Source organism: Hyperoodon ampullatus, assembly GCF_949752795.1.
Source record: "Hyperoodon ampullatus genome assembly, chromosome: 8".
Taxonomy (NCBI): Eukaryota; Metazoa; Chordata; class Mammalia; order Artiodactyla; family Ziphiidae; genus Hyperoodon; species Hyperoodon ampullatus.
In genome coordinates this window covers 77,700,419-78,853,851 of record NC_136921.1, presented here as the reverse complement: position 1 = coordinate 78,853,851, position 1,153,433 = coordinate 77,700,419, and the positions used below count along the sequence as shown (strand labels likewise).

The following is a 1,153,433-nucleotide window of genomic DNA, read 5'->3' as shown; positions in this document are numbered from 1 at the left end:
TGGATGCACGGACTTCCTGGGACACCACTGGCATTCCTGGTCTCCATACACTTAAGTGTTTTCATGTGGATGGAAGAGCAGTGGCTAAAGACTCCACCAGGCATTTTTACAAATGTCTCTGCCTGTAATGGGAAATATCCCCTCTCCTTTGTTCTCTATCCCATTGAAATCTACGACAGACTCCTCTTAAACTAGGAAAATGTTATTATGGGGTGGGGAGGAGGAATGGAACACAGCATAAAGGTGATTTCTACCAAATATCAAACTCCAAGTATTTAATTCAAAATGTGTGATGTCCAGGGCACTAATGCAATTCCAGACTTCCATTCTCTAACACAGAGTCACAGGGACATGTTATTACCCTGATGTGATTTTTTGAAATTTCTTAATATAAGTTTTTTTTTTTTTTTTTTTTGGCTGCTTTGGGTCTTCGTTGCTGCACGTGGGCTTTTCTCTGGTTGTGGCGAGCGGGAGCTACTCTTCGTTGCAGTGTGCAGGCTTCCTATTATGGTGGCTTCTCTTGTTGGGAGCACGGGCTCTAGGCGTGCGGGCTTCAGTAGCTGTGGCTTGTGGGCTAAGAGCGCAGGCTCAGTAGTTGTGGCGCATGGACTTAGTTGCTCTGCGGCATGTGGGATCTTTCCGGACCAGGGCTCGAACCCGTGTCTCCTACATTGGCAGGCGGATTCTTAACCACTGCACCACCAGGGAAGCCTTTAATATAAGTTTAACATAAACTTTAAAAATTATCATAGACATACAAAGAAATAGAGACAACTAAAGCCATTGAATATTAAATGTAAATATGACCATTACTAGAAATCATTTCAGAGTTGAGAAAACAATCCTCAAGGGATTGGGTGATTTCCTTCAGCTGATTTGCTTAATAAGAATGGTGAGGATTGGAACTCAGGTCTTCCTGCTTACTGTGCTAGGTGTCTTCTACTGGACTATATTTAAGCACATACCTGTGAAACATAAGGCTCATCATCCCCCAAGATTATTGTGACTTGAGACAGCTAGCAAGTAACTCAAGGGAAGTCCAGCTCAGATGTGGCCATCTCTGAAGTCTCTCTTGGCCTCTATATTACTGGGCCTGCTACTTCTATCCTGCCTCTAAGGAGATTCACATGCAACATTACTGATGCAACATTGTGTGTCAGGACTTTGAGTGTGCCTCTTTGGTATTAGAAAGTTTCTAAGATGGAACATTTTAATCCTAGTTTATACAAAAAAAATGTGTTATTCTTGGCCAGTGCAATGTTTAGTCAGATACAAAGACTTACAGAAACAATTTAGGAAAGAGAGATTGTAAAAAAGAAAAAGGCATTTTATTTCCACAATGAGTCATGCTTTGTAAAGTAAGAGTGAGTCTGGAGATTCAAATGGTCATTTTTTTTTTTTTTTTATAATACAAGTGTAGCTGGAAGATAATTTATTTGGTCATAACACTATATTCATAAAAAATCCCATCATTTGCTTACAAATCAAATATGACAAGAAGATATGTTTCCCCTAATTAAAATTGCTTGTGGTATGCTAGCAATTCCCAATAATCAAAATTGCACAGGAAGTGAGGTTGTTTTAGCTGGCCCTTGGTGAATGTGTACATTTACTTCACACTTACAGTAAATATTGAGATTTTTCACTTGCACTGCCCAGGTTCCCTTCAGTTTCTGCTCTCCTGAGGTAACTTCCAAGCCCGGCGTTTTCTGTAACTTTATTCCTCAGCACTTTCCAGAAAAGAAGGCTATCAATGGGCCTCTAGTTTTATTGTTAACTCCTTCATAATAAGATAGAGGCTTTTCATCATTTTCAGTCATAGAAATTAAAAGAAAATATCTAACCACATTTTCTTTTTACATAAAGTTAGACTGTCACCCCACAATATAATAAAATCTATACTTAGATTTCTCAGAGTGAGCATCAGATATAAGTGTATGTGCATGTGTGTGCATATGTGTTTGTGTATGTGCCATCTATTTCCTGTCATATCCTCACCTTGATGGTAACGATAGTGTATGGCTCTGCATGAGTGTTTTTCTCACTGCAGATTTTGATTTTTCTGGTTTTTGAACTCTTGACAAATTTGGTGACACTGTGGCTGATCCACTTTATCCCTGCTTTGTTTGGGGATGGACTTGCTCTCTGAGGCTCCACTTCCCCATTTTCACTGACTTCAGGAAAAGGTTCATTAAGCCTGATCTCTCTTTTTTCTTCCTCCCCTTTCTTCTCTCTTCTCCACACTGGACTCTGGAACTCTTTATTCCTCAGGTCCCCTGTAGGTTAAGCCTAAGCTCTTATCCTCTCTTCTCTTTAACTCACAGTCAGCATTGGCATCTCTATTACATAACCCTCCATATGAATAAATAAAAGCAGGTACCAGCCTCCCAAATCTCCAGGTCTGGCCAGACAAACAGCTTGAGTCACAGCTCCTGTCACAATTTTATATCACCTTGGAGCAAAAACTACCCAATGCCATTGAGATGCATCTGACTGTAACTTCAATTCCCTGATGTTTACGTTTGCCAGACTCCTACAAAGCTTCTACATAGCCTGCAAATAACATCTAAAGAGAGACAAATTATGGACATAAATGAAGCACTAAGGCAGGAGGAATGGATGTATTTGTACATGGGATAAATAAGGGTTTCTGTGGAGATTTTTATGCTGTTCAGAGGCTCTGATCGGTCAGTTGACAACTAGGGTCCGAGCCAGCTTGAAAAGTCGGAGAGGTAGTTTGTATTTGCCAAGGTTTTCTACTCTTCATTCTGTATATCCGTGCTTCTGGTTCTTCAGAGAAATTTTGCATTTTAAAAATAGTGTGCTTATTTGAAATTATTCCAAAATTATTGTTGTCTGAAAAAGAAACTTGTGAGGGGGAAGGGCTAGTACTCTAGCTCTTATAAAGCTTTGGTTTTGCTTCTGTTTTTAAACTTGAGGTAAACAAGGTTGAGCCATTCATATTACCAGTTCACAGAGCATTATCATCCCGGGTATGTGTAAATCCCCTACCTTGGTGAATTGGTTGGTTGTTGATTTGTTAATTTTTAAAAATTTCTATTCATCCCTTAACCAAACCTGTCGCTCCCTGAATGGGCAACCATTTGGATGTGCAGCTTTTTGTTACATTGTGTTCTTGCAAAATACGTATTGTATTATGTGTATGTATTTTAACATACATGATACTGTTACATAACACTGTTTTCTACTTGTATCTTCGATGTTTCTAGTACCCATCCTTGTTTTTAGATATAACACTGGTTCATTGTTTTTAACTTCTCCATAGTGTTCACAATGTGTACCTACCACATTTTTCCTGTCCATTAGAGGTCTGAGCTTCACTTCTGAGTAAAGAAAAACACACAAATACCCTAAAGTTTGTTTCCTCTTTTTTTTTGCTTGCTCTTGGAGTTTTTTTTTTTTTCTGTGTCTGTGCTGAGTAAAGGGGATATAATGCCCAAATTTAAGAATGAAAACAAAAGAAGAAAGGGTGGGATCAGAATATGAGTCATTTAGAATAAAGATTAAGGCTAAAGTCTGTTAGATTCAATACTGTGTAGTAGTAGGATCTGCAGTCTTAACATCTGTCTGGACTCGCTGAGTGCTAATCTTGGCTCATCTACTCACCATCTCTAACCTTAGGAAAGTTACTTCATCCTTTGAGCGTGGGTTACCTCATCTGTAACATGGATATAAACATAATACCTTTCTTGTACTAATCCAGATAGGCTATACTAAGCTGCTGTGACAAACCAACCCCAGATCTCAAGGGATTAAAACCACGGAAGATATCTCTTGCTCACGTTCATGTCTCTTAGGATCAGCTGGGGGTTCTGCTCCATGTTACTTTCATTCTCGCTGCATGGCCTAGGTTGATGGACTGACCACCATATAAATTTCTGGCTGCTGAGATGGAAGGAAAAGAGAGCTCTGGAGTCTTACACAGGGAATTAAATACTCAGCCCACTGGTAACAACTATACTTCTGCTCAAAAGTTCTTGGCCATAACTGGTCATATGACCCTACCTGACCCCTGGAGGTCATAAAGGAAAATCTTACTCTGTGCCCAGAAGTTGGAGAACCTGGAATATTCAGTGAAGCATCCTAAAGATTACCATATGCCTCATGTGGTTGTTGTATGGATTAATGAAGTTACTTCTTATCAAGTGATTGTATAACACCTAGAGCACAGTAGACACTGGATAAATATTAGCTGTTATTTTATAGTCCTAGTAAGATACATAAGCCTTTCATGCTTTCCCCAAAGTTAAACACTGCACTTTATTACTTACAAATCTTTCTTTTTTTCCCCACATATAATTAGAAAAATATGCCAACACTTTCTTCATGTTTCAGGTGAGTAGTTATTTTCCGTACCTTGATCCTTATTCCATTTCTTTTGGCTTTCCTAGCCACTGGCTCCTTTTCAATTCTGTCATTATAACTGTATCTTGCCCCTTGGATCTACTTGCCCTACCACCCTTGATGACAATTGGTGACAATCACAGCTGCCTTTACTACAGCTTTATTTATATGTTTTGTCATATAAGTAAAATTATTATACAAAGTAGCCCTTTTTTAAATGTAAAAGGGGGGGCAGGAAGTCAAAACTAGGACTGTCTCAGGGAAACAAATGGATAGTCACTTTATCTATCTCAGCAATAAATTGATGAGCTGCTTTAATAACTTTCTATGGTCCCCTTATTCCATATGGTGCCAGCTCACTAGGCTTATTATAATTTTGAGGATCTTTCTCATTTTTCAAGACACCTCAAGCATCGCTTTTCCTAGGCACCTTTTCCTAAGTGCCTGCTTCCTCCAGAGTTAGTACATTCTTCCTTTGTGTTCCCAAGAAACAGACGTCTACTTCACGTTTTATGAAAACTATTTACATGTCTGTCTCATAAAGCTATGAGGTCCTTGAACACAGGGATCTCATTTCATGTGTCTTTGTATCACCTGCAGAGTCCTGACACACGGTCAGCAATCAATGTTTGTTGCACGGATGAATGCAGTCCTAGAAATGTAATACCTTAATTAAGGAGATCAAATCTTTAATGGGGTGGGAAGTGGGTATTTCAGGCGTTGTGAGGGGACAGCTGGAGATGGGTTTTGAGGAAGAAAGGTATTTCAGTTTTGTCCTAAGAATTCGTGTCAATCAAGTTTGTTGTTTACATTTGAATGCTGATTCAAGTTGATTTGTAGCCTTTGGAGTCAGTTTATGAGAATTACAGTGCTCTAATACTATCTCTATAGGATAGTTTTAGATGTTCTAAAACTGCAGATATTTTATTAATAATAACAGTAGCAATAATAATCACACACATCTTTAGAGCATTTAAGCCCTTTAAATACGTAGACTTTCTTTAATTAAAAAAAAAAGTCCCCAGTTCCATCTCTGACAGAATTTAGCAAACTTTCTAAAACAGCCCTCCTAAAGAGCCTGGTGGAAAAACTTTTAAAAAGGCCAGAATTTGCACAACGGTTCCATTTTCTCTATAACTCTCAATGGGATCCACTTACTCTCTATTATGTCCCCCTTTTTCTCTAACCCAGGGCCTTCATCATTTCATGAGCCTCAATGACTTCCCTAACCCTGATTTCTCGCTCCTCCAAATCCGTGGATCTACAGTCATATGGCCACAGACTGCAAGATAATAATTAGATCATATGACTTCCTCTAGCAAAGATTATTAATAAGGTGGATCCCTATGATTTGAAAATTAAAGAACAGTATGCCCATTTAAAATCGCTCATCAGTTAGACCTAACTCACTTTCCCAGGCTACTACTCACCATACTTCCTACTCTTCAGTCACGCAATTGCCTGCCTGAATGTACTATGAAGTTGTGCAACTGTCTTTTTTATGTTTTTTCTTCCTTCCCTCATTTTTCTTAAAAAACTCTAATTTTTCAAGGCTTCCCTGGTGGTGCAGTGGTTAAAAATCTGCCTGCCAATGCAGGGGACACAGGTTCAAGCCCTGGTCCAGGAAGATCCCACATGACGCGGAGCAAATAAGTCCATGCGCCATGACTACTGAGCCTGCGCTCTTAGCCCGCAAGCCACAGCTACTGAAGCCCATGTGCCTAGAGCCCGTGCTCCGCAGCAAGAGAAGCCACCACAATGAGAAGCCTGCACACTGCAACGAAGAGTAGCCCCACTCGCTGCAACTAGAGAAAACCCCCTGCACAACAACGAAGACCCAACACAGCCAAAAATAAATACATTTATTTTTTTTAAAAAAACCTCTAATTTTTCAGTATCTAACTTAAATGATGCACCCTCCTTCCATTTCATTTCCATATATTTAAAATTTTACATCTCTAATGGATTTTAAGTTCAATAGAAGCTTTCATGTCCTGTTCATATTTATTCCTTTTAGCAATTACTTAAACTCCTGCAAATTGTAATAACTGGTTTTAAATTTTAATTGAAGTAATTATTGTAAAATAACTTACTGCATTAGAGTTCTAATTCTGAACAAAGACATAATTTTTTAAACTCTCAGTTTTGGGGGATGAACTGGACTTTCACAAGTGTTTTATCTTTCTCCAATGATTTTACACAGGTTCATATATGTAGGCTGAGCACAATCTTTCTTATTTCTTGATTTCAGTTTCTTTCTATATATCGAGTTATAAAGCAATAATGGAATATGCTTTATAAAAATATGAAAATGTTTTGCAAAATAAACACAATGGTCTTGAACTCAAAATTTTTAATATTATTTGAAAATAAATCTCTAATAATCTTAATATAAGGTGATGCATAATGCCTATAATAGTGACATCTTGTGGCTCATAGGGAATGTTACTTTAATCTACCAATTTTAACCTCTAAATATATTTCTATTTTAGTAACACAGTTGCCTTTGTACTAGTAACTTAGTCCTAATTATTTAAAATATTTGCTTCATCCCTTATGGAGAAAACTAATATGTTATGTATTTTATTCTTTAATATGTACAAGTTTTAAGTTCATATTTTCAGTTAGTAAAAGTTGGCTAAATTGCAGACCTGGGCTCTTCTTGTGCCTGAAAGGGGTGGAAGCTGGAAGAAGGTGTTAAGAGCACCTGTAATGCACATCACTGTAACTCTGAACTCAACCCTCCTCCCTAAACAACCCTGGTCTCCTAGAACATACAAGTCATCATTTTATCCTTTGTACCCCGTGTGAATCACTAAGGTAGAACAAAGATCGAAAGACCAGAAGATTGGAGTTCCAGACCAACCCTACCACTACTGAACTGTGTGACCCTGAATCAGTCCTTGACTTCCTTGGGCCTCAATTTCCTCATTTAAAAGATTGAGACTAGATCTCCGTCATGAAAATTCTTAATGACAGGGACTTAATAGAAAGTGGTGCTTAATTACAATGATATAGCTCTCCTCTGATATTTGTCTTTTGGTGCATAGAGGATAGGTATTTTTAAATGATAATATAAGGGTTTTTAAAATTTATATTTAGTATTCATATAACATCCATTATCAGAGTACCCAATGGGATAACTCAAGAGTCCCGGGACCACTGGCAAGGAGCCAAAGCTATTACAGTCACATTTGTGAATAAATTAGAAACAGCTTAGGCTCAGTTTCTCATACTCAAGAACTGACTAAATGTACCTCCTGCTCTATCCCCATTCAGTAATTTCCAAAGTCTGTCAGGGAATAGATTCATTAGAATCATCTGGACACTTGTTAAATATACGTCTGTCATGCTCCCCACTAAACCTACTGAAGGGAGATGACTGGAATCCACAATTTTAACAAGCTCTCCTGATGATAATGATGTTTATCCTGGTTTGGATACTGCTTACTGTCCTGCCTCAGAAACCACATAGATTTAGAGAGAAAGGGATACTGTTACCATCTAGCTGGTGGAAGATAAAGTCCTTTACATCAGGACTCAAGTGTCTGTAGGGCCCACACAAGTAACTTAAATTAAAAAAAAAAAACTGCCCAAATAGGAATTAAGGGGAACTCTAGCAAACACACCCCATGTAAAATGGATAGTTTTTTTATTAGCTGTAGTGGTTGTCAGGAGGGCAGGCTTCCCAGCGCTGCCCTGTGCTTTGTAAAAAGGAGATGAAAATAGGATTCTTATGTGAAATCTCCAGTTTGTAGGACTTGGAACTAATTCAGGGTGAGCTTAATGAAACACTTGTGGCTTCAGGTTTGTATTGTCTATTTTAGATCTGATTCTCAGTTGTGCCTTCTAAATCACACTTCTCTGTCAGCTCCACTGTGGTTTTCAGTTTGATTCATTTAACCATCCAGGTAAAGCTACAGAAAACCCTATATAAAATGGCCATTCCATCTTTTCTGTTGTCATATTTTTATAAGGTTTGCCAAATTCTTATAAAATTTGTAGAAATCTGTCTTTCCCATAAAGCATTTGAGAACTTTATTCTCCAAATGTCTGAAAATGTACTCTTTTCAGGTACTTCTCCCAAACATCTTTTCCACCTCCGTATATTTAACACATATTACTAAAGGGATTATTCATCTTCACATAGAAATATCTATTAAGGCTTTAGCTTAAATATGTGAAGATAATACTTTCAATAATAATTTTTGTTAATCACTAAGTGTATTATATGCAATTAGCCTTCATCTATAAATTAAAATATTGGAACCTTATTATTTATTCATTATTGAGTGCCTATTACTTGCTTAACATTATCCTAATTAAAAGCAAATACTGTGGGTATCTCTCTTAATTCTAAAGCCGAAGTCAGAATTTTTAAAATAAGTAAATAAAAAGGACCTTTCCCAAAGATAAAATCAAAAAAAGGCCTTACAATGAGGTGTTCTCATGAGTCTGGATCCTAAGACAGCATGAGAGAAAGCTCCTGGGGCAGGTAGCAAAGCAAAGGACTTTAAAGAGAAACTTTTCATAAAATAAACACTACATCTTATGTTAGAAAGGAGTTTTAATAATTGGCCGAAGGTAGTTAGTCAATTTCTTTTGTTTTTTGCTTGTGTGTTTTTGATGAGTGGCAGAGTGATGCTTCTAGTGAAGTCTCATGAAGAGAAAGGAAGGAAAATGAAAGCATATTACTCTGAGAGAAGATCCATAATAGTTGTATGAGGACTGAGGCACACCAAAGTACTATCAATTATCTTCACATATTCGAATTGGTCATCTAAAGGAACTTAGGGATTTATTGTAACCTGGAACACATCCAAAAGCCACTATTTCTGAATATATGACATATCACCAGGACTCATATCATTGTAAAATGATATGACTCGATTAATTTGAATGAAGATAAAAGATATCTAAATTTTATGTCTTATCATAAGCATCACTTATACGACACATTAGTAGAATTTATAGAGGGTGATGATTTATTGAACGTTAATTATTATCATGGCCTCAGATGAGATGATGGAGAAAGAATAAAAATAAACACAAAAGATTGTTTCCACTCTACAGTAGCTTAAATTCTATTTAAAGAATACAAATAAAGTACAGGCATTAAAGGTGCTTCAGAATAAGGTAGAACTTGGAATGAATTGTGTATTTTAATGAGAGCTTGGTCCACTGAGTTTTAAGGAAGTGATGATTCAGAGTACAGTGGCAATAGCTAGGGAAATTAAATAAGCTATTTTTAATTTGTCAGCCTAGCTAACTAACTTTGAAATCTTTTCATTTAATTCATTCAATCATTTGTTCACTCAACAAACATTTGTTTAGTGCTTCTCTGCATTTTTATTAAGAGTTAATACATTCACGTGCTCAAAAATAAGATGTAGAAGTCTCACTACTGCCCCATCCCTACCTACTCCCATAAGTGATCAATTTTATTAATTTATTTCTTATCCTTATCATTTATGCAAATGCAAGAAAATGTTAATGTGATTTAGGAGTTTAATCCTTTTAGTATACAAAACGTCACATATTTATATACACTTGTCTTTACCTTACTTTCAGTATTATGAAAGTTCCCTATAAAACTGAATAATATTCTACTCTGTGCCGTTGTTTAACCCATCTCATATAGATGGATACAGTTTATATCCGATGTATTGCTAATATCAACAGTACTAGCATAGCTGCCGTAATAATCTTATAGATGATACTGTGTTCATATTCCTTGTCTTTTCTCACCAAACTTTCTCAATAGACTCTAAAACTAATAATATGTAAATTCTTTTTGGTTCAAGAGAAAAGAGGGTTGGGATCTATCTATTCACCTATAATTTTATATAATCATATATATAAGATTATGATTATATAAAACATCTGTATATAATTGTATATATCTGTTATATATAATATAAAATTTTAAGCTTTATGTATACTATTACTATCGGTAACACCTCCTAACATAAATCACACAATGGATTATCGTCCATTTCCTTTGAAGCAGTTTTAAAAAACCCTAATGCAACTAATCTTAAGAGAGAGATGCCATTCTTTTGCTATCCGTACCTCACACTACAATATTTTTGCTAGTGATAATCATCTTTTCTATCTTAATTTCTTATTAGTATTAAGTTGTGGACCATTACCCAGTCAAGATGTTAACTGAATCATGTCATGTCCCATGGAGTTTTATCAAGTTTAAATTTTAAAAACTTGACTACATGTAGGAAAATGAAATGTATTAAAAAAAAAAAAAACAAAGTTCAGGTTCTTCCCAAGCTCCGACAGCTTGAAAGGAACTCCAACAGAGAAACAGAAGTAAAATGAAAACTCCTGGAGCCTTCGCCCACCCATACGAGACTCTAATTGGCAGCTTCGTAGGGAATTTGTCAGTCATTCAAGTTCTATATACTAGAGTCCTGATTAAATTTGAGAACAGAGACATCAGTCTGATACTGTAAGTTGTCTCAAAATTAAAATAACATTAGTTTAATATTTTACATTTTCATTTAATGTGTGTATTTATTTTAAAACATACATGTAATATATTTGTTACCTTTTATTAGAACTGTTGCTTAAATATCTTCTTCAAATCCTAGCCCTTGTGCAAATTAGATCATGTTCATGATATTTTAATTCATGCCTCATTTAGCAACTTTATCTTTTAAAAACGCCTCTATCTAAATGTAAAATATTTCAAAGCCCTTCTCTGCAATGTGGGTACATAATAGAACACACTTGACATACACTTTTGAAAACTTTTAAAACCCTTTGCTAATTGAAAAAAAAATGACTGCTGTTGCTTCAGAAGCTCTCAAAGAACTTTAAAATTATCTGGTTTTAAAATCCTGTACACTTGTGAGGGATCAATATTATTTTGAAGAATATGTGACTTCTGAAAACTCAGAGTCAGTGGTAGAGCTCTAAATAGAACCAATGAATCTTGACTCTCAATTTGTGTCTTCAGCTAACCACATTAACTGGACAATTTTCTTTCATCTGTGTATTATTAATAGCATAATATTCTGTGACACAATAGACTAATAGCCTCTTTGGAGAATTACCTTAGAGTTATGTGGTACATTTTTTTAAAGAAGATTTTATGTGCAGATATATATAACTTATGGACTGTCATGTAATAAAATAATTGCTGGCTATTTAGATCAGTGTTTCCACTTCCAACAGTCTTAGTCTTATAAATAGATATGGGCCACGTAGAACAATGATATATCTTAAATTAACAGAGTAGCTTTTTTTCAGAAAGCTTCAGTTTTCTCTTACCCAGATACCTCATGAAAAGGAAGCTAGTCAGAACTTTCACATCCTATCTTTATTTTAGATTTGGGGTAAGTTAGGTCTGGTCTAAATAAACTACTGCTTCTGGACCCAAAGGAAATTCATATTAGTCAGTACTTTGGACCCAAGCTATTCAACTTCAAATCAAGACCAATGGGTTTTCCAACTTGTATGGGTTTTGGTTAATGTTATTACTGTTAGTTATTCAAGTATCATGATAACTTTGTTATATTTTCCTACATTTCAAACTCTTCCTTCCCTTAGTGGCAATGATAGTGTGCTGTCAGGGTTTTCATTTTATTTCTCTATTTCTAATTTCTTCTATACTTTAAATGAAGGTTTTCCTCAATGGTCTCCTCTTGAACTTCTTCCTTTCTTTCCATCATAAACATCTATGGCTTCAGTTATTGAGTATGTGAAGCTCATTCTAACATGTATACCAAGAGCTTAACCTTAGTCCTGAGATTTGTTTGCCTTCTAGTCATTTTCTCCTGGGTTTTCATTAGTAGCTCAAACTCAACATGTTCTAAGCTTTCCTTAACTTTTTTCTCTTGAAGGTATCAGCCTCATAATTCTGTTATCCCATATGCCCCCAAAGCCTATTTCTTTTCCATGCTGTTTTATAATTATATCTTTAAAGGTCTTTTATCCCAGCTAAGTTGCAAGCTTCTCATGAGTAGGGTCTTATTCATCTTTGTTGTCCTGGTACATAGCACTGTATAGCACCTGGCAGATGCTCAATAAATTTTTGGTGAAAGAATGCATGAACACATGATCATTGTGTAAAGGTCTGGTAAACTTTCAGGTTATTTGAGATGGAAAGAGATCTATTTCATGCAAAAAACAATTTACACTTTGTTTTTTAAAATATTGCCAGAGAATAAATCATTAAAATCTACTATATTAATATACTGGAACATCATTGCAATACATGTCATTATTATTTGGTTTTGGGATATAATTTTAATAAAATTACATTTTTTTGATGGAGCAGCTTCAAAAATAGGTATTAGTCTCTTCAAGTGAGTCTGATAAAGTTTATGTTCTAGTAATGTTTATATTACTAAAGTGTTAGGTATTTATAATTATGAAGAAAATACAATTACGACAGAAGCATTTCCAATCAAATAAGATTTGATTAGCCATTAATACTAAATGGGAGGTTCATGACCTGAGCCTAATGGGCTCTCTACAAGTTGTAGTGGACAGTTAAATGACTCAGCAGTGAAACTGACATTGAAGAGCAGATTTTGCCTGCTAGCCACTCTCAGGGTTTGGATTTCACTGGATCATGTTCCAAAAGGTCAGCACTGGCCAGATGACCAGTCCAGAACTACAGATGGCAATGTGGTCACCTGACCACTCTGGGGCTCCCCAACCTGCTGCACAGGCTCAAGTTCACTGAAAGGTCATGGCAGGCCCTATGCCACTACTCTGGAATATCATAATTCCCAGGTCCTCTCTCTTTTACATTATGTGGAATAAAATAGATACTTTTGGTCTCCCAGCCAGAGGATAAAATCGTGACACTGTTGTAACATTTGAAAGATAGCAGCTTAGCATTAGAGAGCAGCTCAGTGTGGGACAGCTTTCTTCAGAAGAATGCTTGTATTCTGAAAATGAAACAGCATTTACATACTCACCAGAAATTTGGGAGACATTCAAGACACCAGCATTCAAGTCTGACTACACCAGTTACAAGCTGTATGTTCTTGTGCCTCTCATGTCATCTCCTTGAACCCCAGTTTTATGTCTAGCTATAAACTGGAGAAAACAGTACTGTATCTACCCTGCCTTGCCAACTTCAGAGAGTTGAGAAACACAGCATGTAAGTCATTGGCAAACTGTCTGGGGATATACAAACATACTATCCATTTTCTTTCTGCTTGAATGAGAGTCTTTCTGAGAAATTTCCAGTGGAAAAAAATTGTTCTTATTTTTAAACCATATGAGTTAGACTTAGTGAAGACTTTTTTATTTTTTAAGCATTTATTGCTCCTAAACCTTTTTAAAACAGGCCCAAAAGGAGGACACAATATAAAGACATTTCTGGTCAATGACTGTTGCTCAATTTTTGCCCAGTCTAGCAGGAAAATGAAACTAACTTTAATTTTGAATATTTTTATACCCTTTCAGAGTCAGAATTAAGGAATATATGTTTGAACATGGCTTGGAACTATTGTATTATTTATGCTTAAGTAACATGTTGAAAAATCTTATGGGATAAGATCACATAATCTTGCTCCAGTGCTTTTATTCTTTGACAATACAGGTTGGTTGGACTGTAAGTCTCACTGTTTCAACGGGGTTTTTCATTTGCCCAGAGGCCGGACCTCTTGGACATTACTCACGCAAGGTAAATGGGGCAAGATTATGTCCATAATATGAAGTACTTATCTACACTCAAGAGAGAGAAAAAGCTGAGCTCACAGGTGGCACTGAAATAATAAACGATGAGCTTATTTTTTTCTGGAAAGCCTCTTAGGAATAATCAGAAATGGATAGTAGATCTGGAAACAACCTCTGCAACTCCTGGATAAGCCCTTAGAAGTAATTCTGCAGAGTTTGTGCACAAATGTCATTAGAACTAAATAGTTGCTCTTGGAGTTAAGATTTTTAACTTTGTTTTCAATTTTAACATCCTAAAGAAGGGCTTAAAATACTTGAACTTAGAACAAATGTGAAAAATAAAAATTTTACTATGTCGGTTTGAGAAAAATTTCAGCAGATGAAAATCAAATTTGCCTTGGTGCTTTCTAATTTTGCCCAATTTTATTTCTCTGTGCTGTGTCACCTAAGAGAACAGAGACATCTGACTGCAGCTAACACAGCCTCCTCTGAAAGTTCTCAGGAAAAACAACCAAGAACACAATGGAAAAGAGGACAGATGTACAGTCCTCCAGACTCCCGTTGACTTGGCTTGGCTTCAGGTCCTGGGAAATTGAGAGAATGCTGATTTGCATGGTTGATGCAGATCAAAGGGAAGGCCGAGTGCCCCATTGCCCTGTTGCTTGTGCCCGAGTAAACACTTCTGGTTCCTTGGAGCAGAAGCAAGGAGACAATAAATAGATAAGTTGTCTCCTAGAAACTATAAAGCTAGAATTTCTACCTTGTTTTTGTGAAAACTTGAGAACAGGGCAAGTTTTGTAGCTTGCAGGGAAGGAATACAGTCGTATTAGAATGCAGTAGAGATAGAAATAGACAGTTGTTGCTCTTTCTTTAAGTGTCCCCTTGCAGCTTGGGCAGTCTGCATTCGGAGCAGCTTATGTTCTTTATGTTGCACCTGTTCTGCTGTTGATTTCTAAAAACTATGTCTACACATACGTGGCTAAAACTTCCCTCTCTTGAGTGTCTCCTGTCTGTACTGGAAGATTTAGCTCCAGGAGCTTGGATTCCTGTTTGTTCACCCAGTCCCCTGCCCAATATGTTACCCACATCCAGGCCTCATCACTCACCTACTGTCTTCATATCTGGCCCCAATATCTCAGTCACCACCAATTTTTGCTGCCGTGGATTTATTTGCCCTGAGGGAACTGTTGGAGTAGTGGGTGGGGACAAACTGTACTCTCTAAAACTTTACTTTGCACCTTAAGGGCACTTTGGTTAGAAAAAGTATGCTCCACGTGCCTAAGAGTGCTCCTCTGGAGGTTGCCCTAGAAACATTTGAACTGTATGCAAATTTGTCACCCCTCTCCATTTCTGAAGCTGATCTCCCCCCGCTTTTTTTTCAGCCTAAGTATCTGTACAGCCCCACAGAACCCAAGCCTGGCTTGCAGGGTCAAGCTGTCCTTTCACAGTGGGAAAAAGCTGATGAAAATCCTTCACACAGAGGTGTTAAGAGCTTAATGATGAACACTCCCCTGAGTGTCTTCATTTTGAAAGAGATTGTCTGAAGAGGTTATTGATTTACACAGAGAAATGGATTTCTAATCCTGGAATTTCGTTAGGAGAAGGGAAAAAGATGTACTCAGGTGGGGACAAAGATCTTTTTTGAGGTGAATAACTCCAGAAATTAAATAGAAGCAGCCACCTGATTTTGTCCTCTGATGAGGTGGCCCAGATTATGCCAGTGCCTTTGACTCAAGTATAGTGATAAGCTTTGATAGAGAATACAGAGAAGAGAAAGAGGAGAGGAGGAAAAATAGGAGAGAGGGGAGAAGAAAAACTAGAGGTGCACGATCACTTTACAATGATAGAAAGAAGACAGAGAATTCCATAATGCCCACTCTTGTGAGGAAATGTGTTTCTGAAAAATATTTAGATTAGTTTGGCATAGTACTGTAATCATGGACTTTGGCAAGTGAACTAAGTTAAAATGAATATATATTAGCAGCATAAAATACAAATAAAGTACTGTCTAAAAATACAGAATAAATCTAATCGACTATAGCATCCTTCCTTGAATGTGCTTCCATAAGATTTTTAAAAGTTTCAACTGCTAGAGATTATGACTCAAAAAGAAAAAAAAAAAAAAGAAAAAGAAAAAAAAAAAGAAAAACCAAACAGACTAGGGCAAAATGAGATCACTGTAATTGGATATCAAAGGTGAGGTTTAAAAATAGCCACCTCATATCCAGATAAGCAAAAACAGTGGTAAGCCAGCAGTAATATTGATAATAATATTTAAAATAATGGTAATGGTAAGGATGATCACGTGGCATTGTTCTAAGTCCTGACAAAACTAGATTGTCACAACAATTCTATGAAATAGATACTATTAACATTTTAATCAGGAGGAAAAGGAGGCACAGAAAGTTGATGCAGTTAAAATCAACAAGTGGCAGAGCCCAGAAGTAAGCAAAGTACATAGTTCTAAGGTTTTCCTTTAGTGTATTCTGAGGCTACATATTAGCATTTCAATACAAGTTTGTCCTAAACTTTTGCTGTGCTTTTGAATCGTCCTAATCCGCTCCTTTGTTTCTGTGCAGTGGTAGTTCCTGATGAGAGAGCCCAAACAATGACACATCTTCACAATATTTACAAATCCTGAAAATCAATACTTCAAAGGGAGTAGAAACCAGTTGCTTTGGGATTTAAACGATTGGAGGACAATTGCTTAAGTCAATCTCTCAATGGCCATAATTTTCTTACATTAAATAACAACTGCAACAATACTATTTAAAATTCTTGGTTTTGAAGTTTGGAAGAGACACTAGAGAAAATCTTGTCCCTCACCCCGACTTTATGGATTAGGAAACTGCGTCCCAAAAAGGCATTAACTAATTTGCTCAAGGTACACAACACTGAAAAGCACTGATTTTCCAAAAAGCAGCTTTAAGTGGCATTAACCATTGTGCTGTGTAGTGACTTGTGATATAGTTGACTTAATCTATGTTACTGAGATGGCTGATATAAAATAAGCATTTTGCCACTTTTTGTTAACCTTCATCCTTTTAATCAACTTTGGCTTTTGCCCAGAGGCTCCAGAATCATCCCTTTTGTTACAGGAGAGTAAATGCTGGACTTTTAGAGAGCTGTTCCTCCTTTCCTATTTCCCCTCCCACATTCATTGTTATCTTTCACTGAAGAATGAAAGCCTTTGACAAGTTTATTTTTTAAAGAGGAATCATTCTTTTCTTTCTTTCCTTCAGAGTGGTTCATTTCTAGGACCAAAAAAGAAATTATGTGTTACGATGCTTAGTTAATAATTTTTTTTTTACTTCTCTTTCTACAATCAACTACCTGGTTCTAGAATTATTTACTTAAGTTGCATATTAAATTTTGTATTAAATTATGTGTGTGTATGTGTATATACAAGTAAATATGTATGTATATATATGCATTTTATATGCATGTATATGTGTATGTGTATATATATGCCTACCACACCACATTTTTTTTTACATCTTGATTGGGGTATAATTGCGTTACAATGGTGTGTGTTAGTTTCCGCTTTACAACAAAGTAAATCAGTTATACATATACATATGTTCCCATATCTCTTCCCTCTTGTGTCTCGCTCCCTCCCACCCGCCCTATCCCACCCCTCTAGGTGGTCACAAAACACCGAGCTGATCTCCCTGTGCTATGCGGCTGCTTCCCACTAGCTATCTATTTTATGTTTGGTAGTGTATATATGTCCATGCCACTCTCTCACTTTGTCACAGCTTCCCCTTCCCCCTCCCCATATCCTCAAGTCCATTCTCTAGTAGGTCTGTATCTTTATTCCCATCTTACCCCCAGGTACTTCATGACATTTTTTTTTCTTAGATTCCATATATATGTGTTAGCATTCGGTATTTGTCTTTCTCTTTCTGACTTACTTCACTCTGTATGACAGACTCTAGGTCCATCCACCTCACTACAAATAACTCAATTTTGTTTCCTTTTATGGCTGAGTAATATTCCATTGTGTATATGTGCCACATCTTCTTTATCCATTTATCCGATGATGGACACTTAGGTTGCTTCCATCTCCTGCCTATTGTAAATAGAGCTGCAATGAACATTTTGGTACATGACTCTTCTTGAATTATGGTTTTCTCAGGGTATATGCCCAGAAGGGGGATTGCTGGGTCATATGGTAGTTATATTTGTAGTTTTCTAAAGGACCTCCATACTGTTCTCCATAGTGGCTGTACCAATTCATATTCCCACCAACAGTGCAAGAGTGTTCCCTTTTCTCCACATCCTCTCCAGCATTTATTGTTTCTAGATTTTTTGATGATGGCCATTCTGACCGGTATGAGATGATATCTTATTGTAGTTTTGATTTGCACTTCTCTAATGATTAATGATGTTGAGCATTCTTTCATATGTTTGTTGGCAATCTGTATATCTTCTTTGGAGGAATGTCTATTTAGGTTTTCTGCCCATTTTTAGATTGGGTTGTTTGTTTTTTTGTTACTGATCTGCATGAGCTGCTTGTAAATTTTGGAGATTAATCGTTTGTCAGTTGCTTCACTTGCAAATATTTTCTCCCATTCTGAGGGTTGTCTTTTGGTCTTGTTTATGGTTTCCTTTGCTGTGCAAAAGCTTTTCAGTTTCATTAGGTCCCATTTGTTTATTTTTGTTTTTATTTCCGTTTCTCTAGGAGATGGGTCAAAAAGGATCTTGCTGTGATTTATGTCATAGGGTGTTCTGCCTATGTTTTCCTCTAAGAGTTTGATAGTTTCTGGCCTTATATTTAGGTCTTTAATCCATTTTCAGCTTATTTTTGTGTATAGTGTTAGGGAGTGTTCTAATCTCATACTTTTACATGTCGCTGTCCAGTTTTCCCAGCAGCACTTATTGAAGAGGCTGTCTTTTCTCCATTGTGCATTCCTGCCTCCTTTATCAAAGACAAGGTGACCATATGTGTGTGGATTTATCTCTGGGCTTTCTATCCTGTTCCATTGATCTATATTTCTGTTTTTGTGCCAGTACCATACTGTCTTGATTACTGTAGCTTTGTAGTAGAGTCTGAAGTCAGGGAGCCTGATTCCTCCAGCTCCGTTTTTCATTCTCAAGATTGCTTTGGCTATTCAGGGTCTTTTGTGTTTCCTACAAATTGTGAAAGTTTTTGTTCTAGTTCTGTGAAAAATGCCAGTGGTAGTTTGATAGGGATTGCATTGAATCTGTAGATTGCTTTGGGTAAGAGAGTCATTTTCTCAATGTTGATTCTTCCAATCCAAGAACATGGTATATCTCTCCATCTATTTGTATCATATTTAATTTATTTCATCAGTGTCTTATAATTTTCTGCATACAGGTCTTTTGTCTCCTTAGGTAGGTTTATTCCTAGATATTTTATTCTTTTTGTTGCAGTGGTAAATGGGAGTGTTTTCTTAATTTCACTTTCAGATTTTTCATCATTAGTGAATAGGAATGCCAGAGATTTCTGTGCATTAATTTTGTATCCTGCTACTTTACCAAATTCATTGATTAGCTCTAGTAGTTTTCTGGTAGCATCTTCAGGATTCTCTATGTATAGTATCATGTCATCTGCAAACAGTGACAGCTTTACTTCTTCTTTTCTGATTTGGATTCCTTTTATTTCCTTTTCTTCTCTGATTGTTGTGGATAAAATTTCCAAAACTATGTTGAAAAAGAGTGGTGAGAGTGGGCAACCTTGTCTTGTTCCTGATCTTAGTGGAAATGCTTTCAGTTTTTCACCATTGAGGATGATGTTGGCTGTGGGTTTGTCATATATGGCCTTTATTATGTTGAGGAAAGTTCCCTCTATGCCTACTTTCTGCAGGGTTTTTATCATAAATGGGTGTTGAATTTTGTCAAAAGCTTTCTCTGCATCTATTGGGATGATCATATGGTTTTTCTCCTTCAGTTTGTTAATATGGTGTATCACTTTGATTGATTTGTGTATATTGAAGAATCCTTGCATTCCTGGAATAAACTTCACTTGATCATGGTGTATGATCCTTTTAATATGCTGTTGGATTCTGTTTGCTAGTAGTTTGTTGAGGATTTTTGCATCTATGTTCATCAGTGATATTGGCCTGTAGTTTTCTTTCTTTGTGACATCCTTGTCTGGTTTTGGTATCAGGGTGATTATGGCCTTGTAGAATGAGTTTGGGAGTGTTCCTCCCTCTGCTATATTTTGGAAGAGTTTGAGAAGGATAGATGTTAGCTCTTCTTTAAATGTTTGATAGAATTCTCCTGTGAAGCCATCTGGTCCTGGGCTTTTGTTTGTTGGAAGACTTTTAATCACAGTTTCAATTTTGGGGCTTGTGATTGGTCTGTTCATATTTTCTATTTCTTTCTGATTCAGTCTTGGCAGGCTGTACATTTCTAAGAATTTGTCCATTTCTTCGAGGTTGTCCATTTTATTGGCATAGAGTTGCTTGTAGTAATCTCTCATTATCCTTTGTATTTCTGCAGTGTCAGTTGTTACTTCTCCATTTTCATTTCTAATTCTATTGATTTGTATCTTCTCCCTTTTTTTTCTTGATGAGTCTGGCTAATGGCTTATCAATTTTGTTTATCTTCTCAAAGAACCAGCTTTTAGTTTTATTATCTTTGCTATCGTTTCCTTCATTTCTTTTTCATTTATTTCTGATCTTATCTGTATGATTTCTTTCCTTCTGTTAACTTTGGGGTTTTTTTGTTCCTCTTTCTCTAATTGCTTTAGGTGCAAGTTTAGGTTGTTTATTCGAGACATTTCCTGTTTCTTAAGGTAGGATTGTATTGCTATAAACTTCCCTCTTAGAACTGCTTTTGCTGCATCCCATAGGTTTTGGGTGGTCATGTCTCCATTGTCATTTGTTTCTAAGTATTTTTTGATTTCCCCTTTGATTACGTCAGTGATCACTTCGTTATTAAGTAGTGTATTGTTTAGCCTCCATGTGTTTGTATTGTTTACAGATCTTTTCCTGTAATTGATATCTAGTCTCATAGCGTTGTTGTTGGAAAAGATACTTGATACAATTTCAATTTTCTTAAATTTACCAAGGCTTGATTTGTGACCCAAGTTATGATCTATCCTGGAGAATGTTCCATGAGCACTTGAGAAAAATGTATTCTGTTGTTTTTGAGTGGAATATCCTATAAATATCAGTTAAGTCCATCTTGTTTAATGTATCATTTAAAGCTTGTGTTTCCTTATTTATTTTCATTTTGGATGATCTGTCCATTGGTGAAAGTGGGGTGTTAAAGTCCCCTACTATGTATGTGTTACTGTCGATTTCCCCTTTTATGGCTCTTAGTATTTGCCTTATGTATTGAAGTGCTCCTAAGTTGGGTTCATAAATATTTACAATTGTTATATCTTCTTCTTGGATCGATCCCTTGATCAGTATGTAGTGTCCTTCCTCATGTCTTGTAATAGTCTTTAAAGTCTATTTCGTCTGATATGATTATTGCTACTTAGCTTTTTTTTTCTGGTTTCCCTTTGCATGGAATATCTTTTTCCATCCCCTCACTTTCAGTCTGTATGTGTCTCTAGGTCTGACGTGGGTCTCTTTTAGACAGCATGTATATGGGTCTTTTTTTTGGTATCCATTCAGCCAGTCTGTGTCTTTTTGTTGGAACATTTAATCCATTTACATTTAAGGTAATTATCAATATGTATGTTCCTATTCCCATTTTCTTAATTGTTTTGGGTTCGTTATTGTAGGTCTTTTCCTTCTCTTGTGTTTCTTGCCTAGAGAAGTTCCTTTAGCACTTGTTGTAAAGCTGATTTGGTGGTGCTGACCTGTCTCAGCTTTTGCTTTTCTGTAAAGGTTTTAATTTCTCCATCAAATCTGGATAAGATCCTTGCTGGATAGAGTAATCTTGGTTGTAGGTTTTTCTCCTTCATCACTTTAAATATGTCTTGCAGTCCCTTCTGGCTTGCAGAGTTTCTGCTGAAAGATCAGCTGTTAACCTTATGGGATTCCCTTGTGTGTTATTTGTTCTTTTTCCCTTTCTGCTTTTAATATGTTTTCTTTGTATTTAATTTTTGACAGTTTGATTAATATGTGTCTTGCCGTGTTTCTCCTTGGATTTATCCTGTATGGGACTCTCTGAGCTTCCTGGACTTGATTGACTATTTACTTTCCCATATTAAGGAAGTTTTCAACTATAATCTCTTCAAATATTTTCTCAGTCCCTTTCTTTTTCTCTTCTTCTTCTGGGACCCCTATAATTCAAATGTTGGTGCATTTAATGTTGTCCCAGAGGTCTCTGACACTGTCCTCAGTTCTTTTCATTCTTTTTTCTTTATTGTGCTCTGCAGTAGTTATTTCCACTATTTTATCTTCCAGGTCACTTATCCGTTCTTCTGCCTCAGTTATTCTGCTACTGATCCCTTCTAGAGTGTTTTTAATTTTATTTATTGTGTTGTTCATTGTTGCTTGTTTCATCTTTAATTCTTCTAGGTCCTTGTTAAATGTTTCTTGCATTTTCTCTATTCTATTTCCAAGATTTTGGATCATCTTTACTATCATTATTCTGAATTCTTTTTCAGGGAGACTGCCTATTTCCTCTTCATTTGTTAGATCTGGTGTGTTTTTATCTTGCTCCTTTGTCTGCTGTGTGTTTTTCTGTCTTCTCATTTTGCTAATCTTACTCTGTTTGGGGTCTCCTTTTTGCAGGCTGCAGGTTCGTAGTTCCCATTGTTTTTTTTTGTCTGTCCCCAGTGGCTAAAGTTGGTTCAGTGGGTTGTGTAGGCTTCCTGATGGAGGGGACTAGTGCCTGTGTTCTGGTGGATGAGGCTGTATCTTGTCTTTCTGGTGGGCAGTCCACGTCTGGTGGTGTGTTTTGGGGTGTCTGTGGACTTTTTATGATTTTAGGCAGCCTCTCTGCTAATGGGTGGGGTTGTGTTCCTGTCTTGCTAGTTGTTTGGCATAGGGTGTACAGCACTGTAGCTTGCTGGTCGTTGAGTGAAGCTGGGTGCTGGTGTTGAGATGGAGATCTCTGGGAGATTTTCGCCATTTGATATTTTGTGGAGCTGGGAGGTCTCTTGTCGACCAGTGTCCTGAAGTTGGCTCTCCCACCTCAGAGGAACAGCACTGACTCCTGGCTGCAGAACCAAGAGCCTTTCATCCACAGGGCTCAGAATAAAAGGGAGAAAAATTAGAAAGAAAGAAAGAGGATAAAATAAAGTAAGATAAAATAAAATAATTAAAATAAAAAATAAAAAATAATTATTAAGAAAAACATTTTTTTTAAAGTAAAAAAAACAAAAAAGAAAACCCCCCCAAAAAACGGACGGACAGAACCCTAGGACAGATGGTGAAAGCAAAGCTATAAAGACAAAATCTCACACAGAAGCATACACATACACACAAAAAGAAGAAAAGGGGAGAAAATAATATATCTTTCTCTCAAAGTCCACCTCCTCAATTTGGATGATTCGTTGTCTATTCAGGTATTCCACAGATGCAGGGTACATCAAGTTTATTTTGGAGATTTAATCCGCTGCTCCTGAAGCTGCTGGGACAGATTTCCGTTTTCTCTTGTTTGTTCGCACAGCTCCTGGGGCTCAGCTTTGGATCTGGCCCCGCCTCTGCGTGTAGGTCGCCTGAGGGCGTCTGTTCTTCGCTCAGACAGGACGGGGTTAAAGGAGGGGATGATTCGGGGGCTCTGGCTCACTCAGGCCGGGGGGAGGGAGGGGCACGGAGAGCGGGGGGAGCCTGCGGAGGCAGAGGGCAGCGGGACGTTGCACCAGCCTGAGGCGCGCCGTGCAGTCTCCCGGGGAAGTTGTCCCTGGATCCCGGGACCCCGGCAGTGGCGGGCTGCACAGGTTCCCCGGAAGGGAGGTGTGGATAGTGACCTGTGCTCGCACACAGGCTTCTTGGTGGCGGCAGCAGCAACCTTAGCGTCTCATGCCCGTCTCTGGGGTCCGCGCTTTTAGCCGCGGCTCACGCCCGTCTCTGGAGCTCCTTTAAGCAGCGCTCTTAATCCCCTCTCCTCCTGCACCAGGAAACAAAGAGGGAAGAAAAAGTCTCTTGCCTCTTCCGCAGGTCCAGACTTTTCCCCGGACTCCCTCCCGGCTATAGCCGTGGTGCACTATCCCTTTCAGGCGGTGTTCACGCCGCCAACCCCAGTCCTCTCCCTGGGATCTGATGGAAGCCCGAGCCTCAGCTCCCAGCCCCGCCCGCCCCGGCGGGTGAGCAGACAAGCCTCTTGGGCTGGTGAGTGCCGGTCGGCACCGATCCTCTGTGTGGGAATCTCTCCTCTTTGCCCTCCGCACCTCTGTTGCTGTGCTCTCCTCCGTGGCTCCGAAGCTTACCCCCTCCGCCACCCGCAGTCTCCGCCCGAGAAGGGGCTTCCTAGTGTGTGGAAACCTTTCCTCCTTCACGGCTCCCTCCCACTGGTGCAGGTCCCGTCCCTATCCTTTTGTCTCTGTTTATTCTTTTTTCTTTTGCCCCACCCAGGTACGTGGGGAGTTTCTTGCCTTTTGGGAGGTCTGAGGTCTTCTGCCAGCGTTCAGTGGGTGTTCCGTAGGAGTTGTTCCACGTGTAGATGTATTTCTGGTATATCTGTGGGGAGGAAGGTGATCTCCGCGTCTTACTCTTCCACTATCTTCACCCTCTCTCCACTCCACATTTCTTGCAGGCCTAGTGCCATCCTAGATTTTGGATTTAAATGCTAGCTCCAACTCTTAGTGGGTACCTAACTTTACATAATTTACTTGCCTTCTTGACTCTTGTCCCTGTTTAATACTTCCTGTATAATAATACTAATAGTAGTATTTTTTTCAAAGTTGTTTTAAAGATAACAAATATATGTGATTGTGTAAAAAGTCTAGTGCAATGTCTGGCATATAGTTTGTGATCAATAATATTACTCATTATTATTTTTGCCTGGCCTATAGTAGGTGTTCAACAAATATTGCTAGTGTTATTATTATTATCGTTATTATTATTCTATGTCTCTGAACATTCAGTTTCTCTCACTACCATAGCAACAATGCTTTATAACTACCACCACATAACTTCATTCTTCAAGTAGAAAAACAGGAGCATGTAATATACTTGTGAGGATTATCCATGTACAACAGTCATATAAAGTGCTCCCTAAGTGGTAGATATTTTTATGGGTTTGTTTGCCAACATCATTGTTGTACAAGGCTTGCTATGCACATCTTCCCTCCTATCTGCTCTAGCTTCTTAGTTAGGCTGGTCAGCTTAGCTCTTCAATGCTAAGAAAAACAGAAAAATACTAATGACATGGAAATCTTAGCTCTGCCTATACCGTGCTTTGTGGCTTTGGCCAAGTACTTTATCATTTTAACATCACTTTCTCAATCCTAGAATGAAGTGTCTAAATGAGATCTTGAATGTACCTTCCACAATTTCACACGGAAATAATTTTCTTGAATCTGTTATGTGAGTGAAAGCTCTAAGACACTCACCATTCACCACTGCTTTGCTTTCAGAGTCTTATTTGAAATAATCCAATGAGATTTCTTATAAAAGAGGCACATGCCATTGAAAGTCAAATACTGAGTATCTCTGTTTTAAATGCAGTTTTTAACTTCCTGTATTTATTTCTTTACTCTCTAATGTGGCTGCCTAGTACAGTATCAGGATAAAAGGCAGTGTATACATTAATTAGACAGTGAGAATCTCAGTGTTAGTCATTTGTTTTGTTAATGTCATTGTAAATTTTCTACAACATCAGTCTAGGCCTCGTTATATGTGGAACCGTAGAGTGTCATAATGTGATGAGCCATAAAGCAACATACTTTTATCAAAAAATCTATTTGTTGAATAAAAGGCATTTAAGGTTTCTTGTTTTAATACAAGGTGTATAGTGACATCTATCGGAGATTGTGTGTAATGAATGACATACAGCTAAAATCAAGATTCTATGGGTGTGGTAAGCTTTTAGTGTGAGGAAAATGTATCAAATATAACAAGAAACAGCAAAATATAAATTCACTCTTAACACTTAAGGTGGGTGTCTCCCTGAAGTATTGAAGATGCTCTGTATATGCCCCATAAAATAAACAGTTTCAAATGACTGGGAAAATTGAAGGGGAAGAGAGCAATTTCCATGGTAACCATATAAAGGGGAATTTCTCAAAGGAAGAGTAAGGTGAAGAACAGAAATAAAAAGAGGTTGGACAAAAATGAGAATAAGCTTGCCCAACAAATAGGGCAGAAGTAGTTCTTTAGTTAAAATATCTTTATAAAATATTATTTATTCCTCTAAAACAATAATACTAATAAAATAGCTATGGATATAATTAGTTATGTCATATACTACACCATATACATTATATTTCCCAGCTAAAAGTATTGTGTCACGAACGTGTCTGAGAAAGTAGTGGCAACACAGCATGGACGGACGAGGGAACTGGTGGTCAGCAGTGTGATTCCAGATCCCAGGTCTGCTGAAACCTTCCTAGACCTTAATTATTTTACCCATAAAATGAGAAGAATAACAAAGTAATTTCCAAGGCCAAATCCAGCTCTAAATTTTCTAAGTATGACTTTTAAAATAGTGGCAACTTTTCTTTTTTAATAATTCTATGATTAGTTGTTAACTTGATGTGCAACCTTGCACAAAGCTCTTAACCTTTCTGTGCTACGGTTTCCTCACTTATAATTGCAGGTGTTGGGACTAGATGATCTCTAAATTGACATCTCTAAAATGTTATTATTCTCAAACTCTTTACCATATTCCCAAGCCCATTTGAGCCTGAGTGAATTAAAATTTATCTTGAGGTAGAGTTAAGCGAATCAGTGAAAACTGAAGCATATAGAAAAAAGGACTACTTATGTTAAACATGAATATATCTCCAAATATATTTAAATGAACTTGATGAGTATATTTTGATTTTTTGAAAAACCTGCACACCCACACCACTTCTGTGTTTTGGTCAGTAACTGGGGACAGTAACAGAAAAGGTAGTGTTCCTCTGAAGGTCTTGTCTCCTCCCCAACTCTACTCCCAACTAGGCTTCAAGTTTGGATCAGTGGCACTAAAGAGAAAAAGAGGGCTAAATTTCTGAGTTCAATTCCTTGGATCCTCCCAAAGCCTTGATAGCTTAAGCTGAGATTCATTGAGGGATTGCCTGAGATTTTGAAACACAACTAAGTGGGCATTTCCTATACCTGAAAAGAGACACTTTACTATAGCTAATCATACTATCTATATTCAAACATTATTCATTCTAGAGAAAGCTACGGGTTACTAGGATTCTTCATATTCAACAAAAGAAAATTTTTTCTGATGTTTTGATTTAAAGCCAAGCTTAGTGATGAATTTTGTGTTAAAAAAAATAAAACCAAGCTTAGAATACTCTCAATAGTAAATTAAAGACCAATTTTATTGGTCACATATCATGTGCCAAAAATGATTTAAAACTTCAGGCACAGTGTCTCATTTAATTTTTATAATTCAATGAAGGTTTTATAACCTATTTATAAATGAAGACAATAAGGCTTTAAAAGTTTAACACATTAAGCTTAAAACTGAATTAAAGTATTATAAACTCAACTCATTCTGCCTCTCTCCCACACATATATGTTTGTGTGTGTGGCACACACAAACGTGCACACATACATGTTTGCTTTAATTGGTCCCTACCATCATTATTACAGTTTTAGTCTTTTTAAATTTATATTATGAGCTAGTAGTCAGTGGTATGTTCAGTTTCTATATAAGAAGCGTTAATTTAAATTTAGGGCTAACAACTGGTTGTATTTTCTATTTCTGGTGTTGTTCATTTGCCATGAGAAATAAAACTATTGGCAGAGTATATTAGATAAGGTGAAGAAATATCAGCTACCACTGATAGAAGTAAATGGAGAAATTCAGGCACATTGAATTAAAGTTAATACATTTCTTTTAAGTAATACGTGTTGAAAATTTAGTTTCAAAATTTTTTCAGTTTGGCCTTTTTATTATAGAAGATTTTCAACATATTAAAGTAGAACAGTAAAATGAAACCCAACTAACATGATCCTATGGGCAATCCTGCCTCAACCACAATCTGTCCACTTCCCTCTCCCATGTTATTTCAAAGCAAATCCTTAGCATCACATCATTTCATCTGTATATGTTCCAGAATGTGTCACTAAAGTATAAGGAATTTTATAAAATGTAATAATACATTTATCACATACACCCCCATGACAATAATTTCTTGTTATCAAATATTTAGTCTTTTTTTTGAAATGCAGTTGAATTTGGAAAATATTTTCTTAGCAAACAAGATATAGAAAGAAACTTTCTTAATCTGATAAAGAGTGTATTTTTAAAAGATATCCTATATCATAATTAATGTTGAATTATTGAAAGGTTTTTTTCTAGAGATCAAGAACAGGACATGGATGCATGCTATCACTGCTTGTAGAAAACATAGGATCAGAATCCTAGCAATACAAGAAACCAAGGACAAAAGACATTAGTTTGCAAAGCAAGAAATTAAGCTATCAGTTTTGCAAATGGCATGATGGTATACATTGAAAATAAAGATTCTTAGCAAGGTAGCTAGATGTAGCACGGTACATAGTACCACAATACAAAGTAAGTTGTATCAACAATCAACTGCATTTCTAAATAACAGCAAAAAGCAGATGGAAAATGAAATTTTAAAAAATAACATCAAAAACATGAAATACTGAGGAAAAATTCAATTAAAGTATGCAATACCTCTACATCCAAAACTACAAATATCAATTGAGAGAAATTAAAGAAGTCCTATATAAATGGAGAGATGAAAAATGTCCATGGATTAGAACTCTCAATATTACAAAGATATCAATTCTGGATGACAGGCATTTCCAATCAAAAACACAAACTAATGTCTATAGAATTTACATCTGGTATTCATTTGGAATAACACAAATATTGACAAAAATGGATTTATACAAAATATTAAATTTGAGATAACATCATGGAGGTTCACAAACACAAGACAAGGCAAAGCCTGGCAATTTCAACTGGTAAAGATACAATGAGCCACTTTTAGATTTAGAGAGTTTATTAATTACATGGACAGCAAGAAAGAAGAAGTCAGAGGTGCCAGCTCCCTGAGTCCCTGCCCAGCGCAATGAAAAGTTCAACACTGAACCAAAAGGAGACGAATGACCGCAATGCAAGTTGTAGAATATCATGTTGCCGCAGAACCAAATCTGAATTGCAGCTATGTAGTTTTATATTCTGTAGCTGTGTACTTAGGGGGGTGGGGGAGAAAGCCCCATAACTCATCTGACTCAAGAGGTGATGGGAAACTGATTCATAACAGCCTTCCAGAGGAGATAAAGAGATGAATGGGCAGTGACCCCATAGAAGCTCCTTAAAGGCCTCCCACACTCCCTTGTCCCCAGAAGATCATAAGATTCCCAAGAATCCCAAGATTCAAATAAGCTGCACCTCAAGCCTTTGCTTATATGTATACATGCAAGGTCACCAAGGTGGCATAGTTGAGCCATTCTCCTTTGTTAAGAAATATAGTAAGCAAAGAAAATATACAGAGAGCAAATAAGCATATGAAAAGATGTCTTACATCATATGTTGTCAGGGAAATGCAAATTAAAACACAATGAGATACCACTACATATCTATTAAATTGCTAAAATTCAGAACACTGTTAAAACACTGAATGCTAGCAAGGATGTGAAGCAACAGGGCTCTCTTATTGCAACTGGGAATACAAAATGGTACAGTCACTTTAGAAGACAGTTTGGTAGTTTTTTTTTTTTTTTTACAAAACTAAACATACTCTTATCCAGCAGTCATGTTCCTTGGTATTTATCCAAAGGAATTGAAAACTTATATCCACACAAAAATCTGCATACAGATATTTATAGCAGCCTTATTCATAATTGCCAAATTCTAGACGCAGCCTAGATATCCTTTAGCAGGTGAATAGATTGTGGTATATCCAGACAATGGAATATTAATCAGTGCTAAAAAGAAATGAACTTCGAAGCCATGAAAAGACATGTAGGAATGTTAAGTGTATATTACTAGGTGAAAGAAACCAATCTGAAAATGCTATATACTGTATAATTCCAACTATATGACATTTGGGAAAAGGCAAAATTATAAAGACAATAAAAAGATCAGTCTTGTCAAGAGTAGTGAGGGAGAGGAGAGAAGAATAGAGCATGGAGAATTTTTAAGGCAGTGAAAATACTCTGTATAATATTATAATGATGAATATATGTCATCATACATTTGTCCAAAATCATAGACTGTACAACACCAAGAGTGAACCCTAAAGTAGACTATGAACTTTGTGTGATTATGATGTGTCAGTGTAGGCTCATCCAAAATGTACGATTCTGGTTAATGATGCTGATAAAGGAGGATGCTGTGCATATGCAGGGCAGGAGTGTATGGAAAATCTTTGAACTGTCCTCTCAATTTTGTTGTAACTCTACAACTGCTCTAAAATAAAGTCAAAAAAAAATAATAAAAATGCAAAAAACAGTAAAAATCAAAAGCAATACAAAATACCATGTATTCAGAAATTTTAAAAAAATAAAGAATATTCTTGGGATGGGAAAGACGCCATAAAGGAAATAATTACTTACAGCTCAATGCCAAATTCCTAGGTCATAGTTAAAGTAATATTTTAAAAAAATTAAAGTTATAGCTCTAAATATATATCAGAAAACAAGAAAAAATAAAGACATGAGCTAAGTATTTAAATCAGAAAAATTGAAAAGGAGAAAGAAAATAAATTCAAAGTAATAAAAAAGGGAGGAAATATTTTTAGATATAACCATCAATATCCACATTAAGTTAAACATTAATTCTTACTGATGTCTCCAACACTATTCTATTACCACATGGATCAGTCCCTTGCTGATCTATAATAAACCTAGTTGCTGCCATTCATGAGCTATTTACTGACTTGTTCAATCCTAGTGTCCTTGTATACCAGTAGAAGAATTATTAACCTGTACCCCTGTGGGAGCCAATGTTGTCAACTAGGGTACGGTACTGATGTGTAGTTTATTTTGCCTTTACTCTTATAGGTTCCATTCATATCTATAAATTACATCTACATGTTTATAGATATGTGTATATTTACAAGTTAGCATACAAACATAATTATTTGCTCTATTAGCTGGGCAGTCCTAAAAGAAATGATCACACCAGTGGCAACAAGCACACCAAATACCCAGATCTTCATTTCTAATACCATTCTCCAATAAATGGAACCATGCTCCTCGAGGGAAGTAACTGAAAATAGGACAGGGGTAGGAAATATACAAGATGAACTTGGGGCATCTCATTGTGCCAGAAAGTAAAAAGTGCTTAAACAAACAAACCCCCTCACATTGATGGGAAGTGTGTCAAAGAGACACAGGAGCCAACAGAAGGAGCACCCAATAGGAGAGCTGAAGCAATCTGAGTAACAAAATAAATAGATTATAGCCCAAAGCATAAAATAAGTATTCATGAGTCCACATAGATATAAATAAATGTGTGAATAAATGAGGCACACAAGACAGATCTGTGAAGATTGATTCCAAATAAATTTTGTAGTTATTCCACACTAAAGTGGAGAGCTTAACTCCCTACTCCTTAAATGTGGACTGTACATTGTGACTTCCTTCCAAAAAGTGCAGTATGGAAACATGTGAAAAGAGTAACTCTACTGTGGAGAAACCTGATACATAGTACTTCAGCCAGGTGATCAAGGTCAATATCAACAGTCATAAATCTTATTGATATTATATGCCCTGGATATGATGTGGTAAAAGTGGAACTTAACCTTTGTGATCTTTTCCCCCCAAAACCATAACCCAAGCTAATCACGAGAAAAACAGATTCCTACAGATTCCTACATATACCTGCCCAATACTCCTCAAAACTGTCAGGGTCATAAAAACAAGGAAATTCAGAGAAACTGTCACAGTCAAGAGGAACCTAAGAAGACATGACAAATAAATATAATGTGGTACCTAGAGTAGAAATAGGATATTAGATAAAAACAATCTATAAACTATGAACTTCAGTTAATACTTTTAAAAAGGAAGGACATGACAAGGAAAAAAAAAAGTGAAAAAGAGAACTAATGTGATTAGTTCGTGCCCACCCAGATAATTCAGATAATCTCTCCGTCTCAACTGAGGTCTGTAACTTTAACCTCATCTGCAAATTCCCTTTTGCCATATATTGCAACATATTTATAAATTCCAGAGGTTAGGATATGGATATGGTTGAGAGGGGGAACATTTTTCTGCCTACCAAAGGAATATAAAAGTAACCTTGAATAAACAGAGAAATACACTATGTTTTTTTAATAGAACTATTTAATATTTTTAGTAAATTAATGTGTGTAAATACAAGGCAATCTCAATACAAATTCTAGTGGATATTGAAAGAACTCAATAAACTGATTCTAAAATAAATATAGAAATATAAATGACTAAGAATAGCTAAAACACTTTTGAAAAGCAAAAGCAAACTGAAAGGAATTGTACTTCATACTGAATGAATCTAAAACTTACATACGTAAATGCAGTGTTGTACTTGGGAAAGACCTGATAAACAGACAAGTGGAAAGAAATTCCATGAGAAGACCTTAATAGATATTGAAAATTGGCATACAAGAGACATGGCAAAAAAGAAAGTGAAGAAAGTCTAGACTTTCTCACAGGTAATGATGGAAAACTTTCTAACTACATGGAGAAAATTAGTTTGGGATGTCTAATTTACATCATTTAAAATTTTCAAACTGGATTAAGACCTAAATTTAAAGGTAAACTATAAAACGGTTAAAATCATAATTGGAATAACCTTCTAATGCTGTGGTGGATTAAGATGTCTTATATAATACCTGAAAACAGAAAATTTAATGGGAAAAGTTATGGGTTTGACTACATTAAATACAATGATTTCTTTTCACTATAAACACATGTAGATTTGAGAGAAGATACTTGCAATGTTCCAAATCAGAAGAGTATTAATAGTTGGCATAAACTAATTCTCAAGTCAACTAGAAAATTATAGGAAACTCATTAGAAAAAAAAGGGGCAAGAAATAGAAATAGTAACTGCAGAAATTAAACCTGGTGGTTAGCAGGTGTTTGAAGTGATGCTCAGGCTCATTAATAATCAGAGAAAACAATCAGAGATAATACTTTCAGATTGGCAAAAAAATTAGAAGTTATTTTCCAAGTGTTGAGAAGAGAAACTGCTGATAGGTGTGTAAACTAATGTGGCCATTATACATAAGATTTTGACAGTCCCTCTCTTTCTCCAACAAGCAAACAAACTAACATATAGTAGATATATACTATGTGTCAGGATACAACTGCTATCCTCATGGTGCTTGTATTCTGGTAGGGATACAAAATCTGTAAGTTCATATATTAAACATGTTGGAGTTTGGGCTTGGAGGGGGATAAAAAGAACAATTAATCAAATTAGAGAAAACATAGCAAGGGCCTTGCACAGACCTGAATGATAGTGTTCCATGAATTACCCCTTAAAAACATGATGTATGTTACCATTGTGAGGCTGGTTTTGGAATTTATAATGTATCCTCAGACAAATAAAATTTTAAGACATATTAGGGAATAAGAGCATCCTAGAAACATTTTTCAGTCAGTACACTGAGGCAAATTCTATTAAAAGAGGAAAATCAAACCAGGTCTGGTTGCTGCAGAGCAACAGAAATTTAGAAGGGGTCTGTTAGCTCTAACAGTTCTTAATGGTGAAGACATCCCGGGACAAGTTATTCAAGACAACATCTCTGACCCAGATTTATAGCCAAGAGAATCCCCTAAATGGAATCAAGCACCTGCTCAATTTTACAGAGAAAAATTTCAAGCTTTATCATCATAGATGTGGGGTTTTCTCCCTTCAAATCAAGGATTTACAGTGCTTGGTGTACAGAAAATATAAGAATGCAAGTAGTTCAAAGTGTCCTGCTCCTCACAGAATATACTCCCAAAGAAAAGTAAAGATGAGCCCTCCCGCCAGGCAGAACCTGGAACAGCCAGATTTGCAGACCAAGGAATTCACTCTCATTCGAGGCAGTGATTGAATAAATGCATTCACCTGAAAATCTGTTGATCCTATCGTGTGCCTTAAATTTTCTGTGTTCTAATATGTGCTATCTGTTCTAGTCCCATTATCAATGTTCATTTCTTTGTAAGAAGTCTCTTTCTTTGTTCACTTTCTGTAAATGCTAATTCTTATTGTAATTTCCCTGTATTGGGGTAATTAAATTCTAATTAAGAGTTTGATAGTGAAACCTTTTCATGAATCCAGTCAAAAAAAACCCCCAAACCAAAAAACAACCAAAAAAATTGAAGAAGAATGGATGTAACCTGGACTTTGTAGACTCTGAGAAATGTTGCTCCTTCATTTCTCAAATCCTTGGGTTGTGTCTTTAAGATGAATGCTTCTGAAACTGTGTCTATAGTTGGAGTTGGATTATATTTTAGGTAGACACATGTTTGGAATCTTGTAATCGTGGGTAGGTGATTATATATTCCAGGCAAAGAAACATGGATAAAATATACTAGTAATTCCAAATATACCTTCCACCAGTCAGCTATGGTGTGGTAATTGGGTGTTGGTATTTAAAGTGGACTCTGTAGGATTGAATATAAGGGAGGATTTTTGCAAAGGTGATGTGGGTATAGGAAGAGTGTGTCCATGAGTGCTATAGTCAGAATCTCCTTATTTGTTTCCTGTCAAGTTTTTACTGCTCTGAAAAACTATTTTCTGTTCAAATTAATTAAGTAACTTCCTTTTTCCCCTCCAATCCCCTTCTCAATGCTATTCGTTATGCTGTGTTATGTCTAACATTTTTTCAAATACAGAAAGTATAAAGATCATATGTTCTGGCAAATGTGTAAGAGAAGCCCAAGTTAAGCAATTTTATTCTTTTTTTAAAGGCAATTAATGAAATGAGTAATCAATAGTCATTTAACATTTATTTGCTGGAGAAAATGTTCTCATACTTCAATTCACATATTAGAAAGTGTGTTTTCAAACCACATGAGATATTTTTGAATAAATGAAACATGAAGGTGACTCTGCCTTTGAAATACTTTGGTGAAACATTTCAAAATAGTTGCAGAATTTATCAATTAAAAATATGCTGTTGATTGGAGCAGTGGAGAATAAAGACTAGGATTTGAGTCCCCGAGTGAGGAGTTGGGAGAGAAACATAGTTGCTTCAAAAATTTCTTCTATTCCTTGATCTCTTCCTTCTCCTTCGGGTATTCCCATTTCATGTATGTTACATCTTCTGTAGTTGTACCACAGTTTTTGGATATTCTGTTCCAACTTTTTTTTGTTTTTCTCTTTGCTTTTCATTTTGGGGATTCTATTGACATATCCTCAAGCTCAGAGCTTCTTTCCTCAGCCGTGTCCAGTCTACTAATGAGTCCATCAAAGGCATACTTCATTTCTGTTACAGTGTTTTTGATCCTTAGCATTTCTTTTCCTTTCTTAAAATTTCCATCTCTCTGCTTCCATTACTCATCTGTTTTTGCTTGTTGACTGCTTATTCCGTTAGGGATCTTAGCATATTAATCATACTTCTTTTAAATTCTGAAAATTCCAACAGCCCTGCCGTGTGTGGTTCTGATGCTTGTTCTTCCTTTTCAGACTGTTTTGCCTTTCAGTATGTCTTCATACGTTTTGTTGAAAAGCAGACATATTGAATTAGGTAAATAGAACTACGGTAAGTAGGCTTTTTTTTTTTTTTGCGGTACACGGGCCTCTCACTGTTGCGGCCTCTCCTGTTGCGGAGCACAGGCTCCGGACGCACAGGCTCAGCGGCCATGGCTCACGGGCCCAGCCATTCTGCGGCATGTGGGGTCTTCCCGGACCAGGGCACGAACCCGTGTCTCGTGCATCGGCAGGCGGACTCTCAACCACTGTGCCACCAGGGAAGCCCCAGTAAGTAGGTTTTTAATGGTGTAGTGATAAGCTGTAGAGGGAGGGGAAGCATTCTATAGTCCTGTGATTAAGTCTCAGTCTTTTGGTGAGCCTGTGCTCCTGAGCTGTGAACTTCTCAAGTGCTTCTCAGTATATTTGTTTCATCCCCTTAATACAGAATGGCCAGAGGGTGCTGGAGTTCTGTTTTCCTTCCTTCAGGTGGTTTAGGCTCTGAAAAAACCCAAATAAGTAAAGGTTTCTCCTAAGGGTAGGCCTTGTTAAGGATAGAGTCCTCTCCTGTATTTCTCAAGTGGTTACTTCTCCCCTCCTGCTGGAAACCCAAAGCGATTTTTCCCTGAGTGCACAGGTTCTCACAGTGAACCAGTTAGAGCTCCGGGAGTTAAAACTCATAAAAACGTGGCTGAGTCCCTCTGACTGGGCCTCCCTGGAATTTTTATCTCCTAGGTTTGTCCACACTGAACCTCCAGCAATTTGTCAATTGCAGTTCAGCCTTCCCAGGGAGGTTTCTGCTGGTGGGTTTCTCTCCGGGAAATTTTGGTTCTCTGTATCTGCCTGTCTGTCTCTAATTTGGAGGGCAGTGGTTTGTCCTGTGGCCTCACTTCTCTGCTGAATCTAAGAACTGTTGATTTTTAAATTTGTTCAGTTTTTACTTGTTAGGATGAAGTGGCGACTTATAGACTCTTTACATGCTTGACTGGAAACCAGGAGTCCTAAATCTATAAACTTTTTTCTTTTTGTATATTTAATTTAGTAGTAGGATTTTACTAGTCTCATAAAATTAGTTAGCTATTCCAGCATCTTTTCTCCCCTTCCATTTGAAGGAAGAATTATTCACTCCTTAAATGTTTGGTAAAACTCACCTGCAAAACAGTGTGGGCCTGGGAGGGGGATGTCATGATTCTTTTAAATATGTCTCCAGATTATATTTCTATATAATTCAATTAAATTATTTGGTTTTTTAGTTCTTTGAACTCAGCCTTAGTACTAAAAAAAAAACCCACAAATTTTTTGGTACTTCAAAAAAACTTTGGATTTTGCACACGCTATTTCTTTTTGGGGAGTACTTTTCATGTATTTTGCCAGCTAACTTTGATCATTCTTTAGTTTTGTTTTTTTTTTAAATCTTATCAGATGGTGGTGATTATATGTTATAGAGAGCCATGTCTTCTAGAAAGCCTTCCTTGATCTAAGTCGGGTTACATGTTCATATTATGTGAGCACACAGAATCCTGTACTTCTGTTTTTGGTTTTTTGGTTTTTTTTTTTTTTTTTTTTTTGCGGTACGTGGGCCTCTCACTGTTGTGGCCTCTCCCGTTGCGGAGCACAGGCTCTGGACACGCAGGCTCAGCGGCCATGGCTCACGGGCCCAGCCGCTCCGCGGCATGTGGGATCTTCCTGGACCGGGGCACGAATCCGCATCCCCTGCATCGGCAGGCGGACTCTCAACCACTGCGCCACCAGAGACGCCCTGTGCTTCTGTTTTATATTGTGCATCACACTGTACTGTCATTCCCTGTGGACTCACCAGTATGTCCCACCAGTCCATAATCTCCTTGAAGGCAAGAATTATATCACTTCTTGATTCCTCAAAATCAACATTTATTGTGATAAAATATTCTACACCGCTATACCTAGGTTATGGTTTCAAAGAGGAAGTAACTGATATTCTCCATACCTTTGTTTTGCCATTTGTGGAGAGATTTTAATTGTTCAGTGTGCACTTTAAAACAGATAACCACTACCATCTCGTGGCGGTTTTATGAATTACAGCCCATAGCCTCAAAGTGACTCAAAGTGGATGTGTTCTTTTAAACCAGTAGTTCTCACTTAAGGGGTTGGAAAATCAGATTAGGAGGAAGGTGAGTAGCAGATAATGTGTTTCTCAAAATACTTAAAAGGTCAAAGTTAACACATTATTTTTAAAAACATCATGGATATAATCTGTGCTAAATCTATATTTGCATATTTTACTTATAATCCCAAAGCTCAAATATTCTTTGAAGATATTTTGTTAGATGAATACACATTTATTATTGCTATATTTCCTCACTGAATTAACTTTTTTATCATTATGAAATAACTTGCCTTGCCTTATGTTCTTCATTGATGTTAATTATAGCTACACCACTTACTTTTGATTATTATTTGCAGGCAAGTCTTTCTATCCTGTCACTTTCAACTGATCTGTGTCCTTATATTTAAAGTTTGTGACAATCACTCCATCTGTTCCACTGGCTCTGGTTTATATGTTGGGTAGTCCTCTGGAGGTCACCACACCTATCCTCTCTGAGGGCTTTCAAAACAATTACTTTATCTCTTGCCTTCAACAATGGGTGACATCATGCTATCCTGGTTTGGCCATAAGCTGTTCAAGAAAAGCATGGATATCCCTTGTGCAAATAGAATGCTCTTTTTTTCTGCCTATGGGCCCTGGCATATCCTCTGTTTATGACCTTGTGGAGAAAGCACTAAATGAAATCACATTTTAGGAATGCAGTGATTATAGCCTATGCAGAGAAGACATAGATGGAAGATGTGTAGTTTATGCCACGAAATCCCCAACAGGAAATTTAACATGAACAAAAAATAAATTATTTTTCACATTTTCTTGCATACACTGGAAAATTATCAATGATGCTGAGTTACACCTTTTAGAGAGCTATTAAAACCTAGTATTCATGGGTAGCATAATGGATGCTGCACCATCATAAGTAACAATGTAACCAGCATTAAATAAATGGTATTAAGACACTGCAGAGGCAAGGTTATATTGTTTATATATAAACAAGTTCCAAAGAGCCATAGCATTGTAATTAATAACAATGGTACTTCCTTTTGCTAAATATTGGAAAGATGAGCTAGCCAGGAACAGCCTTTTTTTTTTTTTTATAAAGAAGATGTTGGGGGTAGGAGTTTATTAATTAATTTATTTATTTTTGCTGTGTTGCATCTTCGTTTCTGTGCGAGGGCTTTCTCTAGTTGTGGCAAGCGGGGGCCACTCTTCATCGCAGTGCGCGGGCCTCTCACTATGGCAGCCTCTCTTGTTGCAGAGCACAGGCTCCAGACGCACAGGCTCAGTAGTTGTGGCTCACAGGCCTAGTTGCTCCACGGCATGTGGGATCCTCCCAGACCAGGGCTCAAACCCGTGTCCCCTGCATTAGCAGGCAGATTCTCAACCACTGCGCCACCAGGGAAGCCCAGGGACAGCCTTTTGACAATATAGAACACCAAAAAAATAACTTATCAACCTAAACAGAAAGAGAGTGTGCTTAGACACTGAAGAATCATCATGTGTGCCAATAAATGTATAAAGACATAAGTGCATTGTCTCTGCAGACTATTAAAAAAAAAGCTTCATTAAAAATTACTATACCTCGGGCTTCCCTGATGGCACAGTGGTTGAGAGTCCGCCTGCCAATGCAGGGGACACAGGTTCGTGCCCCGGTCGGGGAAGATCCCACATGCCACGGAGAGGCTGGGCCTGTGAGCCATGGCTGCTGAACCCGCGCATCCGGAGCCTGTGCTCTGCAACAAGAGAGGCCACAACAGTGAGAAGCCCGCTTACCGCAAAAAAAAAAAAAAAAAAATTACAGACCAATATCACTGATGAATATAGATACAAAAATCCTCAATAAAATACTAGCAAAAAGAATCCAACAACACATTAAAAGGATCATACACCATGATCAAGTGGGATTTATCCCAGGGATGCAAGGATTCTTCAATATACATAAATCAACCAATGTGATACACCATATTAACAAATTGAAGAATAAAAACTCTGTGATCATCTCAATAGATGCAGGAAAAGCTTTTGACAAAATTCAACACCCATTTATGATAAAAACTCTGCAGAAAGTGAGCATAGAGGGAACTTACCTCAACATAATAAAGGCCATATATGACAAGCCCACAGCAAACATCATTCTCAATGGTGAAAAACTGAAAGCATTTCCTCTAAGATCAGGAACAAGACAAGGATGTCCACTCTCACCACTGTTATTCAACATAGTTTTGGAAGTCCTAGCCATGGCAATCAGAGAAGAAAAAGAAATAAAAGGAATGCAAATTGGAAAAGAAGAAGTAAAGCTGTCACTGTTTGCAGATGACATGATACTATACATAGGGAATCCAAAAGATGCCACCAGAAAACTACTAGAGCTAATCAATGAATCCGGTAAAGTTGCAGGATACAAAATTAATGCACAGAAATCTCTTGCATTCCTATACACTAATGATGAAAAATCTGAAAGAGAAATTAAGGAAACACTCCCATTAACACTGCAACAAAAAGAATAAAATATCTAGGAATAAACCAACCTAAGGAGGTAAAAGACCTGTATGCAGAAAACTATAAGACACTGATGAAAGAAATAAAAAATGACACAAACAGGTGGAGAGATATACCATGTTCTTGGATTGCAAGAATCAATATTGTGAAAGTGGGTATACTACCCACAACAATCTACGGATTCAATGCAATCCCTATCAAATTACCAGTAGCATTTTTTACAGAACTAGAACAAAAAATCTTAAAATTTGTATGGACACACAAAAGACCCCGAATAGCCAAAGCAGTCTTGAGGGAATAAAATGGAGCTAGAGGAATCTGACTCTCTGACTTCAGACTATACTACAGAGCTACAGTAATCAAGACAATATGGTACTGGCTCAAAAACAGAAATATAGTTCAATGGAACAGGATAGAAAGACCAGAGATAAACCCATGCACCTATGGTCAAATATTCTATGACAAAGGAGGCAAGGATATACAATGGAGAAAAGACAGTCTCTTCAATAAGTGGTGCTGGGAAAACTGGACAGCTACATGTAAAAAAATGAAATTAAAACACTTCCTAACACCATACACAAAAATAAACTCAAAATGGATTAGAGACCTAAATGTAAGACTGGACACTATAAAACTCTTAGAGGAAAGCATACGAAGAACACTCTTTGACATAAATCACAGCAAGATCTTTTTTGATCCACTTCCCAGAGTAATGGAAATAAAAACAAAATAAACAAATGGATCCATAATGAAACTTAAAAGCTTTTGCAAAACAAAGGCAACTACAAACAAGATGAAAAGACAGCCCTCAGAATGGGAGAAACTATTTGCAAACAAATCAATGGGCAAAGGATTAATCTCCAAAATATATAAACAACTCATGCTGCTCAATACTAAAAAAACCAACAGCCCAATCCAAAAATGGGCTGAAGACCTAAATAGACATTTCTCCAAAGAAGACATACAGATGGCCAAGACGGACATGAAAAGCTGCTCAACATCACTAAGTATTAGAGAAATGCTAATCAAAACTACAATGAGGTATCACCTCACACCAGTTAGAATGGGCATCGTCAGAAAATCTACAAACAACAAATGCTGGAGAGGGTGTGGAGAGAAGACAACCTTCTTGCACTGTTGGTGGGAATGTAAATTGATATAGCCACTATGGAGAACAGTATGGAGGTTCCTTAAAAAACTAAAAATAGAATTACCATATGACCCAGCAACCCCACTACTGGGCATATACTCTGAGAAAGCCATAATTCAAAAAGACACATGCATCCCAATGTTCATTGCAGCACTATTTACAATAGCCAGGTCATGGAAGCAATCTAAATGCCCATCGACAGACGAATGGATAAAGAAGAAATGGTACATATATACAATGGAATATTACTCAGACATAAAAAGGAATGAAATTGGGTCATTTTTAGAGACGTGGATGGATCTAGTGACTGTCATACAGAGCAAAGTCAAGAAGAGAAAACAAATATCGTATATTAACATATATATGTGGAACCTAGAAAAATGGTACAGATGAACTGATTTGCAGGGCAGAAGTTGAGACACAGATGTAGAGAACAAACTTATGGACACCAATGGCGGAAACTTGTGGGGTGCTGGTGGTGGTGTTGGGATTAATTGAGAGATTGGGATTGACATGTATACACTAATATGTATAAAATAGATAACTAATAAGAACCTGCTGTATAAAAAATTAAATAAAATAAAATTTTAAAATTCCAAAAAATAGATATTATAAATGTGATTCCACAAGATTTGATTAGATTTGAAAGTTGAGGTAGATCATAGATTTCAAAATGATTCTGAGATTTTTTAGCCAATTGGTTAATAACCAGCCCAACTCATATATATGAAAAAGACAATATCCTAGGAAGTCCCCAAGTTGGAATCTCCTAGTTGTCTAAAAAATTTGTATTTTTCAACCATCTTGGAACTTGTTACATGTGTTCAAAATTTTGTGTTCTTACATATGAAAGAGATGGCTGAAACAGTGGAGTTAAATGTGATTCTGAGGAAGGAAATGTAGAGATAGTGAGAGATGAGAGAGTGAGAGAGAAATATTGAAATCAACATATTGAGAAATATAGACATAAAATTCTAAAGATCACATCATATGCCGTCAGTGAAATACAAATTAAAATGTGATACCACGGTGGCCAAAATCTGGTACACTGACAACACTAAATGATTGTGAGGATGTGAAACATCAGGAACTCTCATTCATTGCTGCTGGGAATGCAAGAGAACACAAGAACTTTGGAAGACAGTTTGGTGGTTTCTTACAAAACTAAACATATTTTTACCACATGATACAGCAATCACCTTCCTTGGTATTTACCGAAAGGAGTTGAAGATTTATGTCTGTACAAAAGCATACACAGAAATGTTTATAGCAGCTTTATTCATAATTGCCAAATTCTGGAAGTAATCAAGATATCCTTCAGTAGGTGAATGGATAAATAAACTGTGGTACATCCAGACAATGGAATATTATTCAGTGCTAAAAAGAAGTGAGCTATCAGGCCATGAAAAGAGATGGAGGAACTTTAAATACATATTACTAAGTGAAAGAGGCCAATCTGAAGAGGTTACATAGACTTGATTCCAACTATATGACATTCTGGAAAAGGCTGAATTGTGGAGACAGTAAAAAAAAATCAGTGGTTGACAGGGGTTGGAGGAGTGGAGGAGGGATGGATAGGTGCAGTATAGAGGATTTTAGGGCAGTGAAAATACACTGTATGATATGATGATGATGGATACATGTCATTATACATGGATAAATGTCTAAACCCATAGAATATACAACACCAAGAGTGAATAGTAATATAAACTGTGGACTTTTGATGATTATGATGTTTTAACATAGGTTCATCAATTGTAACAAATGTACCTCTCTGGTGGCGGATGTGGATAATGGCGGAGGCGATGCATGTGTGGGGGCAGAGGGTACCTGGGAAACCTCTGTACTTTCCTCTCAATCTTGCTATGAATCTGAAACTGCTATAAATATAATCTTAAAAATATCTAAAGAAAGAGGCTATATATCAGGCATCTGCATTTTAGACATCTTGGTATTCTGTTAATGCCTTACTACGGTGCTCTACACAAAAATTCTGCTTAACAAATATTTATTACATCTATGCAAAAATCAGATTTATTATGATTTTTCAGTCTATAGCAGGATAACATAATTAATTAGAGAACTAAGGGGGGGAGACATTGCTAGTGGCAGACTGAGAAAAGTGATAATCAATAGCAAAACAAGATAGAATAACTATGAAAGACAGCAATAAATACTTTAAAAACCAAGCAATTATATAATCAAGTATAAGGAACAAATGGTCATCCCAACAACATAATAGCTCATCAAGGGATCACTGTATTCCAGTATGGACATTGTTGATAGTGAAAGCTGTGACCAAGAATCATTAAGAAATCAACAAAACCTAAAGGCCTTGCCTTTGATTTGTATTTTTGTGAAATGACATCATAAGAGAATACATTACAAATATGTTCAATAAATTCTTCAGTGTTTCTTCAGATTGCAGTGGGAGTAGAGTGGGATGAGGATTGAAAAATATAAGACTGATCAAATTTATATATACATATATAATACATTAATACATATTATGTATAATATATGTTCATTAGTTATAATATAATATTTCTAAAAACTTCTTTTATGAAAACTTTTTCATTCTTATAAAAAGAACCAGCTGAAAGTCAACTATACTTCAGTAAAAAGATAAATCAGCAAACAACCAGGATTTGGCTATGGGAATAATTATTCTTCAGGAGCCTTTTTTTTTTTTTAACATCTTTATTGGAGTATAATTGTTTAACAATGTTGTGTTACTTTTTGCTGTATAACAAAGTGAATTAGCTATATGTATACATATATCCCCATATCGCCCCGCTCTTGTGTCTCTCTCCCCACCTCCCTATCCCACCCCTCTAGGTGGTCACAAAGCACCAAGCTGATCTCTCTGTGCTATGTGACAGCTTCCCACTAGCTATCTATTTAACATTTGTTAGTGTATGTATGTCAATGCTATTCGTCCCAACTTACCCTCTCCCTCCCCGTGTCCTCAAGTCCATTCTCTACGTCTGTGTCTTTATTCCTGTCCTGCCCCTAGGTTCATCACAACCATTTTTTTTTAGATTCCATATATATGTGTTAGTATACGGAATTTGTTTTTCTCTTTCTGACTTATTTCATTCTGTATGACAGACTCTGGGTCCATACACCTCACTACAAATAACTCAATTTCCTTTCTTTTTATGGTTGAATAATATTCCACTGTATATATGTGTCACATCTTCTTTATCCATTCATCTGTCGATGGACATTTAGCTTGGTTCCATGTTCTGGCTATTGTAAATAGTGCTGCAGTGAACACTGTGGTACATGTCTCTTTTTGAATTATTGTTTTCTCAGGGTATACTCCCAGTAGTGGGATTGCTGGGTCATAGGGTAGCTCTATTTTTAGTTTTTTAAGGAACCTCCATACTGTTCTCCATAGTGGCTGTATCAATTCATATTCCCCCAACAGTGCAAGAGGGTTCCCTTTTCTCTCCAGCATTTATCATTTGTAGATTTTTTGATGATGGCCATTCTGACCAGTGTGAAGTGATATCTCATTGTGGTTTTGATTTGCATTTCTCTAATGATTAGTGATGTTGAGTATCCTTTCATGAGTTTGTTGGCAATCTGTAAATCTTCTTTGGAGAAATGTCTATTTAGGTCTTCTGCCCATTTTTTGATTGGGTTGTTTGTTTTTTTTGATATTGAGCTGCATGAGCTGCTTGTATAATTTGGAGATTAATCCTTTGTCCACTGCTTCATTTGCAAATACTTTCTGCCATTCTGAGGGTTGTCTTTTCGTCTTGTTATGGTTTCTTTTGCTGTGCAAAAGCTTTTAAGTTTCATTAGGTCCCATTTGTTTATTTTTGTTTTTATTTCCTTTACTCTAGGAGTTGGGTCAAAAAGGATCTTTTTGTGTTGTATGTCATAGAGTGTTCTTCCAATGTTTTCCTCTAAGAATTTTACAGTGTCTGGCCTTACATTTAGGTCTTTAATCCATTTTGAGTTTATTTTTGTGTATGGTGTTAGGGAATGTTCTAATTTCATTCTTTTACATGTAGCTGTCCAGTTTTTCCAGCACTACTTATTGAAGAGGCTGTCTTTTCTCCATTATATATATTCTTGCCTCCTTTATCAAAAATAAGGTGATCATGTGTGCATGGGCTTATCTCTGAGCTTTCTATCCTGTTCCATATTTCTGTTTTTGTGCTGGTACCATACTGTCTTGATTACTGTAGCTTTGTAGTATACTCTGAAGTCAGGGAGCCTGATTCCTCCAGCTCCGTTTTTCTTTCTCAAGGTTGTTTTGGCTATTTGGGGTCTTTTCTATTTCCATACAAATTGTAAAATTTTTTACTCTACTTTTGTTGAAAATGCCATTGGTAGTTTGATAAGGATTGTATTGAACCTGTAGATTGGTTTGGGCAGTATAGTCATTTTCACAATGTTGCTTCTTCCAATCCAAGAACATGGTATGTCTCTCCATTTGTTTGTATCATCTTTGATTTCTTTCATCGGTGTCTTACAGTTTTCTGCATACAGTTCTTTTGTCTCCTTAGGTAGATTTATTCCTAGGTATTTTATTCCTTTTGTTGCAGTGGTAAATGGGAGTGTTTCCTTAATTTCTCTTTCAGATTTTTCATTGTTAGTGTATAGAAATGCAAGAGATTTCTGTGTATTAATTGCGTATCCTGCTACTTTACCAAATTCATTGATTAGCTCTAGTAGTTTTCTGGTGACATCTTTAGAGATAGCATACCTTTATACTTTATGTATAGTATGATGTCATCTGCATACAGTGACAGTTTTACTTCTTTTCCAATTTGCATTCCTTTTATTTATTTTTCTTCTCTGATTACTGTGGCTAAAACTTCCAATACTATGTTGAATAATAGTGGTGAGAGTGTGCACCCTGGTCTTGTTCCTGATCTTAGAGGAAATGCTTTCAGTTTTTCACCAGTGAGAATGATGTTGGTTATGGGTTTGTCACATATAGCCTTTATTATGTTGAGGTAGGTTCCCCTATGCCCACTTTCTGGAGAGTTTTTATCATAAATGGGTGTTGAATTTTGTCAAAAGCTTTTTCTGCATCTATTGAGATGATCATGTGGTTTTTATTCTTTAATTTGTTAGTATAGCATATCACATTGATTTGCATATATTGAAGAATGCTTGCATCCCTGGGATAAATCCCACTTGATCATGGTGTATAATCCTTTTAATGTGCCATTGGATTCTCTTTGCTATTATTTTGTTGAGGATTTCTGCATCTATGTTCATCACTGATATTGGCCTGTAATTTTGTTTTTTCTGTGACATATTTGTCTGGTTTTGGTATCAGGGTGATGGTGGCCTCATAGAATGAGTTTGGGAGTGGTCCTCCCTCTGCTATATTTTGCAAGAGTTTGAAAAGTATAGGTGTTAGCTCTTCTCTAAATGTTTGATCGAATTCGCCTGTGAAGCCATATGGCCCTGGGCTTTTATTTGTTGGAAGATTTTTAATCACAGTTTTAATTTCGGTGCTTGTGATTGGTCTGTTCACATTTTCTATTTCTTCCTGGTTCAGTCTTGGAAGGTTGTACTTTTCTAAGAGTTTGTCTATTTCTTCCAGGTTGTCCATTTTATTGGAATATAGTTGTTTGTTGTAGTCTCTCATGATCCTTTGTATTTTCTGCAGTGTCAGTTGTTACTTCTTTTTCATTTCTAATTCTGTTGATTTGAGTCTTCTCCCTTTTTCTCCTGACTAGTCAGGCTAATGGTTTATCAATTTTGTTTATCTTCTCAAAGAACCAGCTTTTAGTTTTATTGAACTTTGCCACTGTTTCCTTCATTTCTTTTTCATTTATTTCTGATCTGATCTTTATGATATCTTTCCTTCTGCTAATTTTGGGGGGTTTTTGTTCTTCTTTCTCTAATTGCTTTACGTGTAAGGTTAGGTTGTTTATTTGAGATGTTTCTTGTTTCATGAGGTAAGATTGCATTGCTATAAACTTCCCTCTTAGAAATGCTTTTGCTGCATCACATAGGTTTTGGGTCATCGTGTTTTCATTGTCATTTGTTTCTAGGTTTTCTTTGATTTCCTCTTTGATTTCTTCAGCAGTCTCTTGGTTATTTAGTAGAGTATTGTTTAGCCTCCATGTGTTTGTATTTTTTACAGTATTTTTCCTGTAATTGATATCTAGGATCAAAGCATTGTGGTTGGAACACATACTTGATATGATTTCAATTTTCTTAAATTTACTGAGGCTTGATTTGTGACCCAAATCATCTATCCTGGACAATGTTCCACGTGCACTTGAGAAGAAAGTGTATTCTGTTGTTTTTGGCTGGACCGTCCTATAAATATCAATTAAGTCCATCTGGTCTAATGTATCATTTAAAGCTTGTGTTTCCTTATTTATTTTCATTTTGGATGATCTGTCCATTGGTGTAAGTGGGGTGTTAAAATCCCCTAGTATTATTGTGTTATAGTTGATTTCCCGTTTTATGGCTGTTAGCATTTGCTTTATGTATTGAGGTGCTCCTATGTTGAGTGCATAAACATTTACAACTGTTTTATCTTCTTCTTGGATTGATCCCTGGATCATTATGTAGTGTCCTTCTTTGTCTCTTATAATAGTCTTTATTTTAAAGTCTATTTTTTCTGATATGAAGATTGCTACCCCAGCTTTCTTTTGATTTCCATTTGCATAGAATATCTTTTTCCATCCCCTCACTTTCAGTCTGTGTGTGTCCCTAGATCCAAAGTTGGTCTCTTGTAGACAGCATATGTATGGGTCTTTTTTTGGTATCCATTCAGCCAGTCTGTGTCTTTTGTTTGGAGAATTTAGTCCATTTAAAATTAAGGTAATTATTGATATGTATGTTTATATTACCATTTTCTTAATTGATTTGGGTATGTTTTTGTGGGTCTTTTCCTTCTCTTGTGTTTCCCGCTTAGAGAAGTTCCTTTAACATTTGTTGTAAAACTGGTTTGGTGGTGCTGAATTTTCTTAACTTTTGCTTGTCTGCAAAGGTGTTAATTTCTCCATCGAATCTGAATGAGATCCTCACTTGGTATTCCTAGTTGTAGGTTCTTCCCTTTCATCACTTTAAATATGTCCTGCCTCTCCCTTCTGGCTTGCAGGGTTTCTGCTGAAAGATCAGCTGTTAAGCTTATGGGGATTCCCTTATAAGTTATTTGTTGTTTTTCCCTTGCTGATTTTAATATTTTTTCTTTGAATTTAATTTTTGATAGTTTGATTAATACGTGTCTTGGCATGTTTCTCCTTTGATTTATCTGTATGGAACTCTCTGTGCTTCCCGGGCTTGATTGACTATTTCCTTTCCCATGTTAGGGAAGTTTTCAACTGTAATCTCTTCAAATGGTTTCTCAGTCTCTTTCTTTTTCTGGTCTTCTTGGAAGCCTGTAATTCGAATGTTGGTGCATCTAATGTTGTCCCAGAGGTCTCTGAGACTGTCGTCAATTCCTTTCATTCTTTTTTTCTTTATTTTGCTCTGTGGTAGTTATTTTCACTATTCTATCTTCCAGGTCACTTATCCGTTCTTCTGCCTCAGTTATTCTGCTATTGATTCCTTCTAGAGAATTTTTAATTTCATTTATTGTGTTGTTCATCATTGTTTGCTCTTTAATTCTTCTAGCTTCTTGTTAACCATTTCTTGTATTTTCTCCATCTATTTCCAAGATTTTGGATCATGTTTATTATTATTCCTCTGAATTCTTTTTCAGGTAGACTGCCTATTTTCTCTGCTTTTGTTTGGTCTGGTGGCTTTTTACCTTGCTGCATCATCTGCTGCATATTTCTCTGTCTTCCCACTTTGTTTAATTTCCTGTGTTTGGGGTCTCTTTTTCACAGGCTGCATGTTCATACTTCCTCTTACCTCTGGTGTCAGCCCCCAGTTGGGGAGGTTGGTTTGGTGCCTTGTGTAGGCTTCCTGCTGGGTGGTACTGGTGCCTGTGTTCTGCTGGGTGGGGCTGGATCTTGTGCCACTCGTGGGCAGGGCTGCATCCGGTGCTGTGTTTTGGGGTGTCTGTGAACTTAGTCTGCTAATGAGTGGGGTTGTGTTCCTGTCTTGCTAGTTGTTTGGCATGAGGCGTCCATCACTGGAGCTTGCTGGTTGTTGGGTGGAGCTGGGTCTTAGTGTTGAGACGGAGATTTCTGGGAGAGCTCTTGCCAATTAATATTACATGGGACTGGGAGGTCTCTGGTTGTCCAGCATCCTGGACTTGGCTCTCCCACCTCAGAGGCTCAGGCTCGACACCCGGCTGGAGCACCAAGACCCTGCCAGCCACACTACACAGAAGAAAAGGAAGAAAAAGAAAAAACTGAACAGATAGAAACCCAAAACAAATAGTAAAAGCAAAACTAAACAGACAAAATCGCACAGAGAAATGTATACACACACACTCACAAAAAAAAAAAAAAAAGGAAGAGAGCAACCAAGCCAATAAACAAACCCACAAATGAAAACAAACAGTAAAAACTAAACTAAGATAAACATAAAACCAAAACCAAATCAAACACAGAAAGCAAACCTCAAATCCACAGTTGCCCCCAAAGTTCACCACCTCACTTTTGGGAACACTCATTGTCTATTCAGGTAGGTATTCCACAGATGCAGGATTTACCAAGCAGGTTGCAGGGATTTAATCCGTTGCTCCTGAGGCTGCATGGAGGTATTTCCCTTCTTCTTCTTTGTTCACACAGCTCCTGGGGTTCAGCTTCAGTTTTGGCCCCACCTCTGTGTGTAAGCTACCCTCAGGTGTCTGTTCCCCACCCAGACAGGAGGGTATTAAAGCAGTGGCTGATTAGGGCTCTCTTGCTCACTCAGGTCATGGAAAGGGAGGGATACGGAGGAGCCTATTTTTATCTGACTAAGTTCTAACAGGGACAGCAAGCACTAATGACTTTAGACCAAAGCAAGAATATGTGTAATATATTTGTGAAGTTCCCATTACACACACACACACACACACACACACACACACACATCATTTTGGCACTTAGCAAACCAAACTTTAATTATAAAACTTATTTATAGAGAATACTACATTTTCTAGCAATAATAGATAAAAAAGGTCTTGCTGTATATATTATCAGCTGTTCAAATAACAACCTTTCGAAATACAGTCACCAGATTTGTACTTTAAAATTGCATGATTTTTTAAAAACTTGAGAATATTTATTTATTTAAACATTCTTTTTCTACTCCAAAAGAGTCACATAACACATAATCATGAATCTTAGACATCATTTTAGAAATTTTCCTCTAATTTATTACTCTACTTTTTACATTTTAACAAAAGCTATAATTTTTATCCCTACCATCAACTCATTCGTTTCCTGCATCCCAACTTCTTTATTTATAAAAGAGGTAAGATTTATGTGGAATTATTTTTAAGTGAATAATGATTATGAAAAAACTGTGAAGTCATAAAGGACCATTTCTCTGAGAATCATATCTATGACCTAGATTGAAAGTTTGCTTTATAAAGAAATGTGCCCACATTCTTGTGCTCTGTTAACATTACATTGCTATAAAAAGTCAGACTAACAAAATCCCAGTGGAATATGTACGTTGCAGCAGTTGCTAAGGTAACACCTTTAGTCTCTAAATAGAAAAAAATTAAAAATACATTCTTTGAGGGCAGATAAGTTAAGGCTGTCCCAAGTCTTTCTAAGACTATTATTTTTGTGGCAGCAATAAATGACAGCAAGGAGAATAACTAGGACCTAAACTGAGACCTAGTCATAGGTGAATAATAAATTGGCCTGTATAAATGAAATTAAAACAGCATAGGATAAAGCCCTTCTGAAGTTCCCTTTAGGTACCCACAAGGAAGAATAGCCTCAAGAACTAAAAATGAGGAAATTAAACTACATTGTCATATTCATCCCTCCGGGTGAATTCACTATTAAGACAGAAGGAAGCTGGGAATAATTTGCTCACTATACAATCTTCCTATTCAAACTTTATCTTTCCTCTGGGGTGACCCTTGAAAGTATAGATTTCTTATATATGAGCCTGGAAATGCACAGAGAACAAGTTTCAGAACAAGATTAAATTACCCTCTACTCAAAAAGTCTAATATCTAAATATATATTATTTAAAGAGGCAGCCACTGGATGTCATTGTAATGCCATGAAAATAAAAGTTTCATAAGTAAACTTTTACTCTAGAAATTTGATAGCATTAAGCATAGTTCAGTCTACATCACCTAAATATCATCAAAGATATGCTTTCCAGATTTGTTTTATTTGGTGGTGACAGTGATGAGATATTTATTAAAGGATTTAAATGCATTGTTTATTTTTTCATTATTTTTTCTGTTTTATTTGTCAATTGATAAGTAGACTGAAAATATTTTATGATCTTCCTGTTACAATACTTCGGATATTTCAGTCAAATTGGTTTGTATTGTTAACTAACGAACAAACATTTTATTAACTAAGTCATTATTATGGTTCAGTAGAACGAGAGAAATGATAAAGATTTGAGGCCCAACCCCATGGCATGCTTTAGACTGTCTCGGGGCTACTGGAAATAAATGATTCACAAGGACTGTAGACATGCCAGGAGACCAGGCATTGGAATACTGTATCTGTCCCTAGACTACTTAGGACCCCCTAGACTACTTGGGACATCCTGTTCAGGGTACCAGTTGCCCAGAGAAGCTCCTGTTAGCTTTTCACAGTTTTAGCACAAATTTAACAAGTCAAATTGAATTAGTCTCTTTTCCACCCAGTTCAAAATTCTATCCCTGACAGAAAAAACAATGGAAAAAAAGTTTAGTTGAGGTTATCCTTGTTTTATTTGAAGTCAAACTAAAAAGCTTAGGTTATTAAGAAGGTGCCTTACCCCTATCTCTGATCTCCCTATCTCTCTTAATAATAACCCATAATAAATCTGTTATTTATTTATCTAAGCAAATTTACCAAATAAATTCAATGAAACGGGGGTTCCACCAAATTTTATGTAAATAATTCTCAGTGGTCAAGAGTTAAAAATCAAACTAGTCTATGAACCTCTTGGAACTTTACAATGAGTTTTATAGTGTCGAAGTTTCTGAAAATTCTTGCAGTAAAGCACTCTTATCTATATATGTTTAATATAGATTTGATGCCTCTTAATTCCTATCACAATCAGTTCTAATATGATGTCTATTATGTTATACTTATAGTTTATAAATAGATTTTCTAGAAAAATCATATTAAATGTTCACATACAATTATTAACCAGTTATAATATTTAATTATTCCTAGACTTAAATGCTACTTTCTTTTTCAATAGAAACATCTAAGTTTCAGTCTAGAGCTTCTTCATATTCTGAATTAAAGTTTTTCTGAATTACTCTGGGGTCAGAGTTGTAAAGTTTTTCCTACAAAGTAATGTCCTTTTATCATGTTCAGTTCTGATGCACCATTTCAAAGATTGATGTTTTTCAGTTATTTGGGGTATTTTATTTCTACCATGCTCTCATTCTGCAAGCTTTGGTGCAGAAGTCCTTTTAATCTTACCATAAAGCAGCAGAAGAAAAAACCTAGTATAGATTTCATACTCTTTCCTTAGAAAGCTGGTTCTAAATTTTAGCATTCATCAGATACACTTGGAAGGCTGTTAAAACAGAGATTGCTAGGGCACACTCCCAGAGTTTCTCATTCAGAATGTCTGGGCTCAAGAATGTATATCTAACAAGTCCCCAGGTAATGCTGATGCTGTGGCCCAGGAGCCACACCTGTAGAACCACTGCCTTAGGCCTTCTCTAAAATGCTTTACCTGAAGGGCTTGAAGGTGGTTAGTTGTACTCTCAGGAATAAAAACTATGTCAGAGCACATTCTGCTAAACTTATTTTCAGCTGATTGGATGAACTGATTGTTTGTAGAACTCATTAAAAATTTATGGACTGGTTGTGTTAACTAAACATCTCTTGTATAAATATTCAAGTAGGATTTATCAGTCTTGTATCAGCACAAAAATCTTATATTCACTGTTCATGCAAGTATAATCATATATTTGAGAAATAAATATACACATTCTTGTGTAACTTGTCTTTTGTAATCATACAAGATGGTAGGAGCAGCAATAAATAGCATCAGAGTGAAACACTTCATTTCAAAACTGGCACTTTTTGAAATTAATATTTTTAACAGCTTTAAGATTGGCAGTAAGATTTTGAGGTATATTTGACACAATATTTATCTATTTCTTTTTTAGTTAAATTTGGGGTTAATTTTTTTCTTCATGAATTTCTTCATTGAATCACTGAACATCATGTAGCATCTTCTGAAAGTCAAGCCTTGAAGGAATGGATATATGTCACCTGACTGATATTTCTTCATGATGCAAAATGGATGATAAGTTCTTTTTTGCTTTGTGAAGTCTATGGTCTTGTGATAGAGATCTGGCAGTGTGTATGGTCTTTAATTGCATTGCCTAGAATGTGGCAAACAATTATTTTGATAATAGGCATCAATGACAAAACAATAAGTTTTGGCCTAAACAATAGGTCTTAATGACAAATAAAACACAACTTTATTTATTTGTGAATATCTTGCATCTTGAAATTCTGAAAGTTTCTTCACAAGAAAACATAGAAATGTAGTTTTTCTCTAGTAATAGGTGTTTAAATTTCATAACTATATTTTTATGTCCTTTTTGTTTTAAAGCTTCATTATAGTGAAAACTTTTAAAGGACATTTTAAATGACTTTTAAGTGTACAAATATAAACTGTATGTGATTTTATCAGTACTAATAACCTCGGTGACAATCTGTTCAGATTCTTTTTATGCACATTTGATATAGATGTATGCAAAGACAGCAGTATATCTTTCTCTTCTGCCTAAAGGTTGGTGTAAACATAATAGAAAATATATATTCATGTATATGGAATCAAGAAAATATTGTAATAAAAAAACAGGAAAATAGTGATGTAAGCTGATGTAATTCATTCTTAAAATATCAGGAACTGGTAAATTTTTATACTCTCTCTATTTTTTTCTTTATGTCTTTATAAAACAGAGATAGTGGTGTGTAGGTTCTACTGTTGCCAGGACTGTTCAATGGAGAGGTTCTTTATAAATATTTATAAATATTAAGCAATTTCATCTCTTTACCTTAGTTTTAAATTATCCAAAGAAATTTGTCTTAGGAAATAAAAATGATATCAAAACAATTTACAGTCTAAGTAACATGTAATCTTACATGTACATGTAATGCAACTGTTTTACACTCATTTATTTATATGTAGATAAGTAAACAGTATAAGTTTGTTTCTGTATTAAAAAAGCAAGGGAAACTGAAGAATCATTGCATAGAATATACAATAAAATGAACAAAGAGACATAAACTTAAAGCTTAGTAACAGAAAGAACTGTAGAGATCATCTAGAACTCTATTTTACAGTGGAGAAATTTCGAATTCAAAGTAAATGAATTTTCCAAAAGACAGTGATCATGGATTATAAACATCATAAAGGTAGTTAGTGACAAAGTCAGGACTAGAACTTTTCTACCAAAGGACTTTTCTACGAAATATCCCAAGGCATGTTTAGTTAAGATGACAGAGTAAGTGTCAGTAACATTTTCCTCTCAGGTGAGAGGAAAATATATATTCCAAATATATTCTTCCTCCAGAGCCTTTCCTCTATAGTTCCTTTTCCTTCTGTTTCCCTCTGCGTAACACCTGCTCTGTGAGTTATCTCCTTTTTCTTCTTCACAGTCTGAGTCCCTCAAGGTAGAAGAGATAATTTTCTGAGCAAGGAGTGGTCAGGTGGGAAGCAGTAATGCTTATGGAATGGGTGAGGGAGGAGACGGTGCATTTGGGGAGTGGGGGTAGGAGGACAGTCAAGGGAATGGAATTTGATGCTGCTGAACTCAGGCTTTTTCATAAAAAGTCAGCAGTCATTTCCTCCCCTCAAGGAGGCATCTCAAAAGACTTTGTACTTTAGCATCTTATACATTGTGCGTGGTGGTGGGGGAGAAAAAGGGGAGGGGGAGAGAGGGAACTTTGTCTTGCTTCAGCTTGCAAAATCATGAGTTCCCTAGAGTTGTAAAAGGACTTGGGATCACATAGCACAGTACTGAACACATAGCAGGGACTTTATCAATTACCTGTTGACTGATAATTTTATGTATATATATTATATGCTCAGGTTTGGAGTTACAGGTTTATCCAGTTATTTATTGTTTGAAGGCAAAAAATCCATTAATTGTTTCATTTATTAAAAAAAAATTAATTGAATGCTTACTATGTGCCAGACAGGTACTGCGCTGTTACTTCCTCTACCACATCCTCCATTACCACTGCTAATGTAGATGACATAGCAATTGGTGATGCTGCTGATAAGAAAGATGAAGATAATGATTGCTAACTTTTGTTGAGTGCTTACTATTTCCCAGGCATTGCTCTAAATGTTTTACTCATTTACTGTTTAGAACAAATGTAGGAAGTGGCTGCAATTATCTTCATTTTATAGTTAAGAAAACTAGAGCAACTTGTCCAGTGTCACAGCACTAATAGTTGAAGCATCTGGAGTTAGGTGACGCATCTGGGGTATGGACCCCAAGCAGTGCAGCCCCAGAGCCATTATGCTTGAGAGAGGGGCTCTACCTCCATAAACTAATGGTCTGGGGGATGAGCAGGATACATGAATGGACATGAGAAGTGCCAGTTATGATTTGCAAATTAAGTGCAAATCAGTGATGCACAAACAGACATGCTGAACCCTCCCTGGGGAGTTGTGGAGGTTTCATAGAGCAGAAAAGTATGATGTAGGTCTAACAGGAGTCAGCATATTTTTCATTCAGACCACTTTGGCAGTCTGATGAATTTGTCACAGAATAATATTTTTAAATGCCTAAAAGAAAATACATAGAAATGTAACTGAAACTAACTGTATGGAAATAAAGGTATTTAAAATACATTTTTTCATGTAGTAATATGTGCACTTCTTTATTAATGCATAAAATAACAAGATCTATTGCTCGTTCTAATAGTTACCCTAATTCAAAGAGTTGGAGTCTAAATGTTATTTGAGGCACCTGCAAAAACTGTAACCTGCTATGAAAATATCTGTGATTTTTGTTGATGATAAAGTCACAGGTTCTGCTAATAATACTAAAGTTTGTATACTACATTTACTTTTGAAGGATATGCTAAATTTCAGTTATGAATTAGCAAAAGAAAAGGAATAATTTTTTTCCATCCACATTCATAAATACATTGAATTCCATCCATGGTCTATCTGGAGTCCATGGACCCCAAGTTAAGAAGCCCTGAAAAAATAAAGAAGCATTTATGCTGTGGACAAGGCGGCATAACCTGCTATGCTATGATTTGGGGAATATCTTATTGAGAGTTATGTTGAGTTTAATCACAATAAAAACTCCTTCCCAAAAGTATAAGCAGCAGATTATTATTTTCACACCATGGACTGCAAGATGGCCTGCTGAGAAGCACCATTAATTAAGACCGAACAGTAAGCAGTTTGCTGTCTACAAAGTTTTTTCCTCTTTCACTACAGCCAACTTAGAATTTCCAGGCTCTTGCCAGCACTGTCCTGCAGATTTCAGTGTCTCAGTAGCTTTATTACAAAGTGAACATTTGATCCCAATAAAGGCATAGTTTCTACCTGTGCAGCATCTATAGTCTGGAGAAAAAAAAAAAGACCCAAAATGTGATAATAGAAAGAGTCCTCAGTCATGCTGGGACCAGCGTTTTGGCAACCGACTGAATGAAAGAATTTAGCGAATGTCCAATTTGTGACCCAGGATGCATATTGGAAGGACGGATGGAAAATAAGAAAAAAGAGGGAAAGGGATTCTTGCTTACTCTTTGAAGGCAAGGTCACCATTGAAATGTAATGGACATCACTGAAACTCAATGTTCAAATATTTGTTTACCACCTAGCCCCTGCTGCCAGGTTTTGGTGTGTGCTGGGAAGTTTCCCACAGCACATGCAAAGGCTCCAAGTAGTTCATTAAGGCTTCTCACCGCTTTCTTGCTCACCCTCATCTTTGGAGGTGTAAATTAGAGAGGCAGATGTACAATCTGGGAAGTTTTCCAGCTATATATTTAGAACGTGGAGTGTTCAGCACCGTGGGCGTTGAGCAGTTTTTTCAGTCTGTCACACATCCAGCCTGTGTGCCAAGGAAACCCCCCAAGTGGCCCCTGAATGCTTTGTTCTGGAAGAAAATAGTAACCTTTATCGGGACAAGCCACAGTTTGCTTTTTAATGTTTATTGTATAATGAATTACTATTGAGCATAGTGGAAGAAAAAGTGGATTGTGATTGAAGTCTGGGAAGCCCTGAGGTTCCTGGCTAAATGATATCTGTTAGAAGAACGTTTTAAAGGGTCCCTTTCTTGAAATTTGCAGAAAGTACTTGTGCATGAAGGACATGAGATACCAAAAGGCTGAAATGGTCTAAGAGCATACTTACTTATATTTGAAAAGTACTTATCAGTTGAAGAGTGCTTTCATATATTTTTATCTGATTTTATCCTTGCTATACCTTGTATCTACAGGATAGATTTTATTTTTCCACAATTTGATAGGGAACCAGACTCAGGTTAAGTAGCCAATGTTGTGAAGATATGTTATGGTGGAATTAGGTCTTAATCTCTTCATTCATGAAACTATTCAGTAGCTACCATTTGTCAGGGGAACAGAGAGGGAAACAAAATAATACAGCACCCTATACTCATCTAATTTCCTCTACTCTCTCCTAAATAAACTAATGTGGAGAGGAGTCATCTGAGAAATAGAAATAGTCAAATATGAATGGAGATTAAGGGTAGCCTCAGAAAGAACATGGAAGGTTGGGAAAGTTGTTCCAGTGGGTGCTTTTAGTTCATAGAGATGTATCCATCTCACACTCTTTTCAGCACAGTTCAGTTCTCTGGTCTTCCCTACTCTAAATTTCTCTTCTCTTCCTTTACTCTAAACTGTAAAGAGTCAGAGTCCACTGATGGTGAAAATGCTCTCTTCTGTCCCTCAGGTGGAAAATTCTGAGGCTGATTAAGACTGATTCTGATTCTGAAAAATTCTGATTCTGTTAAGACTATTCAGAGGCCCCCAGTAGGATTGAGGGCCAGTTGCCTACAGTGGTGACCATTTCAAGAACACACGCCTGTAATGACTGTCCTTTTTGTTTTTCCTTCTTTCCAACCTCTTACTTTTGTTCTCTGGGATCACTTCCAAAATAAGCCATTTGTATACAAGCCCTCATTTAAAGCTCTGCCTTCTGGGGACGGCCTAGGTGAACACAGGGGAACTATAAGCCTTTGATTTTGTGTAACCTAATTTCCTCAGTTGGCTCTATGTTAAAAAAGAATTCTGTTACTATGTACTGTCAATTCCAAATATTAATAGTTGAACCAAAACACCTTAGGGAAGGAAGTGAATGCCATATACCTCCAGCTTTGAAGGAAACCAGAATGAGTAGAGCCCAAGTTTCAATTGCTTACAGCCTACACCACCAAGCTGTAAGAACTGCCTAGTGTTATGTTCTTCCCATCTCTCCTAATTAGAGCTCTGTGCAGGAAAAAAAAAAAAAAAAAAGAACACCTCTGCCTTCACGTTTTACCAGCACAGACTTAGCCTTAAGGCAGATTCCCCTTTCAATTATGTAGGCCCCCAACTGAGGACTTTGCTCATGTGTGCCATTCTATTTTCATCATGTAATTCAGCTCCCCTTTCTTTCCCTTTCTTAGCAGGATCTATTCCATGTGAACGTGCTAGGAATTTCCTGTCCCCTTTGACTTTTGTGGGCAGCAGAACACACGTGGCCTTGTCCCTGACAGCCACACTGCCACAGACGCCTTCCCCTCACCACACACTCTGCACACACACTTCAGGAAGCAATGCCTCCTGCCTTCTTTGCCGGATTATTATACACTGGCTTTGGGAATGAGCAGCAGTCTAATGTCTGACACTTCTGATTTAAGTTACCCTAAGAAAAAAATGAATTCCCAAACCCCTCATTCTGTAATTAAATGATTAGCAGTTACCTATTTTTCAAAAATATAGGGATAAGCCACGTGACTGACCTGCATTATGACACCACTTGCAAGAAGTTGGAGATCATTTAGCCTCTGTCTCCATTCATGTGCTTCAGAGGACGTCTTTATGTGAAGGTTTTTACTTTCAACATGATCCCTATTTGCAGAAAGAGCATAAAAGCTTTGGCTATTGTATTTTGTTGTCTGCTGTTATTTAAAAAATGAGGTTTTGTTTAAACTTTTAACTCAGTGTAAGGACATTCCCTTTTCATGGTATGGTGGAGCTCAAGAACAAACATAAGTATCAGACAAAAGGGATGCAGCAATTGCAAAGTCACAATGTTTGATAACTTTAATAATATTAGACAAGTATGAAATAATTATTTTTAGATGACCTCAGTGTATTTGTGGGTGTGTCAGGAATGAACAAAAGCACTCTTCACCTTATTTTTTGAACATGTGAAATGACAGGTTTTGTGATTTATATTCAAGGCAAGTAAAATTATATATTACTATTCCTATTTTTTAAAAAAATTGTGGGAAAAATTTTTGCTGTTTTTTAAAGCTGCCACTAGATGGTATGCAAATACTCTTTCTTCAATGCCAGTTCTACTGGTTTTAGATTGTTAGAATATGAGATGGACCTGTATGTGATGATCTGATTTAATTATATTCTTGTCTTTGAGATGGGGAGGGGGTAGGCAGAAGGGATGCTGCTTGAATCAGGAATTTTTCATTAACTCATCAGCTCCACAGGACCAGTTTTATTCCCCTGCATGATAATGGGGATATTATGACTAATGTTAACTTTAAATTTTCTCATACCATTTCTCCAGTATAACCAAGAAGCAACTATTAAATAATAATATTTAAGGATGTTCTGCAAGTATACGTCCTATCTAGAAGTTCTTTGTACTTGAAGAACTGAAGATATTTTACATTTGTGATTTTAAAAAATTACTTAGAGTTTTAAAAAACTGCTAAGTTACCAAATATAGATATCACCTCATGGTAGGGATAAAAGAAAAAATAAGTGTTTTTCATATAAATTATCTAATACTTTTAATAGCTAAAATTAATTTCTAATTTAGCCTTTCTAAATACCTATGTCTTTCAATATATGTGAATATGCTGAATGTCCCTCTGTCCAACTGAGATTCTGATCTGTTTTCTTCTAACTCATAAATAAAATTAGTGGGCTGCTATTCTAAATGAGGTAATGACATTCATCATTGTGTGACAAATCTATGGTGAGTCCGGGTCTTTCCAAAACAATTATTATTTGAAGTACCAATCAACTCTAGCTTCTAGTATTTGATAGTATGTTCATCATTCCAACTTCATTATTCCTGCTGTAATACAAGAGACCTTCTGTGCAAAAGTCACCTACAAGATTTCCCAATTAATGGCTCCCAATCTGGCAGCAGTGGTCTTCCTGCCATTCTTCTGGACGGGGGGTTAATGAAAGACGAGCAAAGAATAGGGAGGAAAGTGAAGATGAGGTGAGATGGCTCTAAGAATCACTGACTCAGGCGTCAATGCTTAAAATTAACATTTTCTCAGAATATGTAGCACAGTACTTTGCATTAGTGCAATTTCAGAGATGAAGAGCATCTGAACTCATTACATTATTTAGCTGTTTATATAGCCACGTATACCTACACAACCATACACACTATAAATGTAAAAAGCCACCCACACACATAACCACATAAATCGTAAGGGACTGCCTTATATCTCAAATTATCTGAATTTTGCTGATTACTCATTTTCAGATAATTGAGACTTCATCATCAGCCTGAACTTCATCTTCCTCTCTTTCATTCCTCTTATTGCTACATTTTTTCTAAATCTTTGTCCTTTGGATCTCATACTTGCTTTCTCTGTTTTTGTTCTGAATCACAAAGTAATCCCAGAGGAAGATAGATAACCATGCAGATTTCATGCAGGACAGAGACCAGCTCAGCAGCAGTCCCTGTGCTTGCTAATTTACTGCCGAAGACCCCAAAGTAATTATACCCTTTGCTTAAGTTCTAGACTCACTGATTTCACACTTGCACTATTTGTGGATGAACTCACCTCTGGTTTCACTGAAGGAATGGAGACTCTTAGATCCATTCTCCTTGACCTAATTTCACATTTTCTGAAAAATATTTGCAGGAGAAGGTGTAGCAGTCTTTGTAATCCATAATCATTTGCCTTTGATCTCATCATTTGCCGACATCGGAAAACCGTGCTCCTTTACCTGATTCTGCACTGTTGTTTATCTTGAGCAACTCCTCCTCCTTTAATACACAGTATTTCTTTCTTCTCTTAAGAGAACAAATAAACAAAAACGAATGAATCCTTCCTTTGCCCCTCCACACTTATACCCAGTTACCAAATTTTATCTTTTATTTCACTGAAAATGTGTCAATATTCCAGCATTTTTATTCTTCTCTTTATCAACTGTAACCTCTGCAATTTTACATCTGACCCCACTCTTCTGAAAAATGCTCACTTTCCAATATTCCATTTACTGCTACTTCTAATGACATTTCTTATCTGTCTAGACCTGTGGACTATATTTTATTGACCAAACTCCTTTGTGAACCTCCCTTGTGTTGTGAAATCTGTGATCACTACCTTGATTCTCCTCCCATTTTTAGATAGCATATCCATTTATTTGAGGTCTCCAGCACTTCATTTTTCTTCTTAATTATAAACATTTCTCAGGGCTAACTGCACCCTAATCGTTTGCTCTTCTATTTATTTTCCACCTGTTTACTTTTTTATTCACCATTCCTTTTTTTACAGCCATCATACCAGTCTACCCATACCACTACTAAATCTGTTACAGTTTCTTGTGGTATGGCTCTACAAGGAAAAGATCATTACAGAAGAGCTAACTGGCAAACACAGAAAAAATGCTGGGATTAGGAAATCATCATTTTGTAACCACAAAAACTTAAGTATGTAAACCATGTAATCATAGTAAAGATTAGTTCAGGCAAGAATCATCAGTGGGGGACTTCCCTGGTGGAGCAGTTGTTGAGAATCCGCCTGCCAATGCAGGGGACATGGGTTCCAGCCCTGGTCCTGGAAGATCCCACATGCCGTGGAGCAACTAGGCCCATGTGCTGCAACTACTGAGCCTGCACTCTAGAGCCCATCAGCCACAACTACTGAAGCCCACACACCTAGAGCCCATGCTCCGCAACAAGAGAGGCCACTGCAATAAGAAGCCCGTGCACTGCAGTGAGGAGTGGCCCCCATTCACCGAAACTAGAGAAGGCCCATGCACAGCAACAAAAACCCAACGCAGCCAAAAAAAAAAAGAAAGAAAGAAAGAAATCAATGGATGCTAAATTTAGAAGGAAATTTTGATGAGTTGTAAGATATTTGTATTATCTTAAGTTGTCTTTCCAAATATTGGTTAATTGTTGCAAAAGGAATTACAGGAGAAAGTAAGCATCATCTTAGCTGAGTGATAACATTAATATCACAAAAGGAGAGAATGATGAACATCATCTGCCTCCAGATGTTACACCCTGGTACAACATCACTTAAGCCATCAGTTCAGCTTCCTTAGCAATCAATTGAAGATGTGCCTTGTGAATTCAAGGGCTCAGCACAGTACCTGAATCATTGTAAGCACTCTGTAAGTGTTAATTTCTTCTTTCAAATTCATATGCAATAGGTCTTTATACAACATTTCTTACCTTTTGTCTCATTGCTCTTCATTATGCCCTCTTCATTCAAGCCACATGTGTGTCTTCTTTCCCCAGCTAGATTGTCAGGTAGTGTTTAGTACTGTTTCTCACATACAGTAGATACTGGTACATGTTTGTTGTTGCCATTGATGTTTGATTATTGTATGCACAATTTTGTTTGATGAATTGGAGGAGAAAGGACTCTTCTAATTTATACAATGTCTGTTGCTATAGATACCACATTTTCCTCTAGGTTTTCATTTTTTTTACTTCTCTCTGTGGTACCAGCAAATTATTTTCATCACATCTCTTTTTAACTTGATTTAGCTACACAAATAACAAACAAGAAATGTAATAATTTAATTTAAAAGGCAATCTACATTCAATGCTTATAAACAATTGCTCTCATTATAAAGTTTATTTTCTAATAACCAAATGTATTGGAAGACATATTTATTGATTATGCTGTGGTGTTTTAACATAAGGCAACACTAAATTTTAAAGTAGTTCTTATCTAATGGTGGCTAAAGAAGCAAGTTAAGACTGCATACATGATTCAATTTAATTAAATAGTTTAAAATCTCATCAGTTACATTAAAATTGTATTGAAAAATCATGTTTATTGATTATACAGAGAAATATAAGGTAACTATTGATGTTAAACTAAAGTTATTTTCCAATTGGGTCTAAGAAATAAGGTTTTAAAGCTTAATGCATGACTTATTTTCATTAAATCACTTTGGAACTTCATCCTTTACATTAAAATGTGTTTGTCAAATTAGGATTTTTGATTTGGAGACTAACAAGAAATATTGTTTTAGTTTTTCTTATTTATTATATTTAGCATAGAGTTTGTACTCATTAAAGCATATTATGATTTGTCTATATTATGGCATGAAATAAGAAAAAGGAATATTCATTCAATACAAATAAAGTGGATGAATCAGAGTCAATTTAATATTTTGTGTAATTTCTTCAATTGATTGCTTAGTAGTTTCGTGATCTTTGTATAGTGATTTAATTTTTTTAGCTGAGACAAAGATTTTTTAAGCTTTTTCTTAGGTAACCTTAGTGAACATATTGAGACAATAAATGCGTCAGAGGGCTTCCCTGGTGGCGCTGTGGTTGAGAGTCCGCCTGCCGATGCAGGGGACACGGGTTCGTGCCCCGGTCCGGGAAGATCCCACATGTCACGGAGCGGCTGGGCCCGTGAGCCATGGCCGCTAAGCCTGCGCGTCCGGAGCCTGTGCTCCGCAACGGGAGAGGCCACGACAGTGAGAGGCCCGCGTACCGCAAAAAAACAAACAAACAAACAAACAAAAAACAAAAAAATGCGTCAGAAATTAAGTACATATTCTTCAATTAGAAAATCAAATGCTTGCACTAGAACCTGAATTCTCTGAATATACAAATAAAAGCAACCACCTCATTTGGTTAAAAAATTAGAAAAAGAAATTAGCTTTATGACATCCTAATCCATAATATTTTGCAGCTCATTTTTAAATTCAGGGGAGTATTGAATTCTTGAGATGAAAAGCATTGAATAAAAAATAGAACAATTCTGTTTTTTTCTTTGTTTTGTGGTATTTAAAGACACAATGCTATAAAGAACAACTAGGGAAATGATATAACACTATTCTTTGTCTTAACTTACCTGTAATTTCAATACTTATCAAATAATGAATAAAAAGAAATAAAAAGTATATAAATAGTATATTCACCCAGCCTGGGGGATAAAAGAAGTATTATTTATCAGATTCTATATCAATAATATTAATAACCTCTATTTATCAATCTTAGTATATAAATGGCAACTAACATACATTAATTTTCACCTTAACTCTATTAGCTGTATTTGACAAGTAAGAAAATAGACTTGTATTAGCTTTACTTGACAAATGAGAAATTAGAGACTTCCAGAGGTTAAGTAATCTGGCCAAGGTCATGAAGCAAGTATAAGCAGAACCAGAATTCAAAAATAGATCAGTCTGGGTTTAAAGTCTGCAGTTTTAACTGGTATGCATATTGCCTTCATGGGTGTGTTTATATTTCAAGTGTGAAGGTCATGCAAGCTTTTAGTTTCTATTGTTCTCCTTTGAACATGGCTATATTTAACTTTCTTCTCACCAGAAAATTGGTCAATAAAAATATCAGAACTTTCACATAATGTACCATCTTTCAACATTCCATTCCATGGAAAGAAATTATGGACACCAAGCTTAAAATGGTGATCTTTTTATTCTGATACTAATTATTTCCATTTTAAAATGAGGAAAATAATATCTACCCTCAAAGTTTGTCATAAGGAGTAAATGAGATAAGGCATCATGAAAGTTATGTATAAGAAATTACTCAAGTGTGTTCTATGAATGTGAGCATTATTTTTACATTTCTCTATGCTTTTAGTGAATGCTTAGCATCATGATTTAGTTATAACTTGAAAGAGGAGCTTCAACTTTTGGGTAAATAGTGCCACAAATAAGTTCTTAAGTGTGGTACTCTAAAAAGTTCTGCATTGCCCCTGGAATATAAGGCAGATATGAGTAATTTAAGAAATTCCAATTGGTAATCTAATACTCTGATACATTGGCTGGTTTAGACCCTCTGGGAAACTAAACATTTCGTGAAATATTTGATTAGAATCAAAGTTTGTGTGTGTTTGCCCTTGTTTTGAAAGTAGATATATATCTATATATCTATGTATATGTATATATATGATTTTATGGATATTATATGAGTTGGCTGTATGCTCACGTGCCATATTAAATAAGAACTTGCAAGGTGACTGGTTCATACATCCTTTTCCTGATAATGCATACTGCCATGTGTCCATACAAAAAGTCCCTTCTGGGCAAGAATACAAGAAATACTTTAACATTTTTTCAACAGAGTGCCAAATCTGCACCTGCACATCTGTTATCTAAAGCATATGGATCTCTCTGATGAATTACATGAATATTATCATTTTAGACACTTGTCACAGAATTGAGTAATGAATTGACTGTGATTTAATACTTGCCAAATGTTCACCTGATCTAGCTAATGTTTTGGAGGTGGTACAGGGATTCATTAAGTATCCATTCCTCTGAGCTCTCTAACTTCTTTAGTTTTCTCTGTATTTTATCAGACCATCAAAAAGTAATATTGAGTTTTCTTAAAAGTTTAAGCTTCTCATAAAAGAATTTCAAAGTTGGGAAACAGGGGCCCCACCCCTATGGCTATAGCTGGCCACATGCAGATTATTATTCTTCCTCCATCATGAAAAATAACAATTTTATACCCTGACATGTAAAGAGTTTGGAATCTTTACTCCCGTGCTCACAGCAAGAAGAAAACAGAAAAACTGAAAATCAGCACCTAGGGACCCAGTCATAGGCCCACCCACTTTCATTATTTTTACCTTCTGGAACCCTACCACGTTCTCACAGTGGACTGGAGAAAATCCTCCTGTGCTCAGGCAGGAGGAGACGAAAAGTAACCATTTCGAGATCCACCTAGAGCGTTCTGATCTCTCTAACAAAGATCCATCCTCAAGGGAAACTACTTTACCGGAGCCTCACCTGACCTGGGGGAAGGGCACTTAGGCAACTCTAGTGCCCACAAGACTTCCTGTCCCATATAAATTGAGAAAGAAAAAGGCTAAGAAACTTCTCTGAAGGTCACAGTTCAGGGATTCTGCCCTCCCTCTTCTCCCAAATGAAGATTTAATCATAGGATTAAGAATGCTTCCCCTCTCAAATACTTCATACCATATCATCAGGGCTCTTGTATAATTGTAGCAGATTACATCTAAGAGAGATGTAAGACATAGACTTCCTTTAAGAAGTTACTAGGGAAATCCAAACACAACAGAGTAAACAAATATGAGGACACCAGAGAAACTGAAAACCCTGACACCTACAACTAGCTATAGCAAACATTAAACACAGCCTAACTCCTAGAGAAATAAATATAAAACCACTAACTAAAGGCATGTTTACTTCAGTTCCTATTACACAATATGTCATGTCCAACAGTCAACAGAAAATTACAAGGCATTCTAACAGGCAAGGAAAAATGCAGTTTAAAGAAACAAAGCAAACATCAGACCAGACTCAGATATGACAGATTTTAGAATTATCAGAACAGGAATTTAAAGCAATTATGATGAATATGCTAAGGGCTGTAATAGAAAAAAAAATGGACAACATGCAAGAACAGATGGGTAACCTAAGCAGAGAAATGGAAACTCTAAGAAAGAATCAAAAGGAAATGCTAGAAATAAAGCACACTGTAACAGAAATGAAGAATGCCTTTGATGGGCTAATCAATACAGTAGACTGGAAATAGACAAGGAAAGAATCAGTAATATTGTAAATATGTCAATAAACACTTCTAAAGCTGAAATTCAAACAGAAAAAAGAATGAAAATAAAAAATAATAAAATATCCAAGAAAACTGGGGCAATTACAAAAAGAGAATAGGAATGGGAGTACCAGGAGGAGAAGAACGAGAGAAAGGAGCACAAGAAATACTTTTGAAGTAATATTGGCTGAGAATTATCCAAAATTAATGATAGACATCAAAACAAAGATCCAGGTACTCAGAGAACCCCAGCAGGATAAATACCAAAAAGTACACCTAGGTATATAATACTCAAAGTACAGAAAGTCAAATACAATGAGAAAATCTTGAAAGAAGATGAGGTAGGGGGGAACCTTACCTACAGAGGAACAAGGAGAAGAATTACGTTAAACTTTTATTCAGAAATCATGCAAGCAAGAAGAGAGTGAAGTGTTTAAAGTCTTAAAAGAAAAAAAAAAACCTCACCTATCTTAACTTCTGTATCCAGTGAAATTATCCTTCAAAACTGAAGGAGAAATAAAGAATTCCTTAGACAAACAAAGGCTGTAGGAATTTGTTGTCAGTAGACTTGCCCTGCAAGAAATGTTAAAAGAAGTTCTTTTGGTGATATAGATCAGAGACTCGGGTTTACATAAAGAAAAGAAAAGGATTAGAGAAGGAATAAATGAAGGTAAAATAAAACCTTTTTAGAATTTTTAACTAATTTAAAATATAACTTCAAAATAATTATAGTAACAATGTATGGGGTGAGTATATCTTATGAATCAGCAAAATGAATAAAAGCAATGTTGTAAAGGATGGGAAGGAGAAATTGAGAATACTCTGTTATACTCTTCATTACTCATGAAGTGGTATAGAGTTATTTGAAAGTGGACTTAGATTAGTTACAAAAGTATACTACAAAACCTAAGGCAGTCACAAAAAAAAATGAACGTGAAAGGATAACATCAAAGTTTGTGATATGCAGCAAAAGCATTGCTTAGAGGAAAGTTTAAAATGTTGAATGCACATACTAGAATTGAAACAAGATATAAAATCAATCATCTAAATTACTACCTTAAGAAACTAGAGAAAGAAGACCAGTGTAAACCTAAAACACGAAAAGAAATGATAAAAATTAGAGCAGAAATTAATGGAATCGAAACAGGAATATTGTAAATAAAACCAAAAGCTCGTTCTTTAAAAAGAACAATAGAACTGATAAACCTCTACCCAGGCTAATTAAGAAAAAGAGAAGACAAATTGCTGATATCAGAAATGTAGGAAAGTACATCACTACTGATTCCATGATATTAAAGTATAATAAAGAAATATAATGAACAACTCTGTGCCTACAATTTGATAACTCAGATGAAGTGAACCAATTATTTGAAAGACATCTACCAAAACTCAAACAAAGAGATAGACGATCTGAACAGACCCGTATCTGTGAAAGGAATTGAATCAACAACAACAATCTTACAAAAAAGAAAGTATAAGGCCTAGGTGATGTCACTGGTGAATTCTACAAAATGGTTATTTTTTTAAGAAAGGCAGACTGCTGCATGAAACACCTCATTTGGGTGTGTGTGGAGTCTTGTAAGCTTGACTACCCTATGTTCTCATACAAAGGGACCTTGAGAACTTGTTTGGTCTACTAAACATTTAAGGAAGAAATGATATGTATTATCTACAACATTATCCAGAGAATTGAAGCAGAGGGTACACTACCGAACTCATTCTATGAGTCTAGCATTATCTAAATGTCAAAACTAGACAAAGATATTACAAGAAACTACAAATCAACATCTTTCATGAATATAGATGCAAAGATCCTCAACAAAATATTAGCAAATCTAATCCAACAATGTATAAAATAATTATACAGGAGCACTAAGCTGGGGCTTCTATTTTCCCCCATTTTGCTCCCACATGTTCTTTTCAGAGAAGTTAGAAAATATTCATAAGTGAAAAATACTTTAATTACCCATATCACCATTTAAAAATAACCACTGTTAATATTTTTATGGATGTACTTCCTGACATTTTCTTATGTTCAAATCTCAGCTCCATTATTTAGTATATGACCTTGGACAGGTAACTTAACCTTTATGAATGAGTTTTATCTTCAACGTGATGATAATGATAATAATTTTCTTCATTGAATTGTTGTGAAGATTAAATGAAATAGTGCATATTAAGTAGTTAGAATAGTGCCTGGTACTAGCTTATAAACTTAAATGTACACCTAGCCTTTGACCTGCTAATTATCCTCCTAGATATTTACTTATATCAATTCTACCCCCTCCCATAATGCACAAATATTGAAAGCAATCTGAATGTCCAGCAACAACAGAATGAAAAAAACGTGATAATATGATAAATACCACCAAGCATGAAAAAGCACAAGCTAGTGATAAACTCAACAATATGGGTAATCTCAAAAGCATTTTGCTAAGTGAAAGGAGCCAGAGGCAAATGACTACATAATATAATATGTATTTCCATTTCTATGAAGTTCAAGAGCAAGCAAAACTAAACTGGTGAAATCAGAAGAGTAGTTACATTTGCGGATGGGGTTACACTAGAAATGGCATGACGAAAATTACTGGGCTATATCTCAATTGGAGTGGTAGTTGTATGGGTGTGTACATTTGACATAATTCTTTAAACTCTACTCCTAAAATTGGTTCTTTAACTTTGTGTGAGAATTGTACCTCAGTTTTTAAAAAAGCCTTCATCCTCACATAATACTTGACTGTCATGCTGTCTTCAGTCTTAATGCCGGTCATTGCCACATCCAATCAACAACTTGTGGAAATCATCCTGTTCTCTTCATCTGCACTGCTGCCTCATGTATTCAGGATGTTATTTTCTCTCATACGGTTTATTGAAATATCTCCTAATTAAGGTCATTGTCCTCAACTTAGCTGAACGGATTTTTTAAAATGCAAAACAGATCAGATCACATTACATTATTACTTAAAATCCTCCACTGGCTGTCAATAAATCTTGACAATTCTCAAATTCCTTTCTGTATCTTCATGGGACCATTTGACCTGGGCCCCTGCAAACCACTTCAGTCTCATCTTTCACTATTTACCCACTAGAATGTTTGGTCCCAGACATTAGAAATGTTGTTATTTAATTTCCACTCCTTTTCTTGATTCTAGTTCTTCCCCCATGCTTTTATTTGACATGGAGCAATTTTATTTTCCTCTTACTTGACTAATCCTACTAGATCATCTGGTTTCAACTGAATTAACCTTTTATTCTAGGAAGCTGTCCCCAACTGTGTGTTCTGTTCAGGGCATAAGTGCTACCATAATATCCTATTCTTCTCATACTGTACTTAATTACTTATTTATTTGTCCATATTTCTTTCTAAACTCTAAACATGTGATCTGAAGGATCACATCTGTGTCATTTACACTACCATCCACATCTACAACAATCCCTGGTCCATAGTAGGGTCTCAGTAAATATATAATTATTATTAAGCCCTTGAATAATTGAATGAATGATGAGTAAAATAAAGAATGAGTGAACATTATATTCTTGGCCTTTTTAAAAGAGAAACTATAAAATAGCCATTTAAAGAATAGTTGGGTACCGTCTACAAAACTGTAGTAAAAAGTTTCACACATAAAAGTCTCATGGATGCTTAAGTTTGCCAACATTTGTGTCAGTTGTTGACGAAAACCTCTGCCTGATGTAGGGCAAAATGGTCATGACAATTTCTACTAATAATTTCTATATATTAAATATATTATGAGAAGTTTAAAACTGGTCTGTTTCTGTATAAATAGGATGTAGGTTATCCTGTGACAATAGCTGCTAAGTAGTTTAAAATGAAAATAAACAGTTTATAAGTCAGTCTCCCAAAGGAAACTCAAAGGAAGCAACATAGTTAAGTTAATATCCTTTTATAAACCATGTCACTTTCTAATTAAAATAAAATTTTCAGTAGGAAATTTGGGATGTAGTTCATGGCACCTCTCAGGTAACACAAGAAAGCACAAATATCTAATGATAACTAAATTATTTCTTGTAAATTTATAGCTGTATAGTGATTTCTCATTATTTGTTAAACCTTCAGTATTTCCCCAGTTGAAGCCTGGAAAAACCATCATATATAAAAACATTTGAGTGATAAATAAAACTTTAAAATACTTAAATAATTTTTTTCCTATCTCAACTGTTTTCAGCTTATTTTCTGTAGCAATAGGTTATAATGCTATTAGCCACCATTTACCACATGGTTATTAAATGTCAGGCAATATTCAGTTACTGAGCACTGAGAGTTCTTGTTTCATCTTCTCGAAAACTCAGGAAAATGAATGGTAGAAATATGTCTATAATTGATTAGTGGGAAATTAACATATTATTAAAAAGCAGACTGACTACAATTGTGATTATTTAAAATTATAGATATACTGTGTATGTGTACATGTAAGAGACCCTAGGCAGATTCCTCACCAAAACGTTGACAAAGATTATGTCTTACTTTGAAAAAAATATTTGCAGTGTTATAAAATTCATTTTATGATGATCACACATTATTTCATTTATCAGTAACTACCTCTTTTCTCTATACACATCTTCACTTTGAAGAGATATATTAGACTTTTTATTATATTTATAATCTTTCCTCTATTTCCATATTCCATACAGAAGCCTCCTATTTTAAGCCTTATGGATTCAGATTTTTTTTCCTGTAGCTCTTATGTCTGAATATTTTACCAGAATCAGAGGAGGTGGGAATGGCTCATTGAAAGATAAATGAATCATTTTAAATGGAATAAGTTGTAATTGTATCTTGACTCCTATCTCTTCTTCTCAGTATATACCTAAACAAATTAGTTTAGTTTTAAAATATATTGGATCAAGATGTCCCAACAGAGCCTAAGAATGTAATCACTAATCACATTTCTTTATTCTTAAAAGTTGGAATGTACTTAAGAAATTATTTAAAAACAATAACTTCACATAAACTATACCAAAAACTGAGTGTTTTCAAGACAAGAATTTCCCAGTTTTCAGACAGACAACACAAAATCACTTCATCCAAAGTCTACTCAACAATTTATGAAGCTGAAACTTGAGACTACAGCTAGCAGCTAACAAGTAGGCTCAACAAAATCTGTGAACTTTTAGATCAGATATTCTATTAGAGCCATCTAGAGATTTTCTTATTGCTTACTTATACTTAAAATTTTATAGGTTTCAATTCCTACTTCTCCAGGTTTTAGGGCAACTTTAGAGATCATTTTGAGAAAATATTTGGAACTTATTCCTACAGTCTATCTCCTCTCAAGAGTACAATGGCACCATACCTTCAATAATGTATGTTGACACAATTACTTAATGAAATGTTATCTAAAGCAAGCGGAGTCTCTGTTCAACCATTTAAATAATTTCTGCCCTTTAGATATTGACCAGAGAGCTTCATCCTTCTTTATTGACTCTTCCAATTCTTGTCAAACAAATATTTGAAACAAGTGTTCCTTGAGAAAGAAAATCCAGAAAACATGCTATTTAGACTATCAGTAACTAATTGTGCTCACTTTCTCATGAAAAGGCCACTTCTACAAATAAATCGCTTGGAGGTAATTTCCTACTTCAGTTGGGGAACCTTAGGGAATATGATCTAGTGAAGGACATGTCCCAGCTTCAGATGACAAGAGCAAGTGAAAAATTTTAAATCCATCATGGTTATTTTCTTGATGCTTTGAGACCTGATTATACTCTTTAATCCTGTGTTTTGAATTAGCAGCAATGCTGAGGACCAAGAGGTGTGGTGGTGTCTCATCTTCTATCCATACTCAGTACACCTTGTCTTAGGATTAAAGATGGTGTAAGAGAATACCTTGTCTTACAAATAAGGGTTGTAAATGAAGGGAGGTGGTGGGGTGACACTATACTCGTATTCTTTATTTATAGTACTCCAACGAATAGGCTTCCTTCTTTTTGAAGATTTGAAATTTACTCTTTTAATATTGGTAATTGATTGTTTTGTAAAATTTGTACAAAATATTGTGTTCTAGAAGACAATGATAGATTTTTTTTTTTTTTTACTTCAACTTTTATTCTTTGGACCAACATTCAGGGCCTTCTTTAGAAATGTCTATTGACAGGAAGGAAAGTTTGTTTGACTTCTATCAAGGATCAACTGAGTAAAAAGCCCTTTTCCATCATATATAAATATTTATTGCCCCTTAAGTAAATTGTTGTTCTTCCTAATAAGAATAAGATAGGGAAGAATGATAAATTACTCAAACAGTTTGGGCAAGAAAATGTCTCTCTCGACAGTCTTTCTCCAAATGGCTCTAAGGATACAATATGCATTCTTTGCTAATCATAGTATACCATGAATTAATATTAAATCACTACATATATAATTTTAAGAGCCTTATTACAATGTAATTCCATTTATGTCTCTCCTATTTTTCTGAGCTATTTTGTCATAAGTTTTACTTCTGTATATGTTACAAGCACCACACACATTATTACTATTTGTGAAAAATAATCAATTTACTTTAAAAAGTTTTTAAGAAAAGAGATAATATTCATCATTCCTTCCTATATATAAGGATTTCCATCTGGAGTCATTTACCCTAAGTCTGAGAACTTTATTTTTATTTTTATTCCACTGTATGTAATTTTCCTCTCATTATCAACAGTTTGACTATGATGTGCCTAGGTGCATTTTTCTTTTTATTTATGCTGTTTTGAGTTCACTGAGTGTCCTGCATTTTTGGTTGCTCTTTTTGATCAAATTTGAAAAAAATTCAGCCAGTATTTCTTTAAATATTTTTTTCCTACACCTGTCTTTCTTCTTCTCCTGGGACTCTAATTTCATGAATGTTATACTAGTTGATGCTGTCATATTGGCCATTGAGGCTCTGTTTATATTTTTCAGTCAGCTTTCTCGCTGTAGTTTAGTTTGGATAATTTCTGTTGACTTCTTTTCACGTTTACTGATCATTTCTCCTCTTTTGTGCAGTCTGTTGTTAATCACATGCAATGAATTTTTGATTTCAAAATTTTTTTCAGTTTTACATTTTTTCTTTGTTTCTTATTTACAGTCCTATAGCTTTTCTGAAATTTTCTATTACCTTACCAATTTTACCAACATTTTTCTATAATTCCTTTAACATATTTATCATAATTATATTAAAGTCCTGACTGCTAATTCCAAATCTGGGTCATATGTGGTTTTATTTTTAGTGAATTATATTTCCTGTTTCTTCACATATCTGGGATTTTTTTCCGGTAGTTGACATTATGCATTGTAGAGCATCTGGAATCTGTTATTGTCTTCTGAAAAGTGCTGTATTTTGTAAAAGCATGCAGTTAAACTACAATGTAGTTTATTTGATCTTTGAGACAATTATTTGTAGGCTTTCTTAGAGTGGTCAATTTTCATTTTTTCTTTGAGTCTTCTGGCAAACTCCTTAGTCTTTGGGTGCAGTCTTTATTCAGAAGGTGTGACCCTTATGTTGTTTCAGTGGAGATCCTGAGATGTTTACCAATTCCCTCAAAATGTTGAGATTCACATGCTAATCCTGTCTCCCCAGCAGAGGCAGCTACTAATATGTAAGTACATCTCTTTCAGCCTTTCGGATGTTCTTTTCCCTAAATGGGTCTATTGATATCTTATTCTGTGGATGTATAGTTTAGGGGTCAGTGATTTGAGAGGGGTTTATATGCAGAGTTTCTGTGGTTCTTTCCTTTCTGGGATTTTCCCCTCACATTCTATCCACTCCAAGGTCCATGAATGTTATTGTCTGACTCCTTAAACCAATAAGACAGTAGCTTTTTTTCTTGAGTTTTTTCAAAGACATGTCATGTGGACTTGAGAGTTTCTTCAGGGGAAAACCACATAAATGGGGATCTTACCCAGAATGTTTCTACTCTTTCAGGGTTAAACCTCCTCCAGTTTGTACTTGTTTCTGTTACTCTCCAGTTATTTTAAGTATTTATATTTTATATTTTGTCCATAGCTTATAATTACTAGCAGCAGATGAGTTAGTCCATTATAAATTTTTCTATCATTTCCAGAAGCTAGATGCTTTCATCACTTTTATTTTCTTAATTTGCAAATTATTAGTGAACTAGGAGATCTTTAAAATATTTTACTAAAATTAAATTCATATGCATGCAAATTACCTCTTAATTATGTGACTGTTTGTACAACAAATGAGTAAGAGCCTCAGAATTAGATATGTCATTATTTTAAAGAATATTAGTCATTATGCAATGAGCACACTAAAATTTACACAGAGAGATCCTTGGAAGATAGTAATCAAGAATCTCAAGTCATCTTTATTCAAGTATTTAATGAAGTTGCCAACATGTTTTCTAATATCTATTGAAACCACTCTTGCATTTTGGCTCTGTGATTGTTCAGATTACTTTGCCTATTTAAGGCAGCAGTAAATGTCTTGGGGAAGGATCTATATATTTATTGCACAAAAAAGATTATCCCTAAGGATATCTCACATTCATACAATATAGTTTGCAAACAAAATTCACATATGTTTACCTGGTTTAATTTTCTTAACTGCTCTCTGAGGTAGCATGTCAGTATCTCCATTTTATATTGAATAGATTATAAAATTAGAATATTAAAGGGATTATGGTGACTTTCAAAAAAAAAAGAAAGAAAAGAAAAGAAATCCACAGATAGCAGGTGATGGAGCCAAGTCCTGGACTTAGATATTCTGCTTCCCAATAGAAATTTGTTTCCACTAATCCATAGCAATCTCCCTAATTGGATCCCCTTTAATTCTGCTTTAGATCTCAATGCCCTTCTTTGTATAAGTCAAATACTTTGTGTAATTCTTTTATAATACAGAGTAACACAGGATATTTGATGGTAACTTCAAATTTGAGACTAGTTACCTTCATGAGAAAATAAAATTCAGAAAGGATTAAATAGCATGTAAAGATACATTGATTGACATAGCTCAGATTAGAATTTAGGAATCCTAACTACTAAATGTTCCATTGCTTCATACTTGGCAGAGTTAAAGAGATACATTCTGGCTCATTGTTTTCTATTACCCATGTTTATATTTTAAAATATTGATCAACTTCAAGCTGAATACAAACTATTTGCATTTGAGCAGGAAAATTTTTGTAGGAAAGAAATCAATAACTGCAATTTTGGAAGTAAATGTTAGACAAAAATCTGTCCTCTTAGCATCCAGTGTCTTATATCAAGCCTGAAAACAAGTTTTTAAAATTACTTGCTAATAGCCTTTTATCTCTGAAATCTAGAACTAGTCGCATTTGTCCTCTGGGGAAAAGAAAAGGAAGATGAACAAAATTCAGTTTCTTATTTACAAGTCTTGTTAATTTAACCACGCTTTGAAATTAAACTATTTTTTAACTTCTAGCTCTGAAAATAAAACTTCAGCCTCTCAAGCCCTATACGATGTGCAGCATTTTGATTATATTATTGACCATTGTGGGCATCTCCTTCTAGGTGACTTTTTTGAATTTTTCTGCCTGAGTATCTATTTGGCTTAAGAAATTTGCTGCCTGAGTATCTATTTGGCTTTTCCCTCATTTATGCTATAATTGCACCCTTACTTTGATTGTTAGATGTCCTGTGTAGAAAATGGAGCTGCTTTTGAAAACCTCTTACCTTGCTAAATACACTGAAAGCTTGTGATTGTAGAGAGGGAGCGCCTTTAACAACTAACATGTGATTCTTGTTACCAGGAAACCATATTCCTAGATTAAATCTCTCTCTCATACAGCCATTGCTCAATATAGACATCTATAGATATGTTATACATACATATGCATATCCAAAACTTTGGACATACATAAAAATCAAGTTAAAATAAGATCTAGCTTTACAGAGATATGATTTCTACAAATCTAGTTGGACTGAAAAGCAGGTCACTTTTGAGATGTCAAACAATCACATGATTAATTTTACATCTTATATTCTTGACCTTAGAAATATACAGAATGGAAATTAGAAGAATAAAACAACCTAAATTTGAAATCTTTCCAGTTTCTGTTTCTTCTGTATTGAAAATATGTGTGGAGGGTAGTAAGAGAGGCATTCACTTAAATTGTCAGAGCTGAATTTAGATATATTACAGGGTTTACAAATTTACTTTCTCTTAAGAGAGTAAGAAAGACATATGTATATCAATGTAATCAGTTCCCAGAAACTTAAAAAGTGTTATAGACAATTCAGACAAATTTTCCTTCTATTAATACATTTTTTGTAAAATTACAGAAAGCTTCCTTTTGCAAATTGATTTAATGGTTAGGTGCATCACCCAAGTACTATTGTTCAGAAAACTTCCTGTTGTCGAGGACTTTTCCTAAAATTAAGCCTGACATAGAGTAATATTAAAAAGAGAATCATTTTGACCCAGTGGCCAGAATGACCGCTGAGTTTCTTGGGACAGGAGGATAGCTCCACTAATAGGAGCTATCTCAGAGAGCACAATGGTAACTAGCTCAAATATATTTGAAGGAAGCGTGTTAGACTGGTGGAATACAAAAACCTAAAACCATTGTGAAGAAGAATTTACCAATAGCTGAAAAATAATTACCAATGAAATTACTCTTTCACTCAGTAATCTCACTTCTAGGGATTCACCTTTAAAATACATCTTCAAGAAAACAAAGCAAATATTCACAGATATTTATTGCAGCAATATTTCTAATAGCAAAATGTTTGAAACAAATAAAATTCTCATTTATAAAAAATTGCTTGAATAAAATATGTTAAATCCACACAAATAGACAATTTTGCAGATGTAATAAAACTGAGGATGATCTCTATGAATCAATATTGTGTTATATTCATGGTATATTGTGAAGTGGAAAAAACAAGTTTGGAAAAATATATTTGCTGTAAGATCTTTGTTTAAGTATGAAGGTGGGGGGCTTCCCTGGTGGTGCAGTAGTTGAGAGTCTGCCTGCCGATGGAGCGGACAGGGATTCGTGCCCCGGTCTGGGAAGATCCCACATGCCGTGGAGCGGCTGGGCCCATGAGCCATGGCTGCTGAGCCTGCGCGTCCAGAGTATTTATACATATTTTTTAAATTCCTATTTTAAAAATAAAGAAATACAGAAAGGAACAATAAGACAGAGGGAGTGGTAGGAATTGGGTTGAAGGAAATGGGTTGGGAATGAGACCCTTCTAATGATATGTTTTCATATTGGAACTATATAAATAATTTATTTTAAACTGTGTAAATTATTTGCATATTTAAAAATAAATTAAGTCAAAAAAGGTACAAAAGAAGCAAACACCTACATAAAAAACAGATAGCAACAAAGGAATGAAACATGATGATATTAATAACTAAATGAAATGTGTGGTCCTTGATTGGATCATAGATTGAAAAGAAAAAAAAAAGAAAAGGAAAATAGGCATTATTGGGACAATAGGGAAAATTTGAATATGGACTTGTTTTCAACTTCAGGAGAATGAAGCTTGCATATATTGAAATTAATTTAAATGAGTTATCTAAGAATTAAAATCACTCAGGAAACGTGGCCTAATTTGGCATTACTGACAACAGAACACCTTTTTTTAAACTTTTCATTTTATAATGGAATATAGGTGATTAACAATGTTGTGTTAGTTTCAGGTGTACAGCAAAGTGATTCAGTTATACATATACATGTATCTATTCTTTTTCAAATTCTTTTCCCATTTAGGTTGTTAAGCAATATTGAGCAGAGCTCCCTGTGCTATACAGTAGGTCTTTGTTGGTCATCCATTTTAAATATAGCAATGTGTACATGTCAACCCCAAACTCCCTAACTATCCCTTCCCCCCCCAGTAACCATAAGTTCATTCTCTAAGTCTGTGAGTCTGTCTCTGTTTTGTAAATAAGTTCATTTGCATCATTTTTTTGATTCCACATATAAGCAATATCATATGATATTTGTCTTTCTCTGTCTGACTTACTTTACTCAGTATGACAATCTCTAGGTCCATTCATGTTGCTGCAAATGGCATTATTTGATTATTTTTAATGGCTGAGTAATATTCCATTGTATATATGTACCACACCTTCTTTATCTATTCATCTGTTGATGGATATTTAGGTTGCTTCCATGTCTTGGCTATTGCGAACAGTGCTGCAATGAACATTAGGGTGCATGTATCCTTTCAGACCATGTTTTTCTCTGGATATATGCCCAGGAGTGGGATTGCAGGATCATATGGTAGCTCTATTTTTAGTTTTTTAAGGAACCTCCATACTGTTCTCCATAGTGGCTGTACCAATTTACATTCCCACCAACAGTGTGGGAGGGTTCCCTTCTCTCTACACCCTCTCCAGCATTTATTGTTTGTGGATTTTTTGTTGATAGACATTCTGACTGATGTGAGGTAATAGCTCATTGTAGTTCTGATTTGCATTTCTCTAATAATTGGTGATGTTGAACATCTTTTCATATGCCTCTTGGCCATCTGTATGTCTTCTTTGGAGAAATGTTTATTTAGGTCTTCTGCCCATTTTTTGATTGGGTTCTTTGTTTTGATGATATTAAGCGACATAAGCTCTTTGTAAATTTTGGAGACTAATCCCTTGTCAGTCACACAGTTTGCAAATATTTTCTCCCATTCTATGGGTTGTCTTTTCATTTTGTTTATGGTTTCCTTTGCTGTGCAAAAGCTTTTGAGTTTAAATAGGTCTCATTTGTTTATTTTTGTTTTTATTTCCATTACTCTGGGAGAGAGATCGAAAAAGATCTTGCTGCGATTTATGTCAGAGAGTGTTCTGCCTATGTTTTCCTCTAAGAGTTTTATAGTGTCTGGACTTACATTTAGGTCTTTAATCCACTTTGAGTTTATTTTTTGTGTATGGTGTTAAAGAGTGTTCTAATTTCATTTTTTACTGAAATTATAGCTGTCCAGTTTTCCCAGCACCATTTACTGAAGAGACTGTCTTTCTTCCATTGTGTAGTCTTGCCTCCTTTGTTGTAGATTAGTTGACCATAGGTGTGTGGGTTTATTTCTGGGCTTTCTATCCTGGTGCATTGATCTATATTTCTATTTTTGTGCCAGTATCATACTGTTTTGATGATTATAGTTTTGTGGTATAGTCTGGAGTATCCTCTGATACTATCATAGTATCCTATGATGTGGATCTACATCTTTCTGGTTTTATTTTCTAGATTGGTTTAGCAAGACTATTCTGTGCTTAAGTTCACTTTTTCAGGAGATACAATTTTTCCTAGGTTCTGGTGTGTGTGTTTGTAAATAAAAGGGAGCTCTAGTTGGACAAAATAATTTAAAACCCAGAAATGGTCTTCTTATGAAGTAAACAATATCCCCACCCATATCGCACTAACAACCTCACGTTTTATTTGCTTTTCTTTGTAAAATATTGAGTCTAGTGCTTGTTAGCTGAAGACATACAGCATCAAATGGAAATGCTGCTTGAAATGACAAGAATGTTAGTGTTGGAATTTTCTTTGATAGTATTTGTGCTTACAACAAATAAGGAAAGTTCTTAATCTAAATGGTTGGAGGCATAGCTTAGGGACTGCACTAGATCAGGGTAACTGGCGGAGACAGTCTCTCTCGCTGTGTTGCACTGGGTTTAGGCACAAAAGATCTCCCCGCTCCCCACCCCAGGCAGGTGCTCTGACAGTCCGTCTCTCACACCTCTGGTGTCTTTCCATCACAGCTTGTCTCCTAGCTTCTGAAATGAGGTTCCATCTCCTCATACCTCATCCACGTGGTGCTCATGCACTCCCACACTTCATGCTGAGCTGAGCCGCCTCTTTTTTTGGAGTGTTTGTTTCCCCAGTGACTAGGTAAGCACAATTTTTTTGAAATCATATATGCAAACTTATACACTGATCAATCTAACTCCAGATCTGTAATTCACAAAAAACCCTCACTCTCTTTAAAATATTCCATAGACACATTAAAGTAAGAACTCACCTTTACACAACGTATTTACTTTGAAAATATTTGGACATTAAAACCCATTTCTTTCTGTATGTATGTGAAAACAATACACACTTTGCATATTATAGGAAAATCAGAGCAGGGCTTTTTGTGTTCAGACAGCCAGCAAGACAGAATTCAAGCATTAATATGGTTTAAATTTTTATTTTCATTTTAATTTAATTAACTGTGAGAGAAGCAAAAAGTAACTCTGTTTTCCTTTTATTTTCCCCACGTATTCCCCACACCCCTCCAGTGTAAGGAAAACCAGTTCTGCCCAATAACGTTGGTGGCATTAATTATTGCTGCATCACTTTCAGCTGCTACAAGAGGCTCACTGCACTGATGGCTGGCTGCTGGCCAAAGGGCAATCTTCCTTCTCCTCAGCCTTTCTCTTCCTCTCTCATTAGCTGCCTGTGAAATTGTCACATATATTTTTATAAGAAGCCTTTTTCATGAGAACCTAATTCATTCAATATTATATCTAGCCTGAAATTCTGGCCATCACATGCTCCTATGTATTTCAAGAAACTTTATTCTTAGCTTGTCCATTTTTGTGCCCTGTCAGCACTTACGGCTTTCCTCCCTCTGTAGCTAGGTGATGAGGAAAGGCTAAAAAGAAAGATCTATTCAGAAAGAAGAGCCTTGTGAATCCTTGGGATCACTATTTCTCTTGCTGTGCCAAATATTTATATAGCAGCCTATAAATGAGCATCGTTCAATTGGGGTTCTTTCCATTGGCACCAAAGGTCAACACTGACTTTTATAGATTCTGTTTGTATATATGTTTACACTCATGAAGCTCAGATTTTGGTTTCCGTCCCTTCATCATCCAAGATGATCCAGCAACAATGTAGTTCTGATATTCTGAATAAAAGGTCTGCTAGACTTAATCATAAAGCAATCCATGAAATTGGCAGGCTCTCTTGAGTCACACTCTGTCACTCTTACTTTTTGAAAATAGTTTGTCAAACTGATCTACACACCCAGGAAATATAAATTACTTGTAGGGTTTCTTGGGGGACGGGGGTGATGAGGAAAATAATTTACCAGAGTCAGTGCAAAAAATAGTGTTGTTCCTACTTTTGGAAATGGATTTTATTTGAGCCTAGTTTTTTAGTTTAAGGAATAAACCAGGTTCTCACACTCCACTCTGTGTGCCTTCCTTGGGCTGAGGACAAACCCCAAAGTCTCTGATTAGTAACTCTGAGATGAGAAGAGTTGAGATATTCACTGGCAGTGCTCTTTGGTGAAAATAATTAAGAGGAAATGAATGGATATGCTCATTGGTTTCACAACTTCAGCCTACCACAAATCACAACAGGGAACCAAATGTTTAAGTCTAAAAATAATCTTTTTTTCATGGATTTAACTGGTTTTTACACCAAGAAAATCAAAAGTAGCTAAACACTTTCTACCCTTGTTGTCTAAAAGTAACAACATATTCCTCTAAAATTTTATGCTGTGAAATCTGAAAGCCTGTAAGTACTAAGGCTTTGTTCTTCAGTGGCTGTTGAAGTGGCCAACAGGAAAAGGTCTAGGGCTTATTGGCTGCAGCCAATGAACGCAGGAACAGATGATTTCTATCAGCACACAGAGTCAAAATGCTATTGTCACCAACCCAGCAAAAAAGGTATGAGAAGGAAACTTCATTAGAACTTTTAGCAATAGTAAATCTCCTACTGGTGTGTGTTTGGTGAGCTCCTTTTACTTGTGCTCTTTTTCTCCAAAAAAGTTTAAAGTTAATCATTATTTCTACCCTACTCATCCGACAACACAAGGGAGCTAGAATTATTTAACACAAACATTTCCTCTGTCTTATATGGTATTTTTGTCTGGTATTTAAGTTTATTTTTCTCTATTTTTAACACCACAAATAAATAATTATTATCTTTATAGAGTCAATGTTAATATAGATTTATCCACATATTTACCAATATTTTTGCACATTCTTCTGTTTTGCATCCTAAACTTTTCTTAAATACTTTTTTTTCTTGACGTACATCTACTAGAAGTGTATTTAATGAGGCTCTATTGAAGGTAAATTTTCATCTAAATATGTATTTTATCCTGCTCTTAAATATAATTTAAGGTAGGTTTAAAGTTTTAAGTTACAGTTATTTTCTTTTAGCAAATTGAGGATATTGTTCTGTTAACATCAGTTTCTATTGTTGTCAAGAAGTTGCCTGTCAGTCTAAATGCTGATTGTTTGCAGATAATCTGTCTTTTCTTTTTCATGACTTTTAAGATACTATCTTTGTCTCTGGAGTGCTACAGCTTCACCATGATGTGTCCAATGATTGTTTGTTTGTCTGCTTTTTTTCCCTGTTTGGATTTTGTTGAGATTACGGAATCTGAGAATTCATGTCCTCAAGTGTTGAAAATGTTTAACCATTATCTCTTCGAATGTTTCTCTCACATCTAATTTCTCCTTCTAGAATTCTGAAAAGAAAAGCATTCGATATTCTTTTTTAAATTTCAATATCTCATGTTTTCTGTTCCTTTGCTTCCCTAGACTTCAGATTAATATCTCAGTTTATTAATTATCTTCAGTTGGGTTTATGTTATCCACTAATTTCAATGAGTGTCTGTTTATTGCACACATTCTATTGTGTGTTTGGTTTTGGTTTTAAAATCTGACTGCTTTTAGAAGTCTCTTGTTCCTGGCTCATGCCTTCAGTTCCCATTCAATTTTAAACATACTTTCCTCATATGCTCCTTCTGATCTTTCTAAAATCAGAAATATTTGTGGGTTAATTCTGCTGATGGTTGTTTCTGTTGACTTACCCATGGTGATTTATTTCTTAGTGTGTTTGATAATTTTGGATTGTGAGCTCATATTCAGTTAGTCTTTATTGAACTTCTGTAAGACTGGGTTGAGGTGTACCCTTCTAAAAATGAATTGTGCTGATAGTCCCAGATACTTGGGACCACACTGAGTTCTCAGCCTGGGGTTTCCTAGGACTTACAGGTAGTGTGAATTCAGGCCTACAACTGTGTGAAAACACCTCTGGCCATGAATTCCCAGGAGGGACATTTTTCTTCCAGATATAATTGAGGAGAAGACAGACAAATTATCTTATTTTTAATTGTTGGAGGGAATATTTTTTTCTAGTGTGTCTTCCAACAAGGGAGTGTCTCCTAGAGATTCTTGGTTTCATGCACGTGTCTCAGTTTTAACTCACCATATTTCTTGGCCCAAGGTCTTATTTCATTTCTATCATGAGACAACTTGCTGTATCAGCTTTAGCTTTCTATTACTCTTTCAGCTTATTTTCCTTTTTATTTTTTATCACTTAGGATTTTGTTTTATTCCTCAAAAGTTCACCTAGGCATTTAAACAAATGTTTGTACTAGTTTATCAAGAATTTCTATTTTTTTAAAAGAAAGTTTTTCAGGCTTTCTAACTTACCCATATAGCCAGAAATTGAAGATCACATTATTTTTTTTTCAAATGTGATCCAAAGAATTAATGGAAATAAACATTAGAAATATGGATTATTATCCTAAATCCATCACAGATACTCTGTGAATGTTCATGTTTATGAACAATGAGCAATATGTCTCTTTCCCTGAAAAAAGGTTTTTTTTTTTTTTCTATAGTATAATCTTACTGGCTTCTCAGATCCAGATTCTGAGGGACTTTAATATGCCTCAAAAATTCAAGTTTGACCACCACTATGAATTATATGAGGGGCACTTTAGGTGGCTCATTTTATATTAGATAGTTTATTTTGTATTGGTATACATTTAACACTTTTCATTACTTGCAATTCTTTGTTTTTAACAAAGAGAAAGAGAGGCCAAGCTTAAAGCCAAATGGATCAAACAGCAGTACGGTACCTAGTTAGGTTTTAAAAGCATAATTTTTGTATTATTGCATTTATTTAAAAATTATCTTCTAGTTTTGGCAATGTTACTATTTTCTTTTTATAGTAGTGATATAAGTTTTCTTTATGTATTATTTGAGTTTAGAAAGTGAGTCATTTTAAAGAATATAGTGGGTAGATAATGTATGTGAGTTGTGGACATGGTGAGACTTTAAAGATAATATTTGGGAAACAGAATTATAAACCTAGGTTAAACATGTGCTCCGAGCTACTAGTCCATCAGTAACCATGAATTTACCCCAATATTAACCATACTTTTTAGTGTGCTTTCTTTGGTTATAAACAGCTTATTTACAAGGCTCTTGGTGAAAAATTGGTGGACAAAATATGGTTACAGAATAGGGCTCTAATTATAACCTATGCCTTAGTAGTGTGATGATCTAGCTGGACAAGGTAAATAATCTGATTATGATTAGCTTGTAACCCACATAATTTAAAGAAACCAAGCCACCTCCAAAACTGTAAAAATCAAGTGAAAAGTCAGCCAAGGAACAAATTAGGAAAATTAAATTATCTAGAGAAGCGATTGCTAAACCATCACATTAGAATCACCTGGGAAACTTGTTTGACTTTTCGTGCCTATTGCCCAGTCTGAGTGATGAATAGAATTTTTAGTGGTAGATCCTCTAAAAATGAGCTTGAAGCAAATTACTACAGACAAATGATCTTGACAATATACTTCTGAAATATATTGGGATTAATGCAGTCCATAATTTATTTCAGAGGAAAAAGGAATGTTTTAGATTAAAGGAAAGGAAAAGAACATAGGAATTAGATAATCAAGAATTGAATTTTAGATATAACATATATATATATCTAAGTCATAAGATATTTATGTTTCTTTTCTTGGTTAGTATTATTAAACATTATATGGATAGGAAGTAGAACTATTTGGTTTTGCCATCATTGTTATGTTAATCTATATATTGACTAAAGAACAACATTTATAAATTCTGAACAAGACAGTAATTTCTTCCATTTCCTTTGCAAAAGTTTAGTCATATTGAATATTTCTAGTCATTATCACTATTTAAATGATTTACTGAAAATACTTTCCTGAATGATTGAATGACTGGAATGAAAACAGGTTGCCATTAGTAAGAGTAGGCCATCTTTTTGCTAATGATGTGTATAAAAAGTTTAATTCATTGTCAAATATATAAGAATGTAAGTCATGGAATCCCTGTCCACCTGGCCAAAATTTGGTCCAAGATGCCATGCAAAACTCTTGCTCTCTAATCTTAAAATACGTACATATGTATGTATATATATAAAATATTTTAAATACAGCTTAAACACACACAAAAAAAGAGAAGGTTGTTCAGAATCACAATAATTTTAAAAGAGAATGGAATAGAGGATTTGCTCAGATATTAGATTGGTTGAGTATAGAAGGGTAATTGTGACTTCATTACTAGTGCTGTCTACATCTATACTAGAAGAAGGAGAACTTGGTATTACATAATGTTTAATCTCATGAGTAGAAGCCTTGCACTTGATTTAATGACTTCCTCTAACTCATTTCTCTTAAGAGAAAAAGATATATAGAAAGGAGAAATTAAACTTTATAATTAACCTTTTATACATTTAGACCTCATGAAGTCACGACTATGCATATGTTCCAGAATTGCATATACTTTCAGGAATCTTATGATTATAAAATAGAGTGTAATAGAGTCATCCCACCACAAGTCAGCCATACAACATTGCTAGATGTTTTTTTACCTCCTCCTTTATAAGAAGAAGCAATGAAGAAATAGATCTTAGATAAATAACATGAAAGTGAACCTTGCTACTACAGATTTTTTGTTTATTGTTTGTTCATTTATTTTTTGTTCTTAGATGCTGGAATGCAAATCAAAAAGGTAGTGGTCACTTGTTCTGCCGTGAGACTGTGGAAGTGATAGAAACTAGAAATTCGTAATATTGTTTGAGTGCAGCAATATCTGTATCTTTAAAGCCCTACCTGCAAGCACACACTCTGAAAATAGATCCCTTAGTAGTGTTTTCAGAAAATATCTTTATTTCTTTTCAGTTAGTTGCAGGAGGATCCAAGCTCTTGTATTCATACTTTATATTTGTTAAAAAGAAATAAAATAAATTCAACCATTGGCTTTTAGTTCAACTCTACTAAGTTTTTTCAACTTTAACACTTTTTGAAGTTAATTGAGTATCAGTGAGTGAAACAAGGCAGAAAGTCCTTATATTCTACCTTTAATTTCCCTTGATATTAAACTAGGGTTTAAGAAACCTCTCCAGTTATTTTCACTCCTTACTGTACCGACTGCACTTTTTCAGAAAGAGAAAGTACTCAAGCTAACTTTAAGGCATTTTCAGACTGTTTAAAGAAGGGAGATTTACAACAATGAGCTAAGTCAAGAACATTAAAAAAATATATGTATCAGTGCTAGCTCATGCTGTACACACACACACACTAGGTGTAAGAAAAAGAAAATGATTTTTGTGGTTTGGAAAAGGTGAAATGTGAGCTCTATTGTGATGGCGTAGATAAAATGTTAATTCAAGGGTAGGTAGGAAAAGGACTTACAGTCAGGGGAATGGAGATGACTAAACAAAATTTACAAACAAAATAAGATCAGTCTTACTGATAAATATTGGTATTCCTCTCTAAAGGTTGAGAAAATGAAAGCATAAAAATTTAGTAAATTTGTCAAGATCACACTTCTAATAAATGGCACTACATGAATTTCAAACTGTCAACAGGGCTTTGCCAATGAGGATCCTAAGGTTTGGCCAGAGGAGCAGTGAGAGACATTAATATGAATAGAAAGTGTTGGGCCTCTTCTAAAAACCCATTCCTCCAACTCACTCCTATTTCTCAGACTTCATTCTGGTTTCCTTTATATCCACTTTTCAATATTATCTCCTTTCCAATTTATTTTTCATTCTCGAATTTTCTCCAAATAAGATTCTTATCTTTAACTTGATTTCAGAATTCTCTGACCACTGCCTGAGAAACACCAAAAACTCCATCCTGTTAGGAGAGAGATACACTGAGTCATATTAAAAATTTTGAGTTTATTTGAACAAAAATCAATTCGAATCAGGCAGCATCCAATGTAGCAGATAGAAAGGAGCTCCTAGGGGCTGTACCAAATGAAAGACTTATAGGCAGAAGGGAGCAGGAACAAGGAATTTATATTAGACAAAAAAGCAGGTTGGTTATTGAAGGTTACTTTCCTTTAGGAGATGACAGAGGTCTGTCAGGCAGATTACCTAACTAGTGCTGCCAGGAATTCCTGATTGACTGGTTTCAGATGCCATTTCTGGGACAGCCAAAAGTATAGTTAAGTTTCAGCTTGGTGACATGGGGCTTAGCATAAATGACTCCATTTTGGGTTTGTTGTCTTGTTTTTTAATAATCTTCAACACCCTTTTTTCAGTATTTTAATTCGCTACAAAGAAAAAAATATCTTACTTTTCTCTTTCCCTTCTTTACGAGAAGTATTTGGAACTTTTTAGATTAATTGCCTGGGTGCAAAGGAGTAGTCCCTCTTTCCCCTGTAAAATCCCTTAAAAATGTATTCTTAAGTTCTACTCCTGTTCAAAAGTTTAGAAAACACTATTTTATCTATATTTGTTCTATCATCTAAATAATTATCTGGCCTTCAGTTGTTTTTCCCTAACACAAGTCATTCATTCCATGTTATACTACACGCATACTCACAAAGCAATCCTACAGTTGTGAAATAATCAGTGATGAAAGCAACAGATTGATTCGCTGTAAGACTTCTCAGAGCCTTTAATGTAGTAATGTGCATTGTGAATTCTCTTTAATTCTTTTTTAAAAATTAAGTTAAAATTTTTCTTCCAGCTTTATTGAGACATAATTGACATACAGCACTGTGTAAGTTTAAGCTGTACAGCGTAATGAATTGAGTGACATACTTCATGAAATGATTACCACAGTAAGTTTAGGGAACATCCATCATCTCGTATAGATACAAAATTTAAAAAATAGAAAAAAAAGTTTTTTCTTGTGATGAGTACTCTTAGGATTTACTTTCTTAACAACTTTCATATGTAACATAGAGCAGTGCTACTTATGTTTACCCTGTTGTACCTTATATCCCTAGTATTTATTTATCTTATAACTTGGAAGTTTGTACATTTTGACTGCCTTCATCCAATTCACTCTCTCCCTAGCCCACATTTCTGGTAACATCAAATCTGATTTCTTTTCCTTTGAGTTTATTTGTTTGTTCTTTTTTGAATTATAATTGACCTACAATACTATGTTAGTTTCTGTTACACAGTATAATAATTTGGTATTTCTATACATTTCAAAATGATTACCAGAATAAGTCTGGTTACGGTATGCCACCATACAATGATATTATGTAATTATTGACTATATTTTTCACACTGTACATTTCATACCTCTGACACTTATTTTGCACCTGGAAGTTCGTATTCCTTAATCTCCTTCACCTATTTCTTTCCTCTCCTTACTCTCATCTCCTCTGGCAAACACCTGTTTGTTCTCTGTATCTATAACTCTACTACTGTTTTATTATGTTTATTCATTTGTTTTGTTTTCTAGATTCCATATATGAGTGAAATCATACAGTATTTGTCTTTCTCTGACTTTTTTCACTTAGCATAGTATCCTCTAGCTCCATCCATATTGTTGAAAAGAGCAAGATTTCATTCTTTTTATAGCTGATTAGTATTCCATTGTACACACCACATCTTCTTTATCCATTTTTCTATTAACGGGCACTTAGGTTGCTTCCATATCTTCGCTATTGTAAATAATGCTGCAATGAACATAGGGATGCATATAGCTTTTCTAATTAGCATTTTTTTTCTTTGGATAAATACCCAGGAGTAGAATTGCTGGATCATATGGTAGTTCCATTTTTAATTATTTGAAGACTCCATACTCTTTTCCATAGTGGCTGCACCAATTTACATTCCCACCAACAGTGCAGAGGATTCCCTTTTCTCCACATTCTACTAATACTTGGTATTTGTTGTCTTTTTCATAATAGCCATTCTGACAGGTGGGAGGTGATATCTTATTTTGGTTTTGATTTGCATTTCCCTGGTGATTAGTGATGTTGGGCATCATTTCATATGCCTGTTGGCGATCTTTATGTCTTCTTTGGAAAAATATCTATTCAAATAGACATTTTAAAAATCGGGTTTGTTTTTCTGATGTTGATTTTTGTGAGTTCTTGGTATATTTTGGATATTAATTCCTTATCAGATATACCATTTGCAAATATTTTCTCCCATTCAGTAGGGTTTTTCATTTTGTTGATAGTTTCCTTCACTGTGCAAAACTCTTTACTTCTTTATTTTCTTTTTCATGATAGCACTAGTGCACCACAAACATACTGTGGCAAATATCATTGTATTTCCATATTTGTGTATATTTATATAATCAAAACAAATATCTCTATAAACAGTATTTGTTTTCTTTGACTGCATAATAAAGAAAAAATATTCCATTAAAGCTCTATCAGAAAAAAATATTGAATCTAAAATAAGAAGAGCAGTATTGATATTCTAGTGTGACCTAGAAGTACCTTAGAGAATATATTCTAGCTTTCATGCTCCCTTGGTTCTTATGTTAAGAGTTAAAACATAGATTTGGGTTATAAACAGGGCTGACACACTAACAAAAATAGATCCATACTTAGTTTTCCAAGATACCTTGAAAGGAAATATCACTTGGTAAAGATTTTGAGATTTAATTTAGAGGTAAAAAGAGTAACATTGATCTATTAATAATTGGTACATCTGACTCCAACATTCGGTAGTTATCTTTATGGCACCTGATGTCTTTTTCCCAAAATGGAATTAAAATCTGACGACCATGTGTTCTCAGTATAAACATAGATATACACAGGAATACACAAGAATTATAAAGAGATTGCTTTACTGCCTTCTGCTATGTCTGCATAAAGTGAAAATTAAATATTTTTGAAAATTGAATTTTTTGAAGGTGGTAATTTAAACTGGAAAGCCACAAAAATTATGTTGAAAATAATATTTTTTTCTAATCCATGAGTCACTAATGATAAGATATTTCTTTTAGGCACTCTGTTGTGAGTGGTTATTTAGATTTTCTCATTCTTGTAAGGAAATTATGTTTATCCAATTATAGACTTGGGTTGTATATTTGCTGAGGGTTAAACAGATTTTTAATAAATGTGCTGTATTCAAAATTCGTCATCTTTCAGATCAATTTGAGCTTCCCCTTGAAAGTGGAGGTCTGCTTATTGTTTTCCACCTTGGATTGTCAATCTACACTAAAACTGACCTTTGCCAAAACTAATTAAGGTATTTTAACATTCAGAAAGAAACATTAAGCTTAGTATATGTTGGAATGCTGACCTAATTTTTGAAACTTCAACACCACCAGTGACATCTTTGCAATTAATATAGCATCAAGTTTCCTTCAAAGGGCTTCAAAGGGGCATGATGGTAAAATCTGCAAAGACCTTCCAAGGTGGGAATTGGAAAATTAATAGCAGTGACCATGGGTTCAAGAAACTATATTTCTGTTTTCTTTATTTGCTCCTCTCCTAGCTCCTACTGGGAAATCCCACACAGAGATGTTAATCAAAATTCCAATGGAAATTGCATCAGTCTTTTCATGATGACCCATCAGTGAAAAGTCTAGTGTGTGGAATCGAGTTTGAAAAGTAAGTTAAATTTAGAATGGCTATCTCAGAGCTGGGAAAGGGGGTAGAAAATTTCCTTAACATTATTCTATCATTTGATACTAATACTCTGGATTCACATCACAGTTTTATATCTTATGGAACCCAATATATTTCAAAAGCTTTATCTCCCTTTCCCCCTTCTTCACAGAATCATTTCAACAAGGACATAAAGTATCATTTCTATTGTAAGAGAGGTCACATTGCACCAGGCAGCTTATAGAGAAGCCGGTCCTGTGTCATTCTAAATTTAGTAAGAAGATCCCACTCTGCACAAGCATTTGGTCTACGTAATTGCCAGAGAGTCTCAGGCTTTGTTACAGAAGCTTATGAAAACAAGTGTAACTCTCTACCACAGCAAAGGCCAAGTATCCTTGAGCATCTCTAGACCCTGTTTAACTGAAGCTTTTCCCAGCAAAGCACCTACTCCTTAAACATGCAAAATTCCAACCATATCTACACATAATAATCAGGTTGCAGAGGAGGGAAAGAGTGGAGAGAGTCCCTAAGGCAGCATGAGTTCTGTACAGAACCTAAAAGCTGGTACTTCTGCCAGAACCAGAAATAAAGTATTCCTTTGACAGTAATAATTGGGAATAGCTGCTGAACTGTGTCCTCTTGAAAATGTTTCAAGGTTGCCTTCAATGGGAAGAAATACATGATGTTAATAAGCTTCAAATGATAATGAGAAAATATTTTATGGAGAATAACATAAGAACTGTACCATAAAAAATGGATATAGACATTATGAATCAGGAGACTGCAAAATGAATCCCACAAACAAAATTGTTTTGTCCTTCCTGCTTGCCTTGTTTTAATTTAAGTTAGTTTCTAACATTTAAGAATTGAGAGGGTTTCACTCAATTTCTGCCATCTCCAAAAAGTGGGAAGATCTGAACAACCTAAGTGTTCATCAGTGGATGAATGGATAAAGAATTTGTGATACACACACACACACACACACGCACACAGGAATATTATTCATCATAAAAAAGAAGAAATTCTTGTCATTTGTGACAAAATGGATGGATCATAAGGGCACTGTGCTAAGTGAAATAAGCCAAACAGAGAAAGACAAATACTGTGTGATCTCACTTATATGTGAAATCTAAAAACAAAGAACTTGTAGAAACAGAGAGTAGAATGGTGGTTGCCAGGGGCTGAGGGGTGGAGAAAATGGGAAAATGTTGGTCAAAGGATACAAACTTCTAGTTATAAGATGAATAAGTACAGCATGGTGATGATAGTTAACTAGTTAACCATACTATACTGTTTTGTATACTTGAAAGTTCTTTTGATACAAGTAGAGCTTTCATGTTCTCATCATAACAGTATAACAATAAAATGGTAATTAAGTGAGATAAAGAATGTAACTATATTGTGGTAAACATTTTGCAATATATACATGTATCAAATCGTCATGTTGTACACCTTAAATTTATACAAAGCTATATGTCAATTATATCTCAATAAAGCTGGAAAAATATATGTATTTTTTAAAATTGGAGGACCTGGCAATAGTGAACCCCTATTCCTTAATGTCAACAATGAACTGAAGCTTACATCACCCTATTCCCTATACTTGGTTCGTTTTGTGTGTCACTTGGCATTTGAGTTTGCAAATACTGCTCTGAAAGTTTGGGATATAAAAACTGCCCCTGGGGGGCTTCCCTGGTGGCACAGTGGTTAAGAGTCCGCCTGCAGATGCAGGGGACACGGGTTCATGCCCCGGTTCGGGAAGATCCCACATGCCGCGGAGCAGCTAGGCCCATGAGCCATGGCCGCTGAGCCTGAACTCCGCAATGGGAGAGGCCACAACAGTGAGAGGCCCACGTACCGCAAAAACAAACAAACAAACAAACAAAAAAACTGCCCCTGGATGTCACCTGGAGGCTCCAAAGTGTATATAGAGAGATTTCTAGGAGATGGGTCAGTTTGTAGATCATTGTAGTTTATCGCTGCTTCTGCATATAATGAGCTCAGAAATAGGTACCATAAAACAACTAATCTAATGTGAGCATATAAGCGTTACAAAGCCCATACTCAGGAACGACTGAGGCCCTGTGAATCCACACTCCTCACCGTGAACACTTAAGATTGCCACATACATTCATCTGCTCTGACTTTAGGAAAAGCCCCAGGACTTTGGGAAGACTCTTGGGTTTAGTGTACAATATAATGACCTGTCTGTATTATGGTTTGTCTCCTGAAACAAACAGGAAATTCTCTTTGCTGAGGTCTTAAGTCATAAGAAATTTAAGCCAATAACTACTTTCAATGACGTAGAAACACTTAATATGTGACAATTACATACAATAAATTTTCATAACATTTTACAACATTTAATGTGCTCTTACACGCACTAACTCCTTCTTTTCTTAAAACAACTCTGGAAACTAGGCAAGGCAGATATTTGCTGCTTCTCATAGTGTCTGACAGTAAAAATGACTTTTGTCCAAGCACACAAAAAAATTTGAAAAGCCATGAGCAGAGCTCTGGTCTATTATCTACCAATAATAAAATTTTGCAGTGTATTCTTTAAATACTTAAATTATCAGCAATTGAGTAAATGTTATAGAGAGGTACAGTTGTTAAGAAGGAAAGTTCTGGAATTAATAGATCTGGGTTACTACGCTGGGTATGATGTTTAATACCTCTAAGACGTTGGACAAGTTAATAATTTGTTTCATTTTTCTCATCTGTAAAATGTACATAATCGTAGTTACCTTACAGAATTATTGTGAAAATGAATGAGATAGTGCCTGTTAAGTATTTGTAACAGTGGCTGGCACACAATAGGAATTCAATAAGTAATGCTTAAAAGAATTATATTAAGATTCATAAGAAAACAGAGATTTTGAATTTACCTATCTGGCTGAAAAAGTGATTTAGGTTATTTTAATGTAACTTTCTTTAACGAATTCAATAACATGTAAGGAAAGAAAAGGTCAATGTGGAATTTAACTTAGGTAATTGAACATATATGTACAAAGTCTCCTATAAACATGTCAGAATGGTACTTGGGAAAAAAATTACTGCTGGATTCTGTTATTCTTTTTTGTGCTACAAAATTTTTTGAAAATCATTTTGTTTATGTATTGACAGGATATTTTTAATACTTGAAATGCTCTCAAGCACAATGCTTTCAACCATTCATTTCACATTTGCATTGGCAAATGGAAATACTCTAAACCGATGCTTTCTCTATTACAAATGTGAAACTTTTGTAAAGCTCTTGGAGATTTGCAACCTACTTCTTAGCTTGCAGCAAAGTTGACTGTTTTTTGTTTTTCTTTCTGTCTGTCAGAGCTGCTATAATTCTCTTACTGGGTAATGAGAAACAGGTGTACATGAGTCAAAATTCATTAAGATGAAAACCAACTGAGGCTCATATTTCTCTGTGTACCGTGTGACAGATGCAGGGCTCTCACAATCAAATAAGTATCAATGCTTAATTTGTTGCATGATTATTGTTGATTAGAAATGGATCCTGATAACAAAATTGCAGTACTATTGACTTAATCTGTGAACTACATCCTTACCAAACACAACTAAACTGTATATTCTTTATATTGCACTGCTCATATACTTCCTAAGTTCCAAGGGAACAATGCAGGCACTTCTAAATCGCTTTCATAGTACTCATTGAATATCATGTCTTGTTTACTACCTTTAATATTCTAGGTTTTCACACAGAATTCACTGTTTTATATTCAATTATTCAAAACATCTATATCAAATTGATAATTCTTTTGGGTCTCAGCTTAACTAAAGCACTGAAAGTTTAAATAAACCCATTGGTTTTTGAGGTTTCTATTTGTTAATTTGCTTATAGTTTATTTGTGTACATTTTTGCAAAAACAAAATGTAATGCCTCTCAAAACTTGGTAGATTTAAGAATTATTTATAAACGTGAAACCAATGTGTTCTTTCCCTTTAAAAATGGTCTTTTAAAAAGTTTAAGAATGGGCTTCCCTGGTGGCGCAGTGGTTGAGAGTCCACCTGCCGATGCAGGGGACATGGGTTCGTGCCCTGGTCCGGGAAGATCCCACATGCCGCAGAGCGGCTGGGCCTGTGAGCCATGGCTGCTGAGCCTGCACATCCGGAGCCTGTGCTCCGCAACAGGAGAGGCCACAACAGTGAGAGGCCTGCGTACCGAAAAAAAAAAAAAAAAAAAAAAAAGTTTAAGAATGAAATGGATTTTTATTTTAATCTGTAGCTCTTTCAAATTCAGAGATTGTAATCACACAGCAAAAGGAAAGGGAACCTATGAAATCCTTTCAATGGTAGTGCTAATAATTTTTAATTGCCCTTTAATTAGCTTAATAGCTTATACTTCCTTGCATATCTCTTTTCATATGGCAAATTTTATATAGGATCCCAATTGTTATTTTTACACCTTTTATTGACACTAGCAAATTGTTTTTCAGTTACTAACATATGCAAATTATTTGCATATATACATACTTTGGTCTTCAGGGATGTTTGTATGTGTTGTGATCTCACCAATAGTTTTTATTAAATAAATCTATGTCCATAATTAACATATTTCCATAAAAAGAATAGCAAATAAATAATTTCTTAAAATATTTAATATTGCTCAAGAAGATTTATGAAATTTTTCATAAGGTACAGTGTATTTATGCATATTACAAAAGAAGAAATTGTATCATATAAAAGGATTTACCCAATGAAGCAGCATTAAATTATTACTTATTCTGATACATTGCACTGTTTTTTATAAACATGTTTCATTGCATGGCAAGTATAATGGGGACTAGAACAACTAAAAGTAATATAGAGAAAAACTAGTAGCTAGAAATGAAAATTAGCTAGAAGAAATAAGGAACAGATTCTTTTTTTTTTTTTTTTTTTTCGGTATGCGGGCCTCTCACTGCTGTGGCCTCTCCCATTGCGGAGCACAGGCTCCGGACGCGCAGGCCCAGCGGCCACGGCTCACGGGCCCAGTCACTCCACATCATGTGGGATCTTCCCAGACCGGGGCACGAACCCGTGTCCCCTGCATCGGCAGGCAGACTCTCAACCACTGTGCCACCAGGGAAGCCCCAGGAACAGATTCTTATTAATTGACTTCTTGTATAATGCAAGTTGTTGGAGGAAAACAGGACCTTTATATTGTTTGCACATATTCTTTCAGACATATGTTTAACTATATTACTGAAATGCAGAAAACAGAAATATTATGATTCAGCATTATTGGTTATTATACACATGGCGATTTGCTTTTCTAGAAGTTGCTATATACAACTAACATTTCTAATCTTCATTTAAAAGCTATTTAAGGCTGGGCTCCACACTCCTAGAGGACTGAATTTTCTTTGTTCTAGACCTCACCCTATGAATCTCTTCATCTGGCTGTTGGTTCCTGTGCTTTAATATCCTCAGTAATAAACCACTCATCTGAGCTTCCTGTCTAATGGAAAAGGACAGATAAAAATACAGTGCGGGGGGACCATCAAGATGGCAGAGGAGTAAGATGTGGAGATCACCTTCCTCCCCACAAATACATCAAAAATACATCTACATGTGGAACAACTCCTACAGAACACTTACTGAATGCTAGCAGAAGACCTCAGACTTCCCAAAAGGCAAGAAAATCCTCACGTATCTGGGTAGGGCAACAGAAAAAAGAAAAAGCAAAGACAAAAGAATACGGACAGGACTGCACCTCTGGGAGGGAGCTGTGAAGGAGGAAAAGTTTTCCACACAAAACTTTTTTTTTTTAGGAAGCCCCTGCACTGGTGGAGACGGGGGCTGGCGGAGGGGGAAGCTTCGGAGCCACGGAGGAGAGCGCAGCAACAGGACTGCAGATGGCAAAGCAGAGAGCTTCCTGTACAGAGGATTGCTGTGACCAGCACTCACTAGCCTGAGAGGCTTGCCTGCTCACCTGCTGTGGCAGGCGGGGACTAGGAGCTGAGGCTCGGGCTTCAGAGGTCAGATCCCAGGGAGAGGACTGGGGTTGGCTGTGGGAACACAGCCAGAAGGGGGATAGTGCACCACAGCTAGCCGGGAGGGAGTCCAGGAAAAAGTCTGGACTTGCCTAGGAGGCAAGAGACCATTACTTCAGTGTGTGAAAGGAGAGGGGATTCCTTCCCCATCTGCCCACAGAAAGCAGAGCACCACCTAAATGAGCTCCAGAGATGGCGGCTGTCAGCTCAGACCACAGAAACAGGCATGAAACGCTAACACCGCTGCAGCAGCCACCAGGAATCCTGTGTGCAAGCACAGGTCACTATCTATACCCCCTCCCTGGAAGCCTGTGCAGCCCACCAATGCCAGGGTTCCGTGATCCAGGAACAACTTCCCAAGGAGAACACACTGTGCAACTCAGGCTGTTGCAACGTCACGCTGGCCTCTGCCGCTGCAGGCTCACCCCCCATTCCAATCATAACTACTGTACCCCTCCCTCCCCCCGGCCCGAGTGAGCCAGAGCCCCGTAATCAGCCGCTGCTTTAACCCCGTCCTGTCTGGGTGGGAACAGATGCCCTCAGGCGACCTACATGCAGAGGTGAGGCCAAATCCAAAGCTGAACCCCAGGAGTTGTGCAAACAAAGGAGAGAAAGGGGAAGCTCTCTATGCAGCCTCAGGAGCAGCAGATTAAATCTACACAGTCAACTTGATGAACACTGAATCTCTGGAATACCTTAGCAGATAATGAATTGTCCCAAAATTGAGAGAGTGAATGTTGGGAGCAAATGTAGACTTGGGGTTTGCTGTCTGTGACTGATTTGTTTCTGATTTTCATATTTATCTTAATTTTGTTTTTAGCACTTGTTATCATTAGTGGATTTGTTTATTGGTTTGGTGGCTCTCTTCTTTTTTTATTATTTTTTACTTTAATAATTTATAATTTATTTATTTACTTATTTTCTTTGTTTTTTTTCTCCCTTTTCTTCTGAGCCGTGTGGCTGACAGGGTCTTGGTGCTCTGGCCCAGTGTCAGGCCTGAGCCTCTGATGTGGCAGAGCTGAGTTCAGGTTTTGCACCACCAGAGAACTCCAGGCCCCACATAATATCAATCAGCGAGGGCTCTCCCAAAGAGCTCCATCTCAATGCTCAGACCCAGCTCCACACAATGGCCAGCAAGCTCCAGTGCTGGATGCCCATGACAAACAACTAGCAAGACAGGAACACAACCCCACCCATTAGCACAGAGGTGGCCTAAAATCATACTAAGTTCACAGACACCCCAAACACAGCACTGGACGCTTTCCTGCCCATCAGAAAGACAAGATCCAGCCTCATCCACCAGAACACAGGCACCAGTCACCTCCACCAGGAAGCCTACACAACCCACTGAAGCAACCTTACCCATTGGGGGCAAACACCAAAAACAATGGAAACTACGAACCTGCAGCCTGAGAAAAGGAGACCCCAAACACAGTAAGTTAAACAAAATGAGAAGACAGAGAAATATGGAAGCAGATGAAGGAGCAAGGTAAAAACCCACTGGACCAATCAAAGAGGAAGTAGGCAGTCTACCTGAAAAAGAATTCAGGGTAATGATAGTAAAGATGATCCAAAATCTTGGAACTAGAATAGAGAAAATATAAGAGTGCTTAACTAGGACCTAGAAGAACTAAAGAGCAAACAAACAATGATGAACAACACAATAAATGAAATGAAAAATTCTCTAGAAGGAATGAATAGCAGAATAACTGAGGCAGAAGAACGGATAAGTGACAGAGAAGATAAAATAGTGGAAATAATGACCACAGAGCAGAATAAAGAAAAAAGAATGAATTGAGGGCAGTCTCAGAGACCACTGATACAATATTAAATGCACCAACATTTGAATTATAGGGTTCCCGGAAGAAGAACAGGAAAAGAAAGGGTCTGAGAAAATATTTGAAGAGATTATAGTTGAAAACTTCCTTAACATGGGAAAGGAAATAGTCAGTCAAGCCCAGGAAGCGCAGAGAGTCCCATGCAGGATAAATGCAAGGAGAAACACGCCAAGACACATATTAATCAAACTATCAAAAATTAAATACAAAGAAAAAATATTAAAAGCAACAAGGGAAAAGCAACACATAATATCCAAGGGGATCCCCATAAGATTAACAGCTGATCGTTCAGCAAAACTCTGCAAGTCAGAAGGGAGTGACAGGACATATTTAAAGTGATGAAAGGGAAAAACCTACAACCAAGATTACTCTACCCAGGAGGGATCTCATTCAGATTCGACAGAGAAATTAAAACCCTTACAGACAAGCAAAAGTTAAGAGAATTCAGCACCACCAAACCAGCTTTACAACAAATGCTAAAGAAACTTCTCTAAGCAGGAAACACAAGAGAAGGAAAAGACCTACAAAAACACACCCAAGGGCTTCCCTGGTGGCGCAGTGGTTGAGAGTCCGCCTGCCGATGCAGGGGACACGGGTTCGTGCCCCGGTCTGGGAAGATCCCACATGCCGTGGAGCGGCTGGGCCCGTGAGCCATGGCCGCTGAGCCTGCGTGTCTGGAGCCTGTGCTCCGCTGCGGGAGAGGCCACAACAGTGAGAGGCCCGCGCACCGCAAAAAAAAAAAAAAACAAAAAACAAAAAAAAAAAACACCCAAAACAATAAAGAAAATGGTAATAAGAACACACATACCGATAATTACCTTAAATGTAAATGGATTAAATGCTCCAACAAAAAGACATAGACTGGCTGAATGGATACAAAAACAAATCCATATATATGCTGTCTACAAGAGAGTCGTTTCAGACCTATGGACACATACAGACTGAAAGTGAGGGGATAGAAAAAGATATTCCATGCAAATGGAAATCAAAAGAAATATGGAGTAGCAATTCTCATACAGACAAAATAGAGTTTAAAATAAAGACTATTACATGAGACAAAGAAGGACACTACATAATGATCAAGGGATTGATCCAAGAAGATAAAACAATTGTAAATATTTGTGCACTCAATGTAAGAGCACCTCAATACATAAGGCAAATGCTAACAACCATAAAAAGGGAAATTGACAGTAACACAATAATAATAGAGGACTTTAACACCCCAATTTCACCAATGGATGCATCAACCAAAATAAAAAAATAAGGAAACACAAGCTTTAAATGACACATTAAACAAGAGGGACTTAATTGATATTTAAAGGACATTCCATCCAAACACAACAGAATACACTTTCTTCTCAAGTGCTCATGGAAAATTCTCCAGGATAGATCATATCTTGGGTCACAAATCAAGCTTTGGTAAATTTAAGAAAATTGAAATCGTATCAAGTATCCTTTCCGACCACAGTGCTATGAGACTAGATATCAATTATAGGAAAAAAGAAACCTAAAAAGTACAAACACATGGAGGCTAAACAATATGCCACTAAATAACCAAGCAATTACTGAAGAAATCAAAGAGGAAATCAAAAAAATACCTAGAAACAAATGACAATGAAAACATGACAACCCAAAACCTATGGGATGCAGCAAAAGCAGTTCTAAGATCAAAGTTTATAGCAACACAATCCTACTTCAAGAAATAAGAAAAATCTCAGATAAACAACCTAACCTTACACCTAAAGCAATTATAGAAAGAAGAACAAAAAAAACCCCGAAGTTAGTAGAAGGAAAGAAATCTTAAAGGTCAGATCATAAATAAATGAAAAAGAAATGAAACAATAGCAAAGATCAATAAAATTAAAAGCTAGTTTTTTGAGAAGATAAACAGAATTGATAAATCATTAGCCAGACTCATCAAGAAAAAAAGGGAGAAGACTCAAATCAATAGAATTAGAAATGAAAAAGAGAAGTAACAACTGACACTGCAGAAATACACAGGGTCATGAAAGATTATTACAAGTAACTATATACCAATAAATTGGACAAACTGGAAGAAATGGGCAAATTCTTAGAAAAACACCACCTTCCAAGACTGAACCAGGAAGAAATAGAAGATAAAAACAGACCAATCACAAGCACAGAAATTGAAACTGTGATTAAAAATCTTCCAACAACAAAAAAAAATACCTAGGACTAGATTGCTTCACAGGCAAATTCTATCAGACATTTAGAGAAGAGCTAACACCTATTCTTCTCAAACTCTTCCAAAATATAGCAGAGGGAGGAACACTCCCAAACTCATTCTACGAGGCCACCATCACCCTGATACCAAAACCAGACAAAGATGTCACAAAGAAAGAAAACTACAGGCTAATATTACTGATTAACATAGATGCAAAAAACTTCAGCAAAATACCAGCAAACAGAATCCAACAGCACATTAAAAGGATCATACACCATGATCAAGTGAGGTTTACCCCAGGAATGCAAGGATTCTTCAATATATGTAAATCAATCAATGTGATGCACCATATTAACAAGTTGAAGGATAAAAACCATGTGATCATCTCAATAGATGCAGAATAAGCTTTTGACAAAATTCAACACCCATTTATGATAAAAACCCTCCAGAAAGTAGGCATAGAGGGAACTTACCTCAACATAATAAAGGCCATATATGACAAACCCACAGCCAACATCATCCTTAGTGGTGAAAAACTGAAACCATTTCCACTAGGATCAGGAACAAGACAAGGTTGTCCACTCTCACCACTATTATTCAGCATAGTTTTGGAAGTTTTAGCCACAGCAATCAGAGAAGAAAAATAAATAAAAGGAATCCAAATCAGAAAAGAAGAAGTAAAGCTGTCAGTGTTTGCAGATGACATGATACTATACATAGAGAATCCTAAATATGCTACCAGAAAACTGCTAGAGCTAATCAATGAATTTGGTAAAGTTGCAGGATACAAAATTAATGTACAGAAATCTCTTGCATTCCTATACACTAATGATGAAAAATCTGAAAGAGAAATTAAGGAAACACTCCCATTTACCATTGCAACAAAAAAGAATAAAATATCTAGGAGTAAACCTACCTAAGGGGACAAAAGACCTCTATGCAGAAAACTATAAGACATTGATGAAAGAAATTAAAGATGATACAAACAGATGGAGAGATATACCATGTTCTTGGATTGGAATAATATACATTATGAAAATGACTATACTACCTAAAGCAATCTACAGATTCAATGCAATCCCTATCAAAGTACCAAAGGCATTTTCCACAGAACTAGAACAAAAAATTTCACAGTTTGTATGGAAACACAAGATCCCGTATATCCAAAGCAATCTTGAGAAAGAAAAATGGAGGAATCAGGCTCCCTGACTTCAGACTATATTAGAAAGCTACAGTAATCAAGACAGTGTGATACTGGCACAAAAACAGAAAGATAGATCAATGGAACAGGATAGAAAGCCCAGAGATAAACCCAGGCACATATGGTCACCTTATTTTTGATAAAGGAGGCAAGAATATACAATGCAGAAAAGACAGCCTCTTCAATAAATGGTGTTGGGAAAACTAGAGAGCTACATGTAAAGGAATGAAATTAGAATACTCCCTAATACCATGCACAAAAATAAACTCAAAATGGATTAAAGACCTAAATGTAAGGCTAGACACTATAAAAATATACCTATTCTTAAACTCGGATAACAATGTATTGGACAATTATAAATTTGAGATAGTAGCTATTTTTAATTTCCTTTCAAACAAGTCAAACAAGTCAAACAAGTCAAATATTCTTTCTTATAAAATATCACAATGATAAAAATAAATACAGCAAAATGCTATAGGTCCTTTGCATACTGCCTACCTTAAAAATTCCTTATCTCTTCTTAGAGTTAATAATTAGTTACATGCCCCTACAGATATTTTTCTATTCATATGTGCTTTTTAATTAGTTATAGATGTAGATAGATGAATGTTTTATACACAAATTTAGATATAGAGATAGTAACTAATATATGAATTTTTTAAATGTCTCCAAAACTTTGTTGTGGAGAAAAAATACTTGCTTTACTTTTTTATACCTGAACTCTATATGTATCTGTATATTTTCCCATAAAGGAAAACATTTTTCCCATTCATGGTAAACTCAGTGAATTTAGACATTTCTCAATTGATTCAGAAATATCTTTAAGTTTCAAGGGCTTACATAAATCATGATGTCAGTAAGAAGACTCTGGTCCTTGGTTGTCACCTCTCCATACAATATCTTCTCAGGTATTAGGTCATACTCAGAACTGATGGCTTCTTTGCTGTTTGCAATCAATCTACTCTCACTCTCATGGAAACCTGCTTGTTTTCATCTACTTCTTCCACTGAGGTCCATGGGGACTCTGAGATTGGAATAAGTCCATTTGCCTAAACATCCCCAGGTAGCCATTTCTACTTTACTCTCCTGTGCCATGGTAGCATGGAGAACTTTAAGGACACTTGCCATCTCTCAGGTCCCTGGGCAGGAGATAGAATAAAGGTCTTTCCTGTTATCTGGTCTCTGAACTTATCTAGCAGTTCTATTGATTACCTCTGATCAGCACAAGGGCAGGCATAGGGTCATTTATCAGCATATCTTGCCAGTGTCTAACATTCTTGCAAATTTCTCTATTGGAATAAATTTTATCATTTGGAGAGTGGGAAAGGCTACCTACAGTTGTCTCTTCTCAGTTCTAATAATTATCTCTTTCTGTCTTTCTTAAAAAAATGGGATTAGCTAGCACCTCTCATAATTGTTAAATACAGTGGGGCTAGTGTGCAGTATTGCTTTTACTGTTTAGTACATGGACCCCTCTTTCAAGAAGATGCCACTTTATCAAGTTAAGAAAGTTTCCTTCTCTTTCTGATTTACCATTTTAAAAAAATCTGCCAAATTCCTCATGCTGATTTTTCTCCTTGGAACTATTAATTTCCTTATAAGTTCCCTAATGTTGAGTTATTCTTGCATTCTTAGGATAAATCCTACTTGGTCAATACCAAATCTGTTAGTACACTGTTGGACTCAATTTATAATATTTTATCTAGGATCTTTACATCTGTTCCCATAAATAAGATTGTTCTACGTTTCTCTCTCTTTTATTAATTTTATATGTTTATTTTAGTGTTGACCAGCACTGTTATCAATATCCTTTGTATAAGAATATTATATGTGTCACTGAATGACTAATGAACAGCATCTTACAAGGTACTTTGATTAACCAAATTATATATATATATTATACATATATAATATATATATAATATATATATATAATATATATATTATATATATAATATATATATAAACCATATATATATTTATAGAGTACTAATCTTTTTTTTCGGTGGGGGAGGTTCAGCCACCAAATTCCCATGGCTCTCCTTTGTTTTGCATTCTATTAAAACTAACTGAGCCTAGTACATTGTCACCTTGCACTTGAACTCTGTATTATTTACTATACTAATTTTATTATATATCATTTTACTAATAGGTATGCCACCAGTATCACTGCTTTCCAAAACATTTTTCATACCAACATTAATCTTCCCAAATCTTTTCATTGCCACATTTTCTTCCCTTTTCAAAATGCATCTCCAATCCTCATTCACTTGTAAATACGGTACCTTAATCAGGTAGAAGCTGGATAAATTTATTTCCTTATGTTGATGATTACAATAAAAAATAAGCACATATTAAATAAATAATATAAATAAATTATTAATTTTTACTTCTGAAAATACTTTAGAATTATTAGAACAATATTAAGAACCTTCATTAAATTGTTTATCTTTGTATGGTGCTATAATATTGGGGGAGGTATCTTATGTTTTGAGGTCCTAGATAAAATAAGTTTTTCTCTCCAAGTTCAAGGGAAAAAATTGACAAATATGTATAAAGCAACAATAATATATTTTTCACTCTATATGAACATATGCAGTATTTGCATTTAAGAGTTTAAAGAAGCAAATATTGTCAGTTGTAATTTATAAAGAAAATGTGTATATTTGTCATTCATCAAAAAATTTGGAGTATTTTAGTGTATATGTCATCTTGAGAAAATTAAATGAATCTTGGCTAAATATAGAGTTAAAATTTCTTTGAGTTTACTGAGTCTCATCTGTCTTTGCAGAATGTACAGCTTTCATTCATCTTGGGAAAAGATGCCTATATATATATATATATATATATATATATATATATATGTATATATATATACACACACATTAACTAATGTGACAAACAATTAAATGCATTCAGCTAAAGTGAGGGAACAGAACCCACGAAAATACAAGGAGTAGTGGAAACAGGGGCAACTGGAATTTCTGAAATATATATTGGAAAATGTAACTTGATATGAAACAGTACTTAGTTCCAGCATCAGAAAAATATACACAAGCCTCCCTGGTTGGATCTATTTTGGTCTATAGACTGCATTTTTATTTATATACCAATGTAGCTAAGTTCAGTACTTCTCTCTTCTCTGTTATCAGCTGTAAAACAGCACTCTTGGAATAAAAATGTGCTTTTCACTGTAACCTATTTAATATTCATTTTTTAAAGTTTAGTTTTACCATATGATTCAAGTATAAATTGATTTCTTTTAGGCAATAACTAGATTACCAAACTCACCCCCTTTCTTACACCTTTGCACTGTGTATTAACGCTACAAATTGACACCAAATCTCATGTTATGAACATGGGACACAAAAAAACTACTGAAGTTAAATTTCCACACAGTTTGTTGGAATACTACGTTGAAATAAAAATTATAGAAATAAAATATAGTTTTTACAGATATGAAGGTGTAGACTGAAATTTGTACCCCATGTAATCATACAATTTGTTGTTGTTTTGAGAAGGGAAATGCCAAAGAAAGGACATTCCAGGCAAGAATAATAGTCTATGGAAAGGCGAAAATGTAAAACTGAATACTTCATATTGTGCCCAGAGACTGCATGGCCCCAATACAAAATAGCTGCAAAATAAATATTTATTGAATGTGCCAAATTTACCACTGACACAAATAGCTGATGAAACATTTTGCTTTCTCTATAAAGAGCCTATATCACTAAGTCCAGCATATTCAAAAACACTTAAGAGACCTACTTCTTGACTTTCCAAATGCTTTTCATACATTCTCACTTTTGTTTCCTACCCCTAACTTAAAATCTAAAGTCCAAATGAAATGGTTTTCATTTACATCACCTAAACCAAATTGATTTTAATTTTTCACTCCTTCTCTCTGCATCTCTTCAATTATAGGATACCATACGACTACCCAGGTTGAGATATGTCTGCAACCTCTTGAGTCTCTTAATCCAAGTGTGTCTCTATTTCCATAGCCATCTACCAAGGGCAGACCCTTCATTAGCTCATATTCAGATACGTATGATTCCACTCAGCTGATTTTCATGTTCTTGGGCTCTTTCCTTTCTGGTGCATCTACAGTATTTCTGCTCAAAAGGGAGAGTGGCCAGGTTTCCCCTGCCCACGTGGGCCCCTGGGAACTTTCTAAGATCCTGGGCCTATATTTCTCAAGAGTCTTGTCAGTAACTTAAATCTCTTCAAGATTTAATAAATTTAATATTATAGAGTCTTCAATATCTTGTACTCTCTACTGTATAATTTTAGTTTTTCAAAATTTTCTATCACGTAGCCCTTAAATTGGTTCTTTCCTGTTTTTTCTAAATACTTATATAGAATTGAGCACTACTTCTTTGCCTTTTTTGAAAACATCTTGGGATTTCTGCTTCTTTATTTGAGCTTCACTGACCTTTCTGTAAATTATTATTTTTGTATTTGTTACTCAAACCTAGTTAGTTCTATGACCTCATAACACTCCTAATAAAAGCAAATGGCTTTTCTCAATAGCCATGATTATGATTATGTGTCCTAATAAATTAACTCAGTAATTATCTTTGTGGTAGTTGGGATAACATTGACCTTTACATTTCAGTTTTTATTACTAGGACTTTATTTTTTTGTATCCTATATCTTGAGATTTTTATTTAAAAATATAAACAACAAAAATTTGCTATTAAAAGTGATTGCATTCTGTCACTGTAGTTTGGAAGGCTGTGTTCAAAAGATATAGTTATTCAAATGTAATAGGCAGCAGGAAAGATGTGTGCTGGGAAATCCACAAACTCAAGGATAAATGTGTAAAAGAGAACTTTTAAAAAAATTTTATTGGAGTATAGTTGATTTACAATGTTGTGTTAGTTTCAGGTATACAGCAAAGTGATTCAGCTATACATATACATATATTCATTCTTTTTCAGATTCTTTTGCCATATAGGTTATTACAGAATATTGAGTAGAATTCCCTGTGCTATATAGTAGGTCCTTTTTGATTACCTATTTCATATGTTATACTGTGTATATGTTAATCCCAAACTCCTAATTTATTTCCCCCCCCTTCTCCTTTGGTAAACATAAGTTTGTTTTCAAAATCTGTTTCTGTGTTGTAAATAAGTTCATTTAGATCATTTTTAAAAAATTAGAGGGCTTCCCTGGTGGCGCAGTGGTTGAGAGTCCGCCTGCCAATGCAGGGGACGCGGGTTCGTGCCCTGGTCCGGGAAGATCCCACATGCCGCGGAGCGGCTGGGCCCGGAAGCCATGGCTGCTGGACCTGCATGTCCGGAGCCTGTGCTCTGCAACGGGAGAGGCCACAGCAGTGAGAGGGCTGCATACTGCAAAAAAAATAAATAAATAAAATTTAAAAAAAATTAGATTCCACATATGAGGGATATCATATTACATTACTAGGCCTTTGAACAAAATGTTTCAATGAAAGTTCAAATGTATAGTAGATATATTTTGAATTCTATGACAATATGTTAAGGAAGTAAGGCAAGAATTATCTCCATCTCAAATGAAGGAAAATAAAGCTTAGCAAAGTTGGGCAATTTATCAAAAGCTGTTTAGCTAATGGCATATTCAAAAAGAATATACAGTTTATTCTGAACATTTGTTGGCCAAACTTCTGTTTCTCAAGTACAACAATATCACAGCATACGAATAGAAAATTAATCAAAAATTCAGATCAAAGAGGATTTACATCTTAAAATAGATCATGTAGAATTCTACTTACATAGCATCTGTTCCCACCCACCACCTCTTCTGATTTTCTTTCCCCAAAGTGCAAGGAAGTGGTGATTGATGACATTCTGCAATGTTCTTATGTGCTTTACCTCCAAATTCAAGGTTTAAATTGAACTTGTAATGTGAGCTACATTGTCCTATAAGGAACCAACTATATATTCGACAGTTAAAAATTCCTTAAATCCAAATAGATTTCATGCTAAGTTTTTAAAAATAGAATTTGAGGGCTTCCCTGGTGGTGCAGTGGTTGAGAATCTGCCTGCCAATGCAGGGGACATGGGTTCGAGCCCTGGTCTGGGGAGATCCCACATGCCGCGGAGCAGCTAGCCCCGTGAGCCACAATTACTGAGCCTGCGCGTCTGGAGCTTGTGCTCCTCAACAAGAGAGGCCGCGATAATGAGAGGCCCTCGCACCGTGATGAGGAGTGGCCCCCACTTGCTGCAACTAGAGGAAGCCCTCGCACAGAAACGAAGACCCAACACAGCCATAAATAAATAAATAAAATTAAAAAAAAAACAAACAAATTGTTTAATAAAAAGACTGGAAGTACTTTAAAAAAAATAGAATTTGAGGGCAGAGTCAAGGTGGCGTATTAGGAGGATGTGGAATTCACATCTCTTCACAACTAAGGCACCTATCAGACACTGGAGGGGGACCACGGACACCTAAGGGGACGGCAGGAAGCCTCAGTGACCGGGAAGGATGTGGGGTGTGGGGGGAGTAAAGGGGGAGGAGAAGTGGAGGTGGGACTGGACTTTGCCCCTGAGAGGTAGCTGGGAGAGGGGAAATTGGGGAACTATTGAGAAGGCAGAGGATCAAAAGGGAGCGTGACCAGGTTTCCCCTGCCCACTTGGGCCCCTGGGAACCTTCTAAGGTCCCAGGCCTGATCCTCTGCCCACCTAGGCCCCCTCCAGCTGCACGGGTCCTGAGAGAATGGGAGGGAGGGAAGGGGGAGCAAAAGTAAAGGCCAGACCTATGGGACTGGCACCCCTGAGGGGTGGTTGGGAGAGGGGAGGAGTTTCTACACTTAGGGGGACCCACCTACAGTTAGGGGTCCAGTAGTGATTAGGGAGACCCTGGGGGAGATGGTTGGGGAGGGGTGCTGAGGAACAGAAAGGAATGGGGCCAGTGCTTTCCCTGTCCACTTAGGCACTGGGAAGCCTGTTGGGCTCTGGGCCTAATCCTCTGCCCTGAGAGCCTCCCTCCTGTCATGCAGAGCCCAAACCCCACCCCTACACCCCCACCCAGGGCCCCACCTCTACACTCGGAGACCCCCTCCAAAACACTGGGCCTAAACCCCACCCACACACCCTCAGTGCCCTACTTCCAAACTCTGGGACTCCACACTACAGAGGCCCACCTTTTGACCTGCTGCCTCTCCCCTTCTGGGCAGATCCTAATGCTCAAACGTCAACCCCCACCACCTAGGTCTTGCCCCATACTAAACCCCGCCACTGCCTATGTTCCAACCCTGCCTAAACTCCACTCCCATAGCCAAGGCTTTTTTTGTTTTTCTTTCCTCTTTTAGATTGGGTTCTGTTTTGCCATATTGATTCATTGTTGTTGATTCTTTTATATTTTTATTTTTTCTAATAAATCTTTTATTTTTCAAATTTTATTTTATTCTTTATACTTTGTTATTTATCTCTCCATTTGTCTTGTTCCCCACCCCCCTTATTTTTTTTTTCTTTTTTCTGTTGTGATTTTATTTTACCTGTTGCACTTGTTTCAATTATACTTTTACTTTTCCTAATATAATTTTTATCTTTCTAATTCTATTTTGTTTTTTATTCTTTGATATTGTTCTGCTCCATTCTTCTTTCTTCCCTTTTTTTTAACCACGCCATGAGTCTTGTGGAATCTTAGTCCCCAGGCCAGAGGTCAGGCCCAAGCTCCTTCGGTGGGAACTCCGAGTCCAAACCACTGGACTAACAGAGAACCTTAGACCCGGGGGAAAATCAGTTGGACTGAGGCCTCCCAGAGGTCCTCATCTCAGCACCAAGACCCAACTCTATCCAACTGCCTGCAAACTCCAGTGCTGGACGTTATCCAAGGCCAAATAACAAGAAAGACAGAAGTACAGCACCACCCATCAAAAAAAAAAAAAAAAAAAAAGAAACGACAGAAATATATGTTACAGGTGAAGGAGCAAGGTAAAAACTTACAAAATCAAATAAATAAAGATGAAATAGTCAACCTACCAGAAAAAACATTCAGAGTATTCATGGTAAAGATGACCCAAGATCTTGGAAACAGAATGGAGAAAATACAAGAAACATTTAGCAAAGACCTAGAAGAACTAAAGAGCAAACAAACAATGATGAACAACACAATATATGAAATTAAAAATACCCTAGAAGGAATCAATAACAGAATAACTGAGGCAGGAGAACAGATAAGTGAGCTGGAAGAAAACATTATGGAAATAACTGCCAGGGAGCAGAATAAAGAAAAAAGAATGAAAAGAATTGAGGACAGTCTAAGAGACATCTGGGGCAACAATTAATGCACCAACATTCAAATTATATGGGTCCCAGAAGAAGAAGAGAGAAAGACAGTGTCTGAGAAAATATTTGAAGAGATAGTCGAAAACTACCCTAACATGGGAAAGGAAATAGTCAATCAAGCCCACGAAGCACAGAGAGTCCCATACAGGATAAATCCAAGGAGAAACACAACAAGACACATATTAATCAAACTATCAAAAGTTAAATACAAAGGAAAAATATTATAAGCAGCAAGGAAAAAGCAACAAATAACATACAAGGAATCCCCATAAGGTTAACAGCTGATTAATTTCTGATTAAATTTTAAAAACTAATGACAAAAAAGGACAGAACACAAGGAAAAAAAATTGCAATGAAAGTCACTCAAGCTCTGAAGAGGAATTGAAGAAAAAGACAAAGTCAACCAGGAAATGAAGAACAAATTAGAGGGTGCCCAAGAAAGTATAGGGTGGAATAAAATTTTAATAAGGGACTTTAAAGAAAGGCAGGAAAACAACCAAGAGAGTACATTTGAGATTTTTAAAAAAGAATAAAAATGTTTAAGGAGAAAGTGGATGAAATGCCAGGCAGGCAAGAAAAAAATCTGCTCTTTATATAATTAAAGTTATTAGAAAAGAAAAATAAACACAACAGAAATAAATATTTAAATCTGTAAGACAAGAGAACTATGGAAATAAAAAGTAAATTTACATGTTGAGAGGGCCTACCTTGTACCTGGGAAAATAAGTAAAAAACAAATGACTTTGAGAAATATGCTAGTAAAATGATTCTATTTAAAGGAAAAAATTCATCAGGACCTCTAAACAGAATAATCAAATTATCTATAATGAGAAGATTATTAGTCTAGCACCAGCCTCCCTACAGTAACATACAATGCAAAGCAACAGTGGAGCTGCTGGGACTTCCCTGGTGGCACAGTGGTTAAGAATCTGCCTGCCAATGCAGAGGACACTGGTTTGAGCCTTGGTTCGGAAGATCCCACATGCTGCGGAGCAACTAAGCCCATGCACCACAACTACTGAGCCTGTGCTCTGGAGCCCACGATCCACAACTACTGAGCCCATGTGCCACAACTAGAAGCCCATGTGCCTAGAGCCTGTGCTCCGCAACAAGAGAAGCCACCACAGTGAGAAGCCTGCACACTGCAACAAAGTGTAACCCCAACTCGTTGCAACTAGAGAAAGCCTGCACGCAGCAACAAAGACCCAACACAGCCATAAAATAAATAAATAAAAATTTTAAAAATTTATTTAAAAAACCAAAACAAAGCCAGTGGAGCTGCATTTTCAAAATATTCCGTAGGATAAAAGTTAACCAAGGTTTTCATATTCAGCCAAACTCTCTTTAATGTATCAAGTCTATAGGTAAACAGTTTCAGCTGTACAATAACCCAGAGACTATTTTATTGTGAGTCATTCATGAGGAATCTGCTATAGAATGAGTACATGTAAACAGCATGTACTGAGTAAACCTTGGTAAATGGATTGCTGGTGGTTATTTAATACATTTAATTATAAATCAAACACTAACACAGGAGTAGGGTAATGGGTGAGAGAATAGTGTGTAAATGTTATATGTTCTGACTGTGGAAATAATTCCATTAAAAATATGAGGAGAGGAAAGGGAGAAGGGTGAAATTTGAAAAAGGTAACTGACTGTTGTATATATGAGTATCAATGAGTACCATTTAAAACTGACAGACAAGATAGTGAAAAGGTTTTTTAAGAAAAAAGAATATTAAGGGCACTGTAACAAGTACACATATAAAGATTACTAGAACAAAACAGAATCTTTCCAAAAAACCAAATTAAATACTAAAAGGAAATTTTGTTATATTTTTTGTAAATAAAACATATCAATTGTAGCATAAAATAATATGTCAGAATTGAAACAAAATGTACTTATAACATTAAGAGTACAAGGGCAGGGACTTCTCTGGTGGTCCAGAGGTTAAGACTTCGATTTCCAATGTAGGGAGTGTGAGTTCGATCCCTGGTTGGGGAGCTAAGATCCTACATGCCCCATGGCCAAAAAACCAAAACATAAAACAGAAGCAATATTGTAACAAATTCAATAAAGACTTTAAAAAAATGGTCCACATCAAAAAAAAAAAATACAAGGGCAAGAATGTCTTCACTCAACACTTTTATTTGACACACTGGAAATCCTAACTAGTGCAACAAGACAAGAAAAAGAAACAAAAGATATACAGAATGGATAGGAGAAAATAAAACTGTTTTTATTTGGAGATGCAATAGTTGTCTATGTAGAAAATGCAAAGAATCTTTAAAATAACCTACTAGAGCTAATAAGCAGTTTTGGTGAGTAGCAGGATATGAGGTCAATATATAAATGTCAATTGCTTTCCTATGTACCAGTAATGAAAAACCAGAATTAAAAAAAATACCATTTATAATACTATCAAAAAGTCAAACACTTAGGCATAAATTTAACAACATATATACAGAATCTTTGTGTAGAAAACTGCAAAATACTGCTGAAAGAAATTAAAGCTGAAGTAAATGAATGGATAGATATTTGTGTTCATGGATTGGAAGACTCAATATAGTCAAGCTGTCAGTTCTTTCCATCTTGATCTATAGGTTTAATGCAATCCCAATCTAAATTCCAGGGAGCTATTTTGTCAATATTGATAAACTGATTCTAAAGTTTACATGGAAAGGCAAAAGACTTGCAATCTTATTTAATGAAATATTTTTTCTTCATCAGTTACCATATTTCCTTTTAAAAATAGATTATTTTTATTCTTAATTCTAGACTGTCATTTTAGTAAAAACATATCATTAAAATCTCTGCAAAGGTAAACTGGTTATTGGAAAATTACCTTGGAAACCAAACTCAAGTGTATCATCATGGGATGCACTTTTGCCATTCTTAAGGAAATTGGCAGTTAGTTGTTGATTTTGTTGCTCTGGAATTCCATTTTAAACTTTTCATCATTGTATACTCTAAAGCATTATACATGCCTGGTGGCAAGTACGCTGAGTGTGTACAATTTGATTCACTTCATTGCTTAGATGTTCAATACACATCATGGGAATATACAAACTGAAAATCACAATTTGCTTTTTACTGAACCTAAGGGACTTATCAATACTGATGATTCTTTTCACTCAGGCTTCTGTTCCTGGTGCAATCTTTGAGACAGCTGATCAATGACTGGGTGCCGTGTGAAAACCCACTATGATCCCCAAGGAAGGCATAGCGCTGTGTTCTTTTTATAGCACAAGAAACTTCTGAAAAGCCTGCAACTACTCCCTTTGGCTTCTTGACTGAGGGTGGCCTATTTAGAAAATATGAACTACAAACCCAGAGAGAAAGAAAGAAAAGAAAGAAGTAGGTTTCCTCTATTTAAAAATTTTCCAAACTCATTATAGATCTCTATGGAGCAGAGTTAAAGTTAAATAGCATTATGGAACTAAACAATTAGGTGAAAATTTATTAAACAAAAACAAAACTCAAACAACTCAGTAGTTCAGTCTGGTAATAGAGTCTGTAAAATCAGATCGAAATTCTGTCCTTACTTAATCCTGCACATGAGTTGAATAGCTAAAATTTATGAAATCTGCTATTACTGATCATTATACTTAGCAGAGCAGCTAAGTTTTGATTTGTATCATAACCACCTGGAGAACTTGTTAAACTAATAGATAGCTAAGCCCCTCCTCCCACAAACTTACTATATGAAACCTCCTGGAAATTGATCTTTTCTATTTTTAACTAGCTCCTTAGGTAATTTTGATGCACACCAATATCATGAATCACTGTCTTAGCACATGGTCAGCCCTCTAATATGGTGCAGGAAAGTAATTTCTTATTGATTACTCATTATCTGTATCCAGTATGTAGAGGATCTATTTCTTTTGGTTCAGCTACACTTCTTTGCCATCATTTTTTTTGGGAATTTCACTTCACATTAATATATCTATCCTGTAGTAGTAAGAGAAGGGAAAGAGATGAAATAAAAATTTGTCAAATTTTCTTCTCAAAGGTTTTGGTAAAAGATTGAGTAAGAAATAGATTAAAATCAATTTTAAAAATTGTCTGGGGATTTTGTTATCTATACTCTCCATGTTTTTGGTTACCACAGATTAATAGAGGTGAGTTTATTGCCTTTGACCCTAAATAGGCCCTTAAACAAGTTCAAGAGTCATAGCACTGGAGAATTAGCAACAGTCTCAGAAATTGTCTAAATTACCTCAGCTTTTTGATATGGAACCTGAATGATTTAAAAAAAAATTTATACAGGGTTTCACTTTACACGATGCCTGCTTCAAATGAATACAAGACAGCAATAGCATGTAGGCTTGTTAACTTTTAACAAATGAGCATAATGTGATCATGAAGTCATCTGTACATCAAGTCAAGCTTATAAAACAGATTATAAGATGTATCTGGTATTGAGCCAACCAGTTTGAAAGAAAGGAAAAATGTGAAAAACAATTTACAAAGAGGGATGTGTAAAGAAAGAAAAAGAAGAATCTAGAGAACTTATAAGGGGGGCCTTCAAGATGGCAGAGGAGTAAGACATGGAGATCACCTGCCTCCCCCAAAATATATCAAAAATACATCTACATGTGAAACAACTCCTACAGAACACCTACTGAATGCTGGCAAAAGACCTCAGACTTCCCAAAAGGCAAGAAAATACCCACGAACCTGGGTAGGGCAAAAGAAAAAACAGAGACAAAAGAATAGGGATGGGACCTGCACCTCTGGGAGGGAGCTGTGAAGGAGGAAAAGTTTCCACATACTAGGAAGTCCCTTCACTGGCGGAGATGGGGGTGGGTGGGGAGGAACCTTTGGAGCCATGGAGGAGAGCACAGCAGTAGGATTGCAGAGGGCAAAGCAGAGACATTCCTGCACAGAGGATCGGTGCTGACCAGCACTCACCAGCCTGAGAGGCTTCTCTGCTCACCTGCTGGGGTGCATGGTGGCTGGGAGCTGACGCTCTGGCTTAGGAGGCCAGACCCCAGGGAGAGGACTGAGGTTGGCTGTGTGAACACAGCCTGAAGGGGGCTAGTGCACCACAGCTAGCTGGGAGGGAGTCCAGAAAAAGATCTGGACCTGCTTAAGAGGCAGAGACCATTGTTTTGGGGTACGCAAAGGGAGGGGATTCCTTCCCCATCTTCCCATAGAAGGCAGAGCACCACCTAAACAAGCTCCAAAGATGGGCACAAGCTGTGGCTATCAGCTCGGACCCCAGAGACAAGCATGAAATGCGAACGCTACTGCTGCAGCCACCATGAATCCTATGTGCAAGCACAAGTCACTATCCACACAGCCACCCTGGGAGCCTGTGCAGCCCACCACTACCAGGATCCCGTCATCCAGAGACAAATTCCCCATGAGAACAAACGGCGCCCCTCAGGCTGTTGCAAATACATGGTGGCCTCTGCCACTGCAGGCTTGCCTCACATTCCAATTATAACTACCGTATCCCACCCTCCCCCTGGTCTGAATGAGCAAGAGGCCCCTTCAGCCGCTGCTCTCACCTCCTCCTGTCTGGGTGGAGAACAGATGCCTGAGGGCAACCTACACACAGAGGTGGGGACACACCAAAGCTGAACCCCAGGAGCTGTGTGAACAAAGAAGAGAAAGGGACATTTTTCCATGCAACCTCAGGAACAGTGGATTAAATCCCCACAATCAACTTGACGAACCATGCATCTGTAGAATACCTTAACACACAACGAATCATCCCAAAAATGAGGCAGTGGACTTTGGGAGCACCTGTAGACTTGGAGTTTGCTGTCTGTGACTGATTTGTTTCTGATTTTTATGTTTATCTTAGTTTAGTTTTTAGCACTTGTAATCATTGGTGGATTTGTTATTGGTTAGGTTGCTCTCTTCTTTTTTTTATGATTAAAATATTTTTTTATTTTAATAATTTATTTTTTATTTACTTATTTTTTCTCCCTTTTCTTCTGAGCTGTGTGGTTGATGGGGTCTTGGTGCTCTGGCCTGGTGTCAGGCCTGAGCTTCTGAGGTGGCAGAGCCGAGCAGGATGCTGGGCCACCAGAGACCTCCCAGTCCTATGTAATATCAATTGGCAAGAGTTCTCCCAGAGAACTCCATCTTATCGCTAAGACCCAGCTCAACCCAACGGCCAGCAAGCTCCAGTGCTGGATGCCCCAGGACAAACAACTAGCAGAACAGGAACACAACCCCACCCATTAGCAGAGAAGCTGCCTAAAATCATACTAAGTTCACAGATACCCCCAAAACATACCTGGTGGCCCTGCCCACCAGAAAGACAAGATCCAGCCTTATCCACCAGAACACAGGCACCAGCCATCTCCACCAGGAAACCTGCACAAGCCACTGAACCAACCTTACCCATTGGGGGCAAACACCAAAAACAATGGGAACTACGGACCTGCAGCCTGAGAAAAGGAGACCTCAAACACAGTAAGTTAAACAAAATGAGAAGACAGAGAAATATGGAAGCAGATGAAGGAGCAAGGTAAAAACCCACTGGACCAAACAAATAAAGAGGAAGTAGGCAGTCTATCTGAAAAAGAATTCAGGGTAATGATAGTAAAGATGATCCAAAATCTTGGAAATAGAGAAAATACAAGAGCACTTAACTAGGACCTAGAAGAACTAAAGAGCAAACAAACAATGATGAACAACAAAATAAATGAAATGAAAAATTCTCTAGAAGGAATCAATAGCAGAATAACTGAGGCAGAAGAACGGATAAGTGACAGGGAAGATAAAATAGTGGAAATAATGACCACAGAGCAGAATAAAGAAAAAAGAATGAAAAGAATTGAGGACAGTCTCAGAGACCACTGATACAATATTAAATGCACCAACATTTGAATTATAGGGTTCCCAGAAGAAGAACAGGAAAAGAAAGAGTCTGAGAAAATATTTGAAGAGATTATAGTTGAAAACTTCCCTAACATGGGAAAGGAAATAGTCAATCAAGCCCAGGAAGCGCAGAGAGTCCCATAGAGGATAAATGCAAGGAGAAACACGCCAAGACACATATTAATCAAACTATCAAAAATTAAACACAAAGAAAAAATATTAAAAGCAGCAAGGGAAAAGCAACACATAATATCCAAGGGGATCCCCATAAGATTAACAGCTGATCGTTCAGCAAAACTCTGCAAGTCAGAAGGGAGTGACAGGACATATTTAAAGTGATGAAAGGGAAAAACCTACAACCAAGATTACTCTACCCAGGAGGGATCTCATTCAGATTCGACAGAGAAATTAAAACCCTTACAGACAAGCAAAAGTTAAGAGAATTCAGCACCACCAAACCAGCTTTGCAACAAATGCTAAAGGAACTTCTCAAGGCCGGAAATACAAGAGAAGGAAAAGACTTACAAAAAGACACCCAAAACAATAAAGAAAATGGTAATAGGAACACACATATCGATAATTACCTTAAATGTAAATGGACTAAATGCTCCAATGAAAAGACATAGACTGGCTGAATGGATACAAAAACAAATCCATATATATGCTGTCTACAAGAGACCCACTTCATACCTACGGACACATACAGACTGAAAGTGAGGAGATAGAAAAAGATATTCCATGCAAATGGAAATCAAAAGAAATCTGGAGTAGCAATTCTCATACAGACAAAATAGAGTTTAAAATAAAGACTATTACATGAGACAAAGAAGGACACTACATAATGATCAAGGGATTGATCCAAGAAGATAAAACAATTGTAAATATTTGTGCACCCAGTATAAGAGATCCTCAATACATAAGGCAAATGCTAACAGCCGTAAAGGGGGAAATTGACAGTAACTCAATAATGGTAGGGGACTTTAACACCCCAATTTCACCAATGGATGCATCAACCAAAATGAAATAAGGAAACACAAGCTTTAAATGACACATTAAACAAGATGGACTTAAATGATATTTATAGGACATTCCCTCTGAAAAAAACAGAATACACTTTCTGCTTAATTGCTCATGGAACATTCTCCAGGATAGATCGTATCTTGGGTCACAAATCAAGCTTTGGTAAATTTAAGAAAATTGAAATTGTATTAAGTATCCTTTCCGACCACAATGCTATGAGACTAGATACCAATTACAGGAAAAAAAAAACTGTAAAAACATGCAAACACGTGGAGGCTAAACAATATGCTACTAAATAACCAAGAGATTGCTGAAGAAATCAAAGAGGAAAACAAAAATTACCTAGAAACAAATAACAATGAAAACATGATGACCCAAAACCTATGGAATGCAGCAAGAGCAGTTGTAAGAGGGAAGTTTACAGCAATACAATCATACTTCAAGAAGTAAGAAACATCTCAAATAAACAAACTAACCTTACACCTAAAGCAATTAGAGAAAAAAGAACAAAAAACCCAAAGTTAGCAGAAGGCAAGTAATCATAAAGATCAGACCAGAAATAAATGAAAAAGAAATGAAGGAAACAACAGCAAAGACCAATAATACTAAAAGCTGATTCTTTAAGAAGATAAACAAAATTGATAAATCATTAGCCAGAGTAATCAAGGAGAAAAGTGGGAATTCTGAAATCAACAGAATTAGAAATGAAAAAGGGGAAGTAGGGGCTTCCCTGGTGGCGCAGTGTTTGAGACTATGCCTGCCAATGCAGGGGACACAGGTTCGTGCCCTGGTCCGGGAAGATCCCACATGCTGCGGAGCGGCTGGGCCTGTGAACCATGGCTGCTGAGCCTGCGCGTCCGGAGCCTGTGCTCCACAACGGGAGAGGCCACAACAGTGAGAGGCCTGCGTACTGCTAAAAAAAAAAAAAAAAAAAAAAAGGTGGAAGTAATACCTGACACTGCAGAAATACAAAGGATCATGAGAGATTACTACAGCAACTATATGCCAATAAAATTGACAACCTAGAGGAAATGAACAAATTCTTAGAAAAGCACAACCTTCCAAGACAACTAGGAAGAAATAGAAAATATAAACAGACCAATCACAAGCACAGAAAGTGAAACTGTGTTTAAAAATCTTCCAACAAACAAAAGCCAGGGCCAGGTGGCTTCACAGATGAATTCTATCAAACATTTAGAGAAGAGCTAACACCCATCCTTCTCAAACTCTTCTGAAATATAGCAGAGGGAGGAACACTCCCAAACTAATTCTATGAGGCCACCATCACCCGGATACCAAAACCAGAGAAAGATGTCACAAAGAAAGAAAACTACAGGCCGTTATCACTGATGAACATAGATGCAAATATCCTCAACATGATACTAGCAAACGGAATCCAACAGCACACTGAAAGGGTCATACACCATGATCAAGTGGGGTTTATCCCAGGAATGCAAGGATTCTTCAATATACACAAATCAATCAGTGTGATACACCATATTAACAAATTGAAGGATAAAAACCATATGATAATCTCAATAGATGCAGAAAAAGCTTCTGACAAAATTCAACATTGATTTACGAAAAGAACTCTCCAGAGAGTAGGCACAGGTGGAAACTACCTCAACATAATAAAGGCCATATATGACAAACCCACAGCTGACATCATTCTCAATGGTGAAAAACTGAAAGCATTTCCTCTAAGATCAGGAACAGGAGAAGGTTGTCCATTCTCGCTGCTATTTTTCAACATAGTTTTGGAAGTTTTAGCCACTTCTCTTTAGGAATCAGAGAAGAAAAATAAATAAAAGGAATCCAGATCGGAAAAGAAGAAGTAAAACTGTCACTGTTTACAGATGACATGATACTGTATATATAGAGAATACTAAAAATGCTACCAGAACACTGCTAGAGCTAATCAATGAATTTGGTAAAGTAGCAGGATACAAAATTAATGCACAGAAATCTCTGGCATTCCTATACACTAATGATGAAAATCTGAAAGAGAAATTAAGGAAACACTCCCATTTACCATTGCAACAAAAAGAATAAAATACCTAGGAATAAACCTACCTAAGGAGACAAAAGACCTATATGCAGAAAACTATAGGACACTGATGAAATGTATTAAAGACAATACAAACAGATGGAGAGATATACCATGTTCTTGGATTGGAAGAATCAACATTGTGAAAATGACTATACTACTCAAAGCATACTACAGATTCAGTGCAATCCCTTTCAAGCTACCAATGGCAATTTTCACAGAACTAGAACAAAAAATTTCACAATTTGTATGGAAACACAGAAGACCCCAAATAGCCAAAACAATCTTGAGAAAGAAAAATGGAGCTGGAGGAATCAGGCTCCTGGACTTAAGACTATACTACAAAACTACAGTAATCAAGACAGTGTGGGACTGGCACAAAAACAGAAATATAGATGAATGGAACAGGATAGAAAGCCCAGAGATAATCCCATGCACATATGGTCACCTTATCTTTGATAAAGGAGATAAGAATATATGGTGGAGAAAACACAGCCTCTTCCATAAGTGGTGCTGGGAAAACTGGACAACTACATATAAAAGAATGAAATTAGGACATTCTCTAACACCATACACAGAAGTAAACTCAAAATGGATTAAAGACATAAGGGTATAAAGACATAAAGTTAAGGCCAGACACTATAAAACTCTCAGAGGAAAACGTAGGCAGAACACTCTATGACATAAATCACAGCAAGATCCTTTTTGACCCACCTCCTAGAGAAATGGAAAAAAACAAACAAACAAACAAATGGGACCTAATGAAACTTAAAAGCTTTTGCACGGCAAAGGAAACCGTGAACAAGACGAAGAGACAACCCTCAGAATGGGAGAAAATATTTGCAGACAAAGCAACTGACAAAGGATTAATCTCCAAAATATACAAGCAGCTCATGTAGCTCAATAACAAAAAAACAAACAACCTAATCCAAAAATGGGCAGAAGACCTATATAGACATTTCTCCAAGAAGATATACAGATTGCCAAGAAACACGTGAAAGAATGCTCAATATCACTAATCATTAGAGAAATGCAAATAAAAACTACAATGAGGTATCACCTCACCCTGGCCAGAATGGCCATCATCAAGAAATCTACAAACAATAAATGCTGGAGAGCTTGTGGAGAAAAGGGAACGTTCTTGCACTGTTGGTCGGAATGTAAATTGATAGAGCCACTATGGAGAACAGTATGGTAGTTCATTAAAAAACTAAAAGTAGACATACCATATGACCCAGCAATCCCTCTACTGGGCATGTACACTGAGAAAACCATAATTCAAAAAGAGACGTGAATCACAATGTTCATTGAAGCACTATTTACAATAGCCAGGACATGGAAACAACCTAAGTGTCCATCGACAGATTAATGGATAAAGAAGAGGTTGCACATATATACAATGGAATATTACTCAACCATAAAAAGAAACAAAATTGAACTATTTGTAGTGAGTTGGATGGACCTATAGTCTGTCATACAGAATGAAGTAAGTCAGAAAGAGAAAAACAAATACCATATACTATCACATATATATGGAATCAAAAAAAAAAATGTTTCTGATGAACCTAGGGGCAGGAAAGGAATAAAGACACAGATGTGGAGAGTGGACTTGAAGACACAGGGATGGGGAAGGGGAAGCTGCGACGAAGTGAGAGAGTAGCACTGACCTATATACACTACCAATGTGGGAAGTGGCTGAATAGCACAGGGAGGTCAGCTCAGTGCTTTGTGACCACCTAGCGGGGTGGGATAAGGGGGGCAGGAGAGAGACGCAAGAGGGAGGGGATATGGAGATATACGTATGCATATAGCTGATTCGCTTTGTTTTACAGCAGAAAGTAACACAACACTATAAAGCAATTATACTCCAATAAAGATGTTAAAAGCAAAAATAGAATTTGATATTCAGCTAATAATTTCTTATGGGAACATTATAACAAGGTTTTACTGAACATGATTTGTTATACAGCAGAAACTAACACAACAATGTAAAACAATTATACTCCAATAAAGATGTTTAAAAAAAAACAGAAAACAACTTGTCATGCAGGAGATGAGAAATGTGTTTTGTATTTCAATTGGGGAAAAAATGAAGAATGTGTTTTAAAGTGCTTTAGAAAGGGTTGACCCTAACTTCTACTTGCAGGTTCACTAAACTAAGCACACTGTCCTGCCTCAGTCTCTGTGCACATGCTATTTTTTCTACATGGAATGCTCTTCTCTCTCTCTTGACTTTCTTTACTTCACCTACCATGCAGTTTTCCTTCTCCTGGGTTCTCACAAGGTGTAATTTAATTGTTCATGTGATTGGCTGCTACATCTCCTCCCTGGCAGAGATCATATTCAATTCATCTTTAATTCATCATTCTTATTACAATGCCTTGCATATACTGGTACTTGATGTTTGCTGAATGAATGAAAAGTTAAATGGAAAAAATAAAATTCCCAAAATTAGTCATCTCTCTTGACTAAAGAGAAGTAAGTTAACAAAAACAAGTCAATGGGGAAAAAAAAATAAAACTGCCTTCTCTCACCAGAATTGGTTAGAAGGTAAATATGTGAAGCCTGTGATAATTTCTTCAAACCTATTCTCACTCCTGAGTATAAAGGGGAGGCAACGAGCACGGCAGCTGTGGGGGCCTCTGAGAAGCTTCAGCTTCAGTTAGATCTATCACTTTCCCAGTCTGAGCAGAGAATCTGGAGGCAGACTGTTTGCAGTGATACTTTAATTTGCAGTCCCTGCGTAACTGAATGGCATGAGCTATAAGTTGCAACCTCATGTATCAGAGCAGCAACTTCATAGCCTGCAACCAGAAAGCCTGAAAACATAAGGGATGGCCTTTAACCAGGTGAAGGTCAACTCCCATCACAATAGACAGGGAAGAAAACACACAGCATTTTGCTTTAACTAGAGCTTCCCCAAGTTTAAAGTGTGTAAGATTCATGCAGGGAGCTTGTAAACCCACATTCCCATAAGTTATTGATTCTGTAGGTGTAGGAAGCTGCCCAGGAATCTGCAGCTTAACACCAGTGCCTGGTGATTCTAATGCAGTTGGCTCTTTGAAAAATCACCACTTTATATTAACTCCAGGGGAAATTTTTCTGCTAATTATATGGCAAAATTCTAAAAATTTACCCAAATAAATTAAAATGATTTAAAAATTTAGCTTCTATGGAATTAATCAAATAATGTAGGAACTTTAATTCTTACTCTTTGCAAGACAGAGGTATATGGTATATAGTAGTTCAGAGACTATGCTCTGGATTCTTCTTGTGCCCTTGGATTACTGGGCATTTTGGGGAAAGGTGCTTAAGTATTTTGCATCTTTATTTCTTCCTTCTTAAAGAATGGGAATAATAAAATCACCTTCAGAGCTGCTGTAAGGATAAAATCAGTTATATGAAGTGCTTAGTACTATGTGCTTCTCCCAGGAAAAGTTGAATAAAGGTTATCAGTTATGATGATGTTATACAGTTTTGAAGAGTAGATAATATTTGGACAATAATAACTATAATACAAAGGGGACTGGGAAAAAGTAAAAAATTTCTAAGTGTCTATATTAGGACAAGAGCAATAGGTTGCACAAGGTATAAAACAGTCAATTCCACAACACAAGTAAATATACAGCTCTGTGGATGTCCAGAAGACAGAAATAGTGTGTCCTGCCATGGAACGGGGAACAGAGGAGGCATTGAGGATGGAGTGAACTTTGATTTGGGCCATGAAGGATCAGTAACCTATGAACATATGGACAAGAGCATCCCTGGCAGAGGAAACCTTGAACAAGGTTTGGAAATATTTAAGCACACAAGGTGTGTGTGGGTGAGAGAGTGCATCTATTTTGATTTATCAGGGTAGTAGTGAGAAATAAGTTAGAAATGTTACATGAGACTGAAAAAACTAGAAATGAAAGCCTTTGCTTATTTGATGGCTTTTTCCACACAGGTGCGTCTAACATGAACAGAGCATCAGATACTTTTATTTCCAGCTTGAGAAGCAGTCCCAGAGGTGGTAACTGGAATGTCAATATCACGGACTTTTTGTGTGTGTGTGTGTGTGTGTGTGTGTTACGCGGGCCTCTTACTGTTGTGGCCTCTCCCGTTGCGGAGCACAGGCTCCGGACGCGCAGGCTCAGTGGCCATGGCTTACGGGCCCAGCCGCTCCGCGGCATTTGGGACCCTCCCAGACCGGGACACGAACCCGCGTCCCCTGCATCGGCAGGCGGACTCTCAACCACTGCGCCACCAGGAAGGCCCATCACGGACTTTTCAGAATGAATCAATTGGAGTCTAGAAAAGAGGTCCTTATTAGTCACGGATAAATATTCAACCGAGCCTGTCACATGAACCTAACAAGAGGGGAGGTGCAGACAGTATTGAACAGATGCAGCCTTTTCACACTATGGTCTCCAGCTTTTTTCTAAAGGGAACATTAAAAAAAATGACAGTATTTATAACCAAAGAGAATCAACATCACAGCCTTTGGTAATGAGTGTCATAATGTAAGTAAGGGTGCCTGAGTCCAATCTTGGCTCTAGCATTGACACCCCCTGTGGTTTGGGTAAATTCTAAAGCACTAAGGCCACTCTCCTTCCAGGGCTGTGAATCCTAACTAAATTGAAAAGGAAATCATTATAGTAAAAATATCTCAAGACCTTGCATCAGGCCAGCAAAGTTGATGCTATTAGCAAAGGAATATTAAATGAGTACTATGTTTTTTGGACTTAAGGTAAAAAATATGTTACATGCTCTCTTAATTCCATCAATACTGTAGCAATTGAAAATGAGTTTGTTGAACTTTGCAAAGAAGCAATAATATATGAAATCCATATGTTAGCCATTCAATCATCTTTTGAATATCAAGTTACTGGAAGATAGTCATACCCACAATAAAGGTTTTCTGATAATATAATGTATTTGTTATATTTTTTCCTTTAGGAAAATTATATAACAAAAAAATGATGGAGCTGAGTTCAGATGTTATAAATTTGTCACAGAAACTATTGGCTATGTTTATCTCTACATTAAAAATTCATATGCTTGAAATATATGTATGTATATATATACATATACATATATGTTCAAACATATATACACATATATGCATATGTGTTTAAAACAATAAGACAAAAGTTTGTAGGATTCCCCTGAGAGGATTTTCATTCATATATGTTAATGTGATATGGTTAGAAAACTTGACTCCATTAAGAATCCAGAATTGTGCATGCTGTTCATATACTGAAAAAGAAGTTATCCATGAATGCCTCATTGAATAGACAACCCTAGATGATTTCTACTTTATGATAGGAATGAGCTAACCTCATGTAAAGTATAGGCCATGTTATTGTCCCTGAAGGTAATATTAACATGTCAAATGTAAGGGACATGGTTTGTTTAATGACCTCCAGAATTCAATATGACAACCTCCAGCTCTGACACTTTTGCTGACTAATATACTTGGTAGCATTATTAGCTTTTGTGATGACACATCTTTTATACTTCCAAAATGTATACATCAATTATTGACAACAACATCAGAATGATGATACACCAATACAACCTCACTGTTAGAGGTGCTACATAAAAAAGATACCCAACCTGCTTATTCAAAAATTATCACTAGAAGAAGCATGCATTAGTTTGAGTATGAAGAATAATAGTAACATGAATCTAGGGACAAATAGAGGAGTAACTTCTGTAAACATCTGACTTAATCTTTAATATAAAAGAATGAGGGGGGCAGCTAAGTAGTTCAGAAAGCTTTAATTTAAATTATTTAATGAATTCTGTGATTTTGTTATTGCTAATGTTTTTTATAGCGAGAACAGGCCTTGTGGTATTAAGTAGCTGGCAGCCCACATCTTAGTAATATTTTTTAGAATCACCATTTATATTCTAAAATATTAATGACTGAATATTTTATCTGAGAACACTATGTACAGAAGTGATTCCAAATTTTCTTATCTTAATTGATAAAATACACTTCCTGTAGAAACATGTTTTCTTTTAAAATAAGCTTAGGAAAATCTCACCTTTATTTTTTTTATTATTATTTTTTTTTTGCGGTACGCGGGCCTCTCACTGTTGTGGCCTCTCTCGTTGCAGAGCACAGGCTCCGGACGCACAGTCTCAGCGGCCATGGTTCACGGGCCTAGGCGCTCCATGACATGTGGGATCTTCCCGGACCGGGGCACGAACCCGTGTCCCCTGCATCGGCAGGCGAACTCTCAACCACTGTGCCACCAGGGAAGCCCCAGATTGTAATTTCTTGATAACAAAGATAGTATCTCACTCTATGGTCTTACTACAGGTTCTGACACGAAGCAGGTACTCAGATTGGGTGCTCTTGCTGAATCAACTACACCTAAACTAACTCTACTCCAAGATGAAACCTGTTTTAGTTTGTATTTATTAGTCCAGTCCATCCCCTCAATTCCCCCCCTCCCCTCTGTCAGCTTGGCAGCTGAAACAGAGATCTCAGGAGCTGGGCCCACACTTGAAGGAAAAATGATTGGAAATGGTCAGAAAGGGTGTTAGCACTATCTGTAGAAGGGGCTTAATTATGCTCCAGGGAACTCTGAGGAAATTGGATGAAACCATTGTTCTCCATTATGAAATGAATTCTCACTCATCGAGAGATAAGATGTGTTATACAGCACTTGAAATTTTTATAAGATTCAAAGGGTTTGAATCAGATACTAAAACTATTTGATATTGGCAAAATACATGGTTTATAGCTATTTGTTGGCTCAAAAGTTTGTTCTAGTGGATACAATTAAATTACTTTCATGTGTTCACGGGTATATTAAAAAATAGTATTATTTTAAACCTGGAATTTGTTTTTGTTCCCTTTCCTTCCTTCTTTCCTCCCTTCCTTCCTTCCTTCCTTCCTTCCTTCCTTCCTTCCATCTTTCTCCTAGAAGGCATATATGTATAAGCTGGATGTTTTCATTTAGGTGATTATATTCCTATTTTGCTTCATGTTTCTCTCTTGCCTTTACACAGCTAGTTTACAGTGTTTGGATACATTCTTTGGTATCTGTAGTGATTTGCCAAAATACTAATTATAGGTAGACTGTTATATAAGTTACTGCTGCTTCTCTGAAGACTGAGCATTTGGAGCTTTGTCATTGACAGTTGCAGATATTGGGAGCTGTTTTATCTAGATTTACAGGATGTCTCAGCAGACCTTTAATCTGATGTGATTGTGCCAAAATAACCTGGTGCCATGCATATACAATATGTCTATGCTAAAAATTCCCACAAAAATTTGGATGAGTAACCTCGCAGGCAAAGTAACTGGGATCTGCTATTTTAAAAACAGAACTAACGCCATTGTGTTTGTTGTTTTCAAATAGCAAAAAGTATATTATCACTAAATAAGTTCAACTGCTTAACATCCTCTCTGTAAATATGTGTTATGCTAGGTCTCCTTGGAAAATGTCAATTTAACATATAGGTGCTTGTTTATTTTTCTCTGGTCATGACAGTAGAGCCCCCATTGTTCCTTTGTGATGGGAAACTACTTAGACTATCTCCTAAGACTATTTTTGACCACCTCAAAAGTCTATAATATAATCAGTTTTAGAATCAACTATAAGGACCAAATAATTAGCTATAAAAGGAAGGAAAAGCATTGAGACTTGACTTGTGTTAATGTTTCTCAAACTTTCGTGTGCCTAAGAGTCACTTGGGAGGCTTATTAAATTTGTAGTTTCATGGGCTCTGTGTCATGCCTACTAGACAGGAATCTATGGGTATGGAGGCTGGACCCGGTAATCTAATAACCACCCTTGGTGAATTTTATGTCAGTGGTCTAGACACACACTGTGTCCAGGCAAAATTTTAAAACTTTCTTGGATTCAATACCAGATTTTTTATCTTAGTTTTAATATTTTCTTTCAGTCTCTATTCATATAAGAAGGTATTGTGGGATTATCAATAGACCATCATGAGTCTGGCAACCGAGAGAGAGTGAAGGTTAAGAGAAGAGAAAGAGGTGCCTCCCCCTCCTCTTTGGACAGGACATGGTGATAAGCTATTCCTACTTATAAAGCAAAGTGCCCATTAGAGGCAAGTGACCAGGGAAGTGAAGGGAATTAGGTCATTCCATGAGCAGGTAAATTTGCTATTTGAATTATCTGGGGAACCGGCCTGATTTTATTTTCTCTTGTTGATGGAGACTTGGCCTAAATTTGCCCTCACTGCACACACATACCAAGTATGATAAGTAGTCGGACAAATCCAGTGGTCCAGGGTGCTCCTGAAACATTTGTGTTAGTCTTTCATTAGCATCAACACCATATTAAGTTGAATTTTGATAACCCCTTAGATATTATGAAGACTTTTCATGTAGGTTGTGTCATTTGAGCCTTAAAAAAGTTCAGTACAGGATTTTGGTTCCATGTTAATGCTTAAAAGACTAAAAATCCAGGAAAATCTAACAGCTTGGCTATTTGGAAATCAGGGACTAAAACCCAGGTTCCCTGACATATCATTCAGTGTTATATCTTTTTTTTAAAAAAACATAAATAAATTTATTTATTTTTGGCTGCATTGTTTCTTCGTTGCTGCGAGAGGGCTTTCTCTAGTTATTGTGAGCGGGGGCTACTCTTCGTTGTCTTGCGTGGGCTTCTCATTGCAGTGGCTTTTCTTGTTTTGGAGACGGGCTCTAGGCGCATGGGATTCAGTAGCTGTGGGTTGTGGGCTGCGTCGTTGTGGCTCATGGGCTTTAGAGTACAGGCTCAGTAGCTGTGGCGCCTGGGCTTAGCTGCTCCAAGGTATGTGGGATCTTCCTGGACCAGGGCTCCTACCCATGTGCCCTGCATTGGCAGGCAGATTCTTAACCACTGTGCCACCAAGGAAGTCCCCAGTGTTATATCTTTGATTGTGCTTTGATTTCTTTTTTCTTTTAAAAAGATTAAGAAATAATTGTTGATACTTACTAATATGAATCAGAATCTATTAGAATATTTTAAGTTGCAAGTCACAGAAAGTCTCAATCTGGCCTAAACAATAAAGGTGATTTATCGACTCTTCAAAGCAAATGCTAACATAACTAATATTGCTTCTAGAGCTTCTAGGGGAGAATCCTTTTCTTACCTTTTTCAGATTCTAGAGGTTGCCAAGGCTCCTGGCCACTTCCTCCATCTTCAAAACCAGCAGTATAACACTGTCAAATCTAGTTTACTGAGTCTGCTTCTGTCATCACATTGCCTTCTTTCACTCTGAATCTTCTTCCTCTCATAAGTACCCTGGTAATTATATTATGCCCACCTGAATAATTACATTGTGCTCACTCAGAAAAAAGGATCCTTAACAACATCAGCAATGTTCTTTTTGCCATACAAGGTAATATTTCATAGGTTTAGAGGATTAAGACATGGACATCTTTGGGAGGAGGCATTATTCAGTCTACCACACCTATCATTCCATCAATTGAGTTACTTTTGTTGAAAATCAATTGACCATGTAGGTATGGGTCTGTTACTAGACTCTCTATTCTGATCCACTGATCTGTATTTCTACCCTTACACCAATGCCACACAGTCTAAATTACTGTAGCCTTAGAATGATTACTGAATTCATGTAGTAAGAGTCCTGCAACTCTATTCTGCTTTTTCACATATTTGACTATTCCAGATCCTCTACATTTATGTATAAATTTTAAAAGCCGGTTTTTAAAGTCTACATCAAAACCTATATATCAAGTTGAGGAGCATTAACAGCTTAGTAATATTAGATTTCTGATCAATGAACATGATATATATGTATATGTATATATATACATATATCCTTTACTTAAGTCTTCTATAATTCCCTAAGCGGTTTTTTATAGACTTCAGTATATAGATCCTGCACATATTTTGTTAAGTTTATTTCTATGTAATTCATATCTTTTATGATATTAAAATTGTATTTGTTTTTACATTTTAATTTTCAATTGTTTGTGGCAAGTATATAGAAATACAGTTGAATTTTTACATTTACGTTATATCTTATAATTTTGATAAATCCATTTATTAAGTCTGGTAGTCTTTGTATATTCTTTAGATTTTTCTATATAGATGTTCAGATTATCTTGAAAAAAGATGATTTAACTTCTTTCTTTTCAATCTGAATGCTTTTTACTATTTTCCTTGACTTATTGCTCTGGCTAGAATTTCCAGCATTATGCTGAATAAAAATTGTGACAGTGGACATCCTTACCTTGTTCCCAATCTTAGGGAATTTCATTATAAAGTATGATACAAATGAAGTCTTATGCAAATTCCTTTACTGGTTCAAGTTCCCTTGTATTATTTGTTTACTGAGTTTTTAATCATGAATTCATGTTAAATTTTTTATATGCCTTTTTTACATCTACTGATATATTACTTTTTTTTTGTTTGTTGAGGTGAAATACATTGATTGGTTTTCATGTTAAAACCCCCAAATTTTAAAATTCATCTTGCATTCCTAGGTTGAACTCACTGAGTCATGATGTATTATCCTTTTTATATATTAACTAATTTTTTTTACTGTATGATCTTATATGAGGAATCTAAAAAACAAAATCTCATGGGTACAGAGAACAGATTGGTTGTTGCCAGAGGTGAAGGTTGGAGGGGTGCAAAATGGGTGAAGGGGGTTTGAAAAGTACAAACTTGCAGCTATAAAATAAGTCCTGGAGGTGTAATGTACAGCATGGTGACTGTAATTAATACTGTATTTATACTTAAAAATTGCTAAGAGTAAATCTGAAAAGTTCTCATCACAAGAAAAAACATTGTAACTCTGCATGGTGATGTTAACTAGACTTATTTTTATATTGAGAAATGATCACATTATCAAATTATGATGCACCCCTGAAACTGTTATATGTCAATTATGTCTCAATTTAAAAAACCTACTTTGAGCTATGACTGATACAAAAAGCTTGCACATATTTAGTGTAAACCATGTGATGAGTTTGCCTCATTTAAAATTTTTTTAATTATGAAATTTATAAGCCTATGTCTTAGAAGAGATCTGATATCTTCCTGCTTGTCTTGTGTTGCACTTGCAGTTTCCCACACTGTTTTGTCATCATAAGTACGTGGTTTCCCCCCTCCAATGAAGATATAAGAAGTAACACACTAGGAGGAATAGAGGAGTTGGGAAGTTTGTAATCATCATGGTATGGACCAAGTTGAGCAAGAAGCCCCAATAAATGTTAAAGCGAGAGAGGAAGTGGTTGTGGAGAAGGGTGTTTCCCTGGTCTCAGTTTCTCCCCATCAACTGCTCATTAGTGGTCAGAATTTCAGTGAAATAAATACATTCCTAGTATTCAGAAGGCAGAGAGGAGGGACAGAGACCTACCTCATGCATACTCAGGATTTTGCCCCACGATGGCCTAAATATGCAGCCTTCAGACAACAGCCCCCCCCAGTGATAAACCCCACCTGTAGGGCTGTAGGGATCTGAAGCCCTGGACTGGGACCTATGTTGTGCCGTCACACTGTGCATAGGGATGAATGGAGGGGGCTGCGCCTTGTGGGTTCCAGCTGGAAAGTGTGAGCCTTGAATGAGATGATTCCCAACTGACACAAGCCAACATGCTCCCTTTCTACGTGCAGGGTGCCCAGCAGACAAGTGGTTGGCCAAGGAGCTTTGTAAGCAGCTGAAAGGCTTTGAAAATCTCAGGAGACTGATTCCCAGCAAGGCAGTGTTAATGCCCTGGGGCGGAATCGACTCAGCTAATTGTGAGTGATTGAACCTGCTCAGGCAGCTGCCTGAACTGACTAGTTAACAGTCAGTGAGGTGTTGGGAGAGGCGCTCAGGAGCCTGCTGCAGGTCAGGGAGAGCCGTTTCCTCCCTCAGGAAGGCTGACCTTGGTGGTCCACGTCCCATCTTCATGTATTTGGACCATCTTTCAGGTACCTAAGAAGGGGTCCGGAAGAGCCTGGGTCGTAAGTGTGGGGTGTCATGGGTGGTGAGGGGCTGCCATGCTCAGCTTCGCAGCAGGTCCAGAGACATTGGGGCTTGCTTGGCTGCATGACACAAAGGTCCATCCCGAGAGCTTTCCCTTCCCAGCGGCTCTTTGACTGTAAAATATGATAACAGATGAGGAGGCAGGGCAACTGGTGACAGATGGTATCCTCTGAGAGGTCCTTGAAGCCTTGCACAACCCTCACTCCTCAGGTGCCCGGAACGGGGCTTGAGGAGCTGATTCTTCCCTCAGCCTCCTCTCTATCTTCCTCTCCTGCTTCTCCCTGAGGCAATTTTCTAACATTTTGTAAGGGTTTTTTTGTGAGAGATGTTGAATTGTAGTTTTCTTGTAGTATCTTTGTCTAATTTTGAAACCAGGGTAATGGTGGCCTTATAAAATGAACTGAAAAACAGCTAGTGTAAAACTAGCGTTGTTATTATTATTTTTGCGTTACTCGGTCCTCTCACTGTTGTGGCCTCTCTCGTTGCAGAGCACAGGCTCCGGACGCGCAGGCTCAGCGGCCATGGCTCACGGGCCCAGCCGCTCCACGGCATGTGGGATCCTCCCGGACTGGGTCACGAACCCGTGTCCCCCGCATCTGCAGGCGGACTCTCAACCACTGCACCAGCAGGGAAGCCCAAAACTAACATTATTTATGCCTTACGTGATTGATAAAATTCACCAGTGAATCCATTAGGCCTAGAGTTTTCTTTCTTGGAAAGTTTTTAATTATGAATTCAGTTTCTTTTGTAGGCAACAGGCTAGTTAGGTTTTCTGTTCTTGATTTAGTTTTGGTAATTTGTATCTTTCAAAGTATTTGTTCATTTCATGTAAGTACTCTAATTTATTGGCATGAATTTTTTCATAAAATTCCCTTATTATCAGTTGTCTGTGGTAATGCCCCTAATTTCGTTCCTTACACTGGTAAATTGTATTTTCTTCTTTTTAAAATTCAGTTTATTTTAAACATTTATTGTGCTTTTCAAAGAACCAGCTTTTGAATTCATTGATTTTCTCTACTTTTTTTGATTTTCTGTTTCACTTTATATTTCACTGATTTCTGTTATTATTATTTCCTTATTTCTACTTCCTTTAGATTTAGTTTGATTTTTTTCCCCTAGTTTCTTAAGTTGAAACTTAAATCACTGCTTTGAAACTTTTCTTCTTTCCTAAAATTATCATTTAATTTAATGCTATAAAATTCCCTGCAAGGCTTTAGCTATGTTCCTCATATTTTCGTATGTGGTATTTTCATTTTCATTCAATTGAAAATATTTTGTAATTTGCCTGTGATTTCTCTTTGACTATGAGTTTTTTCCAAGTGTGTTGTTTAGTTTTCAAATATTTGGGAAGTGTCGAGATACCTTTCTATAAGTTTAATTTTGTTTTGTTCAGAGGACATGCTTTGTATGCATTCAATCCTCTTAAATTTCTTTTGATTATGGACCAGAATATGGTCTGATTTGAAGAATGTTCTGTGTACACTTTAGAAGAATGCTTAGTCACCTAACATGGAATAGAATGTTCTATACATGCCAATTTGGCAAAGTTGATGGTGTTGTTCAATTCATCTATATCTTTATGTTTGTTCTATCAGTTTTTGAGAAAATGATATTGGACTATACAATTGAGTTAATTTCACATTAATCAACTTAATTGTGAGGTTGTTACAAGGACTCACAGGTCTCAAACAGTTTCTACTCACAAAACAACTTTATTATTGAAGGTCTCTAACCATTACCAACCTGCCTGTAAGCAAAGCACGTTAGTACCAGGAAACCCAAGGTCTCTCATGATGAAGATTTTTTAGAGTATGCTGATTTTGTAGGCATATTCTAGTTATGTGACCAGCCCTATTGGAGCCCCTATCACTACCATTTACTGAAACCAGGTGCAAATCATAAATCCAATTAGTATTTCTAAACAATATTGTCAAGCTATTAAATCCTGTTCTGAAACAACTTACAGACACATGGTTGCAGAATATTATTTATCTTTACAATAGATTCCATAGCATTGTCCAAGGGTCAGTAGCTCTGGAGATAAGCATGAGCTCAATCCAGACCAGCTGAAATAAATCCACCCTGTAGCAGTGAGGTATAGGTATCAATTTAAGGAGACGATTAAACTAACACAATTTCTGTGCAAATTTTACCATATTTTTGCACTTTTCTTACAGTCTTTGCCTACTGTAGTTTGAAATTTATTATAAGCTTATGCTTATAGCTTATAATAAATAATTAATCCATTATTAATGAGATAGAAGTCCTCTTCAGGCCAATATCTTCCATTGAGATTGCATCCTAAGCAGATTTTCACTCAGTTTCCTAGTACATTTGATCAATTATGTCTGTATTATCATGTCTTATTTTCACCTATCAAATTGACTTTGCCAATAATCTCAGAATTGTACCAAATTGCACCATTTCTATGAATATTAAAAATATAATTACAAAACAAAGCAGAAATTATGACTGTATTATTGTTACTTCCCAATAGAAATAACTATTTCCTGTGTGCCAAATATTATTATGTACACAGTTATTAACCAAAAATGACGTGTTAGTGAAATATGGAGTTCTAGGTGTTCTGAGTGAAGATACCTTCCTTCATCACACAGGATCAAATCAAAATGGGATTCAAATGGAAGAGCCTTTTAAGAAAGCCCCTTAACTGTCTTTCAGTAGTATTCATGTAAAAGTTAAAGATTTTTCTATACTCACAAGTTGTACAATTGAGCTATCTTATTCTGGTCCATTGATGTTGCCAGAGCTGTTAAGACTATGTAAAATGTACTCCCCATTTGGAAACTTGTGTTAATGAGGGGATCCATATAATTCCATGAATGGACTACCTGTGTTTTGGCAGTTGTATACCAGGCCAATGGGATTGGCTTTTTTTGGCCTCCATTTGAAGTAGTATATCTAAAACTCCTGCTTGTGCTATGGTACAAAGCTTTTTCTTCACTGTTCTGTTTGGGCTTGTTGTCTTAACTTTGTTCCATTTGTAAAAACTATTTAGTTAAAACTGCATCATCAAACGAAACAGTTTGATGTCTACCTCATAAAATTTGAATACTCCCCAAGCCACCTTTTTTTGCAGGGTCTTTTTTTTTTTTTTGAGAACTCTCTTAATTAAAGCAAATTCTATTCATCTGAACATTCCTAGGCATTCTCTTATTCCCCATAAAGCACTCTTTGGTCTGGTAGTAAATGTTCTTTTATCCATCATGTATGTTGTTCCAACTATGCGCTAATTACCCATGTGTAATTGGGAAACATATCTTGTAACCAAACATGCCCTGTTTCCCAGGACAAAGTCATATGGGAAATGAGTACTCCTATATATACCTTTGTGGATACCAGAATGTCCTCTATAGGTAGTCTCTCTAAATTGCAGATATTATATCTCTAGTGTATGAAACCACTAGGTTAGCTGTATGGATTGATCAACCTCAATAACACCAATATTCTTTTAGTTTTTCCTTAAAGGTATTGGTGTATAATACTATAACCCTAGGCAATTAATGCCTACCAGTATAATCTTTTCTTAACATTTCATTAAAATTTATAGGTACACAATTATCTTCAGTTCTAACACAAAACAGAGTGCATGATGTTTGACCTAGGGAAAGAAATTCTCATAGATATCACCTCATTTGGGGTCCTAATAGTAAATATAACCTGTAAAATGAGAGCCAAAGACATACCATGTTAGTGTTGTTCCATTTAGACATCAAGAGGATTTCTGTGATTTCACTGAAGCATACAACATAAGCCATTCCAATAACGATGTTGCTTTATGCTGTCTCCCAGGTCATGGCATTTTATTCTAGTAAGGATGGAGCATTGGTGGAAAAAAATGTATCATCCTTACCAGCATCTGAGTCAAAGCTAAGAAAGAAAATTATTTTTTGGCTTTAAGTCTTTCTCAAGATGCCAAAATAATGTTTTATATTCCCTTATGAATAATTCCTTTGTTAATTCCTTTACCCTCAGTGATTATTTTACATTCTTTCTATTTATTTTAACCCAAAATTTTTCTCCCAATGTAAGCACTCACGTTTGGCCTCTGTGTTGACCCACATGATGGGAGGAAATATGTGCCTTGCTAGTGTCTCCCTCTCCACCCACTGCCGTTTATTTGAAGGAGGATTAGAAAAATGTAAGCTTATGGACTATCTACCAGGTAGTAAGCCGCTTGTTCTTGTTGAAGCCAATTTGGGCTTTATATATTTTGAAGATTAATTGCATATATATTTAGGATTTTATGTCTTTTGATAAATTGACCCATTTTTTCCCCAATTTTATTGAGATAATTGGCATACAGCATTGTATAAGTTTAAGGTCGGCATAATGACTTGACTTGCATATGTTGTGAAATGATTACCAGGATACGTTTAGTTAACATGTATCATTTCATATAGATACAAAAAAAGTTTTATTATTTTCTTTGTGATGGGAACTTTTAGGATCTACTCTCTTAGCAACTTTCAAATATACGGTACAGCAGTCAACTTTAGTCATCATGTTGTACATTACATCCCTAGTACGAGTACTTATTTATCTTATAACTGGAAGTTTGTGTCTTTTGAACACCTTCATCCAATTTACTTATGAATTGACCCTATAACATTATGAAACATCACTATTTATCCTTCATAATATTCCTTGCTCTAAAACTTTTATCTAATTATTTTTATAGCCAACTTTGTTTTAACTTGTGTTTATGTGGTATATCACTTCGTGTCCATTTACTTTTTTTTTTTTTTAACATATCTTTGTCTTTAACTTAAAGTAGATTTCTTGTAGACAGCCTATAGTCGAGTCTTATTCTTCTCCATTTTACAGTTGGAGCACTTGGACCATACTCATTTGATGTAACTGTCAGTATAGTTGCATTTACATCTATAATCTTCCTCTTTGTTTTATGTTTTGTCATGTGTTTTTTCTCTATAGTTGGCAAAACATTTTGCTTATTTAAATTCTCCTAAAATATAAAAAACAGAATGGTTTCCTGAAATACAGTTTTTGGCAGTAAGTAAAGGTTACAATAAAGAACATTAAACCCCAAGTTTCCATAGCAGCTTTTATTTTTCTCTAAAAAGAAAGTTCATTTTCCTACAGAGACGTTCATTTAGATATGTATTCTACTGCACATAAAAGTTTTTTCTAAAGTGCCAAAACTCAAATAATTTTCATTATTTCAGAGGAGAATTATAATAAGCAGAAGAATACATCAACTTAAATACTCAAGGTCATCTCAAATCCTGAAGAGTCCCTGGGTTCTGTGATAGGGAATTATTTTGATAGCAAATACTTGGACTGAAATCCAAGGCAATATGCTCTAAATCTTCATCTTCTGATTCTGAATTCTTTAAAATATAGTAACAGATTGCTTAGTCATATCTAATTATGTGGTCAAAAGACCTGAGAGTGTTTTGTAATGACTTGTTTTAAAAATTCCTACATAAACTTCATTTGTCAATTCTTTATTCCACCATTTATATTTTTTTGCTTTGTATGTCTTTTTTTTATTTCTACCAATTCCCAAGGACAACCCTTCAAAAAACTATTCATCCTGTTGTTTGGATGGAGGTAAATTACTACCATAATCATAAGGTCTGTGGCTGTCTAGAGTGTCAGTCTGGCAAGCCAGATGGTCTCCAGTGGTCAGAGCAGTGCAGCAGGGAGTGGTCTGGTCACTCTTCACTCCCACCAGGCTCAGGGCCCCCAGAATCATGACACTGAAGCCACTGAGCCACAGTGCCATGGACTTAAGATAATCAGAACATCATCTCTTTTGTTCCGATGGGCATAGATAGTATCAAATATATGTGTCCACATAATTCCAGACAAAGGCGCTGGTAAACAGATGGATCACAGGAGCCCTTGGTAACAGACCATCTAAGTAATGTTCCCCAATTAAATGTCAACCCTGAGGCTAATTGAGGCCTTCCACTGATGCAGAACATATTTACAATTGCAAGAATCCCTCATGTTGCCATTCTGTAGCCATATCCACTTTTCTCCCATCTCTAGCCTCTCCTTAACCACTGTCAACCACAGATCTGTTCTCCATTTCTATAACTTTGTCTTTTCAAGAATGTTGCATAAATGAGATCATACATTTTGTACTTTTTGAGATTTTTTTCAGTCAGCATAAGCCTCTGGGGTTTCATTCAGGTTTCCTTATGTCAGGTAATTCTAACATTTCTGTCAGTTTGGTCTTGGCATCTAATGATTGTATTTTCTTTTAAAATTCTGTCTGGAATCTTCCTTGTTCTTGGTATGAGGAGTGATTTTTCAATTGAAATCTGGACGTTTTCATATTATGGTCTCAGACTTTGGATCTTATTTAAACTTCTGGTTTACTTTGCTTTTTCTGTTTCATCAGAGAAAGGAGGGGAATGTTGCCTCATTACTTCCAGTAGGAGACAGAAGTACAGGTTCCCCACTCGGTCTTTATTGACAACCAAGGGAGCGGAGGCTCCTTGTTACTCTTTGGTGGGCATGCGAGTTTGCGCTCCCCCTATGGAGTCCACTGACATTGTGGTGGGATGGCCTCATTACAACTGTGTGACAGTCCTGAGTCTCCACTGGGCCTGCTATGACACCTGTGGGAGGGGCCCCTTGTTACTGCTGGGTGGGTGTGAAAGTCTAAGCTGTGGTATCCATTAACTCTGGGGGGCTCATTACCAGATGATGTTGATGAAAATCTTAACTCCTTACTTGACCTTCTCTGACACTACCTCAGAGGGGTTGTTAGAGCACTTCATTACAGCCTCACAAGAGTGGAAGTCTAGGTTTCCCACTCAGACTTTGCTTCTGTGGATGGGGTAGGCCATAGTTTTTATCGGTTTTGTTTGGAGTAGATTACTTTTTATCTAGGCATTTTCTTCTTCTAGATTGCCCTTTCCTGGTACCTTGGCTAGAGAGAATAGTCTCTTATGGGTACTTTTTTTGTCTGCACTCTTTGGCTTTTGTAGGCTACCAGCTTCTTCAACTCCAAGTCTGAGATATGAGCAAAAAGAAATCCCAGAGAACTCACCATCCTGCTGTCCCTCAGGTCCTGAAGTCCCTGCTGCTCTACCTTCTTCTTGCTGCCTTTCAGAGTCTTGTTAGAGTTTCTCTCTCTCTCACACACACACAATCTATCATCTATTTATTTATCTACCTGTCTATCTATCTTAGTTTTCTAGAACAGTGTTAACTAAGTACCATATACTGGCTGGCTTAAACAACAGAAATTTATTTTCTCACAGTTCTGGAGGCTAGAAGTCCACGATTAGGGTGTCAGCAAGTTTGGTTTCTTCTGAGGCTTCTCTCCTTGGCTGGTAGATGGCTGCCTTCTTGCTGTGTTCTCACATTGTCTTGCATATATCTGGTGTTTGTGTGTCTAGATTTCCTTTTCATGAGGGCACTAGTCACATTGGATTAAAGTCAACCATAATGCCCTCATTTTAACTTAATCATCTCTTTAAAGGCTGTATCTCCAAATACAATCATATCCTGAGGTACTGGGGTTTAGGACTTCGAAATATGACTTTGGGGGAACACAATTCATACCATAACACTCTCTCTTATTCTGTCTCTCTCTCTCTAGGTTTGAATATATGTGATACACACACGCACCCATACACACACACACACACACACACAATCTAGGAATTTTGCTGTAGTTAGAGGAGGGAATAAGGAAAAGTATATGTGCTCTATCTTCCCAGAAGTGGAAGTCTTTATTGTTAATTTGTCTTAATGTCATCACTTTAAAGATGTCATTACATTCTGGTCTCCACTGTATTTAGTAAAATGTCAGCCAACATTTGTAGAGTTGTATCTGTCTTTGTAATATATATATTTTTTCTTCTGGTTTTCAACAGTTTGATTGTATGTCTAGATATGGTCTAATTTGTCTTATACTACTTTGTATTTGCTGAGCTCTTTATTGGTTATGTTCTTCACCAAATTTTGAAAAAAAATTAGCTCTTAAATCCTCATGCATTTTTTTCCATCCTGTTTTCTCTCTCGAGTCCTTTTGGAACTCCAATTACCATAACAGATTACTTGATTTTGTGTCACAGATCATTGATGCACTTTTGTTTTCTTGTTATTTTCCTATCTCTATTTTCAGATTAGATAATTTCTGTTGAACGTTCTCTACATACATTGATCCTTTCTTTGGTCATTTCCAACCATCTGTTGATCAGTTTCAGTGAACCTTTTATTTCAGGTAATGTGCTTCTAAACTCTAAAATTTCTATTGGGTTATTTTTTTATATTTCCCATTTCTCTACTGAGATCCTCCAGATCTTCACTCATTTTGATAATAGTTCCCATTTGATTTTTGAATATGTTTTAAATACCTGCTCTAAAGTTCTTTTCTAGAAATCCCAACTTCTGGGTTATCTGGAAATCTGTTTTTATTGACTTTTAAAAAAACAAAATATGGGCCACATTTCCCTACTTTTAAAAATATATCTAGATATTTTAGATAATAATAGAATTCTGGATTCCATTAACTTCCTCTGAAGAATGTTGATTTTTGTTTTTCAGACAGTAAATTATTGGCTGTTAATCTTGAATTATGGAGGCTTGGTTTTATTCTTTATTAGAAGAGATCTCTTTTTGTTTTATCTTTGTTCAAGATAGATATTTTAGTCCTGCTACATCATCTATAGCCTTAAGGCATGATCTTATGATGTTTCACTGAGAAGAACCCAAACTCAAAATTTTATCTTTCTTCTGTGGGAAGAAACTGAGGCATCTGTCCAGTTAATTCAACCTTACACTTGATGACTTCCACTTTTATCATTGGAGCCTTCTTCATACGTGCACAGTTTAGGGCACAGTCAATGATATGAGGATGGTTATATGCAGGTTTGGGACCTATTCTTTCAGTGTCCTCTTTTTTCCCAGGATTTTTACTCTCAGTTTCCATCAACTCTAGCTTCTGAAACCTTAAACCACTGAGGCAGCAGTTTTCTGCTTGAGTTTAGTCACTTCATGCCATGTGGACTGGAATATGGTCTAGTGAAATGTGGAATTCACTTTTAAAATATAATTTCTCTTAATTTTATGTTTTTATTTGATTGCCCATGCCTTCAAATAGTTACTTAAAAAGTATTTTGCTTAGAGTTTATAATTGTTATCTGGGAGATCATGAAGTTATATCAGTAAAAGCTATTCTAACATACCAAAACCAAAACTTTTCTTAATTTATATTTGTAAGTAAAAGAAAATAACCCAATTAACAAATGAAAAGACAGAAGGAAATATAAATGATAGCAATTTATTGGCTTATTATTAGAATGGTATACATAAAATGCCTTTTAATGGGTTTTTGAGTTTTAGCAATTTGGTTTTGTTTTTATTTGGATAGATAGTAAGAATTTCAAGTAGTTCAATCGAACTATGAAAAATGTCGACCAAAACAGAGAAAATTCAAAGAAATATGGAATTTTACTTTATAGCTCCATGCTAAAATTGGATTTTTAGGCTGAGTCTCACACCAAGTTTGCTAATTCTAAGGCTACATGGAGCAATTTCAGTTACTATGTCTAAGACTTCAAAGGAGAAATAAATAATGAAGAATTTTAACTGTTTTTATCAGATTCTGTAAAAAGCAAGATTTCTCTTCTTATGACTAGTAAAATTATACTATCAATAATAAAATTTCAGGCAGTGATGATGGTGTGCAACTGCATTTGCTAAACATATAACAAGTACGTGTTTAAGGGATATTCATGTGGAATGATTGGTGTCGATGGATGTAATTTTATGTTCTTTTTCAAAATCCTTCTTAAATTCTTCAAAATACTTGCAAACAGCTTTAACTGCCAGAGAGTAGAGTAATCAGCTAGTTCACCTTGACTGGGAAGGGAGACTCAGTTTCATAAAGCCAAATTTGTACTCTTGTGATTTCTGGGCAATTTTCTTTTTCTTCCATATAAAATTTCAGGGATCAAAATTAATTCTTCCTTATAGCTATCCCTATAAAATTTGTCCTAGTAAATATAATTAAATAGAAATACAGTTATGTTCAAAGAATGAAATAATAATTATCTCAGCCTAAACATTGAATTTTCTAACTATGCCAGCATTGTACCCTATCTTTTCTATTATTTAAGCTTGGTCCTTTTCTCTTAAGCCCTTTTTTTCTTATTGAGCTTGCAAATACATGGAAAGGCTGCCTCTAGGAGGATTAAAAATAATTTTCTGGGAAAATACTTTTACACAATTAGGCTCTTCTTTTAAAGATAAGTATTAAGAATTATGTGCGCAATTATAGTCCTTTTAACTAAGCTACTATACCCCATTGGATAAATCTGTATTCACACTTTATTTTTTAAACCCAATATTGTTTACAAAATAGACCAGAAATATTATGAAATTCAAGTTTGAAATACATGTTATCTATAAGAAAAAAATCAATGTTATTAAATCAATTATTCATAAAATTTTGTTTATGTTTTTTCTTTTTTATTTGCATACATATTTTTATTCCTAACAGTTGTCTTTTTTGGGGGGATTTCTATGCAAAATAGAGTTCAAATAGTAACACTAACTCAAAATGGTGCTGGCTGAGAACTTTTCAGTATCAGTCAATTAGATCACATATTTGGATACTGTCTCTCTATGTGGCTCCATTATAGCATTTCTCTCTGTGAAGATGGGAATGAGTGTTTATTAGTATTTATCTTACATATAGTGTGTATACATGTGTGTGTCTTTCTCTTATCTTAATCATATGCCTCTTGCTCTCCCTCTCTCCTCGACTCCCCCTCCCACCTTAGTCTATCATTTCTATTTCATAAGTGTTTATTTTGCTACTGGCCTTCTTTCTAATTCATCACACTTTCTGGGTAGATGTTCATCATTTGCCTCCCTCCTCTAAGTACAAGTCTTATTTTCAAATCCTGTTTACTGTCAAATATTTTGCCCCTGCTTGTCAAGCAGGTAGAGTAATATTGAACTTCCTGGTATTTATTTTACACCTACTCATTCAAGAAACAAAGAGAGAAGGAATGCATTGGGTGAAGAAAAGTGTACATATCTAACTGTGGGTTCTTTTGGAGAATTGTTATATCAGGTCTTCATCTTTCTTAATATTTATTGTGCTTGTCGCTGCTTCTGCTAAAATGTATCTACAGTTTTCAGTAACTTGTACCTTGAACTCTTATTGCAGTATATGGGACACAAAGAATTATCGTTATGTTTTGGCTTTTAACTCCTACTGTCTCCTACTGTCTCCTACTATGCATTTAGTGACAGTTCTGTTTTATATTTTGGAATAGTTTAACACATATTTTATCTAAGATACCTAAAATAATTGTGCTATTTATATAATAACAGTTACCCTAATAAAATTAAGTAACAGCAGAATTTGATTTAATATGTTTTGGTTATATTACCTATTCCTGTCACCTGTCTGTCCAATAATATTTGCTCAATTTTGAGTTGCATTTATACAGTGTGATTGAGTATTTTCATGCAAATGCTGCATACAATATGGCATTTTGTTAGTTGTAGCTTCCTCAGGTTTAAGGGGGTAAAGTGTATTCAATTCACCCACAGGTGCATGCCATTTATTGTAATTTATTTGCTAACGGGCTGCCTGCCAGAGCTAAAGTTGCATTCATCTTCTTGTTCAAATCCTCTAAATTTGTTGAAACATTTAAGAGGCAATGTCAACAATGATTCAGTTTTAAAAATCAAACCAAGATATATTTGGCATGGTGTACAATCTAGGTTGCAATTAGGTTTTATTGTTTGTTTATGGGCCAAGTCAACTCCATCTCTACTGTCTTATGTTGAGTAGGATGTCAAAGCCCTGTTCTTTCTCAAGAAGAAAGAGTAATGGATTAATAGTCAAGAGACTAGGAGTGGCAGCCCTTATGCTATTCACTTTCCAACATTAGTGTATACCAAACCACTACTCATTTACACAATTTGTTCACTTTCTCAGCAGTATGAGACTATGAACCCATGACTGTAGTTACACCTTAAAATTAATTATTCACAGATGGTGTAAACATTTTACTAAGGAGAGTCTAAAACAACAAGGTTGAAGATATTAAATAGTCTTAAATAAAGTAAAAATTCATAGTGTGTAAGGCTGAAGAGAGACTAGCATATATAGTAAGAAAGGGTTTTCTGTAGTTGGAAGTTATCAAAAGAAAAAAGTTCTAAAAAAACTTTCCTTGACAGATGTGAAAAGTGATTGTTATTTAGTATTCCTAAACAATGATTAAGGAAGAAATGATGAAATATCTATAAATTCAAATTTTAAAAATAGGAAAATATAAAGAGATTAGTGTTGAATATTGAGTTGGAAATCATCAGCATCCCTACCAAATTATCAATCACTGAGCTTCTGTTTGGACTCTGGGAATGATGAGAAACTCATGATCTCATGAGCAAGCCTATACCCTCATTAGACAAATTTAACTGTCATTTAAAAAGCTGTTAGCCAACATTTACTTCTATAGAATTTCCATGTACTGATAAACTTATGAGAATTAAAAGCAAATGTCAAGCTAAAACTATCATTCCTTACCATAAAGTATACTTTATTATTTGATTTTTTTTTTGAAAAGTAAAATTCTGCTTTATTTTTAACTGCATGAGGACACTGACATGAAAATAAACAGGAAAGGAAATAAGTAATCTAAGACTGTGACTTTCCAATTTCATCCAGGTTGGGCTTGGTTTAAGTCTGAGTTGAAGATGTACATGTTTCTTTATTGTGACGTATCTTACTGATACAGAATTCCATAATTTTTCATCCCTTTACTAAATAAGTATAAAGATACTAAATGTCAATCTTCTTGATAGTTTTAAGATATAGCTCATAAGACTGTTGCAGGAAGGGGGACCCCTTCCAGGGCCCAAGAGTGAGCTCTTGTCTAACACCCAGAAATGAATTGTCGAAGGAGACACAGGTACTGACAAAGCAAAAGACTTTATTAGGAAGAGGCGCCAGGGTGGAGAGCAGCAGGGTAAGGGAACCCAGGAGAACTGTTCAGCTATGTGGCTTGAGGTCTCAGGTTTTATGCTAATGGGGTTAGTTTCCAGGTTGTCTCTGGCCAGTCATCTTGCTTGGCCCATATTTGGTCTGACTCAGGGTCCTTCCAGGTGGCACATGCATCTCTCAGCGAAGATGGATTCCAGCGTGAGGGTTTCTGGGAAGTTGGCAGGACATATCATCTCCTCCCTCCTCCTTTCGGCCCCTCCGAATTCTCCCAGTTAGTTTTTGGTAGCAGCACCGTGTTCTTTATCAGGACCTCCTGTTGTGAGACAACTCAGGAAAGCAGTTATCATCCTGCCTGGCCAAGGCAGGCAGTTTTGGTCAACGGTTCCCTAACAATCTGTTATCAGTCTTGAAATGTACCTTGAGGCCTTATTTGTTGGGATGTGTGTACAGCTAATTTAACTTAGCTCAGTTATTAAACATGCTTTGCTGACTCTTCTAAGCCTTTTTTTACCTTTCTCGACTGATAATAAAGTGAATTTTTATTTTATTTTATTTTATTTTTGCGGTATGTGGGCGCCTCACTGTTGTGGCCTCTCCCGTTGCGGAGCACAGGCTCCGGACGCACAGGCTCAGCGGCCATGGCTCATGGGCCCAGCCGCTCCGCGGTATGTGGGATCCTCCCAGACCGGGGCACGAACCCGTGTCCCCTGCATCGGCAGGGGGACTCTCAACCACTGCACCACCAGGGAAGCCCTAAAGTGACTTTTTTTTTTTTTTTTTTTTTTTTTTTTGCGGTACGCGGGCCTCTCACTGTTGTGGCCTCTCCCGTTGCGGAGCACAGGCTCCGGATGCGCAGGCTCAGCGGCCATGGCTCACGGGCCCAGCTCTGCAGCATATGGGATCCTCCCGGACCGGGTCACGAACCCGTATCCCCTGCATCGGCAGGCGGACTCTCAACCACTGCGCCACCAGGGAGGCCCTAAAGTGACTTTTTGATGTGGCTCAAGTGGTGTGCAGGGGTGGATTACACTGTCCTTCCCCTCTTTCCTCATCACCTGCTTCCATCCATTAGTCTCTAAATAAGTATCTGTTATTCCTTAGAACATTCCAGGGGTATTCTTGTTGGGATTTCCAAAAAGTCCTCTTAAATAGCATCATTCTTTCCTACCCAGTTCTGAATAATTTGAGAAATAAAAAAAGAATGATAGCATGGGAGCCAAAATATTGCCTTTGTTACTGATAATGAACAGATTTTGGTAGTAAATCTGTTCATTTGGAAAACTAATGTTCCTATCACCCCTGCCCTGCAGGTTGCTGGCAACCCTGGATAATTGGAAGAGGCCACCAACCCAAAGAGTGTTTCTGCAGCTGACAGCTTCCTCCCAAGAGAAAGGAAGGCAGAGGTGAGTCAAGTGCCTGGTTAATTGCCTCAAATTTACACATCAAACAGATCATCTCACCTTCCTAATGACAAAGAGAGGTGACCAGTTTGTTGAGAAAAAAATTCTTCCTCAAGTCAGATAAGAGTGGTGGTGGGGGGAAATGTTCCCAATTAACTACTCAGTGAGAAGATATGGTGGGGCGGGGTCTTTCTCTGCTGGTCACAGAAACTTCAGAGCACCATTTTCTTCCAGAAGTCCCCTGTTCCAAAGGGATATCAGGTGAGGTTATACATACTAGTTGACACTATTTTTTACACTGTTTTGACTAGTTTTTCTTCTAGCTTATACATGTTTTTCTTCTAGGGACAGTCACAATCACCCAAAACTCCTCAGCAAGTACCTGGCATTGCCACTGTGTTCCAACACTTATGCTTTTGTAGCCATTTATTAATGTTTACTTACTTCCTTTATTGTTTTGTATTAAGACCACATTTTTAAAATCTCTAGTTATTTATAATGAAGTATTTATATCATGACTTCCTTAGAGCAAGAGAGGTTCTTAGTAAACATCACCCTATACTCACATTTTAAACATAAAGAAACTGAAGTCAAGAGGCACAGACTTACATGAGGTCTCAAAATTAAGGTAAATAACCACTTTTTAAAAGAAAACAACCATGTCCTGATTGTAAAATATGTTAAGTGATTAGAACATATATACTTTTGAATATATTTATTTTATAAATGTATATCTCAATTGATACTTACAACTCTGGAGGTATGTAATATTATTGTCCTAACTTTCTAGATAAGGAACTGAGGTTCAAAGGAATTATGCTGGTGTTAGAAAAGAATAGTTGCTTGGATTTGTAATATAAGAAAGAGCTGCAGTATATAAATTTTATCAAACTGGTGTTCAACTAATTCTTCATTTCATTAATGTAGCCTATTTGGAGACTTTCTAGGATTCATTAGCGCAAACCACATTGCTCTCAGCTTCCTATACATTAGGTTTTGGTGAGCTTAGCTTAGGGTAGCCAATCAATCACTACTATTTCAACTGCTTTCCAGCTTCCAAAATTTGGTTCCTGTTTTCTACTCTACTGTTCTTTGGCTTTTTAATTTAATGTTCCTTACTTGTAATTTAGTGAGATTTTAGTAGGGAGCACAAGGAAGGAGGTGGGTTCAATCTGTCTACTTTAACCAGAAACTATACTTGGTGAAGATTTTGGTTTTGATTAATTTAAGCCAATAAACTAAACTCAAATATTCTTCAACATAAATTATTTTTTCATATGTTCCCCATATTTTGCCTCTAGGTATTTAAAGAATTTGTTGTTTTATACCTATTGTATATTCTGAGAAAGCATTATTAGTAAAACAAAAGTTAATAATTTTCTGATATTTATATGCCCAGACAATTAGAGAATTCTCTTAGTAATTTCAAACTGCTTAGTTTTCCAGATAGGTAATAAATCCTTTGTTAATGATGCTTTACTTTTGAAATGCACTTTTATCTGATATTCAATGTGATATAGACAATCAACTGAGTTATGAAATAAACACTTTCCACACCTTTATTTGTACTTAAACAAATTACACAACATTGGAATTAGTTGTGCCTTTAAACTTTGAATATATTGTTTATAAAATTGTTTACCTCTGGAGAGCATTCTTGAATTGATATCTGACTTTAAAATTTTGCTGTTTTATTATTTATTATCTCTTTTTCTCTCTATATATATAAATAATACAAATATATTTATATGATATATAAATGTATTTGATATATTTCATATATAATTATAGAAAATTTTTCATTTTACTCAAACTTTTAATATTCTGCATATAATTATGTAAAACATAAATTATACTTTTTATAGTATCTTGCCTACACTTTTTTACTTTCTTGAATTTTATTTTAATTTTTTTTAATACAGCAGGTTCTTATTAGTCATCTATTTTATACATATTCGTGTATATATGTCAATCCCAATCTCCCAATTCATCCTACCACCCCTGTCCCTGCTTTCCCCCCTTGATGTCCATATGTTTGTTCTCTATATCCGTGTCTCTATTTCTGCCATGAAAACTGGTTCATCTGTACCATTTTTCTAGATTCCACATATATGTGTTAGTATACAATATTTGTTTTTCTCTTTCTGACTTACTTCACTCTGTATGACAAACTCTAGGTCCATCAACGTCTCTACAAATGACCCAATTTTGTTTCTTTTTATGGTTGAGTAATATTCCTTTGTACATATGTACCACATCTTCTTTATCATTCATCTGTCAATGGACATTTAGGTTGATTCCATGTCCTGGCTATTGTAAATAGTGCTGCAGTGAATATTGGGGTGCATGTGTCTTTTGAATTATGGTTTTCTCTGGGTATATGCCCAGTAGTGGGATTGCTGGATCATATGGTAATTCTATTTTTAGTTTTTTAAGTAACCTGCATACTGTTCTCCATAGTGGCTGTACCAATTTACATTCCCACCATCAGTGCAAGAGGGTCCCCTTTCCTCCACACGTTCTCCAGCACTTGTTGTTTGTAGATTTTCTGATGATGGCTATTTTGACTGATGTGAGGTAATACCTCATTGTAGTTTTGATTTGCATTTCTCTAATAATTAGTGATGTTGAGCAGCTTTTCATGTGCCTCTTGACCATCTGTATGTCTTCTTTGGAGAAATGTCTATTTGGGTCTTCTGCCCATTTTTTGATTGGGTTGTTTTTTTCTAATATTGAGCTTTACAAGCTGTTTATATATTTTGGGGATTAATCCTTTGTCCGTTGATTTGTTTACAAATATTTTCTCCCATTCTGAGGGATGTCTTTTTGTCTTATTTATAGTTTCCTTTGCTGTGCAAAAGCTTTTAAGCTTCATTAGGTTTCATTGGTTTATTTTTGTTTTTATTTACTTTAGGAGGTGGATCAAAAAATATATTGCTGTGATTTATGTCAAAGTGTGTTCTTCCTATATTTTCCTCTAAGAGTTCTATAGTGTCCGATCTTACATTTAGGTCTTGAATCCATTTTGAGTTTATTTTTGTGTATGGTGTTAAGGCGGGTAGAGTAATATTGGTTGTAGGTTCTTCCCTTTCATCAGTTTAAATATATTGTGCCACTCCCTTCTGGCTTGTAGAGCTTCTACCGAGAAATCAGATGTTAACCTTATGGGAGTTCCCTTGTCTGTTATTTGTGATTTTTCCTGTGTTGCTTTTAATACTTTTTCTTTGTCTTTAATTTTTGTCAGTTTGATTAGTACATGTCTCGGTGTGTTTCTCCTTGAATTTATCCTGCAGGGGGCTCTCTGTGCTTCCTGGACTTGGGTGACTCTTTCCTTTTCCTTGTTAGGGGAGTTTTCGACTATAATCTCTTCAAATATTTTCTTGGGTCTTTTCTCTCTCTCTTCTCCTTCTGGGGTCCCTATAATGTGAATGTTGTTGCGTTTAATGTTGTCCCAGATGTCTCTTATGCTGTCTTCATTTCTTTTCATTCTTTTTTCTTTATTCTGTTCTGCAGCAGTGAATTCCACCATTCTGTCTTCCAGGTCACTTATCATTTCTTCTGACTCAATTAGTCTGCTATTGATTCCTTCTAGTGTATTTTTCATTTCAGTTATTGTATTGTTCATCTCTGTTTGTTTGTTCTTTAATTCTTCTAGGTGTTTGTTCTTTAATTCTTCTTGGTCATTGTTAAACATTTCTTGTACCTTATTGATCTTTGCCTCCATTCTTTTTTCCGAAGTCCTGGATTATCTTCACTATCATTATTCTGTATTCTTTTTCTGGAAGGTTGTCTATCTCCACTTCATTTAATTATTTTTCTGGGGGTTTATCTTGTTCCTTCATCTGGTATGTAGCCCTCTGCCTTTTTATTTTGTCTGTGTTTCTGTGAATGTGGTTTTCATTCCACAGGCTTCAGGATTGTAGTTCCTCTTGCTTCTGCTGTCTGCCCTATGGTGGATGAGGCTATCTAAGAGGCTTGTGCAAGCTTCCTGATGGGAGGGACTGGTGGTGGTAGAGATGGCTGTTCCTCTGATGGGCAGAGCTCAGTAAAAGTTTAATCCACTTGTCTGCTGATGGGTGGGGCTGAGTTCCCTCCTTGTTGGTTGTTTGGCCTGAGGCGACCCAGCACTGGAGGCTACAGGCTCTTTGGTGGAGCTAATGGCAGACTCTGGGAGGGCTCATGCCAAGGAGTACTTCCCAGAACTTCTGCTGCCAGTGTCCTTGTCCCCACGGTGAGCCACAGCCACCCCCCACTTCTGCAGGAGACCCTCCAAGTAGGTCTGGTTCAGTCTCCCCTGGAGTCACTGCTCCTTCCCCCTTCCTGATGCACACACTACTTTGTGTGTGCCCTCCAAGAGTGAAGTCTCTGTTTCCCCAGTCCTGTCAAAGTCCTGCAGTCAAATCCTGCTAGCCTTCGACATCTGGTTCTCTGAGAATTCCCCCTCCCATTGCCACACCCCCAGGTTGGGAAGCCTGACATGGGGCTCAGAACCTTCACTGCAATGGGTGGACTTCTGTGGTGTTATTGTTCTACAGTTTGTGAGTCACCCACCCAGCGGTTATGGGATTTGATTTTATTGTGATTGTGCCCCTCATACTGTCCCATTGCAGCTTCTCCTTTGTCTTTGGATGGGGGGTATCTTTTTTCATGAGTTCTAGTGTCTTCCTGTTGACGATTGTTCAGCAGTTATTTGTGATTCCGGTGCTCCCTCAAGGGGGAGTGAGCGCACGTCCTTCTACTCCACTGTCTCTTGCCTACGCTTCTAATTACATCTCCTGTTGACTGTATTATCTGTTTCTCTCTTTGATTAGATTTGCCAGATGACTATATAATTTTTGGTGAAAAAATTCTCATTTGTGTATCAATTTTACTCTTTTTTACACATTTTATGTTTAATATTTTCCCTTGTAATTTTCTTCATCATTTGTTAATTTAGTGAGTTGCATTTTTATCTCATTGATTTTAATTATTAATTTTCACAATAAAATAGTTTAAAGTTGAGAATTGACACGTCTAGCTTTGGGTACCTTTCATGTTTTTGTCAGGAAGTATGTTTTTTTTCTGAATTATCTGGAAACATAATCATGGTTTTGTTTTGGGTTGAGTTGTGTTCTCAAATTTTTATGTTGAAATTCTAACCCTCAGTGCCTCGGAATGGTCATCATTTGGAAATAAGAATGTTGTGGATGTAGTTAAGATGAGGTCATGTTGGAGTAAGGTGGGTCACTAATCCAATATGACTGGGGTCTTTTATAAAAAGAACCTCATGTGGAGGGATAGACATGCATACAGGGAGAACACCACGGGAACATGAAGACAGAGATCAGGGCAATGCAAGAGCAGTCAAGGAACACCAGAGATTGCAAGCAAACCACCAGAAACTAGGAGGGAGGTATGGAATTGATTCTCCCTCACAGCCCTCAGAGAGAACCAATCCTGCTAACACCTTGATCTCAGATTTCTAGCCTCCAGAGCTGTAAGACAATACATTTCTGTTATTTAAACCACTCTGTAGTACTTTGTTAGGGCAGCCCTAGGAAACTAACATAATTACAATTTTCCTTATACTGTATAAGACCTTGTACTGTAAAAGGATTTTTCCATTGAAAAAAAGCAGTTGTGAAATAGTTTGAACTTTCCTGTTTAGATGAACACTAAATATCATTATTGTTAGAAATATCCCAAAGTCACTTGAAGTTTTGTTCTTTCAGAATATAAAATGTGATATATATCAATTTTATTCAATTAATATTTATCCAGCTTATAAGGTACCAAGCATTGCTATAAGTGCTGGGGAAACTGTAGTGAACAAGTCACATGAGGCCTGTATTTATGAAACTTGATATAAGTAACAGAGGAAAACACATAATAAACACATAAATAGATTTTCAGATTGTGTTACATCCTATGGAGGAAATATAGTTGTATATTACAAAGTAAGAAGGGTAAGGCATGGAGAATGGTTAAAGAAGGTCCTGTCCAAAACTCAAAGACTGTGAAGGAGCCAACTAGCTGGAATAGTGAGTGCACATTCTGAGCAGAAGCATTAGTAAGTGCATCTGCGAGATAAGAATAAATATGACCTGTTCAGAAAGGAGACCAGGTTGTCTGGAACAATGCAGAGAGTGGTTAGAGAAGTAGACCAGGAACAAATCATATACAGCCAGAGAGTGGACCCTGCTGTGGTTTGGCATCTAGTGTCCATTTCTATTTTTCCTATTAAGGAAACACAATTTTCTCAGTCCTGTGCAGAATCTCAGCTTGGATCTCTCCACCCAACTTTCCCAGAGGTAGATACTTGACTTGGGCCTGGCTAAGAAGCTTTCATATTACTCTGTCATATACTTGTGACCAAATCAGAGGAGGAGTGATTCCTAAAGGTGAGACGTAACTCTCTTCTGCAGCATGAGAACCAGGCATTTCATCATCGTGTAGATACCTAGTTATGATGCAGAGAGCCAGCCAAGAGTCAGAGAATGGATTCTGTAGACATCATCTAAGTCCTTCACTCAGGGAACTCTGAAGCCAGATCTATTCTGATGGGACACATCTATTTTGAGTTGGGTTTTCGGTCTATTAAGGTCATAATAGAAAGAGGTTATATGTACTAATTCTTCTTTATTAATTATATTGTTTTAATAATTTTCATTTTTTCTACTTATTCAGCCTTTGAATGATACCAGTATTTTTAAATCTCTCACTGCAATTGTATTTCTGTCAACATTTCAATGTATATCTCTTCATTACAGCTTATACCATTTTTGATATAAAATGACCTGCTTTGACTTGTTTGATTATTTTGGTCTGAGTTCCTGTTGCTAGTAGGAGAGGCCCAGGTTTGCTTTTGCTTTTTTTTTTTTTTTTTTTTCTTTTAGGCCATTACCCATTCTCTAGTTTTTATAATTTCTTTCTTTTTTTCTTTTATTCTTTTGTTCTTTTTGAAGTATTTCATATGAATTGATTATCATTAGTTTTTTCTTTTTCTTTCTTTTTCTTTTTCTTTTTAAGCAATCTGAATTCCTACCCTAATGTGCCAGGCCTTACATGCCCTGGTTCTTCAGCAACTTCTGACTTCATGCGCAGATATGATCAATCTCATTGCTGTAGCTACCCTGGTCTTCTTGCTAATCTTTAAATACTCCTGACACATTTTCTCTTTAATATGTACCAGTATCAAGCATACTTCATGTTTTACTTAATTTATCTTGTGGATCACCTGGCTCTCTTAGTAAAATGCAATGCTACGAGGGAAGAGATTTTTGTCTGTTAATCACTCTATACATAGGACCTAGAATATTGCTTACTGTATAATAGGTACGTACAAATACTTGTTGACGGAATGAATTGAAGATATATATATGCTTTTTAAAGCTATAATATTTAATTTTGGCACCTGGTTCTCTTAGTAAAATGCAGTGCTATGAGGGAAGAGATTTCTGTCTGTTAATCACTCTATACATAGGACCTAGAATATTGCTTAGTGTATGATAGGTATGTACAAATACTTGTTGACTGAATTAACTGAAGCTATATATATGCCTTGTAAAGCTATAATATTTAATTTTGGCATCTATTTCTATTATTTTGTGCTTCTGAGCTGTTCTTTTTTTCTCTATATATAAGTAGTCTTTTTTTTTTTTGGCCTGCCACACAGCTTTGTGAGATCTCAATTTCCCAACTAGGGATTGAACCCAGGCCCTTGGCAGCGAGAGCTCGGAGTCCTAACCACTGGATGACCAGGAAATTCCCAGTAGTCTTATTCTTATTTGCTTATTAACTTCTGGAATTATTTCAAAGTTTGTCGTATGCCTTTTAGTTAAATGAATGGTTTCCTTAAAACTTTTCTGTGAGATTTATAAGCCAACATTGTTGGAATGAGGAGATATATAAGCCAACATTGTTGGAATGAGGAGATTAAGGTTAAGTTTTTGTTTCAATACCTTCCAAATTTGTGACTTAGGCAAGTTCTTTAACCTCTCTGTGATAACTTCCTTATCCAGCTCCACAACACATGATATAAAATAGTGGAAGAGAAACACAATACCTATAAGAAAGGCACCTGGTTGGAAAACAGCAGAATAGGAAATGCAGCAGTGTCTTCTCCACAGCATGTATTTCCTGCTGAATAGAAATAGTTGAGTCCCTGCCTGCCAGGGGAATAGGCTTCTGCATTGTCTCTGCTCTCAAGGGAGAGTTTCCTTCTCCATTGTCCTCCATGACCACAACAGAGAGGGTTCTTTCTCCATCTACACTGCTTTGGTAGTCCACTTCCTGTTGTGGTGAGTCGGTGGCCCTAGGAATGAACATTTACATTTTGTTGTCAGGTTTTTAAGTGTATTTCATCAATAGAGTCCTCTGAAAAACTTAATCTTCTGTAATACTTATTTGTTGGGCTAATAACTACAACCAAGATCTTGACTACACTCCTTTTTCTCCCCACATCTAACCTTTAGTTTAATGGCCTCTGCCTTGAGTCCAGGAAATATTGACCATGAATCAGATTTTCTTCTTAACCAAGTTTGTTCATTCTGCCTGGTGAAGAATGCCCAATGAAGGAGCCCTAGAACAGGCATGAGTCTCACTCTCAATAATCATATTTGCTGCAAAATTGCTTACTTCCTGATTCTCTGAAGGTATGAGCTTCAGCTCAAGGATAGAGAAATTGGTTTTATAAGCCTGTAAAAGCACCAAATGAAGGGATTCAGTCTGCTTAGTAGGCCTGTTATAGACAGAAAGCATGTTCCTTCTCAAGGTTGCATTTTCTTTTGTTTCTCCTTTCAGCTCAATCTTCCTTAGGCTGAATTTCTCTCTGTTGTATAGTCCTTTGCTGAAAGTCACAGTGTGAAACCAACTCATCAAACATTTTGAATTTTTCATGTTATTTTTTCCTACTTCTATATCTCTCTAGTAGGAGGCCTGTTATGCTAGAAATAAAGCAAAAATGGTTGGGGGGGTGTGAAGGTAGATAATGACTATTGATTAAAACAGTCAACAAAGTCTGCCTGACTCCGGGCTTAATAAATGTTTATTGAATTATTTTACTTGGGTTCATAGTTGCTTCTGACAGCTCTTAACATTAAGAATGTTTTGTTATTTTAAAAATCTTTTCTTAAACTCTTTCTCCCCTGATGCTTGCATTAATTAGTATGATCAGGCTGCCATTTGAAATACCACAGGTTGAGTGGCTTAAAAACACATAAATTTATCTTCTCACAGCTCTGAAGGCTAGAAGTCCAAGATCAAGGTGCCAGCAGGGTTGGTTTCTGGTGAGACCTCTCTGCCTGCCTTACAGATGGCTGCCTTTTCTATGTGCATCAGTGGGGAGAGAGACCCAGTCATTGGATTAGGGCCCACCCTTATAACTTCATTTAATCTTAATTATCTCCTTAAGGGACCTATCTCCAAATACAGTCACATTGAGGACTGAGGCTTCAACATATGAATTTTGGAGAGGTACAATTCCATCTATAACAACCTCCTTTTAAAGCAAAATTTTAGTAATAAGTAAGTTACTCTTGGAGCATCTGTTGCTCTCATGACAAATGACACAGTACCACTTATAGGACAGAGGAATTGCTTAGTAGTATTGATGAAATGGGAAATCTTTCACATTGAAGCAGATTAAGAATAATTAATATAGAATGTATTTAGTCAGAGGGTTAGAAAGGTACAATAACATGATTATTGTGCTTGAAAATGTATGTTGAGTTGTTAATATGTGTGTTGAGTTTGCAATATGCCAAATTAATAGAAAGGGTAAAGGAGGTCTTAGTAAGATAGAGGAAGATACAAGAGAAAGTAGGAAGAAACTGTGAGGATTCTGCATTCTTGTAACTGTGAAAATGATGCATTCTGGGAAATATTAAGTCTGACCAAGTAGGGTAAAGGCTTAAATTAAGAATGGACTGTGCCACATATAGACAATGGAATATCACTCAGCCATCAAAAGAAACGAAATTGAGTTATTTGTAGTGAGGTGGATGGACCTAGAGTCTGTCATACGAGTGAAGTAAGTCAGAAAGAGTAAAACAAATACTGTATACTAACACATATATATGGAATCTAAAAAAAAAAAAAAAAACTGGTTCTGAAGAACCTAGGGATAGGACAGGAATAAAGACTCAGACCGTAGAGAATGGACTTGAGGACACTGGGAAGGGGAAGCTGGGAAGAAGTGAGAGACTGGCATTGACATATATATACTACCAAATGTAAAATAGACAGCTAGTGGGAAGCAGCCGCATAACACAGGGAGATCAGCTCGGTGCTTTGTGACCACCTAGAGGGGTGGTTTCCTTGGTTATCAGACCAAGGTAAGCCATTTGTTATGAGTGCCTAATGCATTCTAGGCACTGAGCATGCAGCAGTGAATTAAATGCAGGTGATGCCATGACCCATATCTCCTCAGCCTCTGGCCATAGAAGGACAGTTCCTATGCAGGTTGACAACTTTTCCCAACTTTGCTTCTCAATCTAAACATTAGGCTTTTTCCAGAACTCCAGAAATTGTTCACCCCACACAACTGACACCCCAGAAGAACTGGGAATGGAACATTATCAGGGAATGGAGCAAATCCCCTCAATGAGAGAATTCTGACGTAGAGCCAATTGTGCTGTAATGCTTGTTTTGAAAATGTGAATTTGTTCCAACACAATATATTAAGGAATGATTTGAGCAGATTCCCAAATCTTTTCTTTTTTTATTAGCATGACTTCTTCCATAAGAAACATTAAATTAGGGATTGGCAAACTCCGACCCATTGCCTATTTTTGTAAATAAGTTTTCATTGGAGCAGCAGAGGCATGTTTGTTTCTTAAAAATGCTTTTTATGACTGTGGCAGTGTCTATATGGCCCTCAATACTGAAAATATTTACTCTCTGATCCTTTAAGAAAAAAGATGATACATACAGGTGGCCAACAAACACATGAAAAGATGCTCAATATCACTAATCATTAGAAAAGTGAAAATCAAAACTATAATGGGGTATCACCTCACACCAGTCAGAATGGCCATCATTAAAATGTCTACCAATAACAAATGCTAGAGAGGGTGTGGAAAAATGGGAACCCTCTTGCACTGTTGGTGGGAATGTAAATTGATAGAGCCACTATGGAGAACAGTATGGAGGTTCCTTAAAAAACTAAAAATAGAATTACCATATGACCCAGCAATCCCACTACTAGGCATGTACCCAGAGAAAACCATAATTCAAAAAGATACATGCACCCCAATGTTCATTGCAACACTATTTATAATAACCAGTACATGGAAGCAACCTAAATGTCCATCCACAGAGGAATGGATAAAGAAGATGTGGTACATATACACAATGGAATATTACTCAGCCATAAAAAGGAACGAAATTGGGTCATTTGTAGAGACGTGGATGGACCTAGAGACTGTCATACAGAGTAAAGTTAGTCAGAAAGAGAAAAACAGATATTGTTTATTAACACATATATGTGGAATCTATAAAAATGGTATAGATGATCTTATTTGCAAAGCAGAAATAGAGACACAGACGTAGAGAACAAACATATGGATGCTAAGGGGGGGGTGGGATGAATTGGGAGATTGGGGTTGACATATACACACTATTGATACTATGTATAAAATAGATAACTAATGAGAACCTACTATATAGCTCAGGGAATTCTACTCAGTGCTCTGTGGTGACCTAAATGGGGAGGAAATCCAGAAAAGAGGGGGTATATGTATGTATATGTATGGATGATTCACTTTGCTGTACAGTAGAAACTAATTCAACATTGTAAAGCAACTATACTCCAATAAAAATTAATGAAAAACAAAGATGATAATCCCCGATTAGGTGAATGCAGGAAACAACATGCAGCTGACCAAAGCCAAAAAAAAAAAAAAAAAAAAAAAAAAAATTACACACACACACCTCGAACATCTACCAGTGACCTGCATATGTTATGAACCATACCCAGTCACTCCTAGCCTTACAACTTTCTATCAGATTTCACATAATTCTTCTTCTACCACTTTGCAGTAACTCACAAACTGCAACCCTTCCAGCATGCCCTTCCACAAGCCAACATCAGGCCGTCGAAGTAAAATGCCATATTTATTGTAGATTTTACGTATTTCTTAAACTTTTAGCATGTGTGACACACTGTGCTACCATTTTTTTTTTAATGAATTTATTTATTTATTTATTTATATTTGGCTGTGTTGGGTCTGTTTCTGTGAGCAGGCTTTCTCTAGTGGCGGTGAGCGGGGGCTACTCTTCGTTGTGGTGAGCGGGCTTCTTATTGCAGTGGCTTCTCTTGTTGCAAAGCATGGGCTCTAGGTACACGGGCTTCAGTAATTGTGGCACATGAGCTCAGTAGTTGTGGCGCACGGGCTTATTTGCTCCATGGCATGTGGGATCTTCCCGGACCAAGGATCGAACCTGTGTCCCCTGCATTGGCAGGTGGATTCTTAACCACTGCGCCACCAGGGAAGTCCCTGTGCTACCATTTTTAAGGATTCTATCTTTTTTATGTGTGACTGATGAAGCTTTTGAGTATTGTGCTCCTAACTTAATTTTTCTCCACAAGCCCTGTGATTTTTATTGCATGATTTTCTTTAGCACACTGATTTTTTTTAGGAACACATATGCCACATTCTATCAGAACTGGCTGTACTTTCTACACTCTATTTCTAGGAAGTTCTCCAGAAGAGTGAGTCCCAATTGGCCAATCAATGACTTGCTTATTAACAGACAGATTAAATAGCTTTTCTCTCTTCCCTGGCTCACTTCTCCCACTCCTTCTTTGTACTTCCTTGGATCACTTTTCATGTAAGCCACTTTCTCCCAAATCCTTGTCTCAGACTCTAATTCTGGGGGAACAAATTAAGACAACAGGTTCCTGCCCTCAGGGAGCATACATCCTAATTTGGTAAAGAAACTATGATCAAGCAAATAAATGAGCAAACAACAAGCAAACAAGATAAATACAGCTTGGGGTGTTTTATGTAGAAAATAGCTGGGGTGATGAGAGAAAAAAATGGGGGGTCACTTTAAAAAGGATTCAAGGAAGGGCTCTCTGAGGAGGAGACATTTGACTTGAGCCATGAAGGATGAAAACGAGCCAACTAAGGTAAAATGGTGATGGTGTTATAATGAGAAATACTAGAGGTAAATCACTCAATGGAAAAGGACCAGTGTGGTACATAATGAAGTTATATCAATACTTGAGGATGTGTTGGGCACTGCAGTGCTTGTCATTTCTCTTACTGGTATGACAACAACCAGTACAAGTACACTATGTCTTGATAAAGCCACATTGTACTCACTGTATGGAAGGGCCCACAGGCTGCAAGGCTGAAGTTCACACTTAGCATTTGTGAGTCAGCATAGGTGGGTAGAAACGCTAGCAACTCACTGTCTCATTTGTTCTCCCTGCCCTTTACTGCTATGAAAATAGAATTTTCAGAGAAAGATAAGAACCAACAAGTGTGGTATAAAACTACAATATGTGGTACAGATAAAGCATCTAAAATGACCCTGGGGATCCTCAAGTCCCCAGTAGAGGGTCTCAAGGAACAGTGATGGCTTTGACATTGCATTGACAGTTATCAAGGAGAGTGGTCACAATCATGATGCTGATTGATTATCAACCCTCAGTGCAGAAAAAAAAAAAAGACAAATATTCTCAACTATTAGACTTCTTGCCAATTTGGAAGAAACACACAATCTGAACATTTGTTATAGGACTGGCTCCTAAAACTTAAGGTATCTTATCAAAAAGAAAAGAACAGAGGGAAGAAAAGATGGGTCAGGAGAAATGACATTGTGAGTGTCCACACGTCATCACTCTTCGGCACATTTTACATGTTATCCTACTCATCTTCACAATAACCATATGTGATAGTCTACCCAACTTTTATATACAAGGAAACTGAACCTTGGAGAGGTTCTATAATTTGTCCAAGTTCACAGAGCTCCTTCAAACCGAAGTGTATCTGGCTTCATGCTAACAGAGAAAAACATCAGTTACTAATATAGACTGAGTGGATATGAGTAATTTTAAAGAAAAGAACAAACATGGGAAAAAAATGGGTGCCAGCTTTAAGACTTCGTTTAGAAAGAGTTGGAAAGGAGAGAAGGCAAGAAATGCTGCAGTGGTACCCGAGGTTGTCTCAAATGTATTGTATGGTCTTTAGCAGTGGATCATCACCTCTGCTAAGATACACGGTGTTGGGCTTACTGTCAGTAATTAAACATTTGTGCTGATTTTGAAGAATTTTATGGACATAGTAGGGAAGCCAAACTGATTTAATTGTTTTGCTAATTGCTATTCAGCCTCAGTATAATGGCAGGTGTTTGCATTTGTGTAGTTAGGAAGAGGGCCAGAATACCATTTGTAAGAAATCCTACACTAAAATTTAAGTGAGAACTGTATCAGTTGACTAAATTCTGTCCCATAAAGCAGGTGGTTTGAAATTTTTTTACGTTATAAGATTATATTAAGATGCTGTTTCTCTAGCTCTTTTTCTACCATCTTCATGACAGTGTACTGATATATATCTAGATTTGTCTGTCTATCTAGTCTTTTTTTTGCACATTTAGGAATGAGGCTGTTAATGAGCTAATAGGATTACTTAATATGGAAAAGTGTGGAACTAAAGTACAACCCATCAATAGCACCATTTTGTTTTCCCTGCCCTTTACTGCTATGAAAGTAAAGGGCAGGGAGAACAAATGAGGCAGTGAGTTGCTAGCGTTTCTACCCACCTATGCTGACTCACAAATGCTAAGTGTGAACTTCAGCCTTGCAGGCTGTGGTCCCTTCCATACAGTGAGTATAACATGGCTTTATCAAGACATAGTGTACTTGTACTGGTTGTTGTCATACCAGTAAGAGAAATGACAAGCACTGCAGTGCCCAACACATCCTCAAGTATTGATATAACTTCATTATGTACCACACTGGTCCCTTTCCATCAAGTGATTTGCCTCTAGTATTTCTCATTTCCAACCTTTCCTCCCCTGTTCTTCATCTCTTTTTCTTCCTTTAAACTCTTCTTAAATTTATCTCCATATATTTCATACTTAACTTCATAAATTTATTCATAAATTTAATTTTTAAAAAAATTTATCTTCATTCTTTTTAAAAATTCTGTTCTTATTTGCATTATACTACACGACTGTACTTTGTGTTTAGTCTTCAAGTTGGCATATTTTCTGTGACAATAGGAATTCTCTGTGCATAAATTGCTGTTTGAAATTTTTTATGTTCTACTTGAAAGACAAACCCTATTACTGACAGAATGTCCTGTTGGTCAAATAGGTTAATCAAGATATAGGAAGTTTGGGGAAATTGCTACAAACATACACTGCACTGTATTATTTTTTTCATAACTGTTTTACGAATATGAAGAAAGTGAAGAAGGAAGTAACTGTGCTAATCTTTATCTGAGTCATGTCTTTCCAGGAAACATCAGACAGTTAAGATATCCTCTCACCATTTTGTTTTCTGAAATCTCCTCATCATTTTATGTTTCAACAAACTGGCTAGCCTAACAACAAAGGACCTGCCCTCTCTCATACTCCAAAAAATGACTCACCTCCACCTCTCCTCAGTGATTCAGATTAGACCCATCTCTATTCTTCTTCATGACTCCCATAAGACTCACTGGTAATTTTTCTGTTTACCTGCCTCTATAAAACTGTTTTTCATTAATGAACATTCTCACTATTGCAAAAGCCTTAATAGAATCATATCCTTAATTGTCCAGTGCCTTTTGTCTTTCAAAGAGAGTTGAATAACTTGGAAGAGACACTTGAATTTACACTTGGCAAATGCTTTTACCCCACCCATTCTTCTTTGAGTGAAGAACATGGCATGTAGCAACTAGCTGGTTCTATTCACAAATTCTTGGCACCAATATGGCTCCTAAAGCAGAGGACACTGTGTTGAAGTTCATCACCATCAAGTGATATGAGTTGAGTATCATAGGATGACCTTCTACTCCAGAGTACCTTTTTTTTTTTTTTTTTTTTTTTTTTTTGCGTTATGTGAGCCTCTCACTGTTGTGGCCTCTCCCGTTGTGGAAAGCAGGCTCCGGATGCGCAGGCTCAGCGGCCATGGCTCACGGGCCTAGCCGCTCCGTGGCATGTGGGATCTTCCCAGACCGAGGCACGAACCCGTGTCCCCTGCATCGGCAGGCGGACTCTCAACCACTGCGCCACCAGGGAAGCCCCAGAGTACCTTATTCCTACATCACTGGTACACATTCACAGACCTAGCAAAAAGACATGCAAAGGTTTCAGTTCAGTGACTAACATGTAGTGAATGTTCTATTAATAGTACTTTTTACTATTATTGTTGACCAAGTACTCACAATTCTTCTAGTAAATTACACTTTCATTTCTTTGGCTTGGAAGGCCTTCCACATCTGAGATACTCACTAGTAAATGCAAATCCTCTTGGAATTGGTGACATCTGAACCCATTATTGGAAAAGTTCTAGATTAGTATGAATTACAACAATAGAGGAGCCAAAGCATTCTCTGTAGTAATGGGTGGCCAAGAAAGGAGAAGGTGCCACAAACAATCTATTTATAATATGGCCTTCTATTGGTTGCTCAAGGTCATGGCTACATGTTAGAGTTTCATGTTATTATTAACAGAATAACAAATTTATACTTTATACTCAGATGTGCACAGAGGACATACTTTGCTTACTTTCTATAATGTATTGATATCTAACTTTCCTTAAAAACATCCCACCACCACATTACATATATATCCATTCTACTCATTTAAAAAATTTATATATATTTAATATATACAGATATATCTTTTTCCTTTTGTATCTATTCCAGAAAACAAACTAACTAGATGTAGTTCAGTCTGGTAAACTCATTCCAGTCTGATCTTTCTCTGTCTCTTTCATGTCAAAACAAATCTTTAAGATCCCTTCCTCTTCCTCCCTATTCCTTTCCTAGATAGATTGCCCCAGAGGGCAAAATTGCCCCTAGTTGAGAATAACTGGTCTACCATTGATCTGTTTATATTTGAGCTTTGTCATTTTTCAGCTCTATGTAACCTTGGTTAGGTCATGTCACTACTCTAACCCTTAGATACCTCATCTATAAAATGTGTATAATAATAACTACTGCACAGGAGTGTTATGAAGACTAAATGACAAATAAGGCTTATATGACATTGTATCTGAGGGGAGTGGGGAATGAAGACTGGACCTTTGATCTACATGGTAACTTTTATTGCTCCCTGGCAAATGCTGTGGTGTGGCTAATTTGGGCTGCCCTCTGAATCAGTAATTGCTGGTCCTGTTCAGCTATTGATGCCATCTTGCCTCAGGTACTTGTCCTTGGTCAGAAAGTCTTCACACATGGTGGCTGCTTTGTCCAGATCCCAGGCCTTTGCCGATTTACCAACTTATCAGTTTCTCTGGGCTCTTCAACCAGAGCACAGAGAACACCCAAACTCCCTATGCTTTATACAGGGCTTGGGAACCAGAAGCATTTCAAAGATTTTGTAGACACTTCCTTTGTTTGTGCTATACAGTGTTCCCACATCATGATGGATGTGACTGTGTTGAGCTATACATAGAGGTTTGTGTCTTTCCAGGAAAAATATCCATTGCCAGTGCTCTCCAGTCCCCCATCCATTTCAGCATTTCTCCCATTATACTTTCACATCCTTCATTTCCCACCTTGGAAGATGGAAAGCAAGGACACAGGTGTCTGATCTTTCTACCCTCTCCACATGTCTGTCTGCTCTTGGTTACAATACACTGGGGCCATAATGGGTGAAATTTCTTTATTTTTACCAACCTATTTAAGGCAGAAACCACCCAACACCCACTTCCATGTCCCATTTTCCACTGGGACAGTGGATCCTAAGGACTTGAAGAGATTCTGCTGGCTAGGACAGACAGGCATCTCCATGGTAAGCAGCATGAGAGAAAACCGGATGGACTACTCTCAAATGCACTGTATGAGACTCTTTGTATTTAACATGATTATCTGGAGTAAACACCAAAAGCAATTGAGCTCTAATTCCACAGCCGGCCAGCTGGATGAGGGCTCTTTTTTGACCTGCACTGAATTTAATTAGATTAAAAAAATAAAAGACATAAGACATCTCTTGCAAAGCTTAATTTGTGGACAACTCACACCTGCTATGTAATGTTGTTCCTCTGCACTATAAGTTCAAAATTTCTGATGTTTTGCTTAATATTCACAAGGACTAATGATGTAAATTGATATTTTTAATTTAAAATAGATTTCTTCTTCCTCAAAGTGCAATTTTAACTGATTTACATTTGCATGCTTTGCACAGGCTTTAATAGTTATTTATTTCTCTGAAGGAAATCGAACATTTGCAACTTATTATGCTAGAATATCCTTGAGTTTCCCCATCATCATATGGTATGATAAGTATGTCATAGTTGCTGTATCTATATTTTTAATAGTTGTGGCTTTTAAGAATTTGAGGATTTTAGAGACAAGACATACTTAACTCACACATTAATTCTTTACACTGTGCAAAATATCTAAATCAATAAACACTTTAGAAGAAAAAAATCAATACTGCCCAAACTCCAGGGAGTAGAACATGTCCTTGTGCTTCAGGTAAGTGCTGAAGTTCTGTGGGGAGATGCATAATTGGGTTGATTCTGTTTTTGGCTTTGTGATACATCTTGATTATGATACATGTTATATTACCAGTGTCACCCGTTGCAAGAAACCTATGCATTCAGGATCAGAGCCACATTTTCATTGTATATGTTTAGTGTGTGAGGGACATCTTGGGTCATCTGCTTAAAGATATGAGGAAGTGACTATAAGAACAAAACGTTAAAGATGTTTTGTAAACTGATTATTTATTTATTTATTTTCATTTACCAGACCATGATAATAGAGAAGTATAGTGTTTTACCTAACCCTGGAAAAACGAAGGAACATCAGAAATAACTGAGTTCTAATTCCCCAGCAACAGACCAGATAAGGGCCCTCCATTGACCTCTACTGAATTCAGTTTAATTAAAAGAAAATAAATAAATGAGACATTTCCTGCAAACAACTCAAAATGTTAATGTAAATTTGTTATAACTAGATAAAGGAGTACAGCTATCATCTCATTAGACGTTATCCCCCAAATCATATTTCTTTAAACATTAGTGTATTTTCTATAGTTTAGAGTCAACTGTTTGTTTGATAAGTTAGGCATCCCTAACTTCCCAAGCCAGAGTTGCTGCATGTGTTCTTTTCAGTTATAATTAGGTGCCAAGGTGCATCCAGGTGGATCATTTGGGGTTCACAGGTATTCCTCTTCATCACCTCCTATGGACTTGTGTCTCCTCCCAAAATTCATTTGTTGAAGCCCTAACCCCTCAATGTGACTGTGTTTGGAGATGGGGCTTTTAGGAGGTAATTAAGCTTAAATGAGGCCATAAGGGTTGAGCCCTAATCCGATAGGATTAGTGACCTTACAAGAAGAGGGAGAGAGAGATCTCTGTCCATGTGCATGCCTCAGGGAAAAGCCATGTGAACACACACTGAGAAGGCAGCCATCTGCGAGCCGGGAAAAGATCCCTCATCAAAGCTCAACCATGCAGGCACTCTGCTCTCAGGCTATCAGCATCTAGAAGTGTGAGAAATTGATTCCTCTTGTTTAAGCCTCCCAATCTACAGTATCTTGTTATGGTAGCCTGAGCTAAGACACCACCGTTTTGTAAAAGCATCCCTACCTCTTTCTAATCAGTGTCTATTGCCTCTGCTGATATGATGATGACTCTTCTTGCCTGCTGGCCCTTGGTCACAAGGAATCCAAAGAGCCACGGTTGCAGCTGTAGCTTGTAGTTCAGTGAGTCCCTTGCGGTGTCCCAAGAGTGCACCCTATTTTGGAGACTATATCCTCTAACCCTATAGAAACCAGAGTTGCCAGGATAGAGAGCATAATTTTTTAAGTAGGTATTTGGGAGTGATTGTAAGAAGGGCCAATCCTTCTAGCACCCTCAGTTCTCAGATCAATGCATTCTTATTGGGATCACAGTGCCATGTATAGCTTTCTGATTTAGTACATATATATAATGAGTCCTGAATGATGACACCAACTTCTTGCAGAGTATTGCTTCCAAGCTGGCACTTTAACACTGTCTTCAACAGGCCATCCCTATATTAGAGGAGACTAGCTGCTTCTGGATGTTGCAGTATGAGATGTAACCAGTGGATCACAACCTTATAGGCCCATTCTTGCATATTCTTTGCTGTAAAATGGGTCCTTGGGTTGGATGTTGCATTATGTGGAATTTAATGCCTGAGGATCATGCATTCCCTAAACCCATGGATAGTGGTTCTGGCTGAAGTTTTGCAGGCAGGAAAGGCAAATCCATACCTGGGAGAGGTATCCATCTCTGTGAGGATAAACAACTGGCACTTCCAGGAAAGAATGTCTAGTGTAGTTAACTTTGCATCAAGTGACCACTTGAGCTCCTTGAGGAATTGTGCCATATTAGTGGCTCAGTGTTGGTCTTTGTTGCTGACATGTTGGACATTCAGGGGCAGCAGTAACTAGACTGACCTTGGCAAGTGCACTGCTAGAGTAAATGATATTTTAGGTACCTGCATGTAGGGATTTGATCAGTTTCTTTTTTTCAGTTATTAGCATAACTTTCAACCATCATGTATCATATTTCCAATGCTTTTTTTTTTTTTTTTTTAAATCTACCCTTTTACCATGCAGGCTGACAAAATAACTATCAAACTGGAGAGGTGCCATGCTAAAAAGATTCATAGATTTGGCAGAAATATAAAGGTTTTGTGCTTCAAAGCAAGAAATGTCACCAACTGACTGGGTGTGCTTTGGCACCTTAATATATATGTTTTCCCACATCAAAAGTATGTGTAAGCATATCCAATCTTATTCTCGGAAGTTTTTATGAAAAATATTACCTAGTGGAAAACGACATATTTTTTTCTGTTAGTTTCTCAGTGTGAATACACTTTATTCTTATGGCTTAATAGGTATAGGATACAAATACTTTTTGACTTAAATTTGCCATTGTTTGTCTTGATAAAACAGAGTCAGTACAGTGTTTTTGTTGTTGTTGATTAAGGATTCTTTTTCACTCTGTGTTCAAACTACCTCTCACATCTAATGGCTTTAAACTAATCTCAGCATCTGTCTGCAGGGTTCTTCACTGTTTACTGTTTCCTCCATATATAGTTTCATCCATCTGTGAAAATCCCAGTTTTTCTTCTGCTGCTTTTTTCCCTGAGATAAATTTTCTCCTTCCTTTAGAGTAAAATTCATCAAAATAGGTATTTCATTTAAAATATGAGTGGTAATGAATATCAAACTTTCTTCATTGTTATACAAATTGAACTAGTAATACTAACATATATATTTGATTTATTATTTACAAATATATGTACATATATAATATAATATATTTACTATACCTTGATCTGAAAATCTGTTTAATAATTTTAAATGTTTTGTTTGGCAGTGAAAGCTACATTCTCTTAAGAAACCACATTGACCCCTTAGGAAATCTAGAAGTACTGCTGAATTTAAATTCAAGTAACATGGCTACAAGCTAATTACTATGTTATGTGTTAAAAGGAAATATTTTTCTTATTTAAAACTGAGAAAAATGTATCTCTTGAGGAAAGAGTTGTTTATAAATAAAATCTCTGCTTCCTATCCCATTTATTCTTTATCTCAATCCATTCTGAATTTTCCTCTATCATTCAATTTAATTAACTTTGCCAAGGTCACAAATGTTTCCCAAATCCAGTGAACACTTATTGGTTCTTATCTCACTCAGTGGACTTAGGTTTTCATAGTTGAGCAATCCTCCTTTGTGAATCACATTTCTATCTTGGCTTTCATCATGCCATATTCAAATGTTTGTTTTTCTCCTTTCTTACCTCCCTGGCCACTATAATTTGATCTCCATTTCTGGCTCATCAAAATGTGGTGCAGTGTTCTATGAAGCCGAACTTGGTCTTACACACCTTGCCAATTATATTGGCCAGCTATTGCTGTAAAACAAACAAGTACAAAATTTCAGTGGCATATGATATTAAAAATTTGCTTCTTCCTACGTGTGTGTGGGTTGGCTGGAGAGGCTCTGCTGACCTTGGCTGGGCTTGTTCATGCATCCATAGATTGGGGATTGGATAGATAGGTGGAATTAACTGGGCAGCTTTGATTCAAACTGAAGGTCTGCCAATAAGGCAGGTGGCTGTGCTTTATGTGTCTTCCATTCTTCTAGATTGTTGGGCTAGAGAGAGCATGTTCTTCTTGTGAAGATGGCAGCGGTGTAAGGGGGAAAGCCAAAGCATACATTGTTTGTAAGGATTAGATTCAGAACTGGCACACTACCAATTCCATCCTTATTCCACTGATCAAAGAACATCAAGAGTACAAAGTCAAGAAACATCAAGATACACTCTGCCTTTAGTGCAAGAAAGTGAATTATTATGTGACAAAGGATGTGGTTGTAAGGATAAAGAATTGGAACCATAACTCAACCTACCATACTAAACTTACTTACATTTGCCCCATAGCAGGATCTTTGCACATAATATTCCCAATTTCTGGAATATTCTTCCTTTTAATATTTGCCTAACTGTGTTTTATGCAAGATTCATCTTTTCAGAAGTATCTTTTCTGATCCTTATGGAATAATCAGCAATCTCCTCTCACTTATTCACAGTACCCTATTGTTTCCTTATAGCAATGTGTAGTATTCTATGTATTATTGTATTTGTGTTTTTGGTTGTTTCTTCCTCCAGAATTCAAGCTTCATGAAAGCAAAGAGGAGGTTTGTCATGTTCTTCACTGTCCCTCAACACCTAATGCAAGTTCTTGCATATGGTATTTAGTCAATAAATATTTGTTGAGTAAATAAAATTAAAAATATGACTGGGCTATTTGGGGTTTTTTTATTGCAAAGTTATAGGAAAATAGGTAGAATCAAAAACATTAAACCTAGCTTTTTATGCCCTAAATATTTCTTTGTTGTGGTTGAAAGGGCAAGGCCAGTAAGACAGTTTTTAAGGATAATGAAGTCTTATTTTCATTTTCTTTTCTTCTCCTTTTTGTTTCAGATATTTTGTTACTGTTAGAAAAATTTCATTTTCTAACCTACAGTGAAATAACATCACAAAAGCAAAGAAACCAGTTAGAACATTATTGGAATTGTCAAGATGAGATAATGACTTGGAGTAGATTGGCAAAACAAATAGGAGATTTGGGAGGAAGATAATGAGTTCTACCATGAACATGTAGAGTTTAAGGTGTTTATGAAACATCTAGTAGGCCATTGGGAATGTAGGCCCAAGAAAGATATCTAGTAGGTCTCAAGAAATGTAGACTGGAGAAATAAATTTGTTAAATGCTAATAGATAGTAATTGTAGCCATGGCAGTGGGTAATATTGTCTCTAGAGAATAAGTAAAGAGAGAGAATGAAAGCTGAACTTTTTCCTAAAAACTCCAACATTTAAAGTTTAGTTGGAGAAGATGAAACAAAAAATGAAAATGAGAATACACAATTAAAAAGGTAGGAGCAACACTATGCCATCACAGCTCACAATGGAAGACAATGTTTTCTGAAAGAGAAAATAGTAAACTAGGTTGACTGCTGTTGAAAGGTTAAATACAATATGAGAAGAAGAGTATCCATTGGATATGGACATATAGAAGGCCTATTTTATGCTATCAAGAGCAGATCAGAGGTGTCCTGTGGGTGGAAGCTAGAATGGAGTAGACTGCACATCAAATAAGGGCCAGAAATAAAGTAAGCAGGTGTAGATTTCTCTCTGAGAAGTTTCTCCAGGAAGGGGAAGAGGTATGAATGTAAAATTATCATTCCTCCATATAAGTCTTATATCACTCCTGGAATCTTTTTATTCTCCCTTGTCAAGTGAAGTAGTCAAATATCTAGATATGGACTAGTTAGCCTTGGGTTTGACTCTTAGCCCCACCAATTACCAGTTATTTTATTTAAGCTCTAAGCCTCAGTTTCTCATATGTAAAAATGGGGATAATAATACCAAATCTACTGTCGTCCATAAATATCAAAGACATGATTCATGAGAATATGACTGTCATAGAGGACATGCTTCATAAAAATTTGATTTTAAAAGGGTAAATTACAAATACTTTAGAAACAAAGTACACTTTGTCAAACTGAGGGCCTTTTAAGATATTTTAAAAATTAATTTCTTGTCTTTCACTTTGGTTCTATACTTTGTTTTACTCTTCTGTGATAGTATTTTCATTTCTCTTCACCTTTTCTCTCTTCATTGGTATCCATTCCATCAAGGTTTGGAAATGCTTTATGTTCTTTGTTCTCCCTTTGACTTTCTGATTACCTGAACTTTTCTCCCTGGTTCCCTCCAGTATCCTTACATAATAGTTGCAATGTAGATGATTCTCCAGACTGCATTTCCTTCCCTTACACCCCAGTCTCTCTGGGCAGGTACTTATTTATGTCATTTGTTACTTATCTCTTGGGGGGCCTATTAATATTAAACACTAAACAAAATTTTTCAGTAGCTTACTCTCACACAGCATGTATTTTATGTAATGAAAGTTATTCTCTGTCAAGCACTGTCATATATACACCCCTTTTTTTCTTATAATAACACTATGAGGTATGTAATTAGTATTATCCTCATTTTGTCGATGAGGAAACTAAGGCACAGAGAGGTTGAGAAACTTGTCCAAGAAACACAGTTACTAAATGGTGAAATTATTATGCTCTACAGGTCCATAGACTCTTGTTGCAACTCCAAAATCCAAAAATTCTAAAAATCATACATTTTAAAATTCATTTTCTGGCAAGAGAAACTTAACCTTAACATGACAGTCCAGGTGCCTAAGACGGCAGTAATATCAAGACAAAACTTTTTTCAGCATAAGGACACCCAAACATGTTTGCAGATGGAAGGGAAGGTACTCATGGAAGAAAAAGAAAATACATTATTTCAACACATATATACTTAACTATATTTTTTTTACTTGACACTATGCTGAGTTCTGAGTATTCAGCGATGAACTCAGCATAGTCTCTGGCCTCATGGAGTCCATATTCCATAGAGGATAGAACAAGATTTCAGAGGAGGCAGGAGGAGATGGGATTTAAGCAGGGTGATGCAAAGTGTGGTCCAGTGATGGCAGCATCAGCACCACCTGGGAGCCTCGCAGAAATGCAAATTCCCAGGCTCTCTCTCTCAGACCCACTGCATCAGAGTCTCTGCCAGTGAGGCCTTGGAATCTGTGTACTAACACACACTTTACTTGATTCCTATGCACACTCAAGTGTGAGAATCACTGATCTAGAGCACATGTAGATGGATCAGCCTTGTTAGGAAGAAAGAAAGGAATGGGAAAAGATAGTGAAGTCCTGAGGTATGGTGAAATGAGACAAGGTAGATTACACCAGATGTTGACTTTTTATTGAAGTAGGAGTGAGGTCACCTGCTGAGCATATACTACCTGCTTTTGGTCCCTCTGCAGTTATATCTCCCACTATGTCCCTACATAATCTGCACTCTAGCCAGTGTTTCCTAAACACAACCTGCACCCTTTCTATGTCTTAATCTTTCCCATTTATCTGAAGTGCCTTCCTGTTCCTCTAAATTTATTAAGGTGTCCCCTCCCCACGTTGAGTCAGTGTAGCCTTCTCATAGAAATGCCTTTCTTAGGAATTCCTGTTGCAGCCTGTAGAATATAGGTTTACTACAGTACAGACTCTGAAGCCAGGTGAATGGGTTTATATCACCTCTACAACTTAACATGTGATTTGGGGGAAAGTTATCTAAGTTTTCTGAACTTCAGTTTCTTCATTGTAAATTGGAGATGATAATAGTATCTACCTCACAGGTACACTTGGCACATAGTAAGCAATCTTTAAATGTTAGCATTTATTGTTTATTACCTATTCCATGCTTGCCGTCAGCATATGCTACCTACATAGTTATTTTCTCTATATATATCTATATACAAACATGTATACATCATACATATATATGTATACACACATATATGTCACATACATGCACATACAGGTTCTCTTTTTACTAGAAAGTCAGGGCTGAATCGTAGTTGCACAACTCCATCTATCTCCAAACAGCTGTCTGAGGAGTTAATAAATGCATTGAATAAATGATGATATAATAGTTCTCCATTTTATGCTTTCTGTTTTGAGTTCGGGTCCAGATCATCCCTCTTAACGTATCCTACACAGTATCTCAAAACTATATTTCCTATTATTGCTTTGATGGGTTCATTATTAGCCTCAGAGGAGGAAACAGTGATGTGATAAGAACACTGAGCCTTGAATTTGAACACATCTATTTCAGGGTTTTTCAACCTCAGCACTATTGGTGCTTCAAGGCACCAATTGTATTGGCACTGTGTAGTTATACAGAGGATAATTATTTGTCCTCTGTATTGCAGAATGTTTGGCAGTAGCCCTAGTTTCTACATACTGGATGCCACTAGTGCCCCTATTTTTTTTGCAATTTTTGAATTTTATTTTATTTTTTCATACAACAGGTTCTTATTAGTCATCAACTGTATACATATCAGTGTATACATGTCCATCCCAATTGCCCAATTCATCCCCATGCCCCTGCGGCTTTCCCCCCCTTAGTGTCCATACGTTTGTCCTCTATATCTGTGTCTCAACTTCTGCCCTGCAAACCAGTTCATCTGTACCATTTTTCTAGGTTCCACATATGTGCATTAATATACGATATTTGTTTTTCTCTTTCTGACTTACTTCACTCTGTATGACAGTCTCAAGATCCATCCATGTCTCAACAAATGACCCAATTTCATTCCTTTTTATGGCTGAGTAATATTGCATACTATATATGTACCACATCTTCCTTATCCATTCGTCTGTCATTGGGCATTTAGGTTGCATCCATGACCTGGCCTTTGTAAATAGTGCTGCAATGAACATTGGGGTGCATGTGTCTTTTTGAATTATGATTTTCACTGGGTATATGCCTAGTAGTGGGATTGCTGGATCATATGGTAATTGTATTTTTAGTTTTTTAAGGAACCTCCATACTATTCTCCATAGTGGCTATATCGATTTACATTCCCACCAACAGTGCAAGAGGATTCCCGTTTCTCCACACCCTCTCCAGCATTTGTTGTTTGTAGATTTTCTGATGATGCCCATTCTAACTGGTATGAGGTAATACATCATTGTAGTTTTGATTTGCATTTCTCTAATAATTAGTGATGTTGAGCAGCTTTTCATGTGCTTCCTGGCCATCTGTATGTCATCTTTGGAGAAATGTCTATTTAGGTCTTCTGCCCATTTTTGGATTGGGTTGTTTCTTTAATATTGAGCTGCATGAGCTGTTTATATATATTGGAGATTAATTCTTTGTCTGTTGACTCGTTTGCAAATATTTTTTCCCATTCTGAGGGTTGTCTTTTCGTCTTGTTTGCAGTTTCCTTTGCTTTGCAAAAGCTTTTAAGTTTCATTAGGTCCCATTTGTTTATTTTTCTTTTATTTCCATTACTCTAGGAGACAGATCAAAAAAGATCTTGCTGTGATTTATGTCAAAGTGTGTTCTTCCTATGTTTTCCCCTAAGAGTTTTATAGTGTCCAGTCTTACATTTAGGTCTCTAATCCATTTTGAGTTTATTTTTGTGTATGGTGTTAGGAAGTGTGCTAATTTCATTCTTTTACATGTAGCTTTCCAGTTTTCCCAGCACCATTTATTGAAGAGACTCTCTTTTCTCCATTGTATATCCTTGCATCCTGTGTCATAGATTAGTTGACAATAGGTGTGTGGGTTTATCTCTGGGATTTCTATCTTGTTCCATTGAACTATGTTTCTGTTTTTGTGCCAGTACCATATTGTCTTGATTACTGGAGCTTTGTAGTATAGTCTGAAGTCAGGGAGTCTGATTCCTCCAGCTCCGTTTTTTTTCCTCAAGACTGCTTTGGCTATTCGGGGTCTTTTGTGTCTCCATACAAATTTTAAGTTTTTTTGTTCTAGTTCTGTAAAAACTACCATTGGTAATTTGATAAGGATTGCACTGAATATGTAGATTGCTTTGGGTAGTAAAGTCATTTTCACAATATTGATTCTTCCAATTCAAGTACATGGTATATCTTGCCATCTGTTGGTATCATCTTTAATTTCTTTCATCAGTGCCTTATAGTTTTCTGAATACAGGTCTTTTGTCTCCCTAGGTAGGTTTATTCCTAGGTATTTTATTCTTTTCATTACAATGGTAAATGGGAGTGTTTCCTTAATTTCTCTTTCAGATTTTTCATCATTACTGTATAAGAAAGCAAGAGATTTCTGTACATTAATTTTGTATCCTGCAACTTTACCAAATTCATTGATTAGCTCTAGTAGTTTTCTGGTGGCATCTACAGGATTCTCTATGTATAGTATCATGTCATCAGCAAACAGTTACAGTTTTACTTTTTCTTTTCCAATTTGTATTCCTTTTATTTCTTTTTCTTCTCTGATTGCCATGGCTAGGACTTCCAAAACTATGTTGAATAATAGTGGTGAGAGTGGACATCCTTGTCTTGTTCCTGATCTTAGAGGAAATGCTTTCAGTTTTCCACCATTGAGAATGATGTTGGCTGTGGGTTTGTCGTATATGGCCTTTATTATGTTGAGGTAGGTTCCCTCTTTGCCCACCTTCTGGAGAGTTTTTTATCATAAATGGGTGTTGAACTTTGTCAAAACCTTTTTCTGCATCTATTCAGAGGATCATATGGATTTTCTTCATCAATTTTTTAATATGGTGTATCACATTGATTGATTTGTATATATTGAAGAATGCTTGCATCCCTGGGATAAATCCCACTAGATAATGGTGTATGATCCTTTTAATGCGTTGTTGGATTCTGTTTGCTAGTATTTTGTTGAGGATTTTTGCATGTATATTCATCAGTGATATTGGTCTGTTATTTTCTTTTCTGGTAGTATCCTTGTCTTGTTTTGCTATTAGGGTGATGGTGGTCTCCTAGCATGAGTTTGGGGGTGTTCCTTCTTCTGCAATTTTTTGTAAGAGTTTGAGAAGGATGGGTGTTAGCTCTTCTCTAAATGTTTGATAGAATTCACCTGTGAAGGCATCTGGTCCTGGACTTTTGTTTTGGGGAAGATTTTTAACAATAGTTTCAATTTTATTACTTGTGATTTGTCTGTTCATATTTTCTATTTCTTCCTGGCTAAGTCTTGAAAGGTTATACCTTTCTAAGAATTTGTCCATTTCTTCCAGGTTGTCCTTTTTTTTTTTTTTTTTAACCTGATTCCAAACTTAAAAGATGTCAGCCAGTATAGGAACTGAGCTCAGTTGCAAACTCTGGGACTTAATCTATATTGGAGCTAAATATTCTCTTTTTTTTTTTTTTTTTTGCTTTATAACAAATTTAATCAGTTATACATATACATATGTTCCCATAGCCCCTCCCTTTTGCGTCTCCCTCCCACCCTCCCTATCCCACCCCTCCAGGCGGTCACAAAGCACCGAGCTGATCTCCCTGTGCTATGCGGCTGCTTCCCGCTAGCTATCTACCTTAGGTTTGGTAGTGTATATATGTCCATGCCGCTCTTTCACTTTGTCACAGCTTACCCTTCCCCCTCCCCATATCCTCAAGTCCATTCTCTAGTAGGCCTGTGTCTTTATTCCTGTCTTACCCCTATGTTCTTCATGACATTTTTTTTTCTTAAATTCCATATATATGTGTCAGCATACAGTATTTGTCTTTCTCTTTCTGACTTACTTCACTCTGTATGACAGGCTCTAGGTCCATCCACCTCATTACAAATAGCTCAATTTCGTTTCTTTTTATGGCTGAGTAATATTCCATTGTATATTTGTGCCACATCTTCTTTACCCATTCACCCAATGATGGACACTTAGGTTGTTTCCATCTCCGGGCTATTGTAAATAGGGCTGCTATGAACATTTTGGTACATGTCTCTTTTTGAATTATGGCTTTCTCAGGGTATATGCCCAGTAGTGGGATTGCTGGGTCATATGGTAGTTCTATTTGTAATTTTTTAAGAAACCTCCATACCGTTCTCAATAGTGGCTGTACCAAGTCACATACCCACCAGCAGTGCAAGAGTGTTCCCTTTTTTCCACACCCTCTCCGGCATTTATTGTTTCTAGATTTTTTTGATGATGGCCATTCTGACTGGTGTGAGATGATATCTCATTGTAGTTTTGATTTGCATTTCTCTAATGAGTAAAGATGTTGAGCATCCTTTCATGTGTTTGTTGGCAGTCTGTATATCTTCTGTGGAGAAATGTCTATTTAGGTCTTCTGCCCATTTTTGGATTGGGTTGTTTGTTTTTTTTTTATTGAGCTGCATGAGCTGCTTATAAATTTTGGAGATTAATCCTTTGTCAGTTGCTTCATTTGCAAATATTTCATCCCATTCTGAGGTTGTCTTTTGGTCTTGTTTATGGTTTCCTTTGCTGTGCAAAAGCTTTTAAGTTTCATTAGGTCCCATGTGTTTATTTTTGTCTTTATTTCCATTTCTCTAGGAGGTGGGTCAAAAAGGATCTTACTGTGATTTATGTCATAGAGTGTTCTGCCTGTGTTTTCCTCTAAGAGTTTGATAGTGTCTGGCCTTACATTTAGTTCTTTAATCCATTTTGAGCTTATTTTTGTGTATGGTGTTATGGAGTGATCTAATCTCATACTTTTACATGTCCCTATCCAGTTTTCCCAACACCACTTATTGAAGAGACTGTCCTTTCTCCACTGTACATTCCTGCCTCCTTTATCAAAGATAAGGTGACCATATGTCCGTGGGTTTATCTCTGGGCTTTCTATCCTGTTCCATTGATCTATCTTTCTGTTTTTGTGCCAGTATCATACTGTCTTGATTACTGTAGCTTTGTAGCATAGTCTGCAGTCAGGGAGCCTGATTCCTCCAGCTCCATTTTTCGTTCTCAAGATTGCTTTGGCTATTCGGGGTCTTTTGTGTTTCCATACAAATTGTGAAATTTTTTGTTCTAGTTCTCTGAAAAATGCCAGTGGTAGTTTGATAGGGATTGCATTGAATCTGTAGATTGCTTTGGGTAGTAGAGTCATTTTCACAATGTTGATTCTTCCAATCCAAGAACATGGTACATCTCTCCATCTATTTGTATCATCTTTAATTTCTTTCATCAGTGTCTTATAATTTTCTGCATACAGGTCTTTTGTCTCCTTAGGTAGGTTTATTCCTAGATATTTTATTCTTTTTGTTGCAATGGTAAATGGGAGTGTTTCCTTGATTTCACTTTCAGATTTTTCATCATTAGTATATAGGAATGCCAGAGATTTCTGTGCATTAATTTTGTATCCTGCTACTTTACCAAATTCATTGATTAGTTCTAGTAGTTTTCTGATAGCATCTTTAGGATTCTCTATGTATAGTATCATGTCATCTGCAAACAGTGACAGCTTTACTTCTCCTTTTCTGATTTGGATTCCTTTTATTTCCTTTTCTTCTCTGATTGCTGTGGCTAAAACTTCCAAAACTATGTTGAATAAGAGTGGTGAGAGTGGGCAACCTTGTCTTGTTCCTGATCTTAGTGGAAATGGTTTCAGTTTTTCACCGTTGAGGACGATGCTGGCTGTGGGTTTGTCATATATGGCCTTTATTATGTTGAGGAAAGTTCCCTCTATGCCTACTTTCTGCAGGGTTTTTATCATAAATGGGTGTTGAATTTTGTCGAAAGCTTTCTCTGCATCTATTGAGATGATCATATGGTTTTTCTCCTTCAATTTGTTAATATGGTGTATCATGTTGATTGATTTGCGTATATTGAAGAATCCTTGCATTCCTGGAATAAACCCCACTTGATCATGGTGTATGATCCTTTTAATGTGCTGTTGGATTCTGTTTGCTAGTATTTTGTTGAGGATTTTTGCATCTATGTTCATCAGTGATATTGGCCTGTAGTTTTCTTTCTTTGTGACATCCTTGTCTGGTTTTGGTATCAAGGTGATGGTGGCCTCGTAGAATGAGTTTGGGAGTGTTCCTCCCTCTGCTATATTTTGGAAGAGTTTGAGAAGGATAGGTGTTAGCTCTTCTCTAAATGCTTGATAGAATTCGCCTGTGAAGCCATCTGGTCCTGGGCTTTTGTTTGTTGGAAGATTTTTTATCACAGTTTCAATTTCAGTGCTTGTGATTGGTCTGTTCATATTTTCTATTTCTTCCTGATTCAGTCTTGGCAAGTTGTGCATTTCTAAGAATTTGTCCATTTCTTCCAGGTTGTCCATTTTATTGACATAGAGTTGCTTGTAGTAATCTCTCATGATCTTTTGTATTTCTGCAGTGTCAGTTGTTACTTCTCCTTTTTCATTTCTAATTCTATTGATTTGAGTCTTCTCCCTTTTTTTCTTGATGAGTTTGGCTAATGGTTTGTCAATTTTGTTTATCTTCTCAAAGAACCAGCTTTTAGTTTTATTGATCTTTGCTATCGTTTCCTTCATTTCTTTTTCATTTATTTCTGATCTGATTTTTATGATTTCTTCCTTCTGCTAACTTTGGGATGTTTTTGTTCTTCTTTCTCTAACTGTTTTAGGTGCAAGGTGAGGTTGTTTATTCGAGATGTTTCCTGTTTCTTAACGTGGGATTGTATTGCTATAAACTTCCCTCTTAGAACTGCTTTTGCTGCATCCCATAGGTTTTGGGTCGTCGTGTCTCCATTGTCATTTGTTTCTAGGTATTTTTTAATTTCCTCTTTGATTTCTTCAGTGATCACTTCGTTATTGAGTAGTGTATTGTTTAGCTTCCATGTGTTTGTATTTTTTACAGCTCTTTTCCTGTAATTGATATCTAGTCTCATAGCATTGTGGTCAGAAAAGATACTTGATACAATTTCAATTTTCTTAAATTTACCAAGGCTTGATTTGTGACCCAAGATATGATCTATCCTGAGAATGTTCCATGAACACTTGAGAAAAATGTGTATTCTGTTGTTTTTGGATGGAATGTCCTATAAATATCAATTAAGTCTATCTTGTTTAATGTATCATTTAAAGCTTGTGTTTCCTTATTTGTTTTCATTTTGGATGATCTGTCCATTGGTGAAAGTGGGGTGTTAAAGTCCCCTACTATGATTGTGTTACTGTCGATTTCTCCTATTATGGCTGTTAGTATTTGCCTTATGTATTGAGGTGCTCCTATGTTGGGTGCATAAATATTTACAATTGTTATATCTTCTTCTTGGATCGATCCCTTGATCATTATGTAGTGTCCTTCTTTGTCTCTTCTAGTAGTCTTTATTTTAAAGTCTATTTTGTCTGATATGAGAATTGCTACTCCAGCTTTCTTTTGGTTTCCATTTGCATGGAATATCTTTTTCCATCCCCTTACTTTCAGTCTGTATGTGTCTCTAGGTCTGAAGTGGGTCTCTTGTAGACAGCATATATATGGGTCTTGTTTTTGTATCCATTCAGCCAATCTGTGTCTTTTGGTGGGAGCATTTAGTCCATTTACATTTAAGGTAATTATTGATATGTATGTTCCTATTCCCATTTTCTTAATTGTTTTGGGTTCATTATTGTAGGTCCTTTCCTTCTGTTGTGTTTCTTGCCTAGAGAAGTTCCTTTAGCATTTGTTGTAAAGCTGGTTTGGTGGTGCTGAACTCTCTCAGCTTTTGCTTGTCTGTAAACGTTTTAATTTCTCCATCAAATCTGAATGAGATCCTTGCTGGGTAGAGTAATCTTGGTTGCAGGTTTTTCTCCTTCATCACTTTAATTATGTCCTGCCACTCCCTTCTGGCTTGTAGAGGTTCTGCTGAGAGATCAGCTGTTATCCTGATGGGGATTCCCTTGTGTGTTATTTGTTGTTTTTGCTTTGCTGCTTTTAATATGATTTCTTTGTGTTTAATTTTTGACAGTTTGATTAATATGTGTCTTGGTGTATTTCTCCTTGGATTTATTCTGTATGGGACTCTCTGTGCCTCCTGGACTTGATTAACTATTTCCTTTCCCATATTAGGGAAGTTTTCAACTATAATCTCTTCAAATATTTTCTCAGTCCCTTTCTTTTTCTCTTCTTCTTCTGGAACCCCTATAATTCGAATGTTGGTGCGTTTAATGTTGCCCCAGAGGTCTCTGAGACTGTCCTCTGTTCTTTTCATTCTTTTTTCTTTATTTTGCTCTGCAGCAGTTATTTCCACTATTTTATCTTCCACCTCACTTATCCGTTCTTCTGCCTCAGTTATTCTGCTATTGATCCCATCTAGAGTATTTTTCATTTCATTTATTGTGTTTTTAATCGATGCTTGATTCATCTTTAGTTCTTCTAGGTCCTTGTTAACTGTTTCTTGCATTTTGTCTATTCTATTTCCAAGATTTTGGATCTTGGAAATAGAATCTTGGATCATCTTTACCATCATTATTCTGAATTCTTTTTCAGGTAGACTGCCTATTACCTCTTCATTTGTTAGGTCTGGTGGGTTTTTATCTTGCTCCTTCTCCTGCTGTGTGTTTTTCTGTCTTCTCATTTTGCTTATGTTACTGTGTTTGGGGTCTCCTTTTTGCAGGCTGCAGGTTCGTAGTTCCCGTTGTTTTTGGTGTCTGTCCCCAGTGGCTAAGGTTGGTTTCGTGGGTTGTGTAGGCTTCCTGGTGGAGGGGACTAGTGCCTGTGTTCTGGTGGATGAGGCTGGATCTTGTCTTTCTGGTGGGCAGGTCCACGTCTGGTGGTGTGTTTTGGGGTGTCTGCGGACTTTTTATGATTTTAGGCCACCTCTCTGCTAATGGGTGGCGTTGTGTTCCTGTCTTGCTAGTTGTTTGGCATAGGGTGTCCAGCACTGTAGCTTGCTGGTTGTTGAGTGAAGCTGGGTGCTGGTGTCGAGATGGAGATCTCTGGAAGATTTTCGCCGTTTGATATTATGTGGAGCTGGGAGGTCTCTTGTGGACCAGTGTCCTGATGTTGGCTCTCCCACCTCAGAGGCACAGCACTGACTCCTGGCTCCTCAATTTGGGATGATTTGTTGTCTATTCATGTATTCCACAGATGCAGGGTACATCAAGTTGATTGTGGAGCTTTAATCCGCTGCTTCTGAGGCTGCTGGGAGAGGTTTCCCTTTCTCTTCTTTGTTCTCACAGTTCCTGGGTCTCAGCTTTGGATTTGGCCCTGTCTCTGCGTGTAGGTCGCCGGAGGGCGTCTGTTCTTCGCTCAGACAGAACAGGGTTAAAGGAGCAGCCTCTTCGGGGACTCTGGCCCACTCAGGCCGTGCGGGAGGGAGGGCACGGAGTGCGGGGCGAGCCTGCAGCGGCAGAGGCCGGTGTGACGTTGCACCAGCCCGAGGCGCGCCGTGTGTTCTCCCAGGGAAGCCGCCCCTGGATCCCGGGACCCCGGCAGTGGCGGGCTGCACAGGCTCCCAGAAGGGCGGTGTGGACAGTGACCTGCGCTTGCACACAGGCTTCTTGGCGGCAGCAGCAGCAGCCCCAGCGTCCCACGCCCGTCACTGGGCTCCGCGATTTCAGCCGCGACTCGCGCCCGTCTCTGGAGCTCCTTTAAGCAGCGCTCTTAATCCCCTCTCCTCGCGCACCAGGAAACCAAGAGGGAAGAAAAAGTCTCTTGCCTCTTCGGCAGCTCCAGAGTTTTCCTGGACTCCCTCCTGGCTAGTTGTGGCACATTAGCCCCCTTCAGGCTGAGTTCTCGCCGCCAGCCCCAGTCCTCTCCCTGTGCTCTGACCGAAGCCCGAGCCTCAGCTTCCAGCGCCGCCCGCCCCGGCGGGCAAGCAGACAAGCCTCTCGGGCTGGTGAGTGCCGCTTGGCACCGATCCTCTGTGCGGGAATCTCTCCGCTTTGCCCTACCTAGTTATGTGGGGAGTTTCTTGCCTTTTGGGAGGTCTGGGGTCTTCTGCCAGCGTTCAGTAGGTGTTCTGTAGGAGTTGTTCCACGTGTAGCTGTATTTCTGGTGTATCCGTGGGGAGGAAGGTGATCTCCGCGTCTTACTCTTCCGCCATCTTACCCAGAAGTTTCCAGGTTGTCCATTATATAGGCATAGGGTTTCTTGTAGTAGTCTGTTAGGATGCTTTGCGTTTCTGCATTGTCTGTTGTAACTTCTCCTTCTTCATTTCTAATTTTATTGATTTGAGTCCTCTTCCTCTTTTCCTTGGTGAGTCTGGCTAATGGTTTATCAATTTTGTTTATCTTCTCAAAGAACCAGCTGTTAGTTTTATTGATCTTTGCTACTGTTTTCTTTGTTTCTATTTCATTTATTTCTGCTCTGATCTTTATGATTTCTTTCCTTTTGCTAACTTTGGGTTTTGTTTGTTCTTCTTTCTCTAGTTCCTTTAGGTGTAAGGTTAGATTGTTTATTTGAGATTTTTCTTGTTTCTTGAGGTAGGCTTATATAGCTATGAATTTCCCTCTTAGAACTGCTTTTGCTGCATTCCATATGTTTTGGATTGTCCTGTTTTCATTGTCATTTGTCTCTAGGTATTTTTTGATTTCCTCTTTGATATCATCAGTGATCTCTTGGTTATTTAGTAACATATTGTTTAGCCTCCATGTGTTTTTTCTTTTTACGTTTTTTTTTTTTCCTATAATTCATTTCTAATCTCATAATGTTGTGGTTGGTAAAGATTCTTGTTATGATTTCAGTTTTCTTAAATTTACTGAGGCTTGATTTGTGGCCCAAGATGTGATCTATCCTGGACAATATTCTGGCGTACTTGAGAAGAAAGTGTAATCTGATGTTTTTGGATGCAATGTCCTATAAATATCAATTAAATCTATCTGGTCTATTGTATCATTTAAAGCTTCTGTTTCCTTATTTATTTTAATTTTGGATGATCTGTGCATTGGTATAAGTGAGGTGTTAAAGTCCCCCACTATTATTTTGTTACTGTCGATTTCCTCTTTCATAGCTGTTAGCAGTTGCCTTATGTATTGAGGTGCTCCCATGTTGGGTGCATATATATTTATAATTGTTATATCTTCTTCTTTGATTTATCCCTTGATCATTATGTAGTGTCGTTCCTTGTCTCTTGTAACATTCTTTATTTTAAAGTCCATTTTATCTGATATGAGTATTGCTACTCCAGCTTTCTTTGATTTTTTTGTTTTTGGTTTTTTTTTTTGCAGTATGGGGGCTCTCACTGCTGTGGCCTCTCCCATTGCAGAGCACAGGTTCCAGACACGCAGGCTCAGTGGCCATGGCTCACGGGCCCAGCTGCTCCATGGCATGTGGGACCTTCCCGGACCAGGGCACGAACCCGTGTCCCCTGCATCTGCAGGCAGACTCTCAACCACTGTGCCACCAGGGAAGCCCATCCAGCTTTCTTTGATTTCCATTTGCATAGAATATCTTTTTCCATCCTCTCACTTTCCGTCTGAATGTGTCCCTAGGTCTGAAGTGGGTCTCTTGTAGACAGCATATATATGGATCTTGTTTTTATATCCATTCAGCAAGCCTGTGTCTTTTGGTTGGAGCATTTAATCCATTCACCTTTAAGGTGACTATTGATATGTATGTTCCTATGACCATTTTCTTTATTGTTTTGGGTTTGTTTTTGTAGGTCCTTTTCTTCTCTTGTGTTTCCCACTTAGAGAAGTTCCTTTAACATTTGTTGTAGAGCTGGTTTGGTGGTGCTGAGTCCTCTTAGCTTTTGCTTGTCCGTAAAGCTTTTGGTTTTTCCATTGCATCTGAATGAGATCCTTGCTGGGTAGAGTAATCTTGGTTGTAGGCTCTTCCCTTTCATCACTTTAAGTATATCATGCCACTCCCTTCTGGCTTGTAGAGTTTCTGCTGAGAAATCAGCTGTTAACCTTATGTGAGTTCCCTTTTATGTTATTTGTCATTTTTCCCTTGCTGCTTTCAATAATTTTTCTTTGTCTTTAATTTTTACCAATTTGATTACTATATGTCTTGGCGTGTTTCTCCTTAGATTTATCCTGTATGGGACTCACTGTGCTTCCTGGACTTGGGTGGCTATTTCCTTTCCCATGTTAGGGAAGTTTTTGACTATAATCCCTTCAAATATTTTCTCTGGTCCTTTCTCTCTCTCTTCTCCTTCTGGGGCCCCTATAATGTGAATATTGTTTCATTTAATTTTGTCCCAGAGGTCTCTTAGGCTGTCTTCATTTCTTTTCATTCTTTTTTCTTTATTCTCTTCTGCAGCAGTGAATTCCACCATTCTGTCTTCCAGGTCACTTTTCCGTTCTTCTGCCTCAGTTATTCTGCTATTGATTCCTTCTAGTGTAGTTTTCATTTCAGTTATTGTATTGTTCATCTCTGTTTGTTTGCTCATTAATTTTCTATTTGTTTGTTAATCATTTCTTGCATCTTCTTGATCTGTGCCTCCATTCTTTTTCCAAGGTCCTGGATCATCTTCACTATTATTATTCTGAATTCTTTTTCTGGAAGTTCGCCTATCTCCACTTCATTTAGTTGTGTTTCTGGGGTTTTATCTTGTTCCTTCATCTGGTACATAGACCTCTGCCTTTTCATCTTGTCTATCTTTCTGTGAATGTGGTTTTTGTGCCACAGGCTGCAGGATTGTAGTTCTTCTTGCTTCTGCTCTCTGCCCTCTGGTGGATGAGGTTATCTAAGTGGTGTGTGAGTTTCCTGATGGGAGGGACTGGTGGTGGGTAGGGCTGACTGTTGCTCTGAATGGCAGAGCCCAGTAAAACTTCAATCCACTTGACTGCTGATGGGTGGGGCTGTGTTCCCTCCCTGTTGGTTGTTTGGCCTGAGGCAACCCAGCACTGGAGCCTACCTGTGCTCTTTGTTGGGAAGTCCCCTATTTTAGTTGTGAAAATAATAAATGTGTCTAGACATTACCAAATGCCCCTAAAGGGCAAAATTGCCCCTAGTTGAGAACAACTGTTCTGCCATTGATCTATTTATATTTGAGCTTTGTCATTTTTTAGCTCTATGCAACCTTGGTTAGCTCACTCCACTACTCTAAGCCGCAGATACCTCATTTATAAAGTGTGCATAAAAGGGAGTTCAGCCAGTGCAGCCAAAAATAAAAAGAAATAAATAAATTAATTAAATAAAATGTGCATGATAATAGCTACCACACAAGAGTGTTATAAAGGCTAAATGATAGGCTGTATTGCAGTGGCTTATACAGAAATGTATCAGTAATACAATCTGTTAATCTCAATTTAAGAAGTCTCTATTGTTTATTTAGGCAGGACAAGAGGAAATGCAAAAGGCACCTGAAGGGTGGAAGAAGTTCATGCCCATTTCTAATTCTCCTACTTCTTTCCCACCTTGGCATCACTCTCCACTAAATTTTACCCCTCTTTTCTGCAGAGCTAAAATTGGCACTGTTGTTAAGTAGCCTTCATGCACCACCTGTTTCTTCTAGCAACCTAAACTTAAGGAGAGACAGGTTAGAAGTGGAAGGGGAAAAACAAAACACAACAACCAAAACACACCAGCAACCAGGAGTAGTGGAATTCTGTAGTTAGGGTAAAGTATTCATCTTTAGGGAATACAACACAGTTCCTAGGTGGCTTCATAAGTTTCAAGTATCTAGACCAAACTTGAGGGGTACTATTCTTGATATTTGAAAAAAAAAATTCCTTAAATGGGAAATTTAATCATTATAGAAAGTAGAATATTAAATATTCCCTTCAGAGCTTAGTCGATTAATGAAACTGCTAACCATGTAGAGTGAAATTATTCTTAAGAAATTGTTTGATTCAGCAAACCAATACTATCTTCCTATGATATTGAAACTATAAATAAAGTATTAGGATTTTTGAAATAATCATGAATGCCTTAGAAATATAAAACCAAAATTAAATATGTCAAAGCATGCAGATATGGGGTTCTTTCCCAAAGGATGTTGTAGCTCTGAGATGTAATGAAAAACTTGATAGACCAAAAAAGTTGCTGCAGAACTGAACTATACTGTTTAACTTGAATAATTTTCTTTGCATAGAGTTTTCAAAAATTTCCAAATTGTTGTAAAAATCTCTTTGTACATTTTCCTGACTTAAGAAAGAAAACAAATTGAGACTTTCCTTGCCAATACATAGTCTTGAAATGCTTCAGAGGTTTTCAATCTCATGAAGACTGAGTAATGAAGCGGTAGAAGGCATTTCATTGAAATATCCAGAAAACTATTTTTAAGGTTAAGTTCCAGAGACCCACTTATTTTCTTATATTCATTTCTGTCTGATAGAAGCTAAGTACAAAAATACCTAGATAATTTAGAGTTTATTGTAGTAAGGTTGATTTTTTTTATCAGAGGGAATAATTTACGATCACTAGAGTTCTTTCTGAGATCATAATTTGCTGAGCTGATATTAAAATATTTGTCTACTTAATACAATTAGTCTAAAATTTCTGATGGATTCTTGTTACAATGCACAATATACTGTTCTTTAACTTTTCCTTTCCTTTCTCCTTCCCTCTCTGCCTTTCTTACCTTTCTTTCTTCTTTCCTTTCTCCCATTCTTCAGTCCTTTCTAGATTCAACAAATACTTATTGATTATGCTAACCTGTTGCAGATGGTCAGTTTAATCACTACTGATAAATAATAAGTTATCTCAACACTAAAATATAGTATCTTTGACACTAAGTGTGCTATAGACACATTGTTAGAGACACTAAATATGTATTTTACAGTTACTTGATATCTAGCTATTATTATCATTATTTTAGAATAGAACTCAATCATAAACTGCTGCACAAAATAATTTGACTGTATTTTATTTTGTTTCAAACTATAATTTGAAAGGCCTACATCTGCCTTTCTTGATTTCAAAAGTATTAAAAGGAGAAAGGAAATAATTTCATGATTGCTCATAAATGGCATGTAAATCGTCACTGTCACCCTGCCCTTGCACATATACACATATATACACTGAAAAACGCAAATAAATACACATAATCCTCCACTTCATCCCTATACTGGTTTTATATAAGGATTTTTTAGAATAGCTTATTGCTTCAATGGAAAACTTTACCTAATGGAGAAAGCACAGGTTTGTCTGTGATGCAAAGAGTTTTTATCCTGTGGTTTAATTAATTATTTGCAATTAATATTCTCTCTCATTCCAACTACTCATTTTTATTTAATAGTCAACTTATAATTACTTCTCTGATGTTGCTCTGGGACTAGAATTTCTTTGACCTTTTGTTTGAGAAACAAAAGATTAATTATTTTACTTGACTTTCCTATTTTAGCTGTATTTTTCTGAAATTAATAAGAAAACTTGGCTCAGATTGTGTATCATAGACTTAATAAGAAAGTAAATAGGAATGACCTTGGCCTTTCCCATGACTGCTTTATTCTGAAAATATATTTAATTTACTGTCATTTAATTAGAATTATAAATATTTCTATTTCAAATATCTCTCTCTCTCACACACACACACACACACAAACACACACCCAAAGGCATGATGAAAATTCTGACTTAAGAATTTATAGTTGAATACATCCTGACTAAATGTGTATATATATATAAACATTCTGTATATATGTAAAATTTTATATTATATATTTACCATTATCTATTATATGTTGACAATTTTATACTTGTAATTATATATATTTGCAATTATATATAATTATGCATACGTATATGATCACATATTTGTTATTATATATGTTTGCACATAAATTTGCAAATTGTACTTTTTACAACATTTTACATATTTTAAAGTATTTTTCATATGATTTAAATCACAAAATTTTTTCTCTCTGCTTGATAAAGAAGGAAACAAAATACAATTTTGTTAAATAGTTTATTTAAGATCACTATAAGCAGTCATGCTTAAACTGAGGCTATAGTTTGAGGCTTCTGCTTCCTGCCTCATAACTTTTCCATTACATGTTTTTTCTGGGTAGGGATGTTATAACTCTCATGAAGGCAGAACTCATGGAATTGACTTGTTTGAGCCCAGTTAGGTACACTGGAAATAATAAATGTATAATTGTTAGTGTAACCTTGATACAGAACACTATTAACTTAAATCACATTTTGTGCATATCTTTCCAAGCAACACGGGCAGGCAAATTTCCTTTTATTCTCTGAATACCCATTTTTGGATTGTAAATGTTTTGCCTCTCTATTCCGTTCACCTCCCCATGCTTGCATGCCCTTCTCGCCAGCATTGCTTGCCTTTTTCTGGGCAGTGTTCCCAGTTTAGGATGTGTGTGATATGTAAGTGTGTGCACTCACGATTGACTGTGTGTGCATGTGTTTCTTTTTTGTTTATTGTGATGTACTGCATTCCAGATTCTGTTTTTGAATGAAGTGCTTTATAAATTGTTGTTGTTAATGTTCTCATTAAAGCTCTTTACAAATAGAATGCAGTATTCAAGCATCCTACCTGCCACAAAACAGGTAGACAAGGAGGCTAATTATTCATCTTTGCATTTCCAATCTTCCTCAAGGAAAAATAAAAGAGATGTGAGTTTAGAAAACACAGACAAGGTGAATACAAAATGTTCGCTATTCTGAGACAGATGTCAGTGAATCAAGTTAATTCAAGAATAGCTGTGAAATATTCAAAAAGCTATTGTGCTGGGAAAGCAGAACTAGCATGGTCCTGCATAAAAACTTTAAAAAAGCTGTTTCATGTACAAGTCTGCTATTGTTCCTTTATATGAGATGTAAACTTGGGTAATTTGAAACGAGAGCCAGAATGTTTCACTTGGTCTTGAAAATGGAAAAAGGGGGAAAAAACCTAAAACTGAACAAAATTTCTTTTTCTTTTTATTTCACCTGGTGAGAACAAATTGTACAATTTTTTATCACTTATTGAACAACTCTAAACTCAATGGAAAATATCACCTAGCCTCTCTAACTTGTTGAGTAACATTTGAAAACAAAGCTGCACCATTTGTGTGACTGGGCTTGTCTTGAACTATGGTGGTGGCTGTCCCCAGTTGGACTTTGGTCATAGAAGCCATGCATTGGGGTTCAGAGAAGTGTGGCTGGCATCCAAATTTCTTTGTCATATTATTTCATAGAACTGTGTGTTCACTATGATATTAACATACCAGGGGTTTTAGTTTAAATCAGTAATCATAAGTAAGATTTAGTTTTAGTAATATGGCTGACATTTTAATATAAATAGTGTCCTGTAAAATGTGTCAAGAACTTTTGGCTATATAACACAAAATATATTAAATTTTTTGTTATTAATATCATCAGTATGATAGATTTATACTGGTGATCTGCTAAATCTTGCCTAATCTCTCAGCAAAACACACATAAACACCCTGTGAATAATGCTACTTGACACCCCAACTGGGGATATCTGGTACTTATAAAAGCTTTCCAAGATAGTTTTCTAACATTTTTTCTTTGCTCTTATCTGATTCACATTTTAATAACTTGAATCAAGGAGGAAAATGAAAAACTGGTCTCCAGAAGTGTCACAACTTACTCTCTGGAAATAAAACCAGTATATCATCTAATTTCAAGGAATATAAAGAAGTACTTCTATTTCTGAACCTGAGTACTTTTAAGCCTGACAAGTATGAACAAGGTAATGATCTCTTAGCTACAGTTGTGAGATAGACTGTGTGAAGCAAAAGAGAAGTAAGGAAATTAGAATGCAGTGCAATAAAGCAGCTCATTTGTTATTTTCAAGTTTTTTCCTATCCGAGTAGTCGTAGTAGCCTCAAGGATTGCTCTAACCATGGGAGTCTAGTAGATTAGCGTGATCCCACAGAGGTGCTCCTTGTAAATAGCCTATATTGTGATGAGTCAATTCAACAAAAATTTGGAGGACATCTAATTTATGCCAGGCCCTGTATGGGAGCTCATGCCCAGAGCCGCTGTTAGCTTTATGCCACTAAAATAAGCATAAGAATTGCCTTATGTGTAGCAGTTAGACTTTTGAGTATTGACACGGCCCTCACCCAAGCCTAATATCACAAAAGGCAGTGAGCCATCACCAATTCTAAGCTCCTAGGATCCTCATTCTGCATAAGCTATGCTGACCACAAAACTTGGGAGGCATTTTGTGAAAAACTAGGAAACTCTAGTTCCCACTGGGGGGCTACAGCTGCTTGGTCATTTGCACCTTTATCTCATTTTCACTATTTGTTTATAGTCTGCTAGTAAACCAAAGTGAAAGCAATTTGCAGCCAGTGTGAATCCTCATTTTAACAGGTTTTATGAATGAAATAGATCTTTGTGGTTCACTTTGGCTCACATTTTGCTAGCTGCTCCTGCATATGCAAGAACATGGATTCTAAATGTGAAAATTTTAAGCTTTGACATTTGCTGTTCAATTTACATCCAAAGATTTTATTTTGGTCAATTAAATGAAAGAATCAGTCAAATAGTTTTTTGTTTTCATTGAAACTGACTCCAATTGACCGTGTGATTAATTACACGTGAATGCTAAATGTAGGAGTTATGTGGATAAAGATATATGGACTCCTCAGCTTTCCCTTTGATTCTATATGATTCCTTCTTTAAGACCATGGTGGAATCAATCAAGATATCATATATAATTAAGCTCTTCTTGTTCATATTTTTTATATTTTAGATGGTATATTGTGTTTAACAAATAGAAGCTTTTAATCTGGACCCGATTTTTAAATCTAATTGTTGTATATTTGATCTTTACATACAAACATACACATTATTTAAAGAAAAAAAGAGAGTAAGTATACTACATGCATAGCTGGTGAGTGCACTCCACCCTCTGGAGAGAATGTCCCAGCGCCACCCTCTGGAGAGAATGTCCCAGCGCCACCCTCTGGAGGAAATGTCCCAGCACCTCCCTCATCTGTTGTTACCTAATCTGGAACAGAAGAGTTAATTTGCCCAAGATAGCAAAGAGGCCATCAACCTAGTTTAGTTTATAACTGAAAATTCTCACAATGTATTCTTTTCTATATATACCCTGTGTTAAGTAGTATGAATATGCTCACTAGCATCTTTGATAAACTTTAATTTATCCAAATACTGAAAGTCAAACTTGACAAAGGTAGGGAATGCCAAACCTGAAACATAATCATGACCAAAGCTAATTACATCTCTTTTATAAAGATAAATTATAGTTTACTAGATAAGTTTATTAATTAGAATAAATATTTGTATCTGGTTACATGGGGTGCTTCCCATGCATTCAAAGTAGTGGAATAATAAAAAGGATCAAACCTAGTCTTGGACACTATATAGATTTACCAAGAAAACTTAAAATTCTAAAAATAAATCAAATTTATAAAGTCTAATTATATTATTTAAATACTTAAAGCAATATTTACAGTTGACTTTCAGTCAAATTCTGAATGCTCTCTCTTCCAAAATCCTGGAATCTTTAAGAGTAATTCTTTTAGGTAAGCAGATGTTTCATTTGTTAAATGCCTGCCTTTAATTTATCCAAGGCCCCTGCTAGCCTATCTAGTATTTGTGCAGGTAGAAAAAGTACTCATTCTGGGTAATTGATTAGAAAAAGGCTTTCTCTTTTGGTAGAAGCGCCCGCATGGGCACGGTGCTTGGTGAGCTGAGCACTGGCTAGATTTGAGTCCCCAGTCACAACCCCAGCTGGCTCCTTTGTGCAGTGTCCAATATACATGGGGGTTCTGAGTTCACCCTCTGCTATATGATCATTATCTACATTCTCACTTAAAAAAAGTCTTTCCTTGAGTTTAATAGTCTTGTCCTTTCATAAGAAACACTGGATAACCAATCGATTCCTTACCCTTAGTTTTAAATCTCTGCAGCCAAGATTCTAGCTTTAAACATCCTCGTATTTATCAAGAAAATGACAGCAGCAAAAAGACAAAGCTAAACTCCTTAAGAGATAACTTTTCAAAATGTGGAAATTTAAAGAGAATGAAAAATCAGAAATCACCAGTGAGACCAAACAACTAAGACTTTTGAATATTTTAGCTTAAATTCAATCCCATGAAGGCAGACATGAAATATTGACACTTTAATGTCCCCAGAGTAGCTTAATCTGGTCTGCTAAGTCACAGCTACAGCAGAATGCTATGTCTCAGGGTCAGGCAATGGGCTGAACTCAGCAGGTTGGGCTCAGTTTCCACAGACAAGAGTATATGTCCTACAGGCTTTGGTGAAAAGGCTGTAGCTAAGCAACCCCCTCAACTCTCAGCCACAGAGCTCCTTTAGAAGTATTAAAGAATTTTCTGTTTAGATCTCTGGATTTATTATTCCTTAACTGATATTATGAGTGGGAGAGTCAATATTTGCAGATTTGTTACACAATAGCTACATACACACAAACAAGGTATTAACCAATTGTCAACAGTTTTGAAGGACCATCTACAATTAAAGTTCTAAAGTTGCTTCAAAATTTAAGTGTTATTAATAGCTAGCAAAGAGAAGAGTTTTTAAAATGGAGGGATAGTGGAGTAAATCAATCTTAATTCATTTATCAGTTACTCAGAATAACAACATGATAAATAATTATCACCTAAACACGACTGGTTGTACCATTTCTTTTCAAGTGATATTTATGACATATTATCAACGTACACAATTTAAGAGCTTACATATGTTTTTCTCATTTGTGTAATCTAATCAAAGGTGCAAAGCCTGGATCTACGCCAGTGCAAACCTTCCCTGTTACAGGGTTGCAGCCTGTATGGTCCATCTGGAGTTGCTGGTCTGCTTGATGTCAAATGACAGATCCTACCAGCATGGAAGATGAAAGGATGTTCAGGCCACGTGTCTGGGGATGACAGTTCTCTTTGTGATGAACCACAGAGTCACAGCTTGTTAAATAAGCCTGTGACAGTGATAAAAGACAAAGCCATCAGTTCATAGCAGAATATGGCCTATCTTCCCATGACAAACCATGCTATCTCTACTCACACAGGCTGACATCTCATAAAGCATTCCCACAAGTGGTGGCTAGAAATAGTCTCTGAAGACAGACCCAAAAGAGAGTAATAGCTTGCGGCTTATCTTCGAGCAAATGAATGGAAAAAACCTGGAGTGCACAATGTAGTTCTCTTAGCCTCACAGATAAAGGTGGCTTTCTACTTAGAACATTTTGTATGGTGGTCCTATTTCACATAATATTAAAATTTTGAGCAGTGTCATAAAGATGCCTATGAGGCCTTTGTTTTTAAATACATGCTTATTTTGAACTCCCTTTCTATTGATTCATAAGTCCATAAGCCCACTTTACATGACTGCTTCTGTTTATTCAGAAACAATATATCTATTAACCAAATAATAAGAAAAGAACATTAGTAAGAGCTATCACCTAGTCAGTGCTTACAACATGCTAGGCAGTTTTGCTAATCACACAATATACAGCTCAACGAATCCTATAACCCACATATCACCTAAACACAACTGGATGTACCATTTCCTTTCAAGTTATTACTATGCCTGTTTTGCAAATGAGGAAACTGAGACCCAGAGAAGTAGTTTATCCAGCTCACTCAATGGATGCATCAAAGATTGGAATGTGAGACTCCTGATTTACCATTTCTATCCCACCAGAATAGTAACAACTATAGTGGGCCACATTATAAAAGTGGGTGGATGAAAACAATATGAGGTCTACAGTTTTATACCTCTATTTTTGATGAACTGAGAGTTGATATTGTTAAGTCCAGTTATCTTAGGTAGGTTCAGATATGTCAAATATAACTGACATATTGAGTTATGTCAGAGAATGATATTCTTCCAGATGTTTTGCATATATGTGGTTATTCAGAAAAAGGGAACATTTAAAATAACATTCAACCACCCCTTTTCCTTTGCTTCTTTTTCCCTTCTTCCCATTTCCCTAGTTTCTTTCTAGCCATCTTACTTTCCATGACCCCATTTTTTTTCAACTGATCCACTTATACCTTAGACTGTCCATGGTGCATTTGAACTTTGGTCTCTTCCTGATCAGCCATTTTACACACACAAACAAACACACACAGAGGGAGGTGTTAGCTTCTATTTAATCAAAGGATGGTTTCACATAGTTCCATAATTATTTTATATATGTGAATTTTGCCTCTCTACTCTTCCCATTAAATTTCTTGAGAATGTAAATGGGTCATACACTTCCTTTGTGTTTATATCAGACTTTGCAGAGCCTTGGACAAGTAGAAGACAGTCAGTGAATGGTTACCCAATTGAAGTGCTTTTCTTAGCGAACAGTTTCAAAGACCAAAGAGGAGACTGAACCCCCAATGTTAGGCAACAATAATACCTGACAAATCTAAATTCTCAATAAGCTTCTCAGAAGCAATAGAAGTTTGCTTTGAAAAAAAGTGACTTTTTCTAGTCCACTAAAATTGAAAAAGAATCCTTTCAATCCAGTGGTTCCTACTGCTCTGAGGAGACTTACTAAACTTGCTGCTACTTTGAATTTGATGGCCACCTTAAATCAAAGTGCTTATGATAGGCTTGTAATAGAATTTACAGACATATTAGGAGGCAAAGATTAGTTCCGAAAAATACTGTTTTAATTATAACAAAGTAAGACATTTTCCGGCTGGAATTGAACATTTAGGTTTAAGTGCTTAATTGATCTTAACTGGTTCTCAACTTTGCATATTTCAGTCAATTCTAATGAGTGAATTGAGAAGATGTTGCAACTGCTTCTTATTAACTTTAGTACTTCTATCATTTAACTGTGATCAGAAGTCTCAAATGAGTTGATTTGGTGAAACATTAGCTCAGTTGAAATGTGTGACAATTTACCACTTAAAAGGTCACACAAGTCAAACCTGAGAGATGGGACTTGAGGGGCCAAGGCATTTGAAAAAACATTTTCGGGTGATTCTGCTATGTATTTAGAGTCAGCCAGTGATTTAGTTTAACCACAGATTGGTCCTAGAGTCTCTTCCATAACATGCCCTCCCAAGATCAAGCAACCTATTTTTTTAACACCTTCAAATGCCAGAGCAGTATCAGTGTACATAATCACTCTCATGAACTAAAAGACTTGAAGTCACTTGCAAAATGTATTATTTACAACCAGAGAAGAGCAACTCACTTCCAACTAGAACACACAAGGCTCTTAGATCTCAAAATTAGTGTATTTAAAAATTTTACTTCAAAATTAAAAAAAACACGTACCAGACAATATGACTTTAAACCCATGTCTTGTTCTTGGTGAGAAAAATGGGGAAATCAAGTGGAAAATGGCTAAGGAGAGGACAGGGAAAGATTTGCAAAAAGAAAGCAACAAGAGACTAAGGAGAACAAGAGATTAAGCTGGAAAAAGAACCATTACCTAGTACATTATTCTGGATGTTTGGCCATAACCTTGCTTAATTTTCAGCTGCCAGCTTCAAGTCACAGAAGAACAATACTAGAAATTTGATCCATTCAAGAACACTGACAGGCTTGCTAGGAGAATATCAAAACGCACTCTCAAGTGAAATCAACTAATATTTATTGAATATCTATTATATGAAAGGCACTGTTAGAAAAAGGACTTAAAGAAAGACAGCAGGACCAGCCAGTATATGGAGGGCCTGACAAAATTAAACAGGCTTGTTGAGGTGGACCAGTCTGGTTTGAGAGACTAGAGGTAGCCTATAGCTGGAGACAGAAGCACAAAAACTATCAGTGTCTCAGGGGAATGGTGAGAGCAATGAACAGTGATTCCAAGTGAGATGTGAGCTTGGCCTCCTGTCATTGGAGAAGAATAAAGGTCATTAGAAAATAATTACCCACTTAGGAATACGACCTTCTGACTCACTTGAAAATATTGAACTAAGAATTTGGGCTTCTGTCTTTTCCTCGACTAGGAATCCTATTATGACCCCCAAATTGGAGTTTAAAGAAAGGATAGGAAGGATTATATTGCAAGTGGAAGAGATATGAATTTCAGCTGTAGTTATTTGAAGTTCACCTGGACAGAGGCCAAGAAGATCATCACAGACACCATGCTATATATAATCAAAGATATCAAGGGGATTAAGGTATTCTCTTCCAACAGACAAGTTCATAAGATGATAATAAGAAACAGTAAGATAAAGTTCAACTATAATAATAGAAGAGTTATGAGATTATAGAATAGTAATTGCACAAGGATGAGTTGTTCAGATACTAATGGCTCTGAGTTCCAAAGAGGTACAGATCCCTTCAATTAGAAGAAGGAAGAGAACTTTCTATAAGGTAACATTCCAAGGGAGAAGTATTCTGTCATTAAACGCTTAGAGGCAGGATCCTAAGACAGTCATATTAAATAATTTATTTGTTTGGAATGGAATATTTGGAATGGATGGCTAGGTTTAGGTAGTTGAACACATGCTGAATAGTTTGGGCTTTATTTTATAAACAGTGGGGACTCACAGACCCTCCTTTTACAGAGGGAAGTTATTTGTTCTCAAAATAGTATTAGAGAAAATTGACTTGCTGGTTTATATAGAATGGATGGTAGGGGAGAGAAATCAGAGGGCTGAAAATCAGTTGGGAACTTATCACAAGAGAGTAAACCTAAGAGTCTGAATTTGGCTCATGGCAGTGGACTAGAAAGAAAAGTCCGATATAGCAGCTATTCTAACGAGTGAATTGAGAAGATGTTGCAACCACTTCTTATTAACTTTAGTACTTTTATCATTTAACTGTGATCAGAAATCTCAAATGAGTTGATTTGGTGAAACATTAGCTCAGTTGAAATGTGTGACAATTTACCACTTAAAAGTTCACACAAGTCAAATCTGAAAAGCTTTCTTATCCGGATATAATTATTCAAACACCATTTGGAAGCAGCATTTCACTTAGATGCTGCCTACCAAAATGTAGCCAGTCCTCTCAGTTTGGTCTTTTCACCCATGGAACTCATCCAAGTCAACAATGTTCCTTGGCCTCTGATGTCCTTTCCAAATCCTAGCTGACAGGGAGAGAACCCTCTGTCTGTACTGAAGATAGAAAATACCATTAAATACTAAGGCAATGCGGATTCATTATCATTTAAAAGGATTTTGAAAACACAGAGGTTATGAATTTAAAAGCTCCACTTAGCTTGTCCAGTGCTTTAGGCAATGGTGTCCAGAGAGGTCAGTTTTGTAGGTGGCAAAAGCAATAACAATAATGAGAAAAAAAAAAACTTTAAAAGTGCTTAAAATATGATAAAAATGATTTAACATCTGGATTTTTCAAATAATTGAATATTTTCCAGGTAAATTCTGTTCATAAGGAATAGTTGAATAATTGAAATATTTTATTACCTAAAATACATGAACTTTAGAAGAGTATATCCCCTAAATATACTAAATATCTCCCAAAGATCTATTGTTAGATGATGTAGGTAAAATCTTTACTTTTGTTCTATTTGCCTTACCTTCCTTGAAAAACCCCAGGTACATAAAGTGTAACTCTCTTATTTGTCAGTGATACACTCTGTAATTTGTTCTATGTAGAATATTCTGGGATTATACAGGCATCTCCAGCACATCCTGAGAGGTGATACTCCTTCACAGAAATGTGACATCTTAAATTTGTAAAATCCTTTGGAAATTATATAGCCAGCCTCCCACTCAAAATGGAAATACATTCTCTGACAAGGATATCCCTGACAGAAATTATCACCCAGACTGAATGCTTTGTAAATATTCCATTCTGTAGCATTCTACTCAAAAAAAAAAAAAAAAGAAGAGTCTTTCTTTTATATATTTATCTAAGGCATTTGTAAAATTGTTGAAAAATTGGAGCCAAATTCTAACTCCACAGTACGGGAGACCTGTCGGAAGTATCACCATTCCTTGTTTTTTGTTTTTGATCTCATCTCACAACCTTGCCCACAATGAGGTAGAGATTGTAAGAGCTAAGTTATTAGATACTTTTGAAGGAAAAGCATTTCTAAAGCAAAAAATCCAGACACTCCATCTAGGGCATTCTCATCTGCCAGAGGAAATCCAAGTAATAGGGCCTGACTTTTCTTTGTGAAGCCATGATGTTTTTCTAGTCATACCACTTTATTTTCAAGTGCATACAACTGATCTATTTAATGATTTATTCTAGAATTCTTCTAGGGCTTAATATTAAATTCTCCAGAATACATATTTATGGGATAATTTATTGATTCATTCAGTTTGACAAATATCATTAAGCACCTACTTTATACCAGCTAGTGATCTAGGTTCTAGTAATGTGATGGCAAATATATTCTCTACATTCTAGGAGCTTATAGTCTTACGAGGAAAATAGAAATTTAAATAGACAATTTAATCACATTGATATAAGAGATAAGAAAGGAAACAGAAGGACTTTTAACAGCACATTGAAGGGTCACTTATTGAGGCTAAGTTAGGTTTTCCAGAGGACTTTTGATCTCAGTCGAGGTATAATCAATAGGTAGAAGTTAAGTGAAGGCAAGGATAATCAGTGCGGAGGAATCAGCGTGTTTGGAGGTCCCAATGAGAGACTCTCAGTTCAGTGAAAAAGGCCAGAGTATGCAGAGAAGAGAGTAATCAGCTAGGTTGGAGAAAAGGTGGTAGGGAGACTGTAGCAAGAAATGAGACAAAAGAGAGTAGGACCCAGAGGAGCCCTAACAGCCAAGGAATACACTGTGTGTTTTTAAAGGAGATACTGAGGTGTAGAAACCAGAAAGGTTAGAGGAAAACCAGGAGAATATGGTGACATGAATGCCAAAGGAAGATCATTTTCAAGCAGGAGTCAGTTAATGCCAGATGTATATTGAGAAATCAAGCAAGGGAAAACTGGGAAGGGTTTATTGGATCTAGCGACACATAGGTTCTTGGTAACTCTGATGTGAACAATATCAGTGGAGGTGAATTTGCTAAATCCTAATTGTTGTGGATTGAGGAGAGACTGCAAGGGAAAAAGTGAATATAAGTATGAGAAGCCTATGGATAAGTTTACTGTGAACAGAGCATTAAGATAATGCAGTAGCTAGGAAAAAATTTCAAGGGAGAGTTTTTTTTTTAAGCATGGAAATATTCAAGTTAGAAAGTGTTTAAATCTAGGTATAGAATTATACCTAGGAATAGAATTAGGTATAGAAAAAAGGAAGAAAAATAATTTATATATCTTAAAGATTTAAGAGAGAATAAGATCAAGATCAAATGAGGAAATCACCATAGACAAGAAAAGAGACATCATTTCATTTTAAAAGGAAAAAAGGGAGAAGAAGATGAATGTACATGCAGGGAAGTTTATAAGTCTGCTCATAGCTATAGGAAATCAGGAAAATGCTAATCCTATGTCTTCTACTTTCTCACGTAGAAGGTGGAGAGCTGTTGAGAACTGTTCTTGAAATCTTGAGTGCTGTTAAAGTATTGAGACATCATGAAAGTATTATCTGGTAGCATTGAGGCCTCATTTGAGGATTATAACCATAAAGTTACAATTTGTGCAGTTTTGTGAAACTTATCCATCAGGGTCATCAGAGAGATTGTAGACAGGGGAAAAAGCAAACACCAGATGAAAAATGTTCAAGAAACATTGGCTAAAGTGGAGTGAAGGTGAGGGTTATTGGAATTAAGATCAAAATACTAAGACACTAGGTAACTGAATGAGTTGTCTTTTGGAGGCAGACATCTCCCAGGATGATGGAAGAATTGGAGTGGAAAAGAAGACAGCCAGGCACTAAAATCTCCAGTGAATGAGGAATATACATATACAGTAGGGTTGTGTATGACAGCAATGAGGAGGACTTAGGGGAAATAGTTTGCTATTATTCACCCCCAAAGAGGGGTTGTTACAAGGAAATAGAGAAACACTGTCCTGGAATCAGTACTGGAAATCCTGACAGGGGCAAACCTTGAGATGTGGGAGAAAATAGAAGTCTCCTTTTGAGGAGTCTGCAGAAGGGTGGATATGGGTGATTACATTTTACCTTATTTTAAAAAGTAGAAATTGGAGTTGCAACTCCAATCTATGGTACCTCTGGGGTTGAGCAAAGATTTATGATAAGGCATTTGAAAGGTGGTTGAAGTGTCCAGGACCCTCACAGTTGTGAGTACTAAACCATTATAAGAGATTGCTTAGCTGCCACTAGTAGGTTTTGCTCCATGCCATAATAAAGCATCTTCTTATTCATATAAAGGACAAGCTAGACTAGAACAGTGTGATTCTGACTGAGAAATAATTCTCACTACTGGTTCTAACATAACAGCATATTCCCTGCCCACTTACCAAGACCCCGTCATGCACCCTCACCAAGACATGTGTCTTTACATGTAGCTTCTGGCTTTCCTCATTTCCTTTTGTTGCTCTAGTTTTAATATCTGTGGAGTTCCCTAGACCTTGTTCTCAGCCACTACACCAGTACTAAGTGCAATACTATGGAACAGAAATATAAGGTAACTTCACTGCCTTCCAAGGAAATTAGGAACCTAGCAGAGTGCCAAATAGATCTTCTCAAGGCTCTCTGATCTGCAATCTTATAAGAAGACAATTGGACTTAAAAAGAAAATATAAATGGTAAAATAAGCTAATTGCCATTTGTGTCTTTAAAACCCTGAAGTTCCATGATTCTGTGATCCAAACTTAGGGTAAACACAATCTTGTTCTCCAACATGCTCCAGGTTATTGTGAATTTATTGAATTCTAATCCCTAATATGAAAGTGAGAATTAAGCCTCTTGGGGTTATGGGGCCAGAAAACCAACAGCTCTTTGAAGCTGATCGTATTTTGTAAGACTGCAGAGTTTGAACGCAAGTTACCACAGATGGAATATACAATTAAATTTCTCTGGACATAAAGTAAACATTTATATGCTCACAGAAGAATAAATATTTCTAGCAGATTGGTTTAAGATGGTGGAGTAGAAGGATGTGCTCTCACTCCCTCTTGCAAGAACACCAGAATTACAACTAACTGCTGAACAATCATCAACAGGAAGACACTGGAACTCACCAAAAAAGATACCCCACATCCAAAGACAAAGGAGAAGCCACAATGAGACAGTAGGAGGGGCTCAATCACAATAAAATCAAATCCCATAACTGCTGGGTGGGTGACTCACAAACAGGAGAGCACTTATACCACAGAAGTCCACCCACTAGAGTGAAGGTTCTGAGCCCCATGTCAGGCTTCCCAATCTGGAGATCCAACAAAGGGAGGAGGAATTCCTAGAGAATCAGACTTTGAAGCCTAGTGGGATTTGATTGCAGGACTTCGACAGGACTGGGGGAAACAGAGACTCCACTCTTGGAGGGCACACACAAAGTAGTGTGTGTATCGGGACCCAGGGGAAGGAGCAGTGACAGCATAGGAGACTGAACGAGACCTACCTGCTAGTTTTGGAGGATCTCCTGCAGAGGTGCGGGGTGTCTGTCTCACTGTGAGGACAAGGACACTGGCAGCAGAAGTTCTGGGGAGTACTCCTAGGCGTGAGCACTCCCAGAGTCTGCCATTGGCCCCACCAAAAAGCCCGGGTAGGCTCCAGTGCTGGGTTGCCTCAGGCCAAACAACCAACAGGGAGGGAACCCAGCCCCACTCATCAGCAGACAAGTGGATTAAAGTTTCACTGAGCTCTGCCCACCAAAACAACAGCCAGCTCTACCCACCACCAGTCCCTCCCATCAGGAAACTTGCACAAGCCACTTAGATAGACTCATCCACGAGAAGGCAGACAGCAGAAGCAAGAAGAACTACAATCCTGGAACCTGTGGGACAAAAACCACATTCACAGAAAGATAGACAAGATGAAAAGGCAGAGGGCTATGTACCAGATGAAGGAACAAGATAAAAACCCCAGAAAAACACCTAAAAGAAGTGGAGATAGGCAACCTTCCAGAAAAAGTATTCAGAATAATGATAGTGAAGATGATCCAGGACCTCGGAAAAAGAATGGAGGCAAAGATCGAGAAGATGGAAGAAATGTTTAACAAAGATCTAGAAGAATTAAAGAACAAGCAAACATATGAGCAAGACAATAACTGAAAGGAAAAATACACTAGAAGGAATCAATAGCAGAATAACTGAGGCAAGAACGGATAAGTGACCTGGAAGCTGGAAAGGTGGAATTCACTGCTGCAGAATAGAATAAAGAAAAAAGAATGAAAAGAAATGAAGACAGCCTAAGAGACCTCTGGGACAACATTAAACACAATGAGGTCCCAGAAGGAGAAGAGAGAGAGGAAGGACCAGAGAAAATATTTGAAGAGATTATAGTGGAAAACTTCCCTAACATGGGAAAGTAAATAGGCACCCAAATCCAGGAAGTGCAGAGAGTCCCATACAGGATAAACCCAAGGAGAAACATGGCGAGACACATAGTAATCAAACTGGCAAAAATTTAAGGCAGAGAAAAATTATTGAAAGCAGCAAGGGAAAAACGATAAATAACATATAAGGGAACTCACATAAGGTTAAAAGCTGATTTCTCAGCAGAAACTTTACAAGCCAGATGAGAGTGGCATGATATACTTAAAGAGATGAAAGGGAAGAAGCTACAACCAAGATTACTCTACCCGGCAAGGATCTCATTCAGATTCGATGGAGAAATCAAAACTTTACAGACAAGCAAAGGCTAAGAGTATGCAGCACCACCAAACCAGCTCTACAACAAATGCTAAAAGAACTTCTCTAAGTGGGAAACACAAGAGAAGAAAAGGACCTACAAAAACAAACCCTAAACAATTAAGAAAATGGTCATAGGAACATACATATCAGTAATTACCTTAAACGTGAATGGATTAAATGCTCCAACCAAAAGACACAGGCTTGCTGAATGGATACCAAAACAAGACCCATATATATGCTGTCTACAAGAGACCCACTTCAGACCTAGGGACACATTCACTGAAAGTGAGGGGATGGGAAAGGTTATTCCATGCAAATGGAAATCAAAAGAAAGCTGGAGTAGCAATACTCATATCAGATACAATAGACTTTAAAATAAGGAATGTTACAAGAGACAAGGAACGACACTACATAATGATCATGGGATCAATCCAAGAAGAAGATATAACAATTATAAATATATATGCACCCAACATAGGAGCACCTCAATACATAAAGCAACTGCTAACAGCTATAAAAGAGGAAATCGACAGTAACACAGTAATAGTGGGGGACTTTAACACCTCACTTACACCAATGCACAGATCATCAAAACAGAAAATTAATGAGGAAACACAAGCTATAAATGACAGTAGACCAAATAGATTTAACTGATATTTATAGGACATTCCATCCAAAAACAGCAGATTACACTTTCTTCTCAAGTGTGCATGGCACATTCTCCAGGATAGATCACTTCTTGGGTCACAAATCAAGCCTCAGTAAATTTAAGAGAATTGAAGTCGTATCAAGCATCTTTTCTGACAACAACGCTATGAGATTAGAAATCAATTACAGGGAAGAAAACCGTAAAAAACAGAAACACATGGAGGCTAAACAATATGTTACTAAATAACCAAGAGATCACTGATGAAATCAAAGAGGAAATCAAAAAATACCTAGAGACAAAAGATAATGAAAACACGATGATCCAATACCTATGGGATGCAAAAAAAAAAGCAGTTCTAAAAGGGAAGTTTATAGCTATACAAGCCTACCTCAAGAAACAAGAAAAATCTCAAACAATCTAACTTTACACCTAAAGGAACTAGAGAAAGAGGAACAAACAAAACCCAAAGTTAGCAGAAGGAAAGAAGTCATAAAGATCAGAGCAGAAATAAATGAAATAGAAACAAAGAAAACAGTAGCAAAGATCAATAAAACTAAAAGCTGGTTCTTTGAGAACATAAGCAAAATTGATAAACCACTAGCCGGACTCATCAAGAAAAAGAGGAAGAGGACTGAAATCAATAAAGTTAGAAATGAAAAAGGAGAAGTTACAATGGACATCACAGAAATAGAAAGCATCCTAAGAGATAAGGAATTCTATGCTAATAAAATGGGCAACCTGGAAGAAATGGACAAGTTCTTAGAAAGGTATAACCTTCCAAGACTGAACCAGGAAGAAATAGAAAATATGAACAGACCAATCACAAGTAATGGAATTGAAACTGTGATTAAAAACATTCCAACAAACAAAGGCCAGGACCAGATGGCTTCACAGGTGCATTCTATCAAACATTTAGAGAAGTGCTAATACCCATCCTTTGCAAACTCTTCCAAAAAATTGCAGAGGAAGGAACACTCCCAAACTCATTCTATGAGACCACCATCACCCTAATACCAAAACCAGAAAAAGACCCTACAAAAATAGAAAATTACAGACCAATATCACTGGTGAATATAGATGCAAAAATCCTCAACAAAATACTAGCAAACAGAATCCAACAACGCATTAAAAGGATCATACACCATGATCAAGTGGGATTTATCCCAGGGATGCAAGCATTCTTCAATATACTCAAATCAATCAATGTGATACACCATATTAACAAACTGAAGAAGAAAAACCATATGATCATCTCAATAGATGCAGAAAAAGCTTTTGACAAAATTCAACAATGATTTATGATAAAAACTCTCCAGAAAGTAGGCACAGAGGGAACCTACCTCAACATAATAAAGGCCATATATGACAAACCCATGGCCAACATCATTCTCAATAGTGAAAAGCTGAAAGCATTTCCTCTAAGATTAGGAACAAGACAAGAATGTCCCCTCTTGCCAGTATCATTCAACATAGTTTTGGAAGTCCTAGCCATGGCAATCAGAGAAGAAAAAGAAATAAAAGGAATACCAATTGGAAAAGAAGAAGTAAAACTGTCACTGTTTGCAAATGACATGATACTATACATAGAGAATCCTAAAGATAGTAGTAGAGAAAACTACTACAGCTAATCAATGAATTTGGTAAATTTGCAGGATACAAAATTAATGCACAGAAATCTCTTACACTAATGATGAAAAATCTGAAAGAGAAATTAAGGAAACACTCCCATTTACCATTGTAATGAAAAGAATAAAATACCTAGGAATAAACCTACCTAGGGAGACAAAAGACCTGTATTCAGAAAACTATAAGGCACTGATGAAAGAAATTAAAGATGATAGCAACAGATGGCGAGATATACCATGTACTTGGATTGGAAGAATCAATATTGTGAAAATGACTTTACTACCCAAAGCAACCTACAGATGCAATACCTATCAAATTACCAATGGCAGTTTTTACAGAAGTAGAACAAAAAAATCTTAAAATTTTGTATGGAGACACTAAAGACCCCGAATAGCCAGAGCAGTCTTGAGGGAAAAAAACGGAGCTGGAGGTATCAGACTCCCTGACTGCAGACTATCCTACAAAGCTACAGTGGTCAAGACAATTTGATACTGGCACAAAAACAGAAATATAGATCAGCGGAACAAGATACAAAGCCCAGAGATAAACCCACACACCTATTGTCAAGTAATCTATGACAAAGGACGCAAGGATATACAATGGAGAAAAGACAGTCTCTTCAGTAAGTTGTGCTGGGAAAACTGGACAGCTGCATGTAAAAGAATTAAATTAGAGCACTCCCTAAAACCATACACAAAAATAAACTCAAACTGGATTAGAGACCTAAATGTAAGAGCGGACACTATAAAACTCTTAGAGGAAAACATAGGAAGAACACACTTTGACATAAATCACAGCAAGATCTTTTTGATCCACCTCCTAGAGTAATGGAAATAAAAGAAAAGTAAACAAATGGGACCTAATGAAACTTAAAAGCTTTTGCAAAGCAAAGGAAACTGCAAACAAGACGAAAAGACAACCCTCAGAATGGGAAAAAATATTTGCAAATGAGTCAACAGACAAAGAATTAATCTCCAATATATATAAACAGCTCATGCAGCTCAATAATAAAGGAACAGACAACCCAATCAAATAATGGGCAGAAGACCTAAATAGACATTTCTCCAAATAGGACATACAGATCGACAATAAGCACATGAAAACCTGCTCAACATTACTAATTATTAGAGAAATGCAAATCAAAAGTACAATGAAGTATCACCTCACACCAGTTAGCATGGGCATCATCAGAAAATCTACAAACAACAAATGCTGGAGAGGGTGTGGAGAAAAGGGAGCCCTATTGCACTGTTGGTGGGAATGTAAATTGATAAAGCCACTATGGAGAACAGTGTGGAGGTTCCTTAAAAAACTAGAAATAGAGTTACCATATGACCCAGCAGTCCCACTCCTGGGCATATACCCAGAGAAAATCATAATTCAAAAAGACACATGCACCCCAATGTTCATTGCAGCACTATTTACAATAGCCAGGTCATTGCACCAACATAAATACCCATCGACAGACGAATGGATAAAGAAGATGTGGTACATATATACAATGGAATATTAGTCATCCATAAAAGGAACGAAATTAGGTCACTTGTAGAGACGTGGATGAATCTAGAGACTGTCATACAGAGTGAAGTAAGTCAGAAAGAGAAAAACAAATATCGCATATTACTGCATATATGTGGAATCTAGAAAAATGGTACAGATCAACTGATTTGCAGGGCAGAAATTGAGACACAGATGTAGAGAACAAATGTATGGACACCAAGGCAGGAAAGCAGCGGCAGGTGGGAGTGGTGGTGTGATGAATTGGGAGATTGGGATTTACATGTATATACTGATGTGTAAAAAATGGATGACTAATAAGAACCTGCTGTATAAAAAATAAATAAAATAAAATTCAAAAAAATAAATATTTCTACACTGCAATGTGACAAGTTACTTAAACATTTTGCGTCTTTCATTCATTCATGTTATACATATTTTTAAATGATTACTATTGGCAAGGAAGTGGGAGGGTGCAAAAATGAACTCACAAAAATGCAATTATAAGGATGATTTCCTCCCATAGGGAGGAACAGATGTGAATGTGAATAATTATCATTTGTGAAAAATATCATAAAGGCCTTCAGAATCTCAACATAATTTTAGCTGCAGTATTTTATGCTGACTATGGGGATTGTAATTACTTTTCTCAATTTTTCATATACTGATGGATACAAGAAACTGGCAGCAGTTCTTCTCCACAATAGGCTAGTAGGGAAGAGTTGGAAGGAGAATAGAAGGGTGTGTACCAATGTCTCTGGGGGTGAGAGTCATGTACAATTTTTAAAAGCTTCCAAGGGATTAGTATATAGTACCCCCCCAACTCACCCCCCCACACACATACAAACAAGCACAAATGTGCATCTTTTGAGGACTTCTGCGTGAAACAAACAAAAATTATACTGAGAGATAGTTCTTTGTTCTTGAGTTGGGAAGAGTATGTGGTGGCTGAGAGATTATTGTTGTGTTTAATAGCGTAATAGGATTTAGAGTTCACTGCTTATTATTAGTGTGTTTCCAAACTAGAAAATATATTTAGTTAAATGTTTTGTTTTTGTTTTTGTTCTTTTTTGCGGTATGTGGGCCTCTCACTGTTGTGGCCTCTCCCCTTGCGAAGCACAGGCTCCAGATGTGCAGGCTCAGTAGCCATGGCTCACAGGCCCAGCCGCACCGTGGCATGTGGGATCTTCCTGGACCAGGGAATGAACCCGTGTCCCCCGCATTGGCAGGCAGACTCTCAACCACTGTGCCGCCAGGGAAACCCTTAGTTAAATTTTTTAATGATTATTTTAATAACAAAACACTTTTGTTTTAATATTCTAATTATTGTAAGTACTTTAAAAATACAGGTTGGATGGGCTTCCCTGGTGGTGCAGTGGTTGAGAGTTCGCCTGCCGATGTAGGGGACACGGGTTCGTGCCCCAGTCCGGGAAGATCCCACATGTCGCGGAGCGGCTGGGCCCGTGAGCCATGGCCGCTGAGCCTGCGTGTCTGGAGCCCGTGCTCCACAATGGGAGAGGCCACAACAATGAGAGGCCCGCGTACTGCAAAAAAAAAAAAAAAAAAAAAAAAAATACAGGTTGGACTCTGGGTAGAATAGGGAAAGTGACTTGAATTTCAGGTTTAAAATGAGCAATGAGTTTATATAAATATAAACTGAAGAGAAGGTTAAAAAAGAAAACAACTAGATCTAATTGGGTGAACATCTTGAATGTTACGGATCAAGAACAAAAATCTTACGAATTCCAAGGTGCTTATTGTCGTGGAATTAATGAGAAGAAAGGCTTATCTACCACATGTAGGAGAGTAGTAGAACCAGCCTTATTAGTACACTTTAACCCACGTACAGAGTAGGATGCCTGTGAAATGCTTGATGCAAGGGAAAGCTGTCTAATGAAGATGCTGGTGCAGCAGACACTGGAGGAGGGTGAGATATGTGAGAGGTTTAGACTTGGAGCTCCAATGATCAAATATTTAACAAAAGAGTCCTGTGTTCTAGAAGGATGTTTAGCTGTCCTTGATATTCGTATTGCAAACACAAGTATGTAGGGTTAGATGGCCAAGGATTTCTGTACTTGCTGTGATTGCATGTAAGAGTTAAAAAATGTCCAAAGAGATTCTCATTGTCCATCCACCTCTACTTGACAAGACAAAGCAAATCCACAATTTCCAATACAATTATCAACTAACAAAAATGGCCCTGCCTGCTTATGGCCTTTTCTATCCTCTCTTTTTCTTCCTACCACTCTCTTTTGCTTTCTTTATTCCTTCCTTAGTCCAACAGTCATGTCTACCAGTTCTACAAAGTTCATTTAGTTTATGGCATATAGTTTTTGACAAAAGGCAAAGACAAAAGAAAAATTGAGTCCATGAAAATACATACATACATGTGTAAAACAGATAATGACAGAAATGAAATTCAGATGATGAGTTATGAAGTTAAAAATACCAGTACTTAGAAAATAAAATAAAATATATTCCATTTACAACAGCAACAAGAAAATAATTTATCTAAGAATAAACATATGAATATTTTAGATTTATAGTAAAAAAACTAATAAGTAAAAGAAAATAAATTTTACTGTGGCATATAAAATAAAACTTGAATACATGGAGGTTATTGAATAAACATTATTGGAAATTTCAAACCTGTAAAGATGTTAATACCCAATATATTGATCTAGAAACTGAATTAATTAGTAAATCCCAAAATATTAGTTTTGGTATTCTTTTAATATCTAAAGGAGAAATTTTCCCATTCTATTTTTTTCAAAGTTTTTTGGATATTCTTATCTGCACATTATATTAAATTATTTTCAGGATTATTGCATCAGATCACTAAGCAAATGACTAATTTACTTGATAGAAAATTATGCAAAGGGCTTAAACGTAGAATGCAAAGAAAAAGAAAATAAATAAAAATGGTCAATGAATATTTGTAAGGTAAATTTGTAATTTCTGCCATATAAAATGCAAATAAAATCATGTGACATCTTTTTCCACTTCAGACTGACATTTTAAAACATCACAATACTCTGTGTTAGTGAGGGTATGAGGAAATAGTTTCTGATACTACTGTACAAACGTAAGGTTATCAGTAACAAAACCCTTAATCTTTAATGTAGTGACCCCTTGACCTTTCCCCTGTGCACTAGCAATTCAACTTTCAGGAAATTATCTGAGGGAAATAATTGAATAACAAGCAAAAGATATTTATGAACCTATTTGAAGTCCACTACTTCACAGAGAATAGGTCAGCAATCAACATTTTAATTGATTAGAGCCAGTTACTTAACTCCCCAAGTCTCTATTTCCCCACCTTTGAAATGGAATCAAAATAGCTATTGCTCAAGATTGTTGTGAGAACACCTAAAACGATGTATATAAAACACATAGCTTATTCTGCATGTGGAAAGCAGTGCTTGATAAGGGCAGTTAAAGATATATAAATACATAATCTATTTATGCATATATAAAGATTAAACATTTCCGTGCATATGTGCCTATAGACTCTTTCAACAGAATATAGTTTTTCTTTCCTTTTCAATTCAAATATAGCTTTAATTTTTTTTAATTAAAAATTTTTTAAATTGTTTATTTTTTTCTACATAAATAGGACTGCTGGAAAAGTAGCTGTGTTCCAATACGTGTATCTTTTGCCGTGTGGGTGAAAACAGTAAATGATGGACTCTGGGGAAAGATGAAATTCTTAAATATTTAATTTTCCCTACAGCCTCCCCAAGCACCTCCTCTCAACACACACACATTGTGCTGAGGTATACAGTAATATGTAGTCTTATGCTCCACAATCTAATGTCTCTTATTTCATAAGCTTCCCTCAAATCATCAAATGTATACTCACAATTGCATTTATGCCCAATACATCCAATGCATGAACTGTCACTGCTTTGGAGCGAAAAAATATAGACTGTGACTCGAGACTGGCTGCTTCAAGGAAGGACAGGTGTGTGTTGCTGGCTCTTCTATTCCATTTCTTTGTGTTCTTGGCGGAGCTGCTTGCCTAATATAGTAGCCTGGGACTGTTTGATTGTTTACACACAAACCTCATTTGAGTGTCTTACAAACTACACTGATACCAAAGTCACACATAGCAGTGACACAAGTTAATTACACCTTCTCAAGAGTGTCAGGACACAGGGCAATGTGGGAGGTATGCTGCTTGAAGGAGAACTCTGTTTAAACTCTTAAAGACGGTCAAAAGTAGGTTGCATACTCCTGTTATCACCACCCAGAGAAGGAGTCAACATCTCTGTAAACTCCACTCTTTAAAAATCTTTCTGCAGCTTGGTTTATTTTAACCTGGAAATGCTGCAATCCAGGTGCAAGCACTGTTGTCTCCTTTAACATTGTCTTCAAATTCAGAATTTATGTATAATCTCTTGGGACACAAATTGAAAAAAAAAACAAGTGATTTTGACTTGACACATAATGTTCTCAAATTTCTTACTAGCCAGCCTAGACTCTTTCTTAACAAATGTATTAGATTTAAAATTTCTAAAGCTGAACCTCCAGGCCACCTTTTCTTGGATGAATAAATTCTTCCTAATTATTCTAGTCTTCTCCAGAGTGAAATGTAAGCAATGTGCTGCTCTATTTCCAGTGTGAAGGCGGAATTCCTTTGGGTTTTGGTTCTCTTAGCAAGAAAGTAAGCCACAGTAGCCAGCAGTTCTTGCCCTGGCTCTTTTTGCCCAACTACACTGAAAACCCTCTTGGCTATTGGAAGTCCAACATATAAGATTAATGATCTGAGGAATTGAACAGGATTGGTAAGAAAAATCACAACAGGATATGCCAGAACGTATAGTACATTTTTGTAACCCTTGTGTCATACGGAGTTGTGAGAAACAAAAGTCATTTGCATTTTAATAGAACATCTTCTGAAGAGAGTGCATGCTGCCCCAGCATTAAGGAGAAAATCAGAAGTCTCCAGAGATCTCTGGGAGATCAACTGTCTCACTTAGAAAGATAAAATAAAATATTAGGATACTATTATTTTAGCATTTCAGGTTTGGGAAATGACCTACTATGCTTTCTATGAGACATTTCTTACTGTAACTCTGGGGTCAATTCACTTGGAATAGATTGAGTTGACAGGCAAAATGCCATTGTGAAAAGGGCTATAGCAAAGCTATAATCCTCTGGGGTCTAAACTGAGGTCGTATAACAACTGAAGTATAATAGGAAGAAGCAACTTGCTTATAGTACAGACATTCACATTTAAGAATGGGGTAGACTGTTCCCTGAATTGCAGTAGATGTGCATCTACCTTGAAGATATTCATGACCTGGAATGATCACTCCTCCTCCCCAAATCATTCATATTGGGAGCTGAAATATCTTGCACATGTTTTAGGCAACATATATATATTTGGAATCATTAAAGCCAATCTTCATGTCTTGATTTGAGAGAGGGAGACCAAGAAATGTGATGGGTAGCAGAGAATGACTGAATGGGATAAGAAATATTTGACTAGTTTATTCTCACAGTGAATAATTCATGGATAATTAAAAAGTTGAATTTTTAAATTATTCAAATGAAAGGTAAAATCTAAGACCCTTATATTGCAATCACTAATATGATTATATCAGTTCTAGATATGGGTAGTTAATTTAGAGATCTAATAGTCTAACTTCCTAATATGACATTTGAGGAAACTAATGAAATAATTTGCACAATCATATGCCCAGAATCAAGAATGGAATCCACAGATTATTCTTTTACTATAAAAAGTGGCCAAGAGGCTAGATCAGGACTTAAGAGCCCTAAGTAAAATTTTACTAAAAATATAAATACACAGACACAAATGCTAGGCAAAATAATAATCCCTAAAGATGTCCATATCCTAATCTCTAGAACTTGGAGCCTGTGAATATATTACCTTACTTGGCAAAAGGGATTTGCAGCTGTGATTAAGGCTAAGGACCTTGAGATGGGGAGGTCATGGATAATAATCATGGATTATTCAGGTGGATGCAATCTAGTCATGTGAATCCTTAAAAGTGGAGAATGTTTCCTGGCTACAGTCAGTCAGAGAGAAAAAGGATCAGAGAGTTGCTGGCTTTTAAGATGAAGGGAGAGAGCCATGAACCAATGAAAAGACAAGCTGGGAAAAACAAGGAATTGGAGTGTTCCCTAGAGGTTCCAGAAGGAAGTACAGCTCTGTTGAAACCTTGATTTTAGCTCAGTGAGACCCAAGTCAAACTTCTGACCTATAGAACTGCAAGACAATAAATTTGTGTTGCTTTAAGCCATTAAGTTTGTAGTAATCTGTCACATCAGCAATAGATAACTAATACTATAGATATATAAACTTTTAATGATGTATAATATATAAGAAAAAGTACACAAATTAATAAGTATACTGGTCAGTGATTTATCACAAACTGATCACATGTGTAACCACCAACCAGATCAAGAAACAAGTGTTACAAGTACTGCAGAAGCCCCCTTCATGCCCCATTCCAGGCACTACCCTGTTCCCCATGGTAACCACTATTCTTACTTCTGACAGTATAGATTAGTTTTGAACTTGAAATGTTTGAACTTGAAGTGTATGGAGTCATATACTATGTATTATTTTTGTATCTGTCTCTTTTAATCAACATTATGTTCTTAGATTCATGTAAATTAGTTTGTTCCTTCTCTTTGCTTCATAAAATTCCATTGTATAAATGTACTGCAATTTACTTAACCATTCGTATTTTGGGCATTTGGGTAATTTTTAGTTTGAGACTATTACAAAGTGCTGTCTTAAGCATTCTTGTACATGTCTTTGATGAACACATAACCATATTTCTATGTCTATACCTAGGGATGTAATTGCTGAGTCATGGGGTGTGCGTACATTAGTGTTGCTATAAGTTTTTTAAAGTTTTGTACTTAGTTGCATTTCTACCAGCAATATAAGAAGTCCCAGTGCAATACATCCTCTCTAACATTTAGTATTTTTAGTCTTTTTAATTTTATCCATTCCTGTGTGTGCTGATATTACATTGCTATTTTAATTCGTATTTCCTCATTTTCAAGATTTAGTTTACTGTGTTTTTAAGGTGAATAGGTGTTAAATTTTACCATATTACTTTTCTGCTTCTATTGAGATGACCATTTAATTTTTCTCTTCTGTTTTCATTAATGTAGTGGATTACACTGATGGATTTCCAAATGTAAAAATACCCTTAATCTGCTGGACTAAACTCTGCTTAGTCATGAAGTATTCCTTTTTTTTTTTAATTTTAAATACAACTGAGTTCCACTTTCTGGTAGTTTTTTAGGATATTTGAGTTAGATTGATGAGAGATATTAGCCAGTAAGTTTTTCTCTTTTCATTTATTTGTAGGGTTTGATTTCAAGGTTATGCAAACTCCACACGAAGAAGTAGAAGTATTCCCTTGTTTATCTGTTCTCTGGTAGATTTTGTGTAATATTGGTATTTGGAAGGATTCATAGGTTAATTTACTATGAACTAGAAGTTCCTTTGTGAGAAGATTTTAAAAATTGGATTAATTTCTGTAAGAGATTTAGACTATTCAGATTTTAAATTTCTTCTTAAGTCTGATTGATAAGTTGGGTTTTCCATATCATTCAAATTGTCAAATTTATTTGCTTAAAGATTTTTCATAAATTTTTTCATACTTAATCATTATAGTTTTAATATTTGGATTATTTATACTGATGCCTCCCCTTATATTCCTGATATAGGTAATTTGTGTTTTCTCTCTTTGTTTTAATCAGACTTGCTGGGGGTTTTTCAGTTTTACTGAAAGTTAAAAAAACAACTTTTTGCTGATTCTCTCCATTGTATGCTTATTTTATATTTCATTGATTTTTTCCATATTATTCTTATTATTTGCTTCCTTCATTCTTGAGGATTGATTTGCTATAAATTTTTATAGTTTCTTGAGATGGATTCTTAGTTGATTTTTTAGTATTTCTTTTTTTCTAATATATGCACATATGACTAGATTTTTTTTAAGCACTGCTTTAGCTCTACCTAGCAAGGTTTGGTATTTCATGTCTTCATTATTATTTAGTTCATAACATTTTAATTTCCATTGTAATTTCTGCTTTGACCTATGGATTAATTGGAATTTCCAAGCATATGGAATTAACATAGTTTTTTTCTTATTATTCACTTTTAGCTAAATTTGACTGCAGTGAGATAATATACTCTAAATGATTTCAGTCCTTTGATATTTGTAAGAATTTTTTAGTAGCTTAACACATGATAAATTTGGTGAATGTTTTTTACAGTTCAAAAGATGTAAATGATATAATTGTTGGGTGCAGTGTTCTGTATATGTGAATTTGGTCACGTTTTGTTATTTGTGTTGTTTAGATCTTCTGTGCTCTGACTGATTTTTCTATCAGTTATAGAAATAAGTCTGTTAATTCCTCCTCTATAATTGTGGAATTGTCTGTTGTTTGTTTAGATTTATTTTCTGCTTGATATATATTAAATCTGTGTTATTTATAATGTATATATTTGGGATTGTGATAGTTTCCTGGTTGATTGATTTCTTCATGATTTTAAAATATCTCTCTGTTATGAGTAGTGTTTCTTGACTTAAAGCTTACATTCTCTTTTAGTATAAATATACCAGTGTTCTTTTTATTTGTATTTTTATAATTCATCAATTCCTATCTTTTTATTTTTACCATGTCTGTGTGCTTCCATTCAAAACATTTTTCTTCTTAGCAGAATAGAGTTATTCTTTATTTCAATCTAATAAGCATAGTACTTTAATTTAAATATCAAATTCTTTTACCTTTAATGTAATTACTGATATAGTTCAATTTAAATCTACAATTTTACTGTGTTCTCTCTGTTACATCTCCTTTATTCTTTTGTTTCTCCTTTTAAGTTTTTTGGATTTGCACAATATTTTTATGATTATGTTTTTCTCTCAATTACCTTGTGAATTATACATTTTTAAATTACTCTTTTAGTGCTTACTATTAAAGATTTATCCTTGACATTACCATTTAATACAAGTTATTAATAATTTCACTTCCCTGTAATGATAGCATCTTAGAACATTTTACTTTCAAGAATTCACCTCCCATGTTTGGATCATTGTTGTAATGCACTTTAAGTTTGTGTTTATGTTACAAATTTTATGACATTATAATTATTCTTTTATACAACCAATGTATATTTATATAAATATTTACCATTTCCAGTGCTCTTAATTCCTTTATGTGCTCTATATATTTGTCTGGAATTATTTCACTTCCACTTAAGAACTCCTTTTATATGTCCTCTAATGCCTTTTGATGATGTACTCTTAGTTTTTGTTTGCTGAGAACACCTTAATTTCATGTTTGTTTTTGAAGAATATTTGTACTAGGTATAGAATTCTAAACTAACAATTATTTTAACACTTTAAAAATATTAACTAATTACTTTCCAACTTCCTTTGTTTCTAATGAGAAGTCATCTGTTAGTCTTATTTTTGTTCTTTTGGAAATGTCTTTTTTATTGATTGCCACTTGTGAGACTTTCTCCTGGTCTTTAGTGATCTGCAACTTGACTGTAAAGTTCATAGTAATATATTTTTAAATCTTGCTTGTTTGCTGAGCTTCTATCTGTGTTGATGATGTTCAGCTGTTTTTTTTAAAATTCTTAGCTAACATTTCTTGGAAAGTATCTCTCTCTTTTTCCATTTACATGTATGTTAGGCTTTTTACAGAGTCCCTTATGTCTGTTATGCTCTTTTTTTGTTATTCTGTACTTCAGATTGGATATTTCCTATTGACCTGTCTTCTACTTTGTCTAAATTTCTGTGAAAATTATTCATTGTTTTCTGTTTTCAGATACTGTGTTTTTGTTTCCACAATATTCATTTTATTCTTATAGTGTATAGAACTCCATATGTTACCAATTTTCCATATTGCCTGTAATTTCTTGAGTATATTAGTCACAGTCATTGACTTCTGATCTCAATATCAGGATCACCTGAAAGTCTTATTCTATCTGTTTTTCCTCTTGGTTACTGATCATATGGTCTTATCTTTTTCATGCTTAAAGATTTTTTATATAATTATGAACACTGTACATAAAAAAAAACCTAAAAGTTCATATTATAGATGCCATTTTATCACCAGCAGTGTTCTAAGAAATGAAATAGATGATCACTTTAATCCAATCAAAAATGGGGCCAGGTCAAAACTGCACTTGATTGTCAAAATTCAATCTATTTCTACTTTGTCTTTATTCTTAGGGTACACCCACCAAGACCTTTTAATTGAGAACCTAGAGAGCATTTTTCTTCTCACCTCTGGAAGATTGTTGGAATTTTTGCTCTGCTTTTCAGAGATTTTCAGCTTAGTCTTGTCCTGTGCAGCTTTTGAATAGCAATTATGAGGAAATCTGGCTCTGTGTTTGATTGACAAAACTCTTGCTTGTTTCTTGGTTTCCCAAGAACTTTCTGCCAGGGACCAACCCTGGATTCTGTACCTCTAGCTGTATTCTCTCTCTCTTTTTTTTATTTTTTGGTCATACCATGCAGGATCTTAGATCACTGACCAGGGATGGAATCTGTACTCTTTGCAGCAGAAGCATAGAATCTTAACCACTGGACCAGTAGGGAAGTCATCTCTAGCTGTATTCAGAATAAGCAAATATTCTCAGAAAGAAAAGCTAATGGAAGAATGTAATGTCAGTTCACCACTCTCTCCAGTACCTCTAAAAATTGTTTCATAGACCTTTCCTCCAGCAGGGAGACTGCAGTATTCAGTAAAATTTCAGTATTCAGTAAAAAAAATTCAATAAAATTTCCAACTTGGTTCTTTAAATACTTACTCTGTCCATCTATAAATTAAGTTATGCTCTAAGAAACTGGCCATGTGTTTGAGGCAATTTAAGTCTCCAGCCCTGGATGACTGCTAAAAACTCTGTTAGTTTATTTGTCCCTTCTCATTGGTTTTCTCTCTGAAGGAAGTCCAGGTTCTCAAGCTCTAGATCACACTCAAAATTATCACATGCTTCCAGGAAAAGACAGCTAAAAATTCTGAGCTCATCTCTGAACATTTTCCAAAATATTTTCTCTGAATGTTTAGTCCCTATAATCTTCCTTGCATTCACAGCTCTCTAATGACTTTAAAATATGATTTTTATAATTTACCTGGTTTTCTTGGGTGTTAACATTAAGAATGTTAGCCTTCTGAAAATTACTTAATCTTTTTTTAACATCTTTATTGGAGTATAATTGCTTTACAATGGTGTGTTAGTTTCTGCTTTATATCAAAGTGAATCAGCTATACATATACATATATCCCCATATCTCCTCCCTCTTGCATCTCCCTCCCACCCTTCCTATCCCACTCCTCTAGGTGGTCACAAAGCACTGAGCTGATCTCCCTGTGTGATAATTACTTAATCTTAATTGGAAGTGAAAGACTCCATAGATAGTTCTTCATTTTGATTTGAATACTAATAAGGAGAGCAATTATTCTTTTGCTTTTCAAAGATTTGATGAGCCTCTATTGTGTAAAATACACAGCCTGATACATTGTAGAGTAAGTTTGTGACCACAGTGCTAAAAGAAACTATAATTTTTTATCTCCTGTGCTGCCCAGTTCTTATCATTTTGGGGGGGGGGTCAACTCAAGCCAAACTCCTCTGGGACACCTTGTCTTTCTGGCAAGAGATGTCTAACTTTTGATAAATTCCTTGACACTACTGCTCTATGCCATTCTACTCAAAAATAAATATTTTCAAAGAGCTCATGTGTTCCAAAATAAAAGAACACATCTATTGCCTGAAATAGTTTAGATATGAGTAGAGGATCAGGGAAGAATGGAGTTTGAGTCTTGCCAGTTTCATCTCACCCTTATAATTGAAAAGTTGTTTTAAAAGACTCTAATAGCTATAGAGTACATGGAAGATAACCTAATAATTTTTGAAAAAAGCAGTTCTTAGAATACCTTGGAAAATGTGTCTTATAGGTCTCCCCAGTGCTATCCTGTTTCTGCAAACTGAAGACACAATAAAAAAAAAGTACACGGAAGTCAGTTGTCCCTAATAGCAACATCATATTCATCCCACTGAATCTGTTAAGTTGTTCACTTGAATATTCTGCTTCTGGCTATACTTAAAATCCGGCAAGCTTCAGAGTTGGATGAAAAAGCCCACTATCCTATTAATTAATTTTATCTTCCCAGTTTAGGTAACAGTATCTCTCTGGGCCCCAAAGGCAATCACCTAGTTCCCTGAAGCACACAATACAGTTACTAATATTAATAAAATGATGGCTCTTATTTTGAAAAATAGCTTATAGCAGTATTGATAATATTCTAGCAGCAGAATTTGAAAATTCAGCCACAATACCTTAATATTAAATTCTGTATATTCAGTAGTGTACATTATCAATATACCACCACATGATTTATTCATACCAGTCACCCAGTGTCCTCTAGCATTGATCTCAAGGCTGTTTTTTAGCTCTGTAATGAAAACTCTAGAGCTTAAAATCCTGATCAAATGTCATCACTACACCAAGTCAGAAATATGGCCCATAGGGCTTAAGGTAGTATAAATTCTTATTGGCTTGCATTATAAAATCTTGCCCAGAGCTAATACTGAGAAAAGGGGGAAAACAACTCAGTGAGTCAGAAGACTTACTGTCATCCTTCCCTCATCAGTGTAGACTGGGTTTATCCTTCTGCCATGTGCTCTAAAAAAAAAAAATGCTGTTGAGAGGGTGTTCAACCAGGATGTAACTTTGGAAATGTGCTTATGATGGAAAGTAAAAACAAAAAACAAACAAACAAACTTAACTAAAGAACTAAAAAAAATCCACTGTTTAAAATGAGGTTAAAGTGTCCATCGACAGATGAATGGATAAAGAAGATGTGACACATATATACAATGGAATATTACTCAGCCATAAAAGGAATGAAATTGAGTTATTTGTAGTGAGGTGGATGGAACTAGAATCTGTCATACAGAGTGAAGTAAGTCAGAAGGAGAAAAATAAATGCCATATGCTAACACACATATATGTAATCTAAAAAAAAAACCCAAAAAACTGGTTCTGAAGAACTTAGGGGCAGGACAGGAATAAAGACGCAGACCATAGAGAATGGACTTGAGGACACGGGGAGGGGTAAGGGTAAGCTGGGACAAAGTGAGAGAGTGGCGTGGACATATATACACTACCAAATGTAAAACTGATAGCTAGTGGGAAGCAGCCGCATAGCACAGGGAGATCAGCTTGGTGCTTTGCGTCCACCTAGAGGGGTGGGATAGGGAGGGTGGGAGGGAGATGCAAGAGGGAAGAGATATGGGGATATATGTATATGTATAGCTGATTCACTTTGTTATACAGCAGAAACTAACACACCATTGTAAAGCAATTATACTCCAATAAAAATGTTAATAATAATAATAATAAATAAATAAAATAATAAAATAAAATGAGGTTAATTTAAAAATGGAAACAATCTGGAAACAATAGAAGTGAAAACCTCACTAAATTGCTCCATTATCCATTGTTAAAGCTTAGAAAAGAGTTAACTATGTTTCAGGTGGGTAATATTACCATTTCTAACACCATAGGCTCCGAGGCATGAAAGTGATTGTTTCATAAACAAAAATGAAAAAAATTCCAAGGAGACCACTGAAGTATTTCTGGTCAAACTCTTCTTGGAGGACATCTTGTAAGCAAAAGACCTCTGCCTATATGATGGAGTTAGAGATGGTGGTGGGTTACCACGTTTTGCTTTTGAAAGTTAGCAAAATACCTAGTTTCTATACTGCTTTATTCGAACAAAAATTTCCATCATATGTATTTAAGAACTATTGTTGCCAATAAAGTCAGTCCTCTTGTTTATATTTTTACACTCCCGTATTAACAGTATACACACATTTATATAAACATCAAAAGTACTATACATGAAAACAAGTAAGGTTCCATACTCTAACAAACAAAATGATTGAAGTTGACCCAGGAAAAAGCAGACTGTAGCTATAATAAATATTCACAAAACTGACAGGATATCTTCTAGCAGTGAAACATGAACTCTGAGTTTAATTAAGTTGTAAGATATAACAATATTTTTGTGAAGGTTAGGAAACACAGTTTGGTAATATTAACTATATTTCCTTGGTTAATGTTGTTTGAAATTATAATCCAGGTAACTGTATAAATCAGGATTAAGCCAGAGAAGCAGAATCAGTAGGAAATATAAATTAAGAGATTTATTTCAGGGAACTGGCTTATACCATTTGGGGAGCTGATTAAGCATGTCTAAAACTTGTAGGGCAGGCTGTCAGGAGGGTCAGGCTGGAACTCTCAGGCACAGGATAAAGCTGTTGTCCACACAATTTCTTCTTATGAAAGCCTCAGCTCTGCTTTTAACCTCTTTCAGCTGATTGAATCAGGCCTGCCCAAATAATAATAATTATTAAAATAAATCTCCATTTCTAAAGTCAACTGATTATGGATTTTAATCCCAGCTACAAAAAACTTCACAGCAACACCTAGAATAGTGTTTGAAAGAATGACTGGAGACTAGCCAAACTGACTCATCAAAAAGACTACCACAGTAATATATAGAAGTTTAAGTATTGGTTGATTTCTCCAAATCTCAAAGAGCATTGAAGATTGCTCATTTGAAATTCAAACCCTGCTCTCTTTAAGAAACAATTAAACATATGTATATATTATATCTCTGATATTTCCTTCTTATCTGGTTTTCATGGGAATTGAAAAGTTAAAGAAAGCTCAAATCTTTCTTACTGTAAATTTTTGTCTCAATTTTTATAAATATAATGTGCAAAGGAGGTATTTCTGGATAAAGAGTTTCCTATAACACAAAGCCATAGAATATGCCTTTCCATTATTTCTCTTTTTTAAAAAAAATTAGAAGGGATAATTTTGTTGACATCCTAAATACGATTGTCAATAATGGATAGCATTAACATTTATATATTGATATGTTAACAAAGAATTAGAGAATTTGTTTTCATAATCCATAATCAGTATTGTAGAAATCTGAGTCCATAGAAAGATATATGAGATTTCAGTTATTGAGAAGATACACCATGAGGTGTCTACAACATTTTAGAATGAGTGATGCAGCTTCCATTCTTTTCTTTTGGCTTGTGATTTTGATGGTTTAAAATAATGCAATGCTGTGCTCACTTTGGCAGCACATGTCTAATACTAAAATTGGAATGATACAGAGAAGATTAGCATGGACCCTGTGTAAGGATGACATAAATTCATGGAACATTCCATATTTTTTAAAATAAATAGTTTGTTATATATGAACCTCATGGTAACCACAAACCAAAAAATTATAATGAAACAGAAAAAAAGAGAAAGAAATCCAAACATAACACTAAAGATAATCATCAAATCACAAGAGAATATAGCAAAAGAAGAAGAAAGCAACAAAAAGAACTACAAAAACAACCAGAAAACAAATAATTAAAGGACAATCAGTATATTTCTATCAATGATTAAGTGTAAATAGACTAAATGCTTCAGTTAAAAGACATAGAGTAGCTGAATAGATAAAAAGCAAAACCCATATATATGCTGTCTATAAGAGACTCACTTCAGATCTAAAGACACACACAGACTGAAAGGGGATGGAAAAACATATTCCATGCAAATAGAAACAAAAATAAATCTGAGGTAGCAATACTTATATTTGACAAAATAGACTTTAAAACAAAGACTCTAATAGGAAAAAAAGAAGAACATTACATGATAAAGGATTAATCCAATGAGAGGATATAATTGTAAATATATATGCACCCAACATAGGAGCACCTAAATACATGAAACAAATATTAACAAACACAAAGGGGAAAATTGACAGTAATACAATAATAGTAGGGGACTTTTAACATCCCATTTACATCAATGGACAGATTATCCAGACAGAAAATCAACAAGGAAATACTGGCCTTAAATGACACATTAGACGAGATGAACTTAGTAGGTGTATATAGGACATTTCATCTAAAAGCAGCAGAATACACATTCTTTTCAAGTGTGCATGGGACATTCTCCAGTATGGTTCACATACTAGGCCAGTCTCAATAAATCTAAGATGATTGAAACCCTATCAAGCATCTTCTTCAACCACAAAGGTATGAAACTAGAAGTCAACCACAAGGGAAAAAAACTGCAAAAAACATAAACACATGGAGGCTAAACAATATGCTACTAAACAATCAAGGGTCACTTGCAGATATCACAATATACCTGGAGACAAATCAAAATGGAAACACAGTGATCCAAAACCTATGGGACACAGCAAAAGCAATTGTAAGAGGAATGTTTATGGTGACACAAGCCAACCTCAGGAAACAAGAAAAATCTCAGAAAATCTAACCATACACTTAAATAAGGAACTAGAAAAAGAAGAAGAAACAAAATCCAAAGTTAGTAGAAGAAAATAACTAATAAATTCAGAGTGGAAATAAATGAAGTAGACTTAAAAAGCTACAGAAAAGCTCAGTGAAACTAAGAGCTGGTTTTTGAAAAGATAAAACAAAATTATAAACGTTTTGCCAGACTCAACAAGAAAAAAGAGAGAGGGCCCCAATAAAATCAGAAATGAAAGAAGAGTTAAAACTGACACCACAGAAATACAAAGGATCGTAAGACATCACTACAAACAGTTGTATACCAATAAAATGGACAATCTAGAAGAAATGGATAAATTCCTAGAAATGTACGATCTCCCAAAACTGAACCAGGAAAAGATAGAAAATATGAAGAGACTGATTTTCAGTAATAAAACTGAACCAGTAAAAAACAAACAAACAAACAAACAAAACCCCAAAAAACTCCCAACAAACATAAATTCAAGACCAGATAGCTTCACAGGTAAATTCTACAATACATTTAAAGAAGAGTTAACACCTATCCTCTCAAACTATTCCAAAAAATTTCAGAGGAAGGAACACTTCCAAACTCATTCTTGAGATCAATATCACCCTGATATTAAAACCAAAGAGATCCCAAAATAGAAAATTGCAGGCCAATATCACTGATGAGCATAGATGCAAAAATTCTCAACAAAATATTAGCAAAATGAATTCAATAATACAGTAAAAGGATCATTCACCATGATCAAGTGGGATTTATTCCAGGGATGCAAGAATGTTTCAATATCTGCAAATCAATGAAGGTGATACATCACATTAACAAATTGAAGATTAAAAATCATATTAACATCTCAATAGATGCAGAAAAAGCTTTTGACAAAATTCCACATCCATTTATGATAAAAACTCTCAACAAAGTGGACATAGAGGGCACATACCTAAATATAATAAAGGCCAGATATGATAAACCTACGGCGAACATCATACTCAATGTTGAAAAGTGGAAAGCTTTTTTTTTTAAATCTGCTTTTTATTCTCTAATCTTTAATTAATGTTTAAACATTACATTCCTAGAATAACTCCACTTGACGTGGGGTATTAGCCTTCCTCTCTACTACCTCAGTGAGTTTTCACCTCACAGGATCCCCACTTCCCTACTCTCTAGCTAGAAAACGAGGGTTTTATTTCTCACACCCTGTTGCACACTTTTAATAATTGTGACTGCGTTTGAGAACAAGTGTTGAGAGGATGGAGAGAGAAAAAAAAAGTGGTAAAGATTCTCTTCACACTTTGGGGACCACAGTTCCTCTGGACAGAGAGAAGGGTTCACATTCTTTAGAGATTTTGGAGCCTGCTCAAATATTGATTTCATTGCTGTTCCCACTTCCATGGGAATGCCTGGGGCTAGAACAGGGGAGGATGGATGAAACAAAAATATAGGGGCTTTCCTTCACTCTTTCTGACCCCTCAGAGCTTCCTTTGTCACTCCTCAGATTAGAGACAGAGGCCTTCCCTTGGCACACTTTCTGTCTACACATAGTGAGTAGTTACAGGGTTCAAATTTCCTTTGAGTCCAGCCTGGGAACCACCAGAAGAAAATGAAATGGGAGACTCCCCTCCAGTTCAGTAGTACTTCAAATTATGGTTTCCTTCTCCAATCCACCTGCTCTTATTATTTTTCAGAGTCCTCAGAGGGCTTCTGCATGCATTGTATTGAGATTCTAGCTGCATTTCAGTAGGAGAGACAGAGTGAAAATTTCTTACTCCATTTTACCCAGAACAAGGACTGACACAGGTTTTTTTAGGTAAACATAGTAAATGAAATCTTTCATACCTCTGAGTAGAATATATTTACTGTTAATATTTTACCTTAAAATGCATTTAGATCTTCAGAAGTTAAGAGGGTCATTCCTCTGTATAGTTAAACTATACAGATTTTTTATTTGCAAACTTCTGTCGTCAGAAATTACAGCAGAAAAAAATGCATATCATAGATTTTAAAATAATGAATCAGAGTCATAGATCAGACTACATATATAACAAAAATCTGACATCTTTGTAGTTTAGGAGTTTGAAAATAATTGCATTTCCCTGAATTCTCATTAATAAAAACCATTTATTATTGGGAACAGCTTATGAGCCTATCATCAGATGCAGTTCATTATGTGGCCTTGCATTACTATTATCCATTTTGGCATAGCCTAACTTATTCTTAGCAGGGTTGGAACTTTTGCATTGTCATCATTTAAGTGCTTTTTGTGAGGTAGCAGAGTGATGGTGGAAAGAAGCAATATGTTTGGAGTGTGAGCAAACACTCAGACTTGAATTTTCCTCTTGAAAGGAGTTATTTCCCATCTGGCACTTTTTAGCTAAAAATATTTAATGCGTGTTTTATTTTTTTGTGTTTTTTTTTTGCGGTACGCGGGCCTCTCACTGTTGTGGCCTCTCCTGTTGCGGAGCACAGGCTCCAGACGTGCAGGCTCAGTGGCCATGGCTCACGGGCCCAGCCGCTCCTTGGCATGTGGGATCTTCACGGACCGGGGCACGAACCCGTGTCCCCTGCATCGGCAGGTGGACTCTCAACCACTGCACCACCAGGGAAGCCCTAAATGCGTGTTTTGACTCTTACCTCTGTTGCTGAGCCCTGAGTAAAGAAAAAAATTAGGTATCTGTCAATTGGAGGATTTTTAGGTTCATGGGAAATGCAGACTACCTGAAGTATTTGGCATGCCTGGGCCTAAGTTGTCCAGGATCTACAAAATGCCTATGAGCAGAACTTCCTTGATCAGGCAGCACAGTGCTGAACAAAGAGAATGAGCTAGAACCCCTGGATTCTATACTTCGTTTTACCATAAAACAATGCTGGGTTAGAATTTTCTAACACTTAAACCCCCATTGTCTCATTTGATCTTCCCAACCCTTCTGCAAGCCAAGAAGACCTCATACTATAATATTTTCCCATTTCTAGGGATGAGAAACAAGGTCTCAAAGCAGTTAAGATCTTCTACTCTCTGTTAATCTAATATTCTTTCCACTTGAATGTCACTAGTCAGATGTATTACTAGAAGACTCAGTTTCTTGATTTGTAAATGTAAAGATTTTCACTCCCAGGTTTTTTCCAGATCTTTTCAAGTTTGATCTAGTCACATTTTCACATTTTCGATACCTGTAAAACATAATCTTTTACTTCATAAATGATTTCTTAGGAAAATTTTCCTGATTTCTCAACCTATAAAATAGTCGCATATTCTGTCACTAAAATATCAAGCATTTCTTCTGATCATACTCTAGTGCATATGTACTGGCTATGGATAAGGGCAGAGTATATCTTAGTATAGTTGATAGCATCTGATTTCTCATTGTGTTTACAGAATTATTTAATTTGAGAATTTTGATCTTTTTTTTTTTTTTTTTTTTTTTTTGCGGTACGCGGGTCTCTCACTGTTGTGGCCTCTCCCTTTGTGGAGCACGGGCTCTGGACATGCAGGCTCAGCAGCCGTGGCTCACAGGCCCAGCTGCTCTGCGGCATGTGGGATCTTCCCGGACCGGGGCACGAACCCGCGTCCCCTGCATCGGCAGGCAAACTCTCAACCACTGCGCCACCAGGGAAGCCCTGATCTATTTTAAAGGCTATTAAATTTTGTTGATCTCAACCACTCACCCAAATTCTCTCAATTTAATTTGTCTCATTAATATATACATCCAATAGAAAGGCAAAGAATATAACTGGACAATTCATTAAAGAGGAAATATAATTAGACTGGATAGGTAGATAGATAGGTAGGTAGATAGATAGCCTCAGTAATAGCCAAGTAAATGCAAATTTAATAATGAGACACCATTTTGCACACATTAGACTGGAAAAATTGCAAAAGATTAATAACATACTATGATGGTAAGCATATACAAAAATGGGAAACCTCATATACTAGATTATATGAGTTAATATTTGTTAAGCCCTTTATACAGTGTCTGGCTTATAGCAAGCATTTAAAATGCTTGTTAAAAATCAATAAATTAAATAATTAAACTGCTAGTGCAAGTGTGAATTGCTTCAAATCTTTTAGAAAGTTATCTGGAAATATCTATAAACATTAAAAATTCACTTAACTTTTGAGTGAGCATTGTTGCTTTTGGCAAATATCTTACAGAAATAAGAGCATCACTATTTAAGAAGGATTTCTATTTCAGCAAAAATACTGAAAATAAATGTTCATCAGCCAGGGAACAAATAATTTTTATCAGAGTCCCAAGGAAACAATTAAGTCATGAGAATTTGAGTTTATTCACAAAATGGATATTTTAAAAGTATAATCAGTATGTAGGGAATACATAGGAGCTATTTCAGTAACCCAGTTTGAATAGGAATAGAGCTGTTACCTTCCCTGGGCCCAAGGAGAGGAATCTGTGACCAAACTCAGAAGGAAAGTAGAGTAGAGGAAAACTCCTTGGGAGGAGAAGTGGTCTTCAGTTGAGGGACAGAGCCAGGCTGAGACAAACTTGCATGGAGGGGGCCAGGAAATAAGTACCCTGGCCTCAGCCTTTCTCTTTAACTTCTTGCCAGGGCTTCCTATTGGTTAACCCCATCAGAACCAACCAGGAGCAAGGGAAGCCATGAGAGTCTGCTTCCCAGAGTGCAGAGTAGGGATGGGTGGAGAGAGGATCTGGGTGGTCAAGCAGAAGATATCTAATACAATACTCATGTCACATGGAGACTATGGAACAATACACAGCAATGGAAAAGACTATGAGCTCATATGGATTGTCCATATCATGGATATATGTATCCATGTATGTTACATATTTGGGAAAAAAATGGAGTGTAAAATTTGAATATGATTTAATTTTAAAAACAGTAATTGTGTGTATGTATGTATATGTGTTTATATATGTATAAATGTATAAAACTATGTGTATATATATATATATATAAACATGCATGTGAATATATTAGCTTTTTATTTTAGTATTTCTACAAAGTCCTTTGAAATCCATTAGAATGATAAGACGTCAGAAAGATTGTGATAGTGCTAAATGCAATTTGCGTGTTCATGGCAGGTGATTAGTAATATACATTGGCTGATGGAGATGGCTGAAATATAGTTTGTAATTTGCATAAACTAAACTTTGCTTTGTAATATGAGTAGACAACACAGTGTGCAGATAAATGAACCTTCAGAAAAAGAAGATGCCAATTCTATGTTTTTCTCATATCCACATGGCTAGAATTTAAATGGAGCGGAGCATACTGGGATCTGACCTGCTTTTGAGTCAGGGAAACATAACAGTCATTTGTAGTCAACTCCAAAGCCAGGGAATTCAATGAGGCCCTTAGCTCTGCAGCAACTTATCTCAAAGTCAAATTTTTACCTTCAAGTCTGGAACATTTGTTAGATGTTATCAGGTAACAAATCTGTTTTCTTCTGTTCAATTGGGAGTCTCTAAGTATTTCGGAACATTTTTGTTTACAGAAATTCTTTTTATAAACATCCTCTCCCCCACTTTTAATGGATGCTTATGTTTATAACACATTTCCCATTTTTAAAGTGTTTTCAAGTGTCACTGACTTTCAAATATTACCTTTTCACAAAGCAACTTGCAGACCTTGTTGTTTTAAAAACACATGACAGATTTGGACTTGCTACAGATAACACACCATGCTTGCACAGATGTTTCATCAGCCTTACCTGGGATCATTTTCAAAATTCCAGGGCAAGACAGGAGTCCCACAGCCCAATGCCTGGAACGCAGCCAGTCTCACAGCACTGAGTCAACATGGCACACAGTGAGTCAAAGCTACAAGATACCAAACATCTGGTGTTCTCTCTTTCTTTCTCTCTGTCTCTCTTTCAATGTCTCTCCATCTCTCTCTCTCTCTGAGAGAAATATGGATGCTCTGGCATTATGGGCACAGAGTCTATTAGAAAGAGTCCTAAGAGAGCCAAGGTTTACGTGTGAGCATGTGGGAAGGAACGTGAGTCACACTTGGATCTTTTCAGGCCTGGCTGCACATGTGCAGAGCATTGGCCATCATTAGTGTTGGCTTCTGGTGTGAAAGGCAGCAATTCCATAGCTGCATTTTAAAAAGAAAAATTCAGGTGTGACAAAGACTTTGCTAAAAGGATATTAAAATAGGACTCTTTTTTTAAACATCTTTATTGGAATATAATTGATTTACAATGGTGTGTTAGTTTCTGCTGTATAACAAAGTGAATCAGCTATACAAATACATATATCCCCATATCTCCTCCCTCTTGCGTCTCCCTCCCATCCTCCCTATCCCACCCCTCTAGGTGGTCACAAAGCACCGAGCTGATCTCCCTGTGCTATGTGGCTGCTTCCCACTAGCTAACTAGTTTACATTTGTTAGTATATATAAGTCCATGCCACTCTCTCACTTCATCCCAGCTTACACTAGGACTCTTACTTTTTAACCTGCCGGAGTGGAGCCTTGCATTAAGGACATTTTGTTGGTACTTAACAATGGACTTGTGTACATTTGCCTGAGGAGCAATTCCTTTGGGTCTAAATTCTGATTACTTAACCTAAATAATCTACCAGATGGAAATTACATCCTTGACATTGTAGAATCATAACTCGAATGAAATATCTCATAATTAGTGAAATCTGAATGATGTTTTTTATCATAAATTCCATGTAGCAAGCTAGAATGCAGTAATAGTGAATGAGCTAGTCTAATAATTGCTTACTCTATTTTCATGATTCATCTTTGTAACTCTGGGTGCCTGATGGTGGTGGTATAGGTAGAGATTCATAAAGTGTCTGAAAGCTTTCATGATAAAGAACAGACAGGTAATTATTACTGAAAAACTTGCATAAATCAGGTCAAAATTTGAGAATCTTAACATTTTCCCATACCTCCAATATCCACTACTTTAACACGTAGGAAGCTTCTATGCTAGTAGGAAATGGAACAGAAAGCAAAACAGTAGCAAAATAGAGCAATAAGAAGTTAAGTGAATAAGTAACTAGTGGGGGTAAATTACAGACTATGACTCTTTTATGATGTCAGGGCAGTTAGAACAAATGGCCACCAAATGATATGACAAACTTCTTGTGAAATATGGCTGAAAAGCAGAATGGCATGTCAATACTACAGGTAAGATGCTGACAAAGGGGTCTTTATCTGAATAAGAATCTTTCAGCTGGTTTCCAAGTGCATAGTTGTGCTCAGTCCGTTTTCTTCTTTATTCCTACAATGTTACTAGTAAAGAGACTATACCAGGCAGCAATTTTGACCGTGTCATGTCACAGTACGTTTGCAGATTGGAGCCTACTGATAATCCTTATGGAGCTAATACTAAATTTTTACTAGCAGTTCACGACTTAATATTGACCCATAGATAAAACTGTCCATAATTTTCCCTGCTACCTCTCAACACCACTGATTTTCTCTCACTGTCACCTGCCCTTTCCCCACTCCCCCCATACTGTGGTAGCTCTTAAGGAAAAGCTAAAAATTTGCTACACAATTAGGAAGCCTGTGGATGCAGAAGCAGAGGGATATATGAAAAGTTGAGAAAGCAAAAAAAAAAAAAAAAAAAAAAAGAAAAGGAAAAAAAGATGTTTTAGGGGAAGTAGAGTTTCATACTCCTAGACTGTGCTCATATGCCTACTTGGTGACCCACTGCCAAAAAATCTTCCTGAACTAGCAGAATTTTCCACTTAGCATAATATTCAGTCAAAGGTCAAAAGCCTCTTGTTGGGTTTCAAAAATTAGCAGACGTGTCTAATACCTGTTGAGTGACTGCTAAGTAACAAGCATTTTGATAGATATTCTTTCAAACCCCTGTGAGCTATGATACTATTAATCAAATTTAAGATATGGGCAAGCAAAATCTCAGTAAAAGGTTAAGTAATTTACCAAAACCAGGGTGATGGAGCCAAAATTCAAAGAAAGATGTCAAGCCCCAGAGAGTATCTCTGCTGCTGCTTTTGCCATTCCACCTTGCCTTCTGCATTGTTAGCCGTGTTTCATGTTTTAATGAGATTTAACTCAACATAGATCCATTCGTTTATCCAGCACTCAGCAGGCATTCGTGGAGCGCTGTGTGGTATACTGTGTTACTTCCTGAAGCCTGCTGAGATTAGGTGCACTGGCAAATTGAGTTTGACGTGGGACTGGGTCAGATGGTTGCAGGCTGATCGTTTAGCTCAAGCATTGATAGGTGCTGCCTGGTGAGGACTCCTAGGGATCTTGTGGGCTGAGAGTTGGAAAAGAACTAGGTAGGTAACAGAAAGTGAGAAGGTACTAATGACTAGTTTTACATCTTTTAAAATATCACTAGAATTCATAGATTCTAAATGAACCAATTGAACTACATTTTCCAAAATTCTCTGCGTGTTTCTGGTTAGGGTGGAAAAGAAATCTTTTCATGAGAGATTTGGAAAGCAAGAGTGAAGCAGCAACCATTTTTGTCTTTATGCTCAGGTCAAGGGAGGTGCTTTTGTTGCTCACGCGTGTTGTCACTTAGCTGTTGGCTCACCTTGGGAAGAGTGAGTAGCCAGGCCTACAACTGCCTCATCTTCCCCGATCCTCTTTCAGTGTTTCTGACAATGTTTCTGTCAGCGGTGTGTTTAGCTCCATGACAAAGACCAGCTTCTGTCCTCATAGAGTTACAGCTAGCAGGTGCTGAGAGGTGCCAGATGGTCCTTGGGCTTTCCGCTTACAACTGTCTCCTCTTCCAGACCATCTGTGACCTGTGTGTTTCAAGATACAGCATCAGAAACAAAGGCAGTAATCTTACTGAGACTGCTTAGCCAGCTTTCACATTGTGTGAGATCAGATTCCTCTATCAAACTCTGCTTCTCTGATTCAACTCTGACCAATACACTAGGAAAGGAGGGATCTAAATATTTTCCCTCCTCACTTCTACATTGCATGACCTACCTGCATCTAATACTCTTGGAACCTCAAATATTTGGGTGCCTCAGGAATTGCATGTCTATGAGTCAGGAAGCAGGCTCTCACCTGACGCCAAATCTGCCAACATCCTGATCTTAAACTTCCCAGCCTGCAGAAGTGTGAGAAGTAAATTTCTCTTGTTTATTAGTCACTCCACATTTTCAAGTACCCCTTCTAAGCCCCTATGGGCTAACAAGTATCCCTCTGTATTAGGAGACCAAATTTCTCTTCTACACTTCAAACTTGTATATCGAGTTGCCTACTGAGAAAGCCCAATTAGATGTACTATATACAAACTAGAATTTAATTTGTTCAATATCAAATTGATTATTGCTCATCCCATACTCTGAAAAAACAAATGAACTAATAGATAAGCAAACACCCCTAATATTCTCTCAATGTTTTTCTCTTTAACTATTGGAAAAACTATCAATCCAGTGCTCAAGCCAGAATGCTAGCAGTTTGCTTTTATTCCTTGCTGTTCTCTTATTCTTCACATCCAATCACCCAGCCATAAAATTTCAAAACATCTATCAAATCCATTCATTTCTCTCCACAACCACTATTTCAGCTCAAGCCACCCATTCTCCAAGAAATGGCCATTGTTATTGTGTGTATATGGTAAGATATAATGCAATATATGCATTTGCTACATGTACATTATATATTATATTTGTTGGCAATATGTACTTTATATATATTTACATATATGAGATCATGTTACACATATTTTTCTGAAAGCTGTTTTTTTTTTTTTTTTTTTTTTTTTTTGCGGTATGCGGGCCTCTCACTGTTGTGGCCTCTCCCGTTGCGGAGCACAGGCTCCGGACGCGCAGGCTCAGTGGCCATGGCTCACGGGCCCAGCCGCTCCACGGCATGTGGGATCCTCCCGGACCGGGGCACGAACCCGTGTCCCCTGCATCGGCAGCCGGACTCTCAACCACTGCGCCACCAGGGAAGCCCTGAAACTTGCTTTTTTACTTAATATTTTATAAACCACTTTTCATCTAGTGAAAAATGTGTTATGAGTGTACCATTATTTATTTAAATTATACGAGTAATAGACACACATAGTCAGAATGCATACGGAAAGCTATGAAATACAGAATAAAATTTTCCTTTTCCCATGACCTCATTTCCATTCTGCTATTGCAATCACTGCTAAAAATTTTATTGTGTTAGTCATACTGAGTTTAATATTACAACTTTAAATCCTGTGCTATACCTCTGCTTTTTGGTTTGTCAACATTAAAGAGTATCTATTTACTCCCTTAAATAAAGGATGAGAATTCACTGCATTTATACCATCTTCCATTCCCCTGCCACAAATTAGACATTGTTTTACTGATTTATTTTTAGTTTTTCATGTAGTAATTTTAACTTTTAACTGTATTCTTAAGCTTTTATTTCTTTTATCAACTTTTAACAATATCTATGGATTCTACTTTATGAAAGGTAAGGAAATTAATTAACCCACTGATCTTTTCCTAGATCTTATTTTTCTCCATTCCATATCTCAATTTCTGTTGGCTAAATCATGATTTTTCCAACATCAAGATTAATAATATTTCCTAGTATGCTGAGTTACATCACTATAGTTAAATACACTCTCCTTTATTTCTAGGTTTCTTCTCAAGGGTAAAAGCCAATAAATAACATTTGTTATACCCACATCTAAATACATGTATTTACTGTACAACTAAATAAAATATTTAGACCATAAAAGGAACAATAAAATGGTGTGTAACTGGAGATTCCAAAAGGCAAGCCTCACGGCTTCTCTTTTATTTCCTTTTCATTGTCCTTCATTTCTTCTGGGTAATTTCAAATGTCTTTTTTTCTATCCTATGTAATACTTCTTGGATCACCAAGAACACACCTGCTGCTTAACAAGTTGGTTTTGTTACTTGTTGTCATAGGGAAGACACATACCAATGGGAATTATAGGCCACCTCAGTAAGAGGTGTTAAAATGAACTGACTATTAGAAGTTTTCTGAGTTCCTGAATGTCCCCCAAGTTTTATTTTCTTCTCACACTTGATTAATAATTTGGCTAGGTATAGAATTGTAGGCTTAGAATTTGAAAGTATTACTCAATTATCCTTATTCAGTATTGCTGATGAAAAGTCTGAGGTAAATGTGATTTTTATTTCTTGATATATGTTTTTTTTTTACTCTCCCACTTTCTCTCTCTTGAATCTTTCAGGATTTATCTAGGTGTGGGTTTCTTTGTAAGTTTTCCACTAATTCCATGGGTCCTTTCAACTTAAATATTTATACTATTCTTCAGTTTAGAAAATTTTCTGTTCTTAAATGTTTTCTCTCCTTTTTAACCCTATTTTCTACACTCTATTTTCTATATCTTTTGAGTCTATCCTCCACATATTGTAACTTTTCTTGTATATTTCTGCACTTTATCTTTTTATTGTATATTCTGAGAAACTTCTTTAATTCAGATCACTTATTTGGTCTTCAGTTATTTTATTAATCAGAAAATTCGCTCTCTTTGTTTTTGAAAGCAAAAACTTTCAAGAACTTTACGCTTTCCTTTGATTTTCTTTTCTTTATCATGTCATCTTGGTTTATTTGAAAAAATGCAGTACCATTTGAAAATCTATGAAATTATTAATTATATATTTTAATTACCTTTTTTCTTTTAATAATTTGTTTCCTAGGCAGTTTTATTTTTGCTGTCACTCAGGATGTTGATTGTCTTAAACTGTCTGCTTAGTCTTGATTGCTCATTTATAATTAATAGAATGACTAAATTGATTAATATAGGCAGGGAACCTGAAGACCTATGCACTTGCCAAAATGAGGGCTTGACTCTGGAGGTGGAGCAGGATAAGTTATTTCCATGAAGGGCAGATTGGACAAGTTATTTCCATCAAGGGCAGATTGGATTTTTTAGTTTCCCACACCTTATCTGCTGTGACACTCAGGACTTGCCCAAAGCTTCTATGTGCCTCTCTCCTAGGACCTTAAATCCTCCCCAGACAGATTACAGACTTTCTTTAGTTTGCATCAGGATTTTACCCAGAGGGCAAAATACTTAGTGTCAGTCACTCCCTTTTTCCTGTGCGAGAAAGGAAGGAGTTACTCACTCAGCTATTTTGTTATCAATTATTTAATGAATTTTTCTGATGACCCCAAGGCCCACTTCTGTTCTTAGGTTTTGTTGGCTTTAATTTAACACTCCTTTAGGAATCACTGGGGAAAACTAGTACTCACAGGTATCTTGGGTTTTTGTCTCCAGGACCTCTCTGGATATTGTGCAGGATGAACAGGGCACAAGTCTTTGTGAATGGAGACCCCTAGAATTGCGTAGTGCACAACTTGAAAACTGTGCTTTGGTATTTCATCTGCACCAATTTCTCTGCCAGTCTCTACCTAGCTCCTGAAATGTCTCTGAATTATCTTCATGGATTCCCAATGATATTCTTTTTCCTCTTGAAAATATATTTTAGGTATTTTAATGTGACTTTGGAAGGATGGAAAAAAACACTATTCTTAAACCAATGACTTGAATCAAAAACCATGCATTATATTTAGTTTTATTATTTTTCCTAGATATTATCTATAATTAGATGAATACCCTAAATATTATCACTCTAAAACTCACAGAAGAGGGAAAATAATCACATTTCTCACAACATTTATGTATAAAAATTTCAATTTTATTTATGAAAAACTATGACTTCCTCAGGTTAACTCAGAATTAACTGAGAAATTTGGGGGGGACTGTCTTTATCAGCCTCTGATACTTTAAACATAGAAATACATTAAATAAAGGTGTATGTATATAAGTGAGAGACAGAGTCATGAGGATGAAAATTATTTTAAAAAATAAATGATAATATTTATGTCTGAGAAGTTCCTCTACTTACAAATTTCAGGCAAGATAAGTAAATTTGATTCAAGGGCAAAAGGATTAGAAACTTATAGTTTAAGAAAGAAGAAAAAAGAGATAGAAAGGAAGGAATAACAGCCTGAGTATTGACTATCTCTTTCTTTCCTATTGAAACCAATGGAAAACAGTCACTCGTGTGCTTGGCTTAATATTTGTCAGCCAAAGAAGACTGTGTCTCACAGTCTCACAGGTTGGGTTCCCTGAGAAGCTGACTCTGCAATAGAAATCGGCAGGATATTTATCAGAGAGTGCTCTTAGGATCAAAACATATGGAAAGGAAGCCGGAGAATGTAGCTGAACTAGTTTGTAAGCCCCAGACCTCAGCCCACCCCAGATATAGCTCTGGAACTCATCTGGTTTTCCAGAGATGTCTCAAGTTTGGATGAAGGAGCTGAGGCTTTATATCCTGAGACTGTTCAGCCATTGGATATAGACACACCTGGAAAGAGGTGCAACTTGGCTAAGATAGCTTTCTTCTACTGAGAATAGCCCCCCAAAAGGCTGATAGTTGACTACTATCCTCTGACATCACACCCAATAGCCAGGGAAATAATAAGTCATTTTTTTCTGAAAGGAGATCTAGGCAGTACATCATACATTCACCATAATCCACCCTTTCTACCACTTGGATTCACTTCTTACAGGTTCTAGGAGCATCTTCCTTCTCTTGGTGAAAGGGAAGCTTAAAAGAGAAAGATTAATGGGACAAACTAGCCCCAGCTACTAGCCCCAGGTCCCAAGAGCACACCAGGAGATGTTTCTCAGATACAATGGCCTAGCCCCAGAACCCTAGAGGTCTGCATGATATTCTCCCACTAGGGCTTGTCATAAAGTCAATATGACCTTTCCCACCACTAATATCTCTAACACCACAGAGTTTTCTACATCATAGGACCACAGCTCAGGCAGCAGAGTTACTTGTACTGCAGCCTGGAATTGCTGCAGAGCCCTTTCCTGCTCAGGGATCCATTCATAACTGCCAGCCTTTCAGGCACTATCTATACCCCCAGGTGTTTAATACGCTACCTCTGGGCCTACCTGCCACTGTTTCATTCTTCATGGTGGGAGGCACAAGATGCAATAGTTTGTCCTTTACTTTGGAGAGAATGTCCTAGCACACAGAAACCACAAAAATTTCTATTAACCTGGTGGGCCTCAGAATCTCCCTAGGATTTATTTTCTACTTTCTGGAGTACATATGGCTTACCAAGACTTCAATCATGCTGGCCACTTCTTGCTCATCCAGTCCAATTAGAATAATGTCATTTGTATAATACTGGAGCCGTATGATATTCAGATACCCTGGATTTCTTCAAACTATGTTATGACAGAGGAAAGAATAGCTTTCATAACCCTAGAGCAAAACTGTAAGTATATTCTGTTATCTGTTCCTTTCTTCTGACAAAGATACAACAGAAAACATTCACCAGATCAAATCAATGGCCATTTACCAAGTTCCTAAGTTCATGCAAATTTGTTCTAGCAAATATACTGCATCTGGCCCCACAGCAATAATTGGGACAACTATTTTCTTGAGTTTACAGTAATTCACTTTATTCTTCAATATTTGTTGCCTTTGGTTTTGCTTTTGTGTGTGTGTGTGTGGGGACAATACATGTATTAAACAGAAAAAAGATGACAGCTGTCCCTCTTGCATCTTTTAGTATTTAAGAGTGATGCTAATTTCTGCTATTCTCCTGCCATGGGATATTGTGATTTATTTACTATCCTAGCAAGGAGTATAGGTGGAGCAGTTTCAGAGATATTCACTTGGCCTTTATAGCTCCTACATCACAGGCCAAGAACCTAGTATATGGGATGGTGCCAAGCAGCAAATATAACCATTATACATTTGGGGACTCCAGAAACTACCACTGTGTGAGTCTGCAAATACAGTGGACCCACTGTGAACTATGGCTGGGCCAGAACCCCGTTTATTATCTACCCTCATATACCCCACTATAACAGATGGGCCATAATATACTTCAGGTCTCAGGGTATCATATCATCTCAGACCTGTGTCCAACAGTTCTTGAAATGTTAGGTATCCCTCTTTGCTTGGTGTACAGTTACCTTAGTAAATACCTGAAGGTCCCTTTGAGATAAGACTTGGGAATTACAGTCATGTACAATTGCTGGGGCTTGGCAGGGGTCTTTCTCCTGGTGATCTAGTCTCTTTTTCAGTCGTTAGGTTTGAGGTTCCAAACCTGGCTCTGGGCTTCCCTGGTGGCACAGTGGTTTAGAGTCCGCCTGCCGATGCAGGGGACACGGGTTCGTGCCCTGGTCCAGGAAGATCCCCCATGCTTCAGAGCAGCTGGGCCCGTGAGCCATGGCCGCTGAACCTGCGCATCCGGAGCCTGTGCTCCGCAATGGGAGAGGCCACAACAGTGAGAGGCCTGCATATCGCAAAAACAAAAACAAAAACAAAAACCTGGCTCTGAGGTGGAAACTGGCTAAGACGTTGTGAATTTTTATCAGTATATTTACCCTTACTCTCAGCTTCCTGATTTTTTATCATTGATTTTATAGATTGAGTAATATAGTACTTTTTGGCTACCTGTCTATTATTCCCCTTAGGATGCTATATTCTATTAATCATCTCCATAATTCTCTGTGCCTTGTCTTCCTTGGACCTTTGACTTGACTCCAATCTTTTTTTTTTTTTTTTAATTGAGGGGCAGTTGATTTACAATGTTGTGTTAGTTTCTGGTGCACAGCAAAGTGATTCAGTTATATATATATATATATATATATATATATATATATATATATATATATAATCTTTTAAATATTCTTTTCCATTATGGTTTATTATAGGATATTAAATATATTTCCCTGTTCATTTATTTTATATATAGTGGTTTGTATCTGCTCATCCCAAACTCCTAATTTATCCCCCACCCCTTTCCCTTTGGTAACCATAAGTTTGTTTTCTATGTCTTTGAGGACTTGACTGCAGTCTTAATGCTCTTTATGGCAAATGTACTCATCTGCCTTCTGATGCTTATGTGCTGCCACCTGATCTCTACTGGGTTTGGTCCTATCATCCCCAGTGCTGTTGGTGATCTCAGTTCTGGAATGGTATTTTCCACTCACCTGGCCTAGGAGGAAAGCAATAGATGAACTTCTCAATGATGTTGGGACCAGTCTGACCAGCATATTCATTAAATGTTTTGGTAAATGGTGAGCCCACTGGCCCTCCCATGGAACAAAATAGTCTAATGGGATTTCTAACCTTCTATAATATGTCCCCTCTAACATATCCATATCTCTAAGACTTTCATCTCTTAGTCCAATATCTGCCATGACATTTCTAATATTGCAACCTCACTTAGAGTGGCCATCTAAGGGGCATGTTAGTAAGTGTCATCTTAGCCATGTGTTCACATCATTTCCCAGGGTCATCACCAGGGTGATACATTCTATATTATTGATGAGTACCAACCAAATTTATTTTCTACCCTCCCTCTTGGTTCAGTACCCTCAGAATCCAGTCTCAAGCATACTCTTCCACCTCATACTGGTACATGTTGGTCAGGTCCAAGTGTTTCTTTGAAGTTTAATCTCTTTTCTCCCTTAGTAGACCTAGCATTTCCCTGCCTGGGTTGTTGTAACTTTTTGCCTAAATTATTTTCTTGGTAGCCAGAAGGTGGGGAGAAGGTAGATCCTGAAGACATGTTGCTTTTTAGGAAAGATACACATGCATTTTGTATAGGAAAAGGGTATTTTTAATCCTAATAAGGTTAATGGGCCATTTCTCCAAGTTCAGAGGGTTCAGGGGAATCTGGAGATTCAAGATTTTTAGATCTACCTATCACCCCAGGTATCCCCATTCCAGGTGTCATTGCCTTATTCTTTCCTGACAAAGACCCTAACCTTGGCATAGCACATCTACCTTGACTGGGAATTTAATCTTATTTTGGAGCTTGGTACTTTTATAGTTCAGTTCTGGGCCTGGTCCTCAGCTTTTTGTTCCCTCTTACTATAGGAGATGAGAACTTTATACCAAGGAGTCTCTCTGCTTTTTTTTTTTTTTTTTTTTTGTGGCGGTACGCGGGCCTCTCACTGTTGTGGCCTCTCCCGTTGCAGAGCACAGGCTCCAGACGCGCAGGCTCAATGGCCATGGCTCACGGGCCCAGCCGCTCCGTGGCATGTGGGATCCTCCCGGACCGGGGCGTGAACCCGTGTCCCCTGCATTGGCAGGCAGACTCTCAACCACTGCGCCATCAGGGAAGCCCGCAGGTTTTGAATTTGGAAGGCATGTGTCAGAACCAAGTAGTCCCATTAACCCTATAACTATTAAAAGCAGTTCCTAAAAGAACAGTGCAAGATATCAGAGGATTTGTAGAATGATTTAACATGTTCAGACCTTGCTTGCTTATTTTTCCAGCAATGTTCATTCCCAAATGAATATATATATATATATATATATATATATATATATATATATATATATATATATATATATTTTTTTTTTTTGCGGTACGCGGGCCTCTCACTGTTGTGGCCTCTCCCGTTGCAGAGCACAGGCTCTGGATGCGCAGGCTCAGCGGCCATGGCTCACGGGCTCAGCCGCTCCGCGGCATGTGGGATCTTCCCGGACCAGGGCACGAACCCATGTCCCCTGCATCGGCAGATGGACTCCCAACCACTGCGCCACCAGGGAGGCCCCCAAATGAATATTTGACAAGGTAGGGGAAGGGGAGCTGAAAGCTGTCTTCATTCGGTATTTTTCTTTATCAATTCAAGCCAAGAAACCATGGAAAAGTGACAGTAAAGAGCAGTAGATCTGGGTCAGACATAAATGCATGATGATAAATAGCTGGACATGTTTGAATTATGGCATTCTGAACAGACGATGGAGAAAGCTTGTTGAATTTTCAACCTGCTTTTGCTGAAGCCTTAATTTGTCTCAATGTGAGAGCCTACTTTTATACTGTGCTATAAATTGAGAGTTTTATTTTATTATGTTGACTTAATTAGAGAAATAATCCCATTGACAGGTGAGATGAATAGAAAAACAAATATTCAGAGCCACTTATTAACAAAACTTTCGTCACTTTTGTTTTCTTTCCTTACTTTCCAGGGTGGTCACTGTACACTGAATTGCACATTTCTTGAATTTATTTTGTTGAATTTTACCCATACTTAATTCAAAAGTTCTTCCAGTTTAGGGAACATATACTGTGTAAATATGCACAACCTCTATAGACCCTTGAGGCATGACCAGCAGATAATTTTCAAACCTAGAGAGTGGAACTAGGGATCCATATGCTGATGGCTGAGGCATGCATGACAAAATATATTTTGTGTGTAGATACAAAATCCATTTGTTTCAGCTCCTTTTTTCTAATAAACCCCCCCCCCCAAGAAAAAAACAAGCTATGTTGCACATAAGATCTGTAGTCAACAAATTGCCACTCCTTAACCAAGTTGAGGATTAACTAAGCTGGCTATTCACTGGCCAGCCCCTAACTCCCCTGTCCCCAGCGAATCTCCAAAAATCTATAAAGCAGGGAAAGGGTGCATCTGTGTAATACATGATCACTGCTGGGAAAATAAGTCAAAACAATACCGGCTGATGGTAGTCTGGCAGTGATGTATTTTCATAGGTAGTGTCACATACTTATCTATTACTGCTCTGATTTCTTGGTCTTTTTGAATTCTGTATTCAAATATTAAACTCACTTGAATGAAACTGAGGATACAACAAAGAAAGAAAAGACAATGTATCAAAATGTATAACTCTCCAAATCTGACTTTTAAGAAAAATTCACATTCAGTTTTGAGGGTTTTGTTTTTTAGTAAAGCCCTTTTGATTAGGGATCATGTCTTACATTTAATTCATTGCTTACATTAGTCTCATAAGTATCTTACTAGAAGAAGGAAGCTATAAAGCAGACCTTGGGTAGAATTTTGTAGAAGTCAAATTTACCTGCAGGATTTTCCCCTCCGTATCAGCATATTTCCTAGATCATCTGTTACACACTCCCCGAATTCTAGTTGCTGAATCCCTAAAGATTCCATCAATCTAAGTTTAACCCCTCATAACATCCTCTTTTATCTCTCCCACCCAACCCCTTTTTAATGGACCAATGCCTTTTAACTTAGATCCGCATCAGAAGGTATTTTCCAGGAAAGCAGGGAATTTATTTGTCTTGCTTATGATTTTATCTTCAGTCTGGTATCTATTAGTAGATCAATGCATTTTTATAATATATCAATAATGATTCATCCATTGCAACTGATTTGAGCTAGTCATTAGAATAAACACTGCTGATTTATCTCATTTTCAGCAACATCTGCAAATTGACCATAAAGGCAACTTCATTTCCTTAAGATGTTAAAGAAATTGATTCATGACACTTGTTAAAGAGAGTAAGGAAGACTTTATTCAAGAAGGGACTATGACAATAGTTATAAAGACCACTGTAATGGGGTTTTGCAGTAGGGGAGACAGATTGGGCTCAACTCTGAATACAACAAAGAAAAGTGGAAATTTATAGCCAAAGAGCAGGGTAGAGGTCAGTGGATGAAAAATTACTAAGAGGAAGCATGAAGGATAAGGAGGGACTCTGACTAAACTGACTTAACAGGATTCTTGCTGGAGGCAGGTCAGGTGATCAGACATCGCATGGAGGATGGAAGAAGATGAGGAACCTGATTAGATATTGAAGGTGGTCAGATATGGAGGATGGGAGATGCTGGATAAAGTGACTTAGCAGGATTCTTGCTAAAATTGGACAAGGCAGAGATGAACACAGAAGTCCAAAAGTTAAGGCCTTATTGAAAAAGATCTCAAAGGAGCCTGAGTAGAGTTTGGCCAAGGACAGAATCTATGTCAAAATCATCTCTGGATGAGAGTCAGCTAAGGCATTGCCTGAATTCTACAGAGGAATTATTGTAGCCTTTCCAGGTTTGCTTACCTTTTTGCCAAACAGTTTCACATTTTCATGGCATTTACTATCAACAGACTAGAACCAGGGTGTGTTTTCATCTTTCTTACTTTTCCAGAACTATCAATTTTTTGTATTTCTATGGGTAGCCTGACAGTCTTACTATATTATTAAGCTTTTCAAATAGCAGTGTTAAGACATATAAACTATTTACACTTCCTTGAACACTTAAGATATTTCACTCACAAGTAAAAGCCCAGAATTTGAGTCTGGAAAGTCTTCAAGAATTTAGCAATTCTTGCCTCCTGCCTGTGGACTATTAAATGTCTAACCCAAACAGCATGATTAATTTGGGATGTGATTTTAAAACATTACCATGGTTCAACTTCCTCCCCTGAATATTGTTAAACTTTGGTAAAAATGGAGGAGGGATGTTTATAAACCATAGTTTTACTATTAATCCTACATGTAAAATCTCTCCAGTTCTTCCCCTTCCCCTTTGATTATGTATGAAACACTTACTTGATCTAATGGATTAAAAAAATAGTTTGAAATTAATAGAAGCATCAGAAAAGTGTTTCCTGATTTTTTTCACAGTGAGATAAATGTAAGCTTTGTGAGATTTGGGGAGCAATTAAACATAAGAAAGAGAAACTGCTGGATAGGAGAGAAGAAGAATGTATTAGTTTCCTGGGCTGCTGTAACCAAGAACCACAAACCTGGTGGCTTAGGAACAACAGAACTTTATCCTCTCACAGTTCTGGAGTCTACAAATCTGAAATTAGGGTGTCAGTAGGGCCATGCTCCCTCTAAGACTCTGGCTAGAATCCTTTCTTACTTCTTCCTAGCTTCTGGTGGTTGCCATTGATCTTTGGCCCTCCTCGGCTGGCTGCATCACTCCTGTCTCTGCCTCTGTCATCACATGGCATCCCTCCACCCCCGCCACCATGTGTCTCTATCCATATTCCCTGCCTTCTTATAAGGACACCAAGCATATTGGATTAGAGCACACCATAATGACCTTATCTTAACTTGATACATCTGCAAAGACTCTTTCCAAATTAGGCCATATTCTGAGGTACCAGGAATTGGGATTTCAACATATCTTTTGGGGGGGATGCACTTCAACCCATAACAGAGAGATCAAGGTAGCTTTAAAATATCTATCTTGGACTATCAGCATGCTAGTAAGGCCACCAATGAAACTGACCCTATAAAAAGAAGGTGGGCTTGGGATGAGAGAAAGCTGGGAACTAAAGAGTTTATGGGTGGTATTTTCGGTGCTATCATTTGTGCTTGCTTGAGGAAGCCACGTAGGCTCTCAGTACCCTGTGGGTCAACAGCATTTCAATGAGTAAGAAGAGATAGGGAAAAAAAAGGTGAGCAAGAGTGGACAGAATCTTTGGAGAAAATTAGGGACAGGTGTAATAAATTAAAGGAAAATGGAATTTCAAAAAGGAGAGTTATCAATTGAGCTGAGTTGATAGTTCGACCTGGAAAGGAAATCTTAAAACTCAAAACAGTTTTGTTCCAAGCATATAATAGGTCATAAATAGATATGTATTTAATTAAAGAAAAGTAACAATGAAATGACATTTCACATAACTTGAAGCCGTATGCAGACATTAATTCAACATTGTATTGAGTAAATTTCTAATCTTACCATCACCAGACTTGTTCCCTTGATTGTTCAAGATAAGGTGATCAGAATGCAAATAATGAGGCCACCTGTGTTTGTGTGTATTTGTGAATGTGTGGGCTGCTGTGTGATATCTCAGCAACGACCTGGCCAAGCCTGGACATGGGCAAACTGGCTGTTGCCTCCACCTGTTCTGTGGCCTCACCTGCAGCAATGGATGCTTGCAGGTCATGTCAGAAAAACAGAGCTGAGAATGATTATACATGAAATGAGTTGGTCCTGCAATTATAATTGAAGTTGCTAACTAGTCTTAAGATTGCAATTACAACCTAGAAATATCTGGGCTTTGTTGTTTTACTGAGTGACATTTAGAAGGCCAACGTTATTACATGTTAAGAACAAAGGCCATTCATTAATCTTCCCACCAACTTGCCATTTTACAAATTAAATTTGGACTTTTTTATTGCTTTTCATCTTAAATTATTTATAAACAAGTCTTTGCAATTCATTGCGTGGCTTCCCATTTGCATTGAGGCAGTGGAGCGTAGTGGGATGAACACTGGACTGGAAGCTGGCATTCCTGGATTTTGATACTTGTTCTGCCAGTAACTTGCTACATAAACACAAGCTGGTAACTTAACCTCCATGAGGCCTAGTTTTACTCATTTGCAAAAAGAACATGCTTTCAAATAAAAAAGTTAAGGATACAGAATTATTCTTATGCTGAGACAGAATAGATATTCAAGGTATTAAGGGAAATAACGTCAACCTTTATGCTAAACATGGACTGATGATTCCCAGAGTGATTTCATATACCTTTACAGTTACATGAGCTGTTACAGCAGTTTTGAGGTTACTTATAGTCAAAGAAGTTAAAAAATAATATTTTGCATGGACTCAGTGACTTTTACATCCAAGAACTTGAAATCATTTTAGAAACTTAATGGGAAGTTATGACCAGGAAAGCAGATTTTAAATGGATTGATAAGAAAGGCATTATATCTTACTGTCTCAGTAAGCAAATTGAAAATGTAAAATTTTCCAGTTCTGTTTCGGGTAGTAGGAGTCAAATAGGAGAAATGCAGAAATTCAGTTAGAAGGAAGTATAAATGGCTTTGAATAGATCAGGAAATAACTGGGTAGTGAGTTTAATAATATACACCATCAAGAGTTAACAGAACTGTTTCCACCAAAGTAACCATGGAGTTTTGAACAATAACAATTAAAACCATTCATTCATTCATTCACTCATTCAACTCAAAATGAGTTTTGAGATCTTCTGTATGTCTAGTACTCTTTTGGTTGATGGGGATAAGAAAGTGAACATGTAGAAAATATATCTGTCCTCATAAAAATTGCATCCCAGTGGGGTGAGATAACAATAAGTGAGCAGATAAATGATGCAAGATCTTTCAGAGGAAGACATGATTTGAAAGAAATATACTACAGGGATGTAATAGAGAATGACTGTTGATGTGGGTGAGATGATTTCATTATGGAGGTGACATTTTGCTGAGATCCAACTAATGGGAATAAACCAGTTTGGTAGGCGGTGTCCATGGCTCAATCCTCAAAACCTGTGAATATGTTACTGTACATGGTAAAAGAGAATTTGCAGGTGTGATTAAATTGAAGGACTCTGAGATAGGGAGATTATCTTGGAAGGACCCAATCTAATCATGTGAGTCCTAAAAACAGAAGAGGAAGGCAGGAGTGTGGGTCAGAGAGATGAGACCAGACAAGGATTCGATCTGCTATTGCTGATGATGAAGATGGGGAAAGAGGGTCAGGAGTCAAGCACTGCAGCAGCCCCTAGAAGCTGAGAACAGCCCTCAGCTCACAGGCTGAAAGAAAATGGGGACCTCAGTTATACAGCTGTAGGGAACTGAATTTTGTCAACAACCCAAATGACCAGGAAACAGATTCTCCCCTGGAACCTCCAGAAATAAATGCAGCCTGCTGATATCTTTGATTTTATTCCAGTGAAACCTATACCAGACTTCTGACCTATGGAGCTGTAAGATAATAAGTTTGTGTTGTTTTAAAGTACTTAGTCTGTGTTAATTTGTTATGGCAATGATAGAAAACACACATCTAGTGCCTTTGTCAATTCAGATTGCTATAACAAAATACTATAGACTAGGTAGTTATAGACAACAGAAATTTATTTTTCACCATCTAGAGACTGGAAGTCTGAGATCAGGCTGTCAGTGTGTTTGAGCGAGGGTCCTATTTCTGAGTCACAAACTGCTGACTTCTTCCTGTATCTTCACAGGTGGACAGGGTTAGGGAGTTTGGTCAGGTCTGTTTGGTTAAAGCACTAATCTCATTCAAGAGGGCTCCACCATCATTGCCTAAGCACCCCTAAAGCTCCACCTCCTAATACCATCACACTGAGGATCTGGTTTCAATGTATGAATTTGGGGGGTATGCAAACGTTTAGACCATAGCAACTTGCTTTGTAAAAAATAAAGTTAAATTTGAGAGAAGAGCATTCTAGTTAGAGGGAACAGCAAATGTCAAGGTCCCAGAGTAGGAACTATAATCAGAGAAAAAACCCAAACAATCAAAATTTCAGTATAACTGAAGAGTAATGAATGAGGGGGAGAGTAACAGGAGACAAAATCAAGGAGGTAGACGGGACAGGACTCAAGGGCTTTATTGATCTTGGTAGAGAGCTTGGGTTTGTTCTAAATGAAATTCAAAGACACCAGAAGCCTTTAAATCAGAGTATGGCATGATATGATTTATTTTTAAAAAGCATTAGTCTGACTGTTGTGTGGTAAGTGGATTGTAGAAAGCAAGAGCGGAAGTGCCAAGGGCCACTAGGAAATCATGTAGTCATCTATGTAAGATGATGGTGTATTGGGAATTAACAATAGACACAGAAAGAATAGATGGATTTAGGATACAGTTGGAGGTGGAGTCAGCAGCATGAACTGGTGGTTTGGAGCAGGAAGTCAGTAAAGGAAAAAAATCAAGAATGACTCATGGTTTTGCTTTAAGCCATTGGCTGAATAGCAGAGACTTTTTTATTTTATATATATATATATATATATATATATATATATATATATATATATATATATATATATATATGGAAAATTGGGGAGGAAGATATAGTCCCTATTGACTCTTGATGATAATCAATTAGGAAGATGGACTCTCAAACAAAGAGTGACCAAAACTAGTCTGGGACTATTTGGATTTCATATTTATTACTCAGGGAATGTGGGAGTCTCTCATCACTTTCTTCAGCATCTTGGTGAAACTTTAGAACATTTTATCAAGTGTGGGTTCCACACAACTCAGCTTAATCTCTTTAGGCATCCCTGACAATATGGCAGCCAGAACCCATATGCAGCCCCTATGCCGTGGTTACTCTTTACCTCCAGTAGCTATGACATTTATCCTACTGAAAGATATGATATACTAACAGGTTTCCTTTTCCCTGGGACTTGACTTTAGAAATGTTATTATTTGGATAGAAAGTGAACTGACAAGACAGATTTTAAAAGTAGTAGTCAAATATGCTCTCTGAGAGGAATTAACTATTAGAATAATAGTTACATTTTATCGAGATCTTATTCTATGCCAACCACTGAACTAAGTGGTTTATACCTGCTTTTTATCTGAGGTATATAGTACCTTTAGCTCATTTGCTATATGCAACACCACTATTCAGGGAGGTTAAGTAACTCAAGGTCACAGAATGAGCAAGAGTGGATCTGCGATCAAACACAGGCTTGTCATTCTTCATATTTTACATTCTTAACCCCCACACGAAATATTTTTTCCTTGTTGATACTTTCCTAATAAATACCTGTCTACCATTTTATATAACATATATTTGTGTATTTACACAGAAGCACACACACACACACAACCTTAATTAAGAATCATAGCCACCCTTGAAGGCAGGTATTGTAATTCCTTTTTTTTTTTTTTTTTTCTGATAAAGAAAGTGAAGCTTAGAGCGCCCAATACGTTTTTCTAAGCTCCCAGAGCTACCGTTTGGAGCTTCTGGGTTTTGTTATAATTCTAAATCTCAATTCCACTTTGTTTCCTAGGCTTATTTCTCCAATATAAAAAGTAGTAAAAAGAGAGGACATTTATTTAAAAATTATGACTTAGTATTAACTATATGCAGGTATCTTCTAAGAATTCAAACATAATCTTTTAAAATATCTAATTGCTGAGATTTCTGCTTCTCATCGTGATGGAGTAATAGGTACCAGACTTACCTTCTTGCCATAAATAATACAAAATTGGACAAAATGTAAGAACCTACAATACTGTTTGAGGCATTGAATATCAAGCAGTGTGGTTCTGTGACCCTTCAGAGAGGAGAAATACAAAATGAGTCCCAAGTATTTCCAATGTTCTGCCTGGGAGAATTTTCTGGACAGGGAAGATGTGTCCAAGGAGAGAACAGAAGTACTAGTAAGTTGAGTAGTCAGAGATCTGAGTTTGGACTCACTGAAGTGTCTAGACTTTGTGCAACAGGGCAATGGAGAGAAGGAAGCAGTGCAGGGATGAGTGTAGAAACATACTTATGTTTTTTGCATGGTCCTAGATGAGTGTTGGGTTGTGCAAGAGCAGGACAAAACTCAATGAGGCTTAACAGAGAGTAGATGCTGTACAACTGAAACTTGAATGTAAATATCAGAGATCACACATTGCTGAAGCTGCTGAAATGCTGGCTCATCCAAAGTGGAGAAACCTCACTAAGTGCATTGGGCATTCAAATGAGACCCTAGAAAGATTAGACTTTAGGATTAAAGACCCCACCCTAGAGTAAAAGTGATACCTTAGGACTGAGGACAAAACTGAAATGGCCCCAAAACAAAAAACAAAAGGAAAACTGGCAGTTTCAAGAACATCTCCCATAATTTATCTACGTGTTAGAACAAAACACAATGCCTTTTCTAGGAAGAATACAGTACTCGGACTGCCTATTAATGCATCACCTACAATCTCCAGCAATAAATTAAAAAATTACTAAATGTATGAAGAAGTAAGATAATGTAAAATGCACCCCAGTGTTCATAGCAGCACTGTTTACGATAGCCAAAACATAGAAACAAGCTAAATGTCCATTGACAGATGAATGGATAAAGATGTCGTACATAGATACAGTGTAATATTACTCAGCCATAAAAAAGAATGAAATAATGCCATTTTCAGCAACATGGATGGATCTAGAAATTATCATACTAAATGAAGTAAGTCAGGCAGAGAAATACAAATATCATATGATATCACTTATATGTGGAATCTAAAAAATGATACAAAGAAACTTATTTATAAAACAGAAATAGACTCACAGACATAGAAAAAAAAACTTATGGTTACCAAAGGGGAAGGGGGGGATAAATTAGTAGGGATTTGAGATTAAAAGATACACACTACTATATATAAAATAGAAGAACAACAAGGACCTCCTGTATAGGACAGGGAACTATATTCAATATCTTGTGTGTGCATATATACATATATATGCATATATACATATATATACATATATATATATAATGATCACTTTGCTGTATACCTGAAACATTGTAAATTAACTACACTTCAATTTTTTTTTAAAAAAAGGCAATGGAGACTGAGAGATGACCCATATGTTAGAATCCAGACAAGAACTTCATAATAGTTATTTATACATTTTCAAGGATGTAAAGGAAAAAAGCTAGATCCAGTGAAAAGATAAGTACTCTTAGCAGAGAAGTGGTAATTATTTTTTAAAAGAAAATTTTATAGTTAAAAACTACAATTTTGGAAAAGAAAAATCCAGTGGATGGACTCATGAAAAAATTAGGTACTACAAACAAAAAACAATGATCAGTGAACTTGAAAACAAATCATGGAAATTGTTTAAAATGAAAAACACAGAGAAAGATAATTTTACCTCTGGAATGGCTTCTGTGGAACTCCATGGACTCACTCCCTAGCTAAACAACAAGTGAAAAATATATTTTTAAGAAAACCAACCATTTAAAATCTCTGGAAATTCTCCCAAGGGTACACAGAAAATAAAGATACATTTTTTTTTTCAAGAAAATCTACTAAATCTTGGGAATAACAGTCAGAGTCTTTGGAACTTGAACCACAACTTGCTCCCTACCTGATCCCATGTCAGTGTGACTGAAGCCCTCCTATGTTAGAATGTGGCCAAGAAGATGAGAGCAGGGGATCCCTCTCTTCTCCCAGCTCCTAGTCAAGGGATATTGTATCTCAACAGGAAGAGAAATATGTCTCCAGCATTTCTCATACCCCACCGCCAGCCTTGAGTTGCAAAAGCTAACTTCCTGGTAAATGTAGCCAAAAGGCTGGTGATTCCTTTTTTTCCAACCTGTCTCCACTTATAGGATGGATACCAGGCTGGGGATACTGGTACCCTAATTACCCTTACCCCAGCTGTCTCATAGGGTAGAGGTTCCCTGTTGGGAAAGGCAAGCCAATAAAATCAGAGACTATTACCCTAACACAATATACTGCTTATAACCTAAGGGTGTCACTCCTAGAGAAGCAGACCACTGTGTCCACACCCACTGCAGAGATTTTCCCAGGGGGAGAGGCAGGCCATAAGAACAGAGTGATCCAAAGTACTCCCCAAAGAAACCTACTGCATTTGAAACAGAGTGTGGGAAAGTTCAAACCTAAGGGCACTCCTAAAAATAATGAAGATTTTGGTGGTAAGCAATTAAGAAGAGGCTAGTAGCTCCATAAGAGCTAAACTGTAGGCTAGCTAGTTTACCAGAGAGAATCTGGAAAAAAGACAGTTAAGAAGAGCCCTACCAGGGTAAGGAAAAAGCCTCATTGGCTAGCCTAGAAACTACTCCTACAAAGCATCCTGGGTTTAATTCGATCAAACTATGGAGCAATTTGTGTTCCAGGGCATTACTGAAAACAATAGGACAATCAGCTGGAAATTAGTGGAGCCCAATGACTAGTGTGATACCAACAGAAGCAGACAGATTAACAGAGAAATCAGAAAAAAAGATACTCAGAGATAGCCAACTAAAACCACTGTCATCCCATGGTGACTGAACAATAAAAATATAGATTTCTTTTCCTGTATTCTCTTAACTAATTTTAAAAGGAATTGTATAAAACTATATACATATAATTGAATTGTTGGACCTATAAAATATAGAAATGAAATACATTTGATAATACATGCATGAAGGAGGAGGTAGAGGGAAAAGCTGTATTAGAGTGAAGAAAGGACATCAGATGGTAACTTGAATCAATAGAAACAAAGTAGGAAAATCAGAAATGTTAAATAAGAATGTAAACTGTAACAAACTTTAAAATATATACAGATTTCTTTTTCTATCTCAACTTCTTTAAGAGATATATAATTATATAACGTAATGATCATAACAATGCATTGTAAGGGTTATATCATATATAGATGTAATATTTATGATGTAATATGGATGAAGGAACTAGAGTAATATAGGAGTAACATTTCTATATCTTGCTGGACATAAATTATTATAAATCTGAGGTAGATTCTAATCAGTTAAGATGTATATGGTAAGCTCTAAGAAGATAATTTTTAAATATAGCAAAAAATAATAAAAGGAATTAAAATGTTACACCAGAAAATATTCACTTAATATAAAGAAAGCAGTAAAGGAAGAATGGGAACAAACAGACATGAGACACATATAAAACACAAATGAAATTACAATCATAGATCCAAATATATGAAAAATAATATTAAATATAAAAGGATTAAATAATACAACCAAAATGTAGACACTGACAGCCTATATTAAAAAATAACGTCATATTTTAAATGATAAAAAATAAAATGATATCTTCCAGAAACACATCTTAGATTCAAAGATACAAAAGGTGGAAAGTAAAAGGATGCAAAAAGTTACATCAAACAATAACCATAAGATAGCTGGAGTGGCTATACGGACATCAAGACAAAATAGATTTTAAAACACATGAAAAAATGTTACTGGAAATAAAGAAAATAAATATAAATGGTCAATCCATTAGGAATATATAACAATTACAATTTGCACCTTACAACTGACCTTACATAAAACAAAAATATATAAAACAAAAACCAACAGAGTTAAAGGAAAAAAATAGACAATTCAACAATGATAGTTGGAAACTTCATTACTCCACTTTCAAAAATGGATAGAACAACTAAACATATGATGAACAAGGAAACAGAAGATTTTAAAGGGATTATAAACCAATAAGACCTAACAGGTATCTATAGAACACTCCACCTAACAATAGCGGCATATACAGTCTTATTAAGTACACATGGATAATTGTTCAGGATAGATCATATACTAGACAATAAAAGAAGCCTCAAAATTTTTGAAAGATTGAAATCATACAAAGTATGTATTTGTGGACAATGGAATAAAATTAGAAATCAATAACAGAAATTTGGAAATTTCAGAAATATGTGGACATTAAACAACACACACCTAAATAAAGAGAGGGTCTAAGAAGAAATCACAATGGAGATTACAAAACACTTCGAAATCAATGAAAATTAAAATACAAAATGACAAATGTATAGGATGTAGCTAATGCATTTTGTAGAGGGAAATTTATAGCTGTAAAAGCCTATATTTAAAAAGAAGAAAATCTCAAATAGCCACTTAATATCTCACCTTAAGACTTAAAAAAAAGCAAACTAACTGGAAGCAAGCAGAAAAAAAGAAAAAAAATAAAGATTAGAGTGGAAATTAATGAAAAGTAGAATAGATAAATAGTAGAGAAAATCAATAAAATCAAAATTTGGTTCTTTGGAAAGATCATCAAATTGACCAAACTTTAGCTAGACTGACTAAGATAAAAGAAAGAAGACTCAAAATACTAAAATTGGGAATGATAGAGGGAGAATTACTACTGATATTACAGAAATAAAAAGGATTATAAAGGAATACTATAAATATCTGCATGCCGATGAATTAGATAACTTGGATTAAATGGACAAGTTCCTAGAAAGACACAAACTGTCATAACTGACTTAGAAGAAGTAGAAAATTTGAATAGCTCCATATCAAACACAGAGGATGAACGAGTAATTAAAAACAAACAAACTATGCACAAAGAAAAGCCTAAATCTAGAGGGCTCCACTGGTGAATTCAAGCAGACTTTTAAAGAGGAATAAAAGCAAATTCTTCACACACTCATCCAAAATATAGAAGAGGAGAAAACATTTACTTTCTATGAAGAGAGAATTTCCCTGATATAAAAACACATTCTAGGTGGGCCAGTATCATTTTGAGGCCAGTATTATCCTGATTTAAAAACTGGATGAAGACATCACAAGAAAACAAAAACAAACAAAAAACCCTACAGGCCAATATCTTTTACGCATAGGAATGTAAAAATCCTCAAAAAAATATACTAGTAAATTGAATCTAGCAATATACAAAAAAAAGAATTTTACACTGTGGCTAAGTGGCATCCCAATAGTGCAAGCTGGTTAAATATGTGAAAATCAATTACTGCCATACACTATATCAATAGAATAAAGGACAAAAACCATATGATTTTATCAACAGATGCAGGAAAAGCATTTGACAAAGTTCAAAAGCTACTCATGATATTAAAAACATACACACACACACACATACACACACACACACACAAGGAAACCCACAGTCAACTAGGAATAGAAGGGGCATCTTCAACCTCAGCAATATGGTAGACAAACATAATAATATCAATAATTACATTAAATGTAAATGAACCATGCACTCTAAGTAAAAGGTAGATATTATCAGACTAGGGAGAAAAAAAGGAAGATTAAAACTATGTATAATCTATAAGAGATGTGTTTTAAATATAATACCATAGATAAATCAAAATAAATTATGAAAGAACTACATTTGGAAAAAAAAGTCCACTGAATATCATCTGAGTCTTTTAAAAACTTAGCAAAGTTTCAAAGTTATTAAGGTCTCTATAAATGTGTTTTTGCATTTGGTTCTAAAACTAAGGTAAATTTTCTTCCTTTCATAGTTGAAGTTTGCCAGAGTGTAAGAGCTTTATTATGGCCATAAAATATTTCAAATTACCTTGATACTTGAAAAATGTATTACTTTTCCTGTGTTATCTCCAGTCTTTCACCAGATAGGTACTTTAAAAAATAACATTCACAACAGAATGAGCTGTACAGCCATATACTGCTCACAGAAACATCAGTTTTACTTTAGGGTGGTTTAATTAAATAGGGACATATGGTAACACTTTCTCCTTTAATTATGATCCTAATGTATGCTTCTATAGCCAAGTTATTTAATAATTAGTGAAAGTTACACACTTTTTAGTAAAAAAAATGCACACGTCTACACATGTACACATAAACATACGTGGAACTCTCTTATAATTTCAGAGTGAGCAGCAAAGCACTGAAATCCACCCTTGGACTCTGGGTTAAGAATCTACCTTGAAGTTAAGACCACATAGAAATGAAACTGCTGCTGTGCAGGATGTGAATTTCTCTGCATACAAGGTCATAACTGAAGCCAAATGCTTTCCTGTAGAAATTATACAGAATAGTTTACCTTTAAAGACAGATTTGGTTTTCTGTTAAAATGATATTTTTACCTTTACAAAGAAATTCTGTAAAATTCCAGCAAGTAGTAATGAAGAGGAAATTGCAATTTTTCACTGCAATCCTGTAACTGGGAAAACCAGTTACCTTAGTCAGATACATTTATTGCAAACAAACAAACAAAAAAACACTTATTTGTATTTGCAGGTTGGAATGTTCATTCATTTATTAAATAGATACATATGAGTGTGTGTGCCTGTGTTTGTGTGTGTCTGTGTGTGTATACATGCTGATGCTGATGCCAAACTAGATATGCTGGGGAATAAATGCTGATCAAAACTAGAAATATTTTCGGTCACATGGAGTTTGAAATGTAATGATAGAGATAGATATTAATCAAAAGCTCATTAAAATAATAACTGGATTGAAGGAGTTATTCAATGGTGCTTTGAAGAGAACTTATAACGAGATTTGACCTAATCTAAGAAGGTAGGGAAGTCTTTCTTTTAAAAAGAAAGTAGTAATCAGGCTGAGATATGGGAAAAAAAAAAAAAAAAAAGCAGGGCAGGGAGCGGGGGGAGTTACACAGGTAAAGGAGAGAGGGAACATATTTCACCAGAAGCAAATTCTTATATGAATGTTCCATGGTTGGAAGGATTTTGAAATTGACATCTTTCATGTAGTATTCTTATTCCTTTCTACATATATATAAGTGTCAAGAGGCAATTAGTAAACCTTGTGTTAATACTGTGTCTGTAGGTTGGCATTGTTCTCGTTTGCTCACAGTAGTCTTGGTTACAGTTGTAATATGTAATTAATAGTGTCCCTTTCATTCTCAGAAGTGTCCATGTTTAGACAATGAATGGAATGGGCATCTGCCTCTCTTCTTCTGAGTATCTGGAGACCTTTACGAGTCTGGATATTTGATCTTTGAGGCTCTTTTTAGCTATGAGTACTGTTGCAATAGTTTTGATAGCCATGGGTTTCTGGCTATTTCTGTTTCCTTGTAATTTCAAGATTAGTTTATTCTCTTGTATACTGTATCTGTAATCATTGCATTTATATTCATTGACAATGATTCTACTGTCAAAATAGAAGTAAATTATTCTGTGTGTTTCTGCATGTGTCATTGTATGTATAACCTCTTAATTGGCATTACCTGTATCTTCTGAGTATCCTTATATGAACAACCTGGTCCTTGGTGATTAAGTAATTCAGTGTTATCCTCAATCTTATTTTTCCCCCCACCATTTCATACTAAAATGTGAGAAATTGCATGGTATCCTTATGTGTTTTCTCACTGCCACCTGGTGGCAAGAGTATAGAAAAGACAGCAAAAGAAAGATGGATGACTGACCAGATGGAAAGTCATTTCCCGTAGCATAAAAATCACATGTTCTCCAACTTCTTTCAAAGACTCCTAGTAGAAGCATTTTCCATATCCAATACTTGATTCTTTTAATGAACTGTACACATAGCCCTAAGAAGTCACAAGGAATGAAATTGTCTATGATTATCTTTATTGAAAAATAATTAAAAGTGCTAAAATGTTAAAAAAATCTATTTTAATTATTAACATACAACTTCAGAATGCTTTCTTTAAGTAATTTTTAAATTTCAAGGGTAAACTTTGTTGAAAGTTTTTAATTTTGCGTGGCTTCACTCTTTGTAAATAAAGGAAATCAAGTATCCTAATATTTGAAAATATACAGTAATAAATAAATTTTTGAAATCAAGTAGGTATAGTTCCTGACTTCCCTTTGTGGCTTAAGTCATTTTCAAACTGAAATCCTCATGACTTATACCACTGCTTTTAGCTTTAGTGTCTAGTCTTCATTGCTAGCTACTCTAATTTTATTCTTTACGTCATGATGGAGCCATGTGTTGATGGTATTTCTCAGTGTCTAGGAATTTCATTATATCCTTTGAAATAATATGTATTTAAGAAAATAATCATGCTGAATATCATTTTGACTCTTGCTGTTTTAGATTTAAATTAGATTAAATTTTTCTAATTCATTATGCTTTTAGTGAATGAATCTTACAGATTATCAGGATTGACTTCTATGGCCTACTCTTTCTGTTTGAGGAATTTTTCGGTTCAGGCTTCAACATTTGTCTTAATTATTTTGTATGTGTCTATGTAACATAGATGTCCTATCTAAGTTATTCATATGTAGAATAATGTATTTCTATATTGGAGTTAATTGAGTCCACGTGTGTGTACATTCAACATCAAATTAGTGCTTTATATTTTTATAGCTTTATTGAGTTATAATTGACATATAACATTGTGTAAGTGTAAGGTGTACAAAGTAATGATTTGCTACAAATCATTGCAAAATGTTTCCTACAATAAGACTAGTTAACACATTCTTCACGTCACATAATTACCATTTTGTTATGGTTGTTACAGTAAGAACATTAAAACTGTACTCTCACAGCAACTTTCCTACTTTTACCAATTTTCTTTATATGTTCTACTGCATCTGGTTCTCAAAAAACTCATGGGAGGGAAAGAAGGGGGGAAACAGGACTAATTAACCCTATTTCATAAATAAGAAAATAGAAACATAATTGGCCGATTGGGAAATTATTGAACCTAGGAATTCTAGTTCCAACTCCAGAACTTGTTTCAATACATCACAACAAATGATGGGACAATACTTCCTTGCTTTTTGAATGTCCACTGAAATCTAACATGGCTCAGGGAATTTGGCATGCTCCTGTAGACACCCAGAGGAAGTGTGAAAGAGGGAAAGAACATTGCATTGAGTTTTGCTAGGTGTATGGCATGGCCTCAGCTGAAAAATTAGAATTAAAACACATTCCTCTTGTTTCATAAGAGGATTAGTGTTAATTTATGCAAAGCTCCTAGCACAACGCTGGCAGATAGTAGTTATTACAAACAGCTATTATTAAGAAAAAAACATGAAGCTCACAAGATTCTTGCAGATCATCAGACTTGTACAGAAGGTAGGTCCTCTAAGATAAACTGAATTGACAGTGGATTACCTAACATGTACTGCCAGATATTACTTCTGAATTTCAAAGCTACTCCATTTCCTATTTGGTGCCTAGCAAGGACTTTACTGCTGCAATATTAACACTGATTAGGAAGAATATGTGTTACTAATGTTTGTAAATCTAATTCCCTAATTTAAAGCTACATATAGTTACAGTTAGTTTCATTCCATCCAACCAGTACATGAGGGCCTATCTTATTCCTAGCACTGTGCATGAGAGTTTTAATAAAATAAAAGCAAACAAAACTCAGAACAATACCAAACTGAATATATCCAGCTATTATAGGAGAGAAGGAATTGCAGAAAACAACAAATAAAAACTCAGTCTTATAAATATATGATCATTCCTGTATATGCTGCGTGTGTGTGTGTGTGTGTATGCATGCATGTGTATGTGTTTTAATGAAACAGTATTCATGCCTGATCACATAAGCAAAATCAAGCTATGTAACACATATTGCTTGTAGGCAAGAAAAGTGAGTGGGTTTTGGCCAGGACTCAGAACTGAGAAGACATTGCCAGGTGCCAAGAGTCTAACCAACTCAGTATCTAAGAAAAGAAAGTTAGAGAGGGCAATAAATGGCCTGGGGAGAAAAACAGAAAGTGTCACCTAGTAACCACTTTACAGTAGCCTGCATAGGCTAAAACATTCTCAAAATAGCAGGGACATGCAAAAAATATAGAAAAGGGACCTGTGGGAAAAAAAGTCTATGCTAGGAGCTAATGTTTTAGAAGAAGAAATTCAGAGTAAAAAGGGAGCATTTATGTAATAGATGTGAGAGAATCTGATTAAATGGATAAAATCAAATTTGAAAGTCCAGGAAATGGTTAATGTAATGAAAACAAACTTCATACTTCTATGCAAATACTGAAGTGGTGCATATTTTATTCTACTCATAAACAGGTGTAACTGTCTTTAATTGACTATATTATATAATATAGAAATTACAAAAAATAAATTTGAAGATAATTGATTTATCTCATGTTTAAAACAAACACTGAGCATTTTCTTTACAAAGTAAGTTCCACTTGTGAATTCAAGTTTAATCTTCAAAAGACAGTGATTTATAAACAACTGTGGTTGAAAAGTCTACCATAGTCTCAGGCATGAGAAGTATAATAAAATAAAACTGCATACTCAGATCATGGTATCATAGAAATTCAACCATTTTAATAGATGGTCTACAAGTTAGACCAGGAAACTGCCTTACTAAAAAGAGACTATCATATATCTCTAGGCTGATAGAAGAATGAAAAAAGTTAAAAGATTCAGTCTTTAGGAACCTGAGTCATCAAATGTTGAATTGTTGAACCATGATTCTTCTCTAATTCCGTAATACAGAGACAGGAGTACTCAGTTCTTACTCAAAATTGATCTTTAGAGAAAAATAAACCACCAGAAGATTGAATGGAGATCTCTATTGTCTAGTTATAGTGAACAAAAAACTCGAACAAGAGGTGAACAAATCTGTGAGAGAAAAGGGCACCAAATTGTAACTCAACCCAGAAATACGTGGAGAATGATGGATGTACAAGTGAAAATTAACTCATAAAATGGATGTCTGGCTTTAATGAATGGCTTATTTTTTAAGAAGAAAATATGTGTGTGTGCTGAGGGGTTGTGGGTAGGTGTATATTTCTCCTCCAACTGCAATTTTCTATGCTGGCTTCACATATAGTCTGGATAAACTGGAAAGCTTTTAAAAAAAGAGACGTGCTTGTGCCTCACTCTAAAATAATTAAATTGAACCTCTGGAGGTGGAACCTGGGCATTTTTAAAAAGTTCTCCAGTTGACAATATGGTGTAGTCCTGGCTAACAATTACCAACATACACAATAATTAACACTAATTCAGTCTATATGTGTCAGGTACTGTGTCATATAACTGATTAATATTCTCTTATTAATCCTCACAAAAATGCTTTGGGGATGGTATGGTTTTTATTCCCACTTACATGAGCAAACTGATGCTTGAAAGAGGTTAAATAACTTGCTCAAGTATAGGGATTGGAAAGGAGAAAAAAAGTGATTATTGATTTCAGCAGGTTACAATCTACTATTACCAAATCTACACGTTCATGCAATTATTTTTTCACTCATTCATTTATTCAGCAATCATGTTTGAAATGCATATTACGTACTAGAATTTGGAAATATGGATAAACAGGACATGACCCATACCCTCGGGGCATTCATTCCTAGAATCTTCCTAGCTTTTATGCCTAGAGAGTATCTGAGACTACTGGTGTCCCTATGCCACTCAGGTGTATTTTTCCTATCTGTCTTTAGCAGCTCTTCAGATAGGAGTTTTATAGCAGCCATAGAAAGGCATTTTAACCTGGTACATGTGCAGCATTCTCTACTTGGACTTTGTAAATCTAAAGCTTTGGTAGGTTGTTGGCTGACTCGTAAGTAATATATAGTTGGGTTTTGTTTGTTTGTTTGTTTGTTTTTGTGGTACGCGGGCCTCTCACTGTTGTGGCCTCTCCCGTTGTGTAGCACAGGCTCCGGACGCACAGGCCCAGCGGCCATGGCTCACGGGCCCAGCCGCTCCGCGGCATGTGGGATCCTCCCGGACTGGGGCACGAACCCGTGTCCCCTGCATCGGCAGGCGGACTCTCAACCACTGCGCCACCGGGGAAGCCCTATAGTTGGGTTTTAATGAATTAAACTGCCCCTCCAGAGAGGTGTATTTGGTACCCATCTCAGTTGGATATACTTGGTAGCATTTATATCTGCAGCACGGTAGCACAGTTCCTACCTAATATATGATAGATATTGAATAACTTTATTTAATCTAAGTAAACCAAATTAAATTGGAATAACACCTCAAGATGCCTATCTGAGTTATTGAAGGATTCATAGTTTTAGGTTTCTTTTTCTTTTCACAGGCTTAAAACTTTCACTCCAGATTTCTACTAATGGTGCTAGACGGGTAGGTGAGGGCATGGGAGGAGGCCTTATTTAGATAAATAACGAATCTGTTTTGTGTCTTGTGCTGAGATCTATTTATTCTCATGATTTGATCCATATTTGTATAGTCACTGGGGTGGGAGGTTTATAAAAGTGCCATGTACCCTACTGAGTCCTTCATTAAATATTAAGCAGATATTAAAGGAATTAAACATTAAACTGATTCCAGAAAATTAAAATGATCAAAGTCATCATTTGGTGGCTGAGGTTTTATACTTTAAAGTTTATACATACAACTACAGGAAAGACTTTGGGCAATTAAAGCTTTTAACTTTGGAAGAGAAAAAGCTGTAGTAAATTCTCTGATGTAAGAACACAAATGTTTCCCCACAGAAATGTGCACTAACTCTTGGGATTTAAGTGCTGAATTTTGAGTTCTGTCAAGAACTATCAGTGAGGGATTCTCTCCAACCAGACAAAAACTGAAAAAGAATAATATCTCCTTCACGAACCAGTACTTTTCATGTATTCTTCCGTAGAATCCAGGTGGGGGGAGGAACCTGAAAATGAAACTTAACCTTTTATATTTGCATAAAAATGACTGATTCAGGGTTTTATTTAGCAATGTGTGAGTGAAGGGAAAAAGATTAATCTGAGACATTCTTACTCGTGCACATCTTATTTGAGCATCTAGCATCATCAGTGGAAAGCTGTCAGAAGGAACTTTCAGATCTGATAGCAAGGACTGGCCACAAGCCTTAATAGGCAATGAACCGGCCGCACATTCAATTTTAATTAAGTCCACATGCCAGGAAAGAAGGCTTTGGGGGCAAGCAGCCTTTGGGGGTGCCATGTGTTCAGGGAGTTGCTCTATATTCATGGAACCATTTGAAATAATTGCAGCTAGTGTGGATATTTCACTGACCAATTAAAAGAATTTTATCATTTGACTCCTGCCAAATGTTTGACATAACTACAAAATGATCTCTGAATTATGCACACCTTTCTGGCTGTTTGTTCTCCTGCGAGGTAAGGCTTTCATCCAGAATTACTGTCTCTCCTGAATTCAGGCCAGCTCTTCCTCTTTTAATTTCCTGTCACAAGTAATAAATGAAAAATAGACCATTCCATTCTTCCTGCTAAAATGCCAGAGACTCAGAGGTAATGTTTTTACCCCAACTCCAAAGAAGTGGAGGAGGCCAGTTACAGCTGTCGAAGGCAAGCTGGACTCCGTCGTTGCAGGTAATAAGATCTGCCTGACATTCACCATCTGCACCTTTATAGCACCAGTTGCTATCAAATTACATTTCCCATAAAGAAATTAAAGAAAAATTGAATCACACAAAATATGTAGATCCATCTCCCGGTGTTACGTACATTTGCCTTTGCCATGGTGACTGTTAGAGGAGAAAGGATATTTGTGACCGGTTCTGCTACTTAAGTTATACCTGGATGACTCCACTACCAAAATATAACCTTATGCCCATAACGCCACCTCCACATATTATGTTAATGTCTTATCAGTTACCTTAGGAACAGGGGTCCGTAGTTTCAGTGAGCCATTTCTCCTCATTCTGGAGTACAGAAGAGTTTTTCTTAAAAAGGGAAGAAAGAAAAGAAAGGAAACTAATTGCAAGTTGGGAGTCCTGTGACAAGTGTTTCTCTTCTGAGGCAAAAAGTTCATGCAGTGGATGAAGAATAAAACTGGGAAGCAATTGCTTTTCTTAATAGCACGTCCCTGCAAATATCCAGAGAATTTCTTTTTTAGCTACAAGGCTGTGGTTTGAAGTGCAATAAGGAGAGGAGGGCGGGGTGGGGAGGGGGCACGGAGCATGTAAACCGTGAAAGAGCTTAAAATCAAGACTCCTTTCTTCCTTGTTCCTATTCATCGGGCTTCTTGTTTTTTACCTCTCCGTATATCGCCTCTTTTCCCTAGGTACATTTACATGCTATAATTCCTTCTCTCTTAAAAAAAAAAAAAAAAAAGTCCTTAGGTCCCCTCAAGCCCCCGTTCTGCTATTGTGTTATGTCTCTTCTTACCTTTATTACTGTGGCTTTGAAAATCACTCGCTCACTTCCCATCCGTGCCTCTCAGTTCACTGCAGCTTTTCTCGTTTATCCCCAGCATTCTGTTAAATGGAAACATCTCTCCTTCGATGCACATATTTGTCATTACTCTAACTCTCTGAACCACTAACATTTTATACTCCTTTCTTATTTAAATTCTAGCCATATTTGCTGCCTCATTAATATTTTTCAGCCTCTGTGATCTCCTCTTACTGCATCAAATCCATTCTCTGTTTTCATCCCTACAGTTGTGACCTCAGTGTAGCACCTTATCTTTTTTTTTTTTTTATCAATATGACTTCAAAACTCTCCCAGTTAGTATCCTTCCACTGGTTTGCTGAACTTTCAGTCCTTCTTTCTTCTTGCTGCCTCTCCTATAGTCTTGTAACAACACTCATTTCTTATCTCTTGCCTTATTAAAATCCTGCACTGGTTATTAGGTTAAAACCCAAACTTCTTATCATGTCCTGCATATGTTCTGGTAACTGCTTCCCAGCTTCACTGGACACTCATCTATAAACAGGAAACCATATCAAGTTGTTTGCAAGTGACCTGACTGCTTCATTCTCCTCATCACAGCTTAAACATTCTATTCATTCTTTTAGTAAAGTCCTTATTCCACTTTTTCACCTGGCTAATTCCTACCCATATTTCATGACATATTGCAAATCATATCTCCCTGGGAGATCAACCCAGACACCATATGCAAACAGCCCAATATCCTTCTTCATTGTTTCCTTTGCAACTCGTACATGACTCTGTAGTTACTTATTATCCTGTTTTGTAATGGGCTGTCTCCTGCTAGTAGACTCATCTCCTTCTAGTAATGGACTGTTTGTTTTGTTTGTTTTACTGTTTTTTAAATTGTTGTATTCCTAGTATTTAGAATAGAGCCAGATACTAGTCACTTGATAGTTATGAAAATGCAAGGACATAAGAGAGGAGGAAAAGAAGGGAAGAAGGAGAAAGGAAGGAAGGCAGAAAGACAGGCAGGCAGGAAGGAAGAGAAAAAGAGAGGGAGGAAGGGAGGGAGAGATGTGTTATTATTGCCAGCCGAGCATTTATTCATCCATTCAGCCATCTTTCTGATAGTAGTTTCCTTAGAAATCACCCTCTCCTATTCCTCATCCAGGTGATTCAGGGGGAGTTAATTCCATACTTGGCTTCAAGGGTGGACATATGGATTTTGAAAATTTAAGTATTAACTTTGTCTGCCAATTCTGAATGTGGAAGCTTTGAAATCTCAAATACTTCAGAAATAGAAAAGATTTGGTGTATGTTTTCCAAAAATATGTCAGACTGGAAGTGAAATTGTATATTCCTTTAGCATACATATCAACAAAGCTAAGATGTCTGCTAAATATCCAGCAGGTGTTATTCCCAAAAGTCTAATCTATGAATGAGCTCATTACTTTCAATGATGTATAAAGTCATTTATCCATGTAAAGGAGTCCTTGGATGCAAGTTTATATACTGTTTGTAAAACTTATTGAAATTTTGCCTAGAACATCTTTATGTTTAACTTATATGTTGATATTCTTTTGTTGTTCATGACAGCTATTTCTGACTCTTTTTTTCTTTTAATCAGTCATAAAATTCTTCCTCTGAGATATCCTGGGAATTTCATATTTCCTCTCCATCTCGACAGTGGTTATTCCCACCATTACCTTTCTTAGTTTTCTGTGGTACCAGCTCCTGGAGAAAAGCAAGTTATACTCCATACTCTCTTTACCCACCAACACAGAGGTGGCAACTTAACAAAGCCAAAAACTGTATCCAGCCCACAGATGTATTTTTCAAAAGCCAAATTATGACAATTTGAGGATTTAACATAAAAGCTAAATTTTGAACTTCTCTTGAAAAATAATTTCCGACAAACCTAGAGCCCAAGTTCTTGTATAGTAACTGTTGCAGTTTGAATTGCATCTCCCCAAAAGATGGATTGAAGTCCTAATTCCTGGTACTTATGAATGTATCTTACTTGGAAACAGACTTCGCAGGTGTAAGCAAATTAAGATGAGGTAATACTGGATCAAGGTGGGCCTTAATCCAATGACTGGTGTCCTTTTTAAAAAAGACAAATTTGGACACAGACACAGAAACAGAAACAGAAAGAGAAGAATACCATATGAACATACACAGACACAGGGAGAACATCACTGTGGCAGAGATTGGACTGATGCATCTACAACCAAGGAATGCCAAAGATTGCTGGCTAGGAGGGGACAATAAAGATCTTTTTCCCATAGAGCCTTCAGAGAAAGCATAGCCTTTCCAATACCTTTATTCAGACTTGTAACCTCCAGAATGGTGAGACAACAAATTTCTATTGTTTTAAGCCACCCAGCTTGTGGTACTTCATTATGCAGCCCTAGGATACTATTACAGCAGCAATGGGCTAGGAATGAACAAAGGTTGTCCCCTTTAGATGGGGCTTGTGATCTTCAGTTGAAGGAGTTAAGGATAGTCCCTGTCACCCCCTATAGTTTATGGGTCACCAAAGCTAAGTGTCAATTGCCATTTATCATCTTACACTCAGCCTATTTCTCTTATTCATATTACATCTTTGGTCCCTATAAGGCTTTGAGTTTGTGACATCTTACTTTATTTCAAATTGTATATTTTCTTTAATACAACTCTCAACAATATTGTTCTGTTGCTGCTGCTACTGCTGTTCTTGGTGTAATTGATGACATTTTGGACATTGCCTTCTTCTTGACAAAAAAAAGAAAAAGAAAAAGAAATATCTAGGTCTTCACCTAGATATTGATATTTTGTGCTGGATAATTCTTTATTTGGCTGGTAGTCCTGTGCTTTGAAAGATACATATTGGCATCTCAGGCCTCTACTCACTAGATACCAGAAGCAACCCCTGTAGTTGTGACAACCAAAAATGACTCTAGACATTATCACATATTATAGGGATCTGGGTAGGGGGCGGAAGGAGGAGGAATGAGGAAACCTCCCTCACTGGGAACCACTTTCCTAGGCTATTTTTCTTCTCCAGTCTCATAAAAATAAGCATAGTAGCACACTATAACAAATGTTTCAACTTAAAATGTCTCTGAAAATAATGCACATGGCTCGATGATGCCAGCACACTTCTGTCTTGTCACCTTCTGTATGTCTTGCTGTAAGAATTCTCTTTTCTTAGTCTATGACAAAGAGTGTTAATTGCTTCCCAGTATCCCTTTGGCTATGCTACCTTAAAAAGTACACTGATGTTATTTATATATTAATATTAACTACTGATATTTATTTGGGCACATTGCTATACAGATAGAAACATTCTGAGTGTGGCCAGTGAGAATATATGAATAGACGTTGGCCAATAAGATATGACTGGGAGTGCTATGTAAAATTTTCAAGAAGTGCCATTAAAGAAAGGCCTTACTCTTTTTTTTTTTTTTTTTTGCGGTACGCGGGCCTCTCACTGTTGTGACCTCTCCCGTTGCGGAGCACAGGCTCCGGATGCGCAGGCTCAGCGGCCATGGCTCACAGGCCCAGCCGCTCCGCGGCATGTGGGATCTTCCCAGACCGGGGCACAAACCCGTGTCCCCTGGATCGGCAGGCGGACTCGCAACCACTGCGCCACCAGGGAAGCCCAGGCCTTACTCTTATTCAGTACTTTTTTTGCTTCCTGCTGCCTGAAGTTTGACTGTAATGGTTGGAGCTCTGGCAGCCAACCTGAGGCAATTCACTAAAAATAGAGGAAGAGACAAATCACAGATCTTCCCCAACTTACTATGGAATCACATCCCAGTAAACCCATCCTAAGTTGAAAATATAAGTGAAAAATGCATTTAATACCCCTAACTTACCGAGCATCATAGCTTAGCCTGGCCTACCTTAAATGTACTCAGGATACTTACATTAGTCTACAGTTGGACAAAATCATCTAACACAAAGCCTATTTTATACTAAAGTGTTGAGCATCTCATGTAATTTATTGAATACTGTACTGAAAGTAAAACACAGAATAGCTGTAAGTGAATTGGTAGTTATCCTCCTGACTGGGAGCTTCGGCTCACTGCCGCTGCCCAGCATCAGGAGAGAGTGGTGTGCAACATATCGCCAGCTCAAGAAAAGATCAAAATTCACAATTTAAAGTATAGTTTCTACTGAATGCATATTGCTTGCACACCAACATAAAGTTGAAAACTCCTAAGTGGAACCATCGTGAGTTGGGGACCTTCCTGTGGAAGTCTTGGTCCCTGAAACAGAGGAGTTGTCACATAATTTCAGACTGCCTTCAGTAGAACTTCAATTCAGGAGAGAAAAATAAAATTTTATCTTGTCGACTCCACTCTTCTCTCAGGTTTTCTGCCACATTTCTAGTTAATACATGGCCCATTTTAATTCTGAGAAGCTCTCCCAAAGTTTATTTGATAATAATTTGCGCTGTTTCAGTATTCACTCATACTTAGCTCTTTTTAAAGTTCAAAAATTGTCAAGGCATTTTTTTGTAATATGGTAACAATTATATACACCTTGTGAGATTGTGTTTTGAATCAGAGCTAATGCACGTAAATCTCCATACACACTGCCTGTATGATGGATACGTTGCTGTAATCATGAGGACAATTATAACCTTTGTGATTATTATTATCATTAGATCTGAGGGTGTCTTCAATTAGCACTCCTATTATACAAGGAAATTATTCTAATGATCTTTAAACTCTCTTCTTTGAGAGGCTAGGATACCTGGCTAAGTGAAATATATATTTGATTATTTTGTGTGTGTGTTGTATTAAATACAATATTAAACACACAAGTTAATATTTTAAAAATGATTTCCTCTGGCACCCAAATGTTATAAAATTTAGTCTTTTAAATCCAAATATAGTTACTTTCTTTCAACCACTAGATCTGAAATCTGGCATCACCAATGGTATTTTAAAACCTATAGATGCTTGGGTATCATTTCTAGAGATTCTGATTTAATTATTGTGAGGTGCAGCCTAAACATTGTAGTTGATTACATTTCACAGCAAGGTTTGAGAACCACTGCTTTAACCAGTAGTCAGGACAGGCACTTTCCCTATGATTTGCTAGTTGTCAGAAACTGGGAGCCTGGCACGTGGAGGGAGTGAGCAAATGTAGCTCTCTGGGTTGTCTGGATGTTAATCAAAGTCATCACACGATTTCTTTATTTTTTCATCATATTCTTCTCTTCTGATATTCTTCTCTCTCTGTCAATCATTGGTCATTCTAAAATAAAAGAGGGATTTGTTACTTAATTAAAAAATACTGGATATGGGGCTTCCCTGGTGGCGCAGTGGTTGGGAGTCTGCCTGCCGATGCAGGGGACACGGGTTCGTGCCCCAGTCCTGGAGGATCCCACATGCCGTGGAGCGGCTGGGCCCGTGAGCCATGGCCGCTGAGCCTGCGCGTCCAGAGCCTGTGCTCCGCAATGGGAGAGGCCACAACAGTGAGAGGCCCGTGTACTGCAAAAAAAAAAAAAAAAAAAAAATACTGGATATGAACCATCAGTAACAGTTGAAAAGAGGAGATCATCGAATGGCTTGGCATCAGAATGGATTCCTATGGCATTTTTTAGCCCAGATTACCTTGACTCTCAGACTACTGCTTTTCTTACCTTTAGAATTGAGCTTTCTATGTTTTTTTCACCCTAAACTGAAGGGCAGATAAGGAAACAAAGAAAAAAAAGAAATTACTTTTTTTTTTGCACACTGGAAACTGCCTTTTAACAAGTTACAAGATGAAATAAAACCATACAAAATGAAGGGATGATATTCTGCTTTTTAAAACCACTTGATATTTCTTAATATCCATTTTCTATGAGAAAATCATGTATCAAACCACTGCTCCATCTCCTTCAAAATTGAACCTGCTAAAAAATTACAGCTTGTAACAAGTAAAAATCCAATTCTTATGCCTGGAGGTTGGTTTTAAAATACACAGAAAGCATATTATCTCTTGCCCTAAGTGGATATTATGATCTAGGGTTTAAAAGAAAGCATTGTGCATACTCAATTGCTAATGTCAAACAGGTTTTGGAGTGGTTCAGCTTTGATAATAGAAAATGGAATTTGAAAATTGAACACAAACATTTTCATTTGAAGAGGTCTAAGGTGGTATTCCTTTGACTCAGTTGTAAATACATTTTTACCTTTTTGGGGGGAATAGTCATAGAAAGTGCATTAAAAGAGGTTATTTATAACAGAGAAACATCCATGTTAATACCCTCACAGGTCGAGAAAATAGAACATTGTCAGCATTCAGAGCCCCCTCCTGTCACTTCTCAATCCTTACCCTTCCCACCTGCAAAAGGTAACCACTATTCTGAATTTCATGGCAAATCTTTCTTTACTTTTCTTTATAGATTTACTATTTAAGTATGTATCCATAAACACTAGAATTAGGCCTGTCTGACTTATAAAATTCATGCATACATTTATAATTTATATAAATGTATGTAAATTTTATGGAAGTAAAACTATAAAATGTGTGTTTCTTTTGGGTACACCCTCTTTCCATCTGCATTATGTTTGTGAGATTCATTCATATGATTTCCTATGTTGTAGTTCAGTTAATATTAATGCTATGTGTTACCCCATTGTGTTAGTATGCCACAATTTATTTTTCCATTTTACCTTTAATATACATTAGACTGTATTCACTTTGAGGATATGATAAGTAAGACTCCTATGAACATTCTTGTATGTGTCTTTTAGAGCATCCAACAGAGATTAGTGTCACAGTTGAGAAGCTTGACATGCAGGGAGCTCTGTAGATGATTAACCGATGGGCAGCTAACAAGAATATTGTTTAATATATAGAGGGATGAATGTCCACAAGACTGAGAAAAACTCTATCACCTACCAATAAGATGTTACAATTTCTTGCCCAGTTTCTGCACCTCAGACCCCAAATCATTGACTGGTGAACCATCTGTGTCCTCATGAGATAGGACACAATAATACCATGGCAAGTGTATCCAGTAATAAATCTCTGAGTCCTTTTTCAAAGTGACATATAAATTTACTCAGGCAAAAAAGAGGCATGCCCAAACATTTTGAGGACTTAGGGACACACGTAGAAGTTGACATTTTTACCCAGGGACCTGAAGCATCACCATGGCCTGCTGATTATGTAGAGGTTTATGTGGGAGCAGGTAATAAATTGTGTCCTGACCCAGACGCCATTCACAGTGGTTCATCTGGGTCCATAGACTGAACTGGTGATTATTTCTGTGTTTCTTGGTGTATACTTGTAAAGCACATCACATGTTAGTTGGCAAAACCATAACATTGGTTCCTTGGCCTACAAGGTAAGATCTATCATCAGTGGGGAATTCAAAATGGAAGCTGCTAAAACTGCCAACTCCCTCCTCTGCCAAAATAATGAATAAAAACATTTTCCATCCCAGAGAGAATGACAGAGATTAGTGTCATCTTTAAATATCTAAAGCATGCAAGCTTAGTATCCCCATCACATACCCATTTAATGTACCTGTCTGACTCCTACAGGAGCCCGACTGATCCAGGGTGATACAGTAGATTACCTCAAACTTGGCCAATTAAAAGCTTATTTACACCTGAGGTGCCATATGTAATAGCTTAGCTGGAGTAGATTAAAATTATCTCAGGAATACAGCCAATGATCTGGCAAATGCATGCTTTTTCAAGTCCATGGGGAAGGGGAACCAAAAATAGTTCACATTTCTATGGATGGATAAAGTATATATTTATTATCTTGCACAAGTGCTATGTTAATTCCCTCAATCTCTGTCATAATATAGTCCAAAGGGCCCTGAAACAATTGGACATTCCACATATTTGATCCACCATATTAATGACATCAATTAATCAGATCAAATGAATAAGAAGTGACAAATACATTGGAGACTATGGTACAACATATGAACTTCTGCCACTGTGGACATATGACCCAGCAGACTGTCCGATATAGGAGTTACCTGTGATGAGAAAAGATGCTGTGTAGAGTTTATGGCAAGCCCCAGTAGAAGAATTACAACACATACTCCTGGGGTTCTGGACAAAGCAGAAAAGTAAATACCAATTGAAAAATAGCCTCTGGAGTGATTCTGGGCCTTGGTAGAGATGGAGTGCCTGATTAGGGGCCATCAAACAACCATGCGGCTCATCTTGAGCTGAGTTCCATCAGACCCATCCAGTCATAAAATCAGGTAGACCCAATAGCAATCCATCATAATATGGAAGTGGTTCATTTTGAATCAGAAAGAAGCAGGGCAGAGCACACATGTTTCATGGCCAGGTAATCTAGACTGTCATGCCATACATCACTGTTGCACCAGAATCTGCCTCTTAGCTCACATCCATGGTCTCCAACAGGAGAGATGATGAGTGTGGTAGATGGAGTAATGGATCCCCAAAGATATTCTCATTTTAATCCTCAGAAATATATTAGGTTGAATATATTATGTTATGTGATAGAGTGGGTTGCATAGTATCCCCTAAAAAAATTCATGTCTACCAGGAACCTCAAAATGTGACCTTATATGGAAATAAAATCCTTGCTTAGGTACTTAAGGATTGAGATGAGATAATATTGGCTTAGGGTGGGCCCTAAATCCAATGAAAGTGTCCTTATAAGAGACAGAAGTCACACAGAGAAGAAGGTGATATCAAGATGGAGACAGAGATGGGGGTGATACATCTCAAGCCAAAGAACACCAAGGATTGCCAACAACCACCAGAAGCTAGAGACTTCAGAAGGACTCAACCCTGCAAACACCCTGATTTCAGACCTTTGGCTTCCTAAACTATAAGAAGACATATTTCTGTGGTTTAAGCTACCCAGTTTATGGTAATTTGTTATGGCAGTCATAGAAAATTAATATACATAGCCAAGAAGAATTAAAATTGCAGATGGAATCAAGGTTGCTACTTAGCTGATCTTGAGATAGGGAGATCATTCTGGATTATCCAATAGAGCCCAATATCATCACAGGAATCCTTAAATTTGGAAGAGGGTGGCAAAAGAAAGAGAACCAGAAATGATAGCATGAGAAGGAATCTGCCTTACTGTGATGGCTTTGGAGATGAAGGAATGGGACTATGAGTCAGAAAATGCAGGTGGCCTCTAGAAGCTGGAAAAGGCAGAGAAAAGGACTGTCCTTCAGAGCTGTGAGGAGGAAACCAGCCCTGCCAACACCTAGTGATTTTAGCCCAGTGATTTTTTTTCATTGCCCCATGTAAAATAATTGTATACTTAAATCCCTCCTATACCTTTGCTCCTGTCGGTCTTTTTGCCTGGAGCTTGGATAGTTTCCCTATCCAAATTTTACCCTTTCTTCAAACGTAATTCAAATCCATCCTCTTTCAAAAAAGCCTTTCCTGGTCACTTTAATCCTTATCAAATGTCCCCTTCTCAAATGAAATGTAATATTACTAGTCTATATCAATATTCTGATACATTCATATAGTTTTTACATTATATACTGTTGATTAATATATGCTAATAAGCTTGTTTTCTCAAGTAGATTTTAAGCTATACACTCAGTCTCAACCAGAAACAGATGGCACACACAAAGTAGGATAATTTGAGTAGAGTTTGTTTACAAAAGTATAATTTACAAAGATGTGTGTGTGAGGATGAAGCATAAGGAATTGTGGAACAACCTGGGGATACAAGTTAATACCATCCCTAGGCAAGAAGACATAAAAGGGAAAGAGTAGATACCAGAGCTCAGAAGGAAAGACAATATTTTGTAGTCAGCTGTCTTGAGAGGAGTGGTGATTGTTGTTTGAGAGAGATAGTCAACCTTGCAAGAGACCTTGCGAGGGAATAAATACCTTGGTCTCACTCTGGTTGGTGCTCTTATTGACAGGAGTCCTGTTAACGTAGTCCATGTAGTTCTGCCCCAAAGGACAAAGAACAGGGTGGAAAATATTGGAGAATACATTAGTGGAGGTAAGTAGAATAAGGGCTTCAGTATCATCCAAAGCATTCATAGGTCCTGGCAGGACTATAGGAATATTACATACATATATACTTTATAAGTACTTGTTAAATGTAATTAGTTTAAAACAATTATGTGTTTAATATAGTATTATGTGATTGTTAGTTAATGAAATAAATATTTTTTTAAATACTTGCCATGTGATAGGCACACTTCCTCAAGTCTTGAGGATATAGTGGTAACCATAACAGAAAGCCAAATAAAACCCTTGCTTACTGGAGAGTACACATGTCATATACAGAGTGTGTATGATAGAGCTATAAAATACTTTGGTATATGCCAAAGATGCACTCAAATAGATTTCAAATCTCATAACCAAAAACTTCATCTAAATAGTTTATTGATTTACAAAAGGTCACCTATGCGACAAAGTACTACATAATAGATAGATTTATTAAAAATGTATATGTGGAAAAAATTTTAATTTAATGCTAAATATTATAGAATATTATTTGTTTTAAAAATGTCACTAATTTTGTATAAATCCCCATAGTGTTTGCTTAATACTAGATAAGCATGTACAGATTTGTATCTAGATTAGAGCCTCAACCTTAAAACTCAAGTGCACATGAGTGTGCTTTGATACAAATAAATTCTACTGATGCAGAGTGCTTCAGCTTTCATCTAAACTCCAGCCAAACTCCAGCTTAGTTTAGCTCCATACATTACCTCTTTGATGAAGATAATTTTGCTGGGAAAATTAGGTATTAAGTCCCTTAATTTTAATGCTCAACATAGTCTCCTTATGCTGTTCCATGAAAAACCAATGAATCCAAGAGGAGTTGTAAAATTTATTCAAATGTTAATATGAGAATTGCACTAATTTAGTTACCATTTCAAAGCATTGATTTTTGGTGCGCTTATGAATGTCTGTTGGTCCCTTTTATCAAGCCCAATTAGCTCACCATTCCCCTGTAAGTTTCCCAAAAGCCTCTTTATTAAGATATTCAAGGTCAGTAGATATTTATTAATCAAAATGTCCAACATTCAAAACAAAAAGACTGAAGAACTTATAATGAATCTTCATAGACAGGGTCTTAGACACATTCATCATTAATTATTTTCAGACAGTCAACTTAATTATTATTATATTATTGTATACCAAGTACGGAAAAACACTATGTTAAATACTCTGGGAGAAAAAGGTATGTAGGGACTAGACAACATCCTTAAGAAGTTTCTGACCTAGTTCTAGAGGAAATATGGGGGAAAAGAGAACTATAACTCAAAGTCCCTACACATTGGAATTTAAGAAGATACCAATTGTACATAAGCAAGTAAAGCTTCAGGGGAAAAACAAACATTTGATCTAATCCCTGCAGAATGAAGTTTTATTTGGTTTTTTACTTTGTTTGTGTTGTCTAAGATGGGAGAAGATAACATTTCAGGAAGAGAAAATGACACAACAGAAAAGCAGATATTAGAAAGTATGGGACCTTTTGCTCACCCAAGTGTTTTGGTTGGACAAATAAATCTGTTCGGTTTTGTCCAACTATGAAGAAGACCATTTCCAAGACCACTTTATTCTCACTGCAACTGGAGGTGTTTATATTATTTGCAGTCAGAATAATTATATTCTGTTGCTTCTTCTTAAAAGGAGATCATACATTACAAGATCAGTGATTTGAAACAAGTAAATATAATTGATAAAGAATCTGCTGATATATGAAATGTCAGTTAGCTATTTAATCAATTATAAAAACCTCCCCCCCTTCTATTCATCAAAAATTCTGTAATTCCTTTAAGGACTTATTTCCCTATCCTCAGACCAGAATTTCTCTCTCATTTTGTGTTTCTATATCCATTTGTATGAGTTTCTGAGACAAATAACCACATGATATATTGTTGGTTAGCAACCTCGAGAGCTCCTGAGGTTAAACTTGAAATTGACCCCCCTACCAGGAGGGCAAGGAAAGACCAAAGAAAGAGGCAGGTCACTCCAGATCGGTAGGTTAGAGGTTTTAACAAGCAAAGGAACTTACACATGAGGCTCCTCTTGGGTGGCCACAAGATGAGTAGATCTCTACATCTGCCCTCCAGAATTTTAAGAGTTTATATAGAGGCCTTAATGGGGTCTAGACACATACACAGTGCAGATGATCTCAACAACGTTACTCTCTAGAAACTGCATCCTTGAAGCAGCTCCTAGAATGGCAACAATAGGTAGAACCGACATTCCAGGGACAGGGAAGGGAGTAAGGAGTCTCTGATTGCCCGATCCAGCTCAAGGGTCAACGGCAATCATGTTGTCTCAATGACTTTCTGCAACATATATTAATTTTAGAATTTATACCCAATTAATATTGGTTTACCTTGAAATATTGAATTATTTATCAATCAATACAAATTGCATAACAGGTCCCATTTGCCTTTTCCCCTTTAATGACTAAAAGCAAAAAGCTAACTTTGTTATTCAATCATAGGAACTACATTAAGCTAAATAATTGGGTGTATTTGTTTTTCTTTTTATTTAAATGTATATTTGTAAGCTGTAAAGATGTTAAGATATGTACTTGCATGTACCACATACTTTAACACCATTACTCTATTTTTAATGTAGCCTTTCTCAAACACTTGAGAAAATATAAATGATAAATTAGTTAAAATTTTATTTATATTTTGAAATCTACTGGTTCATGTCAAATGTCCTAAGTGCAAGAATGTCTCCCATGAATAAGTTTTGCACATTTATGAACTACTCTTTCAAGTATCAGAGTTAAGAGGAAGTTGACAGTTAATGACTCTACTAAATTAATTATAAAAACAAAGAGACAGAAGTAGTGAAAACTATTTGTTAGAACATACAGTTTTGCAAAAATTATAACTTAAATTAACCCATTTATTCTCTCCCAGAAACTTTCTGTAGGGACTTAAAAACAAGTTTTATGACCTTAATTGAATTTTCATTCACTGCAAAAGTAATGGCTCTTAAAGTGATACAGCTTAACAACCAAAGAGGTTTATGAACAATTACAAATAATCAAAACATTTGCATCAGCAGATATATTGTATTCTGCATTTCCCAAGTTATAGTTATTGTTTACTGGTTAGCAAATAATGGGCTATATACAACCATGTTCAGTTCGTAGCAAGGTTGACAAAGCAACAAAAATACTGGTCATATCAGTTGAGTTACCATGTGGTTGATCCTTGTGACTGATTAATTTTTGATATTGAGTTTTGGTAAGAATAGTAAGAAATCATTATGCTACCCTCGTATAACAGACAGAATGAAAGAAAGTGAAACTGTTTGGAAATCATAATCTAGACAAGAGTAGTTTTGTGTGTGTGTTTATGTGTCTTATTAATGTGATTTGATGAACCTTAAGGTAACAAGATTTGTGGGACATTTGAAAAATAGAATTTTCTCCAAATAATTTCCCAGTATATTTTTTAAACTTTGCTACTAGCAATTGAGTTTTTGATTTAAATATTGAAATTCTAAGGGCTTCTAAAATGTATTGGGTCACTAAGCATCTTAGAAAAATGTGTTTGCCAGAACATCTTCTTTTGGGAATTAGGTAAAGAAGAGTATAGGTGTTACATATCCTGAGCATGTGTATTTTTTCCTGGGGCCTTTGCATTTGATGGAGAGAAATGAAACTGCAGTAAAAATTTCAGACATCAAGCACAACTTGTTTAACAATCTTTCTAGTCACCTTCCAGTTGAGGGTGGCAATGATGCATAGTTCTGATAAAGGATAGTTTGCTAGGTGGAATCTCTAAGACTTTCGTTTTTTTAAAGAGAGGGCAAATTCAGATGGGTGTGCCCTTTTATGTCCTTTTTACCTCTTTTCTTCTTTTTTCCCTAACTCATCGTGCCTGGAATACTAATTAGAGGCTATTTTGCAACCATAAAGAAACAAACATGAGAAAAATAGAAAAGTATAAGATGTGATAATGCTGTACCTTTAATGGCATAGACTTGAGCTGTCCTGCCCAGGACTTCCTAACAAGGGCTTTTATGGCCTAACACTGACAGACTTCTTTTTTTGTTGTTGTTGTTGTTATTTCTACAACTATTCTTTTTTCTTTTTTTTTTTAACACCTTTATTGGAGTATAATTGCTTTACAATGGTGTGTTAGTTTCTGCTTTATAACAAAGTGAATCAGTTATACATATACATATGTTCCCATATCTCTTCCCTTTTGTGTCTCCCTCCCTCCCACCCTCCCTATCCCACCCCTCTAGGTGGTCACAAAGCATCGAGTTGATCTCCCTGTGCTATGCAGCTTCTTCCCACTAGCTATCTATTTTATGTTTGGTTAGTGTATATATGTCCATGCCTCTCTCTCGCTTTGTCACAGCTTACCCTTCCCCCTCCCCATGTCCTTAAGTCCATTCTCTAGTAGGTCTGCATCTTTATTCCCGTCCTGCCCCTAGGTTCTCCATGATCATTTTTTTTCTTTTTTTTTAGATTCCATATGTATGTGTTAGCATACGGTATTTGTCTTTCTCTTTCTGACTTACTTCACTCTGTATGACAGACTCTAGGTCTATCCACCTCATTACAAATAGCTCAATTTCATTTCTTTTTATGGCTGAGTAATATTCCATTGTATATGTGTGTCACATCTTCTTTATCCATTCATCTGATGATGGACACTTAGGTTGTTTCCATCTCTGGGCTATTGTAAATAGAGCTGCAATGAATATTTTGGTACATGGCTCTTTTTGAATTATGGTTTTCTCAGGGTATATGCCCAGTAGCGGGATTGCTGGGTCAAATGGTAGTTCTATTTGTAGTTTTTTTAGGAACCTCCATACTGTTCTCCATAGTGGTTGTATCAATTTACATTCCCACCAGCAGTGCAAAACTGTTCCCTTTTCTCCACACCCTCTCCAGAATTTATTGTTTCTAGATTTTCTGATGATGGCCATTCTGACTGGTGTGAGATGATACCTCATTGTAGTTTTGATTTGAATTTCTCTGACAGGCTTCTGAGCCAAGCACGTTAGTTTAGAGTTTTCCGTTGCTTGCAGCCAGCTGCAGTTCTAACAGATACACTTTCAATCACACAATGCAGAGAACTGTCCCCTCCATCACTTGCTATGCTAGTCTTGTTACAATGCCAAAGTTGAATGAGATATCCTGAAATCCTCCAGGAGAATGCCAATGTCACAGTGCTTAATATTGACACTAATGTTAGAAAGTCTTTGTAAAGGTGAACGATTCTAGGACTATCCTGAAGTGTTATTATGAAAACATATTCAACACAGAAAATACTACACATGAACAAAATAATACCCAACGTGGTTTCTTTCATGGACTATTTAAACAATCATTTAGAGCGAAAAATTCCCATTTTTATGTCTTTTTTCCCCTAGTTTTATTTTTAATGTGTTTTGTAATGTAGTGTCTGCCAGAATAAGGTATAAGAAATCTATTTTGATCCACAGTGGTATATGACAAAATATCATGAAACAAAAGTAAGAAGAATTGAAAGAGGGATTTCTTGACCTGAATGTATTCTTTAGATTATGGTTGATAGCATAATGAGAAATGACAGTGAAAAATGATCTGTCAGAGAAAATGATCCAGTATTATTTGCTGCTATGTTGTATTATGCTATGAAATAATAATTCAGATAAAAAATGGTAAGAAAGTAAATCTTTAAAAATAAACCAGGCTTCCCTGGTGGCGCAGTGGTTGAGAGCCCACCTGCCAATGCAGGGGACACGGGTTCGTGCCCCGGTCCGGGAAGACCCCACATGCTGCGGAGCGGCTGGGCCTGTGAGCCATGGCCGCTGAGCCTGCGCGTCTGGAGCCTGTGCTCCACAACGGGAGAGGACACAACAGTGAGAGGCCCTGTACCGCAAAAAAAAAAAAAAGAAAAAAAAAAAAAAAACACTAGGAAGAATGTAAGTAGTAGATGAGAATTATTTCCAATGCTTAATTTTATCCAGGGCTAACAATGTTCATGACTAATTCAGTGGAACGCCAGTTTTGCTATTTATATTAACTCCCTGTATATAATGCATTAACAGTATTCAGCAAAAAAACTTAATGTAGAAGGCTTGAAATAAAATATTAGTGTCATAAGTTTCATAATTATATTTTGCACAAAAAGAGACAGAATATTCATTTAGGACAAATTAGAGAAAGAGAAATGAAAATTTGTCTTTGAAAAGATTAAATATGTTCACATTGGGTAAAAGGGTCTCAAAGAATTTCCAGATCCAAAGTTCTGTAAAACCTTACTAAAATGTGCATGAATGTGCAGTATGGCTTAGATATGCAGTGTTGGTTGAAAAGAAACATTCAAATTAGTTATCAAATTTAGAAATTTAACAGATTTGGAAGAGGGAGGCTGTTTTAGCAGTTAGTAAGGGCATGAGATTCACATATTAGTTACAAAGCTGGGAAATGAACTGAGCTGAACTCATTTTGTGACCTAAAGCAGATCTCTCCATCTCAATTTTCTTAGGTGTAAAAGTGAGCTGAGAGAGATGACAGTCCTTGTTCCCTCACCTGCCTCACTCCATCGGCAGGAAGTTCCCTTCAAAGTCAGTGTAGAGAAGGTTGAAGAGGAAAGGGAACTCAGACCAAACATGAATGTACATGAAGTTGTTTGTATAAACCCTAGATTTTACTGCTATAGTAACAACCACTTGCAACTATGATTATCTTTGATTTATAGTCAAGCACAGCTATTAATTGCAAATATATATTTCCATTTATCAGTTTCAAGGTGGGATGGATTTTATATTGCCAATAATTAGTTTACTTTATTGTATGCACATGCTTATTCTTCTTTATAATGTCATTAAAATGGATGTCAAGTTTGCAGTAAATTATTTCTAGGTACCTTTATAATACCAAGCATATGGTACAATTGTATGTCAACCTGAATGAAACAGGTCTATATTTGTTTAGAAATAGAATCTTATTGATACTTAGGAAATAAGACTTCTTTCATGTTATTGGGGTGAAACAGTTGGTGTGGGGTTTTGGAGGTTCTGTTTTAAATGGTTGTTGGATTGTGTAGTAATAGGGATGGCCATCTTCCAGAAGGGTATGGTGATTACCTTAATTCCTTCATTCTTCTTTTCTTTTCCTTTCCTTCCACCCCTGCTTCCTTCCTTTTACCCTTCCTTCAATTTTTCTTTCCCTTTCTTTTTCCTTGTATATAACCTATTTCTCTTCCTTCATCTGTTTCTCTATCCTTTCCTTGCTTCCCCCATCCCTTCCTTCTCTTTCTTTCTTCCTGTTACTTTTTTTTTCTTTTGCAGTATGCGGGTATCTCACTGTTGTGGCCTCTCCCATTGCAGAGCACAGGCTCTGGATGCACAGGCTCAGTGCCCATGGCTCACGGGCCCAGCCGCTCCGCAGCATTTGGGATCCTCCCGGACCAGGGCACAAACCTGTGTCCCCTGCATTGGCAGGCGGACCCTCAACCACTGCGTCACCAGGGAAGCCCCCTGTTACCTTTCAATATTCTCTCCTTCCTATCCTCGTTTCCTCCTGTCTTTCCTATTTGTCCTGACTCAGTTCCAACCACTGATCTTGCTTACTTCTTTTCCTTCCTTTCATGCATCCTGCCTCCCTTCCATCCATCCATCCATTCATCCATTTATACTATATGCTTTTCTTTTTTCTTTCTTATGACAAACATTCATTGGGTACTTACTATGTACCAGATGGCATGCCAAATATTAGGAATCCTGAAATAAATAGCACATGGTCTTCAAGGTGATGAATGTGTGTCCACAAGAAGGAACAAAAAATTTAAAACTTATTAGTAAAATAATATAAAAGACTATGGAGAAAGTGGTATGGGTTGGAAAAATGAGGCTTGTGCACAATGCTCCATTTCTATCACCCATCTCTACTTTCAGAGACCACTTGAAGATATCTGGTGTAGCCAATAAGCATCCCATCCCTGCTATGATACAGTGTTGGTCGTTTTCACAATTAGGAATTGCCCTCTCTTCAGATCTCAGTTCTTTCTTTCAGTAGCCCGTTATATTATCATAAGTTCATTCTGAAGAGAGCTTGGGTTAGTCAAGCACCAAAGACAGCCCACCTGGGCTTCTCCAATCCTGCACATTCCTAAGAATGGCCTGTCTTCAGGACTTGCCCTTGGTTAGACTCCTGGGAATTTGACCTCTGAGTCCTTGAAATATCCTGCCTGATAAGAATTGTGCTTGTATGCTTGAGGGCTTGGGCCATGCTGTGGTTTGACATCTGGGGTGGTGGTGGACTGGAGACTGAGTAGCTGAGTTCAGTTGCATGAGCACTGCATGCCTATGTGACAAATCTTCAATAAAAACCTTGGATACCAAGTCTTGGTATCCATGTAACCATGTCCTCACATGGGTTTTCCACTTTGAGGGGACACCTGGAATCTTGCACCTGGTTCTCCTGGATTTCACCCCATGTACTTTTTTCCTTTGCTAATTTTAATCTGTATCCTTTCACTGTAATAAACTATAACAATTAGTATAACAACTTCTTTGAGTCCTGAGTCCTTCTAGTCAAACATTAAGCCTGAGGGTGGTCTTGGGGATCCTTAACATGCCAAGAGGTACCTGCTCCATTCTGCACTCTCTACAGACCACACATTGTGCTATAGTTAGGTAATATGATACCATTGGGAGCAACTGGGTGAAGGTATATGGGATCGCTATGTTTTGTTTCTTATAACCATATGTGAATCTGCATGTACAATGATCTCAAAATGAAACTTAAAAAAAAACCCTCTGAATTCCATGCAGAGTTCAGAATGGTGCATTTTATTTTCCATGAATTATATCTCAAAAAAGTAGATTTTAAAAATTCTGGATACTGACACAAATATTCTAAGAACTAGAAACACAGGCTACTTCTATCAGTAAGGGGTTCAGATAGAAAAAAATAAAAGGTCTAAACTGCTTTATTACAAAGTCCTATTTCTTGTCCTTCATATATTATAGTAGCCAGAAATGCTGATGCATTCTCTTGACGTTGGTTGCTATTACTAGATCAACTATTCATGCTTTTTCACTTAGGTTGAATGTTTTCCCAAGAGGCTCCTCAATCCGTCTCACAAATAAGCTTTTGTAGGACAGCCCCATCTTTCTTCCAGAAGTACTCGAACATGCTATAAAACCAGTTAGACACAAACCGAAATCCCTCCTTCAAAATAAAGACAAATTTAATAACCCTACTCAATCAATTCAAATATATTTATTGAATTCTTATTTGAGGCTAATGTCATATCAGGAGTTGCTGAAGCTAACAAATTAAAAGGATCCAAATCTTCATGGTCATTATCGTAGCTCTGCTACTTGCTACCTATGTGATCTTGGTATGTTTCTTAATGTCTTTGAAATTTAGTTTTCTCAACTGTAAAATGGTGAAAGTAAGAGTATTTACTGCATAAGGTCTAAGAAATGAGTTGCAAAATATTATATAACAATGCAAAGAAAGTGGCCCAATGGATGGCAAGGGGTAAATACATCTTGGGCATCAGAAAAGAAGAGTACAACAATGATTCAAGTGGTCAGGGAATTATAAATATGGTGGGAGTTGAGTAACTTGATGAGAAATTAGGTGGAGATAGTGAAGGAAACATTAAACACTAGTTGCAAGGGAGGATGTTTTTCATTGGGCTAGAAATGATAGTGAATCTATAGGGCTATGGTGGAAGATGAGGATAGATGGATAAAGTGTACAGTTGTAGAGAACTTTACATAGTAAATAGAACTTAGATTTTTTTATCCAAGAAGTAATATAAGGCTATTAAAACCTGTAATATGGGCATAATAAAAATTCGATGTTCCAAAGAATATGAATGTGATATTAATTAGTAGAATGGTTTGAAATTATAATAGTCTGAGAGCAAGGAAACAATTTAGGAGATTACTTTATGATCTAGAAATAAAGTGATAAAAGTCTGAAATCATTTTTTTTTTTTTTTTTTTTTTTGCGGTACGCGGGCCTCTCACTGCTGTGGCCTCTCCTGTTGCAGAGCCCAGGCTCCGGATGCGCAGGCTCAGTGGCCATGGCTCACGGGCCCAGCCGCTCCGCGGCATGTGGGATCTTCCCAGACCAGGGCATGAACCCGCGTCCCCTGCACCGGCAGGCGGACTCTCAACCACTGCGCCACCAGGGAAGTCCAAAAGTCTGAAATCTTAAAGTTTGGAGCCAAGAAATAGAATGAAGGAAAATAAACTAAATATACCATTTTATTATATTATGATAATTTAATCTAATGCATTAATGAATGGTAACAATGTGATCTGTGTGAGAATATATGTTGGCTTTAATAAAGAGAATATATGTTGGCTTAATGGTTAATTAATAGTCTATAACTGGGACTTCCCTGGTGGCACAGTGGCTAAGAATCCACCTGCCAATGCAGGGGATACAGGTTCGATCCCTGGTCCGGGAAGATCCCACGTGCGGCAGAGCAACTAAGCCTGTGCACCACAACTACTGAGCCTGTGCTCTAGAGCCCGTGAGCCACAACTACTGAAGCCCATGCTCCTAGAGCCCATGCTCCGCAACAAGAGAAGCCACCACAATGAGAAGCCCATGCACCACAACGAAGAGTAGCCCCCGCTCACTGCAACTAGAGAAAGCCCGTGCACAGCGATGAAGACCCAATGCAGCCAAAAATATAAATAAATAAATAAATAATTTGAAAAATAGTCTATAACTATTACACATATCATAATATCCTTTCAATGGGAATTTAGGGTTTTCTTCTCAGTAGATGAATGAATGACTCATCAGTAACCATGTTTCAAATATACACTTAATTTTTTACCAAATTTATTGCACAATGATCTTCAGACTACTCGTTCATTCAACAAATAATTGGGTCTATCCACTACATTCTGTATTAGGTATGGTTAAGATATACTCTTTTATTTATAAGATAATATTTTGAGAGTTGTAAAGTTTGAGTCTCCTATTTTCATTTTAATTTCTGCAACTGAATAATTATAACCACCATGTTCCTGACATAAAACACTTCCATCATCCCCAAAATTTTCCTCTGGTCCCTCTGCATTCAGTCCTCCTCTTCACTTCTAGCTTTTGACAACCACTCATCTATTCCTATTAGTATAGTCTTGCCTTTTTAGAGGAATTTTATTTAAATGGAATCACACAGTTTGTATGCTTTCGTGACTGGCTTCTTTCATTTAGCATAATGCTTTAGAGATGCATACATATTGTTTAGTGTATCAGTATAGAGTATTACATTTTTTCCTGAGTTATGTTCAATTGTGTGAAGAAACCACAACCACAATTCTTTTATCCATTCACTAGTTATTGGACATTTGGGTAATTTCTAATTTGGGTCTATTATGAATAAAGCTGCTTGTAAATATTTACATGCAAGACCTTGTTTGGACTTATGTTCGGTCACATGATAAAATGTATATATGCTTAATTTTATAGGAAAGTCTTTATAAGAAACTTTACAAGTTTTGTAAGAAACATTTCAGTAGTGGTTATACCATGTTTTATTGCTACCATCAAAGAGAAATTCAGCTGTTCAACATTCTCATCAATACTTGGTATTGTCAAACATTTCTTTTTAAATTTTAGCCATTCTATTGGGGGTGAAGTAGTAGTAGTTTTGGGTTTTGATCTATGTTTTGTTAATGATTAAAAATGTTGACCATGGGCTTCCCTGGTGGCGCAGTGGTTGAGAGTCCACCTGCCGATGCAGGGGACACAGGTTCGTGCCCCGGTCCTGGAAGATCCCACATGCCGTGGAGCTGCTGGGCCCATGAACCATGGCCGCTGAGCCTGCGCATCAAAAAAAAAAAAAAATGTTGACTGTATTTTCAAGCATTTATTACTATCTTTATATCTTCTTCTTATTTTATTTTTATTTTTATTTTTTTTTTGCGGTACACGGGCCTCTCACTGTTGTGGACTCTCCCGTTGTGGAGCACAGGCTCCGGACACGCAGGCTCAGTGGCCATGGCTCACGGGCCCAGCCGCTCCGTGGCATGTGGGTTCTTCCTGGACCAGAGCACAAACCCGTGTCCCCCGCATCGGCAGGCGGACTCTCAACCACTGCATCACCAGGGAAGCCCTATATCTTCTTTATTACAGTGTCTGCTCATTACTCACTAAAAATTGCCCATTTTTTAATTAATTTTTGTCCTTTCATTACTGACTTTTAAGAAGACTTTATATATTCTGAATACTGGTACTTTATTGGATATGTGCCTTACAGTTTTCCCCAATCTTTGAATTGCCTTTTCCTTTTTTAGAAGAGCAAAAGTTTATAATTTTGTTGAATTCCAAATTATCATTTTTTGTTTTATAATGTAGCCTTTTTTGTGTGTGTCCTGTTTAAGAAATCTTTGCCTAAGCCAAAATCACTAGGATTTTTTTTTTACTGTTTTCTTCTATAAATTTTATGGATTTAGATTTTTTAGTTAGACCTATGATCTATTTTGAGCTAATTTATGTGTAAGGTATGATGGAAGTGTTGAAGTATTTTTTGTTTTTGTTTTTTCCATATGGCTTCCAATTATTGAAAAGACTATCCTTTCTCCCTTGAATTATCTAGACCCATTTGGTGAAAACCAATTAGTCATATATGTTTGAGTCAATTTCTGAATTCTCCCTTTGGTTCCATTTATCTGTGTCTATTTTTACACAATGCCACGCTGTCTTCATTAATGTATGATTGAAATCAGATAATGTGAATACTGAAATCAGATAATGTAAATCCTCCCACTGAGTTCTTCACTTTTAAAATTGTTTTGACTATTTTAGTCATTGGGAATTTCATATAAGTTTTAGAATTGACTTGTTAATTTCCATAAAATTCTTTTGGGAGTTTTATTTTGATTTTATTGAATCTAGAGATTAAGGAGAATTAATGTTTTAACAATTCTAAGTCTTTTGGGCTATAAACATTGTATATCTTAGCATTTATTTATGTCTTCTTTAATTTCTCTCAGTGTTGTTCAGTAGTTTTTGGTGGATAAGCTTTACTTATAATTCTTAAATATATTCCAATGTATTCTATAATCTTTAAGCTATTTTAAGTTGTGTTGTATTATAATTTGAATTTCTAAATATTCATTGCTATCATATAAAAATGCAACTGATTTTTAAAACTCTGCCTTTATATTGCAAGCTTGATATACTCAATGATTAGTTACAAAGATTTTTTGGTAAATTACTTAGGATTTCCTGACAAAACAATCATTTAGTCTGTGAATGAAGATAGTTTTACTTTCTCCTTTGCAAGCTGTATGATTTTTATTTATTTGTTCTGCCTTTTTTCAGTGGCCACAACCTTCAGTGGAATGTTAAGTAAAAGTTGTGAGTGAACACTTTTCCCTGGTTCCCGATCTTAGTCGGGAAATAATTTAGTTTGTCACCATTAAGTATAATATTTGAAAGAGGCTTTTCACAGATGCCTTTTGTCATGTTGAGGAAATTCCCTGGTATTTCTAACTTAATGAGAAGTTTTTTTTTAATGACAAGTTGATATTTGATATTGTCAATTTTCTACATCTGTTAAGAACACCAGGCTTCCCTGGTGGCGCAGTGGTTGAGAGTCCACCTGCCGATGCAGGGGACACGGGTTCGTGCCCCGGTCTGGGAAGATCCCACATGCCGCGGAGTGGCTGGGCCTGTGAGCCATGGCCACTGAGCCTGCACGTCTGGAGCCTGTGCTCCACAACGGGAGACGCCACAACAGTGAGAGGCCCGCATACCGCAAAAAAAAAAAAAAAAAAAAAAAAAAAAAAAGAACACCATTTTTTCTTTTTAATGTCAATATAGTAAATTATACTGATTGGTTTTTAAATATCAAACCAACTTTACATTCTTTTTTTTTTTTTTTACTTTAAATTCTTAAGAGAAACTCTAATCAGTTCTCTAAAATTTGGGTGAGGGAAGGTTTGCATCTATGTTCATGAGAGATATTTCTCTAAGATTTCTTGTAATTTCTTTATCTGGTTGCAGTACCTGATTGCTGTTTTCATGATTTGGGGACTTTCCCTCTTCTTTCTGTAAAAGTTTCTTTAGTATTGCTGTTATCCCTTCCTTAAATGTTTGGTAGAATTCACCAATGAAGCCAACTGAAATAAATTTTTTTTAAGGAAAGTTTTAAGGAGCTATTCAGGTTTCTATTTCTTTTTGAGCGAGTTTTCTTAATTTATATCATTCAAGGTTGTGTGTATTTCATCTTATTTGGTAAATTTGTTGGCATAAAGTTTTTTTTTAATAATTTTCAAAATTAAATGTCTATAGGATCTGAAGTATTGATTCCTCTTTAATTCATGACATTGGTAGTTTGTGTTTCTTTTTCTTTATTCCTAACCTATCTGGCTAAAAGTTTACCAATTTTATTGCTCCTTTCAATGATTCAGTTATTATTTTCATTGATTTTCTCTATGGTTTTCCATTTTCTGTTTTATTATTTCTGCTTTTATTTTTTATTTTCCTCCTTTATGCACATTTTGTAGGGGCTTTGTTGGGTACAGTTTTTGGCTGTTGTTTTGATTTTTCCATTTCTTAGGTAAGAAGCTTAGATTTTTGATTTGATAATTGTTAGTGAGCATTTAATTCTATAAATTTCCCTTTCAGCTCTGCGTTAGTTGAATCTCACAAAGATTGATATGTCATTTTTCTTTTTTCAATCAGTTTGAATTATATTCTAATTTTACTTGTGATTTCTTCTTGACTGTATCAGTCTGGGTTCCACGAGATAAACATATGGATAGATAGACAGATAGATAGATAGATAGATAGATAGATAGATAGATATAAAACAGATCTAGTGCAAGGGAAAATAATTGGCTTAAGTGATTGTGTGACTGGCTAGGCAGTTCCTACATTTGTAGGGCAGGCCGTCAAGGAAGGGCAAGCTGGAACTCTTGGGCATGCCCTAAAGCAGCAGTCCACAGGCAGAATTCAGTCTTCTTTAGGGAAACTAAGTCTGCTTTTAGAGCCTTTTAACTGATTGAATCAGGCTCACTCTTGTTGTATAGTGTAATCTTCCTTACTTAAAGTAAGTAAACTGATTATAAACTTTAATTACGTCTATAAAATGCCTCCATAGCAACCCTCAATTAGTGTTTTATTGAATAATTGGGAACTGTAGTGTAGCCAAGTTGACACATAAGCTGACCATCACATTGACCCAATAATTGTATGGAAGTAAACTTTTAAATTTCTAAATATATGGGGAGTGTTTATATATATTTCTTTTTGCACTGTAGTTTAACTCCATTTAGTCAGAGAACATACTTTTTATGGTTTAAATATTTTTACATATATAGAGCTTATCTTGGTGATTGTTTATCTTGGTGATTTTTCCTTGAGTGCTTGAAACAAGTGTGATTTCTCTTACTCTCCAGTGGAGTGTTCAACAAATGTCAAATAGCTTAAATTTGTTGATAAGTTTGTTCAAGTCTTCTATATCCTTACTGAATTTTTGTATACTTTTTCTATCTTTTATTGCAAGAAGAGTGTTGACATTTCTAACTATAATGACAGACTAGTCTATTTCTTCTTTTCCTTCTATCAATATTTTTGATTAAAAATTTTGTAATAATAGTTTTAATGAGATATAATTCATACACCATAAAATTTATCCTTTTAAGGTGTACAATTCAGTGTTTTTTATTATTATATTCACAGAGTTGTGCAACAACCATCAAAATCTAATTTTTGAACATTTTTATCACTCCAAAAATAAACCTTATACTCATTGGAGATTACTCTCCATTCTTCCCTCCACTAGTCCCTGCCAACCACAAGTCTAATTCATAACTCTAGCGACTTGTCTATTCTGGACATATCATCTAAATGGAATCATACACTAAGTAGCTTTATGTGCCTGGCTTCTTGAACTCACCATAATAGTTTCAATGTTCATTCACATTGTAGTATATATCAGTATTTCATTCTTTTTATGACCTAATAGTATCCATTGTATGAATATATCACTTCTATTCGTTATTGATTCATATATGTTAAAACTTGTTATAAGTGAATAAGATTGTTATATTCTCTCGATGAATTCATGTCTATCATTATGAAGTGTCCTTCATTATCTCTGGTAATAGTTCTTGTTCTGAGATTCACTTTGTCTGATAATACAAGTCCCCTACATACAAACGAGTTCCATTCTGAGAGCGTGTTCGTACATCCAATTTGTTCGTTTAAGTCCAACAAAGCTAGCCTAGGTACCCAACTAACACAATCGGCTATATAGTACTGTACTGTAATAGGTGTATAATACTTTTCACACAAATAATACATAAAAGCAAACAAACACACAAAAAAGAAAACATTTTTAATCTTACACTACAGTACCTTGAAAGGTACAGTGGTACAGTACAACAGCTGGCATACAGGGGCTGGCAATCGAGTGAACAGGCAAGAAGAGTTACTGACTGGAAGAGGGAGAGGAGGTGGGAAATAATAGAGCTGAACGATTGTCAGCAATAGGGGATGGAGTGCAAGCTGAAATTTCACTCACGCCTGACGTTGATGGAACGCACGTTTGCATCTTTGAAAGTTGGCAACTTGAAGGTTCCTATGTAGGGGACTTACTGTATAGTAATTCCACCTTTTGAAAGTAGTTTGTATGTAAAATATTTTGCTATTCTTTGATTTTTATCCTATTTGCATCTTTATATTTAAAGTGGATTTGTTGTATCCAACCGTAGTTAGTTTGTCAAAGACAGTTTGACAAACTCTGCTTTTTAAATGGAATGTTTAGATGAGTTACATTTAAATAATTATTGGCATGACTGGGTTAAGTCTATTACATAGCTCTTTTTTTGGTCCTATCTGTTCTTGATTTCTTTTCTCTTCTTTTGTATTTGTTTGGAATTTTTTTTATGATTCTACTTTATCTTTGTTCTTGAATGATTAGCTATACATCTTTATTGTTTTTATACTGGTTGCTCTAGGGTTTGCAATATATACTTTTAGCTTATTACAATCTAAGTTAAAATAATATACTGTCTCACAAGTATTATAAGAAACTTTAAAAATATGTTTTCATTTCCCCCCTTGTCCTTTGTTTTATTTGTAATATTATTTAATTCTATATTGTTATAAACCTCAAAATTGATTGCTATTGGACTAACTTTAAACATTCAGTTATCTTTTTCTTTCATGTTAATCTTATGATTTTCTTTATTTTAAAAGATTACCTGGTTGATGGGGGGTTATTATATTTATTTCTTTTTTTATTGAAGTATAGTTGATTTGCAGTGTTGTGTTAGTTTCAGGTGTACAGCGCAGTGATTCAGTCATGCATACATATATCTATTCTTTTTCAGATTCTTTTCCCTTATAGGTTTTTACAAAATATTGAGTATAGTTCCCTGTGCTATACAGTAGGTCCTTGTTGGTTATCTATTTTATATATAGTAGTGTGTATATGTTAATCCCAAACTCCTAATAGATCCTTCCCCCTTTGGTAACCATAAGTTTGTTTTCTATGTCTGTGAGTCTATTTCTGTTTTGTAAATAAGTTCATTTGTATCTTTTTTTTCTTTTTTAGATTCCACATGTAAGCAATATCATATTATATTTGCCTTTCTCTGTCTGGTTTACTTGAGTTAGTATGATAATCTCTATGTCTGTCCAAGTTGCTGCAAATGGCATTGTTCCATTCTTTTTTATGGCTGAGTGATACTACATTGTGTGTGTGTGTGTGTGTGTGTGTGTGTATACACACACACACACACACATATATATGGTGTTTCTTCTTTATCCATTCATCTGTCAATGCACATTTAGGTTGCTTCCATGTGTTGGCTATTGTAAATAGTGCTGCAATGAACATTGGGGTGCATGTATCTTTTCAAATTATAGTTTTCTCTGGATACATGCCCAGGAGTGGGATTGCAAGATCATATGGTAACTCTATTTTTAGTTTTTTAAAGAACCTCCATACTGCTCTTCATGGTGGCTAGACCAATTTACATTCCTACTAACAGTGTAGGAGGGTTCCTTTTTCTCCACTCCTTCTCCAGCATTTCTTATTTGCAATTTACAGGTTCAGTTCAATTCCTGTCAAATTACCAATAGCGTTTTTCAAAGAACTAGAACAAAAAAGTTTAAAATTTGTATGGAAACACAAAACACCCCAAAATAAACATTCAGTTATCTTTTTAAAAAACGTTTTTAAGAATTGTGGGGAAAGTTTTTTATTTTGCCCACAGTTTTACCATTTCTTGTGATGTGCATTATTTTGTACAAATGCAGTTTTTCTTCTGATAGGATTTCTCCTTCTGGAAGGTATTCTTTTAACACTAATCTTACTACAAGTCTGTTGGTAATGAATTCTCTTGGCTCTGCCTGAAAAAGTCTCTATTTTGCCTTAACTTATTAAACTTTTACTGTATAGTGAATCTTAAATTGACAGCTTTTTTGGGGGGTTTTATTTTGTTGTTGTTATGTTTTTAAGTAGTTGATGGATATTACTACATTATATATCTACTAGCATAGATTCTGATGAAAATTCTCCCTTGTATGGAATATATCATTTTTTCTTACCACTGTTTCTAAGATTAAAAAAAATCTGTATCAAACGTTATTATTAATTTGATTACAGTATGTGTCTTGGTGTGGTTTTCTTTATTTTTCTTCTGTTGGACTTTATTGAAGTTTGTGTATCTCTGGATTCAAAAATTTTAAGTAATATTTAGCCATTACTTTTGAAATAATTTTCTTATCCTTACTCCTCTCCCCTGCTGACTCTAGTTATATGTAGTTATATGTACATTAGATCCCTTGATTTTTGGAGGGTTTCCATTGCTATGTCCTCAATTTCACTGATTTTTTTTTTTTGGTAACGTTGAATTGCTTTTAATCTCATCTAGTGTATTTTAAAAAAAAATCTTAGATGTTATATTTACATATCTACAGTTTGATTTGGATCTTTTTTATATCTTCCATTTCTTTCTTCATCAAGTTCATGTTTTCCTCTACCTTTTTGGACATAGGTAGTATATTTACAATAACTGTGTAATGTCTCTGTATGCCAATTCAATCATCCATTTCCTTTCTGGTTGCTTCTAGTGATTGATTTCTTTCCTGCTTTTTTGCATGCCTGATAATATTTGGTTGGGTGCTGGACATTTTTAGTCTTGTGTCTTGTGGTATTGGATTTTGTTGTAGTCATTTTAATATATCTGGGTTTTATTCTGGGAGATAATTAGTATACCAATATAATCCCTTTGAGACTGGCTTCTGAGCTTAGTAGATCAGTCTCTTGTTAAGGTTTAATTTCACCTCTTTATAAACACAATAAATTTATGAAGACTCTGACCAGTGTTCCATGCAATGGTAGGTTTTTCACTTTAGATGGTAGCATAGCAACTATTCTCAATCCCGTATAAGCTTTGGTAATTGTTCTGTGCAATACTTTTCTTAGTTTCTCCCTTTGGTCTTAGGTAGTTTCCTTACACACTTGTGAAAATCAGTAGGCAGACAAAAACTTGAGTTGACACCTATGCAGATATGTGGACTTCTCTTTCTGTGCAACTTCCTCCTCTCCATGATTCTGCTCTGTAAATTCAAGCTGCCTTGATTTCTCTGAACTGCAAACTTTGTTTCTTCAGTTTAATCCATTGGGCTGTGATGGGGTTCCCACTTCATGCATTGTGATCTGAAAATTCTTAGCTGGTAAGCCAGGGCGATAACAGAGCTCACCTTGTTTTGGCTCTTCTTTTGGAGAACAGTCTCCTGCACTCCTTGTTGTCCAATGTCTGAACACTGTTGTTTTCTATATTTTGTGCAATTATATAGTTGTTAAAAGTGAGAAGTTAATCCTGACCCCATTACTCTATCATGAATAGATGTGAAAGCCCAAGTGATAGCTTTCACATTATTTAAGTTTAGGAAAAACCTGGTTCATAGTATACAGATTTGCTAAAATATTATAGAATTTCTGTAGTAGAATAAATATGTCCACAGATATAGAGACACTTTTTAAAAATAACTAAAGCAAACTTCTTCCAGAAAAGAAGCAATCCAACCTAGTGTAATTCTAGGAAAAAAAATATTTCCACAAAGTTCAAGGATCAATTAAAATTAGGCTTAATGAATATAAGAAATAATCTGGGTAATGATACAAGTGCATTTGTCAACTAAGAAAAAATTTAAAGACCTACTGATATAAAAGAAATTTCGTACACTATCTTAGTCTTCAAAAAACTGTAATGTGTAACAACTGGCTCATTTTTACACCAATATGCTAAATTATTTATTAAATTGAGTCAAGAAATTATTCTCTAAAACAACCTTACCCAGGTACCCAGTCAAATCTCTATATGTACATATATATGTATATATATATATATTTTTTTTTTCAACAAACTTAAATTTCTAGGTTTATTTTTTCATAAATTGTAAGAGCTCAGTTTGGTCACTAGCTATTTTAAATGTCAGTTATTGATGAATGTATTAACACTACACATATGAAAAGATTCTTTTTTGCAGAAATAGGTGTCATGTTTTAGGGAAGTGTCTATGAACACCTTATTCCTCACAGAGAAGACGTCTAAACATACAGTAAGACTTACATGTAATCAATGAGATAAGCCAAATATTAACCATTTGGATAAAAACTATAATGTGGAGTATGTTATCACAAAAGTATCTCAGGTGAAATGAACAATAACCATTTGGATTAAAACTAATATATAAAACACGTTATCAGAAAAGCATCTAAATTTTCTGAAGGAATATTCAAGTTTCTAATGAAATATGTTATGTTAATGTGTTAGGAACAGTCACTGGTATCAGTCTCAATCACTTAGACTAATGAGTGTGAGTACAATTCACCTACCCATTCTTACTTTTCATGCCCCTCACCCTACCATGCACAACTAGCATGGCCTTAATATAAATTAGTTAAGTCCTATATGTTAATGTTAATATTGTTAATTTACTAATTTTAGATTGTAGAACAGCTGTTATTTAAATGTTCACTACCTGTCAGAGTTTATACTAAGCATTTTATATCTGTTTCCTGGTTATTCTTTATACAAAACTGAAAATTGAGATTATACTGATTTTAGAAATGAAGCTCTGAACAAGAGGGCTTAACTATTTTTATTGGTTTCTGCTGTAAATGGCAATTTCAGGTTAGAGCCCAGTTTTTTTCCTGCCTTTTTCACTAATCCATGTTGCAGAGATATATTGTTATTTTAATTGATGCCCTTAACATTTCTGCCTCTTAAGATATTGTAGAGCTACATATGATAATACAGGCCAAAATTTGCCTAACTTGTAATTGTAAAGTCAGATGTTTCTTAGGTTTAATGTGACCCAGTTACTATGATAATACCCAGGATTACCATAGAAGGCCACATTAAAACAGCATTTGTGATGCTGCATTCTGGTCATTAGATCATTAAACTATTTTTGCCAAATTGAGAAAACTTCACATTAATTTCATTGATTTATATTCTATGCTATTGAAAAATATGAAACAAATTATATTGTTTATTTGATCTCAAAAAGTTGTCATTCTCTGTCAGTATAAGAATGCCACTTAAATATCCCATAATGGTTGCTACTATTTCCTTAAAGATTCAAGCATTAATGTATGATACTTAAGTAATTTCTAAAGTAGGATTCTTAAGCAGGGCTCCATTAATTCTGTGGGCTTGCATACTTGCAAACATAATTTTGTGTGTATGAAATTTATGGAGTACCTACTATGTGGTAGGCATTGTTAAAAAGTTTTAACATACTGTAAATCCTAAACTACTTAATTTTAAAGTAACAGAGACAAGTAATTTTAAGAATACATCTGAATCTATTCTCTATCCTCACCCATAAGTATACTGTGTTCAGTGTTAAACTGTACACTTGATAGGATTTCAGCAGTGGAACTTATGTGCTTTGTTCAGTATTGGGACTTCCAAAAAAAAGTCCCAAAGTGCTAAAAACTTATGAAACCTGGCTTCAACACAAAATCTAAAGTTCATTTTTATAGAAGGTGGGACTGAAGGGAGGGGTGATTTTCCAGCCAGCAAGCAGCCATGATTGCCATCTTCTCGTTTGATTCTATTATTGGCTGAATATGGAGTGATGTACTTGTCTCCACTGTACCACTGTATAATGCATGAACACGATTACTGGGGTAATTTAGAAACAGGATGCCTTTAATCTTCTGCTCAGATCAATCAATTACAATACATAGGTTATAGAATGTCCTATGATCTTACACTGAATCCTTAATAGAACTAATCTTAGAGCTAAATGGACTTGGAAAAAATGTGAAGCCCACAGTGATTGCTCATATGAACACAGACAATGGAACTTTAACCATCATATTGTGTAATTACCCAGAACCAATGAACAGAGACCACACTGAAGGTGGTAGGGAAAGAAAGAATACTTTGGGGAACAACAAGTCGCTTTTCCTCTTGAAGAAGCTACTTTTCCTCCCTTAAGGTGGAATTTCAAGGGTTTCCAGACTCAATAATCTGTGAAAGTTTGTATCAGACTCATAACTAGAGACATTAGCACTGTTACCTTCTGCATGCCAATACATCTTGTCATATGACAGATAAATGTGTTTCCAATGTGTGCATTTGGAAATGCCTGTTTCTCTTTCAAGCAATATTCATTCACTGAACTTACATGTGATTTGAAAAAAATATTTTGCCATACAACCTTTCCATAGCTTAGTGTTGTGTTATTATGCCTTTATAGTGTACATGAAACCTTAATTACAATGCACACAATGTGTGGTTTGTTCATTTTTTCTGGAGTCCTTGATGCATTTTGGGAGGAATACATTTGAGCTTGGGTTCAGCTGAGAAGCTAAGTAGAAAAAGAAGATATTTTAGAAATGGGATGCAAGTAGCGTTCTGTGTTTCTGCGGACATCCAGTGAAGACAAGTAGTCTATGTGAACATATCAGGGACACTTGCCTGAGTTTGCAGTTCTATTGTCTGTGGCTGGATGTAGACAGAGAGCAGTTGCTAACGGCATAGTCAGAGTCAGCACCATGGATAGCTCCACATGTTTAGTACCTGGGAGACGAACTCTTGGCGTTTCACAAGCCCAGCTGCAGTCAGCAAACAGAAAGATCTACTTTTACTGAAAACGGGGAGAAAATAAAGCCATACATTGGAGGAGCGTGCCTTTTTATATTCCGAGAGAGGGAACTTCACGGATTCAGGAAAGCTCAAGCTACCGTAAGAGCCTAAGGGTTGTCATAGATTTCTTCTTTTTAAGTAAATCTAACCGGAAAATTCAACATTCCCAGGCAATCTTCCTTATTTATTTTCGTTTTTCTGATAGGAAACATTGAGAATTGCTTAGGTTCTTTTTCTTTTCTTTTCTTTTTTTCCCCTTGGCTTGTGTTTTCTGGAGCATAAATAAAACTTATGTTTATTTCCTCGTTATTTATTACAATCCGCATGACTCACCGTCTTAATTTAACCCTCCTTCTTTGCAGTTCCATTCTCATTTTTTTCACTTCAGACTTCGAGGTTGTAACTGAAAAATTATGAACCCGAGTTACTCAAGGCACAGGCAAAGCAGGCTAATGGGCTGCGAGAACACCCAAAACTCCATCACGCAACTAGGTGTTTTGATAGGACCCTTATCTCCAGCAGAAACAAGAGATTTGGCCGTGTTCTAGTTCTGTAGGTTGTAGTGGTGGCAAATTCCATTTAGAGAAAGGGGCGTGGAAAGGGCTGACTACTTGGTTAAGGGAGGAGATGACATAAATGAAGGGAAAGGAGCATGAAAAACTAGAGAAACAACTTAGAAAACACCCTCCCCTGGCTTGGCTTGTCACATATGGTTTCCTAAGTCTCCAGGGGGACTATTTGGGCTGAAGTGTATGTATACCATGAGATTCCCGTGTTGGCAGGCTCTGAGAAGCAAGAGCAGAGAGGACTATTCTCTCCCTTGAACACTTTGCTATCATATACGAGGTGATTTCTTAGAAATGGTAGAAGAAAGCAGAATGGTGTCCCTAGTGTGTTCAGGAGATGAGTGGCATGGGAGGTCACACCAAGGCTGGTAACTCTTAGCCCCACCCACCTTTTGTTCCTGCCCCCTCTTGCCCAGCCTCGCCCATTTCAAACTCCTTCCCTGTTTTGTACCAGTTGCTTACACAGTCTTTGGCCTTCTTATCTTTCTCGCAACCTGCAGCGCGGAGAGACCTCATCACCCCCAACCTTGCAACTCCTCAGGGGTTCAAGCAGTGAAACCGGGCATGCTCAGCGCGGCCCCAGCAGCCTCCAGTCTTTGGGAGGCGCGGCTCAGCGCCGGGCTGGGACAGAGTGCCAATTGAGCCCAGGCTTCATCACCCACCTCCGCCGAGCCCAGGCTTCCGAGCTGCGCCCTGAGGCGAAACCTGCACCCTTCAGTGGTTCATCCTCAATCTTCAACCTCCTGAGCCACCAGGGCTTAGAAATAGTCTTCACTGAGGGACCGTTTTCCCACCTGTCTTTTCTTTGCAGCTAAGGGTGTTTTAGCTACCGCGGCGCGAGGAGCTCAGGAATGGGGCCCTGGGGCTGGTGGCCGTGGAGATCACCTTCCCAGAGTAGCTGTTTGTCACTGAGTTTTGGAGATTTCTTGGCTGGCTTCCGCTAAAGCACGCTTGAGTAATCCGAGCAGTGGCGGCGCCCAAGCTCCCGGGATAAAGGCAGCGTGTGTGTGTGTGTGTGTGTGTGTGTGTGTGTGTGTGTGTGTAGGGGGAGAGGGCGGGGATAGAAACGTCAACCACCCCCCACCCCCCAGCCTCCTTTTCTTTCTCCCTTTCCTGCAAAAGCCGCCCAAGTCTTCCGTCCCGCCGCCGCCCCCCCACCCCGCCCCTCCTTAGCCATCCTCACAGCCCTGGGCCACCGCCAGGTTAAGCCCATTTGCGCTGGGAAATCGACGCTGTTTGGGAGAAGAGAAACAGATCGATTGCCCTTGTGACTCCCCGCCCCCTCCCCACCGCACCCCGCCCCCCACCGCTCCCTCCCTCCTTCCCTCCCCTGCCAGCTCCCCTCACCCCGCCTCCTTCCCGCTCCCCACCCCCAAAGCCTCTCCCCCGCGGCAGTCCGGTGCGAGGTCCCCTCCGGAAGGTGAGGGGAATGGATTGGACTCCGGTGGGGAAAGCGGGTGTCTAGAAGTGGTGCTAATGGGAAGAGATTTCTGGTTTCAAAAGAGGATGCTCTGCCACAAAGAGCGGCTCGCGCGCTGGCCTGGGCTCTAGCCGAGGAGAGATCCCGGGAGAACTCCGGAGCTCGCGGGGAGCGCTCCTCGGAAGACCGGGGTCAACATGCCTGTTCGCAGGGGGCATGTGGCACCACAAAACACATTTTTGGGGACAATCATACGGAAATTTGAAGGGCAAAGTAAGTTCATTTGTTCTCTTCTCTCTCCCTCGCTTTCTGCTTTGATAGTGCACTTGGCGTCCGCCGCTTCCAAGCTGAGGAGACGGCAACTCCGGGGCTCTGTCAAGTTCAGAGGCTGTGAAACCGAGTCAGGAGGTTCGAATGGCAGCTCGAGTGTTCTGCCTGTGATATTAATTTTGATTTACATTTTAGATTATGGTCTCCATTATAGGAGGCAATTTGATCCTCCTCTCCCACTGCTCCATTATCTGCCTTGCTACTTAATGCCCTACTCTTCTACTATCTTACAGGGAACGTACTAGTGTAACATGGGTTTATATTTTGTGGCCGTTTTATTGTAGACTTTCAGAAAGTCAGGAGCAGGGCAGAGCATACTATTGGAACAAGAGAATGTTAATGGTAGCAGCGATGTAAATGGCTATGCAAACTGTATTTTATTACCTTGGTTAAATTGCAAGGCTGTGGTATGACAGGGATGCTTGCTTTTGCTAGTTTATAGAAGCTAAACTTTGCATTGAATCAATGCAAATCCAAAGCTGGATAATTTGGGAAAAGTAATATCTGATCCGTGTTGATTCCCAAGGCAAACAGTTCATTATTTAAAGAATATTTTTGTCCCTTCATGATCCCCTTAAATTTCCACTAGAAATTTAAAAATTGAAGTGTCATAAGTAAATCGCACAAAGACTGAATGCAGAGAAATGTAATATTATCATATGCACTAATTATGAGGAATAAATAATTGTTATATAAATACATTAATTTTAGATCCTATACTTGTTCATTTATTTTTGACATTTCCTTAAAACTACATTAACACACATTTATTTTTGTACATTATGCAGTTATTTTGGCACTGCATTTAGTGATGGGAGGATATAGTACTTTGTGTTCAAAATAAACTTGTGTATCCTGTTTCATATTTTATTTGGGAATAGTAAATATAATTTGTGATCAGAATTAATAAGCCCTTTGTACTAAAATCCCTACTACTATACAAAAATGCAGGGTCTCCCAAAGTAAATGTGAAAAGGTGATAACATGATATTTACTGTGTGTGTGTGTGTAAATATTTTTGTCTTCTGGATAATATATATTATGCAAAGCTGAACTTTTGCATTATTAAACTACTAATTAATGTGAAATAATTTCATTGCTAATAGTTTCAGTTTTTTTTTTTTTTAAACATGACATGTGTAGTATGCCTTAGAGAGATAGAGAAAAGCCAAATCCAGGAATAATAACTACTTTAAGAAAGTTGTACTCTAAGGGCCAAGGTTGAAATGAGGAGCCTGACAGCTACAGGATGCTTCACTGTTTTGGCATCGAAAATACCTTACAATTAAATGGCATTCTGGAACTATCAATGGGCCAGCTGCTTATCTGAGTGTGCATTAGGCCCCTTGAGAGTTACAGGGCTTGAGAACTAGACTATTTGGGAAATTATATTCTCAAAATTTGAAGAAAAGCTTATTAATACTTTTTGTTAAAACTACTTAGGACCATTAATTTCTTACTTAGAGTTTTTTTCCTTTTAAAATCTGGGCAGTTAGCAATTTGGGAAGCACTTGCATTTCAGATCTCCTATTATGCAACAAATTGTTCCAGTGTTTATGAGAATCTTGAGGAAGCTTTTTAAAAGATGCCTTACTATCTTTTTATTACAGATAAAAAATTTATCATTGCAAATGCCAGAGTGCAGAACTGTGCCATCATCTACTGCAATGATGGCTTCTGCGAGATGACTGGTTTCTCCAGGCCAGATGTCATGCAAAAGCCATGCACCTGCGACTTCCTCCATGGGCCCGAGACCAAGAGGCATGATATTGCCCAAATTGCCCAGGCGTTGCTGGGGTCAGAGGAGAGGAAAGTGGAGGTCACCTACTATCACAAAAATGGTAAAGTTTATCTATTTAAGATTCCTTGTGTTTTATTCCATTACAATGAAATTTTGACAATTGATTACTGAAAGTTCATAGTCAGAGAAGCCCCTAATATTCAATTGGAGATATATGATTTGCTTGTAGTGTTGCAGGATTAAAGAAATGTGGAGACTCTCATTAGTGGACTAGTAGGGACAATTTCTTTTTTGAATAAGGGTACTCTGTACTCTTCAAAAGTCCAGTAACTTAATGTCACTGAGGACAAAATGCCACAAATCAATCTTACTGTCTTCCCTAAGGAATAACTTAAAAGCCAATAATTTCCTGGTTGCGTTGATACGCATTGAGTAGGAGAGAAATAAGGTTTTATTTGCTTGAACTTGAAAATATTTCACAAAGTCTTATAGAAAAATGTATAACTGTTACTGTTATAGATGTTTCTTGGCTCTTCAGCTTTATTTGGTAGACAACACCTCTTGTTTCTTTTGATCCTTTTTATATAAGATTAAGGATGATATATAGGAACTTATAAAATTGGTCTAGTAAACCTATGTATATTCAAATAATAAAGCCTGTTCATGTATTCAAGATTTGTCCTAAGGTAAGAAATGGAGAAAAGGAACTATGATATGTAGAATTATTAGTATTCATTTTTATAGCTGCAGCAAAACTGGCATCTGAAACTTAAGGTCATGTCTCAACTTCAAGGGCACTCCTCCTTCTTTTAGGCTTGCTATGGGAGCATAAACATGTTAGACCTGTAATAGTCCTCAAAGAAATGGGCATGCATTCATTATATACATAATATATGTATGTTAACTCACATGTATGAATATTCAGATATACCCATTTTAAAGTATATACATTCTCAAATGTGAACACTTAATGATATCTGACAATTTAGAGCTTAAAGATAAATCAATTAAAAATGCATGTTATAGTTTGTTTTGTTGATATTGCCTTATCATTTTTTAAATTCCATTGATAGAAATCAGTGAGGCAGAGGGGTATCTAGTCAGATTTTTAGGTAACTCTTAAGATTTATAAACGAGTAAATGAGTGATGTGTTATAGCTTATATCATATAATGACTCATCATTTGGTAAAATACATTCTAACAGGGAAAAGGTTTAGCTCTTCCTCTTATTTTCTTATAATTAAGTATTTCATGATAGAAAATGTGCAACTCTTAATTACTGGATTTTCCTTAACATCATCTTAAGTGGGTATGAATAACAAAGTGTGACTGGAACAGGTTTGTATAACTTTGGATTAATCTGGAATGAAATCAGTTATATCATTACCAATCAAAATAGAGATAGGTTTTAAAGTTCTCATTTTCCCCCTACGTTTCAATCAGTAGGGTTGGTGTACTAGAAATAGCTTAATTGCTCTGTTGTCTTGAAAGCATTTCTTGGACAGAGGCTCTCACTACTCAAATGCAGTTCATCTTTTTTGTGTGTGTATCTGATGCCAACAGTTGAATGTCTGACATTTTTTCCCATATGAGTATCTATCACGATGTCCCATAGTCTGTATTGTGGTTACTGTAGGGTGTGTTGGTCCTAATGTTTTCTGGTACATTTAAGAATTTTTTCAACTTGTAGAATTTAAGTATAAAATGAATCTGGACTGTATGGATCACTTAGATATTAACTATATTTTTCAGACCATATTTTCAGATAGAAAAGAGTGTTATTTATTAAACTGCAAGTAAAATGATGATGTTTGGAAGCCTAGTTTAACTCGTACAATGTGACTGTGTAAAATGATCTCAAAACACCTTTAAAAACCAATTTAATGTGGAGTCACAAACATGGATGTAAAAATTTCTACAGTAAAAGCGCTGGTACATTGACTAATGCAAATCATACCATCAGTGATTTGCTTGGTTACATGAATTAAAACCTCCTTGTTTTAGACAAGGAATCTTTATTTGGAAGCTTGTTTAGGTACACAAATATCAACCTTTGGTGATAATTTTGATTCTGTTGCCTTCATTTTCAGTCGTGACTCAATCTACAAGGGCTTGAGTATCCTCAGAGTCAATGACAAATGCTGCCTATTTTGCTTTTATTGATATGGGGAACATGAGGTGATGGGCCAGCTTTTTCTTTTTTTCCAAAGAAAAATATTAATTTGAATGACCTTTGTAGATTGAGAAGACACAGTTAGACTTATTTGCGCTGAATGTAATAAACTTGTGTTTTTGCTACTAGTTCAGATACCTTGAATAGAATCTTCTGAGTGTATTAGTTTTATTCACATGGCAACTGCAAAATCAGTCAGGGCTTATGAAGTTCAAATGTTTTGAAAGTCTTCCCTGCCAGCCACTCAACATTTACAAAAGCAGGAAAGGACAAGATCACCAACATTTTCATTGGTTTGTTTTCCAAAGTTTCCTTAATTCTTTATTATTGAGGTCATTTACTTTTGAGAGGTTCTTGGTTTTTTAAGTATATGCAGTAAATGCTTCCTTTATTTATGCTTTATTTAGCATTTCATTGTAATATGAACCGTGATGCAATAAGCACAATGAACAAATTAACAAAAAGTTGAGATATACTGTTTCCACTTTTTCCATTCCCTCACATTGGAGTAACAAAAATATGCCCATGGCATTATTTCTGAAAGCTTGTTTTCCAAAGTGACCCAGAGGCTTTATAGCAGTTTAAACTTTTGATCTATGCAAGGAGTTCACATTGACGTGGTGTATGGTGAGCTGCATGATCACCACTGTGAAACAATGCTTCCTACAATATTCCTTTATGTGATTTTACCAGGTACAGTTGGGCTTGCTGTTTACCAGAATATCAATTTTTTAAAACCTAGTTATTTGCAGTAGGAATATTTGACAACCCTTCCTTTGAGGATTCTATTTTACAGCTTAAGTCACTATTGCATAAATCATTCTTGACAGCTGTGAAATATTGCTTGAGGTGATAAAGCTGTAAATCTTTTGACATAAAACTCTAATTATACAAAACTATAATTACACTGAAGCTTATATAAGGATGGGCATGTATTTTAAAGCATAATACATGTACTTTAAAAACACCTTTTAAGCAATAGTGATTGAGAAATAGCAAACACTTCAGCTATTAACTAGCTCATAGTTTGGACATGATGTTAATAGTAAGGTAACAGAAGAACAATTTAGTTGGTCATCCTTTAATTTATTGCTCATCTGGTTTGGGGTGTGTCATGGAACAGAGCTAGCTAGTTGAAGTGCTAAACTGCTTCCATCGCATCTAGATATGTGATTTTTACCTTAAATTATCAAGCCACTCTAAACATTTGGAAAAATCAAAGTAAGTTTCTCCAACAGAAATAAACGTCTTAACTCAGTAGGAAAACAGGACTTAAAATGCATTATTTTTAGAGGTCAGAGTGTTTCTGTATTTTTGCCACTATGCTTTCAGACATAGTGCAATGGCAACTTTTTCTTTTTTTTTTTTTTAGCAAATCAGAAATGTCCCTATCTTTGTGTTGCTTTTAAAGAACTAAAGGATGAGAAGGGGCTGAGGGAAGTCCTTTTCTGATCCAGTCAGACCAGATCCAGACAGGGCACCAGTCATGCTGGGACCAGTACAAAGTTCCAGAGGTATTGTTTGATTCAACTCAATTCAAAAGAGGTTTTGGTTTGGTAAGATTGAATCTACCATCTCTAAGAATTATGAGAAAAGGCCTTATAGAAAATGCTGTGTTGTTAGGAGTAAAGGTGAAGATGCATACCGAGTGCCACCTCTCTCTCAGGTAAGGTCTTAGGCACTAGAGAAACAGTAGGAGGAGATGCAAAGGAGTATCCAACTTTATCTCTGCTTTCAGGATGTTTGAATCATAGAGTGACTAATGTGCATTTCCATCTTCTAAACCCCAAGATGTTTTCTTGAAATTATTTTTAAAGAAAAACACTATATAGACTATGAATTGAAGAAGCCTTTATATAAATGGAGACCAGAATTTAGGGTTAATTACCACTCTTCCGCTGTTCCCCAAATCTAAAATAAACTTGTCTATGTGTATTTCCTCTCACCTTTTGTCACTATACATAATACAAACTTATTAAAGAAGCAGTGTAGTTTAGTTAAAATTTTAATAGCTCCAAAATAAATTTTATAATAGCTTTATATGTTATGTGGCATGCAAATATTCAGCCCTCTTAATTCCTGAATTGTATAATAGAGATAAAGATGGTAGTCTTTAGAGAAAACTAGAAATATAGTTTGTGTGTGTGTAATTCAAGCAACAAGAAAGTTTTCCAGGGAGAATCTTGCCTAGAATGTGTTTCGGTGTTTATTTAAACTTTCAGTTTATACATTTTCATGCTCCATCATAACTAAACTTCATAACGTTTCATGGACTCTAGTTATTGTATAGAATTTAGGTTTGATCAATTGTATTTGTTGATAAAATAAGAATTCTCAAGAAACACTCCTCCTCACAGTTTGAAAATTTTATTTCAGTATTGTCCCAAGTGAAAACAAAATGTCCTAAAACTGTGGGTCGGCTCTGTTCATCAGCCCTTTTCCCCACCACCAGCACCATACCTCTAAACAGGTTTGGTGCTGAAAAGAAGCTGTCTTGTCTGCCAGCTTGAGGAATAACTACTCAGTTACCTTCTCACCCAAGGGGCTTGAGAACAGGGTCAGTTTAGGGCTATAGGCATAGGCTAGACGTAGTGGGAGGAACGGACTTCTCTGGTTTCTACTGGCTTCCAATGTTGTTTTTATTTTTATTTTTTGGCTATAAATAGTCACTAAATCAATTACTGGAGGTCAGCGATAGAGAGAGTCCTAGGATAATTGATTCACAGGGAAGTAGCAGTTGGAGTATAAAATGTTAAGACATCAGCATTCATCTGGCCATCTGATCTAGAAACCTCAGAGTCATTTTCTGTTGTCTGCTCTCTGTTCTCCCTAAACCCAGTTGGTCACCAGCTCCTTTCAATATTTGCATCTGAAATATCTCCTAATGCCAACCCCACGTCTCCATCACTGCCAAGTGCTCTGTTGAAGCCCTCTTCATCCTTCTTCTGGAGGATTGAGGACTGAAGCTTCCCTCCCTTTACAATTCATTCTCTACAATACCATCAGAGAGCTATTTCTGAAATAAAAATCACATACCACTGATGACTTATCAGAGCCAAAAGTCATTGTAAATGAATTTCATGTACTAAATAATGAGTACAACAATCCCATAAGATATATGCTCTTATTATCCTTATTTTATGAGGAGAATCCTGCACCTGCGAGAGATAAATTCGCCAAATCACACTTAAGTGGTGATGCCCAAGCCCTTAAAAACTTTTCCATATTTTCTGCTCAAAGTACTTGGGTCATGCCTTGGCTTAAAAAGCTATCTTAACTCCTTAAAACTCTCACTGATAAAGTTCTGGACTCTTTAGTATGATATTTGGTGCCCTCAGAGTTGAATTCACTTGGGTTTTTAAGTAGGATGTGTTTATAGGAACTAGCTGGACCCCCAGCTCTGACAGTAACTTGATCAAGTTTACCTTCTTGGTGCCTCAGTTTCCTTTTCTGATATATATTTGGAGAATAACATCTACTTTGTTAGGCTGATTGAACGTTTTATATAGAACAAAGTAGATAGCATTATTTATAGTATGGTTTCTTGCCCATAATATGTGTTTGATAAATATCAATTAGTTGAATATCTTGCAACTCCATTTCTCCTACAAATCTTATGTTCCCATAATACTGGACTGCTCAGAGTTTCTCAAAGAAGGCATGTGCTTTTATTTCACCAAGGCTTTGTTCACCCTTCAGAAGTCTTCCTTTACCTATAATAAATACCGCAAAGTCTCTGTGATGGGATTGCATTTCCCTCAGCTTCTCACCCTAAAGAAAACATTATCATCCTTCCAAAGACAGATCCAAACAAATCTCTGTGATGTTCTTCCTGATGCCCCCACTGCCTGTTCCTGAACATTAACATTCCTCTGTATCTCTACAACCATTAGTTCTCAACTCCAGGGTAGCACCCCTGGGATGTGCTACATGTCATTATATATTATTGTAGTTAATTCTGAGCTCATTCAAAGAATATACCAAGTCTTATTAATTTCAATGTCCAGAATGTATGGAAGACTGCCTAGTATGAACCACGTGCTCAATTAGAATTCACACAAAGAACACAGAGAAGATAAGAAATGGAACCATAGAGCTGGGGAAACAAGAAACAGATTAACATCAGGAGATGTTGCGCAAAGTGTGTTACAGGGAAAGTGTGATGTTTTGATTTTTCTTATTTTTTTTAACATCTTTATTGGAGTATAATTGCTTTACAATGGTGTGTTAGTTTCTGCTGTATAACAAAGTGAATCAGCTATACGTATACATATATCCCCATATCCCCTCCTTCTTGTGTCTGCCTCCCACACTCCCTATCCCACCCCTCTAGGTGGTCACAAAGCACCGAGCTGATCTCCCTGTGCTATGCAGCTGCTTCCCACTAGCTATCTATTTTACATTTGGTAGTGTATATATGTCCATGCCACACTCGCACTTCGTCCCAGCTTACCCTTCCTCCTCACCGTGTCCTCAAGTCCATTCCATTGGACTACATCTGCGTCTTCATTCCTGTCCTAACCCTAGGTTCTTCAGAACCATTTTATTTTTTTTTTAGACTCCATATATATGTGTTAGTATACTGTATTTGTTTTTCTCTTTCTGACTTACTTCACTCAGTATGACAGACTCTAGGTCCATCCACCTCACTACAAAAAACTCAATTTCGTTTCTTTTTATGGCTGAGTAATATTCCATTGTATATATGTGCCACATCTTCTTTACCCATTCATCTGTTGATGGACACTTAGGTTGCTTCCATGTCCTGGTTATTATAAATAATGCTGCAGTGAATATTGTGGTACATGACTGTTTTTGAATTATGGTTTTCTCAGGGTATATGCCCAGGAGTGGAATTGCTGGGTCATATGTTTGTTCTATTTTTAGGTTTTAAGGAACCTCCATACTGTTCTCCATGGTGGCTGTATCAATTTACATTCCCACCAACAGTGCAAGAGGGTTCCCTTTTCTCCACACCCTCTCCAGCATTTATTATTTGTAGATATTTTGATGATGGCCATTCTGACTGCTGTGATGTGATACCTCATTGTAGTTTTGATTTGCATTTCTCTAATGATTAGTGACTTTGAGCATCCTTTCATGTGATTGCTGGCAATCTGTATATCTTTTTTGGAGAAATGTCTGTTTAGGTCTTCTGCCCATTTTTGGGTTAGGTTGTTTGTTTGAGCTGCATGAGCTGCTTATATATTTTGGAGATTAATCCCTTGTCAGTTGCTTCATTTGCAATATTTTCTCCCATTTTGGGGGTTGTCCTTTTGTCTTGTTTATGGTTTCATTTGCTGTCCAAAAGCTTTTAAGTTTCATTAGGTCCCATTTGTTTATTTTTGTTTTTATTTCCCTTTCTCTAGGAGGTGGGTCAAAAAGGATCTTTCTGTGACTTATGTCATAGGGTGTTCTGCCTATGTTTTCCTCTAAGAGTTTGATAGTTTCTGGCCTTATTTAGGTCTTTAATCCATTTGGAGTTTATTTTTCTGTATGGTGTTAGGGAGTGTTCTAATTTCATTCTTTTACATGTAGCTGTCCAGTTTTCCCAGCACCACTTATTGAAGAGGCTATCTTTTCTCCATTGTATATTCTTGCCTCCTTTATCAAAGATAGGGTGACCATAGTTGCGTGGGTTTATCTCTGGGCTTTCTATCCTGTTCCATTGATCTATATTTCTGTTTTTGTGCCAGTACCATACTGTTTTGATTACTGTAGCTTTGTAGTATAGTCTGAGGTCAGGGAGCCTGATTCCTCCAGCTCCGTTTTTCTTTCTCAAGATTGCTTTGGGTATTCGGGATCTTTTGTGTTTCCATACAAATTGTACAATCTTTTGTTCTAGTACTGTGAAAACTGCCATTGGTAGTTTGATAGGGATTGCATTGAACCTGTATATTGCTTTGGTAGTATAGCATTTTCACAATGTTAATTCTTCCAATCCAAGAACATGGTATATCTCTCCATCTATTTGTATCGTCTTTAATTTCTTTCATCGGTGTCTTATAGTTTTCTGCATACAGGTCTTTTGTCTCCTTAGGTAGGGTTATTCCTAGGTATTTTATTCTTTTTGTTGCAGTGGTAAGTGGGAGTGTTTCCTTAAATTCTCTTTCAGATTTTTCATCATTAGTGTATAGGAATGCAAGAGATTTCTGTGCATTAATTTTGTATCCTGCTACTCTACCACATTCATTGATTTGCTTTAGTAGTTTTCTGGTAGCATCTTTAGGATTCTCTATGTATAGTATCATGTCATCTGCAAACAGTGACAGTTTAACTTCTTTTCCAATTTGGATTCCTTTTATTTCTTTTTCTTCTCTGATTGCTTTGGCTATAATTTCCAAAGCTATGTTGAATAATAATGGTGAGAGTGGGACACCTTGCCTTGTTCCTGATCTTAGAGGAAGTGGTTTCAGTTTTTCACCATTGAGAATGATCTTGGCTGTGGGTTTGTCATATATGGCCTTTATTATGTTGAGGTATGTTCCCTCTATGCCTACTTTCTGGAGAGTTTTTTTCATAAATGGGTGTTGAATTTTATTGAAAGCTTTTTCTGCATCTATTGAGATTATCATATGGTTTTTATCCCTCTTTTTTAATGTGGTGTATCACATTGATTGATTTTTGTATATTGAAGAATCCTTGCATTTCTGGGATAAAGCCCACTGATCATGGTGTATGATCCTTTTAGTGTGCTGTTGGATTCTCTTTTCTAGTATTTTGTTGAGGATTTTTGCATCTATATTCATCAGTGATATTGGCCTGTTGTCCTTAGAAACAATTTTCACCTTAATTGTATTAATGGACCTATGTCTTTGCTTAATAAACTAAGGTATTAAATAATCTTCATAGCCTATAACTATGTAGATAACTAGAAAAATATTTAATAAAGAGAAGAGCTGGTAACTAGGAATTATTAAGCTGTTACCCGTGTTCACTTGCCACCAAATCAAATGTCACTCACTAGTGTCTCCAATAATATCTGTGTAATAGCCAGACAAAAAGTTATCTTGTTACTTGAATTCATTGCTATGTTTGACACAGTTACCCCTCCGACTATACAAGTTACGCAGTATTGGCATTTTGTATCTAGTAGAACATCTCATCCCTCAATTTTTCCCTTGAGAATTCTTAATTGGTAGTGAAGCTTGATCTCAGGGTCACTCAATAATGAGTGTTAAATCTACAATAATAAAGTTAGCTTATTGAAAACAATAGAAATAATAATTATTATTATTGTCAAATGAACATTTTCTCTCTCTTTACTCTGCTGTCTACATTATTTAGCAAAATTATAGAACTACCAAGAAGCAATGAAATCAGGCAGTAGTAAGACATTAATCACCATAGTGAGGAAATTTGTCCTATTACTGAACAATTAGGAAGGTCAAATTATCACTTGTCACAGATGCGTTACAAGAAAACCGAGCACCAGGCTTCTATCACTATGACTGAACATTTCATATCTTCCTCTTGCTTCTTTAATTTGTATGAAATATCTAATTAAGAAAATCAAAGTACTCTTTCTGTAGACAGTTAAATTGCTGTTGAGGCAGTCCCACACCCTTTGCTCAGTTAAGCGGATCTGTGTGTGTACAAGCTCTCCTTTTTGTGGTTTCCACTGTTTTGTGGAGTGTCTCACACTACTTTTTACTTCTAAAAATGGTAAAATAGCCTTAGCTGGCGCTTGGTGGATAAGAATTGGGGAGAAGGAGTGAGAGAGGACTGGGGTGTATTTTGGACCTTAGTCCCCCTCAGTTTCTAAAATAACCTCAAACTGGACTGCACTGCTGGGAAGGGCTCTCCGAGCCATGCTGCTTTGGTTCACCTGCTTTTTCCTCCAGGACAACCAGTCAGAAGACATTGTTACAGCAGGTGGAATCTCACCATTGCTGGTTTTGTTGTCTCCTTTTTTCCTTCTTTCCTGAGAATCATTAGGACTGTTTCTATTGTCGTTCACTGTTTTGATAGGACATTAATTCTTGCATGTTGTTTGAAATATTGGTTTTGAGAAACATGTAATAACTGCATGGGTTCAAGACAACTTAAAATGACTATCTCTTTGTATACTGACCTCTGTGTTCCAAACACCCTTCTTAATTCTATTCAGTGAAATCTGTATTAATGACTCAAGATGACGGGCGTGATGACAAAAATTAAAGTACAAAATTGGTGGTGCTTTCATAATCAATTTCTCAAAGATCAAGTAAAGAACAAAATCTAGGAAAAACTAAATAAGGTATTTATATGTAAAAAAAACCTATTTGTGTTAGAAAAGATCACCTATTGAAATCACAGCCCTAAGGGCTTTGAATATACTAATTAAGACTGCATTAATTCAGTAAATGCAACATGCAACATTATATGTTGTGTGACTAATTTTTAAACACGTTCCAATTTACTTCTCTTAGCTAAATTAGTTAAATTTTCTTCCGGTTTTGCTAAAAATTTCCATGTACACCATCCATTTTCTTTAATCTTGTTAATCAGTTAATGTTTAGCTACACATTTATTTAGGTCTTTTATATACATGGTTGTACACTCTGGGTTTTAATTCTTCTGGTTATAGTTCATGGACCATAGTCCTCCACCCAATATAGATCTTTTCCCAAAGGATTAATGTTAATTGAGTTCCAATTCTGTACAGGCTCTTTATGTAAATTACTTTATCTGATTTTCATGACAGCTGTGGGAGTAGACATTATCCCACTTTACAAATTAACATGAACTTCAGAGTAAAGTGCTGATGACCACAGGGCAAAGTGGAGATGAGGTTTAAAATCTAGATTTGTCTATGCTTGCAAACTTTGTTGCCTCCAAATGATACACTTTTTAAACCTTACTCTACCCCATCCTATATGTTCTAATTTTAGTTATTAATCATAGATTCTTATTGATTGTTTGAGGTGTGAATCTGATTAATTTAATTTGCACAAAAGGGTGAATGAATGAATGAAGCAAGCTTTACCCTAGGTATTTTGTATTTTAAACAGGACGATCATTCAAACAGTCTCTGTTTGGCAGGATGTTCGATTTCAGTAGGTTGATGATAGCTGGTGTGTGCCTGTAATGTTTGCATTATTATTAATGGCACTCTTTTCTACTCTTAAATGTGTCTCTGTTTTGGACTGTCAACTTAGGTTTGGGGCACATTTTTACTTAAGGCCCCCTCAGCTACTATGTGTCTATTTCCTTATCCAGGAAATCCAGAAGAAAATGCATGGGGTAGTGTGATTCAGGAGCAGAAGCCCTAATGTATTCTTATCCTCTCTCCTTCCTACAACAAGGTTTTATTTCCTGGCAAAATTATGTGATTTAACAAAATTCACCAAAGTATTTAAAAGGGAAATCTAATTTACTGGTATGAAGAGGGTTTGGTTTATTTAAAACATCTCCAACTTTTTTCATCTTGGGCCAAATGTCAGACTCCGTTCGTACTACACACCCTACGATCTTGTGCCTTCCAACTCCTCCCAGAGCCTGCCATTCTCTCCTTTACATGATCTCTAAATTTCTCAGGCAACCTTGTCCACAGTTCCTAACATTTTTTTTCCCCTTGTCTCTACAAGAACAGCTATGAAATTTTCTTGTAATAATTTGTTTGTATGTCTGTCTCTTCCACTCAAAGTTAAACTGTCTGAAGGGACTTATCAACGCACTTATTTTGAAAAGGGAGGAAATGGAAGGAGAGCAAAAAATTAATTTAAAAGAACCCAGGAATACACCTGTTGACTGATGAAAATGTCAGGTAACACATTCTAGAGAAGTCTCACTCATACAACATCCTGTGCCTAGATATGGGAGTTGTAAAAATTAACAACTTATGTTGTTTATTAGTTGAGTAATTTAACTTGCTGCCATGTGGCTTGTATCTTATGAAGCAATTTGTTCTAGTACTCAATAACCTGTAGCTTTTTCTAAAAAGACATAACAACTAATCAACCTTCTTCAGTTCACCTAGAAGGAGAGAGGTAAATGGTTAGGGTAGTCCAGATAGATCCTTAATGTCTACACAGTCAGCTGATTCTGGTGGGGCAACCACAGGTCAATAAAAGGGAGAATATGTCTACATGTTCTTATAATAATGTATGCAAATTTGCAAGCCATTCTAGCTGTCCCTGGATCATCTTAGTTGAATACACGTGATCAAATACTCATAAAACCTTGCAATTATTCTGATGTCTTTTCCTGCTGTGTTTCTCCACACACTGAATACAGTCTCAAACTTCCATGTGTCTCCAAACACGTTTAATTCTTTTGCCCCAACTCTGAGTCATGGATTGAGATTGTAAGGTCTGTATGGTATCAGCAGACACTTCATCAGTCACATCCTGATACAGGATTTCACCACCTCAGCAAGGACTTCATGTCTACTGTCTCTCAATGTGGTGTAACTGGAATGTCAAAAAATTAGAAAATAAGAGAATAGATAGAAAAAAAAACACCTATAATGTTGAACCTGAGAGATAGCCACTGTTAAAATGATGGCATGTATTGTCTATAATTTTTCTACCAAAGACACATACACTCACATATGCACACACACCCACTTTTGTTTTATATGATCAGGATAGCATTATATATACCAAACGCTAGCCTGTTTTCCTCACTGAAAACTCTATCCTGAATGTGTATATATTTTAATGATTGTATAATCTTTATAACATGTCCAGTCCATAAATTATTTTAATATTCACAAAGTATTGCATTGAAGGAAATAACATATTACCAACAATACCCTATTATTGAACACTACCATTTCCAACTCTTCACAACTGTAAAAACATACTAATTTTTCCTTAGTATATACTACTAGAAGTATAATTGCTGGGTAAAACAGTTATGTGTACCTAAAAACCTTTGGCACCTCCTGTCAAATTATATTCCACTTAATTGCACATTTTCTGTGTATAATAAAATTGGTATTCTTCTTAATTTTTGTTGACCAATAAAAATAGTATCTTATTGTCTGATCACTGAATTTAACCCCAAATTGTTATTGAAAAATATATAGAAAATATTTAGAGCTAACAGTGCTCAATATTGCCAAACCTATGGAGCTATGGGACTGTCCTGTCTAGATGCCCCTCCCCACACCAGGGTCCATCTTCCAAAAACTGCTTTTCACATTCATATTTTCATTCCAGTAATTTGCTGGCAGTTTTCCAAGTCTTGGATTCAGAAACTAGTACCCATTTTTGACTATCTAACAGTGTTCCTTGAATTTTTTCTCCTTTCTATTTAGAATGAGTTGGATTTTAAGTTATTTTCAGTATTGCTTATTATCTATGAAAATTATGATGAAAAGCTTGATTAGTGAAAAGTTTTTATTCAATAACTCACATTTGAATATATCTACATATACATAAATATATTCAAATTTTTGTAGTTTTGTTTAGATTCAAGTGATAGGCATGAAAGGTAATAAATCCATAATAAATAAACTTTCAGCTAGGATAACATGTAACAGAAATGAAATATACTTATAAGTGGTATCAATTACTCAAAATTACACAATAATGTGTGAGGAAATATACAAGCAACAGAAACTCAACATAGTATTAGATGAGCTGCTAACTCTATCCCAGTATAATACTACCAAAGTGACTGCAGAGAAAGATCGCTCTCTTCCTAGGTTGCAGAGGAACTTAATCAAGACATGCAGAGCTCAGGTAATCTCATCTTTCTAGCTGTGATGCAGTTCTTGGGTCTTCCCTCCAGGTGTTCTTTGTAATGAATATCACTTAACCAAGACACAGTAGGATATATAGATTCCTAACCTGCTATTCTCCGAATTTGCTCCCCGAATGAAGCACTACACAAAAATGGCACTAATCATGCACAGCCCCAACTGTCCTGTGCATTGGCTTCTATTCAGTTCTCATTCTATAATTGCAGGACTTGTTTCTTTGTGCAGTTCATGTTTCTAGAGTTGAGCAGGTGTCCTACTGAAATTTCACACCCCCCAACATTCATTATTTTAAATATATTCAGAACAATGTGAGTATAGTGCAAGTTACACAACATTTGTTTTAATTATTGGCTCCTTCAAGGATGCCAATAACTTCAATGATGAATTTCCCTCTGGAGCATAATTAATTTAAAAGAGTTCTGTTAGTACTTTTTATTATTAATCTAAATTTTTGGAAAATGTGAGGGATAGTGATTATGCTCTCTAAATCTTTACCAAGTAAGAATTTTATAATATTCTGGCTTTTTCTTCAATAATAGAAAATAGAACTAAATGTCTGGTTGAACTACAGTTCAGCTATAGAAATGAAAATTAATCTCAAGTGTAAACAAATAGGCGAGCAATTTCATAAGTACTTCCTATGTGGCATTTGAAAAATCACTAGTAACAATAAAAATTTTTTTTTTCAGAAGAGAGGGCTTACAAATTTTAGCTAGAATATCTGAGGTTATAGAACTAAGATATTAAAATATAAAAAATGAAGGTGAAGCCAACCTTCTAATTATTTTAGCTGAATATTGAAATACCCAGAAAAAACAAACAAGAAATTCCAGGCATTTTCTTTTCATTCCGGCAGAAGTAATACGTGCTAACTTCTGTTAAAGATTCCAAGAAATATGCACTAAAAAAAGCAGAAAACTTTTTCTGAAGTAATGAGATTATAATATAACCAGGCAGGGCCTTCTTGCTCCCAATTCCATTGTTCCAAAATTGGAATAATCACCCCCTCCCTATCCCTACACCCAGTTTATCTATAACTCAAGTGAAAAATCAGATACTGGAATTTTTTCTTTTTGTTGATTTTAGTTTATTTATATCTGTGTACACTGGTATCTTGCTAATGAGTTCAAAGACTGGGCTTGCAAAATTATCTATGGTAACATATGTTATTCTATAACTGGGATGAATGAAGTAGTAGAGTGTGGTATGAGCACTTCAACTGATATTAATAGTAACTATCATTCACTGAGCACTTACAGTGTGTCAGTACTCTTCTGAAATCTCATTTTTTCTTAATCCTCACAACATCTTACGAAGTAGGTATTTGATTATTCCCATTTTCCAGATTGAAAAGCTTTAGTCAATAAGCTTTCTCAAGGCTACACAAGTAGAATATAACACAGCTGTGATTTAAGTGAAGGTTGTCTTCTTTCAGAGCCTGAGCCCTCAGAACTCTACTGTACCACCTTAAACCCCTCCTGTCCATGTAGGGTCTCTAAAACACAGTGCACCCATATTTGACATAGAGTCACCTTCCATCTTGATAGAAAAATGTAAATTGTTTCCGGATTTTAAACATTTAAATGTTTTAAATTTGGAGGCTCCTAATCTTCTCTCAAATGCATTTAGACAAACACTTCTGGTGTTTCAGAAATACTTTAAATTCACCTCTCTTTCCCCATTGCCTAAAGTAGCTACTCAACAAATAATTTCTTTAAATAAATAAATGAATGAATTAAACTTGGGGCAAACTCTCTGAACATTTGATCTGTCGGTTACTTCTTCAATTATGTGGAAGTTGTCTCTTGCCTATTTGAAACAAATGATAAAGAAGGAGCATAGCATAGTGGCTAAGGTCATGGACTCTGTAGTCAGGTGCTTGGGTCTAGATCCTGAAATATTTATCGTGTGATCTGCAAGTTGTCTAATTGCCCTGTCCTCAACTTCATCATCAGTGAAATGGGGACTATGATAATAATAGGACCTATCTTACAGGGATTTATGAGGACTAAAAGTGTCTATATTTGTAAAAGCACTTACAAAAGCTCTTGGTACCTCGTAAGTGCAATGTAAGTGTTAACAAATAAAATGATATGAACATTTTAAAAATGTGAAAAGGAATTGGGTTAAAAATACATATTAAGTTGGTATTCTTACTGAGTGTTGTGCTCAAAAGGAAATTTGGAGCTACTTGTGTGACTGAGTAAAAAACGTGAACCAAATTTTGACGTCAGTAGGTAAAAGAATGTATCAGCAGTATTTCTTGAAAATTTAAAATGTGAAACTCCGGGGACTTTAGTCTGGTGATTATGGCCTCAGTCAAATTCTGTATAAGTTAATTTATTTTTAGACCTATTTTGAAATGCTGAAACTCATTTTGTTTTAGGTGTGGTTGCCCTGAAAATGTCAGCAGTCTGAGCAACTTGGGCTTTTACAGTTTTTCTCTGCACAGCTATCTTTCAGCTACACTGCACCAGTTCCAGAATGGTATTCCAGAAACCAGTGTATTTTGAAAGCAATAGTTCCTCAAGTCACAGTGAGGTGCAAGCTCAGTTTACCCCTCTTCCTCCCAGGATTTACTGGGAATCAAGATAAATCTTATTTAAAACAAATATGTGGAATTAATTGAAACCTATTGACTTGGAGAAAATATGTAGATATAAATACTCAAATATAGGCACCATAGCTAAAGTGACCATATAATTTGTAATCCAAAGAAGGATTCTTTTTAACATAAAAGGGAAAGTTATTAATAATTATAACAGGAGAACAGAAAAATCCAGGACTGTCCAGACAAATTGAATGTATGAATACTCTAAATACAACCTATATTTGGCCCTGTGTATCAGAGTCTTCAAAACGTAATCCATTCTATAGTACAGATTTATCTTTAACAATTTTTAGGTTCCTGAAACTAGTGAGTTTAAAAATGTAGCCACTCATTCCTGTGATGCCTAAAATGCTTACTGTGTAGACAAAGGCAGTATCTTGCAATCTGGAGAAATGAGTCAGAATTCTTCTAAAGAATATATTGCACCTGCTGACCTCTTTGAAATAAGACTACAAATGACTCTCTCTATAAATACCATGTTGAAGTTTCTTAGCAAAGGAATTAACCTTAACCACTTTGTGAGCCACAGTGAGTCATGAGAGCAGAATGGACTAAAGGTAAAGAGACTGAGTTCCTTGTTGAATGCCAACAGTTCTTTATAGGATATCTTTGACTCTCAAAGTTCTTGTAAAGGATCTTTATCTTTGAATCTGTTAAAACATGTGTGTGCACAGGGCGTGTGCACAGCCATCTTGTTTTCCAGCTTCTCTGTTAGGCTTTAGTCATATGTGTTTGTCTATTTGTAATCCCGTGATAAAATTAGCCTTGCTTTGGGGGTAAAATTTATTGTCTAAATGATTAAGTAGGAAGGACAACTCCAGAAAAGTTGGGACAGACAGCATTAAGCATAGAGTTATCAACATTCTAATAAAAACAATTTAAAAGGTAATTAGTTAATTCAGATTTTCAATACGAAGTAAACTTATTCATTCTCATGAATTTAAATGAAAATTGATCTCTCTGAATTTGAGGAGAAAGTGCAAGTATCAGAAAATCAAAATTAAGGAGTGAGAAATTTTTTTTCAGAGGAAAGTTAGATAAAAGTGGTACCGCTGGTATTCTCATATTGTTTGTATTTTTCCAGATCCAGTACAAACATAAAGGAAATCATCCTTGTCTGTTAAAATTGAGTTTGTAAACAAATTTGACTTTTGCAGTGCTACAATTAGAAAAGAATAAAAAGCCTATGAATAACAGTAATCATAAAAATCCTTCTTCCCTTCCAGATCCAACTAATTATTCCTTTTAAATTATCACTGGTTGTTGAGATCATTGCCCATGATAAAACATCACCAGAAGGGTGTGGGAAAAATATGGAGGCATGAGAAATTATACCCTCTGCACTCATCTGTCTCTTTTCCTTTTGACTTATGGTGTCCCATTCACTTTATAACTCCTAAATAAAAGTTCATAGAGTAAAGAAGTACCTGAATAAACATACTGAAGAACTTATATGATATGTGGAAATGGAAGTTGTATTATTGTGGGTGGTTATATTTTTTCACTGAAAATGTGTCCCTCCCCTTTTAATGAACTAGTATGGAAAAAAAAAAAAACCACAGGCTGTCAATCAGTATTATTGTCAATTTGAACTTAATGGAAAGTTAGTTATAAAAAAGAGCAGCGTATGATACTCTTAGTTAAGGAACGATTTCTTCTAGTCCCTAACCCTGCATTATTCCTCAACTCCTTATTCTAGAGAAACATTGTCCTGCCTCCAAACATAGAATAATGAACTAGACAGGGTAGAAATCTTTGGCAGTTCAAAAGCTCAAAATTTACTACTGTCTTTGAAGTGCAACAAAATTAGCATTATTCTTGCAAATTTACAGGAAAGATTGATCCATATGTCTAAGTCTACTATTATCACTTTAATTAAAAGTTTTATTTTGAAAAATATTCAGAACTACAGAAGAATTGCAAAAATATTCATTCTTTTTAAATAAATTTATTTATTTTTGGCTGCATTTGGCCTTCGTTGCTGTGTGCGGGCTTTCTCTAGTCGTGGCGAGAGAGGGCTACTCTTCATTGCAGTGCACAGGCTTCTTATTGTGGTGGCTTCTCTTGTTGTGGAGCACGGGCTCTAGGCACGCGGGCTCAGTAGTTGTGACTCACGGGCTCTAGAACGCAGGCTCAGTAGTTGTGGCTCACGGGCTTAGTTGCTCTGCAGCATGTGGGATCTTCCCAGACCAGGGCTCGAACCCATGTTCCCTGCATTGGCAGGCAGATTCTTAACCACTGTGCCACCCGGGAAGCCTGCAGAAATATTATAATGAACTCTCACACTACCTTGATATAGATTAACCTATTTTACAAGTTTCCACATTTGCTTTATCTCTGTATATATTTTCTGTATAATATATATACACATTATTATTTTATGTCTATTTACTTATTTTGCTAAGGCATTTGAAAATTATTTGCACAGTTCATGACCCTTCATCCTTAAGTACTTCAATGTTTTATTTATTAATAATAAAGAAACTCATTTATGTATTATAGCTACAGCTTAATTATCAAATTCAGGAAATTTTACATTGACCCAGTACTATTATCTAAACACCCTATCTTCAAATTTTGCCAGTTGTCCCAATATTGTCCTTTAGCTAATTAGTTTTTAACATTTCAGGATTTAAACCAGTATCATACATTGCAGTTTGTTGTAAGGTCTCTTTAGTCTCCTTGTTTTAAAATTATTTTTTTGAAGTGTAGTTGATTTACAATGTTGTGTTAATTTCTGCTGTACAGCAAAGTGATTCAATCACACATATACGTATATATATAAACATTTTTAATATCCTTTTCCATTATGGTTCATCATAGGATATTGAATATAGTTCTCTGTGCTGTACAGTAGGACGTTGTTGTTTATCCATTCTATATATAATAGCTTACATCTGCTAACCCTAATCTCCCACTCCATCTTTAGTCTCCTTTAATTTGAATCACTTCCTCAGCCTTTCTTGTCTTTATGATATTGATATTCTTTAAAGGTACAAGCTCACTGTTTTGCAGAATGTTTAGTTTGGGTTTGTTTGATGAATTCTCATAACTTGATTCAAGTTGTAGATTTTTGTCATATATAATACATAAGTTATGCTGTATCCTTTTCAAAATTGCCAGAAACACCTAATGTCAGTTTGTCCTATTATTGGTGATGTTAACTCTGATCAGTTGTCATGCCACTTTTTCACATGGTTTGATCAAAAATTGGAAAATGAAATTTAAAAATACCCTTAAGATCAGCATTGATAGAATAAATTTAACAAAAATGTTAAAGACATCTACAGGAAAATAATCACACATGTTATTAAGAGAAGTTATGGAGCAAATAAGTAAATGGAGAGATGTTCCATGTTCATGAATCGAAAGTCTCAATATTGTAAAGATGTCCAGTCTTCCCAAGTTGACCTGCAATCCTAACCAAAATTATAGCAGATTTTAAAATATAAAGTAACAGGCTGATTCAGAAATTTACATGAAAATGCAAAGGATATAGACAGCCAAAAAAAAAAAAAAATCACAGTAAAGAACAAAGTTGGAGAACTCTAACCACCTGATTTTAGGAATTACTTTAAAGCTACAGTAATCATGACAAGGGGAATTGGCATACATATAGATAAATAGATCGATGGAACAGAATAGTTCATAAATAGGTCCTCACATATATAGTTAACTGATTTTTGATAAAGGCACAGGCACTTCAATTGGGGAAAGATGAGTCGTTTCAACAAATGGGCCAAATTAACTGCAAAAATATATGGGAATAAGTGGACCCTGACTTTTACATTATACTTTGCACAAAATTAATTTGATATGGTTTGTAGACCTAAACATAAAAGTTAAAATTATAAATTTTCTAGAAATACCCTCCCCCCAAATATTTGTAACTTTCACTGGGCAAAGATTTCTAAGAAATTATACAAAAGGCACTACCCATAAGAATGAAAATGATGAATTGGACAATCATCAAAATTAAAAACTTATGTAGTACTTCAAAAATTCCATAAAGGATACGAACATTGACAGACTCGGAGAAAATATTATCAATGCATTTATTTGACTAATGAATTATTTTCTATATATGTGTGTAGATATAACATATAACAAATATATGTATGTGTCTATAAATCAGTAATAAAAAGATAAATGATCCAAATAAAAATGATGGGCAAAAGACTTGTATAGATATTTCACAAAAAAAGATACAGAGTGACCATTAAGCACATGAAAAGGGAAATGTAATTTAAAACCAAAGGAAGGTACCATTTAATACCCACCAGAATAGAAAAAATTAAAGACTGACGACATCAAATGTTGGTGAGGATGTGGAGTGACTGAGCCTCTCCTCCACTGCCAGTAGGATTACAAAATAGTGTAAACACTGAAGAACTGTTTAGTGTTTCAATATAAAATTAAACACACATTTACTTTATGGTCTAGCAATTCCTCTTCTAGGTCTTTCTCCAAGAGAAATTAAAATACGTGTCTATGAAATGATTTGTTTAAATTGTTTACAACAGCTTTAATTATAATAGCCCAAATTGGGAAACAACCCAAATGTTCATCAGCAGGCAGATAGCTAAATAAATTGTGGTATAGCCATCGACAGTACACCAGTTAGTAATAAACAATAAGAAACTATTGATACAAAAAAATGCCATGAGTGGCTCTCCAAAACATGTTGTGGGGGGAAAGCCACAGATAAAAGAATAAACACCGCACAATTCCATTTATATAAACTTCAAGTTTAGGAAAAAACCTAATCTATGGTGATAGAAGTCAAAACAGATTGCCTGTGGAGTGGAGGGAGTAGGAATTGACTGGAAGGGGGCACATGGGAACTTTTGGGAGTGGTGGACATATCCTCTATCTTGACTGGGGTATTGAGTCTCTATATTGGTCCAAATTCAACAAATTGTATACCTCAATTTGCATTTCACTGTACATAAATTTTCCCTTAATTTAATAATGTCACTATTTACTTTCAGAGTCAGACTAGTTTTTCTATAACCAAACAATCTTTACACAGACTTCAGTAAGACTTAAATAAATGCATCAAGACATTTATTCTTTAAATTCTGGGCATTTACTTCAACATATAGGGGAATTAGCATTATATTGAATATTCCACTGATTGGATTTTCATCAAAATGATAAAAATCACAGTCCATAACTCATTTTCTTTTTTTTTCAAAGTTGAAAGACATTCGTAATGTCCTGATTAGCAACCAGGATTTATTTTCATGATTTAGGAAAAAAGGTTTACATATTTGATTAGCAACTAGTTTTGTTTATTTTCCCCAGTGGCTTCTCAGATTTTAGCAATGCCTCAAAGGAAATAAATCTATTAGTTTTTATATGTTGACCTATTTCTATTCACTTTCCCCCCTTGTAAAAGTGGTAATTTATAATTTTAAATTCAATATTTCATCTTCTTAAAGCTATGTCTAAACCAATGGCGTTGAATTCTTTCCTCCATTAGTCAATGGTATCTTATTTTTATTTAAGGGCGGTGTTTTTATTTTTAAGTGGAAAGTGGATCTTCAGTAATCTGTGAACCCTTCAGGGTAGGGTGCTCTCCATTGATTTCTGCTTGTAGTTTTCAAGATTATATTATGGGGAAGGGCAGAAATGACCATTTTAATGAGAGACATTTTTTCTTAGATGCCAATCCAAAGAGTGTTACTAAAACAAAACATGGGTCAGTAAAGAAAGGAAGCAAGACTGGTAGGAAGGATAAAAGTTATGAGAAAATTAATTGTATAATTCAAAAGATACATGCATGCTACTCACGTGGCCAGATGCATAACTTCTTCACCAGAATACTGAAATCTAGAATGACGGAGCTTTCTTTGAAGACTGAAAGGAATCATGTTTAAATGTATAGTTATATTGGGTTATATTGGGATTACTATGACTACCCCCAAGAGATGATATTGGTTGAATTTATAAATATGTCTTAAATGGAAAGTTTATTTGTGTTGCCAGAGTGAGATAGAACAGTTAGAGATGCAAACTTAACATTTTATTGACTTTGACATTAACATGAAGGACAACCAGTTTTCCTCAGTGGCCATCCGTCAGTGCTCACTTTGCTTTTCAATATACATAATGCATCAGGGCATTCTGACCCAAGTTTTGTATTTCTCATTTTCTTTTATTCTTCTTTATGTTTAATGGCTTAAAATCAACTCAAAACCACACCTTAAACCCAGTGCATATTGCAATTGCATTACTTCATAAGATTTTTCTAATGGCAGAATATTTTCTCACATTTATCATAATGAGAGTTGCACTATATTCTATTTTTTTGTCATGTGATTGGCCACTAAAGATAATTGAATACATATTTATATGTATTCATATTTATATGTAGTAGGGAAAAATCATGTCTCTCATTTTTTACTTTATTCTGATTACTTCTTTCGGTTTGGAATATTTAAAACTTCACTTGTTTAAACAGAGGCTTTATTTTGATACCACTCCTCTAATTATAAACTGAACTAGCATGTTTAGAATAAGTAGGAGGATGAGATATAACTTCTTCTTTAATTGTAGTAAACATTAAATTGAGATGTATGTTCTTTAAACTTGAAATATTTGAGGAGATTATTTTCTGTGATAAAATATTACTTTCAGAGAATATAAAAGTTTGTATTTCCTACTCAGAAATTAGAAGGGGCTAAAACAGAAGCAGAAAAGCAAAAAAAAAAAAAAAAAAAAAAAAAGAAAAAAAGAAAAAAAGAAAGAAAATGAGGGAAGATTCAAATGCAGGAAAACAAATCTGTTAAGTGGAAAGAAAACAAATATATAAGCCTGTAGTAGAGAGTGAATAAGATAGGAAAACTGCTTCAAGGCAATGAGGGAATAATAGAAAGAATTAAAAAAAAAATAAAACATAGACTGCTGCTTCCTTCCCTCAAAAGGAAACATGGCAGTGAAGTCTCAGACAAGCACAAGTTCAAGAGGGTTATCTGAGACTAGACACCATGATCCTAGAAGGATGAATTCTTCAGTGTGAAGAATATTTATTCCTTAGATCTGTTTACTGTTCTATTTGGAGCTGAGGCAAGAGTGATGAATAATGGATAATAGGATACCCTAATTGTCTCTGTTACAAAGGCAGCAGCACTGGACTTCATTATATCTTACTGTGTGAGAACCATATATTGACAGTTACACAGATGAAAGAACTTCCCCTCTATAGATAACAGGTCTTTGTTCCAAACAAGAGATTTACTTTTCTAGAAGTAGAAGCTGATACTTGGGGGCATATTTTGCTTGCCACACCTCATTGGTGAAGTAACTAAATTGAGCTTCATGGAAAACAAGATAGTAATGATAGTGGCATTTTCACCTTTGAGTCAATTTAGAGCAATACTATCTAGAGACAAAATGCTGCAGAATCACAGAATTTTAAGATGGTGAAAAACTGGATCATCTGTAATGCTTTCTTAGGAAGTGACGTAGAGTAGCTGCTCGCCAAATGCTAACTAACCAGCTCCCTGCTTTCCTGCCTCCCTGCCTCTTTTCCTCCCTTTCTTTTTTCCTCCCTCCTGACCTCCTTCCCTTTCTTCTTTCCTTCAAAGACCTTTATTTTACAAATGAAGAAACCAAGGCCAAGCAACTAGTCCAAGCTCACTTGGCATCAGGACCAGGGCCCACATCTTACAGTTTTTAAAACAGGACTGGATTTCCCATTATATGGTGAAAGCTTTGTCTTCTTGCTCATGCTCGCAAACAAGCAGTATTCTTATAAGTATAAATAAAGATTTAGTTTCCTTTTCTTGATGATGAGGAACAGTCTGCCTGAATTTCAAAGCAGCATTTCTTGCTGAGTTTGAGTAATCATATAGCTTTTTATTTCCTCAATGAGCATTTCATTTGCTCTTTTGGTGTTTTTAAACAACCTTTCATGACACTTTTTTTTCTCCCAATATAGTACATGAAGTGTATGAATCTATAAATTGATTTAAGCCACTTGAGAAGGGATGGTGCTATTTGTACTGTATATTAAAATAGTAAGGCATCACTATTTGCCATAAAAATGATACTGCAATGTCCTAAGAGGGGAGCTTATATCTCACAGAGTATCTACAGGGACATTAGAAATGAAACAGAATGCTGATCTGCTTGAGTTGGTGAATCTGATTTATTCTGTTTTATGAGCTCCTTCAGGTAGTTTTGGGTAATGAGCTGTTGCAGATAGTTTTAGAGAATGTTAGTATTTGTGTCCATAAGCAGTGTTAATATCATCCAGGCTTATCTTTGTCATGAAGACAATTCATGTTCACTGTGGAGGAAAATAATCAAAGGAGGACAGTACATTCTACTTATAGCTAGATTTTTGGAGTTTTTGTGTTTTTCTGAGTACAGTTTCAGAAATTGAATACAATTCTTAAAGATTACTCCCTATCTGAAGTACCTCCATCCTGCACACTATTTTTATCCAGTTCCCTTTTGGCTCCCAGTTGTGTCTAAGAAGACACTGGTGGTAGGACAATTACAGAAATCTCAGTTAATGATATTTTCCCTCTGTATGATCTGCCCTGCTGATTGTACTTTTAATTTGCCCAATTGTGGAAAATAATGAATCATTCAATTTTTTAAAAGTCCATCTCTTGAGAAGGTGTTTGGTTAGAGTTTTGAAAATATACAATTCCATTTGCTGCTACCTTCATTTTGTAGATAATGTCTTTGTTGCCCTGACATTTTATTGTGTATGTGTGTTGTTAAGGTATTTATGCCTCAAATCTTTAAAAAAAATAATAGTGTTGAGTGAGAGTCATATTATCTATTTTATTCAAAGATGTATGTGTCTGTGGCTTGGTGTTTTTTACAAATCATTTTAAAATTTAATTCCTAAATGGTAATTAGGGAAAGAAACTTTTATAATATAATATTGCAATAATATATCTTTTTCTCATTTACTATTATGTTGTAGTACAAGGTATCTGAGAAATCTAAACATAGGAGGGGATCATTATTGAAGCAGATTTTGATACAAATCTTATTACTAACTTTCATTAGAAACTAATTATAACAGTATAACTGCCACTAAAATGCAGTATAGTATTTAAGAAGATAAAGAATTCTAAAGCTGGGAATCATAATAATGATCTGGCTGGCTTTTTACTTACATGAGAAGACAGATGAAATATTAATCAATCTGTAAGACATGGGCTTAGACCGCCAGTCAGAAGACTACTTCCCAGAAAGGTAGAGAGCCAGCCAGAGTAGGCTGGAGCAGGTCCCTGGAGGCCTCTGATGTGCCAGGAATAAACCTGTAGTTACTGGATCATGTGGTAATTTATGGGGTCTGGTGCAGCCAAAGTACTGTGGGCAACATTCAAATCGCCGTGATTAGTGGCTGTTTGCCAAAATATGCAGAAGTACTTCAGAATTTTATTAACAGGAATGGCTATACTGAGTTTCATTACCAAATTATCATATATGTATTGATCATATACATATATTATTTATGCCTTAATATTTTTATTGAGATATAGGTGATGTCTAATATTATATAAGTTACAGGTATGCAACATAGTGATTCACAATTTTTAAAGGTTATACTCCATTTATAGTTATTATAAAATATTGGCTGTAGTCCCTGTGTTGTACAATATATTCTCATAGCTTATTTATTTCACACATAATAGTACAAACTATTATCTGAATAGTTACTCCCCTACCCCTATCTTGCCCTTCCCCCTTCCTTATTATGCCTTATCATTATGTTCTATTTATTACACATATGGATTTTTTCCTCAGTATAAACAGTGTAACTAGGTTGCTTGCTTGGTTTAAGTCTAGAATGAGAGGAAACTATTATTTATCAGCTAAGTCTAACATTACCTCTTAATATTCATTAGAATTCTAATTATACCAGGGTTTCAAAGTTCCTTGAAATGTGGACTACTAGTGGCTACTTAGTGTTAAGTGATTTTCATTCTTGAATGCAAGTATCCATTAGGAAAGCTTGGTGTGGTAAATTTCTTTCTCTACTATAGAAAATTCACTAGAGTCATATTGAGGAGTGGAGTTACTTATTGCGGGGGAATGTGGAAGATTGTACCATTCATGTATGTAATAATAGGTTTTTATATTTAAATTTTTTTTATCAAGAATGTATTGATGAAATGATTCACAATTTCTTTTACTGTAGCTGAATTGTTATAACACACCTGAATTTGTCTCAATAACAGCTATTCAAAGAAAAAAGCTGAGGAATTTTTGTGAATTACTTTATCATGTCTGCTTAGAGGTTTCTTAGTAAATGAAGTTTGGAAGTTATAAGAACCGTCTTGAAAGAGATAGATGATATCACTGATAAGACAATTCACGTAAGCCTGATTTCTTCCAGAGATCTAGATAATGCTAAGTCGTGGTTTATTAAATGTTTCTGTCATGTTTGGTGTGTAAAAATGTGAAAAAGAATGCAAATATTAAAATCAAATTTTCCTAATGACAGACTTAAGAGAAATTCAGGTGAATTGTTATATTTGTAAATATTTACAAATATTTGTTATATTTGTAAATAATTCAGTCTCTCAGTGCCTGAATAGCTTATCCCACTAAAAATTGAGAAAGAGTGAATGATAGACATAAAGTGCTGATTTCAAGGTGTTAGAAGTTTCACCAGGTTTTAGCAAGCCTCACCAATCAGCCTAATATTTTGCTACTGTTAGTGACACTATTGTGTATACAAAAAATGCCCCTGCTGTGGAGACTGTTCTGGCAGAGAAGAGTGCAAATTTGGCTTTAATTTTCATCCATGATTATTTTACCTTTCTTTGAATGGAAGTTGAGCATATGTCCATTATGCCTGGGCCTGCTTGGGTTCTGGGGAGAAAAGGTATCTAATGTTAGCTACACAGGCCACCACGTTTTCTGATTTACCTTCTCAACTTTAACATTTCCAATCCCCTGTTTCTGTAGTTTTGTCTTGTCTGACTCTGAACATTCAAAGACATTGCCTAAATTTTAGAAGGCGTGTAGAGGAGATCTATTATCTTCCTGTTGGTTACTCTCTGATTTTTGTCCCTTTCTTTCCACCTAAGAATTCTTAGATTTCTTCTTCCTACCTTCTCTCTGCATTTCATCACTACCCTCTCCATCCTTAAGTCTCAGAAATCTTTGAATCCCAGCCATCCTAGTGAAATTGTACTCTCAGAGGTCACCAAGGATATCTTCACTGCAGGATCAGCCTGCCTTTCTTCAGAATATACTCCAGACAACTGTCCTTTCTCATCTTTCTTGATATTGCAGTGTCCTTCCCCTCTGATTGTTTCTTTGATTCTCATCTCCTGCTGTCTTTGGATCTTAATTCTTTATTATTATTTTGATTTTTGTCACCTGTACTTTAACTTCATTCCTACCTGTAGAGCTGTTTCTTCACTCATAGGCAAGTAATGTTTCTTAGTACCTAATGGTTATTTCAACTTCATTCCAATTCAGTCCTATATTTCACTGCCAGTCTGATCTCACTTTGGCCCTGTTTTCACTGTGTCCCTTTTTCCCAAAATATTCAAGGGCCTCCCATCTCTTTCATCTTTCTGTATAAAGTCTCTGTTGATATGTTAAGTTTCAAGGTTTCCCATAAGCTAACTCCACTCTGCAGCCTGATGTTTGCCAAATTGTTTTTAACCATAACCAGAAAAAAAAAAAGTTTTTATATTGCAATCTAGTGTTTTACACACACACACACACACACACTGTGCTGTACACTCACATAATTAAAACGTCTTTCTTAAACCAATATTTACACATACTACATATAATTTACTCTCATGTTTCTATTTTGTTTCCTTTAAAATATGAAGTTTCTGAGCCCCTGAATTGATTTCCTGTCATGATGTCATAGTTTGAAGTGGTCCAGCTTCTCTGATCTTTCACCTCCTCAACTCCCTCCAGAAGAGTCCATCTCTGCCCTACAAGCACAGGAACTCTCTTTTTTTGAGTTTTCATTCATGTTTTTCCAATTCAAGTATCTTCTAATCATGAAGACATCTCTGCCAGCTTCGGCTCTTGAAAATTTCCAGTTCCTCTGAAGAACCACATTTCAAACCCAAGAAGTTCTACACAAGATGATCTGTAATCCTCTCCTGATCTTGTAGTGGTTTTATAACAGTAAATTTTACCTTTTCTGATTGTCTAGTTTGTAAACTCATTAAGAATAACACCATGTTCCCCATAGCACTCTAAGTGGTCAAAACAAAGATATTAAGTACTTTTTAAGTTGATAGGACAATAAGATAGTAATTAATTCATTTTTCAAACTGCTGGATCTATATGATGATGTGAAAAGAACTTACTTTCAGGAGTCTAAATACAAATCTTAGCTCTACTATTTGCAAGACGTGATCTTGGGCAAAATTCTTAACATCTCAGAAAATTGCCAAAAAGATAAAATGAGAAGGTTTGTGAAAACCCCTGGTGTATACTAGATGCACGGTGAATATTTGTTAAATATCCTGTCTTGGCACATAACCATTTTATCACATTTCTTTCTTGGTTTTCTTTCTATTTGTTTATAATATTTTCAAATATAATCCTTTCTCTAGTTTTCCTGTTACTCTTTTCTGATTATGCCAGTTACCTACTAGACATATTTTTCTAAATTTTATGCTTGAGACAAAGTCTAACAAACAATAAATGGGAAAATTATGGATGTTTTCAGGTCCTTGTCTCCCTGTGTAGTATGCAATACCTGACTCTCTAAAGAGGTACAACCAACTTCTATATCATGTGTCCTTTGGAGAAGAGTCTTTCATCATAAGATTTGCTACCTCCAAATCTGAAGATTCATTATTCCAAATTAAATTGATTTTTAAATGTTTTACTTAAAAATTTAAAAAGTTTCTGAACTAAAAAAGCAAATGTTTTGAGCTAATTCCCCATTATTTTTGGAAAGGTGGTGATTTGGCCTTTAGAATAACTAGTTATTTGACCAATTATGAGATGCTATTTTAATTTAAATTTGTGAAAGGAAGGTTTTTGTATTTTAAGATAAACTAGGACACTAAGTTTTAGAGGCACATATTGCATCAGATTTTAGAACTAAATTTAAATTCGTTTTCAACTTTCTGTGCAATGATATATGCAGATTAAAAGGAAAGTGACACACATAAAATCATGTCTGTTAAGCATTTTAAATTTAAAAAATAGTTTTTTTACTCACCAAGTCTCCCAAGAATGGAACTTGCTTGCATAAATTATCTAGAGTCAGTTAGATGGCATAAGCAGTAGAGACTGAAAGCAGATATAAAGACTAAAGATGGGTGAGATAAGCAAACATGAATATAAACATGACTTTCCTATTATTAGTTGACCTCTACCCTCAAATTAAATTCAGTATAAAATATTTTTTCTTTTCTGTTTCATTTGGTTTTTACTATATGTGTTAAACATGTAACTTTTGGTGTGATGACATATTTCTGATGGACTTTCTGCTGACACCCACTTCCTATCTTGATTTCCTTACTCACTTTTCTCCCCATTTCAGAGGTGTGTTCTTAGCATTTTAAACTTATTTTGTATCAACCTGTTAAAAGCATAACCTCTGTTGGTCTCAGTTTATTCAAGTATAATATGAATATTATAGGTTTATTATAAATGTTATTATTAGATTGTTGATGTATATTATAAGAATGGATGATCTACAAAATAATTCTGAAATATTTGAATATATATCAATCAAAAAATTATAAAAACTTTTATAGACTCAAATATACCAGTTAATGTTATTCTAGTTCCAGATTATCTCTGCTCCTGTCAATTAGTATGGACAATTTGAAAATTATCTTTTGCTTATATATTTACTAACCTAAGGATGTCTAGAAATGTTTTTGTGACATGGACTAGTTAGACCTGGGTTATTTTGAGTATCCTAAAAGAAAGATACTTTTATAAGGCTTTAATTCTTATAAGATCCAATGGTCTTATTATGCTCCCTAAAATATTTTCAGCAAAATTTGCTTCTGATATACAAGTCTGATATTTGTTTTTTAGTAAAATGAGCAATGATAGTTATTATAGGGTCATAATTACTGAATAAAGCTTTACCTTCAATGAGGTAGAGTTACATATCAATAAAGCATTGACCTTATTCTAGGAAGAGGCAGAAAAAGAATTTCTAAAATGTCATTCCAATATTTTTTAGTATTGTAAGTTAAAGGAATAGCATTTTCTGAAAAAATCTGGTTCTTAATAAATTCATATCTTAAGAAACAAGAAGGTAAAGAATGTCAAAAGACATATGACATAAATGTTATAAGTACAAAATACAAATTTTTTAATTTCTTATTCAGATTGCCTCAAGAAAAGGGTGGAAACAGTAGCCAGATAAATTTTTTCTTTGAATTTTCTTTTATAACAATGGATTCATAAAATAATTTAGCTTCATATCACTATATAGTCAATAATAATCATCATACTTAAGTTAAACTAGGTCTTGGCTGATGGATCTCAAAAGTGACTCCATCTAAATCATGACTCAGATTTGTCTGCAGAATTCAATTATTAGTGGATTAGAAAAATCTATTCTGAGATTCTGGCTGATCACTAATGTGTACAGACAGCCCTCACTCTCCAAGCACTGAGCCTTGCAGAGAAAACGCTAGACTGTCTACATTAGGACTAGCATGATGGCTTATCTTGAGCAAAATTCAACTACCAGCTACTGTTATCTCACTACCGAGAACCCTTCTTCTGTTGTTTTCTGTTGTGCCACTGCTTGTATTTAAGGACTGGAAACTAATTCCAAAATTACTATATGAAAAATATAATTAGGATTATTTTATTTATATATGTATATACATAAACACATATAAATATGGACATTATGCATGTACGTGTGTGTGTGCATGCATATATATGGTGCACTTCAAAATGGAAGTAAATTGGAGAAAGAGGTTATAAGATAGTGGCTCACATTTTCAAAATCTGTTAACATTTGTACTCCATTGTTATATTTCTTCTTGACCTGATCTTCACATGGGGATTGACAGTTTCTAAGTTAAAAAATATATTTTTAATAATAAAAATTTAGTTAAAAAAGAAATTCAAGCTGACTATATAGTAAAAAGTGAGAGTCTTACTTATCTTCCTTTGAAATCTAGCTCTACACCTTAAAGAGTAACTCCTTTCATCTAGCTTCTTGTAAATTGCTTCCATACTAAAAGCTCTGTGGGATAAATACTATCACCATGGATCCAGAGCCTCACACAGCATCTGGCATATACTAGGCATTCACTGAATATTTATTGAAAAAAAATAGAATGGATGTCAAAGAAGAACTAAGATAAATGGAGAGATATTTCATGTTCATGGATAAGAAAACTCAGTATTGTCAAGATGTCAATTCTTCCATACCTGATCTATAGATTTAATGAAATCCCAATAAAAATTCCAGCAAGTTATACTGTAGATACCAAAAAAACTTTTCTAAAGTTTATATGGAGAGTTAAAAGACCCAGAATAGCTAACACAATTTTGAAGGAGAAGAACAAAGCTGGAAGACTGACACTATGTGACCTCATGACTTATTATAAAGCTACCATAATCAAGGCAATGTGGTATTGGCAAAAGAATAAACAAATAGATAAATGTGACAGAATAGAAAGCCCAGAAATAGACTCACATAAATATAGTTATTGGATCTTTGACAAAAGAGCAAAGACGATTCAATGGAACAAAGTCTTTTCAACAAGTGGTGCTGAAACAACTGGACACCCACATGTGGGAAAAAAAAAAGCGTCTAAGCACAGACCTTACACCCCTCACAAAAACTATTGCAAATTGAATCACAGACCTAAATGTAAAACAAAAAACTATAAAACTTCTAGAAGATACTATAAGAGAAAAGCTAGATCACCTTAGATTAGGCATTGACTTTTTATGTAACACCAAAGATATGATCCAAGGAAAAAAAGAATTGATAAGCTGGACTTCATTAAAATAAAAAAATTTCTGTTCTTCGAAAGACACAGTAAAGAGAATGAAGAAACAAACCACAGACTGGGAGAAAACATTTTCAAAAAGCATATCTGATAAGAGACTCTTTTCCAAAATATGTAAAGAACTCTTAAAACTCAACAATAAGATCATGAACAAAACAATATAAAAAAATGGCCAAAGACCTTAAAAAACACCTTACCAAAGAAGATATGCAGATGGCAAATATGGGAAATGCAAATTAAAACAACATTGCAATACCACTACACACCTATTAGAATGGCCAAAGTCTGGAACACAGACAATACTAAATGCTGGTGAGGATGTGGAGCAACAAGAATTCTCATTTGTTGCTGATGGGAAATCAAAATCGTAAGCCACTTTGGAAGACAGTTTGGTAATTCTTACAAATCTAAATGTACTCTTATACGTAATCCAGAAATCATGCTCTTTGTTATTTGCCCAAAGGAGTTGAAAACATATGTCCACAGAAAAACCTGCACATGGATGTTTATAGCAGCTTTACTCATAATTACCAAAAATTAGAAGCAATCAAGATGTCTTTCACTGGATGAATGATAAATATACTGTGGTACATCCATACAATGGAATATTATTCAGTGTTAAAAAGAAATGTGTTATCAAACCACGAAAAGACATGGAAGGACCATAAATGCTTATTACTAAGTGAAAGATGCCAATCTATGAAGGCTACTATACTCTGTGATTCCAACTATATGACATTCTGGAAAAGACAAAATTATGGAGACAGTAAAAAGATTAGCAGTTGCCAGAGGTTAAGGGGGAAGGAAGGATAAATTGGCAGGGGATAGAGGAATTTTAAGACAGTGAAAATACTCTTTATGATACTATAATGGTGGATACATATCATACATTTTCCCAAAGCCATAGAATGTACAATACCAAGTGCAAACCTTAATTATGGACTCTGAGTGATAATGATACATCAGTGTAGGTCTGTCAGTTGGTGATATTGATGATGGGGTAGGGGATGCATGTACGGGAGCAGGGGAAATATGAGAAATCTCTGTGCCTTCCACTCAGTTTTGCTGTGAACCTAAAGTTGCTCTAAAAAATAAAGTTTACTTAAATAAATAAATAAATAAATGCGGATAAAGAATGAATGAATGCAAAGAATATAAATAGTAAATGGTTTCAAGGTCTATAGTATGTAAATTATTGAAAATAACTTTTCTACATCATGTCCTCTTTATTTTCAACTTGCAGAGGGATGCAGAGGGATGTTAGACTTTAGGTTTTACACATGCAAATAAACCCCAAGATTGTTTCCCAAAATCTCCACTTACTATTAAAATTAACACTTAGAGATGAATATTTTACAGGTTTTTTGTTTTGTTGTTGTTGCTGTTTACTTTTTTCCATGAGAGCATTTATTATTCACCTACTACATTTATATTACTACAGTTTCCTATGTTCTATTTCTATACAATTCTAATTCTATTATTATACTCTCTATTTCTATGCTATAGTTTCTGTTTCTAATGCTAAAATAGTTTCTTATTTTAGTGATTTTTCTATATAATATCTTTAAACATGTAGGTGATATAGTGATCTATATTATGGTCAATATCAGGTAGTTTAAGGAGTACTTCCAGTTTGTTTTAAGAGTTAATCTTGTTACTAATAATTATTTATCCATTCCCTGTTTTGACCTTATTAAAAAATAATACTCCTTGCTCACACAAACAACTTCAATTTTACTGAAACCACAAATTCCATTCAAACATCTAGTATTGCCAGTGGTGTGAATGCCTAATGGAATACAAGGTATTTATCAGGACAACTTATATTATCTCAAATTACTTATATTTTTTCCATTGATAACTTTAAGAGAATGCCCTAAGTACAATGTAAATTGTAATACTGAAGAGCTACATTTGAGGACTAGAAAGCCAAATAATGAACTTTTTATTGACAGTTATGACAGCTATTGGTAATTACCTGCTCTCTACCCATGAATTACTGAGATAAGGAAATCTGTAAATTACATTAAAAATTTGTGTCAGTTACTATTGAAAGGCACTTGCTATTTTCTGGTATCACAGACCAGAGCACATAGTAAGAACTCAATAAGTTGCGAGTTATAAATAGCATTTTATTATCTTCATCCAAAGGCCCTTCTATTCAAGATGGAGTATGAAGAGACAAGCTGTTATTCCTAGGATTGAGTTACCTAAACTTAGTTTAGAGTGGTTTTATAAATTTGCATAATTTTTTCAGGCAGTGATATTAGAAGATTTCATATCTGTGAATTTAGGTATTCCCAGAAATACTATAATTGATGCCAAGGGAGATGAAAATGAAATGAAGTTACTTTGATTTTCAAGTATTTTTGGAGGAACAGTCCTTGTTTTTTCGGAGATAATTGGAGATACCTTAATATGTCTACCAAATGTGTCAGGTCCCATAACTAAGGAATGAAGGCAAGGGAGCACAAGGAAATAACACCCGTGATTTGAAGTGCAGCTTCAACTTAGGTCCAAATTCCAGTAAATTCTTTTGTTCTTTTATTGCTCTAAATATTGCTCTGTGAATTATATACCAAAGTAAAAACTGTTCTCTTCAGGCACTAGGATTCCAGAGGTGGTTCTCTGATTAGAATGAAATATATGTCAATAATTTTAGTTCTCAGATTATTGGCCTGTGAATAATGTCTTCACAAAGTGAAATTGTATATTATCTCGTGGTACCAGAGTCTTACAGTAGAAAGAATTTAAGCTTCTCCACAGGCAGAAAAGTTTTATTTACTAGCTATGTGTCCTTTTGAAAATCACATACTCTAAGTATCATTTAAAAGGGGATGGTAACTCTCTATGAGTGGAAAGTTAAGTCCAATGTTATAATTAAAGTATCTCATGGAATTGTGTCAATAAAAACGCCTTATGTTTATTAGAAACATATTGTCAATGGCAGCTATTTCAGAAGTATTTTTAAATTCCTACTCTTTCCTTTTATCTACTTCTAAAATTATATTAATTGAAGTAAATTTCTAAGGGAAATTGGTCTAAAATTGAAATATTTTAAATAATTGAACTATTCCTTCTGAAGAAGTCTGTAGAGAAGTTTAGAATTTTTGTTGTAAATAAATTGGCTATCTCACTAGTGATGTTTGAATTGTAAAATTATTCATATTCAAGTTAGAATAGTATTTAGTTTTCAAAATAAAAATTTGGGAGAAATTAAGAGTAATAAATACTATAGAGTAGTAAATTGTATGGGATCATTGAATTTTATACTCTCAGCTGTGCTTTGTTATTTAAACAAAAGGCATTTTCAATGAGGATAGAGTCCTTCTTCTGCCTTGGTGACATCACATCACAGAGATTTGCTTCTCTTCAAGTTGCCCAGTTCTTCCTCTGTTACATTCAGTAGAATTTATGGGGTATGTGGTTGTTAAACATATAAAATTGTGTTGTCCTTTATGGTAGCCACTTAGCCATATGTAGTGAGCAGGAACTTGAAATGAATATCAGATTAGTATGACTGAGAAACTGAATTTTTTATTTTCTGTTTTTTTTATTAAATTAGATTTAAGTAAACTTGAAGCTAAATACTTTTCTGTTAAGCAAAACTGTTATCTTTGTCAAACTACATTTTAATTTAAACCACTGAAAGTTTAGCATCTGAATTGAAATGTACTCTAAGTATAAAATGGATACCAAATTTTCAAAGATTTAATACCAAACAGTAAAATATCACATTAACAATTTTTGTATATTATTACATGTTGCAATGATAATATTTTTAATATATTGGGTTAAGTAAAATATACTGTTAAAATTTATTTCACCTGTTTTCTTTCTTTTTTTTCTGTAGCCACTAGAAAATTTAAAATGAAACTTATGGCATTCATTCCATTTCTGTTAGACAATACTGGTATAGAGAGATGGCTGAATAAAAAATCCAACACTGAGAAGTAAATGCAAGCCTCAGATAAGTCAAATCAGGCTTAAAATGTGACCTGGGAGAGCAAGGATAGCTTGTGGCAGAAGGGAACAAAAGTTGTCTGCTCCTACAGATTCTACTTCACTGTAGAGTTGTCTTAGCAACTATTGTATAAAACTGTCTTTTAGCTAGAGTGCTACTGACAGCTTTACCTAACCTGTAATAGCTTAGGTTTTCCCAATTCACTTGAGTATTGGGAAACTTTTGATGATACTGTATCTCTCATTCTTTGGAAAAGAAACTGGAAATTTATTAAACCAGAAGAGTAATTCTCATAGTGCTAGAACCAACATCATCAGCGTCAGTTGGCAATCTTATTACAAATACAAATTCTCCAGTCCCACTCCAGATCTACTGAATCAGAAACTCTGGGAATGGGGATCAGAACTCTCTGACATAAGCCTCTCAGATGATTCTGATGCACTGTTTGTGAACCACTGGAATATAATATTCTTGTATTGGAATATAATATTCTTGCTAACTGATGAATAAAATTCACTGAAGTAGGCTGAGATATCAGTAAGTCAACAGGTATTTAGTGAATAACTAACTAAAAGGCCATAATTAAGCACTGAGGCTGTAAAGAACTCATGAAAGTACAATCATGTCTCCCTCTTCCAACAGCTTCTTGTATTAAATCATTAGTCTTCAGGAAGACCTCTGGATAGGGATTTTCCTGGTTTACTATTTAATTATCAGTTGCCTTAATGGATTTTACTGCTTAGCATTTCTCAAACAACTCCTGGTTTATGGTGATGTAAGTGAGTCTGATCAACCACAATGCTTTTGCTTTTATAGTGTACACAGAAGAATTGCTGAATGGGATAATAGGCTAGTTTTAAGGCACTAAGGCACTCCAGTATGCTTCCATTTTGATGAAAAGCAATTGTGTTGCTTTTTGAAAATGTCAGAATGGTTATGTAACTTTTATGGTGCTAAATTATTTTGGATGTGACATTCTTGGTAAGGAAAAAAGGGTGCTTCATGAAATTACTTCAGATTCTGACTAATTTTTAATTCCAGTTTTGCTTGTGTAAATTAAAATTAAAACGAATTACATTTTTTGCTATCCCTGCTGTTAATTTTAGCACTTTCGATATTTACATTTAAATACTTAAGAAGGGAAAGCTTATCTATTTTGTATTCTAAATTCCCAATAATGCGCTTTCTCCTTTATTGTTCATTTACTTTTTTGGATGGTTTTATTCAAGTCTATAGAATATTGTGTACCTGTTTTCTAAACCCCTTTCCAGTTAGTTCCAAATATATCAAAATGAATTTTTCCTTCTTTTAAAAATGCACAACCTTTTTCTCAATCCCCAATAAACCTAAATATGGACTTAAAATAAATAAAACACGAATTTTACATTAAATTGTAAAATAAAAAGTCAATATATGCATGTACTACTTGAGTACATTTTCCCTTTGTTACAAAGAGAGAAAAATCCAGCAAGAAAGCTCTGTTAACTATTGTCAACCCTAAAGCCTCCTTTTCCAAACACTACCCTAAACACATAAGACAAATTTTTTAAATTAACAGGACAAGCATACAAGGACACAGGATTACTTTCACCACTCTAAAGCTAGGCATTCTTCAAAGAGCTTTAACCATCATGAAGGTATCAAAGGCCTAGCACTTTGGCAAGCAACATCCATGTCAACAATGCTGACTGTTGTATTTTATAATCTAAGGCATAGCAATAATAAAAGCCATTGGAGCTTTTGTCTTCATTAGTGTTAACAAGGGCTATCTTGTTCATGTGAATGACTAATGCCTTCTCAAAAATGTAGTCCATTTTTGAGAAGTCCAATACTCTAGTCCATGCTGTAGTCCATTTTGAGTGGGTAAAAGAGAAATACTGTTCTTTACCATGGCAGGTGGGCTTAAATGCTTCAAAGATTCAAATGCTTCATTCCAATGGAGTGTTTGGAATGAGGGCTTGAGGTATCCTGGAGTTAAACTGTTTTAATCAGAGTTTTGAAGATGATAGGTGAAAAGAAACAAACTAATTAACATAGGTGATAATAGCATATCCAGTAAAAATTTAAAAAACATTAATGCTCTACGTGACTTTCAGTAAAATGATCTGGCAAAGCCCTAGACAAGCTGTTTGCTTTCATTTTCTACAATGCTGCACCTGGTCATTTTTCTAAACTTGTTTAAGTTCTTCCACCAACAGTCCTTCTTTCATCTTTTCAGAGGGTTCAGTGTATGGCCCCAGGCTCTTGCCATTGTATGTTATGGTGATGGGTTGGTAAAAGATCTGTTTCTCTCATAAAAGATAAAGTATGTAGATTTATATTTTCTTGCCTTTGAAGGCTTTGAGTTGGTTCCCTCCATTCTGAATAGTTATTTATAGTGTATTTGTACACATGCATATAGATATGTGTGTGTGTATATATACACACATGTGTGAAACAAAGTATTTTATATTTATAATACAAAGCCCCTTCTCTTACACGTAGATAAGCACTGGTAGTTCAGAAATACAGAAAAGGCAAATGTGTAATTGATGATGCCCTAGACTTTCTAAGGCTTTGAAATGAAAACCAGACACGAAAATTGTTTTACCAAAAATGAAGATATCCTCTTGTATGGCAGCAGTTTGTTCCAGCTGCACCTGTGCTTTGCTGTGATTCACAAATTGGTTGAAATTTGGCTCTTGGCATACTTTTAGCCTCAAAATGTATAAGTATTCTAGGGAAAAAAAGGGACTTGCCCATTTATGTACTCTTACATCTGATTTGAGATGAATTTTAATTTTATGAATATAAGATAATTTTTTTGAATAGGACTATTTGATAAAATAAGAAAGATTACTTATAACTATTTACAGTGACACACAAAACAGTCTTCTAAATATTTAAGATCTGGGTTATAATGATTGATGATATTGGTGTTTACCTAATTTTTAAAAAAATACTAATTCATTGATTATGACATGCTGCATGTCATTTCACAAGGAATATATAACCACTTTAGCAAAAATGTATATGTAATTCAATAATAAAATATTTTTTCCAAAAATGAAAACAGGAACTCACTTTTTTCCAAAAATTAAATGGAAAATTTATGGAGAAAAAAATAATATATAGACCATTCAGACCCCTCAACTACTATATTTGAACACAGATTTTGGTACTGAATTTCTTGATGGCTTAAGGAAAATGTAGAAAGGGCCAGTTAAAAAGGAGAAAACATCTGTTTCTCAGGGAAGCAAAGCTCTCCCTAGTACTTAAAAAATAAAAGATATTTCCTCAGTGGGTTTTCACCCAGAGGGTCTTTGGTAATAGATATATAACTAACTTTGCTCAAATACCACCCAACAGCAAACCTGGTGAAAGAGCTCATTTATTTTAGGGTCCATGGATGAAAATCATCAACAGTGCATTAACAGTCAACTTGTTTTATTTCAAGGACAAAACTGAGAATTTCTAGCAAGAATATCTTTCAGAATCTTCTGTTATTCCCATTTCTTTCAGTTTTATTTTTGCTGAATTAGCGTCAATTTAAAATTCTTTTATCTGCCGTAATTTGAGATACCAAATCCTCTGTCGTGTAGGAATCAGATTTTTTTTTAAATAAGAAAAGCAAACCAAGAATATCGGCTATTATTGAAAAACTAAAAGATTACAAGTGTTTTCAATGATGTGGAGAAATTGGAACTCTTGTGCACTGTTGGTGGGAATATAAGATGGTGCAGCCCCTATGGAAAATAGTATGGTGTATTTGAGTATAGTTCCTCAAAAAACTAAAAATATAACTACATGTGATCCAGTAATCCCACTTCTAGGTAATCATCTAAAATCATTGAAATCAAGAACTCGAAAAGACATTCACATTCTCATGTTCATTGCAGCATCATTCACGATAGCCAAGATATGGAAAACCCTAAATGTCCATCAACAGACGAATGGATAAAGAAAAATGTAGTATATACATACAGTGGGCTATTATTCAGCCTTTAAAAAGAAGGAAATCCTGCATTATGTAACAACATGAACTGAGCTTGAGGAAATTATGCTAAGTGAAATAAGCCAGTCAGAGAAAGACAAATACTGTGTGATTCCACCTAGATGTTTTAAATAGTCAAACTCATAGAAACAGAGAGTAGAATGGTGGTTACCAAGGGCTGAGCAGGGAGAGGGAAATGGGGAGTTGCTCTTTGAGGGGTGTAAAGTTTCAGTTGTGCAAGATGAGTAAGTTCTAGAGATCCACTGTAAAGCATCGCGTCTATAGCTAGCAGTACTGTGTTGTGCACTTAACATTTTTTTTTTTTTTTATCTCACGGACTTTTCTTCTTTTTTTAATTGGAGTATAGTTGCTTTACAGTGTTGTGTTAGTTTCTGCTGTACGGCACTTAACATTTTTAAGAGGATAGATTTCATATTAAATGTTTTTACTACAATTAAAAAAGTAAAGAATGTATCCGTATTAATCCTAAATAACCATTCAGAGTTTGTCTACAAGTGTTGCACCATTGAGTAGCAGATCCAAGACACATGGCCTGTTAGATGAAACATGATGTCTGGTCTCCCACAGCAACTCTGTAATTACTGTTTACATTTCTATCTCCGTTGTTGAATCTCGAGCTCCTTATGGGTGGGAACCACTTTTCATTCACAGTGCAGTGCCTAGCACATATTATTAAGCACTTGATAAGAAAAAAAAAGAATACAAAGATTGTTATAGCTCTTCCATCAGCACATTCTATGGGACATTTTTCTATTTTTGAATCTTAAAAATTATATTGTTTTAAGACACCATTTTAAAAAACATTTTGAAAGAAGGATTTATTCATATTGCCTCTTTTTTAAGGAAGTGACAGAATTAAATATGGACATAAGGAGTTCAGTGTATATGTTGATTATTTTGATTTGAGCCCAGATTTCAACTATTATGCATTTGGAGTAGATCTGTCATTATATTCCTATACCAGAGAAACAAAAAATTCTTAGAAAATAAATCCTAGAAGTTTATTCAAGATTTTATCACACAACATGTAGAATGTACAATGAAGCCTTGGAAATATCCATGTATAATTTTCTAAAATTCATGTGTCTCTTTGAGAATCTTACTGTATTAACACCAATTACAATGCAAATGAAAGCTTTGGCAAAAATTAGCTTGTTCGAATATTTGTTTTTCAAAGGTGTTAGCTCTACAATACTCCAGCAATTCTCTGGGATAGCAAATCCGCAGGGGAATAAAAAGTAAAATTTAAAAAGCCATAGGGCTAACTACTTTCATTTTCTGGTTAAAATACTGTCTCTAGAAAGGAAGTTTCTAGTAAGGAAAATGGAAAAGTGCTATAAACTATACCTATATCTGTATATAGTGTATGTAGGGGCACAAGGAAACAAAGCTTTTTACCTTTTTCATTTACTGAAGGAAGATAAATTTATATATTTTTAAAGTTTGCTTGAAGGCACATTATAAACAGTATTATTATTCTTGTCACTATTCACACTATTCTTTATTCTATCAAGTAGGAAAAAAGATCAAAATTAGTCTCCCATTTAATTCAGAAATGGGTTGCTATAGACAGCTACTGAGACAATTGAAACTTCCAGTTCCATAATGTTATACACTTGATTAATTTGCATATGTTCATATTATCCCCCTCTAACCTTTGCTGGATTTCCAGAGCTATAACTTGGCTTGTACATCTAGTTACTAGCCTTAGTGTAGTTAGTCCCTGCCTCAGGCAAAATGATAAACTTACTTCTTGTGCTCAGGACTCTGCTAAGGACTTCCTGTGGGTCAGAGCTGCCAACTGTGCTATCACATTTAAAGATCTGCATTGACAATTTTGTTCCATACCTTTAAGATTTAGGTCACAGATCAGGGTTTTGCAAACAATGGCCCATGTGTAAGAATCCCTCAGTTTGCTTTCATTCTGTTCTTGATGCTGTTTTGTTTGAATGCCTTTGTGTCTATTTTGCTATAACCTCAGTCCAACCAGTTTTTGTTTTCAGTTCCAATCCATTACACACATTGATAATAATCATTTGGACCCTGAAGGTATGTTAGCTCTTCATCCCTATGAAAGCTCTTGTTTTCTCCTGAGTAAAGTTAGACTTATCTGTCCAAATAAGAAATGTTAATATTCCAATAACTACTAATGAATGGATCAGTTCTCTTAGGTAGTTTGTGTGTTTCCAGGAGGAATAACCAATGTCATAATCTAGGGATACTAAATAGATTATTGACCCTGATCAAGGTTGTTGGCTTGACAGAGCATCGTGGTGGCAAGATTTCTGAGACCAAATCCAAGTGTAGTGAGAGACTATAGTTATTGGTGGCCACAGACTGTTGGAGATTAGGGTTTATCAACTTTTATAGTTCCAGTAGATGAGAATTTACCGTATTGTGCTTTATAATTATGTACTTGCCATGTTGCCCCACCATTCTTCAATGAGATTGTAACCCACTAGGTGGGTATGCATCCAGATAATCTAAGTATCCTTGTGGTACCCATCTTAGAGCTTTATGCATGGAAAGCTACCTATATAATTGGAATGAAATTAAGCTAGGTCAGAGGAGGAGATGTTTCTTGACCCTCTATCTCCTGCTGCAACTTTAGCTACAAAGGGATTCCAAATTTAAAAATAAAACAGTATTAAGCAAAAAACATTCTTAAAAAAATTCTGGGGCTTCCCTGGTGGCACAGTGGTTGAGAGTCCGCCTGCCGATGCAGGGGACACGGGTTCGTGCCCCGGTCCAGGAAGATCCCACATGCTGCAGAGCGGCTGGGCCCGTGAGCCATGGCCGCTGAGCCTGCGCGTCCGGAGCCTGTGCTCCGCAATGGGAGAGGCCACAACAGTGAGAAGCCCACGTACCGCAAAAAAAAAAAAAAAAAAATTCTGAGTGTTGACTATCAAACATGAACACAGCTTATTTTATTGAAACTACAGCTGTCTTCCAGATGCCCTGCAGTTACTAGTGCATAGGAACTGTGGCTTGTTAAATGTTCACATATGCATTATACTAAGCGCAATACAGAATATGGTATACGTAGCTGCTACTGCCTAGGAACCACAGGTAGTACCTGTCCTTGGAAGCATTTTTCTGATAATAAGAGATGTGAAATACTATCATGTATTTTATATTATCTAAGACAAGCTGAGTAATGTATGACCATAGATCAGTTGTATTACCTGGATTACATGAGGAGAAAACCTTCTAAATTTGCTATCATTAGGAAGTCTTGAGCCCACTAAGCTCACTGGGGTAGATGTTTGAGCGTCTCATTGGACAAACGGTTGGCATCCCAATGGGCTCTGGTTCACTCCGTGTCAGTGGGCAATTCTTGTCAGTGTTGGCTTGCAGCCTATTATGTGCTGTGCTCCTTCCTGACACCCTATGTACATTATCACATTCAGTCCTCTCAAGAACCCTTTCAGTTTCATATTGTTATACCCATATTACAGATGAGAAAACTACGGTTTTGAAAGATTAAATAATTTTCGCAGTGTCATGAATCTGATCAGTGTAGTTATGAGATTCAGACTCAGGCTTCTCTGATTCCAGTGCCCATGCTCTTTCTTTGTTTTCATTTGTGGTGTACCTAAACAACTTTTCATTTAAGCAAAACATAGATGCTATTGGTATGAACAAATTTATTGTAGAATTTCAAATTTCCTGTTTGTTTGTTCCTTGGGCCTGACCGTGCTTGTCTTCAGATTTATTTTCTGAGGCAGCATTCTTACTCTGTGCTCTTCATTGTTTCTTCTTTTTACTCAGTCTTCCTTTCACTTCACAGAAGTAAAATAGCCAATATCTGCCTGTGATTCTGTGCACAGAGCACGTGCATGACCCTGTGCTCTTAGACTTGCTCATAGGAGGGACCCAGGATGCTTTCCTCTCTCACTGTAAAAATGGAACCAGTCAGAGAAAGGTGTCCATAATTGTTGTCATAAATTGTTTATGAATCCCACAGATGTACACTCCTATTCTGGACATGTCTCAAGATAAGATAAAGATAAATGGTCCCTGTTCTACAGAGGAGGTTTCGTGATGTTTCTCAGTATGACTAGAAGAGCCCTCAGTGTCAGAATCTTAATGTAGACAAGGACCTCCTTCACTGCTTCCTTGCTATTCTTCTCATGTACTAGATTTGCACTCGTAAATTTTCAGAGCTAATAGTCAGTGGATATCAAAGTGTGGGTCCTGAAGACAGAACTCAAGGGCTGTAAGGAGCTAGTAATGAGGGGTGTCCTCAGGACAGACTTCATCCTGCTTTAACCAGAGGAGCTCCATCTGAGGGCGATGTCCTTTGAAAACAAGAGTGTCCCTGGAACAAAAAAAAGAAATCTGGACCACACTGGTGTAGTCTAGATTCCTCATAATTGTTGCTGCCTCCTCTTTCTCTATCTTCTCTCTCCCCCTTCACCACCAGACTCTCCCACAAGTATAAAGTTTTAACCATTTGTCTTCCAATTTACCCACTAAATTCTGTAATGATGAAATAGATTTTTTAAAATGTGATTATGTTATCAAATTACTGAATCATATAACATTAAATCATTGACAATATTCAAGGCAAACCTTAATCTACAACTAATTAATGAGTCCCTTTATATCGATGAAATGAGTTAACTGAGAATATAGATTTTGTGGTTACCTATTCACTTTAATGATATTAAAAACTAAAACACGGGGCTTCCCCAGTGTCTCAGTGGTTAGGAATCCACCTGCCAACGCAGGAGACATGGGTTCAAGCCCTGGTCCGGGAAGATCCCACATGCCGCAGAGCAACTAAGCCCATGCACCACAACTACTGAGACTGTGCTCTAGAGCCCGCGAGCCACAACTACTGAGCCCACATGCCACAACTACTGAAGCCCGCCCGCCTAGAGCCCTGTGCTCTGCAACAAGAGAAGCCACTGCAATGAGAAGCCCACACACCACAACTAAGAGTAGCCCCCGCTCACCGTAACTAGAGAAAGCCCGCACACATCAATGAAGACGCAAGGCAGCCAAAAATAAATAAATAAATTAATTAAAAACAAAAACTAGGGCTTCCCTGGTGGCACAGTGGTTGAGAATCTGCCTGCCAATGCAGGGGACACGGGTTTGAGCCCTGGTCTGGGAGGGTCCCACATGCCATGGAGCAACTGGGCCCGTGAGCCACAACTACTGAGCCTGCATGTGTGGAGCCTATGCTCCACAACAAGAGAGGCCGCGACAGTGAGACGCCCGCACACTGTGATGAAGAGTGTCCCCCGCTCGCCGCAACTGGAGAAAGTCCTTGCACAGAAACGAAGACCCAACACAGCCAAAAATAAATAAATAGATTTAAAAAACAAAACAAACAAATAAAAAAAACCCCTGAAACTCACAGCTCTCACGGTGTGCGTTTGAAAAAAAACAAAAAACAAAAAACTAGGGGCCTCCCTGGTGGTGCAATGGTTGAGAATCTGCCTGCTAAGGCAGGGGACGCGGGTTCGAGCCCTGGTCTGGGAAGATCCCACAAGCCACGGAGCAACTGGGCCCGTGAGCCACAACTACTGAGCCTGCGTGTCTGGAGCCTGTGCTCCACAACAAGAGAGGCCGCAATAGTGAGAGGTCCATGCATCGCGATGAAGAGTGGCCCCCGCTCACCACAACTAGAGAAAGCCCTCGCACAGAAATGAAGACCCAACACAGCCAAAATAAATAAGTAAATAAAAATAAATAAATAAAAATAAAGGTAAAAAAAACAAAAAAAAACTAAAGCACGTTCTTAACTGGGCAAAATAGTTGAGTGTGATGAATAGCTTAAAAAGAAAAAAAAAAGAGTATAATTTCACTAACTCTGATATGTATTTTACTCAAGGTCATGAATCAGAACTTTTAAAACTATTAGAACTGCAGGATATCAAGAAATAAAATTAATGTTTTATACATATTAATAAGGTCATTTTTCAATGTCAAATTCTTCTAGGATCTAAACCATATTACAGTTTGAAGTTAGGCTTCCTTTTTGGAAGGCATTATTATGTATTAATAATAGGAACACATAAATGGTACAATAAAAATTTGTTTGCTAAGCCTAATTAGTTGGGTGACTTTGGGCAATTCACTCCAGTGAAATCTCTCTGAGACTCTGTTTTCCCATATGGGCAATAGAAGTAGGCTTAAGAGTACAAGTGTACTAAAGAACATACGTATGAGAGAAAAAGACAGTAAACATAACAGGACGGTGGTTGTTAAATACTTGTGGAGATTATTCTGGCAGTTAAGATATGAGTACCACAGTGAGTGTATAGAACCACAGCTCTAATCTTTTCTCCAGTGTCTCTCAGATCTTCTTCCAGCCCGGCACTGAGTGGAGTTGTGTTTGAGGAGGGGAAAGGTGATACTATCTGCAGTGTACCTGTTCTTTATGGGCAAGAACAGGGAGTGATTTTACATGCACAGACACCAGGTACATGATTCATCTGAGTTAGTCACTGGTACATAAGTGGTCAAATTCTTCCTTCTTTCCCTCCTTTCTCTCTTTCTTCCTTTCCTTCTTTCTACTAGCTAGCTAGATAGTTATCCATCCATCTATCTTTACTTCTTTATTTTACCATAGAATTTCCATCCAATATGAAAACTAAAAATTTTTAAATTTGCAAAAGTATGCCTGAAAAATTCTGAGATGAGAAACAAGTAAATTTTGTTTTAATAATTCAGCCTAAAAAGTTGAACATCTAGATAATACTCAAAGTTACAGTTCATGCTTGGTAAATTCCAGTGCACTTATGTTGGACATTAGCTTATATTCAGAATGTTTGCTTAAAATGAAAACGTTGTTCAAAAATACTTTATTTTAAATATACTTAAATTTTTGAACGTATTTTCAAAGACGTCATACAATATTTATTTATTCAAATAATCTATAAAACCATGTAGGTTTTTGAACTTGTTTTTAATAGACACATGATAGCTCTGAAGACACACTCCTAGGGTTCAAATCCTGGCTCTGTGACTTCTTCCTCATGTGCCCCTGGGCAGGTGACTTAGCTCTGTGTCTATTTCCTTGTGTATAGAATGGGGTAATAGTACCTACCTGCTGGTGTCGTATAGTAAGGAAGAGTTGATATATGTCAAGATCAAAAAACAGTGCCTGGCAAATAATATACTCTGTGAGTGTTGTCTCATATTACTTGTCTCAGTAGAGGTTTTCAGAACCATTAAAAAAGGAAGTTCATTAAATGATTGGAAAATTAATAGCCCAGTAAGTGTGGTGCAGTCACAATTCAGTGCCCACTCTCAGGAGGTTCTAAGCAGCACTGGTTTCAGATTCTTTCCTGAAAAAATTGTACCAAAAAACCGGAACAACCCAAACAATGAACAAGCAAAAGCAACAATGAAAACAAAAGTCCTACCTACTCCCCAACTCCCACAAAACAAAAACAAAAACAAAAACAGAAAACTCCCCATGAACCCTCAGTAGAGAGTAGTAATAGAAATCAGAAGGAATGAAAATCCAAAATGTAGAAAAGTTTTCCTTTTTACCCCACTCGCTTGAATGTCTAAAGCAAGTTAGATCAGTTTTATTTTTTTTAATTAAAGTGTAGTCAGTTGATTTACAATATTGTGTTAGTTTCAGGTGTACAGCAAAGTGATTCAGTTATATATATGTTTTTTTTCAGATTATTTTCCATTATAGGTTATTATAAGATATTGAATATTATTCCCTGTGCTATACAGCAAATCCTTGTTGCTTATCTATTTTATGTAGTTTGTATCTGTGACTCCTATACTCCTAAATTATTGCTCCCCTCTTCCCTTTCCCCTTTGGTAACCATAAGTTCGTTTTCTATGTCTGTGAGTCTGTTTCTGTTTTGTATATAGATTCATTTATACTATTTTTTACATTCCATATATAAATGATATCGTATAATATTTGTCTTTGTCTGACTCACTTCACTTAGTATGATATTCCCTAGGTCCATCCATGTTGCGGCAAATGGCAATATTTCACTATTTTTTTATGGCTGAGTAATATTCCATTGTATCTATACCACATATTTTTAAACCAATCATCTGTTGATGGGCACTTGAATTGTTTCCATGTCCTGGCTATTGTAAATAGTGCTGCAATGAACACTGGGGTACATGTATCTTTTTGAATTAGAGTTTTCATCTTTTCCAGTTATATGCCCTTTTCTGGATAAACCCTGGAATGGGATTTCTGGATCGTATGGTAGCTCTGCTTTTAGTTTTTTAAGGAACCTCCATACTGTTTTCCATAGTGGTTTCACCAATTTACATTCCCACCAACAGTGTAGGAGGGTTCCCTTTTCTCTGCACCCTCTCCAGCATTTATTATTTGTAGGCTTTTGATGATAGCCATTCTGACCGGTGTGAGGTGATACTTCATTGTGGTTTTGATTTGTGTTTCTATAATAATTAGTGATGTTTTGCATCTTTTCATGTGCCTGTTGTCCATCTGTATGTCTTCTTTGAAGAAATGTCTATTTAGGTCTTCTGCCCATTTTTTGATTGAGTTGTGTTTTTTTTTTTATATTGAGTTGTAAGAGCTGTTTGTACATTTTGGAAATTAACTTCTTGTCGGTTACATTGTTCTCAAACATTTTCTCCCATTCCCTAGACTTTTTGTTTTGTTGATGGTTTCCTTTTAAAGCAAGTTAAATTTAAGTAACTGCAAAAAACTCCAAAGAAGAATGTCAGGATATCTAACTAACAGCATGTTATGATCATAAATCAATAAATCACTGAAATGTTGAAAAACTTTTGATATAAATTACTAAGTGGTGGTGATATACTAAAAATAACTATATTAAGCAAGAGCAATAATGGTAGAATAAGAAGTTAATAGAAAAGAAAGGGTTTTACTAAAGTATTACATTTAAGACCATTAATCTTAAGAACGGACATTGCCAACTGGTATATTTATCTCCAGCTAAATGTGATTCATGGCTGTTAAAAAGACTGAGTTTCTTGGTGTATGCTGTTTCATGACAAGCTAATATTTTCTTTCAAAAGTGAAATATATATATAAATGACAATATTTGAGGCTCATTTAACAAATCAGGAAATAGTACAGACTCTTTGCATAGCAGGGCTGTCCTTATTGGGCCCATGTCAGCTCTTACTGACAAATCGTGAGCACCAGTTGGAAGAGATCTAGGAGGCAATGACTCTCTTTTAAACAAACTCACCGCCTCTCCCCCTGCCCCATTCCTCCCCTTGAGAGCTGGTTAACACTGTGGAGATTAACCACAAGTTAAAAAGCATTATACCCCACTGGTCCAGACTTTATTCTAAATGAAAGGCTTCTGAAATATTACTGTGGGTTACATGGAGCAACTTTATCAAAGAATTTTTTTTCCTTTAAGTATTTGCTGAAATTTTCCAAAACAATAATGTATCCCAAATAGTACTACTTTCTGAAATCTTTAGGAAAGGAAGTGAACTAATGCTTATTGACTGTCTGACTGTGTTCGATCCTCACTGCAATCCTGGGGGTAAGGTGATCCGGCTGCTATTTTTGTGGATGAGGACAGTGAAGCTCAGAGAGTCGTTTGCCCAGTGTTGCCAAGTTTCCAAGGGGTGGATGTGGAGTCCTCTGGCTTAAGTTCTTTCCACCCCTTAATGGAATTAGAAAGGAAACTTAAATACAATTTAGCACAAAAGCACTCAACTAGAAGTCAATTCTTTAGTGCTCAAGTCAGTGTCTATATAATTGATGAGAGGAGAATTAGCACATCTCTATATAATTGATGAGAGGAGAATTAGCACATCTCTGGTAAGGGTTAAGTGGGAAATAAATAAATATTGGGGTCAGTAGTGTTATTTCCACACCTAATATTACAGAGTTTGAAGGAAGGAACGCTAATTTGTAGTCAATATGCCAGGGCCCACATGGTAGTTCTGCCACTCACTGGCACTAAGAATATGTGCAAATTATTTACTCTCGGAATGTCCATATTCTGTAAAGCTAGCCCACAGGATGATTAGGAGGATTAAGAAAACAACGTAACAGAGAATCTGTGACATATATTAACTCAGTAAATCGTTGTTGGCTTTGGATCAATAGTATCAAGTAACATGTCTTTTTTTTTTAATCTTTAATTTGTTGAAGACTTCCATTCTTCTACAGACATTCTGCCTTTCACAAAATCCAAACACTGGATTGTAGAAACAATGTAAATTCAGATTAAATGGGAATTTTGCTTGAAAAAAAATCAAGGGAATTCCTCACAACTTCTATTTTTTTTCAAAGTGTACCTACACGTCTTTTACTGGGACTTACCAGTTATTAGCTCTTTGAGCTGCAACTTGAGTGCACTCAATGCATTTAGAAAGGAGAAACTCTGAAGTCTGGATTCACTGATGAATACATCAGACATTCGGTTACACTGCAAACTGAAACATGCAGAAAGATTCTCGTTAATGTGGGTATCTGATGTTCGGAGCTGTGGTATTAAAGTATAAAAACTTCACTGAGTTTTAATGACAACATCCTTTTGTATTCATCATAGAGATGTCACCTTTAGGGGATATAGTTAAGAGGGTTTGTAAAACAAATTTAAAAGAGGATATTTATCCAATCTAGTCTCACATTGTCTTTCCTTCAGAGTGTTTGCTGAGGCATCAGATTGGCAAATACATCTCTGTCAACATCTGCTTTCATTTTTCAAATTGACAGCATTCGGAAGCAGAATTTGGGATTAGATGATATTCTTAAACCTTGGATCAGGCTATAAAACCGCATTCCGTCTGCTGCAGAAAAGTCTTTCTGAAAACATCTCAAAACATTGTTGGCCTGAGCCAAACATGTCCTGCAAAGTACTTAAGTTTACTTTACAGATTTTCCCAAACTTGCTGATATTAGCTAAATTTATGAGATGTCGAAAAAATGGACAGTTTTCTGTAGATGGACCGGATTGGGCAAGTCCAGGCAAGGGAGCAGAGTCACTAATGACTGTTATGGGATAAAGAATTTATCGTAAAAATTAGGCCTTCCACAATTGTAGAAGGAACTGTGGAAGTGAAGTTCAGAAAGGATAGCTGGATCATCAGAGAAACAATCAATCTGAGAAAACATGTACTTCCAGGTACCAAGTTGGACTGCCAAGGGCAAGCTGGGGAGGGAGTTTGTAGGCACTTCTTACCTCTGATAAGTTACCACCTCTGTGGCTTCACAGTGAAGTGCTCGGTGGTGACCCTGACCACTGCTGGATAACAGGATCAGTGACCAAGAAGATGCTAGATGGAGAGTGGAGGAGAGTTAGGACAGGCTGAAACCTGCCTGGTATCTCTGCACCTGTCTATCATGGCATCTGACAATGATGACCCTCACAGAGTAATGACTGCTGGACTGCTCCACTTCCACCTTCCAGGTCTCACATACAGAGAGGGGCTTTGGGAAACACGGTTTCCAGCTTAATGAGATACACAGTACAAACCATGACATGCTCCGGAATCCACGCTATGGATGCCCATTCCATTGCTGGCTTTGGTGAGGGACGTTTAGTCTCCTTTTGAAGCTATTTGACTTCATTCTGTTCTCAGAATAATGCAGCAGAAACCCTTGGAGCCATTGATTTTCTGCTTGGATATTTTCTTCATTTAACTTCTCCAGTGGCTTTCTGTTTCTTCTTCAGTGGTTAATCAAAAGACCTTAAAATGACCTAAAAGCTTTTGAAGCTTGGACTCCCCATGTCCTCTCTGACCTTATCCCCCAGGCTTCTCTGTCCCCTCCCTCATTCCAGCCACCCTGGCCCCCTCATGTTTCCTTGAAAATGTCAGACATTCTCCGGCTTTAGTGCCTGTGCACTTGCTGTTCCTGAAATGCTTTTCTACAAAATAGCCACATGACTCATTCCATCACCTCTTTCTGGTCTTTCTTCAAATATCAACTTCTCAGAAAAGCTTTTCATGACTATTTTATTTAAAACTGTACCCCTAACTCCCTATATATGTTTCCTGGTCTATTTTTTCCCTCTGTCCTTTTCATTATTTAACAGACTATTTATATTCCATATGTATTTCGTGTGCTATCTTTTCACCCACACAAGAATGTAAGCTCCATGAGGGCAGAAATTTGTGTCTGTTTTCTTTACTGCTGTGCCTGGCACTTGATGAACAGATAAGTCAGTAGGAACCCCACAAATATTAGTTGAATATATTCAGTGAAATAATCAGAGTCACAAAATTGTTTGGTCTGTTCATAAGGATTGTGAGGGGCTTTGTGTTTTGAATGCAAGGGGTAATTTTAAATGCTATATTTCAAAATTAATTACACTGGAAATATCTAAGTTCCAGTTAGTTTTTCATTCTGACTTTTTATTCCACTGATGATGAGACTTGCAACATGAAGGAATATTTGTTGAATTTACCTAGCTATCTAAATTTCTACCTTTGTGACAGCAAGTCACAAAAGGATTTTCTCAGCCCTGGTAAGAAGTTTGCTCTCCTCTCAAAGCCCTGAATTAGACACTTTTCTCAGTGATCCCCCTGAAACCTAAAAGACTTGAGCTTAGAGACTTAAGGGAAGGACAGTTCAAAACCAACTGTCTAGATTTCCCTATTGATTTCTTACATTTGACTAATTGTTAGGGAAACCATAATCAAAAAGAGCTTTTGAAAAAATTATATAACTAAATCCAGAAACACCTTTACTTACTTATTATGCTACTGCTCTCATCACTTCCACTACTTCTTTCATTTTTTCCACTTTCAATCCAATTTTTATCTTCCTCATTCTCTTCTGCCACATTTAGTTGCTCCATTTTCCTAGTCATGAGCATATGCATAAATAATGTTGAGAGTTAATCAATTAACGTATGGGTTTTGTTAATAAACATAAGGACTTAATAATATGTGAATTAGAATTAACAACCCAAATTCACTTTCTTGCTTTACCATTTACTGCAGCCTAACATTCTGAAAACTTTTTATTTCTCTGAGTCTCATCTGTTTAAATAACCATAGATAATAATAGATTCTATCTTTATGAGGATTAGATTAGTGAATACACATAAGACATTTAGCACAATGCTGAAGACATAGCACACATTAAATCCATGTTACTATCAATGTTCAAATTATCAATATTGAATTATCAATATTTGAAAATTATAGATTATGTGTATAAATGGGCATGTTTGGATATATAAACATATGACATAATCTCTATTGAATTTCTCTTAAATTAATTGGACAGCGACGGTAATGGAACATATAAATCATCACATCAGTTTATTACAGTCATTATATATGACAATTAGCTGTTCTAACAGCTAATTCTTTTGAGAAGGAATCAAATCATATTAATTCAAGGCAGTGCACTTTTCAAATTGTGTATTTATGTTTAATAATTAGTTGAAATAATGTCTTCTGCAGGAAATACCATTCTTAGAAACACATTCTGTCCTCAAATTTGTAAGTTTGGAACTCCAGAACCTTTTACAAGGGCATAATGTTGGAAAAGAAGCCATGTTTTCCATGCTTGGGAAAAAGTTAGTTCAATTAGGATAAGGGTGTAGATAAAAATTAGGATAAGGGTTTTACAAAGTCTGAAAGTTGTGTTTGGATATTGTCACAAAACTTAGGGTACTAGTGCTTTATTTTTATTTCATCTCAACATGTTACTATTTTCCATCCTTACCCTTAAGACTCAGTGACTGTTTCTAGGTGTTCAATGTACAACTACCCTAGCACTAGCACAATGCATCATTTTTTTATAGTAGCAAAAGATTAGGAAAAAAAAACCCTGAAAATCCTTCAGTGGAGAATTTGTTACATAAACAAGGCACAACTGTACAGTGAAATACTATGCAGCCCTTAAAAAGGATAAGGCAGCTCTTTGTGTACTTAAATGAAAACATCACTAAAATATGTTATTGTGGAAATAAAACAGGGTGCAGAAAGGTCTGATTTATAAGCTATGACTTTTGTTGAAGAAAATATTGCTATGGTTATGTCTGTGGAGTATTACTAACTGTTATTATCTCTAAGGAAGGGAATTGGTTTTCTAGAAACAAGGAAGGTAGAGAGGGAGACTTAGTTTTACTGCTCCTTATCAAAATGAATTCATAAGACACAGTTTAAATTTTTTTTTCCATCTCCTTGGATACATTTATATGGGTAGCACTCTTGATATACTAATCAACCACACACCAGAAAGAAAGTTTTTATTTAAATTCACAATTGCAAGAGAAGGAGGAAGAAAACAGGTGTACACCTAGAGGAAATGAAGGCTGTTGAGAAGAAGAGGGTTTAACAGGACGTATGAGTACAAGGAGAAATTATTTACGATGCCATTAATTCAGATGTAGAAAGGAAGAAAAGTGACACTAGATTGTGCAGAATTTCTTTGAGAAGGGAGAAGAAACCCTGGGGGAACTTAATTGGTTCAGACTATTTTCTGCCACCAGGTGGCATCATCAACCCAAGACAGTTTGGATGCTATGGGTTACTTACTACAGGTTAGAGGGAGGGTAAAAATGAAATGGCTTTCAGATTAGGAAGTGGAAAGCAGTGTATGAGAAGAAACACATATGTTTCAGAAGAAATACACATGTAACAATTATTCAGAAGAAACACATATGTAACAACTCAGTTCTTACACTGATAGTGCTTCTTATGAAAAAAATCATATTATGTGTGTGTGTATAAAACTGTTGTTTAAGGTTTGCTTAAAAGCTATCATTTTCCTTAATGTTAGAATTCATATTATGGCTTTGAAAAATATTTGTCTCCGTAAATTTTGTCAGAAGAATCAAAGTGAACTGCTTTATATATTAAAGCAGTTGATATAAGTAAAGAAGATGGCAACAGAGGTTTTGAGTTGCACTAATATTTGAGTTGAATAACCTAGGAAGTTGAACCCTTCAGAAAAAGAAAAAAATATTGGGTTTCTCTCCAAAAAGGTGTCAGACTCATTCGATCAATAATTGACTGAGTAGTAAATGCACATAATCCAGTGGATAAATTTTGTATAGTAGACACATGGGTCATGCCTATTTCAGAATACCATCTTAGGCAGTGATGTCTGATAGCAAATATATTAGTTTGAAATATGAATATCTAAAATATCAGTTTTACATGAAGTAAATAAATATGAATTGTATCCATTTATTTTCTATCCACTCCATGTGCGTGATTTAACAATTTTAAAAGACCATGTCCTAAAATATATTTTTGATATCTGTTTTATGTAGAAAGGAATCTTGTGAAATTATTTATTCAAGAATATTCATGGTTACTTACTCTGTGCCAAGCTCTGTGCATACACTGAAAAAAAGATGACGAAAAAATGTACACAGTCCCAATGCTCATGGTATATGATTATGAAAAAGTAAAGGATTGGGAATTAGACCTCACTGATATCCCAAAATGTTGTTTGTTAATCTTGTAATGCTGACAAAGTAATTAGCTTCTCTAATTCCCTATTTATTCAAAAAATATTTATGAAGGATCTCCCATGTGTCCACTACATTTTAAGGTGATGGGCAAACGGGAGTGAGTGAATAAAACAAATAAAAAATCCTTGTCCTTCAGGAACTTACATATCAGCTTCTCCATCAGATAAAAAATGTAATAATAACAATCTCATTGCAATAAAAATTGAATGAAAAATTATAGAGTACTAAGATCAGTTCTAGGGACAAATTGGCTCCCAATAAAGAGCAGTTTTCTTCTCCTTTGGTTTATGGGCCTTTAGATATTTTTTTCTACAAAGCCTCCTTTTGTGGGAAGGGAGGGTCTCTGTCTTTCCTGTCTTTGTGTTCACCATAGGAACTCAATGAAAGTTTATCAAACTGTTATTATTTTTATCTGAAGATGTGGTAAGAAATAACACTGGAAAGTTAGACAAGGGACAGAACTTGTCTGATAAACTAAGGAGTCTAAACTCTGTTCTATAAGCGGTGAGGAACCACTGAAGGGGTTTAATCTAAGATGTTAGGAGTTCAGATTTAAGGCTTAGAAAAATAATTATGTCCCCAGTTAAAGTCTAGGGAGAAAAGAAGGGAGGCAGGAAAGAAGTTAGGCTTCTGGAGGGGGAAGAGACTGGCAGCTCACACTTAGAATAGTTTTTGTTGTAATAAAGTAGATAATTTTGCTCAGGGAGATCTTGTATAATAAGAGAAGATGTGGGCTAAGGGAAGAACCCAAGGGACTATCAAGATGCCGATACAATTTAATTATATAAATGCTTATTGAGCACCTGCTGTGTGCCAGGTACTGTTCCAAGTGCTGGAGAAATAGTGGTGAATGGATGCTTGAAGTTTGTATCCTGGTGGAAGGAGATTATAAACAAAGAAGCACATAAGAACCAGAAGAAAATATCAGTTACTGACAGGGGTTATGCAGAGGGTTGAAACAGGTTGATGTGAGAGAGAGTAACTTAGGGATCACTTGGATTAGGTGATCTCTGGGAGATGATGGCTAATGTCTATGCGGCAACAAGAAGCCGGACCTGAGAAAATCAAGAGAAAACCTGCTTTGGGCAGAAGGATATATAGGGGTGAGCAGAAAAGAGAGCTGGTCAGAAGGACTGAGAAGGAGTAGTCAGAGCTATAGAAGGGAAAGGAGTTCGGTTTTGCTGTCTAAGAGGAGGAAGGAAAGGGTCCAAAGAAAGAGTGGTCAAAATTCTCAAATCAGATAAATCAAGTCTGAAAAAGCCCATAGGCTATCAGTTAGATTTATTGATTGGTGGCTTTAGGAAGAAGAGAGAAGAGGGTGAGCTAACATTTATTATCACCCGCAATGTATTTGTAGCTTTGTTATTTTACAGTTTATGTAACTGTTTAATCTTCACAATAGCAATAATATTACTATACTCATTTTACAGATGAAAAGACCTAGAAGCAGAGATGTTAAATATATTATCCAAGGTCAAATAGCAAATAAGCTGATATAAGAACCCAGATCTGCCTCACTATGAAACTCTCAGTGTCTCCAACACGAGTGGCAGCGAAGGAAGCAAGATTGCAAAATGTGGCGTGGAGGAGTGGGGATTCGGGTAGAGAGAAGATGCATGCTTTGTGTACACAATTCTTTCTTAAAACTTGACCCTGAAAGAAAAGCTGGGGAGTAGGGGCAATGAGTTACCTGACTTGCTGAATTAAATGTTTCATTAATAATATTTGTATTTTATTTATTCATTTATAAAGGGTGTTGAAGGACAAGTAGAAGTTCTTAGTTTTATTTTATCCTATACCAGACGTTGATAAACTATAGTCTGTGGGCCAAATCCAGCCTGCCCTCTGTTTTCTTTTAGTAAAGTTTTATTGGAATATGACGCATTCCCTCATGTGAGTCTGTGGCTCACATTTACATATTATCTACGGCGACTTTTGCACCATATTGATGGAGAGGCCGTGTAGCCCCACACAGCCTAAAATAGTTTCTATCTGGTCCTTTCCAGAAAAAACTTTGCCTACTCCTATCTTACAGGGAAAAAATAGAGCTGTTGAAAGTTGTTAGCAAATGAAAAGGATTATGTGGAACATATAAAATTGCAAATTATATATATATGTGTATATATATATGTGTGTGTATATATATATACACACATATATATAGGCAAGTTAACATGGTTATTCATGCAGGATGAATTTGTAGGGAATTATGCCACTATTGCAAGAAAGAAGTGATGGGAACCTCGAGAAGGTGGGACTAAGCAGGAAAGGTTAGGTGTGACCTTGGGAACTGATGGAATGCAGGAGTTGAGGGGGAACGTCAAAGGCTGATCCAAAGGACCTGGGTGAATGAGTGCAGAAATGAGAAAGTCAAGAAAGGAAACAGTATACAGGAAGGCGGAGAAATTTATTTTAGAAACGTGTAATGCATTAAATGTGGCAGAGTGGGAAGAGCATAGACTTCAGGTCTGAGACCTGCATTCGAGTCCCAGCTTTTCCACTTGTACACGTGTGACATGGGGAAAATAACTTTTTCAGGCTGTTTCCTTATCTGTAACATGAGGATAACGGTGCCTGCTCTGGAGGGTTTTGGGGAGGTCAAAATGAGATGCCATGTACTTACTAGCATTGTGCTTGGGACATATTAGGTAATTGTAGTGATAATAAGCAAATTGTTATATTTCAAAATGCTATTCAAATTAGGCCATCCTTACAAGTATTACATTACAGTAAAGGAGATTTCATTTTCATTTGTGTCAAAAGTGAACCTCTAGCTTGACTGTGGCCTATTTCTTCTTCTTATTCAATCATCTCTTTTTATACTTTCTTTCTTGATAGACAGCTAGATAATTTGTCATGTACATGCCCAGGTAGGAAACTTTCTAGCGTAATATCAATTTCTTTGGCATTGAAGAATAAATTAAAATGATTCATTAGCATTACAGAATTATTTGTTGTAATTGGTAAAATTTTAATGGAATTATAGGATGTGATCAGATTATTCTCTTCCGAAAATTTAGTATTCCCACTTCACATTTATTTTTATTTTTAATAAATGCTTCAATAAATAAATAAATAAAAATAAATAAGTGCTTCAACCTCCCCATTTTTCTTTCTACAGCTATCCCGGGGCATAATTATTCTGGCATAGCTACCTGCCTAGGCACCCAAGAATTCCTCCAGATGAATTTTTTTCTTCTCTTTGCCATTCTAATCCTTACTGATCATTCTATGTTTGTTACATATTACCCATGAATCAAGTAGTGAAATCAAAATTAAGTATAACAAAACAACTCCTTTTTAATGTAAATGTCAATAAAGAGGTCTTATACATACATAAATGGTCATATGTACAGTTTAAAGGCTTGTAAGGTATTATACACACACACCCCTCCCCCATATAATCAGTCTTAGCTATTAAACTTCTAAGAAGTAAAAAAGGAATACCTTTTCTTTCCTACCTGATTTAGAAACAAATTGAGAATTAGTTGCAGTGGTCAAACAGCTGGGTCAGTTTTATTACTGATGAAAACTAGCTTTGGCTTAGATGCAAGTAAATAGACCTTATAACACTTCTTGTTAAATTGAACCTTAAGCATTTCCACTTAAGAGAGAGGTGAAAGGCCAAGAGTGTTAGTCTAACAAAAGTTTCTCTGCATGGAAATATTAAGAGTAAGGGAGTAAGTGTTTACCCAGGATATCAGTTTATTCTTAGAACGCTTTCTTACCTTTAGACATATATGAGCACAGGAGTAGAAAGGTAAATGCCCCCGGGTTATTCTGAAGCAACAGAACTGCAGTGTTTATCTCAAACCATTTTGATATAAAGTTTCCCTCATAAATCTTATTTTTTTAACCTTCCTTTATGTGTCTCTTCTGACATGTATCCTCTTAAGTGTCAAGTATTTTCAGTTGTCCTGATTCTGATGTTTTATCACACCACTGACATTGGTATTTATTTTGTTGCTAATCTTTTATCCCTCATGCAATCATGATTTCACTTTTTGTGTGATTTCACCTTGATGGGTGGTACTCTGATGGCTCACTGAGCATTCATTGTCTTGCTTTATATGTACATTTCTGTCTTTAGTACATTTTGGTTCATCTTTTTAAGCAATTGGCAGTGAGTTTAAGCTTACTGCTGAACTCTTTGTTAATTTCAAATCTTTCTTAGTGCACACATTGGGTTTGTATTTAGTGATTCTTTATCATTACATAGGCCAAAGTTACAGTCATTTATTTTTAATTTTAACAAATAACAATAACTAATCTTAGAAAAATGATACCTGTGTTTTAAAATCTGTTTCAACTTAGTATTATATTCAGTGTGATAATGCATCAGTGTTAATTCAATTTATGTCATGAGTTTACCTTGTTTCACACAAGGGGCCAAATAAAGTACCTGGTAGGTCTTCTCTATGGCATGCTGTTGTGAATTTACTCAGAGCCATGTATTTTAATTCTGGTTAAAATCTTGGCTCTGCAACTGTCCTTAAGGCCATTGGTAAGTTGCTTCATTTTACTGAGACTGTCAGTTTCCTTCTTTATGAGGATGGTACAAAGCTCACAGGTTGCTGTAAAGTAAAATGAGGTAATATAATTAGTATATATAAAGTACTTAGTATAGTGCTTTAGTTATATAAGACATGCTCAACATGTACTAGTCTCCTCAACTTCAATATTTACTCTCCTATTTTTAATGCCAATAAAAGAGAATACTGTATTGGTGATACTTGTTTAGTGAACAGCAGAATGATAATAAAGATTGCAGGACCCCACTGTAAGATAAATCACTCAGCCTGTATGTATGGATCCTGAAATGGTGAGTGGACCATGGGCTCCAAGTACCAACTCCAACAACACAGGACTGAGAACAGGGATAGAGAGAGAGAAAATAGTTACTGGAGGATTTATATAAGAAACTTCTTGTCAAAGAGCTGGCCCCATGCCTATACTCTACCCAAGCCAGGAAGTTACTTCATATTCATCTGCTGTGTATGGCCTTAGTTAAAACTCTCTGAAGAATGAGAAACAAAACCACACCTTGACAACTCAAGTAAAAATGAGAGTGGAATAGTAGCAGATACTATAAGGATATGAGAGTAAATGCCACTGACATCCAAGATTACGAAGTACAGTCATACCCCATGGAAAAGGAAATCCGGAATTGCTAAGTCCTACACTGAGCTACTCTCTCTCTTTCAGAGGCTACGTGGTTTCCATCTTCTGTCCTTTCTTATCCTTTATCTTCTCTCTCCCAAACCACCCTCTGAAACCCTCTCTCCCCTTCTCTTTCTTTTCTCTCATCCCCTTTCTCTCCTTTTTCTCACCTCTGCCTTTCCTCTCTCTCTCTCCCTCTCCCTCTCCCTCTCTCTCTCTTTCCTCTTCCTCTCTCTCTCCCCCCCACCCTAGTATTTTCCACTTGTAGTTGGTTCAACACGCAGTCTTTAAATCAATATATCCTTTTATCTCATCACCTAAGAATAATTGGCTCAGTATTTCACTACTGTAACTACACTTCCCAAAGAGGAGCAGGTTTGGCACAGATCATTTGTACTAACCAATGGATTGGCCTTCCTAGGTATGAGGTTGGGCATACTTGAGAGTGTGCTCATGTGATATCTATGTTAAGCCCCACCTCCAGAGGCTAATTAAGAAGGTATCAGCTGTTTCCCTAGCACTTACCACAGGAAGTGTTCACCCAACTGGAAGCTCTTTGAACCCCTTACAATTGGGATTTTATGCAGCCTTTCTCATGTAAGTGTGATCAATTATTAACTCCGTTTCTAGCCCCTCCCCTATCTCTGGAGAATGAGAGGTTGGGCTGAAAATTTCATATATTTAATCATGGCTTGGTCTTTCTGGGGACCAGCTCCATCTAGGAGTTATCCAGGAGCCTACCCAGTAGTTCCTCATTAGAGCAAAAGATGCTCCTAGTACTCTTATTTAGGAATTTATAAGGGTTTAGGAGCCCTGTGTCAGGGACCAGGGACAGAGACCAATATATATTTCTATTATCTCACAGCAGCATAGAGATAAGTGTTTTCATCCAACTCTTTCCCTCTGCCCATTCCCTGTTGAGGACAAAAGATCTATTCACTTCTGATCCTTGTTTTGCTGATGATTATAAAAGCAAGTGATAAAATTAGTGCAATATAAGAGAATAAAGAGAGAACAAAAATTTATACAAGTTTAAGCTTAAAGTGAAAAATGAATATGAAATAAGAAAATATTTTAAATAATGATTTAAAATGAGGAAATTAAAAGAAGGGTTAGGAGTTTCTCTTCTTTATCTGAAAGGCTATACATATTATTTTTTTCTTAGATTTGTGTTTCATGATAAATTCCCTGAATTTACTCTCAAAAAATGAAATCACTAAAACCATGACATAGGAACTATGAAGTTCAATCAAAATAGTACCTCAAATTATTTATTTAATGAAAATTATTTATAAACAGAAAAAAAATGCTTAGAAATATTTCAGTTTGTTTTGAAAATAAATTATTAGCGTTTGTGAAAGCAATGATAAACATTTTTTGCATTTGTATTTGTTTAAAAAAAGACAGTCCACTGCTTATCACATCATTTAATTATTATTAAAAACATAATGGATGATAATCGGATTTTAAACATTTATAAAATACGGATACTGTTCAGAACTGGTTTAAGTATTGTTTTGTGATGACACTGGTTTTGGTAAACTAAAGTTTGATTCTAGCTCCAAAATGAAGTGTTATTTCATAGGTATAAAAAGATTGACTTCTACTCTTTTTTTTGTTTTTGCTTTAGGAGGTTTTTATTTATTTTTGTTCCTCAATGTGCTTTCTGTTTCATTTTACTTGTGAGTCATAAATTAACACAATTCTTACTCCTTTTTCTTTCCATTGTCATTGCCAACACCTTCAGTTCAAGTTGACAAGATACAAGTTCTTAAAAATATTGTTGCTCCTTATAAAGACATAATGGAATTATTTAGAGTGATACTTTTTTTTGTGACTGCAATATTCAAAGGGCTTTTAGTTTGATATCAACTGAAGTATAGTCTGTAATCTTCTTTATTATATGTACTTTTTTGATCATTGAAAACTGTATGTCAAATTAAACTTGCCCTTGTCAGTTACTAATAATGAGATCCAGAGAAAATAGTAACTAAAGTGTCCACCAAAGAGTTTATTTAGAAATCTTCACTTGATATGCAAGGAGTTATTTGTTCTGCAAGTTCATAAATTCCTAGAAGCCTAATACTCATTTCTTATTTGTCTTTATATCCACAATGCCTATTTAATAAATGTATATTGAATAAATTAATGAAATTCCAGGGAGACATGTTGATGGGTTTTTGTCAAATTTGTGAGTATTATAATCTCAGAAATTCCCAGTTTAAGACATGGAAAATATTGATTTGAGATACATTTTTATTTTTAACAAGACCTGTTGTTTATCTTCTTTCAATGACTCTCTTCCTTTGACTTTTATACCAGAGGACAGACAGTTTCTACCATTTGACTGTTACAAATTATCATTTAATTTAAGAAAACATAGTCATGTTTTGCTCTAGGAAAAATTCTGACATGGGAGGAAAATTAACCAGGTACAGTTGTATATAAATGTATATAAAAGGTCACTATAATGATTGAGGTGAACTGATCCAATCTGAGGTGAAACTTGATAACAGTCACTTGGAAAAAGATAGTTCAAAGCTTCAAGGAGAGTGATTAGGCTAGCTAGCCATGTGTAGGGATCAATTTTTCCTGTTTGTGGAAATAGTGGAAAGTGGTGCTCTTTGCTTTTCTTCTGTGAGTTGTCTATGTGTCTCTTTCCTCCACCGTATAAGCTTCTCAAAGACAAGGATGGTATCTTTCACTTTGGCACACACTAAATAAATGGTTAATGCATTGAATTTATTGAAGTAGGAGAAAGTAAGGAGAGGCAAAATGTGTGGAGATGTCAAAGTTAAGATCATATTTAGTTTGAGCTTCCCTGGTGGTGCAGTGGTTAAGAATCCATCTGCCAATGCAGGGGACATGAGTTTGAGCCCTGGTCTGGGAAGAACCCATATGCCACGGAGCAACTAAGCCTGTGAGCCACAAATACTGCAGCCCACGTGCCTAGAGCCCGTGCTCCGCAACAAGAGAAGCCACTGCAATAAGAAGCCCGTACACCACAACAAAGACCCAATGCAGCTAAAAATAAATAAATTAATTAAATAAATAAAATTTTTTTAAAAGATCATATTTAGTTTAATCATACTCCTAATTGGCCTCCACTACTGATTCTATGGGCTTTGAGGATCTTAAGCTTGAAACGGAGTGATGTGTTTCCAGCTGTATCTGAGCTGGCTGCTCTGTGCTTGCTTGACTTTAACAATACCTGTGGCTGATGAACAGTGGGGAAAAGGAAGGCAGCCTTAATAAATACTCCAAGATGAAAAACTATACTATACTGAATGAATTGGGACACAAAATATATAATGGGCTAGAAAAGAATTTCATTGCTGTGAAGCCAAAGAAGTGATATAATTGATGTTACTGGAGAAGTTGGAAATAAAAGGCTATGATGAGGCAATGAAATGAATGCATTGGGAAGGGTATAGTATGGTGAAAATGAACAGCTTTTTAGTCAGAAAATCTGGGTTCAAGTTCAAAGTTTCCTTGGGTTACTGACTATGACCTTTGCAACCCCCAGTTTTCTCATCTCTAAAATGGAGGGAATACTAATATTTTACTTACATAGTTATTGTCATGATTAATTATATGTGATAGTATATGTTTTCCTTTTTAGGACACATTTGGATTCAAGAACCTGAAATCCATTTCCTAACTCAAATAAAGTAGAAAAGTATTTTTAAAAGAGATAAGGAAATTAATGGCTAATCAAAAGAAGTATAGCCTAGCTCATAAAATTTGAAAGTCACTATGACTCTATTCTCTTTATCTGCCCCTTTCTCTCCCAGAGATCTTGTGTCTATCATCAAGTCATTTCTCTGAATTCCTGTGCCATTCTTTTTGTTTTGGGCCCAGAGTAACAAAATCTTCTTACCAGGGGGCTATACGACAAAGGATTTGTTAATTTATATAACAAAAAGTTTGGAGGTAGAACATATCTGGAGTTGGTAACTCAACAGCTCAGCTATGTAGTCATAGACCCAGGTTGTTCTTATTTTTATGTATCTCTACCTCAGTCTCTAGGCATATCCTCTTAAGCTGGCCACTTTGAGGGTCCCCAGGTAGATACCTCAGTCTTAGGCATCAGCTGTCTACAGGAGGAAAAAGGGTTGTCTTTCTTGCACATTTCTTTGTAAAAGCAATGGCCACTCATTAGGTATATCTCAGCAATAATTTTATTTGTAAACTATATAGCATTATACTAATAGTTTTGAAGCTATTCATGAAGTATTCCAAAAGAAATATTCTGAAGATTAAACAGTATGAAATCAGATAAAAGGTTGGAAAGAAATCGGAGTTTCACTCTGAGACTTACTTTATTGAGAGATAATAATTTCTATAGAGTCATGTGTAAACTGTTTAGGTATGTAGAAATTTATTCATTTAAAATACCTTTCATATTAAAGTTTATTATAATAGTTGCTATAGTGAACTCTAAATTGAATAAATAAGATATCTAAAAATCTCACAAGGCAATCAGAAATATACAAAAATAAGAGTGACACAAAGTCAAAGGTAAGTGCCAGAGGAAGGACCGACAAGGTCTACCTTAATACGAGAGTGGGAATTAAGAAAAACTTCATAAAGTGGCATTTGATTTCAAAAAGTTGGGCTAGAGGAAGGCTACACATGCAAGGGAAACAGAGAAAGCAAAGACTTTCAAAGTGCAGAGTTGTAAATACATGAATAATGTTAGGAGATCATGAGAAATTTTATTGCACAATGAAAATAGCAATAACGTTCACACTGTATTTTGATCCTGGAATTCCCTGGGTCAGGCTGAGAAGTTCCAGCTGTATAGTTGGAAGCCAGAAACCTTCGAATACTTGAGGAAGACAGAAACATGTTTGGCAAAAAGAGTTGGTCTGCAGTTATGTTGGGGGACATGGAGCTCTGGAGACTGTCTGCAATAGTTTCAGCAAATTCATGTTATTTCATCCGGAGTTGAATAGGAATGAAAGTGAGAGCTCAAATCAATGAGACAGCTCCAAGTTGTGAAAGTATAACATTTAATAGTCTGGACGTAAGGAAAAGATAACTGAGATTTTTAAGCCTTGGGAACTGGAGGAAAGGTAATGCCTTTAACAGAAATATGGTAGAAGGAGGAGAGATTTGGAAGATGAAATGAATTGTTCAGATTTGGGGCCAAGGCATTTGAGCTATCAAAAGGGACTTCAGTGGCAAACATTTGGAAAATCCAGGTCTGGAATTTGGGAGAAAATTGGACTAAGTTTAGAGATTTTGATGTCATCACCATATTGATAATAATAAGAATATAAGCAGAGGATAAAAGTGAAATCAAAACAATTCATGAGTTGAAAAAACAATAAAAACTGGTTACTTTCTCTTAATAATATATATTATTGTAATAGCATCGTATGATATTTACAGTTTCTGCATGAATTTATATGTCTTTTCTTAACTGATTCTCTCAGAAACATATCCCAAAGGTGTTAGCATCATTGTTTTACAGTTTGTGAGACTGAGGCCCAAAGAGCTTAGACAGTTTGCCCCAAATCAAGCAGTCAGAAGGCACAGAAACTGGAATACTTGTGCTTATTTTAGGACTCAGCATTTCACCTTTACTAATTTATAATTAACTGAAGTTAATACAAAATCTTTGGGTTCAAAAATATTATTATTAAATAAGTGAAATAAACATATATACATATGAGATCCAATAATAATGCAGAACTTCTATATTTAATGAAATAACCTAAACATCTTTACTGTTTGCTTCAAATTTGAATCAATCAAAGTTTGTTCATTCAGATTCAATGTGATATCAGGATAAAATGAGTGGGTTTTTGTGAGAATTTTCAGGCAAATATGTAATCAAATTGCCATGAACTGAGGCTTAGGATGTTGCACCTGGGAATACCTGCAGTTGGCAAATTAAACCAACCAAATATTTCATGGATTTTACTAAAATTCAAAGTTTAAAACCTTTCATTGGGCAGTTTATGAATAAATTTTAATGAAAAAACAAGAGTATCACTTTGCTTTCATATTGCACTTTTCCAAAATCCCAACGGGTTAGAAATACGATAGTGCACCCTGTTCAATATCAATTTGTTTATAAGGACATCTGTGCCTTCTGCTTTGCTTATTTACATCTTAAGTTTATATATTTACAAAATTTGACTACTCAACCAGCAGGGGCCATTTTTAATGTTTTGCTTCATTATTTTTAACCCCTTGGGTTTCTACATTATGCCATGTACTTATAGATATATGTATATATGTATGGGTGTATATATATGTATATATGGGTATGTATGTATATATGTGTATATCTATCTATATATATAGAGAGAGAGATATGTTGGTGAGGCACTTGTTTCTTAAAAAATAAAACCATACTTTTACATAGATAGATAGATAGATAGACGGATAGGGCCTTTGTTCCTTAGAATGAAACCACATTTGTCTCTACCTTTCCCTTGGGGATGCCCCGTCTTTACTAAGGTCTATAGAAGGTGTTAATAGGCTTGTTGTAAGGACAGTAGGTGGGCAACAGGACTGTTAATTCAGCGAATGTTATTAGTTTATGAATATTCATTAATTTGTTTTGAGCAGCAATTCAACTTTGTAAATGGTTGCAGCCAGAAAAAGCTCTAATTAAAGGAATTAATTAGGACTTGGAAAGGTGAACAGGGATTTGTGAGCATTTGGAAAGACCGCTATTTCCTGTTGAGAAAAATACCCCCCCGGGGAGATTGAACTACAGTTTGCCTATACAACAGGTAGAAAGAGAATGGAGGATTTCAAGTCCTAAGGGCACAAGGGAGTGGAGGTCTGTAGTTCAAGTGAGTTGAAGACATCTTGCAGATCACAGCACACCTAGGTCTTTCCTTGGTGGAATTCATCTTTTAAAAGTTCTTGTTCCCAACATTCAAAACCCACATTTAACCCTAGTATGAAATTAAACCCATTTAAACAAGAATTATCTGACTATGGAAAACTGCTTTCCATGGTCAGAGTGGTGCTTCCTTCCCTCTCAGTTACCTCCATAATATCCCTGCCACCAGAAGCCCAAAAGAAGCAGCTGTTCTGAATATGTAAAAACAAAAGAAGCTGTTACTATAGCAACCAGAGAACTCTGTGGAAAAATCTCTCCTTTAACACTAGCCAATCCCTCCGTTTCACCCCTCCCTCTTTTCCTTTTGTGCACCAGTGTAGACTGCCCTTGGACAGAAACGATGATTGGTGATTTGACTGCACATGAGGGGGTGGGGCAGCGTGAACACTTCAGTTTGCATTTATACTTTGCAGGAGCTGGAAGACTTGCTCCTGGCCAAAGCTTATGAAAAGTCTGCAGAAATTCGTACTGGGCTACCCGCTTGCTTGATTCCCTAACTTTTCTTTATCCTCCTTAAAAATACTTCTGTCGTCTCTCATTCCCACTTGATGAAGCAATGTTGTCTCTTGCACCTCTGCTTTTTGTTTCAGGTTTCTTCCCTAGCCCATGTCCATGCCTACGAGCCGAACACAACATGGCTGCAAGCAATCTGTGACTGCTGATTCCACAGTTGCTACTGAATTGTGCTAAAGTTAGGACAATTTTGACTTCAGAGGTAAATGGGTGGTGCCACACACTCAACGTTATGGTTGTGTTTCTCCAAATGGTAAAAAATGCAGGCATAGTTTATCAAGATGAACTCAGCTTCAGAAAACCTGTCTCAAATAATTAAAATTCATTTCATTTCTTTCTTTTTTTTTTTTTTTTTGCGGTACGCGGGCCTCTCACTGTCGTGGCCTCTCCCGTTGTGGAGCACAGGCTCCGGACGCGCAGGCTCCGCGGCCATGGCTCATGGGCCCAGCTGCTCCGCGGCACGTGGGATCTTCCCGGACCGGGGCACGAACCCGTGTCCCGTGCATCAGCAGGTGGACTCTCAACCACTGCGCCACCAGGGAAGCCCCATGAACATTATTATTATTATTTTTTTTTTTGTGGTACGCGGGCCTCTCACTGTTGTGGCCTCTCCCGTTGCGGAGCACAGGCTCCAGATGCACAGGCTCAGCAGCCATGGCTCACGGGCCCAGCCACTCCGTGGCATATGGGATCCTCCCAGACCGGGGCACGAACCCGTATCCCCTGCATCAGCAGGCGGACTCTCAACCACTGCGCCACCAGGGAGGCCCTTGAACATTATTTTTAAGTAGAGTAGAATTGAAATCGCGTAGTAGGATTCTCTGGTCATTTGTTTTATAAATTCAAACATTAACCTTCTTGATGGGAACCTGTACAAAATGCTCTGTTCTAAAATCTCTTTGACAAGAGTTGCTAGAACATGTTTGGACTAAATAATTTCTACTTTCCATAAATGTATCTCAATCATGTGATTTTTTAGAAGATTGGAGTGATAGCTTCCTACGTGATTTATACACACTTCAAACCCATTAAATTTAAAAAGTAATTGAATATTTTGTAGAGTTAAGCATAAGTTGTCTTGATTTAACGAAATGGCACTTTCAGAATTATTTAGCGTTTTCAGAAATGGTGTACCTCAATCTGTTTTGCCAATATTTATTCTAATTGCATTATCAGTTACTTAGTAGTATTTCTTATTTGTTTTTTTAAAATGTTTGGATTCCAGCTTATATGGACCGAAAAAGAATTGTAGTTATTTGAAAGCATAGTATATGAGTTTTGATTCATTATTTCACATTCTTACATACTTAATTTTCTGACTGATAAACAAGTTTCTATGGAGACAGAAGGGTTTCTTTTTTATAACACTGCATAATGAATTCAATGTATTCCTGAATTAATGTTTAAAGTAAATTAAATAAATGAGGAAATATTGCTTTAAAAAAATAGAGTTACGAAATACAGGATCAACCATAGTATATCATTATGTGTCATGAAATTTTTTTGGTGCTTTCTAGAAATAACCCTACTTTTGGAAACTATTTCCCTTAGATGAGATTAATATGCACAGTTAACCAGGTAATATTTTTTAAAAACAAAAATAACTCTATAATATCATAGATGTGAAGAATAACAAAACTGACTAAAATATATAAATAAGAGCCAAGCTGAAAATCAGGTCTCTACTGACCAAGCTTTTTTGTTTCATTGTTGAAGAACTCATTGATTTTTTAATCAATTGTGGAACGTGGACTTATGAGAAAATATTTTGACAACAAAGAGGTGCTAGACAGATTTGGCAACTTAGCAAAAGAGATTTCGTTTCCCTGTTCAAGACCTTCCTTTTTACTAATAATCAGGACTCACAAATTTACAGTCCCTTTTTTCTATTTGGTTTGTTGTTTTGTTTAATTTTACATAAACTGTTGTTTCATGTTAAGGTACATGTGCAAAATGTGAGCAACTTTGGTGCTGGAAGTGGAATTTCCCAGTCAATAAGGGGCATCAGTAATGGCTTTTTGTGTCACACACACACACACACACACACACACATTCTTTAAAAAGAAAGAAAAAGAAGGATAAAGGAAAGTAAATGAAATATTAAGATTTTTTAAGTAGTTAAAGTGGAGGAAGGGAGGAAAATCATGTGAAAAGCAGAACATCTGTTGTAAAAGAAAAAATGGAGAATTTTGTCATCAGGTGAATTTCACTTATGTGAAATTTATTCATTTATTACATTTTTATTATATATTCACTTTCATTATCAATTGGACCAGCTCTATGAAAGACAGTAATGTGACCACTCCCCAATTGTACTAAGCATACCTTCCATTATAGTCAAAAAACATTTTCCTTATCCTTACAAACACCAACTGTTAGGAAAACAGTGTGGTGTCAACAAAGTAGGACCTATCACCTCCAGGCTCTGTGAAGAGGACACTTGAGTACATAGCAAAGGATCTACCATGTATTAGAAGCCCTGCAGAATTGAAAAAATTGAAACCCATTAAGAAAAATTGTAACAGAGTGAGGTATAAGGTGTGCACGCTCAGCCTTTACAATCTTAGGACTCATTCTTCAACATAATGTCAGGAGTAAGCTGATGGGTATTTAAATATTTAGATAGATAAGAAGTTACATGTGTATGTAGTTTTTGGACTGGTACACATACCAGGATTCAAGTGTCACATATTAAAGGCATTTTGACATACCTTCTATTAATTTTTCTCTTCCTGCACCTTGAATTCAGGTCTGTTTAGGCTTTTTTTCTCTTCTTCCCTCTTGCCCTCTGAAGAGTAAGTTTATCATTGAATGTAATTGTTAGTAGCAGACTGGTCTTCTATTTTTTGCTTGCCTGTATTCTTTTCCTCCTTCTATATCCTTTTCCTAGTAACATCAAACAAAATAAAGTCAGTGTAAATATTCATGTCAGCATCATGACATTTTAATATTTTTTGAATTTCTTTTTACGGTTCTATTTGATGCTTATATGGTTATATATGTCTAACATTAAAAAATATAACAGCTTTAAAAAATTATGTTAACTAGCCAAAATATGTTGCCTAAATTTACTTTGACTGGAGTAAACATATATGATGCTTCATAACATGGTAAAATATCATGAATTTGGGAAAATAAATTTAAAGTTGAAACTGCATCTACTTAGAGATATTTATGTTTACATTGGATAAATGCATTTAGTTTTTGAAAAGTAATTCATAAATTGATTTTTAAAATATCTATATCCAAGCCTACATTGTTTATCCCCTGTCAGTTTTGTTCTAGCTGTTGTACTCATAGTAATTTGTAGAGGGAGTGATTATTTATGCCTGAACATCATTCAAGTGGAACAATCAGTCTCTTTGACCATTTTTTTAAAAAGTGTTTATGTATCAGTTTGCATTTTTAGCAGTTCCTAATGATAACTTAGAATAATCTTGCTGGCTTGTACTAGATTTTATCAACTTTATCAACATTTAGATATTTGGGGAAGAACATACAATGTGCTGTCTAATTGTAAGAGATTATAAAGGAAGCTATGTGGAGAAAAATATTCCCTTGGAAAGGATTTTCTTCTTAATACTGATATCAAACATTAGTCTTGTGACTTAAATTTTTATAGTCACACCAGCCATAAAATCAAAGGATCACTGGTTCTTGTAGATGTTGATATTTTTCTTTTATAAAATGAAACTTTCTGAGACACCGTACTGACTGTAGATCTTCCAGTTCCTGACTTACAGTTCTCTGACTTGAGATTTACATGAAACCTTCGGGAATTTTATAGTCACGTAATATATTATTGAATAATATTTACCCACTTCTGATATGGAAACTATAGCATAGGAAAAGACAAGTATCTGGAAGGAAAACACTAGAAAGAAAGAAGTTTACAAAGGCTGTCTACTGGTATAAAATCTTTCCTTAAGGTAGAGACACTCCCTTACCCCATAACACATACACACCTAAACCCTAAGGCATCTTTATTATCCTCTCCTTGATCCACTATAGTATTTGTCACATTTTCTGCACATCAGTCTGATTAAAGACAAAAAAGCTAAATTTTATCTCCAGAGACTACTATAGTAGTTGACACACAGTAGGTACTGAATAAATATGCAATGAATGAAGGAACCAGCAAGCACAAGTAGTGTACAGCACTCCTGCTGCAAATGCTTTCTTTCAGGTTCATTTTCCACCAGATGATCAACCTAACATGGGCAAAATTACCAGCCCTCTGATATCCCTGGTCATTCATCTCTTTTAACCAGTTCCTAATACCTCCTTTCTTTCTCCTGTCTAATTAAGTTGAACATTTACTATCTGCTGAGTCATCAAGCTCTGACCACCCTATTTCCTACCAATTTTGGATTTTTTCTGATTATTTCAAATATCAGCATGGTGATAGAAACTAGAAAGAAGCATACTGTGTAAATTGCAGTGAGTAACTTTTAGTTTTAAATAATAAAAATCAGTAGTGTATAGATGCTATTTGCAGTGAACAAATTATATCTACTTGGCTTATACATGGGAAGGAAAATGACAAAGTGATAATTGATATAAGAATAAATTTAGATGTAAGACTTTTTTTTAAAAATAGTGACCAATTGATTGTTTAAAAATGACTCAGAAATAAAAATATTCGTGTTTATTGCGTACTCAGAATGGTGCTCAGTGAACTCTGGTTGCTGTCTTAAAGGAGTATGCATTATCTTATAAAAGTCAATTTGTATAATTCAGACAAAGTTATACAAGTTTAAAGAAATGTGTCAATTAAAGGGGATCTTGGGACATGGTTCCTGAACTACACTTAGAAGGGTGGATAAAAAATTGGACAGAAGAAAGAATTATGGTAGCAGTGATGGATCTTATCTCTATTCTATCCAACATATAAAAAAATGCTTTCAAGGTGTCATTATAAATCTGTTATTTTAGTAGCTGAATGTCCTCCTTTCCTCTCAGTCAAGTCGAAAAAACTGCTGAAATAATAGTTTCTTAAATGCATAGCATATATTGACTACTTATTCTGGATAAAACACAGGTTAAGAATCATACCTCCCATGCTTAACTCTTTTACAGTTTCCTTAGTATATTCATATTAATTATGTAATTTTACATCTCACAATTGTATGAAGTGGACAGGCCAGGAGTTAGTATACTTATTGTGGAAACAATGAGTGTGAGGCACAGAGATAATACGACTAAAATCCAATTCTCATGGCCCTGGCAAGCTTTCTTCTGATTCCCTGAAAGGAGCCCAAACTTTCAAAAGGATGTAAAAACACAAACACCTGAGACATCAAAATAAGTTCTAAATGAACTATATGTACAACGCATCTAGTATTGAGAGGATATCTTTCAATTTGTACCATGGGATAGGCTTTGTTGATTCCTCTGCTGATTAGACCAGAGTGAATCTTAAAAACCACTCCCTTTCACCTCACTCCTCCAAAAGGTATAATTCGTCCCCCCATACACCTCCCTACCCTACCCCCTATCCTAGGCTTCCTTCTCCTCCAACAAGATCTTTATTAGCTCAAGTAATTTACTGCCCAGGTATTATAACAAGGACTCATTCATGTATATATTGATTCATGATCTGTTTAAAAGAAATTGTATACTATATAGGGGAAAACAAAAACAAAGACCCTAGGAAGTGACGAAAGTCTTAGCCCTGGAAAGTAGACTGTCTAGATGGGGGAAACGAGTGGGGGGGGGGGGAGAGAGAGAGAGAGAGAAAGATCTAAAGAAGACGGAAGGATGCAGAAAGAAGGAGGCCTTGCTGCCCTTGGAGGGAGCAGAGGACCACTGGATCTGGCCTCCCAAATCCTCTGTCCATCTCTAAGGGACTCACCTTTACTATGCTTCCTTTCCTTGGAGTATGAGCAACCCAACTCAAACTAGCTTAAGGGAAAAAAAAGTGAGATTTATTGGAAGAATTTGAGATTCTGTCAGAATTAAAGGAGTTTTTAAGCAAACAGTAGGAAGGGCAGAGGCTGGACAGCTGATATAGCCATAACTCAGAAGCAACTGGAATCACAGACTCAAATACAACCAGGCAGTCTTGTCTGATTCCTGTGTGATGTGCATCATATTCTCACTGGGTTTCATCATGCTGGTAGGAGAAGGGTGTACTGTGAAAAGTGGCTAGATTAAGATCAGACTGCCTGACTTCAAACATGAGACCACCACTCATTTGCGCTGAGACTTGAGTAACAACTCTAACCTATAGTTTCCATACCTGTATAATGTGGTGACTAATGATAGGGTTGTCGTAAAACATTTTAAGTGTTTAGCAGAGTGTTTGATATCAACTGTTGTTGTTATTGAAACAGATATTTTGGATTTGGGAACTCACTTCTCACAGTGCTGTTGCCTGAGAGAGACAGTCTCTCTTTCCTAGGTTCTAAGTTGAAAACAACTTGAGAAAGTCACCAACTATCCTAGGTATGGTCACATGTTCAGGCTGTAAGGATACAGGGACTTTGGAACTACAAGTTTGAAGTCGGAAGAGGAGGGATATTTCCAGAAAAAGAGATAGGAGGGACATGGAGCTGATCAAGAAATGGATGCTCACCACAGATAAATATCCACAATATCTATCCTAAGTCTACACAATATCTCCCTTCAATTAAACTTGCTTGAGTAGGTCTCTAAATGAATCCCTGATACAGATATTGATGTAAATATAGGTATAAAAATAAATGAAGAGAAACAGAGACATAGATTAGATAAATATTGCATGGTCAAAAGATAGGCATTTTGTCTGTTTTTATAGAATAAAAAATAAGTGTATTTTTAATGTAATGTATCAATCTGATTCTTATACAGAGAACTTTTAGAATGCATTCATAAACTTAGAAGTCACTGCCAGGCAACTAGAATGATATCTAAATAATAATTAGCTGCTGTTCTACATGTAAATAATGTATTGTTCATAACTGAAAGAATAATACTCTGTTGATCTTTCTCAGGATGTTTTATTGCTCAAACATCCAAAGACATTTTAAGTATGCTGTTCAAAAAAACCATGTTTACACATTCAATAAAGTATATACTTAAAAAGGAAATCATGGTTAAACAAATGCTGCAATGAAATAAAATATTGAAGCTGAGCTTATTTGTATGCATGCCAGACACAACATTTCTGGTGTAATTAGGTTTTAAAGACAAGTGATTCACTACTTTTGATCACATTAAGAATACTAGTATATGACCAGAAGATACCATTTAGGGAACCAAAAGAGGGATCTTAAATTAATATCACTTAAAAAAAATTAATATCACTTAGTCCCAAAACCAAATTTACAATCTTTTGCACTTTTAAAGGTAACAAAGTGATTATACTTTGCCAACCTGTGTATCCCAGACCTTAATGGGATGTAGAATTATCATAAATTCACATGAGAAATGAGCATTATTTGAAGATTGAAAAAAAACCGTCTTGCATACATGTGAATTTTTTCTAATATAAGAAGTTGTTGAGACTGATAAAATGTAAATTAATTACTGAATAATGATTTGGGGTCATTAATTACCTGTTTCTAAACTGTGTTGAAGATATTCTGTCTAGCATCATAAGCTATATTAATTTATAGCATTAAGAAATTATCTGCTGCGTGCCACACAGTTAATACTATGAAAATACTAAAACACTTTCCACTTAAGCTACTTGATTATCTCCTGTTTTCAGTAAACACACTGTACACAAAGTTACCACATATTGATTTTTGAGGGCTTTGCCTCTTTTGAATGGTTTCAGAGCGGGCACTCCTCCTCTGAAGCCTAATTTGGCAATGTTAGTAGCAAAGTTGAGAACAATTAATGGAAACAAATACCCATTATCACCTGGAAAGTAATTACTGATATATCTGTAACAGGTTTAAATTATTTTGAGTCTCTGGTTTTAAGAATTCTAAAAGTTTTCTTTTCTCCACTTTTTTTCTTTTTTCTTTTCACATCTCCCCTTGTTCCCTCTTCCCTCCTTCCTTTGACCCTTCTCCCTCCCTCCCTTTCTTCCTTTCTTCCTTCTTCCTTATGTTTGGTCCTTAATCCAATCAAAACTGCCTTGCAACTTCTTCCTAGCCCATGCCCGAGATATGTGAAAGAGCAATCATTTTAATTCACCCTCACTCTTCTTGGGTTGTAGAGACCCTAGGGTTTACATAGTCCAAGAAAGTGGATTGAGAAGACTTGATTGGTTGATCTATTATGGTCACCACTGAAGATGCACCTTGACTTATCTGGGGGATCTACTTAAAAGATGGCATTTCTGCTGTCATGTTCACTCTCTCAGTGCCATGCTGGGCAGTTCTCCCCAGATTCTAACAACATTCATCAACTACCCCTCCTCAGGGGATGTCCCACTTCCTAGGACCTGTGTTTGAGGCTGGGTTGCAGGTCTTCACCATTAACAGAAAAGATACTCTATTTCACTTCTGTCTTGGGCAACTTCCCTTTCTATGCAGGAGCCCCAAGGCTCTAGTCAGTCACTTCCTTACACAGGCAAAAACGGTTAAATAATCCCTTCAAAGAGCTACCTTCTCAAACATAAAGGACTACTGCTTCTGGAGGTAGAAGAAGCCCAGACCCAATCCTTACCTACAGATCTGGGAAAGGGTGGGAAAATACCTGTCCTTCTTTCTTGAAGAGACCAAAATTTCTTAGGTCATTCAACAGGGACTTTTTATTGGATCAGTATTTGAATATGCTTTGTGTCATCCTTTGCTTCCTTAAATAATTACATTTTTCCTTTATATTTCTTTGGCCTCAAAATGAATTCATATGGTACCCTTGAGTTTCCTCCTGTGCATAGCAAATCATGAGAGTTCAAAGTTTGGCTAGAAGGCAATAGAGTTATTGCTTGTTTGCGTTCAGCTTTTGTTGAAAATTCTGTAAATCGATTCACACATAAGTATACAGGATGAGTCTAAAATGGGATTCAATGTTAAAGCCTTTAGTATAGGAAAAATTCCTTCTGAATTTAATGCTTTATCAAAGTCATTTGCATATATTTTGGTGTCTAAACGATTGACACAATTATAGAAACATTATTTTAAAAGCAACTAAAATTAAGTTACTACCTAAAGCTAAGAAGTTTTTCAACATTTTTTGGCTTGCTAGTTACATCAAAAATAAATTGTTTTTTTGTCTGTTTCAGTTTGACTAAACAATATATCCTCCAATGCCAATATAACCTTGCTGCTTACACTAGATCCTGCTCAATCTTTAATGTCTGTCCATGAGCTCAGGCTGTCACACCCTCCAGGGATAAAAATGTAGTCTTGATCAGATTACTGATGAAGTGATATGGCTTTATTGTTAGAATTCAAATCTGGCAAGAATTTGCCTGATTTTCCTGACTTTCCCTTATCTCAAGGTGTATGTCCCATGTTTCCTAGAACAAAACATTAAAGCTCCATTTGTTTATTCAACAAATATTTACTCAGGACTTACTATGTTTCAGGCACAATGGGTCTCAGGGAAATAACACACAAAAGATAGATTATTGTCCCTTTTCTCCTGGTGTTAACAGGCAAGATTTGCATATATCCTTTCTCATTGTAGTCTTTCTCATTGTAGTGACTCAGGCTTTGGTTCTGCCCAAGTACAGTGAGCTCATTGAGAATAAGAACATCTCAATAGTACGTGGTACAAACCCACATAGTTGAGTCCATGAAAATATAGCACTCAATGGCAGTGTGTCTGATAAGTGCAAAATTATTGGAGAAATTGTATAACTTGACACTTGTCCCAAGAAACAGGGTCTTCAGCTGCTATTTACTTGTACTAGAAATAGATTCCTTGGTTACCATCTTGTGAGAAATCTAGGGTCTGATTCCAGAACACAGGGGCAGGGTGGGGGGAGGATAAGTCTTTCACCTCAGTCTTTGTAGCATGTTTGTAAGCTCAGAAGAAATAATAATCTCTGCACTGCAGTTCCTTTATTTAGAAACCTGGTAACTTAGATAACTTTGTGGTCAAAAGCTTCTAGAAATATACATTTTGGGAGGAGAAGGGTGGCTAACTCTCTACTCATTTTGGAGAGGTTTTATTCTTTACTCCTTACCAGATTTAAATTCTAGAAATAAAGCTATACAATTTCATCAGTAGTCTGATCAAGACTACACTTTTAGAAAAGCAAAAATGCATTAAGTAGACTAATTGAGGAACCTGAAGGGTAGTCATTAAAATCAGCTGCCTTTTCAATACATGTTGAGAGATTTGTCTGGGAGCCTTTCTTTCAAATGATACTATTTCAATCCTGCCTAACATTTAAATCTCTAAACACTGATATTCCCGTTTTAATTTTAGCTGGCACCAGAAGGAAATGGTAAAACAGCAGATGATTACCTCAGTAATTTATTCCACATTTTCTAACAGCTTTACAGATTCAAATAAAAAATAATAATCTAAAAATGAAAAATACAGAACTAAAATTAAACATAGAAAATATTCTTAAACTAAGAGATTTTTTCCCCTCATACTCTCCCAAATGGTGGAAAATAAATTCCACAGTGAAATGTAAACAGGACCTAATTTTACCACTGGTATGTTTTGGCTGACTAACTTGGACTTTCTTTTAAAAAATGATATAGATTCAGGACCTATTAATTTAAATTTTAGCATTATTTAGCTAAAGGATTGGGTTTTTTTTGAATTTGCATTATCTAAGATCAAATCCCACTTTAGAAACGCCCTATATACAAATTAAATTAAATTGTTCTTTAAAACAAGTCCTCTAAAGGTTTTTATTTAGTTTAGTTAACAGTTTCAACTGAAAGCAACAGAGATGAGATTTTTTCCTTAGATGTAGTAGAAAGGAGTCTGAAGTGGGAGAAGTGCTTCAACAAGTATTTATTGAGAGTCTAATATATGCCAGGATTTGTCCTAGATTCTGGGTACAGCAGCAAACAAATGGGCTAGGTCTTTGCTCTCACATAGTTTACATTCAAACCTATGACTTTTACTAAAATTGGAAACTTGGTACGTCATTTTACCTCTTGTGGCTCTTTTTTTAAATAAGACTGGTGTCCCATTAAGTTTATACTCTTGAAATTTTTATTTATTTTGAAAGGAAGATATATAAAATTCTGTCAGTCTTTTGAAGTCTATTGAATAATCAAACTAATATTTTTGTATGTATTCTAGAACTCATTTATGATGATTAATTTATGAAAACTCAAAATAGAATTCTTTTAGTTAACGTAATTAGAATAGAACATAGGCCTTAAAATAAAATATGAAACATTGAATTTAAAAATGTCACTTGCCTCTCTTGACTACTTCTCTTAACAGAGTATTTTGTTGAGATTAAGATCTCAATCTACTTAACAACAATAAAGCAGTTATAAATAGGACTGTTCTGGTTGTAGTACACACTACTTTCAGATTTCTTTAAAACTGCCGTTTAGATTTACCAAGTATATGCCTCATAATTAGTATTTCATGTCATAACATAAATAGTGTGGTAAAGATTTTCATAAGTCAATAATGAAATGATAATATCTGTTTGGATAGGTCTGCAAGTGGATTGAAATTTTTGTCATTACATCTTAAGGTAGACATACTGTACCTCTTCAACATGTGTTTTGCTGGGAACTGTTCACTTTGATCATCTTAACATTCAAATCTCCAGTCATACAGTATCATGTGAGGATTCTAACTAAACACTCCTGAGGAAAACTATATTAAATTACATTAAATGAAGCAGATTGATAAAATTGGGGGTCTTTATTATGTAATAAATATGTAGTATTTAAACATCAACTGTATAGGAAATATCCTTTGTTCAAAAGAAAATTGATTCTTTTGGAAAGAGTTTAATTTTTGTTGCTAATTTTCTAGAGAAAATAATGACTGAGAATGCTAAACATAGATAAACAGGAAGAATGCTGTAAAATATGAAACTTCTTTCTGTGCAGACAGCTATGTGGCAGTCATTGGATGGAGAGTGGAGTAGATTTCCCACCCAATGTGGACCTTAGTGGCCAGGTAATTCATACATATAATTTGGGCCAAAACGAGGTCCTTGCAGAGTGACTCCTGTTCTTTGTACTCTACCAAAGCTGCTTTCTTAAGTGTCCAAAAGTTTGCTGTGTATTGAATCCAATGGTTTCTTCATAGCTTCATTTTTTTCTTTGCATTTTATTTATTTGTGTAGGAAAGAATTACATTCTCTGGGTTTGACTCTTCTGAGTATCTTCTTCTTTTCCAGCTGCTCTTCCTCTACCTATCTCTTAAATCTCCTAATCTCTTAAAAGTAATTATAAATTCCCCAAGATTCTGTCCCTGGACTAACTCTTCTGGTTTTATTATTTCAATAATTACATCTGTTATGTAATTTATAAATTTACAGACCCAGGCCTGATCTCTTGGATGTCTCCACATGGAAAGCTTACCCACACCTCAACCTCTCTTGATGTTTAAAATGCACTAATTGTTTTCATCATGTTCTCCCCAACATTTTTCTTGTCCATGCATTAATTTCACTTTTGCTAGCAATCTTAATTTCTTTTTACTTTTCATACCCCCATCCCTTCTTATAAAACCATTTAAATAGCTTTAAAACTATGAAATTTACAATATATAAATATGTTTCTTCAATAACCCATTAAGTAAGAAGACCAAAGGTGATGAGTATAAATAGTAGCTTGGGATATTTACAACACTGTAATTGATATGAAACTCTCTTTACCTTCTATTGCTAACAAAGTTGAAAAAAATTTTAATGGCATTGTGGTGAAATTTTCCCCTCCAATTTCATGGACTTCCTGAATCACAGGTAAAATTCCCTGGCCTCGAATAACTTCAAAGTATGATCCTGCTTGAGCACTGAGAAGTTACTTAGGTGATTTCTGCTTAGTTATTCTAACCTGATGTTTTCAGCTGAAAAGTAACTTGTTAAAAAGTTGACAAGAGGAAATAATTAGACAAACATAAGGAGGACTTTAGATGATTTTGTTTTTTAAAAGGTGGAAATTATATCCTGGAAAGCAAACATACTTGAAAAAATAAACGAGTCTTATTTTCTTCTTGGAAATTTTTCTCTGTGTTCTCCGTGATCTTGGGTAGTTAGACATTGGTTGGTGTCCTTAGATTTTTTTGTTTTGTTTCAGCATTAAAATATGTTATTAGTTTCTGCTGAAAATGCAGTTGGTTATAAAAGTACTTTCTTTTTAATACTTTCAAGGAAATATTTTATATAATGGATTACTTCATGACTGGTCTCCATCTTAGGTAAATATAATCATCAGTTACCTAGAACAATAAGTTTTATTGACTTATACTGTAGAAAATATAAATTATGGCAAGAAAGAAACAGCAGAAGAAAAGCTCATGTGGAGTTTAATATAAACAGGAAAACTTAAATTGCTTCTCTAATTTATTTTGTTTATCTCTTTCACACATCATTCTTCTTGTAGAACATTAAATAAAAATATAATACTTTGGGGAAAAGTAGCTTAGCTGTATAAAGAGTATCATGAATTTCCATTTCCATTTTAATTCATTCTTTGGAAAGCATGAATGCTTTCCTCTTAAGAGAAGGGTTAAATATAATGTTACATAGGATAAGAAATTCAAGACATTCAGAAATCAGAAGGGCCAGAGTATCACACCAATGGACTCCTGTTCTGAGACTGTATTATGCTGGTAGTAAAAGAATCTTGGGGGTAAAATCATGTGCTCAGGAAATAACTGGTTGTTGATGATGTTGTGGTCTTGATTTTAATTTGTTTTAATTTGTCCTAGAAGTTGAATATAAGTGAACTAAGTCTTGGCAAATTCAAAGAAAAAAAAAAAAAGAAAAAAAACTAAGCCAGTTACATTTTTTAAAGGATATTTAAAAATATGTATTTATTAAGTATAATAGAGAGAGGTACAGATTTTCATGATATTCTTTCAGATTTGGCACCTTTTCCATAAAAATATTGGGAGGCATAACTTTTTTTCCTTCTTGATCCCATGTGTGAGAACTTGAACAAAAATAATTTCAAGGTGACACATTCTTCCATACACCCACAAAACCTAAGTCAAACAAAATGTAAATGCTGATGAAAATTATATAAAGCAAACTATTCTACAATGTTAAATATATCAATTAACTTGCCTTTTAACTTTTATAAATGGCTTAATGTACTTCTTGTACCTTTAAATTATCTCTGTTACAGATATTCATACAAATTCATTCATTAAATATAACCTTAACTTGGAAAATATTTTATAAACTATATTAATTATCTTGCATACACTTTGAGTTATATTACTTCTCTGAATTCTATAACCATTTTATCCATTTTAGCATAAAGTTTATCCAATACTAGTAGCATTTTATTCAATTTTCAGCTTATCTAGAATTGCTGTCTTATAATTTCTTTTACTACATAAACTAAAGTTTATCCAGTATTTATTTGTTTGCTCACATGATTTTCTTTTAATAAATTTACTTTTATTTTTATTTATTTATTTTTAGCTGCGTTGGGTCTTTGTTGTTGTGCAGACTTTCTCTAGTTGTGGTTAGCGGGGGCCATTCCTCGTTGCAGTGCGCGGGCTTCTCATTGCAGTGGCTTCTCTTGTTGCGGAGCACGGACTCCAGGCGCGCAGGCTTCAGTAGTTGTGGCACGTGGGCTCAGTAGTTCTAGCTCGTGGGCTCTAGAGCGCAGGCTCAGTAGCTGTGGCACACGGGCTTAGTTGCTCCACAGCATGTGGGATCTTCCCGGAGCAGGGCTCAAACCCGTGTCCCCTGCTTTGGCAGGTGGATTCTTAACCACTGCTCCACCAGGGAAGTCCACATGATTTTTTTTTTTCCTTTGTGAGATTAAAAGTTCAGTTCCAAGACATTCTCTGTGCCATCTTTGTATTTCCATTCAGAACACAGCAAGGCTTGTGGTTCTCTCTGTATCCCATCCCACTGTCACCTTCTTCCTGTGGCACCATTGCCTCAAAGTTCATGCCGCAGGGTATTCTGTTGACTCCCTGGCTTTGCAAAGCCTGATTTACCAAAATTAATAATTTTAAAGTTTTCATCCTTATCTCCTCTATGTTAATAGGTTGAATCCAGATTTGTCATTCCTTTTAATTAATCTGATTAACCTTCCTAGGCTCACATAAATCCCCAGTGTAAGTTTCATGATTGAAAGTAGAGAAGCCCCAGTTTGAAGGTCTTTCCAGGTCATCAGTAGGATAAAATTAAGTTGACTCATTAAAAGGATTTACTCATTCCTATCACAGCATTTCTTTCTTTCCACCTTTAAACCCTACTCAGCTCTCAGCAGGAATGTTCTCTTTCCCTCATTCAATACTTATTAACATTGTAAATTCTAATCATTTCTGTGCTATGCATTTCTTCAACACCCACAGAGACCCACTATATTCTACCAATTTTTTCTTTGGTAGATATGTTGCTTTTTGGTATTTTCTGTCATGTTTAGTCTATCTATGTACTTCTTGCCCATAACTTTGAGTGTCTTGGAGGTTGTCTAACTTGAGGGTTGGCTAACTCCTTCAAATCTTTTCTCTAATGTCAGCTGTTTCAGAAGGCTTACTATTTCAAATGTTATTTGCTACCCAACCATCTTCTCATGCTTGTCACCTCCACATTCCTGAACCCCTTGACCTGCTGAATGTTTTACACTTGATTTGTCACATCCCACAACACATATTGTAAAGTTTGCTTATATATTTATTATGTTGTTGTATATGGTCTGCCTTTATCACTAGAAGATAAATCCCACAAGGACAGAGATTTTTGCTATTTTGTTCACCAATATATTCTATGAACCTAGAATAGTACTGAATATATAGTATGTGCTCCAGAAATAGTTGTTGAATGAATGAATAATATCAATCTTCTGCATTGTGTCCTGTTGTCATGCTCCTTAGTACTTAGTGCAGTGTGTTTCCAAAAAGGTGGTCAAAATTTAAATTGGATAGATATACACTCACAGAAGAAGGAGGAGGAGAAGAGGAGGGGGCAGGTGATAGGAACGGGGAGAAAGAAAGGAAAAGAAAAGTGATGTCTTTTGAATTTAAGTCTTGCTTTGTTAGTGTCTTATCTCCTTGTTTCACAGTCACATCTTCATAATTTTTAACAGTTTTTTTGAAAGTTACTGCAAAAAGCGAATAGCCACTTGTATACTACTATCAGAGAGTGATTCTATTTTGTCCATCAAGATCAACTTTGGGAAGGAAAATAGAATTATGAGGGGGAGAGAAAGATGATGCCTGTCTAACTAGCCATATCAGCCAAGTCACTGGGACTATGTATTACATTTAGACAACCCTCATGCATTAAGAATCTACAATTTTCCTTTTATCATCAATGCATTGGCATAAGTATTCAGTATTTCACATACACATAATATATAATGGTTCATTAAACAGCTTGACTGGGCTGAAAGATGAGGAGTTAAATGAATCTGGGGAAAGACATAAAAATGTAGTATATCTCATCTCAGCAAAAGGACTATTGTTCTAGCTGAAAAATCCAATATGGATATCACTAGGTAGCACATGGAATTTAAAAACTACACTGATGGCACTTAAGACACATTTCACAGGAGCCATATCAAAACTCTATAGTATGAGAAACCTTATAATGTGTTCTGAGCATTGTTGTCCCAGAGGATTTCCCTGAGGGCCATGAAGTACTAAGGCCACACGGGCATTTGCATTTCCTTTGTGCAAGTCTATACATACAGTCTTTGGTGTCTTTTGAAGACTTTTCACAATAAAATGATGTTATAGATGTCCAGAGATTATCAATTCAAGGTTTACTATATGCTTTGACTCCCAGGCAGCCACACCAACCACACTCTCTAAACTACAGAAAAGCTATCAAGAAAGGTAAGAATGAAAAATCAGAATGAGTGTTTGTTCATAGGGGAGATAGACTCATAATATAATCACTCCATCTTTTTATTGAGCCAATGTAGGAAATACTATAAGTAGTTCTTAAGGGTCACTAGGTTATGATATAATGCATTACCCCTTTCAAAAAATGATTATATGAATAGTGAGTGCATTTGAATATCAAGAATCCAGTTCTACACTGGCAGTTATAAACATTAAACCTGGTTAGTTTTGGTAGCTTTCCATCATCTCTGTGGGCTCCATTTTCTGAGAAGTCTTTAAATTCAGTTCAACTGGTAAGGTGACTTCAGTTAGCAAGCCACACTACCATCTTGAAGTAGCCAATTGGTTGGGATATTGAGTTCAGTTCTGCCCACGTATTTGCTGTCACTCCACAAAATCCCAGCTGCTCAACCCACACCCAACTAGAATATACAAACAATACTTTTAAAATACATCAACAAAAAGCAATGAAAACACAAGTATTTTGTTCTCAGCCATGAAAAGTAGAGAATATATACTTGCTTTTGAAAACTCTTGGGAATAATTCCCAGGAGCTAAGATACTGGTTTCTTGTGTTTGTCAATGCTAACAGATCAAAGTTCTTAATGTTTTTATTTTAATTAAAAATTTTTTAACTTTCATCACTGTTAAACCCTCAGAATCTAACTCACATTTAGATAAAACTTCTTTCGAAGATTCACAGTTTTCTTACTCATTCAATTGCTGTTCCCACCAGATGGCTTTTTTGCTACCTTATGTTTAAAACTTTTTTCTTATCACTTCGTCTCGTTCCTCCTCCATGCAATGGAATACTCAAGTCAGTGACACTGTGAAGTTAAAGTTTAAAAGTCTGAAAATAAAGGCATTAAGAATATTTGATAGGCAGTTTTATATCTTTATCCAATAAAATGATTCAGAATTTTCATATTTCTTTTCCTTTTTTGCTACTTTGCCTTCATTATCACTTCCATATGGGCAGAATTATTATTAATGGTTGATGACAGGATGATTTGGAACTTCATGGTAATCCAGAAAAGATGAAGAAGAGAGTCTTCCCTTGTTTTCATTTCTTTTTCTGTGCTATTTTGAGAAGTTTCTTTGATAACTTCAAATGTTTAATGTTTAAAATGTTGCCTTTTAAATTTCCTATGTTAATTATCTATAGAGTCCCCATATATAATCTTCAGAAATCATGATGAGCAAAGATTATTTACTAATAAATTGATCCATATTGAGTGTGTGGAGTTATTAGTATTTTACCTGATTTCTGATTTACATACTTGCTTTAGGTTTACAGCAAGTTTTATTAAAGTTGAAGGACCTTGGTGATTTCATGAAATTGGAGTTTTGAACAAATCTGGGCTGAATTTCAAGTTTGATTTATTATTTCAGGCAGAAACCATGTAAAGTTTGGCAGTGTGAGATGAGTTTTGAGTTTAAGTTTTCTGGTTCATTTAAACCTGGATCTCAAAGAAATCCTCAAGGGATAGGAACCCACAGGAACTGAAGCCACATTCACTATAAATATTTTCAAGATAAAAATACTTTCTGACCTCTAACTCAAATTCCTTTTTAGATATTAACACTCATAACATTACTGTCCAAATCAGTCATCTTTTTACAGGCTAAGATGACAAATTACTACTTGAAGACCGTAAATTTTGCTGTAGCATTATTGAGAAAGATTTGGCTGAAATGCAAAGTCAGCGAGAGTTTTGCGATTATTAAACCCATTTTTCTAGCAATATTAATTCCTATATTTATATTGCATTTCTAGCTCAAAAATCTGAAAACCGAAATATCATAGGAAAGGGAGGTTGAAAGGAAATAATAGTTATGTATTTGTTTTAAAAGATGCGCAGTTGTAGGAATTAGAACAGCAGCCCCTTTAACTTAGAATACAGCAAGCTCATGAGTTTTGTTTTGCAAATTATACATACATAAAAACAATAGTCTTTATAAAGTTACATCAGCTTCAAGTATCAATGTGTTAACTCAACTGGGAGGCAGCAGTCTGATTTATGAGGAAACAACTATAATACACTTAAGTGTTCTTTAATACCTTTTTATAAATAACGAAACGGACATAAAAGCAGAAAGCTTTTTTTAAGAGGAAATAAACTAAGAAAAAGGCAATTGGAAAGAAGTTTTATCTAGTGCATGCTTAGAATAAAAATATTTATTACCATTTTCTATTTGTTTTGGTCTTTTTGAACTGTGATTAAACAAACACAGTTTAGAAGTAGGAAATGACATACTGTTATGTATGATTTTATTCTACTATGTTTAATATTCAGTTAGTTCCTCTAGGAAATATCTTCTGTGGGAAATGTTACTTTTTCAGGGAATATTTTTTTAAGAAATAATATACTTACTATTTCTTGTTTAAGGAGAATTTTTATTGAAATAACCTGGTAAGACTCTTATTTTCAAACTAAAGGCAAAGCTCAATTAGGGAGTTTAACCTATAGCACTTCCTAGATATCTTGTCTAATATTCTTGGTCATTCATAATGGGCTCTTTAGTTAAAAAAAAAGGTTTTAGATAGTAATACTTTCATTTTGTCAAGCTCCAGTTATAACAGGTAGGTCAAATACAGTGGTTGAATAGAGATGGGTGAACCTCATTAAGGTAAAAGAAGCTTAAAAACAGAGTTGAGATTGAACTGACAAATGACTAAGTCAAATTGCTTCATATTTCCTGATCGTTGACAAGACCCCTATATGTCACCTCTGTCTATAAAATGGCTAAAAGCTCTACTAGTCAAGGTCTCACAAAGTCAAGGAGTTGTACAAGGGATAATCTCAAATTTCAATGTTTTAATGTCTTCCAGAGATAAAATATCTTCGAACACTTTGCTCCTTGAATGTCAAAAAGGAGATCGGTAAAAATAAATGCGAAGTAACTACGGCTACTCTTGCAAGGTGTTTGGTTACCTGTAGGAACCATCAGAGAGGTTCAGCGGGGTCTGCATTATCAGCAGGACTGCCCCACCAGTCTTTTTTCTGGAATCACAGGTTATTGTAGTAATTTAAAGTTCTGTAAATTAGAATAAAGCTGTATGGGTAGAACTAAAACTGTCAGAACAGATGTGGTGAGAATGTGGTGATTAGAGCTAGGACGTATTGGGAATACCTGCCTAGTAGGGAAGCTTGTTTGCCTGGAAAGAACTTAATTACAGTGAATAAAAAAGGGAAAATTCCAGAACCATGGAGGCATAAAATGCTGTAGCTTAATATTAAAAGTTTGTATGGACAGCAGTCATATATCTTAGAGAAACTATTGAAAATTAGCATTTGTTTAATACAGTAAGAATGATATCGTTTTCCCTGGCAATCTGTATTTTGGGACTATTATAATACATTCACTAAGGTAAACCATTATGGTGTTTTAAATCCTCTGTGATTTGGGACATGAGTAGTCAGGTGTGTTTGTCAGTTTTTTCATGAGCTGACAAATGGATATGTTTGTAAGGATGACTTCTTTCCTGTTTCTTTATTGATTACTCTACCTCCCTAATGACTTCTGGGTTATCAACATTTTGGGGCCATAGTGGACCCAACAATTATTTGGAATTTGAAGTAGAAAAGTAGAAAAAAGGTTCTTCTTGTAATCCATTTCACCAGAATGTAGATGAATGTGAAGTTTATTGTATAATTTTGTGGCAGTGGGTTGTCCTTCTAACACACTAGTACTATATGTGAAGAAATGTTATAAAATATGTTATTTCTCTTTAGATGCACTTCTTGATAATATGTCTTACTTTTTGTTCTGTGATTATGGTTTTTATGAATGACCCAGACACTGGCATTCTAGAGGGAAATAATGTAAATTCTAAGAACCTTTTTATGGTCAGTCATTCTTATTTTTATTTTTGTTGTCATTGTTGTCAGTTTGCTCCAGACTACTAAAAATTTAGCCCCTTATGTTATCCATTGGTTTACAGGGTCACTGCATTAAAACATTTTGTGTATTTTTAATTTTTAGTACCAGAAATATGATGATGAATCTGGTATTCTAGTCATTGAGGCTGCGCTCGGATTTCAGTTCTTAACCAAGTTTTATTTATGTTAGTAAGTTAGCATTCTGTCATTTTCCCATTTTTCATTTGCTAACATTCTATATTATCTGATATCATTTTGATTTTAAAAATAGCCTCTGGTTTGTCTTCCTTAGTTAATCTTTAATGCATTCAGTTTTTTTCTTCTTTCTCTTTCTTTCCTCCCCTTTTCCTTCTCATTATGTTATTACCTAGGAATTATTCTTTCTAGAGCTTCATTTAAATTATTAATTTATTAATTTTGAGGAATAAATACACAAGGCATAAAATTCAAAATGCTAAAAACAGTATAAAAAATGCTCTCTGGTCTCTAACCGTTGACTTCCACTTGCCGGAAGTTGCCACCTGTGACCAGCTAGAGAGAGACATGCAGATGATAGACTCTATCATATAGAGTGATGCCCTAAGGAACAAAGGGGGCAGGCAGGAGGGAGAAATGTAAATCACAGAAGTTGACAGGAGAAATCAACAAAACAGAAGGAAGCAGCAACTAGTGAGAGAATCACAGAAGGAAATGTTAGACCCCAACATGCAGACAACTAGAGTTTCTGCTGGGCCATCAGAACCTGTGGCAGATTACAAGTGAAGAATAACATACCAATTCACCAAAAACCTGAATGTTACTTCTGAGATATTTCTCACTCCTGTGTTTTGTGTCCTGACAATAAACTTCAGCTACCTGAGGTAACTGGACATAGCTCTAATTTTTGTTGAATAAGCTGTTAAGATATGTCACAAACAAGACATGTGTCTTTGCAAAGTTTCAAGTGTACCATCAGCCACAGGGAGTTCTCTCAATCTCTTTTCTTCTCTTCTGTAGTAGTAAGTTAATGCCAGAGGAAAGTGTGATGCAAAGAAGGAGGCCTAAAATGAAAACATCTGTACTGTGTTAATCATACACTTAGTTGAATTGCAGATAATTTGTTTTAAATGTTATTTTGTTCTCTCTGAAGAAATACTTTTTAAAAATTTAGTTCTCAAGAGGTAAAAGGAAAGAAGAAAAAAGTAAAAGCATTTCATTCTTACCAAGGAATGAAATATGAAAGGTACAGTGTGCAAAGTAGTATAGATAACAAAAGGATAAAATATGCAAAATATATTGATGTAATCAATAGACAGATTCAAGTTAACATTTAACTTCTAGAAACAAGAAAAAGATTTTAAAGAAATTTTATAGTCAATAAAGAAACAAGAGGAAAAACATACCATCTGTAAAAATATAGAAATGAAGTGAGAGGAAGCCTATTTTACTACTCTTCTATTAACAAATACAGGATTAAAGTTCAAAGAAAAACTAATTCCCTCTGTCACTCTTATCACACACATTGCTCTGGACCATTTTCAGGTCACCTTGATCGTAATTATTCATACCACTCCTTATTCTGGGTTCTTTCATTCTTTGACATTGTGTCTCGGCAACACAAACATCTGGAGATGTGGCTTTTAGGCCCAGAGCTTCTGTCATAATTTGGACCTTTGAAGTTACCTCCTGGTCTTAAAGACAACATTTGGAATTCTCCATAGAATCACTTTGAACCTTGAATATCCCATCACAAGTGATAAAATAAATATATTTTCAAAACAAAGCCTAAAGTTAAATCCAACGATTCTCTGCATCCATAAATCTATTCACAGGCAATATGATTGCTTCAAAGAAAATAAATTATCTTAACTGCAAGAAAACAAGACTTTTTAACCTGTAGACTGAGTTTTAGAATTTTAAATATATCCCACATTGCTTCAAAAAAATGGGAGGATATTTTATAAGTGGAGCTAAGGTATGAAAGAGTCTTGAGAAATGTAAACTGTTTTGTAAAGCTTATATAAATGTAAACACCATTATTTTTATGGTATGTACTGATGGCTATCTATATTTCTCCAGAAGGTCACAGTAGAGATTATGAAAGTTGAGATTTTCATACTTAAAACTTAAAAGCTGAAATCCATTAAGACTGTTGACTACCATGCAATTACAGTTAGTCACGGGCATGTTGGTAAAACAGTAGTGATATATGGATAAAATATATAATATATAACATCTAATAAATAATATATAACATAGAACATATGGTGTATAACAATATAAAATATATATAACAACCCTATTTAATATATAATATAAAATACATAACAATTACAAAATGATTTTGCTTTTAATTTTTATTTTTTAACTTAACATGAACATAGATTAGTATGTATAGTGCAAGCATACCAGTATGCCATTGGGCAATACCAACACCCTTCCTTTGAAACATTGCTTGACTTTTACCTTGAGAATACTCAGTTAACTTGTGTCTGGATGTGCATGCCTAATTCATCAATCATCAAATATTTCTGAAGTCTCTATCATATGCAAGGTTTTGAATTAAGATTCAGAAAGAATTCCAAAGAATTCATGTCCTTGAGATGATTTCATACCCTCACATACAGCAAACTAACAATTCAAAGCCCAGAAAAGTGCTTTATGGATACACAGTGACCACAAGAGCTAGAGCATTTCTGATGACTTGTCAGGCCTTGGGAAGGTAACAGAAAGAGAAAAGCAAATTGCAGATGAGGCACTAGAGCAAAGTCACAGAGGCAGAAACAGCAGAAAGTTTGAGGAGCTGTACTCGATGCCATGATGTAGAACTGGAAGCTCACTACTCAAGATCTGGCCAGGAAGTGAAAGGACTGGAACCTGCCATATGATTGACAGGCTGTAGGTAACAGTTTGAGGATTCAAATTCGATCCTTTTTGAGGCATCATCAAAGTCACTGAGCAATGGTGTAACTATAATAATTTTTCCTGTATCCGTGCTTTTCTCTTTAATTGGATGTAGTCATGAATTTCACTTGCAGACCCAAACTTATTTCCCTCCAGTCAGAAAGGAAGGTCAGTGTCCCTACTCTCTCCATCTAATGCTGGCTGTGCTACTAACCTTGTCAGTGCCTGATATGCTGGGAGGAGTCCTGGGATCACTTTGGCCTTTCACTCCCAATGCTTTCTAACTCCTGTACATCTACTTTGTTAGGTGCCTAATGTCACACGTAAAACTGCTATGTTGCTCCAAATCGATTTTTGTAGTAAGTCTTTGCCTCCTCTGAGTATTTAGCTCCTACTTTCTCTTTGAGTCACAAACATCTGCTGTCCAGCTTTTTTTTTTTTCCCCCCCGCGGTACGCGGGCCTCTCACTGCCGTGGCCTCTCCCGTTGTGGAGCACAGGCTCCGGATGCGCAGGCTCAGCGGCCATGGCTCACAGGCCCAACCGCTCCGCGGCATGTGGGATCTTCCCAGACCAGGGCATGAACCCGTGTCCCCTGCATCGGCAGGCAGACTCTCAACCACTGCGCCACCAGGGAAGAAGCCCTGCTGTCCAGCTTTTGACTGGGGGCCTGACACAAAGGGTAGATCTCCATGAGCAATGATGACTTGATATTATTGTCTGTCACTGAGCTGTCACTGCTTTTATGCACCATCTACTGAACTGGAATCACCCACTTATCACCCCAGGTAATGTCTAGATTAGTTTTTGATATCCAGTTAGTTCTCTGCATGTGTAGTGCTTTAATGAATAGGCTTCTAGGACTTCTAGGACTCAACTCAACCCCCAGCCTTCCTCACCCATGCACTGCCACCCTAATATTCCATGCCTCACAGCGGTGTCTATTCCTATTGTGTTTGAGTGATCATATGTGATATATGATATATAGATGATCATACTAATTTCAGATTACTTGTAGTAACACGGGACAGGAAGAAGTAGTCTGGAATCTGGAATTCTGGCCACTCCTTGGAGCCAGACCAAGTTACACAGAAAAATATTGAGGAGGTGCTCCCAATGACCAAGCCTTACATAGGACCACAGCTAGGCCTGTAGTGCCCTCAGTGCCTCCAAAGAAAAGACTTAGAGAAATTTTATGCAGGATCTAGCATACAATATCTCAGTCACCCATAACAGCCCAGGATGGTCCTCAATGATGCAGTGGCATAAATGGTTAAAAAAAATTTAAACTAGCAACTAGAAAAAAATAAACATGGTTCCCCAGGTAGTAAGGCAAAAATAGAGAGCATCTAGGTGTATGTGGCTGGCAATCCAGATGTTTGAGACAAAGTAAAAGTGTGATGTTGTTGAGGCATATGAGGATCTATGGTGAGAGCACTCAGAAAAGAGTAGACAGCTGGTTTTGGGGATGAGTCAGCTGGAAGGTGGGTCTTAGCCATTTAGCAGGAATTTGAAGCATGGTTCACAGCCTTTGAGTCAGGAAGTGGGGTGAGAGTAGTGAGAAGGAAGATTAGAACCAAGATAGGGCAGGCGTATGGAGGAGGTTTGGAAAGAGGAATTGAAAAAAGGCATCAGGGCAGAAGTGCATTTCTAAGAACTGGAGCACACAGGGCAGAGAAAGCCTCAGGCTCCCAAAGAAGATGGGCATCTGTATTTCAGAAGGGCCTGATGCCGGCAGGTATGGGGAGCTCAGGGGAAGTTGAGTTCATGTGCAGGTGTGAGTTAATATCCAGAAGCAGAGGTAGAACTAGGTCTCTCAGGGTGAGAATCTGGTGAGAAGTGATTTGGGACCAGGAATTAGGGTGGGGCTGTCTTAGACCTGATGAAAGCTGTGTTCTGCTTTTACCATTTTTTTTTTTTTTTTTGCCGTACGCGGGCCTCTCACTGTTGTGGCCTCTCCCGTTGCGGAGCACAGGCTCTGGACGCGCAGGCTCAGCGGCCATGGATCACGGGCCCAGCCACTCCGCGGCATGTGGGATCTTCCCGGACCGGGGCACGAACCCGTGTCCCCTGCATCGGCAGGCGGACTCTCAACCACTACGCCACCAGGGAAGCCCTGCTTTTACCAAATTTATGTTGTGATGGAGTTCAGCATAGATGGGGTGAAGGCAGGTAGACAACTTGATTATCCGGATCTCAACAAGAGAGGGATGCCAATTAAGATGTGTTAGATGTTGCTTTATATTTATTATTTCTCTCATCCTCCTTGGAGCCTGCATGAGGTAAATGTTTCCCTCATTTTCTGGATTAGTCTCAGTAAGACTAAATTCCTTAACAGCCAGACAAATATCAGAAAACAGGGCAAACGGGGCTCTGAGCTTTATTTTTGAACATCTGTCCAGTGTGCTGTGTTGGCACTGACTCCGTTCAAGGGTTTCCTTTAAAAGGATTCTTGTTCACCAGGGAGAACTGGGTCAAATTAGGTAGCATTCTGCATGAAGCTATGGAGTTCAGAGGCCTCCTGACTGAGTCAGAAAGCCTTTGTCAGCAAGTTCTGCGGAACCCTGATTAAATGAAAACTCCCAAGGTGAGGTCATCCTTTGAAAAATGTCCAATTAGGGCACTGATCATCTTAACATATAAAAGGGGTGCTTCTCTGTGCTGAAGAACACTGTGGGGACAGACCACTTGGTTGTCAATAAGGGAGGGTCACTAAGACCTCACTCAGCAAGGGGTCACACACAGAGGGAGGAGGGCCTTTGCAAATGAGGACCAACAGCACATTTTTATGTGTATATGTATATAGATAAATACACACACACACACACATGCACACATACAAACACATATGAACAGATCTGACCAATGGCTTGGCTACTAGCTTTTAAGGTGGACCTAGAGTCTGTCATACAGCATGAAGTAAGTCAGAAAGAGATAAACAAATACTATATGCTAACAGATATATATGGAATCTAAAAAAAGAAAAAAATGGTTCTGAAGAACCTAGGGGCAGGACAAGAATAAAGATGCAGATGCAGAGAATGGACTTGAGGACATGGGGAGGGGGAAGGGTAAGCTGGGACAAAGTGAGAGAGTGGCATGGACATATATACACTACCAAATGTAAAATAGATAGCTAGTGGGAAGCAGCCGCATAGCACAGGGAGATCAGCTCTGTGCTTTGTGACCACCTAGAGGGGTGGGATAGGGAGGGTGGGAGGGAGATGCAAGAGGGAGGGGATATGGGGATATATGTATATATATAGCTGATTCACTTTGTTATACAGCAGAAACTAACACACCATTGTAAAGCAATTATACTCCAATAAAGATGTAAAAAAAATAATATATCAAAAAAAGAAAGAGAATATTAAACTTCTGATGAATAAAAAATAATAATTTTTAAAAGGAACTTATTATAGAAATATTCTACCACGTAGTAGCAGGGACCAAGTAGAGCTATTCACTTTTTACAACTCTTTTCAAAAGCTGAGCAATATAATCCTGTGCTCAATCCCCTTGACCTTACAGCAGGAAAGTGCAGTAATGGTGAAGCCAGCAAAATGTTTTAGACTCAGGAAGTAAAGTTGCAGAGTGTGTTTGTGATTGACTTTGAGTATTATTATTCTTGTCTCTGATGTTGTAGTTTCTATCCGTCATTAGTATCACTTTCTTAAAATATTGTATGTGATTTTCAAAGCATTATTTTCAAGTGTTACTCTATTTAGTCTTTGTACATATTTTCCCCATGAGGGATCTTAACTAATTTAATATACATAGCCCAAAGGTCTATATTTTCTCTCTCACCTGCATGACAGCAGAACCTTGACACCTCTGTCAGATATTTCTGAGAATCCCTGGGTACTCAGACTTCCACAGTGCCCTTGTGGCCATGTCTCATTGCCTCCTTCCTGTTCCGATGATGGCACTTTGCCTTGTGCTTTTACTGTTCTGATCCTGGACCGTGAATAGGGTCCTCTTCAAATCTGTTAGCAGCTGCTTCTCTTGGGGCTCACAAGCCCTCACCTACTGCTCTGGGTTCCCATGTTGCTCAGACAGAGAAAGCCACCTCCTGCAGAATAGAAAGACAATCTCTAGCCCAACCACACTTAGGATTGATTACCTTTTCCTTCCCAGATGCCTTTGATGGGTTCAAAAAAGACATAAGAGTCCAGATTGAAGTACGTGTCTTTAACTCACTTCACCAAATACCAGTCATGCCAGAAATAATGTGAGGATATTTGCTGTTCAAATTTTGGTGGCCCCAAACAAAAACCATTTTCTCCAAAACACTGTATTTTTCTCACTAGAAACTGTAAAGACAGTTTTCCTCTGAAAGGATTTCAAAGTTTCATCTCCTTGTGCACACTGTGTCAAGGTATAAATCCATAGGAAGGTGGAAATGGGCTTTATGCTTCACTAGGAATTTGTACACATTGTCACCTTACTGTTAACTAGAGATCAAATTCTAGGTCCACAGCTGGTTTTTGGTGAGATTCTTTCTTTCTCTCCAAGCTACAGATTTTGGGGCATCTTCTTTCCAGAACTATAACACTGTTTTTTGTTTGTTTGTTTGTTTGTTTTAGATGTCTGAACCTATGAATACAATTGGGTCATAAAAAGGCTATACTTTCCCAGCAAAGGGGCTTTAGTTGCTGAATCCTCAGAATGAGAATATGAATCTTTTAAAGAAAGTGTCTAATTGCCATTCAGTGTGAGGAAACACAATAAAAATAGTGATATGTGAGAAAATAACAGAACTCCTACAATGTCTTTTAGCAATAGCCCTTATCCTGTGCCCCTTTTCTTTAGGAAGCCCCAATGCCTCTTGCTGTCATTCTTTAAATTCTGAAGGTACTTCTTGTTGCTTCCTACCTTCCTCTTATTATCCACCACTGTCCAACACACCCATTGCTCCTTCTGCGATTTCCTGTTATTGGAGAACAGCACATCATCTATGATGGATGAGCTGTTTAAATATCCCTTAACCATAAATGGGTCACTTACCTTCTGAGTAACTTCCAGTTGGCAACTCCCTTTTCATTCTATCACCTCTCACATTTGCTTTATAAGGGCAGTCACCTTGTGTCATTTATTATACAGGACACTATCCCATAAAAGCCTCTATTTTGGTGTAAATCATATCTGATAGGAACCACAATGAAACAGGCATCAAAAGCTGTAAGACTGCAGATGTTGGGGGTTTACGTGTAACGGGCAAAAAGTTTGGATTTCTTATAATGATACATGCAAAAAGTAACTTTGTTTTTTTTTTTAATAACTGAAATTAATTTTGATTATGGACCTGCATTTTACTCAATTAGCAGGGTTTCCTTGGTCCAGTTAGGATTTTTAGTCAGTGTGAGATTACCTCCTTTCTCCTGAGGCCATGTCAGGAAACCCGGTCAAGAGTCTTCATCCTCAGCCCAGGCTGGTATCGGTTAACAGAGTTTGCACTTTCTTTTTGTTTGTTTGTTTTGTCATCAGCATCAATCCCAACAGTCATCCATCCAAAATGTCCATTCTTTCCATGCTTAAGTCATTGGCCCATACAAGTCGCTTAGCATCCTTATCCTGATCACAGGCCCTTCAGATCTACTGACTTTTTCTCAGTAACTCCAATCTTTGGTCAAGGAAAGTTCTGTAGGCTGTGAAATGATTGGTGGGCACTCTGTCAAGCCTTGCTTGTCTAGACGTGTCACAGCCGTTTCCTGCTATTTCATACCACGTGAGACTGACTATAAGGCTTGGCATCTCCCAGAGATGGAGGCACTGATTCTGTTGGCTTTAAGATCCCCAAATACCAGGCTTGGAGGCAAAGGAGTACAAAGAACAGGATCCAAAGCTACTTTTCAAAGGCTCACATCAACATCTAAATCTCCTCCTTTTGTTTGTGACTCCTTTTCTTTACATTTATTTGTTTGTTTATTTATTTATTTTTAAAATTTATCTATAGTTAATATACAATGTTGTGTTAATTTCTGCTGTACAGCAAAGTGATTCACTTATACATATATATATATTCTTTTAAAAATTCTATTCCTTTATGGTTTCTCATGGGATATTGAATATATTTCCCTGTGCTATACAGGAGGACCTTGTTGTTTATCCATTCTATATATAATGGTTTGCATCTGCTAACCCCAAACTCCCAATCCATCCCTCTCCCACCCTCCTGCCCCCTTGGCAACCACAGTGACTCCTTTTCTTTAATACCTGTCTCCTGTCCCTATTAATATTTGTTAATTTAAGAAAGATTATAAGAAAAATTGATCCAAACCAATCATAGAATTTTCTATGACCATGGCTTATGATATAAGCTTTACATCTTGCATTCTACTGAGCAGGAGCATTTAATATTTAAAGCCAAGATTTTGAAGTTAAAAAAGATTTCTTTTAAATTATCCATGCTGTGAGTTTTAAAAGTCCATTTCGAAACTCAAAACACTTCATTTCTGTTTAAATAATCTTCCCCTGAGGCAAAAAGTGCCTAATGTCTAGTTTTCATGGTGAGGAGGGTTTTCACATTAAAAAGGATCACAGGGGGAGAAAAACAAGTTTTTTCATGTTTCAAAACACATCCCACCACACAAAGGCAGGACAATTGCAGTAATAACAGAAAGTGAGGACTACATCATGGTGACTTAATGTTTCCAGATAAAGACATTCCATAAAATCAACATCCATGGCCATTATCATTTCTCACAGAAAAACACATTTTGTTATAAAAACACAGAAAGGTCATAACTAAAAATAAATGACAGTTCTTTCTTTATGGGTGATATGGAATATTTTGGGAGAAAAAATGTGCCATATTTTCCTATTTATATCATTTATCCACATCCAGAGGGATGGAATACAACTTTATCATAGGATGTCACAGACCCATGAAGGAATCATTGTCTCTATTCAAAAGTCAGGTAAAACTTAAATGCTGCCATATTACTGAATAGAGTTTTTTGAAGAAGACTTCCTAGAATCCGCACTTTTAAGAATTGAGTGGGCTTAGAAAAAAAGAACATAAGCTTTGGAGTAAAAAATATACACATATTTGAATACAGGCATTTGTCCAAGTTTCTGAGCCTCAGTTTACTTGTTTGAAAACTCGGAAGAATACTAACTCTACATTTAAGTAATATTGATCTTTTAAAATGAGGTAAAGCATGAAAAACACCCAGCACATGGTAAAACTTCAGTTAATATTACTTTACATCCATTTCACTCTAAATTATAAACCAATGGAGGAAACATATATGTCATTTTATATAACAACTGGATATTTTTGCCATGCTCTATATACTGCCCTTTCTCAAAACATTCAGGTTTAGATCACTGGATCAAATACGTCTTCTTTTTAGGCAAGCAAGAGATAGTTGAGGATGTTGGAGAGAATAGCATGGCTAGAGGAACTAGAGGGATGTATGGTTTAGCTTAGGCTAAGCTCTGCTGTGATAGAATATGACACCCCAGTCTCTTATTTTTGCTCATGCTACATGCACATCATGAGTTTGCTTCAGTTCTGTTCCTTATCATCTTCTTTCTGGGACCAAAGAAGAAGCCACCATCTGGGGAATCCTGATCTCTTGGCTGAGGGAAAAATGCAGAAGGCAGAGCCACACGATGGCTCTTAAACCTTCTGCTGGAAGTGGCATATGCCCCAATTCATTGGCCACAGTAAGTTACATAGCCAAGCCTGATGTCATTGGGTTGGGAAGAAAAAAATCCTGCAGTAGGGGGAGGTAACAAATATGGTGAACAGTAACACAGTCTAACAAAGTGGGCACAAGTAAATGCATGTAAAGAAGACAAGATATAAACAATAGAGAACGGTGGGCGGTACTGATAGCTATCTACTCAGCTCCGGTTTATTTGCTGCCGTGCAGGATTGTGGACCCAGTGTTGTCAGATATAGTTTTCCAAAAGAAGCTGAGGACTGGGGACTTTTGTTTATTCATAGTTCTCTGAGCCAAATCCAGCTCCTGGATGAGTCCAGGCCACCTAGAGCTCTAATACCAGGTGTAGTAAGTATATGCCAGGGCTGGAAGGAATGGATACTCACTGTTGCTAAACACACCAAATTTTCAAGACAGGCTGGGATCTGGAATTTTATGTAAAAGCTTTATATTTCCTATCTATCATCAGTAGATTCAAGTATTTTAGAAACACAATGCCAGACTCACAAAACATGGTTTTTGCAAAATCTGGCTCACTGACAACAGTTTCTGAATAATGATGGTGCTGTAGCTTGGGATCCCTCCACTGTCCTGAATCGGCAGCTTCTGAGAGGGGGTAATCAAACAAGGTGTCAGATTGCTACATGATAAATGAGTAGGCCGTTTTCTTTTTCCATTGTCTGGGAATGCCAGCTTCTAGGGACCTCATTTTCGTGTGACTGACATGTCTAGAGTGTTTAGGTAGAAAGTGAAGGATTTGTTCCACCACACAAACATTTAAAGTGATAGAATTAATAAAAATGAGCAATGATCAACTGGTATTTTAAGTTATTTCTAAATTTGAATTTGTAAATGTTCATAAAGCCATAATACAACGGAAATCTTTAAAATTTTGAAATTAAGAAGATGGCTGGCATCATTATTACTGCAATTTTATATTTAATGTACCATAAAAATCATGGCAGAAAGATATATTAACTGGATGTAAAACGCATGCTATCAAGCAGTTGACATTAAACAGAGACTCATAGCCATAATAAGAAATCACTCACAGTAAATTAAAATCAGCTAATTGAACTTCATTTTTCCTTTTATATCTAAAAAGAATTTGCATTTTGTGTCCTGAGCACATGGAGGTAAAGACCTCCCCTCCTCCATATCTTTTCATTAGATATCGTAGTCCTTGCTGTCATCTAGAATTAGGACCCCAAAGGCCACATTTAAGGCGTATGAACATTTAGGTAGAGGGAAGATACTGTATTCTATCTTTCTTTGTATCTTCATCACCTAGCAGACTATGTGACACAAAAACAGGTGCTCAATATCCTATTAAATGAATTAATATTCAGGATAATGTAGATATTTCTATCAAAACAATTGCCCCCCCATTTAATATGTTAATTATTTAGCAACATAGATCCTGGAGAACAGGAATGCAAGTTTATTTTACTTTATTATTATTATATTTGAATCACTTGGCCTGAATGAATGATTGGATTACTTAGAGAGAAGGATTTTAGCCACATCATTTAGAGAAGGATTTTAGGTCTACCTATCTATCTATCTATTATTTTATTTATCTGCCTGTCTACCTGTCTGTATCCTTATGTGTAATAGGCATAATAAAAGTAACAGATGCCTGTACAGTTTTTTCCCATATCCCATCATCTTTTCCATATCTCATAGTAATTCTTTGAGGTGGATATTAACAATTTTAATTTTACAGTTATAAATGAGGATATTAAAGTTCAAAGAAACAAAGTCACTGGCTGACATAAACATATCTTTTAATTGAAAATGCAGGTCAACAGATCCCTAATTCTATTTTCTTTCCATTATAGCTTGCATTCAGTTTGGTTCTACCTACTGGATCCCTGATATATGATTTTATAAGCATACACTCTTTAACCAGGAACCAAAAATTGTGAAGCATTGCTTATCCACATGAACATATAAACTCCAAGGGAGTATATCCTTTCAAGAAAGATATAAGTGAATAGAGTATCTGTATATATCAGGTTTCCTTTTTTCTATATAGATTCTATTGGTTTCAAAGAACTTGGATCATTTTTGGCATTCCCAGCTATAGCTTGCTTCAGAGACTGTCACATAGTCAGTCAAATGTCCCTTTAACTTCCAACATGAACTCAGGAGAACAGCTTCCTACTGAAACAGAAAAAGAAAATCTACGTCTTCCTCACACACAGTCCCTCTCAAAGGCTGTAGAATCTGCCCACTCCTCCACCACCATGGTGGCAGTGATGTTCCCATGGCTGCAGAGGAGAGCAGGGGCCACCCCGCTCAGTATCTGTGTAGTGTCTGTAGCTATTAGCTTTAGCTTACTCTGTCATTTAGCAGGAAACGCAGGTGCCTTACTTCTACCAACTTTATTTGCCACCTGTCAGCCATTCAGGTTTCTAAACCAACAGACTTCTTTTCATATTTATATTTTTATAATTATGAAATATTTCAGATATAGACAAAATAAAAATAATATATTTGACATCCCTATACCCACAACCAAGCTTTACCAAATTTAACTTTTGCCACAATTATTTCAGTTAAAAAAGAACCCCTAAACAAAAACTCTCCCAAATTGTATTTCACTCCCCTCCATAACCTTCCCAGAGGTAATCTTCTATCCTGAATTTTGTATAGATCATTTCCATAGATATTTATGTACTTTTATTCATAGCTTATATTCATAAAAATAGTAAGGCATTGCTCTGCATGTTTTATAAAATATTATAAAATGTTTATTTTCTACATGCATACTTTTTGTTCAATACTGTTTATCCATATTGATACACATAGCACATGTTTATTTTAAATCATTGCATAGGATTCAGTAGAATGAATATACGAGAGACTATTTGTCAGTATTCTGTTTATGGACATTTAGGGGGTTTTTTTCTTTTCTTTTTTTCCCCTTTCCTTTTTTTTCTTTCTTTTTTTTTTTTTTTCCTTTTCTTCTTTTAGCTCTTATTTCAAACAAAGTTACAGGAGCAGCTTCTTGTGCACATATGCAAGAATTTTCTAATGTACATGAATTAGAAGTAGAATTGCTGTATTAAAAATATACATACCTTCAACTTTACTAAATATTGCCAAATTACTCTACAAATGGATGCTATAGATGTAACTTTCTCCCAACAGTGTGTGAAATAGCACACTGTTTCACAATCTCAGTAATTATCAGACTTCTTAGTTTGTTCACTATGTTGGATGCACAATTATATCCCATTAGTGATTTTGAACATCTTCTTATGTTTATTTCCCATTTAGGCTTCCTCTTTAGTGAATTGTTTATTCATATCTTTGTGCAATTTGAGGAAGATAATCTATTTTATTGATTTCAAGGGCCTCTTTATATATGCAGGACATAAATTCTTTAAGAGTTTATATGAGTTACCAATAGTCTTCTCAGGCTTTAATTTTTTTTCTTTTTCTGAGAGAAGTTTCTAATTCTAATGCTATGAATTTCTAGCATTTGTTTGTTTTATATTTTGCTTCTTATTTAAGAAATCCTTTCATTCTGAGTTAATAAAGATTTTTCTCTTATTCTTTATTATGCACTTTAATTTTCACATTAGGTCAATAACTTACTGCAATTTAATTTTGTGTATAGTATAAGAATAAACACATTTTTAAAATTTAGCTTCCCTTCCTTTCTTATTTTGATAACCAGTTGTTCCAACACCTTTAATTTTGTTTAGAATTTTTGTATCTGTGTTCATAAACAATATTGGAATGTATTTTCCTTTCTCCTACTGTCTTTGTCAGGTTTTGATATCAGGTTTTTACTAGCTGGTTAAATGAATTACAGAGTTTCTCTCTTTATTTCTAGTTTTTGCCATAATTTATGTAAGATTGGTAGAGACTGCCTGTAAAACCATGAAGCATTGTTGGCAACTTTTGAGGAAAGGCTATTTGGGGAGAAATGAACAGTTTTCAACTATTGATTCAGTTGTTTGAATTGTCATTAGTAAGAGGTTTTTAGTTTATTCTCATGTCAGTCATATTCAGAGGTAAATGTAGAAATTTATTGAGTGTTCTCTTAAGATTTATTAAACCACTATGTCTTTAGTTTTGAGCCTTTCCTTTCTAATATTGTTTACTTGTGCCTTCTTTGGTTTCCTTGACATATGGTCAGAGTTCTATTTTATTACTTTTTAAAAAAAAAGAATCAGCCATTGGTTTTATTATTTGTTGACATTCTAGTTCTTTATTCTCTTCACTGTAATTGCCTAGTTCATTTTTAGAAATTTCATCAGGTTTTCTCTGTTTTTCCCAGTTTTTGAGTTGCAAGCATAGTTAATTTACAGTTTATGATTTTCTAATGCAAGAATTTATAGTTACACATTTTCTTCTCGACATCAGTTATATTCTACAAGATTTAATTCCACAAATTTATTTTATAATATTTAATCTTTTAAAGATTTGTATATATTTTAATTTTCTAACTTCAGATATGACTTCTGTTTTCATCTATGAACTATTTAGAAGTAGTTTTATTTTATAAAATTTCCAATTGTATTTTTTCTAGTTAATTTTCTATTATTTTCAGTTTAATTACATGTAGTTAATGAATGCAACTTGTTTGATATCAATTCTTTAGCTATGAGATTTTTCTGTAGTAATTTTTTTGCAAATAAGCTGTTTTAGTCAATTTTTTGCAAATAAATAATTTTTAACACATTAATAACTTTTTAGAAACAATGGTTGCCGATTTCTATTTTTTCTGCAATGTTTGCTTTATACATTTTGAGGCTCTAATATATATTAGTTGTATCTAAATTTAGACTTATAATTTTGGCAATTATTTTCTTGACATTATTATTGACCCTCTTTCACCCTATTCTCTTTTGCTTTAAAACAAATTTTGTCTGATGTTACTGTTGCTAAAACCACTAGTTACTTTTTATTAGTATATGCCCGATCTATATTTTTCCATTCATTTACTTTTGATTTTTACATATTCTTGAGAATTTTAGTGTCTTTTGTAAATAGCACATAGCAATTATACAGTTGTATGGATGTAAGATAAGCTTTGTTGTGGTGTTGTTTATAAAGGTAAGCTTATTTTATATACATGTATTATGATTTCTCACATATTTGGATTAATTTCAACTATCTTGAGTTTTTTATTGTTGTTTCTTTTTATTCACTTTCTCACTTTCTAATGTGCATGGATCATTCTTTAATCCTTATTTAGTGAATAAAATTTTGTAGAATAATATCTGGAAAAGTCAACTGTAATAATTATCAATATTGACTCATTCTCCATTCGCTACTCTTTGTAGAAATATTAGAATCATTTGGATCCATGATTCTTAATTTCTTTTTTATATTTTCTATCTCCTTTCATTTAAAATCTTCCAGTTTCCTAATTCAGCTGTGTCTAGTAAGATGTTTATATCACACTTTAAGTTTCTTATTTTAGGAAGTGTAATACAATTTCCACAAATTGTATTTCATTTTTTTTTTAAATCAGCCTTTTCATGTTCAAATTGTCTTGCTTTTTTCTATATTTTCAATTCCTTTTTCTATATGTAATACATTTAAATCTACTTATTTTATAGACTTGATTTTATTCCTAAAAATAAAACCATATGGTCATCTCACTAGATGCAGAAAAACATTTCACAAAATAATTCAACACCCACCCAGGATACAAATCTACCAATAAAATAGTATTTTCTCAAACTTTAGGGCATCTTTAAAAAATTATTTTTTTGAAGTATAGTTAATTTAAAATGTTGTATTCATTTCTGGTGTACAGCAAAATGATTCAGAAATATATATATATTCTTTTTCATATTCTTTTTTATTATGGTTTGTTACAGGATATTGAATATAGTTCCCTGTGCTATACAGTAAGACCTTGTTGTTTATCTATTTTATATATAGTAGTGTGTACCTGCTAATCCCAAACTCCTGATTTATCCCTCCCCCACCCCCTTTCCCCTTTGGTAACCTTAAGTTTGTTTTCTGTATCTGTGAATCTGTTTCTGTTTTGTAAATAAGTTCATTTGTGTCATATTTTAGGTTCCCCATATAGATGATATCATATGGTATTTGTCTTTCTCTTTCTGACTTACTTCACTTAGTATATATGGTCAATTGATTTTTGACAAATATGCCAAAGTAATTCAATGGGGAAGAATAGTTTTTTAAACAAATGGTGTTGTAATGATTAGATAGTCATATGAGAACAACAACAAAAAAAAGCAAAACCTTGAAACTTACTTCACACCATATTAAAAAATTAACTCAAAACAGATCATTGACCTACATATAAGAGATAAACCAAAAAAACTCTTAAAAGAAACCAGGATAAAATCTTCATAACTTTGGATTAAGCAAAAAATTTTAAGATGGGAACAAAAAAAATGAACCATAAAATAGAAATGTGATAAATTGAGCTCCATCAAAATGTTAAACTTTTGTTCTTTGAAAGACACTGTGAGGAAAATAAAGAGGCAAGCCACCTGCTGTAGAAAATGTATTTCTGATAAAATATTTTGACCCAGAAAATATAAAGAATACTTGCAACTCAAACAAATTTATTTCAAAAGAGGCAAAATCTTTGTACAGGCATTTCACCACAAATAATATACAAATGGTAAAACAGCACATAAAAAATTTATCAAGATCATTAGTCATTAAGCAAATACAACTTAAAACCACAATGAGATACCACTGCATATTTATTTATTTATTTATTTATTTATTTATTTATGTCTGCATTGGGTCTTCGTTGCGGTGTGCGGACTTCTCATTGTGGTGGTTTCTCTAGTTGCAGAGCATGGGCTCTAGGCACGCGGACTTAAGTAGTTGTGGCACGTGGGCTCAGTAGTTGTGGCTTGCAGGCTCTAGAGCACAGGCTCAGTAGTTGTGGCGCATGGGCTTAGTTGCTCCGCGGCATGTGGGATCTTCGCGGACCAGGGCTCGAACCCATGTCCCCTGCATTGGCAGGTGGATTCTTAACCACTGTGCCACCAGGGAAGCCCACCACTGCATTTTTTTAAATGTCTAAATTTAAAAAAAATGATAAGTCTTAGTATTAGAAAGTGTATCAACTGGACCTCTCATTTATTGCTGATGTGAACAGAAAACAGCTTGAGCAGTTTTTTTTTTTTAATAATAGTAAGTATTCACTTACTGTATAACCCAGAAATACCTCTCCTGGGTATTTTCACAAGAGAAATGAAAGCATATGTACTCACAGAAATTTGTACATGAATATTATGGATTTATTAATAATAACCTCAAACTTGGAAACTGCCCAGATGTCTATCAATAAGAGGATGGATAAACAAACAGTAATATATCCATAAAATGGAATAATATTCAGCTACTACAAGGAGATACTAACAAATGGATGAATCTCAAAAACATTATGCTGAGAGTAAGAATCCAGACAAAAAGAATACATGCAATATTATTTCACATATGTCACATTCTTAAAAAGGTAAAATTATAGTAATAGAAACTACATCAATGTCTGGGGCCATGGGTGGACAAGGGGGAGATTGACTATAGAGGAACACAGGAAAATTTTGTGATGATGGAAGTGGTCCTTTATTGATTATGGTGGAGTCCATACCTTTGTCAAAACTATACATTTAAAATTGTTAATATTATTGCATGCCAATTATACTTTAAAAAAAAGATCTTAAAAACCCAAATAATTTTGTTATATATCTCTGTTAGGCTATGCCCTCAGAAAAAAAATATTCAAACCAAAACAAAACCTTAACAAAAAAGATCTTAAACTCTTTCAACATATTTTTGTTTGTAGCGTTAGTATTATTATTCTAAGAGCTATATAGGTGAACTCTAGCATACAATATAGAAGTAATTATGTTATCTTTGGAAACCAGGATTCTTGGGAGAAACAAACAAGATAGATAAATTTAAGTAAAACTCGGTAGTACTAAATTTGAATTGAAGTATCTGCATAAACTCATTGTGTTTTTATCTTAAAAAATATATCAGGCTTTGTCCACTAAAAAGCAAACTCTAAAAATAAGGACTGGCCCAGCAGTGATAAGCCTCTTCCCTGATATTTATAACCCCTAAGTATAATTTCCTACTAAAACGAACCAGCATTCCTTGGGGAATGGTTGACTTCTCTCAGGTCTAGAGTGGGAAATGTATATATGAGCTCAGAAAGTCATGTCAGAGGCTACGGAAACTATTAGCCACTAAGGACATATCAAAAAGACAATGGAACCAGTTGAAGAGGCTTCCACTAGCCAAAGATGGTATAACCTGAACAAGAAAAAGAATAATAACCTCCATAGATTGAAACATGTTGAAATATGAGTTTAAAATAATACTTAAAAAAAAAAAACCTCACTCATCACCATTTAAGAAAACCAACTCATTGTTTTGAAAACTGGAAGACAAAGGAAATACTTGAACACTTATCCTGCTTTTCTGTACAAATTATACCTTTGGTTACCTTCAGTGACCCAGTTATTGATGAGGGTAGTTTTTAAAAGAAACATCTCAGATAATAAATAAAAAAATGAATGATAGAAATAGAATCACACCTTTTTGCAACCTCTATTGAAATAATGGATGCCATCAATGATTATCAACTGTTGCTTACATCATAAGAAAAGGAGATGAGAAAATATTCCATATCTCCTGATTAAAGTACCCAACAGTACCTAAGAAGTAGAAGTACAAAAAACTAGAAACTGAAACCAATCAATCTCTGAATCTCATGGTCTAATCATCAATTAACAGAAAATATATATGACAAAGAAGCACGAAAAACATGACCATGACCAATCTGTGGAAAATTCTAAGAACAAATGATACAGATTTAAAACATATAAAAAGGGATAAAAATAGATGGTTCTAAGTCTATTAATTAAAATTTATAGTTTAAAGCCTATAGATCAAAAGAGATAAGATATATATTGTACCTACTAAATGTAATGAGTAGACTTTATTGTACCTCAATTCAAACTTTTAAAAATCAGGAAAATTTGTATATTGATGGGATATCTAATAAAATTAAGAGGATATTGCTAGTTTTTAAAAGCATCATAATAGCATTGTAGTTATATATTTTTTAAAGAAAATATTCTTTTAGAAATAGGTATGGAAATATGTGAAGATGAAATGATATGATGTCTGAAATTTGCTACAAAATAATCTGATGCTTGGGGGATATGGATACGGGTATAAATGAAACATTACCCATGAATTGATAATTATGTAAGCTGAATATTGATTGCATCAAATAGTTTTACTCCACTATCTCTAATTGTGAATGTTATTAGAAATTTAAAAATTTTTTTAAAGTTTTAAAATGTCCACCTGGGAACGAAATCACTTGTGCCCTATATACTCAGTGTGGGGAAAAAAAAAAAAAAAACACACAGACAAGATCTAAATGTGATTAAAGAAAAAGAAAAGAAGGAAAATCTTGCCTTCTTCCTTTTGATGATCTTGTTCCCGAATAACCTCTGAGTGCTCCAATTATTTTAGAATAGTGACATGAGATGAAGTAGGACAAGGCAATTAAGCCTCAGATAATATTGAGTACCTTTTGTAAAAAGACTGCATGAATGTATGAACACATTCTGAATGTATCTTCCAGAGTGCTTGTGGTTACCCTAAGACTAAGGACCTTTGTTTATAATAATTTTTAAAAAGAAATCCTGCCCTAAAGAATATTCATTATAAAAATGTAAGCCAGGATGGTAATAAATGTGTTTTTTCCTAAATTTAAAGATAATTTGGAAAAATGTTAAGGTAGACTTTTATATCAATGTGATTTCACTTTTACTATATATTAAACTATTGCAGTAGGAAGAAATAATCAGTGTGATGTAACATATAGAAATGAATATTACAAATAACAAATCTGCATTTGCATTATTAAAGTCATATCTAAATCTTATCATGTTATCAAAAACATTTGAAATATTCTTTTAAACAAAATGTAATTAAATTGAGAAAACCACAAGTATGGCTAAAATTAGGGTTATAAGCTTTCTTTTCCACATTACAGAAATGTTCATCAGCAAGCTGTTGGCTAATGTGACCTTAGCTTTTCAGAAGACATTCTAAAAATAAAACACACTTTCACTGAGTCATGAAAAAAAAAAGTATTTTCCAGGGATGTCGCATGAGATTTAAAAGAAGTAACCCTTTCCTTTGATGCAATAAATTGCCATTATATGTATTTCGATATATTGATTTTTAATACTATATGGTACACACACACAAACACACACACGGCATAGATTTAAGTATGTTAATAATAGATCTAGCAAATTAACTATTTTTCTCAGTGAGAAAGATATTAGACAGGCAGAATTTATTATGCTTCAACATTACCTATTACTCTAAAGTTGTTGATTTGTTTTATCTCATTTTCCAAATTCAAACTTAAACTAGAGTTATTAGAAAACTTTTAATTCTAACTTTTTTTTAACCGAATCTTTATCAAATACATCTTTCCAGTAAAACTTGATAAGGACTTGTATTTGAACTGTGTGAATTGGTCCTTACTTATGACTGTAGACTTCATGATTCTAGCATCAGAACTAAGATATTAATGTTCTCTTATGTGCTCTATACTTCTTTTAAGAAGTCCTGGGTCACAGGACATTATCTCTTCATAATTATACCTTTACCTCTTATGTTTGGGTTTTTAAATCTATACAGAGTCTCTTCCTGCATATGTAGTAAAGAGAATTTTGTTTGTTTCCTCCTTACAATTACATAAAAAGACAAATTCCATATGATTTCACTCATACGTGAAATCTAAAAAGCAAATAAACAAACAAAAACCAACTAACAAAACAAAACAAAAGAAAAACAAACTCATAGATACAGAGAACAGATTAGTGGTTACCAGAAGGGAAGGTGGTTGGGAGTGAAGGGGTGAAGGGGATCGATTGTATGGTGATGGATGGCAACTAGACTTGTGGTAGTGGTCACTTTATAGTGTATGCAGATGTATAACGCTGTACACCTGAACCATTTAAACAAAGATTGTTAATACAAGAGAAGGGGTATGGTAAGTTGAATGACAAATTCAGGTAGACTTTTTCTGTCTTGGGAGTTTCTTGTTTGTTTGTTTGTTTACTCTTGGACTTGAGGATGTTGATTGAAAATAGCAAGCAATTTGGGACAGTGAGTAGGTTGAAGGCATGGACTTGTATTTAGTATCTAGCCCACATATTCCTATTTAAAAACAAGGTTGCAAAAATTAGGGTTTTCTCTCCATCTGTTTAAAACTGGTATTTGCATAGTCAGGGTGTTCTTTTTTAATATCATAAAATGCTTCTTGCTAAAACATGATGAAACCTTTATTCCTAAGAAATTAGAGATATTTTCTGTATATTAGAAAAGAATAGTCTACAACTCAGTTCACTTAAAAAAAAAATCCTCTCATAAGTATCCTTGGTTATTTAGCATTTTGACATGTCAACCTTTTAGAATGCATGTTTGGATTTTTAATATCTCATTCATCAAGAAGAGACAAAGATCTCCATAGCTTACACATTTAATTGTATGTACTGAAAATAAACTATGTTATTTTACCATGTTTCATGAAGACTTACTACATTTTCTTAAAGAGGATAAAGTAAGAATAGATATTAATATTACAAGATATTTTACAATAAGGTTTTTTGAAATAGCAAGCTCCCACTAATGCACTGGATAAAAGATTATCAGGACTGGAAGAGACTGTGATGATTAGTCCTGCATTCACATCGACACAGTAGAAACTGAGGCCCAGAACAGTTAGGTATCTTCTATGAAATCTACAGCTAGTCTGTTTCCAATTTGGCACAAGAACTTGTATTTCCTGATGTCCCTTCTTTTCAGAGAAAGTGATATTATCACTGAATTGGAAGACAGGTGGGAAGTGATAGACCAAATTCTCTTCATTCTTTAAAAATTTTGAATATTTATATTTATTCTAAATATTTGGAGAAGAGAGTGTTCAGGTTAATTGAGAGTTACCAGCTATTATATATAGTATATATTTATTATATATAATACATTTACAAAGAATTAGCACATAAAATATTCTTGGCATAAAATTATACTGAACTTAATTTAATCTTTTTAAATGATTTAGAAAGCACTTAATTAATTTCAGTCCTTCTAAACATCATTATAAATATAATTTTTAAATATTAAAATTTGTCCTGTATAAAACTGGTAGAAAATTAGATTAAACATTAGCAAGTGTGTGACATTCCTTACAAGTCTTATATAAGAGAAAATCATGAACATACAATTTGAACAGTATGGAAAGGAATACACTAAAATATGAAATTCGACCTTTAAACAATCTCAGCTCCCAGCCCCACTCTTTAGAGTAACTATATTTTCTTAGGTGTCCTTTAGGTTAATTTTTAAAATTAATACTATATTTTTAGAGAAGTTTTAGGTTCATAGAACAATTGTGGGGACAGTACAGAGTTTTTTCCTGTACCCGCTGCCCCCATACATGTATAGCCACCCCCGTTATCAACATCCCCTAGTAGAGTAGTACATTTGTTACAACTGTAGAATCTACATTGACATGTCATAATCACCCTAGGTCCATAGTTTACATTAGGGTTCACTCTTGGTGTTGCATATTCTATGAGTTTGTACAAATGTGTAATGCCTTGTATCCAATGTTATAGTATCATAAAGAGTAGTTCACTGCCCTAAAAAATCCTCCATGCTCCGCCTGTTCATCCTTTCCCCAATCCCACCCCAACTTCTGGCAACTACTAATCTTTTTTTTTGTCACCATAGTTTTTCCTTTTCCGGAACCAATTTCTTTTCTGTATTTAGAGTTTTATGCCATTCTGACTGTTAAAATTGAGTTGCTATGCAGCATGCCAGAAACATATCCACTGGGCAAAATGAAGTTATCCACCTACCTAGTTAATATGACTTTATAGAGAGTAACTAAAAATGTATCCATATGCAGAATCAGAGACATTTGAAATTAAAGGAGCCATGTAGACTGGAGAAAAAAAATATTTTATTCTAAACTCTGTATCTATTAACTATAAAATAGACTGCCATTTTTTAACATAAATCAAACATATTATAATTCAAACATCAAAATGAGCATTGTTCCAACGAAAGTAGTGATTCGGGGAGCCAGTACCATGGTTCCTGTTATACTACAACATTCAAAAGGAGTCTCACAATCCAATTTTGCAAGTTCTTCCAGAGCCACCTTATGAGCAATCAGTGAAAAATGGAGTCTCGTTATGTTCTAGTCACATCACTTTTTTGATGAAAAATTCATAAGACCTGCTTTGTCCATATCATGTTTCCCACAGTGGGCTTTAAATGACTTCTGGCTATTTCTGAGACCATACCTACTCTCAGTAGATAAAAATATCCATTATTGAGTATATTAAAGCTAAATTTTCACAAGTTCTGGAGGTACTGACTAAGAGTTGTTGTTAAGAAACATGTCTGAACAATGCTAGAATAACTGGGGTCAGGGCACTGCCTACCAAGGGGATGATTTTGAGGTGAAAGCATTACTTAGAAGTGTACGACCTGGTATGTTTCATTTAACAAGTCACATTGCTTCTCAGGAACACGGTAGATTTTGTTAAATTAAATGTGACATAGGGTTTTAAAATCAAATAGCGGCGTCCAGAGTTTCTAGAGCTTCTTTTAGATGTAAGTTAAGGAATTTCATTCTTTAGGGATCATCTTTAAAATCGTCCTTTTCAGGTACTAATGAATTCATTTTCCACAAACAGCTACTATCTCATTCATCTATTCATTTAGATGCTAGGAATATAGCTGAAAGAAAACAGGTGCTTATTTTCTAGTGGAAGAAGCTGACGATAAACACCCAAATGTATAATACAAGGTCAGGTGGTGAGAATAGCTATGAGGAAAAATTAAGCAAGATAAGGGTGTTCTGGGGACACGATTTCAGGCAGTGTGATCAGAAAAGTCCTCTTTGAGTGGTTGACAAATGATCACCTCTCTGAATACTCACAGTTGGAATGTTTTCCTACCAGAGGGAACAAGTGCAAAGATCCTGAGGACCTTGAAGAACAATCAGGTGCCAGTGAGGCTGAAGAGGAGTGAGGAGGGGCTGGTAGTAAGAGCCCCAATCTCAGAGCTGTATATAGGAAAGCAGTTAATGCCCTGGACCTACATATTAGCTCCATCAATTATTATCTGTGTGCAATTTACCTTTCCAGGTCTTGAATCCCCAGCTGCTCCAAATACAAATAACAGCAGCACCGTCTCATAGGTGTGGCAATTAAAGAAGAGAACACAGCACTGGACACATAGCACCATCAGTGATGAAGTATCCAATTAAGGAAGAGAGAATAGAGACATGAGTTTGTGTCTTTCCAAAAAAGAAAGAGTTAAATATCTGTTCACCTATCGAAAGGGAAAACCTTAAAAAAATTAACTTTCTAGATCAAGCTAATGATTCGCAGTTTCCATGCAGTTATTTCTTTCAACACCTCCTGCATCAGCTTCCATTATTTGCTTTTCGGTTTAGCTCCTTTAATGCAAGATCTTTATAAAAACACAACTTTAATAACTCTTTTATGCCTTTTTTCATAAACAGAAGTATTACATGTTTGTTAAAGGAAAAGTTTTTCAAAGCACAGAAATATAAGAAAATAATATCCATCATTGTTATAATCAGAGAATATCTTTCCACATAACAATAAATCATGTAAATATTAGTAAATTTAACCATTTCCAGTGATTCAATATTGTAGTAAATATTTGATCATATTTCATGACTTTATTTTTACATATAAATTTTATTTTACTGTATGGTACACAGGGGCCCTAACTAATTTTTTTTTAAAGGCAAAATATAGTTCATTCCTAAATTGAAGAATAGTCTCTCTCAAACACTAAATGTATAAAAATCGGTTGTGTATGTTTTGGACTTCCGTTGTTTCCTTCAACTGTCTTTTCCTAAGCCAGTATGACATTAGTTTAATGATTTGACATTAGAAATAAATGTATGCAATATATAGTAATATTATAAACTTTAAATATATTATAGGAAATTTTATTATGCATATCAATTATCAACGTAACTTTGTCTACTCATCATCTATTACATTTCCAGATAAAATTTACATTATTTTATCACGCTGAAAAAAGTATTTTTTTATTGGAATTGTGTTAAATTTATATGTGAATTTGGAAGATCTGACATTTTTACATGATAAATCTTTTCATCTGGGAATATTCATGTCTTTGTGTGTGTGTGTGTGCGTGTGTGTGTGTGTTTTACTGAACCTCAAATTTAAAAGAAATTCTTTATTCCTCACCTTTCTTCCTCCACTTCAGTATCGTTAGCTATTATAGGAAAATGCAAATTAAAACCCCAGGGATTTGTTACTATACTGATATCAGAAAGGCTAATTAAAAAAACAAAAAGTAACACTCTGAAATGTTGGCAAGGATGCTGAGAAACTGGATCACTCATAAACTGCTGGTGTGAATGCAAAATGGTACAGCCACTCTGGAAAACAGTTTGCTAGTTTCTTTTAAAAACTAACATGAAACTACCATATGACCTGGTAATTGCATTCCTGGGCTTTTTTCCCAGAGAAATGAAAACTTATGTTCACACAAAAACCTGTACAGGGATTTCATAGCAGCTTTATTCATTATAGCTAAAAACTGGAAACACCTCAGTTGTTCATCAACAGATGAGTGATTAAACAGATTGAGGTTTACCTATAACATGGAACATTACTCTGTAATGAAAAGAATGAACTATTTTTTGATACACGCAACAACTTGGATGAAGCTCCAGAGAATTATGTTGAGTGAAAAAAGTCTATCGCAAATGGTTACATACCATATGATTCCACTTATATAATATTCTTGAAATGACAAAATTATAGAAATATAGATCAGATTAGTGTTTGCTAGGGATTAAGGATGGGATGTGGGTAGAGGTAAGTAAATGTGGCTATAAAGGACAGGATGAGTGGTCCTGTGATGATGGAAGCGTTCTGTGTCTTGACTGTGTCACTGTCAATATTCTGGCTGTGATAATGTACTATAGTTTTACAAGTTGTTACCTTTAGGAGAAAGTAGGTAAAGCCTATATAGGATCTCTCTGTATTATTTTTTACAACTGCTTTGAAACTACAGTTATCTCAAAATAAAAAAAAAAAATTTATGAATAAAAGTAAGGCTTCCCTGGTAGCGCAGTGGTTGAGAGTCCGCCTGCCGATGCAGGGGACATGGGTTCGTGCCCTGGTGCGGGAAGATCCCACATGCTGCGGAGCGGCTAGGTCCGTGAGCAATGGTCACTGAGCCTGCGCGTCCGGAGCCTGTGCTCCGCAATGGGAGAGACTACAACAGTGAGAAAGAATAAAAATAAATACATGAGAAGAAATTTTAAAATGTATTCTTGGAATTAATTTTGATTGAAATTCTGTTAAATTAATAAATAAATTTGTAGTGATCTGACATTTTTACAGTATAAATCTTTTCATCTAGGGGCGTGTCTTTCTCAGTGTGTGTGTGTATGTTCCTTTAACAAATCTTAGCAATTTTAAAAACAGATTTAAAGAGATTTTATTATTCCTTAATATTTTTCCTCCACTTCTGTGCTTCTTGCTCTAGAAGTTTCCAAGTAGAATATTGACCTAGATAAAATAGGTCTAAAAAAGCTGGATTTCCACATGTTAAGTCTTTTTTCTATATTATCTTACCTAGTGTCAAAAAGAAATCTTCTCTTTAAAGTTCTGATTTTGTGTACATGTTTTGAGACTTTATATTTTTAGAGCAGTACTAGGTTCACAGCAAAAATAAGAGGAAGGTACAGAGATTTCCCATATACTGGCTACTGCCCCCCACATGCTGAGCCTCCCCTATTATCAACCTCACTCACAGATTTTACCAAAGATGAACACACATTGACACATCATAATCACCTAAAGACAATGGTTTACCTAAAGTTTCACTCTTGGTGTTTTACATTCTCTGAATTTGGAAAAATGTGTAATGACATATATCTATCTTTATATTATACAGAGTGTTTGCACTGCCCTAAAAATTCTCTGTACTCTGCTTATTCATCTTTCTCCTCACCCCCACCCTGGGAACCTCTGATATTTTTACTGTCTCCATAGTTTTGCCTTTCCTAGAATGTCATACAGTTGGAATCATATAGTATGTAGCCTCTGAGATTGGCGTTTTTTACTTAGTAATATGCATTTAAGATTCCTCCACGTTTTTTCATGGCTTGGTAGCTCATTTATTTTTAGCACTGAATAATATTTCATTGTCTAGGTATACCACTATTTATCCATTCACATATGGAAGGACACTTTGGTTGATAATAAGTTTTGGCAATTAATTCATGCTTTGACTATAAGCATATATCTGCAGCTTTTTGAGGGAGATAAGTTTGCAGCTCCTCAGGGTAAATATCAAGGAGCACAATCACTGGATCATATATAAGAGTATGTTTAGTTTTATAAGAAACTACTAAATTGTCTTCCAAAGTGACTAAACCATTTTGCATTCCTACCAGTAATGAATGAGAGTTCCTGTTGCTCCATATCATCACCTGCATTTGGTGTTGTCAGTATTCCAGATTTTGGCCATTCTAATAGATGTGTAGTAGTATCTCATTGTTGTTTTAATTTGCACTTCCCTGATGACACATGATGTGGAGCATCTTTTCATAAACCCATTTGCCATCGTATATCTTCTTTGGTGAGGTGTCTGTTAAGGTCTTCAGCCCATTTTTAATCAGCTTATTTGTTTTCTTATTGTTGACTTTTAAGAGCTCTATATATATTTTGGATAAGAGTTCTTTATTTGATATGTCTTTTGCAAATATTTTCTCCCAGTTTGTGTCTTGTCTTTTTATTCTCTTAACATTGCCTTTCACAAAGCAGAAATTTTTCATATTAGTGTAGTCTAGCTTATCAATACTTCATGGGTAGTACTCATATCTAAAAAGTCATCACCATATCCAAAGTCATCTAGATTTTCTCCTATGTCATCTTCTAGGAGTATTATAGTTTTGCATTTTGCTTTCAGGTCTGCTATCAATTTTGTGTTAACTTTTGTGAAGGGTGTAAGATCTGTGTCTAGATTCATTTTTTTGCATGTGGATGTCCAGTTGTTTTAGCCCCATTTATTGAAAAGACTGTTTTTGTTCCATGTATTGTCTTTGCTCTTTTGTCAAATATTAGTTGACTATATGTATGTGGGTCTATTTCTGGGCTCTCTATTCTGTTCTACTGATCTATTTGTGTATTCTTTCACCAATACCACACTGTCTTGAATTATTGTAGCTTTATAGTAAGCCTTAACGTCAAGTAGTGTTAGGCCTCCAGCTTTGTTCTTCTCCTTCAATATTGTGTTGGCCATTCTGGGTCTTTTGTTTCTTCATATAAACTTTAGAATCAGTGTATCAATGTCTACAAAATAACTTACTGGGATTTTGATTGGAATTGCATTTAACCTATAGATTAATTTTGAAAGAACTGACATCTTGACAACACTGAGTCTTTCTATCCATGAACATAAAATATCTCTCCATTTACATAGTTATTCTTTGATTTTGTTCAGCAACTCTATGTGTTTTTTTTTACCCTTCAGCAGGCTACCTCCAGCATGTTCTCTAACACTGAGGGGTAAGCACTAAGTGGAAACATTCAAGCACTTTTCAAGTTTCTGCTTGTGTCACGATTGATAATATACTACTGGCCAAAGCAAATAGCATGGCTGTACTCAGAATAAGGGGCAGTGGAATATACTACAAATTTTTGCTGTAAAAAAGCAACAAAGTCCTGGCAATGGTCATGTATACAAGGAAAGCTGAAGAACGGGGGCCATTATGTGATCAATCGGCCACACTAACTTATTACATAGGGTTATTGTGAAGATGAAATAATATACTTTGAAGCCCTTCATAAATTATATTTTGCCCATTGTGTTTTTATAGACAACTCACTATTAACATGACATTTAAAATAAAGCTGCCTTGACTGACATAAATTTAGAACAGGGGTCATCAAACTTTGGTTCCTGGGCCCCATTTGTCCTATTGCTTCTATTTATACAGCCCTCAAGCTAATAATGGGTTTACATTTTTCAATGGTTGAAAAAATTAAATTTTAATGATAATATTTTGTATCATGTTAAAATTATATGAGATTCAAATATCAGTGTCTATAAAGGTTTTATTGGAACACAGCCATGCTCAATAGTTTACATATTGAGTATAGCTACTTCTATGCTACAGTGAGTGGCAGAGTTGAATAATAGCAACAGAAATCATGTGGACCACAGCTGCTAAACTATTTACTATCTGGCTCTTTACAGAAAGTGTTTGCTGACCCTCTGTTGTAGAATACTTATATGGATCTTAGAGTTTTAAGCAGACATTTCTTTTTTATTTTATTTTATTTTTTTTTATTAGTTTCTGCTTTATAACAAAGTGAATCAGTCATACATATATATCTGTTCCCACATTTCTAAATAAGTCTAGCATAGTTATATGGGTCATTCCTCTAAAATCCTTCAGTGAATATATTTGGAAGGGTCAGGAGTTATATGACTTTTGACTAGCAGTACTGATAATGTACCTGCTTTGTCAGCTAAACTCCTACCTTATTCTTTCCCCTCAGTGCTCTTTTGCTTCATTTAGTCTTTCAACTTCACACTAGCTGGTTATCCCTCTGCAGTGTCCTTGCAGCTCAGGTTTGGACAATTGACTGATGTGAGTCTCAGTGACCAGTTGTTCCCTGTGAAGTTCATCTCAAGGAGAAGTCCAGTTCTGGAAGCACCCCACCAATACTCCCATCTATCAGAGGCAGCAAGTACTATAACCCCCCAGCTGTAGCCTGCTGGCTCTGCCCTAACACTTAGGCTCCAAGTAGAGAACTACTCAGAAATAAGTGGATGGTTAGTAAAAGAAATAGCCTGGTGCAGAACTCAGATATTCTGACTGTATTTATGAGAATAGTGCTATATCATCGTATAGGCATAGTTCATTAGATGTTTAGCTCACATTTACACTTTCCACTTCCTCCTTATTCAATAAATCGAATACATAATGTTTTGTTAGATAATTACACATCAGAATTAAAACCCTACATTCAAGCATAACATTATGCTTATATTTACTGACTTTCAATTTAGAGTGCTTTCATTTATCTATATACTTGATATGAATAGTCACTAAACTAGCATGAGTAATTTTATATAATTCTGTTTTTATCCTCAACCTTGTATAAAGTTCCTTTCTAACTCATCTCCATTTCCTACTTTGGAATTAGCTTGCCCTCAATGCTAACATCAGGTTCGAGGTGTTCAGTGCATTTGGGGATCAAAATACCATCAATTTTGCCCATAGCTACTAGCTACAAGGCAGGTCCTCTGCCTATCAGATTTTCTGGCTCAGACGGCAGTTTTCTTATCATTTCTTTGTCTTCCCAGTCACTCTGTCTCAACTGATAAAGCAAGAATTTTCCATCTGATTGCTTCTCTTGACAGTGAATGACTTATCTATGACTAGTTTCTCCAATTATAAGGAATTGTTGTTCCAACATCCTGAATCAGTTATTTGAACTCCATACACCTCTTTCCTTCCACATACTGAAGAAAAGGGAGATTAGAGCCAGGTAGCTACATCTTGCAACAACGGCATTCAACTGGCATTTCACAATCAAATGTGAATGAATAGGTGCCCCTTTACTTGTTAAATAATGTAGCAAATATCTTCTTCCTAGTAAAGTTCAGGGAATTGCTCTAATAACTGATGTTTAAAATGTAAAAGTTGAAATTAGCTTTGAATACTTTTTAAAAAGTTATTAAAAAGGTATCTAAAGTTACCAGACGTGTTGAAGGAATTCCCTGGCGGTCCGGTGGTTAGGACTCGGTGCTTTCACTGCCGGGGCCCAGGTTCGCTCCCTGGTCAGGGAACTAAAGGTCCCACATGACGCCTGGCAAAAAACTCATAGCAAACAAGTAGGTAAAAGAGTCGTATTGAGGCTTTCATGTACTATAAAATACCAACATAGATGTTTTAAAAAGGATGAATTAACCTATTTCCAGAACGTTTGGAGAGCGGTTTGTTCACTTAATCTTTCATTCTCCTTGGTTTGAAAATCACTCTGATAGTTGTCTATTTCAAATTCTTGTTATTTTAGACCACTCGGAGTGTAGATGAGTAACTTTAACTCAACCACTTTTCCCTTATGCAGCAAAGAGACAGTTGCTTGTTCATGGAAAGCGAGAGGAGAGAATAGCGGAGGGGCTGTGGAGGACTCTTGCAGAGCCCTCTGCCAGTGCCAGAGAGCTGCTTTACTGAGTGGGGTGGAGGTGGGACTTGGAGATGATAATCAAGTAAAACGGGAAACATTCTCACAAAGAACACCGACGTGTGCTGAGAACTGCGGAGGGTGTGCAGCAGTGAAGCATTTTTCTGTGATTTTCAAAATCTACTTTTGTTCACCTGACGTTAAAATTGTTCACTTTGTTTTTTAAATTCTAAAGATGCCAAAAATTCACTGGCTAAAAATATGAGGGGAAAAGCCTTGAGTAAAAACTGTAACCAATTAAAGTGCCGAGGGAAAAGTCTTGTACAAGGGGGCAAAGCGCCCTTGGATCAAAGTATTCAGATCCTGTTGTGAAGCTTTGAAGAGAAAATGCAACATCCTAAACGCATAACAATGAAAAAGGGACAAAGACAGATGGGAAGAGAGGGTGAGGGAACTGTTCTCCTTTTGTCTTCTCCTCACTCTTTACCCTTTCAGACTTATTGCCTATAGCAAGCGTTTGTTTGGGTGTTTGTTTTGGTCCTTTTTCCCCCTCTCCTTTTGAAGGTACTATTGTAAAGCTGCTTCACTGAAGGAACTGAGGCTTCTGCTGAGTGCTCCTTCTTTTATGGGAACAAAAGTACACTTACTGTGTGAAGCATTCAGAACTTACTCTGGAGGTCCGACTTCCAAGTTGAGAGCATATTTTACCCTTCCCAATTTTTGAGTTATGTTAACTGCTGAAGAGAAACATGACTTTTGGTCACTAGGAAAAGGTTCTGCCGGGTTGTATGGGCAGGCAATAGCTCCAGAGTTGTTCTTTTTTTTTTTTTTTTTGCAGTACGCGGGCCTCTCACTGTTGTGGCCTCTCCCGTTGCGGAGCACAGGCTCCGGACGCGCAGGCTCAGCGGCCATGGCTCACGGGCCCAGCCGCCCCGCGGCATGTGGGATCTTCCCAGACCGGGGCACGAACCCGTGTCCCCTGCATCGTCAGGCGGACTCTCAACCACTGCGCCACCAGGGAAGCCCCAGAGTTGTTCTTTTAATGAAAAGAATATAAACTAAATTCCTGCTGAAATCTCTCACTGAAAATGCAGGATGTAGGTGGAGGAGTGGCAATGTTTTGTGACTTTCACTGTTTAACACAGGTTGCAAAAGCCTTTTACACATATAACCTGTTTCCCTGTTTTACCCATTTAAACTTTATCAATGTATTGCTCTTCAGAGACTATTTTCTTGGTACCTTCCTGGCAAAGGCAGAGACTAATAGATAAATGGTAGCAATAGCAGCCTCAGTGAAAGAGTTCTAAAAATACGGTACCTTTCAAACTCTCTGCTGATACAGAAGGCTCAGAAATGATATCTGGATATTGCTTTAGGAAAATATTTAGCCCAGAGGGCATACACTGAATGAAACAGGGGCAAGAATATCATGCAATCTACATTTCCCCTTAAAAACGTCTGCCCCTTGCCACTTGGTTTCCACATATCATTTCAAAGCCTTTCCTGTTATTTTTAGATAAGGATTTTTTTTCAGCTGTGTGGATATGTATTATAAAAAGCGTAATGGTTATTTTAAACATCTGATAGGTAAGTTTTTTATGCGGTTATTGAAGTGACACTGAAGAGGGTCTCTGTAGGAATCCAAAGGAAAATTGCAAAATGGGGGTTTGCAGGCCATATCTGGACCACAGATGAGTTCAGTTTGATTTATAATATTTTAGAAAAATGTGAGCCAACTTTTAAATTCTTTAAATTTCACTTTAAAAAGTAGAGGTTTCCAGCTTCTCCTGAAAACTTGGAAGACTTCTTAGAAGACACTAGGCCTGTATTCTCAAATGACAAAATTGACCTTGAGATAAGTAACAGCAGCTCCTAAATGGCAGCTCTGGCCAGTGTTTGCCGGAATCCCTGACACCAGTCCATGTCCTTAGACAGTGCATGTATTATGTACCTGCACTCCTCTCACTGCCTTCATGCATGTCACCTGCTCTTCAGACTTTGAGTATGTGATCCTTGTTCCACTAAAATATTAAAACTGGAGTGTGTCTTCTTCCAAATATTAATGGATAATAGAGCTAACATGTTGGCACTTTCTGAGTGTGTGTACGTGAACACTGGTTTATGATGAGAGTTTGTGCAGTTCTATCACCTGGTGCACTCAGCTTTCCATAGTATCAGTACCAAAAAACTGACAGTAGGCCTGGGTCATCAGCAAATCAGAAAGAAACAAAAACAGAAAGTTTTAAACTAACCCAGAATCTTGATCAAAAATGTCTAGAAATAAACTAATCTAACTTTATCGTACATGCACGTTTTGTATTTTCTGGGTTAACATTGTTGTTTCAAATTACTATGGTGGTTCCCATAGTCATTTTAGTGCTTTAGAGTCTCTAAAGGATTTACAGGGCTAATTCTGAGCAACTGGATTTCAAAGCTCCTTTTGAATCTTGGAGGTAATTTTGGATGTCAGATTCATTTCATGTGACTATGAAGCTAAGCTATTTAACATTTGACCATCTCTCCTCTATGATTGGTGACTCCTTGGCTGTCACTCTTTGAAACTAGTGTATTCCTACTCATTCTTTTCTCATTATCTTTCTTGTTGGATAATCATGCATGTACAGAAGGATGAGTTCCCTTCAAAATTCACTCTTAAATGAACAAGTTTCATTCCTTCAACGTCCACTGTTTAATGACCAAGATGTAAGCCTTCATAATTTTAGTGGTAATGCACATTTTTTGAGTATATATTGGGCAGCCTGCAAGGGTACAGATTTTAAGTTCAACAAACTTTCAGCAGGGAAAGTTATCTCTAACGGTTGGGGCAAACACAGAAGTGCTTAGGAACAGCTTGAGTAGAGCATCAGCAGAGGGAATGATGAATAATAAGCCAGGCAAAGTATTCTAAACACATACAGTGAGAAAAACAAAGGCTTAGAGGTAGGGAGCTTGAGATGTTGGAAGAAGTATGAACAGATCTGTCGGTGGAGTAAAGGTTTGCAAGACAAACTGGGGGCCTTCAGTTCCAAGCTTGGGAGCTCAAAGTGTATTCTATATAGATAAGAAATAGTCACAGAAAATTCAGACCAGGGGGTGATGACATAGGTTTCATGCAGCTAATGGGGAAAAAGAGTTTCTTTATTCAATAAATATGTACTAAGTACGTGTTATATACCATGCACACTGTTCTAAGTGCTAAAAATACAAGCATGAATGAAGAGATCAAAATGTAGAATTAATCATAGAAGAAACAAGCAAAACACAGGAAGACTATTTAGGGTATTATTAAAAATACAAAGCTGCTACTTATAGCTCTACGTCAAACACATACATATATGCAGACACACACACACACACACCATCCATGCTGTTTTGTCTTCAGACATACTGAAGTGTTCTGACATCCCCACTGTACCTTCTACATGAGCAGTTAAGAACCTCTGCTCTAAGGAACCAATGTTACAGATGGTTGCCCATCTTATTACTCAGTTGTTTTAAGGAATGGAGAAAATGCCAATAGCACTGGATTGAGAGGTTTGGTTTTCAGGACTTTGCTCAGACAGTCACCGCCAACAAGGAACAAACACCTGGGTCCAGGGATTCTCAACACTTCACCATCATGTGTTATTTCTTTTTTTTAAAAGCCAAAACTTATATAGTGCTTACTTAAAGCCAGACACTGTTTTAGATACTTTATCTTAAACTTACATTAGTTTTTAATCATTCTTCATTTTTTTTTCTCAAGGATTAGAATGAATTCCATTTAATCACCACAATAAACCTAAAACCATCTCATAGGTTTAATAGGATTTATATTATCAATTTTATAGATGATAAAGTTGAGGCATATTTGGAAATTTGTGGATGATGAGGACTACACTGACAAGCTTTACTGTCGCACTAATATCACTGAATCTAACCTTGATTCTTTCATCTGTGTGTTCCTTTAAATGTAACGACAACAACATAAGATCATTTATTAGGTGCCCACCTTGTGTTTCCACACTATATGTTGAAACTAATATTAGGTGATTCTAAAAATATACTCACTTTTTCTATTTCATAGCTGTCCCATCTGGCATTCTGTCACTCTGATCTTCCCTGTCTCTAGGCCTGGATGACACCCACAATATTATTTCTTTGGTCTTTATCCAGGATGATAGGGAGTATATAGAAGGTGGCTGATTGACTCCTTTTAGGTGCATATCATATACTTTCACTCAAATACTTACTACCCTTAAAATCCATTCTACTTATTCCTAGTAGTTCTATTTTGCACTTTGTTGGACAGCTATTCCAGTCTTTTACCCTCCCAGAAATTCCCAGTTTCTGCCCTACACTCATCATTCTTAGTAAATGGCCATGGAGAAAATGAGCTTCCTTAGCTTCGCTGTTCTAACGTTTACAAGTTCCTCTTTATCCTCACCTATCTCTTTCCCCTACTTTTATCCTGTCTTAAACGATGAGGTCTTCCCCTAGAGAGGAAGCTAATTGCTCTACTTATGCTTCTAAGCCTGTGTCCTTTGATGTTTTTTTTCAGGATTTTGATTCTCAATGGTTTCATTTTTCTCATTTTTTTTTTCTTTCTCTAGTCCCTACCTCCTATTCCTTGGCATACAAATATGTTTAAACCTACCTTAGTTTTAGTAAACCCAGACTTTTTCTGGACCCTGATAATACTCTAGCTACTATCCTAGTTGTATTTGTTTAATTGTTTTGTCATAAGGATCCCCCTAATGCTAGTCAGTATGTTACTTATTTAATCAACAAATAACTGTTGAGTGCCTACTATATGCTAAAAACTATTCCAAACTCTAGTGAATGAGCTTGGAATAAAAGTCTCTATCCCTGGGCTTCCCTGGTGGCGCAGTGGTTGAGAGTCCGCCTGCCGATGCAGGGGACACGGGTTCGTGCCCCGGTCTAGGAGGATCCCACATGCCTTGGAGCGGCTGGGCCCATGAGCCATGGCCGCTGAGCCTGCACGTCCGGTCCCTGTGCTCCGCAACGGGAGAGGCCACAACAGTGAGAGGCCCGCGTACCGCAAAAAAAAAGTCTCTGTCCCTGTAGCTATTAGATGGTAGGAAGGAAACAACAATATACTTTATAAGACAATATTATACTATGTTTTAACACTAATAAGATCCAAGAAGTTAAATAAGTAGGCCAGGGTGATGGGGGGGCTGTCATTTAAAATGGGGCAGTAAGGGAAGGGGTCACTGAGAAACAACATTGGAGGAGCATTTAAATGAAAGTGATATCTGGGCAGAGAAGAAAGCAAGTGCTAAGGCCTCAAGATTGAAGAGTTCCTGGTTATTCAACAAGACTAGAAGGAGGTTAGTCTGCCCAGAGCCGACTGAGAGGGAGAGTGGCAGGAAGAGATGATGTCAGATGTGTCAGATGATGTCACTTTGCTTCTGCTCTATCCCACCCCATCTTTTACCTGTTTTGGGTACTCGTTATATCTTTATGTCAAAGCTATTTACACACATGCCCCATCTCCACTGAACATCATTTTCTTTACAGTAGGGTGTGATCTTGTTTGTTGTTGCATCCCTCACAGCCCCTACTCTTGTTTTTACAATACAATAGATGTGCTTGGAATTAAATGAAATAAATTAAATTATCACTTTAAAAATGAAGCATTTCTTTTTAAACATATTTAAAATTATGTCTTTAAATTTTTTTGGATGACATTGGGTGCTAACTACATAGTATATAATAAAAACTGTATAATTCACGTACTCCAGTCTTAAGCAGAATGATATCTAAATTTGGCCATTACCTACTGATGTCAAAACCTTCTCCTTAAAGGTTAATGATCCTAGTGCTTTTTACCTTTTTTGAATTTATGAATTCTGCACTTGTTTTTTTAAATCTAAAGGAGTATTGAATGAGTTTCCAAATGTAACCTCAAATTTCTAGCCAAGATTAAAAAAAACTAAACAGAAATGGAATCCATTAGATGTTTTATAGTCCCATGATTTGGATTCTCTTCCTTTGATTTCCAAATGTAAGGAGAAGAAATAACATTCTCTAAATGTGAAACCTCTTAGGGGAAAAATTATGGACTGTCAAAAGGTGTGTTAATAAGTTGTGTCCTTGGGCTTAAGTGGATGCATGTTCTAATGTGCTGTGAGGGAACACCAAGAAGCTAGAGATGTTCCGTGGCTTTCAGAAATGTAAAACTTCTGCACTCCAACTGTGCTCGTTAAAGTTCTCGGTAACAAACATCATAAAGAATAAAGTGTTGGTTTAAATGACCCGACCAACCTCTAACTGTGGTTATTACCTTTTTAAGTGTGAGAGACAGTTTAAAGCAGTTTTTATTTCCTGTGTGGACAAGCATGATTCCAAACCTCTTCCCTCCTCCAGTCAGCTGCATTTCAGAGTCACTTCCCTGTGTATGGAGGCAATTAGAGGTAAATAGTTTATCAAGAGCTCTGCAAGCTTCTGAAATAAAAATATGTTGCAGAGATACCAGATAGTATATTTTTTAGAAGGAGTCTGAACACCCTTGATTATGTGAAATGGTAGGATGATCAAAGGTAAAAACTTTGTAGGAAGGCCTGTCTGAGCTCCTGACTGGGATCAGCCATATGCTTTCTGGGACCTTGTCAGGTTACCTGTCATCTCTGTACTTCAGTATTTGCCTCTGTAAAATGGAGATACCAGGGGTCCCTACCCTAGAGCTTTTTTTTTTTTTTTTTTTTTTTTTTTTTTTTTGCGGTACGTGGGCCTCTCACTGCTGTGGCCTCTCCAGACGCGCAGGCTAAGCGGCCATGGTCACGGGCCCAGCCGCTCCACGGCATGTGAGATCTTCCCGGACCGGGGCATGAACCCACGTCCCCTGCATCAGCAGGCGGACTCTCAACCACTGTGCCACCAGGGAAGCCCCTACCCTAGAGCTTTTATAAGGATCGAATTGTGGACATGAAGTGTGTAGAAAACATTCAGTATATGAGAAATGTTCCTATTATCACCATCATTCATATTATTTTCAAGGTCATCTACAAAATTACTAAAGCCATTTTTTAGGAGATTATAGTTACCCCTCCACCAGTTTTTTATTTTTGGAAAAGTTCTTGGTTTCTTAATGTTTTTGTAGATTAAAAGGCGAACTTTAAATATTTCCAGGGTTTACCAGGTTGTCTAAGTCATCTTAACTGCAACAAAGCACCATGGTCTCCAGCAAAGCTCCCTAAGCCCTTCTGTCTTTGGGTAATGGAGCACAAAAGATTTTACATTTAGCAGGGCACTCTTCCGTGACTCAAAGTGTACCTCTGTGGGCATGCACAGCAGAAGCTCAGCAGAAATACCAGGAACTTTGAAATGTGATATCTGACTTTTAAATCAAGTATGTTTGTGTAGACTGTGTTTTCTTCCCAACGTTCTAATTTTATTGCATTATGAATGCTCCAGCTGGAAGCACTGGCTGGCAGTTGGTTTAGAGTGTTTTAACTTAATTTTAAATGCATTTTAAGGATTTTTCCAATTCATTCCCCAAAATACATTGATAAAGAAAAGATTCAGCCACTATGGAGAACGGTATGGAGGTTCCTTAAAAAACTACAAATAGAACTACCATATGACCCTGCAATCCCACTACTGGGCATATACCCTGAGAAAACCATAATTCAAAAAGAGACATGTACCAAAATGTTCATAGCAGCCCTATTTACAATAGCCCGGAGATGGAAACAACCTGAGTGTCCATCATTGGATGAATGGGTAAAGAAGATGTGGCACATACATACAATGGAATATTACTCAGCCATAAAAAGAAATGAAATTGAACTATTTGTAATGAGGTGGATGGACCTAGAGTCTGTCATACAGAGTGAAGTAAGTCAGAAAGAGAAAGACAAATACTGTATGCTGACACATATATATGGAATTTAAGAAAAAAAAAATGTCATGAAGAACATAGGGGTAAGACAGGAATAAAGACACAGACCTACTAGAGAATGGACTTGAGGATATGGGGAGGGGGAAGGGTAAGCTGTGACAAAGTGAAAGAGCGGCATGGACATATATACACTACCAAACGTAAGGTAGATAGCTAGTGGGAAGCAGCCGCATAGCACAGGGAGATCAGCTCGGTGCTTTGTGACCGCCTGGAGGGGTGGGATAGGGAGGGTGGGAGGGAGACGCAAAAGGGAGGGGATATGGGAACATATGTATACATATAACTGATTAAATTTGTGATAAAGCAAAAAAAAAAAAAAAAAAAAAAAAAAAAAAAAAAAAAAAAAAAAAAAGAAAAGATTCACTGGCTTTATTATTAAATACCAACTTTTTGCTGGATGCTCACATCAAGGTGTAAATGGGCAAAGGCTAATTTAAAATCTGAAATTACTTGAGTTGGGTCTTGCTGGTCACTTATAATACAACATAGTCCATTTTAGCAGCCCAAGGATAACAGTGGGTATTGTTAATTGGACAAATCTCTAAACACCAACGTAGAACATTTTAACAATTTACACTATTTTCACTAATTACACCAGACAAGACACAAAAGAGTTATGTCCAGACATAGTTTTTCCCTTTGAGGCATGAGGCAAACAACTTGAATCCACCTTATTGTTTCAGTGCTCTGAAAAGACAAATGTTATGTAATGTTACAGTCTTCCCATAAGTGAGAGGGTAGTTCAAAATTTATAAATCTTATCTGTTTAAGCAGGACCCTAGTGATAATAAAATTGCCACTACACCCTTCAGCTACTCAAAATTTCTGTTCTTTAAATACTTAAAATGCCACCCCATACCTTGTTTCACTTTAAATAGATATTATCTCTAGTTCTATGTCAAGAAACAGGCATAGAGCATGTGCCTATGGTTCCAATAAAACCCTGTTACTGAATATGCTATGTGATCTGCATGTAAATTCTATAGGATATACATCCGTTGTTAGTTATTAGATTATTTTGGGATAAATTTCCTAACTATTATGAAATGTTTTTATCAGCTTTTCTCTTGATTCTAGTATGATTTAATGAGTTCCATATAGCTTTGAGTTTGTGAATAGAATGCATAGTAATAGAAATGAATTGTGATTTACAAATATGATTTACAAAAGAAAAAATCCATAATGACAAACTATTTAGAAGTGTTAAGAAATTAACTCATTTATTCTAAGTTTTACCCATTTTAATTTTGCCAAAACACAGATTTTCAAAAATATGAGAATCTTTCTTGCTGTAAGGTTTTTTTCTTTGAATTTCTTCGACTCTACTTCAAATCAGACTTTAATTAAGATAGCAGATAAAGAAAAATACTCATTTAGGTTTCTGGTATCTTTGTATACTCTGCCTGGCCATAAAGTCATTTTGACTTTAATCACCTAGAGATGCCAAATGGGGTTTGGGATTTCAGAGACAGCTGGCTAATACTCAGGCTCAAAACAGCAGGGAAACTGGGAGGGGGATGGAAAGAAATTGCCTATCGCATTGCCCAGTAGGGTTCTTTTCCTGTCTTATGGAGCTGGAAAGAGGAAACTCTAGCTGGATGAGGCTGTGGATTTTTTTTTTTTTTTGAATCATGTAATTAAAAATAATAACTCTTCCAAAGACAAAAGCTGCTGAAAATTTGACCCTTACTTTCACCCTAAATCAAGACAAACCAATTCATAAAATATAGGCTATAATTTCTGTACAACCAAATGTTGCATTTCAAATCAGTTTAAACTCATGGGAGAAAAGATGATGTCCATAATGTCTTTCTCTGAGATTTCAATAATTTGATTGCTTCCCTAATTGACTTTATTTTTTTCATTGGACACAGTAAAGTAAGAATAATGCTTTGCCATTATTTTGCACCTTCTAATTTTCAAATGTATCAACACCTACCTACCCTCCAAACAGGCACATTTCTCTGGGGAAACTAAAGTACAGGAAATATTATGTGATTTAGTCAAGGTCAAACATAATTTCAGTGGCTAGGGAGATAGGTCATCTAAAATGATATTCCTACTCTGGAAAATATTATCAAAAAGCTCACATACATAGTTATTTGCTAATATAGTTTTGATGGTAACCGTTTAATATATTTGAGTAGCAGAAGTCATAGTATTACTATAAACTGATGTTTTGCATGGTTATATATTTTCCATGTGAATGAAAAGCATTCTATTATTCTTTTCTCTGCCCTTTTCTGAGAAATTCACATATGATTTTTGAGCAGTTGGCAGATTGGTTACTTGATTGGCTACTGTTTCTGTCACTTTCTTAAGATCATATATGACACCTCAGAAGTGCTAGAAGTTCTAGCTATGAGATAATTGAATCACCATTTCAAGTGACTTCTATTACCCTTCTAGTGCCATTGTGACTGTGGTGACAAGTAATGCCTGTCTAGAAAAAGTCAATGTTAGTCTTTGGCCAAATTGTGAAGTAGTTAAATTTAAGTTTTATGTTTCTTTATTTGTTTCATCATTTAAAAAAATACCTGCTCCTTAAAAAGAGATTGCTATCATGTAGATGTTATATATAAGTTTAACATTATCTGTGTTTAAATACAAATGTGTCTTTTTGAAATTTTGCCATATATGATGAAACATTATATATTCACCCAAACTGTTTCACTCTCTGATGTTTCATATTTCTGCCAGTCGTATTCTGTCAAGTATAGATGCTTAAGCTCTCTGTAATTGAGGTATCTCATATATAAAGTAAAGATAATGCTAGGCACTTCATGGGTTGTTGTGAGGATCAAATGAGACATTGCATAATGCATGGTGTATAGTCGTATCCACTACCAACTATTATTATCTATTATTGTTATTTACCTCCAACTACTATACATAATTAGATATCAAAACTGATCTTTTGTAATATTTATCACATCCAGCATTTCTTAAATCATTCATACCACCCTGATGATAGTCTAGGTCCTTGATGCCCTCCTGAACTACTGCAATATATACATATATATAGATATATAATCTATCTATCTATCTATCTATCTATCTCTTTACACAAACATTTATTGAGGTCCTACAAAGATCTAGTATTTTAGGAACCCCGGATTTCCAAAAATGAATCAAACATGCTTACTCAAGAAGTATGCAGGCTGATTAGGAAGAAAAAGTTTTGATAGAGATTTATAATTAATATGACTAAAGAGGATTAAAAAAAAAACACAACTAACCTGGTAAAAGTAACAGTTAAGAGAGGGTACTCCAGACAAAGACATCAGCTTGTTCTAAGGGACAGAGTGCTAAGAGAAAGAATTAGAAATGCAGTGCTTTCGATGTATGAATAATAATTTAACTTAGAATTTGACTTCTTTTTGTTCAAATATTAGAACACGTCTTGCATTCTTTCCTGTCACATCTACAGAGTATTAACTATTTTACAGATTATCATGCGGTAATTGTTGCAATTAATTTTAGATTATTTTTAAGCAATTCCAGTAAATGATGAGTAATATCATTTGAGGCACAGCATTTCATTGATTTCACTAAAGTAGTAACACATTATATTCAAGGTAGGAACCAGATGTCTCTCCCTGCTGGTGAGTCATTTATTTGACAGGACAAATTGATATCATACAACTTATTTAACTACTGTGGCTAATCTATGCATAATATAATGTAATGGCCTCAGAATACAATACTCTGGAAGGAAGGAGGGAGATACTGGATAGAGGTCTTGCTCTGTCAGATTTCCAAAGTGAATATTGTGCTTATCACAATCAGTAATAACAATGATGATGATAATATATTGAATGTTGTTTATGATTCATACTGGCTGATATTTCTCACTCTTCTTGTTTGTCTTTACAAGGACTAAATTTTTTTTTTTTAGATTTCAACTTTTTTTTTTTGAGATTAAGCCAGACATTGAAGTGATTTTCAAAATGTGTAACAATGCCAACCTTCTCATGAGTAATTTTTGTTTTAAAAAATTATATTTATAAATACGATATTTATGTTAACATATAGTGAGTTTATTACTGTTATTTTAAAATAAGATAAATAAACATTTTTAAAATATCTCAGCTCTAATTTCTAATACAGGAAATATGGGTAGGAATAGCTCACATAAACATGGGCCTTTGGGGATTCTGAATACTTCTTAATATCATAAAACAAAACCTGAGACAAAGAAGTTTGAGAATTAAACTAAGTGTGTTATATAGCTTGACAATTTAAAAGTCTATCTTGGGAATAATCCTTTAAAATGTAGGATTAAGTGGACTCACCTCAATATAATTGAATGTTTCTTAAGTATATTTAAAACCCTGCATTATACATTTGCTGGATATAGAATTCTGGGAAGATCTTGTGCTACCTCCTGTGACTTTCATGTTTTCTAATAAGAAGCTCATCCTTACTGAAATTATTATTCCCCTATAGGCAAAGTGTTATTTTGCTATTTTCAAGATTTTTTTCTTTGCCTTTAGTTTTCAAAAGTTTCATCATGTGTCTTGGTGTGGACTTCTTTGAGCTTAGTCTATCTGGATTTCAAACAGCTTCCTGATTCTGTACGTTTATGTCTTTTGCTAAATTTGGGAAGTTTTCAGCTATTACATCTTTTTTTTTAACATCTTTATTGGAGTATATTTGCTTTACAATGATGTGTTAGTTTCAGCTTTATAACAAAGTGAATCAGCTATACATATACATATATCCCCATATCTCCTCCCTGTGTCTCCCTCCCACCCTCCCTATCCCACCCCTCTAGGTGGTCACAAAGCACCGAGCCAGTCACCTGTGCTATGCGGCTGCTTTCCTCTAGATATCTAGCTATCTGTTTTACGTTTGGTAGCATATATAAATCCATGCCACTCTCCCACTTCGTCCCAGTTTACCCTTCCCCCTCCCCATGTCCTCAAGTCCATTTTCTATGTCTGCATCTTTATTCCTGTCCTGCTACTAGGTTCTTCAGAACTTTTTTTTTTTTAGATTCCATATATATGCGTTAGCATATAGTATTTGTTTTTCTCCTTCTGACTTACTTCACTCTGTATAACAGACTCTAGGTCCATCCACCTCACTACAAATAACTCAATTTCATTTCTTTTTATGGCTAAGTAATATTCCATTGTATATATGTGCCACATCTTCTTTATCCAGTCCTTTGTTGATGGACACTTAGGTTGCTTCCCTCTCCTGTTAAACGTAAATAGAGCTGCAATGAACATTGTGGTACATGACTCTTTTTGAATTATGGTTTTCTCAGGGTATATGCCCAGTAGTGGGATTGCTGTATTGTATGATAGTTCTATTTTTAGTTATTTGAGGAACCTTCATACTGTTCTCCATAGTGGCTGTATCAATTTACATTCCCACCAACAGTGCAAGAAGGTTCCCTTTTCTCCACACCCTCTCCAGCATTCATTGTTTGTAGATTTTTTGATGATGGCCATTCTGACTGGTGTGAGGTGATACCTCATTGTAGTTTTGATTTGCATTTCTCTAATGATTAATGATGTTGAACATTCTTTCATGTGTTTGTTGGCAATCTGTATATCTTCTTTGGAGAAATGAAGGTCTTCTGCCCATTTTTGGATTGGGTTGTTTGTTCTTTTGATATTGAGCTGCATAAGCTGCTTGTAAAGTTTGGAGATTAATCCTTTGTCTGTTGCTTCATTTGCAAATATTTTCTCCCATTCTGAGGGTTGTTTTTTCATCTTGTTTATTGTTTCCTTTGCTGTGCAAAAGCGTTTAAGTTTCATTAGGTCCCATTTGTTTATTTTTGTTTTTATTTCCATTTCTCTAGAAGGTGGGTCAAAAAGGATCTTGCTGTGATTTATGTCATAGAGTGTTCTGCCTATGTTTTCCTCTAAGAGTTTTATAGTATCTGACCTTACACTTAGGTCTTTAATTCATTTTGAGTTTATTTTTGTGTATGGTGTTAGGAAGTGTTCTAATTTCATTCTTTTACATGTAGCTGTCCAATTTTCCCAGCACCACTTATTGAAGAGGCTGTCTTTTCTCCATTGTATATTCTTGCCTCCTTTATCAAAGATAAGGTGACCATAGGTGTGTGGGTTTATCTCTGGGCTTCATATCCTGTTCCATTGATCAATATTTCTGTTTTTGTGCCAGTACCATACTGTCTTCATTACTGTAGCTTTGTAGTATAGTCTGAAGTCAGGGAACCTGATTCCTCCAGCTCCATTTATCTTTCTCAAGATTGTTTTGGCTATTTGGGGTCCTTTGTGTTTCCATACAAATTGTGAAAATTTTTGTTCTAGTTCTGTGAAAAATGCCATTGGTAGTTTGATAGGGATTGCATTGAATCTGTAGATTGCTTTGGGTAGTAGAGTCATTTTCACATTGTTGATTTTTCCAGTCCAAGAACATGGTATATCTCTCCACCTGTTTGTATCAGCTTTATTTTCTTTCATCAGTATCTTATAGTTTTCTGCATACAGGTCTTTTTTCTCCTTAGGTAGGTTTATTCCTAGGTATTTTATTCTCTTTGTTGCAATGGTAAATGGGAGTGTTTCCTTAATTTCTCTTTCAGATTTTTTATCATTAGTGTATAGGAATGCAAGATATTTCTGTGCATTAATTTTCTATCCTGCTACTTTACCAAATTCATAGATTAGCTCTAGTAGTTTTCTGGTAACATCCTTAGGATTCTCTATGTATAGTATCATGTCATCTGCAAGCAGTGACAGTTTTACTTCTTCTTCTCTGATTTGGATTCCTTTTATTTCTAAAAGAACTTAACATTTTGAAAATCATATTTTATCTCCTTGTAATGCCCTTTAGAAATTGAAATTGGTTGAATTATACAATACTGATGAGCACCTAGATAGAACCTTTAATTTGATCTTACATGTTTATGAGATTAAACTCTAACCCTTAAACTTCATTTTAAATTGTCTAGGTACTGGCTTTTAGAGGTATTTTGAGGGTTTATGAGATGATAATTTTGAAGACAATGTTATGTGTGCCCAAATAATAGTGATTTCTAACTGAAACTAGCATATCTGGGTTCTTCTGTCAATGTCATCTTTTTCTGGACACTTTGGTGCTGAAAATAGTAAGTAAAATTACTTTGAAGAGATTAAAATACTATGTAAATGGATTTTAATCAGGGTAAGTTTTTAGAAATGGTCTGTAAGCATTTATTAAACATTTCTAGAATATAAAATAAATTATTATGAAAAATAGATATATTTATATATTTGCTAAATATAATAATTCTCCAGGTAACTCATTAATGATAACCTTACTAGCAAAATTTTTATTATTCATCTTCCATAGAAAAAAGTTTTTCAGACGTTTACACGAGAATAATTATAAATAAAATCTAAACAGCAAGAATGAATGTGTCCTAATTATTTATACCTGATAATATTCAAAATGTCTTTCTTTTTTTTGTTGTTCCCTGATGAGTCCTTAAAACCATTATATTTTGACAGTGTCCTTAGTAACAATACATTGACTGTATTGTGATAGTTCTGAAAGAGCCAGGAGTGCAATATTCTTGTCATTTCTTACTAATTGAGCATCAGATTCCGGAAAAAACTGTTGGTCCAATTAGTTATAAAACCAATGCCCTGGCACAGAGGGCAAACACAAGATAATTGAGTTTCAAAAGAACAACCCCCAAACCTTAAAGAGAGCAACCAATATTTAACTATTTTAATAAGACAAAACTCTGATTTTAAAGACACCAAAACAGATTTGTTGTATCATGTTCATCCAGGAAAAAAAAAATGTCTAACTGAATGAGCAACAATCTTCCAATTTCTTAAAAAGTCTTTGACAGACTCAAAAAAGAAACAGATTCTTAAATGTTAAGGAAAAAACTGAGAGCAACAGTTTTGAAACCTCTGACACAATCACTAAGAAACAGATTATGTTAGCTTCAAAGAAGTTGGAAAGGATCTTTATTTTTCAAATATGCTGACAGTCAGAAAGTAATGGATTTTTTAAAAGAAGAGAACATTCTTGCAATGTCTTCTTGCAAACATTTACATTTTTACATGGAGATTTCTGAAGTGGCTGTCTAGTAGAGTATGAGCTGACAGTTCCGACACATTTAATTCAGCCCTTTTTCCTTTTCCATGCACACCAAAAGTGTGTATTTCACATTATGATCCTTACAGAGTAGAAACTTTCCCCCTGAAAGGAAAGCAGAGAAGCTGACCCATGGAGCTCTCTCTTGACTTTCTACTAACAAGGGTGGTCAGTTTGCAGCACGAGCAGGGATTTGGAATAACATCTCATGGCTCCACAGCAAAACTGTAAATGGACGAAACTGTTTGTTTTTGGTCTTTTCCTAGAGTGATATTTAAAATGCCTTTTCTCTTCTCTTCCTCTAGGCTGAGGCCCTGGGAGATGGTGTACCCCACCATGCCTCTGTTCCCAAAACTCAGCACTTCCCACTCCACCATTATAGCACACCCTCCCCCAGGGGATAGTCAGTCTCAACCTTTGATATATTTACATATTCATTGGGAACTCTTAAAAAATTTTTTTGAAATAGAAAGGAAATACATGAAGATTTATCAAGTTTGGATTTTTTTCCACCACCCCTAGTATCATGCTACAGAGGCAGATGCCAACTTGAAAGACTGGTCATAGCTATAAGGTATCACTGCTGCTTTTAATGGAAGTATATGTATATATTTATCTTTTCTTGGTTTCCTAGGTCATGTTGTTTGTTTCTTTCCTTACCCTTTCACTTACATACTCCTTCAGAAAATGGGCAGCGGAGGGCAGTGGGAAGAGGGACACAGGCTTAGAGCTGTAGAATTGAATGTTTCTTTCTCTGCTGTTCAAAGGAAAATCTTTTATTTTGAGCATTTATGAGAGAGAAAACTGTGTTCACCAGAAACAGGAAGGACCATTTTTTAAGTTGTTAGAAGTGATTATTGGCTGTTTGTCAGCCCTTACTAAGGTAAAAGCAAGTAAAAAAGAGGCTATCAAATTTCAAGCAGATCACAAATGTCGTAAATTTTAAAATATGAATGTTTGAAGAAAGATATAATCTGAACTAAGAAAAAATTCCATCACTTAAAGAAGTCAGTTGTAGACTACTGAATGCACACTTGATACAGTTCTACTATATCTTTTTAATCAAAAATTTGAGAATGAGAGTAGGAAGAGGTTTAAAACTACAAATATGCCTGGCCAAAGAAAATATCTTCCTGCTCAGTAACTATTTCAGAATTAAATCTACTCTAGCATAAAACAAACTTGAGAATATAATACTTAACAGGTAACAGAACATAATTATCATTTAGAGGATATCTGAAATGTACCAAATATTTTATTTATTTATTTTAATTGAAATAATGTTGATGTACAATATTATATGTTACAGGTGTACAATGTAGTGATTAACAATTATTAAAGGTTATACTCTATTTATAGTTATTATAAAATATTGGCTACATTCCCCATGTTGTACAACATATCCTTGCAGCTTATTTTGTATATAATAGTCTGTACCTCTTACTCCCCTACCCCCATTTTAGCCTTCTCACCACTGATAACCACTAGTTTGTTTTCTATATCTGTGAGTCTGCTTCTTTTTTGTTATATTCACTAGTTTGTTGTATTTTTTAGATTCCACTTATATGTGGAATCTAAAAAATATGTATCATACAGTATTTGTCTTTCTCTGTCTGACTTATTTCACTTAACATAATGCCCTCCAAGTCCATTCATGTTGCTGCAAATGGAAAAGTTTCATTTGTTTTATGGCTGAATAGTATTCCATTGTACATATATACCACATCTTCTTATTTATTCATCTATTGATGAACACTCAGGTTGCTTCCATATCTTGGCAATTGTGAATAATGCTGCTATGAACATCGGGGTGTGTGTATCTTTCCAAATTAGTGTTTTTGTTTTTTTTCAGATATATACGCAGTAGTGGAATTGCTGAGTCATATGGTAGTTCTATTTTCAGTTTTTTGAGAAACCTCCATACTGTTTTCCACAGTGGCTATACCAACCTACATTCCCACCAACAGTGTAGAGGGTTCTCTTTTCTCCACAACCTTACCAACACTTGTTAATGTTCTTTTTGATGATAGCCATTCTGACAGGTATGAGGTGATATCTCATAGTGTTTGATTTGCATTTCACTGATGGTTAGCTATGTTGAGCATCTTTTCATGTGCTGTTGGCCATATGCATTTCTTCTTTGAAAAGATATTTATATAGTTCTGCCCATTTTTAAATTGTTTTTTATTTCTGATGTTGAGTTGTATGAGCTATTTATATATGTTAGATATTAGCCACTTATTGGTCATATCATTTACAAATAATTTCTCCCATTCAGTAGGTTGTCTTTTTGTTTTGTCAATGGTTTCCTTTGCTGTGCAAAAGCTTTTAAGTTTAATTAGGTCCCATTTGTTTATTTTCACTTTTATTTCCTTTGCTTTAGGAGACAGATTGAAAAAAATGCTATGATTTATGTCAAACAGTGTTCTGACTATGCTTTTCTCTAAGAGTTTTATGATTTCTTGTCTTGCATTTAGGTCTTTAATCTATTTTGAGTTTATTTTTATATGTTAGAGAATGTTCTAGTTCATTCTTTTATCTGTTAACTATCCAGTTTTCTCAGCTGTCCAGTTTTCCCAGTTGTTATCGAAGAGACTGTTTTTCTTTCTCCATTGTATAGTCTTGCCTCCTTCATTGTAGATTAATTGACCATAAGTATATAGGCTTATTTCTGGGCTGTCTATTCTGTTCCATTGATCTATGTGTCTTTTTCTGTGCCGGTACCATACTGTTTTGATTACTATAGCTTTGTAGTATAGTATGAAGTCAGGGAGCATGACTCATCCAGCTCTATTCTTCTTTCTTAAGATTATTTTGGCTATTCAGGGTCTTTTGTGTTTCCATACAAATTTTTAAATGACTTTTTCAAGTTCTGTGAAAAAATGTCATTGGTATTTTGATAAGGATTGCATTTAATGTGTAAATTGATTTGGGTGGTGTGGTCACTTTAACAGTATTAGTTCTATCAATCCAAATATTTTAGATGCATTTTCTCACTTAACAGCAACCCTGTGATGTTGGTCTTATGATCTCCATTTTGTAGATGAAGAAACTGAAGTTCATGGAATAATTTCCCTTCTAAGTAGTGCAGAGCCTGAAAATAAAATACAGGTCTGTTTAACTCAAAGCTGGTGCTCTTTCTAACATCCGGTTATTTGAGTTTTGCTCACATACAATTAATTCTTAGGAGCCTCTAATTTTGAACAGTTATAAAAAGGAATGAGAGTCATATGAAGTAGAAAAGCTTTTTTGAGAAAATATAGCATATTAATAAGACTTGGAAAGATTAATTTATGCAATGAAAATAAAAAAAGAGGTAGATTGCAGTTATCCTATGAAATGACAACTTATCTTCACTGACCCAGAGAAAAGAAACACAGTCAAGAGGAGTAATTAAAAGTAAGATTTATTACTTACAAGTTGTCATAGCTTTCTATCCATAATCTTAAGTGCTAGAATACATATCATTTCCAGACAGAAGCATTAATTTAACAGGATAAAGCACTCTTTCTCTCATTGATATCTGTAGTATTCCATTCATATATGTGAAATATCATCTTCTTGTAGGAATTAAATGTTTTATGGATCTGAAATAAAAACAGAAGAGTAACAGGCTTAACAGTGAGGAGAGGGAATTAGAGAAAAAATGAGCTAAAGGCTGTGATTTTCAGTTTACCTATCCCAATTATCTGAGCTTTGAATCTAATTTGTAAGTGATATTGAATACTAGGAGAGTAATAGGGTGGCGTTAATTGTAGGAAACCTAAAATCTTACACTCAAACTGTTAACAATCTACTGTAGGAAAATTAATATTCTTAGTTTTCATGGCCAGAAAATTTTTTTTATTAATTTCTGCTTTATAACAAAGTGAATCAATCATACATATACATCTGTTCCCACATACCTTCCCTCCTGCGTCTCCCTCCCTCCCACCCTCCCCATCCCACCCCTCCAGGTGGTCACAAAGCACCGAGCTGATCTCCCTGTGCTATGCGGCTGCTTCCCACTATCTATCTACCTTACGTTTGGTAGTGTATATATGTCCATGCCTCTCTTTCGCTTTGTCACAGCTTACCCTTCCCCCTCCCCATATCCTCAAGTCCATTCTCAAGTAGGTCTGTGTCTTTATTCCTGTTTTACCCCTAGGTTCTTCATGACTTTTTTTAAAAATTCCATATATATGTGTTAGCATACGGTATTTGTCTTTCTCTTTCTGACTTACTTCACTCTGTATGACAGACTCTAGGTCTATCCACCTCATTACAAATAGCTCAGTTTCGTTTCTTTTTATCATGGCCAGAAATTGAGACTCAAATAATATGAAGTTATTTTTCTTAGATAGAAAATCAGAGGTAAGAGATTAAAAGTAGAAATAACAGGAATATAAGGTGAGGCAGCTGAGGTAAACCGAAGCTAGTTGTCCACTCATTACATCTTCTCAGCAATAGATTGACAACTGGTTATTATTATTTTTATTTTTAACACTTTATTATAAAATAAAGTGAAGATACAGAAAACCACACAAAACAAATGCATAGTGTTATGAGTTATTATAAGACAGATATTCTTCTACCCCCACCTAGGTCAAGAAATATAACTATAATCACCTACCCCAGAAGATCTTTCCTACCCTTTACCAGTATCAACCTCTCCTTTTCCTCCCCCCAAATAACCATTACTCTGCCCTTAATATTCATTAATTCCTAGAATTTCTTTTTAGATTTATCACCCATGTGTAGCCATAGAAAACATAGTTTATTTAGTGTTGCCCACTCTTTTTCAACTTAGTGTGTTTCAAGCTACAGGTTCTCCCTCCAGCCCTTGATTTTTCTTTTAGTTTATTTTTACTAGCGCCCATGTCATTCGACCTGTAGCATTCCCATAATCTGCATTTTGCTGATTGCATACTCATGGTATAGTGCAACATGATTCTCTGTCCTCTGTATTTCCTACAATTTAGCAGATGGATTCAGAGACTGGATCTGACTCATTTCCATCACTTTGGCAAGACTGTGGGTAGCAGTATATTCTTTTCTCAGGTGGCACATAATATCTGGTTGCCTCTCTTTTGGGGATGCTAACAGTCATCGGGGCTCAATGACTAGATCCATTTATTTATTGGCTATTACAAACTTTTGGCACTTCTTTTTCATTTATTACTTGAAATAGTTTTATAAAGAGATACTTCTCCCATCTTTTATTTAGTTAGCAGGGGTTCATAAAGAAAAGACTAGCTAAGTGGAAAGAACCAAGACGAGATGCTTGATCCTTTCCATTTATTTACCAGTTTTCAAGATAAAATGAATTGGCTTCCTATCACTTTCCAAAAGCCAATTTGATTTTTCAAATATTGTGATCAGCTATGAATTTAAACATATTTGAAGGATTACAGTCAATTGCAATTATTATTTCTTGGAAGCTCAAATAGTCCCACTTTTGGTAAAGGAAGCACCTTTACTTTGACTCCTGAGTCCTTTTGAAATGAGCCTAGTCTTTTTGAAAGGTTGCTAGCTTCTTTGATATCTGTTATGACAAGATTTCTCAGGATCATTTATACAGTTCCTGCCTCAGACCTGGAATCAGCCATTTCTTCAAGAAGTCCTGGTTCCATTTTGTTGGAAAGGGTATTTCAAGGCCACAAGTTGGGTGCAAGGGATGCTTATTGCTGGTGCATTGATCATTGTTTCCAGACCTCTTCAATAGACAGTACTAGAAAATATATCTGTAAAACTATAATGTCTCATGAATTTCTATGGACACTTCTCATTCACATCAGGACTCTAAGATTTATTATTATGATATATTATTTAACTTCTTCTGTATCTTCCACATTAAAAATTCTAGTAGTGAAGGACTCAGGGGATGATAGATAGATGACGATAGATAATAGTACTACATATATATATATATATATATATATATATATATATATATATACACACACTTTCTAAATATATTGTTACTATAATTATAATTCCTAAAAACATTTATAAAATGTTTTAACATATTATTTTTCCTCTCCTTTTTAAAGCAATATTATACCTCCATTGCCTAAATATGTAGCCTTTTCTCTCCTTTGTAACTGTCACTTAGTCTTAGTTCTACAAGTAACCATATACTTAATGATCACCTTCATCCTCATTTCTTTGCCTCCTTTAGTCATTGGACTTGTTTGAAGATCATTATTTGGTAGATTCATCAAGAAGAGCTTATGTGAACAATATTCCTTTATATGAAATTTGTGTTTCTGAATTTTTAGGAAGAGGTAGGGGCCAAGTACCTTTCCTAATTACACAGATTCTCTTTTTGTTGTTTTCTTGTAGTGATCCAAAAACTATGGTGGCTTGCTTTCCAAGATTTCCCAGAGCTGTTTCCCTTACCTGCTTTTACATGGACCTTCTCTCTCCTTAATTCCTTTTGTTAACAAGCAGTCCAGTTTTGCTTCTCATTCAGTAGTTTTCTTCTGAAGTGGGGCCCTGTGATGTGAGTTTTAAGAGATACAGTGACTAAACTGCTGTAGCCTTCTGTGCTCTGAAGACCCACCTAGCTGAGGTCTCTTGCACTCTCTGGCTATTGTACTAGGTGAATCCACTCCCAGTTTCAACTGCTGTTCTCCAGTTGGCCCATTGTGCTATCCAGTGAAAACCTCTTGACTGTTTCTGGATTCTCAGGACCACCAGATGCCCCATTACTTCCCTCTGCTTATTCCACAAAGGCTCAAGTAGCCTGTGTCTGGCAGTGGTTTGTTCTCAGAAACTTGTACTTTGGGGTTCATGGGAATATCTTGTCACCAGTTTTCTTATAATTGTTGTCCATAAGTTTTTGGTTTTGCTATCTGATTAATCTATCTATTTTTGTACTGAAAACTATTCTGTACTGATGACATTGCCATCCTTCCAAAATCCAATAACTGGTTATTATTGAATAGAGACATAAAAATACTCCACATAAATAACACAAACAATGAGGTCACAAGTTTCTTCCTTAGGAAAAACATGGAATTTTATTCCCTTAATATCATTAATATTCAAAAACACTGCAAAGTAAGGATATCTAGATTTAGTAAAAATCTCCAATTGAGAAAATAACTTGAAGAACTTCAGTTTTGTTTTGTTTTTCAATTCTAAGCTAGGTGAGAGTTGTGTTCCACACAATCTCTTGACTCTGAGGAGTGCTCCTACTTCCCTACCTCTTCTTAGTTATTTTGTCATAACCTGTCCTCCATTCCTGGGAAGCAAATGTCTTGAAAGAGCAAGAACCCACAATATAGCCTCTGATGATACGTACTCATTCCCAGAGACTGTAACACCAGATTCCTGAGTGAGAGGCTTCAAGAATCATAAGAGCTCAGACTCCTCATGTGAGTATCATGTACACACACACACACACACACACACACACACACACATACCCCCCATACGGTTGTCTGAGTGCTTAATATGCCAAAGTTCTGTGAATGCTCACTACCTCCCTACCAGAGTGAGATGATCCTATTAAAAGTTGAATTGCTAGGGTGGAGAAAGAAATCTGAGTTCTGAGTTAATATAACAATGACCTATTGTAGATATCTTCCTTAATGATATCAGATGCCTTTTTTATACTTGTTGTAAAAGCCCAGCCTCCAAACTATAGTAGAAGTCTGTTCACTATTTCTCAAGTTCAGATGTGTTGATGAGAGTTCTTAATAATACACTATGTATACTGAAAAATCTGTGCGTTAAAGTGGAGGTGATTAACTATAGTTGCTCAAATGTTTTCAAAATGAGAGTATGTATTATTAAAATATGTAGATACTTTTAATAGCTAGACTTTATGCTTGTATAGCACCTTTCTCTAAGGGACTTTGAAAACAGTAGCTCATTAATCCTCACAAGCGTTATTTATTAAATTATGAAATCACTGCACCATTCAAAATTGGCAACAATAGAATACAGTTTCTATAGGGTACAGTTTCTACCCGTAATATCTTAATTGACTCCTTATTATCTGTAATCCCCTCTAAGATAACAGCTAGTCTTTCTTCTTTCTATATTTGTTAACATGAGAAAGGTTTAATATTTGTGTTCAGCTTTTATTGCCACATCTGTTTCATAGATTTGGAAATTGTCCTTATTCTTTTCACTCATTAAATCAGAAATGTCATCTTTTTTTATAAGGTCTTTGTGTTATGTTTTCTCACCCACCTGATCAGCAGTCTCTTGTCCCTCAGCCAGCTTTATTCCTAAGAGACATCATATTGCCAATACGTCCCCAGCATCGTGCAGCCTTCTCTCTCTTGCCATCAGTGTTTTTTTCTCTTCCTTAACTATTCTAATTTGCAGTTGGTTGTATGTTCTCATGTCATAACACATTGAACATTGAAAATGACCTTCCACTGACCTGTTGCTGTTTAAACATGGAATAATTTTTCAGTGTTATTACTTACTCATTTTTAATACTTCCTGAATATATAGCATTCTGCTGACGTCTGGTTAGAACTGATCTGGAGAAAACACAAATCTCATGCTAGAGTTGAAAATTACCGATTTAACCTTACTCACCATATCCCCCTTGAAAATGTAGCCACTTCTTTCCTTTATAACTTTTTATCTTTAAGCTATTTCTAGGTGTTACAGATGCATATGTGCTGAATGTGGTCATTTTTTGGTGGTCAGTGTACTCAAGAGCTCCTTTGAAATGAAGAATCAGAGTTAAGCTAAGGGGCTCTGGGATGTGGTTTTCAACAGACAATTTTAAATGAGTAAAAAGTCCTTATCAAATAGTCCATGTTGATAAACTATTAGAGTCCCTTCCTCCAAAAACATCTTTTCCTCACTTACTCAGCATACTTGTATGCGAACTATTTGACATTCTTACCCATGTAGCTGTAATTTAAATCTGACCATTTACCTCTTTACAAATTAAACAAAATAAAAGACCATGCAATTTTTCTTCATTTACTTTTTTTATTCTTTTCTCTGGATTATTTTAAAGTTTTCTGTGGAACTTTAGCACTCTCTTCCTTATCAATATCTCTCTTACTCTTTCACACTTTCTTTTGCTGGATTACTTGCAGCGTGCTGAGGGCTTTACAATATTCACTTTTATTGGATTACATTTATTTATTTATTTATTTATTTATTTATTTATTTATTTTTATTTTTTTTTTTGCGGTACGCGGACCTCTCACTGTTGTGGCCTCTCCCGTTGTGGAGCACAGGCTCCGGACGCGCAGGCTCAGCGGCCACGGCTCTCGGGCCCAGCCGCTCCGCGGCATGTGGGATCTTCCCGGACTGGAGCACGAATCTGCGTCCCATGCATCGGCAGGCGGACTCTCAACCACTGCGCCATCAGGGAAACCCTGGATTACATTTATTTTTGAAGTGGCTTCCAGATTCTCCCATGTGGCCCCTAATTCTTGAACACCAATATTTGTTTTCTTTTCCAATGATTGAAAATAAAGCACAAATATGAACTTTTCTCAACATTTACCAGCTCACTTCAAGTACTTCTTTTATCCTTATGTTGTGCCAGCATGTACTCTAAAATATCAATAGAGGAAAACATCAAATTATCTGGAGATTCCCTTGTACCTATTGGATTTTTCAGTAAAACAATGAAGAAGTAAACAGTCTGTTCCCTACTGTCACATAGTCTTTTTCAAAATTTGGTATACTATATTTTTATTAAAGTGCTCAAACACTTTAACTGACATTTCAGATACAAAAATGTGTGTGTGTACACATGAGTGTGTATGTGTTCACTAGGGGATTTTGTTTAGAGAAGTCTTACATGGATTCGGAGATCCACGATTCATTGTGGTCATGATGTAACTTTGATTATGAAATCTAATGTTATTCACATCAAGATTAACTTCCCTTAGATAATACCAATGTCATGGTGTTAATAATAAGTAGATGCAAGCTATCATATTTTCAAAACTAAACACAATTGCCATGATTCTAATAGATCAGCAGAAGTAGAAATCACAGGGGGGAAAGGTAAGGTTTTTCTTTGAAGCTGTCAAGAGATTATTATCCAGTCCTAACAATCTCAGGAACATTGGTGTTTGATGTCTTCCTCAAAGGATAGAATTGTTCCACATGCTTTCAAATAAGTGGTATCAATTTTTAATTAATTGGTTTTTGAAAAGTCATGGAATAGTAATATTTGACTTGAAAAAATAATGTGAGGTTATCTGTTAAAATAAAAGGTATTTTTTGGAGGCAATTGTCAAATTTTACCAGTAGTCCTGGTTTGCTATTTGACTGAAGGTGGGTGAAGAAAATGTAGGACCAAGGTATGGTTTTTAGCCTTATTACAGTGGAATTTTAGAATGCACCTCATACATATGTGGAAAATATAACCTCCTAGTCTGTTGTTTCCACATGTAACTATGATCTAACCAATCAGATTATTCCCAAACTTGCTATAGTGGACTTACTTGAGTTATAAAGAGTTACATATAAAATATTTATTATTTTCTTCATAACATAATTTTTAATAGTTTGCTACTGAACAATTTTCATGGGAGAATAACTGAGTTATTGAGAGCCATGCATATAAAATCTCAACAGAGATGGGGACAGAACTCTGACCCTACCTGCTGAACAATGCCTCTCGACCTGTTTCCAAAATAGGCTTAGAGGTAAAAATTCATTCAAACTAAGGTCTTCACAGGTTAGAAAAAAATTAACTACTGGCCTAGAGTGACAACAGACAGCATATAAAACTTAAAAAATAAACAACAATGGTGTAGAAAAGCAATTGATAACAATGGTCCTAGGAAAAGAAAATAATTCAAAATAATCCAGAGGAAACCTCCACTTCACTTTCTCTATGGATTTTGGCATATCAGCATGATTCCTATCATAGTTAAGATGTATTTTCATTTAATCTCAAGTTTGATATTTAGAGAGATTTAGAATCTGTTGTTGTTTTGATTTAGTAGTCCATCTCTATCATTCATGGATGGAAATAACACTACTGAGTGAAATTTGTGACCAGGAAGCCAGCAAATTCCTCTATATCTCCATTAACAATGAGAATCAGGAGAAGCAATAATTGCAATTGACTTGATACCTGCCTAAGTAAGGAGCGAAGACAACCAACCACGAAATTCCAGCAAATGAGTAGTGCTGAAAATGGGATAGGCAATCGACTTCCTCTGCAGAAATAGAAAGTGAACTTTTCCTGTGAAACTTTCCTCTCTCTAAATAAAAGTGTGATTAAAATGTCAGTTATTCGAATCAGTAATATATTGGGTTGGCCAAAAAGTTCATTTGGGTTTTTCCGTAACATCTTACGGAAAAGCCTAAACGAACTTTTTGGGCAACCTAATAGACCAAATTCTACTGTTTAAAGACAGACATTTCTCTTTCCTGCACTTACCCCTGCTGGATTGTATAAAAAAAGTCCTAGCATGCCCATAGATGGCAGATTGTTCTTAAAGCCACTGCTTATAAATAAGGTAGCCATTCTTATCCTCCTCATCCTCCTCAGATATTTTTATCTGAAAGGCATATTGAAATGTTCACACATTTCCTCTATAATATAGAAGCTCTAGAAACTACTTAGTTTTAGATTAAATAGTTCATGCCATAATCCTAGAGAAGCACATGATAGATAAGCACCACTGTTTCCTTTACTTGAGTCAATAAGGTTCTAAAAGGCACTAAATACATTTTAATTGGAAACAGTACAAGCAGATTTAACTGAACCTTGAATATTCTAGTTCATTTTTTTTTTTTTTTTTTTGCGGTACGCGGGCCTCTCACTATTGCGGTCTCTCCCGTTGTGGAGCACAGGATCCGGATGCGTAGGCTCAGCGGCCATGGCCCACGAGCCCAGCCGCTCTGTGGCATGTGGGATCTTCCCGGACCGGGGCACGAACCCGTGTCCCCTGCATCGCCAGGCGGACTCTCAAACACTGCGCCACCAGGGAAGCCCTGAATATTGTAGCTCTTGAATTGAATTTACTTATACTAGGCATCAGGTTTGTCTTTTCAGAGCAATTTTTTTTAAGATTTCTATGCTACTGAATAAGAGAGAAGTCTAAATACCCATAATTATTAAAGCTAATACAATAATTAAGTATTGTCTTCAGTATTTAGTATCACAGGGCTATAGTAATAAATACCCTTTATGTAAAATGAACTATGTGCCAGCTACTGACTTGGGAAATTGGTGACCATTATTGCATTATTACTCAGGTTTACAACACTTCTGGCAAGATAGCAGGTGATATGCCCATTTTAGAGATGCGAAAATTGAGGCTCAAAAGTTACACGGCTATTAAGTGGCAGAGAAGGAATTCATTCCAGATCTTTCTTACTCTATCTCTGGGCTCTTTGCACTATAGCAGTTTATAAAACTCTGGGAAATAAAGCACCTACACATACCTGTTGAATAACAATGAAACACAACATGTTATTAAATTGCAATGTAGAAAGCAGAGACCAAAAAGGAAAAGAGTTGGGGCAGGAGAGGTTAGTACTTAGAGGGATAAAGATATAGACGCAGAGAATTACCTGAAGAATTCTTGTACCATGTTCAAAATTCATAACAGCAAAAGGATGTGTCTCACTGAATTGCTTGATAAGTCATAGCTCCATTGAAAAAATGTGCATTCACTTTAAATTGAGTGTCCTAAAGAGAGTTAGCCCTATACTTCTACCTAATGCAATGAGATAGCTTTGTAGGAACTATGAAACTCCTAATTGCTTAATGAGTTTTTATTTAATTTTCAAGATTTAAATATTAATCCTATGTATTATAAACCATCACTAGTAAATTTGCTATTTAATTATTCCCCGTGCAATGAAATATGCTTTAATTAAAAATTTATTGATGAAGGATGTGTTTTAACAATAAATTGTAACTGATTTCTAATCCCATAAATTAATTATACATTAATATATGCCAAAATATTTGGAAACAATCTTGTCTTTTACTGTTTATTAATGATTTCCCTAAACTTTTATTTATATTATTAAGTTGCTTGTTTATTCCAATTTTCACAGATGATCAAAAAAGCAAAAAAAAATAGCTTGATGAAATGCTTGATAAAAGTAACTCAGATTGCACACAGGTAGTTTTTATTTTCTTGAAAGGCTCTTGGGTCATTTTACTCAGAAACCCATCTTTTAAATGTACACTTCTAAGAGAAAATCAGTCTGGTGATTATCATTCAGGAGAAAGCTGAATTTTAAATAACCTTGTCTTTATTCTGCCCCATTGCTCAGCCCTCAAAATAGTGGATTCTTACTAGTAGTATGGTAGTAAATGTTTAACAACTGGTTTTCTGGCGAGGAAGGGAGCTCTGATTTGTAGTGTTTGCCAGTTTTTGTGGTAAATACTTTCAACGTGGCTGATCTCAATCTACCAATGTGACATCACTGAACTGAGAGTTGGGAAGAAATGCACAGTAATACACCTTATGGAGTATTTCTACTATCCAGATACAGTAACATAACTAACCTCAAGAGTATAGATTATAATAAAATGTTATAAAATAATTAGGGAGTGAATGTTCTGCATATTTGTTACCTTTGCTTTTAATATAGTTTATTCAATTGTAAATGTATGTAATTTAATTTTAGTAATAGCTATGTTTAACTGCTGTCTCGCAATCATCCTGAAAATGTACCAATCCCTTCTTGGGAGTCATTGTGAACTAGAATGGGCAGTATGAGAAGCCCCAGCTGGTACTAAGCACATCTTTTTCCTCCATTAACTACTATAGCAGTGCAAAGCATCGAGGTTTTGAAAACGAGGGAGTAGGGCATGAAGACAGTACTGACTGGAAAATGGTCCAAAGTTAAGCAATCAGGGTGAATTTCAAGGCTGAGGTTGTTATTATCCATATTCTTCCTAATGGGCGTTTTGATTTTGGGGGAAAGATAGCTGGACACTACATTTTTTGGTTTCTCCCTGCTCATGATGACCTTGATAAATCTAGTCAAGGAATTCTGGAGACAGCTAATAGCCAAACTACTCTGATAAAAATACTTTCTTCTGAAAAAACAAACAAACTTTCCCATACTGAAAATGGGCTTTACTGGAGATCTGGAGATTCTGATGAATAGAAAATTGTTCATCTCTAATGAAGCAAGGTTTGAAACTTCATCTGAGATAGTTTGTATGCCAGGCAGGCTGATGACCTTCGAGAATTTGTACTGGCCTAGGCAGTCTGTGAAACTGATTTGGACCTATAAGGGACCGGCACATTTAAGAAAGGATGGAATACGGAAGAAGATATAGAATTGCGGAAGGGACTTCAGGAGATATTTCAAGGGAGAAAAGTAGAGATCATTCTTTTAAGACATGAAACTGTTCAGATTTTTAGATGAACCCCTTCCAGACCTCTCCTAAGGCCTAAACTGATTTGCATCTCTTGTAGACTGAGATTTGAAAAATGTGGTCCACAATGTCTCTCTGAGTACATGATTTGGTCTTTTATGACCAAACCATGACACACATTTATAACATGACTAGCCAAGGTTGATAATATTATCTCTGGCACTGAAATAGAGGATAGTTTGCACTCGCTAATCCTGGCTAATAAAATGTATTATTTTGGTGATATTAGCAAAAACTCAGGATTAAAAATTGACTGGTATATTCGCTCCTCTGATTGGCAGAGAAGTTAACCTCCTTGGATTGTTTGGCTTTTTAACCCCAAGCTAAAGAAGAAAGCCAACATGTGTTTAAGTTTAGGTTTTGAAATCTGGAGATTGCTTTTATCATTTTAGTGCTTAACTCCTCTGCTATAAAAGAGGAGTATATAGAATGACAGCAAATCCTTTAAGATCATTTTTACGCCCATCAGAAGGCAAAGTCATTGCCCCATCATACACTAAACTTTTCCTGCTATACAGATGAATGCACTTTCCTGTTTTCTGTCTCAGTCTCCTTGACCTGGTTGGCAGCCGCATAGCACAGGCAGATCAGCTGGGTGCTTCGTGACCACCTAGAGGGGTGGGATAGGGAGGGTGGGAGTGAGGGAGATGCAAGAGGGAAGAGATATGGGAACATAGGTATATGTATAACTGATTCACTTTGTTATAAAGCAGAAACTAACACACCATTGTAAAACAATTATACTCCAATAAAGATGTAAAAAAAAAAAAAAAAACTAGTTTCTAATGTGGGCAGGAACGTCAGAGAACAACGGCTAGACTGTTTTTGTTCCTCTCTACTTAGATTATCAATCACCATTAGGAAAAGAAAGGGCTAAGATTCAGTGAGCTGATTCTTGTTTTAGCATGGGACATCTGTTTTATTGCTTTGTTCCGCTTTGTTTTATTTTCCCTGACTGGATGAGTGACAATAAATCATTATTAAGGTTTGAGTAAATCCATCTGTTTTTATTTCCTCTCTTAATTTCCCTTTCTCCTGATTTTTAGTGTTGTCCCTTTCTTTTCAGTTCTGTGGGCCAGGCCTTGGCACAATCCTCCCCAAATGACTTCTATTAGCCACTCATACACATCTCTAACTTCCCACTCTGGCCTCATTTTACTGGTCCTAATACATCTGAAATAGCCCCTGTCACCAGACATTTCTGTCGCTGCCCGCCAGACTTTCCTTCTGTTTTCTTGCTAATATATTTCCACCTTGAATATCTTCCAGTCTCTCTGCACCACCTCAGTTCCAGCTTAATCATAGAGTCATTCTCAATAATTCCAGCATTTCCTTCTGACCATCCATAACAAGGCGTCTTCTTACTATACATTCTGTCACTAGAGCACATTCATGTGGCCTTTTGTTTTATAGTATCTTGTACTATACTTATTTTCTAATTGCACATTTTATCTCTTAATAACATGCTAGCTTCCCTGAAGGTATGGTCCAATAATATTTTTATATTGCTCTTACTGACTAATCATTTTTGAGGTACCCAGCTGGTACTAAAAAATTGCTTGTTGATACCAGAAAGTATTCTGATTTAGTTAGAGAAATATTATATCTAAATAAATTTAGATGTGCAGGAAAGATCCTTTTATACTAGGGAATTAGGCAGTTTCCTAATGTGACCTCATGTCTCAGATTAGAAATGTCTTCACTGTGTCTCGCACTTGTGAATTCTGACATACTTACTGGGGTAATTTACTTGAAATCTTCTCTTGAGTTGCTTTTAGTGAATCAAATGAGGTTGTGTTAAGGATGACTTTAGATGTATAAATAAATAAACAGAAAATCAAAGGGGAAAAATACTTGCAAAGAGTAAGCTGTCGAAATGGTGTATTAGAAGAGGTTGGTTGAATAAGTAAGAATCATTTTAGACAAGATTAACAGAAAGATACCAGGTGAGAAATAGAAGAACAAGGTTCAAAAGTGGATTCTGCTTTTTACCATCTAGATGACTTTGAATGAACCATCTAATTTCTCTATCATCAATGCCTTCATCTCAAAAATGAGGAAATTATAGTTGATGAATCCAAAGACTATTTTCAGCTCTAATATACCCTAATTTCTAAGTGAGAAATTTTTATAAATGAGGAATTTTTGACTTGGAGATCTAAAGATATTAAATTAATTCTTTCAATATCTGCATGATCTGAATAAGGAATTGTAGCTTTGTTTGAATATTGAGTGATAGATGTACGTTTAAGAAACCTGACATTCTGATTTACTTCCTAGAGGGATGTAAATGTCTAAATACTAAAATAATGTGTCTCTCTGTAAATAAAGACACCATCACCTTGTCATGCCCTTCAATAGAGAGTTCTGGTTCATTCAGCAGGAAAACCATTTCTGTATCACACGTTCTCCTACCCACAAATGCTTAAAGTTTTAACTGTGTGCTTCAACACTTCCTATTTCAATATCATCTTTCTTCTGTGCCTATTTTTTGATCCATGTCCTTGAGAAGAGGAATGTGAAAAAAATCTATACTTTCATATATTAAGCAAGGCAAATTTGTGCAAGACACTATGTAAGAAAGTTTTTCTTAAACTGAAATGCTTTGATTGACAAATTACTTATTGTCTGGGTTTTTCCAGAAGGAACCATCAGGAAATGATGGTTCTCTGTTGTTCTATCTAAATGTTGTGATATTGATCGCTATAGACACAAGCAGGTCTATTAGTACATTTTTAAACTTAGTTTCAAGGTCTACAATTTAAAATTTACTACTTCTCTCTGATTACAAAAACAATGTTTCTTTATTTAAAATTGTAAATTACAGAAAGAATAAAGAAGAAAGTAAAATCATATATAACCCCACCACTCAGAATTAACTATGGATAACATTTTGTTGAATATTCTTCCAGTATTTTGTTATAATATGTGTCTTTTGAAAAATAAATAGATGTCACTTTATCAACCCATAGCTGTTTCTACAAACCCTGAAATACAGATTGACTGAACTGTGACCATGGTATATTAGATCTAAGTATTTTGTTATAAAATTTCCCAAATTCTTATAGCCCTTCTCTCCCTCTCAGAACAACTTGACTTGTTAATAAATCAGTTCTTACAATTGGCAGGAAGTGGGTAATAGCAACAGCAGGCTTTATGTTTCTAAAAATGGTTCCTGAGTAACAGATTTCTTTCTATTGCTATGTATACTACATATATGTATTACCATTCCTGAGTCTCCATTGCTTAGACTAGTACCTGGCACCTATTTGGCATCAGATAAATATTTCTTCAGTTAATGGATACATATTGAATTGAAAGAAAGAGAGGTCTGGCTATCCCATTCTAGCTTCATGGAATCCCTATGCACTGGTATTGATACTGAACTCTAAGATCTGACCCATCACTTAGAAGGGTCAAAAATACAGGTTTATGACTTTATCTTTCTGAATAAATCATGGGGATAAATTCATCCCAACCAGTTCCTATAAGAATAAAGTTAGTTTTGAAAAAAAAGAAAAAAAGGAGAAGGAAAACAATTTTCTGTAACAGGAAGCAACTGACAAGTGCTAAAGAGTTAAGACTTCCAGAACTTTCTTTACCTCTTGTGCATTTTGTTTTTAAACATTTTTTCTCCCAAATGCACCAAAGCAAATTAAATAAATCAGGACTCCTTTTAAAGGAAAAAATAATCACAGTCTTGAACTGAACTATATTTATGTTACATTTAAAGGTGTATACACTTAAAAACTAGTTGCAAACTCCTGTTATGCTTTTAGCACACCTATAATTACAAAATCTAAATTTATATTAACTCCAAACAAAATTACAAAACTAGTAACATTTCGATCAGCAACACTAATGGGGTAATTTTTTTTTTTTTTGTACAAACTACACCATTTTCACAGCATGAAGAGCATTAATATGGGGCTGACCACCAAGGCATCAGTTTTGGGGGAGGACAAGAGGGAGAAGTCTGCACCTTCTTCTTTATTTTCACTTAAATTATTTATTAAAATAGACATAAATAAAAGTGCACAAGTCATAAACATAGAGTTTCTGAATTATCACAAGATGAACATACCCACATAATAGCCCAAATCAAGAAGTAGAATATTACCATCAACTCAGACACCTCCCTTGTGTCCCATCCAGTCTCTATGTCCACCCTCCTTCCTAAAGACCACCCAGCACTAGTTTGTGTGTGTGACATGTTTCCACTACTACATTCTTCAAACTACTCAACTTCTCTTCTTAAACTATTATGAAACCTTTGTTTTTATAGCACTCACTGATACCATTTGCCTTTTTATTTTGACACAAATTCATTATTTATGTGTTAGGTCCACATTTTTCCCACCAGGAATGATAGCTAGCATTTATCATGTGCTTACTATGTGCTGGACACTAAATGCTTAACATGGAATGAACTTGTTTAATATTCAAATAAGACTACAAAGCAGATATTATTATTATTTTCATTTTACAGATGAGGAAACTGAGGCACAGAGAGGGTAAATAACCTTCCCAAGGTCATACAGCATATAAATTAGTGTTCCAAGATTCAAGCCCAAATGGTTCAGCTCCAGTGTCTATGCCTTTAATTACCTACCCTGCTATGCCCTCTTAAAGATTTTAAATTTAAACATTTTCAAAAGTACCATGTGGCACCAACTTCATGAAAAACTCAAAAATACACAGAGGCATGGGCATCACCCGGCAGTACCAGTTATAAGGTAGTAATCCACATAATCAGATATAGAACTGTTTTAATTTTTTAGATTATCACCGAAATTCAAAGTCAGTTTTAGGATTTCTCATACAGAAATTTTGGAAGCTCTTCCTCCCCTATATCTAAACAAATATGTGTGACTCCTGTCCAAGAAAAACTGAGTATAAGGAATGAGAAACAAATCTTTTCTTATAAATGGCAATTGACCAGAGCATAATCACATAGAATAATCATCTCTAAACCTTGCCCACTACAGAGCGACTCACCAACTATCAGTAAAAGAAATGAGCAACTAAAAGCAGATACTGCCTGTTATCACTCAATATTATTTTATAATTGTTAGATGATATTAGACATGCTGTACCTACTGGACATAAAAGTGAATTTCAAGTATTATTGGCTATTTCTTTTGTCAAACATGATCTATGCTTTACAAAGATTGCTTCTATAATGTATTACGAATGAGCAAAGTTTCAATGAGTGACCTTAGAAAGTCACTGAGAAATGCAAAGTAGACCCGAATAGGGTATTTTGAGAAGCACAATCTGCTCTTCTTTTTAATGAAAATTACTAACTCATCCAGTCTCTGCCTCTGTCCCTATTGGTATCTTCAGCTGGGTTCTCACAGCCCCCTCTCCCTGGATCAATTTGAGTTCTGTCCTTTGGCTAACAGCTGTGGTTCTCAAGTATGCTTTTAGAGGTGAAATGATGGATGTGTGGGGAGAACCCTAAGATGCTCCCCAGAGCATCACATGATGTGATGCATCACATCATGAATGATGTGATGGTGTTAGGGTCACCCCATAAAGTAGCACTCAGATTTCCTCTTTGTTGTTACCTTTATATTGATTTAAAGTTTTTTTTTTTTTCCTCCCCTTGGCAAAATTATTCCTAGAGTTTGTTCATTTTAAATACATGAAGACGTCATAGTTTACTCAAAAAGCATAGTGTTTAAAAGTTTAAAAAATTTATGTCCAGTGGGTTTTTTCATCAAAAAAACTTAAAGAACCATTGAGTTTATACAAATTTTATAGACCTGAACCTCTTCTCTGGACAGTACTTATCAGCCAGTTAATTCTAATCAATTTAGCACTTATTCACATCTATCTGTTCTCTTCTTGAGACACTATCTCATCTGAACTTGCCTTGGCCAAAGCCATCATGACCTTCCTTCTCCACTTTGCAGTCCCAGGGTTGGCCACTTTTCTTGTGTTCCTAATCTTCAGCTACACCCTAACCTTTCGAGTTTCCTACATGGTCCAAGCCCCCTTGCTTAGGCTCTTCATTTGACTACCTGGAGATGAGAATTTTACACTTAGTATCCTCTTATATATCTTTCTTTCATCTCTGTGTCATTTTTTAAATGGGTATTTTACTTTTATTTTTAGAAATTAAAACTATCCAGAAATGATTAATAAGGTAAAAGTCCCCAGAATCCTACACTACAGCGATAACATGTAAAAGACTTCAGATATCTTACTTTCTTTAGCTCTTCTAGAAATTGTTTTTAAAGATTATATGTAAAGAATTTGATAAACACAAAAGAACATATGTGATATATTAGCATGATAGCCATGAGGTGTGATCTACTAGCAACCTAGGAAACATAGCATTACCAACCCAAATTTCCATGGGCCAATCGCATCTCCCATCTCCCCTTCTTCAGAGTGTTGCCTCTTTACTTTTTACAGAAATTTTGTAAAGTAGCTAATAGTACTATAGTCATTTAAAAGTGAGTACATGAAGGGTTAGAACATTTAAAAACCATGATCCACATAGCCAGTAAGTGAACCAAACCCAGGACTCTTGATTCCAGAGCTCAAGTTCTTAGCCACTATTCCACACTGTTTTTCCTGGACTCCCGTACCAGATTTGAGATCTGATAAATGCTGTCATGGCACCTAGAACTTCACCTTTATGGAAGGATCATGACTATAATTACAGAATTATTTGTAGGCTATTCACATATTGGCATTCTCCCGCTATCTTGTAAGCTCCGTGAAGGTAGAACACATATGTATCTTATACATCGTTGTAATCCCCAGTAATTCAGTAATTACTGAAGCTTAATACAGGCACACCTTAGCTTTTTGCACTTTGCAGATATTGCGTGTTTTTACAAATTGAAAGTCTGTAGCAACCCTGTATGGAACAAGTCTATAGGTACCATTTTTCCAAAAACATTTGCTCACTTCATGTCTCTGTGTCACATTTTGGTAATTCTTCCAATATTTCAAACTTTTTCATTATTATTATATTTATTATTGTTATCTGCAATCAGTGAACTTTGAAGTCACTCCTGTAATTGTTTTGGGGTGCCATTAACCATGCCCTTATAAGTCAGAGAACTTAATGGATATTGTGTGTTCTGACTGCTCCACCAACCACATTCCCCATCTCTCTCCCTCTCTTTGGGCCTCCTTCTTCCTTGTGACACCACAATATTGAAATTAGCTCAGTTAATAACCCTATAATGGCCCCTAAGTGCTCGAGTGATAGGAAGAGTTGCACATTTCTCACTTTAAATCAAAAGATAAAAATGATCAAGCTTAGTGAGGAAGGCATGTTGAAAACTGAGATAGGCTGAAAGCTAGGCCTCTTGCACCAAATGGTTAGCCAAGTTGTGAATGCAAAGGAAAAGTTCTTGAAGGAAATTAAAAGTGCTACTTCAGTGAACACACGAATGATAAGAAAGCAAAAAACCCTTATTGCTGATATGGAGAAAGTTTTAGTGGTCTGGATAGATGATCAAACTAGCCACATTTCCTTAAGCCAAAGCCTTATCCAGAACAAGGCTAGCTCTCTTCAATTCTGTGAAGGCTGAAAGAGATGAGGATGCTACAGAAGTAAAGTCTGAAGCTAGCAAAAGTTGATTCATGGGTTGAAGGAAAGAAGCCGTCTCCATAACAAAAAGTGCAAGGTGAACCAGCAAGTGCTGATGTAGAAGTTGCAGCAAGTTATCCAGAAGATCTAGATAAAATAATGAATGAAGGTGGCTATGCTAAGCAACAGATTTTCAAGGTAGACGAAACAGCCTTCTACTGGAAGAAGATGCCATCTAGGACTTTTATAGCTAGAGAGGAGAAGTCATACCTGGCTTCAAAGCTTCAAAAGACAGGCTGACTCTCTTGTTAGGGGCTAATGCAGCTGATAACTTGAAATTGAAGCCAATGCACATTTACCATCCTGAAAATCCTAGGGCCGTTAAGAATTATGCTAAACCTACGCTGCTTGTGATCTATGAATGGAACAACAAAGCCTGAATGATAACACATCTGTTTATAAATGTGGTTTACTGATTATTTTAAGCCTATAGTTGAGACCTACTGCTCTGAAAAAAAAGATTCTTTCAAAATCTTACTGTTCATTGACAAAGCACCTGGTCACCCAAGACCACTGATGGAGGTGTATGAGATTCATGTTGTTTCCATGCCTGCTAATACAACATCAATTTTGCAGCCCGTGGATCAAGGAATGGTTTTGACTTTCATGTCTTATTATTTAGGAAATACATTTCATAAGACTCTAGCTATCGTAGTTGGTGATTCCTCTGATGGATCTGGGCAAAGTAAATTGAAAGCCTTCTGGAAAGGATTTATCATTCTAGATGCCATTAAGAACATTGTTGGGAAGAAGTTGACTCCAAATGTCATGGATGACTTGGAGGGGTTCAAGGCTGCAGTGGAGGGAGTGACTGCAGTTGTGGTGGAAATAGCAAGAGAAGTAGAACTGGAAGTGGAGCCTGAAGATGTGAATGCATTGCTACAGTCTCATAATGAAACTTAAATGAATGAGGAGTTGTTTCTTATGGATGAGCAAAGAAAGCGGTTTCTTGAAATGGAAACTACTCCGGGTGATGATGCTGTGAAAATTGTTGAAATGACAACAAAACGTTTAGAATATTACACAAACTTAGTTGATAAGGCAGTGGCAGGTTTTGAGAGGACTGACTACAATTTTGAAAGTTCTACTGTGGGTAAAATGCTATCAAACAGCATTCCATGTTACAGAAAAATCCTCTGTGAAAGGAAGAGTCCATTTAGCAATAAAATAAGCTAAATTCACTGTCTTATTTATGAAATTGCCCCAGTCACCCTAACCTTCAGCAACCATCCCCCTGATCAGTTAGCAGCCATCAACATGGAGGCAAGACGCTCCACCAGCAAAAAACATTATGATTTGTTGAAGGCTGAGATGATGGGTAGCATTTTTTAGCAATAATGTATTTTTTAATTAAGGGGGTACATTTTTTAGACATAATGTTATTGCACACTTAATAAACTACAGTATAGTGTAAACATAACTTATTCAATATTTGCACTGGGAAATCAAGAAAATTATATGACTCACTTTATTGTGATATCCACTTTATTGTAGTGGTATGGAACCGAACCCTCCATGTCTCCAAGGTATGCCTCTATATCTACTGAATGGATGGGTGGATGGAGTGGAGGATGAATATTTACTTATATGTTTACCAATTTCATAGACATCCAGCTGGTGTATGGAAAAAAATAGAAAAGAGTTGTTTCTCCCATATTATATACCTAGACCCTGTGTAAATCTAGCTCCTTGCATTCCTCTCCAAGTTCTACTAATTCCACCAATGAGCAGCCTGTACAGCAACTGTGTCTTCTTTTTCCGTTTTCTCACATTTCTTTGACTGTAAGTTGCTTCTTTTATCGTGTCCTCTCTGCCTTCTCTTCTTCCTCAAGACTGCTAGACTGCTTTTACTTGAATGAAAATATTGTTAGAGGGAGGTGGCCCACTATGTGATCACCACCCTGCCTTCCCCTCTTCTCTGGGAATAAATTTGGTACAGTTCTAGGAAAAATTGCTTCCTTTTCAGTTTTGATACTTAAAAGTGAATCAGCACAAAATACTGAGACTGTAATGTCGCATACCAATAAGCCATTGAAATTGCATAATGTCAGTTTGCTACGTATTGTCATTATTTATCTAGGAAGATGCTATATTCTTTTTATTTATTTATTTATTTATTTATTTATATTTTTAAAAATTTATTTATTTTTGGCGGTGTTGGGCCTTTATTGCTGCACGTGGGCATCACGGCAAGCAGGGCTACTCTTCACTGCAGTGCACGGGCTTCTCATTGTGATGGATTCTCTTGTTGCGGAGCACAGGCTCTAGGCACACAGGCTTCAGTAGTTGTGGCTCATGGGCTTAGTTGCTCCATGGCATGTGGGATCTTCCTGGACCAGGGATCAAACCCGTGTCCTCAGAATGGCAGGCAAATTCTTTTTTTTTTTCTTTAACATCTTTATTGGAGTATAATTGTTTTACAATGTTGTGTTAGTTTCTGCTGTATAACAAAGTGAATCAGCTATATGTACACATATATCCCCATATCTCATCCCTCTTGCGTATCCCTCTCACAGTCCCTATTCCACACCTTCTTGGTCAAAATCACTGAGCTGATCTCCCTGTGGGATGCAGCTGCTTCCCGCTAGCTATTTTACATTTGGTAGTGCATATATGTCAATGCCATTCTCTCACTTCATCCCAGCTTACCCTTGCTCCACCCCGTGTCCTCAAGTCCATTCTCTACGTCTGTGTCTTTATTCCTGTCCTGCCCCTATATTCTTCAGAATCACTTTGATTTTTATTTGGATTCAATATATATGTGTTAGCATACGGTATTTGTTTTCTCTTTCTGATTTACTTCACTCTGTATGACAGACTCTATGTCCACCCACCTCACTCCAAACAAATCCATTTCGTTTCTTTTTATGGCTGAGTAATATTCCATTGTATATATGTGCCACATCTTCTTTATCCATTTATCTGTCCATGGACATTTAGGTTACTTCCATGACCTAGCTATTGTAAATAGAGCTGCAGTGAACATTGTGGTACAGGATTCTTTTTGAATTATTGTTTTCTCAGGGTATATGCCCAATAGTGGGATTGCTGGGTTGTATGTTAGTTCTATTTTTAGTTTTTTAAGGAACCTCCATACTGTTCTCCATAGTGGCTGTATCAATTTACATTCCCACCAACAGTGCAAGAGGGTTCCCTTTTCTCCACACCCTCACCAGCATTTATTGTTTGTAGATTTTTTGATGATGGCCATTCTGACCAGAGGGGTGATACCTCATTGTAGTTTGGATTTGCATTTCTCTAATGATTAGTGATGTTCAGCATCCTTTCATGTGTTTGTTGGCAATCTGTATATCTTCTTTGGAGAAATGTCTATTTAGGTCTTCTGCCCATTTTTGGATTGGGTTATTTGTTTTTTTGATATTGAACTGCATGAGCTGCTTGTATATTTTAGAGATTAATCCTTTGTCAGTTGCTTCATATGAAATATTTTCTCCCATTCTGAGTGTTGTCTTTTTGTCTTGTTTATGGTTTTCTTTGCTGTGCAAAAGATTTGAAGTTTCATTAGATCCCTTATGTTTATTTTTGTTTTTATTTCTGTTTCTCTAGGAGGTGGGTCAAAAACGATCTTGCTGTGATTTATGTCATAGGGTGTTCTGCCTGTGTTTCCTCTAAGAGTTTTATAGTGTTTGGCCTTACATTTAGGTCTTTAATCCATTTTGAGTTTATTTTTGTGTATGGTGTTAGGGAGTGTTTGATTTTATTCTTTTATGTGTAGCTGTCCAGTTTTCCCAGCACCACTTATTGACGAGGATGTCTTTTCTCCATTGTATATTCTTGTCTCCTTTATCAAAGATAAGGTGACCATAGGTGCGTGGGTTTATCTCTGGGCTTTCTATCCTGTTCCATTGATCTATCTTTCTGTTTTTGTGCCAGTACCATACTGTCTTGATTACTGTAGCTTTGTAGTATAGTCTGAAGTCAGGGAGCCTGATTCCTCCAGCTCTGTTTTTCTTTCTCAGGATTGCTTTGGCTATTCAGGGTCTTTTGTGTTTCCATACAAACTGTGAAATTTTCTGTTCTAGTTCTGTGAAAAATGCCATTGGTAGTTTGATAAGGATTGAATTGAATCTGTAGATTACTTTGGGTAGTATAGTCATTTTCACAACATTGATTCTTCCAATCCAAGAACATAGTATATCTCTCCATCTGTTTGTATCATCTTTAATTTCTTTCATCAATGTCTTATAGTTTTCTTCATACAGTTCTTTTTTCTCCTTACGTAGGTTTATTCCTAGGTATTTTATTCTTTTTGTTGCAATGGTAAATGAGAGTGTTTCCTTAATTTCTCTTTCATCATTATTGTATAGGAATGCAAGAGATTTCTGTGCATTACTTTTGTATCTTGTTACTTCACCAAATTCATAGATTAGCTCTAGTAGTTTTCTGGTAGTGTCCTTAGGATTCTCTATGTATAGTATCATGTCATCTGCAAACAATGACAGTTTTACTTCTTCTTTTTCTGATATGAATTCCTTTTATTTCTTTTTCTTCTCTGATTGCTGTGGTTAAATTTCCAAAGCTATGCTGAATAATAGTGGTAAGAGTGGACAACCTTGTCTTGTTCCTAATCTTAGTGGAAATGGTTTCAGTTTTTCACCATTGAGAATGATATTGGCTAGGGGGTTGTCATATATGGTGTTTATTATGTTGAGATAAGTTCCCTGTATGACTACTTTCTGGAGGGTTTTTGTCATAAATGTGTGCTGAGTTTTGTCAAAAGATTTTTCTACATCTATTGAGGTGATCCTATAGTTTTTATCCTTCAATTTGTTAATATGGTGTATCACATGGATTGATTTGCATATATTGAAGAATCCTTGAATTCCTGGGATAAACCCCACTTGATCATGGTGTATGATCCTTTTAATGTGCTGTTGGATTCAGTTTGCTAGTATTTTGTTGAGGATTTTTGCTTCTATATTCATCAGTGATATTGGCCTGTAGTTTTCTTTTTTTGTGGCATCTTTGTCTGCTTTTGGTATCAGAGTGATGGTGGCCTTGTAAAATGAGTTTGGGATTGTTCCTCCCTTTTCTATATTTTGGAAGAGTTTGAGAAGGATAGGTGTTAGCTCTTCTCTAACTGTTTGATAGAATTCGTCTGAAGCCATCTGGTCCTGGGCTTTTGTTAGTTGGAAGATTTTTAATCACAGTTTTAATTTCAGTGCTTGTGATTGGTCTGTTTATATTTTCTATTTCTTCCTGGTTCAGTCTTGGAAGGTTGTGCTATTCTAAGAATTTGTCCATTTCTTCCAGATTGTCCATTTTATTAGCATTTAGTTGCTTGCAGTAATCTCTTATGATCCTTTGTGTTTCTGCAGTGTCAGTTGTTACTTCTCCTTTTTCATTTCTAATTCTGTTGATTTGAGTCTTTTCCCTTTTTTTCTTGATGAGTCTGGCTAATGGTTTATCAATTTTGTTTATCTTCTCAAAGAACCGGCTTTTAGTTTTACTGATCTTTGTTATCATTTTGCTAATTTCTTTTTCATTTATTTCTGATCTGATTTTTATGATTTCTTTCCTTCTGCTAACTTTGGGTTTTTTTTTTGTTGTTGTTCTTCTTCTTTCTCTAAGTGCTTTGGGTATAAGGTTATATTGTTTATTTGAAATTTTTCTTGTTTCTTGAGGTAGGATTGTGTTGCTATAAACTTCCTCTTAGAACTACTTTTGCTGTATCCCATAGATTTTGGGTCGTGTTTTCATTGTCATTTGTTTCTAGGTATTTTTTTAATTTCCTCTTTGATTTCTTCAGTGATCTCTTGGTTATTTAGTAGTGTATTGTTTAGCCTCCATGTGTTTGTATTTTTTTCCAGTTTTTTTCCTTTAATTGATATCTAGTCTAACAGCATTGTGGTCAGAAAATATAGTTGATATGATTTCAGTTTTCTTAAATTTACCAAGGCTTGATTTTTGATCCAAGATATGATCTATCCTGGAGAATATTCCATGAGCACTTGAGAAGAAAGTGTATTCTGTTATTTTTGGATGCAATGTCCTATAAATATCAGTTAAGTCCATCTTGTTTCTGGTGTCATTTAAAGCTTGTGTTTGCTTATTTAATTTCATTTTGGATGATCTGTCCATTGGTGAAAGTGAGGTGTTATAGTCCCCTACGATGATTGTATTACTGTCGATTTCCCCTTTTATGGCTGTTAGCATTTGCCGTATGTATTGTGGTGCTTCTGTTTTGGATGCATAAATATTTACAATTGCTATATCTTCTTCTTGGGTTGATCCCTTGATCATTATATAGTGTACTTCTTTGTCTCTTGTAATAGTCTTTATTTCCCTTGATCATTATGTAGTGTACTTCTTTGTCTCTTGTAACAGTCTTTATTTTAAAGTTTATTTTGTCTGATATGGGAATTGCTACTCCAGCTTTCTTTCAATTTCCATTTGCATGGAATATCATTTTCCATCCCCTCACTTTCAGTCTGTAGGTGGCCCTAGGTCTGAAGTGGGTCTCTTGCAGACAGCATATGTATGGGTCTTTTTTTTTTAATCCATTAAGCCAGTCTATGTCTTTTGTTTGGAGCATTTAATCCTTTTACATTTAAGGTAATTATCAATATGTATGTTCCTATTACCATTTTCTAAATTGTTTTGGGTGTGTTATTGTAGGTCTTTTCCTTCTCTTGTGTTTCCTGCCTAGAGAAATTCCTTTAGCATTTATTGTAAAGCTGGTTTGGTGGTGCTGAATTCTCTTAGCTTTTGCTTGTCTGTAACGGCTTTAATTTCTCTGCCGAATCTGAATGAGGTCCTTGCTGGGTAGAGTAATCTTGGTTGTAGGTTTTTCCCTTTCATCACTTTAAATATGTCCTGCCACTCCCTTCTGGCTTGCAGTGTTTCTGCCGAAATAGCAGCTGTTAACCTTATGGGGATTCCCTTGTATGTTATCTGTTGTTTTTCACTTGCTGCTTTTAATATTTTTTCTTTGTATTTAATTTTTGAAAGTTTGATTAATATGTGTCTTGACATATTTCTCCTTGGATTTATCCTGTGTGGGACTCTCTGCGCTTCCTGGACTTGCTTGACTATTTCCTTTTCCATATTAAGGAATTTTTCAACTATAATCTCTTCAAATATTTTCTCAGTCCCTTTCTTTTTCTCTTCTTCTTCTGGGACCCCTATAATTCAAATGTTGGTGTGTTTATTGTTGTCCCAGAGGTCTCTGAGGCTGTCTTCAATTCTTTTCCTTCTTTTTTCTTTATTCTCCTCTGCAGGAGTTATTTCCACTATTTTATCTTCCAGGTCACTTATCTGTTCTTCTGCCTCAGTTATTCTGTTATTGATTCCTTCTAGAGAATTTTAAATTTCATTTATAGTGTTGTTCATCATTGTATGTTTGCTCTTTAGTTCTTCTGGGTCCTCGTTAAATGTTTCTTGCATTTTCTCCATTCTATTTCCAAGATTTTGGATCATCTTTACTATCATTATTTTGAATTCTTTTTCAGGTAGACTGCCTATTTCCTCTTTGTTTGGTCTGGTGGGTTTTTACCTTGCTCTTTCATCTGCTGCCTATTTCCCTGTCTTCTCATTTTGCTTAACTTATTGTGTTTGGGGTCTGCTTTTCACAGGCTGTTGGTTCATAGTTACCGTTGTTTTTGTTGTCTTCCCCCAGTGGGTAAGGTTGGCTCAGTGGGTTGTGTAGGCTTCCTGGTGGAGGGGACTGGTGCCTGTGTTATGGTGGATGAGGCTGGATGTTTTCTTTCTGGTGGGTAGGACCATATCCGGTAGTGTGTTCTGAGGTGTCTGTGACCTTATTATAATTTTAGGCAGCCTCTCTGCTAATTGGTGGGGTTGTGTTCATGTTTTGCTAGTTATTTGGCAAGGGGCGTCCAGCACTGTAGCTTTCTGGTCATTGTGTGGAGCTGGGCCTTAGCGTTGAGATGGGGAGCTCTGGGAGAGCTTTTGCCCATTGATATTCCAATGGGCTGGTAGGTCACTCTTGGTCCAGTGTCCTGAATCGGCTCTCCCATCTCGGAGGCTCAGGCCTGACACCTGGCCGGAGCACCAGGACCCTGTCAGCCACACAGGTGGGGGATGGGCAAGTCAGAAAGTAATCAGGTTTCTGGCCCTTCGATGGTGGCCAACTTGGGATTGGTGCTTCACAGCTCAGCCCCAGCAGGTGGCATAGCTATCCCGGGTGGCAGGCAGATTCTTAACTACTGCACCACCAGGGAAGTCCTGATGCTATAGTCTTTATTTATTTTGTTTCTGCAGTAGGTTTAAATATGGCATATTTCCTACTTTTGTAAAGAAATTTTTAATTTTCAGTCTTCTTAAATTATGTAAATTCTAAGGATACCACAGATTTTAAATGTTCTCAAAGAAGTGTTTAAAATGAATTTTCAAAAGCAAGTTGAATCAAATTCAGAAAGATATTTCAGAACGTCATTAAAATTGAGAAATATGCGGTGCAGACATAAATAAGGCACAATACATTAATTAACACAAAGCTGAACCCTGCCTTGGTTTTCACCCTGAAAGAAGGATAATTAAAAACAACACTGTGAAGTATTTTTCATATGACTCCTTGGTTAGTGAATGGATGAGTAGTGAAGATAATGACATAAAGGCAAAGTTGAATGTGAGACTCATAACATAATAGCAAGAAAATGCATAGTTTGTTGTTGTTGTTCTGTATTTAACTGTCTAAATTGCTCTTACATTTTAAACAACTGCTCAGAGTGTTTCAGTAATTAGCACATCAGGGATGCATTAATATAGAATGATGTTCTTAAGTTTTTTTGTGTGTGTAGTATGCGGGCCTCTCACTGCCGTGGCCTCTCCCGCTGTGGAGCACAGGCTCCGGACGCGCAGGCTCAGTGGCCATGGCTCATGGGCCCATCCGCTCCATGGCATGTGGGATCCTCCCAGACCAGGGAAGGAACCTGCATCCCCTGCGTCAGCAGGCGGACTCTCAACCACTGCGCCACCAGGGAAGCCCAGTCTGGGAGTTTTTTAAGCTTTAGTAATCTGCCTTCCCCAAAGCATAACATGCAAATAATTTAAATTAAAACAATATATCTCAATCATCTACCAATCCACTTTAATATATTAAATACTCACACATTAGTTTACACATGTAATCCTGAAAATGTTGCAATATTACTTGTTGAACTTTACTCTGAGATGACTTAAAAGTAGGGTTACATGATAGCAATTCTTTGTTTTGAGAACTGCACTAGCAAGACTGATGTCCTGGGAAACGGCTGTTTGCCAACCCTATTGTATGGAGCTCTTCCCTTTCCTTTGTATCTCAAGGGCTTATTATCAATTTGTCTAAAAAGAGCCACTCTGTTTCTGAAAACTTGCGCTCCAGAATAATCTATATGCTGCTGTTGTTTCCAATTTCACACCTGTGACCTGTTATTTCAAATATAACTCCAGCATATATTTATACTTCCTAAAGTCCACTTTGGAATATAAAACTCTTAGACTTCTGCAAAAGCATCTACTATCATATTTGCTTCAGACTGTTAGGTTAATTTTTGAGTGTATCTGTAATCATCATCTTTTCAATCAATCTCAGTGTTCCAGATTTTTCTCACTCTGTATTTGGATAAATATTCTACATAAGTCTGATATTACCCCCCTCCCTTAAATATGTCCAGTATGCTAGGAAAATATGCCCTACCCCAAGAACTTTGAAAGAGTTCCTTGACTGTGCTCAATAGGTTGTTAGGTTACCCAACCCAACCATTGGTCTCCAAAGTCTGTTAACATTAAGAGTTAAAGAAGTTTCTTACTCTCCAAAGCTCTAAAGTAAAATCGACACAGACAAAGCCTCCAGAATATACTTATTTGAGTTTGACATGTTGTGTAATAAGGCTGAAGAAGCTATAATCCTCAGGATGCCATCCTTCCCAGAGCATTCTAAAGTTATTGGCAAACGTCACACACTGTTCTTTCTCCCCAGTGTGTGCAGTTACATGAAGAGATTCTTATTAGAAACAGGTCTTCATTGTTGATGAAAACCTTTAATCAACTACAAGTTTTTCCTTGGTTTGTTTGGATATTGAGGTCAGTCTCATTCAGGGCTACCATCATTCCTTAACAATGTTCTCAGTGCTTAATGGGAGCATTCATTAAATTTATTTTTTATTGACATATAAATTACAATTTTATTGACATTACAAATTACAGTGTTGTGTTAATTTCTGCTACACAGCAAAGTGATTCAGTTATACGTATGTAAACATTCTTTTTTTATATGTATCCTTTTCCATTATGGTTTATCACAGCATATTGAATATAGTTCACTATGTAGTGCTATACTGTACGACCTTGTTGTTATTCATTCTATATATAAGAGTTTGCATCCGTTAACCCCAGACTCCCACTTCATCCATCTCCCACCTCCATGCTTGGCAACCACAAGCCTGTTCTCTATGTCTGTGAATCCATTTCTGTTTCGTAGATAAGTTCATTTGTCCAACTCTATTTTTAGCTTTTTGAGGAACATCCATACTTTTTCCATAGTGGCTGCACCAACTTACATTCCCCCCAGCAGTGTAGGAGGATTCCCTTTTCTCCACACCCTCTCTAGCATTTGTTATTGGTAGACATTTTAATGATGTCCATTCTGACTGGTGTGAGGCAGTACCTCATTATAGTTTTGATTTGCATTTCTCTAATATTTAGCGATGTTGAGCATCTTTGCATGTGCCTGATAGCCATCTGTATGTCTTCTTTGGAGAAATGTCTATTTAGGTCTTCTGCCCATTTTTCAATTGGGTTGTTTGTTTTGTGTTGTTGAGTTGTATGAGCTGTTTGTATATTTTGGAGATTAATCCCTTTTCTCCTAGTCCAGAGGTTGCCTTTTCGTTTTGTTTATGATTTCCTTTGCTGTGCAAAAGCTTTTAAGTTTAACTAGGTCCCGTTTATTTATTTTTGTTTTTATTTCCATTACTCTAGGAGACTGATCCAAAAAAAAATCACTGCAATTTATGTCAAAGATTGTTCTGCCTGTGTTTTCCTCTAGGAGTTTTATAGTATCTGTTCTTACATTTAGGTCTTAATCCATTTTGAGTTTATTTTTGTATATGGTGTTTGAGAATGTCCTAATTTCAGTCTTTTACATGTAGCTGTCCAGTTTTCCCAGCACCACTTATTGTAGAGACTGTCTTTTCTCTATTGTATATTCTTGCCTCCTTTGTCATAGATTAATTGACCATAAATGCATGGATTTATTTCTGGGTTTTTTCTCCTATTCCATTGATCTATATGTCTGTTTTTGTGCCTGTACTATACTGTTTTGATTACCATAGCTTTGTAATCTGAGGTCAGGGAGTCAGTTTCTTAATCTGAGTGTTGATAAAATGGGTATGTTCAGTTTGTAAAAATTCATTAGGTTGTGTACTTATACTTTTCTCACTCTTCTGTGTTATACATTTCAATATAATGTTAAAAAATAACATGATGACATTGCCAAAATAAATATTAATTAGTTAATGACCAAATAATTAAACATTTTCAGAGTACATATTTCCAGACCTCTATACTTTATGCTACACAATCTGCCAAAATTCACAAGAACCAATTCATTACATATAAATATGTAAATATTTTTACATTCAGTTAACCAACTTGTTTGGCACAATTAAACAAATTACTGGATTAAAATAATGAGTTTGTGCTATAGAGTAATATTTTAGAAAATTTTCTACATTTTGATTAAAAAATGTTTCCTATCTTTAAGCAATGTGCCAAAGGATTTCTTGTTTGTTTGTTTTTGTTTCTTCATAAATGATAACCTTGCAAATTCTCTAAGCATGGGTGATTTTTCTCAGGGAAACATCAGACAGATGAAATGAGAGAGTGAGTATTCTATCACAAAAGAAGCCTTATGTGGTTGTACAGAACAGGAAGAGTTTTCTGTGAAGTTACTTTGGAAGACTTCATTATTATTTCAAATTTAAATCCCATGATAGTAGTAACTATTGGAGCTCTCCAAGGTTACTTCTGTTTGCACCATTTAGTTCTGGATTTCTTTTAAAATTACTTCAAAAGCTCCAGGGAATGTCCTCCGTGGCAGTTGAACATCTCCTAGACATAGAAATAGAAATTGGAGCTGACTTGCTTGCTAGTGAAAGTTTAATTTTGTTCTTCTGTTTCATCTCTTTTTTGTTAGATATTGTCTTATGCAACTTTGTCAACAGGAACAGAGGAAATGGAACATTTGGCTCTTCTCTTGGATGGTTTCCTAAGTCCTATATCCTAGTGGCTCAGAAATTTATAATTATTTCATAACTGAATGAGAATGTGGAATAAATCCATTTTATTTGTAAGATTGCTTTCTATTTAAGTCTAACAGATTTGGAGTTGCCTTCAATGAGATTTCTTACTGATTACTTGATAGGTTTCACTGTTGTTTTCAAAACCTTAAAAGACAGAATCCATGCCTTCTTTCTGTAAATGAATAATTATTAGAAGATAATAAATTATTACATTCTAGTGGGGGGAAAAGATAATTAATACAGAACAAATACATAAAAAGAATCACTTTGGACACCAGTGAGTGCTAAAGAAAATAAGATAGGATGATGTGATAGAGTTATCTAGGATAAGGAGCCTGATTTATCTAGGAGTTGGAACCAGTAACTCTGAGGAAGTGAAATATTAGTTGAGGTCTGAATGTTGAGAACTAGATACTCATTCAAAGGTGAAGGGTGTTCAAACAGAAGGAATTGCAGAGGTCCTGAGATGCATAGCTTGAGAGTTTGAGGAAAGATGGCTGTTCTAACTAAGTACAGAAGATGAGGAGATGAGTAGAGAGAGAGATAAAGGCACATGGCAAATAACAAAATATGTAGGCCATGGTGAGGGATTTTGATATTTTAGTAAGTGGAATGTGGAACCATTGTAAAGCTTTTTGCGTGGGAGTGACATTCTAATTTACACTTCTGAAAGGTAGCCCAGGCTGCTGTATAAAGAATATACTGGAGGATGCAAGGACAAAAGTAGACTGGTAAGAATGTTTTTGTCATCCACACAGGTCATAGAAAAGCTTGCATTAGGGTTGGAGAAGAGGTGGTAGTAAGAAAGGTTGTCTTGGGATACATGTGTAAGTATAACTAATAAATTAAAGGTATGAGGAAGAGAGGAATAAAGGCTGACTCCAAGAATGGTATTTACTGAAATAGGGAAAGTTGATAGGAAAACAGTTTTTGAAACACAACAGTTATTTTGTTAACATTTTAAGTTTGAGATGTCTATTAGATATCAAATTAGATATATTAAGAAGGCAGTTGCATAGTCTGGAACTAGTGAAAAGTCTAAGATAGAGAAAAAATTTGAGCATCATCAAAGTTTTGTATTATTTTAAGCCCTTGAATTAGCTGAGGTTTCTTACATGGAGAAAGAATGATTACTGATTACTTGGTAGGATCCCCTGTTGTTTCCAAAACCTTAAAAGACAGAATCTTTCCTAGGGAAGGAAAGAACTAAGGACAAAGAATAGGAGTAATTCAGCAATTATTGGTGTGGTAGAGAGGAACATAGCAGCAAATGAAAATGAAGAAGAAAACCAGGTGGGGGGTGTACTTTTCAGATAAGTGTCCATGAAATTAAAATAAGTCCAGTCAATCCAGTTGCATAATTTCACTAGTAACTTTCAGCTGCAGGTACTTGGATTAATCAGGGTTGGCATTTTATTAGGCAATTTTGATAGTAGTAGAAAGGAATTAAGTAGTTATGATGTTTGCAAAAAAAGTGATTATAGTACTGGATCATGAAATCTAGTCTAGATAAGGAAGCACTGGTAGGAAGCAGGATCACAGATTTATTGCACTCAGAGAATTGGATTGAATGTGCTAGAGAAGAAGGGCTGGAAGGAGAGGAGATGATTGCCAGTGAGGCGGACATCAAAGCCAATATATTGCAAGAGGTGCATGTATTGGAGTGATGATCTTGGGTATGGTTCTACCAAAAGAGTGGGGTGGCTGAGGTGCTGAGGTGTTGGAGGTGAATGGGGAATTGAGACATGCTGGGATTCAACCTGAAAGTCAGAGGATATGGCAATGACTAACGACCAAAGAAAAGATGATTGTTTTCCAGAACTAGAGGAACTGAGAGGCCTCATTTGGGATGAATGTTTATGGTAGTAGAAATCTCCAAGAACATTGGAGAAGTCAAAAGCTAGCTGCTGACATTATCAGTGAATGATATAAAATGACCAGACGATTAGGAGAGGACAATAAAGAAGAGAGATAAAGGATGGTAAAGTTTGATGATGTGGCTTAAAGGAGTTGAGGTTTTTGAAGTAGGAGGGAGTGGAGACAGAATGCAGCTGTAGACAGCAAGGAGGACCCTCACTCTAGCTTTGGAACCTAAGGCACATAAGGTATGGGAGGAAAGGGGGGGAAAAAACCTGGCTGAGGATAGAGTGAGGTTTCACTGAAAGTAGAGATGAAGGACATCATAGAAAATTTTGAAGCAGGAGGAAAGACACAATGAGAATTCTGAAAGACATGGTGGAATTATTTATGAAAGTTGTGGTGAGGAGAGGTGAAGGACAGGATTTATTAGGATTGTACGGATCGTTCAGAAGATTTGGAAGATGATCATCAGTAAGATGTGTGAGAATATGGGAAGATTGGGTTCCTGATGCTGTTAGAGATAAACGGAAGTGTGAGGCATGATGGCATTAGTGCTGGAAGTTGGAGCACACTTCAGTGATTGAAAACCCAGGGTAGCTCACCCCCTACTTGGCTTAAGTCTAGCTGTCCCCTGGAGCACAATGCATTGGAAGATCTTAGGGAGGGTGGTCATCATAAGCTTATTCTAAACAATAGTTTCCATGAAAGGGAAACGCCTGATGTGATAGTTCTTCAGGGGTTTTTTGTTTGTTTTGTTTTATCTAATCTACACTAAAATAAAGATAAAACTATCAAAATGAAAAATATTCTTTCCATGTATGTATATAACATTTATATACATACCATGTTATATACATATCATATTTTGAGACATACTGATTTCCACTTACCTTTTCATGTTCATGAAAGTTTTCAGGCAGCAAATTCCATAAGATTAAGGAAGAATAAGGAGACCAGTTAAAATCAGAGAGAAATGTATGTAAACAAGTAAACAAATCTGCCTGAAAAATACATTTTAATTGAATCAGAATAAAGGAAATTAATCAGGATATGGAATCCAAATAGCAAAACACTTGATTCTTGAATCTTTGGAAGATAGGAAGTAGAGGGTTAAACAGATCAAACATTTTTTTTAATAAAAGCTCATAAATGAATTGATTCTAGATAAAACAGCAGGTTAGAAACAGCTCCATCTTTTTAGCTTGCAACAGTTTCCGTGAGCATTTTGAATATTTTTCTTTCATTATTTTTTAAAGACAGATATTAGAAAAAGGGCTCTTTTTTAAAAGATCAAGTTTAGTTTTTCCATAATTTCACTTTATTTAGAGCCAGTTAGACATAACTTTTATCAAAATACATGAATAATAAAAAAATCAGTGAGCTATATTTAAAATTTTGTTCTTATTTAAAGTCTAAGTGAGTTTTAAAATTCTTGGTTGTAGATAAACTCTTTTTCTAATTGTACATAAACCAAACACTTAAATGTAACTTTGGATTTTTTCAATATACATATAGTGAAAATGAGGATTTTGTTTGATTTTTACATTCAATAGAGATAAGAAAATCAAAGAACACAATTATAATTTGACATGACTTTGGCAAGATTTTTTCAAGACTATTTCAAATCAATTATGTTCTTACAGAATTGAAGGAAAGAAATGAGAAATTTAGGAAATTGGAATAAATATCAAAATTGTGAGCAAAATCCAAAGGCTTTTTTCCATTTTTTTAATAATGCTTTTCTAGAAATAAAAGTACACCTTCAAATATTATCATAGGTGATAAAAAATATGAGTTGAGTGTGACCAGAAAAAAAGAAGTGGAGAAACTTCAGGAGGAAGAATTGGGCAACTTTTTATGTTCTTCTGTAACCAAGAGGAATATTCAAAATATTTGACATCTACAAATCTGAACTGGTCATAGCTGGGGCCCTGCTGTGACAAGTCTTAATTCCTTAATTGCTGGGTATCCTTTGAGAGGGGCTGGGAAACTGGATCATCCAGAAGAGTGTTTAGGGAACTTAAAGCTGACTATTTTCTTACTGGTAAATAGTGTTTTCATAATTTAACAACCAGTATGTATATTCTACTGCATACTAGCTACAAAACAATATTGTCCATCACCGCCTAACACCTTTATTCAGGTAGGTGCTATCCTCTGTATATGGAATAATTATCCATATTCCATAGTTATATGGATATCATATATGGATAATTATACAGATGCTATATACTGTATATAGGATAACTACACAAGCTCCAATTTATTACCTGTAAGTCTGTGGTATTTCAATTGTTTTTCTTCCCTGTCTCATTTTCCTTCTCACCACTTGGTGAGGTACAGTGGGAAAAGTATGTATTTAGAATTAGACTTGGATTCACAACCCAATTCCACTATAAACTGATTGTAATTTTGGATAAATTGTTAAACTTCTTTACCATTCAACTTCATCTTCTGTGAAGTTGGGCTCATGAGGTTTAGAGACAAAGAATAGAAGACAGCATTGGGTGCATGACAATTACTCAGTAAATGGTAACTACTGCTACTGTTCTGAGAATTGGAAGAAGATTGCTAAAGCACATGTTCTTCACCTGGAGAACACATTATCCATGTTGCTCCTTAGAATGTCCAATCCAATAATTCCCTAAAATTGCAAGTAAAACAGGTTGTATCTGCATACACACTCCTCTGGGGAAAGGGTCCACAGCATCTGTAAGATTCTTAAAGGATGTTTTGAATTGAAAATACTTAAGAAGAAGAAGTGATTGAAGAAAAGTTGGCAAAAAGAGGAGAAGGAATGGCATGGAAAGATAAACAGATGCAGAACCAGGGAATAAGGACAGCAACTAAACAGGGGCTCATGACTTTAAACAGGGGAACTAATGTGGAGAATTCACAGAGAAAGGAGACTATAGCATTGCTATGGTCTTGAAGAGAAGGTAGAGTTGGCAGAAATGAGTAGATGAAGTCACACAGAATTAACACAGCCAGGTAGAAAACATTGCAGCTTTGTAATGGAGGCTGCAGTAAGGGCAGCGACTCTTCACAGATTGCTGGGAAGCTATTATATTTCACATTGCTTCTGTTTTATCTTTCCTTGTTACTCAGAACCATTTACATAGTTCAGTGTACTGTATTATGTGTTGTATATTGGTAATTCTACCCCATTTTGAGACATCTAAGCTATCTAATCACTGTTATATTATCATTTGTCTGATGTTACTTATTCTCAAAAACATATTAGAGTTTGATTTAGCTTATTCAGAGAGCTCTTTCATACACAGATTAAATGTTTAGATTTGCATTTCAGTTTCTATTCTCTCTGACAGTTGATCATTTGATTCTCTTGAACATTTTAAGAGTGGACAAAAAAAAAGTTAACGATGATTTTCTGGAAGAGCAAACTAATCAGCTCTATTAAAAAGGAAAATTTAATGATAATCAAAAGCATGTCTTACTCTGAGAGGAAAGTAAATAAGAGAAATTCTACTTGAGTTCATTATTATTAATAAATTATCAAAATTGTCATCAAAACATATCTTAGGATAAGACTGAAAATGGAAAAAAACAGAAATGTTGATGAAATCATACTAAGCAAAATCTCTTCAAATGTTATATTTTTTTCTTAAAAATATAAAATGAAGCTATATGAGAAATCCTAGGATCAGTATTAGAGAATGTACTTTCTGAAAATGCATATTCAGCAAACATCTACTTCATGTCTACTCTGTACTAAGCACAAAGCTTATAGGAATCATATTTTAATTTCACAATAACTCATTTCCTGATTTTATAGATGAATAAATGGCAGCTTTGAAAGTTATGACTTACCCAAGGCTACACAATCATGATTTCTATTTACCAAGTGCCTAACAAGTGTTAGTAATTTTTATCTACTGTCTTAAATCCTCACCACAATGTAAGAGGAGCCTTACTGCTATTATTTATGTTTATAAATGACAACTAAGGCCAAGACAAGTTAAATAACTTGCCTATGTATATAGATAGAAAGGTGTCATAGAAGTAAGAAGAACCCACATCTCTTGACCTCAGATTCAATGCTCTTTCTACTGTGTCATACTTATTCATTTATTTATTCTCAGAACAAGTATTTATTGTGTACCTTATATTTGCCAGACATTTTGTTAAATGCTGTATCTAAAATCATGGTGAACATAACAGTCATGGCCCTTATTCTAATAGGGTTTATAAACTATTATGGGAAACAGATTTTACACAAGCAAACAAACAAGAACTATAGAGAATAAGTAACTTATTGAGAGTAAAGAAAGGAGGTGAGGGCTTCCTTGGTGGCGCAGTGGTTGAGAATCTGCCTGCCGCTGCAGGGGATGCGGGTTCATGCCCCGGTCCGGGAAGATCCCACATGCCACGGAGAGGCTAGGCCCGTGAGCCATGGCCACTGAGCCTGCGTGTCTGGAGCCTGTGTTCCACAACGGGAGAGGCCACAACAGTGAGAGGCCCACGTACCACAAAAAAAATAAATAAAAATATAAATAAAAAAAAAGAAAGGAGGTGATGAGAGTGAACCTCTATAGGAATCAGCTATGAAAAGAGAAAGTATGTTCTAGCAGGATGGAAGAGCATGTGCAAAGGCTCTGAGATAAGAAAGAGACTAGATTTATTAACTCGGAATGAACACAATGGTCAAGCAAAGACTTTTTTTTTTGCACAGAGGATGAAATGTGCCTATCAAATAAAGAGCTGACATAAATTGACTAGTATATCCAGTATCAACCATCCATTTACCTGAAAATAAGTCTACTGAAGAATATATATATATATACAAATATGTATAAAACACACTATATATATATATATATATATATATATAGTCCATAGTGTATAGGTGTGAGGGTATATGATGAATACATTTTACTCAGCAATAAATTTTTACATGAAAAATGAGAATTTTAATGCACGTTAAGTTTTCTATAAAGTTGTAAAAGAAAAAAAGCATGCAACTATAATATAAAATTTTTTAAGTTGTTACTTACCTAGAACCAACCAATTAGCATTCAGACCTTTTATAACAATGTATGCAGACACCAAAGGAGATATGATGAAAAAGCTCATTGGAAACATCTTTCGGTGTCATTAGATAACTTTTGCCTCTCATATCCTTTCTAAATCCGGACTGTCTCCTCAGTAGTACATAACCTTTATCCTATAAAAGTTATGAAATTTTCATTATCTGAAATATCTTCTTACAGAGTCATTTTGATCTGTCTATTACAGTTCACAGTTCCTTTTCCTTACCGCAGAGAATGGACCTCTGTAATATCAACAATTGACACACATAGCTTATTTGGAAGTTCATGATTTGGATGAGTGGAGATGTTTAGATTCTCAAAGAAACAATATTCTGTTATATACAATGACCTTTTATATTCCTGAATAAAAATAATATTATCTGAAAAAATTAAATATTCCCAACTACACTCACTTCTGCATTGAATTTTGTTAAAGATGCCGTATTCCAGTTTCTGTTTAACATTTGGTTGATCTTTTATAAACTTTCATTTTTTTTTACTGTCTTTCCTCCAACTCTAAATTCTCTACCTCTCCAACTTCCTATCTCAAAGAGCAAATTTTAGCATTTTGGTAAGCTTCTGCAACTGTGGGGGTAACAATTGATTTTGCTTTTGCACAAGTGTAGATCCATAGTGTTTATATTGACAGAGCATTTCTCCATTTGAACTGGTGCAGGCAGGAGGTAGTGACTGGACTGGAACACTGTATTCTTGGGACATTGGGATCATAGTATTGTCACATTCAATCTTGCCTGTGGAAAATGCCTTTCTTCAGAGCATGTTGAGAATTATTTTAATTTGTCATAGTTCTTCAAAATATTAATAAATAAAAATTTCTTAAAAATTCTCTAAGATGAATCCCTTTGCCAAAGAAAAGTACTGTATTATTAAACATAACTTTTTGTTGAGAATTATCAGGCAGTCAGTCACAGTGAACATAAAATTTGAGTCTCCTGGTATCTAATGAACTAAGTCCTTGTCTCAGTCTCACCATTAAATAGCTACAGGACATACATATTTTTACCTTTACTTGGTCTTAATATCTACATACCCAATTTGAAAAGTTGTACTGGATTGAAATTCAAACTGCAGTGTTTCAAAACATGTGTGTTTTTGGCTTGCCGTCACATACAAAATAATCAAGTTAATTTATGAAGTTAAAAATTGGGTGTTTTTGGATGGATCTAGAAGACAGAAACTCAGGAAGGACATAGTTCAACTCAACAGCACTATCAATCAGTCAGATATAATTGATATTTACAGAATATTTCATCCAACAATAGCAGAACACACATTCTTCTCAAGCTTGCATGGAACATTCACCAAGCCACATTCTAGGCCATAGAACACACATTTAAAAATTTTAAAGAATAGGAATTATACAGTGCCTGCTCTTTTTTTTTTTTTTTTTTTTTTTGTGGTATGCGGGCCTCTCACTGTTGTGGCCTCTCCTGTTGCGGAGCACAGGCTCCAGATGCGCAGGCTCAGCAGCCATGGCTCACGGGCCCAGCCATTCCACGGCATGTGGGATCTTCCCGGACTGGGGCACGAACCCATGTCCCCTGCATAGGCAGGTGGACTCTCAACCACTGCACCACCAGGGAAGCCCCAGTGTCTGTCTTAAACCACCATGGAATTAAACTAGAAATCAGTAGCAGAAAGAGAGCTAGAAAATCCCCAAATACTTCAAGACTAAATAACTCATAGGTCAAAGAAGATATCTCAAAAGAAATAAAAAATAGTTTGAACTAAATGAAAATATAACTTCTCAAAATGTGGAGGATTTAGGAAAACTGTGTGGTAGGAAATTTATAGCATTGAATGCATTTATTAAATAAGAAGAACAATCCAAAATCAATAATCTAAGCTTCAATTTTAGGAAACTAGAAAAGGAAAAGAAATCAAATTCAAAGTAAACAGAAGAAAAAATAATAAAAATTAAAGCAGATATCAATGAAAATTAAAAAAAAGGAAATCAATAGAGAATATTAACAAAACCAAAAGCTGATTCTTTGAAAAGAGCAACAAAATTGATAAGACTTTAGTCAAGTTAACTGAGGAAAAAAAGAGAGAGAAGATACAAATTATTAACAGCAGAAATGAAAGAGGAGACATCACTGCAAATACTATGCATGTTAAAAGGATAGTAAAGGGATATTATGAATAACTCTATGCTTACAAATGTGATAACCTAGATGAAATGTAGCTAATCCTTAAAAGATGCAATCTACCAAAATTCACACAAGAAGAAATGGAAAATAGGCCTGTAGCTATTAAAGAAATTGAATCAATAATTAATAACTTTCCAAAACAGGAAGCCCTAGACCCAGATGGGTTTACTATTGAATTCTACCAAATATTTAATGAAGAAATTATACCAATTCTGTATAATCTCTTCCAGAAGATAGAAGCAGAGGGAATACTTCCAGACATTTTTTGAGGTTAACATTACCCTAATATCAAACAAGACAAAGACATTGCAGGAAAAACAAAGTAGAGACCAATATCTCTCATGAACACAGATTCAAAAATCTTCAACAAAATACTGTAAAATTGAATCTGACAATATGTAGAGAGAATTATACACCAACCAGCTGGAATTTTTTCAGGTATGCAAGTCTAGTTCAGAAATCAAAAATAAATTAATAGAATCCATAACATTAACAGGCTGAAGAGGAAAAAAAATCACATGGCCATATCAATAGATATAGGGAAAGTATTTGACAAAATCCATCACCATTTGTGATAAAAACTCTCATCTTGCTAGGAATTAGATAATAACCTCCTCAACTTGATAAAATATATACACAAAAATCTACAGCTAACATCATACTTAGTGGCGAGAAACTTGAGGCTTTCCTGCTAAGATCAGAATGGGCAAAGGTGTTCCCTGTCAATGCTTCTTTTTAACATCATATGGGAAGTCCTAGCTAATGCAACAAGACAAAAATAATAAACAAAAGATGCAGATTGGAAAGGAAAAATAAAACTATCTTTGTTTGCAGATAACATGACTGTCCATGTAAAAAATTCAAGAGTTGGCCAAAAACCTCCTGTAACTAATTAGTGATAATAATAAGGTTATGAGATACAATATTAGCATAAAAAAGTCAATTATTTTCCTGTATACCAGCAATGAACAATAGGAATTTGAAATTAAAAACACAATGTCATTTATATTGGCACCCCTCAAAATGAAATACTTAGGTATAAATATAACAAAATATGTACAAGATCTATATGAGGAATACTTTATAGTGTTAGAAATCTGATGAAAGAAATCAAAGAACAACTAACTAAATGGAGAGTTATTCCAATGTTATAGATAGGAAGGCTTTCCAACTCAATCTATAGATTCAACAAAATCCCAACAAAATTCAACAGGTTATTTCGTGGATGTCAACAAGCTGATTCTAAAGTTTATATGGACAGGCGAAAGACCAAGGATAGCCAAAACAATAGAAAAGAACAAAGTTCCAGGACTGGAACTGGGTCTTTAAACCTGGGTCTGAGGAATGCATAAGCCTTGACCAAGTGAAGAGAGAAGGAAAAATTTCCCCTTATAGTAGCAGCATATGCCAAGGCTTCTTGTTAGCTTCTTTCATACTTGAGTTCTTCTTTCATTGATATCAAATATTAAAACATAGGCCTCAAGAGTATAACTGAACATGTGGGTTCTGAATTATGAAAAAGACCCACTAAAGAATTATAAATTAATTGTTTAAATCATACAAAAGTCTTTGTTTCATACATATCTTTACATACACAAAAGGATTTTTTACCATCCTATCATAGAAATTCTTATGGAGCATTTCCATTGACATGTGAGGTAACTATACTCTATACCCTATAATTGTGGAGAAATGTGCACAAGCTTTGGCTGTGTGAATTCATTAAAGTCCTCACAAATTATCACAATTTGCCAGGAATTGTGCTAGATGTTAGAGATTCAAAGAAATGTAAGATAAGCCCCCTGTGCTCTGAGAGACCAAAATCCAACCAAAGATGAGCAATGAGTGAAATATCATCTAATTATGCCAAGGGTCAAACTCTTTAACTTAAAGTGCTATAAAAACATAAAGGTGGGAGCAATTACTTTTTTCCTTTACTCTTCACTGCATTGTTTGGCTTTACCTAAAGGCTCAATATATTAGGAATGAATTAATTATATGGTTAAACATGCTATCAACTAACTCTGTAATTAACATAAGGATATATTATCATTTCTGTATAATTGTATAGATGAATGTAAATGCAGTGATGTTTAATAATACTCTGTTACTGACCCAACAGTGAGAGATAGCAGAATCCCTTTTAACTTGAATTAAATATTCTGGGTTGCGAATAACCTCTGAAAATTCCACCTTTTATATTTTTTGATATGAGTGTTCAGTGGCAATATATCAACAAAGAAGTCTTTCATGCAGAAATGGGAAATTAAGACCCAGGATTTGTTCTCAGGTTCTGCTATTGTCTCACTGAGTTCTCATGAGGCATCTCCTCTGTGCCAGTGCCCAGAACAAGAAAACACACGCTGTACTACTAGGCACAGGCAATGTGACTTCTCAAGAGAGAGTGAATATTCAAACGACTTCAAAATAATAATAAGAGAATATTTTAAAATTCATTGAATACAAAATAGCACCAGATGGTTGTGGTTGTTATTATAAAACTAAAGGTAAAAATCATTTTCATATTTTTCTGGCATAATTTTATTCTCTAACAACTTACCATTTGTATAGATTTGACCTTTTCTAGAAACAAAAAGCCTTGTGGCATAATTACTCAGATATAACCTCTAAGAAACCTTTAACATTCAAAAAATTCTTTGGTGACTTTTATTTAAAAATACACTCATGCGGGGCTTCCCTGGTGGCGCAGTGGTTGAGAGTCCGCCTGCTGATGCAGGGGACATGGGTTCGTGCCCCGGTCCAGGAGGATCCCACATGCCGTGGAGCGGCTGGGCCCGTGAGCCATGGCCACTGATCCTGCGCATCCGGAGCCTGTGCTCCGCAACGGGAGAGGCCACAACAGTGAGAGGCCTGTGTACCGCAAAAAAAAAAAAAAATAAAAAATAAAAATAAAAAAATAAAAATACACTCATGCATAACAATGGACATGCTCTTCCTCTGAGAAGGTTTTGTCTTGAATTGGTTAGGAGAAGAAAACACTCAGGTGAATTTATTTAATAATTGATAGTGGAAATAGAGTCTTAATGAAATTTCCATCTTCCTGAAACATGAACTCTGTATTTATTACTTTTTATTGTCACCTAATACTGATGTGTGTAGATACCTGACATAGGTTAGCTGCAACCCTTATTAGCAATATAAAGTACATGCAGTGGAAACTTTTTTCAAGCACTAATCTCTCTCCATTAATCTCAAATAATACCAATCAAGCAGTGGTGAAGAGACAATTCCCATGATAGAAGCATGTGTTCTTGCTCAACACATTTTAATTTAAATGAGTATTTGTTTTTCAGAGACTGGATGTTATTAATGGTAATATTTCATTAAAACAGATTATTTTTGCAGGTGTTCTGGGGAGTCATCTAAATTCAAAACTGCTACTTTGAAAGTGGATTAATTTTCACTTTCATTAAATAAAGTTCACAAAATAATCATTCGTTGAATCATAACATTTGGAAAGAATCATCAAGTATCAATATTAGGGCCACTCCCACTCTGACACTTTTTATTTTATAAATCTGAAGCTCCTCAAGTCCAGAAAGAAATGAACTTCAATTGCCTAATGTTCTAAAATCACCAAATCAGAGACTATAAATGAAGAGTGTCCTTAGCATCTCAGCGTCCTGAGGAAGTAACAACTTAATATCTGCTCTCTGCTGGAATTCCCGAGGACTGGGAGCCCCAAACTGCTCCTAAATTGTCCATTTCATTTTTGAACAATGCTATTTGTAACTTTTATTTATTGGTCCCTGTTCTTCCATCTGTAATCACAGTAATTCTTTTTTCTCTTCCATAATTGTCTTTCATCTCTGATTGCAGCTCTCATGGCCCTTTGGGGAACTTCTCTCCTCCCCCTTCTTAATACTTTCACCCATTCCTCATATGGACTTTCCTTCTAAAGCCTCTTTCCCTTAGGATTTTATTCTATCAATTCCCCTTTCAAAACGTGATATGAAGAATAGAAGACTATAATAATCTGATTTTTATCTCACTGGACACTATAGAGTTCAGAGAGGCTATTCTTAGTGTGGCTACTAAAATTTATATTATCATAAGTATGTAATTAATATAAAAGTATATTATTTTAGTATTATCGTGTTTGTAACATTTCTTTAAAGCTCATCTTAACTACTCTAGAGTATGATTTTTAATGATAATATCCACATTACCAGCACATTTTATAAAATCTTCATTTATTATATTTTTTTCTGGGGATTTGAGACATTTATAATGAGCTAAAAAGGATAAATTTAGGAACTGTAACCAATTCATTACTTTGAGGATTGTAGTACTTTAATAGAATTGAAATCATTCTATAGCAATGTATATATAAAGTAGCAATTATGCAATCTCCTCCATCCAGGAAAACAGAGCCTTTGTAAGGACCAGATTTTTGGAGCTTCCTTCCTAATAAGTAGGTCAGACATTAGCTGGAATCATCTTGAAGACTGTTAAGCATTCATTAATATTATTGGTGCTGTAAGGAAACTATACATTTCTAAAGAAGATGACAGTATTTATTAGGAGATTATTTAGGAATGACTACTCTTTCCTCCTCAGGGAATTTTTTTTAATGCTAATCAATAAAATTAATTGAGTGATTAATTTATGCCAGGCACCATGCTAAATCTTCTACATGTATTATTTCTTCTATGTATTATAATATTTTGAACAATATATTATTACTAAGCTCATTTTACAGATGAGTAAAAATAAGGTTTCTAGAAACTAATTTGCCAAAGATCATAATTGGTAACAAAAACAGGACTTGACCAGGTGTGTCTGACACCCAAGGTGTTAACTACTTTGCGTCATCCACCCACTACTTAATTAATTAAAACAAACTTGCCCCTAGTGTTGACAAGGCTCAGAGATGTTAATAGAACTAGTAAGTGCTGGATCTTAACTAACATGCAAGGACTCTGAACTGCTGATCTCAAGACCAACATATCTTTTGACACTGCTATGGCAAAGATGAGACACCAGAGTTCTAATCTGTGTATCACTCTTAGCTCTATTTGGACTTCATATTTTGGAATTCAGAGAGAGTTTGGTCTCTATTTCTCTTCTCCCCCATCACTTAGGTTAAAGCACCTTAAACTTTCTCATCAAAATATTCCTAATGGCAGAGATTAGTGAAAATGTGTCTTTGCAATGTAATTGAAAAACAGTCCCTTGCATAGGCTATACATTTCTTTTTATTTCAAAATATACTCATGGATAACAATGAACATGCTCTTCTTGGAAGTTTTGTTTCTCAACTTAAAAATTAATGCAAATTTTATACTTTACTGTGTAATACATAATTATTCTATTTATATGTGTTTTTTATCCAAAATTTTTTAACAAAATTGAAGCTTTGGGAAGAAGTGCCATTGAATCTTTTATGCCCTAGCTACCTTCATGTACCCATACAACATGCATACCTTAGTTTGAGAGTAAGGGTGGTAAGAGGTTCATTTAAAATTCATTAATTCAATTTTCACACTTTCATTCATTTAAAAAGTACTTATTTAATACTTATTTTATGCAAAGATGATACAGATAGGATATGGACATAGATAATACATACTGTCTGTCCAAGAAAAGCTCAAAATCATATCAGGGAGACAGTCTAGCAAATAATTCTAATACTTACCAACCCTCTAGTAATAAATGCTGTTGTAATAAGCCTTAATAGTTATTAATAAAGTATTAACAATCTCTTTATCTAGCCTTGTATTTGAAACTCACATGTGCCATTTCCAGGCAGTGAATGCGTATTGATGCCATGAATGTAAATGCCACTTCTCAATTGCTCTCTAATTTAGGTTCTCTTTGAGGTTTTGCTGTGAGTGTATCTCCTATAAGCATCTTTATATAGGAGAGTAGATGTCTGAGACAGCAGGCCAATCCAAACCTTTATATCATTATAGCATTTCATATATTTATTTGATGTGTTCAATACTAGGACCCACCATCTCTTAGCTGTAGCATTATTTTCCATATTACTGCCTTCCATGCTGACCACAACTTGTTGATTACTGATATCCAGTACTTTGACTTGATCAATATTAAGGAGTTTGACTGTTATTACTCAAATTCAACTTGCTTACATTTTTTTTTCAGTGTTCTTATCCATCTTCACCATCCTATCATGGGATCTCAAGGTCATTGCAATTTGGATTTGGATTCCTTCTGACATACTATTAGCATTTCTTATGTGCTTCCTCAAAGTTGTTTTACATGGTACAGCTATTTTTCTCTTTTAAAAAGCTTTTAAATTAAAACTGTATATATCCTCAAAAATATATAAAATCATTCAATAAACACTCACAAATACAAATATTTCATGCAAAATATGCAAAACCTATTAACAGCATGTATGAAATTTCAGGCCGAGTTTTAGCAATACTGAATAAATATTGGGCTGGCCAAAAAGTTCATTCGGTTAATGAATATGTTGTCTTGGTGAAAATGAAAAATGTGTCTTTTATTTTTACATAAAACCAAACGAACTTTTTGGCCAACCCAATAAATGTCAACTATGAAGAGAGATTTTATAAACACTCACTCATTACCTGTCACCTACCAATAACATTTGTAAATTAGAAGTTATGCTATTCAAGTGGTTTCTGTGTGTTTAATGGTTCATTCATTGACAAGAATGGCATGTAACAGATAAAACCTGGAGAAACATGCCTGAGTATTTTATATGTAGTAAAAAGTAAAGCAATGTGAAATAACTGCGTAATAAAGTTGAAAACAGTCTACTGAAGAGATTTAAAAGAAGACTTTTTTCCCACTTGGGAGAATTTAGGTGGGCTTCATGAAGAAGGTGGCATTTGAATTGGACTTAAAGCAGAGGTGAGCAAACTTTTCCTGTGAAGAGCCAGATAGTAAATAGTTAAGGTTCTGTGGGCCAAGAGGCAAGACTGAGGATATTAGGTAGGTACTTATGTGACCAACAAAAATGCAACTATTTAAAAATGTAAAAAACATTCTTAACTTGTGGTCTGGACAAAAAACAGGTGAAGGGCTGCATTTGGCTGCAGGGCATAGTTTGTTGACCTCTGACTTAAAGAATGACTAAGATTTTCTGGGCTGAGAGAAAGCATAAGCAAAAGCACAGAGTTGTGTGTTCTTTGAATGTGAAAAGGCATAGGAGGAAGTAGAGAGAGATAAATCTGGAAATATATCAGAAGCCAGATCATGGAGGGTATAATGTGATGTGTTAAAGTTTAGTTAATGGGAACCACTGCAGGTTTATAATAGGTCATTTATTAGTGGCATTTATTAAACACTTAGTATGGGCCAATAATATGCTCTCTGGAGTTTGACTCCAAATCTTATATTCTAACCTCTATGATTTATTGCTTCTTGTGACCAACATTGATTCAGCAATCTTTGTTTTATGCTTACTATAGGCTAATTAAGACTATGACAATACATATAGCATAGTTCTTATTCCTTAGGTATTTACAGTCTTATGTATCATAAACCATGATAAAGGATATCAATATGAGGAATTTGTAAATTGTGGCCACACAAATTTAGGAATGACCCCTTATAGGCTTTCAAAAATCATCAAATATTCTGCAAAAGCCTATGTAATAAGAGTAGCTACTATATGCATTACTTATAACTATACCTCCAAAACACACTCAAATACACACATGTGCAAACACACACACACATACACACACTTGTCAGAGTTGGTTGAGAAGGGAGTTTAGGAGACTGGAGCAAAGTCAGGGAACTGAAATTCTTTCAGCAGCTTGGGCCAGGAACAACTTAACTTATCCACATATGGCCCCCGGTGCTATCATATAGACACATAGTTGAGGCTCTCCATCTCTTTTTCGCTTAGAACAACCAGCCTCTTGACTCTGAGAAGCCACTATTGAAGCCCTTCTGTATTTATTAATGCTACTGACAGACTTTAGATGAAGGCCATATTTCTGTTGCTAAGTAACAAATTACCACTAACTTAGCAGGTTACAACAATTCATTTATTATCCCACAGTTCTGTCGGTTAGAAATCTGGATGGACTCTGTTGGGTTCTCTGCTTACGGTCTCAAAAACTGAAATCAGGTGGGCTTTTATCTGGAGGTTTTGAGGGAAAATCCTCTTACAATCTCATCAGGTTGTTGGCAAAATCCAGTCCCTAGTGGTTGAAAGTCTGAGGTTCCTCTTTCCCTGGAGGCTGTCAGCTGGGGGCTGCTCTCTGCTCCTAGAGTTCACTCTTATTCCTTGTTTCACAGCCTCCTGCATCTCCAAACCATCAAGTCCATCTTACGCTTTGCATCTCTCTTCTTTCCCCTTCTGCCACTAGTTAGAGGAAACACTTTGCTTTTAAGGACTCCTGTGATTAGACCAACCAGCCACTTGGATAAACTCTTTAAGGTTAACTGTGCTGTTTAACATAACATGATCACCGGAGTGATATGTCATCGTACTCCAGGTTTTGCGGATGAGAACATGGCTTCTTTGTGGTGAGGGACCATTCTAAAAATTCTATTTACCATGCTATAGAGTGGGGTGGGGACAAATGGAGACTAGCAAAAACAAAGTGGTAAGAGAATAATCAAAAAGGAAGAAGAGTGAGTACTATGGGTTACATGTTGGGGCTCCATGAAGTGCATACTACATCAGCTAAATTCATCCTTTGTGATAGTGTCACGGATCATACAGATATACAAGAAGCAGATGTGATCATGTTGAATTTTAGTAAAACCTTTTACTCTCTCCTACACAGAAATTCTCATTCACCTACTATGAGGATAAAACATAAATATGTAGATTTGCAAATATGGAGAGCTTACTCTTCTTTTAATGGCTTGAACATCAAACTGTGGCATGTTTTGCTATATACATTGAGTTGACAAAACCTTGTGTACTTTGACCACACAGATTGCATATCTTTTTATTAAACCTCTTGAGTTTTCCTGGTGTTTAGAAGCCAGTCATCTATGTCTTTCTAGAATTAGATGGGCAAATAACTGTCATTGGCTTATCAACCTGGGAAAAAGAGATAATTCATGTGCATTGAAAGATGTGTCATAGAAGAAATTCAAATTCTCACAGTGTATCAATGTAAAAAACTTTCTCAGGAAAATATACATTCTCTAGGTGTCACCAGAAATTCTCAATGTGACCTCATTTGGGAGAGAGAACAGAAAGCTTGAAGCAATGAAATACTGCTGCACATTCCACCCATACTCAATGCATAATGAAAATTTACAAATTGACTTAGCCTCTTTTGCAAGGGAAGTCACTCCCCAGGAAAGCAGATGCTAAATGTGTGTAGCTATAGTCTCAGAAAATCGAGATACAGTTTTTCTAAAATTTCACATACCTGAAAAGAGCAATAGCCTCTTTAAGTTGCATGGTCATAGAGGTGGTAGAGTGCAGCATATGCTCATGAAAATTGCAAATAACCTTGGCTGCAGAGACTTGTTTCCCTCTTACATGGTGAAATGAAAAAAATACAGATTATAAAAATGCTTCAGTAAATATAAGCTCAATCAAGCCAAGGCAATACATAGTAATGTCATAGGGATTCTTTTTTTTTTTTTTTAATCTTCTGAAAGAGATTGGTCTTGCTAAAACAGAGCAGAAACGTTTTACTAATTGTACAGGTCAAAAGTTATATATGAATAAGCAAAGTGGTAATTTTTAGAAATTAAATATATATATATCAACTAAATTGAAATTATAAGATTATTAATTTCTATAGTCAAGAAATCCCCATCAAACAGACATTATATTTAGCAGTATCTGAACTTTAATAAAGCAATGCATTGAGTGTAGTCTGTATTTACTGTAAGGGTCTTTAAGGGTTTTCAGAGAAGAAAAATAAAATAATTAAAGAAGAAATAGGACTGTTAAAGAAAGCAGTTGGTGTCAGTTTATTTAGAATAGCAAAAGCAAGGTGGTTCCTTCTTCCTAGATATATGACACATTAGTACCAAAAAAACCCCACAACTTATTCTGAATTGTGACTTCTATTAACTATAACTAATAATAAAAATGAATGCCTATTATCTTTCTTTATAGAGATATTGATAGATAAAATCCTATATTTCTGCTTTGGAAAAACTCTACATGTTTTAGAGTTTATGTTGTTGTTCACAAGTTGTTGTTCATTAACAGTGTTAATGTGGTTCAGATTTCAAACCATTGAGCTGCATTTTTGCACATAGTAGGACAGCCTGGCTTAGCTCACTGTTTTGGCAAGAAAGAATTCTGATATATTGTCATAGAAATCAAGGAAATTATCACTTTGTGGCTGACAAAAACAAGTAGATCCAATATATAAAGCTATTGGATATTGTTCTGGAATCATCAGTCACTGTTAATCTTTTACAACTTTACTTAAAAAAATAATGCTTTAACACACTAAAGGGATATACCACCACCGATTTCCTCTCATATAAATGACTTCTGACTTGCTAAGGTTTCCTTTTGGGGCAAAAGACTGTTGATACTGAATGAGTCATTGTAAATAGCACAGATGCTGTACGTTTTCTCAAGCCTATTTTTCATGAAGTTACACACAAGGACTTTCTTAAATACTGGACAGATGACGTGGGGCAGGGAGATGCAGACAAGAAAAAAACATAATGTAAAAAAAGTAGTACGTACAAAGAAAGCAGTACGGTGATGACTTCAAGGTCATACACTGAGGAACCATACTACCTGCCCACTAGTTACAACCATCCATTATTATGTCTCCCTAATCCTCTGAGAGTCAGAGCCACTATGTTTAAAGGTCCAGACAAATATTATGAAATAGCGTATCAGTCTACTTTGTTAAGCATTCTTCTTTAAATAATTAAATGCATTTCATTGTTTTCCATAATGTAAATGCAAATTTATTTTGACTATAAAATTTCGCATACACTTTCCCTAAAATTTACACCTACATTTACTGTGTAATTAGGGGGAAGGAATATATTCTGGGACATTTTTTGCAAATAGGTTCTGACAAATTGTTCAGTGTGGCGTCTAAAACAAAATCAATAGTCTGAATGATCATCAATTAGGGATGCTCCGAGCCAGCCGGCTGCTGATTGAAACAATAAATTTGGAAGGTAAGCTGGCTTAGTATTACTTGATAAAAATCACCATAAAATCACTGGGAGGGCAGTTCTTAGAGTCATTAAAATAATATTTCAAAGGAAGAAATTCCATTAACTCAGAGGTTTTCTCTCAGTAACAGCTTGAGCTGTGAACAGTTTCAGATTTTAATTGCATAAATATTTCTATTTTCTCATCATTGCACTCCACAAGTATTTTTTAAATTCTCAAACCATAAGCATTCTTTCATCTTACACTTCCACAAATGCCCATAATTTGACCACTGTGCTTTGCCTTGTTAAATTGTTTTAGCATAACAGTAAACATATTAAAATCTCTGGCACTTTACATGCTGATTTTCTGGTTACTTGGTGCTGCTCCAGTTTCCTGTTTATCTACTCTCCCTTCTGTAAGAATAACAAGAAAACAGCTGCATGCTGATGTGGATTTTAAGTTAAGCAAATGTCACTGCAACCCTAAAGCACATCTGTGACTTCCAGCAGAAATGTGCAGGTATTTCTGTTGCCACGTGCTCTCTTGCTCCTAGGAATCACCAAAGTGATGCAAATGAAAAAAGCGATCTAGCAGCAGAAATGACCCTGCCTGAATCATTCAAATATTGACAACAATACACCCTTTTAAGAGCCTGAAATGTATGCCATGCCTTTTCTTGGGAAAGTACTGTACAGAGCTAAATTGGAAATCTTTCGGTTAATCACATAATTCAAAAATACACGCTGTATGCCCACTGCACATAAGACATTGCAACAGAATCATGACAGATACACAGACAAGATTAAGAAACAATATTTAACCTTAAGGATCTTACAGTCTATTTGTTTAAAAAAAAATGATGTGCAAATGAAAATTAAATAGCTTAAAAATCAAATAGACAAGATAACAATGTAAAAGGTACTGTGTTCTAGCTCAGTGTCTTACATATAGGGGATAGTCAATGCATATTAGTTGTCACGATTAATATACCCCTGAGTGCTTTATGAGTCCAGACAGGAGCCATCTCTGTGGAAACGTCAGGAAACGTCAGGAAATTTGAACTGGATTGTTGTGTTAAGGATGGGTAGGGCTTGAGACAGTGAATTTATTTATTTATTTGTTTATTTTGATATGGACCATTTTTAAAGTCTTTATTGAATTTGTTACAATATTGCTTCTATTTTTTTTATGTTTTGGTTTTTTGGCCAGAAGACATGTGAGATCTTAGCTCCCCAACCAGGGATCAAACGTACACCCCCTGCATTGGAAGGTGAAGTCCTAACCACTGGACTGCCAGGGAAGTCCTGAGACAGTGAATTTAATCAAGGCAAAACTCCCCATACTTTATACCTACCTACTGGAACTTATTGGGTTCAGGAGTCTTTAGTTCCACTTGAAAGAGGTACTCTGTGTGGCTACATCATTGTCCTTCTTCTTTATAAGCAAATAAAAGAAAATGACCAGTTGGGCTTCACTGAAACTGGAATGATTAAAAAATATGTTTAAGGTGTTCCAATTGTGAAACTTATCTAGATGTCCCAGACTCTCTGATATTTTTTCTATGGCATATTTTTTAATTATACTTTTTATTCTGAGATAATTGTAAGAAATGCATTTATAAGAAATAATACAGAGAGATTCCAGGTACACTTTACCTAGTTTCCCCCAATAATAGCATCTTGCAAAACTATACTACAAGATAACAACCAGGATATTATCATTGATGCAGTCAAGGTCAAAAACATTTTCATCACAACTAGAATCCCTTAGGTCACCCTTATGTTTGCTGCTCCCTGTCTCCCACTCCTTTGTTAATTCCTGATAACCCCCAATCCATTCTCCATTTTTATACGACATACCTCATTTTATTGTACTTTGCAGAAACTGTGTTTTTTACAAATTGAAGGTTTGTGACAGCCTTGCTTCGAGCAATTTGATGGTGCCATTTTTCCAAAAGTATGTGCTCACTTTATGTCTCTGTGTCACATTTTGGTAATTCTCGCAATATTTCAAACTTTTCCTATTATTATATTTGTTAGGGTGACTTGTGATCAGAGATCTTTGATGTTATTATTGCAAAAAGATTATGACTTGCAGAAGGCTCAGAGGACGGTTAGCATTTTTTAGTAATACGTTATTTTTTAATTAAGGTTTTAAAATTGTTTTTTAGACATAATGCTATTGTACTAGTAATAGACAACAGTATAGTGTAAACATAAGTTTTATATGCACTTGGAAACCAAAAATTCATATGACTCACTTTATTGCAGTATTTGTTTTATTGTGGTAGTCTGGAACTGAACCTGCAATATCTCTTGAGTCATGCCTGTAATTTTGTCATTTCAAGAATGTTATGTAAGTAGAATCATACAGTATGAAACCTTTTGGTATTAGCTTTTTCACAGCATAATTCCTTGAATATTCATTCAGGTTTTTGCATGTATCAGTAGTTCATTTTATTGCTGAATAGTATTCCGAGGTATGGATGTACCATATTTTGTTTAGTCATTCATTTGTTAAAGTGTATCTGTGTTATTTCTCAGTTTTGGCTATTATGAATTAAACTGCTATAAACATTCATGTACAGATTTTGTGTGAACATACTCTACACTTCTCAGGGTGGAGTCTCCAGGAAAGCAATTGCTTGATCACATGGTAGTTACATGTTTAGTTTTTAAGAAATTGCCAAGCTATTTTGCAGAGTGGCTGTACCATTTTACATTCTCACCAGCAGTGTATAAGTGATCCAGTATCTCTAAATCTTCACTAGCATTTGGTGTTGTTAGTACTTTTTCTTTTTTTTTTTTAGTCATTTTGACAGATGTGTAGTGATATCTCATTGTGGTTTTAATTTTCATTTTCCTAATGAGAAGTAGGACTGAATATCTTTTCATGTGATTATTGGCCACCTGTATATCTTAGTGAATCATCTCTTCATGCGTTTTGTTCACTTTCTAATTAGGTTGTTTGTTTCTTTTACTGTTCAGCCTTGAGAGATCTTTATGTGTAGTAGATACTAGTCTTTTGTTGAATATGTGGTTTGCAAATATTTCCTCTTGCTCTGTACCTTGTCTGTTTTATCTTTTTTTTTTTTTTTTTTTTTTTTTAGTTTTGATGAAGTCCAAATTATCTTTGCCTAATCTGGATGCTGAGGATATTCTTCTACATTTTTTCTAAATTTTTTGTAGATTTAAATTTGAGTATAAGTTAATTTTTGTACAAGGTGTGAGACTTAGGTTGAGGTTCATTTTCCTTTTTGCCTATGGATGGAAGGTCCAATTATTCCATCTCCATTTGTCAAAAATGTTATCTTTCTTCCTTGAATTGCTTTTGCATCTTTGTAAAAAATTAGTAGGGCATATTCGTGTGGATCTATTTCTGGGTTCCCTGTTCTGTTCCAACAATCTTTGCATTTATGCCTCCACTAATATCATAGTCTTCATAATTGTAGCTATGTAATAAGTTTTGAAATCCTTTCTACTTCATTTCCCTTTTTCAAAATTGTTTTTACTATTCCACTTCCTTTGTCCTTTCCATATAAATTTTTGAATAATCATGCCTATATCCACTTTAAAAAATCTTGCTGGTATTTTGATAGGAATATTGTTAAACCTTTATACTAATATGGGGAAAATTGAAATATTTACTATTGAGTCTTCAAATCCATGAACAAATAGGTTACTCCTTTTATTTATAAATATTTATATTTTTATACTTTTTATAAATATTTATAAATATGTATTACATATTTATAAATCTTCTTTCATCAGCATTGTATAGTTTCCAGCACACATGTTCTGTACACGTTTGTTAGATTTACCCTTAAGTATTTCATTTTGTGGACAATTGGAAATTTTTAAAATTTGGTTCATTGCTAATATAGAGAGATAAAATTGATTTTTGTATGCTTATCTCATATCCTGTGACCTTTTGAACTCACTTATTAGCTCAGGAGTTTTTTGACAGATTCCTTGAAGTTTCCTATATAACTAATCATGTTATCTACAAATGGGGCAGTTTTATTTCTTCCTTTCTAAAATCTTAGCATTATGATTAGATTGTATGTCAGTTTTTAACATTTTGTTGTTTGCTTTGATAACAGGTCAAGGAAAGACTGTACTGAAAGACCTTGTAATGTACTGCTTACATGCGTCTGCTTTGGGTTTAGTCAGATGTGATTCCATGTTCTATCTCCTCCTAGCAATGTTACCTAGGGCAAGTTTCATAACCCCTCTAAGCCTCAGCTTCTTCAACTGCTAAATGATACAATGCACTTATTCATTCAATAAATTTAAATTCAGTGTTTAAAAAACTTGAAATAAAAATGCCTACTTATCTCACAGAGTTGTGAGAATTTAATAACATAATGCTGGCAAAATACATAGCCTAAGTGAAGAATTTAATCTTTATTATCACTATTATTATTTGACCATGACTATCAAATGAAAGATTTACCTATAACAATGCAGTTAATCATTGGTTCTCGGGGCAAGAGGAATGATCTTATCCCCAACACAAGGGACATTAGGAAATGTCTGGAGACATTTTTGGCTGTCACAACCAGGGGAAGGAGGTGCTATTGGTATCTAGTAGGTACCAAGGATGTTGCTAAGCATCCTACAGTGCATAAGACAGCCCTTCCTAATGAAGGATTATCCAGCCCAAAATATCAATGGTACCAAGGTGAAGAAAACCTGATTTAGATGGATGATAGATTTCTATGTATGAATATGTTAAAAATCACTTATAGTTTACCAGTGAATCCCCATGCTCCCCTTTAACCCTTGGCCTAAACCCTTTCTCCAGGATCCCTTCTTTGATTGGCCACCTCAGATTCAGAACTGCCCTTGGTCTGTCACCCTTTCAATAATATATTAATTTATACTCCTGGATCTGAATTGGTGTTCCAATTGTTAAACTTATCTAGATGTCCCAGACTCTTTGATATTTTTTCTATGGCATATTTGTTGGACCAGCCAGAGAGCGAATGTTTGCATGAAGGGACTATATATTCTTTGGGAGCAATTCCACTTTGCTAGTACACATGGCTGATAGTCATCAAATATGTTTAATAACTCTTCCTTTGACTTTGCTTCTTTGGTCTTTAACTCTGGTTACTTTTAAAATTTATGCTTTTCTTTATGCCTATTTTAGCAACTCCTCAAAATTAATGATGTGACACCTTGTCTACCAATAAAATTCAGTAGCCGTGCTAGGAAATTGCTCTTTTGCTTTCAAAATGCTTTCAGTGTATGCTCGTCATTAATATTTTCTGTTAGAAACACCCTAAACAGCAATGTATATTATATGAATTCATATTGATATTAAAATCAACATTTGAAAAATTGACTCAAAATCAGTAGACAAATTCAACTGATGATTGAGTACAAATCCTTTTCCAAGGAAACCAGTCTGAAGCAGAATCTGAATTCAAATACCTTTGGTGACTATTTTTGTCTGCTGTGAGATTTTCTACTGACCACAAGCACTTTTACAGCATAACCCCTGGTCTCTGAAGGTGGAAATAGAAATGCTCAGGATTACCTCTAGGTCATGTTGAAACTATCACCTCAGTATCAAAAATAAACTAGTCAAGAACTTTATTCTCAATCATCATACCTATAGCTAGAGTGTGCTTTTCTTTAAAGGATAAGCTTTGAGAGGTGCATCGTATTCCAAAAATGCTCTCCTACAGGGCCATGAGCCTAAATTCCTGCCATCACAGTAACCCTCCTGAGTTAAAACATTGTGTTTCTCACAAGGGACTGTCAAAAGATAATACAGGTATAAGCACCAAGAGAGGAAATGTACTAAAGTTTTTCATCAGCTTGCATACAAGCTAACATATTAATGTTTGAATCTAAAGGGACAAAGAAATTACAATTATTTCCAATTCAAAATCAGATGGGGATTAACCCATCAGCATTCTAACTAGTCAAATGGATTAGAGGTTAAGTTTTAGATATTTGGACACTTAGGTCTATCTGATATATTTCTTCCACTAATGCAAAATGATCTAAGGGATAGTCTACAAAAGCAGATACTTACCTGGCAAGCTGCAAGGGGAAATCCATGTCTCAACATATAGGTCCTGCCCAAGGAGACAAGAAGACCAGGTAACATAAATGAGGGCTTAAATGATGTAGATAGAAGCCATAAATGTGGGAAACATAAGGATGAGGGCTCCCCTGGCCCGTAACATGGAAAATAGCATGATCAACTGTCAGAGACCAGAACAGAAGGCACAAAGGAGATTCATTTTCGTGGAGGTAAAATGATGGGGGATTGTAAAGAATAAAGAAGACAGTCCCAATGTTGAGTCCTCTTGATTGAGGCCCTAATGAATTCCCTAAAAGTGGGCCCCTCATGTAAGATTCTATAATTGAGAAGAATGGAGGTAAGAGGAGGAAGAGAAAGACAGCCTGGTGGCCCTGGTTTAAGTGAGGAATAGATTGGGGGAAGGTTAAATGAGAGTTAAACTGCAAATGACAAAGACAAGCTCTGTTACTCAGTGGTATGTATCCGGCTGGCCTTGCAAATCACAGTGCAAGACTTGGGCATTGGAGAAAAATAGAATGAGTAGCTTTGTTTCTTTTTGTTGTTGTTCATTCTTTTTTAAAAATGTTTATTGGAGTGTAGTTGCTTTACAATGTGTTAGTTTCTGTTGTACAGCAAAGTGAATCAGTTTACATATACATATATCCCCTCTTTTTTAGATTTCCTTCCCATTTAGGTCAGCACAGAGCACTGAGTAGAGTTTCCTGTGCTATACAGTAGGTTCTCATTAGTTATCTATTTCATACATAGTAGTGTATATATGTCAATCCCAATCTCCCAATTCGTCCCGCTCCCCCTTCCCCCCTGGGTATCCATAAGTCTTTGTTTCTTGCCCTCGAGGAATTTATAGGTTAACCCAGTGGGATTATTTGCTTCCATTAATGTCAATGAGATATATTGCTTCCATTTATACGAAAGAAAATAAATACCTTAAAAGCAACTGATCATGGTCAGTTTATTTAAAAAATGCATTATGTGATGTGACATATGTAATATGTGATGATTTTGTCATGTCATTGAGCTTTCATTTATTCAGTCATTTGTTTGGAATTAAAACACTGGAGACCTGAATCTTGCAGGGCTGGAAACAAAAGGGAAAATTTTATCTAGACAGTGAGAAAAATAAAATGTGAGAAAGCTTCCAAGACTGATTTTGCATGGATTAAGAAACACAGTGAGGGTCCAACAAGTAGCAGAAAGCAGCAGTCAACATGACATTGGCCCTCTGGTTTACAGCACCTGGCAACAGCTGTAATGGATGTCCTACAAATAGACAGAATGATTCAGGTAAAAGCTGAACAACATTCAGTGGCAAATCTTTCCTCAGAGAAAGATGAATGTTTAGACACATTTAATCATTTCTTCTCCATTTCTGACACTGGCTGAGATTCTGATTTACCCCTTATTTGATAGTGTTAATTTTAGGCTATTTTCATGAAAAAATGCCTCATAAAATGTTCTTGTGCCAAATTTTTTAAAATGTGCTAAATAAATACTACTAAACATCAATTTGGAAAGGAGACATTTTGTACATAGAATCTAAAATACCCAAAATCAAAGTAGGTACAAAAATGAGGCCCTGATGAAATGGATATGGCTTTTCCAGCAAAGGTGAAGTGAGTTTTTATTGTCTTTTTTAAAGTGAGAAACAGAATTACTCTTACTAACTGTGGGTGAAGAGAAAGCCCCCATTGGGGTCATATTTGATAGCTTTTAACTGGCAGCAAGATGTTTCCAGAAGACACTCTGGCTTGTAGATGAAAACTCATAGGGAAGACAAGCTTTCTCTCACACAGTGAGAGAACAGGGTTTTCCAGCAGACAAGTGAGAAATTTCAAATGCTTCATAGTAAAGAATCAAACTGTTTTGCTGATAATTTCATCATTAGTTATTTTGTGCAAGATGAAATGAGGGAATTCTAGGTCAAGATTTTCTATTTTTCATTAGGTAACAAAAACAAAGAACCTGTGAATAGATCACTCCCAACACAGTTATTATCTAAAAAGAATTAGCAGAAATTGTGATTCAGATGTATGCTGCAAAGGCAGCAGTTCTGGGACTGTGTGGGTGGGTGTAAAAATCAACACTAAGATTTGCAAAACTCTAAGGCCAAAAATCAGAACTAAACTCATAAAATCTTAGGGCAATAGATAATTCAGAGCACTGCAGATCAATCTGAAATAGTCAAAAATTATACACTGGTGCAGGGAAAGAGACCAGAAAAAGTACAGTAATCTTTTAGGAAACTATTATTATTATTATTATTATTCCCAAGAATAGCAATTTCATTGCATTTGTTTCCCACTGGATACTGAGAAACCTCCAGAAGGAGACTGTGTCTTATGTGTTTTTGTATCCCAGTGCCTAGCTCATGTCCTGGCACATAGTGCATGTAAAATATTCATGGAGGAAATGAAATTATAAAGCAACTCCAGAATATGAAGTCTGGGTCAGATGGGTTAAATCAACACTGTTCAATAGAGATTTCTGTGATGATAGAAATTTTTGGCACTGCCCAATTTGATAGCTGCAGCCAAGTGTAGCTATTAGGAACTTGAAATGTTGCTAATGCAACTGAGGAACTGCATTATTAATTTTATTTAATTTTAAATAATTTAAACATAAAATTTAGTAGCCACATGTTGGACAGTGTAGTGCTAATTTTGAAAAAGAGCAAAGGGAACAGAAGTTATTGGTTTCATATCCTGCTATTTTAATACTATTCGACTATCATCCATCTCCCCTCCTCCCAATTTATCATCTTTCATCAAGTAAGAAATCCCAAGAGAAAATATAGTCCCATATTTCAGGTTAGTTAAAAGTGACTATGGACATCCGTGCCTTGTTCCTGATCTTAGAGGGAATGCTTTCAGGTTTTCACTGTTGAGAATGATGTTAGCTGTGGGTTTGTCATATATGGCCTTTATTATGTTGAGGTAAGTTCCCTCTATTTCCACTTTCTGGAGAGCTTTTCTCATAAATCGATGTTGAATTTGTCAGATTTTTCTGCATCTATTGAGATGATCATATAGTTTTTATTCTTTAGTTTCTTAATGTGGTATATCACATTAATTGATTTACAGATATTGAAGAATCCTTGCATTCCTGGGATAAATCCCACTTGATCATGGTGTACGATCCTTTTAATGTGTTGTTGGATCCAGTTTGCTAGTATTTTGTTGAGTATTTTTGTGTCTATGTTCATCAGCGATATTAGCCTGTAATTTTCTTTTTTTGTGATATCTTTGTCTGGTTTTGGTACCAGGGTGATGGTGGCCTCATATAATGAGCTTTGGAGCATTCCTTCCTCTGCAGTTTTTTGGAAGAGTTTGAGAAGGATAGAAGTTAGCTCTTCTCTAAATGCTTGATAGAATTCACCTGTGAAGCCATCTGGTCCTGGATTTTTGTGTGTTGGAAGTTTTTTTAATCACTATGTCAATTTCAGTACTTGTGATTGGTCTGTTCATATTTTCTATTTCTTCCTGGCTGTGTCTTGGAAGTTTGTATCTTTCTCAGAATTTGTCCATTTCTTCTAGGTTGTCCTTTTTATTGGCATATAGCTGTTTGTAGTAGTCTCTTATGATCCTTTGTATTTCTGTGGTGTTCGTTGTAACTTCTCCTTTTTCATTAAACTTAGAAGCTTCTGCACAGCAAAGGAAACCATCAACAAAATGAAAAGACCCACAGAATTGGAGAAAATATTTGCAAATGAAGTGACGGACAAGGGATTAACTTCCAAAATATACAAACAGCTCATGCAACTGTATGTCAAAAAAACAAACAACCCAATCAAAAAATGGGCAGAAGATCTAAGTAGACATTTCCCCAAAGAAGACATACAAATGGCCAAAAAGTACATGAAAAGATGCTCCACATCACTAATTATCAGAGAAATGCAAATCAAAACTGCAATGAGGTATCACCTCACACTTGTCAGAATGGCCACCATCAGAAAGTCTACATATGATATCACTTATATGTGGAATCTAAAAAAAGGGTGCAAATGAGTTTATCAACAAAACAGAAATGTAGTTACAGATGTAGAAAACAAACCTATGGTTACTAAGGTGTAAGGGGGGGAGGGATAAATTGGGAGATTGGGATTGACATATACACACTACTATATATAAAATATATAACTAATAAGGACCTACTGTATAGCACAGGAAACTCTACTCAATACTCTGTAATGGCTTATATGGGAAAAGAATCTAAAAGAGTGGATATATGTATAACTGATTCACTTTGCTGTACACCTGAAACTGACATAACATAGTAAATCAACTATACTCCAATAAACGAAAAAATTTTTAAAGTCTACAAACAATAAATGCTGGAGAGAGTGTGGGAAAGAGGGAACCCTCCTACACTGTTGGTGGGGATGTAAATTGGTACAACCACTATGGAGAACAGTATGGAAGTTCTTTAAGAAACTTAAAATAGAACCACCTTATGATCCAGCAGTCCCACTCTTGAGCATATATCTGGAGAAAACTATAATCCAAAAGGATACATGAACCCCAATGTTCATTGCAGCACTATTTACAATAGCCAAGACATGGAAGCAACCTAAATGTCCATCGACAGAGGAATGGATAAAGAAGATGTGGTACATATATACAATGGAATATTATTCAGCCATAAAAAAGAATGAACTAATGCCATTTGCAGCAACATGGATGGACCTAAAGATTATCATACTAAGTGAAGTAAGTCAGACAGAGAAAGACAAATATCCCATGATATCACTCATGTGTGGAATCTAATTTTTAAAAAGATACAAACGAACTTATTTTCAAAACAGAAGCAGACTTACAGATATCGAAAACAAACTTATGGTTATCTAGGGGGAAACGTGGCAGGGGAGGGATAAATCAGGAGCTTGGGATGAACACACACACACACTACTATATGTAAGCAACAAGGACCTACTGTATAGCACAGGGAACTCTGCTCAATACTCTGTGATAACCTAAATGGGAAGAGAATCTGAAAAAGAATAGATATATACATATGTAAACTGAATCACCTTGCTGTACACCTGAAACTAACACAACATTGTAAGTCAACTATACTCCAATAAAATTAAAATATTTTTAAAAAGTGACTAGTCTTAGGGGTGGAGGAGTGGAAGGCATAAACTATTAGGTGTAAAACAGACTCAAGCATGTATTGTCAACATGGGGAATATAGACAATATTTTGTAATAATTGTAAATGGAAAGTAACCTTTAAAAACTGTATTAAAAAAAGGACAAATTTCAACAGCCTTAAAAAAATCCAGTAAAAAAAGTGACTAGTGTTTTCATTGTTTATTTGCAATGAGTAAACATCACTTGTCCATCTCATAATCATGAACTCTGTGTCTACAGCAGAGCATCATGGAGGAATACTAGGCGTACAGACCTGTTTGAATCCTAAGTCTGCCAAGTACTTGCAGAGAGTCTGTGGGTATGTTCCTTAAGTTCTCTGAGTCTCAGTTCTCTCATCAGTGTAATGGGGATTAGAACACCCACATGGTAAACTGTTGGGAGGATTAATGAAATTATTCTTAGTTTCTACAGTGTTTGAAACCTAAGAGATAGTAAATGGTAGCTGTTACTACTGCAGTTGGCCTCAAGGGTAAAATGATGTGTTAAGTGCCATGAGAATGTTGAAGGATACAGTATAGCCCTTGACTTTTTAGAATGATTTCCTAAAACATTCATTTATTCTATGTAAATACCAATAGTTTTTTTCTGTCCCTTATCGATATGTCATTAATCCTAGCCCCTGATACAAAGATTACAGGCATTTCTATCAGGCCCTGCATGCTTTTGTGGAAGAGATTCCTGTCTTATCTATATCTTCATACTCCTAGAATAGAACTTGGTACTTAGTCAGTGCTTAAAAATGATTATTGAATTTGAACAATATAAAAATACAGTCTTCACTGCTGCTACTAAAGGAAAACAAACAAACAATGTCTTTATAATCACAGCAACCAGCGATAGCTACAAATAGAAAATGCAATAGAACAGAAAACATCCCATTAACTATAGTAATATTCATGTTACACACAACTCCATCACATGCACATGGTAAATAAATAATGTAGCAAATAGTTAACAATTAATGTGAAAGATCCATGGGAATAAACTTAGTAAATTTATATATATATATAAATTATCAAATATATATAAAGACTCTAGTTAATGCAAAGATGTACCTTGTTCTTGGGTAGGAAGATTAAATGTTGTAGAGAAGCATAATACCTTTCAAAATCAATGGTTTGTGGAGAATTTCCAGAAAGTTTTGAAAAATAAGCTTACCTTATCAAGTATTAAAACAAATTACAGGGCTTCAGTAAGTAAGCCAGGATAATATAGGTACAAGAGTAGACATATAATAAGTGGAATAAAACAGATGAATTCAAAATGACCTCTAGAGAAAATAAGAGTTTAACATAGGAAAAGGGTCACCTACATGGGAAAAAAAGATCCATTCAGCATATCACCTCATGCTATGTAGTGGTATGGTGAATAGTAGTCTATTCTAATAAATTCTAGATGGATTAAGGGGTTATATGAAATTACAAGAAACAAGAAAACCTGTCTGTTGTGGGGAAGGCATACTAAATATCAAAGAAAGTAAATCATGCAGTTAACAATTAATGGTTATATGTCTATAGAATCTTTTAACTTTTTATCATCATAAACATATGAACAAAATTAATTATAAACCAGAAACTGAAAAAAAAGTTTTATACTCACAATGAAAGGGAAGTTCATAGAGTACTGCAGTTAGGAATTCTTCAACTAAAGCCCTCGGTTCAAATGCTGGCAGGGTCCCATAATGATGCAACCTTAGGCAAATTATTTCACCCAAATGTTTGTTTTCTTCTTCTTTCATTTCCTTAAAATGAAAATTTGAAATAAAATACTTCATTGGGCTAACATGACAAATTTTAAAATGTTTAAAGCATCAGTGAATTATAGATAATCAACAAGGACCTAGTGTATAGCACAGGGAACTCTATTCAATACTCTGTAATAACCTAAATGGGAAAAGAATTTGAAAAATAATAGATATGTGCATATGTATTACTGAATCACTTTGCTGTACACCTGAAACTAACACAACATTGTAAATCAATTATACTCCAATATAAAAGTTTAAAAATAAATAAAACTGAAAAAAACCCCATCAGTGAATTACCTAAAACATAGTTAAAATACTCAATAAATGGTGACCTAAAAATAACAAAGGGGGGCTTCCCTGGTGGTGCAGTGGTTGAGAGTCTGCCTGCCGATGCAGGGGACACGGGTTCGTGCCCCAGTCTGGGAAGTTCCCACATGCCGCGGAGCGGTTGGACCCGTGAGCCATGGCCGCTGAGCCTGCATGTCCGGAGCCCGTGCTCTGCAATGGGAGAGGCCACAACAGTGAGAAGCCCGCGTACCAAAAAATAAATAAATAAATAAATAAATAAATAAATAAATAAATAAATAAATAAATAACAAAGGGTTACTATCCTTGCTATGTGGTTTTATAGATTATGAATATTAATATATATTACTCTTTTTCTCATATCGGTCTTTCATTTTTCCAAGATAGTTATTGGGTTTCACTTTTATTTGTCCTGCCTTTTGTAACAGAGAATTTTTAAATTTTTATTTAGTCAAATCTATCAGATTTTTCCTTCATGTCTCTGGGTTTTCCATTTTATTTAGAAAGTCTTCACCTTTTCAACTTCCTTGACATGATTGAAAAAATATTCTCCTCTATTCTTCTCTAGTGGTTTGATTTTAAATCCATATAAAATTTATTTGTTAGGATAATGCACTGTAGATGGTCTACTTTAATTTTAAACGATTAGCAGCTTCTCACAACACTATTTCTTGAATAGTCTATCCTTTCCAAAAGTTTTAAATGCCATTTATTCAAGCTATGTTACTATTTATTTATAGGTATTTTTTCTGGACTCTATTTTTTTCCACTGATTTATTCATCTACTCCTCAAACAAACTCCTTATTTTAATTACTATGCCTTTATGTTTTGATCTCTTTTAGGACAGTGTTCTTTATTAAAAGTTTCTATTGTTGGATTTTTATATGAATTTTGGAATAGTTTAGGTTCTATAAATATATTGTTGAGGTCTTGGTTGGAATTGCTGTAAATTTATAGATTAATTTGTTAAAAATTGACATTCTAAAAAACTAAGTTTTTAAATCCTGGGCTTTGATATATTTCTCTTATTATTGAGTGATTTTTAACATCACGTTTTCAATAAATTTGCAATTTTCTTCATATAGTCACATAGATTCCATTTTTAAATTTATTCTCAAGTATTTTATGTTTTTTGTTTATTGTTGTCGCTATTACAAATGATATTCTTTTCCCCACTAAATTTTCTGATTGGGTATTCCTGCTTTAGAGGAATTTTCCGTTGATTTACATGGATTTTCTGTTAGATAATCTTATCATCCTCACATATTAAAAGCTTTGTATCTTTCTTTACAACATTTATACCTTCCTTTACTTATCTTTCTTTTTCTTTAAATGAAGAGGACCTATGTATGATGTTAAATAGTAGTATTGTCCCTAATATTTATTAATAGGAATGTTTCTAATATTTAACCACAAGTATGATATTTTTTATTTCCAGTAGATAATCCTCATTGGGGTTAGGAAGGTTTTTTCCTCCCCTTTTCAAACTACTCCCCACCCTGGGGGCCATTCAATAGGAGAAAGAGATATTAGAATTATTTCCTGGGAGATAGATGCCTGAAAAATGGGTGGAGCAAGATAGTGTAAAATAGAGAGAAAAACTCTATTCAATGTTTTTACAAGAAAAAGGAAAAAATTTAAAGGAACATTTTATTGTTTTAATTATTTTAATTAATTAATGACATTTGGAAGCAAAATTCCTTGCAATGCTTTAATTTTATATTTCTCTTTTCAAACTACATTTACATTATTCTTAATACTCTGATAGTTTTTCCATTCTTTCTGACTTCAAGTTCTTCCCTCTAAATGGGCTGTTAATTTTATTCTTTCTTTAATTTTTGCCATCTAGTGTTTTTTTTTTACAGTTCCCTTTTTTTCGAATGTTTCACATACTTTGGGAATACCATAGCTACGTTTACCAATTTATATGAAGCTGAAGTGAAGTCATGTTATTCCATGACTTAAAATTAAACTTTTTTTTCCTTTGCACATTTTCCTGTAGAGAATTTAATATTTTAAACAAAATATTATAAATTAAAATTTAAAAGTAATATATTTTAAATTTATTTCAATTTCACTCTTACTTAGGGGTTAGATAGTGAACATATCCATTCATAAGAAACATTCTGATGAGATTTTTCTCCAGAATATTTTTAAAGGCTATATTTATTTCCTTATTTTTTTACACTTTTGTTACACCAGCTTCTGGAATGAACACACCATATCTTAACTACTCTGTAATACACAGTTATCATGGAGAGATGTGGTTTGATAGATACCCAGAGACACATGAAAAAAAGTACAAGTTCTCCCATGTACAGAAACAAAAATTTAATATAAATGCACAGAGCTAGTAACATAGTGGCACCTGCAGTGCATACTGGGCCCCATGTTCAGAAATACCTACAAACTGCTGTGAAGAGTCTCTCCAGGAATAAAGATTCCTTATAAGGAAAGAGAATGAGTGTTCCCCACTCTACACAGAGGAAGGAGACTGGGTGGAAATAATGGGTAAAGCACCAGAAACTAAAGAATCATAAAAATTCTTTGGCCTAAGACCCATTCCCTGTTTCTGGTTAATATTACATCTCTTCCTGGAGCAAGGGAAGTATGAAAAACCTGCTCTTCTGTGACATCAGTAATCTAGTTTTTTTGTTCCATATTATCCTGGTAGGGTATGCTTCAAAAAGGGAGGGAAGTTTGTTTTCTCTAGTACAATAAGAAAGAAAGAAATGCTTTTTCCTCGTAATGCCAATACACTCATAAAAAGATTATCCATCTATCATCTAAAATTTGGAATCATAGAGGAATATGTGTATACACAAATGTGGGTCTTGATTTTTTAATAACTCTAAGTCATCATTTTTTATTTTTATGCAATTTGATGTTTTCAATAGAAACTGCAAAGATAGTATACAGATGTGACTTCCTTAAAACATATAGTCAATAAATCATTCTTTTGATTAACAATTTCTAAGTATCCATAAGCACAAGTCACTACTGTACTCTGAAACTAAAGAGGAATAAAAAGATACAATTTCTCCTTTCAAGGATTTTATTCATTAGGAAAATTTAAACATTGCCCATGTTAATCATTCAATTATCCAGATCTATCCTTGCAGTCAGTGAAGAGACAGATTTTATGGCCAGATTACTCCACGGTCCAGGCCAGCCACTAAGCCACCACAAATTTCTTAGTAGTTCTATGTCAGACATTAAAGTTTCATTATACAAACAATCAGATATGAAAATCACTGGTAGGCACTGGAGTTGGTCAGGGACAGCAGCAGATTTGGGGCTTAAACAACTTCTTCCAGGGAAGAAGGCCAGTGCAGCTGCTGTTGTAACCCAAGATCTTGATCCACACCCACAGATTGGCATAGTGGCAGGCCAGCTACCGCAGACACCTCACTGAGGACAGCTGGGTGGCTGACAGGGTCTTGGTGCTCAGGCCGGGTGTCAGGCCTGAGCCCCTGAGGTGGGAGAGCTGAGTTCAGGACATTGGTTTACCAGAGACCTCCTAGCCCCTTGTAATATCGGCAAGAGCTCTCCCAGAGATCTCCATCTCAACGCTAAGACCCAGCTCCACTCAACGACCAGAAAGCTCCAGTGCTGGACACCCCATGACAAACAATTAGCAACACAGGAACACAACCCCACACATTAGCAGAGAGGCTGCCAAAAATCATAATAAGGTCACAGACACCTCAGAACACACCACTGGTTGCGGGCCTGCCCACCAGAAAGACAACATCCAGCCTCATCCACCAGAACAGAGGCACCAGTCCCCTCCACCAGGAAGCCTACACAACCCACTGAACCAACCTTACCCACTGGGGGCAGACACCAAATACAACAGGAACTATGAACGTGCAGCCTGTGAAAAGGAGACCCCAAACACAGTAACTTAAGCAAAATTAGAAGACAGAGGAAAACGCAGCAGATGAAGGAACAAGGTAAAAAATCACCAGACCAAACAAATGAAGAGGAAATAGGCAGCCTACCTGAAAAAGAATTCAGAGTAATGATAGTAAAGATGATGCAAAATCTTGGAAATAAAATGGAGAAAACACAAACGTTTAACAAGTACCTAGAAGAACTAAAGAGCAAACAAACAATGATAAACAACACAATAAATGAAATTAAATTCTCTAGAAGGAATCAATAACAGAATAACTGAGGCAGAAGAACAGATAAGTGACCTGGAAGATAAAATAGTGGAAATAACTACCAAAGAACAGGATAAAGAAAAAAGAATGAAAAGAATTGAGGACGGCCTCAGAGACTTCTGGGACAACGTTAAATGGACCAATATTCGAATTATAGGGGTCCCAGAAGAAGAAGAGAAAAAGAAAGGGACTGAGAAAATATTAATGTTAATTAATATTTTAATTATATTCATCATGTTGTACAATACATCGATATTTACCTTATAACTGGAATTTTGTACCTTTTGACTACCTTCCTCCAATTCCCCCTCCTCCCACACCCTGCCTCTGAGAACCACAGATCTGACCTCTTTTTCTATGTTTGTTTATTTTTGAAGTATAACTGACCTACAACACTGTGTTAGTTCCTGGTGCACAACATAGTGATTTGATATTTCTATACATTTCAACACGATCACCACAAGTCTAGTTACCATCTTTCCACTATACAAAGGTATTATATAATTATTGACTGTGTTCCTCACACTGTACACTTCATATCTGTGGCTCTTTTATTTTGTAACTGGAAGTTTATGCCTCAATCTCCCTCACCTATTTCTCTCTTCCACCAAACCCTTCTTATCTGGCAACCACCTGTTTGTTCTCTGTATATATGACTTCTTCTGTTTTGTTGTGTTTGTTCAATTTTTTTGTTTCATAGATGCCACATATAAGTGAAATCATAAAGTATTTGTCTTTCTCTGTCTGACTTATTTCAATCAGCATAATACCCTCTAGGGCCATCCATGTTGTCACAAGTGGCAAGATTTCATCACTTATTTTTGTAAGTAAAAGAAACTTTGGATTTTTAATCACAGAAAATATATCGGTCTACTTATGACATTCAAAATTCCAGTTTTCTCTCATTAACTACTCCTCTGTTCTTCCAAATAGCAGTGTCTTCCATTTTTTCAATTTGTTTTATGAACAATATTAGTATAATAATTATTTTATGACACATTGGGAATGTATTACAAAGGGTATTAAACTAAATGTTTATATAAGGCCTTAATGCAAATATGTCAAAGCATTCTGTGGGTACTCTGTGTCTCTAAATATTTATTATCTTAACAGATGGCTGTGTTTGCTTACGTTTTTGCTCATTTTTCCCACAATTAAAATTTTGTATTTGGAAATGTAACTGAAATTGCATACCATATGGATAGTATGTTTTTATTGAAAATTGAGCTAAACAATCACATGTTAATAGAAATAAAATCTCTCCATATCCATAGCATGTCACTATACAAAAAGTTTAACCAGACTATAACTAGACTGCCCTAGAGTCCCAGCTCTGTGGCAGGATAACATTCAAATGAACTTCACTTGATCAACAAGAATTTTTTTTTTTTTTTTTGATTTCAGATGTGTACTAAGATTCCCACAGTAAGACTTTTTAGAAGCCTTTTCCCCCCAGGTGACCAAGACTCTCCTCCTTGTTCTCCTCACCCACAACTTAGTCAATGCCTTTTCATTCCAGATCCTATCCCTGCCTTTGTTGTTAAACTCTGTTTTTTTGTTGTTGTTATAGCTTTTCCTCTTTCCAGTGTAAACTATCCAGTGTAATCCCTAATTCTGCAGCTCTTCCACAGAATACTAGAAAGCTGAATAACAAAACCCTGTGGGGAAGGGTTGTGTTGTGAAGATTCATTAATTTTTTTTCTGGTTATGCAATTATATTTTTAAATTATGTAACAAATATAGAGCTTTTTTTTTTTTTTCGGTACGCGGGCCTCTCACTGCTGTGGCCTCTCCTGTTGCAGAGCACAGGCTCCGGACGCGCAGGCTCAGTGGCCATGACTCACGGGCCCAGCCGCTCCGCAGCATGTGGGATATTCCTGGACCGGGGCACGAACCCGTGTCCCCTGCATCAGCAGGCGGACTCTAAACCACTGCGCCGCCAGGGAAGCCCGAGCATTTTTTTTTTTAAAGAGGATCTTCCTGCCTGGGCACTGATTCTGCCTAAGGCAGCTTTGTCTCTAAAACTCTTCATTCCTCACCATTCCCCTCACCCGCCTCTAGCTCCTACTTACATAAAGTGAGAAGACTTAGGCAACATTTGTTGAATACTTACCACGGGCCAGGTAAAGTTCTAAGTGCTCTACCTGCATTTACTCATTTAATCTTCACAACACTGGTAGGAGGCAGGTGCTCTTTTTTCCCTTCTTTTATAGGTGAAAAAATGAAGGCCCCAAGGGGTTAAGTAAATTGTCCATGGCATTGGACTAGTAAGTGATAGAGCCAGGAATGGAACCCAGGGAGTTAAACATTTAACCGGGATGCTACTTAATACTATCTGAAACTTGCTTTGGTACAATGAAATTAATCATTATGTAACTAACATTGGAATTAGAGAAGGTTGGGAGAAAACTTTTAGAAATAGGTAAAGGAGATGGCAAAGTTAACACATAGGGAGTTACTAAAAATGATTAAAATTCCTTATTCTGGGAAGATGTGTGTGATGGCAGTCCATAAAATCACAAATGATATTATTAAAATAAATAAGGACTTATCTGCATCTTAGAGGGGACATTTGCAGGTAAAAAGGGGAGGAGGGCGGAATCTGTCAAGGGGAATCATGACACTGGTTTGTGTTTCTTCTAAAAAATGAGCAGGTTGATTTCCCCCACTCACCTAAAAGGTAGAGAATTCACTTTTTGTGCGTTAAGCTCTGGACTTTAACAACCCAAAATAGGTATGTAGCTTATAAACATTATTTGCCTCTAATCATCTGGAACACAGCAAATGATATCAGATCCAGTTTTACACTGCATTTATAAGCATTATTGCTTCCCATTTTTCAAATGGGGAAACAGATTGAAGGGATTAAGGATTCAAATGTTCATTTCTCTGATCTTTCAGCCCTTCCTCCTAATCTATGTATTCTTCTGCCTCTCAAAGACTCCTCAAATTATCGGGTCAAAAGATAATGATATTAGCTAACACGTACATAGTATGAACTAGGTACATTAACTATTCAAAACATTGTATAAATATTAGCTCATTTAATATTTACCACAGCCCCATTAGGTATTATTATGTCCATTTTACAGGAAACTGAGGTACAGGGAGGCTATATAATTTGCCCAAGGTGATATGACTGATTCACAGAGCTGGGTTTTGAACCCAAGTAGTCTACCTCTTCCATCCACAGGCTTAACTGCCATACTAAACCATGGTAAGAGATATTTTAATTAGATCAGTGTTTTTCAATGTGTATCTACAGTATTAATAGGCCACACATAAAAAAAAGAAGTTCTATAGTCAAACCAGTTTATTTTTGTCAACATATCAGATCCTTTAATAAGAATATGTATCTAGGTTAAATTATATAAAATCGCTAATAGTCAATGGTTTTATACTTACAAAACTGGCAACAAGAGAGAGGTTATGATATACAGTATCTCTGAGCAAATGGCTCAGTGACATACAAGCATTTTAGAAAACTCTAACGTAGTGAACTGTAAGTGATTGACAAATACTTGCTTCTAATAGAAACGAGAGATATGGGAAGACATCTTCAACTTGTATAGGTTAATGTTGTGGAAAATCACCGTTCCCTAGTACAAATCACCCCTTATGAAATACAGAATACAAAGCTAGATAATCCATGAGGTTTTTACAAATAGCCTTACAATTTACAATGTGAAGGAAGTTTTCAAACCCCAAAACTCTAACTCTATTATGTGGCCCACCCATCTCAGCCATAAATAATGCAGGAATTTCTCTGAAGTAGAAATTGCTTGCCCTTTTCCATCTTTGGGGTAATAATGCTTCTCACTAATGATAAAGATCATAGGATAAAAATGTACAATACTCTCCCAGTGCCCCTTTGTTTTACAGAATGGAAATCTATGGATCATTAACAACAAAAAAAAATCTGTGAGACAAAACGTATGAGAGGCAAAGCCAAGACTCAAAGGACAAATCCCATACCAGTCTTCTCTATTTGTTTCCTAATCACATCCCCTGATAGCTTTTGCTTCTCTGAGCATCTATAATCAGGACATTTTATTCTTAGGAAATCTATGATCATGTTTTATGACCAGTTACAACTGGGTTCTTAGTGGCACATACATAAATACAAATTGGAGAATTTACTATTGCATTCCAGAAGTCTAGGCATTAAAAAAAAAAAATTTTAGACCTAGAAGAAAACTGAAAGATCAATCCCATCTTTCACTCCATCTCCAATAAAGTATGAGATTGAAACCAAGGGAGGCACTAAAGCTTCCTTTGGCACATAGGTATTTAACTATAACCATCTGTGTTAAAACTAATTTAACTTCACTTTACCTCTGCCAGCCTTGAAAGACCAGTTTGATAACACTTGTTTTCGATTTGCAGTGAAATAAGGAGAAATGTAGTTATGTTAAAGCCAAAGAAACCATTTTGTCTTTCCCGTTGTGAGCGGGTGGTCAATACCCTTTCCCTTTTCCCACACTGTCTCCCACAAGTGTAGCCTGAATATCAGCACATGATGAGATGGTACTGACCCACTTTTGATACTCCTTCACGTGATGTTTTATATGAATGCAGAGCTGATCACTCTCACAGCATGGCACAACTCCTATGAACAGCCGACACAGGAGTGTTGTATATTTGATAGCTGTGCATAAGAATGGCAGTTAATTTCTTTAGGAGTTTAATTTAAGCCTTTCTGCAGTTTCTAAAAGTAGTGGGAGAATGAAAAGAACAGAATGTTCTCATTTTGCAGAAATAGAATAGCAAACTATATATCAAGAAATAAATTAGAGTGAATATTCTTTAAAAAGACTCACAAGAAAAGTGGCAAGAGGAAAATACCCTTTAATAGCAATTTTATCTTGTGGTGTTTTGGTAGCATTTCTCATAAAAGAAATATTTGTGCTATGCATATAACGAATGATGATCAGAGAATAATGCAAACTAATTCTTTAACGTATATAACTAAATAAGCTACTTCTATTTTGTGAAAACAGCATACTTTGTATATTGAACCTCTTCTGTAAAACAAGATTTTATGTAAAATTTCAGCCTCTGATGAAATTTAATAAGCAAATAATATTTAATCTTTTTGCTTTTTCTACACATATACCCCCAGCACACAGTAGGTATTGAATGTGTCCTTTTGGAATTTATTTGAAATCTGTGGTATATTTCACATACTTTATACATATATATCATGTATTATATACATATATATAATATTCTGTGTGATTTTATCCAGCCGCATGGTTAATAGTGTATAATCAGTTGTCCAGACAAATGTATTAAGCACAAATTATTTTCAGAATCCCAGAGAAACATGTATAGGGCTACAGCACCTGGAAAAAAGGTTCCAGCCTTCTTTCCTACTTTAGAACACAAAGTGAGATAAATTCATTAAGTTCCTAAATGTGGCAGAGCAGAGGCACATCCTCAGTTGAGAGGGGTGTCTATATGCTCTGGCTCTTTATTAGCTAGAAGGTTATTGCCAGCAGGGACACACGTTTAATGTCCCCCATGCCATGGATCACCCTTATGTGTATTCTCTGACTTTAGCAATGATTTTACCCAGAATTTGAAGCAGAGGAAAAACCAGAAATCACAAAATAAAATTATAGAATTGCCTCTATAGAAGCTATAAAATTAAAAGTTAGCAATGTTCTAATGGGGGTAACTAAAAAAATGTGTTTAACCAGAGCAACTCTCACACACACACACACACACACACACACACACACAGACACATATAATATGTGTGAAATGGAAGATAGTATGGGATAAGTTAACTGGTGAAGACATTTGGAAGTCAGAAAAAGATGTTTTGGGCCACTTCCATTTAAAGTGACCATATGTCCCCAGCTGACTGGAGCATTCCCAGTTCATGCCTTTTGTTCCAGCATAATATCCATTTTGAATAATACATGATGCTAATGCTAGGTATTAGAGGTGTTCTGTATATTACTAAGCAAAGGAATTATGAGACAGAGGGTCTGTGACAGTAAGATTATTCTGTGATTTCTTGGCACCTGGAACAAAGGGAGGCAGGAAAAACTGAGAGGTTTTTCCATTTGTCTATACATGAGTTGACTCTTACTTAGTGATTAAGACACAAATAACGAGGAGGATCCATAGGACCTCATAAAGGGGTAACATACATAATTTTTTAATGATTTAAAATAATTATGATGGGTAAAGGATCTCAAAAGTAGATATAAGTTGTGAATCTAGGGTACTTGGTAAATGACATTGTCAATAACAGGGATGAAATGTTGGAAAAAAATATTCTAAAGAGAAAATAAGGAGCTCACTATTTAAAATATCATTTTCTAGGGTCAAAAAAGGCAAGCCAAGGAAGTTGTATCATCCTATAATAATCAACAAGTAGGAGTCTAAAGAGACAGGAAATACACCTTTGAAACCATTAGCACATAAGTGATTTTACAAAGATCTTAAAATTTCTGGACCAAGTTGACATTTATTTTATTTTTTTTTAATTTTTTTTATTAGTTTCTGCTTTATAACAAAGTGAATCAGTCATACATATACATCTGTTCCCACATCCCTTCCCTCATGCATCTCCCTCCCTCCCACCCTCCCCATCCCACCCCTCCAGGTGGTCACAAAGCACCGAGCTGATCTCCCTGTGCTCTGCGGCTGCTTCCCACTATCTATCTACCTTACGTTTGGTAGTGTATATATGTCCATGCCTCTCTTTCGCTTTGTCACAGCTTACCCTTCCCCCTCCCCATATCCACAAGTCCATTCTCAAGTAGGTCTGTGTCTTTATTCCCGTTTTACCCCTAGGTTCTTCATGACATTTTTTTTTAATTCCATATATATGTGTTAGCATACGGTATTTGTCTTTCTCTTTCTGACTTACTTCACTCTGTATGACAGACTCTAGGTCTATCCACCTCATTACAAATAGCTCAGTTTCATTTCTTTTTATGGCTGAGTAATATTCCATTGTATATATGTGCCACATCTTCTTTATCCATTCATCCGATGATGGACACCAAGTTGACATTTAAATCTCTAAAAGGGAATGTAGAGATCTTGGAATCCAATATCTTCATGGACAGTGTCCAACTTGGAGTCCAATATCTATGTCTATATATCTCTACCTAGACATCCCTGTCTATCTATGGATCAATCGATCGATCGAAGGAATATGTAATAATTCCATGTAGGATCAACTGAGTACAAAGCAGTGGATCTGAGGACTGACAACAGATCTCCCAGTATTTTGAACCCAGTGATCCATTATAATTTATCTGCTTCCACAGAACAAGTCGTGGTGAAATTCCAAAAGCTTAAAGTCTGAGGAGCATTATATTTAATTTACATATTTATGCAAATTCTTCATGTCCTTTTAAAAGTAAGGTATAAAGATAAGTTGAATAACAAATAATAACAAATGAGACTGCCAAGCTATATGGTTTGGGACTAGATCTCTGGGACATGAGTTTAATTTCTGTGAAGCATCTTCCAGGATCTGGAGATTAATTTGCAATTGTCAACAAAGTCTTTAGTTGTCAGCAAATACTTGAGCTAAAAGAATTATTTCATCAATGATAGGGATATACATTGGCTTATCTATTAAAAGAATCCCTTTGGGGGAAGGACATAAATGCCTTCTAGTTTGTTTTCAGTTTGTGTTGTCACAGAGGAAAACATTAATAGATTGGCTGTCGTCTGACATTGATTTTTGGAAGGTTTTCTAGAGGAAGATTAGGGAAAGGGATTGGTTTTGCAGAAAGAAATGAATATCCTGGACAAAAGGTTAATTCTGCTTGTTGTTCCATTTTAGGGAGAATTATAAAAGATTTAATTAATTTTCCTCAAGGAGCTTTTCAATATCACCCTTGGTCTTTTGTCCTGACTACCCATAGGATATACCTAGTTAATGAAATTTGGTATTTTCTTATTTTGTTCTCATTCTCTTAGCAATATCTTTTTAGGCTTTGTTGTTTTAGATATAGCTTAATAGAGTATATCATATTTATTAAGGTGGATAATTTTTTAAATTAGTAAATTTGTACTTTCCATGCTTAGTGAGTGAATAGCCTAGCATAGTTCTTGACACACAATAACTGATGAAGCGTAATTGAATGAATGAATAAATGGGCGAATGGATAGAGAGATAAGCTGAATATTCAACAAAAGCTGGCTAAGATTATAGTATCCTAAAGGACGGGAATATTTTCGTTTTCGTCTCCCTAGCCCTAACAGTGCCTAGAAGATCTGAATATGCTAATAAGCTATAGCAGCACTGCCTGAACTAATGTTTCCTAAGCTAGCTACTCTACTCTTTTGCATTCCCACTTAATTAGTCTATATAATAATGTAACTTAAAATCGGTTTGCTGATCGGACAGCAGTTTTCTACACCTCCTCTAGTGCACGTAGAAGAGAATCAGAGACATTTATTAAGCTAAATCAGTTCATTTGAGAGAAAATTCTATTGACCCATGAACCATTTACACCTAAGACCATATATTCATAGATTTTTACAGATCACAAGTAATAAAATACAGAATACAAAAGAATGTTTAAACCAAATGTGGCAGTTTATAAAAGATTGGAGTTTGAAAAATAAAATTGGATATAGTTTTATTTCCAAATTAGCATTTGAATTTTTTTAACTAATGATTTCTTTGTATACATTTAAGCTAAAATTCTGTGTAAGCTTGTGTGTGTACATGTGTGGGTCCTCTAAAATGATCTTTAAGATGCAGATTTTATAATAATCTCATTAAATGATGTTGCAGGATCTATGTTGTAACAGTCAGTACTAGGAATGTAGGGGAGGAAAAAGGTTTCCTTGACCCTCTTATCCCCTGGCTGAGAAAAGCGTACATACAAATGTATAAAATAGATGTTTTACATGACACAGGAGGCTTCATAAGGAAATGAAGACCAGAAGAAATGGTGAAATCAGTGTGTTTTTATGCTAGATTTGATGAACAGTCAAAAGATGTGATAGGACAAAGGGTTAAGTGTAGTAAACTGGAGGGAACTTACTAAGGCCTGTCATTCAGACTCCCCTGTGCATCACTGTGTCTTCAGAGGCAAGGATGCTCCTTTCCTCTGGGTGTAGGGAAGGCACCTCTCACATGAGACTCTTATGACCTGCTTCAGATGAAAGTCAGAAAGTCCTCCCTGCACATGCCACTTTCCACATTCCTTCAACTTGAAATAGTATGCCAAAATACCATATTTGGGGGTAGCCTGTCCTGAACCGCATCAGGGGTCAGGAATATGCTCTGGTTTTATCCTTCCTGGCCATGCTACCTCCAAGAGCTACTAGCAGGGCATTTCTCATGTACAAAATAAAGTAGCCTGAGACTAAATGATGGGGGAAAGAGGTAGATAAAGCTCTTGCGGCTGCAGTAATCTATGATTAGATGACCTTACAATTATTTGACTGTTATTATGCAGCATTTAGTTAGAAAAATATAATCAATCTTTTTTCCTTCATTATCCTGCTTGATAGGATAAATTAATAATAGATATTTCTTTACTAAAGCTAGGTTTACCTGGAATTATTAACATTACTTTCTTATTTCATTTTTTAGTATAAAAATAAACATAAGTATTAAAATTTTCCCTAAATTTTAGGCTGGTGATTATCAGAATTAAGAAAGCTCAAATTATAAATGCTTACTTCTGTGATTTATATAAGACCATTAAAGAGAAAAAAGAAATTAGAAAAAAATACTTTAAATGATGTATCATTTCAATGAACGCAAAAGGTTTTTCACCTTATTTATAAATTGAATTGCCTAGTTATTTTTCCAGTTATTTTATTTAGAACTAACCCACATTGAGTTTCAAACAGTTTTTATTGTGTTGTACATGAATAGCCCACTTAATCCATTAGAAAGGTTACACTCATATTGGTTGTGGGACAAGTGTTCTCCAAACACAGTCTGTACATATGATTTGAGATCAGAGTTAATGCTCTGAAAATCCTCACTCAGCTCAGCTTTATATTTATGACTTTGTTTTTGTGTTTTTCTGTCTTGCCCTTCATTCCTCTATCATCTGCCCCAGTGAAACCTCTGTTGGAGGCTTGTGGCTTTGGTTTGTCTAACTTCTTAAAGCTGAAACATGGGTCTCTGCTTTGCTTCTGTCTCACCCAGTTTCTCCAATGCCACTGGTAACAGACCCCCTGGTTCTCAATCCCAGTGTTCCCCAACCTTAAACTTTACCTTTTCAGGACTCTGATAATATATGTGGAGCCTGAGAAACATGTTTACAAAAATAAGAAGAACACAACCATACAGAAACTGAAAGCCACACTGCAGGCATAGATAGGATTACCGAATTTTCCTCTTTAGAATGAAAATCCTAGAATGAGTGCATACTTTTAAGCTGAAAAGTAAGTGGCATTTTGGCATTTTGGAAAAAGAAAAATAGAATACTTTTCTAAGTAGAAATACATTTTCTTCATAATATAAATTGTACAAGTGCTTTCTATCATTGTTTTTTTAATGGTTATTTTGAGGTACTCATCTCATTGATATCTCAGCAGCAGTTGACACATTTGATCACTACTTTCTTTTTTTTTAATTTATTTTATTTCTTTATTTTTTGGCTGCGTTGGGTCTTCGTTGCTGCACTCGGGCTTTCTCTAGTTGTGGCGAGAAGGGGCTACTCTTCATTGCAGTGCGCGGGCTTCTCATTGCGGTGGCTTCTCTTATTGCGGAGCACTGGCTCTAGGTGCACAGGCTTCAGTAGTTGTGGCTTGCGGGCTCTAGAGCACAGGCTCAGTAGTTGTGGCGCAAAGGCTTGGTTGCTTCGTGGCATGTGGGATCCTCCCAGACCAGGGCTCGAACCCTTGTACCCTGCATTGGCAGGCGGATTCTTAACCACTGTGCCACCAGGGAAGCCCTGTGTTAAAGAGAAACCCTAAGGACAAGAGTCATTTTTAATGACTTTGACAGAATTTGCATTTCTTTGTTTCTGTTTTTTTCATTCTTCCACCCACACCAACCTGGTGAAGAAGGTGAAGCCGAGGCCAACGGCAAACCCTAGGTAAGGACAAAGAGGCCAGGACAATTGATGGCGTAGGAAGACTGGGAGGGAATTGAAATAGCATGTAATCTGATCTACTTATTTTACAGATGAGGAAAGGAAGACCCAGGGAGGCTAAAAGTGGTATTTGACCAAAATTATACAACTAGTTAGTGACCCAGGAGGACAATAATACATTTCCTTAAAGTCATGTTCCTTCTCTTCTCCACCAGATATGACCCATCATTGTGTGATTATTTTTTCACTCAAAAGATTTAACATTGCCAAGTCTTGTCTCCTGCAAAGCCTTCAAGACAATGTCATCCACTCCATTTTCAGCCTCCACATAGGTTAGCATGTGAAGAACACAGGGTGTTCTGTATGTAATCTATATGAGTTAGGTGGAGTTGAATTTCACTCTTTTGTTCTGTGCGTCAGAAACCGAACTTTAGAAATGTAGATCAAATGTAGATTAGACTAACGTGGAAAAATTCAAAGTGACGGCCATGCGTGCCACAGCCAGCACACTAACAGAATCTCTGGCTTTTTTTTTTTTTTTTTTTTTTGAAATATGCCTGACTTCCACTCTAGGAATACTTTGGATTTGAAGCCAGTTTAGAAAACCATAGTATTAGAAACTCATCTCAGCAATTTTCCTACCTCTAATTTGGTAACTTCTAATTTAGTGTGAAATAGGAAATCATTTTGTTAATTACTTGAAAACTAACTTATAAGCAATCCAGGAAAAAAGTTGTACGTTTTTTGCTGGTGTATTTAAAGTATGGCTCGTTTGTACATTTTTGCATGTGCATTCATAATTATAATTACATTCATAAACAATCTCCCAGAGCTAGGACATTTGCTGATCACAGTCTTTTAAAAAGAACAAAAATACAGTAAAGCAAAGAGTTTATTAACCTCATTGTTTTACTACCTTAACAATAAATAAAATGGCTCAATTACTCTGTATTGAGACTGCTGCATAAATAATAAGTAATAATTGTAATTAAGAGGAACAATTGATAGATAATACTTTCTGTGTGTGCAGAGTGGTAATATGATTCTTAAAGGTAGGATTATGACTTTGCCTTGTCACCTGACATTTGAGAACCTTAATACATTTTTTAAGCCTCAGGAGAATCTAACAAAGAATGCACAAGTCACCCTGACCACTGAGGCAAATCCTAGCTAGTGTTCAGTTGTTAATTGAGTCCCCTGAGTGATACATTTTTAATGTCTTTTATGTAAACAATCAGCAGAGTAAAGCAATTTCCTGTTTATTTACAATTAAATGTTTGTAGACAATGTTTAAAGTGCTGAATAAGAAAATGAAAAGAGTATAGTAGTTAAGCTTAAATCCCAATGTGGAAGGCATAGCACTTTTCTTTGCTTATTAGAATCTTACTGGAAAAATCTCCTCTGATGGGCTTCAGGCTGCCTGTACCCTGGTGCCTACAAACGCTTGCTCTGTGTAGAGGTAGGACTCAACCATGGAGTGTTAGTGACCAGAAGCCACAGCTGTTATGCTAGCTTGAGATATTAACTGAACACAGTTTGGAGTTCTGTAAGCTGTGAAAAACAAAACTCTTCAAGTATTTTAAAGAATGGCAGATCTGAATGATTGCTGACATTTAAACCCTATGGCTATGATTTTTACTCTCAATTTAAGAAATATTTTTATCAATGTATCTTCTTCCTTTTTTTAACTATGAAATGCTTCAAACATACAAAAAGATATAATGAGTAGTATAATGAACGCACTTGAAACTGCTACTCAACTAAACTATAACAATACAAGAGTTCATGAACCCTCTCCAATAGGTTTTTCTTTCTTTCCCACCATCCAGAAGTAGTAACTATCCTGAATTTGCTGCTTATCACTCCTACGCATGTCTTTATACTTCCCTACAAATATGTATATTCCTCAAGAAAGCATAACATCATTTTATACTACAAAACACTATCATATGAGATGCATTCTTCTACAAACTTCTTTTTTCTACTCAACATTATGTTTTTTAAATATTTATACACTCTGACACATTTACTTCTAGTTCATTCATTCACATCACTAAATATTATTAGATGTATGACTATTCCACAATTTATTTAGTCATTCTTTGTTTGGGGAGCATTTAGCTATATTATTTTGTTTTGCTATTACAAGCAGTGCTACTGTGATTACTCTGATATGTTTCTCCCTATGGATGTGTTTAAGACTTTGTATAGAGCAGTGCTACTCAAAATATAGTATGGACCAGTATCAATGAATTACTAGTTATCTATGATGAGGTAGGTACAACCTCTGAGAGTAAGCAAGTGAAAACTGTTATAGAAATTTGACATTGCTACAACATCTGTGCATGTGATTTTGTATTTTGCAAAATTATTGTTCTGCAGTGGATCATGCATTTAAAAAGTTTTTTAAACCATAGATAGCTTAAGAAGTATTGCTGTAGTCTATATACCTTGGGATAGAATTGTGTTGTCATGGAGTGTGCATTACTTAATCTTTAAGATATTGCCAGTTTTTCTTCAGAAAGGTTGTGCTGATTTAGATTCACACTAGAAGTGTGGAAGAATCTTTCTTCCTCTGTGCTCTAGATACTCTGCTTTTTCTATGCTTATTTTTAAAACTTTCTTTTGGCATAGAGATTATTCAGTTTCTATTTCATTTCCCCTCTACTGTAGAATTTAAACACTCTCTTTCTGTTCTTTTAGTGGTGAACCTTCAAATATTTCATGTGTGTACTTATCTACAATCATTCTCTCCCCTCTTCCTTGTTATTTTTATCTAGTATATTTTTCCATCTCTTTTTTTTACCATTCAAAGTAATAGTTATTATTGTTTTATACCATCAGTGATTGTTTGGATCACCTAAATTCTAACCATTTTTTGCCTCAATACATTTTGAGCATCTTATCTTTTTTTCTAGAATAATTTTATTCTTAGTAACTGAGAAGTTTTAGTGCTTTAGAATTTTTTCATTCACTGAAAGTCTCTTGATGGCAAATTCTTAGTGCTGTTTTGACTAAAACATATTCTTCCCTTGAATAAAAATTCTGCATGACAGCATTTTCTCTTAGCATATAGAATTGGACTAATGTCTCCTGATTTTTAACAATGCTACTGAGATGTTTGCAGTCACTCTAATTATAGTTCTTTGGAGGAAATTCAGGCTGTTTTTGAAATACTTATTGTATTTAGTGTTCTGTAGTTTCACTGTGACATTATATGACTAGCTATGGAATCTTTTTTATTTACTTTATTGAGATTTATTAGCTTCCCTCTATCTGAAGATCCATGTTTTTAAATTCTACAAAACATCTGTGGTTTTTCCTCTCTTACCTTTTCTCATTATATAGAATCCTTTTACCAGAAGCCCAGTTAGACTCTCATTCAGTCCTCCAAGTCCCTTAAACACTGTCATATTTTTCATTTTGTGTCTCTGTGATAAATTCTGGGTACTTCTTTTATTTTTTTATTTTTATCTTTTTTTAATTAGGTGTGTTACTTTCTGCTGTACAACAAAGTGAATCAGCTATACGTATACATATATGGATACTTCTTTTAATATATATTATTTATTTATTAGTTATCCCTTCAGCTGTTGTCTGGAGTAACCTGTTATTTAAGCCTTCCATTGAGTTTTAAATTTTAATTTATTAATATTCTTTACTTCTTTAAGTTCTTATTTCTTCCATTTTTATTGAGCTATAATTGAAAGACAGCACTGTATAAGTTTAAGGTGTACAGCATAATAATTTGACTTACATATATCATGAAATAATTTCCATGAGTTTAGTGAACATTCATCATATCATACAGATACAAAAGAAAAGAAAAAGGAAAAAAATTTTTCATTGTAATAAGAACTCTTAGAATTTCCTCTCTTAACAACTTTCATATATAACATAGGGCAGTGTCAGTTATATTAACCATGTTGTACGTTACATCCCTAATATGTATATATCTTATAAGTTCTTTTTATATTATGACTATCTTTGAAAAAGACATTTTTCTTTCCCATGTTTCAACCTATTTTTCTCTAAGCATTTTAAATATATTTATCTATATTATATATTTAATAACTAAATTATTTGTTGTACTTGTAAATCTGATTTTAATTGAGCACTTTGCTGATTCTTCCTCATGTCTTTTGTAATTGTGGACTTTGGGTTCATGTTTGGTTGAGCTTTATCTCTGGGAACACTGAGATAGATGTTCCATTTCCTTCTGCCAGATGTCCTGGTACAATACAAATCAATAAATACCAATTACTGGTGGTAATTTTTAATTTAGGGTCTCTGAGACCACCTACAGAGTGCAGATTTGAGCTTTAAACCCATGGGAATGTAAGCTAGTGATAACAGATTTTCAAGAGGAGACTTTTTTCCCACTCAAGCTCAGGTCATGATAGATGAGTTTACTTGTTATTTTTTTCAAGTCCACCTTTCACCAAGGGTCTAGTCTTTCATGGATCCAGGCTTTGGGTGGTGCTCTCTGCTCTAAGCTTGCATAACAATTAATACTTAGTTACTAAGACTGGGAAACCCTTCCAAAGCAGCCGTGATGTCTATATCAGCTTCCATTCTGCATTTTAGCATACTTTTCACTCTTGATTGTTGTTATTTCCCTTCCCCTCTTGGAAGCTCAGTTCTGAGTCTAAAATGAATGTTTGCTACATTTTATCCAACATTTCTAGATATTTTGTATCCATAGAGTTTTTCAAATTATCAAATATGCCATAATGCCAAAAATGGAAGTGAAATTCTATCCTTTCTATTAGCCACACTATATATGTTCCTGACTCCACAGCTTTGTTCCAAACACCCACTCTTCCTACAGTGACTTTCTCCATTTTCCTAAGCCCTAGGCATAAATTAAGACTCAACTCAACTTCTGCCTCCATTCTGAAGTGTTCCTTGATGATCCCACCTTTAAGTGAACCTCACAACATGGGATAGGAGTCAGACACCAGTGAAGCAATAACATTATCTAGATTTCTACTCAATTTTAAATGTCTTGAGAGAGGAAATGGGTGCTACTCTTCCTCAGTATATATCTGGTACATTGCTGTGAGGTAAAATTACTATACTTAAATGTGCAAAGAAAATACAACTCTTTTTTTAAATCCCATTACTAGGGCTGTCTTTTCCCCTAACCTCAAGTACATCATAGCCTTAGAACATTAACTTAATGCCTAATCCATCCCATTCTTTTTCAACTCTGCTGTTTTAGTTAGTCCCTTTAAATAATGTTTACTCTCTCTAGGAAAAGATTTCTTAATATCTCATATCTCTTAGCTCATTATCCCTTTCTCAGTTCTACCCTAGAATGGCATCAGAGTATTAGAGAGCAGAGTGTATCTTATTGAACCTTGTATCAGAGAGAAAAAGTCAAAGCCTAGAGGTGTGATGCTATCTAGCTACTCATGTCGTGGGGCTAGATCTCTTGTTCACTTGGTTAGAGCTTGCTCTGCTAGAACACTTAGATAATGAATAAGGTCTATGTAACTCAAGATCTTGTCTCTTTTGACTCTGGTCGGGAACCATTTTTGACTCTGCTACAAACTTTATTTGCCCCTCTGCCTGATGGTTCACTCCAGTGCCACCACAGTGAGCCCCATGGTGGGCCTCTTGGCTCTCTGATTTGCACCCAGGCCGAGTGGGACTGAAGATGGCTGAAAAAGCTAAACCTAAGGGCCATCAAGTTTACTTTCTTATTCTGTACCCTTGACTGATGAAAAATAGTGTGGTTTCTTTTCATGGTCCCTAAAGGGAATAGAGCCTGTAGGCCTCCTTTTCCTCAGTTATATAACACACCTTCCCGTTTTGGCCAATATTATGTTTTTACTGAACCTGGCTTTCAAACACATAGCCTCACAGAACAGTCTTTTTTTTTTTTGCATGCCATTTAATACTTTCTATAACTAGTACTCAGAAAGGCAAAAGAGAAAAGATATTAATAATTTTCAGAATGTTAACCCAAATATTATATGAATACCTTGTCAGAGACAAGATGAATGAAGATAAAAATTGCTAAATCAGTAATCTTTGCTCATTTGCATGATATTATCAAAAACCTGGGACTAGGAAATTGAAAGATATTTTAATAAATTGTGGGTCACATGTAAGTTAATAAAATTAGGACTCTTTTGTCTCCAGAAGTACACATATAAAAACAATTCTCTACCTACTTTTATTTTCTGGCTCGATGACCAAATAGCCATAACATGTAGTGACTTGAGTTGATCTCCCAGCATCTAGGCTTTGGGAGAACAGAACTCCACAGAGACAATGCTTCTTAAAAATGTTGTGGGTAGTCAGATCTAAGTGGGAAGAAGAACTCATTTAGCTGTTCCTAAAGGAGCTGTGATACATAAAATAAAAACATAAATGTCTTCCTAGGCAATCAGATGAGGCTTCCTTGCCTGGGCTTTCTAACCTCTCAAGTTATATTGCTACAAGTACTTTTCAAAAGTTAAGAACAGTGCTCCAATATGATATTGGAAGAGTATGTCGCACTCTTGACCTTATTTCCAACTTTTGGGTGATATGTTCCTGTTTTCGTTTCCAAGTTCATTCTGTTGTTCAGTTTAACCTGTCTTTCTTCTATAAAAACGCTGGTGAGAGAAAGAGACACACAGTGAGTGTAATCATCCCCAAGCTCCCCATTCTCCTAAGGAGAGTTTAGAATCTCAGTGCTCCAAGGGATGATCTGCTTTGAGCCTGAACTAGACTGAATTAGATATAGATTCAGACTCTTCCAGACTATAATTTTCTGGCTGGTTTGCCCCCGGCCCAAGCCAGCCCCCATTGTCTTATGGTGCTGTGTCATCTCCCTTTGACCCTCCACTCATTTGAACCCTTGATTCTTCCAGAGTCACCATCAGAGTCTGCATCTCTTTCAACTGTTGTTACTCCACTCCACAATTCTCCCCTCCCTTTCCTTTCCTTTCTGCCAAATCTCCCTTCAAAAGGAGGGAAAAGCAGTAAAAAGTTTGCCTTAACTTCAGTTATGCACTCTTAGCACTTTCTCCCTTAACTAACTCATCTTGCCTCTGGGCCAAATTACCTAAAATACCCTCACAGTAAAATCCAAAAGAAATATCAATGAAAAGGTTGGACTAAGTGATCTCTAATGGCCCTTCTAGAGAAGAGTTCTATGACTTCATATGAGGACAACAATACACAGGAAAAATCCAATTCAGTCCTCAAAAAAAATTCTATAAGTTTTGAAAATCCATTATTTGTGAAATGCTGAGTGATAGAAGACTCAAAAAAAAGGGGGGGTACATTCCGTAGTTATTATAACCTCATTATTAAGCATAGAAGACCTACATGCAAGAAAAGTTAAATAATATTTGAGAAGTCCATTCATTTATTCATTCATTTATTCATGAATGAGGAAAGAACTCACAGTCTTCTGGGTCTTTATTGAAGATGATGAAGTATGCAATTGCAATTACAAGGAACCACAATAGGGAAAGTAGAGGATATTTGGGTTCATGTAGGAAGAGTACCCAGCCAACTTCCAGATGGGAAGGTAGCATTGTCTTCTTGGAAAAAAGTGTTGTCTCAGCTGAGCTTTGAAGACTCTGTGCATAAGTGCGTGTGTGCATGCACGTGCATAGTGGAGCCATGATTAAATTGAATCAGAGCAGGACAATGATATGAGCAAAGGGAATCGCACTTGTAAAGGTCCAGAAATTAGAGTAAGGACAACTCTTCTTCAGGGAACTAATAGTAGTTTAGTCTGGCTGGAAAACATTTAAACAGCAGTATAAAACCTTACACTCATGTACAAGGCAGACACTATCATAGAAAATAACAAGTGAATTGCCAGTTGTGTGAGGTAAATAAAATGCTATAACTTCAGAAGTTGATTAACGGGTGTTACTTGAAACTAGCTACAGTTACATATGTGGGGAGGGTACGATGATAAGTAATTTCTAGTAGAGTTAACAGTATGAACAAAGGCAATCAGAAGAATGCATGAAATTTTCAGTGAAATGTAGGCAGGCCCACTTGACAAAAGTCAGGGTATGAATAGGAATTCTCTAGGCAAAAGTTGCCACCTCGAAATATGCCTTCCTCCTATTGTTGAATAAAAAGCAGAATTTCAATAGCTCCAAAGAATCCCCCTTCTGCACTGGGAGGGATGGGAAATTGCACTAATTTAGAAAATCAGAGTGAACTGACTTCTACTCAGCACAGAACTGTGGCCACATTATGCCCAGCTACAGTCCATACTAGAAGTGCCCTGGTTATAGCCTGTAGTATAAACTTCAACACTATTGAAACAGATTTCATTTGAGAGTACCTAATTTTGCCAGCTGCTTGTTTCTCATCAGCTAATCATACCGTCAACCTCTCACGCAGAATCTCTATCTGCTCAGTGCCAAAACAGCGTCCCACAAGCTGAGCTATTTGTTTTTGTTTCCTGTGTGTAGATATGGTCAATGAACGGAAGTCACATTCTGTCTTTAAAATATGGCTTCTTTTGTAAACACCACAGCCAAGTAAAACCCCAAATACTAACTAGATTTGGGACCTAACATAACAGAATGAACCTAAGAAATATAAGTATGGAATATTTATTAGGTTTACAAACAGCTAAAGGAGTAAGTCAGATTTAATAAATTAAGAAATCTTGTAAGGCAGTAGAGTCTATATTTTCAGACCACTGTAATATATTCATATCATCAAGCTGGCTGAATTTGTTAGACTGGGAGGAGAGCAAACTGTTTTTTGGGGGGTAAAATCTAGTACTTTAAACTTTTGTTTTTATTCAAAGATATGTGAAATGTAAAATATTAACTATTATATGTTCAGGAAATAATTTGTATAAACTATAATGTATTTAGAATTTTCATTCAACTTAATTATATAGTTAAGGGCATTGAAATATTGTTAATGAAGATAATATCACACACCTTATATTATTATTTATTAATGTCTATTTGATGCAAATTAAAAACTAGGTAATAGTTCAAGGCTTTTTCTCTTATTCCAAACACGTTTTCACTCTCAAAATTTAGCAACTTCAGTCAACTTCCTTTCTGATCATATACAAGCCACTTTTCTATTAATTTTCAAAAACTTTTATTTTCCTAATTGTAAAATTAATGTGTTCTTAGGCAAATAAAGACATGAAGAAAACATAATTTGTAATCTCATCACCTACAAATAATTACTACTTATAGTTTGATATATTCATTTCTAGACTTATTTCTAATCTATATATGTATTTAAAAAATTGAGGTCATTATATATACATGTTTTATCAACCTTTTCTGTACTATCTTTTTTGAACATTATTCCAGTATGTGCTCTTGAAAACTACCAATTTTAATAGTATCAGGCTGTTTTCAGCTTTTTTTTTTTTTTTTGTGGTACGTGGGCCTCTCACTGTTGTGGCCTCTCCCGTTGAGGAGCACAGGCTCGGGACGCGCAGGCTCAGCGGCCATGGCTCACGGACCCAGCCACTCCGCGGCATGTGGGATCTTCCCGGACCGGGGCACGAACCCGCGTTCTCTGCATCGGCAGGCAGACTCTCAACCACTGCACCACCAGGGAAGCCCTCAGCTTTTTTCTTATTAAAAGAAATATTTTAATGGATATCATTTTTTTACACCTTTATTGGATTTAATGGATATCTTTGTTTACATATCTTATTTAAGATTCTGATTATTTTAATAAGATAGATTTCTAGGTGAATTACTCAATCAAAATATGTGAACCTTAAAGGTTATCTTATCGCCTTCTTGGGAAGGTTTATTTTTTTTAAAACCAATTTATTCTCGGGTGTATGAGCCTGAAATCCTCAACAGCACTGTGTATTTATCTTGGTTACGATGAAAGGCAAATAATGGTCATCTGCTCAAATTTATATTGATGTGATAACAGTGAGGTGGAACATTTTTCATATTTATAAGCCATTTGTACTGCTTCTATTAACTGTTCATATCATCTATTACACTTCTGTCTCTTTCTGATGAATTGAATAGAATTTAGGATTTAAAACACTGAGTTAAAAAAAGTTTAATAGTAAATGTCACCTTGTAATTAAATGAATACTTAAAAATTAATCAACTTTTAATTTACTCTCAGTTAACTCAATGAAGATTTTAATTAACATAACAGTTTTTAACTCAATTTGGTTTTAAGGTTTTTTTAGGGCTTGGCTTTTACTTTTGAAATCCTAAATCAAATTTCTCACTGAAGATTTGTACATTGTTACAGTTTTCTTTCACTTACTTCATGCCTTTTCTTCCAGGCCACATATCCCATCCCACACACTCAAACTTACTACTGAGTAGCAGCCAAAAAATATCTGAAAAAAATTTCATGGGTCAGAGAAATAAATCTTTAACAATAGAATTTAAAGGTAGTGAGAGAGATTTATTTATACACAAAGGGATCTTCTACTGTGTAGTCAGCCATCACTTATAAAATCTTTCCTGAACAGAATATTAATCTTTCTAGCACAACCAAAATAAAGAAAATACTATGCATGGAATTTACCAAGAAGACATGCACTACGCCCACCTAATATACTAATAGAGAAGTCCAAAAAGTCTTGATAAATTGGAGTAAATTTTAAATAATTATTCAGAATCCTAGTTGTGTATATGCTATAAGTGGAACCCCAGATTTCTGAGGAATTTTTCTCACTGACTTTGTCAAGGGTCTATTTTAATAATGAGGAAAGAAAACTATCAAGCTCAGTAGTATGGATGGTGCAAGCTTTCAAGGGAAAATGGTCAAAGCTGAAAATTGACACTTTGAACAACCAGAATGTCTTTTTCCTTTTAGAATATTTTCCATTAGAGAAATGATCATTGTGGAATTCACATGAAAGTGGAATTTTAGTGCTCACATCTATTACCTACTAGGCATCTGGAAATCACAGCAAGGAAATTCTTTCAAAAGAGTGGAAGTTTTACATTTTCCTGGAGATTTGAAAAATAAAAATGCATTCTGTATTTCTTTCCCAAAGATTTCTAGTTGTTACCCTCTGGGTGTCTGTTTACTGCTGATCACTGGGCCAATATAAGTTTGATAGCTGCTAAAACAGGAATCCTAATCAGATTTAACAAACCTTCTCTGAAATGATTTATCTTGTCATAGCTATAGAGCAGACTAAATTGAAAAGCAAAATTAATCTGCCTCTATAAAGGTGAACTCTAGCCTATCATGTAGTCTGTGACAGTAATTAATGCTGCTTTAGCTTTCTTTCTGTGCCCAGCCCAAGAAACATAGTAATAATTTAGGTATGTGGAAAACCTATTGAGTTTCATTTCAACCACACAGGATGAAGAGAGATTGGCATGTTTACACACTTTTGATTTCTCCCAAGAAAATGAAGCTTCTGATAGGCATTTCCACTTTGCAATTCTTTCATGTGAAATTAGATACTTGTCTGTTTTCTGGTAGGAAAAAGATAATTAATTGGGAACCTCTATGGTAGCTTGTAAAAACATTGATAATAAGTTGATGATACTTTAGGCCTAATTTATTAAATAATTAATAAATATTTGAGGATGTTTTCCCCTATGTACTACTATTTTTGAGTACAGATAGATAAAAACAATATTTTTAGTTGTTCATCAGAACTGAATTCTGATATACTAATCCTAAAACCCAGCTCTTAATATCAAAAATTAGGGAGAGGGGGTCCTTTTCTGCTTTACAGGTCAAGTTGATTATTTTTTTCCTAAGGCAAAAATATCTCAAGAAATACCTTAGCTCGAAAAAAGAGAGGATGGATATGAAGGATTTGGAGCAAGTAAAGTCAAAAGGTCGAAAAGATTTGAGGTGAGGCAAAGGTGAAGAAGAGGAATGCTCCCAGAATAAATCCCCTACTCTGGCTTTAGACACTGGGCAGCTGAAGGCATCTTTTGTAAAGATAGGAAATACAGAAAGAGGAAGAAATTAGAAGAGAAAACAAAGAGTTCAGCTTTGGATATATTGTTTACAAAGTATGTGTGGAATAGGCAGTCTGATATGCAGGTGGGTGCTTGAGAGAGGTCTGGGCTTACGAACAATAATAGATCTAGGAATCCTCAACACCTAAAAGGTCATGAATTCATAGGACTGAATGGGAGCAGCACAGTAGAATGTCAGTAGTTTATAAATCGATGCCTATTATCTCAATGGAAAATATTAAATTTTTTAAAATTTTAGGGCCAATGAATAATCTATTTTTGAACCAAAGGGTAGGTTTTCTGGAATGTTCATATCTTCTCCTTACTATCTTTTTTGTTCATCAATCATGAGCAACATAAATTTATTAAATTCTTAAAGAGATACGGAGGCCAATAGCCATAATTTGGAAAAATATGTGCCTTCTTCTTGAATCAAATTTGAAAGAGAATGTCTAGTATAAAACACAACTTTCTCTAGCTAAGGAGGTAAATTCTCCCTTATGAATGTATTTGCCACTCCCATATTTTCATGTCAATGAAATAAGAATAAAAAAATCAAGCTTCTTAGATAATTTGAATTACTTTATGGATTGAGATTTTATTTTAAGGTGTATATTTTAACTGTTAGTATTTTACTGCTACCTATGAGAAGTACAAGCAGCACTGCATGTTTGTTTTATATATATATTTTTAAACACAGTACTAAAACATATTATTAAGGGATAATAAGTTAAACAATTTTGGGACTAAATCTTTAAATTCTAGGAGAAGACCAGACTAAAGACATGGTTTAAGCATAAAACACATAGAGAATAGGAAAGAAAAGTGATTCAGAGTAGACAGACATTTTCTGAAGGCTCATAGTTTATTTATTTCTTAAATGGAAGTACGTGGAAAAATATCTTTCTAGATGTCAAAACTCTATAATTGTTATTTTTCTTGAAGATAGTGAAAATAATATTTCACAGCCACTTTGCATCTTTCATTAAATATTTGAAAATATACAATAGAAAGAAATATTTGGCCATATAAATAATAAAAGTATGGTATCTACATAGAAACAAAAATCAATCTTCCAGAAATACAACAAATCTAAGAATAAAATGAGAATTTGGGAGCATTGTCAATGCTTCCAGAGAGTATAGATTTTTTGAAAGCAATAAAGAGTAAAATGACCGTGTTCTATTTTATTGTCATATATTATCTTTTTGCAATCTGTCTAAACCTTTTCCACCTGCAGAGTTTTAGCTCTCACTCGGAGGCTCCTGTTGCAAACTTCTTTCTGGGCCTCATACTTATTATCTCTGTTCAGATTACTGGACCTTGTTCCTCACCCACTTGGAAGTAGGGAGTAAAAGAAAATGAAATTGCAATTTATTCCAAAATATCGTAATGGATTCTCCCATGTGTGCCCTGCGCCACTGTCACCTCAGTCCCCTCCTCTGCAACAACCCTCACATCCTGGTGGATACTTCCAGTTCTAGTTCTTTTCCCAGTCAGATCTAGGAGCATTTAATTTTTTCATGTCTGGCTTATAATATTTTGGAATAGAATGTGTTTTTTTTTAACTCACAACAAAACTATTCTCACTTTGCTTCCTAAATTCTGCATTAATCTACTTGTCAGTGAACATGAATTCATAAAATGCTACAAACTGTTCATTCCTGATAAAAGTTAAAGTGGTCATGTCATGAAAAGTTATTAGGGAAAAGAGTGCAATCCATGTTTAATACATGAAAGGGAGCCTGCACACACCCGAGTGTTTACAATAGTTCATATATCTTGATAAGATAAAGTCCAACACTTAAAGTTGATCAGCTATGACTGAGTGCATCCTTCATTACACAGATAATTATATGAATTATTAACCTTCAAAGAAGACAAGTTAGAATAAATTTTACCACTCATGGGCCAAACAAAAAGTTAAAGAGATTAATAGTATGGTTTGTTAAGGAATGTGACATTGAAGTATAAATTGAATAATGAATGGCAAGATCATGAAAGGTCACTTGTGCCCTGATTTAGATGTTTAGCCTGAGAAATGTTAAAAACACCAAGAAAAATAACAAGAAGTATTTTTTAATTGGGAAGTCAGAAAGATGCAGTGTACACAAATGATTGAGTATAAGAAGTTAGAGTCGAATGCCCAGAACACAGAAGGGTGGACTCACACGCTCATTTTAAATAAAAGGTTCTCTGGTCAACTAATATCATTTGCCCCTTTATCTGTAAACCACTGACCACCAGTGGGTCACACACCTTTACCTGATCATATTGAACACGGGTTCTCTTCTCCAACCAGCTGGTGGAACAGAACTCCAACTAGGTAATATTCTCTCGGGAGTATTCATGTGAATAATATGAGTTACTTTTTCTTTCTTCTTTTTTTCCCTTTTGGATAAGTTCTCATTCAATCTTAGAGCAGAAGGGGGCTTTAAAAATCATTTAGTTCAGGGATAATAAATAACATACATAGTATCTTTTACCTCTTTTTATCTCCTCATGGGAGACATCACTACTCCATAGAGCATTCTTACCCGTGAAACAGAATCCAGTTCACAATTTGCAGTAGAGGGCTTAAGGGTAGCCACTTCCAGTCAATTGGTACTGCAGGTAAAAACCACCTGCTGCACCTGATCTAGTCCAAATTTCCATTTTACAGTTAAGGAAACAGAGACCCAGAACTCATTTGCAACTGTGTTGGAGATTCAGTCTATAATCTTGAAAGCAAATTGGTCTACACAGGAAATAAAACTTTAATCTTCTTTGCTCCAGTTCCTGAAGCAAAACATATAGAAGGTAGAACTGTTTGGTACAGAGCTGACAACTTGAAAGGCTCACTTTATCATTTTTACTCTACGCAAAAATAATAGAGCATTTAAGGAGTTGTCACTGAAACTAATTCTTTTCATGTGGACAAAATAAAGTTTTCCTAAATAGTGGGCAACATGTTGCTTGTCTTGCAAGTCAGAAGAACAGTAAATTTGGCAGAGGCAAAAATATCTCACCCTCAAATTATCTGGTTTGTCCATGAAATAATATCAAGGTAGGATGCCATGATTATAAAGTGTCCTGAGGGAAGATGCCAACCAAGGGTGACCTCATTCCTGTACCTATTTGGTCTCATTTAATTCAGCGATACTTGTAGTTTTCTTTCTCTGAAGTTAAGTGTGGAGAATAAGGCAATCATGAGAATTTAAAAATAACACAGTGTAGAACCATTGCCCCTAAGCCCTTAACAGGTGATGTTCTGCAGAGAGCAGTTCTGCGTACATTTAACATCTCTGTATGTGATTGATTACGAGCTGGAGAAAGTAGTCATTAAATTTGCCAAGTACATCACATCATCAGGATGAGTGAGCACCTTGAAAGACAGGATTAGAATTAAAAATGACCTTCACAGTTTGAAAAATGATTACAAGCAAATGAAATTAAGTTCCCTAAAATCAACTGTACAGCAACATACTTAACACACCCCAGACTGCACAAATCAAGCTTGAAGCGGGTGAGCTGAAAAGATTCTGGTTGTTACCTAGTGAGTTGTAAGCTATACTTTGGTCAACTTTGTTCTGCTGACTAGAAAGTTAGTGTGATGTACAATCAAATATTTGGTCAAATATAGTGTATAATTTTGTTCATGAACTAATGTAGATTAATCATTAAGCGACATTTCTAAATTAATTTATGAGGTATATAAATTAAGATAGGCTTGAAAACCCTGAAAAAGAATCAGAGGCCTAGGATGAAAATAATTACAAGGAAAATAGAAAAGTTAAGAAATATTAACAAAAGAATTTGGAAATGTTGATAGTGAAAAGCTGTTCACTGTCCAAAGAGAAATGAAGAGAAAATATGTTAAATAAGATCATAAAGGATTTAGGCTATAAATAAGAGATCTTGAATGTTATAAACTCTGACTTGATTTTGGAATGTTATTTCCTAGAGATGATGTCAATCTAGGCTGTTAATTTACAGCTTTGCCTGAATTCAACAGTGCAAAAAACTAGGATTCTGTGATCTCTTAAGGGAGTAGTGTTTATGTGGATTTTTAATTTGTCTCTCTGAAGAAATGCTAATTTATAAGAATAGATTGAGTTGCATAACCTTTCATAATAAGTGATTACAAAATTATTATTTCAGCTATTGAGAAATTATAAAATTCTTTTAAAACTTTTATAAAATCTTTAATATTATTTGATATAGAACATCACAAAGAATATGTGACATTCCTTAGCAATGCTGATACCGTATCATATCTCTGTTATGTAAAGCAAGAAAAACCGGTGTGAAATCTTCTATATTATCTGTGAAACTTAAATGCTAGAAAAGACTTTTGACCTAATCCCATCAATCATGTCACCTGGCAAAGTTAATGTAGCAACACCTTTGATAATTATAAATACCTGAAATGATAACCACACAGTCCTCTTCAGTGTGCAGTAACATTTTTTAATTGACCAAATAACTCAGTAAAGGAAACTTTAAATTTGTTTCAATGCACATAAAATATATAGCTATATATATTTTAAATACTGCATTTCTTAAATACCTAGAGGGATTTTTTTTGTGACATGTGGCACTGAATTTTAGGAGTTTAAAAGACTATTTATGCATTTGGTTATGAAGAGCTTACATTTGCATTTAACATCCTTCAGATGAGTCTTTGTATAATTAAAGGGATTTTTCTCACTGTGTTCTTAATTTGCTGCAAAATGTCACTTTTTGCAAGACTCCACCTCTGTTGTTGCAACCTCAGCTTATAAACAAAGAAAAACTATATGGTAACTTCATTAAGGAACTACCCCAATTCCTCTTTAACACACAGCTAGATTCTGAACAGTTTAACTTGTGTGTACAATGTTTCAGCAGCTTCCTTACCATGGGAGAAATGTTGGTATCTCTAGCACTGGCTGTGGCCATGCCATCTGAGTAAGAAGAGAGAGTGAGAGAGTAAGAGATGCATGAATACTGGTACAGGGTGACAAAGAGGTTGGAGATTGGTTGGAAATACTGGAGTTGAACTCAGGAGTTGAAATTTTCTCTGGGAAATAGTGCCCAAACAGAATTCTAACTTAGATTTCATCACAATTTACATATCTGATTAAAGGAATATCTGAAAATATTTCCATTTCCAATAATAGGAAAAAATGGATTTTCTAAAATGTTGATTTGGTTGGGCTACGTTCCCTTTCCCTTGTCCCCATTTCAGTGTCCACCCTCAGTGAGAAACCTTGCTTGGGTTGAGAAGGAATGGGGTATGAGAGAGAGAGATTGACAGAGATTAAACGTGGCTGAAGCAATTGCATGAAGCCTGTGGTTCCGAGAGGACTATTCACTGGTTATTAACTAGCATATCTGTAAGTTAAGCTAGAACCTTCTGAAAGACAATGATAGGGAAGTGCTCCCTCCCACCCTGAATTCTCAAAGATTTCAAAATTACAAGTCTAATTTGGAATATGATAAAGTAGATGAATGCTATACAACCAGAGAAAACTGCCACCAAATGAGAGAAGACCAGATTCCAAAAGGTCATTGAAGACAAGACTCCTGCTCAACATGATTCTACTAAGGCCATAGTCCTTTCCTCATCCATCATAGGTAAGATTAGCCAGTGCAAGTGCAAGACAGGAAAGATAACACTAGAATGAGTGTACGCAATATTTGAATGAAAATGCGCAATATCTGAGTGCTTGTCCTTGGATATATTGAGTTAGTAAACACATACATTGGTATGTATTGAAGATAATTTGATTCAGCTATCTCTCCTTGGTTATGAGATTGAATCTTTGACAAGTATTAATAGAAATGAAAAAACACAGAGAAATCACCTTTATTTTCATTTAGAAATGAGAACTCTGCAAACTGAAAAACGTCAAATAGGCACACAGCCCTATTACTGTTGTTATTAGTTATCAAGAATGAAGATTTGGCTAGAAATCAGGAAAAAAGCGTGGAAAATCATATTATCACAGATGAGAAGTGACAAGTCTTATACCTGCCCAACCTACTCCAACTTCAACGAAGAACAATATTGAAGATGACATTTCAAAATTACATAGGGTGCCTTTTCTGGAAACAAAAAAAAATTTGCTACCGGTGCTAAATTGGGTCACATTTTTTCTAAGATTTTACTAGGCTAGACCAAGGTTGACTACATTACTGTGGGCATTTAGAAATGTTTAACATCCCTACTCTCAAAGTGAGCCATCTCTCCCATATTACAGAATACCTATCAATTCTGTCTGCCTACATTATTATCCCCATTATACTGTGGAGGGAAAGCAAAGCTATTTGGTTATAGCAAAGCAAATTTTAAAATATAATTTCCGTTACTTATGCCAAGGGTCAGCAAATTAAAGTCCATGGGCCAAATTCAGTCTGCAGCCTCTTTTCTACATGACCCTAGAACTAAGAATGATTTTTACGTTTTTAAAGGATTATTTTTAAAAAAGATTATGCAGTGACAGAGATCTTAGGTGGCCCACAAAACTTAGAATATTTACTATTCGGCCATTTACAGGGCTATTAATAGTATAGTTCCTTTAAAAGTAACTTAAGTGGTTGATCATTAGTAAATTAAATGATGTGGATAAAATGGGATATATTTAAACCTAGAAAATAGAAATGGAATACAGATACTCATTTAATTTAAAAAATGCTATGATATGCTTCTGATGTAGAATTAGTTGATGTGATGTCAAAAATCCGGCGATATTTTGAAATCAAAAAGAAAGAAGTTTTTCCATTTGTAAACTTGGCTGGCTCAACAGAAGATAAAAAAATTGACAAAAAACTTTGCCAGTAAGGTCAATTAATAGGAGTCACAAAATAAAACTTATATATATATAAGTATATATATATACATATATAAACATCATTATAGTAACAGAGATATACAAATAAAGTCGTTTTAAATTCTCCCGTAAGTAGATAAAGGCTCTGAGGGTCACGGCAGGGAGAGATTGTAAGCATTAGCTGCAACCAACTTTTGCAACTTTCATCTGGCTCTATTGAGCCAGATCATCTAAGTCTTCATATCTGTTCTGGCTGTTAAATTTCTAAGCCTGCCCATTGTCTTTAGCAAAGAGGCCATTTTTCCAAAGCACACTAGATTTTTGTGGAAAGAAGGGTCACAGAGAAAACCTGATAAAATGAGGATGCTCACTGTTTTTTCCATTCTCCCCACACACATGACTGGGGACTATATTTATTAGGCTGGACTCTCCAATACTTAATGATGTCCCCTCTGCCTCTGATGGTTTCTACTGCTTTCCTTGCTGATGTACTTATGAACGCATAAACCTCTTCACCTTAATATAACTCTAGTGCTGACTGCAGATTGTGGGTGAAACCTTTGTCTATCAGGAGACTAGGAATAGATCAGGAAACTCAGCACAACTCTGAATTAAGTAACCTTTCAGCTGTGGGAGACTTGAGTCACCCCACCAACCTCACACACTCTTCTTAACTATTTCTTTGTCAGTGTTTTTGTTAAAGGGAAAAAGATAAGGATGCCCTCTCTCTCTCTCTCTCTCTCTCTCTCTCTCTTTCTCTCTTTCCATGAGTCTACTAGAAGGAAAAACTGAAAATGGACTAAAATCCATTGATTGTGCATGGGAGTTTCCCCATTGCCTCAACATTCACAAGTTTCAATGGGTTTCTCAAAAAGTGTATTAACTGTTGTATGTAAGCAGCTCCCTTAGAACACTGAAACTAGAAGTGTAATCTGTGAAAGGAAGAGAAAGGAGCACTAACAGGCATAACAGGTGTGTTGATTCACAACTGAGGAAAAAAGAAACTATTAACAATGAGGGTTTAGATTTCAAAAATGAAAATAACAGTAAGCTCTACACACCACCAGTCCCTCCCATCAGGAAACTTGCACAAGCCTCTTGATAGCCTCATCCACCAGAGAGCAGACAGCAGAAGCAAGAAGAACTACAGTCCTGCAGGCTGTGGGACAAAAACCACACTCACAGAAAGATAGACAAGATGAAAAGGCAGAGGACTATGTACCAGATGAAGGAACAAGATAAAACCCCAGAAAAACAACTAAATGAAGTGAAGATAGGCAACGTTCCAGAAGAAGAATTCAGAATAATGATAGTAAAGATGATCCAGGACCTCAGAAAAAGAATGGAGGCAAAGTTCGAGAAGATGCAAGAAATGTTTAACAAAGACCTAGAAGAATTAAAGAACAAACAAGCAGAGATGGATACAATAACGGAATGAAATAGAGTTAATACAATAACTAAAATGGAAACTACACTAGAAGGAATCAACAGCAGAATAACTGGGACAGAAGAACGGATAAGTGACCTGGAAGACAGAATGGTGGAATTCACTGCTGTGGAACAGAATAAAGAAAAAAGAATGAAAAGAAATGAAGACAGCCTAAGAGACCCCTGGGACAACATAAAATGCAACAACATTCACATTATAGGAGTCCCAGAAGGAGAAGAGAGAGAGAAAGGACGTGAGAAAATATTTGAAGAGATTATAGTCGAAAAGTTCCCTAACATGGGAAAGGAAATATCCACCCAAGTCCAGGAAGCACAGTGGGTCCCATACAGAATAAACTCAAGGAGAAACACACCGAGACACATAGTAATCAAATTGGCAAAAATTAAAGACAAAGAAAAATTATTGAAAGCAGCAAGGGAAAAATGACAAATAACATACAAGGGAACTCCCATAAGGTTAAGAGCTGATTTCTCAGCAGAAACTCTACAAGTCAGAAGGGAGTGGCATGATATACTTAAAGTGATGAAAGGGAAGAAGCTACAACCAAGATTAATCTACCCAGCAAGGATCTCATTCAGATTTGATGGAAAAATCAAAAGCTTTACAGACAAGCAAAAGCTAAGAGAATTCAGCACCACCAAACCAGCTCTACAACAAATGCTAAAGGAACTTCTCTAAGTGGGAAACACAAGAGAAGAAAAGGACCTACAAAAACAAACACAAAACAATTAAGAATATGTTCATAGGAACATACATATCGATAATTACCTTAAATGTGAACATACATATCGATAATTACCTTAAATGTGAATTACCTTAAATGCTCCAACCAAAAGACACAGGCTTGCTGAATAGATACAAAAACAAGACCCATATATATGCTGTCTACAAGAGGCCCACTTCAGACCTAGGGACACATACAGACTGAAAGTGAGGGGATGGAAAAAGATATTCCATGCAAATGGAAATGAAAAGAAAGCTGGAGTAGCAATTCTCATATCACACATAATAGACTTTAAAATAAAGAATGTTACAAGAGAGAAGGAAGGACACTACATAATGATCAAGGGATCAATCCAAGAAGAAGATATAACAATTATAAATATATATGCACCCGACATAGGAGCACCTCAATACATAAGGCAACTGCTAACAGCTATAAAAGAGGAAATCGACAGTAACACAATAATAGTGGGGAAATTTAACACCTCACTTACATTAATGGACAGATCATCCAAAATGAAAATAAATAAGGAAACAGAAGCTTTAAATGACAGAATAGACCAGATAGATTTAATTGATATTTATAGGACATTCCATCCAAAAAGAGCAGATTACACTTTCTTCTCAAGTGTGCATGGAACATTCTCCAGGATAGATCACATCTTGGGTCACAAATCAAACCTCAGTAAATTTAAGAAAATTGAAATCATATCAAGCATCTTTTCTGACCACAATGCTATGAGATTAGAAATGAATTACGTGGGGAAAAACGTAAAAAAAACAAACACATGGAGGCTAAACCATACATTACTAAATAACCAAGAGATCACTGAAGAAATCAAAGAGGAAATCGAAAAATACCTAGAGAAAAATGACAATGAAAGCACGATGATCCAAAACCTATGGGATGCAGCAAAAGCAGTTCTAAGAGGGAAGTTTATAGTTATACAAGCCTGCCTCAAGAAACAAGAAAAATCTCAAATAAACAATCTAACCTTACACCTAAGGGAACTAGAGAAAGAAAAACAAACAAAACCCAAAGTTAGCAGAAGGAAAGAAATCATAAAAATCAGAGCAGAAATAAATGAAATAGAAACAAGGGAAACAATAGCAAAGATCAATAAAACTAAAAGCTGGTTCTTTGAGAAGATAAACAAAATTGACAAACCATTAGCCAGACTCATCAAGAAAAACAGGGAGAGGACTCAAATCAATAAAATTAGAAATGAAAATGAAGTTACAACAGACACCGCAGAAATACAAAGCATCCTAAGACACTACTACAAGCAGCTGTATGCCAATAAAATGGACAACCTGGAAGGAATGGACAAATTCTTAGAGAGGTATAAGCTTCCAAGACTGAACCAGGAAGAAATAGAAAATATGAACAGACCTATCACAAGTAATGAAATTGAAACTGTGATTAAAAGTCTTCCAACAAACAAAACTCGAGGACCAGATGGCTTCACAGGTGAATTCTATCAAACATTTAGAGAAGAGCTAACACCCATCCTTCTCAAACTCTTCCAAAAAATTACAGAAGTAGGGACACTCCCAAACTCATTCTATGAGGCCACCATCACCCTGATACCAAAACCAGACAAAGATACTACAAAAAAAGAAAATTGCAGACCAATATCACTGATGAATATAGATGCAAAACTCCTCAACAAAATACTAGCAAAGAGAATCCCACAATACATTAAAATGATCATACACCATGATCAAGTAGGATTTATCCCAGGGATGCAAGGATTCTTCAATATACACAAATCAATCAATGTGATACACCATATTAACAAAATGAAGAATAAAAACCATATGATATCTCAATAGATGCAGAAAAAAACTTTTGACAAAATTCAACACCCGTTTATGATAAAAACTCTCCAGAAAGTGGGCACAGAGGGAACCTACCTCAACATAATAAAGGCCATATATGACAAACCCACAGCAAACATCATTCTAACTGATGAAAAACTGAAAGCATTTCCTTTAAGATCAGGAACAAGACAAGGATGTCCACTCTCACCACTATTATTCAACATAGTTTTGGAAGTCCTATCCACGGCAATCAGAGAAGAAAAATAAATAAAAGGAATACAAATTGCAAAAGAAGAAGTAAAACTGTCACTGTTTGCAGATGACATGGTACTATACATAAGGAATCCTAAAGATGCCACCAGAAAACTATTAGAGCTAATCAATGAATTTGGTAAAGTAGCAGGATACAAAATTAATGCACAGAAATCTCTTGCATTCCTATACACTAATGATGGAAAATCTGAAAGAGAAATTAAGGAAACAGTCCCATTTACCATTGCAACAAAAAGAATAAAACACCTAGGAATAAACCTACCTAGGGAGACAAAAGACCTGTATGCAGAAAACTATAAGACACTGATGAAAGAAATTAAAGGTGATACCAAAAGATGGAGAGATATATCATGTTCTTGGATTGGAAGAATCAATATTGTGAAAATGATTATACTACCCAAAGCAATCTACAGATTCAATACAATCCCTATCAAATTACCAAAGGCATTTTTTACAGAAATAGAACAAAAAATATTAAAATTTGTATGGAGACAAAAAAGTCCCCAAATAGCCAAAGCAGTCTTGAGGGAAAAAAACGGAGCTGGAGGAATCAGACTCCCTGACTTCAGACTATACTACAAAGCTCCAGTAATCAAGACAATATGGTACTGGCACAAAAACAGAAACATCGATCAATGGAACAGATAGAAAGCCCAGAGATAAACCTATGCACCTATGGTCAACTAATCTATGACAAAGGAGACAAGGATATACAATGGAGAAAAGACAGCCTCTTCCATAAGTGGTGCTGGGACAGCTGGACAGCTTCATGTAAAAGAATGAAATTAGAACACTCCCTAACACCATACACAAAAATAACCTCAAAATGGATTAGAGACCTAGATGTGAGACCAGACACTATAAAACTCTTAGAGGAAAACATAGGAAGAACACTCTTGGACATAAATTACAGCAAGGTCTTTTTTGATCCACCTGCTAGAGTAATGGAAAGAAAAACAAAAATAAACAAATGGAACCTAATGAAACTTAAAAGCTTTTGCACAGCAAAGGAAACCATAAACAAGACGAAAAGACAACCCTCAGAATGGGAGAAAATATTTGCAAATGAGTCAACGGACAAAGGATTAATCTCCAAAATATATAAACAGCTCATGCAGCTCGATATTAAAAAACAAACAACCCAATCCAAAAATGGGCAGGAGACCTAAACAGATATTTCTCCAAAGAAGAAATACAGATGGCCAAGAAGCACATGAAATGCTGCTCAACATCACTAATTATTACAGAAATGTAAATCAAAACTACAATGAGGTATCACCTCACACCAGTTACAATGGACATCATCAAAATCTACAAACAACAAATGCTGGAGAGGGTGTGGAGAAAAGGGAACTCTCTTGCACTGTTGGTAGGAATGTAAATTGATACAGCCACTATGGAGAACAGTATGGAGGTTCCTTAAAAATCTGAAAAAGAATTACCATATGATCCAGCAATCCCACTACTGGGCATATACCCAGAGAAAACCATAATTCAGAAAGACACATGCACCCCAATATTCATTGCAGCATTCTTTACAATAGCCAGGTCATGGAAGCAACCTTAATGCCCATTGACAGATGAATGGATAAAGAAGATGTGGTACATATATACAGTGGAATATTACTCAGCTATAAAAAGGAAGGAAATTGGGTCACTTGTAGAGACGTGGATGGATCTAGAGACTGTCATACAGAGTGAAGTAAGTCAGAAAGAGAAAAACAAATATTGTATATTAACGCATGTATGTGGAACCTAGAAAAATGGTACAGATGAACCGGTTTTAGGGCAGAAATTGAGACACAGATGTAGAGAACAAACGTATGGACACCAAGGGGAGAAAGCGGTGGGAGGGTGGGGGTTGGGGTGTGATGATTTGGGTGATTGGGATTGACATGTATACACTGATGTGTATTAAACTGATGACTCATAAGAAAAAAAAAAAAAGAATGATGTCTTCTATATCCAAAACTGTGTTCTTTTTTTGCACCATACTTAGAGATATAACATGAGCCTCCCCACTCCTTACCATTTTATAAATCAGAAATGCAGAATGAGAGAGGAAGTGATTTGTTAGGGTCACACCCTGGTCACAAGGAATGGAGCCAGGACTCCAATCCAGGTCCACATAATCCCAGGTCCTGTCTTTCCATTGCCACTCTGCTACCTCACACTTCATACTAGAGCCTTAAAATTGAGAGAACTTGACTCATTTTTACCAGAGAGAAATTCTGATGCTCATCTTCTGTGCCACATGCATGCCTTCCCCATCCAGGCAGCAGCAGGAAAGGTGCGGCACCCACTCAGAAGAGAGGTCTCTCCCCTGTAGGGGCTCACTGAGGGTGCCCCCAGCTCATTAAAAAAAATGAAAATAAAAATTCTTCACCACTTCTGTAATATGAAAAAATGTTCCAACCACAATTTAAATTTTAACAATAGAAACATATTCTATAGACTTTACATAACAGTCAAATACCTACAGTTACCCATTTTTGACACAGTGGCATGATAAAACTATGCGACCTAAGTCAGTTGATGACATACTGAGATTTAGTTGTTCAGCCACTTATGAAAGCTAACCTGCATGTTAATTGCAGCCACTATGAAGACTGACCATTTCTTTTCATGCCATATGTGGGTTTTATTTTGCTTTTTATGTCTTCCACAATATATATGTAGCATTTAATTATGGAGAAAAATCACTTTTGTAAAGGTGGAATTCTGAAATAGGAACAGAAGTGACTAGAGATGATCTATTTTTTAAAATAAATAATTATTGAGCTCTTGTTATATGCTTGTAATATGCTGGACACAGATATATGGTCTGCAGAGACACATGTGAAAGAGAGTCCTTGCCCTGTGGAAATTATATTCTGGTATGAGACACAGACCATAAATAATAATAAGAGAAATGTATACTTTCAGATAATGTGATGTGAATAATAAATTGGATGATATACCAAGAAAATAACCTTGTTGAGGAAGGTGGGTTGGTTGTTCAAGAAGATCTTCCTGAGAAGGTGTAAGTCTAACTGAGCTTTGAAGGTGGAGATGGAGCCAGCTATTGAAGAGCTGAGGAAATGCATTCAAAGAAGAGGGACCAGTAAATGCCCCTTGGTGGAAATTGAGGTTGGACATGTTCCAGGAACAGAAAGTTGATTGTGGCTAAAATAGTGAGTGGAGATGAGAGTGGTTAAGATGAGGTCAGATAGTAGGCAAGGGCCAGATCGTGGTTCTTATGGGCTGGGATCAGGAATTTGAATTTGATTCTTGGTTTATTGGGAAGCCATTGGAGGACTTTAAAGACATGCTCTGAAGTACATATTTTAAAAATTATTCTGGCAAATGTGCAAGGAAAGTAGGCTAAAGGAAGGAAGAGTAGAAGTGGGGCTGCATAGTCATCCAGGCTACAGAGGTAGTCACTAGAATAATGATGGTTGAAATGGAGATTGATGGATGGATTTAGTACATATTTTGGAAATATAACCTAAAGGCTTGCTGCTGATAGACTGGACAGAGACGTTTGTGCTGGTAATTTGGGTGATAGGAAAAGAATAGACTCTTAGTGTTTGCCTTGAACATGAGGAAGACTAGAGAACATAGCCTTTCACTTGTCTTCCTTTGCTATTTTCCTGGACCTAAGTCCCCTTCCTTGTCAATCTTCCAGTCCACTTCAGATTAGGCATTGATTCATTAAGATTCCAATAACTCTAGTCTCTTCCCTACGTTGAAACTAAAATGTGAATCTCAAAGGCTTTTTCTGCTTTTGTCTCCCATTGCAGCTTTAAAAACATTTGCACTCACTCTTCCCTCTCCCCTGCTGTTGCATTTGCCAGAACTTCAGGAGGTGCAGCTCTCCACCCACTCAAATGTAGTAGGATAAATGCCTAGTACAAGACATCTTTCCTGGCATGCTGTGGTTGGGAACTTCCAAAGTTGCTTTCATTTTAGTGGGACAAAACTATCTTCAAGTGTATTTCTACATAAAAGGCTCTAAAAGTCCATTTTCTCCAGTTGCATTGGTGTTTTATAATTGAATGTCTCCTTTTCCTTCTCTACTCTCAAGTTCCATCCAAAGCTACATATTTAGATTTTATCACTTAACTAATGTCTTCTGCATTGAATAAGCTAATCTAGCTTTCCACATCACATGCATGGTTTTCTTCTTTATTTTGCATTTTTTCCCTTCATTCGTTCCTCAATGTATCAGTTCTTACCTACACGTACAAATACTTTAATAATATACTGCATGTTTAATGGATTATGTGTGCCCATGGATATACCACAGTAAATACTAGAGATAATAACAGTAATGGCACTTTATAAATCAACTTTATAGTTATCTTTTGTATCGAAAGCCACCCATATATGAAATCTGAAAATAGTTTCCTCTTATGTTAAATCCATGGTTTTAAAACTTATTTTATCACTGGAATCATTCCTCACACAGAATCCTATGTGGGACCCCAGCTCCCAGTATGTAAAATAGAGGAGAGCTGCTCTGCTGGAAAATGAAGATGAGCCATGCTTTTGGTCTCCTCTACATACCCTGTGATTATGCTTGAGACATATATCCATAGGAAATTTCATGCTCAACAAAATGCAATTTGAAACCTCAGTGCTAAAAAAATTATTCTGAATCTGCTTCTTTAAAATGTCAGATTTGGAACTTTCCTACTTGTTCTACTTGTATGACTGAAATTCACTAATCCTGATGATGCATGTCACACAAGCGTGCATGCACACACACACACATTCACACACACGCTCACCTCTCTGAATCCTAAGATCATGCTACTAAGAAGAATATTCTATTCTCTTGATAAACGTCAAAAAGACCACCTTCTTCAGAAGTGGAGTTTTGTTCTATAAATAATGAGGCCAGCTTTTTGGACCCTCCCCACTGCTCTCCTGATTCATGTAGTTTATGGCCTCCATTGGGGGTTGTTTAACCCAGAAGTTTCTAGGGCACGATGGCTACGTTGCTACTCTCCACCTAGAAGTCTTGTTTCAGTTATTTCTCCATCAGCCTTGTGAGGTAAACAGGGATGAAATCTTTAGTACAGGTTCAAATGTGAAGAACTTAGACCACATTTATGGAGGCAAATTAACTCTTCATGTTATCTACTCATGACAATGTGGTTGGGGTGAGAGGGGGTGTCAGAAAAATCGCAAGGCCTATCCCGTGGGTCCTGGTTAGGCAAGTTTTAGTTCCTGACTATAGCAGTGCAGGTTTGGGATTATACTTGCCATTGATCCCATGAAAGGAGAGGCAAGAGAATAAACAGGTTAACCGATGATGCATCATCATTCTTGGATAAACGAATCTAGAATGTTCCAAATAAATAATGAATTAAGAAATGCAACTTTGACTTCAACAAGAGGTTCATAATTTTATTACATATATCTCAATCTGACAAATACCCAACTTTTGCTTTTTGTGGGGGGGATGTATGGAAAAGACCATAGTAATAGTAACACACAACTAATACTAACATATTCATTATTCAGTCAATGAATAGTAACAAATTCATAAATATTTAGATCTGCTTCACATTAAATATGACAAGGAAGCTACCAGGATCTATAACAAATAGAGATTTCTTACTGGGTAAAGATACCATAAAAATATATTGTCTTTGATTTCAGGAAAATGACGAAATTTAGATTTGTGCTGTTTCTTAATTTTTTCCTAACTTTTCCTCCAGGTGTCATAATTTGGGTAATATTCAGAAGTGAGAATGTGAGGAATTGAGTCGTCATTACCGATGCTTCTTTTCATGTGTTACGTATGTGACAGTGCTTCCCTTGTCTGTATTCCATGTTTTTTTTTTTGTTTTTTTTGTTTTTTTTGCGGTACGCGGGCCTCTCACTGTTGTGGCCTCTCCCGTTGCGGATCATAGGCTCCGGACGCGCAGGCTCAGTGGCCACGGCTCATGGGCCTGGCCGCTCCGCGGCACGTGGGATCTTCCCAGACCGGGGCACGAACCCGTGTCCCCTGCAGCGGCAGGCGGACTCAACCACTGCGCCACCAGGGAAGCCCTCCATGGTCTTTTAATAACTCGTTCAGAGCAGGAGCAGTGGTAAGGAGAAGGGATGGTTTGCCAGTGGCACCTTTGTTGCTATTCAATAGTAGGACTGGTTTCCTTGTCTTGGCAGCAATTACAGAGGTAAAGCTGCTTCCTGGAAAATGTTCTTTTTGGTAGATTCAGCAGAACTTCTGTGTATCTCTGCTGTACTAGCCTATATGGTTATGTGTACTGACTCATCATGTGTTCTTAGGGTATGAAAAAACAAAGACATAGCTAAATGAATTTGTCATCTTATGGATAACAAAGGCAAGGCAAATGAAAGGTAACATATATTGTGGTAAGAAGCAAATGTTTGAACACTCCAAAGTTATCGCCAATCACTACAGTGCAAAAAGGGATATGCTTTTTTATTTGCTATTTATCAGCACACATGATAATGTCTTCTCTGAACAAAGCTGGAAAAAGAAACTATATAAACCAAAATAGAGCCAGAAGAACACACAGAGTGTATGGATGACACAGCATATATGTGTTTAACTAAAAATAAAAGTGTTTTGCTGCTGCTTCTGCTATCTTACATTTGAAAACAAATGTCTAAATGTTATAAAGACAAAGGCTCCACAATAAAATTGATTCTGTATTTGTTCTTTCACCACAAGCTTGTGATAAATGGGAGAAGTTATTGTGAGTGCATGTCATACAGAATGCAGGAGGTAAACACTTATTTTAAAGAAAAACTTATTACACTGTATTCTAAAAGTTTTGTTTGGGTCTAACATCTCAATGACAGTTTCCCAGAAAAAAATCTGGACCTTAAAATATTTTCCAACTGGAAACCAAATGTAGTCCAAGTGTTTGATGAAGCTTACGCAAGTTTCCCTAATGGGGCTGGCAGATCACTCATAAATATGAAGTAAATAGCATAATAAACAAGCATAAAATTAAATGCATAAATTACAGGCAAAAAATTTCAGCCACACCATGACAGGTTGCATATACATGGATTCATTTAACACCAACCAAAAGCTTTGCTTACAAGTAACATTTAAGGAGTAGAATTTGAGATGAAAGGACATGAAGCTATTCTTTCCATGGGTAAGAAAAAAAGTGTATGTATAATGTATTAATCAGGTTTTAAATTGGACATGCAGTATTGACTAAATTTTGCTCATCATAATGATGGGAATATGTGCAAATACAAATACATTTGTATCAACTTCATTTATCAAGTCATCTGGGTATAATATAGATGGTGATAAATGAAGTTTATACAACTGTTTATTATTTTAAAAATTTAATAGGATTTTATGACATGGTGAAAATTATTTGTATTAAGAAATCCATATACATCATTCTATTTCTAATTTCAAATTAACTTACAACTCATATTGATTTCAAAACCCAACTTTCTATTTTTAGGAGGAAAATGAAAACAGAGAAGATACCATTATCAATACATTAGTTATTCACCTCATCAGTTATTTAGGCATTTCAAACCATCTCAAATTTAGTGGCTTAAAGGAAAAATCATTTGTTTGCTCATAATTCTGCAATTTGAAATCAGCTTAGCTGGGCAGTTTTTTGGCTGGACTTGCCTGGCATAACTTACAAGGCATTACTCACGACCAGATCAGTTGACTGGGGATGGGACGTCTAGCGTGGCTTTAGGTCTGAGGCCTGTGGTGAGATGGTAGAATGGCTGGGGGGGCTGGCTCTTTCTTTCCATGTGGCTCCTCTTCCAAGCTTCTTCAGAGCCTGGTGCTCTCAGAGTTCCAAAAGGACAAAAGAGAAGCTATGAGGCCTTTTGAGGTCTCATCTCAAAATTTGAACAGTGTCAACTCCTGCACATTCTATTTATCAAAGCAAGTTGATTCAAGGGGGTGAGGTAGGAAAGGGACTCTACCTTTTAGTGAGTGGAGCATCACCTTGTAATAAGGACAGGAGGAATTTAGGGTCATATTTTTCAATCTATCACAATCATCAAATTTAAAAAAGGAATAATACTTTGGTATATTAATAGTAACCCAAACATGAATACATAGGAAGAAAATCCTGTGAGTTTAAGTTTTTATTTAAATAAAAGACTTTTATTGTGTAAAAATCTATTTTACATCTGATAAACTGTTTTAAATATTCTGAGATTCTGGAACAATCTTTCTATGGCTTTATGAAGTCACACATTTGTTGCATTTCTCTATAATACATACAATTCTTTCCTTAAAAAAAAAAGTATACATAAGACTTGCCAACATGATCAATTCCAACACATTTCTAACCTGCTTAATACTAATCTAACAGTGTTCCTGAAAATTCTTGCTCTAAGTTTGGATCAACAAGATATGTCACAGCAAACTGTGCAATATTTAATCTTTTACCCAGTTCTTTTTTATGTAGTCATTTATCCAGTTGTGCCCATTTATACTAAAGACTATTATTCAGTCATATATTAGAGGACATTTTAGAAATTATTAATCATTATCAAAAACTGAATTCAAATTTCATTTTCTCCCTAAATCTGCATTATTAGAATAAAAATCTAAACATGATTAGATGTATCCAAGTTTGGAAAAAGTGGGTTTTTAGATATACTACACTTCTAAATGTTTTAAATGCTACATTTTCTTATATTTTATTAAACAGAGACAATTTCTCAACTGTTGCTTTATGAAAAGAAATTTGCTACTCATGGGTCAGGAGTGAGACTGTGAGAGATATAGTTAAGAATAAACAGATCCTATATGGAATCTAAAAAAAAAAAAAACGGTTCTGATGAACCTAGGGGCAGGACAGGAATAAAGATGCAGACATAGAAAATGGGCTTGAGACACAGGGAGGAGGAAGGGTAAGCTGGGATGAAGTGAGAGAGTGGCATTGACATATACGCACTACCAAATGTAAAATAGATAGCTAGTGGGAAGCAGCCACATAGCACAGGGAGATCAGCTCATGCTTTGTGACCACCTAGAGGGATGGAATAGGGAGGGTGGGAGGGAGACGCAAGAGGTAGGAGATATAGGGATATATGTGTACGTATAGCTGATTCACTTTGTTATACAGCAGAAACTAACACACAACTGTAAAGCAATTATACTCCAATAAAGATGTTAAATTAAAAAAAAAAAAAAAAGAATAAACAGATCCTGACCAAAAGAGTTTACAATCTACCAATGGTAAGATATAAGCACAAAAACAATGCAAACATGTTCAGAAAATAGAAATCAAGAAACATACAGGTTTCAAAGTTATTACATTTATGTTTCCAAATTGGTCACTTTTAAATCCCCTGGTTGAGAGGAGTAAGTTGAGAAGGGAAAGAACAAGGCAAAAGCCCACTCCCAACACCTAAATCACCATCTGGAGCACTACGGCACAGGCCAGCCTAGTCTTTGCTGGTGCCCAGAAGCGTGGTGGTTGATAAGTATTCTCGCAGATTCTCACGTCTTTTTTTCACAAAGCACTTTCATTGACATCCGTATTCTCAGTAAATTCTACAACACTCAGTGAGACAGTTAGAACCCTTGTTTAACAGATTAAGCAGCTGGAGATGAATTAGGGAAAGTAACTTGCCCAGAGCTAAACAAAAAAATAAAACGGGGCTTCCCTGGTGGCACAGTGGTTGAGAGTCTGCCTGCTGATGCAGGGGACACGGGTTCATGCCCCAGTCCGGGAAGATCCCACATGCCGTGGAGCAGCTGGGCCCGTGAGCCATGGCCGCTGAACCTGTGCGTCCGGAGCCTGTGCTCCGCAACGCTAGAGGCCACAAGAGTGAGAGGCCCACGTACCGCAAAAAAAAAAAAAAAAAAAAAAAAAAAAAAAAAAAATTAAAATGACATAAATTAGGGCAAAACCTAGGCCCTCTGCTCATCCCATTGCTTTTTTCTTTCTATATGGAGCAAATTGGAAGCAGTATTGGTGGGTAAAAGCTTAATTTTTCAATAGCATCTGTTATTTCACAAACACTGCAAAACGTAGTGGCTCTGAGGTATCATACTATGTGACCGTAAGGTCTAGATTCCTCAGCTAACATAGTTTCCTCACGAGGTAATGTATATAAAAACTAAAGGATGGGTTCTAGCATGTGGTAGTTTCTAAATACCTCCATTCTTACCATAGCTCTAGGATTTAGGTTACAAGACCAACTCTCACCATTTTATAACAAGCCCTTTTTGGTTATTTCAAGAGCTAAACCACTTTGGGTGGTATCTGAGGTACACCTTCTTGGCTCTCAAATGTATTAGATCTTCTTTCATTTCTCAAACTTGGGTCTAAGTCTCTTGGAAGTTCAAGGACATATTCTTGAGGATAAGCAGATACTCTGCAAGAATTATTTTGAACTTCTTGAAATTGCTAATATAAAAGCAATGGAAATCGACTTAATACATGTATGATGTTTTCATCCCATGAAAACCAAAAAATTTCCCATTGTGCTTTGTGAAGGAAGGTTTTACAGAATGTAAAGGAAATCATCACACAGCATAGTAGAGGCCTATAGACATGTTTCCACAATTCTAAATGCAATAAGTTCTAAAAGCCAAAAAAAAGAAAAAAAAGTAAATAAATGCTTTTGACTCATTTGTTAGCAAACTTGACCTGTATAGACATGAGGGCACTTATAATTTTTATTTATATCTTTTACTGTGAATATGTATGTATTCATATATTATTATGCAGAGATAGTAATATGCTTGATTATTGGGTGCTGTCTCTTTCTAAAATCTGAAATACTTTGAATTCTAAAATAGATCTTGACCCAGTGGTTTCAAATAACAGGTTGTGCACCTGTATGTGTGTGATACCGCAAAGGAATCTGCATCAAGTGGACAGTGTGCTAGTCTTTATTTTTAATGACAGCTTTATTGAGACATTAGTGCCCTATTTTCATTGATGGTGTTTTTTAGCAAGGCAACACCAAACATCATAATTACTGATATTGATTTTGATTGTGTGGGTTTTTTGTTTTGTTTTGTTTATATTAAACTTATAAATGCATTTTGGTTGCAAGTATGCTAAGAATTGTGGACATTTGAAATTAATCCTGAATTTTATGTTTTTAGATGTTTTCTATATTATTATAATAAAAGTATTTTAGGTCAGCACTGAAAGGTTCACTAGATATTTTTCTTTGCTTGTTTAAACACAGGCATATTAATCATAGTTGAGAAAATTTAACATTATACTTAGCAACTAAAACAAGGATAACAAGACAGTAGTTTGGAGTGATTTTCAACCTTTTAAAGCGTTGTGTACTGACAAAATTACTCTAGTGAAAATGTAGCTATAGCCTAAAATATGACAGTGATATTTTTCTATGTATCAGGGAAAACAACTTTTACTACTTGTAACATGATCATGAAATTATATCTATACTTTACATATAGTCTCTTTACTATAGGAAAATCGCAGTCCCTTTACTGTAGGAAATCTGTATCTTCTCTTTGCAACAAACAAATATGCAGCCTATCTTTGCTACTAACCATCTGGTCACCTACTTGAAGCATCTTTAGATTCTGGGAAATGAAAATTTCTCTAAATATATAGTAACTAACTACAAACAATTTATAGCTATTAGTCAATCAGTCTTGTTTCAACGGTTGGGATGCTTTAAAACTTCAAAAATACAATCAGGGATGCAATTTTTTTTTTTTTTTTTGCTTTATAACAAATTTAATCAGTTATACATATACATATGTTCCCACATCCCTTCCCTTTTGCGTCTTCCTCCCACCCTCCCTATCCCACCCCTCCAGGCGGTCACGAAGCACCGAGCTGATCTCCCTGTGCTATGCGGCTGCTTCCCGCTAGCTATCTACCTTACGTTTGGTAGTGTATATATGTCCATGCCGCTCTTTCACTTTGTCACAGCTTACCCTTCCCCCTCCCCATATCCTCAAGTCCATTCTCTAGTAGGTCTGTGTCTTTATTCCTGTCTTACCCCTATGTTCTTCATGACATTTTTTTTTCTTAAATTCCATATATATGTGTCAGCATACAGTATTTGTCTTTCTCTTTCTGACTTACTTCACTCTGTATGACAGGCTCTAGGTCTATCCACCTCATTACAAATAGCTCAGTTTCGTTTCTTTTTATGGCTGAGTAATATTCCATTGTATATATGTGCCACATCTTCTTTACCCATTCATCCGATGATGGACACATAGGTTGTTTCCATCTCCGGGCTATTGTAAATAGGGCTGCTATGAACATTTTGGTACATGTCTCTTTTTGAATTATGGTTTTCTCAGGGTATATGCCCAGTAGTGGGATTGCTGGGTCATATGGTAGTTCTATTTGTAGTTTTTTAAGGAACCTCCATACCATTCTCCATAGTGGCTGTACCAATTCACATTCCCACCAGCAGTGCAAGAGTGTTCTCTTTTTTCCACACCCTCTCCAGCATTTATTGTTTCTAGATTTTTTGATGATGGCCATTCTGACTGGTGTGAGATGATATCTCATTGTAGTTTTGATTTGCATTTCTCTAATGAGTAAAGATGTTGAGCATCCTTTCATGTGTTTGTTGGCAGTCTGTATATCTTCTGTGGAGAAATGTCTGTTTAGGTCTTCTGCCCATTTTTGGATTGGATTGTTTGTTTATTTGTTATTGAGCTGCATGAGCTGCTTATAAATTTTGGAGATTAATCCTTTGTCAGTTGCTTCATTTGCAAATATTTTCTCCCATTCTGAGGGTTGTCTTTTGGTCTTGTTTATGGTTTCCTTTGCTGTGCAAAAGCTTTGAAGTTTCATTAGGTCCCATGTGTTCATTTTTGTCTTTATTTCCATTTCTCTAGGAGGTGGGTCAAAAAGGATCTTGCTGTGATTTATGTCATAGAGTGTTCTGCCTATGTTTTCCTCTAAGAGTTTGATAGTTTCTGGCCTTCCATTTAGGTCTTTAATCCATTTTGAGCTTATTTTTGTGTATGGTGTTAGGGAGTGATCTAATCTCATACTTTTACATGTCCCTATCCAATTTTCCCAGCACCAATTATTAAAGAGACTGTCCTTTCTCCACTGTACATTCCTGCCTCCTTTATCAAAGATAAGGTGACCATATGTCCGTGGGTTTATCTCTGTGCTTTCTATCCTGTTCCATTGAACTATCTTTCTGTTTTTGTGCCAGTACCATACTGTCTTGATTACTGTAGCTTTGTAGTATAGTCTGAAGTCAGGGAGCCTGATTCCTCCAGCTCCATTTTTCGTTCTCAAGATTGCTTTGGCTATTCGGGGTCTTTTGTGTTTCCATACAAATTGTGAAATTTTTTGTTCTAGTTCTGTGAAAAATGCCAGTGGTAGTTTGATAGGGATTGCATTAAATCTGCAGATTGCTTTGGGTAGTAGAGTCATTTTCACAATGTTGATTCTTCCAATCCAAGAACATGGTACATCTCTCCATCTATTTGTATCATCTTTAATTTCTTTCATCAGTGTCTTATAATTTTCTGCATACAGGTCTTTTGTCTCCTTAGGTAGGTTTATTCCTAGGTATTTTATTCTTTTTGTTGCAATGGTAAATGGGAGTGTTTCCTTGATTTCACTTTCAGATTTTTCATCATTAGTATATAGGAATGCCAGAGATTTCTGTGCATTGATTTTGTATCCTGCAACTTTACCAAATTCATTGATTAGCTCTAGTAGTTTTCTGGTAGCATTTTTAGGATTCTCTATGTATAGTATCATGTCATCTGCAAACAGTGACAGCTTTACTTCTTCTTTTCCGATTTGGATTCCTTTTATTTCCTTTTCTTCTCTGATTGCTGTGGCTAAAACTTCCAGAACTATGTTGAATAAGGGTGGTGAGAGTGGGCAACCTTGTCTTGTTCCTGATCTTAGTGGAAATGGTTTCAGTTTTTCACCATTGAGGACGATGCTGGCTGTGGGTTTGTCATATATGGCCTTTATTATGTTGAGGAAAGTTTCCTCTATGCCTACTTTCTGCACGGTTTTTATCATAAATTGGTGTTGAATTTTGTTGAAAGCTTTCTCTGCATCTATTGAGATGATCATATGGTTTTTCTCCTTCAATTTGTTAATATGGTGTATCACGTTGATTGATTTGCATATATTGAAGAATCCTTGTATTCCTGGAATAAACCCCACTTGATCATGGTGTATGATCCTTTTAATGTGCTGTTGGACTCTGTTTGCTAGTATTTTGTTGAGGATTTTTGCATGTATGTTCATCAGTGATATTGGCCTGTAGTTTTCTTTCTTTGTGACATCCTTGTCTGGTTTTGGTATCAAGGTGATGGTGGCCTCGTAGGATGAGTTTGGGAGTGTTCCTCCCTCTGCTATATTTTGGAAGAGTTTGAGAAGGATAGGTGTTAGCTCTTCTCTAAATGCTTGATAGAATTCGCCTGTGAAGCCATGTGGTCCTGGGCTTTTGTTTGTTGGAAGATTTTTTATCACAGTTTCAATTTCAGTGCTTGTGTTTGGTCTATTCATATTTTCTATTTCTTCCTGATTCAGTCTTGGCAGGTTGTGCATTTCTAAGAATTTGCCCATTTCTTCCAGGTTGTCCATTTTATTGGCATAGAGTTGCTTGTAGTAATCTCTCATGATCTTTTGTATTTCTGCAGTGTCAGTTGTTACTTCTCCTTTTTCATTTCTAATTCTATTGATTTGAGTCTTCTCCCTTTTTTTCTTGATGAGTCTGCCTAATGGTTTATCAATTTTGTTTATCTTCTCAAAGAACCAGCTTTTAGTTTTATTGATCTTTGCTATCGTTTCCTTCATTTCTTTTTCATTTATTTCTGATCTGATTTTTATGATTTCTTTCCTTCTGCTAACTTTGGGATGTTTTTGTTCTTCTTTCTGTAATTGCTTTAGGTGCAAGGTTAGGTTGTTTATTCGAGATGTTTCCTGTTTCTTAAGGTGGGATTGTATTGCTATAAACTTCCCTCTTAGAACTGCTTTTGCTGCATCCCATAGGTTTTGGGTCATCGTGTCTCCATTGTCATTTGTTTCTAGGTATTTTTTAATTTCCTCTTTGATTTCTTCAGTGATCACTTCGTTATTGTGTATTGTTTAGCCTCCATGTGTTTGTATTTTTTACAGATCTTTTCCTGTAATTGATATCTAGTCTCATAGCATTGTGGTCAGAAAAGATACTTGATACAATTTCAATTTTCTTAAATTTACCAAGGCTTGATTTGTGACCCAAGATATGATCTATCCTGGAGAATGTTCCATGAGCACTTGAGAAAAATGTGTATTCTGTTGTTTTTGGATGGAATGTCCTATAAATATCAATTAAGTCCATCTTGTTTAATATATCATTTAAAGCTTGTGTTTCCTTATTTATTTTCATTTTGGATGATCTGTCAATTGGTGAAAGTGGGGTGTTAAAGTCCCCTACTATGATTGTGTTACTGTCGATTTCTCCTTTTATGGCTGTTAGTATTTGCCTTATGTATTGAGGTGCTCCTATGTTGGGTGCATAAATATTTACAATTGTTATATCTTCTTCTTGGATCGATCCCTTGATCATTATGTAGTGTCCTTCTTTGTCTCTTCTAGTAGTCTTTATTTTAAAGTCTATTTTGTCTGATATGAGAATTGCTACTCCAGCTTTCTTTTGGTTTCCATTTGCATGGAATATCTTTTTCCATCCCCTTACTTTCAGTCTGTATGTGTCTCTAGGTCTGAAGTGGGTCTCTTGTAGACAGCATATATATGGGTCTTGTTTTTGTATCCATTCAGCCAATCTGTGTCTTTTGGTGGGAGCATTTAGTCCATTTACATTTAAGGTAATTATCGATATGTATGTTCCTATTCCCATTTCCTTAATTGTTTTGGGTTCGTTATTGTAGGTCTTTTCCTTCTGTTGTGTTTCTTGCCTAGAGAAGTTCCTTTAGCATTTGTTATAAAGCTGGTTTGGTGGTGCTGAACTCTCTCAGCTTTTGCTTGTCTGTAAACGTTTTAATTTCTCCATCAAATCTGAATGAGATCCTTTCTGGGTAGAGTAATCTTGGTTGCAGGTTTTTCTCCTTCATCACTTTAATTATGTCCTGCCACTCCCTTCTGGCTTGTAGAGTTTCTGCTGAGAGATCAGCTGTTATCCTGATGGGGATTCCCTTGTGTGTTATTTGTTGTTTTTGCCTTGCTGCTTTTAATATGATTTCTTTGTGTTTAATTTTTGACAGTTTGATTAATATGTGTCTTGGCGTATTTCTCCTTGGATTTATTCTGTATGGGACTCTGTGTGCCTCCTGGACTTGATTAACTATTTCCTTTCCCATATTAGGGAAGTTTTCAACTATAATCTCTTCAAATATTTTCTCAGTCCCTTTCTTTTTCTCTTCTTCTTCTGGAACCCTTATAATTCGAATGTTGGTGCGTTTAATGTTGTCCCAGAGGTCTCTGAGACTGTCCTCTGTTCTTTTCATTCTTTTTTCTTTATTCTGCTCTGCAGCAGTTATTTCCACTATGTTATCTTCCACCTCACTTATCCGTTCTTCTGCCTCAGTTATTCTGCTATTGATCCCATCTAGAGTATTTTTTATTTCATTTATTGTGTTTTTAATCGATGCTTGATTCATCTTTAGTTCTTCTAGGTCCTTGTTAACTGTTTCTTGCATTTTGTCTATTCTATTTCCAAGATTTTGGATCTTGGAAATAGAATCTTGGATCATCTTTACCATCATTATTCTGAATTCTTTTTCAGGTAGACTGCCTATTACCTCTTCATTTGTTAGGTCTGGTGGGTTTTTATCTTGCTCCTTCTCCTGCTGTGTGTTTTTCTGTCTTCTCATTTTGCTTATGTTACTGTGTTTGGGGTCTCCTTTTTGCAGGCTGCAGGTTCGTAGTTCCTGTTGTTTTTGGTGTCTGTCCCCAGTGGCTAAGGTTGGTTTAGTGGGTTGTGTAGGCTTCCTGGTGGAGGGGACTAGTGCCTGTGTTCTGGTGGATGAGGCTGGATCTTGTCTTTCTGGTGGGCAGGTCCACGTCTAGTGGTGTGTTTTGGGGTGTCTGCGGACTTTTTATGATTTTAGGCCACCTCTCTGCTAATGGGTGGCGTTGTGTTCCTGTCTTGCTAGTTGTTTGCCATAGGGTGTCTAGCACTGTAGCTTGCTGGTCGTTGAGTGAAGCTGGGTGCTGGTGTCGAGATGGAGATCTCTGGAAGATTTTCACCGTTTGATATTATGTGGAGCTGGGAGGTCTCTTGTGGACCAGTGTCCTGAAGTTGGCTCTCCCACCTCAGAGGCACAGCACTGACTCCTGGCTCCTCAATTTGGGATGATTTGTTGTCTATTCATGTATTCCACAGATGCAGGGTACATCAAGTTGATTGTGGAGCTTTAATCCGCTGCTTCTGAGGCTGCTGGGAGAGGTTTCCCTTTCTCTTCTTTGTTCTCACAGCTCCTGGGTCTCAGCTTTGGATTTGGCCCCGCTTCTGCGTGTAGGTCGCCGGAGGGCGTCTGTTCTTTGCTCAGACAGGACAGGGTTAAAGGAGCAGCCTCTTCGGGGACTCTGGCTCACTCAGGCCGGGCGGGAGGGAGGGGCACGGAGTGCGGGGCGAGCCTGCAGCGGCAGAGGACGCCGTGACGTTGCACCAGCCCGAGGCGCGCCGTGCGTTCTCCCAGGGAAGCCGCCCCTGGATCCCGGGACCCCGGCAGTGGCGGGCTGCACAGGCTCCCGGAAGGGCGGTGTGGGCAGTGACTTGCGCTCGCACACAGGCTTCTTGGCGGCGGCAGCAGCAGCCCCAGCGTCCCACGCCCGTCACTGGGCTCCGCGCTTTCATCCGCGACTTGCGCTCGTCTGTGGAGCTCCTTTAAGCAGCGCTCTTAATCCCCTCTCCTCACGCACCAGGAAACCAAGAGGGAAGAAAAAGTCTCTTGCCTCTTCGGCAGCTCCAGAGTTTTCCCGGACTCCCTCCCGGCTAGCTGTGGCACATTAGCCCCCTTCAGGCTGAGTTCTCGCCGCCAGCCCCAGTCCTCTCCCTGCGCTCTGACCGAAGCCCGAGCCTCAGCTTCCAGCGCCGCCCGCCCCGGCGGGCGAGCAGACAAGCCTCTCGGGCTGGTGAGTGCCGCTCGGCACCGCTCCTCTGTGCGGGAATCTCTCCGCTTTGCCCTACCCAGGTATGTGGGGAGTTTCTTGCCTTTTGGGAGTTCTGGGGTCTTCTGCCAGCGTTCAGTAGGTGTTCTGTAGGAGTTGTTCCACGTGTAGCTGTATTTCTGGTGTATCCGTGGGGAGGAAGGTGATCTCCGCGTCTTACTCCTCCGCCATCTTACCCGGAAGTTCCCAGAATCAGGGATGCAATTTTTAAATTTAGCATTTACTGCAGAAATTGTCTCCATTGTCTATGCCAAAAATAGATAATAAATATCTCACTTTTACTAAGCAACTAACATGTAACATTTAAAACGATACTCAGTGTGGGAAGATTTATAAGCAAACAATTATAGCAAACGCACATTGAGTTGTTGCTGGTTTTACTTTCTAGATACAGGTGTCACCTAATATCCAAGGCAATGATCCTAGAGCAATCTCGTTCGGCCCCTTTGATCTGAGGAAGAAAATGAGGTTTTGAGAGGCTACATAGATTGTGCATGATCACGCAGCTAATTAGTGTTAGAGTCAAGTCCCCTCAATTAGAGTCCAAATGGTTGAAGTTTTGTTATCATTTGAAATGTCGTGCTTTAAATCTAAGAAGGAAGTGACCTTATCTGCCCCAAAGCTTGAAGATAAATTGTCCCCAAGTGACAAAGCAGTAGTTGAGTCCAGGAACAAAGAGCGTGACTCAGCCAGACCCCCTTCAGCAGGGCTAGCTTCGAAGCTGAGTCACTGAAAATTAGATTGCAGAGTAAAGGCACTGTGAGCTCCTGGCCTTAACCCACAAGTGAAAGGACAGAAAGCCCCAACCAAATCATGAAATAGAGGAGTTTCTCTGAGGAGGCTTCTCACCAGTCCTAATATTTTATCCCTGCTAATCCTTACTAAAGGGTGAGATGCTAATGCATCACATCATACAAGAGAGTTCAGCGTAATGCTTCTCAGGTTTATTATTTTAAATTTTAATAAGGGATTCCAGAAGACCTCCTTCAGTCCTAAAAAGAAGAATGGCAGGTTGTTTAGGGCAACACATCTCAGCCTAACATTCACCAAACCAACCACTTATGTAGCTAACTACGTGCAAGGCCAGATGGGGTCTTATGTCCTATCCCAGGGGAGATCATCTTGACCTTTTAGAATCACCTTTCTCATAAATCTCAAATTGCAAATGACAGTATTGTGCAGCCATGCTTATCCAGCCCTGTCTAAATGGCCCTTCAGTTTATCTAGCCCATTTTGCTTTGCAAGCTGGCTTGTACATGGAGATCTCCCTGTCCTTTCATCAGATGGTTTGTGCTTGTCATCTTCAAATGAGAAGCCTGAGGGGAACAAATAAGATTCCAACACAGCAGTTTATTCTTTAACAATGAGTATCTCATCTCATCACTGCTTTTTATTTCTCAGGTCAGGTGGGTCCCTTTGCAGTAAAAAAGGTTTGAGCATCTTTCTGGATTATTGGAGTTTTCTTAATTATAAATCAAACCAAATTCCAATCAATTGAGATATATGACATTACATTGTGGTTTTGCTCCTGGCATTTGATATTATATTTTTTCCCAATAATTGTAAATATTATTCAAGAAAATAAATATTAATTTTCAATCAGTCTAGTGATCTAATAAGATACCGTTGTGTAGAAAAAAGTTTGTATCTTGAGAAAAAAATCTGAATTTAAATATACTTTTTAAAAAACCTAAAAGAATTGTAATAAAACAAATGGTAATTTTCCATGTCCAGAAAGGACACAAGCAAGGTCTATGACCTACAATGCCACTTCTTATAACAAAGTAGAGAATAAACTCTCACCCCAAAAGAATGTTAACCAAATACCTTGTTAAAGGATATAATAAAACAATGATTCTGTTTTTGCTAAGCTGTTATAGAAGATTTTGTATTGTTCAGTCATTCATATATTCCATGCAGTTCTGAAGTTAGCTATCCATTGTTGTTTGATATATTGAAGTCTCTTCCGTCACTTAAGAATACAAAAGTGCAATTAGCAAAGTAAGTTGTGCAGTATGCCATACTTGGATTGGAATTTAAAAAACAAAACAGGTTTTAAAGTTTGAGTTTATTTTGCCTATTGACTCGAATGTGTCATAAATAAGGACACAACTTCATTATTTGAAATCAAAATGGAAGTTCTTCTGCTTGTAAAATTCAGGGATTTACCCAATATCACTTACATAAAGTTTCCCATCATTACCCATGATAATCACTTCACATTCTTCAAACCTTGGGAAAATCATGTTGCTGTGTATGCTTTTCCTCCCTGAGCTTTAAATTATAGTAAAACAGTATCAATGAACACTCTAGGACTCTCATTGTGCACAGCCAGTATAGAAAATTACACCCTTTAAAAAAAAACTGTTAGTCTCACTCTCCTCTTTCTCTGTAAGAATATCATGCAGGCCTCTTGGCATCCTGGGATCATGTCTATATATGAATCTTAAAGGCTTCTCCTACATCCTCCTCAATGCCCATAGGATACGCTGCTTGAGGCTGTGCTCTCTGCTTTCTACCCCAAACCAAGTCCTCTTATTCTCCCTGGTGCTATTCTGCTAAAAGAGGTTCTCCAATGTCATCGCTGTTGGTGGAATGGTTGGATCACTTCTCACAGGTGCTCTTTTTCTCACCCAAGTCATTCATTGATCTTCCAAGATATCATATTCACAAAGGGAACTGTCTTTCTATAGAAATACATGAAAGCTCTTAGAATGAAAGATTGTTGGGTTGAGTTGCATCAAATAAAAATGAAGTGAATTAAATTGACTTGAATGCAATTGAATGGATCGGACTATGATGTGAGAGACTGGAATGGGATACCTTGGTGCTAGACACCCTCCTCTTTGAAGCCTCCCCTGTTTGTACTCTTGTAGTGATCCCAAGGTTCACTTTTTGGGCTGATAGCTCCTTATTTACACCCATTTTAATTTAAAAAAATCACTATTATGAAATATTATATCTTCCTGAAGGAAGGGAACTAGGTCTTATTCATTCTTTGTAGGCATTTGGCAACTTTTTGTTTGTTTGTTTGAAAACCCAACTTATACCATTTCTAAGTGATGGGTGTGGACAGCGAACCATAAATAATGTAAACATGTTAGCCCTGCCAGAGAACAAGAGTTCATTTACAACTTAGAAAGACCTTCCTGGCTTTGAGCTATAGTGCCTATAGCACAAGCCAGGAAGGTCACAGTGTTGCATTATCTGAACACTTTGAAGAGAATAGCCTAGAGTTCATGTGTCCTGACCTGTAGTCAAGTCCACTTTGAATGAAGGAGAACTACTACATGAAGTGGCTGCAGCTACTCATGAAGGTGTTATCTTTTTGTTTTCATCCACAGAAAGCAAATTTTACTTTTCCATAAAAACTCATTTACAAATCATTACCAGGATATTTCACAAATAAGAAATCATTGTCTCTTTGTACATCTTTTCTTTTTCACAGTTACAGTTGCTAACCTTTCTGGAAAAAAAGTGTTTTCTATCTATGATTAAATATTCTATCCACTATATATCTACTGTGGGTAGGGTTCCTCATTAAATGACCACCTCTATGGTCATTATGTAGACTTTCAAGAAGGCTGTGCATGTTTCAGATGTGCACATCATGTGAGGGGTGAGCTAATAAGCAGGGGCAATTTATCTGTCAACATCCCTGAACTTACCCTTCAACTGTTTCACTCCACCAAGGATGAGAAATCTTACAGGTTTCTCTGCTGCAATTGATAAGTCAGACACGAGGGAGATTAAAGGGTCTCCAAGTTGCTCACTGAAACTGGGGAAAACCAAATTTTCATGCTGACATAGCAGAGAAACAGGGTGAACATTCCCTTCTTGGAAATGTGATTGCACTTGTTCTTTCCAAAAACTTCCATCAGCCAAGAAATACTGCATCTCCCTCTACAGGAAGTAAGTTGAATAAACCCACACTTAGCCTCGTATTCTCCTTCTGTTGCCCAGGAAGGGGTAAAGAGTGGCTCAAGCCCACAAAGGAGCCATGTGACCAGTTGTATGTGATCCTGGTTCTTGGGGACTGATGAGCTTCATACTCAGAAGCAGTGAAATCCCCCTTCAGCCTCATTCTCCCTCAGTCAGCACAAATGAGAAATGCCTTTGCTCACTGCTTAAATAATTTATATCACTCTTTGAAGGATTCACACAGCCCCCATAAGCCTCATAAATGACCCTGGGGGGGGGGAACCTGACATATGTTTTTCTCAATGCTATGGCTGGATTTCAATAATAAATAGAATTATTTTATTACCCAATCAGCCCAAGTGTAGGTATCTCAGTAGACAGGCAGATATAATGTAAAATTGATTACCTTGCTAGGTAAAAATCTCATAAACCTGAATGAAAACTTAATTTTTGTTTTTAGTAGAACTGAAAATAATAGTAATTTGGTAGGACTGTCCTCATAGGAACTCTATTTATTTTCCCAGATGATAGCAAAGGATGCTTATTAAAAGAAGTAGGTCTCACTTCCACAACCAGGAATTATTCTTCTTTTTTCCATATGTAAATAGATATATTCCAACCCTCAGTTCCTATGCCATTAATAAGACAGCATGATCTCTCTGGGTGCCACCTTCAGGGTCAGCCCAAGGAAAAACCCTGACATAAACAAAGTACTCCAATTTCTTCTTTCACTGTCATCTAAGCTTCAGCCCCGTCTCCCTGAGGTCCTAGGTGCAGTGCCCTACCTTGTCTGCCATACTTGGGCACTGAATTGACCTTCAGACACTGGCAAGAGCCCAAACCTGGGGATCAGAAGCCTTGGTTATATCACTAACTGGTTTGTCATTTATTAGACACATCATTAACATCTGTGAATTGGGAATGATAATACCTATTTTACAGGACTATAATGAAAACTGATAATATGTATGTGGAACACACTTGAGAGCTTAAAGTACAAAATAAATATGAATATTTAAACACCTTGAAATAACTTATATTGAATGCCTGGATAAATATATATTTGTTTGCCAAATAAAGTTACTGTTCAGCAAATGTTATTTTTACCTCTCCCCCTTTGCTATTACCTAAGCTACTATTGAAGGGCTCACTCTTTTCCAAAAATCACACATAGACACACAGACACACACTAGATTTGCAAGGTCAGTATTTTCTCATGACATTCCGTCATAGCATTCATTACATTTTATTTGTAATTGATTATTTATTGCCTTCCTTACTTGACTTTAAGCTCTATGAGGACTAGGAGTATGTTTATTTTGTTCATCTTTGTCTTGTCAGGACCTGGCATTTTGAAGGCACTCATTGAATGAGCAAATCAATAAATGAATAAACACACACACACACACACACACACCACTCCAAAGACCTCTCCCACTTCTTTGATTCATGATATTCTTCTATCCAGAAACAAATAATTTCAGTAGATTATAGATAATGAATTATAGATAATGAATATTCCAAGGACAGGGTTGCTTAACAACCAAATTTCTTCTCACTAAGATATAAACAATTAAAAACAGATGCCTCCTGAGAATTAGTTCTGACAGAAAGATCAAAAAGGAAAAAGGACTAAAAGAAAGAAAAGATGCAGACTGAGCCCTGGGCAAGAGTAAACACATGCTCACCTTCTTGATAATTTTGCTCAAATCTACCCCATCTTTTAAAAAATGTTTCTGCCTTTTGTTCTGGTCAGTTCCCAAATTTGATTCCACTCAGTGCTTATAGAGGATCTGAGTCAGCACCAAATAAATCAGTAAAAATGATGGAAGAAGAGAATATCCAATGAGTGTCATGCTCTAGAGATGCTATAGAAAAACTTTCTGTGGAAAATGTCACAAATCACTAAAGCACATTTGACCTGTGTATGTATTGCAGCATAGGGATTTGTCTCAGTATTCCTTGGAACCATAGGGCACAACATTCTAGTGGAAGAATCATAGACTTTGGAATTAGGCAGATTGGAATCATATCTTAGCCACTTAGGAGCTCTGTGACCTTGAACAGGTGACTTAACCTTGTTAGGTGCTATTGCTTCAATTGTGAAATGAAAATAGCAACTCCTACGTGGTAAGAACCTGACACTGGTAATATAAATATATGAAGTTATTTTTTTCATTCATTTAATCAGGAACTTGCAGAAAATTCTAGAAAAGACTGCCTTTTAAATAAAATCATGCTACCTGAGTGAGGACTGGGCAAGTCCAACCCAGGATAAATAAATAATTGAAGTACTTTATGCAAGAGTGTTTTGTAGTTTATAAAATTCTCTCCCTAGAAATCTTCCTCATCTAAGTTAATAGAACTCTGTGAGGAAAAAAACAGGTTATATTCCCTCTATTTTATAGAAATAACTGAAATTAGGTTAAGTGCCTTGGCTGAAGTTTCAGGAAAACTCATACAAATGGCCAAGCTGGGTCCAGAGTCCAAAGCCCAAAGTTCAAGGCTTTTGACCTAAGGGTAAGGCCCACCATTTTTTTCCCCCATATTAGGCCAGCTTCCAGAAAAGTTTCCAGAGCAGCAAACTTTGAAGCCTCTTTTGGTTTCTCAGTATGTGACTGCTCCTGCTTTCTTCCCTGTCTATGAAATTAAAGATGTTAATATAATTTGATGTGGCATTAAGTGAGGTAGAGTGAGAACAGAAATTGCAGGAAGAGATTACAATACATTATTCTGGTGGAAAGGCCTCTGTTCTTCCCAGTCCTACCAGATCCAGTTCAAACTTTCCTTTCTCTTTTTCATGTCTTATCTCTTGTTTACAATACTTTTTTGGTCGTCCTCACAGTCCCTGCTAGCTCTAAAAATCTATGATTCACCACTTTTTTCCTTGATACTTGTCTTGCCAAAAGGGAAGAAAACGACAAATATTTTTGTGGCTGTGATGGACTTCTGAGGGAAAGTGGAATGAGGTACATTGTTGAGGAAAAACAGATTTAAGAGAAAGATGCAGAAACATTAAGACTAGATAAAAAGAAGGGGTGGCTGATTTTAATAACAGCCCCAGGTTTTTTTGTTTTCTGCCTTTAAGGAACAGAGCTCAATAAGGAATTGGTTCCATTTCAAGTTCCCTGACTCCTAAATCTTGATATTAGACTTGGCAGACATTTCCTCTCCTTCCTTCTCACTATCCTCAAGCCCATGATTTTACAGAAAAAGAAAAGGAAAGCCAGAGAGGGTATGTAACTCAAGCAAAGTTGCAAAGAATTTAAAGGAGCAGCAATTTTTCTTGTCTTTTGCTTAAAGAACTCCTCATTCTTTACCCTCAAATAGTGTTAGAGAAAAAAGTTTAACAAACCAACAGTTAGTAAAGTCACAGGGAAAATTCCATGAGAGAATTTGAATTCTTTACATCAATTAAGAAGAAGAAGAAGAAGAAAAAAAAACAGTTACTTGGTGTGCAGCCATGATTTCTCTTCATGTGAAGAATGAATGTTGCTATTCGAAAAACGCACTTTGCCAAATTCATACCTCTTTCAAAACTGATGGGTTCGATTTTAAATCCAACCCAAATTATGTGGTTCTCAAAACTGTTTATGCATGGCAAAACCTCATTTCCTGCAAGTGAGTCAACTATCTGTAACATCATTCATAATGCTTCAAGCACTGCAAAAATAATTGTTTGGTTTAAATTAATTTTACAGTTCTATGGCTAACTGGGAAATTGAAATATCTCTGTGAGCTAGTTTTGGATTTTTTTTTTAACTAAAGTAGTGATTTGGTTAAGCAATTTTTTTTTTTTTTTAGTTATTCCATTTCAGATCACTTAAGCATAATCTTCTTAGTTTCAAAGTAAAATATTATACTCCTAGTGAATTCACAAATAAATGCTATTTTTTTTTGAAAGGCATAAGACACTTTTTGGAAATGCCATTGGGATGTAGCCAGGCAATGTAGTTACATGCAGAAGAAAGGGGCAGACAATAGTGGCCAGACCTGAAATTGTATCTATTCCCTGGGAATGTCAGTCTCTAGGGTGTGAGATGCAGCTTCTGGTGCTGGGAGAAGCACCATAATAGAACAAAACATGCAGGAAACATGGTTGGTTGGAAGCAAAGGTGGTTGTCCTGGACGTCATTTGGCATGAGGAGATCCAACTGAAGTTAAGATGGTGACTGGACAGGCAGTAAAGCACAGTGTCAGGAACTCCAGGCAGGCAGGTGAGCAGTTTGTCTGCATGTAGCAGAGCCCCAGACAATAGATAGAGGCAGAAGTCTCCCATGGGAGACTAGCCTAGAGGAGTAGAGAGCAAAGCAGGTTACAAAGGCTGGGATTCAGACACGAAGGCAGGAGTAGGGTAAGTGTGGAAAGGGACACAAGGTTGAAGAATAAGGCAGAAGGCCAGTTACTCTACTTGATCTTCAAGGTCAGGAGCAAACCAGCAGCAGATGTGATCTGATTCTGTGTCCCCAAATAGAAGGCTTTACAGCTCTAAACCTCCCACACCCGGTCAGATTCCCAGCTCTGGATCATGGGCTAAGCCTGCCAGCCAACTGACTTAGCTAGAGAGGAGGGGCCTGGGGCTGTCCTGAGGCCATGCCTGGAATAAGCACTACAGTTTTACCACAGTAACTGGAAAATCGGGAGAGTGGAAGTCTTACGTGCCCAACACTTCCACTGGCATTTAATGTTCTATGCCAAGGTTAACTCATGCAATATTTACTATTGTCATCTACCCAAGCATTTAGTATTCTACCTGAAAAATATTTGATCATGACAAGAAACAACAGTTAATGGTCTACTTTTGTGAACCTATCTTGATAATACTATAATAGAGAAAAAATATGGAACTGAGTCTGCGAAGAGTAGGCTTTCTGGACCTGCAGGGGCTGGCTGTGGTATCACAGCCACCACCCAGTTTTGTTCTTGTCATATTCATACTTGCAGGATGAACTCACAGTCTCCTTTCAGCCCCAGCTTTCTATATTTTCATTCCAGAAGTCAAAGGGATAAACACTACTAAAGTATTTGGGGATTTCTCTTCTAGAGAGTTCACGTGGCATTCATAACATTGAACGCTCAAATGAAAAACAAATTTTAAAAAAACCAAAAAAATGAAAAACAAAAGAAAGGACTTTGCCCTCAGTTGCTTCAGAAAGTCATTACAATCTATTACCTATTATCTATTAGGTAAATAGTCTACTTTTCAAGTGCATTTATATAACTGTATTAAGAGACCATAATAAAGGAATAATACATTTCTATTGAGCCAACTTTTTAACAGGTGTATGATTGAGTTTTTATTCCTTTTTTTTTAACAAAGAGAAGATATTAAGACAAAAAAAAACTGTGCTAAAGTTAAAAAGAGACCATTAAAACCCTGAAATAATGAGTTGAGACAGGCTCTTCTGTCAAATTGAAGAATGACTAATGAAAAGTTAGTATGTACAGCCCAATCTCTCTCAAGCAGTAACATTTGCACCGTATTAAACATTCATGTTTATTAATCTTTAGTGTATATAGTTTGTGGTGTCCAATGAAAAATATAAATATCCATGCCATAGAGATGCAAAATACACCTGTGTTTTATAGACTTGTTCAATAGATAGTCAGTGAATTATGTAACTGAAGGTGATTAAATACCAAAATTTAAGACAAATTTCAAATTCATAAAAAGTTACCCATTTGAGAGTAAGAGGTTTGATAATTTGAACAAATGACAAATTATGATTCACAAATATTCTTATTCTGCCCTTTTTATAACATTCATACCTTATATAGCAACCCATTCTCACAGGCATTTTTTCCTGGTAAATATATGCAACAAAGTATTTGCATATGTATTAAACTATGATACAAATATCTCTTTACATTTTCCTTAAAAGTTAGAACAAAAATTTCTTGCTAATTAAATATATAGAAATATATCTGTAAAACAGTTGAGTAACCTTATTGAACGTAACACGTTGAATAATTCTTCCAAACTAGGACCTAGAATAATTTGTCTAATTCTAACTTAGATTTATACAAAGTAAGCACAAAATAAAAGGTAGCAGATATATTTGTACCTATCTAGTGGACTGAAGGAAATAATCTTCTCTGGAGACATATTAAAATAATAAACATTTATAACAATTCTGTGAACATGTAATTAATAAATAAAATTTTTCTAAATTCCCAAGCAAAGTAATTGTATTAGCTTGGTGTTTTCTATGGTTTTTCAGCTTGAATCTCTACATCTGATTTTTAATTATAATTTAATTGTTATTAATAGTGCCTTTGTTAAATGGAAACTTTCATTCATTTTTTATTTATTTATTCCAGAAATATTTATTTACCTCCTCTTTTTCAGGCATTGGGGGCTAGATAAGGCCACCATAAACAAGAATGAGCTATTACTCTCATCCTTAAGGGTCTCTCACTCAATCATGGCTTGATTTCAGAATTCTTCCATCTCCTAATACAATTTCCCTTTTGACTTTGCTAGGTACTATACAATTTAAGATATTTAATTTATATAGGTTTTTTCCCCCCATCATTTCACAATATTTTTGAAGGGATTAGTTTCAGATACCATCTGAAAATTATTAGGCTATATTTGTTTTGTCATGACAATTATTTTCAGAACCAAAATTTATGACTTCTTTTAAAATTTAAGTTGTATTTATGTCATATGTGCAATATCTGAGAAAAACTGTAAAGATACTATAAGAAGCCAAAAATGTATTTTTAAAAAAAGATAAGATAAATATCTCTTATGCTGTTTCAGCTCTATTTACATTTGATTTTATTTAAAATAACTTTCATAAAATCCCCCCAAATTTTACATTCTTCTCACCATCTCTGGCTAGACTTCTTTCCTTTACATATTTCTTATATACCTTTAGATTTTCTTTTTCTTTTTATACTGTCTAATAGCTTTAACTTCATTCTTCAACACATATATACCTAAAACACTGAGTCTGCTCACCACTGCAACTCAGCAATAAATTCTGAAGAAAAAAATGCTTATTAAAATGTTGCTAACTTTTGCTTCATTATAATGCTTCAATTATTTAATCAACTAGAAATAGAAATTATACAAAGTATGTAATTTAATGCCTTAAAGATGTTAAAATAAATGACAGTGTTTCATATGCATCTGTATTGTGCAAATCATTCTTTTCATTTTTTAAATTTGAAAATTATTTATTGAGATCTTACTGTATGCCAGGCTCTATGGTAGCCAGTGAAAAGAATAGTAAAAATACTTACCCTATAAAGCTTACATTCTAGAGAAAAGAGGTCAACAATAAAAATAAATAAGTAAAACTTACAGTAGGTGTGACTTACAGCATTTCCTACCAAAATCATTCAGATGCTTCGCATGAGCCATACTTGCTTTTAGCTCGGGGTGGGGAGGTGGATGAGAAGGAAGAAGCCTGAAAAAAACTTGCCCTCATGGAGGGTTCAGACAATTAACATGTATGATAGTGTTACATGTTCTCACTTTTAATCAATTCCAGCTCTCAGTTTTATGTAGATGCCTACCTTATTTAACCTCACCTAATGGCTTTTGGACTGAGTTATTCAGAAAGGAAGGAAGGAGAGTTAAAAGGAGGTGTCTTATTTGTGCTGAACGCTTTGTAAATTCCAATTTTATTAGAAAAAGATTTGACTTCAGAGTGTGAAGAGTTATTTTGGAGTATCATATATAGCTGAACTGATAATTTTGTAATTATCATCTTTCTACTAAGGAATGGTCATATTTTTCAGTTATCTTGTTTTCTTGTAGTATGTATTGAGTTCATGCCATAAACAGCTATATCAATAGTAATAGTTCTGTCTTTGTTCAGTGAAAAATCACACTACTCGCATGTCATCATTAGACTATATCCTTTAAATACCTGAATTCCCCCATCCCCCTTCAGCTAATCAAATCCTGCTAATCTTTTAAGACTAGGCTCCCCAAAGGTTATTTGAACAATAAACGCACTTCCCAACACTTAGCCACCCAGGTAGAATTGTTCCACTTTTCCTTTGGGTGCCACTCTAATTTACTCACAGCTGCTGAAACGAAAATGTTACACTTTGGTGTTTATATATTTATATATATATATATATATATATATATATATATATATATATATATATATATATATATATATATATATATATATATATATATATATATATGTGTGTATGTATTTGATCTCTTCCTAACCCTCACCTTTGCTCACCAGACTGAAAACCCTTCAATGGCAATTACTGTCTTGTCTTTGCAGCTTCTAGTAAAAAGTACCTGGTCTTTATTAGGTACTTAATAAATGTTTCCTGATTAAATGAATAATGAGCTAATGAATATATGTCATTTACATAAGGTGGTAAATTGACAATCTCTTATTTTTCCTTCCTGTACTTAATGATTATATATTTCAAGACAACTAGTTCAATTTAGGCAGGTCGTTTTTGCCCACAGGCTAGACCATAGGGGACTAAGTCTGAGGAAACCTCATTCTCATCTTATTATAAATAAATGAGCTGAAAATACCTACGAAGATTTTATTGAACACCTGAAAGTTTCAAAATTTTATGCTATCCCTAAATAAAATTGGACTAGGGCAAAGTGACCATGCTTTACATAAAAATAGATTTAGAAAACATAATAAATCCAGGTAACTGTTCTGACTATGAGGATGGTGAACTCCTTGAAATATAATGGAAAGGGAAAATGCAGAGTAACAAACAACAGATACCTCTTTTGTGGAGGAAAGGGTTGGTGCTGGTAGACTCCGCAGAAGGCAGTGGCCTTTTAGGTTAACGTCTTTCAAAGACATTCTGTTCTCCACTGTGAGCATTAACTGGGCAGGGCATGGTTCCCAGATAGATGAAAGTGACTTATAGTATCTTAAAGCAATAAATAATAAGCTAATATTTATTATTTAGTATACTAGGCACTTTATAGCTATTATTATATTTATCCCCATAAAACCCTTTATTATCCTTGTATTTTATAGATGAGGAAACAGAGGCACAAAATGTCTGGTAATTTGTCCAAGGTCAGATACATCAGAATAAAAAAGCTAATAGTTGAATCCAAGGTGTCAGTACATTCCTACCCACTATTCTGCTCTCAAACTTAAAATATAGCAAGAAAACTCTTCAGATGATGAAATTTTTAAAATACAGTTTCACATCCCTTGCAGTGATCTTGGAGGACCAAGGACTGACTTTAGATTTGCAGTGTTCTTGTATGTGTTTAGAATCACGGGAACAAGTCTCTGCTCTACAGCATCAGCGTAACTGAACCACCATTTGACTGGTGACTATTTAACAGGACATGTTGAGATCTTTCATACAGAAACATAATGCTGCCTTTTTTTCCTTTCCATCTTATTTTACTATTCAGTAAAAATTGTCACCCTTTGGTAATTCTTATCAAGATATTTTGTATGCTGCTAACTTTTCCGACATTTATATGTAAAACATATCCCAGTGGAGGAATATACTAAATAATTAAAATCTATTTAGATTGCCTATGTTGTCTAACTCATGTAGTGGAGATGTTTTTTAGGGCTAGTTATTTTTTTCTGAACAAAGTAATTTATTTGCACATGTTAATTTAATGAGTGATGATCAGGAAAGAAATATATCTTATGTTACTCTAGTCTAAGCATCATTTAGAAAAGACCAAATGCAAAAAAACAAAAAACAAAAAACAAAAAACAAAACACCCCCAAACCAAAAACATAACTGAAGAAGGCTGAAAGTTATTACTCATTCCTAAGGGCGATATTCAGATATGGGTGGCAGGCATTATGCCAGTCTAACAGATGGGCACATTGAGGCCCCTACTTGTTGGTATGAAATATTAATATGAGGACATGATTCCAAGCTGAGAACATAAAAACAAATTACTTTGGAGGTTAAGGGGATATGCTATCACTAATCCATCGCTGAGCTGAATTAGTCTTCAAAAATAAAAATTGCTCCCAATAACGTGTTTAACCTAATGCTAAACTTATTTTAACCAGGTGGGGTTTTGGAGAGACTGTAGAAAGCTATTACACATTTTCTGAACTCATCAAATTTGGAATAAGAAGTTCAGTACAGAAGATGATATATTGATTTGGGGATGCTAAAAATAAAGAGAGTGGGGATCTAGCCCTTAATGACCTTCAGAAGTAGAATCATGAAGTAATTTTGTGGATGCAAAAATACTATGTTGTACTTCCTTAATCCTAAACCAATAATCCTTCTCATCCTTAATGTTACAAAGAATTAGCGGTCAAGGTCACTTATAAAATATTCTGCAATATATAATAAAGAAAAATAACCTGTATAAATGTCTCTTTAGATTTACCACAAAGGGTCTTCCCAAGGTTTTCCAAGAAAGAAAGCAGAACAGATTAATTGTATAAGCAATTTTAGGGGTTAATGAATTACCTTTTACCTTTCTGGACCTCAGTTTCCTCAGGGGTGCATGGCCTGCTTCATGTTGGCAGAGCTAAAAAAATTCATTAAGAATTCTGCAAATATAACATTCTGTTTCAAGGTCTGCACTAATGCTTTTAACTGGACTCAGCCTCTGTGAAATTTCTGCCTTGTTCCTTAACTTTGGTCATGTCATTTAAACTCTCTGGGTCATATCTGTAAACCAGGTAGGAAAAATACAAGTCCTAACCATGCTACACAGAGATTCTGGAAAAGAGGTTAAAAAAAAAAAAGGTAAAAATGAAGGTGGAAAAACAGTATCAAAGAAGCAACATATATGGCATGATAATTGTTTTAAAGTGAATTGTATGTGGAGAGGAGGATATAGAAGAAGAAAATGTAATACATCAGTTTTAAGTTTTGAAAGAAAGTAATTTTGAACTTTAATAGTTTATTGCTATTAACAAATGAAAACTTTAGATAAATTTTTAAGCCTCTGATAAGAATAACTGTTAGTTTTATTGGGAAAATATATTTCTTAAATAATCCCACAATAAACCATTGTTGTAAACACCAGGCACAAGAGAATGATAAGGGAAAAAGAGAGAACTAGGAATTATTTTTTTTTTAACTTGACAGATTGTTAGATCAGACACTGTCTATAATCATAAAGAGACAATGCCATGAAGTCACCTCTTAATAGCCAAAAGGATCTCATTTGCAGAACTCTAATTATATGCTTTCATCCAACAGTCAACATGCTGGGTTAGTTTTTCTAGTTTGCACTTTATAAACTTTGAACTCAGTTTTTACTTCTTTTTTTTAAAGAATAGTAGGTAAGCAGTCATATCTGGAAATTCAAGGGCACAACACAGGAAGCTGTTGACTCTTTGCAAAGACTTTTTTTTTTTTAAGATGCTGGGGGTAGGAGTTTATTAATTAATTTATTTATTTTTGCTGTGTTGGGTCTTCGTTTCTGTGCAAGGGCTTTCTCTAGTTGTGGCAAGCGGGGGCCACTCTTCATCGCGGTGCGCGGGCCTCACTATTGCGGCCTCTCTTGTTGCGGAGCACAGGCTCCAGACGCACAGGCTCAGTAGTTGTGGCTCACGGGCCTAGTTGCTCCGTGTCATGTGGGATCCTCCCAAACCAGGGCTCAAACCCGTGTCCCCTGCATTAGCAGGCAGATTCTCAACCACTGAGCCACCAGGGAAGCCCCTCAAAGGCATTTTTTTATCTGATAGACTTAAGCCATTTCATCCTAGTTTTACCATTAGTTAGAAAAAGCATAACCACCTTGTGTTCTAAGCCATGCAAATAAAACCATCACTGAGAAGGGTGTGTGTAAATTTCCACACCAAAAAATACAGTATGAGGTGGTATAATTAAAACGTAAATGCCTACATACCTTAGAGCTGTTATCAGTTGCTGCTTACTAAATGGTACTATTTATGTGTCTACCACTTTCATATAAGTCGTTATATGATTTCATGCTGAAAACCAGCCACAAGGGAGTATTAACTGAGTTCTCAGATAAAGTAAGTAAGTTTTCTCAGATAATACATGGCAGAGACCCAACTCAAACCCTTGTCAGTTGTCCTTGCCTGGGAGGTGCTTATCACTGCACATTTAAACTCAGTGAATATGCCACCTTTCATTTAGTGGCAGTCATTTAAATTACAAGCATCAAAAATAGTTATGCTATGGAAAGTGACCTTGTGTTTCTGAGTCAAATAAGTGATAGCTGGAAGAAAAACCAAAGCTCTACCCTTATCTTCAAATGTTAGCAACAGCAGTAGGATCTCCACAAGGACAAGCATTCTTCTCTATTACCAGGTCCCACTGGGCTGTGGTGGCACCAGTGTGGACACCCAACCGGAAGATGGATTCTAGAAGGGCTGAGTTTATGCTAGAATATTTAAATCAGACTTTACTGAGGGCCCAGGAATAGCAACATGGGCAAGACAAAGAAAGAAACATAGACACTGGAGAGCCAGTTTGGAAGATCCCGTTCCATTTGCCATTCTCCAGCAAGCTGCTTCTCCCCGGCAGAGGTCGCCCTTCCCTGACCACCTGGCGATACTCTCGGCTTTCTCAAAGCCCGGCCCCAAGTGAGAAGGGCCCACAAAGAGACAAGTCTGCCTCCCATATTCCGACATCTGAGCTAAGGGCGGGCCTCTCTAATCTGAGTAGCTAACACCAGAAATATCCACTACTTTATATTTTGCCTTTGCACAGCAGCACAGAATCACCCCAGCGCCACGGCTCAGCCAGTTCAGAACACTACCCAGGACACCCACGCTCCGGTAACAGATAGGCTCAGTGTTCACGCAGCAGCATATTACATACTGAAGGAGCTGTCAGTTACACTATGAAACCCACACCCTTACAACTAAAGCCTGTCTCAATTACCTAACTCTTTAATTATATATCTGAGCAATATTTTAATAAAATTACCCACACTGTGAATCAACAATACATTTTAATTAAAATTTTGTAATCGCAATGCAAAGGCAAAGTTTTCGCTTTCACTTAAAATTGTTAAAATTGTTTTAAAGAAAATGAGATGCTGTTTTTTTTCAGCAATGACAGCTACTACTTCACAGCAAAAGCAACAGCTACAGCAAAAATATAAATAAATAAAAGGAAAGGAAAGTGCTTAAAGGGAAAAGAAGAGAGAAGCATACCTATTATACGTCATGGGTTTTTAATATAAATTAGATGCATAAGGATGGTCTGGGTAGAATGTAAATAAAAATTACTGATCTGAGAGAAATCTCCTACTGAGCAAAAATATCTGAGCCTATAAAATTCAATAGTCAGTGGAAATGATATTTCCAAATTGTAAAAAAAAAAGAGAAATGTTATTCCAATTCTGTATTTTAAGTATGAAGCTGGCCGATTGCCTTGGTTCTTTATAAGAATCATTCCATTTTAACAGCAGACATCTTTGCAGAAACTCACATTTTGGAAAAATGGCCTCATACTTAGTTATTTCCAGAAGGGTGAATCAGAGAATGAGCCATTGCCTGAAGAGTCACCTTTTAAGAAGTCTGATTACAGCCCCTTTAATTTTCTGTAACTCTGAAATATGTTTAAATCACAACTACTTGTAAAATAAAATTTCTATTTAGGACAAACAGCTCACAAAATCAAGATAGTTTTATCTGTTTTATCCTTCAGTTTCAGTATTGGAAGTATGATATAGACATTGAAACTATGTGTTCATATGAAAAACGCAAGTTTTTCGTACTTGACTAAATTCAAAGGCATAACACTTCTAACCTCGAATATTGCAGGTATCCTTTTATACACAAAGGTTAAACAGTCAGAGCTTGGGCGTGACTGTTTATGGGGGACATATTTTCTTCTGTCCCTCTGTGCCCTTTATAATCCTGGTTGCTGGTCACCCAGCTACACCATGATTCCCAGGTGTTCCCAACCTGGCTAAGTGGGAACAGCCTTCCCTTTGGACCTAGGGCTTCTGCTCTGCCCTGAATTCCCCTGGAGGCCAGAATGGCATGCTACTTTTGTTCCTGTTCTGATGTGGTAGTTACAAGGTAGTTACTTGCAGGGAGGTGAAAAAAACTTTCCAGCACAGATACCTCTAAGACCAGATACATTCATAGGAAACATTGAAATGGCAGAGAAATGCTTCAGAAATGTAAACTTCCAAGCACAGAGAAAAACTTGTTTCCCTGATTCATAAATTTTGTGGCAATGAAATTTGGCATTGACTTTACTGAACTTGGGGGACACAATGTTCTGGCTACTTGCCACACAAGGATTATTCTTATACTTGGCATCCTCACCATTTTTTGGAAGTTACCCCCAAAGAGAATCAACTTCATCACAGACAAACATATAGGTCAAGTTTATATGTCAGAAAGTCAATATTTTAGAAAGCTGTAACTAATGCCCACAGTGGGTGTCCGTTGTTAAAGCTGAGAACAAGTTCTCTCCTGTTTCATTAACCAATACATTTCTGTGCTACAGTTCTACATTATAAATTGTGTTCACATAATTCAGAACTCCATCTATTAAATATCACTGAGACAAATGTAGTTACACACCCACACCCTTTGCCTGCCATTGTCCACATAGAAACAACCATAACTCAGCTATACAGTCTATGCAGTCACATTTTGGAGGGCTACCTTACCCCATCAATATAAATATCATCATCATTTCATTGGTCCCATTTGTTTTCATGCATGGTGCATTCAATGAAGCTTCGATTTTAAAACAGTTACACCAAAGACTGACAGTGGCAATGACACAAAAGAAACAGTTGGACAACTTGGAAATAATGGTTATGGGTTTCTTCGTAGTGAAGTGTGAAGTCATAGAAATGGTAAACCATTTAAGAGAGAGATTAGCTTTTGTTTTTTATATCCTTGCTTTTAAACATTCTAAAATATAATATCTTTGCAAATAACAATATTGGTACTGGGATTAACGGTAAATATTAAGAACATTTTATGCAGCTTCTGGCATAATTCATCACCTTTATTACTAATTCTGCCATTACTAATCACAGCTGACTCACATTGATTTTTCTCCAAACGATTCATTAGGATTCTTTAATATGGAACTCTTTAAGTGTGGTCTTATAATTGAGTTCTTTAAAAATTGTTCATTACTCTGGAGTCTCGTTCCTTCAATGTTCTGGCTCAGACTCCTCATCTGTTAACTGAAGAGCCTAAATCTGATGAGTTCTAAAATGCTATCGTTCCATGACTTCTAAACCATTTGACATCAAAAGGTTTTTACGCCTTTCCCACCAGTAGACCATCTATTTATTCTTTTACACTGGTACAACTCTTTTAAGAAAAGACTCTATTTTGTATTTTAGGTTTATATCAGAACTTGACGCACTTTATTCTTATTCCCTTGTACCTCCCTTTGGTGAATCAAAGCAAAAAGAAAAAGTTTATGGCTGGGTATGAATTCCCCCAAAATGCATCTCTGCATAACTATTTTTATTCTTATTTGTAAATTTCCTACCCCAACACTATTTACTTCTTTCACTTATTTATTTTAGGCTGTGTACAGACTGAAATTTATCTAAAATAACTCACAAGACCTCACAACATCTATAAAAATGGTTCCTTTAACAGAGCTTTGGATATAAGAATTTCAAAGTGAACTTTATTTTTTTAAAAAACACCAGATTTGAGTAGGACACATAAAAGTGGAGCACATAAAATGGTACTCAAGTTTGAGTAAAATTTTTTAAAAGGCATATTTTATTTTTAACCATACCTTCCACATTGCAATTTGCAATCAGTTTACTCTCTAATTAATATAGTTTGACCTGGGTTTTTTTTTTTCAGATTTTTGATTTTGGACTCAAAGCATACATTCGTACCATAGCCCATAGTAGGTGGAATACCTAGTGCATTATGCTGCAAGGGGTAATTGCAACTTGAGGGAGAAAGTGGGATTCTTCTGATTGTCACCTGAACTGGGTTTCACTGTAGTTATGGAGGAGGTGGACAGAGAGGCAGAAGAAAGGAGAGAGTTAGAGCCTTTGCAAAAATGTCACAGAATGTAGGCAAGTGATTCAGATCAAGAGCACTGCCGTATTGGTAGAGAGATGGGAGAACCAACTGGAAAAAGTAAAACCCAGCTCAAGTACTGCAAGGGGAAAAAACAGTCACAGCACAGCTGCTGTGGAGCAGAATACCTGGGTGGCACATACACTAGAAGTGTCCCTGTGATCTCTGCCCCCATCACAGTCCTCACTTGGTTGTGGGCATGCAGGAGGATGAATAACTTAATTTTGACTCTTCTTTATATTTATTTCCAAAATTATTCTGTAGTATATGAGGGGAAAAATTTATTTTAAAGACACTTCTTATAAATGTCCCTAAAATGACATCTATATGAACCTAAGTAAATAACCTCAAATTATAATAATCTTAAAAAGCATTGTGTGTGTTATTTTTTATCAGTAAAAATCAAATGTCAAAAAAGGCTTCTGTTGAGAGTGGCACACGTAAGGGAGCTCGTTTGCTCTTCGTCTGGAATCAACATCTAGAGATCTCAGAAGCATAATTTTTTGGTATCTGGGCAGCTGGTGATCGTTGGTCCTGGTGCCCCTGCTTTTGAGTCTGGAAAAACAGAGTGTTTTGTTCCAGTCAGCTAGAATGGTAATGTAGAGTTTTTCCAGACACGCGTGTTGTCACACATTTTGTAAGTTTGATGTTTCTAGAGCTTCTGCAAAACTGAAGCTGGGTTTAATTTATAGAGCTCTAGCAATACATTTTTGATGACAAAAAAAAAAAAGAATCAAATGTCATGTTAATTAACCACAGAAACAGATCCCTCAGTTAAGGCAATAAGCCAATTTTCAGAATGCTTTTTAATGTAAAACTGTTTTGCTAGGGAATTAATATGTCTTTTGTAATTTTTAATAACTTATTAAGCTATTTGAATATCAAAAACCCCACCTGTTTTCTGTAACAGGTTGTTAGTTAGGAAGAGATCTTGGAAGATGTTATTTTATTTATCAACTTATATTCAATTCACAGCTGACTCTTCACATTGATTTTCCTTCAAATGATTCATTAGGATTCTTTAATATAGAGCTCTTTAATTGTGGTCTTGTAACAGTTCTTTAGAAATTGTCTATTACTCTGGAATCTAGTTCCTTAAATTCTCTGGCTCTTAATGCTTAAGTTACGTTTGGAAATGTTCCTTTTGTTTCCACCAGTGTTCACTCTACACCCTAATTAGTCTCTAGATATCTCTTGAGTATGTAGCTGAGATATGTCTTGTTATGCTAAGAAAAAAAAAAAGGAAGTGCAAAATTCTTGAATATGGTGTCTTTGCAGAAGAAAATGTCAATTAAAGCACTCTGTTATTTTTTCTGCACATATATATGTCTCATCAAAATAATTTAAAATTCTTTTCACAAGATGATGCAGAGTTTGAAGGTTGAAATCTAATACTTTGTACAATGCATACACTTTTAAATAGTTGCTTCCCATAATATAAAGATAATTTTGCTCATGATTTGAGGCATCTTCGAGACATCTCTCTATGCAATGTTTCCTCCTATTTTTAATGATATTTGAAATAAATTACCATATTCTTTAGATTAGGTGGACTATTATTCGAAGAAAATGGATTTATTAAAATAATTATGTATCCCCAAACAGACATACTTCCCCCACTCTAGTTTGGGAATCTTAAATCAAAACAACAAATTAATCTGCAAAACTTTTCACCATCAAACTTACTATGAACCTGCTAAGGTGTCACTACAACTCATAAAGGGCAAGGGCTGTACCTGAGTCTTAGTCACTTTTTTTTTTAATTAAATTTTTTTTGGGGGGTGGCTCCATTTGGTCTTTTTTTTTTTTTTTTTTTTGAATTTTTTTATTAGTTTCTGCTTTATAAAAAACTGAATCAGTTATACATATACATCTGTTCCCACATCCCTTCCCTCATGCATCTCCCTCCCTCCCACCCTCCCCATCCCACCCCTCCAGACAGTCACAAAGCACCTAGCTGATCTCCCTGTGCTATGCGGCGGCTTCCCACTATCTATCTACCTTACGTTTGGTAGTGTATATATGTCCATGCCTCTCTTTTGCTTTGTCACAGCTTACCCTTCCCCCTCCCCATATCCTCAAGTCCATTCTCAAGTAGGTCTGTGTCTTTATTCCCGTTTTACCCCTAGGTTCTTCATGACACTTTTTTTTTTAATTCCATATATATGTGTTAGCATACGGTATTTGTCTTTCTCTTTCTGACTTACTTCACTCTGTATGACAGACTCTAGGTCTATCCACCTCATTACAAATAGCTCAGTTTCATTTCTTTTTATGGCTGAGTAATATTCCATTGTATATATGTGCCACATCTTCTTTATCCATTCATCCGATGATGGACACTTAGGTTGTTTCCAGCTCCGGGCTATTGTGAATAGAGCTGCAATGAACATTTTGGTACATGTCTCTTTTTGAATTATGGTTTTCTCAGGGTATATGCCTAGTAGTGGGATTGCTGGGTCATATGGTAGTTCTATTTGTAGTTTTTTAAGGAACCTCCATACTGTTCTCCATAGTGGCTGTACCAATTCACATTCCCACCAGCAGTGCAAGAGTGTTCCCTTTTCTCCACACCCTCTCCAGCATTTATTGTTTCTAGATTTCTTGATGATGGCCATTCTGACTGGTGTGAGATGATATCTCATTGTAGTTTTGATTTGCATTTCTCTAATGATTAGTGATGTTGAGCATTCTTTCATGTGTTTGTTGGCAGTCTGTATATCTTCTTTGGAGAAATGCCTATTTAAGTCTTCTGCCCATTTTTGGATTGGGTTGTTTGTTTTTTTGCTATTGAGCTGCATGAGCTGTTTATAAATTTTGGAGATTAATCCTTTGTCAGTTGCTACATTTGCAAATATTTTCTCCCATTCTGAGGGTTGTCTTTTGGTCTTGTTTATGGTGTCCTTTGCTGTGCGAAAGCTTTGAAGTTTCATTAGGTCCCATTTGTTTATCTTTGTTTTTATTTCCATTTCTCTAGTAGGTGGGTCCAAAAGGATCTTGCTGTGATTTATGTCATAGAGTATTCTGCCTATGTTTTCCTCTAAGAGTTTGATAGTTTCTGGCCTTACATTTAGGTCTTTAATACATTTTGAGCTTATTTTTGTGTATGGCATTGGGGAATGATCTAATCTCATACTTTTACATGTCCCTGTCCAGTTTTCCCAGCACCACTTATTGAAGAGGCTGTCCTTTCTCCATTGTACATTCCTGCCTCCTTTATCAAAGATAAGTTGACCATATGTGCGTGGGTTTATCTCTGGGCTTTCTATCCTGTTCCATTGATCTATCTTTCTGTTTTTGTGCCAGTACCACATTGTCTTGATTACTGTAGATTTGTAGTATAGTCTGAAGTCAGGGAGCCTGATTCCTCCAGCTCCGTTTTTCATTCTCAAGATTGCTTTGGCTATTCAGGGTCTTTTGTTTTTCCAAACAAATTTTGAAATTTTTTGTTCTAGTTCTGTGAAAAATGCCAGTGGTAGTTTGATAGGGATTGCATTGAATCTGTAGATTGCTTTGGGTAGTAGAGTCATTTTCACAATATTGATTCTTCCAATCCAGGAGCATGGTATATCTCTCCATCTATTTGTATCCTCTTTAATTTCTTTCATCAGTGTCTTATAATTTTCTGCATAAAGGTCTTTTGTCTCCTTAGGTACGTTTATTCCTAGATATTTTATTCTTTTTGTTGCAATGGTAAATGGGAGTGTTTTCTTGATTTCATTTTCAGATTTTTCATCATTAGTGTACAGGAATGCCAGAGATTTCTGTGCATTGATTTTGTATCCTGCTACTTTACCAAATTCATTGATTAGCTCTAGTAGTTTTCTGGTAGCATCTTTAGGATTCTCTATGTATAGTGTCATGTCATCTGCAAACAGTGACAGCTTTACTTCTTCTTTTCCAATTTGGATTCCTTTTATTTCCTTTTCTTCTCTGATTGCTGTGGCTAAAACTTCCAAAACTAGGTTGAATAAGACTGGTGAGAGTGGGCAGCCTTGTCTTGTTCCTGATCTTAGTGGAAATGGTTTCAGTTTTTCACCATTGAGGACAATGTTGGCTGTGGGTTTGTCATATATGGCCTTTATTATGTTGAGGAAAGTTCCCTCTATGCCTACTTTCTGCAGGGTTTTTACCATAAATGGGTGTTGAATTTTGTCAAAAGCTTTCTCTGCATCTATTGAGATGATCATATGGTTTTTCTCCTTCAACTTGTTAATATGGTGTATCACATTGATTGATTTGCGTATATTGAAGAATCCTTGCATTCCTGGAATAAACCCCACTTGATCATGCTGTATGATCCTTTTAATGTGCTGTTGGATTCTGTTTGCTAGTATTTTGTTGAGGATTTTTGCATCTATGTTCATCAGTGATATTGGCCTGTAGTTTTCTTTCTTTGTGACATCCTTGCCTGGTTTTGGTATCAAGGTGATGGTGGCCTCGTAGAATGAGTTTGGGAGTATTCCTTCCACTGAAATTGTTTGGAAGAGTTTGAGAAGGATTTGTGTTAGCTCTTCTCTAAATGTTTGATAGAATTCGCCTGTGAAGCTATCTGGTCCTGGGCTTTTGTTTGTTGGAAGATTTTTAATCACAGTTTCAATTTCAGTGCTTGTGATTGGTCACTTAATATTTTCTCTTTCTTCCTGATTCAGTCTTGGCAGGTTGTGCATTTCTAAGAATTTGTCCATTTCTTCCAGGTTGTCCATTTTATTGGCATAGAGTTGCTTGTAGTAATCTCTCATGATCTTTTGTATTTCTGCAGTGTCAGTTGTTACTTCTCCTTTTTCATTTCTAATTCTATTGATTTGAGTCTCCTCCCTTTTTTTCTTGATGCGTCTGGCTAATGGTTTGTCAATTTTGTTTATCTTCTCAGAGAACCAGCTTTTAGTTTTATTGATCTTTGCTATCGTTTCCTTCATTTCATTTTCATTTATTTCTGATCTGGTCTTTATGATTTCTTTCCTTCTGCTAGCTTTGGGGGTATTTTGTTCTTCTTTCTCTAATTGCTTTTGGTGCAGGGTCAGGTTGTTTACTCGAGATGTTTCCTGTTTCTTAAGGTGGGATTGTATTGCTATAAACTTCCCCCTTAGAACTGCTTTTGCTGCGTCCCATAGGTTTTGGGTCGTCGTGTCTCCATTGTCATTTGTTTCTAGGTATTTTTTAATTTCCTCTTTGATTTCTTCAGTGATCACTTCGTTATTGAGTAGTGTATTGTTTAGCCTCCATGTGTTTGTACTTTTTACAGATCTTTTCCTGTAATTGATGTCTAGTCTCATAGCATTGTGGTCAGAAAAGATACTTGATACAATTTCAATTTTCTTAAATTTACCAAGGCTTGATTTGTGACCCAAGATATGATCTATCCTGGAGAATGTTCCATGAGCACTTGAGAAAAATGTGTATTCTGTTGTTTTTGGATGGAATGTCCTAAAAATATCAATTAAATCCATCTTGTTTAATGTATCATTTAAAGCTTGTGTTTCCTTATTTATTTTCATTTTGGATGATCTGTCAATTGGCGAAAGTGGGGTGTTAAAGTCCCCTACTATGATTGTGTTACTGTCGATTTCCCCTTTTATGGCTGTTAGTATTTGCCTTATGTATTGAGGTGCTCCTATGTTGGGTGCATAAATATTTACAATTGTTATATCTTCTTCTTGGATCGATCCCTTTATTATTATGTAGTGTCCTTCTTTGTCTCTTCTAATAGTCTTTATTTTAAAGTCTATTTTGTCTGATATAAGAATTGCTACTCCAGCTTTCTTTTGATTTCCATTTGCATGGAATATCTTTTTCCATCCCCTTACTTTCAATCTGTATGTGTCTCTAGGTCTGAAGTGGGTCTCTTGTAGACAGCATATATATGGGTCTTGTTTTTGTATCCATTCAGCCACTCTGTGTCTTTTGGTGGGAGCATTTAGTCCATTTACATTTAAGGTAATTATTGATATGTATGTTTCTATTCCCATTTCCTTAATTGCTTTGGGTTCGTTATTGTAGGTATATTCCTTCTGTTGTGTTTCTTGCCTAGAGAAGTTCCTTTAGCATTTGTTGTAAAGCTGGTTTGGTGGTGCTGAACTCTCTCAGCTTTTGCTTGTCTGTAAAGGTTTTAATTTCTCCATCAAATCTGAATGAGATCCTTGCTGGGTAGAGTAATCTTGGTTGCAGTTTTCTCTCCTTCATCACTTTAATTATGTCCTGCCACTCCCTTCTGGCTTGTAGAGTTTCTGCTGAGAGATCAGCTGTTATCCTGATGGGGATTCCCTTGTGTGTTATTTGTTTTTTTTTCCCTTGCTGCTTTTAATATGATTTCTTTGTTTAATTTTTGACAGTTTGATTAATATGTGTCTTGGCGTATTTCTCCTTGGATTTATTCTGTATGGGACTCTCTTTGCCTCCTGGACTTGATTAACTATTTCCTTTCCCATATTAGGGAAGTTTTGAACTATAATCTCTTCAAATATTTTCTCAGTCCCTTTCTTTTTCTCTTCTTCTTCTGGAAACCCTATAATTCGAATGTTGGTGCGTTTAATGTTGTCCCAGAGGTCTCTGAGACTGTCCACTGTTCTTTTCATTCTTTTTTCTTTATTCTGCTCTGCAGCAGTTATTTCCACTATGTTATCTTCCACCTCACTTATCCGTTCTTCTGCCTCAGTTATTCTGCTATTGATCCCATCTAGAGTATTTTTCATTTCATTTATTGTGTTTTTAATCGATGCTTGATTCATCTTTAGTTCTTCTAGGTCCTTGTTAACTGTTTCTTGCATTTTGTCTATTCTATTTCCAAGATTTTGGATCTTGGAAATAGAATGTTGGATCATCTTTACTATCATTATTCTGAATTCTTTTTCAGGTAGACTGCCTATTACCTCTTCATTTGTTAGGTCTGGTAGGTTTTTATCTTGCTCCTTCACCTGCTGTGTGTTTTTCTGTCTTCTCATTTTGCTTATGTTACTGTGTTTGGGGTCTCCTTTTTGCAGGCTGCAGATTCGTAGTTCCTGTTGTTTTTGGTGTCTGTCCCCAGTGGCTAAGTTTGTTTCAGTAGGTTGTGTAGGCTTCCTGGTGGGGGGGGACTAGTGCCTGTGTTCTGGTGGTTGAGGCTCGATCTTGTCTTTCTGGTGGACAGGTCCACGTCTGGTGGTGTGTTTTGGGGTGCCTGTGGCCTTATTATGTTTTTAGGCAGCCTCTCTGCTAATGGGTGGGGTTGTGTTCCTGCCTTGCTAGTTGCTTGGCATAGGGTGACCAGCACTGTAGGTTGCTGGTCGTTCACTGAAGCTGGGTGCTGGTGTTGAGATGGAGATCTCTGGGAGATTTTCGCTGCTTGATATTATGTGGAGCTGGGAGGTCTCTTGTGGACCCGTGTCCTGAAGTTGGCTCTCCCACTTCAGAGGCACAGCACTGACTCCTGGCTGCAGCACCAAGAGCCTTTCATCTACCCGGCTCAGAATAAAAGGGAGAAAAAGTAGAAAGAAAGAATTAGTAGAAGAAAGAAAGAGAGAGAGAAAGAAAGGAAGAAGGAAAGAAAGGAAGGAAGGAAGGAAGAAAGGAGGGAGGGAGGGAGGAAGGATGGAAAGAAAGAAAGAAAGGAGGGAGGGAGGGAGGAATGAAAGAAAAAGGAAGAGTGAATGGAAGAAGGGAGGGAGGGAGGAAAGAAAGAAAGAAAGAAAGAAAGGAGGGAGGGAGGAAGGAAAGCAAAAGAAAGTGAAATGATGAAGGGTGGGAGGGAGGGAGGAAGGAAAGAAAGACAGGAGGGAGGGAGGACGGAAAGTGAAAGAAAGAGTGAAAGGAAGAAGGGAGGGAGGGACGGAGGAAGGAAAGAAAGAGAGAAAGAAGGAAATGAGGGGCGGAGGGGGGGAGGGAGGAAGGGAAGGTAGGAAAAAGAAAGAGCAGGTAAAGTAAAATAGAATAAAGTATGAAATATAGTAGCGTTATTAAAATTAAAAAGTAATTATTGAAAAAAAAAAACGGACAGATAGAACCCTGGGACATATGGTGGAAGCAAAGCTATACACAGAGAATCTTACACAGAAGAATACACATACACATTCACAAAAAGAGAGCAGGGGGAAAAATCAAAAACCTTGCTCTCCAAGTCCACCTCCTCGATTTGGGATAATTCGTTGTGAAAAGAGGAAAAGGGCGAGAAGTCTGAAATCTTGCTCTCTAAGTCCACCTCCTTAATTTGGGATAATTCGTTGTAAAAAGAGGAAAAGGGGGGAAAGTCTTAAATCTTGTCCTCAAAGTCCACTTCCTCAATTTGGGATGATTCGCTGTCCATTCATGCACTCCACAGACGCAGGGCACATCAAGTGGACCGTGGAGCTTTAATCCGCTGCCTCCGAGCCTGCACAGAAAGATTTCCCTGTCTCTTCTCTGCTCTCACAGCTCCCGGGTCTCAACCTTGGACCTGGCCCCGCCTCTGCGCGTAGGTCGCCGGAGGGCGTCCGTTCTTCGCTCAGACAGGACGGGTTTAAAGGAGCCGCTGATTCGGGGGCTCTGGCTCACTCAGGCAGAGGGGAGGGAGGGGCGCGCAGTGTGGGGCGGGCCTGCGTCGGCAGAGGCCGGCGTGACGTTGCACCAGACCGAGGCGCTCCGTGCGCTTTCCCGGGAAAGCCGTCCCCGGTTCCCGGGGCCCCGGCAGTGGCGGGGTGCACAGGCCCCCCGGAAGGCGGGGCGGACAGTGACCCGCGCTCGCACACAGGCCCCGCGGCGGCGGCAGCAGCAGCCCCAGCGTCCCACGCCCGTCTCCGGGGTCCGCGCCTTTAGCCGCGGCTCGCGCCCGTCTCCGGCGCTTCCCCAAGCAGCCCTCTTAATGCCCTCTCCTCGCGCACCAGGAAACAAAAGGGAAGAAAAAGTCTCTTGCCTCTTCAGCAGCTCCAGACCCTTTCCCCGGACTCCCTCCGGGCTAGCCGTGGTTCACTAACCCCTTCAGGCTCTCTTCCTGCCGCCAGCCCCAGTCCTCTCCCTGCGCTCCGACTGAAAGCCGATACCCGAGCCTCAGCTCCCAGCCCCGCCCGCCCCGGCGGCCGAGCAGACAAGCCTCTCGGGCTGGTGTGTGCCTGAGGGCACCGATCCTCTGTGCCGGAATCTTTCCGCTTTGCCCTCCACACCCCTGTTGCTGTGCTCTCCTCCGCTACTCCGAAGCTTTCCCCCTCCGCCACCTGCAGTCTCCGCCTGCGAAGGGGCTTGAAGTGTGTGGAAACCTTTCCTCCTTCACGGCTCCCTCCCACTGGTGCAGGTCCCGTCCCTATCCTTTTGTCTCTGTTTATTCTTTTTTCTTTTGCCCTACCCAGGTATGTGGGGAGTTTCTTGCCTTTTGGGGGGTCTGAGGTCTTCTGTCAGCGTTCAGTAGGTGTTCTGTAGGAGTTGTTCCACGTGTAGATGAATTTCTGATGTATCTGTGGGGAGGAAGGTGATCTCCGCGTCTTATTCTTCCGCCATCTTCCTCAGCAGCCTCTCCATTTGGTCTTTGTTGCTGCGCGCACGCTTTCTCTAGCTGCAGCAAGCCGGGCTACTCTTCATTGCCGTGGGCAGGCTTTTCATTGCAGTGGCTTCTCTTGTTGCTGAGCACGGGCTCTAGGAGCACGGGCTCAGTAGTTTTGGCACGCGGGCCCTAGAGCATGCGGGCTTCAGTAGTTGCAGCGTGTGGGCTCAGTAGTTGTGACGTGTGGGCTCAGTAATTGCGGCGTGTGGGCTGTAGGGTGCAAGCTCAGTAGTTGTTGTACACGGGCTTAATTGCTCCGCGGCATGTGGGATCTTCCCAGACCAGGACTCAAACCTGTGTCCCCTGCATTGGCAGGCGGATTCTTAACCAATGTGCCACCAGGGAAGTCCTTACTCATCTTTAAATACATCTTTGTGTCAGTGCCTGGCACATAGAAAGGTCTAATAACCTGTTTGCTGAATGAATGAACTAACTACTCTAACTTCATCTAATTGCATGTAATAGCTTGCTCTCCTTCATTATGATTGCAGTTATATAAAGGGTGTTTTATTCATTTTCTGAGTATATTTGAATATGCATCTAGGCTAACAACAGAAATTTAAATTTTAATCATTGCTTCTTCAATTTGGAGCATGGAGAGATAAAGGGTCACAGTGTAAGGATTTGCTACTTGTTAACCTTTGCCTATATCGTGCATTCACCTATTAATATTTAATGAGCACCTACAGTGTATGAAGTTGTGTGCTAGGCACTGAGAAACAAGTACTTAAAAATATTTCAAACTTTTTTTTGCCTCCAGGAACTTTTAAGTTTAGCAGTCACATGATTCCTATCTTGGATTAAAATAGACTGTTTTATTGTTTCTAATTATTTAATCATCTTCCTGTAAAAGAATTAAGTATGCTTGTCACATTGATGTTGAGTTGAACCATATGTTTTAGGCTAATGAGATATGAATGTAAGTGATATATGTCACATTTGAACAAAAGTTTTAAAAGGCATTGTGTGGTTCAGTCATTGAATTTTCCTCTGCCATGAGAACAATGTGCCCCAAATAGTGACAGCCCCTTTATCTTGGATCCTGGAATAAAGAAGGATCTAGGAACAGAGCCAATGACAGCCCACAGCTACCTTAGTCTATATTAGTAGGAGCAAAAACTAAGGCATTTTTTGAGTAGGCTACTGAGATTTGGAAACTTGCTTTATCCACAGTGTAGTCTTCCAAATGTGACTAATATACATAGACAAAGTTCAACAATAGTTTCCCAGGTAATTTTAATGTCAGAAAATTATTCTCACGAAGTGGATTTCTGCCTTAAAAAATGTAGAAATTTCTACTGATTACATTGAAAAATAAAGACTAGATCTGTCTGACTCCATGCTTTATCTACTGTACCAAATTGTCTCTTTAATGTAATGCTAATGTTAATTGCTGTAATAGGAGTATGAGATGACATCTATCAAACACACTTTTTGACTTTATTACACTTTCATACTTAATCTTCCCAACATTTATACATGGAAGGCATTTTTCTTTTCTAGGTTAAAAAAAATCAAGTTATTTGCCTAAAATCACGTCTGTCTTCACTCTTACCCACTTCTCATTCTTGTTTCTTACCTGCTTTTCAAACAGTTTTGGCAGTAAAAGTCTATAAAGGTACTGTGATACAAAGGAAAGGGTCCTGAAGACAGAAGATGTGTTTCACTCTCCATTACTAGCTATGTGACTTTAAGGGCATCACTTAACTTACTTATCACTCAGGTTACTGATCCATAAAATGAGTTTGATGCAGGCTCGAAACAAGAAATACACATGAAAGGTCTTTATAAATTATGAGGTACAAAGATGTGTGATATTGTCACAGTTATATAGAAAGAATGATCTTCTCTCTTTTGATCATTAACTTTGTAGGTCAACAGCAATTATCCACAGACTTCTCATGGTTTGACCAGAAATATCCCCTCTGTGGATTCACTCTTTACTGCCAACCTCTTTTTCTCACTCTGCATACTCCATTTCCCAATCACCAGTGATCAAAAGAAAAAAAAAAAAAAAAACTGAGACAGAAAAATAGACAGTCAGAAATGTAAAGAGGCATAGTCAGCTTTATTTATAATAATCACTATCAGTTAGGAAGAGATAGCCTGTGGTAACCAAGCTCATATATCCAGGAATTTAACCTTTCCTTGTCAATGACATAATAACTTTTTTATATCAGATATGTTTTGCAAAGATTAGGCAAAGGTTGCTTTTTAAGCGACTGCAGCAGGTTGCATTTTCCAAAGACAGCTGCACCAATATCTCCCCTATCTCTCATCTCTTGCCACTGTCCTATCAAAAAAGAGAGCCTATTTCTCTACTCCTTTAAATATAGTGGACCCTGTGGCCTCTTTGACCAATAGAACATGAAAGAAATAATGCTATCCTAGTTCCAGGCTTAGCCTTTCATTGGCCTGGCAGCTTCCCCTTTCTGCCTCTTTTAAAGCTCACAGCTCAACACTCATTCTTGGGATGCTTCCTCTAGAAACTAAGGCACCATTCTCTGAGAAGCCCAAGCCACTTGAAGGTCCATGTAAGCATTCCAGTCAGTAGCTCTACTTAAGCTCCCAACCATCAGCCAGCTTCAACTGCCAGCCATGTAAAGTGCAACATCTTGGATAGCCAGTCCGGTCCAGCCTTCAGATGACTGCAACAACAACCGAAATCTAACTGAAACATGAAGGAAACTAAGCTTGAACAATTCAGCTCAGAACTTAACCTACAGAACGATGCAAAATAATTATAAATTATTTATTTGTTGGGGTGGTTTGCTACATAGCAATAGCTACCTGAACACTATCTACTGCATGATTTTCCAGACATGATTGTCCTTTGTTTCATTCTAAAAATCCATTAATACAATTTAACTAAAACCAACATGATTTTTAAAATCATTTAATGATTTCATTGTATTGATGCTATGTGTTTTTAAAATTCTATAACTTTAAAATGAAGACATTATTTCACGTTTTGAAGCTTACTGTAAAAATTTTTAGGAAAAGATGGAGCTAACATGCGAAGATAAAACATACTGAATTTTTATTCAGTTATTTGCATGGGGATTTGGGGATCTAAACTGAATTTATTTTAAAAATAATGGATTTTGAAGACTCAGTAAGAGGTTTTCAAGTATCAGTTTCCTTGCATTTTAAATAATGTATCGTAGCTGGTAAATTGCAACCAGGTGTTTCCCACTGATTTCCTCTTTTGTGGGGATCTTTTTTTTCCCCAAATGAAAAATACCTTTCTTCTTTTTTATAATTATAAAAGTAATACACACTCATTATTGAGAATTCCAGCATAGACTGTAAAAAAAGTAGAGGTAAGAGTCATTTGAATATTCACATCCCAAAGATAGTGTTAGATAATCAAGTGTCTTTGTCAAGTTATTTCATCTCTCTGTGATTCAGTTTCATCTACAAAATCAAAATAATAATAATTCATAGGCTTTCTGTGGAACTACAAAAAATGATACATGCAGAACATTTATAACAGTCTGGAATAAAATAAGTATTCAATATGTTAGTTTTAATTAGTAACAGTTTGATGTATAAGTGTGTTTCCTTCCAGATTTCTATTCTAAGCATGCATAATTACATCTATACATTTTTAGCAAAAATTTATGGAATCATAAATGCTTCATTTTCAAGCTAATTTTTTTAACTCTTCGCTATATCATAGGGATATAGTTTTACAACAATACATAGAAATGTGCCTCATTCCTCCTTATAACCACATTGTATTCTAATTTATAAAAACATATGTAAAATATACCCAGAGTTCTATTTAAATTTCTTTTTAACAATTTGAGCTAGTATATAAAACACTGCAATGAAGATTCTTATTTTAAAAAGTATCTCAAATATAGGATTCTATAAACAAGAAAACCAGAAAAAATAGTATCTTAAAATATATGGAACGTTTTACTCAAATAGATCAGAATATTTTATGATCATATGGCACGTGCTTTATTAACTCTAAACCCTTATAGAAACCATGAGTCTGCTTATCTACATGCAGATAAAATTCTGATAAAACCAATATATAGGACCACAAAAACTAGAAAAACCAAGAACCTAAAATCCCCATAATATTATCAGGCTCCATAAATAATCAAGTTTAGTTAAGGACTTTGGGTGCCTGTATTATGTTCAGCATGTCATGAAGAGAACCTTTATTTCATTATGTCATGTAAAATTCTAATCAAAGACTAAGTAAGTTCAAAACTTACTTAGTAAGTTCCAAATTCTGAGGACAGAATTTGGGTAAAGAATATCAACCATAGATATTGACAAATTGAATGAAACTGAGGTATTAGCATGCTAACATTGAACTGACATAAAGATTAATATAAAATGTCAGAGAGTGAGTTATTTAATTGGTATTAACCTCAAGTAAGTTTCACACAGCGGGACCAACCTGCCTGTCTTATCTCTTCTTCTCTGCTCCTTTAAGCAGGATATTCAAACACTAACAGTGATAGAGCCAAGAGGTTTGGCTTGATGGAGGAGAGGAAGGGAAGAATTTGACTCCAATAGTTTCATTAGGCCCTGATCTCAATCTTCCTCCAAATACATGTAAGATCCCTGTAGAAACATCAAGCTTGCTATGAAAACACAGCTCTGAAATAAGTTTCCTAGTCCTCACCTTCTAACCAATTTCCTCTCATTTGACAATTCTGGATTCCCCACTGACTGCTAGATGTTTGGGCAACTTTCACATAATAAATCTTTTACATGGAGTCATGTGGATGCATGTATGAAATGTTTTACCAGACGCTTTTGGCTTCTTAGATTCATATGAAGTCTTCTTTTTCTAGAAGTGTTGTAGACAAGTACATGCATAAATAAAATATATCCCCTATGGTACACTGAATGATGGCCCTGGAAAGAGATCTATGCCCTAAACCCCAGAAACTGTGAATATATTACTTTACACTGCAAAAGGGACTCTGCAGATATGATTAGGTTAAGGATCTTGAGATGGGTAGATTCTTCTGGATTTTCCATGTGGGCCCAACGTAATCACAAGGGTCTTTATAAAACTGGGGCAGGAATGTCAGAGTCAGTGAAGGTGATGTGACCCCAGAAGCAGAGGGAAGGAAGAGAGTATGAAGACGATTAGAAGATGTGACATTAATTGCTTGAAAATGGAGGAAGGGGTTATGAACCAAGGAATGCATGTGACCTCTAGAAGCTGTAAAAACAAAGAAACGTATTCATCCCTAGAGCCTCCAGAATGCAGCCCTGCCAACCCATTTTGGATTTCTGACCTCCAGAACTGTAAAACAATTAATTCGTATTATTTTAACTTACTAAGCTTGTAATATTTTGTTGTAGCAGCAATAGGAAACTAATACACTCCCAGTGAGGTATGTCACGACCAAGAATTCCATAGCTCATTTCTTCACAGTAAAGTAGCCAAATATGTAAAGTTTAAGAAGAGTATGACTAGCTAGAGACACTTGTCATAGAAATATTCACATGCTGAATTCTGATAAGAACACAAGCGTGGTTATATTTTATACCTCCCTCTGTAATCCTCACTCATTTCCCTCAGTGTTCACGCATAAGTTCATTCTAGTTGTATCCTTCCAAAATGACACAAAAGGGTATGGAGTAAACTACATCTTACTTTTACTGTTTTTTGTCATAATGATTTTGAAATATCTCTTTAGCTATGCCAAGGATGAAGTGACTTGTTTCTTGAAGTTAGGATCCCTAAGTCACTGATAGCCCAATATCCCCTAAATCTTAGAAAGAAGTACACCTGGGGTGTGTAAGCAAATGCAACTAACATAGTTACTTCAGATCCAACCCTACTATGAGTTATAGCCATGCAGTTTCTGGTAGAACCTACTATTGGAAGTTTATTTATTCATTAACCTTGAATCAAAACCTTTGTGCAGAAGGGTTATGTGGTTTTAATAAACATAAACAAGCCAAGAGTGGCATAATTTCATTTTATACTCAAATTGGGAAGTTAACTTATACAGGAATAACACAAGAGAATCCTGTGAAATAGACTATCAGTGTACTCTGGAATAATAAAGTACAAAATCCTTTTTAAAGTGCTGAGGAGATTCAGATTAAAAGGTAATTTGAGCCCCTTAGGATTGTCTGTTACATTGCCCTTGACTCCCTAGATTCCTGCAAAGAGAAGAGAAAAGCTACAATTCTTAATTGTGTTTTTTAGATGAAGGCAACATGTATCTTTCTCACTGCTGGGTCCAGGGAACTACGAGAATGAGGTATCTAACATGGCCAGTTAGTCAGTGTCTTCATTTTAGACCTTCTTTTGTCACTTCTTTTGTCTTGTTAGGAAGATTTGTATTTAAAAGGTTAATTATTCTTTGTCATACTTTTCCATTGGTTCCATAGTGCTCATAACAACTCCTAGAATAATTATGAAATGTAAAATTCACATTCTGTACCAAGAATTTAGTAATTAAAAACCCAAGTTGTAAAGAGGTAGTGAATAAAGAAAAATACTCAGGAGAACAAGGGTTGCCAATCTTCCATGTTGAGGCTTAAAGGTGATTTTTAGTCTTTATATGTTGACATAAGAAATCTTTCCAGTGCTGAAAATTTTTTCAAATGTTAAAAATGCCACAAGGGTTTAGATTAGTGCATGAATAATGAGCAAATGAATTAAAACATACCAAGGATACTATACAAAATGATATAATAACCCAGTTATGTCATCTCAGAAATAAGGGGATCAATCCTTTTAAATATATAATAATTAGATTCATTAAACCCTTCTTGATGTCCTTTGTAATTTCATCCTGTACATCTTGAAGTAACAAATTTCTTAAATATACTAATAATTATGAATAAAACTATGCTTTGTTTTAGTTTCAATTTTAAGAATTCCTTTTTGTAACATTAGGAGGAACTGTCTTGTTCTAATTAAGACCTTTGAGGAGACCCAATAAATAGCACCTCCTTCCCTACCACACACCAAACATTAAACTAGTGGAAAAATATGATAAAAGCGTGCAATTCCTGGAACAAAACTTCACCTTTACTACTCAAAAAATGTCTCGAATGGCATTTGCTGGTTATATTTTTGGGAGGTTTAGACTTCCTATTATGAAACCCCAGAATACAACAGCCTTATCTACCCAGTTAGAGACATGAGAGAAGAAAATGTGCTCCCTTTGTCAGGCTTATTCTTAAGAGGTAAAAAGAAGAGCTGAGTCAAACATTCCCAACATACTGTCCCAATTCTGCCAACCAGATAAATCACACAACCTTCCCAAGGGCAAAGTGACCAAAGGGATGGAGAGGGGTCGGGAGTGTTATGCTAATCTAGCTTTCTGGACATGAAAGGAAACATCTGGAAAGAAAAGAAGCAGCATTTCCCCACTAACTGGACTCACAGATTCTTTCCAATACACCTAATATGCAATCCTTCTGTTTATCTATTTTTATAAACCTTGAGAATAGTCCCTTAATCTTTAATTTTCCAGATAAGAGGTATATCTGTAAGACGTATACTTCCTAAGAAAGTTTGGCCTGTTGCTCATTTTAATTGCGTATCTGGGGAACTTGTCTATCACTTATGCACTTCCTTATGTCTAGTTAAGTAGGGTAACTCTTTATATTATCCTGGAAATGGATTAGCCCTATAATTTTTACAGACCTTTTGTTTCTAGTGAGTTTCCAATACCTTTCCTAAGGATGCTCAGAAATGTTGTTGGTCTACTCAACAGGAGCATGCTGAGCCTATGTCTATGGGCAGCAATGAAAATGCTCACTGTAGCTTTCTAATGAATCATAATTGCTGGTTGAGGCCAATCCATCATCTTGCAAATATCATCTGGATTAATTCTTCCTAAAATGCCTTGCCTTCAAACCCACACTGAAACATTTTCTGCCATTCCACACAGTCAACATAACTAAATCTCTATTCAGTGTATTCCCCATAGGTCAAAATTATACTACATGCACAAGCTCCCTGTGATTTTACTGAACTTTTGTAAAAATGTCAGATAAGACAAGTTCCATAAGTAATTTTTGCTATGTAGTAGTTTCTTACAGATGCCTGATAAAATACTACAAATTAGCAGCTAAAAACAATGCCCATATATTAGCTCATGGTTCTGGAGGTCAGAAGTCTGGGCACGGTGTGGCTGGGTTCTCTGCTCAGGGTCTTACCAGGTTGAAATCAAGCTATCATCCCGGGCTGTGGTTCTCACCTGAGCTCAGGTCTTCTTCAGGTGTACTGGTTGATGGCGGAATTCATTTTCTGTGGTTGTAGGTCTGTGTCCCTTCTTTCCTGTTAACTCTCAGTTTGGTGCCACATTCAGCTTCTAGGGGCTCCTGATCTCAGCTGTTCAAAATAGGGTGTTTGCTTTCTTCCAGACCAGCAAAGTCTTCCCCTCCTGTGACCAGCCAGAGAAAAATTTCTGCCTTCAAATGTCCCAAATGATTACGTTAGGTTCCCCTGGATAATCTCCCTTTCTTAAAGTCAACTGTGCCATATGATGTAAATGAATTGTGAGAGTTAAGCCCATCATATTCACTGTGGCTAGAATTATGCAGGATGTATATGCCAGAGACAGAAAATCTCGGGGACCATCTTAGAATTCTACCTACCAAACACTGTTAACAAGTCCTAGGCATAGAAATGCCTGATTATTTCTCTCCTTTTTTCTTTCTTATTTTTGAATCAGCTCCTTATCTTTGCAAAACACTGTCCAAATGAGGCTGTCATTCAATTTTTAAAATCTTCTAAAATCTCTGGTAAATATCTGTTAAATTTTTTTTTAAAGTCTAAATGAATTACTTAAATAAACAGGGTACTTAGAACCAGCCAAACCTGGGCAAGGGTCTGGATTCTCCTTCTTCATGGTGACTCGACCTCAGCCAGTTTAGTGATGTAGTTATGGAACACTTTCAGTCTGTTTTCCTCTATAAGATGGAGGCAGTAATTCCCACCTCTGGGGCACTGTCAGTATTTAATGAGTGTGTTAAAATTCTTACCACAATGCTAGTTTCAGAGTAGCCAGCTAACAGTTTCTCTCCTTTTCCTTCATTTTATTTATCTTTTCATTTTTGTTCTGCTTGGTTTTTATTTAAACTCAAAAATCTGCAATAGATCAAATAGACCAGATTTTGCCTTACAGAAAAATGTTACCGTTCCACCAACACATTATTCTCAACAGGGTTACAGTATTCTACAATTTATTACCATTGCCAACACCTTGCCTGGTTTGGAAGAGCTCTAATTTGTTCATCCCTCTTAAAATGCTTATCATGGGAATCACACTGACCAGCACATTCATCATCAAAATAATAAGTTACACTCTTTGGGTGCCAGCACCACACCTTGAGTACTTTAAATATTGAGAATGGGAGGTGATTTATTTATATTGTTTTTGTACAACACATTTAATGCATTCTACTTATATAATGTGATTCTAGAACTACTCCATGTCTAATAGAATTCTTAGCTGAGTTTCCTTTTCTACAGAGCTGAGTTTCCTTTTCTACAGTGAGTAGAACTTCAGGGATCAAATTTGCTCCCCAGTTCATTGCCTTTGTTTTTTTAATCATCCAGTAACTTAGTTAACTTAATTAATCGCTTAGAAATTATTTGCAAGTATCCCTCAAATTATTTTTTGCTTAATTTTTACACTTGACATTTGACTCTTACTAGGTTCCCTGGTTCTTTTTCACAATTTCTTCACTTCGGAAAAAAGTCTTAATTTTTTTTTCTTCCTTGAAGTGTGTAGTTTTATCACTTAATCATGCAGGACTTGTGGTCGAGTTACTTTCTTCGAAATACATTGTGGTGCTTTTAAATGATGTAAAGGTTTCCCCTGGGATATTAATGAGTAGTTTTGTAAAAATGTTTTAAATATTCTGTCAGCTTGGCTGTTTCTTTGTTTTATTTTCTATCATTAGGCACCCTCCTTCCAATGGATATTTTCGGTTCCCCTCACTTTTATTAAAATGTTGAAATTGATCATACTATTACCACTTAATAATTACCACTCTTCTGACCACTGCTCAGAGCTAAATCTATTACATTTCACCCTCCTTGAAATTCTAAAGGAATTTTATCTCGAAAAGTCATTTATCATATCCAAATACCTGACACCCACATTTTGTCATGGTTACGATTTCTGCCAATCTATATGGGGACAAATGTGCTGCCTTATTACTATTATCTGGCTTAATTTTTTTGGTTCTCTTTGTCTTGTTTAACATATATGCTTTATTCTCATTGTCCCAGTATTTTGCTACACCTTTATTCCTTAAATATGGAATGTCTGCTTACCAAGTTTCCACTTACTTCCCTTGTTTTGTAGTATTTTTATCTTGTATGAATCAATATTCAAATATGTTTTGAATGCTCAAATCGAGTAATTTGAAGAGAGTTAATAAAAGAATAATATATAAAAGTGCAATAAGGAATGGTGCAGTGTTCCAGGATGAATAACTGTGGAGAGCCATTCGAAGAGGCAAGCAGAGGGAGTGATAATCACTGGAACCCTGAGACAGGGCTATATGAGGGTTGCTGCCAGAAACTGAAATTTAGTGATGGATGCATCCAACCCTCTGCAACCCAGTAGGACTAGACAGTAGGGAATAAATACTCCATCACTTTCCTCCCTTCCTTCAATTTCCTACCGGAAATCCCCACTGGCTAAAACCCAACTGGAATTCAGAGGATAACGGAGTCCTTTCAGCATCTTCTCTTCATTCTGAGCAGGAAAAGAAGGATGCAGAGTGAGCCTGGAAGGGAAACTGAAGAAATCCAGCAGAAACACCAACAATGCTTACACCCCAATCTCAATGCCTTGCTAGAGAGGATGTGGCTTAGGAGCAGCATATGCCATTGTTCAATTTTTCTCCCTCCAACTGGGCTCTCAAATACCATTCACTGTCCATATATTTTGTCAAGCATTCCCTATCACCATGGCTTCTGAGATGAGCTTGGAAATACTTAACGCATTCTTAATTAAGATGCAACTTGTTGTCACCTCTCTGGGAAGCTTTCCATAAAGTCCACACGAAGACACTTTGAAATACATAATTGCTTCTCAGGTGCAGTTCTTAGAAGGAGCAGCATTTTAAAGAACATTAATGGCATCAATCCAATCTCTTCCTGTCAATCAAAATTTTGGAATAGGGCCTTCTTAATGTGCTTTCCAGTGATGTTACTAGATGACTCAATGTTGATTCCTTTCCTGTTCTTGTTAGCATTAATTGTAATAATATTGTCTGTTTTCTTTGTCTCTAGAAATTTACAATGACAGTAAAGGAAAAGTATCTAAAAAATAAAGTCTTTTCATCTTAAAAGTCTGAATCTCTTTCTTCTCAAATGTAATACATCATAGATCAACCTTGCTAGTGGTTTTATAATGTCTACTGAAATCTCACCAGTGTATTCTATCTAATATTTTTTTCAGTTCTTCTTTAACATTTGAGGGGTGATAAAAGTCTCCATTGCCATCAAAACATCTCTACCATTGGCTCACCATAGTGCCTGAAATTTCCATCTTTAGAGAAGCTTCTCTGATATAGAACCTTATCACCAGGAAGTTCCTATCAAGTGGGTTTAGAGTAACTAAGAGAGGTAACATGTTGACATACAGAATCACTGATCAACTTCAAAGTCATCAGGCAAAAAGAAAGAGTCATTGACATTAGGAGGTTCCTATTTAGAGAAGCTAAAGGCTTAACCTTCAGCTGATGGAATTAACTCCGGCTTTTTTTTTTTCCTGTCTCACACAGTTTATTTAACAATAGGTAGTAAGAAATCAAATTTAACAGTCTATACAGTGATCCAATGTTCATATTTATAAGTAATAACTTTAGTCACATGATTTACAAGTTGAGGGTTTTTGCTTTCTATTTTCAAGTTTTACACAAAGTGTGTGTGTGTGTGTATGTGTGTGTGTGTGTGTGTGTTGGCAGAGGTGGGTGGGCAGGGTAAGGTGGAAGAAAGCAAGCAAAGAAGAAACCCCAGGGGCATTTTGCATGTTAAAATCATCCCACTGGAATCGTTTCTTACCCTCTTTTTCATTTTTTCCTTTGTTAGATATAAAAATAACGAAAAAAATTCTTTCAAGAAACAGAACCACAATATATAATACATCAATTTGGCAGCTGCCCCTGTATATTTTGAAAAAGTCATTTTTCTCTCTACATGTACAAATTACTTTAATACTTGAAGTTTTTACGATCAGACTTATGGAATAGAAGATTTTCTGGAGCACAAAAGTTGACATGAGGGGAGGAAAGGGGACTTTTTTTCCTTTTTTTTTAGACATTTTTAAAAGAATGAACATCTTTGCATCCAGAGAAAAACCTTGGTATTTTAATATATATTTATATATAGAGAGAATGTAATTTTAAAGTAACATTAACCCCTTTTGTCCTCTGGTTTTAGAAATGTTCTTTTCTAACTCTTCCATAAAGTGAGGAATCTAGGGGAAAATATCAGCCATCTGCACCAGTAAATAATAACTATTAATATTACATATTTTCATTCATTAAAAAAAAAATAAAACCCATTGGAGGTACAAGGCAGGAGCATGTGGTTGGCTTCACAGACCTCAGCCTCCTCCCGGTGCACATGTCCAGCATATTTCTAGTCATGGGTAAAACCAAAGAACAGAGGCTTTATCTGCAAAAAATTTCAAATACCAGAGCTGAGATTTATCTGAAAATTAAGCCCCAGGTATCTCTGTCAGCAAGTGCTTAGGGAAGACCTTTGGTTAAATATATGTACTGGTAAATTTTCATAAAAGATAAGATGGGAGAAGGTTAGGGCTAAGGGCACATCAGAGGCAAGGTCTGGGGAGGGAATTATAAAGTTAGAGGCCAATAGGACTGGAAATGCGGAGTGTGCATAGGCAGTTAGATGCTCACAAGGGAAATGGGTATATTACAAGCACATTTTGTCCCCCTCCCCAACTTAAAGATATGATTGGTCCATCTTATTGGCTACAGAACTCAAAATTATGCTTTGGTCATCTCTTTATGATAAGAGACACTTCTTTCAATATACAAGGCAAGGTTTTAAACTTTTGCAGATGTTGGCTCATTTCATCCTCACAATAACTCCATGAAATGGGTAACATCATCATCCTGATATTACAGATAGGAAAAAACTGAGTCTCAGAGCATTTAAGTAACTTATTCTAACATCAAACACTGCCAAGTGGCAGATCCAGGAATTAGCCCCTGACAATCTGGTGCAGAGGCTTTATGCTTAACCATTACACTATACATTCTCTCATGGATACAGAAAGTACATCTTGCCCTTCAGATTAACATGTTGCTGTGTGCATCAATCAGATCATCCCACCCCACACCTTTCTCTATGGTCTCAGTGTGTAGCTGGACCATGGCAGTCACTACTCTGCTACCTTGAAAAGGCACTAGGCTTGGTCGTGAATCCTGGTATGGGTAAAACACAAAAGCAACAAGAAGTGTGGTCTGGGTGAATTTTAAATAGAACATCTCTCTGTGTAGCTGTGCCACTCTTTCTGGAAAAATATATGCAGGGCAAGATGAACCACTGCAAAACAATCCCTCCATAAGGCGTCTGCTGCAGGTCCATGCCTCTGGCAGCCTTCGGGAATAGAGAATGTCTGTAGTAGCCACATGCTCCAAAGCCTGGTGTCAAAGCCCAGGCGTTCCCCACTAACGCTGCCAATGGGAGAAAAAGCCCTACTTTCACTAGCTTCCAGGAAAAGGACATCCTTTCTGCTCCTTCTGCTATTTTGTAAAAATAGCCTAGGCATTTAAAAAATAAAAATGAAAATCCCAAGTTATAATGGTCAAACAGGATAGGAAATTTTGTGAAAAGAGAGGAGGGTTAAGTTACCTAGAGAAATATCTTCAATTTCACCTTTTTCTGCTTCTAACACTTTTGTCCCAGACAGGCCTACAGAGCCTAATTTTAACCCCATCAAGTTCTGTGCAAAAACAGTGAGAGCAAACCAACAACCTAGAATACACCATGCACACAGCACACCAGGCATATGGCCGTGCACAGCCTTCATCAGCAACGACATCCGCGTGGTGGTGCCTGGCCTCAGGATTCTACTTGTGTTTGACCTTGACCGTAGTGTGTACATACCAGGGTGATGTGCAGATTTGCTCTTTTGTTGAGTCAGTCCAGTTGGTTCAGTGTTAATGCAGTTTTACTGGGTAAATGGCAGTTTGGTGGGATGGACTTGTTTGAGGTATAATAGAGGCTTGGTAACATGAGTATGTCATGAAAAACATTTTGAACCAAATAACAAACATTTACTTGTTGTAAAAACCACAAAGCATTAAAAAATTGTCATAAACATGCACCAAAAGTTCCTGATTACAAACGTAGACTTGGTTTGCCTGTAAATCAGCCTCAGCTTGTTCTAACACTTATATGTCCCAATACACTAATTCAATCCAAAAATCTCAAAAATTAAATGGGAACCAGGGCTAGGAAGTGGGTAATCATAATAGTACATCTACAGAGACAGTCTAATTTATGAGTCAGACAAGGTGTAAGAGTTTTTCTTCCTTCTTTCAATTCCCAAATAATTTCTTAGTGGTTTATCAAGTCTAGAAAGACAATTAAACTTGCTTTTTTCAAAAATCAAATTTACAAGTATGATGAGAACCTAACACCTGAACATTAATATTAATAGAGGAAGTGTCAGTGGAAAGGAGTGAGAGTCAGCAAATAATTGTAAGTTCACATATGTTCACATTTTGAAAATGAAGAGGAAAGACTTCCTGAGAAAACAGAGTGAAAATATTTCCTTGCAGATGTCAGAGTTTTCTCATGCAATATCTGATGCAGAATAGTAATGGATATTGAATGAGGGCTTCTGTGCTTTAAAACCTGATCTCTGTCAAAAATATGAACTGGACCTAGTCTGTGAAGTGCTCTATCATATTTCATTTAGTGGTAACCTTCTAGCTTATGGGAAAACCATTGCTGCAAAATATGTGATCAAATATGCCAATGCTATTTTAGTTGGATTTCTGAGAGCTTAGATCAGGATCAACACCAAGAAAAATGTATTGCATAGGCAACACTGGCCTTTGTCATTCTCTTTCCCTTCCTGCTTCAGCCCCTTGTTCCCTGTCACTTAAGCATCTAGGTGACCTATGATATTTATTTCCCTCCCTCTCAGAAGGATGACTTTAAAGCAGGGAGGGAGCTAACCCAATTCACTGTTTTCCAATGGCATTCCAAGGAGCTGGATGTTATTGCAAATTTCTCTAAAATAGTATTTCAGAGTCAAGTTGATTTGGGAAGTGTTGCATTAAACAAAGTAAATATATACTTGTTTTTACAAAACTTCTCAAAACCTCTAATACAATGATGTGCATTGAGCATCTTCTAGAGGAGAACATTTCCCAAACTGGATCATTAACAGAAAGACCTTTCCAGTAGCATCAATTAACATCTCACTTTTTGGGAAACACTGATGTAAGAGAAAGAGTGAAAACTGGAAAGGTCTGAGTTCAAAGCCTGGTTCTACTACTTACTTGAGAAACTCCTTTGAAATAAAGTTTTCTCATGAGAAACATGTGACACATAGAAGACATTCAGAAAATAGCCATGATTTAATTATATAGTTGTTAATAGTAGTAGTAAAGATAGTATATAGGGACTGAGGGAGCAGAGTGGAGCACCTTTATTCTTAGAAAGCCCAGAGCTGATAAAAAGAAGGAGAGATGGAAAGTGGTCATGGGGCAGTGTATGACTGGATGGATTCAAATGGAATGTGGGGCTGGGCAAGCCTGGACAGATAGATGATGCCTTCCTGCCTCCCAGGTAGCAGAAGGGAATTCTGCCTAAGCCAGGAGGACCATGCAAGACTGAGAGAAAGAAGTGGGAAGAATTTTAGTTCTCAGGCCATTGCTTATAAAAGATAAAAACCTCTTAGAACTTAGCTGATTTAAAAATCATAGAACTCAGGGTCTTGGCATAAAGAAGGAATTGGAACCAAGTATTCTACCCAGTCATGGAAAGGGGAAGAAATGCCCCAAAATCAAGGACAAGGAGAGACTGTACATGGCTTACTTTTCATCTGCAAATAGGAATGATAATGGTACCATCATCAAGCTTTTGTGAAGGTGCAAATGTATTAAGGCACATAAAACCATTAGAACAGTGGCTGGCACCCAATAGACGTTAGCTATTATTATTACCTTTCTTTCTAAAATGTGCCTTCAAATACTGATCATGGTACTTCTCAAGCAAATCCAGAAATAAAGATTGCTTCACACATTTCTACTATATACCAAATTCTTCGCACTATGGAGCTTGCCAAAAGAGACAGTTCTGTTATCACAAAAGTTACCTGGTATATAGTATACTTTTTACAGGCAATAGGACAGTCCACAGGGACAGGAAAAATATGGGAATCAAACTAAGGGCCTTGTCACTACAAAGTTAAGGAGACACATTTTAAGACACTAGAAGATAAAAGAATCTTCCATCTACTAAGCTCTCATTCTGTTCAAATTGCTGTTTGATGTACTTTCTCCTCTGAAGACAAGGGGATTAATCTGATGGATTTATCTCTGAAGTTCCTTAAGAGCTGAATGACTCAATTTCATCATCAAACCTTTGAAGGAAATTGAACCACCATTTCAATGGTGAGAAAGTGGTTTTCCTACTTCATTTAATAACAATAAAACTTGTTTATTGCTCACTTTCTACATACCAGACTCCATGCTAAGTACTTTCAATGTATTGCCTAATTTCACCTTTCCAACAATACTGTGAATTGGGGTGCTCTCTCTTCCTTTCCTCACTTTTCAGATGAGGAATCTAAGTCTTGGAGAGATTAAGTAACCTGCCCAAGTTTACTCAGCAAATAATAGCAGAGCCATGTCTGTCCAATTCCAGGGACTACACAGAGCTACATATCCAAGGAATGTACTACTCACTGACACTGCCTCAACACTTTCTGAATGTTTAAAATTGTTTTAAATAAGACATAATTAAAAATAAATAATTCATGCTGTTGACATTTCAGTGCTAATACTATCGCACAGGGTATGAGCGTGACAGCCAGGCTTGTGTAAATTAGGCTAGTTCGTCATTTTGCAAATAAAAGGCATATATATAATCTCTCCTGGAAATTTGGAAAGGGTACTTCTAGTCCCATGTTACTCCATCAGGTACCTAACTATCTAAATACGTTCACAGTTGTGCAACTTAATCATGTTGGTGATTGTTACGTTAAATCTATGTATGTTGGTGACTATTATGTTTAGCTTGTTTCTTTAGACCTAACACGTTGTCAGAGGCACAGCTCAGTTCTTTTGTTAATAATGTTTTTTGTATAAAGTGTTTTGTTAGCTCACATAGTTCCTCCTCTTGTGCTCTCACTAGACTCCTTTAGGTTTAAGCAGGTGACTGGTAAAGTAACAGAATGGTCGAATATTAGAAGACTTGCCTCCCACAAGCAGTCAAGTTTGACCCAATCCACAAGGCCAAACAGACTATATGGGCTCATTGGAATTACCTATTCCATTTATTCTTGTTGATATGATATTGTATGAGTTATTAATAGTCTTTCTAAATGTGCCTTCTGTCTCTTCATATAGCTCCTCTACCTTTTGAAATTACTTCTCTAACACATCACTAGGACCTAAAAGAGCCATGTCCTCAGTCTGTACACTAAAATACTTCCTCTGAAGATACTCTCATGCTTAAAACAATCACTGCATCCCCAAGACCAAAAGCTGAATTTCAAGAACATAGAAGGCCATCGGGACATGACCTCCTATAGCTCAAGCCTTGTCCATCACTTCCCAGTTCACACTCTGTGCTCTAGTATACAAATTAATCTGTGTAAACCAAGTTACTTGACAAACTAACAAAAAATGTTTCATGTGTCCATGTCTTTCCAGCAGCCAGAGCCTACCACTTCCCTTTCTCAATTCATCCAACAGCTTCACATTGTTAGCCCAAGTCATTGCAATGCCCACAAAGCACTGATTCCTCAGCCACCCTCCACTCCCACCCCACTCCCCTGCTCTGTTATCTCTCTGACCTGGATCTCTTACCATTTTCCTCTCAGCTTAATCTGTTTTAGCAACACTGGCTGCCTGCCCTGACAAGCTCCACCTCAGGGCATCTTAGTCAGCTCAGGCTGCCATAACAAAGTACCACAGACTGAGTGGCTTAAATAACAGAAAATTATTTTCTCACAGTTCTGGAGGCACAAAGTCCAAGGTCAAGGTGCTAGCAGCATTAGTTTCTGGTAGGAACTCTCTTCTTGGCTTGCAGATGGCTGCCTTCTCACTGGGTCCTCACATGGCCTTTCTTCTGTGTGTGCAGACTCCTGATATCTTTTCTTCTTCTTATAAGAATGCTAGTCCTATTAGATTAGGGCCCCAGCCTTATGTCCTCATTTAGCCTTAATTACCTCCTTGTAGGCCTTATCTTATAGTCACATTGGGAGTGAGTCTTGTTCCAGGATTCCATGATGGTCCTCTCCCATTCTTTAGGTCATAAATTGTCCAAAAGTGATATAGATATCAGCAAGCAATGACTTATATGGTGTGAACTGAGGGATATCTGAAAGGTCTTATCCACACAACCAAAATATTTCTTCTATATAGAAGCCACATTAGAGCTCATCTTGTGATAACTGTTGTTTTTCACTACTCCCCTTAAAAAAATTATCCAGAAAGTGGTAATCCATTATGTCATCAATAGTTCTATGAGAAATTAATATATCTAATGATGCATCTCATTGATAGGAAGAGGTTTATAATATTTCATCTTGGAGGCTTGGAGAGAGCAGAAGATGGAAGAGGTTCTGAAAAAAATGAAATAAAAGGAAACATTACATTCTGAAAAGTCAAGTACAAATTTGTCTTGTTTCTCTCTTGTGTCTCCACTTGGCTATATCTTAAGTCATTTGTGACTGGGTAGCTTTCTCCTTCTAAGAGATATAACAGTCCTTTTTTGCTTTTCTAATAGGCTCTTCAATTTAAAAAACAATGCTTCCTTTTTGATAAGGCCTTTGTATCCCAAGGTTGCTATGTTTAGTTTTTCTTCTAGGACAGGTCTCCAATGGTATTTTTTTAATCTTCAAAGAGCACCCCCCCCCCAATCTACTAAAAAGAAAGGAATTTAAAACTCTGAGGCATTCACTAAACCTATCAGCTCAGAGAAGAATAATCTCCACTCGGTGCCCAGAAATACAAGCAAACAGTGTAGCTTGTGGTTCCAAGAATGGTAAAAGCTTGGAGGAAATTACATAAACTTGAGAGTTAACTTGCCCCTCTGGAGACCCTCCAAGAAGAGGCAAAAGTAATAGCTCACGTTGTTGAGTTTTGCTCCATGTCAGGTACTGTTCTAAGAGCTTTACACCCGTATGAGTTCTACTGAACAGTGCAAAGCTCGGACTATGAACAAAATGCAGCTAACTTCTATTTTTCATCATCCCGTTAAACTTTATTCCCCAGAGTAACTCCCCACTGACTTTGGATGATGTTTGGCAGATCCTTCCCTTATTAGGTCACTCCCGGATAATAAAGCCTTCTGGTTACTTTCTGTTACGCAAACGGTCTCACTTCTAAAATTACAGTTCCCAGCCAGCTTCAGGTCAGAGGCAATGGGAAGCCAGCTTCAACCTCCTACCCTTTATCCTTTCCCCACAATCTACAAGGTGCGGCTCCCTACTTCCCCTTTAACTTTACCTACTGTCCAAGCGCATCCTACACCACAACCGCCACGCTGGCTTCCATACTGTTCCTTGAGCTCATAGCCATGCTTCCACCTAAAGGATTTTGCACTGGCAGAGCCACATAGCCCACCTCCCCATTTCCTAAATGTCTTTGCTTACATGTCATTCTGCAGGAGAAGCATTCCCTTACCACTGTCATCATCTACCACCTTGTTCTGCATTCTTCTTCATCATTGTACTTATTTTTACTTGATATATGTGTTTATTAATTATGTCTCCCCCAGTAGGATATAAGTTTTACAAGTTCAAGACCTTGATTTGTTTTCTCACTGCTGTTCTTCTCTTTACCATCTGAGAACTCAGACCAGTGCCTGACCCAATATTAGGCACTCAGTAGACATTTTTTGATTTCAGGGTAAGGATACCCCGTGAGTACAAACAGTAGAATAAAACATCTTTCAAGCATCTCAGAAGGAAGAGTCTTGGTATTTTATTTAAAAATGCCCCTAGGAGTTAATTAATAAAGGAGTAACTATTCAGATTACCACGAGTTTGCTTGCTGTGTGGCTACAGTTAAAAATTAACATTCTAAACATTTTATTAAAATTAGCACTGGGGCTTCCCTGGTGGCGCAGTGGTTGAGAGTCCGCTTGCCGGTGCAGGGGACACGGGTTCGTGCTCCGGTCCGGGAAGATCCCACATGCCGCGGAGCGGTTGGGCCCGTGAGCCATGGCCGCTGACCCTGCGCGTCCGGAGCCTGTGCTCTGCAACGGGAGAGGCCACAACAGTGAGAGGCCCGCGTACTGCAAAAAAAAAAAAAAAAAAAAATTAGCACTGTTCCTTCTAAGCAGCCTTTCCCACTTTGACAGTGTTTTCACTCAGGAGACAAAACATGGAAATGAACCTGAGTCTAACTAATATTAGTATAATTGCATGTATAATTTTAAAATCATTGGATAATGTTATTGTAAATTACCTGCTTCTTAAAAAAAAGCATTATTAATTTCATTTGAATACAACATTTATTTCACCAAGGCCTGAACTTTTTATTTCCAGATTTTTTTTTTTTAGTTCTCTTATTTATACATTATTGAAAGTGTCTATTTTTGTCTTCATTGCTAGATTAGTATTTGCTGGGTTATGCTTCCATTTCTCTTGCTCCCACTGTTGCAATCAAGAAAAATATTTAGGAACACACAGTAATGACTTTTTAGAGTAATGTTACTTTACAAAAGTAGTATCTTCACAGAACTTGGAGTTTGTAGCATTATGCAAACTAAACTGTTTTTGCACTGTAAAATGTATTTGATTCTTCTCCTCTTATAAATTCCATATATCTCCTTTCAGTATCTGCTTTCCAGGAGTCTATGCAAGATTGATGGAGACATTAAATTCCAAAACTAAAAGAGAAAAAAATGTAAATGTGAGTCTTCAGTTGACTTTAAAGGAGATATATTACTCAATAGAAACATGCAGGGAACAATGATAGTGGGCAGTAATCCTAGATTAATTACACTTACTCAATATGTTTATGGAACCAATGCATATGGCCAAACTTTTTTATAAAGCACTATAATTGTATGATTTTTTGCACTGGACAGTAAATGTACAAGCATTAGTATTGAAAGACAGGATTTTTTTCCCTTATTACTGAAAGCAAAATTACTCTGTCCTATTACAAACCTATTAGATCTCTATCCCTACATCTTTTATTTATTGATCTCTCAAAAATCTGTGCTTTATGTTTTATTGTACAATCAGCAGTAAACCTCAAATGTTGAAAGATTTGAAACTGTGCAGTAACAAATCTGTGAATTCACAATGATATTCTAAATGATCCAGGAAATGTCATTTTAAGTGGTAAAATCAATATGTATGTTGGTTCATTAGCAAAATACATAATGGCTATTTCTAGCATCTCCTCAGACTCTCTGTTTAATCATTTTGTATTGTGATGCCTGGCCTGAAGCAATTCTATTTTTAGTGCTAATGGAACAGCCCTAAATTGCTTATTTTCTGTTTACTAAAGTCATCCTGTTTGTTACCATGGAAACTATGACAACTGCTCTAGCTAACTATTTTATTAAATGAATTGAAAATGTAGCTGAAGACTGTGAAGGTGCAGCACGTCTTTCTTAAAACGTACTTTCAAACAGCTGCAAAACTATGGCCATATCTATAGAAAAAAATGAAATTAATTATGAATAAGGTCGTCTGCATTTCAAACTGGGGAGGCTTATCCACATTTGAAAATCTGAATCAAAACTAGCACATAGGCATCCCCAACTTACAGAGAGTATATGTTCTAAAAGTGTATTTGTAAATCAGTTTCTTGGAAATTGGAACACATTAACCCATAGAAACAATTTCATAAATAATAATTAGATCTCCAGGGCCACCCTCAAAAGCCCTTCGACCTGTGGTGTCTCAATCTATAGCAATATTAGCAGTAGCCTTTGTTCTCAGCTCTGGCAGCAGGAGCCAATTCACAGGGATGAGAAGAAAGGAAAGAGTTTTCTCCTAGTTTTTAATAGTGAGAGCATACATGGAACACCATTTCGGAATACTAGCATCCACAGTAGATGTTGGAGCTCTCAATGCCCGTCTCCAGCCTCTTGAGGTCTCCTTATTACCGACCCTCCTGAGTTGGCCCTCAACGAGGGTCCTCCTGCCCAATGTCATTCGAGCCAATAGAAGAAGGCTGACTGCGGTTCAGAAGCAAAGGAAAGTTTATTCTTTGATCAAAGCATGGAGAGGAGGTGTGAGCTCCTGCTCTAGAGTCCACGCTCTCCCTCCACCCACGCCCTCCCTCCGCCTACGCCCGCCCACCCTGCCCACAAAGGCTGTGGGCGGGGCTGCTTTATAGGGTCTCCAACCGTGGGGAAGGGGGGTGGAGTTCTGGTGAGTGGGGTGGGGCTAAGGCTCCTCTAGGCTCCAGATTGCGGTACCAGGGGCGCAGCGACTCTGCACGAGGCCCACTGAGTTGGGGTGTCGGGCGCAGCCATTTTGTACTAGGAACTCTGGTCTGAAGTGCTGGGCGCAAGGCCACTGCCCGAGGCACCCTATGAGCAAGTGAAGCTAGACTAAGCACAAAAGAAGAGGTTAGACCTTATCTAATCACCTAGATTCCATCTTATTTTTCCTGGGGACCCAATGGGCTTTGCCAGTGACACTCTCACTTTTGCACATCTCCCTTCGGAGCTTCACACCAGACAGATCTTTCTCCCACCCTGATCCTGCCTCTACATTGAACCATCCTTCTCCTCAAGATGCAAAAGGGTCCCAGCTAATTGTTTAGGAAAAAAAAAAAAAGAGAGAGAGAGAGAGAAAGCAATAAAAATACTCTCTATTGCCTAAATGATTGAACTCTTCGTGAAGTTTTTGCATTTTAAAAAATACAATATTTTTTGAACCCAAATAAATCCCTAACCTGTGAGATTTCCATCACCACAACTAAAGAAAATATTCAGAGGGTCAATGTGTGAGGAAACTGCTCTGGGGGAATACTCAGCTTTAGAAGTCAGACCCAAGAAGTCAGTCAGAAGTCAGTTGATTTAAAAGAAGTCAGCTTCTTGACTGTCTTCTCTAAATCTTGGATCTTGGGTTTTCTGTTCAAGGATGGATGGCAGTGGTTAGTTGTAAACTGAGTCATCCCTTTGTTCATTTCATTTCCAGGAGATTCTAATAAAATGTATCTTATTAGCCCTATAGTTGTGCTTTTAAAAGAATATCATCTTCCCGGTTAAAAAGATCAAATTAACACAATAATATAGACAAAAGTTTTGTTCTTATTTTCTAACAGAATACAAACCAAACAAAATCATTGTGATTTGGGCATTGTGAATTTTACACAAAAAAGGAAAGAATTATTAGGACATGTTTAAGACAGAGTCAGTAATTTTTTATTTGATGTCTAAGAAATTAAAGAAGAGAAAGGAAATAATTTGGGATTATTTCAGGATGAGAAAAAATGAGTTAGCTTAATTATTTATAGAGCTATATTTTATATAGATTCAGAATTAAAATATATAAGAAAAGGTTGGCAGTTATTTCTAGAAAGTTAAAGAAAGTTTTTTATTATTATTAAAATGGTGAGTATAAAAGCAAATAAGATTTGATTCTGTTTTTCCATAATGTACTACTTGAATTTGCCTGTAAAATCTTTCTGGGAAATTTGTGCATTTTTATGTAAATATATGTGCAATAAAATATGAAATTAAAAAATCAAATTTTAATTGAAGTTCAGTGGTCATTGAGGATAGAAAATTCTATAGGGCTTTGTTAGAATTTTAATATTACTGACACTGCAAAATGAAAGCATATTTTTGACCTTACTCTCATTTTTTTTTTATCTCCTTAGGTTCTACTTTCATTTGTAACACTCACATAATTCCAGTGAAAAACCAAGAGGGCGTGGCTATGATGTTCATCATTAATTTTGAATATGTGACAGATGAAGAAAATTCTGCTTCCCCAGAGAGGCTAAATACAATATTACCAGTCAAAACTGTAAACCGTAAGTAAAAGGCAACATAATGCTCTTGATACCCTGCTACTGTAGTAATTTTAATACATGCTTCATTTTGATTCAGTTCTCAAAATATGTTTGCATTTTAAGTAAAATAATTTTGTATATACAAAAGCCATAGCTGACATTACCCATCAGTGCCTAACAGAAATGATCAGCTGCTTTCAAAGCCATTTGACTTGGTTATACCAAACTTATTTAACCAGTCCCCTACTGATGAACATTTAGGTTGTTTCCAAATTTTGGCTATTGTAATAATGGCAGAATGAATTGTGCATATGTATTTTCATGTGTATATGTACATTCTTAGACAAAATTATCTTCAGAGTAACGTTCTATAAGTGGTATTCCTGGGTCAAAGGGTAAATGAATATGTAATCTTTTTAGATACTGCCAAACTCCTCTCCTTATGTTTGAGCCATTTTACACTAATACCAATGTATTATATAATATAATACAATGTATTGTATATACATTGTATATAATATTGTATGTTCAATGTGTATAATGCAATGTATTATATCTTTCCTCCAAAGCCTTGCTAACAGAGTGAGTCAGTCTTCTCGATTTTTGTCATGATAAGTGAGAAGCAATACCTCAATTAGTTTAGTTTACATTTCTCTTATTATGAGTGAGGTTCACATATTTAAGCACTATGGACATTTCTTTTTCTGTCAATTGTCCATTACTTGTATACATTTTCAACTTTTTTGTCTTTTTCTTTTAAATTGTGGAATAAGTGGCAAATCGCTTCCCCAGCAAATTGTCTTTTATCTTTTTCCTGATTTTTGTCACACGAAGCCTTTATTTTTTTGTAATGTGGTGAAATTTATCAACCTTTTCTTTTGTTGATTCTGAATTTTTGAGTCATAATTAGAAAAGCTTTCTCCATTTCAAGGTTGTAAATAAATTCATATTTTTTTCTAGACTTATTTTTTAGGATCTCTAATCCATTTTAAGTTTAGCTTGGTTTATAGTACACGTTATAAATTTAATTTGTCATTTTATCAATGGCTTTCCAGTCGTTCTAACATCATTTATTAGAAAGTCTGTCTTTCACCAGTAATTTGAGATATCACTTTTATCACATACTAAACTTTCTTACGTGCATGAATATATTCTGGTCTTTCTATTCTGTTCTCTTGATCTGTGTCATTGAGAATCACACTGTTTTGAATATACAATTAACCTCTTATATGACATACTCCCTTTAATATTAATTTTCAGGGTTTAAGGTATTTCTTGTTGCATATTCCACATGAACATTAGAAACAACTTGTCTGGATAAAAAAAATTCCCTATGGTATTTTTATTGGATTCAGATTAATTTTATAAATTAATTGGAGGAAAAGTAACATTTTTATGATGTTGAGTCATTCTATACAGGAATATGTATATGTATTTTCATTTATAAATCTAATTTTTGTGTCTTTCAAGAGTGTTTAAAATTTTTCCTTATTGTTTACTTTGCTACTTGACATTCAACATGTTTTGTTGTTGCTGCTATTATAAATAGGATCTTCTCTTTAATTATTATCTTCTAATAATTTTTAAGGCTACTGATTTATTCTGAGTATGTTAATTTTATGGTCTATCTTAGTGAGTTTTATTAGTTTGCAGTGGCTTAATCATTGTTCTGAGGTTTTCAAATGTTCTATAATATCAAATAAAAATTACTTTACATTTTCCTTTCCAATTCTTATACATCTAATAGTTTTCTCTTGTCTAATTGTGCTGGTTATTACCTCCAACATATCGTTAAAAAGAAACTGATAGTGAACATCAGTTGTTCCTGAATTTTATGTGAACGCCACCAGTGATTCTCATTAATTCAAATGACGGCATGTGGTTGAGTGGAATGTGTTTTATAATTTTATAGAAGTTTCCAATGACGTGTATTTATTAAGAATGGGTGTTGAAATTTGTAAATTGCCTTTTTAGCATCTGTGGAAATGAGTGTGCTATTCTGTTTCCTTATTTTTATGGTAAATTTTATTAATAGAGTTACTAACATGGAACTATTCTTACATCCCTGGAAGGAACCACATTTGGACATGATGTATTTCATCTTGTAATACTGAATTCTTTTCATCTAAAATTAATTTAGGATTTTGCATTGATCCTCATCAGGGAAATTGCTCTCCAATTTTTGAATATGTATATGCAATTTTGTTAGGTATTATTATCAATGTTATAATTACTTAGGAAAATAATTTGGAGTTTCTTGTCTATTTTCTGTTCTACACAACCATTTATATAGTTTGGGAATGATCTGGACTTTAAAAGTTAAGTACAATTCCCCTGTAAAATCATCTAAACCTGGTACTTATTTGTGGAGTAACTTTTTAACAATTATTTTCTCCAGAGACTGGACTATTCAAATTATCCAACTCAACTAGTATCAGTGCCTTTGCACTCCTAAGTATGCTTAGTCTTCTACCATTCAGTTTTTCAGTTTAAATTATATCATTTCACTCCCAGTTTTTACCAACAAGGCACTCAATGACCTTATTTTATATTTCCTTCTCCTTCCATTTTGTTTGGTTGTGATACTTCTAACTTCTTAGAGGATGTAATTTACATACTTCTCACTTTTGTTTTGGCCTTAGATTTCTAGTGAAATGTATTCAATACTCACTACTTGTCTTTTTGTCAAAGTTTCCGCAAACATAACTTCTTGGATAAAGTTCACCTCTTCAGTAAATGTTCATGAGTAAATCAACACTATTTTTCTATAGCCTTCACACTTGGAGGACAGCCTGGGTAGATATAAGATATTTGGCCCACATTTTTTGCCCTGTGAACCTGGTAGATAGTGTTCCACTCTTCTTGCATCAAATGTTGCTAATGAGGAATCTGATGCCAATCCACTTGTCTGCCCTAAGGAATTTTGTTAATTTTCCAAGTCCCAGAAAATTTCAGATATAAATTAATAATGGTAGATTTTAATACTCCTATTTCAAACCAAGACAGACTTTTAAAGTCCAAAACTATTGCTTGCATATGTCTGGATTTGACGTTCTAAGTCAATTTTCCTGGCTACATGGTGGGCCCTTTCAATATGTACATTCAATTCATGTTATAGTTCAGGAAATTTTATTGAATTATAATTTTTAATATTTATTTTATTTCTTTTGGTTTATTTGTCTTCCTCAGGGACTCAAATAATATGGATGCTGCACCTTCTTTGCCTGTCTTTCATATCCATCACTTTCCTCTGGTCTTTTTTTCTCTCTTTATTCTATTTTATTTTCTTAGCTTCTCTCATTTCTAGCCTCTATTCTTGTGGTTTGCTTGTAATGTGTCTTAATTTTTTAGATGATTTTGTCTTTTTCTTTCCTGAATTTAGTACCTGTATTCTTTCAGTTCTTGCTTTGCATTTTCTTCTTATTTTTCCAGTTTTTATTTTATGTTTTTGAGTTCCAAATTCATATCTCTAATTACTGGTTTAAATTTTTTTAATTTATTTCAGGATGTTATATATCTATTCTGTTTCATAATCAGATATTTAGCACACTTTCCTCTGCAAAGTATGTTTTTATCCCCATTTCCTGTTTTTCTCTTATGATATTTTTGTATGAATATTAGAGTATTCTTGTTTATAGCTATTCATGAAGGACTTTCCTGGACCATCACTAACAAGAAATCTGGGGTGGGTGGGGCAAAGGGAATAGGTCTTGTTTGCATGCCTTTTAAATTTTTTCAGTTCCAAGTCTCATTCATATATAGCAAGGGGTTTGTAAATTTGGAGGGTTTGTGGGGAGGGGGGTTACTTGTTCTTTAAAATATATGGCACTGCCTGTTTTTGTTGTTTGCTTGTTTTTGTCTTCTGAATATTCTGTCCCCTCTTATATTAATAAGGGGACCTTATGTTTATCTGCTTCCTTATTTCCCAGCCTCCAAGGGACAATTCCACCTTTGAATATCCCTCCCCCTCTCCAAGATGTAGTGCTTTTCCAAGGCTGATATCTGGAGTCTTGTGCACTTTTCTAGGCACTTTCTATTGTCTCTCTAGTAACCAATGCTTTGTCCATTAAGGTCACAGAACTTCTCTCAGTATTTCTCACTCAGTGTTAAACTTCTTCTCCCAAGGGTAAACCCTATTTGATATGTGTTCCATTACTCTAAGGAGACTTCTGAACTCCTGCCCCACCACTTTTTCCACTTAGCTTCTGCCTGACTATTGCTGTGTACCCTTCTTAGCCAATTCTGCTGGTCTTCGGCATTTATTTCCCTGACTACATGTAAATTAAAGTTTGTAATGTCTCTTTCTCTAATTACTCTTTAGGCATAGTTTATGGGTATTTTTATTTGCCTCCCTTATTGATCTCTGTGGTTTTTAGGAGGATCTATGAGCAAATGAAAATATAAGTTACTGTCATTGTCTGCGGGAAGCTGGAAGCCTTATCACAAAACTGTAGTATTTGCATAAAGAAATTGTTATACTATATGTAAATCAGATAGCAAAATATATGTAAAATATAAAACACAATCCCAAAAACCTATGTTTTAAACTGAATTAATACTAAATCAAATGTACTCCAGCTGAAAATTTCACTTAGGTACGTCTAAATGACAGTACAGTATCCTGTTAAGGCAATATTGGGACAAATATATTAGTGTAATATAATTCCAATATTTTGAATATTTTATTCTGAGCAATATCACACTTGGGAAAAACTCTCTATTAAAACCACCAATCTGTCAGTCTCCCAGGTGACATGTTTAGAACAAAATTGAAGTACTATAAAAAACTATTGTAATACTAAAGACTTGTTCCTTTAAGTTGATGACTGTTTTTGATATCTTTATATTTTCTACTAACAAACTTAGTCATTACTGAATGGTTCCTGAGAGTATACCTTAGGTAATGTCAGCCTGTATTTTGGTAGTGAATGTCAATGAGATAATTTGCTTGGGGGAAGCCTGGTTTTGTTTCTTTATTGTCTTCAAAAAGTCTTCATTTTCCTCCCAAAATAGCTGTTTTTCATGGTCCATCAAGTTGGATGGGAGTAGTGTATCAGCCATATGACAAAAAAGGGGATTTTAAAAAAATAAAGTATTCATTTCAAACTGACATACAAATGGAGAATTGAAACTTTGATTTCTTGAATGGAAGACAATCTATACAGTAGCCTTGAGGTATCATACATAATCTATACAACTTTATACTAGGATTAAAATGGCATCTCTTTTGCAAGTCATAGCAAATTCAGTAGTTTGTTTCTTATTATGTGAACATGAATGGTTTCCCTACACTGCAGCTGTCACTCATATAGGGAATCATTGAAGAGAGTACAAACATGCAGATAAAATTGTTTCCAGAGCATTACAAAAGGCCTATTATTTACAACCATTATATTGGGTTTTTTTTGTGTGTGTGTGGTACGTGGGCCTCTCACTGTTGTGGCCTCTCCCGTTGCGGAGCACAGGCTCCGGACGTGCAGGCTCAGCGGTCATGGCTCACGGGCCCAGCTGCTCCGCAGCATGTGGGATCTTCCCGGACTGGGGCACGAACCCGTGTCCCCTGCATCGGCAGGCGGACTCTCAACCACTGCGCCACCAGGGAAGCCCTATATTGGTTTTGATTATACCTCCTGTCATTATAAGCTTTAAATTTCTCTTTACTTAGTGTCAATTTTTGAGGATTTGATTGTTAAATCAAGCAGAAAAATTAAAGAGAGACAAATTATATTTGGTAGCTTCTGATACTATCCAATTTCTACTTTGTATCATTTCTGATCTTTGGAAAGGTCCTTTTTTTTTCTTAAAGTATAGTGTGAAATAACCTGTTGGCTATTTCAAACATTGTTGCTCTATTGGTAGCCTCTAAAACAAATAACTCAATAAGGAAATAAAAGCAAATCAAATTTTGATACACCCTTTTTTGCAGAAACATCTCAACTTTCAAAAAGCTTAATTTCTTATCTAAATAAGGAGTATGTAAGTGTGTGTGTGTCTGCGGGGGTAGGCATGCCCTTGTGTTGGAATTTAAGTGAAAGTAATGGGGAGAGGCTACTGTTTGTTTGAGATGATGTGGATTTCTATATATTCAACTGCCTCTCCTGAAATGTAGACACAATAAGGGAAAAAATGTGAAGGAGCTATAAGAAACTTAGATGAAAAAGAAATGAAGTATTAAATTGAGAGTATTAAGTAATAGAAAAGGAGCTAAGTACACAATAGAAAAGATGCATCATGAAAAGGCACTATGATCAATTGGCTGAGTAAATTCTGGAAACTTAGAGACTTGTATTGAATAAAAACGTGGATCAATTCTCAGTACAAATATCTAGTTTCTGGGTCAGGAACACAGCACAGCAAAAGTGAGCAGCTTTCTCTGGGAAGAACTCATTTTTCACAAATTTAATCTCTGTCGAAGATATAGGACCAGCCACAAATAGATGTCTTAAGTCCCCTGGAATAAAGCAAGTACAGGAGAGAGTATTATTCTGATAGGTCTATCAAATTAATATATACTGCACAATTTAGTTGATTAATTACTACATAATAAATATAAATATGAAATAAAAGATATAATTAAACATTTTCTCACTGATGGTTTAAACTCTGCAATCTGAAAAGTGGAAATGATACTGAGTAGAAGAGAAAATTCTACTTTTACTACCAACTAAAAGGGGGCCACATCTAAAGGAACTAAGAGCAATGGGAAGATGTGTTCTCTTTTTTTCTGCTCTAATATCTCTTTCTATGAAATATTTGCACAACATGAAAGATAACCAAATTATGTGTCCTTGCTTACACTATTAATTTCAAAGTTAATTGTCAAGTGTGAGGTTTTTGTTTTCATTATTATTTATTATTATTATTATTTTTTTTATTTTTTTTTTTTTGCGGTACGCGGGCCTCTCACTGTTGTGGCCTCTCCCGTTGTGGAGCACAGGCTCCGGACGCGCAGGCTCAGCAACCATGGCTCACGGGCCCAGCCACTCCGTGGCATGTGGGATCTTCCCAGACCGGGGCATGAACCCGCGTCCCCTGCATCGGCAGGCGGACTCTCAACCACTGCGCCACCAGGGAAGCCCTGTTTTCATTATTTTAAATAAAATATTTAAAAGTTTTATTTTACATTACTTACAAGTATGTTTAAGTCTTATATTTCTTCTATTTTATAGCAGAAATCTAGGATCGCCAGTCTGGTTCACACAGACACACATACACATTTTCATTTGTTAAAAATTTCTTTAAGGGGATTGGGGGGAACCTAAATTAAACAAAAAATTCCTGATTTAACAATATACAACCCAACAGAAAATTAATGCATTCTATGTTCTTATCATGCCTGAAAACCAAAGAGTCAGTTGAGCCACTATAAATGTTGACCTTAAGCTCATATCCCCAAACAAGTTTTAACTAATAACATTCACTCCTCTTATCAATTTAAAATAGTTTTCTGTTTAAGTCTACTTAATTTACTGTTTCCATCATGGTCAAAAAAATCCATGAAGTTTTCTCATTTTACTAAACTTGAAACATATCCCAACAAGAAAACAGGCCCAAGTTAAGTCTTTTTAGTCACAGAAAAATACTGAATTTTATCATTTATTAATTTATAAATGATTACACTACAAGTCAAAATTATACATGAGATCCTAATTTTTTAAGGTACTTTTCATCTCTTTCCCTTAGCAAGTATTTCAAAACTTCACCAGGCTTTTCATGACTCTCATGTCAAATCCACCTCCTTTGTCAGAGAAATCACCTCACCTTCCACACCTCAGAGCAAGGGGAGGGCTTGGGCAAGAAGTCCCTTAATCAGCCCACCCTCAACAAATATACCTCAACCCCTGGAGGCAAACCTTAACTGGGGTCCACATCTCCACTTGAAACCCATTCCCTCTGCCATTCCTTCCAAATCTGTCCTTACCAATGGCCCTCTCTCAGCTATGTTTTCTACTGGCTCTTTTCCTTTTGCTCATGCTGCTGAGAATAGCCTGTACTTCAATAGATACATTCTGTTTACATCAAATAATATTTTCTCAAAGTTTCAATTAGTTAAATGTGTTGCCAACATTTAAAAATTGGAAGATTACACCTTAAATTACGATGTCTGGGGGATTCCCTGGCCATCCACTGGTTAGGACTCTGGACTTTCACTGCCGTGAGCCTGGGTTCGATCCCGGGTTGGGGAACTAAGATCCTGCGGTTGAACGGCACAGCCAAAAAAAAAAAAAAAAACTAGCTTATTTTGGAAAAAGATGAGTATGTGGCCACACATTTGCAATAAGCTGGAAGAGAATACTGACCACACCTTTAGATGGTATGTACTCCCCAGTTTGCCACAGTCCTCAACTCTCCTTATTGCTGTTCATACTTGGCTTTCTTCACTTTTGTCCCCTGACTCTTCTTAGAGGCATTTAGATTTTCCACACCTACTTATCATCTCCCTTATTTCCTTTCTTCCTCTGCCCTGCCCACTGTAATGAGCTTTCTATGTTGTGCTCTCAATGTTGTCCTCTAGGTTGAAGATACTCTGCTAAATTCGATTCCCTTTTCTCGGTTCTTTTATGTTCCATGACACCACACTCCTTTGCTTCTTTTGATTTCTGTGACAGCTATTTTAGTACCATTTTCTTGTTCCGCTTAAACAAGAAACTCTTAAACACTGTTTGTTTATCCCCCAGAAGCTGCTCTTAGTATTATTCTCTTCTTAGTCATCTTCTCTGTACACCCTGCTTGGGCAAACTTATCTGTGACCTACAGGATAAAGGCTCCCTTTCAAATCAGTATCTCCAGACCACACCTGTCTCTAGACTTTTCCAACTACTTATAACTTCATATATCCAACTGCCCACTGGACATCTTTTTTTGGAAGATTTTAGCATTTCTGGAAGTTTAACATTTTCAAGCTAAGACTTGCCTTTCCATCCCAATTACCATCTACTCTATTCCGTCAAAAACTCTTGCTCTTCATATGTTGTGAATGGTGTCATCATCACAGCCACCCAAGCCAGAAACCTGGGCATCATGCTAAACTTCTCCTTCTCTCTAATCCTCTGTTTTCCCAACTGAAGAGTGATCAAATTCTCTCAAGCACACCTCCTGAATATCTCTCTCATACAGCTCACTGTAATTACCTACTCAGGCCCTCGACACATCTGATGCAGTGATCTCAAAACTGGTATCTCTGCTTTCAGCTTCTTTTCCTCAGGCTCACATGTCCCACTACTGTGCATCAGATCATAACACTCCACTATTTATATTCTTTATAATGGGTCTCTATTGCCTAAAATTAGAAACCTCCAAAACCCTGTGCATTAAGCAAAAGACACATGTTATGGCCTCAGATACTTCCTTAGCCTCATCTCCCATCACAGTGTGCCCCCCAAGCCATTGCCATCATATCCCATATTTCAGTGGTGGTTTTTTGAAACCACATACATTTTATACCACCTTGTGTGTATAACATAGTGTCCTCTCTACTAGACTGCCTCCGTTTCTCTAGCATACCTTCTCCAAAGGACCCTTTACCTGTGGGGAGTTCCTAATTCACCCAGATAGATTTTCCTGTTCTTGCCCCTGTGACACGATGATACCTCATACCTGTCTCTACTACCACACTGGCACATCCGTTTGCCTAGTAGACAAGAAACATAAATGACTAAAGAAGGCCAGGAATGAAAATAGAGAGCAAGAGAGGTGAGAGCTGTGGAAAACTAAGGAAGCGTACCTTGTTTAAAGTAGCCAGGAACACTTAAGCTCCAGTTCATAGGAGGGCTGTTGTGTTTTCTTCCGTATCCCCAATATTTGGCAAATAGTGAGTACCCAATACATACTTGTAGAATGTATAAATTTATGAATGTTATTTTTATATTGAGTAATTAAGGTTTTTTTCCCTACTGAATGCATATTAGTCAGTGATTCTCCAAGAGTCAGACCGTCAGCTTCATCTTGTAGCATGTTTGAAGTGTAAGTCCTTGGGCCTTACAAACCAGAACAACTCATTCAGAAACACAGAAATTCAGGGCTTCCCTGGTGGCGCAGTGGTTGAGAGTCTGCCTGCCGATGCAGGGGACACGGGTTCGTGCCCCAGTCCGGGAAGATCCCACATGCCCCAGAGCGGCTGGGCCCGTGAGCCATGGCTGCTGAGCCTGCGCGTCCGGAGCCTGTGCTCTGCAACAGGAGAGGCCACAACAGTGAGAGGCCCGCGTACCGCACAAAAAAAAAAAACAAAACAGAAATTCAGCAACCTGTGTTTTCACAAACCCTTCAGGTCATTCTGATACACATTGAAGTTTGAGAACTACTAGTCTAAGTTACTTAATGGTTAGATAAAACCATAAAGATAAATTTTAAGTGAAGCTAAAAGTAAAAATATAGTAAAATAAAGTTAAATTTCTATAACATCTTATTTTCACAGTTATTTTCAAAAGTGTACTTTTTCGTTTCATTTCATTAAGGTATTATAAAGGAGATTCCATTATCTTTGAAATGATTAAAATTATACTCTCCAAATCAGAAGAGAATTTTTACCTTTATGCTTACTAAAATAAAAGTTTGAATTACTCTAAAAGCTTCAACTGAAGCAAAGTCTATACACAAAAATACAGTTGGTAATTTAGGCAATTATCTAGCTAATTTAAGCCACTAAAAATGCATTCATATGCTTTGGACTCAATATTTTGAATAATTGACACATAAAAAATATATTTGCCTGAATAGCTACCTTACTCCCTCAAATTTGTATTTCAGTGTTCAGACCTCAAGCTAAGGAACAAAGAAATTTTCTGTATAGCTGGTTTATAAAAGGGCATTCACAATGTTTTTGCTATTCTCCATTGGAGCTGAAAGTCATTCTTTAAAGATGAAGAGCTGCGGTAGTAATACAGAGTTTCCCACTCAGCAAGCCTTACTATAGAAACAATCTATTATTCAGATGAGTTTAATTAAAGGTTTTACAACATAACTAATGTCTACTATTATCATGTGTTTGGAAGTTTCCTCTTTTTAAAGATTAAATTTCCTGTAGAAAAAGGAACCATGACATGGTTGCTAAAAGAAATCTGAGAAAAGTTCAGTCATAAGTTGCAAGCAACTTTATACCATGTTTCCTCCCTAGGATTTGGACAAAATACGTACTTCTAAGATTAAGAAAATTACTCATAGTTGAAAAAATATGCTTTATCCTTTCATTAGCAATGAATGTTAATGATGGCCTAAATCAGTATGTCCACATCAGAGACCCAGTATGCATACCATTTGGAAGAATTTGTTACCTAGCAACACCAAAATCAGGGACAGTCCCTATTCATACAGCATGTGGGTAACTGGCGTCTGTTCCATTTGTGTTTGGAACACTCCATCAAAAGAGTCCCTGTCGATGTAATAACTACATGGTCATCTTGGGTCAATCTAGGTAAAGTTGTTACTACCTTCACACAACATGAGTGGACTCTAACTTGGCATTTGGAAAAGAAAGAATTCTATAAAACAGAAGCAAAATAGCAGTATGGTAAATTATACATTGATTTATTAAGCTGTTATCACATAGAAATGGAAACATATTAGCTATATATAACACTGATGTGTTTGCTTTAATTTCCAATGCCTCCTCGTGGACGGATTTTAACCTTGGGTGGCAAAAGCAGTCCACCAGCCTGTCCTATTTTCTGCCCTATCTCCCTTATTCTAAACCTGTGTTTTCTGCCTCTTTGCTCTCATGATGACCCAGCTAGATTGGAAGCAGTGTCTCTCAGACATCATCAACATTTGTGAACTTGTTCCAGAAGTTCTCTGCTGCTGCTACAGCTCCTATGATTACTCTCACTCCTGCTACAGCAGTAACTTCTCCTGACCTCCACACATGTGTCCTGCGCTACTGGGCCAAGACTCACATTGCTTCAAGATTTCTATTTGGTCTTATACTTACTGCCTTATTGTAAGATGTTGCTTTTTCTTTGTTATCTCTCACCCTAGGAAATGTCCAAGGAGTCTTAGTCTTTCAAGGCCTTACTGACCACATCTGCTCTTTTAAAGGGTCCCAAATTTAGCTACAGGTTTACCAGGTCTATGGACTCCCTGGTGACCTTTTGTTGTCACTAACACCAGGACCACACTGGCTGCACTGCCCCATGTGTCACCCACTAATCAGGTTAGCCAGGTCAGTACTGAGTTCACACTGAATTATTTTTTTTCCCCAGTCTAACAGCTAACTACTGCCTTCTTTGACAATATTACGGGTTGCTCTAGCAGCCCATGGGCATCATCATATACTCCTAACACATTAGTAAGAAAGACATCTCCTTGCTGGGTGCCTCTGTGGAAATTTCTTTCTAAAAAGAAAAGTCAGATATGTCAATTATTTTCCCTGTTTCTCCAATGAAATTTGATCTGCTGCTCTCTCTGACTCAGAGATTAAAGTTATACTTCTCTGCACATCCAGAGCTATTTGGCTGAAGAAAAGTCCCACAGTGATTTTAAGGCTTCCAGTTTAAATGTCAGACTTGTGAATACCCTGATTATAGAAACATACATTGATATTAATCCATGAATTCTTATTTTGCCTGATAGTAGCTGATAGTAGACTTATTCAGATCATAATTTTTTTTCAGCCTTCCCCATCTGTACCATAGGCACTGTGCCTCAGACACCTTCCTCGGGGGGGGGGGGGACAGCTGCTGGAAATTAGTCACTTCAGGACACAGCTCCACCCCTCATTGGAAACTGTAGTCAAAGGCAAGGAACTGCCTTACCCAAGGTCATGGCCCTTCCCATGGGGTAGCTGTAGTCAGTGACTGGCTGCAACAGGGAGATAAAAAGCAGATACACTAACTTCATTTTGGCATAACTCTGAAGGGCTACCCCAGCTCCACATCTCCCAGGAGAACTGACTGAAGTTTTAGCTACATTTTCATATCAGTTTTACCTGCTCTTATCAATCCTGCCTTCCTCTTTTCCTTATAGGCATATCTCCTGAAAACGCTTCCCCAAAACCCTTTTGCACAGTCTGTTTTCAGGGATCCAATCAAGATACCTCCCAGCACCCCTAATCCTTTGCGAGGGGAATATCTCTGCTCATAGCCTTCACAACTTCCCCCCGCCAAATACACGCACATATGTCCTCTCCTTACCCCACTCTATTCTCTGATTTGCATGACTGCTGGGACTGAAATTTTTCTCTGCTTTTCAGTTTATAATTCAGCTAAGCAGAACCAAGCAAGAGTAAGATGCTTCTAATTTATATTTAACTGGATTTTAGTAGTAAAATTATTAAGTAGTCAAAGTTCTAAGAGTTTGTAGAAATGATGAGAAATTAAACCAAGGGAATGATTGGGAATTTGTAATTGTGAGAAAATTAAGTGATTGGGAATATATGGAGAACTTTTCAGATATAGGTGGTTTTCTGCTAGAAATATTACTGTTTCTAATATCCCTAGGTATATTCTTAAGTTAGAAAATTGTTTCATGTCAAAATTAGCATAATAGTTTTCTTCCAAACTCTAGTAGATAAGAATCAGCTCTCAGAGGAGAGAAAGAGAGAGGTAGAGAGACAGAGACAGAGACAGAGAAAGACAGAGAAATAATTCAGATTGATGAGGTTTTCTCAATTTAGAAAAGTTGGTAAAACCATTTTCTAAAGTCCCATTCCCACAGGACATAGGGGTAGAAATGTAGTTGTGATCATTATAATTTTGTGTGAACTGTGATTAGTATAAATATACATGCAAAGAAACTCAAAACTGGAAGGAATATTAAGAGTCAACTAATCCTAGGGAATCCTAGGGGAGGTTAATGGAGGGGTTTTGGTTGGAGGAGAAGGATTTTGTTATTCGACCTCTGAGATCTTTAAAAAAAGTGTGTATGCATTTTTCTGCATTATTTAGAGGAGAGAGTTATGATTCTCATTAGATTCTCTTGTGGATATTTAAGGACCAAGAAAACACCAAGTTTGGGGTAAAACTGAAATTAAATCAAGGAAACTGCTATTTTATTTTGATTTTACCTTGATTTCCTATTTGACCTTGGGCCAAGTATTTAGCATTTATTCATGTATAGATTGAAGTCATAATTACAGGCTTTCTGAAGAGAAAGACACTGGGAATATCTGTGTGCCTTCTTGGTTGAGAGGTAAAAAGCTCTTAGTTAAATGTAACACAGCATGTATGAAGATGCAGCTTCCACATTTATTTTCACCAGCTTCACAGAAGTGACATATCCTGAGAAAGACATTGTAGTGGTAGTTAATTATAAATTCATGTATGTTAGAAACTATCTCTCTCAAGTGAAAAATGGTGCATTTAAACAAAACTATGTTCATGTAAGTAGTTTATCAATACTTATAGTTATTTTGGGGAATGTGTTAAAAAATATGCAAAACACCCCTAATTCTGTTGTTATTATTTCAGATTTATTGAACATTTTAGTAGCTAATAGGCTAAATAGCATCTCTTTTAGTTATTCAAGTTAGAAAGCAAATATACTAAAATATGGAGACAACTTACAAGGGTGTTTTTTTAATGTTAAGAATCATAACAGGATTATACTCATCTAAGTTTTATATTTCATGCCTGAAAGTGCTAACGAGCAAAATTCTCAATGTGTATTCTTTCCGGATGAACTGCAGTTAGACAACTAAATCTGTAATGCAATATAACATGGTCGTATTAACCTAGTGATGCAGAAAAGACCATCTGTACCACCTTGGATATGACTAAACTGTAGGGGCAAACTAAATGCCTTGTGCAGCCATTAATTTAAGAAAGGCAGTGAATTATTTTTAAAGGAGGAGGGTAATAACTGATGAAAAATGAATAAGAGTAGGCACTGACCTCAGTGAATTGTAATAAGCTTGCAGAATTATTTGTAAACTGCTTTATAACTCAATTCCTGGTGCATTACAAACTAATCAAACGACTTTGATGCAGTTCACTGATTTTTAACTTGGCAATTTACTTGAGCATATAAAAGTTGTTAGTAGAATTAGGTAAGAATGCTTGCAAAATAGATACTGTGATGCACCATTATTTAATTGTATATGCACACAATGGTTACTCTCATCTACTAATTAATCCAGAGTTTAATGCTGAACATACTTGGAGTTTGTGCACTGTCATGTCTTTTATCAGAATAATAAATTCTATTTCAATTATATTTACCACTGTTAACTACTAGCACACAAATGAAAGCTTATAGTAAGAACTTAGCCTGCTTAATTCTAAAATTTTCTGTCATAGGTATTTTACATAAAATTCACTAGATGATGAGGAGTTTGAAAACACTTTTCTTTATGCTCTAGAATCAGAATGGTAACAATTAATAACCTCGGAAAAAAGGTGAAAATTAACAGTGTGTTGTATCAGGTATATAGGGCATAGTATAAAGTTTACCATTTCCATCAGCTACTGGGTTCTACTCAATTAATCATTTTTGGTAAATATGAGTAAACACAGTTCCAGGAGACTAAGATTCTCTGGTTAAGTTGGTCAGAGCAATTAAATATTTCAGTTTTTCCACAGTCAAAATTGAAGGACATTATCAGTTTAGAATCTGCTAGTGGAAATTCATTTACAGTGCTCAGACATTCTGTTAGAACTGGGATTTGGTGAGCAAAATAGGGGCTCTTCCTACAGTCCACTAGAGGAGAGAAATGTTAATCAGAAAATCAACAAGTGTATAACTATGAGCTGTTATGAAATTTATGAAGGGAATGCTAATATAGTTCAGAAGGAAGGAAAAGCTACCCATGGGAAATGACTTTGGAGCTAAAACCTAAAGGATGTTATTATAGAGTATGTATAACTGAATCACTCCGCTGTACACCTGAAACTAACACAAAGTTATTAATCTACTATACTCCAATATAAAATAAAAAAATTTTAAAAAAGAAATGCAGGGCTTCCCTGGTGGTGCAGTGGTTGAGAGTCCGCCTGCCGATACAGGGGACACGGGTTCGTACCCCGGTCCGGGAAGATGCCACATGCCGCGGAGCGGCTAGACCCATGAGCCATGGCCGCTGAGCCTGCACGTCCGGAGCCTGTGCTCCACAACGGGAGAGGCCACAACAGTGAGAGGCCCGCGTACCGCAAAATAAAAAAAGAAAAAAGAAAAAGAAATGCAACAGATTTCCGTAAAACAAAACAAAAAACCCTAAAGGATGTACTAAGTAAGAAGAGTAAAAATTATCAAACACAAGGAAGCTCTGAATCTGTAAGAAGCACAGGCCTCTGGAGGAATTAAAAAGTTCATATGGCTGGATTCTAGAGAGCAAGGAGGAAAAATTAAGCTGCAGATAGTGTGGCTAATGTTATCTTCATGCCTAAAGCAGGAAGTTACTGGGAGTAGTAAAAGGTTAAATAATAGCTAACATGATCAGAAGTTAGTATTTTTTAAAGGACAGACAATATGATTCAAATGTGGAAAATGATTAGCATCTTATTGCAAGAAATCAGGTGAACTGTGATTTCTTATCTCCACAAAGTGAGAGCAGTGGAGATAAGAGAAGTGAAAACACTAAAAAGATATTCAGGAGGTGAAATGAACACAATTAGTGGGTTAATTGGATTCAGGGGATGGAGGTGAGAGAGAAGAGAGAGAATAGCCAGCAAGTCTCAGGCTTATACAACTAGATGGACTGTGATGCCATTCACTGAAAAAAAAGGGGCTGGGCTTAGAGGGATAGATTATGAGATTGGATTTGCTACAGGATTTTGAGGTGTCTTTAAGACTTTTAAGAGAAGATGTTGATGAAGCCATTAAAAATGCAGGTTTGGAGCTAAGAAAATAAGTCTAGGTTTGAGTTATAGATTTATGAGTCTTTGGGCTAAAGATGCAATTGAAAATATGTGTGTAGATAAGACCATCTGCTGGAAGAGTACACTCAAATATAATGCAGAAAATTTCATAAGTTTTGAGAGTGTTCTTCCATGTTTTAAAACAATCCTCAGTGTATTGAGAAAAAGTTCATAGTAAATATATTAAAGATAATGGTGCCCATGACATTTAAAGAATATAAGGAGGTAGATAATATTGTAGCCCAGATAGATCAGTTGACTGACTCGAAGGACAACATGTGATTGTAAAGCCATGGGGTGATGTGGACCTAGGCTACTGTAGAACAGAAACAAAAATTAGAATTGGCATTTTCTTGTAGACAGTACTTAGAAAAGCTTTGAATTATGCAGTATTTTTTGAATGCTTTCTATTATCTTTTCATTTCTTCTAAGGGTAGAAGTTTTACCTTTTTATTTTTTTAATTTATAAAAGAATGCATGCTCAATGAAACAAACAATAAAGATATATAAAGAGGAATGCAATACATTATACTGATCCAGTCAACATTAAAACTGTGGAGTATGTTCTTCCACATCTTTCTCTACTGCCAAGCAACTTATATGGGCAAATATAAGGTTTTATTATTTTTAATGAAATAATATCACCATAAGCACATTAAGCTGAAACTTGCCTTTTCACATAAAACTGTATTTGAATAACCTTCTAATCAAAACATTTACATATTATTGTTTTTTAAAGAACATCATAAGATTCCAAAGTATAAAAGTGCCACATTTATTCAACTATTCTCCTTCTAGTGGATATTAAGATTGTATCTAGTTTTTGTGCCTTTGTACAGTAATATCCTATAGATGAGATTGCTGAGTCAAGTGAAAAGTGTATTTTTTCACTTTAATAGATATTGTAGGATGACTTTCCAAAGAATTTGTAACAATTTGCAGTTCTACCAGCAAAGCGTCAAAATGCTCGTCAGCTTTCTTTGCCAGCACCAGATGTTATGTTTCTTTTTTTCATTTACTGCTAAATTGGAGAGTGAAAAATGATATTATCTTGTCTTAATTTGCATTCTTTACTACCAGTAAGTTTATTAGCTAATATTTTCATTTTTAATATCTACCTTTTAATGTTTATACTTAGCTGCACTTCTAAGCATCAACCTCTCTGAGATATGTTTAACATTCCGTGCCATGTTCTTAGACACTGGAACAAAAAAAAAATCAGGAGAAAGAAATTCTTATGTGTACATCTCTCTCTGAAACCAAAATCTTTTCAAGAATCCCAAACAGAATGAGGACATATGTAATTGACCCCACTCTTCCCATCCACACTTGACTAGCAATATTATCCAATACAAACCTTCTAGGTATGTCAGGCCAACACCTTATCCCCCTTATTCCCTTTCCTCCACTTCCAATACAATTACATCCCCCTCTACCTCCACCCCGACATAATATAATATAATATAATAATCTTTCCTGTATCTGGTCCTTTTATACAAAGTATCCATTCCTTTCTTTCCTTTCTAAACTGTGCTCCAACCTTCAGTTTCGCTTTTAAAAAAATGGATGCATAGTGAATATTTTTTTTTTCAGTTTATTAAAAAAAAACCTTGCATCATCCAAATAATGCTTTTATTTAGCTGGAGTATATCTAACCATCAGAACCATGGTAAAATTATTTCACTATTTTCTTACAGCTTATATGATAATTCATATTGGTCCCAGAGAAGTTTTCTACAATATACCTCATTCCGACTGTAAAATGACTTAAGTATTAATTAATACCTTTTTACACAGTATTTAAATATGAGTCAACAAGGTTCGTTTGTTTGTTTTAAGCGATATATCCTTTGTCTTGTAACAGTGTTCTTTCCTCTCTGTATTTGTAGGGAAACTTTTTGGGTTCAAGTTCCCTGGTCTGAGAGTTCTCACTTACAGAAAGCAGTCTTTACCACAAGAAGATCCCGATGTGGTAGTGATCGATTCATCTAAGCACAGCGATGATTCCGTAGCCATGAAGCACTTTAAGTCTCCTACTAAAGAAAGCTGCAGCCCCTCGGAAGCAGATGATACAAAAGCCTTGATACAGCCCAGCAAATGTTCCCCCTTGGTGAATATATCCGGACCTCTTGACCATTCCTCTCCCAAAAGGCAATGGGACCGACTCTATCCTGACATGCTGCAGTCAAGCTCCCAGCTGACTCATTCCAGATCAAAGGAAAGCATTTGTAGCATACGGAGGGCTTCATCGGTTCAGGATATAGAAGGATTCAGTGTCCACCCCAAGAACATATTTAGAGACCGACATGCCAGTGAAGGTATGTTTGTATTTTTTAAATATGGAGACATATGTTACAGGGTAAAGAAAGGTATTTCTTATTGTGTTTGATTTTGACATTAATCCTTATACCTTTGGAGAAGAAATGTGAGTAGAGTCTATTAGAAATAGGAGTTCTACATTCAGAGTTGTTACTGATTTCCTCTTTGAGCCCTAGTGAATAATTTGGTTTCTTCTGGTTTCTTCGTCCTTTTCTGAGATAGAATGATAACTATTATCTGCTTCCTTTATGGAGTGTTAATTAACTAATGCTTAATATAGGACCTGTTTAGGTGATGACACTATCATCTCAAGCATGATTAATTGTGCTGCATTTAGTAACTAGTCAAGACCTGGGCAAAAAAGAGTAGTGTGCTGTCACAGAACTATTTTATTGACCAACTCTCTCTAAAGGAAGAGGTGTATGAAATGTGATATACTGAGTGATCAGAAAGCTATATACTAATTGGGAGCAGGGAAAGGATAGGTAGGAGGAAGGGGCTCAACCAAAAACAACTTGACATGCAAAGTCAAAATTCATTTATTTCTCTCTGCCCACTTCAAGGTCAGATTCATGTATTAGCCAGTAGTGAAAGTAGGGATGCCTTAAAAGGCAATGCTAAAAGCAATCCATCATTAACAGGATGATGGATAACATTTGTTGGATATTTACATGTGTGAGGCAATGTAAGTGCTTGATACACATTGATTCTCATATAATTCTCATAACAACAACCCTATGAGTTAGGATCTATTATTAAGCCCATTTTATAGATGAGGAAACTAAGGCTTAGATATTTAAATAAATAATTGGTCCAAGGTTATAGAATGTCAGAGCTGGCCTTCAAACCCAGGACTGGTCTCCAGAATCCACAATCCATCCATGCAGTGCTTTTCTTCCTTCACTCCTGCTCTATGAAACTTTGCTGCAAGGGTCTGTTGAGTCATTGAATCTTCTCTGGGGAGGTCCACATTCAGGGTACCCATTGCATGGATACATTAGTTTCACTTTTCTACAGATTTGGGTTCTTGAGAGGTCCATTGTCCTTTCTGTGGTATTTATTCCTTTGAGAGCACATCATCATCCATGCTGCCACTATTTTTCTTTTTAAAACATATATCTGATCACGGGGCTCCTTAGTGTAGGGTACTTGACACTTTTCCAGCTCTCCACAGTTAGCTTTCAAGCCTCATTTCTAGACCCTGCAAGATTTCCTCCTCTACTATATACTCAATTCTAAACCTGCACAAAACTAATTGCCTTTCCCAAAAATATATCATGCATTTTCATGCTTCATTTCTTTGTTCTGCTGGGAATACTATTCCTCACTTTGTGCCTCCTCACACCACTACTCATAGTCATAAGGACCCATTTCTCCTTTCAAAACCAGAAGAATTAAATGGTTTCACACCTGAGTGTGCAAGGCAGTGTTTACATATATTATAGCATTTCTTACATTCTACATTTATTCCACATTATATGTCTTACATTCCTATTAGATATACAAACAAATAATGATGTTGCTGAGAGCTTCTCTAGCACAGGAGTTCTGGCATAGTTGGCTCCATGGCCTTGGTCTCCAGCACAGTTGCCTATTTCATGGAAGGAACTCAATAAGCCTTGGTGTGACATTGAGAGGATCATGCTCATGAACTACACCATCAGGAAATAATGAGTTATCTGTTCCATAGTACTCTGAAATTTAAACCAGTTTTATGATTGAATCGTGTGGGGATCTTTATTTAAAGGGTGCAGTGAAGTAGAGAAGGCAGAAGAGGTGAAAGAAAATGAGTTGGCAGGAAAAACTTTAAAGAGAGAAATATCAATGTCAAAGAAACAAAAAAACAGTTTTCTGTGAGGTAGATTTGATGTGGTACAAGAGCAATTAGCACATCCACTTTAATCTCTAGTCCAAAGAAAGTCAAAGGGAAAAGGAAAATAAAATCAAGGACAATTTCCAAACTGGATCATTGTGTACTACAGCGTCTAGTCACAGCATGCTCACTCTCTCCTGACTAAATGAAATCTCTGAAATTTGATCTTTGAGCAATGGATCTTATGGCTGAACAACAGGAAATCCAATATGATAATTCAAATGACCAGCATATATTTTTGTTCGTTAGTCCAATTTGTGTAGTCATCTTTAGGAAGCATACTGACTTTTCAGAGACTGGCCTTATTGCCTAGAACCTGAGTTACAGTGTAATAACATTCAGAAACAATATTAAATGATACATATTCAGTGCATGGTACAGACTTTTAGCTTGTGTTTTGACAGTGGTGCTGAGTAGGTTAGGTCAGATTTCATGATTTAACTTTATTGTTTTCAGTTTTATATGGTCTCCATTTAGCACACAGTTACTGATACAATTATGGGAGAGGATGTGTTAATATTTTGGGCTTCTCGGTACAGGTTCTATTCAGGGACGCTCAGTGTTGAGATCATCCGCAATTTTCTTCTCCCACCCAAGCTATGTTATTTTCAAAAGACTGTATCACTTGCTTGCAGATGCTAATGTCAATGTCTGACTACCAACAGATAAATTCAGAGGGTATTTTGTACTTCAATTTTAGCTACAAAATCATTCATTAGCATAGGCGAACCTATACTTCCTAAAGCTTTATAAATTAATATAGTCTAGAAACTGAGCCACTGATAAGGGAAGATGGAAAACGTTTAAACCTGATTTTAATTTTATGAATTCATGTAGCTCTTTAATAAGTTAAATCCCACATGCACCAGATTTTGAATTCAGATTGTTGTCTCTTCACTCAAGAAGAAAAATTCCCTCCTATATAGGCTATCTTTATAGAACTTTAAATAATTTGAAAATATATCAGTGCATAATATTTTACATTATCTTTTTATTTAATCTATATTATCAAATACCTTAAAACCATATTTCTCAAATCATTTGTGGTGAAGGACCAGAATTTTTTTTTCTTATCCATCACATACCAATATATTTGTAAATACAGTAAAAATGCACTACAAGAAAATGAAATTTTAAAAAATAGACATACAAAATATAAACCCCAATTGTTGTATTATTAAATTGAACAGACGTAAAATTAGTCTGTCAAACTGCTACAAGACTCTTACTGCTTACTCTAACGTCTGCACTTACAGTGTCAATTTCTGCACTTACAGTGTCAACAAGCAGATCTCAGCTAGCACCAGTACATAGACCACATGCTCTGCCTCAGAATGTCAAAGCAGCATTAACTACATAATGTAACTTTGGGGCAGTTGGTTTTTTGGAAACTGCAACTCTTTACATGTAATTTCCAGGTTGATGAATAGAATTATAATATTGAACTACTTGCTTGCAAGCAGTTATTTCTTTACTAATGATTGTTGGCCTAGCTTCTGATGGAGATAATTAATTCTATGTAATCGAGGTCTCTTCCATTAACCCTATTTGTTTGTTATGGTCCCTCAAAGAGAGCAGAGCATTGACATGTAAGGTCACAATTTTATTTGTGCATCTCTATGTGAGGTAGTGTCTATGCTAGCAATTCAATACACTGCATTATTGAAATTGCTTCAATTGTAAGATTTGAAACAATTATCATATATCCCAAGATTTTAAATATGAACAGCATTAGCATAAATGTCAACAAATGTGGAACCGATTTTTCAAATTTTGGATATATTTGAATGATTTTAACATGACTTCATTTACGGTAAGCTTGTTTGTTTCAAAACTACTAATGAATATTTTTTTAGTAGCATATATGCAACAAAGAGTCAGAATGCTAATCTCAGAATAAATCTGAAAACACTCCATTCTGAGATTTGACAACAAATCCATTATAATATAAACAAATTTTCTAAATTTTCTACGTATTACACTGAGTGCATTGTGGACAACATAAATTTTTAAAGCTCACGTTACCTTTAAATAGTTAAATCTTTCACTGATTTCTTATAATTATTTTTGCCTAAGAATGGTTCTTTGAGTACTATTTGGTATTTTCAAAATGTACATTGAAGAACACTTGTGGAAAGAATGGTTCATAAAATTGTGATTAATAATGCAAGTTGGTTTATTAAAGTAAACCATTGTCTTAGAAGCATTTTTCTATTAGCATACTAGCTTAAATATGAAAAACGTTACTTAACATGCAAAATGCTGTGTAGTTTTTCTTTGTAAGTGATGGCTGAAGTAACACTAAAATTGACTTCTGACAAGTTTGAAAGTTTTTGTCACAATTACAGGCATGTGGGTATGGCTTTCTCCAAACAGTCATAATTATAAAATCTGGATCTTGGAATCCATTTAAATTAAGTGAGTTAAATGTTTCACATATTTGAACACAGATGCTTATGATGGCAGATATTTTTAGCATATGCATCTTACTTGGTTGAATAGTACAAAATGTTAATTTCAAAGATAAATTTTCAATCATTACTTCCTGTTTTCTCTGATTGTTGTTACAGAGGTTATTCAGTGCATATAACATAATTTTAGTCTTCTTTTTATATGTCTCTCTTTTTTTCCTTATGTGCTCAAAACAGACAATGGTCGCAGTATTAAAGGTAATGTATGAACTCAAATTTCATCATCTGATGCTTAGATTGCCCCTTTACTCGGCATGTTAACTTGCCTGCTGTATGCCCTGTTCAATGCAACATCATGCTGCCCTTAGTGAGCCCAGGTGCCTGGTGGAGACATCATGGCTTGATTTTGCTGGAGACATTGTTACTTTCTCAGCTGTGCCACCAAAATGACTATGAACTCCTTTTTCCTGCAAGAAGTATAAGCCTAGGTTGACAATGAAGACTTACTAAATATTTGAATAATTTGGAAAGAAGCAAATATTAAGCTAAATATATTCCGGTATAAAAGAGGCACATAAGCCTATTTCAGCCAAAAAGAAAAAAGCCTTTTTGAGTACAAGAATAAATAAAATAAATAAACAAAGTGCTACATGACAGCATCACTTCACTTGTTCCTCTTTTGTTTCCTTAAAACTAGTTTCACGTTCCTGGATGGCAGGGGGTATGGTTTTAAGCTTACTGTAGTAGTAAACTGTATATGCATGATAGTCATTTTCTATTTTTCTATATTACATTTCAATCATTTTAATTGTGTCCTATATAAGTCTGAAATCACTAGCATGACCTACAGCTACTGTAGGGTAACGTTTAACTGGGCAATACCTCTGGATAAATCTGGATTTGACTAAAAATTGGAAATTCACTTCAGTTTTTCTACTCTATTATAGTAGATGCAAATAATCACAAAATATAACAATCATGTTATTCTCAACCAGTTGAAAACTTTTGGAGCTTAGTCCTTTAACGTAGGCTATGCATGCTGCTGTCGGTGTGCATATGATGACAATGACTCATTTCTGCATGTGTGTTGCATGGACACGTCTCCACCAGTAACCATCATTACTTGGAATTCACTGTTTTGGCCTCTTGCGTATGTCACTGCTATTCCAATCACTGTGAAGCTTTGTATATTGAGTTCTCAAGTGCTTCCCTAACTAATTCAGAGCTGGTGATGATTATGAATTAAGAGCACTAGAAGCTAAAGATCTTTTCTGGTCAGCAGCGCAGGGTAATTTGAAAATAAGAGAAATCGTGGCAGCTTCTCCCCATCCTACCTTTATTTTGTAAGCACTTCAAAAAGGGTCTATGCAGGGGACCTCCAATTGCAGGATGGAATTTCATATACATGATTATTCTATCCTTGGCCTGTCCACATAGATTTCTAAAAGGGAGCAAATTAGTCTCAGCTGTGGGTAGTGATTTGGATTGATATAATTCAGAACATAACCTCAAGAAACAGAATACAGGCAGCTCTTGACAACTGGTCTGTGTGAAATATGACTGGCTTTAGCATTTAACAATTAGCAGTAAATTATTAGACATTAATTTTCCAGTGATCTTTAAATGCAGTGAGAAATAAATCTAATTTTCCTCAATAAATAGAAAATTGAGCTTGCTAATCTTCCAAACTAGTAGTTCACATAGTTGTCATTCAAACTACATTAACTTTATTTTTTTCTTACAAACCAATCCATTTAATCTCCAGCCCTTTTTTCCTCAATCCTCCATTTTTTTCTTTTTCATTTTTGAATTTTATTTATTTATTTTTAAACAGCAGGTTCTTATTAGTTATCTGTTTTATACATATTAGTATATACATGTCAATCCCAATCTCCCAACTCATCCCACCACCACCACCTGCCCCCTGCCACTTTCCTCCCTTGGTGTCCATAAGTTTGTTCTCTACATCTGTGTCTCTATTTCTGCCTTGCAAACCGGTTCATCTGTGCCATTTTTCTAGATTCCACATATATGTGTTAATATACGATATTTGTTTTTCTCTTTCTGACTTTCTTCACTCTGTTTGACAGTCTCTAGGTCCATCCACGTCTCTACAAAAGACCCAATTTTGTTCCTTTTTATGACTGAGTAATATATTCCATTGTACATATATACTACATCTTCTCTATCCGTTCGTCTGTCGATGGGCATAATCCTCCATTTTTTAATAGCAATAGTCCTTGAGTAAAAATGAATCATAAAAGTCAGAATTTGGGATTATGAAATTCTAACCCATTGTAGAAAGTTTTCACATATTAATATTTATAAAGTTAAACTCCTAAATTAGATAAAACATGTGCAATTTAATAAAAATTTAATGTAAATGTGCCCTCCAATGTCCTTATTGTATGTTCAGGCTCTGATTTTGAAAACTATTTAAAAAATATTTAAGTGTCTGGCTCTTTGAGATTTTCACAGAGCACTTAATATGCTAATTAGATATAGAACAATGCATTAGTGTGCTTTTTAAATTTTTGTGACCTTGTTACTAAACCACATTTAAATAAAAATTTTTAAAAATAAAAAACAGGGGCTCCCCTGGTGGTGCAGTGGTTGGGAGTCCGCCTGCCGATGCAGGGGACACGGGTTCGTGCCCCGGTCCGGGAAGATCCCACATGCCATGGAGCGGCTGGGCCCGTGGGCCATGGCCGCTGAGCCTGTGCGTCCGCAGCCTGTGCTCCGCAGCGGGAGAGGCCACAACAGTGAGAGGCCCGCGTAATGCAAATATAAATAAATAAATAATAATTAAAAAATAAAATACACATTTCTACATTTCTTTGTATGCAAATACATAATTAGTTTTTTCAATATCTAACTCAACCAAAAATAATTTCTTTAACAAAATAAAATAAATGATTTAGAAATGCACTTGGAAGGTCTTCAAGATCATCTACTGCAGTTTATTCCCCTCAGGCAAGAGTATTGGCTAAATCTCTTGCACAGGTGGTAGAAGCATCTTTATCTCTAGAGGATCCCATTCTTTAACTTTCTTGGAAAATCTATTTTACTGCCTATTATACAAAGAGCTAACTCAAATCCTTCTTGTTGAAATGTAATTTTTTTCCCCTTCATCTATCCTGAGTGGACAGAGATACTAGTCAGTTACTTCTATTCTTGATGTAACATCAAAATATAAAAACAGCAAATTGGTACTTAAGTTTTCTGCTAAAATGGAATAATTTCCATTTTACCTCCTTTCTTAAGATCAATTTTGTTTTCCTTTAATAATTTCCTTAACACTCTGACTCTTTAAAATAAGACTTCAGAGATCCAAAATTGTAACCCATTATCAAAGAGTGAAAAAGTTAATTCAAATAAATTGCATATGCTATTTATATGTGTGTGTGAGTGTGTGCATCACTTTTTAAACAATTTCTCTAACATGTGGGAGGCAAACTTAATCCTAGTGGTTTTTCTGTTTATTCTGCCTTCCAAGTCATCATAAAAATTAACCCCACTTACCCTTTTTAGTAAGGCATTAAAATAATTTTACCCTTCTACTGTATCCACCTCTTCATTATCCCAAGTAACTCTGTATCCCACTGACAATGATATGTTCAGTTTCCAACTTGTCTATGAATCTGGCATATGAGTCAGAAACAAAACTACCCTCAAGATTTATTATAGCTTTCACCTCTTCTCTAGCCACAAAACCTATCAGACACACAAAGGAAATCAACAGATCTGATACAATTTGTATCTCATATGCTGCATTGGCCATACCAAGTATTTGTGATCTTATAAGAATTTGCAAATTGATTTTCAATCATAACAGTTTTCTTCTATAAAGTATATGTTATGCACTGAAACAATATGGATATTGAGTACAAATAATTTGGTGACTAATTCTTATATAGTTTTTAATGTTAAACTGGTTACCTTATGCTTATTGACGGTGATCTTTTATAAAATCCAATTAATGAACACTGCATTTGCATTTTCTTTAATGTTAAGCCACTTCAGCAATTTAGGTTTTATTAAACTTTAGCCAAATAAACTCATGCTGTAAGAAATATTGTATAAAGACCTGATGATTTGAAAACAGCCTTAATCTTTTTGGTTTCTTTCCCTCCTGTCCCATTTGGCTCTCAAGAGCAATAATCTTTTTTTTTTTAAATAACATTATTATTTTTTAAAATTTATCAGATGTCCTTAGCTATATTTCCAGCACCATCTTAAGGGGAATATATTCTCCTTTAGCATCTTGTAACTCATGATAAACTGAAATAACCTTATCATAAAAATTTTAAATACGTTTAATCTAAAATTCTTCCTAGATGTTGCTTTAGCCTCTAGCTTGATCTTTAAATGCAGTATATTTCTTTGTAGCTAGAACCTGGCTTATTTTATATTTACTCAGACACTTGTAATATATTAGAGCTTTATTCAGCTGTTGGTTTAGTCTTCTTGGTCACCTGTTTTCCATCTCCTACTAGTATATTAGAAAATTTAATCTGGTCATCCATTCTGAAAATGTTTCTCTGAAGAATATCAAGTCCTCCTAAATACTTTTGAGCTTTACATTCTTTTCTATTGAATCTACTATTTCCCTTTATTTCTGCCCACTTATTCTTTTAAAATTCATTTACTTTGTTTTTCAGGTTATCTTCCTTTCTTTCTTTAGAATTTTAAATGCCATCTGTTTATGATCACACTCAGGGAGGCTGCCTTTCACCTTTAAGTCCTCAACCAAGGCCTTTCTGAATATAGACCTAGGAGGTAGGAAACCCTGCATTCTAATTTCTGGTCCTTGATTCTTATTCCATTTTGGCCTCCTATTGTGCCTGCTTGAGCTTACAACTGGTAAAATGAGGAGATTACTAATACCTTTCTTAATTAAAGTGTAGGAAATTATTTTGATTAGAATTTAGACAGATTTCAGAGAAACCTAAGCTGACACTGATTATCTTGCAGACACTAACAGACCCCTGCATGTAAACATCTGCTTCAAAATCAGTGGAAAATAGCATAATGATTTTTATTATACAAGATGAAATAGATTTTGAATGCCTTATCTAAGCATGCATGAATTATTTTAAGCAGTATTTTAAGTTCTGCTGAATTCTTTAAATGTCTAGATTTAACATTAAAAAAAAAAGAATAGAGTAACAGTTTAGAAAGGTTTTCCACTAGTAAGTAAGAGAAGCTAAAACACAGATTGCAATAAAGTAATATTCTGAGGCCAAATCTTAGTGTGATGTGTATTGGCCAGTGGTTTCTCAGCCCTATCAGACTAACGTCCCCTTGTTTCAACTTTTTGTTATACTCATTTTACTATCCTGAAATGACATTCAGAGATGATTTAACCTATTTCTAAAAGATCAACATTATTCCTTAACTTTAATTTAAAGGAGGAGTTAAAAGGAAAGCAGTTTATAATAAAATATTTCTCTCAATATGTTAATGTTCAAATATAACTACACTAGAAGGCATAATGTGATAATCAGAAATAAGGAAACAATTTGGTTTTAAGAACATTAAAGACATGATAAAACAGTCCATATAAGTACTGGCTAAAATGATAGAGCAGGAGTACTGAGAGATAACAAAGTAAAAACCACTATTGGAATAAATAATGATAGAGCGACCTTATTTATATATAAATTTTTAAAATAGTAAATAATCAAAATTAAATTATGAATAAAACCAAAATCAACCGGGGAGAAAGTGAGAAAGTGTGATATCCACAAAAATGAACTGGCCCTTGGTTTTAAGTGTAATGTCAAAATGATTCCCTATGGGATAACATGCAATACAATAGTAATGCATTGCACAGGAGAAAGAAATCCCACTAAACATCAGGATGTATACTTATCTTCCAATACTTAAAAAAGACCTTGCAGACCATATGCCTTCATAAGCAATGGGAACTAGAAGATGGATTAGAAGAAGAAATGGCAATCAAGACATTATGGATAACACAGACATAAAGAACAAACTAGTGGTTACCAGTGGGCAGAAGGAAAGGGGGAAGGGGCACGATAGGGGTATGCGATTAAGCGATACAAACTACTCTGTATAAAATAAATAAGCAACAAGGATATATTGTACAGCAAAGGGAAATAGAGCCATTATTTTGTAGTATGGAGTATAATTTATAAAAATATTGAATCACTATGTTGCATACCTGAAACTAATCTAATATTGTAAACTGACTATACTTCAATAAAAAAAGACATTATGGAGACATTGTGGCAGATCTCTAGGGAGTTCTCAAATCATTCCAGGTGTTTATTTTTTACCTAAAAATTAATATAGTCTTCTTTTTGTTGCATCATACATAATTTTACATATATAGGAGATCAATAATATAAAATATTTTAGCAGAAATTTTATTAATGATTTGAGGTGTGATTCCTATAATTGTCTGCAAATTTAATAATATTTTGTTCCAACATTGTTTTAAATAGATGCAAATATCTTCATTTATATGTTTGCATGTGACAGCTACAAACACAGACTGTAACCTGAAGTCTGAAATTTTGTATTGGCAACTCAAATAACACAAGTAGTGTATCTCCAATTGATTTGGTTTTCCAAAATGGTGAACAACTTTTGGTAAAGTTATGAACAAAAAAAAAAAGTAAAAATCTTCATTCTGTATGGCAGTTGTAGTTCTGAAAGTTTCAGTGTATATTAAAATATGTGAAACAAGTTCAAGTCTCAGATCATTATAAATAGGCTTTTCACTTACATGAATGCCCGTTGAGACATCTGGGTCAATTTTTCATGGTGAGAGAATAGACACCTCCCATCACTGTAACAAACAAAAATTCCCCTACAGATGCCTCTAGGGTGAAGTACTGTTACAGTTGAGACTACTTGCTTATCACTGCAGTCAATTCAGTGGAGTTTATCTGAAGTGGTCACAAGGACAAGCAAAGTACATATAACACTGCCTTTCTGTGTTAACATCACAGATAATCCATATTTTTATCCAATTTTTTAACAACTCTGTAGGCCATCTGCTACAAAAGTCAATATATAGAAGGATAATAGAGAAAGAGGATTGAAAAGTGTGCTTAAGGGTTTGAAATACAATTTAACTCTATACCTGAGCTCAGTGTTATATAATCTCATGTCAATATCCCTGTGTGCAGTAAAGTCACCTACGCAGTGAAAATATGACATTAGAGTTGGGAAAAAGACAATATCTAGGAAATCTGAAGTCCTAGAATATTTTACAAATTTAAATATCAAGATATAGGCTGGGAATGTAGCCATAGAATGATACAAGAAAGGAAACACTATCTAGGATACAAGAAAGGAAACACTATCTAACACTAACTAAATTAGTGATGTGTATAGGAGAGTTTTACAAAGAATGGGGTTTCTCACAGACCTATCTGAAAGCTAGATTAATTTGGTAACTTTGGGCTCTTATTTCTCTTCTTGTCATATAAATAGAAAAGAGAGTAAGAATCTATATTCAAATGAGAACATACTGGGAAATAAATGCCCAGAGAACTTAGTGACATTTTTTATATGGATAGACTTGGCCGTCATCATAGATAAAACTCAGAGAATGAACAGAAATGCACCTCAAGGAACACAGGGTTTCCTACATAGGTAAAAAATCTCTTAAAATCATTTCAATATTTTATTATAACCAAATATCAGTAAAAACTTTTATAAACGAATATAGTGTGATTTTCCTCCAGGGTGAATATGAACTAAATGGTGGGTATTTTTTTTTCTTGGATTATATTTGATCTGAGTTGATTGACAGTTGTCCAAAATACACAATCTATACATTTAATTTTCAAGGGTTTATACCTCATTTGGTACATAAAGCTCATTTTGATCTCCAAAATGTGTTAGTTTCATTCTGAACAGGGGATAAAAATAGCATAAGGCAAAATGTGCTGACTAGCAAGTTCATTCACGCAGTCTGCATGTTTCAAGCACTCTCCAGGCAGAAAGTTAATGGCTGTATAGCACTCGTGGGCTCAGGATTTTTATAAAAGTCTTCCTCATGCTAATTTTTAAGAGCTACATAATGGTATAAGTAATATTACCAATTGTATAAGAAACTCTTTGGAGGATTTCTTGACTCTCTATAAGCAACAGACAATAGGTTCATCTCAAAAGAATATGTAGCTGGTCAGTGTACTTATCCTCAATTAAGGGGCCCAGGTCTTGGCACAGTGCCAAATTGTCTTTGTAAGAAAGGAATGTGAGAAGTGACTAGTGTTGGTCAAAGAGTCCAAATCTCCAGGAATAAGATCTGGGTATTTAATGTATAGCATGGTTAAAAAAAAAAAAAAAAAGATGTAACCAGGTGCTACCAACCCCAGACAAGTCTTATTTGCCCAACTATGGTCACTTCAATTTTAAGTGACCAAAGCATTCTTCTGCTATGTTTTTTTTCCCTCAAAAATTGGTCAACCTTAAATCTAAATAAAAGGGAAAAAAAAGAAAAGAAAGGAAAGATTTAAAAATCCCACATAGGAGCCAAATTTTTCAATACAGTCCACATAACATGCACACACACACACACACACACACACAAACCCATACACACAAATGACATTTGTCCTTCTCAGTGTTACCTGAAATTCCTGTCTGGACTTAAATCTTTTAGAATCTCTGGGAAGCATCTCATACAGGTAATAGAAGCATACGAAGAACACAACTGGCTTGTCACTTGTTATGGCACAGAGAAGGGAGTAATACAAATTGGAGCAGGCTAGACAGCCATTCAGAAGTTTCATAGCCAACATGATTTTAACCTTCCTTGAATAACTCCTAAATTATAAAAGTCCTTCCTTGAATAATTCTTAAATTATAAAAAAAGAAATTCTTGAGAAACTTTGAAAGTAGAATTTAGCCAATAATAGGGAGTAGAGTTTGTTCTTTTATTCCAGCCTTTAATGAAAGAAGCCAGTTAACAGCTAAAGCTGTCATCTGCTCTCTGGGTGCACACCTAGGGCACCATCTTATCCTTGGATACTCACATGTCGCTCCATATGGCAGATGGTGAACAGGTATCAGCCAGTTGCATTTTGTCACATCTGAATCAGGGTCACAATGGTCATGGATTACTAACAGGTCATTCAAGACCATCTCTTTCTTAATTTTTCCTGATATTGCTTTTACAAATACTTTCCAATTTTTTAGGGCCTTTTAATCATATCAAGTCAAGCCTCCTGGGATCCACGTCGGATTCAAACCTCAACAAATACAGCACCATTAACAAGATTCCACAGCTCACTCTGAATTTTTCAGATGTCAAAACTGAAAAAAAGAACACATCCCCTCCTTCTTCAGATAAAACCATTATTGCACCCAAAGTTAAAGATCGAACACACAATGTGACAGAGAAAGTTACCCAGGTAGGACACGATTTTACTATCAATTTTAACTGTTTTTAAAGTTATTTTCTGCACCATAAAACTCATTCCTTTTCCTATGAATGAATATTAAGAGAGGTAAGCCATTTATTTGCACTCCAATTTATCTCAGATGTTGGGTGACCCTCTAATGTAATAGATAAATAAAACTACAGACTATGATTTTATCTATTACAAGACTAAGCAAAAATGGGCTGGCTTGGTTTTCTTGTTCCTTTTGTTGTAGAAGTGGTTAACCAGATATTCATCATGTTTGGGCATTTATTGTTTTGCTGCCAACTCTTGCATTATTAAAGCATGTTTTTTTTTAATATAATGGATGTGTCTATCGAAGGTTTAGGCAACTAATTGGGATTTACTGTTAACTGTGGCCCTCTTTTTGCACTTACACTACTAAGTAGAATCAGGTATAAGTCAGTGGAATTGGGGAAAAGAACTGTCTGAGTTGATGCAAAGTCAGAATGAAACAATATATTTCACAGGAACAATATTTTATTGTTTTTTTAAAAAATATTGCAAGTTGAACTAGGGTAAAAAGGTACTGTCTAGCAAGAGTCCTGTTTTAAAGAATAGAGAAAAATGATTTGTATTTATTATATCAAAATACCAACCTAAGCAGTACCCAGCTTTTGCTTACAATGCACTTACATTGTTGGGAATTCATGAGTCTAAAATTTGTTCCAAGTAAACAGTTTTTGTTTTTTTACAAACAATTTAACCTAGTATATTTGCTTAGCAAATCTATTTATAAACAGTCACAATATAAAGATAAACTTGACCCCAATCTCTATCCCAAGTATTTAAGATTTTACATTAATAAAGTTTTTTGTAATTGTAATCACTACAAACAACACTATAGTAGTTTGTAAATAATGTCTTAAATGTGAGCTAAAATAGCTATGTAAAGACCATGAGTCAGTTGTAAATAGACCTGAGTAGTCTCTATTTATTTGAGATGAGAGATTATACATGCCATATTCAAATATATATTTTGATATTTATGTAGTAATGAGGCTTTCTACCCTTGGCATTTTGTTTTTCTTAACTTATACTTAGTAAACTGGGCCTAACAGTGGTAAATGAATAGTCTACTGTTATTTGTGTTGTACTGACACCGTTTTGACAGCTTTGAATTTTACTTGCAATTAACTCAAAACTTATATTATTTGTAGACCATAATCATCATATGTATATATAGAAAGTAAGAGACTTTAGAAATTGAACAGTAGACAGGTTGCAGATATTAGGGTCAGGGTCCTGCCAGTAGCGTAAGTGAGTACAGTACTCATGGTAGCACAGCAGGCATGGTAGGGGCTACGGGGACTTACAGAGCCCAGAGTTCCTCCCAAGCAGATGGCTGCCGCTCAGCTCCAGCTAACTGTGGTCATGCAAGAATGCTTGACCAATGTTTTCAAATCTTCCAATTTTAAAAAGAATCTAGAAATCCAGAATTTAAGATAAACTCTTTATTTCTAAAAGTTGGCAAACTAATTCAAAATGCTTTTATAGGCCAAACAAAACATACCTAAGGCCTGTGGGCAGCCAAGTTTGATCTTTGCAAAGTTTTCATGAGCTTGGGCCTACCTTATCCTGCCACATTCAGCAGGTCCAGTGTGCCAGGAGGAGATGAATGTACACATGGGTCAGAGGTGGCACCTGTACTGGGACTTTCTGAGCCTGGTGAGAGGAAACATTTATACAAATAGCCCTAATGAAATCATGATGTTAAAGAATACAGGAACACAGGTCGAGGGAAAGTAATTATACTTTAAGGGAGGAATTTTCAGAGAAGAAAAACAGATGAGATGGGACATTTAAGATGGATCCAGAAGGTTACTTATCAAACTGGGTAGTGAGTGATGTTTAAAAGCATAACTCAGAGTCGTATGCACTTGTGCTTTATTTCTGGCTAAGTCATTTATTGTGACATTGAGGCAAGTTTTAGTGATGACAAAACTTATTTTTCAGTGTTGATATAAGAATTAAATAGAATGATGTGTGGAAACTGTTCATCAAGGTGCTATGTACATGGCAAGCAACATCAACCATTATTCTGTTTATTAATGTTCTTGTATGACTTCTCCTGGCCCTCTGCACTATTGCTGCAGGATCCTTTTATCTACACTCTGCCACGACCTAGTAAAACACCTGGCAGAGTAGAGTTCATGAACGTTTACTGAAGGAAGGAAGGCAAGAGAAGTTGACCAAGCAGACAAGGGAAGGGGTGAGAATCCCAGGTAGAGAAAACAGCAAGAACAAATTTGTAGAGGCACAAAAGTCCAGGTGCCTTCTCATAACAAGTAGGTTCTTGAGCCAGGGAGTTGCTAGGCTGGGCAGGGGCTTGTTACAGATTGGAGAGCTGCTGGAACTTTCCCCTCTAGATGGTTCTTCAATACTTTCTCCTCAAGTGCCTTGGGGGTTTGAGTAAAATGCAACAGCTGCCATCAAAAGGTGAGCATTCTTTTAAGGTCTCATGCTTTCTCTTTAAAATCCCTGTGACTTTCATATTTAGCTCCATAACATTATAATACTTGTTTTAACATTTTAAAAAATGTTTAAAACTATTACTTACCACTGAGGGACACTGAGGCCCACAACAAAGCCCCAAAGTTTTCCTACAGTTTCTTATACTTCACCCAAATCATCATGGAGGCCAAACTTCTGCATGCATCAGCTCTTTATGTCATATTCCATCTGACCTTCTCTATTCATTGAAGGAAGTAGGAAATAACTTTCAGAGGATGTGGAGTTTTTTTTCCTTAACTACAATCCACCTGGTACAGGCAAATGTGTAGTAGGGTCCACTTTGGGGAAGTGGGGTCTTGGTTGGATAATTACTACCAAATTCCAGTGGAGTGATGGAGAGAAAACAATGAATTGGAAGAAATGTGCAGGTGAAGAGCAAAGATCTGCTTTCACCATGCGATTGCATTTCTCAGTAAGGATCAAATTCTTGGCTATATCTGCCCCCTTTTAAATAAAAGTAAACCAAACTTTTGCACTCTCATATGATTTCATTATTTCTGAGGCTAGTTCTAGTTCAGATGTTATGCTGAGCTTTAGGATAAAATGTATCATTTTATTGTCACATTCAGCTCTTACAAATGTTGTACTAGATCACTCTCCCTAGATAGGCATAAGAATGTCAGAAGGTTTAAGAAGATGGCATTGTGGGCTTCAAATCTTTATTGGCCAGTCACATAAGGCTGTATCAGTCAGTGCTGTAACAGAATGCAAGTAACAGAAGCCTGAGTGAAACCACTTTAAGCAAAAAATGAAAGGAGGAGGGTCAGCTTATAGGGTCACATAACCGAAAAGTGCAGTGGCAGGTCTGCTTTGGGCCACAGCTACATTCATTGTTTGAACAGCTGATGACATTCTCTCCTCTCAGCCTTGCTTTCTTCTGTATTGACTTCATGCTACATCGGATGGAAGCAAGGTCCTTAGACTCTCCTGTCTTACCTAATACTCACAGTTGGTGATCTGACGGGAAAGGCTTTCTCTCCACCAGTGTCCATATCAATTCCCAAGATAGTGGACTCTGATTGGCCAGCTTGAGTCCTGTGCTCAGCCTTGTGGTGGAAGAAGTATAACCCTTGACTGCGGACCACACCAGAAAAAAGCAGCAGGGAAGGAAGGGCTCTAAGGAAGGAAAACAAAACAACAGTGGCCCATTGTGTAGATGAAGATAAGAATTCAGACTAACAGCATCACACACACACACACACACACACACACACACTTAATAAATGCACATTATATGCTGGGTAGGCTCTAGAAACACAGAAGTATAAAACCTAGTACCAGTACTCAAGGGGTTATAAACTACTTGGAGAAAAATATTACAGCAACATATAATAATAGCATTTGCAAATGCTAATATAATAAGTACTACAAGATCATATTATGAAACTAAAGGTAGTTTAAGTTTCCTTTATATACAGTACTGGCCAAATTATGAGCAAATAATTATGCAACTTATTATTTTACTACTTAAAAGGAATGTCTATTGAACTTAATAGAAACCCATATTGTGGTCATCAGAAAGACATATGATGAAGAAAAGAATTATTACTAGTCCACAACTATAGTTTTCTTATAGCTTTACTAAGGAGAATACTCAAAATCATTAGTTTCAGGAGTAATCACTAAGACACTTAGGTCACAAGAGAGAAATTTCTGAATGTTTAAAAGGCCATATAATTTTGAAATCTACATAGAACTTTAAACCTAAAATAAATTCCCATTATCTGGGATTTATTTAAGTATATTATTGTCATGAAAATAGAATTATGATAGATTTAATAATAGGTGACACTGATTGAGCATTTACTATGTGCCAGGCCCTATGCTAAGTGGTTTAACAGATTATCAATTTTAATCCACATAACACTCCTATGAGTTGGTACTATTATTATCATCTCTAGTTCATAGAAGAGGAATCAAGCTTAGGAAGAAGGAAGCAACTTACCTAGGTCACACAATACATGGTGAAAGTGGGCTTCAGACCAAGATCATCTGACTCAAAGAGTGAAGATCTTAATCTCTAAAGTACATCCTCTAATTCTGTTTTGTTTTCCTATCTGTCCACTAAATCTACTCAGAAGTTAGCATGGCGTTGGGAAATACCTGTAACATTTGGCTGTATGGCAAAATATCCTAATCTAAATGTTTACTAGTAACTGATTAGAGAAGTGAGTCTACAGAAATAAGGAAGAGAATGTGGTATATTTTCTCTAAAACTCCTCAAACTCTGCAAAAAACAGCTGAACAAAGACATCATTAAGGATGCATTATCTCTTGTTTAAGTTCATATCCCATTTTTCTATTTTTTGTTTAACATCTTTATTGCAGTATGATTTCTTTACAGTGGTGTGTTAGTTTCTGCTTTATAACAAAGTCAATCAGCTATACATATACATATATCCTCATATCTCCTCCCTCTTGCATCTCCCTCCCACCCTCCTTATCCCACATCTCTAGGTGGTCACAAAGCACCGAGCTTATCTCCCTGTGTTATGCAGCTGTGCTTCACACTAGCTATCTATTTGACATTTGGTAGTATATATAAGTCCATGCCACTCTCTCACTTCGTCCCAGCTTACCCTTCCCTCTCCCCATGTTCATTCTCTATGTCTGCGTCTTTATTCCTGTCCTGCCCCTAGGTTCTTCAGAAACTTTTTTTTTTTTAGATTCCATATATATGTGTTAGCATACGGTATGTGTTTTTCTATTTCTGACTTACTTCACTCTGTATGACAGACTCTAGGTCCATCCACCTCACTCCAGATAACTCAATATCATTTCGTTTTATGGCTAATATTCCATGTATATATGTGCTACGTCTTCTTTATCCATTTATCTGTTGATGGACACTTAGGTTGCTTCCATGTCCTGGCTACCGTAAATAGAGCTCAGTGAACATTGTGGTACATGACTCTCTTTGAATTATGGTTTTGTCAGGGTATATGTCCAGTAGTGAGATTGCTGGGTCATATGGTAGTTCTATTTTTAGTTTTTTAAGGAACTTCCATACTGTTCTCCATAGTGGCTATATCAATTTACATTCCGACCAACAGTGCAAGAGGGTTCCCTTTTCTCCACACCCTCTCCAGCATTTATTGTTTGTAGATTTTTTGATGATGGCCATTCTGACTGGCGTGAGGTGATACCTCACTGTAGTTCTGATTTGCATTTCTCTAATGATTAGTGATGTTGAGCATCCTTTCATGTGTTTGTTGGCAATCTGTATATCTTTGGAGAAATGTCTATTTAAGTCTTCTGCCCATTTTTGGATTGGGTTGTTTGTTTTTTTGATATTGAGCTGCATGAGTTGCTTATAAATTTTGGAGATTAATCCTTTGTCCGTTGCTTCATTTGCAAATATTTACTCCCATCCTGAGGGTTCTCTTTTCATCTTGTTTATGGTTTCCTTTGCTGTGCAAAAGCTTTTGAGTTTCATTAGGTCCCATTTCTTTATTTTTGTTTTTATTTCCATTTCTCTATGAGGCGGGTCAAAAAGGATCTTGCTGCTATGATTAATGTCATAGAGTGTTCTGCCTATGTTTTGCTCTCAGAGTTTTATAAGGTCTGGCCTTACATTTAGGTCTTTAATCCATTTTGGTTTTTATTTTCGTGTATGGTGTTAGGGAGTGTTCTGATTTCATTCTTTTACATTTAGCTGTCCAGATTTCCCAGCACCACTTATTGAAGAGGCTGTCTTTTCTCCATTGTATATTCTTCCCTCCTTTATCAAAAATAAGGTGACCATATGTGTGTGGGTTTATCTCTGGGCTTTCTATCCTGTTCCATTGATCTATATTTCTGTTTTTGTGCCAGTACCATACTGTCTTGATTACTGTAACTTTGTAGTATAGTCTGAAGTCAGGGAGCCTGATTCCTCCAGCTCTGCTTTTCTTTCTCCAGATTCCTTCAGCTATTCGGGGTCTTTTGTGTTTCCATACAAACTGTGAAATTTTCTGTTCTAGTTCTGTGAAAAATGCCATTGGTAGTTTGATAGGGATTGCAATCTGTAGATTGCTTTGGGTAAAATAGTCAATTTCATAAAGTGGATTCCTCCTATCCAACACCATGGTATATCTCTCCATCTCTTTGTACCATCTTTAATTTCTTTCATCAGTGTCTTATAGTTTTCTGCATACAGGTCTTTTGTCTCCTTAGGTAGGTTTATTCCTAGGTATTTATTCTTTTTGTTGCAATGGTAAAGGGAAGTGTTTCCTTAATTTCTCTTTCAGATTTTTCATCATTAGTGTATAGGAATGCAAGAGATTTCTGTGCATTAATTTTGTATCCTGCTACTTTACCACATTCATTGATTAGCTCTAGTAGTTTTCTGGTAGCATCTTTAGGATACTCTATGTATAGTATCATCTCATCTGCAGTGATAGCTTTACTTCTTCTTTTCCAATTTGGATTCCTTTTATTTCTTTTTCTTCTCTGATTGTTGTGGCTAAAACTTCCAAAACTATATTGAATAATAGTGGTGATAGTGGACAACCTTGTCTTGTTCCTGATCTTAGAGGAAATGGTTTCAGTTTTTCACCATTGGGAACGATGTTGACTGTGGGTTTGTCATATATGGCTTTTATTATGTTGAGGTAAGTACCCTCTATGCCTACTTTCTGGAGGGTTTTTATCATAAATGGGTATTCAATTTTGTCGAAAGTTTTTCTGCATCTATTGAGATGATCATATGGTTTTTATCCTTCAGTTTGTTGATATGGCCTATCACATTGATTGATTTGCATATATTGAAGAATCCTTTCATTCCTGGGGTAAACTCCACTTGATCATGGTGTATGCTCCTTTCAATGTGCTGTTGGATTCTGTTTGCTAATATTTTCTTGAGGATTTTTGCATCTATGTTCATCAGTGAAATTGGCCTGTAGCTTTCTTTCTTGGAGACATCTTTGTCTGGTTTTGATATCAAGGTGATGGTGGCTTTGTAAAATGAGTTTGGGAGTGTTCCTCCCTCTGCTATATTTTGGAAGAGTTTGAGAAGGATAGGTGTTAGCTCTTCTCTAAATGTTTGTTAGAATTCACCTGTGAAGCCATCTGGTCCTGGGCTTTTGTTTGTTGGAAGATTTTTAATCACAGTCTCAATTTCAGTGCTTGTGATTGGTCTGTTTATATTTTCTATTTCTTCCTTGTTCAGTCTCGGAAAGTTGTGCTTTTCTAAGAATGATACCATTTCTCCCAGGTGGTCCATTTTATTGTCATATACTTGCTTGTAGTAATCTCTCATGATCCTTTGTATTTCTGCAGTGTCAGTTGTTACTTCTCCTTTTTCATTTCTAATTCTATTGATTTGTGTCTTCTCCCTTTTTTTCTTGATGAGTCTAGTAATGGTTTATCAACTTTTTTTATCTTCTCAAAGAACCAGCTTTTAGTTTTATTGATCTTTGCCGTTGTTTCCTTCGTTTCTTTTTCATTTATTTCTGCTCTGATCTTTATGATTTCTTTCCTTCTGCTAACATTGTGATTTTTTTGTTCCTCTTTCTCTGATTGCTTTAGGTGTAAAGTTAGGTTGTCTATTTGAGGTGTTTCTTGTTTCTTGAGGTAGGATTTTATTGCTATACACTTCCCTCCTAGAACTGCTTTTGCTGCATCCCATAGGTTTTGGGTCATCGTGTTTTCATTATCATTTGTTTCTAGGTATTTTTTTATTTCCTCTTTGATTTCTTCAGTGATCTCTTGGTTACTTAGTAGTGTATTGTTTAGCCTCCATGTGTTTGTATTTTTTACAGATTATTTCCTGTTATTGATATCTAGTCTCATAGCGTGGTGGTCAGAAAAAATACTTGATACGATTGCAATTTTCTTAAATTTACCAAGGCTTGATTTGTGACCCAAGATATGATCTATCCTGGAAAGTGTTCCATGAGCACTTGAGAAGAAAGTGTATTCTGTTTTTTGGGGATGGAATGTCCTGTAAATATCAATTAAGTCCATCTTGTTTAATGTATCATTTAAAGCTTGTGTTTCCTTATTTATTTTCATTTTGGATGTTCTGTCCATTGGTGAAAGTGGGGTGTTAAAGTCCCCTACTATGATTGTGTTACTCTCAATTTCCCCTTTTATGACTGTTAGCATCTGCCTTATGTATTGAGGTGCTCCTATGTTGGGTGCATAAATATTTACAATTGTTATATCTTCTTCTTGGATTGATCCCTTGATCATTATATAGTATCCTTCTTTGTCTCTTGTAATAGTCTTTATTTTAAAGTCTATTATGTGTGATATGAGAATTGCTGCTCCAGCTTTTTTTTGATTTCCATTTGCATGGAATATCTTTTTCCATCCCCTCACTCTCAGTCTGTATGTGTCCCTAGGTCTGAAGTGGGTCTCTTGTAGACAGCATATATATGGATCTTGTTTTTGTATCCATTCAGCCAGTGTATATCTTTTGGTTGGAACATTTAATCCATTTATGTTTAAGGTAGTCATCAATATGTATGTTCTTATTACCATTTTCTTAATTGTTTTTGGTTTGTTATTGTAGGCCTTTTCCTTCTTTTGTGCTTCTTGCCTAGAGAAGTTTCTTTAGCATTAGTTGTGAAGCTGGTTTGGTGGTGCTGATTTCTCTTAGCTTTTGCTTGTGTGTAAAGCTTTTCATTTCTCTGTCGAATATGAATGAGATCCTTGCTGTGTAGAGTAATCTTGATTGTAGGTTTTTCCCCTTTCATCACTTTAAATATGTCCTGCCACGCCCCTTTGGCTTGCAGAGTTTCTGCTGAGAGATTAGCTGTTAACCTTGTGTGGATTCCCTTGTATGTTATTTGTTGTTTTCCCCTGCTGCTTTTAATATTTTTTCTTTGTATTTAATTTTTGATAGTTTGATTAATGTGTCTTGTCATGTTTCTCCTTGGATTTATCCTGTATGGGACTCTCTGTGCTTCCTGCACTTGATTAACCATTTCCTTTCCCATATTAGCAAAGTTTTTGACTACAATCTCTTCAAATATTTTCTCAGTCCCTTTCTTTTTCTCTTCTTCTTCTGGAACCCCTATAATTCGAACGTTGGTGTGTTTAATGTTGTCCCAGAGGTCTCTGAGGCTGTCCTCAGTTCTTTTCCTTCTTTTTTCTTTATGCTGCTCTGCGGGAGTTATTTCCACTATTTTATCTTCCAAGTCACTTATCCATTTTTCTGCCTCAGTTATTCTGTTATTGTTTCCTTCTAGAGAATTTTTAATTTCATGTATTTTGTTGTTCATCATTGTTTGTTTGCTCTTTAGTTCTTCTAGGTCCTTCTTAAATGTTTCTTGCATTTTCTCCATTCTATTTCCAAGATTTTGGATTCTCTTTACTATCATTACTCTGAATTATTTTGCAGGTAGACTGCCTATTTCCTCTTCATTTTTTTGGTCTGGTGGGTTTTTACTTTGCTCCTTCATCTGCTGTGTATTTCTCTGTCTTCTCATTTTGCTTAACTTACTGTCTTTGGGGTCTCCTTTTCGCAGGCTGAAGGTTCGTAGTTCCCGTTGTTTCTGGTGTCTGCCCCGAGTGTCTAAGATTGTTTCAGTCGGTTGTGTAGGTTTCCTGTTGGAGGGGACTGGTGCCTGTGTTTTGGTGGATGAGGCTGGATCTTGTCTTTCTGATGGGCAGGACCGTGCCCCGTGGTGTGTTTTGGGGTGTCTGTGACCTTATTATGATTTTAGGCAGCCTCTCTGCTAATGTGTGGGGTTGTGTTCCTGTCTTGCTAGTTGTTTGGCAGTAGGTGTCCAGCACTGTAGGTTGCTGGTCGTTGAGTGGAGGTGGGTCTTAGCGTTGAGATGAAAATATCAGGGAGAGCTTTGACCGTTTGTTAGTACATGGAGCTGGGAGGTCTCTGGTGGATCAGTGTCCTGAACTTGGCTCTCCCACATCAGAGGCACAGGCCTGACACCCAGCTGGAGCACAAATACCCTGTCAGCCACACGGCCAGGTACATGGGCAGTTTCTTGCCTTTTGGGGAGTCTGAGCTCTTCTGCAGCATTCAGTAGATGTTCTGAGGAGTTGTTCCACATGTAGATGTATTTCTAATGTATTTGTGGGGAGGAAGGTGATCTCTATGTCTTACTCCTCCACCATCTTGAAGGTCTCCCCATATCCCATTTTTCTTAAGCTAATTTTTGATTAGGATGGAAATTGTTTTTTATTGGTGTCATGCCACTTGGATGCAGGAAAAGCAAAATTACACTGATATTGCTGACATAAAGAGCTCAAAGTATTAGCTTTTCACTTTTCACTGAACTTTGTCCATTGTAAATATGCTTATTATCTCTTCATGTGATTCAGTGTTCTCAATTTATACTTACTTTTGACAGAAATCCTAAACAATATTTGTAATTCAGTACTTCTTTAGAAATGGAGATTGATTTGTAATGGAGAGATAGCGTTGATTTCATATTATTAGCTAATGTTTAAAATTATAAATGTGTGTAATTTGTGTATATCAATTATACTTCAATAAAGCTAAAGAAATTATATATCATCTCAGGTAAATAGTACAAACTTTCTTAATGCTTTCTGTAGTTTCCCTCAAACTAGATAAACTTATTCCTAAATTTTCTTCCATTTCAGTATTAAAAAATATCTTCTAGATGCAACTACAAATTAAAAATACTTTTCAATAATAATGTCATTTTAATTATGACTCCAATTCAGACTCTGACACCAGCTGCGTGTTCTACAATTCAACTCAATTCTGACACTATCTACCCAGAGGTAGCATCAGAGGCCACAGATTAGAGGCTGAGTCCCTCAAGACTGCCCCCCACTTCAGATGTCAATTGCAATACCTGTGCTTCTGACCAACTGGCTTTAAATTGAAGGCTGCCATGACCCCCTCCTTCAGTTAGATTAATTTGCTAGAGACTCACCAAATTCAGGAAACCTGTTTACTCACTAGATTACCAATGTATTACAGAAGATATTAAAGGATACAAATCAACAGCAGAATGAAGAGATACATAGGGTGAGATCCTGAATGAAGGAGCTTATGTCCCTGTGGTGCTTGGGCCCAGCATGATTGCACAAGGAAGAGTTCTGTTTCACCAGCCTGGAAGCTCTCAGAACCCCCTCCTTTTAGGGTTTTTATTGAGGCTTCATTACATAGGCATGATTAATTAATTCATGGCTATTGTCTATGGTTTCAACCTCCAGCCCTTCTCCTCTCCCTGGAGGTCAGGAGTGGGACTGATAGTTCCAACCGTTTAATCAAGAGGTTGATTCCACTGTTGACCAACCCCCATCCTTAGTTGACTTAGAAGCTTTCCAAAAGTTATCTCACTGACATAACAAAAGACACCTTTTCTCTCTCAGCATTTAGGAAATTCCAAAGATTTAAGAGTTCTGTGCCAGGAATGGGGACTAAGAGCAAATATATATTTCTTATTATAAATCACAATACCACAGTCATGAATTAAAAATAACACTTAATTGAAAAGTCTATTTTTTCAACAGTTATTTTTATAAAGCCTCATTGATTCTTCACTCTTGAAATTAAAAAAACCAACATTCACAATACTTCTATAGTATAATTTAAATGTTTTCCTAAACTTCATTTTTTGCCTAAACTAAGTATCCTGCAAACCTCAGTAAAACTGTACAGATCATCTTGAACTGCCAGAAATAGTAACAAACACAAAATTCCAAATTAAATTTGAAATGCAATGCGGGAGTCCCAAATTGCCTCTGAACACTTTCAATTTAATGTGACATTAATTTTGCATCTATTAGCTTACTCTTATTTATAGAATACCATCAAACTTGGCTCAGCAAAACAGAAATCACCATCCAATATTTTCCTCCTATTCTGGATTTGGTCTATGTCTATACATGCAAATTGAAATGAAAAACAATATATGTGGATACTGCAAGTAGGAGTAAAGCACATTCATCAGGATAATTATTGATTCAATCTTTGTGAGTGCTTACTAAATGTAAGTCAAAGTGTTATGTACAATGGTGATACAAAAATGTATAAGTCAACGTCCTTGCCTTTGGGGGCCTTTGATTGAATGCAAAGCTTTGATCTTTGAGATCCTGGATTGTGTCTTCTAGTCCTCTCTGGGCAAATAAATATATAATCTAGTGAATGATGAGGAAAGGATAAAAACTATAGACATGTAAGTAGCAATTGACTACTGCAAACATGTTGTGTGCTATATACATATTAAACGTAAAATAAGGATGTTATTTTGAAAACACATGTGTAATTTAAAAAAGTAAAAGATTAATTTTCTATTTTCACTAATTACTATATGCACATCAAAATTCATCACCTGCTGACATATTTGAAATTAAAATAAAGTTTCTTGGGCTTCCCTGGTGGCGCAGTGGTCGAGAGTCCACCTGCCGATGCAGGGGACATGGGTTCGTGCCCCGGTCCGGGAGGATCCCACATGCCGCAGAGCGGCTGGGCCCGTGAGCCATGGCTGCTGAGCCTGCGCGTCCAGAGCCTGTCCTCTGCAACGGGAGAGGCCACAACAGTGAGAGGCCCACCAAAAAAAATAATAATAATAAAAATAAAAAATAAAGTTTCTTTCCAGTTTTAAAAGTCTTAATTAGCTCAAAAGTTATACTTCTCTATATTCTAAATGATGAAGAAATAACATCCCTGGTAGCCACTGACTAAGAGCCATAGCTTGTAAAGCAAGCATTTATGTACAAATTGCTTTTAAAAAGCACCTGTTTGGTTTTGTAGATTCATCAGACATTTTTAAATGAAAGGAGGAAAAATATCCCTTTCCTTTAAAAGTTCTGTCAGCCAAAGAAACCAGATTGAAAATAGATGCTTGAAATAAAGAAGTAAAATACCAGTGGTCAGAATAGACAGGTAAAAATAATTTAGCTTAGCATACATAGCAATAGCCTGGTTGCTATGGCAACCAAGACAAAGATTGCAGTTATTTGTTGCCAAGGTGGTTCAATTTTTATCCCCCCAGTCAGTATAAGCCTTGGGTTAAAGTCAAACTCTGGAGCAGAAAGGAAGCACTGGACAGAGAGTTCCTTTATTCTTTTGCCCTCAATGCCTAGGGGTTGGAGCAAACATAGTTCAAGGTGGGTTGCCTAATGAGAGTGGGCAGAAGCAGTAAATTTTTCATGTTTCATAGGATGAGAATTAAGTATTTTTATCTGGTATGGAAATTCAGAGCAGACATGTCATTTTCACACACCCAAGCAACCCACAGTCTTGTAATGTTAAGTAGCTGTGGACTGTTCCTTGAGTTAGGAAGTGAATTCAACCATGGAATCTAATTTGAAGGAAATCTCAAATAAGAAAGTAAAATAAAATAAAAGGTCTCATTGGTTATCTTGGTGGTGAAATTGTGAGTAATATATTTTTCTCTTTAGCTCTCCTTCTCTGTATTGTGCTAATCTCATTTATAATGGAAAATATGTAGTTAGATATAAACCCACTAAAACTCAATTGCTCTGAAAGAGTTCATTAAAAAGCAATTAATCTTCACAGAATTTTAAAATTTAAAGGACACTTAAATATCATCTTGCCCAGGTTTTTGGTTTATTTTTTTAAACTCTTTGATCAATGGAATCATCTGGAACTAAATCTCTCTCTCTCTCTCTCTCTCTCTGTGTGTGTCCTCCCACCCCCTGGAAATTCAGTAATTTTCAATGGAGTCTGAGGATTGTGAATTTTTAACAATTCTCATTCCATTTGCAGCCTTTACTCCCACGTTATTAAGATCAGGCAAATTTGGGAAACATGGGTGTAACCCAATCTTTCCATTCTGCCTGTAAAGTTAAAGCTGAAAAAAGAACCCAGTAGAGACCTAGAGTTTGTATTTCCTCATTGTTATTGTACGTTATCACTCTTTCTGTAGATTTCTCAATGAGGTAACTGGTTCAGTTATATATTCTTATGATGTTTTAATTACAGTGTATTTGTTTTTTAAATAAAAACATGTTAAAGCTTACTTACACAACTCATATTTGAGAAACAGGCTTACTGCCATATTGATCTCTTGTGTAAACCCTCTAAGAAACAATGTCCATTTAAGAGTTTTCCTTGGCCAGAGTGCTTCAAGTGTCTTCCTCAAAACATTGGTCTCACAATTGTTTCCTAGAAGAAGGTTTTCTTAGTCAAGTAATACCTGCTCCCCCAAGAAATTAACATGGCAAATTAACACAATAAAAGTTCTGTGAAGTCCTAAATTAAAGAAATCTGAAAAAAAATTTTACCCAACACTTCTCAAACATTTTTGATGACAGAATTCATTTTTAATTTGCCTTTTTCTTTATATAACATCTATTGATATCCTGAATTCATATTTGAGGAAAGATTTTTAGGAAATACTAGCTTAGACAAAATGTTTTTTCACAGATAACTGTGAGCACTATATGTTCAACTCAAACATGGATGTGTTAGAAATTTTTAAGTTTTTAAAAGAAAGAGGGTTAGGACAGGCATGAGGTAATACTGGTGGGAAGGAGGTGGTACATAATAGGAAGTACATTTTTCTTCCTTGTTTTAGTGAAGTCCACTCAGGTTTTTTTCCTAACAATGTACCAAATATAGAACTCAGTACAGAAGAGCTGGAAAAAATACCATATATGTTTCCTTCTCCGTTCTAAATACCATGTTTATTTCCTTTTCTGTTTTAAATATTGGTTACAAGTATACCTGTATTTTGAAGCCTACTCTTTTAGATTCAGTTAGGTAGAAATGGAAAAATTTGGGATGCAGAGTCATACATAAAAAGTGTCTAAGTCTTTCTTCTGAGAGTAGCATAGCTAAAGCGGGCCATAGAGCTGAGAATGGAAAAACCTCTTTTTCTGCCCCTTGTCCCAGTGTCCTGAGGTTGGTGGCACTAAGGCTATTACTGTAATGGTGGGAACAGAGACAAGGTGGTCTGTGGTGTGAGAACCAGGGCACATAATCATGCTATTTTCCATACTTCCTTGGCTCCTTTATTTCCTATTGGTGTCTCAGTTCTCCTTTTCAGATGTGTCAGAAAATATTAAAAAGGATCTGCAGCCAGATCTAGTTTCTGGTGCCTGTTGATCCTTCTTTCATTTGAAGTGAAGAGTCAAGCTGAGAAATCCCTATACCATTGTGAGGAACACAGGCTTAATTTTCAGGTCACGGCAACAACATTAAGTGAGACTGAGCGACGCAACCCAAAAGGGAAAAAGAATGTATTGATAGTAGAGAGGAATATTCTAGTGCTGTTTCTGGGTTGACTGGCAGCTGTCAGTTGAGCTGTACAATCCTGTTTCAGGTGATAAGCTGTCATTTGTAAATTATGCCCATAGCTGTATTCATTATTCATGGGTTGGTATTGGAAAAGAATGATTTCAGGCGCCTAAGTGTTCCTACCTGCAGGCACCTGAATTACTTCCAAAACTGACTACTCTATTACCTGTCATGCCCTCTCATTCTTTTTCTACCACTGTCTGATCCTACCAGCCTACTTTTTGTTTCCAGTGAAGAAAGACTTCTTTCCTTTTCCTAGGCTTTCTGCCTTAGAAATGAATGAATAAATTCTGATGCACAGAGAACTTTAATGCTAGTAAATGAACAATGGCAAGCATGAGATTTCAGTATAAGGTTAACTTTTAAAAAAAGTATTTTCCAAAGAATAAGTATTACTGTCCACTCTACACAATCTATTACTTAAAAGTGAGTAAAAACCAAAGCATGAACTGCTGGATATTTAAAAAGAGAGAGTTCATTACCATATTCTTGCATTTTAGAATTGTTTTATATTGTTTTTATAATAAATTAGAATAACCCCTCAGCTTAGTCTTCTGATTAGCCATTTTAAGATTTTGAATATGTTTCTTACACAGATTACCCCAAATTTGTCTGTATTTTTTTTTTTTTTTTTTTGCGGTACGCAGGCCTCTCACTGTTGTGGCCTCTCCTGTTGCAGAGCACAGGCTCCAGACGCGCAGGCTCAGCAGCCATGGCTCACGGGCCCAGCCGCTCCGCGGCATGTGGGATCTTCCCGGACTGGGGCACGAACCTGTGTCCCCTGCATCAGCAGGCGGACTCTCAACCACTACACCACCAGGGAAGCCCTGTCTGCATTTTGAATCCAAACTACTCCTTTAGAATTACTGAGGTAGAGAGGGGAAAACGATCAGTGTGCAGGGAGGTTGAAGGAGTCTCGCTTTGAAGGCAGTTTTGTTCCATCCTGAATCATGAAACTCCCTTTTTTTAAGTTCAGGGAAAACAACAGAGACACAGGTTCCTTAGTTCCTATTTCATTTCCATGCAGTGATCTTCTCTGGTGTATCAAACTGCCAAGAAAAGAATACTCGCACGTTGGATAAATTAGGGTTCATACTAACAGTTGTGGTCTTCTGGTTTCATTGCCATGTTACTGACTCGGCAATAAAGAAAAAATAGGATATAATAGAGAGAAATACTCTAGTGTTGTCTTGAAGGAAACCTCCTTTATAAAATATAAAACTTGTCAATGCTATTGTTCCAATAGTCTATTATCTACCTCAGGTATAGGAGAGAAAATTAACTTTGTGGGGAAGCAAACAACTTTTTTAACACAGTCACTGAAATTTAAACTGATATTACTCTTTCGTTCTGAGAATATTCTCAGAAAAAAAGAATCTAATGCTATTTTTGTGCCAACAGGTTCAAATGTAAAATTTATATTAATTGTTGAGAAGAGATACAATATACAAGAACATAAAAAAACAACAAAGAAAGTGGTGAACTTCTGTTTCTTAAGAAATTGTTTTTATCATTGAAAGAAAGAATTCCTAAATGTTTTCAAGAACAGTAATTCATATTGCAGAACCTCTTTCATTGTATGTAAAATTGAAGCTCATATCAAAAGACCATAGCAAAACACAGAAATATATGCCTCACGAATGGAGGAAATAACCTGAAACTTGATTTAGGCAGCATGACCCATTGTCCACAGTATTTGAAGAGGTTACAGTGTAAAGTTTTGAAATTATTGGTTGTAATGGAAGAATTTTGTTAAAATATTTTTGATGTAGTTAACACACACACATCTCTGTTTCCCACCCATATGGAATATTAAATTATCTATTTTAAAATCTATAAAATTCAATAATGAAATTTGAAAACATATTAAGATCAGAAATATACTTTGTTATTTGTTCTGAATTCTATTTTTAGTTCCATAGCTGATGGAAAGTTAATTCCTTATTAATAGGAATTAATCCTCATCCCCAACTCTTGAGAATAAACTCAGAGCGCAATTATTAACACATGACAGTTTTAGGAATTTTAAGTTACAACATGTGAAAATTAACCTGCTAGTAGTTGCGATATATTTATATTCAACTGGCACTTGATATTCAGTTTGTGTTCCAGAAAACATTAAGAACAGACTTTGAAGTTTGCAGGGAAATATTTATTTTAGTGTAGTTATCCAGTAGAAGAAGGAAAGATTCCTGATTAATCTATATAAAGCCCAGGAGAACCTGTTTCTGCAGCATTTTTAGTTTCCCAAGGTTCTGTAGCTGCACAAAGTAACAGGCCAATAACATCATTCTCTTCTCTTGCTTTGGCTTAATGCTTAACCTTAGTGACCTGCTGCACACCTTGATTCTGGTTCAACCTGTGAGCTTAATGTATTTATTTACAAGTACTGGAATTGTTTGAAACAGTTATTCCCAACACTGTCTTAGAAAACTTTAATGGGTGAATTCCTTTTTTGTGCTAGAACCCACATGAACTAACTTTAATATATACTTTGGAATCAACTTTTCTCATCTTCCTGGAAAGCAAACACACGCGCGCACGCACACACACATACACACACACACTCTGTAGAAGACATTTGAATATTCCCTCTCCCGAAAGCCCTCTTACACTATGTGTGCTTTCCCACTTTCCTGCAAGCACATACTGTCTGCTCTGGGCAAACAGTCTCCTTTAAGTTCCACTTGCCCTGCTTATGACAAGACCTGGAGGTTTGTTTGCAGTGATCCTGACTTACAATATTACCATCCTTTTCTCTGTATATCAAATCCTACCCATTTCTGAGATCCATATCATCTCCAGGTAAATTTGTCAGGCTTCCCAGCTTGCATTGACCTCTCCCATTTTTAATCTAAGAATACTTGGTCTATTTTCACACAACTAAATAATTTATTTCCACGATGCTTTGTATTTCTTGGTAAATGGATAAATGATGGATAGATATATAGATATTTGTGTATATGCGTGAGTGTAGGAGTTTCTTTCATCTTCCTAACTATACCTTGAGAAATAGAATTTATCACATCTTTTAAAAATATACCCCAAAGAACCTAGCACACTGATCATTTGGTAATCAGACTAGACTAGATAAAATGTCATTTATATGGTACATTCTTCATATGCACAAGAGAAGATTCTAACTTCTGATAATGCTTTTTTGGTAAGAAGGAATAAGGACCTCATATGTCCATTCATTTAACATTATTGAGTTCCTTATAAGTTCCAGGCAGGTCAAATAAGACACATGAAAGTTAACTGTATTCCTCCTTTTATATACTCTGTCTTTTTTACCAATGAGGAAAGAGGCAGGAAATGATAGGGAGTTGGTGTGCTGGACAGTACACCTTGAGGTGGACCAGTCTGGGCTTAACTGTAAGAGGTTGAGACTCTGATACCATTAGTTTCTGAGTGGAGATAAGAGAATGTTACCTGAATTCAAATACCAGCCCCCATCACCTAATAGTGCCAATGTTCTAGGCTACATTGTTTGATCCTTCTTTGTCTTGGATCCTTAATTAGCATCTAAGTAGGGATAATATCTTTCTTGTTGTAGGCACTCATTAATGTTTAGTGTCAGGTCCAAGGCATTCTCCAGATACATGTGGAGTGCTTACTCTGATAGGACACTGTGTTAGAAACTCTGGTTACAATGGTGACATGTCTCTGCCATCCCATCAAGTGGGCAAAAATAGAAAGATTAACAGAACCCATAACAAAATGTGATAAAGGTTCTACTGTGGAGAAAGGGACTATCTGTGAGCAGAGAAGGGACATCATATCTAGCCTGGAGGACACAGGGGAGGCAATGCCTACATTGCAACATGAAAGAGGTGAGAAGTTAAAGGATGGTAGCCAGCTAGAGATATGGGCAGTGAGGGCATAAGACACACACAAACATTAGCGCAGATAATTTTTTTTAACATCTTTATTAGAATATAATGCTTTACAATGGTGTGTTAGTTTCTGCTGTATAACAAAGTGAATCAGCTATACGTACACATATATCCCTATATCTCCTCCCTCTTGCGTCTCCCTCCCACCCTCCCTATCCCACCCCTCTAGGTGGTCACAAAGCACAGAGCTGATCTCCCTGTGTTATGCAGCTGCTTCCCACTAGCTATCTATTTTACGTTTGGTAGTGTATATATGTCCTTGCCACTCTCTCACTTCGTCCCAGCTTACCCTCCCACCCCACCCCCGCGTCCTCAAGTCCATTCTCTACATCTGCATCTTCATTCCAGTGCAGAGATTTTTAAACCTCATAACTTCTGGCTCTATAAGGTAGACGCTTCTACCTGGTCTATATTCCACTCCAAAATGCTCCTTCCATATCATGGATGACTATCTGATAGACTACCCACATGCTCTAAAGTAATGTACAAAATTATAAACAGAGTTTGTTTAAAAATAAATTCCCTCAGTTCTTGTCTTGTAATAAAAAAAATCCATGTTTTCTGGATGTTGCTAATTTTATTAAAGTATTTCATATAAAAAGCAGCATGAGGGAATTCCCTGGCTTCCCAGTGGTTAGAACATGGCGCTTTCACTGCCAAGGTGCAGGTTCCATCCCTGGTCAGGGAACTAGATCCTGCAAGCTGCACAGTGCAGCCAAATAAATAAATAAATAGCTGCATGAAAAATGGAATTTTATTCTCACTGGGATATATTTGCATCTTGAAGGAGAAACTCATTAACTCAAATGAATCTTTATTGATGGAAACATGGGTGAAGGAGGTGAAGAGATGACAGGTGAAAGAAAAGATACTTTTAAAAAGCAGGTGTTCTGGTTCTATCTGTATCCTCCCAAATTCCCTACCACTCCACCTTCCTCAGGTACCACCCAATCCCCTTTGCCATAATTATTCCCCTTTCTTTACCCTCAGAAGTAGTTAGGGGTTCAAGTAAAACAGGCTTCTCCTGAAATATGGGCATCAGTGATTCAAAATAAATTATAAATGTGGTGGGCTTCCTGTGTTTACCATAGACTGGACCATTTGCAATATAGTAACTGGTCAGGAAAAGCAAGAAAAATGCATACACCACAGGTGGCTATTTAAAATAGTAGCATTTCCATAAACCTAGATTTTTTTAAAAAACAAAATTCTTACATTAATGAATCAGAACTCCATTTTTCATAGCTTAATCTAAAGCCTGCCTTCAACTAGAGATTTTCCTTCCTCTCCTTAAGTCTTGAAATAGCTTCATTAAACCCTTGAGAAATCATGGTCTCCTTGGCAAAATCATTCTTCACAGACTATCAGGTTACATTTGCAATACCTTCAAATAAAATCTAAAATGACATTGTCATGGGGTAGAAATTAAAATAAATTCCATCCCTCTATCTTGAGGATCAGCCTGCACTTATTTCCATTCTAAGAATGATGAAAAGTCAGGAATTAATAGAACTTAAAAAAGGCATTAGTAGGGATTATATCAAGACCTCTCCACAAGCATCCCCAAGTAGTAAAAATATTTTATACAGCTCTGGAGTTCTGATTCCAGTCTATACTTCAGTCATCATACAAGTAGGAACAATTTTCACAGCACACACATACACACACACGATTCCTTAATGTTATATTTTGAGTTTAATTCTGCTACCTCTGACCTTGGGAGACGTCATTTATTGTGTACCTATGACACAAGACACTGTCTACTTGCTATTCACAAGCAGTGTTCCACAGAGACTTCCTCTGATAAGTCTAGGTAGGGAGACTACAATATATGACATAATCAGAAAATACATTACAGAGCTGTCTATAATTAAAGAGTAACATGTATGGGCCAGACTATATTTGAAATTAGCATTCAGATGAAGGTTTTATCAACATGGTTGGGAAAACAGAGGACTTGTTCTGCCCCGTGAATCATGAGCAGCATTTGGAATAGTGGAGAGGGTGCTATAGATATGAGGATGAGCTGGGCCAAGGACCAGCAGTGGAACTGAGAAGACAGCATCCAGAACAATGCTCTGTTCTCATTATAGTTGTCATTATGACCTCCTGTTTTTTTATTTTCCATACCAAATTATCTTAGGTCCTTCAGAGTTTCCTCAGACAGTGCCCCTGGAGTGCTTATTTGTCCTATGACTGTACATATAAATTTTTATCTAATCTATAAAAATTGAACAAGGATCAAAATATGTATTATTACTTAATTTATGCTTAAACTGTGAAAGCTGATTGCTCACTCAACTGAATTTTGAGTTGTGCTTTGGGTACAGATCATTTGCTCTCATTAATAATAGATATGCTTCCTTGGAATTTGTTTTAAAAGATAAATAATTTATATTCAATTTACCAGTAAATATTAGATATAAGTTCAAGATATTGAATGACCTTTTATATAATTTAAAAGAAGACTTTTAACTCCTCATCTTCCCCATTCCTGTTAGAGGAAGTTAACACTTTCCAGTAATTGAGTCATCTCCACTTACCTAAATTTAGGGTATACTACCTCTCTCCCCTCCCTGGTGATTTCTGTGAACAAATCTGAAGCTTTCAAAATGAAAATTCCCCACTTTTTATTTGTATCAGTTCTGCTTCCTTCTTAAAAGCACCAAGATAGCCCAGGGAGCTACAATGATTAATGACCTGTTCTAGAGTTTACCTACTCTATAAAATGTGCTGAATTCCAGAGCATAAAGGAAACTCTGAAGTAGGTCAGGAGCTTAACCTGCCCATGGGCCTAACTGAGACCAAAGGTAAGCAGGTTTGACATTAAATTAGCACCATACATTGCAATGGCTCATGATTCGGTGGCTTCATATTGGTCTGGAAGATGGGGAACTATAATGTTCAATACTGAAGGCTTAAAAACTGAATTCATTCAGACTTATGCAGTTTTGAATTTGAATTAATTCAGAAGATGACCTGGTTCAAAATAGTTTTGTGCATTCTCTAACGTGGGCTGAGGTGAGGTGGAGGGGAGAATTTGCACAATGGGTTAAGGAAATGTTTAGCCTGAGAGTAGAGACCAAAATATACATTCAAGGATTACTTCAGAAGAGTCAGAGAATGAATGTGCTAATTGCAAATAATTCTTATTAAACTTAAATTTTTTATGCCAAACAAGTAGATGAAATCTACAAGATGTTCCCCACCAAGGTAACACATGATGTTCTGTGCCCTTAAGCAGGTCACGGTTGCATGCAGGACAAACTATTAGCCCATTTGCATCTCTAAAAATCTGTAATTCTATAATCCACATGGGAAAACCAGTGAAGCTCCCAAAGCTGTAAAGAACAACTAAGTGGGAAGAGGTGAGGTGTTAATGGGAGATGGAGAGAGCTTCTTACAAGAGAAACCTAAATTCCTTGGTCCAGGAAGCGATTGGGAGCCTAAAGGCAGTTATTCCAGGTGTGTGATCCTGACCTGTCTGTAGTCTCACCCCATGTGCCACCATATATCTAACCCATTTCAGCTGAAATACCATTTCCTCAGGCTGCTCTCCTAAACCACCACCCCACCAGACTAAGTTAAATTCATCCAGTTTTATACCCTCATGGCACCTTCTTCTTATCACTTATCATACATATCACAATTGTAATCAAATCTTTGTGTAGTTATTTGTGTTATGCCTGCCTTCCCCCACTAGTATGTAAGCTCAATAAAGACAGGACTGCATCTTTTTTGTTTTCCATGGCTTTCCCAGTATCTGATACATTGTAGGTGCTCAGTAAATGTTGGGTGGATGGATGGATGGATGGATGGATGGATGGATGGATAGATGGCTATATAGGAAGAGTAGGCATATATTTGAGGGGGCAAGGTGGAGCCAGATTTCTACCAAGTTCCCTCTTAAATCTATTACGGTATTTGGCTTTTAAGAGCTGAACATTTCATTTGGTAATATAAAGAGACTGAAAATAAGGAAGCATTAGAACAATATATCTAGTAGAGTTTATAGTACTTTTGCTTCATATATGTATGTGTCAGTATTATTCCTTGTGAAGACAGAAATGGCAGGCTGATTTTTTTTTTTTTTTTTTTTTTTTTTTTTTCGGTACGCGGGCCTCTCACTGTTGTGGCCTCTTCCGTTACGGAGCACAGGCTCCGGACGTGCAGGCCCAGCGGCCATGGCTCACGGGCCCAGCCGCTCCACGGCATGTGGGATCCTCCCGGAACGGGGCACGAACCAGTGATCCCTGCATCGGCAGGCGGACTCTCAACCACTGCGCCACCAGGGAAGCCCCCAGGATGATTTTTTTAGGGCTTGCCAACTGCAAAAAAATAATAAAATAAAATAAGTAAAGCTTCTTCCATTTAAAATCTTTCCTTCCCTACCCTATCACTGAAGCCTACAGGGAAGAACTTGTTGACTTTTTTTCTCAAGTCTGCTTGTCGGGGAAGATAGAACTGGAAATGGAAAAAGAGCCAAAAGAAAAGAATGTGGCTGGTGAGGCTGCCAGGCACCTTTGTACTCCACAAACCCTGGGTCTTGGCTTTGCCTCTTGCACCCCCTGCTCCTTTACTCTCCAAAGGCTCCTTAAGCTCTGAAGGCTTGTGATGCCTGCAGGGCTTTAGTCTCCTGCTGAGTGAGTCCACACTAGGAGGTGAGCACACCCAACCCTGAAGAAGTATCATGGCAAGAAAATCTGCAGAATGTCAGGAATGAGCATAAACCCCAGAACTTTCAAGATACTGCCCTTAATTGTTACCAAGTCCCAGGCAGGCATTTTATGCCCCTCTTTCACTCTTCTTTTTCTTCTCCTTGCAGGTAGAAATTTTCTCTTTAAATATCAGTTTTAATAGCTAGTGAACGACAAGGTTCATGCGGCTAGCCTGAGCCTTACATGTCCTATTCCCTAACACCCGAGGTAAATGAAACGTAAATGAGATCCAGCGGTGCATCTCCTGCTTCTGACCAATGCACATTTTTATTGCTGTAATAAAAGCTTGTATGTGACACTTAATCATATGCATAACCACTTTTAAAATCTGAGAAGCTATGTTTCTACTAGAGGTAACAACTGGATCTTATTTATTTATTTATTTATTTATTTATTTATTTATTTATTTATTTTTGCGGTACGTGGGCCTCTCACTGCTGTGGCCTCTCCCGTTGTGGAACACAGGCTCCAGACGCGCAGGCCCAGCGGCCATGGCTCACGAGCCCAGCCGCTCCACGGCATGTGGGATCCTCCCGGACCGGGGCACGAACCCACGTCCCCTGCATCGGCAGGCAGACCCCCCCAACCACTGCGCCACCAGGGAAGCCCCTGGATCTTATTTTTTGAAGCTTCAAATTTGCAAATATTCTCTGGAAAGGTATTCTTTCTTCATATCATAAGGAAATGATGCATAATGTTTTCTGCCATTATTATTTACTACAGAGAGTATAGGCATTAACCTCTGTTCCATTGATTATCTCAAGATTAGTTGTGTTTAAAGATGTTTTTAAATGTATTGATAAAAATGCACTAGTGAAGCTATAATTTTAAAGATACAGAGCAAGTGATATATAGTTTAGCAAAATGGAAATAATTTAAAATGAACTGGTAAGAAATCCTTCATTAGTTTAAGATTTATAACTTTTATTTTAATTATATATTACATTAAAGATATAAAATCTGTTATAAAAATCACCTCATTTAACACCTGTCTTCATAACAAAGTAAATGATACTTTCAAGATAATGAGTTTTCTGAATTACTGAATGTATTAAAGGTGCTCTGAGGTATTATCTGACAGTAATCCAGGCAAATATTAATATTTTGATACAGCCTTTGATATAATGAATATGTCTTGGAAGATTAGCACTAGAAGTTTGCTCTGTGTTTAAAATTCCAGTGTAATTTTGACCAGAAAGTTTAAGGACATTATTTCAGCAGGTTACAATGAGAAAGCTGAGGATTGATAGATTGAATTTCATTAATGGGCACCAGGCTGCTTTAATGAGATGCCAAGCTTCAGAGGCTTCATCCAGGTTCTAAATGTTCAGGACAAGGCTTGCCAATTTGCTTTGCTGAAGGCAAAGAGTTCCCCCCACAAAAGGGTCTTCTCCAGTTGCAGTTTTCTGCGTTAATGTATTCTGGGCTGAATTATCTCACCCATTGATTGCTGCCCTAGGAATTTCAGTGTTCATACAAACTAACAAACATCCACCAGACAAGCACCAGCAATGCCCAGCTGGCTCTTTGTCCCCCATGGGAAATTTTCTCAGTCAGAGCCTGGTAATTGTTTAGTGCAACTGCTGCAGTTTCAAGGGTGCCAGCTCATCTGAGCCAACTGTATGCACACAGCCCATGACTCATGGGACTGAGAAAGTACATGCTGCAGGTGGGCGGGGACCTTCAAGGACTCCATTTTAAATTTGCCCTCTTCTTTGTCAGCTGTTTGGGGGAGAATACATAATGAAAGGCAGTTATTTAAGGGTTATAAATATCCTATATACTTGTGAAATTCAGCTATAGGAGTATGTAATAATCTCACCTTTATCAAAAACATGTGCTGTGTATAGCAACAGTCACTTGGCTGTACTGTATGTGTTACAATAACAGCTATACTGTAACACCTGTTACATAAGTATGGCATAAAGAGCTGGCTTAATATCCAGGGTGAGGGGCAGTCTGGGGGGGAGGCTGGGAATGCAGGCCCCATTCTCTGGCCTCATGCCATGCTAGCCAGCAGAGGTGTTCACTATCAGGTCTTCCTAAATTATACTGGAAATACCAAAAATATATTTTGTTAGAAAAGTAGACAAAACCAGTTTATTATAAGGCAATTTGAACTCATCAGACCTTTACTGTCAATTAGAGGCAGGAATATCCTCCTGAAAAAAATCCTCTTACATAGTATTCTGTACACAAATGACATCATTAAACAGTGTCAACCTGCCACGTATATACCAAGTGTCTCCAGGGCCCTGTGGAATATATGATGATTAGGATGGCAGTTCTCAATGTATTAGAGATCTTTTGCCGAGAAGCAAATTACAAAATCTTAGTGACTGAAAACAACAAGAATTTATTATCTCACCGTTTCTGTGGGTGAGGAATCAAGGAGACACTTAGGTAGGTAGTTCTGCTCAGGGTCTTTCATGAGGCTGCAGTCAGGTGACAGTCGTGGCTGCAGTCATCACACAGCTAGACTAGAGAGGGCTCTACTTCCAAGCTCACTCACAAGGCTGATAACTGGCCTCGGAAGATTCTCTTCTGAGGGCACCATGTGGCTTCCCCACAGGGCTACTTCACACGGTGGTAGCTGGCTTCCTCCAGAGAAGCGGCCCAAGAGAGGGTGAGAGAGCACACACAAGACTGAAGCCACAGCCTTTTTATGACCTAATATTGAGAGCGGCAGCCCATCACATCTATTGTATTCTATCCATTTGAAACAAGCAAATATGTCCACCCTACACTTGAGGGAAAGGGATTATATAAAGACCTTAATTCTCAGGAGACAGAAATCAATGGGGGCCATCATAGAGGCTGCCTACCACACTGAGGGAATTAATTCAGGGCCTCAGCATTTCTCTCTGGAATTATAGCTACTACCTCTAATTAGTCTTAGGGCCTAATTTTGATCTCTACCAATCTAACTATCCTTACTATGGCAAAGTGGACTTTAAAAACTGCAAACCTTGGGCTTCCCTGGTGGCACAGTGGTTGAGAGTCCGCCTGCCGATGCAGGTTCATGCCCTGGTCTGGGAGGGTCCCACGTGCCGCAGAGCACCTGGGCCCGTGACCCATGGCCGCTGGGCCTGCGCATCCGGAGCCTGTGCTCCGCAATGGGAGGGGCCACAGCAGTGAGAGGCCCGCGTACTGCAAAAAAAAAACACAAAAATCCCCAAAGAAAAACCCCTGCAAATCTTGATATGTCAGCTAAAAACTGCTAATCGCCCTCAGGAGCATGTCTAAGCTTCTTAATGGGACATATAAGACCCTTTATACACAGAGCATAAAGGCAATATTAAATGGTCTCTAAGTTCATGTAAAGCTAGGCTGCCTGTGTTCTAATCCTGGCTCCACAATTTATCAGTTTTATACCCTTGGGCAGGTTTATTAACATCATTTCAATTTCCTCATTGAAACTTGAAACAGTAATGATACTTATTTTATGGAATTATTGTGAGAATTAAATAAAATAATCCTTGTGCAACTCTAGGCACAAGTGTATTTCTTCCACTGACTTCCAGTTATTTAGGATTTTGAAGTCTACAACTTCATAATAACTGCATTGCTTCACAAGCCAAACTCCTTAGAGGGGCATTTAAAACTTCACACAGTCTGCTCCCCACAGATCTCTTTATCCACACGATCTCCACACCCCCAATCTTCCTTTGCCCATTCTCAAATATACACACACAGACATACACACACGTACTAAACACACACACAGCATACATACACACATCTACCAACACACGACCATATACGAGGAGACTCACTGCTTTGGATTCACTCTAGATGCTTGTTAAAATTCAGATTTCTGAGTCTCACCTAGACTCAGAGGGCAAAGGGGAGGAAATCAGCCTTTGGCAAGCTTTCTGGATAGTTCTTATTCATAGAAAGCCTTAAAGACCACAGCCCTTGTCCCACTAAATGATCTTGATGAGCATGTCTCCAAACTTTACTATTGTTGTGGCCTCTTCATGAAAAGCATGTCATTTCCAACTGAAAAAGAAAAAAAAAAAAAGAGTTCAAGATTTACTCAGCACCCTTGTCAAGCATCCCTAGATGGCCTCACAACAATTGATGGATCTTGCTTGGCTGGCCCTTGGCACATTTTATGAAAATTATTAGTTTGCGCATTCATTCCCCGGGTTAGTTCAAGAGCAATTTGAGTGCAGGGACCACCTCTGACAGCACTTCTGGCACAAGGTCAAAAATCATCATTGCTCAGTTCATATTTCCTGCAATTTTAGCCATTACATTGAAGTCTACTTTTGCTCTCAAATGTGCTATCTTGTATGAGTCTATAAGACAACTTTTTCTATACAAAATAAGAATATCGTAACAGTGTTTAGCTACTACATACCACTTTAACTTTTCAAATACATTATAAAAAAAGAATAAATAGCTTGTTCAAGATATAGAAGTAGGACATTAAATTCTTCTGCCAAGACATTTTGTCAGTAATTGTGCATAATTTGGAATAGCTAACTGAAAACTAGGTAATGTACAAATTTCAGTTGTGTTGACTTAACAGTTTTATATTCCTTAGTACAAAGGCATAAGGTCAGAATGTGTTTGTATTTTTATTTATATTTTGGTGGCCCAATTACTTTAATGCTTTAAGATTGCTGCTGAAGTTTTCTTCTCTAACTAGAATTTGGAGTGTATTAAGTAGCCAGTAATCAGATTCCTCCAACTTAAGATAAACAATTGCCAAGATTCATAACCAAACACATTTTAAATGGGTCACTGCTGAGTCCACCACTGCCAAGGTGGCTACTCTCAAGATGGAGAGGACCAAGAGAGGTAGCATCAAAACACCTGAGCAGCTGGCAACGTCTGCTGCTGGCACGTAAATGTGCAAGGTCACCAGCTGATCGGACATGTTGGATTACACTTAGAATTCAGTTGACATTGATTTCACAAACTTTGGTGAAAGAATCACTTCCAGCTACTCTGTGACATGATAACTTCTGCTGACTAAACTCTCCCTGAAAGACAATTTACATAGCCTTCCAAGCCCACAGTCAGTGTGGGATCCTTTAGGCTGTATGGTTTCTCTTTTAATATCTTGTGAATTCCCCAAACAAAGCTTCCCACTGTCATAGGAAAGAACTAAAATCCATCCTGAAGTCAAACAGAATTATTTGGAAATGACATGCTGGTTATGGGGTAATCTACCTCTTTCCCTCAAGAGCAGATATAAGCAAGGATTGATAAAACAACGCATTTCTTCATTTGTGAGAGATTTTTCCCTTTACTCTATTATTATTCATTATTACTCTATTTGATATATAATATATTAGAATTATCTGTCCTCATTCCACAACTTATTTATAATGTTAGTGCCCAGTTAAATTGTTCCAAAATGTACCGGCAATTAGATAATTTTGAGTATTTTTGCTGAGCGGCAATTACATAAAGCCCATTACCAGTCCTCAAATTGAATGAGGAACCAAAACTAGTTACTAGGGAAGTACTACTAGTCAAGATGGCAGCCTGAGCTGCCACTCGCTTTATAAGGGAATTAATCATTCCTAATCTACAACATGTACAGTGAATTACAGAAATGTGTTTTTGACATCTAAGTTTCTTTCATGACACAACATTGCCAAGCAAGAGTTCCCTAGCACATTAAAAATGTAGTGTCTCTCTTGCTATTTTCAGACTCTAGGCAACATACCAACATCGATTAAGCACACACACACACACACACACACACACATTATATTTATACACTCATTCTCAACACAGTTATAAGTTTAGCCCCTAACCACCCAGCTTATAGTGGCAAAGTAGATGCATTCAATTAAACAAAGAGAAATAAGACAGCACACTAACAATATGTAAGTTTGACTGTGCAATGCTGAGTAAATTCTGATTACTTCAGAGGTTGAGTTTAGCTCAAAGGAACACTCTATAAAAAGAAATATTAAAGGTGGATTTGAAAAATAATTGAATGGTAAACAGTCTATTATCTAGGAAATAGATACCTTTTCTGGATCCATTGCTACTTAAAAGTGCATAGAGGAAAAAATAAAAATGGGATAAAGAGATGCATGACTCTATGGCAGTATGCACATCTACGTGATACTAAATGGATTTGCGGTAAATGTATAACATTAATATACAGTTAACTATTGTCAGGCCCTGCTTATACCCTCAACAAGAATACGGTGCACATCATTGCTCAGCATATACCTCACTGAATTGTCCCCACACAGAATAATATCTTTGTGACCAAAATTATTGATCTGAGGCAGCTTTCACTCTAGGACAGTGGGATTAAACATGGAATATATTTGGGCAGAAATCTTTGTACTCAATGGCCTGCTGGTATTAAGTCCTGCTCTACCAAGGCAAATGCCTATCCAATAAGTATATAGGATACATCCTTATGCATTAAAAAAAGCTACATTTATATTTTGGAAATCTTCCCTCTCCTAATAGAGCTTGAATTCAATATCGGCAACACAGTAAACACTCTTGATTAGCAGAGTGAATTACAGTATAAAAAATGCAGTTAACAGTCAGAAACTTAGAGTATGTTAGAGCTGGAAGAGATTTTAGAGATCACTTAACTGAACCCAAGTATTTTATAATTAACATAATTAATATGACAATTTTTCCAAACCCTGGTCTGCAGAGCAGTACTTTCTGATAACACCTTTTGTACTGTCCATAACAAAATGAGAAAGATAAAACAGTATAATAGGGTTTTCATAAAACTAAATATACTTATTTAAAATTATTGCCTTTTATTCAGACTTTGTCCTTCCTTATATTTTTTATATTAACATATCTTATGAAATGATGATGATAAAGATATTTGCTTTCCCTGACATTTGTAATTGATTAAATAAAACCCTGACAACTCTGTGATATACCCCATTTCTTTTTAATTTAACCAAACTGTGAAATCCAAGACTTGGGGAACCACCGATTTAGATGCCAATAAAAAATTTCTTCCATTGACTCTTTAATATATGAGACACACAAATTTATCATAAAGCAAAAGTAGTAAGAAGGATTATTTATGAAATGAGCTATGTTAAAGGACATTGCTCCTGTTTACCACGTAAAATGTGGCAAAAGGTCTCAAATGCAATAATATGTCTTTGGCTATTCATATGTGTCTCTGACAAAAGAGAAACTGTAACAGTTTCTAGCTGTATTTGAAAAAACTGGTATATTTTATCTATCAGTAAGACATAAAAACTGCAAGAACAAAGAAATCAAGGAGATTGAAGCGTGAACATAATCATATTATTACACAGTTATTAGGATAAAGGTTATGGAGAAAGTGATACTTGTCATCAGAAGGCACAAACTGGCTTGATTTTCATTTTTTCTGTGTCACTTGCATAATCCTTTTTGTTTCAGATAGGCATTTGCAGATTCATACCTCACCCCAGGAGACATGAATAGGAGTCAAATATCTTAGTAAGTTTTTTTCAAAGAATGTCAAGGTAAAAAATAATGTCTAATGAGATGTTAAGAATAATATCAGGCAAAATGGAATTCAGGACCATTTAGAGTCAAGATAAATTGCCTCCTAGGAAGTTACTCCTGCGAGGTGATGCACAAAAACAGGAAGCTAATGAATCTCTGCTACAAAGTTATGCTTCCACATCAAGTCTTCTAAATAATCAAGAATGCCATATTTATTTCTTTTTACTTATTTCAGATAATTCATATACCCATTGCTTTAAAGTTATGTACTTAAAAGATCAAATGTGATTTTCTTGAATGAACTGCCAAAGATTCCTCTGTATGACTTTGAAAGAGTGACTTTGATTGATAGTTTGCTCTCAAAAACAGTTATCTCATTGCCACTTCTAGCCAGCATTTAGGTATAACTCTTTCTTAGCTATGGTAGAATCAGTCTCAGATTTAATTCCAAGATTTGTGATGGCTTTCAGTAAAACATTTGGCTTATTTTCTCTCTTAGAAGGGCAGATAATACATCATGATTAAAATCTAATATTGTTTTCAAATTTTCTCTTGTTGTGCAGGTATATTCAGTAATTTTTAGAATATAGAATGCTTTTTTTTTTAACCTTTTTTGTTGTTGCTGTTTGTAGGGTTTTTTTTTTGTTTTTTTGGTGTTTTGTTTGTTTTGCCATTGTTTGAACATGGAGAAAACATTCAGATTTTTAGTAATTGGGCTGACCATACCATATTTAGGGACTATTTCTGAGTCCTAGTAAGACATTTTTCATAAGGCTTTTGAATTTAAAACAACAGGAAAATAATTTGTCACATAACCAACTTTCTTCTTCTGTATTTTTGACCACTTGTACTGCAGGTTAGTCATCCAGTGAAAAATATGTATTGAATACTTACTGTGTCAGCAGCAATGGATATGAGGTGGTTTGAAGTGCAAAAAAATAGCAAACGTGGCTAAGTCCATCAGGGAGTTTAGAATCTAGTAAACAATTTTATGAACTAATTCATAATTCCTCTTTGAAGAAGTTTGACTTCTGTTAAACCTTTTCATTTTGGAAGGGAGGAAGGAAAGGAAGGAAGGAAGGAAGGGGGGGAGGGATGGAGGGAGGGAGGGGAGGGAAGAAGGGAGAAAGAAGATGGGGGATGGGAGAAAGGAGAAACAAAGAAAAATTGATGATTTAACACCTGATTCTGTAGAAGCCATCTTGTTTTACTTCCTATGGTTGTATTGAGTTGATCTATAGATATTCTGGCATTTTCTATTTATTGCTCTTCTGGGTCCCTAATGAAACTTGTCAGATCTCCAAAAAGAACAAATCCAGGAGACAAATGGTGGCCTTCCAAGAACTTGTTACTAAAGTAAACCACTAGAGTGGATTCCCGCAATTAAAGTCAAGTTTTACTAACTATCATCAGATATGGCCCAACCAAGTAAGACTTGTCAACTGCAAATTGGGTAGGAAGCTCACAGTTGCTAAGGCTACTTAGTAACTGGATATTCTCAAACTTGACAGGAAGGCATTTCTCATTTGGGAAGTTAACAGGAATGAGAAACCATCTCTGAACCCAAGTTATTTAAAAGCAAAACACAGGCCTTAGAATTAGTAGACTGTTCATCTTGTAGATGCAGTTGCACACTTGGACAACACGGGTTTGAACTGTGTGGGTTCACTTATTCACAGATTTTTTTCAATAGTAAATACTACAGTACTACATGATCTGCCATTGGTTGGGACCTTGGATACAGAGGAACCATGGATACAGAGCATCAACTATAAGTTATACATGGATTTTCAACTGGGAGCAGGGTTGGTGCTCCTAACCCCTGCATTGTTCAAGGGCCAACTGTACTCAGAAAATATCTGTCAGTAATGGAGAAAGCTCACCTGTGCTTCAGTCAAGATGTCATCTTTGAGTTCACTCTAATTTTGAGCACATTTCCTGCTAGTGCCACCTCCATTAATTTATGCTTCATTTTCTCTCTAAACATTTACTATTCTTACTCTTTTGCCTCTCTTTCTCTATTATTTCCTCTCACTTGATGATTATACATGTGTTGTGGTTCTATGGAACTCAAAGACCCATAGAAGTTCATGTCATAAGTTAGGATTTTTAACTATTGTAGGTCTTGGATGACTTTGAGAATCCAAAAAAAGAACATGAACACATTTTCCCTAAAAAAAACACCACCATACTTCTTAAATTTTTTAAAAAATAATTTCAGGAGATTCACAAAAACCCACCCATATATCCCAGAACAATACACTGTGTTAGATAATCATGTGATTGCTCATATACATAAATACACATTTACATTTCCCCATCATCCTGGAATTTTTTTTCATTTTCTTGAAAAATAATTGACATACATGACTATGTAAGTTTAAGATGTACAGCATGATGGTTTAATTTACACATATTGTGAAATGATTATCACGAAAGGTTCAGTCAACATCCATCATCTCATATAGATACAATAAAAAGAAAAAGAAATCTCTTGTGATGAGAACTTTATCCTGGAATTTTTATGGAGACTGTTTCTGATTTTTTTCCTTAAAATACATTAAGCCTTAACCCATAGATAATACAGCAAACATAGTGAAACCACACTGATATAGTGTAACTGAGTAAACAACCAGTGTGAGATAAGAGAGGAGAACTGTAGAATCTCAGAGATCAGCTATACTGATTTTGCTGCATGTATAATTTCTACAGGATCCTTAGAAAGTACACTCAAGATTTAAAACTGACAGGGAGTCCACAAATACCTACTGAATTCATTTAAAAGAAGTACCCTTACTTACAGCAAAATAGAGAAATTCATATACTCTCTGAAGATACCCGAGTAATTTTCTCCAACCACCCATCAGATGTTCAGTTTCCTTTATGATAGGCACTCCAAGCAGGCCACTGAATGTTCCCTAGTTCCATGACATATGATTTATGAGGAAATCTCCTATTGCTTGCTTAAAACTGGGTCCTTTCAAAGTGTTTGAGGGCTTTCAAAAAATAGTTGATTCTCTAAATTACCACTCTTTGCATGGCCCACAGGCCAATATAACGTAACAGATGTTCAAAAACAAAGAAGAAATTTTATCTTACCAGCAAGCACACATAACCAAGAGGCCTAACCATCTGTCTTCTACTGTCTCTATCTTTGCATAATTGACTTGCTCCGAAGGTCACATCAGAGAACTGGGTTCAGTCAATAATTATAATTGACATTGAATGTTATTTATCATTTAATTTTGAGCTGTTCAAGTTAAATATGCCTAAAATCATAATAGTAATACCCACTTATTGGATGTTTATAGTGAACCAAACAGGAGTTATATGTGGAACTTTATGTTTGTTGTCTTACTTAGTTTACAGATACCTATGAGGTAGTGATTGCTGTCCTCATTTTGCTGTTAAGAAACCTGATACTCAGGGACATTTTTTGAAATGGCCAAGCTGGAATATGCAACAGGGCTGTCTCAGTCAGGAGTCTGGCTTATTCTGCAATATTTGACAGATTATGGATTGTTAATTAAAATTGTCTTTATTATTACTTTTGGTGCCCATCATGGCCATCTAACATTTCTATTTTGTTCTTCCTGTATCCTACACATGTGTGTTTGTCCAAACGAATGGCATTTAGGCTCTTGGCAAGAAGGGGTTGTACATAATTCTCTTTATTCACTAGTTTGGCAAAGGTGATTAGGATTTTATTAAAGGCATTTTGGCAACTATGAAAATATATATACCCTTGCAAAATAATTTCTTCTTCTGGAAACATATGTATAGTTAAAAAAAAAAAAAAGAACCACAGGCTTTGTCTCCAAGACAAAATGAACTGAATACTGATATGCTGCTGTAAATAAGAACACAGGCCTATGGAACCAGACAACTTCGGGAAGTTAGCCACTAACTTCAGTTTTTGAATCTGTAGACTGGAATAAACAATAGCATTGTCTTAATTTCTTGGGTTATCCTACAAATTACCACAAACTAGGTGGCTTAAAACAACCTATGTTTATTCTCTTACAGTTCTGGAAGTTGAAAGTCTCAAATCCAGGTGTTAGCAGAGCCAGTTCTCTCTTTGAAGGTTCAGGGGAAAATCTATTCCATGCCTTTCTCTCATCTCCTTTGTTGCTGGAAATCTTGGTGTTCCTTGGCTTGTAGATGCATCTCTCCAATCTCTGTCTCCATCATCACATGGCATTCTTCCTGTGTGTCTGTCTCTACATCTCTTCTCCTCTTCTACTAAGGACACCAGTCACGTTGGATTAGAGCCCCCCTCAATCCAGTATGACTTCATCTTACCTTGATTACATCTGCAAAGACCCTACTTCCAAATAAGGTCTCCTTCACAGGTACTGGGGGTTAGGAGTAGTTGGGGGGGGACACAATTGAACTCATAGCAAGCACCTCTGATGTAAAATTGTAATATTTAAATTTGATAGTGCCTATCAAGCCTTCAGTAAATAATAGGCATTCAATAAAGTTAAGGGATGTTATGATTGATAATACTATAGTTGGCTTTGAGACCCCAGATAAATTATTCAGCCTCTCTTGAGTCAGTTTCCTTGTCTATAAAAAAATGGAGATAATAATGTTTATTTCAAAGAGCTGTTGAGAGAATTGAATGTCATACTTCAATACTGGCCCTGGTAATTCGGGGTTAACTCTCCTCTTTCTCCAAGAGATAGCATTGATGAGGTGAGCAGGAACTGTCTCAGGAGTCCAGTGTCATCAAATACAACATATTTCAAGGAAAAAAGAGCAAGGGTCAAAATAGGTTGACAGAAGACATTGAGGAGGGCAGCTCCGCTCCTTTTCCAGGTAGCAGTGGTGGCAGCTGCAGCCGTGAGTTTGGTCTTCCCCTGCCTCAGGAAGAAGGTGTTGGAGGAAGCACATCATTCCCCATTGTCCTCCTTTACGTGATAGTGATTTTGGGGACACCTGGGCAGAAAGAGTCTGACTGAGTGAAGTGAGCCTGAGCATATCTATTCCTTTGTGGTTTTTTACTCCTTATTCACCCCACCCTTGAAAAAGTCACCAGAATAATGAGTGTGCTGGTTCATGTGATTTAGCTGGATTTAGATGTGGCTCTCTTGGTCTTTTACAAGTTGTTGACACCGGTGATGTGACTCTATTAAACTAAACCTCAAGGGAGAGCAGAGGGAAAAGATGGGATACACAGTGGACTTGATGTTTCTCTCCTGCCTGTTTGAGGACTTTGTCTTATTAAAGATCCAAGTATTAGTTAGGGTAATGCTAGCACTGGAACTAATAAACCCCCATAACATTGAGGCTTATCCCAATATTATATTTCATGCTCAAGCAATACCAGAAACTGTATTTCTGTGCAATGAATAATTTCCTCCTCTTGGTAATTCAGTGACCAACGTTTCCTACCTCTGGGGGCTCCCCTATCCCATAGGACTTACGGACCTGAAGCCTTGGAAGCATCTGAGTTATGCCATGGAAGGAAAAAGAGGGAATAGGGAATCGCACACCTGCTTCTTGAAGGCTTTGGCCAAGAAGAACTATTCATGGCACATGACCAGAGCTAGATGCAGATGAGGCTGAGTAATGTGTTCTTGGCTGGACAGACACATTCTAGCAACAACTCTACTCCATGGAAGGGAGAACAACAAATTTTGGTGACAGCAGCTATTTCTATCATAATCCTTTCTTTCGTGAATCTTCTTTCTTGCCACTTTCATTGTCTCTTTTTCTTGAGCTACAAATATGCCCATTCAGCTATTTTGAGCTTATATTCAGGTAAGGTGCTAAGTCCCGGGAATATTCCCTTGCCTTTTTTCTCCATCCCACATTTTAGTTATCTCCAGTGGATTCCCTCTTTCTTTACAGCCTCCTGGCAAATGAGTCTAGTTTCCAGAACTTCAGCCACTGCCTCTGCAGGATGAAATATCAGACTCCTACCCCCTCAGGAGCCCTATCCCAGACATTCTATCTATCAGGCAACTCCTTGAATTGGTATCTGGCACATTTATCTCAAACTGTCCTATCTAAACCCTGTATTTCTCTCTCTGATCTTTAAGGCCATTCCTCATTCCTCTGTGCATTTGAACTGCTGTGCCAAGTGCTCCTTTTCCTGATTTCCATTTTTTCTTAAATTATGTCCATTTAAAAACAAAGATAAAGAAAATGGAGAGAAGAGTGCATGTGTATAGTTTCCATGAGAAAGGAAAGAGGAGAGAAGAGGCAGGCAAGAAAGCAAACATTAGGTCAGAAAGTATCTGGTATCAGCAACAAGGTGATACCCCAAGCTTCTCAGATCAGCCTGGCACAAGGGTGGGGCTGATTCAAACTTATTTGAATACAGAGCCGGAACCAAGGGCCACTGTCCAGCTGGCCATCGGTGTGGAAGTTAAGAGGAGTTTATGGTTCTGGAAGAAACTGTCATTTTTAATATGCATATATTTGAAGTAATACAAAAGTATTATAAATGTTTAAGATATTATTTAACCTATTTCTTTCATATTCTGAGAGTCACATGTATTTTGAGAAGCAGATATTTTTTCTTTTCTTTTTTTTTTTTAACTTTATGTATTGTATTTATTTATTTTTGGCTGTGTTGGGTCTTCATTGCTGCACTCGGGCTTTCTCTAGTTGCACCGAGCGGGGGCTACTCTTAGTTGCGGTGAGCAGCGTCTTACAGTGGTGGCTTCTCTTGTTGAGGAGCACGGACTCTAGGTGCACGGGCTTTAGTAGTTGCAGCACGCAGGCTCAGTAGTTGTGGCTTGCGGGCTCTAGAGCACAGGCTCAGTAGCGTGGCACACAGGCTTAGTAGCTCCACGGCATGTGGGATCTTCCCGGACCAGGGATCAAACCTGTGTCCCCTGCATTAGCAAGCAGATTCTTAACCACTGTGCCACCAGGGAAGCCTGAGAAGCAGATATTTTTCATATTAACATACCTAGAACATAAAAAAACAAAACACTAAACCTGACATTTAGCTAGATGACTCTTATTTTCACAAATGCATACAATCTTCACGGTTCAATCCAACACTCACACAAATACACACAAGTGTGTGCACACAAACCCACATACACACAAATGACTAAATGTCTACTTTAAGCCTTAGAAAATTATTTGAATACAGAATGCTGCAGTGATTCTACTACCTAATTTTAGTATTTTACTTATTTAAAAATATTTCCTGTGGTACAGATCTGATTTATTTGCGTGAATATTTTTCATCTTTTAATTTAAATATCTGGGTAACCATCAGTGGAGCTGCCTGTTTCAATGAAAATTACTCAGGTTTTACTTTATTTCTCAAATCAGATGCTTAAAAGCCAGGAGAGTTTCAATCTTTTCTGATGCTATATTATCTATCTGATTCATTTTGTTACTGACTACTCTTTTGATAGATAAAAATACAGCTAGCCTATTAGTTAACTGCAAGTCCCAAGAAAAGGATAAGTAACACATGAGTAGTCTCTACCAACACCTCAGCATGGCATTTAACAGCTGCCAAAAGTACTGTATAATCTTTTGGAAGGCTTAATCGTTCCCTATTGCACTTTTCAAAAGAGAAGAGTAGTTATTAATCCTGGTGTTCGCACAAAATTTTCACAGTAGATCTTCATTGAATAAATAGTGCTGTTTCCTATAAAGATTTTGGTTTTATATAACACTTGACTGTTCAAGGTTAAACAAATAGTAATGTGCTAGCAAAGAGAAAAACTGTATTTGGTAAAGAAAACCACATTTTAGCTGTATTAAACTGTACATTTAAGTAGTGGTTTTGAGGAAAGAAAATAGAAGTGTCTTTCTGGAGACCATGGAGTTCTCCTTTTTTTATACAGTGAGGTTTCTTCCCCGCTTTTCTTTCTCTCTTAAAAGAAAATTCTTATAATAGTTCAATTAATCATGTTTTATCTTTCTAAAGTGTGTTATTACTCAAATGCGTGGGAGAAGCTGGCTCTCAGCAAAATGTAACAGACTGTATAGCAGACTCTTTCTTTTCAATCATTGGCCCCTTAGAATCCTATTTACATCTTTTAGAACAATTAGTTACCTATCTAATATTTTGTTTCCAGCAGAATGACTCCCAGGCACAGTCATAATTAATTTTAACTTTTGGGGGACTTAACGATTCATTCATTTATCCAATTCCAAAGTAAGTATGAGGTGGCATTATAAAATATATATGCATTTAGAACATTAAAATGGAAATAAGATGATTAAAACAATATAAAGGGAAAGAGAAATAATGGTACTGAAATTCTAAACTCATACAGTTTTTTGTAAGATTAAAAAAAGTAACTATAAGTAATGAAATAACTGTCACTTTTTAAACAAAAAAGATATGAAACCTTTTGATTTCTCAAGAGAGATCCATTTTTTTCTAGAAATGAATTATAAATATGTATATATAATGCAAATATTTGCAAAAATGACATTAAACAACATAAACATTGCATTTAGTTTTATGAGGAAAGAATGCAAAAACATGCTTCTTGTATCAATCCAGAATGAAAGCTTAATGCTTGAATATGAAATGATAATGAAGTAAAAATATTTTAATAAGAGGCCTAACCTGATGGGTCTTGAAAAGTGGCTTATTTTAATCTAACTTGATGAGCAATATGGGTAAAGATACTCAGAGGAATGGACATCTACAGACTTAGCACATCCAATTATCTTCTTATAATGTGATTTGTCCCAGCCACCAATGTGACACAAATTTAAGGAGAAACAGTTCAAGTCTGGGCAAAGTTGGGATTGTGTGAGGTCTGTGTGGACTGAATGGAGATAAACATAATATGAATTAGATATGCAGAGAGCAAAGTAAACATTCTGTTGTAGAAAAAGGCATCCTAACTTGCCTAACAAGGAACCAACTCAATTCTGATAGGAGTAAGCTCCCATGGTGATATGTATAGACCCATCCTCAATATCTTAGACCTTTCTGACTGAGATTCTATAATTCTTTTTTTTAAAGTTTTTATTTTGAACAATTTAAGCATATTGTAAAAATAGAGAGAATAGTATATACCCATCACCCAGTTTCACTAAAAATCAACATACATCTAACACTGCATATAACCAGACTTTCTCTCACCTTTCCCTTCCCTCACTCTGGATTTTATTGGAGCCCACCTCAAATATTATAGCATTTCATCCACAAATATTTTATTATGTATCTCTAAAAGGTTAAGACAATTTTTAAAACGTGAGCACAACATCATTCTCACATCTAAAAACAATACTCGTCAACAATTTCTGCGATAGCTTGTCTCCAAGATGGCCACAGTTAATTCCTTCTTTCCACATGCATGCCATTCCCCTATCAAAATATAAAGACTAATTCTCTACTTTTTTGAATCTATGCTAGGTTATGACTGTTTTGGCCAGTAGTATATGACAGGAGTAATGCTATACTACTTCTACTCCTTGACTTTAAGAGGACTAGATATTTCTACTTCTCTCTTGGGAGTACTAAACATCCACATAAGACATCTTACTACCCTGTTAGCTAAAAAAAAAAAAAAACCATATGGAGAAGCTCCAAGGAAAGGAAAGACCATATGGGGAAACCATATATATGCAAATATAATTATTATATTATTTATATTACATTACATTACATTACATTATATATATTATATTATATTATATATATTATATTATATTATATTATATTATATTATATTATATTATATTATATTATATTATATTATATTACATTACATTATATAGAGAGAAACCCATCTGTTCCAGCATCTTGAGTGAACCATGCCTTCGAACTGTTCACACCAAGGTACTGGACGTGTGAGAGAATCCTTCCTGGATTCTCCACACAAGCTCAGCCACCAACTGATTATGACTGAGAGACCCCAACTGACACTATGTGGAAGAGAAGAATGGCCCAGCCAAGCCCTGCCTAAACTTTTCATCTATATAATCATGAATAATAAAATAACTATTGTTTTAAGCCATTATGTGTTAGCTAATTTATTCTAAGGAGAAGATAACTGAAACAATACCTTAATATTATCAACATCCAGGCAGTGTTCAAATTTCTCCAATTGGTTCATATATGTTTTGGTTATATTTGGTTCGTTAGATTCAAGATTTAAACAAGTAACTCAAGAACACTAAAAAATAATGAAATTACTTTATGTAAATATTTCCCATTTTATCGGCTACTTTTATAGAAAGTATTTGATGTGATATGGTAGCTCTGTATAGATAGGTTATTTGAGCAAAGATTACTGTCCCCATCACACAGATGATAAGAAAAAGATCTGAAGAGATTAAATGATTTACCAGAAAAATTGTATCCAGAATTTAAACCCAGCTTTTCAAATTTAAAATTTAAGACTCTTTCCCTTATTCCAAACCTGGTTGAGCCTTCAAAGATTGTAATTACCATGATTGGCTCTAATAAGACTCATTATTGGAACCATAAAGAAAGAAATGTTTCTCCACTCCTCATTCTTACACCCGGAGATGAATTTATTTCTGAAATGTGTCCTTCCTCTCTGTCTCTGCCACCTGATTCCTAGTACAGGATTTCCTGATCTCTCCTCATTTACCTATGTTTCTTAGTACCAAAGTCTTAAGTGATCTCTAAGCCTCTGGTTCTACCCCTCTTTGCTTTCTCCTCCATTCTACTGCCAGATGCATTTATTTGCAACTAAACTTGGCCACCTCAACCTCCTTGCCTAGTAAACTTTAACAATTCTCAAACCAACAACCACAGAAAGGAATATTCTCAAATGTCCATGAGTGCTCCTGGAAAATCTTAAAAATTCGTCTCTCTTGGTAAAACTTAAAACAGTACAATAATCTTCTGAATCAATAAGCTAATCACTTAATAACAGGGTACTGCCATCTACCTGATTTCAGTGCCTATGATAGCATGTGGATTTACGAGAGTTCATGATACCAAAGCATGCTGTATAAATAAGTTTTTGAAGTCATTTGGCTAATAAAATTCATGACAGAATTGAGTGATCATATAACACAGGTATAGCCATGAAGAAGCTTAAGAACCTATATCATAAGGTTTATTACCATACCAGTTACTAAAAATGCATTGTCAAAACACACTCCACTGTTGTATGTACCAAATTTCAGTGGTTCAGGATCGATAGGTATGTTGGAAGTTAACAAATGAACTACATTTCTGATCCCAGTTCCAGACATAATTTGATTAGATAATTACTTAATATAGAATTCAATAATGCCTCAAAGTTAAAGTCAACTCCAAGTAAATAAAAAACTTTTAGAGTATCAAGTAGCACCATTTAAATGGGCTTTCGAAGCCTAATAGGAGCATAATTTGGATTAAAGATTAGATTAGATTATCCTAATACAGCAATAAAATCTTTGAAGTTTGTAATTCTATTTTGACTACTTTTTGCAAAAAAAGCGTTGAGGTTAGAAGAGAGAAAATTATTTTACCTAATAGATCAAACCACACATAATAGCCAAAGTTCAACCATTTTTGACCTACAGATATGTCAAATATTGAATTAGTGATGGTGGTATGAATTCACTGGTTTTGTAAATATTTTTGTAAATCATTTGTTTTCATTATTTGTCCTTGTATTAGTTCACTAGGGCCATCGTAACAAAATACCACAAAATGGGTAACTTAAAACAATGAAAACTTATTCACTCACAATTCTGGAGCCCAGGAGTCCATAGTCACGGTATTGGCAAGATTGGTTCCTTCTGGAGTTTCCTGGGGAGAATTTGTTTCATACTTCTCTTCTAGGCTCTGGGGGCTGCCAGCAATCCTTGATGTTCCTTGGCTTGCATCTATATCTGCCTTCATTCTCCCTGTTTGTCTTTGTAGCATTCTCCCTGTGTGTCTTCGTGTCTCTGTATCCAAATTTCCCTTTTTTTATAAGGACTCCAGTTATTGAATCAGGGCCCACCCCAAGCCACTAGAACCTCATTTTTATTTGATTACATCTACAAAGGTGCTGTTTCCAAATAAAGTCACATTCACAGGGATTAGGACATCAACATATCTTTGAAGTCCACAATTCAGCCCACAAGAGTCATAGTAAGAGGTGTAAGCTTGAAAAGTTTCAACCTAGTCTTATTTTTGTACATATTTACCTACCACTATAAATAAGAATAATATAATCATCATTGGAGTTCTGCCCTAAGTATCTTTCCCTTCAAAAGGAGTCTGTATTTTATTCAAACATGAGCAACACTGTCATTTTCTTCCTCGTCCCTCTGCCAATAGACAATAAACTCTGTAATTTCAGGGCCAGTGTCTTCCCAGTTTTTCAGTCTCCACTCTTAGCACAACAGTCTTCTGACTGTTAAATGAATGTTTGCATATGTGGGATGGAAAGAGTTCCACCCACAGTTTTTACTTCTCAAGGGTAACTTCAAGGTGCTGGATGTATTCTAACTTATACTTCTGCTAAAACAAGTGTTCAAATAGTCCCATCTGAGAGATAGGTATCAGAAGTATGAAACTTAATCAGGAAGCAAGCTCAGACAATATCCTCATATTTAGAAATAATTTTTTTTGTTTTCTTTGGATGATTATATACTCTTTTTTTTTAATGAGAGAAATTTGTGACTTCAGGGATTTGGGAAGATCTCAAAAATTTAGTCATGCTGCCAGAGTACACTGAGTACATAGAGAATAGGAGAAGGAACTGAAAGACAGAATAGGTCCATATTTTAGATGACTTTGAGAGCCAAAATAAGGTTTCGGATTTTACTTTCTATATACTGAGTAGTCCCCGGTTTTTGAGAAAGGAACATTACATAATGACATCTTATAAGATGGTCCATTCCTTCCAAACCAAAATATCATACATTGGTTTCTATATTAAGCATAGAAGCATATTAAGGATAGAGTTCTATCAATCTGCACTTATCAGTTGATGGATTATCCAAACATTATTCTTATTTGGATATTGGGAGTTAGATATAGATACAGATATAGATATAGATCTTGGATTCTAAGGATTTTTAGTATTTCATAAACAGTGAAGTCACTTATTTAGTATTTCATAAACAGTGAAGTCACTTATTTTCCAGAGTTCTCTTTGACTAATAATTCCTGTTATTTCTCACAACTTAAAATAATATTCCCTTTCCACCATATAATTGTAGTTCAAATTTACTCTGGGCTTTACTCTCAATTCTTTATTATTTTATTCAAAGCTGATTAAATCAGTTTAGCTGTTATCTAAAAACAGCTTTCTCTATTTTAACTGAACTAAGGTTATATTTAAAAGTCATGTTTTACTTCATTTGGGGTTATTTAACTTCTCAAGTTCTTTTTAAGATAAGAACAGTAACTCGTATGTGAAAAAGCGTATGGTATATGACAATGAAAATGAGACTTAAAATTGAAATTTTCTGTGATAATTTATATTATAATCAAGTTAAAATCTACATGGAAATTTTCTACTGGGTAGTGTCACAATTCAAGTTTAGCCCTTATTTTTTCAGATAAACTAAGACTCTAAAAGGTGAATTATTTTAGTCTACCCAATGCTTTATTAAGTAGAATAAATCTTAGAGTTTAAGTACCCCTTGATGGCTAAGAATCTTGCAGTCTCTCCAGATCAATATTCTGAATATTTCCTTGCACCATTCTTTCCACATGGTTCTTTAAATGTTATGAAGGAGTTCAGGTGAAAGTATATTTGTCCCAGGAGATAAAATACTCCTTCAACCTTTTAGGAAAAACTCTCCTTTGTGTTTATTTTAATCCCATGTCCCTTTTTTTCTAATGTTAAAAACAGATTTGCAGGTGGGAAATTTTAATTAAAGATTTGAATGAGTTGAGTTTAATTTATCAAAGTTTAATTATAAATTAAATATATGTAAATTAAATATGACCATGAATCCAAGTAGACTGTTTCTAATCATTACAGCCAATCCTTTCTTAGGTTTGAAAACAATTATTCATGTATTAAACTGATTTTATGATTTTCTACAAACTGCTATGTATTTTTATTTCTGAGTAGTAGTATGTTCCAAAGGAACCAGTAACCCATTCCTTAGTATCTCAGTGACAATATTCACTATTTTTTAGTGAAAATTATATTTATCAAGAAATACCAATGAGGTTTTCTGGGGTCAAATATACTGGATGGTAGGGGCTTATATGGATTCCTTTAAATGTACATACTTCACAATTCCATGATTTTTTCTAGAAGATTTTGCTGTATAATTACCTTAATATTTTTATAGATTTGGAGATTAAATAATCACATTTTTATGTAGTGTATGATTCGCTTTTCTGTATTCAGGTTCTCTCTTTAGGAGCAGACGTCCTACCAGAATATAAACTGCAGACACCACGCATCAACAAGTTTACAATATTGCACTACAGTCCTTTCAAGGCCGTCTGGGATTGGCTTATTCTGCTGTTGGTCATATACACAGCTATATTCACTCCCTACTCTGCAGCCTTTCTCCTCAATGACAGAGAAGAACAGAAAAGACGAGAATGTGGCTATTCCTGCAGCCCTTTGAATGTGGTAGACTTGATTGTGGATATTATGTTTATCATAGATATTCTAATAAACTTCAGAACAACATATGTAAATCAAAATGAAGAAGTGGTAAGTGATCCAGCCAAAATAGCAATACACTACTTCAAAGGCTGGTTCCTGATTGACATGGTTGCAGCAATTCCTTTTGACTTGCTGATTTTTGGATCTGGTTCTGATGAGGTAAGAGCTACTTAAGAATCTTATTTTCTGAAAGATTGAAGTTATAAAAGTGAAGCTTTTGCTTTAAGCAAAAAAAGCGGTTGCTTTACAAACTTTCTATATCACACAGATAAAATTCATTTTCAATTGGAAATGCTATAAAATGAAATGGAACATTTTTGCCATTGCAAATAATTCACAATTCTTTCTATTTTTGCTAAGAAATGGTAAAGACTATTTATCTTTTAAACAACAAATTAAACTTTGAGACAAGTGTTTCATAGCACATAGCACATTCCCAGAATGTATAATTTCTACATATTAACTTTATGGATATAAAGCTGTCAAAGATGAAGATGCCTCTTTCTTTCTTAACTCATAATTGTGGTTTGCAAGAGCAGGGACTTGTTTTATGTTCAAATTATGTGTAAGAGGCATCTTCTGAAATGTTTTATTCAAAACTCTCTCTCTTAAATAATACCTAGGTTGGGGGCTTCCCTGGTGGCGCAGTGGTTGAGAGTCCGCCTGCCGATGCAGGGGACAGGGGTTCGTGCCCCGGTCCGGGAAGATCCCACATGCCGCGGAGCGGCTGGGCCCGTGAGCCATGGCCACTGAGCCTGCGCGTCTGGAGCCTGTGCTCCGGAGCGGGAGAGGCCACAACAGTGAGAGGCCCGCATACCGCAAAAATAATAATAATAATACCTAGGTTGGAAAATACTCCTTGTGTCCCCACTATCTTATAAAGTTGGAAATTTTTTAAAAATATTATTTCACCCTATTATTTTTTATTTAAATATTTACTTATTTATTTGGCTGCGCCGGGTCTTAGTTGCAGCATGAGGGGTCTTCGTTGCCACACACGGGATCTTAGTTGTGGCATGTGAACTCTAAGTCGCGGCGTGTGGGATCTAGTTCCCTGACCAGGGATTGAACCTGGGCCCCCTGCATTGGGAGCGCAGAGTCTTAGCCATTGGACCATCAGGAAAGTCCCCTAAAGTTGGAAACTTTAAGGAAATCTGAGAAGTGGATTTGCATTTTCTGGATAGAAAGTCCATATTTTTAATCAGATTCTTCTCAAAGGGTTCTTTGATCTAAAACAAGTTACGTTCTCCTAAAATCTCGTCCAATTTATTGCACTAATTTTTTGTAAATAAATTTCCTGGATTCTATCACAAAGTTTTACAGAAGGTGTGAGAGTAGATCTAAGGGATTAGATTGAGAAAGATAACCTGGGTGTGTTGAATTTTTTAAATTCAGGGTCAGGAATTCCCTGGGGGTCCAGTGGTTAGGACTCTGTGCTTTCACTGCCCTGGTCCTGGGTTCAATACTTGGTCAGGAACTAAGATCCTACAAACCATGCAGCGTAGCCAAAAAAAAAAAAAAAAAGAACTAAAATTCAGCGTCCTTTTCTACCTAAGAATCAGTCAGTACCTCATCATCGTTTTCGTTTTTTTCAAGAGGAGATCAAATATCATAAATGCCCTCTGCAGATGGTTGCTCCCTGACCAATTAGCACTTGAGGACAAGAGAATCCTCCTCAGCCAAGGGAAACAATAGGTTTAGAAGTAAATTCTCTCCCACAGAACATGCCCATCAAACTGTGGATGAATTAAGAGCAGGGTAATGGAACAATATATTCTTCCTGGATTCTACAAACCTTAGACAAAGTCTCAAACTTGACTTTCTGCACCTATAAGGATGATAATATTACTTTCCCTGCTTAAGTTTTTTTTTCTTAATTTGAGACTCTAATGAGATAATATATATAAAACTCTAGCAAAATACTCAAAAAAAGTCAGCTGCTGTTAAACTCTTAATGTTAGATATTCCTAACTTTGGTTTTTAATTAAAAGGCAAGAAATTGAAATACTTCTTTATCAATATTTATCTTTATGAGTTTCTTACAATGGGTGAATCCATGTAATTACACCAAATAATTTCTTATTGATAAATAGAGTAAAACCTCACTTTCAAATTTTAAAATATATACACCAACAGCAAATTAAATTTCAGCTTAGTGAAATGAAAGAATAGGTAAACAATAAAAAGGCAAACAAGATTGTTAGGGGAAGTTGATTTACCAATGATATTTAATCAATAGCAATCAAACAAGTGAGTATTAGAATATGCTAATTATTCTAAGATGCAGCACTTGATCAGTTTAATTTCAGTTACTATATCATCACTTGAAAATAAAAATTTATTAAAATATGTAATTCAAGTAATCACTGTTTCAGACAGAACTTCAAGTGAGCTGAAACAAGAGAAAATTTATGTGATTCACATTAATATAGGATGAAATAGTCTTGGGGAAAAATGGTGTCTGGATCATCTTTCTCATGTAGCATAAAGGAAAAGATGAAGTTTGCCTCAAGTAAAGCAATTCCAGTTATTCACTCTTATATGTATAATTTCCCGGATTCCTCCTTGTTTCCAAAGCTGCTCCTCTCTCTTTTGAAATGTGATATGATATGGGAAGGATCCTGGCTCTGGAGTCAGACACACCTGGGTTTGATTCACCTTTGTGCCTCTTACTTGCTGTATTTAAGCAAGATATTTAATTCATTTAGGACTTTATTTCTTTTCTGTAAAATGGTGAGAGGTAGGTTCTTGTGATTTCTAAAACTAAAGCAGCATATATGAAGAGACTAGACCAGTAGCAGGTAGGTAGTACTTGTTTACCAAAGGTTACTTCTTTTCTCCTTCCCATCCCTTTGGATTAAAGTCCCTGTTTCTTAATGAAGTCTTCCTTTAAAAACGTACATGTTACCACATTAATCCATAAATATCTAAATTATTCAACAAGATTTACCGAGTAGATTTATTGAGATTTATTGATAGACATTATCATCGTATAGTAGTTATTAGATTAGCTAGTTGAAGCTAGGAATCCTGAAGAAAGAGACAGAAAGGAAATGTTTTGAGGACAGTTTTTGCCTTGCAAAGCACAGGAATTTGGGGTATGTGGTAGGGGGAAGTAGGTCTGCATCAAGGATAGCAAGTTGAGGGGTGGGTCTGGAAGGAGCATAAAGAATCAGTGATGAAACTTACTGGTGGATGATCCTGGGGCTACTTTTACCCAACTACAGCAACTGTTTACTTAAAATTCTGAAATATGTTAACCCAAATAAAGGGGGAGGAGGGTAGGTTGGGGGGCAAAAAGAGCTTTTGCTTCCTTTGACTCAGTATTAAAAGTGGACCAACCTGCCCAAAATGACAGGTCTGAGAAGTTTGATGGATATCTTGTGTTTCTTGTAGATTGGCCCTTAGGGCTCCAAAAGACCATGACAATTTATGGCTTAGGATTCACTCACTGACCCAAAAGATGTTCCTTCTCTCTGGCACACATTTCTTACCAACTGTTCTCCATGTGCTGGGACTCTTCTACCTCTACATCAGTGTTAAATAAAAGTCATAGATAATATAGCTTTCTTACATACATAATTTCACAAATATAATATATAATGCTCACCCTTAATATAAAGGAAAAACAAAAGAAATGTTCATAATAAAATACCTAGTAGAATATGTAAATGCTTCAGGCATATCTGCATAAAAAGATATAATGAAGTTATCAGATGCTTGTACCTACTGATAATGAGAAAGTCCATATTTAAACAATAAATTCAATATTAAATGGGATATTGTTAGTTTTCTTTATATTTGCATTTTAATAAAGGGTTGCATAGATATGTGTGTGCTTATAAATGTATTGATATATATGTGTATACATGCATTTATACAGATAGATATGTTTATATGTATATGTTAATATTTAGATACCTAGAAACACTGTGACTGTGATAACTACAAATGTTTACTGATATAGCTGTGCTGTATACCATATAGTATACAAATACCACAAGACCTGTTGTCATTGAAAATGAATAGTGGCAGTAACTGGGCTTGCCTATGTCATTAATACTAATATCTTCCTGATGCTAATGCCATCTGGACAGACCAAGGAAAAGATTCTCTATTTCTTAATTTTTGCATCATCAAGCATCATGCCATCCATAGCAAATTACCTCAATATCATTGATGCAAAGGAACAATATTATTGGTTCAGTCTCCAGAAAGTCAACTTTTCATTATCTGCCTCAAATTTTTCCATAGTTTGCTTCTCTGTGGCAAATTTTACTTTCAGTGATATTAGTAGTTAGAATCTAGAGCTCCCTGTTTAGTTACATGCTTCATTAAACTCTTCCTCCCCTGAAAATTAGTAGTATTCTTTTGATTAATTACTTGCTTTGTTGACCGCTCTCCTTTCACACTTCACTGCTATTTTTCATGAATTCTGAATGCAGGCAAGACCTTTGACAGAAAGTTCTAATAGAAAAGAGGAGTTTCAGCTCACTTTGATATGTTTGCTTCATTAGTCTGATACATGAATCATGGAATGGATACAAGGAAAAACGTAGCAGGCCTCTGTATAGAAACTCTGATCACCTTGTCAGGATTCTTTCTGAACCTGATCTCTACAATAGTTGTCATTAGTTTGTTGGAAATGAATTTCTAAATCATTAGACATACTCATGTTCAAAGTTAAATGACAAAGAACATTTTGAAGACCTGCATGCATATATGTGTCTACACATAAAGTCTCTTATTAGATAGTTCTTGGGAATTAAGGCAGAAGTTTCCATTGGCTTGTATTTGAGGCTACTGGTCATGTCTCCAAAAATCTGTGCCATGACAAGTAAAGACACACAGGATCCACAATGGAATAATTTTTGAACTAAGGAAATATAAGTGTATTCCATCAAAAAATTTTGCCTTAAGTTCATCACTTATCCATTATTTACATGTGATCCACTGACAAAATTTGCTAAAGATTGCATAAGATACAATTTTTGGTTAAATGTTTCCAGAACAAGTCAAATTCCAATTTTAAAAATATAACATAACATTCATAATTGTTTATTTACTGTAACATTTGCCTAATACTATTTAGAATCATTTGATAACCAGTTTTCCATGTTACTATAACTAAAGAGAAAGAGGTCAAATTGCAGCAAAATAGAATGTTAATTACAAAACAAAATAAAGATAAAAGTGTCTTGACAGTAAAAGCTATTAAATAATGGAGGTTGTAAAATCTTTATTTATTATTTTTAAAATATTTATTTATTTGGCTGCATCAGGTCTTAGGTCTTTGTAGTGGCATGCAGGATCTTTTTGTTGTGGTGCGCGGGCTCTAGAGCTTGCGGGCTCAGCAGTTGTGGTGCGCGGGCTTAGTTGCCCTGTGGCATGTGGGATCTTAGTTCTCCTGCCAGGGATCGAACCCACGTCCCTACATTGGAAAGTGGATTCTTAACCACTGGACCACCAGGGAAGTCCCTAAAGTCTTTTTTTTTTTTTTTTTTTTTTCTTTTTTTTGCGTTACGCTGGCCTCTCACTGTTGTGGCCTCTCCCGTTGCGGAGCACAGGCTCCGGACGCGCAGGCTCAGCGGCCATGGCTTACGGGCCCAGCTGCTCTGCGGCATGTGGAATCTTTCCGGACCGGGGCACGAACCCGTGTCCCCTGCATCGGCAGGCGGACTCTCAACCACTGCGCCACCAGGGAAGCCCAAAATCTTCTTTTTAAAAGCCCATTTGTGGAGGAATTTGTGAGGTTTGGTACGGATTAAGAAAGGCTAAGCTACGTGTCCCCCCCCACAAGGTTTTTTACATACCTAAAATATAGCTCTTTGATTGCAGTAGTGAATGTGTTTTAGAGATATTGAAATAGTGTGACTCAAGCTGAACAAAACAAATAGAAACTAGTTTCAATATTATTGAGTTTTATTGGGCAATTTATTGAATGATGAATACAAGTACCAGAACTTAGAGGGAATAGAAATGAAATCTAAAATAAAACGTGAGTGTGGAGTTATGAAATGTATTACTCACTAAGTGTTTCCTTTTCCCCATTTGTATCCAAATATTACTTGACAAAGAGGACAGAATGATGGATTAATTAGAAAGTTTCAATGACAATTCATCCCAACAACCTGTAGGCAAAACCAAAGATCACATACTTATATTTCCTCATTTATAAAAGAATAATTCTATGCACTTACTATAGGGAAAGATTTTAGAGAGTAAACCTCTGAAATGAAGCATTTTAAATGTAAGATATTTGAAAATGCTTACTAAAAAGAATTATTTTTCAAATTTTTTTGAAAAATTCTTGAGCATGAGATTTTCTCTTATTGATGATGCTTTCTCAGTTTAACTGTAACCAAACATATTCTTAAGTAGAGAGTTGTTTAATACTGATAAGAAATCACCTATTCTAATTTCAGCTCTTCAAAAAGAATTCCACTTACATTAAGAGAGAATGCCTGAACTATTATGAATTGTCTAGTAAAAAAAAGAAAAATCACATAGTTTTCTTGAGTCTGGGTCTAGTATCTAACCTACTGACAAAATTGTAGTTGTTTAGAGTATATATTTTTAATATAAAGTTCAGTTAAGAAAGTCATACTTAATAAAGGAAACTAACTTTTACCTCAATATAAAAAAAGTAACTAGGGCTTTAGTGAACTGTGGATGTGGGTACATTTTTTAAAAATTGAAATTTGATGATATTCATCAGCTACTCAGAAATTTGGATAGTTAAATTTTCAGAGGAAGAATCATTTTACGTTTTTTTAAAATTCTGACAAAATGAAAATCTTAAGTAGGCCTTCTTTACTGTGGCATTAAGGAAAAAAGAGTTTGAAATGTCATTCAGTCAGAGTGAAGGAGTTGAATTTTGAGATGGCATGGGCACTGATGAGGTGGAGAGTTGACCTATTAGAGTTTATTATTATCTTCTTTGCTATATATTCATGGACAGGACTGGAAAACAGTTGACCTTGTTTCAATCTACTGCAAGATAGTTAACCGTTTTCTAGATCTTATTTATTATCATGATGTCTTTATATTTCATAATAATGATTACACTTACCTCCAGTGAGCTTTTATGCCTTTTCAATCTCTACCAAAAGTAACAATAAAGACAATATTTGTCTACCAGTGAAAAGTTCAAGAAATACCACTTAAGAGAAACTTCTTTACCTCTACAATTTAAAAGTTGTTGTCATTAGTTTAAGGATAGTTTTATTTCTATTTCCAAAAAATGAAAAAAAAAATGAAGGTAGATTTTCATATGTCTCGATATTACATGAAATTAGATATACTGTGAGATAACCATGCATTCTGAAGATATTCTAATCAGCCAACAACTACAATTATAAGGTAGTTGTTGGTCCCATTTTTGACTTTCAGATAATACAAAGATAGTAGCTCGTTGAAGTAAACTATGGAGACTAACAGTCTCCAACAAATCTGAAAGAGGAGATGGGTAATTTTTTAGTCTACTTTTTCTGAGATTTTGGTGCAATCACTTCTCTCTATTGTGTAATCTGGGGCAAAATGCCATAAATCTTTAAAAAAACATTTAAAGAAGAAGAAGAAAGAGTTGTTGCAAGCCTAAGTGTCATCTACAAGATGTGCTGTACACAACTGTAGCTAAGGAAGAATGCCCAGGCATGTTAGCAGCATCTTGATAACAATAGAAAAAAGCCCAAGTCATTTGTTACATTGTCAAACTAGCATATGTAGTTATGCTTGGGTACACGTTACAGAATCACAAGAGAATAGCTTTGACTGTTGAGGTCAATATTCATTCATCCTTATGATGCAGCTGAAAGTAATCTCTCCCCCCGACCCTTACACTCCCCTTCTCCTTTTTCTTTTCCATCTCCCCCTCCTTCTGCAGTTATTTTGTGTCAGCTGGCTTGAGAGTTCAACATGTACCTTATTTCTTAAACTTTTTTGGTCCAGAAAAGAGGTCATTTGTGTGTTATTATATATTATATTTATTCATCTTAACTTACTGTCATCTAGGTTTCACCTTATTCTGACATAACTCTAGAAGAAACACCAGAGGTTTCTTTGGGGGGAAGGCAAAAAAGAAGGGAAGTGGCATATACAGCAGATTTGATTCCTTTTCTTTTCATAACGTCATTTTACTCTACCATCTTTGCAGCCAGAAGAGTCATTAGTACCTCTTATCACAATATGTTATTAAAACAGCTCATTTGTTTTGAAGCATTTCTCTTCGTTAACCAAATACCTTTAGAAATGTCATTATATGTGATTTATTTTGAGGTTCAGAAATATTGTTCCAACGAAAGGCAGTTTTGATAATAAATCAAATAATAATAACCCTCAAATATTTCTGACTTCTCAACACAAATAAATAGATAACAAAGCTAGGAGGAAAAATAAACATGCACACTTAAGCTGTGAAATGTAGAAATGGAGTTACGCTGAACCAGGGTGATTTCTGTTACTAGAGTCTGAGTAGTCAATGAATCTAGATGACGTTCTTGTCTTTAAAAATCCCTGAAATTTCCATAGGGGGCTGAATGACCAGTGTCCAAAAGCCTCCATTTGAAATTCCAGATACCAAAGTAACACGTTTGGAAAATATGTAGCTCTGTCAACCCATTTTACAATATAAAGTTTCTGCTTAGTGATGGAAGTGAAAGTGTGTGGGATATTCAAATAAAAACACAGTTAAAATTTACTGGGTATTACCTACAACCCTAGAAGGGGTTATTATTATGCCCATTTACAGATGAAGAAATTGACACTTAGAGATTAATACCTTGTCCAAGGTAACACACTGGTATGGAAGCAGAATTTCAGACCTAAGTTTGTTCTGAAGTTCTAACTCATAACTGCTAAGCTGAAACACTGACAGTACAAATAGTGGAAAGTTGACATCTCTCCCAGGAAAACACCTCATACTCACTTAAACTCACCATTCATTCTTTGAAGAGATATAATTTTAAATTTGTGATGAAGAAAACACTGTTTCCCTTATTGCACCCTGAAAAATAATAACTCAGCTTTGGAAACAGGGAAGACTCACCTCTCCACCCATCCTTAAATGAGCAAAGACCAGAATCCAATTGTGATAAGAACATCTCAGCTACACAAGCTCCTCTCATCTCTAGAGGATTCGAATACTAACTGAAAAGAAGTCAGGGGAGACTGAGAAATCTTCCCTTCCCTTGTGACCACTCTGGCACAAGAAAAAAAATCTATAACACTTATTATAGAATGTTAATGAAAATATTTTCTTGATATTTAGAGCTCTTTTTCCACCAAGTCAATATGAAGATATAGGGTGATAGTTATACCACATGCTATTTCTTTAATTGAAATATGTGTTCTTAACACAGATGGATGTACTTTGAGAAATAAACAACAACAATAAACACATAAAATGACTCAATAATTGATTGGTAAACACCATGTAACTCTGGAATAATTATATGCCCTGTGAATTATATAGTACTTATAGTTGACGTTATTTAGGAAACCCAAGAAATGAATTTGTAATTTGTACTTATCAGATTTCAAATCCAAACAACCAGTTAAGTATCCTGTTATTATATACAAGTGTCCTATCATGAGATACCTGGTCAGTAATAATTGTGCAATTAGTTACACATACCATACCCCAAAGCAAAACACATAATATCATTGGGATATCAAGAAACAATTTATCAGTTCAACACATTTAGAAATAAAAAATGAATTTAAATATAGTACTTCATGCATGCATGCAGTCATCCAATAAGTTTGCCAGTTGCCTTCTTGACTGGCTCCTTCGCATTATTCAAACCCTTCTAAACTCTAATGTCAGCCCCCCAGCAAGATTCTCTTTGGTCTTCCTTTCTAAAGTGGTCCCCATCCCAACCCAAGCCCCTGAATATCCTCTATCATATCACTCTGTTTTACTATCATCATCACACTTTTCACTCTCGGAAATGATCTTATTATTTGTTTATTTAAAAAATATGTATCTCTTCCCAACAGACAGTAGCCCTTGTTTCACTTCATAAGACACTTTGTCTAGTAAATAAATGTCTTTTTCTATTATAAAAGTAACCATGACTGTTTGTTCAATACTATAATCCCAGTGTGTGGCCCTTGGTAGGCCCACCAGTAACACTCTGGAATGTTTGTCAGTGAATGAATGATTTACTGAGTATTCATTATGTGCCAGGCATGTGGTTAAAGCGTGAAACGAAGAAGATAGAGTCTCTGTCCCATAAGTTTTACATGCCAAGATACTGAATTAATGTACTACAAACTTTCAAAGTACTTTCCAAAGCAGGTGTAAAATTAAAAAAATAATAATAACATTAATACTTAATTCAAATACATAGTCATCTTCAGTGCTACCATATTGTTGTAACCTGTTTCTACTTACTTTGCTTCACAAGAACATACACTGGATTGTTTACCAACTGTTTCTGACCATGCACATTTATTTCCACAGACAACAACATTAATTGGTCTTTTGAAGACAGCTCGACTCCTTCGTCTTGTGAGAGTGGCCCGAAAACTTGATCGATATTCAGAATATGGGGCTGCTGTTCTAATGCTCTTAATGTGCATATTTGCCCTGATTGCTCACTGGCTGGCTTGCATTTGGTATGCGATTGGGAACGTAGAAAGACCCTACCTGACTGACAAAATCGGATGGTTGGATTCCTTAGGACAACAAATTGGGAAACGTTACAATGACAGTGACTCAAGTTCTGGACCATCCATTAAAGACAAATATGTCACAGCACTTTATTTTACCTTCAGCAGTCTAACGAGTGTAGGATTTGGGAATGTGTCGCCTAACACCAATTCGGAGAAAATCTTTTCAATTTGTGTCATGTTGATTGGCTGTAAGTAGATTTCTCTTTTGTTATCTATTAGGATAAAATAATATCAGAAAATTGATATCTCTAGAACATTCAGAATAAGGCAAAGAAAAAAATTATAGAAAGTTGTAGAAATAATAGGATTAAATATACGGGTATTATATTCTATCAGATCTGATTCTCTTTGTGAAGGGGAGACACCAAAGGTCTTTCATGACCTCAGGAGTATAAAACTGGAATGGCATGGATCTTGGGATTCAGGAACTGAGAATTACAGTTCACGTTTACTGATGTAAAAACATGTCTGTAATTTACTACCAACGGTTATTTTCTGTTTCAAGCTGAGGCCAGATTAGAATGGGAAAAACTAGCCTACATTTACGTATCTATAGATATAGATATATAAATATCACCCTACTAATTATAATGTAAGTTAACCTTTCATATATGTATGTATATATATGCACATACATACAGGTACATCTATATTTTCCCCCTGTCATTGACTAAAAATTCCTTTCCCTGTGACATTATGTCAAGGACCTAAGTGACTGCCCTTTACCCTACAATGGGTAATGATATGAGCATCATTTATAAGGTATAATCTTTGGAATAAGAAAAAAATTCTGTGTAAAACTAAAGATGCTTTAATATTAATATATTTTTTAAAAAATCACACTGTGGAACCACTAAAGATAACCTTGCTGATAGCAGACAGCAGTTGACAAAAGCATGATGGATTTTTAAAGCTTGAAAAAGAGCATCATACTTACATTGCTTACAAATTTGAAAGTAGATCCAGAGAGTTAATTTTTAAATGTTAACATGTTGTCTAATAAAATGTGCTTAGTAAGCTTTATTTATGAAACTTAAATAGATTCACCCAGTTTATTGTTCACTGTATTTAACATTTACTTTTCATATATGTGTCTTGGTGTTTTTATTTTAGTAAGATTGTATAGGCAGATAACATTCTATTTAAATAACTCAAGATATTCTGCAAATTCAGACTAAGTCTTGCCACAAACACAAAAGTAGAATTGCGCTCAGAAGGAAATGGAAGTGAGACCCACTTAAAAAATATATAAAAATTCATTCCAGAGAGACTGAATCTTTCAGAACAAACACAGTCCCACTCTGTGATTGAAACTGCTAGTTAATACGTTGTAGTGGTTATCAATTTCAGCGGCATTGGTAACAAAAAAAGAGAAGAAAAAAGTCTGTTTTTATTTATACACCCGTATAGAAAAAAATTTATATATATATATATATATATATATATATATATATACTCTTTTTAAAGAAAACAGAACTTGCATCTTGAAACTTAGAATTTGCAAGGAAAAATTTTTTAAGTGCATTGAAGTTTAACGTGTTCACCACTTAGGAATCCTTACCACTTGTGAGGATTAAGTGAAATACATAGTACTGTTTATCATGTGAATTATTTTAAATTAAAGAGAACTCAGTTCTTTACTTGCTCTATACCCAATCTCTAATCCTTAAATCAGGAAATTATTGGCAGTTTTTATTCTTCCTTTATTCCTGTCTTTTTCCTTCTTTCTTTCCTTCCTTCCTTCCTCCCTCCCTCCCTCCCTCCCTTTCTTCCTTCCTTCTTTCCTTCCTTTCTGTCTTTCTGCCTTCTTTTTTAAATGTGGCACTAGCTTATTTCTATTGATTCTTTAGGAAGGATATTTGTTTCCTGCAGATGAATTCTATCTTTTAAGAAAAGAGAAAACACTCTCGTTAATTGAGTAGACTAAGATACATCCATATTCCACATAATATCTTTTATTTGAATAGACTTGCTTGTACAAAACTTAATCAAAATGGGATTATGTAAAGCTTAGTGTCACACAGGAAAAAGTTTATAGATATTCCTAGAGAATTCTATCATGAGCTATTATGCCATAAAAGGTAAAATAAGACTAGAAACTTAGCAATAATAGCATGCCTTGAAATTTTCTTAGCCATTTGATGTATATGTGTATATCTACACATGATATTTCCATTTAGATCCAACTGTATTAGAAAATGATTTGGTTTTCTGTATTTGGTTACATTTTTATACTAAGAACATACGCCTCAGTTACATGAGTGGCTTGATTTAGACCTAAAAATAAAATATAATATACAAAATATAATGTAAAATATTGTATATATATCACTGCATGTTAAAGTTGATATAGTCTAGTTATCAAGTTGAACTCTCATTATCCCTAAGCTTCTTTAAAACTAATCTTCATTCTAAAATAAAAATTTGAAGCCAAGTTGTAGAAAGCAAAGCAATGTACAATCCCTCTTACAAAAATATAATTCAAGGAAACTAAAAATTAAACATTAAAGCTATCATCTAATTAAATTCAAATAACACACATACCTATAGATACATTTTTTAAAGCATCTATTTGCAAAGACAGTCACCAATTGTGCTGCTGAATGTGTACAGAGAACAGTAACCAGAGAATTCTTTTTAAAAATATACACATATACACAATTCAAGATGAAAAATAAAGAAAAATGTAAGCGGCCATTAAATAAATAGGAATACAAGCTATGCTCACATATTTATATCTATGTGTTCTAATATATGTTTATATCTTTATTCAAATATTATAAATATAATATATACATTTAAATTTAAAAACACATAAATCAGTATCCAAAGGCAAATGTATTTCATCTCTGACCTGCTTGACAAACATCTTGGAAGAATTTATTTTTATAACATGTAAAAAAAAGTTATTGCATATCTGCTTTTAACCATGATGGAGTAACTGAAACCTTACCATACCCCTATAATTTTTTTTTAAATAACAGAAAACTGAACAAAATATACAGGCATTTGGATTTCATCAAAATTAGTAACTTCAACTTTTCAAAGGACACTCTGAAAGGGAACAGGAAAATGATAGACTGGAAGAAAATATTCTCAATACTTAGATCTAAAAAATGACCTTTATTCAGCATATATCAAGAATTCTTACAACTCCATAATAAGACAACTCAGTTTAAAAATGAGCAAGATTTTAAACAGACATTTCACAAAACAATATATATTAATGGCCAATAAATACATGAAAAGATGTTATTAGTCATCAGGGAAATGCAGTTAAAACTCTCTGATGGTGAAAATAAGATAATAACAAATGTTGGAAAGATTGTGGAACAACTGATACTCTCAAATATTGCTGGTGGGAATGTAAAACCACACCATCTTTGGGAAACAGTTTGGCAGTTCCTTATAAAGTTAAACATACCACACAGATCAGCAGTCCTATTCCTAGATGTTTCAAAGGGAAATGAAAATATATGCCCACACAAAGACTTGTACACAAATGTTCACAGCAGTTTTATTCATAATAGCCAAAAACTAGAAACAGTGAGATTTCATCAACAGAAGAGATAAATGGACTGTGGTAGAGCCATGTGATGCAAATCTACTCATCAATTAAAAAAAGAACAAACTACTGATACATACAAAACAATGAATTTCAAAAACAATATGCTGAGCAAAAAAGTCAGACACAAATGAATATGTACATTATGATTCTATTTACATGAAATTCTAAGAAATGCTAACTAATCTCTGATGACATAAGGGAGCTCAGTGGTTGTCTAGGGTCAACCTAGAAACCAGTGGGTAGACAGCCAAGGGACACAGAGGAGTCTTTTGGGGATGTTGAAAATGTTCTATATCTTGAGTGTGCTAACAGAGGTGTATACATTTGTCAACTAACTGAGCTATACGTTTAAAACATATTCATTTTGTTATATCTAAATTACACATCACTAAAATTTATTTTTTTAAGTTAAAAATTTTTTAAGTTTATGTACTAGATAGAAAAGCAAGTGTATTTGTTCTATCAGCATGTTTCAGTTATTACTCAATGACCCTAAATTCATTAGTTTGGTGAGCATCTCAGATTTTGAGTGTGGTGTGCTGACGTTTTAAATTATACCTGTTTTATTCTTATAATACTGCAACGTAAAACAAACCATTCTGGTGAAGGAAGAATTTTCTATTAAGGAAAGCTAAACAAAATATTGAGTTGAAAGAAATACCTATATAGTCTGCCAACTTGCTTTTGAGTCATATTTTATGCCAGTCGATGGGCATTAACTAAATAATGTATACAGAATATAATCATTTTTTGCTTCTCTCTGGCTTACAGACTTTAGCTCCATTTGCTTCCTAAAAAATAGAAAAAAAAGTATGCCTTCATTATAATTTAAAAAGCCATTAGCATAGAATTTCCTTAGAAAAATACACACTATTCATGTATTCAACTATGTACTTATAATTTACATTTTTGCCATCCTGTCAGCGAGTGGAAATACGTGTTTATGATCCAAACTAATGTTTGGTTCATTTTTATGGCAGTATGGAGTTAAAACCACAGTATTTACTAAAAACAAAATAAGAATGTTTTCCCTGACTCTTCTTTGCGTAATTATGTGGTTTAAGTAAAATAACTAGCACTGATTATGTGCCTTCTAATTAAATCAAGTGAAAATCTGTACTAACTAAACTATTTCTTGAGAACATGATAGGTACTTTGGACACCTAACAACAGGCATTAATATTTCCAACACTAAAATTAGGCAGAGTAGGATATATTTCTCACATGAATCTCCTTGAATGACAGAAATCCATTTCATACAAGTATTGCTAACTCCCTTCTTAATCAACTATGCATTTACTCAAATTAGGCCCAGGTTTTTTTTTCCCACCCCCTGTGGAAGATACTACCTAAACAGCTTTTCTACCTTAATGAGAATTACTGTCTTTCACAAATCCCAGTTCAGTCTCCCTATAGATCTCCCCAATTTTATCCCTTTAAATACATTAAAAATAAAGGCCTGCCTCTTTGTTTGGGACATTCTCTTACCTGGGACTTCTGTGGTAAACAAGGACCATGCTAACCAAGAGACAAAAATAAGATGGAAAAGAAAACAAATGACCAAGAAGATAAGTCATTTTAAAACACAGACTGAATCGGGCCAACATCTACTTTAAAAATGATGTGTTTTATATAGGTAGTGATTTGTAAGACGTGTTGGGGGAAAAATTATGTTGGTTGGATACTGTTGAAATAAACACTTCAAGGAGTTGTTGGGATTTTTTTCCCACCTACTTGGTACCTTGCAGTTCCAGTGCCTTAAATGTGTGTTACCTCCTCTCTAAGTGTCTGACACATGTCCAAAGGTCAAGACATAGGGCATGTATCATCATGTGACTTCCTGTACAGTATATAGTATTTTTCTTATGATTATTAGAAACTAAATACAAATATAAAAAGAAAGAAAAAATGCTTAAAAAGCTTATGTTAAATCATAAATATTTAGTCCTGGAAGCTTTAAAAGGGGCATTCTAAGTATTGAATGTTAGTTTTTTTCTTCCCATAGATGAAAGAACAAAGAGGTATTCTATTTTTCCTCTACAAAAAATAAAACTATATTCTCATAGTCTAAGCCAAAGATATCTGTTTCTCATATAGAAATACTGTAAAAATGAATTTTAATAGATTAAAAATTACATATAAATAAACATTCTAAGGAAACTGAGTTTCTTAAAACAATTTATTATTCCTTAGGAAATCCAAAATCTTCTGAATAATCTTAAAATTTATAGTAGGTTTATAATATTACAAGGTTAGGTTTGAGGCTGAGGTGGAGTTGTCACAATTTAAAAATTATCATTTTTACTCCACTTCCAGAAAACAGATCTGTGTGGTAACCCCATGACATACCTTCTTATTACATTACAAATGAAATGTTTATTTTAAACACATTTTATCTCTAGTCAATAGTCTAGGTTGGTTACAGGTTGATATTGTAAACAGTCTGAGTTTCTACTTGAATATATAGAGAATCCATGGTGAATTTGTATATTTTTCCTCTCCAAATTTACCATCAAAATTATAAATTTTACACTAGTATTGACTTGACTTCTTTGTTCCCCTAGGGCCAGTGGTAAACGCTCACAAACGGATTGAGATAATAAAAAATCTACATATTTGAGATTCTGACAAGATATAATATACCCAAGTGCAGTCTTTCCCCCATAACTTTGTTTTTTATCCAATCCAGCACTAATGTATGCAAGCATTTTTGGGAACGTATCAGCAATTATCCAAAGACTATACTCCGGAACTGCCAGGTACCACATGCAGATGCTGCGAGTAAAAGAGTTCATTCGCTTTCACCAAATCCCCAACCCTCTGAGGCAACGGCTTGAAGAATATTTCCAGCATGCATGGACTTACACCAATGGCATTGACATGAACATGGTACGTATTTCTGTTTTCCAAAACTGGAGCCCCTCAGGCATTATAGCTACAGCCAAAATGGAAAAGCCAGTCTCACCAGCTTTGAACCCCTTGCTTTTGTTTCCCTCTCTCGGATGTTTATTTTCTCCCCTGGAGATAGTCTTTCATTCTCAATTCATGGCATTGCATGGTGCTATATCTAGTTACACTGTGTGGCAAAGGCATTATAACATGATGCAAACTGATATAACTGTGTGTATTAGAGCTCCCACTTCTGGTTAGGGAGGGCATTGCTAAGTTGGGACTTGGGCTTTCACCACTTGGCTTAGCTGCCAGCACCCAAAATAATAGGTGGACCCATGTGCATTAAGACATTACAAGTAAACAATAATAACTATAATGCCCCCAAACAGAAATATTTTTTAAAAGTAGGACATTTTGAGGATTTGTGGGAGAGGTTAAGGAGCTTAAGTATATCATCAACATTTTATAATAGGAAGTTTCATGTTTCTGTTAAGGACAATTTTTCTATATTTTAATCAATTAACTATGTGCCCTTTTACTTTACCTGGTTTAATGCATCTTTCCTTTCAAGGGGGAAATATGGATTCCTTCATAACTCAAGCAAATTCAACATCAACAATCACTTTTCATAACCCTTCCCTCCTTTATCAGTGCTCAAAAATCAATACAACTAATAAGATTAATTGATCCAAAGAGCTTCTTTTATTATTAGGAGAATTGCATACATCTTTTTGACCTAGCTATTTGGCTATAGAGATTGATTACTAAAGATAAATTATAAGATAAATACAAGCTATATAGCATACCATAGACCTATTAAAAAAAAAGATTAGAATTATAGTACCTTCTCATCTAGCTACTCCTCTATTGGGCAAGGATCCTGTTTCTAAAAATTCTTCAGAAAATGGAATTTTAAAATTTAACGACATCAACAGCATGATACAACTTTTGCATAAGTGAGCCTATGCAATTTAGATTGACTTTTTTTATTTGATCAGCAATATCCTAACAAAAAAATGAAAGGTTCAAAATTAGCAGTTAAGGTACAGAAAGCATTGCAAATATTGCCCAGTTTGAAAGATATATTTTTATATGATGTTTATCATAGCTGTGCATGATTTATTTGATGGAGAAGTAAGGGCATGCCATTATAAAATTTTTAATTTGAAGAGCTAATCAATCAGCACATTTCATACAAAGCCATAACTGAATCCCATGAGTTATTTCTGATTATCCCAAAGTTACTTGTGAAAATTCATTTGATAAATTGATCTCACCAAGGTAACACTTTAATCTCATAAGAAAGTACCTAAAAATTGGTCACTTTTATGTACTTCTATCCATATTATTGTTTAATGAAGATATCAGCATTCAGAAACTATTGGGGATTCTCTAATGCTGGGTTGGCTGAAGCAGTGTCAAGAATTTTTAATCAAAACACATGTCGCTCAATTTTGTTGTTCCATACTGCCAGATTATTTCAATAACCATAGTAAAACAATTATTTATTTCACTTCCCCTCTCCATATAACTCAAGTTTCATGACCATTTTTTTTGTGTGATAAAGTCTATTTTGTGAAAACTATTTACCTTTCATTGTTTGACTCTATTACCTATGAATATGGTTTATATACCACTTGCCTATTTACAATGTACTTATGAAAGATTTATCTCTTTCCTGTCTGCTTCACACCTTAATACATGGAATCACAACACCCACCGGTAAGAACAGGAGGTATTTATATCCAATTTAATTCTCGTGTAAATTGTGGAGATCACCCTTGTTATCTGTCAGGTTTAGAGCTTGTTAAATGATTTCCAATGTTAGTTCTGATTTTTTTTGCATGATGTAGCAGAGGAAATACAAAGCAAGAAACTGGGAAAGATAACTTGGAAGAGGCCAAGTACAGAATAGAAATCCTTAACTTTAACAACGACTTGACCTCTAATACTGTTTATATAAAGTTTCCCCCTCCCCACAAAAAGTCACTTATCTGTCCCTTCCTTCACTCTGGTAAAGGTTATGGGTATACGGTTTGCATTAGATAACTGTCATAAAGAAAATGTCATTCTCTTTCATCATCCTCTATTTTCATGATGTAGGTGCTTTTCTTTCCTCTCATCTGCATGCCTGTCTCACATGATCCTGGAGTGTGTGAGCTCTAAACCATGTGCCACTAAGTCTTGCATGTGGTTTTGAGAGCTTGACTTTGCACGAACTTCTTGTTTGTACACAGTGTCTACATTTCTCATCTTGTGACTGCAATGTGAGTAAAAAATCAAAGTGCAACATAACTCTGAAAACTCAGCAAATCGAAGATGCTTGATATTTAAGAACAATGTGCAAAAGAAAGTTGATTAGAATAAAGCAACTGTACTCTTAGACTATTGAGAGGTTAAAAAAAAAATCTAAGTGGATTTTTTACCTCTAACAGCACATCGTTAAATCCCTGTCTTGTTAGTTTATTGTTAACTAAATTGTAATTTAATAACAATTTAAAGTGATTTAACTTTATGTATTGTGATACATAAAAGTACACCATACTGTTGTATTTTACATCAGCATTCCATGTTATTTCATTTAAGTATAACCTTAAACATAATTTCTCATGAAACATTTCAGGTCATTTTTGCTGTTTAACTATGTCCAAATGAAGTATAAGATGTTCAGTCACACTCGATTAATTGACCTAAAATTATTTTTCATAACCCAAAATATTTGATTCCTTGGTAGATCACAAAACATAAGAAAGAATTGTAGCCAAATTCCTTACTCCATAAGAAAGAATATGTAGCCATATTTCTTATTCCCTGCATCTTTTGCTTTTTGTGAAACAGCTATTACCAGAATGTTCCAGAACCAAAAGCATTCTGGGAACACTTATGGGCTTCCTTTCAGTTGAACCAAATGATTCAGGTTGCAAAAGGAAAGGGGTCAGGATAATGAAGCTAGTGAAAGGAAGGTGTTCTTTTGCATATTATGTCAGGCTTAGAAGTAGTAAAAATTAGCTCAAAAATGTCCCTAGGTAAAGTCTGGAAAGTCCTTTCCCTTCTGCAGTACTTTCTCAGATTAGGACTGAAAGCATCTCAACGAATTTCCCCAAGTTAATGCTTTCTTATAACCCAACCTGAAACTTTCAGGTGATTTTAATTACAACATTGCCAAACACAGAAAATCACCTTCCATGTCGTTGTAGAATCGAGCCATGCACACAGAGGAGCATGGCTTGAATGAATAAAGGCACCAATAACCATGGTCTATCCATCATTCTGGATGGAGAGAAATAAATCACTTATGACAGAAACCACTCCATAATTTTAAATTATATTTGCATGGAAGAAAAGCCTTTATGAACATTCAATGAAAAATGTTATTCCTTACCTAAAAATGCCCCCATAGTAATGCCTGAATAATAGAAAAAAAATACAGAATAAAAATTCAGAAGACCCAAGTACTAGCTCTCAATACGCCACTTTTCTTGGACAAGTCACTTAGCCTCTCAGCAATTTCATTCAACATGTCATTTTCAAATAGTTTTAAAGTGCCAAAACTGCATTTGCTAAATGTGTAAAACAATTATCCTGGAAGTTTTTCTGCTTGAGGATGTAGAGTCTAACCTACTTGCTGCCTACTCTCCTGCTCCCTCGGAGTCTGCTTTATGGAACATTTTATTCTGCTTCGAATATTATTCAAAAACCACAGAACTAAGTGAGTGGTAGAACTGTGGAAAGCAGAGAACCCAAGGGGATCATTTCAGGTAAAGACAAGGACAGGAATAGAGGCACATATTTGTGACATCCAGGGCAGAATTAAGGCAGGTAATCCAGAAACAATTTTGTTTAATTTATTTTAGGAAGAAAGGGGAACAATTGAGTATTTTTTTAGTCTGGGGCATTAATGGAGAAAAACTTGGGAAACAGTTGTAGAAAGGAGTTGGAATAAGAACCTAGAAAGAGAAATAAATTCTTCAGCAAGGCAGATAGGTGAGGTTTCCTTAAAGATAAGCAGGAGAGAATAGAAAAATGGTGATGGCATTCATTTTGAGGAATAAAGGGGAAGGCCCAATGGCACTTGTACTACATGGTCCAGTCTCCTTGATCAAGCAGAGACTAAATGAATTCCTCAGAAAAGAGAGGGTGTAGGGTAGGAGAAGAGTTGAACAAGGGAGAATTTTTAGAGATTTCGATCAAGAGTCAACCTAGTCAGCTAAAATTGCTTAGAATCACAGTAGGACTCTGAGTAACAAAACATACACTTATAATGGACCCAACAAGCAAAGCCAATCAAAATGGAAAGGAAAGTAATGAAGAATGACATATTGTTTAATAGAAATTCCTACTTCATGAGGCTGATGTTATTTCTAAGGAGCATTTTAATAAAAATCTGATTTCATTTCCTTCCGTGACTCTTTTCCTGCTCCTCTGCTATCTGCTAACTCTGACTACTGATCATAACTACTACTACTAACTACTTACTACTACTACTAACTACTATCTATTTAACTAGTAACTACTAATATTAACCTGCATCTACAATCTAACTCTACTCCATCAAAAATTTTGTTGCATCCATTCTCTATACTGATTTAAATAACTTTATCTGTGCCAGACCTTCACATTCAAATACACTCCACTCATGTCCTGTTTTGATACACCATAGTGAAATGTAATTTCAAGCTCTTTCAGTATGTCCAATTAAGCAACTCAGATAAAATAATCCTTGTGACATTAAACCCCATAGGAAATATAAAGCAAAATTTATAAAATAACATGGCTTGTCTCTACCATAATATTTTTATCCCTCTTTACCTTTTTCTAATGACCCTTCTATACTGAAGTTGATAAATACAATGAAAAATCTTTGACTAGTTCATCATAGAGCTAAAATAAAATGACTACAAATATGATGCCCGTCATGTCTGACCACCCCTCCAATGGGGACCCTGTTTTCAAGAAGGCTGCAGAAAATAAAATCACTCATGTTTAAAGATATCAACAGCATAATACAATTTTTGCATAGGTGAGCCTACAATTTAGATTGATATTTTTTATTTGACCAGTAATAGTTTAACAAAAAAGCATCGGTTCAAAATTAACAGTCAAGGTACAGAAAGCTTTACAAATATTGCCTAATTTGAAAGACACACGCTTCTTCTCTACACTTAGGTCCAAATGGCCTAACAAGTAAATCTACCCATTTAAAAAGGGAGCATGGAGATTGGCAAAAACCTGCATTTAAATGATAATGACCCTGAGGATTGGTGACATCTTTTAGTTTTCTGTAACGAAATACTTAGTTACTACTTAGGAGTGGAATTAAAGTAATGCTGTTTACAATGCACCTTAAAAAGTGTTTTCATCTCCATGCTGATTAGTTGATAGGAATTGCCTGGCTCTGCAAAAACTGGATAGGTAGTAAAATTTTGCACTCACAAGAAATCTACGATTAACACACATACTTACCAACTGTAGCCAGCACCTGAACCACAGGTGCTTAAGAAAGGGCAAGTCGCATGTCCTTCCTATTTTTCCCCAAGGCTATTTATCCTAAGGTCTCAAAAATGCCACAGAACACAACAAATACCATCTGGAGCCCCCTGACATGAACAATATCAAGCTTAAGACAAGCATCTGGTATTTTCAGGTTACAAATTGTATATGCTCAATCATGTTTCACAAATGATGATGGTCACTTCAGCCTGGCCTCGAACCATCAACAAGAAAGACTTATTTACATCTGACACCGTGCTGTTTTAATGCAAAGCAAGTTCATCAACAGTGGGATCTGATCTTTAGCCATTCCTGAGTCAAGAAAAATAATGACAGCATGGTCTGGGGCTTTACACATGAAAAAGAGTCATTTCAGAAATACCATGCTGAGGCGATGAACACACTTCTATGCTTCAGTGTCTCTATTTGTTAATAATGTTCCTCTCACAGTAGTAGGATGGTGGAAATGATATCTCAAGTTGTTTTTCAACTTTTAAGAATTATGGCACTATTCAAACAGGACTCGAGTGCAATTTCTTATGCTGAAGAGTGTGATGTGTTTCCAAATACTTTCTCTGGAGTAGTAGAAGCACAGGAGTAATTCAAGCTCAATTCAGTTTAGGATCCATTAATACTCAACACAGGTTTAGCCAATAATAAAAATTAGAGACATCAAAGTTCATTTTTAAAATATTCTTTGGAAATATGAATTTAGGTCCATTAAATTAAAATATTAGAGGAACTCAGCACTTATCAAACCTAATAAAATCAAACCATTCACAATTTCTCCCAAAATAAAAGTCCAATATTTACTTTAGTTAAAGAATTTTCTGAGACATTACCAATAGCCTGAGGATTTATATTGAAAATGGATATGTAAAGTTCCACCCAATATACCAGATATTTTAAATCATTTTTTAAAGGTGAAAATAAGCACAAGTAGTTCATCTAATCCAATTGATTATATAGCCTTAAGGCATCAGACTCAGGAAAAGTATATATATTTTAATTGTTTTTCTTGGTTTAGACACATTGCTATCCATGGAGTTGAATCTGGATGGAAAAATATATATAATCATGCCTCTTTCGTGCCAGATATTCCTAAAGAACCTATTTTAGTTTGCATCTTGGGCTCCTATTAATCAAGTGGGCTACCCCCAGCAGAACTCTACACTCATCTTAGGGACCATCTGATAAGAATCTTCCCCACTTGGGGTCCAGCACCTCATATAGTGCATTTTTATGCTCTGGAGCCATGCTAAATCATTCACATATGTGCTGTAGATAATTTTTCCCACTCTACAGGTCATCTCCTTAGATCAGAGTGCTCTACAATACACATGAAACTGAAACAAATCGGTAGTTAGAAACACCTACCATAGTGGAAGGGAAAACCAAAGACTCAGTCCACACAGGTGTAATTATTGTACTGGAATCATAGAGGTCCATGTCGAGACATTATCTAGTTTTGACTGTGAGTCACAATATGTGGACGGTGGGAAAATTGGGCCTTAGTAGTGTTTTCTAAGATGGGCGCTTTGGCCCAGATTCTAACTCTGATTTTATCTGCGTTATCTAGGAGCTGTGCTTAATATTTAACAGTAGGTAACACCAGCAATGAGGTCAGAGCATTATAATAAAGTAAGAATAGTTAATCAAGATGTATTTTTCTATGAATTACTTATTCATAACATGTTTGCATAGTTTTGGTTACTTTTTTCTTCTCATTTTTTTAAAATTAATTGATTAATTTAGTTTATTTTTGGCTGCATTGGGTCTTCATTGCTGTGCGCGGGCTTTCTCTATTTGCGGCGAGCGCGGGCTTCTCATTGCGGAGGCTTCTCTTGTTGCGGAGCACAGGCTCTAGGCGCACGGGCTTCAGTAGTTGTGGCACGCAGGCTCAGTAGTTGTGGTTCGCGGGATCTAGAGCTCAAGGTCAGTAGTTGTGGCGCACAGGCTTAGTTGCTCCGCAGCATGTGGGATCTTCCCGGACCAGGGATTGAACCCATGTCCCCCGCATTGGCAGGCAGATTCTCAACCAGTGAGCCACCAGGGAAGCCCTTCTTCTCATTTTTTAAGAACTCTTTATAATTTATAGACAAAGAGTTCATTGACACTTTATCTGTCATCTATATTGCAATTTGTTCCTAATCTCTTTTCAATATGCTGGTTTTGTTTAGGGTATCTTTTGAATTGTAAAGTTTTTTTTGTTTTTTAATATCATCCAATTAGTCAACTTTTCTTGTATAGTTCAGAGATCCTGTCCTGTTTTACAAATGTCTCACTAAACCTATGGATTGTACAAGTAGTTTCCTAGGTTTTAAGTTTTGTTATATGATTTGGAAGAAAATTCTGAATCTGTTTGAAATGTAGTTCTGTAATTTTCTTCACATGAATAGAAGATAGTACTTTTTCTGTTGATTTTAAATACCACCTGATTTACACATTAAATTATTAAGTATAATTGGAATACATATCTTTACTCCCAAGTTGACTCTATTTGTCCATTCCTATGGCAATATAATGAAGATTTATACTTAGTGGCTTTATACCATACTTCAGTTTCTGACAAGATAGGTCAACTCTTACTAATCTTGTTTTTCTTATTTTGGGGGGCATTTGAGAGTATTTATTCTTCCATATAAAATATATGACTATTTTAACTCATTTACAACAAACTCCATGTTGGGCTTTTGAGACAACCCAAAGATCAGGTTGTCAAATCTGGCACACAAAAATCAGAACTTGTAACCAATATTAAAGTTTACTAATAATTTCAAGAATATATGAAATCATAAGGCATAAGTAAAGCATAGAGATCCTTCTTTGCATATTAGTATGTGTTCTGTCTCAGATTTAACATGGGAGGTCCCTAAACTGTGTATTAATGACATAACACTTAAGCAGAATGAAACTTTTTTGGTCATTAAACATTCACATTTTATAGTCTGGAAGTTACATAGCTTACATGACATTTTCCAGAAAGTCATGTCCTATATGTTTATTGATGACATTAAAACAAATCTGCTTTTGAAAGAACATTAGCTTAACAGTTATTAATAAAGTAAAATAACAATAATAGTAAAAATAATATGAGCTATAATTTAAAGACTCCAAGATCTTAAGAAGATACCAAGTGCTTTGCAAGCCCTCAGATCAGTTTATTCCAGTACAAGCTGCCTTTGAAATTTATTTCTTATGAGTGAGGAATGAACACAGGGATTCACTTTAATGGGAAATTGTTGGTGGGTGAGTGGATGGATGTGACTGAATACTTCCCAACTTCTGTATCATCAGTGAAGAAACAGTAGAGAAAAGTCTAGCTCTGGGTAGAAGATAGATAAAAGGCAGCTCATTCTATAAAGTTGGGCAGCAGGATCTTTATCACACCTACTTCTACCTGAACAGGTTATTAACACCATTCACAGCCAGGTCATGCTGCATTTCCCTGTCAATAGTATATGTTAAAACCAGGCAACATTTCTTTTGTAAAACTTCTATGCAACATTACTTTTAGTTAATCTAACATATACTGAATTTTGTCACAGCTTGTTCACTATCCTAATCAAACACAAGATTTAAATAATGTAAAATAAAAGGATCTAAGATGACGGTAAAAAAACACCAAAATCTACTGATGAAAGTTTTGTTTATCATAAGCAATTTAAACTAGACACATCCTGCCAAAAACACTCCATAGATAGGAGCTGCCCCACACCCTTAGTGTGCTTGCCAGGAGCAGGTCACTAATCTTTGTCATTAGCTGGTCACTTTTCTTTCCCGGTATTCCTCAGCAAGGATAGAGAATGGACTGTATTCCTGTTGCTAACCTTTTCCTTTCTATGAATTTTATATTAATTTTTACATAATTTTGAAATTTCAATATTAAATTCTCATCTTTGCCCCACGTTAAAATCATCTGAAATATGTTAAACAAATTTTGTGCTTCAGACCCACCCTACAACAATTAAACCAGAATTGCTTATAACTAAGTCAGAGCATCAGTATTTTTATTTGTCTATTCTAACATGTAGCCAGGATTGAGAGCCACTGATTTAGATCCTAAAAAATTACATCTCCTTCAACAAGATTTTATAATGTTCTTAGAAATTCTTACCTTTGTTATTAAATTTATTCTTAAATTTATATAGCTTAGTCAAACAAATGAAATATATTACACATTTCCATTTTTACCTGCTTATAAATAATATATAGTTAAACTATTTATTTTCCTTATAGCCACCTTAACAAATTATTTGCCTCCTTCTTTTTTTGTTTGTTCTATTAACTCTTGGATGTTCTAGGTATGCAATTTTATCAGCAACAAAAAGAGATAAATTCATTCTCTTTTTTAAAAAAATACTATTTATTTTCTTTATTAGTTCACTAGATTCTCCAAAAAAATTTCAAATAGTAATAGCTGACTTTATGAAAATAGCTTCACCATTAACACTAATACTTTAAAAATATCCTTGCATTCCTCAAATAAATCCTACTTGGTCATAGATTTTTTTGATACTTTGTTGAGTTTATCAACTAGTAAATTATTTAGAATTTTGCAACTATTTTATAGTGATGTTGATCTATAGTTATAAGCTCTTTTTTATTATTTAAATCCACTTTATTGTTATTTACTTTTCCCTTTTTTAAAACATCTTTATTGGAGTATAATTTCTTTACAATGTTGTGTTAGTTGCTGCTGTATAACAAAGTGAATCAGCTATACATATACATATATCCTCCATATCCCCTCCTTCTTGTGTCTGCCTCCCACACTCCCTATGCCACCTCTCCAGGTGGTCACAAAGCACCGAGCTGATCTCCCTGTGCTATGCGGCTGCTTCCCACTAGCTATCTATTTTACATTTGGTAGTGTATATATGTCCATGCCACTCTCTCACTTCGTCCCACCTTACCCTTCCCCATCCTTGTGTCCTCAAGTCCATTCTCTACGTCTGTGTCTTTATTCCTGGCCTGCCCCTAGGTTCTTCAGAACCTTTTTTTTTTTTTAATTCCATATATATGTGTTAGCATACGGTATTTGTTTTTCTCTTTCTGACTTACTTCACTCTGTATGACAGACTCTAGGTCCATCCACCTCACTACAAATAACTCAATTTCGTTTCTTTTTATGGCTGAGTAATATTCTATTGTATATATGTGCTACATCTTCTTTATCCATTCATCTGTCAATGGACACTTAGGTTGCTTCCATGTCCTGGCTATCGTAAATAGAGCTGCAATGAACATTGTGGTACATGACTCCTTTTGAATTATGGTTTTCTCAGGGTATATGCCCAGTAGTAGGATTGCTGGGTCGTATTAGATGTACTTCTGATGTATTTGTGGGGAGGAAGGTGATCTCCACGTCTTACTCTTCCGCCATCTTGAAGGTCTCCCTATGTGCTCTTTAAATGTTAGAAAGAAATCATCTGTTAAGCCATGTGTTCCTGGTGGTTTTAATGGTAGTTCTTTAATCACTATTCTAACTCTACTATGGTAATTATTTTTTATATTTCTTTCTTAGTCAATATTGGTGATTCATATTTTGTGAAAAATTCATCCATTTAATCTAGGCTTTCAAAGTTGTTACAAAGTTGCTTGTAGGATTCTCTTTTAATTCATTTATTCAGTCTTTTCTTTATAAGTAGGTACATCTGCCTTATCATTGCTAAATTTGTATATTTTTGTTCTTTCCTGTAACAGGCCTTTAAAAGATTCATTTATTTCACTAGATCTTTTTCAAGGAATTAGCCTTTGGATTAATTTATTCTTGCTATGCTACTATTCTTTTCATTTTCAGAATTTGCCTTCATTACCCTCTTTTTTATTTCTTTGTATTGTCCTATTATTCTTAACAGTTGTTTTAAGGTTTTTTATTGTTTGAGTCTTTCCTTCTGTAATATCTAAGACGTTAAGACTATATATTTTCCTTTCAATGCAAGTTTTTCTGTGGTTCCATGGGTTTTGACATGAAATGTTCTCCTTCTGTTGCTTTGTATATTATTTCTTTTTGGATCCAAAGGTTATCATAGAGTGTGGTCCTTAATTTTCACGTACTTCTGATTTTTTTAGTCACATTTTAGTAATTTTTTTCTTGTTTTTTGGATTACAGTCAGAGTTAAGGGACTATATAAACTTTTCTACTATTATAAATATTTAAACACTCACATGTAGTGCAAAAATTATCTATGGTTGCATTTGTTTAAAATGATTCACCTTTATAAAGGTTTTCCAAAGCATTTAGCTTTATTTTCATGGGGATGGGGCAACCCTGCTCTCTTTCTTTACACATACTTATTTCATTTTTTATGTGTAGTACGATAGAATTACATAATTTCATGAACAAGTACAGCTGACATTAATAGGTCTCAGAACATATGCAGCTGGTTTGTAACTCAACTGGTAGAAGTAGAAATGTGTAGGGACACAACAATATGTAACATTCAGAGCGTTGGGTAATGAGAATCAACATATTTTACAGAAGCGGAATCTAATAGGTGGAGGAAGAGAACGTCTACTATTTTGAGAGCTTCTGCTATTTTGCAAAAGTTATATAATTGCTGATACAACCATCAGTTTCCTTGGAAAGCAATTGAATTGCTGTCTAGCCTTAATCTTTCTGAGGAACAAATTCCCTAACTGGTACAAAAAGAAAATGGCCTTTATGCTACATTTTTATTCTTTCTTACTTACTGATAAACCAATAAATAAAATGAGTGGGAAACATTTTGTATTTCACCATACTAGTAACAACTTTTGAAATCCAATCTGATGAACAGTTATGGCAAGTCACAATAGTTGAAAGAATCCTGGAGTAAGTTTAGAGTCAATTCTTCCACAAATAAAATCCCTTAATGCACTTATACTTCAGCTTTCACATGAAAAATGGGGGAAATCACCATTCTATATTCCTTATATAAAGTTGATGAATCAAAAGAGGATTTGATTTTAAAATATTATACATGAGAAATTTCTCTGAAATATACAACTAGGTCCAAGTTCAAAATGGTATATCAAGTGTGAAGTTGTACTTAAATCACTCTTTTCATCACCTGGCAGATTGCACCTCCTTTTTCCCTACTTTGTAAGCAAGCTCAGATCATCTACAATCAATCCACTTGTAAAAAAGTATTTGCAAAAAAAGTCCATTCATCCACTGTGGTTAAATTCTGTCCATCCCCTCCTTCATTCCCTCTCTCAAGTAACTGGGCAGTTGAGGGGAAGGTCCTGAAATTGCTTCTCAGGATGCTGATCCCTCCTGTTACCTTTAGAAACCCTAGTGAGTTCCAAGGTTTTCCCCTGCGGCCGTATTTCAGAAATCCTAATGCACCCTTTTAAGTCAGGTTTTTGCTGATATAGCAGAAGGACTCCAGAGTTGGAGTAGCAAGAATATGTATGCAAAAGTAATAAATCCCCCCTGCCTACACATCATCACCCACACTCCAACTCATCCTAGGCCCCGACTTAATTGGGGCCAGGTTAAACTTTGAGTGTCCTTCTGAAAGCAAAGGAACATCTCATAGTTATGCTGTTAACTGGGGATGGAGACTGCAGGGGTGGGGGAAGATGCAGGAGGGAGGACTCTGTTTCATTTTTCAAGGAACCTTTACTTGCACCAGAACTTGTTGAGGATTTATGACATTGTTTTCCATGTCTATGTGCAGTAAGATTTTGTTCTGCTCATGTTTTTTTCCTAAATTATGTAACCATATGATATATGTTGAAAAGGTGCATGTAGAAAATTAGTTAATTTTCCCAAGGCTTATCAAAGCCCTTAGTCATGGATTCTACAATATCCTGCTTTGCCAGCAATCTGGCCAGATACGATGGACCTATGCAATAAAATAATAAGCCACATGAAAGTAAAATAAGAAAGTAGATGAAAAAGCAATTTGAGCTTCAGACCAGGGCTATATATATTTATATGTTTAAAACTACCAAAAGAATCTACCTATCTTGATTAGTGGTTAAACGTGTAATCGCCAAGGAAATATGAAAAATATCTGCTTCCTATCACTTAATGATAAAACATAATCATAGAAATAATATAATCTGGGATGACCTCAAAATTATGGAATCCATTAAAGAAGAATATTAACTTGTAGAAACAACAAAAAGCAAGGTTCAGTACATTTTAAGTGCTAAAGATTTATCAAGCCTAGAGTGTTCACATAGCAAGCAATAATTCTATTAGAATAAAAAATGCTATAAAATATTAAGGTTGTACTCTAGGGCAGAAATTTAAGATTTGATATATTTCTTGCATAATGTACTTAATAATCATGCTTGAGGTTTAGTGTTTCATAAGGAATGTTAATTTCTGTTTTGATTAATCTTAATTTGTCAAGATTTACATGTATTTAATGACCCAATGAATTTCCCCAGAAAATTTCCTAATGTCAGTTATCACAGTTACCAAAGTTGTTTCTATGATTATTTTGCTATTTAGGGGAACCATTTGCCACACTCAGATTGTCTTTCTCAATGTGCCCTTTTTAGCCTCTCTTTAGGAATGTCCCCCTCTGCAGCTGTGCTAAGTGAAACAAACCAGAAACCATTCATTACACCATAGGTCAACTTTCCAGTACTATCTAGATAAGGGGCATCTATTAGATAATATATTTTGATTTTTTTCAAAAGCAAGTACAAAACTTCAAAACACTATGGAAGGGGGTGTTTTTTTGGTAAAAACTCAATTGTTGATGCCTTCCAACATAACCTAGAAAGTGTACATACCACCAAAAGAGAGTTTTGCGATCCAGGCTAAGAAACAGCAAACACTGAATCTTGTATCTTAAATTTGAGGAAGGAATAATAGGGTTTGATAAATGTTTTCTATGGCATAGTTATTTCCATTTTTGCTCTCTCTTTGTATAATTTATTCAGTTTTACTTTGATTTAATACTTCTGTCTTGTTTTGTGGTTGTTGGGTGGTTCTTGTTTGAATGTCCCTAAACTTTGGGCTCTCTAATGGTAAGTTATGGGATTGATTTCTTTTAATAATCACAGAAAGCACTTCATACTCACTTAAAAGAACAAATGTCTCATTTGTCTTACATAATTTGAGAGTTCCACAGAGTTTTATCTACCTAAATTCAAGTAAAAGGAAGTTAATCTTACATTTATAAAATATTCAAGTGACTTTATATCATAATTAAGATATGGAATTTTTATCAGCCTTGAAAAAATGTTCTGGAACTTTCAGAAACTTTAGAAAAGTGAAATTACAGCTCTTTACTCACCTTAAATTAACTGTTCCCTTGAGGGTTCCTTTGAACAACAATTAGTATTGTAAATGTGAGTTATAAATGTCCAGATTTGGCCTGAAAATGTGGGAAATCATGATTAACCCTATAATTTTTTTTTAATCTGAGCATTTAGAGGCTTGAGGACCAGGGATATTTTCAGAACATGTTTTATTCATTGTTATGCTCTCATGCCTGCTTAGTATATAGTAGATACTTAATAAATATTTGCTAAAAGAATGAGGACTGCTTTTCCAAGCTGCAGGCCATGAAACTGATTCTGGGTGATGCTCCTTAGTCTTTGAAAACAGGCTAACTCCATAAAACAATGGCTCCAGATGCACAGTGAAAGGTGCTAAGTACCCTCACAGCAGCTCCAGAGCTTGACAAACAAGAAGGTTGTATAGAGGGTAGCAACATGACTATAATAATCATTAAACCAGCTTGTGTCCTGGTTTGTACTTGTGTACTTGGCATAGATAGTCTTTTAGACAGATCTGCTAGGCCTAGTAAAATGCCACTATCTGAGTGCTGAATGAGGAAGTTCCAAGTTAGGTAATTTAGCAGAGGAACCAAACCTGATAAAAAAAAAGGATTATCCATTGGAAGCAAGAAAGGCGAAATGGCTGGGCCCAATGGAAAGGGGTACCTTGGATAAATATCCATTTAAACTTATCCTTTCTTCCCACTCTTTTCAATGTTCTTCTACCTCTGTTCCAATACAGCTCCCTCTCTTATAATTCCTACTTTAAAATCCCTTTACTTAGGCATAAGCCAAATTCCGATGCTGCTAACTTATTTTAGACATCCAAACCTCTGGGCTAGGAAGAGATTCAATTATTAAATTTTAACTTCTATTGAGTTTTACCTGAGTGATCTATGTAACTGACTTAAGAAAATTAAGAATGTCAGTTAAGGGCTAACACAGGAGAATTACTTAACCTAGACAAGTCCTTCATGCTAAGATCTGTGTATCTTCCCCCCATGCAAACAAAGTCCTCTCCATGGAACTCTATGGTACCTCCTACGAGAGGTCATTCTCTCCAGTGATTGCCACTCCTAAAAGGTTGAGGTTAGGGGCTGACAACATATAGTAAAGACACTTGAGAAGAGAATGATGTTGAAAAACTTTCTCAAGTGCTCCTAAGGTTTTGTGGGTGATTCTAAGAATATTGGAATTCCAAGAACATATTTGTACATTGATTTAGTAACTGACCACTCTCAAAAAGGATTTAAGACAATTCACAGTGAAAACCTAAGTGAAAGTAAGCCAAAATATTTAACACAAGTCAGAAACAGGAAACAAAAGTTAGAGAGATGAAAGGAAAAAGAATTCTTAAACTCTCTTGAGGCAATGGAACACAAAATTTAGTGGTGAATTTCCTACTCACTAAAGAGACCAACGAGAAGAATACATTGGGCATGTATCTCTCAATTTCTAGCAAAGAGAATGTAACAGTTCTTTAGGAACAATAAATATGTTTGAGAAAAAAAAAGCAGAAAAAGCTAGAAGTAAATTTTCCACTGAACATCTACAATGCACAGGATGATTTACATTCATTATGACATTTAATTGTGGGCACAACCCTGTGAGGTAGATATTATTTTTACAATAAAGGAAACTGAACCTCAAGAAAATTTAATTGACTTGACAAAAGTCACAGCTAGTAAGGGATGGAACTAGGACTTCAGCTCATGCCTATCTGATTCCATAGCTCATATCGCACCCCGAGAAGTGAATAACCCCTACTTCTATCTCATCATCTCATCTGCATCTTCCAATTCAAAGCACGAATACACACACACACACACACACACACACACACGACATGTGCACAATTTTTCCTTCTATATCCAGGCTATATTCAGAAAGTATAATTGAGAAATTTCAGGAAAATGACAGAAATAGCAGCTGTAAGCTCAGTATTCTCATTCCAACTACTATAACGGTAGCAATATCTCCATTTATGTGAAACATAAAATGTCTTTATAGATAAACCCTAAGAGAAAAATAGGCATATCTGTTACTTGGGCTAATGTTCTTTATGTTTTTATCTGTATGGGGACATCTGAGAGTTACACTGAGACCACAATAGTGGGCTTCAGGCAGGAAAAGTAAATCGTATGCAAAGAAGCCAGTGAACTGGGGTTTGTTCCTACCATAGCACCTCCAAATAAAGTGGCCCCATTTCAGAAGACAGTGTCCAAGCCTAGCTTAACTCTAGTCTAGCATCACGTGCCAAAGAATTGAATGTGATTAGTTTAGACAGGTAGAAGGATCAGCAAACTAGAGGGTTGCTTCCATGAGAGGAGCTGGGTTGTTTGTGATCCCAGCAAAGCGTGGGAAAAGAGTCTCCAACTCCAAAGGCAGAAATGAGCAAAGACAAGTTATCCTTCTGCAGAGGTCTCCAGTCTAAGCAGGCAATCGGACCGGTGTCCAGTCTTGGAGGTGAAGCCTGAATGTTACGGTTAAGGGGAGAGGTTTCAGATGAGTTCCTAGGAACTCAGACAGAGGAGAGCTCCTTTTTTGGGAGTCTACGCCAGGTAATACAGGAATTTTAAGATAAAAGTCTGAGTTTCTATGGCTGTTTGGAGCTGGATGAGCAGGGTCCTACAATCAGCACACTATTTATTGGTAACTTATGACAAATTCCAATATTGCAAAGGCTCTTATTCTCTGGCAAAGAAACACAGATGGATGAAGTGACTTGCACAAGCATCAGCCTGTGGCAAATTCATGACAAGAACTCATATTCTGTGGCTTTTCTTCTAAAGCACCCTTGACCCATTTCTGTGGGTGACTCTACAATGAAGGAAATAAGACTGGAAACAGTGGCTGTTGTGTTTCAGGTCTCTCATTGATCCTTTTGTATCTCATCACAATCAGTCTGACCAATTGCATCACACAGTGGTCCTGCAGATGCAGGACCCCTGTAGTTACTTTAATATTTAACATAGTAAAAATTGTAAGTTAACTCAAATATGATCTAATCTGAAGTTTCTCTATGGGCCACATTCATTTGAATTATCTGCACAAATAATTTATTATTACTTTTAGCTATAGTGGACAGCAATAAGAAGGTTGACCCAAAAAGGTAGGAAATCCTAAAATTACATTTTTAAGCACTATATAATGCCTTCTCCCTCTACTCCAAAGCATATTTAAATGGATCCATTTTTACTGACAGAGGAAAGTCAACCTGAGAATTAAAATTTCTATATGCCACCCAGAATAGCTAAGACACATACAGAATAGTTGAGTATCCTTAACCCATTGTATACTGGACATTTTTTTTAATAACGTAAAATTTTATTCAATTTAAATTGAGTAGCACTCATCACAAGCTATTGTTTAATCTTTTGTTACAAGTTTTAATTTAGTCACTGAATAGGTTGTCAAAACAGTAGAGCTGTTAGGAGGTTTATGTATGCATCATAACTTCTGGCACAATTTCCATTTCTGAAAACTGAACTACAGTTTTAAAGTAGTTTGCTTTTCTCCTTCCCTTTCTCTATTTTCAGTGCTTATCAAAATATTTAGTGCTAATAATGTGCATATGAAACATAAATATTCCAAGTATTGTCAGCTAAGGGCCAACAATATGGTATATGACCCTTTCTGGTATATGACACAAATACCATGGCTATTTCAGGATCATTATTTTTACTAATTATAATGAAGATGTGTACCAGAGATAGTAGTCCAAATTGACTTGAGATTCCTTCTAAAGGTTGTCTTTCTAGTTGTACCACCCTTCATTAGTTATGTCTTATTAATTGTCACATTGCATTATATCTGTTCACGGTATGGTGCTACATAACATAATGCAGGAAATGAGAAGCAGTGTGAAACGTTGTAGGCATTACATTTTAATGAGACAGCATTTGTGTTACGTCTGAATGCCTGCAGTTAATTCAGAGAACAAGTATTTGAGTTAAAATTCTGACATGTTCAGCAAAGCAAGTATTCATTAAGGTAGGCGAGGTAGAAGCATTGTAAGAACTCCTGTGTGACATTTACTACACCTGCGGTTCTGTGAACGTGAAATATACTTTATTTCAGGTGGTGGTAACCCTGTGCGCCGGTAGTATGAAACTCTATCTTTTTTTTTCTTCAGGTCCTAAAGGGTTTCCCAGAATGTTTACAGGCTGACATTTGTCTACATCTCAACCAGACTTTGCTGCAAAACTGCAAAGCCTTTCGAGGGGCAAGTAAAGGTTGCCTTAGAGCTTTGGCAATGAAGTTCAAGACCACCCATGCACCTCCGGGAGATACGCTGGTTCACTGTGGGGACGTCCTCACTGCACTTTATTTCTTATCCAGAGGCTCCATTGAAATCCTCAAAGATGACATTGTGGTAGCTATTCTGGGTGAGTGTTTTAGAATTGGATAGTCACAAATTCAATTATTAGCTAGTGCAATGCATAGTTTAAAATGATAGAAAAGAGGGCTTTCCTATTTATTTATGAGTACTAAGACTGATGAGTAATTTTAAAACTTTATTTAAAATTCAATTCAAATCAAATTAACCCCGCAGAAAATATGTTTTCTTGACAGTCTCACTTTTTCTCTGGTGTGTAAATGCTTCCATCTTGGCAGCTACTTAAGCCTTTGAGGCCAGATATATGAAAATAGTCAACATTTTCCTTTTCATGTTAGAGGATCTTGGATTCATGCTGAGATCTTATCACCTTAAATAAAATATATACATAGTAGGCATACTTGCTAGCATGTGCCAATGCCCTGTCATGAAGTGGGTTTATATGTTGATCAATTTCATCTAGTTGCTGTGCACATTACCTGCTGTGTCCCATCAAACAGAATTATATGAGCCCTTACCTGGGAAATATAGGGCTATAAACTTAACACCTAGGGATAAAAGTGGTGAGGAAATGAAAATTAATAATAAGTTAAACTGGTTTGGGTGCAAAAGAAAGTCCATCTGTCCAATCTGCCTCTTCAAAAAATAAATTTAGTCATTGTGAACTTGTAAGATTTCTTTAGAATATTAGAACAATGGGGAAGAACAAGGGAGCAGAGAGAAACGAGATCAGTTGTTGTCCTCTCCCATACCCTAGCCAGTATGTTTAAGCCTCCATCTCTCCATGAGAATACCCACCCCCAATGATTGTGAACACGTGCACTTCTTTTTTCCTGCAGATTAAATCTGGTTCTATTTAAATAAGGAGCACATAAGTCAGTGAGTTCCTTTCACTTGACTCTGGATGTTAACATCCAAAAGGACAAGGATATTCTCTGTTTTCTTCACTGCTACACAGAACCAAAATGGGCATAGCACAGGATCCAATACATGAATGAAGATGTTTGAGAGATTCCTATTTATTTTGATAATTTTATTATGAGGGCCTTTTGAAAATGTTTTCAAAATTGACCAGATGCACAATTTGGTTTACGATCCAATAAGCAGGCTAAAAACATATTCAAATCACTTAGGAGCTACACAATAAAGTGGGATTTTCACCAGATTTGGCTTTGACAGTTTGCTCTAGTATGTTGCCAGGGAAGGAACACACATCATTGCATTCCTGATCTTCAAATCAGCCATCCCTAACTTCTACAGCAAGGTAACAAGCCTTCTTGCTTTATAAAATAATAATTTTAGAGTGTAGTTAAGCTGTACATGGTGACTGGCTTACTCTTTGCTCATTTACAGTCACGTAGCTAATTAAAATATGAAGCTCATGCTGAATTTAGTTCAGAGCTTTTCTCTGATAATATCTATAATGAAGTATCAAAACTATAAAGAATTTCAAGAGATTCTCCCCTTCTGTCTCCATTTCCATGTAAATCTGCACTTAAAATCCTCAGAAATAGTGATTATTTATTCTATTTTTGAAAAGCTAAGTATTTATTTAAACTACAGTTAATGTATTCGCTCCAATGTTAATTTTTCATATAAAGATATGGCATCTGATTTCTCCCCACTATATTCACATTTAGAATAAGAACATTACAGCATTTTTCTTTTACATGAACTTTATTGTTTAAAAGTCTTGGTAGTTTCCATAGTCAGGTATATATGAACTTGTCTACCAAAAGCTAAAGTAACAGATACAGGGAGTTTTTTTCTAAATCTGAAAAGAAGCTTCAGGATATATGGAAGAAGGTACATTTTATGCTGCCATTGACTACCTTTAAAAGTTATGTAACCAATAATCCATCAGTAGTTATTATGCATGTATTCCATAGGTACGATTTTTAAGTGTCTTGACATTCAGAGACAGAAAAATCTAAGTGGCCATGACTTTCAGGGAAAATATTGGGAGAAGATGAAATATATCAAGGGTGCAAAGATTATGACTGGAGTCAGAATGCATGGGATTTAGTCATGGCCACTCTCTCCCTCCCTTTACTTCACCCAACTAAGAAGGTGACCTTTACCTAATCCGTTTACACTCTTTAATCTTCTTTCCATATTCATAAAATTTGGATAATAATTAGTAATTTTTTCATAAGGTTATTTTGGGGATCAAGTGAGATAATACACCTAAGCATTTGACACAGTGCCTGACACCTACTTAGTCCTCAATAAGCGTTTGTTTTTGCTGTCATTATCATCCGCATCATTGAAGGACACCCAGGAAAGAGGTGACATGTGGCTAGGCAGAGGGGATGGTGGGGGAGTGTCCATCAGAAGCCAGACAGTGAAATAACCCCAGGTTTGGGAAAAAAGCAGGAAGGACACACTTTTAGAAGAAAGGCCATAGACCATATAGTAAAAAAGCCTGACTGTATTTTTTTTTGAGAAAATGTAACTACATTTATTAAACAATTGGGCAACTTTATTAAGGGCAAATCCAAAAGTGGTTACTAAAGGAAACAGGGTATGTTCAAATTGTACCCCTAGTCCTCTAAGTGTTAAAAGAGTTCCACCAAAACCTCATGTATGGCATCACCTCCCGAGACCATCCTGAGATAGAAAGTTTTAAGATTTGACTCTCCACAGCCTTTCGCATATTCCTAGATTGACAAAATTAGACCACACCTACTATTGGCAAGACTCTTTTCTAGCAATGTGTGGCATAGCAGACTAGAGCCGTGTTTGCTGCATTCCAGATGATTAGCCAAAGAATCAAAACAAGGAAGTAATGGGGATTATACCAGGCCCAGTGCTCTAAGAGACAAAATTCCGGTCAATGAACAAACATGACTGAGGCAGCCAGTACAAGGTATTGGACTTTTGCTGCCCAAGTGTCTGTTGGCTATAGGGTCTTACATATGAAATTTTTGGTTCAGGGATTGGTCAGTGGTCCCCTTCTACTTTCAGAAGGAAAACATTAAGTTCAGATTCCTTTTATTTCCTTTTTTTCCTTTTCTGCTTTTGTCTTTTCTAGGAAAAAATGATATATTTGGAGAAATGGTTCATCTTTATGCCAAACCTGGAAAGTCTAATGCAGATGTAAGAGCTCTCACGTACTGTGACTTGCATAAGATCCAGAGAGAAGACTTGCTAGAGGTTTTGGATATGTATCCTGAGTTTTCTGATCACTTTCTCACGAACCTAGAATTGACTTTCAACCTACGGCATGAAAGTGCAAAGGTATATGTTGCCTGCTTACTTTTATACTCTGACATTTTATTTTATTCTTGGATTGCCCAAATACCTCTGAAAGATCAAGTGGAACAGTGTAGAAAAACTTAACCAATTGTGAATATTTGAAAGGAAAAGCTAACTTAATATTGGAATTTCTCAATTATAGAGAAGGAACTCAGTCTAATTTCTTTCATGTATATTGAATAATTTTTGGTAGTCCAATTAAATTTGACCTTTTAAAACTCTTGGGTGACATATTTGATTTATAATAGCCTTGGTTTATATTGAGTGTGACAATTATTTGTAATAAATGGGTGATTCTAGGCTATTGAAAATTGCCTAGAAGAGTTTATCTTATAAAGAGGTTAAAATATTCTCTCAGCTATTATTTACACCATAAACTGTTTACCGATATCTTTTCAATAATTATGAAGAAATTAAACTCTTAAAGTTTAGGTCCATATTTAACACAATTTCTAAATTGCAGAAGTATAAATTAATCAGGCTTATACCTGAGTCAAAATTAATGCTACAGAATGAAGAACATATACTCTACTAGAAATAATATTTTAAATAATTCTACATATGATTTCACCTAGGATTAATTTTGAGAGTATAGCCCTTATATCTCTCACCCTCTTCCACTATGAAAATGTGTCCTTATGACCTATGAGTATTCTAAGAATATAGATTTTATCTTGCAGCCCACAATTTATTACTAGATTATTCCTCCATCCCCTTCCCCCCAAACCTCATAACCCCAACTCCACTTCTAAATACCTTTTTGTCAGAAACCAAATGTTTTGACACTTGCCAGTGTATTTTAATGCTAACAAATAAAAGATCCTCAAGTCAAGAGTTAGGTAAAACATGGTATATTTCATTCTCCCTGGAGTTACAGTCATTCCCAGGGTGCTGTGAGAGACAAAGATTTTAAGGTCACAAGAGTACCATTCAATAACCTGAAGCACCATCTCAGATAGTTACTTCTTTTCAAAAAGCTGAAAAGTTGAAAAATAATTAGGTGGTAAGAGGTTCAAGTTCCCAAGAGTATATTCTTTTTATAATGATTTTAATTCAGAATTCTATCAAATTGCATTTTGAGGTCACCAACCTCATTCTTACTTTGCTTTGAAAAACAACAGGCATCTACCTCAGATAACTTATTTACATAAAAAGTTTAGGCAGCAACCAAATAAAACAGAAGCTTCCATGTCTTTCATTTATTTGGAAACTTCCAGTTTTGTTTACAAGAGAGGGAGGAAGGAGGAATGGGGAACAAAATAATCAAGGGTTCAGAGCATAGTGTTTATGAATTCAACCTTATATTTATTCTTGTGAAATTTAACCTTGCCATCATTACCATGTAATTTAAACAATATAGCTAACTATAATTAGTTTACCCTTTTTTCTCTGTAGTAATACAGATTCTGCAATTTTTAAAATTATTATTATTTTTATTTTAACTTTACCAAGTTACATAAAATATATTCCACATGAAGGAATATGCGGTCTCTAAATGTTGACAACATCATCCCCAAACATTTCTGATAAATAACTTCCATAATTCTGATTTCCCCATTAGGTGGAGAAACTACTAGGATTATTCTAGCAGACTATTTTATAATTTAGAGAAAACTATTAAGCAAAGGATTGTAGCTATTTGCCTGCAATCTAATAATTAAGTCTCAAAGTGGTTGAAATAATATGAAATAGTAAAGAGTTTAATGATGATACGTGTGTTCAGATTGAATAATCTTCCATTTTATCTTCACGTTCCATTAACAAAGGCTGATCTCTTATTACAGTCCCAGTCCATGAATGATTCTGAAGGAGACAACTGTAAACTACGAAGAAGGAGATTGTCATTTGATAGTGAAGGAGAGAAAGGTAATTCATTCTTTTCTAAAATTTAAATGCAGAACATGTGGTTATCAGTTCTTCTTACTTAAATGCTCATTATACTTCTGATTTCAAGGATAAACTTTATTCAGATTTTAAGAAGGCAAATCCTTTGCTTTTTTCAGTAGCTAATGATATGGTTTCTGATTGATAGCTCTCAACAGTGTTTCTCAAGACCTGATCCTAGGCCCTCTTCTTTTCTTATTCTATGTCATACTCTTTCCCTGAGTAATCTCATTTATACCCATAGTTTAATTATATTTTCACATAGGAGATATACATATTTATATCTTAATCCCAGATCATCTGAGCTTCAGTCTCATATATCCAAATGCCTATTAAGCCATCTACTTGAAATCGCAAGGGCAGCTCAAACTCAGCATTTCTTAAATTGAAATCATGATGTCCTGCTGGAAATCTATCTCTCCATCAGTTGCCGTGTCTCTAAATGGCATCACCATTCTATAAACTGCACAAAATAGATCTATCTAGGAACCAACCATCTCTCAACCTCTTCATCCACCCTGGTAACAAGTCTTGTTAGTGACACCTGCAACACATCCATTTACTCTTCAAACTAGGTCTCTATTGTTTCACTTTTCTCCATCTTCAGAGCCGCAGCTCTGGACCAAGCTACCATAATACTGAAACACATTTCAACTCACCTTCCCAACTTGCCCTCTGCCATCTATTCTCCACACTGGACCACTGGTGATTTTTTTTTTTCTAAATGCAGGTATGTTTATGTCACCCACACATTTAAAGCCCTCTAAAGACTTCCCATTCCCTAAATTCTTCATAGGGTAGGTTTATGCCTACCTCTTCAGTCTTATCTCATACCATCTTTTCCTTCACTACCCTAACCTGGCCTTCCCCATCAGCTTCTCTCTTTTGCAGCATTTATTCCAGCTGTACTTCCATATGATTTGCATCATCATTTAATCAGTGATATCTGCCTGTAGATCGTAAGCCCCATGGGAAATATTTAGTCACCTGAAGCTTCAGTGCTTGCCTCATAGCAGGTGTTCAACAAATACTTGTTGAAAGAATGACTGAGTTAATGAACTAGCATTTGAGCATTTTCCATGTGATTCTTTTCCTTCTTTTGCCTTCTTAATCCAAGTTCTTTTCTTGGCCCTCTTCCTTCTGGATTCTCTCCCAATGGGAGAGCTTCTACTAGCTTTAACTTGCCCTATATTTCAAGTGAACTCAGCTACCCTCTCTTTCACGTACATCATTTTTGTGTTTTTGCTTATATCCTTTCCTTAATTGGAATTTACTTCCCTATCCTCAAACACACACACACACACACACAACTATACCACACCACTTTTTCATCTGTTAAATTACATTTTTTGTCAAGGTTAATCTTCAGTGATATTCAGTGTGAACTCTTTCTTGATTTCCTCAAAAATATAGGTTTTCTTTCTTTCCTGAATTCCTAAGCCACTTCCCTGTTGTTATACAGATGGTCCTTGACTTACGTTGAAACAATTTGTGATTTTTTCACTTTACAATAGTACGGAAACAATACACATTTAGAAGAAACCATACTTCAAATTTTGAATTTTGATCTTTTCCCAGCTAGCGATATGCTGTGATGCTCCCTCGTGATGCTGGGCAGCGCCACTCCCAGTCAGCCACACGGTCAAGAGGGAAACAGCCAATACACTTACAACCATTTTGTTTTTCACTTTCAGTGCAGTGTTCAATAAATTACATGAGATATTCAACAGTTTACTGTAAAATAAGCTTTTGTTAGATGATTTTGCCCAACCATAGATGAATGTTAAGTGTTCTGAGCATGTTTAAGGTAGATTAGGTTAACCTATGACGTTCAGTATGTTAGATGTATTAAATGCATTTTCAACTTATGATATTTTCAACTTACAATGGGTTTATTGGGCTGTAACCCCATTGTAAATCAAGGAAGATCTTTATTTTCAAAATCTGCCCTGTACAGTGTTTATTGGTACATTTGTCCTTTTTCTCTATCAAACTGCAGATTCTTTTAGCAAAGCATGGTTGATAAATATCTGTTGAATTGAGCTAACTGTTGAATCCTCTGGCTGATTGCAGAACAATAAACCATTCACAGATAGGTGATAATTTATTAGTGCAATGTCCTTCATTACTCTCCTGGTGACTTCTTCTATAATCAGAACCATAACAGTCAAGCTGTTCTTCTGTCAACTTAATCTAAAGCCCTTATCCTGAAGTTAATCTCATATTTTGATCTCACTAGAAATGAAGGACAGCTTGACAATATTATCTATATAATAATGTCCCCCATACAGTTAAATATTTATTAAATCTCCTTTCAATCTTGTTTAGTTTCTTCATTCTCAAGCTAAATAACTTAACGTTTTTATCTCCTGACAAGGCCCTGAGAGCGTGTCACAATTTATATTGTGCTCATGCATGTAGACATTTCTATTGATTCTGAAAACTTTTCCTTTAATCACAGGCTTAGTCTATAAGACCCATTTTATATAAAGTGTTGATGGTAAGGGATTTGCCTGCCTGTAGCTCTTTGAAGTTTTCTGGTGTGTCAGTGAGTAAGCATTTTTTGGAAAACACAATTAACTCCAGTTATCCAGAGCCTGAGAGCCTATTCCAGTCTTCAGGACTCCATGGTGCAATAGACTAGTTTAAAATTTGCTGAAAGCAATTTAATCCCAATCTCCCCAATCTAAAGATCTGAAAGGGCTGCTCATTCTATATTTCTTGATATAGAATCAATATCTGGGAGGAAAATGCGTATAAGTAAGTATAAAGAGCAGAGAACTTTCAGAAGATAATTGATACTAAATGATATGGGTACATAAACTAAAAGCTACCTATGAAATGTATTGATTACTTTAGAGTTGGTTTACTGCTCATTTGAAACAATATCTTGAGGGCAGATATCCAAGAGTGCTGATGACTGTGAATTAATCAGCAGAGGCATCAAGAACCAGAGGGAAGAACACGTGGTTAGCCATTGGAGACAGACAAGGTTGAGTCTTACAATTACCACTCACGACCTACTCAACACAACACTGGAACACTTCAGGCTTCAGCTCTCACCTGCACAGCACCCCCCATCATGCCTACCACGTGGTGCTAAGGAGCTTACATTCAAAAAGAGATATTAAAAATGAAAAGATATATATAGAACCTCTGCAAGTTGACTTGAACTAAATAGAAGCTTAACGTATCGGATCACTTCTCTCCTAAAATGCATTTGTAGATGAAAGTGGTTTGTCCTCATAGGCTGCACATTTCTTTTAAGAATATAAACTCAGTTCCTGACAAGAAAGAGTTGTCAGTTCAGGTCCAAATTTGAGGACACCTTGTGTTTTTTTGAAGATATATTCAAGAAGCTCTCTTTCCTTCCTAAAATTCTGGCATGGAGGTACCCAGGACCTCCCCAAACTGACTATGGTCATTGTAAGGGGAGATGATATAGTTCCTGAGAGGGAAGTAAGATGTTATTTTTACAGAAAGTGAAGAATAAAAATGTATCTTCAATCACTTCCTTAGTGATCACAAGCATTGGCAAAATACTTGGACAGAACAGAAATAAATGTGGTATCACTGTTTGGAACATGTTGAAAAATAGTCTCTAACTGGTCTTCAGAGTTAGATTGTACTTACTTCAGAGTGTGTCAGTGTGGTTTATTGGGTTATGGGAATACTTCTTTTAAAATTTTGTGTTGTGGAACTAAGATCACACAAGCTGTGTGGCACAGCCAAAATAAAATAAAATAAAATTTTATGTTGTTTATATTTTATAACATACATAAATTTTAGTACAATAGCATGTAAAATGGCACATGAGATACACACACACAAGCATATATATTTTTTTTACCGATAGCACTTTTGTGACAAAATATTTGGAATATTCTGCTCAACTTTTTCTATGAACGGGAAATGCAATATCAAAGTAGCTACTAATGGCTGATTTAGGGAACCAGTGACCTTTTGAGAGAATAATTCAATGAGAACAGCAATTAACAGGCCTCCCCAAAAAACAAAAAAAAATTAAAATGTGCTAAAGATATGACTGTACCAACCAAAGGGATGGAAATTAAGGTGAAAAAATGTTCAGCATCTTCTTTACTTTGGATTTAGATAGTGCCACACATTTCGTAAAAAACAGGAGCCCATTTTAAGAGACATACACATCCTAAGAGCAATTTTCTCATTTCCCTACCCATGTAATTTTTATTGAAATGGGCACTTCTATATATATCAACTGGTAAAATCTAGTGTTCCAGAAAACGAGTGGAAAGAGGTCTTGAACTCATCATAACTGTGTTTCAAAGAATAGCAATAAAGCTTATCTCCTTGTAATGTTGGTTTAGTGACTTCACATTGCCACCCAAAAGTCAGTAAAGTTTTGAAAGTGTTTCTCCAAAATAAATAACTTCTATGAAAATTATTGAAGTTAGGAGTAAATATATACACAGTTAAACTTATTTTTACAGAATATGGGTGGGTCAAATTCTAATTTTATAAAGTTTTTAAATATATTGCTATTATACTTTGGCATCTCTTTGGAATATCTTTTCCAATAATAAATAATGATTAGCCTTTGTTATCCATTTCAGTAATATATAAATGTATCTTTCTTTATTTTAATTTTTAAGATAAATTCTTTATTTATATAGAAAAATGACTCTAATCCACTTTCAACTTTCTTTGATGCTAGAGAAGAACTAAAGTACTTTAGAGCAAATGAAGAAATTTATTTTGGACTCCAATTTTCCAATGAAATAAATGTTTTTTTAATGCATTTGGCTGGAAAATGCTCAACTCATCTCAAAATCGTTACCAGTAGGAAATCTTAAATGCAAATGCTGAGAGAGTACATTAAATGCCTCTCTTTTACCAAAAGTTGGGTCCACCTATTGGGTCTGACAAATAAAAATGATAAATCACCTGAGAGAAAGACTCCATAAATGATGGAGAGAGCACAAGCATTTGTTCCCAGATTGTTTGAAATGTAAGAATTTTATATAATCATTCTTAAGATGGATGGGTCAACCACTCCATCAGGACATTTGTTCTGTGCTCTTCAATCCATCCTGAACACAGAGAGACACCTACAAGACAATTCACAACTGCTTTAGAATTGGATCCTGTGAGAAAAGGGGAGGAGGTGAACTGTCAGCCTACAGAAACAAGGGATTTTTTAAAAAGTTTTCAGTCATCTAAATCAGAAAAATTCGAGGCTTAATTAAATAGGCAGGGTTTTTTTTCTTTGTAAAACGATGGTAACAGGAATGATTATACAGTCTCATTTCTAGCAAAAGGGAAAATGTAAAAACTACTCAGATTACTATTCGGAATACTATTTATACATAGCATTTAAGAAAACAACATTAAGAAATAATAATAATAAAATAGCAGGGCTTCCCTGGTGGCGCAGTGGTTGAGAGTCCGCCTGCTGATGCAGGGGACACGGGTTCGTGCCCCGGTCCGGGAAGATCCCACATGCCGCGGAGCGGCTGGACCCGTGAGCCATGGCCGCTGAGCCTGCGCGTCCGGAGCCTGTGCTCCGCAACGGGAGAGGCCACAGCAGTGACAGGCCTGCGTACTGCAAAAAAATAAAAATAAAAATAAAATAAAATAGCATTAAGAATAACATTAAGGAAAATAGTACCTATTGCTATTTACTGTCTATTAAATAATCCAGTTTAACCAGAAATGGAACAAGCCATCAAAATCTAGAGGTACCTGGAGGCCAATTATAATGCATTTAGCCCAATATCATGTATTCCATTAGCCAACCTCCAGCCTAAGCCTGAGCAGTTTCCATTTTTAATCCACAAATAGATTGTCATTTCAACTGTCATTTTAAATGATCAGATTTGAAGCTTTGATTTATCTAGTATGGAATAGAAAAATGTTGCCGTTGGGCTGCATCAGAGAAACTGTTCACATGGCCTGAGTTCCAAAACGCAGCTGGATGATGATCCAGTGGCAATGAACACAGAAGTAAATGTGGAGTAATTTCCCCTACGTATTACAAAAAATTCAAGAATATCAAACGTTTTCTTCTTCTTTCATGATCCTGCTTTTACCTCAAATTCTTGCTAAAGGATTTCGATGCCATGTGTATGAAATAATTTGCTCCGTTTCACTAGAGAACTAAATAATAATCCCTCATTCACCACATTTTGTGAACACATGTCCCTAGTTGAAATCAGCAAGTTATAATTCAGTTTATCAATATATGTTGACTGATGAATTTGTGCCTAAGCATCCAAAATCAAGCCATAATTTAGTAAACTAAGACTAAGGCCCATGTGGTAGGTGGGACAGAACATTTTACTATGTATGAGGATTTACAAATCTACAGAGAACTCCCAAGGTCTTTCAAGCCAAAAAGGCGAAGTGATTGAATAATTTGTGATGTACGTTCATTACAAATATCCATGTTAGCATTATCCTTACTTATATCAGAGACATATGAATTAGATGTTAATTCAGTTTACGTTTGATTCCGCTGGAAAAGATACCATGAAAGTGTTTAAAAGAAAAGCATTTTGGGGAAGATGAGAAGCCTTTGATGATTCAAATCCCATTGGTGCCCAAACTGCACAAAAGTTTACTTAGGAGCAAGAAACTGATGCAATTCACAAAGCAGGTATGAGTATAATTTAGAGAAGTGAAGTGTTTAATTTTTTTTAACATTTACTAGCATAAAATTGGAAACTATTATTTTTTGAGGAATGAAATGATATGTTTATAAAGTGGGGAAATGTTGATCAAATTTTCAGGAGGGGAGAAGTTAAAATCAAAGGAGACAGCGAAACAGATGACAAGAATGAAGGAAGGCTGTGTCCATGACACTGGAGAGAAAGGGCTTGTGTAAGAAGAGTTGATCTGGATATTTACAGGCAACTAGATTAGTGGTTGAGTAGAGAAATATAAGTGATACTGAGTAATCAATGATGTCAACAATGCTTGAGACTGGAAAGATCTGTGGTCTTCTCAGTAATGATGAAATCACTGAGCAAGTGGGGAATCTTAAAGAAAATAAATTAAGCAATCTGCTTGCACTACATTGAACTTTAATTGGCAAGGTGTAAACTAACTCTTTAATAATAATTTCACATGAAGTTGGTTTTTAAACTCTATCCATTTTTTTTCTTTTTATGTCTTTACTGGAGTATAATTGCTTTATAATGGTGTGTTAGTTTATGCTTTATAACAAAGTGAATTAGTTATACATATACATATGTTCCCATATCTCTTCCCTCTTGCATCTCCCTCCCTCCCACCCTCCTTATCCAACCCCTCTAGGTGGTCACAAAGCACCGAGCTGATCTCCCTGTGTTATGTGGCTGCTTCCCACTAACTATCTACCTTACGTTTGGTAGTGTATATATGTCCATGCCTCTCTCTCGCTTCGTCCCAGCTTACCCTTCCTCCTCCCCATATCCTCAAGTCCATTCTCTAGTAGGTCTGTGTCTTTATTCCTGGCTTACCCCTAGGTTCTTCATGACATTTTTTTTTCTTAAATTCCATATATATGTGTTAGCATACGATATTTGTCTTTCTCTTTCTGACTTACTTCACTCTGTATGACAGACTCTAGGTCTATCCACCTCATTACAAATAGCTCAGTTTCGTTTCTTTTTATGGCTGAGTAATATTCCATTGTATATATGTGCCACATCTTCTTTATCCATTCATCCGATGATGGACACTTAGGTTGTTTCCAGCTCCGGGCTATTGTGAATAGAGCTGCAATGAACATTTTGGTACATGTCTCTTCTTGAATTATGGTTTTCTCAGGGTATATGCCTAGTAGTGGGATTGCTGGGTCATATGGTAGTTCTATTTTTAGTTTTTTAAGGAACCTCCATACTGTTCTCCATAGTGGCTGTACCAATTCACATTCCCACCAGCAGTGCAAGAGTGTTCCCTTTTCTCCACACCCTCTCCAGCATTTATTGTTTCTAGATTTTTTGATGATGGCCATTCTGACTGGTGTGAGATGATATCTCATTGTAGTTTCGATTTGCATTTCTCTAATGATTAGTGATGTTGAGCATCCTTTCATGTGTTTGTTGGCAATCTGTATATCTTCTGTGGAGAAATGTCTATTTAGGTCTTCTGCCCCTTTTTTGGATTGGGTTGTTTGTTTTTTTGTTATTGAGCTGCATGAGCTTCTTGTAAATTTTGGAGATTAATTCTTTGTCTGTTGCTTCATTTGCAAATGTTTTCTCCCATTCTGAGGGTTGTCTTTTGGTCTTGTTTATGGTTTCCTTTGCTGTGCAAAAGCTTTGAAGTTTCATTAGGTCCCATGTGTTTATTTTTGTCTTTATTTCCATTTCTCTAGGAGGTGGGTCAAAAAGTATCTTGCTGTGATTTATGTCATAGAGTGTTCTGCCTATGTTTTACTCTAAGAGTTTGGTAGTTTCTGGCCTTACATTTAGGTCTTTAATCCATTTTGAGTTTATTTTTGTGTATGGTGTTAGGGAGTGATCTAATCTCATACTTTTACATATACCTGTCCAGTTTTCCCAGCACCAGTTATTGAAGAGGCTGTCCTTTCTCCACTGTACATTCCTGCCTCCTTTATCAAAGATAAGGTGAACATATGTGTGCGAGTTTATCTCTAGGCTTTCTATCCTGTTCTATTGTAAACTCTATCAATTTTTACCTTGTGCTGCTTTCTAGCTTCTCATATTTTAAATTATGATTTATTTAAATAAAAGAAAAAGATCTCTGTTTAATTCCTGTGCCATATGGGATTTAAAAAACAGTTGGAAGTTTCTCTGGAGTGGCCTTAAATCAGTTCATTTGGCCTTCTATAAATAACAAAATAAGCACAACCAGGCAGAGAATAGATGGAGACACCGTCTTAAATATTTCTCTGGAGTGGCCTTAAATCAGTTCATTTGGCCTTCTATAAATAACAAAATAAGCACAACCAGGCAGAGAATAGATGGAGACACCATCTTAAACATTTCTCTAGAAAATAATATACCTTCTGGAGTATGTGGGTTAGTTATTAGCAGTAACCAGATGGAGAATTATACTGTCTCCCCAGGACACTAATGGAAACAAGTTCTGGGGTTTTTCTCTTGGAGTTTTTCCTGCTGAAATATGTCTAACACAACCTTCAGGGCTGAAATTATCCTGACATTTCAGTATAAAGCAGCCAATGTGCACTACTGGCTTTAATGTAATTAGTTAAACCTACCTTAATTACCGTGTTTAAGCTTTATATTCTTTGCAATATCCTGCACTACCAAACTGCCTGGAATGTCAAGGCCATTACATGCATTGAACTAGGGTTGAAGTTCAGCCTGCCAGCCTTTACCACAAAGAGGCTTCCGGTTTTGACCTTCACAATGTGGAATGACCACCACAGATGAGAGGGCATGAAGGTTAAAAACAAACAAACAATAAGCTGCATAGCAGTGACATTTTAGAATTGGGACACATTTTTCTTCACTTTTTCATTTCCTTCAAGAAATAGTACACTATATTTTAAGAATACAAATGACTGTTGAGCATGTATAAATAAGGTTTAAGTTATCCTAAAGTTTTTTTTCAGAGATATAAATTCTATTACTACTACAGATATTCTTTTAATTTTGGAATGAATAGTGTATCTCATTAAGATAATCTAATGTACTGTGAATTATGAAAAAAAAAGTCTTCTTAAGTCTTACATTCTCAGTAGGAAAAAGAGAAAGAACAACTTTTCTGGCAGTTAAAAAAAATCTATTGTTAAAGTTATTCCAAAATAAAAATCACTATGACAAACTTCGTTTTGTCACTATGACAAAGGTAGTTTAAGTAGCGCTAGACAGTAGATTTTATAGATTCTCTTCTACAAAATAACTTTTCTTTGATAGATTTTGGCAAAGGAAGCACTACAAATGATCCTGAAGACTCTGTAGATACCATAAGACATTATCAGAGGTCCAAGAAACACTTTGAAGAGAAAAAAAGCAGATCTTCATCTTTCATCTCCTCCATTGACGATGAACAAAAGCCTCTCTTCTCAGGAATTGTAGATTCTCCTCCAGGAATAGGGAAAGTAACTGGACTTGATCTTGAAGAAACAGTACCCACCTCAGGAAGAATTCCCATAGATAAAAGAAGTCACTCTTGCAAAGGTAATCAAGTTTCTCCAGAATCTCGTTGTCTCTCCTCAGGACTAATCACAAAATGGTAGCTTTGCATAAATGAAGAAACATACCACACATTAATCTAATCTGCAATTTTGTGATATATTTGCAAAGATCAAATCTTAGATCATCTACAAAGTGTTTGCAGGGTTCTGGAATAGTGGTCATTATACCCAATTATAGCGTAGGAGAGTCTGTGTGGCCAGGCAGACTTAACATAATGCCACATAGAACTTTGTAGTAATGTCTATTGTAGTGACTCCATGGGCAGAGGGGATCGATGAGTATTTGAAGAGAGAAAACCCATTGATTCTTGTATGTATCTTCTGTATCCATTCCTCACCCCCAAACCTGGTTTTTTATAGCATGAAAGACCAATGCAATAAAAATGCAATAAATACCAAAAAGAATTTCAGTTTACTGGGAATTATGAGAAAATGGGGAGAAATGCTCCTAAATAAAGTATGCTTTTGATCCAACTCATTTGAACACATTTGTTTAAAAGGGATACCCAAATATATGGGTTTTGTTGTAGAAAATATGCATGAACTGGGTAATTGTGCTTAATCAGTATATCCAGATTAGATGCTAAAGGGTGGAAAACTCAGGAAAACTTGAGGACAGTCACATGAAAGAAAAATTAACTTCTCATCAGGAGCTAGATATACGGATCTTGTTAAATCTTGCTAAGTGGGTGCAAGAACAGGTACTGGCAGGCTGCTTGGGTTCCAAGTTCAACTCTGTGACTTACTCCCTTTATGTCTTTCAGTAAGTGATTTGAAATACCTCACTAAGACTCAGTTTGCACATCTTTAGAATAGGAATATCTTCTAACCAACTAGTCTGTTGTGATTACTAAACAAGAGAACATGCATAAATTACTTTCTCTGAAATAAAATCCCCAACTCTGCTTAGTATTTTCTCACAGTTTTTCTTTTCTAACCCTTTAATCATTGAATATATTCCTAGATATATAAAAATGTAGAGATGAAGAAGGTGTAGCAAAAAAATCAAAAGAATATAACAGAAATGAAGGAAAAATAGGATGTTCTTGACCTGGCAGGATACAAAATTATGACACAGAGTAAGTAAATATTACCTATCATTGCCACCATTATTTGAAGTGACTATATCTGACAACAAAAGTTTTATTGAATCTAGGATGTTTAGGCTTTACATTTTTCCTGAGTTACTTTCCCTATTTTATCAAATGAGCTTTTGCCGTGACCCCAAGTTGAAGTAAGCTAAGAATATATGCAGATGTTCTCTGGACAATCTAAAATCTTGATGAAGTGGATGAAAATAGTACCTCATTTATCACAGTGGAAGAATGGAATATTAGATGTGATACCAAACGTCCCATTTTAGTTATTTATGAAAACGGATTCTGGGAAGTACTAAAAATTGAAACAGGTTGTATCATGGGAGGCAGAAATTCTGAAGAACTTGCTGAACCATCCTACTATTTCCAAGAGTCAGCATAACATGGGCCTGACATTTTTCAAAATACTTTTTTGTTGTTTTCCTCTTGCATTTTAAAGTCTCAAGTGACAAGTCGTTAATGATATATTTTGGGGATTTGATTTGACTTTAAAATGACTCTCGCTGACAGTGAATTCTCATGCCCTTCATCTTATATTTTGCTTTGCCACTTCTTCCAATTATTTTTAATTAGCTATTCTACATGCACAATAAAAGATAGTATTCTAACAGATCATTTTAATATCTACAAATTTTAATTTTCAAACATTTACAATGCGATCCCTATTCAAATAAATAATTACCTTTAAAATTCATAGTTAAATATTCATGTCAATTGAATAAGCATGATTGATATTGTTATAGTCTATCAGTGTGACACATGGTTAACCTGGATAATCAATACTATCAACCGATGGAGAATTCTAAATCTTTATTCACTGCGAATTTCATTCCCTAGTGATTTTCTACGGTGAGATACTGTGCAATGTTAAAGGGTTTGAATAAGATGTAAGGTGTAGCAGTAACTGCTGTAGCTTGAGCTCCTAAATCCCCACAAATTTTAATTTTATCATCAATGGAAATGCCACTTACATTTCTAGCATTTGTCATGCTGAATCCAACAGAGGAGCACCTTTAGACAAAACTGAAAAGAAAAAATCGAACTAAATGGACTCTGATCCTACTTAGATTGAGGTCAAAATTTGACTGTAGGAAAATTGTGTACCCAGAGCAAAGTGAAAGTTTACTTTCTGTTCATCCCTTTCTAGAAATGTGTCTTGCAACTATAGCAACATTTTCCAAGGCAACCAAGTGCAGATTTTTTCTGAGCTATATTTAGAAAGTATGTACAAGGATGTTCATTTTGATTAAGACTACTAAGTAGGATTTCCCCTTTGAACTCCTTTTTTCTTTCATATTGCTGTAAAAAAAAAGCTAATCACACATTACTGATTTTAATAAAAGAGTAAATTATAATCAAGGAAGACTTTACCCAATAGTTTACAATTATTCTTTTTGTTAAGAGAAGATTATCAGGTTTTTTTCTTAAGCACTGAAGAAAAAATAGAATCCTACATAATTTATTGCATGTGATTCACCACTGTTATTTAAAAATCAGTTTATTATATATGATTTGAGAATGAGAGCTATTAGGCATAAGTGGAAATTCTCTAAGCTTTCTCAGCACAAAACTTCTGAGCATAACATGTAACTTCCATCCTATCAGTTTTTACTGTTTTTGTTTTATTGTCTAGCAAGAGGTTAGACAGGGAGAAAAACACTGGCATCATCCAACCATTAATATGTGTGTCCTGAATATTTGTTTGGCATTAATTCTCCAAAATTGAAAACCTAGTGTACTAAGACATCATATTATTGTTTCACCTTTTAAATAGAGTCACATGTCTGTGAATAATAAATCACACTTTTCAGTTTTTATTTTATGTTTCACTTTTCAGTGAAAATCTGCTGATGTATTACTGCACTTAAAAGTTCAGCATTATCATTTTTTGATGTTCATTTTCATTTGTTGTGTTTGATTAAGTATCAAGGGAAATTATATATTGTCACTTTAAAAAGAACAAAACACCAGGCTTCCATAGTCTAAGGAAGGCTTAATCACAAAGAAACATTCTGGAATTCATAGCAAGCTCTCTGAGGTCTGTTAGCCATTTCAGTAGTACAGGGAAACCTGACCTTATTTTTTTCTAATACTGTCTCTGGATATGCTAATCCCTTTGTTAGAGCTTCACCCATTTGAAGCCGAAATTGTAGGCACCTCAGTAGATATTTCTGTGTATTCAGTAATAAAAGTATAGTGATAGAAAAACCATGAAGAAAAGATACAGAAATTGTGTCTGCTGCTGGAGGATAGGAGGTGCTTTTGAGCTATCTGGCTGTACTTTTGGAGAAACTAGGAAAGGGAATTCAAGAAGTCCTACAAATCCTGTTCCTTGTTTCTAGAATCATAGCTAATCCTCCCCAAATCAGTTACTTTCTATCCAATTTTTAAAATAGCCAAGGATATAAATTCCTTAACTTTACATAACTTTTGTCAGTGTTTAATCATAACTACTTGTCCAAAGGGGGAAAAAAGGTTTTCTATCAAAGCAAAATCACTTTTTGTTATTCAAGTCTATTTCCATGTAAAAATGAAGACCAGTTCTAGACAGGCTTTTCCTCCCACCAGCCCTCCCAGTGAGGAAAAGATGCTCCTTCTTTATCTCTGAAATAAACTCCCAACTCCACTGGTATTTTTTCCTGGGTTTTATTTCCCAGCCTTTTAATCATTCTAAGTACTTCTCTAGATACATGAAATGTAGAGGGGAAGAAAGCATAGCAAAAGCGATCAAAAGTTTATGACAGAAATGAGAGGGAAAGTAAGATATTATATCTGCCCTCAAATATTGACAACTTGCAAGTACAGATTTTAGGAGAAACAGTAAATTAAATGAGGCTCAGAAAATGAATCTCTATAAGGAAAATGATTAAAACCTTGTTAGACTGAATTCTTCAAGGGCAGAGCCTATGTTTTCTTCATCTCTAACTCCCCCACGTTTAGCAGAGTGTCTGGAACTTAACAGACATGAGGACCATCTGAAAAGTGGACTTGAACAGATAAACAATATGTTTTAAAGTATAGCAGCATAAAAATATTCTAAATAAAAGAGCCCCAAGAAAAAATATTGGAAATTAATGGACAGAATATGTTAAAAGACAGTGCAGAAGGAGCTACAAGGAAACATAAAAACATGAAATAATGTCATAGGACTAGAGACTTTAGGACTCTTCCCATCTTTAATGGCTCATGGTTCCTTGGCTCTACTTTGAGTTGGGTTTCTGAAGATCATCACTTCCCCATGGCTGTCTCTTCTTGAGCCCACTCTGAATCATGAAGTATGCAAATTATTCTGGGTGAAAGAGCCCTAAAATCTTCAACCTGAGGTGCAGCAGTACATACAAATGGTGCTGTTTCTTCCCAAATGTAAAAGCACAAAGTCATTGCTCTCTAACCAGAGTTCGGGGTTGGCCATCCATGTTTTCCTCTTAGAACAAAATAGAAAGAAGACAAAATTGTACTCAAGACTCATAACTGGCTGTATGTTTTTATTCGTATGGAAATGGGTGTGGGAAGTGGCAGACAGGATCGGGGTGGATGAGATTCAGCTACCAACTGGTTGTGGCCCCTGGACAGGTCCCTGGGTCACTCTGGTTCTCTGTCTTCCCGTTAAACTCCAAGACCCTTCCTGCTTGTATTGCGGATGTCTCTGGAGCTACAAATGGGCACCCAAAGAAGTTGACATCCATCTTGCCCTTTCCCACAGATATCGCTGACACCAGAAGCTGGGAAAGAGAAACTGCCAGAACTCAGGCTGATGAGTCTAGTCCCTCAGCGCTTCCGCGAGCTGCCTGGGGGATCTCTGAAACAGAAAGTGACCTCGCCTATGGAGAAGTGGAGCAAAGATTAGATCTGCTCCAAGAACAGCTTAACAGGTATACGCAATAGCCAGGTAAAGGGAAAACATAGTCCAAGCCCTTAGCTGGGTCTAGCCTTACTCTTTGTAAATAGCAAATTCGTCCTACCATAGATGGCATATACACTTCTTTATACACTTACTTATTTAAAAGAAGACTATAAATTGACAGAATTATTAATCTGTCTTGCAAGGAGCATTTATTTAGAATGCTTCACACTTTTGACAGCATGAATCCTATTTTTTCTTTACTTGTCATAAAATTAGTATATATCATCAGCATTGGCTGCCTAAGAAACCTATTTTATCCCCTCAAAATAATTCATATTTAGTTTGTTGACTAACACCTTTCCTCTTTCAATCCTCCTTTTGCACTTTTTGGTTGTTCATGGTAATATAGTTATGTGGTATGGTATTTTTTTAAGAATATTGACAAAATGATTTCAACATTTAGTTTTTCAGCCAACTTGTCAAAAATGTGATTGAGTTAAAGTCCAGATCCTCTCCATTTTCCCTCCATCTTTGATCTCTAACCTTTTAAGATAAAGAATAAATTTTGGTTTTAGGAAGAATGGAACCCCTTAACCCAAATCTACATGGATTCCTTAAAATTAAAATGATCAATGACATTCAGGGAAAAAAAAATAGATGTATAAGTATGATACTGCTTTAGTTGTGTTACATGTGGAAAGTGACCTCGATTCAAGGTAGTTTCCAGGACATCACTGGGCAAGGTATTCCAGTAGCCACAGACAGAAAACTGCATGGATTAAAATAAAATGTTCAAATCACAGGATTTACTAAATCAATTTAAAACACACAGTGAGTGATGAGGAACGCCAGATGGGGTAATTAAGACATTTCTAATAAGTGCAATCCTGGTAAAAGAACCATACAACCTGTATCCTGATTTATGCAATTATATATATATATATATATATATATATATATATATATATATATATATATATATATATACCTCATCAGCCTTCCAGGCTGAAGGTGTGTTTATGAGGACCAGAGTTTAGGTTTGCACAAAAGGGGTCCACAGATAAAGAAAATCCCCAGTGCCGATGACACACTTGCTCTATCACAGACATGTAAGGCCGAGTACACCTGGCCACAGCTGTGGCATTTCAGTTAGCCTGCTGAACAGCCATGTGTTTTATTGGTCTTTATAGGTAAAAAACAGGTGTCAGAAGGAGCTTATACTGTGTGTGTGTCACCAGTGGGTGACCAAACTTGGGGGTGGCAGTCGTCTACCCAGAGGTGACAGGAGAATAATTTGTTGTTTCCATCTCTTTCCATGTATAAGCCATGCTCTGGTTTGTTACATCATATTTCAATTCTATATTTGGGGTGTCTTGCAGGTTGTTACCATGCTGTGTGTATTTAATGCATCTTATGAATTCCGCCCATGTGTAACAAGCTACTTGCTTACTTGTTCTCTATACTTACCACATTCTATGAGTTTTGTTTATACAGCATAAGCTAGCTATCTATGCTTAATTTTTCTTCTGTGTTTTATCAATGCTGCTTGTAGTTGTATTGCTTTTTTAAATCTTTGTGCCTGAATTGAACAGTGTCAAACAATACAGCAAACATAAAAATGTATGCACACACACATACATTACCATGAAAGATGAATTAGCAATTAAAACAGACAAAAGGAATTAGAAAACCTACAAATTTGTAAATTGAAATAAATTTGTATGCCTTAATTTCAAACAGAAGTATGACAATACTGTATGAATTAAATATTTAATTTTGTATTTTTTGTTTTCATGTAATTTAATCAAAGTTTAAACGTTAAAAAACTGAGGTCTATATCCCATTCTCAAATGCCAAATGAAAGTCTTGTAAAATTGAAACTTATCTGAGAAAATTAAAACAAACTATCATTTACTTAGAGTCAGTAATTCCTAATTAAGGTTTAAGAACTTAACATGATCATACTTATTATTGCTCAGAGAAGCATATTTAGTTAATTAGTACATTTACTATCTCTCCCTGCTATTTATACCAAGCTACATTGATCTTTTAGCCATAACATATATCAAAATATACACTGTACACACAAAAGAATTGATAAAAGTGTGATCTCTGAACTTTAACTTCCTTGATTCCTGCCCATTCCTTTATTGTGAAACATATGGTATGCATTCAATTCCTGGAGTAAATGGGAAAATTACTGAATGAATGGATTAATGACAGGGACAGCAGTGATTTCTTCAGCATGATACTCACACAGCACTTGCAATTGGTTAGCCTAGATTAAAGTCATAACTCTTCTACTTAACTACTAACAGGATGACTAGATCAAGTCATTTAAATTTCTCCAGCCTCAGTTTCTTTCTTTGACCTATACTGACCTGCATTACTGTTGTAAAGACTAAGGTAATACATGTGGAGAGTGTATATGCTACAAAATAGAAAGTGCTGTAATTAGATAAAATATGATTATTTTTTTTAGCTGTGTGTGGTCTTCGATTCGGTGCGCGGGCTTCTCTCTAGTTGTGGCATGCGGGTTTTCTCTCTCTAGTTGTGGTATGAGGGCTCCAGGGCGTGTGGGCTCAGTAGTTGTGGTGCATGGGCTTAGTTGCCCCACGGCATGTGGGATCTTAGTTGTCCGACCAGGGATCGAACCCATGCCCCCTGCATTGGAAGGCAAATTCTTTACCACTGGACCACCAGGGAAGCCCCAGTAAAGTATGATTAACAATGAACTTAACTTCTATTATTGATGTTTGTCTGAGTATGTTCTCTTGCTTTTCATTTGTTTCTGTGTTTCCTGATTTGGACCTTTCTTCTGGATGAAAATTGAGATTTTAAGGTTCCCTTGTTGCCTCATCATGGATACCAATCATTGCTGCTAGTGTAAATCAAAGATTACTGAAAATACTTTCCTTTAATGTGTCCTGGGGCTGAAAGTGTAAACTTTTAAGGGCATATACATCCAGGACCCATTTGGCTTGCAACCGTACTTTAATACTAATAATTCTTATTACTTTATTACATTAGTTTTAGAATGAATTTTTTTTTTTTTTTTTTTTTTTGCGGTACGCGGGCCTCTCACTGTAGTGGCCTCTCCCGTTGCGGAGCACAGGCTCTGGACGCGCAGGCTCAGCGGCCATGGCTCACGGGCCCAGCCGCTCCGCGGCATGTGGGATCTTCCCAGACCGGGGCATGAACCTATGTCCCCTGCATTGTCAGGCGGACTCTCAACCACTGTGACACCAGGGAAGCCCCTAGCATGAATTTTTTATGATACTTTTTTCACAGCCAAACTGCAACTAAATCTTTTTTTTTTAATATATATCCTAGCATCTGTATGTTTTTTAACATATTTATTTTCTTTGACTAACTTCTTCCTATTTAGCTCTGAAATTGTCACAAACATTTTATTGCCTGACTCACCTTAGCCTCTTTTGGATTTAAAATCCAAAACATTGCATTTTTACTGCACTGCCATCTCCAAGAACCTCTTACCTCCAGTTTACTCTAGAAGGCAAACATATAGAAAACAAGTTTGAAGAGGGCAGCTCAATTTAGACTTCAACTTTGCAAGGTAAGAATCCTGGGACTCTTTCTAGAGTTGAGTCTACTCTGTTTAGCCTCAGTATTCTGTTCAAATGTAGTAGAACTGTGAATTCTATCCCATTTGTTTCACCCAAATACACATATTAAGTACACAATGCAATAAAAACAAATATAAATGGTCCATCTTGAATCATCCTGGCTGCTGCTGCTTTTCTGCTTTAATGGCCAATTAAACTATATGCAGGGTTAAAAGTTTATGTAAGAAATGTTCTTACATATTTATATATTATGCCTACAGATATACATATATCAGTAAATCGCTCATTGTTGATCCTAAAGCAGTGCTTCCCAAACTTTAATGTGCTTTCGAATCACCTGGGGATCTTGTTAAAATGTAGATTCTAAGTCTAGGTCTGGAATCGACAGAGATTCCACATTCTAACAAGCTCCCAGATTTGAGCATGCTTTGCATAGCGAGGCCCTAGAGGATATAAAAGCTTTCAGTGATGATTCCATCCCTTGCAGAACACTGTGCCTGGTACACTGTGGGTCTTTGAATAAGTGAATGAAAACATTCATTTTACACAGCTGTATAGCTATGCTGATGTAGGGGAAGAAAAATAAATTTTCCTCTACCTTTCTGAGTTCTTGGCTGAAACCCCTATAATAAAAGACAGATTAACAAGAAAAAAACAAACATAAATTTATTAACATGTATACCTCATATACACATGGGTGATACTCAAGGGAGAATTAGTAACTGCCTGAGGTGCCTTAGAACTGAAGATTAAATACCATCTTAATAGGGAAAGGGGCTAGGGGATGTAGGTCTCTTAGAGGAGAATGAATGATCATTAGGAAGGTGAATGGGTCCTTAGAAGAACAGATGGGAGGTATGATAGTTTGTGACAAAGTTTGTCTCAGTGTGATGCCTCTTCTGTGACAAAAGTCAATCTTCCCTGGTTGTTGAAACTCCCAGGGAGGGGATTTATGACAACTGAGTTCCTTCTGGAAAATCTGCCTTTAGGCAGATAAGGGAAGTTCAGAGAAAGCTTTTCCCCACACTTGCTATTCTCCAAGTGCCTACAGCTCAAAAGAATCAATATGCCAAAGTGGCTTGTTTTGGAGTGACATATGCCTTCACTGACAAAAAAAAAAAAAAAAAAATTATAAAATTGCGTTATTCTTTTCTGTTTTAAAGACAAAGCTGGACTTTTTCAAAATTCTCTGTAATTCTTCCAGAGTAGAGCAGATTACTTGTGTCATTAGAGGAGTCCATTCCAATTAAGCTGATAGACCCTAGCCATAAAACATGAAAATACAACCTATGCATAGTAAAGAAATTCCTCACTAAAGCTCTTCTTTGTTGAATGTTATAGTCTGTTTGGGCTGCTATAACAAAAATACAATAGACTGGGTGGTTTATAAACAACAGATATTTATTTCTCAGTTCTGCAGACTGGAAAGTTCAAGATCAAACTGCTAGGAGATTCAGTATCTACAGAGAGCCAGCTTCCTGGTTCATAGATGGCTGACTTCTCTCTGTCCTCACATGGTAGAAGGAAGGGAGCTCTTTGGGGCTCTGGTTTATGAGGCACTAATGCCATTCATGAGGGCTCTACCCTCATGACCTAATTAAATCCCACAGGCCACACGTCTTAATACCATCCCATGGGGGGTTAGGATTTCACCATTAGTACTTCAACATAAACATTCAATCCATTGCATTGAACTACCCAAAATATCAGATTACTGGTTAATAAAACCAAACCAAGGTTTGGTTCAAAGTCACTGCAGGAAGAGAGACCACCACCTAGACAGAGTCTCTAAAGTGTTATCTCAGAAGGGGAAGTAAGAAGTAGGATATTTATAGGATTTGGAGCCTGAGCCTTTTAAGGTGGGAAACTGAGTGGATCTGGGCAAAGTTCATAATATAATAGTTCAGAATTGATGGACACAGTGAAGTGAGGGCCTTGAAGCAAATATGGATAAATGAAATTTGTTTGATTAAGCAAGTTTATTTGTTCAAAAGAGCAGATTGCTGTCTCCAGTGAGTTAATCTATAGAAATTTCCTGAAGGAGTAAAGTTATTTATTCCCTTAGACTTATTTTTCCCAGGCAGAGTTTTCCTGAAACAACTGTCATGTTGACAGAGATGGTCTGCTGTCTTAGCTAAGTCATGTTGGCACAGTCTTGTTCTCATCCTGCACCAGCTGTTCCATCTGCTTGTGATGGTCTTGTGTTCGGGAATCCCATTCATGGTAGCATGTTGCTATTACACACTTCCAATAGGTTTTTCCCTCATCGACACTATTCAAATAGATAGAATCTATGAGACCGAGATCCTGTTTCTTGGAGACCCCTGTTGTTTGACAAAGGTTTTCTGAGGACTCAAAATCATTATCATAGGGCTTCCCTGGTGGCGCAAGTGGATGAGCATCCGCCTGCCGATGCAGGGAACGCGGGTTCGTGCCCCCGTCCGAAAAGATCCCACATGCCACGGAGCGGCTGGGCCCGTGAGCCATGGCCGCTGAGCCTACGCTTCCAGAGCCTGTGCTCCGCAATGAGAGAGGCCACAGCGGTGAGAGGTCCACGTACCGCAAAAAAAAAAAAAAAAAAAAAAAAAAAAAAAATCATTATCATAATTTTTGACTCTCTATTGGGTCTTGAATCCCATTTGTTAATGCAGTTTTTATTATTCCACTCCCCATGCCCAAAGCCTTTTACATGTAATGTGTAAGCCACTCCCTAAATATTAAATGCTGTTAATGATGGGATAAATTCATACAGAAATATTTACAATGGATGTAGAATTTTCCTTGGGGACTCAGAGGAGAGAGAAATTAATTCTGAATAAGGGAAGATTTGGGGGTGCAGATAAAAATTTGTGCTGTACCTTGAAGTGTGAAAGAAAAAATTGATGCATAATAAAATAAGAAGTCTCCTCTGTTTAGTTGGCACCATAAAAATATTAGATTGGAACAATGGGTAACAAATAGATAAATAAACCAGTTGATAATTCAAATTTTCTTTTTCAGTGTGTGGTTTTGACATTTGCAAGGCACAATCATGTATAATTTATAGCTATTTGTTTAGAAGACACTAAGCTATATGGCTATATATACCAAATATAGAAAACCTGCACAAATAATGTGTTATCATGATTCTCAGAAGGAAGATTTGTAGTGTCAATGTTAAAAACTAAAAGGAAAAAAATGATTTTTTCTCATGTTGTCCAGGTTTATTCTCTTCTCTCTCAAATCAAAGGCTAAGTTCTCTCCACTTTGAATTTCACAAATACAGCATGTATATAATTGAGCAAAATTAGTCTATGATTTTAAATTTTTGGTAAGAGTTAATTTTTCCTTGCATTTTTCCCCGAAACAAAATAGTAAGCACAAATAAGTAAAGAGTTAAAAGAAAAGTTTTCTAAAGAGGCATATGGTCCAAATTTTCTGTTCTTATACCCACAAAATCCTTTTTTAATACTGTTAACACATGCAAAGGAGGGAAATCAGATCCATTGTATTTTGCTATCTTTCCCTTGAATTTTAATTTAAAATGAGAATGAAATTAACAGTCCAGTAGGCTACTTGTGAGCTTTAGGGGAAAAAAATGATCAGACTGGTATTTTGCAAGCCAGATGGGTTACAGAAGCAAGTGAACTTTTATGTTTGGTCTGTTTTCTTAATTACCAAAGGCTCCAAACTGTAGATGGGAAAGGAATTTAGCATTTGAGAGTACTTAACATTAAGGAAAGAATACAATGAATGATATACAATATTTGATGTTTATAGGAGAGAGGCAAAGTAAAATATAGATAATATAAATTTGGAACACATAAGAAATTATCCAGTTGTTGCAGCTATAAGAGAAATGTGCTATGACATCTTTTTAAACAGTAAATAAAATGTTCACAAGAAACTGACCAAAACCTGATAAAAAGCACAGAGAATGACTGATTAAAAATGGATTCTGAATGCGTTTTACATTTTGAAATCAATAAAGCTTAATTGTAAAGATGTAATACAATGTACACTGTGAAAACGTAGCCTCTTCATTCAGCTGTTTTTTTGTTAACATCAACGAACAGGAAAGCAACGATCTTTATCAGAGCCATTAGTGAGATATAGAAAGTGAGCATCTCCGTGCTCCCTCTCCTGTCCTTCTTGTTTAAAGCAGGGCCGTAATTCTGTTCTTTGGTGGTGCTGCAATTTTCTCAAATGCTTTGCAATCCTGGTCAATTTTCTCAAATGCTTTGCAATCCTGGACAACTTTAGGACTGTCTTCCCCCATTTCTGTCTGTCCTGCAGACTTGAATCCCAAATGACTGCAGACGTCCAGACCATCTTACAGCTGCTGCAGAAACAAACCACTGTGGTTCCCCCAGCCTACAGTATGGTAACTACAGGAGCAGAGTATCAGAGACCTGTCATCCGCCTGACGAGAACCAGTCATCCGGTAGCATCCATCAAGACGGATCGAAGTTTCAGTCCTTCCTCACAAGTGAGTATAGATAGCGTATAACCAAAAGTGTCTCTCAAAGTGTGTTTCCAGGGACCACCTGAATCAGAATCACCTGAGCTGCAGTGGAAAATACAGATTCTCATCCCCATCTCTGTTTTTCCTTAATTAGAACATCTGGGAATGAGCCCTTGTAATCTCCATGTTAAACAAGCTCCCCAATCCCGACCTTTGCCCCCGATTCTTTTGCTCATTTAAACTTTGGGAACAATGGACCTAGAAGAATGATCTTAAAACACTAGTACATTTTTTTTAAGAAAAAGCTTTTTTTCAAATATCAATCTACTTAAGTTTATAAATGGTAGAGCTTTGAAAGCTAAGGATTATCCCTGGGTCCAAAACATGCTTCAAATAAAGGTTTGTAATTTGCTCTAGTGACAAGAGGCACCCTTGAGCAGGGTCTCAGGAAGGAAGGGGCAGAGAAATAGCAGCCATAACAAGCAATAGCAAGACCTGAGATCCAAGTGTAATCAGACTAGTAACCACATCTGTGCCCCACCCATCACCAGTGAGCTCTAAACTTTTCTCACCTTGGTGATGGTAAGAGGAATGTTAGTGTCCTTATCTTTCCTCTGAAGTCCTATGAGGAACCCTTTGAATTATGTTAATAGGAAAAGTCCAACTCCTTTGGAATTCTATTTTGGGAATCATTCTTAATTACTTAAACACTGTGGCCAAACTGGACCTAAGAACAATGATTTAAATAAGAATTTACAGAACTATCTTGTAAAAACTTTTTTAGAAGTTTGGGAATTGAGTGCAAAATGCTCTGGGGAATGAAACTATATTAATAGCACGAGGTAATGTGACTAAAGGAAAATAATGCAATTTTTCTAAAATATGAAAGTAGAGATTAATTTATCTCGAGTTTTGAATGGCTGGGAAACAATGTAAAACCATGTACTTTGTTTTTTGCTTTCAGTGGATTTAGATAATATTTTCTGCCAAGGGATGGGTGATTTTCCTTCCTTTCTTTTTTTCTTTCTCCTTGTTCTCCAAATGTACTCACCAAATGACCCACCTTTTTGATCCCAGTTTTGTTGGGAATTTTGAATTAAAACTCATCTGGAAAACTCAATGTGAAATATTGTGTTTTAAATAATAATAATAATAATAATAATAATAATAATAATAATAATCTGATATGGCTTCAGTGTAAGATTAAAGATCTTGGAATGGTTATATAGGATTATCTAAACTGATACCTGACCTTCAGTATCTTGACCCACCTTTGAGAGGGAAAGATTGGTTAATACCACTAATCAAATGCAGATTTATGGAAAAAGAAAACATGTTTAGATTTCATGAGTGTAATTTTAGAAATATGTCCAAATGAATTATAAAAACATGTTTTCTTCTCTTTTCTTTCTATCAGTGTCCTGAATTTCTAGACCTTGAAAAATCTAAACTTAAATCCAAAGAATCCCTCTCAAGTGGGGTGCATCTGAACACAGCTTCGGAAGACAACTTGACTTCACTTTTAAAACAAGACAGTGATCTCTCTTTAGAGCTTCACCCCCCGAGGCAAAGGAAAACTTGCCTTCATCCAATTAGGCATCCTTCTTTGACAGATTCATCCCTAAGCACTGTAGGAATCTTGGGTCTTCATAGGCATGTTTCTGATCCTGGTCTTCCGGGGAAATAATCATTTTGTACTATTTCTTCCACATACAATGTAAGTGCTTTTAATGGCTGATTTCCTTTTTTGTATTTAAATCCTCTCTACTTGACTCAGGGGCTCACAAGTTACCATTATATGCAAAAGTACTGTATATTTTCCTAAATTGAAGCTTGTAAGGTAAAATTGAGCAGTTAGGATGTAAATATATATATGAACTCTTTTGTTCCAAATGTTAAAACTGCCAGCATCTCAAGGCACCTTATTTTTTATTTTTATTTTTTAAATCATGTGCATGTTAGGAAACTCCAATTTCTCTTGCATGGAGACTCCTATTTACTGCTTTTACTAAACCCATACTTTGTCATGAAAATGCCTTCCAAGCAAATAAGAAAGCAAAGGATAAAATTGTTCATGGATGCAACTCAGATGATCCTCAACTCATGGAAGTTCAAGGGGGAGATAGGGAACCTTGTCACTTTTGAGGACAGATACCCTTCTGGATTGAGATGTTTATAGTGAATTACATTCATTCCTGCACGCTAATATATATATATATATATATATATATATATATATATATATATATATATATATATATATATATATATATATACAGTTTTAGAGTTATAAATCTCTGACAGTAGAGGAAACCATCTCCAAATACATGAATATAGGCCAGCTTTAATGAGGACAAAAAGGCCTTTCTATTTAAAATTCTGTCTCTAACAGCATTCACAAACTCCCTAAAATATTTTCCATTGGCAAGTTTCCTTGAATGCTCAGAAACAAGTTTCTCTAATTTTTCTTTTTCTTTGGTGGCGGGGGTGGGGTGGGAGGGATTCTTCTTCTTCAGAACTGCTAAAATGCTACAGACGCAAACTGATATCCACAGCTTTCTTCTGACTCATATTTTAGGGCAATCCTGAATTTGATCAAAAGAGTTTATTGACGCACATTGTTTTCTTTCCAAAAAACGTACAATTTTAGTGGATTTGTGTGGCGAAACTAGCTTCCATGAAGTATATGCCGTGCTATGGCTTTCTAATCCTGGTTGTAAAAGAACAATGTGTATTTACCTACGTATAAAGAAAATGCACAAACCAGCAGAAAAATTTTAATTTTATTTGGTTATTCAAATACATTTGCTAATCAAAGATTAAATGAAAATCTATCCTGTATGGATTGGGCTGAATATATATTGACTCCAGAATATCAGAATATACCACGGAATATATTTTAATATATTCGACTGTTAGATTATTTTGGGGGAGTGGTGGTATATGCCTCTCATAAAATCAGGGTACAGAAAAATTGTAAGCTTAAGATTCTGTTTAGTCAAATTCTAGTTGAGAAATTTTATTTTTCAATTCATTTGAATACAATTTTTAACTTTTTATGGAATGGCCCATTGTATCCTCTCCTTCTGAACAAAATTGTGAAAATCCTTGAAAGTTTCTTTATTCTTTACTAATTTTTACACTCACATATATTTTTTAAAGCGACATTATATCTGTGTACATTATTAAATGGATTAATATCTATTCCTCCAGGATAGAAATATAATCTATTGACTTACTTTTACCTTTGACACTAGAATATTAGTTTCAGATACAAGCAATTTATTTAAATTTACAAAACTTTGCACTACTTAAAATATGATTAAAGCGACCTTAAATTGCTCCATATATGTTTTTTAATGGTTCCATAAACTGCTAATCTGTGGGGGGATGCAATCTGTAGGCACAGGCATGTTCTTGTCCCTGCTAAATTTGTGCAGACAAAAACATAAACGATCAATTACACATGACAGAATGACCAGTCAATTCAATAGAAGTATAATAATTCTAACCAGTTTTCCAAACCATTTGGTGTTATGCAGATAGAAATTTAGGGACTAACCGATGCTTTCTCTTCCTCATTCAACAAACTCCTATGGGTGCCTAGCAGGGAAGAGAGAAATGGCTGCCTCTGATTCAGAGGACAACTTAGGGATTTTACTTCCATATTTAGGCAGATTTTTGCAGCTGCAACAAGTTTCATGAGGATTGTCAGTCCAAGATCCAGAGAAATTCAGAATGAATTCGCCAGAGAATGTTCATTTGTAGAGGGAGAGGATTTGGCAGGTGAGGAATTTAGATCTGATTGTTTGATAAGTGAACGCTTCACTGCACCATTTGGTATGACATGCATAAAATTCAGCCTTCCACACATAGTCTCTATACTTCTTTATAAAAACTAAGCACGAAGAAATAGGAAGATAGGGAGGGGTGTGCAAGCATCCAGATTGTTTAAATTCTAGTATAACATAAACCTTTTTTCTTCTTAATTCCTCAACATAAAAGAATTGCTTGATAAAATCTCAGAGAGTTGGACAGGATTAGGAAGGCCCATTCCTATAGGATATTAGCTTTAAAAGAGCCCAAGCAGTATAAAGATGTGGTGAGTCAGGCATAAAAGTCAGAAGACTTAGTAGTTACAATGACTTAAACCAAAGAAATTATCTTAATTTACAAGATTCACCCTCTTGTCCTAGCCGAATATCTATCTAATGCCTCAAGTCACTGTCACTTTCCCCATGGGCGGTAGCAAAAATAGTCTGAGCCCTCCATCTTGGACCCCTGCTGAGAGCCAGGTTTAACTGCTGTAGGTTTAACAGCAGTATAGCAACCGCTCTCCTTCTAGGTAATTAAAAGCACTAACATAATCCTTTTTGCCTTCCACCTAAAAATAATATTAATATTTATATTAATATAAATATTTATATTTAAAATAATATATAATATTAATATTTAGGTCTCCAGGCCTAAATAAAATGACATCTAATATCTAAAGTTTATTTGGGTTAGATGTTTTCTGATGGTATTATTTGCTGGGCAGAGATCTTGCTGGGCAGAGATCTGAAAGACTTATCAGTTTACCCTACAGAGGAGTCCCATACTCTTAATTAGTTGAGAAAACCAGGAATGAAAAACGCTGAAGCAATGTCCTTGTAGGGTTTTTAAATAATCACTCATTCAACAAACATGGGAAGGTAGGGGCACATCTGGGACAGTACAGTTTCTTAAGTCCATTATAATGGGTTGGTCATCAGAGTTGAACTTTGACTCTTCTAGTCAGAAGATAAGGAAACCGAGTCAGGCCATAGTAGAATTTAGTGTCAGGTTTAATGTGTGTATGAGGGTTTAATGTATGTTGCTCACAAGGTCCTTTTGGAGTTGATCTTTAGCAGTGGTTCTCAAATGCCTAAAAGAACAAAGTCCTAATACAAATGTTATTTTAAAATCCCGTCATATATTATCTAAGGATAAAATTGATCACCTGATCTGCCTATCTAAAATAAGAATTATTAACCATAGTATCTTTCCTCTGAATGCCTTTCATGGTTAAAAAAAGGAATCTGGTAGAACTAGTTACTAAAAGTGAATTGGAGTTTTTCAAATGGGTTATCCATGGTTAAAACCAAAAGTAGATCAATTATTTAAGTGGATTTCTAATTGTAATTGAAAATGTTTATAAATTACAAAAAAAATTTAAATGTTATTAGATTTCTAATCACATTTTTTGCAGTAAAACAAATGTGTCTATTATGTGAGTTCAAAGAGGCACCTGAAAGACAGGATAATGATATCCTTAAGGGCAGCCCTCGAATTAGCTGCACTAGCTCCAACCACCTGGGCACTTGTTAGAAACATATTTTTGGGTGTCACCCACACCTATTAAATCAGAAGCTTTGGGGGTGGGGCCAGTAATCACATTATAACAAGCCCTTCTCCATTCGATTCTGATGCACGTGAACACTTTGAGAATCACCCATGCAGGGTTCTGTGGTCAGACCAACTTGGGTCTCAGCATGAGTTCTTTCATTAATAGCTGTGTGACTCTGAGCAAGTTAATTAACCTCCCTGAGTCTTTTTCCAGAGATAATGGCACCTGCCCTGAAGACACCTGAGGAGGAAATGAGGTAACATATAGGAAGTGCCTGGCACATAGTAGGTGCTCAAAAATGCTAATTCTTTGGCTCTCATCCAGGAACATAACATTATGCTCAATCAGGAAAACAATTTTCCACAATTTAGCTTTTGCACAATGTGCAATGTCTCCAACTAAACAGCTGTTATCGAGACTAAAGTTTTCGATTCAGAAAAACTCAAGTGTAGCTATTGGTGTCTCTCTCCTAATTGTATTTTGCACTATTAGGTTTATAGCTTTAAAGTAACACTATTCACAATAATAATTGTGAGAATATGAATCTCGTTACAAACATATCTACCCTGAAGTGATGTTAAATGCCAAGTGTGCAAAGATGATCTGTTGAATTATGACTAGAATGTATTCCGTGAAGACTGGCTCATTAAGGAAGCTTCTTTACATCCATGATAGTTCCCAAATGGATATTTAAAAATAATTTTCAAAGTACAATTTTGGAAGAAAATAGTGTTTTTTCAGAAAATAGAATTTCACAGTTGCAATGGCTCTTTTCAGGCATCTAGGCCCACTCCCTCATGGCACAGACATTACATTACACAGATGTAGCCTGCCCAAGCTCTAGTGTGCAAGGGTAGCAACGGCAAGAGACTCAGTGCGGTAAGCCTGAATTCAGATCCTACCTCCTCTACTCAGTCAAGACAGACCCTCAGTGAGCCCCAGTATCCAATACTATAAAAATGAGACATCTTAAATATCTTGAAGGGGTGTTGAGGAGTCTCTGAAATATATTTGTGGAACTGCTTTGTAAACCATAAAACTATAAGATCATCGTGTGACTTATGCATCATCACAAAGGTGGTGGTCTTGTGGTACCAGTGCAGTAGCACCACTTATGTCTTCTAAAAACCTTTCAGTGCTCTTTCCCCTGCCTGACACTGCCTGCATTTAACCTTTATGACAAAAATCTATAAGGTGTTTCTTACACAGCTCTCAAAGATGCATCTGATCAGAGTAGGAGAATGCCAGCATTAGGGAAGCTTCCTCTGCCATAGCACCCCAATATTAGTCAAATATTACCTTTGTCCAAGATCCATAAAATTACATTTACATTGCAATTGTTTTCTAGGTATGCAATAGCTTCCCCTTCTCCCTCTCACTTGTTTTCATTTAAAGGTGTTTTTCTTGTGGTTCTCGTTAACTTACTATGCAGTGATGTCAACCTTTTAAAAACTAAATGGATTGTGTTTTTAAATGCTTTATAAAGCATTAGGTATTGTGATTAATCAGTGCCCAAGCTTAGAATAATTCATTACATGCTCTTGTGGTACAAATACACTTTAAGAATATGCAATACACAAAAGAAAACTCACAGGAAGACATGAATTATTAATAACTATTAATAATTGACAGCATAAAAGAAATTATTACAAGGCTTATATAAACTATTAAATGGGGGTTGAGAGAGATGACTAACATTTATTTAAAACTGACACATTATTACTATGAATAGAATAACACATCTCGAGAAATGCAATGTTAAGAACACAGAACCATAAAATCGACCAATTGCATTGTTCTTCCAATCATAATCCAACTTTAAGTGAGAATACCAAGAATTACTACAGAAATGCTCCCAATAAAATTTTTATTTTGAGAAGTGGCAATATTAACATGATTATTCTTGAAAAGCTAGTATCAAAACCCAGATGAATTCCTGAATTGCAGTCATGACATCTGTGACTTACATTAGTTTATTTATATTTTGAGAGACACAAAATAATTTAGCACAGCCATGGTTTTAAAGCACTGTATGTTTTACCTATGTTCTTTGTACATCCACTGTCTGTATATTAATGGTGTTTTTAGGTTGAAAATAATCAAATAATCACAACTGTTAACATGTAAACTGTATTTTTTAATACTGACAATATAGTTTGAGTATTTGAGAAAATTCCACACAATTCCATAATTCTTATGTTATTTAGGTGTAAAATTCAAAGATCAGTAATCTTATAATTAACTCCTCCACAGAGTCTCATCAAAATGGCCCTATAATTACAATAGCACTGAAATAATATGGTACTTTTTTCCAAATATTAAGGAAAAAGGATAAAAATATTGGGGAATTCCTAGTGTTTAATCTCCTAGGCACCTGCCAATTTTAATTAAAGGCATATTACCTATTTTTAGCTGAAATTTGTTTTCTATAATTTTGTTAGGAATATGTATACCAGAATGTTTGCCAGTTTAAAAAATAATACATTTCAAACAGTAATGTGTGTAATTACTTGAAAACGTCAGTCATCTGATATAAAGAAGCTCGCTCACATTGGTTAAGTAGTAGTACTTTGGAATGCTTTAAACATAATGAAACAATCTACCAAAACACGTATATTTCCTAGTCTTTATGCATATAACATAGCATGAAATCATGATGCTTTTGAAATACTCTGTGCAGAAATATTTATTTTTTAGCAAATATTTTCTTCAGAGATTGGTATGTGATATTGACAGTGTAATCTACTTGCACTAGTTTTGCAATAACCTTCCACAAATAACTGTAAATAAGAAAACTGTAAATTTCATGTAAAAATGGTTGCAAATTTTTGGTAGCTAAAAGTGTACAAGTTGTATTGAAAATATAGTATATATACATAATTTAAGAATGAAGCATATAATTTCTGATCTATTTATACATGAAAATTCAAGAATTTGTAAAAGAAATTATTTTGGGGAAAAAGAAAGTAAATCTCATTAGCTACTTAGGATACTTTTATTAGAGAAGCCAACTCTTTCCAACATTTTGCTAGGTACAGTGATAGATACAGGCATGGTGGTGCTGATATATTTCATAAAATCACATAATTGTAACAGTGCTACAGTTTTACTGAGTTCCACTGAGGCGCTAGTAAGCTGGACTGAGTGGTAAAAAGCATTAAATCTCAAGTTAAAGAAACATAAAAACAATGCACTTTTTGCCTCTTGAGAACACAACAGTAACTTACTAAAACATTTATTGTTTATTTAAATTTTGATGGCTAATCAGGCTTTAACTTAAATGTGAGACAAATTTTTTCATAATGTATGCTTGATACATATTTTTCATCTAGAATGAAAATATTGGGATATTATTTTCATTTGCCTAAGTTTCATACAGTCTTAATTCTTCCCCTGGAATAATTTATCTATTATTTTTTTAAAACATCAAACTATCTTCAAAGAAAACTTTTAAATAAAATTGGTTAATCATAATATGGCATGTTCTAAGCTAAGGGCTGTTTAGTCTGTTTAAGGTTGAGAATACCTACCATTCACTTTTAACGTTTAAAAAACCAAGAGAACATTCCCTACTTGATAAATAAAAAATGAAATCAGAGTAGCAGAAAGCACTGCATTGATATCTACAAGTGAAGCTGATTAGAAAATAAGAATCAAAGTATGAAAAAGCAAAATATTTAAAAACTTAGTCTCTTGCCTTAAATTGAGGGTAATGCATTTAGATAGCTTTGGGCAATTAAATATGTATCCACAAGTTCAATTAATCGGAAAATCATTTTTAAATGGCCTATAATTTTCAAAAGAATATGGATCTTTAATTAGTATGTTTTTAGAACATCCATACTAGCAATGTTCAGGTTATCCTTTGCAATTTCAGTAATCATAACAAGATAAAACGTGATTAAATACAGTCAACTAAAATGCAAATGACTATATGTGTATATCTGTAAAGTACATATTCATATTTTTATGCTTATGGGAAAAGGTTGCACACACACACACACACACACAGTATCAGAAGGGGTACTAATTCCTGGCATACTTGTCTCTGAATATAGCTATTAAATGACCTAGACCAATTCTTCTCACTCCCTGTAAGATTTCCGAATTGCCACCATCTCTGATGTTGCAGAAGGGGCACACCTAAAAACGTAAGTAGCACATAGGCAAGGAGCCTACTCATTCCCTAACTTTGTGGCACATCATAGTAGCGTAGAAGTGCCACCAAGGTCTACTTACTATATATTCAGATATAGAAGCACATCTGAGTTTTGAATGCTCAAAATGTAATACACAAAGCTGCATATTACCAAGCTACATGGGTAAAAGGAATGTTAATATAAGGCTCTTTTCTTTACTATATGTTTTTTCAAATAAGTAAAAAAAGACATGGCTTCCCAGCATTCAAATAATGAGCTGATAGTGAGACAGAGAAATTTTTCATAACCTTCCCAGTTTTCTGGCAAGTAGTTTTGTGCTAAGAATTCTAAGTTACAGGACAATTTGAATTCAATATGGACATATGTGATGTTATGATCTTATTCTAGACTACAAATTATCTGAACAGTAGTCATTTAAAATCCTGCCTGCATTCATCACTATAATAACAGAAGTTCTAAATATTTTTTTCTTTGTATCATCTAATATTATTATGAAGTCAAGATATACTCTTAGATAACTTAGCATTGTACATTTATTTCAAAATGCTTAATTTGCTATGAAAATGATTTGATTAAGACCAACAAAAATGTGATCTTTTAATACAAGTTTCAAAGTAATCAAACACCCACGGTTGCATTTTAAAGTTTAAAAGAAAAATATGCTAACCTGAAAAATGCATTGAATTTTACTCACTAGATTTAATTTACCAGATTTTGACAAATTTATTCCTATTAATTTCCCAGAAAACTGCTACAAAGAAAACATATCATTTATGAGTCTGTCAAATATAAAAGGACAAAGAAAAGCACATTTCTGACAAATAGTATTTCTTTTGTCATTTAGTAATGCCATAACAGGTGAACTTGATTTGTATATTTTATTTAAAGAAATAATCACAAATAATTTTTTTATGTTCTTAATTACAGATTTTAACTACATTGATAAATTTTACTTTCTTCCAGGGTAAATGCCTTTTCTGGAAATAGACATATCACTTGACATTTTTTTATTACTTTTTGTTTCTGAATTCATGCTTGATAGATCAAATGAGCTCAGTCCTTGAAATAACATTTAAAGTGGACCAAATTAAGATTCCAATAGTATTAATCTCCCCTTGATGTAATTTAAAATGTGTAAACTGCCACTCGAAATAGTAGTGTAATACCTGACATTTAATCATTTGGCAGTCTTTTAGGCATAGGTGAATTGCTGCACTGTTATTTGAACTGAAGCATCTCATAATATATATGTAACAGATTTTGTATGATGCAAAACTTTACAGCAAGCTATTTGAATGTTTATTAAAAAAAATTCTCAAAATGACATGGAAACATGTTTATTGGATAAATAAAAGCACTTAGACATTAAGAGTGTACATTATTCAATAATTTACATCATCATAAGAAAACTGGGGCATGAGTTAACCAGTACAAACTACCAAACTATATTCATATTCCAGTCATACTCCCTGTAAAACTATTTAATTTTTACCTTAGTAATGGATGTCTGTTTACATTAATTATTTTAAAGCATCAAAAATGTGAATTGCATTTCAGTAAAAAAATCCTAGTAATATATTCTCTAAGGCTAATGTTTATGTAATTATCTATCTAATGTAAAGTGCAAAAGAACTCTCTGACAACTGGGTTGGATTGGCATGGAACATTAGTTTTGCTAAGAGGCAGGGTTCTGTGGTTAAAAAAAAAAGTTCGGAAAAAACTGGGTCAAATAAAATTAAATGAGATTTTCTGTACCTTAGGCTTTATTAAGCTCCCTGAGGAAGGTGAGACTTTCCCAAATACGTTTGGTCATGGAAACTCCTTCACAGACCTCCAATGACCAAAAGTCATAGGAACACCTTTGGAAAAGGATGACTTAGAGAATTGTGTGAAGAAGTTTTAACACGAAGTGTCATTTGGCAAAACTTATATGAGCCATGTCAAGCCATTTTAAAAGTTTTACCTCAACTATGAGCATCCAAATAAGGAAAATTATAATTTACCTCAGAATAGGACAGTAACAACCACCTGTATAAATCGGATGTTAAGATTCCATGCTACTGAGTCATAGTATCACCCTTATTCAACATGAATGATATACAGTGTGTTTACATTAGCTTTTTCCTACAACGCTTCTAATTAGAATTCTATATCATTTATGACTCAGTTAACATGCTCTCACATTATCAAATATATGTTCATTAAAAAAAATTAACAGCTAGAGGACAAAATTACATGGATTATTTATTCACATATTTTTATAAAGCTGACCAAATGAATTTGACAGCTAATTATATAAAATTATCAACATGAATATACATTACTTCCTTTCTAGGATTTTTCTAAAGTGAAAGTTTATAAAAGGTTTTTTTTCAAGATACTACCATTCATCCATTTTTAATGAAAAATTTTTTAATGAAAAACTATATATTAATTTGGTCACGAGCCATATTAAAATTATGCCATTTGCACCTTTAAGCTGGAAGATATTCAGTTAAAGTGTAAGAAAAAATGTGGTTTATTAAAACTTCATTAAGAAAGACTTCGGGGTGTTTGCCCAGAAAGGGACTAGATTAACTGCAGCAGCTTATACCAGGAATCTTAAATGTTAAGGACCTGGTGACTCCACTTTGCAATTTTTGTAGTAATGCAATTTTTGTAGTAACAGCACTCAGAAATGCTTCCGTGATGCCTACCATGCTTAGGACCCACATTACACTTAGTGGTAAAGACCTACTGGTTTACTAATGCCAAAATCACTGGCTAATGTTGTCAAGAAAGTCAAACTTATAATTTCTGAACATTTAAACAAAGTGGTAGATTACTGGAGTTTTTTAAACTTTCTAAACAGTTAACAGCATTATGTATAAACAATTTAGTTTAAAAGGACAAATTTAAATATTGACATTTCATTAAAAATACGTCATTTCCAGAAAATCCAGATTTAGAAAAAGATGCCATTTTAGGTTACCTATAAAGTGCAGAGAAAAAAGTTATGTTTATTAAGAATTTTTTTCCACAGAAGACAATAAAACATATTGAAGAAAAATATATACTGCAAAAAATTTAAAAAGGAAAAACAATGCCTCCTGTAGTTTTATATCACCATAGTTTAATTTATGGTTCACCTAAGGTGACTTAAGATAAAATTTTAGGAACTACGATTTTCTTCTTCACAAGCAAAGACTCATGAGTTTCTGTTCTCTGATTATGTGATCAAAGAACAAACCCTATCACAAAGATGGCGCAAAACCTAGGCTTCCCCTTCTGGCTCACCCTCAAATAGCAACAACTACAAACAAAATTTCCAAGTATAATTTGTAACCTTCAGGTAAGTATAAATTAGTTTTATCTAGGCTTTCATCATTTGGCTTCTTATATAATCTATCTTGTAAGTAAGAAAGAAAATTAAAACTAAGAGGTATTTATATCACTTAATCATATACCAATATTTATTATGCAGATATCTCTAAAGTTATAAATTTATATAAATATTACAAATACAAAAACATCTCTTTTACTGCTTTGCATGGTGAGCTAAAGTAAAAACACATAGAAAGAGAAGAGATTTAACAGACAGGAACATGGAAAAGCCCCAAAAGCTTTAATTCAAAGTAGTTCAGTTCATTTCTTCCAAGCAGAGAAATTCACAGTATTTCTTCAGCCTTCAAATTCTAGACTTTCAAATTGCCATAGTACCCTGCAAAAACTAATACATAAGCAAAATCACCAGCTGGTAACAACAAAATGGTTTTGGTTTTGATTAATTATATTCCACAGAAGCATTTTCACAAGAGGAGAAATTTTGAGCTTCTAAGGCTTGTAACTCAAACCAGTATTATACTAGTAGGGTAAAGTTGACCTTATAACTCCTACATAACAAAAATAAAACAAAACCTTGAAACACTAAAGAACATGTGAAATATAACCTCTCCTTCAGTTAAAAACAAAACAAACTTGGAATCAGGTTAATAGCAACCATCTGAAATGAGAAATGAACAGTTCCATTACCTATCATAGATGAAAATTTCCTATCTCTCTTTTTTTTTTTTTTTTTTTTTTTTTTTTTTTTTTTTTTTTGCGGTACGCAGGCCTCTCACTGTTGTGGCCTCTCCCGTTGCGGAGCACAGGCTCTGGACGCGCAGGCTCAGCAGCCATGGCTCACGGGCCCAGCCGCTCCGCGGCATGTGGGATCTTCCCAGACCGGGGCACGAACCCGTGTCCCCTGCATCGGCAGGCTGACTCTCAACCACTGCGCCACCAGGGAAGCCCTCCTATCTCTCTTAGAAGAAAGACCATCACAAGTAAATTACTCTTTATAAAAGCAATGGTAGTTTTGCCCTTAAAAATGATTTGGAACATAAACTGCCAAAAGTCTGTCATAAAATTTAAAAGTATTTTTATGTTTACTGTAAAGTCAAATTGGTAGCATGATTAAATCTTACATTTGTGTTAAGCTGAAAAACATAAAGAATATGGTCTCTAAAATATATTATTTCCAGTGCTGAAACCAGAGATCACTTAAATTTTTTGACAACTGTAAACATACACAGAACACAGTATAAATATCAAAAGTGTAATACAGGATACTTACATCATGATATATGAAACGCACAACCCCTTGTTGCAAGTGGTCTCTTCTCCTAAAGAAATCTTTAAACAAAAAAATTACTTTTTCTGTTATAATTTAAAATCTATAGTTTTAAATAGTTGGTGTCCCCAGGTACTAAAAAATGAATAATTTTATACTCAAGTAAATCTTAAGTGATTTTATGTCCCAGGCAACTGAGATATGAAGAAAACTTTCCAAAACTGAGCTATAACAATTTTTCACTATTTATATTCCTAAATTTTTAAAGCCTTAAAGCTCTGATTAGATTTAATAGTGAATAAAGGGGGAAAATACATAATACCATCAACTTGCTGAAGAAAGTGAGGGACACCATTCAAGAAAAAAGCTACATGATATTGTACCCATAAATGGTCCATACCTGTCAATGCTCGAAGCTTCACACAGCAAGCAACATAATCATCAAAGAAAATTCTGCCATTCTTGCTATAACGTTTAACGATAGCAGTTAATGTTTGAGGACTCAACCTATAACCTAGAAAAAGGGATTGCTAGATTAAAACTTCCAAAATTAAACATCAAAAGAACACAACAAACAATGCATTCTTGTTTATAAAGTCATAAAACAAATTAACATTCAAAATTCATTACATAAAAATATACATTAGAAACAAAACACATTCCAATTGAAATTGATCAGACAAAGGCTTCATTACTAATAGTGAAGTGGTACATAATTCTCACAATTCTAGCTTTGTAAAAAAGTGGTAGCTAGGAAAAAGAAAATAATCATCTTTTTGTGTTTTTAAAATATATTTTCATTTTGAAATAAGGTCTAGTGTATGTCACAGGGTTTTTTTAATGCATCAATATTTCAACCTTGTAATTTTATAGTTCTTTAAAGAATATCAGAACTCTGGGTGTTTCTGGGAGGACTGGAGGTAGCTGTCCAGTTTTCCCAGCACCAGTTATTAAAGAGGCTCTCTTTTCTCCATTGTATGTTCTTGCCTCTTTTGTCATAAATTAGGTGACCATATGTGTTTGGGTTTATCTCTGGGCTTTCTATCCTGTACCATTGAACTATATTTCTGTTTTTGTGCCAGTACCATACTGTCTTGATTACTGTAGCTTTGTAGTATAGTTTAAAGTCAGGGGGCCTGATTCCTCCAGCCCCGTTTTTCTTTGTCAAGATTGCTTTGGCTATTCGGGGCCTTTTGTATTTCCATAAAAATTGTAAAATTTTTTGTCCTAATTCTGTGAAGAATGCCATTGGTAATTTGATAGGGATTGCATTGAATCTATAGATTGCTTTGGAATGGCAATCATCAAAAAATCTACAAACAATAAACGCTGGAGAGGGTGTGGTGAAAAGGGAACCCTCTTGCACTGTTGGTGGTAATGTAAATTGATACAGCCACTATGGAGAACAGTGTGTAGATTCGTTAAAAAACTAAAAATAGAACTGCTTTATGACCCAGCAATCCCACTACTATACCCTGAGTAAACCATAACTCAAAGGACACATGTAGCCCAATATGCACTGCAGCACTATTTACAATAGTCAGGACGTGTAAACAACCTAAACATCCAACGACAGATGACTGGATACAGAAAATGTGGTACATATATACAATGGAATATTACTCAACCATAAAAAGGAATGATACCCCAGCGTTCACTGCAGCACTATTTACGATAACCATGTCATGTAAGCAGCCTAAATGTCCATCAACAGATGAATGGATACAGAAAATGTGGTATATATATACAATGGAATATTACTCAGCCATAAAAGGGAATGAAATCGAGGGCTTCCCTGATGGTGCAGTGGTTAAGAATCTGCCTGCCAGCGCAGGGGACACAGGTTCGAGCCCTGGTCCAGGAAGATCTCACGTGTCACGGAGCAACTAAGCCCATGCGCCACAACTACTGAGCCTGCGCTCTAGAGCCCACGAGCCACAGCTACTGAAGCCCATGTGCCTAGAGCCCGTGCTCCACAACAAGAGAAGCCACCACAATAAGAAGCTCACGCACCGCAATGAAGAGCACCCCCGCTTGCTGCAACTAGAGAAAGCCCACGCAGAGCAACAAAGACCCAACACAGCCATAAATTAATTAATTAATTAATTAATTAATTAAATCTACTAAAAAAAAGAAAATCAAAGCAAAGGTTATTAGTGATCTTTGCTATCATTCAAACCTATATTTCCCATTGACTATATTGCTTACAAGTGTCTTTTATAGTCAAAGAAAATTTGAGAATCAACATGGTTACTCAGAGGGGGAAGAAATAGGAAAATGTTATTCCATTTTGTCCTATAACCCTTACTCTGTTTCTTCACAGATTTTCATCTTAACCACAGTCTTCTTACTATTTCCTTGGTTCTTTACTGTCTAGCCCAGTGGACTCCAAAAGTTTTTGAATGTGTACTTCTACGAGTAAGAAGTTTTGGATCACTCACTCCCATTATATGTGTATTCATTTAGTTTTAAATTCTATACATGAATTACTATTTGATTATTTACATTTTCAAGTATATATAAAACTAAAATTTAAAAAGAATGGAGTAAAAGTAATTAAAAATATAAATTAATATATTCCACTTGTGGAACCCCTACAGATGGTCTTATGTATTTAATGAGATGTGTACACTTTACTGTGAAGAATGCTGGCCTAGAATTATTGTCTTTATATATTAATGAATTAGTAGATTTAGACAAGACATTAATCCAGTCAAAGGGAAAAATAATAAAAACAAATGCAACAGAAGATAATTCTATGCATAGCTATAATGAAATACAATCCAGGAAACTTGCTAAAAGTAAATGAAAGGAAAGGTATAAATTACTAGAAGTCATATATGCAAACTAGTGTAATTATATGCAAATAGGCCCTGAGCTTTCTATTAGAGAATTATGATCTGGATGTGGGACTGATAAAATTCGTAAGATTTTCCATAGCATTCTCAGCAAAAATAATTTGAATATCTTAAAATACATCTGAAGACCTTAAATTTGAAAAATACAGAATACCTCTTTGTTACACTCAACTGCCTATGTGAACTCTTCGGTGGTTTTCTTTTTTGCAATTGGTTATATTAATTTTCCAACACTGTGCTGAATTAAGAACCAAGTTTAATTCATTAGGAATTAAGACTCTATAACTGACCTATACATGTTTATATGGCCAGGACTGTCCCTAAAATGACCACCTATTAAAACATTTATTGATACAATGAAACTAATCATGGCTTTGACTTTAAATTGGAATTTGAGATAATTTGCACTTGGTTCAGATTTCTGAAAGTTAAAACCTTTCAAAAAGTTAGTTCTGTTACAAAAGAATTTTGTTTAAAAATGAGTGTAAATAAAATCACAAAAGTAAATATAATTAAGAAAACTACTTAAAATTGCATTAACTGTAAACAAGTTAAACACCATTTATATTATCACTTTTTGAAAGAAAATAGACTGAGAACCTTAGCTAATCAGAGATATGCTAAAAATAAATTTACAGTCTTTTAAGATAGTCTAAAATGTAGACTTCCCATTTTGAGGTTTTTCGGTGTCTGCTGTGTGTTCTACACTACATAAAAAAAAGAAGAAAAACAAAAAAAACAGTTTTTACTGCTAGAAAGCTAGACTATGTATGGAGACCTGTAATTGAGATAAGCCTTTGCTGTCAAATTAGAGATCTTACCAAGTTACAAAAGAATACAATATAAATGGTAAGTGAGTACAAACAATTAGAATAAATTTAAGTATACTCAACATAGGAAATTCAGAAATTGTTTTATCAACCAGAGTGTATGAAAGATCATCTTTGGAAAACTCAGAAATAAAATGGTTTTGTTAAAGGTCTTTAATCAGAATGTATCTATAACCTTGAAATCAAATTGGACAACAGCTGGTGAAATAATATACCCTTTTTTTATTACTTAGCAAATTTAAACAATTAATATTCATCTGAACAAAGATGACCTGGATCGATTCTAAAGAATTTAATATTCTTACCCATAGCAGCAATGGCTTGATTCAATTCATGATGCTCTACTGTACCACTTCCGTCTTTATCAACAGTTATGAAATTTTGCTTCCAGGCATTAATAGCTGCCCAAAGTTCTTTGAATTCATTAAATCCCATTTTTCCTGTGTTATCTCTCTGATAGTTTTATTAACAAAAATAAGTTTTGATACCAAAGAATCTACCCAGACCCAAAACTCCAAATAATTGACTAAAAAATTGTTAAGTTCACTTCTGCAAGAGTTAGCCAAATTTAGCATATAAATAGATTTCTGTGTAAAAATGGAAAAGAATGGAATTCAAACAGGAATTCAAACAGGATGTTACAAAGTATTGTTAAACTCTCTAGTTTACTATGATCATTTATATCTAACAATTGCCTTAATATTCTATATTCCAATATTTTCTATTTTTAGTCAAGGATACATCCAACATGGCAATCATAATTCTGCAGGTTTCCAAACTGAAGGCTATAAAACATATTTATTATTTGAATTAAATTCTGCCCGATTTTATTTATATAAAATTACAACAATTTCTGCTTTCAAAACAAAACATTTACAAATTGCCAAACATACACAATCACCCAATGAACAAACTTTGAATGTTAGGCATGCATAGTTAAAAAAAAAAAAAAGAGAGACTAAAATAAAAATTACTACCTTCATACTACTCACATCTAGTAAGGGGATTTGGGTAATTAAATAAGCAATTATAAAATACTGAAAATTAAACAAGTGAAAAGGAGGGCTTCAGTCTTCCTAACACAAATGCCACGTCAGGTTTAAGTAGAAGTCGTCATACACTGAGATCACAAAACTTGAAAGTGTTAGAGATTTGGTTAAAGCTTGGGATATATGGGAAGGAGAGGCATGTAATGACTTCAGAAAGCCAGATGAGGACCAGGTCACGGAAGTCTTGAATGCTACCCTAAAGTTTTAGACCAATGGAAGTTACTAAAGGATTTTAAGGAACAGAGGGGCAATTCTAGAATTTCCATTTCAGAAACAGTTGTTGACAAAGAACATACTAGAGAGTAAAGTAAGATGGATCTGGATGTAGGTAAATCATCTGGTAGTTTACTGCAATCAACCAAGTAAGAAAAAGATGAGCTTCAGAACTGAAAGCAACTGTTTTTTCTCAGGGGAGGGGAAAAGAAAGGAAGAAGAAATAAAGATAACAAGATAGTTTGCTATCTTAAAATCAGGGGTTATTAGAAATATTAAGACTTTCATGTTTAAAGAACTATAACTGAGGACTCACTAGGCAGAATTTAATTTTTCTAAACCTTATCACAATTACATTCAACTAGCATGCTGATTTATCTCAAGACTAATTACACATAGTCCTGATAAAGGAGATATGTCAGTACAGTCAAGTTTACAAAGTTCTTACTAGTAGCTCGTTAAAATAAATGAATGAATAAAAATGCTTAAAATTATTTTACTTTATGCTATTTGATAAAATATTTTGAATTTTTTCTAAAGAAAAAAACTATTTCAGCTAAATTTTAGACCTATTAAAGAAAATTATAAAACAATCCAAAAGTTAAAAGAGCTTTCTTTAAATGTTTCATATGGTGTCAATGTTAGAATAGGTGGTTACAGTATTTTCAGAATGACAATTCAACTGACCGTGAATAGCATTTACTATGAGCCAGGTAGTGTGTGTTTTGTGACTTCACATAAACATGCCAAACCTATCCTGGCCCCAGTTTTACACATAAAGCAACTGTGGCCCAGAAAGATAAAGTTTCCCACGTTCACTAGCTAACAGGTGGAACAGTCAGGATTGGAGCCCAGTGCTCCTTCATACAAAAACTACTCAGGCAAGGAGGGGGAGAAATCTCTGGAATGGCATTCCATCATTTTGTCAAGTAAATGACATCTGTTTTCCCTTAAAGTTAACATGGCACACATTCATTAAGTGGGAGAATCTGAATAGATGATAATAAATGACAAAAATTGAGTCATCAAATAAGCAGACCTTCAGTCAATCTCAAAATAGGACCAAGTATATGTAAGATTAAATATCTCTGACGAAGAATGGAGGGAGAGAATGTTTAGGAAAGTTGACAGACTTTCCCTCTCTCCCCACACCCCATTAGAATGGACAGAACTAAACTGAATTTCTAGAAGTTGTAATCCTTTAGAGAAAAAGAGAATGAGAGAGGAAACAAAGGAATAAAATTTTGCAAGTTGGAAAAGTAGGTGGACCTAAGTTGACAACCTAGATCTGAGAAAGTGGCTTCCTGAACTTGAAATGAGACAACCTGAGAAGCAGCCTGGTTTATCCTGGAGGAGACTCCAAACGTTGAAGAACTGGCAGTACTTCTGAAAATGGGTGTGAATGTAGAGACAAAAACCGAAGGACTGATTGAATGTCTATCTAAGGAGCCTTTAGAGCCCCAAATCCCCTCCTTGCTTCAGCTACATGGATGGCTACCCTGTCTACTCCCACGCCGGTAGACATCTGGGGTTTTATTCTCTGGAGAGGACTGTGCACTGCAGAAAACCAGGCACAGCTGAGGACAGGGCTATCTACTAAAACAAGGAAATTCAATGACAATTTACAAAAGACTGAGAACCCTGATGAGTCCTCCCTCCTCCGCTCCAGACAGATCAACTGGACAACCAGCCCCAAAGGAAATCCCGAAAGATCCTGATACCCAGTGTTGGAGGACACACTGCCCAGCCAAACCACCGGACTCTGAAGTCTACAGTCAACACCCAGCCTGGCTCTCAGGGCTTCTGACTGGCATTTTAGTTAAATATGAGCAAGCTAGGATCATCAGACACCTGAGAAAAGCACCTAACATGAAAGACAGCCAAACAAACAACCTGGAAAAAAATACTGGAGGAAGTAGGTTATGTAGGAAGAAAAAAACTTAAAAAAAATACATTAACAATCTCAGAGAGATAAGGAAAGACATCGCATTCATGTAAAAAGAACAAAGGCTCTTGGATTTTAAAAAAACGATAGGAGAAATGAAAGACTCAATGGAAGGTTTCGAAAATAAAGTTGAGTGCTCCCTTCAGCAGCACATATACTAAAATTGGAACAATACAGAAAGTAGCATGGCCCTTGCACAAGGATGACACGCAAGTTTGTTCTGTGAAGCGTCCCATAGTTAAAAAAGAAAAAGAAGTTGAGGAAATTTCCCCAAAAGTAGAGGAAAATAAGAGGTAGGAGAGAAAAGGTAAGAAAAGTGACCCAGTCCTAAGATGCATTCCAGAAAGAGAAAATGGAGAAAACAGCGCTGAACTAAAGCAAATGAGTTTCCAGATTAGGAGTGCTCACTGCATTCCCCACACAACCAGGCACAGCACTGTGACATTTCAGACTAGGGACAAAGAGAAGATCTCACAAGCCTCCACACAGTAATAACAAATAACATACAGGCAGGAAACAAAAAGATAAAGCACCAATGGAAGCTGGAAACAATGGAGCAATACCTTTAAAATTCTAAGTCAAAATGATTTGTAATCTGGAGTTCTATACCTGGCCAATCACTTAATTCTGAGGATAGAATGAAAGCATTTTCAGAGAAAGTCTCAAAAAATTTACCTCCCATGCACTTTTATTAAGAAGCTAATTCAACATATTTTATCGAATTTAAAATGACAACCAGGGATGGAATGAAGGGGAGATCCAACTCAAGAGAGAGAAGAAAGGGCTCCAGGAGTGCAAGCATGACAGCTGTGCACAGAAAACGAAGCACAACAGAAAGCTCCTGGATGAGGATTAATTTCAGAAAAAGCAAAAAGTTACATGAAAAGGAAAATTAATCATATATTATTACAAGACTCAGGAAGAGCATTTATTTAGATAGTAACAATAAGGCAAATACTGATTAGTGAGCTAATGAAAATTACTTAACAGCAGATGGATGAGGGAGCTCCTGTGTGGAGTACAGAAACACAGGTGAGAGGGTTACATCCTCATCACCCACCGCAGGACATAATAATTGATGATCATTAAAACTGAAAATCAATAGTGATAAAGGCATGCTATTTTGAGATATGGAGGCAAATTTCAAAAGAATTAGCTGAAGAACTTTAAAGAGATTTTCTCTGCGAGTGGTTAACATCGGGGAGGGAGGAATGCATGCTGAACAGTATTTTCATAACAAGCTTTGCAGAATTATTTGGCTCTTTGAACTATGTGCATGTATATCTGTGCTAAAAATTTTTTTAATATTTTAAGTATGGAAACAAAAAAGTTAGAAAATGAATTTCCTAGTCCAATTTTAACAGAGGAAAAAAAAGATCTCACGAGAAAAAGTTCCACTAATTCCAGACTGTGTTAAACATTTCTGAAGTTCTTCAGCATCCACTTCACCATCCTGTTACAAAATAATTATAACCTGATTAATAAAATCAGCTGTATAAAAGCATACTAAAATGTTAACTAACTGTTCTAGGCCGATCAATAAATATGCAATCTTCAAAACACTACTCTATTATCAACTACAAAATTATAGAGATAATTATTGACGGCAAAGGCACATTAGAGAACATCACAAAACATGAATACTTTTTTCACAATAAAACTTTATTCTATTAAATTATTCAGGCATTTCAAATATGTTATATTTTCTACTTCTGAAAAACAGAATGATCACTCTGTCCTATAATAGTGCAAAGTAATACCTTGTGAGAATCATTATACTTCAAATAGTTAGAAAAATGCCTAAAATGCTAAAATGCGTTCAGAGAAGTCTCAAACACTTTCCTTTCATGCCCATTTTGAGGGGAGATTATTTCTAAAGGATACTGAATCTTTAACTGGGAAGATAAAATATCTTTTTCCTCCACAGCATTAAACTCAGCAAAATTTTAGAGTCCCCTCTGATTTTTTGTCCAAATATTCTTGTTTGACCTTCTTATGGGAAAAAAAATTTTTTTATCACAAACAAGTAACCACAATGGAAGTGAAACAGGTTGAATACTCTCATTATGTTTCAGTACCTCATCCTATTTTCTACAGAAATAAAGAGTAATTTACTTGGAAGCATCACATACACTGTCACAAATTCAAAACAACAGCTCTGAGAAAGGATTAAGGAGGCAAATTTAAAACACGTAATTTGTAAGAACCCAAAAAACCCCCAAAACTTTTACAAACTACTTCTAAGAAGTATTATAAACACTTCTAAGGAGTATTATAAACATTATCAGGCAAGTGAGAGACTAACCTTTAGATATAAGGAAGTTTAAGAAAACTCAGTAGTCACAGTAATGTTTTAATGCAATATTAAAAAAAAATTAACGCAAAAATTCTGTGAATAAATATCCAGTTTTTAAACAAAGGATCTGACCCTGTGCTTGCATCATTCACTTCATTTGTCTCTTGATATTGACCCTGTTTAGGTCTATCAAGCCTGTTAGATTTACCTGACAGTTTTACATTTTTAAGATATTAAAGTATGTACTGGTTTATTTATTGTATTTTAGTCTGCTTGTTTCTGGAAAATAAACCCAAGTATTTATTAGAACAACTTAACTCAAGGCAAAGGATTTTATATTTCAGTAAAATCTGATTCTGGACACAATCTAGGTGGGGAAAATCACAAAACCACTAGGTACGGAAGGGTGACATGGGGAGAGGAAGGGAAACATGGAAGGGGACAAAAGGTGAGGGGGGGTGGTGAGGAGAATAAACAAAAACCACTCACTGTAAGTTTAAGGAACCAATATTCCAAAGTATGTGGAAAAATCTAATGTTCAGAAAGACAGTCCACAAGAATGAAACATTTCAGAACAAATTCATACAGGATGAAAGAATTTTATAGAGCAATCATTAAAACAAGTATGCTAAGAAAACGCAGATATCTTCCATTTAGAAAGAATAAGAAATTCATCCATTTAACATATATCTATTGAACAACCTAACATGTTCAAGAACCATTAAATGGACTAAGTACCAAGCCGTGTCCAAAACAAATTCCTCGCCTTCATAGAGGTTACATTTTAGTGGTGGGAGAGAGGCGGTAAAGCAGAAATTACATCTGATGGTAGTAAGTGCTGAGGGAAAAAATACAGCAGAGTAAAGGTGCTAAGAAGGAGTGTTGTGGAGTACGGCGAGGAGGCCAATGGTATTTTACATAGATGGTAAAGCAGAGCCTCATATGTAAGGCGAATTTTGAGAAAGATTTGAAGAAAGTGAAGGAGCGAGCTATGCAGACATCTGAGGGAAGAGTGCTCTAGGACCGAGTTGTCCAAAACAGAAGCCACTAGTCTTACATTCCGCTGAGCACTGAAATGTGCCTAGTCTGAACAGAGATGTTCTGTTAGTGTAAAGTACACACCAGATTTCCAAGACTTAGTAACCACGACATAGAGTAAAATATCTTATTAATAAGTTTTACATGATTACATGTTGAAATGTTAATCATTTTTGATACACTGGGTTAGATAAAATATTCTATTAAAATTAATTTCACCTATTTCTTTTTACTCCTTAAAATGCACTACTTGGAGGCTTGAGAACTACACATGTGGCTTGCATTTGTGGCTCACACTCTATTTAATTTGGACAGTGCAGTTCTAGGCAAAGAGAACAAGTATAAGGGTCAGAGGATGTTCTTGGTGTTGCTATCATCTTCACTCACTCACCTTGAGCACGCTTCTCCCTGTACCATTATCATTTCCCACAGGTCTATCTCCCTGACTAGACAGAGATCGTCTAGGTCAGTATCTGAGTTTCATTTACCTTTCATCCCCAGACCCTAGCCCAGTATCTAGTACAAAGCAAGTTAGCTGTTTGGTAGAATGAAGATAATTCCTTTCGTTCTTCACTAAACTGTAGTCATTTCTGACAGTTTGTAGCCATATTCATTTACTATTTCAAAAGGTTGAAACTATTACAATTTCTCATTCAAGTATGGATTAAATTTAAAAATCTAAAACCTAATTAACGAATGAAGTTCTATTTTACATGCGTTTTTATAGAATTTTGGAGTTTTTCTAATAACCTGAATAGCTTTGCTAAAAGTTATTTATCACTATCAGAAAGCATTATCCTGGTACCCTACTTCATATTCGTATTTCATACTCGTATTTCATACACTACTTCACACTCGTATTTCATACATTTTATAAAAACATGTTATCTTAATTAACTAACAAGCAGTGTCGTCCTAAATTATAAGGAGAAAATCCAAGTGATCATTTTGGATCTCTTTACAGGCAGTTTGAGCGGAGGATTGTGATCAACTATCTAAACCCTCAACTAAACTACCTATCATTAGTGGTAGAAAACTGCATTTTCTAATTAAACATTGAGCTTTAGATAGATAATTAACAAAAATTCAATTGCCCTTGGTTAGGTTAACTGATAGGCAGCAAGATTTTGAAATGATATTCAAGTTCAAGTCCTATTTGTTAGGTTAATCAATCTTAATCTCTACTTACTCATCTATAATAAAAGAGCACATCCACCTTGCCTACCTCACAGAGCTGCTGTGTGGAAAATTGCAAGCAGGGAGCACATTAAAGTTAAAGTTGTTGGTATTATCAAGATACTTCTGTGTGTATACGTGTGTGTACCTGTGTGTATTTATGAAGGTACTAACCAGAATTTCCCTGAATCAATTGATGACTGAATCATTAGTGTTAGGAAAACGTCCTCCTATAAAAAGGGACACTGCAGAAACTTTTTTTTTTTCCGGTATGCGGGCCTCTCACTGTTGTGGCCTCTCCCGTTGCGGAGTACAGGCTCCGGACGCGCAGGCTCAGCGGCCATGGCTCACGGGCCCAGCCGCTCCGTGGCATGTGGGATCTTCCCGGACCGGGGCACGAACCCGTGTCCCCTGGATCGGCAGGCGGACTCTCAACCACTGCGCCACCAGGGAAGCCCTGCAGAAACTTTTAATTGGACATTTCTCATAGAGTATCTTTAATTATGAGGCCTATCAAAAAAGAATATAGCTGCAGAGGTGAGTTTGGTAACTAGGTTCTAGGATCATAATGTATAAATCTGATACTACACTTGAACCCTTAAAGCCAGACAAAATTCATCATATAAGAGAACTGTCTAAATATTTGGACTAGAAATTGAAAATGAGATAGTTTATGCATCCATTCAATGACTAATATAATCCTAGTGCCTCCTGGGTAAGAGACAATATGACAAGGGCCACGGCCTTATGGAATTTAATTATTCAAAAGCACAAGACTGAAAAATTTAAGGAAAGTATCAAATAGTACAATCATAGCAAATCATTGTTGACAACTGTTACAATAAAATAGTTCTTAAGTCAAAAAAAGTCTCTAAATATATATGTCTGGTTCTTACGTTTTAAGTTGTAATTTTATAAAATGGATTTATTATATAGTCAGCTATAGATAACATACTTATTCCCAGTATTATACTATCAATACTTAAGAGTTCCTTGCAGATAAGAGTGGCATAATGCAACAGTTAGGATTGCATTTAGCTGCAAAACAATTAGAAAATGTTATAAAAGGGGCTTAAACAAATCAATGTTTATTGTTTTTATACAAGAAGTCTGGGGCTATGCAGAACAAGACTCTGTGGCAACTTAATGAGGCCATCAATCTCTTTCCATGTTTCCACATTCCCCATCCATAGGCCTTTATCTCAAGCTTGTTGCCTCAAGATCACAAGATGGCTGCAGCACCTCCATACTGCAAGTCCCCTTTCCAGGCAGGTAGGATGAAGGCGGAGAAAGGGCCAACACTAGTTCCAGGAAAGCTTTCCTCATTTGGAAAAGGAAAGCATCCCAAAGAAATTACACCTACATCTCAATGGCCAGTCTTATAGCACATGGTTACCTTTATAGAAAGGTGTCTGAGATGGTATTAGGGCTTTCCAACCGCTACCACACGTGAAAAGGGAAAAGGAGGTTTTGAATGAAATTTGGGTAGCCAAAACAAAGTGTCTGCCACATGTAATAATTCTGTGCATATCCTCTATTTCTAGAAAGGCATATGGGACCTAGTGAACATTTAAGTGATTGAATAATGAATGGAAAATGTTATCAAACTTCTATGAAATTCTATGCACTCAGTAAATAATTCTTGACCACTATAAAAGAAAAGAGACATGGACTGTGACTGAGACCCAAGTATAAATCTCTGTCTCTGCTCATTAGTCTGGTATTTGTCCCTTCATTCTGCCTTGTTTCCTTTATCTTTTCCTGATTTGCTTTACCATCAAGCCTCTCCCAGAAACATCCACAATTTACAAGTCTCCTTTGTGATACTCTGCCCCAGCTTCCTCAAGGAGATTTACATACAGGTCTCTTTTTCCCAGATCCTATCTGGCTCAGTCTCCACGCACCACCCTGGTTACTCCTAACGTGTCAGACATCAAACTAACAGACTTTTTAATGAGATAATTATGACTACCCTCATCTCTGATCTCAAGAAGAAAATTAGTCTAGATAAGTTTAAAATGCAAGTTTCATATACATTTAAAATGACACTAAATAAAAGAGTTGACATTTGTTTTAAGTTGCAATCATTTTTTAAAACTGATATTTGTGCTATATATTTAGGATTTTACCTGGTCAGCAACAGCAGTGAAGTATGTCCACATGGGGTCTCCCGCTGAGGAATAACTGTCCGGATAAGCTGGGCTTGGAGGGTATCCACCAGGGAGCACAGCTGGCCCTGTTCCTGGCATTGGCTGTCCCATTTGCATCTGATTGCTAAAATTTCCAAGCTACAAGAGTGAAAAAGGAGACGGTTATTAATACAAATATTACCCATTATCCACTGAAGTTGGTTTAAAAGAAAATACTTATGAGAAGTTCACTGAAAAGCAAAAATTGAGTTACTGAAAGCTCCCAAATTATCACAAAAGCTGTTAGCTACAAACTGCGAGATGCCCTGCATTACTTAATTCAGCTCATTAACAAATGTTATCCAACATGTTTTAAAGTGTTAAAGAAAAAATAAGTCTCTAGCCTCTAAGAATGAGGCACACTTTAAAAAAGTAAAAAATACAAGAAGCAAAAAGTAAAAAATACAAGAAAATTTCACCTAGAGTAAAACTAAGAAGTGGTATACCTAAAGACACATACATAGAATACATGGTAAATACAAAACAACAAAACTGTGAATGAATCATGGGAAGATGCATAGGGCTGAAACATCCCCTCCACTAGAAAATATTTATTTATTTATTTATTTATTTATTTATTTTTATTTTTATTTATTTTTATTTTTTTTTTTGTGGTATGCGGGCCTCTCACTGTTGTGGCCTCTCCCGTTGTGGAGCACAGGCTCTGGACGTGCAGGCTCAGAGGCCATGGCTCACGGACCCAGCCGCTCCACCGCATGTGGGATCTTCCCAGACCGGGGCACGAACCCGTGTCCCCTGCATCGGCAGGTGGACTCTCAACCACTGCGCCACCAGGGAAGCCCGAAAATATTTATTTTTTAAAAAGCAAGATATCAATGAACAGAACAATAAAGTGATAATTCCAACAACAGTCCTCTTCAAAACTGATAAGAATAACAACAACGAGAATACCAACAATAAGAGTACTCAGCTAATATTTATTGAGAGCTTTTTATATTGCAGGTACCGTTCTAACTACTTTCCATCTACCATGTGATTTGATTTCCCAACAACTCAGTGAGATGTGAAAGTCCTATCCTTTTTTCAGTTGAGGATGTGTAACTTCAAGAGGTTTCCTGAATTAGTTAAGGTCAAATGGCTAGTAAGAAGTAGACCATGATTCAAATATGAAGCTGACCCCAGAGACTACATACTGTTTGTTTCCTGCTATGGCTCTGGTTACTGTCTCCTTTTCACTTTGGAACTTGGTATACATTTTTTTATATCTTAGATATTTTACTCACTGTTTTTAATGAGTCTGGAGGAGGAAGAAGTATCAAGATTGTTCATTATTCCATTTGGAACAAAAATCTTGATCTGCATCTTTGAAGAATAAGCAGAGATTGATGGGCAAAAAGAGAAAAGAATTCTAAGAGGGGGAAAAAGGCAAAAGGTAGGAGCCTTTAAGTGGCAGTTTGAAAAGCTGCAGCATGGGATATGGTAAAGACAAAAGGTATGCAGGAAGTATGGGAGCTCCAGGAAATGTGCCCAAGGATCAAAAACTAGATTATGAAGCAATGAAGTATAAGAAAGGGAACAATAAACATTAAAACAATATAATGAATTTGAAAAAAAAGTGATTGTTTAAAAGTTATTCTTTGAAAAGAGACAGACTGTCAAAGGACAGGCCAGTTTCTGGAATAAAAAATAGAAGTGTATATAACCACAAAGAGAATTCAAATTAAAAAATACATATTAACAAATGTTTATGAACACCTCTTTACCAATACATTTGAAAATGTAGGGGCTTCCCTCGTGGCGCAGTGGTTAAGAATCCGCCTGCCAATGCAGGGGGCATGGGTTCGAGCCCTGGTCCGGGAAGATCCCACATGCCGCAGAGCAACTAAGCCCATGTGTCACAACTACTGAGCCTGCGCATCTAGAGCCCACGAGCCACAAATACTGAAGCCCGCGTGCCTAGAGTCCATGCTCCAAAACAAGAGAAGCCACCACAGTGAGAAGCCCGCGCACCTCAACGAAGAGTAGCCCCGGCTCTCCCCAACTACAGAAAGCCCGTGCGCAGCAATGAAGACCCAACACAGCCAAAAATAAAATAAATAAATAAAATAAAGTGAAAAAAAAAAAAGAAAATGTAAATGAAATGGGCCTTCTAAAAGTATCTAAATTCTATAAATTACAAATATTGACTCAAGAAAAAAAAACTTCCTATTTCTAATAAGGGTAAGTAGGATAAGGTCAATCTTCACTAAAAAAAAATTTTTTTTCATAAAATATTATTTTTTAACATTAAAGGAAAAAGGTAAAATTTCCTCACTTATATGGGGAAACTTCCAGGCCAATACTGGGGGACAAGTCTAGACCCAGAGGTAAAAGGATTAGCAAAATTCCCAAAGCAGCTTTTGCTCTGAGGCAAAAAACAAACACCTAGACTTTGGTTCCAAGGCCTCCAAGGACGTGGAGGGCAATCAAGGCCTGGAGCATATCCAAGAAATTAAGGCTTACTGGAGACCCTCACACCTTAAGCTTCACAGAAGGAAAACTGAAAAAACTTTTTTCTAAGAAGAGAGGCCAAACTAAATATAAGCCTATTAGTGAAAAGCTCATGTTGAGGTGGTGCCAGGAGACTGGCTATAGACCCTCTACTGTGGCATCTCCATGTGTGCCTGGAGGGTTCAGCACACGTGTTTTTTAATCAAAGTCAGGCAAGCAGTATTATATGAAGAACCTGGCCTTAGGAATAACCTTCTATCTACGTTTCCTTCCTGTCTCGCAATATCAACTTCTCCAAAATCCAAAAATGTCAGAGCCTGATGGTGGCCAGGTTAAAGATGGTTGCAAATTCTTTGCAACATTTCCCCTGCAAAGCAAAGACTTTCTCTAATCCCTTGAATCTGGGCTGGGCCTGTTTCAGCTTTATCTGGTAGAAACTGCACCACATGCATTCCAGGCTTAAGACTTTAAGAGGACAGGCAGCTTTAGTTTCTCTCTTAGAACATGGCCAGCATGAAGAAGCTCAAGACCCATGTGGAAGGGCCCACATGGAGGGAAACTCAGACCCCTAGCCTACAAAGTAAACCCTGAAAAGTAGTTTATAATAAATTCATATTTCAAGTTGTCTTCCCAATAGTTTCAAATGAATCAAAACTGATCATTAGGTCATCAATGTCATCACCTGGTAATGCGACTGAAGAAAACCTTGGACTTAAAAGTGTCAACAATGTCATTTTCATGTAGTTTTGCACATTTCTGAATCTTTAGTATTATCTTTGATCCCTAGTTTCGTCCCAGAAATTTTCAACTACTTGTCCATTTTGTGAGGGTTACTTTGGTTAAACTAGATCATATAATCTGTAACCCTGGAGAATTCTGCACATATAAACTGTGTAATAAGTCACAACAGGCTGCACAGAACTCCACTTCATACCTCAGGATACCAGCTGTACCTTATGTCAGTGTTCTTCAAACATTTGCTTCCCTATCCCTAAAGCAATGTTGAAAAGTTATATACCTTCCCCCACAGTTTATGTTGACATATGACGTTCTTAAGTTTAAATAGTTGTAAAGAATGCAATGCCTAATACACTGTAAATCTTGACATTCACAAATGATGTCTTACATCACTCTTTGGAAAGTATCCATTGCTATCTACATACTATAATGATCTGATACTTGCTCCCACCCATTTTTTTTTTTTTTTAAGAGAAATGAAAAGGCCCTTCTGGAACATTTAGAAATTTTACCTTTTTCCTTTTATTCTTGGAACTTATTTTTTATTCTATTTCTTCCTCATCTGTATAAGCTTTCTATGCTTAAAATGTATCATTATGCTTGAAAATACTGATCACACTATAACACTTACCTAAAATAAAAATATGTACGTAAATTGAAATTTTAAATTTTGTTTTATTTCCTGTTACCATAACGGATACTACAGTCACAACTACCAACTCCCAAAAGTGATGCAGGATAAACAGTTACGTAAGAAAGTATAATTTTCTCCACCTCCCCACTCCCCCATCCCCGCCCAAAAAGTCTAGAAGAACACTGTCCTTGGTAGAATAGTAAACATTAGAAGACATTTAGCATACCTTAATTTATTCATAAGCAACACAGAGAACAGAAAAGAAGTGGTCAAAAAATTCAGGAAAAGGATGTCTAGCAAATCTGGGGAGGAGGGGGTTAGGAGGATTGGACGGAGGGGGGACCACAAAAGATTACCGGAACAAGAAAAAGGAGGCTTTGTTCCTCCATTCCAGGGAAGAAATTTCTAAAAACACTCCACACCCTTGGCTCCACAAGGACTCGTCTAAGGGTTCCTCAGGGACCAGAACACCTGCGGCTCCCCGCTCGGCCCCAGCCCCGGCTTCCTGCACGGCGCGAAGTCCCGGCGCCGCCGAGTACCAGAGGCGGGCGAAGTTAGCAGAGACCGACCGAAGGCGGATCCGGCACATTGGCACCGCCCGCCGGAGCGCCACACCCCGCGGAGGCAGAGGCCGCGCCGAAGCAGCCAGGACTCACCCCTCCTCCGTATCCCGGGTAGGCCATGACAATCTTGCGAACGTCAACTGTCACCCTTCGAGTCAGCGTCCGCCAGGCTGGGAGAAAAGCGGAGGTACAGCTGCAGGGGCAGGTGAGGTTGACAGACTCTCCGGCGGCGCCGTTCACTTCCTCGAGACCAACCACTCCCGGAGTCCAGCTCTGCCCTACTCAGCTCGGATTGGCTGAGACCGGCCCTTCGGAGCCTATAGCACCTAAGCCCGCCCCTTCCCCGAGGCTAGTCCCATCCATCTCGTCTCTGATTGGCTTCACGCGCCCAGTCTTTTCCTACTCCTCTTTTATTGACTCGCTCGGGTCTTGCGCTCTTTCCTCGCTAAACCGAGAACCCTTTGCAACAGTAACTTCCACCCTCTTTGGAAAGGCTCTCTAGGTCGGTTTCTTTTCTCCTTAGAAACCTCAGACCAGCAAGCGCATGACTTCTTTTAACCTCCACTCTTTTGAAGCTGGGCTACCGAATACATATCTGTGAATTTCAAAACTTGAAGAGTTACTTACATCTATTTTTCCGTAGCGTTGATGTCACATCATCAAAACTATGAAACCTTGACCTCTACTCCAAAGGTAGTGCTTCTGAGCTAAAACTCTCTTGACACCAAGTTTTACCAAAAGGTTATCATAGTTTGTTAGATAAATGGTGACCAGAAGTTGCCAGATTTAGCAAATAAAAATACAGGATGTCCAGTTAAATTTTATTCTAAAAAAAATGAAATTTTTAAAATATGAGTATGCCCCAAACATTGCATGGGTCATACACTTATACCAAAAAAATTATTCGCTGTTTACACGCTGATAATATACAAGGCATCCTATATATTATCTGGCAACCCGACAAATGACTCAACATTTGGGCAAACTCTTTAAGTTGTGCCTCCTAATTATATCCACCGAGGAACAGCTTGGTTTTTAATCATTCGGTGCAAAGTTAAATGCTCAACTACTTTGATTTATTAAGTAATAGTCATTGACAGTTCTGCTTTTCTCTGGAGCTCAAGTGAATTTTGTAGCTCCAGCTTGAAAAGGACAGGACCACACAGGGACCAGACAGCTGTAGACTTAGTTTAAAAACAAACAAAAAGACCATAATGATATTATTTTGAGTTATCTCTGAAGAATAAGACTACTGCTAAAATGTTTCTTAAAAATAAGGATGTGGAAGAAAGTGTCATCTATTAGCAGAGTAAATCAACCTTGCAAAGCTGAGTAACTGTTGGTCAGTTACATTACAGAGGAGGAACCTGTTGAACTTCCTAATTTTCTCAGGAAGAGATAGAGAGAAAGGAAGATTGCTAAGGTACAAGCCACTCTCGACAAAATGTGCATTGGTTCCCCTAACACAATAAGAAATACTTTAGCCAGTGAGGTTAAATTATTGGCATAAATAAATAAAGGGGGATGGTAAAACCTATTTGGTAAGAAGAAAGAATATTTGACTCATTAAAGCATCAAGTGATAAAGCATTACAAAGCAAAACAAATCATTGTGAAGTTTTATTCTAATTGATTAACTGCGTATTCAAAGAAATACTCAGAGAGGATCAAGTGTTTTACATTTACAATCTTAGTCTAAATCTCTGGTCAGAATTTTTGTGCATCTTCTTTTCATCATACTAGCCTTACCGATGCATTACATTTTTTTCAGAACTCCATGGGTTCCTTGCATTTCTACATATGTAGTTTCAAGATAGGGATAGTATTTTCCTCAAGGGCAGAGAGAAGATTTGCTGCAAGATAGCAAAGCTAATTTCTCCTTCCAGGGCAAAGTTTGCTTAGGTTTGCTAGCAGGACTTTCCTAAGCTTAGAGTTCCTTCATGCTGATTCAAACCCACTGCTTCTGCATCCCCCACCTAGGAGCTCCATTTCACTCAGTGGGACTTGGGAGCAAAAGGAATGCATGAGAACCTGAAGCTCATGCTGCCTGTGCTGTAAGTAACAAAGTTCTTTGTCTCTGACAGAGGAATCTCATGCCTTCTGTCAACTTCTATGAAATTGTGGCAGGCTACTTGTTAGCTTGCAAGTAGGATAAAATATCTGATCCTTTGAAGTTCTAGGCAATGTGTCTCTTTCTTAGAGAAAGAACTATCCAGGGAAGTTCCTACTGAAGGATAGCAGAATATGCCGCCCCAAAATATGCCACTTTGGCATAAGGATTATTTTGAACTGAAGGCAACTGAGAAGAAACAGATAAAAGAAAAGCTCTCTACTCTCCAATTGCCTAACAACAGGACCAAAGTGTCCCTCTTCCCCTTTCTACCAAGGACAGAAATGAATACTCTGAGACAAGTTTAGTCCCTTATCAATAAAGAAGGCAGGGACTTAAATCTGCATAACAAATCTTATGCTTGTTTATCTTTCTTTTCCTGGTAACCTCCCTGTAGCTAGTTTCCCCACACCTTTCTTTTCTCTTTAGCTGAAGATGGTATTTAAGCTGAAGTTCTAAGCCACCTCTGAGAATTATTTGTTTTTCATTTTTCTCTGGGTACCTCCTATGCATACATGAGGATTCGTGTTAATAAACCTCTGGGCTTTTTTTTCTCTTGTTCATCTGTTTTTTGTCATAGAGATCTCAGCCAAGAACTCAGAAGGGTAAAGGGAAATTGATTTTACCTCCCATACACTATCATGTGAGATGCAGAGAGGATTTTCTACACTATAGTCTGCTGTATCTGTCTCTAAACCTAGTATTTCATATTATAAATTTTCTAGTATAGGAACTTACAATAAGTCAATAAAGAGTATTTTTTTAAAGTAATTGTATGATCAGGCCACCCAAGATGGCTGTTCTCTTGCTCTCTGTACACCCCCTGCTTGACCAGGCCTGCTTCACCTACATCCTACTCACCTGACTAACCTCCCCACATACTTGCCCCAGGCCTTAGCTAATGGCTATTACTTTAGCCACTGTGATAGCTTATCAAAGGGGCAGTGAGAAGCATGCTCCTCTGCTGGTTTTCCTGGTAACCAATGAGCCAACCTGATGTCAATTCCCCCTATAATTGGTAACCCACTGTCCCCGGAGCAAAGACTGCCCCATGTCCTCCCACTGTCCCCCACACATGGAGGGGTGTCGCTCCAGGACCTTGCTTCAGATGTCTAAGTTCCCCAATTAAAAAAACCACTGATGTCTCTGTTGCTGACTCCGGGCTTTTTCTTCCGTCTTGAAACTGGGTAATTACAGGGCTTGCAGGGCTGCTTAGTGCAGCCCAACAGTAATAGTAATGAAAGTTTGCTCCATGATTCAGTGAGCATTGTATGAACAATATCATCCTATGAAACTGTAATGTATAAAAAACAATTTTAGGGGCGGACTCAAGATGGCATATTAGGAGGATGTGGAATTCGTGTCTCCTCACAACTGGGGCACCTACCAGGCACCGGTGGGGGGCCACGGACACCTAAGGGGACGGGAGGAACCCCCAGCGACCGGGTAGGACGTGGGACGTGGGGCAAGTGAAGGGGGAGGAGAAGTGGATATAGGAAAGGACTGGCGCTGCTGAGGGGCGGCTGGGGGAGGGGAAGGGATCCCACGCCTGAAGGGGGAACTTGGGGAACCACTGGGAGGGCAGAGGATCAAAAGGGAGCGTGGCCAGGTTTCCCCTGCCCACTCGGACCCCCAGGAACCTGCTGAGATCCTGGGCCTGATCCTCTGCCCACCTAGGCCCCCCCAGCTGCGCAGGTCCTGAGGGAGTGGGAGGGAGGGAAGGGGGAGCAAAAGTAAAGGCCGGACCTCCGGGACCGGCACCCCTGAGGGGCAGCTGGGGGAGGGGAGGAGTTCCTACACCCAGCGAGACCCACCCACGGTTAGGGGTCCAGCAGCGACAGGGGAGACGCTGGGGGAGACGGTACGGCAGGGCGTAAAGGAACAGAAGGGAAAGGGGCCAGTGTTTTCCCTGTCCACTCAGGCACGGGGAAGCCTGTTGGGCTCCCAGGCCTAATCCTCTGCCCTCGGAGCTTCCCTCCTGCTGTGCAGAACCCAAGCCCCGCCCCTACACCCCCACCCAGGGCCCCACCTCTACATTCGGAGACTCCCTCCAACGAGCTGGGCCTACACCCCACCCACACACCCTCACTCAAGGCCCTACCTCCAAACTCCAGAACTCCACCCTCCGGAGGCCCTCCTTTCAATGTGCTGCCTCTACCTTCTTCTGCAGGTCCTGAATGTCAACTCCCCACCCGCAAAGGTCCCGCCCCTGCCTGAGTTCCACCCCTGCCCCCCCACCCTAAACTCCGCACCCATAGCCAAGGCTTTTTCTGTTTTTTTTTTTTCTTTACTTTTTCCTCTTTTAGATTGGGGCTCTGTTTTACCTTGTTGATTCATTGTTGTTGATTCTTTTATATTTTTATTTTTCCTAATAAATCTTTTATTTTTCTGATTTTATTTTATTCTTTATACTTTGTAGTGATCTCTACTTTTGGCTTGTTCCCCCCTTCCCCCCCCTTTTTCCTTGTGGTAGTCGTTTCAATTATAGTTTTATTTTTCCTAATATATGTTTTATCTTTCTAAATTTTTTTTTTATTCTTTGATATTGTACTGCTCTTTTTTTCTTTCTTTCTTCCCTTTTTTTTTTTTTTTTTTTTTTTTTTTTACTGTGCCATGAAGCTTGTGGGATTTTGGTTCCCAGGCCAGAGGTCGGGCCCAAGCTCCTGTGCTGGGAGCTCCGAGTCCAAACCGCTGGACTAACAGAGAGCCTCAGACCCCAGGGAATATCAATCAGAGTGAGGCCTCCCTGAGGTCCTCATCTCAGCACCAAGACCCAGCTCTATCCAACTGCCTGCAAATTCCAGTGCTGGACATCTCAGGTCAAACAACCAATAAGACAGGAGTACAGCACCACCCATTAAAAGAAACAAACAAACAAACAAAAAATGACAAAAAAATGTTACAGATGATGGAGCAAGGTAAAAGCCTACAAGATCAAATAAATGTAGATGAGATAGGCAACCTACCCGAAAAAGAATTCAGAGAAATGATAGTAAATCATTTTACTATCAAATCCAAAATATTGGAAACAGAATGGAGAAAATACAAGAAACATTTAACAAGGATCTAGAAGAACTAAAGCGCACACAAGCAGTTATGAACAACACAATTACTGAAATTAAAAATACTTGAGAAGGAATCAATAGCAGAATAACTGAGGCAGAAGAACAGATAAGTGACCTGGAAGATAAAATAGTGGAAATAACTACTGCAGAGCAGAATAAAGAAGAAAGAATGAAAAGCACTGAGGACAGTCTCAGAGACCTCTGGGAAAACATTAAATGCAGCAACATTCAAATTATAGGGGTCTCAGAAGGAGAAGAAAAAAGGAAAGGTTCTGAGAAAATATTTGAAGAGATTATAGTCAAAAACTTTCCTAATATGGGAAGTGAAATAGTGAACAAGTCCAGGAAGCATGGAGAGTACCATACAGAATAAACCCAAAGTCAAACACGCCGAGACACATATTAATCAAACTATCAAAAATTGAATACAAAGAAAAAATATTAAAAGCAGCAAGGGAAAAGCAACAAATAACATAAAAGGGAATCCCCATAAGGTTAACAGCTGATTTTTCAGCAGAAACTCTGCAAGCCAGACGACATGGCAGGACATATTTAAAGTGATGAAATGGAAAAACCTACAACCAAGATTAATCTACCTAGCAAGGATCTCATTCAGATTCGATGGAGAAATTAAAAACTTTACAGATAAGCAAAAGTTAAGAGAATTCAGCACCACCAAACCAGCTTTACAACAAATGCTAAGGGATCTTCTCTAGGCAGGAAACGCAAGACAAGGAAGACCCCTACAAACACAAGCCCAAACAAATTAAGAACATGGTAATAGGAACATACATATCGATAATTACCTTAAATGTAAATGGATTAAATGCTCCAACCAAAAGACATAGACTGGCTGAATGGATACAAAAACAAGACTGGTACATATGCTGTCTACAAGAGACCCACGTCAGACCTAGGGACAAATACAGACTGAAAGTGAGGGGTTGGAAAAGGATATTCCATGCAAATGGAAATCAGAAGAAAGCTGGAATAGCAATTCTCGTATCAGACAAAATAGACTTTAAAATAAAGACTATTATAAGAGACAAAGAAGGACACTACATAATGAGCAAGGGATCAATCCAAGAAGAAGATATAACAATTGTAAATATTTATGCACCCAACATAGGAGCACCTCAATACATAAGGCAAATGCTAACAGCCATAAAAGGGGACATCAACAGTAACACATAGTAGGGAACACCCCACTTTCACCAAGGGACAGATCATCCAAAATGAAAATAAATAAGGAAACACAAGCTTTAAACATTAAACAAGATGGACTTAATTGATATTTATAGGACATTTTCACCCCAAAACAACAGAATACACTTTCTTCTCAAGTGCTCATGGAACATTCTTCAGGATAGGCTATATCTTGGGTCACAAATCAAGATTTGGTAAATTTAAGAAAATTGAAATCATATCAAGTATCTTTTCTGACCACAACACTATGAGACGAGACATCAATTACAGGAAAAAAAACTAAAAAATACAAACACATGGAGCCTAAACAATATGCTACTAAATAACCAAGAGATCATTGAAGAAATCAAAGAGGAAATCAAAAAATACCTAGAAACAAATGACCATGAAAACACGATGACCCAAAACCTATGGGATGCAGCAAAAGAACTTCTAAGAGGGAAGTTTATAGCAATACAATCCTACCTCAAGAAACATCTCAAATAAACAACCTAACCTTACACCTAAAGCAATAAAAGGAAGAAGAACAAAAAACCCCTGCAAAGTTAGCAGAAGGAAAGAAATCATAAAGATCAGATCAGAAATAAATGAAAAAGAAATGAGGAAACAATAGCAAAGATCAATAAACCTAAAAGTTGGTTCTTTGAGAAGATAAACAAAATTGATAAACCATTAGCCAGACTCATCAAGAAAGAAAGGGAGAAGACTCAAATCAACAGAATTAGAATTGAAAAAGGAGAAGTAACAACTGACACTGCAGAAATACAAAGGATCATAAGAGATTACTACAAGCAACTCTATGCCAATAAAATGGACAACCTGGAAGAAATGGACAAATTCTTAGAAAATCACAGTGTTCTGAGACTGAACCAGGAAGAAATAGAAAATATGAACAGACCAATCACAAGCACTGAAATTGAAACTGTGATTAAAAATCTTCCAACAAACAAAAGCCCGGTGCCAGATGGCTTCACAGGTGAACTCTATCAAACATTTAGAGAAGAGCTAACACCTATCCTTCTCAAACTCTTCCAAAATATAGCAGAGGGCGGAACACTATCAAACTCATTCTACAAGGCCACCATCACCCTGATACCAAAACCAGACAAATATGTCACAAAAAAAGAAAACTATAGGCCAATATCTCTGATGAACATAGATGCAAAAATCCTCAACAAAATACTAGCAACCAGAATCCAATAGCACATTAAAAGGATTATATACCATGATCAAGTGGGGTTTGCCCCAGGAATGCAAGAATTCTTCAATATATGCAAATTAATCAATGTGATACACCATATTAACAAATTGAAGGATAAAATCCATAGATAATCTCAATAGATGAAGAAAAAGCTTTTGATAAAATTCAACATCCATTTATGATTAAAAACTCTCCATAAAGTATGCATATAGGGAACTTACTCCAACATAATAAAGGCCATATATGACAAACCCACAGCCAGCATCATTCTCAATGGTGAAAAACTGAAAGCATTTCCTCTAAGATCAGGAACAAGACAAGGTTGCCAACTCTCACCACTATTATTCAACATAGTTTTGGAAGTTTTAGCCACAGCAATCAGAGACGAAAAAGAAATAAAAGGAATCCAATTGGAAAAGAAGTAAAACTGTCACTGTTTGCAGAGGACATGTTACTATACATAGAGAATCCTAAAGATGCTACCAGAAAACTACTAGAGCTAATCAATGAATTTGGTAAAGTTGCAGGATAAAAAATTAATGCACAGAAATCTCTTGCATTCCTATACACTAATGATGAAAAATCTGAAAGAGAAATTAAGGAAACACTCTCATTTACCATTGCAACAAAAAGAATAAAATACCTAGGAATAAACCTACCTAAGGATACAGAAGACCTGTATGCAGGAAACTATAAGACACTATTGAATGAAATTAAAGATGATACAAACAGATGGAGAGATATATACTATGTTCTTGGATTGGAAGAATCAACATTGTGAAAACGATTATACTACCCTAAAACATCTACAGATTCAATGCAATACTTATCAAACCACCAATGGCATTTTTGACAGAACTAGAACAAAAAATTTCACAATTTGTATGGAAACACAAAAGACCCTGAATAGCCAAAACAACCTTGAGAAAGAGAAATGGAGCTGGAGAAATCATGTTCCCAGACTTCAGACTATACTACAAAGCTACAGTAATCAAGACAGTATGGTACTGGCACAAAAACAGAAGTATAGACCAATGGATAAGGATAGAAAGCCCAGAGATAAACCCACGCACATATGGTTACCTTATCTTTGATACAGGAGGCAAGAGTATACAATGGAGAAAAGACAGCCTCTTCAATAAGTGGTGCTGGGAAAACTGGACAGCTACATGTAAAATAATACAGTTAGAACACTTCCTAACACCACACACAAAAATTAACTCAAAATGGATTAAAGACCTAAATGTAAGGCCATACACTATAAAACTCTTAGAGGAAAACATAGGCAGCGCACTCTATTATATAAATCGCAGCAAGATCCTTTTTGACCCACCTCCTAGAGAAATGGAAATAAAAACAAAAATAAACAAATGGGACTGAATGAAACTTAAAAGCTTTTGCACAGCAAAGGAAACTATAAACAAGATGAAAAGACAACCCTCAGAATGGGAGAAAATATTTACAAAAGAAGCAATTGACAAAGGGTTAATCTCCAAACTATACAACCAGCTCTTTCCAGCTCAATATCAAAAAAAGACACATCCCAATGCAAAAATGGGCAGAAGACCTAAATAGACATTTCTCCAAAGGAGATATACAGATTGCCAAAAACACATGAAAAGATGCTCAATGACACTAATCATTAGTGAAATGCAAATCAAAACTACAATGAGGTATCACCTCACACTGGTCAGAATAGCCATCATCAAAAAACCTACAAACAATAAATGCTGGAGAGGGTGTGGAGAAAAGGGAACCCTCTTGTACTGTGGCTGGCAATGTAAATTGATACAGCCACTATGGAGAACAGTATGGAGGTTCCTTAAAAAACTAAAAATAGAACTACCATTTGATCCAGCAGTCCCACTACTGGGCATATACCATGAGAAAACCATAATTCAAAAAGAGTCATGTACCAAAATGTTCATTGCAACACTATTTACAATAGCCAGGACATGGAAGCAACTGAAGTGTCCATCGACAGATGAATCGATAAAGAAGATGTGGCACATATGTACAATGGAATATTACTCAGCTATAAAAAGAAATGAAATTGAGTTATTTGTAATGAGGTGGATGGACCTAGACTCTGTCATATAGAGTGTAGTAAGTCAGAAAGAGAAAAACAAATACGGTATGCTAACACATATATATGGAATCTAAAAAAAAAAGGTTCTGAAGAACCTAGGGGCAGGACAGGAATAAAGACACAGACATAGAGAATGGACTTGAGGACACGGGGAGGGGGAAGGATGAAGTGAGAGAGTAGCATTGACGTATATACACTACCAAATGTAAACTAGATAGCTAGTGGGAAGTAGCTGCATAGCACAGGGAGACCCACTCATGCTTTGTGACCACCTAGAGGGGTGGGATAAGGAGGGTGGGAGGGAGATGCAAGAGGAAGGGGATATGGGGATATACATATGCATATAGCTGATTCACTTTGTTATACAGCAGAAACTAACACAACACTGTAAAGCAATTATACTCTAATAAAGATGTTAAAAAAAAACTTTAAATTATACATTTTTTTCAGAAAATACTCCATTATTTTATAAAAATAGCTATTTTTAGAGTGAATAGTATGTAACAGGCATTGTGTTATTCCTTGAAAGAAGTCCATCAGGTATACACTATTATTACCTCCATTTTATAAATGCAAAACGTAAGGTGGAGAGTTGTATATCACTTATCCATAGTTGCACAGTTTGTAGCAAAGCTGAGATTAGAATCCAGGAAATTTGGCTGCAGAATGTGATCTGTTAAACAATGCATTTGCCCCTCTCTCTCCACCCACAAGCATAGTATTTTAAAATGTAATAAAAATTATTTATACCATAAGTGGAGAGCGCTTAAAGAGCAGAAAAATGGCTCATCAATGACTAGAAAAATAAACGAGAAAATGCATGCTTTTCACTAAGATTAGCCAATAATTACTTCTCTTACACAGGATACATGCTTTCTGGTGACCATAAAGTTTTCAAGACTATAGTACTACCTAGAGTATTCCTTCCAAATCTTGGTGGTCTTTGGTCTTAGGGTAAGTTTAGATATTCAATTAACACTGAAATAACTATGGTTCCCTTTCCTATCTGTTGCTGCCTCATTTTCTCTTTCCCTCTAAATGAAATTTTTCTTTCTCCCCCTCTTTTTACAGATGGAGAAACAGGGACATGAAAGATAAGAGTAAATATTTACTGCTCCTCAGCAAACTTCAGTTCCAGAGCCAGAGCCTGCCCCCTCTCATAGAAATCATTCATATGCCAAATACTATAACAAGATATACCAGCTAATGAAAAACAGCATTAATGGAGCTTATTTTGTATCACTAAAAAATTTCACATAGACTAATTCATTTTAGTTAACAAATACTTATTGAACATCTATACTCTAGTACTAGTTTAGATGGAAAAAATATACATTAGTGGGAGTGAGAAGGATGTCCTTGCCCTTGTGGAGCTTATATTCTAGCAGGAAGAATAGAAAATAATAAGTAAAGCTAATGAATAAGTAAATTATTATATAGTATGTTAGAAGATGATAAATGCTGTGGAACAAAAGGAACATGAAAGCAGAGGTAGGTGTAGGGAGGTGACAGAGTAGGTGGCAGTATCAAATGGGATGCCCAAGGTAGCCTTGTGAAGTAGGGGATGTTTGCGTAAAGGCTTAAAGAACATGAACAAGTTAGGCATGAAATTATCTGTAGGAAGAATATTCCAGGCAGAACTGGAGTTACAATCCTAAAGCAGAAGGCTTCTGACCTGTTTAAAGAACAGCAAGGAGGCCAGTGAGTCTGGTGTGGATTAAGCCAGGACGAGTCATAGAGTGGTTACAGAGCAGGGGCATTGGGGCAGATCATGCCAGGCCTTTATAGGCCATTGCAAGGACTTTCTTTCATTCTCTGGGTGAGATAAGGAGCCATTGAAGGGTTTGGAGCCTTAGCCCGACGTGATATAACTTAATTTTTAAAGCATCACTCTTTTGGCTGTGCTGACAGTAGACTGAAGGGGGTTAGTGAAGAAGCGAGGAGATCTATTAGCAATCTGTTGATAATTCAGAGATGATGGTGACTTACTATGGAGCAGCAGTAGAGACGGTGAGATCATTTTCCACTTTTAAGGTATAGCCTTCAGGATTTACTGATGTTTTCGGATTTACCCCTTAATGGCTTGGTGACAAAGATTCTCTCCTTGACCCAACCCTAGCCAGTTTCTTCTGAGCTCTCTTCTTAATCCTATCCAATAAAAACTTGAACAAACACTAACTTAGTTCCTGGCAGCTCAAGGCTGTATCCCTATGATGACACTAGCATCCCCTTAAAGTGCCTTTGTGAGAAGACTCAAGGCTTCCAAAATAATTTACTGTTTGTTCCAGCCAACACCTGAAGATAGAGCTCCTGTCTCCCCAGCTCTGTGAGAGGGGAGGAGCCTAACTTCCATAAGTGCCAGTTACAAACCCACATGGGTTTCACATGAACTAGACCCTTCTTCCTGCTTTTTGTAAGTTTTTCGCTTCCCTGGTTCTACAGAGACCCCACTTACCCCTCCTTATTCCCTCATCCTCCCTTTAAAATACACAGTCACCTCTGTACAAATCAAAGTTGAGTCGAGTTCATGCTGAATTCTTTTCCCTATTATTATTATTTCCCTATTATTAATAGCATATGACCAACTTAAATCATCCTTACCACTTTAACTAGTGTCCAGTTTTGTATATCTTTGCCAGTGGTGGCAACTGGAGGAAGAGCTGTTTGGAATGGCCAAATCAAAAATCAACTTTGAACATGTTAGATTTGAGACACCTAGGAGACTAAGTGACAATGTCATGTAGGTTGTTGATCTAAGAGGCTGGCTGGAGTGAACAGTGCCTACCAACCATCCAGCATCTGCTTTTTACTGAGCCTTGCTACTCTCCACTTGATACATATACAGCAACTGTTGAGAAATAATGAAGAATTCAGTGGGAGGTGAGAGGTGTTCCTCCAAAATGGCCCTAAAATGAAAATTAATTGCTGTTGGCGGTAATGAAAGTGAGAGAGGCCTAAGAAATTAATGCTTCTTTGACATTGTTGTCCATAAAAATTAATGAATAATAGAAATAGCTTATGACCTAGTAGATTAAAGGTGAAGCTTATTATATATGCAAAGTGATTCTGGCAACCTTTAAATCCATATAGCTTGAGAAATTATGCACACCCAATGTCTTAGTCAGCTCGTGCTGACATAAAATACAATAGACTGGATGGCTTAAACAATGGGAATTTATTTCTCACAGTTCTGGAGACTGAAAATCCAAGATCAAGGTGCCAGCAGGGTTGGAGTCTGGTGAGATCACACTCCTTGAGTTGCAGATGCTGCCTTCTCACTGTATCCATGCTTGGCCTTTTGTTGGAGGGAGACAGAGAAGCAAATTCTCTGGTGTTTCTTATAAGGGCACTAATCCCATCATGAGGGGCATACCTACATAACCTCATCTAAACCTTATTACCATTCAGTGACCCTATCTCCAAATACCATCACACTGGGACTTAGGCTTCAACAAATGAATTTTAGGGGGACACAGTTGTCTATAACATACAAGACCTGAAAGGTGAGGAAGAGGAGACATTTAGTCCTAAGTGTCTGTTGTGTTGTCACCTTGGATCCACCCTAGAATTTATTTATTTCATGCTAAAATGTATTCACATAGATTTCATGCCATTGCTTTAATTGATATACATGCAATAATTATCATACTTTCTTCAGAAATTATTAATTGTCTTTTTAACACGCAATAATGAAGGCTCTATATGTGTTCATTTAGTAAGGCACAAAAATATGGCAGTATAAAATGAAGTCATTTAGGGGCTTCCCTGGTGGCGCAGTGGTTGAGAGTCCGCCTGCCGATGCAGGGGACACGGGTTCGTGCCCCGGTCTGGGAAAATCCCACATGCTGCGGAGCGGCTGGGTCCGTGAGCCATGGCCGCTGAGCCTGCGCGTCCAGAGCCTGTGCTCCGCAACGGGAGAGGCCACAACAGTGAGAGGCCCCCGTACCACAAAAAAATAAATAAATAAAATAAAATAAAATAAAATAAAATGAAGTCATTCAGTAATAATTTCATTAAAAGTCCAAAACTTTCAGTTTCTTTTAGCAACTGCCTAAGGGTTCTGCCCACTGGTGAGGACAGAGAGATATAATAAGCTTCCCAAATAAGACAAAAATGAATATTATTTACCATTTGTTACTGAAACCAACCACTTGACAAATTGACCTTATTCAGCTAGGCTTTCAACAACACAATTCTCTAATTCTGGTAATATTAACTACTCTTTTGGCAGAAGAGTACTATTTATTAAAGCAATTTAATAAACAGTAATGCATATATGAAGAGTGTCAACAGGGCTCTTCAGAAAGGTGAGGAATGGTAGCTTCTGAATATATACATCCTCACTTGGATTGCTAAGCCCTATTAAGGAATTTGGATGCAATACAAACATCTTTAGAAATGCTATATATAATGTTAACCACAATGTGTGTCTACAACTAATGCTCAATAAAAGCAGCAACACTATAATTAATAGCCTAGGTAAAGTAATCTGTGACTCGAGTAATAGTGGAAAAATACCTGTCTTAATTTTTATTTTATTTATTTATTTTTAAAAATTTATTGGGTTTTTTAAAATTTATTTTTGGCTGTGTTGGGTCTTTTTTGCTGCACGCAGTCTTTCTCTAGTTGTGGCAAGTGGGGGCTACTCTTCGTTGTTGTGCACAGGCTTCTCATTGCCATGGCTTCTCTTGTTGCAGAGCATGGGCTCTAGGCATGCAAGCTTCAGTAGTTGTGGCACGTGGGCTCAGTAGTTGTGGCTCACAGGCTCTAGAGTTCAGGCTCAGTAGTTGTGGTGCACGGGCTTTGTTGCTCCGTGGCATGTGGGATCTTCCTGGACCAGGGCTCGAACCTGTGTTCCCTGCATTGGCAGGTGGATTCTTAACCACTGCTCCACCAGGGAAGTCCCTCCTGTCTTAGATTTTAAATCCAGGTTTCATGCTCATGAATATCAGACATGAGATTAACATGAGATCATACACTCACAAAACTGACTTTCTAGAAAGATATAAATGAAATAATTTTGACTGATACTTCTGGCTGGTGTTTATCCCTTTAGTAAGTAACTTGATTATGTATCATGTGAGTTTAAGTTACCAAAAACTAAAATAATTTAATCAAAACCATAAAAGTGGTCCAGTTCTTAAATTTTTAGATTATAGATTAGCTAAAAACTGAGATCATCTCATTTCCACAGTAATCTTCAGGTGTTTTGTGCATGTGTGAAGATAAAATTGCTGGTGGAAATAAGACCTGGTAATAAGAATGAATGAAAAAATTAGAATCTTTTTTTAAGATAAATGTTTGTTGTTTATTTATTTAGCCGTGCCTCATGGCTTGTGGGATTGTAGTTCCCTGACCAGGGACTGAACCGGGCCCTTGGAAGTAAAAGTGCAGAGTCCTAACCACTGGATCACCAGGGAATTCCCGTACAATCTATTTATATAGCACATAATACTTTTCACAGCTATTTTTCAGATTATTACATTTGATCTTCACAACAATCTTGCGAAATAAGTAGCACCAATTACATTTTAAGAGAAACCTAAGAGAGTAATAAGATGCATTGCGAATGCAGGCACAGATCAAAAGAGTTGCAAAATCTTTTTAAAACAAAATATAACCTAATGATTTTCATGTTCGGAAAATGACAACCCTCAGTGTTGTAGTTTTGAATGAATGAATGAAGTCCCATGCTTAAAGCTTTCTAAGGTAAGAATTAAGCTATAAAGCACTTATAAGGTAAAAGAAAAAGGAAAGAGTTTAGTACTCTCCTTGTAAGGTCCCAGAGGATAGGAATTATGACATATATTAACATAGATGAAGACTCATGATCAATGATGGTGCCAGAACAACCTGGGTGGATAGAAGGAACCCAGTTAATGCACCATCCACAAGATCTTCTCAACTGAGCCTACCTAAACATTTGCTTTGCTTTCTGGACTTTACCCATAAAACTCAGTTGTTGGCACATCTACCAAAAATGCAGATGGCACACTCAAACACAGTAATTGAGGGACTATGATAAAGTCACTATTTACAAAGGTGTTGACATAGTTAAGAGGCATCAGTGAGGGATGATAGGGCTTCCCTGGTGGAGCAGTGGTTGAGAGTCCGCCTGCCGATGCAGGGGACACGGGTTCGTGCCCCGGTCCGGGAGGATCCCACATGCCGGGGAGCGGCTGGGCCCGTGAGCCATGGCCGCTGAGCCTGCGCGTCTGGAGCCTGTGCTCCGCAACAGGAGAGGCCACAACAGTGAGAGGCCCGCGTACCGCAAAAAAAATAAAATAAAAAAATAAGAGGGATGATATAGCATCTCAGTGCAAGCAACAGTGAGAATCCGTTTCCACCCTTAGGCTGAGGGGGCAAGGCAAGGAAGCAGCCACTGAAACCTGGAGGCAGTAGCTGTGTGGAGAGGGCCACCTGACCTGACCTTCAGTAGAGGGATGCACAATGAGCTGGATGGAAGGGAACTGAGGAACAAATACCACAGCCTCACTCTCTTGCCTGTCTCCGATCTCCTTTCAGTGCTTCCACTGGCTGATCCCAATCAGAAGCCAGAGGAAAAGAGAGTTCAAGGAGACAATTCATAAAGGTCAGCCTCCCAGGGAACAGTTCAATGTAGAGGAGGGTGGAGCATGGATCTTTAGAGGCAAGTGGAAAAGATCAAACACAGTGAACAAAAATAAATCCCGTAACTTACATTTATAATCCTGCCAAAGTTTAATGACTCTTCAGTTAGAGACTCAACTTACGTAATTTTTCTGTAAGGCAAAAATCCAGATAAGTTGCCTAAAGTTAGTATTTATAGAATAATTATATCAAATGGTGAATCTCTCTTTAATTAAATCCAAATGCTTGATTGAGCAACTAGGCTATGGAGATGAGAGAGGGAGAGTGAGAGAGAAGCTAGGTTTTTATTCAGCCACCATGATTCCAGTACAGACTTGAGCCACCCCTTACAAGAAGCACTGTGGCAACCAGCCCAGAAGAGGAGGTGGGTTGGTGCAGGGAGGAGAAAGGAGGATGTAACCTAGCAACAGAATCTTTAGGCTGCAGTTTGCTCATAAATTGTCAAAATGGAAGTTAGTGATATCAGAAAACGTAATTAAATCAAGAGAGAGTACCAAAAAGGTATGAGTGAGGATTTAGCAAATATCTAGGTATATGAGTGAGAAAGATCAAATATTTTTTAAAATTAAAATTCCTGTGCAAAATGTCTTTCTGTATAGTATTTTAAATACATGTACACATAAAGTAAAAGACTGTTTGGAAGGAAACAGAACTGATTTCTATTGGAAAATGCATGTGCCTAAAATAGAGCTTTTTCAGTATAAATTTGAAAAATTAAATGATTATAATCTCCACCTTAAAGTATTAACTAAGCAAACATGTATCTTCAAGCTTATGACCCTATGATAGTTATTCAAGAATGAAAAAAATAGTTGATATTTAGATCAATTTTGATATTTCCTCCTGATTGATATTTGAGAAACATTCATGCAGAAAACTATCAGCTAACCATATCATGCAGATAATAAATTAATACCTATAACAGAAGAATTTCCCTTTATTTACTGATTTCAGACACACTCTCTGACTTCAAGAGAATATGTTAATTGGTACACTAACTACATTTTCTTATTTTCTGTATTTTTGATGTTCTGGGATCTGAGTCCACACTGACTGTCCCTCCCAGGAATAACCACTTCTTAGAGGTAGCAAAAGACTGAACAGGGAGTGTGTCTTTCATGGCAAACTAGCCAATCCAGAGCCCAAACTCTGAACTATCTCCTCTCTCTGGCTCTTACTTGTCAAGAGGCAGTATCCCCTGCACTCATCTTCCTGGGGCCATATACCAGGCACCTAGAAGAAACAGCTTCTCTGCCCCAGAGCCTGCTAAAATTATCCAAACCAGCCACTTCTAACCCTGCGTACCCTGCCTTGCCTGGCCATTCCCATGGAAATCAAAATAAAGGCTCCCACCCCAGGCTTTCCCCTTATTCCTTCTACCTCCTGACTGACCCTGGTGCTTCCCTATGTGGTCCTGCATGGTCTGGTGTGCCCCCTCCTCTTGGAAACCGTAACAAACTGTTTTTTCAATGGCAATCATCCCCTGATCTGTTGTCCTCATCATACTGGAATAACAATAAAACCTGCATTTTAAGACAACTGGTTCTAGTCATTATTGTCTATTTTAACTCTTGAAGGAACTGTGCAATAAATAGTTTAGAGACTGATAATTGACTCCAAGTTCATCTATTGGCTGTGTGATGTTGGGTAGAATAATACAACTTCTATGAATCTAGGTGCACCTTTGCAAAATGGGGAAATTCCCTACTAGCAGATAAATTCGTCCTCTTTCTGTTCTCCATTTTTATAAGATATAATACTTTATACTAAATTAGCTTCCCATTGGGAAATGTAGATTATATCCCTTTTCTTTTATCTGGTATAATTGTACCTAGTTACAGTTTTATTTACTTGAGACCAGCCAAACCAGTTCTGACACAATTAAGATTTGATAGTTAAAACCCCACAAGGTGGCGGCAGAGGCAACACCATCAGCAGCCAGCAGCTCTACAGAGGAGCCTAAGGAAGGAAGCAAGGCAAGTCCCTTTCTGGGAAGGGCGTGCATACACCTGAATGTCTAGGACTTGGCCTGTGCTGTTCTGGGTCTGCTGGGTCATCTAGGGTCCAGGGAACTTACTAAGCCACAGTCAGTGCTTGGCCTCACCTGAGATTCTGGGCCAGCTTTTAGAATTCATTTTGTGAGGAAGCTCAGGTTTTCTCTACAGTTCATTGTGATGTTCTACTAATACTGTATGTTACTATTATTCTTAATCCCTAATTAACAACACACAGCACATTTATGTGCACATAAGCAGTCTATTCCTGAAAAACAAAATATTTCTGAGATGTAAAACATCATTTACAGTCTAAGCTTGCAGCCTTATTTACAGTCATCCATCTGTTAAAATCATAAATCCTTCATCTTAAAGTATTTTAAAAGAGATCATTTGTAGTAACAAAATAATTTGGACCATGTTATCATTAAAATTTTAAAAATCTCCCACATGGTACGATACATCCCTCTTGAGGTTTTAAATTGCATTTGAGGGAGAAAGAATCAATGAAATGAAACCCTCTGTGCTAATTAAGTTCTAAAGTTGTGTACCACTTTTGAGGGGTGGGAAGGACCATGCAAGCTCCCCTAGAGCTGTTGAATCTTTATACCCTCAGCACAAGTATGTATATAGACACACAAGTGCAACACACAGCTCTACACATTCTTAATTAGGAATTCGGAGGAGAAAAATTCTCTTAGGTGTATATCAGGAAATATTTTATTTTAAATATTTTTAAATATTACAAAATTTAATTTTCCTAGCTGAGGTTGAACAAGGGGATGATCTACTACTTGTTTCAGTTTTCATCTTGCAAACCAGTGTCCTTTTCATCATATGTTTAGTGCTAATTTTTTATATATTTGTGCTTTTTGTTGGTGATTTCACTGTTTTAAATGGCCCCAAGCATAGTCCTGAAGTGTTATCTAGTGTATCCAAGCACTGGAAGGCTGTGATGTGCCTCAAAGAGAAATATGTGTTAGATAAGCTTCATTCAGGTGTGAGTTACAGTGTTGTTGACCCTGAGTATAATGTCAGTGAATTAACAATATATATTAAATAAGGGGTCTTTAAATAGAAACACACACAAAGCAAGGTTATGCATTGATTAGTTTTAGAAATGTTGTGAATTAGGCTCTCAAGAACCTAATACTTCCCCAGGAGAAGTCGTTCCGTATTTGCTAATTCAGGGTGAGTTTATAGTGAGTAACGAGACTCCACTGTACTCTCTGTTGGCCCTAGCTAGCAGAGACCCTCATCTCTAGTTCTCAACTCTGGCTAGAGAGTGGAATCACAGGTGGAATTGAAAGGAGAAATAATTGACAATAAAGTTCCAATCGTGGAGATTCTGATGCAATAAATAATTGTATATATGTCTCCCTGTGAGTCAAATATACAACTAGGCTTGAGAACAACTTTCTAGCTCACTTTGCCACCACAACAAAGAATTGAATGGCTGCTTTGGTACTTCCTATTGGGGATGCTCTTCAAGGGCAATGTGTGTGCCCAGGTAAGGAAAGCATCTAAAAAAGAAATTTTTCTAGGCTTCTCTGAGTTATTTTTGTATTTTAATAGTCAAATAAAATGGCTTGAGCTCCTATGACAAACAGTGCCATACTATTAGAAAACAGAAATTTTTAGTATTTTGAGCAGGTATCACTTTATTTTAGGGGAGGTGTCACAGCCCAGTTCTGGCCAATGAGACATATAAAAAAATTCTGCTGTGAGACTCCAGGGACACTATTTTTTTCCTTCACTGTGGAGAAGTCAAGTGGGAGAAACTCTATGTTCCATGCTGCTACAACCTACTTTTTTGTGTGTGTGTGTGTGTGGTACGCGGTCCTCTCACTCTTGTGGCCTCTCCCGTTGCGGAGCACAGGCTCTGGACACGCAGGCTCAGCGGCCATGGCTCACGGGCCCAGCCACTCCGTGGCATGTGGGATCTTCCCGGACCAGGGCACGAACCCGTGTCCCCTGCATCGGCAGGCGGACTCTCAACCACTGTGCCACCAGGGAAGCCCTACAACCTACTTTTAACTGGAGTTGTAGGAAGAAATGATGTTCAGAGCTGTAGTAGCCATTTTGCAACCATGAGAGAAAAGCCAAGAAAATTACAGGACACATCCCAGAGTTCTGACCTCAATGAATCATTGGCTCTTCTTGTTATGTGAGAAAAATCAATTCCTGTTGCTGGGCCACACCTACTCAGGCATCGTCTTTATGTTGCAGCTGAAAGTATGCCTACTGAGATGGCCCTTCGTATCCTATAGAGCATGGTAAGTCTGGCACAGTTCCTAAGATGTCTGACAATCCCTAGAGGGCTTATGCTCTCATTGTCTCTCTTGGACGGAATTCTCAATCCATGCTCCCTGTCTCACTTTCTACAGATACACTTTTCTCTCTATGTAGCTCTGCTCCACCACATGGGGCCACTGCCTCTCCTTTACTAACCAAAGCACCACAACACAAACCTACTACATGTGGCAGCCTTTCATGGAAGACCTTGGACTAAGAAGAGTCAGTACAGCAAAGGCAACTCAGGAATGAACTTATTATATCCTGGCCATCCCTGCCACAGGGAATCTCTCACAGATTCTTTCTCCCCTTGGAATGTCAATACAATCTACCTATGGAGATCTCTTCCTTGGAGATCTCTTCCTCACAGTTGAGCCCACCTCAGCTCACTCTCCGATGAACAGATGTTGAGTGTGTATAGGTATGTGCACACACATGCATTTACACATATATTTGTGCAATTAAATATTGGTAGGAAATGCATTTGAAATATTAATAATGCTTATCTCTCAGTGATAGGATTATAAGTAATTCATATAATCTTCTTCAATATGATGTGATTTTCCCCCTGAAATTTCTACAGTGAATATAAACTGTTTTTTAAATAAAAATTAATTTTTTAAAAAGGATTCAATTCTGGAACAAATCTGCTGGACAGCATGTCTGGCAATAGCCTATGAAATATATTCAAGTTCCATGAATTAACTTAATATACCAACATTTGTCACAAAGCAATAATAATGCTAGCAATGTGGAATATTCTACTTCTAAGATCTAAACGTTGAATTGTTTTCCTCCCAGAGCTTTCTCTTCTTTCACCTCCACACCTTCCCCCTTCATTCTTATTAATACTGCTCTTCAAATTTAACACAATCTCTAGCCCTTGGAAAGCTCTCTAGAGCTGTAGTCTCCAAGTACTTTGTTCCTTTTTTTAAAATACATTTATTTATTTATTTATTTTTGCTGTGTTGGGTCTTCGTTTCTGTGCGAGGGCTTTCTCTAGTTGTGGCAAGCGGGGGCCACTCTTCGTCGCGGTACATGGGCCTCTCACTATAGCGGCCTCTCTTGTTGCGGAGCACAGGCTCCGGATGCGCAGGCTCAGCGGCCATGGCTCAAGGGCCCAGTCGCTCCACGGCATGAGGGATCTTCCCAGACCAGGGCTCAAACCCGTGTCCCCTGTATTGGCAGGCAGATTCTCAACCACTGCACCACCAGGGAAGCCCCAAGTACTTTGTTCTTGATCCCTATCAGCTAAAATATTTGAACATGGGCCCCAATAAATAAATAAATAAATAAATATATATATATATATATATATATATATATATATATATATATTTAGAAACTCTTTACATGTACAAATATAATGACATATCCTAAAATACAAACAACAATACAAACTTAAAAGTAAGGGATCAGACAAAAGTGAAATAAGATTTTAAAATGCAACTGATATAATCTACTGTATTAATAATAAAAATAATTTGTAATTGACAATGCTTTATTTTTTTTTTTAAATCTTAGTGTAACCATGTGATTTAGCAGCTCAAAAGTTTGGTTCAATTTATCTCAATATTTGACTTCAATAACTCATTCTACAGCAATAACTCATGTCTCCTAATCCTACTTCAAGACTTTGTCAGCTATATAGGAGCAGAGGTGAAATGAAAATATTTAACTAAGTATATGGGGTGGGTATCAAGCTCTAGAGCAGCCACTCCTCAATCAGAATGGACACAGGCCGAGACATCTAACCCCACAGCTCATCAGCTAAATGTCAACCAGGATTTCAAGGAAAAGACAATGGCACTCTACCTACATTTGACAGTAGTTTGTTCTTGAGCATTTATTGTAAAATAAAGTAAAAGAAAAAGAAAAGCTCAGACAATTTATGCCTTTGAGGCAAAGGTGTTGTTTTAAAGGTATGAAAATATGCACGTAACTGCTTTTAAAAGGACTTAAGCTATGGAGGAAGTATTTAGAAAAATAGATGTTTGGAAAATGTTTCACTGACACCTGATTTTTTTGCCAAAACTTTTCATTATGTAGAAAAGCTTTCACATGTGCACACTTAAAGCCAAAAGTTTATAACTGAATTTTTGGAAGTAATTAAGAAATGGGTATCATGATCTAGTAAACTTAGAATTTTTTTCTATTTTGGACCTATTTATGTTCTTGAAATATAAACAATATCTTTTTTTTTAACATCTTTATTGGCGTATACTTGCTCTACAATGTTGTGTTAGTTTCTGCTGTGCAGCAAAGTGAATCAGTTATACATATACATATATCCCCATATCCCCTCTCTCTTGCGCCTCCCTCCCACCCTCCCTATCCCATCCCTCTAGGTGGTCAGAAAGCATCCAGCTGATCTCCCTGCACTATGCAGCTGCTTCCCACTAGCTATCTATTTGAGAATGGACTTGAGGACACGGGGAGGGGGAAGGGTAAGCTGGGACGAAGTGAGAGAGTAGCATTGACATAGAGACGGTACCCTTTCAATAAACTTTTCTGCTAAATCAGCCTATCAGCTTTTGTTTCTTGCAAAAAGGGATCCTGTGTAAGTATCCGTTAGATGGCTAGTTATTATATAATGTTTATGTGTATAACTAAGTTATTTCCTCTATCAGCTGTACATTCGTTGAGGGCTAGCAACATCGCTTACTCATCGTTTGTATAAAAATGCTGGCAGTCATGTATAGGGCATGTATAACATGCCAGGATTAGTGCTAAGTGCTTCCAACAACCTTATGACATAGTACTGGTATCATCATCATCCTCGTTTTACAACTGAGAAATTTGAGGTTATTTTCCTAAGATCACACAGCAATTAAGAGGCAGTGCTGAGATGTGAATCCTGATATCCTGAGCTCACAGTCTCTAAGCTTAATCACAGCTCTATTCTGCTAGTCAAAGGGCATCTAACTGTAAATTACACAGAATAGGCTCTTTATTGATACAATTTAGTAAACAAATGAAAAAAACAGAGCAACAATTCTAGAAGCATTTCCTCATCAAATTAAATTTATTGTCATTTCCTTTGGAAAAGGCATTACTGCCATGTGTGGCCATTAAATTGTAGTTCTAGTTTGTCAGAGAAGTGGCAGTTATGATTTTTACTACTTCTTTGCTGTAGAAAACTCAAATGGTAAGTTGGATAACAGCAAGAATCTGTTACCTAGTATCTTCCTGAATTACAATTTAAAAAACAAAATACTAAAAGGTGACTTTTAAAACTGATGGAGACTGAAATATTTCTTCTGGGTTTAAAAAGAAAAGGCAGCTCTAGAAAAAAAGGAAAAGATATAGCTCAGTATGACTTCCCCTCAAAGGAGAAAGGAAACAGAAACTTATGTTTAGAAACAATAAGGAGGATGATAATAAAAGTTATCTGAAGAAATGTGACAGAGGAAATCCCTATTAAAACAAAAAGAAGAAAATAAACTCAACCATGGTGCAAAAATATAGATGAAGAAAAAGGATACATTTTGAGAGGTTGGCTTTCTTCTTCCTCAACTTCCTTCCTCCAGCAGTGGCCCTATCAAGACTATGGTAGATTCCTAAAAAAGAAGAGGTTTCTATTTTCCCTCAGGATCAGTCCTCATCACTCAATCTTCATCCAGCAAAGTGACTCTTACCTGAAAGTAAATATGTATTGATAATTTGTATTGATGGGTATTATGTGATGCTAACGGTGAGGGTCAGGAGAGGGCATCTATATGGAAAATCAACCAGTGAAACTGCCATGTGCATTATTAGCTAGATCTTACCAGAGTCCTCATAGCACTTATCCTCACCTGACACACTGTATATTTTCTAGTTATTATTTATTTTCTGTCTTCCCACTCCCATTAGAATGTCAGACCCATAAAAGTAGGAACTTTCTTTAGTTTTATAAACTGTCCCTAGAGCAACACTGGTCACGCAGTAGGTTCTTTTTTTTTAAAAAAATAGATTTACTTAGCTTATTTTTTGGCTGCTTTGGGTCTTCGTTGCTGTGCGCGGGCTTTCTCTAGTTGCGGTGAATGGGGGCTACTCTTCATTGCAGTGCGAGGGCTTCTCATTGCGGTGGCTTCTCTTGCTGTGGAGCACGGGCTCTAGGCGCACAGACTTCAGTAGTTGGGGCACGCACGCTCAGTAATTGTGGCACACGGGCTTAGTTGCTCTGCGGCATGTGGGATCTTCCCAGACCAGGGCTCGAACCCATGTCTCCTGCATTGGCAGGCGGATTCTTAAGTGCCACCAGGGAAGCCCCACATAGTAGGTTCTTAATAACAATTTTTTTTTTTAATAATAACAATTTTTTAAGTGATTGAATGAATGAATGAATGATATAATCTAAATACCAAACATTTAAACTTCCATTTTTGACCCTCTTTCACCAGGACAGCAATTCTGTGGCATTAAGAAGATGTCATTATTTCCCCATATTTAATAAGCAACCCCTTTTTATTCCCCAATGTTTGAAACTAAAGGACGGGCGGATGAGTAACAGGGGACAGAATGTTTTTTGGTTTGTTTGTTTGTTCTTGCTTTAACATACTGAATAAAACCTGCCAGTACCTGAGGAGGTGAGGGGGACTTTAACAGCCCTAACAGATATCTTTGTAGACACATAACTAAAATTGATAATTTGAATACTTCTGTAGAAATGTCTAATGTGGTTATCTTCTACCTACAAGATAAACTCTCCAAAGTAAATAAAGATATGGTAATATTTTATGAAGAGACAGCAAAGAATAGCATAAATCAGGCTCATCTGCAAGGCCAAGGTTCTATTTCACTTCAAGAACTTTCACTGTGTGTTTGACATTAAGCCAGCTGCTGCGTCAAGGCAAATAAAATTCCCATTCACGGGGAAAATCATCAAGGGCCTACTATTTGTAGAGTATTGTACTGGTCCTGTGTAAATATGTCCTTTCTTCAAGCAGCTTACAATCCTTGGGGAAGAAAAAAGGCTTAGCTACATAATATAATTAGCAAATAATATAAGACGACAGCTATAAAGTACTCAATTGGGTATTTTCTATGCCTCCGGTAAATACAAAGATTCTGTGTTTCACTTATCCAGTCCAAAACTCCACCAAGCTTCCCTGGCCTATCCAAACTTCATTGAATGTGCATTGCTAGCAGATTCCTTTTCCTAAATATATCTTTTTGATAGCCTAAATAACCCCTTCCTCCTCCATATAATTCTGGACCATGAGGTTCTCATTATGAAGCAGATAAACTACCACCCACAGTCATCCAGGGCTGCAGAACACCTGAATGAGTAGCAACGTGAAGGACTCACATTTATGTGGCTTCTGTACTGAACCAAAGCTGCCCCCTTTTTTTTTTTTTTTTTTTTTGCGGTACGCGGGCCTCTCACTGTTGTGGCCTCTCCCGTTGCGGAGCACAGGCTCTGGACGCGCAGGGTCAGCGGCCATGGCTCACGGACCCAGCCGCTCCGCGGCATGTGGGACCTTCCCGGACCGGGGCACGAACCCGTGTCCCCTGCATCGGCAGGCAGACTCTCAACCACTGCACCACCAGGGAAGCCCCCCAAAGCTGCCACTTTTCAGTGTGGGTGTCTTTTCTTTTCCCTCATGACATAGACAAATGTTGATGTTTACTACAAGTTGGTACATTAGTTGCTAATTAAGTTCCTAGCTGCTTCAGCCAAAACTTGCTGTATTGAATCCAAGAAAAGAATGGCAGCTACATCAAAAATAAGTTGTTGGGGATTTTGTTTTGTTTTATTAAAGGAAAGTTGTATATTAAAGAATATGGGGCTCTTACATACTGGGAGATGGGAAACCTTCGGTCTAGGCTTCCTCCTAAGCTGAGTTGGTGGTTCAAGTCCTTCAGCGTCTGTCACCAGGCCTTGGTCAAAGCCAAATAAATACTACTATCTATGCATGAGGCAATACAGTTAATTGTTTATCATTACTTGCTCTTTTGCATACCCACCCACAAATTCCCAAAGAGTTACTTTTTGGGGACCCACAGAAGGGCAGGTTTGTTCTGGAAAGGGTACAGAGGTCACTTCATCCTGGGGTTCTGGGCTTAACACATCTCTGAAAAGATGTCTTCTTAGCTTCATCTCTCTGCCTGTCCCCTGTAATCTTACCACTCAGGCGCGGCCAGGGGCTGCCTGCATTCACCAGCCAACGCTAACACCTTGCTGTTGACATCAGGGTCTGTGGCAGTTTCTCTTCCCCTCTGGGCTGGGAAGCCCCCAGTCACGCGCTTTCACCCCCTCCACATCTTAGCTGACACGGGGTGATGCGAGGGACTTTTTTTCCCTGGGAAAGAAGTCTGAATTTTAAGGCCGAACCCTGCAAGGTAGACGAAATACCCGCTGGCATTGCTGGAGCGCTGCTGTCTTACTCGCTGGAAGAGAGAATTCCCTTTCATTTTCTTTTTCCCACAGGGCCCTTGACCGAAGGACTGTGCGTACCGGAACCGACCAAAGGGTGGCTCCTCCCAGACCAGACACTCCCCGCCCGGCGGACTACGTGTGGAAAGTCCTGAAGAAGAGAATCGAAACAGAAACCGAAATCAGGCCAACGATATAACTACCTGGCGGAAAGCTAGCCCCGAAGCTTCCACCCCAGTGCGCCCACGAGGTGCACCGGTCCCTGGCCCCTGCGAGCGCCCGCCGCCGCCGCGTCCTGCCTACCTGCTCACCTGCCCAGGTGCGACCGCGCCCTCGCGCGCCCGCCTGGGCGTCGTGCGGGCAACCCCGTCATTGCCAGGAGCATCGCTGCAGACCCTGCCGCTCCAAAGCAGCGGGCCACACATCTCGTCCGCTGAGCTGAGAACAGCAACTTGTCCGTCTATTGGGGAGAATCTTCTCCCGCCTCTGAGAAGGAAAGATGTCGTCGGATGGGTATTCCGCAGACAAGAATTTCTGCTATCTCATTTCGTGTTTCAGGGCCCGAGTGAAAATGTACATCCAGGTAGAGCCAGTACTGGACTACCTGACCTTTCTACCTGCAGAGGTGAAAGAGCAGATTCAGAGGACGGCCGCCACCACCGGGAACATGCAGGCAGCTGATCTGCTTCTGAACACCTTGGAGAAGGGGGTCTGGTCCCCCGGCTGGACTAGGATGTTTGTGGACGCCCTCCGGCTAGCAGGCAACCCCTTAGCCGCCCGCTACGTGAACCCTGAGCTCAACGACTTGCCCTCTCCATCCTTTGAGAATGCTCACGATGAATGTCTCCAATTGCTGAACCTCCTTCAGCCCACACTGGTGGACAAGCTTCTGGTTACTGATGTCTTGGATAGATGTGTGGAGGCGGAGCTGTTGACAGTTGAAGACAGAAATCGGGTAGGTGTCAGTTCAAATGGAGCTGGACTTGTGGGCAGATACAGGTATTGCAACTCGGGGTTGTTCCTCCATTTGCCCCATTCCAAATGTTCTTTGATATCTTTTGGTAAATTTGGATCCCTCCTTGAGAAGAGAATATCTAGACTTTTAAAAACATAATTTTGAAAACGGCTACTTTTCTAATTCTTTCACTGAAATAAACTAAAGAGGAGTTAACTCTAGGATAATAATGTATGCTAACAGACAACATTTATTAAACACTTACTGTGTGCAGTTGGTATCATTTGCAAAATGTATTATCAGAGTTCATGCTCGCAATAATCTATTGAGGTTTTTTTTATGTTATTAACTGTGCCGTTTTACAGATGAGAAAACTGAGGCAGTTTAAATAACTTGCCGAAGTTCTCCCAGGAAGACATTAACAGAGCTAGGGATTTAGTTCCTGATGGTGTGAAATTTTATGGCTTATTTTATAAAGTTCCATAGAACAGGGATCAGCAAACCATGATCCATGGGCTAAATCCAGCCCGAAAGCAAAGAATGGTGTTTAAATTTTTAAATTTTCGGTTCATAGAGAAAGTTTTATTGGAACACAGCCATGCTCATTCATTTACATGCTATGATTGCTCTTGCACTTTAAGAGCATTTGAACAGAGACCTATAGCCTAAAATATTTATTATCTGGGCTTTAAACAAAAGTTTTGCCAATTTCTGGCCTATATTATGCACTATACCATTTAATTTTGGTCCAAATGGGGAAACTACATAGTACACACACACACAGACACACACACTTTTTTTTTTTTTACTCAAAGTTTCAACTCTCTGGGAATCAAAAATTGGAGATAACTGAAAAAATACGTTGCTAGTTGCAATTTTCCATATTAATAAAAGAACAGTGGATTTTTTTTTTTTTTCGGTACGCGGGCCTCTCACTGTTGTGGCCTCTCCCGTTGTGGAGCACAGGCTCCGGACGCACAGGGTCAGCGGCCATGGCTCACGGGCCCAGCCGCTCCGCGGCATGTGGGATCTTCCCGGACCGGGGCACGAACCCGAGTCCCCTGCATCGGCAGGCGGACTCTCAACCACTGCACCACCAGCGAAGCCCAGAATAGTGGATTTTTTTACGTGGTGTTTTGACAGGATGAATTTTACAGGTGACTTTACACTTAATGTTTTATTGTTCATTGTTTTTCAGTGAATGAAGATGTACTGTGGAGTATAGAAATGCTTACCTATTTAAATCTGACTTACTCAGGGTGTGCGTCAGAAGTCTTATTTTGAAAGGCATGTAGGCAAATAAACCCATTTTGGGGGTCAAAGTCTAACATGCTATGATTTTTGACACTTTCTTTCTCTCTTTCTTTTTAATTCATCTACTGTTTGTATCCTTGTTACAAAGTTCTGGGCACGGGACTCCTATCAGCCTATGATGTGACTTAGTCTTTGGTGACTAAAGTTAATACTCCTTTGTCCACTTGACAGCCATAGGGCCTGTCCAAAGACCCAAGCATGCATCTAATTTTGATGACTGGTTTTCCCAACTAGTAAATTACTTTACACTGTTGTCGGTAACGTTTATGTAGTTTTGTGTATTGAGAACCAGCTAGAACGCATTATAGTAGTCCAGCTGGATATGACAAATGTGTACATCACTGTGGCAGAAACTTAATTTGGAAGACAGTATGCAGCCTTCAAGCCAGCTGGAGATGGAAGATGGCATTTCCAGCCACAGTAGCTGTTAGGAAGTCCAGAAGCAACAGAGTCCAGTAACACCACAAAGCTGTTTATGTTTGGTGGGTACGATGTCCCGATTGCCAGCGAAACAGCACTTCTCCTTATTTACTCTAAATATGTCTGCCTATCAGCATCACTTTTGTCTTGCCTGGATTGAATTTCTGCCAGCTAGTTTTTATCCAAGTTCTTGATTCTGGCAAGCTTGGAGGCAGCTAGCAGGAATGCAAGGGATTTGACACAAAGAAGATATAGAGTAAAGGGACATTTGTGTAGTGGTAGCAGTTAAGGCCAAAGCAACCCAAATTCTCCCTCAGAGTTGTATTTCAAAGGAGGCCCTGAAAGCTAGAGGAGCTATGTATCTGAGGCTTTCAAAGGAGCAATAGTGTCTGTGTGAAACTTTGGAATAGTTTTTGTACACGTCATTTTACAGGTACCATCAGTCTCAAAAGGAATCAATGGCGGATGATGGAAAGGCACCACGAGGTTTAGAAGAATCCACAACATGTTGATATGGGGTCCTTGAGGAATGTTTATCGTATAACAGCCAAGTGTAGTGGGGAAAGCATGGGAATTTAGAATGGCAAGACCTGGATTTGAGATCTATCTCCGTTTCTTACCATCTGTGTTACTTCGGACCAAATTATTTGTTTCCTGATCCTAAGTGTACCCATGAAAATGGACATAATAATAATTTCCTCTCTCATTCACAGTATTTTATTGAACATGAGTGAGAAATAGTGTTTATGAAAAAGCTTTATAAATAAGAAAGAGCTGTTTGGTTATGATGATGACTTCTATTATTTATTTGGTCACATTTCCTTGTGAATTTAAAGTTTCAGGGATTTAGGTAAATACCCCATGTTGAAATTGAGATCTGTCTCCTAAAGTCCCTGGATTAAACTGTGATCTGAGGAAGAAACAATGTTTTTCATCTAAGGATGAAACCAGAACCCAGTTAGGACTAAGTATAATATTGGTGCTTAATAAGTGTTGATTGATTGGATTTATTTCCAAGGAATTGTCTGGAATAAGAAATGAAAACACTTGGAGTAATGAATTGCCTTGCCAGGCATTGGGGAATGGATGGGTGGATGATGAATATAAATAAGATCTCCAAATCTGCTTTTTTGACACCTTAAAATTGCATTTAACTAAGAAATCAGAACTTCTAAAAAACATTTTATTTTAATGCTTTTCCGGTTTTCCAGTTGACACTTTCTACTTGGTCTTGGATTCTCCCCTCCACCTCCCAACCCCTGCCCCTCTTACATAAGCACTTCTAAAAACATGATCCTAGATTTAGTTTTGTGACCAGCAGGTACCCAAAGAAATTTATTTAATTGACTGATTATTCATTCATTCGGTTTAAATTTATGGAGCGGCACCTTGCATCAGACACCATGCTAGTGCTGAAATGATTGGAGAATAACACAAATACTGTCTGTGCTTTCATGGAGTTTACGATGCAGTGTTGATCAATGTTCATTCTTCTAACAAATAATTAAAGAATGTCTAGTATATGTGAAGCACTATTGCAAACTCTGAGGACTCAGCAATAAATACAAGAATCACTTTATAGATCATTATAATAGAATGCTCCCTAACAGTAAGGGGGTGTCCCTGTACTGACCTGCTTCTATTTAGGATGCTAAGTGACATCATAGCACGTCCATGACTTAGACAGCCATGAACTGTGGATCATATAAACATTTCTATAGTGTTTTTTAAAAATTAATTAATTTGTTTATTCATTTATGTATTTTTGGCTGTGTTGGGTCTTCGTTGCTGCGCAGGCATTCTCTAGTTGCCGCGGGCGGGGCCTACTCTTCATTGTGGTGTGCGGGCATCTCACTGCAGTGACTTCTCTTTTTGTTGCAGAGCAAGGGCTCTAGGTACGCCGGCTTCAGTAGTTTTGGCACGCAAGCTCAGTAGTTGTGGCTCATGGGCTCTAGAGCGCAGGCTCAGTAGTTGTGGCACACGGGCTTAGTTGCTCCGCGGCATGTAGGGTCTTCCTGGACCAGGGCTCGAACCCGTGTCCCCTACATTGGCAAGTGGATTCTTAACCACTGCACCACCAGGGAAGCCCCTCCACAGTGTCTTAATATCAATTTGAACAGTTTAAGTAAGCTGCATGTTTCAGCCCTGCCCAGTTCAAAGCATCAAATATCTATAGTCCTAGAAGACCCTCTGTACCTTTCATTTACACATTAGAACCGCAGATAATATCACCAGTCCAGCTAGAAACCCTCCAGTTCCATCTACATGAAGTTGGGTATTAGAGTTAATCTCCTTCTAGCTCATTGTAATGTCAGGTAAATTAGGATGGGTAAGAATTTTATTAGCAACAAAAAGTACAAATAAGAAATTAGTTATGTCATTGTGACAATACATAGTCATTCAGAAAGACATTAACTTTTGGAGGGAACTTGTTCTTTAAAAATTCTTTGTTTTTAACATAAGAGTTTTGCTTCCTGATTTACTGGTACTGAGGGTTGAGCTCTGCTATATTAAAAAGTCACCATTATATTTAAATAGCTATCTACGGTTGTTCTGAGGGGGGAGAAAGCATTTTTATCTAACTTTACAATTGTGTTGGCAAGCCAGTGCTTAAACGAAATATCTTTGGTTTCTCTACTGATTTCTGTTAGAAAAAACATAGATCAAAGAATTCAGGATATAAAAGCATTGAACTGTATTACCCACAAATTCATATTTATTTTACACTGTATAAATTAGTTAACAATGTATCCATAGACATTTTTAACTTCATATTCAGAGAATACATTCAGTGGGGAAGGAACATGAGTGGGAATCATTATATGTCCTGTTTCAGGCTCAAGTCTAAATATTCATTTCCCAAGAATTTCAGTAATCAAGTGTATATATTGGGATCTTATATATAGGAGAACAGATTAAGTAAAAAACATTGTGTGATTGCTTTAAAGGGAATTGATGTACTTTCTAGCACCCAAACTAGGAAGATTTCTTAAAAATTCAGAATCTTGATGACCCTGCTAAAATTGCACAGGTATTATATGTAGTTCCACATTCAAATAATAAAAATATTTGCAGGAAATAATGGCATAATGATTCTCAAATGCCTGAACTCAGTAAGGACAAAGCAAGCTTGACAAATACAATTCTACAGTAAAGATCGAATAACTGGTCAATAGTCAAAGAAAATTTAGTGGATATAATATGGTTAGGTTTTTAAGTATAAGTATTTACTACAGTGCTTCACTTGTTCATTTTAGAGAAATGCTTTCTGATGACTACTTCTGTGGAATGAGTTTAAAGCTGATAAAAGGCTGAGATAATTAAAAAGGGAAATGGTTGAGTTAAAATAAGGTGCTCAAACCAGTCTCATTTAGCATCTTTAGAGACTACTGCTTAAATTAGCAGATAATAATAGAGATGTTACAAACATAAGAGAAGACAAAGAATTTCCATTAGAAAATTAACAAAATTAAAGAAAAGTAGGAAATCAGCAAGAATCTGCTTAGAAATGCTGTGGGGGAGATGGACTGAAATAGCCTAAATTTTATTAAGTCAAGTAGTCATTTTAACCACTTCTTGTCAGAAAATGAACTTAAAATTGGAGACAATTACCAGCTATAATTATAGCTCAGTAAGGCAATATTCAGCCTCTGAAGCCAATGTCTGGGATCTAATTCTACCTCTGCCATTTACTAGCTTTGTGGCCTTAGGGAGGTAACTGGACTTCTCTGAGCCTTGGATTTCTGATCTGTAAAATGGGTTAATATCGGTATCTTCTTCAGAGTTGTTGGGTTGATATATGCAAAACATGTATAATGGCATAATTATCTATTAGCTAATGAAACGAACATATCCTTTGGGTAGAAATCATGTGGTATAATCTTGTACTAAGTAGCATCTGCTGGTGAAATGTTTGTAAAGATAGATGCTTTTCCCAGTCAACATAATAATAAACAGTGAATTTGTACCAGACATTGTTCCAAAAATGTGAATTCCTGAAATTAAATGGTTATTGGATATATTTAGAGGACTAGAAAATACACAAATTCGTAGGAAACAATTAATCTAGCCGAATAGTCCATATTATACATGCAGAAGATGGGCAAATGTTGAGAAAGACCTTTGAGAGTATGTAAGTTAGTACTTCTTACCTAAGCTGCTGATTAGAATCAAGAGGTGCTTTTGAAAAAAAACCTTCTGGTTTTCCCCCATGGACAAATTAGAATCTCTGGGGGTAGATTTCAGACATCAGTATTTTCTAAAGCTCCTCAGGTGATTCTAACATGCAGCTAGGACAGACAAACGCTGTAATTTCATTTCAGTTGCTTCATTTTACACATGTAGAAACTGAGGTGTGGAGAGGAAGTGGCTTGACTAATGGCCCAGCAAGGTGATGGTGTCCTGCCTAATTTCTTTCTGGTCTAAATGTGATCTTTTCTCCAAATGTCTGGTGCTGTATTAAGAACTGGGGAGATGCACTGTAATAATGATTACACTAATGATTCACATTTAAAAAGATTTACTAGATTAATCTAAAGGAGAAATTAAATGAAGGTTAAAAATAGTAATGAATGGATATAGAAATGCTTCTGCCCAATACTTAAAAAAAGAATATAGAAATAAATTTGTCTTATAATATTAAGTAAATACAAATTTTTTAAAAAATGTATTATAGCAGTAATTAATAATACAAATATTAAAAAATATAAATCTCTGATAGTAATTACTTATTCCATAATGGTAATAGTGAAGAAAGAGAGGTCGGATAAGAAATGTTTGATTTCCTATTTATAGACTCCACATGAGTTGAAAAGAAATAGCAAGCCCTAGATATACAGAAAGAAATTGATGCAAATAGACATAACATGGCTAGACATTAAAGACGCCTTCTTTTGCACCCCTTATTCAGAATGGCGGAGGTAAAACATCTGTTTCCTAACTGTCAGCTTTGAATATCTCAATAGCTTTAAAAAATAGTGTATATTTAAAAGGGGGATTGGCCCAGGGATTTTTTTCCCCCTAGAATCCAAAATTTCTGTAAGCGGTATTGCTGTTTTCTTTAGTGTTTGAATATGAGCCTTTATACATATGCTTAATTGTGCAATTTTTCTAAAGGCTAGTTCCTGTTTAAATTTACTCATAAGATAGTTGGACTTCTTTAATTCTACTTTTCTCTTAAAACAGGTTTCTGCTGCAGAAAATAATGGAAATGAAGCAGGGGTAAGAGAGCTACTGAAAAGGATCGTGCAGAAAGAAAACTGGTTTTCTACGTTTCTGACTGTTCTGAGGCAAACAGGAAACTATGCGCTTGCCCAGGAGTTAACAGGCACCGACTGCTATGAAAGCAATGCAGGTATTGCTAATTCTGCAAAGGGTTTTTGTGTTTCGCCTAGTGACTGAGAGTTTAAAAACCTGTAGACACAGTGCCAAATACTAGGGTATTTAGAATCAAATTTTCAAGCGATTTTGAGAGGTATGTTTTCTTCTTTTTACAAATGAGGAAACTGCTGCTTGGGAAAAGATGAACCTTCCAAAGACCACAGCACTCAGCAAGCTGGGCTGGAATATTGGCAGCTGACTCCTTGTCCAACATGTTTTCCATTTCCCATCTTATTTTGGAAACAAAGCGATTGTCTGAGATTTTTATCAAGATAATTTTAACACTGCCTAGACAAATAAATTGGAAGAAAATATTTTAGTGGTTATTACAACTGCTGCATAGTCTTCTGGACATTTATATAAATTTTGAAGGAATTTATTAAACATTTGATAAAAGGCCTGTAATTGCTAACATATCACAGTGTTACTTTCTGTGAGTTTTAAAAAGTATTCAATTATAATAATAAAATAACAGTTTAGAGCTCTTTCACATATATCATTTGTAAATCTAATATAATCTGCCATCTTATTTTTCTTTACAGAGTATGTATCCTATGCTTTTAAAAATATCATATGTAAGACAAATTGAAGTTTAATTGGTAATGAATGATTACCAATTTATAATTGGTATAATTTATTCACAATTATATATAATTTAAATGATTATAATCATTTCAAGCTTACTTCACTTCTTTTATTCAGTCAGTCATTCAATCAACATGTGAGTACAAACAATGTGCCAGACACTGTTCTAGGTGCTGGGGATATGGATTTAAACGAGACATACAAAGTCCCCATTCCCATAAACCACACTTCCTAATGGAATAAGAAACACAGTGAACAATTTTCTAAGCTACTTATGCAAAAGAAAAACAGATAGTTACTAAATTATTAGAGTAAACAGCATATTATGATTTTATGCTGTATTATTTATGAAATAGCTTAATTTTGCTCAGTGGTTAGAATTACACACAATATATATACACATATATTATCTGTGTGTATATATATCTAGTGTATATATACACATACACACAACATTGTGTACGTATGTGTGTGTATATGTATATATATATAGAGAGAGACAAACACAAACAAACACAAATATTTTTACTATGAAATATTGAAAAGCCCAGAAGAATTACAAAATAGTATTAATGGACCTGTGTGTAAATGAATCACGGGGAGTGAAGTGTGATCCATGTTTAAGGAAGGTCTTCTTGCTTCAGCCCAAAGCAAATGCTGTATGCTGTCATATGTTTGAGATGGCCACAAAGTGAAAAGCTCAAGAGGCTCCCCTTTTTGAGATTATCTAGGGATTTGAGGGGGATTTATTCAGCCAAATGTGGTTAATCCAGCTTTCAAAAGCCAAGCAGTAATTCCATGATCTGTCCACTAGCAGGTCCCCCAGTTTCTACTGTCATTGTTTCTATTTCCACAGCAAAGTGTAACTGTATTTTTTAAAAAAATCCCTCTCAGTAGAATCACCTCGATTTTGCTTCAGTTCTCTGGAGTGGGCTCAGTGGTGCCACTTGCTTGCAACATCAAGATTATGGGTTCTTTTGCGTTTATATATTATGGCCCAGCTATTATTTCCACAATGTAACTCTAATGCCAGTTTGCTAATTCTAAAGGGACTTCAGGCCAAACTTACATACAATAATGGGGCCAAATTTCTCCTACATACCTCAAGGATGAGCTGCACCCCAGTGCAGATCACACCCTCTCATGATGAGTTCCCTTTCAAGACCTCGTGGGACCATTTCCATCCATGACAAACACCCTAGGACTTGAATTTCAAAGGGAAATGGCTACAGTCTCAATTTTTTTGTTCCCTGGGAAATTTTGGCCTCAGTGTATCAAGGGATATTAGAAAGAGCAGCCTTGCAGATCACAAAAGACCTTGTTATATCCATCCCCCAAAGTAGAGGGTACTTACCCATTTTACAGTTGTGTACTAGTTTAGGAAAAAGTCTAGAAGACCAACTCTAAGTGTCTTCTAGCTTCTCCTGACATAGACAACGTCTCGCCATATTTCTGTCTTTTTTTTGTTGGGGGGGAGTGGAGCAACAAGTTACATACAACATATTTCTTTCTAAGATATTTTTAGGTTCCACTTTACAAGGTGCCTTGTTGGAAGCTAATGTGATTTTTCAAATTCTAATGCTTTGAACGATAGCAATCCTAGGTAAAGTATATACACGTAATACCTGTATAATAACACACCTCATCATATACCTCATCTAATATTCACATGCCTTCCTCTTTACTTTCCTTATTATATGCCATAACTTTGTATTATGATTAAGTCTTTACATGTCTGTTTCAGAATGGCTTGGGGACTAGTTTATCCAAGCTCTCCTAGCCTGTGCACATAATATTGGCTGGCCAAGGCCAAACACTTTATAAAAGGGATAAAGGCCTTCTGAAAAGAAAAAAGTGGCACCAATTATCCAACATTCTTTTCGCCCTCCCTGGTCCCCTGACAGGATCCTCTTACATTTAGGGCTTTTCTTTCTTTCAACCAAAGTGGGTGATGATGGATGTTGCCCCAGGTATGTGGGCTCTTACAAAGACAGGGAGCCCAGTAGAAAGGGATTTCTAAGCTTCTTTTGAAGGTTGGATGGAAGATGCAATCCCCTTCTGGGACTCAGCATCCTTACACTCTCACTACCCCTACCAGCAGTCAGGGTGCTCCTGACCAACTCATTCCAAATAAGTAGGGCTTACTTCTCATGTCCTCCCCTGAAAATCCAATCAGGGGAGTCAGGAATTTAAATATTGTTTGCTAACCTGTATATATTATTAAGGGAATCTAACCATTTTTCTAGCAGGTCTTGATGCCCAGAACAAAGTTAGCTGTCATTATTCAAAGTTAGCTGTGGTAGGAGCTGCTGTGGATGGAATCGAGACCCCCTGCCACCAAATTCATATATTGAAGCCTTAACCTGCAATGTGACTGTATCTGGAGCTAGGTCTTTAGGAGGTAATTAAGGTTAAATGAGATCCAAAGGTTGGGTCCCAATCTGATAGGACTGAGGCCTTATACGAAGAGGAAGAGAGATCTCTGTCTCTTTCTCCCTCCCCACCATGTGAGTACACAGTGAGAAGGTGACATTCTGCAACCTCAGGAACATGCTCTCACCAGACACCAACCTGCTGGCACATTGACCGTGGACTTCCTAATTCTAGAACTGTGAGAAAATACTTTTCTGTAACTTAAGTCACTCTGTCTATGGTACTTTATCATGTTGGCCCATGCTGACTAACACAGGAGCCTGGGCTCTGGATCCTGACACTTACTGAGTCCTGGCTCCTTCATGTCCCTGGATGTGTGACTTTCACCGGGTACTTGCCCTCTCTGTGCCTCGGTTTACTCCTCTGTGAAATGGTGATAATAATATTACTGATTACCCAGGATTATTTTGAGGATTAAAAGATTTAACATTTGTAAAGCACAAAATAAATTGACTATTATTATTATAAACCCCAAACATACTTAATATGTACCTACAAATATTATAAAATCATCTTGTCTAAAGACAAACTCCAAAGTCAGAACAGTTTTCTTCAGGAAATTCTCCATACACAGCACACATTTTCTCCTTATTCTTTAAGATGGGTTAATCGAAAATGATACTTTAAGAAATGTTCTTTATGGCATCAGTCTCTGACACATTCTACTTCAGAAGGGCAGAAACTCTTGTCTTTCTTTGTAACTTTCTTTCAAAAGTCCTTAAGAAAACACTCAATACATGTTGGCTGAAGGAAAAAAAAGGTCAGGTGGAAGAAATGGTGGGAAGGAGAAAGGAAGGATTCAGAATATTTCATTAAATTTCTAAAAAATCTCCAGAAATCCAGAATACATGAATGTAGGCTGACATTAAAGCATATGTACATCTCGTGTAGAACACGCAGTGAGAGAACAAAAAGGCTAGAGCACAAGCTGAAGAAAAACTACCACCAAGTTTGCATTTTCATTAATGCAGCCTTACATGTGACTTTGTATCACTGAACAAGTGGCTTACTTCCTAAAGTTGATGGTCAGATAGGAAATCGTCACACTTATGATTAGCATAAAACTTATTATATTGGCTTTTTAGATAAAATTTAGTCATCACAAAAGAATTACTCACTGTGTTCACATAAAAAAATAAAAATACTTTGTCACAACATAAAAACATGTTCCAAGCCTTACAAAATGTCAAAGTATTGTAGTATATTTAGGCAGATCTCTACTAGGGACCCCACTTGGTTTTCAAAATAAAAATAACAGCTCTTTATATTGTATAAAAACTTGCATTGCAATACAATTTGCATTCTGTTTAGAATTTCAAAGTATTTAAGTATATTCAGGTTAATCTCTATTAGGAACCCCTATTCTGTTTTCAAAATAACAATGACAGTTATGTATACTGTAAAAAAAACTTGCATGGTACTATTGTTTAGATTCTAATACTTTTATTCACAGAGTCTGAGAATTTATCACCAGAAGATGGTCCTGAAGTCAAAGAGCCCCTCCTTTTAGTCACAGATCAGCCCAGTCTGGAGGTCTGGGACACAGAGAATAATTCATTGGAACCATCTTTTGCAGATTCTTCTGTAGCTTCAGGTACTTGGGACACACACATACTTTTACATGCACTAATTAACTACTTCTGGAGAAATCAGTTGCTGCCTTGATGACATTAGGATCTATTAAACAGAGGGAGAAATTTTGGGCTTTGGGGTTTTGTGAGTATTTGTGTTAAAATAATATTTCTGGAGGAGATTAAATGAAAATAATTGCTCTTTGTGTCTAAAAATGTTTTTAAACTAATGCAATATTAATATGTTATGAACATGAACACATTGGGTTCTAATTTTATTTTATAAGATATCCGTGGTCCTTGTCATGTGGTAAATATCATAAGCAAGTCCTGCATTTCATGATTTTCGAAGTACTTTCAAATACATGAATTAGTGGGGTTTTTTTAAAAAGATTTATTTATTTATTTATCTATTTTGGCTTCACCGGGTCTTAGCTGTGGCACGCGGAATCTTCGTTACGGCACGTGGGATCTTTTAGTTGTGGCATGCGACTTCTTAGTTGTAGCATGTGGGCTTCTTAGTTGCAACATGTGAACTCTTAGTTGCAGCATGTGGGATCTAGTTTCCCGACCAGAGATCGAACCCAGGCCCCTGCACTGAGAGCATGGAGTCTTACCCACTGGACCACCAGGGAAGTCCCCATGAATTAGTTTGACTCATCCAAATTTCTGAGAATTAAATGAGGCCATTACGTTTTCCCCTTTTTACAGACTGGTGTGTCGCAGAGAGGTTCAACTGGGTTATAGAGACCAAAACCAAGGCTTTAGAAAAGAAGATGAATGGGTGCTAAACAGGAGTTGGTTTGAATTTCAGTAACTAATTGGTGTGGGTACTAGATCCACCATGTCCACCTTTTAGATATGAAATAGCCCTGGAAGAATCAAACTAATTTAATTATTTCCCCTCCCTAATTTGCTCATAATAGGAGAATCCTTCTCTCCTTCCCTCTTTCCCCCAAATGGCCACATTCATTTTTCACTAGAAATAGGTTGAAGTCTGGTGTGCTGGTAAATGTTTACCAAGTGGCTCTCGGGGGAAAAGAAAAAAGCCCTGATTTGTAGCATATGCCAATCTTCATGGTGTAAATACTCCCACTAAGGCTACTTTCAAGTGCCCACATAATGTCACCGACCACTAAGTCAGGAATAGATGTGCAGTAGCACACCACTATTTGCCATTTCCATTATATAGAGACAACAGGCTTAAATAGCCTCAACATCACTGATGATTGTAAAATCTAGTAAAATGATTAGAAATTGATGAGTTTTAAGTATTCTTTACCTTTGTTTTAATATAATTTTTTAGTAAGTCCATATAATTTAATTTTTAAAATTGCCTGCGCTTAACATTAACAACTGGCTCATGAAATTCTAGAAAATTTAACAATTGTTCTTGTGCTGTATGAGCAGTATGAGCTGACTCCATCACACTATTACAAAGTATACTATTTTCAACTCAGAAAAGTAATATAGCTGCATTGCAGGAAATTTGGAAAACATAGAAACCTACAAAGAAAAAGTCACGCACACTTTTACAGTAAGATATATTACTCTTCACATTTGGGTATCCCGTTTTTTTTTTAATACCTGGATGTTTATATATAATGACATTTCTCCTGTATTCATTAGATATTCTTCTACAGCATGGTTTTTAACAATTGAATAATAATTCCATCCATTGGATGCTTTATGATTAATTAACCAACTGTTGATCATGTAGGATGTTTCTAAATTTCTACATCATGAATAATGCTGCATAATTCTCTTCATATTTATCTCTCAGTTTAATTCTTTTTAAATTTATTTTTAATTTTTAAAATTTATTTTATTGAAGTATAGTTGATTTACAATGTTGTGTTAATTTCTGCTGTACAGCAAAGTAATTCAGTTATATATATACATGCTTTTTCACATTCTTTTCTGTTATGGTTTATAACCGGATATTGACTCTAGTTCTTTGTGCTACACAGTAGGACCTTGTTGTTTATCCATCCTCTATATAATAGTTTGCATCTGCTAACCCCAAACTCCCAATCCATTCCTACCCCACCCAGTTTAATTCTTAAAAACATATTACATAATTGAAATTTCTGGATCAATGATTTGTACAGTTTTAAGACATTTGATACTTAATGTTATATTTCATTCCAGGAACTTGTACCAAATTACATGTGCTCTAACAGTATAGGAGAGTACTTACTGCCCTGAAGTCTATTCTATAAGAGTGGGTAATATTATTTTTAAACTTTGCCAATTTGGTATTTTACTACTTGAATTTGAATTTTTTTCTAATGAAAAATGTTTTTACAAGTTCATTCTTTTTGTTGTTGCTAACTGCCTATTTTTCTATTAAGGTATTTTATATTCTTCTTGCTGGTTTATGTGAATTAGCTAAATATACAGGATAGCAATCTTTTGTCAATAAAATAGTATCAAGATTTTTTATAGTTTGCCTGCTATTTAGCCTTGTTTAAGGTGTTTGTTTTTTTAGTGGAATACTTCTGAAGCTTTAATGTGCTTATGAGTCACCTGGAAGAGGAGGTCTTACTGATATGCAGATTTTGATTCAGTAGGTTCTGTATGGAGCCTGAGATTCTGCCTTTCTCACTTGCTCCCAGGTGATGCTGCTACTGCTGGTCTTGGACTACACTTTAAGTAGCAAGGTTTACTGTACAGAATAGCAAAGCTTTTAAACCTGAATTCTAGAGGGCCTTTTTTTTTTTTTTTTCATTTGAGCAGCTGCGCTTTCTTTCAGAAATCATGATTGCATAGGAATGCCAAATCTACTACCTGAATGTGGGTTTTTCACATTTTAATAAACTTCCTTGGTAGGCTACCTGACATCTCTGTGGGTTACTGGCTATTTTCTAAATTCGCACTAGAAAGAATTGAAGCCAGAACTGAGGCTGGGAATTGATCCTGCATCTCAAATGAAGGTTTTTCATCCAAGGTTGCCAACCTAATGCATCTTGTCAGCCTGTAGTTTATTTATCTGTGGAGCATTCTGAGTCTCAACAAGGACAAAATTAAAGACAAAACCTTTTTAAAAAAGTCTGTTTTCTTACTATTTAATATAAAACTTAAAGCTGCATCAAGTGAAAAAAATCTGGACCTTAATAATGGCCTTAAGGGACAGAAAGGGGTTTTGTTTTTCCCTCTTGGGGTCCCCTCCCTCCCTTCCTTTCACTTCTTTCATTTAACGAATCTTATTAAACTCCTATCATGTGCCAGGCATGCACTGTTCAGTGTTCAGCACTGTAAATATTGTGGTGGAGCAAACCAGATGTGGCTTCTGCTCCCATGGAGCTTTCAAATGATGGGCATGTCAAATGGTAGTCACTATATAGCTGCACAGTAAGTGCTGTGAAAGAAAAGTACAGACTATTAAAATGTGTACTAGTCTGAGAACATGTGAGAGTACAACAAACTGTACAGTAATCTGAGGACTCCATCCAATTCACAGACTTTAACAATCTTCTAGTCTGTAAGATTCTTGTGGTGTCTGGACTTCTCATGTGGATTAGGGAACAGGTTCGTCCAATGCATTCTGGTTCTTTCCAGAGCAGTAAGAAAAGGTAACTGATTTATGAAAATGGAGTGCTTTTGCTTTAGGCCTTTGCCTCTGCTTCTGATAGATGTTGTGGATCATCCCAGGTATTCATTTCTTTTCTTGCTGCTCTTCAGAACTAAGAATTACCGATGTAAATGACTTGTAAAGTATCATTAACCCAAAGAAGTTATTGTAGTTCTTTGGACTGAAGTTTTTGTTGCAAAATTAACTGTAGAAGGATTTTGCCTACGTTGGCATTCTTTTACAGGATTAACCATCAAAATAAATAAGATAATATTCAATAATCTGTAATATTTATTTGCATAATTTTTTGTGTGTATCTTAATGATATTTACAAAATATAATCTTTATTTTGAATTTCAGTACATTGGGTTAAGATTTCAAATACAGTTACCAAGGTAGCATTGAAAGAAACTTATTATTTAAGCTACACACATTCTATAAATATGAATTTTCATAGGCAAAAAAAATGTGACTTGAATTATTTTTAATTATTTATTTATTTTGTTTTTGCGGTACGCGGGCCTCTCACTGTGTGGCCTCTCCCGTTGCGGAGCACAGGCTCCGGATGCGCAGACTCAGTGGCCATGGCTCACGGGCCCAGCCGCTCTGCGGCATGTGGGATCTTCCCGGACCGGGGCACGAACCCGTGTCCCCTGCATCGGCAGGCGGACTCTCAACCACTGCGCCAGCAGGGAAGCCCTATTTCTAATTTTAAATTAAGACTTCTCTAATTTTTATTTCCAAATCAGTTTCTAAAATATTGTTTTTCAGTGCATAATAGTCTTTGTGGATACAAATGTTAATTATTTATAGTTTTAATGCAAAGATTCTTTATATATTGTTTTTAGCCTTTTTTACTCCTTAACACACCTGACAGGTAAGACACACTAGTATTAGCAATAATGGCCCACGCTGAAACCAATTCTAATCACTCCTTCAGTGATTACATCAGTGATTTAATCTCTCCTTCAGCCTGGGGTGATAGATGAGAATTCCCTAGTGGGCAGTTCTGGACAGGGATTTTGTCATGCCTCCACATCGGAGGCTGGCATTTCTTCTTCCTTTCTCCTTTCAACTTCTTCCTATTAAAAAGTGGTTAATAATTAAAATATACCCCATTTTTAAAAATTTGCTTTTGCCACACTAATACAACCATTTCTAAAGGATATTTGAATAGTTCTCAGACTATTCACAGAATTTTAATGCTGGATGTAATAATTCTGCTTTCTGAGGTCACTGGTCATTTTCTAACAAGAAATTATTGGAAAACTTTGGTGTTTCTCTAGACCACACTTCCCTAGAAAACATCAGAGGGGCACAATGCCCACATTCATTTTCTTCTATTAAAAATATTTTAAGTATAGCAAATACACAGTTATCTGGTTTATGTTAATTCTATAGGCTTACAGTAAAATTGGTTATGCAGTCATTTTTAATTGTCTGCTACTGTTGCTTTGTTAAAACAAGTGAGTGGTTATTTTACATTGACCTTTTTAATATACTATTTTAGGAACTAATGACATATATAAAATAAAAAATAAAGCAAATGAGGTTCAAAACGAAATAATAAAATTTACTGTATTTGGAATGAACTTACTTTTATGCAGAGTTCCACAGAAAATCCCCCAAATTTCTTTTATCATCTTTGTTGATCTCCCTGTTATGAAACTAGAAAATGCAAGTACCGCAGGTTGGTCAGCAGAGGGCGCTTTGACATTTATAAAGAGAATGGAATGTCACTGTTCCAGGGTGGACGATTATAACGTACAGGGTGAGTGTGCCATGTGTGGATACACAGTGCGCATGACTGTGAGTGCATGTGTATATTTTGATTTATATATTCGTTCACGTGAAGATTTTAAAATTCCACCCAAGCTAATGAGCTTACCAACCTGCTTGTTTTCAGACTTTAGTACCTTCTTTTTCATATTCCCCCATATGTTCCACTCCTTAGGTTTATCCGGTGACATTATGCTTTGGAATATATTGTGGATATATTTTGCATAGATCATCTTCTGTAGGAGGGGTTTAAAAATTGACCTTTATAAAACAGCCTCCTTCTTTCTGGCCCAATCTGTTAGTGCACTTTTTTTGTTGTTGTTTTGTTTTCCCTTTTTATAGACCAAAGTCCAATCTTAGATTTGGTCTATAGTAATCTCTGTAAAAATGCCACAAAATTTATCCTTGCACTTGAGGACAAGAATAATGTTCTATAGTACTAACCTCTAGAAATTTAGAGATTTTTAGAATCTCTAGAAATACATAACACATAGACCTTGAGAGCTTAGTGGGAAAGATAATTGATGTAGCAGTCTACAATAATACTGTGAGAGATCACCCATACTGTTACAGGATTGCTCTGAATTAAGATAGCTCTCCTTTACATCTATATATTTTCTAAATTTAGTTACATTAATTATTGAGAAGTAGAAATACTACTACGGCAATCCAAAAGGCAAATATTATTGTGAGCTGAGAAAGAGAGAGAGAGAGAGAGAGAGGGAGAGGGAGGAAGAGATGCTGTTACAGATGCTGATATTGGTGTTTGTTAAAGGATAATATAGGTTTGTATTTTATATGAAACCCACCAAGAGCCATCTAGGTTAGTTATATGACCTCCAATTGCATAATAGTTCTAGGAGGGTGACTGTTCATATCTCAGGAGTGAGAATGTAAGTATTTTGATGGAGAGAAACCTCTTTACTGCTCAGCTAATACATGTTGGATTTATTTTCATGACATCTTTTTATGACTACGAGCCTAAAGCTTTTTTAGCAGAGTTTTAACAAAAGCAGTGGTTTCAATTTGATCGTTAGATCTTACCTTCTCTATTTTGGCATATGAATGAGGACTAGAAGATGAGAATGAGCTCGTCAGGTCATATTATTGAGAAAACCAAGCACTGGGGTATTGTGCTCACCCTCAGAGAGTTTATAATCCCATTCAAGAAAACAAGTTTCATGTCCTCAAAGAGAGACAGTAATCTATCTCTAGCAAAATAGAAAGTATTAAAGGATGAGGGGAGAAGCCTGGCAAAAGAAGGAAGACTTAGAGAAAGCTTACCAGAGAGGAGGAATGTGAGGCAGTTCATCTTCACCTTGAAGGTCCTGTGTTGGACCTGTAAACAGAAGTGGTAGCCAACACTTCCCGTTACATGGACACCATGAGCAAAAGTGCAGGTATAGGAAAGTTCAAAATGTGGTGTGTGTGTGTGTGTGTGTGTGTGTGTGTGTGTTGGGGGGATATTGATAATGGAGGAGGCTATCCCTTTGTGGGAGTGGGGAGATATGGGTAATCTCTCTACCTTCCACTCAATTTTGCTGCAAAACTAAAATCCTAGGAAAGAAAATCTATCAAAAAAATTCATCCAGCTATAATAAACACATCAAAATCCAGCTGTAATAAACATAGCAACGTTTTATAAAAAATGTGGATAGGGGAACAGTTGGATTAGAGAGGAACATTTATGGAGGAGGGTGGTTGGAGATAAGACTTCTAGGATCAATGAGAATTAGTGGGTTTCTCTTACTATGACTTTTACAAAGCCTTGTCCTAAGGCAAAACAATACTTAAGTGTTTATCATTCGTTGTTTGGACAATTATGGAATATTAGCCCAAAGCATGTGTGATTATTTCAGATGGTGTTTGTGGGAAAGTCCTTAGTTAGAGGGATGTATCCATCAGGGTGCTGGAATGGGCTCCTTCCAGCTTGCAGGAGCCCAGTGTGCATGTGTCTTCCCAGTTCCACTTGGTGACATCATGCTGGTAGCTTGAAATCAGCCATGGTGGGAATATGAATACCATCAATATTGGCAAACACTTTAAAATTGTCGCTTTTTTCTCCCCAAGAGCTGCTATTGAATATTTACCAGGATAGCTTTAAACAAATCTCTCCCCATACTTTCCTCAGGTCTACTTAACTTGAATAGCTCTTCCTTAAGGGTGCCTACCAGCCAAAGAGGTTTCCAGTTCATCATCTTCTATCTTGCCACCTTGGATTGCCAAGACTTACTTCCCATGTGGTCATCAGGCTTATCACTCTTAACTGACTCTGCTCTTGGACTTTTTGCCTCTGCCTCTGACTAGCAATGAATGAATGGGTCACTCTTGTGGGTATGGTTATCCCCACAACCCTGTACTTGAATCATCGTCTTTCCCTTTGAGACCCAAGTCCAAAGGCTAAAGGGCATGGATGATACAATTTCAGCCAACATCAATATACGCAATTCCAATTTAATTCTGGCTGAAACATTTCAGCAGTGTGAATTCTATAAACAGGAGCACAGGAGCTCCATGGATAGCGACGTGGGCCTGTGGCTCTAGGAGATTTTTTTTTTTTTTTTTTTCTCTTTGGGGAACTCATTTCCTAGAAGCTTGGATCCAGGAGAGAATATGCAAGGTGGGTGGAGGTGGCTTCTCTCCATTCTGTGGGAACACATGTTCCCCGGCACAGAGAGCAGAGTCTGACAGACCAAAATGTTAGCGTGTGTGTGTGTGTGTGTGTGTGTGTGCGCGCACACACACACACAAATCCATATACATAGAGCTGAAAATAAAAGTCCTCTATCTCCTCTCAAAAAAGATTATTTCAAAAGGAAAGGAATTAGGTATTATTAGTATGACAATAAGCACACTTAAGAAGCTCATGAGTCTGTGTATGTGCCCATATGTGCACATGTATTTGAAGCTATAGGGGTGGTCTTTGCTGTTCCAGACTGTGGGGATTATGCAACTGGAGGGAAGGTGGGGATAGTTGAAGAAGTGAAGCTGATGTGCGCCACGAGGTCAGAACTGGAATAAATATACCGTTATCTGGCAAGTGAAAGTAGACTATGTGCAGACCCTGTAAGCACTACCTCTCAGGAGAATGGATCTGTTGGTGCCCTTCTTCTTTCTCAGTAGCACAGAGGCTTGGCCCCCTTCCTAATGTAATGCAAAATGATTTTCCAGCAAAGAGACTGACAGCCTGAAGGCGAGGGGTAAGAGGAGAAATCTTTTGTGGAGTTAGACATGCATCTTAGGCTGAAAATAGGAGGGACACTACCTGGTAGGGGTAGAAGAACCAATCTGTATCTTATCTAATGAAACTCAGTTCTTGGGCTAAATAAACAGCATACTTATCAACTAATTGTTATAATAGCATTCCTCCAGCAGAGGGCATACTTTACATTGGAATAGATCTAAAAAGGCTTTCAAGGAAGAGGTTTTTTTTCAATTGAAATTTTTTAATTTCAATTTTCTTTGGCTTCTAAATGGTTTAAAAATATTTTAAAGTATTTAAAGTTCCAGAAGATGTTAAATATAAAATTTCTCAGATTCAAGTTAATATTTCTGCCATATTATTAAGCTATTCAAGATGTGATTATAAAATGAGGCAGTTTTTTTCCATGGCTTATGGACTGGTCTTAGACACTATTATTGTAAGCAAAGCTGTTCTGTATTGTGTTGTTTACAAAATTATTCTAGAAATCCTATCTTTTAAGTGGATGAGTATTGTTTTTCTTCATTCCAATAGATTTTGATAGGAATAACTGCTTTTCTTTAATAGGAATCACCAGTGTTTTCTAATCTGCTTCATAGCTAGCTTTGATATTTTTCCTAGAGGAAATGACACCTATCTAAAAGTTAACTAAACTTATTATATAATCTAACTCTAATATTCAAAGCTCATTTAAACAGCAACTTCATGAGAATTTAAGATTTGTTTCTCTTAAAGATTTATTTCCTTGATCTAACAGAATCATTCTCACGATAAAGGAGAAAGTAGAAACTGCTATCTATATTTAAAAAATTTTTAAAGATTAAGTCACTTGTTATCAGTGGCTGAGCTCAGATCTGGAGACTGATCTGTTTGACTCCACAGCACATGTTCTTTTCATGGGAACACCCAGTCTCCAATTGACTATTTATCTGATCTATTTTAAAATCATAGACACATGACTATTCATTAGGACATAAGTCCAGATTGATAGTGTGAAAAATAGTGATACAAAGAATGAAACATGATAATCCTATATAATCAATTGTAGGAATTCTTGGCTTATAAACTCAATAGGTTGATTTAATTTTGTCATCACATAACACTTTTTTTTTTTTTTTTGGCGGTACGGGGGCCTCTCACTGTTGCGGCCTCTCCCGCTGCGGAGCACAGGCTCCAGACGCGCAGGTTCAGCGGCCATGGCCCACGGGTCCAGCCGCTCCACAACATGTGGAATCTTCCCGGACCGGGGCATGAACCCGCGCTCCCCGCATCAGCAGACAGACCCTCAACCACTGCGCCACCAGGGAAGCCCCACATAACACATTTTTTATCTGACTTTTTGGTGTGTGTGTGTGTGTGTGTGTGTGTGTGTGTGTAACATGATTTCTTTAGGTAAATGCAGGAAGAAAATATCTGGAAAAGCCATTCTCAGTGCTGCTGGAGAGACAATATATTTTCTTTAATTATTAGGGTTATTTCCTTTAGTACTTCTATTTCTATGAAACCAAAAAAAAATCAAACGAATAAGAATTTGCTGCCAAGGAAACAAAATTATTTTTGTGTTGAGAAGCTGGAGATTTATATATCCTTAAAATGACAAAGAAATAGGGCTTCCCTGGTGGCACAGTGGTTGAGAGTCCACCTGCCGATGCAGGGGACACGGGTTCGGGCCCCGGTCCGGGAAGATCCCACATGCCGTGGAGCGGCTGGGTCCGTGAGCCATGGCCGCTGAGCCTGCACGTCCGGAGCCTGTGCCCCACAACAGGAGAGGCCACAACAGTGAGAGGCCCGCGTACTGCAAAAAAAAAAAAAAAGAAAAAAAAGACTAAGAAATAGACCTCTATATGTTCATTTTCATAATGACCTCTAGCCAAATTATTGCAATTAATTTTAATTAATTTTAATTTTTTAGGAAGATAGAAATGCTCTTCTTTTATTTGTGTGCAGAAAAAAGTTTAAAACTTAGTGTGGATGTTTAATCAACTATACTCCAATATAAAATAAAAATTAAAAAAGAAACTGTGGATGTTTAAAGTAAAGTAAATGAAAGTTTGTGGGTGAAATCAGAGATGTTAGTTAGCAAAATAAAATAATCTCTAACTTTTTCCTGGAAAGATAAGCTACTTCAAGATTGATAGAAAACTTGACATTACAATGAAAACTTAAAAAATAAACCCATTCATTTCACTTAACACTATGGATACAGTACTGTTTGCTTGTTTACAAAGCTTTATAATGATCATCAGCCATGCTAGACATTGGTCAAAAAGCACTGGAACTTCATTTATTTTTATGGCTGAGTAATATTCCATTGTACATATGTGCCATATCTTCTTTATCCATTCATCTGTTGATGGACACTTAGGTTGCTTCCATGTCCTGGCTATTTTAAATAGTGCTGCAATGAACATTGTGGTACACGACTCTTTTTGAATTATGGTTTTCTCAGGGTATATGCCCAGTAGTGGGATTGCTGGGTCATTTTTTAAGGAAACTCCATACTGTTTTCCATAGTGGTTGTATCAACTTACATTCCCACCAACAGTGCAGGAGGGTTCCCTTTTCACCACACCCTTTCCAGCATTTATTGTTTCTAGATTTTTTGGTAATGGCCATTCTGACTGGCGTGAGGTGATACCTCATTGTAGTTTTGATTTGCATTTCTCTAATGATTAGTGATGTTGAGCATCTTTTCTTGTGCCTCTTGGCCTCTAGTCGCAGGGCAGGAATAAAGAGGTAGGCATAGAGAATGGACTTGATGATGTGGGGTGGGAGGGTGAAGCTGGGGCAAAGTGAGAGTAGCATTGACATATATACACTACCAAATGTAAAATAGTTGACTGGTGGAAAACAGCAGCATAGCACAGGGAGATCGGCTCTGTGCTTTGCAATGACCTAGAGGGGTGGGATAAGGAGGATGGGAGGGAGACTCAAGAGGGATGGGATATGGGGACATGTGTATGCATATGGCTGATTCGCTTTATTGTGCAACATAAACTAACACAGTATTGTGAAGCAATTATACTCCAATAAACATCTATTAAAAAAACAAACCTCAGAAGTCACAGGAAGAGAAAAACTGGAGTTGCTCATCTTAACCATGAAAAGTTTTCATTTATTACTTTGAAAATAAACTTTTTAAGTTGCTTAGAAAAAAAAAAGCACTGGAATGTTAGACTTGGATTCAGAAAATGAGACCCCCAGCTCTGCTCCATTCTAGCTGTGTGATCTGGATAAATCATTTAACCTCTCTGAGACTTGGTTTCTCACCTATGAAACTGAGGTGATAATAGGTATCTACCACATAGGATGTTGAGAGCTTAAAATGTCACTTATATTACATCTGTGAAAGCACTGAGCTCAGTGTCCTCTGACACATTGTAGATTTGTCTGCTAAATCAAAATAATCCAGATAATGAACTTAATTAATAATACCCTATTTTGGTAGTACCTTTCTTTATTATTCATAAATTATTCATGCACATTGCATTAAGCAGCTCTCCCAAACCTTATGTATGTTTGTACAAAGCTTGGGGAAAATCCTGACTTTACATATACACGGAGGAGGTCTAAGACAGTGGTTTAACTGCTAGTGATTAGAAAATGAAATGAAAATCAAGTATAATTTCCATCTGGACTATACTTAGTGGAAAACTTAAAGATACAGTGCTCAGTTTTAGATAATATTTGTTAGTGTTTTTCAGTGTTTTTGGCATTGTCTTCAGTTCTCAATACCACATTTAAAACAAGTGAAAAGCAAGTCAAAATTCACTTTTTTTGCCTTAAAAATCTTGGTCTCTCTTTCTAGATCTAGAATTATCCTTGCAGTGACATTTTCCCCATCTCATTTTACACCTTGCTTTTTCCTTACAACTCATATTCTCTTTTCATCAGTATATCTGCCCAAAATGCTCTCCTACTTGACAGTTCTATCCCACACTCGCCTCTGAGTTCCTAACAAGGCATACCTCTGGGAATTGCAAAGTGCCATATTTAAAATCTCTCAGTGAGATACACAGGCTTTCCCGTGTGATCATAAGGGATTCCTCAAATATGAGTTTCAAAGCTAATCTACGACAACTGATAAGCACAGTATTTTCACATGAGTATATTTGTGTTGTGCTATTATATTTAAACAGTATGTAAGTCCATTGACAATTTTTTTTTTTACAAATTTCTTGTAAGCTTTTTTTTAACTTTTAAGAAAGCTATCTTACATAGTTAATTGGCATTGGCTGTAATTTCATTATATTTCCCAAGCTAAATGGGCTTATCCAAGTTGGAAGGGAGATGTCACAGACACACGTCACAGATGCTCAATGGAATAGTAGTCGTCAATAAAAAGGGACAAATTACTGATATAAACAGCAATGTGAATGCATCTTGAATGTCTTATGCTAAGTTAACAAAGCCAAACATAAAGGCTACCTATTGCCTGAATTCATTAATATGACATTCTGGAAAAGGCAAAACTCTAGGAACAGAAACCAAATCAGTGATTGCCAGGGGACCGCAGGAGGGCAGTGACAACAAAGGGGCTTGAGGGGATTTTGGGGTGATGGAAAAATCTTGATTGTGATGGTGGTTACAAAACTATACATTTGTCAACTCATCAAACTATCCACCTAAAAAGAATGATTTTTTACAGTATGAAAATTATACCTCAACATACCTGACTTAAAAAAAGAAATAACCAGTTAAAGAAAAAGAAGATACTTGTAGTTTTAAGGAGTTGTATGTTGTCCCCTTCCAGAGACATTTTATTGATAACATACTATCTGTCTGTTTTTCACCCGTTTCTATTTCCAGTTTAAGTATGTGACACTCAGACTAGTTTTACATAGCTTAAGCCTTCTTTAATATAATTTATTTAGTGTATTTTGAAGCTTAAGCATAAAATAATAATTATCTAACACATATAAATATTATGAAATATTATTAATTGTAAAGACATTTTATTTATTTATTTATTTATTTATTTATTTATTTAAGCCGCACCACATGGCTTGCAGGATCTTAGTTCCCCAACCAGGGATTGAACCCAGGCCCCAGCAGTGAAAGCACGGAGTCCTAACCACTGGACAGCCAGGGAATTTCCAAGAGATTTTTAAATGACATATTGCCCTAGTAATCCACCAACTACTTGAATTTTATTTCATTTTCCAATCACCAGCAATTAAAGTGCAAAGAGCTTGTTGTACCTAATATTACTCCATGGTTGTCAAATCCTGTGAGATAAATTGTGCTAGCTCCATTTTATTTTTTATTTTATTCATTTATATTTATTTTATTGAAGTATAGTTGATGCACAATATTTATATAGGTTACAGGAGTACACAATTTTTAAAGGTTATACCCTGTTTATAGTTATTGTAAACTATTGGCTATATTCCCTGTGTTGTACAATATATCCTGTAGCTTATTTTGTAATAAGGTATTTTATAATAGCTTGTGCCTCTACTGGCCCCATTTTAAATAAGGGGAAGGAAGTTAGGCTCACAGCATTGCCAACAGCAAATTTCACAAGTCTTTCTAATTCCAAAACCAACATCTGTAACCATCTTTCATTTATTTTTACCAGTTTAGCAATAGTTCTGATCCTTGCGGGTGGGATTGCATAAATCCTTCGAAATAAACTGTAAGGAGGGAAGTTTTCCCTTGAGGGAAGGAAGGTTTTCAAAAGGAATTGACACTGAGTACTGAAAAGAAAAAATCAGGATTAATAAGTGAAAGACGTACCCTTGCCCCTCATATTAATTGTAATTCTTTGATGGAAGCTTAGTTTAAGTACAGTAAAGAAAAGAAATTATTTCCAACTTCACATAAGCTCCTAGTGCCACTGCAATGCCAGGCTTTCATGATATTCTTCCCGAGTAAATTCTTTGTGAGATTTTATGTGTATCACTGAACTGCTATTTTCATAACCTATCAGTAGAACCATGTACTTCATTAATTTTTTCTATAATTCATTAATTCTCTACCATTTTACATGGAAATGACTCAATGGTTTCTATATAGTACTTTTGCTTAAATGACATTATCAGGCCTAGATCTTCTTTCTTTGGACAAAATTTACACATGGGTGACGACAAAAGTCATAAACCCTTACAAATTTACCCGACCTCTCATATTGGATGAATGGTCCTTTAAGTAGGTAGATATATGTATTTGATTCAGTCCCCGCCAGCTGCTTATCCATAGTGGAATTTTTAAACGTCGCTTGCCAGAAAGTCTTACCTTTTATTCGTAGTCATCTGTGTGTGCCTTCTCCACTTGCATTGAACTGTATGTACTGTGTGCTGTAGAGGTGTGCAGTTAAAATACGTTTATTCTCAGAAATATTTTTAAAATATTTTAAAATGTTTTCCTTTGCAGAATCAGACACAAGTTTGGCAGAAGGAAGTGTCAGCTGCTTAGATGAAAGTCTTGGACATAACAGCAACATGGGCAGTGATTCAGGCACCATGGGAAGTGATTCAGGTACTGCCTAACTGTTGTGTAAACCTTAAAAAGTGTGAAATAAGACACCATATAGTGGAAAGCATGGGGGCTGTTCATACCCTCCCTAATGTATTTATGCAATTAAAGCAATTCTTTTCTACAGTTGAAGTAGTTTTGGAACTTTGCCATTCACTTTCTTTAAAAGTACAACTTACAAAAGTCTTAGAATCAAGCTCTCTAATTTTGATCCAGCACATAGCTTTTTGGTCTGGCATATGCCACGTTCCATAGAATCATGTAATCTATGTTATTTATGTGATCTGTTTCAATTAATCTGACTGCTTTCAAATTATGTACTCAATTTTGTACATTTATTTCCAACCCCTAATTTTTTAAAATTAAAATGCATTATAAATAAAAATTATTTATAAATAAAATAAATAAAAATTACTATCAATAAGATGAGTATGACTGTAGTCATAGTATGACTGTAGTTAATGGCATATAATGAGTCCTTCTTAAAATAAGAGCTAGAATTTACACATATAGTTAAAAGAATTTCAATTTGTATAAACACCTCTTTAATTGAGTTTGCAAAATATTTTCATCACTGAATGAGAAATTTACTAAGTATTTCCCAAAATTGTTCTTCATATCAGTTGAATATCCTGCCAGCAATAAATAAGAGTGCCTCTTCCCAATCCCCACACTTTAGCAAGACTTCCTGTTATCAGACTCCCCAACTTTTGTCAGTCTGATCGATTTCAAATCTCTTCTTTCTGTTCTTTGAATGTGCACTTCCATTATTATTACTGAGGTAAAATGTTAACATCTTTTAAGAATGGATGATGGGTCCTTGGATGTCTGTTACACAACTTTCTAATATTTGGTTATATGTTTGAAATATTTTATAATTAAACTTAACAAATGAGCGCAAACAAAAAACAATGTTTTGCAATGTGGCCAGCTAAGAGGCAGCAGCAAAATGGCAAATTAAGAACAAATTACTTCATTCTTCATTCGTTCTGTGATTGAGTTGTAGAAAACACGGAGAAAATATTGTGTACTTTACATTATCCTTCATTGTCAGAAGGATTCTAGAAATTTACATCTACAATAGGCCTAAAGGGGCAAAACAGTTTACATAAAGATGGCCATCTGCCCTAAAAGCTTTCCCAACTGGAATGTACCACCTCTTTTATTTAAATGCCCTTTTCTCTTAGTAACACCCCTGAATCTCTTAGAACAAGTTGGTTTGAGGAAACACAATTCACCAAATGTCAGTCATAACTTTAATGTTAATTAAAAAGGGTTAATTAATTTTCTGTTCAATTTAGTCAGTGTTTATTAAGTTCTTGCCATGTGCATATTTCTGTAGATTGTATTTCTTTTTTCTATGCTTGTTATACAACTGTTAAATTTAATATTTAACATTTTTATTAAATGCTATTGATGCTAGAACTCAAAATATACTTTAGCTAATATTTAACATCTTTATGGTTGCTTTAAGCTTCTGAACCTCATCCTAATTTTTGTTTGTCTAAGTAAGGGCTTTTCAACAATATTCATTCATTTAATAAATATTTAATGGATATTCTCTATGTGCCGGGAATTTTGTCAGTTTAGAGCTATTAGCAAATGTAACTATTTACTGATTTTCAGTCTTCGGTGTGGCATGAAAGACATGATAAATCTGAATGCAACCTACTTTTAAAAAGCAAATACATTTTCAAAGGCAAATACATTTGAAGACAAACACATTTTTAAAGGGCACTCATTGAAGCTCTGGATGGTCAGTGTTTAGGAACAAAGACTAGTGAGTATAAAATTGCATAGTGGGTAGAAAAATTCTGAAATTATAAAATTCTGAAATTCCTTTCCCTCAGGTGCATGATATAGGCTGAAGTGGAAATCAATTCAAAAACAGGTTTATGTAAACTGTGAATTGTTAAACACATATTGCATCACTGAAAGCATTGCAGTGTTTGGGATTATGTTTTGAGATTGACATCAAAGGGACCCTATTCCACATGCCCTTTGTCCACCTTCAAAGGTTACATGATGGGCCATAAGGATCATGGACGTGACATTATGTTCCTTCTTAGAAATATTATTATGCCCTAGTAAAGCATAATTAGTGGCACTTTTAAAGTTTAAATATTCTAATTATACTGTGGGAGGCTTTTTTGTTTCTCTGTTTCTCATTCTCAGAGAGATATACTGCTTCTCTCAAAGTGGCAATATTTTTGGCAATGCACATTGGCCTGATATATAGAAAGTGTTTCCTTACTATTTCGAGGTAATATCTGTTAATATTTCTCCAGCTGGAATGGTGTATTTTCTGGGGTTACATACTATAGGTAAAGGAATACTTTGTCGATTTCAAACACATGCAGTGACAGACCTTTTCTCTCCAAGAATAACTCAGCTGTCAAAATCAATGTGAGAATGAAATTTGCCACATGGTGTAGTTCCAATAGAATGTTATTATTTAAGCCCTATTTGATTTCATTTTTTGACCATTTATATGGTATAGTATAACATTAAGGTCTTTGATTAATATTTGTCGTAGAGGATGGGCACAGTGTTATTCAAAGCCTGTGCATATTTTAAATACCATTTTCGTTGTTGCATTTAATTGATTTTGCTTTTCAAAGAGAGCCAAAAACAACAAACAAACAAAACCCAAACATTTTTTTTTTTTTATAAAGGAAATTGGCTCCTGGCTCCTTGATACCAGCCCAATTCTCTCCTTCTGGTGGCAGAGAAGAGAAAATTCTCTTTTCGTTGCTTATGTGGATACATTCTTCCATCCCTATGTCAGAGGATGTGATAAGGCAAGAATCAGGCTGAATATTTAGCACTCACCCAGCTCTTTTTCTTTGGATGCTATCCTCACAATGAATCCAGCTCTAATTTTTCCATATTCACTCTGTGCCTCTCTTTTAAACTTGGGGGCACCCATCAGGTTTCCTGGACTTGACTCAAAAAAGTATGGAAGATATTGAGCTGTCCACTAGCCAGATATTTTCAGTGGCAGTAGCGGAGTGCCCTAGCCTCTGAAGTCCTTGAAAACAAGGACTGTGTTCTTGGGAGTGCCTGGCATTTAGTAGGCACCCAGTAAATGTTTACTTCGGAATGAATTAGTGGTACATGACTAGATAAGTAACAGTAAACATCATGCATTTGGTTCAAGAATTAAATTTTGAACATGATAGCTCTTAACTCTTCTTAAGCGTATTAGTACAACAAATATCTAATATACATGAGTGATATTGATGCCTTACTCATTTGACTTCATTTTAGATTCCTGGAAAAGAGACTTAGAAAATTGGTCTCAGTTTCTCTTTTTAATTTTTTTACCCAAGGATGTAGTAGTAAGCATGAAAAACAAAAGGGGAAAATGATTATTTAAAAAAGTACATGCAACTATTTTGAGGGAAGCTGAATTTTATTGTTTTCTTAAATCTATGAAAAAATGTACCTAGAGTGAAATTAAACAGAGAGAATGTGCTATATCTTTTAATAAATTTCCTACCTCAAATGACAATTTAGCAAAAGTAGATTCCTGGATCTTGGTGTTAAAACACAATTTAAAATACATCTTCCGGGCCTCCCTGGTGGCGCAGTGGTTGAGAGTCCGCCTGCCGATGCAGGGGATACGGGTTCGTGCCCCGGTCTGGGAGGATCCCATATGCCGCGGAGCGGCTGGGCCCGTGAGCCATGGCTGCTGAGCCTGCGCATCCGGAGCCTGTGCTCCGCAACGGGAGAGGCCACAACAGTGAGAGGCCCGCGTACCACAAAAAAAAAAAATAAAATAAAAAAATAAATAAAAAATAAAATACATCTTCCTTTGCAAACATTCTGGCTCTTTTGTAAAAGTTAGGTGGCAAATGCTCAAAATATAGGTGGAATATTAGAATTTTGATAATCTATAAAAGCCACTTAGAGAAATAATGATATTCTTAAATCAACTTGAATCTTACATAAATATAATAAAGATGAATTATAATTGCTATAGAGTTCAAAACAAGCATGGAAAGAAAACTTGTCAATGCGTGTTTTTAAAAGCTGGTGATCTTGAATGAGTTTTTCCTGACAGTCATAGTAAATGAATCAGCAGATGAGCCAATGATAATGTAAATGTATTGCATATGTGTTTACTCATCCATATAGAAGGCAAATTTCCTGCCAGGTTAGTAGATGACCCTTACTAAGTGGTATTTGGTGTGAATTTTCCTACCTGTTCAGATAGTGCTATAACAACAAGTTAAAACCCAGTTAAATAGAATCATCCAGTTCCTGAAATGGAAAAATCAGCAACTTTTCTGAAGTTAATGGGATTATGTTAGTTTAGTTTTATTGCAATCATTGATAAGAGAAAGAACGCTTACTTCACGTGTAATGAAATACTGATAAGTGCTGTCATTTCATTTTTTCTGTAATTACATAAAGCATAAGATGGGCTTTTAAATTGATGTAATATTTATTTTACTGCATTCCACATGGTAAGCTATACATTTTTAGATCTTTTCCCCTGACTAATTAGATAAATATGGTCACTTCTAAACAAAATATATTTAAACCAAGATATATTATAATGATTTGATTCTAATGTTTATAAAATTAATGTATGTTAGTACTTATTTTATCAGTACTTTAAATTTAGAAATCTATGTTAATTGGAAATATTTTTAATATATTGTGCTTTGAGTTTCAGGAAAATATGAATACGTGGAGACATACTTATAAAGAAGTGATGAAAATCACATTCAAAACCAAATGGCAAAATTAGTTACAATTCAGTTAAAACCAACAAAATCGTTTTTCATCTTTCAGTGAAAACATAAAAATTAAAGGCTAGCACGGGAGGTTTTCCTTTTCCCTAAATATTGGTTCTGTTTAATCTGTTTGTCTTAAATGGCAAAAATGGGATTTGGGGAGAACCATTTTTAGATATTTGAGATAGATGATAGATAGATAGATAGATAGATAGATAGATAGATAGATAGATAGATAGAAGTGCTCTTTGGTATTTGGTTTGTCAGGTAAAGTTTTTCAAATGAAGGAAAGTAGCATCAGCTCTAATATTTCTTTGCAATAAAAAGTGAGGGGAAATACAGAACAAGGAGGACTAATGAGTCCTACTTTCCCAGTTCCTCTTGATCTGTTGGTGGAAAGGCTAAGAGAAAAAAGTGGGGCAGAATGGTTCCACAGAGAAATGGCAAGTTTGATGCATTAAGAACCATAAACTGCCAAGTCTGCACCACAGTCATTTCCACTTGGCTTTGCCCACTCTGTGAAAAGACTCTTCTGTGTTGGCCCCTCCTAGGCCTCCATCCTGTTAATTCATTCCCTCTGTACCCCCATCTCCCCAGGCCACTTCCATAGTGCTTGGGTTGTATCCTGCAGATGCAGAGAGCTGGCACCCATTTGGTACAGAAGATAGAAATTTGGTTTGGACCACACATGAAAAGGAATTTAAGCCACAATATTTATGTTCAGTTTCAGGCCTCCTAGCCTTAGTTATTTTGTTGCCTATTTCCTTATTTTTCTTCCTTTTCACCTCCTTCAGATGAAGAGAATGCGGTACAAAGAGCATCCCCTGAGCCAGAAATGCATCTCAGGCCTTACCAACTGGAAGTGGCCCAGCCAGCCTTGGAGGGGAAGAATATCATTATATGCCTCCCTACAGGGAGTGGGAAAACCAGAGTGGCCGTTTACATTGCCAAGGATCACTTGGACAAGAAGAAAAAAGCATCTGAACTTGGAAAAGTTATAGTCCTTGTCAATAAGGTATTCAAACAGCACATAAATAGAACATGGTTTATTTTCATTTTATTTTTCTGAAACATTTGTATAGTGACATTTGTAACAATGGATCACACATTTAGTTTAATTAGGAAAAATGTCAAAATAAGTAATTTATTTTAAATCTTTGCTTTTCCAGCTATATGTAATATCTCAGTTATTAGCCGTTAAAGTCGATTTTTTTTCTCTTAAGCCAGAACATTAAGTTAAATAGCTGTAACTGAGGTATAAAGAGTATTTTACCCAGATTTTCTTTAAGGTGAACTGGTACTAATTTATCACTACATATGAACATAAATGACCTCAAAATATCCCTGGAATCTAGGCTTAAGCATTGTGTTCTAGAATCTCTTTAACCACTGACCCTTAGTCAAAAGTGGCAAGTGCTCTTTTTTCAGAATATATGCAATTTGGTTTGAAGATGAAGAGAAAATTAAGTGAATATTTGGCTGATTTATATCAAATTAAATAGATAAATAATTTTCAGATATTTTGTATATGTAAATATACACATATATCATTCAATGCAACTGAGATTTTCTTTAGTATTTATATCTTAGGATTTTTGAAGCCTATCTTCATAAACAGGTATAGGTCTCCTTCATTTTAAACAAAATCTAGTTATCTGAGCTTTATTCAGATACATCAGAGTTTATTAATTTATAAATTTGCAAATTGGGGATATTAGTCTTTACCATTTTATGGAGTAAAATTGAGTACACTTTTCCATGACCAGAAACAGTCTTTTTTCCCATTACTTATGGTAACTAGATTCTCATTTACTCCTTTACAGAAATTATAGTAATAGACTATATATGTAACTTTCCTCTATTTTTTTGGATTTCTATTATGCTGAAAGTTTTAGTTGCAACCTGCTTTTCAGTCCTAAAGAAACATACTCAGAATCCACTATCTTAATGATTTATGTCATGTAGCTCCAAATGCACTTTGTATGTACATGCTAAGCCTAAAGACTGCTCCTTTATTCTTACATGCCCACTATTAGAACAGTTTTTGTGTATGTGTGTGTGTGTGGTAATGGTGATATGTTAGAATTTTTTTCCATAGCTTTTCATGTATTTCCTTTATGAAGGACATTATCTTTTGAAATAAAAGAAATCCAGGTGTTAATACAATTTCTACCTACCAGTAATTTGATCTTGGGCAAATCATTAACTTCTCTTACTTCAGTTTCCTCATCTGTAAAGTGAATAAAAGAACACTACCCTATACAGGGTTGGAAGTTTAAATTAGATAATCTATCTAAAGCCTAAGAGTGACTCAGTAAATATTAGTTCTTTCTTCCATCCCTTCCTCCTCACCTTTATAACTAATAAAGTGGAATTCCTTAACCAGTGAGCAGGGTCTTAAGTGCCAGGTCCAGAGAAGAGAACAAAGTTAACTGGATTTGAAGCCACTTAAGCTGATGCTCTTGATACCGTTTGAACATTCTGCCATTTCCTCAAACTCATTCCCTTCATCTACTCTCCCAAAGAGCTCTCCTTCCCTACTTGTCTGCCTCTCTGTTGGTTATATTACCTCCTCCGAAGCACATAACCTCAAAACCTATGAATTATTTTTGATTCATCACCTTCCTTTTCTTCCCTTATCGGGTCACAGCATCATCGACTATTAGAGTTGAAAGACTCCTTCGAGATCCAGTTTTTATCCATTGCTGAGTGGTTCTCTCACCTCTGCTGAGTAACTTCTCATATCAAGGAGGTCCTCCTTCTAACAAGACAGCTCAATCCATTCTTTGAACAACTGTCACTTCTGGAAAGCCCTACCTGCATTCATCAAAATCTGTTTCTCTGGAATACACACTCATTGGTTAGTGTTCGTTCCTCTGTGATTATACAGAGTAAGCTGAGTCTTAATTCTTCTGCCTTATGACAGCCCTTCACATAGAGAGGGAAGGCTTGCATCATGTGACTCTAAAGTGATTTTTCTCTTAGTTTCCTGGGATAAATACTTCCAGTTGTTTTATACAATCTTCATATAACATGGTTTCCAGACTTTTCATCATCCTGAGAGCTCATACTTTTCCAGACATTATCTAAAACCCTGTTAAAACACAGTGTCTAGGGCTGGACGAAATACTATAGATATAGTCTTAGTGCAGAGTATAGGAGAGATGAGATGTGACATTTGGTCCGTGACTGGGTTTGCCTTTGTCACCAGTTCTGGCACCACAGACTCACCTGGAGTTTTCTATAACCTAAGAATCCTCAGCTCCTTTTCATTTGAAAATCTGTTAAACTAGGCCTCTCTTGTTATTTTTGTGCAGTTAATTTTGAGCCTGAATGCAAATACTTACATTTATCTTTTTCATATTATTCATCTTGATTGATCTTTTCAGGTCTCATGTTTTTGTATGCATCTCACTCACCTTCCTTTCTGTATAACTCCTTATCCTCTCAGTGCTGTATTCTGGTTGCGAATCTTTCATCCCATTGGATCGAGGTGATACTTACAAATGCACATTTGCAGCCATGTTTAAATGTTAAATTATCCTCATTAGTTACTCATATTCATTACATTGTTGTGTAGACATTTAAGGACATGGGTCTAATTCCTGATCTGTTTCCCTGTTGTTTTTCCCTAAGAATTATTAGAAATCCCTCCACTAGATCTTCCATCTATATCATAATCGTTTACTTTATTATCCCATTTCTTTGAATTTTAAAGTAATTTCAGCTTTAATTCTTTTTGACTGAGTCAGGTAATCTCAGGCCCAGTAAGTCAATATAACCTGCATTCTGTATTTGGCCCAATGGCAAGGTATTATAACCCTTGATCTAGGAAGGAGAAATCCTGTTCCTAACACCATTTACTTCTATCTCCCTCCATCCTTTCCAAAGTTATCGCCTTTAGATGCAGGGAAAAATGAAAACACCACCTGTGTTCCCAGACTTTCTATTTCCTATCTAGGGCTTCAACATCATGAGAGAGAAGTCCCAGGTTCCTTCAGATGCTATAATGCAGCCCCATATGATTCAGCAGAAGTGGGTAGCAGTTGGGTTTGATTAGTCTTGGCAGGCACTCTGTCACACCTCAGGAAAAGGCTCCAAGAGGCCCACACGCCTCCTAGTTGGCCATGTCAGGCTTGCATCTGGCTCTCTCTGTGTCCTTCAGTAGGAAGTCAACACCACCCAAAGTGAGTCTCAGGATTTCCAACACCTGCTACCACCTGTGACAATGTCTTTTTGTTCTGTAGACCAGAAGATGCTGCTTCCTTGGAAGATCTCGGCCCACCCTTTATGGGCAGAACCTCAGGTTTTTATGCCACTCCATAGTGTAGAGATTCTTAAATCATTCAACAACATGAGAGTATTTAAAGACAAATCAAATGCAAATCCTGCCCTCAAGGAATCTACAGTCTAGGAAATGAGAGATATGTATTAATATAATAATAAATATTATATTACACTTTATATTATCTCATTAAAACCACACAGCTATTCTTTGAAGTAACCATAATTATCTCCATTTTACCAATCAGGAAACAGAGGCTTTGAGGCTTTAATTGGCCTGTCAGGGGTCATCCAGCCAATCAGCAGCAGAGCTGAGACTTGAACGCTTTTCTTCTGAAATGAACTGGTCCTCCCTTCTGTCATTCTCCACTGCTAGAATAAAAGTATGGTGAAATACCAGGGAAGTCTTCTGAGTACTGGCAATATGTCAGCCTCTATTTCATTTAATTTTCATAACAATTCCACCACAGGTTAATATTTTCCTGACTTTATTAATGTGGAAATCGAGATGATTAAGAACCTTGTCCAAGGTCACACAATAAGCAAGTAGCTGGAGCAGTTGTTTTCAGAGCTCACTTTCTCTCCTCTGGAGCATCCTATCTCCACTAAATTTAATTTTCCTTCTCTTCCCCAGAATCTTTTTTGCTGACTTCCTTCTTAGATTATTTCCTCTTTCTTATAAGTAGAAGGAAAAGAATAGTTCTAGAAAAGTGAATTGGAAATGACTTTGTGGAAGAAAGAGAAGAGCTGTGGTTCTCAAATTTTAAAAAGACCTAGATGTCATATTGGAAGCTTCATAAAAGGGCAGACTTCCGCTTCTCTGGTGGCTCAGTGGTTAAGAATCCACCTGCCAATGCAGGGGACATGGGTTCGAGTCCTGGTCCGGGAAAAGCCCACATGCTGCGGAGCAACTAAGCCATGCTCCACAACTACTGAGCCTGTGCTCTAGAGCCTGCAAGCCACAACTACTGAAGCCCGCGTGCCTATAGACCGTGCTCTGCAACAAGAGAAGCCACCGCAATGAGAAGCCTGCACACCGCAACAAAGAGTAGCCCCTGCTTGCCGCAACTAGAGAAAGCCCGCATGCAGCAATGAAAACCTAATGCAGCCAAAAATAAAAATAAAAAATAAAAAAAAAAGCACAAGCTTCAAGACGCAGTCCCCAGAGATGGTCAGTCCCTAGATTAAGTAGTTCTTGGGTGGGGCTCAGGAGTCTGTATTTTCCACATCTCTGAGTTGATTTTGTGGCAAGTAGACCAGAGACTTCACTTTGGGGTTGGAGGCGGGTGGATAGGCGGGAACCACTAACTGAAAAGTTCTCTTTCTACCCTGTGTTATGCTCTTTCACTTACCAAACTTGGTTATTGATTCACTTTGTTTCCTTGGAATTCATGGATTCCATTTAACCCCTTCTCCCCTCACATTCACTCTTAGAAGCCCTCAACATTTTGACTAAATAATAATACAAAGACATGTTCTTCCTACATGGTTCTCTCCAGCCAGGAGGATCAGCCAGCCCTTATTTTTCACTTAAGTGGAGTTCATCTCAAGTAAAAAAAAAAAAGAATAATGCATACCTTGCAGACCAGTGGAAAGATAACCACTGATCACATTATCAGGTAATTAAATTATGAGGAGTATAATGCACATTCTTTGATGTTTGCCCTTGAAACTCTTCCTGCCAACTCTATTTGCCACACTGTACACTCCTGGGCTTCCATTGTACAAATTCTCCTAAGATATGACTTTCAAGATGGCCTGGGTATTCCTTTCCCCAGTATAGGAGCTATTCTGAATGACTAGTGATGTGTAGCCTTGAGGTGTCAACTCAGCCACCTTCAGCAGGCACTACAACATATAGAGAGTCAGCTCTTTTTTTCTCTACATGCAACAAAATCTTTATTAACACTTTGAACAGGTTCAGCTATTACCAAAGCTGGTAATTTCTAAATGTAAATTGGGGTAGAGCGAAGAGTAATGCCATCATTTGGGCATTGTGAATGAAAGACTGAAGAATTGACAGCCACCCCTCCGACAGAAGAGCAGGTGCAAGGGCAATGTTTTCTGGAAGTTGTAGTCAGATAGAGTGAGGCTATCTTCCATCTGCTTGCCTGTAGAGATGAGCTCCGCTGGCCAGTGGGGATGCCTTCTTTATTCTGGATTTTAGCTTTCACTTATATTTTCCACGATATCACTGGGTTTCTCCTCCAGGGTGATGGTCCTTCAGGTCAGGGTCTTCACGGAGATTTGCATTTTCCTGTTAGCGAATGTGAAAATACTGTGAGTCACCAATCAGGTGGAGTCACCTCAGTGCCAACGCACTCACTGGACAGCCTCTCTGAAAGAGTTTTCACTGATTTGGTGTTTTTGTTTTTGTTTTGTTTTTTAATTGAAGTATAATTGATTTACAGTGTTTCAGGTGTACAACACAGTGCTTCAGGTTTTTATATGTATATATATTATAATACTCTTTTTCAGATTCTTTTCCACTATAGGTTATTACAAGATATTGAACATAGTTCCCTGTTCTATACAGTAGGTCCTTATTATTTATCTATTTTATATATAGTAGTGTGTATCTGTTAATCCAAAATTCCCAATTTATCCCTCCCCCACCCTTCCCCTTTGGTAATCATAAGTTTGTTTTTGTTTTCCTTTTTTTTTTTTTTCTTTTTGACTGCACCACGCAACCTGTGGGATCTCAGTTCCCCGACCAGGGGTTGAACCTGGGCCATGGCAGTGAAAGGCCGGAATCCTAACCACTAGATCACTAAGGAACTCCCATAAGTTTGTTTTCTATGTCTGTGAGTCTATTTCTATTTTGTAAATAAGTTCATTTGTATCATTTTTTAAGATTCCTCATATAAGTGATATCATATCATTATTTGTCTTTCTCAGCCTGACTTACTTCACTTAGTAGGATAATCTCCAAGTCCATCCATGTTGCTACAAGTGGCATTATTTAATTCTTTTTTATGGCTAAGTAATATTCCATTGTGTATATATACCAAATCTTTTTTATCCATTCATCTTCTGATGGACATTTAGGTTGCTTCCATGTCTTGGCTATTGTAAATAATGCTGCTATGAACACTGGGGTGCATGTGTCTTTTCAAATTAGGGTTTTCATCTTTTCCAGATATACACCCAGGAGTGGGATTGCTGGATCATATGGTTACTGAATTTTTATTTTTTAAGGAACCTGCTATTTTGTTCTTTCTCAGCCACCAACATTAGTCCAGCAGTCCATCCCTTCACTGCCATCCTTTCCCTTAGGCAATGTCTTGCCTCTTCACCTTTGGTTTTCTGCTTCCTCCAATTCCTTAGGCAGGTTGCCTCTGGCCTGGTTCCCAAAAAATAACTCTACAGAACAATTCATAAGGGTCCTATGAACTGTTAAACAAAATTTAAAGTACTTTGCTTGGTGTTCATAGCCCTTTATAGCTTGACCCTGTTTTACAATCTCAAAATTTATTTCTTATTCAGCCTTAGTTCAGTTTATCTCTTCACTGACCCATGGTTTACATGATTAAAATTCCTCCTAAACCCCTCTTTTGAGGGGTCAGTTGCTTCTTCCATTTTGCTGTCACTTTCTATGTGTTTCCATGGGAGAATGATCACATTGTGTTGTGATAATTTGTTTTGTTTTGTTGATTCTTGGTCCATGTGCTCAACTAGAATGAGTTCCTGACATTTGTCAACCATAATTTAAACATCTTTGTGTCCCAGACACAATGTCTACACCTAATAGACATTCAATAAATGCTTATTGACACGTGAATGAATGGAATGATGGATAGGTTGTTACACCTAATTAACTGATAATGCAAACACCTCTGTTAATGCTTGACACATAGTAGGCCTTTGATCAATACTCCTTTTGTTTGACAATGCTCTTTCTCTCTTTTTAACTTTGGCATTTTTAAAGGTACCATTAGTTGAACAGCTCTTCCGCAAAGAGTTCGAACCATTTTTGAAGAAATGGTATCATGTTACTAGATTAAGTGGTGATACCCAATTGAAAATAACATTTCCAGAAGTTGTCAAGTCTCATGATGTTATTATCAGTACAGCTCAAATCCTTGAAAACTCACTTTTAAACTTAGAAGAAGGCGAAGATGATGGTGTACAGTTGTCAGGTTGGTTGAAATGTTTATTTTTGTAAAAATAATTAGTAATACTAACGGTAGTAACAGAGGCTGTATTAGTTACATACTTTTTAAAATGTTGATTAATTTTGATTTATTATTTTTTAATCAATTTTTAATTGATGTATACTTGATTTACAATGTATTAATTTCTGCTGTACAGAAAAATGATTCATTTCTACATATAATTGATTCTTTTTTATATTCTTTTCCATTATCATTTATCATAGGACATTGAATATAGTTCTCTGTGCTGTACAGTAGGATCTTGTTGTTTATCCATTCTAGGTATACAAGCTTACATCTGCTAACCCTAACATCCCACTCGTTAATTTTGATTTAGATTGTCTTCCATTGCTTAAGTTTTCATTCAAACCCTTCTTCCTTAGGGAAGCAAACAAAAAGTTGGATAAGTTCTTAATTAGATCACTTTATTCTGCATAAGAATATCATCATTAAATCAAACACTTACTGGACTTTTCATTTACTCTGTATTTTTAATTACTGACAAGTTCTTTTTACATATTAGTGGATCCTGTTAGATATGCCTTCTTCTCCATAGAATAAATACAATCCTTTCTATTTTGTGGGGGATGGGAAGAAAAGGTAGGGAAAGAAGTATATATAATCATAATAATTAAATGCAATGTTAAAACAAGGTAAAATTATTCCTTTTTAAATCATGTTTTTCATTTGATAGAATGAAAATAAAATTCACCAACTTAAAATTAAATATTTTTTAAAGAACAAAAATGTAATCCTGAGAGTTTTGAGGAAAAAGCCAGGGTTTGAAGTCCATCCAATAACACTTTTTAGATCTATAAATTTTCCAAAACTCATCTATTAAATGGGGATAGTGTCTAACAGGGATAGTTTCATGATTAATATACACAAACATCTGTATATACAGGTGGCTAGGATAGTTACATTTCCCCTTAAAAGGTGAAAGGTGCTTGGCTGCTCAGTTTCCTAGCTTAAAGGTACTTTTACACTGTACCTTGCCAAGATGGACAAATGAACCATTTGAATTTTCTTTTAAGACTTTTCTCTCATCATTATTGATGAATGCCATCACACCAACAAAGAAGCAGTCTATAATAACATCATGAGGCGTTATTTGAACCAGAAGTTGAAAAACAACAGACTTGAGAAAGAAAACAAACCAGTGATTCCCTTACCTCAGATACTGGGACTGACAGCATCACCAGGTGTTGGAGGAGCCCAAAAGCAAGCCAAAGCTGAAGAACACATTTTAAAAGTAAGTAAATCATTAACTTTATGCATAACCAAGAAAACCAAAGTTAAAGAAAATGCCAGTGCTTCTTGGGTAAGATTAAGTCCAAGTGCCATGGCATGCATGAAAGATGGTATTCCATGATCATCACTTAAGTGAAATCTATACACTTCAAAGTAAATACACTCAATCTTCTACAAAACAGTAAGTGCCTTAATAAATAACTATGACACAGAAAAATACCACAAAAATTGTGGAAAGCAAACATAATTAGTGAAAAATTGGGACAAATGAAATACCTTCTTTTAAATATCTACCCCTATTGTTAAACGTAATGATCTACTTGATATAGAAATATGCATAAACTATGAAAGTTTCTAATTTTTATACACATTCCATGAGTTTCAAAATTGTATTTTCTTCTGTGCCTTTTTTTGTTCTGTGTGATACTCAGATTCTGGGCAATTCAAATTAAATAGGAAAATGGAGATATGAGAACCTTTAATTAAAGGTGTATTTCTTGTCAGCTGCCCCCAAATGGTAACAACACATAAAGTACTGTTGTTGATCTCAAGCATTGAATGAATTCAGAGTAACTCACAAAGTATGTTGGCACCAAGGCATTGCATTTGTATTTTAAGTCCCTTTAAGTTGAAGTAAGTAAAAATCATATAGAGTAGACAAAAGCACAATTATTGGGTCCAACATATAATTAATTACTAGCATTTAGGACTAACTCCAACCCAAATCCAGGCACATGGGCTTTGGCTGCTCCTGTCTTTGCACTGCCCTCTTTTATATGTAGAAGAAAGTGGTAATATGATCCATGGATGTCAAGATGAGCCTTAAAATGCCTCATGTAATATGGTTAGCTCATAACCATTCTCTTCCCATCTCTGCAATTTTCTGTACTCTCCAGCTGGAAAATGGAATGTAAGGAATGAAAATAAATACTTTTTTGTTCTGGAATTTTTCACCAACTTGATTTAGAAGTTCTTTTTTTACTCTATCAGGATAAATGTTTTTGGTTAGTCAGATCCACAGTAAAGCAATACTAAAATGCTATGTTTAGCAAATCATGCTACCTATTTCTTACATGAGAAAGAATTCTACATTGAATCAATTGAAAGGGAAAAGTATTTGAATATTGAAAAATGTCTCTTTTTCAGATATGTGCCAATCTTGATGCATTTACCATTAAAACCGTGAAAGAAAATACTGATCAACTTAAAGACCAAATAAAGGAGCCATGTAAAAAGTTCGTAATCGCAGATGACACCAAAGAAGTATGTGCTTAAATTTTTATATTCATTTGATGGATGATACGGTACACAACTGAACAATGCAAAGATTATTTATACTAACCATCTGAAGAATGTTATTTTAAATTTTTAGCAAAAAAGTTACAGTGTTATTCCTTTTTTATTGATATTGGGCAGCAAAGCACTGCTGTGAAGTCTCTCTTCAATTCTTCTCTCAGTTTTCTAGTTTATATGAAGAGTAGCTCAGTAGTTGGTTGACTGCATATGAGCCACAATGGGGTAGGGGTGGCGGAGGGGATGAGGAGGGTTGTAAGGCTAAACTAGAGGGATCACCATAGTTTCTTTTATTCTTTTTACTTTCTTGATGAATTCCAGAATTGATTTCCTGACATTGAACAGAGGCAACAGATTACAGTTGGCAATGATAATGGGAATCCTACCTACCTGACACATTTACTTTCTTATGAAATTACTTACAGTAAAGCAGTGAAATATTTAATTTAATGGTATTTTTGTGATGAACACCTTCACTGATTATAAAAACCAACTGAGAGTCAGTTTGAACATTATAACCAGTACATTATGTCAGTACTTTCTTTTGTAAAATATAAAAAGCATCATAAATTTTAGCTGTGTGTACTTGATAATAAGTGTAATCTTTGCAAATCTACCTCATAAGGATGTTGAATTATGAAATATACAGAACAGATAACATTGTGTTTGAAATGTAGGAACTGAACTAACATTAGCAACCAATTGCCATAGGTCATTCTTTTTTGGAAATTCTGAAAAACAGCACTATCTATTCCAGCTGAAGTGGCACATTTGAATGTACTTTATTTTTCTTCACTTTTTGTTACTTATTCAGTTTTATTTGATAAGTTTAAATGCATGTTTCTAATTGTAATCATTAAAAAAAATCCACAACATCTGTGGTCATCCATTTACAATGCTTGGTGTCAGTTTATTGATCTCGTAAAAATAAAATACAGTGTGTGTGTGTGAAAAAAAAAGTGATGTAAAAAAACCCTAATATAGTGTTATATGTCAGTTATATCTCCATAAAAGAGCAAAGTAATAGTTATTAATCTGTTCTCCTATATAATTTATCTCTTGTATATAATTTTTTCATTTTGAGAATGTTATAACTGTTTGATTCTTGTATGTAGGACATACCTGAGTTTTAAATCTCACAGCATTTTACCTTTTAATTGCTATGTTTATCTCATTTATATGTATGTGATAATGAATATATTTGACCTTCAGTCTAAAAAAAAATCCACAACATCCTCAGAGTATATTTTATTTTATTTATTTATTTTTAAATTAATTAATTTATTTATTTATTTTGGCTGTGCTGGTTCCCAGTTGTGGCACGCAGACTTCTTGGTTGTGACATGCGGACTTCCTAGTTGCAGCATGCGGACTCTTAGTTGTGGCATGCATGAGGGATGCATGTGGGATCTAGTTCCCTGACCAGGGATCAGACCCGGGGCCCCTGCATTGGGAGTGCAGAGTTTTACCTACTGGACCACCAGGGAAGTCCCCTTAGGGTATATTTTAAAAGAATTTGCTATCTTACCTTTTACCTTAATTAACTTTGGTTATACTTTTTATTGAAGCATAACACACATACAGAAAAGTTCAAACTCGTAAGTGTACAGATTGCTGTATTTTCATAAACTGAACACACCTGTATAACCAAAATCCAGATCAAGGGACTTCCCTGGTGGTCCAGTAGTTAAGAATCTGCCCTTCCAATGCAGGGGGGCTCCGGTTCGATTCCTGGAGAACTAAGATCCCACATGCTGCGCAGTGCGGCCAAAAAAAGAAAAAAGAAAAATCCAGATCAAGAGACAGAACACTGCCACAACCCTCAAAACTTCCCATTCTCCCCTCCAGTCACCCACCCCCCATGGGATGACTACTATCCTGACTTCTAACACCAAAGATGGCTTTTGACTGCTTTTGAACTTTATATAAATGAAATCCTATAGTATGTACTCTTCTGTGTCTGGCTTTTTTCAAAACTCTACCTTTTAACTTTTTATTTTGATAGAAATAATACTGAAACCAATTCTTCAAAAAGGAATGTTTTCTAAATTAAGTTACAAGCTTTCTAGATAATTGGGGCATTACTTTAATATATATTTTAAAAATTATTATTAGCATTCAAAGTGTATATCATTCATTAATTTTATTTTTGTAAACTTTTAAATTGGAAATTCCAGCAGGGATACCTGGTATTGGTGTGGTGTGGCTCGAGGGTGGAAGTAAAAGAGAAGCTGATAAAAAAAAATCAGTGTACAAAGAGGTGATCAGAGTGACTTGTTACTTTGTATAGACAAAGATTCTGAATCAAATTTGTTATAACATGGAAATTATTTTAACAAAGATAATGTTATTCATTCAGCAATATAAACATGTAAGAATAAGTGTATAATTTGTTTTTAGGATCCATTTAAAGATAAACTTCTAGAAATAATGACAAAGATTCAAACTTTTTGCCAAATTAGTCCAATGTCAGATTTTGGAACTCAACCCTATGAACAATGGCTCATTCAAATGGAAAAAAAAGGTAATTTGGGTTTTGACATAACACAATTTATCCCATGTTTATGCCATGATTCCGGATCACATATTCCCAAGCAAACTGAAAGTAAGTGTAAGAGCCAATGGAATTTCTGTGTTCTGAGTAGGACAAGGATAAACACGTTCTAATTCCTTATCTAAGGAAAGAGGCACCAATTCATTTTCTCTTTATCTCCAGAGTCTTTCACTTATTGTATATTTAAAATACTAAGATAAATATTAGTATCTCTGTTTCCAAATGCAAACGCAAACAATATGTTTTTCATGCCATTCCTCTGAGTCAGCACGAGTCAAGTATGTTTTCTTGCTGACGCAGAATACAAGTAGCAAGTCTAGGAGTCAAAAAACTTGCCCCCTTTTAGTGCTCATGGCACGTTTTGAGCCTTAATTTGCTCATTTCAAAAACATGGTGAAGCCTATTTTCGAGTCAGTGTCATAAACATTTTCAAGTCCACAGCACAGTTGAGGGGGTGTTCTATCATTATTTCACTCTACATAACATATTTTTCATAGCTGCAAGAGAAGGAAATCGCAAAGATCGTGTTTGTGCAGAACATCTGAGGAAGTACAATGAGGCCCTACAAATTAATGATACAATCCGAATGATTGATGCATATAATCACCTTGAAACTTTCTACAACGATGAGAAAGAAAAGAAGTTTGCAGTCCTAGGAGATGACAGTGATGAGAGTGATGATGATGGTGATGATGATGAAGATGCAGGTGATGAAAAGAAACCTTTGAAGCTGGATGAGACAGATGGATTTCTCATGACTTTATTTTTGGGTAAGAATCAGTGTAACATTTTTGCATGGTCTCATGCATTTACCTCTTTGGCATGAACCCACTGCTTCTCAAGAGCTCTCCAAAAGTCCTTCTTAAAATAATCTTTCATTATGAAAGAAGAAATCCCCCTCATATTGGGGCTATTTCTGATTGATGGGATTAAGTAGCCATGAGCTGTATGATCATAATTAATCATTTGGTCATCTGGTTTTATTGTCAAGATGACTGCAATAAATTTATCTTAAAAACTAGCCTAATTATTAGATATGGCACAAGAGTAACTGTAGTTGAACATCTTAGTACTTCATTATATAAAATCTTCCAGTTAGTTATTCACATATTTTACTAATTTAAACTATTTCTTGCAAATCAAAACTGTAATGAGGTATCACCACACTCAGTCAGAATGGCCATCATTAAAAAGTCTACAAATAGTAAATGCTGGAGAGGGTGTGGAGAAAAGAGAGTCCTCCTATACTGCTGGTGGAAATGTAAATTGGTGCAGCCACTATGGAGAACAATATGGAAGCTCCTCAAATATCTAAAAATAAAGTTACTATATGATCCAGCAATCCCACTCCTGGGCATATATCCAAAGAAAACTCTAATTCTGAAAGATGCAAACACTGCAATCATAGCAGCACTATTTATAATAGCCAAGACATGGAAGAAACCTAAAAATCCATCAATAGATGAATGGATACAAAATATGTGGTATAGATAGATAGACAGATAAATAGATAGATATAGATATAGATAGATAATGGAATACTACTCAGCCATAAAAAAGAATGAAAAAAATTCCATTTGCAGCAACATGGATGGACCTAGAGATTATCATACTAAGTGAAGTAAGTCAGAAAGACAAATAATTATATGATACCACTTATATGTGGAATCTCAAATATGATACAAAGGAACTTATTTATAAAAGAGAAACAGACTCACAGACATAGAAAACAAGCTTATGGTTACTAAAGGGGAAAGGTAGTGGGAGAGGGATAAATTAGGAGTTTGGGATGAGCAGATACAAACTACTATTTATAAAATAGATGAATAACAAGGTCCTACAGTGTAGCACAGGGAACTATATTCAATATCTTGTAATATTGTATTCAATATATTGTAATAAACCATAATGGAAAAGAATCTGAAAAAGAATATATATATATAATACTTATGTATATATAACTGAGTCACTTTACTGTACACCCAAAACTAATACATTGTAAATCAAGTATACTTCAATAACAAAGAAAATAAATAAACTAATTATTTCTTAAAGAAAATAAGAGAATGTTGAAAAAGCTGGCTGTAAACCCAGAACATGAAAATGAAAAGCTGACCAAATTGAGAAACACCATAATGGAGCAATATACAAGGGCCGAGGAATCAGCACGAGGAATAATTTTCACAAAAACACGACAGAGTGCATATGCCCTTTCCCAGTGGATTACTGAAAATGAAAAATTTGCAGAAGTAGGAGTCAAAGCCCACCATCTGATTGGAGCTGGACACAGCAGTGAGTTCAAGCCCATGACACAGGTGAAAACATCCTTTTGGATTTTTTTTTTTCCTTATGCTGTTATTTCCCTTCCCAGTTTAGTTGTAGTCTTTTTTTCATCAATCTTCCCACCAACCCACCAATACTTTAATGGAATGAAACACTTGTTCTTGAAAGAAAATTGTTTAATAGCAATCAATCTGTGGTATTTGATAGGCTAACCATTGTTCTAGGAATCATTTTTTCCACATTCTTGGAGGAACTTTCTAGATTGAGTTTCCTTTGCAAAAAATGATTGACATTTAAACTTAGTAACAAAATGGAAAAACAATTACAATATAATATCAAGTGGAAAAATCAAATTTCCACAAAAATGTGTGCATTATAATTAGAATTATGTAAAATATGTTTGCATAGAATGAGATCTTTAAGGGAACTTGGAAAAATTAAGACATTTGATGTGTTAGAGATTTGGGACTATGAGAGATTTTCTTTTCCTTTTTAAGATTTGTTTTGTTTTGTTTTCAATTCATGATACTACTTTTGTGCACAGTATTAAAAAAACACTTGGGAGAGAAAAAAGACAGTCATAGAGATTATAAGCATGGGTGAAACCAGGATAGCTTTTAGAGTAAAATGTTCTTCTGAAGTCATATTGGTCCTCAGTCTTGCTGGACAAGGGGACACTTCAGTTCTGTTATGCTCATCATCATTTGGTCCACTGGAGCAAATTAAATCTGTTTTAATGTTTGATGAAAAAAGTCATTCTTGAAATTGTCCACCGTAACTCTCAGTATACTCTCTACAAGTACTCATGTTAAAGTTGACTCTAAAGTTTATGCCAGAGAAAGCATTGTTTCCTTTCAAAAAACAAACTCCTTGTTGGATAAGGAGTTTACATCCTTTTTTATGATGAGAGCTGGTTTACTTAATATGTTTCCCTTTTTGCCCTAGCTTCCAGGAAACTCACAGGCAAAATTGAAGTTCATTTTCTCAGCCTATGTGTTAATCCTTGCAAGTAATACACCTATACTCTTTCACTTTTGGTCCTGTTTTTAAGTTTTTATTCTATTAGCTTTAGTGTTAAGACTGATTTTATGTGGCCTCAGCTCCTCTTTGAAAAGAGATGGGGTAAAAATGGAAGGTATGCATTCAAGCTAGTTTTTGCTCCTTATCCATTTCAGACTTGGTGGCTGCATGCCAAAATTTAGAACATGCCCCCTTCCTCACTCCCCACATCCTCACCTGTAAACTGAGCTGGACTTACTGGAAGAGGACTTAGGCATCTATGTGATATGATTTGAGGGTCTGACACTGTGTCTGAAATTTTCCTTATTAAAGTTGCTCCTGTGAATGAAGGCACAAACATCTGCTAAAATCCAAAGACATGTAAGTTTTTTATCAGTGGATATGAGTGCAAGGAGAAATTATCAGAGAAGACTGGAGAGCTATCTTTCTGCAGGATTCTCCAGCAGTTAGGAGTCAAATAAAGACACCTGACATGCTGCCTCTGAAAAGAAAGGGATGGGAATAGGAGAACATACGTTTGTCTGACAGGTGTATTTTTGTTTAATGTTTGGGGGCAAAAGATAGGGTGAATGTGCACCAAAGGCCACTGGACCAACAGCTTTGATAAGAATGGTTATGAAAATAAAACTCCACTGGCCACGTCAAGCTAGGATTATGCTCAATCATTCCTCCTATGCAAGGGCCAGAGTGCATATTTGATTTCTTTACCTATGTTAACTTTCAAAATTCAGATTTTTTCACAAATATAGCTGTTTTAATTATGTTTTTAATAACTTATTCTTTCATTTTTATTTATATCCTTTTGAACGGATAATATATTTACCTCTTTCAAAATTAATAAGGTACAGGATGTACCACTGTCCTCCAGTCTCCCAGCTCCCCTCGCTGGAGGCAGCCAATGTTTTCAGTTTCTTCCAGGAATATTTCTTTCTTTTTTTTTGTTTTGCTTGAATGTCTCTTAAAATGACCAAATGCATATACTGTGTGTATTTTCTCTGTGACTCAAAATTCAACTACATCTTTAAAATTGTCACTACATCTTATCCTCTGTTAAAGAGTCTGAAATTAATGTATCAATAGTAAAAAGCAAAGCCTATTTTCGTTTCTCATTGCTATATCCTCTTCTCAACTGAAAGCATCTCCTTTCTTCCTCCCAAGTCACCCATCAGTTTGTTTCCTTGGCATAAATGATGGCCTTCCCACCTCCAGACTGGAGGATGGAAATATTTTTGTCATTGTGTAGTAATCCCAGATTGGAAATCAAATGTTGTCTCACCATCATGTCTTTGTTCAACGCCAAAAACAGATGGCAGCAAATCCGTGTATGATTTAATCCTTTAATTTACACTGACCAGTTGCAATTTAATATTTCTTTTCCTAATTAGAAGATTTTAATGTGTTTAGTGTTACAACATTTAATTTACTAAAATGTTTCTTCAGAATGAACAAAAAGAAGTCATTAGTAAATTTCGCACGGGAAAAATCAATCTGCTTATCGCTACCACAGTGGCAGAAGAAGGTCTGGATATTAAAGAATGTAATATCGTTATCCGTTACGGTCTCGTCACTAACGAAATAGCCATGGTCCAGGTACATTCAAATACCTCGATTATGTTAATTTTTGATTTTGTGTTCTTGTTTTGTTTTCTTTTAGTAAAACAGCACACATAGTTTTAAAAATATATCTTTTTCCTACGAAAAGAGAAATCAACCAGATAACCAGACAACCACCACATTAAGAAATACTTGGATTTCAGGAGTCCATGTGTTATTCAGTGCCTCACTACTCAGAATGCATTTTTCATGAGGATGATATTATAGTTGATAGTGAGGTTCCTGGGCAAGGCTATAACATTTTCTGTTACTGAAAGTGTACCTAGGGCTTCCCTGGTGGCGCAGTGGTTGAGAGTCCACCTGCCAATGCAGGGGACACGGGTTCGTGCCCCGGTCCGGGAAGATCCCACATGCCGTGGAGCGGCTGGGCCCGTGAGCCATGGCCACTGAGCCTGCGCGTCCGGAGTCTGTGCTCCGCAACGGGAGAGGCCACAACAGTGAAAGGCCCGCGTACCACAAAAATAATAATAATAATAATAAAATAGATAAATAAATAAAAAAGAAAATGTACCTAAATATTATCACTTTATACAGAAGACTATAGAAATGTATCACCATGTTGAGCATGTTTTCATGGAAATATGTGCTCAACATTGAAGGTAGGATGCCAGGAACAGAGCAGCACTCTCCACAGCTCTGGTGGCAAGGTCAGAGATGCCCTTCTCCCCATTCATCCCTTCTACGAGGTGGGGGGCAGTGGGACTTTTCCAGCCCAAATCACTGATGATGGTTCACAGGGTTTGAGAGGGGTGCCCCGGGGAACAGAAAGGCAGGACAGGACGGTCTTGTGTTATTGTGGCTTTTGAAGGCTGGTGTGGGGATTTAACCACCCTCATTCTAGAACATTTTTTCTGCATTAAGGTACATTTTGAGTTTGAAATAGCCGACTAATAAAGAATGAAAAATAATTAACTTTACAGAGAATAGAGGGATCATTTAAGGACTGGGATACTGAGCAGTGAATATCATTCCAGGACAAAAATGGGAGCATTCACAGCAAGGCATAGTCCTTCATTGACTTGATTTCTTTCTGTTCTCAGGCCCGTGGTCGAGCCAGAGCTGATGAGAGCACCTATGTCCTGGTTGCCCAGAGAGGCTCAGGAGTTATTGAACGTGAGACAGTTAATGATTTCCGAGAGAAAATGATGTATAAAGCTATAGACCGTGTTCAAAATATGAAACCAGAGGAGTATGCTCGTAAGGTATTGTTTTGGGCCAACACTGAATTTTGGTTTTCCCTTTACAATGGCTGCCTGTGGTTACCATTGATATCTCTGTGGCTAAGTCTCCAGATAGAAATTGTGCTGAATTATAAATTCCTGTTTGATGAGCTGTGCTGAGTCCAGATTCACATACAAAGAATCAAGATCCATGGTGGGCAGAAATTGTCAGGGAACTGTTCTATAAACTTTGATAATATAAATTTAGGTTGTCCCTAATCCAGAAAGACTAGTGCGGCTCACTTGTTCAACCCTACCTGGTCATTTTGGTCTGGTCTAATCTGTACAGGTACAATTTTTTCATTCCAGAAATATCTGTGAAGTGCCTACTGTGTGTCAGGCAACATTGTAGAAACAGAACATAGCGGCAAGCAATGCAGATAGATCTCTGCTGTATGAAACTTATATTCGAGTACGTACATGGTGAGATTTGAGGAGGGGAAACAATAAACAGAAATAAGGCAACTAATACATCGAATGGAAAGAAGAGCTGGAGAATTAGAACAGGACAATGTGAAACAAGCTTCTAGATGGGCACTTTAGGTTAGGTGTTTGGGAAAGGTTCTTAGAGGGAGAGACATTGAGGCTAGCCCTGAATGGTAAGAAAATACATCATATATCATCTAGCTGCATCTCAGTTTACTAACATGGAGTCATTTGAGTTGTGAGAGGAATGCAGTGAAGGAAGAATGTATTTCTACAATATTTCAGGAAATCCCCCATACCACTGAATTAAAGACTGTAACTACTATAATAGCAAACAATCCATTTAGAAGAAAATTCACACCCTTGCATATGGGTGTGAATGTTAGTTTCTTAACATTGGAATTGGCTCTACCCTAAATAGAGTTTCACAAAAGGGATGCTTTCAAATTGGTGTGCATTGCTATAACCAACTCCAAGGTTTCCTGGCCAGGTTTCTACATGAATTTATATTTTAAAACCCCTTTAAATATAAGGCAAACCAAACATTTTGTGGTGTCAGATCAAACATTTGTGGCCATATAATACCCCTGGAAAGTTATTGTTTTACATTTAAAGTCCTAAATAAATCAGTCAAGTGGGATGTTTTCAAAGGTTGATGTTTCAAGACCTGTTGTTTTGTATAAACTCTAGAACCATCTCTGGAGTTTATGAGTCACATTTTTCCAGATAATCTCTAGAAAAAGACCCAGTTCCTTTGGGGGCCCCAGAATGGACTATATTTTTAGGTCTCCTTTGGCTAAGAGACCTACTCTCCTGAAACTACTCCAGGTAGACAAACCCAGAGAAGGGATGGCAATGACGTGGGGTATATGCCACCACTACTCTGTACAAAGCCCCCAGCACCCATTGCCACCAGGTCAAAGCACTTCTTCCTTCTGATTTAAGAACTTCCTCAACACAACTTTCAGGCAACCACTAATTAGTGGTGAGAGTTGACACATAAGGGGAGGTTTATTTTCCATGTCCTATACTGAGTTTATACATAACCGAAAGCTTCTTCAATCAAATCAGACTTCTAGGAGCAAGTTGAAGATGTTAAACATGTTCCCTGGCTTTCACCCAACAACATTTGCCACATTTTTACATTTTATTTGGGCTTTGCTCATAGCTGTGCCTACCATATATTTGTTATGATTTCTTTTCTCTTTTTGCCCCTCTAATTGTTTCATATTCTTTACTAGTTTAGAGCTACTCTTTTGGTTTCTGGTGTCCTGATTACATATCCAAACACTGACCTTGGTTTTGCTGTCTTTTTTTCTGTCGAGCTCATAGGTGTTTCTTAATTGCCCACGTGTATTTGTTCCTGTATGCCAAATCATCTTTGCACCAGCTCCCTGACCTGTAAATAGCTTGCAAGAACAACCTAATTAAACTTTTAAAGAACAGAATACTTCAATTCATTACATTGTTATAATTTACATGGGAAATTAGTCTTCATACTTGTCTGATTAAACTAGGTCATAGCCTGCAGGCACACTTGCAAGGTTTTGTTCTCTTTTCTCTGCTAAATATGGCTGCCTCAAATCAAGGTCTAAAACACAGAGGCGAGAGCCACAGAGATGGGCCATTCAGCTTTGCTCCTCAGCACTGATATTTTACTTTTACTGAAAACTTTCCTTCGATCTTAAGGAAAACAATGGCTTCCTCCACAACTTAATATAAATTTGTCATCTCTGAGAGGTTTAGTTTGGAAATAAATTATTTAAGAACTATGTTTTCTATTGTGAAATTGTATAGGTATGAGAACTGGCCAGTCCCTACCTCAAGTTTTATATGTCTCATAAACTATATTTTCTCTGTTATGAAATATTGATAAGTTTCTCTACTAGCCACAGAATGGGGGATATAAAAATTTAAGGACTTATTCTCTCATATAAAGAATGTGGGCAATGGGCAATCTACACCCATAAAATTGCTCCATGACGTCATGAGGAAGCCAAAACTCCTCTCTCTCTCTTCTCTGCCCTTTTATTATTTGGCTTCCATTCTCAAGGTCAAAGCTCTTAGAATTTCAGCTGCTGCATGTTCACTCTAAGAAGGAAGGAATAGGAAGATGGAAAAGGCAACAGTGCCCATGCCAACTATCTGATACTTAAGGAACTTTCCTGGAAATTTCACTCAACATCTTCTTATGTCTCAAAGGCCACTGGCTTGGAAATGTCTTCATTTAGCTGGCATATTTCCACTCAGAATAAAATTATAGTTCTGTTTCTACGAAGAATGGCTGCTGAGTGGGAAACTAGTATTTTCTGTCACAAATGTATAGAGGAGATAAAGATAGCTAAGAGTCTGGAAATTACAACATATGAAGAAAAATGAAAGAAACCGGGGGCTTATCATGGATAAGAAACGACTAAGGGTGATGAAGCAACAGTGTTTAGTTCTTTAAAGAGACTCCATGTGGAAGAAAAATTAGACTTATTTTATGAGACAGAATTAAAACTAATGGAGGTGGGGCTTAGAGGGATTTTTTTTTGTAAATATTGCCAAAAACTTTCTCACAACAGAATGGGCTGTGTTTTGAACACCTGAGGATTCCATATTTCTGTGATTACAGGAGAAGATTCTATACTAAATTCTTTGGGGGTCATCACCTCATTACTTCTATTTCTAGACCAAGTGTAGAATTTCATGAGTCAAGTGTACATTTTCATAACTGTCTAAGATCTCTGAATTCCAGGAGGCTTACTTCAGTGAAACTATGAAAAAGACTACATTGAATATTCTTTTCTTGATGCAGATTTTGGAATTACAGATGCAAAGTATATTGGAAAAGAAAATGAAAATCAAGAGAAGTATTGCAAAGCAGTTCAAGGACAACCCATCATTAATAAGTTTTCTCTGTAAAAACTGTAGTGTGCTAGCCTGCTCTGGAGAAGATATCCAAGTAATTGAAAAGATGCACCATGTCAATATGACACCAGAGTTCAAGTAAGTCCAGGAAGACTTAATTTTAAGTTTCTTTATAAGGGATGAAGCAGGTTGTATTGTAAATGTTCTTCCAAAATAGTACAAATGAGATTCATTATTTTTCAGACCTTTCCTTTCTCAGCCCCCAAATTATAAACCCTATTTTGTGTACAGTTTTCAAATATATGCACTGGGGCAGGAAAGGAGAAGTGAAAGCCACTTTCATCCAAGGCACATCAGTTTGTGAATGCTCATATTTGTTCTCAACTTCTTGAACAACTTAAGTCTAGTTAAAGTAATCAGCAGACTTGAAAGAAGCTACAAAAGGCAACATACCCCTTGAGAGGTGCCTGCTGATCTGGAAGAAGGGATGAGGTGCTGGCTGGTGCATGCATGTGGACAAGTGGCAATGCATACCATGTGCTGCATACTGGTCCTGTGTGAATTCTCAGGGGTGATTCTGACTCCTTGATAATTTTAGGAAACTGTACATTGTGAGAGAAAACAAAGCACTGCAAACAAAGTTTGCTGACTATCAAACAAATGGAGAGATAATCTGCAAAGAATGTGGCCAAGTAAGTAAATTGCTGTGGGCTTAATTTTACTTTGGCCAAAAGGAATTCTTAATTGAATGTGCTTTTTAAAATATATATATATATATATATATATATATATATATATATATATATATATATGTGTGTGTGTATATATATATATATATATATATACATATATTTATTTATTTATTTATCTTTGGCTGCATTGGGTCTTCGTTGCTGTGCACGGGCTTTCTCTATCTGCAGCAAGAGGGGGCTACTCTTCGTTGCAGTGCGCAGGCTTCTCATTGCGGTGGCTTCTCTTCTTGCAGAGCACGGGCTTTAGGCATGCGGGCTTCAGTAGTTGTGGCTCGCGGGCTCAGTAGTTGGCTCACACGGCATGTGGGATCTTCCGAGACCAGGGATTGAACCTGTGTCCCCTGCATTGGCAGGTGGATTCTTAATCACTGTGCCACCAGGGAAGCCCATGAATGTGCATTTAATTTTTCCTTTTGCTCTCTCTCTTTTGTTTTCCAGGCTTGGGGAACGATGATGGTGCACAAAGGCCTAGATTTGCCTTGTCTCAAAATAAAGAATTTTGTAGTGGTTTTCAAAAACAATTTACCAAAGAAACAATACAAAAAGTGGGTAGAGTTACCCATGACATTTCCCGATCTTAACTATTCAGAATATTGTTTGTTTAGTGATGAAGATTGACATTTGATTCAAGGTTCTTTTAAAATATTATCAACTTGACATTTAACATGATTTTGATGATTGTTTTCATTATACTACAGAACTGACGTGAGAATTAATAAAAATCATTGCTTTACTCTGTGTTGAGCTGTATTCAAGAAGACAATATATTATACTTTCAATTTCTACCTTGTTAGTGGGCAGAGGTAAAGAAAAGCTACCAGTAAAACTCTTTAGTGTGGAGCATTATAGTACAGTGGAAAGAATGCTCGGATATAAATCTGAGGTACTAATCTCAGTCCTGTCACTAATTTTCAGAATAAAATTAAGCAAATCAGTTCATCTTTCTGAATTAGTCTCCTTGTTGGTGAAATGGTTATGGTATTATCTGCCTTTGCTTTTATTAGCTTTCTATTGCTCCATAACAAATTACCACAAATTTAGTGGCTTAAAACAACACCCATTTATTATTGCACATGTTCTGTAGGCCAGAGGTCAAGGCGGGGTCCTCTGCTCAGTGTCTCGGAAGGCCGAAATCAAGGTGTCAGCCAGATGATGTTCTCATCGATACACTGGGGGAAGAATCACTTCCAAGCTCTTTCAGGTTGCTGGCTGTCACCTCCTTGCAGCTGAAGACTAGGATTCCTGTTTTCTTACTAGCTGTCTACTGGGGATCAGTCTAAGCTCCAAGGGCACCCTCACCGCGTGGCCTGCTCACGGGGCCTCTCACAGCTATTTGCTTCTTCACGGCCAGCAGGAGACTGTCTCAAGTCTGCTAAGGCAGTCTTAACTGTAATCCCATCATACTCACAGGTCCCACCCACACTCAAGGTCAGGGGAATTTTCAGGGAATATACGCTGCAGGCGGAGATCTTGGAGGCCTTCTTAGAATTCTGCTTCCCACACCACTTGCCCAGTTTTTGTGATTAAGTCATATATGTGTATATATGAAAGCACTTTGAAAAACATGAAGCACCATGAAAGGCAAGGTATTATTGAGAAGCAGCCATCAGGCAGGTTAAGGCTTACTTCCACAGCTTTCCCTCCATGAACATAACACTATGCTCAAAAATTACCTAACAAGAATGGAGGCTAAATCCAGACTAGTTATGAATGCACAGAAGATTACCTGTGTCAGTGGAGATGTCCAGGGTTCACACAGGGTTGAGCAGGCAGCAGATGCTGGATGTCATTAGAGAATAAATAGAAAATGCCCTCCTCTACCACTCCCTAGTCCTAAGCAGAAGAGTAACATCTCTGTGTCTGGGACATGGTCAGTGTTCCGGAACTAAGTGTGATCATTTGGAGATAGACACAGGGCCCAGTACAACAGAACCTTCTCCCAGCAAATAAACAGCCTCTTTTGTCATGGAAGAACCACATGATCAAGACAGAACCACAGCTGACCATTTTAACCCAGACTTACCCCGTCTCACAGATGGTCTACTCCACAGATAGTTACCTCCTATGACTAAGGAGAAACAAAATGTTGGAGGGAGTGAAAAGTAAATTCTTCTGCGGTTTTTGGATTAATTAAATTCAATCTAACGGTAGCTTTGAATCTTTTGATTAAGACCTAAGCAAAGATGAATATTAACCAGTCAGAGCTCTTCAGAATGCAAGAGGACAGAAGATGATTGTGGTTTTCTTAAAATACTTTTAAAAATCCAGCTTACTCGATTTAAAGTATTGCTGTCTTCTAGAACATTCTGTCAAGAGGACAGATGATTGTGGTTTTCTTAAAATACTTTTTAAAGCTCCAGCTGACTCCATTTAAAATATTGCTGTCTTCTAGAACATTTTGGAAATTATGCAAGAAACCAAATGCATAAAATAGCTAAATATACTACCGTAACATATGTAGACTGTTTTTAAGATGTCAGCAAATATCAGTTTTTTTAATCTATGTTTTCTAGTAATTTTTTTCAATAAAGAGGTATTATTTCTACTGCAAAGGTTTGAAATACATGTTTCAAGTAGCATAAAACAATATGCAATTGTACTTGAGAACTCAAACTACGATGCATTCAAAAATAATTGTAATCATTCTAAAGTTTTGATTGTTAATGAACAGTTTAATACTCATGACATTTTAAGGTCATTTAACAGAATATGCTCATGACAGGTAGACACCCTGTTAGATGCCTGAGTTTCAGTACCCACAAAACCTTCTATTAGTTGGGTGACTGAGCAACCTCACTTCACAGGGCTTGTGTTTGCTTTCCTGGAAAATCAGAGATTGTATTAAATGGTATCAAAGTTTCCTTACAATGCTAGCATTCTCATAGTTCATTCTTCTGGCTCCCTGGCTCCTTTCATATGGAGACCCTGTTTAGTGATTTGTGGTAATATCAGCTGTGGGCTAAATATCTACTGAATACGTTACAGATTTGAAGGTAGCTCCTATTTGCTGAAGGGCATTGCAGGGGTCTCACAGAACAGGTACACTGGATGGAGTCATGCGCCTTAAGGCAGGTTTGAAAGGCCCAAAGGGGTCAGGGAATTTTACAACAACAAGCATTTCCAAGCCAATAAATCATTGGCCAACCTTGGGCATAAGAAATGTAAAGGCTTACTACCAAAAATCTGAAATCATTTCAGACCATATGAAATTAAAATACAGTAAGTTATAGTTTATACAGATATTTTGAATATAAGGCATTGAGGCAACACAAAAATGGGTAAGAAATGGTTTTCCACAGGATGATCAGTGCAAGTCACAAGCAATTGTTGAAAGTGAAAAACGCTATAAGAGAGGTGAATATTTTCCTCTCTGCGATTTAATAGTCCCTATAGCAGAGCGGAAAAGGAAGGCTTAGGGAAAGGAAAGCTTCTGGCATTGTTTTCAGTTGGTTGAACCTAAAGCCAAAGAGGATTGATTTGGTGTCTCTTGTTGTCATTGTTGCTTTTAAGCTGTGAGAGACTTGAACACTTTTAGGTGCTAATGGGAAAGAACAACAAGAAGTGAGAAAATTAGCAATGTTCAGCCCCAAAGTAAATTGCTTATTGGGTGTTACTGATATTTCCTACCAAATATTCTTGCTACAGAATTTTCTGCTCACCCTGATCCTTTCTCACCCTGATGCCTTTCCACAGAGGTAAAAGTCCTTCTTTGCCACCTCTTCAGCAGACATCCTTTGTTTTTCAAAGACAAAATCCGTGTGTCACTTCCCAGCGTCTAGCATAGTTCATGTTTTCAGAACTAGAACAGAGAGCACATCCCTGGAAAGTAATGTTCACGCATGCTGAGCATAACAAAGTGCTCATTTCCAAAATCTGGTAAACAATTACATGAATCATAGCAATAAAGAAAAAACAAGAAAATTATTTTATTTTCTTCTAAGAGTTATGAAGTTAATTTGAAGTGAATGTTTGTCTTTTTTAGTTTGTGAATTTATCCTTAATTAGTCATACTAGATATAGAATTTTATATCTTTGTTTTTATGGGGAGAGCATGAAGTGAGACAAACTTGGGTTTGGATCCCCACCAGCTTTGTGACTTGAGCAAGTTACTTAATCTCTCTGAGACTATAGGAAGTTAATAACAGCCTTGAGGAACTGTCATGAGACTTTGGATACTATATGAAACACACCCAGTAGTTGTCAGATGCATTTGGTTTCTTGTATAATTTCCAAATATAATATATGTATAGAATATATTAGTAAGAGTTTCCAGAAAAGCAGAAGCAGTATTAGAAGCACAACTGTGGGTATAGCTTAATAATTGTAAATTTCAGACCTATGTTTGATTATGAGTATTATGAGTATTATAAACACTCAATGTTTAGCCCAGAGGGTTTATCTCAAGAAGTAAGTAGTACCTGTGGTGAAACATGATTGCTATCAATATGCTATGCAGTGTAGCTAGAGGAAAGATTTAATGTCCAGATCTTCTATAGTTGCAATACAAAGATAGGTATCAATATAAATAGAAAGATCAACACTTTTTAATTAAGTGGCTGTAGGACTTATGTAGGTCTGTCATGTAGATACAATTTTAATTAGAGTCTGTCTTCACCTTCAAGAAGAATATAATAATGGAAGCAACCTAAGTGTCCATCAACAGAGGAATGGATAAAGAAGATGTGGTGTATAGATATACAATGGAATACTACTCAGCTATAAAAAAGAATGAAATTTTGCCATTTGCAGAAACATGGATGGACTTAGAGGGCATTATGCTAAATGAAATAAGTCAGACAGAGAATGACAAATACACTATGATATCACTTATATGTGGAATACAAAATATACAACAAACTAGTGCATATAACCAAAAAAAGCAGACTCACAGCTATAGAGAACAAACTACTGGTTACCAGCAGTGGATGGGGTTGGAATATAGGGGTGGGGGAGTGGGAGGTACAAACTATTGGGTGTAAGAGAGGTTCAAGGATGTATTGTACAACACAGGGAATATAGCCAATATTTTGTAATAACTGTAAATAGAAAGTAACATTTAAAATTGTATACAAATTTAAAAAATAATAATATAATAATGTTGTACTGAGCAGGCCAGCAATTGATGAAAAGAGAGAGAGAGAGAGACAGATTCCACTGTAACATATAAACAGTAATTTATGTCCAGCACAAATGGTGGTGGTTTTTTATTTGTTTCTAAATCTCTAAACTTTTTTTTCAGATCATAGTTTATAAAATATGAAATATATATGGAAAACATTGCAGATATTCTTTAGATATTTTAGATATTTTAGATATTTTCTACACAGAGTATTACCAAGTTCCTCTTTACAGGAAATTAATCATCCCATAAGCATCTCATTTGAGGATGACATTAGATAGTGCTGAGCACTATTAGTTTATAAGTTAAAATCCAAATTAAAGCCCACATTCTAGGTGAGAAGAGAAGCAGACTGTTTACAGGAAGTAATATTTAACCATGCAGTTGTTAGAATACATTTCAACCACTATTTAAGTTGAATATATTTGATGAAATATATTAATTTTTACATACTAATTTAAAAACTGGACATTATTTTGACATTTATGAAAGAAATTTAAATGTTTAATTCAGTTATATATATATATAATAATAATGAACCAAAGATGAGCATTTTTTCAGCTTAAATATTTCCTTCAAACTCTGCCCTCTGCTCGCTTTAATGAGTGCTTGTATTTTATTGTACACACATAGGATGAATGGATTGTTGGGTTGTTAGTTCTTTCATTCTGAATCTCTTAACAGGCATGGAAATGATCTTAATTCACTAAGATGTAAGGATTTTTATATCGCTAAAATGACCAGAACAAATGATTTAGTGTTATCTTGGACAGGGTTGCCCACCTGAGATTAATATCAATTCAGTACCACACCAGGGTTTCTACTACTAAATTTAGCATTTGACCCAGATTTATAATTTCATGACTTGACTTTGCACAATTCATGCTAAATAATCTGTTGAGTTCAAAATTGCAGCTTAATATAACTTTCAAAGCATTTATTACATTTGACAAATAAATCCCATATCTTTCTCTAAAACATTGATGTTTCTTGTGTTTAATTAGACTAAATATTTTTTTCTATTGAAAGCCACTAACTTCATGGGAAAAGATCAGTTAAGGTTCTCCAAATTTTGTAATAAACAGTTTAGTTTAGCATTTTATTTTTATCACTCATTTGTTTTGCGGTAAAATTCAGAACTCGAATAACTGCAAGAAACAAATAAAAATAATGTTTCATTCCATTTAAAATGTCTTCCAAGCAGGAGAGGAAAAAGAAGAGAAAATGAAGGTAAAAAGGGAATAGAAACTAAATGAAGAAAAAAATAGAAACAGAAGCATAGAAGCTAAATAGACACCCACATTAAAACATGTAGACAAAGAAATGAGAAAGGAAGAAGGAAACATGAATTTACTGAGGGATATGCATAGTTTTAATAAATGGCCAATTATCTCTTTATCTACTCATCAAATTTTTTAACATCTTTATTTCATCAAATATTTTTAAGTCCTGCTATTTGTAAGGTACTGTATTTTGGGCACAGAGAACAGTTAGTAAAATAAGGATCTTGCCCACAAGATCTTTTACCCAAGAGTAAGGATCTTTTACTCCATAATGAGTAGAATAAGGATTTTGCTTTTAAGATTCACTTGTAGAGATTAGCCACATTCATAAATATCAATAATATATGAAAGACAGTGATTCAGTGCCATAAAAGAGGGGAAAGAGAGGTTATTTCCAACAAGGATGGAAGATAAGAGGATTGCATTGGATTGTGGAGTGTCCAGGAGATTTCTCAAAGTCCTTTTGGGGGTTATCCTATCTTGGGGAGTGTGTGTCGAGGATGGATAGTATAACAATAAGAAAAAAGAACATGTAACAATTTAGAAAAGAGAATTTTACCAGCAAATATTGTTAGATAACCTCCCATTAGAAAAGGAAAAGTTGTTCTAGCTATGTTTAGAATAAAATATTTTTGGTTTAAAACGTATAATAACTTTCAGAGAGTTTTGTAGATAACATAACATTTAATTTAAAAACATCATTTTATCTACCTAAGTAATTATAAAATAGCATTAAAAAGATTCAACTCCTCTGTAACGGTTTGAAAAAGGACTAGACTGATGAAAGAAGATGCCAACTTTTGATGTAACAGTCATGGGGAGAGGTCAGGACTTCTCTGAATGAAGCTAGACACAGCAGGAAAATTGTAAGATGCCTGTGCTCTGATCATATCCATCCTGTTCAAAAGATGCCTCGAGACGCAATCCTATTTTTCCAACGTTCTCCAAGACAAAGGCCGTAGCAACTGGCCCAGCAGAGTCATCTTCTGGCCCAGGTAAGGTCATTACCTCATAAGCAGTGTGAGGAAAAGAATGCCTAGACAATCATAGTTTGCTCTGGAACCAAGGTGGTGGATGGAGGGATGGATAGTTGATGCCATGTACATCTTTAATCACAATATCCAATGATTAGGATACTTAAAAAATGTTCTTTAAAAAGCTTTGTAAAGAGTGCTCAATTTGACTGCACTATGTGTTTGGGCTAAGGAAAACTGACCTATACCAAGTGAGCTTGGTAGACATTCTTCAACAAAGATTGAATTTGGGGAGGTGAAGAAATGGATGTAATAAGCATAGATGATCTTTAAATGAGAATTGTAAAAAAATTAATCAAAAGAGGGAACGAGATGGGGGAAAAATTTTGAAAGGGAATCCAAAGTTTCAAGCCTGTGTACAGGCCAAGGAGTTAGAGTCAAGAAACAAGGAGAGAGTCAAGATTCAAGAGGGAGAGATGAGGACACAATTGTTGAAACAAAATGTGTGGGAAGAAGGAAGAAGATGAAACCAAGAGCACAAGAAAGACTAAGTTTGGTGGAAAGATAGTTGCTGCTGCTTCTAAAGAAGGAGAAACATAAATATGCATAAAAGATAACAGCTTAAAGGTACAGAAGTAGGAGGCTGATGGAATTATTCCCCTGGCATCAATCACTAGGCTATCTGATGAGTTGGGTTTGGGATTTGAGGATGGACATTGGGGACATAAAGAAAGTAGTAAAGATTTTTAAACATGCTTTGATGAAGGCAAACTGACTAATTAGAAACAGAGAAGAAGATTGCCACGCAGTATCAGGACTAACCTAATTGGAAATAATAAATGTAGAAATAATACTTTAATAAATATTTATGTGCAGGATGTTAGACTAAGTTCTGTTATGTTTATTCTTGGTGCGTAAAAGGAAAAAAATCTGAATGTTTAAAAATCTGATGGACTCACAAAGCTTTAAAATGTTATGGTCAGTGTAACCCAAATATAGCTGGTTCTGTTTATAGCTTCTCTCAGCATGAAGTTGTATTACAAGAAACCTAACATCAACAGCCAGACTAATTAAAAATTAATTTAAATATTTTTTTCTGGCATGCAAAAAAAAATCCAAATGGAAATTGCATATTATAAAAATATCTTCAAATCTTTTAAACTCTGTTTCCCAAAGAAACACATTATACATGAGAACATTATACATTATACATGAGAACAAAAACATTATACATGAGAACTACTTCACCACCTCTTTTTCTCTTTTCCAAACTCCTCAAAATTATCTCCCTATATCATCCTGTATTACCTTTTATCTTCCCTACTCCTTCTCCCAGTCTCTTCCTTTTAATGTAAATCAGTATTGTTTTACTGTGTTCATTTCTTTTTCTCCTTTCATTATCCTAGGCTTGATGGATGCCTGAACCACAAAGGGTTTTTCCACCTTGGAAGTGTGCACTGGGAGGTGGGGTATTTTTGTGAATATCCATACTAACATTTTTAGTTCCTGGAATATCAGAAAATAACAGTGACAATTATCAATTTGTTGCTTTTTATCTCCAAATTCAACCTTTTTATCTGTTCCCTAAAGATGCATCTGGGCCCTTTAAACATTTTTGCTTTGCCTGTTGGCATGACATTAAAGTTTGCCTGTAGAGGGTGCTGGAGAGGCAGTACAGAAAGAAATGGTTTTGTTTCCTGGTTCAGGCTTCGGCAGCCTGAGTGGCTTCTCTAGCATCCAGTTCCTGCAGTACACATGGCTTTCTCCAGCACCAGCGTCTTGCGTGGCAGCCCACAGCACTCAGTGACCAGCAACCGCATATTCCCAGGCAGTTTTGTGTAGAGCACCTCCAGTAAGACACCTCCCCTTTAACAGCTTTCCCTGGTCCCCAGAGAGCACATTTCCAGTATGCTCCAAAAGGTAGACAGACTTCTGGCAAGTTCTGGTGGCACCATGGCAACTTCCTTGCTTTCAGTAACCTGCAATTGCCATATCCAATAAGGTCTGAATCAGCCTTGGGTGCCCTATCTCAGCCACAAGGGAAGTGGCTGCTTCATATGTCTGCTATTTCGATATTCTTTAGGGTCCTTTTTACTTCTTCTTAGCTAATGCTCTGTTACTCCAATCCCATCATAGTTAATAATTGTTTATATTAAAATTTACCTGTTTAAATTACTCTGTGGTTTCTCCAACTAGATTGAACTCAGACTCATACAGTAATATCTAAAGGAATAAGAGAATTAGTCATAAGAAGTTATAATTTTCAAATATCCAGCTATGTTCTCTTATGTATAAGCATTGAATTTCACATAGGAAATGATTCAAATGCATCTGACCAATTCTCTAACCAAAAAATTTAGGAACAGGACAGAATGTATTTTATCACTAAATAATTTCATTTTCTGAATCCAAACAATCAGTTTTATAATACCAATAACTGAACCTCAAATTCCTATCTTACATGAAAGACCGTGAAATGAGTTGTTGAGAGGATGAAATGAGAAAATGTGTGTATGATATAATTTTTTAAGTAACTAAAACTCACAGAATAACTCTGAGAGAGAGAACTACCTTGGTTTTAGAAAGCCCCCGCTAAAGTGTGTGCTTATTTTTGAAGATGAGACCTTCTTACGGCATTGGTCATGAGTCAAAGAAATAGCTTAAAAGTTTTGCATAAAACAGAATCATTTAGAAGGAGCTAAAGAAGAAGGGAGAAAATGTTGAAGAGAGAGGGAATCCCAGGAGCAAGGCAGGAGGCTGCAGCCCAAGTAGAAATTACCGGTGGAAATTCTACCATCATTGTCCCAAAACACAAGTAAATCTGCTTCTTACTTGAGTCAGTGTTATTTGGCATCAGGCACTGGGGCAGTCTGGCAGGGAAATACGGAAACAATGAAGGGAAAGCACACATACAAGGAAAAGTGGATACAGAGAAATTGCAGATAACAAATGTTGAACACATTTTACAGTGACTGACACAAAGAAGGCATTCAATAAATATTAATTTCCTTTCCTGACTTGAAGTATAAGGAGTAATCTCTGACCTTGGGGAGTTAACAAATAGGTTGAGAGTTCAAAGATTATAGGCACAAAATTATCAGGAAAAATATGAGTATACAACAATTGGGTGGTATACAAATTATAGGTATTGTAGAGTTCTGAAAAGCCAGGGATTGAGAAAAGCTTCTGAATTAGAGTAAATAAGGAATTTGAATAATGCCTTGTGTATAATAGATGTTCATAGTTCTTTAAAATAATTTTAAAAGGGAAAGAGTAGGAAATACATTACAAATGGAGGTAATGAGGAAGAAGGAAGAAGAGAAATGAATGTGCTTTGCACATCTATTGGAATGCCAGACTGAGCTTGGGTTTGACTGGGTGACCAATACAAATGAAGTCATTCTAGTTTTTTGCGCAGTGGAGTGACGTGTTTTAGAAAAGATGGTCTACAAGGAGTTAACAAGCTAAATCACATTGAAGAGAGAAAACTTGGAAGGAAAAGATTAAGGAAGGAGCTGGTTGCAGTCATTCGGGCTGAGGTGATGAAAATCTGGACTCGGTCTTTGGCAGTGAGAGTGAGAGAAATGAGTGGTTCTGGATGATGTTGAAATAAAATCACGAGCTGGGGAAAACACGGCTGGCATAGAATCGATGGCAATCAACAAAATCAGTACAAAAGGACTGCACAGTTGGTGATAGAAACAAATACAAGTCACTTCTTTACATTACCTTATTTTTGCTCTCAGTGTGACTCAGTTCTGTTTGGTCGTCATCTAGTGCCACGTGTGGTCATGTTCCTGGCATATGGAGTAATTGTTTCACAACATCCAAGAGCTTGCTCACTGGGCTCCAGCTGTTCCCTGGCCCACCCAAACGGATCACTGAGCTGTGGTAGATACAATTCCTTTGTCCTGAGGAAAAGGTTTGAAATGAGTCAGAATCTGTTGATTTGTGAATAAAGCAAAACCTTTTACTTGCCAGAGGCTCTGGTTCCCAAGGACGCTGGCACAATGGATCTTGCTTACTTCCTCCATCCACTCCCACTCTACAAATGAGGCCCAACTGGTTGTATGACCCAGGTGTTATCTTGGTCTCTCAAGAGCTAAATAAGGTGCTTTGGGGTCCCCATGTTAGTAAGGCTAGGGAAATGAATTTCTTTTATTTATTTATTTATTTATTTATCTATCTATCTATTTATTTATTTTTTTAACATCTTTATCGGAGTATAATTGCTTTACAATGGTGTTAGTTTATGCTGTATAATATAGTGAATCAGCTATACATATACATATATCCCCATATCCCCTCCCTCTTGCATCTCCCTCCCTCCCACCCTCCATATCCCACCCCTCTACGTGGTCACAAAGCACCAAGCTCATCTCCCTGTGCTATGTGCCTGCGGGAAATGAATTTCTGGTAAGGGGGGGAGATGGTTTCTGCACTCCCCATTCTGTGGCCCTTTCCAGTGCTGCTCTGTCTTAGGCTGTGGCTTGAGATCATGACACTTTGTTGGGATTTAAGATTATTCTGGACCAGCTCTGTCCAATACACATATGATACACAAAATTACTTTAAAATTTGCCAATAGCTGCATTGAAAAACTTAAACAGGTGAGATCAATTTTAATAACATTTTATTTATATTATATTGTCCTATTGATTATATTGGTGTAACAATCAATTTGAATGGCAGAAATATTATATTGATGTTATCAATGTAAAAATTGTTAATAAGATATTTCACATTATTTTTTTCCTACTAAGTCTCCAAAATTTGTGCATTTTACACTTGTAGTACATCTCAATTTGGACTTGCCATATTTCAAGGGCTCAATGAACACATGTGGCTAGTTGTCACTATAGTGGATAGTGTCATTTTAGACACTTTAGTTTTTAAGAAGGACATAGATAAAATTCAGTTTATATGTGAAGTTCCAATCTTCTCCTTGTAAGTTACTATCCAACTTTGAATTCTTATTTTCTCCAAAGTCTTATCTTCCTGGTTTTGCATATTTTTATATCCGGTAAAACAATTACTTGTGAGAGAACATAATGGACACCATAGTTCTCTGCTCAGATCCCCTCTTCAGGACGGGGATACCCCCAGGCCCAGCCCTGGGAATATGGCTCCCAAGAGCCCACAGCTGCCTCCCTCACTTGGTACTACCCTAGGCCCTGGGAACATTCTCCCCTAAGGTTATGCCCTTTTGGGGTGGCCTGAACTCAATGACTGATGAATGAGGGAACACAGGCCTATCCTCCCTTACTTCGTTTGGGAACATTCTGAAGGGCCATCCAAGCTCCTGAGGTCCCCATATAATGAGGCTTCCTTTGCAATTGTACTGCTGGTCAGCATCTCTCACTGCCCCATCCTGCCCTCTTCACTTGCCTACTGGTGGATCTTTCTGCTCTTGATCTCACCGCCAAAACAAACCCTGCTTGCATCTCTCCATCTCAGAATCTGTTTCCAGGGAACCCAGGTAAAGAGAGAAGATAAAGTAATCTTTATTCTACAAAGCAAGATTATAGGCACTGTGTGAAGTGAAGTGAGGAAAAAGCAGGAGGTACGCTTTGATTGACATCCGTGTATTAAACTAGACTTACCTTCAGGTGAACAAGGCCAGAGCCCTCTCTGACCCTTCCTCTCTATATGTCTGTTCACTCCCATTATCTTTAGATTTTTTCCTGTATCTTTTGTCTCCCAAAGGCCAAAGTGACAACCGAGTAAAGGGTATGGTCAAAACTGGGATGAATCAGCACTGGGTCAAAGCATGAGAAAGGGGAAATCAATCCTGTTGAAGGGGGAAATCAAGATCTCCCTTGTCTTAAAACGTGGGCTTGTCTGCCACACAGAGATCTGTGACTCACAAACATCTTATTTTATTCTCCTGGAGATTGTTACCTGTTACTATTCCTCCTTTAGTCTTCTTGGATGACTTCATATCTCTGTCTTACACACACATACACACACATACTCATCCAGGTTAATGACAGTTTGTTCTGCACAGCACTTCGGATGGCTTTCTTCCAGATCTCACCAAGTCATAATCAATTGATTATTGTTACAGCAAAGAACATTATGATCTAGGGAAATGGAAGAAGGAAGGCATCATTCCCATCATTTTCCCCTCCCCGCCCCTATACCTCAAGTCCTCTAAATAGGATGAGGTACTTAGTTCTTGATTCTCCATCTGATTTTTTTCTCTTACCAAAGTTTTTGTGACTGGTTTAATGTCTGGAGTATTCTATTACCTAATTGTTAAATAGAGTGTAGCAAAATAATGATTAAAAGTGTTTTGTGTCCTGCAAATCTTTTCTAGCCCACAAATTCAAGATTGGATAAAGTCTTACACAAGGTCGACAATGTGTCTTTTCCTCAAAAACCTTGCTGCCTCTTTGGTCCTGGAAACATTCAGAGGGGTGGTAGAAAAGAATTTTAGAGCAAGTGGATGTTTTCCTGAAGTATTATGAAAAAATATTTTTTTCTGGGTATTTTTATCTTGTCTATAACTAAGATATGACCATGTTAGACATACTGAAACCATAGAAGTCTCTGTGCTTCTATGAAATATTAGGCTTACCACTAGGCTGATACTGTAATGGCACCCAGAGGTCAGCGAGACTATGGATTTTTCAAAGGAGGGACCCTACATTTAGCGAAGGACAAATTGTGTGAATCATAGGGATAAGGAGATTCTGGCATAAATAGTACTTCAGGCTGTAAGAATACGTTTGAAAATATCTAGTAATGCACATTGGATATTTTATTTGAATAAAATCAAAACTAGAGCAAGTCCTCATGCAGTCAAGCATGGCCCCTCCTGTTTTCAACAAAGGGAATTTTCTTCTTTTACCTTCCATCAGGAAATGGGAGTTTATATGGGGGAAGGCAATGTTGTTGTTCCTTTTTCCTGTTACAGTAGGAACAGGGTAACAACAGAATAAAAGGCCATGCCTCCATATCACAACAAAAGTAATTTCTCTGACCTTCAGTGTTCACCAAGAGAGAAATTGTGGGTTTGCACTCATGCCTCAGTGTAACCAGTTGTGGCATCACATTATAGGACAACAGATTCATGCCTGACCAGACTGCGTGTTTCCACAGAGTCCACCATCTGCTTTTCCTCTCTCCTGCCTGCTGTTTCCTTCATCCTTCTTCACAACTTCCTCCCCTGTGATAGTTCATCAGTATGAGCTCTGAGGAGGCAGCATGAAAGGGAGAACTTGCTGCATCAGAGTCGGTGCTAATTAGTGGAAAAGCACAACCCCTTAGCCACCAGATGGTCCAGACAGCCCACAGTCTTTTTGGATTCCACAGGCTCCCATACGACTCCTTGACCACATCAGCTAAGCCTTGCCATTCAAATAGATTGTTACACCAAGTCATCCACCATGAGCATGGAACAGCACAGGGAATGTAGCCAATATTTTATGATAACTATAAATGGAGTATAACCTTTAAAAATTGTGAATCACTATGTTGTACACCTGAAACATATAATATTGTACATCAACTGTACCTCAATAAAAAAGTTTTTAAAGTCCCACAAATGTGGCACATGAACCCCACAGACTTTTTTCTCTCTCTCTAGAATTTGATCAAATGATTGCTCTTATAATTAATTATAATATTCTGATACTATTATATGTATATATTTTAAACTACAAGTTGCTGGTGTAAAAAATTAATAAACAGAAACCTCAATTAAGTACAGTTGGGGAACCACAAGGGGGAGCTCTCATGCCCTGGAGGATAGCAGAGCCCAACTGGAAGAAGAAAGCCTCCTCTTCTTTCCTGGCAAGGACTCTGCCAATGAAAAGCCATGGACTCTTTGTTTACTATAGCCCTCCCAACTTCTTTTTCCCCTCTGTAAAAGAGTTCTTCTTTTGCTGTGCGGGGACTTGCATGTGGCTCACATTGTTGCAGATCCTGAATTACAGTTGTTTACTGATCCTGAATGAACCTATCTTTGCTATAGAAATATCTGGCAGTCTATTTATTTCCAAATAAATATTTCCAGCTACCAAAATGTTGACCTGTACTGGGACCAGAGAAGACCTCCAATAGCTCTGGGGTTGGTTAGCAAACAGGTGCAGTATCCACAATAGAGCCCATTGTCACTCACTGCTTTCTTGCCAACCCTGGAGTTTGAAAGCCCTTCTTTCTCCTGGATCAGAACTCACATCCTCTTTGCATTTGAAGCTCTCCAGGATTTATCTGAGATCTATTTTAAGGTTTTGTCTTTCTGGTTAAAGGCTTGTTCTGTATATCAGTACCTTTTTGGCACTTTGGTTTGATTTCGAGATCAGTCTTTCAACTGAAGCTGTCTAAAAAAGCCTTCGGCCAATTCCTTTGGGAACAGGGTCTGCTTCTCTGAAACTGCTGTTTTCAGCCTTTGGCCTATTCCTTTGGAAGGGGCTATTCTCTGGAAACTGGCTGAAAAAGCCTTTGGCCTCACTCTTCTGGGACCAAGCTGTTTCCTTAGAATTGGCTGGTACTGCTTGCAAGCTGTTTGAATTGAGCTGTTTGTGCTATAAGCTGTTTAAGCTGTTTGAAAATTGTTCTCTACTCGAGAGAAAAACCTCTGAGAATAGGATCCCAGTTATCTAAATATTTTGAGGGTGTCCCCCTACAAGGTCTCTGGTCAATTTTGTGTTTAAAAACTGTGCTTTTTCCTCATGTTCATTTCTAACAAAATGGACCAACCTGACCAAAGGCAATTTAGAATATCAATAGCCATTATGGAGAACTTTTGGAATCTCTAAATTTAATTTCCTTAAAACTGAATTGGACTGCAATAGCTCAAAAATTTCCAGAGCTTAGTGGAATGCTTATTTCAATTGGTATTTTAAGGCTTCTCAACATTATCAGGAGTCTAAAATTGCTTCTCTGCAAAATAAGATTTTTAAGATTAACTGAGGCACCAGTCACCAGCACCATCTTCCTCCTTCCCTTCTACACCACCCACGTCTCCTCTATACCCTCAGCTCCCTTATACTCATTCTCTTGCCAGACTTCCCCTTTTCTGAAACTCTACCCACTCCCTTTTCCTCTGAACTTGTCAGAAATTGTCCTTTTTAAATGAAGCCTTCTGTGGATTCAGAGGCGAAACCTTTAATTTCTTATATCCCCTGAATCAAAGCTGAACTACGAGCCATAGCCAAAGATTTTTCCAAAGTAACTGAAGATCCTCACAGATTTTCTGAGGAATTTAATATAGTCATTCAAACTTGTTGACCTGGTTTCTCTGACTTATATCATCTAGTTCATATGTTTGTCAGTGAAGGTCAAGCCCAGCATTGGATGAAAACCACTAATTGGGAAAATCCTGAAAGATCTCTAAAATTACAAATGGGAGACAAGCCCCCTACCTTATTATTTGATCAGGCTCAAGCAATCACCAGGCAACTTTATGGAGTCATTCTTAAGGCTTTTCCAAAGCCTGTTAATTGGAACAAAATTCAGATTTGCACATAGAATCTGATGAATCTGTTCAAGATTCTTACAATCGACTTCAGATTACTTTTAAAGAAAGTTCTGGCTTTTTTTTTTCCAGATACTGATTCTACCTAGGTAGCTTTTAACTTTATGCTTATTAATGAGCTGAACTGTGACCTTTCCCTTCTAGTAAAAAGGACCAGAATGGAATGGGAAACTATGCCTATTCCAGATTTAGTTAATCTGGCAAACCAGCTCTCTCAAACTCCAGATGAGTCACCTCAAAAAAATATGGCCAAAATTCTTCAACTCCAGCAAATGAAGTGTCCTAAACAAAACAAAACCTTCCTAGTTTCTTCTACTGTTACAAAGAGCCAGGACATTGAAAAAGAGATTATTACAAATTTAAGCACTTTAGGTGCCTTCAGCCCTCTAACCAGCCTTTCCAATGTCCTCCTGATTCTCAATGACATGGCTCCGAGGAATTACCGGGGCTCTTCTCAATCTTCTTCACTGGCTTGGAGAAACATTTCTCTAGACTGAGGATGACTCTCTTCCAGTCCTAAATGACACCAGAACCACACTCTTCGTGCTCAGCCCCACTACAACAAAGCAGCCCCTGTCTTGGAGTACTAAAACAGTCAAAATAGTGGGGATCTCTAATGAACCTTAAGAGGTTCCTGTCTCTGAACTTATTCCCTTTTGTTTAGACCCTTTGAGAGATACACCGCCTTTCCTCCTTAGTTCCTCCACCCTTATTCATTTATTAGGCTGAGACTTCTTAGAGAAGTATCATGCTGGTATTTCTTTCTTCCAAAAGTGGAAAATAATTCTGAGATTTGACAGTAGTCCTCAAAATAATCAACCAGGTGAATTAAATAACCCTTTGACATTATTTATTTGTCCAGTCCCTGAAGGTACTAGAGCTGTTTCTGAAAACACTGATCTTTTGTCCCTTTTGAATAAGCTACCACTTTCCTTATGAGCAAAATCTCCAACTGAAGTTGGCAAAATTCACAGTTCACCTCCCATCAAGTTTCAAATAGAATCCTCAAGACCTCTTCCCAAAATTATCAATACCCTATAAGTAAATAAATCCTATAAGGCAGAAAGCCTATAACAAAAGATTACAAGGCTCAAGGCCTCATTAACCCTCATACTAGTCCCATTTTCTCACCTGTGAGAAAAACTAAGGGCCAAAGGTGGAGGTTTGTCCAGGACCTCCAAGCAATAAACAACAGTGCTATCCCTTGACACCCTGTTTTTCTAACTCTCATACATTACTAACATTCATTCCCACCAGAAGTAAATTCTTTACTGTAACTGATTTATGCAGTGCATTCTCTAGTATTGCAGTTGGTGAAGCTAGCCAATACATTTTTGCCTTCACTTGAGAAGAAAAATAATTCACCTGCACAGTAATGCCTTGGGCTTTTACCGAGAGGTCTAATTCCTCACAAATCCTGAAGTCTGATCTGGAAAACTTTCCCTGGGCTTACTACCCCAAATACTCTGGTTTAGCTGAATGCATTAACGACATTATTAAAAAAAACTCAATTGGCAGAATTGGTCAAGGCCCTCCAAATACCTTGGCCAAAAGCATTGCCATTGGTCCTTCTAAATCTCAGATCCACCCCTTTTGGAACTCACAAATTCTCACCCTTTGAGACAGTCATGGGATGCCCAGTGAACTTGGCTCCTGCTTTTTTTGACACACGACTGTTAAAAGGAGATATATTCCAATATTGCAAAGGCCTAATTGCTTCTAATAAAAATAATCATGCTTTGGTAGAGCAATAATTTCACAGTGTGCCCTTGGGAGATGAAGACCTTAAGCATCATACCTTGCAACCTGGAGGTTCATCTACTGGAAAAGGCACTTCCAGAATACCTCTCTTCAACCTTTCTCAAAAGGCCCCTATCAGGTACTACTAACCAACCATTGTGCTGTCAAACTCCAAGGGATAGACTCTTGGATTCGCAAGACACACCTAAAGAAAGCACCAAACATTGACTAGATCATCATCTGGTGACCTAAAAGTAAAGATTCCAGAGAATTGAAGTAGATGACATCTGATAAGACAGCTTTCCTAAAATATCCAGACTAAGCATGTTGGAAGTTTGTTGCCAAAACTTTGATGATGACATAATGCTTCAGATGATCTCCAGTGTCTATGATCTTGATAGCATATGGACTTAAGATAAAAAATGCCTAGGAGTTCTCCTTCCTACTCCTCCTTGTTTCTCTAATGTGACCTTAATAGTTTTCTAATCTGGACACTAGGTATGATATATAAGATACTATACCTAGGAAAGGTCCTTCCTGACAGTAAAAGATAAAAGGTCACTGAAACCAGAAAACCTAACTGTTGATAAGCAATGCATTCAGAGATTTTTTCTTGGCTGTGCCATGCGACATATCCTTGACCAGGGATAGAACCTATGCTCCCTGCAGTGGAAGCTCGGAGTCCTAACCACTGGACTGCTAGGGGAGTCCCTCAGAGAAATATCTTGATCAAAAGGGGGAGATGTAAAATATTAATAAACAGAAACATCAGTTCAATTGGGAGACCAGAAGAGGGAGCTCTCACGCCCTTCAAGGATAGCAGGGCCCAACAGGAAGAAGAAAAAGTACTCTTCTTTCCTGGCGAGGACTCAGCCAATGAAAAGCTATGGACTCTTTGTTTACTACAGCCCTCTCAACCTCCTTTTCCTCCCTACAAAGCATTCTCCTTCGCTTGCTGTGCGGGGGAACTTGCACTTGGCTCATCATGGTCTCAGACCCCAAATAACAATTCTCTGCTGATCCCGAATAAACCCCTCTTTACTGGAGAAATATCTGGCGATCTATTTATTTCAGGTCAACATTAGAAAAATTATCAGAGTGGAACACAGAATTGATTAGATTATGTATTAATTGAAATTTCACTAATTAGAATGTCAAAAGGAAGTAGACATGAAGTTCAACTAATTCTCACTTTACTAACACATAAAACAGATACTTCTCATACATAGTTGGTAATCTTTCCTCAGTTCTCAGGAAAAGATAACTGAATATCTGCAGTAAAATCTCCTATGACTAATTCTCCATGTTATAATGAACTAAACTGCAATTCATGTTGAAAGGCACCCTGAAACAGTAACACAAGGATTAAGCGATAATTGTTAAGATAACAATTGTTAATATCTGATTGTTTAATAATCATGAGCTTGCCCTTTACTGGTCACACCTGGATGTGCTCTCTTTGAGCCATATCTAGCTTGGGCCCACAATGAGCAGCCAGTGAGCACCAAATCCTCTATATTCTTCTTCATGCATTCATTCAGATAACAATATTTATTAAGCACTTACTTTACACCAAGAATTGTTCCTATGTCCTTGGGCTATATGAGTGAAACAAGCCAAAAATGGAGATAGTATGGGAGATAAAGAGGAATAAGCCTTAAAAATAATACATACATACATATTCCAGGATATTGGGAAGTGGCAAAATCTATGGAAAAAAAGAAGAGTAAGCTAAGAAAAACTGGAGGTGGAGGGGGGTCAACTTTAAGGGAGTGATTCAGCCTCATTGAGAAGGTGACACAAGCAAAAACTTGAGCCCATGTTGGTAATGTCTTTCCTATTTTCTCATCCATAATTCTTACTTTGCTATCATAATCTTTCCCTACACCGTCTGCCAGACACATTTGCTCCATAGCACAATAGAAAAAAAAAAGGTAAATGGTAGAAACAGGCAGTTTACCCAGGTAAATCCACAAATGTCACCTACTGTATGAGACTACTTAGTGAAGAAGACCTGCTAATTCATCATATGAATTTTCAGATTTATCTTTTAAACTTTCTGAAACAACATGAAAAATCACATGGTTCTATATTTCTACTAAGGTAAATATTCTCTTCCTACACTGTGCCCTCAGTACCATTTGGAGATGACATGGCAGGGACAGTTACGTGTACTTCCAATTCTTATTCTGTTTATCATGGATGAGATCTCTTGACTGCCTGCTTTGGGAGATGAGGGCATGTGTTTTCCTGTCCATCTATCCGTGTTTCTTCATCCCCCTTCCACTTTCCAGCTTTGTTAGCTATACATTTAATTTTATTAACATATAAATAATAAATAAATCATTTTGATCAATAATTTCTGACTACAAAATAGTCTTTTGTGATTTGTCCACATGAATTGTAAAAATGTAAAACCAATAAACACTCAAACTATTGTGACTAGGTAAGTATTCCTTTTGAGCTAAGTAGTTTAGCAGGATTACTTTTCTTTCTCTGTGGGTCTAATAGAACTTCTCATGCTGCTTAGTAGAGAATGTTTCTAAGATCCTACTTTTACATACCATCAATTACTTCCATCAGTTGTGTGACTATTGGGACTCTTATTTACAAGTGGCATGAAAAACAATTCAAACTTAGAAAAAATTAGTTATGCAAAGGAATAGATCTGTCTTAAGAAAAGACGAGACAGGGGTTCATACAATGCTAGCATCGGGTTTTCAAAGACCAGATTCTTTCTTGGCTCAGCTTTTCTCTGCCCTGAATGATGACTTCAGTACTTTAATGCCTCATTTTGCTGAAATACACCCTCAAGTGTCTTCCTAAGAAAGGATATCTGGGGTGTAAGCTTTCTGAGATTTTATACATCTGAAACTATCTTTATTTTGTCCTCATATTTGACTCCTATCTTGACTAAGTAGATTCTAGCATGACAAGCATTTTCTCTCAGAACTTTAAAAACATTACACCTTTGTTCTGCAGCATCTAGTTGGCAGATGGTAAATTTGTTGTCAGTCTAATTCTTGCTTCTTTTGTAGGCAATTTTTTGTCTCTGGAAGAATTTAGAATTTTCTCTTTGTAATTAATATTTTAGAAGTTCACAATTATATGTCTTTGTATGAGTTTTTTCTCATATTTTGCCCTGGGCATTTTGTAGGCCCAGAAGATGTATTTTCTTCTTCATCTTTGGGAAATTCTCTTGCCTTCATAATACTTTACTGTCTGCTTTTTTTGACATTTCTTTCTCAAACTCCTACTAATTGGATGTTGGACTTTCTGAGTTTATATTCTATGTGTCTTATATTTTTCATCATATTATCCATCTTCGTCTTTCTGTTCTGAGAGGTTTCTTCAATTTCATTTCCCAAAACCTATATCGATTTTTAAAAATCTGGCAATTGTATTTTCAATATGTAAGAGTTTTTTTAATATTACTTTATCATAACCTGTTGTCTAAATTGTGGCAATATCTTATTGAATCACAGTGAGGATGATAATTCAAGCTTTTTAATTTTTTTTAAATTTTAGCTTTATTGGGGTATAACTGACAAGTAAAATTGCAAGATATTTAAGGTATAAATCGTGGTGATTTGATATACATATACATTATGAAAGGAACCCCTCTTGAGTTAATTAATACATGCATCACCTCACATTTTTTATAAGAATATTTAAGTTCTTCTCTCTTAGCAACTTTTGTTTGTACAATACAGTGTTATCACCTGTAATCACCATGCTTTACATTAGATCCTCAGACATTATTCAGCTTATAGCTGAAAGTTTGTACCCTTTACCAAGCTCCCCCTATTTCCCCCAGCAACCACTTTTCTACTCTGTGTTTATGAGTTTGACATTTTTAAAAAGATTTTAAATGTAAATGTTAACATGACATATTTGTCTTTCTTTGTCTTGTGTATTTCACCTCGCATAATGCCTCCCAGATCCATCCATGTTGTTACAAATGGCAGGATCCCTTCTTTCTCATGGTTGAATGATATTCCATTGTATATGTATACCAGAATTCCTTATCCACTCACCTGTTGATGGACACTTAGGTTGTTTCCATATTTTGGCTATTGTGAATACTGCTGCAATGAACATGGGAGTGCAGATATCTGTTTGATATCTTGTCTTCATTTCCTTTGGATATGAGCCAGAAGTGGGATTGCTGAATTCAAGCTTTTTTAAAGGTTGTCTTCTGTTCTCATAATTATCTTCCTGGTCATTTTTTTCTATTTTTCTTGAGTGTCTTTTTTTTTTTCCTACTTGTCCTTCTTAGTGTCTTTATTTTTCTTTCATGTTTTAAGGTTTGGATTCTTCTTTTTTAAAAAAAATATTATCCTTGTCTACTGATACTTGGTTTTTGTAGCAGACATAAGAATGAGGGAAGAACGGAGAGACCCTGTTATGCAGGTGGGGCTTGTCAGCTGGTGGGTTTTGTTTAAGGAGAAGGGGTCAGGAAGCCCTTGAGCTGGAGGACTGAATTTACTTTGTTGCACTGACTCCCAACTGGCTCCTCTGGTACTCCACAACAGTAGTTTAATATCTCTTAAAATTTAATCCTTTGTTTTTTGCCTGGGGTAAATGCTCAGCTGCACATTGTTTTGCATCCAGAGATGAAGAGTCCATATATGGATATCTAACTAGCCTCCTTTTTTCCAACACCATTTCTCTCTCCTACCCTCAGTGGTAAATGCCATTTCAATTCTGGAACTGTTCCATGCAAGTTTCTTTCTAGATGTGTCCCAGGCAGTTGCTATTTCTGCTCTGCTTTATCCACTGGTGATACTCTCTCCATCTCTCCACTGTTACACGCCTTATACTTTTCTTCCTTTTGCAATCAGTTTAATCGTGTTTCAGAAGGCAAAGAAATTGATATACATGTTCATTCTACCAGTTTGATCTGGGAATCTCTCCAAATCTTTTATAAAGAGTTTAGAATGTGAGTCAGTGTATTTCTTCCCCCTCCACAAGTATTGCCATAACTTGAGGTAAATTAAGTTCCCAGATAAACATCTCAAATGACTCCCTTGCCTCTCACTGTTTTGACAACTATTTATATCTCTAGGTAACTTCACTTCTTTCCTCTTCCTCAGTCACTACTTCTGTATCCACACCCTAGACCTTGTCAGCACTTTGAACTGAAAGCTTAAACTGAAACCTGCTCCTTTCTGGTAACAACTTCTTTACTTCCTATTCTATCACTGGCCTCATCAAGATATCCAGCTTATTAGCCCATCTAATATCTTCCTTCTGCTTTACCTCCTCCTAGATCCAGTCTCGATTACACATCCCATCACTATACCTATATATACCCTCTTGGCAGAAACTTAAACATGGACCAGTCAAATCGTGTTATAGAATAAGACCGTTTGGGTTCATGTGCCATTGCTACTGCCCACATTGCTCATGAACACATAGCCATAAGCTATGTGACTGTGAGGGAGTTACTTACATTTTCTGTGCATCCATGTCCTTATGTTTCAAATGAAGATCATAATGGCACTAATGTTCTGAAGATGAAATGAGAGAGTACAGGTGCCGTGCTTAGAAAAATGTCAGGATTAATAAAAGTGTTCAGTAAGCATTAGCTATTAGTAGTAATATTCTCTACTCTATAATACTAGTGAAGTAGCAGTGTCTTTAATAAGTTTTATCAAAGTATATAAAATGCTTACACATTCAATTTAAACTATTTAATATGATCAAACCTACTGATTAACTACTTCTAAGGAAATGTAATATTTGCATTTTTATTTTTTATTTTTTAAAATTTATTTATTTTATTTTATTTATCATTGGCTGTGTTGGGTCTTCATTGCTGCACACAGGCTTTCTCTACTTGCGGCGAGGGGGGGCTACTCTTCGTTGTGGTGCGCAGGCTTCTTATTGTGGTGGCTTCTCTTGTTGCAGAGCACAGGCTCTAGGCACGCAGGCTTCAGTAGTTGCAGCACATGGACTCAGTAGTTGCAGCTCGCAGGCTCTAGAGCACAGGCTCAGTAGTTGTGGCGCACGGGCTTATTTGCTCTACGGCTTGTGGGGTCTTCCTGGACCTGGTCTCGAACCCATGTCCCCTGCATTGGCAGGCAGATTCTTAACAAGTGTGCCACCAGGGAAGTCCAATATTTGCATTTTTAAACTGCATTAAAACACCCAAAGAAACAGGTTGTTTCCCTACTGTTTCTTTTCTAATCCAACTTGACTGTTAACTCTCTGGGCCACTAAGGAGATCTTGCCCTAATTATTAGAGGATAATAAACCACTGGCATCTAATTATAACATCTATTAAGAAAGTAGGTATCAATTACAAACTAGGAGGCATGTTGCTTCATATTCTCCCTCTTGTAACAACTGGGGTTTTAGAAAATAAATCAGATTCAAAAGTAGTTTAAGCTGTATCGTTTTTCATTGTTGCTGTTATGTCATGTCTTCCAGATCTATAACTATGCGATAGTTACTATGAGCTTTGACAATCTTAGCTCTTCTTTTTTTTATTATTATTAGTTATTTTATTTATTTATTTAGGTTGTGCCAGGTCTTAGTTGCGGGTCGTGCGGTCCTCAGTTGTGGCATGCAAACTCTTAGTTGCAGCATGCATGTGGGATCTAGTTCCCTGACCAGGGATGGAACCAGCATCCCCTGCATTGGAAGGCAGATTCTTAACCACTGTGCCACCAGGGAAGTCCCAATCTTAGCTTTTCTTAGCTTAGGTCTCAAATATCTTTGATGTTGGATATTCTGATGAATTCCTTAATTTAAACAAGTCCCTGGAGGAAGACCTTCTAACCCCAGGTACTATATAACTAGTGCTCTGATTATTAGACCTCAATTCTAACAAAACTCTAACAAAGTTAACATTTTGGACACAGTCCCTGCAGAGTAAGACTGTGGTCTTTTGAGGCATGTGTAACAATGTCCTCTGAAGATGTGAGGATTATGCATATTTTAGCTGTAATTATTTTACCATCACTCCCTTAAGATGTCTTTCAAAAGAAAATCAAAGAGATGTTAATTAAAATTTTTACTTATTTATTTTTAAAAACACATTTATTGCTTTGGAATCAACTTCAGGAATTATCATAAAGAAGCAATATAACATAGTAACATTGGTTCCTGTTGGAATCTTAGGCAAGTTACCTAATATTTCAGGGCTCCATTTCCTAATCATTAAAATGAGTTTTGGTATGAGTTAAATGAAATGTATTAAAACATTTTGTATAAAACAGTTGACAGGAAATTTTTACCAAATCTGAGGAATCAAATGGGCAGGCATGGCCTTCTTTGGAGCAAATTTTTATTTTAGAGTATCACTCAAACTTAAATAATCTATTTTAGCTTTTGGTTAATGAATGTATGTCTCTTTCTTATCTCCCTACCCCCAATTAAAAACACAACATCCTTATTTATGCTTTCAGCATTATCTTAACCCTCACACTGTAGGAATATATAGCTGAATGTGTTTTCTGGGAAAACATCTAAATCAAAATCATTTTTGGCAGACACACAGTGGCTATTACTAAATAGTTCTAGAAAGCTCTCTTAGCAAACTAAGGATTTATGTTATAGTTAACTTATCCAGTGGGCTTACTAAAATGCAGTCATATTCTAAATTAAGCCTTATAAGGTCCATCTCTGGAAAAAGCTCACTGAGCCTCTACTATCCTAATTCTTGCTCTTAATTTTTTACAGGCCAAAGTCATGCTTTCTGTTTTTGGAGCAATGAATAGATCCAGAGTTGCTTTCTGAGAAAAGTTCCAGTCTTGGCAAAAATAAGACTTGACTTAAGAATCACAAACATGAGCCATGTTTACTTTCTGTCTCTCCTTCTGAGTCCGTGCAGCAGTCAACAAACCCAGAAAAGTAGGTTCTTTTCTACTAAGCACAAACTTAGCTTCAGGCTCATTCTCAGCAAGAGCTCCAGAGAGGGAAAAGAAACAAATATGTAAGGACTTACATGCCAAGCTTGTAGAAGAATGTAAGCTTCCTGAAGATGCAGACTGTAGCTTATTCATATTTGTTTTCCCAACAAAAATATTGACTAGATATTAACTAACTGTATAAAATAAGAATAGTAGTCAGTTTCCTCAATGTTTAAAAAATGTTAGTATAAGCATTTTCATTTTGACTGTAAAAGGAGAAAAAGTCAGTGAAGATGTTATAATATTAAAAGAATCTAAATTTTTTTGTGGGAGTACTTGTTTGGATGAAAATTAGAGCACTTACACATTATCTCAAAGGGATGGACATTTGTAGTTCTGTTATAAGCAATGTATCCCTAACTCATGGAATCAGATGGAAAAAATCTTGACATCTTTATTTCTGCAGTCAGTCTCATTTTTCTTAAAACCATTCAAACCAGTCAGAATTTTCCAGAAGTTGCAGTTTGAATCACCCAACCATCCAAGGAAAAAACAAACAAAACTAAAGAAATGTGTTTTAGCCTATAATTTTCCTTCTCACTAACAGTTTCAATTTAAATTTCTCCCTCTTAAAGCACCCTGATTTCTCCTTAGATCCTGTCAAAATGATTTTTTTGCAGACACCCACACTTGACTGCAGTCCTAAGTGGTACTCAGACCAGTCACACGTCAGTGCATTTTTAATTGCTAAAGCCAAGAGTAACCATTTTAATCATGCCCTAATCATTTATTATAGTCAGTTTCTCTTCAGGATGTAAAGTCATGGGAATAACTCACTAAAAAGTACTTGAGGACTTTGAGGCTTTGGCAGGCTGGGACAGCACTTCTGAGAACACGTGTGAATTTTCCAAAGAAGGCAATCAATCCAAGAGGACTCACATGGGAGCAGTCCATTTGGGACCTGGTTGGTGGCTTTTATCTTGGATTTGAGGATTTCACGATCACACGGAGATGCCTACAAGCATATAGCATAACTCGGATGTTTATCTTAATGCATGTTTCAGTTTGTAAAGAGCTGGCCCCATCAACTGGAAAGGAAGGAGGGGCTCCTCTCTAACTCAGGGTGGTTACACCTCTCTGCCAGTAAGTGCTTAATGACTCATTTTCCTCAACAGAAGTTTCATAAGGCTGGAATTCAGGGAGGGATGTCTGGAGAATGTTTAAGAGGAAGTTCATAAGCCACCGTCCTGCTCTTTGCTGGAGAAAGCCTCCCATGGTAATCAGACCAGTTGAATAAAGCAAACAGCAAAAGATTTCAGGAACATTTCCTCATAACTTTTCATGAAAAATCCATGAAAGCTCACCATGAAGTTTGTTTTAGTCAGGTTGTGACCATTACAAATGTCCAAAGAAGAAAACCATTAGTGGAAGAACTAAAAGACAGTAAGTTAACAACCGTATTTATGTGGAATAACAGAATCTATCCAAATGAATTGCATTGAACCAGCCAATATACTCCAAGAAACTGGTGTGTGTGTGTGTGTGTGTGTGTGTGTGTGTTTTAATTCAGACTACCATATTACTGATGTCAAGTTGACCGATTGCTTTGGATTTATGTAAATTTATCCAAAATGAAATTGTACATACAACTTACTTCTCTTTTCAAACGCTTTTTTATTTATTTTAAAGGCTTTATAATTACTAACTGTTCTCCTCTCTCAGAAGCTATTCTGAGAGGGAAGCAAAAATATCACTTTTGCAAAGCCATTTTCATTCTTTCAAAGGTCTGCTGGTAAATTATTCTTACTGATCTTTCCATCTTTCTGGCCTGTGCATACACACCTAACCCATCCTAAATTTCACCAGATGGCATTTTATTTCTTTAAAGTAAAGCAGTCGTGGGTTTAGACAGTTGAATTTTTAAACTTCTGTATTTACTGAAAGTGCATATGGTGCTATATGGACAAAGAAATTGTGCTGAAAGAAAAACATTTCTGTCTGCAGTACCTCATAATCTCCCAGAGGAAGAAAAGAAATTGCAGTAATGTGGTGTCTTTCTCACAAAATCTTATATGACTTTAATTTTCTTCCTGCTAAAAGTGAGATATATGTGTACTGTACACACCTGGAATTTATATTATTTTAAATTCTTCTTTTGGTTGCAAATAGAAAGGTTATCCAAAACCCAATGACTTGCCAATGTGATCTGTAAGTGATTTCTAGAAGAAAATGAAACAAAAACCTAAACTTGTAAAAAATAATTTAAAAAAAACTTCTGTGTGGCAACGTAAGCAGATGTTGGTGTAGAATTTACAAGGATGAGAATGCTATAAAACCTCCCTTGAGCCACTCACAGTTCATTTCAAGGCCAAGAACGCCCCCAAAATCTGTTTCTGATTTTACAGAAATCTTTTGAAATTTGGCACGGTATTCAAAAGTCTGTGGAAAGAAAAAAAACCCTTGCCCTAGCTTCGGCTTCCAACTACGAAGACAGACTTACTTCTTTCAACGGTTTTCACAGATCCGGTGACCCACGCTCTGAAGTCAGAATTAGCTAACTTTCAAAAACATCTGGAAAAAATGAAGGTTAGTATATGCAGCCTCAGATACTTGCTAAAGCATGGGGGCTGGCTGAATTGAGCGCAATCAGAGTTCTCTATCGTTTAGAAGGTGAGGATTTGTACATAAGTATGTACTTCCTGGAGTGGGTTGGGATTGGGAAATTTGTTCTAAATATACTGTAGAAACATTTCTCCTTGCAGAGCTGGAAGAATTCCAGCAATTATAGCCAGATCAGTGGAAGACAATCAAAAGCTTTATGGGGAGGGAGAAAGAGGATTTAGGTGTAAACAAAAGCTTGCCAATTCTACTATTTAGCAGAAACCATTTATATGTCTAATTTTCTTTATTTTATGTAGACATGGTTAAAAATTGTACTTGGAGTTGCCACTTCTGCTGTGCTTGCCTTATTGGTGATGTGCATTGTCTTACGTCCTTCAAGAGGTAAGAATTTTCTCTAATTTGCTCTGTCTGCCTAGAATAGTTCAGAAAATGCACTAGTGCTTGGTCACAAGTGATCGAACATTTCCTAAGTGCTTATTTTCCAAAGTAAATCTGTTATTTCTAAGAAGACTTATAAGCTCCCAGATATGTTGTTGAGCAACCAGAAATACTGAGGAATGTAAGGCATGGGTAGGAAGAGGTTTCCAGTATTATTTCAGCAATAGAAAAACCTGAGTGCTCTTCTATATCACCCCTACATCTCTGCAAAGTATGTGCTAAATTCCAAGCTTTGACAGGCCTTTAGAGACAATATTTTTAACTAACATTGCTTTCGTTATTGGATTGCCTCATGGAAAGTAAAGATGAGTAAGAATGGAAAAGTTAAAACAGAACCTATGGAAATTTTTATTATGAGTCTTTCCAAAAATTTAGGGAGGCAGTCAAGAATAGAGATCTCGAGAATAGCTGCATAGAAAAAGTGAAATTGTTGTTCTAGATGCAGTAGCCAAGAAAATCAAGTTAGAAGACTAAATATTATTAAGCAAGCGTTATGTTTAGTTATAAATTTATCCTTTTTAGAAAAGCTTAGATTAAGATTGATCTCACTTTGCTAAAACTTGGGAGACTGATGTTGGGGGCTAGTTTGGATTTAAATTAAGACTCTGTCTATAAATATTTCAGTAATATTAGAGAAATAGATTTTTATGAAACTCTGAAAAGAAGCTCAAGTTCTAAACAGGAAAAATGTACAATAATAACAAGTCTTCTGCCTTGGGGTCCAGGGAAAGCAAAAAAGTTTGTACAGGCAAATATTAAAATCTTATGATAGCTAAAGTGGAAAATATCTTTGGTTAAAAACTAACTGACAGTAAAGGCAGATCAATGACCAGCCTTTAGCTGAAGAAAGTATGAGTCCTGAATGATTTGTTGCTTTAAAAAATGAAATATAGAAAAATATTTTGAAAATTTCAAAATGCTCATGGGATTTTCACAGAATTACAAAATGAAGAGGCTAACCAATAAAACAAAGGCAATGTTCTTGTATCTTCAGTGTTGATTTTCAGTCCTCATTCCTCTCTGCTAGCACAAGATTATTCTGAGGTTGTTGAGATAGACTGAGTTCATATTTTTTATATTTTTTCAAGTTAAAATTATTTTCAGACCGGTGTCTTTCCTCATTTGGGGGCCATATTTTCCTCACACCAGCAATTGTCAGGTAGTAAATTAGTTCCTATTGGCCCTTTGGATGTTAATACATTCAAAATTAGTTCCTGAATTTTAAAGAAAACTCTCCAATACTTGAAATGGACACTTTGTTCCATCAGAAACAAATGTTCTGAGAACAAAAGTGTGTGGATTTTATGGTGAGCCTGCACCTTGTCTACAGGCAAGGATGGGCTGCATTTACACTTTGGAATTATAGAGTCATAATTTCTAATAAGAAATATACTACAGTTATAATATGTAAGTATACACATTCATAGATATTTGTCTAATTATATATAATCCCAATCCTTACCCTCTCCCCAAGTTTAACATAGATATATGTTATAATCTACATATATTATAAAAGCCCTATGTTCTTTATAAGCTAATTTTCTGTTTCAACCAACAGAAGATTCTCAGAGCAAAGTAATTTTCAGATAGAGTGAAATAATCAGTTTAAGCTTCAGATGAAATTTTATTTATTTATTTATTTATTATAAGTCTTTTTGAAGTAATTTAATATTTTATTTATTTGGGGCTGCATTGGGTTTTCTTCACTGCACTTGGACTTTCTCTAGTTGTGGCGAGCGGGGGCTACTCTTCGTTGCGGTGCGCAGGCTTCTCATTGTGGTGGTTTCTCTTGTTGCAGAGCACAGGCTCTAGGTGCGCAGGCTTCAGTAGTTGTGGCACGTGGGCTCAGGAGTTGTGGCACGCGAGCTCAGTAGTTGTGGTGCACGGGCTTAGTTGCTCCACGGTATGGGTATGTGGGATCTTCCCGGACCAGGGCTTGAACCCGTGTCTCCTGCATTGGCAGGCAGATTCTTAACCACTGCACCACCAGGGAAGTCCCAAATGAAATTTTAGTTCTCTTTCAGCAACAGAAAACCATAAAAAAGCTGAGAACTATTTTCTTCCATAATACCATTCTTTTTCTATTCTAAATTTGCTGAAGAACTTATCAGAATGTCACTTAAGTAAATTGTACAGGGGACACTTCATTTATCTACTTTCCTGAGCAGGACTGGGGTTGAGACTCTTCTTGCCTTGAGTCAGTGGTCCAGGCAGCCCTGATGTGAAGTGTACTCTGATGACTTCCCTCTTTTCTCCTCACACCCTGCTCCTCAGCCAACCCCAGTGTGGAACTTCAGGTCCAGTTCTCAGTCTCACATCTGCCCAGTGGCTGGTGAGGGAGGATCTGAGGTGGTAAGGCAGGAGAAGGGAAGGAGAAAGGGGAAGGAAGAATGGAAAATTCAGTGCCAAATAAGCTTCTCTTTAGCCTTCTTTTCACACTTCATCAGAAATCCGATTACATCACATTTGCCTTAAGTGCCCTCGTATTCCTAACCCAAGATATATGCGCCAGCATAAGAACAGTCTTCCTTTGATAAAATTAAAGACCCCCTATGAAACACTCATTCATTTATTTATATAATAACAAATGAAGTCCCACTAGTTAGTCCCACTAAACTAACTGAGTTCCACCTACCCATCATTGTGCTAGTTGGGGAAACAAAGATACTGCAGTTTAGACTTTCTTCTGAAAGCACGGTAAGCACCCAGAATGGATGCTCAGCCATCACCACGAATATGAGATCAGGAGTTCACTGAGACCACTGGCTCACTTAAACCACTGAGTCTAAGTGAAAGGAGAAGAGAGAGGGGCTTTTCCAAGGAGGGAGCAGGTCCCAGGAACACCAATCTCAGGATTAAAAGAGCTTTGGAGGAATGAGGCAGGATTTTAGGAACAAATAGGGCAATGGAATGGTGAAATGAGAAAGATTCGTTTAGCTCACTCACATAATAATAAAAATAACAGACAACTTTGTTTGGGATTGCCAAGTTTTCCCATTTTTATTTTCACAAAATGGGAAACACATATGAGTTTCCACCCCTTAGACCCAGGCCGTCCTCCTTGGCCTCAGCCTACTTCTTCAACCGATTCCCTTTCTTTTCTCCTGTCTCTATTTTTTCTCTTGAGATTCGTCTTCTCAAGCATCACTCCTCTTCCTGTGTAAAGATGCAACCAAACCAAGAGTGGAAACTAAACTCCTCACATTTTCCTCATTTTCGCCAACCCCAAGAATAAATACAGGACTTTTTGTTTCAAGAGATATACAGAGGTGACAAAACAAAAACCAAACAAACAAAAAGCTAGAATTGGAAAGTAACAGAAGCTACAGAATTTTGCAAGTAAATTCCATATCGCCGTACTTCATGATTAATAGTTTCTGAATTCCTGGACCTTTGTGAAAGGAATTGTGGGAGCTGTCTGCACTTTTCTTGATTTCTGTCAAGTATAGAGTTCCCTACATGGTGATAAGCAAACACTCAATAAACACTAACTATTTTTTTCTAAGATTTCTAACATTTTGTAGCAGCTTAATAAATGGTAGCTACCATTTTATTGTGCTCTCCATCCTAGCACACAAAGATGGCAACTAGGCCTTCTGTGTGATGTATTTTGATTTCAACAATGCTCTTCTTAAGTCTGAGAATAGGGAGTACTTATCCCTGGACACAATCTCTGTTCCTATCCCCCACCTCCTTGGATCAAAAACAAATACTTTTTCAGAAATTTTGTGTGCAAGACCCTCATAAAGGATATTGGCAGCTCTGAGGCAAAAGCAAGATTGAAGAAAGGAAGAGATATGATAAAGGAAGCTGAGGTGGGTGAGGGTGCAGAATAAGACTGAGTGAGAGAGAAAGAAGAGGGAGATTATGTAGTGTGGAGAAATCCAAGTTCTCCTGGGCAGGGAGGGCCTCCAGTACCTTCTGTGAAAGGAGAACCATCATTAGCCTAGCCTCAGATCTCCCTGAAGTCCTCCTGTTTACCTTTGCACACTTTTTCTTTTATTGTTTTTTTTGTTGTTGTTGGTGGTGGTGGTGGTTTTGGCCTGCAGTGTTTTATACAAGTTTATATTAGTTGTCAACTTTTTAAAATCAGAAAGATTTCACATAGAAATGTACACTTTTGGCTTCTTTTTAAATATTAGATCTGGCAACATTGGGCCCAAGGTAATAGTCGGCTGAGAAGCAGTTGTCTTTAGATTGACAATGAATTCTCCAGTTTGCTACATACACCAATAGAAAATAGAAAATATTTTCTATTTTATTTACACAAGGTACCATATTCACTTACAACATCTGCTTGACTCCTATAAACACTTGGATTTTTAACCTTTGGACTGAAGAAGCTATAGTATTCTTCCTGAGATTAAAAATAACAATATACTGAATATGAAAAAACAGAGATTAACATCCATAGTTATCCATTATCCACAATGCCCAGTCCACTGTGTTCCTGCATACTTTGGTTATTTGTTCAATGAATTATTTATTGAACACCCTCTAAATATCAGGCACAGGTATAAGGCATGAATGACAAGGTCTCTGGCCTTAGGAAAGGACAATCTGATAATAAACAAGTAAATAAGTGAATTAATAGAGTATTTCAAATTCGTAAAAGTGCTACAGAAAGCAACTGGAGTGGAGGCTGTTAGACATCTAGGGCTGCCATGACAAAATATCACAGACTGGGTGGCTTAAACAACAGAAATTTATATTCTTACACTTCTGGAGGCTGGAAGTCCAGGATCAAGGTATAGTCAGGTTTAGTTTTTCTGGAGGCTTCTCTCCTTGGCTTGTAGATGGCTGCCTTCTTGTTTTGTCCTCATATGGCTTTTCCTCTGTGCATGTACACTCCTGGTGTCTCTTCTTCTTCCAATAAGAGCACCACCAGTTCTATCAGATTAAGCCTCCACCATTATGGTCTTATGTAATCTTAATTACCTTGTTAAAGGACTTACCTACAAATACAGTTCCATTGAGGGTTAGAGTTTCAATTTATGTATTTTGGGGGGACACAATTCAGTTCATAAACAGAAGTGGTTAAGGAAGCCTTCTTTGAGATGATATTTGAGCCAAGACCTTAAGGATGGAAGGACGCAAGCTGGGGGCTAGATCCTCAATGCAGAGAGAAAAGCAGATACAAAGGCTCTGAAGCAGGAAAGTATATTTGGGAAGTTCAAGGAATCAAAAGGAAAGTGATAGCTGTGAGGCCAAAATTATGTAAACAAATGAACACAGGAAAATACATATATACATATGTACTTATGACTGTACACACATATAAAATTTACAGTGATTGCTTACTTAAGTAAGTAATACCTTATATAATTTATTTCAGAAGATATCTGAAGTCACAGATGATTTAGACAGAATATAAATCAATACTTTATAAGAATAAATATCATTTAGAATGTCTATATTTTAGGCAGAAAACCATTGTTATTATTATCATTATTGTTACTATTACTACTATTATAACCTCAACAATCACTTTTTATAAAATAAGATATTTGTGAGACCAAATTATCATCAAAGGAGATGTGAATATGTTTTTAAGGCTTAAAATTTTCCCAGTATCAACATTCAGAACTGTGAAACAGATTCCCTCAAATATCTTAAGAGTTTTAAGCTTATTTATTCACTGTTCTTTTGGAGGAAATATGGGGAAGTCTAAAGTGCTGAGGAAAAGTTTCAGAAAGTTCATGGACATAACAGAGCTTTTGAGTTGAGTGTAAACACATCAACCTTGCAGATTATATTTCTCTACTTTGCACTTGGATTTTAAAATCACAGAAGATGAATCTTGGAAAATTCTTTGAGTTTTGTCAAATTCTAAATAATTTAGAAAATAATCCAAGTCTTTGGATGACTCCCACTATGCAGAGGAGTTTACCTGTCTCTGATTTCCAAAGTGAATTGTTACAACTTACACAAGAATATCTAGTCATATATAGTCCTTGAGAAAAACATGTTCTAAAGTTCAAATAGGGGAGGTGGAATCAAGGCTAAAGGTTCTTAAGAACCAGAGACAGTCAAACTGAGCCTTAAAATCTAGCAACATGTTAGGCATAAATTAAAATAATATTTCAATGGGATAATCAACACTAATCAGTCTTTTACTTACTTATTGGTTATTATATATAGAGAAAAGAATTTATTTTTCATTTTAGTATCCTTGTGAATTAACCAAAATTATGTAGTAAAAACAGAATAATTTACAATCTTTATTAACCTTTATTCCTGTTAATAACTTAAAAAATAGCGTTGCTTAATATCTAAATTAAATTTTTTTCAAACTGATTATGGTTTTTATACTTGGTAGAAAAACTGATATGATAGGACTCCTTAAAGGAACAGGATAGAAAGACTGTCAAAAAATAACTTAGAAGAAAAGAACAGATTTCTAGAAAGATACAAACTACCACAATTCACTCAAGAATAAATAGAAAACCTGAATAGAACTATAACAACTGAAGAAATTGATTTAGTGATTTTTAACTTCCTGCCAAGAAAACCCCAAGCCCAGCTGGCTTTACTGGTAAACTCTACCAAACTTTTTAAGAATTATTACCAATCCTTCACAAACTCTTCCAAAAAATAAAGGAGAACACGTCTCAACTCATGCTGTAAGGCCAGTATTGCTGTGATACCAAAAATATTCAAAAACATTACAAGAAAAGAAGTTACAGACCAATAGTAGTTACAGACCAGTATTTATTATGAATATAAATGGAAAAACACTCAACATAATACTAGCAAGCCAAATCCAGCAATGTATAAAAAGGACTATTCACCAAGACCAAGTGAGATTTATCCCAAGAATGCAAGGTTTAATATCCAAAAATCAATTACTATAATAAGCTATATTAATAGAAAAAAGGACAAAAACAACATGGTCATTTCAATAGACACAGAAAAAGTATTTAACAAAACACAGCAGCCTCTCATTGTAAAAACACTCCACAGACTAGAAATAGGAGGAATTTCCTCTATCTGATAAAGGGCATCCACAAAAACCTCACAGCTAACATCACACTGGTGAAAGATTCAGTGCTCTTCCCCTAAGATCAAGAACAAGACATCAAGTCTGCTCTCACTTCAGTTTAATATTTTATTGGTGGTTGTAACCAGGGCAATTAGATAAGGAAAAGAAATAAAAAGTATCCAGACTGGAAAGGAAAAAATAAAACTATCTCTATCTGCAGATGACATTGTTTATAGAAAATCCTAAGGAACTCACCAAAAAATATTGGGACTAATAAACAAGTTGAGAAAATTTGCAAAACACAAGATCAATATATAAAAAATCAATTGGATTTCTATACATTACCAATAGACAATACAAAAAAGATATAAATAAATGGAAAGAGATCCTATATTTATAGATCAGAAAACAGTATGTTTAAGATGGCAATACTCCCCAAATTTATCTACACATTAAATGCAGTCCCTATCCAAATCCCAGATGACTTTTTTTTTTGCAGAAATTGACAAGCTGATTCCAAAATTCGTATGGAAATGCAAGGGATCCATAATAGCTATATTGAAAATGAAGAACAAAGTTGGAGGAATCACACTTTCTTATTTCAAAACTTACTACAAAGCTTACATAATCAAGACCATGTGATACTGGCATAAGGATAGACATATAGGGACTTCCCTGGTGGCGCAGTGGTTAAGAATGCACCTGCCGGTGCAGGGAACACAGGTTTGAGCCCTGGTCTGGGAAGATCCCACATGCCATGGAGCAGCGAAGCCCGTGTGCCACAACTACTGAGCCTGCGCTCCAGAGACTGCGAGCCACAACTACGGAGCTCGCATATCACAACTACTGAAACCCATGCGCCTAGAGCCCTTGCTCTGCAACAAGAGAAGCCCCCACTCACCGCAACTAGAGAAAGCCTGAGCGTAGCAACAAAAACCCAATGCAGCCAAAAATAAATAAATAAAATTTTAAAAAAAGGATAGACATATAGATCAATCAAATAGAACTGAGAGCCCAGAAATAAGTGTAAAAGCCTTACATTTATGGTTAATTGATTTTCAATAAGGATGCCATAGCAACTTAATGGAGAAAGTCTTTTCAACAATTGGACAACTGGATATCAACATGCAAAAAATGTTGGACCCACTTCCTCACACCATACATAAAAATTAACTCAAAATGGATCAGACATATATGTAAGAGCTAAAACTATAAAACACTTAAAAACAAAACCTAGGAATAAATCTTCTTGTCCTTGGATTAGGCAGTGGTTTCTTAGACATGACCCAATGCACAAGCAACAAAGGAAAAAGTACATAAATTGGACTTCTTTGAAATTTAACACTTTAGTTGCAAAGGCTATCATCAAGGAAGTGAAAAGACTACCCACAAAATGGGGGGAAAATGTTTGCACATACATACATCTGATATGCAACTTGCATCCAGAATATATTTTTTAAAACTCTTACAAATCAATAATAAAAGGCAAATAACCAAATTCAAAAAATAAACAAAGGATAGACATTTACCCCAAAGAAGATATAAAAGTGACCATAAGCTCATGAAAAGAGACTCAACATCATTAAGGTCACCACAGAGCACTGAGTAGAATTCCCTGTGCTATACAGTAGGTTCTCATTAGTTACCTATTAGACATACTGATTTTGAAGTGCCTGTGAGATATGCAGGTGGAGATGTTAAAGAGGAAGTTTAATATATCGTCTGGATCTCAGAGAAGAAATCCAGTGAGGGGTGAGGGGTGTCAGTGGGGGTGGATGTGAGCCAGCTAAGAAGATGTGATAGAAACCCTGGGAGAATTAAATGGCTGAGGAAAGTGACTCTTTCTGAGGTCCCAAGTAAAACTAATATAAGCCACACCACAACTTAAAGCAGAGATTAGAGGAAAATGAGCTGGCAAAGGAGATTAAGTGGGCCTTCAGATATAGATGAGGTTTATTTTCATCTTCAGGGTCACCAAAATATTTGGCATTTACCAACATGTTCTTGTGCATTATGTTGACCATACCCTATGACCTTTACTGCTTCAGCGATCATGAAAAAAATAGCCCTAATTAACATAGCACAACAATAACATAATACACAAAATGAACTTAAACCTGACAATAACTTTGAGTGACATATGTTGATCAGTGTTACCTGTAGAGAGAACCATGGGAAATTCTTTCAGAACTGAGAGCTACTACATTCTTCAGTGAGACATTGAAAGCTTATAGCAACCTCTTTGCTTTGACAAAACTCAAACTGTCTCATTTTCTCTTAACGTTCATTTTGAGGTATAATTATTCAACCCCCCTTGTGTGTTGCTTGGTTCTTGACCTTATTTTTGTGTTTGTTTTGTCTTGTTTTATCACACGTATGCTTTCACTTTAAATCAAAAGGTAGTGGTAAAGTGTCCAGTCTCTAAGATTAGATGGAGCTGGATTTAAACCCCAGCTCTGTTATGTATTACGCAAGTTACTTTAACTCTTTAATTTCCATTTCCTAATCTGTAAAATGGTGTTAATAATAGTACTTAGAGAATTGCTGTGAGTGTTTCACAGGACCACGCAGGCAGAGTGCTTGGTACTTATTAGAACTTAGTAAATTATAACACTTATTACTGGCCTAAAGCTACCTCAGTTCCATTTTTTTCAAAGTTGTCAGTCTTTGTCCAAATATAATATTAGTTTTAAATAGTTTATTTCCCAACCAAATATCTCCAACATTTGCCCCTGTGGTGCTCACTCCAAAAACAAACATGAGTTGATGCAATGGCTGGAGACATTGCCTATCTGAGGACAACATCTTTGCACAGCCAGCAGAGAGACAGGTGCAGTGTGCCTGGGAGCCCACCTCACTTTCATTGGGGTGACCTCATAAGCATCAGCTCCAAAACAAGTATGAAAGTGAGAACAAAAAGACCTACCAGCCATTCGTGTGCTCACTTAATAAACCATATTTTCTCATTTAATTTATGATGAATATTGGAGCTGACATCAGATGTCTCTGTTCTGATACTTATTTGTAATTTTTTAGGACTAGAAAATTAAATGGCAGAAATAGAAATAGAACCCTAATAAAGAATAAATACAAAGTTTTAAGAAAGAATTAGGAGAATAGTGAATCATTATTTACTTGGGAATCATTTCTGTGAATTGTCATTTCTTGGATTTATAAGTGAAATAATTTCCAGCTGTGCTTTAAAAAGTTGAAAATGCAAATAATTAAACTGTAGTAAATTGGAGTGTTCTTCAGTGTATAAATAACTGTGCTAAAGATGGGCCAAATTGACTATAGGGACACTGTCAAGAATTAAGCTTTAAGTGAGTGTCAGTTACGTATAGAAGAGAGATATGCTCTCAGAATTCTTTTCTACTTCTGCTCAGCTACTTAGAGTTTAAAAATTGTAGATGCCAAAACTAAACTTCCAAAATAATCAAAAGATTATAATTCAACATTAAAACATTATTTGGAAAAAGGCATGAAAATCCACGTATTCATTCAGTAATTATTAGTGGAATATTTTTCAGGTGACTAGAACTTGTTTAGTGTGATTGATGCCATAGAGATGCATTTTATACTGACTTACACAGAAACACACACACACACATGCATACACACACACACACACATTCAAAACACTAGAAAACAATGACCCCTTCCCCTACCAGTGCTTTCCCTGTTATCTTGTTTAAATCTAATCTGGGGCAGAATCACTCCCTTTGCCCTTTCTCCACTGCTCAAGGATCAGCAGAGGGAATGTACCTAAAGAAGAGTCCATCTGGACAATGAGCAAGAGGACTGAATAGGGACATAAACATTACAGGAGACCATTAACATTCCTTGAAAGCCATGATTAACATTAGCTGGGGGGAGTCTGTCCATGAAGTGTGAATTGTTATGCAGGCCAGACCCATTCACCTACCAGGGGTTTATAAGCAAGGAGCCATTCCACCGACAGGCACAGGAGAACATTGAACCAAGTACAATAGATTCAGTGAAATCACTAAATTTGGATTCTTTGCAGAAGAATCACTTGCGGGGCTTGGTAAAAACTGAAAATCAGGGCCTTATCCCCAGAGATTCTGAATCAGTAGATTTCAGATAAGGACTAGGAAACTTGCTTTTCAAACAAGCACTCCAGTTAACTCCAAGGACAAAATTCTGATACATATTTAAAGGATGGCATGTCCAGGTAGAATTATACATGAAATTTACAACACAGGACAGGAGGATAAAGAGTAAGGGCAGGTGTATCTTTGGGGGAGAATTAGTGAAAACAAACTAAAATAAAATCTGTCCAGTTGATTTATTTTTTCATTCAACAAATATTTATCATGCTTCCACTGTATGCCGAGCACTGTCCTGGCTAGTACAAAGGACCAGAACTTGGATTGGAAATTCTAAGTACATGTCTTATAACTCTTAATATGTGACCTAAAGCATCATCTTAGAGCAGATACATTACTCTATTGCATCTAAGAATATGTGGTCATTTTCAGCAGGAAGAGAAGAATGCCTAATTTAAATTCTCCCCATTTGATTTGGTATCACTCTGAGCCCAGCCTGATGCCAGGATAATCACACCTTCTGAGCCCATGTGAGGTTAGGAGTAATCACCTACCCCAAATCTGTGCCACAAGCCTATTTCCACATAAACACAGCTGGCTCCTCTGGATGTGTTCGGTATATCCCCTTATCACTTCATTGGTGCTGGTGGGGCTTATTATAATTACAGTAATTAGTAGTACAATTAATATATATTTATATTGCTTTATAGATATTGAGTTATATGACATATGTTAAGTTCTCTCTATAGATCATTGGTATTTATAACTACTATGCACCCATTTAAAATAAATGACTAACTGGGAAGTAATATGAAATATAATCTCATGTAACTTTTGAGGATAATCTAAATTAGAGGTTAAAAGGAATAAATAACTAACCCTTGAAATCTTTTTGGGAAATCTGATAAGGATCAGCATGATTATTAATGTTAAAAAAGGAAAATGGGGCTTCCCTGGTGGCGCAGTTGTTGAGAGTCTGCCTGCCGATGCAGGGGACACGGGTTCGTGCCCCGGTCCGGGAGGATCCCACATGCCACAGAGCGGCTGGGCCCGTGAGCCATGGCCGCGGGGCCTGCGCGTCCGGAGCCTGTGCTCCGCAACGGGAGAGGCCACAACAGTGAGAGGCCCGCGTATCGCAAAAAAAAAAAAAAAAAAAAAAAAAAAAAGGAAAATGAGTAGGAATTTTTAAAATAATTTGAAACTCTTGTTTTTTATAAATTTTATTTATTCATATGTGGGATATTAGTACTAACTCTATTTATGATCATAATTGGACTATTTCACTTATGGAGCCCTAGGATGACCAAGATGTTCTAAGTATAACTGATGAATTCCATTATATTAAAATAAAAGTTAACCTTAATTACATATACTAATAGCTTAATCTGAAACTGCATTTCCCATACTGTGATTTCAGTAGATATTAAAAAAACAATCCCAGTGGTCAAATTAGTTTGAGAAACAATGATCAAAAATATTTATTTGAAGACTACTGATAAGCTATGACAATAACAAAAGCTAACATTTATTGACAGCCAAGCATAGAGCTAAATGTTTCACTTGAATTAGCTCACTTAATTTAACCTTCTATAAAAATGAAGATTAATTATAGCTAAGAATTTCTCAATTAAACATAATTGCAAGTAAGGAAAATTACATGCAAGGATACTTAAATAGGAAAATCTATTATATAAGTCATTAGCCATAATCAAACCATTATTTATGCTAGACAAAAAAAGATATCACCAAGACTATATTCATTTATTGAATTAATATTGAAAAAAGTTTAAAGAAAAACAATTACCTAGTTTTTTCGTATTCACAATAAAGGAATTCTCTAAATTAAAATTTTTTTCATCTGTATGTTCAGGGTTGTGAGGACACAAATTAAATATATTTCAAAAGGAAAATAATTTCCATTTTAAATAGTGTTAGAATTTCCCCTTGACTATATTAGAAACAGATTACAATTTGATCTTGAGAGTTAAATAAAATTGAATTAAAATACTTAGCAATTATACTAATGCTGTTGCAATAAAATGGTAGTATTTTATTCATAGAATGGAAATTATAAAATCAGTGGTATGAATTTTTCACAAGACCATTTAATTAAATAGAAGCACTTTCATTATGAATAATTGTATGGCATGTACAACCTCACTTAGGATGCAAAGAACCTGTACAAAGATGATTATTAGAATAATCTAATGTTATTAAGTATTTAGTGCCTGGTTGCATAGGGGTTTATCAGCCAATTATGTTCTTATAGCTACCAGGAAGGTGAAGAAATATGAATAAAATAATCACTCAAATACATACAAGATTACAAACCAAGACAAATGTTCTTAAAAAAGGGAACCTGGCCTATGGTGATGTATAACAAGGGAACCAGACCTAAACCAGGGGATCAGGAGGGGCTTCCCAGAGAAAGTGGCACTTATATTAAGCACTAAAGGCTGAAGAGAAGTTATAAGGAGAAGGAAGAAGGTGGGAAGAGGTTCAGTAGCCCCGGCGAAAGAAATCAGTATTTGAGAAACAGAAAGTCCAGCATGTTTGGAGTCTACAAAGTAGTGAGAGTGGGGCAAGAAGGGGCTGGAGAGGTAGACCATTCCAGACCAGCTAGGGCCTATAGTCCAGACTAACATTTTTGGTCTTTACCTTAAGAGTCATAGAAAGCTGTGGAAGAGTTTAGCAGGAAGATACAAATGTGAGCTCATCTTTGACAGTTTTATTTTTACATGAACAAATACCAGATTCATATATGCTATTCAAGGTATAGGACACTTTTCTAAGTTTTGGTTCTGTAAGTGATGACCTGGAGAAGGGGTAAGGTGGGAGGGATGGAGAACAGGAATATGGATTGAAGAAGGATTGGAAGTTGGTTGCCAGAGTTTCTGGTATATCTGACTGTTTCAGGGCTCTATAATGAATTTGTTCTGATAATGGAAATCACGTTTGAAACATAAAATTGTTTTGGAGGGTTCAAATACAGGAGAAATTTGCTTGTGGTTTGTGAGCGACTTTAGGTTAGTTTTTATATGGAAAACCTCTACTCTTGGAATTTCCAAGGTCATTTGTATAGATGATGTGGTTTACTTTTCTTCTGGTCCATTTTCTCTTTATAAAAACCCCTAGCCAGGATAAGAAATTATCTACCTTCATTAATGCCTTTCTTGACATGTCTGAAAGTAAGGATTCTGGATGATGTCATCTGACCAATTGGGATGCTAAAATATATCACTGATAAATCAGTAGAAATCCAAGCCAAGCATATGTGAGGAACTACAATGAACTGCTTAAAAGGCTAAGTTTTTAGTGAAACCTGCATGGTCTGCAATCCCAGCTTTGCAAGACCTAGAGTTATTGGAACCTCATCTCATCTTTCTTCTTAAAAACCTCTGAAAATTCTTCACTGTCTGAAGAATAATGTCCCTGCTGCTCAGCATGGTCCCTGTCACACTCCTCGAGATTTTCCCACCAGTGTTCCTTTCCAGGCAATCAAACTACTTCTCTAAGCCTCATTAGCTTGTCTATCAAAAAGGAAATACTACTCAGAGCTATTAAGACAAGAGTTAAACAAGGATTTAGTAATGGCAGACCTTTTCATTATATGAGGAATAACAGATGAGAGACGTTTGAGTTATTCATCTTCTTTTAAGTAATAATATGTTTCTTCCTCCCCCAAAGTTCATAACTCTGAAGGAAGTACAACAAGAGCACTCACACTGAGGGATATTTTAAATGGGACATTTTCTTATAAAACATTTTTTCCAAACTGGATTTCAGGTAAGTGAATTATTTATTTACCGTTTGGGTTTTTTTTAAATGTATGATTTTTGGTTTTTATTTTTATTGCCAACAATTCTCTATGGTAACATAAGCCATCTTAGTTGAAATGGATAAAAACAGCAATTATTTAGATAAGTCAAGTGGCCAACAAAATATTTTTTCACAGAACTATTTAGACAGGGTTTGTCCAATAGTAATGATGCCAATAGAGTAGTAGCTTTAGCAGAACAGTAAAATCTGAGAATGCACTGTTAGAATAAATTGATCATATGATATATATAGCTTTTCAGAATGGGAAATAAGCACCTATTTAGAAGAGGTCATGAGTATTTTACCAAACGAAAAATTCCATTGTTAATCTAGATAATCTGAGAAATGAACAAATCCTAACTTGAAGACAAATCCTTTAAGGTCCATAAAATTGATACTTACATATAGTTTTTCAAAACAGTATGTAGTCAAATGAGTCTAATCAAACAAGTGGTAAGAGTAACTAAATTGTTTATATTATATATAATTTATGTCTAAAGTGCCACTAAACAAAATAGAATATTTTCATTTTCTCTTTAGAAAATAATAAGCATATAAAATAGGTTTTAAACTAAGTCAAACACGGCCTAAATGGAATATATATTTTTTTATTGCAGAAGAAACATACAATTTTAAACTGGTTTATTCTCTTTGTAACACAGAGAAAATCCAAATTGACTCCTAAGCACCCTGAACTGGTTAGAATAAGGCTCCTACTAGCAAATATGGCATTTTTGTGTAATGTAGAAAAACAACCCTTTCCTCCCTTCCACCATCAACTTACTATCATATTTTAAATTTGACAAAGCAATATGTACCAGACAGAGAGGAAGAAGAAAGTCAGTATGTGAAATAAGAGAGGCTTCTCTTTGTTATAAATGTATTTCCTGTTAAGGGAGATCATTTCAAGTTTTGTTTTCCTTCTTGTTTAAAGGACAAGAATATCTTCGTCAATCTACAGATAATAATATAATATTTTATAATATTGAAACAGGAGAATCATATACTATTTTGAGTAATACCACCATGGTATGTATCCTCCATTATCTTCCTCCTCAAAAACCTCTGCCAGCTCTTCACTGACCAAAGAACAGAGTACAAACTGAGCACCTGATCTGGACCCAACCTGCCTTCTCAGCACCATCCCCCACCACAGTTATCCTCCCATTCTCTCTTCTGGTCACACTAGATTATTGCACTTGCCCGCTCAAATCACTTAGCATTTTTCTTCCTCTGCAGAACAGGTATCCTATGAGATAAAATGTACAAACTCAGTTCTTATAGTCAGGCAAACTGAGGTTCAAATCCTGGCTCTGTCTTTTACTAGTTATGGAGCCTTGGGTAAGATTCCATATTATTCCATCCTCACCATGCCTCAGGTTCTTCCTCTGTAAAGTAGGAATAATAATACCTCTTTGGGTTAGTATAAGAATTAAATGAAGTAACATTTGAAAGTGCTTAGGACAGTACCTAATAAAGGCTCAGTGACTGGTCCTATGATACATGGGCACATGTTATTCTGGCCTCCTGGACTCTCAGACCTACTTTCTCTACCTTTAAGAGCCTAATAATGTTTTAGAGTCAAGCTCAGCTGATATTTCTCCTTCTCTGTGCAACAAACCATCTTATCATTTGCATTCAATCACTTCCTGTTTAACACTTTTGCAATGTTATATCTCTTTTATAAAATTTTCTAAATTGTAATGTTATTTATTTAGAAGTTTACTATTATAAGCTTCTTGAAATCACGAAGTATATCCTATTTATCACATCCTCATCCCCTAATGTGTAGTAAATTTCTTTGTATACAGTAGATACTACTTAAACTTTTTAAAAATTGCTTTGAATGTATATGTGGAAGTATATCGATGATATAATATTCTTTTAGAACTACAAATTTATATGGCTCTGTTATTTTTTCTGTATTCTAATCAACTTCTTCATAATTTCAGAAAAGTGTGAATGCTTCAAGTTATGGTTTATCACCTGATCGGCAATTTGCATATCTAGAAAGTGATTATTCAAAGGTATTGACTATTTAATTTGGGCTTATCTGATTGTATCTCCTACTAGCCCACAGATTGGTTTATAAAAGTAAGAGGAAGCAAGAGTCTATCTTTATCTCTAAATATTCAAGAAATTGATGCAATTCTAGCTGAACTCCCAAAGCATAACAGAAACATATACAAATAATTCAGAATTTGGCATTCTTGTCTGGTTATCATCAAGTAGTGGAAACTACTTTCATCTTAAGGGAAAAACTTATTTTGGGGACACTGATATTCATCAGAAAAAAGTTATTTGGTATCATGAATCATTAGTCAATTCTCACATATTTTAACCTTGTTGATATTTATTATTATTGAAAATGGAAAAATCAAGATATACCTTATTGAATTCACTTGCTTTTTAAGGAACCCCCGTACTGTTCTCCATAGTGGCTGTTTCAATTTACATTCCCACCACCAGTGCAAGAGGGTTCCCTTTTCTCCACAGTCAGTATATTTATATATATATATATATATATATATATATATATATATATATATATATATATATATATATATATATATATAAAAATTGACCCTGGTAGACCAGGGTTTTAAATCTGTGTCTTCGAAAGCCTAGTGTAGGAGAATCCCACATAGCTGGACTATTAGGCCTTACTTAATTTCCCCCTCCTGAATGAAGTTGTGGATGGAAGATAATCACCTTATTTTTTCTACTTATGCTGGTAAAAGGGAAGAAGAATTTACTATCAAATTCAACTTCTAATAGTTACTCTTAGATCAAGAACCTTTTGTTTTAACTGCCGTTTTTCATATTCTACTTGAGATGCTAAACTCCCTTAATACACAGAATGAAAAGTCAAGCTTGCCCCTTCCCCATTGTTCAGACAGCTGATTATTTTCCAGTGGACCAGGTCTTGGTCACCTGCAATCTTCAGAAAGATATGTTTCAATCCACTGGAGCTTCTTTGCCAAAAGTTTGAAAGCCCTTTAGGAAACAAAATCCAGAATAATACTTGCTTTATTCACTAACTACAGCACAAATAAACTTAATGAGAAACGAGCAGTTTTTTTCTGGAGGAATTACATGCTATATATCTCTTATTTATTTTTTCAGTCTCTACTATTTTAAAAAACTATGCTCAAAGAAAAGCAAGCATTTAGCAACAAAACTATAGGTCGAATAACTTCTCTTCACCCAATTTTAAAGGGTTATTATCATAATAATTACCCAGGTGCAGGGTAATCTTTATGGGACTTGGAAATTGTAGTGGTTTTACTTCAATCAAGGTAAAGCATAAGGGGAACATTTTTTAGGGTAGAGTGTGTCAGAGAAAAGCTTTTTATGTTAAGAAATGTCTTTGGATATGCTTTTTATGGAGTGAGGATTGAATCATTGCTGAGATTAGTTCTGGAATTTGGACGAACAGCACAAAAGTCCACAGTAAAACTCTTTAAATGAGACTCATTTAGAATTGAAACATGTCTTTACTAGTGCTTTGTGAAAATAGTCCTTTTATAATTCTGAACCTTGAATTGAATGACCTATGATTATACATTATTGACCTAAGCTTTTTAAGAATCATGATTTGTCTTTGCCTCTTCTTCCTGACAGCTTTGGAGATACTCTTACACAGCAACGTATCACATCTACCGCCTTACAAATGGGTAAAACTTCATGTCTTTTTATTAACACTACTTAAGTCTCATATAGAGACTTTTGCACCCCAGACTCTGATTTGAGATTAAGACGGAGTTCTCTTGTTTCTGGTCTTAATTTCTTACTTCTTTACAATATATGTATACCTGTACAACTTAAGAAATTCAAAGAAATACTCCTTTGGAATATTCACCTCTTTTTATTTGACTAATATCTTACATCTTATACACTCTATAGTTTTACTTTTCCTACTTTTGAACACCAAATTATAAATATGTAATTTATAAAAGTACACAAATTTATAAAAGTACCAAAAATGAATGGGAATGATACACAATGTTGGGGAGAGGAGGCTCCTTCATTGGAAGGGAGCAGAAGGGAGGGAGATGCAGTATTTAATTTAAATTTAATTAATTTTAAATGAATTGTTTTTTAAAATGTAAAATGTTAATATCTTTTAAATTTAGATGCTAAATTGTCATCTATTATATTATTTGTTATCTTTATGTTTAATTATTTGAAATATTTACAGCTTACAAGAAAAAAAATTAAATGAATGAGTAAGTAGGCAAAGGACTGAGGGAGAGAATTCCCGGCAGAAAGAACAACATGTAAAGGCCCAAAAGGAAACGAAAGCACGGAGTGTTCGGGACACTCAAAATAGGTCAGATAAGTTGAAATTGGAGGAGGGCATCCTTACTAGTAGGGGGTGGTGTAAGTTTGGGAAGGAGTTGAGGCCAGAAATCATGGACCAAATAATAATGAGGAAACCATTAAGAAGAGTTTAGATCCCATTCTGATGACAATAGGGAATCACTGAACAGTTTTAAATGGGAAATGACATGATCAGATTTGCACTTTAGAAAAATCTTTCTGACTAAGTATGGACAATGAATTGGTTAAATTATTCATCTTAATGTGATATCCTATTTGCTGTTATATAAAAGTGAAAATAATTGTATGGCTTGAAGAGGTACTGAAAAATCTTATGGTCTATTTCCCCTTTTGTCTAGTAAGAACACAAAAATTTTACAAAACTTTATGTTTCTACCTCTTTTAAATGTTCAGAAAAGAATAACTCTGATCTTCTTAAACTGTCAAATTAAGAAATAGGAACTGCTATGTAACGTAGACCCTAAATGCATCTAATGCACTCTGAGTCTTTTTCTCTGTATCCACATCATTACCAAATTCAAGAAGTGTTTATTGAGCACCTACTATGTGAAAAGTATATGTGGCGAGACACAAATGAGCTTGAGGTACCAACCCTATTCTCAAGAAACCTTTAGACTAGTGAAGTGGAAACCTTACTCTTTCAGTAGAATTTCTTAAGGCTTTAATCATTTCCTTGTTTTTCTTTTAATCATTATGAAATTCTCCACGTCCTACCTATGTTGAGGTTCACCAAATTAAACAGCACTCCAAAAGAAGATGACAATACTAATATTTCAATCATGGTTTGTATAAGCTTTATGGCCTAGAATCATTTTAAATATTTAGCTTTTGTGCAGTGAATTTAATCAAACCACTATTTTGTTTGTTTTTTTCTTGCACAACTATCTAATTTGCGAGATTGGTTTTTTGTCAGGTAAATACACCATAATTTAAGGAGTGAAGAATGACAAATTTGTTGAGATTCAAGGCAAGACTGAATATCACTCATTCCAAGTCTTCTATGTGCCTCCTAAAGGTTTATAAAAAATCTACCATAGAGAAAATGAAGATAGTTCTGATTTCAAGCAAGGGAAGGATTACTGAGGACATGACAGCCTTTGTAAAGCACACTCCTCCACTTTCTCTCATACTGTAAAACACAGACAATGGCAGCTGTGGTGACCTGCCTGCCATGAAGAAACTGCACACTGAGATTTTCAGCTTGGTGCTGTCGGCATGCTTGAGATTCCATGGTATATGGAAACCTAAGGCAGTGTTACAATGTCAAAGGTAACGTGGACACTGGTTTGAGAGAGAATTGTAAACCAAGGATGAATGTCTTCTCTTCTGGGACATTCTTTTGCCTGTGCCCTCGTATGTTGATCTGTTCCAGACTTCCCAGGGGCCTGGTGCTCATAAACTTCCCTCCAGCAATCAGGATTCCCACTGCAGCACCAACAGTCTCCTTCCTCCGGGGCCATCATTCTTTCTCCAATCAAAGCTGATCTGTCTAGTGCCATGTTCCCTCATTGGTCGCTAGGCCTCGTACTTCATGACCTAATAAGTTAACATGTGTTGCAAGTCTTCACAGGTGTCCAAAATTTAAAAGAATGGGAAAAGTAGAAATATCAAGCATATGTTAGGTCCAAGTTGGAGAGATTTTTTTTGGAGGGGGCAGACAAGGAACTTCCTTCAGGCTCTTCAAATTATACTTTGGAGGCAGGTCTTGTTTTGCATCTCCACAAAAGCATTCTTGATGAAACTATTCATACAGTCTTCAAGAAGATAATAGTCAAAACTTAAGCACAGCATCCTACAACTCTTTAACACTTATAAAAATCTGAACACATTCTTGCTGAAGAACTATAGAAACTCCACAGAGCAAGTCAGTCAATTGAGTATTTGCAGGGCTACTCTAAGCATCAAAGTGAGATTTTTGGTCAATAATATATTTGAAATTTCCCCATGGGTGGAGTGGAGGACTTTCAAGCTTAAGGCATACTGCCCAGTATATGATCTGTTTTTTCAGTTTAGCTTGAGATCAGATGTTCCTTTCCTTTTCTGATTTCAAGTCAGATCCCTGGGGAGATTGTCAAATGGCATCTTATTTTCAAAAATTTGAAATGCATATGCATTCACAGAGATGGCGGTTGTGAATGAAAATGTGGAAGAGTACATATTAAACTTCAGCACAATTATAGAATTTCAGAGCTGGAAGGCTTCAGCAACCATCTCAGCCTGGTGTGTACACATTTTACAGTCCTGAGGGTTAAAGGGCTTGAGTTTAATGAGGGGTCTTCCAAGAGCTAGCAATATGATGTTTAAAAAGTCTTATCATTTCTCTAACCTCAAGTTTATTTTCTATAAGATGAGGGGGGTTCCGTTAGGTAATTTCTGGAGGTATACCCACTTTCTCAGTCTATAACCCATTAATCCACTCACCTCAATATAAAAGGTCAGAAGTTAAACGACCTGTAAGTAACTAGTGAAGAATTCCAACTACTACCCCATGTCCTCTGTCCCATGTTGTCACATTTTTTCCATTAGGTTTGAAGAAGCAGAAACGATGATGCTTTATGTTTATTGTTTGTTTATTTTTTCTTTTTATACCTGTTATTTGCATTGAACAGCAAAGTTTATTTATTTATTTTCTTTCTTTTCTTCTAGAGAGTTTATAAGAAGAAATGAGCTTCCTCGTCCAATTCAGTATTTATGCTGGTCGCCTGTTGGGAGTAAATTAGTAAATGTTTAAATTATAGAAGTGTTTAATCATTCAAATAAAAGAGGAGCCATTTGATTTTGGCCTTTGTTAAATTTCCGTGCCTGAAAGAAAAAAAAATACATTTATGACTATTTTAAGTGGTTAAAAACGGGAAGAGTTTTGATAAATTGAAACCCATCTGAGAATTCCGTAAAATCTCAAGCTCATGGATAGACTTCTTTAAATATCGCAGTCAAAAACTTTATCCTTATACTCAGCCAGAATGCGTTGTGCCAGAAAGCTCAGGAAAAATATGGTTTTCACAAGTTTCCCAGACTAGCTTCAGACAACATGAAATTTTGTCCAAGCTCTTATTTAAGGACTCTAAATAAAGATTAGATCTGGCTAGCTATTAATATTCAGAGATTTATTTGACTTTCTGTCAATATACACAATTATTTATTTAGGTAATAAAGGCAACGAATATAATAGCAGGCTTTATTCTCTATTTAATATATAGACTTTAAAATAATAATTTTTATGTTATGTTAAAAATCATAATGTTAATATAAGTTGGTTGGGGTTTCTTGACCTATTAAAATGATATCTTAGGCGTGAGGCTTTTTGCATCTGGATTATCACTCTTTTTATAAGTATTAGGTGAATAATTAACACAAACATGCAGGCTTTATTGTATTTCTTATGAAATTTCTCCTTGTTAACTAACTTACCACCACTTCTAGGCATATGTCTATCAAAACAATATCTATCTGAAACAAAGACCAGAAGACCCACCTTTTCAAATAACATATAATGGAAAAGAAAATAAAATATTTAATGGAATCCCAGACTGGGTTTATGAAGGTACGCTGTATTCTTTTTTTACTGCTACCGTTAGGCTTTTAATTGAAAATAATCGCACACGTTTAGTAACGTTTAGATGAGTGGTATGTTACTGAGATGAATGGTGGCATTTCTGAAAGCTGTTATCAGGTTATGAACAGGACGTGCAAATTCTGAAAGAACAAACTCTTGTTATCTGACTTGCAGAATTTATTTTCATGAGCATTATAAAGTGGTAGTAATAATTTATATTCCAAGAAGTATCTGGTCCTTAGATGCTGCGTTAGTACATTTTCTCGGGTTTGTTTTTTTCTTGCAAAATAAACCTTTTTTCCAAAACTAAACAACTGTCTGTATTATTTTGCAGGAAAATATTCTCGGCTCTTGATGCTCTCATGAATTTTGTCCTCTTTCTGGGTCATGTAGTATCTAGGAATTAACTGGACTTTAAAAGGTTTTCTAGTCCTTGCCTTTATTAAAAATGTATATAACTGAATTAACTGTTTTTATTTAAAATATTCCCAGGAGAGAAAGTTAACTTTCAAATTTATGTCACTCTGTAGTATAAGTACAGTTGTCCTTGTTTTGGCTACTTTAGATGACTGTAAAAATCAGAAGCGGCCCCAACAGGGAAAATTAATTATTGCTGAGATGTTTACTATTTATTTTAAAAATTACATTTCTGATTAATGTCAATTCCCCAGAAGACTAATTGATGTTTGATATAGGGTATTAAGTTAAACTATTCCTCTAAACCTAGATCATTTATCTTTTGATAACCAAAGCATGGCATATGTCATATCCACATTAAATAAATTATTTCAGTTAATAAATGGTTATATACAATGTATTTATGATGATTTTAACAGTACACTGTCATAGTAATTAATATGGTAGTATTTATTTTTCAGAGGAAATGCTTGCTACAAAATATGCTCTCTGGTGGTCTCCTAATGGAAAATTTTTGGCATATGCAGAATTTAATGATACAGAGATACCAGTTATTGCCTATTCCTATTATGGCGATGAACAATATCCTAGAACAATAAATATTCCATACCCAAAGGTATGTGGAATACTTTTAGCAGATGCTTCCATTTCCCTGGTGTCAAAATGAGCAACCAATACCATGAATAGAGGTGGGATCAACAAGTTTGGAGAGCTTCTTATCCTTGTGCATTGTAAGGCAAACATTGTACTGTGCTCTATTATTTATGTGGACATCTGTTGCTTTGGACATCTGGTTGGGCTGGATGAAGTAGTCTTTGCAAAATCCATTGCAGAGTCTTTGAAAAACATATGGTCTAGATCATGGAGGAAAAACAAGCTTAACTTAATTTTAATTTTTTTCATATTTCATGCTCCAAATTCGGGTAAAGTTCTGTTTTGCAATTCCCTCTTGAATTCTCATGTAAATTCAAAGTAGAATGGGAAATTAAAATCTTGAATGTGGTGTTCCTCTCATGTCGAAGTAAGCCTGAGTTATGGTCTTTTCTGGACATACATGGTAGGTTAAGTTTATGAGCCTAGGTTCTTCTTTGAGGGAATTAGACATGGTGTAAGCCCTCAGTTTCTCGTATAAACATTCTAGAATCCTTAACTTACATACTTCACATACAGTCCCATGTCTCAAGACAGTCAACCTGTATGCAAAAGAAGAACGGCCAGGTCACAGTGGAGAAACGTCGTATCCTAATTTAATTTAGACAAGAAATCTGAAAGGGGATCAAATCATAAATTCTCCTCTTGCACAAGGAGTGGAAGTGATTTTAGAATTTAGCTCTTTGTTCTTAAGTCACAATTTTTTTCCCTTGTCAAGGGGAACACTGTCATAGATGGAGCCAATGGGTCCCTATATGTGACAAAGACGGGATGGATATGCATACACACAAGTGGATTCCAAAGCAAGTCAAAGTGGCCATATCAAGAGAAACAGAAATTCCAGATAGTCTAAAATTTATGTTAAAAGTCTTTTGAGAAAAGGCAATGGGTGGGAGATGAGTGTTTAGGTAAGAGACACCTCAGGGTTGTATATAAAGTCTGGAAGCTGAGATGTTTGGAAGTGAGAGGTATGATACTTGGAACCCAAAAGATGTAAAAGAACTTGGATCTTTAGAAGGTGGTAGGGTGCAGGAAGAGATGCAGAAATCCAGAATTGAGAAGTGACTCACATGGACAGAGAAGTCAGGACCCAAATTCTCACGTTTCTTTGAAGGCTGAAGTTGCTGAAACATCTGACATTGAACTGAGAAGTGAAACAACTTGAAAGAAGCAGAAAGTCCCACCTAAACCTCAGAGTGAAACAGGAAGGTGTGAGGAGAGTCTGGACAATTTCTTTGATAAAGCCAAATAGCGTGGAGCCATTTATGGCTATATATCTAAATTTTGTGGATTTAAATTGTTTGACAATTATAAGATTCTCTTTTTCTGTGGTAAAGTAACTGAACTCTATGTAGATGTCTGGGCATGAACTATACTGTCATGTAAATCTAGGGCATATACTAGCACGTAAAGCACAAAGCAAGAACAGTGAAAATCCCATGATACTTTATTTTGAGGTGGAATTTTCCTAATTTGGGAGTATTGATAGCAGTAATAATGTAACCAGCTAGTAGACTATCTGGTAATTGTCCTAGACCAAATTACAGGATAAAAGCAAAAGGTATCTTTCATTATCTATTCTTTACCCTTTCTTACCAAAATCAATCCCCCTCGGCACTCCCCTTGGCATGTGAAGCAATATTATTATAATTAATTATCCTAATAACAATTATAATGGGAAATATCTGTCTTAAAAGTCAGAAAAGAGAATATCACTTACAGAACTGATTTTTATAGCCCAAATATTTTTCCCTATGAATCAAAACTCCCTCATTAATCACTTAAAATATGTGTTTTCACTCTGGTTGCACAATATTTGTAATTGCACTGAAGTGAAATTCGTGGTCATGTTATAATTAGAATGTTTTCAACAATAATATACCTAACATTGTTAGCTTATAAAAAATATGCCTAAATTCCTAAACTGTCTTTAAAATTTGGTGATAATTAGAATATTATGAGCTTATATATCTCCATTTTCTTCACAGGCTGGAGCTAAGAATCCCATTGTTCGGATCTTTATTGTTGATGCCACTTACCCTGAGCATGTAGGTCCCAGAGAAGTGCCAGTTCCAGCAATGATAGCCTCAAGGTATATTCATCTCTGTTGCTTCCCTTTTCAAACTGAATTTTAACACTGAAATTTCTTCATCAAGGTTTACATTTCTTTTCTAATGAGTTTATGATGTATATGCTACAGCAAAAATAAATAAATAAATAAAATTAGCATGCCCAGCTAAATATATAACAAAATCAAAATTCACAAATAAGTTTCTTAAATTGATTTGAAAGTATTAGCCCTTTTCACACATGTAAAGATGACCATGGTGCTCAGTCTAAGTGCTACTTCTGGATGTGTGAGTGTAAGCTAGAGACAAACAGAGAGATAGTAAAATTCATATATATCCTCATCCTGGCTTCTTCCAAGTCTGACCTACTTTCTCCCAGGGTTTGTAGATCATGCTTATCACATGTGTATGACAAACAGGAGAAGATATGCCAACCCTCTCCAAATATTAGCATTTTTCACTAGGATGTAGTCTATTTGAAACGGTCTGGTTGTAGAATTATCTGTTTTGGGATTAACTGCAGGCAGACAGGGACTGAAGCATTCTCACTTCCCCAGCATGGTGCCCTACGTACATCTTGTCTGATTAGTCCTGGTCATTCAGGTTGAAGTGGGTAAAGGGGAGGGGTCTGAGAGCCCTGCCTGGTGGTCTTCCTTAGCCCTTCCCACACCCTATCAGGCCAAGGCTTGACTCCTCTCCTCCTGCCTCAGGAAGGAAGTCAGCCGGGGCCAGATGATTGATCACTAATAGGAAAAAAATCCTCATCAAAGGCCTCTGCTGGGCTTTGCCAAGATGAATCCCCTCTCAGATAATCAAAAATAGCTTTAATTTTTTTAATTATCCATTATTCCCCACCCTAATCTAGTTGATGAAAACTTGACTGAATGCATCTGGTTTTTTATGTGTCATTCTCCTTAGGAAACAAGCAGAATGATAGGAAGAGCATCATGTAAGGAGTCATGAGGCTTGTTTAAAGCAACTGTAAAATACTAACAATACAATAGTAATAGCTAACATTTTTTGAGCACTCACTATGTAGTGAGCATAGTCTGTAAGCACTTTAAGCGTTCTCAGTAGATCTTTACAGAAAGCTTTAAAACTGGTACTATTATTATTCCCATTTTATATAGAAACAGAGGCATGGATATGTTAAGTAATTAGCCTAAGGTAGTATAACTAGGAGGAGATAAAGCCAGAATCTGAGCCAGAGACCCCTTCTAGCTCTGTGAGTTCTTTTAGATTTATGTTCAACATTCTGTGGTTCATTTACATTGCTGTTCTCTTAACTACAAGTTCACCCTCAGAGCCAAGTAACCATTGCTGCCTTTCATTGACATCCACTTTGTGCCAAGCATTGTTTGAGTTACTTTGCATACATCATCTCCATTTTATTAACCCGAATTTCAACCCCTGACCATGGTCACAGCTAAAACTCGGCTTCCAACACAAGCCTGCCTATCTTTTACCCACTTAGCTCTCTTTTAACTAGTTAAGAAGTGAAAACTTGAGTTTAGCTATGGGAAAATAGCCAGTTTAATGCTTTTTCTCCTCTAGATTAACCAGTAGCTTTGGCCTTCTGTTTTAAATTTTTTCCTGAGATATAAAAATACCAACTGGGAGAAAACTAAAGTGTAAAGTAATTCTATTAGATGAATGAACTCTCTTATAGATATTCTTTAAAAGTCAGCAGGTATATTTAAACTCTCTCTGAAGAGAAAGAAATGTTTTGCCTTCCTTATCTATGGAATAAATATTACAGAGTAACAAAATACATCCTTTAGAAAGCACAAATTAAGAAATTATTTGAATGTGATATTGATTTATGGTTGTGACTGTCTGTTTTGATTTGTTTGCAGTGATTATTATTTCAGTTGGCTTACATGGGTTACTGATGATCGAATATGTTTGCAGTGGCTGAAAAGAATCCAGAATGTTTCAGTCTTATCTATATGTGATTTCAGAGAAGACTGGAAGACATGGAGTTGTCCAAAGGTAGGTTGTATTAAAACCACAGAGGTGTGTTTCTGAAGATGAAAGTACAAGAGTGATGACTTATCTATAGCTAACATTTTATATTATAAAGCAGAATTACTGCATTCAACTCCTGATTGCAAAAAAACACTCTCTATTCAAAGTTTCATTATTTTTATTAAATAAATAAGATACCTTTTGTTTTCTTGAAAGACTTTAGCATTGAAACTGAATAGAGAAAAAGACTAAATGAAACAATGTAATACTGGGAAAATCAGGTATCTGGTTTTGAATTAGGATGGAAATCCATCCTTTTAAGATTATAAGGTTGGCAGTCAAAAAAATCAAAATAATGAAGATGAAAAGATAAGATGGGTCCATTAAGGAAATAGTTGTGTTCTATTCAAAAGAATTAGAGAAAAAATGCAAATGGTAACATGTTCTATTCAATGTCAAAACTGAAAAATGAAAACTCCAAAGTAAACAAATATTATCAAAGGAAAGCCAAATACTCCCATTTGAAAATCAAATGTAGATAACTAAGAATAACATGAAACAGATCAAATTATCTTGCTATCCTGTTATCTTAGAAGAGTGCTCAATACTGTGCTAATTTTAGGGAGAAAAAACGTAAAAACTAGGCACAGATTTATAGTTGAGTTTTAATTGTTTTTATTGCTCAAATCCAAACATAATCTGTTGAATTAATGAGTCAGAAAACTACTTCACCAATAGAAAAGCTTCAAAATAAGCCTGTTCATAAGTACTCATATTAGAGACTAAGAAACACAAAATGTTTTCTTTAAATAGGAAATTTTATGGGTACATTTCATGAGACATCTAATTATGAAGAAATGTTTCATTAAACCAAATATAGAATAAACCTATTTTATAAAGTAAGAAAAAAAGCACAAAGCAATCAAAGTAAAACACTAAATTCCATCTAGAAATTAGGACATTATGTTTTGCAAGAAAAAAGTCATATGAATCTGTTTGGAAGTATATCAGGACTATAATAGTCAACATTACTCAGGCTAAAAATATTTTTAAATCACTACTGTGTCTATAAGAAGCTTGACTAATTTTGATGGAATATGCTAGAGCTGATTTTTTTTTATTTATAGTTTGATATACAAAGCAGAAAGATTTTTTGGCTTTAATGCAGTATCATAGGCAAAAAAAGAAAAAAAAAAGAATAAACTTGATTGTTCTAGTTAATTAAAAGCCATCTATCTGATTAGTCAACTTTGGGTGAATATATCTTTAACGTTTTCATTGAATCTAGATACTAGGAATTATTGCTTTAATTTTACTAGTGTAAAACTATAAGATTGGTCATTTAGATACAATTTTTAGCTCTTAAAACTAGGCATTTAAAACTGTGATTGCTTTGGAATTTGAAATTCTAATTTATCAAATCTGAGACAACTTAATCCAAACTGACAGAACATATAAGATGCTCATTCAATGAGATGTGGAATTCCCTGGAATATAAGCTTTAGTTTTATGGCCAAAATCAGTGATTAAGTTTAGAATACCAGGTTTCAATAACCTTAGAATTTCAAAACAACCTCTGTTTCAAAATAGTCTGGTAAGTTCATGGAACGTATTTTCAGATTTAAGAAAAACAAGGTTGAATTTTCCAGTAACAATACTCATGACTGGGGTGTGTGTGTGTGTGTGTTTTGTTTTGAAAACAAATAACATTTAAGGTTAAGTGACTTGGCAACACTTTATTCATGTTGGGAGTCATACCCAAAACAAAGAGGCAAAGGAAACTGGCAATAATTGCTTAATATAACAATATTCATAAGATTTATTAAGAAATTTGTAGTTTGGGGGAGAAACATCATAGTATTCTTTCTTCTCTGAAAAGGGAATTAAAATTAATTTTATCTTAATAACTAGAAACAATGAATCAAAAAAGTTTTACTTTATTAAGTCTTGTCTTAACTTGTTCTCTCTGAGACACTGGCCTATCCTTGTAAGAGAAAATCCAAACTGTGTTTTAAAATTTATTATTCCCTTGCTTTTTTTGACAGTACTCTCTCATGGTTCTCCTTCTACTTTACTGACTGTTCTTTTCCTTTCCAGCTCTTCCTCTTCTGACTTCTCTAGAAATCTTATTATTTTCCAAGTTAATGTATTTTCAAGATAGGCTAACTTCTATAACAATAACAACAACAAAACCCCTCCAAAAATTCAGTGGGTTAATACAATAGAAATTTTTTGCACATTCATGTAACCATCTAATAGTGAGTCCAGGTAAGTGGGGAATGGTGAGGGTATGGGATGGGGTCCCCTGCTTAACAGAGTCATTCAGGAACACAGGTTGATAACATTTCTGCTATCTTCATCTAGTGGCATCTAAGGGTATTCAAGGTTATTCAAACCTGGTCATCAACATCCACCGGGGAGGGAGGGGGGTGGCGGGTGGAAAAAGAATGGAGGATCATGTGAGAGGGTTTTACAGATTAAGTGTACAAACAGCACGAGTCACTTCTGGTCACATACCCTGGGTTAGAACTTAACACATGACCACATCCAACTGGAAGGGGGCCTGGAAAATGTAGCCTACCTGAAGTCCTAGCAAAAACAGGAAATGGTTGCTAATTATCCTATAGTCTCTGTCACAACTCTCTATTATTCTCCTAGGTGATTTTTATCTAATACTAGAGGTTTTCAATTACCACTTGCCCTACAAGTTCATTCTGAGGATTTGAACTTTTATGTATCTCTGGCTACATCTTCTCTGCTCCACCCTCACTACCGCTACGTAGATTTGGGTCTTCAGCATCCTTTTTCCAACATTATAGTAGCCTTCTAATGGCTCTTTGTGCTTCCTTCTATCTTACCCACTTAATCCATTCTCTGTATCATGTTCCCAATTATATTTTTTAAATTGTGATTCTGAAGTCTTTCAAAGGACTTACCTACAGGAGAAATCCAAATTTCCTAGGGTGGAATAAAATTTTCTGTACAATCTTGCTGATCCCTCTACATTCTCTCATCTTCTCTTTCCCACAGTCGCCCTCCATTCAGCCATACTGAGCCACATGTGGTTTTCTAAGCTGGCCTTGTCTCTATGCTTTTCATTCTATCTAGAATGTTTTTCCTCTAATTGTCTAGAAAAGTCTATTCATTTTTTTAGGCTTATTAAACATCTGTTCAATAAATGATTGATTGTACTATGCTAAAATATATTCCAAAATAAGATTCAGTGCAAATTTTAAGATTTCTAGCTGCTTCATAAGATTGAGAGAAGAAAAAAATTAACCTAAACTCCACTGTGAAATGCCTTTTTACCTACATGACACCAAGTGTCTGGCTTGTTCTAAGCCTCCATAGATATTGTCATAATTCCAGTCACTGCCTTATGGAAAATTTAACCAGAATTATGAATGGTTTGCAATAAGATACAGCCCTTAGATCATCCTTGTGTATGCAATGGTGCTGTTGTATTAGATTTTGAATATAGTCATCTTAAACTCAAGTGTGAAGTTAGCTGACTAGCAATAACATACTCCGACCAGGCAGTTTAACTTGTTCAAATGTCCAGATTATATTTAGGGAAAACTGTCCTGCTAATACTATGCTTTATTTGATCTTTTTCTTCTTTTAGACCCAGGAACATATAGAAGAAAGCAGAACTGGATGGGCTGGTGGAGTATGATTGCTATCTTTTCCTTATCTTTTAATGAAATTCTCAGCTATCAAAGGACTATTTGAAATGTATCCAAACTGACACTACTTGCTTTTATAGAAAAATATCAAGGTAAAAAACACAAAGGTAGTGATCCCTTCAGCAATTTTGTGCCAGACAATTTTTTTTTTTTTTTTTTTTTTTTTTTTTTTGCGGTACGCAGGCCTCTCACTGCTGTGGCCTCTCCCATTGCGGAGCACAGGCTCCGGACGCGCAGGCTCAGTGGCCATGGCTCACGGGCCCAGCCACTCCACGGCATGTGGGATCTTCCTGGACCGGGGCACGAACTCGTGTCCCCTGCATCGGCAGGCGGACTCTCAACCACTGCGCCACCAGGGAAGCCCCAGACAATTTTTAATGTGTATATATTTAGAATTTTATTAAGAATAAATCATATACCTCATGTTCCAAACTTCACTTTTTCAATCAACTCTCTGATATCCATAATTAATATTACCTCTTTAAAAATACAATAAAGATCATTTTTCAAAAGAGAACACAATCCTTGATTTGCTTAAAATAATCTGAATAATTATTAGCCATTGAATCCAAGGAAAATAATTACATTGGGTATCCTTGGTTTAGAGACAACCTACTGTTTATTAAATTTTATATAAATTAAAATGATTAGATGTATTTCATATATATGCATATTCATTCTAGTTTTTAAGTAAAGTGGTATCAAATAGGAAAGTCTGCGTTTTGTTATGGTTTGTGATCACATATATCTGGATATTTTTGGATAGTTTTATTCAGTGATTTATAAGGATTTTTTGTGTAAAAATAAATCATGTTTTAGGAAAATATCAATTGTATCTTATATCCTATATGGAGAATACAAAATAGGACAGATAATAAGTGAATGCTATGTGGATGCTCCATTTACCACACACATGTGGTTGAATTCAACTAGCATTTGGGTGGGAAAAAAAGGCTACTTCTTCTGAGATTTGGACACATGCAAAGAAAAAAGAAATTCTTAAGAACTAGTTTAACACATTAACCCAAGACAAGGGGCAATAAAGAATTCAGAAATCAATTCTAAGATGATGTCTTGTAAAACTTGAAATTAAGATGGGATGTGAAGTGAAGTAAAAATCTTCAGATATTCAAAATTCTTTTCCGTATACTTTCCTGGATTCAGCAATTTTAGCTTACATATATTTACTTTCAGTTAAAGATACCTCAGTTTTATTCATTAACTAGAGAATAGTTATTACTTTATTAATTGTATAAGTAAATGTACATTGCATTCTAAAATAACAAGGTAACAAGGATAAGTGTGTAATTCAGAAAAAAAGGAAAACCCTATTTTATTTTATTTTTAATATTTATTTATTTATTTGACTGCACTGGGACTTAGTTGTGGCACACGGGATCTTTTTCACTGCAGTAGGTGGGCTCTTAGTTGTAGCATGCAACCTGGGCCCCCTGTATTGAGAGCACAGAGTCTTAACCACTGGACCACCAGGGAAGTCCTGAAAATCCTATTTTAATTCACTCTTCAATGCTGTACTAAATAACACAGGAAAAATGAGAAGTAGTCAGTGAAAGAACAGGATTTTCTAATTTTTTTGGATTCTAGGTCAATCAGAAGCTCACCTTCCAGAAAGATAATTCCTAGATCAGCATTTGAAAACTTGAGGAAAGGGAAAAAATTAATTTATGAGTTTACTGCCATTATAGAGATTTTCTGTAAAGAATAAGGGAAGAAAGAACACTTGAATATGTCCTTTAGCTGTGTTCTCCATGAAGATAGTATAACTAGAGTTTCTATAAAGTAACATGAATGATGTGATTTTACAAATAGATAACGATACCAACAACCTTATCAAAGACATGATCTAAGAATCCATACATATTTATTCTGAAAATAGTGCCACCATTCAAAACACACTGAACTATTTTAGAATGCATCTTTTGAAATCTCCTATGTATAAGCATCTTGAGGAAAACAATTGTATCTTATCAATTTTTATAGTTTGTATAGCACCAGCCTTGCAATCTCAGCAAAAAATAGCTGGATGAATGGATGAATGAATTAATTAATTGCCTTCTAATAATATTGTTTTAAATACTGTCAGTGGAAGCACATATGTGTCCTTTGAGGGAAGATGATGTCTCTACATTAAATCAAAAGTCATGCCAACATAAATCTAGTGAATAAGTGAAATATGTATCTGCAACATGTGATTTTGCACTAGATCATTTTAATATCTGTAGCTTTAGAATTCTATTGGGAAAATTATTTTTCTTGTGTACTAATCTCAATCTCTTCAAATGTATCCAATAGTCAGTAAACTTTCTGAATATCAGAAGAGGAATTGTCAAATTTTTTTTGAAATGATAGCTTTCAAGAGTAAGTTCACACTTCCCCAAGGCAACTGCTTTCAAGAGGTCAGTCATTAGATTTTATAAGTTCTGACACATCTTTTGAACTCATGATTTTATTTAGTTATAACTCATGTGTGGTAATATGCTGCATAGCTTCCTTGGACCTATCATCAAACCAGTGGCTTAATAAAAGTGCCCAGAAATAACCTAGAAATGTTTGTCTTTCAGACATTTGTTCAAATAATATTTATGAGGGTTTTGGATAAAGTGTACTGGCTAGTCATATTAATATAAATTTAAAGAGCAATTTTAGAGGAGTTGTTCCTTTAGTATTTATCAAAGAGATTTAAATTGAAAAAACCTTTGGATATCACCTATGAATTAGAAATGTGCGATTAAATGACTTGCTAAAAGTAGTTAACATGTTAGTTTCAGGCACAGAACTAGCAAATAGTTTCTTGAGAACTTTACTTGTCACTTTCCTTTCCTCCTGTATGAGATATTGTGTCTTAATTTGGGGGAAGTACCATAACTTCTTCTTTGGTATTTGATTAGAAAAATTACAGCAACAAATTCACTTTGAATATGTATATATTTTTTACCCTGTGGAGAACAGACAAAAAGGAAGATTTAATCAAATAATCTAATATTTAATTACTAAAATGTGAAGAACAAACACTGAAAACATAATGATTAGATTGCAAAACCACATTTAAATTATTTTAAAGTAATTAAGCGACACACCACACTTCCTTTAGGCGGTTGGCAAAATCCTTTGGCTCGGAAAAATGGATGTTCTACTTGATGCTTGAAAGTCTGTGCTTTTGACTGCATGTGGACTCAGTTTAGGCACAAGCCTTAGATAAGTAGTTCCTCAGGTTATTTACCAACTGTGGCAAGAAATTAACTGGTGGTAAATAACCTTACCTTCCAAGAAAAATATTTTAAGTGGCTTTGCACGTAAAGGTGAGGAATTTACCAGCACATCTAAGCATGATAAAGGGACCTGTGAAGAAGACTTGTTAAAACTGAGGCCCACCTAGTGACATGAGCTTATCTAGGGTCCAGGCGTGACCTGCCTCCAGAGGGATTTAACTCAGGATGCATTATGGACCTCGCTCTGGCAAAGTGAAGGCGGAAATATTTCACACTCTCTTTACCGCACCCAAGTTACCTGCTCATCTAAAGCAGCTGTCTTGGATGTCTGCAATAAAAGGGGAGAAGATAACAGTCTTTGCCTAGCAAAATATTCTTCCTGTTTGCCCAATTCTAATATCTTAAAACATAACACTCTGCCCTCTTATTTTTTTATTTTCAATGAAAATGAAGTTTTCAGTTTTAATCTAGAACTAAATCTTTTTTTTTTTAGAGTTCCCTAACTAATTGCAGATGTAAAGAGAGTATTTTTTTTACTAGGGCACCTTATAATATTTTGTGACCCCAGTTCCATTGTAGTGGTTAAGACAATGGAGAGCCAGTTTTTGTCTTTCATCTTGAGGTGGGGGGAGAGGGAGACACTGTAAAGTGGTTACTAGTAAGTAATCATTTGGCTAAGAGGGTAAAGCCTCGTTCTAAAATGAAAGAGTGATTTGTCAGACCTATGCTAATGAAATTCCATCAGCAAAATTGCAAATCAGAATTTCCTATTCCAGGGCCTCTTGGCTCTCAATTTCACTGAGTCTCAATACACAAAATCCTACCAGGGCTGGTCTTATTATTAATCAAACTAATAAAGGAATCACGTAGGGAGACAGCAGTTTCTCATTATTCCATTTTACATTTTGTTAAAAACATCAATTCTATGCCAAATAGATAAGACTTAGGACACTATATTAGTTCTCTAGAGTTGCTGTAACAAATTACCACAAATTAGGCTTAAAACAACAAAAATTCATCATTCTGGAGGCTAGAAGTCCAAAGTCAAGGGGTTAGCAGGGCCATACTTTGAAGTCTCCAGGGAAGAATCCTTCCTCACCTCTTTCAGCTTCTTGTGGCCCCTGGCAATCCTTGGACTTCCTTGGCTAGAGCTCCACCAGCTCCAATCCCTGCTTCCGTCTTCATATGACCTTCTTCCCTGGGTCTCTTTGAGTCCACATCTCTTCTTGTGAGGACACCAGCCATTGGATATAGGGCCCAGTCTGATCCACTATGATTGCATCTCAGTTCTTACCTTGATTACATCTGCGAAGACCCTATTTTCAGATAGGGTCACTGTCTTAGTCCATTTGAGCTGCTATAAAAACATACCATAGACTGAGTGGCTTATAAACAACAGAAAATTATTTCTCACATTTCTGGAGGCTGGAAGTCTGAGATGAGTATGCCAGCATGGTCAGGTTCTGGTGAGAGCTCTCTTCTGGGTTGCAAAGCGTCAACTTCTTGTTGTATCCTCAATGGCGGAGAGCAGAGTGGAGAGAGCACTCTCTCTGGTGATTCTTGTAAGGGCACTAATCCCATTCGTGAGGGCTCTACCTTATGACTTCATGTAATCCTAATTACCTCCCAAAGGCCCGACCTCCTAATACCAAATACCGTCCTATTGTGGGATTGGGTTTCAACACATGAATTTTGGGGGCACACAAACATTCAGTCCACAACAGTTATCTTCTGAGGTTGGTTTGAAAAGAATTTAGGGGAACACTATTTAGACCCTACCAACACCACATCAAATAAGTTGCATTTTAATATCATGAAATTCTAATCATGACTTTTATCAAAAAGCATCAAGTATCAAATCACAGGTAGGACCATCATTAAAGAGGCTTACAGCTACTTCCTTTGCTTTCTTTTTGCTCAGAAGTGGGTCCCAGCAAGATGGTATCAGCAAAATAGGTGTTTATAGCTAAAAGATACCAGTAGTCTTTTGGTTGTTGTTGCTTGGGCAGTTTTAAAGAATCTGAAAGTCTTGGTTTGCTGTCATGTGGAAGCATTCCAGCTAAGAGAGCTGGTTTGGGATAACTTGTAGGAATATCTACTCTGCTCTGCTCTGCGTGACATGGAATAGCTCTTTCCTCATGGGACACTTTCATCACGTTACCATCCTTCCCCAACCCAATGACCGGGAAAAAAAAGGAAACCAACAGATGTAAAATGAGTCTCTTTTTTGAAGGGAGAAATTACTAGCTAAAATTTGGTGTGAGGACATTTGCAGGACTTTAGTTATCTGTACCTTTCAGGATGCTGAGGTGTGGCTTGCTCTGTTCAGGTCACACTAGACCTGTGGCAGGGACTCCTTAGGTCATCCGAAATTCCCAGCAGGTGGAGAACATGGGCCCTGGGAAGAGGTCAGAGATGAGCAATGAGGTCTGCCCTGCTCCCTGAGTTCAAGGAGTAATCCTTCTGTTGGCTTGTCATGCGTTACATTTTTCTCTCAAGTCCAGAAGTCTCTTCTTGCCATTAAATACTGGCTAGCAGGTCATGATATTTTAATCTTTAAAATGTCTTTATTGTAGCATTAGCATTAGGTGCTTGGCATCAGACAAATCAAGAGTTAAAAGAGCTTCAGAAGAGTCACTTTGGTCAAAAGCCACATTTTGAAGATTGACTTGGTTAAACATCAACATTCATTTGTGATTCGTTTAACTCTATTTCAAATCACATAATCTCAGAACATAGAAATTCGATCAAACTAAACAATATAAACCCACGGGTATGTAGTAGCTATTAAGTAGTAGTTGGAATATGTAAGTGCTTGTTAGAAGCACCAGAAAAGCTGTCCATCTGAAAGAATGGAACTTCAGGTGTGAGTGACGGAAGGGGGGGAAGCAAGGCATTCTGGTCCTGATAATTATAACTACACATGGCTTTAAAAGAATCTATAGTTTGGTTTGTCTTCTGAACATAACCTCTGTTCATTTCTTTCAGTTCTTTGTTTCAACACCAGTTTTCAGCTATGATGCCATTTCATACTACAAAATATTTAGCGACAAGAATGGCTACAAACATATTCACTATATCAAAGACACTGTGGTATGTTCCTTCCAAGATTTATCTCCTCAAAGATCATTCACTTGAGGTTGCTCAAATAACGCTCAGCTTCACACAACATAATGTTTGTCTTTTTATAGGAAAATGCTATTCAAATTACAAGTGGCAAGTGGGAGGCCATAAATATATTCAGAGTAACACAGGATTCACTGTAAGTATTGCATGAAGCTTGATGCACCATTCAGGTTTTAATTGGCACTGATGGACATACAAAGGATACGGCACCACTTCTTTCAGTTAAGAGGATTTTTGTTACTTATCCTATAGTTTAGTTCAGACAGCTGTGGTTTCTTTAAGATTGCACATTCTTTAATAACTAGTAAACATGATTTCCTTTTGGAAAGAAGATTTAGTAGGTGGTTATTTCTCTTCTGGTACTTGGTATATAATTACATTAAAAGTATAAAAATTTTAAAATAGTAACTGGTTCTAAAGATAGATTTTCCCCCCTAGCACTTGAAGCAATAAGCAAGGTGCAGAAGTCCATGATGACAGCCCCTTGATAAAGAAATGTTCTTGTAGTGATTCACTGTTATATAAGTTTAAGATTATTATCTATAACAGCTATTATTTATTGAGCGATTGTTGTGTACAACGTACTGTAAAGTAGAAATGATGATCCCAGTTTTACAGACGAGAAAACTGATACTTGGAAATTTAATTAACTTGGCCAAGGTTACATAGTGGCAGAACTAGGATTTAAACCTAAAACACATTAAATCTAAGGTTCTTATTATTAACCTCAACATGGAGCTTCTTCCTTCCAGGTCTTTCCTTTTCAGTCCATCCTGCATACTGTCTAAATAAATCTTCTTAAAATAAGCATTTATGATCAAACATCTCTAATCAAGAATGTGCAGTTCCTTCCCCTTACTTTTAATAAAGTCCAAATCCAGGGCACTCTCTTGTAACCTGCCTGCCATTAGCTGGAATTCTAAGAGCAAAAGACGAGGATCATTAGTCCAGCCTCACTGGATAAAAACTCTTTAGAAACCTATTGCTAATCCATGGAATTCTTTGAACTGTCGGCAAAGGAGTTTGGACATTACATGGGGCAGCCATTAAAACCGCCCGTGTAAGAGGAGTGACAAGATAAAAATAAATGGGACAGTTCAGAAATAATATGTTTAGGAGGTAGGGGAAAACTGAAAGCAGGAAGACCCAGGTATGGTCATAATCTAGGCCTGAGGTGACAGAGGACTGAACTAGAAAAGTGGCCATGAAACGTGGACTCCAAGGGAAAACTATGGCTCCTTTTTTTTGCATCTTTGGAACTTGGCATATAGTGCCTGGCACACTACTGTCAAATGAATAAAAGGAAGAGTAGACAGACAGTGAAGAGAGAGGCTGAACAACACTGGTGGGTCAGTGGCTGTGAGGGAAAAGGAAAAAGGGAAAGTAGACTCTGTTCTAAGTGTTAGAGATAAAGAGAACTGTGAAATCTTTGACATGGCAAGAAAACTGCAGGAGGCTGTTTGGAAAAGCTACTGAACAGTTTATTCACAGGTAGTTTGAGGTGATGTGGGAAAGGCAAGTATAGGTGATGTTTGGAGTCCCGTGAAGTCAGTAAAGACATTTAGAAGGATGCTGGTTTAAAATGTAAAATTAATACTAGGATTAGGGTATATTCTGTTGCTTTTTCCTTTTACTGGGGATAACAAGATTTTTATTTCAGTGAGGGTATACAAGTACCTGGGTTAATAAAAAGTTCTGAGAATTGAAAATTAGTAACCAAACCTAGGTTATTCCAAACTTTTAACACTCTAAAAATAGAGCTCGTCCTAAAAATAAAAATTAAAAGTCAGTTACTTTGTGATATTCAGATGAACTCACAGAGGAGTAAAAATCATGCCACTAAATTGGACTTCCCACTTCGTGGCTATAGTAAAACAGGTTAAAACTGGGACCCAGATACTTAAGTAACAAGTGTGTTCTCTTGTGACTTGTTCTGCTCCTGGGTAAATTCACATGGCCCTTTGTGTGGTATCCCTGGGTGGACGAGTTTCCTGATTTATAGAAAAGTTATCTACTGTCAGTGCTTCTGTAAACTAAGTTCTAAAGATGTTCAGAATCATAGACAAAATTAAATAGTATAGCATAAAAAATCAGTAAGCTGTTAATTATGGAAATGAAAGGGGTGATATGAATCAAACATCCTAGTTTATTTTGTGTGGCTCATAACTAATGCATCAGAGTATAATATACATATAAGAAAAAAGAGTACGCAACATAATTTAATATTTCTCCTATAATTTATAAACATATTTATAAATATATTTTATGTAGCTATAAATATATTTATATATGAATTATAATTTATAAAGTCAGAGTAAGAACACAAAATTCAGAGGTATAAACAGCAGGGATCTGTGCACGTAAGTGCCAATTAATTGTTTCATAAATGAACATTGGACTATATTATTTACTATATTAGTACTAGTATTAACAATTCTATCACCATTTAGTCATCAATACTTATTTACTAACTTCGGAATATATTTTCAGGTTTTATTCTAGCAATGAATTTGAAGGCTACCCTGGAAGACGAAATATCTATAGGTAATTTATATCAATTTATTCTAGTATTTTTATATATTGAAATTTAAATACAAATCAGAGTCCTCAGAATGTATAGAATATTTTTAAAAAGCTGAAATGTAATAAAATTAATTTGTGAATTAAAATAAAATAAGACTGTTGTACACCACATCAGTACAAAAATATACCCGCGCCCCCTCCCCTGGCATATTAGCTGACTCAAAATGTTTGTTTTCAAAAAGAAAAATCAAGAAATTTTAATGCTGATATAAACATGGTACTAATCTTTTCAACTAAATTTAGAGGTAATTGAGGAAATTCATTTTCCTACTGTGTACCAGGCATTGTATTTATTCCCATCATGTGTGCTTTCTTTTAATGTGACTTTCTTTGTCATAAGCCTGTTACGATTGGAAAGAATTCACCTCTGTTCCTAAATTAGTGTTTAAGTTAGTCCACTGGCCCCCATGGTGGCTGGAATGGTGGCCTTTAAAGCCCCTCTGGTTGTGGAAGCAAAAACAATAGTTACCATGGGTTGGTGGTCTGCTATAGGCACATTTTTATCTGCTTTACATATGTAATTTCATTTAATCCCCACAACAACTCTATGAGGTTGGTGATATTGTTGGAGCCAAAATTTATACTTGGGCATGCTGACCTTGACCCCTTACTGTTAACTGCCTACCTAATGTTTTCCAAGATCACACCAAAATATGAACATGAATACTACTAACTGTAGCTGAGAAAATAAGAAATTTTTCCCTCTGCTGCATTCCTCTGTTCCCTCCTGGATCATGGCTTCTCATCTGTTGAGAAGACTCCCTCTCTGATGATAGCAATAGCTCTGACCACCCTCTAACATGCCCAAGGCAAGGTCAGGGGCAGCAGCAGAAGGAACACTGCAGTGGCCACAGGTAACCTTACTAGCCACAGCAGGACTCCAACTGTGCCTCCATCCTGGCATAATTCCACCTGGTCATCCCCAAATGAGATTCTGAGCATTTGGGGTAAAGTCTGGGAGGCTGTTTGTTAAAGCCAGTCACCCAGAGAATGGGCCCAAACTTGGTAGGTACAGGATGGCTTGTGTAGGAATGTGTGGAGGGAACATTTCCAGGAAGAGCTTCCATGAGCCCAAATTTCCTGCCAAATAAAATGAAAGCCACAGGAGCTACTTAGAACCGTGTTTCTTATTTGCAATTGGCTTATTACTAATTTCCCCTTTTAGATATATGATAAGGACAGGGACCCCTTTTTTTGGTGATACTGTCAGATCTTCATTATATCTTTTGCTATGGGAACACAGGAAGAAAGATGGGACGTGGAAGAACTATGCATTCTCAACCACTTTGTAAAGTGTAAGAAAGTGATGGTTAGGAGAAGTGACTACTTGGCTCCCATTCAAGGTGTTAGATATTTCTCACACCACAGGAAAACCACAGAGGGCTTCTCTCTCAAAGTCTGTGCCTATTCAGGCAAAGATGGACTGAAAATCAGACAAATCAAAATCCTGTGATTCCCCCTTTACTTTAAACGATATTGGCAACAGAAAAATAGAGTGAGTTTGATGTCAATATGTAAATTAGTCATTTTACATGGAGTAGTACATTTTGATAAATACAATCTCAAAATTTCAGCTTAGTTTTATTTTCATTTTCCTCTAGAATTAGCATTGGAAGCTATCCTCCAAGCAAGAAGTGCATTACTTGCCATCTAAGGAGAAAAAGGTGCCAATATTACACAGCAAGTTTCAGCGACTATGCCAAGTACTATGCACTCGTCTGCTACGGTAGGTAATGGGCCTAACGCATTCTCTACCCTCCTCTGCCACTTTCTTTGTCCTCGTCACCACTATCTGATCAATCCTTAGCTACAGGTTACTGAGCACCTGTTATATGTGAGGAACTTATCTAGGTTATCTTATCTAATGCTTATGGGGAAAAATGTAAGGAGGATAGGAAGGAATTATTATCTCCATTTTTTGCGGTTGAGGAAACAGACCTTCTGTTAAAGGTCCACACTGCTGGTAAGCATGAGAGCCAGATGAGAGCAAGAGTCCTTTGGCTGTAAATCCCAACCTCTTACCCACCAAGTGCCACAGCACCATAATGTTGTATTGCCAAAACAATATCATAAAAATACGTGTCCTCTGATAAAATGGATGCTGGACTTCAGCCCCATTTACCTGCAGAAATGTCAATCTCCTATAGCCAGCGAAAGAAACCTGAGCTCTTTGCCTTGGAGGCCAACAATTCTTTGAACTATAGCTTCAAGGCAGATGGAAAATGAGCTTTTGTCACCTAGTATGTTCTTTCTAAACTTGGGAAACATGATAAGTAATTCATTCAAGTATAAAATAAACAAGTAATAAAATATACTAGACGTTTCCTGGATGTTTAGGCTATATGTCCATTTAGCAAATAATTTCTATCCAGATAATTTCATTTTATGTGTAACCTTTCATCTCTATCTTGGACACGTAGTAAAGTTGGGTTAGGCCATCAGTAGATCAATGAGATACATTAGGACCTTGGTAGTCATCATGGGGATTAGGAAAACTGATCTGTAAAATATCTACCCCTCCATTCTCCGTCCCGACACCGCCCCCCACCCCCATTAATCCCTGAGTTTCCATGGGAGTTGAGGGGGGACAGAAAACAAAGGGGGTTATTACCAAACATATGCCGCTCTCCTGTTTCTGATATCAACTCCCCATATTCAGGTGGACAGCTCAGAGAATAAATAGAATCTTTGACTGATTGAGATCCCTGCTCAGTTGTAGAGGACCCTGAGGTCTCCTTTACTTCCCAGATGGAAGACCACCCTGACATGCCACTTCCTCAGTCCAATCACCTGGGCCCAGAACCTCAGCCCCAGCAGTGGAAATGAGTAAGCATTTTAATCCAAATGCTCCCTTCAAGATGGCACAAGATGTCAGTTTAATACAACATTTTCACAAAAGGTTTGGTCAGTGGCATCTCTGAAAAGTCAAAAGATTGTTGTTCATGACCATATGTGCTGATTGTGGTTATGGCATTTCAAGGTATACATTAAATGTCCCTCTCAAGTTATGTGCAACATTTTTCATCCCAAGCTATATGTTTATGGAACATATATTGAAAGCTTACATGCCAGGCACATAGTATCATTGAACTAACTGTCCTGAGTCATCTGGTTGTCTATTTTCTCTTCTGAAGGCAGAATCTGCTTTCCTTTCATCTTTATGTTCATAAGGCCAAAAAGAATGATTAGTGCATAATAGACAATGAAGGTTTGCGGAATGAACATAGCTTCTAGGGAAGATCAAAACATTGCTGCCTTTTGCAAAGTGTGCCCCAAACCTCATTTTTATGCTGATATATTTACTGATAACAACATCAGTGACCCTACACGTAGAAACATGCATTTATATTTATATGCATTCTGCATTTGTACAGTGCTTTAATGCTTTTTGAAAGCACTATACCACTTTTTATATCACTTTGTTTCCCTGAGATCTACTTGAGCCTAAGTGCCCCCTGAAGAGTAAGGAATCAAAGACTAAGCTCTCATCAAAAGTTGGTGAAAGACTCCTTTCTAGAACTTGAATCGCCTGACTTTTCCACACTCACTCTTCCTCGGCAGTATGGTAATTTCCCATTTAGCAAAAAATATACTGTGTGGGAAGCATCACATCGTCTGGTGTTTTTGAAGCTCCAGTAAAATGAGTCACTGCACCATCATAGGAAAAACCTTGAAATCTTTCCCTTTAGGACTAAGAGTAAAGCTTCATTATGTAACTTCAAACTCTCCAAAAGGGATGGTGAGTAAATCCCAGATAATAGGATTTTGATACAGGTAAAATCATACTGATGATGTTGATGGAACAAAAGCAATGCAAAGGATGTTTATGCCACTAGGACCACACCTTCAGACCACTTGTGTCAAGGGCAGTCAGTCATTAGTTTGTCTCATAGTTTGGGCAAAAGAGATATATATGCCAGTTTCTCTATTGGAACTGCACACCCATGAAAATTCCATAAGGTCAATGTTGATGGATTAAAGTCTAGAAATTCAGATTCATGTCTCATTGCCTTACATTCTAACAAAAAATATAATGTGTATTTGTCCCTTTTAATAACGTTGAAGAAAAGCTAACCAAAATGAAAATCTCTGAAATTAAATTCTGTAAAATTATGAGACTCCACACAGTAAAGAACTGCTGGTTTTTGAGGGAGCCTTATAAACAATATCGCTTCTCCTTGCTCTCAGGTTAGACTGAGGAGTCAGGCAGGAAATCAATATTAGCTTTATTACCTGTAAAGGTTAATTGGAAAATGTGGCTAAGGTGTGAAGCTTCCTAATACTGCACCCCAGAATTACAATTACTCACACAAATATGGGTACAACTAGACAGCCACTGGCTTCGCCCATGGGGCTGGCCACTGTCACACTTATAGCAGTGGAATAGATCAAAACAGTCCTGTTCTCTGCAGGCTGAAAGATGCCAGGAACAAGGTAGGAAAAGGAGCTACTCATACTCTGGTTTTCTCAGAACTTACCACATAGGTCATTTCCCCTCTCCTTGCTTGGGACCAAGGATGCTCTAATGGCACTCCTGCCACAGAGGAGGAAGCAACAGGAGTGCAAATGAACATCTCTCAACCTCCATGTTTGTTGCTTTTAGCTCCTTGGCTGCCTGAGCAAATTTACCCTTTAAAAATGTATTTCCAGGTATTATTTATTCTATAGTTCCAGCAAGTGATAGTGTTTAATATTTGTAGATTTTGTTAAAAGGGCCAATTTCTGCACAGAGAACCTGAATTCCATGTTGGAATATATGGTGGACAGTGGTTTGCCACCCAGACGTCCCATCTTCAGATCCGAATCACTCATTTCTCTAGCTGCTGAGAGGGCTGGTGGCAGACACCTCACAGCTGGGCACCCCACTCCCACCCCAGAGATTGCTCTCATCCCAGGCCACAGCCAATTACCACTTCATTCTGCGGTATAAAAGCCAGCTCAGTTGGCACCATTCAAGACAACTGTGCAGGCCATATATCTCCAGAGCTCCCAGTGGGGTTGGCTGAGGTCAACACCACACCCCAGATGAACTTTTGGTGCACAAAACTCCTTCTGGGCCTGTTTTGTGGGGAATGTGACCCATCACAGCATATTTGAACAGAAAATATTTTCTATATAAATTTATTTCTGCATATAGTAATTAAATGAAAGAAAAAAAGATGCTGGGTTCTACCTACCAAAATAAACTGTACATCAAATCAAGAAGCCAGATTGAAAATACATTCTAGGTACTGGAGAAGGTCATTTGATAATAAAAACACAGCTAAAACTGGCCCATACAGCATATCTTCCCAGAAGGCCGTTTACCACTGCAGCTTCTGGGACCCATTTGTGTAATTAGATCTTAACTATTTAGGATCACTCTGGGAAAAGTGCACAGGCAACTCTTCTCTTATGTCTGTCCTTTGATTGGGCTCTGGACTCATGTGTTCTTTCAATGTAACTTAAAAGGTAATGTTTACTTCTCTATGGGGAGAAAAAAAATAGTTGTAGAATTAAAAGAGGTAATTGAGCTTGACAGTAATCACAAATACTACCAGAAGTTCTTGTTGAAAACTAAATGTTATTTTAAAACTAACCTACGTTTTTGTTTTCATCCTATGTACAGGCCCAGGCCTCCCAATTTCCACCCTTCATGACGGCCACACTGATCAAGGTACTCTCTCTCCCATGCTTTTGTCTTGTCTTAAGAAATCCTGGACTCTTATGACACTAGAGGAAACAAGACAGTTTCCCCACACAAACAAGAGGAACAGTGAGGGATTCTCTTATTGTATAGCTTATGATTCTCTTATTGTATAGCTTATGATTATATAGATCAGCCTATTCTTTGAGTCAAACCTGATCATATGAATAATAATTATTTGCAGTAAGAACCTGGCATAATGCAAATATATAAGAGGGATTAATCCTGTCTCCTCCAATCACCCTTATCAAAAACAGGGAAGCTTAGAATTGGAAGGAAACTTAAGATTTTTAGTACAATCTCCCTCCCAAATAAGAAGACCTGTTTTTTTGGTAACATCCCAAACTGGAGAAGAGTTCCAGATATAACTCCAGTTCGAAGCAGAGGGTGACTATCACGCTAGCTTTTTTGTTTTAACAGCTACATCACACTGTTGCCACGTATGAGAGCCCTGAAATTTGGAGGCTCTTTCCATTTTCAATTGCTATCAAGACAGAACTCCTCCATCCCGCATTTGTGATATTGGTTCAAAATAGTTCACAGCTCAAAGATGACCGTTTTTGCTCTCAGTGGAGATATCAAAGTGTATAACTGCCCTGAGACTCTTCCTGTGGTTCTCTGTTATCTTTTGATTTACTATTAAACATTATAGGGTTGAAGTTGATGGAGTCTAGGGACAATGAGGGACTTCAGTACTCTGCTTTGGAATTAGTTTGGCTGCCAGTTCAATGGCCTAAGTATAGGTGAAGATAAAGCAATGAGGAAAAACAGAGTAGATTCAGGAGCTCAGGATAGGACAGGCATTGTAATAATGACACTGTGAATTTAGTTTCAGTTTGAAGTTTTGGGTTTTTTTTTACCTTGTGTCTAATAATGAAATACTTTTAAGAATAATAGATTGTATTTCTCATTTCAACCTGCAGTGAGAGAAATTTTAAAGCAAGAATAGTTTGGAATTTGTAAGTTTTTATGCTAATGGAAGTCACCATAAATGTATAATTCTCATTTTATCATGACCGCAAAATAAAGGTCAGCTTCCTTTTTTTACTGAGTTTCTACTTTCTTACTATCCTTCTCATATTCCTGCCAGATACAAATTTCTGTGTTGCTTACAAAGTCTTGTTACTTCACCCAACACTTACAAAATAGGGACAGTGTTCATGTCAGTCTCATATATGTCATATGTATTTATATGTTTTCTAACTCTCAAAACATAATGCAAAGTCTTTTACAGCACAGTTCTGCAAACTTGCCTCATGATGAAATTCTCCAGAGAGGTTTATTATAAATACAGATTCTCAGGCTGCCCCCAGAAATTCCAGTTTGGTAGGTCTTATATTGGGTTAGGGAATCTGTATTTTTAATAAATCCCCAAATAAGTTTTGGAGTTGCTTTTTAGAGCAGATGATATTTCTTCTATTTAGTTCTAGTTTTCTCAGCCATTTTCCATTGTATTTGGTACCCCAAATTTTCATTCAATAGATATTTATTAAGCACTATTACATTAAAACAGACACTGTACTAGATACTAGATCCTTAAAATGAACAGATACTGGGTTAGATATGGTCCCTGTCCTTAAGGAGATTATAGATCAGTGGAGAATGCAAATGTGTGAATGGGCAGTTACAACACAGTGGGGTAAGGTATTAAGATAGGGGAAATAGAGATAGCATAAAAACATATAAGAAGGGCACCTCATCTGGGGTAGGGGGCTTAGGAAATGTTTCCTAATGATAGCCACATTGACTTTAAGACTCATAAATATAAAGGAGGGATTGATGCTGTTTGGATGTCTAGCTTGCTCAAGTGGATTGGTATTGATGCTTTTTACTGAAAGATGGGATTCACAATGGAGAGAACATTTTGGAGAGATAATGAATTTTGTTTTCATTGTTGAGTTTGAGAGACTGATGGCATATAACTAAGAAGAGTTGTCCTGGAGTGACAGAGTTTTGGATCTGGATGTTGGAGGATTGGTTTGAACTGAAGATAATGATCATGAAATCATTCATTTAAGGAATACATGGTTACTAAGTCCATGGAAATGGATGATGCAGCAGAGTGGGGAAAATGAGGGTGGGCAAGGGTAGTGGAAAGTGAGCCTAGAGTAAAACTGTGCAGAAAACCAACACTAGAAATGCAAAGCAAAAAATGAACCTGTAAAGGAGACCAAGGGGGAACAAGAAGGAGGACAACCTTGAGAGTATGGAGTCATGAAGGGCAGGGGAAGAAAGTATCTCAAGAAAAATAGAGTGCTTATCTGTGTCAAGTGCTTCAGAGAGTGAAGCAAGACCTGCTCTAAATCAATGAGCTTAGCGAAATAAGGATGAGCATTAGCTTGGTCAGAGCAGTTTCATTGGAACAGTGGAGGTAGAGGCCAGACTGAAGCAAATTTAGGTCTGCATAGGAGGTAAATAAATAAAAAGAAACTATTTTCAGTAGGTCTGACTGATGAGCAAAGAGGTGGGATAATGACTGGAAGAGATTGATAGAGGTTTAAGTTAGTTTTTGAAAGCTGATAAACATTTGAGCATGGTTGAATGCTGATGGAAGAAATTTGGAGACCAAAAGCAGTGGAAGGCATAAAGGAGGGAGGTCGCTGAGAAGGTGGGCAAAGTGGAGTCCAGAGACAAGTGAGGAGATTAATCTCCAGCATTGTGATGAGAGAGAATGAGGAAATTACCAATGGAATTATATGAAAGTTTGTAGAAAACAGTACAATGGCTTTATTTTCTCTGCAAAGTGGAGTAAAGTCATTGGAAAATAACAGATAGTACTTGAACCAGATGCTATAAAAACCCAGAAGAGTTGGCACTTGACATGGAGGGCCCAGGTGAGGCTTAGTTGCTTCGGGCAGAGCAGATCTTCATTAAAATTACCTAACTGATTGAATAACCTTATTTATCAGATTTTCTGCAGATTCTTCACATAATTTAATCAATGAACAATATGTCATAGTTAATAGGATTTAAACAAAAATCTCACATATGATCCATCATTCTTACCACTCGATTTCATTGTAATGAAGAGTCTTCAAACATTTGGAGAGCACATACTACATATCATGCACTTGGTACTGAGCATGCTGAGTGCTGAGTATACAATGATGAGTGAAAGAAGGTAAAAGGTACAGTCTGGGCTGTAGCACTCCTTGCCACATTATACATTGCTAATGCACAGCCACATAGAGAAGTCCAATTGCCACCCCTCCCTCTCCTCACAACCCTATGAAATTCCATTTTGCCTCCAAGCGGTGGGAAAATTGCACATTTACTATCCATAAAAATGCAACCCTGGACTGTAGAAGCATTAATAAGATTTTCCATTCAACTTGTCATTTCAGTAAGTCATGAATTAGAAAATTTCAGTAGCTAGGAACCGAATAGAAAAGGAATCAAGGTCAACCCAACCAGGCAACATCTGCGTGTTGTCTCTGACTTCCAGTATCTGTCTACAGAATGATAAACATGGTCTACATAAATAAATATTGCAACCATTCTTTGTACTTACTCCACATAGATTCCCTTTATCCTTGACAGTTCCACACTGAGAACCCACACAAGAAGGAAGAGCTGGCTGCATTGTGGTTATAATTGAGTATTCCTTTTATTTTCTTTTTTAGTTTTAACTTTTTAAATTGAATTATAGTTAATTTACAATGTTGTGTTAGTTTCAGGTGTACAGCAAAGTGACTCAGTTATACATATATACATGTTCTTTTTCAGATTCTTTTCCATTATAGTTTATTATAATATATTGAATATAGTTCTCTGTGCTATACAATAGGGTCCTTGTTGTTTATCTATTTTATATATAGTTGTATGTATATGTTAATCCCAAACTCCTAATTTATCCTTCTCCCCACCCACTGCTATCCCTTTTTCTAGTTTTAACTTGTAAGTTGCCACAAGTATCTCTTTCCTGATGGATTGTCCAAAGTTAAAATGAAATGTATTATGTATCTTATACAACTCATACCAAAACATCTATACTTGTTCTAAGATTAAATATAACACTTTGGAGCAAAATGCCATGAGTATATGAAAACTGAGAGTTACAAGGGAAGTGGTTTGGCAAACTTAGTGTAGTTACAAGTACTCCCCCCAGCTCCCCATCTTCAAGGACCACTTTTTTAAAAAGGCACAAAAACACGGAGACCACAGGATTGGCATATCTCAGAAGTCATCCAGACCCTCTTTTAAAAAATAAAGCCACAAACTCCACTTATTATACAAAAATCTAACTTCTCTCTAGACGATACCTGATATCTATCCAGGTCAAAACAAAGCTTACAAAAAGTCCTCTACTGCTAGAAACCCATTCGAATGTATCACTGATCTACAGCATCAGGAGATCAATATATTTGTTCAGTTACAAAAATTAAAGTGTGAAACATAACTAAGCTCAAAGATAAACAAGAGTTTTTTAGGAGATATTTTAAGGTGAAAGATAGAAATCATAGTGTGTAGGTACTGTTGTTTTTTTAAGATATATAACTACCTTGAAAGAAAGGAATTGAAGGAATAGGATGCACAGTCATTCAATTACAAAAAGAGAAAAAAAAAGGAAGAATATCACAAAAAGAAAAAAAAAAGGATGAATATCCTATATTAAGCAAGTACAGCAGGAAAAGTTTAAGAAAGAAATAGACATAAAAAAAATCACAGAATTAATATTTGACCTTACACATTGAAGATTTTAAAACAAAGTTTGTAACTATAATACATACTTAATTATTTTAAATTTGAGGTTTCAGCAATATAGATTTTGCTTCTACCACTTTTTCAGTAAAAATAATTTTTTTAAATATCACCTACTCAGGCCATGGCTTCATGTTGTAAAAAAAAAGTTAGAAACAGGAAAATGTGGCTGAATAAACATTGTTACTTCTGTGATTCTGCTCAAAATGTATTTTGATGCCATCAGGGTTCGTTTAAGAGACAATGACTGATGTCCTTCATAAGTTCATCCCTGCTTTAAAGGCTGGATTAAAAATATCCTTTTCAATATGAAACTCCTTAAGCAATCCTTATACAGTTTCAGTTTCATCCATAGTAAAGCCAAAGACATTTTAAGAAATAATTTTCTTATGGAATTTCTATTAATTAAAAATGAACATTTTACTTTTTTTTTTAAGAAATTAAAATCCTGGAAGAAAACAAGGAATTGGAAAATGCTTTGAAAAATATCCAGCTGCCTAAAGAGGAAATTAAGAAACTTGAAGTGGATGATATTAGTAAGATCTTTTAAAAATTTCTCATGAATAGATATGAAGCTGAACACTTATCAGGTTTTGCTTTTTTAAAACAAAATTGTAGGGTAAATATTATAATCCAATCTCTACAATATTACAGGATCTTAATTTTAAAAATCTTACTGTCACATTAAATTTTTATGAAATATCTTTCATATGTTTGTGGATAGGTTGATCTTATACTTTTCTATAGCTCCATTTCAACACTGATACTTTTAAAAAGAGTATCTAATTTTAATTTTAAAATGTGTGCTTCTAGAAAAATAATAGTTCAACATTTCTAGCAATTTGTAAATTGGACAAAAATATGTAATAAAAATCAAGTAAAACACAGTCTTTGTTCTTAACAATTTACTAGTTATAAATTGATTTCATGTTATATGTTGTTATTAAAGAAAATAAATAATGCTATGAGTATAGTGGAATGAAGATTTTTCTCTGTTTTTGTTTTTCAAGCTTTATGGTACAAGATGATTCTTCCTCCTCGGTTTGACAGATCAAAGAAGTATCCCTTGCTAATTCAAGTGTATGTAATATTTTCTTTGGTTTAAAAACTATTTACTGAAAATATGTTGGATTAAATACACATTTGTGAGATAGAATGAACCATTCTCCTCTGTAACAGTTCCTATTGATGCTGTTTTTATATATTCCCCAACTAATCAGAGTAAATAAAATATGGCTATTTAAAATAGCCTGAGAAAGTTTTGAGATTTTTAGATGGACTTGCTTGCATTTACTGTTTTGAATTTCCTTTGTATGGCAAATTGCCTAATGTGTCAGAATACCTTTGAGATAGAGAAATTGCAGCCAAAAAATATTGTAAATCATCTTAACATCTTATGTAATTGAGTTAGAAATGAAATAAGGGAATGGAATACATTTTGTGGAATCACACCCAAAATCAGTGCTGACCTACACACAATTTGCTTAAAACACCATGCATTTTTTTTAGTATATCTTATGCCTGCTTTTAGCAAGTGGCAGGTGGCAGAAATGACGAAAAACCCACACATATTCCTTGAAATGCCAACCCTAGATGTATCCGTTTTGGGGAATAGGAGAGGCTGTGTCCCAAAACAACTTCCTTGTAGCAAACCTCTGGGAAAAGCCTGGTCCTCTCTTGATTTTGAGCCAGTTCTAATGCCACTGTTATTGAAATTTTATCATACAAATGTACTGGGAAATACTAAAGGCAATTCTTGGCCATGATGGGAAGTTGAGTTTCACAAAGGAATCAGAGATTCTATCTTTTTCTTTTTTCTGTAGGTATGGTGGTCCCTGCAGTCAGAGTGTAAGGTCTGTATTCGCTATTAGTTGGATATCTTATCTTGCAAGTAAGGAAGGGATAGTCATTGCCTTGGTGGATGGTCGAGGAACAGCTTTCCAAGGTGACAAACTTCTGTATGCAGTGTATCGAAAGCTGGGTGTTTATGAAGTTGAGGACCAGATCACAGCTGTCAGGTGAGCGCCTTCTCATTCAAACAGAAACTGATGTCAGCAAAAGTCATGCAGTCATTCTCGGGTTTCCCCATCCTTAATGTCTTAAATTTTTTTCGTCTATTTTCCTAACTTCATCTAAAGCTATCATTAACCTTAAAGTGATATTTTTACCCAATATAAGAAAAAATTATTCACGGAAGAGAGAAGAAAAATGATTTATGGTGAAATACTCTCTTTCCATGTTTCAGTCATTCTAACAGACTTTCATTACCATGGCTCACAATTAGCAGAAAACTTTGTATAACTTTAGGGATGGTCTGTAGGAAACCAGACATCTGAATTTGCTCAAGCCTTGTGGATTCTACCTCATAAATTTAGAAATGGCTCAAGATTTCATCAGCACTATATACTTATAGATATTAACATTCTTTTGTAATTAAACTAGCTATTATAGCAAGAATGTGTTTTCCTATTTTCATTCAACAAAAAATTTATTTTACATAATAGAAATTTACCAAAACATTTAGGGGAAAGACAGATTTATAATCTGAGTTCTTCTTCCCAACTACATTCTCAACCACAATTTATGGCTCAGTCATCTCTTCCTGAAACAAAAAGAATAGAGTCACCAAAATTGTTCCTAATTTGGAAACACTGTGCAGGATTCTTCTGGATATTTCTGTATAGTTGTTGGGTTTCTGTTATTATGATGTGAGTAGGTGAAGTTGGAGAATACTAGATTGTAAATGTAAAAGCTAACACAGGCTGACTGTACTCTTAGTCATGGATATATGTGCATGAGTGATGTCTAAAGGTCAAACACTGTTTCACAGCGAAGAGCAATTTAGAAAATTAATTAGTATGTTTCTTTTATCATCTTAATATCATTAGCAGTTATTGATTTCAATGCAGCACACACAACACAGATTATATTTAACAACTAGGAGCCAGGCCCAGACAACACTTTTCTGTAAACAAAGCAGAAGAATTTAGACTCACAAGTAATTATTTTTTTTAAATAGAAAAGTAATCATAACCCGTATGCTTTCAAATTTTTCTTTCATTCTGTGAACAGTAATATACACACACTAACACCTAAAACATTCAATTAAAAACAAAGTCTATTTGAGTAAAATCTGAAAAATTGATAACTAAATTATTAAATAACACTATACAATCTGTAGGTATCATTCACACCTAACATTTAGGAGGCTCCGTCTTTCTTACTGATCCAGAGTTTTGGCCTTTCCACTATTTTAACTTTTTTGAGGGAGTCTTCGGCCTGATAGAGAGTCATAGAAAAGATAGTTCAAAGAAAAACTCTGAGATTCAATCATTCATGTAAAGACTGTGGTATGCCTTAAGAATATTAACACAATTGTCAGCATTATAGACTTAATTCTTTACGGTATTGTTTTTGGCATTGTGGGTTGGGTCACATTTATTTGTCTTTAAACCATACAATAAACACCAAGGATATGTAATTCTGGGACAACATCAAAAGACAGAGATGTAAATTATGGTTTGTAATTCAACTTTCCAAAGTTGGTAGAGCTAAAAAGTGGTTTGTTTTGGCACTGGTTAAAAAACAATCATCATTAACATCATACATCATTATATTTTTGTGCATTTATTTACCACTAAAAATGCAGCATTCAAATTTAAGATGAATACCTCAAGAAACAGAACAGATAGAACTGATAGCTTCTTAATGTTTTTCCTTGGATGAAATGAAAATTTGAACATGAAACCCATGTATAGACCTTAACAAAAATTGTTATTTCTGGTGTCCAACATATAGGACATGAAGCCACAAATTCTATTGATTTTCACAATAATATAAATGTCTTTGGCATTTAGAATTGAAAGGAAGATGGACCAGAGGCGGTAATTGGCTACATTTACCTTCTCTGAGCCATTTTTAGGATGGAACCTGAAGAATGTCTTCCTACTATAGATCAGGCATATGTTCACTCATTGACTCAGCCATTCAAGAACAGATGAAATATTAGTATATGCTATTACAATACTCTGTATAAAATTGTGCAATTTACAATCTCAACATTCAGTGCACTTACAGTTTTTGAAGAGTGAATAAACCACATGCACTCAAGAGAACATGGTTATTAGATGGAACATTTTGTATTCACCTTAGTGAACAGAGGCAACTGTATGGCAAAGCACATATACAGCAGTGGAGATGCCAGTTGGGGCTGGCCTTGGCTTTGCTTGAAACCATTATTCTGCAAAAGGGAAAGGGAAGCCTTGAAACCCTATGCTTTGAGAAACCAAAGGCTAAAAGAATAGACTTATAGTGATAATTCTAGAAATAATTCAATCACATATCTTCCTGAGAAGTGTTTTAGGAATCAGACACTGAACGTCTGACTTGAGGAATTGGGATTGTAATTCCTCTATGGTAGTCCCCAAATTACCTCCCCTCAAAGAATGAAATTTTTCCCTGGAATCTCTTATGAAATGTAATCTGGCTAAATTTTTTATATACCAAAAAAAATCATAAGTACATATTTGGAAACAACAGTAAATACTAGTCAGGGTCAAGAAACAGACTCAAGCAAAGCAAAGCAGGAAAAAAAAGAGAGGCCCTACAACCTCACAAATTTTGAATATACATAAGAGAAAGCCCCAAAGGATATGCTTGTGAGGTCAAAGCTTAAGTAAAACTGAGACCTGCTTTCTTCAGGCTCCTCTGCAAGTGGTTCATATGTGAGACCCTTAAATTTTCAGTAGTTATAGGATCAAATCTGCTCATTTGGGGGTAGGTTTGGCATTTTTGACATTCCCATAATTTTGAAATTTTATATAACTTCAGGGATAGCAGTAAAGAAGGATTATATGAGAAAAAAATATATCATACTGTTACACATGGTATCAATAAGAACATTTCCAAAATAGAATAATAGTAATTGATTACTAAGGTTTCAAACTGACCTTAGATTTAGGGCATTTTTATGAGAGAAAAGTTGTAATGTCCAGTCCAGCCTCCAAAATTAGAAAAAAATGCTTTTTCACTTGCTATTAACATTTTGTTGATTTAACCACACTGTCAACAGTATCTCTGATAACCCTCCTGGAAGCTCTTCAGAATTTGGAGGTAAATTTTATAGAGGCTTGTTGGTCTCAGATTATCTAGCTAACCTTTAACCTAGTCCTTCCACAGTAAGTGTTAATGTTTCATTTCCATGTTAACTATTGCACTATCATTTCCTGTAAATGTCATCCTTTCGGAATAAACCTAGGAAGGGAGCTTTTAAGAATTTCCTGTTCCCATGTATCACCTGTTATTTGCTTTTACCCCAAATGCAAGGCAATATGATTGCTAGCTTCTGGGAGATCATAAAATCACGATTGATTTTATGGCTCAGAACTGGCTTCAAGCACTAGCAGCAAGATCATTTTTTTGACAAAGAAAGTGAACCTTCTTTTCTTTCACTTGGCTTTTGAAGTTTGTGGGAGAATTGCCGAAATGCCACAATTTGCTGCCCGTTGTCTCTACTTTACCATGACCAAGCGTCAACACAGGTAGCAACTTTCCGTTTGCTACTGCGTTTCTCCCCTGTAGACCCCTCAGTGTCCCTCAAAATCAGTGTCGAGTAAGCTGTGACTGACGGGGCTTCTTCCCATCTGTTTGTGCCGGGCATCTGCCCAACTCCTCTATGCATCAGAAACGTGCATTTTGAATCCATGCAACGAGCAAAATGGTTGCTGTGAAATCCCTTTAAGAAATTCCATTATTTAACTAATGCAAATCACTCGGTCCTAGTTCCAGAGAAGAATGAGAAAGGGCATTAACGTCACTTAAGGCAACCAAAAAAATAGTATTATTCTGGGGTCATGAGTGTCACTTTTGTCTCTTCCCATCTTTTCCTTCACTGTCTCATCCAGGCCTCTATAATGGCTCATCCACTTTGCTTTTTTCTTCCACTGCTTCTGCTTCTCTAAGAGTTTCTTGAGTTTTTATTAAAACGCTCCCCAAATAAATCACAATTGCTCTAGAACACCAGCCATCAAGGAAGCATGGAATAAATTAGCCTAAAACACTCTCTTTTTGTACCAATGACGTAGTTAGATTTCTGAGGGCTTCCCGGGACTTTTTGAAGGTTATCCTTCAGCATGGTCCTTTGCTCCTAAGGATAGATTTATTTTCAAACTCATTTTTAAATGGAGGCTCTTCTGTGGGGGAAATTGAATGAATAATGTTCATATCCTGAAAGCTGCATACAATTGTCCAAACCATGATGAACTGAGGATACCTAAGTGTGAAATGGGAGAGGGATAGATATTTTTCCATGGATGGATGTGACCAAAAATAAGACAGTGATTATAATGCATGTCAACCTAAATAAAAGGTTAAAACAAGGCAAGCTCAAAATTGCCAAAAAATGAGTTTATTCAGGAATAGCAGAGGAATTGAAATTCTGGACTCACAAACTGTAGCAAGCTATAGGCCCGTCCATTGAGGGTTTGGGGAAGGCTGTATTTATAGGGAGGGAATAAAAGAGGGTAGAGTTCAGTGAGAGTCTATTAAAATAAAAAAAAACAGAGACCAGCTTTGACTACTCCCTGGGCAGACAAAACCAATCCCGTCCTACAAACAACGCTCAATTCAGCATATTTTGAGAAACCAACCCACCTTGGGTCATTTCTTGTTCACGCCTCTGGAAACCATAAACAAAACTTCCCAAGGTTGATATGAGGCAACCCCTGACCAACTCCCTATCATTTAAGAAAATTTCAATATGACCAGTTTTATGGAAATCAGGCATATATGGAAATCAGTCTCTCACTCCTGAGGGCACATGTGTGCAATTTTTCATTTATATTCTTCAGTCCCATTTTAGGTTGAAATTATTTTACATTAACATCTAAGCAAACAAAATCATAAGAATTAATAAATTTTAAAACAGCAATAATGAAACCCTTCTTTCCAAAAGCTGGAGATTTGGAAATTTGGTCCTAGTCATGGTGCTATTACTTCTGGTGTTACTATGAGCCAGTATCTCTTTTTTTTTTCTTTAAAATATCTTAAGTGCATTTAATAGTAAACTCAAAAACATGTGGCTGTAGTGTTAGAACCTGAGTTAACCATTTGTTTGTTCACTGCATTAAAAAACATTTTCCCCTTTCAGTCTATTCTCATTTGCTGAATATGAGCCTGTCTCTTAACCTGAGTCCCAAGTAACTCACCAGCACAGTTAGGGTAGGAGGCCTTACAGCCCTGAAAGTATTACTCAATAGATGTACCATAGAGTCTAAAGGATCCTTTTATCCCTTGCAGGAAGCATGATAATGTTCTTTTAACTATTTGTAAATTCAGCCTTCTTATGCAAGTGTTTAAACAAAGAAAATGTAGCGTTTCTATTAAATCTTTGGATTAAATATGCTTGTGTAATGAAGTAAATGTCATGTGTACGCACTTAAAATTCTAAAAATTTGTTTCTTTTACTTTAGAAAATTCATAGAAATGGGTTTCATTGATGAAAAAAGAATAGCCATATGGGGCTGGGTGAGTTGTTTTGTATGTTTTATGCCTGTTATTTGGTTCATCATTTTCTAAAGTGTTCGCTTATAAGGTTTCTCATGAAATGTTAATGTTGCAACATAATTTAATCTGTCAGTGGAAACAGTCAATTTGGATAATCTGGGCTTCAAAGTAGTGGCTTTAAGTGTCTGTTCCTTTTTTTCAATCATTTAGTTTCTTCCCTGTATAGCAAATTAACTCATAATTGACACATTTTCACTTAATTTCTGGTATTAGAGTATACTGAACTGAACCATATTCATCAGAACTTTAATTTCCTTTGTTATTTTAGGGTTAATATATTTCTTTTATATGTCATCATTTCATTTTCATGAAAAGCTAAGATAAAGTTTGAAATTATAGAAATTTTCAGAATATAAATTTCCTAGTACCTAGCCTATCCTAGTTATATCTTGGCTGTTTTGATTCCTTTTTTTTTTTTTTTTTTTTTCCTTGCAAACAAATTCTTTTACCAGACCTAATGTTAATTTGTGCTAACTGGAGAGAAATAATTATTTATTACTAGTTATAGATCATGGAGATAATTTCCCATGTTTGAAGAGCTACACAGGTTTTTTAAACACACATTAAAAGGAAGTGGCAACATTTATCAGTCATGGGCAATGAAGTCACTGGAAAGTTTTGAGAAATATGGGAAAGAGTTTAGATTTGCCCATTATAAATTATGATAATTACCCTTCAAAGAAGATTTCCTGTTTCACTTTTTGGTCTGAATTTGTACATTTGCAAGTCAATTTGCAGCCATTTGTGCTTGGGTTGTTTTTCTTGGCTGTTTTCTCTGAGCGCGGCCTGCACAAGATGGAGGGAATGAAACCCAATATTGAAGGGAATCTTCAGGATTCCACTCATCTCTCAGCTCAGTGACCAGATGAAGAGCTGTTATGAATTTGTGGAAAGTTGTTACTTCAAGCCATTTGGTCCTTCTTAAAACTATCAAATGTTAAGTATCTAAACAGAATGGAATTCAAATGGGTGGAAATAAATGAAATATTTTTATAGTGAAATAGTTCAGATAAGACCTTTCTTACCATCCATTTTTATGAAATTTCCTAAAGTAAATCCTTGAAAGATTCACATTTCGAACTGAACACTTACATATAATATTAACATTTCTCTTAGGGTTTCACTTTGCTTTTACTTCAGTCTTTGAAATAACCAAAAGCCACCTTTTAACTTCACTTCTAGAACATTCTAGATATAAGTGGTTTGGTAGAGAACCATGTGTGTGGGATGATTTAAGAAACCCACTCATCACTGAAGGAGAGTGAGCTTTATCCATGGCTATGTGACATGTTTCTCTTCTTATTTTTCTATGTTTCTGTGATCATTACACTCCATTCCTTAAATGTCAGTGTTTTTCTGGGTCTGGTCTTGATTCTTGTTGTTCTTCATTTCCTTGGGGAAACCCATTGGTTTCAAAGATGATGATGACTGCCAGATGCCTGCCACCAGCCCCCTCCTCTCTCTTCTGAGCTTCACATTTCAAATGGCTACTGATCATATTTCCCAAATGTCTTACAGAGGACTCGAGCTTAACTTGCCCAAGTTAAACGTATTATAGTCTACTTTAAAACAAGTCTTCGTCTTTAATAAGGACCTCACCACACACCTAGTCACCCAAATTAGTAAGTTCAGAGCTATTTTCAGCTTCCCCTGCTCCCTGACTCCAATACTCTGTTGATTAGCAAATTCTATCAATTCTGCCTTCAAACATTTGAGTCTATTCTCATCATCCCCACTGACATTGCTTTAGTTCAAGTTTCTTTATATGTAATCTAAATCAGAGCTTCTCAAACTTTAGCTTGCATAAGCATCACCTGGAGAATGTGTTAAAACGGTTTCCAGGCACCGCCCCCCCCCCAACAAGTACTCCAGGGTGGAGTCTGAGGGTCCACTTACATGGACCATAGATTGGGTGGTACAGGCTTAACTATTCCAGTTGCTTCTTAACTAGCCTCCTTGCTTTGGTCTCACAAACTCCAATGTTGCTAATGAAGTTATTGTTCCAAAACACAATTCTTACCACGTTGCCTTTTTGCTTATGAATTTTCTAGGGCTGCATGTTGACCTCAGCCTAGTGCCCAAACACATTTCCTTGCATGCAAGGCCCTTGGCAATCTGGTTGCTCCTACTTTTCCAGTCTCTCTCCCTCCACTTCTCCCCACACTTTATGAGTAATTTGTTTTATGTCTGTGCTTCCTTTTTCCCATGTGTTGATCCATCCTGTTCCCTACACCTGCAATGCCCATCCTCTTCTCCCATTCCCCATGTCTTCCTCTCTCCAAAACACAAAATTCCTGCTTGTTCTTTAAGACCCAACTCAGATGTGACTTTTTGTGCTCCAATAGCTCTTTATACTACTTTTATAGGAACAGCCATGCTTTATCTTGTTTGTGCATTGTTTGCTCTCACAAGAATCAAGGAATGGACTTTGTCTTTCTTCAACTTTGTTTCTCAAACGTTTAGCGCAATATTGGCTATCTCACATATCTATGATGCTGTTTAAACTGAATTTAATCCTGTAAGTCAATGTTCCCCCAAATGTGTCATGTTAGTATCAGGGAATTTGGGGGAAATGTTCTCTGGTCTAATAATTTGGTAAACTATGAAGTCTATATAATAGTGTATATAACCCCTATAGTAAAGAATCCTGTTGAATTTTGTTTAATACAGTATTACCAAAAAGTATTTGATTCCATGGGTACCTCTTTTAGTAGTGGTCTTGAAGTCAATAGGGAGTGGAATTGGAGCCTTAGAAAGATACTCTTGGCTGCAGAATGAAGAGCAGCCTGATGTTGGGGGAGAGAGTGGACCAAAGGGCTAAGAGAGAAGTAATACGGGCAACAAATACCAAGGGCCTGAATTTAGGCAGTGAAGAAGGGGGCAGGAATAGGTCATAGCTCTGAGTGCTCTTTTATAGTATAATAAGCAGAGATCTATGGGAAATTGGAGAAGGGAAAGAGAAAGACGTGGAGAATGACCATGTGGGTTTGTTTAGCTATCACTGTGTTCCATAAGTACCTGTTTCTACGAAGTATTAGATACCTTAGTGGTCTGAGAAATACTCTAAAGCTAGCCACGCAATTTTTTTCTTTGGTCAATTGGTCAATAAGTTGCAAATCTTACATTTCCCTCCATTATCCAGATTAAGAAGGGGCGAGAAGGCATTTTTATCTTTTTATCTTACACTTTCAATTTTCTGGCACACAAATTAAAGTCCAGTAGCCTGTTTTTTAGCTACCTCTTAGACATCTACTATGCACACAGCACTATGCCTAGGAAGTGTCTGTTATGACAGTCGTTCTGACCTGGGCAATTTTACCCCTTAGGGGACATTTGGCAACGTCTGGAGATGTCATTGGTTGTCAGAACTAGGGGAGTGCTACTAGCGTCTAGTGGATAGAGGCCAGAGATGCTGTTAAATATCCCACAATGCACAGGACAGCACCCAACAAAAAAGAATTATCCAACCCAAAAAGTCAATAGTGCTGAGGTTAAACAACCCTAATTTATATGAAGAAAAATTGAAGCAATTATTCTGACAATTGAAGAGCAGCAGGGGTTTTGCCTAAATTATTAGAATAACAACCTCATTTATGGGCTTTGCTTTGTTAATATAGACCTAGACAGGTGGTGTTGAATAAGCATTAGTTCGTGATTTAATCTTAGCTCCCTTCTCTTCCAGTGACTAATTATAAGCAATTTGAATTGCTATGTGTGATCAACGATGTAAAAGTAGGACAAATGCACCTCTAATGAAACTATATTAGACTCTGAACTTAAAACTGCCCAAAGAGGTTGCCCTAATGTAGGGATATAGAGGAACTGGCTTGTCATCAGGCATTCTGCAGTTGAGTCTCAACTCCACCGCTTACTCTAAATTTATTCTGAGCCTCGGTTTCCTCATCACGAAATGCAACAATAATTTCCTCATCAAGTCAGTGTGAGAGTCAGATGAGTTAATAGGAAGTCATATATTAAACAAATATTTATTCTATTCCCACTGTGTTTCAGATTGTATTGTCAGTGCTAGGGAGACATTCATTAACCAGACAGACAAAAATCTCTACCTTTATCGAGTTGGGAATGGTTGGGGAGAAAGGCAATAAGCAAGATAAATAAGTAACATATACAGGATGTTAAACAATGATCAGTGCAATGGAGAAAAGCAAAACCAAGCAAGAAAGGAGCAAGGAGCATCATACAGGATTGGTGCAATTTTAGATTAGGACAGGTGAGACTTTTTTTTTTTTTGAGTTAAGACTTCAAATGGGAGGGAGTGAACCATGCCAATTTCTGGGGATAGAGAATTCCAGGCAGAGGGTGGCAGCACTTGCAGAAGTTCTGGGGCTAGATCACGCTTGGAGAGTTCAAAGAACATCAAGAGAGCCAGTGAGCAAGGGGGAGTGGGAGGGGGGAGAGAAAGGACACAGAGCCTGTGGGACCACAAAGACTGTTACAATGACCTTGGCCATACAAACATTAGCTAGTTATTATTATTGTCTGTAGGTGAAATGTTCCAATCTGCATTATAGCTCCCATCAGAGTACTATTCCATAAATCCTTCAAAATTCTGTGCCCTTCTAAGAATGTTTTTAAAGATATCCTTCATTTAAACAAAATGGCAAGGCATCTAAGTGCAAAGGACAAAATTCTAGAATTCTCATGGCCAATCTGCTCCGTGGGTTCTTTTCTTTCTGCAGCCACCCACTCTGCCTTGGAGCCCCACCCATGGGAGAGCAGAAAAAAGTCAGCTCGGGTGGTTTTTTTTCTCTTTATTTCTACAATAGAAACAGCTTTTCTAAGCTGCCTGAGAATTTCAAGTACACCTTCTTTTATTGTGCTGTTGCTACACTAGTTTGCTTTTACAAATTCCTAGAGGCAATTTCTATTCATGTTGAAAGCATGACAATTTTATTTACATACTGCCCTATTATCTAATCACTGAGTAGATAAAAATTAATATTTTTATAATTCCTAAGATTTTGGACGGAAATATTCAAAACCCTTTTTACTGTATGCAAATGCTTTAATTTCAAATGTCACTCCATGCTATTTTCTGTTCTGGGGCATAGGAGAGGAGAAGCAGAACCCAGTATTATAATTTGCAGTGATCACACTTTTCCAATAAAACCATAAACAGTAATCATATTTCTAAAGGACTCGGGCTTACTCTACTTTCATTTAAATCAAAAATTAAGAAGGAAGAAGAAATCTTTTGTTTCAGTAATAGTTGTTGCTAACCTGCTAATCAAAACAGATTATTTTTATGTTTTAAGTGAAAGTTCGATCCTGATAGAGAATTTTCACTTATCAAAATGATTTTTAAACCCACATGTTCCTTCTATTTTAAAATATATTTTTCCTCTATTAAAACACATTTTAGTTCTCCTCCAAGTATAATGAAAGGAGGCCACGGTATAATTGGAGCTGCCACTTTTAGTCTGTGTTTTGTAGCCAAGGGTCCTCAATAAGATTCCCCAGAGTTGGAAACATAAGACTGTAAACTAGTTAGTTAGCATTCTTTCTCTAACAATTGAATTCAGCAAGATGGTTTAGCTTATTCCCTCAGGCCATGTATTTCACGGATTAAGACTAGACCCAGGCCACTGACCTGCTGCCTGATTTCACCACGTCTGTCTCCTGTCTCTCCCTTGCTCTGTAGGGTTCTCACTCCCACTGTCTCTTTCACCCTCGCTCAAGACTGACTTTTCGGTAGCAAAGGATGATACGATCTCTCCTGACCGGAGGAAAAATGATTCCCAGAAGTTTGTGGCAATAAAGTCCTAAACGCAAGGCACACCCTTAGTTAGAGAGTCACACTGTCCTCTTTTGATTTGTAAGGAAGTTCCTGTGTTGGGGCAAGAATAGCACTGAGAGTCACCTCCTAATCTAGCACACACATTTGGGGTGGCAGAGACGGGGGAGGAGGGTCCATGTCCCAGAACACTGCTTAATCCATGTTCCTAGAGGAAGCATCTCTCTCCCAGCAGGTTAATACAGACCAAATTTGCCTTCCAGGGAGAGATGAGCTTTACTGTGACACCCTGTTCATTTCTTCATTTTTAGGAAAAGGTTCAAATTTTCATGTGACACAGGCACACATCTCCTTCTGTTATGAGGGTCACATTTCTGAATCACCTACCAATACCCTGGGGAAGAAAATTGATGAGTGCTAAACCTACTCCAGACTCTGCAATTTGTATCCCCTTTTGTATTACTTTATTTTTCCATTAAGTTGGGGAGGGGGGCATGTAAGATTTTTAAAGACACCAGTGGCTTTTCCTCCTTTGAGCTGCTATGCCAGAAATCCTCAAAACAGAATACGTAACGCTACCTTATACACAGACTCTGGCCATGTCTTAAACTACTCAAAAGGTTCTTGTGTCCTTCCCTTGCTGTTCTGTTATGAAAATAAATGAATAAATATACAGATATAAGTGCTGCCTCACAGGAGTTTTTTGCACGTTGTGGGAAGTATCTTGCTTTTACTTTTGGGGAATGATCTTCTTTTTTGTGCATTTTTTTTAAAGTAAAAATCCTGTTTTTGCCATAGCAAGGTCCTAGTTGGAAAAACATAGAGGGGGAAAAAAGAATTTTGCAGAAACATTGCAATTATAGTATCTCTTAAACTGCCCGCACCATGTTGGGATCAGCACACCAAGTATTTGTAATTGACTAAGCTGAAATTGTTGTCATGTCTGGCGGAGATGGCTACCAAGAGTGCAAGATAGACATTTAATCTACCCTATCCATACTCCCCAGCTCCCATCAGCACTTATTTTGAGTAGAATTGCTATACAAATACCTTAGAGAGTTGATGAGAGTCAATCTGGGACTGACTTGTAACAATGTCTCTATAGTCCTACGGAGGTTATGTTTCATCGCTGGCCCTTGCTTCAGGAAGTGGTCTTTTCAAATGTGGAATAGCAGTGGCTCCAGTCTCCAGCTGGGAATATTACGGTATGGAAACATTTCATAAATGTTGCTGCGAAAACATTTAACACATAATTACTCTATATTTAAGGTTGCTAGGAAAACAAATTATGCAGTAAAATTCACCCCAGCATCACTGGGAAAAATATAATCTATAAATGAGGTTGTTTATATGATTCATTATAATCATGTTGCAATAATCACAGCAATTTTAAGACCAGGAAGGACTCTTCCAAAACCCAACGTAAGTTATTCTCTTCCAGAAACCGTGTGCCCCCTGATGAACCAAATCTTTAAAATCAGAGTTAAGTCTGTTTCACAGACACACAGGTGCAGCTGAACTAGCTTTTAAGCACATCTTAGGGAAAGTCAGGACGGGACCAAGCAAATCACCGCCACGCCACAGTTTGCAGCTGCCTGTTACATTGCTCTAGGAATCAAAGAAACAAAAATTTGTTCAAGAAGTACACCTTCCGTGGGTGCCTTCCCCCCGCCCCCGGTACGCGGGCCTCTCACCGTTGCGGCCCCTCCCGCTGTGGAGCACAGGCTCCGGACGCGCAGGCTCAGCGGCCGTGGCTCACGGGCCCAGCCGCTCCGTGGCATGTGGGATCTTCCCGGACCGGGGCACGAACCCGTGTCCCCTGCATCGGCAGGCGGACTTTGAACCACTGCGCCACGAGGGAAACCCCGTGTGTGGCCTATTTTTATGATGAACGTCAATGCAGGATGATTATTTGGAAATAACTCTAATAAATGCACGAAAATTAGCTTTCATTAGATCCTCTTCCCTGTGTTGTGGTGGAAATGAGACAATTGTGACTTGTAGGGAATCTCCATTCAGAGAAAAACGTGTGTGTGTGTGTGTGTGTGTGTGTGTGTGTGTGTGTGTGTGTGTGTGTGTGTGTGTGTGGAGGACTTGGGGGATATAGTTCCATCCCAAATTAATTAAGACACCAATAAACGTACTAGAGGTGGCTGCATTTGTGATTTCTTTTAAAATATCATGAGGTCATTCCTAGCTCAACATTCCCCCCACTGAAGAACTTTGGGTAGAAGTGAAAAAGCTTAAGAGCAGCCCTTTCTATCCTTAGCTGCTCCTGTTTCCACAGTCTTCTCCTGCTCCTGTTTCCACAGTCTTCTCCTGCATTGCTTCTCCAGCCCTACTGAGGCAACTTGCAGAGCGAATGACTTGGGTGGAGCGTTACAGGAAAGGGTAGCAAGAACCTTCCTCGGCAGCTCCACCTGGGAGATTGATGGGCAGTTATCAAACTCGAGGGTGCGGGGGGGTCTGGTTGGTTAATGAAATGACACATATCTCAAGCAAACAACACACTCATATACTCATATATTTTACAGCATCTATCTACACAGAGCGATTCATGGGCCTCCCAACAAAGGACGATAATCTCGAGCATTATAAAGTAAGCATTTTCTGTTTGATTTAGGTCATTAATTTATTCCAAATGTGCTAAATCATTGTAAAGCAGTCATTCCAAGTTTACAGTTTGGCTGGGTCCCCAAAGCAAGTATGATGATCTTTTGTCAGCTGCAAAACACCTCACTAACAAGGAATTGACTCCCTTTGGGTTCTATTTTTTCTTTCCCCATCCTCCTTCCCTAACTTCCCTTTTCCTCATCCCCCTCCCCAGCCCCTACTCCTCCACAGCTTGAGCGGGCATCCTCTCTGCCTAAGGTCTCACTCATATGTAACATATGACACATACACTTTCAGTGTTTCAAACTAAGAATCAGATGGAAGTAATGCAAATGATGATGAAAATGTGTTGCTCTGACTCTTAAATATTTATCAACCAAAGCAATACATAATTTCAGTATTGGTGCTAAGTCCATTGCACAATGATTTAGCTAGTTTTCTATTAGAACTTGCAGCAACTAAGATGTTAATTTTTCCCCTTTTCCAGAATTCAACTGTGATGACAAGAGCAGAATATTTCAGAAATGTAGACTATCTTCTCATCCACGGAACAGCAGATGGTGAGGTTTAAGCAAGACTCTTACACATAAAAATACTGAGCCAGCATCACTTTGTTTAAGAAACATTAAGCATCCTCCTATGCCTGTGCTCAGGGTCAATACCTAAGAGTCAGGGACATTTCCATAAGCGAGTGTGAGTACTCACTGCTGACAATGTCAACTGCATGACTAGATAATTGTTGGTGTTCATTTCCAGGCGGTACATTGTCACTCTATGCTTTCTGGTATTTAACAGCACTTTAACTCTCTCTCTTTGTTGCAGATAATGTGCACTTTCAAAACTCAGCACAGATTGCTAAAGCTCTGGTTAATGCACAAGTGGATTTCCAGGCAATGGTACATCATTTTGTTTTACTCATGTTCATGGCCTTAGACCCCTAAGCTAAAAGGAGGACTCTTCTTTTTTTTTTTTTTAACACTAAAACCTGACAAGGAGGCTGTAAGGTAGAGTAGACAGAACATTAGCAAATGACGCTTGGATTTTTCATGAACTCCCTGAAGGACACTAGGCAAACCGTGTCACCTCTGCTGATCCCAGTTGAGTCATATATAAAATAAAGGCATCCACAAGATTAGAGGATCTTCTAGCTCAAACATCCAATAGTTCTGTGGTCCTACGTATTAAGTGTAGCTATGTGCTTAGAGTCCCTGTAAAATCTGAGAGGCTCGAAGAAGCTAGAAGATTCTGTTTATTCAGTAAGAAGCAATCGCAGAATGTTATGAGACCTCAGAGGCTCCCTGAAATCAGGCGGTTCCACAGAGTTAGAGAATCCTTCCAGCTCTGTGGTCTCAGTGCCTGGCATGTGGCCGGCCCATCACAGAAGGTCATACTTTTACTGAGTAAATGAATAAATGAGCTAGCTTTGAAATCCAGTTGCATGAAGAATGGGAAATGGAAACAAAGAGGAAAATAAGGCAAAAGCCAAAGCAAGGGAGACAATCCCTGGTGGCTATTGTTCCCCCTCTTCAGGGAACATAAATTCTCCCTCACTTGCTTATGTTGCCCAAGCACCTAGAAAAGGAAACCCCCATCTTTTGGAAATTTGGTTCCTGAAAATAATTTAAAGAGGGTGAGGTGAGATTTTTCTGATCTTTTTTTTACCCCTTTCACCCATTTTTGAAATTGTGACTCCCAAAGTAAATTCAACTCATAAGTATATAGCATTACATCAATAACCACTAGCCACATTTATTCAGTGAAAACAATAATCTAACTGGCAACTCTCCAGCAATAAAGTTTAAATTTGTAATACCATCTCCCTGGTTTTTTTTTAATGATACTATTTTTAACTCCTATAGAGGGTGTTTACAGTTACATGTATTGTGAATTTTCTGCAACAGATAGGAATTAAATTCATGGAATTTTTGAGCTAGAAAGAGCCTTAGAGAAAATCAATTCCAACCCCCTCATTTTTCAAATGAGGAAACCAAGCTCCAGAGAAGCAAAGTAACTGACCTAACACCCCAGCTCTGGAACCCGGGACGTTGGCCGCTGTGGAAGTTCAGCCACCAAGATCTCAAATAGAAGTTTGAAAAATATGAAACAGTAGTGAAGGTTAATAAAAAGGCTTTAAATCTTGCTGTTCTAAATGTTTACCTGTAACCTATTTTATTTATGCAAGTGTTCTTAGGTAGAATTCCAGCCATAATATTAGAAAAATTATCAGGTCCTGAGAGCACAAAAAGCCAAAGCTGGATGCATTGTGTGTCTGCAGGAATAAAACAGGTTTCTTCCCTTTGTGTTTCAGTGGTACTCAGACCAGAACCATGGCATATCCGGCCTGTCCACGAAGCACTTATACACCCACATGACCCACTTCCTAAAGCAATGTTTTTCTTTGTAAGAGTAAAAACGATGCAGATACAAGACTGTATCACAATCTGAACACTTCCTATAAATGCCTCAGACTGTTTGCTTGTTTTACTCTTTATGCTGTTAAATGTTGGTATAAACAAACAAACAAATGTTGTTCTGAAGGCTGACAGAAAATTCAGAGGACTCAGAAGTTCAACCTAAATATTGTTTACATTTTCTGGCACTCTGTAAAAGAAGAGAAAAGGAGTCCATACCTTTTGCTTTGGACACAAACAGCGTTTTATCACCTGTTCGTTTGAGGGGAAAAGAATAAAGTCAGAAGTTAAAATGCTATGATTTTCTCTGTGTGCATTAATTTCATGTTCCCGTTTCTATCAGAGAAAGAAGTGCTTATGTTAGGCAAGTGCTTGAATAATATTAGAGTGGTCATGAAGGAGAAGAATCTAGAAGCAGTTTTGGATTTTTGTAATTAGAACTCCAAATGCTGGAACACAGAGCTCAGAGTGTGCAAAAGCATTGTTCAGAAATCAGGTTGGCGATGCAGTTTGTAAAGGCACCCTGACATTTGCACTCTGTGCTGTCCCTCCAAGAAATGTTTATTAAATTTCTCCCAGAAGATTTCTTCAACATTGCCAAAAGCATTTGATAAAGATAAAGTCAGAATTTTGGATCCAGGCTCCTTTTAAGAAATGCTTCAAATTTGGAAATGTTCCTATTTTGGATCCCTTTTTAGAATGAGTAATGGTTAACTGTTTTCTGATTGCTAAGCCACACCAAACTAAATAAAACAAAAAATTAGATAAAATGGACATCAACAGGTGGAGAAGGGAAATGTTACATCTGTGAGATTATGCTGGGGTTTTAGTTCTATGTTATAGTGTTTATTTTGGAAAAAAAGAAAAGAGAGCCATAATGCCAACAATCCCAAAGGCAATGCTCTGTCAACAACTGTCCCCATCAATTAGAAACACAGGCAGTACGCCATCTCTGTGATGGCCACAGAATTAAAAAGATCCACACCAGATCACCAGAAGATGTCTTAAATGAATGCTGAAAGTATCATGAAGCCGCTGCCGAGAGGACTTTCCATTGACATGGTTCCCAGCATTCAATTGCCCTGGATGATTTTTCCCCATCCTTGGTTTGATTCTTCGCAGTGTCAGGTAGAAGACCCTCACACCTTCTGTCATGTTGTATAACTAGAAGAACAAGTCCAGGCAGGAAAACTTACAGCCGGCAGGGACCTCAAAGGTCATACACCACAGACTCTTCTAGAGTTTTCAGACCTTTCTCAGTCCAGCACTCTTTCTCCTATGATTTTCTGAAATCATGCTCCCATTCAGGCCACAGAGTCCCGCCCACCTCACCTGTCAGGAAGGGTACTTGGTGGAGGTCAGGGAGCCCCGGCAACACCCTCACAGATTCAGGACTGGCCACAGCCCCTCCTCTGCACATCTATACAACTGCTGCTGCCCTCAGGGTCAGAGGGAAGCTACTACTTCTCCTTTTCTCTTCCACCTGGAGCAGCCTGTGAAGCAAGCCCAAGAGATTTCTGCATAATTTTCTCCTCATTCGCTCTCTCCAGCTAGGAAGGGGAGACGAGCCAACAGTCCTTTCCTAACACTCTGTTAAGCGAGACAGCAGGGCAATTTTGTAATTATTATTTGTATAATAAGGAAGTCTTGTTACCCCAACTTATCTTCTGCCTTTGTGGAATATGCAAACCTGGTGTTTAATATCAATGTGCAAGAAGTAGTCTCCAGCCTCAGGCCTTGGTTCCCACTGCCACAGAGGCAACTTCTACAAGACAGATCTAACTGCGTCATTTTCCCAAGTAGAAACCTCCAGGGATTCTCCATGTTCTGGAAAATAACATTGTAGATATTCTATGTAGAATTTTCATCATCACAGAAAGTGCTATTCGATGGTGCTATCCTAGAGGAATCTTCACAGACCATATCTTGGAACATAGCGTATGGTAGAAGCTCGCCAACCAGTGAATGATTGAGCAACTCTGTCTTCATGGAAGACTTGGGTTTTCTACATCGCCGTTGATGCAGCCTCCCCTGACCCCTCAGGCACTCCTCAGGACTATCAGTGTGTGTTTATGTACTTATTCATCCATTCAACAACCATCTATTGAGGCTGTCTGTATACCTGACAAGGCTTTGAGGACATAGTGCAGAGCAAGGCAGCAACTAGAGTGGCAGGGTTGTTTTTTAATTTTTTTTTAACACTCACATTTTGTACAGCTTTCCTAGATTTTTCTTTTGGCTTGGAAAATAAGAGGTACATAAAGTACAAAGATTTTAGTAGAAAATACCAAACTAAAAGGGATGATTAAACGTCTTACCTTTTCCATTTGTAGGAAGTGAATTATAATAATAACTATGGTTTGCCACACTTTATTCTTTCATATGTGATTTGGGGAGGAGGTTGTCCCAACATCCTAATTCATGCTGCAGGGTAGAATCATCCTTCACATATCTCAAACTAGGGATTTTCATGCATTCATTCAACAAATGCAATTGCAAGCCAATGACTCAGGTACTATAGGTGACCCTCCCCCGCAGAAGACATGTATGTTAAACAGTATGCATATCTGTGGGCAGAGCTTAAGGCTTGTAAAGATGAGATATGAATGTGAGTAACTACAATGCAAGTTCAAATGACATCAGTACTCTGGGGGTGAGATTCTAGTAGGTGTAAGAGGAAAACCATAAAAAATGATGCCATTTCAAAATAACCTCAAATTTCAACCCTGCAATGCTGGCCTTAGAGCTATTTTTAAAGGTTTCAAAATTCTAAATGATCATCAAATATTTGTCAGAGTGAATGAGAAAAAAGCAGCAAAAAAATGGGTATCTTTTTAAATTTAACACAAATGAGGGAATTTTGATTGAGGTTAAGTTTTTAAAAAATCTTCTCCAAAGTATAAAATGTATGATTTATTTCCTTCAAGAAACATTTTTTGAGATCCTATACTATGCATGGCAGTATTCTGGGTACTGCAGGGGTTACAAAGATGAATGTATGTGACAAGTTCTCCATTTCTAGACTGTTTCAGTAAAGGCAACTTAACGAATCTGATTTTCCCAACATTTAAGCATTTTTCAGAAACTGACAGATCTTTATGCAAATGTTGTTGCCAAGCTGTTTGTAATGGTGAAATTATACTTTGACAGTAACTCTTTAAAATATATTAAACCCAGCTAAGGTTTTTTTTTGAAATGTTGCCAATTAAGTGACTTTAATGAGCTTCTTGATGGTAATGTAATTAAAATTCAGATGTTCTAATTGTAAAAAAAAATACAGTTCTGGAAAACAACAGTAAAATAAGCAAATGTGAAATGAAGTAGGGCTAATTTAAATGGTGATTATGTGGTCTACTGAGAAGATTCCACCAAAACAACATTTTCAATTATCCTGTTTGTAAAGAAGAAAGAAGGCACCTAACAGATATTTTAAATGTATCCAGTAAAGTAGATACTTTGAGTTTATCTAATAAAACAGATTTAAAAATTCTGAACATAGTAAGTCATTCCCTGCTTGTGAAAGAACTGCTAAAAACACTTCCTTGGCTTTATGAACAGGTACCCTAGCAATCTGAAGTGAAATAATTTCTAATTCAGGGAGAAATGAGTGCCTGGACCTTACCGAACTATTCATGGGGAAAAAGATCTGGCTCCTAACAAAAGTCTCTACTGACCACCTGCTCAGATTATTGGCATGCAATACTAGCATGCTGGTCACAGACACTTCTTTTTGACACACAGGTATGTCGTTGGCAAGCTAGAGCAGTATGATTTCATTTTATTGGCCTCTAATTAATACCCCATTACTTACTGTACTCACTTTAAAAATGGCTTTGACAATACATGATTTAACAAATATTTGTTGGTGCAGCGGTACAGCCTTTGCTCTGTGGTTATACAGAGTCCATACCACATTCATAAGAGGGAGGGGTAATCAAGCCGAGGTCATGCCACCATGGTTTGACAACTCATGTTCCTACTTTCATAATTACTGGTCATTGACAAGCAAAGGCAGGAGCATCTTTGCTAGCCATGATTTATTGGGGGTAGGAATTTTTCTCATTGTTACAGAAAGTGAATTTTTGAAATAAATGTCTTAACAAATCATTTAAAAGGATATAAATGTTATTTATTTGCTAAAAAGCTACTATTCATTCACTCATGATTCAGTTTGTTATTGAAACATCCTTTCAGATATTCATGGACATAATAGAAAATTTTAGGTAGGTCATAAAATTTGCTTGTAACACACTGACACTTGGCTAAATTTCCAGCTGTAAGAGATGATGCTTTACTATATGCAAGTACTTTTATATACCGACAGGAGACAATGCTGCTCTCTCATTTTCTTTAGAAGATTAAAGCAATACTTTGCAATATTGCGAATGCCTCCCTTTCAAATGAAATACAAGATAGCTCACGTGCCAATTCTTTTAAATATAATATGTTCATTATAACTTATTTTAAAGGCAGTGGACTGTAACAGGTAAGGGCACAAATGCTAAAGTTAGACTACGTGGTTTAAATCCCAGCTCAGCAATGTACTAGCTGTGTAACTTTGGTGAGTGTTCATACATTCTTTCTGCTTCGGTTTTCTTATATGTGAAATGGGGAATAATAATAGTTCCTATCCCATAGCATTATTTGGAGGTTGATATTAGTTGTTTGTTATTCATAGAGCTCATAGTGTCTGGCATATAGTAAGTATTTTGTAGGGGTCTGCCTAGATACATAAAGTAAACCAACTTTTTAGTTGGCATTTTCAGTGAATTAATTCTCAAGAAATTAATAGTTTAATCTGAAGCCAATCATTTCTTTCCCACATCAGTGAGTTTCGTAGAAGTATCAGAACCATCCATCACTTAAAAATGAATCTCTGTCTTTTTCTGAAACAATGTGGCCTTTTAAGAAGAACCAGTAAGATGAGGAAATTCATCGACCCTGAATGAATCATTTGACAATAGTAATATTGTCAGTATTTGACAGTAGTAGTGGAAACACCTTGGGGGAAGACAGACCACCAAGGAAATGTGCGCTTGAATGACACGGACAGTTCCCTCACCCAGCTTCACAAAACAACCTACAAAGCACCACACAGGTCCTTCTGCTCTGGCTCTATCTCCACCCGCTGCCCTCCAAACTCCAGCCCCACTGGTCTCCTTCCTGTTTTTTTGTGCAGACCAAGCTTATTTCTGTTTCAGGGCCTCGAATGTGGATTTCACACATTTTCATTTGGCTGTGTCCTTGCCCATCGAGGTCTCAGCCCAGGTGTCAGCACTTTAGAGAGAACTTCTCTAGCTTTAATGGTCACTGGATTTACTGTTGCTTCTTCCACAGGCAGAGACTTCCAACCACAATATCTAATTTTGTTTGCTTAATAGCACTTATAAACAACTTATAATTTGATAGCACTGTAAAGCATGTTTATTTAGATACGTGCTTGGTACTTTGTTCTCCCACTCAAATATAAGCTCTCTACAAGGAGTGACCCTATCTGTCTTTTCACCTCTCTGCACCCAGGGCCTTGATAGACTTTGGAATAAGGTAGAAGGAGCTTGATAAACATTTGCTGAATGTATTCCCACATTTTGCCGATAAGAAGGCCTATGAAACTAGAATCCTTATGTGTGATCTCACAGTGGAAACAGATGTCACCCTTTCTGGAAATGAGTATGTAATAGAAACTTGCCTTTTCCCCTTCAAAGCGAAAAGAAAGAAAAAACTCCCTGAGCAGCAGGTGATCCACAGTCAGGAGAATGGGGAGGACATGAATCTTAGCCAGAGATCTAAGAAGTTGGTCTTTGGGACTTCCCTGGTGGCGCAGTGGTTAAGAATCTGCCTGCCAATGTAGGGGACACGGGTTCAAGCCCTTGTCTGGGAAGGTCCCACATGCCGCGGAGCAACTAAGCTTGTGCGCCACAACTACTGAGCCTGCCCTCTAGAGCCTGCGAACCACAACTACTGAAGCCCATGTGCCTAGAGCCTGTGCTCTGCAACAAGAGAAGCCACCGCAAGAGAAGCCCACACACCACAACAAAGAGTAGCCCCCGCTCCCCGCAACTAGAGAAAGCCCACGCACAGCAATGAAGACCCAACACAGCCAAAAATAAATAAATAATTTTTTTTTAATGTAGTAAAAAAAGAAGTAATCTCTGAGAATGTACCTTAAACAAAACAAAAAAAAAAAGAAGTTGGTCTTTGGAACAAAAAATAATTGGGGTTAGGAAATAGAAACCAGCCTACTGCACGGACCTACCCCTGATTCTCACTGCCCCTAGATGACTTCACAGACTGGGTAAGTTTAGCACAAAATGTTGAGACTGAAAAAAGTCAGATAAGTCTCTGGAATGCTATTGATTATTTTAGCATCTTTCATTTTTTTAAAAAAAAGTAGTTTAAAAAATATATTTCACTTAATTAATATATTTCAAGTACTAGAGGTTTCTTTCACATTGTAAAACAAGGATACTCATGCTTTACACTGTTTCTGTCTCCTGATCAGATAGATCATAAGTTCAAACCCTGAACGTTTGATTGGTTGGTTCTTTTAAATTCAGATTTTAAACTTGGAGTTATCAAAAATAAGCCAGTGAAATATATCTTCCAAAAGTTGTACAGCTAAGATCATATTTTTCTAGGTGACCATTCAAAATGGGTGAATTGAACTTTCCAGGATCCAACTGATACCGCTAAGTGTGGCCTTGTGTATCTTACAGTTCAACAACACAATTAAAAAATGAGCAAAGAACATGAATAAACATTTTTCCAGAGAAGTTATACAAATGACCAACAAGCACATGAAAAGATGTTCAATATCCTTAGTCATCAGAAAAAGTGTAGATCAAAACCACAATGAAGTACCACTTTACACCTACAAAGATGGTTATTGAAAAGAAAAGAAAAGAAAGGAAAAGAAAAGGAAAGAAAAGAAAAGTATTGACAAAGATATGGATAAATTGGAGCCCTCATTTACTGCTGGCAGGAATGTAAAATGGTTCAGCTGCTGTGGAAAACAGTTTAGTAGCTCTCCTAAAAGTTAAACATAGAATTACTATACAACCCAGCAATTCACTTCTAGTTATAACCCAAAAGAACTGAAAACAGGTTCTCAAACAAATACATGTATAGGCATACATGTTCATAGCAGCACTGATTCACAATAGTCAAAAGGGTGGAAACAGCACAAACGTCCATCAGTGGGTGAATGGATGAACAAATTGTGGTATATACATATAAAGAATATTATTCAGCCATAAAAAGAAGTACTGATAGATGCTACAATGTGAGAGATGCTCGAAAACAAGCTAAGTGAAAGAAGCCCAGACACAAAAGGCTACTGTATGATTCCATTTATTTGAAATATCCAGAATAAGTAAGTCCACAAGACAGAATACAGATTGGTAGTTTCCTGAGGATGAGAAGAAACTGCTTAATGCAGAAGGCATATTTTCTTTTGCAGTGATTGAAATGTTTTGGTACTAGATGGAGTTGGTGGTTACGCAACATTGTGAATGTACTAAATACCACTGAATTGTTCACTTTAAACAGTTTGGTTTTGTTATGTGAATTTAATCTTAATAGTTTTTTTTTTAAATCTAATCTTAAAAACTCTATTTGTAAAGATTTTCAGCATAAGTAATCTATGATACTTACGGCACCCTTTCTAGAATCAGTAGACTCAAGTTTTTAATCTAAAAGAAAGGTATGTTTTAGGAAATTAGGCTCTTGGGTGCTTTATAAATATTTATTTTGATCCATCCTCATTGCCAATAAAGGAATATATTTATTCTCAATTAAAGAAAAGATTAAAATTTGTTATACTTATTTAACCAGTTGTCATTCACACCATCACACCTCTGGATGTGGATGAGAGAAAATCCATAGAATTCACCCCCTGAGTCATACCTTACACCTCATTAGCATTCAAAACAGACTTTTCAAATACCAGATATTCGCTTGTCTGCCTCTTAAATTCTGTTCTTCCAACTTCCTGCTCAACCGCACTCAGTATAGCAGTTCTTCCAAAATGACTCTTTCCAATACCCAACCTCAGGCTGCCTCCTTCTTTGCTCCTTGCATTCTGTTTACACATCAGTCTAGAGAAAACTATAAGAACAAACTCTCTTTGCCAAGACCTGTCTCATTCCCTTACTCTGCTCTCAATCCTATGTTCTTTCAATGTTCCAGCTTCTTCATCAGAAAGTGAAATCTGTAGCTGTTGGAAAGGGTGAAAAGTCAATTGAGTGACATCTCCAAAACTCATGGATCTGATTCTTCAGAAATGGAATCTCCACAGTCACTTTAGAAAGCACTCTGACAGTCTCTTGATAAGTTAAACATAACCCATCAATTCTACTTCTAGAAGTCTTCTTTAGAATTCTTCTAGAATTCTACTTTACCTAAGGGAATTAAAAGCATAGTCCAGACAATTATTTATAGCAGCATTATTCACAGTAGCTCAGAAGTGGAAACAAACCAAGTGTTCATCAATTGATGAATAGTTAAACAAAAATGTTATGTATACATATAATGGAATATTATGCAATCATAAAACACAATGATGTACTGATTCATGCTACAACATTGATGAACTTTGAAAATATTATGCTAAGTAAAAGAAGTTACATGCATGTATTGAGCAATTCCATTTATATGATATGTGCACAGAATAGGCAAATATACAGAGAGAAAGTACTTCAGTGGTTGTCAAGGGCTGGAAAAGAGGCAATGGGGAAAAACTGCTAATGGTACAGGGTTTCTTTTGAGAGTAATGAAAAGGTTCTGAAAGTAGACAGTGGTGATGGTTATACAACATTGTGAATAAACCAAAAATCATACACTTTTAAAAGCTAAACTATAAAATACCTGGAATTGCCAATTATTTATTTTTTAGTCCTCTTGCTATCTTAGCCATCTGGCATCTGTGAATGGATTCAGACAGAAGTCAAGGCAGATTCTGAGGAGGTTAGGAGATTCTGCCGGGATTCTCACCACTGCTTTGTAGAGCCTTTCTCTAGAAAGGCAGTATGATCTGGATTCAGATCCAGATGCGGCTTTAAGCAACTTGCTTACCTGTTCTAAGCCCCTGCCTCGTATTTGTAAAATGGAGGAAAGAATATTTAACTCACTGTATATTATGAGGATGAAACAATAATATATTCAGAGAGTTTTGCTTTTAGTAGGCATTAATAAATGGTAGCTATCTCAATTATCTTAGAGGACTTGCTCCTCAAATATTTTCTACATTGGTTGCCTATAACTAAGCCAATATATGAATCACAGGTAAAAATGTAAAAAAGCAATCACCTAATCAGGTGGTTAGTATAACGTGCTACCCACTGAAATGAATGGCTTTACACTTTCATCCATGTGCTAAGTCAAACGTTGTCCTGAAATTATAATTTATACTTGATTGTTTTCATTAATGTCAACTGTCCTAAATGATACATTTATGTAGGACAATTGTCCAGAAAAACATTAGATGCAAATTGCTGCTTAATAAATCAAAGCCAAATTTAAGATATTCAGTGAGTTGCTTTTTTGCTATGCATTATGCCTAGGGTTGAGAGGAAGCGGTGGAGAAAAAGGTCTAATATCCAGACTTTGACTTCTAGAGTTAGCTGATCAGTGTTTATGGAGGAGGATGCTGCTGACCATGCACTAGATTTATGAGAAAGAAAGGGAGAATCTACATTTCTTCAGCATTAGACAGGGCTCACAGTTAATACTCTGGTGTGCTCTATGAGGATAAAAAGATTTTTATTAAAATGGAAGTGAAAAATCAGTCTTTACTTCCCCTGACAGCTTTCCAACAAAGAAACAATTTACTCTTCAGTCAGAAGGAGTCAGGGTTAGAACACAGTACCGAGGCCATAGAACTGTTTCTGAGTTCAGAGATAAATTATTTGGGGTAATTTATTACAAAATGAAATTGTAGGAATTAATTCTCTATGTTTGAAGAATAAAATAGTCAAACAATGGATTGTTTTAAATTAGATAAAATTCTACGTAAAAATATGATAATAGCCTAGAGGGCTTTATAAATTAGCCTTCAGTCTATGATTATGTCATTTTAATATCACCAAAAAACTGGGCATATCTTTGCAATACATCTGATAAAATATGATGTGGCAGCACCAGCCCTGAGCAAGTTTCAGGCAGGGGACAAGCCTGATTATAAGACATCATGAATAAAAAAAAGTGTCCATTTTGCATTTTCAGCATTTTTTTAGGATACAGATTTCAAATTTTAAATATTCTAATGGCTGAGGTTACTTCTTTTTACAGAAGCCTTTGAGAAATTGCAATGTTTTAATTGGTTCACATTAAAGACTCTTAGAAGCTTGAGGGAAAAGTCTTTCCAGATGAGCAAGAGGTTGGATAAATGTAATGACATATGGTTTGTTTTTTATAGTCACAATATGCGAAAAATAGAAGCATAACACATGTATTCAATGATATATATGTATTTCTACATATAAATATATATTCTGATTATAAATTATGAAATATGATTATTTTGTATCAATGTGATTTTGTTTTATTTCTCTTCCTTGTTCCCTTTATGAATAAAAATAACAACTGAAACTTAGAACAATTTTAAACATCTCAATATACCAGGGATCTAGCAAGAGATAAAATCAACATATGCAAAGCCATGATGCTGCTCGGTCCCCTCCTCAGACTTGTGAGCTGCGCTGTCTACAGGGTCTCAGAGCCTCAGGGTGGGAAAACTGTCCACTGATCTTATTACGGAATTTCCCCTCACCCAGCAGGCTTCTTTGGAATCATTCCAGATGAAAGGGTCATGATCTGTTTCTTAAGTATATCTCAGTAAAAATCTATCTCACATCCTCTGGCAAACTCAGAACTCGCCTTGGATGTTCTTCTTTTATTGCCTCTGGACCCCTGTGTTCATCAAGACTCTCAGGAGATGTGAAAGGCATCTGATCATTACGTTCTATGTACTCAATTTTTACAGTTTCAAAGGGTTTTTTTAAATCCCTTGCTACTTTTTTTCTTCCAAGTTAAAAAAAAACAAACCAACCTGAATTAATGTAAACTTTTCTCTCACATGCTATAGACAAATTTTGGGGGTGGGGAGGGGTGATCTTTTGCAGGCTCATGGGTTATTTTCAGAAGACCCTTGTTATGGAGAAGAGGAATAGCATGCATATTGAGAGAATTATCTCCAAGAAACAAAAATGGACCTCAAACTCATCGGGAAAGTGTTAGTGGTCACTATTAAGTCTTACGTGAGGGCAGAGGTGTACCCTAGGGACAAGCCTTGAAAATGATTGAGAAGGAGCTGTGATCACTATTCCACTACCTCTGAATGGTGGTTCTCACACCCTGCCTTCTTGAAGTTGTTTTTCTATTACCCAGGCCTGGCCCTGTGCTACCAATTTACCTCCAAGCTTTGTTGCCCCCATGTGTCTCTGAACTTCATTTACGTTTACTTCATTTACATCCTTGGTAACTGAAGGGTCAAACTCTTTAGCTTCCAGAGTAACTGATTAATTGGTGCTAATGGCCCACCCACACATTTATTTTATTATAGCTTTAATTTAGCTTTTTAGTTTGGAAAATTTCAAACGTGTCTAGAGTAAGTAGAATCACATAATAAAACCTCATTGTAATAACTCATCAGTCAATTTCAACGATTATCAATATTCTGCCATGCCTCTCCACACCACTTTTAATTTTACTGTTTTTTTCTTTTAGTTAAAATTTACATAAATTGAAATCACAAATCTTACCTGCACTATTTTGACAACTGGACATGCCTTGGTAAAACACACCCCTTTCACGATATGGAATATTTCCACGTCCCCAGAAAGTTACCCCCAGACTATCCTCCTCTTCCAAGAGACAACCACAGTTCTGCGTTTTATTTAACGTTAGTTTTGCTTCTGCAACTTCTATGAATGGATTCATACTGTATGCAGTTTTTTGTGTTCACCTTCTTTCACTCAGCATCATATCTGTGAAATTCATCCATATTGCTGCCAATATCTGTTATTGTTCAGTAGGATTCCATTATATGAATTCCATACCACAATTTGTCTATTTTTTCTTTTGTTGATGGATAGTTTGGTTCTTCCCAGTTTTTAGCTGTTGTGAATATTTTTATACATGTCTTTTCGTGGACATATGTTTTCATTTCTTTTGGGTAAAACACCTAGAAGTGGAATTACTAGGTCAAAGTGTAGCTGTACAGTTAGCTTTAAAGCTTAAGCTTTCATCCCTTTTTAAATTGCATTTTGAATAAATAATTAAATGAAATGGTAAAAAATTCCAGACAGCATGAGTATATATTAAGAAGTATTCTTTGTACTCTGTTCCTGTCTAGCCCACTGCTCCACACTGCCTCCTACAGATAAGCACTTTTATTAATCTCTTGTGCATTCTTCCAATTTTTTTAAACACAGTGATGAGTAAATAAACATACATTTGTCCCTTTCCCTCTTCTAACACAAAAGGTAACCTACTATATATCCATAATACACCTTCTTATTTTCACCTAACAACATATCTTAGAGACTTTCCGTATTGGTGAATAAATAGGTTCCTCATTCTTTTTATTAAAACTGCTCTATCCATGGCCCCTTGGATTGGTTCCGACATGTTACTACTATACATAGGCCGCAATGAAGAAACTTTTACCTGCATCATTACATATATATGTAGGAAGATAGATGGGATAAATTTCCAGAATGCTGCTTTAGCCTTACTAGGCCAAGGGTGATAGGTATTTGTAATTTTGTTAATGTTGCCAAATTGTGCCCCAAACGTGTTGTGACATGCTGTAATCCCATCAGCAATGCATGAGCGTTCCCATCGACCATAGTCTTGCTACCAGAGTGCACTGTGAACCTGGATCTTTGCCATTCTCAAGCATTTCAACTCAAGTTTCCTGAACAGCTGAGGAAAATAAACGTGCAAAACCCCGGCACCCTATGATTTTGTGAGGTGAGGTCCTAAGCAGAATCTGCTACTTACTTTGTGCGGCCAAGTAGAAAACAAAAATGTGGAGTCCTTGTTCAAAAATTATTAAGAATTTCAAGATGGCGAGAGTAGAACATTAAGCCAAGCATGCGGCCCTGTAAAGAAAGTAAGAGAGCTTTGAGTAGGAACTTATCTTACCTTAAAATGTGATGTACATTTTTGCACTCCACTCCATATAGTAGTCATGTTTTAAATTAACCTTATCAAGTCAAATTGACCTTTCAGGAAGGCATATCATAGCTATCATGTGGCCATACCTCAGGTGCCACCACACAGCCTGATGGGAGAACTCTAGATGACTTCTCCCAGAACTTCCCTGCTCCCAGACAAGCTTTTTAATACTAGTTATATAAATGCAGGGCCACCACTCTCCCTGCCTCACGTCTAAATAACTGAATAACTGCGATGATGGGAACTGAAGGCCCAGTGGATGTTGATGTTGGGACAGTCATTGCAAGAAGATCCACTAGTCCAAGTTGCACTTGTTGTTTGTCTTAATTTCTGATGACACAATGTCTGTTAGGGAGCCTGATTTCCCCTTCCAAGGGAGGAGAGTAGTGCCTTATTCAGTGGCACTCTTAGTGTTTCTGCACTCTCAGAACGCTTATCATTAATGGTATTGGGGACCCCCAAGAATCAGTGTTGTTGGGCTGGAGATGACGCTAGAGGAAATTTCCTGAAAAAACTCGAGATAGTCACTTCTGAAATAATAGAAAGCAAGTGGAGTGGAGGGAAAAAAAGAAGTTTTTTCATGATATATTGGGAGAGGGCATTTACTGAGATGCCAGGTGCCATGTTAACACCCTTATATACGTCATTGCAGAGCCCCCTTCTTCAGGCTGCTCCCACAAACAAGTAGCATCTGCAAAGGAAAGAGAGACAGACAGACTGACAGAGGCGGAGAAAGAGAGGAAGAAACGTCTACTCAAATAGGCAAAGGGAAAAAAATAGAACTGAATGCCAAACAATTTAATAAAAATATAGCCAATATACTCATGAGGATTGAGGCCAGAGGGAAGAACAATTTGATCATATAGTAAACTAATCCACACTCTCAAATCATTACAGCATGTGTTAAGTGTTAATCCAGACAGCCCTGAGGTGTGCCACAGTTCTCTGCTCTTTCGCCCCCTCTGCTGGTGAAAGCCGTCCTCAGGTCGAAACATGAGCAAACACCAGGAGAAGGTGAGGAAAATGAGATATGTATTTTACACAGTTGTGCTTCTCAAACTTTAATATGCATATTAATTGCCTGGGAATCTTGGTAAAATGTAAATTACTTACTAAGTCTGGGCTTGGGCCTGAGAGTCTGCATTTCTGGCAAATTCCCAAGTGGTGCTGGTCCTTGGACCACACTGAATAGCAAGGCTAACATTAATGATATAACATCAGTAATCACCAGCACAAATACTTCTTCTTGAGGTCCCCCAGTTTCACAGAGAACTGATCTCTATGGCCTTTAAATAGCTCTACATCCAACAGTGGGTCCAATCCACAAAGTGAACAATTTAAATTCATTGGGAATGTTTCTACAGTTATCTCAATGATTTACTTCTGTACAAGTTTCACCATGCAGTCGATTATATTAGAATATTGGAATCTAGATAACACATGTTGCAATGATTTGGTCAAATGAAAACAAATTTTTATTTTAGAAGAGTCATTTAACCAACTCTCTCATTTCCAAACAGGAAGCTGAGGCATAAAGAGAGTATGTGACTTGACTGAGGCCAAACAGCTTGTTTATAGCAGCCAAACTAAAATCTAATTACACCAACACTGTCCTCATGCTGTCTGTCCAGATCATTTCCCATTTTTCTCTTTCTCTAAGGTGACCAGACTCATATCTGCTAAATCCCATAGGTCACTGAAGTCCTAAGTGGCAGATCACAAAGCTCAGTAAATATGATAATATACCTAGTAACTCATTCTGTTGTAAATTAGTGTCCAACTCTCTTATCAGCAGAGTTAGCCTTTAAATATCCATTAGAAGGAAAAAGAAATACTAGACCCTGTCTTATTAGCATCACCTATCTTGGATGTTTAATCCTCACTTTGCTTTACCCTTTCTTCCTGAATCCCATTTTTAACAACAGGACACATTAGGTCTTAACTGATATTCTTTAAACTTCCCCACCAAAATAATACAGTAAGAAATACAGTAATTAATACAAATTAATTTCGTATAGTGTAGATGAGAAGATTCTTAATAAGTATGTTTTGAGTGAGTGATTTATTATTTGGGTAGATGAAAGGATGAATAGATTATTATACTAAGATAAATTCATCATAACTAAATAGCAAAGAGGGGCTTACCAGACCCTCGAATAAGGCTATGCTCAAAGTGCGTTGGCCACGGACTATGTAATTTCACGTTCTTTTGTCTGCAGCATAAAAATTCACTTTAGAGTACTTAAGTGATCTTCGTGCCTGACCAAGAGTGAAAGGTGAATCTCCAAGCTGCCCTTTCCACCATTCTCAGCAAAAAAAAAAAAAAAAGACAAGAGTAAATAAAAAGTTTCCTGGTCTCTGACTTCCCACTCAATATAAACGTAGAATGCAGATGAGCAAAGTGAGTGAGCGAGTGAAATTGTTTGTAACAAAAACCCATTATTCACAGATGAAAAATTTATATTGTCAGCGTAATATCTGTGAGGCTAAACAACACTGGAGAGGATATAAAAGCAGTGCGCTTTGGTGCAGAACTACAGAGCTCAGGACACTGCACACCAAAGTCCCAAAAAGAGGGCTCTCTCTCTCTCTACCTGCTCTGTTCCACCTCCTGGTGTCAGAAGGTAAGATTAATACTGACAGATTGTAAGACTGAAAATCCTGTTTGGGGTACAGTTTTCATAAGGGGGCAACGTATTATGAATTATAGTGCTGTTTTTTCATCTTATACTTTATGACTATAATACACAGGGCAGAGTTGAGATGAAAAAGTGATATAAAATGCATTTACATAAACTTCAACATACTGTAGCCGCAAAGTGAGTTGAAGAAATAATTCAATGCAAAGAGAGAAAATAGAAAGAAAAACAAAGATTCAAATCAATGCACTTACTACAAGATTTAACTGTTACGAGAACTGCATTTTAAAAATAAGTGGTAACATTTTGAAAAACAAATACTTTTCTTTGGATTTGATAAATGTGTATACTATTGTGAACAGAAGGAGCCTTTTAAATTCAGCAGAAATGTGTCCATTAGAGACGTTATAACAGCAATTGCTCCTTACCAATGAAAACGTATGGTTTTCCAAAAGAGCAGAATCAACATCATCATTCAAATATTCAAATAAGGCTGATAAGGCTATCAAAAAATCAAAGTCCATGAAATCGGCTCTTTGTAAATAAGACATAGCATATTTTGTGCAGAGAACAAATATCATCGATTACTGGGAATTCTGTAGATGGAACTGAGTAAAAGCATAGGTTAATAATTACTTACTATGTATTGAGGACCAATAGTAATAAATAAAATATCTAAAATGTTTACATTTCAAAATGAAATTTTAGTAAATACCATTAGAAAAAAAATCAGATGTTCTAAAGTACCTACTTAAGCTCTTAAGGACAAAGAACACTTTTATGGAGATCCTCAAGGGGTAAATGATCATGTGGTATGGTTTCTTTTCCACACATACTAATTAACACCTGTGAGAGGAAATGATCTAGCCAGTTTTAAAAGTATTTGGCCTAAAGCACCAATATATTTAGGGATATACTGTATGTCACCTTGTCTAGGTCAAAGATTAATCTTTCTAAAAGACTTTCTATTCAGGAAATATTATTGGTACCCTATCTCCTTTTAAATTTGAGTGGAAATGTAAGGTTCTTATAAAACGGCAGATTCTTTCTGTAGGCTGCCTAAAGCAGGGGTGGGAAGTAATTGGAAAGTCTTCTCTTATTGAATAAGATTTTGATACCAAAATAATGCAACTATTTGCTCTCTCAAGTCGTGGTATTCAAACAACCTTATTCTTAAATTTTTCACAGTTCTGTTGACTTTTACACAACGAATAAATACCATTTTAAAAATCAGTTACTTCTTTCAGTAGAGCTCATTCTGCTGCCTGGAGAGGACTTCGAACATTCTCTTCTGTATGGTTGTTTCTTCTACCAGCTCTCTCGGGGGCAGAAAACCACCTGCTCCGTATCTGCCTCCAGAGGACATCATAGAAGATACTGTAAAACTGTTAGGGACATTGTGTGGAAGGGATTACAGTTCTCAATTGACTTTTCAACAGTGACGTAATCCTAAAGAGAAATGCTTACTTTAATTTTTTAAGTTTCTGAAAGCATAAATTTATCATTAAAAATTATAATCAGAAGACCCTGCCTATATATTTGGCAAGGTTTCCAAAGTTTGCCAACCAGATAAACTGAAGCACAGCAAAATGCCATAGTAGTAATTGAATGATGATGAATGAAGAAGGATGAATACGTAATGCCTGTTGTGTGGCTTTGTCTAACTGACCTCTTAATCTAAAAAGAGTTAATATTTCAAAGGAAAAAAAATATCGCGCAGGTATTACAGTCTCCATGTTTTAGTGCCAAAGACCGATAGTAAGTATGGCTAAGATGTTAAAGAAAAGACTGATAGTTTAAAATGATAATATTTATAAAATACTTATTTCAAACCACATGCCATTTGCTAAAAATACTCATTCAAATATTTTATGGATAAGCATGATCAAACTTGGATTGAAATCCCCACATCTCAAAGTAAACATGGTCGGTTGAAAGTAGCAGAGGGAAGTTCATGACAAACACTGGACTTGAGGTTTTCATTCAGAAAATAGGGGTGCTTGTCCTGTGGGGACTTTCTGGCCACATTCATGTTGGTCCCACCCCGCCCATCCACACTGCATCATGATGTCCATGGCATCCCATGCTTCATGAGGCATCTGCTTGTGCTGCGAGGTATTCTACAACCTGGTGTAGGGTGTCACTAGCAGTGAATGACACGTCCTGGACTCAGTCCAATTATAAAACAACCAGGGGACTTCCAAGACTTCAGAAGCAAGCATTAATTTTCTTTATGACAGTGATCTCTTAGTTTCTTAGTTGTGATTGTTCAAGTTGCCAGAAGCATTAGTTCTTGTTGCAAATTGCTTGTCTTTAAAATGATTTTTTTCCTTTAATTTAGAACAGGTCAAAGCACCCTAAAATACCTCAAATCTGTTGGCCGCTTTATAATTACAAAGTCTAGACCAAGTTACACTATTTAAAATATAAATGAATAATACATCTGAACCGACAGCTGGTATGCCAAGTTGTAGCCTGAGGCTGCTTTAAGATGGTTGAAATGCAGTATAATGTAAATGCTTGGAAGTGAAGGACTATTAATTGAAAGCCAGACTGATAGTGAAGAGGGTGGCATTACAGATAAGGCGCCATTCAGGCTAACCATATGTAGCATATCATCTACAGTGGGTATTTTCAATGTTTATTGTGGACATTTTTAATTTCAAGTCTGGAAATGAGCCTTCTGATCATTAACAGAAGTGTCCTACACTAATGAAAAAGCTTCATAGTGCTACACATCTTTTGTATTCTTTTTAGCAACCAAAAAAACTGCAGGAAAAATATAATCTAATATTTGAAATTACTTGAAATATAATCAGAATAAAATTGATGACTAGCTTTTCGTTCTATTTATAATATTTACTTAGTCAAAATTGAACTAATTTAGTCTGACTGGTTTAAATATGGTTGAGGGTCTCTATCTTTCCCCTGACTCTGTGCTCCAACAGGCAGCAAAAATGAAAAGCATTTACTTTGTGGCTGGATTGCTTGTAATGCTGGTCCAAGGCAGCTGGCAACGTTCGCTTCAGGACACAGAGGAGAAATCCAGGTATTAAATCATTAGACTTGAACTAACATAGCACTATGGTTAGAATACAGCCCGAGATAACTGTGATTAATAAATAAGTCTCAGTAATTTGGAGTAAATACTCTGCACAATTTTCAAATGTTTAAAGTGTCATTGTGATAAAGGCTTTTCTAGAGTACAGATCAGAGTATGTTGTTTCATAACCTAAGGGGTGGGCAATGTTGAAAAATATGTTACATGGGAAATTATAGCTCTTTGAAATCTTCAGCTAATACTCCCCGTTCATTCATTACTCACACTGCAGAGTAGGTCATTTTAATTATTCACACCAACTTTTCCTCTTTTATTATTTTCTAAAAAATAACACTGTTTCTTACTAACTGTAAAAGTCATACGTGTTCATTATAGAAAATATGCATGTAATGTATATAAATATATCCCAATCAGTTACAGCTTTGTATTATGTTCTGTCTCTTAACATTGTATTGTTAGCTTATTTTTATTATATCATTACAAATATCTATTAAGTATATGATATTTAATGGCTACATACTATTTCACTGCATAAATATACAATATTTATTTAGCTACTCCTGCTCTATTGAATACATAAGGGTTCTTCAAATTTTCCCACAAAGAATGCTGCAAATAACATTTCTTCCTACATTTCTTACTATTTTTCTGAGGATTTATTTCTAGTAGTAAAATAATCATGTCAAAGGATCTGAATGAGTTTAAATTTTTTATCTTGCCAACTTGCTTTCCAGAAAAGTCATACACATGCACACTCCCATCAGCATTATAGAAATACTCCTCTCATAATATCCTCCTCGGTATTTAATCCTTGCTAATTTGATAGGTAAAAATAGTATCTCATTTCTATTTTTGAGTTTTAATCATATTGAATATTTCCCCACATAGCCGTGCCAACCAACTGTTGATTACTGGCATGTGGATTATCCACTACACAGTTTCAAATTAGCAAGTGGGCTTTTTCTTGCCTTTCTTCAAATTTTTAATTGTCTTTCCTTCACCATTAGCTACCACATAGCCAGGTAATGGAGCTACTTTTTTATATTAATATATGCGAAACAGAATTCGGAACATAAATCTGCTGCCCAAAAAAAAAAAAAAAGGTTTGGTATTCTTCACTCTTTTAAAATATTCAAGACGTTGCTCTCTTCTGGCATTATTAACATAATTACGAGTAGATGAAATTGTTAAAAAAAGATTTATTTAATCCTATTTCAGAAAAAAGAAGCCAGTTGAAAAATCAATTGCTAGAATTCCAAATCGGAGTGTATTCAACTCTGGTAAAACCATGGGATTCCCATGGCAAATTAAGGTCTTTCTGAACTGCCAACTGAAATACTCAAGGAACCTGCCTTCCAACTTCATGTGGTTCTGTATTTTGTAGAGAAGCTGCTTCTCAAGTGAATCTACTCTTGAGGAGAGATTTAATTGCACCAGTCACTCTTCTTCACAGATCATTCCCAGCTCCCCAGACCGACCCGCTCAATGATCCAGATCAGATGAATGAAGACAAGCGCCACTCGCAGGGCACGTTCACCAGTGACTACAGCAAGTATCTGGACTCCAGGCGTGCCCAGGATTTTGTGCAGTGGTTGATGAACACCAAGAGGAATAAGTAAGAGTCTGAACCTGATCAGAAATTTGCACACAAATGTATTACTTAAATATGTCTAAAATTCCTCCTGACTTTCTTAAGTTATCGTGCATATCAAATAGTGCCCATAAGCTCTTTTTTTTTTTTTCTGCGGTACGCGGGCCTCTCACTGTTGTGGCCTCTCCCGTTGCGGAGCACAGGCTCCGGACGCGCAGGCTCAGCGGCCATGGCTCATGGGCCCAGCCGCTCCGTGGCATGTGGGATCTTCCCGGACCGGGGCATGAACCCATGTCCCCTGCATCGGCAGGCGGACTCTCAACCACTGTGCCACCAGGAAAGCCCCATAAGCTCTTTCAATTTTGATGATTTTCAAGTTTGGTGATGCTATCCTTCATAATGTGCCTCTGAATGTCCCACCCCTCATCCCTTCAGAACTCTTACCCACCCTCCAATGGGACATAGAATTTAAATTTTCCCAGCTGTGGTCTTAGCAATATTCACTTCATGCCCATTTTCCTTTAAAATTGAAAGCTGACCTTTATGGACCTGCAAGATTAGAAATCTAATCCCTGACCAAAAGATAAGAGCAAATTCAACATTCCCTTGTAGGATTCAAACTCATGATTATGATCACAAAGTATCCTCTAGCCAAGTTAGTCATGGTAAGGAATGGAAACAGTTGCAGTCTTTTTCTTGTAGAACACAATCCAAGATACACATTTAAAATTACAGCCTAGCTGCACAGCATAAAGAAAGAAGAAGGTATATAAGAACACAAGCCTATCACAAGGCATACATTTTAATGCTGGATTTGCTTTGACAGTTTCAGGGTTTTTTTTTTTTTTTTGCTGCATCCAGGCTACTGGACGAAATCAGCCACAGGAGTTTCACAGGGATGGTGGAATTTCACAATTTCTTTGGAGGGTGATCCACAAGGGGAAGGGAGTTATGCACACAAAGTAGCTGAAGGAATCTAAAAATCAGGAAAAGGGAATAAATTTGTCTGGATAGAATGGAGAAGGGGGACAGAGAGAGATGAGCCAGCAGGAAGAATAAAAGAGAGCTGTTGACCAAAAATCCTTAAACTGGAGAGTACAGGAAAGATGGTGGTCATGGTCAGAGAAGACACTGAGAGAAGTCCTCGTTAAGGATTACAGATGGGGCCATTGGTGAAATGGGAGAAATCACTTATTTGAAAAAATGCAAACAACTATGTTCATTTCTAGAAAGAGAATGCCATGACTTGATAAACTAATGTAAAACAATCCTAGCTCCCAGGCAGTTTCTGTTGTGTTTAAGATGAAACCTTCCAGGGCTAATATATGATGGAGCAACTGACCATCTACCTGGTCAACCACCTCCACAGAGCACTCTGTACACATTTGAGGGTGATACAGGGTCATCTTCTTAGCTTTCCTCACTGTTAGCCCATCACACATTTCCTTTAATCCAATATCGTGTGGTCTTTTGATGACATTTTGAGATGCTCCTTTGCTTTCCCTTGATTCAGTTAACTAACTCTGACCCCATATGTACTAATGACAAGCTGCTGCTTTGTTTGCAGGTAGCATAGCACAGTGGATAGCCCCCATACACCGAGACTGAAGAAGATGCTGCTTTAATAGTCAATGGCACAGATAAGCAGGGCAGGTGAAAATGGGTCACTAGGTGGAGTGAGGGACCTTAGCCCTCCATAATTTTTATTAGCCCCCCATCAACCTTCACTCCAGATAATTAATGTAGCTTCCAGACAAGTTCTCTACCCACCCTCATCTCTCAAAACCACACAGAGGGCTTCCCTGGTGGCGCAGTGGTTGAGAGTCTGCCTGCCGATGCAGGGGACACGGGTTCGTGCCCCGGTCCGGGAAGATCCCACATGCCGCGGAGCGGCTGGGCCCGTGAGCCATGGCCGCTGAGCCTGCGCGTCCGGAGCCTGTGCTCCGCAACGGGAGAGGCCACAACAGTGAGAGGCCCGCGTACCGCAAAAAAAAAAAAAAAAAAAAACCACCACACAGAATCCCGAACCCAAAGCTGCCACTGCTTGCTTATAGGTGAGAACCATATTGCTAAAGAGACAGATCTTCAATTTAACTTTCACATTTCTTTCAGGAATAACATTGCCAAACGTCATGATGAATTTGAGAGACATGCTGAAGGGACCTTTACCAGTGATGTAAGTTCTTATCTGGAAGGCCAAGCTGCCAAGGAATTCATTGCTTGGCTGGTGAAAGGCCGAGGAAGGCGAGAGTAAGTCTGTACATTCTTACTCAACTTTTCTTTTTTCTTCTTTTTTTTTTTTTTTTTTTTTTGTGCTTGATGTAAAACACTTAGAATACGGTTATCTATATATGGATCTGCATTACACAAGCCATTAGTGTAGTCTCACAGAGTAAAGAAATAACTCCTGTTGGTGGGAGACAATTTACAAAAGTCTCATCTGTTTTACCTCTGTTAGCAAGTATTAATAGAATCAAACAGGTTACTTTTTATCCCCCATTATAGTTGTATTATAATCAGGGTATTAATTTGCCAATCCAGGACACTTTTGAGAATAAACAGAGTGCTTTTGATAACTACACCAGGAAAATAAGCTTAAACTAGGACTGTCCAGGAAAACTAGGGATAAAGGAAAAGAAGAAATAATGCAGAAAACTTAGTTTCACTTTAAATATTTACATAATTTATGTGTTAGTAAGTATTGTGTTAGTAAGTATTGATGTAAAAATGTGATAAAGACTGAAAGGAATTAAACTTAAGACATTTAATGAAATGACATTCAAAATACAGATATGTGGCAACATCCATATATTTAACAATGTGCCCATTTTTTATGGGACTCTCATAAAGATAACCATTAAATTATCACAGCTGAAAATACGCCCAAGACCTTTAGGTACTTTCTTGGATCTTACCACAACCAATCAGACCCCTGAACCATCCCGTTTTCTTGTGACCATTTTGATTGACATTTGAATTATGAGAAGCAGGAAATTCATGTTCCACTCTATTTTTATTTTTAGTGAGACTTTAAAGAGCTCTCGGGGCAAAAGGGAACTAGTATTGTGCTGATTTTTAAAACATTAACAATCAAATTTACAAAATCAGTGGGAAAATAGTCACTTACACTTGAGACTATTTTATAGTGTTTTAAAGGGATACCAAAAATTCTGTTAAATAAATCAATCGAAGAGAAAATCTGATATAGACTAAGGTTTAATCCCTTAATACTGCACTTGGCAAGGCTGTTTTGATAATCACTAGTTCTATAGGCTAGAATATATTTTTATGAATTATAAACAAATTAATAGTCTCAATAATAACTTCTGTGTTGGCAATACACTAAAATCTTTGAAGCAGCTGGAATATGGGAAAGGCCTTAGTTTCAGGTCCCAGCTCTGCGCTATTCTACCTAGTTCCCTTTCTGATATGCAAGTTTCTATGAGGCTTTTCGTGATAGGCCCTCTGTAAATAGAAACATATGGTTTTCTCAGCAATGCTTACACATGTTGCCAGTGATAGGCAACCAATAAGTATTTATTTGAAACGTTTAACCAAGTACTGATTTTACCTCTCTTTTTCTCAGTTTCCCAGAAGAAGTCACCATCGTTGAAGAACTCCGCCGCAGACACGCCGATGGCTCTTTCTCTGATGAGATGAGCACAGTTCTCGATAATCTTGCCACTCGAGACTTTATAAACTGGTTGCTTCAGACAAAAATTACTGACAGGTGATTTATTTTAGTTCATTCTGAAAACCATCAACACTTTCATAAATATTATCATACAGCTACAGGTTTTTCCTATGTGGGGAGAGAGTCTTTATTCTCTTGGTATATAATCAAAATTATGAATCATTCAAGAGTACATTATTATATTTGTTTCCGTCATTACAATTTTAGCCATTCACTCATTTATTCCAAACACATTTCCTGAGTGTCAATAAGGGACAAGGCATTCGGAACACATTGCAAATTGCTATGTATGTTGAAATTTTAGCACAAAGTAAAATACCAGTATATATGGTATTAAATACTTAATGTAATAAGCATAGTAGTAAAAATTTAAATGCCAAAATTAACCACTTATCTTGGTAGGTTGTAATTGCCTTTTTTATAATTATTCATACACTTTATATTTCTTGATAGGGACACTTTAGGGTAAGCCATCTTCAAATGTAAATATTTGAAAAGTCCACAAGACAAAGGGATATATAAGATGAAAAGACATAAATAACTTTGATCAAAATAAATCATTGAAATACTCCCTGGATAAGTTAAATATATCGTCTGTGTATTATACTATGTTAAGTCATTTTCTCTTTTTTTTAAATCTCCAGGAAGTAAGTGTGTCGTTACTCAAGTTCATCTTCACCATATCACCTGCCAGCCATGTGGGATGTTTGAAATTTTAAGTTCTGTACATTTAAGAGGTGTATTCTAAAGCCATATTGCTTTGCATGCCAATAAATAAATTTCCTTTTAATATTATGTAACCAAAAGATCATAAATAAATAAACCATTGTCAAAATAGTACGAAAATGTCAGCTTTAAAATAAAAAAAAATGCGGAATTCTCTTATTTTCTTCTTATTTTGGATGAAGTACCCTAACCGGCTTACACTTAGCAATGAAATTGTTGTTCTATGATATAGTTTGTATATATAAATTACTCCAATCACAACATATCTGTGTTATAATAATAGGATAAGGGAAGGACTAGTAGCCACAGTTGTGAAACTGAAAGAGAACTTTCTTCTTAAAACTTTTGTCATAAAAATGCTCAGCTTTCAATATATAAAAGATAGACTGAATAAAAATGTCAAGCTTCTTCACCATGGTCTGTTTTCTCTCTTCTCTGTGCTCCCACTCCTTCCAAATACCCCTGCTTCCTAAGCTGGTAGCCCATAAGACAAACCTGATGCCCAGCCGTGGTTTCATGTTTTAAGTTGTTACACAGTGCTTTAACGTTTTTGGCCAACATTGAAAAATCAAGGTATTTTACATTAAAATGTTGACCTCTTACATTTCTTGAAAAATTGGGTCCTCAGGAAATATTAGACCCACAAAACAAATCTCTTCTGAAGCTGAGAGCCAGCTGCCTTCTTCTGAATGGTCACATGCTTTTCAGCTCACTATTGTGCCCCCTACACACACACACACACACACACACACACACACACACACACCTGTGTATATTATACATTCACAACCAGATAATATACACAGGTAGCCACTTTCCCCAGTCCACTTTATTTATATATCTTACTTGCCCGGCACCTGCAGGCATTTAAATTTGTCTATCATACCCTGTACTCTTATCTCCCTGTCCTGCAGTATCCAGTATCTTGGGCCAGTCTGATGCTGATTGCCGTGTCAGAGACATTTCTTTGCTGTATACAGACAGCATTGCCAACTCTCTTTCTCTCTTTTATTATTGAGATATAATAAACACATAACATTGTGTTTGTTTATGGTGAACATGTCAATTTACATTTATATATTGCCATATGATTACCACCAGAGCTTTAGCTAACTCCTCTGTCAAGTCACACAATTGTTTCTTTTCTGTAGTGAGAACATTTAAGATCTAGTCTCCTAGCAATTTTGAAGTATGTAATACTGTATTATTGACTATAATCACTATATTGCCCATTAGATCTCCAGAACTCACTCATCTTCTAGTTGCAAAGGTGTAACCTTTAATAACAACTTCCCCACTCCCTAGGTCCTGATAACCATTGTTTGTTCAAGAGTGTGTTGTTTAGTTTCCACATGCTCATAAACATTCCAGCTTTCCTCTTGCTGTTGATTTCTAGTTTCATATCATTGTTATCAGAAAAGATAGTTGGTATGATTTCAATCTTCTTAAATCTACTAAGACTTATTCTGTTACCTGTCATATGACCTATCCTGGAGAAGGTTCTATGTGCACTTGAGAAGAATGCGTATTTTGCTGCTGTTGGATGGAATGTTCTATAAATATCTGTTAGATCCTTTTAGTCTAATATATATTTCAAGTCTAACATTTCCTTCTTGATTTTCTGTCTAGATGATCTATCCATTGCTGAAAGTAGGATATTGAAGTTCCCTGCTATCATTATATTGTTGTCTATTTCTCCCTTCAGATATGTTAGTATTTGCTTAATATATTCAGCTGCTCCACTGTTGAGTATCTATATTTTTATGATTGTTATATCTTTTTGATAAATTGACCCCTTAATTATTATATAATGACCTTCTTTGTTTCTTGTTACTGTATTGGCTTAAAGTCTATTATAAGTATAGCCACCCCCACTTTATTTTGGTTTCCACTTGCAAGGATTATCTTTTTCCATCCTTTTATTTTGAGCCTATGTATGTCCTTAAAGCTGAAGTGAGCCTCCTATAGGCAGCATATGGTTAGGTCTTGTTTTTTTATCCCTTTATACACTGTGACTTTTGGTTGGTGAATTTATTCCATTTACATTTAGAGTAATTATTGATATGTTAGGCCTTATTAATGTCATTTATTAGTTGCTTTTTAGGTGTTTTGTAGTTCCGTTGTTTCTTTTTTCCTCTGTATCTGCTTACCATTTTAAATTAGTGATTTTCCATTTTCTTCTTGTTAAACAAAAAAATTGCTTATTAATACAAAAGCACACACAAAGTATAAAGCAATAAGAAATTTACATATCTAAGTCAGAGCAAACAGGTGGCAATTCAACATCCAGAGTTGACAAATTGCTTGAAAGAAACTGCAACAGATTAGATTCCCCCTGATGAAGAGGGAATCTTCAAAGGTGAAGAGGGGCCAAGGTATAACAACTTTTCAAGTTTCCTCTCCTCACTGAGAATCATGAGAGACACTCCATTCAAGGGGAGGTGTCCAATTTGGTACTTTTAAGGCAGGTCAAAACCCTCAAAATCTAGAGGATTGAAGGGCAAATGTGTCTCTATTTCTGGATAGGTATCATTTGAGGCAGGAACAGAACTTTTTCTTTAACAGTGCTTTTGGTCATCTTTTTGGCAGAGAAGTTTGTCTCTGAGGCATCTATTAGTCTTTACTGATTTTTTTTTGTAGCTCTGTTGACAGTTCCTAAAGACTTTCGGGTGGCTTTAGGTAAGGCTGTTGGAAAATCAAACATTTTGCAAACATGTGATGTTGAAACCTAAGATCTCCCATCTAAGACTGTGACTGAAGTCCTACACCCCAGCTTCAGTCTCTCCTTAGATGCCACATGGATGCCTGGTTCTCCATTTTCCTTAATAACAAAGATTAGAGTAGTCATTCTGGATTAAGCAAGACTCAGTCTCTTTTTCTGTTCTGACTGCTTTTCTTGATTTTCCACTCTGATTCCCTTTTCTTTATCTTTTGTGAATCTACTCTTGGTTTTAGTTTTCTGGTTGCCAGGAGGCTTACATAAAACGTCTTATGGAAAAAACAGTTCATTTTAATGTGATAGCCCCTTAACTTCAATCACATATGAATACTCTACACTTCTACCCCCCAACTTTTATATTTTTTATATCACAAGCTATGTCTTTTTATATTATGTGTTTGTTAACAAATTATGGTAGCTACTCTGCTATAGATTCTTTCTATTGCATTTTCTATTTCATTCATTAGATTCTTCAGCTCCAGAATTTCTGTTTGGTTCTTTTTTATGATTTCTATCTCTGTTAAATTTCTCATTTTGTTCATGTATTGTTTTCCTGATTTTGTTCAATTGTCTTACTGTGTCTTCTTGTAGCTCATTGAACGATTTTGAATTCTTTATCGAGTAAATTGCAAAATTCCATGTCTTTGAGTTTGGTAATTGGAGATTATTATTTTATTTTGATGATGACAAATTTCCTTGATTCTTCATATTTTTGGAGTTCTGCATTGCTGATTTCACATTTGAAGTAGCAGAATCACCCACAAATCTTTACTAGTTCCCATCAGGTGAGATACATTGATCCTTTGTCCTATTATATCTGGGGTTTCTCTGACCTTCTATGGACACACCAACTCCGCACTTCTTGCTCCCTCTCGTGGCAGAATTCTTAAGCTTTTATGCCTTCTCTGGTTCTTACTACTCACCAGGTGAGCTGCTGGAAACCTATCTCTTTTTTCCAAAAAGTAGCACTACAGCTCAAGTTTGTGATTTCTCCCTTGCCCACAGACTTCGGTCTGATTTTCTGAGCACACTCCATTTGCCACACTTGGGAGCCCACACAAGGAGCCAGCAGAAGAGTGGGGCGAGGTGTGTGTTTAGTAATTGGGGCATTGAGGATGCCTGCAGTTCTGATGGGGGGATTCTCACAGGTGTGCTTCCTTTGGAGTCCTGAAAGCAGTCAGCAGGACTCTCTAATGCCCTTTGATATTCTTATCTGCCTCTCTCATCTCCTCTCATCCTCCAGTCATGGATGTCCTCCCCTCAGTACTGTGGGTACTGCTGGAGAGAAATGAGTTTCTCCAGTAGCTTCCCACACAGCTGGGGTAGCCTGGCACTCATTCACCACTCACCTTTTCTCCCCCAAGAGAGGTTGCCACCAGTTAGTTCAGCCCTGCGCTGTGTCACCTTGGGGGAGGGACAGAGCTGGGTGGTTCCTCTCACCCTCTCCAAAGCATCCAAATTTGGTTTTATCTTTTGTTTTTGTTTTTGCTCCAATGGAGTGTTGGAATAGCCCCTCAGGAAGGCTAGACCTCTACAAAGTCTCTCTTTTCTTGGATGGCTGCCCAAGTCAGCACTCTCCAGGTTTTCCTCAACTGCCGCCAAGGGGTGTTGGGGCAGGTTCACCAGCTCCTGCTGGTTCGCAGACTATACAAAGGTCTGTCTTCCTTTTGCCAGACGCACAGTTGGGAGAGACTCCTTCCAGGTCCCTTGACATATGGTGCTCGATCCCACAACTCTACAGAGACGTACTTTTGTTCATAAATGGATGCTGGTTTTTAGTTGTTAAAAAGGGGACAGAAAGGAGGAATGTATTATGCCAAAATGATGCTGACATCAATTTGTGTTGGATCCTCTTTCTCTATCTCTAAAGTGCCTGTAAGCCAGAATTTCCCAGTTACCCACCAATAAGTTTCCAAAGTTTATAAATTACTTATATACTTTTTTTTTTCCTGTGGTACGCGGGCCTCTCACTGCTGTGGCCTCTTCCATTGTGGAGCACAGGCTCCGGATGCGCAGGCTCAGCAGCCATGGCTCACTCCAGCTGCTCCACGGCATGTGGGATCCTCCCAGACCAGGGCACGAACCCGTGTCCCCTGCATCGACAGGCGGACTCTCAACCACTGCGCCACCAGGGAAGCCCTATAGATTACTTATATACTTTGACCAAAAGGAGTAATATCTGTAATAATCCTCTCACCCATTTACATAATGACAAACTTTTCCTGATCTGGAAAGAAAATTTAAGATTAGCATTATCTAAGTAGGTTTAGTGCCAGCTGTGGGAGCCTGAGCAGGTAATTTACGCTGCCTGGGCCTAAATTCCTCATGAGAAAAAATTAGACTAAAAGTGCCTAATCACCACCATATCTTTCAGAAGTCTTTGTTTATAACTCTGTATTTGTCTTACAATGAGTTCTCAGTGATAATAGGATACTGAAGTATATATCGTAAGATCATTATTATGGAGTTACTCAGGGCAGAAGTTACCTTTGTATGTATCAAGATTATGTCAGTCAGCTTCTCCAGAACCAAAACTAACATGTTTTCCTCCAAAGCATCTGAAAGGGGAAGGCTCATAGGCTGCAAAGTTCTGAGTAGGGCTGTTGTTCAAAAGCTTGAGAACACCTCCATGCCCACTCCAGTTAAGCAGCAGCTTTCAGAACCAGGGATACAAAGGAAAAGAGGTAGGCAGCTAAGGAAACTGACACCTAGCTGGAGTGAATGGAAAAGGGAAGCATAAAACAGCAAATATGAGTCAAGCCCAAAATAATGCCAAAGGTCAAAATCAGAGATTAATCTTCCCTTAGGTTTAAAAAGCAAACTAAGGGACGACCATGGGAAATAAAGCTAAGGATGGGGACTGCAAGCCGAGAAATGAAGTTGAATATATTAGTTACATATTATGTTTACCTGTGTGTAATACAAACCCAATCACAGAGACTGAACTAAATAGGAGGATATATACTTTTTACAAAACAAGAAGTACAGAAGCAGGAAGTCCAAAAGTAAGCATATCAGCAATAACACCTACTCTTTATTCTTCTGCTTTGTCATCATTAGCAAATGGCTTTCCTCTCACAGTCATCTCAAATTTGAAAAATGACTGATCCATCTCCAAGTTTCCTGTCCATTTTTAGGGAAGATAAAGAGAAAAAAAGGATGGGTAGGAGGATAAAGAGGAAGAAGAAGAGGAGGAAAATGAGAATAAGTAAAAGGAGAACTGACAATCAAGAAGGGAATGCACACTTTTTTTTTTTTTTTTTTTTTTTTTTTTTGCGGTACGCGGGCCTCTCACTGTTGTGGCTTCTCCCGTTGCGGAGCACAGGCTCTGGATGTGCAGGCTCAGCGGCCATGGCTCACGGGCCCAGCCGCTCCGCGGCATGTGGGATCTTCCCAGACCAGGGCACGAACCTGTGTCCCCTGCATCAGCAGGCGGACTCTCAACCACTGCACCACCAGGGAAGCCCGGAATGCACAAATTTTGAAAAAGCAAAACATTCCCAGGAATCTCCAGAAGAATTTTGATTTTTTCTTTTCTTTTTTTTCGGCCAGAAATGTGTCTCATGACCTCATCCTAGCTACAAGGAAGGCTAGGGAATTTTTTCTTTCAGATGAATATGTTGCAGCCCATACAAAACAGGATTATATTAGTAAGAAAAGGTAAGAGAATGAATATATGTATGAAATTAGAATCAAACGGTGCATTACCACAGTCAGGGTTGAGATGCCCAAGCCACATTTTGCTGAGTGCCACCTTTGTAGTTTGAAGTTTCATTGGCCTAAGTCCAGTCAGGTTTGCAAAACCTGGACTCCTTCTGAATTCAATGTGATAAAAGTAAAGCACCCAACAAAGATTACTGTAGAACATTTAGATAAGACTCATACAAGCATTTTATATCTTTAATTATAGAACTAAGATTAAATAATGGGGATAAGACTATAAAGCAGTCATGTTGAATGAGCCAGGCAGATATAAATATAAAAGAAAGCAGGGGTTGAACTATTGGCACCAAAAGTTAAAACTCCAGCAAAAAAATATTAAGGAACAGAAGGACACTTTAAAATGCTGAGTGTTCTGAATCATAATGAAGATCTATAACAGCTGTTAATATTTATGCACCCAATAACACATCAACCACTTTCATAAAGCAGAAACTACATGAGATTCAAGAAGCAATAGTCAGAAATACACTGATAAAAAGAAATCTAAACTCTCCTCTCTTAACTCAAATAGAGTCAGGGAAGAAAAAAATTAGGATACAGAGACCTAAACAACATAATCAATAGGATAGATCTTATAGATCTAAATTGAACTATGAATTCTGATGAAAGAGGATACATGTTCTTCAAAATGGAATGGAAAAGTCACAAAAATTGACCACATTGTTGGCCACAAAGAAAACCTTAATTATACAAATAATTGTACAAATTTTGAAGATTGGAATCATTCAGACCATAGTGGAATTAAGTTAAAAATCAAAAAAGATAGCTTAAAAATTCACAACTGGTTGAAACTAGGCAATAACTTCTAAATAACCCATCAGTCAAAGACATCATAAAGGAAATCAAAAAATACTTTTGAAATGTACTATAACGAAAATAAGATAAATACAAATGAAAGATACAACTAAAGCTGTATTTAAGAATAAAACATAGCTTTAAATGTATTTGTTAGGAAAGAAGAAAGTTTGGAAATCAATAGCCTAAGCTTTTACCTCTAAAAGCTGGGGGAAAAAGGACAGCAAATTTCAGAAAGTAAAAGAAAGGAAATTTTAAAAAACTAGAAGAAAATAATGAAATAGATAAAAAGTGGTACTAAAAATTAACAAAGCCAAAAGTTAGTGCTCAGTGCTTTGAGTAGATTAATAAAATTAATAAATCCCTAGCAAGACTAGACAAGGACAAAAAGAGGAAAAACTACCAATACCTATAATGAAAGGGGACATCTCTAAAGATCTTACAGACAATATAATGATAATAAGTATATAGTACATAAAATTCTATGCCTGGTAAATTTGACAGTTAGATAAAGTGGACAAATTCTTTTTAAAAATGTTACTTAAATAGACACAAATAATTGGAAAATCTTAATAGTCCTCTATTATGGAAATTGGATCTGTTATTTTTAAAACTTTTCCAGAAAGGAACTCCAGGCCCAGATGGCTTAACAGGTGAATTCTTCTAAACATTTAAGGAAGAAAAAACACGAATATTATATAAATTCTTCAAAATAAGGAGCAAATATAAAACATTTCCCACCTCATTTTATGAGACTAGGATAACCTTGATACAAAAATCTGACAAAGATTTTACAGAAAAGGAACACAATAGATCGATCTGACTGAACATAGGTAAAAAAACTCCTATATGAAACACTGGTGAATCAAATCTAGCAGTATATAAAAGAAATATTACAGAACAAACAAACAAGGAATAAGAAGAAACAACAATATATAAAATAAAATGAATTTGGAAACAACTACTGAAGCAAATGAAATTAAAACAAATATGAGACTATTGAAAATGTCTATGATTTATTAGAATAAAATGTATTTGAAAACCTAGAAGAGAGAGATGAAATTTGAAAGAAAATGTAATTTAAAAAATTGACATTAGTAGAGATAAAAAAAAAGCATAAATAAACCAATTTCCATAGAAGAAATGGACAAAAATATCAAAGTATCATCTCATAAAAAGTCACCAGGTCTAGGGGCTTCCCTGGTGGCACAGTGGTTAAGAATCCTCCTGCCAATGCAGGGGACATGGGTTCGAGCCCTGGCCCGGGAAGATCCCACATGCAGCGGAGCAACTAAGCCCATGCACCACAACTACTGAGCCTGCGCTCTAGAGCCCACAAGCTACAACTACTGAGCCCACGTGTTGCAACTACTGAAGCCCGCGTGCCTAGAGCCCATGCTTCTCAACAAGAGAAGCCACCGCAGTGAGAAGCCTGCACACTGCAATGAAAAGTAGCCCCCAATCGCTGCAACTAGAGAAGGCCCACACGCAGCAGCAGACCCAACACAGCCAAAAATAAATAAATAAATTTATTTTAAAAATAAATAAATAAAATTTAAAAAAAATAAAAATCTACTTACATACAAGGTTACTCTTTGTGGATATTGATTGTTCATTGTAAAAAATTAGAAATAACCTGAATACCCATACGATACTAGTTGAATGAATCAAGATACATCCATGAAATAGGGAACTGTATAGCCATTAAAAAAGAAGAAGAATGAGTTTCAGTTCATAAAGATAGGTTTGTTTCCAGTAGTATTAGCGTAATTGTTGGGGAAGAAAAAGACTTTCCTTTGCTCTTCTAGTTTCTTCTGGCTGGTCTAAAATTAAATTAACATTAGATTAACAGGAGAAAATCAAATTTCATTTCACACATGCAGGAACTCCACATACATGAGAGATTCTTGGTCATAACTCTTTTACTGGGGAAAATCTCCAATCTAAATCCTTCTAGGTAGTTAAGGGAGGGACAGTAGTTTCTCTTGAGCCTATAGGGTCTCCACTGCCTTTAGCTCAAAATAATCCACATGCCAAAGTAGCACATCCTGGGGAGGCCTGTTCTGAACCCTTATGTAATAATTCTGAAACTGCTAGGAGAGAGACTCTTAAAGACATGCATTTTTACTGACTCCTGGGCTGCTGTCAGGGGGTTCACAGCCTGGCCTGGACACTGGCAAAAGGGTAATTTCATGATTCAAGGAAAGCCTCTCTGGGATGTCTTCATCTGGAGATAGCCAGCTCACACATGTCGATTGTGGTCACTTATATATCTCTGCACACGTGCACACACACAGACACATACACACATAAACAAACACCAAAAGCACATTATAATAGCATTTCAGACTCTTTATCCAAGTTACACACCTGTTCCAAGGCCCCACATGAGCCACACCCCAGAGTACCAGACATAGCCCTGGAAACAACTATTCCTCCAGAGATGTCATACCCACTAGCAGAATGGGACCACATCACATCAGGACATCAGGTAGTGACTGACTGGGCAAATAGGCACAGCATCTTCCTCACCCTGGTTCTAGACAAAATGGTGGCAGATAATTGCCCCCTTTGCTCCCAAACAAAACTCTGGGAGGCTCCCAGGTGGGGACGTGTTCCCTGGGGCGATAGACCTTACTGCTATGGCAAATGATTTTTATTTGATGGCCACCGCCCTCTCCTGGAGCTAGTAGGTATGAAACCACCATTGTGGATACAGTAAGTCCCCTACATACGAATGAGTCCCATTCCGAGAGTGTGTTCATAACTCCAATTTGTTCGTAGTGCAACAAAGCTAGCCTAGGTACCCAACTAACACAATTGGCTATATAGTACTGTACTGTAATAGGTTTATAATATTTTCACCCAAATAATACATAAAAAATAAACAAAAAATAAAGAAAACATTTTTAATCTTATAGTACAGTACCTTGAAAAGTACAGTAGTACAGAACAACAGCTGGCATACAGGGGCTGGCATCGAGTGAACAGGCAAGAAGAGTTACTGACTGCAGGAGGGAGAGGAGGTGGGAGATGGTAGAGTTGAAGGATCATCAGCAATAGGAGACAGAGGGCAAGCTGCAATTTCACTCAGGCCTGAACGTTGATGGCACAGGGTCTGGTTCCTTGCTGGCTTCAATCCTATCTGCCCTCCTGAAAAAGCGATCCAGTGATGTCTGGGTTGTAGCTCTTTTTTTCTCATCATAGATGACACGGTAGCACTGGATTGCATTCTGAACGGCTGCTGCAACCTTCATGTACTGTTCTACATTCGGGTCCTGTGCCTCAAGAACTAACAGTGCCTCATCAAATAAACAAAATCCCCTCGTCATTTCCTGCATCGTGAATCTCTTTAGTTCTTCAATTACTTCTTCTTCCTCTTGTCTCTCTTTGTCCTTTCTCTGGGCCTCCGATTCCATCAGATCTTCATTAGTAAGCTCCTCGTCTTGCACAGCAAGGATTTCAGTGAAGTCGTCCTCTTGCAGATCTAGCTCCAGCTTCTTGCTGAGGGTCACTAAGTTGCTGAAGACCTCTTTGGACTCGTCATCCACCTTCCTATATCCATGAAAATCATTAACAAGCTGCAGGCAAAGGTTCTCCCAAACCCCATTCATGGTGACGGCCGTAACCTCACTCCAAGCAAAGTCAAGGTTTTTTATGGCCTTGTAGATGTTATAGTCCTTCCAAAATTGTCACAAAGTTGTTCCTGATTCATCACTCGCCTTTACTGCCTGAGGAAAGTGTGACATAAATAATATTTCTCGAAAGTTGCTGTAACTCCCTTGTCCATATGTTGGACAAGCAACGTAATATTAGGGGACACTATTAGGGGGCAGACTCCTACTGGCTGCTTCTTCCTGAAATGCTGCTTCCCACTGTGTAATCTCCTTCTTAAGCAGATACTCATTCACTTTGGCCCACCAAACATTGTAGAGTCAGATCAAGGTATCATTTCACTTTCCCAAGCTGTTCAATCATGTCCTACATCTAGCTAAGATCTATCCAGAACATGGAATCTTATGGAATTTCCACCTAGCTTACTGACCCCAAGTGACCAAACTTATAGAGAAGGACAATGTCCTACTCAAAGACATGTTCCTCAAGCTTTTAAACAATAAATGATCACCCAAATAGACAAAATTTTTACCCCAAGCTTTCATACTCCTCAACTCCTGGCCTCCAAGTCTCCAAACCCCTCACATCACCGACAGTCTTCTCCAAAGACTTCCCTACTGGTATTTACAGGGAACTCTCACTCCCTCCATAGCAGAGAGGAGGTCATTCAAGTCTGCTTACAGATAAAGGCTTCCCTTGTCATTTTGACTTTTCAATAATCTCGCCATCTTCCACATACTGGCAACCCAACTGAGGGTGGATTGTGCAATATGACCCTCTTATAACAGAGAAACCAAGGGAACAAAATTGTTTAGAATCATGATTATACAGATATCATTGGCCCAGATGATGGTCCAGTACCAGACGTGAAGTTCAGGCCACTGGCTCTGCCTCACTATTCAGGTAATAAAAGTTGGTTAATTAAAGCAAATTCATCAAAAATTTTACAAGAGATGGAAATTATAGCTCCAGAAGCCACTAACGAATAACTGTGTGGGTCTCAGAGAGAAGAACACAGGCCCTCTGCCTAATGGATGCCAGTCACATTAGGAAGTGAAATCCATAAAGGAACCCTGGAATCCAGGTCACTACAGCACCTTGGGGGAGGAGGAAACAACCTACTGATCCAAAGCAAGTCTACCTTTGATCAGTATCCAGATTACTTGCTCTGAAGGAGGCCCCAGCAAGCTAGTCCAATGCAAACACACTCCTTTATTATGGTTATTGCTCTTAATTGTGTACAGCCTGGATGATAGAGTTGCTAAGTGGACCCTGCAGGCCTAATCCTGTCTCAGGAGATGTGTGGGAATACCAGCCAGGTGAACAACTGCACAGGAGGATGGCTGAGTGACAGGCCCTGTTGGAAGGGCTTCAGCCAGCCTGCCACCAGGAGTGGATTCCGACTCAGAGCTCACTTCCTTCTATATTAAATGGCTCCAATGGAAGCCATACTTAAATGAGCTGCTCCCACCTTATACCATGCTTCAAATTATATCCCAGGCAGAATGGCCTTCCAGTGTAACCAAATCAGACCCATCTGGCTGGCAGGTTTGTGCCCTAATGGTTCTACTATATAGTCTTAATGGGGCAATCTCTGGATTTTAAAGCTGCCATCCACAAAATGTTCCTACAATTAGCCCATCAATATGCCCAGAAGCTACATACATCATGGATGGAGTCCGCACAAAGCTCCGTCATAGACATCACACACTCCTTTGCAAGGCACCCCCTGAGGATCCTACAGAGCTCACTGAGATCTGCTCAACTAGCAGTAGATCCTGTACTTGTAATTTCATCCTGAGATAGGCCTCTAGCATATATACTTAGAACTGACAGCAGCCAGCCACTCCTTCATGTGTCCCACCCAGAAAAGCCACCTTCCCCCAAGTTGGCCTTCACCACCCCCAAGACACCAGCGCTTCAGAGGATGTCACCCCAGCCCAAGAGGTCACCACTGGAGATGACAGCACCTCAGTCAACACACCTCAACCTCACTAGACATTAGAATCCCACCCTTCCCCACATCACCTCCCCACCAGGAGGGAGATGGCTGTGATGACTATCAGCCTGGAGGCTGAGTTGCAAAAATGCCTCCAGTTGGTCAGCTTAGAGGACTAACTGCTTGCCCCGAGAAACATGCCTCTATCAAAACACTTGCAAAACCGTAAGTCTCCTGCCAAATGCCTGGCAGCACTAAACATCATTCACCTCAATGTGAAGCCAAACAATGTATTCAAAACCATACTAGCCATACTAAGGTGCTTCCTCAAAACACCCCTAGCTTGACCTGCTTAGATCCCAAGGTCAGGGACTTCTGGCTGCTGTGTTCCCTGCTCAGTGTCCTAGATTACAGCCTTTCTTCCCTCCTGATGCATCCATGAGAGACCCTGTTCCCCTGTTATTCCTTCCACCCCCACTGGCATCTCCTTCACACCCAAAATTGCCACCTCTGAGATGAACAGTAACATGTTGGTAAATGTTTAATGGCCCATTCTCAGGGAGTGGGAGGGGAATGAGGAGGAAACACTTGATTTGTAGTTATTGCCAGTGTTCATGGTGTGAGTACCCCCACTCTGGCCAATCTCACACTGAACATGGATTTGGGAAGAAATGTGCACTATTGTTACTCCCCAGTGTACGAGCCCACAGCATCATTCCACAAGATGAGAAAAAGTGATGAATTAAGGATTACTCTTAAATGTTTATCTTCAGCGATTGGGTGGTGTGGCTGAGATGCTGCATCAGGTGAGTGAGAGCCATTGTAATTTGGGCATTCAAAGTGAACACATGTGGGAATGAAAGAATACTAATTTTAAAAGAGTGGGTTACCTCTGGTTAAGAGTCAAGGGAAGGAAGCAGAGATTGAGCATAGTACTTCAATTGTTATGGAATTTGGAAGTTTATATTTTAGGGTTGGTGGTGAGTATATTGGTGTTCATTAGTCTTCATATTTTCTTAAATGTCTTAAAAGTGTCACAATAAATTATAGATGAAATGATGATAAGGAAAGAGAATGAGAAGGAAAGGCTATTGTGTTCCAACTTCTCAATAAAATACCCATAAAGACAAAATAATGATAAAAATAAATAATAATAACAATAATCTATTATTTTGTAGCCATGGCTGGTGATTCTGATTACACTTCTATAAGCTGAGCTCCTCTCGTCACCTTAACAACTCTCACTGCATAATATACGCATACATAGACTATATTTCATCTACTCATGTCCAATTAGACATAATATTCCAGGACACAGGCGTGTTTAGTAGCACACTAGCTCACATGTATTTTAGACCAGTCACTGTGACCCTCACATTTTAGCCCATATCTTCTGTCTAATTTCAATTTCTTTCCTTATTTTCTTCCATTCTTCCTTTGGCCATCTTATTTCTCTGGATATCTTTGGCTTTTGACACAGATATCTCTGTTTCCTACACATGAGCAATGCCCTCTGTTTTCTTTTTTCCTCTTTTATCAGGAATGAAGTGGAATCTCATAAAACAACTTTAAAGATTAGAGGGAAGCAGCAGGTTGAAGAGGATTTCAGCAGCTTAGTTGAAAAATGATGAAGACTTGAATTGAAGAACTGATAGTGAATAGAAAGGAAGACGTAGGCAAAATCTTAAGGAGGTGGCATGAATATAAGAAGACAGAAGAGAGTTGCATTCTAGATTTCTGGTTTGGCATCTAGGTGGTGTCCTTCACTAAAGAGTACATACTGGCTGAGGAGCAGGTTTTAGAAACTGGAGAGAAAACGGTGGGTTTAGTTGGAACATATAAAAGATATCCAGCTGAATTCTACACCCACCCCTACCCTGTGAGAACCCACTGAAACTTGTCTCACCAAAGAGTAATGGAGCAACAGAATTATAGTGGATTAAGAAGAGACAAGAAAATGAGGGGTGCAGACGCCAAGTATAAACCACTGTGGTCTTTCAAGTTTTGCCCTAAAGGAAAAGGGTAGCAACAGCTGTAATGTTCATACATAAGAAGGACATAGGAACAGTATGGTTGCAAGACGGGTGGGATTTGATGCTATCTTTGCATAATGTTTTATATAGAATGGAGAAAACTTACCAGTTGTTCAGATGGAAAAAGGAGGAGAGAGAGGGCTGGTTAGTAGAACTAAGGAGTGGTTGTTGGTTGATTGAATATTTGTTGGTTGGTTTGTTAAGATGAGATGACTTGAGAAGAAATTTGTATCCCCTCCCTCCCAGCCTGGGCAGACCACATGGAAAGTAGAATTGGGGGAGGTTGCTATTCAAATGAAATTGCACTCTCTTCTCTTTCAAACAGAGAGAAGTAAGAGAAGGAACAGGGCACAGAGATAAAATACCACCCTTCATAACCTAACATGTCAAATTATGTAGATAACCAAAAACAACGACTGAAGAACAACACGAGTTCAGAGACTTTCATAGGGCAGAATATGAGCTTAAACAATAACTTTGCTTGAAACTAATTCTGAAGTTTTTCTCTTTACAAATGCTATTTCCCCAGGGAAATCACATGTTCCTGCCAAGACAGAGAGTTCTTGCCTTCCCCCTGATGTTTTTGAGTGATCCCTCTCACTTTTCCAATAATTATCATTTCATTTGATGTTTGAAATAATTTCTATCTGACGTCTGGAACAAACGCATGGCATTTTTAGGGAACTAGCTTTTTCTTTTTTTTTTTCAAAAAACTTACATTTAGAGTAACACATCTTCCTTGAAAATTCATGGTGCTTCACATTCTTAACAATTTTATACCCCAGCTAGAGAAATGGAGCAGAAGGCGGTGGCAGGTCAACATGGTGGGGTTGAGAGAAGATGGGCTTTAAAATGAGGCATACTGAGGCTTGAATGTCAGTTCTATCAGTGAATAAAATGAGGATAATAATCCCTACCTCATTAAGTGAGACAGCACATTCCAAGCTCACGCTGTAGTCCCTGGCAAATAGAACCCTTTCAATAAGTGGAATCTTCTATTACATAAATTATTTTAAAACAGTTGATAAGAAGTTAAAGTTATCAATAGTCTAGTAAATACCCACTAGTTTTGTTGTGGCTTTGGGTGATGGGAACATAATACTAAATAACCGTTATGAATCCAAAAGTGGTCTGTTAAGTAAAACCATGAAGTTCAAGACGAGCACAGATATTTTCATGAATAAAGCTGTATTCATTTCTTATTGCTGCTGTAAAAAAATCACCTCAAACTTAGTTGCTCATTGCAACATGAATTTATTATCTTACACTTCTGCAGTTCGGAGGCCCAAAATGGGTTTCAACAGGCTGAAATCAAGGTATTGGCAGGGCCACACTCCTTCCAGGGGCTCTAGGGAAAACTCTGTTCCCTCGCTTCTTCCAACTTCTTAAAGGCTGCCTGCATTCCTCTGCATTCCTGACTCTTCCTCTGTCTTCAAAGTGTCTCCAATCTCTGCTCCTGTCATATCTTTTTTGTTGCCTTACCGTCCTATCTCCCTTTTATAAGCACGCTTGTAATTACATTGGGTCCACCTGGATAATCCAGGATAACCTCTGCCTTTCAAGATCTTTAATTTAATAGCATCTGCAAAGTCCCCTTTTCCATGTAAGGTAACATAGTCAGAGGTTCTGGGGATCAGGATTTGGACATCTTTGGCGGGACATTCTTTAGCCTACCACAAAACCCAAGACAAATTATACAGATATGACATATAAAAAATAGCAGTTTGACAGTAAAAGGCTTGAGATTTATCATGGACCATAATCTATGCCAGAAACAAAAAGGAAATGCTGTACTTTAAACAGCAAATACGATGCTGGTGTAAGATAAGAAGAAAACTTTGCTGTTTATTTACAGCTGATTTGGATTTGAGAAGAAATGCCGTTACCAGTTTTATATAGTGAGGTATAGAATAGACTCTAAGGAGAAAAATCTTAATTACAAAAATCATTGTAGAGGGAAAAAAATAAGTCTTCTGAAAACTAAATGAATTGCAACTGTGTAGCTTGGGGGGTAGCATAAATCTTAATAATTAATTGTGGGTGTATGGAATGTGAGCCTGAGATACTTAGCAGGAAAGGTTGATCTTGTACTCTCCATATTCACAGAGAGCTGAGAAAAAAGAGGAAATGGGCCAAACTGCAGTGAGAAGCTGGGCTTTTAAAAAAGGAAGTTCTTGACCATGAAGATCAGACTACCAAGGGAAGCTGTGTAATCTCCATCCTTAAAGAGCTTTAAAAATAGTATAAACAGCCATCTGCACAAGATGATTTATGCATTGACCTTCAGGAGGCGGGCCCAGATCATCTCATGAAGTCCCTTCCAAGTGTGGGATTCTATGATTTAATCAGTATGTGATTTTTCTCAGCTCCACATTTTGTGAGATAACCAGCAGATGGAAGCCACAAATTCCCCAACATCATACCAAAATCATGGTTCCTCATACTGGTAGGGCCTGGTCAAGCTTGCCAAATTGGCATCATTTGTAAAAATCATTGAAGGACCCACCTCAAACATTTATTTATCTCCTCGTGGGTGTCTGGACCACCCATGTCCACAAAATACAGATAATCCTTACATTGATTCATGTGCATTCAGCTTTCATTTTAACACAAGAGAAAGTTGCATATGTTAGAAGTATTTGTCTGGTTTTGAAATCTGAAGTGGTAGCTCTTTAAAATGTTATGAAAAACGTACAGAACCTCATCAGAGCAGAAATTAGACCAATTGGACACTGTGTTCTGAAAAGATTCACGGCTCACTTGGGCCTCAGTGTTTCGCACTTAAGTAACAGATACAGTTCTCTATGTATGTTCATTTGTTCATTGAACAAATATTTGAGTGCTGACTGTATTCCAGGTTATATACAAGGCATTAGGATGCAACAGTGAGGCAGACTCTGCCTTTCCCTCATGGAACTTAGAGTCACCTGGGGGAGACAAATAAATAGGCCATTTTGCTGTAAAGGGATAAAAGCTATAATGGGGTTCGGGACATGGTGCAAACTTAGGAGGAGTAACCAACCCAGTTTGAGGGGACCTACAAGGGTTTCCAGAGGGAATGATGCCTAAGCTGGGATCTGAAGGATAAATGGGAGCTGCTGGGGGAAAGGGTGGTGGAGAGTATTTCATGGAGAAGGAAGAGCCTGGACAAGAGGCGGATAGAATGCCATGGTATGGGAAATGAGAGTCTTAGCATATGGCTGGAGCTTGGAGGGCAGCAGAGGAGGGTGAAAGGTGGATGGGAAGAAGGAGAGAACAAGAGAAAGTCAGTGATGAGGCTTGAGGGATCATGAGAGGCCTCATAACCATGCTAAAGAATTTGGACTTTTACGCAATGGTAATGAGCCACCATTGAAAGATATAGATCAGGTGTGTCCTTTTGAAAGCATTATTATGGTACAGTTTTTGTTGTTGTTGTTTTTTGTTTGTTTGTTTTTTGTTTTATTGGCTGTGTCTGGTCTTAGTTGCGGCACACCTGTGGGATCTAGTTCCCTGACCAGGGAGCGAACCCGGGCCCCCTGCATTGGGAGCGCAGGGTCTTACCCACAGGAACCACCAGGGATGTCCCATATGGTACAGTTTTAAATCCAAGGGACAGAAGAACATACTGACATTTGTTTTAGCAAAAGGAACTGTTTCTCTGAAGGATATTAGGAATATAAGGAATCCAAGTAGGAACTGACCGTCCAAGCTGAGCAAAGGGCAGAGATGTTTGTTGGGAGATACCGAGACAGGAGTGGGAGCAAAGTGGTGCTTCGTTCATCTCCTATTGTTGTTTTTTTGAGCTTCATCCCTTCCACTTGCTTTTTCTGTTCCTCCAGTTTCATTAATGGTCTCCAAAAGCTCCTGAGTTTTAAGCTTTCAGACTGGTCCAGTGCTCCCATGTCTAAATCCTAAATGCCAATGGAGGGGACTTCCAGGCTCATCTTTAATCTAGAAGCTCATCTCTTGACCAAAGAGCCGTGCCAGGGAGCAGAGGTACAAGACAACAGGGCAGCTGAGCTGCAGCCACTTGGATGGGGAAGGAGGGCTTGTTCCCAGAACTGCAAGGGCTGCTTTGCAGATTTTCCCCAAGTTTCCTTACTACAACTTAGATGGATTGATTGAAAACCTGGAGGCAGTGCCAGTATGGACATTGTTGCATAGGTGGAGCTTGTATCTGGGGTCAATGAGGGGAATTGAAGTCTCTGTTAATTCCAGGAACTATGCAGCCACATGAGCCACAAGCTCAGAGCAAGCTCTGGACCTCCATCAAGCACTACAATCCAGAGAACAGGTTCTGGGAATGTGTTCTTATTCAAAACTATAATTACTGGCAGGTTCTACTCTCATATGTGAATTTCCAAACAGCACACTTTTACTCAAATTGTTCTTTTGTTTCATCGTGTTACTATAAAAAAGTATGACAGGTTGGCATGCTTGTTTATGTGAATGTCTGCCACTGTAATTTCTTACATGTTAACTTAGGATCACTATATAGGTTACCATTTATAATATTCTCCGAAACAGTAAAATCATCTTATCAGTATTGAGAAAACTTTCTTTAAATTTGTGAAGTATGAGGTATAAGCCTTTTTATTAATGAATAATTTACCTCCCTCAAGTCTCCATTTGTTTTAAATTTCTGCCAATAGATGCTACGTTAAGCAATATGTATGCAGTTACCTATTTCACCACTAGATGGCATTCTACATCTTTCCTTCTAATTTGATCTCAAACTAGCTTTTTAGAAATGGGATTTGCTTTTTGTTTTTGTCTATTGTTTTTCAAAGAGTTAATAGTTTTTTTGTACCATTTATTTAATGTTCATTGTGTCATTACTTATTTGTAATACTATCTTTAATCATATACTAAATTTCTATATGTGCTACACATGTTTCCAGGCAATCTTATTATTTTACCTGTCAATTCTTATTACAACACCATGCTGTTTTAATTACTTTAGTTTTACAATACATTTTAATATCTTTTGTCACCACCATTACTCCTCAACTGTGTCTTCAATTTCAAAATCTTTTTAATCCATTAATTTATCCACATGAAATTTGGAATCATTTCATTGTCTTTAAAAAATTACTGGCACTTTTATTGGAATTAACAATAATTTTGACAGTAAATTTAGAAGTTAATTTTGGAGCAGGTTACATCTTTGCAATATTTATTCCATTAAGTATAACGAATGCTTTTGAACCAGTGATGTAGGTAAGAACATATGCAGAGTTCTTGGCCTATGCAAGTGTGTGTGTGTGTGTGTGTGTTTGTGTGTGTGTGTGTGCGTGTGTACAGAATAAATGATTGCATACAGAGGGACACATTCAAATATTCTTTATAAAAGGAGAAAAATAACTCCTCATGTACAACTGTAGCAGATGGGCTAAATAAATTATTGTATTATCTCAATGGAATATTTTGCTCCACTACATATAGTGATTTCAAATGATTGTCAAATGAGAAAATGCTCATAATAGAAGGTTAAGTAAATATAGTAGATATGAAATTATACATATAACAATTTAAAAATAGAGACAGAAGTAAATAGAATATATGCTAACTCATTCTGTCTAAGAGGTAGAATTGCAACTAATTCATATTTTCTTAACACTTTTCAGAATTTTCTGTATTTTCTACAGTGAACGTGTATTGCTTTCATAGTCAGAAAAAAAAACTTCTAAATCTTTAAAACAAATAGACTTCATGGAGATTGCAAAGATATATCATTTTCTTTATACCTATACATACAGATTGATTTATTGACCAATTTTTCATAGAAATATTCTTGCAGTATTCAAAGAAGCCTTCTATAGCTCAGAAAGTTACTTTGTGATATTTTTCTCCATATGTTCCCTGCTATTCCTGTGGAGACATTGTCTCAAGTTGTAGGTCACAGTCTCCAGAAAGCTTCTCCACCTTGACTTCTTTTGCACAGATCCAACCTTTCAACCTTTCCCTGAGAGCAGGTCTTCATCTTCTAGTAAGTGTTAAAAAGTAGTGGGTCTCAAACTTTCCGGTCTTAAGGCCCCTTTACTCTTTTAAAAATTATTGACTACTCCAAAGAGCTTTTGTTTATTTAGGTTATATCTATTAATATTCAACATATTCAAAATTAAAACAGAAATTTCTACATATTTATTTTAATTCATTTAAAATAAAAGAATAAGGAGGAGGTCGACCAAGATGATGATATAGGAGGCTCCTGAACCGCCCTCCTCCCATGGACATGCAGAAAGTATAGCTACACGCAGAGAAATTACCTCTGAAAGAACTCCAGAAACCCTACACATTGAGTGAATGACGTGTACCAACATTGAATTGGGTAGGAAAGGCTGAGACACGCTCTCGCCATAAACCTCACCCCTGGTATAGCGTATACAATCCTGAGGGCACTCCCAACTCCCAGCTTCTCCCTGAGGAGTGAATAATTTAGACCCCACATCTAGTGCTCCAATTTTTAAGACTCCCACCCAAGAGATGGGTCCCCAAACACCTAGCTCTGAAAGCCAATGAGGCTTGCGTCCTTGAGACCCTCAAGACTACAGCAAACAAAGAAACAGTTCTTAAGGGACAGGCAAGCACTCACTGCAGCTATCTCCCCAGGGCTCAGCACAGAGGGAGCAAGGAAAAATGCTCATTTCCCAGTCTTTCTGTAAAAGGGGTCCACCTGCAGACTTTGAAAGCAGCTGCCTGAGGGTCAGCCTTCTAATTTAATACACATCTAGGAAATGTTTGTGATCATCCCTGGAGGATGCACACTGTCACTACTTTTATTCAACATCATATTGGAAGTCCTAGCCAGAGCAATTATGCAAGAAAAAGAAATAAAAGTCATTCAGATTGGAAAGAAAGAAGTAAAATTGTCTCTATTTGCAGAAGACATAATATTATATATAGAAAATCCTAAAGACTCAACCAAAATACTGTTAGAACTAATAAACAAATTTAGTAAAATTGCAGTATATGAAAATAAATATACAAAATCAGTTGCATTTCTATACACTAACAACAAACCATAGAAAAAGGAATTAAGAAAACAATCCCATTTACTATAGCATGAAAAAGAATAAAATACTTAAGAATAAATTTAACAAGTGAAGTGAAAGATCTATGCACTGAAACTTTAAGTTGTTGATGAAAGAAATTGAAGAAAACACAGATAAACTGAAAGATATTCTCTGCTCATAGATTACAAGAATTAATACTGTTAAAATTTCTATGCTACTCAAAGTGATCTACAGATGCAATGCAATCCCTATAAAAATGACAATAGCATTTTTCACAGAAATAGAAAAAGCAATCCTAAAATTTGTTTGGAGCCATAAAAGACCTCAAATAGTTAGTGCAATCTTGAGAAAGAGGGATAAAACTGGAGGCATCACACGACCTGATTTGAAACTCTATTACAAAGCTATAGTAATCAAAACAGTATGGTATTGGCATAAAAACAGACACATAGATCAATGGAACAGACTAGAGAGCCCAGAAATAAACCCATGCATATATGGTCAATTAATTTTTGACAAAGGAACCAAATACATACAATGGAGAAAGGACAGTCTCTACAATAAATGGTGTTGAAGAAACTGCATTGTCACATGCAAAAGAGTGAAACTGGACCCCAGTCTTGCACCATACACAAAAATCAACTCAAAATGGATTGAAGACTTGAATGTAAGACCTGAAACAGTAAAACACTTGGAAAAAAATATAGAGGGTAAACTTCTTGACATTGGTCTTGACCATGATTTTGGGGGTTTGACACTAAAAGCCAAAATAAACAAGTGGAGCTACATCAAACTTAAAAGCTTCTGCTCAACAAGAGAAACCATCAACAAAATAAAAATATTTGAAAACTACATATCCAATAAGAGGTTAATATTCAAAATATATTGGAACTCATACAACTTAATAGCAAGAAACCAAATAACCCAATTTTAAAAGGGACAAAAGACCTGAACAGACAGTTTTCCAAAGAAGACACACAAATGGCCAACAGGGTACATGAAGAGATGCTCAACATCCCTAATCATCAGGGAAATGCAAATGAAGATCACAGTGATCTATCACCTTAAATATGTTAGGATGGCTTCTATTAAATAGAAAAGAAATCACAAATGTTGTCAAGGACACAAAGAAAAGGGAACACTTTTACACTGTTGGTGGGAATACAAACTACTATGGAAAACACTATGAAGTTTCCTCAAAAAATTAAAAATAGAACTACCATATAATACGAAAATTGAACTTCTGAACATACATCCAAAGTAAACAAAATCATATCTCAAAGAGATATGTGTACTCTCAAGTTCACTAAAGCATTAGTCACAATAGCCAAGATATGGACACAACCTAAGTGTCTGTCAAGGGATGAATCGATAAAGAAAAAAAAATAGGACTTCCTTGGTGGCGCAGTGGTTAAGAATCCGCCTGCCAATGCAGGGGACATGAGTTCGAGCCCTGGTCCAGGAAGTTCCCACATGCCATGGAGCAACTAGCCCATGCACCACAACAACCGAGCCTGCACTCTAGAGCCCGCGAGCCACAACTACTGAGCCCGTGTGCTTAGAGCTTGAGCTCCGCACCAGGAGAAGCCACTTCAATGAGAAACCCCCACACCACAGCAAAGAGTAGACCCTGGTCTCTGCAACTAGAGAAAGCCCAAGGCAACAAAGACCCAAGGCAGCCAAAAATAAATAAATAAATAAATTTATTTAAAATATATATATATGTGTATATGTATATGTATATTATTCAGCCTTAATACAGAAGGAATTCCTGTCATTTGTGACATGTATGAACCTGGAGGATGTTATATGAAATAAACAATACACAGAAAGACAAATACTGCATGTTATCACTTATATGTGGAATTTAAAAAAAAAAAAAGGACAAAGTCATAGAAACAGAGAGTAGAAAAATCGTTGCCATGGGCTGGAGTGTGAGCAGAATAAGGAGAGGTTGGTAAAATGGTACAAAGTTTCAGTTATAAGATGAATATGATCTGAGAATCTAATGTATAACTTGGTGGCTCTAGTTGTTGACACTGTAATTGTATAATTGAAATTTGCTAAGAGAGTAGAACTTAAATATTCTCACCAAAAAAAGGTAAATATGTGAGGTTATGGATGTACTAATTAATTTGATGAGGGAATCCTTTTACAATGTTTACATATATCAAATATTCACATTGTAGACTTACAATTTTATTTGTCAATTATACCTCAAGAAAGCTGAAAAACAAAAAAACAAAAGATTCTGTCTGAGACTTCAGCCTCATCTGAGGTTCTGCTAGGGAAGGATATGCTTCCAAACTCACTCAGGTTGTTGGCAGAACACAGTTTCTTGCTGGCTGTGGGTTGAGGGCCGCCCTCAGCTCCTTGAGGCACCTGTAGTTTCTCGCCACATGGGGTTCCCCAACATGGCCACTTGCTTCCCCAAAATCAGCAAAGGAGACAGCAAGCACCTCCAGAAAAATGAGCACTGCAGTCTTATGTAAGAGAATCACACAATCACCTATATCCTACACGTTTGGCATATTCTATTGGTTAGTGTCTTCAGATATGTTTATGGAGGGGGCTGGCTGTAGAATACTTCAAATAATTTATCTGATAAAATGGGGAAAATTCTTCCTGAGGAGGGGATATTTTCCCTGAGACCTCAAATGATAAAGAATCAGCTATGAGAAGATGGAGGTGAGGAGCATTCTGGCAAGCAGAAACAGAAAGTGGGAAATGTAGTTATACACACAGAGAGACCATGTTATCATAGTATTATAACTTTGAGCTTTATTTGTTTCTGTGTCTGTTTTCTCTATCAGCCAATGAGCTGTACAAATTATCTCAGGATGTTCAACATGTATTATATAGTAGATAATCAGTAAATCTGTTTAATAAATTGGTGAATTTTTAAATAAATAAAATGAAAACAAAAGCCCGTTACAAGTTAACATAAATAACAATTTTTATGGAGAAAAAAATCCTAAATTTTCCAAAACAAAATAAAATAGTCCCCAAAATGGTGTTGTCTTACATTTTTTGAAATTTCTTTAATTTCTAGCTTAATAGAAGACAATTGGATTCTCATGTCTGCTTCTGAACTCAATCTATTGTGCTCTCATACATCACATAGCCTCTGGAAAACTCCACTGTACATTCACGAGACAAAAAGTGAAAATGGCAAGTGACATCTTAGTATCATTAAGTGAAAAGTTATGACTTGAAAAAGTTCTTGAGGAATTCCAGTCCACACTTTGAAATTCATTACTTAGCTGTATTAAAGCAATGGAATTATCATTACTCCAAATTATTTCCTCTCTCTTTTATAATACTCATGTACTCAGCTGAAACGGAAAAATGGTGATGAGAGTAAGAATACTAGCATAAAACCTGGTCCCTCATTGTCCACTTGACTACATGGAACAAGAACATTTTAAGCTAGACCTGTGTGTCATTCTAGAGGTGACTGGGTTCTTTGAAGTCATCTACCCCAGCCCTACCCCACCACTGCCCCACACCACTACTTGGTTACCCCTTGTTATTCTTTGAAGATAGTTTAAGATTCACTCTTTCTAATTTTACTCCTCTCATACTTCTCAATGAGTTCAATATCCAGTAGGTGATGTTTTCCATGTCTGTCCTCTCAATTCCTTTCCTTCCCTTCTTTCAATGATCTTGTCTTCCCCTTCACCCTGGTCACTCATTCCCATGGATGTAGCCTTGAACTTATATCAATAACTGCAAACCCTCCACAATCTCAGTTCTAAACAGCTTACTTTCTGGCTTATAACTACCTTTTTTTCCTCCAGTTCACTTCCTATACTCCAATTCCAACAATCTCTAAACTCCACAAACACCTCCAATCCATTGATCCTACAACATTTTTACTGGTTCTCCTTGTATCCTCACTCACTTTCCCTTCCATGGTCACTTATTATAATCACCCTGTAAATCTGTCCCCAACATCTTTGCCTTGCTCTTGCTTCATCACACTCTCTAGGATAAAGCCCCATCCTGGTTAAATTCAACATTCTGACTCCTCTGTGCCTACACACACACACAGAGATGAACAGGCCTAGAGAAAAATCCACAGACGACATCAATGTAGATTAATGATCACCAATATTATGTGGGTGATTAAGCCATCCAGCAATTATATTGCATTTCCCTGGATCACTTACTCTTCTACTCTCCTAAGTGACTATGTTTACCATCTCTCTCCTCAAACTCCAATACCTCCTCCACCCTCATTCTCAGATGGTGACTTTGCCTCCTATGTAACTAAGAAAACTATAGCAAGCAGAAGAGTCCCTTCACATCTACCCACACAACTGCATGGGTGCTTGTGCTTCACTTTGTTTCTTTCAGTACAGTTGAGCCTTCCATGTTCCTAAAGACCAACCCCTCCAATGATATGCTAGAACCCATCCTCTCTAACCTACTTACTCAAGCCATTGCTCCACCAATTCTTCCTCTCTCTCCTGTCTCATCCATTTCTTCCTCTCTACTGGAATCATCCTACAAACTTTTATTTCTATATTCACTGATTAAAAACTCTCTTCATCCTCTTTCTCTCTCTAGCTATTTCCCATTCTTCTCCTTCCCTTAACAACAACAACAAAACTCCTTGAAAGAGCTCTCTATTCTTGCTGCCTCCAATTGAGCTCCTTCTGTTCTCTGTTGAACCTACTCTAACTGAGATTTTGTAACCATTACTCCCCCAAATTTGTTCTTATCAAGCTCACCAGTAACTTACATACTCCAATGATTACTAATTACTAAATCCAATGATCCATTCTCAGTCTTCATCTTCCTTGATTATCTGCATTTGATAGGATTTTTCACTCTTTCCTTCTTACAGATTTTTTCACCTGGCTTCTAGAATACTTTGTTCTCCTGGTTTTCCTCTGTAGAACTGCTGTAAGTGCAGAAGGGAGAAGAGTGTTGGTTGAAATGGAATTGCACTGGTATCTGTAGTCATTAGGAGATTGGGTTAGGGAGAACAGTCAGACAGAGAATTGACAAATTCTTTCTTTGACATTCAATTTGTCATGTAATTTCAAGTGTAACAGATACTGAATAAACATGATCCATGATGAAATCACAACACCTCTGTTTTTATGATCCACTCCCACTACACATGTGTTGAGTGGAGTTGACCTTCCCTTGCCCCTGGAAAGGAAGTGCCTGTCACACTCAGGCACACCCCAGGACTTTCCAAGACATTCTCAGGCATCTATATCAGGACAAGAATATCTGCACTCACTTCAGTAACAAGTAGAGTTAAATTCAGTAATGTGAATATCTTACATAATCAGAAACTAGAACTGATTTAGCACTAAACATTTTCCTGCTCCCTTGCTTGGGCTGCTTCTCTGTGGGTGGCTTATTCTCCATGTCTCCACCTTGTGCTTTTCTTCCTCCCTCCTGGTGCTCTCCCCACAGCTTGCCCGCCAGTTTCTGGTTTACAGCAACAGCCATAAGAGAGAGAAATGATAAAGGACTAGGAAATGTCCTTCATGAACTGGCTTTGTTTAAATATTCAAAATGTTTATAAATGAGTCTTTCTTTCATGGACACTTTCATAGGTCTCCTGTAGGGTCTCTCCTTGGATGCCTCCCCTGGGATTCCTTTGTCTCAGTTGGGCAGATACATCCTATTATGTGTTGTCAAGGGTAGGGTGACCAACCATTCCAGTGTGTTAGGTAGTGTTCTTGTTTCAGCATTGAAAGGCCCATGTCCTGGAAAACCCCTCAGTTCTGGAAAAAACAAGGATGGTGGATCATCCTAGTCATGGGTGCTCTATAGCCCTTCATTAATCTGGTATCAATTCCAACACCTGGCTTCTGGTCCATCACTCCTTTAGGAGCTTATTAGGCAGAGCCAGTGACAAACTCACATTGATCACCCATCCAAGTGACTCACTTCTCTGGTTCACAGAAAATATTCTTTGGCTCCTTTGAAATGTGGAGATATAAGCCCTCCATCTTGACTGAATCCAAACATTTGCAGTGGTCAACTCCAAAAGCAGCTCTCTTCACCTCCCCTCCCTTTCCCTGGACAGAATCAAGTGTGTCCTGGTCCCGTTGGAACAGATTCCTTCCCATGGCCTCTGAGAGAGTTTGGTGATGGACAAGGGGCTTCAAGTGGTGTCCAGTTTGGGTTTCTCAAGAAGATACATGTTCCTCACAGATGTGGTCGAGTCTGCATGTAACCCTTATGAAGTGTATGGTGAGCCCATAAATAATCCTGCCGGATGGACACCTACTTGTTTACTCTGTGGTGGAATAAAAAAAAGAAAACCAGATCGAGAAGATGCAAGAAATGTTTAACAAAGACCGAGAAGAATTAAAGAGCAAACAAACAGAGATGAACAATATAATAACTGAAATGAAAAATACACTAGAAGGAATCAATAGCAGAATAACTGAGGCAGAAGAATGGATAAATGACCTGGAAGATAGAATGGTGGAATTCACTGTTGCAGAACAGATTAAAGAAAAAAGAATGAAAAGAAATGAAGACAGCCTAAGAGACTTCTGGGAGAACATTAAACACAAAAACATTAGCAGTATGTGGGTCCAAGAAGGAGAAGAGGGAGAGAAAACAACCCAGAAAATATTGAAGAGATTATAGTCGAAAACTCCCCTAACATGGAAAAGGAAATAGCCACCAAATTCCAGGAAGCGCAGAGAGTCTCATACAGGATAAACCCAGGGAGAAACATGCCGAGACACATAATAATCAAATTGGCAAAAATTAAAGACAAAGAAAAAGTATTGAAAGCGGCAAGGGAAAAATGACAAATAACATACAAGGGAAGTCCCAAAAGGTTAACAGCTGATTTTTCAGCAGAAACTCTACAAGCCAGAAGGGAGTGATATGACATATTTAAAGTGATGAAAGGGAAGAACCTACAACCAAGATTACTCTACCCGGCAAGGATCTCATTCAGATTCAATGGAGAAAACAAAAGCTTTACAGACAAGCAAAAGCTAAGAGAATTCAACACTACCAAACCAGCTCTACAACACATGCTAAAGGAACTTCTCTAAGTGGGAAACACAAGAGAAGAAAAGGACCTACAAAAACAAACCCAAAACAATTAAGAAAATGGTAATGGGAACATACATATCGAAATTACCTTAAATGTGAATGGATTAAACATTCAAACCAAAGGACACAGGCTTGCTGAATGGACACAAAAACAAGAAGAACCCATAGGCTGTCTATAAGAGACCCACTTCAGGTCGAGGGACACATACAGATTGAAAGTGAGGGGATGGAAAAAGATATTCCATGCAAATGGAAATCAAAAGAAAGCTGGCATGGCAATACTCATATCAGATAAAATAGACTTTAAAATAAAGAATGTTACAAGAGACAAGGAAGGACACTACATAATGATCAAGGGATCAATCCAAGAAGAAGATATAACAATTATAAATATGTATGCACCCAACATAGGAGCACCTCAATACATAAGGCAACTGTTAACAGCTATAAAAGAGGAAATTGACAGTAACACAATAATAGTGGGGGACTTTAACACCTCACTTACACCAATGGACAGATCATCCAAACAGAACATTAATAAGGAAACACAAGCTTTAAATGACACAATAGACCAGATAGATTTAAACAATATTTATAGGACATTCCATCTAAAAACAGCAGATTACACTTTCTTCTCAAGTGTGCATGGAACATTCTCCAGGATAAATCCCATCTTGGGTCACAAATCAAGCCTCAGTAAATTTTAAAAAATTGAAATCATATCAAACATTTTTTGTGACCACAACATTATGAGATTAGAAATCAATTACAGAGAAAAAAACGTAAAAAACACAAACACATGGAGGCTAAACAATACATTACTAACTAATCTAGAGACCACTGAAGAAATCAAAGAGGAAATTAAAAAAAGCTAGAGACAAATAACAATGAAAACATGACAATCGAAAACCTATGGGATGCAGCAAAATCAGTTCTAAGAGGGAAGTTTATAGCAATACAATCCTACCTCAAGAAACAACAAACATCTCAAATAAACAATTTAACCTTATACCTAAAAGAACCAGAGAAAGAAGAACAAACAAAACCCAAAGTTAGTAGAAGAAAAGAAATCATAAAGATCAGAGCAGAAATAAATGAAATAGAAACAAAGAAAACAATAGCAAAGATCAATAAAACTAAGAGCTGGTTCTTTGAGAAAATAAAGAATATTGATAAACCTTTAGCCAGACTCATCAAGAAAAAGAGGGAGAGGACTCAAATCAATAAAATTAGAATGAAAAAGGAGAAGTTACAACAGACACCACAGAAATACAAAGCATCCTAAGAGACTACTACAAGCAACTGTATGCCAACAAAATGGACAACCTAGAAGAAATGGACAAATACTTAGAAAGGTATAACCTTCTAAGGCTGAACCAGGAAGAAATAGAAAATATGCACAGACCAATCACAAGTAATGAAATTGAAACTGTGATTAGAAATCTTCCAACATGGGCTTCCCTGGGGGCGCAGTGGTTGAGATTCCGCCTGCCAATGCAGGGGACACGCGTTCGTGCCCCAGTCCAGGAGGATCCCACATGCCGCAGAGCAGCTAGGCCCATGAGCCATGGCCACTGAGGCTGTGCGTCCGGAGCCTGTGCTCCGCAACAAGAGAGGCCACAACAGTGAGAGGCCGCATACCACTAAAAAAAAAAAAAATCTTCCAACAGGGCTCCCCTGGTGACGCAGTGGTTGAGAGTCCGCCTGCCGATGCAGGAGACACGGGTTTGTGCCCCGGTCCGGGAAGATTCCACATGCCACGGAGAGGTTGGGCCCGTGAGCCATGGCCACTGAGCCTGTGCGTCCAGAGCCTGTGCTCCGCAACAGGAGAGGCCAAAACAGTGAGAGGCCCGCGTACCACAAAAAAAAAAAAAAAAAAGTCTTCCCAAAAGCAAAAGTCCAGGACCAGATGGTTTCACAGGTGAATTCTATCAAACATTTAGAGAAGAGCAAACACCCATCCTTCTCAAACTCTTCCAAAAAATTGTAGCAGAAGGAACGCTTCCAAACTCATGCTATGAGGCCACCATCACCCTGATACCAAAACCAGACAGAGATAGTACAAAAAAAGAAAATTACAGACCAATATCACTCATGAATATAGATGCAAAAATCCTCAACAAAATACTAGGAAACAGAATCCAACAACACATTAAAGGTATCATGCACCATGATCAAGTGGGATTTATCCCAGGGATGCAACCATTCTTCAATATATGCAAATCAATACACCATATTAATAAATTGAAGAAGAATAACCATATGATCACCTCAGGAGATGCAGAAAAATCTTTTGACAAAATTCAACACCAATTTATGATAAAAACTCTCCAGAAAGTGGGCATAGAAGGAACCTGCATCAACACCATAAAGGGCATATACGACAAACCCACAGAAAACATCATTCTCAATGGTGGAAAATGGAAAGCATTTCCTCTAAGATCAAGAACAAGACAAGGATGTCCACTCCTACCATTATTATTGAACGTAGTTTTGGAAGTCCTAGCCATGACAATCAGGGAAGAAAAAGAAAAAAAAAAGAATCCAAATTGGAAAAGAAGCAGTAAAACTGTCACTGTTTGCAGATCACATGATACTATACATAGAGAATCCTAAAGATGCCACCAGAAAACTACTAGAGATAATCAATGAATTTGTCAAAGTGGCAGGATACAAAATTAATGCACAGAAATCTCTTGCATTCCTATACATTAATAATGAAAAATCTGAGAGAGAAATTAAGGAAACACCCCCATCTACCATTGCAACAAAAAGAATAAAACACCTAGGAATAAACCTACCTAAGGAGACAAAAGGCCTGTATGCAGAAAACTATAAGACACTGATGAAAGAAATTAAAGATAAAACAAACAGATGGAGAGATATATCATGTTCTTGGATTGGAAGAATCAATATTGTGAAAATGACTACACTACCGAAAGCAATCTACAGATTCAATGCAATCCCTATCAAATTACCAATGGCATTATTTACAGAACTAAAACAAAAAATCTTAAAATTTGTATGGAGACACAAAAGACCCCAAATAGCCAAAGCAGTCTTGAGGGAAAAAAACGGAGCTCGAGGAATCAGACTCCCTGACTTCAGACTACACTACAAAGCAACAGTAATCAAGACAATATGGTACTGGCACAAAAACAGAAATATAGATCAATGGAACAGAATAGAAAGCCCAGAGACAAACCCACGCACCTATGGTCAACTAATCTATGACAAAGGAGGCAAGGATATATAATGGAGAAAAGACAGTCTCTTTAATAAGTGGTGCTGGGAAAACTGGACAGCTACATGTAAAAGAATGAAATTAGAACACTCCCTAACACCATACACAAGAATAAACTCAAAATGGATTAGAGGCCTAAGTGTAAGACTGGACACTATAAAATTCTTAGAGGAAAACATAGGAAGAACACTCCTTGACAAAAATCACAGCAAGATCTTTTTTGTTCCACCTCCTAGAGTAATGGAAATAAAAACAAAAATAAACAAATGGGACCTAATGAAATGGGGTCTAATGCACAGCAAAGGAAACTACAAACAAGATGAAAAGACAACCCTCAGAATGGGAGAAAATATTTACAAACAAATCAACAGACAAAGGATTAATCTCCAAAATATATAAACAGCTCATGCAGCTCAATATTAAAAAAACAAAAAACCTAATCCAAAAATGGGCAGAAGACCTAAACAGACATTTCTCCAAAGAAGACATACAGATGGCCAAGAAGTGCATGAAAAGCTGCTCAACATCACTAATCATTAGATAAATGCAAATCAAAACTACAATGAGGTATCGCCTCACACCAGTTAGAATCGGCATCATCAGAAATTCTACAAACCACAAATGCTGGAGAGGGTGTGGAGAAAAGGGGACCCTCTTGCATGGTTGGTGGGAATGTAAATTGATACAGCCACTGTGGAGAACAGTATGGAGGTTCCTCTAAAAGCTAAAAATAGAATTACCATATGACCCAGCAATCCCACTATTTGGCATATATCCAGAGAAAACCATAATTCAAAAAGACACATGCACCCATGTTCATTGCAGCACTATTTACAATAGCCAGGTCATGGAAGCAACCTAAATGCCCATCGACAGATGAATGGATAAAGAAGATGTGGTACATATATACAATGGAATAAATAAATAAATAAATAAATAAATAAATAAATAAAATAAAATTCAAAACAAAATAATAATAATAATAATTTTAGAAAAATAATAAAACTCATTTTAAGCAAAATAATAGCCTGGGCTTTCTCTCCACCTGGTGGCCCAGGCTACACAGAGAAGCCACTGGTAGCTCTTCCAGCTGACAGCCTAGAAAGAGCCTCAGCCAACAACCAAGTCAACCACCAGACATGTGAGTGAAGGAGCTTCGGACGATTCCGGTCCCCAGCCTTCCAGTCTTCTGGATGAGACCCCAGACCTCATAGAAACAAGCTGCCTTCACTGTGCCTTGTCCAAAGAATCCATTAACATTACTAAAGTTTTTTTTATGCCACTACCACTATGCTTGGAGGTTGTTACACAGCCATGGTAACTACAACATCATGATTTATAGACACGATTTATAAAAGACATGCAGCCCAGTCACACCTGCCCTCTCTATGCTCTTCAAGCATCTGCCCATGAGCTGTCTCCTCAGACACCAGAGTCCTCCCATGTGTTGCTGAAAAAGCTTCAACCACCACAACAGTGTGGCGACAGGACCCCAAGCCTCCCCTTTTTCCTGAAACCGTTCCTGTCTTTGGGACCTTTGCCAGCATCAAAGCTTAATCATCCTCCACATTAGGGTCTGCAGCTCCCTTCGCAGGGCTTCAGCCTCAGGACAGGGGGACCACTGAGACCACCCAGCCCTGATTCCACAGGCAGCCCTTCAGGTACACTCACCAATGAGACAACCTCCCCAATTGCAGATTTGGGGTTACCCTTCCAGAAACCATGTACATTAAACTGGCCCAATGGAGTGGCTTCAGAACTTATATCAGGGTCTTTTATTTATATTTATATCAGAGTTTCTATGAAAATGAGGGTCTGAGAGCTAAACCTCAAAGTTTTTTTTTGGCTGCATTGGGTCTTCATTGCTGCATGCAGGCTTTCTCTAGTTGCGGGAAGCGGGGGTTTCTCTTGTTGTGGAGCACGGGCTCTAGGCATGCAGGCTTCACTAGTTGCTGCCCAGGGGCTCAGTAGTTGTGGCATGCAGGCTCTAGAACTCAGACTCAGTAGTTGTTGTGCACAGGCTTAGTTGCTCTGCGGCATGTGGGATCTTCCTGGACCAGGGCTCAAACCTGTGTCCCTTGCATTGGTAGGCAGATTCTTAACCACTGTGCCACCAGGGAAGTCCCAACCTCAAAGTTTTGAAACCCAACTTTTTCATTAGTTATAAACCACAGTCCAGTCTGTAATCACGTACAATCCATTATTTGACTTAAATAGCTGTCGGAGGACTATGACTCTGTCATTCCGCCCGTTTATCTGAGTGCCTTTGGGAGCCATATCTCTTGGAATTTAAAACACTCAACCCAAAGCAATTTAATGTTATTGCACTCTAGAAAAGAACTACAAAAACAAAGATTCCAACTAGAAGGTTAAATATTTTTTAGGTTTTACAAATTATGGAACCATGACCACAGAAAGAAACTCATCCATTATACAAAATGATGTCATGACTTATTTTGAAAAATATAGGAATGTTCTCAAAGTAGATGGGGTTTTTACTATAGTAAGTTTATTCCGTGCAACAACTTACTGAATTATCTATCTGCTCTACTCTTGGTAATTCCCAAATTTAGCCATTCCTTAGTGAAGATGCCTTTTATCCCCTGACTTTTCCTGTCAGTCATATATTAGTGTATGTACCATTTCAAAGCCATGTAAACATTAACTTACATAACACATACTTTAAAAAAATCTAAATAGTCTCCAATCTTGAAAAGATTTCTTACATTTCTCTTTGGTATCCAGGTGCCAAGCAAACATAAATTCAGATTTTTATCAAACTTGTTTTCCACACCCAAAGTACACTCTGATTATTTGGAACACACAAAGCATAATAAAAATTAAAATTAAATGGCATTGTATCCTTAAGGGATTATATTTCATTATTAAAAAACAAATCTGTGAAGTTTTTTTTTTTCTGTTTTCTTTTTCCTGGACCCTGTCCAAATTAAACCAAGCAGGATCATAAAGTTGAGTATCAAAATGCTTACAGTTCAGATTCCCTAAGGGACCATCCATATCGCTATAGCACTGCAAAGTAGAAGTAGCAGTAAACTATGAGGAAATGTGAACTCCTTGCTGGAAAATCCAAAAACAGGATTTTTTGAGAACAGTGAAAACCTGCCCTGCCTAGTGGTGTATGTACAGTTAGAGACAGTGGCCAACCAAATTCTGTTATGATATAAATGGAAACAATGTCATTTTCTTAAGGACTTGGAATGCTTTCCCAGTGTTTAGCTCCAAGTGGAACTCAGTTATAAGCTTGTTAAATAAAATCATATTGCTTATCTCATTTTTTGTGTCCTCTACAACCATGCGAGATGGGTGATACTATCGCCGTTACGGGAAGAAAGTCCTGCGTTCTACAGCTACTTGTGTGTACAACACGATTCCAATGTGACAGCCATTGGACACTGCACTCATCCATCCATTTACTCATTCATTAACTCCTCAAAGCCAAACTTGTGGTTAATACATTTGAAGAGCACACAGTCCCGTGGGGAGCAGACAGGGAACTTGAATAATGCATTCCAGAGTGAGTGGTACAATAGAGGAAAATTGTTGTGGAGTCAGACAGGGCTCCCTGGAGGAGGTGATCCATGTCTGAATCCTGAAGTAGAGATAATCTAGTGAAACCGTTTCAATCCACATTGTCTGACTCAGCACTTCTCAAGCTATGCTTGAAGGATCACTAATATTTGGCTTAATATCAATAAATATCCTGTGAATGATGGAATATCCCAATTAGCAGCAGCTGCCCTGTGGTTTGACCTAGCACTCCATTCATTGTAAATAATTTATTTAAGTTGGTTCACTGTTTCACCAATGAGTCTGCTGAGTTTGATCTTTCAGAATTAGCTGGACATGATCTGGCTCATTTATGCAATAAGACTCCACAGGTTGCCTCATAGCTGACTATTCTGGCCTGGTGGAACTAAGGCACAAGACCCCTGAACAGGTGTGGTATCATTGCATCTGACCACAATTCTCAGCCTTCCTGGAGCTAATACTCTGGGTAGCTTTTCTAATTTGCTTAAGGAGAAACTGGACATTCTTTGGATGAATTTAGTGGGTGTGATAAAAAAATATTTATTTAAAAACAAACTAGAAGTGATAATAAGCTGGATTGTTCACTATTTAAGTAAGAAACTGAAATCACCTTATCAAAGAAGCTTTTTGGAGGTGCAGAAGGCAAAATCGTCTCTGCTCCCGGGTGAGACCAAGTAGTACATACCACAGAAAGCCACTCAGCACCCACATTCCCTGGAGAACAGAGAAGAGAGTTGTCTGTTTGAAGTAGATAATCTGAGCAGAGTAGATAATCTGATCAAAGCAAAAGTCAGAATGAGGTTAGTTAGAAAACATTTAAAGTGAGAAGAAACCTCTTGAGGTATCTCCAATTGTACACAGCAAGCAGCCAGGCCTCCACGAAAATCTTGAGAAAAGCACACCCCTTTGTGAACTAGAAATTTGGCAGCAACCTCAGTAGGTTCACTTTTTCAGTGTGTTTCATGTCGAAACACATACAGAAGTCTCAAGGGGGTGCTGGTAATTTCCACTAAGATTTTCCTTCAGATAAAATTTGCAGTCCTGGGAATACGTTGTAGGAGTTCTAAGGTTGGTTTATTCTTGGCACGTTTTTGAGTGTTTGGAGCAAGATAGCACAAGTTCAAGGTGGAAGGGATGCCCTCTACAACATGACAGGGCCCATTCAAACATCCAGAGGGCCTTTGATACCCGATAGCACAGAATGCTCCTTATTTTCAATACTTCATACTTGCAAATCACCTCCTTGGACATTGTGGGGTTTGACTACTCGCACCCCAAGGCTCTTGGGTGCCGCACTCTGAACGCTAACAAGAGGGAACAAAGATTTGTTGAGTATTTGCTCTGTGCTGGCCTCTTCACGTTGCAGAAATACCAAAACCCTGATTGCCACGCCTGCAAATTTGTCCCCATGGCACCTGGCTCAGGACACAGCAGGAACACACTCCTGTCCCTCATCCAGAGTCCTGGTTCTTTTCTACAACTCGTGGGAAGACTAATGTCTTTCCTTATTCTGCCAGTCCTCGCGAGGAGTGGATCCTGTACTTTGGTGATGGGGGAGGGGAGGAGTGCGAGAAAAGAGGAACCAGTGCTCGGCTTTTCGTGTGATGGCCGCAATGGTTTCTTCCTTGGAGCAGCTACAAGCTGCAAGAGAGTGTCCTGTTCTCATTTCTCTACATCTCTCCTCCTCCACCCTTATTTTCTTGGCTCTTTTTCTAAAACCCATCTTTGGCCACAGGAGGGTAAAGAGTAGGGTTGGGCAAAGAATATTTAAAAACAATTCTAGTTCTTTCCTTCTTCCTTCAAGTTCCAGAAACCACCCAAAACCACACCTTTTCCCGTGTTCAATGTCCCTAAGCACCTGCCATAGTTGCACAGGCTTCATGAGACCTGTGCTGTCCAACCTCACCCGTCCTCCCTGAGCTGTGACGGAAACACGAGCAAAGACACGACACCGTCTCCACACCATGTGGATGCTCAATTCTTTTTAATTTTGGAGTTTCAAAGCAAAACCAAATTGTACTTATTAAAAAACAAGTTTCCCAAACCACAGAAACAAGTGATTCTGAAAGGAAATTTTCAATCAGCCATTTACGACATTTGCCTTTACTCTGTTTTACAAATAGCAAATCAATCTTCACTGAGCCAGTCCAGTGAGAAATGAGGCTGAAAAAATAAAATAAAAAGGGACTCATTTTTTTAGCATTCTAATTATAAGGAAATCTCGCAATTATGCACACACAAACGTGTGTGTGTGAATTTGTGTGCAAGTAATCTTGTAAGTTTATTTACTTATTTAGCAAATATTTTCCAGTCATCAACAATATACCAGCAAGTAACCTTATAAGTTTATTTACTCATTTAGCAAGTATTTTCCAATTATCTAGAGTATACCAAGTATGCCAGCTCATTCTAGGGGCTGAAGATATAGTAGCTAATATAACAGCGTTTTGATTATCTATTGCTGTATAACAAACCACCCCCAAACTTAACACCTTAATACTATAATTCATTACGATGTCTCATAGTTCAGTGGGTTGACTGGGCCCAGCTGGGCAGTTGTCAGGCAGGTCTTTCATGTAGTTTCAATCAGATAGTTGTTGGAGCTGAAGTCACATGAAGGCTTGACTGGTCTGGACATACCAGACCAGTACAAGGTATTTGTTCGCACCTCGGATGGCTGGAACAGCTGTAACTGGCCAAGTCTGTCTACCTGTATATCTGTCTGTCTGTTTCTCTCAAAATCTCTGTCTTTCTCACCATGTGGCCTATGCATGTAGCCAAGTTGGGCTTCCTTACAGCCATGTAGTCAGACATAAATTTCCTCCAGAGCACAAGAAAACCAAGGTAGACACTGGAAGGCTCCTAGCCTCAGAAGTTATACAGAGTCACTTTCACTGAATTTTATTGGCTACACAGGACAAGCTTGGATTCACTGTGGGAGAGAACTACCCAAGATCCTGAATTCAGGAAGGTATGGTTTGTTGGGGGCCCTCTTTAGAGACCAGCCAAGGTAAACAAGCATGGTCTCTAACCTCCAGAAGCTTATAGTCATTAAATACACCCTGAGGACTTCTCTGGTGGTGCAGTGGTTAAGAATCCACCTGCCAATGCAGGGGACACAAGTTCGAGCCCTGGTCCGGGAAGATCCCACATGCCTCAGAACAACTAAGCCCGTGCACCACAACTACTGAGCCTGTGCTCTAGAGCCCACAAGCCACAACTACTGAAGCCTATGTGCCTAGAGCCTGTGCTCCACAACAAGAGAAGCCACTGCAATGAGAGGCCCGTGCACCGCAACGAAGAGCAGCCCCTGCTCGCCGCAACTAGAGAAAGCTTGTGTACAGCAACGAAGACCCAACACAGCAAAAATAAATTAAAAATAAATAAATTTTTATAAATAAATAAATAAACTTCAAAAAATATTAAAAATAAATAAATACACTCTGAAATAAGAGTTGTAGTTCTGACTACTAATTTTGGCTTTGCCATGTTAGTGTCAAAGCCATTTCACCTTTAAAAACTAAACAACAAAAGACTTCACTGAAATCCCTACTGAAGTGAATTTTTCATGTTATATACAACTAAGTTCTATGCAGCGATTAAAAATCATACCTTCAAAGAATATTTATGGATGGAAAGTGCTCAAGTTCACTGGAAAACAGAACACATAAGCAACGTAAGTTTGTAGAATATTTTCAGTTTTACTTAAAGCACACATGTACACACACACACACACACACACACATACGTCCACATATAAACTCATAGAAACAGGAAGAGTCCAGTGAACATGGTTAAGGTGGTTAGTTTATGAGTGGGTTTTTTTCCCTTCTTTATACTTTTACAAATTTTCTACAATGAACATGTATTGCTTTAATAATAAAAATTATAATACATTTATAACTGACATGCTGAGAGAAGAGGAAAGTGAACAGTTAATCTTTATACTTATTTCTGGGACTTGGGCTTTCCAAAACTACCAGAGAGGATGGCAAATTAGCATAAAATCCTAATGCAGTACTTGGCAAAAAATGAAAATGAAGGCTACAAGGTGACCAGGGACACAGTCCTGTGGTTCACAGGACTTCCGTGTTAACAGTCTTATGTATGAGCAGTAAAGCCACAGGATATTTCCCAAATTCTCTTATAGGCAGAAACCACATCTTGACAAAAGAAAGAGTCCAAGGTCCCTGGCTTTGTCCTGGAACTCTGAAGTTCTTCTTAGGAGAGAAATGCTGTGACCATGATACTTATGCAATACCGTTTGAACTAGTTCCAAGAGAGTTTGTCCCGTTTGCAAAAAGGAGTGTAAGAATCAAAGAAAGTGAAAGAGTAAATATGATATATACATATGACTCCACAGTGTATAAGAAAAGGAGAGCAAGACCGTCCATTGGGGATTCCAATAAATTGGAATAATGATGGTGAAAAAGTCCTTTCCTGTCTCAGATGGTTATATAGATGGGAACAAGAAGGCATTTCAGTGGGAGGAACCCATTCATGGTAACCGGAATCACAAACTTAGTGGTGACTATGGTGGCCAGATGAGCACTGAGCCATAGCTCATGTGATTCAACCTCAAATCTAGGTCGCAGACAATGACATACAGTACAGAAACCAAGATTTTATTTCAAAATAACTCATATTCTTCACTTCATATCTCAAGGACTGTTAAAAATATTGAAATCCACAATCCACAACACCACTTTAAAATTCTCTTTCCTTTCTCTGTGGGATGTCTGCTAGTCCTCCCTCCCACTATGCATTTTCCTTTTTTTTTTTTTTGCGGTACGTGGGCCTCTCACTGCTGTGGCCTCTCCCGTTGCGGAGCACAGGCTCCGGACACACAGGCTCAGCGGCCATGGCTCACGGGCCCAGCCGCTCCGCGGCATGTGGGATCTTCCCGGACCGGGGCACGAACCCGTGTCCCCTGCATCGGCAGGCGGACTCTCAACCACTGCGCCACCACGGAAGACCCATTTTCCTTTTTTTCATTAGAAGTGGAACTCCTGATTGGGCTGGACACCTAGAATAAAATCAAATGTTTCCCAGGTGTGGCCATGTGACTACATACAAATGTTGGGTGTAACTCCTGGGAAATTTCCTTGAACAGTGTAGGCAGGCCCTTTGTGTTCCTTCCTCCTTCCTTCCCCGGCAGTCATACAAATGATTTGGCTGGAACTGAAACACCTATTTTAGACCATGGGAGAGCACACTGAGGCTGATAGCACAGGAAAAGGATCCCAAGTCCTTGAACTTCCATGAAGGTGAAGAACTACCTACACTTGGACTTTTTAAAGTGATCGAGGAACAATCTTCTATCTTATGTAAGCTACTGTTATTCAGAGGTTTTTCTTTGCTTGCAGCCAAACATAATCTTAAGTAATTCCAATCCCTTACATTCCACATCTCTGTATTTTCCTTTCCTAAAATCCCCAGGAAAAACTCCTCCCTACATGCAGTCTCCAGAATACCAGCCCCCAGAGGCTTTTCTTTCCTTTCCCAAGAGAAAAACATCTTATCTTTCTGATGACAACCTCTCATCATTCCACCCTCTCCTTTCCTCCTGATCCTGAGGCTCTAGCTGCCTGTCCTCATTTGAGAAATTGTCTCAAATTCTGCAACCCACATTCCACATGCCTGGTGGGCAACAGGAAGAGAAGACACCGAGCAATCACAGCTGAACCTCTTCTATAGGAGGAAGGGAATAGGGGGCAAAAGATGTAGGAAGACTCATACATTAATTGCTAAATCACACAACTGTTTTGAAAGTAAAACAAGGAAAAATGTCAATATTGACAAGACACCTTTTTACATGTGCAGATAATTTTTTGAAAAATGTATAGTTTTTATGATTATTTTCTGTAGTGAATAAAAAATTGAAGAGGGAAAAATTGCACAGCTTTTTGAGATGATATTATCTGAGAAAGAGCAATCTTGGGGCAGCAATTAAATCCTTTTTGCTCTCACACTTACATGGCATTTGAATGCATTATTTCATTTTACCTTCTAAAAAACCCTGAGGGGTAAATGCTATTGTCATCCTTTATACATGAGACAAAGCTGAGGCTCAGAGAGGTAAAATGCCTTGCTCAAGTTCATATATCAAGCTGTATTATTGTTCTCCAGTATTGGCTGCCCCACACCATGGTCGGATTAGATCTTGTCACATCTTGGACATCAGGCTTGATGCTGTGACCTGCTTGGGCCAATGAAATGTGAGTAGAGGGCCAGGTGCCAATTCTTAATGCAAACTTTAAAGCAATTCTTCCACCCTCTTTTCCCTGCCATAGACCTGCATGTCCCAGGTAGCTGCTGAGTCATTGATCAAATATGTGGAGTTGAGCCACAGCCAATGCACAATGAACATGTAACCTGAGCAAGAAATAACACCATGTTTATTTGTGGGTCATTTCTTGCTGTCACATAATTTAGACTAAGGTGATTGATGCACAAAGTAAGTGAGTGAAAATCCTGGGGCTGAAAGATCATCCATCCCATTTAAGGCAGCATTTGTTTAGCACCCCTGGGCTTTCCAGCAGGCCCCAAAAAGCTGAAGGAGTTGTAGGCAGTTATCCACTCCCAATCTCATCCTCCCCCTCCCATGGTTGGAAGTTCTCCATTCTACAAGCAGACCTTGGAGATACTGCTTGTTTTGTTCCAGACCATTGCGGTAAAGTGAATATCACAATAAAGTGAGACACGTGCAATTTTTGGATTCCCAGTGCATATAAGTTATGCCTACCCTATACTGTAGTCTATTAAGTGTGCAATAGCATTATGTATAAAAAACAATGTAATGCCTTAATTTAAAAAATATATTATTGCTAAAAAATGCTAACCATCATCTGAGCCTTCAGCAAGTAGTAATCTTTTTGCTGGTAGAGGGTCTTGCCTCGATGTCGATGGCTGCTGACTGATCAGGCTGGTAGTTGATGAAGGGTGGGGTGACTGTGGCCATTTCTAAAGGTAAAACCACAATGAAAGTTGCCACATTGATTGACTATTCCTTTTACGAACGATTTCTCTGTCGCATGAAATCCTGTCTGATAGCATTTTACCCACAGTAGAACTTCTTTCAAAATAGGAGTCAGTCCTCTCAAACCCTACTGCTGCTTTATCAGCTGAGTTTATGTAATATTCTAAGTCTTTTGTTGTCATGAACTGTACCAGGACATCAACTGTGGCTGCCATGGCTGCTGAGGACATCCTGAGTTCCCCAGATTTCATGGCAAAGATAAGAATCAGCTTGGGAGCTGGGAGACAGGAGCTTGAGGGTCTCAGAAATCCCACTGGGTGGGATACAACTTGGTCATCCTCTCCAAGGCTGGTGTGGCCTGAAAAACATTATATACAGTTTACATTTTCTTCATTAATACACTGATTATATTTGCCATAGCAGGTGGTTTCTTGACAAAAGTATTTTTCTACCACCAACAAATAAATGCATGGGCTCCTTATTATGACTTTGAGCTGTGTGAGTTTTCCCTTATCTTATTATCAACAGAAGCACTGTTGTTATAAGAGAATAATGAGGACATTTTTAACATCTATAAGGAAACAAAACTGTATCACTTACAGTTTTATGGAAAATTACGTACCCTTTAGCTTTTCTTTCTTTTTTTTCTTGGAGCCATTATGATTTTAGTAACACCTTTAAAGTTTATTTTAAAATCTCATTTCCTGTCAGGCTTATTGAAAACCCTAAAATATCAATCTTTTAAGAGTTAACTGGTTGGAAAAAATATCTTTACCAAAGCAGGTGATGTGGGGAGATGTGGAGGAAAAACCAAGATATATTTCTGATGTTTTTGTGGGCAAAGATACCTTCTTCAGAAAGGTCTCTGTAAACTCACTAAGCACCTGTTTATCTAAGCAGTGGGCCCACAATTTAGTTACTTGCCCTAGCCCTGAAGAGGGTGAAGCCTGAAGGAAAAGGAAGAGGAATAGAAATTAGAACAGGAGACAATTCAGAGGAGGAACTTGTACAGTTTGCCAAACAGGTTTGACGTGCAGTACAGAAGTGATACCGAGACCAGGACAAATTAACTGTGTTTTGTAATTGGATCCATTTTTATGTTTAAGGGTCCGGTAAAGCCGTGTGCTTGTGTGTGTGTGTGTGTGTGTTTCTCAAACACTAAGAGGAAAGGGGATTTTTCTCACTGTGGTGAAGCAAGGGAACAGATCTGTTTCTAGATGCTATAAAACCCCACTGGCAGCAGATGCTCCAACTGGACAACTGGGGAGAAACTCAAAAGGAAAGATGGAAACAGCCATTATAACTGATACTATGCCCCTCACTCCTCCCCAAAGATTCCTTTTACTAGCTGTTAGTCTTCTTTTTCACTTTTTGACATAATGTCTGTATTTTAACACTCTTTCCCCAGATCTCCTCTTGGCCACTTTCTCACCTCCCTCCAGTCTTGCCCAGATGGCCCCTTCCAATGAGACTTCTCTGACCTCCCCACTTAAAATTGCAGCCCTTTCCTCTCTAAACCAACATTCCCTATTCCCTCTTTCCACTTATTTTCTCCATAGTCCTATTTTATTCTTTTAAAATGTAATATTTGATGCATACAAAACAATATACATATATATGTAAATGATAAATCATGTTAATAAAAGTTCACCACAACTTAAGAATTGAAACATTTTGAATATCCTGTCCTCTTTCTCATTGTATCCCTGATATGTGTGCCAGGAGAATGTACATCGTAGCACACATAATTACAGCACAGAACTGAAAATAACACAAATGCCCATCAAACAAAGAGTAGATAACTGAATTATGAAATATTCACTCCATAGAATACTCATCTGTGGGATTGAATGAACTACAGCAGCACACAACTGAACGTGGAGAAATCTTAGAAACATAATGAGTAGAATAATTAAGTCCCAGAACACCAAACTGAATATGATACCATTTATATAAAGCTCTAAAACAAGCAAAACAAGGTTATTAGCATGAATCTTAATAAATGTTAACACTATGAGACATATTCATCATCTTTATCTTAGTTTATTATTCAGAGAGGACTCTTCCAACTTCAGCATACATGTAAAATAATGTCTTCTAAATTCATGCCAATTTTTAAAACTCTTAGTTTCAAAACCATGAAACTATATTTAGCCCTCCAAGCTGGAAAATAAGAATCAATCTTGACAACTTTTGTCTCTTACCTACCATAAAAAACTGGTTACCCAATCATGTAACTTTGCCTCTTGAATCTGGCATCCAAGTTCCATCCATCCATCTACCATCTTCCATCCATCTACCACATCCTTAGATCAGATCTTCAACTTTGAATTCTGACATTGAATAATTTCCCAACTCATCTCCCCATTTCAGTCTATTCATAGAGTATCTTTCTGTGAGATATATAGAAGATTAATTTTTTTGGTTCTTATTTCAATGACAAACTTCAAATTATTTCATAATGAGCATAATAGATTTATCAAATAGTTTGCACTTGATAGGAGTTTATACCAGAAACAGTTTATTTCTCCAATTGCCACGTTCATTTATACTAGGATAAACCCTCCTTTCCAGTTACCTTCAGATAATTTCCAGTTCAGTCCATTTTAATCCAGCTAAAACCTTATTCTCATAGAGCTCCCTCCCTCATACTCCTAGCTCATACTGCTTCACCCATGTGCCCTGAAGTGAACTTCACTTTGTCCCCCTAAAGATGCATCAACTGGATTCCTGCCATATTGAGGGAGTGGATAAGTAACTAGTGTAGTCAAGAGAGAACCACAACAGCATCCTCAAATAGGACCCAGTCATCCCTTTCCATAACTCCTATTCCCCCACTCACCTATGCTTCCCAGAGAACAAGAGATAATCAGAGAAAGGTGAGTACCACAGGTCCTCTTGTGCCCTACAGGTTTCAGGCCATGGGTCAAGCAATGGATTAACAACCAGCTCACAAAATTTCTGAAAATTTAACAGTTGGCCAGTATGAGCTGGCTCCAGCAGACAACTGGATAAAGGGATTGGAATAAGTTGAGCTGGATCAGATGTCTTATTCCCAGAACCAAATGGTAGCTTGAGATCAGCCATGGTGGGAGAATTCACAATATAGAAATTGGCAAAAACTACAAACTAGTTCTGTTTTTTTTATTCTTCTTTTCTTTTGGAGAGCCATTTGTTATACATTTATTAGTATTTACTAGAATGTCCACAACTTTCATCTCCTCTTCTCAATGGTCTACCCCACAGCCTCTTGCCACATAATACCATTTTGGCTCTTTTGTGTGATTTTTTGAAAGTAAAATTTGTTGAAGTATAGCATACATATGGAAGAGCACACAAATTGTAAGTGCTTGATAGATTTTCATAAAGTGTAACATCCATGCTGCCAGCAGCCAGATAAAAATCCAACATCAGAGCCTGCGCTGTACCTCCTCCTGTCGTCCTGACTTCTAACCTCATAGATTAGTTATGCCTGAATAACATCTTTATTGAGATATAATTAACATGCCTTATAATTTAACTGCTTAAATTGTGCAACTCAATGGCTTTTAAAATACTGACAAATTGTGCAACCATAACCATAATCTAATTTTAAGACATTTTCTTCAGCCCACAAAGAAACCCCATACTTATCAGCAATCACCCACTATTCTTCCTCATTCCTCCCCAGCCCTGAATAAGATTTTGAAATATTATCTCTTCACATTCTTGGGATTTGACATCAACAAAAACTTAATTCTCCTAAGTATATAAGAAATTTAAAATCATTTATTTGCAGCTAATCAAATATTTCCAACAGCTGAAATTACAAATCATCTAAAAGGCATTTTTCCCTTAACAAATCTGATATTAATATTTGCTATGAAAATGTGAATGGTGCTCAGTATTGGCATTTTGTCCAGGATGGATAGTTTGCAACTGTCTGGTGAAGTAGACAGGTAGATGTCCAGACAACAGAGGGCCACCTTGGCCGTGCTGAGTATGCAATTCGGTGGCAGAGTAACAAGTGCTATATGTTTCTCCATAGGGACCTCATGGCACTCCATTTTCCATGAGAAAGGAGAAAACAAAGGCTTTTGGCCATTTCCTTAGTCTTAAATGGTGTATCTAATGCCTAACATTAAGCCCTCCAAAATGAGAGACACTTACCACCCATTTGTCCTCAGATTTGGAACTTAACTGCTAATTTTAGAGCCTAAGGAAAAAAACTTGGTTATTATTCTATGAATAAGCATATCCTGGATTATCCAGATGACCACCATATATAAAACAAAAGATACTTTTTTAGTGTCCCATGTTTGTTTTTGTGTTATTCTCAAAACGTGTGGTAGTTTTCAAATGTGGCTGAAACTTCTTTGACATTCCTCCCATTAAGACACGAAGTCTATGCTTCCTCCCCCTGATTCTGGGTAGATTTGTGACCTCACTGTACAATAGAATACAGTGGAAATGACCTTGTGTGACTTCTGAAGCTAGGTCAGAAAATGTGAGGGAAGCTCTACTTTGTGACGTGGGACACTTGGGAGCTCTGAGCTGCCATGTAAGAAAGCTGACTGCCCTGAGGGTTCCATGCTATGTGGAAGCCAAGGCTGCCTGGAAAAGCATGTGTTGAAGCTCCAGTCAACCACTCAGCTGAGGTCTCGCTATGAGTTAGCATCAATTACCCGAGTGAAGATGTCGAGTTTTCTCCAGCCCTTGGGTCTTCTCAGCTGAGCCCCAGATATCTTGGAAAAAAGAGAAGCCATTCCCAGCCCAGTCTGAATTCCTGACTCACAGAATCTATCAGCATAATAAAATGGCTGTTTACACAGCTAAATTTTGAGGGAAACTTATATCAAATGAAAGTCAAATGACTTCACAACATGTGGTATAGGTGAAAGATGCACAATAGTTTGAGCAACAGAAAGAAGTGGAAGAATCGAATTATCTTAAAATGAGTTATTATAGGCATGTTGAACTCTCTTATGATTAAAGAAATTCATTTTTTCATGAATTAATTTTAGCAAACCATAATCCTTCACATTAAATTAATGATAATTTGAATTTTAGAATTCATATGGTTTTGTTTTTATTTCTTATATAAATCAATTTTTGTTCTTTAGTTGTATGAAAATTATAAGCAAAAGGAATTTATATATAGTTAAAGCTGATACATAGAGGGTACATATCATAATAAAAATATGTAAGTCAATCCTGAAAAAGTCCTCAAAAACTATTTCTATTAAAAGGATGCCTGTAATAATCAGAGTTGAGAAACACTGCCTTCTACTTAACAACCCCCCAAAATAACCTGTCGCCTGTTGCCTTTGGGTTAAGTCCAAGCACCTCTATAGGAAATGCAAGGTCCTTCACAATCCATCCCAAAAGTATCTTGATTTCTTTCTTCCCTTTATCCATTTGCCCTATGTTCTAGCCACCTTGAAGTTCTCCCCCATCTCTTCAGTAACTCTTCCTCTTCCTCAAAGACCCATCTTAAATGCCATTTCTTCTGTGAAGTCTATCTGGATTCCCCAAAGAATTCTCTCCTCTGTTCCCACAGTGTATCAGTAGGGCCTGACGGGAAACAGATGGCACAGAAAAAAGAATAACTTGAGGACATTTCCTGAAAGGAGCTGTGACTGGCCCACAGATGCAGGAAACTCCATGTGGAAGGAGCAGCGGGATTCAAAACCTCACCTCATGCTTATCCCTTCCTCTGATCTGCTGCTGGGGTCCCCACTGGCTGCGCTTAAGCAGAAGCCAAAGGGCAAAGGAACCCATTGATATAGTCCATTCAGATCAGCCTCTCCAGGGAAAAATGCAAAGCAGAGAAGGAATATGGGGGTGAGGGAACAGAAAATATCCAGGTTTTTTAGTTATACTTGAATGACATTCCATTGCTATGACCTGTTTTCATGAGTGCTTTCCCACTGGACTCTGACCCTGCCATTAATATCTCCATATTCTCTTCACTTGGCAAAAGATTTGGACAGCAGTAATCTCACAATAAGTATTTATTGAACTGATGAATTAATAAGGGAATGACATAGATGAGAACACTAAGAGCATTACTGGTGTTCTTGAATATTCCTCAATTTTTATTTAAAAATTTTTTTCTCTACAGTTGTTGTTTTATTTCTATCTTTTGGAATCCATTTTCTTTCCTAAAATAAGTTCTTGTGATTTTTTTTTTCCTAAGTAAAGCAGCTATGTGTATTGTATTTTTGTTTGTTTGAATCTTGTTAGTGAGATTTTAGTTCTTTAAGCCAGTTAGGACTATCTTATAATAAAGCTCATTTTAATCTGCTTTATTTTTGTGTATATGATTGTGGAACAATTTTAATTTATAAAACAGGACACATTTATGGCACATGGTTTAAAAATTTCCCTTCAGTTTTGTACTGATTTCCTAAGTTCCTTTACACTATTTGTATGGATCTTGTCAATCAAATTTATTCTGTATAAGAGATTAATAGAAGAATGCTACATTACAAGCCTTCCAGTTTCCTTGACTGGTTTTTAGTATTCTGTAACACTTTTTTGTAATTAAGATTTAAATACCCAATCCCTCAAGACTTGCCATACAGAGAGCTGTCAATCAAGGAATTGGCAAGCTCTCTGAACCGCATGATGAAATCTTTATCCCTACTCTCTGATGCCTTCAAGACCAGCTTTTGCGAGTTGATCCTTCATTTCACATGTCTTAGAACTCACTCACACTTCTTATGCTTGGAAATGTAACACACAGAGTGACAACGTAATCCACAGCTAATAAGTTAGCGGCTATAAAAATGAACATCCAAGTTAACTTGCCAAGCATGGAGGATGGAGGTGTTATACCGTACTCGTGTATATATGTCTGCCAGGGCAATAGTACATATGCCTTTGAAGATGCTTCTAAGTTATGCAGAGAAGCTGACAATAATTCTTGAACTTTGCTGTCAGGATCTAGTTTCATTTAAGAGCCAAACCAACAGCATCAAAACACTTGGCCATGATTAGCCACAATCCAGCCGGCAAAGAAAACATATAAAACTAGCCCTTGGGTTGTAAATTTTGTGGAAATAAGGCTATCTCAGCATATTCTGTTGTGAACTGGTTTAGGTTATATGCTTTCACTGAAAAAATAATAACAGTGAAGGAGTTCAAAAATCTCTGCATATCTCTTAAATCATTACACAGTCAAGTAAAATGAATAAATACTATTACTTAGAGAAAAATTTTGATCTAAAATTTATGTCACTATTACCAAGTATAAAAATACAATTCTATTGTCTTTTTAAATTTACATTCAAAATTTTAAATTTTAGGAGTTTACTCAGTTACAAACAATATTTAAAATAATGCACTGTAAAATTGAATAACAGGCTAAAATTTGAGCCTCACACCAAAACTGAGCTCTGCCCATTAAAATCTAATTTTAAATTTACTTATCCTATACAGTAGGATAGGATATTTGACACACAGTGCTTTAAAATGTTTATAAATCCTCGATATATATATATATTCTCTTAATGTGTTATACTTATGAATGGTTTTTTTTGTTTGTTTGTTTTTTGCGGTACGCGGGCCTCTCCCTGCTGTGGCCTCTCCCATTGCGGAGCACAGGCTCCGGACGTGCAGGCTCAGCGCCCATGGCTCACGGGCCCAGCCGCTCCGCGGCATGTGGGATCCTCCCGTACTAGGGCACGAACCCGCGTCCCCTGCATCGGCAGGTGGACTCTCAACCACTGCGCCACCAGGGAAGCCCCTTATGAATGTTTTTTTTTTTTTTTTTTTGCGGTACGCAGGCCTCTCACTGTTGTGGCCTCTCCCCTTGCGGAGCACAGGCTCCGGACGCGCAGGCTCAGCACCATGGCTCACGGGCCTACCCGCTCTGCGGCATGTGGGATCTTCCCAGACCGGGGTACGAACCCGTGTCCCCTGCATCGGCAGGCGGACTCTTAACCACTGCGCCACCAGGGAAGCCCATGAATGTTTTTTAATAAATATAAACTCTATTACCCTCTTCTCAATATGATTTTTTTAATCATGTGAGCTTGTGTTCATACACGTGAGGGAGGAGCATCTTGAGTCCACTGGAAAGGTGAGCAGAGATTTATGTTAAATGGAAGCACAGCTGTGTGTTGGGAGAAAAGGGAAGCCAACATTATCCAGTACCAATTATGGTACATGTTTAATGTCTCTTATTTTATTACTTACAAGAACCCCATGAAGTAGACGTCTTTTATCACTATACTGATTCATATGTTAATTCTCAAGAAGGTTGGGTAAGTTATCCAAATTCACAGAGCTGGTAAATTGTAATGCTGGGATATAAATCCAGATCTCATTAAAAGTGTGTTCTTTTTGTTATTCCACATAGTCTTTCAATGTACAGAAATACTACAGACTACAAGCTCTTCAAAGACAGGAGCTCTGCACAAAGCACCATTGTGGATCTGTCAGTCTGACTGTTTCATTCATTTATTCAATAAGCATACATTCAGTGTCTACTCTAAGCCAGGTACTGTGCTAGGCCCTGGGAATACAATGGTGAACAAGACAGACAAGGGGTCCTGCCCTTAAGGAGCTTGCAGACCATAGAGGGTTCAGAAAAGCAGAAAGGCAGTGGTGATATAGTGTGGTCACTGCTACAGGGAGAGGGGAGCAGACATGCGAGGGGGATTCACATTTGGGGGATCTGGGAAGGCAACTTGGAGAAAGCAGCATCTAAGCAGAGACATCACAAACAAGCAGGGATTACCCAGGTGCAGGAAATGGAAGATGCTGCTGAGGAGAGAGTGCTTGGAAATGGGCACTGAAAGACCAAAGGCCTGGAATGAAGAACAGGGCCAGGGCCACACTGAGAAGGTGGCGGGAATGAAGGGGAAGGGAAGCGATGTTACAAAGGAATTTATAGGCAACGTTCAAAGGATTGGAGGCGAAAGGACCAGTCTTGCATTTGAGGACAATCTCCCTGAGCTGAGTTGAGACAGATGGTGGAGAGGAGGGGTATGGGGGGCTGCCAGGAGAAGTGGTGGTGGTGGCCGGCACTCTGAAGTGGTTCTGGGTACTGGGAAGTGGGAAGGCTGGAGTCTGAGGATTCGTGGGGAGGTAGGGAGAGCACCTCATGGGCTGTCCATGAAGGTTTGTTAAATTTCTCAGGAATATTGAGAGGAAAGAACTAAAACAATTAATCTGGTCAACTCCCCTCACATGGAAACCCATAGGACACAATTATAAATGAACACTCCCCATGGATGAAAGTGGAGACTTCTCAGGAGCTCTAAAGTATAACTCTTCCTTTAAAAACCTTAAACTGCAGCATCCAGAGGGAAAATCTCTAATAATGAAAGACTCAAGAATTTTAAGGTGTTTATCTTTGAAGGGCCTAGAGGCCTTAATCTAACTTCCTATCTTAGGAAAGGAGCAATTCTTCCCTCTCTAGTCAAGATGCAGTCTTGCTATGATTTTGAAACATTTTCTTGCTTTCCATATAAAAAGATTTACTCCATAATTAGTGAGCCTGTTAGTTTCCTCCTTCTGTTTACATTTCACCATGCCGTCAGATACTCATTATCTCCTTCGTTAAGACTGTCTATTTGATGCATACAAACAGAAGAAGAGCATTAGCTCTTTTGCATAATTCAGAGTTGGGAATTCTCATTGTACTGGGACCAAGATATAAAGGAGGGGGTTTACTTTTGAACATTAGTCAGAACTTTTCAACCCCAAAATGTTCCATATATTTCTTGAAATTCCCATTATTATAATTCATCAAAATTATCAATCATATTTGATTAATGTTACATGTTAGCATATTGTATTCTGTACAGAGTAGTTAAAAAAACTGAAGCATTTTTAAAAAAACACAGTCTTTAGTGAGATAAAGGAAGATTTCCCAAACGTCCTCAACACCATTCACCTCTGACTCAAAGAACACAATAAAGAGTTGTTTCACGAAATGTTATTGACTTAAGGGTTTATAGTAAACTAATACATTTTTCATAATTATAAGTCTCATTTTTAATTACTGGGTATAAAATGACATAATTGTATCTTCTTTCATCAGCTACTGGTTTATTATCATATGGAATATGGTATCATGTTCCTATTTTGCAGCTGTATTTAAAACAATTTTTGAACTTTTGAATTTTTTTGAAGTGTACTCTATTACTATTAGAATGTCAGTTTTATATTGGACATAGTATAGAATGTATTGTTTTGTGAATAAGGCTTGGACATAAGTTATATTATGTAAAATCAGAATAACGTGGGTCAAAAATGGTCAAGGATCAGCAATATCATATGGTTCAAATCTTATCTTTCCATACCTGTTTTCTAACCCCTTTTCATTATCGGAGGAATTAACAATGGTCACCCAATCATTAAGTGAATGCTCAAAGAAAGTCATATCTATACAGCACGTAGCTCATTAACCACTTGCTAAAAGTAGTTCACCCATCCATAAGAATCAACTACCCACAGGGAAAACTGGGTGGATGAGAGATCCAGAAATCCGATTCTGTGTATATTTGAGTTAAGTTTATGATTTTCACTAAAATAATAGAGACTAATTTGTTTTATAGTAAATTCTGTGTTTGACTGAAACTTCAAAGGGCAATTGCTAAACATAAACGATCTCTTACTAGTGATCTCTTACAGCGCCTTTCAAAACAAAAGAGAGGAAAAAGTTACTGAAAATTGTCCACCAGCAATGTCTTCAATAGAGTAGTGCAGGGAAAAACAGAGGCTCTTCTTGGAAAACATGGACTTTAATCAGAGAACCTGGTTTTTCAGGTTGATTTATTTCACTCCCTTCAAAAGTGAGAATGCCTTGGCCACACCTCTCTCAAAGCAGCTATAATGTCTGAAGAGGATAGCAGGACCTCAGGGGTAGAGCAGCAGGCACACTGCATCCTTGAAACTCTGAGATCCAGGAAGGAGATTCCACCTACAGGGTAGAGGTCTCTGCAGGGCTGAGGGCTGTTATATTTTGCCACTATGCGGGGTATACCAGGTGTTGCACAAAATTATTGGATAGAAAGAAACTCTTGACAATTATATCAAATTCTTGTCAAATATAATTTTATGAATTACATTTATATGAAATTTTACACATGTTTAGCAACACAAGTAACTTGAATTTCTGGATTTGGCTTATCAGTAAGTCCCTTCTTAGTTCCTGAAAACTCAGAAAGAAAAAGAAAGGTTATAAATACAAATTAGAAGACATTGTCCCTGCCCATAAAGTGTGTCCATTCTTCTTGGGCAGAAAAGATGAACTGTACTCAAAAAAATTAGAGAATACATCTTCTCATACAATTCCCCTTCTCCCTTAGGGCATTAATGATTACAATACACTTAAGGCACTTCCCTTCTCAAGAGCCCAAACACTGGCTGTGGAACAAACTTGAAAAACACACTTCTCACAATCCCCTTTTAGCCAGTGAGCCCACCTGGGAAACCAATTCAGTGTCTTCATTCTAATCATAAGCTCCTCTGACTTTGGGAGCTACCTTACTCAATTTTCCTCATGGTGAGGCAATACCTCAGAAACCTTAACTGGAAAAATAAGAAAATAATGCTAGCCAAAAACAATACTAATGATAAACCCACTCCCATTTGTGGAGCCTACCACTTGCCCTTTCGTAAGTGTGTTACTTATTTTCGATACCTCTTTAATCATCCTTACAATACAGCTTGCAAAGTACTGCTCAAAAGAAGACAAAGAGGGGCTTCCCTGGTGGTCCTGTGGTTAAGACTCTGTGCTCCCAGTGTAGGGGGTGCAGGTTCGATCCCTGGTCGGGAAACTAAGATCCCACATGCCACGTGGTGAGGCCAAAACAAACAAACAAACAAACAAACAAAAAGACAAAGAGGCATAACTTGAGTAAGCCCTTGCCCATTCTCTCACTATCCCAACTTGTCTCTAATAACTACCAAATGAGCCGGAGATAAGACATGAAAAGTGTTGGGGGTTTTTGGTGGACTATGAAAGTCTGACCTGCTCCCCACCCCTATTCCACCCAAAGTTTTCAAAGTTTCTAGAGAAATTCTGCAATGCATGTAAAAAATAAATGGGAATTTTAAAGTGCTCATTTAGGTGGAAAAGTGCAAAATACACCTACTACCCAGGAAATACCATCATTACTTGTCACCTCCCTTCCTTCTGGGTGGGGTCACAAAGAACTGGAGGATATTCTTTTAGAATGTTTTGCAGAAGCTCAGGCTGTCATTCCCCTAGCAAAGTTGTTCCTTTCCCCCTGTCTCAGCCTCTCAAGGTCAGTCTAGGCCTGTTGCACAGTCCTCTCCTTCGCGAGGCCTGGGAACATCTGCTCAGCAGCTTTCAAATTGGAGCTCTGTCATGCATGGCCCCTCAGGGCACTGGAATGCTGACGCCAGCTTTCTTCTCTCCAAATTTGATTGCAACTATTTTTAGCCTTGTAGATCATATTTTTCAACATTTAAATCCTTTTTATGTTTCTGCTTATTCTTTCCTATTTCTCCATGGCGCGTAATATTCCTTTGAGTTATCTTTTTCCAAGGAATTCAAAGAACTCAGTGATTCAGCCCTCCACCCACATACCCACACAAGGTAGGAGGTTCTCCTCCCTGCTTCCCTTAGATACAAAATTGTTTGGCTCCAGTGTAGCTCTGTTTTTCCAGCTGTCAAGCAGCAGCTGACCAGATTTTTTTCTACACGCTGAAAATTGACATGCAGCAAAGTGTGCTATGGTGTGGCAGAGTGGATGCAAGGTCTCAAAAAAGCAAAAAGGAGAAGTGGAATCTTGGAACTCCGAGTGGCAGTGAACCTATGCACAGAGACAAGCTTACTGATTTTCTTATATACGAGGTACCAGGCTAGCTGTTGGGCATACACAGAGTGAAACTCAGTCCCCAGCCCTTCAGAAGGAAGAGACACAAGTGAATTAGTGTTTACTTATTCAGTGAGTCTGTAAACACTTTGTGAGCAGCTATTATATGCCAGACTTTATTCTTAGCCCTGGAATTACCTCAGTAAACAACATAGACAAAATCCTCAGAGATTATTGGATACAAAAATCCAGAGTGGATAATCATATGGACTCTGGAGTCAGACCTCTTGGGTTCAAATGCTGACTGTGTGATACTGAGAGAAATATTTACTTCTCTGTGCTTCCATGTCCTCATCTGCAAATTAAGGATGATAACAGCACTTACTGCATAGGATTATCATGAGATTAAATGAGCTAATACAAGTAAAGTACTTAAAAGAACATCCAGCACATAACATAGGGTCCATAAATCTTAGCTATTATTACATTAGATAATTACATTATAGAGTGACAAGTGTTTTGTTAAAAAGAAGTGAGACACAAGGCTCTCTAGGAGCACAGAGGCAAAGCAACTCACTTGGACAGGTGGTAGACAAGGCTTCTTAGAAGAAATGACACTGGAGTCTCAAAGGTTGATTGGAATTTAGCCAGATGAAAAACACAGGGAATGGAATACCAGGCAGAGGGAGTACTGTGTTTGAAGATCTGGAAGAAAAGGAGAGAAGGGCAATGCTTAGAAATGCAAGTCTCTTGGTGTAGGTGGGAGGTTGGGAAGGTGAGGTAAGAAGGAAGGTGAAGCAGAGACCAGCTCACAATAAGGAATTTGTACTTTATCCTGCAGCAGGAGAAGCCACTAATTTGAAACAAGAAAGTAATAGAGGCTGCACTGGAGTGAAATTACAAGACAAGAGGCCGTTCAGAGGATGCTGGTAGGGTGGCCTGAACCAGAAGAGAGGAAAGTCTAAAAAAAGGTGGAGTGAGCTTAGAGGGATGTGGACAAATAAAACAGATGCTAAAAAGGTCATTGTGTGGGGTAAGGAGTGAGTTGACATCAAGGAGGACCCCTGGGTTTCTGGCTAGGGCAATGTGGTGTCGATACCTCTCACTGAAATGGGTCATGAGGGAAAGGATGAAACTATGTGGAGGGTTCAGGGATGAGCTGGGGTAGTGCCAGCAATAATTAATAATTAACTTACTCTTGGCTAAATTGCATTTGATAGGCCTCTGAGTCATCCAGGCAAGGACTTCCAGGTGGCTCAGAATCCAGCAGAGAGATCCCAACTGAAGAGATACACCAGCATGTAGATAAATCTGAAAGCTTCAGGGAGTAGCCAAGATTACTCAGATATTATCTCATTAAATCTCCACAACTCTGTGAAGTAGCTTTAAGAAAAAAAGACCCAGGGCATATAGTAATTGGATGACAGACCCAGGCTTGTCAGACTTTAAAATCTTTGCTCATTTCTCTTCTCCACGCTGCCTTCCAGGTTGATTGGCTGGAAGAAGCTGGTGTTTCTATGTTTATAACTTTGGTACATTGCTGAGTTCACCCAAATCCAACACTGTTGTAGTTTCTGGAAATACAAATATTAATAACACATGTCTGTCACAGTCAAAGCAGTGTAAGAGAGACAGAAAGTCAAGAGATCATTTCAATGTAATATGGTGTCAACGAAAAAAAATTAGTTAGTTGATCTAAGAAAGAAATAGAGAATTTTACTCGAGCCAAATTGAGAATTATAAACCAGGAACAGTCTCTCAGAAAGCTCCAAGAACTGTTCCTCCCATTAGAGGTCAAAGCACAGTTGTATTGCTTTTTGAGATAGAGGGCTGTACATTAAATGTCGATAGTTTGCACAATCCAGATCTGCAAGTACAAAGTGAGTAGTGGGTCATGGGTCATCATGGTCCCTTACAAGATTAAGAAGGTTATCTCCTAAGGAGTTATCTTATTGATGTTAGAAAAATGTTGCTTTTATAGTTGAGCAGGTATTTTCTGGGGATGGGGAACTGTGGTCGATGCAAATGCAGGTATACAATGCACAGTAGAGGGGAGAGAAGTGGCCAAAGGACAGAGAAAAATATTATGTTTAAATTTTCCTTAACTTGCCTTAGACTGTGAATTTTTATTTCATCCATGGTAAGAAGAATGACAGAGGTATGCGCCAGGTGTATTTGGCAAAACTTTTAAGAATCAAGTAAAGGCTTCTGGCCCCAAAAGTCCTGATAAAATGCATATAGCAATCCTGTCAACCTCCAGTCAAAGTTGTTTACAGAATAGATGGAATTTGAGAGAGGAGAAAGAGGTGGGGAGGTGGGGACTTCACCTCTGGGGACTGGTTTGAAAGAGATATTCCTGAAGGGGATACCGTGACACAGAAGGGACAGTGGAAAAGAAGAGACAGAAAGACCTGGGAGGGAAACAGAAAGAAGGGTATTACAGGAAGGAGCCAAGAGAACTGACTACCAAACTCTAAACATCAGATCCATAGCCCAGCGCATTCACGTGCCCCCTGGGAGGTCTAATCTCCCCCGCCTCCCCCCCAGAATGCTTTTTGAGGGCCAGTAAAGCTTAATCATCTCTGACGTTTGGTCTTGGGTTTTGGTAGCAAGCTTGGATGGATTTGCAATGATCAACTTGTTTGTAAACACTGTGATCCCCCTATTGGACCTGACTTGTTCACTGTGATGTTCCCAGTACACTGCCTGGCGAGGTAGCATCTCAAGAAGTATGAACCTTGATTGAATTAAAGCTAAATGTAAATAATTAATTACACTCAAAATATTTTTTAAAAATCTATAGTAGAATAGTTTAGCATCCAATTAATGAAATAAAATTACAAAAAATAAGTCTAAAAGATCTGAACAAGTTTAGCAAATCTTTGATTTAGTTGACATTTTTAGAACAATATATTGGCTAACTAGAAAATACCCAATTTCTTTGATGTTCCTATTATATATTCACTAAAATAGACCACTTGCTTGGCCATAAAATAAGTCTTAAAAACTTAAAAACTGTTTTCTGATCATAACAAAATTAAATTAGAAGTCAACAACAATATGAAAAAACTAAGTAAATAAGTAATGAAATAAAAATCTAATATATATATTGTATTTTACATAATAGAATTAGCATATTGAAATTTTTTGGTCTTCCATTAGTAGAAACCAGACTCATAAGTTACCCATTGAGGAGCCTTTGATAAAGTTTTCTTCTCAATATTCATGGTCATCACCTAGTTTCTATCCAAAAGACTTTGGGTGGTCTTTGCATTGTTATTCAGAACCACATGACCTGATTTCAAATCAATCTTCTAAACAAATTCACAATTCATCTTTCTGTTACTGGTGAAATATTTTTTAGTTTATCTGGCAACATATTAATGCTAATATACTGGTGGATGTGACAGAAAGTCCTAACTCTAAAGAGAAACATTTGTAATAAAATCTTCAAGAAGTAGTCACTTGAACACTGAGCCTTTTTCTGGACTGTATCAAAATCAAAGTTAACATGTAAGTATTCAAGAAACTAAGTAATAGAGTCTTTGTATGTATAAGACTCCTATTGAGTGACTTATCTAATTCTTTTAGCACCTGCCTGCAGTTCCAGACATCTTTGAATGTTATCATTGCTGTAGCCAAATGGCCAAAAAAATCACTTGAATTATTTAAATAGTGTGCTGATAAAGGACAAGATAGAGAATGTTATAACAGCCTTTGGGGTGGTTGAAGAAAACAGAGACCAATGGTTGAGCCATTCATGCTACACAAACATTGGAATGGAGAAGTGGTTATTATCTATGGTGTCTTTTTAAGCATGTAAGTTCTTCTATGGCTGCAATCTTCATTCCATATTATGGAAATAAACAAAGGTTACCCAAATGAGAACAAGCAAAGGCTATTTTTTCAGAGCTTAATATAGCAAGGGAGTCAGCCACCATAGTTTGACATTTGGACTCAAAGGCTGGCAGGGGAATGGGAACGCTTTACAGTGAAAAGAAGTGGGGCTTCCAGTATGCTCGAATTGGAGATTATTGGTATGGGAAAACAGGAGGTGGGCTAACTAGAAGTGGAGCATCTAAAAAGATTGAATTAAGGAGCATATTCATCTTTTTCTGAGTGGTACTGTGTTGGAAAAAAGGGCAAAAATAGCAAAGCTGGCAATCATTGACCAAGTCCTGACCACTTTGGGCGGATTGTTGTAGAGGTTGTGCGTGAGAATCCAACTGTCTGGCCATTTTTTCTTTGCATGTTCAGTCTCTCAGCATTAAGATTTCAGAGCTTAGCTTTCCCAGAGTGAACTCAGTATTTCTATCTTATGCTGGAACCAGTGCTCTAAAAGAGTAATTATGGACTACAGGCCCTTTGGTGGGGCTAATGGCAGACTCTGGGAGGGCTCACACAAAGGAGTACTTCCCAGAACTTCTGCTGCCAGTGCCCTTGTCCCCGCAGTGAGCCACAGCTGTTCCCCGCCTCGGCAGGTGACCCTTCATCACTAGCACAAGCTCCATATACATTGAATTGAAAATACCTTCTTTCAGAAGCAAGAAGAACTACAATCCTGCAGCCTGTGGGAAAAAAACCACATTCACAGAAAGATAGACAAGATGAAAAGGCAAAGGGCTATGTACCAGATGAAGAAACAAGATAAAACCCCAGAAAAACAACTAAATGAAATGGAGATAGGGAATCTTCCAGAAAAAGAATTCAGAATAATGATAGTGAAGATGATCCAGGACCTCGGAAAAAGATGGAGGCAAAGATCGAGAACATGCAAGAAATATTTAACAAAGACTTAAAAGAATTAAAGAACAAACAAACAGATATGAACAATACAATAACTGAAATGAGAAATACACTAGAAGGAATCAATAGCAGAATAACTGAGGCAGGAGAACGGATAAGTGGCCTGGAAGACAGAATGGTGGAATTCACTGCTGTGGATCAGAATAAAGAAAAAAGAATGAAAAGAAGTGAAGACAGCCTAAGAGACTTCTGGGACAACATTAAGTGCAACAACATTCTCATTATATGGGTCCCAGAAGGAAAAGAGGGAGAGAAAACAACCCAGAAAATACTTGAAGAGATTATAGTTGAAAACTCCCCTAACATGGGAAAGGAAATAGCCACCCAGGTCCAGGAAGCACAGAGAGTCCCATACAGGATAAACACAAGGAGAAACCTGCCAAGACACACAGTAATCAAACTGGCAAAAATTAGAGACAAAGAAAAATTATTGAAAGCAGTAAGGGAAAAATGACAAATAACATACAAAGGAAATCCCATAAGGTTAACAGCTGATTTCTCAGCAGAAACTCTACAAGTCAGAAGGGAGTGGCATGATATACTTAAAGTGATGAAAGGGAAGAACCTACAACCAAGATTACTCTACCCAGCAAGGATCTCTTTCAGATTCGATGGAGAAATCAAAAGCTTTACAGACAAGCAAAAGCTAAGAGAATTCAACATCACCAAACCAGCTCTACAACACATGCTGACGGAACTTCTCTAAATGGGAAACACAAGAGAAGAAAGGGACCTACAAAAACAAGCCCAGAACAATTAAGAAAATGGTAATGGGAACATACATATCCATAATTACCTTAAACATGAATGGATTAAATGCTCCAACCAAAAGACACAGGCTCACTGAATGGATACAAAAACAAGACCCACATATATGTTGTCAACAACAGACCCACTTCAGATCTAGGGACACATATAGACTGAAAGTGAGGGGTTGGAAAAGGATATTCCATGCAAATGGAAATCAAAAGAAAGCTGGCATGGCAATACTCATATCAGATAAAATAGACTTTAACATAAAGAATGTTACAAGAGACAAGGAAGGACACTACATAATGATCAAGGGATCAATCCAAGAAGTAGATATAACAATTATAAATATGTATGCACCCAACATAGGAGCACCTCAATACATAAGGCAACTGCTAACAGCTATAAAAGAGGTATCCACAGTAACACAGTAATACTGGGGGACTTTAACACCTCACTTACACCAGTGGACAGATCATCCAAACAGAACATTAATAAGGAAACACAAGCTTTCAATGACACAATAGACCAGATAGATTTAATTGATAGTTATAGGACATTCTATCCAAAACAGCAGATTACACTTTATTCTCAAGTGCGCATGGAACATTCTCCAGGATAGATCACATCTTGGGTCACAAATCAAGCCTCAGTAAATTTAAGAAAATTGAAATCATATCAAGCATCTTTTCTGACCACAGCATTATGAGATTAGAAGCCAATTACAGAGAAAAAAACGTAAAAAACACAAACACATGGAGGCTAAAAATACGTTACTAAATAACCAAGAGATCACTGAAGAAATCAAAGAGGAAATCAAAAAATACCTAGAGACAAATGACAATGAAAACACGATGATCCAAAACCTATGGGATGCAGCAAAAACAGTTCTAAGAGGGAAGTTTATAGCAATAAAATCCTACCTTAAGAAACAACAAACATCTCAAATAAACAATCTAACCTTATACCTAAAAGAACCAGAAGAGCAAACAAAACTGATGAAATAAATTAAAGATAAAACAGATGGAGAGATATACCATGTTCTTGGATTGGAAGAATCAATATTGTGAAAATGACTATACTACCCAAAGCAATCTACAGATTCAATGCAATGCCTATCAAATTACCAATGGCATTTTTTACAGAACTAGAACAAAAAATATTAAAATTTGTATGGGACACAAAAGACCCCAAATAACCAAAGCAGTCTTGAGGGAAAAAAATGGAGCTGGAGGAATCAGGCTCCCTGACTTCAGACTATACTACAAAACAACAGTAATCAAGACAATATGGTACTGACACAGAAACAGAAATATACATCAATGGAACAGGATAGAAAGCCCAGAGATAAACCCATGCAACTATGGTCAACTAATCTATGACAAAGGAGGCAAAGATATACAACGGAGAAAAGACAGTCTCTTCAACAAGTGGTGCTGGGAGAACTGGATAGCTTCACATAAATGAATGAAAGGAGAACACTCCTTAACACCATACACAAAAATAAACTGAAAATGGATTAGAGACTTAAATTTAAGACCAGACACTATAAAACTCTTAGAGGAAAACATAGGAAGAACACTCTTTGACATAAATCACAGCAAGATCTTTTTTGATCCACCTCTTAGAGTAATGGAAATAAAACCAAAAATAAACAGATGGGACCTAATGAAACCTAAAAGATTTTGCACAACAAAGGAAACTATAATCAAGACCAAAAGACAACCCTCAGAATGGGAAAAAATATTTACAAACAAATCAACGGACAAAGGATTAATCTTCCAAATATATGAACAGCTCATGCAGCTCAATATTAAAAAAACAAAAACCTAATCAAAAAATGCGCAGAAGACCTAAATAGACATTTCTCCAAGAAGACATACAGATGGCCAAGAAGCACATGAAAAGCTGTTCAACATCATTAATTATTAGAGAAATGCAAATCAAAACTACAATGAGGTATCACTTCACACCATTTAGAATGGGCATCATCAGAAAATCTACAAACAACAAATGCTGGAGAGGGTGTGGAGAAAAGGGAACCCTCTTGCACTGTTGGAGGGAATGTAAATTGATACAGCTACTCTGGAGAACAGTATGAAGGTTCCTTTAAAAGCTAAAAATAGAATTACCATATGACCCAGCAATCCCACTACTGGGCATATACCCAGAGAAAACCATAATTCAAAAAGACACATACACCAATGTTCACTGAAGCACTATTTCCAAAAGCCAGGACATGGAAGCAAACTAAATGCCCATCGAGAGATGAATGGATAAGGAATATGTGGTACATATATACAGAGGAATATTACTCAGCCATAAAAAGGAACGAAATTGGGTCATTTGTAGAGACGTGGATGGATCTAGAGACTGTCATGCAGAGTGAAATAAGTCAGAAAGAGAAAAACAAATATTGTATATTAACACATATATGTGGAACCTAGAAAAATGGTATAGATGAACTGGTTTGCAGGACAGAAATTGAGACACAGATGCAGAGAACAAACGTATGGACGCCAAGGGGGGAAAGTGGTGGATGGTGGTGGTGGTGGTGGTGGGATGAATTGGGAGATTGGGATTGACATGTATACACTGATGTGTACAAAATTTATGACTAATAAGAACCTTCTGTATAAAAAAATAAATAAAATAAAATTCAAAAAAATAAAGTAAAAGAAAAGAGTAGTTATATTCTGCTAAGTAATTGCCACCTTCATGTTGGAACCAGTGCAACTATAGAGCCTGCACTCTCAATGAGGGCAATATCGCCCCCTAGGGAGTGGTTCTTGGGGGCAAAAAAAATTATTTTCTGATGTATAAAGCACAGATTTATATAGAACATATAATACATAAACAGAAGTACAGTATATCTGTGGTATTCGAGTTGAATGTGGGTGTTGGTTAGGAAAAAAATATCTAAGTAGAAGTGAGGATGGGGGAACATAGAGAATAAGGAAATAAACATTTGAGAAAAAAGCTGTAGAGCCTAGGTAAATACTTCTACCTAAAACTGTGCTTTTCAGCCAGGGAGTTAAATAGCATTGGACCATCCCTCTTGGACTGCATTTACCTTGTAATTTCTGGCTTTTCAAAGTTCTCCCTAGTTGGTTTAGTTTCTGTTTGAAATACTATAACTACTGACCCTTCTCTTAAAGCACGAGGAATATCACCAGAATAAAGGTCTCTGTGTACACCCATAGCAAAGACTCCCATGTAATATCACTAAAAAGATCCAATTCCCATGTAGTCCTTCTTTTCCATCCTATATCGCCTTTAAGAAGAGAAAATCAAGCCCCAGTAAACAGATGCTAATCCAAAAAGTATACTATGAGAGTAGTCAAGTTTTATTCCACCGTCTTGTCAAGAAAAAGGAGACCCCTACATAAATAATTTTAAGCTGTATGTTTAATCTGCTGAAATTACATTACAAACTTTGGACTATTCTAGATAAAAAAGAAATGACTGTACACTTTAAAATGGTTAAGATGTTAATTTTTTAAAATAAATTTATTTATTTATTTTTGGCTGCGTTGGGTCTTCATTGCTGCACGCAGGCTTTCTCTAGTTGTGGCGAGCGGGGGCTATTCTTTGTTGCGGTGCGCGGGCTTCTCATTTCGGTGGCCTCTCTTGTTGCCGAGTAAAGGCTCTAGGCACCCGGGCTTCAGTAGTTGTGGCACACAGGCTCAGTAGTTGTGGTTCGCAGGTCAAAGAGCGCAGGCTCAGTAGTTGTTGTGCCCGGGCTTAGTTGCTCTGAGACATGTGGGATCTTCCCGGACCAGGGCTCGAACCTGTGTCCCTTGCATTGGCAGGCAGATTCTTAACCACTGCGCCACCAGGGCAGTCCCAAGATGGTAAATTTTATAGTATGTATATTTTACCATAATTTTAAAAAATGACAGCCTTATTTTTCCCTCTAGTCTGATGCCAAGCATGAACCTTTTTTCCCCCTTATTATTGTTCTTAATAAAACAGCATCCAACAAATCTGAAGGCCCTTCCACATATAACTATTTTATTCTGTGATCTACCATTCAAAAGAGAATAAGTCGTCCCCCCCCATGGCAAATTAGATCTCTCAGTTTAGTTAGAGGTCCCTAGCCTTGTTCTACTGGTCCTTGCTCCTTATTTCCTTAAATTAGAGTAACCACTGTCCAGCCTCTCCATTCCTCCACTACTCCAACCTCATACACATACACCACCACCATCACATCACCTCACATTTACAGCTTGGAAAACACTAAAAAGGAGATGTCATCATAGCCACAGCCATTTTGTGAGAAGCTGGCTCCAAGGATCTTAAACACATTTTCTCATAAAGTCATACAATTATTTCTTAAGTCAGGAGCTAATATAAGTAAATCAAGTAAATCATTGAAATTTTTAAAAACCCACAGACTAGCCAAAGGACGCTAATCAAAGAAGAGCACAAAAGTCTCCTCTCTCTTTGGCTAATGTCTGTTCTAATAGGTAGCAAGAGAACTTTATTGGGTATTGAGTGTAAGAAGAACTCCTTACTTGGTATTACTGATCACTGGGGCAAGGAAAACACCCCAAACTACAGCTGGAAAACAGTTTTTAGAGATCTGTATGTAAACACATACAAATCAACATGATTTAAATTCTTTTATGACAAGCTCCACACAGAGAAGCACCTGCCCAATTAATTTTGCAACATAAAGTTTAGGATTCTCATCCTATTTCTAGTTCTTCCATTTCTCAGCTATCCAGCCTATGCTATTGCCTGTTTCTTATATCTAAAGTTCAAGTCTGATTGTGTTCCTTTCTCTGGAAAAAATTTTAAGTGGCTCCCTAGTACATACTGAATACTGAATTTAAGACTGAAGAATATGTCCAAGACCAACACTATTTCCTGGTGAAACTGAACTAATAGATTTTCCCTAAAGATCTCCAGCTTTGTCACTCAGGCTTCGTGTAGCTATTCTTTTGGTCTGAAATTTCTTCTTTCCATACGTCTAAATCCATAGAATTATTTGTCTGTCATCTCTGTATCATGTGGTAGAAATTAATTTTGTTGTAAATAACACAAGCAGAATAATCTTGCAAACTCTGGTTGGTAGGGAAAGCAGAAAATGGAATGGAAACAGACGGGGTTATTTTTATTTTTTATTTTTTTGCGGTACGTGGGCCTCTCACTGTTGTGGCCTCTCCCGTTGCGGAGCACAGGCTCCGGACGCGCAGGCCCAGCGGCCATGGCTCATGGGCCCAGCCGCTCTGCGGCATGTAGGATCTTCCCAGACCAGGGCACGAACCCATGTCTCCTGCATCGGCAGGCGGACTCTCAACCACTGCACCACCAGGGAAGCCCCCAGACGGGGGTTATTTTTGAAGGTAATTTGAAAGAAGTGACTTTTGATCTGGACTCCAAAGGACATGCTAAAAAAGTCATTTCCACACAAGTGGGCAGATTTCCCTGATTAGGTGGAGAGCAAGGAGGGTGCTGAGCAAAAGAATAAATACCTTTGTACTTCCTTTACATATCCTGCAGAGCTGAGGGCAAAGAGTAAGATCTGTTCAGCTTCCTCCCAACCCCCAGCCCTGCCATCCTCCCTCTCTCCTTTCTTTCCACACGCGGCGAGATCCCATTTTCCCCTCGCTTCCAGTTCCAGCAGACAAGAAGGAAAAGATCTTATGTTATTTTTTCTTCATATGATTTAATTCTTGCATTTATTCCACCAACACTTATTGACTACTGATGTGTTCCAGGCATTTTACTAGGCACTAGAGAGAGAAGGATGGACGAGAAAGATAAAAGAATAAATGGAACATCTCCAATCTTTGTGAGGAGACAATTTAGCAAATAATATGTACTCTCATGGTGTTGGGCCGTTTATTTGGTTATATTTCATTTGGACCCTCTTATCCATCTTTCACCCTTATCTTCCCTGCCCAGTGCCTTAGGAAGCTGACCCCTGCAGGTAACATCCTCTATCATCCAGACTCCTTTGCCCTCTGCCTTTAGCTGAGTTCCACCAAAGGGAGCCACCAGCAAGATATTGACAAGACTAGGAGAAAGAGAGAAGAGTATTTATTCCATCTGCTTTTTATCTGCTTTGCGCTGCAATCTGACATTGACTGCATCCTTCCAAAGCAACAGCTCACTTTAGGTGACCCTGCTTCCAAGACTCAGGTTCTTAAAAGAGGCTATTACCATAAACAGCTACATTTTGATTTCACATCGTAATCAAAATGTGTAACCTGCAATGGTGGTGTTTCATTTATCATGGGGTACTTAAGAACAAAGTATACAGGCAGCATTCTAAGCTATGGCTTGATTTCAGAACTCAGAAAAATTCTAGGTCTGGGTCAGAAATCTCACTTAAGTTGCCATAATAGAAATTCATGGCTTTTCATCATTTCCAGACTCAAACCAGTTCATACACTCAAAATGCCTTGTTTGAAATGGAGGCCAGAGCCTGCAATGCTCCCACAGTACATTCCTTGTATCTTCTTCCAAGCCTTCCTCAGAAGGACATGTGACATACAGCTACGTTTGAAAATGTTCTGTGAGAAGGGATATGCCCAGACCTCCCAGGAGTTATTAAATCCTGGCCCTAGGTTTATATCCATTTCTATGGAGTTAAAACATCACTGTTGCCCAGTGGTATATTAGTTTCCTATTGCTGCTGTAACAAATTATTTTAACTTAGTAGCTTGAAACAACACAAATGTATTGTCTTATGGTTCTGGAGGTCAGAAGTCTGAAATAGGTCCTAAGCGGCTACAGTCAAGGTGTCATCAGAGCTGCATTCTTTCTAGAGGTTCTAGGGCAGAATTCATTTCCTTGCTTTTCCAGCCTCTGGAGTCAGCCTGCCTTCCTTGGCTCATTTCTCCCCTGATCCATAGAGAGAGATGATGGTAAGAAAGGATAAGTGGAAGCCCCTGGAATTGTCCTTCCACATCCATACGGTGAGCCAAAAGTAATACTGCGTCCCTGGACAAGCACAGAGATTGGTGTCACCATATAAAAACCTGAAAGATTCAACAGTGCTGGTTCCCTATCCTATACTCAGTTAACTTCCCTGCTCATCTCGTAAAAAAGATGGATTATGGAACAATGTCAGCTGCCATTTCCAGTGTGGTAACTTTACTGGATCAAACAATACAGTCCTAGTATCTGTGGTTATTAACCTGAAGAACACTTTTTTTTTTCTTGAGGACCATCAGAAACTGTTTGCCATCACCTGGAACAATCAGCACTATATACATACATACATATATATATATATATATATATATATATATTTTTTTTTTTTTTTTGCGGTACATGGGCCTCTCACTGTTGTGGCCTCTCCCATTGCGGAGCACAGGCTTCGGACACGCAGGATCAGCGGCCATGGCTCATGGGCCCAGCTGCTCCACGGCATGTGGGATCTTCCCGGACCAGGGCACGAACCCGTGTCCCCTGCGTCGGCAGCCAGACTCTCAACCACTGTGCCACCAGGGAAGCCCAGCAGTATATTTTTACCATCTTACTTCAGGGCTATGCTCTCTATCATAATATAATCTCCTAGGACCTTGATCATCTTGAAATCCCATAGAACATCACATGGGGCCATTACATTGGTGATATTATGCTAATTGGACCTCGGGAACAGTGAGTAGCAAGTTCCTTATATGCTTTAGCAAGACAAATATGACCACAGAATAGAGGATAAATCCCATGAAAAATTTTTTCAAAGTTTCAAGGGATTCAGCAGTCTAGAGCATGTCAGGATATCCCCCTTAAAATGAAAGATAAGTCACTACACCTTGTACGCCCACCACAAAGAGCAACAATGTTTACCAGAACTCTTTGGATTTTGGAGATACCATATGCCACAACTGGATGTGTTTCTCCAACCTATTTGCTCAGTAGCACCTAAGGGTGTGTATTTTTAATGGAACCTGTAGCAAGAGAGGGCTCCCTAGGTCTAGGCTATAGTGCAAGCTTCCCTGATATTGAAGCTTAATGACCTAGCAGACAATAGTGCCTATGGTAGCCAAAGCCTCTGGTGAGCCCCAATAGGAGAATCACAGAGGATCTGCTTAGGGTTTTTAGAACAAAGTCATGCCCTTTGCCAATTTGTCGGTTATCTATTGATGTATAATAAGGTATCCCCAAACTTTGGGACCCATCTTAGATGCAAGCTACAATAGTCAATGACTACTCACTATATGAAAACCAGCTCCTCTCTTTCTATAGGGCCCTGATAGACACTGAAAGCATGATCATGGAACCCTTAGTATATTAGTATGCTAGGGCCACCATAACAAAGTACTGCAGACAGGATGGTTTAAACAACAGCATTTTATTTTCTGACAGTTCTGGAGGCTAGAAGACTGAAATCAAGGGATCAGCAGGGTTGGTTCCTTCTGAGGCCTATGAGGGAATGATCTGTTCCAGGTCTTTCTCCTTGGCTTGTAGATCATTGTTTTCTTCCTGTTTCTCTTCATATCATCTTCTCTGTTTTCCAATTTTCTCTCTTTATAAGGATACCACTTATATTAGGTTCCACCCTAATGACTTCTTTTTAACCTGATGATTTCTACAAAGACCCTATCTCCAAATAAGGTCACTTGCTGAAACACTGGAGATTAGGACTCCAACATATCTTTTTTGGAGGGGCCACAAACTCAACTCATAACTATACAACCTGAGCTATGATAATGAACTGGTTGTTACCTGATCTACCAACTGATAAGGTTGGGCATGTTCAGCCATGTCCCATGATTAAGTGGAAATGGTATTTATAAGACACAGCAGATGAGCACAAGTGGTCCAGACGGCATAAGAAAATCACAGACTTAAAGAACAAACTTATGAGGGCTTCCCTGGTGGCACAGTGGTTGAGAGTCCGCTTGCCGATGCAGGGGACACGGGTTCGTGCCCTGGTCCGGGAAGATCCCACATGCCACGGAGCGGCTGGGCCCGTGAGCCATGGCCGCTGAGCCTGTGCGTCCGGAGCCTGTGCTCCGCAACGGGAGAGGCCACAGCAGTGAGAGGCCTGTGTACCGCAAAAAAAAAAAAAAAGAACAAACTTATGGTTACCAGAGGGGAAGGGTGGGGGGAAGGGATAGTTAGGAAGTTTGGGATTGACATGTACACACTGCTATATTTAAAATGGATAACCAACAAGGACCTACTGTATAGTGCAGGGAACTCTGCTCAATATTCTGTAACAACCTAAATGGGAAAGGAATTTGAAAAAGAATAGATACATGTTGTTAGCCAACTACACTTCAATATAAAATAAAAAGTTAAGGGCTTCCCTGGTTGCACAGTGGTTGAGAGTCCGCCTGCCGATGCAGGGGACACGGGTTCGTGCCCCGGTCTGGGAAGATCCCACATGCCGCGGAGCGGCTGGGCCCGTGAGCCATGGCCACTGAACCTGTGCGTCCGAAGCCTGTGCTCCGCAATGGGAGAGGCCACAACAGTGAGAGGCCCGCGTACCACAAAAAAAAAAAAAGTTAAAAAATCCCATGAGCAGTGAACTTAGACTCCATGGTGCTTCTCCCATTGTGCGGTGTCTCTCCCTCAACACACACCTATAGCTTCATAAGAGTTCGCCACAGCCAGGCAACAGAGGAGGGAAGAGGCAGCCTTATGCAAAGTAAGCTGGCACCAGTCAAAAGTGATGGCTGCTACCTTACAGCCCCTCTCAGGGATGTTCTGAAATCTAGTAGAAAGAGAAATCATCCTGACAGACAGAACTTGGCGTAGTACATCTGTTTTCCATTTTTCATGAAACAAGAGATGGCCTAATATAGGATTTACACTGAATCATAGGTGGCGGCTAATGTGTTGGCCAGCTGGTACCTTAGGGACTTGAAGAAAACAAGATTGAAAGACTAGTGACAAAGAGGTCGGGGCGGTGAGGGGTGGATTTAGGAAAGAATCTCTGGAAGTTGGCAGTTGTGTTTTGTGGAATGCTTTCCAGAGAACAAGATGACCTGCCCCCATGGATGTCAGCCAACTTCCCCCAGCTTCCTGGGGGCTTGCTGAAAGTATAGTGTCAACGGTGCAGGTATGGAGGTCAAGCATGCACTCAACTGTACTGACTTGCCTCCTGCATTTTGCTGAGTGTACAAACTGGTGAAAGCAGAGACCAACACTGAGCCCCCAATATGGCACCATTCCCTGTTGTCCTTGTCGGGCGGCCTCTCTTCCCAGCCCACAGGCTACAATAACACTATTGACTCACCTCCCCAGCAGCTGCAAGAGGGAGGAGGAAATGGATTTGAGAAATACTTGTGAAGGCAGAAATGAGAGGAATTGATGGCCACATGAATGTAGCAGGAGAGTGGAGAAGAGAAACTGAGACGACTCAAGCCTTTAGTTTTTGTAGCTGGTGAATGGGGTCACTTTTTTTATTTTTGAGCTGTGTTTTTATTTTTATTTTTATTCTATTATTTTTTAACATCTTTATTGGAGTATAATTGCTTTATAATAGTGTGCTAGTTTCTGCTTTATAACAAAGTGAATCAGCTCTACATATGCATACATCCCCATATAATGAAGACAGAGATGATCAGAGAAGGGGTGAGGCTGATGGAAAGGAGAAAGAGTTCAGTTCCAGCCTCTGGAGCTCTGTGTGAATAAGGGTATGTGTCACAAGCAACTAGTAGCCAGAGAGGAAAAGATCCCTGAGCTCAGAAGCAACATCTGGGTTGGAGATAAAGGATGGAAACTGGAATTTCTTCATAATCATGTGTTAATGCTCCATAGGACTTTGCATTTTTAATATTTTACCTCTAACTTTGGACAGAGAGGTTTTGCAGCTGAGTGAGCAAGCTGAAGAGGCCTTTTAAGGAGTAGACGTACTTAATCCACAAGAGAGGAAATAAGCATAGAGGAAGAACCTAACTGCAAAGGTTCACCTGTGTTTTTCAGACTGAAAGTGCCAAGTGCACAAATATCATCTATCTTGTCCCACTTCTCTATCTCCAGCATCTAGATGAGACTCGGGCACTTTGTATCCACTCAAAAATTTGTGGAATGGGTGAAATAAATAGGAGGATGTGAGGATGAGTGAATGAAGAAAAAAAGGAATGAGTGAAGGAACCTACAGGGCATCCTGGAGGAAGGGAGGAAGAAGCCACACCTCACCTTTTACCTTTTTCCAAATCCTCTTTGCAAGACTGAAAGATGAAAGGCCCTGTGGAGTAGTGGTTAAGAACATGGACTCTGAATTCAGGCTCCACAACTTCCTAGCTGCCTTGCCTTGGCCAAGTGACTTAACCTCCTGTGCCTAGGCTTCCTCCCTGTAAAATAAACACATAAATGCTTAGAGCAGCTCCTGGGAAAAAGTAAGTTCCACGTAAGTGTTAGTGTTATTATTTTTGGCATCTTGATGAGAAGGTAAGCCTGCAAGACAAGCCAGAAATCCCCTGCGGAGAATGAATCCAGACACAGCCTCTAAGTGCCATCCGCAAGTGAACAATCACTTTTTCTTTCTCTTGGCCTTTCAGAAACTTTAAACACCCCAGAACTCCCCAACATACCATTCACTGGCAAAGGACAGAGGCCTGGGTTTTAGCTTCAGCTGCCAGCAGTGAGCTGTGTGTTTGCAGAACCCCGTGCCCTCTCTGGGCTAGGTCCCCTTGCCTGCACACGCGAGGTTGTGGGAACTGAGCGCAGAGGTCCCTTTCAGTTAAGGCCGACCATGGTCTCCCGCCGGGCTGCAGCAGGTCTGCAGCCTCAGGGCTCGGCATCGGATGCCAGGCGCTGGCTAGACGCTGCTCGGGCGGTCACACCCCTCCTGCGCTCCCAGCAGACGCCCCGTGCCCGGCGCGCCCGTGGGGAGGTGCCTCTCGGGAGTCCCCCGGCCGGGACGCCACTGCCGGGACCCGGCGCGCCTTCGCTCGCAGCCTGCCCGCGGTCCTTTATACCCAGCCGGACCGGCGCTCACTAATGTTTAACTCGGGGTTGAAACTTGGGAGCGCCGAGTGACTGAGCGCCCGGAGCTGCGGAGCTGCACGCGCGTCCGGGAGGCTCGCCTGACTTCTGCCTGCGCTGCCGCTCCGAAAGCTTAGCTCCGAGGAGACGCCGACCATGAAGGTGAGTGAGTAGCTAGCCTCCCCCGCCCCCGCCCCCGCCCCCAGAGCCCCAGGGGCGAGCTGTAGGTGCCTTTTCACCAAACTCTCCCCAGATTGCCCCCAAAGCTTGCGGATCGAAACCAGGGGCTCTCATTAGGCGGAAGCTGCAGGGCCACGCTCTGACAGGTGAAGGGACGCCCCAGGGCTCTCTCCTGGCTCTCGGACCCGCGGGCTTTCTGCTAGAACCCAGGCACCGAGCCTTGGAGAACCTGGAGGGCCACCCGCATAACGCACGCCTGAACCCTCACTTGGCTTCTGAGTTGCAGGCCTAGAGAAGCAAACAATTAAAGTGTTCAGAGGCCAAAAGTTCAAGGGAGACCGCTCTTGCACCCTCCGACTGGCGCGCTCCAAACCCTCCCAGCCCGCGGTGCCTCTCTCTCACTGCGCGCCCGTCGGCAAACCCCGCTGCCTCGGGTGCAGCCCAGGCCCCGACCCTCTTACCCAGACTGGGGCCAAGCGGCTGGCTCTAACTGGACGTGATCTGCCCGGCTTGCAGACACCGTGGAAGGTGCTCCTGGGACTGCTGGGGATCGCTGCGCTCGTCACCGTCATCACCGTGCCTGTGGTTCTGCTGAACAAAGGCAGTAAGTTTAAAACATTTGAAAAAGATAAGACAGTTGGAGACCGGGATCAGGTTCTATTTTACCACACCAAGGAGACCTAGGGATTTTGCTGGGGACTGGGTGGGTCGGTGTGCCAGGTCGTCGCTGAGGCTTCGCTGGCGTGGTCGCCGCTTCTAGTGTAGCCGCTAGATTCGCTTCGTTGGTCTCCAGTGTTTAGGCTACGAGAGCCTTGCACCTGCCACGTCTTGTGTATGGCAAATACATACTTCCTGAAAATAAGGGGAACTTTTAAGATTTCTTTATGTTAAATTTGAATTTGGTACCTTTTGAATGTAAATTTTTAAAAAACCAACTTTCGTGGTTGTGATTTTCAAAGGAAAAGAGGCAGCGTTCAAAGATCCCAAACAGCAGTAAGGATGTCATAAGGGGAGGGGAAAAAATAAGAAAGCAAGTCCCCAAATACAGTTTTGAGAAAAGACAGTGCTTGGGGAGCCCAGGGGGTTTTCCTTCAGGGATGATGGAAATCCATCAGTTGGAGAGTTGGGATGCAGGAAAATAACTATTTGACCACTTATAGAAGTAAGTATTTCAGAGTTAAATCATAAAGCTGGTATCCATGGTAATATTCAGAGGAGGTGGTATCAGTGAAGTTTGGTGGATTCTTTCATTTATATCCACCTTGGTTTCTTTTAGCTTGTCTCACTGTTCCAGTTTAGTCCTAGCTCTTAATATAAAACATTCATATAATGAAATACACACTATTGGATGCAAACAAGTGAGAATAACTAGTTTGGGTCTCCACTGGCCCTACTTTCCTTTTAAATAGTAACTTTCATGTAAGTATTCACATTCTAGTCAGCCAACTGAGGTGTTTTCTCTGATGGTCTAGTCAACCAGGGAATGTGTAGGCAGTGCTTATATACTGAGGGGTCTTATCTAGATTTCAGGTGACCATTCAGAATTAGTTTGTAGAACCATCAAAAATCATGTTTGGCCGGCAATTTCAGGGTCAGGGCAAAGGTGCCAAAGGTTAAATAACTGAGTGTGTTGACCTATTGATAATGATTTTCAGTTACTTAAGAAAGCCATGGTTACCACCATTTTAGACTATGAAATGGCAGGCATCTGTCCACTTTTCTGACTCTTTGTTGTGAATTGTTAAAATATAACTGCTTTCATAAAGTGGTACTTTGTATATTTCAACAACCACACACACAAAGCCTTCCTGTAGGAAAAGGACGGGTCACCCATACAATCAGTAAATATGCACATGACCTACATTATGTTCCAGGAACTGTGCTAGCTGCTGCAAATCCAAAGATTAAATTTTATAAATAAAAAGATCCCCGACCTCAGGAAGTTTATAATCTAGTGGGAAACAGATATGCAAACAAATCAAAGTAACCTGGATAGTCCATTCATCTCTAATATATTGTTGAGGCACCCAGGCATCCTTGGAAGAATGGGTAAAACTGTAATTATCAGAACTTCCCTTTTGGAAAGTTGAAAGGAACACTAAACTTGGATAAATAAGCCACTTAAGATGACAATGAAATGGCTTAGGGGCCTGGGTCATCTATCTGCCTTCCATGGGGTTTGGTTAAGTTAACTACAGGGATTTTGTTTGGCTGGGTGGGGCATACAGACTTGGGAGGGGCTATCTTACCATTTCCCTTAAACCATACTTAGTCTCTTCTCCAAATGAAATTTGAACAAAGATTTCAAGGACATTCTCTTGACAGGGACTTCCAGAGAGGTTCACATGTCTAGGTCTAACTATTATTATGATTCAGTGAGAAAATTTAGGGAGGCTTAAGCAAACTTTCTCAGGGGTTAAAAAGATCACTTCTGGGAAAGTGTGGGAAGAGTTCTCACAAGAGATTTTTTTTGTGGGGAGGCCTGAAGAGTTAGTATCAGTTCCTGGAGATAAGTTTTTCCAGAAAATGTGAACGACTTGTGAGTCATCATAGAGACACAAGATCACATCCTCTATCTGGGAACATAAGAGGACTCCTAGCAAGAGAGAAGTGTGGGCAGCAGGGATTTAACCTGTAGATGATGGAGAGTTCTAGCATGCCTGAACTGTGGGGCATGACAGTGGGAAGGTGGGCTGACATAGGGCAAGGCTGGAGAGGAAGCAAGGGAAGTATCCCCGGAGACTGATGGCACAGAGCAGAATTTGGAAGCTATAGAGCTACTCAGAAATGTGAATGATTAGACTTCCGTAATTGGAAACATAGGGAGTAAGGGGGTAGGGTGGCTAAGAACGCCTCTTGGACTACTGGGTGGAGATGTGGTTTCACTGTGTGCTTTATTTACACTTACACAATAAGTTATTTCTCTTCTTGAATTTCTTAACAGGAATGTATGTATATTTGAGGAGAAAAGGGACGTTATCTTGCTTCAACTTCAGCCTTATCATAAGGAACAAAGATAAAAGCTCAGGAATGCAGTATTTTTGCTAAATCAGCAATACCATTCCTGGGCTGTGCCACAATGAGGGACAGTCTTTTTACAAAGGATCCAGAGTCATCACCCAAGAAGTGTCCTTCATATTGTCAATCTAGGTTTTCAAGTCAAACAAAACGAGAAAGGAAGAGAGGAAGGGAGGTGGGAGAGAGGAAATATAAATGGAAAGGAAAGGAGGATAAAAAAAAGAAGAGAAAGAAGGAAGGAGGAAAGGAAGAAAGATTTTGATAGAACAAAACAGTCCTAGATTATGCGGAAAGCAAAGAAATAAAGAGCCAAGAAAAAAAGAGGAAGAAATGAGCAAACCCAGGTTCATCCCCTGAGGGGTTGGTTTAAAGGTTAAGTGTTTCCATATGAAAAGCTGACTTTAGCAGAACTCTGGACACACCCAGAGCAGAGAGAGAGAGACCAAGACAGAGAGAGATGGAGGTGTAAGCTTAATACTGTTAAGGAATTGTTTTAGAATAAAAACTCTTCGAGGTCAGGGATTATGCATTTCACAAAGCAAAATTAAAAGTTCATCTCCTTCTGTATATATAATAAAGGATTGTATTTTGTTTTAAATCCCTCAAGTATCCTAGTAGAGAAGGATATTGCATATTTGGACATTCAGTTTCTTAGAGAATCAGCAATAAAATGTACAAAAATAATTTACTCACATTGGAATTGTAGAAATCTTCCTGGCCTAGAGGCAATAAAACCTTTTCACTCAGCATTTGTGATCCCTTTAATTCCCTCTTTACATTATATTATAGGCTGAGTTTTTCACAGGCTCCGGACGCGCAGGCTCAGCGGCCATGGCTCACGGGCCCAGCCGCTCCGCGGCATGTGGGATCTTCCCGGACTGGGGCACGAACCCGTGTCGCCTGCATCGGCCGGCGGACTCTCAACCACTGCGCCACCAGGGAAGCCCTAGGCTGAGTTTTTAAAATAACTGCCAAATAGTGTCATTATTGAGTTTTGTCATTTGTCAGAGAGTTTTCTTATTGGGTTTTGTTATGGGACAGAGACATATCTGTTCTTCTTGTGTTCTTTCCACTGCTGTAGCAGTAAATTTCCTCAATACCTTCTTTCAGCACATAGGAAATTTGACTGCTCAGCCATCCACCAGTAATAAAAGAAAACCCAAATGTGAAGGAGACAGGAATAATCAGAGAAAGAAAAGATAACATCTATGAAGTTTGCCTGAGGAAGTCCAGGATCTATTCCAGGTTTAAAAGCACAGAAATGAGCCTGAATGAAAGCTTTGTATATTTCAGAGGCCAGGTTCTAAACAGAGAGCCCTGTAAAAGCTCGAGTTGACTCCAGCTCACTCAGTTATCAAGCTTTGTCAAGTGCTCCTGAGGTCAGTGGGTTAGTCTTTTTCAGGCCAGCTACTTTGGCTTTTGGTGCCCCAGCTATAGCATATGCCTTAAATTTCTCTATCTTAGACATCTTGCCTCTCATCTTAAAAGGGATCAGAGAGAAAAAGGGAAGACTATTTGCCCAACTGATGCTTAGAGAAAAATGACATCAAGAGACTGGCTAGAGCTGGATCAGTGTACTTGAAATTTTAAGACTTAACAAAGTGCTGAGCCTAAGGAATGTAACTGTAAGTACCTGCAGGACCCCCTTCCTTGTGGAAGAGAAGGCGCAAAGATGTAATAATAACCAACACGGATTCACTCTGTGCCAGGTATTGGGCTGTGGGCTTTCAATACACTTCTCATTTGATCCTTATAGCAAACCTTTGAGATAGGTTATTATCTCCACTTTTACAGAAGATTTACAGAAACCTTGAGAGGGTGCTTTAGTTATTTATTACTGCATAATGAATTGTTCTCAAACTTAAAACAACAAATATTTGTTCTCTCACAGTCTCTATGGGTCAGGAATTTGTCAGAGGCTTAGCTGGCTGTTTCTGGCTGAAGGTCCCTCATGCTGCTGCAGTCAAGATATCATCTGAAGGCTTGACTAGGGCTGGGGAATCCCCTTCCAAGCTCTCTCATGTGGCTGTTAGCCAGAGACCTCAGTTCCCTGTAAAGGATGGGTTTTTCCAAAGGGTGCCAGGGCAGCTGTCTTCCCTTAGAATGAAGGCTATAAGAGAGCAACTGAGTAGAAGCCTCAGAGCTTTTTTGACCTAGCCTCAGAGGTGATGTGCCATCACTTCTGCTGTATTCTATTGGTCACACAAAGCAACCCTGATAAAAAGTGAGAGGGCATTACACAAGGGCATGAATATTGAGGTGGAGATCATTGGGGCCATTTTGGAGGCTGGCTACCAAAGTTAAGGAACTTGCTCGAAGTTCCACAGAATTGGCGTTCACGCTCAGGCACCGTGCCTCTAGAGCTGGTACTTTGTGATCAAGTATAAAGTTAATGTGGCCATATTAGCATAAATGTTACAACTTCCTATTTATATGACTATATTTAATTTCATGACTGCTAATCCCTGGATGCCAGTGTTCTAGGGAAAAGTGCCTGCTGCTGCCTCTTTTCCTACACAGAGCTGTAGAGGAGCAACAACTTCCAGCCCAGGACTGACATCCCACTCTTTTGACTCGTCTTATTAAGTGTTTTCAGTGGCAGTAGTAGGTCCAGATTTAGTGCTTGCACTGGATTACACTTGTTTTGTTTCCAATGTATGCTGTGTTATTTCATCTGATCTTCACAAAACAATCCACGTCAGAGGAGGTATTAATTTCCTGACCGGTTACACTTAAGAAACTGAGGTATAAAAGTTTAGTGCTTTGTGAGGAAGTACTAGAGCTTGGGAATTCAAATCTTGTAACTTCTAGTCTTCTCTGAGTCTGCTGGTTTCCATGAATAACTGTTTTAGAGAAATGCTTTGGTGGAAACTTTTGTAACTTAAAGATTAATCACTGCTTTATGGCTTGATGCTAACCCTTGCATTACTGTAAATCAATTATCTTGTAAGTATTTTCACCTTTAGTCTTCACAGGTCCATTATGACTTCCCAAAAAGGGCGTATCTCTCAGAGAGCAAACTGAAACCACAAAATCAGCACTTCTGTGTTAGCTGTTTTATTTTTGCAGTTTTGTATGGTACTTCAAAATGATAACTTCCTAGGAAATTTCTTCAAACTTAATGATAAACCATTTGCTTTCGTTAACTGACCACATTAATGAGCACATTTCTTCATTATTTCGTCCACTGGGGAAGCAAGTAGACCCATGGGCTTAGGTCACGTGTTTCAGCATCTAACGCCCAGGAAGCCGAGGTAATTTAAGGCAGAGCGAAAGCCAGGAGGGACTTTGTTCCCAGCAACCTGAGGGCCAAGGTGGCGTAGGATGTGCAACATAGAAAGAAGGGCAAGGGAGGTGAATATTAAGTGGGTAACACCACCCACCCCTTCCCTGACTTAACTGTGGGTCCCCCCAAACTGGCTGGGTGGCCCTTGCATCCTTAACACCATCTCTGTGGGGCTGGGGCCCCCTCTTCTTATTTTCCTCAGCTGTTTTAAAGCCAGACCTGCTCAGGTCCATGAATATCATGAATGGCTCCCATTTCCCTATTATATTCCTTTATTCTTTTATTCCAGGCAGGAAACTCTTGTTGTACGAGATTTAAAACCTTTGAAGGGCTAGGGCCCTATATGGGCCAGAGGCGATATTTGTGAACTCTCCTGTGTGTACTGAATGCTTACTGCATGGCAGCTATTGTTGCAGGTACAAGGGATGAGGCTCTAAACAGTAGAGGCAAAGAGCCTGCTCCCGTGGGCCTTTACAGTCATGGGGCGGACAGATAGCAGGCAAGCTGAGTACTGTCTGAGTACTTTCAGACCGTGATACAGGCTAGGACAAAAATAAAGTGTGGTCAAGAGGATGGAGGGACACAAGAAGGAGTTTCTCTGTTTCACCCATGAGTGTGGCATGATCTTGTTTCTCTTTCTAAAGTGCCTCTGACTCTGGTATAGATAATGGTGGAGGGTGGGAAGTGGATTATCCAGGTGAGAAATGATGCCAGCTTGGACAGGGTGTTAGCACCAGAAAGAGGAGAGATAAGGATGACTCCTTGAACAGTTGGCTGGCTAGCCCGAGTGGAGACCTTTTTCTTGCCCTCATGGCTCTATCCTTCCCAGAAGAGCTAATCTGCAGTGGTCCCTCCAGTTCCCTCATCCTACTGGATACACTTCCTCTTTCCAAGGCAGGTCTCGGGAGGGCCTTCTACATCTTGCACTCGGCATATCAGCAGAAAGTAATTCTCCGGGGAGATCCCACATGCCGCGGAGCGGCTGGGCCCGTGAGCCATGGCCACTGGGCCTGCGCGTCCGGAGCCTGTGCTCCGCAACTGGGGAGGCCGCAGCAGTGAGAGGCCCGCGTATCGCAAAAAAAAAAAAAAGCAAATATTTATTGAAAATTTTCTACATTAGGTACTTTGTTGGTCCCTGGAAATATAAAAATAATAGATATGGCCCTTGCCCTCAAATAATTCTTAATCTTAAAGGAAACATAAACATTAACTACAATAAAAAGGGCTAAGTGTCCTTCTAGTAAATGATCAAAGTGCTGTGGAAGCTCTAAAGAGAACATGATAAATGCTGCCCAGGGAAGTTCATATATGGAAACCAACCAAGCTTAAAGGGTTCATAATTAATGGGCCTGAATACAACCTTTCCGATCTTGGAGCCATCAGACTGGCTCCCAGGCATGCAGTTCACCTACGTGTTTATCCCTCAACAGTTTACAGCCCCGACCCCCGATTCTGTATGCGGTTTATGTCAGAGAGAATACTTTTGGCTGCACGTAACAGAATACCTGGCCCAAAGTTGTTTAAACTGTAGACTCTTACTGTTAGCATCTTCCGTAATTGGAAGTGCAGAGGTAGGCAGTTCTAGAGTTTGTTAACACAGTGGCCCCACAGCTTCCTCCAGGGCCCAGGGTCTCTGCGTCTTTCAGCTCTGCGGGTCTCACACTGTTACTTTCGTTCTCAAGCTTGTCCTCTCAAGTTGAGCATAGCTGCCGCTGCTATGCGTCATTTGTCACACAGCCATTTCACAAGGCAGGGAGGATGCTCTTCCTCATTCATAGTCTGTTCTATCAGGGAGGAAAACTACTTCCACAAGTTCCCTGGCCCAAGGCAGACTTTCCCTCATGTCTCCTTGGCCAGATTTGTGTCATTTGTCCATTCTAAACCCATCTCTGGCAAGGGGAAAGGATTACCAAGCTTGGACGAGATTAACCAAGACTAACCTTTCTGGGACCAGGAGGGAGCTCCTTCCTTAGCCCTTGGAAGGGGAAAGAGAATTACCTAAGTTGAACTGGGGATTCTAAAATGAAGAAATGGGAGGTCTATGCAAGTGTATCAGATATTTTATGATTGCTCATTTTTCATTACACTGGAAAAATTTAATTTACTAGCAAAAGAAAATAGATGTCAAGCCAGCTCTGATCTCCAAAGAATCCAATCATATAACTCTCTCCCTCTCTTCTCACTTTCTTTCCTAACCAAAGAGTTTATTGTAAAGCAGGGTGTTTTGACGCTGTCTTTCTGATCCTGAAGGCATTTTGAGCCCAGCACTTGCTTTCTGTTATTATCCAAAATGATTGAGAATAGGGAAGAATTGAGTTTGCAACATTTAAGATACAAATCTGAGAAAATGGAGGGGGTCAGAAACATCTGAGGGAAACTACTCTCAATTTTCTCATTAAAAGCACATATAAACTGTTGTATTTTATCCAATTCATAATGGGAAAATGTGGCAGGAATCAGTTAACATAAAACAAAACAGTCAACATAAAGAAGTTTAAAAATACATGGTAAAAGTTAGACCTGTAAAAGTTGACCCAGGAAAGTAGCATTTGAAATAATCTACATGGTAATGATTTCATTAAGATGAAAATGGTTTGACTGGACTGAAAAGAAAATCCAGAACTCCAAAAAAATCAAGCAGCCCCTTCATACTAGCTGGTGATTCCCATGCCCCGACCCCTACCCCGTGCTCCCCCGTTGCTCCCTCACCTACTCACGTATCTCCTCTCCCCAGGCCTCCAGCACCTCCCCACGGTCCTTCTTAGCTGACAGCCAACCTTGCTTTCTATTTTAAGGAGAAAACTAAGGCTATTAGAAGAGAAGGTCCTCAATTCCCACCAGTCCCCTCTCAGCACCTGCCCAAGGCAAAACCCTTCTTTGTACACTGACCTCAGCCCCTTTCACTTACTAAGAGATGTGGCTGCAGCTATTTCCTCTGTCCACTGCACTGTCATTTTCCCCTCTCTCTATAAATATGCTGTAAATCTCTCACATCCTGAAAGAAAGGGAGGGAGGGAGGGAAGGAGGGAGAGAGGAAGATCCTCTCTGTACCCCACATCCCTGCCCACCTCCCAGTCCCTTTCCCTGCTCCCGTTACCAAAAAACTCCTGGAAGAGTTTTCTATTTTCTTTGTCTGCTGTTTCTCTCCCACTCCCTCTTAAACTCACTGGCATGAGGCCTATCCTCACCCATCACTAAAATGTTTGGCTCTGCTCGCGTCCAAGTCCCTAACCTCTGTGTTGCTGAGTCCAGGGCTCAGTTCTCCCTCCGAGTCTCCCATTCCCTGTCAGTTGATCATGCTTCTTCTCCCCTCCTCTGGGTTTCCACTCTCTCCTAGTTTTTCCTTCTGCACCTCCACATGCTCCCTCCCATTCTCCTTAGGGGCTCCTCTCCTGTCTGACTTCTATTTTTAACATCTTTATTGGAGTATCATTGCTTTACAATGGTGTGTTAGTTTTTGCTGTATAACAAAGTGAATCAGCTATATGTATACATATATCCCCATATCCCCACCCTCTTGCGTCTCCCTCCCTCCCACCCTCCCTATCCCACCCCTCTAGGTGGTCACAAAGCACCGAGCTGATCTCCCTGTGCTATGTGGCTGCTTCCCACCAGTTATCTGTTTTACATTTGGTAGTGTATATATGTCCATGCCACTCTCTCAGTTCATCCCAGCTTACCCTTCCCCCTCCCTGTATCATGTCTGACTTCTAACCTTGGACTCCAAGGCTTCATCCTGGAACCTCTTCCTTCTTTCCCCCAGGTGATCTCATCTACTCCCTTGGCCTTAAACACCATCTATAACCTGACAACAACACCCAAATTTATGTCTCCAGACCAGACCTCTTTCCTGAGCTCTACATGCATATGTGCAACCATTAAGTGGACATCTCCATTTTGATGCTATTAGCATCTCAAAGTAACATCTCCCAAAACTTTTTAATCCCCTCAAACTTATTCCTCCCTTAATACATCTGGTCTCAGCAAATAGCAATTCATTTGTTTTTCAGTTACTGAGGCCAAAATTCATGCAGTTCTCCACTCCTCTCCCTTGTTCACACTCAACATCCAATCGGTCAGCAAATCCTATCACTTCTACCTTCATGTTCTTTCAGAATTTGGCCGTATCTCAGCACCTCCACTACTACCACCCTAGTCCAAGACACCATCACCTTTCACCTGAAATATTGCAAAAATCTCCCTATTTCTCTTCTTACTCCCTGCAGTGTATTCTCAACACAGCTGGCAAGATGACTGTGATAGGCAGAATTCTAAACTGATTCCCCAGATTTCCTCCCTGCCCCGTGTGCTAATCTCTGCCTAATCGCTGAGATTGTGAATATAATGGATTTTATCCTGGTGGTTAGGTGATGTTATATGATGGCATAATCAGCTTTAAGAAAGGGAGATGACCTGGGTGAGCCTGATCTAATCACATGAGCCCTTAAAAAGCAGAGTTTGGGGCTTCCCTGGTGGCTCAGTGGTTGAGAGTCCGCCTGCCGATGCAGGGGACACAGGTTTGTGCCCCGGTCTGGGAAGATCCTACATGCTGCGGAGCGGCTGGGCCTGTGAGCCATGACTGCTGAGCCTGTGCGTCCGGAGCCTGTGCTCCGCAACGGGAGAGGCCACAACAGTGAGAGGCCCGCATACTGCAAAAAAAAAAAAAAAAAAAAAAAGAAAAGCAGAGTTTCTCTAGCACTTAACCATGACACTTAACCTCCTAACATAAGGCATTATTTATTTACTGTTTGCTCCTATGTCTCCCCCCCATTAGAATGTAAGCTTCACGAGGGCAAGAATTTTTTATGTTTTGTTCACTCATATCTCTAGTGCTCAGAACATTGAAGAACAGAGTGGGTGCTTTCCTAGGGCTGTCGTAACAAATACCATACACTGAGTGGCTTAAAACAACAAAAATTTATTCTTCCACAGTTATGAAGCCCAGAAGTCCAAAATCAAGGTGTCGTCAGGGCCACGCTCCCTCTGAAGCCTCCAGGGAAGAATCCTTCTTTGCTTCTTCCAGCTTCTGGTGGTTACTGGCAACCACCTTGACTTGTAGCTGTATGACTCCAATTTCTCCTTTCATTGTCACATGGCCTTCTTCCCTTTCTGTCTCCACATGGTCCTCTTCATTTTCCAAGTCAGCAAAAGCATGTTTTGCATGGCCTTCTTATAAGGACACTCCCTAATCTCGTATGACCTCATCTTAACTAATCACATCTACAAAACCCCTATTTCCAAATAAGGTCACTTTCTGAGATTCCAAGTGGACATGAATTTTGGGGGGTGGGGAAACTATTCAACCCAGTACAGCTTGACAAACATTTGGTGAATTAAAGAAATTATCTTAGAGCTCATGTAAAAACATATTTTTGATGAACATTTACTTTAATTCTGATTAAAATTCTTATATTCCTAAATATGGGGTCAAGTCATCCACTACTAGATCACACATACCTATTCGTAGAGTATAGTGCCAGCAGCTGTTTGATAAAATAAATTCATCCTTTCAGCTTACTTACAGACCAGTGAAGACATGACTGTTCAGATTAAATATTTAACTAATGATAGAAGATTACTTGATTAATTGGCAAACTATACGGTATAGAAAATAAGCATTGAAGAAGATGATGTTGTAGCAAAGTGTAGTGTACGGAGCGAGGGGTAGTTCCAGAGGCATGAGGAAGGACCATGAAAAACTGAAGGCCACAGATGCTGATTGTTTATTTGAGAAGTAGGCTGATAAATACAAGAAGAGAAATGGGAAGATGGCTGCCAGAGCCCACAGGGTCAGTAAGTATTTGTTTGATATGGGTACACCCTGTGCATGCTTATGGGGAGGGCAGAAGTAAGCAGTGAAAATGAAATGAAGATACTGAGGGAGAAGAGATGAAACAGAGCCCCTAAGAAATCAGGAGGACCAGGATCTGAGGCCTGGGGCAGGTCCGCATCTGCATCCGAGTGCTGAGGAAAGGGTTAAAGAGTGGAGGAAGGGACAGACAGAAGTGGAAAGCAGAGTAACAAACAAGCCCCTGTGGTGGCTCTAAAGGAGGAATCGCTGAATCTTTTCATTGGACAAGTTCCCACTCTTTTGAAAATGTGTACTGCAGGGCCTGAGTTGTTCAAGATTTGTCATGTTCAAGATCTAGGAAACATGAAAAAAAAGGTGGGAGGGGGAAGAAACCTATTATAAAGCTTGCATGGCTACTTTTTATGAGTGTAGGGAAAAGATGATGAGAGTTACCAGTTGTACCATGGAAGAGAGGAGGAGGGTAGTACAACCTTCTTTCCAGAAGTCACAGAGTTGCCATCCTTAATAACACTCCAGAGAGAAAATTCTAGGGTTTTCAGAAAGAATTGATGCCCCTCTGACTTCGGAGCGCTAGAACAAATTATGTTCTAATGTAACCTACCAACTGTCCCAGGTCCAAATGATACTACCAAGCTGCCTGTTTAGATTATTTGCAAAGATTGAATCCAGACACTTCCATAAAGTCTAATCCATCTATGCTAACTCACAAAAACTGCCAACAAGCATTTACCATGTACCTCACTCTGCTGCATACTTAGGTAGTTTAGAGCAGTGGTTATAACCACAGGCTTCAGAACCCTATTGCCTAGGGCTTACTAGTCATGAAACTTGAGTCTGGTTACTATCTGCACCTCAGTTTCCTTACCTGTAAAATTGGGATGAAAATAAGTTAATAAGTGCACAATGCCTAGAATAGCCCAGCACATTGGAAGGTCTCTATAAGTATCTGTAATGATTACTCTTTATATATTTTTAGCTTAAAAAAATTTTTTTAACAGTCCCAGAGACAGGCATTATAATAATACTTGTTTCACACTCCTGAAAGTTTTGCCGGGTGAATGCTGGAAAGGGCAATTTCTATGGCAGTTTTGTTTTCCAGTGATCATTTTCCTCACCTGGCAGACAAACAGTTGTCACAGAGAGTAGCCTTGTTGATAATGCCCGTGAATCTTTCTGGAAAGTTCTTCAGTGACTTGGTATTAGAACTTTCAGCTTCCCCCAATGCTGATGTTCTCTAATCAGTTTTCTTTCCAAACTAATCATTTCTAGCTTGCACTGTGACCTCCCAATGATGTCTCACTACAACTACTACTGCTAAAAACCAGCCCTTTGCTAAAATAGTTGCTTGTTTCACGGGCCTGTGGGTCATTTATTTATACAGTGAAGACGTTTCCACCTTTCAGCTCTTTCTCATCCCCTTGGATTACACTGGCTTAATGTCAGTCGACATAGTAGGGTGTAAAAACCTTGTCAAGATTAATTATGGCCACTGTTATCCAGTCCTGATTATTCCCAGAAGAGTCCTAACAAGGGGCGAGGGAGTAACTATAATCAGAATAGAAAAATAGGGCAATTTCCATTTCAAAAAGGAATAAAGCTATCCTGATGCCCTGTTTAGTGCTGGCTTCCTATGTGTGCTGAATCTCCTGGCTCCTCACTGGGGTGAGGGCAGGGTGAACTGGATTTAGTTCAGGCAGTCCCCTTGGCCTTGCATTTCTTCACCAGTGGCTATAGACAACTTCATCTTGACCTGAAGTTTGAAACATGAATATTCTGCCCACTTTCACTTCTCTGCCGTATATATTGGAATCTTATGTTGATATTCATATTGTTTCAAGGCAGTTAGAATTTCAGTCTCAGCATCTGTCTTTCAAACTGGTCTTGGGAGCTTTTTGTGTGTGTGTGTGTGTGTGTGTAGCTGACCATTCTGAGGAATGTCTAGATAGGGGCGTCAAGCTACAGTCAGGGCTGGCTGCTTAATTTTGTAAATTAAGTTTTATTCGGAATACAGCCTTTTCTATGCATTTAGATGTTGTCTGTGGCTGTTTTCAGGCTACAGTGGCCGACTTGAGGAGTGGCAAAGCCTAAAATATTTACCATCTGGCCCTATAAGAAAAAGTTTGCCAAACCCAGGTCTAGATATTGTAATCTTACAGCCGAAAGAGACCTTCTTATTTTACAGGTAAGTTGTGTAAATCCTCGCAGAGACGTGATGAACACGGAAATCGCACTAGATGTTTCAGCAGAGAAATTTGATATAAAAATTGGTTACACACATTAAAGAGCAAAAGAAAAAAATATGAGGTAAGTGAGAGACAGGAGCTGTAGGAAGAAGCTATCTCTAGGGCTTGGGCAAAAGGAGAAGAGGGACATAGAAGTTCTGGGCTCTAAGCTCCAAGGTGTGTGAGGCAGGCAACTGAGAGGCAGGATGCAACAGGTTCAGGTATAAAAAGAAAAGCAGGAGGCTGGGACAGGTGCTCCTCGGGGCACCTGCTGACAGGACCAGCAAGATAAAGGTGTCCCTCATGTTCTCCTACTGACTCCACTCCTTCTCTGTGTTTCCCTCATGGCAGGACCTAACAGGAAGCCTACAGATGAAGGGGTCTGGGAAACACAGCTGTAGACCCCCTTCCCAGCATTACTGAGCAAAGGATAGAAGTGTGTGTTTGAGCTGATAGACAATAGTACATGACGGTCACAGGCGTAGAGAAGTGAGAATGCCTGGTGGCAGCGAGTGGAAGGCTGGAGCCGGAGGCTCCTGTCCTCGCTCTATTTTAGGCCCAGCTGGCCCAGGGCACTGCTTTCCTACTTACCAGCCTCTTGGAGTTCACGATGCTCACATTTAGAGCTGTGTTCCTGTGTTTGTGCTCTCCTGTTTATGTTGTCTGGCTTTTATCTTTTCATTTGACAAATATTTATGAAGTGCCTTCTACGGCCAGGCACCATCTAGGCCGTGCTGAGATAACTAGCAAACAAAACGTAACAAAACACAATCAATGTCCTTCTGGAGCTCACACACAGTCAAGAGAGGCAGACGATAAACAAGTAAAAACTAGAGTACGTTAGATGGCATCACTGCTGAGGAAAAAAATGTCAAGCCAGGAAGGGCGATACAAAGAGAATTTCTTAATCATGGGGTTGTAAATGTTAGTCCAGGAAAGGAAGGTGACATTTAAATAAAGACCTAAAGGAGGTGGGGAACAAGCTTTGGGCACATCTGAGGGGAAGAATATTCCAGGCAGAGGGTGTAGCAAATTCAAAGTCTCTGAGGCAGAAGTGGGCCCAGTGTGTCTGAGGAAGAGCGGGGAGGCCAGAGCAGACAGAGTGGAGGGAAAAGAGGAGAAGGAGGGTGGAGTCACGACACCGACAACCCCTCGTTGTTTCCTTTTTTCCAAATTTTTGCTATTCTGGAAAATGTGCATGGTACCAGTTGGTTGGCCTTTCAGAGTAGACCTTTGAAAATACAGCGGTTACATCCCTAACAAAAGTTTGGTCATCTGACACTCTGATCTTAGAGTAAATGCTTAGAGTACACAGCCCCAGGTTCAAGGGCTCCAGCTCAATGGCAATGCATTTATCAGATGCACTTGATGTCCCTGGGATGTTTCTCTTATTGAGAAGGGAACTCTGGTGATAGTGATTATATTTTAATGCCTCCTGTGTATAGTAATCAGAGAAGTATCACTTTTCACAATTCCTCTAATTCCTCTCAAGTCCACCATTTTCCCTCCATGTGAACGCTGTGGATGGTATTAAACTTGTCTAAGGAGGAAGTGATATGCTCGTCAGTACTTAGCAAATGATTCAATTGTACTTATCCTAGATGCTTTCTCAACGTGATGCTCTTATGCTTTCTTGTTAGGATCATTTGGGATTTGAACACAGTGAAAGTTAATTAGCTATTATTTTATTGCAGTGAAATTCCTCATCTCAGCAGCACTGCTAGGTACTCCAAGGGAGAGACTCTTTCATCTTTGGATCCTGATTGCCTAGCACATGCTTGGAACAAAATAATAATAAATAGTTTAACCTATCTGGAGGGCTTCCTAAATTTTAAATCCTGAGCTAAGAACTTTGCATACATTATCTCATTTCATCATGACAGATCCCTAGGGGCTAGATAGTGCTATAATTATCATTTTATAGATTACCAAGTTGAGGTTTTGAAAGATTCAGTAACTTTCCTAAGGCTCCTATGCAAGAATTAGGCCTGGGTTCAAATTCAGGCTCTCTGATTTCAAAGCCACCAGGGACCCAACCCCTTATCGGTATTTGTTGAATCACGGGTGACGGGTGGCAGCCCGCATGTGCTGCTGGAGAATAAAGGATGGGAGCAACTTTCCAGTCAATTTCTTCTTCTGCCTTCTTGATTTTTCTTCCTCTGTCCCAATGTCAAGGCTGCTATTTTGCTAGAGCAAATTCTAAAGTAACACTCATTTTATTTCCTTAGCATCAATATAAAATGTTAACTGATTACCATATGGAACACAAGAACTCTATAACCAGATATCTATTCCCCATGTTTAACAACTTTATGAGTTTATGAGCTGTAAAGAGCACTTTTCCTTTTAGTTGCATTTCATTAGCCATTTATTTACCGAAACAGTTTATCTTTCTGAGGTAGAAATATTTTATATCACAGTTTCATGCAGACCAAAAGAGGTTATTATTAATGAATATTAAAAAATTCAAAATATCCTGTAATCATAAAATAACCATTGGTTAAAGCAAGACTATTCTGTAGAACTACACCACTCTCTTACTTAGATCTCACCATTATGGAATTCCTTTTATTCAGAAATGATTCTGATCCTACAACCAGGACTCATTAAGATACCATACACTTTGATGATAAATTATTATTAAGTTGAACGATTTTAAAAGCTGTTATCCTGCCATTTTTGACTGATAAAAATGGCATTTTTGTATGGTTCAGCCTAATAGTTGGTCTCACCAAAACAGTAAAGTATAAAGTTGTTAACCGTTTTTTGATTTTTAAATTCAAGGAGACATGAATCTAGGAGTTTCTGTGTAAACTGATGGGTAACATATGATTAACTGCTCTGCTTGGCTAGCATAATGCTTTAAACTGATAAGTCAAATAAACGATATGTCCCAGGCCCACCAGGAAGACCACACTAGCAGCCAAAGACCTTCATCTGTTGTTGCATGGGTGCCCTGTCAGGGAGCAATCAGACAAGGAAAGAGAAATGTGGGCGTGTCCTCTGGTGTTTGACAGAATAGGTTGTAACTTGGCAGCAAACTATGAACTTGCTAAAGGTCAAAACCTGGACTTGGCATTCACGTCTCACAGAACTCGCTTATCTAGATGTTTCGAAAGCGTCTTCGAGTTGCGCTGCTTTTCAAATGACAAGGCAAAAAACAAGAAACATTTGTTGCTCTGCTTGTTCCAGTTTTGCAGTGGTGTTTGGGGTCTGGGGAGCCAGGATAGGGAACCTGGCTTGAAGGTCGTTGTAAAGAATCTGAGAGAGGGTAACACAAGCCAAGGGTGGCCCGGGCCTTGCACCCATGTCCTGGGCCATAGCAAGAACGCGGCCTGGCATCAGTATTGATATCTGAACATCAGCAGATGGATCGAAATCACGCTGAGCCCATTATGAGCAGAAGGGAGTCTGAATCTGGCAGAGATGATGGGTTTAGAAAGGCTGAGGCCTGATGAGGGGAGGAGCCCAGTGACATCTGAGGCGAAGAGGCAGGAGAGGTAAGTGCCCAGCAAGGAAGAGCAGCATGCAGGGCAGCAGGTGACCTCACAGGGGATTTTTGTCTCAGTTATTTTATTATTCCAGATTGAAGTGTGTTGTCCTTTAAAACCTGGGCAAATACCCCCATGTGAGATAACACTGTATCTGATCTATATTGTAGGTATGCAGTTCATTCTCACAAAATCAAGAGTCAGTGATAGACGCTTTATGTTGATATGTCTGTCTTATTATAGATATGTATGTCTTAGTATGTGTGGACTGCTGTTATAAAGATAGCAGAGATTGGGTGACTTAAACAACAAACATTTATTTCTCACAGTTCTGGAGGCTAGGAAGTCCAAGATCAAGATGCCAGCAGATTCGGTGTTTAGTGTTTCCTGTGTCCTCACATAGCAGAAGGGGTGAGAGAGCTTTCTGGAGTCACTTTCTAAAGGGAACTAATCCCACTCATGAGGATTAGTACTCATGATCGAATTACCTACCAAGGGCTCCCCCTCCTAATACCATCATATGGTGGCTACGATTTCAATATGTGAATTTTGAGGGGATACAGACATTCAGTTGGTTGTGATATACGTGTGTGTGTGTATAAATTGATCTATTTCTATTTACAGATCTATCTAAACATCTACATCAGCAGATAATATTTGGGTTGTGAATGTCTCTTACCACTGATACCTTGATTTGTACTAATTTGGGGATTTTTTTTTTTTTTAAGAAGACGTTGGGGGTAGGAGTTTAGTAATTAATTAATTTATTTTTGCTGTGTTGGGTCTTCGTTCCTGTGCGAGGGCTTTCTCTAGTTGTGGCAAGTGGGGGCCACTCTTCATCGCGGTGCGCGGGCCTCTCACTATCGCGGCCTCTCTTGTTGCGGAGCACAGGCTCCAGATGCGCAGGCTCAGTAGTTGTGGCTCACGGGCCTAGTTGCTCCGCGGCATGTGGGATCTTCCTAGACCAGGGCTCGAACCCATGTCCCCTGCATTAGCAGGCAGATTCTCAACCACTGCGCCACCAGGAAGCCCCCTGGGGGTGTGTTTTATGTTCATTTTAGACTAATAACTCTTGATAGCAGGGTATTTATCCTCAACAATGATACTCACTTTATAACTATTTTTATATAATAGGATGATTGGCTGAATACAAACAATTGAGGGTGTTTAATGAACAAATCCAGATTTGTAATTTTGTAGTCCAACATGAGTTTCAAATATTATTTTCTGTAGCACAAGGCTTTACTTCTTATTTAAAGGTTAAACTCAAGGACTGGCTTTACTCACTTGCTGTATTTTTGCTAACAAACACAAATATCTTATTAACTTTCAGGGGAGGAATACAGGATTGAATTGAAAAACAAAAGTTTTTAAAAGAATATTTTACTTAACAAACTAGGCTTAAACAAAATCAATAAAATAATAAAATAAAGGGTAGCAACTTTATCGAAGCTGAAGATTCTATAGGCAGAAACAAGACTTTGTTATCAGATCAAATCCAAAGAAATAAAATCTTAAGAACATTTTTGCAAGAGCATTTCCTGTATGAGATCTACTTCTCCACAGGCTGTAAAAAATTAACACGAGAAGATACTGCTGGCTTTGAAATCCCTGAAAAGAACTGCAGTTATAGGAATGTTATGGTAGTGGCTGATTTTGTGAGTGTATGTTTACACGTACGTGGAAAATGTAGAGAGTTTGGAAAAAGACTTTAGGGTATTTGTCATCAGTGGAGGCTCCGGGATTGAGGAAGAGGAATCACACTGGCTTGACTGTGCTTATAGGATGACACCCTACTCCAATCAACAAAAACTTTTTTTGTGTCTCTTTTATGCCATACAACTGTGCTAGATGCTAAGGTTGATGAAAAACAAAAACAAAACCCGCAAACCAACGAACAAAAACCCAAAGCCCTGTCTTCAAAAGAATACATGGCCTAGCTGAGTAGATCACACAGGCAGGCATGGAAAAATAGTTATCAACACAAGTTAGTAAGTGACAGGAGCCCAATGAGTAGCATGGGGGCAAAAGTCAGAGGCCGAATTGAAGTCTTCATGACAGAGGTGGGAAATGGAGGAGGGAGACTTGTGACAGATGGGGAGGCAGTTGAGGACATGCCAGGAAGTGGCTTAGGACAAGGAGTAGAGTCAGGCAAGCCTAAGAAGATCTGCTGGGCTCAGTAGGCAGATCAGTGTGACTAGGTTAGAAGGTTCTTGCAGGGAGAGAGTGAAAATAAGCCTGGAAAGAGTCTCACATCAGACTGTGGAGGCTGCAATTGCCAGGCTAAGCAGTCTGAATCTCCCTGTAGACAGTGGGGACTCACTGGAAGCTTTTGAGGAAGAGATCACCAGAATGAAAGTGGCATTTTAGAAAGATCATTCCAGTGATGGTGCAGGGCAGGAATTGGATTGGAAGAACCTGATGGCAGGGATACCTGAAGAAGAGATTTCGTAGGAAGAGTCAATAGGGTTGATTGGTTGTAGGGGATGGTAAAAAAGAGGGAGACATCAAAATGATCTTCAGCCTTTGAATTGGCATCTTCAGTAACAGAATATAAAACCACACAAATCTCCTATGGAAATCTAGTTTTGGAAGGAAGACAATTATTTTAGACAGGGTATGTATAGAGTTAGAGTGGGGCAAGTCAACTAAGAAGGCTGAACACAGCACTGGAAATGTAAGCGTGGGTGCTGTAGGCTATGGTAGTTAGAGCAGATATTGTCATTCATCTAAATGGTAAGTATGCCTGAAGCCCAGGAACTCACGTTCTCTGGAGTTCCCTGGAAGGAAAACTGTAGAGAGAGAGGAGCAGAAAGCTGAAGACTAATATCAAAGCATTTCTGCCTTACAGGTCAGTGGAGAAAAATAGAGTCAAAGTAGGAGATGGAAAAATAATGGTCAGAGAGTTAGGAGAAGGACTGAGGCTGTCACAGAATCCAAGGGAAAGGTTTCATGTAAACTTTAATCAAATACCGTATGCTAACACATATATATGGAATTTAAGAAAAAAAATGTCATGAAGAACATAGGGGTAAAACAGGAATAAAGACACAGACCTACTTGAGAATGGACTTGAGGATATGGGGAAGGGGAAGGGTAAGCTGGGACGAAGTGAGAGAGTGGCATGGACATATATACACTACCAAATGTAAAATAGATAGCTAGTGGGAAGCAGCCGCATAGCACAGGGAGATCAGCTTGGTGCTTTGTGACCACCTAGAGGGGTGGGATGGGGAGGGTGGGAGGGAGGGAGACGCAAGAGGGAAGAGATATGGGAACATATGTATATGTATAACTGATTCACTTTGTTATAAAGCAGAAACTAACACATCATTGTAAAGCAATTATACTCCAATAAAGCTGTAAAAAAAAAAATTCAAGGAAAAGTGATGATAGAAACGAAGATCTCTGAACTGGGTGATCAGCATATCTTAAAGGTCTTTGTGAAGCAAGAGTGCTTAGAAGTGGACCTCAGGGCCTCATGAAAGGATAATCTAGCCTCATGCCATCCACTGCATGACTGCATTGACTGGGAAGGTGCCTATTCATATTGAGATATACTGTAATCATCAGTTACATATCAGATTTTAAAGAGTACGAAAATAAATAATGTGAAAGATCTATTAATAACATATAAAAACCAATGACACACTGAAATGATAAAATATTTGATATACTGGCTAAATAAAATATGCAATTAGAATTCATTTCACCTTAAAAAATTTTAAATATGGCTACTAGAAAGTGTACTCACACTATATTTCCCTTGGACATTGTTGATCTAGACCTTCAAAATGAAGCTCACTAATGTAGCACCGTGAAAAACACACTCTCGCATCCACTTTAACAGCTAAATGCATTTTTACCCTTTTTCTCAGTCTGAACTCTTTCAAAATGTGTTTTGCATTTTGTCAGTTTATTTCTGTATTTTGTGACTAGTGTATATTGTAGGTATCCTTTTTTTTTTTTTTTTTTTTTACGCGAAACAGGTTATCCCATCTTACTGAACATTTGGCTCTTTTTTCCAACCAGCAGATGATGCTACAGCTGATAGTCGCAGAACCTACACTCTAACCGATTATTTAAAAAATACTTTTAGATTGAAGTTCTACACCTTGCGATGGATTTCAGGTAAGGATTTTTGGCAGAGAGGGGGCTGATTTTTATGGTTATTTTCATTCTGGTTAGGTTGTGGGGCACTTTTATGGCACTGAGAAAATATTCTTATTTTTTTTTAACCGTATGGGAAAGTGTTTTTTTCTACTTAAGGGTGGAAAGGGAGATAAGACAGAAAGAAACTTGAGTATTTCTTTGATATACTATAAAAAGTTAAATGTGAATTGAACCCTTTACAATAATGATGGGAAAATGAAGGCGTACTAGTGTAATATTCATCAGTTCATGTTTTTCCAACTTAGAAATGCCTTTTTAGTACTTGTGTGAATTGGTCTTAAATTTTTATTGCATGGTTTTTTAGCTTATGAAGATGTTTAAAAGCAACTTGAAATACTGATCTGGCCGTTTTCTCTCTTTAGATCATGAATATCTCTACAGACAAGAAAATAATATCTTGCTATTCAATGCTGAATATGGAAACAGATCCATGTTCTTGGAGAACAGTACAGTATGTTTAATCACATAATTAATTCATGCTTTAAGGGAATTCTGGGGATTTTCTTTTTCATAACCTTTCAAATCACGAGTACTATCATTTCTCATCCTGTTGGACTCTCTCTGCAGCATATGGCACAGTGGATCTTTCTCTTCTTCTTGGAATGCTCCCTGCCTTGGCTACTTTTTAGTCTCCTTTGACGATTCCTCCTCCTCTGCTCATACTCTTACGTGTAAGTGCTCCGCAGGGCCGTGTCTTCACTGCTCCCCTCCCTCCTCACTTTGCATGCTCCCCTTCAGTGAATTCCATGCACTTCCACAGCACAGGTGTTTCTCAAATACATGCCTGTAACACTAACCTCCTCCCAAGATCTAGACCTCTGTTTGCAACAGCTTGCCGGTTCTGGCACATGGATGGCCTGCAGTCATTTCAAACTCAGTGTCCCAAGCTAAACTAGTTATTTCCCCTTCCCTCTCCTAGCAAACGGAAGGCATACTAGTCCTCTTCCTGAGTTCCCAATCTTGGTAAATAACACCCTCTTCAAAGTCACTTAAGCTAGAAACCTCAGAATCCTTGATGCCTCTGTCATTCCCCTTACTTAGCTACTCAACAAACCCTATCAGTCCTCCCTTGCAATGTCAAGTGTCTCTCAGATTTCCATTTCCACGGTATAGTCCTGGTTCGAAGCCTTGATTAATCTTGTGACAGTATTCTAACGAGTGTCCCTCTCTCCATTCTGTAAATCAGACCTCGGCATTGCCCAAGTCCAGGGCTAATGTAACCCCTCCCTCTCGTCTCATCTCAGCCACTGGGTCACCAGAGCATCTTTGTAAAAGCCAGATAAGATTCTATCACATCCATGTGCAAAAAGTAGTTCATAGGTCCATTTCTTATATCTAGGCCTTGGCTATTTTTCTAATTTTATGTCTTCTCTTTGTCTGACCGCACCCTATACTGTATTCAGGTTACAACTAACCTTTAGGCAGTCTCTAAATATGCATGCCCTTTCTGCATCTGGGTTTTTACTCCTGCTGTTTCCCCTCCTGAGGAAGTTCTCTCTCTGTTCCTGATCCCCACCCGCATAGCCATCTTTCCTTCATTAAAATAAATCCTTCCCTCCCTGATTCTCTAACCCTGATCACCACCCACCTTGCCTCATGGTCATTTGTGTGAGGGAGTGTGCCCCCTCTTCTGGACCGGAACCTCTTAAGCTACCAGCCACAAGTCTAGAACCGTACCCTCTACACAGTAAGTGCTCAATAACGGCAGTTAAATGGATTCGTTCAATTGTTCTTTTTTCTACTTGATTGACAGAATGAATTTGGATATTCTATGAATGATTATTCAGTATCTCCCGATAGACAATATATTCTCTTGGAATACAACAGTGTGAAGGTAAAAGAAATGCTTTTTTACTGTGACATTTAAAGAATACTATGAGTACGTTATTTTATAACTGATTTCAAGTCTGTGACTATTTAGGATTGATACCTAAGTAAAACAGTAGGCGCTAAGAACTCATTAGTTCGGTATCAAAAGGAGAAATGGTCATTCTCATTCATAAAAGATAAGTTTAACGAATGTTTTAAAAGAAATTCATTTTCAGGGTTTTCAAATACTAAAAAGCTAAAGTAATATTATACATAGATACTAAAAACATAAGTTAATAAAATAGAACGTATAATTTAAAAGTATGTGTACATGTCTGACTTGTACATCCAGTAATAGAACACTTTATTTCCTTTGTCTCAGTTCGACATATATTAAAACTCTCAAGTATTTGCTTTAAAAACAGTTAAACTTCTCATCCTCTAGAAGAGACTCTGCACGGTGACTCAGACCACCTCCCAGCCCCCAGGTCCCACCATATACAAACCGTTCCAAAGGGGCAGCCTCAGCACCGGTCATCAGTGCCCTGCAGGGAGCACTCAGCTTCCTCCAGTTGCCCAGCCCAACATCAAATTCTCACACATTGAGGAAAGGTTACAGCCTAATCACACATCCTTCTCATGTTTAGGGTGGCTGCCGATCGCCAGTGACTTTAACTGCAGCTTTTTGATTATTCTTGGATTTGACAATGGTTGTTGAGTATAAGGAAGTTTTGAGACATACAGGAAAGATTAAAAACCTGTAGAGAGATTCTGCTTGAAAACAAAATACAAAGCTGGGAATCCCTACCTCTGCCTTTTTTCTCTAGAATAAATAGTAAATACTGAGTGACCTTATCCCACACACCAGCGCTGCTGTATTCAGGCCATGCCGACCATCCCGTACTCCGTTTCCCATTTTGGGGTGGTGACTCCCGCTCATAATATTTGCCCTGATTCATTGTGCTGGGCTCCATTTCCTGGACATGAAGCCTTGCTGACTATGTTCTGCTAAACCAATCCACCAGGAAGGAATCAGAAGCCTAAGCCAACTTTAACACATCTGTTCCCAATTAATGAATTAGTGTTTGTTTAATTCAGTGGTTCTTATTGCTGTCTACAGATTAAAATCACTTAAGGAGCTTTTAAAAATTCCTAGTGTCCAGGTCCAGTCCCCAGATCAATAAATTGAAGTCTCTGGGGTGAAGCTGTCATCAGCTTTTTGTTTTGTTTTGTTTTTTTTAACACGTAGAGTATTTTAATGAGCAGCCAGGGTTGAGAACCACAGATTAACAATTTCCCATGTTAAAGACGAACATATAAAGACTATGAGGTTAAGGTAGAAACAGCAAGGTAAATACCAGCTCAATTTACTATTTAGCCAAGTTCAACATGTGCCATATGATGTGTACTAACAGATGTATTTCATTGGTAGACCTTAGCTGGACAACCATCATTGGTAATTTGTACTTGTTGTATCAGTGGAGTTTTCATGTGCATTTAACTGCTTTTGCTGTTTTCATTCTGTCCCCTTCAGCCTGCCGCTCTGCCCTTCTGAACCCACCTCGCCCCTCCCTCTCTGCACTCACCATGCTTGGCCAGTGCTTCCCACCCCTGCCTGCTCCTTAGGATCAATCACCTGGGGAAGTTTTTTTTTTTTAAATACAGATGCCTAGGGCTTCCCTGGTGGCGCAGCGGTTGAGAGTCCGCCTTCCGATGCAGGGGACACAGGTTCGTGTCCCGGTCCAGGAAGATCCCACATGCCGCGGAGCGGCTGGGCCCGTGAGCCATGGCCGCTGAGCCTGCGCGTCCGGAGCCTGTGCTCCGCAATGGGAGAGGCCACAACAGTGAGAGGCCCGCGTACCGCAAAAAAATAATAATAATAATAATAAATAAAAATAAAATAAAGTACAGATGCCTACTGCACACCAACTAACTCAGCATAGCTATGGATGGGGCCCAGGCGTGGGTAGTTTTAAGGACTCCCAAGTGATTCAGTGATCCAAAGTTAAGACCCTTTAAGTGCAAAGCTCTTCATTTTTCTCAAGCATCACTTTCATTCCCATCTAAGAGCCAAAGCATTTGCTATTGTTTCATCCTGGCATCTTCTTCCCCTGCTCATCATATGCTCTCCCTTTTTAGTAGTTCAGGTCCAGGCTTTGTTGATGCTACTCTGTTCCCCCATCATTCACTCTCTATCACATTAGCTTACTCTCTTCATACATTTTATTGCCGAGCATTAAATCAAAAGATTACTGAAATAGAGAACTCTATATTCTATTTTACTTCCCAGAGCATCCAGTAGAATTTTCTATACAGCGTAAATGTGTTGACTAATCAACTCTCAAGAAACACAACAAGAACAAAGAAAAGTCTACTTTTATTCCATTTCCCTGGAGGTCTACTTCCAGTGCTCTTTAGATCCTACTGCATGGTTTCTCCATGACTGAGCTAGTGCATTCAGAAAGGTCAATTCTTAATTTTAAGGTGTAGCTACAAAAAAAGGTAAGTGAGTCAGTGAACAAAAACATAAATAATTTTTTAAAAATTAATTAATTAAAAAAAAGAAAACATAAATAAGTAAGTACCATACAGCCTAGTATGGATGTTCTCATAGCATCTCGCCTCATCGCTTAATGCTGTACAGATAATAATAGTTGCATCGTCTGTGACTTGTTGACAACGTCCAGGAGTCCTGCTAAGTACTTCACATTCATTCTCATGCTCCTGAGATTGTTTCTGTCACTATCCTCATCTTCCTAAAGAGAAAATTGAAGTCTAGAAAGAAACTTGCCTGATATTACATATTGGAGACTTGCCTTCGTCCATTTGGGTTGCTATAAACATCACAGACTGGGTGGCTTAACAACAGAAATTTACTTCTCAGGGTTCTGGAGGCTGAGAAGTCCAAGATCAAGGTGCCAGCAGATTCAGTGTCTGTCGAAGTCTCACTTCCTGGATCATAGTTGGCCATCTTCTCCGTGTGTCTTCACATGGTAGAAGGGTCAAGGGATTTCTCTGGAGTCTCTTTTATGAGGAAACTAATCCCATTCATGAGAGCTTTCCCCCTCGTGACTTAGTCACCCCCCCAGGGATCCCATCTCCAGAATACCGTCACATTGGGGGTTAGGATTTCAACATATGAATTGAGGGTAAGGGGGGAATACAAATATTCAGTCTATAGCAAGACTTGAATCCAGGTTAGAAGACTCCAAAGTTTGTGCTCTTAAACATGATCTTTCCTATCTTTGTGCTTGAACCTCTTTCTGCTATGACGCTTTTTTGCCCTTCTCTGTGTGGCAGTCCTCTGCCACTGAGACTCAGTCCAAGAATCACCTTTTCCATAAGCCTCTCTCCCTCCCTAATTCTTAATTTATGATTCCCGCCTTTCCCCACCCATCTCCATTGCATGCTCTGTGATTTTTTCTTGTAGTTTATGTCTCCATATCCCCCATTCAACTACGAGCTCCTCAAAAAGAGGGAGCCTGTCTTATCCAGTAATGCCTAATCAAGAGGATAGGTGCCAGTGTTTGTAGCCTAAATAGACTGATGAGTCTGTTTCAGAAGATGAAGTGAATATACAAACATCTTGGATTTCCCTTTACAACCCATGATCTGTCACCCTGAAATGATCACAAAACTTCTTAAATCTCTTAATATTTTTAGCCTGTACCACAACTTTTGGCTCTAGCGAGTATTATACTCAGGGGTTTTCCAGAAACAAGCATGGAGTGTGTCAGAATAATCCAGGATTCAAAAAAGAATGTATGACTTGCAAAAAAGAGGAGACAATAAATATTTGTTGACATGAGAGGACAGGAGGGTGATAAATGATAAGTGGGAAATATTTTTCAAGATTAGGGACCTGACGTGTCTCAGCTCTGCTAATACAGCTGGGGGTCTTGGGCTACCTATTTCATCTATTTCAGCCTCATAGGTAAACTTCGATTATTTTAGTTTGGTCTGTTTCTTGAATACATACTATGTGGCTTGTGCTAGACCAGACTCCGGGTATTTAAAGATGAATAAGACACAATTTCTTACCTCTAGGAATATGGTAAGGAAGACAGATATACAGACAAGTAATTTTGAAAAAAAAATCTTTAATTTATATATGTATCCACATATAAACATAATATTTCATAAATGCAAATCTGTGATCATATATTTTAAAAATCTTCAGTCTTATTCTTTTACCGTTTTTCCTTGACTCCCTACTCCTCACCCCTCTGCCTTTTCCCCAGGTATCCCATGTTGAGAATCTATTGTATACCCCTCCATATTTTATATTTGTTTCTCTATTCATATAATTCTAGGAAGATAGAGATTCTTTTTAGTTATTGTTTATTTTATAAAAATAGAATCCTATTTTCCATACTTTCTGTAAATTGCATTTCTCACTCAGTGGTACCATGTGGAACTTCTTCCAAGTCATCTGCTATGGCTCTAGCTCATTTATTTTTGAATTAATAGACTTTATTTTTTAGAGCAGCTTTAGGTTACAGAAAATGAGTGGAAAGTACAGGGGGTTTCCATATACTTCCTCACCACCCCCCCACCTCACCTCCAACCCTGTTATTTTCCCTATTATTAACATTTTGCATTAGTGTATTACATTTGTTACAATTGATGAGCCAATATTGACACATTATTATTAACTAAAGTTCATAGTTTACATTAGGGTTCACTCTCTGTGTTGTACGTTTTATGGGTTTTGACAAATGTAGAGTGTATAATGACTTCTATCTGTCATTATAGTATCATACAGAATATTTTCACTTTTCCTAAAAATCCTCTGTGCTCCACATGTTCGTCCCTCCTTTCACCCGAACCCCTAGCAACCACTGATCTTTACTGTGTCTGTAATTTTGTCTTTTCCGGAATGTCATGTGGTTGGAATCATACAGTATGTAGCCTTTTCAGATTGGCTTCTCTCACTTAGCAATATGCATTTAAGTTTCCTCTATTTCTTTTCATGGCTTGGTAGGTCATTTCTTTTTATCACTGAATAATATTCCATAGTCTGCCTGGACCATGGTTTGTTTATACATTCACCTGTTGAAGGACATCTTGGTTATGTCCAAGTTTTGGCAAACATGAATAAAGCTGCTGTAAACATTTGTGTGTAGGTTTTTTGTGTGGGTATAAGTTTCCAGCTCATTTGGATAAATGACAAGGAGTTTGCTGGTAAAATTATTTGAGCTGGGAGTTTTCTTTGTACAGAGGTTATTTATGGATTCAGTTGTTTATTAGATGTAAAACTATTCAGATTCACTCCTTCGTCTCACTTTTGATAACCTGCTTTTCAAGGAATTTGTCCTTTTTTCTAACTTTTAAAATTTATAGGTAAAAAACATTTAAAATAAGGTCTTATAATCTTTTGATGTCTGTAGAGCCCATTGTGGTATCCCATTTTTCATTTCTGATATTATTCATTCATACTCTTTTTCTTACTCTATGTTAGTAATTTTATTAGTCTTTTCAAAGAACCAGCTTTTAGCTTTGTTGGATGTTTCTTTATTGTATTTTTTCTATTTGATTACTGCTTTTACCTTTATTACTTCTTTTCTTCTAATTTCTTTGGATTTGGTTTGCTTTTCATTTTTTAGATTCTTGAGATGGTTATTTAAAATATTGATGGTATATGTATTTCAATTTTAAAACATTGCCAGGTGGCTTTCAAAAAATCTGTAGCACTTTATATTTTCATGATCAATGTAGGAAAGTAAAACATCTCTCCCCATCGCTACCAGCAATAGAATTAGAGATCTTTAAGATATTTTGCCAATAAGATGGTTAAAAAGGGAAAATTTGCATTTTCTTAAACAGGTGAACTTAACATTACTGTGGTAAGTGCTGGGAATAATGTGTGCCACAGGAAGTGGCACCTCAGCCCACTGTGGTCCTGGGAAGTCTCGTTTGCAGAGGTGAGGCCAGAGGAAAGTTATAGGTGAAGTCCAGAGGACTTTGTACTAGATGATTTCTGAGATATTTTCTAATTCCAAAATTTTAAGAATCTAGATAAGGAATTATAAGATATAAAATTTGAGAATTATACAATGTTATACGGCTTTATCTCTCAGCTGGGCTCCTATAGCAAGTGGTCAAACTACCAAGAATCACAGAAGCCTGAAATGTTTGTTTTCTTTTGCAGCAATGGAGGCATTCCTACACAGCTTCGTATGACATTTATGACTTAAATAAAAGGTCAGTGACTTCCTCCCAAAATCTGCTATGCTTTTCTAGTATAATAATAATTTAAAAAGAAAAGAAATTCCACTGTGATTTATTCACTTGGAAATGTTTCTCTTTATCTTTTTCCAGGCAGCTAATTACAGAAGAGAGAATCCCAAACAATACACAGTGCATCACATGGTCACCAGTGGGTCATAAATTGGTTAGTGAGTCTCTCCCCTTGTCAGAAAAATAATGGCTCAAATCTCTCATATGCAGAAGCTGCTAACCATGATACAGAGCAGATACTTAGGAAGCCAGTACATTATTATCAAATAGAGTTTTATTGCCTAAAATAATATTTTATTAGTCTAACAGAGTAAATACACTTCCTGAAAGTTTCTGAACTACTGTTAGGGAATTGTTTATTTACTGGGAAAATGTTCATTAAACTCTTAAATTCTAATTCTGTTGCACTTTGGGTTTTGTTTTTTTTTTTTTTTTGAGGCATTCCTGCTTTCTGATAGTTCTGTGACTTTCTCTATGTCACTATAGATATACCTTCATGTGCTATAGTCTTAGGAGAATGTCAGAAGTCCAGAAGAATCTAAACAGGAAGACAGACTGTTTATCTGTAGTTGACTTCACCCTCTGGGCGTGCAGCTGCCCTACATCTACTCACCTTCCCTGGAGAGAAATGCATAGCACACATCATGCTATAGAAGTGGTCAGTCTTCCTAGGCTTCGCATACACTTTAGTATCCAAATAGCATGGTTGTGAGCTGCTTCTTGGGCTTCTGTATCTATACTTATAATTTAAGAATGTGAGGGGAGGGAGTAAATGACTCTTCCTCCTGCTCGATGGAATAAGCTTAGGTAATCATTACACTTGCATACCAATATTTTTTGAGGATAAAATAATTGATAAGTTTTTTCAAATCCAGGATAAAATATATTATGTATCAATCTTTTTTTCCCAATCTTTCTAGGCATACGTTTGGAAAAATGATATTTATGTCAAAAATGAACCAAATTTGCCAAGTCAGAGGATCACATGGACTGGGAAAGAAGATGTAATCTATAACGGAATAACTGACTGGGTTTATGAAGGTAGAGACATTACAGCTTTTTCAAATCAGAAAATCTGTACGTTTTCAAAAACAGTTAAAATGGGGGGAAATTCAATGGCAGTCAAAATAAGTTGCATTTGAAAAATGTCATCAAATCTCCTTTAGCACTCATAACACTAGGTATCTCATAGACCAAGAATCTCTTCACAGTGGCTACTGCTGCTACATCCTCACTGTCTCTTCAAAGCTCCTATTGTTTTTGCTCTACGGCTACAAAAGGGCCTTTCTGTGTAGGTAGCTTTTCTGCTTTACTGGGGCATAAAAGCCTCCAGATTGATATCAGATGTTTCTCGAACCGGGCCTACCTAACCCAGAAGTTACTAAAGAAAATGAAATACTCTCAGAACATTCCAAAAGATGACAAAATATTGTCTGGAGATTGGGGAGTCGAGGGTAAGAAAATGCCTTTTTTTATAGAGGATTTGTGTTCATGGGAACTTGAACAAATTAGCATTTCCTGTTTCTAAAGAAGAAAAAAATAATTAAGAAGACTTAGGAAAAACTGGGTTCAAAAAACAGAACTGAAAAAGTTAAAAAGAATGAGTCTCTCTTTAAGGATAAAGAGTTTTAGAAAATATTAGGAAAACATTATTCATATCTATAGTTGCCAAGGTAAAAAGCATTTTGAGGCTATTCCAAACCCTTCATAAGATTGCCTCATGCTTATTAAAGACTCGTCCTTATTTTAGCCTGTTATTTCTTCTTCATACTTAAAAAAAAAAAAGTTTTTCTTCATGACTTAATTTCGGTTCTTACTACTTCAAATCGAGTTCAGTTAAGTGGATAACATTATAAGAACCACAACAGGAAACACTTTAAAAGAAAGATAAATTCCCATGGCCCAGAAACAAGTGTTTGATTAAAACTTACAATGAAATTTACTATCACTTGTCACTTAGATATTGAAAAACATCTTTAACACTTGTTGGACAGCACAGCACAACCTCCAGGATCCCCAACGTGAGCCGGACAAAGCCTCTTCCCAAAGCTGTGACTGACCCTTCCTTGGAACAGCTGGGCAGCTCTAAGATAAAAACACTCCGACACTAAGGTTCTTTCTAAGGTAGATAATAGCTGGAGGAATCTCATTTTGCCTGTTCATGACTAAGCCATTCACAAGCAGAAGAATGGCTTCACAGTTCCAATGTGGGCCTGTCTCTAAAAATGGGACTTTAGTCCCTACAGGGAAATTCCTACAATTGGTTTTGTACATTTACGAATGCTCCGTACTTAGAAAAGGGCATACCTGCTTCTCCATATATCGGATCACCTTCCTATTGGAGCCACCCTCTCCATTGTAGCCATGAAGACCTGTTGGGATCAAAAGAGAGTACATTTTGAGAATCTGTAGGTTCATAAGTAAATGGACAAACAAAGGTGCAAGGTCTAAACAGGGCCACGTGCCACACTGGGGAGGGACACTCAGAGAGGAGCCTATATTCTGGGACTTGGGCTGCCACCCCACCCTGGGTCCCCAGATAGCTTTCTCTCTCAATTTCTCTGTTTTCACTTTATTTTATGATTTTCTAATTGATTCTTATTTTACTTTAGTTAATAAGTGTTTTCTTTTTCAAAAGAAAAAAGGATAATACTTTATCTCCTAGGATGAAGTTAATTACGTTACAGTCACTTTTGAGTATGAATGTAGTTTACCTAACCCAGAGCTGAAAATGAGAATTTTGGTGAGATGAGAGGGGATAGAGAAGGAAATAATTTAGGGAGATGGAGCACTCCTTACCCCCCTGAGGCAGTAGTGTTGACAGTGGCAGGGGTGGGGGGGTTGTGATTAATTCAGTGCAATTCACATTGAGTGTCAACCACCTACAAGGTGCCGTGCCAGGTGCTGGGGACATAGAGACAAATGCTACCTAACTGTTGCTCTCAGGGAATTCAGCCCAGAGAGAGACAAAGAAGCCAAGAAAAACTGTCATGGAGTGAATTAAGTATCCTATTAGAGGGAGGAAACTAGGTCCCAGGGGTACCTAAGGAAATTCAGAGTGATTGGTAGGATGGGAGTTATCACAGGACGGTGGTGGGAGTGCCATAGACACCCGTCGTGTTCATAGCCAACTTCAGGAAGGGCTGGATATCTTTTCCTTCTTTCTTTGTTCTTCTTTCTCCTTACCCACGATCCCTTCATTCTTAGGACTTTGAGTTTGACCAGTGTAGTTTTACAATAATGGTTTTGACACATCATTGATATGGAAAAATGTGTTCAGTATTCTAGTAAGGCAGAAAGAGAAAGACAAATACCATATGCTATCACTTATATGTGAAATCTAATATATGACACAAATGAACTTAGCTACGAAACATAAACAGACTTACAGACATAGAGAACAGACTTGTGGTCACCAAGGTTGGGGGGTGTGGAAGGGATGGATTGGGACTTTGGGGTTAGCAGATACAAACTATTATAAATAGAATGGATAAACAACAAGGTCTTACTGTATAGCACAGGGAATTATGTTCAATATCCTGTGATAAACCATAATGGAAAAGAAAAATAAATAAATAAATAGATAGATAGATAAAGTGTTCAGTATTCTAAATAACTACTAATCCAAAACATAGACTCCTACCTGCGACCTGTACTTAAAAGTGATTTTACAAAGCATTACCTTGCTGTCATTGTATTCATTTTATGTAATTGCATCTTGATCTTAGATTAGAACCAATGGGTAGAAGCTATAAGGAATGAGACATTAACTCAGTATATGAAGAAGTTCTTAGTGAGAAACTCCCTTGGCTTAGAATCACAAGTGAATTGTCTCTGTCAATTCACTCTATCTCTCTAAACATTAGTTGTCCTCTCTGTAAAATAGCCTATGAATAGACTCACGCAGGGTTCAATTAGATAAGTGTTTTGTAAATTCTAAATTGCTGCATAAATGTAACCCAGTGATATACATATAAAGCAGTCAAAGGGGGAGCAGCCTGCCTGATCAAGTAGACGGTTTTCTGTCACTAGAAGTGCTGAAATAGGCAGGAAGGAACAGTAGAAGATGGACTCCAACCAGACAAATCTGGATTCATTCTTGATTTTAGCAACTGTTGGTCATGTGCTCCTGAGTAAATTACTTACTCTCTTTAAGCTTGCCGCCCCTTTGCTCATCTGCATAGGAGTTATTGTGAGGATTAACCGAGATAATAGATGTCAGTTACTTATTAGTGTATGGTCAGCAGGCATTAAATGGCAGCTGCTGATCATTATAATTATTATATTTTATTATTGTTGTCATTTTTATTACTGTTACTCCTACTACCATTACCATCGTCATAAATGAAAGCAAGCATTGGGAAGAAACTTGTCAAGAAGCCGTAAGAATCAGAAAAGTGATTGGGATAAATGATTTCCTAACTCTAATATTCAAGTTTTTATGCTTTTGCTTTTACCTTTCCTCTTGCAGCACAACATGAAATGTGTGGATTAACTCCGTGTAAAGGATTAGGAGGTTCCATCAAGTCTACTTGAATCCTCTATTCCCAGTTGGTAAAAGAGGTTTTGGCATTTTAAGAGGCAGAGATTGGAAGTCCCATGAATAGACTCCATAATAAACATAGGAAGGAGCTGCCTTTACCAGAAATTGAGAACAAAGTGCAACATTGTTCAAGAAAGAAAAATCTTTCCTCTCATTTTGCTTCCATCTTACCGTCTTCCCTCACCCATCAGCTGAGAGACCAGAGGAGGGTGTTAATCCAAGGGAGTCTTCAGTTTCTAGACTAGGCAAAGGAGATGTTTCTTGGTAGGGGTCTCATGGAGCTCCCTTCCATTTGAAATCCATCATTCTCATGCCTTTTGTGCCAAGAGTAGTAAACTCTGGGCACCATATTGGTTTGATAGCCTGGAGCCACACACCACCCACCAGTACCCTGCGGGCTCAGTACAAACTGAGCCCACTTGGGGAGCGTATGCTGGCATGTTGACTGTTTGAAAATTAGAGAGGAGAATCAGCCCCTTGTGTGAAATTTACTTTTAGTATGTTTTGCGGCATAAATTTAGAGGATTATAAGATAAAGAAAAAAATGTAGAGTTTATATTAAATATTGTGTGCTAAAATATTCAAAAATGGTCCAACGGGTTACTTATTTTTACAATCCAGCTCTATCCTTGAAGATTTTATTTTTATTCGTTTGTATTACTCTGATTTTGGAAGCCCAGCAAATGCAAAGTGGTTCATTAGTTGAACTCTACTGTAATTACTAAAGCTAATGAGAACAATATTTTGAATGCCAAAGCCAATTTATCAGCTACTTCTTGTAACAGAACAATTTCTGTCTTTTTTCAGAGGAAGTCTTCAGTACTTACTCCGCTCTGTGGTGGTCTCCAAACGGCACTTTTTTAGCATATGCCCAATTTAACGACACAGAAGTCCCGCTGATCGAATACTCCTTCTACTCTGATGAGTCACTGCAGTACCCAAAGACCATGCGTATTCCTTATCCAAAGGTCTGTGCTCCGTTCATATAGTGGTTCCGTGATTTGATGGGAAGAGAATGGTTTCATTTAATCCTTTCCTGCTAATGAAAATATTGTCAGTCTCTCTTCAACAGCTTGTGTGATTACTCTTGCTGAAGTCAACAGCATGTGGCAATTTTAAAGTATTTTTATTATCCCAGGAAAGAGTGTGATTTAAGGTTTTGTAATTTCTCCAAAAACTTTGAAGAATGACAAGCCGAAAAAGATGGGGAAAATGCTTTTGAAAGAAATAGGGGGAATGAAAATGTTTGAAAGGAGGAAAAGAGAGGCTGTGATTGAATCACAAGCTCATCTCATTTGTAGAAGTTGGGTTGTGCGCTAGATAAAGTTGAAGAGTGGGGTTATATATCAGGTTGTATTACTAACTAACAGATACATGACGAGTTTTAGTAGTTCTATTATAGATTTGGCAGTAATGTAAATTTCACCCGTCCTACATTTGGAATAATAGTGTCATGTCTTGGTTTTCAAGACTGTTTCCCCCTCCGGGATGCATGTTTATGAAAACTGAAGAGCCTTATTAAGCAGTATAAACCAAGGAAGAGGGAGGTTTAGGAAGGAACCAGGATTCTTCACTTCACTAGTGTCATAATAACCATGGCCACAGTATCATCTATAGGAAAATCTAATAGGAAAGTGGTTTTGCTGTAAGCAATTTGGGAGAAGTGATTTTTATTTTTACCGACTCCCTCAATTTGCTTTATGAAGAGCTGCCATTTTAGGGAGACAGAGGAAGTTAAAAGAAAAAAAATCAGAGACTAAATATGGAGATGTATTTTCAGTGGAATGTTATTTTTTGAAGAGTGCAACTGGCAAAGAAATACCATAGAGTGTTCTCACTAAAAATATCATATTATTTCTAACTAATTTGTCAATTGAAAATCTATGTGTATATATAAAACGATTTTATAGATTTCTGTCATAATATTGATTGTAAAACTCCAAAGTACTGAACCTGAATTTGGAGTGGAAGTGATGGCTTCCTAATTAGCATTTTGGCTCTCGGCTCAGGTCAACTAATTTTCCTGGGGGATTGTGTCTTTGGCTGAACCCAGGGTGTTCTTCCTAGTGGTCAGCCATCAGTCTTCCTGTCTTCGGGAGTCAGGGTATATTTACAAATTAAAAGAATTGATTTTAACAAGTTTATCCTTTTTTGCTCAAAGTGCATAAATTATGAGCATTCATTACTTAAACAGGAGTCATATATGTATTTCTGCCTGAATATGAGAAGGTTGCATTTCATGACTCTCCCTTATGTTCATTTTATCTGTATTAAATTGTTTGAAAGTGTCTGATTGTTTATAATTTTATGGCCATAATGCAGACATTTTTGTACAGCTTTAAACTTGTGTGATGATGTTATGTATATATCTTTTGTCAATACCAATTCTGTGATTGTTTTTTCCTAGGCAGGAGCTGTGAACCCAACTGTAAATTTCTTTGTTGTAAATACCACCACCCTCAGCCCAGACATCAATGCAACTTCCCAGCAAATCGTTCCTCCTGCTTCTGTGTTAATAGGGTAAGACTCTTGACCCAAATGCTTGTGTTGTAAACAGTTCCACAGCTCCCAGGGAGAACACTTTCAAAATGAATGGCAGAATCAATGGCAGTATCTCATGGTGTCACCTGGCCCTGCCCGTCATTCATTCTTCCATTCAACCACTCTGTTGGGCTGCACTTGCCCAGTTTTAAGACCAAAGAAAGAACCCAGAGAGAGCAACAAAGACATCAGTGGTTTAATGGGTGAGGGAGCTTACACATCTGAAGCAAGGTCCTGGAGCAACAACGCACAGCGTGCTGCTGCGTACAGTGGGCAGGACATGGCAGCAGGCTTCACTCCCAGGGGGAAGAGGAGATTGCCAGTTACAGGGAGGATTACATCAGGTTGGCTCATTATTTACCAAGGAAACCAGCGGAGAGGCACGCCCCTCACCTCCCCTTTGTTAAGAACAGTCACTGGCTGGAGCCTGGGGCAAGTATGTAGGAAGGTTACTCAGGGGAGTAGGTGTAGGTGGAGCAGGCACTGGTCGAGCAGGGGATGTACAGAGAGCAAGAGAACAGCCATCTTGGGTGGCCTGACCCATACACACTCTTTGCTGAGTTCCAACTTCATGCCTTCATGCCGGCCATGGTTCCAGGGGTGAGGGTGCAGAATGAATAGAGCAGCCAGAGCCTCTGGTGTCATGGAGCCTCCACTCAAGTAGGGGAGGCGGACAACAACCAGGTAAACAAATAAAGTTACGTGAAATGTTGTGAAGACGATCAAAGGAGGGCAGCCGTGATGCTGACGGTTGTGGGGAGGCCAGGGAAGGTCTCTTTAATAAGAGGCCTGTGAGCAGTGATGTGAAGGAAGAGGGGAAGATCTAGCCACATGGAGAGCTCGGGGAGCAGTATCCGGGCAGAGGAAGAGCAGGTGCAAAGCCCCTGCAGAGGGAGCGTGCTTGGTGCAATAGAGGCACCTGCATCTGCAAGGAGGCCACATAGTCTGGAGCATCTGAGTGGAGAGGGGAGTGATGGGAGGAAGGTCAGATCACACGGGGCTTTGCGGGGCCTGGTAAGACCTAGAGTAATTCAGGGAAACCGTGGATTAATTTTAAGCACCCCCGCGACACCGATGTGCCTCCAGATGTCATTTGCTTGAATGATCCTTGGTGGTTTGAAACTCTCAGCCCCTCCTTCATTTTCCTGTAAACACCAAACTGCATGAAACTTTTGGCCATCAGGTTGCTCTCTCTTCTTTTCCATTACTTATGTTGGTTTTATCATTGCTTCTAAATAATGACTAGCATCTACTGAGCACTCTCTGTGTGCCAGACACGGGGCATCACATGCTTTATCTTATTAGTCTTTAAGTAACTCTTTCCAGCAACTATTATTATATGACTCTTTTACAGATAAGAAAATGAGGCCTAGAGGTTAAGAAAATGACCCAGTAGGGGGCTGTATTCAAATCTTTCTGACTTGAAAGAAGGAGCTTGTAAGCACTCTTCTTCGAGGTGCCTCTCTCTCCCTCTGTGTGAATTCAGCTGGTGCCCTCAGAAGCCTGAAGTTATCATCAGAGCCATATGGAAGCATTTTCCTTCTCGGGGTTGCATTTACTACATCAGGCATGCTGGAGGGCTTAGAAATATCTATATTAACCTGTTTATTCCTAGGGAAAATTAATTATCAGTCAACTAAAAAGTATTTTTTTAGGTTCTAAAATCTGCTCTTTGGTCCCGTCCAGCCGTCTCTTCCATCAGCATTGATTAAGCACCCACTATTTACACTCACAGATGTCCTGTAGGGCTGAGTCTGCCTTCTGACACTTATGATGGGGTGGAGGATATAAAACATGTCAATAAATGACTCCCAAAGTGCCTATGACAGAGGCATAAACAAAAGGCTGGAGGCATTCTGAGGAGGGGGAGATGGGTTTTTCGTGACCCCGGGGATCAAAGGAAGCATCCTGGAGAATGAGTGAATTGGACAGGGCACGGTGGGGGGGAGGAGGACTGCAGTGGAAGGATCACTGAGCGTACACAAGCTCGGGACTGTCCAGGAAAGAGCAGCAGGCCCTGCGTGCCCTCTTGGTCTACGCCCAACATCTGTCTGAAGGGAGGATGAGCCGTGAGCTCCCACGCTGAAAGATTTTAGATCTGGAAGGGGCTTTGGACCTTACAAATGTTTTTAAGGAACGAGAAACCTTTGTGCACGTGAGATACAACAGAGGTGGGGTGCCAGTAAGCAAACGGCAGGTGGCTGCTCAGGTTATAGGCCCAGCCCCTGTGCCTTCTCCTTCCCCCAGGAGTCTCAGAATCGACAGAACCTACCGGGGTTCCAGAACACACTGAGAACACCTCTGTGACACACAGATGAGAGACCTGAGGCTCAGAGAGGTAGACCCATTTGCTTAAGATCACACAGCAACTTAGCATGGGAGCTTGGGAATAGGACAGAGGCCCACACTTGCTGGGCCAGAGTAATAGAAGAGTCGAATTGAAGTGTATTGGGTGCTTCCTGTGTTGGGGACTGTGCCTGGCGCTCTGCTCACGTTGTCTCATTTATTACCCACATGCTGCCTATGGTGTCATTTTCACGGCCATTTCACAGATGAAGAGATGGCATCTTTCCCACTTAGAAATCACTTTCCAAGGCACAGTTGTGAATTTCGGAGCTCAGGAAACTTAAGCAGTTTGAGGACTTATTTTTCACCCTATATGAATGAATCCTTAAGTCTTTGTTCTTTGCAGTTCTTTACGCCACACTCATGGCGAGGGTTGCCTTACTCACTGTGGGTATTTTCTGGGGAACGTATTTCACCAAAGAAGCATTTCTGGAAATGCTACAGGAATGTGCTGTGTATGAAACTGCAAACCAAGCTCTGGTCTCTGTTGGCACCAGTACAGCTGCAGCTTTGCTAAAACCAGGCTTGAGGGCCCCTCTGGAGAAAAATGTTCTCGTACACGGCGGCGCTTCGTTTTCTAGCCTCACGCAGAGATCAGCAGGGCCAAGTTAATGTGGGCAAGTTATGCCTCTGCAGCTGCCCGGCACCTTCCGCTCTGTCTCGTAGTAATTCACTCACTCCTGGAGACAGGCCCTCCTCTGCCTGCGCACCCATCACTCATTTTCTCCTTAGGCCTCATCCTTTCATCACAGAGCATCCAGCAGCTGAAATCCTACAGGAAGATGAGGCTCTCCCCACACATGCACACGTTTTCCAAGGGTTGTTTTAGGAAAGTGGACTCCAAATAGCCTTCTTCTTTTCTAAAGTGGCCTAGTGGAAAGGGGCAGGTGAGGTGGGAAGAAAACCCTTTAACATGATTAGTGGGTCTCCTGCTCCTAAATACCTTTATCTACTAAAAGCCAAACATTATGCTTCAGGTTCAGCAATCAGCCACATAAAAGTAACTTTTCCCCATTTGAAAACATTGAGCGATGGAATTTGGGAAGTCTGCCAGGAAACTCACATGCCTCTGGCATCTTCCCTGCCCATTTCTAGATCAAAGGTTCATGAACCTGTATCCTCCACTACCTTTGTCACTCTCCACAGCCCAAGGTGTACTCTGCACCCTGTGAGGGCTCCATAAAGGCGACTGGAGTGCTTCTCTTCAATCAGTTTCTCTTTAGGATTTGGAATTGAGGGGAGACAGAATGAGAGTGTGTAACCCAGTCTGGAGCTGCGATCACACCAGGCCAGGATGTCAGTGAGTCATGAAAAAGATATAAGGAAACCAAGGGCTTAATTGTAGTCTTTACTGGAAGTTTTAAGTCCCCACTTAAAACCAGAAAAATCCAACAAGCAGGATCATCAAGTATACTTTCCACAACATGCCAATTTTATTCTGTAAAAACAGAGGGGCACATACTGAATAGACTGGTTAGAGTGGTTGGGGGAGGGGTGGAAGAGGAACCAGGGACTGTACAGGCAGCCTGGCCTTCCCTTGAGCCACTGACTGCCTTTCCCAGGTTAGACACAGTGATTCAACAAGATCTTCTAACTTCTGAAACAGGATTAGTCCAAGAGGAATACGAGTGATTTTAATACTAAAGCAATGAAGTAATTTCTGTACATAAGGAGAGTTCACACCCATGTGGAGTCTACTCTGGGCCAGGAACTCAGGAGGAATGTTAGAGTTCATGTTTTGCAGACAAGTAAACAGAAGTGTAGAGAGGTTAGGTAACTCGTTCAAGGTCACACACTGGACAGGGTTGGAATCAGGATTCAAAATAAGCAGTTAGGGGCTTCCCTGGTGGCGCAGTGGTTGAGAGTCCGCCTGCCGATGCAGGGGACACGGGTTTGTGCCCCGGTCCGGGAAGATCCCACATGCCGCGGAGCAGCTGGGCCCGTGAGCCATGGCCGCTGAGCCTGTGCGTCCGGAGCCTGTGCTCCGCAACGGGAGAGGCCACGACAGTGAGAGGCCCGCGTACCGTTAAAAAAAAAAAAAAAGCAGTTGGCTTCAGATTTCCTTCTCCCAGTCATTCCCTCTGTAGAGCCTCCACCCATCCCTCTGGTAAACATTGCTGGTTAGCTTCACCCTTTTAATTCTTTTCAGGATAAAACTCCTCACTCTATGAAATCTATTTATTCCTCGAGAGTGTATATAGACGGAATAACTGAATTTTATAAAGCAAATCCTATTTGAATGCACTGGGAGAGACTTGTGCTTGAGAGTCATATGACACAGGGTATCCCTTTGTAAAGTGGCTGCTGCCTTGCAAAGAGTAGGCATGTAATAAAGGTCTGTTGTGTGATATTAATTCCCCTAATTTGTGTAAATGTTTCTTTGGGTATATTAAAGATACTTAAAATAAGGTACCTATTACTACCTGCAAAGAAAACCACTAGTAAGCGCAACTGCATATGGTGGAGTGATTAACTCAATGAACCACGCAGGTAAGAGGGCCTCCTGCCGACGCGGGCCGCAGACTCCATGCTACCCTTTTTCCCCCTAGAGACAGGTACATAAAACAATAAGAACTACTGGTATAGAACAGGGCTTAGCACCCCTGGGCCTGCCGGCCAAATCCTGCCCCCACCCATTTTTAGATGGTTTGCCAGGTAAGAATGGTTTTTACCTTTGTGAATGGTTGGGAAGAAAAATCATTAGAAGAATAATACTGCATGACAGGTGAAATTTACATGAACTTCCAATCTCAGCATCTCGTTGGCACCCAGCCACACTCACACATTACGCACTGTCTCTGGCTGCTTTGGTGCTGCCAAGGCAAAGTTGAGTAGCTGTGACAGAGAGCATGTAGCCCGCAAAGCTGGAACTATTTACTGGCTGGCTGTTTTCTGAAAAATGGTTCTGACCCCAGGTCTAGAGAGTTCATGTCAAAAACTTTTGTTTTCTATCTTGTGTTTCATTCTTCCATTCCCTTTGCAAGTATTTATCCCCTGCCCCCCAGGATGACCGGTTCGCCTTTCCATTTTCTCACTTAACGCCTCTGCCTTGGGCTCAGTACCGGGCAGTTAGACTAGATGAGGCGCCCTTGCTCCTGGGCCGGTGAAGCAGCATTCTCCCTCTCAGACTCCGCAGCCTGGCGGTTCGTGATAAGCACCATGAGACCCGTGATAGCGGTGTACAAGGAGGGGGTCTTCAAGAAAGCCTCACGGGCGGGGGATATTTGAGTAAATCCTGAAGAAGTTAAAGCATGACAGTTATTTCAGACCGAAGGGCAAGTTGACAAAGGGAGGCATGTGGAAAGCCTCATAGGGTGTTCAGGGGACACCAGTCGTGCAGACTGGACAGTGTACAGTTCTTTTTTTTTTTTTTTTTTTTTTTGCGGTACGCGGGCCTCTCACTGTTGTGGCCTCTCCCGTTGCAGAGCACAGGCTCCGGACGCGCAGGCTCAGTGGCAATGGCTCACTGGCCTAGCCGCTCCGCAGCATGTGGGATCCTCCCGGACCGGGGCACGAACCCGTGTCCCCTGCATCGGCAGGCGGACTCTCAACCACTGTACCACCAGGGAAGCCCTACAGTTCTTAATAAGCAAGAGAAAGGACTGAAATGGAGAGGAGTCCCTGTTTGTGTGAAGGTGGTGCTTTGCTGCTCAGTGAGGGGTTTTGGTCTTCTTTCAGTGCCTGCCACCTGCAGCGGAGACAGCCTGGAGGCCCGGGTACCCCTGGGCGTATTAACACCGTCACTGTCCTGCCCCGCAAAGGGAGATAGTGAAGTGGTGAGGGGCTTAAAGTGCTTTATCCAGCACCTGATCCATCCTAAGCACTCAACAAATATTTGTTGTTTGATTTAGTGTCTGTGAAGGGAGTGGGGACGGGAAGGGATCTGTGAATTCTGAGGAAGGACAGAGCTACTTAGGTCACGAGGATGGGACAGGACTTCCCCCTCTGTTCAGTGCTACATTTCCACAGAATCTTCGTGAGCACCTGCTTTGTGCTAGGTAGTCTGCTAGGCCCTGGAGATACCCTGTGAACCAGACAGCTGTGGCCCAGCCTCAGAGAGTTTGCAGTCAAGCAAGGAGAGCCTTGACAAGAGGAGGAGTGGGCACAGCCCGTGAAGGAAATAGCAAAGGAGTCTGTTTAGGGTGAACAGATACGGCCATAGCGTCAGATGGGGAGGGGTGGAACGAAAAATTTCCTTTGGAATTCTTCTGACCAAAAGGAGCAAGGTTTTGATCACACACTGGACAGGAATGATTTAAGAAGTGCCATACAAAAATCGCACAAGGGTGTGGGGAGCAAATAAAATAAAATAAATTATCCAGAGCAAATATTTAGGGAGGCTAGCAGAAAGGTAAATTAGGAATTCCATGCATCTCACTTATCTCTCAAAATGTAGTTTCAAACACTGCTAAAGGTTTTTGTTGGAGGAGGCTGTACTGCTCGAGATATCTCTATTTATATAAATTTATGTTAAAATACCAAAAGTTTCCTTAATTTCTTCACACGATTTATATTTGGACACTTGAGAAAAGATTTGTAGGATATAATTATTTGGTTTTCAAACTTTGCAGAGATGTGAGTCCATTTTTTCCCCTTTGAAAATGAAGTTGAGAAAAGGGTCAACTGTAGTTTCTCCCTAGTAGGAAGAATGTTTTAGAGAAACATATCAAATTACCAGAAAAGAATAAAATCTCAACCAGTGTCCCTGTGCTCCCTGTGATGGTCCCTCCAGACAGCAGAAAAGAGATGGGAAAATATCACCCTTGACACCCTGGCACCACCAAAGGCCAGTTGTGGACTTGCAAAGTCCTGAGCCATGGTGTGAGGCATGTATGTTACACCTCTGTGGGACCTTAGCTGTTGTTCTTCCTGTCAGATATATTTGCATTTCCATTCAAAATTAAATTACACTTTAAGCTTTAAGAAAGGGTAAAATACTAGGTGTTAAATGGCTTCAACAACTATTTAAAACTGTATTCCTATTAAGATTGATTTCATTGAGCAGAATGTCTATTTGTACCAAGGTCTGGAAATAGTTATTCTCCTTCTCCCCTCCCTCCATCCCTCCATCCCTCCATCCATCCTTCCCTCCCTCCTTTCAGGGATCACTACTTGTGTGATGTGACATGGGTAACCGAAGAAAGGATTTCTTTGCAGTGGATCCGGAGGATTCAGAACTATTCAGTCATGGATATCTGTGATTACGATGAGTCCACTGGAAGATGGATTTCCTCAGTGGTAAAGTTGAATCGGGATGTTCTGCTTCCAAAGCTACATGTGATCTGAGGGCTGTAGGAAAACAGGGAGAGTGCTATCAGGAAATACAGCTTGAATGTCTGTTCTTTCTCTGTGTCTGACCCTGAGGCAGTGAGTAAGTCTTGACTGACTTTTAGATAATTTGCTATTACCCGGTGGTACCTCCAGTTCATCTGCTCTCACTAGTCATACTGTATTAGTTATGGAGACTATCACTTGGGAAAAGGGTGGTGGTGATTGGAAAGCCAGAAAATAGAATTTGATGTCAAAATTCACAAAGCCCGAGAAAGCCAGGGGCCGCAAGGTCAAGGAAGCATGTTTCAGGAAATGGGGAGTGAAGCAAAACAAATACCAAGAGGCCACAAATCTATTACCACTCTGTGACTATCTTTCAGCAGTAAACAGCTTTAGAAAGTAAATAGATAACTTCCAGGCTGAGAGGGTGGCAACATTAAGGCAAAGGCAAGTGTTAATACAACCTTGAAGTGCTGGGGGTGTTTCCAGCCCAGAGACCTCAAGGTATAGGGGGTGGATCAAAATTAAAGCCCCATTGGGACCCTCAGGAGGGGTAGAGCCTGGGGGAGGCTTGCTGGCATATGTCAAGGACAGCTCGACAAGCCCTTTTCTGGTAATGGGCTCTGTGCCCACACACCTCTTCTCCCTGCTCCACCCTGGTTGGGCACATGGCAGATTCTTGCCTCAGAAATCCTGCCCTCCACCGCCTGCCCCTGTATCTTGAGGCACTCATTCATTACTTATATAGCAATCATCGAATACCTATTTTGTTCCAAGTTCTGTGCATAGCACTGGAGGGAAAGAAAAAAAATTAGGCAGCATGCCTGTCCCTAAAATGTTTATTTTCTGGTAGGGAAGACTGTTATGAAAATCAATAATATTAGTTTCCATTTCTTGAACGCTCACAGTAGCCAGACACTGTGGAGATAGGCTCAGTAAGGTCAAGGAGCTTGCTTAGGTCACAGTGACAGCCAGAATCCAAACTAAAAAACCAAGCTCTTTGCTTCCTGCCAATTAAATCATCTCAATATCAGCATAATGTGCTCTAAAAGTATATAAGCAAGGTACAAAGGAAATGTAGGGCAAAAGAAGATAATCAACCTGCCTGCCGGGGAGGCAGAAGGGGACAGGAGATGACGTGGAGGAGACTAGAGCAGCCTGGGGTAAATTGTCATATTCGGGGCAACATGAAGGCATGTGGACCCTATGAGCAGAGGCTGTGCAAAGGCATCTGGGGTGAAGAGGTTGGAGCCTGCAGGGTCTGGGAGTACACAGGACTAGGGGTTGAGGCAGAGGCATGGTGATGAGAACTGAGTTTTGAGATATATGCTAAGGCTCAGGCACCATTCTGAGGAGTTTGACCTTACCTTGTAAGACACTCAGAGCTATTTCAAGGTTTTAAGTAGGAAAGAATTATAATGAGATAGAACTCTCTGTTGCCTGATGAGGTCAGCTGTGGGTTGAGCAGGGTGGAGGGCAGACTGGAAGGAGAGCAGAGCAGCAGGGTCTCCAAGCAGGAGGTCAGGGCCATGGACCTGGGAAACCCGTCAGGACACAAACTAAGGCAATAATGGTGGAGGAGAACAAGAGAAATCAAAGAACTAGAAGACAGGGGCTGAGGGGGTTACTGTGAGAAGAGCAGGGGTCTGGAGTGATTCCCAGGTCTTTGGCTTGGGTGAATGGTGCCACTAACCCAGAGAAGAATGAGGGAGTAAGAACAGGCTGGTGGGGATAAGGGAAAGATACTTCTGGACTTGCTGAATTGAAAATGTGGAGGAGCTTGCAGGACGGCTTACGAGTTACACATCCAGGACAGAGCTCTAGGCAAGAGAGGTAAATGTTCTAATGTAGCTGTGTAAAAGGTACTATCATACATACAAATATGTGAATGGAGATAGCTTTCCTTTATTTTATTACAAGTACAATCTTGCTTATATTGCCACAAATTGCAGCTAAAGAGTAGAATTCATATCTCACTTCTCTCTGTATTTTTCCCTCCCTAGGGACAGCAGCACATTGAAATAAGTACCACTGGCTGGGTTGGAAGAGTAAGTTGTAAGAGTTATGGGGTTTTCTGTCGTATGGATCATGTACTCAGAGCTATTTAATATGCAGATATACCAAACGAGGCCTCTATGTTATTTGCTATTAATAGAGACAGCAGTTGACCTTTTTTCACGTAATATTTTAATGCCCCCTGTAGAGATGTCTTTTTATAGAGAATATACAACATGCTTGGTTGAAAAAAGTAAAAGGACAAGTGAAAATTCAAGAGAAGAGCAGATAAAACAAAAGACATATTCTAGGCAAATTCTAGCTCCTGGAAAGTTAAAAAGCAACCGTTGCTAAAAGGCAGCCAAGATACCAGTTGTCCTCGTTGACCTCACGTTCAAAGTTAGGTGCTCTGCCGGCAGAAAACATGGTTTCCGCCCTCAGCCTCTGCACAAACGCAGGGGACAGGACTTCCCCCGGCAGGGACGCAGTGGCACTCACACCACGCCCGCTATGCACCTCTCTCTGGAGGAATCATACACACGTGGGTTCACACTTTACTATACCCTGGATGCAGAACTTTCTCCAAGGAAGCACGTGACCCCCTGTGACTTCCCATGCCTCACGCTACACCTTGTGCAGACTTATACCAGCCACGATGCTACAAGTCCGTGGAGTGAAGCAAACCGACGAAGGCACTGCAGCCATCATGGCACCTCGTGTGAAAGAGGAAGAGTGAATTGCCCCTAATTTGTATGGCCACTTCTATTAAGCCCCTTTAAGAGGGAAACAAAGTGACATAAAAAACATAAGGATTTCTCATCTCCCAGAACACAGAGGTGCAGCCCCCTGGTCCAGAAATGCGACCCCTTCCAGCTGGGCTCAGAGCCCCCTAGCATTCACACGTCCTTTTTGTTCAGGCATTGATTGGGCAGAGGGGAGAGGTTTGCCAACATGAAAAGTGGTTTCCTCCATGGCAAGAGACATGCTACACTTCCTCACGACTCTTTGAAAAAAATATGTTTTTTCCTCTCTGTATTTAACCAGACAGATGCCACTTTTCACACATTTCTACTAGGCACAACTCCATCCAGGGGAAACAGGGAAATGTATTAAAAAGATAAGGCTGTGAACACAGGTCTAGAGAGGGGAATGTGTTTCCGAGCTCTGTAATGAGAACACCAAGTGTACTGCACGCCTCGGCTTGCTCCATAAATGCATTCGTTTTGAATCACTAAATAGAAGAGGGAAGCATTTTTCTTCCCAAAATGGGAGCTGATGAGCGAGGAAACAGCGAGAGTGAAGTGAACCAACAGTTTTAAAAGACCATCTCCTACCTGCTCTCAAATGTAGTAAGGAAATCGAAGTCGTAAAGAGATATATTCCTTTCAGGCTGGGATAGATCCTCTTCTGCTTAAACGACATTATGTTCTGAGAACTATCTTTTATCGAACTGTAAAAAATGGAAATTTTGTTCTATATTTCCATACAACTATTTTTTTTGGGTAAATTGTTGATCCTATTTAGCAAAATGGAAAGGCTTATAATAGAGATGATAACTATATGAATGTTTCCGTATGAAATATACGACAGACATTCCTTATGGTATCTAGTCCAGAAATGATTAAAGAGTTTCTAAGTCTGACTTTCAAAAAAATTATGTATAAGAAACAGGGGGGAGGGGGAAAGCCCTCAAATTACAAACCACCTCCAACTAGAAACAGTCAAAAATAATATTAGTCTGTTTCAAGAAAGCACATTGTGACATCGAGGAAATTGACTTCTTAGAACTGAAAGGCTGATGCTAATTTTCTCACACATATCAAGATACCATAGCGTTATCCTCCATAGACAGAAGATGCCTAAGGGTAACAATAACCACTGCTATGTGTTGAGTGTCCTGTGTAAGCCTCTTCATGTTTATTCTTTCATTTACTCCCCACCAAAAATTCCCTAGGACTTAGATCTTTTGTCTGCATTTTCTAGGAGGAGAATATTCTATTGAGACCCTCTGATTGCAATCGGCAAGTAAATGAAATATGTGTTTTGAGCATAGGTGTTGGGAGGACTTTCTGAAGCTAAAGTTGTACTGAGATGAGGCTAATGTGCTTTAACATGTTTCGTGTTTCCTATTATTCTCTAGTTTAGGCCTGCAGAACCTCATTTTACCTCTGACGGGAATAGCTTCTACAAGATCATCAGCAACGAAGAGGGCTACAAACACATTTGTCACTTCCAAACAGATAAGAGAGTGAGTATTTTTAAATAATTTATTTCGGGTTGATCTCCTTTTTATGAAACTAACTTGAAGTGGAAATCATTTGGTAAAGTCGATCACTATGTACCAATAATCCGACTAATTCAAATACCCCAGTGGTATCTGCAGTAAGGTAGTATGGGGAAAAGAACTGAGATTATCCCAATTCCTGATGTAAATGATTTAATCCTCCCCTTAACTTTGATCAGAGAGAGAGTCTAATAAACCTCTTTTTTTAAAAAATCCCATCAGAATCGCACATTTATTACAAAAGGAACCTGGGAGGTCATTGGAATAGAAGCTCTTACCAGTGATTACCTGTAAGTATTCTAATAATCAGTAGTATATCAATATATTTGTCATAATCATGCCATTCGTTGCCCAGAAATAAGGAAAAATCTTCTACAAATAAAGAGTAGTCTATTTGGAATGTGTTCAGGACTTTTTTCTTTTTAACATACGGAAGCCTTAATGATTTTCACATATGCTCAGCAGACTTGATACCATGCCACCAAGCAGCGCTACCTCTTGCTCTTACCTGCTTTACATTAGAAGAGCTGGAGCCTCTTTTTCTTAAACGTCTTGGAACACTGAACTAGCGTTCAGGGGCATTTTGTTAAATTTCAACTGATGCTGGATTTTTGGAAGGCTTGGAGAGGCTATTGTATTTGTCCATGTCTCGGCCTTACTCTTTGGCGAATGGAAAGCTTTTCAGAGGCTGTCAACTACCACGCATGAATTGATGGGATAGGGAGTGTTGTTTTTCATTAGAATCTTAGGCACTTTTTATAATTCTTTACTGGTTTCACCATGGAGGAGTTTTGCCATTGCTCAAAGCAGTTTTTGAAGGTCCTGTTTAGAAGTGGCTCTGCCACTCTTAGGAGGATGGGGCTCCTGCCGCCGTGTGGTTTGTGTTATGAAACAGAAAATATGGAAAACAGTGTAGATAAATGGGGTGTCAACTTTAGACTAGTTGTCCAGTCATATTATTCTGAAAGAAGACGTTCTTTGAGTTTTTTCCTTGTGACTCTAATTAAGGGAGTAATCCCCATATTCAGATATTTTAGTCTGTTAAAAAAAAGAATCCCCTATTTAGAGATGATGGGGGTCAAATGGTTTCTGAGGATGAGGGGGCAGGGAAAAATGATAAAGGAAGGGCAAGCACTAATGCACATGCACTTGTGTGAACACTAGTGCTTGGTGTTGAGTTAAATGGAGTGTACTTGACTTTTTCTTAAAAACAGAATTAATATATTTCATTTGTTTTCTTCCCAGATACTACATTAGTAATGAACATAAAGGAATGCCAGGTGGAAGAAATCTTTATAAGTAAGAGTTTTATCGAGTTGTTGACTTGACCTTTTAGCTAATGAACAATTTCTGGCTCTCGTGTTTTTATTTTTATTTTTTGCCTAGTCCTAATATATTAAATTGGAACTACTATTGAATGCTTTCATTCCTCGATAAACCAACCCACATGTCAACAAAAGAGCATGACTTTATTAGATGCTTTGTGATATTTCCAGACAACAGGAGGTTTGAGTTTATCATGAATTAATTCATGCCTTTTTTTCACATTTTAAAAGTTTCTGAGTATTGCTTTGGCATTCTGATATCTTTGAAACTAGAATACAGCATTATTCAATTCCTTCTTTCATTTTTCCTTTCATCAAGTACTTAACTTCCACCGTTGGTTTTACAGAATCCAACTTAATAACCACACAAAAGTGACGTGCCTTAGTTGTGACCTGAATCCAGAAAGGTGTCAGTACTACTCTGTATCATTTAGTAAAGAGGCGAAATATTATCAGCTGAGATGTTCTGGTAAGTATGAATGAAGGACAGGGAGGGAGAGCAGGGGGTACCCCCAAAATCCCTCTCGAGTAGCTCCCTGCATCCCCTACCCTCTCTGGACAACCTTCTTACCACCCTCCTGGCTCAGTGTCTCCATCCCTGAAGCCTTCCTTTCAGTGCCCAGTTTCATCCCTGCTCAGTTCTCTCCTATTAAATCTGAGTTCTTGAGATCATATAAGTCCTATTCCCTTCACTCATGTATAAGTGGTGAGCTAACCATCTCTCCTTCCCTTTCTAACCAAGAGGCTTGCTTTAGACTGAAAGCACATCCAAGAGCTTATGTATGACAGAGGCACTTCATCCTTATACACATACATGTTGTGCATTTTTTTTTTTTTTTTTTTTTTTTTTGCAGTACGCGGCCCTCTCACTGTTGTGGCCTCTCCCGTTGCGGAGCACAGGCTCCAGACGCATAGGCTCAGTGGCCACGGCTCATGGGCCCAGCCGCTCCGCGGCATGTGGGATCTTCCCAGACCGGGGCACGAACCCGTGTCCCCTGCATCGGCAGGCGGACTCTCAACCACTGCGCCACCAGGGAAGCCCTGCTGTGCATTTTTTAAAACAAATTATAATTTTATGCACTTGCCCCTTGAAATGAGAAAAATGTATGTATGTGGTGCCTGTGACTCAACCTACTCACAGCTTCATCTTCTGTTGCTATTGTTATTATTGTTTTCTTTATTATAAGTGAAGAAATCTGGACAAGGAGAGACAATGTGATTTCACAGGTCACGCAGCTAATAAGAGGCCCAATGGGATTCAAACACAGGCCTCTGCTATTAACACTAAGCTAGATTACTTCTCAAAATGAGAGAAAAAGTCTGGATATTCTGAAAAAGAACTGTGAATCGCCAAAAAGAGGTCTCCAAACCATTTATCTGAACCTTTTTTTTTACTGGCACATTTTCTTTAATATCATATTTTCTTTGTAGTTCTTTACCATGGCTGTTTCCAGTCACCATTTCTTGGGCACCTGTTTTATATATACTAGGCACTGTGCTCAAGTTTTGTATTCATGATCTTGTTGATCCCTTAAAAAGAAAACTCTATAATGCAGATATTATTATCCTCATTTTACATGTGAGGAGATTGAAGCATAAGTATGTTATCTTATGTCACAAAGCACGAAAGCCAGGGGTTCAAACCCATGTCCCTATAATGCCTCCACTGTGGTTCTGATCAAATGTAAAACTTAATATCATGATCCAAATGTATCAAAATTAAATAGCTCACGAGACAGCTTTTTCTATACATTACCTTCCACTCTGCAACTACCACAGTTGGGATAAATAGTGAAGATCTGAGTGTGTGAGAAAAAACACTTTTCGCATGCCAGGAAGGAATCGCTTATCCAAGTCAGGCACAGTGCAGATGTGCCGCCTGGTCCAGGACTCTGCAGTGTGGGCAGCAGCGGAGGGAAATCTGCCCTTTGGGGACCGGGGAACCTGGCTCTGGAGCTCCACCCTAAGGGGGCGGGGCCTGAGAGAGGTTGTGGTACTCGCTGGACCTCGGTGTTAAGAGTTGGGAAGGATAGCGGCTCTCGTTGGGTCTGGATGGCTTAGTCCACAGAAGAGGAAATTGGACTCAGGCATAGTAATGTGTGCAAGGCGCCCAGCAGGGTCAGAGGTGCATTTTCTGTTTCATTCTCCAGAGCCCTGTGCCTCTCCGGTAATACTTCTCACTCAAATTGCGTTCATTTTAAGGAAAAGGAAAATCAGCTAACAGTAAGCTTCTTATCCACTGTGATATTCATTCTATCAAAGCTAAATGGTGTCAAAATTATATCAAAGTTAAATGGTAACAAACGCTATTTTTGAAAAGTATGTTATCTTCTTAAAAAAAAACAAAACTCTAAAATATATTTTCCCCCGATTATGTTAACAGGCCCTGGTCTGCCCCTCTCTACTCTGCATAGCAACAGCAATGATAAAGGTACTTTCTCATATTTCACCCTCGTTTGCTTTTCAGGAAAGTGTGTGTGAATAGAAGCAACATGTACTTAACACAATGGGATTTTCTTTGGCTTTAGAGTGTCTTAACAATGACTTGAACACAAGGCTTATAACCTGAAGTACGTGTAGTCCCATCAGTGAATCGCCCACTTGTTTGTTATTGCTTTGCACAATCCAGATTCTTCATGTTGTAACAAATGACTGCTGTCTCAATTATTTGTTTAGAACTGAGAGTCCTGGAAGACAATTCAGCTTTGGATAAAATGCTGCAGGATGTCCAGATGCCCTCAAAAAAACTGGACTTCATTTATTTGCACAAAACAAGTAAGTTAAATTTCTGTTGGAACATAACTTTTCATGGAAACACCAGTAAAAATGTAACTAAATATAAGTTTATCTGACAATATGTATTTTATTTTATACGTAAATCTAACGTAAGGTTATTTTTCCACGAAATGTTCTGTCACAAGAACCACTAGTTTTACTTTTCTTTTAATTAAAAAATACAGTACCATTCTATGGAACATATATTATTCTAAGAGGAAAATATTTGGAGAAAATGCATTATTGCTAGTTCAGTCTCATCCCATTAGTAACTCTATTCTACTATTAAGTATTAATTGTGTTTTTAACTTAATGATATCCTAATATATTTTACCTTTAACCCAAACAGATTTAAAATAACTTGTATAAAAAAATAGGGTTGGCTCTAAAATGTTGAAACTTCAGTCTCAGCACAGAAGTCTTGAATTTTTCCTAACCTCCTCCCCATGATAGGCCCTGGCCTGGTGGCCTGATCATGGATTATGCTCAGGGACGACTAAGAACAAGGGGTTTCTTTGAGTAGGAAATCTTGTAATTTTGTTGTTGTCATTTTTATTTGTTTGCTTGTCTTTTCTATTAAGGGCTAACAACCCATAGGGGAGGGGGAATCCATCAAGACTGATTTATTTTAGATTCTTTTTAAAATATAGGATAATAATGGAAGAAACTCAGGTCATCCAATTTTAAATGGCAGGAAAAGCATGGAGAGTAGAGGGTACTTTTGAAGAAGAGCTTAAAGCAGTGCTACTGAAACTTCAGGTGCTTATGGATCACCTGGGATCTTATTAACATGCATATTTGGAGCCAGCAAGTCAGGGTAGGCCCAGGATGCTAAGTTTGTAATAAGCTCCTATGTGATGCCAGTGCTGCTGGACCTTGAATCTGGCTTGACTGGCAAGCGCTTAGAGTTCTGGAGAGAGTCCTGGAGAGCTATCTGGACCGCCTGGTACAGAAGGTGTTGAATATTAAGATGTGACATGTTAAATATTAGGATGTGACACCCCCCGCCAAAGGAGAGACGGTGCATCTTCCAAAAGATAGGAAGTAAAACATTTCCAATCAACTAGTGTTGATTCAAACAAAGGGGAGATCAAGTGTTGACTTTGGCATATTTATTAAAAACATCATTATCAACTGATAGTTTGACATTCTACTCAAATATAATAAAGATTAAAACTTTTGTTCTGATAAGCACATTTAATCAGAAGGCATAAAATAACCAGCAAAATACAAATTGAAGAAAAATCTATCTACATAAAGATTTTACTCTTAAACTTTTATTTTTTCCTCAACTAAAATAATTATAATAAACAAAAAACAAAAGAAAGATAAACATAAGGAAGAACAGCTCTAGAGATAAGGATTTTTTTCCATACAGGTTAAATCTACTGAAGCTGGAAATAATCTTATTAAAATATTAAACAACTCTCTCTCTTTCTCTCTTTCTCTCGCTCTCTTAAAAAAAAAAAAAAAGATTAGTCTAACTAATTAGCCTGAATTTAGGAGCAAAGGTAACCGATTTATTATTTAGGAACAAATTTTATTAAACTGATGTTAAAGTTAAATAAAGCACAGAGAATTAAACAGACCTGCACAAGATCGTACAGAAGAGTTTGCCCCACATAAACCTGATTTCATTCTGTGAGACACAGAGCTGAAAATGGAACTCAGCTTTACGGTCTGGGATGGCAATAAGAATTACAAAAATGTTATTAAATCAGAATTTTGAGATAGAGTTAAGGCCAACTAAAAATCCTAAACATCTTCAAAGAAATTCAAGAAGAGGAAAACATTTCGGAGGAAAACTTAGAACATAAGCCATAAACAAACTAGATAAGTAGATCAGATGCCAAAGAACAGAATCATAAAAACAAAACATCAGCAATTCTAAGATGCCCTTTTATTTTACAAGGCACCAATGTATTTAATAGATCCATTAGAAACAACTTTATTGTTTTAACCTTAAACTAGTATTTTAACCTGAAAGAGAATATTTTTATATCTGAAAAACATGCTGAATCAAATCGGTTCATTTTCTTTTTCTATTCTAATTTAACAAACTGCTAAACTCTACATGTTATTTATCACTGACAAAGATAAGGAACCGAAATCATGTGCTAATAAGTGTTCTTAATTCACTAATTAACCTTTCTGTTTGTTTAGAATTCTGGTATCAGATGATCTTGCCTCCTCATTTTGATAAATCCAAGAAATATCCTCTGCTAATAGATGTGTAAGTATTCAAGATAAGGGAATAATTTAGAAGTTAACCATTTGTACATCTTTTGCCCGGTGCAGCTTACTGAAAAATAGAGCCAAATGCATCCTTTCTCTCTTCCTGAATCATTGTAGAGCAGTTTTAATATTTCTTCTTCCATTCTGTAATTGCAAATCCAAACCTGTGTTTTCTACCATCTTTCTAATGGAGAAGGTAGACACTCTTCTTCTATCATAATGGCATATGGAGTTTGTTTTGATTTTTTTTCCCCCCTGAACTCCGAGGGAATTCCAAAGAGATTCTCAAGTCCCCATGTTCATCCTTACCTCACGGACATTTTAACAAGCAATAGATGGGTATTAACAGTCTTCACAGTTTCCTTATCTCCAAATTTGCCCAAACATCTCCCATTGGTAGCCTTTAATTCATTCCAATGTCAGGTTTCTGTTTCTTTAGTTCCTGAAATATGCCTGGTATTTTCCATTCCCTTTTTTGGTGAAGAGAAGATGTGACACAGGAAAGTACTCATTATAATTCAAACTTCTCTAAGTCCTAGAGAAAGTTCTGAAATCACAAGTCTTTGAACAGTAGATAAGAGCTCATGTGAGGTCTAAATATGGCATCTTTGTAAAATATTTTTGATAATTACTAGGAACACATTTTACTTCAATATTTCCAAAATTGCCCTGACCTCACACATAATGCCACAATGCCGCTCTTCCTGTCCCAACTTGCCTCATTTCCTTTATTCAAAACAAAACAAACCAATAAAAGTTCTGGGTGCCTGCTTCATGCCAGGTAATTTGCCTTATTTTGTCCACACAGCAAGCCGATGTGGTAAGTTCTGTTGGGCCCATTATACAGAAAGGAAAACTGAGAACTCAGGGATACTTTCCTGTTGCTACTAGCAGGAAAAAAAAAAAAAAAAAAAGAAGGGATACAGATACTAGCATCAGACATGGCCTTGTTCCGCTGTGTTTACAGTTCCATGTAAACCAAACATAAAAGCTCAAAGAAAGAGAAAGAGGTATTTTAAACTTCCAGATATGCTATTTGATTCTCATTACACCTAATTTAGTCAAATGTTGACTACAGTAGCGCTCACTTGCTTTGAGCCTTAGCCCCAATACTAAACGAGGATCCTTTACCTTTAAAAAAGAGTGATATTTTGACACAAGCGTTTGTTAAAAAAAAAAAAGTGATATTTTTATAGTCTTGGACTCCCCAGTAAGTAATGACTAGATCTCCCCTTCATTAGGAAAGTTAAAAAAATATGGTAAATTTGGTGCCCATTCTCTTCAGTGACTTTCCTCTTCATTTTCATATATGTCTAAATCTTTGTTTTCTATTTTTAAAAATGACGTGTTTAATCTTACAGGGTTAGGTAACTTGATACATAGTTAATATTAAGGGAAGCTATTACTCTACCAAATATAAGACCACTGAAAGGACCAAGGCATTTCACATATTAAAAAATGTTTACTTGCCCAAGAAATTCATGAATGCCTTCTTCTTTTTAAAGTTAGAATGTTGCAAAATCTAGTGTAAAATTAAAGTCATATAATATTTTGTTTAAAACTAAAGTTCTTTTGACTGCCATCCCTAAGGAAAGGGAGGAAAATGTTAGCAAAGTGGTCCAAGCAGGACTTGTCCAGTCCTGTGGAGGGGAGAGTGAGCAGATGAATAGGAGAGACAGGCTGGGGAGGGAAGACTTATTGGAGAAGATCTGGGTCCAGGAGTCCTGTAGATGGTGCAAAGAAGACGTATTTACATGAGATCCAATGAGCTGTAGGGAGTGTCTCTTGATTAACAAATGAAAATGAGAGGGCTTGATGGAGATTGTACACACAGCTGTGTATGGATAAGTTGTAGTCTATATGAAGAAATGCAGCTATAAGGGAGTTAAACTTGTTAATAAATAGAATGCCAAACAGTATACCCATCTTCCAGTATAGTCTATTTCTTTCTCCTCTGAAGTTTTAAGGAATGGTGTTCATTCATACTTTGGCCCATTCCACAGTGCCTTGTGGAGCCTTAGTGAGCAGCACTGTGCTGGGCACTGAGGCACATGCAGTGCATATCCTACAGCAGTCAAAGTCCTTAAGGAAGTTCCAACCAAGGAGACTTGTAGTCTAGGAATGTTTGTAAGCTCAGTCAGAAAGATATATTCAAAGCTGAATTTATTGTCATCCTCATTGTTTTTTCATAACACAACTCCCCTATCCCAATTATTAGAATATTTACTTCTTTGATCTCCAAGATATATACGACTTAGAAACTGTTGGCCTGTGAAGTCTGTGTTTGGTAACAGTTTTCAAAGATAAAACTGATGGGCCTCTTTGGAGGAAACACACAGCCATTATAGTCACGTTGCCAAGTTTTAGAGGACCCATTGTGGACACCCCCGGTGGCTGGCACGATTTCAGGCTCATGAACAGGAAGACCGTACACTTCCTGTCCACAGGGGATAGAAATGCAAGCACTCCTCATTTGATTCAGGAAAACCACAAAGGCTAACAGTTTGGGATTTTTCACAGATATGCAGGCCCCTGTAGTCAAAAAGCAGATGCTGTCTTCACACTCAGCTGGGCTACTTACCTTGCAAGCACAGAAAACATTATAGTAGCTAGCTTTGATGGCAGAGGAAGTGGTTACCAAGGAGATAAGATCATGCACGCAGTCAACAGAAGACTGGGAACATTTGAAGTTGAAGATCAAATTGAAGCAGCCAGGTGAGTGACTAGGAGATGAATTCAAACGTCATTTGATTTCTTTCTCCTTCCATTTATATTTTAAAGTTGTGAAGTGTAAAGAATTTAAAGTGTGGTGGGATGAATCTTTCATTCTTGGGCTGGATTTTTAGTGAAGATATTATGTTTAGACTTAGAAAGCGAGTTGACATATGTGCTACTACCTTCTAGGAATTGAGACTCAGAATTCATCAAACACATGGACAAACTGAGGGATAAATATACCCCTGAGTAAACGTCTAACTAAACAAGCAAGCCAACCCTCTAGTCAAGGATAAGTAGAGGAGTTCGGTGTACATTTACCTTGGAGGAGGGTGACAGCTATGAAGTCCTAGGAGTGGCTCCTACATTCTGCTGAGTGAGGGTTACTCCCTCAATTTGGGAAAATTGTGGAACACGACCGTCACTCACAATTATAAGGGCTTCGTTAAGGATGAATGACATCAGTTATGAGACTATAAATAGATGTGATATGGCTTAAGAAAGATGTTAGTCATGAATGATGGTTACCCTGGAATGCACATGTAACATGCAGTGTTTTACCTGCATTCTCGTTGAAGCTGCACAGCAACCCTGAGAGGTGGGTGTTCATACCTTACACTTCAGGTAAAGAAATGGAGGCTCTTAGGTTAGGTAATTTGCCAAGACTGGTCAGGATTTGAAACTAGGTCTCCCTCCAACTTACATTCAATTGCATTCAACTGGTGAATGGGAAATGTAGTCTTTGAGTTTCTATAACCAACTGCATAGATGTCTGGAAAGTAAAGTAAGTTAGTGATTTTAAATAATGTTGTGAAACTGTAAACTAGGAAATGGAGAAAAATAGTGAATGATTAAATGGATGGAGGAAAATGCCTTTAAAAAAAGGAACAACCAAAGAGGAGAGAAGATGACAATTTATTAAGTATCCCTAAGTCTGTTACATCAAAGTTAATGATTAGCTATTATCCTTGAAAGTAAAAAAAAAAAAAAAAAAAGGTTAGATAAGAGAGAGGATAAATTGGTTCAGGAGTGAGGCTTTGATATTTTACAAATGCATTTTTATTTATCCAGATTGGTCCTCTGTGAGAGAGGGCATGATTTCCAGGTCTTCTCAAGTCTAAAATGATAGAATTGTGTCATCCACAATCTACAACTCCATTTAAAAAGTAATGAGGGGCTTCCCTGGTAGTGCAGTGGTTGAGAGTCCGCCTGCCAGTGCAGGGGACACGGGTTCGTGCCCCGGTCCGGGAGGATCCCACATGCCGCGGAGCGGCTGGGCCCGTGAGCCATGGCCGCTGAGCCTGCGCGTCTGGAGCCTGTGCTCCGCAGCAGGAGAGGCCACAGCAGTGAGAGGCCCGCGTACCGCAAAAAAAAAAAAAAGTAATAAGTAGCCGCTTTTCAGCAACTAAAAGGAACTATAAACAACAACACAGATGAATCTCACAGACTGTTGAGTAAAAGAAGCCAGGAACAAAAGTGTATATCCTGCACGACCCAATTTATATTGGTACAAATTCAGGTGAAATTTTTATGGAATCCAATAAAAGGAAGACATTTCTTTTTTTCTTTTTTCAAAGAGAGAAATGACACAGAGGCTTCTGGGTGATAGTAATGCCCTATATTTTGGCTCAAGGTATGCTCACTCTGTAAAGGTTTACCAGCTTGTACAGGCATGATTTGGTGCACATTTCTGTACATATGTGTTCTAAGTTTAAAAAGTTTGTGTGGAGAGGATAATGAGTTGAAAACTATTTACACTGATTTTTTTCTAATATTGCTTAACTCAGGGCAGTCTAAGACATATATCATCAATTGAAAACAAAGATTTTTAAAGTCACATATAAGTCAATGCAAGGGTCCCCTTCCTCCCTTGACACTACAAAGTTAAGGGCCCCATTTGCTAGATTTTTTTTTAAAGTAAACAAATTGCCTTTTGATATAAGGCTAGCATTAAGAAATAGACGTGGGCTTCCCTGGTGGTGCAGTGGTTGAGAATCTGCCTGCCAATGCAGGGGACATGGGTTCGAGCCCTGGTCTGGGAAGATCCCACATGCCGCGGAGCAGCTAGCCCCGTGAGCCACAATTACTGAGCCTGCGCGTCTGGAGCCTGTGCTCCGCAACAAGAGAGGCCGCGATAATGAGAGGCCCGCGCACCGCGATGAGGAGTGGCCCCCACTTGCCGCAACTAGAGAAAGCCCTCGCACAGAAAAGAAGACCCAACACAGCCATAAATAAATTAAAAAAAAAAAAAAAAAAAAAAGCAAAAGAAATCTGAATGAAGTATGGTCTAAAAAAAAAAAAAAGAAATAGACGCAAAGAACCTTTTTCTCCTTTCTTTACCTGGATTCCAATCCTGAACACAATTTAGTGACAAAAAGACTTCTTAATCCATCAAGGAAAAATTCCTTCTTATTTAATAGTGCTGAGCTATCTAATCAACACCCATCATAAGAAGGGATATATTTAGAGAATGGTGTTTAAGTTCTCAGGTAGGGGGGCCCAGAGACATTTCTAAGCCCTACCCAGATGTTCTACACACCTCTATACTTCTCCATTGCAGGGACAGCCTCTCTCAAACTCCATTGCAGGGACAGCCTCTCTCAAACTGTAAAACATCTGGAGAGATTTAAATTCAATTATGTAAAGAAAAGTGCATCTGGGCTGCAAATTTTTATATAAAGCTGTGAAAAAAACAGCCAGGATTTGTTTTCTGTGAAACACACACACACACACACACACACACACACACACATTTTTTATGGACTCCAACACAAGTAAACCTTGTTCATCTGGCTCAAGTTAAAAATGATAGACATCGATCTCAGGTGTTTATTTGATTGCTGGCAGCAATTAATCTTTGTTTCTAATAGAATGAAATAGAGAACAAATGGCAGGGTTTCTCACATTTGTGCAGTTATCTTAGTTTTCTATACACAGTGTGATACTAATTCGTGGACTTGTTCCATGTATTTTAGACAATTTTCAAAAATGGGATTTGTGGATGACAAACGGATTGCAATTTGGGGCTGGGTGAGTAGTTTGGCTGACGAATCTGTATGCCTTCCTTAGTGAATATAACCCAGAGCAGGATAATTTACCTTTGTTTGTACATATTTGGAGGTGAAAATCATGTCAATCATTTCAATCTAAGAAGGTCCAATGTCTTAGATTTCTGGACGTTGGGTCCCCCCAGGCTTACACTTTTGTTTATTACAATGGGATAGGGAGGCGAGGAAGGGAGAAAAAGAGGAAAGGAGAGAAAGAGGGATAAAGGAAAAGAAGGATAGAAGGAGAGAGGGAAGGAGGGAGACTTTTTCTCATGTGTCCAAGTCAGTAAAGATTTAGTGTTTGTTGCTTTTATGATTTTGGGAGGTTTTTTTTTGGTTTTGGTTTTGGTTTGTTTTTTGTCTTCAGTTAGTACTACCCAGCAAATTTTCAATACTTCCCGCTTACACCTACCAAGAAGAGGGACCAGGGCTCTGAAAGTATAGTCTTTAGATACTACCCAACTAAGGACAATTTAAACCTTCTCTACCATGCTTTCTATCTCAAAAGAGGCACAGTATATAAAGATGTGAGAAATGTGGAAACTGTGACTTGCTTACCATATGTCCTTAATTCCTTTACCTCCATAAAAATAACTGTTTCCATTTCTTAGTCATATGGAGGGTATGTAACCTCAATGGTCCTGGGAGCAGGAAGTGGCGTGTTCAAGTGTGGAATAGCCGTGGCGCCCGTGTCAAAGTGGGAGTACTATGGTAAGTGATCACTCCCAGGTACAGAGTTACTGCATGTGAACCTTCACATTCCAATGACTAAACCATTCCTTTTTGAGTTTCAGTGTTTCTACAGTGAATAAACTGATTCATCTTAGAAGTACTTTATGGATACCTGTAATGAAACAGTCTCACTTATTCTGCCATTGTGAAATGTTAGATGGTAGTAAATGCTATCTGCACGTTTAGTTACCAACCAATTCTGTTTTCTAAATGTCCTATCAACAAATTCAGTTTTCCACATTTTAAAACATCCCCAATGCTACAATTCTTTAGATAAACCCTTCCTTCTTTTTATTCTAACTTGAGTTTGAAGCTTCACATATTAGAACAATAAGAGAAGTATGTATCTCTTTCCCTTCAGGTAAAAGTCAAATATAAGTAGGACTTTGGGTGGAAAGAAGAGACGAGGGCAGGGGAATTCCTGGGGGTTTTGTTTGCACTGTCTCTGAGTAGGTGAAAGCCATTCTAGAATATCCTGTTCATTGCTGAGAAAGTATTGTTCTATCATACACATGTAAGGTATAATTCCCAAGTGGGAGCGGGTAAGCAGTGAAACACTAGATAGGGGGGAAGAGCCAGAGTTGGTGAGAAGATGAATAATTTTCCTGTATCTTTTCCTACCCCATCTCAAGTCCTTTATTCAGTATAAGGATAGAATCATTCATAATGAATATGCTCATTAAATATTTAATGTCCTAATATATTGCAGTACCAGTCCTGTGGAAAACTCTTCTTTAAAGCCTCTCCAAGTCAAGAGAAGCCAATGTGTAAAAGACACAACACTGTCTTTTAGTTTCAAAAAAAATTGGAGAACATAGTTAGGATTGATCCTCAAACAATAGATTTGCTTTCATGTAATACTTTCCTGCTTAATATTAATTGTTCTATTGGAAGGCTTGTTTTTGGAGACCTCTGGTGGTCAATAAAATAGAAACAGTGAGTTTTTGTGAGTTTGGAACTACATAATGGTAAGAAGAGAACTTTATTAAACGTATATGGACCAACCTAACACTTGGGAACTTTCTAGAATTCTTATATATGTGCAAATTTGAACAATATTACTCAAAAATCAAATTGAAGGAGTACATAAGTGGTATTGCAAGACGTACTTCTAAAAGTTTACAACCACAACACTAAGCATTTTTTAAATAGTATTTTTAAAATTTGAGACTTTCTTACACATGTAAACCTGGTTAGCATAATAAGAAAGGGGTATTATGTTCTAGGACAAGAAGAACTGTAGCTGTTTGGGGAAAATTTTATTTTGCCCTTAAAAGCTATTTCCCCCCACCCCCCTCCATTAAATGTATAACCTAAGTTATTCATATTTAAATGTTAAAAGATGAGCATTTTAGGAAAATCTTATATTTTAAAAGTGTACTTTAAGATACTATATTTTATATATTAGTGTCCTCTAGATATGTAAAATTGCTTGTAGTCTGTATTCACTTTAATCAAAATGATAAAATATTGCTGTTACTCATTTTGGAGGAAAATATTTTGGTTTCCATAGGAAAAGCATGAGCAGTACACATGGAACAACTAACATTAGTTATCAATGTAGTTTTTAATCTCCAATGCCAGTCATTCACAAAGGGTTAGGATGTTGTTTAAACTTGTTATTTTGATGATATATTCTTCTAAATAATTAATTAAATCAATATTGAAATATTGGTAAGGAAGGAAGCTATTCATCTCCCTGAAACTCCAAGAAATTCAAGCCATTAACCTATGTAGCACAATGGAAACGTATTATACTTATTTAGTTACTGTAACCTGGTCATGTTTCAAAAACAGTTATTTCAGATTTTTAAAGTTATATTGGAGTTCAGCCACAGTAAATTTTCTCACTGATATTTTAGGAAATACATATATACACACACATATATATATACACACACATACATTTGATATGTGATTTAATTTTTTTAAATTAGGTCAAAAGTATGTTTAAATATCCAAAATAACCAAACCAACAATGCATATGTTTTCTGCCATATCTATAGATAAAACAGCTTATGTCACTTCAGCACAGATACTAATATAATCTGTTTCTCAATACTCAATAGTTATAACATCAGAATTGAGGCCTCTCCTCAAAATGAGAGAAAACAGATGTTTAACTTGCATTATGATGGAGTAGCTGAGCCGTTATAGGGTTTTACAGCAAATAAATGATAACTGAATTCTTTCCTTTCGATCTGTCTCCCCCCCACCAAAAAAATATATGATTTAAGTAAGCAACTAGTAATTGAAAATTATGAGGCGTTTCCAGTAGGAAAGAGAGTACCCTAAAGTAGAGCATATACTAACTGATGTCAGGACCAAGAAATTCAAGACAATGGAGACATTACGTGACTTGCTAATCAAGATCTTTGAGAGGGTCAGAAGATAATGTAGAGTCCTTAGCACTTAGCACTTCCCATTTGACTTTTCTGCAGGCGGGTTGTTGATTGGGAATTAGATCACCTGGTTTGATCTCCCTCTGCCCTCACAGGAATTCCCAAAAGGGAATGGGCTATAGGGCTGATTATGGAAAGGCAGGAGTCTGGCTGCTTTAAAAAGCCAAGTAGAGATGATCTGGAGGAGATACTTCTGAGGGTAACACTATAGACCTTTGCACAAGTAAAGAATATGAAAGCATATAAAGTAACCCCCAAAAAAGGGAAAAACGTTTTTATTGTATGAATTAAGTTTTTTTTCTTTTCTCCATCACAGACTCAGTGTACACAGAACGTTACATGGGTCTTCCAACTCCAGAAGACAACCTTGACCATTACAGGGTAAGAGATGGTGAACTAGATCCATTTTATAACCTATTTATAAGTGGTATAAGAACATTTTTAAGTGTATCTATTCCAGAAAATATATATTTTTTATTTCCAATGAAATTCTTGTTAAAAGGAAATAACACAGGTGGTTTAGAGATACTCCAATAGCTTCCCGTACTATATTCTGCATAATTACAACCTTTATCGTATGCTATATAGGTCACAATATGCGTTCATTTGGAAATACAAAGCAATACCAGATAATTACTTTAATTATAAAAATTTCAGTTCAGAAAACATGTCAAATTCAACGTATTCCTTTAGAGCCCAGAAGACTCTCTAAACCTTTAACTACATATTAAAATTTCTTATGGTATTATCATAATTAAGTTGTATGTACAAGCCTATAATTTTCTTTTTTTTTTTTTTTTTTTTTTTTTGCGGTATGTGGGCCTCTCACTGTTGTGGCCTCTCCCGTTGCGGAGCACAGGCTCCGGACACGCAGGCTCAATGGCCATGTATAATTTTCTTATTCATAGCCAAATATGTACAGTTTCTTTCACACAAGGTGTAGGTACAGGAGGGTAATACTCTGAAAAGCCCTTGAACCCAAATTACTGAATAGCATCCACAGGCTGGTTGCCTGATGGAAGAGGCAGTGGGCAGGTTGCTGTGCAGATGAGCTATAGCATCTGAAATATGGTCTGGGTGTAGCCATCATTGGCGACCCCCGTGTGCTAGTGTGGGTGCCACTGCAAAGCCAGGGTCCTCTCTTTGGTGGCAGCCTGCTGCAGCTGGAAGTGTCAGCCAAAGTACTAGCGACCCTTCTAGCACACTGCCCCCCAACCAGAAAAAAAAACAACTTTCCTGATTCTGTCACGTAAATTGAAAACCCTGAAACTTACAGATGACAAGGTCAATCATCTGATGTCTACATTCTCCGGAGGATATTCAAAACTCCTCCCAGGATAAAAAGAAAACAATAACCCATACAATTTAAGACCACAATTTCTCCTCATCTGTGCCACAGCTCTCAATGCTTGGGCCCCCTATTCATACATCGCTCTGAGCCATATTTGTACATTTTTGTAAGATGTCATCATTATTATGGGTTCTGAAGCCATTTGATCAAAGCACAAGAAAATGCAAATAAAATTTCTACTTTTGCAAGATATGTACAGACAGTTTAGTTTTACCTCTTCCTTTCAGTTTTATTTAGCAAGGCTTGTGGGGGAGGGGCGGGGAGGTGTATGCTTGTGTTTGTGCCTGGGTGTGTGTGTGTTTTCATCTCTGTTTTTCAGTCAAGATAGAAAAGTAACAACCTGTAAAGTGTGATGTACCAATCATCTTCCCCTACAAAGCAGTCCTGTAATCAGGTTGTCCTTATTTCTGCTGAGTGTCCCACATGATACTTTGGACTCAGTTTTTCCCATTCTTTCTCCTCCACATCCAATAAGCTGCTTTAGACATCCTTTCCCTGCTCCATAACCACACTGCTGCTGTCACATGACTACCTCTTTTTACAACAGTAACCCCATGGGTCCCCCCTTAGCTTATCTCTCTGCACTCCAGCCTGTACCACACAGAGGTGGGAGGTTAACCCTCACCCGTAACACTTTCATGGACTTTTCCTGTGCACTCAACTAGTCCAGCCCTCATTCTTTAACCAGGTGTTCAACACCTTTCTTAGAATGGCCCAGTCTACCTGGAATGCTCAGTGTTCTCTGAATATTTCTGGGCTTTTCCCTTTTGTGCCTTTGTCCTCTGTTACTCGACCTGGAATGTCATTCCCCCTCTGTCTTCATCCACTAGGAAACTTGTCCTGCTCGCCCAGAGGACTAGCATTCTCTCTTGACTCCCATGACATTTTCCTTGTATATCTTTAATCCTCAATTTATCCATCTTGGACCCATAGTTAGTTTGTACTCCTTTTTCCCCTCTGCAGTATTATTAGTCATTCAAGGCTTTGCTCAACATTGTATTCTTTGGATCACCCAGTATGAAATAGAAACCTTAAAACCTTTTTTTGATTTAATTTTAAAACTTTTGGAAGGGAAACATTGTTATAAAAATTGTATGCCTCCATAATTTCTCTCATTTTACAGCTCGAATTTTCTTGCTAGTGACCCGACCAGGATCCCTCCTGTGGTGTGCCATATTTGGGGCATGGCTAAAGGGTATTCTCAAATATCCTAAAGTACTAAAAACTCCCAAAACATCAGAGGTGTACTGCCCGGGACCCTCATCCTGACTCTAGAACCTGGTGGATGATGAGTCAAAAGTTCATTTTAAAAATCCCATTTTGAAAGTCTTTGAACCTAAAAGCACAGGGTCAAGTCTAAACCTTGACATCCGAGGAAGGCCGTGGCACCTACCCTACTGCACTTCAAGAACATCAGCCAACAGGGTGTTTCCTCTTCAACCAGCCCTCCCCCTAGAGGATAATTAGTTTTAATCTGCCATGTCAACCTGTATCTTTCTCCAGATTTTGCCATAGGCTTCTCCTTCCCACACACATCCCCCTCTTCTCCAACTCTACCGCCCACTGAGGTGGCCATTTTCATCTCTCCCCTTAGATGTTCTCTGCATGAGGTAGTCATGTAAATAGAAGTCACTTCCTCCTACCGATGGCAATACACGAACACTGGGAGCACAAAGTCACTGTCTCACTTCACTGCACAGATGGCACCCGAGGACTGTTTAATCCTTCCACGCCAGGAGTCGGGTTTTCTTGGCACAAAATTCATTGCTGGCAATGGACACATTAAAACTGCCAGTACCAGAGAGCTAAAGGTTCCCAATGTGTTACTCAGAGGAATTATTTGGGTGGGCGACAGTTAAGGTGGGTAGGAGAAAGTGAGGCAAATGCACTCACTGTATTGTTTCCTCCCTGTAAGTTGCATCCTCAGAAAGTGGAGAACTGAATCTAAGTACCTATATTTGGTGCACAGCAGGCTTTAGAATAAAGCTGCCTTCCTTTGTTTTTTAAATGAGCCTGTGCTTTTGTCTCTGGCAGGAATACATTCAAAGATTCTATTTTCCTCCAAGGCCCCAGCTGCCCCTCTGGACCCCTGTCTTCTTTTACTTCTCTTTCCCAGGTTGTTTTTATTTCCTCCCTTTCTCTCTCCTTCTCTCCCTCCCTCCTTCTGCCCTCTTGGAAAAGACAAAGGAGACAATTCCTTAATGGCTTTCGCTGCTCTGTGCATTTCCGTAGGTCAGGAGGAAATAGTTTGAAAATGAGTCCCAGGTAGTCTAGACTATTGACTTTCTTCAGCACATCCAGGATAGGAATGATCGAAGTGTGTAATAAGCAAGGTCCTGTGATCGTTGTACACCTTTTCAGCTATAGAGTCATTATCAGTAGCCAGAATTACAGCCTTTGGAAGAGAATGTAAGTTTTAATAAAATTCAAATGAGGAGAGGATTCATTTTTAAGTCACTGATGACCCAGATTTGAAAGAGTTTAGACAAGCACACCAAGAGAAGCACATTTTGTGAAATAAAGGTCCTACTTACTATTTAGGAAAGGAAGTTGAAGGAACCATTTATATATGCAAATGGAACAGGCAGGGATGTCATGTATAGTTGTTCAGCTTGTGCACTGCTGGAAGCTGGTCTATGCTTCATTCTCTAAGGTGTGCACCTCTGAGGCTGCATCTAACCTGAAGGAGGGCCTTTTCTTATTCTCACAATGCTGCCATATAAATTAGGAGACCCTGGGACTAAGGCTTGGACCCAATGCAATGACACAAACAGTGACTCCATAAGACTCTTTTTGTAGATAGTCACCTACCCACTGCCGAGTGGTAGGGCAGGAGCACGTTGAGAGGATACCAGGGACTCAAAGAGGAAGGAAGCTGTTCATCTCCCTGAAACTCCAAGAAGCTGGTCCCAGAAGCTCTAAGTAGGCAGGCAGAGTGGAGGGATGACAGTGTAGCTAATAAGAAGTATAAGCAGACTCACTGCCGTGAGTCTCAGTCCGAGTCTCAGTCCACAGCCGACAGAAATGGCGACAGATTTGAGCAAAAGAATCAGATAGACAATGAGACAGCCCTCACCCCCAATAGCGATAAGCAGATAGCAACCGTGGTCGCACCTTGAGGAGTGGGTTCCTGACTAACATTGATGAATGGTCTCTTGGTCAATCACAGGTCTTTTAGTCAAACCTGTAAAAAAAAAAAAAAATTAACACCTGGTAGACTTTCATCCACCCATTCAAGGTGCCTGGTGTTTTAGTTGTTCAGAAGTTGATTACCTCGTTGGTGAGACAAAACATACAGGCAAAATTTTTGAAGAGAAATAAAAGAGAGTAGTAATAGGGTTTCCCTGGTGGCGCAGTGGTGGAGAATCTGCCTGCCAATGCAGGGGACATGGGTTCGAGCCCTGGTCTGGGAAGACCCCACATGCCGCAGAGCAACTGGGCCTGTGAGCCACAACTACTGAGCCTGCGCATCTGGAGCCTGTGCTCCGCAACAAGAGAGGCCGCGATAGTGAGAGGCCCGCGCTCCGCGATGAAGAGTGGCCCCCACTCGCCGCAACTAGAGAAAGCCCTCGCACAGAAACGAAGACCCAACACAGCCAAAAAAATAATAATAAATAAATTTTTTAAAAAAACAAAAGAGAGTAGTAAGAAAGCATGAACTTGAACATGACAAAGTGCCCAGTATGTACAGAAAAGACTAGTAGTTCCAAATTGTGACTCTGGAGCCCCAGGAATTCTGTGCCTTCTGAGCATGTAGGGAGGGAAGGGAAGTGGCTGAGAAGTTAGGATTTCACCTCCCCCCACTCCTCTCAACCAGTTGGGGGGATCTGGTTTCATTTATTTCATTCATTTTTTTAATTCACTTAGTAAGTGCTTGCTTCTATGGCCAGACACTGTTCTAAGCTCTTTCCATGGGTTATTAGGTTCAGTTCTCCCTCAGATTCTCTGAGATAAGTGCTCTAATTATCTCCATTTTATTGACCCAGAAACGGAGGCACAAAAAGTTATATAAGATGTAGCTGCTGAGGGGTAGGAAAGGGAGAGGGCACGTATCTGGAGCCAGTTAAGGAAGACTTCTGGGAGACGCAGTGGAAGAGCGTAGGTGCTCTCCACAGGCTGCCAGAGGGACCGACGAGGCAGGGGAGCACAGTAGACACATGAGTGGCAGCAAGCAGAGCTGGTTTTCTGGGGATCTGTGAAGCAGGTTGGGTGAACCGAGGGATAACACAGAGCAGGGATGTGGGAGGAGCAGACCAAATGGTGGCTAAGAAGGCAGGATGGGAGACCAGGGAGGGAATGGACGTCCAGAGAGCAGCATCAGATCAAGGGCAAGAGAAACGGGGCCCAAGGCCTGAGCCTCGTTGCCAAGAGAAGAGGGCAGCCTGGAACACACAGAAGGGACTGATTTAACTTGTAGAGGAGATTTATTTTGCATTTTGCTCAGAATTTGATAGGCTTTTGGCAAGTGTACGAAACAGTCATAGATTTGGCAGTCTTCTGCTAGCAGATTTGAAATGTTCAATCCTTAAGAACTGCTGCATCGTTAGGTTATGCAAAACAGGGTGCAATTTTGTAAATATGCCATCTTGTACTGATTTGACATTTGTTCTATTATCCTAGAATATGCCAAAGGGAGAGAGACCTTCAGATTTAAGCCAAACCTTAACTTGTTTGTTGAGTGCTGATAAAATGTTGACTGCTGTGTGATCTTTAAAGAAGCCAGTGTTGCTGGGTGAGGCCTGAGGTAGGGCCCCCTGTAGGCGGATGGGAGCTCTTTCCTTGGCATCTCACCGGTACAGTTGTTTGATGGATACGGACAAGTAAAACATCTGCTGTGGTGGGTTGAATTAATTTCCCTTAAACATTTTCTGTGGCCTCTGTTGTGGCACTAATGGTGCTTCCCCAAACAGCCTCACTTAATATTATTTATGAGGCTTTGGTCACAAGTGGGAGAATGCACAGAGCAAGTCAGTACACTCGGGGTACTGTCTCACTGAAGTGATAGGGTGTCCATTACACCTGTGGCTGTTTGCTTTTTCTACCAGAGCTTGGAAATGACAATGCGTTGTTTGGCTGTGAAGTGGAGGGACTCTAGAATATGATGTTAAGAGGCATGGACTTTTGAGTGTGACCTGTGCTAAAATTCTGTTTCCACCACCTATTAGCTAGGAGAGGTTACTAAACCCCTCTGAACCTCTGTTTCCTCATCTGAATAATGGGGAGAATCAGAGCTACCTCATGGGATTATTGAAAGGATTAAATGAGACACCTATGCCTGCCATGAAATAAGCTTACAAAAACATGGAGGCTGCCACCATTATTCTCAGGAAGCAAATTGTCCGTATGGTTCCTGGATGGCGCAAGGGGTAGCTTAAAAATTGTCAGACCTTCTGTTTCTCACAGTACTTCCCCACTCTTATCAGCTCTCTCTTTTATTTCAAAAATACAAAGATTTATTTGCTGGAAGGTAACTGAGGAACCAGCATGATCCAACGAGCAGCTACAGATGGTTCTTCTTGGGGCTTGAAGGAAAAGCTCCTTGCAGAGATGCTGTGGATCAGCACTGCCACTGGACCCATCCTTCCCACTTCACTTTGCCAGGCTGTTGCTGGCAGCGGGGCTCTCCGGAAGTTTCTAGCCTCGGGAGAGTGCCAACTGCACCACCATTGCATCCTTGCCCATTTATCACTCTAAACTTCCTTTTTAGGAGCTGGTGACAGACTATTCGGCTTCTAACTTAGTCATCCATTTCCTTTTTTATTTCTGTTTCCATCGATAGGCAAATGGGGATTATCCTGTTTTGGTGGGTTGAAATAGCACAATTGAATTATTTCTGGTCATTAATTCTCCCTTAACTGAGTGCATGCATTTCTTTCACTGACTTTGGCTGCCTTTCATGGGTTAAAGTGTGCCATACAGCGGACTGTCAAGAGTCTCTCTCGATTGAGAAGCCAGGATGCTCAGTCTAGTAGGGAATGATTGGTGGTTCCAGAGGCAAGGTGACACAGCTGCATCTTTCCAGGAGGGCAAAACGTTCTCAGGAGCCTGCGAGCCCTGAAACGGGTGCATGCCTGAGGCTGCCTGGCTCCCGTGCACTGCGAGGTCCCTCTTGACGCAACTCCCAGCGAGCAGGGGGACACGTGCATTGGAAATGACACACTTATCTTGTGGTTGCAGGGGAAGCTTTTGTTTTATTTTTCCCTTGCTGCATTAAAGTATTTGTCTTTCTTTCTTTGTAGTGTAATATTGTTAATGTAAAACAATTTGCATCATGACACTTTTATCACAGTTTTCGTCTTTTTCTCAGTATGTTGCATTTCTCACCATGTCTAGTTCATCACAGCTACAGTGTGTACATCACAACATTTATCTTAGGCTCAGGGTTTTACTTGTTTATAAAAATTGTCTTCTTTCAGCCTGTATTCACTCCATTTAAGAAAAAAAAGGCAGCCAGAAACTGTTTTGGTCCAAACTCCAGTAGTTATCACATTCCTTGCTAACTGTCCTGCGTATTTATATGTCTCCTAACTATTACTCTATGTTTCAGTGACATTTCTCAGTCTCATGGCTCAGGGAGGTCGTGGAGCAGCTTTTGCTGTGCACTCTGCCACGCAAGGAAGGCCTGAGAGGCTTTTGGAGGGGAGGGGGGGTGACACAGCTGGATATTTGGGCCACGTCTAGGTGCTAAAGTTGACTATCTTAGGCACGCGTAGGGCTGGTTTTCTTGTGGGGAGAAACAAGGTGGAGGAGACAGCCATGTAGCCGCAGAAAGGTTGGTGCAGGAGGACCCAGATGAGGGCGCCGGGTCTGGGGCTCAGACTGGCAGTGTTCACTGTTGGTGGCTCAGCCCCAGCCTCTGCTGCTGCCAGCTTTGAATCCTACACTGGCCTTTTGGGAGATTGATTTTGACCCTTTCCTCTCTCCAGGGCAGCTCATCGCTCAGGGTTCTGTTGCTTCATTAGGTTCTGCATCAACCACACAGTCCAAAACGCCTCACAAGTCTCGAAGGTCTGTGCGAGCCAGCTCTCTTCCAATGAATTCACTCTAAGAAGGCATGAGAACGCAGGGGGCAAAGAACACCCAGTGTGTTTGTGTACTGCAAATCCCAGAACAGTTCAGTAACAATTTCTTTCTCCCTGTATCTTTGCTGGAAGACCACATCATGAGCAGCTTGGAATTTTAGTAGAGACTCAGTGCAGCATAGGAGGTAAAAGAGGTCCTGCCATCAGACTTCGTGTCCAGGTCCGACTTCTTCCTGATGTAACCTGGTGTACTTTATTGTCTCTGTGTAGAAGTGGGATTGCTATAGACCTATGTTGCAGGAATGTCATGAGGATTAAATAGAACAGTGCTTTTATAAATCCTTTAAGATGCTTAGCAGAGTGACTGGCACAGAGTATACAATAAGTATCAGCTCTTATTACTAATGGCATGGTGTATGGATTGAAAGTGGGCAAAACATATCTTGGTAAATTTCAGAATGAGAATATTTTATTCCACCTCCCTTAGCTGTTCCCACTTGCCTCTGCAGAACTAGGACCGAATATAGAGAAGAGTACAATATAAGTGCCTACATTTCTTTGGTTTATTCCTTTAATTGATATTTAGCTCTCTATTAAATGCTCAGGATAGAGTAATGAACAATATAAATTCCTCTTCTCATGGATCTTATTGTTTAGTTGGGTATATGACAAATAAATATTGATCGACTTGAAAAAAATGAATGGATGGAAGAATGAATGGAGTATAATGTTGGGATGGATGGATGGATGGATGGATGGATGGATGGGTGGATTCATCTGGGACATCTCACCAGATAACACGTTTCTTAAAGTAAAATAGAAGTGTGACTTTTAATGAGTCCTAGGCGTTTATTCTGAAAGTTCGTGGGTAAATTCTCAATTTGGGTCAGAAATGCCATATGGTCAGGACAACTGGGACCCAGCCTGCACAGGAGTAGAAGGGCCTTTGCTCTAAGCTTTCCAGGAGAAGATCACCTTGATAGCATCAGTCAACACAAATATGTTGGGTGACTTTGTCCTGAAAGTTGTAGACAGAATGTCTTTTTTCCAGAAACACTGTGTCACACCATCCTCACATCACTGTAATTTAACCTTAAAAAAAGCCATGTCTCTTGATTTCTATTTCAGTGAGAGCAAGAGGAGTTAATCTTCCTCCCATTTCAAAGAAAACAACACTCAGCAGCATGTCTCTAGGTGCGCAGCTCTCTGATATTGAAGCTGGGGCTAGAATACAAACGTTAGGACCTTAGCCACATCCCCTTCCAGCCAGACCTTCAGGGTTCCCATCAAAATATTAAGCTGATGTTAGCTACAAAGATATCTGTAAAACACAAACCTTGCCTCTCATAAAGTTGACTTTGATTCACCAAGATGCTGCAGGATAAGCTGGCTGATTTTAAACCCATAGGGAGGCTACTGGCCCTTCCTCTGCCCAACAATAGAAGCAGAGTCCTGCTCACCCCTTCCCAAAGTTGCTACAATGTCTATGACATTCTTACCTTCATCCCAACTCTGCAAACATCTCCAAATTAAGATCAGATGACTAGTTCTATACTTTCAAAGCTTTTCCACCAAAGACTCCTTCCATCCTCATTCTAGAAGTCCTACCTGTCCAAGGTCATTAAACAGCCTTCAAAAACCTGACCTCCCAGTTTTTTCTCCTAATGCCCTGGCTTGATCCAAAAGCAGCACTTTCCTCAATGCAGAATGAGGCAGACAACAACCACCCACTGATTTTCTAAGGCCATACTTGATCTTTTTCATCCCTTTCCCCTCCCATATGTTACATTTGCCTAGGTTTTAAACATCTGTTCCAAAAAAGGTAATACTTGCTTCTCATTCAGAGCCTAGCAATGTGGACCAAAGTTCATATGACATATTGCAGAGTATGTTTAGTTGCAAATGCTATGTACAGGCTCTTTGAAATGTAGCATGTATGGCACCATGTGACACATGGTTGCCATGGCAATACACTTTTTGGCTGAACTACAGCATAAGCCCATGGAACATACATTGCTAATATGAGACTCTGCCCTGTGCTAATGCATAGGACACAGCCAATCTGGGATCTGGAACTCAAGGGGTTTCGCATGCAGCCTCGGGGGCAGATGCCCTCTTCTGCATGTGCAGGGAAGATGTGGCATCCTCCCTTTCCTGTCCTGTCTCACAGGGACAGGGCATGCTGTACATTCTGCCATGCATGGAGACAGCATTTGCTTGAATATCGGTTTGCTATATTTTGTATCAAAGGGGGCCCCAGCTGAAAACATTTTATTTTGTAAACTGAAGTGAAAAATCAGTTTATGGCAGATCTTTTTTTGAATAATGACATTCTTTTTCCCAATTCCAGAATTCAACAGTCATGAGCAGAGCTGAAAATTTTAAACAAGTTGAGTACCTCCTTATTCATGGAACAGCAGATGGTGAGTTTCAGTTAATTAGACTTTTTAGTATCACAGACAGGTTTGCAATTTCACTACTGACAAAACAAAAGCATGAGGGGCAAGACTGTTACATTTACTTCAATAAAACAGTGTTGCTTTCCACAACTCACTTGTCTTGGCCTAAATGGGATGCTGAATCCTAGAACTTCAAACAGTCCCTTTCTTCTTGTGCCTTTCCCACCCTTCCTACCAGAAAAGTGGAGCGGCTTTTAGTTACTTTATGTTTCCTTTCTCTCCCTGCAGATAACGTTCACTTTCAACAGTCAGCTCAGATCTCCAAAGCCCTGGTGGATGCTGGAGTGGATTTCCAGTCAATGGTATAGCAAAGCTTCCTGCAAGGGGAGGGAACTTCCTGGTGGGGTCTGGTTCCCCTCTTGGAACTACTTCTCCTCACAGAGGTTCCAGGAGACAGGGACGGAAGCAAAAGGAGTCATTTTTCCAATGAGAAGTTGAAGAAGTGATATCCTTGAGTCATAAAGAGTCACGTTCAATATCATACAATTGGGGGTTGAGAAGCACAATACTGCCTATCCTGAGAGGGTCAAAACCCTAGTCCTGTGATTGTCCCGTCTCTCCCTATTTTGATTAAAAATTAATCACTTACCCAGTGAACCTGTGGCAGAGTAATTCTAAAGTGAAACCAGCATGATAATAGCTCAGGTCAAATATGCAAATCCATCTCTAGGATGTGTTACTAGCTCTTCTAACAACAGTGGGGTATCAGTAATCAGTGCGCTTCAGTTTTTGCAACTTCCATGTTATCTTTTGTTGAACACCACAGGTTATAAACAATTAGGCTGGTTTTATAAAGTCGGAAATGGCTAGAGCTGTTGTTGCCTGTTCAGAGGATGTTTCTAGGTATTAAGTCAAATTCATTTTATGCACTAGACCTTTTCAGATTAAGAAGAAAAAAGATTATATATATATGTGTGTGTTGCACTAAATATTTTTGTGTTGAGTCCTTTCTTGTCTGATTTAGCTTAAAAAGCCTGCTTTCCCTCACTCTCTTTTAACGTACACACTTTGCTCCGTGCTCAGTTCAAACAGCGCCTACTGTGTAAAAGTGGGACAGTCATTTGATACCACAAAACCTGGCATATATTTTGGGGGTTAGATTCTTATGAGGTTGAGGTGTATCCTTCCACTGTTCAAAGAAAAGACGTGATACTTTAAGCCATTTTTGAAAGTTAATTTATGTCTCCATAATATATGTTTGCCTGGCAGTGACTTCCTACTTGTTTCACGTGGTGGGATGAGTTGATAAATTTTTGCCTCAGGTCATCAACTCATCCTACATAAATGTCAGACATGCAGATAAGAGATTCCAGTGAAATTCCAGTGAAAAAGTGTTTGAAAATAATACATTTGACTTTTGACTTCATATGTTATGCTAAACATATATATGGAATATTGAAATACATTTTTTCTAGTGCCTTAGTGATATATATTAGGAAAAATGGCTTTCTAAAAACTCATTTATTTTAATAGTTTATCTTACTGCAGTGTAGGAGAAATTTAACAGCTGAAAACACTTAATTAAAGTGGGCTTTACAGGATAAACATTCCCTGCTATGCATGATGTGTTTCTAAGTGTCCTTTGAGTCAAATTTGAAAATGGACTTGGATATTTTAATTATACATATCCTTAAAGCACTATGCAGTGAGCCAAATTCACAGTGAGTTGTCTCAGCACCTGCAAAGGACGATCAGAGACTCCTGCAGGACAGAACTACATGCCCTGGAAAAGCTCTGGGAGGAAATGAGAAACCCTCTTTGATCACATTTCAGTTTATAAACTGATTGAAGAATTAAAACATCCTGTGTTATTCCATGTATGCTCATGAGAACTCACTTGGGTTAAAAAAACAAAAAAAGACAACTGACTACCTAATTCTGATCTTTCTTTTTCTCTCTCCAGTGGTATACAGATGAAGACCATGCGATCGCCAGTAGCACAGCACACCAACACATATACACCCACATGAGCCACTTCCTAAAGCAATGCTTCTCTCTACCTTAGCACCTTGGAACAGCATGCCATTTAAAGCTTCTGAAAAGCCACTTTCGCTCTCATTATCTCAAAACTGCACCATCAAGATGATGATGTTAAAAAACACACTCAAATCAAGAAATGTAAGGTTACCTTTGTTCCCAATTTCTTATCTATAACCCGAAGTAGGGACTTCTGTCTTCGCAACAGATTATTACCTTACGGAAGTTTGAATTATTCAGTCTGGTTTTGTTTATTATTTAAAATCACTTCCATATCAGTTAGTGAAACAACAAATAAGAATGGTTTTTATGGGAGCTTTGCAGAGGTTCCCTGGGCAGCATTTTTTTCTAACTGGACTAGACTTGTTCTCTTCTTGGAAGGAATGGCAGGATGTGGGCCATGATGTCACTGAGGCAGGGGTAAGAAAAGAGGGGGTAGGGAGAGAAGCTGGCAGGGCGAGGCTGTGAACCCCAGTCCAAGCCTGCTGACCCGACCAGGCTGCTGTCAGCTCCTCGAAGAGCTGTTCACAGCCAGACTGGCACAGTTTTCTGAGAAAGACTATTCAAACAGTCTCAGGAAATCATATATGCAAAAGCACTGACTTCTGAATAAAACCACAGCAGTTGAATAGACTCCAAAGAAATGAGAGAGAAACTGCCAACAATGCAGGGCCCCCAGGTGCCAGTTACGGCTATAGGTGCTACACAAACATAGCAAGGGTGATGGGAAAGCATTGTAAATGTGCTTTAAAAATACTGATGTTTCCTAGTGAGAGAGGCAGCTTGGAACGGAGATGTGAACACATCAGCTTGCCCTGTTAAGAGATGAAAATATTTGTATTGCAAATCCTAACTTGAAGGAGTCTTTGCATCAGTTTTTCTTATTTTCATTTCTTTGAGCATCTAATTAAAAGAATATTTTAACTTCCTTGGACTTGTTTTTAAAAACTGAAAATTAGCTACAAATGTGTGTAATATGATTCCCATTCTACATACGGTGGAATTTCTCCTGGTCAGTAATAAATGTGCCTTCATTTTTTCAGAGGTAATGAGTTCTGTGTCTTGAATCAGACCTAAACTGCATTGGCATATGGACACGCTTACTCAGAAAGGCTCTTGTTTATTTTGCTTGTTATCCCAAACTGCCTCGTAAACATGGAGAGGGTTCAGTTTTTGTAAGAAATAGATACATAGAAATGTGTTAAATTAAGCAATTCATAGCGATTTTATCTAATACATATACAATTACTGTTATCATACATATATATAAGCTTTTGAAAAATCAACTCAAAATAGTTTGGGTTATTTATATAATACATACTATATCATTTTATTCCGGGGAACTACGATGAGGCTCATAATATCAGATAATCTCGACAGTATCATCTTGGTAGCCCAGATGGCTCAGTAGAAGTTAAAAAAAAAAGTCAACAACTTAAGTGTTTAATTATTTTTGGTTGACATAACTATATTAATGAAACCATGCATTTAAGATGCTGAGATAACTGAGGACACATAATATTTTTGTTCAATTATTTGCAAAATGGCCTTATTTTTAAAAATTGATTTTATGAACTCAAACATAGTTTCAAACATAGCTGGAAAAAGTTGTCCCAGACACAATGAGTTACAGCATAAAAATCTAAAAATGGAAGAATTGGAAAAAAATCTATCAATTCAACATGAGACTGGTGAGTCATGCATAGGAATGAACAGAACATTGTGAAATTGTTTCAACCGTATTTTCAGCGCATGGCATCAAGTAATTAAGTCTCAAAATATCATTCATTCATTGGAACCATAAGCCTTAATTAAGTCTCAAATATCATTCATTCATTGGAACCATAAGCCAACCTTCAAACCCTATAGGGCTCTTGTCATAATTCTAATAATAGAGTGCAATCACTGTGAGTAGCTGGACCAATCTTTACGGAGTTCTATATCCAGAAACAGTAATCATAGGTCATATGTTCACATTCTGGATTGAATTAGTAATCATAAAGCAAATTAAGTAAAAATTCTCCTTTTATCTTAATTGAAACCAGACATTGTGCAATATCAGGTATTGTTCAGATATTAATAAGACAATTTTACAACAGTAGATGTTGTACAATATCAGATACTATACAGATATTAAGAGGATTATATAATATCTGATATTGTACAACTATTGTACAATGTCAAAACTGTATGAATTTATTGTTTCTTTAGTTTCAAAACGTGCCCAATGTTTTCTCTGGAGCCCAGAGGTAATAAAAAAATCCCAGCACGTATTTTTCACATAATGAGGGTTGCAAATGGTGAGGATGTGACTGAAGTTAAAGTAAATTTCATCTGACCCTCATAGGACAAGTTTTACTCTCCAGTAAGAGTTTTAAATTAGTTTATTGAGGAAGGAAGTTAAATTGACAAATTCGAGATAGGCTTAGTCTGAGGGTAGGTTTGAAACACACAGGAACTAGTCATACCAGTATGATGTGCAGACTTGCCTGCCTTTGACTGTCGCAGCCTCACCAGGCACCTGGATGCTAAGATCCTTTCGTAAACAACTTGTTAGAGTGCACCGGTGCCCGGGAACACACGCGCCAAAGGAAAGGAGAAATTGTCACATCTCTTCTATGGATACAGTGTTTCTTTTTAAAGTTTTGATCAAGATTTTTAGAAAATCACTTTATAAATTATTTTTGAACTTTTTAAAATTGGAAATCTTGCCAGAAATGATTACATATCTCCATGCTTTCTTAAATAACCGGCATAGACCATAATTCAATGCATTTTGATGACTCAAGGCCACCACCATGAAGATCAATGATCACATCAGGCTGTATGTCATTCTGAGTGTTTTATATTCACAGGTGGTCACTGAGGCTAGTAGTTTCACCACTTGGCATTTGTTGCTTTTGCTCTAAGTTGATGTGAGAATTCCAATTTATAAAACTACTAGACTTGTACAATATTTAAGATTCAATAAGCTCTAAATGAAAAACAACACCAAAACAGAAGAATGGGTTTTTTTCAGAGTAAAGTAAGAGAATTTTGTTCTTCCAACTTTGTGACAGCAGTGTCCGAGAACGGTATTACATACTTCCTGAAAGATTTGGAGTGTGTATTCAGGATGTCTGAGGGACACGGATGGTTCAGAATGAGAGATGAATGTGGGTAATAAAGCATAACGTCACTACCCTTAAGAAAAGCTCAGAGCATGGGATTAATAAGACCAATGTCATGCTCAGTAGAAATGTATCATCTCTCTGAATGTCACCTTTCTCTGACACTATTAACATTTAAACTCAAGGCTTTGAATTAATAAAAAGAAAGATAATTTTCTTACTGCCAAATTGAGAAGGGTGTATTTTCTGGAATTGAACTCCAGCAAACTCAGTCAAAATTCTTATTCTAAATAATCTTTCATCTGAACAGTCACCCCCAAGTTTGTCAGATTATTTAAAATGCACGTATGGTGAAAAGTGTGACCCATCAAACAACGAAAACTCTAATTGTTCCAATTAGTTTTTCCTATCCAAAGTCATGGTATTTGTGACTTGTGAGCAAAAATAGTATTTCATTGAGTAGGTTTGGTTTCTAGTGTTAATCACAGAAGGATGAGTGACAAAGAAAATGTAACATACTGAGAAGAAATATTACTCAACCCAATTCTGGTTGCATGAGCCAGAATGACTGCCTGTTTAAGGAGGAAGGCGGCCACATCTTGCCTCCTGCTGGACAGTCAGCGCACTGCAGCCGAGGCTAGGAGGACGTGGGTTAGAATCTCAGCATCGACACTCACAGTGAGGAACATTTTAAATAACATTGTTTAGCCTCTTTGAACCCCAGTTACTTCATTTGAAAGATATACCAAAATACCTACCTCCCATACCTGTTGCATTGCTGTGGAGGTTTATACACCATGCCTGGTTTGATTCCATGGGTTACACCAGTTCTCCCCTTAGGCGTCTTGTGTCTGCAGGTTTTGGGCATACGAAGGTGCTCAGTAAGCTTTTGCTTTTGTTCCAATGCTGCCATGTCAGTGAGAATCCTTTCTGGATCCTTAATGATTCTTAATAAACTGAGAGGCCACATCTTTGATATATTTTACTTACGATTCTGTCTACAGCCTTTGCTGGCTGAATAAACAGCAAAGCACAGAAAGAACTAGGCTCCGGAGAGTTACAAAGAAGGGATAAAACACTATCCTTACCTTTAAGGAGCTTATAAACAAATGAAAGAAATCTATGACTCTACACACGCTTGAAGGTAAAAGTTCCTAGATCTAAAGCTAAGTCTATGGATGGATGAGATAAGTGGGATGAAAAGGTGAGCAGGGGGAGGGTGGTTTCTGGACTCATATGAGCCAGCCATTGGCTGAATTTTGTACTACACTTAGATTTCTTTAATCGTCTCAGGATTACTGCTGATACCATGTTTTTCTGAACATTTTTGAAAAATACAACCCAAAACATTATATAAAGGAATGCTCTATGTGAAAGGATTTATCATAAAGTTCTTGTGCCTGTAGTTACTTATTAAGTACATACAGAATATGCTTGAGCCTGTTTTGTTTCAATCATAATAAAAGTTTATAGACCACCCAATGAGAGTTTGGTTTGAGTCTCTGAGAGTCATCCTGAGTACAGGATTCCTAAGGAAATAATTTCACTTTTCCCGCACTATGTCTTCTACCGTGCTGCCAGACTAATCTTTCCCAAAATGCATGCCTCTCCATTACTCAAAACTCTTAATGGATAAAGTTGAAATATACTAACATAAAATTTAACATCATTTATAACGTCTCCAACTTGTATTCTTACCTTTTCATACAGGTCCCAACCACACTCCTAACACTCCACCATATTGGGCTGTCTGCTGGATTTCAAATATGTCATACATCACATATGTCAGGCTCCTGTTATACCATATATATTTACTTTCTATTTTATTTTTTCAATACTGACATGTTTGAGATCTTTGCAGTTCTTGGAGTAGGTTTCCTTCCCCATATCCATCCTAATTCATACGCTACCTCTTATATAACATTTTCTTCAAACTTAGCCCTACTCAAAATTCCATCCTTGAGTTACTCAGTTTCATTATACAACCAACTCAGTACACATCACATTATGTTACAGGTATGTGTCTACCCTGCCCTAAGAAGCAAGGCTCACAGTCCTATTTTCAAAGTTCCAGCACAAAAAGTAGTGGCCATTACACCAATAAAAACTGTAATGAAGTGACAGCTGTGTCCGTGAGCTACAGTTTTCTAAGGAAAACACTGAAAGAGCTCTCTACAATTATTACGAGTAATCCTTGAATATTGGGCTTCTCCAAGGGGACTGATTACAAGCAGACTTTCAAAGTAGATAGTTAGAGAATCATCATATTACCCAAATTACTCTCATAAAATTTTCAAACGGTTGTAATCTCATTTCACTGTATGAATATACAAGA

At 36.8% G+C, this 1,153,433-nt stretch overlaps 6 protein-coding genes and 1 pseudogene across 9 annotated transcripts; 5 read left to right on the top strand and 2 right to left on the bottom strand.

Moving 5' to 3' along the window:
* Nucleotides 1-299,235: 299,235 nt before the first annotated feature.
* On the top strand, nt 299,236-760,724 carry KCNH7 (potassium voltage-gated channel subfamily H member 7; the record flags this gene model as incomplete). Of its 2 annotated transcripts, none has more annotated exons than XM_079709750.1 (16): nt 299,236-299,311; nt 300,979-301,209; nt 615,330-615,485; nt 634,138-634,566; nt 639,089-639,109; nt 648,032-648,246; nt 694,316-694,741; nt 705,048-705,447; nt 711,517-711,716; nt 730,576-730,828; nt 733,814-734,019; nt 735,822-735,903; nt 745,785-746,048; nt 750,866-751,034; nt 758,869-759,061; nt 760,455-760,724. In XM_079709750.1, the coding sequence occupies 16 exons, from the start codon at nt 299,236-299,238 to the stop codon at nt 760,722-760,724; spliced, it is 3,591 nt and encodes a 1,196-aa protein (XP_079565876.1). The 2 variants fall into 2 exon arrangements, with proteins under 2 accessions (XP_079565876.1, XP_079565875.1); XM_079709749.1 differs by having other exon boundaries at nt 735,804-735,903; nt 745,797-746,048.
* Nucleotides 760,725-772,247: 11,523 nt separating this feature from the next.
* On the bottom strand, nt 772,248-817,563 carry GCA (grancalcin; the record flags this gene model as incomplete). 2 transcript variants are annotated; one of them, XM_079709857.1, is made up of 8 exons in its annotated part: nt 772,248-772,274; nt 773,160-773,218; nt 773,557-773,670; nt 777,150-777,297; nt 777,586-777,629; nt 781,435-781,504; nt 786,691-786,849; nt 817,507-817,563. In XM_079709857.1, the coding sequence occupies 7 exons, from the start codon at nt 786,826-786,828 to the stop codon at nt 772,248-772,250; spliced, it is 600 nt and encodes a 199-aa protein (XP_079565983.1). The 2 variants fall into 2 exon arrangements, with proteins under 2 accessions (XP_079565983.1, XP_079565982.1); XM_079709856.1 differs by lacking the exon at nt 817,507-817,563 and adding an exon at nt 791,230-791,256.
* Nucleotides 817,564-818,585: 1,022 nt separating this feature from the next.
* IFIH1 (interferon induced with helicase C domain 1) lies at nt 818,586-874,842 on the top strand (the record flags this gene model as incomplete). Its single annotated transcript, XM_079709765.1, has 16 exons — nt 818,586-819,041; nt 825,960-826,128; nt 830,626-830,766; nt 845,674-845,778; nt 851,315-851,535; nt 858,733-858,943; nt 859,993-860,210; nt 861,356-861,472; nt 863,903-864,026; nt 864,554-864,826; nt 866,112-866,371; nt 868,800-868,949; nt 870,014-870,175; nt 873,420-873,610; nt 874,071-874,164; nt 874,663-874,842. The coding sequence occupies 16 exons, from the start codon at nt 818,586-818,588 to the stop codon at nt 874,840-874,842; spliced, it is 3,072 nt and encodes a 1,023-aa protein (XP_079565891.1).
* Nucleotides 874,843-902,035: 27,193 nt separating this feature from the next.
* On the top strand, nt 902,036-973,226 carry FAP (fibroblast activation protein alpha; the record flags this gene model as incomplete). Its single annotated transcript, XM_079710621.1, has 27 exons — nt 902,036-902,126; nt 903,205-903,269; nt 903,602-903,686; nt 918,483-918,581; nt 919,549-919,643; nt 920,567-920,641; nt 922,239-922,291; nt 925,605-925,677; nt 926,382-926,502; nt 927,393-927,547; nt 929,571-929,674; nt 931,508-931,643; nt 935,245-935,289; nt 941,524-941,628; nt 941,727-941,797; nt 944,152-944,205; nt 945,846-945,970; nt 949,853-949,900; nt 955,069-955,167; nt 955,642-955,711; nt 956,455-956,649; nt 962,101-962,155; nt 969,055-969,154; nt 970,484-970,548; nt 971,050-971,122; nt 971,385-971,458; nt 972,871-973,226. The coding sequence occupies 27 exons, from the start codon at nt 902,036-902,038 to the stop codon at nt 972,964-972,966; spliced, it is 2,427 nt and encodes an 808-aa protein (XP_079566747.1). The 3' UTR covers nt 972,967-973,226.
* Nucleotides 973,227-991,748: 18,522 nt separating this feature from the next.
* GCG (glucagon) lies at nt 991,749-997,177 on the top strand (the record flags this gene model as incomplete). Its single annotated transcript, XM_079709928.1, has 4 exons — nt 991,749-991,840; nt 993,306-993,467; nt 995,556-995,693; nt 997,030-997,177. The coding sequence occupies 4 exons, from the start codon at nt 991,749-991,751 to the stop codon at nt 997,175-997,177; spliced, it is 540 nt and encodes a 179-aa protein (XP_079566054.1).
* A 2,931-nt stretch (nt 997,178-1,000,108) lies between these two features.
* LOC307057514 (securin-like) lies at nt 1,000,109-1,000,711 on the bottom strand (annotated as a pseudogene). The gene has a single exon. The product of its transcript is annotated as a securin-like (transcript).
* Nucleotides 1,000,712-1,070,809: 70,098 nt separating this feature from the next.
* DPP4 (dipeptidyl peptidase 4) lies at nt 1,070,810-1,148,034 on the top strand. Its single transcript, XM_079710100.1, has 26 exons — nt 1,070,810-1,070,899; nt 1,071,434-1,071,521; nt 1,092,779-1,092,877; nt 1,093,282-1,093,370; nt 1,094,673-1,094,753; nt 1,100,880-1,100,936; nt 1,101,054-1,101,122; nt 1,101,889-1,102,009; nt 1,106,319-1,106,479; nt 1,107,919-1,108,031; nt 1,115,501-1,115,636; nt 1,117,673-1,117,717; nt 1,119,805-1,119,912; nt 1,120,171-1,120,238; nt 1,121,194-1,121,247; nt 1,121,621-1,121,742; nt 1,123,657-1,123,704; nt 1,123,950-1,124,048; nt 1,126,212-1,126,281; nt 1,128,804-1,128,998; nt 1,131,974-1,132,028; nt 1,132,657-1,132,756; nt 1,135,496-1,135,560; nt 1,145,903-1,145,975; nt 1,146,240-1,146,313; nt 1,147,915-1,148,034. Exons 1-26 carry the CDS (start codon nt 1,070,894-1,070,896, stop codon nt 1,148,014-1,148,016), a joined length of 2,298 nt encoding a protein of 765 aa, XP_079566226.1. The 5' UTR covers nt 1,070,810-1,070,893; the 3' UTR covers nt 1,148,017-1,148,034.
* Nucleotides 1,148,035-1,153,433: the final 5,399 nt, after the last annotated feature.

What these genes read in the sequence shown, in the direction of transcription:
- DPP4 (XM_079710100.1), top strand. An exon ending in ACAACCTTGACCATTACAGG is followed by an intron (nt 1,135,561 to 1,145,902) that starts GTAAGAGATGGT and finishes TCCCAATTCCAG; the next exon opens with AATTCAACAGTCATGAGCAG. An exon ending in TATTCATGGAACAGCAGATG is followed by an intron (nt 1,145,976 to 1,146,239) that starts GTGAGTTTCAGT and finishes CTCTCCCTGCAG; the next exon opens with ATAACGTTCACTTTCAACAG.